The sequence below is a fragment of the Ptiloglossa arizonensis genome, chromosome 5 (assembly GCF_051014685.1).
Source record: "Ptiloglossa arizonensis isolate GNS036 chromosome 5, iyPtiAriz1_principal, whole genome shotgun sequence".
NCBI classification, from domain to species: domain Eukaryota; kingdom Metazoa; phylum Arthropoda; class Insecta; order Hymenoptera; family Colletidae; genus Ptiloglossa; species Ptiloglossa arizonensis.
In genome coordinates, this window is record NC_135052.1 from 16,016,975 (window position 1) to 17,170,407 (window position 1,153,433).

The 1,153,433-nt window shown below is 39.5% G+C and overlaps 32 protein-coding genes and 4 long non-coding RNA genes across 100 annotated transcripts; 20 read left to right on the forward strand and 16 right to left on the reverse strand.

The window, feature by feature from the left end:
• Window positions 1-59,266: 59,266 nt before the first annotated feature.
• On the forward strand, window positions 59,267-222,145 carry Zfh2 (Zn finger homeodomain 2). 3 transcript variants are annotated; one of them, XM_076312450.1, is made up of 6 exons: window positions 59,267-62,593; window positions 65,920-68,771; window positions 69,253-70,215; window positions 70,354-71,970; window positions 72,111-72,576; window positions 221,351-222,145. In XM_076312450.1, exons 1-6 carry the CDS (start codon window positions 59,389-59,391, stop codon window positions 222,094-222,096), a joined length of 9,849 nt encoding a protein of 3,282 aa, XP_076168565.1. In that variant the 5' UTR covers window positions 59,267-59,388; the 3' UTR covers window positions 222,097-222,145. The 3 variants fall into 3 exon arrangements, with proteins under 3 accessions (XP_076168565.1, XP_076168568.1, XP_076168564.1); XM_076312453.1 differs by adding an exon at window positions 181,826-181,896 and having other exon boundaries at window positions 69,253-71,970; window positions 221,351-221,445; XM_076312449.1 differs by having other exon boundaries at window positions 69,253-71,970.
• On the reverse strand, window positions 215,619-340,095 carry LOC143147316 (uncharacterized). Of its 11 annotated transcripts, XR_012992237.1 has the most exons (11): window positions 340,057-340,087; window positions 339,671-339,982; window positions 338,960-339,202; window positions 338,455-338,839; window positions 337,978-338,365; window positions 337,779-337,901; window positions 337,435-337,567; window positions 323,956-324,026; window positions 273,004-273,037; window positions 272,558-272,886; window positions 267,546-267,683 (listed from the first exon to the last, which is right to left on the reverse strand). XR_012992237.1 is itself a non-coding variant. In XM_076312456.1 (10 exons), exons 4-10 carry the CDS (start codon window positions 339,199-339,201, stop codon window positions 215,726-215,728), a joined length of 1,416 nt encoding a protein of 471 aa, XP_076168571.1. In that variant the 5' UTR covers window position 339,202; window positions 339,457-339,590; window positions 339,671-339,982; window positions 340,057-340,095; the 3' UTR covers window positions 215,625-215,725. The 11 variants fall into 11 exon arrangements, 10 of the variants coding, with proteins under 10 accessions (XP_076168578.1, XP_076168571.1, XP_076168573.1 ...); XM_076312456.1 differs by lacking the exons at window positions 272,558-272,886; window positions 273,004-273,037; window positions 323,956-324,026 and adding exons at window positions 215,625-215,810; window positions 339,457-339,590 and having other exon boundaries at window positions 267,624-267,683; window positions 340,057-340,095; XM_076312458.1 differs by lacking the exons at window positions 272,558-272,886; window positions 273,004-273,037; window positions 323,956-324,026 and adding exons at window positions 215,625-215,810; window positions 339,457-339,590 and having other exon boundaries at window positions 267,624-267,683; window positions 338,960-339,255; window positions 340,057-340,095.
• On the forward strand, window positions 281,468-337,763 carry LOC143147318 (protein-L-histidine N-pros-methyltransferase). Of its 2 annotated transcripts, XM_076312465.1 has the most exons (6): window positions 281,468-281,806; window positions 299,170-299,381; window positions 327,901-328,113; window positions 330,635-331,022; window positions 331,092-331,199; window positions 337,495-337,763. In XM_076312465.1, the coding sequence occupies exons 1-6, from the start codon at window positions 281,564-281,566 to the stop codon at window positions 337,525-337,527; spliced, it is 1,197 nt and encodes a 398-aa protein (XP_076168580.1). In that variant the 5' UTR covers window positions 281,468-281,563; the 3' UTR covers window positions 337,528-337,763. The 2 variants fall into 2 exon arrangements, with proteins under 2 accessions (XP_076168580.1, XP_076168579.1); XM_076312464.1 differs by lacking the exon at window positions 337,495-337,763 and having other exon boundaries at window positions 331,092-331,475.
• On the forward strand, window positions 313,370-321,916 carry LOC143147321 (uncharacterized). 2 transcript variants are annotated; one of them, XR_012992239.1, is made up of 3 exons: window positions 313,370-313,595; window positions 314,023-314,127; window positions 321,356-321,916. It is a non-coding gene; the product is annotated as an uncharacterized LOC143147321 (long non-coding RNA). The 2 variants fall into 2 exon arrangements; XR_012992238.1 differs by lacking the exon at window positions 321,356-321,916 and having other exon boundaries at window positions 314,023-314,383.
• Window positions 340,096-340,281: 186 nt separating the features above from the next.
• Window positions 340,282-344,036, forward strand: LOC143147319 (Golgi to ER traffic protein 4 homolog). Of its 2 annotated transcripts, none has more exons than XM_076312468.1 (7): window positions 340,282-340,305; window positions 341,921-342,086; window positions 342,172-342,250; window positions 342,615-342,849; window positions 342,924-343,062; window positions 343,164-343,304; window positions 343,391-344,036. In XM_076312468.1, the coding sequence occupies exons 2-7, from the start codon at window positions 341,923-341,925 to the stop codon at window positions 343,638-343,640; spliced, it is 1,008 nt and encodes a 335-aa protein (XP_076168583.1). In that variant the 5' UTR covers window positions 340,282-340,305; window positions 341,921-341,922; the 3' UTR covers window positions 343,641-344,036. The 2 variants fall into 2 exon arrangements, with proteins under 2 accessions (XP_076168583.1, XP_076168582.1); XM_076312467.1 differs by lacking the exon at window positions 340,282-340,305 and adding an exon at window positions 341,315-341,381.
• A 2,613-nt stretch (window positions 344,037-346,649) lies between these two features.
• Shmt (serine hydroxymethyl transferase) lies at window positions 346,650-358,156 on the reverse strand. 7 transcript variants are annotated; one of them, XM_076311266.1, is made up of 7 exons: window positions 352,490-352,518; window positions 349,282-349,468; window positions 348,656-348,849; window positions 348,361-348,572; window positions 347,949-348,273; window positions 346,949-347,448; window positions 346,650-346,848 (listed from the first exon to the last, which is right to left on the reverse strand). In XM_076311266.1, the coding sequence occupies exons 1-7, from the start codon at window positions 352,501-352,503 to the stop codon at window positions 346,694-346,696; spliced, it is 1,587 nt and encodes a 528-aa protein (XP_076167381.1). In that variant the 5' UTR covers window positions 352,504-352,518; the 3' UTR covers window positions 346,650-346,693. The 7 variants fall into 7 exon arrangements, with proteins under 7 accessions (XP_076167381.1, XP_076167384.1, XP_076167382.1 ...); XM_076311269.1 differs by lacking the exon at window positions 352,490-352,518 and adding an exon at window positions 352,066-352,087; XM_076311267.1 differs by lacking the exon at window positions 352,490-352,518 and adding an exon at window positions 351,919-352,059.
• A 366-nt stretch (window positions 358,157-358,522) lies between these two features.
• Usp7 (Ubiquitin-specific protease 7) lies at window positions 358,523-370,024 on the reverse strand. Of its 4 annotated transcripts, none has more exons than XM_076311264.1 (18): window positions 369,148-370,024; window positions 367,795-367,893; window positions 366,798-367,073; window positions 366,513-366,631; window positions 366,102-366,236; window positions 365,588-365,782; window positions 365,343-365,514; window positions 365,050-365,242; window positions 364,798-364,951; window positions 364,430-364,624; window positions 361,676-361,897; window positions 361,099-361,393; window positions 360,633-360,852; window positions 360,392-360,559; window positions 359,139-359,643; window positions 358,976-359,047; window positions 358,815-358,908; window positions 358,523-358,664 (listed from the first exon to the last, which is right to left on the reverse strand). In XM_076311264.1, the coding sequence occupies exons 1-18, from the start codon at window positions 369,236-369,238 to the stop codon at window positions 358,561-358,563; spliced, it is 3,309 nt and encodes a 1,102-aa protein (XP_076167379.1). In that variant the 5' UTR covers window positions 369,239-370,024; the 3' UTR covers window positions 358,523-358,560. The 4 variants fall into 4 exon arrangements, with proteins under 4 accessions (XP_076167379.1, XP_076167378.1, XP_076167377.1 ...); XM_076311263.1 differs by having other exon boundaries at window positions 358,815-358,914; XM_076311262.1 differs by having other exon boundaries at window positions 358,552-358,685.
• Window positions 370,025-372,583: 2,559 nt separating this feature from the next.
• Window positions 372,584-382,038, reverse strand: Inpp5e (Inositol-3-phosphate synthase). Of its 3 annotated transcripts, none has more exons than XM_076311254.1 (6): window positions 379,965-381,094; window positions 379,053-379,365; window positions 378,420-378,979; window positions 377,884-378,352; window positions 377,695-377,811; window positions 372,584-372,829 (listed from the first exon to the last, which is right to left on the reverse strand). In XM_076311254.1, exons 1-5 carry the CDS (start codon window positions 380,878-380,880, stop codon window positions 377,697-377,699), a joined length of 2,373 nt encoding a protein of 790 aa, XP_076167369.1. In that variant the 5' UTR covers window positions 380,881-381,094; the 3' UTR covers window positions 372,584-372,829; window positions 377,695-377,696. The 3 variants fall into 3 exon arrangements, with proteins under 3 accessions (XP_076167369.1, XP_076167370.1, XP_076167372.1); XM_076311255.1 differs by lacking the exon at window positions 372,584-372,829 and adding an exon at window positions 376,144-376,630; XM_076311257.1 differs by lacking the exons at window positions 372,584-372,829; window positions 379,965-381,094 and adding an exon at window positions 381,408-382,038 and having other exon boundaries at window positions 376,856-377,811.
• Window positions 382,039-383,626: 1,588 nt separating this feature from the next.
• On the forward strand, window positions 383,627-395,376 carry LOC143146711 (uncharacterized). 7 transcript variants are annotated; one of them, XM_076311248.1, is made up of 9 exons: window positions 383,627-383,789; window positions 386,711-386,893; window positions 387,133-387,891; window positions 388,171-388,344; window positions 388,447-390,558; window positions 390,670-390,851; window positions 390,958-391,276; window positions 392,003-392,212; window positions 392,462-395,376. In XM_076311248.1, exons 1-8 carry the CDS (start codon window positions 383,726-383,728, stop codon window positions 392,203-392,205), a joined length of 3,996 nt encoding a protein of 1,331 aa, XP_076167363.1. In that variant the 5' UTR covers window positions 383,627-383,725; the 3' UTR covers window positions 392,206-392,212; window positions 392,462-395,376. The 7 variants fall into 7 exon arrangements, with proteins under 7 accessions (XP_076167363.1, XP_076167362.1, XP_076167365.1 ...); XM_076311247.1 differs by lacking the exon at window positions 383,627-383,789 and adding an exon at window positions 384,814-385,776; XM_076311250.1 differs by lacking the exon at window positions 383,627-383,789 and adding an exon at window positions 384,817-385,780.
• Window positions 395,377-396,402: 1,026 nt separating this feature from the next.
• T48 (FU domain-containing protein T48) lies at window positions 396,403-416,978 on the forward strand. The gene is made up of 5 exons (XM_076311598.1): window positions 396,403-396,605; window positions 415,065-415,389; window positions 415,477-415,629; window positions 415,703-415,847; window positions 416,116-416,978. The coding sequence occupies exons 1-5, from the start codon at window positions 396,518-396,520 to the stop codon at window positions 416,728-416,730; spliced, it is 1,326 nt and encodes a 441-aa protein (XP_076167713.1). The 5' UTR covers window positions 396,403-396,517; the 3' UTR covers window positions 416,731-416,978.
• LOC143147350 (uncharacterized) lies at window positions 401,284-404,740 on the reverse strand. Of its 2 annotated transcripts, none has more exons than XR_012992242.1 (3): window positions 404,523-404,740; window positions 402,198-402,327; window positions 401,284-401,757 (listed from the first exon to the last, which is right to left on the reverse strand). It is a non-coding gene; the product is annotated as an uncharacterized LOC143147350 (long non-coding RNA). The 2 variants fall into 2 exon arrangements; XR_012992241.1 differs by having other exon boundaries at window positions 402,198-402,337.
• Window positions 416,979-420,488: 3,510 nt separating the features above from the next.
• On the forward strand, window positions 420,489-438,125 carry LOC143147597 (uncharacterized). 6 transcript variants are annotated; one of them, XM_076312976.1, is made up of 13 exons: window positions 420,489-421,008; window positions 421,785-421,890; window positions 422,688-423,083; window positions 423,742-424,259; window positions 424,337-424,478; window positions 424,569-424,901; window positions 424,981-425,225; window positions 425,433-425,698; window positions 431,264-431,485; window positions 432,555-432,638; window positions 432,723-432,940; window positions 433,154-433,671; window positions 434,576-438,125. In XM_076312976.1, exons 2-12 carry the CDS (start codon window positions 421,840-421,842, stop codon window positions 433,625-433,627), a joined length of 2,949 nt encoding a protein of 982 aa, XP_076169091.1. In that variant the 5' UTR covers window positions 420,489-421,008; window positions 421,785-421,839; the 3' UTR covers window positions 433,628-433,671; window positions 434,576-438,125. The 6 variants fall into 6 exon arrangements, with proteins under 6 accessions (XP_076169091.1, XP_076169089.1, XP_076169090.1 ...); XM_076312975.1 differs by having other exon boundaries at window positions 420,490-421,008; window positions 422,688-422,795; window positions 422,877-423,083; window positions 432,555-432,940; XM_076312974.1 differs by having other exon boundaries at window positions 423,745-424,259; window positions 432,555-432,940.
• Window positions 438,126-440,929: 2,804 nt separating this feature from the next.
• On the reverse strand, window positions 440,930-445,304 carry LOC143147598 (chitobiosyldiphosphodolichol beta-mannosyltransferase). 3 transcript variants are annotated; one of them, XM_076312980.1, is made up of 7 exons: window positions 445,028-445,304; window positions 444,519-444,861; window positions 444,201-444,448; window positions 443,778-443,951; window positions 443,582-443,696; window positions 443,260-443,432; window positions 440,930-441,566 (listed from the first exon to the last, which is right to left on the reverse strand). In XM_076312980.1, the coding sequence occupies exons 1-7, from the start codon at window positions 445,302-445,304 to the stop codon at window positions 441,556-441,558; spliced, it is 1,341 nt and encodes a 446-aa protein (XP_076169095.1). In that variant the 3' UTR covers window positions 440,930-441,555. The 3 variants fall into 3 exon arrangements, with proteins under 3 accessions (XP_076169095.1, XP_076169096.1, XP_076169094.1); XM_076312981.1 differs by lacking the exon at window positions 440,930-441,566 and adding an exon at window positions 441,779-441,990; XM_076312979.1 differs by lacking the exon at window positions 440,930-441,566 and having other exon boundaries at window positions 443,142-443,432.
• Window positions 441,285-442,551, forward strand: Hoip (NHP2-like protein 1 hoip). The gene is made up of 2 exons (XM_076312982.1): window positions 441,285-441,442; window positions 441,645-442,551. The coding sequence occupies exons 1-2, from the start codon at window positions 441,440-441,442 to the stop codon at window positions 442,023-442,025; spliced, it is 384 nt and encodes a 127-aa protein (XP_076169097.1). The 5' UTR covers window positions 441,285-441,439; the 3' UTR covers window positions 442,026-442,551.
• A 231-nt stretch (window positions 445,305-445,535) lies between the features above and the next one.
• On the forward strand, window positions 445,536-446,328 carry LOC143147600 (uncharacterized). 2 transcript variants are annotated; one of them, XM_076312983.1, is made up of 3 exons: window positions 445,536-445,702; window positions 445,927-445,965; window positions 446,119-446,328. In XM_076312983.1, the coding sequence occupies exons 1-3, from the start codon at window positions 445,622-445,624 to the stop codon at window positions 446,326-446,328; spliced, it is 330 nt and encodes a 109-aa protein (XP_076169098.1). In that variant the 5' UTR covers window positions 445,536-445,621. The 2 variants fall into 2 exon arrangements, with proteins under 2 accessions (XP_076169098.1, XP_076169099.1); XM_076312984.1 differs by lacking the exon at window positions 445,927-445,965.
• Window positions 446,236-450,595, forward strand: Elg1 (enhanced level of genomic instability 1). The gene is made up of 5 exons (XM_076312971.1): window positions 446,236-447,229; window positions 447,316-447,632; window positions 447,852-449,034; window positions 449,125-449,542; window positions 449,711-450,595. Exons 1-5 carry the CDS (start codon window positions 446,352-446,354, stop codon window positions 450,455-450,457), a joined length of 3,543 nt encoding a protein of 1,180 aa, XP_076169086.1. The 5' UTR covers window positions 446,236-446,351; the 3' UTR covers window positions 450,458-450,595.
• A 295-nt stretch (window positions 450,596-450,890) lies between these two features.
• Window positions 450,891-452,906, reverse strand: Eif3l (eukaryotic translation initiation factor 3 subunit L). The gene is made up of 3 exons (XM_076311573.1): window positions 452,701-452,906; window positions 451,166-452,626; window positions 450,891-451,096 (listed from the first exon to the last, which is right to left on the reverse strand). Exons 1-3 carry the CDS (start codon window positions 452,719-452,721, stop codon window positions 450,962-450,964), a joined length of 1,617 nt encoding a protein of 538 aa, XP_076167688.1. The 5' UTR covers window positions 452,722-452,906; the 3' UTR covers window positions 450,891-450,961.
• Window positions 452,907-453,038: 132 nt separating this feature from the next.
• Window positions 453,039-457,656, forward strand: LOC143146866 (developmentally-regulated GTP-binding protein 2). The gene is made up of 5 exons (XM_076311574.1): window positions 453,039-453,173; window positions 453,808-454,115; window positions 454,216-454,646; window positions 454,772-454,973; window positions 457,513-457,656. Exons 1-5 carry the CDS (start codon window positions 453,110-453,112, stop codon window positions 457,597-457,599), a joined length of 1,092 nt encoding a protein of 363 aa, XP_076167689.1. The 5' UTR covers window positions 453,039-453,109; the 3' UTR covers window positions 457,600-457,656.
• A 903-nt stretch (window positions 457,657-458,559) lies between these two features.
• Rab40 (RAS oncogene family member Rab40) lies at window positions 458,560-462,759 on the forward strand. Its single transcript, XM_076312311.1, has 4 exons — window positions 458,560-459,074; window positions 459,526-459,719; window positions 461,124-461,346; window positions 461,439-462,759. The coding sequence occupies exons 1-4, from the start codon at window positions 458,915-458,917 to the stop codon at window positions 461,744-461,746; spliced, it is 885 nt and encodes a 294-aa protein (XP_076168426.1). The 5' UTR covers window positions 458,560-458,914; the 3' UTR covers window positions 461,747-462,759.
• A 2,076-nt stretch (window positions 462,760-464,835) lies between these two features.
• On the forward strand, window positions 464,836-465,927 carry LOC143147228 (uncharacterized). The gene is made up of 3 exons (XM_076312310.1): window positions 464,836-465,163; window positions 465,252-465,586; window positions 465,668-465,927. The coding sequence occupies exons 1-3, from the start codon at window positions 464,836-464,838 to the stop codon at window positions 465,839-465,841; spliced, it is 837 nt and encodes a 278-aa protein (XP_076168425.1). The 3' UTR covers window positions 465,842-465,927.
• A 996-nt stretch (window positions 465,928-466,923) lies between these two features.
• Window positions 466,924-469,898, reverse strand: LOC143147062 (glucose-induced degradation protein 4 homolog). Its single transcript, XM_076311926.1, has 4 exons — window positions 469,680-469,898; window positions 469,041-469,208; window positions 468,729-468,961; window positions 466,924-468,510 (listed from the first exon to the last, which is right to left on the reverse strand). Exons 1-4 carry the CDS (start codon window positions 469,824-469,826, stop codon window positions 468,447-468,449), a joined length of 612 nt encoding a protein of 203 aa, XP_076168041.1. The 5' UTR covers window positions 469,827-469,898; the 3' UTR covers window positions 466,924-468,446.
• Window positions 469,899-470,551: 653 nt separating this feature from the next.
• Inc (BTB/POZ domain-containing protein inc) lies at window positions 470,552-474,128 on the forward strand. Of its 3 annotated transcripts, XR_012992159.1 has the most exons (5): window positions 470,552-470,755; window positions 471,134-471,430; window positions 471,985-472,113; window positions 473,607-473,805; window positions 473,919-474,128. XR_012992159.1 is itself a non-coding variant. In XM_076311925.1 (4 exons), exons 1-4 carry the CDS (start codon window positions 470,564-470,566, stop codon window positions 473,634-473,636), a joined length of 648 nt encoding a protein of 215 aa, XP_076168040.1. In that variant the 5' UTR covers window positions 470,552-470,563; the 3' UTR covers window positions 473,637-474,128. The 3 variants fall into 3 exon arrangements, 2 of the variants coding, with proteins under 2 accessions (XP_076168040.1, XP_076168039.1); XM_076311925.1 differs by having other exon boundaries at window positions 473,607-474,128; XM_076311924.1 differs by lacking the exons at window positions 473,607-473,805; window positions 473,919-474,128 and having other exon boundaries at window positions 471,985-473,166.
• A 5,378-nt stretch (window positions 474,129-479,506) lies between these two features.
• Lamtor2 (Late endosomal/lysosomal adaptor, MAPK and MTOR activator 2) lies at window positions 479,507-480,881 on the reverse strand. Its single transcript, XM_076311553.1, has 3 exons — window positions 480,694-480,881; window positions 480,313-480,475; window positions 479,507-479,819 (listed from the first exon to the last, which is right to left on the reverse strand). The coding sequence occupies exons 1-3, from the start codon at window positions 480,759-480,761 to the stop codon at window positions 479,670-479,672; spliced, it is 381 nt and encodes a 126-aa protein (XP_076167668.1). The 5' UTR covers window positions 480,762-480,881; the 3' UTR covers window positions 479,507-479,669.
• A 1,067-nt stretch (window positions 480,882-481,948) lies between these two features.
• Window positions 481,949-483,382, forward strand: LOC143146857 (tRNA methyltransferase 10 homolog A). 3 transcript variants are annotated; one of them, XM_076311556.1, is made up of 6 exons: window positions 481,949-482,206; window positions 482,359-482,476; window positions 482,549-482,668; window positions 482,779-482,925; window positions 482,979-483,084; window positions 483,143-483,382. In XM_076311556.1, exons 1-6 carry the CDS (start codon window positions 482,016-482,018, stop codon window positions 483,379-483,381), a joined length of 921 nt encoding a protein of 306 aa, XP_076167671.1. In that variant the 5' UTR covers window positions 481,949-482,015; the 3' UTR covers window position 483,382. The 3 variants fall into 3 exon arrangements, with proteins under 3 accessions (XP_076167671.1, XP_076167670.1, XP_076167672.1); XM_076311555.1 differs by having other exon boundaries at window positions 482,359-482,668; XM_076311557.1 differs by having other exon boundaries at window positions 482,359-482,668; window positions 483,162-483,382.
• Window positions 483,383-488,223: 4,841 nt separating this feature from the next.
• LOC143147381 (uncharacterized) lies at window positions 488,224-492,679 on the reverse strand. 3 transcript variants are annotated; one of them, XM_076312591.1, is made up of 7 exons: window positions 492,534-492,663; window positions 491,826-492,141; window positions 490,657-490,782; window positions 490,488-490,584; window positions 490,183-490,333; window positions 489,937-490,065; window positions 488,224-489,786 (listed from the first exon to the last, which is right to left on the reverse strand). In XM_076312591.1, exons 2-7 carry the CDS (start codon window positions 492,062-492,064, stop codon window positions 489,530-489,532), a joined length of 999 nt encoding a protein of 332 aa, XP_076168706.1. In that variant the 5' UTR covers window positions 492,065-492,141; window positions 492,534-492,663; the 3' UTR covers window positions 488,224-489,529. The 3 variants fall into 3 exon arrangements, with proteins under 3 accessions (XP_076168706.1, XP_076168707.1, XP_076168708.1); XM_076312592.1 differs by having other exon boundaries at window positions 491,826-492,225; window positions 492,534-492,652; XM_076312593.1 differs by lacking the exon at window positions 491,826-492,141 and having other exon boundaries at window positions 492,534-492,679.
• LOC143147382 (uncharacterized) lies at window positions 492,537-513,914 on the forward strand. Of its 5 annotated transcripts, none has more exons than XR_012992253.1 (7): window positions 493,024-494,400; window positions 503,141-503,253; window positions 503,312-503,655; window positions 504,502-504,607; window positions 507,495-508,618; window positions 512,586-512,885; window positions 513,672-513,914. It is a non-coding gene; the product is annotated as an uncharacterized LOC143147382 (long non-coding RNA). The 5 variants fall into 5 exon arrangements; XR_012992254.1 differs by having other exon boundaries at window positions 503,315-503,655; XR_012992255.1 differs by lacking the exons at window positions 493,024-494,400; window positions 504,502-504,607; window positions 507,495-508,618; window positions 512,586-512,885 and adding an exon at window positions 492,537-493,003.
• Window positions 498,436-504,313, reverse strand: Mys (position-specific antigen beta subunit myospheroid). Of its 5 annotated transcripts, XM_076312584.1 has the most exons (12): window positions 504,236-504,313; window positions 503,932-504,176; window positions 503,302-503,488; window positions 502,146-502,311; window positions 501,261-501,549; window positions 500,943-501,171; window positions 500,778-500,862; window positions 500,061-500,708; window positions 499,654-499,965; window positions 499,363-499,560; window positions 498,757-499,260; window positions 498,436-498,680 (listed from the first exon to the last, which is right to left on the reverse strand). In XM_076312584.1, the coding sequence occupies exons 4-12, from the start codon at window positions 502,308-502,310 to the stop codon at window positions 498,615-498,617; spliced, it is 2,496 nt and encodes an 831-aa protein (XP_076168699.1). In that variant the 5' UTR covers window position 502,311; window positions 503,302-503,488; window positions 503,932-504,176; window positions 504,236-504,313; the 3' UTR covers window positions 498,436-498,614. The 5 variants fall into 5 exon arrangements, with proteins under 5 accessions (XP_076168699.1, XP_076168702.1, XP_076168701.1 ...); XM_076312587.1 differs by having other exon boundaries at window positions 503,302-504,107; XM_076312586.1 differs by having other exon boundaries at window positions 503,302-504,130.
• Window positions 504,948-512,754, reverse strand: LOC143147380 (juvenile hormone esterase). Its single transcript, XM_076312590.1, has 8 exons — window positions 512,574-512,754; window positions 508,326-508,614; window positions 507,968-508,153; window positions 507,562-507,764; window positions 506,962-507,118; window positions 506,313-506,630; window positions 505,808-505,952; window positions 504,948-505,328 (listed from the first exon to the last, which is right to left on the reverse strand). Exons 1-8 carry the CDS (start codon window positions 512,712-512,714, stop codon window positions 505,166-505,168), a joined length of 1,602 nt encoding a protein of 533 aa, XP_076168705.1. The 5' UTR covers window positions 512,715-512,754; the 3' UTR covers window positions 504,948-505,165.
• A 1,392-nt stretch (window positions 513,915-515,306) lies between the features above and the next one.
• On the forward strand, window positions 515,307-521,884 carry LOC143146840 (ATP-dependent RNA helicase p62). Of its 3 annotated transcripts, XM_076311528.1 has the most exons (8): window positions 515,348-515,365; window positions 515,508-515,598; window positions 516,010-516,051; window positions 516,348-517,364; window positions 517,643-517,821; window positions 517,913-517,972; window positions 520,301-520,537; window positions 520,673-521,884. In XM_076311528.1, coding segments are annotated over exons 2-8 (1,638 nt in total). In that variant the 5' UTR covers window positions 515,348-515,365; window positions 515,508-515,596; the 3' UTR covers window positions 520,774-521,884. The 3 variants fall into 3 exon arrangements, with proteins under 3 accessions (XP_076167644.1, XP_076167645.1, XP_076167643.1); XM_076311529.1 differs by lacking the exon at window positions 516,010-516,051 and having other exon boundaries at window positions 515,307-515,365; XM_076311530.1 differs by lacking the exons at window positions 520,301-520,537; window positions 520,673-521,884 and adding an exon at window positions 518,969-519,282 and having other exon boundaries at window positions 515,347-515,365.
• Window positions 521,885-521,920: 36 nt separating this feature from the next.
• LOC143146841 (testis-expressed protein 47) lies at window positions 521,921-523,260 on the forward strand. Its single transcript, XM_076311531.1, has 2 exons — window positions 521,921-522,694; window positions 522,807-523,260. The coding sequence occupies exons 1-2, from the start codon at window positions 522,215-522,217 to the stop codon at window positions 523,017-523,019; spliced, it is 693 nt and encodes a 230-aa protein (XP_076167646.1). The 5' UTR covers window positions 521,921-522,214; the 3' UTR covers window positions 523,020-523,260.
• A 58-nt stretch (window positions 523,261-523,318) lies between these two features.
• Window positions 523,319-525,826, forward strand: LOC143147125 (mitochondrial thiamine pyrophosphate carrier). The gene is made up of 5 exons (XM_076312076.1): window positions 523,319-523,418; window positions 524,410-524,564; window positions 524,636-524,788; window positions 524,964-525,166; window positions 525,231-525,826. The coding sequence occupies exons 2-5, from the start codon at window positions 524,445-524,447 to the stop codon at window positions 525,697-525,699; spliced, it is 945 nt and encodes a 314-aa protein (XP_076168191.1). The 5' UTR covers window positions 523,319-523,418; window positions 524,410-524,444; the 3' UTR covers window positions 525,700-525,826.
• On the reverse strand, window positions 525,731-528,191 carry LOC143147123 (glyoxylate reductase/hydroxypyruvate reductase-like). Of its 2 annotated transcripts, XM_076312069.1 has the most exons (5): window positions 527,599-528,191; window positions 527,200-527,284; window positions 526,606-526,926; window positions 526,069-526,526; window positions 525,731-526,002 (listed from the first exon to the last, which is right to left on the reverse strand). In XM_076312069.1, the coding sequence occupies exons 1-5, from the start codon at window positions 528,014-528,016 to the stop codon at window positions 525,875-525,877; spliced, it is 1,410 nt and encodes a 469-aa protein (XP_076168184.1). In that variant the 5' UTR covers window positions 528,017-528,191; the 3' UTR covers window positions 525,731-525,874. The 2 variants fall into 2 exon arrangements, with proteins under 2 accessions (XP_076168184.1, XP_076168185.1); XM_076312070.1 differs by lacking the exon at window positions 527,200-527,284 and having other exon boundaries at window positions 526,606-526,828; window positions 527,599-528,190.
• A 668-nt stretch (window positions 528,192-528,859) lies between these two features.
• On the reverse strand, window positions 528,860-531,690 carry LOC143147124 (bifunctional methylenetetrahydrofolate dehydrogenase/cyclohydrolase, mitochondrial-like). 5 transcript variants are annotated; one of them, XM_076312074.1, is made up of 7 exons: window positions 531,604-531,690; window positions 530,960-531,047; window positions 530,741-530,873; window positions 530,510-530,668; window positions 530,138-530,322; window positions 529,700-530,068; window positions 528,860-529,609 (listed from the first exon to the last, which is right to left on the reverse strand). In XM_076312074.1, the coding sequence occupies exons 4-7, from the start codon at window positions 530,581-530,583 to the stop codon at window positions 529,263-529,265; spliced, it is 975 nt and encodes a 324-aa protein (XP_076168189.1). In that variant the 5' UTR covers window positions 530,584-530,668; window positions 530,741-530,873; window positions 530,960-531,047; window positions 531,604-531,690; the 3' UTR covers window positions 528,860-529,262. The 5 variants fall into 5 exon arrangements, with proteins under 5 accessions (XP_076168189.1, XP_076168188.1, XP_076168187.1 ...); XM_076312073.1 differs by lacking the exon at window positions 531,604-531,690 and adding an exon at window positions 531,362-531,496; XM_076312072.1 differs by having other exon boundaries at window positions 530,741-531,047.
• Window positions 531,691-667,486: 135,796 nt separating this feature from the next.
• Window positions 667,487-1,001,811, reverse strand: Carpa (Carbonic anhydrase-related protein A). 2 transcript variants are annotated; one of them, XM_076312333.1, is made up of 10 exons: window positions 1,000,975-1,001,811; window positions 817,227-817,280; window positions 772,960-773,096; window positions 743,166-743,357; window positions 704,703-704,798; window positions 698,276-698,342; window positions 673,940-674,094; window positions 673,039-673,164; window positions 671,025-671,073; window positions 667,487-670,920 (listed from the first exon to the last, which is right to left on the reverse strand). In XM_076312333.1, the coding sequence occupies exons 1-10, from the start codon at window positions 1,001,027-1,001,029 to the stop codon at window positions 670,874-670,876; spliced, it is 978 nt and encodes a 325-aa protein (XP_076168448.1). In that variant the 5' UTR covers window positions 1,001,030-1,001,811; the 3' UTR covers window positions 667,487-670,873. The 2 variants fall into 2 exon arrangements, with proteins under 2 accessions (XP_076168448.1, XP_076168447.1); XM_076312332.1 differs by having other exon boundaries at window positions 667,487-670,938.
• A 71,967-nt stretch (window positions 1,001,812-1,073,778) lies between these two features.
• Window positions 1,073,779-1,093,329, reverse strand: LOC143147112 (uncharacterized). The gene is made up of 17 exons (XM_076312046.1): window positions 1,093,296-1,093,329; window positions 1,089,531-1,089,594; window positions 1,088,747-1,088,852; window positions 1,088,318-1,088,416; window positions 1,087,983-1,088,166; window positions 1,086,943-1,087,129; window positions 1,085,459-1,085,547; window positions 1,084,933-1,085,206; window positions 1,082,194-1,082,275; window positions 1,081,722-1,081,874; window positions 1,081,351-1,081,546; window positions 1,079,773-1,079,951; window positions 1,076,995-1,077,361; window positions 1,076,129-1,076,475; window positions 1,075,722-1,076,039; window positions 1,073,994-1,074,110; window positions 1,073,779-1,073,919 (listed from the first exon to the last, which is right to left on the reverse strand). Exons 1-17 carry the CDS (start codon window positions 1,093,327-1,093,329, stop codon window positions 1,073,779-1,073,781), a joined length of 2,937 nt encoding a protein of 978 aa, XP_076168161.1.
• Window positions 1,083,736-1,088,489, forward strand: LOC143147113 (uncharacterized). Of its 2 annotated transcripts, XR_012992169.1 has the most exons (4): window positions 1,083,736-1,083,843; window positions 1,084,666-1,084,807; window positions 1,088,029-1,088,266; window positions 1,088,359-1,088,489. It is a non-coding gene; the product is annotated as an uncharacterized LOC143147113 (long non-coding RNA). The 2 variants fall into 2 exon arrangements; XR_012992170.1 differs by lacking the exons at window positions 1,083,736-1,083,843; window positions 1,084,666-1,084,807 and adding an exon at window positions 1,085,834-1,086,060.
• Window positions 1,093,330-1,153,433: the final 60,104 nt, after the last annotated feature.

Here is a 1,153,433-nt window from a genome sequence, read left to right on the forward strand (position 1 = left end):
CATCGATTATTATTCTCTCGTAGAGACGGAACACGTCCGGAGATCATTTTAATCGTCGAGCACCCAGACAATTATCAATATTATTATCATTACGGTGTTTTACGAAAAATTTGTCTCCGTTGCTCGGTACCAAGGCTTCGTAAATTTTTCGAGCACCGATGGAGATCGATATTTTGATCTCGATCGGGTATTCCTCGCGCTGCGTTTGTGGAATTCTTTCCGTCTTTTTTGTTTTCGCGAAATACTTATTCACGGACGTCTAGCGAACGTCTGTAAAGGCCTGCTGCAAATTATAGGCGGGAATTGTGTAATTATGGAACCGAGAGGTTGAAAAAGTTACGATCGGTAAATTCGAGCCGATAATTCGTTAATTCGTGTCCTCGAGTCGTGAGTTATCGTCGCGAGTAGCTTCCCAGCGTGGGAGGTCGAGAGCGTTCGTTGAAAAAAATTCGACGAACGATGCAAATTGATCCTTGACGGGCCATTTTGACGTTACACTTGAACGAGCCGGTGTATTTGGGTTTAAACAGCGCGCAGACTGTATTAATGTGCGTTTTCGAGATGGCCGCGAGACATTCCGCTCGGAAAGTTACACCTTCCGATTGCAAACGCCAATAGAAGAACGATCGTTCGGTACGCGGTGGGTTTCTCGTGGTTTCTTTTTACATTGTGCACCGACCGTGCAAAAATCTGGATATAATTGCGCGACGGTTCACGAATTTTATCGAATATTGTCTCTGTCGATGCTTCGTTACCGCGAGGACTATGGTTCCGGGTTACGGATTGATTCTCAGGAACAAATATTTACTCGTATTTCTCGCCGATACGTACATTTTGTTTATCACAGCTTCTACTAATTTTGACCTTGAAGTTACTCCTTTTCGTAGCTTCTGGTGGAATATTCTACTCGGTAGAAAACTACCGCACGTGTCTGTAATCATTGAGGAATGATTGTAGTTCGGAAGTAGTTTAACAAATACATGGTAAACGAAGAAACTTAAGCAAAGGAGCGTCGTGACACGATTTACCAATTTGAAAATTTCAATTCATTTATTCGTACTCTTAATTTGAAAATTTAAACTGATCTAACGAGTATCTTTACACTCCCAGTTTGAAAATTTGAAGTTATCCGTAGGAATTATTCACACTCCCAATTTGAAAATTTGAACTCATCCAGCAATTATTCATACTCTCAATTTGAAAATTTGAACTCATCTGGCAAATATTTTTCCACTCCTAATTTGAAAATTTTAACTTACCTGCCAAGTACTTTTGCACTCCCAAACTCTCGTTGTTCGACATCATCGACCGTTCCAGGCTTCTCAAATTCGTCATAGCCCCCAACGAAGAGCTACGTTAATTTTTCCGTGAACTCGTATCGACAAGTGAACAATAATCTCCCCGTAATATTGAAAATTTCGACAACGTCTACCGAATATTTTCACACGTTCCCGGTTACTAGACTCGCGTAAATATTGTCAACCGTCGCAACGTTTTCAAATTCGTCGCGCTCACCGTCGAAACTCTTGGTTAATACTCTGCAAACACCTACCGAAAAATTAACCACAATTCCAGCTTGTTCGATCGTTCTCGTGATTTTGAAAATTGCGACAATATTTACCGCGTATTTTCTCACACTCTTTACTCCGAACACCGTGCAAAAACATCGTCCGTCGTCGTAGGATTCCCACATTTTTCATACCGGCGAAAGCTCGTTTAATTTCCCCGCGGACGCGTATATTAGCAAATTAACCGTAATTTCATCGCGTTTTATCACCGGCCGCGTCTTACGATCAGCGCTCGCGCGGGAAAACGCGTTTGTTTAATAAATCGCGTTGGCTTTGATTGTAAACCCGTGTAATCCGGTGCTCTTATGCTCTCCCAGTTGGAATATTTGTCCGTGCCCCGGCTAGGAATTAATTATTCGTAACAAGTCTTAACGAGCTTCCTTTATCCCTCAATATAAACTGAAAACCTCGCGAGTGGCGTTCTCCGAATGCAACGTGTGTGTATTCATTTGATTAATATAAATCAGTCGCGGAGCCGGGGCCGTTAATGGCGCGAGTCGGATGTATAAGCGCTGGAATTAAATACCGCTTAGCATTCTTCGGATCGACCGTATGAACGATTATACTCTTATCTTGCTCTCGAGCATTCATCAAGGAGCACCAGCGCCTCGGACACGCGCGACGAGAGCTCGCGGACGGGCTGCGGTTTTCGCGCGGTATCGCTAATACGCCATGATTTCGCGCGACCATTATCCAGAATTCCTATCGACGATTCGAAATCATTTCTTCCCCCTCCTTTTCGTTTTAATAGAGACGGTGTGCCTGCGTACGCGACATGTTCGCGGAAAATCGAGGATACGCTCGCACGAAACTCGTTCAACGTTCTCCGTGCCCCCTCTTCGTGGAAATTTATTTATTTATTCGAGCGTACGGGAATAACCTTCGTAGGGTTACGATAATGGAAGATAATTGAAGGTATTTAGAAAGAGCAACATGGAATTTACTTTATCTTCGCGCATCGGTAATTTACAAATTGTGTGGCGCGACACTTTGGGGGACAGGGTCTTGTGATTCGAGCGAGTCGAAAGAAAATTTCCAACGCGCGAAAATGTGGATATTCGAGATGTTGATAATTGTTGGAGTATCAATGGGAAGTTTTCGTTTTAACAGGGATTCTCCTGTTGATTGCGAACACGTTGATTGGGATGGTACGGAAGTTTAGGTTAACGCAAAGTTTTTGTAACGAACACAAGAGGGACGAGAAATAATCATAATTCGAACTTAAATAGTTTCTCGTACGGTATACTCTAATGTGATCCGTGTTGCGAATATTGGTCCTAAAACTCTTAATACTGGATTAGAAAGCCATACCAAAGAGCCTAGTACAAGCGTTAAGTTTAATTATCTCGAGGACGGACGGTTCTAGAAAAATGTGGACAACCGAAACCTAGACAATTGTAGGAGTATACTTTCTCGCAGCGTTTCAAACCTACTCCGAAGCAGAAATTTATTTTTTACGGAGCAACGTTGTAGATTATGGAGACGAAAAAAGTAGTTTCTACCATTGCATAGATTGGCCCTAGGAAAACCTAGCAGATAAGTCGTGCAAAGGGACCGAGAACAAAGTTTAATTATCTCGACAGTGGACGGTTTATTTGTCCAGCGAAGATTTTTACGAAGATAGCCTTTTTACGACCCTCCGTAGTGTTTACACATCGAATCTACTTAAAGACAAGACAACTATTCTTCGTCTTATGCGCTTACACCTAATATAATATCCACTCGCAAAAATTTCCCAATTTCCAAAACTCTACTCCTAAAAATTTCCTTATATCCAAAAATCTACTCGTAAAAATGTTCCAATATCCAAAAATCTAAAACACTACTCCAAAAAATTTCTCTATATCTAAAAATCTGCTCTCAAAAATTTATATCCAAAAATCTACTGTAGAAAACTTCCCAATATCTAAAACTCTACTCCCCAAAATTTCCCTATATCTAAAAATCTACTCTCAAAAATTTATTACCCAAAAATCTACTGTAGAAAACTTCCCAATATCTAAAATTCTACCCCCAAAATTTCCATCGCAGCTTCACCAATGAAACACTCGGTTACAAATGTTAATCTTTCAAATATAAAATCGAATCCAAGATCGCCGACTCTGGAAAACCCAGAAATCCCCCGTGAACCCACTCCACTCCCGACAAAGCGTCCCTGCAGTCCCCTTCTGGCCCTCTTACGAAAACAAATATGAAATTCGTCGATAATCTCGACCGGTCAACGTTCCGGGACGCGATTTACAAAGGAAACTTCTTTATTAGACCCATTCCGTTCCGTGTACGGGCAATTACGTTTATCGCGGCGCGAATCTCACGCAGACCGGCCGCCATTAATACGAAAACACATTGTATCGCGGGGCGACAGGCCACGGAACCCTGGAGTAGACGTTATATTCCCCAGGAATTTTTCCGATCGTGCCCGGTAGATTAGCGAAGCCCGAACGCCACGGACCGTCCACGAAACCAGAAAGAGAGACGAAGAAAAGGGGGGGACACCCCTCAGCCCCCTCCGGTTCTACCTACGAACGATTTGATTCATTGTGTGTCCCTTCCCGAAGGTGTTTATTTTATTTGATAATTACCGCGAGCGGTCGTGCGAGAACCCGCTCGAAGAGCGAACGGTGGTCATTAGTGGCTTAATTATATCTCGGCGGCGATTATTCCGGCATTTCTGCTTATACGCTCGCACACGCGCGCGAACCGTCGTTGTAACGCGAGGGCGAAGGGACAAGGGGCGCGAGAAGGGGGACCAGAGACGAATACACGAGCGTTGGTAGACTTTAAAGGCCATCCTTGGACGGACCCTCGTAAAAACGCACTTTGTTGCCTCCTTAAATCCTGATAATTCCACGCTTCGGCTCTACCCGCCGATTACGTCGTAATCGCGTTTCGGGGGGCTTCCCGCCGAGCGGCGAGAAGACCCTTTTTTTCCGTTACGAAACGACTCCGCGTCTCGTACGGATTAATTGCGACGGTTTTGTCTCGGGACGATTCCGGTCACGCGTCGAGCGCGCGCGACTACGACGATCGATAAGTATCGAATTTCTTCGGCCGAGGGAAATTCGAAAGGGTCAAAGGGAACGCGCGGAGGTGGAACAGAGACGACGTGGACGAGGACGAGGACGAGGACGTGGACGAGGACGATCGTTGTCGGGCCACGAGAGTCTTTTGAATCGTGCCCGATTTCAAGTGCGCGCGCCACTTTGCTTCCAAGGGGAGCAAACGTTTTCGAGGGAGGTACAAGGTGATTTTGTTTCTCGTTGTTGGTCCTATACGGTCCATTGTTCCGGTTCTTGTGCACGGAGAGGCGGTGGAGTAGTCGGTGTTGTTCAAACGGGACAGATCGATGGGAACTTGAGCGAGCGGTCGACGAATGAAACGAACGATGGAGATCTTAATTGTCAACGAGTTGTTCAATTTTGTATCACAACAACGAGAGTAACAGAATTAGCCGATTGTAGTTTTCATGGATGTAACCCGATTCTTGGATGCGAAGCGTTTTTTTTTTCTTGTCTCTTATCGTGTGCAATTTGTTTCTTCTCGTTGCACGAGGGACACTCAGTCGGAACATTCGTACACCGATTAGTTTAATTGTTATTTTATTTGTCAACACTGCGAGTACACCCTTGACCTTGTTACCGTTCACGATCCGTGACTGGCTCGATCTTTTATTTATTTTTGTAGAATTGTTCAACTGTACAACGAATCGATTGTTTTATAATAGTCGTACGTTATGCAGTTACGTACGAGGTATTAAAAAAATCCCGTATATCGTGAAAAAGTCTTTGATCATCACCGTATGATTATCCAAAACGTTGCTCATATTTTCGCCGAATCATCGATAGACTTTGCACAAGTTTGTATCATCGTTTGTCACGATCCGTGTATCTATATGCGATCGTTATCGTTATTATAACCATTTTATCGGGCAAATTAGAAGAAAGTGCACGCTCGGTGCCAGAATAATTGCATAATTGCGGAGGGACGTGGCGCAGCGGAATTTCTGGCCGCGAACCTAACCTTAAGGATATCGCAATTATCGTACTTTATAAAAAGTTTCGAATCCTTCTCCCCTCTATCGTTTCGGGGAACGTCGATAAAAAAAAATTTCTTCGTACTTTATTGTAAACGCGGGACTGCCCCGCGGTGATAAACAGCGCTCACCGAATACGAAACCGATTTCAGTGGCTACAATTTCCAGCGTCCCGTATAACAGAGTGCCCGTGCAAAATTACAATTCGACGATTGTTAATAACGGCTTACACCCTGCCGAACCAACAGGTAGCCCCGAGAATTCAGTTAAACGAAGAAAGAAACGAGTACCGTGATTTAATCCTCGTGGAAAGTCGTCCTCGTGCTGCGATTTGCATTTGTAAACGCGGCTTAAGTCGCGAGAGCACGTTTTCCGGGTTCAACCGGTTATGCCCGTCCCTTTTGTTGCATTATTAGCTTCCTATTGTGGGCTAATATCTGAACCGAACTCGTGCAAAAATATCGCGACAAAGAAAAAGGATTTAATAAGTTCGAATCGAATCGACGCGAAAGAAACAACGTTCGCGCTGTCGATCGAAATTGAAAAGTTTAATTTTTAACGCGCGAATCGAGTACACTTTCGATCGGAAGTGACGAAAATTTATTATATTTAATCATTACACGTTTTACTGTCTAAGCTGTAAATACGGAAGACAAAACCTGGAAAGAGAATAGAAAAAGTAGATTTACATTTACCGAAACCGACACCGGACGAATTCTTGGAAATAAACTGCTCGATTTTCGCAAAACGGTTGCGAATAAATTAATTTACCCGTAGAAAAAAGTCACAAGAAGACCACTCTGCGAACGTTTAATATTTCTCACCCATCCGCGCGTATTATTGCTCGGTAAAAATGCGCAAAGACTTACGAAATAAGCCGATGTAACGCGCACATTTATTTTCTACGATCGTTCGTTATTACATACCGAGCAAAACTTTCGCGCCAGGAAAGTTTGCAAAATTTTAATCGTTACCGCACAGTTTCCTCGTGCCTGGAGCGTATTAACAATTACGCGTTCCGTGATTCGAAGATCGCGATAAATCATTCCTTTTTTTTCTGTTTCTTTTTTCTCTCCCCCCCTTTATTTTTCGATTCGTTACGAGCGGAACGATTCGTTCCGAATAAAGCAACAGGGTAGTCCGGGGCATTTTCGGTATAAATGTGATACGCGTAATTGCAAAATAAGATTTCCCCCGGTATAGTTCCGTCATTAACGTAATTACGTTTTGCCCCTCGGAATTATAGTAATTCCGGCGGAATAGAAGCAACGAAAAAGATCCCGAGGCGGTCTCTCTCAATCATTTTAATTACATCTTTTGAATGCTCCTCTAATTTTTATGGGTCGCGTTAGCCGCGCGTATGGAAAATTAAAGGGAAGGGGGCACGGTTCGAATTTAATTGTACCGATAGCCGATCGAAGCGTAAAAGCTGACGAACGCCGTCACAATATTGCCGTCGGCTCTGTCACTGTCGGTTAACACGTTCGCTACCACAGTTCGATTGGAAAACCATCCGCCATGGACCGCACCGTGCTTCCACTCGTTTTATTTAACGCGGTGTACTATGCGCGAGTAAAATACGGTAAATAGTACCAGTGAATATTTCGAACGCGTCCAAAGCCGCTGAAGAAAAAATCATCGCTCTCGCGCGTAGGTGTGACGTTGCTTCGGGTTAGGGACGCTCGTTGATAACCATTTAGTTCGATGTAGCGTATTTTAACCGATTACGGTGACTTGAACAGAGACGGCTAAAATTGCTAGCCGAACGAAAGTTTAAAGTAACGAATGAAAGCTAAACGATCGTTTCTCCGAGAAAAATTCTCCGATCGGAAAATTGCTTTCGCTCGTTACTTTTTATTCGGATTCGATTCTACGCGTCTCTGGTATCAAACGGACTACCAGAATATATTTTGTTCGGTGTCTCGTAACGTAACACCGATCCATAGTTTGTACCGTATTTGTTCATAGGGACGTATCGATAAAAAATGATCGTCGCTCGAGCAACGTTGCCGCGTATCGGAGACGGTTGTTTATAGTCGTTCAATTCAACGTAGTGTACTTTAATGACGTACAAATAAAGAATATCGAACAGGGATGGGCAAAATTTGTATGCGGATCAAAGTTTCGACGAACGAGTAAGAAAATAAACAAGTTTATCAGCGTACTCGTTGAATACGAATTAGAATTTCAATTACGGGACGAAGCGTCGAAAACCGAACAATTCGAAAATATAATTTCGCTCGTTACCTTTTGCAAAACTTTGCTTTCTCGTAACGCGACACTGATTCCCCGCTACGTTTTTCATTTTACCGTATTTATATTAATCGTTGTCGCTCGCGCGACGTCGATTCGAATTGAAAAAAGAATTTCTTCGCTTCTTCGATCTAGAGTATTTTAACCAAGCACTTACGCATACGGTGTATCGTACAGGCCAATCGGAATATTTCGATCGCGTCGCTCGTCTACTTCGTGGAAACTTCGTTCCGTTTTCACGGACATGAAATGCAATACTCGTGTCTTCGTTTAATTCGATATCCGGTGTACTTTGAGCTACCGCGGTTCCAAGAGTAAAAAGAAAACGTACAATGGAAAATCCTCGTTCACCACTCGGTCGAACGCTCCCATTGGGTCAGGGTCGAGGGAAAAAATCGCAAGAAGATGGCCACTAACGGTTAACGTCTAACTCTCGCGAGACGTACGGCAACGGAACGCGGTGGAACTGGATTCAACGATCCGATCGAGCGATCGCGAAACAACGGGGGGGGATCCCCGCGCGACGAAAATCACCGATCGCTCGAGCATTGGCCGGGAGCGGGGCACTGAGGGGGAGAGGGGGAACGGAGCGAACGTACAAAATTCCAAATCGAACGCCGCGAACGATTTCGTGGAATTCACCTCGCGGAACGGCATCCTCGAACGTGTGACGGTTAACCGGCATAACAGATTCGCATTCCTGACACTCCGCGACACATAAACTGCAATTTGCGGAGCGGTTCAGGTGCGAGCGAACGAACGAAAGAGCGAGCCTTACCTACCACCCTGTTCTCGGTTCTTTCGTTTTTCTCTCGCCTCGCCAAAAGTTCGCGACGTGCACACGCGATAACTATAGATCATGGTGGTCACGATTTACGAACTCGCGAACGATCTCTCCTACCCCGTCACGGAGGAGTCTAGGATCTCCGCGAGGCATTCGCGCGAACCGCTCGTAAATTCGCGAAAATCTGTAAACCAAGGCAATCGGAGCTTGGGTACGATTACTCTGTATCAATCGTGAGGACCTCTTCGGGTGGTGTAATCAACAGTGGACAAGTCTCGCTGTCCTCGTGGACGATGAATTTTCTTTTCGTAGACGTTATAGAAGGTTTCTAATATTTTCAAAAACGTGTACAGTCACTTACGATGGACATGTCGAATTTTGTACGAAAATAAATAATATAATTATCAACGATATATGTACATCAGAATTAGTAGCCTTCATTTCTGATTTTTAATCGTTAACCACATATATATATATATATATATTAATTTTTTAAATATCAATTTTTGTACAGTTTCCTCCAAATATATATCATATAGTCGCTGGTAAATCTCAAGAGTCCGAATATCAGAAACTATAAAAAAATTGATATTTAAAAATTTGTTTTCAAGAAACTTTGACACCGTAAGCGCGAATGGTCTTAAATCGAGGTGGTCGTAACTCGAAAAGTTACTGTATTCGAACGTACGAACGTGTACAAGACTCGTGCACGATTCCTTGCCGCAAATCTCGATATTGTACGCCAAGGGGTTAATTCGGTGGTTTCTCGCGATCGTGTGTCGCGTACGCGACGGAAACCAAAATGGCTGCCGGTCGATCGCGCTCGAGGAGATCGAACTCGGCGAATCGATCGAGAAATTCGGTTCCTACATACGTAACACCTATTGAGGAATTACGAGTCGAGAAGTGAAAATCGAATTGGCGTGGAGCTCGTATTTTAGCAGACATTACCGAGTTTGCAATAATTTTTCCATTACCGACGTTAATAATTCCCGTGTCGTTGGAACGGCGCTCGTAAACGCTACATAAATCGAACGCGAACGAGTTACACGTGTCCTGCTTAGAGCAGACTGTGTACTCTATATACCACGCTCCAGAAACAATGCGAATTAAGATAGCAATTTTGAGCCGCGGCGCGTTCCGGCCGCGCGTATCGATCTCTCTCTGTCTCTCCGTGGTTCTAATCGATCGTAGGATCCAGCCGGGGCCCGGATAGATCGGCGCCCGGGATCGAATTTTTCACGAGGTGTCCAGTTAAAACTGTTTCGATGCCACCACCTAGAAATCTCGTGTGTCGGCGCCGCTATTAATAGACGGCCGTGTGGTTGGCGATGCGGACATTAATCGACGTGTCGTTATTCGTGCATACGCGCCGTGCCTGGCATGGAAAACAATATTTTACGCTGGCGACAATAGTTGTCGCCCGGTTGAGTCCCCATCTTACCCTCTCTCTCTCTCGCTCGAGATCTTTGGCGCGCTCTCTCTCTCTCTCGTTCTTTCTCGTACTGTCCGCTTATCTCTGTACGTCTTTCTCTCTCTTTCTCTCTCTTTGTCTCTCTCCGTTTCGCGCACCTTTCTCTCCCTCGGTCTGTCCTCGTTGGGTTCTCTCACTCTCGTTCTCGAGCGTCACGAGCCCCGGCCTCTCCTACGGATGGGCCTGAAAACTCCGCTACGGTATCTCATCGTCAGTCCCGTCATGCCAGAACAGACGGACGAAGTTACGAGCCACGTGTGCTCGTCCCGAGGCGCAGAGGCTTGTCCACGCGTGTACTCGCGCCGAGTAAATTAGAGTCGGCCGGTTCGAATGCCCGGCGAGGTTCGTCTAATAAATGTCTCGTGATCTCGGATATCCGGGAGCCGGACACGAGCAATTTAGAAGAATCGAGCGCTTCGTCGGCGTCCTTTCGGGAAACATAATTATTTAGAAACGATCACGGCCGCTCGTCGCGAACCAACGAAAGTTCCCTCGGTGGACGACCGTTTTGATACTAATTGGAACGTTTTTCGTTCGGTGTGGAGAGATTTCTTGACCGATGGGAGGATTTTCTACGGAGAATCGTGTTGGGTAATTGTAGAAAGGAGAATCGTTAGTTTGGAAAATTACGGAAAATATAGGTTATCCTATTATAGAAATACGCAACGTACGTGTAAGTTACTTTTTGAATCGGTAGGATACTTTTTCGGGGATGGTGTCAAGTGATCAATTTGGAAAATTAGAAAGACTGTACGTTATTGCGAGTGCAAGAGAATCGTAACACACTCGTGTGTTGTTTCTTCGGTAATTTTCCAAAGCAGCTGGCACCTCTTTCTTAGAACTATTTATAAGACAATAAATATTACAATATTGTGTATTAACGTTAATGCCTTTGAAACGACTCGCGCGCCAAGAAATTATTTTCAAGTTTCTCGCGCGAGTGGGTGTGCTTCGGAGTAAAGTAACAATGGACGAGCAGTGGTTCGAACGCGACGCACAGTGGGCGAGAATTCGTTCAAAGTGCGCCAAAAATAATGAACTGATTTCGGTGATAACCACACTTTAGAAAGTGTTTTACTTTTTGTCCGTGACCTTTTGCAAGTCTTCGCCCGGGCAATGAATATTTTTTCCTTTGGGTATAAATCGATGAGGAGCGACACAAAAGTTTCATTAACATTGAAATCAGGAGCTTGTTTAAAAATAGTATTTAAAATCGTACGTGTAAAAAATATAATGGCTTATGTCTATATAAAGTGTTTCTTTTTACGTTCAGGGTCGATTTACCAATCAACGATATCGATAATCAATAATCAATAACGTTTCGATTCGTTTACCTACTGTATTATAATTATCTCGTACCCATAAATATTTTTTTGATTCTTCACTTATGCATACGAAATTTTATACGCTATTTTTTTTTATACAACGACGATATATCATTATTTTCGTTTCACTTGCTCGAATTACAAAAATCGCAAATTAACAAACGCAAATACTTCGATTATAATTATTTCTTCCGCAACGCGCTTTAAATGTCCCGTTTGAACGACGAAACGATTTAAATTCGTAGTGTTTTTAATGAAGCAACGTTACACCCGATGCAACGATGGCGTCGAAGGATCGGGAAGTCGAGAAGGCGCGATGACAGTGAAAATTATGTATTACTTGTTATATCGCGCATACGTAAAGGAGCAAATTACACGCGATGTAAAATGCGATGTAAAATGTATCGTGCGATGTTCGACACCCCGTTTGAATTTGCATCGATATTTTGTCTCACGTGTAATTTAAACAGGAACGATCGGTAATAATGTATTTTGACCCGATTATCCCGTGCAATTTAACAGAGCCTTATTTTACAATTATATCCAACTTTTGTAACGGTAGATTCAAAACTCGCACAAATTGCAAAAGGTCCGTGCCTGCGATCGCGCGCTTCATAACGACGTTCAACCGCGATTAACCGAAACGCTGCGCGCCTTTTTTTTTCAAATTTTCTGCTCGTTAAAATCACTTTGCGCGACGTCGGGTATCCCGTGCCTATGAAATTTATGCCACTTACACCTATATCGAGTCGAGGACCTCGTAACGTGTTTTTCTACGCGCCGACGAGCGTTACGTTCCGTAAATATAAATACAATAATCAAAGGTACGTAACTCGTGCACTCTCGTGACAGATACACGTAACGTGTACAAACTTTTAATATTTTCTTTCGTTTTTTTTTTCTTTTCAATATTCTTAATCTCACGAGACAAATTCAATCAATTTGTACGCGCAATAAAATTCGACTCGGTCTCGTTTTTTATTTACGTCGCGTCGCTTATATATATTTTTGACACCAAAGTAACCGAACAAAGACCTTTAATCCACGAGGTTGTAAATTAAATTTGTCTCGACTCGGCTCGCATTAACTTCGCGCAGAATGCAACTTGGTTCAAACATCGGCAAACGACGCGCGCGCCGTAGCAAACCTAATCGAAGTCGATCCCATTTGTTTGTCGAAGATGGTCGGGGCTCCGGTCTTGGCTGCTTTTGTCTCCTAATCTTTAATCCGCAATCAGGGCCCATTGTGCGTGGGCATCGGGACTGCGGTACGCGCGGGCGCGCTCGCGGATATACGCTAAGAAGGATTAAAATCATCAGAGAGAAAGAAAAAGATGTATCGGGGGCGATGGACACTGGGGAAAAGAAAAGGGACGATGCACAAAGGGCCCTTGCCCACGGTTGTGCAAAAATCGCCGTTTACTTTGAGGATTTATCTTGCAACAAAATGCGCGATATTGGATTTTTATATTCGCTTCGTTCGCCGAATAAATTCAAATAACCATGAGTTATCGGAGGAACTTCGATGAAATACGTACTCGGTCGTAAACATCGGTCGATATTGCAGGAAATTGTTCATTATGTCGTACATTGTACTCAGAATTATTCTGAATGCATTTTGAGTGACTTAACGGATCGTCGAAAAGGTAAAAGTCTCGAGTAATGCCCAAAGTTCTTTTGTAACTTGTACTTTCCACTTGGAATTTTTATTTATCGGTATCTGAAGTTTTGCACACGTATTATTAAATTTCTACTCGTTATTTGTGACGTCGGTTAAAAAATGACGCTACAGTGGCTCAAATATCGATGTCGGTGTGCAATGTATGCACGATGTGACAGTTGACGTGTTAAAAGAAACCATTGATCGATACAAAATAGAGTGTAAAGAAAAGTTTACACAAATTGTTCGTGTCGTTGTTACTTCTTACAAACGGTCCTGTAACAGCCTAGAATATTATTTTATATTGACGTTTGTACATCATAGAGTTTTCCAAATTTCTACCAGTCAAAACCAACTTTCGAAAACGATCAATTTTCACGACTCACTCGCACGTAATATTTTGAAAGTAAGGGGAGGTCGAATAAAAAATAAAAATTTTGTATCGAGTACACTTGCTCGATCTATTAATTTATTGATCGGATGCAGTACAAAATTTTGACGAACGTTTAAATTACTTTCGTATTCGAATATTTTACTATATCACCGTAAACATTGTTACTCCACGAAATATTTCGACAAAGTTTCACGAATTCCTTTCAGTTACTTAAATCGTGAATCTCTCGTTTCTTTACAACTATTTTATCGCACAAAAATCTGCAGTTTCATATTGTTTCGAGTTACTCAGCCTCGTCGTGCAACGTTACAGACTTTCGCGTCTTCCGTCAGAACAAGAGATCACGGTTCTCTAATTAACATCAAACCGTCGTATTTACTTTCGAACGTTACGTTTCTGTTTCATTAGTTGGCCATACACTGGCGTTCTTTCCGCGAGAAAAGCACGTCATCTTTCCCGTCGTTACTTTCCTCCGGTAAAATCGAAAGAATTGAGATCGCTACGTCGTTCGATAACTCGAAAACTTTTGCATCATTTTTTCCGTCGATGCACTCTCTCGATGCACAAAAGAAATATAAAATTTCTTCCTTTTTCGATAACAAAATCGATGATACCCGAAGAGGTACAAATCCTTTCTTACCGACTAGTCTTCTTTTTATACTGAATCCTCGCAGTAAGAGTGCCAATAACACGACTGCCTACTTCTTTTGCCAAAGTCGAAAGAATTATAATCACGTCATCGCCCACTACACTTTCTCGTCAATTCTCGCTTCATTTTTTCCTGTTAATATTTACCAAAGGAACATAATCCCTTCGTTAGCCACCGAGAATTTCGACGGTACCCGAAAAGATAAAAATCATTTCGTACTAACTAGCCTTCTTTTCATACGAAATCTTCGCGGTAAAAACGCGACCGTGTATCTCTCGATTGCTTTCTTACGGTAAAGTCAATAGAATAATAATCACGTCGTCACCCATTAACCGGTTAACTTTCCCGTTAATTTTCCTATAATTTTTCCCCGTCGTATATTCTCGATAGACGAATGAATCATAATTCCTTCGTTAGCTACTAAAAGAGAATTTCGATGTTGCGCGAAACGTTAAAAATCCTTTCGTACTAACTAGCCTTCTTTTCATGCGAAATCTTCGCAGCAGAAACGCCGCTGTATAGCTCTCTATTACTTTCTTACGGCAAAGTCAATAGAATAATAATCACGTCGTCGCCCATTAACTCGTTAACATTCCCGTTAATTTTCGCGTCATTTTTCCCTGTCGTATCCTCTCGACGCGCGTGAGGATCATAATCCCTTCGTTAGCAGCTAACAGAGAATTTCGATGGTGCACGAAACGTTAAAAATCCTTTCGTACTAACTAGCCTCCTTTTCATACGAAATCCTCGCGGGAAGAATACCACCGTGGCCGATGCTCGGCCAGCTGTATCCTCAATTACGCGTCCGATTTTCTCGCTTCTGGTAGGTTTAAATTTAAATCGTACGAACAGGGGATACTCGAGGAGCTTCTTCGTCGTGTGGCGCGGAGAAGCAACGAGTCGACACGGTGAGACATGGTCGCACGGGGAGGTGAAGGGTACACCGGAGACGCGGGGAGAGAAAAAGGATATTCAAATAAGTTGATTCGTTAGTCCGTCGGATTAATTTGCTACGACGGTATCGGATGTGCCCTCGCATTCATTAGGCGGACTGTCGCTGCACTTCTTCGTGGTAGGAGTCGTACGTAGGGAGAGACGGCTTACGCTTCTACGGGTGTCCTGACGAGTTTTGTGGGTCTGCCATGTGGATCACGATGACCGAGCAGCGGACGACCCTATCGATTCGCTCGGCTTGCACCGAGATATAATTACAAGCGTCGCGTTCTCATCCGCGCGGAGGAAGCGATGGAAAAAAAAAGAAAAGAAAATTAAACAAGCGAACAACGGCGCGTATCGAAACCGACAAATTGTGACAAACTCGGGGACGGTTTTTACGGAACTCGGCTCTAGGCGATCGTTGGGAAAATGTGAGCGAAATTGTGTAAAAAAAATTTTTTTTTTTCATTCTCCTTTGCGAAGAAGGAAGGAATTTTTTTTCTTACGGAACTCGTGGCTGCGGTTTGTATTTTGCTCGGTAGGAGAATTGCGCAAGTGCTTTTGCATTGAAAAACGAGACTAGTACGGTAGTTGTTCAGTGGGAGAATATGTTAAAATTGTGGTCTCTTGTGGTAAATTCTGCGTTAACATTTCTTTGTGAAATTTGTTAGAAAGAAATTTTCTAAAATTTTGGATTCTTCTTTGCGAACGCTCCACTAATATTTTTTATGGAACTCATTGCTACGGTTCGTATTTCGGGGACTAAGACCCGAATTTATGTGAGTGTGTTTATATAAAAAATGACAATGATGTATACAGATCGTGCACGAGACAATATTATAAAATAATTTCGCCCCCGTGTTTCTCCCAGCAGTCTTTGCCTCGAGATATTCTCCTTTGGATTTGTTTACCGCTCGAACGATTCTAGACATCCTTTGAATTCATTTTTCGATCGTATCTCGAGCAGTGTTCCTCCAACGTTCGTTTAGCAATTTCCACGAGTGTTCTTTCAACGTTGGTATTTCCCAATCGTCGAATATACGCTTTGGAAGGATTAACTGTTTACGCCTGACATTTATAAACAAAACAAAGTGAGCACGGACAGGGAATGGTAACAAGATAAAACAACAGAACTTCTAGAGCCACCTTTCGATAATTGTGCTATAAAATCTAACGATCGCAACCTTTTGTTCGACGGTATACAAGATGAAAAAATGGTACGATTGAAAAAGTTCCGCTGGAAAAGAGAAGAGACGAAAAAAAAATTTGTTATACAAATTTTCAAGCCTTCGCGGTGTACATTTGGTTTATAATTTTTCACAGTGTACAGATTTCTCTATCGAAGTCCTTCCTCACACTTTTCTTAAATTAAATATATTGTCGTTTGTACTGGGATCTCTGTACAATTTACGATCGTCTATGGACGAATAAATATTATTAAAAATATCGACACGAAACGTCCCAAAGAAATAGCTCCATTTCAAACCAAAAGCATCGCTACTATTCCAAATCCTCTTCTGGGCGTCTGTGACACTCGAGCACCCGTCTCGATAAAAAAAAAAAGAACCACCCCAGAACTCGCCACTCGAGAATTAAAATCGATCACCACACTTGTCACTGGAAACGTAAAACAGCAATTTCACCGAAATCCTCGAGACCAGTGCTCCGGTGATCACGTTTCCTCGTCGAAATAAAAATACTTCTCGCGCGCTCGCGGGCGACCTACCCAGGAAACAAGCCCGAAAGAGGATCACCTCGCTGCCCACGAATTCGCTTTCGTTTCGAGAGCTCGCTGCCTTTTCCCGTTACACGGAGAAAAAAAAAGAAAAGAAAAAAAAAAAGTCCGAATGTCCAAACGCAGCTTCGCCTCTCCTTTATCTGTATCTATAACATTTACGGCTTTGTTATTGGCGCGGGGATAAAAATGCTCGAAACGAACATCGCGGGTCGTGGCCCCGGCGTGTTGGTTCGTAACAGGGTGAGAGATCAGATCGCGGATAAGATGTGTCCGGGCAGCAGATAGCCATTGGGGCCCCTTCCATGTCACAACTGGTCTGGCACGTTTTGCATTGCGCTCGTTCTGCCAACCCCCTCCACCATCCCCCTCGCCGTACCCCCGTGGCGATCGAAGCCCCGTGATTTTTCCGTCTTGCCACGGGATTCATCGCTGCCAACGTAATCGCACCACCGCGTAACAGTTCGGCCTTTTAACGCGGCGTCGATCGATCGACGAATTTCTTTAACGAAGCTACGCACACCTACCTGTACCCACACCCTCGTGATCCACTCCGGCCGCGAATTATTTTCGACAGCGCGTCGTAATCGAGGCTTTTAAAACGCCTGGCCGCGTTCTTTGCCGCCCGAAAAGCAAACCACCGAGTCGTGAACAGTTTTCGGCCCGCCCTGATAAATTGTCGGCTTAACGCGAGCCGCGTTCACGTGTCCACCGGCCGGGGACAGTACAGATCCGCGATTAACCTTCGATTCGAGGAAACTGTAACCAAGTGCGCGTCTTTATTTCACGAGTCGATTCGACGAGCGGGATTTCATTTGGAGCATCTTTGCTCCTATCTCGGAAGAAATCGAAGGTTTGCTCTTCTTTGTATCACGTGTTTTGTATATGGAAGATTTGTTTTGCTTTGTTGGAATCGATCGGACGAGGAAGGTGCGAATCTTCTGTCTGTCCGGAGTAAAGATTGCGCGAGTGTATATGTAAATATATATTTTCCAATCTTGGAAGATTTTACTATGAATTAGAGATCATAATATTAGATCGGAGGAGAAAGTATTTCGAAAGAGTATTTTGGAGAATTGTAATTTCGTTTCTCGCGAATGTTTACAACTATAAACTTCCAAGCATGGAATGGTCCAACCGTAAATGGAAATTTTTCGCGAGAAAGGACGATTTTTTTTTTTTTCAAACGGTGTACGTTAAAAATTTCCAACCCTTATTGTACATCCCAACAAAGATACAAAGCGAATCACCGTAGCATTTACATTATAAAAACGCACGAAAGTTAACGTATACGCTCGTTTGTAAAGATCTGTATGAAAAAATTATACGGGAAAGGAAAGCAAACATTCTCTGACCACTGTCGTTTCGACTCGCCCAAAATACAACGATTTTCGAATAAATTCGTAACAAAAAGAAAAAAAAAAAAGAATGAATAATTGGAAATAAAATGATCTCCGGATGGAAACGAGTCTCGTTCGGTGTTCGCGCTCGTTTGTTCGCAAAGTTTGACATTGTCGAAACGCGGGCTCGTCGCGTCCCGCGTTTTTGAGAGGATTACGCGCGTCGTTGCTTTTTATTTATAACATCGGGCCGGCGGGGATTGTGGCGTCCGAATTTTTTGTGACAACCTTGTCCGAAGACAGCGACCTCCGTTCCTGTGACTTAATGATGTAGCGTCAATTCGGTGTGGGCGCCGCTTGTTCTCTCTCTCTCTCTCTCTCTCTCTCTCTCTCTCTCTCTCTCTCTCTCTCTCTTTCTCCCATCTTTCTCGCTATCCCGCTACACCTCGCATATTTGGCGCGTGATGTCGCGACCAGATTGGTTCGACATGCTGTACGAATGTAAAGGTCGAAGCCGTGAACGAACTGCTCGGGAAGACGTCGAGCGGATTCTTGAACCGACCACGACGAGAAGCCACGAGTCGGAGCGGACGCGCGATGCCACTTCCTCCGTTTAACGCCAGAGGAGAAGAAATGGTAATTAGAGACAATGAAGATCCAGTTTCGTAATGGTATTACCGCGTCGCTGTATTTTTCGCGCGTACGAGCCGACCGAATCGAGCAACATTTTGCGCGAAACCGCGACGATCGCGAAACCCTGAAAAAGGTTCTCCTTCGTTTGCAATTTTACCACGTAACTGTCCATTCTGCGCTCGCAATTTTGCACCGTAATTGCCCTCTCTTCGTTTTCAATTTTACCGGGTTACCGTTTCGTTCTTTCTTTTCAGTTTTAAGCTGCGACGATCGCAATGGCCCGATCGTAAACTCGGAATACATTTGGAAAAATTTCTTCACGATGGAGAGCGATTATTTTCCACGAACGTCAAATTCGATCGTTTACCTTCCGATCGAATTTTTCAACACCCGAGCGCACTCGTAAACGGAAATAATTACCTTTCCGCGAATTCTGAATTCAATCTTACACTATTTGCTATTTACAAACGAAACTAACTACCTTTCCCATAATTCTAAATTCAACCTTTTACTCTCTGTCGTTTATGAAGGAAACTGATTACCTTTCCGCGAATGTCACATTCAATCTTTCACCTTTCCTCGGTGCGTTGGAAACTTGACGAATAAAAGAAAGTATATCGAACGTTAAAAAAGAGCGTACCTTCCCCCGTTTAGACTCCTCTTGAAACCGAGCGGTAACGCTTGCTTCGTAGTCCGTGCGAGAAATTGATAATAACAACATAAAATAAAATAAATCTCGCGAGCACGATAAAAATGAATACTCGTGTTCGCTGGCTGATACTTCATTGGTTCTCCTACGCCGCGTTAAATGTCACGAACGAAAGAAACGTGTATTTTTACATCGCGGGCGAATTAATGCGCGATTCGTGGAGCGTATTTGGGCGCTTCGTAGCCAATTATTTCGAGCGGCCGTAAATATATTACGCTCGCGCGGACCAGAGTTATCGCGGAGCGCTCGTCTAATATTAGAATCGCGAATATTAAATATAACCGTGGTTCACGGCGCGGTTAATAAACGATCCCGCGTTTCGTTAAACGCGTCACCGTGCTCGTCGCGAGTCCCATCGATTATCGTTCGGCTCGATACCAAAGGAAAATGGCTTTTCGTTGCGACTCGAACGACGTTCGAGCACCGCTCGCGATTATCCTCCCGAGCGGTGTCGCGCGAGTTCGTTATTGGCTGCTCGGATGCTTAGCGCGCGACGTTGGATCAACAACGTCGCGGTTTAATTGGTTTATTACGTAAGAACGGTAATATCGGACAATTACCAATCGTTGAACGGGCACACGGAAGCTTTTTTCTTTTTTTTCTATCGATCGAAACAAATCGACCGGGCTTCGTATCATTAATTATTTCGCTTTATCGACGAAGCCTTTGGCGGGACTGTCACGCGGACAAATCCAGCGACATACCTCGGCGTCGAGTCGATACTTGGATGTGAACTTTCATTTAAATTTCTCTGTAAACTCGTTTCAACGTCGCGTCGCGTTGGTTTGACGTTTCCGCCGATGTCGCGTGTCGGTTACAATCGGAGCACGACGATTCCTTTTCGTACGGTTCAACTACTCGTGGTGCAGTTCTCAAACGCGTGAAACGATACGAGACCACTGAAACTGAAATACTAGATTAATTGGATGTGTAATCGCGAGGTGGAATATTAAGAGTTATTTTAATTTTTCAACGTGGATTGGGAAATATACCATGCGTATCAGGGTATTAGAAAGGTGGGACATTTCTTGACACACTGTGTCTCGAAGAGTTAAATAAACGTAGAAGTCGATCGGTAAATATAATAATTTGTAATAATTTGTTACTTTGAAACGTTTAGGATCGAGAGGCCTTTGTTGGGTGTTTTTGAGTACTGGAGATTTTTTGATCATTCTTCTCGCTGATGTATTTTATTAATACGGTAATTGAAACGAAGCTTTTTACGTGTTACGTGTTTAGTTGAAAATTTGTACACCTTTGTATCGAAGACATAGTTCAGGTGTAAGATAAAAATACAAAAACTTGATAGATCAATTCAGACGGATCAATTATCTGGTTGGCTTTACTTCGATACTGTTTTGTAGACAAGCGATAACGGTTTTTATCGTTAATCACTTCTTTCGAGAACTTTACGGAGAGATTGTTGAAAAGTTGCAGCGATAAAGTGCATCGATCAAAATGCAATTATAATTTTCGTCTTAAATTGTACGTAAATAATGCACGGTCAATATTCAAAGTTTTTTATGGTAAAATTTTTGTATATTTACACCAAAGAGTCGATTCGTAATATCGATAGTTATTTCGAACCTTTTGGAAAGTTAATAATTAAAATTCAATTTCATTATTCGATTATTCGAGTTCTTTTTCCTTCGTTTGCAAGTTCTTTTTACAAATATCTAGAACTCACGTCGAATGCCAACAATATACCCCAAAATACCTCACAGAAAAATACATCCGTATCGAAGAAACACACAACGAAATTTCGCGAAAAAATATAAAAATTCTCAACCGTATTTAAAACCCAAGAAAAACCCGTTAAAAATACTCGTACGAGTTGCCAACGAATTGATATGCTCGAGAAAGAAGAAAAGAGAAGTACAATATCGAGAAAGTACAATTAAATTTCGCAGAGATGTAAAAATCCTCCATTGTACGTAAAACCGTTACGAACGTTCGTTTGTCACCAACGACCTCGATACACGACCCTAAACGTCGTTAAGAAAAAAGAAAAAGAATTATTCCGACGCGAGAGACGTAAACGAGAATGAAAAACTCGCTACAAGGGACATCCTTCGATTAATCTCGGATCGCGCGTAGGTTCGTGTCGTCGCTCTATGGAAAAACGCGTCGGTATTAGGAAACGTCGAACAACGCTCGCGAGTATTAATAATCGTCGACGATTCGCGTCCGACGAGATTCGATGGAACTCGTTCCTTAAGATTGCTAGCATCGGCAATAAGATTCCCATCGACGATCGATCGAAAACGAACGGTTCTCGGGGACGAGGAGCCGAAGCGGCGAGTCTCTCCCCGGCCTCTTCTTGGCTTCTTTTACTCGTTCGATGAATCCAATGGAAGTGACGCCCAGCGGGTTCGATCGACAGCCTTGAGGTGTCCGTCGGTGATTTAAAACACTAGGAGCTTGCAGCGTGTCGCCCGATCGTTCGTACCTGTACACGGTTACACGGAGTCGCGTCGCGCGTGTACGCCGAGAGGAGACTCTTCGAAAACCTGCCAATCGTGGCTCTGGAGATCGGCTGAAGCGATGGTGGAGAACGATTCGAGCTTAGGCTCGGACATACGTGACTGCAACGATGTTTCGTCGAATCGTTCGGTCGATTCTCATCGACGCATCGTGCTCCAATATTGCGCGGCGAATTCGAAATCGACGAAAGCAACTCTAAAAATTTCGAATAGAATATCGATACGAAGGTCAATGTAAATAACAATGGTTCGATGCGAAGTTACTTGTAAGTCTTGAGAAATCTCTCAAGAGAATAAGTATGGTTCTAAGTATTGTTCGTAATTATCAGTACTCGGTAGATACGTTTCTCACTATAATAAATTATCTTCTAATACGACCAGCTCTCCAAAGATACTTTCTTCTATTCTTTTTGCACTACGTACATCGAAAGAAGCTTAATTTTGTTTTCCAGAAACGACGTTCCAAGGTTAATTACTACTCAATTCCAGGAGTATCCGGTTTTGTGTTTGTTTCAATTTGTAGTTTATCCTCTTCTTTGAGATACAACTTCTGAATGTGAGTTTTCACGGGTTTGCAAAAATATTTACGTCCTTCTGATACGAATCGGTATCGTTCGATATTTTCAAAGTTTGGCACGATAACATTTCGTAAGAAGATAAACGCACTGTTCGCGTACCTGTGAAAAGTTGGACAACAGTGCGACTATCACCGACGATGATCGATTTACCGTACAAATCTCGCGCGCCAAGTTTTGTAAAAAGGTTCTCGTGGAATGGTGACACAGCGATCGGTCCTATCGAAACTTTTTCAAGAAGGGAGGAAATCGTTTGAACTCCTAAAACGACGTTCCGAACCACTGTACATCGTCGTCGTCGTCGTCGTCGTCGGTTACCAGCCTTTATTGGATCGAGGTCGTCGCTCGACGAGCGCGGATTATTTATCGGAAAAGCAAACTCTCTTGCTCGTGGAAAAACCGGTTGACCGATTGTTTAATTAAGCAGTCCGCGAGCCGACTCATCAGCGGAGACGTCGTCGCCGATGTTGCCCATTGTCGCCGGGTTTACGATGCGCGTTTTTCCTTTTTTTCTGGTGCGCTCGACCGACGAATACGTCAGCGTGACATTTATCGACGAACCGTTTTCCGTAACGGTACGAAGTTGTTCTCTTTTCTCGGAACGTTGTATCTCCGTTAGAAGTTCCGCGTGTAATCGAGAACGTGGTTAATTTACGTGTTCGCCGACCACCGTGAATTATACTCCGTTTTTATTTTTCTCTTCTTTCATTTTTCATCCGCGGTATTTTTTTCTCGCACGCGCACCGCTCGCGAGGCCGTACGCGATTTCATGCGTAACAGTCGATCGCTGATACAGACTAGTCGCCGCTGCCAAGATCGCGCTAAAATATTACCGCTAATTGTATTCGCGAAGGAGGGTGTAATGCCGCGCTATTGTTCCCGGCTGAGAATATTTCGCTAGGAAATTGTTGCACCGATTGCTCGGAAGAACGTGGAATAAAAAGGAATGCGACACCGGTGGTTGTGTTGGAATTGTATTCGGTAATTCTTGCAGTGCTTTCGGAGTGATTGTCACGATCGTTATCACGTTGGTGAACGAGATCTTAATTTTCGTGAGAAACTCTCTAATTTTTGGTGAACTGCAATAGACAATTTAGCACGAAACTTACTATTCAGGAGGAAATAAATAGAATTCAGAGGCTAGCTTGAATTTCAAGGAGAGAAAATTGGTCGAATAATATTGTTCGCGAAAGATACAATAAAAAAAGTACAATAATATTTTCCATTCGCTGAAAGTGTTAAACCATCGTCGCTAATACCCACTTCTGTGCGATCGATGCGACGCTAAAGATTTACTGAAAAAAAGATGCCTACGAGCAGCAATCGTAACCGAAAGTGGAAAGTTTCTTCTCGTCGTTAACATAATTTACGACTGTAATTTTTCACTACGATATATTCTGTCGAGTAACGTTTATTAGCGAGGACATTTTCTTCGAAGCGTATAAAAAAAAAAAGAAACAACCGAGAGTTAAAAATATTGCCACTCCGGGGCGTGTGATCTTATTCGTAAAATTTTCCACATTTATATCGCAGTTGTCGCGAGTTTGTAATAACGGTGAGACGATTTTCGATTTCTGCATTTAAAATTTTTAAAGTTGCGCGATTGAGACCATTTCTCGTCCGATCAACGACTTCTGTATCACTGTTGCTGCAATATTATTGTTGCACACCTGTTGTCGTCGCGAATTCTCTCTTTCTCTCGTATTATACCCTCCACGTGGTATTATTTCTCTCTCTCTTCGTCAATCAACCTATCGGTCGCTTAAAATTTCCTGACGTCATACAACCACTCGCTGATTCGTCCAGAATACTCTCTCTCTCGTTCTTTCTCTCGCTTTCACTCTCTTTTCGTACACACAGATACTCAGGACCGACGCTAGAGTTATCAACGCCCTGGTGCAGCTTCAAATTTAGGCGTCCTTCTTCTAACTCGCTTTAGAAATTAAAATTAATCGAAAGTTGAGTTCTTAGATTCAAAGACATGGTGTACTAAAAGAATTCTATTACAGAAGAATATACGATATAAATTATTCATAAATTTAGACACAGTTTTCTTTTAAATTTTCTTTCCTTGCCCATAAACTAGAAAATTCGTTAATAATCTTATCAGTCAAAGCTACACGTAGATATAGTAATCGTGTTTTCTTAATTAATTTTAAAAAATTTTCTTCTCTTTCTTATCGAAGGGTCCCGACTCGATGTACTGCGATTAAATGTTATTTTCAACAACAGTTTACATTGAAACGAGTTCGACCCGTAACGCTTACTTGTGTCCAAATATAAGAGCAACGAGTCTGACTCGTGACATTATGCGACGGAATGGTCTGTTGCTAAAAATATTTCTGTTTGAATATTAATAGTTACTCGAAGCTATAATTAGCTCGTGACATTTATATATCGCTGAAAATATTTGTATACTTACTTTGCATTTAATTAGATCGATAATAGTGCTGTCCCTCGATCATTTGTTAACTGGCGCAATATGCGAAACGTAGTCGCCATTCAAACGTTCCAGGTCCCTTTCGAAAGTACCAACTATTCGAGAATCGTAAAAGGACAATTTTGGAAGAATTTCGAACCGAAAATAATAATTCTAAATTACCTTTTCGATATGCAAATTTTGCAAAATTTAGAAATACGAGAAAATCAAAAATAACGGCCGTGGAAAAGACTCTGTCGCGTATAAAATAATAGTGGTGGGGATAATTCCATTTCTTTTAAGCTGACTTTTAAGCAGGAATTATTGCATCGTAAAGTATTCCGTCACGCCTTTACGAAACAATAATAGTCGATGGATTTTGTTTCTTTTAAGGGAGAGTTTCACGAATCCAAAGAGGGTTACCACACGTTTACAAAACAATGATAACGATACAATTGCTCCTACATAGAGATTCTCGAAACTAAACGACAGTTGTGTCGCCTGTACAGAATAATAAAAAATAAAACAACAATAACAATTTGGTGACTGTTCAGCAGGTGACAAACACGAGTCACGTGTCTTCGAAGCACCCAGAAATTTATATCCACCTTTTATTAATTATTGTCGCGAACGAGAAAAGTGAACACCGTCCTCTCGACTACGGGAACACGAATAAGATCTCGTAGAGTCAATATCGTTTACAACGCCACTTATTCCCGACGTTACAATTGTCGTATCCGTGCAACGAAAAATAGTTCACGCTCCGATCGCGGTTGTTGCTCGGTCGTTGAAAAGAGGAAGAGATCGTGTTTGACTGATTCAAGGAATAAGCAGCCTAGCACGGAACTCGAACGAGGCGTACACACTCGCAGTGCACGCTGAAAACACGGAACCAGTTCTCAGCTACCTTATGCATGAAATCGATCAATCGTTGCGGCGGAACGAGATCGGCCTTTTAGTTCGTTCTACCGTTCGGGGCTTATATGAATCATTAGCCGACTTTTGTCGTGCTCGGTGTCAGGTTCTAATATACAGCCCTTTCGTATTTAATCGTCGGAGGAATTTTCACGGAATTTTTGCTTCCAGTAATTACGCTAGTTTCGTCGTTTGCGCTTTCCTTGCCTCGTTCATCGTACTCCGTTCTCTTTGCCTCGCGTAGCCCCACATTGACGTACACCGAACGAATTAATTCGGTTAGTCGAGAGAGTTTTGCAGTCCATCTGTGCATTTTTATCGTTCACTCGTCCCTGAAGTTTTTCTCGCGAACAATTGTCTTTGTTTTCTGTGAAGAAGAAAATTATGATCGAAAATGTTTCTCTCTTTGAAACGAAAAGAAATTTCAATGGAATTTCGTACACGCGTATTATACCGATCCTGTTCAATTTACGAGGAACATTTACCAAATTGATCACACTCGATGTCAGTGTTACCGATGAAACGACGCGATTATTTATTCGTACACGGAAAAAATCTGAAAACAACTCGAACGATGGAAATCGTTCGGAATATCTTATCCTCGGATAATTAAATTACCTTGCAGAACCCGTTGATGCAAAAGATACTTGCGTTCGAGTCTTTGTATATTTAATATTCACCGTTAACTCGATCGAGAAATTAACATAACATTGTTCAAAAAATATACGTAGATGCGTGTAACGGGGTAATAACGGAACAATTTGGTCGGTAAAAATTGCGAAGTGAATTTTATCTCGAGTAATAACTAATCCTATGTTCGCTGGATCGAATTATCGAACGTACATGTTTCGTGCAAGTCGTAGCGCGTTGTTTTAACACCAGAACCAATGATAGATTCCGGTATGTTACCATCGAGGAAAAAAGAGAAAATTGATTATACGTGTGGTGTGGAAAGAGTCGTCTTTCGAAAATACGCTACGGAATTTATAGTAAATTTCTTTGTAAAAGCAGTGGAAACTAGTCGTTTCGACTGGTCGGTGAATCTAGTATTAATATATTCGAACGTTTACGGCGCGTCGTAAACTCGTATCGAATAGTTCTTTATCGTTATTTCTACGAAAGCGAAGGGGAAAGTAAAGTTCACTCGTGGTATTAATTGTTTCGATATTGTAAAGTAACTTGCACAGCGATGCGTATTACACGTCGAACTTGGACTGGAAACTTCACCACCCCTGTTCCATTCGAGAACAGTTCTATACCTGTTCGGGGATCGTTAGGGGCCGGGGCAATTGAAAAGGCAAAAGTACGCGTACCTGTTAATTATCAGTCAGGTTGAAATTAATTAGTCTTTACGGCCCGACAACAGTGTCAACCGTTCCGACCATAACACGAATAAAGCGTAAGAACAAAGGAATTTTTCAGGTTTTCTTTCGCGGGTGAAATAAATACCGCTTTCGGAATTTTTCATGGAAATTTCTATTTTACTTACACGAGCGAGCGAACAACGAAGAAATATTCGTATTGCTCGGTCAACTTTCCTTTTGCATACACCGGGAAAGCGAGACGTTTGCGGTGTCGCGTATTTGACAGTTGCAATAGAATCGAGACGTTACATCGAACGAGTCGATTGTAAAACGTTTACGAGTCGATCGTTTTCACGATCATCGGTGGACGGTAGTATACTTGCGCGAGAGTTTGAAATTATTATACGCGAAACGGAATTAAGAAGAGTACGAGTTGGAATAATCATTCTAATCGTCCAATTGGTAATTATTTTATTTCCAGTTGAACAGGAGCGGACAGTATAATATTCTCAAATAAATAAACTTCTTAATTTTTCTTCCCCTAGTCTCGCTCTTCCCCAAACTTTAGTAAATACGTAAAATAAGTGGAGTAGACAATACAAATACGTAATCGTAAAATTTGCGCGAAATATGTAAATCGTCGCCCCATCGAGGTTCGAATTAATATCTACAACTGGTAATTTCCATTGGCGTGTCGCGCGTGAATCGTCACGGATCGGTCGCGTCCCCCCGCGCGAGATTCGAATCGTTCGGTTTCGCGCCAGAACGAACGAGAAACGTTTACGCGCGAGAGCCTCGAGGAGAGGATTACCTAAAATAGAGAACGTCGATTCGATCGTCCGAACTCGTTTACCGAATAACGAGGGGCCCCCCATCGGGGCCCCGCGCGCTCGTCGTCGTCGTCGTCGGGGTCACGGTGGTCTCCCGATCGCGCTAAAAATCGTCGAAAGGAAACCACGAAATTGACCGACTGTTCCCATTTCCCGTTCCCCAAGTTCACCGTTTGATTTATTAGCGAATAATTCGCAATCTCGCGTACGCGGTCGCGCGGCGTCTATCGTTCCATCATCGTGGACTTTCCGCGGTGCTCCTCGCCCATAGAACGATTCCCGTAACGAGTCCGTTAAGCATCGAAGTCGTAAATAAATGCGAGGGCACGGCTGAAATCGTCGGAAGTCAGTGAATCAAGCGCGCCGCGGACGAATCCTTTCAGAGAGTAGTGGACGCGGCGCGGGGCACCCGAGAATTCCATCGAGCAGAACGCTCCGCTCCGCGCCGCGCCGCGACGACCTTCCTTTCACAAAGTGCGCACAAATCAGCGTAGACACGCCACCGTCTTACGCACAGAAGTTGTACCCGGTTATTACACCGCTCCGCGGGGACCCCCGCTTTTTTCCACTTTTCGAAAGACGTCCGTCAACCTGGCCGAACCGAGTCCACCGCCGCCGCCGCGAATAAAGTGTTACGAGCTGATGCTTCGCCGCCCATCACGAGCGACCGCGAACCCTCGACGTATCGGCGCATTATCATTTATCGAGCGAACCAAACAAGAGACATTCCGATGAAATTGATGCGGAGTTCGTGGATCCTACCCGATGGAGGAGAATTAACAACCGGAGGGTGGTATCTGTGGTAATAAACGCGCGAGACACCGAGAGGAGGGGCAGGAGTGATCCGGAGGAGTTGAATATCGTACCGAATGGTTGAATTATTTATCGTCGTCTCGGTGATTGTTGAATGTATGCACGGTGTCGAGGTTGAGATTCTTTGCGGCTTTTCTCAATTTTTCTTCATCGTGGAAAGAAGACGGTGATCTCGCGACGGTTAGCAGAGTTGAGGATATTATTGCTGGGACGTGGTAGAATTTAGAAATGCGATTAAATATTGAGTTTGCCTGGTACGGAGGTAAGAGAAATCGATTCTATTTTTTTTTTTCAAGTTTCTTAATACTTCTTAAGACTCTTCAGAGTCTTGTAATGGTGAAGTTGCGAAAATTTCTTTAGTTTTCAAGTTGCACAGGATGTACCATTGTCGAGACTTGGTAGAATTTAAAAATCGTGCGCGTTAGATGGGTAAATTATTTTCTTTAGCGAGATTCGAGATATTGGGAATGTAATTGGAGTATTTTGTTACGATGCTGTAGTAAATATGTAAAGTTACATCGAATGAAAGTTTTCGAAATGATCGAAGCAATGTCTCGGGAAATGGAACGCAAGTGTCGATACTTTGTCGGAAAAAGTTTCTTTTTTTTTTTATTAGGATCACGAAAATATATTTCGATCGTTGAACACACACAATGTATTCGCTTTTCGTACGCCTAACGGTTATTTCACGATACTGTGACCTCAAGAACGTATCTGCGAGAATAAACTAGAAAGTTCAAAGAAGGGTTAATGAGCGCGCGTAATTGCCGGGGTTGATAAGAATCGGTGCGTGCTACTGGATGTTTTATTAACGCTACCCAACCCTTCGCAATTCGGCGACTTTACGAGTCGATACCTCAGCTCGATACACGTTTTCAGCGTGTTAGTCGCGACACCGTTGAGAAATTCGTTTTATTTAACGAGACCTTGGAAAGAATTGATTATTTTTCAAGAACAGAAAACCACAAGAAAGAAAGAAGGGAGAAATGTATACGTACATACATAGAGAATAATAATACGACAGATTTTCTCTGACCTAAAATTCATAAAACTTCCTTCAGGCAAGAACAAAGCCTAACGATAAAAGAACAAAATTTCTACAATTTCTAATATACTTGTTCTTTCGATTTTCTAGCAAAAGTTAGATTAAATTTTCAAATTTTGAGAATCGATAGTTTCCAAATTAATCTCCCGTTAATCGTTTACAAAATATTCAACGCGATACCGTACAATTAACACGGGACGAGAGTATCGTTATAAAAGACGCGTTGTTTATCGTGCAACGTTTAGTATAAATTAATACAGCGATTAATCATTACCGCGAGCGGTAAATTGACATCGAGCGTCACTTCGATACGCTTGGAACGAACGCGTTATCTCGCGCAACATTTAAACAAAACATTTCCAAAATGGCGGGTCAACGGGGACGTCTATTTATAAATGTCACTCCGCGTGTTTTGTTCAAGATCCGACGACAGTGTCTGAATTCTACGCATAACCGTCGAAAGAAACACAGCGTTCTTTGTTACGCGACACAACCTGCGCAGGTGTGTCTCAGCTTTACCTGCACAGACAAGAGGAAAATCACAAAGATCGCTCCGAGCTTACGATTTCTCTCCACAATGGATTCCCCGCTTCTCGTGGATCCTTCTCGTTGGATTTGGCCACCGGTTGCTTCGACGTCGAAGATCGTCTAGGAAAAGTTTGCATTCCGTTACCACGGATCCCCTGGGGATCGATTCGCAACGATCGAATCGAAGATCGTTAGCGCGGAGACCAGAATTGTTCCAAGCGCGGTTAAGTAAGTTGAACGATGGGGGTCTGTATAGAAATACTAGCGAAGAATAAAATACAAATAGTATCGAAACGTAAAATAGAAAATTAAATACAAACGAGGCGATAAAAAACAAAGAATCGAAGGAAAGAAGCTCGTACTAAAATCATTCTAACCGCGACAATTTTCAAAATTCGAACGACCCACTCTGCCTGCATTTAAAGTAAAATAATTGTCTTCGTCTTGCAACCATTTTTTCGAATCGTTCGTACAGCGCCACACTCTCCTATTAAACACCCACAATTTTAGAAATCTTACCAACCGACGAATCGAGCCTTTTCTATTCAAATTTTCAAACCGATCCTCGCAAATTACCGAAAAACCATCGACTAAAACGCGAACAATTTCCCTCCGATTTCGAGTCTCTCCTCGAGGCCCGTGGAATCGAATTACCACGTAGGCGACGCCGAGTGAAGGAAATCGTGGAAAGACGAGGATAAGGGACAACGAGGGGTGGCACGGTTGAAAGAAACGCGCATAAAAACATAACACAGTTGCCGTGGAATATCCACACGGAAATTATAGAAAAATCTCGGCAGCCCCCTCGAGCGTTCGGTTGAGTCGCGGACAATGGTCTCGGCATGGGACAATTCCCGATCCGATCCCAGAATCCACCCGTGGTTCCGAATAATGAGGAAAAATCGGCCCGATCGATGGCTTCCAGGAACCGAGAGCCAGGATTCATCTTTCGCTATTGACCGAGTAGCCGCGTCGTGTTCGTGTTCGCGTCTCCGCTCCGCTCCGGCGGCCAACAATGGACGAGGCCGCTCGTAAGCCGCCGAAGACGAAAAGCACGGACGGTACTTTTCGGGTGCTTAGCGGACGGGGCAACAATAACAGCGACCAGTCGGACCCCGCGGGCTCTTTACGAGCGATCGACAGCACCTGGCAGAACAGAGTGACCTGCGCCTTCTTCAGGGACGCCGCGATTTTACTATCGAAAAGCCTGTCCGAGGGCCGGGAACACCTGCGCTCCCGGGAAAACGCTCCGAAACGAGGGACGTCGAGCCCATTCAGGGGAACGTTCCGAGAGAAGAACCAGAGAAGGAGAAAAAGAGAAACGAAGAAAGAATAAAGAGGGGAAAGGTAAAGGCCGAAGGTGGCCTTGGTCTCGGACGCTCGAATCCGGGAAAGGAAACGCTTCGGGGGATTTTTGCCCGGAGACTCTGTCTCTCGTTGGACGATTATGAATTCCGGTTCACGGGGGAGGGGGTGGCAGTGGGTACTTGTGCGTACCCACATCGCGGGACACTTGTGCGCGAATTCGATCCGAAAGTCACGAATTATCGCGAGGTGGCCAACGAAGTGCTTCGGGACCGAGGATCGAGGATTCTTCGCGACTTTGTTCTTTCGTCGAGAAATTGAATCGAAACGATGGTCGATAGGGAGATTTTCGAAATTGTTTTTTTTTTTCGAGCGAACGCGAGAATAGAATCGTATGATTTTAGGTAAATTATACGAAGATTAATCCGGTTAAGTGAATTACCACGAAGTTGGAATTTACAAAATTATAAAAATGTCAGTTTTAGCTTTTTATTTTTTCTCGAGTCTATCTGTGAGAAGAGTTGGTAATTTTTTTATCGAAAAGCTAAAAACTTTTATTCATTCGTTCCAGTAATGCGAATAACTTTTATCGTCGATGATTAACAATTGTCGATCTCTTGCACAGAAGATAAAGAAAAAGTCATAAGATGCAATTTGCTTTGTCAGATACGAGATGTTAGAATCTACCTGGTTTGAAATTAACCTATCGATAGATTTCGAGGAAAAGTATATTTCGTTTCCTTTAAAATTTAAGTTCGAATATGAATTTAGGTTCCTATAGAATTAATTTAAGTTTCAATAGGTTGCGATTTCGTTTCGAAGAATGCTACAAATATTCCAATACGAAGCGTGAAAGATGTACTTTGGAGAGGCTTCCGACCAAACACTCGAGTCACGATTGTACGGTTTCGAGGGAGCAGGAAAATGCAACACTCCGATTCATTATCCGAAACCTACATTTCCACGCGGATCGAAAGCAGCGAATTATCGAGCGTTACCTCGGTTAATGCAATTTTATGGAATTGTGCGACACTCGCGCTCAAAGGCGGAATGGGTGTGTACATCGAGCGCGATAATTAACGATGCAACTTCGGTAAACGGTAATAGAACGATACATATAATGCGATAGAAACTAGATTCGAGCGTTAGTTAACCAGGTTCGCTAGAAAATATCGATTTTCTTTCATTGTTCACTCTCACGAAAGAAAATTGACCTTGGTATTTCGTCGATTCGTGTTCACAATATTATCTTCGTTCTGTACAATCTTCGACCATTGGAAAACTTTCTCACTATAGTGTACACATCGTAGAATTTTTGATAAATTTCCGAGAGATCTCAAACCGTGCCGGTAATACGATAAAATATTTCGTTCGTCGTGTATTACACTTTACCATGAAAAATAAAAACCTCCCGAAAATTTACCATAGACGTCGCGTCACTGTGAAAAGTAATCTTACAAAATGGAAAATAAAAGCAAAAAATACTATCCAATTATTAGTTCGACTTTCTAAAAAATTACGTTCTCACCAACGAAGAGCAACGCGAAGTGGGTAGACGGTGGTGCGAAAAATTCTCCTTTCGTCGAAAAACCAAAAAAAAAGAAAGAAGTGGAGTCTATCGAGAGCGGTCCGCGCTCGGGTTACCGGTACAGCGCGCAATCAGGGTCCAACAGTGACGATCGTTGAGCGGTTCAAGGGGCTTAATTCGCCATCTCGATCAACGTTCGAAAAGCAGCGCAATTCGTTGATTCTCAGCGGTCCCCCGCGGCGTAAGAAGGCCAAAGTCCGCCACCTACGCGGCCACGGTGGCGCACCTTGGAGATATGAATTTGCAAGTTGGCGTGGGTGGTTGCAGGGCGCTCTCCGTATCGCCTTTGGTCTCTCGGCGTCGTGCTCCGGATGACCGTGTCTCCTCTGGAAGACGTCCACGGGGGACGAACCACCCACGCGACCTTCGAGCTCCTCTTTTTCTCTTCTTTCCTCTCGCTCTCGATGTCTGCATAATGCACGGTGAGACGCCCGAAGATCCCGGCGAAGATAGAGCTCGGGCAATTAATCGTACGAATTAATTAATCGGATCACGGTCGATACCTATCTTCGCGACCGAACGAGGAAGTTTCCTCGTCGGGCGTAGGCGACCCTAACCGCGCGATCCCACGTATCGATAAGGGCGCGCGTTCTCTCTCTACGTGTGTCTCTTGCTCTCTTTCTTTCTATCTCTATCTCTCTCTCTCTTTCTTTCTTTCTTTCGCTTTCTACGACTACGGGAACGCAACCCCACGGAACACAGGAAACCAGAACATTCCTCACGTCCCACCTTCGAAATAGGATTATCTTCGTTCATTCATCCCTTCCAGCGGGTGATTTTGGAATGCGCCGCGTGGGCGGCGTGTACACCGCCCGAGGATTTTCACGCTCGTTGGAATCCCGTGTCTCGGGATCTTCGACGTCCGTTACGTTTCACGAATTTTCTCTTCCGGTGGAATTTTTAACGAGTCACCACTGCGCGCTCTCGCGAGACGTTTTTCGAGAAATTAGCGCCAAGAACGAAGTTGAGATTGATTTACGAAAATTCGAAACCTAGGAAGATCGTACTAATTTCTTTAGCCGAGTTCGACTCGGGAGTATTTATTTCAGATTTTTATTCGTTGTGCGATGTTCGAACTCTGTTGGGTTTTTTCCATGTTTAACGTTGGAATGTTTGGGAATATTTCTATCGTCGATACTGCATCCGAAAAAGGCGATGATAATTTTGATTATCTTCGATTTGCTCGAAATCGTCGAAGGAAATTTATTTTTAAGTAATTTTTCACGTTTCTGTTCGTAACAGTTATTACTTTCTTACGAATCGATCGTACGTAAAAATCTTTCTTTGAAAATGCAGCGAACTTGATCAATTAACTACACTTTGAAATTGTTTAAACATTCTGACTCGAGGAATTCGGAATAGGATAGAATATTGCGTAAAAAAAAAAAAAAAACATTTAGACGCGATTGAAATATTTCCAATGAGACGTATTTTTGCACAAGAGTACATACTTCGACTTGCATTTTGCATCTCGTGTATTTATTCGACTATTCGCAGAGCGTAACCTTAAACCGACTCCGAGGCGCAAAATTTAAAATCAAACATCCAACTTGCCATCCAGTCGGTGTGTTTCAGCGATGACAGCCGATGATTTGTAACTGTACACAATCGTGTTTGTCAACATACCACGCATGTGTCCGAGGCCTGCTTGCCATCAGATTGCTAGAGTAATCTATCGGTGCATCGATAAATATTTCACGATGCATTACTCGCAGCTAGACAGAAATCTAAAAGAAAATGTGTACCATCGAGGACTTGCCATTCTGGAAGACTCGTCGGACAGAATAATTAGAGCTTGTGCCGCTCTTATCGTCTGACATAATTGAAAAAGCATAACTATGTATTTGTCCATCGTCTTCGAGGATACATCGTCTCGGTGGTATAACATTTAGAACGATTAAATTTACCGTGAGCAGAGATTAATAGCAAGTTCATTTATCAACGGTGTCGTTTTAAAGTCACTGCAGGCATCTTAGAAAATTCTTCAAAAGTAATTACGAAAGGAAAATATTCCTATCGACCAAAAATAACGGAGATATTATTATTGCAACCTATATGAAACAAATACACTTAATGTCTACTCTACGCGCGTTCATTTAAATATATCGTAACAGTTCAAATAATTAAAGTGAATACAAGTTCGCTGATAGAATCGATGAATCTTTAAAAAGAGAAATAGATATTTTAACGATAGAGTGCGTAATAAGAAAATTATATCCTCGACGTTGTATATTCTTCCAAACGCATAATTCCTAGACTGGAATCGTTCAAAGGGTCCACGAACAAAGATCCGTGTGACTCGTGGGTCGGTCAATAATCAATCATTTAACGCGTGACTCATTGCACACATCGATTGTCGATACCGAGGAGCGTGTTATCGATAGGCGTTATCGGTAGCTGCTTCTTCCCTTCCTTCACCCTTTCCACCCTCCCTTGGAAGTTCTTAATAATGACACAACGGTCCGAAGGAAAATTACAGCCGTCCTTACGAAACCAGCTGGCCAGGGTGAATCCCTACGTAGCTGATACACCCGGTACATGCGCACCAGCTAATGGTATATGAATAATTGAATATCCCCCCTATCCAACACGTATCTATGAGCGGCGGGAACATCGTTCCACTGCGGCCTCTGTAACGGGTGTCCAATTGCGATTCGGTTACGCTTTCGATCATTTTTTCTCGATTATTTATTGTTACTCGTGCAAACGAGATCGATGCGTCGAATCGACGCGTAAAAAATGGAGAATGTTTCGGAATAATTGCAACACGAACGAAGATCTTTCGTACAGCTTATTAGACTATAAAGAACGGAAACGTGGTATTTGTGTATAACGATGTCTTCCAAAATGGAAGCACCTTTTTTAAAGTTTAGGGGGAAGTGTTATTCGGAAAATGGTAAAATAAAATTTTTAACGTAGAAAAATACACGTAACTTTCCATTACCACATCTAAGATTTTAAATCTATCGTTTAGGGGGTTCGAAATTTTTTTTTTTCATCTTCAGGGGGGCCTTTTTCCAAAAGATTCGAAACCACTGGTACAGAGTATTTTTCCAAATATATATTTTATTTTCAAACGCGTTCGAATCGAGATGCACTATCCAAACGAAGAAACAACAGGAGGAGGGGCGGAGGGCAACGAAACTTAATATTCTGTGTCATCGTCTTGTTCCCTCCGCTCGATGCCAATTTTATTTTCCAAACAAGGAGTAGCTGTGAAATTCGTCGAATCGTCGTGGAAATATTCGTACGAACGTTGTACATAGAATCCCTTGTCCGTGTCCAGAATTCTTCGCGTAGCCCGTTCTCGTAGAAACGCACGGTGGTTTCTTCGAGGTAGAATTTGTTCGTCGCTCAAACACATGCCGATTGTTGTGACACGCTCGTGGAAGCGGTTGCAATTTACCGTCGATATACAAGCGGCCGGTTCGCCCGACATTTCCACATATTCCGAAGTTGTCCGGTGGTTGCATGTCGGGGGATAATCCTCGTGGGGAACGCTTCCCTAATTTAGTCCCCAACGACGTAACTGTTTAGATGCGGAAGGCGTAACAATTGCAGGATATCGTCGCAGGGACATTTCCAGTCCGTGACATCCTACAATATGATACGTACCATTGTCTTCTCTCGCGGTACAGATATATACAAATCATTGCAACATGGTGGACGGAGGGGTACGCGTCGATGATTGGTGGGAAACCGGGGGAGTCGAACGACGTCCACTCGACGGCGTAAATAAACACTCGAGCACGGCAAAGTTATTTATTACTTTCGAAATACGACGAAACGTTTCATGAATTCAACGTGTCGATGGTAAGTCGCCAGTTCGAAGATCCGATACAGGTGAGAAATCGGTCGGTTGTTGAACCGTGTGTTCTAATCGTGATACTTGGAAATCGGTTTCCACGTTTTAAGTGTCTTAGGATATTCACGAGTAACAGTTTACAACTAGTTCGTTGCAAATCGGTTTAGTTTCTTCTCGAGTATTTATTTTTGATATTTTTTTTTTCAATTTTTGACGATAATGGTAAGTCATTCGTTGGAAGTTCCGATACAGGTGAGAAATTAATCAGGTATTGAACAGGTGGTTCTTGGGAATCGGTTTACGCGTTATAAAATATTTTTTCCACACGTTCAAGACGAATCGTTTCAATTTTTTCTCGCGTATTTATTCTTTGTATTTTTTTAGTTTTCAATCTTTCGTTTCTTCGGTTTTTTGCTTGTACGTTATTGCACTTAGGTCTTTGCCATATATAGTTATTACAGATACAGGATACACACGTTTAAAATGAACAGAATGTTTGTTACATTTTTTTGAGTCAAGTCTTCGAAAGAAATTGCAAAAAAAAAAGAAACGAATGCTCGTTTTATACGTACTATTTAGACGCGACTGAGGTTTCACGGTTATGATTTGAATCGTGCGCGTGGCAATCGTTCGAAGGTCATTCGATAATTAGTTATAACTCCGATACGCAATGTGCCCGCATTTGCAGATGAGGGGAATGTGAGAGAGACGCAACGCGCCGCCCGAGAGTTCCCCCTTGCGTTTGGTTTATTTATTTTCCGACACCGTGTTCGTTATATAAAGTACGACATTCTACGAGTTTTTACAACATTGATAAATCGACGATATCATTTTTTTACAACGCACTATCAATTTATTTCAATACTTTCCCTATCTTAAATTAACAAAACCATAGTTTTATCTCTCCTTTACATTTTCCAGTCGATGAAAATTTATTTGCAAGTTTATTTCCAATATTCTCTTAAATATCTACGCTCGAAATATGTCACAATCCAGCCGAGATTTTTCAACAATATCGCTGCAAAAATTCCAATACGTTAACGATACAATACTGCTTCAAAGTAGAAATACACTTTGTTGTATTTATTTTTTTATCCTTCTATATTTATTTTTTTTTTTCTAGAGATTCACGGTTTTCTATCAACTATTCCGAAAAATCTTGCTCCAAAACGAAAAGGAAACGTTTTCTCCGTTGATCGATGCAATTGACACTTTCCCGGTCTCGAACCGTCGCGACGCTTCATTAGCGACGATTTCTGCCATCTCCTGCCTTCATCGAGCTGTTTCTTTCTTTGTTTTTCTTCGTCCACTTCTCAGGACCTGTCACAGAATTTTTCACGCTGATCTCGCTGCAATAATGAACGCGTTTCTACCTATGCATCCCTTCGGTACGAACGAAGCGTCTCCGCACGTACGGAGTTCTTGTTCTTCTAGCAGAATCCTGCTCTAACGATCTCGTTCTGGTTCTGGAATTTGATGATGGTTCTGTCGGTTCCATAGACGAACGTTAGTTTCTTCATCGACTGCTTTATTATTTACTTCTCCGCGTTTGAAACATTTTCCGTGCTGGTCGGGGCCGCATTTGACATTCATCGAGAACGTATTCGATCGTAATGCAACGAGGGATATTATCGTTTCCAAAGTGTTGTAACGAGCAATTACTCACCGGATGCGTCGATTATATTGCGCCTTGAAACTTTCGTGCGATCGGTTCGTCGTGGATAGAAAAGATCGAGCCAATGGGAGCGTCTTTCGAGACTATGTAAACGTTGTGTTTGCAACGGAGTGCAATCTTCGAAGTGAGCAGTTCATCCAATTTCAAAATTCAACATAATCTCAACTTTTGTTGCGATTTGAATATTAAAGATGTGGAAGGAAACTGTCTTGAAGAGTCTCCGCAACTTTGACTGTAAAATACTCTATACGTACTGACAATTTTCAATTTGAAAACATTAGTGTCTGTCGTAATTGTATTATATTTACACAGATGTAAAAATTAATTTCTAAAGCATTTAATTTTTAAAAAATACAAATATGTATATATATTGTTTCTAATCATTGCACACTACATTTTACAATACTTTCGATAGTTTAAATATTCGCGTAGTTTTCTATCTCGCTCCAAATCTGCATTGAACGCGACCAAGCGATCATTGTCGCTTATAATTAATACCCCGGTCGTACCGCAGTATTTCATTGTGAACTTTTACGTTGAACGATCGGCGAAGTCTATAAACAATGTTTTCTTCGATTAAAATACCGACAACGATTACCCTCGCGTATCGTTATCTAAAAAATTGATTCTCTGTTTCTGACTCAGTCCGTACCATGTCCTGTTCCACTTAACCTCGATTCACTTTGCTTTTTCCAAGAAACAAGAATCTTACGCGCAGAGTTAAATGCAAATATTTAAACCAACCGCAATTTCAACGCACAAGGATCCGCTTATAATTTTTATTCGACATAATTTTACAATTTGCTCCGAATTTCTCAATTTCGTCTCGCACGCGCACCGTATCTTTCTAATTTATGTACACATTGTCCACATTTTACGCATTTTATTTACACTCGTATTCGTCATATCGTATACCCCGAAGTAATATCGCTGGATATTATTTCCGATCCGAAATCGTTTCCACAAAACTGCTTCCACGTACGAGAAATTTACCATTTCTTCTACGTTTTAATACACTCGTGTTGACGGTACACCGAAAGAAACTCAAGGATCCGAATATTTTCCATAAAAATGCCTCTACGCTCGAGAAATTCCCCCGCTCGTTACATATTTTACCTACACTTCGCGATACGTTACAAACTCAACGATCCACCCATTCCTCCGCGCTATTATTACCGATTCGTTGCTCAAAGAAACTCGATGGTCGAAATTTTTTCCACGAAACGTTCCTCTACACGGAGCAACGATTCACCCGTTTGTAACACATTTTACCTGCCCTTCTATTCGCGGTACCCCGAAGAAACTCGGTACTACTATTTCCGATCGGAATCGTGTTTAGAGAAAACTGGCTCCAGGTTCGAGGAATTGTTTCGTATCGACGTACACCGAGAGCCATTACTCATCGTCAAAGGTTGACTCGCGATTAGCCACCATCGCGAGTTTCCTCCCTCCTGTTTCCTCGAACGAATTTTCTCTCTTTCAAGCAACGCCGATTCGCGGCTCCGCCTTTTTCTCATTCGCCCGTAAAGGATGCTCGCCGCTGGGGGGGCACCTGTAAAACAATCGCGGAGGCATGCGCGTTACCGCCTGGACGCGTGCTTTCGCCGTAAAGGGTTACCAGCGGGGTTGAGATACGCATCGCGGGGCTGGAAAACGGCAATGGGGGTGGGTGAGAAGGGAGGCATTGTAAGTTCACCGATGCGGCCTGCTAATGAGGCCGCCGCGGCAAACACGCCTCGATACAGAACAGCCCTATTCCGGAAGCGCGTAAGCGTTCTTGCGACGCTGCCTGCTAACAGGTTTTGCACGCCGGTCTGGCTTAGGCTTATCGCAGACCACGGGGAATACGCTCGGGCGAAAAGAAATAGCCAGCGTCGGGATATTTTTCATCTTGCTGAATTCATTTCTCGCGTCGTTCCCGCGCGGAAATTTCGTTGGCCGAGAAAATTGGCCGGGTATGACACCCGATGAGAAAAGACGGAGAGGGGAAGGTCAGGTGGAAAATTTGGAGAATAAAAATATTTCTAAAATATTCTACGCCGCTTGAGTTTTAATATCGATCTTCGGGGAATGATAGGGAGAAAGTGATTCGTGTAATTGTATCTGTGCGTTGGTAAATATCGTTGTTGTAAATTGGCTGGGTAGAGATCCGGATGAGAAGATGGAGAGGGGAAGGTCAGGTGGAAAATTTGGAGAACAAAAATATTTCTGAAATATTCTATGCCGTTGCTTGAGTTTTAATATCGATCTTCGGGGAATGATAGAGAGAAGAGGTGATTCGTGTAATTGTATCTGTGCGTTGGTAAATATCGTTGTTGTAAATTGGCTGGGTAGAGATCCGGATGAGATGGAGAGGGGAAGGTCAGGTGGAAAATTTGAAGAATAAAAATATTTCTGAAATATTCTATGCCGCCGCTTGAGTTTAAATTCATGAAAAATTTTAATTTCATAAAAATGTTTCTGAAATATCGTACAGCGTCGCTTGGGGTTTCAAAATTGATGTTTACGGATTTTAATAGGGAATAATAATGGAAAAAGGTGTAGAAAGGAGGGATCTTTTTACAAGAGTACTAGAAATATTCAATAGAAAAAGTAGAATATAACTACACGTTCTAAATAAGAAAAAACAAGTATGATAGAACGCTCGAATAATACAGTAGAGCGATAAATATCATTTAACGGAATATGTTCCGTATAATTTGCGACTTACTCGCGAAGTAAACTTTCCCGAAAAAATGTATACCTTCTTTTTGATCGATATTATTGCTTCCGTGGCGCTAGCTCCGAGGCTACCATTACTCGTAGAATACTCGTATTTAAAAGTCGTCGCCCAAAGGTAATTATGGATAACGCGAGCTTCTGGAGCAGCTGTCCCCCACCCCTTGGTCTTCGAAGTTACGCCTCGTGACTCGATGTTTCTAGGGTTAATACGGGCGTGCTCTTCAGTCCGAAGCTCCGAGGCTTTTGGATTTGCTCGTGCAATCTACCGCTCGGTAGCTTGTAATTTAGCTTTTGGTAATTTAATACTCTCGCGCGTCGCTTGTCATACGCGACGATTATCAGATCGTAATGGTAGGGGTATTATTTATCCCGTGTTGATTTTTTTCGTTTCTTTCCCTCGAGGAACGAGTGTTCTTCGATCGCGATTCATATTTTACGTCGCGTAACGCGCTAAGCAAGTTTCACGGTGAACGAGAAAAATTAGTTTCGTACGTCCTTTGATTAATGCTATCTAAGTTATTTCGTCGTTAAACGATTCGATGTACTAGATTACGTGCACTACATGTCCGGACCATAATGCGAGACTGATGATCGGAGGAAGGTGTACAGTGAGGCGCAAAAATGAGTGAACGGAAACGTGGACCGTCCAACTCCTACTGTCTACGAAATAATGTTACCCGATCGAGCGTACCACGATACGATCGAGTATCGAGAATCTTCGAACAGAAGCTTCGGTATTCTTACGCGAACGTATATTAAAACACGCGAATATTTCAAACCTTTCGACACTGATTCGGATTCCAAAACAAAAATATTAGAGAACAAAATATTCTAACAGATAGATAAAAAGGAATACACTTTTCGTACAGAGAAGCTTAACGAGGAGTACACAAATCGTACATTAAATATTCAGTTAATGATAAGAAATTGAAGAACTAAACTACATTTTAAAAAAGGAAAAAAGCTCTTTTTTTTTCGTAAATAATTACTTAGTAATAAATACAACTCGGTAGTTTACCATTAGAATTTAAAGAAATTGAACATTGCATCAATGTTTCTTACCATTCGCCAAAATTCGGTATACTGAAAGTAACAGTAGCATAAAAATACATCGAGCGTTTCAAACTTCTCCAAACGTCTAAAAATAATAATCAAAGGTAACAATCTCGTACTCGGTAATTTTTGGATAAATATTTCCACTATTTCCCATCAAAGTATCGCAATTAGCAAACGTCACAAGGTCTAAAGCTTCAAAAAAAAAAAGAAGGAAACACGCGTATTCGAACCCGTGCAAACCCGCGTCGTTCCTCGATTCGCTATCGGACGCACTCGAGGCGTTCGCGAGGTAATCGCGGTTTTTATCCAGCGAGGAATAAAATATCTTAGGCGAGGAGATTGGAGGAAAGTTACGTAAACAACCTTTCACTCGCTCCGGCTCGTAAAGATCGGCCCGGGGTCCGAAAATTGGCGCGCGAACCGGAAAGCGGATCGAAATCGACCAGAGGAGGAAGAAGAAGAGGCTGCTGGTACACGTCGAGTTTTGCTCGCCGCTGTAGCGACCGGTTCGATATTATTTGCCGCGAGAATTATTTTTGCAACGACCGCGGTACACGGTGCTCGCGTTACCACACCGGCGTTGATGGATCTGCCGTTGACTCGCGAAGCGATCCCACGGGTTCAGACAGATATGGGCGTGGAGCATTTAAATCAATTTACGGACACGCATGAGTGGCCACGACGAGCGTTTCCAGCGTTCTATAAAGGCGCTTCCTACGGTCGATTTCAGCCGAGTCCTTGGAATTTTCGGACTGGATCGACGTTTACAAACGTCCACGAGTGAAACGACGACCAATTTTCAACCGTGAACGTTGAACGAACCGAGAGAAAGAGATCGCAGTACGCTCCAAACGGAGATCGAGATTTTCACATCGTGTAACTGAGTACGTTGTTACAACGTGGTTTAACCGAGAGGAAAGAACGAGAAGTTCAGAAACATTAAGGGCCGAAGAATCGATGTTTTCGAGATTTTCCAATAGGAGATCGATCGGGATTTGATTTCTTCTAACGATACAGTCACGATAAACCGTTAACATTCCGAACAAGTGTCTTTCACAGTGGATATCGTTCTCTGAAACGAGAAAGGATCCTCTTTTTTTTATTAAAATTCTATTAAGTTTGAATTATGGAAATAAAGTTTCCTTCTATGCGTAAACGTCTTGAAAAGGTTCAGAAATTCATTGTAAAGAGGAATATTAAATTTTGGATCACAAGGGGAATTTCCAAAGTTTCTTGATCAAATACAGAAACTTTTTACTGCGATTCGATTGTTTTCGATACTATTTCAATCTTCCTAAATTCCTGTTACGTCGGGTTGACGATTCTGTCGTATATTAAAGAAAAGTCAACAGGTAACCGTAGAGTATCGAAAGTAGTCCTTTTGTATCGTTAAAATGATAAGTCCTCGTTTTACCTGTTTGTTTTCAACCGAGCGTTAAAATTACCTGTGCGGTGTATTGAAACACGACGAAACTTTTCCGCCGTGTAATAGAGGACTCGATACATTCTTAACGCGTTAAATCGTTCTCGTTCGCGAGCACGAATTTAAATCGTCGTTAAGTTTAATAAGATCCACGGAGGTAGCGAGGTGGGGACGAGACTATTAGACCATCGTTCGAGCTTATAGCCTGTCCTCGTGGCATCCGATACCGTTTCGAACGAGATCATGGAAGGACGTCGATCCAACTTCTGTGACATTGATCAATCAACGATATCATTTTCCAAGAACGTACAGTTGATTTATTTTAGCACGTTTCCTATCACGAATTAACGACAGTACTTTTCTTTATCCCCCATTATAATCTTTCCAATCGATTAAAATTTGTTTCGAAAATTTCCACCAAAAGAACATCCACTCGAGAAGAATACTTTGTTAAATATCTTCTCTGGGAACATTTTAAAATTTGGGTGACACTATGCAACGATACATAAATCTAAAAATTCGAATAATTTCTTACCGTTAATGCTTCCACAAAGTAGAGACACTCCTTACGTTACATCTTTCGATATTTATTTTTTTCCAAGAAGCTCGTGGTTTTCTATGGTCGGGGACGAGACTATTGGACGGTCGTTAGAGCCTATAGCGCTTGTTTCCTCTTTTTTCCTCAACAATATGTAAATCTAAAACTCCCGATACGTTTCGGGTTGCCGATACAATGCTGCTTCGTAGCAGAGATACGCCTTCTTGAGTTTATATTTTTTTATCCGTCGATATATATATATATTTTTTTCCAAGAGTCTCGCGATTTTCGATGGGTGGGGACGTGACTATTGGACCGTCGTTCGAGCCTATAGCGTGTCTCTTTTCCTCTTTTTTTCTCAACAATATGTAAATCTAAATACGTTTCGCGTTGTCGATACAATGCTGCATCGAAGTGGAGATACGCCTCCTCGCGTTTATTTTTTTATCCCCGGATATTGATTTTTTCGTTTCGTTCGAAGAGTCTCGCGGTTTTCGATGGGTGGGGACGAGACTGTTGGACCATCGTTCGAGTCTATAGCCTGTGCGCGTGGCATCCGATACCGTTTCGAACGAGACCATGGAAAAACGAGGAGGACCGTCGTCGAACCGGAGTTCAGGGATCTTATTTAATTTGTCGGGCTATACACGGCTACCCGAGCGATTCGTGTCCGTGGCTCGCTCGGGTTCTTTCCTCTTCTTTCCGTTTTACTTACACGTAACGTTGACCGGACCTGCTAGGTATATAGCCACTCATCAATGTTTTCCGACCTTACGTGTGCGTCACCGGAGTAACCCTTTGTTCGAAGGTATAATTAGCTCTACATACACCGCGCCAGAGCTTGTACATAAAGCGCCTTCTACCTACGGATTCGCTTGAAATCGAAGCGAGCGATGCCATCGACGGTGTGTCGCGACTTGCACACCGCGAACGGAGGAAAAACCAACGCGTGCTCGAGCGGAAGAGTATTTATCGCGACGGTTAAGACGAGTCGATGTTCCACGATTCATCGACCGGCGCGATGCCTTACAATTCGAATTTCACGAGCTACGATTGAACGAGTCTCCGGACAATTTTACGTTTCGTGAGGAGAATTGTTTTTGAACAATCGTTCTCCGTGTCGATTGGTGTGACGCGCGATCTTATTTGCGATTCAATAACGAGAGTGTAATTTATTAGCCGAGATCGGGTATCGAAGTCGTTGCGCACAGTAGCGAAACTCGTTTCGAAAAATTTGTAACGCACACCCTTCTTCTAGACACCCGTTCAATTGGGTTGGGTCGCGTCGAATTAATCTCGCGAGACTGGTTCGTCGTACGAAACGAACGACGACAGGTTTATCAACGAAGGAACACAAGACGGGGTGTACCGAAAACTTTATACCGCGATCGAGCGCCGTTTCGTTACGACGGAAACGTATTTAAATAAATATGAAAATAATCGCCGCGTCGGAAAATGATATTTTTAGCCCCGTTCGAGAACAGCGATCGCCTCGATCGACGAAACGTGTGATTATACAGCTTTCTCGATATTGTTTAGCGTTACGAATACGCGTATTTTAATACCAAGTGTCAACACCTCGGGTACACGATGAACGATAATAGATGATAATTGTTACTTGTTGAGCCCGTGCTGCTGAAAATAATTAGGAAACCACGTACTCGGAGAAAGAAACAAATAGAAATTTCAAGATGGAGTTTCGATAGAGGATCGAGCTGCCTCTTTCGCGCCAAATTGCCGAAGGTCGTTAACCCCTCCCCTCTTCAACGATCGCGGCCGATCGGAGCTTCGAACGAAACGCGAGGCAGTTATTACTCGCCCCCTTTACGACAATGCATGTACCACGAATTTTATCTTTTGGCTTGTGAGTATAATTGCAACTGATCTTTCACGCGCGGTATTTCGAGTACGTTTTATCACTGGAAATCGAAACATTATACGCGACGAAGAATCGAACGTATCAAGAATACGTTGGAAAAATTTGGTACACGTAAAATATTCTCCATTTTTCGTATATTTTGAAACGTTTACAAAGAAATTTCATTCTGCGACTTCAGAAGCGGAAAAATATTCTTTCTTGTTATCGTTAAGAGCAATCTTCACCGTCGTAAAATTAAATATAAAATTAAGAGATTATAATAAATACACTATTAGGTTTCACAATGCGATAACTTTAAAGTTAATTTAATAGAAAATTTAATATCGAAGAGAATCGCGAGAATCGTTCTTGATACCGATACACTATAGACATTATTTCTTCTCGAATCCCATACGTTCGATTTAGCCTAGTTTCATGGACTGTTCAGTTCGCACGGGGTAAGTAACTTTGAAACTATTGGTTACATCGTTACGGTAAACGATTTACCTTAATTATTCTAACCACCGCGTACCGTTCGTATCTTCTCGCGTTATTTTCTCCGCGCTTGAACCCCGATTCTGAAAAAATCTCTCGCGTCTTGGACAATTTAAATTCTACGGCAACGAGTACGGTGAATGGATCGATAAGTCGGAGAACAAGTACAAGTCCAAAATTAGCCGCCTTCAAATAATCTCGAAACTATAATACCCTATATGCTCGTGTAAAGTGTATAGAACTGTACACCGGGATCGAGAACAGTGCAAAAGAAGAATTCTATATCCGTGTTTCAGGTAGCCTCTCGGGTTTAACGAGCGTAAAAAGCTGTTTTTTCGAATCCCTCGAAATGTACTTGGTTCTCGGGCTCGTACAGTTTCTCGATCGGTCGATTCGAATATATTCGGGACACCCGTAGACATACCGAGTACGCGGTGAGGACCCCCCTGTACCTTATTACCGATTCGCCGAAATCCGCGTCGATCATAAATCAAAGTGCACACGCTGCTGCTCCTCGCGAGGCGTCCGCTAACAGAGATCATTAGCGCGCCGCGTCGAACCGGCTGCGAACCCAATCAGGATCATCCGCTCGTGCCGGTCGGCGATGGAACGACACGCGGCCGAGTCGATAAAAAATTCACCGCGGTGAATCGAATCAACGCCCTTCTGTTTCCGAAAATTTTCAACCCAGGGGGGCACCGAACCAAACAACACGCGGGTCTCCAGAATGGAAAATTCTATGTCTTTCTGTCTCTCTCTCTCTCTTTCTCTCTCACTGATTCACACATTCACTCGCTCATTCTCTCGTTCATTTATCAACTCATTCACCTGGTCACTCATTGTCAGTCACTCACTCGTTCGCTCATTCCCTTATTCCATCACCCATTTACTCGCTCACTCGCTCATTCCCTTATTACATCTTTCATTTATTCACTCAATCGCTCACTCACTCATTCCTTTATTCCATCATTCATTTACTCTCTCATTCAATTGGTCACTCACTCACTCGGTTACTCAGTTACTCAGTTACTCAGTTACTCAGTTACTCAGTTACTCAGTTACTCAGTTACTCAGTTACTCGGATACTCATTCGCTAATTCACCCATCCACTCACTCACTCACTCACTCACTCACTTACTCACTTACTCACTACTCACTCACTCGGTTATTCAGTTACTCGAATACTCTTTCACTGATTCACCCATCCACTCGCCCACTCGCCCACTCATTCCCTTGTTCATTTATTCGCTCGCTCAATTAGTTACTCGGTAACCAACTCACTCGCTGACTCGGTTACTCAGTTACTCATTTCTTAATTCACTCATTCACTCGTTCATTCGCTCGCTCGCTCGCTGACTCTCGCTCTCTTCTTTCGCGAAGCAGCCGTTAAAGTCCCGGAGGGTCGAGGCCGAGCAACCGACAACAAAGCCGCGCCGATCACATTAAGGAATGTTTTTGCGATAATTCCCATGGCGGTGGTGGCGGCGGGGCAGCTCACAGATACGTCCACGTAAACGCGCCGGGGGTACGCGACGGATAACGTACACGTAGACAGAGAGGCTCGGTAGCTCGGCTGGCTAGCTACCTAGCTAGCTAGCTAGGTAGCCGCCATGTCTAATTATGTCGCATTGATTTTGTCATTAGCCACCCCTGCGGCCGTTGTTGCCGGTGCAGGGTCGACGTCAGAGCAAAAACACTTCCTACCAACGATTGACGACGAAGCCCGACCGCGTGTTCCGTGTTCGTCACCCCCACCTGTCCCCTACCCCGCCACCGAGATTTGAAATCGACACTGGCGACCGTCGGGTAATCCCGAAGAGTTCGAAGGTTGGATGTACGGCTAGTTTTCTCGCGTGGACGGGTTTTCGCCTCTGCGTCGCGGACAGAAGCGAGCCACGAGTTCCTTGATCAAGTTGGAACACGAGGGTTTGGGTATATCGCGGGTGGTTTTACGTTGAATTTGAATTCGTACGGAGTTTCGAGGAAGATGGACGCGAAACGAGCTTTTAAAAGCTTTGGGAAGAGGGAGTAACAGCGTAGGACGAAGTTTGGGGAGGTTTGCAAAGTATCAGGATGCTTAGGACGCAGATGACGCGGAATCTGGGGAGTACGATATCGCAATTCGGTTTTGAAGACTTTGGGTCGAGGAGTGATGACGTAGGATAAAGTTTGAGGAGGTTTGTAGAGTAAATGTTAGAGCAAGGGCGACGTAGAATCTGGATGGTAGAGTACAGACGAGGAATTAGTCGTTGATCGGGGTGAGTTACGTTTGTTTTAAAGCGAGTCTTGAGAATCGACGTTAAAACAGTGGAAAGGAATTGTTAGTGTTAAGATTAGGATGCTTACGGTGAAATAGCGGCGGATTAAAATTGCAGAGTGTGTACAATGTATTATGTTCATTCTAAAGCGTTACGAAATAGCTGATATTCGAAATATTTGGAAGTAGATGGAAAACGTTGGATAAAATAATTTCTAACGCACAGAGCTGGACGAATCCCCACATTTTACGTTCTCCTATGAAAGTATTTATCGTTACAACGGAAACTGTTTTTAAAAATAACGAGAACTTTCCAAAGCGTCGAAAAATTGTTACGAACCCCTTAGATAGAATTGAAGGGAGCCCCTTCCGCCCTTTTTCCATTATAGCAGTGTCGCATGAGTCACGCGAAAGGTCCCTCTGCGTTCTAATGTCGTATAAAAAAATCCCCAGGAATCCCAAAACGTACCAAAAAAACTGACGCAACGCTTAGAGTATACGCTGTATATATCGGTCCTTTGTGTCCTAACGATGCGAAAAAATTCCTCAAATATCGCGAAACAATCGAAATGCAAATAACAGAACGCTTCGTAGATGCCTTATATATTGATCCATCTGCATCGTAATATCGCCAAAAAAGTCCCCAAAAATCCGAAAAATCTTCCAAAAAAAAAAATACTCTCTCAATGCTTCTCAAAGACATTACGTATCCTCGACAAAGTCCCTCTGCATTCCAACATCCCAACAAAATTCCGAAAATCATCCAAAAAGAAAAGTACTCTCTCAATGCTTCTCAAAGACGCTACGTATCCTCGACAAGTGCCCTCTGCGTCCCAATATCGCTAAAAAGGCCCCTGAAAGTCCCGAAACCTTCCAAAGGATACACTCCCGCGAAATCGCGCAGACACCTTGTACATCCTCGACAAGGTGATCTCGAGATCCGGGGTGTCGCGATTTGTCCCCCTCCGAGTCTCCCTTTCGGTCTACGACCCGTGGATATCTCAAAGTCGGGTAAAGAAAGTACTTATTCGCGTTCTCGCGCTCGCGTATTCCGCAGACGGTGCACAGGGATGGTATTCGGTTCTCTCACGGATCGGAGAGTTAATTGCAGGGCCGGGACGTTAACGGGGTTAATTGGCGGATTCGCGTCCGGATGGGATGCGGCCGTGGGCCCGTGGGCCCGTGGGCTCGTAGACCGCCGCCGCCACGTGAGCCGAACGACGAAAATTCGATGAAATCTAATAATCGGTGACTGGCTCGGCGTGGCGCGGCGCGGCGTGCCGATACACGCCCGTAGAACGCTTCGTACGTGCGTTCGCGCGTGCGTGTTACGGGCGAGTTTCTCACGGTGCACTCGAAGAAAATTATAAGGGATGAGGTTAAACTCCGGGTTACCCCGCGGGGGTAAGAGAGCAGCGAACGAGAGAGGAGCGGGAACGAGACGCGAGGGGGGATGGGGACGTGGAAGTTGGAGGAGGTGGAGGAGGTGGAGGAGGTGAAGGAAGGGAAAAGAGAAGGCGAAGCGCGCACCCACCGCTCGGAGGGGGCAAATCATACTTAATTGATATCACAAAGAGGCTCTCTGGTTGCGCCTCGCCACCTAACCCAACCTAACTTCATAATCGCCAGCTCGGCCGCCGGATTAAACGCCGCCCGGATCCATGTTGCACGTAAATTACGCGCGCCTCCTTCGTGCGCTCTGCCCTTCGCATATTACCGTTGTCTTCGACCCCGAGTCTTCTTCTTTCGGTTCTCCCATCGGTTTCTCCTCTCTTCGCTCCCCACCGTGGTGCTTCGTCGTGAATTCCCCACTTGTATCTCAACGCGAGCCGCGTGTCTGGTTTTCTCTCTCTTTCGCGTGGTTCGTTACCGCGCGCTCGCGACCCTGCTCTCGTTCGAACGGCCATTGCGAACCGAGCAGACGGGACGGTTTCGCCTCCTCGCGCAATTGAAAAATCATCGATTAATTCGACGGTCACGAGCCTCTGCTACCATGCGGCTAACGACATCGACGACCGTCGACAAACGTCGACGTTGTCCCCCGTAGAGTAGGGGGATCGTTGGTCGATCTTCGCGTCGGTAACGAAAGAGGGTTGGAAAATCTCCGAGGATCGAAGGACTGTGATTCGTTCGGTGGATTCGTCCTCTGGATTCGTTCCACGGATTCATCGACCGAGTCGATAACTCCCCGGTTGGGCTCGTTTTATTAATTGACAGCGATCGGTGGACTCGGTTTCCGCGGGGAGGTTTTATCGCGGCGCGGCGATCGTTTCCACGTCGACGCGTTTCGAGTTCGTGCAACGCGTGGGTCTCTCTCTCGTGTCGCGTTTCTGGCTGCGTGTGCCTCGAGAGTGTGCCCCGTTGTTCGGCCATTCGATAGTTCTTATCAGGCCTGCCTCGTACGCGCGTATTAAGTAGAAAGCTGCCGGGTATAATGATAATAATGAAAGGAGCACGGCGCGAGATTAATCGCGGCACCGCGGACCCGCGAAGTGTTACGTTTAACGATCGATATCGTTAAACGGATACCGAACCGCAACTTCGACGGGCTTTTCACCGACAGTGGTGCTTCAATTAGCATAAATAATAACGAGCATTTTATTGAAATCGACGCGTGTTATTAAGGGCTCGTATCCGCGTTACGGGAGTACGAGCGAACCGGGGAAAGAACGGATATTTCGTCGCGCCCGCCAGGTGAATCCAAAGCGGGCATTTTGCAACGGCAAAGGGGAGGTAACGAACATTTAACCAAATCGAGGGAATTTTCTAAAAGCCGATTATTCGTTTCGAAGCGGCCGATGGTATTGTTCTTGGATCGATTGTCGTTTTCGAAGAGAGTTTTGGTCATCTTTCGAGCGTAAAATACTTGCTCGGATGCGATTAGAAACGAGGTACGAAACTTTGAGAAAGTGTCCCTCTAACGTTTACAAATTTTAAAAAACGTCTGTGATATTTTTGTTCGAGATCAATTATTTTTGGAGCGAACTGTGGTCACCTTTCAAGCGTAAAATACTTGCCCGGATGTGGTAAAGAACGAGGCACGAAACTTGAAGCGTCCTTCTAACGTTTACAAATTTTAAAAAAGAAAAAAAAACATAGGTTCGTAACGTCAATCTTCTCGAGTTTTTATTTCGCGTAGTTGATCAGCTTAGCTACCGAATGGTGAAAATAATTCTTTTTTATATTCCGACAGCTCCAATACGGTACCTAAATAAGACATTTTATCGCTCTTAAGTTATTTCCGTTAAAAATTATTTTCCTAATAAAATCCTCCGTGTCTCAATACTTTGACGGCCGGTGTCGGGCATATATAGTATATATATACGTGATTTCAATCTCACGGCGAGCCACGGCCCTCTCGAGTTATCTCCCGTTTATTTAAATTTAGATCTTGTATCGCGTATTAAACGTATCTGCGTTTATATTTCCATACGATAACATTCTCGGCACCTTCCTGAAACTAACTTCGGTCGACAAAATTCAATCGCTCCGGAAAGACGTCTCGAGTCATCAGTTTCGAAGAAATTCGCACGATTTTCAAATATTTTCGAACGAAAGTGGCCGCCGATAACGAGGAGGTGCTCGTACGTCGATTCTTCGTTCGACGTTTACAGCGACACGGAGCCATTAACACTTTGACGTCCGCTGTCTCGTAATACGCGATTTTACTCTTCCAGCTGGTACATCGTCGTCCACTCGCCTCGCGTTACGTTCATTTAAATTTACGTCTCGAGTCGTATATTCTTTGAAGTATCTTTACACGTTCTTGTACGCAATAATTCCTAACATCCTCGCGCGTACTTATCGTTACCTACCGAAGTCAGAAATAGTTTTTACTAGGTTCGTAACAATTCGCGCAGGATCGATACAATTTTTAACTCCCTGGAACTGCTGTTCGAAAATATCCGAACGTTTTTGATGATAAAAAGAAATCACACCTATACAAAGGTGAATTAAAAAATTTTTGATCGAAAGACAGTTTGAGAACGTTTGTTGCGTTACACGTAACGTACAGCTAACGAAGTGTCAAAGCAGAGAAGGGGGACAATAATATTATAGTAAAATAAATAGAAATAAAATTATATTACCATCGACGTATATAGATATGTACTTAAATTTTCTTTACATATATCATTACATTCAGACCTAATATTTTGATCTCCGGAAAAATTAAATTCTCCAGTGCGAAAGATTAATAACGCCACAAATATGTTTATTCACACGTTACGAACGCAGGATATTTTCTACGTAGTATATCGCATCATCCTTCGCGAAACAAAATAAAATCAAAGTTTCAAGGTACCCCAAGAAAGGGCGAGCTGCAACATCGGTAGCTGAAAGGTACACGCGAATAAAATGACAAGAGATCCGATCGGTGCCCGGAAGGGTTAAAATCGAAAATTCGCAATTATTCAGTATCGAGGAATCACACGGTTCCGTCTGCGGTGGCACCTTCCGCGTTAACGTCGCACGGCGATTATTTTCCCCCGGTCCGCGGAAACACGGAAAGAGCCACCACCGTTTCTTCTTCTTCGTCTTCGTCTTGTTCCTCTTGTTCTTCTTGTTCTCCTTCTGGGTCCTTCGTCTTCGTCCACGGCACGCAAGCTCGCCTGAGGAACCGAACCGGGCACGATATTCAATAAATAACGAGACGCGTACGAGATAATTGGAGAAGGGCCATAATTGCGCGCATCTTGCGTATTTCGTGCGCCTGGGCCGAGACGCGCGACCGATCGTCATGTGGGCCCCGGAGGGCATCCTTCGATTCTTTCCTACCCGACAACAGGGCACAAAAGGGACTTTCGCGTGAGAAGAGGCGCACATCGGTTCGGTTTCCGGTGAAACGGCGCGACAAACAAAAGCCCGATGCGTCGACTTCGCGGTCGTTCGCCGAATGTTTAACTCCCATCATCGGCGGGGCCCCCGCCACCGTCCCCGACCGCCACGACTGGCCCCTCGAATCGTCCGCTCACGGGTGATCGTCTCTGTTCCGCGCGCGTGTCCCCGCGTTCGTGTTTCTCTTCCCCTTCCGTCATTGAGCGCGAACTCATCAACCACCTGTGTTCATCCTCGAGTTTCTTCGGTGTGTGTTCCACCGAGCCGACGATTATATTCCGCGTCTCGTGTTAGCCGCTCGTTTCAGTTTTTCGCCGTACAGCCCCCATTGTCTTTCTGCGCGCCGAGGTGCCGGGAACACGTAATCGGCCTTCGATGGAGTACACCGCGGCTCTTTGCGCCCGTGGAGGAGACGAGACTAGCGATGGGATCGATCGAGTCGAACTCGAGTTCGATTCGAGGATTCGTAGATTCGGTTCGTCGATCGAAACGCGACTAGGAGCAACGTTCGGTTGTGTTAGCGAGCAACGAGTTCGTTGAAGTCGATCTCGAACCCCAGGATGAACGCAGGATTCGAAAATGTGCTTAGAGGCACGGATTACCGCGACCCCGATCGTTGCACCGGTACCTCGCACGCGGACAAGTGGAAGGGATGGTCGCTTAGCGAGTGGTCGACTTCATGGAGGGGGAAGTAATCGGTAGCGGCGGTGGGGAGATGTTCTAACAGCGAGTTTTACCCTAAGTATAGAATACTTAGGTTTATAACGATAAGTATCTTTGCCGATATCGTACAATTATTAATTTTCAGATTATAAATTGACTGTACATCGATGTCGTTGTACCGAGTTCTTCTGATATTTAATTTTCATGTTGGCGAGAAGGGGGTAACCGGTAATGATCATTGATCGTTAATTTTGAAAAGGGGGCAAGTAACTAGTAATGATCGCTGATAATTAATTTTTAAATTGAAAGGGGGAAGTAACTATTGGCGAACACTAACGATGAGTTTTTAAATTGGAGGCAGGAAGTAACTGGTAGTGACCGTAGATAGTAGAATAGATTTTTTTCTCGTTGAAGAGCACTCGAAATAAAAGTGATAAAAATTGTAGAATCGGAATGGATGAGAATAAAAATTATTCGGATAATTAAAATTAATAATTTTCGGGATAAGCGACTCGTACGACATTACAATCGTAATCTTTGAACCATCGCGCGGGCACCTTATCGCCACGGATGCGGAGAAACAAACATCTGGCCCTAAAGCTGTTTACTCTGTGGAGATAAGGCGCCCTTCGCTATACTTCAAAAGCCAAAATAATAAAATCGTAATTTTTCCCTAAAAAAGGTACCGGCGATAAGCAGACACGGAACTTCCTCGTTGAGTTGTGCGAATTTCGATTAATCTACAAAAGCCTCGAAAAATGTACAAAAGTCAGAAAAATTGGCCCAAGACACCCTCGTGTAAAATATAAATTTAAAATCTCTTCAAAAAATTCAAAGTCGAGACTATCTCTCGACGTAGAAAAATCTACTGAACAAAATTTGTGTCTGTACACTGATAAAACAATTAAACGTACAATTCTTTCCTAAACCAAACCTACTGTTTAAAACAGTCCACCTTTCGATCGAGTAAACGTTTCTCGTGTCAAATTTCGGGGGGTTAAAAAACAGAGAAGCTAGTTGCAAACTAAGTTTCTCGAGAAGGATAAAAAAATTGAAAGTCAAACCAAGACAAACCCTTACGAATCCACGCGGATCGCCCATTCCCGTGGACGCAGCGCGTACACGTTGTTGATCAAAAAATTACCCCGAATGACGTCAACCTCGAGCAACATTCGAGGCTGGCCGATGGGAACACGGTAATCAAATTCATCGATCGCATTAACGGCAACAATGTTTCGCGGAAGAACGAGCCTCCTATGTCGTCGGAGAAAAGGTGGAGGGAATACTCCCGTAATCGATATATCGGCTTCGTTTAATGAATCCTTCTAGAAATACGTAGTCATCCACCGGTTCGTCACGCCATCAGACCCGTTGAGCGCGTTTCCCCTATTTCAGTGGTTTTCAAACGTTTATCGTTCACCGGAGATATCGTCGATTCTCGATTCTTTCCACCCAGTGTGTCCCTGCGTCGTAGAACGCGCAATTTTCGCGACGTGCGAATTGTATCCCTCGAAACATCGTCTCCGTCCGGGGCATTGTACTCGAAAGCGACACGACTGGAAGAATCGCGCCGTTTGAAGACCACTGTTCCCCGTTTTCGAGCATCGGAGTTACCTCATCGAAGTTACCGAACTCGATGCGTTTCCAAGTTTCCGCTCGGTAAAAATTCCTCGCCGAGCGAAACGGACAATTAGCTCGGGCGATGTATCCACCGTGGCTGGTCGTATCGTCGTAGCGCGAAACGCTGGCACATCGAGGATTTATCGACGTTGAATCGGTGGAGCAACCGCACGCGCGCGTACGCTCGTGAATTCGCATGGCGTAGGAGCAGTTAAGATGTTATCGTTTAATGAGAGACTCAGGACCGAAGAAAGTAGAGGTTTCTATTGAGATCTAGCCCGATCCGGTCGGGTGGCTCGCTCGGACGGCCGTCCTTCGATTCCTAGCGTCGTCCGAACGGGTGATAAATTAGCTAGAAATAGGTAAGTCTCCTCCGGAGCAGGTGATGTCAGATTGGCAGATGTTTTTTGGTTACACAACAGCCCGGCCCTAATCTACGCGGCATCGGCGTTACCATTTCTTTTTTTTTTCTCTCTCTCTCTCTCTCGTTTTTGCTCGATAGTCGTCTACGCGCTTACGTACCAATCGTATTGCGCTAACGGTCGCGGAGACCATCTTGTCGTTTCGTGTACTTCGATGTTAGGGCTATCGAGACGTTTCGTCGGAGAGTCCTCGCGCCAAATTCGAAAAGCAAACGCACTTACGGAGCGACCCGTCGTGCGAACGAACTTTCGACCAGGTTGCAACACCGATTAAGAATTCACACGATCGGAGAAAAGGTGTTGACTCGCGACACTCGATACACTGGGCGAGTAGCGGACCACTGTACGCGTTACACCTAGCTCGAACACGGTATAAGGTAATACGCGATCATGGTAATCGCGCAAGGATCGGGATATTTGCTTCAACCGCGTGTGAAACCAAGCTGTCCTACCTCGCCACGGGAATAAAAATCTCTACCTTGTCTCCGCTCGGTTAACACGCGGTCTATCCTCGACCGTGCAGTCAACGCGTTGACTGCCGCGCCATTTTTCCATATTTTTCAGGACGTTCTCGAGATTCGTTCGAACTTGGAGTAGAAATGTTCGATTGTTCGTCGGTGTAATTTTTAGTTAGCGATACCGGTAACCTCGTTAGCGATGGTAATGTTTGTCTCAAAATTTACAATTAGGATTCCTTGTAAACGTTTCACAGAAAATATCAGCAACTTTGTCTCAAAATTTACAATTAGGATTCCTTGTAAACGTTTCACAGAAAATATCAGCAACTTTGTCTCAAAGTTTACATTAGGATTCCTTGTAAACATTTGAAAGAAAATATCAGCAACGTTGTCTCAAAGTTTGGATTAGGATTACTTGTAAACGTTTCGAAGAAAATACCAGCAAGGTTGTCTCAAAGTTCGGAATTAGGATCAATTCCCCGTAAACGTTCCAGCAGTCACCACCGTGGCGTTCCGTCGCGTTAATGTTTCCTCCCGCGTGAAACCGAATCGATCGCGAAACGCGTACACGATCGATCTCGAAGGAAATCTCGAAACGTCGTCGTCTGTCGCGTGATTGATCCGGGTTTGGGTTAGGTTCGATCGATGGACGATAATCCGAGGAAAACGATCGGCTCGCGCATTATAAAAGTGGGCATCGTTCGAGATGGCAGGGATACGGTGACTGGATTATGGAGTTTGCACCGCGGAATTATAACTGTGCCCCGATAGCGAGTGGAAAGGCAGAGGAGCAACAGACGACCGGAGAGAGACAGAGATAGAGAGAGACCGCATAATACCGCCGCGCGTATGTATCATGATGTCCGGCGGTGCACTTGCAGCCCAACCGAGAAAGGAAACCGTGGGCCACTAGATGGAAGAAGTAGGGGCAAGAATCCCGAGGTAGCATCCACGGGACGAGAGATCCTCGGGCTCCGTCACGCTGCGCTACACCCCCGTATATATACGTACATACACACGCGTGAGCACTTGCACGAGTCCAGGTGCGTTTACGAGTGTGTCGGTACACCCACTCCTCTAGATCCGTTAGATTCCGCGAATATGCTCGCGGCTCTCGTTCGAACCGCGATAATCCACGTAATTGGGACCGGATTATTAGACTCGCGTGGTCGCCGCCAACAGGTAGACGACGCGAGTAGCGTCGATGGAATCGACGGAGGTATCTCACGGTGATCGAGAAGGGGATACGCAAAATTGTGCAACGTTCGTTCTCTGTTTGCGCAAACGCGGACAATTTGTCGTTTCATTGCTTGGGAGGAAAAAAAAAGAAAAGAAAAATGAAGGGAGATTCCAGAGCGAGGATGGTAGGTTAGGGGCAGGGGAGAAAGGCGCGCTTATAATCCGAGTATGCACAAGAGTGACATTCATGGTCCCTAGCTCGAACGTTCGACCTTTTTCCGTTACGGTTTTCTTCTTCGCTGTTGGTACACGGGCCGAAAGGAGACGTCAATATCCAATCGATAGATAAGTTTGGTCGACGGGTCGCAAACACAGCTGGGTCCACCGAGGGCTCAGGTAATCCGAACACAGGACGCCTTGTGTCGCCGTGCCGAGTCTCCTCGGTTTTTGTGTACCCACCCGCCGCCATCGTCGTCCCCGGATCCTCTGTACACGCAGCTTGCCGCGTTTTCTACGTATTTCGCTATCTTTCGCCCGTCCTCGTAGCCCCCGGCACTGTTTGTCCGGATTAACCGACTAGACCATCTCGTAATACTCCTGGCGAAATCATTCCTTCACGGGCGGACGGACTAGATTCCCGTCCGTCCCGTGAATACATATTCGGTCGTCGAGATAACGTCGTACCGCGAACCGGGTACATTCGCGGAAGCGACCTAGAACCGTGTAATCTTCCCTGGCGAGCGTACGTGCTCGGAAAAGTATCGTTTCGGGCGCGAATCGCTTCGAAACCGGTCGACGATTCAGCAAAGTACGTTCCGCGCGTATCGATACACCACGCGGGCAAGATTTTTCTAAGACGAGATTCCGTTTCGTGTTACAGGTACGACCTGGGGTTGCGTCGGGGTAGCTAGCAAAGCGTCTGTCGGTGGCGAAGAAGAGATTACGATTACTGATAGACAACGATTGAAGAGGGCGGGGTGCGCAACGTGCGGTAGAAGAAGAAGAAGAAGAAGAGCAAGTCGAGAGAGTGTAGGCGCAGGCGCCGTAGGTGATGTGAGGCTGGCGCCCGCCTCACGTTTGGGGTGATGCCCTCCAGTGAGCCTCATCCCCCCCAGTACCACCTTCAGCACCACAACATTCCTCCCTCGCATCTTCAACAGCACACGTCGACCGCGATCGGGCAGCATCAGCTCTATCAGCAGCTGGTGGCGGCCCATCATCAGCAACAGCAACAGCAACAGCAGCAGCAGCAGCAGCAGCAGCAGCAGCAGCAGCAGCAACAACAGCATCAACAGCAACAGCGACAGCAGCAACACGGCGGGCCCTTTCAAAATTCCACGTACGCGCAGCAAAAGCAGGAGATGAGCCCGGAGGAGGAGGGGGGTCGAGGGGGCGGGTCCCCCCCGGCGGCAGGGGCTGCGCTGCACCAGCCCCATCACCCCCGCACGGCCAGTCCACCCTCGGGCACGGAACCCTGCACCCGCGATGCCATACCAACGCCTACACCTATCGCGGACACGACCACGACCACCACGACTACCATGACGATGCAATCGCAGGGCCAACAGCAGGAGAAACAGGGTCCCAGCCCCAGTCCGAGTCCAACGGGCGGCGACGTCGAGAAATTCGACGGTAAGATCGTCTACAATCCCGATGGCTCGGCGTACATCATCGAGGGGGAGAGCGAGCTCAGCGAGGACGACTCGTTGCCGGACGGTTGCATCGTGGACGGTCGCGGTGTCTCGGTACCCCATTCGTTGGTGTTCCCGCAGATCGCGAACGCGTACTACGTGTCGCGGCTCTACGCCCATCAGGCCTACCAGCAGCAACAGCAACAGCAACAGCAACGCTCCGCGGTGCAACAGCACAATCCCGATCTTCCCGTGATGCACAGCTATCGGGTGATCAGCTATAGAAGCGCGGAGGGTAGTAAACAACCGCCACCACCACCGGCGGCACCGCCACCCCCGGCCGCATCCGTACCGGTGAAACCGATCCTGATGTGCTTCATATGCAAGCTCAGCTTCGGTTACGCAAAGAGTTTCGTCGCTCACGCACAGGGCGAACACCAACTGACCCTGATGGAGGACGAGAGGCAAGTGCTCTCGCATTCGACCGCCTCGGCCATCATACAGGCGGTCGGCAGGGGCAAACAGCCGCTGGTCAGTTTCCTCGAACCGGTGACCAACTCCACTTGCTCGCAACCCTCGCCCGCGCAGATCCAGAGCCAACAGCAACAGCAACGCGTCGAGACCAACGATCACGAGATCCCGACAACGACCAGCACCCCGGCCAGCACACCCGGTGTTCCGAGCAGTCCCCAGCAGCAGCAACAACAACAACAGCAACAACAGAGGCCGTCGCCGAGCACCCCCACGACACCCACCTCGCACTCGAATCATCCACTCGCGTACAATCATCAGCAATCGCAGCAACATCAATGGGCGGGAGCGCAGGTGAGCGCCGCTTCCTGGGCGAAGGCGCCCGACGCCGCCGGCGGTATGCACTACACCTCCCCGCCGCCGCCCACCTCCTCCACGAAGGGTTCGCCGTCCTCGTACGCGGCGTTGACCCAACAACCGCCGAATTTCCTCACGGGCACGACCATCGGTGTCTGTCCCGAGCACATGCAGGGTAGACCGAGCGGCGTCGAGTGCCCCAAGTGCGAGCTGATACTCGCCAGTAGCCGATTGGCCGGTCCCGGTGGACCGTTGGCCGGCATACACAGCCGTAACTCCTGCAAGACCCTCAAGTGCCCCAAATGCAACTGGCACTACAAGTACCAGGAGACACTGGAGATACACATGAAGGAGAAACATCCCGAGAGCGAGACCTCCTGCATATACTGCATCGCCGGTCAACCGCATCCGAGGTTAGCCCGCGGCGAGACCTACACCTGCGGCTACAAACCGTACAGATGCGAGGTGTGCAACTACTCGACCACCACCAAGGGGAATCTCAGCATTCACATGCAGAGCGACAAGCACCTGAACAACATGCAGGAGCTACAGCAGGGCGGTGGCGGTGGCTCCGGCGCCAACAATCCGTCCTCGTCCCAGGACGCGCCGATGCCCACGAGGAGTCCCCACCATCAACAGAACCACAGCCCCCACATCGCTGGCCAAGCGGGTAACCAAAGTAAACCGAAGCCCACGTTTCGATGCGACGTCTGCAACTACGAGACGAACGTCGCGCGCAACCTGAGGATACACATGACCAGCGAGAAGCACACGCACAACATGCTGGTGCTGCAACAGAGCGTCAAACAGATGCAAACGTTGTCGGTGTTCCAGTCCCATCAGCAGGCCCAGCACCATCACCAGCAGGCGCAGCAGCAGCATCAGCAACAGATCGAGCAGTTGTTGCATCTGGGTGGTCTGGACAAGCCGCAGCACGCCGAGGCCGCGTTGGCGGACATGGCGTACAATCAGGCGTTGTTGATACAGATGATGACCGGCGGTCAGCTACCGCCCCAATTGCCTCCGGAGCTTATGGGCGGGATGGCGAGTATGGGCGCGATGGGGAATCTAGCCGGGGACGTTGGTCTGTCGCCGGACAGCATGGATCCACCGCCGGAACCGGCGGACCCGGATCCCTCTCATCTGTATCAGTGCTGCGTGTGCAACAATTTCGGTACCGATTCCTTGGAAGCCCTCGGCCATCATTTGGCCATAGACAGAACGCGAACGCGCGAGGGGGAGATCCTAGCACTGGTCGCCGGTCACTTCGTCTGCAAACTTTGTTCCTATAAAACCAACCTGAAGGCGAACTTCCAGCTACACTGCAAAACCGACAAGCATCTTCAGCGTCTGCAGCACGTGAACCACGTGAAGGAGGGCGGTCCCCGTAACGAGTGGAAGCTCAAGTACCTGGCGTCGCCCACCAGCCCGGCGCAGCTACGTTGCCACGCGTGCGATTATTACACGAACAGCGCTCACAAGTTGGCGTTGCACGCCGCGTCCCCCAGACACGAGGCTGCCGCGCTTCTTCTACGTCACCTGCTCGAGGCCAGCGCCAACGTATCCTCGCAAGGGAAATTGTATCACTGCGCTCTATGCGGGTTCAGCGCGCGACACCGGTTACCGTTGCTACAGCACGTGCGCTCCTTGAGACACCTACAGATGGAGCAATTGCATCAGCTACATCGACGGAGCGGTATACAAGGGAACGAGACACCCCACACCGACATCGGTGACGTTTTCCAAGTCGTCAGCGATCCCGACGCGCCACCCGCCCAACAATCCAGTCCAAACACACCGACCACGCCAAACGCGACCAGCGCCAACAGTGGTGAGTAGGAGACACAATTCTATCACCGTTTCACCCTCACCCTCGCGATGTCCGATGGTTTTTCGGTGACCATCGGAGAGATCGTAACGGATACTCGATCTTTCTCGAGCAAATACTTTCGATGGAGGTTCGGTTCTTTAGTACTTGCTTGCGCAATGATTCTGTTACTTTGTAGCACTTGCGAAAACACCTTACTTTATAGTACTTGTACACAAATTTTAATATTTTATCGCACTCGCGGATAGATTCTATTATTTTAACTTATACTCGCTCGTATAAAGATTCTATTTTGATGTACTTTATGGAACAAAGAATCCGGCACTTTGTAGTACTTGCTGACGCGAAGATTCTGTTACTTTGTAGTACTTGCTGTCGTGAAGATTCTGTTACTTTGTAGTACTTGCTGACGCAAAGATTCTGTTACTTTATGGTACTTGTTAACGCGAAGATTCTGTTACTTTGTAGTACTTGCACAAAGTTTTATCGTACTTGCCTCGCAAAGATTCTATCGTTTTATCGTATTTTCATTTCCCGTCATCATAACCCATAGTTACAAATGCGATTCGTATCGCAAACGAAGCAGTACTTCACTTTTTGTCGTCATCCATTTTATGCGAAACGATCAAAAATGTCCAAGTTGACCGGTAAAGCAAAAACTACGGTTCCTTTATAAGCGAAAGAGAAAACGAGGCAATAAAAAAGAAGCTGTGATTAAAATATTCTAGTTTCTAAATTATTAAAATTTAATTCTTTCGATAATCTAGACATCGTAGAGACTACTACCGATCGTAAATCAACGATCGATCGAGCTAGTTTTTTTCAATGTTTTAAACGCTAGCGATGGGTAATGGTAACAGTTCCTTAAACACTTTCGGTTGAATTAGCGAATGTATAAATAATAAGAGAAGTTTTGAAAGTAACGCAAATTTTTTCTTCGAGCGAATATATCGAATAACTATGAATAACGAGAAAAACGTGTGCTTTTGGTCGATAAGTAAAAAAGCTGTGCAATAATCTTAGAGTCGATTCTTAAAGTGCCCTACCAACGGTACAATCGAACGATGTAAAAGTCTCTCTGGGTCCCAAAAGGCCCATGATACCGCGAGGGTTAACGATTCTTCTTTTCCGTTTGCCGTCCGTATTTTATCATTTTAAAACGGTCGAAACGTTGGACAGATTCGTTGGTATTTAAATCGAAAACAAAGACACAGAGGTATCGAACGTAACGACGCGTTCCTTGATTTTTCATCGAAAGAATGCTTAAAAAGATCGAGCTTCGAATAAGAAGCTTTCGAATTAGAAAAATGAAAAATTGAGTACAACCGGGGAAAAATTCTCGTTTCTTTTCTATCTCCTAAGTAAAAAATTGGTATCAAGTAAAAAAAAAAAATATCATTTTGTACAATACAATAATACCACAACAATACTCGAGGTACATTCGGTAAAGTCCTCGCGGCAATGTCCGAACGTTTTCCTTCAAAATTTCGCAAATTTCACCGGATAAGGATCGGACGCGCGTTAAAAATCGTTTTTCGAAAAACATCGAATCCGAGGAAAGAAATGTTGTTCGCCGCTCGGGTAGAAAGCCATTCGCCACACTCTTAATGAATTCAGTATTTTCATCGATTATCGCGTAATTAACAGGCAACGACGGCAATTTCGCGTGGCATATGGCCGTGGCGTGTATCGCGCCACGCACAATGCTGAGCGTTATTATATCGGCGGCCTGTACTTACATAAATATACGAGGAGAGTACGGTATACGAAGAGAAACCAGCAGCACGCGTTGCTTCGTCGCGTTGTGTTCTCGCAACTGACGCTGTTCGATGTAAATGCGGTTTCGGACAATACCAGACCACGCGAATAGGCGGTCTTCCTTTATTTCACGTCTTGCTTTCTCCGCCAGCCGGGCTTCTTTCTCTCTACCCACCTCCCCCTCTTTCCCTGTCGATAATTTTGTATTGCCAATCTGTAATTTCAAGTGGTATTGTTACACCGGACAAGGAAGCATCTGCGATATCTGCACACCGCAACGAGCCACCCTCCCCTGTACTCTTCATAGTTACCGAAACCTTTTCTAATATATCGTAATATCGGTCGTTCTTGTCCCGCGAACGGGATCGTTAGGCTGAGTCACGAGCGGTTGCGCACCGATCCGCGTTCAGGGCTTTTCGGAGATCGTTTTCTTCAACGAGAGGCGGCGAAAAGCACATTACCGCCGTTACATCGATCGATAATGTCCGATCCAGCGGATTGTTAAATTTAATAGGTTATTTGGTTAAAAATTGCATCATCGACGAGACAGACACCACGATCGGTTGTCTCCGTTCTTTTTTTTTCTTTTTTTGTACGTAAGTTAGATCTACGGACAGAGATACCTTGTTCGTCTTGTGGGAAACACGGAACGATATTTTGCAACCGATAGTTGGGTAAATTTTTTACGTGTCTTTTGTGTCGATCGTAAAACGAAACTGAAGGTTCCGTTCAACGAATGAAAATTGCACGCTCGCGCGAAGAAACAAATAAGAGAGTTACAAACGAGAAATAAATCGCAGGTGCAAAGATTTCGATTAAAAATCGTACACAACGTAGTACCGAATGAAAACTCCGCGTCGTCGTATAAAACACTTTCGCTGCCTGTTGTATGTACATAATTTACTTTCTCCCGCAACATTATCGGCTTATATACCTCTGTTCACGTGCAGCTGCGAGATTAATGTTTGGTTTTTTTTTCCCTATTATGATTTTTAACGTCGATCGACGATTTATCGGTGCCTTAATAGAAAGGGGAATTACACGTTGGTGTTATCGGAAGATAGTAATTGGTTTATTAAGGTGTAAGAATTTATGGGACTACGGCCAAAAGTGTTTAGCATTGTTCGAACCTCGCGCGGCGTTCAACGCGATTTCTCGATTTCGCTGCTCGCGTTTCGAGTATTCGTAGTTTTACCGACGAATTATATTTAACGTACTTTATAAATTAATTTGCAACCATTCGCGTCTTTCGAAATTTCATTGAGCGGAAGCACTAGAAGTGTCGACATTTGGGCATTTTTTCCGACGACACGGTACGCGTGATACAAATATTTCGTACGAGTGTTAAAAGTACGTACTTTGAACGATATTTGTACCAATTTTCGTGGAACAAAGATCGGTTAAGAAAATGAGAAAAAGATTTCTCGAAATCGGGAGTACGGTATTCCCTCCGAAAGTGGTCGACGAAGTTCGAGGGCAGTTCGACGCTCGGAAGTATTCGGTCGCAAACTCGTCTCCGACGATACAATTCGTTGCCATAAGCGAAACCGTTTTACCGTTTTTTTTTTCAGAACGACGGGAGGAAGGTAGCGACTGCGGTAACGAGGTGAAGCAAGAGCCGGATAACGATCAAGAAGCGGAGCAAGAGCCGGAGAACGAACACGAGGATGTCACCTGCCCGTATTGCACTTATCAGCCAACGTCGCGCGAAGAATTAAGGCAGCATTTACAAGTGGCCCACGTGCAGGATTCCGAGGAGAAACCGGAGACGGTGAAGGAGGAGCCGCCGCCCGAACTGTTGTGCCCGTTGTGCCAAGATGGCTTCAGAGAACGCGCCGCGTTGGAGAAGCACGTGATGCAGATCCACTCGGTGAACTCGGACGGTCTGCAACGGTTGTTGCTGCTGGTGGATCAGAGCCACTGGCTGAACAACAATCCGAGAAACACTTCGACACCGGCCGTGACCACTCCAACGTCACCGACCACCACCACCAAACCGCCCCAGGAGGAGGACATGAGCGAACGCGGCGCGAACGACGAGATCGAGGAGCTGACGAGATGCACCGTTTGCGGGCGCATTTGTCGTTCCTTGGAGGAGCTCCAGCAACACCACAGGGAGACGCATCCGGCCACCACGCCCACGCTGGCGGTCAGCGAGAAACACGTTTACAAGTATCGGTGCGGGCAGTGCAGCCTGGCGTTCAAGACCCTCGAGAAACTGCAACAGCACTCGCAGTATCACGCGATCAGGGACGCGACCAAGTGCGCGTTGTGCGGACGATCGTTTCGCTCGGTCCAGGCGCTCCAGAGACACCTGGAGTCTACCCACGCGGACCTCCACGAGGAGGAGCTCGCACAGTACAAGCAGAGCCTGATCCACGCTCACCCGCTGCTCCAGGCGCTCACCGAGGAGAGTTTTCGAAGACAGGGCGCCCTGGGTAGCGAGCAGAACACGGAGGACGACACCAGCAAGGCCGAGGAGGAGGAGAGCGACGCGAGCGACTCGTCGCCCCTGCACAAGGAGCAACGTCTCCTCGAGGACTATCTGAACAGTCAACCGGTAGCCGAGGACTCCTACCACGATCCGGGTAGAAAGTTCAAGTGTCATCGCTGCAAACTCGCGTTCACGCGGCAGAGCTACCTGACCGGGCACAACAAGACGCTGCTGCACCGCAAGGGCGAGAAGATGTCCTATCCCATGGAGAAGTACTTGGACCCGAACAGACCGTACAAGTGCGACGTGTGCAAGGAGAGCTTCACGCAGAAGAACATACTCTTGGTTCACTACAACAGCGTGAGCCATCTGCACAAACTGAAGAGGGCCATGCAGGAACAGGGTAACAACAACACCCTGATCTCGGTGGTGCCGCCGGCCAGCCCGACGGAATCGCCCGATTCCCAACAGGACCAAGACAAGAAACCCTACAAGTGCAACATATGCAAGGTGGCGTATTCCCAGGGCAGCACCCTGGACATTCACATGAGGAGTGTGCTGCACCAGACCAGAGCCAGTAAACTGCCAGACCTAGCCGCCAGCGGACAGCTGGATCTCGCTCGTCCGTTGATCGAACAACCGCCAACGAGTCCGAACAGTCCACCCATGAACACGAACACCAGCAACACCGGGACGATGCTCTCGTGTCCACGTTGCAGCGCTCTCTTCGTCAACCAGGAGCAACTCGCCACGCATCAACAACTCTACTGCATCTTCAGCAATCCCCTGGCGCTGTTTCAACAATTGGCCGCCTCCCAGCAACTCGTACCGTCTACACCGGCGAAAACACCACCGCCCACGTCCACCACACCCGGGCCCCAACAACACATGCAACAGAGCGTCCAACACGTCGCCCAGGCAACGCAGGACATCCTGTCGCAGCCGCGGCACAAGACATCGCAAATGTACAAGCATCTGTTGGAGAGTTTCGGTTTCGATCTGGTGATGCAGTTCAACGAGAACCATCAACGACGTCAACGGAAGGAGGAGGAAGCCGCCGCCGCGCTCCAAGCTCAGCAGGAACAACAGAAACAACAGGAGCAACAGAAACAGGCGCTCGCGGCTCTGGCGGCACGGGAACGAGAGGAGGAAGCCGAGCAGACCGACGACGACGTTATACCGGAGCTGACGAAGAGCACCTGTCAGCACTGCAACAAGGAGTTCAGCAGCGTTTGGGTACTGAAGGCGCACTGCGAGGAGGTGCACCGCGACTTGGTGCCGCGCGAATTCCTCGAGAAGTACGCGCAGCAGTTCAAGTGCGAGTACGAGAAGAAGAGCGTCGTCGTGACAGTGGCCACCTCATCGTCCACGTCCTCCGCACCGAGAAGTTCAACGCCAGCCTCCGCTCAACCGCAAGATCTTACCTCCGACAAGGAACATCGCGAGAGAGAGAAAGAGGAGTGCACAGAGATCAAGGAACGCATCAGCAAGACTCCCGAGGCTACCTCGACCACTCCGGCCACGACCCCGGCGTTGAGCAACACCCCGGTATCGAGCACCGACTCCACCACACCGATCGTCTTGACCACCAATTCGACCCATCACATACAACAACAGCAGCAGCAGCAACAGCAACAACAACAACAGCAACAGCAACAGCAGCAGCAACAACAGCAGCAACAGCAGCACGCTCAACTGACGTTGGCTCAGCAAATGTCCGAGATGCAGGCTGCGTTGAACGCCATGGCCGCCTCGCAGCTGCAACAACAGCTACAGCAATATCCGGGACTGATGATGGGGATGATGGGTCTACCGTTGGGATTGAACGTTCCCGCTCTGGCAGCCATGAATCTTCAACCACCGTTGGTGCCGATGATGCTACCGCCGCCTCCGTACGACGGTGCCGCCACCGCGTATCCGCCCATCAACGCTCAAGCCGATCTTCTCGCGAAACAACATCTCGCTCTGCAACAGCAACAAGCAGCAGCCGTAAGTAATTTTTCAATCGTTCGCCGTGTTCTACGTTACGTTTCGCTCGGTTAGCCTTTTCACCGTCCGGACGGAGCTAAGTACTCCGGTCTTCTTCGTTCGTCCACCTTTGCATACGTTTTGCATAATTTTCAACCGGTCGTTTATTTAAATAACCGAGTCGTTACTCATCTCCGAACGAGCCTTATCCGTTTAATCGTCGCTGCGTTATGTAAATCGCGAACGGTAAAAACGGTATCTCCCTCTTTTCTAACGCCGAAAGTTGCACAATGGGATAACTGCACAACGGATAACAACGCGAGTATATAAATTCGACGAGTAGGAAACCTTGCGATACGAGACACGCACGGGTGGTAGAAGGATTGTAGGGTAATTCGTCGGTCGCGTTCGAGATTTTTTAATAACGAAAGGCAGTTTCGACTCACCGGCGACGAATTCGACAAAACGGGGGAAAGCATAGGTGAATTTTGTCGTTTTCCAGGCAAATGTAGCTGCCTCGCAGAAACGAGCACGCACTCGTATAACGGACGAACAGCTCAAGATACTACGAGCGCACTTCGATATTAACAATTCACCGGGCGAGGAACAGATATTGGACATGGCGGCGCAGAGCGGTTTGCCACCGAAAGTGATAAAACACTGGTTCCGTAACACGTTGTTCAAAGAACGTCAACGCAACAAAGACAGCCCGTACAATTTCAACAATCCGCCGAGCACCACTCTGAACCTCGAGGAATACGAGAAAACCGGGGAGGCGAAGGTGACACCGTTGAACTCGAGCGTGTCGGGGAGCAGCTCGTCGGACGACAAGAGTCCGAACAAACAGGCCTCGCCGCCACCGTCGACGACGAACATGAACCCGTCCCAGCCGACCGAGATCAAGCAGGAGGTTCAAGAGCAACCCCAGTGCCACGTGCAACAACAGCACGCCCAACATCAAGAAGAGCAACAACATCATTCGCCCGGTAGCTCGGGCGGTCAACAATCGCAACCGCATTCCCCGGCGCTTAGCATCAGCTCCGTATTTCCTAGCATCCATCACGACGTGACGTCTCACGCACCGACGACGACCAACGCCCCGAGCACCCCGATGCTACCACCGAAACTCGGACCCCAGAGTTTCGCCAGTCCGAATCCCGGACCGGGCGGGGTGGTGCCAGCCTCGATGGCCGCGATTGCTCTGACCCCCCAAAGATCGTTGAGCCCGGGTCGCGGACCGACCGATTACTCGTTCGGTGGTAACGGGAACGGGAGCAACTCCTCCGGCGGTAGTTCCGGTAAACGAGCGAATCGAACGCGGTTCACCGATTATCAGATCAAAGTGCTGCAAGAGTTCTTCGAAAATAACGCCTACCCGAAAGATGACGATCTGGAATATCTGAGCAAGCTTCTCGGACTGAGCCCGCGCGTAATCGTGGTTTGGTTCCAAAACGCTCGACAGAAGGCACGTAAAGTTTATGAGAATCAACCGGCCGCCGAGCCCGTGACACCTGGCACCCGCGAAAGCGACGACGGTTCAGGCCGCTTTCAAAGAACTCCGGGCTTGAATTACCAATGTAAAAAGTGCTTACTGGTGTTTCAGAGATACTACGAACTCATTCGGCATCAGAAGACGCACTGCTTCAAAGAGGAGGATGCAAAGAGAAGCGCGCAAGCGCAGGCCGCCGCGGCTCAAGTCGCCGCCGTTTTGAGTTCCGAAGATAGCAACAGCAGCTCAACGACAACCACGGCAAACGCTGTGTCGGCAAACACGACGAACGCGCCCGCGCTCGCTGAACAGCTACAGCAACCGTTGAACGCTACCGCGTCCCCTCATCATCAACAACAGACGATGACGCAATCGCATCAACAGCCACAGCAGCAGTTGCAACAACAGCAACAGTCGCAGTCGCAGACCGAGTCGAAGGAGGGTAGCTTCCAATGCGACAAATGCAACCTGATGTTCGGTAGATTCGAGCTGTGGCGCGAGCATCAGCTGGTACATATCATGAATCCATCCCTGTTCCCACCGGCGTATCCACCGGACTCGCCGTTCGGGATCCTCCAGCAACAGGCGTTGAACGCCACGTCCGGTGTGACCGCGGACACCTCTCATCCGCTGATCGCGATGATGCAGGACAGAAAACGAAAGTACGAGGACTTCGAGGAGGGTACCGGTAGCGAGACGCGCTCCAATTCCGAGCACAGCGAGCAACCCAAGGACAAACGTCTACGAACGACGATACTGCCGGAGCAACTGGATTACCTCTATCAAAAGTATCAGGTCGAATCGAATCCGTCGCGCAAGATGCTGGAGACGATCGCGCGGGAAGTGGGCCTTAAGAAACGCGTGGTACAGGTGTGGTTCCAGAATACTCGTGCACGGGAACGGAAGGGACAGTTCCGTGCCCACAGCCAGGTGATAAACAAACGTTGCCCGTTCTGTCCGGCGTTGTTCAAAGTGAAATCCGCTCTCGAGTCGCATCTCAGCAGCAAACACGCCGATCAGGTCGCACGCGGCGAGGTGAACATAGACAACATACCCGACGAGGAGCTCTCGATGGAGTCCGCGCCCTCGAATCCCAGCACACCGAACATGATGCCACCGTTGTTCCCGCCGTTCAACACCGACATGGAGGCCTCCCTGAAGAAGTACTACGAGGAGTCGATGAAACGATACATCAGCGAGCTTCAGGCGCACGCGAGCAACGGTAAACAGGAAGCGGCGAACCATCAGAGCGGGAACAACAGCGGCGAGTCCCCCTTGGATCTCAGCAAACCGGTCGATCTCAGCCGTCCGATGAAACTGAGTCTCGGCGGGTTGAGCAACCTCCTCGAGGAGCAACACGGGGTACATTTTCGCGGCGGTAGCGACTGCGGCCCGCTCACCGATCTCTCCGAGCGCAGTATCTGCGACGACGACAGCATGAGCGAGACCACCGAGTTCCTCGACGACGAGAGCGGACCGGCCAGCCCCGCTTCGAGTACCCAGAGCTCGCGACAGGGGCCCGCCAGCGCGGGACAAGGTAGCACACCCCTCGCACCGGTAACCGGCGCCGGGAGCGGGACCAGCCAATCCAGCGGCAAGAGGTATCGCACGCAGATGTCGGCGACCCAGGTGAAGGTGATGAAGTCGCTCTTCTCGGACTACAAGACACCGACCATGGCCGAATGCGAGATGCTCGGCCGGGAGATCGGGCTACCGAAACGCGTGGTTCAGGTAAGCCTACGTAGAGCTTAGCTTACCTGCTACCGAACGGTTCACGGATGTACAACGTAACTAGCGTTGCGCGCGCACGATTAGCGTACAGTTCCGTCCCATCGTCGACGAGCTTGCGGTCTAATCGAAACGAGTTGCAGGTCTGGTTTCAGAACGCCCGCGCGAAGGAGAAGAAGGCGAGGTTGGCGGCGGGTTTGCCCGCCGAGGGCTCGGCGGTCCAACCGCATCGCGGGCCCACCGGGCCCGACGAGTGCAGACTCTGCTCGGTCCGTTACTCGGCCAAGTCGCCGCTACAGGAGCACGTGTTCTCGCGACGGCACATCGAGTCGGTGCGCGTCGCCGTCGAGGAGGGGAGCCTGGTACCACCGACGCCCGGCGCCCCGATCCTCCCCGGTGGCAACAACGCCGCCGCGGCCCTCGCCGCCGGCAACAACGCATCGGTGGTCGGTACCGCCAATCAGCAACAAACCGGCCAACAACAGCAGCAGCAAACCGACGAAAACATGATGTACGGATCCTTGTTCCTCCACCCCACGGCGATGTTCCAGCCGCAGCAGCAGCAGCACCCGGGCGCCGCGACGGCTAGCACGGCTACCACCACGGCCGGTGAGTGTCTGGCTGACCTCTTAGACTCGTAAGCGACCGTACGGCCCGCGTTTCGTTCGAAATTCTCATCAATTTTACTCCGCGTTTCAACCCCGACCACCCGGAGACGGGTATCTCGCGAGACGCGTTCGGTTTCTTTACCCCGGGGATCGTTCTTCGTCCCCGGGAGGGTGGATTCGACGAGAACGTGTTTATTCGTAACATGTGTTTTTTTTTTTTTTTTTTTTATATCTCGTGTTTACTCTTCGCTTCGTTTCTCGTTCGACCACCTCGTCGACAAAACGCGAGTCGTTCGGAGCGTAATTTTCAATTTTTTTTTTTTTTTTTTTCTACTCGAATCCGCGACGAATGATGAATTTCGAACTCGCGCGAAGCTGCGTCGTTGTATGTTGTGCACGTGTTCTTTGTTTTACCGCGTGTGGACATACACATGTACAATTTTGGCCCGTGTGATACTCTAGGGGGCCCGTCAACTATGGAATTTATACGAAAGAATTTCGAGAAACCTTTTACATGTATAGTTGCGAATATAATATATCCAGAGCTAGGCAATACTGAAAGTTCCTATCAGATGACTATTCTAGCGTAAAAGAGAATGCAAGAGGGCGAATAAGAGAGAGAGAGAGAAAGAGAGGGAGAGATTGAGCGATCGAAAGAGAGCGAGAGAAAGAGGGATGAGCGAGAAAGTGAACGAATGAGAGGGAGAGAGAGAGAGAGAGAGAGAAAAAAGATACGAGCGCAAGGGAGACGAGAGAGTGTGCGTGCGTGTAAGAGTGAGCGCGTCGAGCATTAACTTTTAAATGAAAAGAAAAAAAAAAGAACGATCATCGCAAAATCGGAGAGATACAAATCTATTACGAACTTTATTATTATATTTTATAATGGATTCTTAGTACTATCCATTTCGATTATTACTCGAAGCGTTTGATGCATTATAGTATAGTCAGAAAGAACGGAGAATTACATTGCCTTTAATTCCTACGTAGCGTAGCGAAGTATCATCACTCCCGCTCCTCGCTCCTCCCCTTCTCCCCCACCCGCGCCGACCCCCACCCCAGCCCACTACCTTTGTTTTTCCCCTGTTTTCGATTCTACGTTATTATTATCATCGTGGTCATCGTCGTCGTCATTTATTCGCGAAGCCCCGTTCCATGGACCGTGTCATCTTTTTACCACGTTCGAAAAACCTCCCGTCTCTTGTATTCGCGGCCCGAAGCGATTTCCATCGTTGTAAATACTCGGCGAGAGCCCATCGCTGTTATCCGAGGCCCGGATGGGGGCCCCTGTTATCTCGTACGGTCCCGATTCTGGCCTCCCGTGGGGGCACACGCGATCGCCAGAGGACGCGCGCGACCATCCTGTGAAACAATGGCGGGCGCGCAACGATACGCGTTATAGAATATACATATTTAAACGAACGAGAGAAAAGAAAAAAAGGAAATGAAAGAAAGAAAGAAATGAAAGAAAGAAAGAAAGAAAGAAAACCACCCACTTTAAGTTGTATCCCGCGTTCACCTTCCCCCACGCGCGTCGCGCACGCGTAGACGCGAGCGAAAGAGAATCCTATTTGCCATTACGACGACATCGATCTTAATCAGGGCTAGTACTAATTATTATTATTATTATTATTATTATTATTATTATTATTATTATTATTATTATTATTATTTTACGCGTTAGTTATTTATGAGTTCCCCCAATTATTTTGTGATAGTCACACTCTCGCCTGCCCGTGCGACCTCGTCTCGACCTTGAACAAGCCCGACGTTTCCTTTTCGCGTTGTATCGTATTATTTTTTTTTTTTTGCACTTTTTTTTCGTCTACTTTCAACTTATATCATTTTGCGCGCGCGCGTGCACGAAGAGAAGAGAGCTCATATTCGCAGCCGACGAGGGTGTGGCTCCCGCTTCTCGCTTTTTTTTCTTCACCGACACGAGGCGCACATACGTACACCCAAACACACATACATATATATATACATATATACATATATATATATGTACACACGCAAAGCAACCACGCGCGTTCGCAAGCGGACAACGCGCGCGAATACACGAAACCACGAAACCACGAACAGATACACGGTACAATGCTACAATGTTATGTATGTCGGTCCCTACTATTCTTGTGTATATAGTTTATTATTATTATTATTATTATTATTATTAATTATTATTATTATTATTATTATTATTATTATTATTATTTTATATTATTAATATTATATTATTTTTCCGTTCTAGTCTAAAATAAAGCTATACTATCGTAAGATTAATCTTTGGTTTTCTTCTTATTTGAAGTTTTACGTCCGTTTCCTGCACCAATCCCGTGTTCCCGCAATCATCATCACCACCACCACCATCACCCCCGCACACTCGGTCGGTTCAACCCCCGCGTCCTTCTTGTTTTGTTTTCGGGTGAGTCGTTGCGTCGCGAAGCCCCGCGCGGACGATATCTAAATCACCATCGGACCGCGTCGTTTACCTGTCCCCGTGGCAGTCTTCCTGTGAACGGCCGCGATGGCGGACGTTTATCGAGGAGCGACCGCGTGGGGCCCCGTGCGTGCGTGCGTGCGTGCATGCGTGCATGCGTGCATGCATGCGTGCATGCGTGCGCGCGCACGCCAGTTTGAAACGCCCGCGTAGGCAGCGCGCGTTCAACGATCGTACCGCGATACACCACGCGGAAGAGACCCACGAGGCCCGGTTCGCGTTTACGTCGATCGATCGCGCGCGAGTTTCGCGCAAACACGGTGGCCATTCCAACGAAATTACGACACCGGTTCGCGTACGTTCCCGGCGCGTAGCTAATTAAACCCGGTTAAACCGCCATCGAGGACGATTTAAACGACGACTCCGCGCGTACGTCGACGTGGATTCCGGCCTACCGAGAATCCACGCTCGTTGAAAACTGTGGCGCGGTTTATCGCGCCCATCGGGCCGTGGAGGGACTGTGTTGCATTCGGAGCAACAAATTGAAAGTGAGTTGTCTCCGAGAAACGGTCGAAGTTTGTAAAATTACGTTTCGTATTATCGAGGGTTGATCGAGATGGAGTTTGTTTCTTTTTTTTTTACGATGGAATTACTTTGAAATAGGTTTTCGACGATTCTGGTATTTAGATGGTAAATATTGTATCCCGTAGGCAGTGGTGTGTCTACTTTTGCGTTAGGCAGCGCAATTTTGTGAATATTGACTACGGATTGCGTAATATTTCGAATGGATGGATAATATTGTTTATTGGCACAGTATGTGTATTACGTTATCGTAAAAGACACTTATGCCGGGGTGACTAAATTATATGTGGATACGGGTATTGTAAAGATGGAGATACACGTTAGTAAGAAAATGGTGGAAATCGAGAAAGCGATAGAAACGTATCGCGAGTCGGATAAAAATGCAAACCGACATCGATGCGCGACACTTGTCGAGATCGCGACGATGTTCTCGTAGTTACGGAGAAATTTAATCGCGCGTTTGCCATCGCGGTGGTTTTCATCGCGTTCGAAACGATCCGAACGCTCAACGTACGCGTACACAATATTAATATTAATTTCCGTACAAATGTGACATCCCAATCGAACGAATCCCCAATAATTCGTTCCTACTTCTCTTCATCGCCAGGTCGCGTGGCGTCCCAAGAAGCTTAACCTCAACCATAGGTCCGCCATGAACCGTGATACATAAACGACCCAGTAACAACGCGCCAATTTCCTCGCAAAAGTTACCCAGACCCATTGAATAATTAACAATCCAAAAGAAGCTACGGAAAATTCGTCATCCGAATCGTTCGAATTCGTATCACGAACGAGTTACCCAATTGCCTGGAACCTCTCGAGGATTTCAATTACGTCGAAGAGAAAGAGAGAGACAGAGAAAAAAAAATTGATCCATCGACGCGATGACTTCGTAATTGTTACGTGACTTACCACTCGACTTTCCAAGGTTTCGTCGATCAAACCCGGACGGTAATTAGTCGCGGTGCTTTTTCGAGGCGTCCCCGACGCAACAATAGAGGCGATCTATAAGCGACGGTTGCGTGGGGAGGTGGATGATTACGAGAACCATTGTACACACGGTCATGGTCGGCGTTGACGGGGCCGGTTCATTGCCACCGAACGAACACCACCTTCACGAAATTCCCTAAACGACGCGCGCGATCGACGCACAGAATCGAGCGAGACGCGTCCTGAAGGAAAACGAGAACAAAGGGTACGCGGGATATTCCCTCGGAAAATTGATTCCTCGACGACCGAGCCGGCGTCGGCCCGTTTCAACTCCCGCCTAGGCGTTTTCGCGCCCTTTTGTACGGGACTCGCGACAAAAGGCGCTCGGATATTCCCTGTAAAAAATCTAATGGTTTTGTTTGGGATCCGTGCGGAGACTTTCCGGGCTCGATCGACGAACGAACCGTGCAACCGGGTAAAATGATCGCGTCGGTTGTCGGTGTCTCGATGGGTCTTCGAAGGGAGTGAAATTTTCTTAATTTTATTTGCGAGTAGTACAGTTTTTGGAGATATTAAGATGATTTTGTTAAAATATAGGGACTAGTGTATTTACTGGGATGAATTTAGGCTGTGGGTACATTTGAATTTTCGTTTATTTGTGAATAGTATATTTTTTTGGAGATATTAAGATGATTTTGTTAAAATATAGAGTAGTGTAGCTGCTAGGATGAATTTAAGTTGGAGGTAAATTGGAAAGGATGGAAGAACATTGAGAGTGGGTTGAAAACCTTTTTTAGTTTCTTTTGAGATAGAAATATTATTAGTAATTCTTAAATTGGAATACACCTCTTGCAATTTAACCTTTGCTAATAGTCGTTATTGAATTTCGCTGAATTTTAAATTTGTACCTTTGATTCGTGAATTTTGATGTAACTGGTCAATAAATTAGGAGAATGTCGTTACACGACAAATAAAAAAATGTTGGTACGAATTTAGCTTGGAAAATTATAACCTTCGTAAAAGTCACGAAAAGGAGGTCCGTAGAAAATTACCAAGACGCGTATTTATTCAAACTCGATGAAAATAATAATGCAGGTGCAGTGCCAGAGAGAAGCGGGTGTTGGAAAAATTATAATATCTGAAAAATCTGTAAATATGCAAAGATTTCTAATATAAACACCTCGGTTTTACGTAGAGTAATTTATAATGAAAATTTATAAGAATTGTCGATCGGGGGAACCAGTCGGTAGTCTTCGCTCGGAGATTACACGAGGCAGATTACAAAGAAAAGAAATTCTACGATAACAAGTGCCAATTTATGTGCCAGTTAAATGCCAATGCAGGGATTTAAAGACTGCCACGAACGTAAACGAAAGGTCATCTATAAGTATACACCGTGAAATAAACATATCAATGTACGAAGACGCGAAAAGGGATAGTCGGTCTTCGACGTACTCGAGACGTCCAAACAGTTCTCCTGTAAATCGATTTTTACGTAATCCGAGAATCGTTAACAAAATGTTTCTGTTACATCTTTGTTACATCTTAATGTTACAAAAGTCGCGTAGTATCGTTAGAAAGAAGAAGAGAAACAGTTACGTATTGTAAAGAAATTAAAAGTTCCATCTGGATGTAGTGCTCGAACAGCCAGAGAACACGTAAATAAAAAGAAGAAATATACGTATTGGAAAAACTGGAAAAATTGATTTCGTAGAAGAATCAAATACTATTTGCTCCAGTTCGCTAATTGCCACAGTATCTACGATACAAACTCGCGTTACGCGTTTCTTCCCTCGACTCTGCTCTAAAAAATTATACACCTTCGTTTCGATAAAATCCACGTATGTAAATCGTGGACCACGTGTCCATTGAACCTCCAAAGAGAAACGCGTGATTTTCGATCGTTTCGCATTTATCTTTCGTAGGTAAATAAAAAATCGAATTCTATTTGCTCCACTTCGCTAATTACCACAGTATCTACGATAGAAACTCGCGCTACGTATTTCTTGCCTCTAAAAAATTATACACCTTCCTTCCGACGAAATCCACGTATGTAAATCTTGGACCACGCGTCCATTGAACCACCGACACCTGGAACGGCGGATCATCTCCATCCGAAAAGGCTCTCCGGAAGAAAGAGGAACGCGTCGGTCCCCGACTCGCGTGTCTTTGAAAGAATTCTCGTCTTTCGCGCGTATCTTTCGGTTCGGTTCGCCGAGGGGGTTGGAACCGGGAATAGTGGCGCCGAAAATTTCGAGAGACCCGTAGAAATTCATGACGCGAACCCTTTCACGGTAGGTAGCTTCCTTCCGGCTCGTGTCGGGGCACGCGTCGCTTTCCACAACGGGGCACGTTGCCCCCGCGCGAATCAAGGCGCGCGTTATTTTGAAAACCTTATGCAAATGGAAGGAGGCGGGCCCCCGGGGTCGCGAGCGGCCGCGACACGAAATGTCGGCGCGTTTTGTACCGGCGGGGAACGATTATGTGTACGGTTCGTGAAATTATGCAAAACACACGGCGTGCCGCGCAGAGCACGTCGCGTTTGACTCGCGTGCGCGGAGGGTGTGTAAACGACTCGCACGGTAGGCACGTGGCATCCTCGACGAGGGAATGCAAATGATAACCGCTCTCGAGGGTTGGACGTCTCTTTGTCCAGAGGACATCGGCTCGCACGAAAATTGCAAAGAGAGAGAGAGAGAGAAAGAGATAGGGGGGCACGTATCGAAGATCGCGGGGCAATAGGAACCCATCGGTGCCCGTTTACGTTCCAATTAACTTCCCGACGGACGCTTCGAGGGCGCTGCTTTCGACCCGAGAAATGCGAGGATGGGCCCGAATTCGACGAGTTGCTCGAGTATTTTCACTAATCGAGGGACGAACTGTCGATAGAAATTTCCAAACGCGTTGTAATACAGAAAGGAGATTTTTGGTGCGCGTAAAATATTTACGATTGCGATTCTTGTCTCTCTTGTTACAAGTACGGTGATCCAGGTACACGGAGTTAACGGAGTATTTTGAGTAATCGGAGGACAAATATCGTCGATAGAAATTTCGAAGCGCGTTGCGATGCAGGAACAAGGTTTTCGGTACAACTGTATCTTGAGTCCGAGTTCATAGTTTGGTTCCAGGTTTGTGTCAGGTACGAAACATTCCTGGAAAGTGTGCAAGAAAATCACCGATCGATGAACAGGGTCAAGATCGATACAGCAATCGATAGGAAAATCACAATTGGTTCAACCTTCTTTCGCAATATCTGAAACGAACAAAAATAAGCAAGAGTTATTTCTCTGTCATGGTTCGGACCCTAATCATTTGCTTCCAGGTTCTGGTACGTTCACTCGTGGTATATTTAGTCCGACGAATACATTTAGAAACGAATTAGATTTCTTTGTCGGGTCTCGAGCCTCCTTTCGACCGATTAGATTCACTCCCTAGGACTCGACCAGGACGCTATAGCCACGGAACTTGGTTTCGTCACCGAAGAAATATCTTTGCAAGATTTATTACTTTTACTAGCAACACCAAACGGTCGATCCGATTTACCGAAAAGAAAAAAGTAAAACGAGTCGTTCGCGTTCGTAAGAAAATTACGCTCTCTTGGAATAATGGAGACCGCTCTTAAAGGACATCGGAGATGAAATTGCACGGGATACGTTCCAAACACCGTCGAAGGTACTTAAGTGGACTCTCGAGTCTAATATTGTACGTTCACTTTATGTGCAATGCGGTCGTCGAAGCTGAAGCTGCCAAATTTTTTCGCGTCGTGTTCTAGAAATCTTTTTCTCGACCTTTGAAACGGTTGGTGATAATTTCCAGTCGTTCGCTCGACAATAATTTCAGGCATCGTTAAGGGGACATTCAGCGGAACCACCGAGTCTTTGAAACCTAGTAAGTTTATTATTTTAAGAAACACGGTTATGCCCCTCGGATTGTCACCGTTACCCTCACCATTGTTAACTGTCGCAGGTCGATCCCAACCAGCCCGAGAAGCTACAATGCAACGCGTTCGCGTGTCCTTGGTCGTCACCTTCGACGCTTTCTTTCTTTTCACAAGTTCAACGAAACAAATACGTTTTTTTGCTACACCTCTATATAAAAATCAAACCTCGAGCAATACCTCGAACATAAAAATCCATCTACAAAGCTCTCACCCTTGCTCAAATCCAGCGAAAGAAGTTTATTTTTCTTCGTCTCGCTCTGACAATACTTTGATCGCAAAAATCCACCTTTAACACTCTTTTCCTTCCTCAAGTACAACAAAATCAGTTCACAACAACACCTCGAACATGAAAATTCCTCTTCAAAGTTCTCCTTCTTACTCAAGTGGAGTAAAATAAATTCATTCCCCATCAATTCGCTCTAACGATCTCTCGAGTATAAGAATCCCTCTAACTCTAACAGAACATCCGAAGTAATTACTGACAATTTCGACCATTCCTTCGTACAATCGTCCATTCTCAACCGCTCAAATTTTCATCTACCTTCTGGATGAAAATACGCGACGTACAGCCAAGAAACGATTCGTTGAAAGATCATCCGCGTCGCCGAAAACTCGTCGATCGCAAGGATCCACGGATGCCCCCGGGGTCGTCTTACAGTCGCGGTCGAGAGGCCTCCTCGGTCTATTCCGTATCGCGAACAGCTTGTTTACATTGAAACGTCCCACGCGATCTAAAATCACGGTAACGTCCCGGAGCGGTCGTAGAATCACAGCCAAACGAGTTCAAACTCGGGTTGGTTCCCGATGGAAGGGCCTTGGGGACGCCACCAGGTAGGAATTAGCATGCCGCGAGGCACTCGGCGGTTTGTTTTTTTTTTCTATTTTCTTTTTACCTTCCCTCTCGCTCTCTCTCACTCTCTCTCTTTAACCGGCGCGTCGGGTAACCTCGCGGTCTTCGTTTATTCGCCTTTAATCCCTTTGGATCCAACGCTAGGACCGCATGGTCAACTCCTAAGGTGGCGGCAGCGGAGGAGTACCACGGAATCGGTTCGTCTTCTCCCACTTTTCGCGTCCTTTCCTCTCCTCCGGTCCCCGTCTCCCCCCACCCCAACCCCCGTTCGAGCAACCCGCCTCTCTACCCCTGTTGCCCGTCCGCGTTCCATGTCCTTCTCCTTTCTTCTGCCGTGTCCCAAGCCATATGTTACCCGATCCACGCCGGAGCTATTAATTATATCGATCTATATAGGCAGCGTAGTTAGCCGTAGCAGCGAAAAGCAGTACCAGGCCCCGCAACGCTTTATGGTTCTTCTCTTCTCTCCCCCCCTTTTCTCTCTCTCTCTATCTCTCTATCTATATATCTGTCTGTCTCTTGCTCTCTCTTTTCTCGATCGTTTCTCTTCCCCTGCCGGTCGTCTCCATCCCTTCCTCCCGTTTTCCCCACCTCTTCGTCAAGCGCTCCGACAACGGGGTGAGAACCTAAAAAAATGGTGAAGCCTCACGCGCGCTTGCGATCGCTCGCTAGCTAGCTCGCTCGCTCGCTCGTTCGCGCATTGCACAGAAATACATAAAACCCGGACCAGAGGCATAAATCATCGGGGCTCTGGCGTGGAGGAACTATTATGTGACTCACGGCCGGGTACAAAGATGAGAGCCAGATCCGAGGAATAGAGGGAGCCGAAAAAAATCCTGTTACCGGGGGGTGAGAGTGGTGCACCCCAATGGGCCGCTCGGTGATCATCGCCGATACCTTTTTTTAACCTTTTTTTTTTTAGTTCGAATCGGAGAATCTTTCTCGCCCGTTGGTTAGGTTTGTTTGTTAATTGGACCGGTGGGATTATCGACAGTTGCTCAGTCTTCCGTTGCGACGAGAAGCAGTGGGTTCGGGGTGGGGGTGAAATTTAGGCGAACGTCCAGGTGGATGTCACGATTGTCAGTATATTTTTTCGCGATCGTCAATTTGCGAGGTAGAAGATTTTTGGTATTATTGTTTGGCTACTCTGGTCTAAGGAGATAGGTTCTTTGAGATAATAATTGTTCATTTTGTATTTAGGTTTTTAATACCCATCATTGCGACGGTGTTCAGTATTATTCGTCGATGGGATTTCGTGGACGATGTTTAGATAGATTCTCGAGTATTTTTCCGGTAGAACGTTTCCTTCGTTTCTTTTTAACACTTTCACACGCCTTCGGATGCAAATTCCAAGCTACGAAATTCTTCTCCTTTCTCGCGAACTTCGCCAACTTCTCTCAAATTGTTTCGTCCTTGGCGCGTTCCTCTACACACCCGTTGTGTTATTATTTCCGAATTTCTCGAAGGTAGATTATACACAGAACGCGATAAACGCCCCTTTTTCTCAACATTGTACGAATCAAGATTGTAACGACCATACTATCCAATGATCGATCATCGGGTTGGAGCAGAGTTACGTTTCGTTCTGGTTCTTCCCACACCTCGCTTCCAAATAATCGAATGCGCTACTCTGAACCGAAACTGAACAATTTTTAATAAATATTGAAAAGTGTATCGACATTCTGGACGTACCGAACAATTTTCAAAAAATATTCAAAAGAATGTATCGACTGTCTAACTAAATTTCCCGGACAATTTTTCAAAAAATATTCAAAAGTGTACCGACGATCAAACTAAATGTACCATTTCGAAAGAATCGTGAACAAATTTTACGCGTATCGACATTCTACGTAAAAATGAATACTCTTCTACGAACCCTTCCAAAAAGATTAAAGTTCTCCCCGACATCGATTTTCTAAAACCATACTGTACACAAAGAATACACAAATGGGTTAAAAACCCCTGCGCCGGTGTTCCCTCGGTAAGTGTCTCCGACATGAAATTCCCGCGTTTCTACGAATCCCCCACTCTCGTGTTGCCATTCACCGAAAACATAATAGACCGGGCGAATCACCCGGAACGGTTCGTTTGTAAATGTCGAGAAACGGGGGAAGAGAAACTGGTTTGTCCCGGTCGAAACGCGAGACGCTACTCCTACGTTCTTGCTAAATAATTACATCGACGAAGGAAACGCGAGATAAAGCGTAATCGCTAGGAGGAAATTACCAGGATTTTGCCCGTCAGGCGGACGACTCTACCGCCGAAAGCAATTTTTCTAACGAGTTTCACCGTCGGAGCAATCTCGGATCGCGCTACTTGGACAACTCGGCCGACCAGTCCCGGAATCGTTTTCACAAGGCGCCGAGGTCACCGAAAGCGGCGCGCGTACGAGGAAGCGACGCGACTTCGTCGTCGTCGTCGTCGTCGTCGTCGTCGAAAGTCGTCAGCGGCGTCGTGGCGTTGAAAATAGCGCGGCGCGTTATAGGCGAGCATTAGAGTGACCGGTAGCCGACCGACGAGTTTTTTTGCCGGATTCCGGTAGCACGAACGAAAAACGACTCGGGGGCCCGAGCAGAGGAGTCCCTGGCCTCTATAGTTCGCTACTTTTACTAGGTTATTCACGAACACGGTCCCCGTGACTCGTTTCGCGCCCGGCTCTCCTCTCGGCACCTCGTCCGACGCAAAGTCTGCCGGAGCCAACAGGCCCGAAAGAAAGAAGTCCTCCCAGGAATTTCACGTCGCGACGCTCGCGCGCTGCGCCGCGCCGCGCCGCGCCGCACCGCGTCGGCGAAAGTGAACGCCCCGTGATTTGCCTCGACCGCTCCGCGCAGCATTGGAGATCGACTGAAATTATATTTATGTGGACGAAAGTTTCGGAGAAATTATTTTTCGGACGATTACTCGCGATGGAGAATTTCAGATTTTGGTCATTGGAAGGGGGTCACTTTGGTGTAGGGGAGATGGAGCAAAATTATTTGGCTGGATGAAAGTTTGAGATAAATAAGTTTTTGTTCAGATACTTGTGTCAGTAGAATTAGAATTTTGGTTATGGAGAGAGGACTTTGGTGTAGGAGAAATGGAGCAAAATTATCTGGCTGGAGGAAAGTTTGTGATAAATAAGTTTTTTTTCAGATACTTGTGTCAGTAAAATTAGAACTTTGGTTATGGGAGAGGGAACTTTGGTGTAGGAGAGATGGAGCAAAATTATCTGGCTGAATGAAAGTTTGAGATAAATAAGTTTTTGTTCAGTTACTAGTGTCAGTAAAATTAGAATTTTGGTTATGGAGAGAGGACTTTGGTGTAGGAGAAATGGAGCAAAATTATCTGGCTGAAGGAAAGTTTGAAATAAATAAGTTTTTGTGTCAGATACTTGTGTCAGTAAAATTAAAATTTTGGTTATGGGAGAGGGAACTTTGGTGTAGGAGAGATGGAGCAAAATTATCTAGCTGGATGAAAGTTTGAGATTAATTTTCTGTCCAGTCACTTGTGTTAGTAAAATTAGAATTTTGATTATGGGAGAGGGGACTTTGGTGAAAGTTAAATGGAGTAAAATTATCTATTTGAATGAAAGTTTGAGATAAATAACTTTTTGTCCAGTTACTTGTGTTAAGAAAATTAGAATTTTGGTAAGGAAAAAAATTTTCTCTGTGGATGAAAGTTTGAGATAAATAAATTCTTTGTCCATTGTTCATTATGGAAAAATAAGAATTTAGATTGTGATGGGAAGTCTCCTCATTGTGATAGACTGGAGGCAATATTATTTATTTGGCTGAACGTTCAAGATAAATAATTCTTTGTCCTAGAAAAATTTGAGTACAAGTTTTGTAGTTATTTCGTAAAATTACCTTGAATGTTAATTCCTTTGTACACAGATTCTGAACCGTAGTGCACAAAGTTACAAGCAAACAAGATTGTCTTCGTTTATCCGATCGATTCTGTCGGATTATTAAGAAAGGTAGTAGTTTTATCGACAAGTTCGAATTTATTTTCAGCAACTGGAACCGTTAATCAAGCACGGTTTCGAGCACCGGCTAAAGGAACATTTCCAAGAACCCGAATACGCGAACGCATAATTGAAGTTTTAGTTACTTTATAAATATGTTTCCAATCTCGACTTGTAAATATTCAAGAGCTATTAAAGAGGAAGAATAATTACCGACACCTCGATCGGAACGTGACTGAAAACCGAAGTGGAAAGAAAGACCCGCGTATAATACGTATTTCCATAAATATAATGCATAAACCTTTCTACATTTTTCAATAATTACTCCGCTCTGAAGACAAGTTCCCGATACTTTCGAAAATGTCTACAAAACGTTCTTCGATCCAATAACAAAATTAAGGTAATATGTACAATAACTTATTGGACAAATGTGTAGACAATGATCGCAGTTTTGTTCGAAAAAACAGATTTATTTATTATTTTACCGATCTTGGCTGTATTTTACTCCAGCTTCGTGAAATTAAAAAAAAACGAAGAACCTTTCTAATCCCACGACTAACGTTATCACGCGCGATACTCAATATTGTATACGCGATAACGTAAAATTTCTTCTCCCGAGTATGCTCCGTCCGAATACACGGTTCCACTGTTTCAAAATTTCGCACGCGCTCGCAAAATCGACGAAAACGAAATAAAATTCTACGTTAAATCCGTAAAAAGCCATCTGGCGTGTGTACCGAAGAAAAGGGCAGCAATTTATGCGTGTCTCGGCCAAAGGTATTAAATGGTACATAAATTATGGTATATCGGGTCCGGATTACCGCGACCATCCTTGTCATTAACAGCTTCATATTTTATTGTATAACACGATTCCGCGAGCAACCTGTTCCGACGATTCTTTTCGTTATCGGTAACGTTAATATATGTTCTACTTTCAACGCCGTGAATCCCGTGAAAGGATACCAGGACGGGCTACGCCAATGCCGTGCAATCACCTTTCCGCGAAATTAATAAAAATCGCAACGATAATTCATCACCGCTCCAACGCGACCGACCGTCCGGTAAAAATTTCGCCGCAATTGTGCGTGGATGATGCCAAGGCGACCGAATTGTTACGGGCGGAGAACGATGGTACCATAAACTCCGCGAAGGCAACACGGCGAGACGAGTTATGGCAATGATGCCGGGAGTTCCACGCATGACTCGGCACGACGCAAGTACCGATGGACCTTGAGGCGATCAAAAAAAGAGTAAAGTCGCTCGGTACCTTGACGCGGCCCGTGCAGTCCACGATACAAAAGAATCGAACGCTAATTATTAACAATTTTTATCGCTGGTACGCGTGTTCGGAAACCAGCCCGTTGATTTTACGAAAAAAAAGAGAAAAAATAGTCCAATGTGCCACCGAACCCGTGGTGCTCCGAAACTTCGCGAAACACCAAAATGGTGAAACTCGGTTACGAATTGAAATTGTGATATTTTTTTAGCTATTTTGCTCTACTATTATCACGGATTGGTTTCTTCACTTTAGTTGTTAAGTAAGTACTCTACTTTACTTCGTTTATTTATCGTTTTGAATATAATTTATAAATCGATGAAACGAAGGAGAAGGAGAATTTATCTAAGAAAGACTTTTCGTTCAAATTGCGTTTCACTCGCGGAGTTGTTTATACAAGAGACTCGTTTTAGATTTTTATCGTTTATGGGAAGTATAGTAAGGAAATTTGTAAAGTTCCGGGATCAATCGCGATCTCTTTTGAGCGTTCTTGGAAGTTTTCACATTTTCGAAGTCGAGGGTTTTATTTTTGAAGGAATCGAGACGGAACTCTCGCGGTGGATCATCGCTGACGGTCGTTCTCTTCTACTCGTTGAAAAATGAGAATCATTTTTCGTTGCGTCGTTTCTTAAGCGCAATTTAAATACGCATCGATCCAACGTAAATTGTCGCGGCACGCATCGATTAACAGCTCGAAAAGATTTTCACCGTTATCGGCCCGGAAATATTCCAAAGTAACGCCTGCGAAGCGATTTATTATTCAATAAAACGCATAATTTCAATTACGCGAAATTTATCGCCGATTCTTTTCCCTCGTCGACGTTCCAGACAATAGTGCCATAAAGTCTAGCGTAACGCGATAGTAATCTATCATTATTTCCTATTATTCGGAATATTTACAGATTCGAGCGTACTAAAACGTTGCATTAGGTCGTATCGAATAATAGAAAAGTGGTACGAGTACCGCGCGTGTACAAAGGTATCCGCATTGAAATCTACCTGTCAGTGCAATCAAAGATCGCTTGTGCCGAACTCTGTCATTTGTATACAAGACGCGACATCGACCGCGCGTGGCATAAATCGCCCTTCGAAGTGGTATTTAATAGAAGTTCAGGATACGTATCTAAATCATGCGATTCACGGCTCGGAGAGGCATCTCGGGGTGTTTGCGTTTGAAAATTCGCGATAACAGTGTGTCTCGTAAATGGACGACAATTGAAACGTCCGAGTGCTTCGGAAACGTTCAGGCGAAATATTCGATTGAAACATACGCGATCTTGAAAATTGAATTTTTCCTCGAAAGTAGTCGACGCGTTGAGAGAGAGGAGAGAAAAATCTAGTCGAATATCGTTCTTATTAATGTTTCCATTTAATGGAGATTGTCGAATCGCGGCGAGAAAAGAAGAGGTTTTCCATTGCAACTGTTGCAAAATTTTGTGCTTTCATGTGGTACATTTGATGGTCGTTTTAATGGAGTTTGTCGAGACGTAACGAGCAAAGAGAAAGTTTTCCATTGTAACTATCGTAACATTTTTAGTTTTCTTACTGCAATTTCTAGTACCATTCCTTCCAAATTATTTTGCATTTCTTTCGTAACGTTTCTTGCAAAATTGTGTAGTATTTGAGACTTATTTTTCGGTACTATTAGTTACAGTTTTCTCGTCTTTGCAACCCTTAATACATTGGGCAATTTCTTTCGAAATTCTGTGATTTTTTTTATCACACTTTTCAAGAAGTTGTAAGTATTTAGAACAGAAGTGATCTATAAAGGTTAAAAAACTTCTTCAAATTGGCAATATTGTGCAGAGTAAATAAAAGGGTATAAATAGATTCGACGCAATAAATACTTGTTAACTGTAATGATGTTGAAAATTCAAGTGCATTCGAAAACGCAGGTAAAAATTGAAACTCGCGTTAAAAAAACATTTCGCGTTTTTTCGTATGCGTTCGGGTGTTTCAAACGCCATTGGATATTTATCATTGCAACCGCGATCGTATAATATTGAGAAAATTGAGCAAAGGGAACAACACACGGGAAACGATAATGCTACGCGAAGTTTAACCACATTTGTAAAACAATGAACCGTCGTGGAACATTATAGCTATTTTGCGTGCATTTTTAATATTTCTTCGAAGCAACGTCTGAAACGCGTACAAACTACACCGAAACTGTATATACAATGTAGTCGCTGCACCTGTTTCCAATGTTGCGTGATGCGTTCATTTTTCAACGAATTTCTACCCTGTTCGAACCCTCAGCGAAGAAGTATCATTAGAAATATGCGCAAAACAACCACGATGATTACGACGATTGATTTATTTACAAAGGTGGTCAAACTCAACGTAGGTTTACTTTTCCCCGCGCGTTGTCTCTCTTACCCCTTTCCTTAACATTACACGATTCGAGATTGTAGCAGCTATACTTTTCAATAATCGTGATACAAGGTTGCAGCGAAACACGATACTCAAACCGTTCCGAGCAATTGCATCGAGTTTGGTACCTGCTCAATTACGTTCGCAACGGAAATAAAAGGAGCGGCAACGACGAAGTTCGACGATCCACGCGACTTTTCCATAGTCGATCTCTTTCGAATCTTTCAACTTTATGGAAAAGAAGCGAATAGATTATTCGACCTCGGTGTCCAAGAGTAATTAAAAAAAAAAACACAAACTCGTGTTTGAACGATGGTATTGTAATGATAGTATTTATAGCATTAAAGTGATAGTATTTATAGCATTTATTTAAATTATACAATGTCTTCGGTCCCTCGCGTGGATCCTCTACCATCGAAAGACACGTTTAAAAAAATATTTTACAGTTTAACCATGAATCCTCTAGCACTCCTATAGCGATTTACTTGCAGGGTAACATTTTACTTCTCAATATTAGCTCTGTAATTCAAATTTCAAATTCGGTTTGACTTTTATTCGTTCATCTCACTCTGCAATTCAAATTTCAATTTTTATTCCACTTTTATCTATCCATCTCATTCTTTAATTCAAATTCTAATTTTATCCAACTTTTGTCCATCCACCTTTACAATTCAAATTCCAATTTTATCCAATTTTTGTCCATCCACCTCTACAATTAAAATTCCAATTTTACCCAACTTGTATCCATCCACCTTTTTATAATTCAAATTCCAATTTTATCCAACTTTTATCCACTCACCTCTACAATTCAAATTCCAATTTTACCCAACTTTTATCTATCCAGCTCTTTATAATTCAAATTCCAATTTTTATCCATCTTTCGTCCATCCACCTCTACAACTCAAATCCCAATTTTACCCAACCGTTATCCATCCACGATAATTCAAAATCCAATTTTTGTTCAACGTTCGTTCGTCCATCTCCATAATTCGTATTGCAACTTTTGCCGAAGCACCGTTTGCCCATCTCGACGGGGAAGAAAATCCACTTTCCAAATACCATAGGAACCCAATCACTATACCTCCGCAGCCAGTTAGAACGCGCGTAGGCCAGGTAGAAGATGAAATCCCCCGGCGTCGCGACGACGCGCCGCGCCGGTTTCGATTTTTTCGAAAGATCCCGGGGCAAAGCGCTCCAGAGGACGAAGTATAACCCCGGTGATGGGTCCGTAAAGAGGTACACGTAGCCTGGTCGCGCGGGATGGACGGCGGGGTTCGGTGTGTTCGGGAGCAGGGTGCTGATGCTGTTGCTGGTTCTGAGCTGGTGCTGGTGTTGGTGCTGGTGGTGCTGTTGCTTATGGTGCCGCCGCGGCGACCGCAGATCGCAAGCATCCGAAGATGCCGGGCTCTGGACGGTGGTTGATGTTGTTGCCTGAATTATACTCTGATTATACTGCGAGCGCGCGGCGAGCTATGATTAAACATTAAACAACGCCATTACGGCGAGTAAGACGGAAACGGAGAAACCAGGGGTGGGAGCCACGATGAGGAGCGAAACAGGGGGAGGGGGAGGAGGACTCACGAGAGGAAGAACGAGAGAAACGAACTCGAAACGACGATGAGGAGGAGGATGCCCCTGGCAGGGTATCCTCCTCGTCGTTCGTCGCGGTGACCGCGGCCGCTCGTGTCCTCCTACGAGTTCAGGATTAGCTTGTAATTCCTTGGGCTAACTGGCCGTGGGCTCTCCTTGCCTCCTCCTACCCCCCTCTCTCTCTCTCTTTCTCTCTTTCTCTCTCTCTCTCTGCTCGACTGTTGCTGACTGGGCCGCCTAACCAGAAACAGGAATGCCAAGAAGCGTAATTAGCTATTCGCCCCGCGAGAGGAGCCTATTTGCTTTACTGCATTCCGCGCCACCACTTCGCGGATGAAGCGGACCCGACAAGAGAAACGAGGGTGTGGAGGGGAGTTGGGGGACCGAGGATGAAAGGAGCGAGGGCACCGAGGGTACGCCGGGTCCTACGGATCGAGAAGGCCCGATCCTAACGAGCCCGAAACAACGACAGCCACCGACAATCGTGAGATTAACTTTCCATTCGAGACGGATCGATCGATCGGTGCAACACTCGCGCGGGGTACGAAGTGACTCTCACCGATTTTAATTAAATTTGGCAGGCTCGTGGCTCTATACGTTGCAAGAATCGTGACCGGAATTGTAACCGTAGATGGTCAGTCGGTTTGCGAAAAAAAAAATAAATTTTAAGTTTGGAATAATCGCTCGAGTATGTTCGCTTGGCGATCAATGTAGAAAGTGGTTGTATTTTGTTTTAATTTAAATCCGTGATCTTTTCTGAACCGGAGAACAAAATATCACGGTTATCGTTGATAGGGATGCTCTGCTACTCGAGTATACCCGAGTAGAGGATTTTTCCAAAATTTACATTTATTTTTCTCATAACTGGTCGTTCATCTACGGCTACGATTCCGGTTACGATCGTTACGTATGTAAACTTACGAGAATATTAAATTTCATTGAAATCGGTGAATGTCACTTCTGATACTTCCCTTGTCAGAACCGATTCAAATTCTCCTTATTCCTGGAGAAGGGTGACAACGTGAATCGCGCGGTATACATGGCTGACACATTGGAATCATCGATCCATGATGTATTTCTTGGCTATAGATTTTCATATGTTTCGATCGACACGAGTACACTGTTGGTCTAACTTCCAGGATAGTTTACTCTTCGCTGTCAATGTCAGTCATGTTGTGTCAGTCAGCAATGATATAGCAAATTTGATACCGTCGAGTGTAAATGCTACTTTCTTCCACAACGATGATAAATCGATCTTCGTGAAATACTGACAATTTGAACAAATTCAGTCGACCCCTACGAGATAAAAACGTTACACCTCTACACTCTGTAACCGAAACTCGAATTTCCCTGTCATTTCATAGAGAACAGTTCACCTCAGTGTCTCGGGACCTTTTCGATCCCATTGTCCTCGTACATTATTATCCTATAATCAAAGTTGTTACGATAGATGTGACCTTTAGTCTCATCCTGTTACAAACTTAAAAACTCAAATTCCATACATTCGATTTGCCTCAGAGATCGTTCATAAGTTGACCCATTACTTTCGAAATTTTTCTGCTACAAGAAACTAACGCCTCGACGAAATTCTGTAAATCGTACAGAAAAATGTAATTTTAAATAATTGTAAATTCTGTAATCTATTGTAGAACACGACATTTTTATTTCAATGTTTCACGTGCACAATCCCATGCCACGTTCCCGAATTGGAAAAAAAGGATACCAAGTTGGCGACTAAGAGTCTCTTCTCGAAACGGTTGATAAAAAATAAATAATTCTCACGGTAAAAGTAACGCGGAATAACCACTGCTCGGTTCTGGTTTCGATTTGTCCGGCCGCGAACAATGGCTATAAAACGCGGGGTATCGTTTCGAAGTAGCAATCTCCGTTGCTTCCCACGTTACGACCACGAGGCTCGAATCCGAACTCGGTTAACCGTTCCTAATACGAGCATCGGCCCGAAGCGCGAACTTCTCGTGTACTGTCCGTCCGCGGGAAGAACGCTGATTGTTTACATCTTCGCTCCACAGTTTCCTACCACGCCTACCATTGTCGTTGTCGATATTCGTCGTTGGCCAATAGCGACGATGCATTCGATAGTGGGAGAAGTGGTAGACCGTAGAGTGGGGGTAGAAACATTCAGCTTTCTTCTCGTGAATCGACAGTACTTTAATTGTAAATAGTGGACGAATCTTCGTCGTCATCCTCGTCCAATAGCGATACTCCGTTTGATAGTGGGAGAACTGGTAAACTGTAGAGTGGGGGGTAGAAACATTGAGATTTCTTTTCGTGAATCGATAGTACTTTAATTGTAAATAGTGGACGAATCTTCGTCATCATCCTAGGCCAATAGCGATACTCCGTTCGATAGTGGGAGAACTGGTAGATTGTAGAGTGGGGGTAGAAACATTCAGCTTTCTTCTCGTGAACCGATAGTATAATACCATAACCGCAAACAGTGGACGAATCTTTGTCATCATCCTTGGCCAATAGCGATACTGCGTTTGATAGTGGGAGAATTGGAAGACCATAGATTGGGGGTAGAAACATTGAGATTTCTTCTCATGAATCGACAGTACTTTAATTGTAAATAGTGGACGAATCTTCGTCATCATCCTCGGCCAATAGCGATACACTATTGTGCGTTTGATAGTGGGAGAACTGGTAGAGCGTAGAATGGGGATGGAAACATTCAGCCTTCTTCTCGCGAGCCGACAGTACCATAACCACAAACAGTGGACGAATCTTCGTCATCATCCTTAGCCAATAACGATACTGCGTTTGATAGTGGGAAAATTGGAAGACCATAGAGTGGGGAGATTTCTTCTCATGAATCGACAGTACTTTAATTTCAAACAGTTTGACAACTAGTTTGACAATGGGAGAACTGAAAGACGATAGAGTGGGGATGGAAACATTCAGCCTTCTTCTCGCGAACCGACAGTACCATAACCGCAAACAGTGGACGTATCGCGATCTTTTTATCGTTTCGAAAGCGTCCGGAAAGGGATTCCACCGGTTTAAATAATTTTCCTAGGATCGTGTCGCGATTGTTCGGGGAGCCCGGTACGTGACCACGGTCGAACCGTTCATCACAGAACCGCGTCCGAGTTCGTTCGAGGGCAGCGGCGTAATCCACTTTAATGCGCTCCTTACCCTGATCTTCCTATCCACCGTGGGCCGGACGAGCGTCGTAGAAATACGATTTCCGAGTTACGATGGGGAAGAGGGAACACTGGCAACCCGCGGTACCGCGCGGTACGTGACGTTGGCACATAGTTGTTCGTCGTTGCCCGTGGCTGTATACGCCGCAAAATACGGTTAGTTACAGGCGCGGGCCCCGTATCGCGTGACCGAGCGACGAAAATTATAAAACAGCCTCGAGGAGCAGCGTTCGTTCAACGAGTCGAGAACCAACCGAACGGGAACGGTCCGGGATACGCGCGACGCGATATGGTCCTGCGTCGGGATGCGCGATAACGGGTCTCCGACGCGGTGTTAGCGTTCGCGAGGAGGACAAGGAGGGTTCCAGCAAACTTTATGAACCGAGAAACGATGGCAAAGGATGCTCTGGGAAAGAAAGATTTTCACTTAACGCGTTCGCGTAGGTGTATCTTAGTTTTCGTAAGGATTGAATTCTGTCGTGAAAGTTCATTTTATAAAACGAGGGACGATGGTAAAAATGGTAACTTTTTGGTACTAGTTTGAGAGAGAAGGATTTTCACGTTTGCGTAGATGTATCTTAGTTTTCGTAACGTTTGACTTCTGTCGTGGAAGTTCATTTTATAAAGGGAGGAACGATGGTAAAAATGGTAACTTTTTGGTACTAGTTTGGGAGATACGTATTTTCACGTAACACGTTCGCGTAGGTGTATTCTATTCTTTTTTGTTTATAAAGTAAGGAAAAATTTGTACGTAATATGTGTGCTTAGGTATTTTTCATTTTTTAGAAAGGTCTATCGAGGACATCGACGAGAAATAACATTTTCGGTACTGATACATCTATACATTGTATAATTTGAGAGTATTTAAGAAACGATAATCTCAAACATCGATTCTAAGTCCTCCCGTGTGGAGAAAAATGTATTCGCTCAACACGCATTGGCGAAACAATTTCCTCGGCGCGATGGAGCATAACGAAGAAGGTCAAATTCCGCCGGTCGTTCGAAAAGAAAAATTGCTTACACGCGCCGGTACGTTCCGAGAAATCGTAAACACCATTCACGACGACCGGTGGCATTTCCTTTTCGCTCGTTCCCCGTGGGCGCGATTCCTTTTTCCTTTTTTTTTTTTCTTTCCACCAATTTCGAGTAGGTTTTCCTTGTCGTCGTTTCCCTTTTCTCGGCACAGCGGGGAGCTTAACGACCCGCCGCGCTGTTGTCCTAACTCGCTTATAATAACTCTACCGGCCGGGTAATGACGATCCGGTCTCGGCGTTATTGTTGCCGCGGCAGATTGCTCGGCCTCTCTTCTATCCACAATTATTTGGATAATTCGCCGTCGCGCCGCCGTTGTGCCAGCGCCGGTGTGACAAAAGTCCGGTATCGTCGAGCTGCACCCTTGAATTTAAAAGTGAAATCGTACCGCGGAGTGTCATTTGTCTCCATTGAACGCCCGAGCGTGGAACACCGTGGATCGTTCCGATCAAATCGTTTCTACGATCGTTGAAGTTGCGAAACCTTTTCCTATTTTGCCAATCGTTCGGCTAACGGAGCGATTTTTAAGCGACACGCGCGGGAAAACGCGGAGCTACTCGGAAGTACATTATTTGAAAGTCGATGGATGCTTATGGAAATTGTACGGTAAAATTTGTATGGTAAAAATTGTTTTTTTTTTCTTTTTAAATAGAATTAAAAATTGCCTTTTTACCATTCCTACCAACGGAGCTGTACAAAAATAAACTATTTGGAAATGGTAACGAAAACTAGAGTATATTACGTAAACGTATTGTGTAAAAATATTTTTTTTTCCAAACTGGTGTTAAAAGTTGACATTATTTATCGTTGTCTTTTACATTGTGAAATCGTCCAGTCGAATTGAGAGAGAACAGGTCAAGAATATATTTGTTCTTTAAGTGATAAAATAGTTCATCGATTTATATCGGTAGTATAGAATTAAGAGAAAAGAATTCCGGTGGTTGAAAGGTTTTTTCAAATTATGTTTCTCGAAACTTCTGGTGTCCGAGTTCGTTGCGTGCTCGCGCTGTTCTAAATTTCGTGCAATACCTTTGAACATTGAATTCGTTTCCCCACGAGTTTGTGGTTTATCGGTAAAACCGCATTTTTATTAAACGGTTCGAAGCTATAACCGCAGAGCATCTAATAGCACTTTCAAGTCCGTCGCTCGATTGCATGGAAATCGAGTTAACTCGCGACCCTTGAACTTTCTACCGCAAAGAATGTGGTCAATGTTTTAATCGCGATAAACTTAATGACGCGGACAGCAGGAACAATGCACGTCGGAAAGAAATGTAAGCGAATAACAAATTCTTCGATAAACGTGCACGTGTTGTAACAGGAAGGAGATCGACGCTCGTGCAAGATCACTCTTTCACCATGAAAATTAAACGAAAAGTTAAAATTTTAAAAGCTTCATATTTCCAATTGTAAAGTAACAAAATAACTAATTAATTCTTTCCTTGATTCTCCCACCGTTGCTTCTCAATTTTAATTCACACAAAAATATACTTTACACGTTTCGATTATTCTTTAAAATTAAAAATAGTGTATCACAAATTATAGATCTTCTTTCGAAACGATACACAAGGTGATCCAGTAACTAAGAGCCCTTCGATCCATTCTAATAAATTTAACCGCTCCATAGAAAGTCAAAAACGCACTCTTAAAGAATCCTAAAAAATTGAATGCAACACATGTACAATGTTACATGTATATTCGTGTAGACCACCGTATCCTTGCAAATCGTACTCATCTGTAATTTCAAAGCCTCGAAGTAAGTTAGTTGCTCCCAAAATTAAAGCGATTAAAAGTATATTTTAAATAAACATCGCAGAATGAAGAAAGGATGCTGTCATTCGGTGATAACGTACTCTTGGCGCCTCTGTTAGGGGTTCATCTCGATTTTGCCAAACAGATTGGTATATTTTCTCCTTTGTAGCTCGATAGCAGCTTCCGAGACGAGTCCAACGACCTACGGATATCGTGCGTGGCGGAGAAAAAAAAAAAAAAGGAAAAAAGATAAGAAATACACGCTTCGACTCGATGGACGAAACTCACTCTCGCGGAAGAGGTGTTCGCGGCGATGACTATGATTATCGATACAATGCTGCAATCTTCCAACTACCGATTCGGTGGCACTTCTCGCGACGTCTGAAAGCTACCACGTGTATTTACCAATACCGTAGCTCGGTAAACCACAAACACCGCTCGAAGGATATCTTAGCAACTTTAGACGATAAGATAAACACGTTAAGATTAGAATCGGTAGATCGATCGATCGATCGTGCACGATTCGTTTCAAGAACAAATTGATATGATTCCTATTATGCACAGGACACTGGGCGCTTGTCATAGGAAACGAGTCGCGTAACAACGTACGCGTCGAACGCGGGATACCTACCTGTTCGTCGATGTTCGATTCTTTCTTACGGAGAATTTCGTAAGATATTTTCTTGAATGAACAGCGCCAACCGCGATGGAAAATGTGTGACAGGGTATTACCACGGTATGCGATTCAATAAGTCGCGCTGTTATGAGAAATTCCAATCAATCGATAGGTAGAAGATTACGGTATTGCATCGATAATGATTCTCGTCGCTTCGAACACCTTCTGTAAGCGTAAATTTTACGCGTTAATGGTTTTTCTGATAGCAGAAGGTATTTTTTTTAATATTTTTCCGCGCGAACGACCTTATTTCGCAGATCCTTGCACTCGATGAAGTAATTTATATTTGTAAAAAGTTTCAACGAATTTTCCAAGCTGTTCGACCGACGAAAAATATTCTACGCGATAATGGTCGTGCATATTTTGTATAGTGTAAATTTTATTTGGAAAGTGTTTGACGAAATTTCAAACACATCGACACGTTCAGAATATTTGTAACGTGGAAAATTTTATCGATTTTCACAGTAACGGGTACGATAATCTCCTTTGTAAGAATCGAGTCGAGTGCATTTCTATGGCCCAATTAAATCTCCGTGTTAATTGTATTCTGAATTGCACATATTTGTATCCGAGAATATCTGTCCTTCGAATATGATCGATCTGGCTCCTCGAGAAAAATTAGTACCATATACGAATCACACGATAATCGATAAATTAACACGTAGACGCGTTACAAAGTGTAGCAATTTACTTTCAACAAGAGCGATCGATCGCACAAACATGGCGATTCGTTACTATATAACACAGTAAACTATCGCTTCTCAAGAACGATGCAAAAGTAATCAAAAAACAATAATAACATCGATGTCAATGGACTCATTCTACCTAGTGCACATTTATATTATTCTTTTCCATTTCGTTCACCGCACCAAGAAAAAAGAATAATAAAATCAGACTACAAGAACCTTGCATTCCGTAGAAGCAAAGTGAAAAAGTGAGACAATACATTATCGTTTCTCAAGAACAATGCAAAAGTAATTAAGAAACAATAATAACATCGATGTCACTGGATTCATTCAACTTAGTGCACATTTATATTATTCTTTTTCACTTCGTTCACCGCACCCAAAAAAAAAAAAAGAAACAAGGTGAAAGGGCGAGGAAATACACTATCGTTTCTCAAGAACAATGCAAAAGTAATTAAGAAACAATAATATCGATGTCAATGGACTCATTCAACTTAATGTACATTTATATTATTTTTTTCCATTTCGTTCACCGCACCAAAAAAAAAAAGAAACAAAGTGAAAGGGTAAGGAAGTACACTATCGTTTCTCAAGAACAATGCAAAAGTAATTAAGAAACAATAATAACATCGATGTCAATAGACTAATTCTACTTAGTGTACATTTATATTATTTTTTCCACTTCGTTCATCGAATCAAAAAAAAAGAATAATAAAATCAGATTACAAGTACAAGAACCTCGTATTTCGTAAAAGCAAAGTGAGAAAGTGAGACAATACATTATTGTTTCTCAAAAACAATGCAAAAGTAATTAAGAAACAATAATATCGATGTCAATGGGCTCATTCTACTTAGTTCACATTTATATTATTTTTTCCACTTCGTTCACCGAACAAAAAAAAGAATAATAAAATCAGATTACAAGTACAAGAACCTTGTATTCCGTATAAGCAAGGTGAAAGGGCGAGGTTTCGTCGAATACGGTTGTTCCCCAACCTCAAACCGAAATATCTCGGCTCCGTGCAATTTCAAAACTGGCAAGTTATTCGTCACGCTTAAGTCGCGGAAAACTCGAGCGAATGGGGTTACAAATAGAATTTACGCGAAGCTTTCACATGGAGAAGTTACGATACGAGAACCACCCCGGACGCGAATCGTTGGGAGACCCCGAAAGAAAGGAATTAAAGATGGCTGTGATTGCCATTGGATCGCCGCCAGAAACGTCGAACGTAACAAAGTTTTTCGAGCTTGTCGGCGTCGATAAGAGATCCAACCGGGGGCGTGGGTGGGGTAGAGGGGGGGCCGCGTATTAGGAATTCATATCTTGACCGGGGGTGGGAGGCTTCTCAAGTGTGATCAATACGGAGTTATTCTTATGAACAGCGATACTCAATCCACGCTTGGAAAGAAATTCTTGCACAAGGCGTTGGTTCGCGCATGCCAGTGTCGCGATGCGATATCCATCGTCGCGAACCTCTGGAAATGATTAATTACACGCATAAAGTCCCATTAACGTTAACAATGAGAAGTAAATAGTTCACCTACCACCGTTAACGACACTCGGAAATTTACGAGTGGTCACAAAGTAAACTGGATCTAATTTTTGGGTAATAAATCCGATCAGACGTTGAGAATATTCTCGAAGTGCAATCTCTGAAAATTCACTGTACCGTATAATTCAATAATAGTACTATATAATAATAAGTAGACTATTCAAGTGGTTAATAATTCTAATTCGTGAGTAATTTGAATAATTGTTAACGTACTTAATGCACTTCGTTCGAAACTCGATCGATACGTTGAAATATCGAAAATATAGATATCGATTATTGTTTATCGTATTCATTTACATATTTTGTTCTTGTAATTGTTCGATACCATCGCCATGGACGAACATACTAAACGCGTCGGGAAATAAATATTATTTTCCACTCGGTGGACCGTGGAGTAAAAAGTTGTTTACCTTTTGTTCGTTGCTCGAGATTTTGCTGGTGTGCGTTGGAAAGGTAACGGTGAGAACCATCGAGATGTTTTTTTCGCGCAAGTTCGGATTTTCTTGGCATTCCGTTCGTTCCACGGCTTCAAAGTCAGCTCGGAAATGATAGTCGGGGGTTGAAAGCAGGGGTTGCAGACATACATTAATAACCAGAAGATACGTATCTCCGGTATCCCTCCCTCGGAATAAGAAGATACATCCCTTATATAAATGTGTGACTAACGGGTGGAAGCTTGTGCGGAGCTTGTTAGGCAGAAACGAGGAAACTCTCCCAGCAATCCTTTCTAGTTATTTCCGAAGTATCTTTCGAGACTGCCGTCTCCCCCTTTTTATGCTGAGTTATTCCTTTTCCAACGCGAGGTATCTTTCGATCAAGCTCCTACGAAGGTATCCGCTGGAACAATTTGGCTTCCATCGCGAGCTTTCTACGAACGTGGATTTCCATCAGAATTTTCCGCTCTTTCCAATCGCTCGGATTTTCTGCCCGCAAGATGGCGCATTCCTTTATAATTGGAATCGTTAATTGGAAATTTTCACTTCGGGTACGGAGGTTTTATTTATATTATTTATACTGCCTTATCGGAACCTTTATAGTCTTAGGCGACATCGACAAATTTTTCTATTATTATTATTCTCTACACGATAATAAATGTTACAAAAAGAAGATGAGAAATAATATTCAATATTTGAATTTAATAGAAATATTCTTTTTCTTTCACTATTTCGTTCTTTTGGAGTTGAACGATACTAGTTTTAGAATTTAATTGTAATTGTCCATTGTGAATGTCTATTTATTGGACATTGGAGTAGATTTATATTTTATCGAAATAAACAAAAATATTCAATACTCTAATTTAACATTGACCATAGAAGTAAAAGTAATTCAAGGAGGAATTTCTCCGATACGTAAACAGTAAAGAGAATATTCAAAAAAGTGTTCCGGATATAGTTTTCGATATATCGCTTAATGAAACTTTCGCTTGCAAAGATCGCGTTCTTTCGATTCTTTCACTTTCCGACTGTCGTGTTTCACCCCGAAGCGACACGAAACCCTTTAGGAGGGCCCCGAAAACCGAAGCCATTTTTCTGTTTCTTCTTCTTCGCACTGTTAGCGTCACGCGGTTTGGCGCGGTCAATACAAGAGAAGAGCGTATTAAATTATTTCCATTAGAAACGCAATTAGGATTCGCAAAGGATACACTTTCGTGGTTTCCAGAGTTCCTCGTGGCTGCCTCTAAAGGCGTGGAGCGTATAACTGGAGCATTCAAAGAGCAATTTGCAGAAACGTCGAGCGGCCTCCAATTCCCCACGCCCAACGGATCTCCGGATCCGCAATCACCGTGGCCACAAAGTCTCGCGATCAAAATAATTACCTCACATACATTACACCAATCAAAATCCACCAAACATGGGTAACCGAGTTTTGCAGCGATCGCTCTCTGATTGTAGATCTTAAACCCATAGACGAGTTCCCACAGCTGGAAGCGCTTTAGAAGTCTTCCGACAGCTCGTTCATTAATTCGGCTTCAGTCGTTAGATTTTAGAGAATGGCGGAATTAACGAGTCGACGTGCGCCGTGGAGGGGTATTAAACATTTTATAATAAAATGGAACTGGTGAGCGAAACCCGAGGGAAAATTGCCAATTGCCATTTTCTTATATTTCAGAGTAGTATAGGGTTTGTACAATTTGTTAAATATGGAATTGGAAGTGCGATAATTCTTGGTTTAATTTATATTTAATCGACTGAAATTCCCACGAAGTCTAATACCGGATCTGGAACAGGGGTGTAACAAAACGAACACCTCAAAAAATTCGTAGGAAATTTTTCTTTCGTTTCGCAAAGAATTTCAGAATTTAATTCGCTCCGTTTCGGTGCTCAACGTGTAGCTTTTAGTAGGTTAGAAACATGTTTAATTTAGGCCATTGGTCGAAAAGCGATTAAGCGACAGATGCTTTGCCATTAGCTCGAGCAAAGATCAAAGTCGATGGTCCCTCGTTCACTCGCGAGCTGTCATTCGTCATCTCTTTAGCTGAACTGCAGTCTCTTTATGTTGGCCACGCCTCGTATTATAGAATAACCGATCGTCTCTCGCGGATTTGAACCCTTTACGATTCAAATGTGCGTGCACTCGAATTCGGATACTCAACTTTCAACGTTACTTTTCCGAAAAACGAAACAAAAATTATTTCATCGTCTCGATTTGTTTCGAACCATTGACACTCTTCTCGATCGTGTCACAACCATAGACGCCCAGTTCGCATAATTTATACATTTGTTGCCAATGTTCCTACTTGGCAAAGGAGTACTACTGTCCACTGTCTGTCTATTGTTTGTCTTCTGCATGTTTACTGTTGGTCTGCTGTCTATCTGCTGTCTGTCTACTGTCTATCTACTGTCTGTCTACTGTCTGTCTACTGGCCATCTACTGTTTATGTACTATTTACAATTTTCCGTCTTTCATCTTTTATCTTTTGTCTACCGTCTACAGTCTACCACCTACTACCTACTACCTCCTGTCTACTGCTTACTGCCTACTACCTACTATCTACTCTTTACTATTTACTATTTACTATCTACTATTTACTATCTACTGTCTACTCTTTACTATTTACTATCTACTACGTTCTACGTACTACGTACTATCTACTATTTACTATTCACTATCTACTATCTATTACTTACTATCTACTACTTACTACCTACTATCTACTATCTGCTATCTACTATTTACTATCTACTATCTACTGTCTACATGTCTACTGTCTACTGTCTACTGTCTACTGTCTACTGTCTACTGTCTACTGTCAACTATGAACTGTCTACTGTTTACTGTCTACTATCTACTGTCTACTGTCTACTGTCAACTATGAACTGTCTACTGTCTACTGTCTACTGTCTACTATCTACTGTCTACTGTCTACTGTCAACTATGAACTGTCTACTGTCTACTATCTACTGTCTACTGTCTACTACTTTCTACCTACTACCCACAATCTACTCCCTGCTATTTACCGTTTATCCTCCACCGTCTATCGTCAACCACCAACCATCTACCGTCTATGATCTACCGTTTACCATCTACCGCCTACCGCCTACCGTCTACTCCTCAATCACTGTCCCCACCATTCGAACGGTTCCCTTGTTAAGCAATAATAAACCGTAAACTGATCAACCCAACCGAGTTGGCACGCGGAGAACTCGAAAATACTCAAAAGCAGCGGCTAGTTGGCACTCGAAGCGCAAAGGGCTAACGGTAGCCTCGGAGCGAAGGATGCGAGAAGGTCTCCCGTGTTTTCGGGCTGCTTAGCGACTTAAAGGGCCGTCTCATCAACTACGCGGATAAGGGACGGAGGCAAGAAGGGGTTATTACATGCTCGTTTCTTGGCTCTTTTCGCCAGGACCCCGTGTTTGCTCCTTTCTTTCATCCATTGCTCCCTGACAGAGGCCTAGCGCGCGCCTGTAATCTCGGTAATGCCTACCGTAAGGGACACGGTAACTCGCGGGATCCGCGGCCACCGTGTTTCCATGCTTTACGGGCTCCTATGCATCGGATCCTGGGCAGTTAAGGTATTCGTGGCCTGAATAGCCAATAAGATTCCGCGGGGCACGCGAGAATCGCGAGAGCCACCGTGTGAATTCGCAAAATGGAACGCGACCGGACAACCATTCTCGAACGTTGCCTAGAAAATTGGCAGTGAATGTCGCTTACTCGGTTGGTATTCGTTTCTGTTACGAATGACTTGAATTTTCTCGCGGTTCGAAGATCAATCTAAATTGAACAATAAGAAAGAGAGAACGTACATGGATACAATAACCAAAAAGTTCTTCCATGGTAAAATGTTAACCCTGAAGCAGTACTCTAGGATTCGAGTCATCCCAGGTCTTCTAGTGTTTGTATCTTAGGATAAATAACAAGCGTGCTCCTTTACTTTTTAATTATCGCAATGAATGAAACCAAACAACAGGAAACAATGCCCAGAAGTTAATTCTTCCATGATAGAATTTTAATTCGGAAACAACATTGGTACCCCCCGATCTTCTCGTATCTTTGACAGAGCTTTGACATTGATCGTCGCTCGAACGAAAGGTACAACATTGGACTAAAGTTTCCGTACACGATCGTTCTGCCCCGCTCGATTACAAAGAAAGAAAATGGCGACTATGAAGAGAAGAGAAGAAGCCGCGATACCCCGAGGTTAAAATTGAACGACGACTACCGGCCATCGATGAGACAACCGCACGCGTTCGATACCTAAGAAAACGCCCGGATCGGTGAAAAAAATGGTGGCGGTAATCGCGCGCCGTTATTTAAAACGACGTTATTTACACGCCCTCGTGGCCGGAGCATCGTACGGCCGAAAGGGTACCGATTTCTTCGATTTCCATACGCTCGAAAGAGAGGTGCCACTTTTCGCGAAACGAAACACACCTCCTCCGTAACGCCTCTATGTGTTACCGCGGCCGGTATCGAGTACGGTGAACAATGGCACCCGCGCGGTACCCGCGGCGCAATTATTCCGCGGCTACGTGGAATACCGCGGGAATGATCCGTAATTATGCGTTTTCGGTACGGCTACCCGGCGTCGAATGATAAACGGCGAACGAACAGGAAGAGACGATTCCGTTCCATGTAACGCTCATTTGTACAAGCTGTATGTAAATCCTCCGGTATCAAGATCACCGCGAGAGATATTTAAAGACGACTGGTGCCGCGAACCACCAGAACCACGAGAGCAGGCCCGCCACGAAGGCCGCCCGGATACCTCGCGATACGAAATTTTAAAACGAGAACACGCCGTGTTTCCAGGTCCCGTGGACGATAATGCGTCCAGCTGCATATCATTAAAACGTTCGTCATCGTCTGGTAGCGCGAATCGTGGGGGTTAGCCAACGGAATGCCGACCAGAAGAAATAAATTCGTTCCCTCCTCCTGAACCTCTCTCCACCTTACCTCTGGCTCTCCACCACGCCACCACGCCACCACGCCACCTCCCTCCGGACACACGGAGGGCCTCCAAGTACTCGTTCAAACCCCGGCTTGGCCCCTAACAAGGGAAAAAGGGTTCGAAGGATTTCGAGCAAGCAACGTCTATCGTGCGCATTATACGCGCGGCCACGAAAAAAACCACCCGCCGCGTCCACGCCGGTGGATGGCTAGAAGGGGGGTTTCTCATCCTTCCAGCAAGGATCAAAAAGAGAACGCGATCGCTAATAATATCGGTGGAAGCCCAAGAATCCGCAAAGAGACGCTCGTCTGCGTGGCGAGCCGCCCGTAAATCTGCCCGCGTCAGCGACAGAATACTCGGGGGCTCAGCTACAGCTTTGTCCATCCGTCTATCTGCTTCTTCGTTCGTTGGGACTCCCCCCGCACCGCACACACGCACATACACCCACCCCAAACCCCCCTCCGACCACACTCCCACCACCTGGACGATGCATCCGCGACGTTTCGTAGTGTTTCGAGCGACAGTTATTCAAACGCCCGTGAATTTCGTGAGCCGATCGGGAGCCTCGTTTCTCCTCGACGGAATGTACAATGTGTCTTGGCCGGGAACTAGGAAAAGTTCGCGATACCTACCACTGAAGGGGGGATGGAGAACCTGGGCTGGGGGGTTCTCGAAAAAGGAATTTTTATGCGCTCGAAATCGTGCAATATTCGTTTCTTTCGGTCGATCTTTCAACGGGTGAAGTATTTTCTTTTATAAAAAATCGAAAATTGTTTGAGTTGATATTTTTGTAAATTGTACTGGTGTGTTATCGTTGGAAGTATACTTTGTGTGTGTTATATTTGATTCTTAGTTCGATTCTCGAGCAATCGAGTGAAATATTTCTTTTGTACGCATCCGAGGGTATTTTGAGTTGATAGTTTCTTCAATCGGGTCAGTGAGTTACTATCGAAAGAGAAATAGTACGTTTACTTCGTAAAGAGATCGTTTTTATTTTTTTTGTAATGTAAGGTTTCTTTTGGGAGTAGTAAATTAAGAATCTTCGAAGCATTCCCAATGCTCCATTTTACGTGTCCTCGTAAATGTAGTTTGTAACGGTGTGGTCCACGATCTAACAATAACGTAAAATGGATACATTGATTTTGTTTATATTTGAAGAAATATAATTTAAAGCATCGGTAATTAGACAATTTTTGGGCGAAGAAAATCGTCTATCCTACACAGAGGTTGTCGTATCAATAATCTGTAATACCTAACCTATCCCAGACTCGAAATTTAATCCAGACTCAGACCTCATCTCGGGTCTCTAGTGACCCATAGTTTCCCGTCCAAAACTAAACCCATCGATTCGCGATAAACATACAAGATTGTCTCTCTTGAACCCAAGTTCGGGTCTCCATTGACCCAAGATTTCTCGTCCAAAGGTAAACCTATTAATCCCCGGTAAATATTCAAAGCGGTTCCATTCACCTGTTCGAATAGTCTCGGATGTTTTCTCATAACGCGTCGCGGTTGTCGAATATATTGCACCGATTGTATCGCGCGAGAGAAAGTCGGATAAAGTTGTCAAGATTCGTTCATCGTTCATTTCGTTCCTTATGTAAATTTCGAGGTCTCTTTCGCGAATCGTGTTGCCGCCCGAAGCGACGGTATCTCAAAAACGTACGGTTTTAGACTCCACGTTCGTTACACACATTTTTCGTAGTTTCGAGCGGTAAAATACTCGCGCAAGTTTCGCGACAGGAGTTTCGACTCTGCGCGCGTGCAAACCGAGAGAGTCACGAATTATGCCACATTATGGTTTCCATTGCTCGGAATCGACTCGGTCGATTCACGAAAGTTCGTAGATTTTCTTGGATCGCTATTTTATTTTTCGAGCCCTCTCTCGATTCCGTGTTACGTGGCATTGTTGCCATTGTTTGAGAGACACTTCGGTTTCGGACGAATGGCGTTGCATTGGTAATAGCGAAGTTAACCGTGGCTTAATAGGATAAAAGTCGATTGATTTAAACACTCGAAACTCTGTAGGTACGAACGTTATTTATCCTAGCCAACGATTGTTTATACGGGAGTAGAGTTAATGGTAGTTTTACATTGTAGCAACAACGTCGCGTACACGGGGATCGCGTGGGCTGTCAAATTATAGAGAGCGGTAACACATTCTCTGTGAACTTTATCACGATACTTCGTAGTATCTCATCGGCTACCGACTTATGCCAATTCTAAATCTAGATACCGATACTTGGTACCTAAACGTATCGTATCGTCGAAACGTACGTTACCAAGAAGACTTACGGAGTCCCGATCGACGCCGTGTATTTATAAACAATTTGTATTTCACCTTCTTCGATCGTTAACTTTCGCTCCGTTTAATCGTAATGTTAAAAATTAGGTAATAAGATATCTAAATATCGTAACGCATCATTGTTGAATAGATGTTATCTCAAAATTGATATCGATGTTTTTCACACTACCACTTTCTTTTATATCGGAACCAAGAACGTACATTTTACAAATACTATTATTTCCACCCACGAATTCGTCCAATTCGATCCTTCGACGATGCAAAAACTCCAAAGTCTAAATAAAATACTCAAACTCAGCCCCGTCGAAGAACAATCGCAACCGAATCCCTACACGCTTCCATTCCTCGTTACCTATCCAAATAAAAAGTTTCTAGACAAAACTTTCCAACAGCGAACAAAATACAACAACCATCGCACCTGAATCTCCACTTGCCTCTACCGCTCGACCACGAGCCGAATAAAAATTCAACTTATTGTATTCCCATCTCGACTTAACAAATTACAACACCGTTCCAATCCATCTCTCTCCCCAAACGCGTTCCCTGCGTTCCCCCCAACGTGATTCGTCACCGTTTAAAATTTCGTCCGTCTCCGTGCAGGAGTCGGTTCACCCGGGTCCCCGAAACGTCGCCAACAGGTCGAAACAGCGATCCGCGTATAGCTTGGATAATCGGGAAACATCCCCTGACGGTTGAAGCTAACCCAGACCTATATCCGGCGAACCGGAACTCGTGGAGCGCGAGATGATCGATCTCTCCCTACCCCGTACCGAAATCTGTTCTCGAATCGGACATCGTCGTCGTCGTCGTTGTCGTCGTCGTCGTCGTCGTCGGTGGGGCAAGTTGAACGAACCCCGTATCGCGTTTACCGACGAGCGGGGCACACCGTATCTCCTTTCGATCCCCGGATGAAGTGCGTCGGTCCGTTGATGCTCGAGGCGGAATTTGGAGCGCGCGAAAAATCCTCTCTCTCTCGGCGGGGACAGGGGCGTAAGGGGAGGTTGGGTGGAGGGAGCCATAGGGGGTGGGGGGATCGCGACGGCTACGCCCCTGGAAAGAGGTGGTCGCCATCCACGGTAGGAAGGAAGCGCAAATACTGGGATTGGTTCTCTCGCGTACGCGAGACAGAGCTTCGAGACTCTCGGTACGCAGAGAGTGCCCGGCCGCGATGCGACTACCTTCTCCTTCTCCACCTCCGTTCCTCCACCTCCTACCTCCGATCGCCGTCCTCCGCAGGCTCGTTTCTTGTCCTCCTTCCGTTCACGCACACCCACCCCCTCTCTCTCTGCCCTGGTGGGGACACAGAGATTCCCTCTTGACGCGCCGCGAGCGCGCAACGCGTTGGCGCTACGCGGGTACGCGACCACGACGACAATGACGATCGCGACGACGATCGCGACGTTGCGAGTTCAAGGACTCCGGTTTGCAACCAAACGGGGAATCCCCCGTCGAGAGGGACGCGTTTACCCCGTGAAGAAACACCACCGGAGCGGAGAACGCAACCCCCTTGCAAGGGTTAGCCGAGAACTGAAGACGTTGGTTTTGTTTGGTAACCGAGCGGATCGTTCGGGAGGTTCTTAGGAAAGTAGGAGAGAAATGGTGGTTATAGAACGGGGAATAATGGGTGAATATGTTCTTTTTTCGGTGATGTAATTATTGCATTGAACATAGGTCATCTACGGGATGAATTTATGTTTTTTTTTTTGGAGTGTTTTGGAGGATCAATAATAGAGTAAATTTCGAAGGAAATCGGTGTTTAGGGAACCTCTGGCTGGATACACGATTGTTCGGTTGATCCAAGTATACGAACGATTGTATAGAGTGTAGCGTTTTGAAAATAAGTACTAGAGATAAAGTAATAAAAATAAAAGCCGATAATGAGAAAGTAATTTATTGCAAACGCAAAATTGGGTAACGTACGCCCTTCTTCTAGACGAACATTCAATTATTGATATCGCGGTGACAGCAAGACCACCGTACAAGCCGATCGCTATCGTTGCGGTGAACATTGCTACCGTAGAAACAATTGGCTCGGTACGATTGTTACCACGGATCGATTGTGGCTAACGAGACGTTGATGTTTGCTGTTATGGCGACGGTTCACGAACGATGACGTACGATCGGGACATCGATTCTCTTCTCTTTAATCCCGAGAAAAATAATTCGAGGCATTGGTCATTGTTAGGCGACCTCAAAGAAGATTGCACGTTCGTGGATGTAGACGTTACAGTGATTATTCTCAACAGTAACGTACGATTCGAACGTTCTCTTCTTTTACATTTCGAAGAAAATAATTCGAAACATCGATAGTACTTGGATGACCTCTAGACATTAGAGATAACTTCGTTTTTGCTTTTAAATTTTGAGAAAAACAATTCGGAGTGTTGGTTCTAATCGAGCAATTTTGGAACAAACAAGATTGCGTGCCAGACGTAAACGTCGCAACGTGACATGGAAAATGTCGATTGTTTTTTTTTTTTTGAATTTTGAGAAAAATAATTCGGTACACGGATCGTAGTCGGGCGATCTTTGGGCGAAGAAAATCGTACAGCCGTAGATGCAGGCTGTTATGGTGATGGTCTGTGATACGAGACTGACGGTACACGAACCAATCCTAAATCATTTCTTCCGCCGAGGATTAATGGGCTTTCGCCGTTCTTTACGGTCCCCTGCTGATGGTCGTCGCTCCACGGGAAGATTACGATGACGTTTGCTTTAACGTTTTCTTGCGCCCGATGTTACCATTCTGGTACCTTTGTTCTGGTCGCGGAGGATTCTTGCCTTTTACGAGACATTCTGGAAATAGGTGGATGCAGGTGAATCGTCGGGAATTTCTGGTTCGTTTGGCTGGGGTTTAATCGAAATCTCGGGACCAACGTTCACTCGAACGTTTGCGACAAAGCGGATGTAAATATTTCTGGAAACTCTTGTAAAGTAGCAAAATCGATACAGACATTCTCTCGAAGAAACGAAACTTCTACTTTGATTCCTTGGGGTAAATAGACCAAAGGATGTTGGAAAAATAAACTCGTTGCTAAAGAAATTTTCATCTCTCTGAAAAAGATTCCCAAAGACTAGTTTTTAGTATCTCAAGATCTTCTAATCTCTTCAATCTCGGTGAAATTATCTTCTTCTGTCCGTATCACTGTACATGGATCGTCCATCTACAAAAATGACGAAACCTTCCCTGATCACTGAACAACCGTCGAAATTTCAAGCACGACTCGGTACCATCGTCGAAACGAATTCTCAAGGATTATTTTTCAATAGTACCAAGATCCCGTGATCTCGATGATCACGTTGTGGTACCAGTCGCGGTAAAACTATACTTCACGGGCCATGTGTACCGCTACGCATCGGCCGTCTAGCCACAAAAACGATAAAACCTTGTTACTCGATCGACGAAACCACCTTCACGATCTTAAACCGGTGCTTCGAGCCGTACACTCACCGAAAGGAACACCCGAGGATGACTCATCCTTCGAAGTACCCCTTAATCACGATGTACGAAACGCTATTGACGAAAAGTCGACGCGTGACCGGACAACTGGGACGAGCGTCTCGGTTCCCGGAAACGTTTGCAATAATAAACAGGTGTCCGCCGAAAGCAAGCGTGCCGGACGGACGTAAAACGCGAGAAACGAGTGTCTTCGACCGAGAGACACCCCGGTTCCTTTTCTCTTCTTTTTTTGCCCCTCTTCGAGTACCGAACGCGTCGGGCGCCAATGGTGGATGAAAACGATCGCGAGGAACACGAGGCAGAAACGCGATCTCGAGTCATCGACACCGAGAGGAAATCGATTAGTCCGCGGAGTATTCGCCGACAACCGGCGGCCGATGCATTATCGATGCAATGCGGGCCCTCATACACATACATGAAGAGAGAAAATGGCGGCTTCGGGAGAACCGCGAAGGTGTCGATAGGATCTCCCATTCCATCTATCTCTCTCTCTCTCTCTTCTTTCCTGTCTCTCTCTCGTTCTCTCTTCGTGGCTCAAGCATCGGCTCTCGATGGTCCGGCATTGCTGACGTCTCTAAGCGCGCAACGAGGATCCGTGGTAATATATTGATAGGACGCCGACGATATTGCTTTCGCATATTTATGCTGGCGCTCGTGGGAATCGTTCTCGCGAGATAAGGGGGGAAGGGGTAGGGGGACGTTATCGGCTCAACGGAATCACGGGCCCGTTCAATAACGTTCACCTTGTATATCGGTTATTATCTCATCGGCGACCCGGAGATCGTAATCTTTTAAATATTTACCGGAGTCGCGCCTTTTCGACCGAGCGATCTTTACCGTGTCTCTTTAGTCGTTCGAAAACCTCCTTCGCCCCCTCCCTCTTGGTTTCTCGATCATCGAGTTTCCGTTTTACGGATCGAGCCAGTGGGATAGAATTTATTCTAGAAGTTATTTACTCGGTGCACGACGTCGACCTTTGTTTCTCGTTTTCGTGGACCGTTGTTCTTCGATACTCGTCCAGGAACTCCGGTCATCCTCTTTCCAAGTGAATCTTGGAATTCGATGAATACGTTCGGTGAACTCGGTGTTAGCGATTCATAATTTGGTTCTTAATTCGATTATCTCGCGAGTTTAGACACTGTTGCGATTGCTATTGTTTGGTACGGTTACTCGTCGTGAAAATTGACGTCGATTCGGAGAAATGTTGGAAAATAATTTTTCACCGGTGGAAAATCGCTTGGAGACTTTTGTTTCGTCAAAAGTACTCGATCGAAAAGTTCAAACGGTAAAGTAACGATTTCTATCACTGATACGTATCGAAGCACTAAGTGGTGATGTCTATGTGTCGATAACATTGATCAGAAAAACATTAAAAATCATTTCTTAGAAAAAAAAAATCTCCCAGAATTATCATTTTATTAAAAATCTCATCGATCCGAGCATAAATTCAAAAAAGACAATTCAAACAGTAAACCAATACTCCCTTCGTATCAGATCACTCTTAATTTCTTCGTCGCAATAATATTGATCAGAAAAATATTGCGTAAAAAATAATTTCTTAGAAAAAATAAAATCTCCCAGACTTTTATTAAAAGTCTCATCGATCCGAGTATAAACTCAAACAAAACAAAAATTCAAATAGTATACCAATACTTCCTGTCACCGATTCGTACCAGATCACTCTTAGTTTCTTCGTCGCAATAATATTAATCAAGAAATATAGCGTAAAAAATAATTTCTTAGAAAGAAAAAAATCTCCCAGGACCCTGATTTTATTAAAAGTCACGTAGATCAGACCGTAAACTCGTTCGACGTAGAAACGTACCTGTGTTCTTCGCAGTTGGACGTATTTTCCCTCGTAAAGCAACGGATTCGTAGCTCGTGTCTCGCCGCGGCCGAATCATCGATACACTCTCTCGGATGTTGGTTCGCGCTGCTCGGTAAAATACGTTGCACCGTTTCGTGAACGGCGGGGACGCTATTGAGAACGCAGAGGACGAACGACAACTATTGTTAGACGGGATTCTAAGGAACCGAGCGTTTTCTGGATGCTGTTACGACTCGGGGATCCTACGAGGCACACCTGGCTGGGTGGCATTGCTTTTTCGTGGCTCGTTCGCTCGCTCGCTCGCTCGCTCGCTCGTGCAGACGGAATGAACATAATGTACCGAGGCTCTGGGCTTTCGAGAGGGCTCGTCGCACACCCCCGACGGCGGAAGCGCGGATGACAAAGCGTTTTCTCACCCGGGAAGGATAAAGAGTCCCCGATGCTCGAGATTACCTGGCTCCCGGAGAAGGGATACAAAATGAGACACGATAGCGACGTCGACGGCCATTTGAAAATCTTTCTCTCTCTCTCTGTCTCTCTCTTTCTATCTCGTTCGAGCGGGATCTTTCTCGCAAAGAGGGCCCGGTTATCGAATTCTCGTTCAACCGTCGAGGGAAATTGCGCGCCCGTCGAAAAGAATGATTCGTTACGAGAATCGGTCGAGCGAACTATTTTTACACGTGGTCCTGAAAAATATTCCACGAAAATTCTATTACTTCTCGATAATATTGGGACGAACGAGTCACGGCTAGCGATGGGATCGAGCGCCTCGCGAGCGAGTTCCAATCTTTCGAGAGTAGGGTGAATTCGAATCCTTCGTGAGTAGCCACGGAACGTGCATTACTATTGAAATTAATACGCTTGTATCGATAGCTATGTTAATCATTTCCACTCGGGAGGCGATCCTCGATCGTCGCTCAATTCGGTGTACTTTCTCCAATTCGGAAAACCATCGTGGTTTGGAATTGAAATTGAAATTCAATCACTCCTTTCTTGTAAGATGTAAACATATGTATACGAAACGTTGAAACGAAAACCCTCCGTTTTAAATTAATTAATTAATAATTCCTTCAAAAGTCGCGAGAACGTATCCGAAACGTTGCACCCTTACGAACCCCGCGAATCACGTGGCGCTCATGGGGGTTGAAAAACCTCGATTTTCCAACTTCATCGAGCGCCAGAATCCTCCGAGTCCGCGCAATCGCGAGAACAATTCGAACCGAACGAGATCCCCCGTAGCCTCGGAGGGCAAATTCCCGGTACAAACGCGTTATAACCTAACCGAGTCCATTCACTGGCCGAACTTACGACTCGACTATCGTCGGAGATAAGGGCCGCGGCGACGCCGGGCCCGAGTGGGTCCCAGCGTCCGATTACAAAAAGCCAGCGTACCGGTGGTCCACTTTCGATCCACGATTCTACTCCCGACGCCGATCGGGGGAACGTCCCGCGACATCGAGCGACCAGGGAGGAAATTATAATTGAGTCCAAGATTAAAGGTTTGTCCTTATTATGCTCGGGGCAGGGTGGAGGCTCGAAAAGACCGAGCCGAGTGGCGAGAGGGATCCAGTTTTTACTGCCTCGCCATCCTCCCGTCCCCAAAACCCCCCTCCCCTCCCCCCTCGCCAGTCGCGTACGGAGTCAACCGTCAGCCCAATCTTGATATATCTCCTACCCGAGGTTGCCCGTTGGCTTTTCATTGGGCCGGTCCTGCCTCCATTTATATCGCATTACGAGAGACCAGCTCCTTAGAATCCACCGAGGAAGACCCAGACCCACTGGTCCCCTTGTATCCTGGACACTGCACTCGTTCGCCGAGTTCGGGATGGTCCAGGTCAGGAGTAAGGTCACCCAGGCCGCAGAAGGCCGTTTCACTTTTTGATAGGTCAAAGATCTTTCCGTGTTCCATCCGTAACGAAATATACGCGAGCCTCGATTCTGGGACAGCTCTCCTCCCTCTATCGGGGCGGTGGACCTCGACCGTGTAAATATTGTTTTAATTTATACCAGACAACGGATTCAAGTTTATCGTGTACCGTGGGGTTCGAATTACGGAACTCGAGAACTCGAAATACGTTAGATAGATTTTCAATCCCTATTACGGACGACTTCGACGCGGAACGTACGCCCTGTGCGGAAGATCTTCTCGTTCGTTGCTTACACACGCGTTCTGAACGCCCATAGGCGTTTAACGCGCGCGATGTATCTATTGAGCCCTTATAGACGCCGATCGTTGTCAAAGGATCGAGACTCGGGTCTGTTACGAATAGAGTAGAAAATTCTAGGCTCGATTATGGGCCAGAAGCATCTCGAGGACCTGTATCGCGAATGTCCTTCGAAAACTGGAACGGAAGCCCGATCGATGCTCGAGCGTGCAAGGAGAAATGCTATCGAAAAGGAAAGCAGACCGTGTTGCTTTCTGGAAACGAACGACGTTCTCCCCCTGAACCTGGTCCCTGTCGGGAAATCGGAACGAAAACAAAAAACGAATCAATTTTATCGTTACGTAACGAGGTAGTTCCGAGAGAAAGTATCGGTATTTTCGGGGGTCGAGTAAGTCGATACTGGTCGCGATCGGGGAAGAATTAATGATGGTACGGATTGTCTCCGAAGGGCGGAAAGCGACGGAAGGTCGCGACGAGGGTAGGGGGTGGGGTGGTAGTGGGGGGGTTTGGGGACCAATTTTAGCGAGATGACAAATGACTTACGGATCTTCGACCATGTTTAATAGGGTGCCATCTGTGTGTCGGGCTGGCGCAGAAAGCGAAAAGTAGCTCGTCGACCGGCTCGAGGAGAGCCAGAAGAGGGAGAAAAGGAATAGAAGATGATGCGAACGAAATTGATAATACCGGCGGATGTAAACGATTACGAAGCGGTCTTTCTTCTCTCTGTCGTACTTCTTGAATTTTGACGAAGCCTCGGGCCCCAAGGGGACGCGAAATCGATTCAGGACTTAATACTTTGTTAAAGTGCGACCGCAAAAATCATCGCTCGCGTCGTTCGCGGAACCGGTTTCGCAAAACGATGACATAATGCGATGCTCGACCGACGAGGGTGAATTTAATGTTTTACAAATTTCGGTGTCTCTCGCCGTTACACGCGGGAGACACTTAACGCCCGTAATTATCGTCATCCGGGGCGAGGGACCGAGGAAATTAGAGGGGGGAGGAGGATTAGAGTAATGGAAATACGTCCACCTTGTAATTCGTTGCGATTATCGTTTATTTAATTTTTGCGCGTTTGAAAATCGTAGCTTGTTCGTCGCAAAAAAAGTAAAATTAAATCGTCCCATTACCTTAGAAACGTTGCGTTTAATATATTTGTTTACGGTCGTTTTTTGGAGCACGATGTACATTTTCAATCGCGGATGAGTAATTAAATATTTTTTAGGGGAATGGTTAATCAAATGGAAATTTAATCGGTTATGTGAATTGATTTTTTGAAGAATATTGCCCAATATTGAGAAATATTACCAATTGGAACCGAGTAGTCGGTTCGATTAACGTAACTGGTTTCTTATATGGAACCAGTGGTATCCCAGCTTGGAACGTTAAACCTGTTACTTAAAATTTAGTTACAATTAGGGAAGAAAGTGAAATTTCAGTTACTTGACATTCCTGAAGAATTTCTTTCCATTTTGATTTATATTCGCGACAGAGTGCTGTCTAAACTTAACAACTTATCGAATAAAAGAAAACACGTGCTCCAATCCTTGGTTCTAAGTTACAATATTAAAACGACAGAATTTCGGAACCGATGTAACGATTTATCACTGATAGAATCTATCGATTCTTCGTCAACGAACACCGTGACTTTCTCCGATCCAACGAGACAAATTTATCCCTAAATCTCTAGTTACGACACCGGCCGATCGTAGACTATCGACCTTCTCTCCCCCAGATATCGCAATACGTCGAACCGTTAGTTCGCAAATAAATTCGTAATTGTACTTGACGGGATGTTGGATTTATCGCGCGCTCGAAATTCGAGTGCACGGTGTAATTCGATGCACGACGATCGAAAGATGATTCGAAACGCGAAGGAACCCGCGCCGATTCTTCTCGTCCGGAGGAGGAACTTCCTGGATTGTAAGAAGAGTAGCTCGGGCGAGATCACTCGGTGAGAAATCGTTCCATCAAACCGAAGCCCGAGTTAATCACGTTGATTTACGCGGTGTTTATACTTATTTATATTTGAAGCGTTTAGCGCATACCAGGATGATCTATGAGTTGCATTAACCGAGTCTTGTTAAACGGGGCCCGAGGGGCCAACGAAGGTTCGACGGTTCCATGGTCCTGTGCACCGATACCCTCTCTCCCCCGGAACTCTCCTCTCCAGGGTTCCCTCTACCTTCCTCTTTCTCTTTCCATTTCTCTTTCTCCCTCGCCTCTTTTCACCTTACGTTCGCTCTCTTTCGCCCTTTCTTTCCTTCCTCGCAGCGCTGACCGCGCTCCATGACCTGACCCTTCATAAACTAGGGCCCAACTGTGCTATATTTTAAATGCATATAGACGTAGGCGTGCATGCGGTTAAAATAAATACAAGTGCCGAGGGGGCTCCGTGTGTATCGGTTCGGGGTATAAACGCTGGTCCTCCGACACCTCGTTCGGCCCTCTTGGAGAAGGAAAAAAGAAGGATGAAGAAAAAGAAGGTACAGAGTACGAGAGAGACAGAGAGAGAAAAGAAAAAAAATCGAACAGCTCGCGAAAGAAGAAGAAGAAGGAGAAGAAGAAGGAGAAGAAGAAGTAGAAGAAGAAGAAGAAGAAGAAACGCCGCACAACCCATGAGTCGTGAGCGTCTCGCGGCATCATACTCGTGGCCTGGTCGTGCACTGTGTTTCCGACACATCCTAGGTTGCACTTCGAGGCGGTTAAATCCCGAGCCGCTGCTCCCTTTTTCCCCCGTCCGTTCGTAGCCTGCAGCTGCATTGTCGCCGTGACATCGCGACCGTGTACCCGGCCGGAGCACGTGCACCTTGATTAGGGGATTTAGTAATCCGATAGCTTTCTCCGAGCTGTCTGAAGTTACGAGCATTCCGGTTTGTCATTTTAGCCGTTTTGAGAGCGTGGCAAGAGGTGTGACGGAGGGTGATGGTCGATGACCGCTCGCCACGCCGGCGGGGACGACTCGGGTTCGACGCGCCGTGGATTTCGAACAAATATTACGATTTTATCGAGCTGGATTCATTTTCGCACGATTTCAACGAGACTTTCGTGCTCCTTGACGGTCCCCAAGATTGTTGTGCACAAGAGAGTGTATTGTTCGGTGACGATTCGAAACGGTACGACTCTTCTAGCAAGTACTTTTATCGAGGTGGAATAATTTTTATAAGGTTTGACCGAGATTTCTCTATTCCTTAACAACCTCCAGGATTCGTGTACAACAGTGTGCATTATTCGGTGATTATTTGGATCCGTGTGGCTACTCTGGAACATCTTATCTCAAAAGCGAGTAAATTGATTTTTATAAATCCCAAAATTCCAAGTTCTTATTAAAGTAAAATAAACATCGGTATTTTTCTACTCCAAATTCTGCTAATAGGTATCTTTCTATCCCCTGGACCGAAGCTACGGGTGCAATGTGCACTCGACTATGAGTCAATTATTTTTCAAACAAGAATGTCGCTACATGGCGAATGGCTCGTCTACTGTTAGAAAATCAACACCAGCGATGATCGTTACGCGAAGCATCGGTAGAAAATATCTTCCAGCGGGACGAAGTCCGCATTCTTGAAAGCGATCGTTCCGGTCGTAGAAACGGTGTGTCGGGAATGACTCCCGATCGCGAATCCGAGCGAGATATTTGATCAATAACCGAGACGCTACCGTGTACACCTTCGCGTTGAAATCTCCCCGTCCATCGCTGCTCTCTCGTAATAGGAATTTTCGTTCAGAGTCGGATTATCGGTAGTCGAAAGAAGTCGGAGCCGAGTTTGCAGCCAGCATACCGCTAGACTCCAAGCTGTCTGGGATCCTTGGCGAATCCTTGGATCGCCTATCTCCTCTCGGTTTATTGCCGTTTGATTCTTTTTTTCTCGAGTCCGCTCCTCGGCAGCGCTCGTACTTCAAGCTGGTCGTCAGATTCTCGCCACTCAGCGGCATCGGCGCGGACTCCACGGAGAGGAGAAGATCGAGAGAAAGGAGGAAGGACGGAAACTAGCCGCGCAAAAACTTTCGACTACCTAGTTCTCGCCAGGCTGCTGGCGTTCGATCTAGTTAAACCCATCGGACGGGACTGGCACCGCTCGGCCGACTTGACCGGTCTTTTCTTCGCCGAGCCGCGTATCGCGACACCGTCGCGATTACAATTTACGGCGCTTGCGTATTTGCCGTTTGCCGATGCTCGTATCGATCGAGGCAAACATCGTGATACTTTTTACCAAGCTCTCGATACACGAGGCTACCGAGGGTAAAATTATAAAACGATAACGAGAGTAAAGTCGATAACGAAATTCTTCATGGGAAGGTACGGGACTGCATCGAACTATCGCGGTTACCACGACAATGGTACCTTTCTTAGGTTTTTGCCGGTTCTTTCAAAAGTTTTAACGTTCGATACTTTTTCGGTAAAGTTGTCAAATTGTTGGAAGTTCTAACGAGACTCTTGACGAGTATGTCACGTCGAATTGTCTACGCGAGAGTAGTTCTTAAACGATCCCTGGAACTTTGGTGACTTTTCCAAAAGTTTCAACATTCGATTTTCTTGAAGGTAAAATTGTAAAATTATGGCTTCTGGAAATTGATAACGAGATTCTTCGTCGATATGGGATTATATAGAGCCATGTCTAATGCACGAAAGTAGTCTTTAACCTTCGAATCTTTGGTAACTTTTCCGAAGGTTTCGACACTCAAGGCTGCTGAAGGTAAAATTCTAAAATTATCGTTTCCAAAGGTTGGTAACAAGATTCTCGATCGGTATGGGATTACATTGAACTAGCTCTAACACGCCAGAGTAGTTCTTAACTCTGATACCTTCCCCGAATCTTTTTCTATTCATCGCTTTCTCGTGATATATTATTTTTTTATAATTACAGTTATTGTAATAGATGCAGTTAAATGTTTCTGTATTACCTTGGATCTCTTATTGTATTGTAAAGTTGAAAAACAAAGACCTTGAGAGTACGATCGAACGGGAAAATGCTTTAAGGTTAACAGTATATTTATTCGAAAGCGATTTGTATTCCAAAGGTGTCGTGCTGTTTTAAGTCAATTGCTATACGTACGAAATTTCTTGCGCGGTGCTCGAGATAAGTCTACTTTCGCACGTGTTGAAATATCACTGTATAGTATCTGTTACTTGTTTCGGAAAAAATAATTTATAACTTTTATAGGGAAATAAAGGAAAATAATAAAGGTGTTTGTTCGGTAACGAACCACCAATACTGATCAAATTCCTACATTACTCCCCAAATGGTAAAAATTAAATGCACTCAGGAAATTCGTAAACCTACAAAAATGCAAAATAATATATAATAACAATTCGTACATCTCCTTCAAGTACAATCGTTCCACGATGCAAAATAATATATAACAACAATTCGTACACCTTCTTCAAGTGCAATCGTTCCACGATACGAAATAACATATAACAACAATTCGTACATCTTCTTCCACTGGAATCGTTCCACGATATAAAATAATATATAATAACAATTCGTACTCCAACTTCTTCCACTGGAATCGTTCCACGCTGAACCTCGGTATTTCAGTTCGATCGCACCGGAAACTCCTTAAAACGCGCCGATTCGGGGATTCCGATCTCGGAAGTGTCCCGATCGCGTTCACCAGCCACCGTCGCGAACGCCCCCTGTAAATGCGCGCGCGCGCGGACTCGCGCGCACGCGTGCGCACTCACGTTATCCACGGCCCGTACGGGGCTCCCCGAGGATTTATCGCATGACGTACGAGCGTGTTACCAAATCTTCGCTGGGACATTGTCGCAGGGTGAGGGGGAGGGGAGGATACAACACGATCAGTCGTCGCGTCGTTTTATCGCGAGCACGGTGCTCGGGTGGTGGGTGGGGTGGGGTCTGGTGGGGTGGGTAGTGGGGGGAGAGGAGTACGGGCGTAACGTCCGAATCGGGAGTGCATCCGATCATAAGCCCGCGACTCCTCCGCGCAAAAGGTAACTCGATTAAAGCGAGAGGAAGAGGACGGAGGGAGGTTGGTGGGGAGGCTACGGCGAGAGGAAGTGACAGAGGTGGACCAAGGGGAAACCTCCTCGCGGGCAATGGAAGTGGTGGCAAACACGGTGGTGCGCGACTTCCTCGAAGGAAGGAGAGGGCGCGGTTCTACCGCGCGGAGGAATCCTGCGGTAACACATGGAAGGATAGAGTTATTTATTGTTATGGCCGGCTGCTCGGGCGTCGTTGTGTGTGGGTGTCGGGAGGGTTCGGGGGCCTCTACTACGGCTGGATTCTCTCTTTCTCTCTTTCTCTCGCTCATTCACTCGCTTCTCTCTCTCTCTCTCTCTCTCTCTCTCTCTCTTTCTCTCGCTCATTCACTCGCTTTCTCTCTCTTTCTCTCGTTCTTTCTCTCTCTTCACCATTCTTTCGTCTCTCTGACTCGCGCTCACCGTTGGACTTCGGTATCTACAAATACAGATACCAGACTCTCGGTGCTATAACACAGCCACTCTCGTTCTCTTTCCCTCTTTCTTTTCTCTCTATATAGGTAGACATCTCGTTCGCTCTCTCGGCCCGGATCTCCGTTCTCTCTCGTTCCCTTTCCTTCGACTCTGGGGCCGTTCGGTCTTCTTTTCTGTCGCGCTGTGTCAGGGTCCTTCTGCAACGTGTGCAACGGGCCGCCCACTCCCGGTACACCCCGCTGGGTGTCCAACACCTACCTACATGGCCGCGGCACAACTGTATCCGTCCCTAGCTCTGCTGACCCGGTCCACACACCGCGCGATTGCCGCTAGCACCACCACCACCACCATCACCACCGCCGTCACTAGCACCACCGCCGTCACCATCACCACCACCATCCGCCGCCACGGGGACCGCACTAAATTTATCCTCCCGAACGACTTTATTACATTACCTCGAACGTTTAATTCGAAATTATTACTTAGACCGGACACCGACTACCCGAACGCGAGGAACGGAGACGGAGGAAACTCTGCGGAGGCGGCCGGGAGGATGGTAGCTTTGATTTACACGTCGGTAAAAACTGCCTATCCGTGAGTCCGAGGATCCCTCCGCGATGTTCCACGTCGCTCTTCTCGGTTCTCCTTCCCCACCCACGCTCCGCGAGCCGGTACGCAAATTAAACGGTCAACGCGGTAATTACGCGCCATCTTTCGTCCTTCCCCCTCTGGTCGGCCAGCGACTCGAGTGATACCGATCAGAGGGGGATGGATGGCTGGGACGCGCGTGGCTACCAAACAGGGTTGGTATATATCACGGTCAGGAAGTCCACCTATGCGAGACGAGGTCGATAATGGTCGAAAAGTCTCTCGCGGTCACGGTTCCGTGGGGAGTCGTGACTTGCACTCTCGGGTGTCGGCCACGAACGAGAGAGAGATATTTTTACGAGTCTGGCTGAGGTTAGTTTCAGGGTTCGACTCCTCGCGGTGGAATTATAATTTACAACCCTTTACCTCGGCCGTCTCCGTCTCGTTCTTTCGTTCGTTCGTTCGTTGGTTGTTTCGCTCCGGTTCCCCGCCCTTTCCTCTCTTTTCACACGTACTCTCGAGGAAGATTGTTCCGGCGCGCTCGCTCAGAGCTAGCGCTAACCCGGCACCACGGGCTTAATAGTGTCTGTGCGTCTGTCCGTCCGTCCGTCCGTCTGCCCGATTCCCCCCCACCCAGGCTCTGCCCGCGCTGAAGAGTACGTGTGGGTTGTTAGTTGGGCAGTTTATGCTCGGCTTGCCCGCATGCCCTTCCTACCGCGTTTGCGTCTCTCGGTTTGCGAACTCTTCCCCCCTCCCCCTAACCCTACCCCCCTGGCTGCGTCTGTCCCCGCGGTTGGCTCACTCGCGGGAACGCGAAAACAGGACGACGGGACTCCCACTGAGACGGTTCGTTTTAAATTGACCTTGACTCTATCAACGTCGATTCCTCATCGCTCCAAAACCGATGGATCGACACGATCGCGGAATTTTCATTGTTCTTGTACCCTCGGAGGCTTTCCACGTTACCGTTTTTGAAATATGGAAGCAATTTGAGGTTAGAACGTACTGTATGCTCGTGAAGTAGATCGAATTAACCCTTTCCACTCGAGAGGCGATCCTCGATCGTCACTCAATTAGGTGTACTTTCTCCGATTCGGAAACCATCGTGGTTTGGAATTGATATTAAAATTCAATTACTACTTTTTTGTAAGATGTAAACATATGTATATGAAACGTTGAAATGAAAATGTTCTATTTTAAATTAATCACACGATTCGAAGGATTTCACTGCTAGTTTCCGGTAGCAGAAAAGCTTCTAGTGCAAAGCGTTAAGGGACAGAAGATCGAAGTCGGCCAGACTGAATTGCTCAAACCTAACCTAGTTAGACGTTAACGTTTCTAGACCTAACTCGATCAGGAGTAACCTTTCCAGACCTAACCCAGTCAGAACTAACATTTCCAGGCACGACGTAATCAGAATCAACCGTTGCGGACCTAACCCAATCGGAACTAACTTTTCCAGACTGGACGCAGTTAAAATTAACCATTCCAGACCTAACTTGGTCACGATTGACCTTTCCAGACCTAACCAGACCTAACCAACTTTTTTTATCTTAACCTTTCAAGCTTAAAATAGTATTTTTAGTCAACCGTGACTAGTGACGGAAGTAAAATTATTAAACTTTGATCTTTCTTCGAGTAAATCACAAACATGAATTTTACTCTATCCGTCCGATTGAAATCGTAGCAGCGACACAGTCGATGTGTTTCTCTAGCCGACAAGAAGCGAAGGAATAATTTTACAACGATACCGTGTAATGGCGTCTCGATAGGCGGAAACGTATTAGCCCGTGTCTTCCGTTCGCTGAAACAAAAGAAAGAGTCAAAAGGCCAACGAGTCCCGCACAAATGCATATACATATCCTCCGTCGAGTCGAGTTTAACATTTAAAGTGGATTGTGGTCGCCCGGTGAAAATAAAGAGTCAATTATGATAATACCAATAAATATGACGAACGACATAATGGCGCGGTGCACCGACAGATTTTGCGCAACGGTTACGCGAACGACACACGCTCGTCGTCAATTACGTTCTAAACGGCTACGCTGCAAAACGTTTCTCGTTCTACGATTCCTCCGATTTGTATCCCTGAAATAACTTCCGTTTTAAATAGTAAATAACTCGAATCTCGTCTCGATCGTATTTAGATAATAACGTCCCGTCGCTATTTCCTAAGCTCTCGGTCGTTCGTTAATATTAGGAGAGCCTCGAAACGATCGATCGTTATGAAAATAAAGCATCGAAAGATAGACTCATAGACGATAAGTAATATTGTAAAAAAAATATCCTTCTGTTTACTTATGACAAACAAAAATAATCGGCCATTGTATTCACCTTTACCTAATGGAAAGCTTTCAAGAAGACGTGCCAGAAATGAAAAAATCGATTAAAAATTTATTCGTACCCACAACATTTTAGAGTAATATTCAATGCAATAGACGATTATCGTAATATTTACAATCTGTCCAATATTTAACACTGAGTAACAATTTACCGGTGGAATGTTTATCGTTGAAACGAACAAGAGTGAATATTTGAAATAAAATAGACTATAAATGATGAATAATTCGGGGGGGTCCGTCGAGACCCGAGAAGTCGTTCCAGAGTCGAGCACGTTGCGAGACGCACCTTTACTCCCACATTATCTTCGTTATGCTAAACCAGCCGTGTCCATGAATAGTATATGATACACTAAGATGGATCCGATAGCAAAGCGAGACGCGCGACCACGTGCCGTCGGAGTTTTCAGATAGCCGCAGATCCCCCGGTTGGGGGATAAGAAACACGATAGACCCACTGCATCGGAATGGCAAGGGGAACTACGTCCCGGACGAGCTGGATCGTTGATCCACAGTCAACCACCTGCCGTTTCGTTCCGACGTTGTCTCTGCACTGGCTACTTTTCCAAAAAGGAACAAACGATAAAGAAATTTCACCCGGAAACAAAATAATCGAACAGTGAGAAAATACGTTCAATCTCCCCAAGACTGGTAATTAGCTAGGAGACGAAACAACACAGTGTCTTTGAAAATGATGAAATTGAAAACGATAAAGTGTATAATATTGTCGAGAAAAAGATCATAGAAAATCGACGAGTAACGAAATATACGTTTTTCGAAGATTTTAAATTAGCAATTGTAGGAAACGAGCAAGATTGTTTTGGACGACGAGAAAATTGAAAACGATGAAGTAATTGTGAATCGACGAGTAACGAAATGTATTTTATCCTTCCGAGACTCAAAATTAGTGACCTTAGGAGACCGAGCGAGACAGACACACTGTCCTCGACAATGGTAAAATTAGAATCGTAAACGCGATAAAAGATAAGTCAAATTACTAGCCATAAAGCATAAAATGTGTTTGCAGTTTAAATTACCACGAGTATAATAAGAATGGCAAACCTTCTCGCGTATGAGCAAAACTCGTACCGATCGAATCGTGCAGAACTCGGTATCGAAAGTCGCGAGAAACTGTACAACTTCGCGAAACACAGCGATTATTGTAAAAGTACACTGAAATAGGTAGGTCAGACTGAAAACGTTGCATTTTCGAAAAATTAAGTTTTATTCGATCGAAATGTACGTCGTTGGCAGGTCTGGATTAGGTGGTCTTGTCCCAAAGGAATATTAAACAACATATTCCTTCGTAAAGTTTGTATTCGTATAAATTGTTCAAATCCAATATTGCTTCTCAATCTAAGAAAATTTTATTCTCTGTAGAGTGTTTTAAATGACGATAAAATTATGTTGCAACAAGATACTCCAAGTATGTCCCAAAATTTCATAGCTTAATACAGTTAACTTTCAATCGATCTTGGATGCGTAACTTCGATTAGTCGACGATACGTTGTTATTAACCGAAGTTTAGAAAGGAGTAACGAATCGTATCTTTCACAGACCACGTTCGATAGAACCTTTATCGATCGACGTTCATACGAGAGCTTCACCAACGTCCAATCATTGTCCAGATCACTTTCGATTATCGTTCGGTAAGGAATCATTCTTACGGGTCACGACCCTCTCCAAAATGTCTCTGCTGTTTCGACTCGTAAACGACGAGCTCCGAACCTCTCGATCGTCCATCGACCCATGCGGTACCCTATTATCAAATTTCTTCACCTTTCGACCAAATGCCAAGAAACGATCGCACGATGGTAATTTCCGAGTCCCTGGGAGGCCACGGGTTGTCGTTCGTGGATTAACTCCTCCAACGTGGCTCTTAATTGATCCTCTAAAACGAATTTGGGCCTTACTCGAGGCTCGTTTCTCGGATTCAAATTTCTCGAACCAAGAGAGGTCGGATTAACGTTTCTACCTGCCACCGGTGCACCACGGTATATCCTAATTTAAATTCGTGTAAAAGATTCGCGATTCTTTCACGGACAATCGTGTAAAAGAACGATGAAAACAATTCGTTCGTCTATTAAAAATTGAACATTGTCGATCTAAACTCTAAACGTCACCATGGAAATTCACTTCATCGATAGAGGTCGATCTTTGATACAGCTAGAACGTATTCAAACGAGACAAGACAATCATCTCCTTCTCTGCAAAAACAATAGAAACAACTCGTTACCGAAATAAACGCTAAACGACACTAAAGATAATCTTTCTCGATCGAGATCGCCGTATCGTCTCCATCTTCATAAAAATCTAAAACAAAGAAGATCAAATCAAACATTACCTTACTACCGATATAAACGTTAATCAACACCGCCGTACTTGGTCGATAGTGGTCGATCTTCGATCCCGCTCGAACGTCTTCAAACTTCGCGCGTCAACCTTCCGAAGTTTCCTTCTCGACGAGACTTCGCTTCCGTGTCCCCCCCTAGGTGGCCTCCGCGCTTCGAAAGCAAACAAAATTCCCCTCCCCCTAAAATTTCGCGCAGGAACACCGTACCTCGGTCTGCGCACACCCATACAAACACGAACACACCTACAGAAACACTCCTCCTCCCGAATTTCTTCCTCGACGATACTCCGCTTCCGTGTCCCCCCTCCGTAGCCCCCGCGCTTCGACAAACAAAGCTTACCCCCCTAAAATCTCGCGCAAGAACTCTGTACCCGGTACACACACCCATACAAACACGAACACACCTACACGAACACTCCTCCCGAATTTCTTCCTCGACGATACTCCGCTTCCGTGTCCGTGCCCTCTCCGCATCCTGCTCGCTTCCACGAGCAAACAAAATTTCGTTACCCCCGAAAATCGCGCGCAAGAACTCGCGTACCCCCGCACGCGCGCACACACACGCACACACGCGGCTACAAACGCAAACACACGCCAAGAATGAGCGATGAAGATGACCAATGATCCGTTACTAGCGGACCCGGCACATTGTTATACCTGGACGGTGTATAGTGTTACCGGGATACACAACCAGGGCGGGGGTAGGGGGAGGGGGAGGGGAACGGACGCGTTGCCCCGCGGATCGAGGTGTTGTTACGTAGGTGTACAAGGAGCGTGCTCGCGCGCGCGCGCGCGTCCGAACGGAAAGCGGGAAAGAGAGGGAACGAGAAAGATCGAGCGAAAGAGGACTCTGGAGCGGGGAGAGGTGGGGTGGTTGGACAGGTAAAGCGGGCTGGTGGGGAGGGAGGGAGTGAAAAGAGCGGAGACTCCGTGGTAGCGTCGGTAACTCTGCCAGGCGACGCGTCGTAAACTTTCGCCTCCATCGGCGAGCGCCTTCGCGCCTTCCTTGGTCCACCTTCCTCTTTCTTCCGAGGCAGCGTCCCCCTTTTTCTTCTTCTTGTTCCGCTTCTTCCTCCGCTTCTTCGCTTTGGCTCTTCTCCAGGCCGTCCGAGGGGGCCGACCGGGAACATTCCCCCACGCACAAACACCTCTGCCGGGGCTGCCTGCCCGGCTGCCTGCCTGCTTGCCTGCCTGCCTGCCTGCCTGCTTGCCTGCCTGCCTGCCTGCCTGCCTTCCTATTCTTCTCGCGCGTATGATTCAGCCTCGCTTCGGTTAAACGCTTATGCAGATTGCCGATAGTAAACGACCGGGGCTCGACAGAAATAGAGGGCAGGGAGCTGCCGAGGACCGCGAGAAGAACGGGGAGGGGGACCACAGGGCGGACGACACCACCACCGGACACACACGGGACACGGGAAACTGACCGACCGGCCGGCCGGGTCCACCGACTTTTGTCGCCGCGGTCTTTTAGCGTGTCTGACGGAAACGCGGCGGACTTTGATCGCTTCGCGCTGGGATTCAGATTGATTACGGCGGAACGCGTTCCAGCGGCGGCGGTGGTGGTGGTGGCGGCGGCGGTGGCGGACCCCGCATTTCGTTTGCCTCGTTCGGGGAGATTTCCAGAGAATCCTCGATGGGTTTTTACTACGGCCGAGCGCTGATGGACGCGAGAAGTTTTGACGAAGAGACACGGGGAATAGAGTTCCATCCTCGGGGCTTATGATGTTCGAGCAAGTCCCCTGGATCGGTCTCGAACCAAGTGGAACCGAACTTGCCGGGTTTCTTCGCGTTTTTGAACATTGGAAATAGTTTGATTCTTCGGGGAAGAGTCTTTTTCGATTTGGTGCAGAGCGACACCGTGTAAGGGAAACGAAAGTTAAGTCGCAGCACGTCGATGGTGGGCTGTAGAGCGCTCGCGTCACAACGTGACATCCTGTTTGTTACCTGGATGTCGAATTTTTGGAATATCAGCTGTTTCGGGCGATGTGGCACAGTTCGAAAGGACAGTATTTAGGAAGTTGGGAAACGGAGCTGGAATTTAGCTACTGTTGGGGAAATGGGAGAAAATGATAAAGGAGTTTATAATTTATTCATATTTAAATGAATATTTTCGAGTAAAATGTCCAGCAGGACTATTTTATCGATATACAGATTCGTTGTGTTTCGTCATTTGTATTGCAATATGATTGTCTTTGAAATTAAATTTTATTTTAAATCGATGCACGCTTATTTCACGAGTGAATTATTTTAAATTCTATTTGAACGCTAACAATAGATATTTATCTTTTATATTTATACTTCGTTATTTATTTCCGAGGAGCATACAGTAAGAAAAGAAATCGATGGCGTTGGAATATCGAATTGGCTCGTTAAAGACTGTAAAAATATCAAGCACGAAATATCGTTATTATTTGTATTACAAATTTACGGTATTTAATACCGTAGCTTCTGATAGGTCTGAATATACAGTTTACCTTCGAGGAAAAAAATATATGAAATTTCACACGCGACGACTACGATAAAATTGATCGATCGATGCATCGACTGTTCATTCCAGCCGTGTAAATTTTTTCGAAGCATTGTGGATCGCCGGGAGCAAACGGCTCGCCGATGGTACGCGCGTAAACGTTTCTTCAAAATGTCAAGAACCTCCAAGTATAGTCTTCTGAGTAATCCTCGAACAACTTCCAAGGGATTCCACCGTCGAAATTTGTTAAAAATCCGATCACGATCATTTGCTTCCTAAAAAAGACTTAATTATCTCACGTTCATCGTAAGATCATCACGCTCGCAAATAAGGATTTTAACCCAGGCATCATTCGAATCACGTACGCGGTGTACCCTATACTTAAGCATAACCTTGAATACGTATCGTGAAACCGATTCTTCTACTCGCGGGGAAACGTATGTACATGTTCACGACGTTTGAAAATAGTAACGTTTCTGCTTCTTTCTGTGGTATTCGCGCAGAAAGGTCGACAGTTACGGTTAATTGTCGTTGCTAAGAGGCGTCCCACGGAATACGAACGCATAAAATTTGTGTTGTTTTAGGAATCGGAAACCCGTCGCCGCTGGCATACAAATGAGAGAATTCGGAATGAACGTACGAAGACCTCGTCTCGCGTATTCCGAGAGCAAGATACAAAGTAAATCCGTAAATTAGATTTTCGAGCCAAATCGGTAACAACGTGTTTTACGAGATTATTCGAAAACATCGCCGTCTGTAATAAGTCGACAACGTACGCGAGGATCTCGTCCACGCCCGTTCCAAGAACAAGGCACAAAGTAAATTCGTAAAATAGATTTTCGAGCTGAAACGATAACAACTACGAGAATAACTTCGATCGCTATTTTATGCTCGCTTTAAAACCTCACCGACTCGAACAAGTCAACACGTACGAAGACCTCGAGTATTCCGAGAACACGGTGTATAGTAAATCTGTAAATTAAATTTTCAAATTAAATAGCCAACAACACCGAGAATAACTAACAGCTATTTTATACTCGTTCTAAGGCTCGACTATTTCGAACAAGTCGAACGCGCGAAGACTTCGTTTCATACGTTCCAAGAAAAAGCTACATAGTAAATCTGTAAATTAAATGTTCAAGCTAAGTAGTTAACTTCGAGAATAACTTCAACCGCTACTTTATGCACGCTCTGATATACGTATCACCGTCTTCGAAATAGGTCGGTCGCATACATCGGTATACGTACGCCAAATCCAACCCAAACGTTCCAAATCCGAATCGTGAGTCACAATGTTACACGCTCGTGACAATTAATGCTTTCGATACCCTCTTTGGTTCTTCGTTAAAACCCAGCAAACGTTCTTCGATACTTTCAATCCTTTCTTCGATTTCTTCGATTCTTCCCATTTTCTCGAATCCCAAGAAACTCTCTCTACTCTCTCTACTCTCTCTCGTTTTAATTACTTCTCGATCCTCTTCGCTTCTCATTCTCTCAAACCCCACCAAACATTCAACGGTCGACACTTTCAATCCTTCTCAATTCTCTCGAAACTCAGAAAACCTTTCAGACTCTACACTCTCGTTTTAATTTCTTTTCGATCCCTTCTTCTAACACTCTTTCAAACCACGCCAAACATTCAACCCACAACACTTTGAACCCTTCCCAATTCTCCCGATTATCTCAAAACCCAAAACCCTTCCACGCTCTCTATTCTCTGATTTTAATTTCTCTTCAATCCCTTCTTCTAATTCCCCACTCTCTCAAACCACACCAAACATTCAACGCTCGACACTTTCAATCCCTTCCCAATTCTCCCGATTTCCTCGAAACTCAAAACCCTTCGACCCTCTCCACTCTCTCTACTCTCTCGTTTTAATTTCTCCTCGATCCCCCCTTCGATTCTCCCCGTTCCCTGAAAATCCACGAAACATTGAACGCTGGACGTTCCCCATCCCCTTCCCCGATTTCCTCGAGAGCCGAAGAAACGTTTCGCGCTAACTCGATTAGAGCTCGCGCGGAGCCGGTCATTCATTCGAAATTCGAGGAGCGGGACTAACGCCTCGTCGTGGCGACCGGGGGCCCCGAACGCGCGGGCGCTCGCAAATTCATTAGAACGCTAAGCTTAATGGGCAGTACACGCACGCGCGGATTTCTGCGCACGTGTGCCCGATGAATATTTATCCAGGCGTTTAGGCGGGCGAGAATTACGGGACACTCGACGACGACAGACCTCTGGCGTCCTCTCCGCCGTAACACGGGACACCCAGGCCGGAGTAATTTGTCGCCGGGTTTTTTGTCGGGTAGCGCGAACAGTAATTAATAAAGCACAGCCCATCGGTCGTTGGGAATTACCGAGACGCGTGAAACGCCACGGCAAACACTTTAACCCTCGTTCTCGCGGCTCGTACTAATTGAGACGCTCCCTTGAAAGACAGTCGTTGCGAGCTCGCTAACACCCGGTGTCAACAATCGGCGGAGCTTAATTATGCACGCCTCTAATTACCACGGTCAGGCGTTAGCCAGAGGACGGAAGATGGAAGTGTACGAGGGGGTGCGGGACGGTGAGAAGGGGGCGAGAAGGGGGCGAGAAGGGGTCAAGCAGAATCGAAACGACGCGGTTGTTGGCGGTGGCTGTTTTCGAACACGGTCTGGTTCCCACTTAACGTTCCTTGCGTCACCACGGGCCCCGGCTTAATTTGTTTAACTAATCAGGACAGTGCGTTAATTGTTTAATTACACATAGGTGGCGACCGGAGGTCACACAGCGGGCTAATCACGTACGTCCGTACGTATGTACGTACCGAACGACCGGCCGAACGCTTCGTGACCGGATCGTGCTAATTGTCACGACGCAACCGGCTGATCCTAATTGACCGCGAAAGAGGAAAAGAGGAAGGCAGACAGAGATAAACGGCTAAAGACGTCCGGTTCTTCTTTTCATTCTTTTTCTTTCTTTCTCTCTCTCTCTCTCTCTCTCTCTCTCCTCTTCTTCTTTTTTCGTTTTTTTATTCCTTCTTCTTCACTCCCGACCAGGGACGTAGCTTCGATTAAGGCGCCCACCTACAAACTGGTTGTATTATATTCTGATTAACGTCTCGGGCGCGCGAGGTGGTCCGCTTCGACGCGCACTCCCCGCGTCTTTTCCTTCCTTTTATTTTTTATTTTTTTTTTTTTTGCTTTCTCTCTTGCCTTTTTTTTCCTTTTTTTTTACTTTTCTCTTCCGAGAACGCGCGCCCGCGCGTTTCGTTCGGTTATGATTATATTCGACGGAACGGTACGCGATGATCTCAGGAACGAGGGGGGTAGAGGGGGCGTTTATCGCGGGGATCGGTGCCCTTGGAGATAAGAGAACGAGTAATTGCAGCCTGCTCGGCGAAAAATGATGCCGCGCGTGTTAACAAGATTCCGTGGGGTGTAGGGTTTCGGATTTAAATAACGAACCGCGCGGGGGGATTATCGGGCCCGAGTTTATTCGCAAATTGGTGGGGAAATTAAATTATTTTGTCGCGAATGGAACGAACGTTCCACGTGGATGAGGGATTTATTCACGGCGGGGATTACCGGGCACGGTCGTTAAAGTTTTAAATACGCTCGGATACGTGGACGCTGGTCCTCGCGAGACGAGGAAGTTCTATTAATCCGGTGATCCCGCGCTTGTTTCGAGTGGAATGCCACCAGTACGGAGATACGGTCTTTTGGGAACTTCGTGGAAGGTCTCGTCCACGATATCGATAGAGATACCGGGATCGTTTAGCATTGTTTGTCAAGTATCGAAAGGTGATGTTTCAGCTGCGTAAATTGATTACGTTTAATACCGTTCGAGAAACATCCAGAGGCGGCGTTCTGGCAAATTGATCGCGTTCAATATTATTCGTCAAATATCGACGAGCGAAACGGTACTTTCATCGAGACGCACAATATTGAAATAAGTTCAACGAAAGTTGATTTTCTATCGATTACGTGAAAAAGAGTTTGCGCTAAAATTTCTCCTTAAACCCCCCAGGTGGATTTTTCGGGTCCTCTTTGATACCTCCTCGCAATATACTTTTTTTGTATAATTAAAACTTTTGTAATAAATATGAATAGTATCGTAAAATTAAGAACACGGATTTCGTACATATTGGTTCTCTTTTTATCCAGAGAACTTAATTGTACAGTCGATAGAAAACACGGTTTCAAGTAAAAAAACGATATTTCGGTGATCGGAATTCTTTGCCTCGTTCCTCTCGTTCGAAAAGTTCCCCGAAATTGTTAGCAACAAACCGAGACACGAAAGAAACACCGAGTGCCTTCGTGTCTAGAACCATTTGCATTCCTAATTCCGTTCTCAGGTCTGTCCACGTGACATCGAACCGTTTTATCAGTTATTCCGCGCTATTCCCAGCTGTGCGATTCGGCGCATATATAAAGAAGCCTCGCGACTACGTGATATTTCGTGAATTTTTTTCCGAGGGTATTCGCCACTCCGAGAAAGAGAATGAAATAATAAAAGGTACGAGCGGAGCGGTGTTATTTTCTAATTCGAACGTTACGGTGTTTCGCGTTAACGTCGGTAAAATTATTCGTGCAATATCTTCCGAACCTATCTATTTCCAAACATTCGTACAAAGATAGATAATTGTTTAATTACACGATTCGAGTAAAATTCACTGTTCACGAATTTCCTATATATTTTTTAAAAATGCAATCCGCGCGCAGTTCGAAGCTGCGCTCCTGTCGTAAACTATGAAAATTATTTTCACTCGTTTATTGCAATCAGTTACTCGTAGATTCTGACTTTTATTTATTTCTTTAAATTTATAGAATTTACCGATACGTAATTCATCGATAAAAACCGTTTTCAGCGAGCATACTCGAGTAGCGTTGTAAGGTACATGTCTCGATAATTTTTTACACTTCTTAATTCTACACTTAATTTTTTACACTTAACACTTAACGACCTGATCATTTGAGTATAGAAAACGCAACTGACGTAAGTAGAAACTACGAAAATTTTAATACGACAAAGTCGATAATTTTACCATTTTACATTTCTTACACCATCTGCATTGCCAATGTATAAGAAGAGCGACAATAGCAGGGCCTTCGTTATAAATTTTCGACCGATCGTTAATCGATCCGTCGTGTTCAACGTCTAGAAAAATTTTCACGAATAAAAATACTTCACGCCCTGATCTATGACAATTTCCAGTAATTTCCAAAATAATTAAACGAAGTCACGTATCGCTCAACTTAAATGAACTATAATTGATACACGTAAGTTTTAATATTTTAAAACAAATCTATCCGTTATCGCGGTTTCCTCTAACAATTTTCAGTAACTTCCAAAATAATTAAACGAAGTTACGTATCGATGAGTTTAAATGGGTTGTAATTAGGACGTGTAAGCTAATATTTTAAAAACTTATCACGGTTTCCTCTAACTTCTAAAATAATTAAACAAAGTTACCTATCGATGAGCTCTAATAAACGGTAATTGGCACACGTAAGCCAATATTTTAAAACAAACCTCTCCGTTATCACGATTTCCTCTAAGAATTTTCCATAACTTCCAAAATAATTAAACGAAGTTACCTATCGATGAGCTGAAATAAACGGTAATTGACACACGTAAGCCAATATTTTAAAACAAACCTCTCCGTTATCACGATTTCCTCTAAGAATTTTCCATAACTTCCAAAATAATTAAACGAAGTTACCTATCGATGAGCTGAAATAAACGGTAATTGACACACGTAAGCCAATATTTTAAAACAAACCTCCGTTATCACAGTTTCCTCTAAGAATTTTCAATAACTTCCAAAACAATTAAACGAAGTTACCTATCGATGAGCTCAAATAAACGGTAATTGACACACAATATTTTAAAACAAACCTCTCCGTTATCACGATTTCCTCCAACAATTTTCAATAACTTCCAAAATAATTAAACAAAGTTACCTATCGATGAGCTCCAATAAATCATAATTGTCACACGTAAGCCAATATTTTAAAACAAACCTCTCCGTTATCACGGTCCCCTCTAACACGCGCTCGCGCGCGCGCAAGTTTCATATAGGGGCGCGACGCGTCGCGCTCTCTCGGATAATGAAATTCGCTAAACTACAATATGAGCCTGGACAAAGGATTTAGGTAATCCATCCACGATAAGTTGTAACCCGCGCGAGCACACGGCGGTTAGACGCTCGAGCTGTGTGTACACGTATTCCGAGTAAGAGCCGCCTCGTCGTTCTCGAGAACGTACCGTAGCTACGTACCGGGTCACGTACGATATCGGGTACAAAAGGAGGCAAGAAAGTTAGATTAAAGCTAAGGGACCTCCGCTGCTTCGTTTCTGACGAGACAATCAAGTAATGCCTGCTCGGTATGCCCGCCGTCGGACAAGCCGCGCCTCTGGGGTGCCGTAAGCCACAGGACCGAAAGGAAAAACCGCGTACCACAGCATCGTCGCGGCCCCGCGAGCTTCTGAATTCTTCATGGGGACCCAGGACTTTTTTAACAGGTTCGCGCTGGCCTTAGTTTAAATGGACAATCCGGTACGGGGTGGAACGCGCGCGGGGATGTTGGACAACGGGGCACCGCCACTCGCGCAGATGCCGATTTGTCTTTTCCACGGTCCGCTGGGATCGCGATCGATAGCACCGTGCCCGGTTACTTTCGCAAATACGACGAGGATTCGGTCATTCGACGTTCCCTTGTACGTTTTCGGGGATTTCGATCGTAATTTTCCGACGAGTTCCCTTTTCGCCAGGGAATAAGATCTTGGTATCTTTTTTCGGTGATTTTAGCAATTATTAGCTTTTTGTTATTTTTGAATCCGTTGTCAAGAGGAAAATTGCACAGCGAGGATCAAGATTCGATCATCGAAATATCGATCGGAAGGTTTTTCAATATTTTTATGTATTTTTTATAGTTCCGAACGAGCTTAGCTTGTTCGGAGAGTCGTTTCGTTTTCCAAAATTGAGAATGTGTAATTTAATTAAATGTTTGTGCGCTCTAAAAAAATCGTGTTTCATTTTCACCGAAGAAAACAAAACGACTTTCCGAACAAGCTAATACTTTTGTCGGTATTCGAATCGATTCGGACGCGTTGTGACTTGAGAGGTGAATTAAATTTAATTGAATTTGAGTAAAGGTGTCTTTAGTGGTTTCGGAGATATTGGAAATATTGGAAAGAAATGAGAAAGAAATTTGATAATTTTTGTATCTCTGGTGGTTTTGGAAATATGGAAATATTCGAAAGATGTTTGGAGATAATTCGATGATTGGTTGTCGTTTCTAGTTTTCGGAAATTTGAATCGTAAATTGTAAAGCGAAGAGAGTTTTTTTTTGGTTCGATTCCATTAGGATATTAAATATTACGTTTAATAAGATATTTTAAATATCGAAGATACTAAATTTTATCAAGACGTTAAATCTAAAGTAGATTGCGCGCATTGACTTCGTAAAGAATATACGGAGTAAGACAAATAATTGTTAAGGTATTGAAATAACGGAAAGAAGTTCGAGGAAATCGATACGATAATATAGGGAAAATTTGTATCGAGGTTATATATTTCGAGGTTTGAGAGTCGTTGGACATTTTTCAAATTGTATACTTTTTTTCGTACACATTTTTCTTGCGTAAAGAATTGAATTTCTATAACAATACGAGATTGTATCGTCGAACACAGAAACGAGCTAAAAACTAGGTCTTCGTTATTAGAACAAACTTGAGCCGTTCTTAGAACAACTTTCTACAATGCCAGAAGAGGTCAATATGATTTTAATTTATGGGACCGTGGTATGACCAGCTCGTAGACTGGACTCCATTAGACCTGTTCCTGTAGTGGAAGTTGGTGTTCGCTAGGAGAGACCTAGAACATTAGAAAACACGAAACAACATAATATTTACTGTTCGTGCTTCGATTGTGCCGCGTTCATCGCGAAACTTGCGAGCATCGTTGATTTCGAAACGTAAATATCGTTCGAATCTCGCATAGAGCGAAACTATAAAAAATACTTAAAAATATTGAAAAACATTCCAATCGATATTTCGATGATCGGATCTCGACCCTCGCTGTATAATTTTCCTCTTGACAACGGATTCAAAAACAATAAAAAAATTAAATTATAATCTTTTAAATGCTACTAATATAGTACAAAGTAAACGTTCGCTGTATTACTACTGCCGCGTGTAACAATTTTTCCGGTCAAGATAAATAACACCGCGGCTAGAGTTCATCTCAAGCATAAATATCGACACATATCCAGTACATTGTACGCGATTCGTTAACAACGCGTCGATTACGTTTCCTAAGAGCGGCAATTACCTCCGCCGATCGCGTACGCGGGAATTCCTCGGAAGTGTCAATTAGCTCGCACCTCCGCGGGATCTTCGTTCGCTATCGCGGTATCCGATTGATTTACGGGACGGTCGGTAAAAAAGTCGCGGCGTGGCGTGGTATAGCGTGGCGTGGTATAGCGTGGCGTGGTATAGCGTGGCGTGGTGCGCCTGCGCGCGGTGTTTCCGTTCGTAAATTCTGCGCCGCGTCGTCGGCGCGAACGATCCCGATATCATCGGACGCAATTAGAAACGTAATTATGTTTTTGTCGCGGGTAAGACGCGCGCGCCGCCACTGTCGAGCACCACGAGAACGACGCGGACGACCGGGCATTGTGTTCGGGCTGGGTTGCCGCGGCGCAGGCGTGGAAAATCGTCGCGCAAAAAGCCAATGAGCCGGGGCAGCCCGAGTCCGCGCATTAAACGACAAGTAAATGGCTGAATTATGAAGGGTGATATAAAAATCCTCCCTCCGCTCTTGAGGCGGTAAACGCCTGCTAATGCGTTTACCAGGAATGCCTAACCGCGGTACGCCTGGAAATCCATTGCGCGTTATTTTCTCCCGCGATGATATTACCGAGAAAATGAGACGAGAAAGTTAAGGTCCGGCGGTGATTCGCGAAAGCGCGATGCTAATTACTTCCTGTTCGCGCGTTCGCGCCGCGTTCGCTTATCACGATTATTTATACTTCTTTGGAAACATGAAAAGCATTAACTCGGCTGCCGCGATTTAAGTACGCTCAAACGAGGAATTAAAAGGACACGCCGGTGAATTGAGACGAGCCGGTACGGTATACGTCGGCCCGCTGATGACGCTGCGTCGTCCCTTTAAAACGAAACGGGGGGCGGGGTGGGGTGGGGGGGTGGGGGGGCCCTCGACGTTGCACCAAAGGGGGGAAACCGTGGATTCGAAACGCGGAGAAACTGATTTATTGGATTTTTAGTTGGGAGAATTACTGCCGCGTGAAATAGGAAATAGCGCGGAGCTGCTTCGGTGGGAAGAAAACCGTGATTGATAAATAAACGGGTTTTTTCCATACGCGTCGGAGCCACGTTTTTGAAAATGTTACTCGATTGAAATTGTTGAACGATTCTTCGCCCTGGAAGAATAATAATAATAGTGGTAACGTTGTTAAATCGATTCTTCGCGTTAGAATAGTAATAATGGTGGTAAAATTGTTAAACGTTTCGTCGCAGCTACATGGAAGGTATTCTCGAAGTATTTTTTAAGGGACAGTTTATATTATATTTTAATATTTATAGAAGTATTTATGGAGGATATCGTTGTACAGGGTGGCTTAGAATTTTTTAGGATGGTTTACGAGTGTCAAGAGTTGCAATAATATAAAATACAAAGGAAACGTTGGACTGCCTTATTTTTGGTACGGTAAAAAGTAAGAAAGAATCGACGATAATATTCTAAGCTATACTAGTGGAAAGAATTATCATAACCGAAACCTAGATTCCTCTTAAGTATTTAAAAATACATGTAATGCAACTCCGCTAAATTATTCGGTAATTTCGTCATTGTGATCGTTGGAATTTACGAATGGACATGATTTATAGTTCGATGATCAAGAGTTACGATTCTCTCGGTGCACGAGTAACTCCGAGCCCAACTCGCTACTCTCGAACAGTAGTTGAATTTTTACTAAAAAAAAATCTAACCCAGAGCAGCTTCGTTATCCCTCGTATTTCGTATTTTCTCCAAACCGTTCAATACCCTCAACGTGTACCTATATTTGCATATAAAACGTCTAAATTTATCTCTCGAATCGCAAAAATTGCACGATCTTCGCCCGACGAATATTACAATAATGCATAAATTGCCCAGCGAGATCTTTTCTCGCGATTTCAAAGGGACGAGATCTTTCGCAAGTTCCACCGAATTATTTCCTAATTCGAAAAAAAGCTTAACGATCGGCGCACAGTCCGCTCGATACGTAGGCAAAACTTGGCTCGACGCGGTTCTCTTGAGAATCGTTTTATCAATTACGATTCCGGATCCAGTTCGTCCAAGAAACCCTGTAAATCAACGTTGAAAGCCCTCGTCGCGCCAAGGTTGCTCTCGTCGAACACCGCGATATTAATTTTCCATTTATCGAGCAAACGAATTGTCGCCCGTAAAAGTACCAGCAGACGTAGCGCTACGTAGGCCACGTTTACTCCGATTGTTAATGCGCACGGTCGCCGGGGCCACGAGTTAAACCCGCCACTCTATCTCGTCGGTGTCAATAAATTATGATAAATGGCATCGGAGTTTCCCCGACGAAACGAAGAATGCAAAGGAGAGGAGCCGGTTGTATACGGAATACGAAACCGGCGAGTTAATGTTCCGCGTTGCCTGATGAAGGGTGACTATCGAACGGCCCGATGACTCAGAGCTTTTTTTTAGTATCGCCGATGATAATTCACGTCAGGGGTGCGCGACACGATCGGCAATCAATACTCGGAGCGATACACCCTCCCCCTCCTCCTCCACCACCTCCTCCACCACCGCCATCACCACCACCATCACCTCCCCGTGGCACTTTCGGCGACGATAATGATTCCACGTGCTAACCGTTGTCCACGCGTTGTACCAACGACAGAAACGATCGGACAGTTCTCTCTACGCGTGATTTCAAATTCGATGTACCGTTCCACGGAAATTAATGGAAGCCATGAAACGTGGAATTTCGTTGTCGCGCGGGAAATCTGGCATCGGAGGCTTCGATCTTAATGATCTTTTTATAGGTGCTCGAACGATCGTCGAATGTTTGTCACGGTAACGGGGATTGATATTTCTGTCGCGAATAATAATCGTGTGGAAAATTTGAAGAAACAACGAGAAGGAGGGGATTTAAGTGTTTGGTTTTTCAGATTGGGAATTTTGTTGTCGCGTGGGAAATTTGGGATCGAAGGCTTCGGTTTTAATGATCTTTTTATAGGTGCTTGAATAATAATCATGTGGAAAATTTGAAGAAACAACGGGAAGGAGGGAATTTAAGTGTTTAGTTTTTCAGATTAGGAATTTTGTTGTCGCGTGGGAAATCTGGAATCGAAGGCTTCGGTTTTAATGATCTTTTTATAGGTGCTGGAAAATCGTGTTTAACATGGTAACGGGGATTGATATTTGTGATGCGAATAACAGTCGTGTGGAAAATTTGAAGAAACAACGAGAAGCAGGGAATTTAAGTGTTTAGTTTTTCAGATTAGGAATTTTGTTGTTGCGTGGGAAATCTGGGATCGAAGGCTTGGATTTTAATGATCTTTTTATAGGTGCTTGAAAATCGTGTTTGACATGGTAACGGGAATTGGTATTTCTGTCGCGAATAATAATCGTGTGGAAAATTTGAAGAAACAACGAGAAGAAGGGAATTTAAGTGTTCAATTTTTCAGATTAGGAACGATTGTTGAATATTGTTTCGTATTCTCTGCTATTAACTATCAAAGTTACCTTTCGAGAATTTATATTTCTCCAAGTTGCTAATAACTAATTGCAGTTGTTGAATTATACTAGACTAGATGCAGTACCGAGTTTCCTCTTATAACGTTTCGAGATCGTTAAAAATTTCTAGGCTCGAAACGCGTGTTCTGAAAAACAACAATATTGAAAACAAAAGTGCGTAACATTTGAAGAAATTACAACGAGAATTGAAATATCCAATCTTTTGCATCGTTTTCTCCCAAAATGAAATCAAAAGGAACGGTGAAAGATTGCTTTACCCTCTCTGCTATTAAATATCACACAGCATTAGAATTTTAATATCACCGAGATTTTCGCCCACTATCGTCATTTCTCGAGTAATAATTAACTCGAGTAAAAAGTATCAAATTGCAACGATTAAATTGCGGAACTTTCGTTTTAAATATTTAAAACGGCCGAAATTATCCTCGGTTCGATAGCAACAAATCGATTCCGTCGGATAGACGGATATAAAACATTTCAGGCTTTAGATGGGGCAGGGTTGATACAGTTCTGCCGTGAATTTGCTGAAAGAAATTCGAATTCGATCCGGAGCTCGGTCCTCGACTGTGGCGACCGGGCTCGTAAGAGTGGAAGCCCTAATGACATTCTCCCGATCAAAGGAGCCCACCCTCGAAATAGTCGAGGAAATTTAAAATGTTCCCTTTTTTAGCCAAAGAGGAACGAAGAGTGACGAGGGTCAATGCTGATCACGTAAACGTGTACGTGAACCCCTTTCCCTTCTACCCCCCTCGTGTCTCTTGGAAGCAACATCCATCCCTCGTCATTTTTCCCACTGGCCAGCACTCCACGCCATCGATCAATCAAGAGCTTTTGAGGAATCGAGGAAACGAGGGGACTATATTGAATCAAAAATCGCGATTAACTACGCGAGTTCCATTCAATCTGTGGGACACCTTTTGTTTATTAAATGTGCAGCTTTCTTCGTGTCTTCTTTCTAATTGTACCGTTAACGAAAGAAAAGTACGAAAATTTTTAACTTCGCCGAATTGAATTCATCAATTTTCGAATTTGATACGGTCAAAAGCGGTTAATTGTATTTTTCGAAACAAGTTTAATTACATTCTTTGTAAGGATAATGTAGATACTCGTGATTAGGAAAGGTTTCTATTGGAATGTTGTATATCATCGCGAAGAGTGTAAGAACGAAAATCTTAAGTTCAATATTTGCAACCTGGATGTAGCTTAAAATTTCAAAAGTACAAACGATGTAAAATTTTAAAAAGAAAATTAAATTAAGTAACTCGTTTCTTAAAACAAGTATATACGAACTACTTCGATACGTAAGAGAATTAACTTTCTCGTCCTGTGTTTAGGTGAATGTTATAGTATTCTCCGGATAACTGTGATTTAAATCCGTTTTTAATCGTTTCTTTCGCTGTTATCGCAAAGCACGTTGAACTTCCCCCAGAATAAGAGCACCAAATGTTCGAAGAAGACGGAGCCAACTAAGTAGGAAATAGAAGGAAATTTAATACATACATAGATCACTGACATCACTTTACGCGGTCAAGTACAAAGCTGGAATACCAAAAAGAAGAGTAGGATCCTTCTTACTGATCACGTACAACGATCAGCTTGATCGAACGTACCGCGGCCAGATCGTACAGCAACCAACGGATAATCATAATGGGAAGAAATTCACGGGTAATGCGCGTGCATACGGGATGCACTAGGAATCAGTATGCACAGCATAGACGGAGAGTTAAATTTTGTCATCACCCTGTGTAGAATACGTATTACTCTTCTTCCTACTGCCGTCGGTGTTTGCATTAATTATTATGGTTACTCGGCGTGTAGCAACAGTTTTCCTAATTGAAAGTACACCGTACGAAATAGAATTTTACTCGTCGCTCTCTCTACGAAATTAAATATCTAAACGGTAATAAGGAATAATTAACGAATTCGAAAATAACGCACTTTTCAAATACCCAATGTTTCTTTTTCGAAAAACCGATATTCTAAATATCGTCGACATCGTTGTTCGGTGTAAGATAAAAATCACGAGAAGTTAATTTTTTATTTACGATACATAAAATATAACGGAAAAACCCCTCTTGGACAACGTGGAATCTAAAGCAATTTTTTACAATGTTGATTCCAAGTACGTATAAGGTATCAAACGCGATAAAGCCTTTTTCCCCGTTGTATTTTAGAATAACAACTTTCTTGCCGAAGGCCCACAACCTAACAGCGCGCCACGTTCATGAATAAAAAATGAACCGCGTACTTGAACACCGTCTAGTGACTTTTGATACTCCAAATATTTCCAGACGATTCCCAGGTAGGTGCACTACACCCCCAAGTAACGCAACTTCGTGGACGAGCACGGGTATTGACACTTGCTGTGCCACGACTGGGTCTTTTTGGACCCAGGGAGACTCTTCATCCTTCAATTATGCCTTTAGTTCGACTCTCCTTGAAAACTAAGAAAAATACGATAAAATAATCTTTGCTTGAAATATTTGTGCAAGGTCAAGTTACGGGTCTATTCGGACCCAGGGTGTGGTTATCCATGATCGTGCAAGATCTCGGTGTTACTAGGGTTAAACAAATCACAGCAGTCTCGTGTAACCGAAAACACTTGCTATCTTTGAAAATATACCATCTTCGAAAATATACTGTGTTCAAAAATATCGTGGAACGACAACGAGAAACGGAGCGTTTGCAACGCGTTTAGCGAAATTCCACGCGGATAAAAATGTTTAAGTCTGTTGGCAATCGGGCTCGGTAACGCTGTAGTATTCCATCGAGCATAAAGGAAATAAGAGTATCGAAAGGAAGAGAGGTACTCCCTTACCGATCACGTACAAAGCTGAGCTCAATCGAACGTGCCACGAACATCTGGATCGTAGAGTAACATAATCATAATGGGAAACGCTTTGCGGATAATTCGTGCGCGTAAGTACAGAGGATGTATCGATCCAGGTATACACACCGACACGCGTGCACCGAATAGTTGGAAGGTATACCCATGAAACGCGCGAGATCACCATACACTCGAACACCGCACAGAGCACACACACACATATACACACAGGTGGCCGTAGAGGTCTGGAATGATCGTCATTCTCCGTTCCTCCTTCTTTTATTCTTTTTCGTTGCTCATTTTATTAATCATCTCGATTGAAGATGGAGTCGGGGATATAGACAAATAAGTTAGCAAAAAGTGTTAAATGATACATTGGAACGGAACGGTTGATAAGACGCGCAATGGCGTAGCCTGGAATTCAACACCGAAAGCAGCACCGCGACGCGTTACCCACCGAATTGAAATTTATTTCACCGGAACGCAGGTGTTGTTGCGTTACTTTATTACTGTATTTCATCGGGGGGAGTGGCATAACGCGTGGCTCGTTTAAACCGATTACCGCGATAAGAATCAATTTACAACTTCTTTGTCGCTGCTCTCCCCACGGTGGTGCCCTCGCGCGCGTAAACAAAATTACGAATTCCTGCGGAGCTTTCTCATCGTTCGCGCTCCAAGAATATTTTAATTGTCCCGGGCGAAATTTTTCCGAGCGGTTTGCACATCGAATGTTACCGAAGAATCTATTACCGATAATCGATTTTCCATTCAGCTCGTTAATAGATTTCTCCGATACGCGAACAAAGTGAAAAATCTCTGGGGAACTTTCTCATCGTTTACGCTTAAATAGAATGTGAATCTTCGAACGAACATTTTTGCAAATGGGAATTGATTCTGTTCAAACGATTAGGATCGTCTCGCTCGAAGGTTCTTTCACCGATAATTAATTTTCCATCCAGCTTGCTGGATAAATTCCTACGATCGTGAACCAAATTACGAATCTCTGGAGAACTTTCTCGTCGTTTACACCGAAGTAGTATGCGAATCGTGCTGCTGGAAATTTTTCGAATTGTTTTGTACTTTCGTATTACGAATCTTAATACTTGGACAAAGGTAAATTAATTCTGAGAATAATCCAACGATTAATTTTCAATTATCGGGTACCTCTGATACCGAACTAAAATGAAAAATCCTCACGAAACAGTTTCGTCGCTTTCGCAAAATTAAAAAAATTATCCAATACGAGATTCCTCGAATTACAATTTCCACGTCAGAAATCTCTCCAAAGAATCGTCTCGTTCCAGCAAAGTTAAATCGGCCGGAGAATCGGTCCAACGATCGACACCGGACCGAAGCGTCGTCTATCGTCGTCGATTAATTTTCGAATCGGCAACGCGCGACGATCGGTTCCAAAAATAACCCCCTCACCGGATCCAGCGACAACGTCGCAGGGAGTCGCGGGAGCCTTTAATTCCCCCGAGCCCCGGCTTAGATCCCTCAGCGACGATTTACTGCGCCGTATTTTACATCGGGTCGCGAGACGAGAAATGAAATAAAAAAAAAAAAAGGAAGAAGAAGCAGAAGAAAAAAAAACACCGAAGGAAAAAGAAACAAAGGGGAAAAAACCATCGGGGGTTAAACAAACGAAAAGCTACGAGCTTATAAATATTGACCGACGGCGCCTTCGGCCGCGTACGATTCCGCGCGCGTATACACGTGCACACGCGGAAAACTACGCGCGGAGCTGTTCTCGCGCACACTTAGCGGGCCCCGACCCCCTCTCCGTGAGTCCCCTCGGCCCTCCCAAGCTCCCTCCCTCCCACCCTCACGGCCCTCTCTATCTTTCTCTGGACGCGATGTGCACGTACATTCCGCAGATGCATTGCCGTGCACCGGTGCACATATAAATAATTTGATATACGATTATGCATGTACGCCACGCGCAATGCCCTACACGCACACAACCGGCGCGGGGTCCGCCCGACTAATGGAATATTCGCGGCCGGGTGGAACGGAGACGGAGAGTAAAAGAGAGGCGCGCGTCTTTACATTTCAAATAAGTCGACGCTCGTACTCTCTCTCGGGGGCTTCCCTCTCCCTCTCCCCCACCTCGCCCCGCCGTCCGCCCCTTGGGTCTAGAGGGAATCGACGGGGGGAGGGTGGGTGGGTGGGGGGTTCCGTCCTCTCTTCCTTATACGTATTCATTATTGGTACGCGCCTGGTTATACCGCTCGAAACGTGCGTAGCCAGCCCGAATTCTCTTATTTGTCATAAATCAACGCCGGATCACGCAACAGTCCGAGAATTCGTGATTTCGGTCCGCCGCTGACGTGGGACGGATTTGCGATGCGAATTCTTACCGACCAGGTATTCGATTGTTCTTTTTTCCCCCACCCTCTCTTCGCCCTCCCCCCACCACCACCCCAACTCTCGCTCCCCCGCGTCCCCTCCACCCACCGTTGCTCTTTTTCATTTTGATCGCACAGGAATTCGCGCGGTGCCTCTCCTCTCTCCTCTCTCTCTCTCTTCTCTCCTCTCTCCTCTCCACGCCATTTTTTTTTCCTCTCTCTTTGCCCCGCCGTTGCACGAGACGAGCCATCGAAGTGACGGAATGTCGAATTGATTCGGTCGTAAGAGAGTTCGTTGATTCGTTAGGTTAACAACGATCGGGTGTATCGAGAGTTCGCACGGTGTGGGAATTGTGCAATTTCGTACGAGAGAGTTGGTTCAAGATTAGGATTCGCGTGGGAGGGGTATATGTTTCACGTGGATTCACCACCGGACGATTTATTCGGTATTTTTTTATTGTCACGAATCTCGTAAGATTCGATTGGGCACAATGTACGTATGCACGTAATTTTTCGAGAGGATCTCCATCGGTCTCGGGAAGAATTTTAGGTTAGGTTTTCGCGATAACGATCCGCTGCAACTCGTATGCGCTTTTTTCTCCACCATAGCTTACGTATATGTTTCCGTTGTGTATTATTACAATTACGTGCCACGCAGACGTGGAATAAAAAATGCAGGAATCTTTATGGGTGTATTTGTCGAGGAATACCAATGCGGCGCTTCGTATCTAAGCGCAATCTTTGGTTCGAGACATTTAAACCGTGGAACGTTGCTTTCCAGACTTTTCGGACAGCGCCCCCTCTGAGGGAAAGAGAGAATTTCTCCGTTCGAGATTTGCGGGTAAACAATTTTCACCTTCATCTCGTGATTTCTCACGTTTATTTCGATTAATTCGAAATTAAATTCGCTTCGTCGCACTCTTTCTGTTCGTCGAACATAAAAGATCGTTCGAAGAATTCCTCTGGTCGAATTAAATACTCGAAAGACTCGCATCGATTAATAGACCATAGATACCGCAAATTAGAAAAAATGTGATACGAAATAAAAATTGATGTTTAATAAACACTCTCTCGAACTTTAAATTTTAACTTCAGGATTATTCAAACGAGACGACTGATATATTTATCCTCTTTAAGAAATTAACCATCAAAGTTGTGAATATATAGTCGTAATTAAATTTCTCAATATTTCAACGTTGTCTGGAGATTGATAGTCGTGGATGAATATCGGTCAGACTTTCTAACATAAATTCATCGTTATTGGCATTGTTCCCCCCAAAAAATGTCGACAACCGCTGCTTTAAACCCTCGTTATAAAACACTCGCGCAGTCAATATTTTCCAACGCGTAAATATGACAAAATAATATTACTTTCTGACCGAACCCATGGCAACTCGATGATTCTTCAACGACGAGGAACTTGTCGCTCGATGAAATTTCTTAAAATAAAAATTACTCTAAAAATATTTCTCCCCTCGATATTTCGTACATTTTCCTAGGTACAATATACCAATACTTGCAATTTTTCACGACGCAATGTGACGCGAATTACTATTGCTAAATTTACAACTACTGAGAGCCACCTCTCGAGTGCAGAAGATTAATATCTGAATACAAAATTTTATGAAAAATACAAGTAAAAAACGCTGTACCTTTCTCGACGAGTATTTCGACAGTTTTGAAAACATCGCTCGAAAAATTCGAGGCTGGTTCGATTTCGAGTCGAATTTCCGTCAGCGTTTCTTCCCTGGCGGTTGTTCGAATAAAATTGAAGAACTCGTGAGAGGGACTCGGTCTAACGAAGCCCAACCCAACTACCGTCGCCAAGGGTTGTCTCTTTATCTTTTACAGATAGCAAGCCCACCTCCGTACCCTCTCAACCTCGTTCGCTTTCCACGTGGAAGAGTCAGCTCCATAATCACGGGAATCCTTATTTATTGGGAATCGATCGTATTCAAATCCCCCTCCTGGGTTTCTACTCGGACAAGAAGTGACGGGAACTTCTTCCTCCGGCCGGTTAAGGATCGTAGACCGGAAAAGAGATTTATCTTGTACCATAGCGACCATTCTGGCTTTTCCCAAGAAAAGTCCGAAGAAAAAAGTCTAAATCCACGTTGTAATAGAGTCGATCCCGGAAAGAGATCAGATTTTCTCGGTGCTTCGTCGTACGTCGGGCAAACGACTGAAAACCGTCGAACGGTTTCGATTTAACGCGACCGAAATAATGCTCGCGAGAATCGAACAACGTAATTCTTTCAACGAGACTCGTTCCAACAGTACTTTTATACTTTATTCGATCCTGGAGACTCTTCTTGAGCATGGAATTAACATCGAGCTAATTCCAACACGCGAGAGTGGTTCTTAACAGTGTCTTCTTGAAGTCTGATAACTTTCCGAAAATTTTGAACAGTCGAGGTTGTTGGAGATTCAAATTATAAAATTATTCTTGGAGGATGGTAACGAGATTCTCGACGAGTATAGGATTATCTACGTCGAACTATTTCCAATACACGTAATGATTAAACGATTCTTGGTACCTTTCTAGAGTCTTTGGTAATTTTTACAAAATTGTAAAATTATTTCTAAAGGTCGATAACGAGATTCTTGACGAGCGTGAGATTGCATCGAGTTATCTTTAATACGTAAGAGTGGTCCTTAACACTGGTGCCTTTCTAGGGTCTTTGACAACGTTTTTCAAGAGTTCCAGCATTCAATATTGTTGCAAGTTAACGTTATAAAATTATTCTCGAAGATTCCGCAAAAGAGGCACAGTCCTGTTTCCAATCTACCCTTCTCTGTCTCTTGGAATGTATATTTTAATAGTTTAAACGCTCGGGTAAATTTCAATAGCGTACAATTTTCCACGAGATCCACTAGGTGTAATTCCCTAGATCGATACCGACGAAAAGAAAAATTGAAATCGTTTCTAGCGACGAAAAACACCAAAGTTGTTCGTATTCGAACAATCTCGAAATTCGTTTCGAATCGTTCTCTTTATACTTTGATACAACGTAGGCTGTCCGAAAGCCATCGGTGGTTTCTCCGCCACCTGATAAAATCCCTGAATTACACGAATCGTAAAAAATTTCCTGTTTCGCGCGAATTATTCGATTTACCCCCTTGGACGGACCTTGGAACCTCGATGCGACAAGGTACGCGGCCGTGTCGTGGAAAAGAGCCGTAAAATCATGCCGACCGAGACCGTGGAAATGTAAAACATAACGTGTTCGAGCCTAAAACAGAAGAACCAAGGCGGACGGCCGTAAAACGTGATAAAGAATCCAATGTTATCTCACGGATTGTCGGTGTTCGGTCTTTTTACAGACTGGTAACGCCGAGGAGGCGTCTTTAAACGCAAATCTTACGCTTGAGCGACCGGACGACTGACCAGAAATAAAAGAAACTAAAAACAAAAGGGGAAAGAAGAGCGCGAAACTCGGAACATAATACGTCTATAATTGCGGTTTCGGTCCAAGGGTGGGGTGACGCTCCGAAGAGGGGAGAGGAAAAAAAAAATATTTTCACCGTCGCTCGGGGAACCCCCGTAAAATTTCGTAACTTGCTTTTGTCGCGCACGATTACCTCGTAAATGTCACCGCGCTCTAGCGGAATACGTCGGTACTTGTTAGGTGTCGCTTTTACGAGCTTCTCTAGAACGCTTTTTTGAAAACCGGATCGCCCCGCTTGATAATGCTCGACGCAAGCAAATGCTCGTGAAAGGAATTTTGATCGTACCACAGGGATCGAAGGGATTGCTGGTGAATTGTAACTAGTATTATCGTCTTATTTGCCGGTGGGGATCGAAATTCAACGATCGAGACGGCGCAATAAACGTGCTTGTGTCGACTTTCGTTTACGAATTGTTCTTTAGTGTACCGAATGCATCGGTGTTATTATTCTTGTTCTCGATTCGTACAAAATTCGAAAAGGTAACGTTAAGAAGGAAGAATAATTCTGAAAGAAAGTATCTCGGTTGTAATTTTTATCAAATTAAAACGTTTCCTGGCTAATTTGTTCATTTACATTTATCATGTTCTCTAGAGTTCGTTTAATCGAGTGCTACATAATGATTGGAAAATATCCTCGGATCAACTTTGAACTTTAAAATAGACATACACAGGCGTGCGTAGCGATTGTCGATGTAATTAATAATTTCATTTGATTATATACTCTTATATCGAACATCGAACGATAGAGATGAAAAACTCTCGCCAGATTTCTACAAAACAGATGTAATTATTCGTGATTTTGCATTATACAAGCTTCCACGGTGAAAGTAACATTAAATTTACAAATCACCTTTTCCGCCTTGAAAACGAACAAGAAGTTGAATTTGTAAATAACGTTTAAGGGCAATCAAGCTATTAGAGTCTCATCAGTTGGATTAAAATTAATGACGTTGCAACAACATCTCGATAACGAGATTCATTACAGCAAACGTTAACATTTCCGCACTTTCCACGATTTAATATCATATTCTGAACTACATGAGACGAAGCAAGAACGTCTTCATTACGAACGAAACTATTATTAACTTTCGTTTGGAACAACTTGGCTGCTCGTAGTCGTCGAATTAATTAAAAATATTACCAATGTGTTATGAAGTATCTACGTACGAAAGTAATGCCAATTATTATTATTTTTAATTTACATTATACGAGTTATATACTGTACATAATTTCCATGTACAGATTGTCAGTGAATGTATACGTATTGATATTATTTTCGTCCTTGTCGTGTATAAAATTAGATGTTTACGGAGGAACAGATACAAGGTGAATTTTCTTAATCGTTTCAAGAACTTTGAGGGCACAAAAATAAAAAAAAAAATTCTTGAAACAATTAAAACGATACATAACTAATTTTCCTCTTTATCGACCCCCCTTTTGGCTTACTATCTTTTTCTTAACTATCTCCTCTCTCTGTCACAATTCTACCTTACGAGTAACAATTAAAACATATTATTCAAAAATTTTAGAAACACGAGATTGAAGTCTCAGTTAAAATTCGTAAGAAATTAAATCAGTGCTAACTTTCATTTATCGCAATGTCTCCTTAATCGACCCTCCTTTTGGCTCACAATTTTCTTCTCAACTATCTCCTCTCTCTGTCACAATTCTACCTTACGACTAACATCTAAAATATATTATTCAAAAATTTTAGAAACACAAGATTGAAGTCTCAGTTAAAATTCGTCGGAAATTAAACATTTATCGCAATGTTCCCTTGATCGACCCCCCTTCTGGCTCACAATTTTCTTCTCTCAACTATCTCCTCTCTCTGTCACAACTTTACCTCACGACTAACATTGAAAATATAATATTATCGCCGAAAGGACATTAATATCGCATTTTCGACTTCTTCAATCGCGATGGTGGGGTCCGAGCGGGGAACCATTACTCGGCGCAACGTCATTCGCGAAACCCCTCGCCGCACGTGGAAATATTATAAAATGGGGAAGCCGCGGTGGGGGTGAGAGGGTCGCGAAAAGAAAATTGACTGAAGAAAAGCCGCGCTTGCGAGGCAGTCAGCCTCGGGACTCGTGCGTAAACTTTTCTGAATTTCTTCGGGCAAATATTGGCTCGGAGCGCGTACATGGGCGTAAAAGGCGCGGGCGGTTCTTAGGGGAGCCTTTAGGGCGAGGAAAATGAGATTTTTCTCCAAGAGTGAGAGAAAGAGAGAAAGATAGATAAAGAGAAGCAGAGCTTCGTCGCGCGACTTCGTTGGAAAGAGCGAATTTGAAATTAACTCGCATCGTCCTCCGACGAACCGCATTATTCACGAGGTACGCGAGATCGGTTGGTTTCCCACCGGGGTTTGCGGAGGAGAGGGTGTTTCGTTTATCCTGGCCAACCGTAATATCTCCGTGGCATTTAAGAACGCGAAAAATACACGAGAAAGAAGTTGTTCGAAAAAGGATATTAACGACGATTTTCCAGATCGCTTTATACACGATTTCAAAGTCGTAAACATTTTCTTAGTCGCGACGATCTGCTTTTAACGACGTAACGGTGGCAGGGACGAGCGATACTTCGTTCCAACGATTTATTCGCGACTGTATTTGTTCGTTCATCGGAGTTTCTTAATCTATAATACGAATTTGAATTTTTATTCGAGAAAAAAAAATGATAAAAAGAATCGCGTTTTTAATACTTGTTCGTTCATCGGAGTTTCTAAATGTATAATACGAATTTGAATTTTTATTCGAGAAAAAAGAAATGATAAAAAGAATCTTTACTATTTGTTCGTTCATCGGAGTTTCTTAATCTATAATACGAATTTGAATTTTTATTCGAGAAAAAAGAAATGATAAAAAGAATCTTTACTATTTGTTCGTTCATCGGAGTTTCTTAATCTATAATACGAATTTGAATTTTTATTCGAGAAAAAAAAATAAAAATAAAAAGAATCGCTTCTTTTACTTTGAAATTTGTAGATTCTCCGCGACATCGCGATTCGTTCGTTCGATATTAGCCCGGTATTCGATCGATCCTCGAGATATTCTACGTTTATTCAGATTCGGTTCTGCAACGTTCTCCGAAGGTATTCTTTCATTATCGAAGGTCAACATAGCGTAGATACTTGGACAATAACCCGTAGGCGAATTTCAACGTACTCGGAGGGGGAGAAGGGCCTAAATGACAGACAGGGAATAGCGTAGCAGGCTGTGGTAGCTCCCGTGGGTAAGGGTTGTCGGTGGCTCCCCGTCAGGGTGGAGGGAAGGACAATCATCCCTACTTGATGAGTTTTTCTTATTTTCCCGGCGGAGTTTTAAAAATGGCCGTTTGGCATGCAAGCCCGAGCTCTCACCCTGGCCTCCTGGATTTATTTCGATTACTTTTTTCTAACCCCTGTCGCTTCTCCCTCGAAGTCTACTGTCCGATCGGTTGTCGTAGATCTACGTGTTCCCTTGCACTTCGGTTTCCCGGTGCGCGTGTTTAAATAATTTCACATCGTGTTCATTTACCTTCTGCGAAACATTTTTACCCTATTACACATTTTTTTACTTAAAAATTTTTAACCAAGATCATCGATAACGACGTTTACCTTTCATTTAGAGCCTCGTGACGGGAAACATACACTTACTTACATTTGATCGAATGTGTCGCGACGGTAGAAATATCTATTTGATCGTTGAAACGTAGATTGCACAGATTATTACTTTTTTTTTAAAGTAAGTTACAAATAACTCGAACAGTGTTGAATAAAGTATGTTGAATTAAAATCAGAGACAAACGTTGAAGCTATTCTAGTATTTGGATTGTGACTCGATGAAATTAATCGACGATTGAATCGTGACAAAGAATTAAAGAATTTCTTGTAACGTTCCGATGATTTAACCGGAATTTCTAAATTTACAGAGAACGATATCAAGTTGTATATTGATATTTACGAAACGTCTTGACACGCAAAATTCAATCGAACCGTACACACCATGGAAAGGGTTAATAAGTGTTTCCGCAGTGGCCCGTGCAAACATAAAAAAAGGAGTTTTTCGATCTCACATCCGCATCGAAGTGCAGGGCCCACGGCAGTGGCCTGTCTGGCAATCATCGAGCATTGAACGAAAAATTACATTAGTAATAAGGCATTGATATTTCATAGGGTTGGATCCTGTAACGTGGCCCACATGTACGTACCACCGGCTCACCGAACCTGCTCCCAAGAGATCTCAATCAAGGCGAAAAATAATTTTTATCCCAACCCACGTGAGGCAGCCTAATAATCTTCAGTGGGTCTGATCGAATTTCGTTGCGCGTTCAATGAAGCTTTACCGCCTGTTCGGGGAGGATATTTTATTCCCTTTTTTTTTTTTTTTTTTTCTCGCTCGAAGATGCCTTATTTACAGCATCGAACCTCTCGCGTGCACGATATCCACGGTGTTTAGGTACGTCTCACTCCGAGGGAGATATTGAACGGACGAGAAGAATGCAAAACTTGGAAATTTCAGCGTGTTTCGGAATTTGAATAATTCTGGGTCCAAGTGTTCCCGATAATTGCAAGAAGGTGATATTGAATGGATAAAAAGAACACAAAATGTGGAGATTCGAGGGTATTTTAGAATTTAAACGATTCTAATCATTCTAAGCGTTCGTAAGAATGTACAATTTTTGTGATTATTTGGGAATTGAATTTTTCGACGATCTTTAATTGAAAAACTTTTCAATTTTTACCGGGCGGTTCCACGCTACCCAAAATGAAGACTTGACTGTTGGACGTTGTCGCGCAGAAGTAAACTTTTTATTCGTGTATATTGCACGTTCGTATTTACATATTGAACGACTTATCGTTACCGAGAAATATTTCGTGTATCTATCGAAGTGGAATAAAATAAAAGAAACCTTCAATTCTGTATTTCTTCTCTCGTTTTCGGTGGATGTTCCAGTTCAAAGTTATCCCAAGGTCACGATACGATTTAAAAATCTTTGAAAAACATTCTTCGTGCACCGTGTTACCCCCTGAAACAGCGTACTACATTATTCATGGTAGAAATTCGTAGCACCCTGAAATCTAAGAAAATTATTTAATAATTTCTTACTTACCGTACCATCCCGAATAACCCTACACAATGATACTCGTATTCGAATTATTAAAATACGAAAGTAACGCGCAGAAGTGAAAAGTACACCGTCGACATCAACCGACCCCTTTGTTCGTGAACACGAATTAACACACGCGACAAGTGTAAAAAAATTCCTCGAAAACGAGCGTAGCGCCATTTTCGCGAAAATGAAACCTCCGATCCAGCTGACCTCGATCTCGGTTGGTTCGCGTTCTATCCGAGCGAGAAACGTCGCGAAACAACGAAATTGGATGCAAGAAAAAGCGAGACGCAGAACGAAACCGTGAAAGAGAGAGAGAGAGAGAGAGAGAGAGAGAGAGAGAGACGGATAGACGCATAGAAAACGAAAAATCGGTCGCGAGGTGAAAAAGAACGAATTTTTGAAGGAGCATTCTGCGTTGGTCGGAAAAAGCAGGAGACGCCAGAAGAAGGCGGACTGTTCCTACGGGGTTCTTCCTCTGTTCCCTCTTCAGGCTTTCGTCACACCTCCACACCTCCTTTGTTTTAGCCGCTTCGCTTCGGTTTCGGCGTGGTTTTTCATCCGGCTTTTTGTCCGCGCGTTTCGCCACTTAACTCCGGTAGTGTCACGTCATCGCCGTGGCTGTCCAACAGCTACTAAGGACTCTGTGTGGAGATATTAAAGGTATGCGGACAGCGGCTGCTCCATCTCCTCCTCGAATTCATCCTGTCTTCCCTTCTTCATCTTCTTTCTCGGTTCCCTGCTCACCTGCCCCCTCCTCAGCTCGCCCCCTCCGACCGAGCCACTCGAACGATCCTAATTCCACAAAACAATGCCGATCCTCGGGCTCGTTCCTGCCGATTAAACGCGATCGGGAGAGTCTTCCTTTCCGCTCCTTGGATTAAACGCATTCATCGAACAGTTGGGAGATGCTTTAATTTGACTATGAAATGATGGGCGTAGCTTCCAAGGAATTTTTTGCCCGCTCGGCCCGTTTTCTCATACGTCGGTGGTGTTGTTCAGGGTCGATACTTTTCTTCACAATGTGAAACGGTAGGAATTCTTTGGGATATATTGTAGAATTAGTAAAGAGTATTGGTATTAGTTCGCGATGTGAAACGGTAGAAATTCTTTAGGATATTTTATAAAATTAATAATAAATATTGACTTTTATCGTATACATGACTGAGCAAACCTTATCTAACGTAATGTTACCTAACGCAAGAAGAATATAAGAAATAGTATTAATAAAATTTCATTGTAAGAAAAGAAAGCGGTTTAATATAATTATTTAACTATTCTCACGGTGAAGGTAACGTCCTGAATAGTAATTTGATACTTTTCCTATTAAATTAATTTATATTTAGCATTTTTATAAACTCGTAGATAATAAAGAATAAATCTATTCGGATAGTTCTTTCATCGACTTCGTTTCTGAACTTAAACGCTTCGGTATTATTTCCTTGAAGAAAATATACATCCAACGCTTTGAAAATGTATTAAAATCCTTTCAATTAACGACACAATACATACGAACGTGCACGTGCTCTATTTTTGACGTTTGAATAGCCCGCGCCGAAATTCCACCCTTGAAACTCTAATTACTTGTATCTCGAAAACGAAACCTCGAATTGTAAAACGGTAAAGTTCTTTTCAATTTTATTTCGCACAAAGATTTTACACAATTCGATTTCTGACACGATTTTTAGGTAACCTGTACTCGATCGATGTAATCGAATTAAAAATAAATAGAGACATTAATGAAAGAAAAGGAATACACATATATATACGTTCTCTGTTTAAAAAAGAGCGAGTCGTGGACTACACACCGAAAGTCCGGGACGTTTAACTTAAGAACTATTGGCCTGATTGAGAAAAGGTTCGTTCGGGCGTCCGTCTGTCTGTTTGTGGGCATGCCTGACAACGTTGAGCATGGCCGTTTGAATGGGCCCTGGAATGTGGCACCCACATCACCGATGTATTCCCTTTATACGCAAACACGTATTCCTGGCCGCTCACCCACAGCACCTATATGTTCCCCATCAGCGATCAAGACAAACAAAAATCCTACCCGTGTGTTTCTTCGAAGCAAAATTCACACTTTTTCGATAGAAAATCCGTCCACTGTGTCGATACGTACGATTTAATTAATCAGTCTATTAAAATACTTCGAAGACTGCACCGAGTTTTGTCTCGGTAATATTACATTTTTAGAAACGAAAAGATTGTACATCGGTATTGGAATACATCGAGGAGGATTGTTAACTTTTTCATACTTTTAAAAACGAAAAAATTGAAATATTCACATTGAAATATATCGAGGAGCAATCGATCGATCGACTACGACACGGAGAAATAGAATTTCGAAGACACCTAATCCTTAATAATTTTAACAACTAAACTTAACTTGGACAGGGTGAAATTATCCCCATCGGGGTGTGGTCGATGTCGCTGTTCAACGATATTTGTTACCATCTCGTTTCAAAGTATTCCATCGTTTCGCTTTTAATCGCAGGAAAATTAAGTCATTAAATCCCGTAATTTGATAATTGAATAATTAAAGTGCATACACATACGCCCGGCTTTCTAACTGCGTAATGATTTTCAGTGGAAATACCGGGCGTTGGATTGCGGCATAACAACCAAAGGATTAATGTGCAGCTCCATCCAACTTGAAAGTTTAAACGCAGCAATTGGGCTGAACAGTTTAACTTGTCAAATAGAAAGATAATTGTCCTTCATCAAAATGATAGGCCGTCGCACGTAGCGATAAGTGTTCGAAAACAGCTACACGGATAGAACTGGACCATTCTTGGCTGTATAATTCTTTAACCGGTGAAAGAAAGGCGCAAGAAATTGTAAAAGCGTGGAATTCTTCGTTTCAAAATCAGAAGAGCATTGCAACCGAACTTTCAGTTGCATTTCTTGCATCACTTCGTAAAGTTTTACAATCTCCTCGAACTAAGAAACAATTCCAACTGTTTCTTAACTACACTTGCAATATATATATCCTATACCAAACACAACGAAATCGAAACAATCCAATTGGACCGTATTAAACTCTACTCAACATTTCTTACAAACTATTTCTACTTCTACTGATCTATATTTATTAACTCACCTCGAACTTACCACCCTGGAAAATCCAACAGCACACTTCTGATCCATGTTGATCGCTAAAAATACGAAAATGATAAAATATGAAATATTTCACGGTGAACGAATAATACAACCGTTCGATGTAACAAATCGTTACACTCGTATTCGAATAAAATAGTTCCCCTCTTCGGTTCGGTACGACGCACGAGTAAAGAGATTCCAGCTCCCTACCTCGAGGGAGATCGAATATCAAAATCCGAAACCGTGCAAGCCCAAAGCCGGCTAAAACAAAACCGATTAGTATTTTCGAGCGTGTAAATCGCAAGGTAGCCGCGTTTGATACCGTGAGCTACCTCTGGTTCACTCTGGGCAACGGTGCACCCCGCTGTTGGCAATTTTCACGACGCGTGTATACACTGAGAGAAGGAGGAAACTGTGCATCGTGGCAGACCAATTTTAGCAATGATCCTCGGACTCACGGGGAACGGTTTCGCATTCATCGACGAAGATCGGCCGTCCTCGTAAACCCGGGAACCACGGAATGCCGGCAGTCCTTTATAATAGCCTCTGGTGGCGCCCTGCGTGCCCAGCAGTCTAGTCCTCGTTGCGCGTTACCTTCGGGGTCCGGTAGGAAGCCACACGGCCCAACTCGTAACGCTGTGCAGGGTTATGGTAGCCCGAGCACTCTCGTTTTATCGTTTTTTGCTCGCACGGGGCTCGAGTAGGAAATTGTTGTAGAATTTCTTCCCGATCGAAATGGGTTTGCTACGAGCACGATGGAACACAGTGAGAGGAGACCAAGCGGGAGAGAAACAGAGCTTCGGAGAGAATTTCGTGAGTTCGAAGAGAAAGAACGCGAAACCTCGTTTGTACGTTCCCCGCTTAGAAGTAACGGAGTATTCTGTTACTGTCGGTTTCACAATTGATAGTTTGTTCGAATATTTTGTAACGTTTTCGAATCGATTTTTCGTATCGAGGATCTTTACTCATATTTTGCAGTATGGACGAGTTTGTTACAAATCTTTTTAAATTTGCTATATTTGTGAGTACGTATCGTTGGGAATGTTACCAACGAATTGGCGAGATTTCTCCGATTAAAATGACTCCGAACACGACCTCGTTTGGACTGTTTTTAATTGTACGTTATTTCGAGTTACCTTTTTCAAAATTTTGAGTTACGGTATAATCAAAAGTGGACGGAGTAAGGTCGTGTTTGGGCTCATTTTCATCGGGAGAATCTCGTCGATTCAACGATAATAGTTTCACGAGGATATGTTTAAATATTTATAAATTTGAATGTTCGTTAACAGATTATTCTGTTTCTCTGTCCTAGATGCTCCTTCGCGCGTATTTTATTGCTATTGACTCCACTTGATGTTGGTCTATCTCGTTTTCAATCGTTCTTATTTATTTGTCTCGAGGTAACAAGGACCGATGATTATAAAAATATTTTTTTCAAATGTATGTAAACGAACAGATCCTCTCGGCGACGAACAAGCGTGTATGACTGTGAATAGAAGACGTGTTTGCCTTACGACGAATAATGGTACAACAAAAATAAACTTTCGTTAACAGTGAGTAAATTTTGACGAAAAAATTCCAACCACGCGCGATGCCCCGAAGATAAAAACAGAATTACGTAAAAGGAAAAAATGCACAAAAGTACTTTCTTTCATTGGCATCGATACAATGGGATTTCATTTAATGTTTAAATTAGATCTCATCGCTTGGCAAACTGTTTACCCAACATAGATCCTAAATATTTAACGAAAGAAAGCACTTGTCTTTCACTTGAAAAGTTCAGCCTATTAACCTAACCTGTTCTCTTTCGGGTAACATTGTACTTTCACTTATCCTTCAAATAGTTTTAATCGTCTACTTAAGATTTTGGAAGAAATTTAGTATAAATCTTTCATTTTCAATTGTTCTTATTTATTCGTTCTTTATAATCAGTAAAATAGTTCTCTTCGCATCTTCTATTCTTTAAATTTTCCTCCTACTTTCGAAAGATATTTGTCACTCGAATACCGATTATTCTCGTGGTAATAAAAAAAGGTGATCGTTGTTTCGAAGGTTACAAATCTTCCATTCGTTCTTTATAATCACTAAAACATTCCTCTACGCATATTTCATTCTTTAAATTTTCCCTTTACTTTCGAAAGGTTTTTGTTGCTCGAATACCGATTATTCTCGCGATAATAAAAAAAAGAAAGGTGATCGTTGTTTCGAAGGTTACAAATCTTCCATTCGTTCTTTGTAATCACAAAAACATTCCTCTACACGTCCTCTATTCTTTAAATTTTCCCTTTTCTTTCGAAAGATTTTTGTTGCTCGAATACCGATTATTCTCGCGATAATAAAAAAAAGAAAGGTGATCGTTGTTTCGAAGGTTACAAAGATTGCGCCGAATTCTGTAGAAAATCAGCGTTACAGGATTACGCATTCTTGGTTCCAGAACGTCTGGTCTCTTCCAATTATCCCGAAACTTTTGTCCTTCCGCTTCGGAGAGCCCTTGGTCTCGGTCAATACCTTTCCCTGCTCGGTTCCCCGCGAAAGGAGCACAAAGGAGCGGGTTCGTTCACGGTGGACCTACGATGCACTGATTAAAAATTATCACCCAACGGCTACAAAAGGGGCACTTGCCTGCTTTACGCTTGCTCTCTTTCTTGCTCGTCCACTTGTTCGTTGTCCCTCTCGCGCCTCTTACCTCCTCCTCAGCCACCTCCTCCGCCTCCTTCGCGCTCCTTCTCTTTTTCTCACCGTGACTTCTCCTTATTTATCTCCACCGGAGTCCCCCGAAAGCTAAACACGCTGTAGTCGAGTTAGCCGTCGGAGAAACTTACCGAACGAAGTAAAAGTTACCGCGGTGGACGAGACTTTTCGAGGAGGGCTGAAAACCCGCGGAGGGGGGAATCGAAGCGGTGGATAAATTAATGGGTTTGCCTATCGATGAATCGCATCGTGCAAATAATCGGTCGTCGAGGGCGGTGTTTACACCGAGGAAATATTAATTAAAGATCGTCGAGTCGAGAAACCGCAAAATTGAAAGTAGACACCGTAAAGTATTATAAACGTTTGTTTTCCAACCGATAGCGAAACGATATCTCCCGTTTCGAAGTAACAGCGAAACTTAACAAACGCGTGTAAATTTCTTAAATCGATTCGTCGTTAATTTTGGTATCAACTGTACGCCGAACGAACGTCTCGACAATTAATAAGAAAATACGACGATCGTTACGTTCACTTTCATTCGTCTCTAATAACTCACTGTCCGCGAAATAAATATTCCCCCCCACCCGTGTCGGGAATTAATCTCGCGTTTCTACGGATCAATTAAATTCGAAGTAACGGCGATAGCGTTCGGTTCGAGACGGCGGCATTCAAATTACTCGGAGAAATTACGTCGGCCTTTTCCTAACACGGTGTTACGTGAACAATTGACCACTCGAATCGCGAACACACGACTACCTTCTGCCGCGACGTGATTCGAAATTTCAAAGTCCGCTCGAACGGCTGACTTTTACGCTCACCGAGATGATTACAATGTTACGGTCCCGCCTTCGGCAATCCCTGTTACCGTCTGCTTAAACCACTCGCGCACGAACTTGCGCGACGTTGCATTCAAAGAGGGGCCCGTAAAAGTTCTGAATCACGTTACACTTTCCCGTCCCATCGTCGGACTCGGAGCTTACCGTTGTCCTTCAATTGCCTCGGACGCGATTGAAAGGGGCGTGAACGATACGTGAATAATAAAACCGAGTCTCGTTATTTCACGATAATAACGTTTTCGTTGGGAATCCTTCAACGACTCCCGTTTTCGCGTTTCCGCTGTTACGTTAACCACGGTACGTTACCATCGACATTTCTCGAACCGAAACTCGTTCAAACCGAGAGAATATTTATTCGTTTTTAAATGTTTTATAGTTTCGTCGCGCGAGAAACGGGTACAGATGTACAAACAAATGAAAGTTAGACTTTGGTAAGTTTGTAAGTAAAGCAGCTAAAGTAAGGTTAGGGAAACTTAACCTCAAACTGAAACTCGATCCAAGTCAAATCTTAACCTTGATGTCCAACATTGTCTAGAATTTACTTTCAACCATTTCATATTTGCATTGCCCAAGAAAGAGTACAGATACGTGACATGCAAACGAACAAGGCAATAAGTGCGTAAGAAATCACGCGTAGCTGAACTATGGTTAGGGAAACTTAACCTCGAACCGAAACCTAACCCAAGTTAAACACTAACCTTAGATATCCAACATTGTCTAGAACTGTTCTCATTGTTTCTCACTCTCGTCTACCGTGCACACGCTTGGGACACCTCGAGAGGCGAATTTGTGTTGCATTCAAATCTCCGTAATTCGCAAAGTCGTGCAATTTTAAACGAGCCGGATCCCGAGTGCTTTTATCGAAATTATAACCTATCGAATCGTGAACGTATCTTGAGAAATATGAATAAATATTGCCACAGAAACGTGGAAAAGTCAATATTTCCTCAAAAACTAATATATCGATTTAACTAAAAAATGACAATTTGTACGATTACTAGATAGAAAGTATCTTTATGGAGATCCTGAATCTCACTAACACTGGATTTACCAACCAGTCAAAATGACTGGTATCGACTGCTTTTACGAAGAAATTTATTTAAAATTTCGTAGTATATTTTCAAAAGACGTTAACATAATATACGTAAATATACCTAATTCTATCGTTAGTTCTAGCGTTAATATCCACCTGGTGGTGAAAATGGGAACTGTTGAAATTGAATCGAAACCAGTGAACTATTACTATTACTGTTACTCTTACTATTATATTTTCATATATTTTCCGATAAAAATTTATTTAGAAGTAAACCAATTTCTAAAGGACTATAGTCCAAAGTGTTGTTTAAATAAAATTTCACTGGCGAAATAAAAACTAAAATTTCCAATTGGAGAAAATCGGAAAATACGGTTCTCTGTCTAGAGTTATTCACCGGTTCGTTAATATCGAATATTTTTCTACGGGCCACCAAAGGAAGGCGACTATTAATCCCGCTAGAAATTCCCCGATGGACGCGTTCCTTCCATCGGATCCACACGCGAGCAATCGTTGAACCGTATCTCGTGTCACTCGTCGCGTTCGGTAAGAGTGCGTGCACTCGTCGATGGCTTCACTTCGAACGTATCCCTCGTTGGCGTCGCGAACCCTCGGTTAGCTGCACTCGCGCGATGAAATTTTCCTAGACGATCGTCGCCCCGTTTCGCTGAATCCTGGGATCGATGGTCGAAACGAAAACAACCGTAACAGTCTGTTAATCAATAAGAGAGGGAACCTCGCTACCACTGCCTCCGTACGGACACATCGTCGTTCGATCTTTTCAAGATCGATTCTTCCTTTCGGACGTATACACGAATACGCCCATCGGCATTCACGAGCACCGGTCACGAAAGGGGCCGTGACTCGCGACGTGATTCGCACGTATCGTTGCCCTCACGATAATCCCAATGCCAGTGAACTTTCAATCCCGAAGAAGCTTCGGGCTAATCTACGCTGAATTCTCGCGTCTCGGCCGATAGGTTCCTCCGTATGCTTCCTAAGTGGTATGATCCTCACGGTCGTTCGGATAGGCACGATTGAATCGCGAGGATTATTCAAAGTGACCGTCCGCTTTGATTCCGCCGAGCAATTTTAAATTTTCTTCCCGGTTATTCTTTTTTTTTTTCCGTGAGAACGACACGGTGTTCGACTCGTCTCCGAGAGCAACGTCGTTTCGTTAGTTCGTCAATCGTGCCGTTTCGCGGAATGTTCGCTTACGTTCGAGGCCGTACATTTTCGTGATTTTTCCAAACTCGAACGAACGAACGATCGAGGGTATATTTACGTCGTGTTCGCGAAATCGCGAAACTTCTCCGGTCGATTTTCAACAACGAGGTACTTTCTAACAATTCCCGCATCTTTGTATCATCGATGGTTGTTACGGTACGAAAGCTGTGTAACGTGAACGGTCGCGCGATACAGCTGCCCGTAATAAATTACAGTCTTCGGTTTTGTAATGACTTTGCGTACTTCGTTAAATTTCCTTTCCGATCGAAGTATACCGTATTGCTCGAATATTCCCGGTTCGATTGAATTTAACGTCGTAGAATTATCTCGTTCTCGTTAACTTTCTCGCCGAGTCCTTGGGAGTGTAATTAGTGTTTGAAAGTTTTCCCGTTTCGTTGACAAAGGAGAATTGTAAAATTGCTACGCTCCGGGGTATTTCGTGTCAAATATTAACGTACTCGTGCGGGAGTATACCTCGGTTATCGAAACGTCTTTGTTTCGGACACCGAAGCATCCTGTAGCTTCCACTTACTCGATTGTTCTTCGAATTCCCTCGATTACTGTTCAACGTAACATTTACCGAATGGCTCTTTGTCCATCGCGAAATTGGCGAACGAAGAAAATCTTTTAATTATTCAAATATCTACTCGCCCATCGAAAACCATCAAATTACTCGATCGTTCTTCAATTTTCTGCTTCCCAAATTCCCTCGATTAGAGTCAAAACTAACACTTATCAAATATTCATTCGCCCGACTCGAAAAACTGACGAACGAAGTATCTAAAAGAAACCCCAAACTCGACTTCATTCGTTCTCTCGTTTTTCAAATTCCCTCGATAAAAGTCAAAACTAACATTTATCAAATATTCTCTCGTCTGACTCGCAAAACTAACGAACGAAGTATCAAAAAAAAACCCCAAACTCGACTTCATTCGTTCTCTCGTTTTCCAAATTCCCTCGATAAAAGTCAAAACTAACACTTATCAAATATTCACTCGCCCGACTAAAAAAAACTAACGAACAAAGTAGCAAGAAACCCCAAACTCGACTCTTCTTCGTTCCTTCGGTTTCCAAATTCCCTCGATTAAAGTCAAAAGCAATATTCACCAGCTGTCCACTCGCTCGTCGAGAAACTGGTGAACGAAGAAAGCGAAAAACATCTCCCCCCCCCCTTGGATTTAAACAAAACTGCGTCTTCCCCCTCCTTTGTGCCCCGAACTTTATCCAGCTCAAGGTTTCCGAGGCGGACGTTATTCATTTCGTCGAATAAGTTTCGGGAAGTTGGCAGCAGCCGGGAGATTTATTTTAAGAATCTCTGCCCGGTGACGTGGAAGGACTCACTGACCGTCGGAATGTCTTCGGCGTAGAATTATCCTCCCGGATTGAAATGAGTTCTGGGAATCGGGGTACGAGAGCTGGCTGGCTCCGGTACCGTTGTAGAGTCTAGAAAATTGATGGCTTCTCTAGTACTCCGGCTCTATTGTTCAACCTGCTAATTTTAGACGAACGATTTGCTGGGAGCATTTTTTCTCCTCTATCTCTCTCTCTCTTTCTCTCTAATCCTCTCGATAGTCTTCTGCCCGCGGGCCAAAGGGGTTCCACGGGACACCGATTTTTGAACGCGAAACCGCGCAAAAATCCGATTCCACCGGTGTCCACTCGACTCGGTGGATAGAGATCGAGGAACCGAGAAACGCGAAATGCAAAATCTCCCGAGGTGGAGAACCTTAACGCGATTTGGCAATGCGCGAGTCCACCGCCACCTGGTCGCACTATAAAAATCTTATCGGCGATCTTCGTGCGGCTCGGGTGGGGACGTTTAATATTAATGTCTCCTCTCGCGCGGTGGTATCCTCGCATCCTTGCACAACGGGTGTCCGGAAAATGCGAAACGCCTTGGAAATCTTCGGTCGAGAATTTTTTAAACGATCACCCAGGGAGTTAATATACTCGCGGTTGGAAATACGGTAGAGATCGATCGTTGGGAATTTTTTAGGCAATTTTCAATCGCTTGGAATCTGGAATTTTTTTTCGGGTAGTCGAGAAAATTTCATTTTACCGGTAGTAGAATTTTCTACGTTTCCTTCAGATTTTATCGACACTTTTAAAGAACTAGGTATCCACAATGTTTCGTAACATATTTCTCCGATCGCCAATAAGAGCGTCACGAGGAAGAAGATAATTAAGACACAATATATGTACACACTTGAATAATAAATTATTAAATACACTCGTGGATGGAAATATAGTAGAAAGTGATTTGTAGAAAATTTATACTATTTTCACTCGCTTGAAATTGAATGGAATGTTTGGTGTAATTAAATATCGGTCGCAAGAATTGAACTTTGTCCATTTTCTTAAGATTTTATCGAAATTCTCGAATCGAAGAATTAGTCGTTGAGTATTTCCATTTCTTAATGAACATTTGCACCAATCGCCAACGATAAACGCCGTAAATAAGAAGACAATTGTAACATAATACACATGTTTATATTTTTCGATTTACCACTTCCAAAAAAAAAAAAGAAAATTAAAATAGAATACCATTTTCCATCGTACCTGACAAGCACATAAATTACGCAAACTTTTACATCGATCGTGGAACGAAACAAGTTTCCGTAACATCCTAAAAACCTCGCGTATCTTGGTACTCGATCGTTTCACCGAACGCTTCGCTTCGAGCTCGGTCGTTCGGTTAATTTAATCGCGTAACATACGCACCTACGATCCTCTATGATTGTTCATCGCCTCGCGAATGCTAACGATGTAGGAAACAGACCGAAATCATTATCGATCCCCCGTAGCTTCGCTCCTCGAGCTCGGCCCGTTTTGTCCGCGTGACTTTTACCTATAATTGCGAGTCATCTCGCCCAGGGAGTTTTCACAAGAGGGATCGTTGCACGCAAAGGTCGCTGTGTAATTTGCGAAGGAGCAAACATTCCATCCAGCCGCGATAATGAACTGGAAGCGACGCACGAGACGCGTATCGAGACCGCGAAGAGTATCGCGAAGGACTGCCCGTGATGAATTAGGGGGGATGTTCCAGTCTGGACGATGGAGAATCGGAGCACATTTGGAATTTCGTAACGTCGAAACTGTTCAAAATTTCGCTTCGAAACTTGGACGTTTTGTCTTATCGATATTACCGAATCTTTCCTATTCGAATTCAAGATAGAGGCTATAAATGTAGAACTTATTTATCGTTGTAACGCGATCTTGACTAAATAGTTTTCGACTAGATTCTGAATATTGAATCTGAATGAAATATTAGAGGCAAAGGAGGAGAAATGTATACGTATAAAAGAGTGAACTTGATAAAGTTTCGTTGGAACGAAACGTGAAATATTTTTGGATCGGTGCAAGTGTCTAAATATCCGAGGAGACTATAAAATACAATAATTATGCATTTATGAAAACTGTACAAGTGGTGTATTATAGAAGTTTGGAAAAATTGTACGTATCGGTGTGTGATTTCTTTCGTGTATGTATTCATTGTCCTCAGATTCTTCGTTTGATTATTCGTAGAACAGGACCGACAAAATTGAGAAAGTTTCGAACGAGCTTGTTCGAACTACGACAGGCAATTATAATTTTTCTAGTACGAAAATACGTACCAGTTTCAAAGTACCGAATAATAAATTTCGAGCAACGAAATGTAATCACCTTTCGATGAAACGAAAGGAAGCTCTATCAATATCGAAGTAATCGAAGTTTATCCGAATAATATCGAGCAATAATTCTAAATTGATCAAAACGGAGCGTTCTTAAGAATAAGAATTTTTACGTGTCGTGTATTATTCGATTATAATTTCTCCCGTCTCGGTTTCACGGTTAACACCATCGAACGATCTCGGCTCCGCGCGGATCTGAGGCAGCGCGTTCGGCACACCCGTTAGAGAATGTTAAAGACGAGCATGTAGGAGAACCGTGCACCAGGTACCAACGTCCCATATCCTCCGGTATAAAGTATGAACACCACGGACTCGAGGTGGTATAGGAGTTTAATTGGTGGTAATATGAATCCGCGTAATATAAACCGCCATCAGTCTCTCGCCGGGAGAGTAAGCGAGCGAGAAACCCCGGCGGAGGCGAAAAGAAATGACGGAGATGAGAAACGACGGGGATCGAGGACGGAAACGATGTCTCCACCTTCGTAATACCGACGACTCTTTTTGTCACTGTCGCGAAACACGGTGCCCTTTGAGAGGCCCGAGCCAGGAGGACCGCTTCGGAAAGCGAAAGTAAACGGGGGCAATTTAGATCGAACCGATCGCTTTGTCGAGTCGAGAATTAGGTGTTCTTGTAGAAACGGGACGGGACGGGACACCGGCTAGGAGAGGAGCTAACAAGGTTTTTAAATGATTGCAAATCGATTCGCAATAGGAATCGTCGAGATTTATTCGACGGCGGCGGCGTAACTCGAGCTACTCGAGTGTCTCCGAAACCAACCGATCGAATTCTTTCCTCGACGAATCGCGCGGGATTCGCGCGATGGGAGATTATATTTTAATTCCACACGGTGCTGAACTTTACTTCGATTGTATCTGGTGAGGAGAGATTGACTACAGTCGGGAACGGTTCGATAAGTTCGCCGATGTTCGGCAAAGTGGGACTCGGGGGACGCTGACGCGTATATGTGTGCTTGGGTTTCGAGTTGTCTTAGATGTTATGAAATTTTAAATAAATATATAGAATTTAATTTTTCGGTGGTCTTGGACCGATGACGGTTTGAATTTTTAGTTCTTAGTGGAATTGGTTGGATATTGTCCTTTCCAAACGAAATCGAAATCGAGGGAAACGTATACTATACTAGATACTTTTACTAGGATTGATTCTTTAAATACTCTAAATAAAAATAAAAACATTATATTGCAACTATCGATTTTCTTTCTCAGTCTATGATTAGTTACATCACTTGAGCTCGCGCACACCCTCATATACACAATCGATATCACCTGAAACTCAATCAAACATTCACAAACACACAATCGGCATCGCTCGAGCTCGCATACACATTTACAAACACGCAATCGTTATCATTTGAGCTCGTGCAACTCGCAAACACACAATCGGCATCGCTCGAGCTCATCCACACATTTACAAACACGCCATCATTATCATTTGAGCTCACCCAGCTCGCAAACACACGATCGGGATCGTTTAAGCTCACTCACCCTCGTGTACACGATCGATATCGCTCGTATCTCGCGCACACGTTCGCAAACTCTCGATAGCTCGAGCTCGCGCGCACTCTCGCATACGCAATCGGTGTCAGCCGAAGCTCACCCACACTCCCGTCCACACTCTCCGCATTCTGAAACGGAAAACGAACGTCGCGGATGGCCCTGTTACCGCGTGCTCGTGCGAGGGACACCGAGTCCTAGTTCGTTGACTTCTCGGCAGTCGTAGCTTCCGCGATCGTAAGATAAATACTCGGAGCGGAAAAAGAATCCAAAAGCGCTTTTCCTTAGGGGTGGTGAGGGGAGGTAGAGTACCGATCCCTGCCCCATCTCTCAGAGTCCATCTTTCCGCCCTCTTACTTCCACCGGGGGCCACCCCAGCGCATTTTCTCTAATGTATTCACAAATCTTCGTTCCAGCGCGACGTTATCAGTCTCCGGGCAGCCCCGGGCGTCGTTTCTTGAACCGAGAGGGATGTGTCGGTGCATGCATACATACGTACACGCGCGCGATAGAACGAGGCGCGAGTGTGCGCCGTGTGGCGCGGTGCGGAGGGTGGGTGCTCCTTTCTCCTCCCTTCGGTGGAAGGGTGGAATTCATTTCGCGGCCCAACGCCCTCGTCGCCCGGCTAGCAGCGTCGTTCGATTGCTTCGATTATCCTTACCTTATTCCTCGAAGCTCACGGCCCCTGGTACCCGACCCACCCCCCACCCCACCCATCACCGTCCACCCTACTCCGTCCCTCAGCCATCCACCTAACTGCCATCAACCACCTTGACCCGACAATCCTCCTTTTTCTTCCTCGATCCTCGATTCTCCATTCTCGTTTTCGGAAACGTCGACGGGACCGACTCTATCGGTCGCGCGACATCAACCCTCTCACCACCCCGTGGAAATCTATTCTTCGGGGGTGCAGGTGCCCCGAAATCCCGGTTGGCTGTCACCTACGTCGAAGGGCTGATTTTCAGCCGTGAAAGGCGCCGTTCGTGCGACGCGGACGCCCGAGATCCGGAATAGGGTTGAAATAGAAATCGAGAACCGAGCTTCGTAGGGGGAGCCGCGAAAATTAGGGTGATCTCGTCTCGCGTAAAATTCACGGATATAGTTAGTCGGAGACACTTATAGGGACGATGCAGACGCGCGAGTCTTCGTCGTACGATCGTTTGTTTCTTTCGTTGTTCTTTCGATCGGAAACAACGAAGACAGAGTCTCGACGAAGGAGATCGCGCGTGTTTGGTCCTAAAGGCTGATTTTTCACCGTAGGATTTTTCCCGCGCGCGTGTCTTCTTTTTCTTCCAATTGGAAACTATTGAAAACAATAAAGACGGATATGTAATCGCAGCGGGTAAAATGGCGCGTTTGCGTTGGTCCTTAGGTTGCAAGATAAAAAAGAAACAGGGCGTAATCTATAGGAGTGTCCAAATTGAACGAAATTAGACATCTTTTTTTAATTATATTTTTTTTTGAGTTTTAGCTAAAAAAATAATCTACTGTTATTAAAATGAGAAAATTTAACATCTTTCTTTTATCCGTTGTTTCAAACTTTTAGGTTAAGTCCTAAGTGAACGTTGTACAGCGAGAAATCCGACGAAATGAAACAAAAGATAAAAGAAGATGTCGATTGAACAAAATTCGATATATTTCTTTAGTCTTTGTTTCTCTCGATCAATTGGTTAAATTTGTCTCTGTGCAGTTAGATTTCAGCGTTGGTCGATTGAATCAAGGAACGATTTTATCGCTGAACGACACTAGCGAGAACCCAACTTTACAGATGTTCCATAACCGGTGAAATACTTGCAGTGGATGTTTATCAGCCATTGGCAGATGAAAAGATACTTTTAAACGCATCAGGGACGTTCCAAGTCGATGATAATTTCGTTCGAATTTTAGCCGTTTCGCGTTTAAGTTTGGAATGCTTGGCACCGTACCCACAGCCATTGTCCGTGACAAATATGGCGGCGGAGTATCGTCGCGCGAAAGGAAGTTTCTTTCGGACGCGGCGTTCGTCCCGCCGATTGTTCGAACTCGTAGAAAAACAGCGATTTGCTCGTAATTTTCTTTTCACGCTGTAATGACTACGTCTCGGTATATCGGAAACGAGCAAAGAAACGCATACTTGGCATATTTTTAAGATGAAATACCGATTCGCTTCCTGCGAGATCCACCGAACCCGACAATTTGGTACTCGTTTACCGTGAATTGTTCGCGTCGAGTGTCTCGGCGGACAAGTTTTTCAAAATTACCGATTCCATTCAGCGTTCACAATTCACGGTCAATGTTCGAGACAAAATTCGGAAAATCGAGCCATACTTGAAACAACTTACCACCGTTTTGCGTAGGTGTTTCAAAATTTATCGAGAAGATTCTTCTCGCAAGCTTACACTTCTAAGTACAAAAAGGGGGAAACCAAAGCAAAGAAGTCACAAAATGACAAGTGTATTTATAAATTCCAATCTTTGAACTTCACAGTACGAGTGAACGAACGAAAAATGCCCGCTACGATGAAAAATATATATTCCAATAACCTGGAATATTCCGCAAACTCGACGATCGGAATAAAGCGTTTCTACGAAGCGTTAGAGAAGAAGAAAGCTTTACGTCTTCAAATTTCGACGCGCGGGTACGTCACCGGAGGATCGAAATTTATTCATAATCAACCCGCGTACATCGCCAGGATCTCGAACATTTCGATGTTGGAAAGAATATCCCTCGTGGCGAGGGGTGGAAGTCGCCTCGTCATTCCAGAATATGAGATTTTCAGGTTTCCAGATGCGGGGCGAGGGTGGCGGTAGGTAAGGGCTCGAGAGGTGGAGGAGATCCTAGCGAGAATTCGCGAACGTGTGTCTGGACGAGGAGTTCGGGGTGAAACGAAGAGGGGGTTGGCTCTTCTGTTCGTAGGGGGGTGTAGGACGCATAAGCGGACGAATCTGGCGGCTCGCGGAGGAGAAAAAGCGCGCGTACTCGTACGAAGAAAGCCGCTCGGGCGACATTATTGGATTCTGAGCATTCCCCGAGTTATTAAAATTCGAAGCGTACCGCGAGCAAAGGACAGGGATACGCGGCCAGAACGAAAAATCCCAGGTCGAGAAGAGGGCTGAGGCGTCTGTCGAAGAATATTAAAGTCTCGATACCACCCTACTCGCCGTCCAGGAAAAGACGATGGTTTTCCTGCAAACCTTAGCCAGCCCGCTTTTCTTGCGCGGTTTGTTAACCACGAGGAGGGAAGCACGAAGAGATTTTTCTGCTTCGGGAATTTCCGATCGAGAGGACCGAAGGGACACTCTATTTACGAACTGGCGAACAAGTGCTCGATACGAAATATCCGGAAGAATTAAGATTAATTCAGGTGAACTCGAAGAAATATTTCCATCGTTCCTCGAGATCGGCTTAGATCGTCTGTACGAGATTGTAGAGAGGACAGTGTGCGGAACAATGCGGGGAGGAAAGTGTAAATTGAATATTTTAATGCGAGCGAAGAAGACCAGAGGAAAGATAAGAGAGGTACTCGCAGGGTGTTTAGTAGTACCGCAACGACGAAAGAAGCTTGAGTTACGAACTAAAAATAAGTAAAGGGTACGATACTGTGTACAGTGTCAATGGTGGGGTGATTTGTTAAATTATTCGAACCGCTTCTCGTAAAAGTAAGAATAGAAAACGTATCGATCTGTGTCGCACTGTGTGAAATTTACAATTTTGTAGAATTGATCGACCCGACTCGAATTTAGTAATTTACTTCAATTTCGTTTCCATACTTCCTCAAAATACTTTCCTTTTTCAACGATCTACCTTAATCTAGGATCCGACGAGATTTTGGAAATTAATTTTTCCAATGTTTCAATTTCTTAAAAAATCGCTTTTATATTAAATTTATCTATCCAACTCGATCGAGTATTTTTTACTCTCTGAGTCGAGGACTTTTTCTTCCAACATCCTGTTTATCGAGAACAAATCCGTAGAAACGTTCCCCGTGCTAATTTCTCGAAGAGCACACGTAATATCGCAATCTCTTTATCGGCCGTCTCCGCCTACCCTTTGTCGATAGTATCGGGCGCTATTATCGAATCAAAATGATCAATCATCAGGGTCAATAACAAATACACGGGCAAAAGTGGCTTTTTCGCCGATGTGGCAAACACAAAAGCCGGCAGCCAGTTTTCAAGAGGGTCCGGTGAAAGGCGGTAGAAGTCACCGAGGGCGGATTTAGAGAGGGAAAGGTGGTGGCTTGTTCTCAAGCTCGAGCTCAGGGGTGTCCGTCGTACGTGTGCAAATACAGGGATCGTCGACGTAATCGGTATAATCGTGCGGCGGCCATCGATCACACTTCAACAATAAACTTAATATGATTTTGCGTCAAACTGTCCGGAATGTTGAACGCGCCGTACGGAGATCGGTCGGGGCGATCTCTTGTTACGCGCGCGGCTTATACGACAAAAGAACGAGCAATTTAATTATCATTTCTTTTTCACAAGGGAAAATGAACAGGATCGATTCTCCCTCGATCTTCGTCGCGCACCTTCGATATCGAAACGTCGCTGACGTTGCATTACCGAGATTAAAGTTAACTAGAAAATAGATTTATTCAAGTTGACGACCAAATTACTATACTAGGTTGCTCGATACGTTTTGTCGTTTTTTTTTCCATTGTAAAAAAATACGACACTCCAAGTTTGAACAATTGTAAATATAGGTACGAGTCGACAGATCTGAATGAAAATTTACACACGTTCGTCGAACAGTAGTATCATCTTTAGAAAAATGAAATGATAAATCTAATAGCTCCATTTATCGAATCACAAAATTTAACGAGCAACCTATTGTACGTAGATTTGTAATTATTATCAATATTATCATTTATTACACGCCTATTTGAAACATAACCGATTGCAAACGAAAGACGATTATAATTTCGAAAAGGACACTGCAACCAAAATAAAAAAATATATACAATTCTCTATCAATATTGAATAACATTCTTTATATTTAATATTATACAATATTCTCTTCAATGTTAGATTCCGTGTTAATCGAAACAATCTCGAAAATATCTAACTGGAAGAATAAAAGCAACTTGAATTTTCTCATCGAATCGGAATTCACCGCGCTCGGTGGTACCCCGATCGGGAAAAATTCCCCGTGGACAACCGAATTACAAAGAATCTCACGATTACGTAAAAGTTGTAAAAATGATCGCGCACGGGTCACGGTTCTACATTTACGGCGTCCGAAGCGTAACTTTCGAATCGCAACAAAAGGTCGACGCTGGCCGACCCGCGTCCCGTCTCCTCCCTACCGAAATAAAATAAGAGCGCGCGGGCGCCAGAAATCAAACAGCCGGTTTCGCGCGCTAACGAACAAATAAAAATCTCTCTCTTCCGCGTGTTACGTTTTCCGGCGCGTTAGTCGCGCACAATGCTTCCGGGAAAGGTAGCGCGCTAATGGTACGCGGCGTAACGAGACCCCGAGAAAAAAAGGCAAACAATTTTCCCGCGCCGCGCCACACCGCGGACCGGGAATATAAATAAATTAAACGAGAGCCCGCCATTCGCGTGCAAACACGGGCCGAGCTTGCGCGCAAATAAAACGCGAGGATTAAAGACGGGTGGGGGAGGTAGCGAGGAGGAGAAGGGGTGTTCGGTGCCCTCGGAAACAAGGAACAGAGAGAACGAGGGGGCGTAGTCGGAGGAAGGCAAAAAGAAGGGGGAAGGGGGAGGGGAGGCGGCGAAAAAAAAGAGAAAAAAAAAATGAGCAGCTCTCCGATTCCGTTTGATTTTTGAGTTCGCATTGCTGCTCGTCGGCCCGGAAGAAAAGCCTTTAGAGAGTTTTTCCAGCCGGGAAAGCTGGTCGAATATTCCGCGTCCTCGAGCCACCGTGGTGGTGGGGGAGGGACGTCTCTATTCAATCCGCTCTTTCATTTCCGTGATTGCTGTTTTAAATAATTGCATCTCTGTACCACCTGCGCGCACACCACCGGCCACCCCTTCTCCTCCTCCTCTTCCTCCTCCTCCTCCTCCGTCGAACGTAGCCCGCGTCACCGCGCCACGTTCCCTCGACTCGTTTGTGCGAAATATTCGAAATCAGCCACGCCCACTCCGCTCCCCCTCCACCGGTCCGTCCTATGCGGAGTCTCCCGTGTTTTTCATCGAACCGCGCGAACGGACTTCGAACGGACTCGCGATTTTTAATTAAACGCTAGCCCGGTTACCGTTCGGTATCGATAGAAAAAGAAAATGTTTTGGCATCGGGTCCGTGTCCGCGACACGTTGCCAAACGTGGCAGGGGGTCGTGGTAGCGGAGTGGGGCGTATCGGGTGGGCGCGGGCGGGAGATTCATAAAATTGGCTATCGGTTTCCGGGGCTGGTGCCCCCTTCGTGCACGCGGACAGGGAAAAAGTCATTCGCGGGATTGAAATAGAAATTCGATCGGTGTTCCCGGTGTTTCTCCCGTGGGAATTTCATTCGGTCGGTGTTTCCAACGTGCACGGGGACAACGGGACTCGACGATGGTTAGCCAGATTTTTACGCGAATTATTACCCGATACGAACCACTGGAACGGAGACACGGCAACCCTGGGAAGTTAGACGCTTCCCGGAGACCTTTCGATTTTGAGAGGGCGTCCAGCCCTCGTCATTGGATATTTTTTAACAAGCTAGCGGGGGAAAAATATCATATTTCTGTAAAGGCTCCCCTCCTTCGTTAATTCCCCTTGAATTTCAGTCACCATCTCGAGGCGGTAAACGATCGATCGGCTTGGTACCGTCTCCCTTCCATTGTCTTCGCCACCCCGGGGTTAAAGAGAGGAAAACTCGTTGGAAAAAAAGAATTCTTTTCGTTGTCCACGGGCCGCGTGGTTTCCCTTGCGGTTTTCGCAAGAATCGTGTATTTCTTTTCTTCCTTTTTTTTTCTTTTCTTTTTTTTTCTTTTATTAATTCACCAAGTTTCCGCGACGTACCGTATTCGGAATAAAAGTGGAACGCGACGAGTATATTTATCGATTGAAGTAAAAATAAAAGCACGTTATCTAATCAGATTACGGGCGGTAAGAATCGTTGTGACGTATTTTACCTTTAGCGATACAATTAGTTATCGCCGTACGCGCGTATTATTGTTAACGAGTCGCACGGTTGTTGTCCAATGGGAGTTTCAGTTCCTCGGGGTTGCGAGTTACGCGAACGGCTTTTTGCTTTTTTCTATCCGACAAACGAAAGAAAAATTCCATTCTTAACCGATAAATTATTCGAAGAATCAATCGAGATTCTACGGGGAATTTTTTTTATCGGTTAAAAATTATTCGAAGTAATACGTAGGCGACGCAGAAATAATTTCGGTGAAATTTTGTTTAAATTGTTCGCGTAACCGGTTTAAAATAAATTTCAACGGATAGAAGCTGGTATCGAGTTCCCAACTAGAGCGAACGTGAAATCTACGGAGTAACATCGATTACCTATACTCGACTAGTAATCGATAATACAGAGACTCTTATCGGTCATCGTAATAGAACGCGAAGCAGCAATTTCGAATGCAATATTTTTCGAACAAAAATTCAATATATTCCTCTGAAAATAAACGACCGAAACAAATTGTACGAGAACCTAGGCTACGAAAAGTTTCGGTCGTGAAATGAAAAAGGAAACGTTTCCATCCCTTGTTAAATTCGCGATACAACGACAATGTTCCGTTACAATATCCAAAAGTATAAAAGAAGGCTTGCAAGCAAACAAAGTCACCTAAATACAATAACCAAGATACTCACAATATACTATACATCGTTCTTCCTTTTCATTCTTCTGGAGTTCGTTCTTAGGTTGCTAATTTATTTACATACTTTTCTTTCGCTCTCAAAAAATTTCTAAATCTCGTTCCCGGTATATTTATTTATTTATGTTCCAGTAGTGACTCAAAACTCGTATTCCCGTACGAAAAAAAAAAAAGAAATTTTGTATCCAAACGCGCTCGAAAGGTACACGCTCGCGCGGACTCGAGCACGGAGGTTCTTCCGTCAGTCTCTGAAGTATATATCCAGACGCGCGTCCCGTATCCGTTTTCCGCGTTAACGCGCGCCACTCGCGCATAAAATCCCGCGCTCTAGTTTCGATAGACTCGTGTCCCCGCGGCCGTGGTGTTACAACCGTTGAATAACAGCCAGGGCCCACGGTATCCCGGATTCCGAAATAACAGTCCGCGATGCAAATCCGCTTCGTAGGCGTCGTTCTTTACCAAATCGCGCGCCGGCAACCGTGTCTCCGTGTTACAGTAGAGATTACGACCGGTCACAGCGTTACGAACGATAAGGGAGAAGCACAGCGGCGCCGTGCCAACGGAGGACAAGGCATGTTCGATCTTCCGTTAAAATCGCCCAGGCCACTCCTGGAGGCGTCTCTCTCTCTCTCTTTCTCTCTTTCTCTCTCTCTCTCTTTCTCTCTGTGTCTCGATCTCTCAGAAAGAAAAATGTAGAAACGAAAAAATAAGATAAAAGTAAATGGAAAAAAAATAAAAATAAAAGAAAAACCCTCTCTCCTCCCTTTGGAGGAGTGCAAGGAAAGCGCGCGATCGACGGCGACAAAAATGAAACCTTCCGCGAAACTGGGTCCCCCGATCGAGACAAGAGACGAATGGAGCGTGTGTACGTGTACGTGTGGGTGGGGGAGGGAGTTTGAGCGTCGAAAAGCTCGCAAAAATGCGATACCACCGGGAAGAACGGAGAAGGGGTGAGTAGCGGTGGTAGCGGTCTACGTAAGAGACGGGAAGGGGAGCAGAGCTCGTCACGTATCACGCAGTGGCGGCTGTCGTGTTTCGTGCGAACCGGCCCTTATGATTCGAAATCGTTTGGTGGAAGCGACGACGAGAGACAACGACCACGCGAAAAGAAGAAAAGGAGAAAGAGAGATAGGGTGAGAGAGGGAGGGGGAGAGAGAAACTGGGAGATGAAGGAGAAAAGCGAGAAAGGAGGGTGGACGGGGAGAGGGCAAAGGAAAGAGAAGCGAACGAGGAGGGGGTGGGTGGGGAGGACACACAGAAAGAGAGAGAAAGGAAAAGAAGCCTGGAGTGCTAAGCCCGATGCGAGAGTGGCCAGACTAAGCCCAAGGCAGAAAGAAAGGTTTTATCTGCTCGCAGTTATTTATCGCTTTCCGTTGTAGCGCTGTCGTCGGGGCACGACCAATCAGAAGTCAGTATCCCCGGGTACCAGTCCGCGCCATCCGCATACATTATCGTGCGGAGCCTCGGCCATTGTCTTTCCACCGTTGTAAATCACATTTTATTCCCTCGCTTACGGTTTCGTTTTATTTATTTGTCGGAGAAACGTATCGCTACCGTACTCGTGGCCGAGGGGCGCTCGTTCGCTCGCTCGCTCGCTCGCTCGTTCGCTCGCGTTCGCTGTTGCGCGCGCGCGCACGCCTCGGCTGCCTGCCTGCCCGCCCGCCTGCCTGCCTGCCCGGCTGCCTGGCTGCTCGCTTCGCCAGCTCTGTTCGCTCGGCTTTGCTCGCTCGCTCGCTCGCTCGCTCGCTCGCGTTCTCCGCTGTAAACGCTTGCGAACCCACACACGGCCAACGGGGACCACGGGGAGGAACACACACGTTCGCGCGGGGACCACCACACGCTCCCGTACGGTGAAATCCGTGCAAGAGGGAACACAGACGCAGAAGACCGAGGGTACTGTCGTGGGGCTCTTTGGTTCGCCTCCTCTCGGCCACAGAACGTGTGAGAGGGGTTGGGGGCAGCAACGAACGACTTCGATTTTTATTAAGCACCCGGACCGACCGACCGACGTCCTCGTCCTCGTCGTCGTCCCCGACGACGACGACTGTTTAACTAAATTCCATCGCTGGATCACCCTGCTGCTTCGTGATCTCCTCTAGACCCCTTACTTTTTTCGTTTCCCCCCTCCCCTCTGTTTCTCTCTCTCTCTCTCTCTCTCTCTCTTACTCTCTCTCTCTCTGTTTCTCTGTCTCTTTTGCTCTACCTTTCTTTCGAGACTTTTTTTTTTCTCCACGCTTCGGGGAATAAAAGTGAAAGGGATGCCTCGCTCGCATGATTTACGGAAACGACGCTGATGAAACTGCTTTTAGATTCGTTCTGCGGATCGCGGGGACCGCGCGGGCCTTGGATCGAACGCGATCGCTGCTCGACGATCCTCGCGGCGAATTCTCGTTGCGAGAGGTGTCGGGATTCTATCCTCGCGTTCCGTACATTTGGAGAATCGAGTCGCTGGTTTTTAGGGGGTCTCTGTTACGTTGGAACACCGTGTGGAAAGTAACTGAAAGCGACCTAGAAAATATTGCACATTTCGGGCAACTTGCTTCCTATTATTTTTAAAGGAGTAAGTGTGCGCGATGATGCACTGGTAACTATACGTCTTCGTCTTCTCGTTTATTTTTAGTAGAATACTGTTCAAAATATTGTAAACTTTGGTCAACTTGCTTCCTATTATTTTTAAAACGTCCACTGGGGTAAAGTGTGCGCGTCGATGCACTGTTAACTATACGTCTTCGTCTTCTCGTTTATTTTTAGTAGAATACTGTTCAAAATATTGTAAACTTTGGTCAACTTGCTTCCTATTATTTTTAAAACGTCCACTGGGGTAAAGTGTGCGCGTCGATGCACTGTTAACTATACGTCTTCGTCTTCTCGTTTATTTTTAGTAGAATACTGTTCAAAATATTGTAAACTTTGGTCGACTTGCTTTTTATTTTTTTTTTTTTTTATTTCTATCGAAATAAAGTCTGGATGTTGTTGCACCGTTACCCTTTTTTTTTACATCGATTACTCTTCGGTGTTCGTTTCGTTCATCTGTAGAACGAATCGCACGAAGCAAACTTTGCCATTATTGAATCTTTGGAAACGGAATTGTAATTGTACAATTAAAAGCACAATTGGTCGAGACTTTCCTTCGTTCGACCACCGTCTTTCTCGAGTAACAGCGCACTTTCGGAGCGGGAGATGATTCAACAACGATGACGACGCAAACGTGCGCTGTTTTTTGCATTCAAAGTACCAGCAGGGTATTGCAGAAGAATTGCTTTCGAAACGATGGCAGGAAACCGTGGATCGCGATGGTTGAAATTATTTTTCGTAAGAGTTACAATTTCATCAATTTTTGAAACGCGCGATATTTTCTGGGACACCCAAATAGTACAGTATTAAATATTACTACCTTCTATTAGCGGCTACAGTTCGATCCTAGAGCGAAGATAAACTCGTGACACGAAAATAATAAAAAATGCAGAAAAGATTTTTCTTATCGGATGTTCGTTTTTGAGAAAATCAATTTTCTCAATTGGCTAATGCGTCTGTTTCTTAACGATTGTTTCTACTTGCATCGATGGTTGTAAACGTTGATAATGGAAAGGTGTTATCTATTTTTCGTCGATATTAGTATCTTCTAAGTTAGGACAAGTTATAGCAGACGATATCCTATCACGGTTAATGTTTACAAACATCGAGACAAGTAGAACCAACGAGTGACGAACGAACATTAGCCGAGTCAAGATTTTAATTCTCTCGACAACGAAATCTTTTATTAGAAAATATTATTCTACATTCTCGAATCAATTTTATACAAGAAATTATCCTATATCTACCGTGAATTTGTCCTCACCGTGTACATTATAAATATTCACGCGAGATTGCCTCGTTAGACACTCGAATTTGTGTAATAAATACCAGGAAAATTACTTGCATTACGATCGCAGGTGCAATTTTCCAACAGAAGTATGGATGATCGACCAATTTTCAATCTACCATGAATAACATTACCGAGAAAATAGCACCGAATATCGATCCGGAATAAATTGGTAGCAAGTAATCTTTAGCTACGATCATTTTACGGAAAGAATATTTAACGCGTTGATTTAATCTTTATTAATTGAAACATTTTTTAATACAAAATTTTCCACTTTTTCGTTACCTTGAAAAATCGTATCATTTTTTGGTTTGTTCTCACTTTCGTTGGACACTGACCATTTTCAACTTGTACTTACGAAACTTCTTTTTCAATAACGGAAACATTGACAGGATTGCATGATTCCCCCGAGTAGCTGAAAGACGAAACCCCATTGAATGTTCAGATTTTGCTCGAAACGATACAAGCGTAGAACACTACGCTTAACATCCTTTATCGACCAGCGATTTCATATGCGCACTTTGCGTTGCATGTTAATTACGGGTTACGTTACCTTACGCCGATACTTAAGTACAGTGTTGCCATTCAAGCAAGGTGAAGCACTTTGCTCATAGAGAGACCAAGTTTCGCGATAGTTGCAACAAGAAAAGTAACGCCTTCGTGGGATCGTTGCTTTCGCGAAGGAGGTGAATCGAATCGATACGCGAATCGAAATTCAAATTGAACGTCCGAATTTCTCTTTCGGAAATCTTTCAACACTATTTGTTCGAACAAGTGCGTAAGAATATAAATTTACAGTAACTGATAACACTTGCGTTGAATAATACAGAATTGTGTTATTTGACAGTATTGTGCCAACGTGTACGTTTCGAAATCGCAAAAATTCAAATTTGCCGCCATTAGTATATTACGAAAAATATTACCTCGAAAAAATGATGCACGTGGTTATTCGAACAAGTGTACTTTTTGAAATGGTAAAAATTCAAATTTGTTGCAATTAATACTTGAAGAAAAATATCAGCTCGAAAGAACAATGAACGTCGTTGTTCGAACAAGTGCGTGGACTTTTTATTAAATTCTATACACCTCGTCCTTGAAAAATTTACCATTCTTCGTTAAAAGTCGAGGATGATTCTTGTATCGTTCCCTTTCAGTAAACGGCTGTCAAAATTTTCACACAGACTGTCGAAACGAGCATTTTATAACAACGACACGTCGCGTTACCGAAACACACACGCCAGTATCGACACACAAAACAATCGAGTCCCGAACCACGGCATAAATTTCACCAGAATTGCTAAATGTTTAACAAACTACACCTACGTGGCGCTATCGACGCGTTTATTACGTACTCTCTTACCCACCGAGATACATATAAATCACGTAACACGAAAGTCCCCGCGATCGTAATAAACTGTACCCTGCGTGCCAAGAATGAAACAACAATCGACCATAATATGAAAACCACGAGTAGAATTATTGATCTGTACTACTTGAACGATCAGCGTTCAATGTTTATTGTCGGAAGGAACGTCGAGTGTGCGCCGAAAGTGCGACCTTAAGTTTCGTGTCGAGCGGAATGAAACGGCTGTAAAAGAATTCTACACGTTGACGACGGAGGCGTCGAATTCGAGGCAAGAGAGAGTCTGGCCTGCTCTGTAGTTTCTCCAAATCGGTTCGAAGATTACAAATATATCGCGACCCGTTCCGTGCGCAATTTCGAGAAAGACTAATTTTTTGTTTCTTTCCTTCTTTCTTTCTTTTTTTTTTTTTTGTCTCGAGTCGATAGTCCCTTTGACGAATTACGAGCACTCGCGAAACGATCGACCCTCGCTGCCACCCCCCGTTTTCTTTTCGCTGAGAATTGCTTCGTGTGTGAAAAAAAAGAAAATTTAAAGAAAGAAAAGAAAGAAAAAAAAAAAAAAATAAGAAACTCCATCACGACCGAATAAAACACCAAATGCTTGTGATAGTTTCAGCGGTGCAAGTAGACCATGCAGGCCAGGTTCTCTCCCAGCCTCAGTCGCGTCCTGGCCATCAACAGGTCAGTAACAATGATAAATATTATATTAAAAATTTCTACGTGGTGTACGATAGAGCTGCGCTCGGATGTATAATATTTAATTCGCTTGCATTTTGATCGTCGTGCTTCTATTCGCTGTGCTTTTATCGCATTATGGATAAACTAATTGAAACCCGGTGATAATGAGACCGGTGCACGGATTACACGTCACGGGTCCACGTGCGTGTTATGTTCGTACATTGTCGTTACTCGACGGTGGTATCGATATCGAGGTTTGCGTTCGACTCGAATCACTTTTCACGACGTACCGAAATAACGAGATAAATACCATTTTTTTTTTTCGAAGTGAAAGAGATTGGAAAATTGTACTTGTACCGAATTGTTCCTTGTATATTTCGTTCGCGCACGGAGAACTTTGTCAACGTAGGAGAGCATTGCGCAACAACGATACGACAACTTTGAGCAATATTTTAAAATTGATCGCGAAACTTGACATTTACATCGTGCGATAATCTCTTATTATACGCGAGGAGACCGTTTAACGAGGTAATTTTATTCGATCGACTTTAACGTATTATCGAGTTTAACAACGATTTATACATCGATCCGTAGCAATGAACGCATTGCAAATCGTAATCGATCGTACCATCGGTGCTCGCGATCGTTCCCGATGCGATATTATTTTCAATAATTTTCGAACGTTCGCGAGAGTTACGATCGTACTCGACTTCGAAAACTCGTGGACCGTTCGTAACGCGCGAAGTTTCAAAGGCTGCGTAGGACTGAACGCTCCATATATATTTCGCAAGATGGAAAATCGCGACGAGCAATTACAGAGCGTGAGCGCAATTGTTTATTTAATCGGCGCCGGTAAAAGAGAAAGTTGGAGAACGCGTTCGTGCCAGTTCTGATACGTTACGTGTCGTAGCTTTATCGGATATCCTTCTGTAAAGCGGTCTTTCGCTGTTTAGTTGCTTTAACTTTGTTCGTTGGAATGTCGTGCGTTTCACGCGGAAACGTGTGCCCGGCGAAGAACTCGAAAACAAACGAGAACGTTCGGTTGGTGAACGATGGAGGAAAGTTGGAAAAATTCCCCTCGACTTTGCAACTGTCAATTTATCATCCAATGTGCGTTGTCGAGTAACGGTGTATTCGAATACACCGAAAAGTTTGCGTATTTTCCCGCCAAACGGGAGCTTCGAGAAAAAGAAGAGAGCCAGAATGTAGGGGGGTGTTGGAAAATATTAGGTTGTTCGGAAAGTGATTTCGTTTTCCAAAAATGGAGAATATATAATTTAAAATAATGTTTATACACTGTAAAAAAAATTGTGTTTCATTTTCACAAAAGAAAAAAAAGAGGAACGACTTTCCGAACAACCCAATAAATGAAACTTTAATTCGAGTAAAGAAACGAACAGTTCGAGGAAACAGCAACTCGATCCACAATTTGCATCATTCTCGGTGGTAGAATGTTGAACCTTGACCCAGGTAACCGAAAGAATATAAAATCAAGAATAGGTGAATAATACAGAAGAAGAACCAACGCGTTTATTAATATTTAACGAAGAAAAGAAAGAGAAAGAAAGAATAAGAGAAGAATTCATATATCTTAAACACGTACCGTCGTATTTATAAAACAACCTTTCGTATTACATTTTTATTCTTGCATTACGATTTAACAAAGAGATTAATTCTAACTATAATAATGTATACTTCTTGTATACATTTCACATCTTCGTCAATTTGTACATAATTCCCTTTACTTAGTTTAACGTACAATCACCGAAGAATATTTTGTTCACTATTCTCGGAAGAAGCAAACTTTATTACCGATATTAAACAACCATCGTTCGTTGCAATTCGTTTCGAGGAACGTCCACGGGAGCTCTATATGCAGAAACATCCGATACAATTACTTCTTCGAGCCCCCACGCGCCACGTCCGCGTTCTTTTTTTTTTTCTCCTTTTGTTTTTTTTTTTTTTTACTCCACGAGCTCGCTGCAGTCGCCCCGACCGAGTTTTTTTTATTGCGTGCAAAATTAGTCTAACCTCAAATTAGTTCCCCGCCTACCCTCGAGTTCTCCCTTGCGTTTCTCTCATGTTTTTTTTCTCTTCTTTTTTTTGCTCCTCCACCGAAACTCGAAACCCGCACGATAAGTTTGTTTTGAATTACGTCGCGCGACCAGAAGTTTTTTTCCCTTCCCTTCCCCTACCGTTTCAGCGGCACTCGAGCGTGCCCCATCCTCCATGCAAATGAGCGTATCGCGGATCTTCCGCGCCCCGTGCCAAGGGCGTGCTCGTACACGAGGCTCGTTTGGAAAGGAAATACTCACGGCGAACAGAAGGAACGTCTCTCTTTGTGGGTTTGTTAATGTCGTCATTTAGCCGGGGCTGGACTGATTAACCTGTCGCGCGTGACTAATGCAAACCATAATCGGGCCTCGTACGAACGACAAATAGAACGAATCGCGGAAGCGAATGCAATTTCGCGTTACGTTTCTTTTTAGATACTCGGTGAAAAATTACACGAAAACGTGAAACACATTTACTGTGGATGTCACTGACATTTATTTCAAGATTAAAGTTTATAATATTGACTGATGCAAGCGTAATCATTTCGCGTTACATTTTTTTTTTTAGATACTCGATGAAACATACGGAAACATAAAACACATTTACTGTGGATGTCAGTGACATTTATTTAAAGATTAAAGTTTATAATATTAACTAATGCAAACGTAATCATTTCGCGTTATACTTTTTTTAAGTACTCGATGAAACATTATACGAAAACATAAAACATATTTGCTGGATGTCAGTGACATTTATTTAAAGATTAAAATTTATAATATTAACTAATGCAAAGCGTAATAATTTCGCGTTACGGTTTATTAGGTACTCGATGAGACATTATACGAAAACATAAAACACATTTACTGAATGTCAATGACATTTATCCAAAGTTTAAAATTCATGATATTAACTAATGCAAACCGTAATCGAGCCTCGAACGACAGATAAAAATAGAACAAATTCGCGTTACGTTTTTCTAAGATGACAAACGCTACTGAAAAATTAAAATACATTTATTTAAAGTCAATGGAATCTTCAATTTCAAAATTCACCTTATTTGCTTCGATAAAGGGAACACTTTGTCAGACATGTATATATTATACAATAGGAAACAAAAGTAGATTACTTTATTCTTTGAAAATTACCAAAATGATTTACGTTTGTTTCGTTGATAAAGCTCGACTAATTCACGAGTGAAAGAAAAGTTAAATTATCGCGAAAGTATCGACAGAAATTAGATATCGATTGTTGAGGATATTACTAATATAGAAACGAACAATACTTTCGCTCTAATTCGTCTTCTTTATCCAAAGCTGTGGTGTTGGTAGAAAGAAAGAAAGGATTAAGCGCATTAGAATAAATGCGATGCGAGGTCCGGGTTAGGTTCACAACTTCGCTCACATAAAAATCGTCCGAGTCGTCACCTCGACCCTTAACACGACCCAAAAACCGTCAAGTCTGCCCGTTGTCATGTAAATTCGTAATCTTCCGCATTGTACCAAACAATGGAGGTATTGAACCCCAAGAATAGTGTGAATGCTTATTAAAGTCATGCCGGTATTCACCGCGTTTAGCATTCTCCGAAACCTTTGCTCGCGATCGACAAAAAATTGTCTAATATAAAGAATACGTTAACAAAGACAGTTGAATTGTCCACGGTATTATCGTTAATAAAATAATTGATCGTTTCGCGTGCCAAACGATTGCATAATTTCACCGGATCCCTTTCATCGAATTATTCATTTTTTCGATAATCGTGGAATATTTTGGAAAACAAAAAGTTTGGAAAACACCTTCTCTGTTATTAATTTTTCCCCGAAAAATAGTTTTCAAACGTGACTACGCGTTTGTGAAGCACAGGTACGCGTAAAAAACATCCCCGAAAATATAAACCCGTGTATAATCTGCATACAACAATTGCAGTAACTTTTCGAGGGAATGTTTTCGTATTGGTCTGAATACGGTCGGAGCAAGCAAATGATATGTACGATTATTTTACTGCTCGGAGAAGATAAACTATCTGATCGATATCTATAACCCCTCAGTATGTATGCAGCAACAATGCTGCACTGCTCGACTACTCAATGATTTATAACCCCACTTATGAACCAAATCGATTTCCCTCGAAGACACTATATAGTCTGATGCCTGCACGCTCTTCCGATGCGTATAAATTCAAATATACCGATTTTTTCCTTATTTTTGTCTCACTCGAGCTGGAAAATATTCCGAGAATTGACAGGTACGAAGAAAAAGCATTTTCCTTCTTTGTCGAATTAAAACATTCACTCTGAAACTTCTAATAGCGTACGTAAAATCTATATCGATGCAAGAAAATATCAAATTGTTCACTTTTACAAACACACGAGACGCTTCGTCAAAGAATATGGTATACTTTATTTCTAATTCGACTTTAAAACGACTTATACTATACATGACGATAAAATTACACGATTTCACTTCCGTACAAATTTACCATTAACAACTTTCGACCTACTAACGCACAATTTATTGGAGAGAGGACTCAAATTGCACAATTTCACTTATATACAAATCTCGTATCGACCTTCCACACGGAACAAGTCACTACAGTACCCCCAAAACCACCAACAAAAATACATCAAGAATTAGAATTCTTATTAGAATTAGAATCGATCTAGTGTACGTATCGTAATTATTATTCTTCGAAGCCAAATTCCCGCGAAAAAGTATCGTTAAATAATTAACACGAGAATCGAATCGAATGCGTCACCATCGATTTGCGCGTCCACGAACGCGAGGACATGGAAAGCTTGGTTCCTGGATCGCGAGGGTATCTGGTAACGAGTCCCTTAATAAACCTTTCGCGAAAGGATTTTCAAATTGGAAGGGTATCCAATCGTGTCGCCTAGTCACGATATTCGATCGAGCTGGAATTGCACAAATAAATTCCTCCGAGGCGGTGGTGGGGGTTCGATGCAGGAGGACGTCGTCCTGGGAGGGGGGACAGGGTAAAGGGGGACAGTGGTGTCAAGAAAGCGGAAAGTCCAATAATAAGACGTCCCTCGCTTTGAAGCTCGTGGACGACGATTGTTGCTGTCGACGTTCGATCGGTGAGAAACGAGGCGCGCCCGATGAAGAACGAGAATAAAAAGAATGGCTCGAAAGTGGCGTAGGGTGGAAATAGAGGCTGTTAAGGCGTTGAGAATTATTCTTTCTGGAAAATCACGTGCAGCGAGCGTGGCCCTCTTTGGTACACGGAGGGCGATCCTGGTGACGTATCGACTAAACAGCGTATCGCGTCCGAGAAGAAACGGCACGCCGAGCGTGAAAACGACTTTCCGATCGAAACACTTCCATCTTCCACCCTACCGCTGCTCTCTTTCGCAATCACGTTCCATGGGGTTATATCTCGTGACTGCTACGAGGAAACCGTGTCTAGGTGGGCCCGATCCCGACGCGTATCAAAATGTCACGACAAGACAACGGCCCGCGGGGTCGTCGTCCGAATTAAAACGTCTTCAACGGATACGATGGTAATTGCTCGAAAATAACCCTCTGGTTCGATTTCTTTTTTTCTTTTTCTTTTTTCTTTTTTTTTTTTTGTCTTGCGGAACGATACGTCATTGCCGATGAAACGAACACGCCTGTGTACAATACGCGAAATATCACGCGAATCGGAACATTCTTATCGGACGATATTATTATTATTTTTTATGGAGATTGTATAAAATGTGTTATTAGTTTCGAAGGGGTTTTCCATTTGGCTGTGTGCTCGAGCTCGTTGGGTGAAATGTGTATCGAGTGTGTGTAGTGGGTTTTTTCAAGTTTGGGATGCAATAAAAGGAAGTAGAGGTGTGTTCGGTTTAATTTATTGCGATGGTTTTAATTGTAGAGGGGTAGTAGGTTACGGGGATGCGATGGGTCGAAAAAGACCCGAGAAAGATACTAAGGTTGTACGAAATGACTGTGATTCAATTCCATTCGACGTTGAAAGTATGGTTATTTAAATGGTCGGTTTGATGCCAATTTAGATTGATTGAAATCAAAAAATGAGGTTTCATTCCTTGCATTTTTTTGTAGTAAAGAATAGGGCGATTTTAGGAAGAATAATCGATAGAAATTTATTTATGAAAGTCTACTATATTTTGACCGTCTTTAAGTCATCTTAGGAAACAGAGATTTCCATTTTTTTTTTTTTTTATGAAGATAAGTTAAATCTACAAAAATATTTTCCATTATATCTGACAAGCATATAAATTTTCCTGTAGAATAAAGTGGAAGAAATTCTTGACGCGCCATAATAATATTTAGTAGTACTAGATATACTTGGTTATTATATTGAAATCTTTAATTGTGACACACAGATAACAGTAAAAATTCATTTAAAAATTACCCCGTTTTCTATCAGCAGTCCCTCGCGGTAATATTTGCCTACAATTAAAAAATAGCGAAACTAGCTCATTTTTATTTATTGAACGATTTTAGTCACCGTATTAAACGAAGCTAACGGAACGTATATACGAGAAACCTTTCGAGCTGTGGAAGCAAGTTGGGAAACCTGAGCCAACATGATCGAATTCAAAATTTGAAACAAAATTCACCCCATAAAACGTTCATATCAACTCCGTGGAAGAATACATATACCCAACCACACCCCTAAAAATTGATAACACCTAAATTGACGAACGCGTTCGGTGTTCTAAAATCGTAAATAAAGTACTATGTCATCGATCGGTTTGCGCGCGCCATTGAACGTTGGTGAGCGCAATATCCAACTAAACGTTCGATGATCTCTCTGGATGAATCATAAAAGTTTGCTGACGTCGAACTGGAACGGCAAGAATACGTGCATGATTATTTTATCTGGTAATGGCCGGCACCTGCAGGATGCACGATTGTCAGGACGTACGACCGTCTCTACGCCTTTCCCAAGGTCGTTCCTGACCCTGCCACGTGTAGCGGCAGGGCCCCTTTGGAAAAAAAGAAGAGAAAAAAGTTTCTAATGATCGTTCGTGACAAGAAGCTATTTTTTTTTTCGACGCCTCCCACCCGTAAGAAACTGCTGCAATCGTGGCCCGCGACGCAGGGAAATACAAAGGAGGCATATAATCGGAATACATTTGTAAGAATCACTGGGGTGAGTACGCATTCCCCCACGTTATACTTCCGATAATAAAGGGTATCCACACGGAGGAAGCGTACGAGTAATTTACCTCTCCTACGAATGGGTAACCAGTTGGAACGAAGGATTAATAAAAATCGTTCATCTTTCACGAGACACGAGGAATTCTTTATTGCACGCGTACCTTGTTATTCTCGTATCCGCGAGACTGTCGTTGCACGAACGAAGAGAACCTGTAGTATTTTAACAAACGATAACCGAGCAACATTTTCGAACGTTCTTGTTTCGTACACAGGTACGAAAATTGCGTACGCGAATTTACTCGACGATGTCGTTGAATTGACCAGTGAATCAACCAGATTGGAAAAAGAGATCAATGTATGAGAGAAAGAGGGTGGACGTATGGAATTAATTCTTAAATAATTGCTTTACTTTCAAAGGTGGAAGAAACATTGGAAATTTTACCGAATATATCGTATATATAAATTTTATTTACCGGTTCAAGTAAATATTTATTCAGTATTCGTTATTTAACGATGAAAGCTCGTTAACGATATTTGTATAGTTTACCGATATTTGTATGTTGTAATTCGTATAATTTGGAATGTTTCGTAAATAGTGTTGTTAATTTTTGCACGCGACGGAACGACGATTATAATAGGAAGTTTCGACGAGTGCAGCACCGTGTACGTAGAAACACTGCGAATAACGATTGTACCATGCGTAGGAATGAATAATTGAAGACGAAGCGCGACACAATCATTTTGAAAAATAGAATATTGTCTACTTGCAAAAGAAAGTGGTATAGAACTTTTTCCACCATTATTCTAAACCCCTTTCTTAGGGGTACGCGACCTATCATTGACCTACCCTTGCCAGTACGGTAGCAACCCCTAGCTGTACCTCGTCATTACACCTAACAGGCTTAAGTTTATTCGTGCATGACATTGAATAAGAGGAAACATTTCGTTTCTTTGAAGATAGTTCCTCCGGGCGAATTGGTACCCTTTGTACAATCGCGTATATCAAGTTGGCGCGCGTAAAATACAGTTCTATTTGTTTCGATCAACATTCGAACAAACTTTTTCCTTTTACAACCGTGCATTTAGAAAATAAGCTGGAAATACAATTACATAATACAAACGTGTAAATTTTTAGAATCTTTCACATTTGACGATCTGTATAATCTCCGACACAAGTCGTTGCAACGAGGACTAAGTTGCACAACCGTCTCGAGTAACTTCTACATCGTGCATTCTACGATAAGAACATTTGCACGATTACACAAAAAGAAGAATCGTATCGCTATGATAATGTCTTCCAACCAACGACGAAACAAATCGGTTCACGTGTACGAAAAACGTAAAAACCCGTTTCGACGATTCGCTCTCTCGTGTACCTCGATCGTCGTCGTCGTCGAGGGTACGTAACAAAGTTGGTTCGCAAATGCAACCACACGGAAAATAATCCAATGGCGTCAAGTCTGGTGAACGCAATGGCCACAGAAATACTCCGCGGCGATCAATCCGCCGGTTATAGAACTGTCTCCGTAGACAGTTGTTACTCTTGACTGTCGTGCATAATGTGCAGCGCAACGGTCGTGTTGGTACCACATCACTACACGGTTATTTACAATAGCGGCACGGTTCCCCGTGTAAAACTGGCAATGTCTGCATCGAGAAAATTGAGTACTTTCAGCCTGTCAAATGCCCATAAATAAAACGCGCTTCAATTATTTGATTACCGAGTGTACCCCGCCATATGTAAACACTCTGTTGCTCGTTGACGTACAATTTCTCGAATCGAACGCGGGCCTCGGTGGTGCCCCGGCGACGCGTGCTTCTTCGAATTAACTCGAAACGCGGTTAATAAATCGCTAGTACAAATAAATCATTCCGTAAAAGCGAAATAACCGTCCGATTTAGAAAATCTTTGGTAAATTGATGCGAGCCCGTCGTTTCGAAGCGCCGGTCGCGACGATGAAACGACAGAACGCTCGGGGTTGAAATTTATTTCCACGAGGAATTCGAGCAGCATTCGCTCGACTAATAACGGAATTCCGTGCAGTTCGCAGTCCAATGTTGTTTAGTTATACGCTTAGACTTTGTACCACCGCTGTTAAAACCGACAGCCGTGTTATTTTCATTCACGACACGTTTGGAGCGTTCCCGTAACGTTAAAGGTATCACTTTCGTGAAGAATTTCAGTCGTTGCATTCTCATCGCACGCCCCCATAAATAAGAAGCATGCACTCGTTTTAGGTTTGTTCGTTTTTCTGGTTGGATAATTACTCGTAACGAAACTATTGAAATACTCGAACGTGGAAATAATTGGGTACTTTATTTTTGGTAGGGGAGTAATACGAAAATAATTTTCGCTATATTTTTATAGAATTGATACGGATATGGTTTGAGCAGAGAATTATCAATCATTTTCGAAAATTTTAATCTAGTCGTAGAGGAATTTTACCGAACAAATTTTTATCGTTAAAATTAAACGATAGGATCAATTAAACATTCTACTAATAGTTGTACCAGTTCTAACTACTAACGTTTGTCTTAAGTCGAACACCGGTGTTGGTTATTCTTTACCAATTCTAATTTCTATTCGCTTAAACTTTTGAACGTCTTTCAACTCACGCGGAACCGACTTATCCATCTCTTTTTCTTTTCCAATGTTTTGCCAAGCGACGAACGATCGTAGAATGACTAACATTCATTTATAAGACGTATCCATTTGCACAGTTTTACATGGATTTATTTCAACGATCTCTTTTCCAATTTCACAATTTACAATTTCGTCGTATTTTCTCCTCGATTTAATTTTGAACGACGCTGTATTTTAAACACCAGAATCAATTTTTCATCGTTTTCGCGACAGTGCTGATCAATTTGAAATCCATAAGCAAAGAACACGTTTCGAAGAAACCTTCTTGAAACCTTTTCGAAATGCAATATATTATTCGATCATAATAAAAGAAATTCATACATTCGTAATTATATCGTGTGTAATAATTGTTCAAAATTAAACAATAAATAATTTTTAAACTCGTAATCGTCCTTTTACGCGTTCATTTATTTCTCGTCTTTTCTCGATGATTACACAAGAAAATAATGTCGTCCAAATTTTCAGCTCCCATTAATTAACGAAATCGAGCCGAAATTTAAGCAAAAACGATACAAGCGCAAAATACGTTATGTAAGAGGCATAGCAGATTCTAAAAAAATATTACCACCCTCTGCTGTGTCTAGCCAACCCCTCAAAATAAGTTTTTTTTTACCCCACAAAATATCCTCACCCACCCCATAATTCGACTCTTCTCGCTCTGCATGACTATCGCGTATGGTTACTACCAAAAAAAAAGGGGGGTGCAGGCATTAGTGCCACCCTCTCTCCCCTTCGCGACGCCATAAATATAAAAATATCCCTTACCCCTGGGATAACTTCCTATCATCCGTGAGGGAAAATGTGGCGCGTGGAAAATACGATTCGATACCTACATATGGAACTTTGTTTGCTCATTACCGCTGACGAACGTTGCTTTAGCATACGTACAAAAATATTTCCTTCAAAATTAAAGTAACATTTAACGAAATTCGTACGCAGAAAATTTATTATCTCTTTCCACAGTTAGTTATGATAAGAACAAACTTTATTTTTTAAATTAACCCACCAAGGGAGTCTTCGTGTCGAATAACTGTTACCAAGTGTGTAAAATAAATGTTTAAATCACTCAATTGATTCTATTTAACTGATTAAGAGATAGGTGAAGTGTACCTTGCATATATAATGCAATACCTTCAAAATTGAATGCAAGTACGAATTAAACAAAATATTGACGTAATATTGTTTTAAGATTCATCTTTACGAAATTAAAAATTTTTAATTACACCGCGAACACAAAATTTCAATTTTGTTTACACTACTTTAGAAATGCAAATTTCACGTTACTCCCAATACTTGACGTAACCGTACTTGTGAAGCTTAAATATTACAAAGCTTTTTTGTTATTTTATTAAATAACGCGATAACTTTGAAGTCCCGTGAAAATATGTTCAAAAGCCTTGAGATAGGCGATATCTGAGTGGCCTTTTTGTGTCCTGAAATAGGGTGTACCGAAGGGCGAGGAAATCACCCTTTCCACGTGCTTCTATGTGTTGCCAGAGGCGATAGTAAAAAATAACCAAGATATACCGCATAGCCAGCAGTGCCTCCGGGAGTATAACTCCGCTAATGTATCCCACCGAAACTTATTGTATGCCCACACTCTTTCCCTTGCGTCTCGCTCTTCCCCCTTTTTTTTTCGACCCTCCGCAACCCCTGAACCACCTCACGGTTAACACAACAGAGAACAGCCCCCTGTATTACGATCCACATTCATTAAGATACAAAGTCTGCAAATTTCCTGACTCGCGATTCCACGTGTCTCGAAACGTTTTCGCGCCGAACGTAAAATAATTGTTGACAATTTTTGTTTCAATTCCTACTGGATACATCTTGAAAAAAATGTTAGATTTTTTTACATTTTTACGTATTGAAGATATCGTTTGGACAATCTTGACATGATTCTTATTAACGTACATTCTTTCGAAATCTGTATCTAATCAAACCCCCGAGAAACAGAAAATTAATTAATATTGAAAGTGTCATATATCCATTGGTATCTTTTGTCAATTATAGGAATATTCTAATTAAAGGATAATTTTATCAAAAAAATTTCAGTGATCTTGAAACTTTGAGAAAAGAATTAACGAGAGTACATTAACGACCTTGGAAAAGAATTAACCGAGAGTACAAGATCTTATTTGTCGTTCCATTTAAAAATCGTAGGATTGGCAATCATTGAAAATAAATCGATCAAATGCAAATTGTAACGAACAATTTCCTAAGATGTCATTTTTCTCGATATAGTGTCTTTGACAAATACTCCTATGCGTTGTAAGAAAAGCACCCAAGGAACAGATGATACAGAATCTCATTCGTCGTTCCATATAAAAATCGTAAGACTATCAACCCTTTAAAAGGGGTCGGTGAAATACAGATGGCAACGCGTTACACGAGCCGACCGAACTTCTCAAGGGAGTATCAAGATATCGTGTGTTCGTTGGCACGAACAAACAATAACGTTCCTCCGCGTTATAAGAATCGTACACATCGTAAAACCGAGAGACTCGCCGGGCTTATCGTACCGATTCGCGAATTAGTCACCGCGTAATCACACGGGACATCAAATATGAAAGGTCGGATATTGTCGCGAATACCGCAGACGTTCCCCGGCGAATGTTTCCCCAGCGATTTGAGCATTAATTGCCGCGGTGTAACGGGTGTGCGAAAAGAAAAAGGGGGCGACCGTCTGACAAAGGCTGCGGGAAGAAGCGGCCGCTATGGAGTCATAAACGTGAGTTATGTTAGCCGTTAGATAGTTGAATCTCAGTATTCCGTGGCACGCTTTCGGTCCGTTAATATCTTCATTACTAAATCATCCCCGCCTTCGGCAGCGTTCACGGTTTCCTCGTACAGAAGCCGAGATAGACAATCACGTGGATGGGAATTTCTGGATTCTAACCCCCCAAGTACGGCCATTTCCATCCACGGCACATCTCCCGCTTATACGAGCAGCCGTATCCGATGGCGGAAACCCGTGCTCCGCTACTACCGAAATTTCTCGAGAACCAGGGAAGAACGAGAACCCACCGGCGCGGAACATTAACACCAACGATTTCAGGAGGGAGCTCGAACTTTCCGTGGGAAAATTTCAACGAACCGATCTTTCATGCAACGAACTTTCGTTACGCGACGCCCATTTTCGCACGGTTAAGATTCTAATTCTCACATCTCGTCGAGATTCACGGAATTTTACACGTAATTTTTCCGACGAAAGTATCGGGAAGAATGAAAATTAAAATTGTTACGCTCGTATTTGAGATAATTCGATATCTTCCTATTAGAAGGTGTTTTTGTATTACACGATCCTCTTTAGGGGAACCTTTGGTGGTTACAACGTAAATGGAAAGGTTAAGTCGAACTGAATCAAATGTCTCGTTTCGTTTAAGATCAGTGTCGAACCGAATTTATCATCAACTTTTGCAAATTTTTATACTAAAAATTTTGTATTTTATCCCGTGGTGAATATTTACATCTTGAGCGTATTTTTCTAATTCTTGAAATTTCGTGTTTCTTTCTACAGTCTAGTAGAACTCGGTCCAGTCTAACACTCGGTAAAAATATTTACACGTTACGCACACAGTGTTTATCTAATTTCTCGATAAGTATATTTCTATGTAATAATTTTTCTTTGGCGTTCGGTGCATTTTTCCAAACTCCCCTGAGAATCTTGACTCGTCCCGAGCGGGTACATCAGCGCGTACCCCGCGCATGAATTTGAAAACGATAAATTTCTTCGTCGACGACTCACGGTGCAACGAGATTCATGGATCTCGTCTAAGGAAAAGTTTCCTTGGCATCGGCCCGGAACAGTTAAAGAAAACCGTCACGAGTCCGTCCCGATCTGTCGCCCAGTTGTCGACACATCATAAGAAATGGCAGAAATCTGTTTACACATTCCTCTCGTCGCGGGGGTATTACTACACGGTAAAATTGAGCCGCGCGTGCGCGAATTTGCCCCAGGGAAACACGCGGAAAAGGAGTCCCGGAGCTGTTTTTACTGTCGACGTTAAACAAAGGCTGGTTTTAAAGTGGTCTCGATCGGGCAGTATACTGAAAAATCGCACGAAAAGTACGTGTCCAGCCGACGAACGAGTCGAAAGTAACGGAGCACACCAGTCCAGAAAAGCATTCTTTCCATTTTCCCCGTCCCCTTGCCTCTCAGCTGACTCCTGCGTGCGCGCTTTCTACCAGGAATGAAACTGGCGACCTTAAATTAAACCGTTCATACGAACTGTACGTAAAGCCTGGGACACTCGCGATAATTCACGTCGACCCGCGTTGACAGCGTCACCGTGTCGCATACAAATGGCGAAAATTCGTATAGTCGTGACCTCCGCGTAAAATGGGGGAAAAAAAGGAAAAAAAAAGAAAGAAGAAGAAGAAGAAGAAGAAGGAGAAGGAGAAGAAGAAAAAAAAAACGTCACCGTCCGAGTCGAAGAACCAGAGAGGGAAGGAGAGGAAGAAGGGAGAGACGAGACGAAAAACGTTTCCCATTCACGATGGACGACACGACTCTTCGCAATGGAAGCGGAATGAACGAGCGAATGACGAATAACTGAAACGTCCGTTATTGTCGCGAGTTTCTCGATTCTTCGATTAATCGTTCTGGCCACGACTTGCTCGAGAAGCGATGGCGCCTAACGGTTGCAAAACACGAGAATTTGTAGGAAATTCCAATCTCCTAATTGGTCCGAGTTCTACAACGATGAGAATCTACTAGTCATCGACGAGTCCTCGATGAGAATCGAGGAATATTGGGTTCGATAGTTTATATTATCGGGGATAGAAGAGTTTTGAATTTTATAGTAGATATTGTTAGCACTTGTTATCGTAAAGATTTTTCGTCGTATCGATTACGACGAGAATTTGTCAATGTACACGATTGAATTTATAAATCCGTTAAAAATTTCACACGTTGCACGTGCATCTGACAGATCAGACTGCAATCACGAGAAATGAATAACTGATCTTCACAATTTTGTTCAACTCGTCTATTTTACTAAAAAAATTTAAGGTAAATTTGGCGGATAATTTATCAAGAAAAATGCAAAACTAATCTCCACAATTTTGGCCCGAGACATCCACGTCGATCGTTCAAAAAACGATGCACTTTTATTGCATCTATTGTTCGACTCGTCTACATCTCGTTAGAAACGTTCAAGGTAAATTCGACAGATGGAATTACTCCCCGTGGTAGCCGTCTTCGTGGAAATCTCAGCTCGGTTATACGGAGCACGTGACAGCGGAGCGGGGAAGAAACAAACGGGCGGATTCCAGGGAGAGTTTGAAGCTCATTAAAAAAAACCGGAGTACTTTCTCGGGCGGATAAAAGGGCAGAAAAGATCGCGTTAACGACGTGCTCGACAATTAACCACGACGGAAGGGAAAAGAGGTCTTCCTGTCGGGTCGACGACGCGGCCCGGGACAATTAATTAACGCCCAGTTTGGGGCGCAAAACGAGTTGAATCCTGGCTTACCGAGAGAGAACAGCCTGTACAAACGTCTCCTGTTGCAACCTGTTGCTAGGGAACAGGAGAGGTGGTAGAAGACGAGTAAAAGGACGGGGTAGGTTGATGACCGTGGTGGCTGATAGGGTGGCAGTGATGCTGCGAGCTGGCAATTAAGCCATCAACCCTTAATGAATGAACTCCGTTCACAGACACCGACCCCCGGCAACCCCATTAGCTAACTAACCCCGAGTTATTTGCATATCTGTCGGCGAGGGTGAGTCGCTCAGATTCACCGAGACAATTACCAGTGACTTTATGGTCAGGTGCTTAAAGGCTTAAAGCCGAGGGACCCTTAAAGGAACCATTGATATTCCCGGCAAAAATACCGTGAATCGTCGAGATAACGAACCGAGGCTCTGACGGGATGCTCTCGATTCCCGATTAATTCGCTGCTGTTGCTCTTCGAGTGCGTGGATATTTCTAACGAACGATTCCTTTCGTTTGTGCGCAAATTGTGCACTCGGTCCGTTGCGAGGTACGCAATTAAGGCACTGGGAAAGTAACATTTTCGAGGTTTGAAATTGCAATAATCGTTTAATTTATAATCGAACGATTTTTTATTTTAAAATATATTTACACGTGTATATATGTATGTATGGTAAAAGATAGTTTGGAAGTATTTGGAAGAAACTTGGAAATGCGTTCAATGTTTAAAGTTAATTTCTTGAATGATTCAATTATTGAATATTTCTAACAAGTGTAAATATGTTGATTACGGAGCTTTTTTACGTATAGAAAATAATAGAAAAAAAGTATACCAGGAATTTCATAATTTGATTCGTAAGAGTTTGATGTATTCGAAAGGTACGAAAGACAGAAGGCTTAAGTACAAACCGGACTTTCGATATGCGTGCGCAGCAACCCGTATTAACGCATGGGTGGCAAAAGTGATGAACTATGTACTTCCGGTCGGAGTTAAGGAGCAGTTAATTGGTACAAGTTAACACGGTTGTCTATCGTCCTACTCAATTTCACACGCGAACGTACCCCTCACGGGCACGAAATGAAAGATTCTGTCTCGGGGCGTGAAAAACACGATGAGATAGTTCAGCTCTCTTACCACGTGGGTCAGTTTATCTTCGAAGAAGATCTGAGGACACAGTTCGAGCAAATTCTTTTCACGAGGGTTCCCTCGCGAGGGCAAAAAATTCTCTTCACGTGTGTACACTTCTGCATCGTTGGCTTTTACTTCCACTTGGTTTCTTTTTTTTTCTCTTCTTCGCGAAATTAAATATTCATCGATCACTCCATAAAGTAATTACGGTAATCGCGTTTCGTTATCTCTCGTTCGTAATCTGTTGTACCATTGTGCGGCAAATTTAAATACTTCTCGCGTATGTTTCACTCGATATTCAAGTAGAAATTATATCGATATTAAAATTACACCGAAAAAATATTAACCGGAAAATTTTCGAAAAATAACTTTCCGAAATATTTGGAGGAAGTATTTCGTCAAGAAAAATTTCGTCGCTTCCTTCGCGCTACGTTAATTCAAATAAAATAATCGCTCTTCGAAATTTAAAAAATTTTCCATAGCTACTCAAAATTTATCCAACTCGAACTTGAAAAGAATTTCAATTCGAGAAACGAACATCTCGAACGATCTCAAAAATCGAACTCGATCATCCCCCGTGTTGTATCCGGTCTCAAATTTACATTTCCGAAATTAAACCCTCCGTACCGTTTTGCTCGGAATTCGAAATCTTCGCTTCGTACGATTTTCGCGAAGTACAAAAAAAAAACCGAAAAAAAAAAGTAGAAAGTAAGCGACGGTGTCGGATTGATCGAGAGGGGGATCTCCGATGGATGAGTGTGCATCGTATCTGCATCATTCCGGGGCATCGCGTGTCGAGACGCACTTTGTCCCGCTAACTCCCTATACCTTATCCAGTCCTTAGCGCGGGAACGCTAATTCGTTGATTATCCTAATGACTGTCAGGGAACCAGCAGGAAAGAGGAAAACCACGTACCGTGACCCCTTTCTCTAATTTATTCCGAGTAGCCCCTTTGAACTCACCGACAACGTTTGCATATTCTATGGATTTCGAGCCCCACTTCGTATCTCTCCCCACCTTCGTCTGCCCCGCGTCTACGAACGTTTCACCGATATGATTACGTTCGTGCCCGGTATTGTAATTCTCGATTAATTAACCATGGAATCGATACCGTGGAATCAATCCGACCGTTGCGACTCACACCGCGCTCCAACCTGGAAATCTTCATTTCTTATTACGGCATCGGGGCGCATCTAATAGTTACATGCACGAGTCTTGATCACGATAGGGCTTCTTAATCTTTCCAGACAAATCTGACGTCCCAGTTTCTTACTTCCTGTCGTCTGCGTTTTATTACGTTGCGCGTCAAACTCGAGAAACTACGAGGAGTAAATTATCGTCGTCGCTCATTTTTCTTCCGTGGAATCGAACCGACGGTTAAACGTTCGGCGGTTGGGGAGAAACTTACCCCTATTTTATTATTCTTTCGTGTAGGGGGTGCTCGAAACGGTGCTCGAATTACTCGTGTACTTTCGACGATAGACGAAAACGATGAGGATAAGTTTTGTTTGATTTTGAGGGGACTTCAGTTTTTTTTTTTTTTTTGTTAGTGGAGGGATAAAGGAGATACTTTGGGTTTTTTTTACGTTAAACGATATATTTTATTTACTTTCTAACGGAGCGGTTTAAGATAAGTATCACGATCTACGATTGAAGAGAATTCAAGGTCGTTGAAGGTTAGTTACAAATGGGAATATTTCTCTGGTTATTTTTTCAGTGGTTACAGGATGTAAATAAACATTCGATCGCGTTGTACGTTTCACACTTATCCGATTATTCGTCCGGGGAACACTATAGCGACCGAAGTGAGGCTTCGTAAATTTGTACAAAATTGATTGCAAAAGAACAACAAGAGCAATTGTATAGGAAGTGTTACGTTTGATTTAAAAGATTCCGTTTCGATGAAAAGAAACTTGTTTCGAGAACAAAGGGTTGAAACCCTTGCAAACAAATTAAAAGTACCGTTACACTGATAGTACAACGGTAACACGGTTATTAACGCGCGTGGGAATATTATTACGATTTTGAAAGAAAGTCACGCGATAATTCGGATCGTACAAAAGCACGTAATTTCAACCAATCGTATTATCGATGCAACTGTCGTTCTAAGAGGTCGATTGCGCGAGAACGAAATGTTAAACGACTCGAAGAGATCGAGGAACTCGTGTATAATTCTGTGGGAGATGCACGTGTGCCAACGGGAATGAAAATATGTAAAAGTTTTTCAAGAACCCTTCATTCAACCGTTGCGAGAGCACGGTGTATAAATGCGAATTTAAATTATACGGGTACCGCTCGCCATCTCGATAGGGTTTCTTAATCCCCTCTGGAAAACACTAACGCCCTATTTTTACACACTCTCTATCCAGCCCCGATTTAATTACTTTAATTCGCGTGCCGGTGCCACGGGAAACGACCAATCGGTGGACAGATTTAATGCCCGGTTGTAGCAGAATTTCTTAAAGCGTAGTCGAAAGAAGAAGACCCTGATATGCGCGAAGCGAACTCCGTTTCTCGTGCAAGTACCGTCGTTCATCCAATTAACGCCTCGAAGCACTTTGATTACAGGGCGTAACTGCCGTTTTATTTCTTAATTTCAGTACAGCTGGCGGTGATTGTTACGCCTCGACGGAAACTCCACTTTTTCAGCGTTACGTGTTAACGCGATCGTAGACAAACTTCTCATTAGGGTACGAATTTTTTAATCGCGATCAAAATTACGATAAACGACTACAGGTTGGTTTCACGCGTCGCCTACCGTTTCAAAGAAAATTTACACGTCTCTCACCAAAGCTATATCACTTTTGAGGAATTAAAAACTTAAATTCGACTCGAATAAAAATTTCAAATTTTACCAAATAGGTAATATAAATTTAATTACGATAAACGACTACAGGTTGTTTTCACGCGTCACTTATCGTTCCGAAGAAAATTTACACGTCTCTCGCCGAAGCTACATCACTTTTGAGGAATTAAAAGATTAAATTCGACTCGAATAAAAATTGCAAATTTTACCAAATAAATACTACAAATTCAATTATGATAAATCTATATAATTTGATTTCACGCGTCATTTTACGGTCCGTTTCTCGTAGAAGTTATGTCACTTTTGTAGCATTAAAAAATGAAAAGTAGACTCGGATAAAACATTCTATAGAAAAAATAAATACAAATTCAATCGTAAATGGTTGTACGTCAATGTAACGTTTCGAAGAAAATTTTCCAATCTCTCCGAGCAGCCCTGTCCCCGTCAGTGGATTAAAAATTCAAACCAGACTCGTAGTTTCCCACCTATCTCGCCGTTTCTTCGAAACTCGTACATTTACCCACAACCGTGGGAATGAATGATGGCGACCCCACCCTTTTTATTCCACTATTCGACGTCTTCATTACGCGAGTACAAGGGTGACGACACACGAATGCAAAACGAACGAAACAACAAGTACACGTGTAAACGCAACTAAAAGCGCTCCGTTATTGATACCTAACCGCGTTCAGCCTCGGTTACAAATACGCGAAAACAAGTTTTCATCGATCGAATGCGTTACGCGCCCGTTTTAAAGTAAATCATCGAATGCTAATTTCGCGCGCATTCTGTGACAAGCGGCTCTCACCGCGCGGCCCGACCATACGCCTGTTTATACGTAGTCCTTTTTACACGGAAAATGTATCTATTTATAACCGGGATTCCGAAAGCAAATAATAAGCGACTAATTGCGACTCGAGTTTCCAACGCACGGGCGCGTTTAGTCGTTGAAAATCGCGTTCGTCCTGTTTTATTGCACCCGGTCCGGTAATTAAACCTCGTGTATCGATTACCCGGCTCAACAAGTTCCTCGAGACTTCCTTATTGGCGCATAATTTAGAGTTCGTTACACGGCGGAGGGAAACCGGTGGAACTTAACGAATAATCGTTAATTGCGGGATTGTTTTCCTCGTCCGAGGGCTAACCGTGAATCACGAGATCGAAATTTTTCTCGTTGCCCTCTGTTGTTTTCCTTTGCGACGATAATGAGGGGGTGATAATACTCTCTCTCTCTTTTCTTCTTTCTCTTTTCTTTCTCTATTTATTTTTCTCTCTCTCTCTCGCTCTCTCCTCCAGTGGAACCGTTGGATATTAAAATCTTTCTCCACGGGGAGAAGGTCTTCGAGTGTCTTCCAAAGACGAGGAAGCGGCGGTGCTTCTATCATTGTTTGCGGGGGCCGACTGAATCCTCCTAATTAGAAAATTCTCGTAGCGAGACCCCGTCTTCGCGTGCGTCTTCTTCCTTCCGCGAACCTTTTTATTATACGAGGGCGCAACAAGGGCCGAGGGGTGCCTCGGTAATTATTATTCAAATATTTTTCTTTGCCCTGAGCCCGCCGCATTAATATTTACAATGCTACCCCCGGCAGTCCATCCCCCTTGTCGCGAGGGGTTCACGCAACCGAGCAACCCGTCCGCGAAGACGACCGCGTGTTTTCTACTTTTCTTTTTTTTTTCTACTTTTCTTCTCTTTTTTTTTCGTTAATAGTTTCCTCGAGTGCGTGCAATTCCTATATGCGTTCCATTCTCAAAGATTTGAACTTTGTATAAGTTTTCGTTTACACAGAGACGTTCGAAACGAAGCACATGGAAGAATTGAAATCCTTTGGAAATTTATTTCTCTGCGTTAAAATCTTAAAAATCGTGTACAGAAGAATCGGAATCCTTTTGCGTTTAATTCTTTCTATCCGATCGGTCGAGAGCGACGGTCTACGCTAATACGTTAAAAATCGCGCACGAAAGAATTGGAAGCCTTTTGCGTTTAATTCTTTCTATCCGATCGGTCGAGAGCGACGGTCTCCGTTGATATCGATCTTATCGGGCAATGAATCATAGGATGGATACAATTTTTCCTTACATTTTTCCTTTCAAGTTTCATTTCTTGCCGGCGATTTCCAGAAAGCGAAATTAAACATTCGTAGAATCTTTAATCGTTGACAAAGATCTCCCAACGAATACATTAAAACTGCAAACGATTGATTGAATTCGGAATTCTTTCAAAGAAAATTCAACCGTACCACTTAAACGCGTAAAAAAATATACCAATTTATTTCCAATAAAAGCGATCGAGTCACTTCGTAAGGGCAATTTCCAGAAGGCGAAATTAAACATTCGTAGAATCTTTAATCGTTGACAAAGATCTCCCAACGAATACATTAAAACTGCAAACGATTGATTGAATTCAGAATTCTTTCAATTAAAATTCAACTGTACTACCTAAACGCGTAAAAAAATATACTATTGGGTTGTTCTGAAAGTCATTTCGGTTTTTTTTTTCTGGTGAAAACGAAACACGATTCTTTTAAACCGTATAAACACTTTATTAAATTATATATTCTCCATTTTGGAAAACAAAATTACTTTCCATTCAAGTCAATAATTTACTTCGCAACGAAAGCAATCGAGAAACTCGAATAATGGAAAAATCGAATGAAAAACCGATACCGGAGCACTCTTACCGCGAATCCGGTCGTTTCGCGCGATCTTTCGTTAATCTAATTACAAAACGATCGAAAAAAACGCATAAACCCGCGAGGTCGTTTGACTACCTTGGTATTAAAGGGTTACGTCACCGTCGGTGCTCTTATAAGGTTTAGTCTAGGTTGGATGTGTACTACCACGCGGACGTGAATACAAACAACCAAGCGGCGGCTGCGGCGGTGGCGGTGGCGGTGGAGGCGGTGGCGGCGGCGGCGGCGGCGGCGCGTTCCATCGCTAAAAATTCAATTCCAAGCGCGTCCGATCTGCGTAACAAGCGATGCATGCCCGTTAGTTGAACCGTGCCTCGAGAATCCACCTTCCCAATGCCTTCACCCTCTCGACCGAAGGAAAAAGAAAAAGAAAAAACAAGGAGAGGAAAGGAGAAGAAAAAAGAAAAAGGAAAAAAAGCTCCTCCGCGCGCTCGCGCACCCCCTTTCGGGCTCTCCCTAACGATGTGCTAACAAAATACGGGAGCGTGGATAAAGAGCCTCGCTCGAGGAGGAACGTAAGCAGATTGACGAGACGGAGACCGTTTGTGCGCGAAGATTGAATAAAAAAAAAGAAAGAAAACGAAGAAGAAGAAGAAGGGAGGACGAAGACAAATACAAGAGGTTCGGAGAGTTAGGTCTAAGAAGCGGACCGTGGAAATCGTTCTCCGGGGGGGAAAAGAAAGTATATTCCCTCCAAAGGGAGGAACAGGGTGGAGGGGGGAACGGTGAGACCCACCCCTTAATTATCCGACTGACAATTATTTTTAACGACTCCGCGATATCCTAACGAGACCTAATCCGCCGACGTGGCGTCTGTTAAAGAAACGAACCATCACCCCCGCTACCTGGTACGGTTAAACGGAGGGATGTCGCGAAAGGGTGTCCCTTCTTATCGCTTCGTTTTAATCCGACGACGAAAATCTGCCCGTTATATCCGCGTCGCGAGCGTTCTCCCGCCCTTCCGAGACGATAACCTCGCTTAACCCCACCGCGTGGACTTTTCTTACTCTCGGCGAGGTGTGCACTCGGTTTCGTCGAGTTCGCAGTGTCGTGTTTCTATTAAACCTGGATAGCAATCATCGGTAATAATAGTCGAGCGACGTTCATGACCGTCTACTTGTTGCTAAATGAATTGCTGAACACTGTAATTACCTCGGTACCTCGACGACTCGGAAAGATATCTTTAGAGTCAATGTATTTTCCAATGAGAGATAAACGAAGAGAAAAGAAGAAAGAAAGAAAAAAGAAAAGGGAAAGAAGAAAAGAAGAGAAACGATTCGACGGATATATCTACCGGTGACCACGCTCCGAGACGCGAGACGCTAAGGAAAATTGGTTCCCTTCTGTTCCCACGTTGCTCGGAGAGCGGCTCCGTCAGCCATTGCTGCGATTTCGTAAAACGATCTCGTTGTCGCGTACTCGAACGCAAAGTGGCGAAGCGGTCAACAAGCCCCGCCGATCACATGGCCGTAGTCCACCACTCCTGTTCTCGATCCCTATTACAACACGATAATTACCGCACGATAGACGACTTCCCACGTCCGGCACGCCTCGCTCATTAAATCGTCGCTTAATAATAGTCACAATCGTTCTACACCCGTTATGGTCAACGGTGACGTACACGGTCATAACAGTCACGATACATTAGTTAATCTTATTTCATTAATTATCGGCCGGGACAGGCAACATTTATCGTTCGAATCCGGGCAATGTCACACTGTCGTACGATATCCGAGGCGAGTTTCTCGTGTAACGCGTTACTCACGGGAACGACCGCGTAATAATAATTATCAAGAGGTTTGAGAAAAGTTCGCAAATCTCCTACGTAACTTTCTTTCGCAACGCGTACGCCGACCCCGAGGTCTCGATTTTTCTTAGCGCGGACACCTTAACCCGTGATCGATTCGTTCGATCGCGTTCAATTTTTTATTCGTTTCGTACCCTTCGGTATAATTTACAGGTACGATTAGTGCTTTTTTCTGAAAAATTCACTTTTTCTTTCTCGTACGTACTCCGTGTAATGATTTACTCTCGCAATAACCGAGGTTCGAGGGAGTACGGGAATGTTCTTGCCTGGGTCCAAACGGACCCCTACTTTCACTCCTGCAAACATTTCGAATAAAAATTCTAGGATTTCATCGTACCTTTCTTAATTTCTAAACAAAGCTACCGGTGTAATTGAGCGATGCAAAAGTCTATATGGGTCTAAAAAGACCCAGAAGCGACACAGCGAGAGTTAAGGCAACAAACTTCGAATTTCTATAGCGAAAAATGTACGGTATCGACATATTACCGAGTCAATTTTATAAAAAAAGGTCACCCAGCATAGGTAGAATTTTGTTTAAACCATATACGACGTATGAAAAACTTTTATTCAAATTGTTCGAACTTTTATTCGTGTTAGATTACAAAAGAGTGAACCTCCCATCTGTGAGTGCTTCGAAATTACACGAGACAAATAATTAAGAAACGTTTATTCTCTTGCGATCGGTTCGCTATTACATTAACATTATCGACACTTACAAGAGCCTCGAATTTACACCTGACGAATAGCTAAGAAATATTTATTCCCTCGCAATCGGTTTACGATTACGGTAATAATATTTTCGCGTTCCAACTTATCCGGCATTTTCCGCGACGCTGTTAATCGTTCGATACGTCGAAACTAATTACCCGCTAATTGGTTCCATCGTATCGGGACGGCACTTTCGGAGACAAATATTGGTTTATTGTTAGAGACACCGCTCGTCCGAAGCCACTCGCGTTCATCGGAATTGTTCGCATTCCTTGGGGACCACCTTTGCAAACAAGGGGCGAAACGAGCGATCGTGATTTCCCAAATTGTGTCCACGTTAATCGAGTTTCGACGAAACGTACATTTTTTCGCGTCGTGCCAAGATATCGCCTGGCACGGGACAATCGGTGAATTAGTCTACAACCCGAATCATTCGTAACCTATTAACCCATTTGAATCAAGAAGCGCAACGCGCCGAGTTGCCCGTATCAACTAACGCGGAATAATCCGCAAATGGTGGTCCCTTTTAAACCTCGTTTGCATCAATAATCTAAATACGCCGCGAGTTGTCCGGCGAGATCGACACTCGGTTAACAATTGGCCCGTATCGTCAACAAACACACTCTTTCCGTGTTCAATGTTCGAGGTAACCCTCGATCTTTCTTGGCAAAGGTTTTCCAACTTTTGGAAAGCATTCCCCCGCGAATAAAAAAATTGTTGCTGTCAGCGAGACACGCGTTACGTTTAAAAGTGTGGAAGAAAAATATTCTACAGGTTCTCGACTGTCAACGGTACCCATAAAACGAGTCTAATTCGAGCAACTTTGTCGAATCATCGAGAATCAAATTCTTCGTGGTCCATGAACGCTCGAAACTTGTCTCGATTCTCTACGGGAAAATTATAGTTGTTAACTACGATAATTATCGACCCGTTGGTGCGCAAAGTGGTTCTTGCCTCGCGAATGCTCCGAACTTGTCTCGATTCTGTACGAGAAAACTATAATTGTTAACTTTAGTATCAATCCATCGATGCGTAAAATTTGTACGTGTCGTTCTTCTCGATTTTTTAAACGGGAATATTACACTTGCGCCAAGTATTTATTTCTCGAGATTAATCGTCGGAGTTGGAAAGCAGTTGATTAAAAAAATTACACTTTTCTAAGTATCGTCCAGTATCTTAGCACTACGGTAGTACCGATAAATTAAAATCAAAGTTATCCCTGAAAAATTTGAAAATTCTCAATGCACCGATAGGTCGATAGAAAGAATTATTTAAAATATCCACGGTTCTCTGCGTTCGAAATTTTCTTTTCCTCCTTCCTCTTACAGTGAGCTGATCCCCCTTAAAATTTTTGCTTCCCAGTTAACACTAAAACTACCAATAGATTTCGGTATATTAAAGTGTTCCCCGTACGTGTTTCAGAAAAATCGATAATTGAAAATAAAGAGAAACTTATGAAATTGATCGTATATATAAAATAGAAAAGGTGATCGCGTCTTTTGAATAAATATATCGCTCAAAATACACTATGGAATTTACAGTAAATTTCTTTGTAAAAGCACTTGAAACCAGTCATTTCGACTGGTTGGTAAATCAAGTGTTAAAAAAACACAATTTCGCTAATTCCACCGTTTCAATAGTTCCACCATTTCGCGCTAATGGATCGAAAAAGAAGAACCGACATCTATCGTCATCGTATCGGAAGAACCGTAAAAATCAAGACTCGATAATTACACATTCGTACGAGCGAACGGTAAACCGATTGGCAAAAATGTAAACTCCGAAAATGGTCGAATTGGTTCGAGTTGGTTCGAGATGATATCGAAGGTGGAACAACGAGGTGAAATCTACGCGGACGAGGTCCGCCCCTGACTTTGGAGGCTCCGTGTTGCTCTGCATTTAAATAATTAAAGATCCGACGGGACGGATGGACGCACGGACCCGTCGTATTAATGGGATAATCGAGCGTTCAACGTCGAGCGAGAAGCGACGATGGCGAAGAGGAGGGGGGGAAGGTTGGTGGTTGGTGACGGTGGTGGTGGACGGGTGATAATGATTTTATAGTCAGCTGAACTGCCCGGGGGAGGAGGGTGAGAGACAATTGACTCGATAATACGGGTCTTCCTGCCTGGCACCCGTTGATACCGACGGCGAATCAAGTGCGAACACCCGACCAAGAGAAAGAGAAGAAGCGACACAGAGGGACAAGGATAAATGTTCCGTTCGCTAATGACCCTGGTGCCTCTTTAGGGACTGCTTCTCGACTTAGGCTACCGGTCGAAGACCTCTCTACCTCTTCGTTACGGGCCGTGGAATCGGGTACCTGACAGCAAACTCCACCTTCTGGCTTCTGCGGCACCCTCGCGTTATGCGGACTTAATACGGATCCAGATTTCGGTGGATCACGCTCGACGATCGTTCACATCGTGATGGATCCAGGATCCCCGTGTGCGCGTGTCTTCGACCGATCGAAGGTTACTCGACGACGAACGTCGTCCGAGAGAGCTTCGCGACCGGCCCGATCAAGAGGATACAAACGACGACGTCGCGACCAATCCGACGAGGAACCAACCAGGGAAGCGCGACGTGTCTTCGGATTTTAACCTACTTTCGCCCGACGAGAGATCACGGCTCCCCGGTTGGTACGCGTGAAACATTAACCGCGACGATTCGAGGGATACGGGCGAACCCGAGTCGCTCGGTTCGAATACACGAATACCGATTTTTGTCATCTGAAGCGACGCGGACAAACCGGAACTTCGCGTTCCTTAGGATTCTTGCTTCCAATTTCGCGAAACTTGAAAAATCTTTTCTCTATTGTGAGAAAAGATTTCACGACGTTTGACGAGGTTTGAGGATGTTTGACAAGGTTTGGTGTAGTTTGGCGATCACTCGGTAAATTTATCAGTGCACGAATCGATGACCAAGTTGGATAAATTGCGGAAAGATACTTGAGAATGATTTTTCAAAATGGGATTACAGTTTACACAGAGGGTTTTCGTCGAATTTAAAATTCGTGGACCTACCAAACCAACTCGACACTTTACTTTAACGTTTTCCGAGTGCACGCCACTCTGTCAACCACGCGGCGCGTACTTTTGCGAGCAGATCGAAAAATTATACAGCCAGCTCTCAAAATCGTTACGACCTTCCCTGCAACCGGTCGAGATCTCGCAAGTAGATCCATTTGCACTCGATCACACGCTCCGATACATAGTCAGCTGCGAGCGCCCGATGGTACGACCGTGAAATACGCTCGGCGTGCTGCAAAATTAATTTCGTCCTCGGTGGTACTTTGTACACTCGATACGTCGCCCTCCTGGAAGAAATGAAAAGTGAAAAAGTGCGACGCGGCGAACAAATTTTTATTACGCGTTCCCGGGCTCGAGTGTTTTTATGTTCCCGATGTGTGTACGATGACCATCATCCGGTACAGGGAAACGATGAATCAGACCAATTAGGGAAAAAACAGGTTGAGCGCTTTCCTCGTAAATCTCGTTAGAGTGTCTGTCTAGTTCGAAGTCCCAAAAAGTGGTCGTTCTTGTTTTTTTTTTCTTTCGAAAACTATCGAACGTATCGATTTTAAACTTTGAAAGCATATTTACTAATGCTTTAACAGGCTTCAGAAATTTTTTCAAGCACGAACGATCAATTTTCTCGAAGCAATAAATAATTGGACGAGACGTCTACAAGAGGACCAATGTCCACATTTGCCACGATAAGTTTTCTTCCGAGCATTCCAACAGATCGAAAGGATTCTTATTCTGCACGAGATTAAAAAGAAATAAACGAAACTCCAGAATGGAATAAATAACAGAATATTACAGAAAAAAGTTCAATTCCCTGGGAAAATTCAACTACCTCTTCGAGTGTTAAAGAAAAATAAACTTACACGGATATCGACTTTATTCTATCCACGAAAAATTGACACTTCCCAGGGATATTCCATCGAAGAATATTAGTACAAAAATAATAAAGTTCAAAGCTCGTGAAAAGTCCAAAACTTATCCTTCCTAATTTCTGAAATACCATGATAATTCTCCGCAATATATTTCTAAAAAATAAAAAACTCTAAAAAGAGAAATATCTCTGTTTCGAAATGAAATCAACGAGCCAGATTTTTGATTCTTCGAACAAGAGAACCTCCCCACCCCCGTCTGGAAAATATTTTCTTCTCGAGTATCCAATCAGTGTTTATCGTTTTCGTTGGCGTCTCTCGTTCGATGCAAGCCCGTTTCTACAATAACCTTTGCCACGGTTATTCCCGCGGCCCTAAATCACTCGGCCATCGTCCGTTCGTAGATATCAATCAGCAGTTAAGCCGAGGCACGGTTAATGAGTGACACGAGTGTACAGGTGGTGCGGTGTGTTCTTAAATTTCACGATGTCGTGGTCTACCAGCATCGAATGGGATTCGTGGGCCGTCTATGCGACGCAATTCGACGATAAGGTGTCCAGGCTTCGTTGATACGCGCATTAATATCGCGACGCGTAAAACGTTGAACGAACGAGGGGCAGGGGACCGAGAACTCGCGTTCTCCTTCGTCGCTCGTAAAAAATGTTCCATCGTGGCCCTCCCGTCCCGCTCGACGACATCGGCGCTCACACAGATGCCGAGAGACGGACAACACCTGCCTGGAAATCGCTCGCGAGCCGCGAGCCGTGAATTTGCATACAACAATAACCGAGATTCGATTTCGTTCGTGGAGCGAGACGACGAACCGAACGTGTCGTTGCTTTCCATTATCCGTGTCCTCGGGATCGCCGCGATACTCGTTAAGGCGAAGACAAACTTTCACGCCGGCGATTACGTCTAATGAATGGGGGGCCGTGTTTGCGTCCCCGAAATCCGTGAAAGCAAGCGTGCCACCAACGAGAGAGGAAAAAAGAAATTTATGAAAAGAACCGTGAGCCCGCGTCCGAGTAGAATTCGAACGATAAATTATCGAACGGGACGAATTAATGCTTCGAAACGTGGTGAAAAGAAGAAGAAGAAAACAGAAAAGAAGAAAGAGAAAGAAAAGGAAGAAAGGAAAAAGGGAAAGAAAATAAATAGATAAAACGATTAACGCATCGAATAATTTTCAAACCGCCCACTACGGGGACGCGGACACGATTTAGTCCCGAATGGGAATTAAATAAAAGAGAGATAGGAAGAAAAGGACCCGTCCACCTTCGCCCGTTGCGCCGGACGCGAAAATAGCCCCGGGACACGTCAATAATTAATTAACGGAATTTATCGATACGCCGCCGTCGTTATCTTGTCCGATACGCGTACGAAACGATTTTGTAGCCGTGCAGGGAGATAAGCCCGTCGTCAATTCATTCGGCTGCCTCGTTCTCGTAGAAATTACGACTTCCTCGTGATCCCCGACATTCAACATATCCTGAGGGATGCACGGTGTCCCCTTACATCGAACGTCGCTCACGGTATCGACGTCAAATTGCTGACCAGGTGAAACGGAACGTTCTAACCCAAATTTCTCGATACTCCCTCGCCCATCGCCTAATACCGATATCGTACATTTGCTCGCGTAAATAATTATTTCGAAACGGGTGCGTAAACTCGCTGAGCACGTGTCCCTTTGCTCCAACGAAACAGTACTTTTAGGTCGTTTGGGTCTGTTCGTCGAGTGTCTGTATTTTTATCTTCTTTTGTTTTTTAATTTCTTTCTTTTTTTTTGGACATTGGTCAACGAAAGTTCAGTTTATTGGTTTGAAAGAAAAGTTGTTACTCTCGAGAGCGAACCGAGTTGATGAAACTACGTGAGAAGAACGTTTTGGCCACGATAGTCGAATCGATAGTTCTTTAACTATGTATTTCTGTATTATTTTTTATTTCAATTTAGGTCAAGAAACAAACTTACTTATTAGTGATAGGTGACGACAGCTACGACGACTTGTCTCGTACATTTGTCACAAGAAATGGGCTAAAATGTCGCAGACTAGAAAACGTTTGTTCGTTAAGAGGGTTATAGAAGAACGACAATTGTATAATATCTAAAAATACAGAAAACTTAATATAATATTTAACGATTACCGTGCAACTGTAACAGCCAGATATTTCATATTCTCATATTCGACTAAAAAAAAATTTCTTTGCGTCTAAAACAATAAAACACCGTGCATAAATCAATACGAGACTCCTCGTAACAAATTACCCGCATCGATATTTTTGCACCCACCGATTAATAATTTCCAAACTTCGAATTTGTTTTTCTCGAACAAACAAATAACAAAATGCCTATATTGCACAATATTCTTCTTGAATCGATACGTACACGACATTATCGACAACATTTCGAACGAGATCCAACTAATCCACTAAATCGAAATAATGACACTAAACAAAAAATATATCACAAATATGAATATTTCCTTTCGTGAATAATCACCGTTGATCCTCCATCCGTGAAACATTAATCCCCGTTTCTCCACGACTAAAAAAATTCCACCGTTCGACACGACGTATCCTTAATTAACAATATCCTCCACGGTGAAACAAAGTTTTCTCGCGTTCCACCGCGAGGAACTCCGGCACCGAGGTGTCCCGTGTCAAGTCGCGCAAACACCGTAATTAATTTCCTTATAAGCGACAAGTGCAACGAAATTCGAATCGTCTCGATTGTTCACCACCGATGTTCCACCGCCGGTCGTGGAAGGTCGAACGAAAGGGAAAGTGCGCGTACAGGTAGACAATTGCAGCCCGGAGAGGATGATTCTCCTTTTTTCTTTTTTTTCTATATACACACATGCATACGTATATGTACATTTATATATACATATACATATATATGTATATGTATATATATATATATACATATATATAAGACACCATTCCACGGGCCCATCTACTGCCATCTCAATCAGAACCGGACCGTTTCTAACGAAGTACCATTCGCTGATCCGGAGATACGTACAGCGAAAGAAGAGGACCGTGGATGAAAAGAGACGATCGAGCCGTGGAACGAGCAAAGAGCCATTGATCCTGGCGTTGGGACACGGCTGAAACCGTGTCCGGGCAGCAGTTCGAAGACTTGGACATCGGTCCCTTGACGTCTCAAGCGGGAGGGTCTCGCGTCGGGCGAGATAACGAAATTAGCCCGGTCGCTAATTTATTTCCTAATTCTCGCGGGAGCGGAGGTGTGAAACAGCCGTTCTGGACCGTGGTATCCACGATAACGGGCCAGGATGTGGAATAAAAAGGAGGTGGGAAGGGTTCCGGCTCGTAGGAAGGCGATCGACGCGAGCGAGAGGGAACGAGACGAGGACCGGGGCAACAGGGGCCCCGTGCACCGAACGGGGACAGAAAATGAAAGAGAGTGAAGAGGAGATAATGCGAAGCCAGGAATGCACGCCCACGTTCACACCGTGTTTTCCTACGTCGGTGTGGTGGTGGTCACCACGTGAGAACACGCCGGGGCGAGCATATGTGGAATGCACAGTTGTTGCATACTTCGCGTACCATAGTTATGGATGCGCGAATGCATCGATCCCGACCGTGGCATTGACTTCTCTCCGCCACCGCCGCCGCCACCGCCTCCGCCTCCGCCTCCACCTCCTCTACCTCCTCCACCTCCTCCACCTCCTCCTCCTTCGCCACCGCCGCTCTTGGCCGATCACCCATCTTGCTCGATTCCACGTTCGATTCGAAGATCGCGCGAAAATGAATACCCCCGTCGTCCCGAGTGTGTTGCGGTCCGTAGAATCGGTACGATCTTCGGGTTCGAGAAGCTGCGAAGATCACCTGCTCTCGAGATCCGTGCTCCGACTACTCGCGTGTAAGGAAAAATACACCGCGACCGACCAAGTGGGGGAGAAAGTGCGCGTTACGAAACCAGACGAGTCCCGGTGAATTAAAAGGGGGGTAAAATCATTTTTTACAAGCAGTGAGTCAGCCGACGGTGAACATCTTGGTTGCTTTTGATCGCGCGAGGCTGTGTCTCCGGTCAAAGATGCTCGATTCGAGGTGGTAATACGACGGAGAATATTTTTTTCTTTCTTTTTTTTTTTCTTTTCGTTTCTTCTTGCTCGATCTCAATTTCGCGCGGGGTGTTCGATTATAGGGAACGGGGTATTTTTTTGTTACATAGAGATCGAAGGTGTGTATTATTTAAGTGGTGTTTCGATTGTTAACCGAAATGGGCGTGGATAGAATTTTTTAAGATATTTTATCTTTGTTGAAGGAATTTTGGAATTGTAGTAATCGCCGATGAGATAACGATGGAAATGTGGAAATTCTCGAGCGTTGTTTTAAATATAGAACAACCATCGAAATAAATGGTTATCGGTATTGGTAACGTGTATGTACTCGCGGACGAGTTCCTTTCAGTATCGATGCAATTGCAAACATCAAGCATCGTTGAGTCCTCGACAAGATTCCGATCGAGTAATAAAGTTGTGGATTATTCGAATTTATTCTTTATTCGTTTATCAACGGAATCTATTTAGTGCTTTCACGAGAATAAAACTATTTTTTTTGCGGTTTGGAGAATTATCGATCCCGGTTATAGGGAAGGTGTAACGTCGTCGGATCGATATTTAATAAAATTTGCAAACACAAAAGATATATCTCAAAATATAGTTTTCGGTATACTTAACAACTACCTTCGTTCAAATGTTCCAAAACACTACAAACTTTTGCAGCATTTTAAAATAACTTTGCAAAGTTAGAACGAAAAGAAAATATTATTAAACAACGCGCTATAAATAATGAACAAATCTTAACATTGGGTCCATCCTTCATCGTGGCCTCTCTACTCCTCTGGAACAACCACTTATTTTTTGCACAATATAAATATATATTTATCTTTTGTAACAACACAACACTACTACTTTACTACTTTTTAATATTATTACTACTATTATTATTATTATATATTACGATGTTTACTGCATACGGGTTTAGATTTGCATTTGTAAGATAATATATTTTAATAGAAATAAAGCTATTCAAAGATTAACAAAATGAGCCTTATTGATTTTCTCTGCGTTTCCTCTCTTCCCTTACACCTTTCAAAATGTCGAGGACTATCAAAATTGTGATTTCGTTTCCAAAAATGTTCGCGAATTATTAAACTTCAAAAATTTTCAAAATTATCAAACTCGACGAAAAAAATTCGTCAGATCTCTGACCAAAGATGTTAGACTACGTATCGTCAAAAGTTTAATTTTGGTCGATGGACAGAAAATAATGGAATTGATTAAAAAACACTCGAAATACTCTCATTGTTTTCTCATTTTGCGCCCGTAAATAACAAACAACTTGTACAAATATTTGTGCAATAAGTGTATACGTACGTATGTTTGCGTGAAAGCATTTTGAAGATGTTTCGAAGGCAGGTAGTCCGACGCCATTTCGCTTTCCGAAGGTTTATGGCTGGGTCTAAGGGCTGAATAGGTTCTTGACATATGGTATAGGCATGCATCCTTATGGACGAACGCTGAACGATGATTGGCGCCTTGCAATCGCGCAGTTATTGGGTGTCGCGTGAAGCTGTTTAGGATCGAGCTGTCTATGAATAAAATTGAATAAATTTATAAATATACCTTTACGAAACTTTTAATTTCAGTCGATATATTTAAGAGGTTTGGAAAGAAACGAACGAAACCTTTGTCAGTCCCTCGTAAACTTTTGGGATCGTAACAAGCCACGAGGATCGAAAACCTTTAAAAATAATCGATACGCACAATCGTCGAATGGAATATTTCTAATTATTCCTAATTTTTGTAAATCCAGCCCCCTAATTTTCCACGAATCCGTATCAGTGGTAATTAATTTTCAATGAACCCGTACGATTATTATTTTTCTCCTACAATTACCGTTACCGTCGCTGGTAAATATTTACAACTATGGAAATAAAACGTACCAAGTAATTGAGTTTAACGTTCGAAGCGACTATCGAGCGTTCCGAACGCTTCTGTAATTTCGAGACGAGTTGCGAACGCAATCAAACAAGCATCGAATTCGATATAATTAACACGTATCGTTACGATAGACGATAAATCTCGAATCGTTCGAAGACACTCCGCGGAATGGTTCCGTACGAAAGTACCAATTTCGTACGTAAATGTATCGATACTATCGAAACACGTCCCGGTCGTTAATGTTGGGTGACTCTCTCTCTCTCTCTACGTGTTACAACAACCACGAAAAAATACAACGCGTTGAAAGAGCTACACTTATAATTAGTATCGATCCATTAGGTACAAAATTATTTCACCTTCGATATTCATCGACCACGCGAACCGCGCGACATCTCGATAAACGCGTGTAATAAATATTTCTCCAAATGTCCTATAAATAAATACGCTAATGGATTGAAACACATCGAAACGAAACATCGAAACGAACGACGGTAATCCCTACTAGTCGCGGTTTTCGAGATTAAAGATCGTTCGTGTCTAGTCCCTTTTCGCATAAAAGTTCGAGTATTTAACGCAAGTGTATAAAGAATTACAACGTGCCCCGTTCCAATCGAAATAAATATTACGCGAATCGTTCGCGATTCAAAGACGCAAATCTTCCACGAAATTCTCGCACGGGATTCGACGCGTGCGTAAAAAAAAATAAAACAAAAAAAAACCCCAAAAAATTCTACATAAACGTTCTCGAACGTCCAAGATGGTTAACATTTGGTTCGCGCGGTAGCGATTAAAATTCCATCTAAAATCGAAATTAATCGGTACCCTCTTCGATACGATTCGACGATGCTCGGGCTGCCATGGCAGATCAGATTCAATTTGACAAAACTCCGGCTGGTCGTTACGCTCCTCCAGGACATCCATTAAAATTCCTGAAGGCGCTAACGACATTCCCGATTATTTTGTTCGACGCCCTTCGAATCCGAGTTTATAGCTGTCAGTATATACAGACATATACCTACTTACCAGCGGAGCCCACGGTATTGCGTCTGACACGGAAACTCGCTCGTAAATTCCCGCCGAACAAATTTCCAGCATGTGTCGCGGCTATCTTAGGCTCAGTGCTCCTCAACCCGTGATACCTAACGATTTGTTTAGAGACGCGTTTGAAAAACTACACGCTTCGCGCTTATCGAAACCTGCTCACCAATCGACAATTCCTCTCCTTTTACGTCTCTGGAGAAACCTAATCCGAATTCTCCCCTGGAAGAAACTCAAAAAAAAATTCTACCTTTGGAAATTTCGCGACGAGATAAACGATCGAATGTACAGTCCCCGAGGTCTCGTCTGTGGGAGATGTTTCTCGAATCGAGCGAAGAAACGTGTTCCGATGACGCGTCGCGTCTTCGATCTCGCGTTCGCGTTTGAGAACCGCTGGAAGTTGGGAGCGGCCGGCAATCAGAATCTCGTACGTAGTCACACATTTAAACAAAAACACACATCGAGGTGGTACCGAAGCACTACTATCTCAATCCGTACGCAAATGAGCTCCTCTGCCCTCTAAGAAGACGAGGCAAGAGCGATGCGCGTGTAAAAGTGCCCATCCCTTTCGTTGTGCGAGTGCGTGCCGGAACGTGTGTTTTACGCGCATAAATTGAACACACGCGTGTGAACGGCCCACCACCGACACGTTCCTACACGAATACGAACAACGACCAACGACGACGACGACGACGACAACGGTGTTGCGCGTGGACGCGCGCACGCGTTACAGAGGCGTGGAAGCGCGCGGTAGAAAGAGATTGGGCCGAAGGGAGGGACAAATCAAAGCCACTCAAAGAAATAACCAGTGCTCATTAAGAGTAATAACCCTCTCCTCGCTCGGACCGATTGTTTCAAGGGTGTCACACGGATCGGGACCAGCTGCGATACCGGCGCGGTTACTTAACGGTCTTCCTTATTATATTATTTAATTCGGGTGGGGGGGTTGGTGGTACTACGGTGTCCCTGGTGTAGCGTTTGCGGCCTTGGTGCCAACGGAAGAAGACAACCTCGACGAGACGATCTTACGGAACGATTCTCGTTCGCGCTCGTTCACCGAACCTTGGCCTCGTGGATCGTTTCTTCGAACGAAATCGTTTCGCGGGTTAAACCACCCCGAGTTAAAAGTTGCTCGGGCGCGAGAGTGGAGCGAAACTGCTTACGCGAAACTGTCCGCTGGAGAAAAACTCCTGGTAACGAGGAGGAGTGTCGATCGTATCGAGAATCGTATCCTCGCAGCGTCGATATTGGCATATCGCGCGAGACTCGCGGTAAGGAAACCGAATCGAACCTAAGAAATGGACGAGTCCTCGTTCGTACGTTCGAATACAGTTTTCCAAGATATTACACGGAAATACTTGCGCTACGTTTACGAAAAGATACTTGAACGTTCACAGCGAGAGATACTCGATTCGTAGAGCAAAGGATCCACCAATCGAACGGCTCCTCCGATAGAATTTCTATTTCTCGACGATAATCCTCCGTGTCTGGAATCGCGACTCGCGGATTGGGAATGAATTACGGGGAAACGAGAATAGCTGGGATAATTTCACGGACAAATTAGTTCGCGAATAATCCCTCCGTCCGATTCCGCGAGATGTAAACTGGGCTGGCGAGGATAGGAAGAGTCTAACGTCGTTTCGCTAATCCCGACCATTTATCCGTAACACTTTTCACCGTTCTTTACTGCATAGCCTCACCTTCGCGCGTGAAAGTGAAAAAAAAAGAAGGAAGAGAGAAAAAAAAAGGAAAATAAAAGAAAGGAGAGACGGTCCCTTCGATGCCCGGGACATAAAAACGCGGATTATTTGCTCTTACGAGCGTAGCGGACCATAATCCCAGGCGGCCCCGAGGTACCCAGAAAGAAGTGTTAGTCAAACAGAGCATCCAGTGCGTGGCATCCAGTGGTTCTCATTAGAATACACCGCGGTGTTAGGTGCGAGGTTGGTATCGTAGGAAGGTTCCATGGTCGTACACGCTCCATTGTTGACGCCGAACGGACACACTTGCGGGACCGAGGGAGAACGACGCGGATAATTTCCTGGCTGGTTTTCTGCTCGCGTCCGAGCTGCTCCGCGACCCACCGAGCTCGATAATTACAGGCGAGCGGCCCAACGAATGAGCAGGGGTATCATTAACACTTCCTGCCTCGTAACGACTCCTCGTCTGATACACGATACGCGATATACCCATGCGCGTCACTGCGTAAACCTGTCAACCCGCCTAATCGACGCCGAACACAACGCGTCCACTCCTCTCTTTCTCGCGCCCGCGCGCCCGCGCGACCGAACGACCCGTGCGAAAGCAACCCGCTCCTCGCTCGTACGGGGCCCCGAACGAGGGGCCCCCATTCCGTGAAAATGTTTACTACCCTCGCGCGATCGCCTACCTAAACGACGCGCCATTTCCTTCGCCCGATCCGGACCGATCGAAACACCACGCCGACAATAATCGACCACGCGATCCCGATCCGCCGACTTTCCGAATGGCTCTTCGAGTCACTTTTATCTCGCGGTGGTCGTCGCCATTATCGCCAACCAATGGAACTCGTTCCCTTTTCTTTTCTTTTCTTTTCTTTTCCGTTGGACATTTTTCAACGATCGCGAGCACGGTTCGCACGGTAGATCGAGCTTTCGAGGTTGAGGAAATTATTAGGCGTCTTTAAATTTTAACGATCGAATGGAAACGATTTTTAACGATACGGATTTTATTGCGAAAGAGAGGAGACCTCGTTTGGAAACTTTGATCGAGTTTTCATCGACGAAAGAGTCGTCGTTGAGAATTTTTTTCATTTTTTTTTTTTTGCAAGTGGAATCGGGCCATTATTGTAAATGAAAGAGATTCTTTCGTTTCGACTACGATTTCAACGGTTTTGGTTATTTTTGGTAATTTTACGTCCAACGTTGCAAAAATTCTTTTAGCGGTTGGTAACTATTTCCAGCGAGTAATCGATACGTGTCGTTTTATCTGCGTAACCTTGGCTTCTGCTCCGATATTAACAACGAACTTATTAAATTTGAGTCGCGCGTTTCGTTTTATCTCTATCGTTCTCTAGTGATTATTCCATGCGTAAAGTCGATAGTACATGTATCATTTCCAGCGCGTTTAACGACTTTGACGAACGCTCCAACATTTCTTAAAAAAAATTAACACACTTAGTAGTAAGTACTTTGATGCACGCGTAAAGATTTATGAAATAAAGACGACAAAAATACAGAATTAAGAACTTTTGTTTCTCGATGAATACCATTTTCAAACACATAAAAATGTTTATAGTTTAATATTTAAGTTCGATGTTTAATGTTTAATTTACAAATGTTTAAGTTTCTTGGTGAATTTAACAAGAATTTATTTCGTCGAATTATTTATGCGTCACACTATGCAATAGAGAGTTAAAATGTACTAGAGTCTTATTCATCAAAAATAATCACAGTTAACCTATCCTTTTAAACTCAATTTCTATTTAACTAAATTCATAGGCCACGCAATAAAAACTATTCATAATCTGCCAAATCCCCATAAACACTGTCCCCTAGCAGCATCGATCCATTGTTTGGTTTTACACTGCGCAAAAGAAACGAATCTACCTAAAATGATCTTAGTCTACCCTTTATATCCCATACCGTGTATTACACGAATTAATTGATCAAAAACCTCCTAGCAACTACTAACAAACGAACAAATCCTCCGTAAAACAGTATATTCCAACATCGATCCGTCGATTTGGTTTTACAGTGTAAAAGACACTTACACTTTCCAATACAAACTTAAGATGTACCTAAGACGATTTTTACCTAATTACCATCTCCACCTACGTATCTCTTTACCATTTCTCTTGCGAATCGATTGATCGAAAACTCGTTAAAAAATCTATCAGTAAAGAAACAAATCCCCCGTAAAACAGTGTATTCCAACATCGATCTCTCGATTTGGTTTTACATTGTAAAAGACACACACTTTCCAATAGAGACTTGAGATGTACCTAAGACGATACCTCATTGCCAATGAGATAACCTCACCTATATATTTCATTACCATTTGTCTTGCGAATCGATTGATCGAAAACTCGTTAAAAGATCTATAAATAATGAAAGAAATCCCCCCATGAAACAGCATGTCCTAACAGGATCGATCCGTCGTTTGGTTTCAGTAGCGGCTCCAGGTTTAAGCGGCATGCACGGTTCGGGTCTGATGTCCCTGCACGTGGAAGGCGGTACGCAGGTCCAGGTGCCGCGCTCACTGATGCAGGCCTTCCTGCAACAGGACCCCAATCATCCTGGCTTGGAGACGGTCCGATTGCCGACGCCCCCGTGGGGCCCCGATGAGAACGGGCCCCCGCAGCACTGTCGCGAGGTGGAGTCCGAGCTGTGCCTGGTGTGTCGCCGATGCGGACGCGCCTACCCCCAGGAGTCCACCTTGCTCGCCCATCAACGCTCCTGTTATCTGGGCAATCAGCAGCGCCGCGGCGCTCTGCGTCTCGTGCAGTCCCGTTACGGTTGCACCCTGTGCGACGGGACAACACCCGCACGTGTCTACGCCACCCTGAACGAGTGGCGGCGTCACGCGGACACGTTGCAGCATCGTACTCGCCTCGAGGCAAGCCAGGAACGTCAACAACAACAACAACAACAACAACAGCAACACCACCACCAACAGCAACAACAATACGGCGGAGACACCGGGGCGCAGTGCGGCGAGGAGGTGCATCCCCTCACCGACGAAATGGAGGACGTCGTCAATCAGATCACCTTACTGGCTGCTCGTGCCGCCGCCGAGAGCACGACCGGCCAATCCCAGGGTAATAACGAGAGGGTGAACCCGGACAACAACAACGCACCGGACGTGAAGAGGCAGAAGCTGGTCCAGGAAGTGGCCGCACTCACCGGAGCGCGTTAAAACGTCGCGACGACGTTCGCGCTTCGGGGAACCGAACGCACTGGCGACCGAGGATGCAGGTTTTGGAGGGGGAGGGGGTGGGTGGTGCGGGTGCCCCGCGGGAAGTGCGTAGCACAGATTTCGCGGAGGAACGGTGGAGATCGGTGGTACGCGTCCGAGATTGGAAATTGCGAGTCGAGGGTACAAGTGAACCCACGGTCACCGTCCCGATGCGATTTCTTCCCGCGCGCGCGCTTCTCGGGGCGAAGAACACGAGGAAGAGGAAACGGAAGAACGAAGAGGACGAACGAAGAAGGGGGGGGGGGAGAGAGAGAGTACACCGAGCGAATCGACGAGTGTTCGACGGTTCACTCCTCGAGAATGGTTACTCGATAACGAAACTAACGTTCCTAACCGGCTAAGATGAACCCGGGCACGGGGAGGACGGTTCCCTGGACGCGGGAACACCTCCGCGGAGTGATCGGGGGGAAGGGGGAATTGGTGTTCGGGGGACGATGACGATGAAACGTTTCCCTCCGCCTCCAGGAATTCCCGGGATTCCCCGGCTCCAAGGTACCCGCGCGTGGACGGTGGACCAATCGCGACGAGAGCGCGTGCGAAACCTCTCTCTTGTTTCAATTTTTTTAGTTCCGTTGCGCACTGCCACTGTCGCGCACCTAATACCAGTTCAACTATTATTTTTAATCGCGGCAAAGTTCCTTCGATTGAAAGAATGATGATGATGATGTTGATTACGATGATGATGATAACGATGGTGATGAAAATGATTACGATGATGATGATAATGATGATGACGATGATGGTGGTTATGATAAAGATGAAGATGAAAATGATAACAATGATGATAATGATGACGACGACGATTATGACGATGATGATGATGGTTGTCATGATGATGATGATTATGATAACGATGACGATGATACGCTGATGATGTTGTACGACAACTACGATGATGATAACGATGATGATGATGATTCGAGCGAAGAAGGAAACAAGAGAACGAAAGACACGTTTGCAACGGATCGGGAGAGCTTTCTTTGGCGGATCGCCGATACGAACCCGATACGATATACCCCCGCAAGTATCTATCGTCCGTGAAAGTAACGAGCAAATGGGAAAGAATATGGTTAATTCGCTTCGTAGTGGGGGTGCAAAGCAAAAGAGAACAAACAGAAGATAGACTCGTATATAATTAGCGAGCGCGAAAACGGACAGGGAGTTATAAACGGGGATTGGCGGTGGGTGGTGGTTTTTTGGGGGTGGGGTTCTGGGGGTTGGGGTTTTTTGGGGGAAGAGAAACTTATCCCTTGACGACGCTGGATGACGCGTCGAGGTGGGCTGATTTAAACGTTCCTATGTAAAGTAATAATAAAAATTTAATGAAAAAAAGAGTTACTAAGAGAAAAAAAACGAGCAGACGTTAAGGCGCGCGCGCGCGCGCGCGTGGTCGACGTAGGGTAGAAATGGCGCGGCGTTCGCGCGAACTAATCGCGCCGCGATCATTACGATTAATACACGTGCGTACATAATTCATCCGAATCTTCACTCTCTGTCTCTCTCTATCTCTCTCTTTCTTTTTTTACGGTACGCGCGTACGGGATGGGGGAGGACGGTTGGCCGGGTGGGTGGTGGGAGGAGTTGTCGAGAGGAGAAATCGTTGGTCGACGGAGGACGATCGAGGTGAGACGCGTCGTTTGCGACCAATTGAACCACGATTATTCGAAAACACGCCTTTGCTGGATAAGCGCGCACGGTTTTCGAGAAGCGACGTCACCCGCGTTCGTTTCCGCGCGACGATGACGATTCACGTAGGGGTTGGTCGTTGGAGCACGATTAGCCGCGAGACACGCGTATTAGAACGACACAGTGGCCCGGGGTTCGAACACCGAGACAACAAAAAAAAATAAATATTCGTCGGCCAGGTGGCGGGGAGGGGGAAATAGACTCTCCGAACCGAGGAGACGAGCCCGCGCGTATGCGCGCTAGCTCGACGTGTACACACGTGGATACACGCGTTCTGCTAAGTACGGTATATTGTACACGCGTTACGTGTATGTACACACACATACACGCGCGCACACACATGCGTACACGCAGACAGACACACATAGACACGTTTTCAAAAATACACACAGAGGGCACGGTTAACCCCCGTAGCTGGGTGGGAGGGGGGTTCGGGTACGATATTTTTTCGCTACCGAAGATGTGTGCGTGTTTAAAAAAAAAAAAACGTAGTCTCCTCCTACCTTTCGTTCATTTTTTTTCTTTCTTTCTTTTTTTTCAATTCCTTCTCCTTCGTTTCTTTTCTCTCTCCGTTTTTCCGTTTTCTGGGCGAGAACGACGCGACCACGCTCGAAACGACGTTTAATGAAGAGTGACGAAAGAAAACGAAACGAGGAAACATTTTCGACGAGAAGTATAAAGAATACACCGAAACCAATCCCGGTGCGGGGGACAATTATTAAACGCGCGAGCGGGCACACGAAACGGTCTTTTCTATTTTTTTTTCTTTCATTTGCCCCCGATGCCCGACCCGCGTGGCACGGTTCGCGGTTCTACGAACAAGCAAGACCCAGCAACATGGTTCCTATATTTAATAAATTATATTTAATAACGCTAAAAAAACAAAAAACGATTAATAATAACATTAACGATAATAATAAACATAGTAATAAAGGATAACGATAGTAATAAAGTAATAGTTATAGCTGTCGATAGCTGTAATAATCATCGCTAGTTGATCGATCGACGAACGATCGAACCGTGACGGTGAGAGAAGCGTGCGATCGCAACGCGATCGAGATCGGTGCTGGATCGTCGTCGATAGGGGTGGGGGGAGGGTGGAACTTTCGCGCGTCACTCCGTCTTTCCTTTTCCTGCCAAAAGCGGCATATTCGCGCGAATCGAGTAAGGACCAACAACAACGGGGGGCACTTGTATTAAAGACGAAAAAAAAAAAGAAACGCGAAAACGGGGAAAGACGACGCGACATAGGGGGCGGGGGCGGGGGAAACGCGCTCGATTTCGCGAATCGACGTCAAGAGAGGGGGGGAGGAGGTGGTTGTTCGCGGAACGAGTGAACGAACAGCACTGAATCAGAAGAGGGTGGGGGGTGGGGTTTGGAGAGCGTCGCCTCTCGTTCGACGGATAAAGGGTTTTGTAAAGGTCTGTTTCGGGAATGACGAAGAATTCACTATTAGCTCGTAAGTTTACGGTTAATTAACAGCTAAAACTGTAGAGTTTTAAGGGCGGAACGGGAGGACGATGTATCGGTAGACGACACACGGACACACACACACATGCATAAGCATATATATATATGTATATGTGAAAAAATATATATATACATATATATTTATATAAATAAATGAATAAAAATGAATGAATAAAAAAATATATATATATATTTAAGTAGATAAATATATATGTGTGTGATATATATATATATATATATTGTGTATATATATATAGTATATATGTATATATATATTGTATGTATGTATATATATATATGTATATGTATATATATATCGTATATATGTATGTGTATATATATATATATATCATATGTATATGATGTTGTAACGTACTAGAATCCTCGCGGGTACTGCCCGGAACGATAACGTGTATACACGCGTACGTACGTCGTGTTTCCATGAAAGTGTGAAGTCGTGAAACGAAGAATTGAGCGATACGAGGGTACGGAGGGGGTTAGGAAAAATTGTTCTCCCGCCTATCGGAGCCGGAAGTGCCACGCGCGTATCGCGCGGAAAACGTCGAGGGTCACGGTCCGCGTAGCGTTTCGCGAAATCAGCTCGGTGAAAAACGATGCTCGTTCGTCCGTATTGGTGTGTCGTGTGACGTAACAGCGTAGCAAAGGCGTAAGAAACGAGAACGGTTGCAACAAACGGTCCAACGTGGACGAATCGATCATCCGATCCGGTAAAGTAAATTAGGAAGAGAGATGGTATGGGGTTTTGGGGGGTGGGAGGTTGACGAAGGGTGAAAAGCAGGTGCAAAACGTAGTGGTCGTCGATTCGAACGAAACACGATGTAATAACTATTTCTTAAGGTACTAAGCAACTCGAGGTTCCTGTCTGCAAAAGATGCTTTTTCTAATGTAACGTTGATAACGGCAATTATTAATATTATATTTGAATTATTATTATTATTATTATTATAGATTACGACATTATATTTACATATATGTGGTCATGTATTTATTATTATCTATGTAAAACGTTACAGCGTTGAACTAAACTAAAGAGAATACACACCACCGCGTACATACATACTAACGTACATATATACATACATATATATATATGTACATATATATGTGTATATATATATGTACATACACATATGTACACGGATACACGTACACGTACACTCGAATACACGCAAACATACATACACACGTACGGACATACGTATTGATACATTCGTAAAACACGTAACAGTAACAAGAACAACAACAACAACAACAAGAACGGTCGATGCAAATTGAATTTTCCCAATTTATCGCGATCCGGCTCCGCGGCGATCCGTTTTTTGATCGCGTACAGAGCATCGAATCGAACATACCTTTGTAACCGATACCTCGCAAAATATGGACAATTGTTACTATCCGGTGATCAACGGGCTAATTAAACTCCGTAGGACTAATCGAAATTTAGATCGTAGCGGCCCTCCCCCGAAGAAGCCTGTAGGTGTCACTGTCTCGTCGATCTTTGAAGGCCTCTCATTGCTGCGTCGAGGACGTAAACCGATATCACTAATGTTATTAATTAGCACGAGGCGCGACTTTCGTAGGACGATGCGTTCTTTCTAACGTACATTCTAAGAAAAGGTATGCACTTTGGCGCACAAAGTATCATTATCGTGTTCCTTTTAATTGTACACGTACACGACGACACAATACACACACACACACATACACACGCGTATACACGAACAAACTGACACACACGCGCGAACACATGTATATGTAATACAAATACCACCGACAAACACGATGAAATTTTTGTAATCGACTAGCGTCGTGCGATCGCGCGAGGATCTACGGAGAAATCGACGCGTACATCTGTCGTATACACCGTACACTTTACCGCAAACAAACACGACACGTACAAACACAAACACACATATACAAACACAGATAAACACACACTACATTGAACTTCGAGAACCATCTCGAAACGATATATCGCATAACGCGCGTGAATTCTCAAAACGCGGCAACGTACGTGCGCGTGTACGCAAAACTGGGTCGGTTTTGGCGTTTTGAGTTTCGAGTACGGGAGATTGCGTGATAGAGTAACCGAACCTCGCTACTAGCTGTTCCTAAAATCAACAATGAATGAGTGATAAGTGTGTGCGGATAATTTAAGGAGCGACTAAGAGACAGATGCAATGAAAATGCGAAAAACTATTAATTACGTTTGCGAGAAACTCGCCGCGTGCTGTTTCGCTCGTCGATCGAGGACGAATCGTCTCGTTCTCTGCGCCCCGAATGATGGAAGAAAATAGAAAGAGAAAGAAAAAAATGAAAACGAAACAACACGTCCGAGTACGCACCGTTTCGTTGCCACCCGAGATCGCGCCACCATCGTTCCATCGTTCGATCGTCGTGAAAACGATACTTCGCTCGTTCGAAACATTGAATCAAACAAAAACGGAGACGATCGGGAGAATCGTTCTTACAGGGTCCTGGGCAGGCGGTACACGAGATAAAATATAAACGCATAGGGAAACGCGAAAAAAAAAAAAAGAAACAAATTCGGCGCTCGAGTTCCCGGGTGGCAACGAATCGCGTTAATACGAAGGGGAACGCGATTCTTCCTCCATCCTAACGACGAGAGAAAAGACCGGCGAAAACGGCGAGGAAGTTTTTCAGTTTTCTAATCTCGTTGAGTTTCTACGAAATGTGTTAAACGCGCGTATTTATTATTGACCCGATTGATTGGTTACTTCTGTTACTATTACAATAGATCAACTATTACGATCGATCATTATTATTATTATTATTATTATTATTATTATTATTGCGATAAATGACGGGCGTTTATTATTATTATTATTATTATTATTATTATTATTACATTATGAATATTATTATTATTATTATTATTATTATAATTATTAATATTATCATCATTATTATTGCGGTTCGCATTATTGCCGATTGAATTGTAAATTTGTTCGAGCGACTTTTCATTGACTATTAATTAATAACAGATACTAATTGATAACGATAGCGACTAATTCTTGTGAGAGATTGCCATGTGTATATCTTATATGTACTCACTATGGGACCCCGTGATCCATCGGGGCGGAGAATTGAACACCGACCGGGGACGCTGGGTACCCAAAACGCCGGCTCAAGTACCCCGACGATGTTGGCGCCGTGCGTTCACCCGCATGCGCGAGAGCGAATCTTTTTCCGAACGACCGTCGTGTACGCGTGCGCACTCGATACGACCGCGTTCCCTCCCCGCGCCTCGCGCCTGGCCCTTTTTTTGTAAAACGCGGAGGCGCGGGGAGATCCTCGACCGAGTTGAACGAATACGACGATACCGACGGCTCCGAGAAAAAAAAAACAAAAAAAATAATATGAAAGAAAAAGAAAGAAAACAAACAAACAAAATTGGAGGAGAGTAAACCGAGTCAAAGGAGGGAAGATTGCGAGAAAAATGGAAAAAGAAAAAAAAGTCGATACGTGAGAAACTCGAAGAGATAATTGAGAGTAAAAAGGGCGCGCGAGAGAGCACACTCGCGCCGAAAGCGCGCGTGATTTTCGTATAATATATATATATATATATGTGTGTATACATACATATATATGTGTATATATATATATTACACTCGAGAGATGCGTAAGAAAGACGTGCCCGCGAAATTACAAATTTCCTTTACGATCGAATACACGTATTTCTTCGTCGATCCGTTCACGGGGTCTCGAGCCCTGTCGCGGTGTTTTCGTCCCACCGACCCGTCCCCCTCAGTTCCTTTATAATAATTATATCCTCGGATTGATTTTTACGTTTCGCTTCGACGATGATTAAACACGCGAGTACCGATTAACGTATTGTTTCCACGCGCACGGCGATCCAAGATCTTTCCGCCCTCCCCTCTTCCTCACTCCTTCTTCTACGACTCCATCTGATTTTCGAAGGATGTACAAACCGCGAAACCGGGCAAACGAGAAAAAAGAAAATAAACGAAACTAACAGCCGACAAAGAGAAACACCGACGCAAAAAAAAAAAAAATAAATAATGTGTGTGTACCGGATGGCAAAAAAAGAAAAAAAAGAAAATCGAACTTCGCACGAGAGAGATAGAGACATCCTACGTTCTTTCTTGATCATCTCGTCCACCTATACGCTCGCCCTTTGTGTACAAATATATATTTATGGTGCCATATGTGTTATGCGCGCGTGAACAGGATTTCCCGTGTTCCCGGGCGCATCTAGATTTTATAATAGAGAGAGAGACGTAAAAAAATCGACGGTAAAAGAAAAAGAAAAAAAAAGAAAAAAGAAAAACTACGACGAGAAACGATAACGAAAGCGGCGGATGAGTAAACGAGAGAGATTAAAATTGCAAGCGCGAGAGAAACGTATCGAGACACACAATACACCTACACACACACGCGCGCACACGAACGTATACATACACGCGCAAACGTACACGCGATAGACACACAGGTACACACGCGCGCAGACGCGTAACACGAACACGTACGTACGTACACATACGGACACATATATACACGTGCCATGCGAAATGGCTGTACCTGTATACGTATATAAATATACGCGAGCATACAGTGATGCACATATTTACGTGCGCTATTCCTATAAAGAGTAGTGAAAAAGAGAAAAAAATAGGAATTTAAGAGTGGCGAGGGAGCTGCGACCGGGCACCAACATCGTACGGCAAATGGGTGCGGTGCAATCATGTTCCTATTAGGTTTCATATCTAAGCGAGTAATTATACCACTAAATATAAATGATGAAGAAGGATATAATGATATTATATATATATTATTGGATATATATATTTATATATATACATACACGCATGCATATATATATACATATATATATACATACGATACGATTATATAGATCTAGTCTATGAAACTAAAAAAAAAAAAATGAAATTCCCCTTTCCCCGTGTTCCTTCCTTAAAGAGATAAAAGTGCAACATATTTTCCCATATACATAAATCCCCCATTTTCCCTTTCGTGTAAACACAATTCTAACGATGCGTGCACGCGCGCACGCAAACGAAATTCGCGCGTGAATTTCCTCCGGCGTTGCTCTTGCGGGCTGGATACACTGGACTGTTTTGTACCAGCCCGCACGAGTACCAAGACTCCTCTTTGCCTAGAAAATAAGCAGGGCATCCGAGTTTTTTCACTAGCCGCGTGTTTAACGACGAAGAAGAAGAAGAAGGAGAAAAAAAAATGAGAAAAAAAAAAGAGAAACACACAAGAAAGCGTTAGACAAAAAAGGGTCTCTTAGTCTCCGGCGTTCACAGCCGGGAGTGTTTTGTCGATGTTGTGTAAAGCGGCCGTCCGCCGAAGCGAGCGTTAATCTCACGTTGTGCCAGGAAATCGTTAAGATTGGGGAAAGCAAAAGTTAAGTGGGACGACGTGACAAGGCGAGAGAAGAGGGGAGAAGAAGAGAAGAATGCGAGGAAAATAAGAAACGAACAAACGTACGAACGAACGAACGAACGAACGATTGAACGAACGAATCTACGAATGAACATACGAACTGACGAATGTGTGCACGAACGACGTACGAACATACAAACACACAAATATATGAACATACAAACATACGAACTTACCACATACGAGCATACGAATATACGAACATATGAACACTTGAACACATAAAAACGTGAGCATGTGAACATACGAATGAACGAATGCACGAATAAACGAACGAATAAACGAATGCACGAATAAACGAACGAATAAATGAACGAATAAACGAATGGACATACGAAAGAACGAATAAATGAATGGATATACGAACGAACGAATAATTGAACGAATAAACGAATGGACATACGAACGAACGAATAAATGAACGAATAAACGAATGGACATACGAACGAACGAACGTACGAACGAAGAAATAAAGATGAAAAAACAAAACATTTGGTTCCTAACGCGTCGTCCAAGGACAATGCCTCCTAGGATAACAACGCCGTGTTCACGTTACTCTAGAAGGCTTTGCCAAAAGAAAACTAGAAGAAGAAAAAAAAGAAAAATCGAAAAACAAAGAATATCTTTCTCTGAAAACATTCGAGTACCTCGTTTTCATCCCGCTCCCTCCGAACCCCCCACCCCTACCTTCTTTTATAATCTCATCCAATGGTTTCGATAATCTCCACATGGACTGCTCCACGGTACCATTATCCTCCGATCGGTGAAACGCGCTTCTCGTAACGCCCAAACGAACCCAACCACGAGCCTAAATATTTCTTTTCTTTTTTTCTCACGTCGATGGAAACTATTCGTCCACGGGACCGTTTTCCTTCGCGTTCGATTCCCTTCCACCCGATTCAAGGCCAACAGAGACTTCGACGAGGAATCTTTACCAAACGCGTGCCCGCGCGATGGAAAATGTTCCCCGCGAGGAGACGCGAGAAAAAACAAACGCAAACGTTTCCCTACGGTGGTGAAACACAGATGACATATCACGTGTTCCTCGAAGCAATTCGTTCGCATCGACCACTCTTACTCGACTTGTCGCCGACACGCTTTTCTTTACTCGTGGTGGACGATATTACCTCTTTCCTTTCTTTCTTTCATTCTTTCGTATCGATGAAACGACTCCGTGAGTGAAGCTAGTCCAAAACGATCAACCGTGTTTCGCTACGAGGGAGACTGTGCTCTGAAGATACAGATCGCTCTACGAATAGAGAATCGGTCGTTGATCGTGTGGAGGTGAGCGACGCGATCGCAAGAGAAAAAATATATAAATATATACATACATACATACATACATACATGAAAAGAGAAGAAAAGAACGCGAGATCTCGCGAAAAATAATTTCGAAAATTCCATGATCGGTAACACGGTGACGGGTTCGGTTTTGGTGTACGACGAGCGCGTTTGTTATCGCGGGTGAAACGAGTCGTCGAGCGCGGATATCTCGTTCCATTACGGGCCGAGGATTTCATTTTATTTCCGGTCCGCGCGGCGTTCCATTTCCGAGTTCCAATATTAGCTCACCTGCCAATTTGCATAGAGACGCGAAACACGAGCGCTTAGGCGACCGATGTCGCGTTATCACGCGATCACGGGTAACGCCCGGTACCACGATGACCCGCGGTGCAATTTTTCAATGACGCCGTCGCGAAATTTCCATTCCGACGTATCGAGTAATCGCCCGTGACAGTCACCGATCGAACCGATCGATCCCGTAACCATCGTCGCAACGACGCGAACGCGTCCCGTTCGCATCGCGAACATTCTTCTCGGCCCTCGAACGATCCCTCGCCTCCAACAGGATTTGTTACGAAAAAAAAAACAAAAGAGAAAAAGAAAAAAGAAAAAGTGTTCCTGGATACGATTTTTTCACCGTTCCCGCCCCTCCTCCGCACCTCACCGCTCCCACGCTCCTCTACCATTCGTCCCTGCGTCCCCCCGAAATTGTTGATGCTCGTTTTGGTTTTCTCAGTCTCGACAACAACAACAGCAACAACAACAACAACAAAAAGAAAAAGAAAAAAAAAAAGAACTAAAGTGTACTAAACTTCGACGTATTCTATTAAACGCTAGTTTATCAGAAAAATCGATACCTCTTGTGTCCCTTCATTTGATTTCCTTGGAAAAAAAAAAGAAACCGTCACCGCTCATTTCGATGATGACACGTCGGTGATCGTCGCTTGCGTCGTCGAGATCTCTCCGGGAGGAGCAACCGTTACGCGAACAGGATCACCGTAAGTATGAATTTTGCAATATTCGATCGCCATCGTTGAAAAAACCCCGCGAGACCGCTTCGAACTCCTTGCATCGCCGAAGGTGGACACTTCGCGGTGACCGTGTTCATTTTGAGTATTTATATTCCACCGATCGTTCGATATTTCGTCGAGAAAAATTCTGACATTAATTTCTATTTCTTTCTTCGAATACAATTGTTTCTCTTTATTTCACAAACCCCAAATATCTCTGCTTGATAATTCATACCGCGCGAAACACCTTGGTGGTTCTTTATTTCGTAAAGAGAACTTCAAACATTAATTTCTATTTCCTTCGTCGAATAATTGTTTCTCTAATTCTACAAACACCAAATATCTTATTTGGTAATTCATACCGCGCGGAACACCTTGGCGATGCGAGGATCATTTTACAAAACACAATTTGCAAAGTTTAAAAAAGAAGAGTCACATAAACATAAGCCGATACCAGCTAAAAATTAAATGGTAACCGAATGTGGTACATTATCGCGAAAATTAAGCGAGACTTCTCCGATCCGTGTTCTCCAACGTCATCGCGGTACTGTCGAATTTATTTTCATTAAAAATGTAGAAAGACCGATCGGACGGTCGATAAATCCGGTATCTATCCAACGGTCTGGCTCTTGTACACGAATAAAATATTCTCGAAGCGAGGGTCTCGCGAGGATAAGCGACGAGATTGCCTCGAGGAAAGATTTCGTGCGTGTAAAAGTAAATCACTGGACGAATAAACAAGGTGGATCGCGACGTATTCGCGATGGATCGACAGGAATTCGCTAAAATGGAATAGCTCGCGCGTCAGGGGCGAGGTAGGGGGTTGCGGGAGGACGGGGAGGGGAGGATCGTCGTCCTACACGAAGAGAGCTCGAGATGAGACGCAACTTAGGTTTAGAGGGGAATCGAATCCCCGTCGTATCGAAATAAAGGCGGCACGTAAAATATACGCGAGCCACCCTCGTCGTTCGTAACCTTTCGGGAGGATGACAGGGATGGCGGGCGTGCTTCACCTCCTTCGTCTCTATCTACATCTACGCGATCTCGATCAGCCAGTCGAAGGAACACCCGAAAGCGTCTTTACGACAACGTCTCGTCTCGAATGCTAACTTCGAACCGTTGCCGGCCCTCCGCGAGATTGCTCCTCCCTACCCTCTACCCTGAAGGCGATCGTCCCGCGAATCTAAATACGGTGACTTCGTTTTACGAGCAACGACACATTTCGACCAATAAATGCAAAGTGGACGGCTAAATGTACCGGAGATTGCAACGGTTTCGTCGCTAGGTTTCTTCGCGTAAGATTCAATTACGCCGCGCAGTAAAATCGTCGAATTATTCCTTTTATTTCCGACCGTGCGTCATCTCGCTCGTTATTGCACCGTACGCGTACGATGGAAGTTTTCGTACAAGGAGAGTGTCGGTTAAGGGACAAGCGTACGTATTTTTTTTTTCTTTTTTTTTGGGGGGGAGCGTTTAAGTGATCGTTTATGAATTTTGAACGGTTTATTCCATCTGGCGTGTTTCTTGCGAATTTCTGACGAGTTTGTACAGTGAACACACACTGTATGTGTATATTGATGCGACGATTGAAACTACTCGAAGGGAAATTTAACTGCTTTTGAAAAGAGAGGAGCATGTAACGATATAACGCGAAGTGACTAGGTAAGGTTTGTTACATGAAGAATGTAGAGACCGTAATTGATCATTTTTTATGGTTTTATTCTTTATTCTAAATTGATAAATTCGTGACTCGGTCTCTGAACTCTTCTTAATCGAACGAATAGGAATTATAAATCAACATTAGATTATTGCTTCACTTTTTCGTTTACTCTATAATTAGAAATTTAATTAAATCGTTGGTAAATATAAATGCACTCGTGTGTTTGTCTTTGGTAAGTCTTACTCTAAGCAACGCAAAATGTATTATTTAAAAAATATTTGTTCGATTATTTACATTTATCTCATTTGATTTACCTAACTTTCATTTTATATTGAGTAATTTTTATTCGACATATTTTCACGATAGTCGAAAAATACCCAATTTTCATGTCCCAAACAGAATACACTATCAAAGTTGATCCAGTTTAATAGTGATCGTTTTATAGAAAAATGAAAATTGACATAAAAAAATTATTGTACTTATAATTTCAGCGAGTATGTACATTAAAAAAAAAAAATAGTGGTACGTAAGTAAAAACTTCTAAGATACTCGGGTAAAGACAGTGGTCAATCGATAATCGTGTAACTCTACGTACAAGCATTCTTAGAACCTCATACGTATAATGTTTAAAGTTTCAAGTAGTTAAAATGCATTCTCGTCGAAACACAACCCTTTAATTACGAATAACATATTCTCTTAGCTCTTCTGTCTTCGCGTTTCCTTCTCCTCTTCGCTCTATAGTAAAACAATTGATAATTAATTGCGTTTAGTTGCTCGATGTGCATACCACGTCTGAAACTCCAAAGTGATATATACATAATATTTACAATTATCAATTCGTAAAATGAATAGTCATTAGACGATTTCTTAGAAAATTATCAAAATAAATTCAACGAAAAATATTAATAACAGTGCTTTCGTTGCTATATTCGTACACTCTTTGTTTCCTTATTTGTTATATTATTTATCCGTCCCCTTGCATTGCACACAATAACAGCGTTGAATAAACTTCGTACAAAGAAATGTACAAATACACGAGTGAAAAATAAATTTCATAAATAAGCTTAAGAATATATATATATTTTTTTTCCCCTATAAAAAACAATCGTTCGATTATTCACAGTATCATAATTTCAGCCCGTGAGTAACCGACATCTTGCATTAATTTCGCGATTATACTCACAAATATCAGTTTCACGAATAATGTTATGTACATTACATGCAATTAGAGCTCCAGCTTATTACTGTTCCGCATTGCGTTGCGGTTGTAAAATGCATATTACGAATCCATTTAAAATGCATTCGTCGCGAGGTTGCAAGTGGGCACGGTTAGAAACAGCCCGCGGAACTGAAGAAAATGGTGGGAAGCTTTACCGAAGATACCTTTGGACAGAAAGGAGGCAGGAACGCATCCACCTACACAGTTTTCCTCTTATCCTTTCCATTTCCACTCAATCGCATCGAGTACTTCTTTACCATTACGTACCTCGGCATCTAGTTACCGGAACAGCGGACTCTACGTTTGAGACAATCTCCGCCAAAACGTATACTCGCATCTTTTCTTTTCATTTTACATTCAAATATTGATATCGAAATTAGACTGGAAATTTGTTTAAACGGTGCATTGCGGAGAATGAAAATATTAAATAGTTGGCAAAATGTACAATAATAGAGAGTAAATAATAAGAGTTAATATATATACTTAAATTGTTGTATTTAATTGATCAGAAATACAAAAGAAAACACGTATTACTTGTATTATGAGTTCATAATTCAATCCTTACCCAAGCCTAGATATTTCAACAAAAATTAAATAATACTACACTACGCTCCAGAAATGCTGAAAAAAGTACACAAATATATTTACTTGAAGAATCTCCCCAATTCGTTGTACCTGGCCAAGTTGACTATTAAATTCTTTATCGAAAAAAAAAGAAAACTTTCATCATCGTTTCGACCGAAGAATCGTACCTTCCCTCCCCCCCGTTGCGCCACAATTTTCAATCCAGTCTCTATAAGTTATAAACCACAATACCACCGGCGAGGCGTAATTCACGCTATTCGGTTCATATTTTCATTTAAATTCTAACGAGTAAAAAGTACCTTCGTGGCTCCACCTTGAACGTGGTTAATTGATTTATAAAAGAAAGACACGAAATGAGGCGAAGTGGCGAACGAGTTTCGCATTCTCTTAAATAACGGAGAGGACCGTCATTTGCGGGAGAAAAAAGAAAAGAAGAAAAAAAAAAGAAGAAAGGTAACGGTGGATCGCGGCTGATTCCCTCGCTTTAGCAACATTCCCGCAACGAGCACCCAGTATATATAAGAAACGTACGTCTTCAGGTGTTGTGGCATATAAGACTGTTATACCTATACATATATACGTTTACCACAGCAGGTCGTATCTTCTCGTTAGCCGCGCGATGAAGCTACCCGCGCGGTAGAGTCACGTTTTTAATTTCTACCGGGCTGGCCTTAGTTCATTTTCACACCCCCTCAGTGGGCGCCGCGTTCGCCAGGCGTCTAATAAGTAAATAATAACTCGTTCCGCCACATAACTCCTATCGCTGGCCTCCCATTCGGAGGCCAGCCACACCGCACACGCTCCCCGCGCAATTAATACAAATTCCATGGTGACACGTCGCGAAAAAACGATGTTTATTTGCGATCGCCCCGTGGGCCTCGCAACTCGAAAAGCTCGCAAATCGGCGACCAACGCTTCGAACAAGCGTAATAATTCCAAGACGCGTAACAAAGTGTTCGAACGCTCCTCGAACAACGTTCCAAAACGACATTTCGTTTCACGATTTTCCCCATTTTCGAAATACAATTTTCTTATTCGGTAATTTCACGATTCTCCACGTTTTTGATATACGATTTTGTTATTCGGTAATTTTGAAAACTGTACACGTGTGTTGGAGACGATACAAATGTACGAGTACTTTACGATTTTATTATTCGAAACGATATTTTATTTCACGATTCTCCCCTTTTTTTAAATACAATTTTGTTATTCGATAATTTTGAAAACTGTACACGTGCTTTTCTGATGACGAAATGAGAGAATATCTCATTGGAGAAAATTAAGAATATTTCTGTGTTATTAAAATAAATGACTCGGGGAACAGAATTGGCGTAATGAGAATACTTTATCGATGCTCTGGGCATATATATTTATGATTTCTTAAGTGCAGTATACGTATTACTCGAAGTACAAAATTGGATGACGATTTGTGTAAATCGTAAATTTACAGGGTGTTCAACAGGTGTCTAAACTTTGCTAGTACATTGTATGATCAAAGTCAAGGGAAAAAGGTTACGTTGTTCGTTAAAAAGTTATAGTTCTTTTACTTTTTCCTTTTGTACGATGAACAGTATTTTCGACTGTGAAATTGTTAGTCTGAAAATTCCTTTGACACTTGCAATACTAAATCCAACATTTAAATATATAACCATCAGCATGAAATTAAATCAATAGATAAGAATAAAGTTTTTCATCCATAAGAAATGTGTAACGTGGTTTCTTAAAGTGGTCTACCTTTTAAATCAGAAGTCTAACAAACAATCTTGCCAGCAGTTTTGAAATATTCTTTCGACAAGTTTTTAATGGATTGAAAATAAGATAAACATAATACTCGCTTCACCAAGACACAGAAATTTGCATTTTGTTTTATGAAAAGTGTTCATCTTGATAAATTATATAAAAATAGCAGTCGTTAATTGCTCTCAATAATTCGTACCCCCAGCGACAAGCTCGAGAGGTTGTAACAGATATAACGAGACTCTAGAGTTGAAAATGTAATCATGTTTTTTGCAAACACCTTCGTAAATTAATGCAAATCGTTTGCCTTCAGCGTGTTATATTTAATGACAGTGTTACTAGTTCCAAAGGTATCTTTGCGCGTCATCCTGCAACGTAATCAGAACAGAGATAAAAAACTCCCCGCAATTATTATACCGAAAAGCAATTAAAGTAAAATTAGTTTTAGCAGAGATATAACGAAGCCTATAGAGAGAAAGAAAATTAATTCTGCGAATCGCGATAATTTATCCTCGTATCGCTGAAATACCAGTGGTTCGTGTAAATTACAGTAATCTTTGGATAAGTGGCCCAAATAGGCACCTAGTTACAAACGAGAATTATTAATTGCCAAATAATTGCAACGCGAACTTGCAAACACTATTTCTTAGTCCGTATTGTACACGCTATCCCGCAAATTGTAGCACCAGCGATCAGGGGATCGTTCTTTGTGAACAAGTAAATGAAAACTGTGAAATAAAATATTTTTCTGCAAAATTTCATTTTCCAGATAATCGATTTTAAAAATTTTCGTTCGAACGAAGTATGGCTAATACGTTTGTTCGGTACTTGTTGTTTCTACTTGCGTTGGTATTTGTAAACATAGACAATGTTACGCTATTATTTCTTTCGATCGATTGTAATTAATTAAGAGGTCGAAGAATCGATAATAAATGTAACAGCACGAAGACAACGATAAGTAGAAGTAATGAGTAATGGGCAGACGCGTTATCGTGTCCGAAGAATTTTCAAAATCGATTTTCTCGAAACCGAAGCCTCGTACGAGAAAATTTTATTACACATTTTTTATTTACCTTTACACGTGAAATCATCCCCTGCTCGTTTCATAGCTTGTCACGAACGTCTATTCTGTAATTTTAATTGGTTAATTCGACTACAATTCGACAGGTGCTGATTGACCCACATTGAACGATACCTAGCACATAACTTTCCATCTCATAATTGTGTCAATAATTACGAAAATGACACGATCAAAAATTCAGCGAAAATGTGGAACAATTAAATTTACACTCCCTTCGTAAGAAAACCTGTATATAATTTGATCAGTTATCTATCTTCATCGTTTATACATTCTCGAATCGCAAGTATAACAGTTTGGTTAATTAAAATTTGAAAAACTCTCGTACCACTTTCCTCCATCAACGTGTAACAAATACATAAAAAAAAAAAAAAAAATTCAAATTTAACATCCTCTAGAAAGAAAAAAAACCTAACCTGGAGAACCGTCCTCTCGTTTATAAATGCCCTAAAAAGACATTAATCTTTGGCGGCGCTAAATTAAAGATGTTTGAGAGAGGGAAAACGGAAATATAAGGAAGTGGGGATAAGCGTTTCATCCCGGGCCTGCTAGTGGACTCGTCAGTAAGGCATCCTAGCAGGCCCTGCCTTATACGCCGGGACATTGGAAGATCGGTAAGAGGTCGTATATATAGCGATCGGAGCAGGTACGGGAACTTGCGGGAAACGGTTGGTGGTGAGTTTCCCTCTGGTGGCAAGCGTGGGTAGTGCCGCCACATAACCCCCTTGCCAGTGGTAAACGATACTTTGAAGTTCCGTCCTGATGTCCCAGTGGCGTAGGTATTTGTTCCGTAGTTCGGTTTGTCACAACAGGCACAGGAGGAGGTTGTCCAGAGCGGTGGAAGAGAAGAATGCTTCTTTTTCGTAGTAAGGCCCAGCTGCTGTCGATTGCGGAATACGCGTGGCGAGCATCGTTTGCTCAAGCCGCGTTTTCGCTTGTTGTCCGACGTTGATGCGTGCGCGTACCAGTATTTATGAAACGCATCGGTGTGGTCGGTGAATAATGTCGACAAGCTGCCTGCTGTCCTCCTGGGGTTGATCCTGATGGTTAGCCGGGAGTATAGCGTTCGTGTCGTCGCTGGCAGGTCGAGGAGTCAACCCTCGGAGAGGGGGATTTACGAAAAATCGGCCTTTACGTTGCGTTCCTTCCATCGTCTTGTGCTGCACCTGTACTGCTGCTGTGCTGCTGTCCAGAAGGTTGCGTTGGTTCTTAGACGGGGTCACCACTTTGGCGGCGCTAAATTAAAGTATGTTAGAAAGGAGTGAACGGATATAGGAAAAGGAGTGGGGATAAGCGTTTCATCCCGGGCCTGCTAGTGGACTCGTCAGTAAGGCATCCTAGCAGGCCCTGCCTTATACGCCGGGACATTGGAAGATCGGTAAGAGGTCGTATATATAGCGATCGGAGCAGGTACGGGAACTTGCGGGAAACGGTTGGTGGTGAGTTTCCCTCTGGTGGCAAGCGTGGGTAGTGCCGCCACAAATCCATATTTAAACGGGTATCCCCCTAATTTTCGTAAAATTTACACCGCGCTTAGCGTAGGCGAGCTTTCAATGCCGAAAGCTTCGCCCTCCGACGTATCTACGTTATAATAATACCCAGAAGAGAAGAAAGAAAGAAAAAAAAAAGAAAAAAAAAATCGACTTAGGCCACTTTCGTAATCACCGACGCAATTACGATACACCGACGTGTACACACACCCCCTCCCCCATCCCCCAAGTGTCGACCTAATTTCTATCGATCGGTAAAACGACGTAAAAGTTGACCAAGGAACGAACAACGTTACCAATTTACCCCTGCTAAGTATCCGTGATGGCGGTCGTAATTACAATCGCGCGGTGTAAAAATAATGGGAAACGATATTGAAATTCAGTGGCCTCTCGAGAACAATTCTCCATCATCGAGCGAGTCGACTCGCGCGCGCGCGCGCGTATATATGTATGTGTATTGAAGCACGAGCACGCTCGGTCGGTCGCGCGTGTGTGTAAGAAAGCGCGACAGGACGGGGATTGGCAAAAGTACCTCCTGGCTCGTATGAAAACGTAGATGTATGTCGCAGGGACGAAAAAACGAAGGAAAGAGAAGCAGGGAGATGCTGGAGGGTGGAGAGGAGTAGCCCAACCTCCTTAGAATGCATGTGTTTGCCTTTAATACATTTTTCGACGATGTTGACCGAAGCGTATCTTCAACCTGTGTACGTGTGCACGCATATATATGCGGAAACCAACAACGTACAGGGTGCCGCTAAAATATTCACCTTGTCAGAGCCGGGCCCGCAAAATGTAGACGGCAATTTCCGCGGTACCGAATTCAAAGGGGCGGACGCGGAGACTAAGAAAGAAAAACGAGTCTCGTAGAAAAATGTGCTTTATCTGATTCCGCGGAAAGGAGACGGCGGAGCGGGTGGGTGGAATGGGATTCAGGTGGGGGTGGGGGGGTTGAGAGCAGCCACCCCTTCGACTCGGCTCCGAAGCGATAATTGCATTCTTACGAAGAAGAGTGGTTAAAGAATTTACCTGAATCGAGTTCCGATGAATTTTCGCGAGTGGATCGACGCGGGGCGAGTCTCGCGCGTTACTCGCGCGTGTCGTCGCGCGGTGTATTTAACGGGGAGGAAAGCCTACTCATCGGTTTCGTAATCTATTATGAATTATTTTCCCCGAGACGCGTGTATCTTGACACGATCGATAGCACATCGATCATCGTTATCAATACGCCCAATGACCGGGCCCGGTGTATACAGAAATAACACGTTATTATCGAAACACATGCGCGCGCGCGCGCGCCCTCGCGCAATGTAAACGCTTTTTATCGAATCGTTAAGACAAACTGCATTAACATAATCATTGTATGCATACACACAGATAGCAATTTCAGGAACAACCTAACCCGTAAGTGTTTGGGATCTGGACAAACGCCAACACGGCCTCAAAGCGATTTCACGTGAAATTGCTCCAGGCTCGTGCCCCTCCGTTACCGATTTTATCGCGTTTTCCGTTATTAATGGTACACAGGCTGTTCTACCGTGACACGGACCGCCTAATTATCTCCTTTATTTCCAACGACGCGGATCAAATATTTCGAATATAATTCGAACACGGTCGAAGGGAAATATTTGTCCCTGGATTGTTCCTTTTTTACGCGAAAGCGCGAGCTCTCGATCGCGAACCAGCACGTTCGATCGGAGTTACTTGAAGCGAATATTCACGTGTAAATTATTGTTCGACAATGTGTATTCGATTGTTCAATTTTGCAATAGAAAGTAACGAATTTCTATATTTCGGAATTGTAATTTTCTTCATTGTGAGAAAAAGAATTGTAATTGATTAAAATTTCAATACTGCAATTCTGTTAGGATTCGTGTACTTTCAGACACATTTTCAGTTTACAACCAGATTGGAAATTAACTACATTCGTTAACGTATAATTCAATCGCATTCGTCACGAACGTTCGGAGGAAAATCAAAATTTTTGATCGTAGATACGAATTGAAAATACACCCTTGTTTCATGCTTTCGTTAAAAGGTATCGATTATTCCATCGTCGCGAGTAATTGTCAAGCACCTTTCGTCCGAGCGAAAACGCTCACCGATCCCTGAACGGAGATCGTACGAGCTGAAAAAAAAAACGCAAAGAAAAGAAGAAATTTGCAATCATCGTAAATTGACGACCGTTTCAGCCGAGGGCGTTTAAAATTCCGTTGCCCCTCGGACGAAAGCAATTCGGAAAATAGCGTTTTCCAATGTCCGCGAGGAGCCCGGTTGGCCTATCTTTGAAACGATTTCACGTGGTGTTGCCTTCGTGGCCGTGGTTTCGTCACCGACCGGAGATCCAAAGGAGGTTCAAAGACCCTTCGGGCGCTATTTCCCGCTAAAATCATTCGCGACGGATCTCCTCGTCTCGCTATGCAAAAGAAAGGAAAAGAGGAGAGAGAAATTGACAATTCCTCCTCCGGGCTCGGTCTCTCCGCGAGGATCCCGGTCCCTGTTCCATACTCGGCGCTTCCTCCTCCGCGTAGTGACTTTCGTGAAAGGTCGGCGACGAAACGAAAGGAAAGGGACGAAGATAGCACGCGACAAATCTTTTCTCCCCGCTTGGAGAACCGGGGAACGATAGATGGTAGGGGGCCACGAGAGCGAGAGGGAACCAACGGCCGGGGGCCGGAGGCCGGGTGGCGGAGGACACGGAGAGGAAGAAGCAGGGGAACGGTACTCGCGAAAGCTATGTCAAGGAAAGGAGAGACCGAACGTCAGACGCGCGGATAAGCTAAGAAACGAAGAGAGAAAAGAAACGCAACCCGCGCAGTGTTTGTCCAGAAGGATCCGAACGAGTGTAGCCGAGTGTGTGTTCGTGGAGGCCGGCAGAGGGTGAAAGGGTGGTCACCCCTCCTGACGGCTACCCACATAGGTGGTGGCTGTTGCAGGAGAGGTTCGGGTGGGGTGAGACGGGGGAGTGCTGGAGGTGGAGGTGGTTCCGAGGCAGTCCTCTCTTAGAGCATTTCAATATATGGCAAGGGCCTTTGAGGTTGCGGGGGTTGGGTGCTCGAGGGCAAGAGGAGGCACCCACCTTCGGTGGAAGCGAGGGGGGCACAACGATGGTGTGGGGTGAGAGGCGCTATTGATTCTTCTTTTAATCTCGTCGCGACCCATCCCTCGAGTCGACCCGAGGTTGGGGGAGAAAACGGGGGTGTGGGTGGCGATGGTGGTGCAGGAGGACGGGGGGAACCGACGGAAGGCGGGGGGCGGGCGAAGAAAACGAAAGAAGAAGGACCTTACGGCCGAGGGGTGGCAACGCAAGGTCTCCGGGGTTGGGTGACACGGGGAACGGGTGGCGGACGGGGGGAAGCCGGGGGACCGGGGGGCGGTGAAGGTGGGAGGGCAGGGGGCGGGGGGCGCTCGAGGGGCGAAAGGATGGTCTTACTTATTTGAATGTGTCGCCGCGCGAGACAAAAACGACGCCGGTGAATCCATGGAATCGATGTGCCGTGGCATCGCCACCGCCACCGCCACCGCCACCGCCACCGCCACTGCCGCCTCGAAACCTCCGCCCCCTACGCCGTCGTCACTTAACGGAATCGTGGAAAGTTCGACGGCGAACGCGGTCACGCACACGCGTGTCTGGTCCACGCATCGAGGGATGGTGCCGGTGGGGTAGGGAACATCCCGCTCCCGAGATGATATTTATGTACCTATTGATTGACTACCACCGTCCTCGACGTCGTGCTTGCCGCCGCCACTGCCTCCACCGCCTCCTCCGCCTCCACCGCCGCCGCCGGGGGCTACTCTAGGCAATTTCGTTTCATGTGAAATCGACCTTGGCGAAAGGTCTGTTTTCTGTGTTACGTTACTCGGTCGACCGTGTTTTCGAATCGGTACGCGCAAACCTACGACACGAATGATAAAATACGATCCGGGGAGGCGATCCTCGAGGAGCCGACCGTTTCTTTCGATTCGAACAATCGGCCCGAACCGTTTCCCAAACCCCCGCGATGGTCAGCGAGCAACTTCGCGGGAGTAATATCGGGTTCGCGAAAACAAAGATTTTCCCGAATAATTTCTTTCTTTGGAATGTAATTTTCGATGGAAAGGTTTCGTAGTAAAGGAACGGAGTAATTTAGGATTGGGTTCAAGTTAGATTTGGGGAATAATTTTTGTTCGGAATGTACTTTTCGGTGGAACGATTTCGTAGTAAAGGAACAGGGTATTTAGGATTGGGTTTGGGTTAGGTCTGGGTTGGGTTTGCGGAATAATTTCTGTTTGGAACGTACTTTTCGATGGAAACGTTTCGTAGTAAAGGAACAGAGTAATTTAGGATTGGGTTTAGGCGAAACTGAAAGTTGCAATTCTTTGGAATATATGTTTCAATTTAAGACGATGAGACGAAGGACGCAACTAGGTGTTCGATTTGTCTCGATGGATCGGAAATAGGGAAAAAAGTACTTAACGATGTAAATGGTAATTTAGCTATGTAGTTATTTCTATCCTGGTTACGGGAAGTTTTCAATAAAAACGGATGGTTCTCGGTGAAAAAGATGTTTCGTTGTAGGTTACCGATGGACTCGCAAGTAAGACTGACCCAGCAACCTAATGTCTCGGGTGCAATTCTTGCGCGATTGAAAATGACTTTCACGAGGAAATCGACCGCTTCGAACTCGTGGAAATTAGTTTCGAACGAGTATCTAATAATGTTACCTAGCGTCACAAGTTTAACCGTCTATCTAACAATAAATATTACCAGTTTCCAATAATCTAGAAAGAAACGCAAATTGAATTCTTCTCAAAAGAAGCAACGGACCTAAAATTGCATTCTTCAATTATTTGCTTATATTATCATCAAATTTACCAATCAATCAAAACGACCGGTTCCAACTCTTATTATAAACAACTTTCTTTTAAATCCCATAGCATGTTTTCTAAAGACCCTACAACTTTTTCTACAATAATTTACACATACGATTTTCCTGAGATGTACATCAATATACCAAAATCTATCAGCAGTATTAACATCAATTAATTGCAGTAATTAAATCGCAATATTCGAATTTCACCTTGCGTTTATCTAAAAGGACTTCTGTTTTTGATAGATTTTTTTAATAGCAATACCAATAACGTTACACTCTCGGGGGTACGTATTCCTCCGTGCAGGACAAGGTTTAACGCGGCGCTCCCGTAGCGTATCCCGTCGATAAATTTTTGACGATAATTTAACGACAACCGGCACGGAAAATCGCGTACGTATTGCGCGCACCGATCCGAGCGTCGCGTTACCCTTTAAAACTACTTCCGCATCTTTATTCGTAATAGATACCGAAGTTGCGAGCGCGTGGCACGTGCCAGCCGGGTATTAAAAGTCCATAAGTATGGGCCGCATGCGGCGTATAAAAATTCAGGAAACGCAATAAGCGCAACGAAATAAAGTCGTGCAGTTTCTTCCGTTATCCGCTATACCGTCGTCCTCCTTACACCACTTCCGAACTCCACGTCTGCGTACACTCGGTGCCTCCTGTCTCGACGTCTCTCTTCCACCCTGTTCCAACTCTCGTCTCTCGTCTTCCTCGTACAGATAGAATTGCACCCCGAAGAGAAACAAAGAGAAACGGAAAGAGAAACAAAGAGAGAGCGAGAGAGAGCGAGTGAAAAAGATAGAGATCCAATGGTAAGGGCAAAAAAAAAAAAATCTGCTCCGTGGCCGAAACAACCAGGGAGCAACGACTGAAAGACGCAGGGATGGATTGTGGGATGAGAATCGGTAGTGGAAATGACGAGAAGACGGGGGAGTCACCCTATTTTTTATGCCCTCGCCCGGGCTAGGGTAAGATATTGATTTTTTTTATTTTATAATTAGGGGCTCGCACCCCTTGGCTGCCAGAAAAACATGTCACCCTGCGAGAGCGCCCGTCGTGCCTCCAGCCCCAGAAACCTGGTATCATCGAGGACGCGTTGCGTTTGACGATCGAAATCGCGCGCAATTATTCCACCGACCCTCGTTCTGACACGTCTGGGTCAACTCGGACCCAGAGGAACACTCGTTCAATTATACCGTGATCGCGACCTCCCTTGGTAATCGACGAGGCGTCACTCGCATTGTAAACAGTACCTTCGATACGCGGATTCGATACAGTCGCGTAAAATCATTATAAGACATTAACAATTGTAACAACGTTACATCCGAAACAACTTAAAAAATCTGGCAATTATTCACATCGGTGAAAATTCCACTTAAACAATTTTTAAATTTGATAGAACTCCTTTTCAGTTTCCAATCTTAGGCAAGAACGAGTCATCCGCAAAGTACGGTAACTTTTAACAATATTCGAGGGAGGTGAAATTATGGGTCCGTTTAGACCCAAGCGAGTCGAGCACAACTTTCCCTGGTAATCGAGAAAAATTCGATGAAATAACGAAAGGTTCCAAGTGTTTGTGGGGGGTCAAGTTCTGGGTCGGTTTCGACCCAGGCGTGGTCCCCCGTCCCCCGCGTTGATTCGAACCACCGGTATCGCCACGGTCAACCGCGACTGCATCGGGGTCGGTGGTGGGGTCGATAGGCGCTGTTTCGAAACACACGTAGACGCTCGATCGCGAGCCATAAGGGGGGACGGGCATCGATCCCGCGAGGAACGCGGAGTAACACCCCCGGTGCGCGGTCCTTTAAATTGAAATCATGTCCGCGAACGTCGCGTTCGAAAAGCCGCGCTACGTCCCGGCTACGTCCCCCACGTAACCGTCGCTTCCGATTCCTTTCGAAAAATCAAAGCCACCCCCGGGGAATCTCGCCGCGGTTCTCGGGGCAGGAAGGAGGACCGGTAAAAATCACAGCGCGTCGGGTTTCTGTCGCTCTCGTTTCTCCATATAAGATACCAAGATTCGTAGAATTTCCAGCTTTAGGGGGAGGGTGTGGGGGAGTTGTAGGGTGGGCAGAGTGGGTGGTGGAAGATTCTCCGGCACGGGTAGGGGTGAGTTCACTCGCGAGGTAGAGGCTCTGCCGTGGGGTATGGGAGATTGCAGCAACCCTGCAAAGTACAAAGAACCGGCATAGCCGCGCACCCCCTCCCCGCGTCACGTTTCTTCTCTTCTTCTCTCGTTCTCTCTATCTATCCATCTATCTCGTTATCTCTCTCTCTCTCTCTCACTCCCTCTCGACGTTTCTCGCCCGCCTTGTACTCTCTCCTAGCCTCTTCCACTTCCTACCCTCCCCCCCAGTCCTCGACGGAGGTGACAATTCCTCATCTGCCTCTGCTCACACCTCCGCCCGATTCCTTTGCAGCCCCTCCACGATCGCAGACGAACTAACGTACACACGCACGTACACGTACACGCGTACGTATGTATGTATACACAGGCGCACGCGCGCGGGCGCGCACATACACGTGTACGCGAACAAACACACATACACGTACAAACACGTGGCTTCCCGTTCGGTTAAACGCACCAACGCGGACGTACACGCACGCACTTACCGACACGGGAGTCGGTACACCTCCACACCTACACGGGCATACATAACGAGTCGGCTTGTCACACACAGAGTATAATATGCAAAGACCCGCCCCCGGGTTGCCATGGTAACTCAGGAGCTAGCGTGAGAGGTGCCCGGTGCAGGGTGGAGGTCGGTTGGAGGGCCAAGGAAAAGGAGGTTCGACGGAACGAGGGAAACGAAGAGAGGAGACAGGCACCCTTGGAAATTTGTATAACTACCCCCAGGAGCGACGAGAGCGGTAGGAGAAAGAGGAGACCGGGTGACTCTCCGTGGAAGGCGGGGGCACACACATCGATCCGGGGAACCACCCCGCGCCCAAGGCTCCTTCGTCATCTCTCGGAGCTACTGCCATCCATCCACCCCATCCCTCTCGTCCGACTCCTCCTCGTCCCGCTACACCCGCGCGGAGAACTGCTGCATGCCTGCAATGCTCGCTAGTCGAATGTTTGCGCCTGCATTAAAACCGCTCTTTCTTCTTCGAGCTTCCGATACCACCCACACCGAGCAAACGTTATCCATGCGTCGGACCTATCGTGAATCGCGTTTAAAAGAGAGCTTTCCACCCCTGCTCATCTGTGTTGGGAGTAGGCGAATCTAGAGAATTACGAGGAGAGGACACTTTCTTCCCGAATGAATAAATCGATGTAGAACCGACGAGTAGATATTTGGACCTCGAGACATAGTGTTTCGTGTTTCCTGTAGATCGAATTGGAGAAACTTCTTGCTAAATGAACATTGAGTACTTTAGGGCCGATGGTTAATACGTGCGTGATGCCTTTAAAAGAGAGCTTTCCACCCCTGCTCAACTGTGTTGGGAATAGGTGAGTGTAGAGAATTACGAGGAGAGGACACTTTGTTCCTGAATGAATAAATCGATGCAGAACCGACGAGTAGATATTTGGACCTCGAGACATAGTGTTCTGTGTTTTCTGTAGATAAAATCGAAGAGACTTCTTGGTAAATGAACATTGAGTATTTTAAGGCCGATGGTTAATAATTGGTAAGAATGATTGTGAAACAGGGAGAGTGTTTATCATTTTTGAAACGACAGAAAAGATTGCCCACGTGCTAGCTGCTGAGAACGAGGAACGTCCACGTGAGCTTTGGGTATGGTAGAATTGGACAAGGTTGCCTCTAGAGGCGCACGAAGGAGTACCTTCGTAGCATTGAATTGTATTCGGTGTAATTTCGGTAATGAGGACCGTTGGATTTATTTTTGGTTCGTTTAATTCCCTCGAGCACCGATCCTCTTGTACCTTCGACCTTCGATGCTCGGTTTACCGGGAATAAGTATTTCTAGACCCCTGCCTTCTCACGATAGGGACGTTTGACTTGTTCCGTTAATAATCGAAGCACCTGATATAGCACAGTGTAGTGTATAATATAAAATTTTGATTATTAACTACTCGTTTTATTCGGTGTTATTAAGAAGATCCAGGAACAGGTTGAACTCTCGAGTGGTATCTTTGTGTCATCGTGAAACAACTTAATCGACCTCTACTAGTACTGTGAGGCGTTAAACTTAATTTTCCACTTTAGCAAAAGACGCGCATAACGTACAAATAATCCCCCATAAGATAACATAACAATCTCTTTTTAAAGAACAATTTATCCGTGTTCACTGACCGGGGAAACGATTGCACAAAGAAATGTAAATGAGAATCGAATAAAAATCGTTTGCAGAACGTAAAGGTAACGGTAGAGAAAAATACTCACGATGAGAGCAGAAATCGCGATAACGGTAATGTACGTTACGGTACGGAAACATCGAACTCGTTATTAATCTCTTAAAATCGTATCTCGAACGGTAACACCGATTCCCACCCACCCGTTGAGCCCTTTGGCCCTAAACGTACGCGCGCAGGAAACCGCGGGCTGGCGGCGGAAAGAAAAAAAAAAAAAAGGAACGCGGGAATCGAAGAAAGCCATCGGCATCGGAAAGTCCGATAAAACGAATCACGACCCCGTGGAAGGAGATTAGTCGAACGGGGCTCGCTCATAATCCGAACGTAAAACAGATCCGTGATGGAGAGTCGCTCACGGCGAATCCTGACCACGGATATATACACCACGAGGGCGATTCTAATCGAATTAACTGAACTTTCACCCGGCGCCTTAGTCACCTAACGATCAGCTCCGCGGCAATTACCCGGTAACATCGAGGGAAGATGTTTCCGATCTACGTTACTTTTCTATCGCCGGTGAGGCTTTCTTTTCGCGGTTCGCGCACGTTCCACGGTCCCCGTGTGTCAAACTTTTCCCCGCGTATCTCGCCGGATACTGTACGCGCGAAGTCAACGTCTCGGCTTTCTCTCGCTCTCGTTCGCGGTGGCTCGCTCACGCATCGCGTAGATACGGTCTCATCCTATGTTAACGCCGGCAACGAGTTCCTGGACAAGTTGAAGCGGGTTGCTACTTGGGGGCCCGAGCGGTAATAAGTTTTCGTTTGCGTTGAGAGAAACCAAGAGAGAGAGAGAGAGAGGGAGGGAAGGAATGAGCGCATAATGTGAGTGATTAAGTGAGTGAGTGAGTGAATAAGTGAATGAGTGAATGAATGAGTGAATAAGTGAATAAGGAATAAGTGACTGAGCGAGTAAGTGAGTGAGTGAGTAAGTAAGTGACTGAGGGAATGAGTAAGTGAGTGAATAAGTGAGTAAGGGAATGAGTAACTGAGTAAATAAGTGTGTAAGGGAATGAATAAATTAGTGAATAAGTGAGTAAGGGAATTAGTAAGTGAGTGAATAAGTGAGTGAAGGAATGAGTAACTGAGTAAATAAGTGAGTGAGGGAATGAATGAATTAGTGTATAAGTGAGTAAGAGAATGAGTAAGTGAGTAAATAAGTGAGTGAGGCAATGAGTAAATGAGTGAATGAGTAAGTAAATGAAGAAACGAGTAAGTAAGTTGATAAGTGAGTGAGGGAATGAGTAAGTGAATGAATGTGAGTGAGTGAGTGAGTGAGCGAGAGAAAGGAAAAGAGAGAGAGAGAGAGAGAGAGAGATATTCCCCATGTAGTCGGAAACGCGTTGCCACGCGGCGATATGCCAGCGGATTCCGTTGGCTCGGAGCAAGCGCAGTCATAATCATCATAACGATAATTATGTAGGTAAATGCAGGTACGACAGGAAGAGAGAGCGAGAGAGAGCGCGAGACAAGGATGGGTCCCGATTCCTCCGCTGGCCAGCTGCCTCATTCGATCCTTCGCTAATTATCCTCGTAAGCATCGAGTTAATTGCTACACTCGCTGGCTCTCGGACCGATCGGGGTCCGGCTTTTTCATCCCCCTTCCCAGCCGCGGTTTCTTCCTCCCGGCTCGGTTTCCCCCGACGCGTACATACGCCTATCTTTGTTTTATTCGACTCTTCGCGAGTCGCTCGCCAAGTAGGAAGTAGCAAAACCGTAACGTGGGACTCGGCTGTCTTTGGCCATTCGAACGTGGATCGCTCCGAGACAGGGATACTTTCTTCTCGCGCGCGAATCTGAACCGTTGCTTCTCTCGAAGATTCGTCGCTGTTTGACATTCGTTTCGTTCGAAATTTTCGATATTTTCCAGTAACGTAAATCGAAAACGTTACTGTTTAGAATCGTTTATTTATATCCAGTGTTGCACCGTTGAAAACTCCTCCGTCAATAAAAAGATTCGTATGACGAGAATCTAATACGTGTCGAGGAAATAGGAATCAAAGTGATCTGAATACGATACGAATTACTATAGATTCGATTGAAATTACTTTTAGGTAATTCTAGTTATTATATTTTATCGTTGCGCGACGATAAACGAACACCTTCTGTAACAAATGAATAGACAGAAAATGCAACTCGATTACGTTTAAACGCGATTTTCTTATTTACATCACGATTCTTAAAATTCTGTACACACGTCAATTCGAATCGAACTTAATTTTCAAACGGGTTCACTTAGCAAGCTCCCGCGCAACGTTTCGCGTGCTCTGTACACGAACAAATTCTATAAAACTCCGAATCAATAAAAGATACTCACGGTGATTAAATGTCCACGTATATTTCGGACAGTCATTAATGTATTAACCTCACTAGTTATTTTCAATGCGTCACCAGCAGTAACAAGACAAGCATTCATTCAAGAATTCGAACCCGACAAGGATGATTCGGCGGATTCACGATCAAGATCGCTGAGATGCGACTTCGAGTGCGTTAAAAAGATTGGTTCCGATATGTTACGCAACGTGTAGTAGAAAATCGAAAATAGATTCGTAATTAATAGACAATTATCGTGCTCAAGATCCACCAGTACCGCGAACTGATAAATATTCTAGTTTGTAACTTTACGTCTAATAGCTGGACTTGGAAATGTTTAAAATATAACGACGGATAAATTTGTTCGATTTCTATGCACATTTAAATTTTAATCCGACTATAGAAGTATTTATATGCTACTAAGGTACACGTGTATGGTAGAAGTACGAAGAATAGAAAAAAAAAAATATATACAAAATTCCTTAGCACAGTATTGAGTGATTCACGGCACTTTATTTAGCTGAAATGTAAAAATTTTAGCAGAAGCTACCATTTATTACTCACTTGCATTATTTCTTAATAAACTTATCGATACAAATTCTCTCAAACCTATGCAAATTATTGCAAGAGCGGAACGGCTGATTATTTAGAAGTTTTCTGTCCTCATCGATAACAGAGTAATAATTTGAATTCTAATTCTAAGATATTTGCAAAGAGTTATCTAAAAAGAAGTCGTTCAGAATATCGATCTTGACAACGTATCTCAAAATCATGAGAATCGATAAAGACAGGAAACTCCTAAATAACAAAAAAGAAAAAAAGAAATTAGAAAAGAAGATTCGTTGTCGAAAACAACAAATTCCACCCTGCGGAATAAAATTCATTCAATCGATATATTCAAGTATTTAACGTTACAACTATTAACAAATTGCTCGATAAACTTAGTCGTTCGATAAAAAATGAAGCTATCAGATTCGTCGTTTTATTTTTCAAAAAATATTACAACCGTTTGACGAACACGTGTGAAGTTTCGTGCAAATCTGTCGACTCGTTCCTACATTTGTTCAAAGTCGAAGTGTCGCAGTATTTCTTTAAAATTAAAAAAAAAGTCAAAAAAACTTATCGAACAACCTATCCCAAATCTGTTCCCCGATTTTTACAAAAGTCCACTGGTAACTGTCCCAGCAGTGTCGCAGTTGCTATCGGTGCACAACGTATTTCCCCGTCTCGTTCAAAATCGAAGTCGAGTCGAAAGACCTGGACTGACCGCGAACGAGCCACGGATCTCGCAGTCCTAGATAGCCTGAACCACGAAGAAATGATGCGGCACCTTCGTGATCCCTAATACTAGTTCGCAGGGGCGCGAATTCAAATGAGCCGAAACGACCACGGCACGGTTACAGCGCAAAAATGCACGGTACGTGGATGATTACAATGTTACCGCACGGTAGAACGTAGAATTGCAGAATCGAAGGACGGAAAAGGAGGGACAGCGGCCGAAGGAACCGAGGCTTGCCGGGCAAGAGTGGAAACGAGACACGTGGATCGGCCCGGTACACGCCGGACAAGGACGAACAACCTAGATGCGGTGTGCGGTGTGTGCGTGGCGTGGGTGGAGACTGCCCCACGAAGCCCTACGGGCAGAATTATCATACCCACACACCGACACGGGGCCTGATCTAATCACACTCCCATATACATAAAATAACCGCTCTACGGGGCCCTATGGGGCACACCGTGTACGATCCGGGGAGAAAGATCGAGAAAGATCGAGCGGTACCCGCGTCCGTGGACCGAGAGAGAGCGAGATAGGTGGATTGTTTTCAGCTGGGACTCAAGTATAAATTGGCCAATTATTCGGAAATAAGGTAATTATATAAGAAGGGAGTGATCTCCGATCGCGCGGACTCGAGTAGAAGGAAATGAAGGGCGAGGTACGGGCGGCGTGGGGGTGGGGAACCGAGAGAGTAGAGGAGCTGGAGGTGGTGGTGGTGGTGGTGGTGGTGGTGATGGAGGGGGTGGGTGGTGGGGGCAGGGAGGGTAGCAGGAATCGAAGAGAGAAATCAAAGGCGATTATCTGCCTATGAGGTAGGAATCGTCGGCTGGCGTCGGATCGTTCTCTCTAAGAATTATTCGCCGTGGGCCCCGTGCGTCGTTGCTCGCGGTGCAAAAGCCCCTTGTTCCAAAGCGGCAGATGTTTTCTCTAAATGGAGACGAATTAGTCGATAAATAACGAATCGATCGCGCTCGAGACCACGACGACCAACACGTAGACCCTGGCTACCATCGTCCTCGCCCTCGCCGCGACTCGACGAAAGAGAAAATACTGGAGAACGGGGGGCGGAGGGATGGAACGCCTCGGTCAAGGTTCATCCCCGAAATTGTGGTCAACCAGGAAGAAATTGTGGTCGAGCAACTCTCGGACAAGTGCACGGATCGAAAGAAGGATTCTACGACGCTCTCTCGTCTTTTATGGCACGCGTACGGGGTGGGTAGTAAAACAGGGGTGGGGGTGTGTACTCCTTGGGTAAGAATAGGTCGAAAAGGTGAGGAGAAATTTTCCCGCGCGCACAGTTTTCGGGAATCTTGAATTTTGTTTAGTTTTATCTTCGATCGTTCCTACGGTCTCTGATTCGATGAGATGTAATTTTTATACGACAATTTTAATTTATGATTTAGTAAATTATGATTTAATAGCTGAATAAGAGTAACGTTACGTAGAAGTACAATGTGTGTAAATTGTAATTAAATTTGCTACGATTCGAGGGAAATTGTACGAAATTGACCGATTTGACTTCTCGAAGTCCCTGATTCGAAACCATAAAAATTGAGGGAGGTTTGACATTTTTTTGGAACACTATCGAACGTAGTGATTTTCAACTTTGTCGTATTCGTTCGTGACTTGCCAAGGTGTAGAAATTTTTTCAAGTACGATCATTTTGCAAACAGTGTGCGCAAAAAAAACACCTACGTTTACCTGTCGCTTCGGTGATCCTGAATAAAAAGCTCGCAAAATTTTGTCGCTTCTTCGAGCGACGGAAAAGAAACTTTTACCAGTATCGTGTTTATTGCCATTCGTACGATGGGGGAGCATTTACTTTATGTGCGCAATTTATAGTCAATCGGTCTATTGATCTCCGAGGTACCAATCGGCTTAAAAATGTCAATTCGAGAAGAACTTTAAACTTTCACGCGCAACGTGTACACGGAGCTCGGTTCAAAATCCACATTGCACGTGAATTATACCCAAAGTTCGTAAATCTAAACGTATACCTTTCAACGAAATATTTTCAAAACTCTTCCAAGAAAATTCATCTCTGAAATTTAAAACTTAAAACAATTCTCTAAAAATGAAACAAACCCCTCGAACCCAGTGGTAACGAAACGCACGCATATTCTACGAATAGTCGATATCGATGTTCCCCGTGATTTCGTGCTGAAAAATTGTTTAGCACGTTTCCGTTTTATTCTTACCGAAGAAATCATCCCCTATCCGTCCCGCCGGTTTCAGCTCGCGTGCAGGGTAAATTTTCGAAAGAATACTGGGAATCGTAGGAACGATTTCTAAAACTCTCGAAGCTCGTAATCGGTCGTGGCATGCAGATTCACTCGCGTTTAAGGTATACAAAGTAACGGCGTCTGATAAACTTCTTTCAAAATCGAAGAACGCGGCGCAATCACGGTGTACGTGGCATGAGCCGCGTATACCCCCGAAGGTAATCGAAGACGGCCACTTAAACTCCCTCACTTAAATACGATAAAAAGTCCCGAATACCTGGAAAATAAGTAATAGGAGAGTCAACGCATTATCCCAATTACACGTACGAGCGCTAATCGTCGACATGAGTTCGTAGGGGCGCCTCTACCAGGACATTAACATTCCGAAAAACCGGTGATTCTCGCCGACGGTACCATCGACTCCGAGACCTCTATAACTACGAGATACTCTTCGTCCCTGTCTGTATATACGAGCGCTAGTTGCCGGCATAAGAGCTGCTCAGCTGGCTATTAAGGGCTGCGTGGTGGCCCGAGGCCGGAATTAGCATACCCTCGAACCGAACTCCACCTCCGCACCGATATCTCGGCTGCACGAGGAGGAATATAACTTAAGTTCAAGCGGATATTATGCCACCATTCTTCCCTCCGCCCGTGATCCGCCCTCCCCTGGCCTTCCCTTAACCATATAGGTGGGTGCATCGACTGGACCGTAAGAGGCGATAGAAAGGGAGGATGCGCGGGGCTAAGAACGAAGGTGGACGGAGGTCCTCTCTTCCTTATCGACGCCGATCTCTTTTAATTGTAATTATATGCGGCGTCGTAGCAGATAAGAATCGAACGAAAGGAGTCGGGCTCGATAAGTCCTGGGTCCCAGTCCCACCCAAGCGCGTGCCGTTAACGCCCAAGTATCGGTGAGGGTTAGACCCCTAAGCTCGTACCGTGTACGAAGTTACTTTCGTCCGTCGTCCCGATTCGACACGCCGGACAATTCCACGGTTGTGTCTATCTTTGAATTGTACACTTAAAAGGTAGATTTATACCCAGATCCGACGATAGTCAACAGCGCGTGGAACATGGAGTGAACGCCGGGCTCTAATAGAGCCTACTCTGTGTTACGGTACGCTTTCCGCGCGTATACGCTCCGCGCTAAAATTCGAACGGAACGTGCACCGGCTACGTGGACAATTTGTTCGTCTTTAAATTGTACGCTTAAAAGAGAGATTTATTACAGCCAATGGCATATGGAATATGGAGCGAACGCGCAGAGTCTAATAGAGTCGACTCCGCGTCGATTGGTTTGCTTTATAAGTCTACGCAGAATTTATAAGTCTTGCTGGAATTTTGACGAAAATTTATACCGTACGAACAATTTGTTTGTCTTTGAGATACATATCCGGAAGGAAGATTTATGCACCGATCCGATTGTAGGCAATGGTGTATGAAACATGGAGCAATGTTTAGAGTCTAATAGAGTCGACTCTATATTATGCTTTGCTATGTACGCGCATATAGTCGCGCTAAAATTAAAACGGAATGTGTATTTTATAAACTATTCCTTTATCTTTAATATATATACCGGAAAAAAAATTTACAACTCCTTTTCGATGATAAACAACCGTATGTATGAACACGAAGCAATGTCTAGAGTCTAATAGAGTCGACTCTATCGTATATTTTGCTCTCCAAGCGTACATAGTTTTTAAATTGTCTCGTCTTTAAAAGCGAAATTTTCGCTCGAATCCGACAACAGACATCGCGTGTAACGTAGAACGAATCTGAGATCCAATAGAGTCGACTCTATCCTTCGGTGTGTTTCGCGCGTATATAGTTGCGCTAAAATTCCCACAAAACGTCCACACCGTGAACAATTTGTTCATCTCTAAGATATACACCAAAATGGAAGATTCATGGCCCGATCAGACGATAGACAACGGTACGTACGTTTACCGTGGAGCGATCCCGAGATCTAATAGAATCGATTCTATCGTTCGTTACGTTCCTCCGTCGCTCATTTCCAGCCGCTTTCTGCCCGAGTCTACGGTTTTGCTAGAATCCGAGCGTAAACGTATACCCCGTGAACAATATGTTCCGGCGCTGGTTTCTAGCGTAGAAAAATTCCAGGAACGTACAATCAAATTGAACGTCGCCCGGGGCGACGAATTCTCGTAGCGCGCTCGGGATTCGGGAATATTAAATCATAGCCGTTTAAAGAGGTATCGTATCGTTCTCCCCCTTTATTTAATTCTCGTAACAACGATTTCGCCACGCCGTTCGAGAACGCTGCGTTCCCGTTGCAATCTTCTCGCTAAAAGGACTATCATTACGAGCTACGATTCGCCGAGCAGAACGAAACACTCGAATTCGCATCGAGTCGGGGTATTTAAAAAACGTTCCTCCTTCCCGCTTCTCCTCGGATAGAGAAGCTGTGGAAAAGAAACCATCCGGGGGACAAAAAAAAAACCACAACGTAAACTCATAGTTCCAACGTCGAACCTAGGATACGTTTTGTTACACCATCGGAGTGTTTTTCTCTTTTTTTTTGTTTCCTTTTTTCATTCTTCTTCTCCTTCTTCTTCTTCTTCTCCTTCTTCTTCGTTTTCTACCAGCGCAAAATTCTTTCGCGGAGCTTTTTCCGTTAGATAGAAAACCGGATACGATTAATCCAAGCCCAGCGGGCTTCGATGATATTATGGCTGATAATTGGTCGTTCAGGTATCTCGAACATACAAGAGGAAGAAAGAGGAAGAAAGATGGCCACGGTGGGGAGGTAACCAGCGAGATAACACGGCGCAACTCGCCTCGGCCAACCCATAACTAAGGTGCGCCTTATTTAAGGCATTATAAGGGCCCTAATTAATACAATGTGGGGGTAGGCGAGATTTTTTTACGAGGCCGCAAGGTTTTATCGCCAATTAAGTGGTGCGCTACGGAGCAGGGCCGAGCAGAGGCGCGCGAGGAGAATAAGAGAGATCGGCGGAATAAGAATGAGGTGGAACAGAAATTAAGAAGGATAAGCGAGGACGGAAGATCGCGCTACCTTGGAACCTCTGGCTCTCGACACCTCGAAACGTTTCAAAGGCTTTCCAATATAACCGACACCTCGACCGTAATACAGACTTATTCTCCTTCGAGCCCGTTGATATCTTCGTCCTCGTTACGCGCCTCCACTTTTTTCTTCCTTTCCATCGTGGTGGCCATACGTCGAGTAATTGCAAGGGCAACCAGGGAAATGGTACCGCCGTTACTATGGTTCTATGGTTCGTCTCTCGCGGAGATAAAAGGAAAAAATAATACGACGCACGGTGAATTGTTTCATTTCTTTTTTTTTTCAAACAGGAAAGAAATCATTGGCGACGAGCGCTTAGCGCGAGTTGGATCGCGCGATCGAACGATGGATCTCTCCTTTCGTTGAAAACAGAGCAGAACGACGAACGAAAAGTTCGAACGGTGCAACAGACTGTCGTTCTGTGGTCTGGTGTTCTCGGTGGTCGTACCTGGAAAATGCAATTGCACTTTTTATCGAAATCGGAATCGTGTATTCTTTTTTCGGTACACCGTACCTTCTCCAAGTGATATCTTACGTTCGAATTACTTCGTTTCTTAAAGTGCACGTTTTACGTTTCTTAGGAAGATGGTTCGTTAAATAAGATACGTGTTCGAGTTGATGCAACTTTGTAAATATTTCTTCTCGTTGATCCTTCGGATTAGTCCGTTGATACCTTTATCGAATCGATCTACCGAGAACTTAAATACGAACTCGATGAAAATAAAACTGCAACTGCATTTCGCGGGTGCATCGCTGCAATTGTGCGAAAAGCGAGATCGTAAGAAGATAGACCATGTTGTATCATTCTCGTAGCAACTTCTCCAACATTTTCTTCGATCAAGGAGCACGGCGTACCTTGACGCACCCGGTCGAACTTTCAAAACTTTCGAAACTTTCGAAATCTCCGAACCGAGAAATAAAATTTCCGCGGTCCCGTTCGTTTTTCGTCGTGGTTCCCGAAATTGCACGATAATTCGACACGGCGGCGACAATTTCATTTGGAAAGACGCCCGGTCGTCGCGTGTAAACGAAACAAAAACGAATATAGAAAAAGGAAACATTGAAATAGTATAAAATAGAGTGAAAATAAAATTCCAAGCGTCACCCTTCGTCCATCGTCGGAATTCCCTAAATTGCAGGAAATTCGACACAGCGGCAACAATTTCATCCGAAAGGAGACCAAGTCGTATACGTAATACAGAAAAAGGGAACATTTGTTAAAATAAAATAAAAATAGAATTTCGAGGTTCCCCCTACGTCGGAATTCCACAAATTGCGGGATAATTCGACACAGTGGCAACAATTTCATCTGGGAGGTGATCGCGTCGTACACGTAACGCAGAAAAAGGGGAGCGTACGTTAAAAAAGAATAGAATAAAATAAAATAAGAATAGAACTCCCCCCTCGGGTCCTTCGTCATAGTTCCCCAAATTGCACGATAATTCGACACAGTGGTAACAGCCTCGTTTGGAACGAGACCACGTCGAACGAGTAATAAAAGAAAAAGGGTAACATCCGCTAGAATTGAATCCACTTCCCGTTGCATTTCCCGTTTCTGCTTCGGTTCTAATCGAAGCCTCGCCGATCCCATCGTGGAATTGATTTCCGTCTCATCTGAATATAATTTTCTTTGGACGATCACGGCCGCCGCAGATATTATGACGGAGTTATGCCGTAACACCTCCGAGGCATCTTTGTATACACGTGCAACGTGCATGCATTGTATTGCACCGAGAATATTCAGGCACAGTGTAAATCCAAGGCGAGGAGCGCACGGTATCTCGCCGTGTGCTCGCGAGTCTTCGTACACAAGCGTTCCGAAACAATAAATTGACTATCGTGCTTGACCGACCAGCTCGGCCAGAACTCAAAAATTGATGGACACGACTGCAACGAATCGTAAAACGTGAGGATTTCAAATTGAAATGGATACACCGTAAACCTTGTGTAATAGTAACGTGGAACGTTGCATGTCGCCAGGAGTAATTGAAACGGTTTCTTTTTTTTAATATTTTTCTCCGCTGTGCGTTTAATGGTCGTGCAAGCGTAATTGACACGTTAACTATTCGTATTTTCTGACACCAGTCCAATCTTCATCGTGTTTGCTGAAAGTTCGTAACGAAATCCGTGTAACAGTGAATCGCGTACCTCTTTCAGCATTCTGACGCGAGTAAATATCTTACTCGAAGACCGACTCGAGTTTGTAGAATTTCAGAACGATGTTAGTATCATTTAGGTGTATATGTAGTATCTTATGGCGCGTTTTTCAGTTTGAAATATTTGCGATCGTTGTAATAATCCATTTGAAGACGGTAAAAAATTGGTACAAAATTTATTGTAGAAATTAGTGAGTCGATCTTACGATTTCGATAAATTCTAGTCTGCGAGTTCGCGGAAAAATGTACGATAAAATATTAAACTAAATATAAAAAAAATATTAAACTAAATATAAGCCAAATTAAAGTATTAACTCCTTAACGCTCGCGCCCGTCTCTGACATGGACATGCCTGACTTGCAGATTTTCGCTTTGCTGATTCTGACACGGGCTGCTCTCCGTACAGGCTATGGCGTTTGTCGTCACTGGTTCGTTTGCTGTAGCCGTCGAAGTCGACGATTTATTTAATGGTACCCTACAGTAAGTACACGGTGTCCCGTATTTATCGATCCGCGCGAATATCGTTTTAAATAGAAAACGATTCTCTCCCTCGTAAAAATTCTTCGAATCGATGCAAATTTCTTACTACTTTTTCTACTTAATACTACGGATTAATTCGTAAGAGATTATTCTTATTATCTAAACACAGATCGTTTGTTTTCGTCCGGAATTAACCAGCGAATCCTTTGGTAAAGTTTGTCCAGCAGATTCTTCCATAGATGAGATAAAATTCTTTGGACAGTCTCTCTTTCGTGAAAAATTTAACGACGAGAAAAAGATCTCAATAAGAACCTAGTGAAAAACACTTTAAAGAAAAAGAGGAATTTTACCATCAGATCTTCGTTCCTCTAACCGATAGTACAATAATAGTACCAATGTCTATTTGGAACTACTGAAATCTCTAGTATACACAAATTTTACAATCAACAAATTGTGCTTGTTTACCTTAATAGTAACGATACGATTCACAGATTCGAGAGGCACGAGATCTGTTCCTCTACCAAAAGAAAAATTATTCAACATAAGTTTGCGTTCCAACCAAACACCCTCGTGATAAAAATAACAAAGCTCTCAAAAATTCCTCGTTCCCCGAACCAATCGCGTCATCTCAAACCACTCGAGTCTCTAAACACCTTCGAATCGTCGCTACTCTTCGATTCGTCCACTCACGATCATCGATCTACGTCCCCCTGTGTCTAGGGGGGAGGTTACAGAGGCACGATCTCTCGATGTACCGCCAATCGTTCGGTGAAGAAATTTTTTTCTTACACAACAAACTGTTCTTCCGAGATTTACTACACCCTAAAGTATATTTCATTACGGCTGACCCTCATTGTCCGAGCGTGCGACATATTCCCAACAACGACAACGACGACGACGACGACAACAACGACGACGATGGTTGTAAACAGCCGCCACGACCGCACAATTCGTTCAGAGCTCGTAACTATTTAATTTTCTGAACGTCCGGTGCCAAGACCGAAGTGCATAAATAACCGGGCAATCGTGGGTGACGAGTTTTCGCGTCGCGTACGACGACCTTAAATCTCTTCGGGGTCCGAAGTGACGCCTGGTAATGCGGGGTTGTGCCCGCGTGTGCCCGGGGTACGGGGCAACGGGGCACCGTTGGAATACGGCGCGCATCGACGTTACGGTCCCGCATTGGCAGGCGTTTGAAATACACTCGGCTGAATTATGAACCGTAAAAACACGAAGTATAGCGGCCAGGACGAAACTCGTGGGGCTTTAACCCGACGGTAACCGTATTCACCCTCGGCGGAGGGTTATTACCGTGCGTGACTCGGTGTGGTCTGCGGTCCAAACACCTCGCCCGGGATGCCCGGCGCGAACGACGAACCAGACGGAAGGTGGAATAAGATACAAGAGGGGAGGTGAGGGGACCGTTGCTGGGGGGGAACCGAGGGATCGTAGGCGAACGAAGAAACGAACCGGAGGGCGGAATCTACCGCGGATGGGAATTCGAGTGGCGACCGTGCCTCGTTAACGGCTCGTCTTGTTTCGAATACGAATCGGGGCTCCGCAGGTTCGCGAAATTACGAACTTTGACCGCTGGTCTCGACGGTCTTTCCCGTTTGAGGAGAGCGTGGTCGATGGAGACTGTTCCGTGGCAGAGTTTTACAAACTCTGTGCGCGCAGAATAGTATTTTTTTGAGGTCTAAAGTGACATCTTCTGTTCCTTTTCTCGGTTCGGTTTGTAGTTCGCCGAGTTGCGAAATTGAGAATTTTAGGAGTTGTATTCAAAGGTACTTTTAAAGGTTTCTTCAGGTTGAGCAGATCGAGAGTACTCTGTGGGAGAGTTCTCCAAACTCTGTGCGCGCAGAATAGTATTTTTTTTGAGGTCTGAAGTGACACCTTCTTTGTTGTTTCTCGGTTCGGTTTGTAGTTCGCCGAGTTGCGAAATTAAGAATTTTAGGAGTCGTTTTCAAAGGTATTTTTAAAGGGTTCTTCAGGTTGAGCAGATCGAGAGTACTCTGTGGGAGAGTTTTCCAAACTCTGTGCGCGCAGAATAGTATTTTTTTTGAGGTCTGAAGTGACACCTTCTTTGTTGTTTCTCGGTTCGGTTTGTAGTTCGCCGAGTTGCGAAATTAAGAATTTTAGGAGTCGTTTTCAAAGGTATTTTTAAAGGTTTCTTCAGGTTGAGCAGAAGATCGAGAGTACTCTCAGGGAGAGTTTTCCAAACTCTGTGCGTGCAGAATAGTATTTTTTTTGAGGTCTGAAGTGACACCTTCTTTGTTGTTTTTCTCGGTTAGGTTTGTAGTTCGCCGAGTTGCGAAATAGCGAACTCTACCAGTCTGTGGTTCGAGCACTTTGAAAGTTTTTCCATATTGCACTCTAAGTTGCAGAAGTATAGAATTATGGAAGTGTTAATTATAATTACTAAAAGTACTTAATATATTTCGCAATAACCTCGAGATGTAGGAACTATTTTCAACCGACTAAAGAATTTTTAACGCAATTGTCAATATAATGAGAAAGTAAGTTTGTAGTACGGAGTGCGGAAATTCTAGATGAAAAATTTCAATTCGAGTACTGTATCGTAATAAAGTTATTTTCTCGTCAATTCTCGTTTATTGAATCAATTTAACGCCGAAAACAACTTTTAATTTCCACCATACACTTTCACCGCGAATGTGAAACTATGTGTGAAACATGTACTTGCTTATTATTCATAGGATCTACGAACGAAACTTCAATCGATGATACGAAACGCGTTACTATTCGTTTAAAGGAACCTTTTACACCGTAAACAATTCGATAAATGTTACTACAATTACCGAAACTCTCGTACACATCGCTATTACTTAATTCCATCGAGGAACGCTTTCCTTCGCGATCGAAGAAAAAGCATTCGAGGGATCGAGGAGACCGAAGCTCTGCGGCTTCCTCCTCACGGAGGATCACCTGTGCGGAAACAGGAAAGGACACCTGCCGATTCTCGGTCAACCCCCGTGAACACATCCGCTACCGTGAATACGAATGTTCCTCGTCGCGTACCTCGTCCGAAAGTCGATATACAAGCCGAAAGGGTGCGGAGGCATACGAAACGTGCTCCGCGAATCGTGTTTCCGTTTTCCGCGATTTCTGTAACAACGAACGCGCAATTATTTTTTTTACACCCGAGTCTCGTCGAGTCGAGGCCCGGGGCAACACCGTCGGCACCGAAAATACCTTCGCGAGGCTCACTTCTCCCTTCTCCTCCACTTCCACCACCGCCGCCGCCACCACCTCCTCCTCCTCCTCCTCCCCGCTCCAGCTCCGCGACTCGAAGATAGCGGACTCGTTAAAAATCTCGCGATGCGTGGTGGTTCGAAGTGGCTCAGAATGGAACACAATGGAAACAGGAATGACCAGCTGGTAACGAGAAAAAAATAAAGAGACCCGAAGGTTAAGTACCAATCAGAATGGCCTTACACGTCGTTCGAGGAAGGTCTGGGGACCCCGGCAAGGGCATCGACTGTTCAAGGATCGAAACACACAAACTGTGTCAAGTATCCTTCGACGAAAAGTGTGGCAAAAGCGCGACGAGCAGAAGAAACGAAAAGGGGTATCGGGGTGCCGAAGACGAACGAGAGGAAAAGAAGATGGACATTAACGTAATGACGTCCAAAGTGAGGTGTAATGACACCAGGGTCATCGGGCGATACTGCAGCGGATCATACGCCGAGGTCGTGATGGCGAGGTCGTTCCCTCCATCCGAACCACCTCCAACGCCACCATCGCCACCTCTCTCTCTCTTTCTCTCTTTCTTTCTCTCTATCTCTCTCTCTTTCTCTCTCTCTCTCTCCCCTCCCCCCGACATCATCCTCCTTCTCCTCCGGTTCCTCCACCTCCGCCTACTTCTACCTGACTCCTACAGCTCCTCTTTTCCTCCTTGTATTCGCAAATGCGCCCGCAGAATGAGCCAACTCGGACTGACTTGCCCGCCAATAATAACTCTTACCAGATTCAATTTGAATAATGCCGCGTGCGGTTTCCATCGGCATGCCCGAGCACGCCTTATTATCTCACGTACCAACTCGCCTACTCGATATCCATCGATGATATATCCCCCACCACCTCGACCACCATTATATTTTTTTCCCCTCCACCGTACACCCAGATACCGCGAGGATCTCCCTCGGTGTCGGTGTCTCCGTTCGTCCTCCTACCGCTCGAGCGCGTTTCTTTTCACTCGCGGTGATCTCTAGTCGCTCGTACGCGGTTCGCGAGGTCGAACCGTACCGTCGAATTCTAGGATCCATCTGTACCGGTTTCGCGGTACGCCTCGATTAACGTCGTTCTCTTTCTTACGGTCGGTCCCTCCCCCCCTAACGTCCAACGATTCGAGCGCGCCAAGTTCAAACCGTGCGCGGAAAAATCATCGAACGTGTACGGAAGCTCGTAACCGTGGACACTGTTCCCTCGGTTGCTCCGGAATCCCTTTTTCGCGGCGAGGAATCGATTTCCATACGAGTCTCGGGGCTTGACCCTACGCCCAGGATCAATATTTATGCACGGGGTGAATTAACGCGTTATTACGCGGAACCCGACGCCGGGGTTTCGTCATGTGAAATTACAGCTTTAGAGAGCGTCTTCCTCCCCTTCTAGAAATTAACCCGCACTTTGCCATTAAGTTTTTTCTTCGTTTCTGCTACTGCCCGTTCTCCCTCGTTTTATCAAAATTACTCACTCATCACTCGCGCCTCTTCAAACCTCAGAAAGCTCCGCCCTGCTCTCTCTCTCTCCCTCTCTCGTTCTTTATTCGCTCTTTTCTTTCTCTCTTTTACATCTCCTTCCTCTTCGGTTCACCCTCCTTTCGGCCCGCCACTTTCTTCCGTATCCATCTTCTTCTCCTCGCTACTTTATTCTCCTACGAGAGAGTTAGCGGGCCTTGGCCGTCATTATTCCACGGCAATAGTTTGCTACGAAAATTCTCAGGGGCACTGCTCGTCGTCCCTTCCACGTATGCGGTATACCGTGGATGGTATGCGCGTCGTCATGGTCCGATCGGAGGGGTCTTTTTCCTTCCTTTTCGGACGCTTCTTCCACCGCGTTAAGAAAACGATGTACCCACCAGCTGACGACAGATCTACTCGACGCGGAGCCACGACCCCCGGACGTTTCGATTGACGCGTTCAAAAGGAGGCGCGCGGGCATACCGGGGAGGACGCAGATTGTCGTGCGTCGTCTTCTTGCCCGGCTTTACGTCACGTATGATCTTCCGAGACTTCGTTTTACGCGAGGCGAATACGTATCGCCTGTTTACCGGGAGCCGAGCGCGATCAAATTTCCACCACGAAATCTGCTTAAATATATCGTGGAATTGTATACGTAACAACGGAATCGTCCACTCCGCGTTTACGGTTGCTCGGTAGCGTGTCGCGGATAACCGGATGCGAGACTCGAGGACTCGCACCGGTGGTCTTAGCAGACACTACGGTGATACTGTTGTGGATTCGTTTTCGAATCGATACGGAAGATTCCTCAATAGAGACAAACGAGTGTCCGATTAACTAATGCGGGTTGTACGCGACGAATGTAATATTCTTATGGGAAAGTAGTATTGATTATTCTTGAATCTCTAACGTTTCTGGAATGAAACCTAACGAGGGTAAGGTAATGCGGGTTTTCTAATGTTTCTGGAATAACAAAAATAAAGTAATACGGGTTATGCCCGACAAATATAATATTCTAATGGAAAAGTAATATTAATTATTCTTGAATCTCTAACGTTTCTGGAACGAAACGTAACGAGGGTAAGGTAATGCGGGTTTATGTGAGACAAATATAATATTCTAATGGAAAAGTAATATTAATTATTCTTGAATTTCTAACGTTTCTGGAACGAAACGTAACGAGGGTAAGATAATGCGGGTTTATGTACGACAAATATAATATTCTAATGGAAAAATAATATTGATTATTTTTAAGTTTCTAAAACGTGTGTAATTACCTTCCTGGTTTGTTTTGAACCATTTGGCCATCACCTTTTCTCACCAATCGAGGTACAGTGGATGCAATTGACACGAATTAAAATTTTTTAATCGGATTGTTACTCAATGTATGTATTTCGAGAAAAATTTGATAAAATTACCTGCACAATCGTCTTGGAAAATTGTTTTCGATCCACCTTGTTTTCCAGCTCATTCTGGCACTGAAAATGAATAGAATTTTATTAGAATAAAATCAATTTATAATTTTCTAAAATTATCTACACGACTATCTTAATAAATTTTTTATCTTAACACAATTTTATCAGGACAAAATCGATCTTTAATTTGAATCGATCGATAAGGGAAAAAAATTCTCTTCTTTAAATCGTAGATATTTTCGTTTTCATTTAAGCGCGATTCCCAAGAAATTTTCTCAAAGTTCCTTTTACCCGTTTATCGTTTTACGTTGAGTACGCTGTTTTACGTTCGTGGAGGTAAAGACCAACGACGTAATATTTTTGGCACCGTAGTTAGTTTCGCACTACCAACTTTGTAGACCTTCGTCCCTTTCCTCGCTCGTCGACATAATGTCCTTTGAACCCCCTTTTAAAACCCCTAAGCAGTAATAGTTACAGCGTGATAGGGAGCTCTCTAGCCCCGTCGAGTTCGACATTTCAGTCCGAGAAAGAACTCTACGTGACTGCCATTAGGAAAGAGCCATCTTCATCAAAGCGACTTAAATTTGTTTTAAAAGCCGTCGTTTCAAAGCAAAGGTTTTAACATTACGTTTCCACGTTAGATTTTTACAACAAATCACTTAACTATCGCTGCTGAAACAAGGTCGTAAGAAATTTTATAAACCGAAAATTATCCATACAACGCCAGAAGAGTGAAGACTTTTGCAAAATACATAAAACATTGTACCAATTTCCTGATCTTTTTTTATAATCGAAAGAAAGGTCTCTTAGCTTTCTTTCAACGTATCTTAAAATTTCACTCAAAAAGAAACAGAATTTTTCGAGACGAAAATAATAATATTCTCGGTGCTTGTGAAATATAAAATAAACACGAAGTTAATTTCTTGTTACTAAAATGTTTAAATTAAAATAGAACGATAACTAAGAAGAAGCAACACGTGTCTTAAAATGTCCTTTTCGAAGTTATTTGAATTTAGAGTAAAAGCGTTCTTTTCTCGTTTTATGAAATACATATATTTGTTAATTTCAATAAACAAAAGGATTCTAGTTTTTATGCAAATATCGTTAGCTGCAACGATAGGTGTTAATAAACCGTATTCGCTGTTAAACGAGATTGTGTACCGAGCCGATTCGATGCGCGCCAATCGTACAGTTATCGATTACCTGTCGCTGGAATCAAATAGGAGATTGAACGGACTTGTGGTTTGAAAGAAAAACCACTGTAGCATATGTGTCCCGCAGGGGTTCTTTTTATCGGAACCATTATAAAGGTTTTCGGAAAGTTTTCGGTGGTCTAACCCCGGCAACATCCACTGCTCTGGGAAACACACGAAACGTAGGGCTGTTACGTCGAGACCATTTCGATTAAATCCGCGAATAAAAATATTTTTCAGTCCGGTTTTACAGGCGATGAAATTCAAACGATTCTAATAAAAATATTGTTCGAAGCACACTTTCGAAATTGGGCGTAATAACGCTTTGTTTTTCAAATTTCGAGTAATCCTTACGAAAAACATTCGCGACAAACCACGGTTACTTTCTTCGACGTATTGCGTGTACGCGTTATCTACTTCGCTTTATTTATAATAAAAAAAAAATTAAATTACGACCATCCGCAGGCATCGATCATTTTTAAACTTTCGACGAGCGTTTGAGACACATTGTACGATATCTGCGCGAAATAGGTAATATGTCATACCTCGCTTCGCTTTAAATAAATCAACTCGAAGAACGGAAGGATCCAAAAAACCAAATTTTCAGACATTCGTAAAAAAACAATTTTTCCACTCGTCTGACCAACTTAAACGAATAATATCTTATTCTAACTCAGTCGAATAATATCGATCAACGCTCGCGGAATATTTTACATCTAGCTCCAAATAAATCGAGAATCCCAACGAACGGTACAAATCCAAAGACCACGATTTTAAATATTCGAGAAACAGTTTTCTAATTTAATTCGAGCGACTTGAACACAGATACGAGATACTCCTACAATAAATCTCTACTTGTAGAAATTTCTTGCGCACTCTAGCGATGGATAAAAAATAAGCAAACTGAAATCGTCGATTCGCCCGATCTACGAATGCTCCCCGTAATACAGTCATCGCGTTATCCGTTATAGCGAGAATAAGTTTCCACCGTCGGATAAAATTAAAACCAGTCGGTAATCAGTGTACGCAAGTGGCTTTGTCTGGTTTGGCGGTATGAAAAACCCAATCTCGGCGTAGCTTTATCGCGGGGCCGTCGTCTTCTTTCGGCCGGGTGTTCGCGATTCAATACGAGGGAAACAACCGAGCGGGGAAGTCGTCCGCGAGAAAAAGACGAGACGAGCGGAGCCGAGCCGAGACGAGCCGACATTGCCCCGCAGGAGGATCACCGCGAGGTAAATCGAGAAGCCGCGGCAGTGGAAGTCAGCCAGCCGGCCGGGTGCGGACGACCAAGAGGACTCATGATTCAGTTAAGAGTTTGAGGTTTGAGGTCTGGTCGTCATTATGTCGCCTGCCGCCGTAGCTGGCGGCCTGTCTGACGAAGAACGACGAGGTGGCGGCGAAGGAGGACGGGGCGAACGGAGGTGGGGAAGATGGTGGTGGCGGATCAAGAAGGTGAAGAACGAAGGACGAGGAGGCACAGCCGGGGAGGGAGGAGGACAAAAACGAGGCATTAGCGCTGCCCATGCTACCGTGTGTTCCATGGTCTGGCTGACCGCCCGCTGATGCCCATTTCTACTTACCAAATTAGCATTATTACCCGGTACGGACGTAAAAATGCAATCAATGTGTATATCCGTCGGTACGTATGTAGAATCGAAAAAAGAAAGTGCCGACCCCCGTCGGACGTCGATGTACCCGCCGCGAACCAGTGTTAACGACCCTGATCTCTCTCCGTCCCCGAAGACGAACGAGTACCTACGTCTGGCATCGGTTAGCGCCTCCGATGCTTTATACACGCCACGATTCCCAAAACTTTTTCTTACGTGCGCTCCTCGCTGCGCCACTTCCCAGAAAAACCTCATTATTTTCGAGCAACGTAATTGCCGAATACTTTCGCGCGTCCCGCATCGCGACGCCAGCCTAGAAACATTATTTTTACGCGCGACGAACGTTCAACCGCTTCCCAACCGTGGATACTCCAGACCTACGGATTCGCACCGGGTTACGATTCGTTCGTACGTTCATTCGGATCTTTCGAAATTTTACGTGGCGCGTTTTTAAGGTCGGTGGGTGAATTTAGTATTTTTTCTTTTTTTTTTTTTGTTGTAAAAGAATCGAGTGCGTTGACGAATGGAAAATTATAGAGAGTTAGAAGAGCGATGAGTATTCTATCTTTGCGTTAGAAGGGTAAGGTTATTCTAGTGTGTTTTGAAATTTTTTCCAGTTTACTTGTACGTGTTTTGTGATACTTCATGAACGTGTTAAGGTGCTTACTAACAAGGGAGGGACAATGTCAAGTGTTTTTTTCACGGATACAAGGTGGAACACACGGGTGAGAATTTAATACATACGAATAATGAAAAGAATTCGTGTAAAGGTTTGACCTTATTTCCAAATTACGCACATTTGAATAATTCCATACAAACCGACCCGATACGGTCCTCGTAGAACCATTTCGGAAAAGTAGCGTTTCAAGTAGTCTTTTGGGCTTCGTTACGAGCCTCTACGCGTATTCTCGTCAATCTTCCAATGTGTTCGAAAATTCTACTCGTTTTAGTATTTGTGCATTCTTCGAATTTGAAATTATCCCAAAACTAGATTCAAAACTTTGGACACTCTTATCGAGTAAAATGGACGGAAATATTGTGAAAGTGTTGCACAAGCGATCGATAGTGTTGCACACGGGTTGTAAAGATAACTTTGCGACCAGAATTAAACGGAACAGACGTTTATAGATATTTCCTTCGCGATTATCGCATACCGAGTTCACCATTACAATCATGCCGAAAGTGTTCCGCTACATTTTGCAACATTCAATGCGAGTGATAAAATTTAATGAATAGTCGATCGAACAAAAATTAAACGGCACAGACGAACGATATTATTCGAAGCGTAATTCGCTTTTACCGAAAAATGATCAAGTGCAGGATGACTTACGGCCAATACTGCACCCAGAAATGAAATGCTAATCGTCGCCATAAACGATTAACCGTGACTCGTAACGATTGCTAATTCCCAACAATGTTTTAAACATCTCTTTCATGGACGAGAAATTATACAACACCATTTTAGCGAAAACAGCATACATCGACTATGGGATCAACTTTTCAAGCTACCTGGCCGCTCGTTAGTATGCACACTTGAATTTTATGCATATCAGCGTTTTATGAAAGCGATTTTGGACGCGCCGCGATGCGACGTAATTAACATGCGATCTCGAAGGTGGGCAGGTAACGCGAGAATGTAGCAATTAGGCGAAAGACACTTCGTTGCAAAGGACGTATACAACAAGCCTAGGGTGTGCTTGCCATAGACACGATTTAATCTTCTTGTTGTGCACACGGACATAAAATTTAACGAAGCTTCTCTTGTTCAAACGGACGTCGCTGTAACGTATACAAAATATACACAGCTCGGAGAGTACAAATTTAAATAAACAAATTTTAATGGTCGAGGTCTATTTAAAGTGAACTTCGCTCTTGCTCTTCTAATTGTACGAATAAAGAACCGTTGCTGAATTAAAGTCTAGAGAAAATTAATGGAAATAATTTCCATCTTTTCACCATTCTTCGATTTTTACTCGAATTACACGCTATTGGAAAAGAAAACTTCTCGATTCGGTTACCGAACTCTCACACGTCGATAGAACGGAGTAAACTACACCGTTGAATTCCAATTTCAATATAATTAAAATTAAAATACGTAATGTAAAAGATTCTCCTGTGCCTTAAATATATTACTCACCGTGGAGATTCAAATTGCATTCCAGGTTCGTGATTGCGCCCTCGTTGGCATTTTACGATGCTTCGAAAGTTTATCGCGTTATTTCTTAACCCTGGTGCGTTCCTCGGGTCTTCCTCGACCCATTATCGTAACATATCTTTTACATATAATCAAAGCTTCCTTCGTCCTCTCGTACTCGAAAGTTAACAACACGAGTCGCGTATATTCGAGACATTTTTCAATTAAAAACTTTCAACGTATACATCTTTGTGCACCGTTTCCCCTGACTTTCTCATTCTGGAGATTACTTTTCTTTACAATTTCTCCATTAATACCGTTCCATTGATTCGCTAGAATATTCCACAACTCTCGTTGTAATTTTGGATATTCTTTCTCAGCAATTCGAATACCTTTTACAGTATTTCAAACATTCGAAAATATTATATATATATATATATTAACGATACCTGGTTCAAAATTTGTCAAAGTGTTCTGCGACTTCTGAAACAGACGAAGTGAAGAACACCAAGATTAGTAGTAAATCTAACATCAAAAATACTTTCAACAATTCCCATCACTCGATCAAAATTTGTTAAAACGAACAAGTATCCTACGACTTTCGTCAGTCGACGAGAACTCTACGATTAATATATACGATGCATACTACGATTAATATATAAAATAACAAACGTCTAGCATTTAATTTCCCGAACAACCGCGTCCCAAAAACACATGTTGGCGCGTTAAGTAATCGCTTCGATTTCCGACCAATAAGACAGAAGTAACGGTACTTCGTCGTTTTTCCTGGTGTTTCCTCGAGTAAACGACGAGCATTCCGTCGTTTTCGCGCCGAATAATTCAATCGGCAGATGTAGACACGCACACGCGCGCTCGTGCGTTCGCGTGCACACGTAGACGCGCACGCATACACGTTTGCGCGGGCGTCGTCCAGCCACGTGGATGCATGTATGACAGGAGCCAGCGAGGGCTCGACTTTGGATGCCTCGGGGTACGTAAGACGTATATAGGCTCCCTGTCTTACGCATCCTGCCGCACACGGGGCATACATCACTCCACGTGTGAACCCTCACCACCACCAGCGACCTCACCTTTTAGATACCTCGTTCCCGTCCTCGTTCCTCGTCCGCGCGCCACGAATGTGTTGGTAATTATTGTTACGAGGGATAAGAAGAACGAGCCGGAAGAGAGAAACAGCAGGGATCGGTGCGTGGATCTTCTTTCAGCGTTCCCCTGTAATCAGACAGCCGGACCTCGCTGCCAGGTGGGAGGGGCAGAGCGAAACAGAGAGAAAGAGAAACTGAGAGGCGTATTAGTGTCGTTTCTGATTTAAGGCGGTGCATAGATGAGTTTAATCGTTTCTAATAGATCCTTCAACCCAAGGGGTTGCTTTCGGCTCGTTGCAGCCGAGAACGAAGCCCGGTGGCGACGACCACGACCAACAACGAAAAATTGACCGGTACCAGGGTCAATTTTACTCGAAATCGAAACTCGTTACTTGCTTACTTTTTCATCCAATATTCACTAATATGTACTCAGGGTTGTTTCGTAAGAGATATCTAGTTTTTTTTAACTGATACTTCTCAAGTCGATTGGTGTTTGATAACTTTCGAAATTTTGGTGTTTGATAACTTTCGAAATTTTGGTGTTTGATAACCTTTTGACAAAGTATTCCGTTTACATCAAATTTATTAACTTTTATCGATACTTTTCCGAGAACGTACCAAGGAAAATATGTATCTAGAGTTGTTTCGTACGTGATATTCTTGCTACTATAGTTCGAGTTAATTTGACACTAAGATTTCACTCTTTTCTTCAAAGAATGGACATTTATGAACATTTACATATTTGCACGTGTAGATTTTATATTTTAATTCGCGGAGTATTAGGTTCGGTAAAAATGACGCTTCTTTTTTTATATTTCTGAACTAGTTTCGTTTCGAAAGTTTTTACAAACTACGTATCTACGTTTCGAGAAGTGACGACGTTAAGTAGTCGTTGGAGAGAGAAAATATATCCGCGGGTATTTCAGTAACGTATAATGCACACGTACTGTATATTTCTCAGTTTTTGCACACACGTTACGAATACCTCGGGAACATACTTCGCATTTTGTGCTACATTAGGAATACATTTGCGACATCTCGAACGTTATCGTAATTGTATATCGTATTTCCGTCCTTGGATTCTATTACATTCGCAACATGTTCAGCAAACATCAATCTTCGATTTTGAAACGTTCAACCTCTCCGCTAGAAAATCGTGTAAAATCAAACTCGTGTAAACTGCCGAGAGAATCTATTCGTTCGAAAAAATGAGTACCGTGGCTCCAACTGCATCGATACAAACATGGCCGACACTGAGATAAAACAATCTCAAGGAAAACTGATCGCAAATGATTCGAAACCCTTCTCAACCGTTCGTATTAAATACCATAACGCAAAACTATTGGGTCGTTCGAAAAGTCATTTCGTTTTTTTTAGTGAAAATGAAACACGAGTTTTTTAGATACAAACATGGCTGGACTCTGAGATAAAATAATCCCAAGAAAAACTGATCGCAAATGATTCGACATCCTTCTCAACCGTTCGTATTAAATACCATAACGCAAAACTATTCAATTGTTCCGAAAATAATTCCTTTCTTTTTACTGCAAATGAAACACGATTTTTTCAGAGTGTACGAACATTTTAATGAAACTATACATTCTCCATTTTGTAAAACGAAATGACGTTTCGAACGACCCAATACTTACCGAATCTCGCTACTCGTCGATCGGATATCGATCGATACCAATTTTTGGTTCGCTTCACCGTGCGAGGTTAACTCCGCGCGTGCGCGTTACGCGTCTACCGATCGATCGTTCGTTCGAATCGTCGGTAGAAAGTTTTTCGATTTCGCGAATTAGCCAGCGACGCGCACAGTTGTAACTTCCAACCGACGATTTCCAACGATCCGCGTCGGTTCCTTCGTTCCCGTGTTAATTGAAACTCGGCAACACCGTGAACAACTTTTCCGCGCGAAATAAGAAAGTAACGTTCCACCGCGCCGGGGGTTAACGTCGAATTATCGTTCCGGCAATTATCGTTAACCGGGTGTAATTAAATTATTTCTCCGAGTCCGCGGGGAATTCAACCCGTTTTACCGCTTTTAGAATTTCGCTCGATAGCGCACGAATTGTACACGCACGCACACGCGCGCGAACACGCACGCACACGCACACGCGCACACACACACGAGCCACGGGTTTCAGCTACGTAATTACGGGCGCGATAATTCATCGTGTTGCGCGCGTGTGCGTGAGTTTGCGGGTGCGTGCACCGACGTACGAGTTTCGTTAATAACGGTTTGCACCTCTACCGGGGCTAATTAATGTTTCCCACTACGGGGCCGCTAATTACCGTGCAGTTTTCAAAAAAATTGTCCTCATTATTTTAAACACCGGGTTTCGGTAAAATCTGGATTTGTCGATCGCCGCGCGAGAAACTCGAAAACGATCGACGCTCGCTCGCTCGCTCGCTCGTTACGTTGTTCCTGTTCGTCCTCCTGTACGCCAGGGAGGGAACGATAAATTTTCAACGCAGAACGAGAACTTCGGATGGCTGAGGGGCACGTTTTGCGCTGCTTTGTCCTTTCGACTCCTCTCAGCCTCCCTCAACCACTTTCCTTTCTACTTCTCTCCTCTCCGTCCAGCGCGGTGCACTCTTTCGTCCCTCGTCGTCCCGCGTCGGTCTTCGTTGCTCCTCCTCTACAAATTTACAATGCCCTCGCTTGTAATAAGCGGTTGCGCGCTTTGTTCACGATTATGAGCTCACTTCAGGTACCGAGGGGACTTATCGAGTTAAGGCTCCTACGGTGCGCGGAACACCGAAATGTCTTCTCTTTGAAACGATACTTCTTCCCGCGAAAACGAAAAGAAAAGAGAAAAAAAAAAAAAAGAATAGAAAAAACAGATTTTTGTTCGCTTCTCGCACGGTTCACGATTCGCGGGTCCGTGTGATTTCCAATTGGGTGCGCACCGTGCCCGAGATCTAGGAGATTTTTGAAAAAAAAAAAGAACGACCAGGAGTATCGACGATTTTCGATGAAAGAATCGCGCCAAGTCCTTTAACGGTCATTTTAATTGCGCTATTGCAACTTTTCATTAATCGATGCACTCTGTTCGTAATACGGAAGCTCTGGATAAAAAGATAGCGTGGCATTGCAACGATTTACGGAAGAGAAAAATTACACGAGTCCTTAAACAAGTATGAATAATGCATCGCACGAACGCGATCGCAACTTTGAAAAACGAAACGCAATGCTTGCTTGCAATCTGGGGGGAGGAAGGGGGGGTCTGTGAAGAAAAAAGAAGAAATGGAATTGCGACAATTTACGAGGAAAAATCCTATCAAGTTCTTAAACAACTATGTATAATACATTGCACAATTACGATTGCAACGTGGAAAATTTAAGCACTCGTGTCCACAGTCTGGGGGATCTGTCAAAGGAATGCTGATGAGTTTCGTCGATTTAAAACGAAAGAATCGTATAAAGTCCTTGAACGGCTGTTTACTTACACAATTATTATGTATGTATCTACGAAACGATCTCGGAAGAGGAATTCAATTAGAAATGTGATTCTTATTCGAGTAGCGTTCGAAAATATGTATATACCTTGGGAAAACGTTAATTACACATCGAGTGCGATCGATAACGGTCGAGTATATCGATTTCTTTCGATAAAGAAATACACAAGATGATATCGTACCGACGCTCGACTCCTTCATTATCTGGTAGAAAGGAAACTGAACAAACAAATTGCGATAACAGACTTTTATCGAGTGAAAATCGTTCGATGGAACGCGGTTTCTCTCTGACGTAACGACACTTCCGAAATAAGATCTCAACGTTTCCAATAATTTACAACGAAGCGTAAACAATAATGTTCCAGCCTCGAGAAACAAAGTGCGCGGATCGTTCTATTTATTTCCCGTGTCGAAGTTAAATTTAACTCGATCAAGTAACAAACACGGTAGAATCGAAACAAATTACAAAAATACATAGAAATCGTTCGATATAAAAGTTTCCGAGTACTATTTAAAAAACACTGCTTGAAATTACCTTTGAAAAAATCATATCCTTTTTCAATTACCAAAGCAACAATTGCGACAACTTCTGGACTGTATCAATTTGAAAATAAACGCACAATTTATACAGTCGAGTGTTTGGAACATTTGCGATAAATTGTACGCAACGAACACAATTTGCAAAGAATCCCTCGTGAGCAGAGTTGTGTGCCCTACGTCTAAATAGAAACTTCTCCTCTGCTGAAAAACGAAGAACATTTACCGCGGGAGTATACTCCTTCTTTCCCTAAATTCACAATATTTCGCGATCTGTGATTCACGTTCAGATAGCACTGTGTCTACAAAAACTGAAGTACTTTAATTATAGTAGAGCGCAACGAGCACAATCTACTACACGATCGCTATCAAGTACCTCCACTTCTTCCGATAAAAAGTACAATTTGATTTCATCGCGCTAATGTCCAGCTTCTTAAGTGCTTCGCGTATGCGAAGCTTCTGAATACCCCGAGGAAAGATTAGGGATTCGAATCGGTGGAATGTACCACGGGGCAGTGGCACGCCATGCTTTGTAAGGGGGACACGTGCACCACATGTTTAAGCTTTAAGTGACAGCCAGAGTCCAAACATGTCGTGGACAAGTTAGAACTCACACAACTCACCACGGTCACATTCTTCTTCCACCTTTCAGGATTCAAAATACTCTACTCGTTTCGCGGTTAAGATCCCCGATTAATTAAAACCGAGGGCAGCCGCCATTGTGAGCTATTGTCAATTTTGGACCACCCTTCAGTCGACTAAACGCAAATTGTTTCGTGAAAATTCGATATTCGAAGCGTAAAATTTCTTACAGGAGTGGACAATTTTATTTTGCATTGAAATATGAAAACATTGCTTTGTTATTTGTGCAAATGTAGCGGTTAAGGTCCTGGATTAATTGAAACTGAGAGTAGACGCCATTTTGAGCTATTATAAATTTCAAACCACCCTTTAGTCGACTAAACACATATTATTTCGTGAAAATTCGATAATTAAAGCGTAAAATTTCTTACAGGAGTGGACAACTCTATTTTTCATCGAAAAACGAAAACTTTGCTATTTATGCAAATATAGCGTGTCGTGTTCCTAAGACCGTTGATATTTTAATTATTCTCTTAAATGTATTGCTTTTGCACATTTTTCTTTCTAAAATTTTAAACCTCCCCTTCGTTCAATGGACGTGCATCTATTCTTGTTCTCTTCACTTTTGAAACGTTATTCTAAATAGTAATTATATTTATTCGTTGCATTTCAAAGAGTTTGATCTCAAGCTTAGGGTAAAATATATTGTAATATACATTTGACAGAATAAAATATTTGTAGAAATTGATTAGAAGTAGTTCGATACGAAATTGCGAAAAAGGAAGTTTAATTCGTTGAATTGAATAAGAAAATTCTATGTTTCTATTAACTATACTCAACATCTTAATGCAATGAAAATGTATGTATACATTTTATTCGCGAACAGATTCACATATATAGAACTAATAATTGAATTAAAGAAATTAAATATTTCTAAATATTTCTTCAGTATAGATTACCGTTCAAATTGTACATATGTTACCCTAGTATATTCAACGTTAAATATTGTATCGCGCGAAATGAACCAATACACAAAAATAAACGTAATAGATCGTAATGTCAGTCATCGTGTTTCAGAATTACAAAGATACCGAACAAGAACGTTAGAACGTTGAGTCGTCATGGTATTTGAATAATTCTAAAAAAAAAAAAAAACAAAAAAAAACAGAAAAAAGTTTCCGTATCTCGCGTTACAGAAAATACATTTTTCTACGCGGCGCAGTTGCGAAGTGAACAGAAAGGCATACGAATGGCCGAGGAGGGGGTGTCACAGTGTCAGCGGCGGTGAAAAATTTGCCAATTAAAAAAAATCTCATTTCTCCCGGTAACGAGGGGCGGCGTGCAATTAACGTCAGAGGCGAAAATGATTTATGGGGTGAGGAGAAGAGGGTGTGGGTCGTAGGCGAGAGGCTAGCTTATCATAAATTAATGAATTATCAGTCCTCACTGGGTGGGAAGGGGGAGCATAAGGGAGAAAGTAGCGTGCTGCATCAATATATTTAAAATATTCATCGGTACGCTCCGGTGCACCAGAAATTCTTCTCAAAGTCGTATTTATCTCACGGAACACTTTTATCCGCCTTTCTAACTCCATTTAGGTGGAAACCGTGACAAAAACCCAAAGTGCACGAATAGATTTACTCTCGTTGAAGACAACAGATCACAGTTGATGGTAAATTGGATGAAAACTTTAATCGGAAGCAAAAACGAACAGGATCGTTAAACGAGAGACGAACAACTTTTTTTATTCGTTATTCGTCGAATGAAAATTTAAATTTGATCTATAGAACGAAATATTTCGCAACGAACGAGTAAAGGTGTAGTCGATCGAACGAACCTCGTGAACAAACTGTTATAAATGTTGGTTTTATTTCTCGTCTTTTATTCCAATAAAATTTTGCCAATTTTTTAATCAGAAGTGTAAAAAATATAGAACTCCTCGACTTTGCAGGAACTCGGTAAAAATGTTAGGTTAGGTAGAACCCAATGTTAGAATTGTGGGTAAAAATGATCACGATTTGTAACGTATAAGAGCTGGAATGTTTGTGTCTACTGTCAAGAATTACGTCGATATTCCGCGATTCGCTTCGTCGCGTTCTTTAACCTCAACCTATCGTTCCGTCTTTCTTATTAACGAATGAGAACGCTTCTCTGTCTCTTTTTTTCCGCGCTAGCATTCTCCCTCTCGATCTATCGCTCGATCTATCCGCTCTCTCTTCCTTCTTCTCAATGTCTCTTGCAAACTCCTCCGAGATGAGACGCAAATCAAGGTCACGTGCAAATTAAACCGCGCGACCTGAAAAAGTGGAATATGATAGCAAAAACGCGCATGATCGAACGCAATCGTACATTGACTCATGAACGTTCCCATCGGTTGATGCTTTGTCGAGTTGCTTTATCATTATTGTTAAACACCGTAAGAAATCGATAAGTAGCGTCCTCGACGCGTATCATAAATTGTCTTTTGTTATTAAAAATCTACGCAAGAAACCTTATTGTTTCCAATTCTAAGACCGATATTACTTATTGCAGATAATTTCGTCGTAGAGATGAAAATCTTAATTGTTTCCCAACTTATCGACGTCTCGGATAACAATAAAAGAAAGAATTATCCAGTGTACGCTGTAACGACATTGTGCGCACAAGGTTTCGAATCGTAACTTCGCGAAAAGACAGGTGATCGGGAAATCGAATAATAATAATAAACATCTTCTTTATTTAGTACGAGGTAACTTTCGTAATTATGTTTCACACGTATCTAATTACGATTCCATATAGACTTAAACCGATTAGAGTGTGCGAAAATCAACCGACAAACACGGTGGATGTAACGGATGAAGTAATTCGCATTGAAACGGTACGAAAATAACGAGCTTTCGATAAATCCTTGAGCTTCGATTGCAACGAAACTTTGTTCGAAGCATTTATATCGTTCGTACCATCGATTATCCTTCGTTAAATTTCTATCTTCGTAACAAAATAACGGTGCAACGTATTTGTAACAAAATACACGTTTATCGAGAAAATGTATCTAATTCGCGAGATAGCTTTGCAAAATCGTTAAAATAATACCAAATTCGAACATATGCGAGACTCGATTGTCAATGTTCTTTCGAAAAATTCTGAAAACTTTACAGGATGTTCCTGCAGCGTCGACCGTGGCTACTTACGCGAAACATACTTCGGCAATCAAGCAGCAGACGTCGCCACTGTTGCCAACATGGCCACGTGCTAAACGTGTTTACGCGAACTGCGTCATCTTTCGTATTTTTCTTACTCGTATTCCAAAGTGTTAGGCCGCGAGATTACGGTGCCGAGTTTCATGAGATGCTTGTGCGGTGGACTGAGCCTCGTTAGCGTGCTCCTCTTGGGCATGGCGGGTCCGGATGCGCCTATACCAAGGTGCACCTGCGACGTCAGGAATGTGGTTACCTGTTCCGCTGTCAATCAGGATGCACCCACGAGTAGAGGCGTAAGAAGTTACCGACCCCATGGAAGCCTCGCCAGAGTACTGTACGACAAGCAAAAGGCGGACGAACAGCTCGAGGCGTACGACAAAACTCAGGTGAGTATAATGTAACTAGGTTACGTTTCTCATCCAATCCTGCATCTCTGCACCTAAACCGCGCGTATCCGTTCTCCGTGTCGCCGCCTGAGGTCACGTCAGTGGTCTCAGGACCGTAGATACAGTAGGTATACTTCGTTGAATTAAATATTCTTTCTTTTTTTTTCCAATCGCGAAATATCGTAACAACAAGCGACCAAAAACGAAACTTCAGCCGTAAAACAGTTTTCAATGAATCGATTTCTCTTCCAGCGAGTACAGAGAAATCGATACTTATTGTCTCGCAGGATGAACACGGACTTTCGTGTTGGCTACGCGTTTGAAAGTGTTACATCGAAAATGTGTATTATTTTACGCGTCGGTTGAAGTAATCTAATTTTAAATAACGCAATTCGTACGTTATTTTCGTGTTTCGTTACACACTTGTTCGGTGTCAACTTTAATCGTATTTAATTATAATACTTGGTAAAAATTTCTTTCCGAGAATTAAGTCTTTGAAATCTGGTCTCCACAAACTCCAAGTGCCGCACGGGCCAGCAGGGTAATTGGGTTGCTCGGGGAGGAAGCGGTCACAGGGGGGAAGGGGCAGTAATAATTAGTACAATTACCGCACAAGGCCAACCACTGACTAAAACCTCTTTCCTCGAACGATGCTACTCAAGAGTCAAGACCGTGCTCAGTAATTACGGGACAATTACGTCCTCGATATTCCTGAAACATCTTCGAAGCCGCTTCGAGTACTGTCCGCGGCTTAGTCCTATACGTAAACCGCAAGTTCACCCTATTTATAATTACATTCCACGGTTGCTTTTAATTTGACTTTTACAAGTCACGATCGATCTTGAGACGGCCGCGATCGTGTACAGAGAGTACTTAGGAGAAAAGATCTACAAAATTACACGTAGAGCTCATTTCACAACTTTATACAACCGTACACCAAATACGTGTGTGATTTTTATTACCAATAAGACCACCTTTCTATTCTTTTCTTTTCTTTTCAGAAAAATATTTTTTAATTGTATCAAATTGATCCAGACTTTGAAGAATTATATTAGCATAACGAGCGAAACAATTTTGAATACAAAATGAAACGTAGGTATGTGTATTGAATTATACAGGATGTTCCAAAGTTAAATCGTCAAACTTTGCCAGTATATTCTATAAATGAAAATAAGACAAATTTTTTATTAAAACACGGGTCTGAAAACGCTTTAATATCGTGTTATATTTTTAAAAAAATACATTTATTTAATTTTCAATTTAAAAATGTTATCCCTCGATTCCGATCCAAGCTTAATATCGTCGAAGTATTGAATTTATTTCTACGAATCTTGTCACGACTCGATCGTTTCGTGGTACACTACAATTCTCCACGGATAAAGTTCTAGCACTGACTAGGTGTGGTGATCTGAAGGGTCGAATCACCTTCGATGATTTCAAATAGTAAACATAGCCAAAGCACATAGATTAGATAAACACTGTTCAATCAAGTCTTACGTCGTAATGTATCGACAGCGAACCCCTACCGTCTTGTCGTTTAATATTTTTGTTATAACTCTGTAACGTTGCATTTTCAGTAGTAACTGTGCTCATATAATATTTTTGTCTTATTCCTATTTATAGAATATACGGACAAAATTCGATTGACTTTGGAACGAGTCGTCGAGAAGTGGTGAGAGTCGACCTACGGTTCCAAACACGAAATGTCGATTCCTGGAACACAAACGGTGCTAGACCTTGAAACATGCTCGTCGTTGACCCACGCCGCGAACACCTTTCAAGGCACCTCTCTATTTAAACTCTACAACACCGATACAACCGATCTATTCAACGTTTACTCGTCACGAACAATGAAACAGTTTCGCTAGGTTCTTTCCACGCGTAATTTCACGAACTCGAATTATTCATTAACATCACGAGTGGAAACGACTCTCGAGTCAAACTAAATTTCATCGTCGTTCAACCTGTACAATTTCCATCCCTTTCTTTTCTATTTGTTTACATCGTTACATCGCTAGAGACCTACCGTACGAAGAACAAAATAATTTTCTTATTTCCGTGAATAGATTTAATACTCTTTGCGATAATTGCGCGCACAGACTCGCGATGAAATTAAACAGTCCGAGGAGACGCGTTTCGAATAAATCGTAAGGCAAGGGCTGGGGGAGGGGGATTAATATCGCGTTGCGCACGACGCGGGGCCTTACGCTAATGCAATATGGCGCGTAAACGGGCTGAGAGTGGGGGAACCGCATCGGGCGCGGACGAGGCCGACTAGGCGGAAGAAAGAAGCTTTTATCGTGTGTTTGCAAAAACATTTCGCCACGACAGAGAGCAAATCGATTCGGAAGGATGGCTGAGCCGCGTGCTCGAGCAGGTGCCCGCAGGAAAAGAGAGGAATCCCATTCGGTCGCGTGAAACGAGAAATTTGAAATTCGTGAGGAGGGACGCCCCCGCGAGATTTCCCCCAACCCCCCTGCGACCGAAATCGACGCTAGACGTCACTCCTTTGCCCGCCCTACCCTCTCACCCTCCGGTCCCCTTCTCTCGCCTCCTGTTCCTTTGCACGTCGATGGCGCGCTATGTTTCTGGGGCTGCCGACGTCTAATATCCCTGAGCAGTCTGAAAACTTTACTCTCAGACAGAGTGGCGTGGATGCGTCGACCCGGTGGTGTTTCAAGGTTTTTAAAAGACTGGTGTACCGTCAATACTTGTAGGCCGAGAGAGAGAGAGAGAGAAAGAAAGAAAGAAAGAAAGAAAGAGAGAGAGCGCGCTAGAGAGAGAGGCGAAGGGCGCTGCTTTAAAATATTAAGTGACTGATGGATGAGGCTCCTGAGGGGAAGAGAGAGACGGGTGTTGCGCGACGAAGATATTCACCCGCCGAGACGTTTGCATCTTTTTCTTACGGTTCCCCCCACCGTACCCCCCGCGCCCTTCAGCTTTTACGCCACCGCGTGTCCCGTTTCTCGGGAATTTTAACTCGCCGCCGCTGTACAGTCGTCGGCGTTGTCGTCGGATCCTCTCGCGTCCAGAGCCCGTGCAACGAGTCGACCGTAAGCGCGCGCTCACGGAGCTTGCGAAATGCGTCCAACGACGCGTATCTCGCGCAGGCTCGTAATAATAATAGCAATACTCGCGATAGTAATGTTTATTACCTTGACGGCGAGGGGCCGGGGAGGGGGATTATAGGGAACGACATCCTGATTGCGGTTGACTTCAACGATTAATGATGATTTGCTTTCGCTATATCAAATAGAATTTTTCCTTTTCGTTAACGAACGCAACAAAGCCATTAAAAAACCGATCGCGATTTTTACGTAAGAACGAACGCCACTCGTGACACCGCCGCGGACGCTCGTTCGAATTGCCTCGGATCTCGACGTGCGCGGTCGAATATCGCGCGATCGGAACGTTACGTAACACGAGGCGTTCGAGATTTTTTTTTTTATTCCTCGTACTTTCGTCAATTTCGAGATCGTACCCGGATGTCTCTCTCCTCTCGTGAACGTTGAATTTGTGTTTTCGCAACGATCGTCGACGATGGAAAAACACAATCGCGTTAGATAATTCTTCGACGACCTTTGTCAATTCCTTGAATAGTACGTTGTTTTCGTTGTATTGTGTGCGTTTCAATAATTCATTTGGTTAATTTTTGTACAAGCGAACGATAAGATTCGCGGTTATCGCGGGTATATTTCTTTTGAAGATCTAACCTCGATATGTTTTTTTTTTTTTTTAACTTTTTTTTTCAATTTCAAACTCTGCCCGGTACACGTGCATTTAATATTGCGCGGGAAATAGCAAAAGGTTCGATAGTTATAAATCATGTTTCTTTAAGCAACTTCATTAAACGTCTTCGTATTCTTTCTTGCGGAGTCGTTTAAAAATTATACTTCATTAAAGTGTCTAATTTAGCGATTTAGACGGTCCAGTCATTAGGGAACAGATCAATCTTGCCGTGGCTGGTTTAATACTCAAAGACCCATTTACCACGGTTGAATTTGTTTCGATATTATCCGCAACGTTACTTTCCCCGTCGTAACGCGCGATACTCGTCCAAATTGTCGAAACGCGCGCCGTTCGTTAATCGTAAAAATATTTTTCCACGGAAACACGGGTTCCTAAGGTCGTCCAGATTCGGGAGGAGCACTCGAAGCGTCGGGAGATACAAATCGGGACGCGGTGATCGCGAAATCGGGGGAACCCCGGACAAGTCGCGAAAACGCGAAACGATCCGTTATATACGATAACAAACAGTGAGAGAGAGAGAGAGAAAGCGAACGAGTAAAAGTATCGTCGGTTCGCGATTTATAGACTTTGAAACCTGCTTCGAGATAAATCTCGCGCACGATAAATATACACGCCGAGTATGTACCCAGTGGCGAGCTGCAGCACGTGACACGCATGGTTGAGACTAAATGACAATGTAAATAATATCGAGCCACGATATCCCATTATGCCGCGGAGCGAATATGTTTGTGAAACAAAAAATCAAAAAGAGAGAAATAAAAAAAGACGGAAAAACGAAAGACCGTTATCGTTCGCGCGAGCGAGCGAGCGAGTCAGCGACGAACGCGCGGAATTGTTTGAGGAAAGAAGAGAGGCGGATGAATACGGCTCTCTCGCGTTTATGGCCCGGGAACGAAATCTAGAATCTTTCACGGCACTTCCCCCGGTCGGAATCGCGGAGGAAGATCTTGTCGGATCCACGATAAATCCGGATGGCCGGCGGATCTCGGTTTATCAATTCATATAATCGCGCGTGGCGTATGCGCGCGTACACATGCGCGGGAACGGGGACCGGTCGGTCGCGTACGAAAAACTGATTTCTGGACTTCTCTCTGCATCCGCGCTCGATCCCCGAACAGTCGTATTTATGTCTTTATTCGTGCCGCAGAATACCGGTTCCCGAGGAGAAGAAACACGGATTCTTCTCCGCGCACACGATACGCTTTGTCGCCCGAAGTTCCTCGCGTATGCGACGCGAGCGTCGACGCGGACCGGCGACGGCGACGGCGGGTTCCCCCCGCCCCCTTTGGATTTGAAACTCGCGGGGTAGAAAAAAAAAAAGAAAAAGCATCGAAGACGAAGTCGGTGAAACGAAACGTTTCGTTACGTCCCCCGTGTCCTTGGTATTTCGTATTTTTGCCAATTAACGCGCTTCTCGCACCGACGAATCCGTCGGGTTAGGTCTACGCGGAACGGAGTCCCCCCTCCTCTTGATTTAAAACTCGCGTGACAAAAAAAAAAAGTTTGAAGATCGGTTGGTAAAATGAAACGCCCTTGGTGTCCTCGGTGTTTCGTATTTTTGCCAATTAACGCGATTCTAGTCTCGATCGTTTAAGTTGGATGTAGGTTAGGTCTACGCGGGCCCCCCTCGATTTGAAACTCGCGCGAGAAAGAAAAGTTTCGAAGATTAGTCGGTAAAATTAAACATTACGCTCCTGGTGTCCTTGGTATTTTGTATTTTTACCAATAAACGCTATTCTAGTCTCGATCGTTCGAGTTAGGTGTAGGTTAGGTCTACGCGAAGCGGACCCCCTCGATTTAAAACGGAGCAAAGAAGGCTTCGCGACACACCTTGTGTACTTAATATTTCTTATTTTTACCGATTAATGCAAATCTCGTCTCGAATATTCATCCAGTTAGATCAGGGGTTAGGTCTACGCGGGGCCCCCTCGTTTTGAAACTTCGCGCGAGAAAGAAAAGGTTCGATGATCGGTCGGTAAAATGAAACATTACGCCCCTGGTGTCCTTGGTACGTCCCATTTTTGTCAATCAACGCGCTTCTTGCCTGACTAATCGTCGAGTTAGGTCTGGATTAGATCTATGAGGAGGTAGCCCCCCTCGATTCGAAACTCGCGGGGCAAAAAAACTTCCATTACGCTCCTGGTGTCCTTGGTACTTCTCATTTTTGTCAATTAACGCGCTTCTTGCCCTACTGTACGAGTCGAGTCGGGTCTATCGAAGGGGGCCCCCCACGATTTCAAACTCGCGGGGCAAAAAAAACTTTCACGGGAGTACCCTTCTAGCGTCCTTGGTATTTCTCATTTCTACCAATCGACGTGCTTCTCACCCGATTATTCATTGGATTGGGCCTGCACCGAGGGGGCCCCCTCGATTTGAAACTTCGAAAACCGATCGGTAAAACGAAAAATTTCCATTGCAACCCTAGTGTTCTTCGTATTTCTCTTTTTTGCCAATCAATGCACATCTCCACATAACGTACCTACACACACACGCACCAGGATACTCCCATCTTCACCTCATGGAATTTTTTTGTAAATATTATCTTAATTTATACAAGGCACCGACTTCAACTTTGTCGTGTTCGAATTGTGAACCTTAAGAACTCGAAATCCCTTAAGTAGATTTTTAATCCCAACTACGAACTACTTCAACGCGCAACGTACTCCGTGTGCGGAAGATCTTCTCGTCCAATACTTACACACGCGTGCTGAACGCCCATAGGCGTTCAACGCGCCCGATCCACCGAGCCCTTACATACATCTATCGTAGTCGAATAATCGAGACTCGATTCTCTTACAAATAGAGTAGAAACTTCTAGTCTCGATTTCAAAAACAAAATTTCACCGATACTCTCGAAATCGATCGGATAAGATCCCTCGAAGATCTCGTGCAACACCTCGTATTCGAATTCGCGTAACCGGCCGCTATGGTCGCTGAACAAACGCACGTACGTAAAAACAAGAGAAATAATTCCCCGAATGACAGAAGAAAATAATTCGCGGGACGAGATCGTCCCGCGCGAAAGGTGTTATCCTTCGACGTCTATAAATAAATTAATAAGGGTTGCGAACGTACATCGAAGCTCTCCCCGGCCTGCAGTTATCGTCACCGGAACAAAGCATCGCGATACCAGCGTCGACCGCGACCCGTTTCGAAAAGTATTAACGACTCGCGGGGATCCGACACCGTGGTGCAGGCTACGAGAGAGAGAGAGAGAGAGAGAGAGAGAAGAAGAAGAAGAAAGAAAAAAATATTTTATCGCGTCGTACGAGGAGACGATAGTCCTCCCCGTACACGACCGATCGATGAGGGGCAGCGGAAGGCAGTCTGTCATAAGACCGTGGAAAACGCTGGAAATCCCGTCGAAAAAAGGCCGTATAGGGGGAGAGATGGGACGGTCGAGCCGCACACATCGTAATTTGCAAGTTATTTTGCGCGGCTATACGGATCGGATAACGAAACCGCGGGACGGACACAGATCGTTATCGGCTCGTTCTCGAAACATTCCTCAGGCGCACGACGTAAATCCAGGGACGTACGTAACAAGAGAGTGCTCTTCCAGCCGTTTCACGCATGATCGATCGTACCCGTACATCAGGGAAAAGGGAGTCGAAAAGATTATATCGGTTTTGCGTAGGTACACGTTGCTATCCACGTGTGCACGGTTCGGGTAACAATCCGATTCATTTCGAATACGCTGATTCTCGCACGGGGGGTCAAATGACTTCGAATCGATACGTTCGACCTCTTCTCCCTGCCGAGGTATCGACGATGGGACTACGGTGTTGAATTAATTTCAGAATTTATTCAACGATTACGATACTCGTAAATACGTGATTAGAGGCGAGAGGCTGAACACAATTGATCGGGAAAATTGAAAATCGATGTATTTGGATTTTTTCTCTTTCTTTCGAGTTTAGAAACGATACTCTTAACCGTGTGTACGATCGAGTGTACATGGGTTAAGATATTGGGTTGTTCGGAAAGTCATTTTGTTTTCCAAAATCGAGAATATATAATTTCATAAGATGTTTATACGCTCTAAAAAATTTGCGTTTCATTTTTACCAAATAAAAAACGAAATTACTTTCGGAACAACCCGATAGAATTGTAGAAAACGAAATAACGTTGGGAGTGAAATTGGACGAGGAATGGTTGATTTTGCAGGGAATCGTCGATCGAATTTCTTTTAAGGGAAACGAAACACCTTGTATATTTGACTCCCGAGGAGGTAGTAAAACGTTAGCACTTGTTTTCGATGTCAGTGGTTAATAGAGATTTGGAACGTTGCGAGTCGATGACTATTCACACGTGTAATGCGTAAACTCTCATCCATCAATGTCCAGACACCTACATAGCGGGTTTAAAATAAACGTGAATTAATACCGCGTGGTTATGCGTATTGCGAATCGAATTTAATGTTTGTCGTGTCCATCCATTATAAGGAAATTGACACTCGTGTTACGCGTCGAACGTTTTATCGAAAAATTTATTAAAGAATTAAATTCTCCTATCGTTGAAAAATATCCTGCTCCCTTGGAAACGATACTCGAAACGTTGTTCGCGGTGGTGTTTCACGAGAGTTTCTGTTGCTTCTTTTTTTTTATATTTCGTCCGATGTCTATGTATCGGGTGTACTTCGAATTAGCGACAATATTTTACATCGTGTATTCATCGATATACGTATAGAAATGATCAAAATTATTCGTTTATCGATACTTCCAACATCTTAAAAGTTCAAGACACAATTTCTCGTTTAATACACAATTTCTATTCGCTCGCGAAATACGTTTACAAAGAAACTATATCGGTCGATAAAATTGATAAAATCCATGTAAATAAACATAAGTGTTTACTGTAAATATACCACAACCATAACATCGGTGAAGGTCGTTTTACGAAAGAAAGTGGTTGTAAACATTGTCGTTGAAATATTCGTCGCTAGCTTCGAGCACAGCAAGTATCCGTAAATGTAAAAATACCGAAGGACGATCTTTGCGCAAAATTGATTTACACGCTGCCTCGGATGGATAGGTTTTCAATTTGGCGAAGACTCTCTTAAAACGTGTACACCGCGTCGCTCACACGGATCGTGGCCACCTCCGAGCCAGAGAATTTACGAAAGTCGGAAACGTCTCTCTTTTTCGCGCAAACGAACTGATATTCTAGGCGCGGCCAGCTTCGTTAGCCGATCGTCGATCCCGATGAAAACTCCTCACGGTTAGTTACACCGCTGCTTTCCCAATCAAGAGTTCCCGCCCGAACTGTTCACAGTGTAATCCTTCTAAAAAGGAGTACACGTCTACCCTTATCTACACTTATACCCACTTTTTACTCTTTGCCGTTATGCCAAGTATTTTTCAGGTCTTCTTACTAATGAGATCTTTCGTCCCAATTTTCAGAGAGGAGGTGAATGATTAGATGCTGTAAAAAAAAAAAAACACTGTGTAAAATAAAGTACACCGAGGAGAGAAATTGGAGTTAACTTTCTAGGCAACGTCGAAAAGGCTTCGACACCGTTCCAGACGATATTCGATGGAACTGTTTCTTTTTTTTTTTTTTTTTTGTCTTTTATTTATTTAAAGAGGATGCTCTCGTGCCAATTTTCAAAGGAAAGACGAACGATTACGCGTTGCTGAAAGCTCTGCGAAATACAAAATACCGAAGAAAGAAATTGGAGCAACTCGCGGACAACGTCATAAAGACCCCGATACCGTCCAAGGTGATATTCGATGGAACCGTTTCTTTCTAGGAAGAGGATAAATCCTTTCAAGTGCGCGGAGAATGTCGAAAATATCGAACGATTATTACCTACGAACGCGTGACAAAGTGACGATAGTTTGGAAACTGAAACGTGACGGTGCATTTTTTAACAGCAACTGTATTGTGGCAGAGAAATGTTAGAGGGCTTTAACCTAGGTACATCCACGCGTTGTTTGTTCAAACGAAGCTTCTCATAGGGAGAATTGAACGACTCCGTGAAATAAAAAAGGAGAGAAAGTTAATATCGACGGAATTATTTTCTAAAATTTCACCAAAATTGAAGAATTTACAAAAAGTGGAGTGACTCGATTTGGCCTCGGAGACACTTGACTCGTTCGTATCTTCAACGAATACACTATCGATAAATCGCATTCGACGAAAGAAACAACGCGTACTTAAAAACACACTCTCCCTACCAATAAAAAAATTTTCCAATCAGAATTTCGTATAAATTGGTCCGCAATTTTGGTCGTTGCGAAACGTTACGTCAACCTTCTTTGCACCAACGTGAAATTAATCCCGTTTATTGAACAATCGTCGTACAAAATCACAACTTAAAACCAAACTCTCCCTACCAAAAAAAAAAATATTCCAATCAGAATTTCGTGAAGATTGGTCCGCAATTTTGGTCGTCGCGAAACGTTACGTTAACCTTCTTTGCATCGACGTGAAATTAATCCCAGCCGTTTGTTGCACGGTCGTTAAGCGAGATCACACGGTAAGTTCAGAAACGTGGAAAGATGGCGTCGATTCTCTCCCACGGCGCCAATATAACGCCCGTTGGCTCGCGCCCGCCACCGCCGCCGCCACCGCCGCCACCGCCGCCGCCGCCGCCTGCAGCAATAACATAATGGCACAGGAAGAGAATGCGTTTGACTCGCGATCCAACACGCCCGTGGAATCCGAAGAGCTCCGCGTACGAGCGGCCAAACATCCCTAGTATTCCTCGCTGAAAGCATAAACTGCTCGACGGCGTTGTTTATTGTTCACAGTTTACGCCAGGTTTACGCGTGCTACGGGGCCCCCTCTCTCCCGATCCGTGAATACGAGAGATTTCCAGAAAAAGGAACCCGACAAGGGTGAAAGAAATGAACCGCCGCCGCCGCCACCGCCGCCGCCTAGAGGAGAAATCCGAGATCCCCGCGATTCGATCTACGCTTGGCAGAACTCCATTTTATTCTGCGAATTCTGGATATCGAAAAGGAGGGGGGAACAATCCTCCGGTGTGATGTAATTGCTGCTCGGGACGGGGCAATACGTATCGGTCTCGTTAATGGCTATCGATGTGTGTATATATATATGTGTTTATATATATATATAGGTGCTGTATATGCAACGAGAACGCGTTCTTTCTTTTATTTTCGGTGACTGCAACGCGTGGACCACGGTTGTTCAGCGACGGTTGGTGCACCGTGGTTTGGGAAAAGTTTGAAACGAGATCGCGTGAAACATAATACAGTACGAAACGATCGTGCACGATCGACGTACAATGTACAAGATTTACACCGAAGTACGAGTACGCGGAATAAAATTTAACAATCGAATCGATGTCGTAACGCGTCTTAATCGCTCGAGACTCCGGTAAATGGAAAATTATGCGCGAAACAGAAAACGATATTTCGATAGATAAGACGAATTGTTACCGAGAATCACCTGAAACGAACAATCCCCGCGAAGCCGTGATTCTTGGTTTTATCGTTGGTGCTGATTATTCGGTTGTCACCGATAAGAACAATTTATCACGCCGCGTGCGATTTACAAAATTTATGCTCGATTTCGTTTACCGAATTTTACCAGCTTTCGAATTATAACGTCGATTAACGTTTACGTACATTTGGTAATAAAATACCGGCTCGAGATTGTATTTACTTAAATTTAAATAAACTGTTAACGCAGTTTATTATTAAAATACCGTCGAGTAATTCGAATGGTCATTTTCCGTTGCCTATTTCGAATACTTATTTTTCTTACCACGATAAACGCGTTAACCACTTTAACGTTGAAACGTGTACAGTCGGTCGCAAAAGTATCGACTGTGTACACCGTGTTGGATTATCGTTAAATTAATTGCTAATGAAAATTACAAATATTGCCGAACAAGGTAACAATAGGTATTCGAAGCGTTCAACGGAAAATATCGCGTTGCATTAATATTTTAGCGTGATTCTCGTTCCGTATCGGATCGGTGTGCACAGATTTATGCGATTGACTGTACGTACACACAACGATCTATTTTTAGCAGTACAGAATTCTTTTAAAATAATCATTTCGATACACTATAAACGATATTCGTTAATCCTATAAGATTCTTTTCGTTAAATTTGAAATTTAAATCGCGCGCGAACTTTCTATCGAAAGTACTGCTTCAAATTCGTTTTAACGAAGCACGAAGAGTTACATCGTACCACTGAACGTTTAGCCAAAAAATCAATTCGTTGAAAAATATTTCTTAAGAATTCTTTGCAAGTAGATTCGAACGATTCTCGTATCGAAACTGTTCGGTAACACCGTGTCCAAAACACGCGAGTCTTCGATGATCGAATCATTTAAATACCAGCAATTTTCACAAATATCGAAACTTTTTCAACTCGTGACGTTTCGAGAAGAAGCTGTAAAATTTCTCGAACACCGTTGTAACATCTAAACGGACGATCCTCGATAACAAAGACAATCTAAAATATCGTAGCCTTGAAATGCACCTATTGACGATACTCTACGGTTATACGACTGTGTTTACGTTTCGCAAGTTTCCCTGTGCACTGTAGTCTACCGCTTTAAGAGGGCGCATAACCATTTCGGTCGAATTGTGCTCAACGCGAGTCTCGCGCAATGATCAAGGAACCTCCACGAGCCGGAATTACAACGTCGAACTACTACTTTTTCAACGCAAACAACAGATTATTACACGCGTTTATCGAGCCTCTTAACCATTTTCATTTTTTGTCCCCGACACGTTATACCTCGTTGCAAAACGTTCGTAGCGTTTCGTAATAATGTTCTCGTCCGTATCGTCGTACGTGTTATTGATTTATTATGTTCTATCAATGTTCCACCGAGTGCGTCAATAAACGGAGACGAGCAGCTATTGTTGACAAAACAATCTTATTGTTCTCGAGATTTCAAGGTGATTCGATGTTTTATTTCTTGTTCTCTAGTTTACATCCGAGCATGGATGAACTAATATTAATTATTAATGTTATTAATATCAGTATTGTTAATATTAATATTGTAATTAAGTATTTATAATATAACTAATATATAATTTGTCTAATATTATAGTAGAATGAAGATTTAAACTTGAAATTTCGAAACACAAGTAGTTGGAAATTCGTCGATTCCATCGTATAAATGTCTCGAAAAAAGAATTCGAAACTTACAGAGTGGTACTCGGTAACCATAGTAAGAAATACTTTGTTATCGAATATCGTTTTCCATTTCGTCAATGAAAACTTGAATCGTCTTCTTTCGTTCGTCTCGTGCGAATTACACGCGAACTGTTCTTCGATGTTTAAAAAAAATTATTCAAAAAGTGTCCACCGATTTGCATCCACGTTGGGTGTATTTGTATCGGACAAAGGACAAGTTACTACGAGTAACTTCAAAGAAACGTGTATTTAACACACGTATCTACCTACGCGTCGTTAAATTCTGTTTCGAAGATTCTCTCTGATGTACCAAAAACACTCAACGACTTCTCGGCTAAAACCCAAGCGAATCGCGTTAAAGGTTCGCGTTACTCTTTCTGGTAATTTGTGTTTTATCCGGTCGAATAAAAAGATCTATAATGTGTCGAGAGTATTTGACTTTTGCTAGCGACAATGAAGGGAGGATGTGAAAAAAGAACGAGGGGAGACTCCATTTGTAGAAAGATCGAGTCTTTCTGTTGTTTGTCGGTGCGTTGCGAGACGTTGATTTAGATGACTGTGATTTCCGAGTTGGCTACTTGTTATCCGAGTCAGAAGGCGATTGGTGCGTGCTGTGGACTACACGGAAGGTGTGCGAATCTGATTCTCTTCCCTTCTCCTTTACCCGATTCATTCCGTCTCCCTCTGGCGCTGCACAGCGCCACAGAAAGTCGCCACTAATGACGCAAAGAGGAATGCTGTCCGGCAGCGCACGACCACGTCGGTAGCCATTTGTAATTCGCTAAGAAAAAGTTGAGAAAAAGTCGAATCAAAGTGTGATGACGGAGGGGGGAAGCCCGGCTACCTGCAATTAGTGATGCATGCTGGCAGCCATAATTAAAATTGTACGGTGGTTCCCCTTCTCTTTCTTTCTCTCTTTCTCGTTCTCGTTCTCGTTCTCTTCTCACCTACCGACGTGCTGATTTTCATATCCCTTCAGTCCCCTCTTCTTCTTTGTCACTGTTCCAATTCAGTTGCCCGCGAAAGGTCGTCGAGAGTTCGTTGGAATAATAATCGAGCCTCGTGATTCGTTGCGTCGCCAGATGCGGCTAGAATTCGTTTCGCGCGTCTTTGTACTTTTCGAGAATCGAAAATGGCGCGCGCACGCACGCAACAACGTCCTTAATCCGACGATTCTTCGAGTACTTGCAAACGACCATTCCGACCATTGGTCCCGTAATGGGAGTAATCGGGTGCGACACCGTCGCTAGAAACTTGATTTCGAGGTTAGGTTTCAGGGGCAGACTTCGACCGTGACTCGTCTAAGCGCGATTATTATCTCACGAGGTGTACACTTTTTCCAATTTGCGTAATAAAGATGTTCAAACAGTGGCAAATGTTTCTTTATTTTTCCCCGAATGTTTTTCACGAAAGATCGAAATTGACGCGATGGAGAATTGTCTTAAGTTTTCGATACATTCTGTCACCTTGAAACGACCTTAAAAATCAAAGCAACACACCTTGTATACGTTCCTTTTTTGTTACTTACGTACCCGTGTTTTCTATACATATATTTATTTCTCTAGTTACTATTTTATTTCCTTATAACGATACACGGTTGGCATCGGCAGTTCTCTTCAATACGCAGCTCCGAAAACTTGCAATTTTTTATTAAAAAAGAAAATGAAGAATTTCTAAAGTATCTGTAACCCTGAAAAATTCCAATGTCCCTTTACGTTTCGTCGAACCTTTCAATTCCAATATTAACACTCTCGTGCAATACAATTCGCGCGTACGCTTCGCGTATCGATAACTGTGCTATACTCTTCGATACGCGGTTGCACCCTACGTTCGCAATTTCTTTCGAACCGTTCCGTGTGAAAAATGAAAGAAAAAAAAGAGAACAAAAAACAAAAGTAACAATCGTCGATTAGCGAAACCCCAGCGAAACCCGCGTCTAAATTCCTTCGCCCCCCGAGAGAGGGTTAACACAATACGCAATCCCGGTTAAAGTTAATGAAGTACGAGAACAAAGAAACACCTTCGGTAATTACGTTTTTATTGCGGTCGGTTCGCGAGCATCGTTCCTCGCGGTACATTGTATCGGTTCCGCAGCGATTTAAAAAATCGCGCGGCGGTCGGGAGGGAGGGAGTGGGGGATGGGGGGCGCCCATCCGACGATGACAGAGTCGACAGAATATTACAGAGGTTCGCCGGAGTTAATTCCCCGGGACCCGAGGAGGGACTGTTTTAATTAGAGAATCTAATTGATGGCCGCGTATGGTGTGGCTGCCGAGCAATCCATAAACGACTTCTTAGGGCCGCGCACCTGGGCAACACGGCGTTAATTACTCACCTTCTGTGGCCGGGTCCTTCCATCTCCCGACTTTCCCCCCCACCTGGACCCCACTATGCCTTCCCCTGGTTCCTCCGTCGTTCTCGTTTTTTTTCCATTTTTTGCATTTTTTCTCCCCAAGAACTCTCTCTCTCTCTCTCTCTCTCTTTCTCATTTACTCACTTGCATACACACACACTCTCTCTCTCTCTCTCACTTACTCACTTGCATACACACACACACTCTCTCTCTCTCTCTCTCTCTCTCTCTCTCTCTCTCTCTCATTTACTCACTTGCATACAAACACACACTCTCTCTCTCACACACTTACTCACTTACATACACACTCTGTCTCTCTCTCACTAGACTCGAAAGAGACGCGGGGTGGAGAATAAAGGGGCTGCGCGCCAAGGGGGGGAAAAAAGAGAGGAAAACGGTAGGGATCGGCTCTACCGACGAGGGAAAAAGGAAGGGGAGCGTTGTGCTCCACGCGGGGTAACATAGGGAGGAATAAGGTGGGAGTAGCGGACGGGGGGTTGGGTGGGGTGGGGGGGAGTGAGAGCAACAAGTGTCTCCCGTCGCGAGGCGCAAAAGCATTCCTAATTACGCCCCTGCCCTTGGAGCGAAACGAGACAAAAAGCGCGTTGATTACATTTTCGTATAATTTCATCGGTCGGCTCTCTCGCCATTAAGAGCCACCACCACCGCGCGCAAATTAGATCGATTCTTTAATGCCCCGGGCCGCGTAATTGGTTCTCATTCTCGGAAGCTGACGATGAAATCGGATATCTGTCGTGTACATGGGGGTTTTAGGGTGGGATGGAGTGGGGAGGAGGGGAGGGGGTGACGGGGGAGGGAACCAAGCGGTTGCGGACCGGTCAACGTAATTGCTTCTCCGACTGTTTTGCGGTTCCGCGCCGAAACCGTCTCCCTCTTCCTCCTCCTCCTCCTCCTCCTTCGCCTCCCCCTCGCGCCGAAGGAATATCGTTAATGTCGCGATACGCGCCTTCGATAATGAAGCGAGAAACACTTTTTGCCCGGGACACCTTGCGGGATGTTAATGAATCGTAACGCCGCGGCTGTTATTTTAACGCATTAACCCGTCGCGAAATTTACAGGCAGCAACGCGTTGCGTTGCGTTACGCTGCCGCGCCGCATCGCGGTTCTCGCGGTTCTCGCGGTCGTTACGCATGTCGTGATTGCCTGCGAAATTGAAAATATTCGCGCGGACGAGTCAACGTCCGGCTCGACGCGACTCGTTCCGTTCACGTTTATTCCGCGCCGCGATCGCGCGACTCGCTGACGAATCGTCCACTGTAAGAGCGTAAGAGATTCGTGAAATCGAGGTGTCCCCGTAGGATTGGGGCGAGTTCGAACACCGAGAGTGTACACAAGCGAGTTAAACGGGTAAAAAAGAGTAGTCGATGATAATGTTTGTAACACGATACGTTGTCGAAGGGTAATTGTACGATGTCTGGTACGAAAGTTGGAAGTGTACCAATCCGCAACGAGAAAGAATGTTTAACCATGGATTTCGTGGTTCGGTTAATAAGGACTAGTAATTCGTCAGTGTCCTACGTTAATACGATTTACTCGTACCTAAAGGTAAGGGACAGTATAAAAAAATGTTTGAAGGTGGAGGAAAAATCAAATAATCGAATCGTAGTCTGTTTCGATTTTTTCCCGCCCATTCTGTCCCGAAGCATGAGAACACTACTATACACTTGGAACAATACTGTAAGATCTTTGCACAAATGTTTCCTCGAATGAATGTTTTCGAATGTTCGTTTGTTTCATGTGCCCTCGTTCAACTCCCGAATCGTAATCTTGAACTCAAAGAGCCCTGTGCGATAGAATCGATATGTATAAATTAATACTCTTGCGTTAAACCGAAAGAATCAATCCCTTAAAGCGACGAAAGATCGTCGAGAAAGTGTTCCCTCCCTTGTGCTCGATATCGGTAATAATTGTTGCAAAGAATCTTTCACGAGCGTTTTTTTGTTATTCGCTACCTTGCGTTTAATAAGTGGTTCTTCCCTGGTATAAAAAGCAGCGATGCATCCCCGTGAGAGTCTCCCAGACGTATTGAATTGTTAAAGAGTTAAAAACGTCGCAATGGTATTCGTGGTACCGTGCAGAAATTGTTAATACGGTCCTGCTTCTTATTACAGTGGTACAGAGTAAACAGTACCAAAATCCGCGAGGATTTGGTCCGTTTGTGGATTCCCCTCGGAGCAGGTGCTCAGCGTGATCAACCTGACAAAACTGCCGAAATCTTCCTAATGAAATCCGCCGAGAGATCGGACTCCATACCGTTGCAAGCGTGGCATTCGTTGGCAAGATCAGCTTTGTCTTGGTTCATCAGCCGCACGTCCATAAATGGGTGAGTACCGAACAGTCGAAGATCCTCAAAATCGCAGAATTCATTCGTTATTAATTCCCCCATTCTTTTTCCCCTTTCGTTCATTCACGTATCATCTCTTCTGTTCGGTTCGATATTAATTCAGTTTCGTATAGGCACGTATGCAGGTCACAAACGATACGTGCTCACGAAAAGCGTTATTGTACGGTTGGTCGAATCGATTCGTTGCGATGAACAAACTACGACTGCGTCTTTACGAACAAAGCGAACTTTAATTACGGTACTCCGTAAAAAATGACGCAAGGATTCGTATCGATGGGTTAATTTATCATAATTGTCACTCGGTCGCTGTACGATTGTACCTGGAATCTGATAATCGAGCACGGTACAAAGTATCGAAGAGTCGTTGCGAGTTTGTACTTTGTAATTTATCACAACGCGTGTGTTCATTTTGTTTTTTTTCTCGAGAGCGAACGATGGAATCGAATCGAGCCTAAGATATTTTAACCACGAAGACGATTTATTCGCGACGTGTACCAACGTCCACGAACCAGCGGACTGTATACAAGTTCCATTTAAATCACTCGCATGATCTTCGAAAGTCCATCTGTCGATTTTTCTTGGCGCGATCTAAGCTTCGTCAATACTCGAATGATCTCCAGGAATTTATCTATTCATATTTCTTACAACTAGTGAAATCTTAACTCCTTCCTTAACACCCACTTATGTATATTCTCTTCGATGCAACGTTACCTTCAACACGAATACATTTCCATGTTCAAAATATCTCCACGTGTACAATTTAAAAAAATCTAAATTCCATCTAGAATACCCAAACGAATTCATCAAGAATTCCCCTATCGACTTTTCTTACCACCATCTTAACTCCTTCGACACCGTGTATTCTCTTCGATGCTACCTCGAACACAAATACATTTCCACGTTCAAAATGTCTCCACGTGTACAATTTAAAAAAATCTAAATTCCATCTAGAATCCTCAAATGAGTTCTTCGAGAGTCCATCTATCGACTTCTCCCACCGCGATCTCAACTCCCTCGATACTCGTATCTGTCTAGACACTAATGTCGACCACCGCCGCGACAAATACATCCAAACGGTAAAACACGTCTCCGCGTAAGAAACCATTGGAAACACGGTACCGGATGCGGTGTACCGAAAAAGCAATCGTCGAATGGAGCTCGCGCGACTGTCGAGTCCTCCTAATCGTTCTCGAAGTGGAATCGAACGCGAACCTTTCGCAGGGGAACCGGTCGACGAGGTGCTTCGCCGAGAATTTGGGAAACTTTTCAGCGACGATTCTCGCGAGTTCCGTCTCTACTCGCTAGGGCAAGACCGAGGCCATCCACGGCGGATCGTTCGCGAGGTGATGAAAGGAGGCTTTCCCTTCTCGCCGGTTAATTAATAACCACGCAGATACGATCTCCGCCTATCTCGCTGTCCGATGAAGCTCGACAAGCTGGTGGCAAAGGCCCTGGCATGGCCGTAGAGCGTTGCCGGGTCGGGTCCGTGAGGTGGGCCCCTTCGGGACAGAGTAGGGGAGACAGCGCGATACGAGAGAGAGGGAGAGAGGAATGGTTATTGATGACCAGCTTTGTTTGCCCCCCGAACCGTTTATTAAAATCCAACGCGGGTGATTAACCTCTCCCCGACTGCGTCGTCCTGACAGCTACCAGGCGAAACACCTCCGCAGACCTCGGGTGTGTATATAGGATTGACCGGAGAACCGTTTATTAAAATCCAGCACGGCTATCCGTGGCTACTAGGCGGAACAGCTCCGCGGCCGCTTCATGAATTAGAATGATGTAGAAGTTTTTTCGTTGCTTCTCGTCAGGAGCCCCCGAGGATTGAGCAATTAACGCATTACGAACCGGTGGACGGGGGACGCGTCTCGGATACGGCCGGCGCGCCCCGAACAAGGATAAATTCCTGGTAAAATATGGATTTTCGCGAAACCGTTTTATCGATCGTAAACGGGCCGAATGAAACGTATCGGTGCGCCGTAACCTCCGTAAAAGTCAATCCGTCGAGACAGTTAATACTGTTCGCGATGCCGTAAATATAAGTAAAATACGCGTAAGCGCGCGGCGAGATTGGCGTGAAAAGTAGTTAGAGAGTCGCGCGCGACTATAGTTAAACTTGAAATTAATGTATCGGTCGGTGAAACGGGTATGGAAACCATCCTGGAACCCCGATGCTTTTAATTTCGCGCGTAATGAGCCTTACGTGGCCGGGGACTCGGATAAGACAAGGGGAGGTGATACGCTCTCTTCGACGGGGACGCGTTGTTCTTATTATTATAAACATAAATTTACAAAAAAATTTCACCTGAATCGAACGTACACCTTAAGCGCCGATACGCCGCTACGTGAGAAGGAGTTCGTTATTCAATTGTAAATTCTTACCGAATTTTTCAACGTAGCGGTATATATTTGTCGAATACGGTTTAGTAGAGTTTTTCATTTCAAATATTAAATATCGATACGTGTGCTTCGTTATGGACCGTATATTTCTTATTGGATCTACATCAGGGGAATATTAAAATTTCTAATTTTAAATATTAAATATCGAAACGCGTGCTTCGTTACGGACTGTACGTTTTCCATTGGATCCACGCGAGGAGAATATTAGAGTTTTTAATTTTAAATATTAAATATACTATACTCTCAAATTTTAGAGAATTTCAACCAACGCGTACTCGAGAAGATTGTACATATTTATATCGTAACAGTTTCTTCTTCGTTAATTATAAACTTTCGACGATATTAACGACACTCTCGCGCGGGATAGACTGCACGATTGAATTTATTTAGTCGAAAAGGAAGAGAACATTTTCATTTGCTCGAGAACATTTTCATTTACTCGTCGAGCAACGGTTGTTTTGGGAAATTGATTGCACCTTTTTTGCACTATTTTATCGTCGGCTTTGGTTGCAGCGAGAAGAAATATAACAGTGCGCGAGAGTGATTGGTGGGTTGCACAATGGAAGAGGATCGTGCTTCTTCCCGTCAAGCGTCAGATTAATATTTTGCCGGGATAAAATTAATAGAATAAACACCTGCAAGATCGATGGGGGTAACGGTGATCTAGCCACGCGCGAGGTGTTGAAACTTCGGCTCGGATCTCGAGATCGGCTGTCTTCTCGCCGATTTCAACGCAACGGTGATTGTGTCAGTTCGATGCAATTATATTTATTGACAATTCGATCGTAATTGGCTTTCAGTTTGTTAGGTAAACGTCCCAATCAACGACACATTTTACGCCGATCGAGTCCCTTGTCTAAGATTACAAAATAACTCTTACACGTTTCATCGAGTCGACTCGTTTAAATATATTACAACGAGGTTTCTGCTGCAACCAGATCGCGCGGATACTGAGATGAATCGAGTCAAACCTTTTAAAAACGAAAAAAAAAAGGAAGAAAACGTTCAACATCTTAAACTGATCGATAAATGTCCCAATACCCGACACTGGATACAGATATCGATATATCCGTATACCCGTGTTTAACGTTTGATATATAGAGCGAGTAGAACTCGTTCCAGTGGATCTAACTCCGGTAGATCTTAAGAATCGCGAAATTGGAACGTGCGAATCGATTAATTGATTTCGAATGGAAAACGATCGCTGCGTACGATTCGTTCGGGACACGTGATCGGTTCGATTAAAGTAACCACCCACGATGAGTACCAACGGTTACAACCGTGGCTCTACTATACAACTATAGCTCAACGGGTACAACCGTAGCTCCATCGCGAGGCAACAATGCTCGTACGTTCCTTGCGACGAGGTGTACGCTCGAACGTGGGTACGCGAAAACTCTATCATCGTTTCACGGAGCGATTTCTGAAAAATCGCCAAGGACAAGCTAGCAATAAGATCGCTAAGTGAAAAAGACCGTCAATGTCACGACTCTGATGGAAAGTTCAGTAACGAGCGAAATGGTGAGAACTGTGCACTGACAATCTTTATCACTCAGCAACCTTCTTGCTACCTTTCCTTTTGGTTTCTTCGAGGAATTGCTGCTTCCGTTAGTTGGTCAACTTTTTGCCTCTTCAATTGATTCTGCTGATGCGAGTTCTCTTACTGGCTCTTCTTGCCTATGCTGTTAGTTGGCCGATGTACTGCCGGACAGAGAGAGAGAGATTTTCCTCAAAGTGATCCGCGGTGTCTGAACAGGAGAACGAGAAACGCTAACTTTGACGGATTCTCTCGAAGCATAGGTGGCTAGGTGGATAGATAGCTAGACTCGTGATGAGGTTTGGTGATCTTCACCGGTTGGTGGACATTCTCTTAACGATTCCATTGAAAGAATTCGCGTTACACCGTAATCGAAAACGGAAACACGAGATACGCTCGTGTATCCGCGAGAACGTCGGTGACCCTGCATCTAACCAAAGAAGTCGTTCTTTTTTTTTTTCAGAGAGGGCGATCGCTCACAGAGTTCCCTGTGGCTAGAGTAACGGCAAACTTGCGAACGATTAGCCATGGTTACTGAAAAGGCCTGGCTGATGGTTTCATTGATTCGAATGGTGCCACAAGCGTGTGCAAATACATACCAAAGGAAAGTAATTAACCCCGCTTAGGAGCAAGTAAAAGATTCTTAGCTCAAATGTAAGCTCGACAAGTAGGATTTACTTACGTTGCTTTTCACAAACGCGACATATTCTATTCGTGTAAATACGTGTATATGTTTAACAAACCGTTAAATATCCAATGTCGTTCGCAGAATAATCGTTCGACTTGGAATCTTTTTTAAGAATATTACCGGTGTAGATTTCGGTGTTGAATTATTTTTCGATCGAACCACGTATTTTTGTAGTTATAGTCGAATCGATGGAAGTATTTAAAATAAAATGTTCCGATTAAAACGACGCAGGTTAGTTTCGTATCGTAACAAGAATAATGCTCGGTAACGAGATTCGGAACGAGATTCGTAATTTCGACTGAAATCCAAGGCAGAAATGATTCGCAATGCACAGCGAGAGAGTAACCGAGGGTATATAATATTCTGGGTTCCAAATTGCACCGTCTTATCGGTTGGCCGTGTGCCGTGAAATATTTAGATAATCTTCGTTTATGCATCCGAATAGTAATTCGACGATGCGAGATACCTTCGTTCGTGCTGAAACTTACAACTTTTATAGTTTAAGCCTGTAAGCATTTAAGCCTGTTATTTTAAACTAGAGCGTGACGCATTGCCACCATCTCGAATCTCGAATTATTATGCCGGTAAAGCGTTATTTTACGACAACTTCCACGAACAAGAAGCCCGTATCGTTCGCGCAATGACATTAAAATAATTTATCGACACTTTAGATTTCTCTCGAACATTTAGATTCTATGTAAAACTACAACTCCGTGTTTTACGAATACTTTATCTTTTTAATTTTATCGTCCCTCGTACGGTGATGTTCCGGTCAAGTTGTAAACGTACCGTTCCGTGGCCGTTCTCGCAAGGATTCCGATACATTTCGATAACTAGACGAGATTTTATTTTCCTAATTCGTAACCATTACCTGTCCAACGTAATTAATAGCGAAGAAACGCGTTCTTATTAACATTACGTCAACCGTAATCGTACGAAACCCGCGCAACGGTGGATCTATACCAATATTAACGGTAGATATAAATAGAATTTAGACGATTACCGACCATCTCCTATTTATCTTCGTCATCGGGTCTTTAAGACACGCGTGATTAAACCACTCCTCTGTTCAGTGATAAACTGTTTCCTGTATCGAAAGATATCGGAACGATCGGTGTTACGTTCTGTAATATACGGTAGCCTAATTCGATAACATCGGATGTGCGTGTGTTTTGACACGATCGATCATCGGTAACCTGTATCTTTGTTGTATCTCGCGGTGAAAAACGTCTACATTATGCATATGGTAAATTTGTCGAAAATCCGGACCCCGATGTCGGATTAATTTTATTCCGTTTCCGAAGAAATGGCACACGTCGCGCGTAACGACAAAATTGATCGTAACCTAAATCTCCTACGCGTCTTAAATAATACACGCGTACCGTAAATTTGTCAATACTTCGTGCTTCAATCTCGAACAAACGCAATATCTAATTAGAGAATTGACTGAACGTCAATTTCTCGAAATTCCAAAGTGCAAGTGTGAATTGCTCGCAATTCCACATCTTGGCAACGAACAACAATTGCAAGCAGAACTGTAATTCTGTGAAAATTCCAGGTTTCAATTCCGAACGAACGTAAATCGTAAATAGAAAAATTTCGCGTAACGACGACTCGTCGCTAGTGTCGTTCTTGGTTGTATCGTCGAAGTAAAAAAATTCGTCGTACCTCGATTCCAAATAATCGCGAAATCCAATTAGAGAATCCGGCTAGAAGCGAGGATGACTCGCCACGAGTTAAAGTGCAATCAACAGCCGCCATCTGCTTCGTTATGCGCATTCGCGGCGAATTTCAACGTGGCAAGGAACGGTCTAAAACTAGGATGAAAAGAACAACGAACAAGTCACCTGGATGACGTTCACGTGACGTTACGACACACTCCCGCTGAGAATATTCATTACATTCCCTTATGGCCGATCCCCTACGTCTTGGTAGCTCCTGGCTTCGAGGGCCGTTCGCTCATCTCACAAATTAATCATAATTAGCGGCGAGATGTCCTCCGTCGGTCCACCGCGTGTGCGCGCGCAAGTCAGATAGAGAGAGAGAGAGAGAGAGAGAGAGAATGTGATAAAAAACGGAGGAAAGAAAGGAGACGAAGAAAGGAGAGACGAAAGAAAATCAGCCGCTCGAAGCGTGCATCCGCTCTCGAGTTCTCGACAAGGGTCTCGACGTGGCCTTTTCGAATCTCCACGCCATCCTGATTTTATTTTCGGGGCAAATTGCGCGCAATTTTCGACAAATGGGCAGGTGTCCGCGTACGAATCCTTTCGCAGCTCCTGACGTCAATTAACAATGATTGGTCGCCGTCGAATGGTTATTACTTCTAATTGTCGGCCGGAAATGTTCTCCTTTAACCACAAGTTTCTGTTATTTCCACGGTTCTTCGATTGTATCTCGATGCAAATTCGGTTGTTAGAGCCTGTTTGCTTCGCGGAACACGGAATAATTATAGCCCGGCTGTCACTGGCTCTACTCTAATCCTATTATTCACGTGGAAACATTTAGACACACGGCTGCGTTCCGTGTCCATTCCGCCACTTTTGATTCCACCTCGAGGAACGAAACAAAGGTGATAATTCAGGCAACGAGCGGCAACCCAGGCGTGAGGTGTGATTCGATGTTTCGCGATGTTTCACGCGCCTCCTGCAATTAGTTTACGACCTCGTCCTTTTCGTTCGCGGTACCCTCGTAGGATCGATGTAAATAGAACGATCGTGGTAGATAAATTGCCACTCGACGGTATCGCGATTAAACGTTACGAGCACGGAAAGAAAACTTACGAACGATTTCAAAACGAACAACAGGGGAGACACAACCATCGAGATACAATTATTTGCACGCGTGTTATCGTTCGATGAAAAATCAACCATTATTTCATCGATACGTGCTCAACGCACGAGTAAGGTTCCAACGATATTCGTCGACGAAAAATTCATCCTTCGAGTTCAAATTCTTTTCTCGAACTGCGTAGGGTTTAATTTTTTCGTCGAAACGACAAGGTCTCGAAAGAGATTCAATCTCTGATTAAACGCGACTAATTCCTCGCTCGTAATCCTAGAAACTATTTCTCGAGCGTATCTTTGTAATTTTTGTAACAAGAAGTACATTATCTTCTTTTTAAATTGTAACTGAAATCGCATCGAATGAAAATCAAATGTCTTGAAACATTTCCGCACGTATAATACTCGATAAATTACTGCACAGTCTTCGTCTTCGAGTTTTTGAACACACAACGCTACAAAATCGTTACATCGTCTGGAGCGTAAAATGAGAAGAATTTTTCAGAAAAAGGAAAAATATATGCAGTTTTTCATTAAGCCTCTTTACTGGATTCCGTCATCTCTAACAGGAGCACCGTATTGCTTAGTGAACAGATTCTTTAGACATTCAGGTTCGTTCGGAGAGAGTGTAAATTAATACATAGTTAATAATAGTTGAACAAAGTGTAAGATTAATATGGTTCCTTGCTGAGAGGGGACATACGACCGTAAATGTTTAAACGATGTAAAAATTGATCGCTAGAGTGAAAATTTTCGCGTGGTGGATAACAAAGTCGGACACGAGCAAGAAGATGGAGATCTGGCTCCAAAGTTAGACGGAACACGGTAGCCAGTTTTTACGCCGATCTCTGCCATGTACGGGAACTTTAAAACAACCGTGAGTACCTGCTAGAGGAAGACGATCGGGTAGAGGGGGGAGATGGGAGATGAGGGGGGGCTGTTTAGTTCCGTGTGCCACCTGTTATCTTCTTGTATCCTCCTCGAGGTCCCCTCCGCTCCGCGTAAACCTTACTCCCGAAGGGTGACCAAATACCCAACTTTGTTTCTCGTACGGTGTCCAGCTCGACGATGGTTTTTAGATCCGGTCGGTACGTAAGCGAATTCGCCGCTCAAAGAAACTCGACGATGGAAAATAATTATTAGACACCGGTAAGACGAGATGCACGGATTGTAAATCACGGATCGTAAAATACGTACGTACGTACGTATACATAAGCAACGTTCGCTCGGGCAGCAATCGAGGATAGATTCCACGAGTTCTTTATTCGCATAGCGTTCGTTTCTCTCTACTTGACCGTTGACGCTAGCCGAGTCATGTGTTGCAAGGTAAATACGATTTTAATGAGTGAACACGAGTAGACCATGTGGATCGGTAATGCGCGGGAACCAGGCCAAGCATTTTCCTAATTACCGCCGACCGAATGGATAATTTTCCGGGAACGTTCGGGTAACATATGTTACCGTGAAGGAATTATGCGTTCGCGTTGCCAATCACCTGAAAACACATCGTCGTTGCGCACCACCTTGTTTTCACGGCGACCAAAGACCGATCGTTCCGTAATTGCTCGTCGGGACGGTTCACGGGCCGAAATTGAGCACAGGGGGATGGGGAGGGACGATAGTTGTTAACAAGACGATAACGTCGCGCGATTATAACGTTGTTTAAATGTTATTTCCCGAGAGGTTGTGTTTCGCCAATTATTTAAAAATTACAGATCTGGAAATCTCTTCATGAATTTTCTCCGCGAGATTTGCACGTCGCTGTTGTATAAAACGGTAATGTTTTTACTTTTGTTATCTACAATATTGAACTTACGACGAACGTAGATAGTAATAGGATCTTTCCACGCCAATTGAATACGCGTCTGAATTTTTGTCTCCGAAGCTATCGATCGCGTCGACTTCATTTTTTTTTCATTTTCATCGAGAAGGATCGCCCTTTCGAAATAAATTTTCCTTTAGACCGACCGGTCCTTTTCGCCGCGTGAAAAATATAAACAAATTCTTCGTTCGGAGAAATCTCGAAACGAATATCCAACGATTCCTCGAAGCGTTCCCCGCGAGATATATTTTGTCTCGATGAGCGATTAAAAGTCTTTCCAATATTCCACGTTTTCGAAATACTCGTTAAAACACGAGTTTCCTCGTCACCGTTCGATTAAAGTTATCAACCCCGTTGTTGCTTCGTCGATATCTTTCGCGGTACTCGAAGTACGTACTTCGTACACCTGCTAAACTTCATTCCGTCATACTACAAACGTGATCCACTTTTTCGATCATTTCTCAGATCTTCGAGTTTTACACGTTAATAGAGGCTCTCTTACGGATAACAATAACGCATTCTCGGTACTCGCTACCTCTACTCGATCGATCGACATCGAATCGCTTTCCGTTGAGCCATCGTTAATATTCTCCATATTTTTCTTCCATATTTTTCACGCAACAACCGTGATTTGATCGTTTCCAACGACACTCCACAGTAGCTTTTTTACACCGTGAGCGTAAAGGATGCACTTGTTATTCACCACGTTGGAAAATACACACGCGGATTTACAGGAAACGAACACTCATCGAACGAAAGTTTCTCGGTAACTGAAGGACTTTCAAACGAGGTACCTGCAGGTATAGAAGACTCTGCAAGGGTATTTCCATTTTGGGTAAATATTTTGGTTCGTTAATCGCGAAACGTAGATTTTAGGTGAATAGAGGACGGACGAAACGGATTGTGATCGAGTTACAACGTTCTCGTATACGTTGCTTAAATTAATAGCGGCTACGAGACCCACGGATTTCTATTGTGAACCTCGTTGAAGATATATAACGTGCGAACGGTACGGTCGACCGAGCGTAGCAATCGAGTTCGTGGGTCCGTTACCCGAAACGAAACGTGCTCCGTGACTTTTAACAGCTCATTGGAAGATTAATTACGAAACGCCCGCTCCAGAAATTACTTGTCCCGCGAAATAAACTTCGGGGGAAGCGATGAAATTTTTCGAGATTTTTAACCGATCCGCTTCGACTCGAAACCTGCGAACGAAGAATTCGTTTGCAATTTTTTACACGACAGAAACGACTGCACGACTCGAAGGGAAATTTATCCGGCAGGTCGAGTATAGACAACGAGTACCGAGAACCCATTACCCCGTTGTCCATAGGAGAGTAACGCGTAAAACTTGAAGATCTGAGAAACGAACGATCGAAGAAGTAGATCGCGTCTGTAATTTACTCGGAAGAGGTTCACTAGGTGTACAAAATACTTCGAACGATACCACGAAACGATATCGACGAACCGACGACGCGATTAAAAGATAAACTTCGCGTCGAATCGTACGGTATCGAGAAAGTTAGTACTTTTAATAGTTTAATTAACCGCTCTGGAAACTATTTTTCTCGCGAAGAAAGCTTCGAAGAATCGATGCAAATATTTTTCGAGATTTTTAACTGGCACACTTCGAGAAACAAGAATCGAGAAATGGAATTTGAATGATAAGGATTTGTTTGTAATTTTCAGTAAACCGTGAAAGAGTTTTCTAATCTGCTTACCGAAGTAAATGGTAGGGATAACTCCACGCCAATTAAGCGTGCAAAAAAGTGCATCGATTAAACGTGCAACCGATTATACACTGTCACTGGCTAAATTAACGCCTGCACTTTACTCGCAACTCTATACAGTGACCAATTATAACACGCAAAGGTCAATCCATTTACACGTCATTCAAGTATCGCGTATCGATCGTATATGCAATCGTCGACGATATTTCGCCGTATGGGTGCAGTATTTAAAAAGTAAAAAATTAACACGCCCATTTTACTTTCGATCGCGTACAACGACTAATTATAACGCATAAAGGTCAACCCAATTACACGCCATTCAAGTATCGCGTATCGATTGTATTGTATATGCAATTGTCGACGATATTTCGTAGTAAGGTTAGATTATTTAAAAAGTAACAAATTAACACGCGCGTTTTACACTCGATCACGTATAACGACTGATTGTAACGTATAAAGGTCAATCCGATTACACGCGATTCGATTAAGGGAAAGGTTTGTATCGTGAGTGGATCTTAAGCTGTAAAGAAATAAAACATTGCACTTAAAAAATATTTGACTCGGAGAGAAACACACGATTCTCCATAAAAATATAGAAATTTTGATTAAGTGTACGAAAAACACATCTGTATCGAATAATTACGTAAGACACTTCGTTCTTCCCTATTTACTTAGACGTATCGTCTCAACCCGAGCTAAAGTGTTCCGTGTTACCCCGAACGAGATAATTTGGTAAACGTTTAATTATTACACTTCAATGGGAGACAGAAAATTGAATCGAACGATAAAATTCGCGTGTAAGAACTATGGAATTAAATTCTCTACCAGACATTACGAATCGTTCGAAACGAAGATTGAAAAAGTGGCGCTAAAGTTAACGCAAAATCGCAACTCGGTAAGCGGACATTTTTCCAACGTTCTCGCTAGTCCGATAACACCAGCTCAGCTCTATAATCGATCGCGAAACGACGCGAGGTATTGCTTGGAACCACACGGTAAGATTTCAACTTACCCGCAGCTCTTGCCCAAGAGAGACATTAGTATTCCGTTTTACTCGACTTTCCCCTATTGCGTATGCAATTATCGACGATACTCCGGCCCAAGGGTAGACCATTTGAAAAATCAACACGCCCATTTTACTTTCAAACGCGTACAACGATTAATTACAACGCACAAAAGGTCGATTCAATTATACACGGGATACTCGAGTCGCGTATCGATTGCACAATTATCGAGGATATTGCGCCCGGTGAGGGTGTGCGTTATTTAAAATGTAAAAAAAAGAAAAAGGTAAACTGAATGCGCGGAGAACCGAGTTTCCCGAGTCGGCGCCCGGCCCGAAGGGAAAGGGTGAACGAGCAATTAACACGGCGCAAACTCGGAAGAGGGTGGTTTCGCCAAGGGTGGGTGGTGTGCGTTAAACCCTCGGGCACCGCCCCTCGGTTATAATTAGTGGTCATAGCTCGAGTACAGAGAGAAAGCCAGAAATCGTTTTCAAGGGGTCGACGAGGCGGCGCCCACACGCTTTTCCATTAGACGCGAGAATTCGCGCCTGCGCCCCTCGATTAATTACAGAGAGGGTTGCCAATCGGAAAGAAAGCCGGAGTGCGCGGTACGGACGCGCAAACGCGCTAATGATAATTATTGACCAATCGCAGGATGCTGCGGAGAGAGAAACGAAAACGACGGACCACCGAGAGAGAGGAAAAAGTTAAGGGTGGCTTGGGAGTTGGTCGTGGAAGAGAACGTCGTATCTTGCGGTGAAAAGTTCACGGGAGGATTTTGAAACGCTGTCTACGGTGTGAATTAAGAAACATTTCCCATTTCACGAAACACTTATGTCACTTGTGCTTCGTTCTCGGGAGGAATAGAAGGAAAGCATTTCGATCGATAAATTATGGATGGCTAATCGTTTCAGACGGAACATTTCTTTTTTGGAAGAAAATTTACCGCCGAGTCGGTGGTGAAATTTCGAGCGGTATATAGGTGTACGGTTTCGGAGCGTTTAAAGTAGTAGTTGAATATTTTCTATCGTGTTCGAAAGTGTGAATAATTGAAATTCGAAAGAGGTTTCTTTTAAGAGACTTTCTTAGGGTTTCAAGTGGAAAAGGTGCAAAGATCAGTCTAGGATGTTCGATATCGTTTGTACAACGAAATAGTAATTTTTGACTGTCTAGATTGTCAAAATTGTGTTTATTGTATAGAAGTACTCTTTAAATACGGCGAAATAGTTTATGAAAATTACTCGGAACAATTGCTTGAAAATACTTCAAGAAGCATTGTACTTCGTTGATTAATTTATAAGCCAACTTTTACTTCGCATTTATTAATATTAGTAATCGTGTGTAATCGTGTGGAAGAACAATTTAAATAAACTCTGTCTTGGTAATCCAATTTCAAACCATGTATTACCAATTGAAAACAATTCTACTCCTTAAAAAATCTAAGGGTAGAAATATTCAATAATTACCGACCGAAGAATCGAAAGAAAGGAAATAATCAAATGCGTTATTTAACAGATATTTCGATACTGTTACCATGTAACGATTACTGTACTGGTAACAGTATTCGAGAACATTAGAATATATCATAATAAATTTGTTTATCGCGCGAGTTTATCTCGTGCAAGTTTATCTCGTTTATCTCGTAAAGTCGTCGAAATAATCCGAAAAATTCATAAGAAATTCGAGAACGATATTGCGTAAATAAATTTACGAATATAAGAATCAAGAATCATCACGACAATCACATTTTAACGTTGCAAATGTTAATAGCAATCGGATCGAACGAACTAACGATCGAACTAACGCTAATTTTTATCGTTACCTGTACCTTGATTATTTTCATAAAGGATGAATAATGTTTGTCCGTAGGGAGATGTGCCAGCGTAATTACAAATATGGGCGTTTCCGGAGATCGAAGCAACCCCCGATTGGTACAGCCGCGCGTTTGCGCTGTGCTAATTACTCATTAATCCTTTCGCAAGAAGCGCATGCCCGATGAGGGAAACTGAAACGTCCCCGAAAAGACCAGAGGGGTGTATCCTATTCGGGATACAGCTTCCGAGGGGCTGTTTTCGTCCTTTAAATTCGAGATTGGTCACAAATCCCACGACACCCGTCTCTTAGACGGGTTATTTAACTTATTTAACGCTCGACCAAATAGGTAGTATGTACATCCCGGGGAAAACAAAAATCGACACCGGACACCTCGATGACCACCGTCCCCCTGTAGGTGTAAGTGACACGTAACTGAACACGTTGAGTGCCGCGCGGATGTTCCGTATCTAAGAAAATCTTACCTTTGTGTTCGCATTGTAGCTTGAATAGTAGAAATATTCGTTTGTCGCTATTGCGGAGCATTGCCAATCACAGTAACGTTGTTTAAACGTTTACAAGTATCAAGATTCCTTGTTCCTTGTAAACGCTTTAAGAACAAGTTTCAAATTCGTGATCATCGCGACGTTCAACGTGTTGATATCGAAAGGGCTGAAGTTTGATTGCATAATAGAAAGAATGTTGAGATTGTGTTCCTTTTTCACCAGTTTGTTCTTTGTACACTCACAAGTGTAACAAGTGTTCTGTGTGATTTTCGTGTGACTTTTTAACGCGGTGTACTCGCGGTTCTCTCGCGATCGCTTCGATTTCTTTTCTCTTTAACCAGGAGGTCGACTGGTTTTGGCGCGCAAACCGTCCAAGTCCCCCATCGATCGAAGTGTTTTGGCAAAGAACCTGCGAGAGACCACGATATTCAACCGATTACGAAGTGGTATGTTTAGTATACTCTAGATACACTACCTCCTACACCACCACCCACCTGCAACTCTGGTTTGGGTAACAAGACTGAGCGTTATTAACCGAACGATTTGCGATAAAATTAACAACACAAGGGTTAAATAATCCAGCAGAACCTACAGTGTCACGCCTACCCTTAATCGATTTTATTAAATCTTCCATTGTGCAGATAATTAACAACTATAATATATTATTATATATTAATAATGATAATAATAATAATAATTCGATAGAACCATAATAATAATGATAATAATAATATTAACAACAATAATAATTCAATAGAACAATAATAATTATTATTATTTAGTCACCCCGTATAAATAAAAATCCAATCGCGTTATTACAATAATAATAACAATAATTCAAAGGCAGTGCAATAATCCCATCATCGCGGTGTCAATTTTCAGAGCAATAAATTTCTCGCAGCGTACACTCAGAACCGAAGAATTTCTATCCTTTCGATCCCCCCTCTCGAAACGAGCGTCCCATACTTTCATGGTAACTCTGCTCCAATTTCCCTATCGTTGGACAACAGTCCGCCGGTACGCGATCGCGGTTAGATCTTAATTTTAGCTGGCGGCGATCAATCTTTCGGGCGATGCGTCTCGTGAGTAACACGCGAGCGATCGACGCGTTGAAAACAACGTTAGCGTGCGAACGAAATCGTCGATACCTCACTCGGTTGTAGCGCGCAAACGAAATCATTGATACTTTTCTCGGTTACAACGTGCAAACGAAATCGTCGATAGCTTCCTTGATTACAGCGCGCCAAGAAAATCGATACCTCCCTCGGTTAGAGCGCGCCAAGAAAATCCATACCTCCGTCGAGGTTCTAATTTTTTATTCGTTTCGTAGACCTTTTTTGCAACTTTACATTATTTTTCTCGACCAAAAGCAACGTAATTGTTTCACTGGTCTTAACTATGACTTCGAGCAACAAAGATATAAATTTCGCTTTGTTTTTCCAATTTTATTGATATTCAGAGATTTCTCCACCTGTCCATACCAAAGTTGAACTAACTGTGAAGTTTACACTATCAAGTTTTAACCAGGAACGTAATTTTAATTTCCAGCACGATCGAAATAAATATTGGCTTGTTCGGCAAGTCGTTTCGTTTTCCAAAATGGAGAATATACAATTCGATAAAATGTTTGTACACTCTAAAAAAAATCGTGTTTCATTTTCACCAAAAAAAAAAAAAAAAAACGAAACGACTTACCGAACAACCCGACAGTATCGCTATAAAATTTGCCCCACTTCCCCCTACCCGTTTGAAACGCAACGCATCGACGAACCAACCACCCGATACGAAAATAAACAATGTGCGAGATAAAGGGTGAAGCGAAAACGTCCTGGTCGCGATACCGTGTGTCGCCTATCGGTCGTGCAGCGTGACGAACGCATCTTCTTGGTATGTATCAGTACATAAACCGGTATTTCCACGGGGGATCACAACAACGCCCGTGCCCGCACGGGGGCTCCCCCCGGCTACGTAAGAATGGCCGCGTCGCGTCCCCGTCCTCGTCTTCGTCTCCGTCGGTCCGGTGTGCTGCAACCCTGCGCGAATTACGTATGCACGTTGGGTGTCTACCCGATCGTTCGTTGAGTCGCGGTGTCTCGCGTCGCATAAATCGAACGATATGAGCCTGGTCACCAATTAGGAGCGGCCTTTAGCCCCGGAATAAAAAGCCGAGCAACGGGGGGGTTGGCGCGATCTCCGCCACGCCACCGTGCCGATTCGCCTAACTAACGCGCGGGTCCACCGCTCGATTCCACGTATCCTCGATACCAACGAGTTACATGGAAGAAGCGCACACCTCGGACGAGAGGGACCCTCTGTCTCTCGGCTCTATACACTCGCTTACGTGCGCATAATGCATACCGCGGTGCATCCGTGCAGGCAGCGCCACCGACACCTCCGCCTATCGCGTCCGATCGAGAGATTCGCGAGCTCGAGAAAGGTTGCGGCGCACGCGCACGCGCTTATTACCGAGCCACGTACTTCGTCTGCGCGATGCACGAATTTTACGTTACCGTGACCGCGGGCGAGACGTCGACTCGATTCTTAACCCTTTCGCTACGGCCCGGTCTCCTCGGCTAGAACACCTCCGCTGAACGAGACGCGTCGAAAGTGGTTACAATCCTCCGTTCGAGAACTTGCTCTCGCTGATCATTTTAAAGGGGAATTTTCTCTTTGGAGCGGAACGTTTGTTATTTCTCGATAATCTTGCTTCGAGGAAACATTGAAACATTGTACGTTCGGAATTAATGTACGAAAGGGCCTGTGGAGGGAGGGTATAGTCGTTCGTTGGATGTAAGTAACGTCACCTGGAGAACGACTATGGTCGATCGTTGTATGTGAATAGTAGGTCCCACCGTTCCTTCGTTTCTCTCGTTATTTTTCATAAAAATAGGTAAAACAATGTCATTGTAATTTTTCATCCTGCGTTACTTTTACCTGCGTCTAACCAGGTAATTGTTGTACACCTAGTTTTAATACGTGACTCGATTTAAACTAATCTAACTCGACGAACTAATAAAATTCAGATCTGGTAGGAATGAACTCGGTTCGAGGGTTAATTGTTATACGCCGTAACAAAAAGGGAGCCGTTAAATATACGTCTACACGCTGTTAGGTATCGATAATGACCAATGACATTCCAAACACGGGTTCATATTCGAGGAAAGTTACGCTGCGATTAGAAGGGTATTCTTTATCGCGAACTTTTGCCAATCGAACCATCGATTCGGAGAAACGTTCCTCGTTGGACCAACTACGGATGCCAAGACGAGAAACACGACCAGAATTACTCGATGGAAAAGAAATCAATGCGACGCAACACGTATCTTTAACTCCGCGGAGGTCGCGGTCGTAAAAATTGCTTAAAGGTTGTTCGCGTTGTATCTCGGGGCAACAATAATTCAGAATCGGTGTTGCAGCGCTACTGTTTGCGGAACAACTATCCACGAATAGACGAAAAATGTTTGCCGTCGTAAATACAATTTATAATCGTCGCCCTTAATTTACAAGTATCGTTCGGAATACCGCAACAGTGTTCTATTTGATACAAGCAGTGCTTCGTCTCTCGTACAATTCAAATTTCATTCGACCAATGAAATTTTGTATCTAAATAGCACGAATGGTAATAATAATAACGGCAGATAGATGTAACGATTAATTGTATTTAAGTAATAATAATTCATACGATTCGTGTCTCGCAACTATCGTACGGCCCGAAGCTTGTTTACATTTTCGAAAATTTTCCATCGAACGAAATTTGAACAGTGTCGTTCAACCGTTAAAAATTACTCGTGTTCCGCCAAAGGTAATATTTCACGCGATATTTTATCTTTAGATTAACGACTCCGTGCTCCCCGTGCATAATGCATTCAGTTGCATTCGCGTTGCAACGCCACCGATATCTACGTATCGCATTCGATCGCGAGAGTTATATCAAGGAAAGGTGTGTTACGTTCATTGTATATATTGAACACGTTCGGGAAGAAGTTGCATTTGGGAAAGGATGTGTAACTTATTATATACGTTACAGTCGATAAAATGAAAGGTTCCGGTGGGGGAAGATACATTGACCTTATACGCGGCGATCGAAGAAAACCCAGTCCGAAGAAAAGGTATCTTCGAACGTTAATTCGCGACGTTCGATATTTAAAACAATTGTTCGTCATTTCCCGGGAACAGTGAAAAAGTCTTCTCTCTTTTAACGATGCGAAATCAAATTTTCGAAAAGGTTCGGCGTTTGAACCGATTAAAAAATTCTAATAAATGGTAACACGCTTGCTTCTCGTGTCCAGGATCTTATACAAATTCATTGTGCGATCATTTTGACAAATTTTAACCGAACGAGATAACGTTTTTGTTGATCGTGCACGGATTTACATCGATTTCGAATTAAATATGTTTGCAGATCTTTTCGTAAGAATATCGACTGGTCTCAAATATAAATTGTTTACGATAAAAACAGTTCGCGTTACGCATCGGTTTTCAATGGAAAGTAGTTGAAACTTAACTTCTTTCGAAAATCGTGCAAGTTAACGTATTTCGATGTAGAAAAAATAATCAATTAATTTTACGATCAACTCCTATACGTTCTTCCTTTAAAAGAAGAACACATTATCTTGACAATTGGATATTTCGTTGAATCCAGATTACTACTGTCTTCCTATTGTTTCACGGTAAAACGCCATATTTAATGCGTTTAAAATTCAGGAACGTCTCGAAGGAAAGGAGGGATTTATCATAGGCGGTGTCGGGGAGAAAGGAGTTTCAAAAGTGTGCATTTCCCTCGCGAATAGTCCACTTTGTGCTTTCATACACTCCCGTAAACTCCCGTGACAATCTCGTTGAATATCGGACGAAGTTCCCAAAGTTCTGCTAAAATTAGAGAATATCTTACATCGCGGTTACATATGGCGAAACTTTGATCGCTGAAAAAAGGTAGCGACCCCACTGTGTGTACAACGAATTCGAAAATCGTAATTCTTTCCGCCGAGAGCGAAAACAAAGACGAAAAACTATCTCGACGAAATAACCAAACGCGTTTAAAACAATATTTTAACGCTTTCGAACCAAGAGACCCACCCAAGGATCGCGTGTTTTGTTTCCGTAGATGACCCGTTCTCTGCTCGAGAACGTTCAAACATCGTTTAGAACCTGTTTTGTTATTTTGCCGAGTGAATGGATCCTCGAAGGTATACACATCCTAATTGAAAAGTTCTCTCGAGCGCGCCATTTACCAGCTAATCCATAATTTCTGTTGGTCGTTGTCAATTATCGGTGTCGTCCTTCGTCGGTTATTTCCGACAAACAAATTCACGGTTCCCCTTGTCGCTGGAAAATTGTGTATTGTATATCGAACCCTTCAAAAATTGACACGAGGAAACAAAAGAAACGATGTCGAGAGCGTCGCGATTCCTTCCTCGGTCTCACCCTTCGAAAACCCGCGGTACTCGGGGGAGAGGGGGGTTGGTGGCGGTGGAGGTTTGAATTGGTTTGGAACGGATACGCGAGGCGTGATCCACGCCGCTCCGGAACACGCTCGCGCGCAACACACGCGACACTCGTCGAGTCGTGACGTATGTACTGCACACTAACGCGACCAGGGAGAGACGGAGAGAGGAGAGTGCTCGCGCGCGCTCGCGAGAGAGAGAGAGAGAGAGAGAAAGTGAAAGAGCGAGAGGGGACGCACTTCCGGGGGTGAAGCGGGGCTTTTGAGTCCGATAAAGGGTGGGGGATGAAAGGAGACGAAATGGGTGGAGAACAAGGAAATTGAAGGGGATGAGAGAGAGAGAGAGAAATGGAGAGAGAACCAGGAGAAGGAAAAGAGAGTATGCGAAAGACTCGCATAACGATCCCGTTTAAGAATCCCTCCCCATCCCTCCCGCGACGAACCTTTACCCAGCTTAACTCCTAGCAAAGCCGGGCGAAATAACAGGCACTCGTGCTGCTCGCCACCCACCCCCCACCCACCTCACCCCATCCCTTTCTCCCCGGTTCCCCTCACTCCCCTCCGCGCGCGCTCGGAGGACAGCATTTGCAAAACTCCGACGTGTATAATAATAATTACTGGCCGCGGATACTCCTATCCACCCTTTCTCCCCGTCGTTCCTCCGCCACCACCACCGCCACCGCCGCCTGGACAGATGGCGTGGCCTCCCCTCCAGGAATCGTGGACAGGGTGGTCCGTGGTCCACGCCTACCCAGCATCCCCAGCTCGGAGCTACGTCTGCCTTCCCCTCTTCCACCTTCGTTTTCTCTTCCTTCTCGCATCCCCTCGGAACTTCTCCAATCTCTCACACTCGCGCTCTCGATACAACCAGAGCCGAGGGAACGCTCGGAGGAGAGAAAAGCCAGCTAACGAGAAGCCGTCGCACCGGCAGGGGGAATGCTAAATAGACGTTATGCTCCTCTCTGTCTCCTCCATTTTCGCTCCCCTCGTTTTCCTTCCTCGCGAGACACCGTCGTTCCTTCTTTACCTGCCTCCTTGTCGTTCTCTCGTTCTCCGGCTCTTTCTCTCCACTGCCCGGCGCGGCGGCGGAGGGGAGGGGGGTGTTCTCCCACCGTCACCGCGCATCCCCACTCCCCGGCGACTTCTCGTGAAATAAGCTCGCGCCCCCCACCGCGCGGTATAAACACACGACCGTCCACGGAAACGACCGAGCGAATCCGAGAATTCTTTACATTGTCGCTACGGACGCACACTATAGATGCGCGCACGCTGCGTCGAACGTGTCGTTCCCTTCTACGTTTGTGTACGTGTTTCTTTCTCTTCCTCGTGCTCCTCATACGTAGACCTAAAGCGTCGATTGTATAATCGCGGCAGAGGAAAGAAAAGGAAAGGGAACCCGCGAGTCGGAGAACGAGGAGCGATGATATCGAAACGAAAGACCTCCTCCGCTTCCTCGACCGCTTTCTTTCACATAGTCTTGAGACTTTTTAGACCACTATTCTTTTTCGTGCTCCCTGATGACGATGGGGTCGGCTGAACCGAGCGTGGCTTTACGCGCGGTACTTACATATAGCGTATTAAGCTCCGAAAGATGGAAACTCGTCGAGTGAAAATCATCCGCGATAGTTTCGATCGTGTTTCGACGAAACGCGTAATGGGAACGATGGAAACTTCAATTTCGAGACGCGATATCTTTTTTTTTTCATTGCTGTATCCGATTGAACGACGAGAGAGGGAAATTCAATTTGGCAATGAGAGCGAATTGGAAATGAATTTTATATTCGGTGTAACATTTCGATCGGAGTCGTTGACCTCCTTTAGAAACAATTAACCCTTTGTGGCGGTCGTTTTGGAGTACCAGCGTTCGACAGGACGGAACGTGGATATCACTTTATCCTATCTATAGACTTTCTTTTAGTTCCATAAATTATTATATCCGTATCGGGGAAATCAATTTTTGTTGGCTCGTGGCGACGAGTTTTTACAAAGTTTCCCAAAGTATGTTGTCGGGAACTAAAATTTGCAATAAAAATAGGATTCGAATTAAAATATCGTTAATTTTTACAACGAGCGTTCGACATTGCGTGAAACTCGATAATTAAAAGATAATCGATTAGAATTTGCAAACGTACGAGGATAGCTCCTCCAAGAAAGTTCGCGGTATGATCCGCAAAATTTTTCAACCTTTCGCGATCCCCTTGCTTCTTACCAATTCAAAATACATTTTTCAGGTTGGCAGACATTGATTGAGTGCAGACGAGGAAAGTAATATCTCTAGAATTGACCGAATCGAATTTGAAAGTTTTAAACGTAACTTTGATTGTCTTCGTGATTAGACAATAAGAAATAATCGAAGTACATTTCGTGAGTATGTTGAAGAGAAATAGTTTATCGTAACTGTAGTAAACAGTTTGTAGCACACATGTAGTAGGAAAATGCTAAAAAAAAAAAAAATACAAAGTAATCCGCTCTCGTTACAGAGTAGCGAAATGATTATCCACATTTTCATGTATCTCGCTTTATGTAACGCACACTGCTATTTAGTTGCCCCGTAAATAATACGCTTTTTTCTCGAATCCTGTGCAACGAAACGATAAAACTCGACACTTATCCGTTTGTTATAAATATCTGTGTAAATAGAGACATCCTTTAAAATTGTAGTGGCCCGACAATTGAAGGTCGAAGATTACGTTTGTTTCAAGAATTTAGGATAGAAGTGACACGGTACCTATACGGTATGAGTTCCAAAATGTAAATAATACTACTGTAGTGACAAAATAAAGAACATGTCAGGTGTACGAAGAGAATAATTGTAAAAATTGGTATCAACCGTGATCCTAAACATTTCTGCAAAAATATTGCAAATACGAAGATGAATCTCGGATGCGCAGAGACCTATGGAGCTGAAGGAAAACATTTTACAAATCGTTAAATAATTGCCCCGAGAACTGAACTCGACTCATTCTGCTATTCACCGCCGTTTGAAAAATGTTGAAAAGACTTGCAAATAGAAACTAACCCTCAACGAAAGATTAATTCTTCTTTCTAATGGAAAAATAAACCGTCTCTTAACCGAATCGATACGAAGGATGAAAAGTGAATAGTATAAGCACAAGATAAAATAGAATTTTGATACATCTGACCAAATTTTAGAAGCTAATTGTTGTACTCGTCGCAAGAACGCAAAATAATCGTAAAAATAAGCGGAAACGCTTTCTTTCCGAATTATTCGATTTTTTGACAATTATTAGACACTTGGACAATCGGTTTCGTCGAAGAATGAAACGCACACAACTTACCAAGAGAAACCTTGGTAATTTTCAAAATACTTTATACGTAAATTCATTCGATAAGTAATCGATGATTACTAATCACGCTATCGCGTATTAAACAAGGTATTAAGACCATCGTACACTATTTATAAATACTGAAAGCTCGGAGACAATCGTAGCTAATGTCCAACATTCGAGGAATCTCGTTTCAACGATACAACGTGCAGTTTGTGATTCACAATTTCTCCATGCGTCTCAATAACTATGTACGAAGCGCAAATTGATATCCCGTAATTAATTGACGACGCTTTGCGCGCTTGTTCGAAAATGGAGGAGTGGACCGAACAATGAGGGATGATTTTTTTAACGAGTTCGAAAAACGATCTCGGACGATCGAAGATTTCGAACGTTTCCCGAGAAGAGAAAAGAAAGATGACGTAGGGGAAAAGGAAGAAAAAGGTCAAGATACCACGTTGCTCGTTCAGAACGGCAAACGAAGGTAAAGATGACTGGATAGATTCCTTAAGCGTTGCTCCAATCAGATCCCATGTCACTCGGTTCATTAATCCATTCAGGGTGTACTCTGAAAAGTCCTACGTTGTATTACAGAGTTACACTCGTCCGAATGTAACGACGTGAATATGTAATGGCATTCAGAACGCGAAGAATCTCGAGCGTGACGAGATTCAATCAAATTATAATTGTACCGCGTCGATGTACCTTTTAAAGCGGTTTATGCTGAATCAAAGTTTGCATCTATAAATACACGCTTGTTACTTTCTCGACGTAACTGTATTAACACATCGAGAACCGGATACATAGCTCGCATCGCGCGTAGAGTGACTCACAGATTTGTCCACATGCTTCTAAACGTTGACTTAGAATTTAACAGCATCGGTTTCATCCTCGACGGTTTCGAGAAATATCAATTTATTCCACCCGCGTGGAAATTCGTTCGTAACCTGCGCAACGATCGTGCCCCGACGACGGAAAATATTATTTTAAATAATTATTTATTCATTGGGAAACTTTCGACGAGTTTTTCCCGTTTAGAGAGGCTACGAAAATGTTTCTATTTTAGCCACGTTTGAAACTAAAATAGAGCAACGATTGAATGCATAAAGTATAAAATATTGACAAAGACAACCTTCGATTTCCATGTTTACACGAAAAATTTCTACCTTTCTATTTTCATCAGTTTTCTCGCTAGATCGAAACAGATTCGAACAGACAATATTTTAATTAAAAGAAGACAATTCTCGTAATCTCATCCGCTTCGAACTTTCATCAATATCGGTTTAGGATCGCATAATTTTAAGCCATTAAATTCCTCGTGAAGATTACCAAAAGATTACCAATACAGACAGACGATTCCGTACAACCAATGTGAAGATTGTTAAATTTATCTTAAAATACCGACACGTAAAAAATAATTCATTTTATAATCAAGATCGTCAATATTTTTCAAACGATACGTACACATCGGCATATTGAATCAGTCGTATCGCAACATTTGATCTGTGAAATCACTCACCATTATCTTGAGAATAAATTCGTACCTCTAGCGGCAAAATAGACGATCGGATGTCCTGGTTCTCGTCCACGGCGCACGATCCGTCGAATGCTTTTTCTATTTTGAATTACAGAAAAAAATAATTATTCAAATGCGAATATCAGAAATCGACCTAGAAAACAAGGATGTAGCCAGACGCGTTTCGTGTCGATGTCATTAGGTGTGTTTTTGTAATGCCAGCGTAGCTTCGATTATTTGCGCGACCGCTATCGAAAGAAAGAGAAGGACAAATCAAAGGAAGAATGGGAAAGAGAAAAAGAGAGAAATAGGTGTATCGAGAGCTCCGCGGTAATCCAGCAGAGAGCAGCACGGTTGAAACGGGGATTTGCAAACAATAGGCCCGAAGCGGAGTGGATTCTTTAGATGGCGGCTCGATACGCATCGCATTTACATATTATTGCTATTATTAGGTAAACGGTCCTTCGAGCGCCTCTTTAACACTACGCGCTCGCCCTTCGGGGTATTTTACGAGCGACCGCGAGAGGCCCCCACCGATAAAAGCTGAGACCGTAGCCAACTGAACCAGCGCCGCCTGTCGGTAGACAAAAATTGAAGCACCACCCGAACCGAGTGGGTGGGTGGCTGGAATTGTAAATAATCGTCCGAATCGCTGGAAAAGAGATACTTCTCTGGCTTATACTCGGTACTGTTTTATCCGCATCGACTGCCAGCGCTCGAGACACCTTGCAGTCACTTACGATGTCAAACGCTAAGAATACGTTTCCCTTCGATTCGGTTGTTCGATAGCATTAACTTTATCCAATGTCATTGCGAGTTTACAATCGGTTTATCTTACCAAAAACATTTCGTTTATCAGAGATCTTGAACTATAAATATTACATCCAGAGTTTGCGTCACTGGAAACATTTAGTATACATTCGGGCTGCAAAAATGAATTCTTTCTATCGAACTCGTGTTCCAAAGCAACGTTCTTACACGCACGTTCGAAAGACGCCACCTACGAATATTTTTCTAACCTATTTATAGAATGTAACGTTCGTTCCAAGTATAAAAAAAAGTATAGTAACGCGTTTTGAATACGCTTTTTTACGATACAAAGGACCGAGATTGCGTTTTTATTCTTGTAGAAAAGTTCACTGTTACCTGTATCGCAAAGTAGCCGAGCATTATTAATAATAAACAGCCGCGTAGGTGAAACGAGCATCGGCTCGATTCAAAGTGTACGTAACGACTAACCAAGATCGCGTAAGATCGACTTTTTAAAGCTGGCAACGCTGGAGCTGCGCGCATCGGAGTTCTCTCTAGACCGCGTGACGCCGGGGTCGAAATTAAAGACGCGGCTTTAGAAGGTACGGGGCCCCCGACGAAGTCGAGGAAGGCAAAAAGAAGGAAGGCGAAGAGGGATCGGAATCGCTCGATAAAACAGGGCGACGTTGGAAGCACCGATGGGCCCGGAACGATTCGAAGGGGAGAAACATTGGGCCGATGGTAGGGGGAGGAACGAGTACGTACACACAATGGGGTCCAAGAAGAGAAGCCGAGAGCAAAAGCGGTGAATTAATTGTCGCTCGCGCCGCCGACGAAGCCGCTACGATCCGCAAGCCTGATTTGTGAGCCGCACGCGTGTATATCGTATGTGTATCTCTCCCCGTTCAACTCCTCCCTTTCTCCCCCCTCTCCTTTCATTTTCTCCTTCGCTCTCCTTCCCCTTTCCATTTCTTTCATTCTTCCCCTCTCGCTCGTCTCCACCGGCAAACAAGAAGACCCCGCGTAGAGGCTGCGACGATGGTGATGGAGACTGACAATGGAAACAAGCTCAAAGAACGACAGAGTAAACAAACCGGAGAAAGAGAGATACGAGCCAGCGATGAGGCGGGCGGGGAGAGAGGGGAAACAGGAAACAAAAGCGGGACGGCGAGCAGAAAAAGGCGAAGGAGAAGGAAAGTCGAGAAAGAGAAAAGGTCGTCAGGAACCATCGAACGGAGAAAGAACAAAGTACAGAAACTGAAAGATGCTACGAAAAATGCGGTCCCCGCGATCCCTACCCATCTTCCCTTCCTTCATCCATCCCACCCACCCCTCCACCTCCCTTTCTCTCCGCATCGGTCCTCCTCTGCTTCTTTGCTTCACTCTCTGTCCCTTAGTATCTTCTTATTCGTTTTCTTCGTCTCCTCCGTCTCTCTTTCTTTTTTCTTTTTCTCTTTTCTTTCTTTTTTTTTTTTTTTTGATTTTTATTTATTATTCAATGGAGGCCAGGAGGTGCTCGTTAATTGATGGCACCGGCTATGGTCGAACGCGGGTACCGGGCGGAGGGGAGAAAATTCGAGGTGGGTCCCCGAAGAAGGGGACCACGAGAGACCACCATCGCCTTATTTATAACGCCGGGGGTAACCGAATTCACGATCAAAATGCCGCGTTCCGCGGCATTGATGGATCGCCGCGGCCATGCACCGCGTCGCGGTGGCACTGATATTTTCAAATGAACCCGCCCTTTTTCCTCGTCAGCCCGCCATCGGCCAGGAAGATTCCCTCCGAGCGGCATCATCGAATTCTGTTAGCCAAACTGCGCCCCCAGACCCCGCCAGACGTACCGATGTCTATGCATGCACAGGCTGGCTGCCTTTCGTTGGTCATGAATGTTTCGACTCGCACAATGAGACGTTGAAACGTGCGTTACCGGTACAATTGATTTATATTCGCTTCAGCGCCTTTGTATTCGTCGACCTTGCGTTCGAACGATTCAACGAGTCAACCGAACGAGTACTTAAATTTGATATAAGATAGCTACATAAATCGATTGTCCGGAGCTCATATTTTTGTTTTCTACGACCTACGCTTTGAAAAATGATATACATCGAAAATTTCACTTTAAGAATAAGTGCCACTTTCTGTTCCTCGTCCAATTACAACACGAGTAGAAAATAAACGGAACGTATAAAAAAAATCACTTGGGACGAACGAAAGTTGTAAATGTATTTAAATCGAATACGTCGATCGGTGAGAACGCGAATATGTCTGTTTAAACAAATTTAAATTCTCTCGAATGTTCTCGGTTGAAACGAAGCTTGTATGTTATATACACTACTCGGTAAAAGTTTCCAGACACCATATGCTATTAATCTTTAAACTACTGTAACTTCGTGAAAAATAGTCGTACAATAATGTTCGTACGATCGTTTTAAAGTTCGAGCCCTCCGTTTTCTTGTTCCTAAGTTGAATTCCCCTGAAAATCCTCTTACACCAGGAAACGATCAAAAAATTCGCAAAATTTTAAACCGCTACCAATTGTTTCAAAAATTAGTTACACGTCTAAGAATACCACGAGTTTAAAGATCGAAGCCTCTCCTTTATAACGACTCCTTAAAAATTTGTATACGATTTTGTTTTCGTCGTGTTATAGTACTTTGAATAGAAAACATCCCGTCGGAATTAGAATACACTTTGATGTTGATAGGCTAACTATCTGGGCACTTGTGAAATGTATAACAGCACAAAGTTAATCAAACCTCTAAAATAGTAATTGAAATCAATCTTTATAACTTTCTTACGATTTAAGTGGTATTAATTACTATTTTGGGTGTTTTTCAATTTTTACCATTTTTATTGAAAACACTATCTTCACTTGTTCATTCACTTCCTGGTGTAAGAGGATTCTCAAGAAAATAGAAGGTTTGATCTTTAGAATGACCCCGTGAAAATTATTGCGCAACTATTCTTCACGAAGTTACAACAGTTCGAAGATCGATAGCGTTTCCGGTCAAGTGTCCTGTAACTTTTTAGCGGTAATGTATGCAAATTTCGCATTACCAATATGTTCTTAACGGTGTTACGATGCCTTCGAGTACGATTGCAGCTTAAAAGTCTGGATTAATCATTTTTTTTTGTCCTTTTAATTAACATTCCTGCACGAGGTTAAAATGTAACCGTAAGTGATCGTGATTCGTGAAACGTAACAAAACAATTCTTGCAGGCTGCTGGGTCGCGGTTCCATGCACGTGTTTTCTTGTGAACAGTTCCAAAAGTTGATGGACGCGAGTGGCTTTTCAGGACCATGGCATTCCTTGGTGGACTTAGGAGCAGGCGACGGTGCCACCACCGCTCACGTTGCCCACCTGTTTGAAAAAGTTTACGCTACAGACATATCAGCGCCGATGAGATGGGCCCTGACCAAAAGAAAATTTACGTAAGTTTCCTTCCGTCTTTGGTTCACCTTGTACCTTTTGAAGTGCAACTAAAGAATCGAAGAAACAAAGAACTCCTATTTGGATCCACTTAATAAAAGAATCAATAACTTTAACCATAATTAACATTACGTAATAGGTTGCTGAATAAGTTTTCTCGTTCGAGAAGAAATGGCACTATCAGGTTCGTCGTTTTATTTTTCGAAAGATAGTACCGCTGTTTGATGAACGTGGGTGAAGTTTTACGTAAATCTGTCGACTCGTTCGTATATTTACGGTTGTTCAAAGTTCAAGTGTCGTAGTATTTTTTTTACAATGGAAAGAACGACAAAACTTATTGAACAATCTAGTATATACGCGTCTCAAAACGTAAGAAATCGTTCGAACGTGTTTGTTCTTCAGATAATTTAAAGAACTGCGAATCAACGACTCCGTACATTTTGGAAACATACGATCTCCCAAAAATTGAATTTCATCTTAGATTACTGATAGCCGAAACACTGTGAGAATTACAAATGGTAGACCAGAAACCTTTATATAGGAATACTGACAAAACTTAATGATGTCCAAAGTAATGATGGCTGGATAAACCTTATTAACGAGTCCATCGACAACCCGAGACATAACACTATTTTTGCAAAACCGTATGTTTCCATCACTTATAAAATTTCATATTCTGTAACTTTATAGACGGCTCACAGCAAAGATCGTAAATTCATTTAAATCACCACTTAAAGGAATTATGCTTTTTCATTAAATTGAGTGTCAATTTTTATCCCGCGTAAATATCAGTTTTTTTTCTTTTTTTTTTTTAAGGGAAAAAGACGTACCTTGAAATTTATCATAATCGCTTAATTCAACACCATCCGGAAATTGGGTTATGTGTAACGAGGCGGTTGTTGATGATGGTATGCCGGTACGTAATGCCCCGTCGTGCACTAGTGAACAAGTTTATTGCACCGAATTGATTGGAGTAGAAGTTTACGGTGGTTTTACACCCTAGCTGTCTCCCATCGATACAGGGCGTCGGTTGCTTTGCTCGAATTGCTCGAATTTTAAATAAGTCTCCGCGGAGTACGATGTGGTCGTAACACGTTTTATAGAAATCCGTTTGGTCTTTTTCAAACGAGTCTGAAACTTCCGCTCCGAAAAATCCTGGCGCGACTAACTTAATCGCAAATGATAATCGTGTATAAATATAACGTTAAGAAAATCTACATCGAGCCACCGCAAGAGAAATTAGACCCATCGAACACCGTGCAATCTCTACAGAGTAACACACTTCCGTGTATGTAATTTATTTTAAAAAATTGTAACAACGTTAAAATTTTATTTCATCGCAAACACTTTCCTCCGGTTTAAAGTCGGATAAAAATACGCTAAAGAGTTTAGCGATTTCTGTGTACACGTACAAAAAAAATGAAAGTATTATCAATTGAAGAAATTTTGTACTTTTGTATGAATAAAAATGAAACACAAATCTTTGCATATTTTTTTTTATAGATAAATTCCTATTTTGTTGCATTGTATCGTGCGTATTATTTTTCTACCTCGTTCGTTCTCTTCTTTGGAAAACGTAGGTTTCGTAGATGACTTACTTAACCGTTCCCCTTGGTAGCATTCAAAAACTAAGTTAAACTTCTCTGACAACCAATCGGTACAAATTCTCGATGATATCTGTTACACTCGTCAAAGTACAAGACCTCGTGTAGTGTTTACTTTCTACAACCCAGATAGACAAAAGTGAATATAATAACAATTAAATTCTAATGAAGACTTGCTATCCTTGAGTTCGTACATTCTCCCTTTGTAAATAAGAATTTAAAACGCCACGGTTTCAAACGATTAAGTAAAAAAAAAAAAAAGAAAAACTCGGAACACGCTCTTCGCTTTACGCAAAGGCTGGAATAATTCCACGTTCAATGAAATTATGAAAATTAAAACTACGTTTCTGTCCTTCTTTAAATCTGTTTTTCTCCAATTCGTCACCAAAATGGCGCTGGTTCCTGTCGTAGACTGCCCTCGTAAGCTCAAGTCCCTTACAGATCCCCCGACAGTTTATATTTTTGTTAGAATTTTTCAACGAAGCACTTATCGATCTACTCGTGCACCATTTTTTTCGTTACTTCTAGAACACTATTACTTATAGAACATACTGTTGAACGCTAAAGAAAATGGTCCTGGTAGATACGTGGATCCTATAGTTTAGAATCTTAGATCCTTTAAAGAGTGTCGATTATCGATGACTATTTGATAAGTATAAATATAACCATTGGTGGTCCAGCCGCTATTTAAGCTCAGTTGCATCGCCATGGTTCGTTTATCTCGGAGAACCGTTATTGCGAACCGTCAAAGATACTGGTACAGTTTGACCAAAAAAAATGGTCAGACATGAAGAATCGTCGTATACGTAAACTCTACCAACACACTGCTGTTGTAATTGCCATGTGTCGAACAACAGGCAGTCCTATTCCCATTATCATTATCATGATAAAAAGTATACACGTTTGCGTTATTTTTTAGGGTGCTCGATGTGGAAAAGTGGTACGAAAGCGGGCCTTTTAACGTCATTCTCTGTCTAAATTTGTTGGACCGATGCGAACGACCCAACACACTGCTCAGACGTCTGAAAACATCCCTAGCTCCTGGTGGACGTCTCGTCGTGGCGCTGGTCCTTCCCTTTAGTCCTTACGTCGAATCCGGCGAAAGGAGCGACCACAAACCGTCGGAATACCTGCCAGTGAAAGGGAACGGTTTGGAAGGTCAGATCGCCAGCCTCGTCGACAGAGTTTTCGCGCCATTGGGTTTAAGGTGTCTCGTCTGGAGCAAGCTACCTTACCTTTGCGAGGGCGACCTCGGCCAGGCGTATTACTTTCTCGACGACGTGGTTTTCGTTTTAGAGGCACAGCCCGTTAGTACACAATCCTGTGAATTTTCACCGGGAAATGTTTCGAAAATCTCATACGCCAGAAGCTTTTAGGACACCGACCAGTACTCCGGCTCCGACTGGACGGATACCACCGAACCGTGGAACGGACAACACGTCATACGCACGAACAAACTAGAGACGATCGAAAATGTAACGCAGGCAAGTCACACTTGTAAAAACGTTTTAATGATTGCTGTCATGAATCAGAATTATGCGAGAATACAGAAGAGCAATACTGGCAAGCGACAACGAGCTTAATGTGCAGATACAGCGGTAGCATTGGTGTGTATCATATCATTAATTGTTCATTCGTAACAACGAATGAACAACGACGGTGCGCATTTTACAACGATCTTACTGTCAAAGTCAGTGCAGAAACTTGTACACGGTCTATGGTATAAATATGGCGCGAGAGCAATAAAACTCGGAAACATATTCTGAACAGTTCACGTGCGATCTTACCTCACATATTCATTATTTAATTTCCCCAAATATCTTTTTTTTTCTTTCTTTTTCCTTTTTTTTTTCTTTTTTCGTTTGCGTGTTCTTTTGTACCTTTATCAGACTTAGTTTCCGCGCTCCCTTATCTTTGTTTGACATGTGTAGAGTATTTCATCTAACTCGATCGCGTAAAATATCTTCGTTGCATTTAATGGCGCGAAAAAGCGTCTAAAAAAAAATGTACCGAATTTATTTCGAAGTGAACACGATACTCCCGAGATTATTCTTCTTGAATATTTCAACGTTGCGAACAATTTTTTCAACGAATCGTTAAATTTTCATTATCATCATTCAGTCCAAATGATGAATGTTTTCTTTTTTTTTTTTTTTCAAGTTTGGATGATATGCAAAACGATTTTCGAATGACATTAAAATATCGAAAAATATTACCTTAACGGCCAAATTTTAATTATTATAGCACTTGCTTCTTCGAAACAAACAGTATCTTTCTAGACTTTTCTTTATACCACCAAGAGCAACAAAAATAGTTTAAATGATCAGATTGCACAAAACACCCTGTATGTTACGATTTAATCATGGATATGCTTAACTGTGTCGATACATCGACAGCAAGACAAACGGCGATACGTTTGCATTAGTTTTACATAGGTACTAGAAGAAATAAGTCCATTTAGTTGTTGTAAATACACTTTGGTGTGTAACAGGTAATTGTCGAATTACTTAGATGATATTGCAGCAGCCTTATATTAAGATATATTAAATAACAAAAACATGGGGTACACAGGACTCAAATTTCCATCATTTTCAAATCCAGGTATGCACTTTATAAAATTCCGAATACCAAATTTGGATCATTTAACAGGCAAAATATGTGTGCCTATTTTAATCGTTAAAATCCAGAATAATTCAGTGCGCAAATAAAGAACCAATTTATTTATTTTTTTATCATTTCAATGAGCATCACATTTTTAAATTTGGTTCAAATACAAATTCTATTACACCTTATGGTACATTTTATTAACTTGTATTAATACTGTAATTTGTTTTTAATATCTCAGTCATAGAACTAATTAGTACTTAACTAAACACATTTTATTTAAAAATTTTAATATAAGTAGTCTCGAAATTTTGACATCATCTCCTTCCAATATGCATATTCCATGTATACCTACCATTTTTCAAATATACATTTTCTAAAATACATACACTTTTACATTTAAATAAAACACCTCATATTAATAAAGATGTAAGTATACATACTTACACACAATGTATTTGAACAAGAAACAAAAGTAAAGCAAAATATTTTTCATTTGGCAATGATGCATACATAGACATTAATTAAATCATAGAAATTTGAGTCCTGTTAACAATCGATCGACACATTTGCTGCAGACATTGTAAATAAATATACATGCGTTTATAACAGACACGTCTATACAGTGAATTAAAAAGAAGGTATTCAGGACTTAGAAGGCATATAATACTTCCTACACTGACTAAAACATGTTTAGTTGATGTAAGTTGAGAAATAATCGTGTCAGAGTTAGAATAAATTTTCAGTTTTGGTAATGAAAATGACTCCCTTTTTCATTGCATACAATGTGTAAACATATGATTATCTTAACATATTTTTATTTTAATGTTTATAAAAGATTTTTTTCATAAATTAACACGTTTTTGAATACAATAATATATAATTTAAATACAATGAATTTATAATACATAGTATTGATCATAATGTTAACTAAATTTATTTATTCTATAGTAGAATATTATTCTTAGTGCTGAAGAAGCAAACAAGTCATTATTATTATCAAAACTGGAATTACTCGCTGTGCGTGGTTAATTTTTCAACCTATATTGACTAAGCAATTCTTACTCAGACAGTACTACGTATTCTTTAAGTCCTCAATATTTCTTTCATAACACCCTGTAGAAAGATATTTAGACACAATCGTACATACACATTCGCACATGTCCATATAAAATTTTGCTATTTCATAGCCGAAACTTTATATTCGATGAACTCGCGTACATACAAAAGATTCATAAGTTCATCTGTTTTCACACACTCGATACATAAATTTATTGTTTATATTCAGAAATGTATAGTCCATAATTTGATATTATCGAGCAAGAAGGAAACATTTCACCATCGCAGATATGCATATAACAATCGAGTTTAAAACGACTTTACTTCTACAAACAAAATAAAATGCATTTCATCGAAGGATATCGATTGAGATGACACGTAATATTTTGTATCGCGCATTACGCGGTTTGCAGAGGTAATCTCGCTTTTAAGTAATATTAGTGCACAGAGAGAAAATTTTGAGCATCAGTGCAAATCACGTTTTAAAACTTCTCTAATAATATAACTTGTTCTTGAAAAATATCTATGAATTGACCAATTATTTTTTTACGTGCACACCGCAAATCACTGCCCATGGAGCTTATAAATTATTGCAAATTCTAACACTTTTTACTCTTGTTAGCAAATAATTCTAGACATAACAACAATATATGCTTGACTTATTCTTGTAAATAAACAATAATTCGTTTAATGTAATTTTTAAAAAACTATATATATATATATATATATATATATATATATATATATATATATATATAAATAAACATACAAATTGAATATTTACTGTAACTAGACAACTTTGCCATAACTTCAGTCATTTAAATTAAAACAATATTTCATAATTGTGTAATAAACATTAGAAGAATATTCAAAAATTAAATAACGTGATGTCAAATGATAACAATTATGATTTCTTACGTATACTTTCAAATTTAAAGTATCCATGATAATATTTCATTACCAAACATTTAAAACTTATATATAAGACTAATTTAGCCTTTATACTTCATTCAAACTTTCAGCACATACATTAAATTTACCTACATAACTCATAAAGAATCTTTATAATACATTATTAATCAGGTAATCATTGGAACACAAATGGTGAGTTATTAAATCAATATATAATAATAAAATATAAATGCTGTTTTATAATACGTATATAGTAAAAGTTTGATAACTGCCCGAAACAATCTACGGCGCAAGTGCCTGGTAGTCATTCTCACCAATGGGGAACCCCCTTGTACGTCACACTTTCGATGGCTGGGCGGGCTGAGAAATGTACTAATCTACTAATACTAATGCAATGATAACATTTTTTTAATTTTTTTATTTCTTATTGATGAAACTTTCACCGTTGTATTTTTAAACTAATGCATTATGTGCGTTACATATTTGCATATGTAATTACTATTGTTTTATGGCTCCGCTGTTGCGTCGAGCTTTACAGTAAAATTAGGCTCTATGTAGACAGGCGGCGTGATGACATTACGATTTTCTATTGTTAACGCGGAACAGTTCAACCAAGCTTACATATAATTTTATGTAATGCAATTATAATAAAATAATGCACATGAACGTGTAAAATCGCAATTGTTCAATGCATACATGTTCGATATATGCGGGTATATTTGTTATATGTGTACGTTTCTTCACATATATGTAATCACAAATCTATTGAGCTGCGTGTGTTATTGATAGAAAATCGCAATGACTTTAGCATTTCTTCTACTCCTCCCGCTTGTTTGTTCTTCAAAGGATAAACCAGTTTTGATTCTTAGAATCGTGTTAATTCAAGACCTACATTCTGTCATATTATAATTTGCTTTCAATTCGCATTGTTTTGTTTTGTAGCTTTTTTAATTTTTGTTGTATATTTTTAATTAAATTCAGTTTAGTATACTAGTGTATTAGTTTGTTTAATTTATTAGTGTATTAGTTTAAAGTAATATGGTGAATATAAAAAAAAAAACACATTATCTGTGGACCAATAACTCAGTTTTAGAAGATTTGAAAATATTATGTTCAACTATTGCTGCCAAATGCAATGTAGATGAAACAACGATTTACAGAATAAAAAGAAACGCTCCTAAAATAATGTAATTTATAAATAAAAATAAGGCACAGAAAAAACAGATGAGAATAAGAAGACCTATATTGAGGATTTAAAACAATGTTTACTGATATGGTATATAGAAAGAAGAACCCTTGGGAATTTCATATCAGATGCTGTGTTTTTTTAGAGAAAGTTGTATTAGAAAACACCATAAAGTCTTGTTGAAGTTTTAAAGTGAGGTTTGGTTGACAAGGAATTAAAAAGTGCAATAACAAGTATTTGATACGAGTTTATGAAGAAAGTGTAAATAATAATGAAGAGGGAGCAAACAAATTTATTGATAATTTTAAAACACTAATGGTCATATAAGATATTTTAGAGGAAAATGTTTACAATATGAACGATTGGTCTTTTTTGAAGAACACTCGAAGACATTAGCAGAAAGTGAAAAAAAGTCCATTAGAGATATAAAAATCATAAGAAATGCATTAGGATTGCTTTATGTGCAAATGCATCTGGTACACATAAGTTGACACCTTTAGTCATCAATGAATCCTCTAAAGCAATGCAAATGTAAACTGCTTGTTATTTTTGAAGCACAATGCAATACCTGGATGACACAATAGTTATTTATTGATTGATACGAGAATTAAATTTTAGGCCTAGTGTACGGACACATTAAAGAAAAAATAGAACAATTGGTATGGTAATTTTATTACTGGACAATTGTAGCAGACATAAAGTACCAACAAAAACACTAGAATTAATATATTTAAAAATTATATATCTGCCACAGAATATGACGACCTCTATTATATAGCTGATAAACTAGAGCATAGTAAGGAAGATAAAGGTGAAGAGGGGGGCTATAAAATGAGAAATGAAGAAAATATAAAAGAAGAGCAGCAGGATGTCAAGGAAGAAAAAGAACTTGAAAGAGAATGAAGTGAAAATAGAAGAGCTGAGCTACAATATTTATTTCAACGTTTAGACGAATATGTATCAAAAGGAATACTTTTATATAACGTTTCAAGTTTTCAAAAATCATTTTTTAGGAAATTGTAATAGTAATAATCATAATTATGATTATAATTTTATAAAAAATTATAAACATAATTTTCATTTTCATAAATGTAGCACAATTCATTTTTTGTGCAACTTATGGTATTTAATTAATATCAGTGAGTACATATGCCTAAGATTATATAGTATTTGGTCTCATTTTAATCAGAATACCCTCACAAATACAATGGTAAAAGTTTGATTTAAAAAAAAAAACAAAAATAAAAATGTTTCATCATTGCATTAGTTGTCTCACCAATATGTTTTTTTTTGTTCGTCTCGACACTCAGACCTCCTCTTTCATTCGCTGTCCTTTTCTACGTTCGACAGCTCGACTCGAACTATTTCTATAATTAGAAACGATACCTCTATTCCAAAAATGTCCGACTTGCGGTCCCGATATTCGGGCATTTATCCAAAATTTACTGTAGTAAGCAAATTATTTGTTACACAGCCGGTAATTCAAAATTATCTGACCGCTATTACTAAGTAAGCCCCATAGGCAGATTGTAAAGATTCGAGAAAAATCATAGTAAAAAATAAAGCTGTTTCAAATCTGAAATAACGGTGTGAGTTTCGATTGACTATATATAAATTTTTTCACTACCCACGTTTATCACAGTCCACGCATGACTCATTTTGTCTCTTAGTATTCTGAGGTCCTAAACGCCAACAACATTTGAGCAATCCTTCGGGTTGTTTAAATACAAAACACCCATCTAACCCATAAACACCACATGACTAGAACATCATAGAGCGCAAAGACAAAACCTGGTCTAACACTTAAAAAGCGAAGACATTGTTTAGTCTAGCTTGCGTTGTTCGCACAACTCTTCTAAACCTCCAGTCTTTCTGCATAAAAATTATAACTCTTTATTTGATATCTCTAGTCATGTAACGAGGGTATACTTACAATATAAATCATAAGAAATACTTACAATGATGGGAGATAAGGAGTACCCGTATGATCTAATCGATGCTTATCTTCATTTTTCCAGCTTGACACAGGAATATGTGGAGGTGGCAGGTAACTTCTTAATGACTGCACAAGCTGTATGGTATCAACTAGTGCTGTAACAAAATGAATATGCATTTCAGTGATTTCACTAATGAAAAAAGATAAGATTATTAAATAATTGTAAAAATAGTAGTTAATACCTAACATCACATATCAATATAATATTGTGTAAAATGTAATTAATTTATAAAAAGAATTTACTTGTATACATGATGTGAACATAATATTAAAACATAGACTATAATAAATTATGTATTTTATTACTTTTCTGTAAAGCTTCTGATTGCTTTCCATATGGTTTGCACATTGCAGGACGTACACAAGCCTTCATTCTTGCCATATTCTTCATAACCTCTGCAAAAGCCCTTACTATTTTCTCTTGTCCACCTACAAAATAGTAAGATTCGATTATTATGTATGAATTTAATTTTTTAATCTAAAGATTATATGATTTATCAACCACCTTCTGAATTTGAAGATGAACGAGATCCTTTTTCATTTTCCAATGGCCAAGCTCCATTATGTAATGCTAACAGATCCTTATTTGCATTTCCTATTCCTTGTAAGTTCCCTAAACCAAGTCCACCAAGATTGTCCAAATTATCCAAATTTGTTCTTAAAAAATCTGTTAATTTATGATCAGACATTGAAATAGTAGGTACTAAAGATTCGTAATGCTGCTTCCCAGTGGTTACTTTTTTTTCTTGAGATACAGGCCGATGTGGAATATTTAACGATGGACGGCTTGGAGGACGTTGAAGATTCATTTGGTTTCCAGCACCTCTAATTTCTGACAAATCTGCTGTAGATCCTCCTCCCATATGAGTATTTGGATTAGCACCACTTAAACTCTATAATGCAAATAAAAAATAGAATTAACTTCCATAAACAGAAAGAACAAAAAATATACATAAATTAATATTAATACACTTATGCTTACTGCTTGAAAATCTGTATTATGAGGAAAACTACTACGTAAAAGAGAAGCTGTTGTTTCATTATCTTGAATATAAGTTGGAGCCATGTGTCCCATTTTTTGAGTTAATTCCAATTGATTTTTGTAATAACGACAAGCAGGGTTTGGACAGTTTTGTACCACCTCAATTATGAATTCTTTTTCCATACCAAAACATTCTCGTCCAATAGTATATGATTCCATAACAGCTCTAACTGTGCCTTCTAAGCCTAAATGTAGACCATGTGGACCATTCATGTGCTTTAACATCACAGCATTTGCAAAATGTTCATATGGCAATATTATTTTTCCATTTTCTCTAAGGACTAGCCTTCCCTGAGAGTCCAAAGCTATTCTTGATGCCATCATCCTATTTATATATTACAATGTATATAGTAAAAACATTAGAGAATTTCATATGCAAAAATATACTTCATGACAAAGTAAAAAATTCTTTTTTATACATAAATTTAAAACTGTGCATTCTTACTGCAAATAAGCAGCACTTGGTATCATAGATGCATCCTTGAATTCGGAAAAACATTGCAGGAGTTCTATGCTGGGATTCCAACCTTTATTTTGAAGATAGGCTTGCAATAACATATACATCTTCTCGGTAACATAACCAGCGCTACTTGGTGTACCAGGATAACCAGAACCTCCACCTGGGGGTCCCATTTCGGTTTGCATACCTTTGGCAACAATGTTTTTCATAGTTTCTGCCAAGTCCATTCTGTACAAACGGAATCATCTACTTTAAAACTTTCTACGTAAAAAATCTGTAATCTTTAAAATTAAGAAAATTAAAAAGTACGTCATCAACAGAAAAGATTAAAATTAATAAATGGTTAGGTATAATGTCATCATATGAATATATAGAAAACTGATATAATTTTATGGCGATCGAAATTTCAAAACTTTACAATTTGAGTAATTAACTCACACAAAAACAATTTTAAAAAAAATTAAGATGCACAGTAGCCGTACCGATGCTAATTGACACATGTAATAAGAAAGGGTCAGGAAAATGCATGTAGGTTGCCAGGGTAGCAAGCTTGGCATTTTAAAAATCCATGCATATTCGAATCCTCCGGCCATTGTTATTTTCGGGATGAAGACGTCTAAAGAAACGATAAAAAACACTGATGCGAGCCACCGCCCCCCTTTAAAAGCGGGGGGAATGAACGTTTTGGACACTCACCCCGTACCGAGCACAATTTTCACTCACTCGAAGTGTAACCGGGAACGCTACAGGGCCCGTTTATCACCCTAATCGCCGCTACTTGGCATACCCTCATTAATGATTCTCCTCACATTTGCAAATAACATAAATCGCGATAATTATTTCCACAAGGATTGTTTGCGTCGCTGACCGCCAGGGGCGCATTGCCTTCACAATTTTTAGCGTATCCGCTCCACCGCGTATGTATACATCTACGACCTACGGCACTTGGACGCTTATGCGACGCCACTTTGCGCATTTATCAATATTGCTTTTGACAATTGGTATCGCCTTAAAGTTTCCATTAGTTTCACATTGAATCGAGTAAAAATCAGATATAATAATTAAGATTTAATGAAATTTACCTTAATTTAAATAAATTTTAATGATATTTCAATAATAACCAAATTTATAAAATTTGTTTATAGTATATTCAGTCACACAAATTTGTGCCACGTGAGGGAAAAGTTACCAAGTCACACTTTCCTTTCTTTTTCAGGTTTCGATGATGTTTAGTTGTCGCGTACCTAGTGCGCTAGATGGTGCTATTTAAACTTTACAATAGATTACAATTTAATAAACAAATTATTGTAACATTGCATCTTAATGCATTTGTGTATATGCCATTTAAATATGCAAAATATTCATTACACATATCAAAATTAATTCTTGAAATGTTATGACATATAATTTTTTATAAATTTGTTTATTGAATTGATAATCCATTATAAAGTTAAATTATCATGGAGCTGCAGTCAATTCTCATTTCATATTCATTATTTCATATCAGATTTCATTCTCAAAACGTAGTGTTATGTATGTACATATTTAATAAATAGAAGTTTAATCTTTTGATTAATAACCTATTTTATATTTTAAATATTCAGAAGCAATGTCAGAATATTGTCATTTCATGATGATCAGGCAACTTGTTGTATGTATAGGTTAGACATGTTGAAAATTCTTGATTTAACTTACGAGTAGTTTGATCCGTTCACCGCTAGATGGTTATGCCATTTCACAATACATTTTTTTTGTAAATTGATTATAAATAAAAGCTTGAAACTATTGTTTATTAATTATATACGATTACATTTTGAAAATAAATTTCATTATAGGTAAAACACGAGTATCTATAAAATAAAAATAATATTCCATCAACAATTCTGCGATATTTTGTTCATTACTTTAAGAATTAAACTATTATTTATTATATGTGTATCATTTTAATATAAGAATAAATTTCGATCGCATAACCTATACATATAACGAGGCGCATGAACTGCGGTAAAATGACAATACTCTGACAATTTCTTTATAATATTTAAAATACATTAACAATTGAAGAATTAAACTACTATTTATTAAATATGTATGTACATACATACGTACCATTGCATTTTAAGATTATAATTCAGTAGATGTATTGAATTGATTCTGATACACATAGTCAATATTTTATATTGAATATATTAAAATGAAATAGTACATATTTAACCAATAATAATCTATTTATTGGATTGATAACCTATTATAAAGTTTAAATAATACAACAGTATTTCATTCGCGCGACAACTAAATAACAAAGTATCATACCATGAAGTAGAAAAGGAAATTAGACTCGGTGACTTTTACTTTATGCGATACGAATCCGCGTCACTGGGTGACATATTCGTATTCCATTATAAAAGTACAATTTTATTCGCTTAATTAAGCAAAGAAGATACATTTCCGACTCACAGTATTCAAATGCTTATTTATACAACTATTATAAAAAGATAGTGGCTCATAAAATAAATTTTAATATTTATTTTTTGATATACGTAACTTAAGATATATGTAATAACTATATATGTATATCTAGAAATACATTTGACATTTTTGATTGCTAGTTTATTATTAGAACTACATATATATGTATATTCTTTAATTTTATATAATTTAATTGTTTATTATATAATTTTATTACGTAATATATATTTTTAATATATATATATAATAATTAATAATTAATTAATAATGAAATATAAATAATTAATTTAACTTCATTATTATTAAACTGTTGAGTATTTACAAATATTACAAATAATTTATTAGTCTGGATTTATGATTCATAAGCCACTAATACATTTTTTATGATGTATGCTAATATGTTATGTATTTTCTTTTACATATATGCGTATTAAATTTCATCTTCTAAGAAGATTCAAATTTAAATTGCTTATACAGCAATGATGCCAATTACAAAAGTAGAAAAAAGAAATATTCCAAAGAGCGTAAACATGGCCTCGCGGAACAGTCAAGGTGTTCGGCGACTTTTAGCAAAATTAGAAGCATCCATAAATTCGAAAAATTATTATGAGGCTCATCAATTGTATAGAAGTTTGTATTTTAGGTGAGCGTAGCATCTAATTAATCAACATCGTCAAAGAATTATTTTAGTGCAATTGTCGATATTATTGCTTAACCTCTTCTTCCAGATATCTTAGACAAAAAAGGTATAAGGAACTTTTGCAATTACTGGATAGTGGTTCTACCCTTTTATTACAAAATGGACAAGTATGTAACATATTTTAGTATCTTTAGTTTCATAAATTTTTATGTATATATTACTAAAGGAGGTACTTTTAAATTGACATCATATTAATCAGTTTTAAATATTATTTAGAAATTTTCTTTTAGAACAGAACTGTATTTAAAATTTAATATTAATTATTGTTAGTGCTTTGCATTTATTTTCATTACAATGATTTTAAAATGTATCAAATTGTTTTTTCTAATAAGTTAAAATGTTTCAAAAATTACTAAATCATACCATGTGTTTTATCTTAATTGCTAATAATACATATTAATTTATTATATGGTAATTTATAATCACATTTATACATATAATAGCCATATCATTTAATACATTACATTACAGTATGCTAGCGGAGCTGACCTAGGGATTTTATTTATAAATGTCTCAATACTTGCAAATATAATATGTTCCAAACTCTGGCTTGATAGAATTACAAGATTATTTAGTTTAATGAGTCCTTCAATGCCTGAAAGAGATGTATTTTTGCGAACTGCCCTCTTGTGGAGTAAAAAAGATTCACAATATAAGACAGGACATCCTGATTTACATCAGAAGATAGCGCAAGTATATTGGAGAGGTAATTAATGAAAGAGAAACAAAATTTCAATCATTTAGTTATTATTGAAGATATATTGTGAATGTTTTCCTTAGAAAAAAACTATATAATGGCAAGACGACATTTCATATATAGTAAAGATGGTTCTGGATATGCTGCAATGCTTATTGAACTTCATGAACAACGTGGTTACACAAATGAAATAGATCTTTTTATAGCCCAGGCAGTTTTTCAGTAAGCATAACATTATTATTTTAATTATTCAAGTAAAATTGATAAATGTATAAAACATGTACAAAATGTGCAATTTGTATAATGCTATACAATTTTTTTAGGTATCTCTGTTTAAAAAATATAGCAACTGCACAGGAAGTTTTCAATTCTTATACTTCACATCATCCAAAAATAAATAATGGCCCACCATATACTTTTCCTTTGTTGAACTTTTTATTTTTTTTATTAAATACACTTTCTGGGTAAGTTTAAATTATTTTTGTACATAATAAATAGAAATTGTGGATTTATAAAAATTCTAGGTATTATACAAATTTATATTTTCCAGTGGTAAACCTGGTACATTCATAATACTTTGTGAAGAGTATGAATTATGTTTAAATAGAGATCCTTGTTATCGACTGTACTTAAATAAAATAGGACAAATGTTTTTCAATATTCCATCCCCGTACCCTGACAACCAACAATGGTTTGGTTCTCTTTTTCAATCTTGTTTTAAGGATCTTGAAGATGAAGACTCAGATGATGAACAAAGAAATACAGCTTCAACCTCATATACAGCACAAGAACTTGACTAATTAAAGGTTACACATCACTGTGCAAAGCGATGAAAGTAAATAATGAACTTTATATATGCGTGTGGTGCGTGCGCGCGCGCGCGCGCGTGTAATATATATATATATATATAATATGTGTATATTATATTATAGTACTATATTATGGTATAATATAATATACATGTGCATATAATATATGTTATAATGGATTGTGTGCGTATACGTGTGCGAGTGTGCAAGTGTGCACGTGTGTGCATGTATGTGCGTACATCACATAATATCAGTGTCTCACATATTTTCAAAAAACACATTATACTATTCTTTCAAATTTTCAAAAGAATAGTGCATTGAAATTAACTCTTTTAAATAACTTGTATAGATAAAATTATTTAAAATAAAAATGTGTGAGATACATTACTCGAGGAATTTTTCAAAGTTGTAAGTTATTAATTCCAAACAATTCCTGAAACTCACTTTTCAAAGTCCTATACAAAGAAAAAAATATTTGAAAAAAGTAACAATTTTACTGTGTCTTTTCCTTTCCATCACCATATTTTTAAAAAATTATTTAACATTGTTATACTAAAACTCGCTCATTTTGTTTGAATCATGCAAACAGAATACTTGAACTTAAACTTTGAACAAAATCCTTGCATTAGTTACAATCCGTATATCATACATTTATTTAAAAACAAGTGTATTTGAGTGTAATTGCTGAAATGAAAATTTATTTTATATATAAATTTAAGGGAGGAAACTACTGTGACGTCTGAAAATAAAGGCCATTTTCAAGGTTTTTTGAGGGACAGATTAAATTTTTCTGAAATATTCATTAATGGTTTTAGAAAATCCATTTCTTGAACTACTTTCTCCTAAAATTTCATACAAAAATATTAATTTTTGCAGTCATGATATTAACTAGACTAAGAGACTCCTACAAATTTATAGAAAACATGCGGACGTAATTTTTTTATGCAGTATCTAAAATGGAAAATTATACTATTTTCTTAAATTATGAAACAAAAGCTTCAGTTACACGTACGAATTAAAATAAAATAATAATTTGTGACAAAATGGCAAACCTTCAAAGAAAAAATTTCAAAAATCGTTGAAAAAATCAACATTTTTTTTAATATGGTAGGGTGAAATTTCGAGTAAATGATGTTTAGATACATTTGGTTAGTAGCTTTATCTTACTCAAATCTTCATAAATGGGTATGATAGCCATGATGACTTATGGGCATTCTTATGAGCACAAACCTTGCACTCATTCATTACTGTACGTGATTTATGCATTTCATCTTTTGTACATTTTAGTTGCATGATTTAATTATTCTTTTATGTTTTGCTATTTCCACTCTTATTTTGGTAAGAGGACTATGAGGAATAGCACAGACTTATCCAAAAACTTTAGAGTCAATACAAGTCAAAACAATAGAGTATCTTATTGTTAGAGTAACTCAATGACTGAGCCATATAGTATAATACCTGATATTTGATCTAAACACTTTTCATTCACATTTCTTATCATTTTAAACTAAACTCTTGACTTGTATAGTTATTATTTTTACCCAAACATTTGTTATTCGTATATAAAAAATTCTATGACAAAATACTTTTGTGAATTTTATATCAATATTTTAAGGGCATCTCTTGGAAATCTCACGTACTAAGAAAAGATAACAACAAATTTATCCATTTTCCCAAATTGTCACTGTGGTTTCCTGTCTTAATCATGTAACAAATAAACCTAACATATATACTTATAGTTTCAGAAAAAGAGTGCTTAATAATATTACTTGTTGCTAAATTATTAAATGAGGTAAAGTCAATAAAAAATACAAATGTTACAGCAACAAGTAAAATATTTATTTATTAAACTCTATATTAATATAAACAAAATTATTTACAATTTCAGTAGGAAAGTAGATTACATATTTAGTTTAAAAAATTAAATGGCCATGATTCTGTAACAAAGCACTTTTCAGTACTAATAAGAATAATATACTACTGCTGTGTATTGAATAAAAGAAATACGGAATAAATATGATTATAAATATAGACTTATTATACATATGTAGACATATTCGATATATTTATATATATGTATTCTTATAAAAGTACATATGTGTATACAAAATATTCTTTCATTATGGGTATGGAAACTTATTTTTCATAATTTATAGATACAGTAAACATTGTACAATATGCAATGTTCAAAATGTTATAAAAGTTTGTACGATTCAACTATGTTACAAACAATTTTCCTTCAAAGGGAAATAATTGTATTTATAAAATTCAGGCTTTTCATACAATATATTGACAAGAATAATATAAAATTATTTAATTTTTCATATATTATTTGAAAAAGAAAAGACATTGAAGAGCAGTAGAAGAATTGATTTATTGAAATTATATTGTACTTATACTAGTATGTGTGATCACATTATTGCTCTAAAAGCTTTTTACAATGAGGCAATGAGGAAATCCAAATGTAAAGTATTTGGATATTTAGTATATAAATATTATATACAGTCTAATAGTCAAAGAAAAATCATGTACAAATAAAAAGATCATATTATCTATAATTATTTAACAATTTTTATTTCAAATTTATTTTAAGAAGACAATTATACTACATTAGTGAGTATATTATTCACCCCTGTTTAAGATCTTATTAAGACGGTTAAATTAAACAAATGATATTTTTAATTAAAACCTATCTTTATCACTTGTCAAAATGAACGACATCACTGTTTACAAATTAATTATAAACTTAGTGTATTGCTAAATCTGTACTATTATTGGTATTAATGAATTACTATAGACACTAATTTATATAATAATTTTAGTGACATATTAATTACCAGTATGCTAATGATTTTTAATTACAAAACAAAAACGTACACTTTTACAAAAAAAAGATGAAAATAAAATACACTATAATATATAATTCACTAATAAAACAATTTGATTTAATGTTTTATTTAGGAATGGTAAGCAATGAATAAATGCAAAGCAAGATACATATAAATGATAAACTTGCATATATAGTATTACATTATTCATATACATCAACCAGGCATGATAAATTGTTTAGAAAAAGTTTCAACTTCTTCTTTTAAAGCTGCAATATTTTCTTTAATACGAGTATCGGTACTCAATACTCTCTTAAAATCAACGAATTTTGGACCAGAAATATTAGTTATTTCCTTAGCAAGTAGTAAACCTAAAACATGTTTAAAATGTTCATCATAAACGTGTAATATTACTAAACCTAAATATTATTCTTACTCATACCATAATCTATAATCTTAATACTAATTTACCTTCATCTATAAATTTAACAACTTTATCAATATCTTCTTCAACAAAACCACGAGTAGTTAATGCTGGTGTACCGAATCTAATACCACTAGGATTCAGTGCACTTTTATCACCAGGTACTGTATTTTTATTGCAAGCAATAGAAATACTTTCCAAAATCTTTTCTGCTTTAGCTCCTGTAATTCCTGTAGATTGTAAATCTACTAATAACAGATGAATATCAGTACCATCTGTACTAATCTTATAGCCACATTTTTGAAGACCTGAACATAGTCTCTTTGCATTAACCACTACTTGTTTTTGATACTCCAGAAATTCTGGTGATTTAGTTTGTTTCATTGCTGTAGCAATCCCTGCAATTGCATGATTGTGTGGTCCACCCTGTAATCCTGGAAAGACTGCCTGGTTGATTTTATTTTCTATATCATACATCACTTTTTCTCCAGTCTTTTTAATACTTCTAACTCCTTTACGGAAGAAGATAACGCCAGCTCGAGGTCCCCTGATAATTAAGAAACAAAATAATATTTACATATCCTATGAAAATTAATAAATACAATTAACCTATATGATCCTGAACCTGGACCAAATCTCATAACTGAAAACTATTGAATGAGATACAGTATTGTTTATAGCTGGCAACTGATACCGATAAGGCATGCATGCATACAGCATAAATCATTCAGTAAAGAAAATTAAATTTCTGTTCATTTTATTACACTTTTAAAAACATAATCAATGGATTAACAAGATTTTTTAGTTGAAGATAGATCCAAATAGATCCTACTTGAACTACTTTTAATTATATGTAATTCAAAGTATTTCAGAAGAGATCTAAAATAATTGAAATTATGTATAATTAAATATAATCAAAATGAGATTGTATTGAAATTAATTATTATAGGCAAAACTTTGCCTATCTATGGGTAATATTGTCATAGTCCAGTATTGTCCAGTATGAAAAGTGATCAGTTATTTAGAAAATACTGTACCTAATGTTACCTTAAAGTTTTGTGAGTTGTAGTTGATACAACATCACTGTATTCAAATGGACTGGGAATTAATCCTGCAGCTACCAATCCTGATATATGAGCCATATCACTAAATAAGTAAGCATTATTTTCATCTGCTATTTCTTTAAATCGCTTATAATCTAAGCATCTACTGTAGCAGGATATACCTGCTATTATTATTTTAGGTTTGAATAATTTTGCTGTGTAAGCTAAGTCATCATAATCAATTAGACCAGTTTTAATATCAACTTTATAAGGCATTGATTCAAAAAATATTGATGTTGCAGAAATTTTTTTAGTTGCAGTAAAGAAGCCTGCAAAATATACATAAAGCAGCTCAAAAAATGCTAACATAACAATTCATAATATTTTAGTATATTTATATAAAATATGTATATTACCATGAGTAAGATGTCCTCCATCTGGGAGATCAAGTCCCATTAAACGTCCATTAGGCTCAATTAAACCTGTATATACCGCAAAATTAGCTGGACTACCTGAGTATGGTTGTACATTACAACCCCATTCCTCTGGATTTAAATTAAATGCTTCTAAAGAACGCTTTTGTGCCAATAATTCGATTTCATCTATGTATTCATTTCCTCCATAATACCTAAATACAAAAGGACATATATTATTTTAAGAACTGTATTAATTATTTAGAAAGTACTAAATAATGAACTACAAAAAGTATACCTTTGACCAGGAAGGCCTTCACTATATTTATTATGAAGACAAGAACTCAAACATTGAAGCACACTAAGGGATGTGAAATTTTCACTAGCTATCATCTCAAGACTACATATTTGCCTCTTCTTCTCTTTTTCAATCAACTCAAAAAGTTCTGCATCAGTTTCCCAAAGATTTTTTTGAATTAAGCTTTGCATATTCTGTATAAAAGATAATACTTGTTAAACTTATGTAAAACATTTACTTTATTAAATAATAATAAATACATTTATTTACACAATAAATATTTTACTATTTAAATGATATGTTACTCTGATAAGGATATTTTAGAGAGACTTATACTTATTATTTCCACAGAGTTCAAAGTGTTATGACTGATAACTCCATGCAGAATGTAACAATATATGTAGAGATTGTTTATCAAGAAACAGATTTATATATGTTATAAGTCAAATATAATCTCATGAATGGTATTTATGTCTACTAATTAATTATACGAATATAATATAATACATCATTGAGTTCATTCATTGTATGAAAAATTATAATCGGAAAATATTTTTGTACAAATTATAATTTATACAAACATAATTAACTAATTAAAATTTTACTTAAGTTATATATTCACTCACAAGTTTTGGTGTGCAGCACGTGGTCATAAAGCGTACTTCACGATTTGAAAGTCGAAAGACTTCTGGCAAGTTTCTTTGAATAACATAATCTTTCAAGTATCGCATTTGCATCATCAACAGGTTTTTAACCAATTGAAAATCGCGCTGATTTAAATTCGACCAATTCCGAATCATAGCTAAACGTTTTCTAAATAATATATATGCAAACACTTATTAAATGTGTAGTGTGATATTACATACCTCTGTAAATTCAGTGCGATCTTACATACAGTGGCTCGTAAGTCTTCGTACGCAAAAGCAAAATTCTTTCAATCTAATTTTGTTGGTATTTTAATAGTACCAATTTCTTTGGTACCAACATCTTTTTAAATGTCATTATACATAATTACAGCAGAATAGTTCTCATTTTTCAAAATAGGACAAGTACGAAACGAATTAAATCATTTTTCTTTATATAAATGAAGAATATTTATTGCATGATGAAAACATTGTTTCATAAAAGTCTTCATACGGTTGTAGAATATTACACGTAGTTGCTCAAATATTTAAAACAAATGACGAACGGGGATATTTTGATGTTGAACTTTCTCAAGTTTCATTTTGAGAAAAGATATTTACGGTTGAAAGCAAAAATAATGTTTTTGAATTCGATGAAAAGAAGAAAATTTACAACCTAGCATCAAGAATGGTGACAGTTCCATGATGAGGCTATGTGAGTGCTGAAGGAACAAGCAACTTAATGCAATTAATAACAATATTAATGGAGTTATGAATAAGTTTGTTTATTGAAACATCTTAAAAAATCATTTAAAAGATAGTGCTGAAAAGTTTGGGATTTTGAAGGATCCACATTTTTATCAAGATAACCCAAAACACAAATCCTACTTAGTTCAGCAATGGCTCATTATTAATATTCTTCACATAATATCCACACTTCTCAAATCTTCAGATCTCAATTTAATTGAGCATGTGTGGGCAGAATTAGATACAAAACTCACAAAAGGATCAATTTCAAAGTGTGAGGTGTTAAAACAAATGTTATAGTCTGAATGGAGCAATATTAATAATGAAATTACTTCCAACTTGTTTAAATCCATGCTTAGGTGATTGTAAGTTGTAATCCCATTAAAAGGTTACCCTATTAAATATTAGAAAACTTTAATTGTAGTATTAATAAATCGTATTATTAACTTTACGAAGACTTTTGTGGGCCACTGTATGTATATACAAGGAAAGTTATTGAGAACTGTTACCCGAAATAAACATTATCAAATATTTATTTCGTACAAAGTATATTGTAATCAAAAGAACCCATTGAATGAATATTTTCTAATTTTTTGCCTTATAGTTTCAGAATTTTTTAAAAAACCCTAGAGCACCCTAATATCTTTGAAAATATAAAACTTACAAAAATTAAAAAGTATTCACTCAATGGAGCCCCTTGAATACAATGTATTTCAAATAAAACGTTTTTTGATCAGATTAATAGATAAAGGAATATTTCATCTAAAATAACTATTTAGTAGTTCTCATTAACTCACTCTGTATATCAGCAATATATTTCATCATATTGTCTAACCCAGAGGTATCACTTTTTTTGTTACCACGTATCAAAAAATAATAAAATTAAAATCAACCATGTACTGCATACTATATGAAGATTTATTAAAAATATTGAATATTTCATTTGTGGTGTTTAAATTATTATTGCGTCATATTTTACTGAACATTTAATTCTACAAGGACTACAAAAAATATCGTACTAATTTTACATGTGAAATATTTGATACTAGAAAATGGTTCCATATTTTTTTTAATGTTGTGAATATTACATTACACCTTTTTTCAATTTTCCAAGAAAGGAAACAATAGATATCTCATTTTCATCAAATTCTCTCAATTTCATTTGATACTACTGAAATATAGTATGAAACTAATTGTATAAAGCAAAAAGTTGATTAGTGACATGTAGTTTTTACAGTTTACTACACTATGGCTCACTATTTTAGCATATGTGCATTTTAGCACCTACTTGTCTAAACACATCATTTTCTTAAGCAAACCTATGCATTTATTATAATATATTTTTAATGAATATTTATTTTCAAAAATTGTTATATTATTTCAATTTATACATAAAATGAATTTTATTGCATATTCGAACGCGTGCCATCAAATCATCTGGCGTGTTATAGATTTACCGACCCTGGTTTAACGTAAATATTTTTGAAAAAAATATTTTTTAATCAACGGCCTTACAAAACACGATAATTTATTTTCTTATTACAATATTTAAACAACTTATAACATTTAAAAACATTTAATAAGTACGTAAATAAAAATTGTTGCTTAATCAGACAATGTGTTGCAAAACACTAGATATAAAGGTCAATAATAAATATGATTGCATTTGTTGTTTGTTTTAAACGAACACACTATTATCAATGTATGAATAAACCATTAAATTTTATATAACATTATTTGATCAAATAGTAAATTTAAAGTAAATCAATTTCTTATCACTTTCATTTTTAATGGTAATTTTTAATAAAAAAGCTACTTCAGTTATATATTAATATAACTTTTACAATAAAAAAACAAGATTTATTACAAACAGCTGTTATTAATAATTCTTACTACAATATTTTCTTAAGAGGAAATACTAATTCGTTCACTTCGTACTACAATCGTTTATCGATTTATTTAATATATTTTTATGTTCTTATCGCACTTTATGGTGAACTATTTTGATACCATATAACAAACGACAGTAACAAATTTTACGTTTTGACTGTAACAACACTGGTTTGAAAGTAGTTCACAATCTATAACTTTCTTTCATTACGAATCTGTTTATATATATATATGAATGTATTCATATCGTATTTCAGATCGTCCAATCTAATTGATAGTTTTATCAAGACCTTTTGAACGGTTTTCTTCATCATATACAAAATTTCAAATAGTTCAGAAACTTTGAAAGTTTCTCCTTCATTGTCCCTCATATTTATTATAAAATATAGTATTGAATAATGGATATCAAAACAACTATTTAAACAAATTTTAAAACTAAGTACGTACATTTGTGTTAAAATATTAAAGATTTTTTGTCAAATAAAGAAATAAATGTTTGAATATTTTTGGCAAATATAATTAAGGGAACGATATTTTACTTATTCTTTAATAAGTTTTCATATCTTATACTTACATAACCTTTCTCATTTCTGTAGTAAAAAATCATCAGAAGTCTTGAATTCATATGAACCGCTTTCGTACACTTTTTAACTATTTAAATTTTTGACTGTACTTCCAAAAAATACCAGTGACCAATTGATGTCAAATTTTGGAAAGAAAGAGGATAGGAGAAGTAGGTCCTAAATATAACATTTTAGCTATTTCATAAAAAAAAAAAACTTTCTGCATAATACATTGACTTTTGTCTGTTCGGACATTATTAATGTGATCACCTCCGTCTAGAAATGTCATCGATCGAGTATTGAATAGTCGATAACGCGAACGACATTGAACTTTATTTTTTGTAGGGTATTCTATTTAAATCTACCATTACATCATTATAATTTTCGGTCACCGAAACATTTTATAACTAGTATCGGTTTTTATGAAATCTGTTATAGTTGGATTAGATTTTTTTTCGTCAGCTTGGTTAACATATGAAAAAAATTACATAAACACCATATAAATTCGGAGCCTACATCATTGCTGTGCAGTCGACCGTCCAACAGTAATGACAATACTAATCAGAGAATGACAGTTGATTAATGAAACCTGTGTAACATACGTACAGGCAGAATACAATGTATTGTACGGAATTTTGTTATTAATATTTCGAAAATTATTAAATACCTTTAGTTAAAATTTAATGTTTAGGATTTAGACACCCCCCCCCCCATCCACCCCCAAATTTGGTGCCGATTGGCCATTAGAGCTTTTTGGAAAAACATTCAAATTTTTGTTTATTTGCACTTACGAGTTTCAATGATATAGTTTCACATTGTACTTTTTGGTATACAATGGAAATATATAATATTATTCTATAACTTAATACGTACTACTATTTAATTCTCATTTCATAAAAAGAATACTTTTCTTTAAGTTTGTAGGGAACGGAGCAAAAGAAAGTGCTGCCCAACGAAAATTTAAATAAATTAATAACTTTTAAATGGTTCTATTATAATTAGACGTTGACTAAAAATAGTAAAGAATTACTGCTTTTAGATTATATAATGTTTTTAGCGATTATCTTTATTTTATTCAAGCTGTGTATATCCATTTCTTTGATTTGGCCAGAAAAAATGCATATTAATCGTTATAATGTAGCAAACTATGTACTTTCCAAATTTTAATAAAAAAACTATCTCAATTATGCGTTGTTTAATGTTCTTCTACTTGACAAATCGGATCGCAGAGAAATATTTGGGTTATGAGTTCTAATATTTAACTCTCTAACTTTAATAATGAAATTAACATGAATATATGCCGTGAAATAGAAATAATGTTACAATTGATCTTAAGAAATTAAAAATAAAGTTTAGAATTATTCATAAAGGAATTACAACATCGACTTTAATATTGATAGTAAGCCGATCTAATGTTCATATTAATGAATCTTGTAGAATGATAAAGGCGAGGTATGTCACAAAGGGGTATAACATCGAAAAATAGGTGTAGCTTAATTTTCATAATTAAATTTTTACTGAGTTTGTAAGAATTTGTCTCTTTACTTACTAAATAACACTCGAATTTTATATTTTAAAATTCGAAAAGAGTAAAATCGTATTTCTTACAAACCTATATTAATGCTTTATTTGTTACATGAAACATATTTTTTAATTGTCTGTATTGCTTTACACGGTAATCAAGTTTTGTTTATATGGTTTTCAATATGATTGCGATGTTTACTAATACACAGTAAAAGATAACAGCCGGAAGTTGAGTCAAAACAAAAGAAACAATTTCGTAAATATATGTATATCTTTTACTTGGCAATAACTTCTTAAAAGTAATTGGCATTACTGTACTTTATTTATTATTATTCTCTTAATAATATATTAAATTAGAATTTTTTATTTTAACAATCAAGATATTGAAGAAATTGTAAAATTATAGTTAAGTATTTTTAATTTTAATCATCATATAAATTAACTAAACACAGTACAAGCAGATAATTAATTTTATATACATACATATGTTGCAATTTCAAATTGTTTACATTTGTTTTTCACAGAAATTTATTAATATTTGGACAGCATTTTTATAAAATAATTAAAATTTTAAATGTTTAAATATCATTTTTGTTCTTAGTACAAGTTTTATATTTTTTAAATCAATATTATTTTGCCCTTTATTAAGTCACTGTTTAATAAATAGTTAATCTAGAAGCAACTACAAGACTACATTAAAGTAAAGTATCAATTTGTGTAGAGCAAGAAAAGGAAAACAAATAGAAACAGAAACACAGACAAGGTATTCAAAGTTCTTTGATTAAAGTGGCAAAGAATTTCCAATGAATTTATTTAAAAAATTACATGACAGCATAGCAAGAAGTTTTGCAGTCATCACAACTACAAATGGTAAATCCTACAAAATATTACCATTTCTTCGAATGTTTGTCAAAAGAAGTTACCACAGATATTGCTTAAATGCAATAATGTAGTAGTTGATGTTTGTAGATTATATGTAAGATAATATAGTTCCATTCTATTGTAGGTGGTCTAAAACTTTCAGAGTATCTACATCACATAATAAATGATGTTTAATAAACTGTTATATAATTAAATATTATAAATTATTGGTATTCATTTTTTTAATTAGACCCTATTATGATTGAACTTGTAGAAAGTATCAACAAGTTAAAAGTACACATTTTAAAATTATTACCATTTCCATATTTCATTATATTTATTTAATGTTTCATGAATATCAATGTATTGATAACTTATTAAACATTGCACATAAAAGAAAGTTTATGGCAATCAGAATAAAAACAAATTTCTTAGTAACAACGAATTTGAACAAAATAAATAACAAATAAATTCGACAATCACTTTATAAGAAAATATTAAATGTTATGCTATCAACATATTTACAATTTCAATATTATTTAAGCAGGAAACCGATTTAATTACGTGTAATATTTATATACAAAACTTTTACCTAAGAATAAGGTTTTGCATCAGATAGAGTTCTTTTTAATTGTTGCAATTATAAAATATTAAGTTTTTATAATATTTTAATATAATTATTTAATGAATTTTATAAAATGTCACTGCCATAACTTGATACCTTCGTATTTTTCTTCAAATAATTTATTCTACTAGTTACTTTAGTATCTAATACTGTTTAAATTCTTTACGAACGTAATATTAAAATATACATACTAATGAAAATTCAAATATATAAAATAAAACTACTCGCGTCAAGCGAAACATCGGTCAAAATCATAAATATCATTTTTTTTTTTATTACCAATTATTTCTTTTATGCATACCTGCATTGCAGTTTGCTTTTATTTACTTAGAAAAAAAACTATTGGAAACTTATAGTTCAAATTTACAATCGCAATTGAGCAGCTGCTACAAACTTTGTAGTACAAAGTTAGCTGTACAAAAACACAGAAACGCGCTACAACTAATCACAAGCATTATGTATCAGAAGAACGTCCTTTTGCGGATTATTTATTACATATGCGTCTGATACTTTCATTTTTTAGTACAGTACAATAACTTAAACAACTCTTTCAATAAACTTTTTATGATTTCGTGCAAAAAATACACAGTTACTATTAATATCATCATAAGTATTCAACTTCACGTCATTATTGGTATTCGTCAAGGAACATAGTAATGAAATGTATGTATACAATTTATATATATATGTATATATAAACAACAAAATGTAATCCATATTTTCAGAGTTCCCAAGTTAACATGTACAATAGTTTAATTTCTTTCGATTAAAGGCTGCAATTATCATATGTGGATTAATGAAAACATTCTGTCTATTGTGGTTTTTGTCCCTACACCTTTAATAAAAATGCAGTCAGGAACATCCACATACTTCAATATTGTTAAAAAATTGTAATTTCCAGTATTTAAAAAATACTCCAATACTTTGAGTGTCTTAAAACCTGTAAATTTCAATTACTTCTATGTTTTACATAAATATCTTCACAAAAAAATATTATCCACGATACTGCAATATATATTAAAATTAATTTTGAAAACCGAAATAACAAATGATAAGTTTGGTGAACAATGACATAATGTTTAAAACACGGACATTGTTTAAATCGTTATTATAAGTAGTCAAACTACCTGTGCAATCACGATTAAATTTTTACAAAGTATAGTAACACATCTTCACTAGTACATTGCATAGGTTTTTTGTGGATTGCTCATTTATAATATTTGCCAATTTTTGAATGCGCTCAAGAAATGTAATATCGTGAATCACGATAATTTTTCCTCACCATGAGAACTATATTTGACAAGCTTCTTTAAATTATATATTTAATATTGATATAAGTTATCATTTCAATTGAGTTGCAGCAATTTATTATCCTAACAGACTAATAGCTAATTCGACTGAAGTAAATTTGTTAACTTGACATACTTTGAGTTTTGTTTTAAACTTTAAAACCTTAATTCCTTTTAATAATTGTAACAAACTAGTCTCTCAGAAAAAAAAAACAAACTTTATTTATTAAAAAATTTAATAAATTGCTCCATCTTCTTCAAATATTTAATAACACTCTTAGGTATTTCGGAGCTACGAAGTTTCAACGCGTCTTGAAGAAAGACTTTAATCACAGTTAAGGCAGGAGAAACAGTGAATAAAGTAAAATTCATAAATAAGAGATCTTGTATAATATCGTGGCAAGTTTTCATGCAAAAAGTAATCGGAAGTAGATTCAAAATATGTAGTGAATTAAAAATTAAAAAGAAACTGTAGAATATTAATTAATAAAAAAGTTTAGAATAACGATAAACATGAAATCGTGAAATGATTTTCTTTTTAAATAATAGTTTAGCTCTCCATATTTTTAATATAATTACTTACATTCAATGCGCGTTAAGTTGAACATTTACTATGCTCGACGCGTTTTTTTCTTTTTAAATTAAAACTCTGCCTCATTAATATGTTAGTCTACTGTTATATATTTGCAAAATTTTTATAGAGTCTCAATAAAATATATAGGAATAGGCGTATAAAACACACACAGAAAAGAATATATTCAAACGCAAAAGTTCCAGGGTGTTTGGAAGGCAACTTAAAAATTTTACTGATAAATCACCTAAAAGGTGTTTTATAGTAAATTTTGATATCACAGTGGCCAACAATTCTTTGCTTACATTTCTTTTAAATTAAGGATCGGTAACGATACTTTAATGTTCAAACAAAAATGCATGTATAAGAAATGATATTACGAACAAAATGTTAACATTTATTTTTTCATAAAAAATACCTCAGTGTTCAGCATGTAAAATTACATAATATCTGTAAGTCTGCGTTTCAAACATCCTGAATATAATATAAAACAGGAATATGTAGACAATTCTTCTCTGATAGTGAGCGTTAAGTATTACATCATGTAGAACAGTATATAGCCTCTCTTTGGGTCTCGTTAAATCAACACAAAGATTTTACGTGGCAGGATCAAATAACCAAAATTTCACAAAAAATGAGGCTTTCTATAAAAGTAATATTATGCTACATTTATAAATACCTCTTTATTTCCTCACTTGAGCTTTCTTCATTCTGCAGTTGTAATCCATAATTACTTTCGTAATGTAATATGTATTTAAACAAATTCTTGCTCTTGTTTGAATTGAATGCATTGAAAACACTGTCTTCGAAAATATTTTTAAACGACTGCCATCAAGTGGCAAAATATTTATAAATACAAAAATTGATTTCATAGATAGAACCGTCTAATCCATTGTTGATGCACAGTGAAATCAACGTAGTACCATCGATCCAGCCACTACGTAAAATCCCTGTCGATTCGAAAGGGAGAAGTTCCATGATGCACAAAGTATCTCATTGCATGTTCATTACACTCTCTTAATCCATCGTATACAAAGCATAGATTTACCTTTCATTAACATGATCATAATATTAAAACCGCGCACAATCTGGCCGAAGAACCGAAAACATAAACGCATTTCCATTTTGTGTCAGATGTCGCTTTCTTACTATAAAGTCGTATAAATTATATGAGTGGCTGCCTAATTTTATTCCTCTTCGTATGATGAAAATTTAATTGTAAATTTTAATGGCCTTTTCGAGGTAGTTGATACGAGAACGCTTTGGCGCTTTGTTGACGTGTTCCAAACCAAGCCAAGGCTTGTGTGGCGATGTGCCTGCGTTTAAAAGTGGATAAACTACAAAATTTATTCTTTATCAGCGACAATTTAAAATTTATACTACAAGATTATGTACTGTTCTACTTATTTCTATTTATTCTATTATCTTTTATAATAAATATTTATTTTCTTTCGTAATACACTTACTCTGGCTTGTATGAGTACGAAAATCTGCAAGATCCACAATGTATCCTGGCGAATCCATAATAAAGTGTGGTTTACCCATTGTCACCACCGCGAACTTAAACTTCAAAGTTTTTTTATGAATTCTCATAAAATACCAAATAAAATTAGATTAAGATGCCTACCTTTTCAAACTCTTTTTCTTGTACGCCTAATTTCTTCAATAATCTTTCCTTCATTTTTGGGAAAGGTTCACCCTATAAACATGTAATTAACAAAAATATTTATAACTTCGCAACTAAAGTATTCTTTGTTTTTAAACTTCATCATTTGTTCAAATGTGCTTACATGTTTAATTTTAAAGAAAAAGGGAATACCAAATGTTGAGAAAACATCTTTATGAAAGTGTGCAACAGGAATCAACATTTCATCTTCTGCTAAATTTAACTCATCATTTGGAATTTCTTCTATCCTGTATAATTTGGTGCCAGATGTATTTAAGTTATCTAGGGGTACATCTTCTTTTGGACCAGGTGAAAGTTTACTACAATTTATTTCTAGTATCCTCAACTTTCCAGATCCATTTTCAGATAATTCCACTTGTTTTTTAGCTTCTTCGAGCAAAGTCGCCACAGTTCCATTTTTATTAGGATAAAGAATGATTTCCTTCTCTTCTTTAAGAGATGGACCAACCCATATACATTTAAATTGCTTTTTGTTTTCAAGCTCATTTACTCTAATACTAAGTTGTTGATAATACAATTTCTTTGTTTTTGCTTTACAAAAAGAAACCAAATCTTTAAGCGAACCTTCAAATGTACATTTTAATGGATGTCCAGGTGAATCTTTGTAACTACAAATAAAATAAACATATATATAATATCCCGTTATGTATACATGTTAAATGTTGATATGAATACATTAAGATGACCCTTAGCTATAGACGATACAAATTTTTGTACCGCGATATTTGGAAAAACTCCACAGAATTGTTTCTCTTGATTGTATAATGAAAAAACATGACTTATAGCCTTTATAATTTTATATGTAAAATTATATGTGCGTGGCTCCACTGTTCCTCCAAGATCTATACAAAAATTGTCCATATACCCGGATATTTTATTGTTTCTCGTACCTACTAATATGTAGTGGATCTTTTATGACTGTTTGTTGTAGAAGTTGCTTTAGACTCTCTTTTTTGAGAAGTTTAATTTAGATTACTAATTTTTTACTACAGACCCATCAATCTGATTAAATAGCCTTGAATAAAACCAAGTTGTAACAATTATTGGAAATGAATGCACCCTACATCCAAAAGGAGATCAAACAATTGTTGCATATCAGTAGATGCAAACAAAACATTAATATTAAATAGGTAGACAAATTTCGTACATCATTTGAAACAGCTGTGAACCTGTGGTTATGTTTTACATATTAAATTTCAAGACCTATGTAACATATTTTTTCGTTATTTCAACGAGGTGATAATTTATTTATTGGATTTTATTTGGGGGGGATCCTCCAAAAATTCTGAGGTCAAAGAATGTGTAAATTTTATATAAATAAAATATTATTATAGTATTAAAATTCCATTTTCTTACTTTTGACATTTAAAGAACTGCAGAAGATACGGATCTGTGCCAACTCTTTGTGCCACAGCTCTTGCCATTTGATCATATGTCATTCTCAAAGAAAGCTCCATTGTAAAACCTGGATCATTAGGAATTGTTTTATCACAAAATGTTACTTCTACTCTGTGGAATAGGTCCCTGAAATACAATTAAAATTTTCATATAATTCTTTATAATAAAATCAATTTGTGTATATACTTCTATAACTTACTTAAAATATTCTTTGCAGGTCGGAAGTTCATACACTTGATTCTCTCCTTCTTTTTGAAAAACAATGATATCTCCATCCATTAATTCTTCAAGAACTTTTTCTAATGGTTCTGCTAAGTTATCTATTTTTTCCACCAAGTTTGGTTTTATTTCTTCATAAAGTGCTAATTCTGTATCCGGTGGAAATCCAGCTCTTTCGTTTAAAATTGGTACAAGTTCCTCTGCACAAAATTGTCATAATAATTATTTTTCACTGTTGTAAAAATAAAAAGTTTATATTAACAATTAAAGTCACGTTCTATACCAAGAAATACTTCCAGAGGATCTATAAGTAGTATTACAGAGAACATCAGTTATAAAATATGTAAAAGTTTTAATAACATTTAAAATATTTTTAATAACAATCAAATTAGAGAAATGTTAATCTAATTTCTTTTATCTTTCAAGATACTTAAAATGGAACTTACGGACTTTAGCTGTGACAGGCATGTAATGATGACCACAATAATGAATTTTCTTGTTATTAGGATCATACAGTTTAAAAAATAATAAAACATCAGTGTCCCTATCAAAAGGTGGTAGTGCCCTTAAATCTGAATCTGGAGGAACAAGTTCAACAAACACATTCCAAACATTTGGATTATCTGAGCATTGATAAATGGATCTCTGTACACCAACTTCTCCATCAAGTGGCATTGGTCTACAGGTCTGGTTCGAACGTAGATTCAGTGGCCATAAACGAATTTGCTCTATTGGATATTTCTGTAGAAAAAATTCCACTACATTAGATGTTCAAGTTAAGCAGTACCATTAATTGAAATTGAAGACTTGATTCATTCATAAATATTGTGTTTTCAATCACCTACCGTGCTTGTAGATGATCACAATATAGTATATAACCAAACTAGTAGCACATATTATAAAGCCACACCAATATTTCAACATTAAATAATTTGAAATATATGGATGTATCGGTATTAACATAAAATTTCAATTTAATATCATGGGTAATAGCATGAAAAATTTGTCAACAATTACACTTACCAAGCTATCACTCAGCAATTCCATAAACTCTTGCAAGGTACACTGCTTACGTATGCGAAATACACGATACACAGCATGCTCTGGATCATACAAGTCATTTCCTTGGTGACCGTCAAAGTTATCCTCAAGAAGGACATTGATGGTTATATACAAGTATGCTTCTGTTCTTTCCTTTCTTCTTATTTGTTCCAGCCTCTTCTCCTCTTGCAGCCTCTCCACCAGCTAGACCAACAAAATTAAAATTATCCATATGTATACTAAATTCATCTCATTCGTAATTTTTTCTTCATCTGTCTTCTAAAATTTATACTTTTAGAAAAGCAGTGTGCTGGTATCATGCTTTTGAGATTCGAGAACAGGTAGTGTTCGAAATATCAAAAGAATGACATTTATTTCTCATTTACGTAATTTTAATTTTGTTCATCTGCCGCAATACAGACTACTAAGTCAAACAATTACACAATGAAAATTATTCAGCTATGAATGATGATTTCATGTACCGTACTGTAAACTTATTATAGATAAATTTAGTGAAATTTATATAATTCATAATTAAAAAAAGTTATTAAATTATTTTATACAGGGTGTGATATTTTGATTTGTTTAAAACATTTCAATTTATATCATATATTAATTCCAAGTTTTAATTAAAATGTATCATATAGTTTTCTTATTGTACATTATTTAAGAAATAATTATACAGTTCTAGTAATCAGTATTATTTGCAAATTCAAAATTATCATACCTGTATGTACCAAGTACTTTTTTAAGTACATAACCATCATTTATGCTAAATAATCATAAAAATGTAATGTATAACCATAGTAGTGTGGAGATGCTTTACACTTTGAACTGTTGTTATACAGATATGTTTTAAACAAAAATACAGCTGCAAATGTTCAATAAATAAAAATTAAAAGTGGTTACGAATTAACTAATATAAATTCTATTCTTTGGAATTTTCTAGTACTCAACAGTTTATTCCATACTTTTTCATTTCTTTTATGTCTAAAATATTAGTATAGTATTTATAGATACTTTATAGCTATTATGAAGTATTCACTCTGTCGATGATGCGTTGAGTTTTTTTCTATTTATTAATATGTAACAACAAATAAATAGGCAGCATCTGTTGATGGTCATACTGACTATTAACATTGACAAAATTGAATGAATTAACGACTCGATTGATTGATTCAGACCTTATTATAAGGTTCAATATCCTAACTTTGTCATCCACGTTGAGTCAAAGTATTGATTCACGAAAATCACGGATTTGATATTATAAATCACATTTCACCTCACTTACTGAACGATCTTCATTAAATAACAAACACACTGTAGAAGACGTATTAAGGAAGAAGCCGACATTATTAATAATCCTACTTATTGTTCATTTTTTTTCTTTTTTCCTTCAACGTTATTTGTTTCATGAGTTAAAACTCATTGTTTCAAATCAAATTTTCAATAATTATCTCACTATATTAACTAATAAGTCTTTCCTGCCCTTATTCTTCATATAGTTATTCACACATTTCCAACCTATTTGCGATATGTCTGTGCATTCTTCACCCAAAGCTTTAAAATACTACAATACAATTATTCATTTTAGATATAATATTGTACAATATTTATTACAATAAACATTTCAAAACGATTCTAAGGCTCATTATGATAGTAGCCTAATAATCAGATCCTATATCAACCCGATTGTAGTTCTTTTGTAGTACCTGAAGTGCAACGCGTACATTAGTTATAGCTGTATAACCTTCAGTCAATTAATATGTATGAGTATAAAATTTATAAGCAACGAAAAAATAAGTTAAAAAATCAACAAAAATTTCATTTTTATATGACTCAATCGTCCGTACAAAAAATCCTCTGTTAAAGAATCAAAAATATTTTCACTGAAATAAACAAATCTCTATATAACACGGATTATTAAAAATCTACTAATAACATACATTTTAGATAACGGTGATGCAGAATTTTACATTAAATGTTTTAAATTAGAATAAAACATTTTTTTTATTTGGATTATTAATTCAATTGATTCAAAATGATATAAACAATACATCTTTTGTTGCGTATATTAAATTTCAGCAAAGTAATGCGCGCATAACACTTTAAAAATTATCAAATGTGAAATATTACATACAACATGTCGTACCTGAAAATGGACATAATGTATTTAGTATCAACATTTGGTGATATAACAGCCCATAGCTGATAACACTATAAATTTCTGTTCATAAAAAATATTAAGAGAAATTTTATAACAAATATTTGGAAATATATGTGTATGTATATATAGATGCTAAAAAAAATATTAATTTATTAAATTTAATTTGTAGATCTTATTTTCTGATTAATTCACATGTCCAAAATATTGAATCTATTCAAATACGTTCCTACTCTGTTAAACTCATTTCATCCTTGGATTTAACTTGATATAATGTGTTATGAATTTGATGACCTCATATGCTATGAGCTAATTAGCTTAAAACATATTTGAGAAATGGGAAGAGTTTCGTCGAAAAACAATGCAAACGAGTTACAACTCTTTCCAGCTCTTTGCATGATAGTTGTTACTTAAAAATCATGAATATAGAGATTTGGATTTCGAGAATTTTGCGTGCACGGACGAAGAGTCGTAGTCTCTGTGTGTGAGTCTTTAATAGAGTCAGTCGTGTCTTTGTCACGTTCAAGGTCGCTCAACTCCTGGGAAAGTTCTCTTTGAAGGACGTTTCTGACCTCTTGAGGTATATCCTCTTCCTTGACTTCTTGCAAGACGTTTTCCAACTCAGAATTCCTTATGTACACCAACATATAGGCGTTCGTACAGTGTTTCACAGCTATAGATATGTCATCATCATGACCACCATAATTATGCTCAATGGCTTCCTGTTTTGTACACCTCGAGACAACATCATCGTCGAATTTACACCACTGTTTTGAAATAAAGTGTATGATCAATAATATATGGATGCTTTTCTCATTTACTTAAAAATATATAATTCTTATGGATAATACTGCACCAAGGCTTTAAATGTATAAATAATTCCAAGAACGATATCTATATAAATACAAATAGAAAATGTTAACGTAAAAGTTGTACATACTTTTCCATCACCGGCTGGATTAATAAATACAACGTAATGTCCACCATGATTATCTCCACTGTGAACTAAGACTGCATGCAATGTATAATCTGCACTCGTCGCTTCTTTATTTTGTAAATATTTGCCAAGACTTATTTTGTCATAGAATTCAAACCTTTATTAAATATAAAAGTTATACTTTTTAAAAATAAAGGCATAAATAAATAAATTCATTGCAATGATTTTATATCACTTTGATGTAAGATTGCTTACCTGTCATTAAATTTGACAGAACAATCTGTAATTGGATCATATTGAAATCGCATTAAATGCAAATGTAAAACTGGTGGAAACGATGAAAAGATAACACCTTTCTCGGCTTCCTGTAATCCATGCTCTCCTGCATCATACTTATTATCACCGTCCAAGCTTTCAGTGCTTACATAGTCATTAAAAGACTCATAAACTAAAAAAACGATAAATTTTTATGTGATAGTGTTATATGTATAAAATTATAAACATAAAATTTTGATTTTAATAACAAAAGTATTTCTACAAATACTTACTATTTGTCTTTCCCTTTATATTTAACTGTATATCATAGAAAGTTTCAGCTCTAGTTGATTTGTAATCAATATTTTTACATTTAATAAATGACACCATTTTTCCTTCAAATAATTTTGGTACTGTACCCTCTACACATGTTCCTTTCATTTTACTTTCCAACTTATCTAAAAGCTGAAGCAGTTATTAGTAAAAGATATAAATTTAATCAAATTATTATTAACGATATACTATATTATTTCCGTACCACTCGTAAAAATTCTTGTACATCATGCTGCATGAAAGAATCCAATGTTTCCCAACCAAAACTTTTGGTTAGTTTTTTTGTACCTACTGGTTTATCAGAAAATTGTAATTCATGGAAAACCCTCTGTAAAGCCAAAGCAACGCTCTTGCTAGAATCATCACTTTCTGTTGGCATTTTGTAGACTGCTTTACGTAACTGAAAACAAAGATATGAGTATTTAAATAATTGTATTATAATTATAGACAGAGAATCCAGATGCCATATAGTGTAATTTCATCATTAATTTTGGGATGTTGAACATTTTATAATCTATATAACTTCTATATCAAGTTAGTACTCTTATCATATACATACAAACATCACACACGTGCACACACAACTACATAAAATTATTAATTAGCATATTGTATTTGCTTGCACAAATAGTCTGAACTTTTTTAAGTGAATCAACCGCAACATCTGTAATTTTCTCAGTGGACATTTAATTTCTAAATTCCTTAAATATTTTACTTACCTGATTGGTAAAATATAAAGTCTGAAGCAAAGAATTCATGTAACATGTAGCACCTTGATTTTTTAAACCTACAAATCCTGTATGTTTTTTACTATCCCAACTGACCCCATGTGGAGCATCAGCTATCACATGAACCTATTTTGAAAAAGCAAATAATTTTTAAAAACATAAGTATATAAATATTTGTTAAAAATATTCATAATAAATGAAAGATAAATTAATGTTTTAATTTTATAAAATGAATTTAAAAAAGTAAATGATCAAAAAAGTAAAAAATTTTAATAAATCACGTTCAAAGTGTAAATGAACAATTAATATAGAATTTCTAAGTCTTTATGTAAAATGAAACAAAAATCTGTTTCTTAATAATACTTTATTACAAAATATTATAAGATCTTGAATTATACTAACCTCAAGTGTAATAGAATCATCTTTAATAAAACCTTTATCAGGATCCAGAACATCCTGCAATGTCATAAAATGACTAAATCCCCAATCATTTTCTTTACTATAGAATAGGTGTTGAATCTCTAAAATAAGAATGTATATCTTTAAATACATATAAAAATACATAATTATAATATCAAAATATTATAATGTATAAAATGCAAGAAATTAAATTAAAGTTTAAACAAAAAAAAACCAATCAAAGTAATTTAGTTGAAATAAAATATTAATTTATTAAAATATACTAACTTCTACTGAACGGTTCCTGTCCTTCCTTACAAGAAAGTAACCGTAAATCTGCAACTGCATAACAACTCCATGATGCTGATTCACTTTCTCCATTACATTGAAGAAAAAAACCAAGTGATCTTTGAGGTGGTCTTTCTTGTGTTTGACTTGACCTTGGCATTATCATTATTTTCCATGGCAAATTACGAACGTAACATGGAGGTGACAGGTGAGTATCCTTCATTTTAGAAACATTTTCTACTGTGTAGCGAAATGTTGCTTCCGATCTTGCTTCATCTATTTAAGAATGAAAGTAGCATTAACATATAATAGGACGATATATCTTTAAATGTATATGAACATTTATTTGTCACAACTAATATTTTCAAATTTCATGGATTAATAATGAAACATCTTAAAAAATGATTGAACAACATTGCTAATTTGATTCAAATTTTGCATATAATTAGTCCACACTATGTGTAATAATATATAAAACACAGAATGCATTACACAATATTTTATAAAAAAGTTATTACAAAATATGCTTTAAATTTTATATTTTTGATATATTAGATATGTGTCTACACATAACATTGAAATTACATATAAAGAATGACATAGTGAGAACACACAGTTCTGAATGTCCCCAAATTAAATCTCAATATACTAATCATGCATTCAAATGCTTCTGGTATTCAGTTCTATTGAATTAACTTATACTTATAATTTCTATAATTATTATAATTCTTGAGATTCATACAATTTTCAATTCCATTTAGTTCTTAACTTTTAATGTAGAATTTAAGCAATCAATATATAACATTATGGATGACAGTTTTAAAATAATTAATTATCAAGTGAAAAATATACAGTAATTGTTAAGAATTATTAAAATTTTTATAAATAGTTCAAATAATAAATTTGTTCTTTATTTGTAAATAATGTTTACACTAATAAAATAAATCTTATAGTATTGTAATTTCAATAAAATAAAACAATGTTATTTTTCTCTTACCTTCTTCCATTTCTTGATCTTGAATTATACAAGCTAATTCCGATTCTCCATTCATAGGACTAGTATCATTGCCATCTCCTCCACCATCATTTGGTGTTTCTATGAAATCAAAATATTTGTTAATATATCTTGCTTTCTAATTATATATGTAAATGAAACAAATTATTCATTAAAACATAAAACCATCTAAATTTTGTAAATGTATTGAACAAATAAAATAATATGAATTATGTATTGTTTTACAGTGAATAAGTGATACATAAAATATTAACATAAGTATACTATGTATTTGTTATATTTTAAGTAGTCATATTACCAAAGAAATGTTCTGCCGTTATATTAAGGATTAATTACAATATATACACGTGTGTATATGTATATGTATATATATATATATATATATATATATATATATATATATATATATATATATACACATATACATATATCAGGATATATATATATATATATATATATATATATATATATATATATATATATATATATATATATATAGAGAGAGAGAGAGAGAGAGAGAGAGAGAGAGAGAGAGAGAGAGAGAGAAAGAATTATACAATTTACTTAAAATTTTATAATAATCTTGAAAAAATATAATTTATAAAAATATCCATATAGTAATTTATATAAATTTTTGACACCAAATGCTGTGTCAAATTCCAATCATTGTGACATGATTAAAAGACAAATGAATGTTTTAATCAAATGAAGTACTACACTTAATCGTATGTATATAGATTGTTATCAATTTTAAAAAATTTCAGACAAAACAATTTTAATAAAAACTTAGGAATCAGTGAAATTTAATATTTTTATTTTTAAATTTGTCAAATATTACATACCGTTATTATCTAGAATATAAATATAATTCAAAACATAGTTAAATATTAATTTATTTAAAAATTATTTTTTCTTAATCATATCAATCTAACATGTCACTTTTTACTTTATCTATATACATTTATATGATATGAAACCCATACACATGATATTATACACAATTTATTACAATAAAGCATGCAATATACATTATTGCATATAACATTCTTTTTATACAGGAAATTATACAATAAAATTAAGTAAAAAATATAATACAATATGACATATGTAGATTATGGATATTCAATTACATGTACTTAAACTTCAAATACACAATAAACTTCAATCTTAAAAAGATTACAATTATGTGCAAACAAAAATTTTATTCAAAACATCTGTATTGTCACAAAGATAGGAACAATTTCTATAACCTTCAAAACAAAAATAAAAACATATGAAACTAACATAAATATAAAAAAAAATTAAATGAAATCAAACAGTGAAGGTGAAGCGTACCTTCTTGAGTATCCATTTCTTCGACTTCATTAACCTGAACTGGTGCCAGGTTGAGCTGTTTAAGGTTTTCTTGATCGTTAACGTGGTTCATCGCAATGCCGATATTGATGGTCGTCTTGAATGCGCCGGGTACCTCGGAGGCGGCTTCCGCCGTCGAGGTTACTTCCGAAGGTAGTGTAACTGATATATCCACAAATGAATTTTGAGCACAAATGGGTTGTTGTTGTTGTTTGATGTACTGATTATTTTCGCCAAGGACGGAAGACTTTTGCTCAAGCAAATTCTGCCGCGGCTGCTCGATTTTAATCGTAACCAGGCTCGCGTCACTACCACCACGACTCGACAGTGACGTTGTTTTACTACACGACGCCCAATTTCAGCAACTATCAAGTGCCTCCGCTTTTTCTGAGGACGCCCACAGCATATATTCCACCCTTGTGCGATATTTTTGTAATTCTTTCGTTGTTCCTTCTCTTGTCGCTACGGTTGTATCTTTTCTTACTCTCGTGGCAACTGTCTTGGTTCCACTTCCAGTTTGTACTCTCTCACTCCTTCTCGCCCGATCCGAGAAACGGATTCCGCACCGCGGGACCGGCGCGCTACTAATCGGGAGACCTACGTACTTCTTGCGAACCTCGACTCCGTTACGTCTTAATCTTAATATTTGTTCCAACCTCTGCCAACAGGCCCCCGTGCAAGCGAGTTTTTCTGCCAGTTCTTCCAGGTTTCTAACGTGGTCACAGATGCACTTAGCTGACGTTTTCGCAGACGAAGACTGAACGATCTGCTTGGATGATCGTCTCTCAGATCTCTTTTACGCGAAAATAAACAAAATGGCGACAAACCGCACTGCTCTGCTGCCTGCCTAACTGTCCTGCATACAATTCTTATGAAGCACGAAATTTTTATATCTCTCCAGATGGCATAGTCAGTGGAGTATTTTGATGCATAGACGCGGGAAATACAAAAAATTATATATGAAATGTATAAAAGGTAAAGTATGGAATATTCGATAAATGCGTGTATACTTATAATTACATATATAATTAATTATAAATCCATACATACAATCAGCTTAAAAAATCTTATTTATTCTACATAGATGTAACGAAAGGAGTTAAGTATATTCCGATTTCCAATTGGTGGAAATGTATCCCTAATTTATTCTACCAATCAGAAATATAAACACGTCTAGTGCGTTTCATTGTTCTGTAATAATATAGAAAAATATTTGCGCCAGTTTATAAACAACAGATTACACGAATTCTACCATTTGCAAGAAATATGACACGCTTGAATTTCACCATACTAGTGTTGGAAAACAATCGAGTCATTGCCATCGATAATTTCCGATAGTTTATCGATAGTGCTTTATTTAAATTTGTAAAAATCTAGAAGAATCGATAACTTCAAGTATGATTCATTTTCAAATAGCCACTTATTTTTATTCGTGAATATAAGAATATCTATATTTTCTTCCTTAGAATTGGCCTATCTTCAATATTAAATTATAAAATAAAAATATTGGTTATGATAACAAAAATAGATGAGTATTGAGGCTACTTATGAGTAAAGTTATACTATTTTAATAAAAAGTTCTCTATTTTACTTTAAAGAGTAGTAAAATGTATTGACATAAAAAAGCACAGAACACAGATGGTATAAAAACCGAAAAATAAGGAAGAATAATATAAATTTTCTATCATTCAAAGTCGTTCAATAGTTGGAAACTATCGATAGTCTTCAACAACTAACCTTTGCTTCTTAAACAAACTTATATGTGTTGATATTCAGCTGAAACATCAGATGACAATACTGTATGAACTTGATATTAAGAATTTATAATAAATTATTCAATGTACGAATTATTATTTATTAAATATGTATTATTGCATTTTAAGTATAAATTCCAATACATATAATTTTTACGTAACATATCGTAAGAGTCATGAATTAAGAATAATGCTTTATTAATATCACCATTTTAAACTTAATGTTACAAAAAAGTTATCTATATAAAGATATTATTACTTTTTTCTTAAAGTATTTTATACATTGAATACGTAAATTAAAAAAAAACGCAGATAAAATATAATGACAATTAGAAAAAGATAACTAATTTAATCGTACTCTGCTATTTTTGTTTTATGGTGTAAATAGTTCATATACACAAGCATGATCGAACTTTAAAATTGTATATCTTAACATATTTTTTTTTAGTTACAGAACATATTTTTTCATAAAATTTTTCTTTTAATTATGTAAAAAAATAAGTAATTAATTTAATAACTCTAATAATTTGAACAAAATTCATACATTTTTTGTGGTCTATATTATATACATACATACATATGCATGTACACAACATCTATTTACGTTTTCTTATTTAATTATGTATATAACTTTATACCACAAAAAAATTGTCATATATTGTATACTGTAATGTATAATTGGTAATAACATGTAACAATAGATTTGTAAACATTTATATTCTTGTATCCATTTCATATTACCAATTTTGTATACAAATACTGTTATAATTTCTTTATTATTAGATTAAGTTGCAATGTTATAACTTTATAGCAGCAATGAAGAAGAAATGAAAGAGGAAATTGTATATAATATTATCCCTAATGCAATACTAAATTAAGCCTTATAGGTTATAATTAAATCTCAAGCTTTCTTCGTTTCTAACATGGCCTGCCATTCCAATTGGAAAAGCGCTACACATTTTAATGAAATATTTTTATATAATACTGCTTATATATGCAATTACTGTATAACATTATATAGTAATGGACAAATTTCATTTGTTTTCCAATTTAATATTTAAAAAAACTTTATAGTTTGTATTTCTTTTTGCATATACATATAAAGCAAAATGATTATATGTACTTAAACATACATATGTCGGATAATAATATTTTAGATTAAATATTGTTTCTTACATTTATGATAGGAATATTCTTCAAGTATATAATCATATTTTCAATACTACATTGTATTATTTAAATACCTATAAAAACCGATAAATACCTATATTATATACGTACATACATATATATATATTACATAAGTCTTATTTACCTATTTTTTAAGTTAAATTTCATACAACTTTCACTAATCTTTATTTAATATCTTCAATGATAAATACCAGAAAAATTCTCGTTTTGTCAAAATATTCTTACATTATACAAATGCGAAATTTTATCATACTAATAAATATACACTTAAAGACTAAACTAGAAAAATTGTAAAAAGTCGCATGAATATTTTAAAAAGATTAATTAACTAAAAGGTATTAAGTTATACAAGAAATTAAACAGTAATATTAAAAATCGATTAATATATAACAGTTTTGTTATAATTTCACTGTAATAAATAAATAAAAACTAAACATAACCTATATGTAAAAAGCAAGGAGAATTGGTTATGATACCAATTAAGTCTTTTTATTTTTATATATAGCACATAATTTCCATTTGTTTTAAAGTCTATTAATAATTTCCAGTACTAATGTTATCACACTTGATCCTACTTAGGCCCAGTGCATAGAAACGGTATCCATCGTTTCGCAACTGTGTCAAAATGACACGTGTTTGGCAATATATAAATTTATTATACGTAAAACAAGTTCCCACTTGGCGCAATTTCTGGCGGCATCTTGACGTTTTGTTTGTACCTGAAAAAATGACGCGGATGTGACGCTATTTTTTTAGCGGTAAAGCAGTACACATGAAACTCGCATCATTTTGACGCCGAAAAAAATAGTGTTCTGCCATTTTCATAAATTTCAACAATTAATTTATCAAAAATTTTTATATTCGTACAAAAATAATTAAAAACCTTGTCTCATCCTTCCTTAAATCAACAAATATAGAAATTTTTGAAGAGTTTTACATACTTGAAAAAATGTATCTTATCCCCAATAGATCTATATGCGATAAGATAACCAATTTAGTAATCAGTAACAAATAACTATTTTTTACAAGTTCTTATGTTTCAATATCTCCATGGTTACTAAACAAGTATTAAAGTAAACGTTTGCTGCTCAAGAGTTGTGTACCTATTAGTACAAAAAGAATTAGACTTGCAGGATCCGGCTGTAAAGTGACGTATACGTATGCGTAGTTCATGTCTTAAATACAAATTAAAGTCGAGAATAAATGTATTTTACAAGTATTTCTTATTTATGAATGCATGATCATCATGAGGTGAAATTCTTAGACTAAATTTATAATAACTTCTTTTGAAAACGTAGATTTTCAAAGAAGGAAAAGGTGAACAAAAGTACACAGAAAAGAATTAAGTAAACAATACAAACATAATAAATAAGATAAGAAGTTATTATTACATCAGACTACTAATATTTATGGTATAAGATATACCATAACTATTGATTTCATTTTATACTCAAGTTTAAGAATATTAAAAAAGGATTGTTTCTTAAAAATCTTTTTTACTAACATAAATAAAAATATTATCACTAATTTTAAGTAGATATATATAGTTTTTGGTACAAAACAATCATGTTGTAATATAAATAGATTTATATGATTAATTATTTGATTATTAAATAACTTTTAGTACTTATTATTCATTAAAATAGAGAAATATGTATATTTCTATTTTATAATAATAAAATTACTGTTCAATATGTCTAGGAAAGAGCAGATAAAGTCATACTAATAAATCCAATTAACAGATCCAGGACAAAATGAAAAAGATTTTGAAATATATTTGTTTTTAAAAATTGCAAAAAGGTTTTGAAAGTATGTTCCTGGTTCCAATAATTGCTCCTTAAGTCCATAATTTGTTTTTGTTCATTATTTCTTTGGAGCAATGGGTTTCTTGATTTCTCCTTTAACCTAGTAATTCTTGAATTTTGCAAAGCAAATTAATGATATAAATATGTATCATTCATTTATAATTAAGATTGTAATATTAGGGGGACCGGAAAGTAATGTCGTTTCCTTACATTAAATTCAAACACATAAATTTTTAACGAGTTTTTATTTTTAATCAATGATATAATCACCCTCATTATCAACAACCTTTTGCCATCTAGTGTGCAAATTTTCAATGCCGGATCGATAAAAATCAATTGGTTTTTAAGCAAAATATACAGAGATGGCATTTTGAATATCATCCAAATTTGCAAATCTTTTGCCACTTAGAAAGTGTTGAAGCGATCGGAATAAATGGAAATCCGATGGTGCAACATCGGGCGAGTATGGTGGGTGAGGCAGTACCTCCCACCCCAATTCATTAATTTTTGCCAAGGTTCGTCTTGCGCAGTGCGGTCTTGCATTATCGTGTTGCAGAATAACGCCTTTTCTGTTGACAATCGCTGGCCACTTTTTAATTAAAGATTTATTTACACGATCTAATTGTTCACAGTAAAGGTCTGCATTCACAGTCTGTCCAGGTTTCAGCACTTCAAAATGAACAACGCCGCGAATACTCCACCAAACACACAAAAGGGCCTTTTTGGGGTGTAAACCTGGCTTAGCCTGCCTTTTGCGTTTTGGATTATCATAAAGAACCCACTTTTCATCTCCGGTGATCAAGCGATCAAAAAACGCTTCTGTATTGTGCCGTTGAAGCAATAAGTTGCATGTGGTGGATCGGTTAGCCTTGTTCTCTTCGGACAGATTATGCGGGACCCAAACACCTGCTCTGCTTACTTTCCCAATCTGCTGCAAATGTTCTTGGATGGTCGACCAAGGTTGGTTAAGACTGACAATTCCTCCATTGTCTGACACAGATTTGCTTCCACTTCCGCACTTAACACGTCATTGTCTAACGTTGTTGGTCTTCCTGATCGATACGAGTCGGAAAGATCAAAATTACCGGATTTGAACTTGGAAAACCACCTTCGGCATTTACGAACGTCTAATGCATTTGGATAAACATCGCAAATGTTTTTGGTAGCAACTATTGCGTTACTACCCTTGCGAAACTCAAAAAGCATGCACTGCCGGATATGTACCTCTTCTGGTATTTGGCTGGCCATTTCACCCAAAATTGTAAAGAAAAATTTTAAATTTAATTATTTACAACTAAACAAGTCACTATAACCTCAGAATGTCTTTGCTACGACTTTAATGTACACAATGAGCTGACAAATGACAATCAAATAGTGACATGCGCAGAAACGACATTACTTTCCGGTCCACCTAATATATAAATGATTCTTTTAGTATTTAGTAGTTTTAGATAAATGTTTTATGACTGGCTTAAATTTAAATGTATTGAATATTGTTCCAATAATAAAATATTATTTAATGATGCTTTATTTTGTTAATACATATTAATACTTAATGTTTTCATAAGTGCCTATATATTGCTTTATACTTAAAACTTATTTCCTATTTAATATCAAATTATTATGAATATACATTAAGTTAACTTTAAGTATTGTACATTGTGACATTTTTGCACAATAGACTATGCTATATTGTTATGTGTTATTGGGTTAGAGATCTAAAGTTTAAATAGATATGCATATATATCTATCAATAGTATACACGTAAAAAAAACACTATCACATTTATGATAGAATTGTTAAATTTGTAAACAAAATAATGCATATACATCAGAGAATAATGTTGTTACACTATGCATAGCTTATAAGAAGTAGTGACAATCTTTTAAGCACCAACATCTTGGAGTTTTCTTCATTATAACATTAACTCATTTATTATAGATTTTTAAATTTATATTCAGAACTATAATATTCTTACAACTGTATATGGTGAGGCAAATAATAAGTCGACTTCAATTTGTTAGACTATATTAGATTTTTATAAAAATTTAACATTTTAATATGTACGTATAATAATTACAAAGAAAAGTTTTAAATTTTGATAAAAATATTTTACCTTTAATCTGTAATTATTCACAAATTAAAATGTTTGAATGTATTTAATTGTTCCTAAGCTGTGAAATAGAATAAGGTATTATGGTGCAACAAAATTTCATACAATAAGAAAATTAAAAAAAATTGCAATTTAATTTGTTTCATACAAAAATAATTAAATGGCTTAGAATACAATTGTTTTTCATGTTCTTTAATATGTATGTATATAAATGCAAATAATGCCATTAATTATAGTTATTAGTATTTGTATATAATTTTTGTATAGGTATTCAGTCCATATCAATATATGGAATTCAACATGCTCACAGTCTGCTAACCTATATGTGGATCAGGATGACATTGACTCAGATGTCCAATAATCCATATATGGGTCAGGATAGTTTTGATTCTTAAGTCCGCAAATCATACATGATTCAAGACAACAAATATCACCTGTATCATTTACCTGAAAGTTGATCTACACTTACAGGCCAGTACAGTGAACATGTTAAGATTCATTGAACTACTTATCTAAATAATTCATAAGATACTACTTTAATATTATACTAAATAGTAATATTGTATTTTTATGTGGTACTTATTATCAATTTCTTGAAGTACCTACAAGAAAATTATATGTATTTATGCAATTTTAGTAATATGAAAAATAACATTTTTTCTGCTTAAAGTTGATAATAAAATTTATTTAAGTAAATATATTTTTTAAATAATAATAAATTTTTCTCTGACTTAATACAGTGGGTGGTCCCAATAAATAAAGTTATAAAATAAACTAAACAACTTCTAAATTGTAAAATCATAGTTAAAACCTAACCTGTAAGTTATAAAATTGTAGACAGATTTTATCTTAAAATCAATATTACATTTGCAGAATGTAAATTTACACGTTTTTTTTTACATAAATTATTTATTTACGAACAAAATAAATGTATTTAAAGGTGTTTAAAAGTATTAATAAAATTTCAATATAAATTAATTTATCACTATTATATGAAGTATGATGGATTGAATCATCAAATGTATTTAATCAATTGTACCATTGTGCTTATAATACATTTGAACATACATTATTTAAATAAATATAATTAATGTGATGCTCATGTCTTTTAAAGTTTTTAACATTCTTCTGAGTTATGATTTATGTATACATGAAACGTATAAAGCATAGCTATGAAATAGCAGTACAATCTAAACTTTTGTATATGTTTTAAATGTCAAAAGAACAGAGCAGAGTTCCTTTTTCCGCACTCGTATCAGTGGCACGTATAACTTTATATTCTAGTATTGTAGTTGCTAATTACATGACTGGACAGTTTATATATATTTTTATCTTGACTAGATATTACAAAGTGCACATTATACAATAATATGCTATATAAACTGCACTAGAAAAACGGTATTTGTTATTCATGTAAAAAAGTTATGAACAGTTATAAACTTTTTATGTATATGTGATGCATATGTGTTTGTGTGCGCGCGCGCGTGTATGTGTATATATATGTGTATAATGAGTATACAAAAAAGAAGTGATATTGATTGTGGGAATTTCAATAGCTAAATTCTCACATTTAGGCGTTAAAAAATTAGAATGAATAAATATATAATACTTGTGTTATACAAACTTGACAATGTAAAATTTTTTCATCAATGAAATTTATACCTACATTTATTGAATTGAACATACTTTTGATGTTCCATGTGATTCATCCATAGCAGCTGCTCGTCTTTTTATACCTTCTAAATATATTTCTCGATTAAATAAACCACCACCAAGAGGAATTCTATAATAAATATTAATTAAAAAATATATATTTTAATAATATATTTAAATTACAGAAGTACTAAATACTTACGTATCAATACCAGGCCTTATGATTGTTTTGAAAACACCCCATACAGGTTTGTGATCTGAAGTACAAATGCTTGGAACGGAGTCATATACCAGACATTCTATAACTCCATCTTTATGTGAATTAGTACTTTCATGACTAACTCTTCGAATGTATCCTCTTGAATGCCCTTTTCCCTTAAAGAGAATTCTGTCAGTATATGCAGGTGTGCGTTGCTTACTACTTGAATCAAAATTTTGGGTTCCTGGGTCATATTTATAAGTAGGTGGAAACATAATTGGTGCCTCTTCAAACCCACGTAAAACAGCTCCTTCATTAAGAATTGTTCGTAATTGATCTTTGTGCAAATTTATTGGTGACTGTTGAGGAAAATATGTATCTGTAACCCATTGGATAACTTCTTCTCTTGGTTGAGCTAGACGAAAATTTAAATCACCACACCAGAACACACAATCAAAATTTTGAGTTACATCTGAAAATATATTCATTAGATATTTTTGTAATCATAGTAGTGATGATAATAAAACTTATATTTATACCTTTGCTTTTATGTCTTGTGGGTAAATCTTTAGGAAGATCCAAATTTCTGACTATCCTTTTAATGTCATTTACTCTTTCTTTAACTTTATCTTGATGAGCAGTTAAATGTGCAGTTACAAAAAGAAAGCTGGTGCCAAATAACATTAAAGCTATGGCTACTGCTCCCTTTGTTCTAAACGCAGTCCCTGTTCTAGTTGAAAAACTAGCATCCTCAGCAATAGAACAGAACCAAATTAAATCTCTTCTTAAAAAGAGAGCAAGATGTAATGTTCCTAAACCAGTACTAAACAGTAGTACATGAGAAGGACCAAGAGTTTCTTGTAAAGCTGCTTCCCATTCACTTCGTTCAGAACATGATTCTTGTGTTCCAATTGCTAATAAATCTGGAACAGTTTCTATATCTGAAGGTAACATAAAATCATTTAATTCTTTTGGTGGACTTTGCCCATTCATGTTCCATGTTCCAACAAAAATTTTCAGTTCACGATTTGGTAATACTTTCTCAAGTTCTACTGGTCCAAGCAATGAATTTGCAGCAATTCTTCCATGAAGAAAATTTCTATAAGAAAATAAAAAACATAACGTTCTTTTATATGTAACACTAATTTTCTTAGGAAATTATAATTTTATACCTTTCTCGTGCTTTTTGTGTAGGAATTAAATTAAGAACTTGAGCAGCTAGTAATGCTTGCTTTGCTAAACTATCCATAGAGGTTCCAGTTGTTTGAGATCGATGACGTTCTTTCTTTTTAGACAAAGCATCATGAGATGTAGAACGTGGTTTGAGTTGAACAGGAGCACTTTTTATAGACTCCGGACTTGAATGTCGCATAGAATTTGTTGGTGAATTTGCTACTAAATTATCCACAGACCGTCTGTGAATTAGTCTTTGCCTTAAATACGCAGGAACACTTGGTGAAGTAGATCCAGAGGATGAATTTTCACCTAAAACACCAAAGTATTATGCAATTATATAAAAAGATATAAAATTTGTTGACATCAATACAAAACTTAAATAATAAATATATCCTTCACCATAATATCTTGAAATAAATTTAACATTATAAATTATAGAACATTAAATAACAGTACAATAATTATCTGTAATGAAACCAAATTGGTTCAATTGCTTCCTATTGTGTTCTAGATTCTGACACAATTATTCAGAAAATAGTAGGAATTGCTTCATCAATAAACATCTGGAGTTACTTCATCAATAAATATAGTCATGTATACTAATATTATTTTAAAATGCTTTTGAGAAAATAGCATTCGTTAATTCATACAAAATATTTGTATTTATATATAAAGTTTACTTAATACATATAAATTTATAATACTTATTGTATGAATCATTTGTAACAGAGTAAATGATATCCAGTGTTTTTAACATTTATACAATGATTTTACATCATAAGTATCAATACTATACAAGTGGCAAAATAGAAGAAATAATGTAACATTTACACAATAATAAAATGAAAAGTATTTGAAGAAGCAGAAGAATGAAATTTGAAGCAGCAGATATACTTTATTTATTATACCTTCTTTTCCTGGCTTTTCAGTATTGTAAGGTTCATGGTACTGAACCATACTATAAACTTCATGAGGATTGTAGAACTGTCGTTCCATTTCCAAGAAGAAATAAGTGATATATTTTCCTTTTGTAAAATATTCATCCTTGATATTCTTTTCATTTTTTTCGTAATCAATCAAAAGTTCATTTTCATCTTCTGATGATTCTTCAAATAAATTTTCTGTTAAGTCTGCAGAAAAATCACTATCTTCACTACTCTCTTGAGATATTACTTTTATTTGTTTTAACAAAAATTGATGTGTTTTATGTGAACAACTTGTGGTATCAGAATATGGTACGAAATTTGGCACATTCAAGAAAGAACCTAAATATTTTGTAGAATTTTTTTCATAAGCCTGATGTACATTTTTTGTGTTACAATCCTGTGTCAAGAATGCAATTTTTATACCTAGATTCCTATCTGAACCACAAATAAACTTTTCTTTTTCCTTATTCACGTTAATATTTGCTACACTTCTTGCTTTATTATCTTTCTCAAAACTTGAGATATTTGTTTGTATATTATCAGCATATCTACTACTTTCTTGTTCTGAACTTTGGATTATATTGGATAAAATCTTATTATTTTCATATTTTTTATCATATGAGTTTTTAGTCATAGTAATTTTGTCATTATTGTTTCTAATACTATAAAAATTTACTTCATTATTAATATCCTCCTGTGATTGGAATACATTTGTTATGTTGTGACTATCACTGTGAATTTTAGTATTAATATTTTCAATACATTCTTCTGAAGCTTCTCCAAACTTTAGATTTTGTATTGTTTCCTCCTTTAATTTGCCACTCTTACTTTTTTTGAATACTTGTAGTAATTTATTGTGGAAAAAATTTTTCTTTGTTTTATTATTAGAATTAGGCATTTTTTTCAAAATGTTATTTAAAGCAGTACTTGAAACATGTTCATACGTCAAAAATTAAATTTTAACTGACTCTCAGTAAAACCTACATCTCCTTGCATAAACACAATGAAAGCAATTCTTTTCCTACATTAATGTCAAATGAGACATGGTGGGGATATGCAAGGTCACTACCTCATTCAATCAAATTACATAATTGACAGAAAAAAAACATTGTAAGAAATATAATATAGAAAGTTATATCTTTTGTATAGAATTTCAAATATTATGTATTCATTTGAAATTTCATACTATTTTCATGAATAAGAAAAGTCTTTTAAAATAAAAATTGAAGAAAATTATTTATCAAATATATTAAAATTCATATTTAAATTGACCAAAGTAATGTTTAATTTAAGAAAAGAATTAATAATTTACCATGATTTACATTATGTTATATATTAATTTAATTTTAAAAATGGAGTTTCTAATTAACACAGATAAATAATTAAATACGTTGAATTTTTAAATAAATATGCAATAGTTCTTACCTTCAACAAAAGTACTTTGTTGTTGTTCTTTCTCTAAAAAAATATTCTTTTCCACATTTTCTTGAATGTTATGTGTACCACTTGATGTATAGATTTCTTCCTTTTCCACTAATACATCTGTTTGACAATTCCCATTAACAGAAGCTACTTCAGATTTGACGGATGTACGACTTAATGTAGTTGGGGACAATCTACTGACGGTCAAACTTTGTGGAGGTGTTCTGCTGCGTTCAGTCATTGCACAGCACAATGAAAGTTTTGTACTAGTATGAGATCCATGTTGTGAATTTTCCATTTTAGAATTTTTATTTGAATTACCATCTTTATAAGATGTTTCCAAGCATCCAACCTTGGTTTTTTTATTCATAAGCATGCGGCAAAGAGATTTTTTCTTTTGTTTTGTCTTAGGAGAAATGTCTGTTTTAACAACATTTGTCGTATTAGACACATCATTCTCTTCGTATTGATCCATAGCAATATTTTAATTTTTTACTTTGAACACAGTATAAGTAATTCAGTATTAATTAATAAATTACTTCACTATTAATTGTGAGAAGTATACCACTTAGAAAACTTTAATAATGTAGGTCTATTTTATATATATTACTACAAAATAAACCAAGATTTAGGTATTTACAAAGTGATTTTCAAGATGTTTTACAATTATAATCACTTTTTTCAATATAATGTATAATATAATTAATGATCATTTTAATGTTTATGATCATTAATAGCACAATTGTACAATGTAGACTAGAATTGTAAAACAAGATATTTTATCTTGTCAACATAAATAATATTTTATCTTGTTAATAGTTTATTATCAGCATATTTCTTGTGTTTAAATAAATACATTTAGTATTATATTAATAAGTAATTGCACTTCAAATATTAATAAATTTAACACTTTCATATAGAATAATTTATATGGAATAATTAGACTAAAAGTAAATAATACATATTTGTAAATGTACTATTTAGAATGATAATTCAATTTTCAATTCTCCTTGATTTATTTGCTTAGGCACAATATTCATCTTCCTTACATGTACACATTTATACTTAATTATGTCCAGGAACTACTGTCGTAAATTTTTTTATAATATTGTGCTGTAAATTAAATTCAATAAAACAAGCATTGTGCCAGTTGAATATAAAAAGTGAATTTGGTTTAAGTTGCGTACACTTTTCTTATATTGTTACGAAATTCACTTTGACTTTGAGTCTCACATTGGCAATGCATTGACACGTCATTCACGTCAAAATCCATAACAAACTGCATTGCGATTGAAAATACTTGACAAACGATTATTAACTCTAACTTCCGCTTCCATTTTTAAATGAATAGTAAAACAAACGACATAATACGTATATTATGTTCTTTAAAAATTAACAACGGTCCTCATTATAATTAGTATTTTCGCAACAATTGCTCTTATTACGCATCAACTGTCACGCGTCCGAATACTGTATCATTCACCACTTTGGGGCTGATTTCTGAACTTGCGCAGCTATCAGTCAAGCAGACGACAACGTTATCACATTATAATACACCTTTAGAATTTGATATTCTCTTAGTTAACATGCAATAAAATTAATACAATGAAAAATAAAATTATGGAATTAGCAAAATTTCTTTACCAGTATTTAAGAAAAGATTATTTTTCATTTTTAAGTTGAAAACATATCTGTCAAAATGAGCAGACGGCATTTATGAGCGCCATATTGTTGGCAGGAGCCACTGTGACGCAATATACTTCGATGCCACTGTACGCACATGAGTAAGTTACAGGTAAATATACCTCGTTGGCCAGCCGTTTGGCGGGTTGCGTCACTATAATGTTTGTTTACGTTGCGATAAGTGTACATACGTCTGAAGAAATGCGAATATACAATTGAATTATGATATAAAATATACAAATGTTAATCTTAAATAATTTCTGTATTATAGGTAAACAAACATATTTTAATTTCATACCGCTTACCAATCATAGACGTCAATTATACCAATTTAATATGAAATTAAATTTAAATAAATATCATACGTGTTTAACGCGTAGTGCCGTTTAATCTGTAATTAAACTTCGATAATGATGTTTATTATAAAAGTACTTAACTATACAAACTTTATCTCTTTATCGAAGATTCGAGAATGTCGCAGAAGCCCAGTATGCAGATATAGGAAATAAAAGTGTGTGTATACATATGGTTGCCGCGGTTTTCTAAATATTCGTTTAAAGTACCTATAGACAAAAATGATGCAATTCAGACTTTATAATTCTTAAGGTTTGATTATAGAGAATATACAATAGTACTAGATGGAAATCGATAGATCATCTCGACACAAATTGTATACAGTGATAAAAAAAATGCCGCAACATGGTAAGTAATATTAATAAAGAACTTAATAGTAAGTACATCTAATCAAATCATTTTTAGAAACTTACGTCTACGATCTACTAAATAGCCATAAGTTTCGTTCTAAATTATAAATAATATACTATTTAAATGAACATAAAATTCGATATACATATTTAAATACTGAAAAAAGTGTATTAAATTTATTTTAAAAAAAAACTGAATAATTAAGATAAATTTTAATAAAAAGTAAAAAATATTTATCAAAACAGTTTAAAATTTTGCAAATTTTTGAAATTATTGAATGCACTTTATGTATAAAAAGATCAAGTACATAACCATCTATCTTATGTCCTTAATAATTTCGATTTTTGTATAATAACTTCAGAATATATTATCCTTTTTTTTTAAGCAATTTAACAAAAAGTTAAGTTTCTTGAATAATTGCTCCGATTATATAAGCAGAATTTTAATGAAAGAAAATTCTGTAAATATAAATCGCAAATATGGACGGTGTTAGGCGTCACCAAAAATTGAATTAGTTTTTACGATGTTAATAGTACGATAATTAATACGTATTAAATTGTAATTCAAATACACACACGGTGTTGTATTTATATTAGAAATAAAGTTTTACAGGTAATCGTGAATAATCAGTACATTTTGAATCTTATAATTGTAATATTTTTGATTACATTAATTTTACAATGAGTGAAATAGTATATGAAATAAAATAACGTTTTCTAAAATTCATGATTTAACAAATGCATTCAAAATATGTACATATGTAAACGTGTACGTATGTAACCCTTATGTAAATGTACGGTCCAATTTATGTGCATGATCTGTAATGTATGAGTATAAAGGTTTTTATAAATATAATAGTAACTTCATATATTAAAATTGTATAGTTAAAAATTCAAATTACTATAAGAAGAAATATGAAGTAGTGGTTTGTTGATCAAGAAAGATCATAGATGTATGACGAGGGAGAATGTACGGATGCAAACGGATGAGTGAGAAAGACTAATATCAAAGGGAGCAAGATAGAAACGTAATTCGCGCCGCCACCGCGAGGTGTCAGCATTGCATGCGGCTCGCTCGCTAGCGGCCACCATTGTTGAAATTCTGCTTTGGTTGATGCCCTGACGATTTTTTGGTCAAAAATCGTAAATTCGCCAGCCCCTGGCAAGGGCTTTGTGCGGAAGGTGCGTATCCCGTGATAAGCCCGTGACTATGTCTAAACTATAGCGGCCGTCAGTGGCATGTTTCGTGATTAAGGGCCCACCGGGAAAACCCAGTGAAATCGAGTGTGCCCATCGATTTACGTGAAAGAAAGAGGCACCCATGTCCGTGTCGTGTGTCTTGTCGGGGTGTTGGTGTTGTGTGCGGTGCCTGAATTGTGCATGGTACATACGTGCGTGCATGCGTGCCGGTACAATGCAACGCGTTTACCTCGCGCAACATACAATCTGTCGATCCTAGATCCTGTTGCTCAGAGTGAAAACTTAAATTATCTGAGTGTGTCGAGAGTGAGATACTTAGGCGTCAGATAGAGATCGCGCAAGTACTTGCAATTTTTGAATAGGTGCACGTTGTTCCGCGTGTCGGCACACGCGGTTCGCGCGTTGTGGATGATACTGTCCAGGTGCGGGAACTACATCCCTGCTTCACTGTTTCGTTTGTGTGTGTGTGCAGTTTCACAGGGTTAGATGTCTTCTTCTTTCCACGCTTTGCACGTTGAGCGTGCATAGGCGTGTGCACGCGCGAACGCACGTCATTGATGTATGTATGCATACGCGCGCCCGTGTGTATTTTCTACGGGTGTACATGCGCGGGTTGGTTAACGTGTCTCTCTTCGTATATATGCGTGCTCTCGTGCAGTACGTGTACGCACACTGCATGCCATCGGAATTTACGAAAAAGCACGCGAACTCTGTTCTGCTACGACGCTGTTGGATGAGGAAATCGAGCCACACAGTATTACACTCGCATGCTCATCGCTCCCCTCGTGGGTAACATCGACTATGAAACACCTACAGTGTTATTTCTTACATAGTGCTTCTGTGGAAACCGTTAGAATTTTTTCTCGCTGCTATTCTGACAGATCCTTTAAGAGTTGACGCTTTAAATCTATGATGAAAAATTTTCAAAATAAACGGAATCTAGTGCTGTAAGCACGTCAACAATTGCTAAACGTATCAACGTTGACACCCTGGCAAAAACTGTGAATTTTGTTTGTTATATTTGTATTTTTTAACAAATCCTGAATGTTTCGTATTTTAGGTGTTTTACATACCTTGTTGTACTTTAATCAATGTGAAAGGGTACTTTCAAGTATGTGCTAATATTATATTGCTGTAGAAAAGTAATAACATTTTTCCTTTTACAAATAGTTTTTGTAAACTTTTGAAGTTGGTATTATACTATAATATCAATGGTGTATTAAATATGAGTACTTTAAAATCGATGACACTGTAACATTCATTTTTATAATACTTTGCAATAATGAAAGTCTAAAACAATCACCATTTAAAAATGTAAACACTGTAAATTACAAATCTTAATTAAGAAGGATTTGCGCTTTGTAAAACATACAAATTTAAAATAGACATTTTAATGTAAAAAAAATAAGGTTCAATTTTTGTCAGTTTAGAATCAAGTAATTTAGTATTAAAGTCAGTGTCTTATTTTCTATGAAAATGATTTTATGTATTCATATTAGTACTTGTAAAGTATAATAGCTTTATAAGTTACAATATTTATCATTGATAATAATAATAATTGCGTGTTTATGTTTGTTTACTAGTAACATTAATTAATCGTTTCTATATTCTACTTTGCTTTTATATTAATTATTAAATTAATTAAGTATAAATAATCAACTGTGTTAATTCAAAGGAATTTACAAATTTTTTACACATTATTTTTTACAATCATTTCAGGAACTGGAAACACTCATTTTAGTATACTTCAAGGAAGAAAAATTAAAATTCCAGACATACATAATTTATCAAATAATCATCAATTTTATCAGAATACTCAGAGTATTAGTGAACAAAGCGTAAATATTCCAGATTTGCATTATGGTGTGACTTGTAAAAACACATGGGCTATTCCCAGCAATGGTAAACATCATCTTTGACATCTTTTTCACTTAGGAATTATAAAAAAGAAAATTAAATAAATGTTTATTTGTTTTCTTAATGATATAAATTAAAATTTTGTTAGTCATTTGATTTATTAAATTAAAAACTTATTTAAACAAATGGTATTGGATGTGTGATACGATACTTAAAATTTTTAATTATAAAATAAAGTAGTTATAATTATAATTATAGTTTCCAATTACAATTTTCACTTGCAGGGTCATTCATACTTGGAGTTGCGCCAAAATGGGCGCTATCAAATAATTTCATGCAGTGGGATTATATACAAGAGTTGGTAGCACATGGTGGTATGCCAAATATACATGGTTTATGTCAGAAGGAGGAAAATATTATTATAGGTGTGTCAGACATAAACTCAACATATGTTAATCAATTCATAAACTTCTTACAACCAACAAACAACAAAAACATAGTAAATTCTGATATACAGAAGGGAACGCTTGATAAATGCTTATCAGAATTTTCAGAACACAAGTTTAAGAATCACAAGGAAAGTTATAGTACCTGTCAGAGTGGCAATAGTGAAATAAAAACAGTTAATTTACTGAATACTAAGAAAGCAACAGTTTCCTATCAGCTTTGCAACGACAAAAGTGAAAAGTTATCTAAGACAAAAACAGAAATTTATCATCATAATAAAAGTCTTTATTATTTGTCGGAACATCTAAACACTACACAGAATATTGCACAGTACAAAGCTTTATCAGACATTTTGGGACAGTGTAAAAATACTTATAACCTTCTTTGTGCTTCTGAAGAAGATGAACCACTTAATTTAATAAAAAACTTAGAAAACGGTAAAGACTGTTATAACACACAAAGTGAAGATAAGAAAAAACTGTGCAATTTCTCAGACACAAAAGCATCTTTAAAGGACTGTGCCATTTTAAATCAAACAAATAATTTCTATAACACAGAAACCTGTTATTCTACAAAGTACAAGGAAATAGATTACGGTATATTAAAATTTTCAGATTTAGAAAATTTATCTCATAATTTGGAAATTGAGAATACGTTGCTTAAAACTTCAAAACATAAATTATGTACAAATTGTGAGGTAAACTCAAGCAGTGAATCAGATAGATACTTGAAGGGAGAAAGTTCTTTTGCTCTTAATAAATATTTAAATTATAAAATTTCATTGCTTTTATGTGAGAAAAAAAATACAGATTTTTCTTTTACACATTTATCATTGAATATTAAAGACACTAATTTTAAAAGTGAATCTTCTACAGAGGAATATACAAATAAGACAAAGAACATCTATTTTGCAACTGATTGCAAACCAATATTAAGTAATTGGGAGGATTTCGAAATGTCAGGGCAGTATCCAGGTCATAGCCGACCTCCGGTTGGCACACCTCCACCACAGACAGTCTGGAATCATCTTACAATGACACAAGGTCAAGGTAATATCATTTTTAATTTTCATATATATGTATATAAAGTTTGTTATATAATAGGCATCATATATTTTCATATTTTAGAAATACTAATTTTTATTCTAATAGTTTCAGGCTTGAATATTCATCCAACAGCACTGTCAGGTGCTGCCCTAAGTCCAGCTGGATTTTATACACATCCATCTATGGCAAGGGCATCTCATATAACATCACAGCTTACGCCCCAACTTGCGCATACTCAAGCACCTCCAACGTGGCATACACCAACTGTCCCATCAAAATCTGTTACTCCAGCCAATACACCAGGAAATCCTTTGTTTAGTTTACAAATGCTGGTAGATAATAGACAAAATCAAAGTCAGTATAGAAACTCACCAGGTTCACAAAGTACATTAGATTTATCTTCTACGTCTGAAATTATCCCTGAAAATTACTCTCGAATACCTCAAGATATTCCAATAAGTTTGACTGCAAGAAATGTAGATAAGAGTAGTAGAAATGGAAATATAATTTCTCCCCCAATACCTTTGAATGGAGAAACTTCATCAGATAGTGGAATTAGTTCATCAGTTCCAACGCCTAATTCTGTCAGTGAACCAGTTTCTCTCTCAACAAAAGAAGTTACAACACCTAAAATAACAGTAAAAAACTTTGAAAGCAATTTAAAAGGTGTGGCAAATCTTCATGATAAGATTAAGGAAATCAATGTAGATAATTTTACGCAAAAGGTTATAAATTTACCACCTAGCGTAACAATTGAAAGGGTAGTTCCAGATAAAAAAGAACCTGAGGTTACAAAAAATAAAGATACATTAAGTGTTATTGCGCAAATGCCAAGAAATGTTCTACCTGTTATTGTAAATCTTACCTCTAAAGTGGAAAAAGATGTGACAGATAGTCCAAGAAGAGAATCATCTTCGGAACGAGATCGAAAAGTTGAAGAGACAAATGTAAGATCACCTAAAAATTTACCAAAAAGAGGTAAAAAGGGTGTTGACTCTCTTTTAGAGAAATTAGAAGGTGGAAATAAAAAACTTGGAAGTGCTGAAAATATTGGATCTGTTATTGTGATGCCGGTAGAAGAAAAGGATACATCCAGTGTTAAAAGTATGTCCCCAGATAGACAAAAATCGAAATCCCCGAATAGAGAAGATGAGGTAGTATCTCCAGCATTTAGTAATGACGATTCTAATGATAACACTAAACAACGCAGGAAAAGAAAATTAGAAAAACCTGTACGACTTAGTAAAGATTCCAAAACGGAAGTAGAAGATATGGAATTAGAGCCTACAGAACCAACAGAACCTAGAACAAGTGAACCAATACCAGAGGAAGCAACAAGTGCAACTTCAGTTGTAAAATTAGAAGACAATAGTGAGACTGTGGCACAGAGAATACCTGGAAAAGTAGAAGAGAGCATAGAAGAAAGAAGTGAAGAGAATCAACCAATTAGAAGGCGGAGAAGTAGTGAAAGTACACCTCCTAGTTCAACTCCTTCAAATCAGAGGGTCCGAAGAAAATCCAGTGATGATGCCACAGAATTTTCAAAAGTAACAAGTCCAAAAGGTGTAAATAATACAAATCCATTTAATGAAGTTGAATCAGAACTTGAAAAGATGTTTGCTGGTATTGTTGAGACAGAGACAGATGTCAAAAAGGAAGAATCAAAAACAGAACTTACAGAACCTGAGCTTCAAGCTGGCAGCACAACAAAAGCTGAAAATTTAGGGAATAGTATTCTGCATACAAAAGTATCACAAAATATAAATCCTACCGACGTTTCATCTACAGTAGATACAAAATTATCTGGGAAAAAAGGAAAGAAAACCAAAGTTCAAGGAGGTAAACGAAAAATATCTAGATCTTCCGAAAATATTTTCGGAACTATAGGTAATGACATACCTCAAAAGGAAATCAAAAAAAGGAGAATGTCTAAAAGTTCAAAAAAACAAAACGTTTCGAAAAAAACAAAGAAAAATACGAAAATAGATGGATTAAGAGAAATGGCATATGATTCTGGATCAAATGCAAGTTCTATTAGATCTCGTGGACCAGTAGTTCATGTTGAAGGTCCAAGGGACAGTCCACTAAGCATTCAGGTAGTTAATGCACCAAGAGAAGAGGAAGAAGAAAAAAGTAAAGAAAAACGGAAAAATGTTGGAAATGGTAGTGCAGGGAGAAGCAAGAGACTCAGTCATCAAAACGATTTAGATTATAGGGGTATGTGTTCTTAATTTTCAAATATTTGTATATTTTCAAATATGTAAATAGAAAATAATATTTTTTAAGTTGTTTAGTAATCTATTTATTTTAATTATTTATTCTATGCAGGTAAAGTCAGTAGAGCGGGTCTCTTTAGTTCAACGTTATCGTCGCGTTATGATGCACATACAACAGATTCCACATGGGTTTGCGTATTTTGTAAACAAGGTCCTCATTCTATTATACCTGGGGATCCTTCTCGACCACATCCTAATTTGGCTGGACCTCATATAGCACCTGGAACTTACACTGTATGTTATAATCTGGTTTCATCATCTGTATGATATATTTAAAAAATTTAATTATTAGTCTTAATTATGAATAACATTAATAGTAGCATTTTTCTTTAAATTACAGGTTCCAGCAGGTGTATTAAGTGATTTATTTGGACCATATTTAATTGGTAAAGAACGTTTAGAAGATGGAATTCTTTCAGCTGATGAACAAGAGATTACTATAGAACAAAAAAAAGGTGGTAAAAATAAAAGAAGTTTGCGGTATGCTGGACTAGCTGATCAGTTTACTGCAAAAATGGGTAAAAAGAAACGAAATTCTGTTGAAAGTAATAGTAACGCTATTTTTACGGGAATGACTGTACTCCCAGGAGAGGAACAACGTTGGGAAGTTTGGCTTCATGAACAGTGCGCTGTTTGGGCAGCTGGAGTGTACATGGCAGGTATAATAAACGATAATATTTTTTACATTGATAACTGTTGTAAACACATTTTGTTAAGGTTAACCTCTTGAAGATGGCGTGTTTAAATTTCAAGTATGGTGTCGACAAGAATATGATTTAATTATTATACAGCAGTATTCAAGATATTTTATGTCTCTCTATAATATATTTTTAAAGCTCGGTGATCTGTTACGTGACAGTGTAAAAAATATTTCTTTTTAATTCTATTGAATGTGTATATTCGTCCCTTCGAAATCTTAGTCGAAATCATTATTTTGAAGCTTAATGTTACTATTATTAATATCAATTACGGCAACGACAATTGTAAAATCATTTTTACAATTTTTGTAATCTTTTACTATCACTAACATTTTTGAAATCAGAAGTCCTGAAACTTCTTTTATAACTTACATCTTTATTTTTGGAAACTATACTTAATATTAATAAAAAAATTGATTGGAAAAGGTTTTATTGTGTAGCTCTGTTATTGTAAACAGAATAAAAATGCCATTGTGTAAACTGTAGATAGACATATTCTTAAGTTAATAAAATACACAATCAATCTATTGTACATAGTTGTGTGGACACAGAGACAGTATTAACGATCAGTTGCATAGGTTCGTATTTTCTAATAACACCAACGACACGTAAAAAATACAGAGCCCGACGTCAAGAGGTTAAAATGTATAACATTACAAGATTCTAAAAAAATTATTTCCATTATAGGTGGCAGAGTAACAGGTTTACAAGAAGCAGTATGGGATGCAGCGAAGTCGATATGTGACTCTTGTGGTTTAACAGGAGCAAATATTGGCTGTGTTAAACGAGGTTGTAAAGCCGTTACACATTATCCTTGTGCATTAACAAAAGGTTGGCACTTGGATACTAATCAGTATATACCGAAATGCAACCTTCATCGAGTTACGTGAAACTTCGGTGAGCTATATGTATAATATAGAATAAATTTACTATTTCATAAAATATGGCTTTATTTTAAAATATTGAGTGACGAATATTATTTGCAAAAGATGACACTTAAATTTATTTATAAATGAATTTAATTGAACAAGTATGCTTATATTGACAAATCATAAAATTAGTCATTATTACGTATCATAAATATTTTTGTTAATGAAAATCCAAAACCTAATTAAGTTTAATTGATAATTGATTTATATTTTTCAGCATTTAACAGTTTTGAGACGTTTTGAAATTACGCTTTGCATCATTTGATGCATAAGTGTGTTTGAAGTGTGAAAGTATAAACGTCAGGACAGATATATGGTAATTTGCGTACACAAAATATCAATATGCTCGACACAAATACCTTCCAATGTACAAGATGTTCAAACGAGAATGCTGTTGTCTTTAAGAATTACAAACAAAAACGGAAATTAACGTAAATGAAGAAATGGAAGTTCTTCTCGTTAATTAAATTTAATTAATTTTTTTGGCCTGTGGCCTTGAACAGTGGCCTTTTCGACCTAATATAAAAGCAAGATTTTTTAATTTAAAATCTGTAGTATAGACGAATCGTTGCTGAGGAACAATGTTAATCAAAAAAGTATTTGCTTTTTTACTCATATTTAAGAAACTTTGAAACGTTACAAATTTTTCCCTAAAACATCATGTACGCAGGAATAAAATATAGGGCATATTGTACTAAAATTTCAAGAAAAAATCAGAATTCGGCAGAAGTATGAGAAGGATAGAGTTCCCGCTAAGAATCATATGTGTGTATATAAAATGGGATAGATTATTAATCAATTAAATTGCTGGAATTTGAACACTATTGACACTTTTCCTAAGAAGTGTGAATAAAAAATATATAGACAAGTGTTCTCCTGTGAATGTAAGAAATCACCTGTAAATAACAAAGTTCTTATGTGAGAAAATGACTATTATATTATTATACAATTCCAATGATACTACAAGACATTCTTCCGGTTTTAAAAATCATGCTATTTTAGTAAGCATGTGTAGTTATGTTCTTTATTGCGCGAAAATACATTTAGTGTAATAATACTTATTTCTATTATAATTTTTTGAAGATTATTTGTGACATATAAATCTGATATAGTGTAAATAAATAGATTTTCGCTCATATAATATTTTTGTTTATTTCTTGACCTCGTCTTTTATAATTACGTGTTGAAATCATTTCCATGCCTACAGAGAACGGGCTCACATGTTTACTTAAAGAGGACACTTGTAACACTTGTAATTATTGTTATTAATATAAACTCCAAGGAGAGAACATACATTTGTTCCATACATATTAGCTTCTGCTTTTCTGGCGTGTGACGACTATAACTTCATTGTCTACTATAATTTATGAGTGTGAAACCAGTGATTAAGATTTAATAGTACATATACGATTTAGTGATTAAATTAATCGCTACTTATTATAAAATTTATGATAATTACTACTGATTTATATAATTTTTTCATATTAATATTATTGTAGTCATCTGCGCCATCATTACTGTCACTATCATTTTCATCACATTTTGTAAAAACGTAAAAGAGACAAGATTTTGTAATAATAAATGTAAGAACAATGATAATATTGATTCTCTTGATGTATCAGGGAGAAATAGTAAATATCAGGAAAATTGTATAAAAATATATAGAATAAAATGTACATAACACTAATTCGAGTAGACAAAAAAGAAATATACATAATACACATCAATAAATATGCTAAAAATAGTTATCACTTCTCCTAGAACACAGAGTACAGGAAATTAAGAATAATCATTTTTAAATATTAATTATATAGATACAAAAGTTAAATTGTCGAAGAGAAAATAATTCTTTGTACATATATAGTAACAAATGTCTTGTAAAAAAAATTTGAAGAACATAAAGAAGCATTTTATTTAGAGAAGTATAGTATGTCTGTTTTAATGTATGATGACAAATAGTTTACTTGAAAGTAAGTGTATTTGGATTTTCCTTAAATTCCTTGAGACTTGGCCCACTGGTCTTATGTGAAGTACAGTCTTTGTAAAAACAAGTAACAAGTACAGTAAAAAATACTGCTTAGATGTAATAAGGAAAATTAAATTGTAAACAAAACGCTTATAATATACAATTATGTATGAAAGGGAAACAAAATTCTATCTTAGATGAATAATTGTAATATTAATATTTGTGATACAAAAAATTTCTGGACAGAATAGTGTGATGAATAATTCCAATATATTCTTATGTTATATTCTAACTTTGCGTACATAGAGCACTTCTTACATCCCCATGTATAGTTTAATTTTATATTAAGCCATTTTAGTACTGTATACATACTTAGTCCATTTGTGGAGAAATTAAATCAAGATATATACAAAAATTTTAAAGATTTCAGAATTCTCTTTGTACGCATAGTTTACTAATATTTAACAAATTTTGAAAGTGACGTAGGAAAACGTTTCACGATCTGTCTTGTATAAATGCGGAAAGCATTTGGCTTGTAAATTGCGGAAAAGATAATTTAAAGCACCGAAATAATTAAGCGCAAAGGAATATCACAATGCCTAAGTAATTTGTATAAAATATAGATCTGTAAAATAAAATTGTCGCATCGTGATATGTGGTGAGAGAGGTACGGTAGTAATGATCGCGAATTAAAATCATCAAAAACAGTGTATCTTCCTGTCCTTTTTCTGTTGAATATTCTATTTTCTTCTTATTTCCGCATTCCTTCTTAAAGTCGATTATAAATGTATGTACGCAATTTTTGTGACCTGGTTTGGTGTCAATAAGTAGTAGGAAAAATATTGGTTTTACTCTACTTAATAGTATGAAATGATAAAAAAATTCGCAGAATGTATTTAAAATCGATACAATAATACAGCTACATATACATCTTTGTGTAATATAAATATAATGAATAATAAAACATGATGTCACAAGTCGGAATAACAGACACTTTCGAAATAGCCCTTCAAATATTACGTAAATGTACAAAATTAAAAAAAACAGAATTATTGCAGTACTCCTACCCCAATTTAGATACGCAAATTTTGATTGCGTGACAAACATTTTTATATACACTAATAGAAGTATAGCATTGTTTCAATCCATGTTTAATTTCTTTTGTTATACAGCGTAATAAAAAAAATCTTTGTAAATATATTTAAATACAGTAAATCGATAACCAAACTAAATTAACGTACTTTTATATTACATGGGTACCAATTGATTAACTTTTTATTTATGTATATCACCAATACGTAATGTCAGGTATAGTATTTTCTAAAATAATGATACAATTATTTTTTTTTATATTTGGTACAGAGATAGTTGTTTTACTTCATACTCAAATGTACCGTATTATTGACTATAATTGTCAATTATTTTCTATTCAAATTATACTAGGTAAGATTAATTAATTACATTTGAGAAGAATAGGGCACGCTATATGTACTCCCTTTTCTTCTCAGCAAGCTTCCGGTTGCTTTCAGCGGTGTGCGGCTATATAAAACGCTATACATTGCATTTAATTTAAAGGACTACAGTAAACAAAACCACGTGACTGCGAGAATTTGATTGGAGTGTATCTTTGACTAAACCAAGAGTGTATCGTGTAGATTCGACACAGTGAGAAAACCGGTGACAGAACTTCCATTATAACATTGTTGTAAATATTAAAGTTTTCTGAATGAAGTTTACTATTATATATAAATAGTAATTTACATAAGTTTGATTGAAGTATAGATATAATTTTGTCGAAATGAAAGATACTGACGATGTTAATGTTTACAAGAATTACTTGTTTTGGTTATAAATGGTTTTAGTCCAGATAATGATTTGTTTTTATACGAAGCATAAATAAAAAGGACTATTACCATAATCATATGGTTGCGAAATAATTAGAAAAAATAAATGTATATTTGTTTTGTATCTTCAAATTAAAGTTTGTGAAACTAAATTTGTTTTATTTATAATAAAGTAAAATTTGAATGTAAGAATGAAATCGTACATCGCGCTCAATGCGCCATCTTGAAATTTAAAATAAGGTATGCAACGTTGTGAGTCTTATCTCTAATATATCAATGGTTTTAATCTTCACATTACTGGTTAGGGAATAAAAAGTCTTCCCACTTTCTAGTAGAATCTGCATCTTCAGTATGCTACCGACTGCCGTGAGAGATGGATGTGATATCGAGTGACTGAATGATTGTTAAGTTTTCATGAAGTTTTGTGACTTTTGTGGCGACATAGGAATTATGTCGACTCAAAATGGGTAATTTATCAACTGTAGTGAAGTTTAGTGCAGCACTCTTCTCCTGTCTTGTGGATTATGCGTGGGCCGAAAACGAATTACGAGGTAATAAAAATGAACTATATTGTGTTATGGTACTCTGTACGTTAGATACACGTGGTTAGTTTGATTTATCAAATCTTTTTATTATTTCCTGTCATTTGTTATTTCTGGTGTTATTATGCGCTAACTCTTATATGTTTATGGTTCTGTTTCTTTCATAATATGCAGGTCAATAAGTTTTAACAACACGAACATGTTTTGTTAACAGTAGGCATACACGTTTATAATTAATTTTTACTATATAACTTTTTAACTGCATAATTTTCATTAGTACTTATCAATTATAGTTGTTGACATATGCTTCCCTTGTCTTCCAAATATTAATAATAATTCAATTTCTAATAATACATTACACATTTAAATTAATTGTGACTACATTATATACTTATAATTCTATAAATGTGTGAATCGAGAAATAGAAATAATAACGTACATTGTAATTCGAATATATTGGAAATGCTTTTTAAATTTAAATTTTTAGTGTCACAACAGAATATTATTCCAACATATGATGTAATTTAAATCTTCGATATTAAGTAAAAAAATTTACATAATTTTTCATTGTAGACCTAATGTTTCTATTCAATTTTAATTATCAGACGAGAATCGTATGTCACCCAAGTTTGATGTATGACAATAAAACACATACGGCCGTTAAAGTGTTACACAAAATTTAAAACCTCGCATTATATTGTATAATTTGCAATTAAGCGCCTTGAATTTACAAGATACTCTATGTGATAAATCGCAAGATGTTACTAGTCGTAAAAAGAGTATGTTTCCTCGAAGTATATTTCGTCACTGTATGAAACGCATCATTGTGACTGACATGACAGCAAGATCATCTTAAAGCTAATTGGTCTTCAATGCTTACGAGTTCGTATGTGCATGATACTAGAAATCCTCTTTTGGTATCAGTTGTGTTCCCGTCGTGAGTTTTGTATTAAATGATTTTTGTAACAGTTGTCGAGGAATAATATCAAAGTAACAATTTCAGTACAGTTTACTTTCGATGTATTAAAATTTAAAAAAAATTTAGATTATACAACTTTTTGATAAAGTTTATGCAATTTATACATTATTATATAACATATAATATTATATATATATTATAAATTATAATTACAGTGTATGAAAGAGACAGTATTCTATATTTAATTGACTATTTTATGAAATATTTGTGTAAATATTTATGAATTTCAAAACTCTTATATACTAAATATATCTTATATGCTGTAAAAAATAAATTGATATAAAGTAGCGTTATTTAATAAAATATAACAATTAGAAAAAAAAGCTTTCAAACTTTATTTTTATTAATTTCTTTAAAAAAGCGAAAATTTTTTTTGTATTTATTGATTTGCCTCAAGTTTTAATGTTTATTTTACTTGTCAACCATTATAGTAGCGATTAAGTTATTTTAATCAAAAATATTTTCAAATTAAATATTTTACATCTTGTTACGTAGATTGACAAATCAAAATTGAGTATATATTTATGGAAATCAAAACGAATTATTACATAGATGAATAAATAGATTTTGGGAATTCATTTAGTGGAGGGCAAAAATAAAATTTTAGACAATAGAATAATGTCGTAAATAAAACTACATACAATTATACATTATTTAAGGATTCATGCGAAAATTATTTTGTCAAGTCGGGGAGATGTTAATAAAATTTTATACAATGGAGTTATGCGACCAATCATGATGAATGAAATGAAGTAGATGTTTGTGACTTGTTTGTGCAAGTGAAAGGAGACAAGAATCGTTTTTGCGTTGTTAGTGCGCGATTGTGTGCGAGCTACTCTAGGTTAGAGAACGCTACCAGCCCTGACTAGGACAGACTACCACTGGACAGAACCGTAGTTGCAAGGGAAAGGTATACTTCTAGGATGGAAATGTCTCTATAAAATCTTCTAGAAGATAATCGTGGCACTTAGAGTTATAGCATATTGTATGATAAATGTCATACATTCTAGGCATTTTTTCGCGTGAAAAGAAACATCTTAGTGATTATTGTTCATTTCGTTCGTATGTACGTACAACGAGGGTAAAAAGTATTTTTGCACCTATTTATTGTCGCTATAAACAGATCCCAGCATATAGATTTGATCGTTTAAACACTAATCTTATGCATAGTATAAAAAGATTGGAATAAATTGATGAAACTTGTTAAACGACATTTAAAAAAATAGAGGTCTAGTGAAAGGCACACGAAAAGTATTTTATACGTGTCGTCGATATAAGCGATATGGTCAATTCCTAGAAACGTACTCCTGTGACACGAAATTTGAAACCCTTGTTTTGGCTACTGAACACAGTAATTGATACGAGATAATGTAAAAAAAAGGAGAAAAGATTTGATTGATAGTTTTTCTTTTGTTTGCTGCATAGTTACATCTACATTTCTTCACGTTTTACTCAATGTACTATTTTATTATATCTCTCATATGAGTTACATGCTAGCTAAGTGAAGGTGTTGGTTATTGACATCATGTAACTATTTCAATATATACAGGTATAGTTCTAGAAACTGGGATTGATGTAGTTATTTTTTGAATGAAGCCACATTTCTGTTTTGGGTCCCGATCAAACGGGGCTCCCAAAAACCAATATTGCAAAAACGCGTCAATGTTATTTGTATATTATATGTGTCGAAGAAGATTTTTCTTGGACAAAAAAACAAAATTATAATGAACTGATACATAATTTCTCAATTCAAAACTACGTAATAAGCATTTAAAGTAGTAAAAATACTTATTAAATCAGCTGCAGGTATGCGTATAATTTTTAAATTATTGTTCATTTTGTTATCTTAGCAAAATGAATTTGAATTTAAAAATGTTCTTTGTTCACAATTCTTTTTGCAATTTGTGCTCTTGTATTTCCGTTACATAAAAGTATCACTCCACATAAAAATATAAAATTAAAATAATTGTCTGATTTTTTTCTTAGGTATTAATCAATTATATATTTATATAGGTAAAAACTTTTTTGCTAATCAGAGTAAGTATATTTTATATTTACATGATCATATACGGCATTATACATCATATTTGTGGAAACTAATAAAAGATTATACGCGCATTTTTAAATATAGAAAAATATGCTAAGGTATAAATGGTTCGAGTAAATTACAGCCAATGTTGTATTATTTGGACGATAGAAGAAATTTAAAAGTTAGCGTAAATAAACAGCGATGAAAAATCTTTAAATGTATTTCCATTAGAAACAAGTAATTACTCCAATACTTTCTTTGCAAGAAGGCTGTGATTTCATGAATTTATCAGTTTTTATCCATCTTTTTTCCTAAGATTGCAGTGGCTATTAATAATTATGTTGAAAGCGAAACTCATGTATGAATACTTAGAACGTCTTTTTATATCGTGTTACAAGTAGAAAGTAGGTACTTAGTATTTATGCCAGTAAGATTACTGGCAATTTCTATCCCAACACTTTTATAGTGCTGAACTGCTCTATACATATATACGTATAACAAATATGTATTTTATTCCATTTTGTGTAATATTGTATATTATTATTTTATATTTTATAAAATAAAAGTTTTAGTATAGTCACAACGCTGGGCGTACGTGTTTACACATTCTTGACCCTTGAAGAAATTTATATTTAATTAACATTGTTTCTTTAAATGTTGTTTATACTTAATTACATTGATACTTCTTCGGGAAACTCAGAAATTTATTTCTAGACATGCCACAATTCTTTATCCATGCAATGCATTCGGGGACATTTTCACGTATATTACGTTCATTCTTCCGTTGCAAAATTGTGTTCTCTATAATTCGCCAACCATGTCCGGGGTTAGCACTATACACTTAGTCTTTTATCGTATGCACGTGTTACGAGCGCATCACTAGATAGTTCGATAAGCGGTAGCATCCTGTGAGCAACTTGCTCAATGTAGTACCATAGCTATCATTTAGATGAAAAGATTACCCAGGGCTTTTTTAATTAGTAGAATTGTACCGTCACCGTCTCATAGTTAATGTTTTGCATGTGCGCTATTCAGAATAGTTAATAATGTTTTAGCGTTGAAAAGTGATGACTTCTCCTTTACACTCACGGTAAATTAACAAAAATTTTATCTGTATTACTCCAGATTGTAATCACGTCTTTTATTTGATTAGAAAGTAATAATCGTTTATTCCTACCTACATTGTTTCATTAAATGTTCTTTCTCATATTTTTAAACAAATATTGATATTGAAGGTGTACTTGGTTTCAAAATATTGATTTTTCATTAAATTTTTTTTGCACCGATGTGGATATTCTAATTAATTCAATTACTGCGAATTGATTTACTTACGGGTACTGTCAAAGTTTTGAACTGATTTGTATTAATATATAATTTACAAGTCAAACTAGATACGTACGTAAAATTGTAATTCTTAATCAATTTTAAAATTCATTTTGTACCTTGATAATGACTATAAAGAATAATTTGATTTATTTACAAACCAAATCTGAAAATTGCTGCAATTTCCATAAGGAAAACAATTTAAGGTTAAAGTTTGTAAAAACTATTTTCCTCGATAACTTTGTAACAACTTTAAAGTAACAATTTTAATTCAAATGAATTTTTGTTTATGTTTTCATTGCACCCCTTATCTTATTTTACTTTTCAATTAACGGAGAGAAGTACCAATACTTGTCAACATTTTTTAATCTTTTATTCAAAAATTCAAGTAATTAATATTTAGGAAGGAAACGATAAAGTTTCCAGTTGTTTGCGGGGAAGAAAGATTATGGAAAAAATTTCACTCTACATTTACACTAGAAACGAGTCAATTCTAACAGGAGTTGTAACAGGTTCGTTAAGTTCAAGCGGTGGAAGGTTGCTTATCTAAAACCATACTCGATCTCGAAGGCACCGTAGGTAAGCGGAATCTAGACTTTTTCGAGTAGCGTACGACGTAGAGAGCTGGTAGTAGAAAGGGAAGTGGGAACGGTAGTATCCACGCCGAACTCCCATTTGATTTTCCAAGGTACCGTTTTCTTCTACGAATCTAGCCCGATCCATGTGTCCAGTGCAGGGCAAACTAACTTGTACCGAACAAGACCCGCATTTTCCACGTATCGACAACTTGGCCTCGCGCTTGGATTTTTTTCCTTCTCACCTACACACAACTGCTTCTAATTGTAAGTTGACCGAATGAACAATACGCACGTTTCAATGTTTATCGGGTTTGCATAAATATAGCAAGTATGTTCAATCACAGTGAATATCGAATGTGTCTTATCGAATATACGATAAACTTGTGTCACAATTTTATATTTCTTGCATACATAATATATCTCTCGTATTATTATTTTCATTTTTTTTTTTTTTTTTTTATACAAAGAGAATGAGAAACTGAGAAATAAAATCAACTACAAAATTAAAATGACAATTACAATATTACGCGTATCTTTCTATTAATTGAGTGAATTGTAAATTTATTGTTAATGTATGTTCCAATTGTTAAAGTATTCAGTAGGAAATCATGTAGCTTGATACATATTTTAAAGAGTACCAGGAACTTATATTGTCCAAAATTAAGTTTTTATAAAGCACATAGCGATCTTACTATCGGCATCCGGTCTGACAACTTCCGCCTTGGCTCTGGTAACTCATCGTCAGCGAAACATCTGCATCCTTCTTCTGTCCCCTCCTTCATCATTTTCTGTTTCTCTTATCCTCGGCTATCTCGTTACCTCCTGTAAAGGACTTTAATTCGATGAGAACAGTTTCGAAATACAATACTCGTGCGATAAAATAAAATATTAGCCTCGAATTTCCGCAAGAACAATCTAACCCTCTACGTGTTCTCTAATCAATCGAATTTCACGAAAATAATTTTTGAATATTACAAATCAATGAAAAAGTTCTTATAAGGTGATAGGGTCACATAAAAGTTAATCAATTGCAAATATTTAATATTTAATTTCTTTATTTAATATAATTCATATTTTATTATAATTAAACCATTGCAATGGACGAAAATAAGTTAATTATAATATTCTAGAATGATGTTCTGTATATATAAAACTTATTATTGGTATTTATCACATTTATAATATATTATAATAAATTTATGAAAATGCAATCAAATATGTAGCAGTTTTCGTTTAATATTATATGTTATCCTTATGGTTTTATTTAATATTGAACATGCTTGAATTTTGGGGCAATCATTCTACTAGATTAATTAATTAATTTTTTAATATTATAATGTCTTTTATAAGGTTTAATTATAATAATAATAAAAAATATTATTAATCTATTATTGAATACTTTTAATAATTTGATAAAATATTATGTCATACTTCAAAAGTAGGGCTCCAATGAAGCTCTATTTTAGATAATATTGGATTTCCGTTAATATTACAGCTTTTTTTAATACTACTTAATTCTTTTAAATGCAATAGATGGTCTTCATCGGCAGAATTTTTGCTTCATACCAATTGTCATTCATTTGGATGAGCATAAAATTTGAATTTACTAACAAATTAAAAATTGTATTTAGAAAAGTAATCACAAATATGAAATTGTATAATGTTTTTCATTAGTGAAAATGATTTCTTTTTTCACTCGTTATTCGTAGAAGTAACAGATACATTTACGTTTCGGTGAAAAACTATTTTTGAATATGTTCTCAATTACAAATAGAAAATATGTATATCTGTAACATTCAAATGCATGCGATTCATACGATTCATGCCTCAAGAAAACTAACCTTGAGATTTACACACTGTTAACGGTTTTCAATGCGTATATGTAGTGGTTCCATGACCGCATAGTTTTCCCACCACGTCGGTAGTAATCTTTTTCTAGTTTACTCAATTTTACAGTTCTTTTTATCGTTTGATTACATTTATTGTAGACTCGAAATCAAATAGAATCGATAATCCGATAAACAACTTCTGGGCTCAATTTTTTTACAAATTTCTTTATTACAGAGTCTGACGAACTCACGTACAACTTTTACTAAGATGATTCCTACAAATGTTTATAAGTATCTAACGCGCAACATACGATCAATATCAGCGGCTTTACCGCCGAAAGAGTTAATATACCCTGTTTGAAAGGCACCTAGTGGGAAGTCCTTGAATTCATTTTCACATCAATCAAATTATAAATGGAAAAGATCGTAAAAGACACTTGATTTCAGTCGTTTCTGTTTATTCTAAGTGAAAATCTAAAGTACATTTTACGGTCACTAATTTCTTTTTTTTAATGGAATAACATAGTTTCTTTTATTTTCTAACAGTGCCTGTTAAAATGAGACACAGTGACCTGTGAGTTCGTCAAGATATTCAAATGGCATAGAAGATCAGTTATAGAGGAAAATATTATATTTCAATAAATAGAAGGAACATTTCGGTAATTTGTCGATTCAGATAGACCCTGGTGATGCATAAGTGTTTAAAATAGTGACCTTCGGTAATGATAATAATAATCGCGCCTGAATTTCCATTAAAAACGTGCCTTATTTTATATTTAATATTTCATTAGTACAACAGTTTGGTCATTGATTTTACCGACACAGTAATAATGCAAATGATAAACATTAACTCGTAGATGGTTGAAGTGAAGCACTAACTTGTAGTGAAACACTGATCTATGTAAATTGTGGAATATTCAAATATACACGTAAAAAGTTTTTTTTTTTTTTTTATTAATGTCATATAAATAGGACACCAGTATGTAATGGGTTAATACCATGTACCTACATTTTGATGTACCAATGTGAACGTTCGAAAACATGAATTCAAATTCGTAAAGTGAAATGTGATTTCATTGTTATGCGGACAACGTTGCTAGGTCACCGGTGCATTTCACGCGACAGTGCACGTCCCTCCTTCGAAACACGTAACGTTCGACGTCTCACATTCTTAGTCAGTTTACTTACATTTCACGGGATCCATGAGTTATAACTGTATATTTCTGGAGGCAGGATAGGTCTTGGCATTAACAAAGTTACGTAATGACTGGTTTTCTCAAGGAACGAATTCTCGGTGTACAGGTCTCTCTGTTCTTCTTATGTACCGACCGTTCGCTCACTCGCTTCGGGATCACGAGTAAATTGCGAAGTACAGTTACTTATTTGTACAAACACGAGAAACTCGAGCGACGATACTGGCCAACTGATACACCACTCGTATCGAACAGTTAACACGTACTAGTAAAAAATTAAGTAACTCGCAGGCGAACGTTCGTATGTTTCCCGATAGCTGTGAAAATAGTGAAAATGCTAACACTATCGATATGGAACAATAATTAGCCAATTTACAATCGATGTAGCGAAATTCTTTTAAAATTATATCGCGGAAAGTCATGTTTTTATAGTACTTTTCTTTAAAACGAACTTCTATTATACGCGCAGTTTTAAACAAAACGTTACTAAATAAAGAAAGTAAACATTACATTTCAAGATGATTTGTCAGCAAAGGCTGTTTTCTAGATCACAAACTTACTTTCTTCGGAGTAATATAATTGAAACAAGAAAGTCGTTAAAAATTGTTTATTTTATGAAATCCAAATTGAAAATAATAGGCGAGAAATGAAAGATGTTTTATAAGTTAAAACATTAGGCATTTAAAAATTATTTTTATAGTATGGAAATCGAACTTTTTAAGGTTTATCAAACTAATCTACAGTATTAACAATTAGAAAAATTTGCTAACATTTTTTCTTCGGAACATTGAGGCTGCAATAGTGTAATATAGTCTATGCAGTCATGCGCATAACATTCAATCGAGAATCGAGGCTGCTTTACTACCATGACGCGATTAGGATTCCAACAGAATTTGGTCACTTCCTGGTACTACCACAATTTCGACAGTGCGGTGACAGAGATTTCTTACAGAAAGTTTCGAAGCATTGTTCAACATAATGCTTCTTTAGATTCATGGAAAAGAAACCGGGAAAGTTCGTTTACTTATTTTCCTTTAATATTTTAAAGCTTTCCATACTTTCAAAAATTTCTTCTTTAATTTGAAAAAATTTTATTTTTAACTTTCATTTTGTCAATTTAATTAATGTATATTGGCAACAATTCGGAGGTTATATGAAATTGAATTAACATATTCTACGTAAAACTATTTTATCTTATATATAATCAACTATATAGCGAGCTAGCAAATTTTGAGACAAAAGAGAAAGAATGTTCTACTATTGCATCTTTAATAAATTTTTTCTATTTTTATAAATAGAATATGAAGGTTTTATACATTTTCAAATGTAGTATTTTACTTTTATATCTGTAAATTAAATTTAAAAAAAATTAATCATGGTTTGTGGTATTAAAATATTTATGATAGAGATAAATGTATAACCTAGGTATAAAAATTAAAAATACTTATTGGGGACGCTTATTCAGTGACCTAATTAAATTATATTCGTGTGAGAAACTAAATGCGTATCAATCCGTTTCTGATGATAATGATCGGATTACTGCGCCCGGATATACCCGTTCTCATGATAATGATCGGTGAAGTGAACTGATTTATCCATTTCTGATGCAAATGCGTTAAGGAACACGATAGATTAAATTATTTTTCGAAATTTTCAATACATTTTAAATTACAAGTGACTACAATTTTTTTATATTATACGCAAGTAGTTGTCGAGATGGATTCAATGGTATACAACACAATAAGTTCAAGGTTACAGGAAACCAGATATGAAAGACAATAACAGGTACAGGATCTTGATACACATTGAAAGCGGTGTTTAATCCTGTAGGTCATTGCTTAATTCTGTTTTTAGTTATGTATCAGGTACTCATTACGTGTTTCATTTATTGCATACAATTTGTCGTTCGAGTTAATTTTCTAAATTTGCCGTCTTTGTAACACATATTAACTAGTTAATTCCTCCATCCGTCTCAATTTATATTCTATTTATCTGTCTACTAGATAACATATAGAGCCTTATTATGTCAATTATTTTCTCATAGAATTACAAACCTATTGTATTCGACACTTTTGTCAAACATATATGAAGCAATTACTGTGTCTTATTTAAAGTCATACTGGTGGCGTTATTAAATTTCTCCCACTTTAGATTTCTATTGTCACACGGTGACTGACGAACTTCCACTTTGCGAAATGGGAACGGATTCCGCAATAAGGAAACGTTTAGGAGAGAACTCGGTTCCTACTTTGTCACTGATGCAGATTGTCGTTCTACATAGCTAAATTGACCGTGGGTATGTGGAAAGCTCTCATACGTGTTTAAATGGCAATTTCTCTTTTATCGATTAACTAAGAAAGGCTTCGGTGTATCACGTATAATCAAAATTAGGTTGTCTGGTAATATTTAAAGTGAATGGTATTTTTAACAGTTCTTTTATTTTTCATAAATGTTGACATTATAAGTGGTAAATGTACCGGGTATGTTTATATGCAGTAAATCAAGCCGGATCTTATATATTTGAGGTACAAAATATAATGTTTCGGAATAATCCACTGTATCATTGTTCTTATGTATCATATTTGCAACACAAACTATACGTATTAAATTTAATTGAAATCAACTATATCTTCCCAAGCATAAGGTTTCGTTTTTGTAAGTCATTTATTACACAGTTCCTGGCGCTGGTCTGTGATTACATCCAAATTACGCAACCACTTGAATTTCTTGCTAGGAATGATAATCGCTTAAAATATAAAGATACGGATCATTCTGCAAGTAGGAAATCTGTAAAATGTAGTTCTATGAACTCGTAGCCTGAAATGTAAAAGGTGACCAGGACTTTCTCCCAATGTTTTACCAGTCGTTACTGCGAATGCACACGGAATACTGGAAAGCGAGTTTCGCGCTATCTATACACATATACATACATCGCGTCATTGGCTAACAACACGAACTGAATCTTTAATTACGAATATTGCTATAAAATATCCCAAAAATCTATGAAATTACAAAGTTTGATTGAAAATACCATTGAAATATTACGATCGATAAGATTTATGAGATTTCGGTTATACTTTTTAATGAACTCTAAACAATTTTAACTGCACTCTTAATTATTTTATTTGTTGTAAGTAGTATTCGTATAAAACGACCGTCATATACATTTTACAAGCGCGTGATTCTTTAAAAATTGCCTCCTCTCTATTCATGAATATTTTCTACGCAAGAATCTTCGTGATTATATTATGTAATAAAAATGAACAATCTAGTTAATTGAGGAATGAATATTTAATTACCGGTAATTTTATTGTACGGACGCGAATGTATAAGCCTCAACTTTCTTTCTCTTTATATTGACCGAGCCCAGTGATTGTTATGTGGCAATATAGTACGTAAACTTATGGGCTTGATGTCAGCGGAACGTAATCGTGGTTCCACATTTAGCAATATGGATTTCCTAACGTGGATCTCAAAGCTGTATTCTTGTGTATGCGTACATACAATGCGCGAGTCGTTAAACATACTTGAAGCATTTAAAGAAGGTCTCTAAAGGCACTGCGCATCGAAAACGCGTTATAATTGCGTTCAACATCGCGCATGTAGAAACGTGACTTAAGATATTGTAGGGTGATGATACTATAAAGCAAAAAATCGATTAAAGTAAATAAATGGGATCTTAATCCTTTAAATGCGAATGTCTATACATACAATATAAAAAAAGTTGCCTCTCTTAGCTAACGCCATATATATATACAATGTTGTGCACGCGCACGCACGCGTGTAGCGGTAGTAGCATCGAATGTTGACTATCGTTTGCGAAAGCTGTTTATGCACAGTCATGACCGAGGTAAGAATTTATCGAAACAGTCAATGTTGAGTAACAATCGACAATTTTACCCATGATTTCACTTTTCATTGGCACTTCTTATCGCAACGACTGAGCGTTCAGCTGAATTATCCCTACAGCTAAAGGGTTAATGTTTATATCTGAGACTACGCTTATTACAATAACAAACTCAAGTTACACTAGACTTCACTCTTTACTCGTTGACTCTCTGACTCTGACTGAACTCTTTGATCACTCCTAGAACATTCATACCCTCGCTCATACGTATACATGTACACTCATCATCTAAAATCACTCGTGAGTTCATTAACCTTCGTTCTCTTTAAATTAATACATGGACGCCCTTGCAAACGTTTGTAATTTTTATCTACATACAGCACGTGACAAAATGATCGCATACATTATATCTTTTCGTTATGCGTAAAATTAGTAGGAATACATATGTGTATAGTACACATCTTCTACATATTGTATTTTGTTATAAAATATAAATATAAAAGAAAATATAAATAGCAGTTGAATAAGAAGAAACTACATAAATCGTTACTTAAATGTTTCATTACCGTTCTTCGTCACGAAGGACTTTAAATTTTAATAAGGTTTTTTTTATTGAAATTATATAATTAATTGATACTTTTTTAACAGTGTATTATCTTTTTTCCTAATCACTTTTTGTTTGGTATTTTATAATGTCACTGCTTCATTTGACAAAATCTATGAACTCGTTATCATTAATATCGTTTAAATAAATAAATATTTTAGGTATCATTTTATCCGTTACTGTAGTTACCTGTTCTACAATGTACGCACGATGAAAGAAGTATATTGAAATTACAGAAACTGTATCCTTGAGTATGGGGTATCAACAATTCAGTGACAAACTTGGAGGGATAGCCGATAATTAATTTTCATATTTAATACTTCATTTCAGCGTACAAAAAACACACTACAAGTGTACGTGAAACATTGCGTATTTCAATTTATTTTAGTGCTAATAATAACAATTTTGTGATAATCACTGTTGAATTATTATGATGAATTCGCTGAATTGTTATTGTAGTTTATTTTACAGTATGTATTTATAGAAAAACTGTTAGCGTGAAACTGCTAGTTTTACGTGTAACGTTGGATGTATTACACTTATCGTATAAATGCGCATGCGCGTCCACTAGTCACGAGCATCTGCTACCCATCCGGCTCTACTTACCAATTGTGCTCGTTAATTTCACGACACTCTGTTCCTTCGTGCTAATTGAGAGTTTTAATAGATTTCATGCGAACCAAAATATCCGAAAAAGAAATATTGTCACGGGCTTGAACAGAAGAAGAATAATTAGTTCTTGACATAACAAAAATATGTCTTCGACATTGTAAAATAATTTAAAGGAAAAGTAAATACTCGTATTAATTCATTCCACGGATAGGTACATAGTTGAAAACAGTAAGTTTCTAAGTGAAAAAGAAAATACCTAATAAGATTTTAATCTAAAATATTTAACAACATGTAAACATTAAACGTCTATTTGTATAAGTAATACAATATTAATTTTTCAATGCGGAATATTCATAATATTTTGTAATCGTACGGTAATAAACGTAAAACAATTAAATCTGTGTCAGATTTTAATTTTACTGTGAGTATACAAAAAATGCCAAGATGTATCATAATAAAACTTTTCTAGTGAAACCGCTGTTCGCAATACTCCTTGACCTGTTTACTCGGCACACCGAATAAAAAATGAAAAATTCGATCTAATTAGTATCGTAAAGAAATTTATTTCATATTTACCACTGCAAGTAATTCAACATTCACATTTACCGATTTCATCTTATATTTCGCATAAGTTTTGCTTTCACAACAGAGTCGTTGCCTTTGCGACATATCGACTTTTCAACGACCTTACAGTGATTCTCAAAAGTATATTGTAATTCAAACATTTATTAATTTAAACAATATTAATATTATAGACACTTCAATGGAAAAATTGAATAACATATCACATGTTACAATATCAATATACAACAGTTTAAAGTTGTAACAACTATGAAGCAAACTACAATATGAACAGAAATAACATTTTAGTTATATAATAATTACACGATATAATACATACAGGTTTTCATTCTATTGAAGTTACGCTTGTCTACACATTCGTAACACTTCTAGATCCACGTTTCAAAATATTAGTATTAAGCTCCACAGTCCAAAAAATGTTTATGAAAGTTTGCGGTGCAGAGTATTTTTGAGTTAAGAATGTTATCGTTCTGGAAAACATTTGCTAAGGATCTACAGACAAAAAATTTGAATCGCCAATCAGTATGAGTATGAAAAATAAGAAGGAACCTTATTTAACCGATTCGTAGATTTATAAAAAAAATGTCCTTAACCATTTCAAAATATTCGAGACTTTCAATCTCAACAGTCTGTGCAAAATGTATTTGAGATTTCTCGAGCTTCGCTCCTTGATTCAAGACGATTTAAGATGATTTCAAATCCTTCGCTACCCGTGCGTTACTTCTCTAAAATATAGTGTAGACTCTAGAGCAAACCTGCACAAGCTAAGCTCTGGAGCTAGAGAGCTTCTCCCACTAGGATTTTACTTACCATATATCTTTTTATTTTTATTAGCAATGGCCGCAGTAGTTGAAACACAAGTGTCTTAAACTAGAATAAAAAATAACATTTACATGATTATTAGCAGCAATTTATTTGTTGTTAAAATAAATTTTCATTTATTTTTTCAATATTTAGATATATCTGTTTTGAAGTGTGTTATCATTTATTATCCGAAGAATAAGTAACTAATTGTTTTAATATTTATTTACTGTTTGTAATCCTGTTTTTAATTTACTGGGTAGCGTAAAATCGTTCTTGTGAAAGTAGAAAACACTTGAAAAGTACAACTGTGTTGAAAGTGGTATGCAAAAATGCTTGTTACCATTTTACGATGAAATCTTTAAGACCACAAAATTACTAGTACAAAAAACTTAGAAAGCGATTTAATTGCAAAACTCAATATTACATTTACACTTGATTATCATCGAATATTCCTTACTGACGAAAGTATACTAATGTTTGCAAGCAAATACATATGTAAAGTATATGTGGTAACTAAACAAAAAGTTTATTTTCCGAACTAAATATTTTCGAAAATTATCGAAATTACATAAACCAATTTCTTGCACTTAATTAAGATGTAATTAAATTGCATTTATTGGATAAAATTTTACTATAAATACTTATAAATAAATTAAAAGCTTTGGAAAGTTTCGTTTCGAAATGAAACGATTGTATTGCTTTAAAGAATTAAATTAAATTGGACTTTATGCGAAAGTCGCCGCCGGCGAGAGCGATCCTTAACGCACGCAGGATCGATTTTCATCCATTAATGAAAATTAAAATTGTTCTGTTTATCATTATATCTTTATAAGAATATTATTAATAGATTGCTGATGTTCTCTCGATGAAAATCGATTCAAATACGACCTCATTTGAACTATGTTTAATTATATAAATGGAATGTGCTGTACGTTGTATCGAATAACGATGAGAATGATAGTACAAGTTCTCACCTACAATTAGTGTCTCAATACTTAATATTTTTTTATTCAAAGAATTTGCATTTTCAAACACTCTTTCATAGGCAATTTTAAATAAGAGTACGCTATATTGAAATCAAATTCAACTGACTACTCAAAACCATTGAGAAATCAATCTTATAATACTCGTTTAATTATTTGGTTGTTCTATCTGTTATTTATCTGCGCAAACCTGCAAACACATGTTGTGACTTTCTCAAACATGCAGACATGTAGCAATATTAGAAGAGAAGAGATAGTTGTATACGTACAATGCTAAAGTTTAGCCAAATATGTTAAAAGCAACCTATATAATATGGCATCAGTATATAACAGTAAACATTATTTTATAGTAATATAAATACAGTAATTTCTTGCTTAAAGATCAATTAACGATAATTAGTGCCGCCAGTTATCTTTACTGAAATAGACCGTTCGATTGGCAAATTTTGTCTGATGAAAATGAGTCTAAACAGAATCTCGGATTATTTTTAATTATAAATTATTCGAATAATTTCTGTTAAACTATTAATTATATATAATTAAATATAATCCGAACAAGATTGTGTTTTATCAACCCATTGATAATGCTCTCGTGTAGAAAGAGACGGTACCATTTTGAAATTTTACCAGTCACTTCTTAAATTCACAGCTGCCGGCTGCTTGAATTAAAGAAACAAAAACATTGATGGAAATGATTCCTTATTGTAAATTTCTAATAGAAATTCTATCTTTAAGCGAGAAATCACTGTATGTCTACAATTTCATATTTAAATAATATGTCATTTTTGAGGATTGGTTCGACGTGTGACGAAGTATATAAAGTATAAAAAGTCTGCTTGTGTACTATTATAAGGGAGACAAACTGGGGGAAGTCGCTTTACTCCCAGGAACTACTTTGGACAGGACTGATGTATACTTTGAGACGGTGCTATCGCAGTTTTGCTGACCTGGAAACATATCTCTTTTAGGGAGAAGCGTCAGGCGTTCCACTTAACCTCGGTAATTAATAAAAAAGAAGAGATAATAAAAAGCATACGTGTTTAAATGAAACTCTTTCGAAAATGTATATTACCCTATGTTGAATAAATTTTGCATATAATAAGTGAATTTCTTTTAAACGAAATTAAGATAAAATACATACATCATTAAACTTTCGCGTTTATTTCTAATAGGAAAGTCTTAATGTAATAAATTTAAACAAATAATATTATTTAATAAAAATACATAAGAGGTATTAATAATTGTATACCTATGCTTCAATTGTTACTAAATGATAATTCTTATGCGTATAGCAACCTTGTATGCTTAAAATGTTCACAAAAATGTATCCAATGAACCTATAATTTTTACTGTATATTATAGTATATTGAATAAATACAGTTTGTAATCAAAATATCTTTCAAAACTTGGCATTACATATTTATGAGAGATATGTTAATGTAACTAACATAATAAGTTAGTTTTTCATAAGCTAGCAGCATTTTTCAGATTACAAATATACATCTATATCTTTATGCTTCCAGATAGAGATAAACACCTATATTTTGAGAATTACAAAAAATGTTGATTTTTATTCATTGAAATAATTTTTAAGACAATGACAATTTATTAAACATGATAAATATTTGCATAAAGCTAAAGTTTCCTGTGCTATAATTTCAATTTTGATTTTAATTTTTTACAGTTTCTTCAGTATTAGTATTCAAAATATTCAAAATTAAATACTTAAACTTATGTATTTCATAAATAAGATTTATAACTGCTATTACATTTTGTAATAAAGCTTTTTAAATTTATAAATTATGCAATCAAATTAAAACCAGTTACACAATTTAATTAAATAACTAATTTATGGAAATAAAATTAACTCATCTCTTAGAAAGCATATAGTAATAATTAAGATTAACGAAAAACTATTTTAAAAGAAGTTTAATAAATAAAATGCAATTTTCTATAGGTGTATGACAATATCATTGTATCAAGAAAGCTTGTTATGCTCAGTATTAACAACATAATCCAAACATTCCTTTTTACATAAAATTGTATGTTTTAATTATGTATTTTTAGAATAGTTTCTTATATATTATGATAAATAATATATTATGGACAAACTTAAGAAGAAAACAATTCATTGGAAGAAATACAATGAATTATAGAAGGGTACATACTGTAACTACTTAGTTAGGCAAAAGAATCATTTATTTCATTAAAAATTTTTCATTCAAACTTTATATCTTCAAATTTGAATAATTGATCATTGAATAAATCCTAATTTGAATAATTGAATTCAACACACAATAGAAAACAAACTAGCATGTTTCTTATGTATATAGTAATAGGCATCTGCAACCTCATATTACCTAATAATTATTGCTCATCTTTTTCAGTATACATATGTATTCAATGAATTATAAGAATTATCATAATTTTTTAATAGAACAACTATATAAAGCATATATAAAGAAAAAATAAAAGGTAAATTGGGAGCACGTAATGTACAGGAAAGAATAGAATACTTAAATAGAAATAGATACATTCAGAAAGGTATAAAGCAATTGCAAAATGAAAACAGAGATGTTTGCAGGTTATTAATACTTAATGATAAGAAGATACAAACATAAGTGTAATATAATAAGATAGAAAGGGCAAAATATAATAATGGTTTAATACAAGGATAATTTTAAGAAACAAGTGAAGAATAATAGTCCAAAATTAATAGTCAGGAGTAAGTGCGGAAATATGAAAATAAGGAATAGGTACTTGATTGAAGAGGACAGAAGAAGACAAATATTATATAACACCAGAACATTAAGTAGAGGACTATGATGAAATAGAAAGAGTAGACTATAGTATAGAAAATTTTTGTTGGAAGTAATTCCAATAGGATGGTCAACTGGTTAGGAGACATAAGTACAGACAGAAAAGCAAAAAAGAAGGTAAATGTATAATTGGTGTGATATTTACAAATCTATTAAGGGCTCTGCCAACATGGTTAAGATATGTATACATGAAGAGTGTTAAATTAGCTTACCGTTACACATGTAATTATTTATTAAAATTTTTAAGCATTTATTGTAAGCAAAGTAAAACATACATTTTTTATAGTTGCAGGATGTATTGAAGGACAAGGAGGATGCAAGAGGTGCAGAGATGACACATGTGCTAGATGTGCGGTACTTTTACATCAGGGAACTTGTGTGGATACATGTCCACCAGGTCATATTGCGGATTGGTCGACTAGAGATGAATACATGGGTAGAATTTGTAAAGAAACTGGGTATATGTTTGGATTCACTGGTAGTCAGGTAGCCATCTTAGTAGGAGTTGTTTCTGGAGCAACTATATGTATCCTTATTATATTATGTGGAGCTATAATTGTGCACAGAAGAAAAAAAAAAACTACTAAGTTTATCCAGCAATTCGAAGACAGGTATATTTCTAATATATAATGCAATTATAATTTATGAAAGAAATAATATTATTTATAAAGAAAAGTGTGTTTTCACTTGTGTTTTAGTGCAGAGAGAAGAGAATTTTTAAAATACCTTGCAACACTTAGAGGAGAAGGCAATACATTTCTTTCTATGCTCAATGATACTAGAAGACAAGTTCGAGAATTATATTATTCAGGAAATAATGGGGATGGTGCTGTTGGAATACAAGCTTATAGGTACAATAATTTGTATATTTAATATAATACTTTAATTTATAAATTCTTTAAATACAGTATATTTAATTTACAGACCAGTTCTACGTGATTTAGCAAGGATACTAGTTCTTATTAATAGAAGAGATGATGAAATACCAGTTCCTCCAGATGATTGGCAGAGACTTTTTTCATGGGCAGAGAGACTCTTGAGACGTTACAAAAGGCACAGTTCTCCTGAAGTAAGTTAAATAATTGATTAAATGTTGATTTTAAAGGAATTCATTTGAAACAGCTTGTTATTTTAAATTTTACTTCTTTTTCACGCAAGTCTTTAAAACATTTTGGTGAGTGATATATTTTGAAAGCATAACTAATGTAGTTACTTTTTTATATGCATAAAAAAGAGTCTGTTAGTTAAAATATTTCATATATCAATAAAAAGTCATTCATTTCATATGAACCTTATAAAATAAGTTATTACACTGAATATATATTTTATACTTTAAGGTGGCTCAACTTGTGACGTTCTTGCAACAATCAACAGTATCTGTTCAAATGAATTCACCGCAGCAAGTAACAATCACACAATCACCTCAGCCATATGAACTGAGAAGCACTCCAACTAATCTGACTACATTCCAAGCAAATGTACCACTTACAACATTTCAAGCAAGTGATAAATCAAGTATAAGTCCTGCAAGTTCCAGTCTTGGATATGTAAAAGACAGTCCTGTAAGTTCCAGTCTTGGCCAAAACAGTTCTGGAGCTTACAATGAAAAACTTAGTCCAAATGGATCTAGTATAGGACAAACAACTCCATTAGTATATGACAACCAAAAACAACTAAAACCTTCAAGTACACATTTTCAAGAACTTGCCATTTCAACTTTTAATCATACTTATAATACTGGTGCAACTTTAACAGAACCAACATGTGCAATAGATGAGTGTGAAGCAAATGGACTTGATCATGAATTAAACCCACAATGGGAATTTCAAAGTACTACAGAGGCTGCTAACTATACTATTCTATCTGATTGGTCACCTGCTCGAGAATACCTCATTGATGACTTCACAATTCTTGGTTTTCGACCACAAGATGAAATTACTACAGAATTGTAAATAACATGTTATAACATGTATAACATGAATATTTCTTTATAGTATTTACTTGTAAAAATAATTTTTTTATTTTACAATATGTATATATCTAATTCGTTGTTAATTTTCCCATAGATTCTAAAGCCCACATGCAAAAGAACCTCCATTATTTGATTTATCTATATAATAGGATAACATGACGATTCGAAAAATAAAATGTTCACTTTTCTTACACATATTATTATATTTTTTGAGAGCAATAGCATGAATACAAATAATAAATGAAGAAAATAATACATATAAATATATACATTTATAAGAATCTATGGGCTTCATATCTTTTTGGTTGCTACATTACGTAAATATTTTTACAGTCTTTGTATTTCAAAATGTACAGTGCAAGTTTTATATTGAATTGTTATGATCAAAATTAATTTTAATCAATATAAAAGAATGTTTTTAGAAAAATAAAAAAATAAAAAACTACAAGAGAACATCTTCACATAATAAAATGTGCAAAGAAGATTAAAATAATGGAGATTCTACTGTATTATAAATTAGTACCTATAAATTCAATGCACCCTCATATCACTAAAGTAACTTATTTGTGTTTAATATATTTTTATAAAATCGCATTTCAGTCATTTTCATAAAATCAAAATTTTAAAATATGTATAATTTTTATATATATGTATAGAAGGTGAAATACCTAAGACTGGAATTTAAAATATCTTCATTGTTTTTGATAATACGGATAAATTATGAAGTATAAAATATTTGATTCAAAAAAGCACATAATATGATAAAAATCACATTTTACGAAGATTACAGTTTTTGAGATATCAAGATCATTTAAGTTCTTTTTTAATGCAACCTGTATTCCCTTAACGCAAATACAGTATAATGACACAATTTTAACGATATCATACATTGTATAATTTTACTACGCAGTAAAAATGGAATGCACAAATCTGCTTTCTTTCTTAAGCAGAAGCATATGCTAGCAAGCATTGCAACATAAAACAGTGATCATCTATGAATCATATTATGTTTTGCAAGATTTAGGAGATATAGATAGAATCCATTAAAAAAAGAGCTTAAGTTTCTTGTGTATATTTATACAGAGAGTTCAAAAAATGTGGGCCTAAATATATAAATTGTGTTAACAAAGTTAAGAAAGTGAAGAAAGTTTATATGAACCCATATTCACAATGTTTTATAAATAAGTTATAAGATATTAAAAGTTTAATATATAAATCGTTCACATTATTTGTAACAAATGTTTAGAAACTTTTTTGTAAGAACTGAAGTTTCCATTCGTGATAACTATCAAATGTTTTTAAGCATTTCTAGTATACAAAAAATATTGTAATTGAATTTTAAATATGTTCTTAGAATTCGTCTGCAATTTTTACCACATTGTTATTAGTCAAATTTTTGTACAGTTACATGGCAAAAACTGAAATCAAGTGACACTAAATTCAATGTGTGTAAAACAACATAAAAAAATTATTGGATTAAAAACTTTTGAATATTTTTTCTAGAATAGCATATAATTTTGTATGTATCACATTCAATGACTCATTTGTTATATGACATGTTCCATCAAATTGGAAAGATTGTTTTGGTGATCTTATCTCAACACATTTGCGTTGGAGTAACTCTAGAACTGATTCAGTCGTAAAGTGGAAAGGTCGAATACAGAACGACGCGTATTTACGTGTTTCGTTTTTGCAAGAAGTTTTCGTAATAACGCGTATTTACGTTTCTCGAACCTAATGTGTTATAAAAATTCATTCATTTTTAAACAAAACATCCTATTAGGTATTATTCATTAGTCATCAATGATACTTGTTCTTGGATTTATGGAAATGTGACGCACCAAACGTTTCCATTCCTTCACTATTATGAAAATTGAATATTCTATTTTATGTAAATAAAGAATAATCGGTAAATAGTATCATTAAAAGGAATGTAGATTCTCTGTTCATTGTTAACTTGATTTATGATATGGCTGCAGTTACTGAATTTTTAAATTTGAATGAATATAACGTTCTTCTTATATATATATTGCCAAATATTAATTTACAATGATAAACATAGTACTTATTCATTGAACATTGATAATTGAGTTTACTTGTACAATCTGTGAAATTTTTTCTTTATATGTTTAATTTAACATTTCCAACTTAAAGTATATCTTCAATTTGAAACTTTTTTGTGCATATTGCTGTTACAAGTCTATTACATCGCATTTTAATAAATTGATAGTTACTTTTGTCTGAGTTAATATCTCATCTAAGGAATTATCAAAGTGATAAGAATAGTTTTGCTAATGGATCATGAATCTCTAATAAAACAGCTAATAAAACATTTCTAAGCTTGGGTTTATATAAACTCTTTTAACTTACTTGACCGATATACTGCATAAATTTGGTCATATATTTTTGGACACCCTATATATATATATATATATATATACATGTATATACATATTTACATATTTACATATATACATATATATATACTCTATAATGTATTTATAATGATACCAAATAATTATAAATGTTTTATGTTGATATTTTTTTATTTAATTTCGATATTGTGACGATTAATAATTATTATTGTATAATTTATTATACTAGTCAATATTTTCTATTATCTAAGAATATGATTAACAAAATCATATCCTCATATCACGAATATTTGAAACAAGTTCATAAATATAATTTTAAACATTTACTGAAAGTACTTTTCATTGGTGCACCAACATATCACTACCAAAACAAAATACTTTTTGTGTAATACGTGTGTATTTAAATATTTGTACATGTTATTATACAAGATAATTTTTACAAATTGATCAATGGGATTGTCTTCAAAGTTTGAGGACATATGGAAAATATATTTAAGTTTGAAGTTCTGTAAGCTTGTACATCGTTTTTTAAACGGAATAGTGAACATGTCATATTTTAAAAATTTTCCAATAAAATTATAAATCATTTATGTGCATTCAAAAATAATATACATTCCATTTAAAATAACTTAATTTTCAAGTTATAAACTAGTTTTTAGCTAAATGATATGCATTTACAAACTGAATATTTTTTATATAGATAGTTTGTTTTAATAGATATGTTCTTGAATTTGAAAGATATTCGCATAAATCATTTTATAAAATTTATCCTATGTATAAAGACCGAAATGGTCAATTGTATGTACAAATTGATGTAAATATTGACATTTTATTAATAAATGTAAGAAAATGTTAAATATAATATATATCTATCTAAAATAATTAAAAATTAATTTTTTTCTTGTAACCTTTTTCCTTGAATATGAAACTGTAATAGAGAATATTTTGCCACTTCCAATGAATATGGTGTAATAATATCATAAAAAATTATACAATTGTTTTACAAGTTAACATATTTTTTTTTACTATGCAAAAGTTAACTTATCAAATTCTATGAAAATTATGATATTGATGAAATAAAATAAAAAACAATGATATAAAAATGTATCTTTTTATTTTGAAAAAATGTACATGATTGTAAGAATTATGGAAAATAATAAAACAATTTTTAATCTATAAATATTGATCGTAACTTTTAAAACCCTCGACATGTGTAAATCAATTATAAACGAATAGAGAATTATTATATTACAAGCACGTGAATATATTTTTAAATTGGCGGGATTTGACACAGGAAGTGACCAAATGGCGCGCGCACCCGGATGTTGCGCGCGCAGACTGAATGAAGTAACAAAGAGCACTTGACATATTTCATTTTATCGTATTATAAACTAGATAGTTTATTTCCTTAAAATTTCGCCAGGAATTCATTTTTCATTGTGGCAAAGCTTATTTATTAAGTGATTTCTACATAGAAGCTGATCAGAAGGTGGTCGACTAAATGATACTGCTAGCGCGTAAGTTCCTGCGGGGTGGGCGAGGGACGCCATGACAGTCGTCGTATTTTCTGTTAACCGCGAGCACGTAGGCTCTTGCCAGCGTTTTCGTGAAAATCTTGCGCCATTTAGCATCTATCTGAGTAAAAATTGGCAATCCCGTTTCCTAAGCTTTGCGGACTTTGCTTCAAATATATTGTGGAGGTGGAGGGCGAGGGCGCGTGGCCATTATCAGGGATTTGCTTGTGGGTACCCGTGGCGAGGTGAGACGTCGAGAGGCGGCGAAAGGCGTCCCCCCCTGCATCGGGACGCGTGTCTCCCTGTGTACAAGACGGCCTAGGGCCGACGAAGCGAGATGCCAGAACCGCCGATGGCACCGTACACCACGTGAGTCCACCCTCCGAGCTCTCTCGATTATCGCTTCGGCCCTCTCGTACGGTTTCTATAAATCCCCTTGCCCCGAATCCCGAGGAACCTCCATTTTGTGACCTCTTGTCCTCGTTCTACGAGTCACGATAATTGACGCGTCATATGCCTAAGACACCAGAAGATGGTGCCCGTGAATCCTCTCGTAAGTGCGGGGGGATCTGCGGCAAGTCCTGGCAAATATGGGAACACAGCTGTGTACTTGTACAAACCACTGGTACGCTAACATTTTAGTGTTTCTCTATTTGTCTTTATCGCCTTCAAACGATTGTATCGGATGACTCACCTTTTCCCGCTCACTCGACAAAAAACTCTTAAATATTTGCGAGGTTAAAATAACTACTTTCTTATTTTTACAACATGTCGTTTATTCTTTTTGTGATATTAATCTGCCGTATCAATATTATATAATAATAAGTTTATGCCTAATGAATTCTTTCAAATTCGTTATATTGGGAGTACTGTTCCTTCTATTGATGTTAAATTAATTAATTTCGAGGTTAAATTGGAAAATTTATTTTGCTAATCAGTTCTAACGGTGTAAATGGTAATCTAGTTATTCTATCAATTGTATATAATTTTGTTTTTCTTTGAAACATCATACTATTTTTAATAATTATTAGTATTTTATAAGCAATACAAGAAAATTACCTCTATAATGAGATGGAAGATAATGGTATTTCGTATAACAGAAGAAACTATTAATTTGTTATAGTTAAATTAATTTTGTTTTGCAGGATGAGAAATGAAGTATATCAGGAACACTTAGTTAGTATTCTTCAGTGAACAAAGATGAATAGTGAGCAGCATGCATTGCCAGCGACTACGCAGGCACAACAAGAGGTAAGAATATTTTCAATTGAAACAGGCTATTTACCAAACCACAAATGCGCAATTGATGTATTATATTAAAACTACAGTTCAAAAATATTGTGGGACATGTTCAAAAAATCATTACTGATTGAAATATGTTTATCATTAATTATGTAATTCGTGACATTTTGATTTTTAATTGATATTTATATCTAAAAGTATTAATTTCATTTATGTTAATTTGTATCAATTATATTTTTAAAGTTATATTGGATCATTTGTGCTTATTTTTCATACATTATTATAGTATATTACTTATTCACATTTAGTGGTATTTAACAAAATTGTGTGTAGATAATAAAGACATATGCTTAAGTTATGGTATTTTTTAAGTAAATTTAATTGCTTGTAGCACTTTTAAATGAAGTAGTTTATGCTTGATTATTTTATTTATTAGCTTGCACTTTTCATAATATGAAATATTTATAGAAGCACATACTTTTGTATATTAAGAATAGATCCCAAAAGTAGAATGATGTATTTATAACATTCAAATACACTATAATAGTTAGTATAAACAATATAATCTTTAAGCATTAAAATATGTTTTAAATAGTTTTGCAAATGGGGTCAGAAGCTTATCTTTGTTATTTACTTTCACTGACATGCAATTCTTGTATATAATAATGAATACCAATATTGGTACTGGTTACTAAACATTTAATGGGAGATTGGAAAGTAGCGCATTTGTCGATTGGGAATGAGCCTGATGCATGCCACTGCATGCCCTATCAATGTTGTACAAATGTTTGAATGTATATCGGTAGGATGTAAACGCGGGTCAAAGTGGTCGTCCTTCATACCCAGGTGGTTTGGCTACTACAACTAGTCTTGGCAATGTAGGGAGTACCCCACATTCATCCGCGGACCTGCGTGTAGGTACAGCCGTAGCGTTAGCCTCCTCGGTAGCTAAATATTGGGTCCTGACCAATCTGTTTCCTGGACCGCTACCTCAGGTCTCAGTCTATCACCATTCCCACCACAACTCCTCACATAGGAGTAGTGGAGGTGGAGAGGCATCTTCCAAAGAGCCAGCCTCTTCATTGAACCAAGAAATGGCGTTGACTTCCAGTTCGCACCATCAGTCAACACCTACACATCATCATCATCAACCGTCAGTTAGCAGTAGCAGTCATCATAGTTCTTTACAACCAAATCCACAGGTTTGTTTACTTAGAGGTATGCAATGTCTAGTTATTGAGTATAGCTTATAGAGAATCCAGACTAGAATCTTCTTTTCAGGAATTGTGGTAACATACTGTGTTGTATGTAACTTAATATAAGTGTGAGTAGGTAGCAAAGTTATGTATTGTACTAAATATATATGAAGTACTTGCAATTTCACATTTATAATTTGAAATATGGCTTCTTATTAAAGTTTGTTCATTGTTTTAACTTCTTTTTTCATTGCATATTATTGTATGTTAGTTGCTATAATTTAAATATATAATGAACGTTCGATTAAAAAAATCTGGCCGTGTTACTACAAACGCATGGACGCCGATAATGGAGAAGGGGTTCCTTCCTAAGCGTACGTGATGCGCGAGGAGAGGTGCGCATAATGTCGGCGATCGTGCATCTGTAGTAGTACAGTCAGGTTTGTTTTTTACCAAATGTACATGGTATGACTAGCACTATATTATTATTATTATTGTTATGTTTGTAATCCAATTTACAGTATGTCAGCTAGTAAAAAATATATAATGCAAAATGTGTATCATTAAAATTCTTAACATTTTTCATTATTTAATTTTTGGAATTACAATTTATCTTTTTTGAGGAGAAGGATTTAGTAATATTGTTTTTTTATATTTTATTTAGCAGATTCCAGTTTCTCTACCAGGCCTTAATTTAGATGGACCACATATACCTGCCAGCGTCAGTCATTTACAGGCAGCACATGCACAAATGCAACAACAAATGCAGGCACAACAGCAGCAGCTGCACCAGCAGCAACAACAGCCACAACAGCAGCAGCAACCCCAACAACAACCACAGCAACAATCTCACCATCAAATGCAAAATCATCAAAATGCTCAGAACAATGGACCAACTGCACATAATCAAAACGCACAGAGAGATGATAACAAAGTAAAAGATGAAGGTGGTAGTTGCACAACTGAACGTTGTAGTGACAATCAAGTTCACTGTCAAGTGCAATGTGATCTCCAGTTACAAACATCTCAAGATCTGCAACAAAGTCTCATGCAACAACAACAGCAACAGCAACAGCAAATTGGTGTGAATATAAGTGGAAATTCTTCAACTGAAGGTGGAAGTCAAAGTAATTCAGAAAAACCAGAAAAAGAAAAGGAGCTCCGTCAACTAAATATGACACAGTATGTTTACACAGTTTATTTCTATATTAAGTTTAATAATTTTTTATAATATAACAAACATTACAATTTCTGTGTAGATTTCAAGTGCCAGATTTAAAACCAGGGGGTCATATGATGGATGTAAGAACAGCTGATGGTTCAGTTGTGAAAATCAGTGCTGGAAATGAACAAGATTTAGCAAAAACTCTTGGTGTTGAGATGGTGCAAAATATGTATAAGGTAAAAAAAAAACATTATAATGTGTTATACAACATCTTATATAATGTAATGTACAATGTTTAATTGTAAAATTTATATTATATTCTTCAGGTGAATGTTGAAGATATTAATCAGCTTTTAGCATATCACGAAGTATTTGGAAAGTTACAAAGTGAAATAGCAGCTGGTACAACCTTAGTTGGAAGTACTGTTCCTACACAAACAGTTACCACTATACAAAATGGAACACCAATTGTACAACAAGTACAATTAAATAAGTTCGATATTAAATCGAGTGATGGTGAAGCTACTCCAGGACCGAGCGCGTCACCAGTGTCAGTTGGAAGTCATGCTTGTGAAATATGTGGAAAAATTTTTCAATTTCGCTACCAACTTATTGTACATCGTCGATATCATACAGAAAGAAAGCCTTTTACTTGTCAGGTACATAACAAATCATAGTTTCTTATGATTTTCCTTTTTATTTAACTTTTGTTTCCTATATTTAAAATTTATTATGCAGGTGTGTGGCAAAGCATTTTTAAACGCAAACGATTTAACACGTCATGGTAAATGTCATTTGGGAGGATCCATGTTTACATGTACAGTATGTTTTCATGTGTTTGCAAATGCGCCTTCATTAGAGCGTCATATGAAGCGACATGCTACTGATAAACCATACAATTGTACAGTATGTGGAAAAAGCTTTGCTAGGAAGGAACATTTGGATAATCATACTCGTTGTCATACGGGAGAAACACCTTACAGGTAAATGCATTCATTTTTTCACTTACTGCAGTTAGAGTAATAAAATGCAGTCTTCAGTTAAGTAAATTCGTAAGAATTAACTTTTAATAATAGTGATACAAATATTTATTTCATTAAACTTAAATAACAATTATAAGATTTGTAATTTTTTTCTTCTTTAAAGAAAATCCAAGTTGAAAATAACTATTCCCTTATTTTGTATCTCAGGTGCCAATACTGTTCAAAGACATTTACTAGAAAAGAACACATGGTAAATCATGTTCGCAAACACACGGGTGAAACACCGCATCGATGTGATATTTGCAAAAAGAGCTTTACTCGCAAAGAACACTTTATGAACCATGTTATGTGGCACACAGGAGAGACTCCGCATCATTGTCAAGCTTGCGGGAAGAAGTACACACGCAAAGAACATCTTGCAAATCATATGCGTTCACATACCAATGATACACCATTTCGTTGTGAAATATGCGGTAAGTAATTCATTTTTTCATTTTCTCATTAGCGTGAAGTATTATGTTTATGTGTGATATGTTGTTTTACATATATGCATAATATATCACATAATATGCTTAATAAATGTATTTTCTCATAAAACTATTAAAATAATATCTGCAATATATAATATTACATACTTTGTTTTTTGAAAAAAATTTGTATTATTTTAGTTTTGATTACACAGTATATCTGATTTACATATGCACACTTAGTTACTTTTTCGGACATTTAAAGTATAAGGCAAAATTTGGTTTGGTTTAATTTTTATTAGATGGTATATTTGGTTTAAATGTGCATATTCAGTTATTTCCAATTTATACAAAAATTATATTTTAATTTATATTTTAGAATTCTTACTGAACGTTATACTGTTTGGAAAGTGAAACATGTTAGAGGAATTGAATTACTTTTATAAAATGTTGTCATGCATTAATTCTTGCTTTCAGTGTAGGTCAGTGACTTTCAAACATTGTTCTATAGTATACCAGCTCTGTATTGATGGAGAATAAAATTATTTTACATAGAAAGCGTATCTAAATGTATTATGTAAAGGATTAATGAGAAACACGTATTATTTATTTTGTTAAATTATATTCAAATCACATTATAAAATTCTTGTAGGGAAAGTATGCAATTGTATTTTAAAGCATCTGATGTTAAAATCTTTGTAAATAATTCAGGAAATATTTAATCCCTTTATTACATTTTCTCTTATAAATTTTTAATTTCTTATATTTTTACAAGAGCAAAAGAAATAATCGAGGATTTATATTTAAACAAGTCATACTATGTAAACTTGTTATAATTTGTACTTATATGGAACACGCACAATGTTTGAATCACTGATTTAGCTCAAATTTGCATATATAGTATTTAAATAGTGCACACTATGTATAATAATATATTAAACGCTTAAGATGCAGTATTTCAAATTTCGAGAAAAACTAATGTTTAAAATCCTATTTTTAAACTTTTATTTGGTATTCAATATGTATCTATTTATAGTAATCTCAAAACCAAAAGTATCACATATAAATAAAAAAGTATATATTGTGGTGCATTTGAATTTACGACATTCTGACAGTAGTCAGATGCACTTCCACATACAGAGTATGTGGTTAATACAAAACTTTAAACATAATTTTTTAGCCAAATTTTTTATAAATGTATTGTATGCATTCAGTACATTGTACATATTTTTATAATAGACTTTCATTTTTATATTGCTATTATTTGTGCATAATGTTAACAAAATAGGCATAAAAATTAATAAATAATTATAGAATGTAATCAAAATAATACTTTCTATTTTATATCTAAAATATAAAGTATAATTATACAATTTGTTTCATAAATCCATGGACCTTATGTGTTCATTAATCATCTACAGATTACATTTAAACGTTAAAATATATTTTAAAGAAATATGTAACAATTCATTTATTTAAAAAGAAAAAGTTTTATTTTAAATTGAAATTTTCACGAATCAAAAATTTAAATACGCATGTTGTATAACTGAATTTACGACTTAGCTTGTCATACTACTTCAAAGAAGTATAAAGAATAAAAATATTTAGGTGTTTGTTATATTTTTACATCAAAGCCTATCTTAAGTGAAACATATTAAAATCTGATAATAATGATTAAAAAATCATTAGTAAAGTAATTTTGTTAAAGTATTTATCTAACTGTATAATTGTTGTAGAAATAGATTCTGTAATTTGACAACACAACAAATGAAAGCAAAATGTGCTGTTTGGTTTGATCTAATCTGAGATCACAAAAAATTAACAGCAATTTATGTATGTAGAAAGATTATAACAAATGACTATTTAATATTTTCTGACACGTACCATATCTAAGATATATAACAATTTGAACACATTAAATAATGGGACGATTCCAGAATATCATAGAATCAATATACTGCTTACAGAAAATTAAAGATTGAAATTAAAATTTGTGTTCATTATTAACTATAATTTACTCTTAATTTCGTGAGTAGAAGAAATTAATTTTTTTCCATTCTAGATGATATTTTACATCTACTACTACAGTAACATCTATTGATACAAACTATTTATCACAAAGAAATCCTTGTAATATTATTCGAAATTTTAAATGACATGGATTAGAAGTTTTTAATATATGTTGTAAGCAAATTTTAAAATATAGTTTAATATTAAATTTTATCAGGACTTGAATATAAATATAACAATTGTACAAAATTTGTTTTTCTATTCCTAAAAAGAGTATGCTGATTTTTATATTTTAAACTTCTAAATAAGTAAAAATTAATATAAAATTCTGTGAAGTAGTATCTATTATGAAATTTGCCATAAAGAAATTACAAGAATCAAAGGTTGTTGCAAAATATTTTAATATTTATGAACATTAGTATTAGTTTTATTTGAAATTTGTATGTAACTGGTCTTCCTTTTATTGATCGCCTTTAAACTGAACTTAATTATTTGCAGTAGTATTATACTATTACTATATTATAATATTTAATTATCTATTTTCCTTATGTATATATACACGTATAATGATTTTTATAAAGAATGCACATACAAATTAGATATTTATAAATTTGATAGTCGTGTATTAAACTATCTTTCATTATAATTTCTTTTTAATAATGATTCAAGAAATTTACTCATATAAATGCATTTATGCAGATATGTACAATTTGAAAAATGTGCAGTTAAATGATTTGTAATGAAATTATAATAGTTATTTAGCAAAATACTATTCAATATTTTTTTCAATGTAATCATTTTATTTGCTTATTTTACTTTGTGGGATGGGTTTCTTTTCATTAAATTCGATTTGGAACGTGAATGTTTAAAAGGAACGAAAATCGATAAAATTAAATTTTAATTCAGAATTTGGGAATCAATTGTAGTAAAATTTAAATAAATTGATTCCGATAATATTTGAACTATATTATTCCAATTCGGAAATGCTCAAATTTAATTTAAAGGATTTTACTAAATTTGAAATCTCGAAGACTCAAAAGCAAAAAATTTAACATAAAATTCGGAGTAACAAACAAAAAAAATAGAGATTGTTATAAGTTGTTTAATACATTTTGCATCGCGAAATTATAGCAAACGTACTTTAAGTACGCCGGCTTGTAGGTTCATGGAAGTGAAATAAAATTCGCGAGAATTGATCGCGCATCGTGACTAGCAACCCCCTGTCGCAGGTCGCGCGCATTCCTTTACAAAAGCGCCTCTCTAACCTTAGAATTGCCAGTGTCTTCGCCCGGCGTATATTATTCCTTTCTTAGTTACTATTGTGACGGGACGTTTGCCACCGTTTTATACACCCTCGGGATACTACATCTGCTCTTCGCTACAAACTTTGATGGCATGACTTACTATTTCGTAAATATAAGCGGTTGGTACATATTGCTATACGTCTTATTTCCATGTAAACATGATATGGTTTCACTTTCTAAATTTACACAAAAAATTACTCTTATTTTGATCGTAATTTCGTCTATTATCATGGTAATTTTAACAGCAAATATTATATTATAGCTATCGTTATATTTTTTCTCAAATGCAAAATACACGATTTGTAATAAGACAGGGTGTACGTGCAGGTTGAGTAGAAATATTTAATCATTGTTTTAAAAAACTCTATGTTATTTAGCTTTTTCGTTAATATTAACATATTATTTTGAAATCATGGTTTTTTTTGCTTTTAATGATTTATATTCAATTAAAAGTTGTTTAGTGAATACAATGTATTGCATATATGTTCTCTTATTATAAATATATTATACAATAATAATTTCATTCCGAAAAACTATTTATATTAAAACTAGGTATTAAAGGATCACTTAAACAAAGCACTAGATACAGTGAAATTAATTTCGTTGTATTACTCTTAATAACGGTGTCAAAAACGTTTTATCAATAATATACAATGTTATAATCGTGAATTATTATTTTTATGATTAAAAATTCGTCACGTAAAGTTGAAATATACTATTATAAATACATATAAAATATATATAGAAACTCGCTAAGTAAAATACGTACAATACAATTTTTAACGATAATCTATGAAATACAAAGTAAAATATAGTTAAGAATAATTATTAAAATTAATTATTCTTAGAAAATATTAACAATGTTTATACTAAGCTTTATAGGAAACAGATCGAAAATTGAAATCAATACATTCGTATATGGAATTTATTTCCTTGAGTATATAACAGGATTCAATGACTAACTTATACAACAATAACATTGTGATCTCATAAACTTATCAATAATCTTTATAATGACCTTTCTTAAATTTCCTGTTAAACTTTCAATTTGTTTACCATACGTATAATCACAAAGCTATATACTGTTTTAAAAAATCGACTCTCGATTTATAACATCATTATAAACCTTCACGGAATGGTTTATTATCGCATTTTTAAAGTATCAACCACTATACATCTCTTATTCTCTGTAATTCTTCGAAGGTGAAGTAGTAATGAATCGGAAAATTAATTTCCATATCCGAGCAATACCAATTGTGGAAGATTTTTCTCACATCCGATTTTTTTCCTGCTATAAAGTCACGGCGTATCCTCTATCAAATTTTTGGGGAAAAAGTACCTTTTGTCTTTTGAAACATGTAAAGAAGTTGAACTGCTTGAAATTATTTTTTCTATAACAAATCGAACAATTAGCAATTGTGCTATCTAATAGTTCCAAAATTGTCAACTGAAATCTCATTACGTAAATAATTTGAGCTGCTAATTACGCAAGATTAAGTTAATACGTGACGTGTAGATTATTGCAACCCACAATAAATATTATACCTCGTTTATCATGTTTCACATAAACACTTTGTTCCCTTGGATTTACGTTTTCAGATTCACTTTTCCAAAACCAATTCAGATCACACATGAAGTTATATTTTATATGTTAACAAAATCGTTAAAAACGAACAAAGTGATTCTATTATAAGATAAATATCAAGAAGAAGACTTCATCCGTAGATATACGTAAGCAGAATTTTCATATGGTTAACTGTAGAAAGGTTTACACAAAATAAAGGAATAATTGTTAATTCCGTGTTTTATACAGTCACCATCGATATGTAAAAAGAAAAGCTCAGGGTTCGCGGGACTTGCGCAAATCGATTAAAGAATGCATTTTCTTAATTTCATATCGCAGTTATTGTATACTGCAATTGATGAATTATTATATTCAGTAAACATATTGGTAATTTAAAAAGTTGTTTAAACCGGTACCCGTATAGTGCAATGTCCTAGCGTGCATTCCAAAGTGTTCACATATGTTTGTATGGTGCACTAGGCTACCTAAAAGGAGAGGGTGAAAGAAAGCAACATGATTTCACCTGAGGTCAATTTACTAGGGAAAAATTATTTTTATAAAGATCTCTATTGGTAATTAATCATCTTGGAATCGTCCCATACGTGTACTCGATGACAGTTTTTTATTTTTCATTCGTATTACAGTATAATCAAGTATTCGTGTTTTTGGTTCTGTTTATCGCTGCAAATACAGGTAAGTCGTTTACGAGAAAGGAGCACTTCACGAACCACATAATGTGGCACACGGGTGAGACGCCGCACCGCTGTGATTTCTGCTCGAAGACATTCACGCGAAAGGAGCATCTTTTGAACCACGTTCGCCAGCACACGGGTGAGTCTCCACACCGATGCGGCTTCTGCTCCAAATCGTTCACCAGAAAGGAACACCTTGTTAACCACATCCGCCAACACACAGGTGAGAGCGGTTGGCAGATGTCCACTTCACGGACAACCGATTGTAATATTTGTCTCTAAGAGTAGTTATACATGGCTAGAAAATTATTTAGTTAAGAAACACGTTAGGGAGCTGAGTCACCTTTCATAATGTCATGTAACACACACCAAATCGTTCGTGTTCGTCTAAAAATCGATCACTTTCATGACAAATGTGTCACAATAATCGTTAATGAGTGTTTCGCTTCCGGGCCGCAATCTCGACTTCGCTTGTAACGGATGTTTAGCTCTGAGTTGCATACTTGCATGCGAAACATATACATGTATATATGTATATATGTGAGGAAGTTCATTTACAGTGATATCGGGAATAATCCGTTTATTGTTCGTGTATAACAATTTACATTGTGTCTAACTAGCAATTAGTTATCTGATCACTATTATCCCATTTCATTGAATCCCTAGAGACATTTACTGTTCTGCCTCATACACCGCTCTCATACATGCTTTTTATCAACTGTTTCAGAGTCCTTTCGCTAAAAACGTTCATACTACATTTGCATTCTAAAGACGTTTAGTGAGCTTCTTATCATTTTAAAGACTTGTATATAGTTCCATTTTCATTCTCATTTCATTTTGTAGGTGGCATATCATTATACTATTTAGTTCGACGTAAGGAAGTTTATAATATACTTTCTGTTTAAAATCATAATATTACAAAATTAAAAATTGCATTTTGAATATTAAACATCGGAATTATCTTCAGTAAATATTTACTGTTGCACAAACCAATTTTCCTTCTATGTAATGTACGGAAACGGCAATATCGAATGAACTCCTTATACTCCGCTTTGTATTTCATAAAACAAAAATTGCCAAAATCTGTGTTCAAATTTTCTTTTCAAAACTATCGTTTAAAGAAACAACGCGAAACAACTAAATATGCCACAGACGTTAAATAAAATTTAATTAAAATCCATAGTTCGATACATGCCTTATTTAAGCATTGCATTAGACAAAACTCAACTTGTGCAGCATAACTCGTTATCTGAATGACCAGTAAAAATCGCAATTCGTTATAAACTGTATAGGGGAGACGCCCTTCCGCTGTCAGTACTGTCCAAAAGCATTTACGCGGAAGGATCACCTGGTGAACCACGTCAGGCAGCACACGGGTGAGTCACCGCACAAGTGCCAGTATTGCACCAAATCCTTCACGAGGAAGGAACATTTGACAAATCACGTGCGTCAACATACAGGCGAATCGCCACATCGATGCCACTTCTGCTCCAAGTCATTTACTCGTAAGGAGCATTTGACGAATCATGTCCGAATCCACACCGGCGAATCACCGCACAGGTGTGAATTCTGTCAGAGGACGTTCACTAGGAAAGAACACCTTAATAATCATCTCCGTCAACATACCGGAGATTCTTCGCACTGTTGTAACGTGTGTTCAAAACCATTTACAAGAAAGGTACATTGATTTTAAACATTTGCTTTATATTACTACAAGTTTAAAATTATTTCAACAACTTTTAATTGCAACGATAAAAACATTGAAATTATAACTGGTTTGTCCTTTGGTAGAAAATTATTCATAATCATTGAATTAGTTAAATTTAAATTTAAAGTAAAAACAACATTGATAGTATGAGATGATTTTAAATAATTATATTTTTTATTACAGGAACATCTTGTAAATCATATGCGATGTCATACCGGTGAACGTCCATTTGTGTGCACAGAATGTGGCAAAAGCTTCCCATTAAAGGGTAATCTACTTTTCCACATGCGATCGCATAATAAAGGAAGCAATGCTGAGAGGCCATTCCGTTGCGACCTTTGTCCGAAAGACTTCATGTGTAAAGGACACTTAGTATCCCACAGACGATCGCATTCAGATGAGCGACCACACACCTGTCCAGATTGTGGAAAAACATTTGTTGAAAAAGGCAATATGTTGAGACATTTAAGAAAACATGCAGCAGAAGGACCACCGACACAAGTCAACACACCATCAGCCATTCCTCAATCTGGTGTACTGCCGATCCCGACAGCGGCAGTTTTGGTCGGGCATCCATTGGCACCACCAGCACCACCAGTAGTGCCGCAACACACTGTTGTTGTACCTACTCCACCTGGTGTATTGGCCTCCTACTAAACCAAATCAAGAAAAAGGATGTGAAAGCATTTGATGAAAGAAAAGTGAGTGTATACATGATGAACGTTTGTATTGTTGATCATAAAAGTGCGTCATTGAGTTTTGAAAGACTTCTTATGGTTTTATGGCCATGAAAGTTGATAAAAGTGTTGTTATGCATCGCAGTAGTATCATTGTGAATGTTATAACTACAGACATTGTCTTCGTTTCAAACATTTGCCGCAATATTCGCCTGTAGCTATGTGCAAAGAAGTTTATATGAACTTATATTGAACAATAACCGCTGCTATGATGGCAGTGTATTATCCAAAGTTTGAATTTCTTTGTTTCTTTTTATATAATACCATAGTAGATCGTTTATGAAAGGAAGCATATTCAACGTTTTCACGTTCCACTTACTATGCAAACTCAGGACTATGCGATTCAGTGATGGGCACACGTAAATTTCGCTGTTAATTAAATTACAATTAGGCATTAATTGTGGTACTAATATGTCACTATATTACTTTTATACAATAATTTCATAACAAAAATTAATGTATCTGCCAATGAAAAAAGCAGAATTTGGTGTAATATAATATACGATATGCTCCGGATGGTATAATCGTAATTTGAGGGATTTATCAACATGTTTACTTGGAGTACAAAATGTATTTTTAACTCAAATTATATCATGAACGCATCAATTTTTAACGTACGTTTTTCTCTATACTTTGTTTAATTGAGTACTCCAAATTTTATGAAATTACTCCTTTCAAATCAGTTACTATAAAATAAACTGGTTCAAAGTGATTATAAAAGGGCAGAAATAATTATTTGCAACCGTCATTGTTCAGCGGCTAATTTTTGTATTAAAATACATTTTGTGCTATCACTTTCATAACATTTAGGCGATCTCATTAGATTCGGAGTGGTATTTCTAATTTTATAATCGGAATATGTTGATAGGCGTCACGTTTACTAAACGTGTCTAGTTGATGTATTCCGAGATATCTTTTTAAAAGATATTGTATATCTGGGATCGGGACCCCCAGTCCAAGAAAAGGAGAGCCCGGAAGACCAGAATATCGGAAAGTCGACGGTGGTGCAGAGGCAAAGCGGCCAGCCAGCAATTACAACTTTTGAAGAGATCTTGAGTTCAAATCCCATCGTGCGTGCCACCTCTTTTTCTTAAGCTCCTAAATATGAGTTCGCTTTTTCTATATACTGATTTTAGAAGTACATTGCACCCTGCTTGTATGCAACCTAATCAATTCCATTCGTTTCCACATATTAGGGGAAGCTACTAATTTTTTTAAGGATATCGATTTGTTTCCATCTTGGCCTGAGACCTAAGTTCTCATGAGTGAGTGACATAGAGCAACTTGAGCGCGTCTCAAATTACTTGCTATCATGGGCTGACAATTCAGAACAATAAGATCCTGTATGATAGATAAATTGTTTGGGGCTAAACAAAATTTTTTTTTTTTTTTATTGTTATATCTTTATGAGAATATTACGCATGTGATGTAATTTGTTTAAATTGCACAATACAGTGTCGAATGCTTTACACAAAATTAATGTCAAATAATTGTTTTGTTGGAGGAATTAAATTGAATTGGAAGATAGAGTTTATAAGTTGCAAATAGATAAAATTTATTACGAAAAAACTGTATGCATCGATTAAAATCTCGAATATGATTAAATTATTTTTTGGTTTGAAATAAGTAACAGCCGTTCGATGAGAATTCGGCAAAGAAGTGTCATTTCTAATATTACTTAGCTGTCTTTGAAATTTAGAATTGCATGGCTTTCTGACTTGACATCATTCAATTTAGTTATTTATGAGTATATAAATATTCGAAAAGTGATTTCGGTAATATTTCTTGTGACAGATGTGTTTCTTGTTATACATTAATATCTATTGTATTGTATTACCATTGATTATATGACATAAAAATTCTTAAATGAATTCAAATCTCATCAACAAAATGAAATTTGTGTTGACTTAATTATACGTATAATTAAAAGCAATTTGAATAAAGTCGTGTTTGGACTTATTTTCATATATTCTCATGAAGATATAATATCACATTCACCTGTGACTGTTGCACAGTAGCCAATTTTAACAATTTGGGGGCACAAAATTGTAAAGGGGATTTCAATTCATGGATTTGTTGATATTGTTTTATTGATTTTTAAGTTTATGTTCGCTTTAGTAAGTAATAAATACAAATGCAAGGAATAACATAATGAAGTTTGTGTTAGATTGTAATAGATTAATTTAAAATTATTACACAAGTATATGCGTACATTACTTAATTGTTACCATAAGTACTACTTTCAAATTATTAAAGAATAATTGCAAGCTAAAGCAAAACTTAAATTATACACTTGAACTAATGGAATATTCATCTGAGCTTTGAAATATAATAGAACTAGTTTACTTTATTAATTAATGCTCAATAATTAACTACTGAAAAAATATTTTATTGTCTCCTTTTATACCAAGTTCATGCCAAATTTCGAGACTGCTTATGCTTGGTCACTATATATAATGTTACTAAAGATATCTCATAATGTCTGTTCTAAGAATTAAATAGATTTAGAGAACTAAATTTTCAAAAAATGTAGTCATTTTGTTTAGGAAAATCAATAAAATTGCCTATTGTGTGACATGTCGCTGGAATGGATGAATTGTTCGTCCAGAATAAATAAAAAAACAACGGCAGAGATGAATGATTCTGTTACTCTTAAGTAAAAGAATATTGGTTGCATAAAAGCGAGGAACACTGCAAATAAAATTTTTTATTTGTCAGTACATATGAATCTGAAACTATAAAAATAAAAATATTTTATTATTTACGTAAAAAAATCTATATAAATGTGACTGAGAAAGATACTATATATTTAATAACACATAATTTTCAGATTACTTAGATATTTACCTTTATTGTTTTATCTAATTGGCGTGCAGCTTAGTTTAATTTGAAAATTATGTTTAAAAAGAACTTTAAAAAGATTTATGTTTTATACGTATGCCAATTGAAGTTCCGCGTCAGTTGCCCGTTTTAGCTATAGTCATTGTTTTTCGTTTAATCGTAATTATTATACTCGAGTGCAATATAACTATGCCGATTTCGCTAAAGAGACATTTACAACAAATACCACTGTGACGCCGAATCTTAAATATAAAATATCGACAAACGATAGCAGTTCAGAAAATTTTTGGTTTTTAAAGTTAATTTTAAATAATTAACAATACTTGTCTATTGTCTACTTCAAAAGAAAAATATTATGACTCTAGCGATCTTATAAGGCCATGTATTTCGTATTTACGTTTAAGGTAAAATAAAATCGTAAGCTTGGTTTTGCGACGTCGTTGTCGTGCTAAGTTACCTAAATATACTACGTATTTAAAAGAGCACTTGACACCAAAACGTACGTTCAATTTCTCCAAAAAATTTGCAACTGCATCTATGCAGTTTGCCGCATTACCAAGCTTATGTTAATTATGTATGATATTAATAACAACTATTGAATAGACATAAAAAAGATGATGAGAAACTTATTAACGCGTGTGCATGCGTCAGATGGACTTTTCGTGTACGATAATGTTCGTCACTCCGTAGGAGTCTAGATTAATATATTACGAAAAATATTACTAAGTATATTCAAACAATTAGATATCATGTACTATTTAAAATAATGAGGGAAAAACTAATTATACTGCAGGGTCACTGTATGAGTGACAAATGTATGTCACATACGGAACGTAAAATTTTCACTATATTCGTAAGAAAAAAACACGTGAAGTTTGTGCAAAGATACATCTATAAAGGAGAAAATATATATGTATAATATATATATTGCTCACGTTTATATACATTATGTATATATACTGAACACGATTTGAAGAGAAAAAAAAATGTGATGCCGTACTGGACATACTTGGAGCAAATAATATTTCCAATGATACGTGTAAAGAATTCCTTTGCAATTTAATTGTGGCATCGCTCCTTGCAATTTGCTAAAAAATCTAACAAGGAATAAATAGAAATAATGTTTATATGAATTATTATTATTATTAATAATATACGTTACAAAAATAAAATTAAGAGTTGGTTCATGCTTTTAAGAGATTTAGTTTTGTGCTTGTTTTAAAAAACAGCAAGCAAATATCAGATCCAGCTATTCTCTTTGAATCGAAACGATTAATTGCAGTATATTACATACATAAGCGAGTGGGATGATTGATACTGTTTACTTTTACGTTAACATTCGTACCCCTTGGTTTATGCCATTTTTCTACACCTTATGTCAGAATTGCATGTTTCTGGTGTTAATATCTTCTCGGAAACGCTTCGATTCAAAGCGAAATATGATGGTGAAGGAAAGCATTCAAAATATAATTTACTTTAGATAGAACAAAATATGTATAGAATTTTATTATGCACCATTGTAATATTATGTATCCCAGTTGTGACACAATATACACTGGTGTTATGTTAAATGTGAACACTATGTGTCCTGTCTTATATGTAATAATTTCCCATGGTTTAGTTCTATTATGAATAAAAATCTCTTTTTAGTATAAATAATGATTTCATGAAAATGTGTGTCCGCGAATCAATTAATATCAATTCGAGGGATTTCAAACCCTATTTTCTTTGAATATAATATCACAAACAAAACTAAATTGTTTAAATATTAATAACTAGTTTTTTTCTATTATTTTTTACAAAAAATGCGGAAATTCGTAGCATGTACGCTGTGTGACATGTATCGCCATAAATATTTTGCTTAATACTCCCGAAATCGTTTTACCTTTTTAAAACAATTATTTTATAAAGCGAAGTTCAAAGAATCAACTAATGTTTTTCAGAATCAATCCGAGGATAGAAACAAAGTAAAATCAAAAATTTAATTTAAAATATTATTTATATTAACAATAATTAATATTTTATACATACTTCCAATAAACATTTTCTCGATTTAAAATTACTCTATATAAGGACAAGAGATTACCCTGAAGTACAGTGTAAATATTTTTCGATTGTCTGATACTGTAGTGTAATATATTAAAAGACGTTCCTGTTAGAATGTTAAAATTTAATAGGAATTATCTTCTCGAAATTATCAATAAAAAGTATGAGTTTCAAAATAATCCATGAGTATATGGTATCAAATCTTATTTGATTTGGTATGGAATAGCTCGTAAAAACTTCTTCTGTGAATAGTATCGTAGAGAGCTGGTAAATTAGCGAGTCTAAAAAATACAGGCCTGATTGACTACAGTCAAACAATCCCATTTTCGATATTGGCCAACTTTGTCATCACTACAAACGAAATTAAGTAATGTAGAAAGGGCCATCGGCGTAACGAGATCAAGTGAGATAGAACGAAACAAACGGTGCGGCGAATTTTATTGACTTATCTACAGTATATATCTAGTAATATGATATCATAATTTTACTTTTCGGAAAATATTCAAGAAAACATTACTATCAATTTAATAAAATCCTGATAAAAATAAATTCAAACATAATTTCACATTTCATTGTTTTTAATTAACATTTTGAATTTTTAAATATTAAAAATGATTTAATTAAAGTTACATTCAATTTATTTTTATCACGATAAACTCCACATAATTACAATGATTAAAAACTATAATTTGTATGTTTTCTTGCACTACTTTGATACTGTGTGTATGTGCTTTCATTCGAAATTATATTCCTAAAGCTATCGCTATATTTAATATTAAAGCTTAATTGTAGCTTGCAATACTAAAATAAGAATAAATATTAAGGCAATGAAAAACAAAATAAACAAAATAATTAAAAATTCTTCGGATAAGATCGCTCAAGATACAATGGTTCACTGCTCAAGACAGACCGATATTCTAGACATGATAACAACATTAAAGAACTTATTTATTTTTCCTGCTCTATCGCGGAGCATGTGTTTTCTTAAAGATTTTTCTGTCTTCAAGAATTTAGAAGTGCTATTTGTAACCGTAAACCATCTCGAATTTCCAAATAATCATTCCAACATTCAGCAAGGATATGAACCCGAGTCACTCGTCGTTCAATACTCGGATTAAATAGGGATAGGGAATAATAAATTGAATCCGAAGAAGCTTGTAACAAGAACAATAAAATCTATGTAATAAATATGCTTCCCATAGATATGAGAATCCTACTATTATGTCAACACGTGCCCCCAGAAATCTACAAGTAGAGCTAACGAGTTTTAAGCTCCTCATAGATTTCAAGTTGACGGCTCTAGGAGCAGAGCTACATCCACTTGACGGAGCGTCTGTCAAAGTGGGCCCCAGGTGCTTTGGCCAGCCAGGCTCAGCGATGCCGATATCTACATCTCGTTAAGGAAAGCGTCACGTGTTATGTTGATGACACATTAGTGCTGACCGTTAGGGACAACTGGAAGAAGGTCATCTGGCGGACCAAAAATGGTGCTCGGCGTGTCATCAAACAAATCAGGGGGATCGGTGTCGAGGTGACGCTCCATAAAAACCAAAGTGCTGGTCACATATTCACCTCAGCGGGAATTATCAACCCCCGTGATCCGGGTAGATGACTCCAGGTCAAGGTGAAATCCCAGATGAAATATCTAGGACTGATTCTCAATAGCCACTGGCGTTTTAAGGGACTTTTCGACTGCTTGGCCCCGCGATTGGAGAAGATACTTGATGCTCTTTTTATTATTTAAACATAAAATATCTACCACATATATCAATACTCAACTGATCATAATATTTCCTCTACATTACTACATTTATAACTTAATAATTACAATATTTAGCTTGTTAAAAAATATTATAAATTAATATTTATAATATTACTACTTGCCACTATTCTTTTAATAACGTTTATATTTTATTAATAATATCACAAAGTAACTAATCAATGGAACTAATATATAATTGCATTCATTTTCTAATCACAAAAACTTAGTTGTAATTAATTATACTGTGTAATAATTATGTATAAACAGAACTAGGGTACGTAACTGTAAAAAATCTCATTAATCCACTACAACTCTGTTGAGAAATGTATTATACATTTAATGCACAGTAGATCGAAACATGAAGAAATTCAACAAAGTTTAAAACAGAAATGGGCAAAATTTTATTTGAATAAATGTAACGAATGAAATTGACGTTTATTTGATTTCACGATAAAATTTGTATCTGTTCCTTGTAAAATATTTGACTCTATAATTCTAATTCTAATTTTTATTCAACGAATAACGAATAAAAAAAATTGTTTAATTTTTATACGTTTAAAATTTTCATCTAGATAGTTCATCTTTCCTCAAAAATCAATAGCAAACTATAATTATATATGCTTTTATAACTATATAATTCTAACTTTGCCGTTTCGACCCTATTGTAGTTTTGTGGTTTTGTTTATATGTAGTCTTTTTTAATCGAACACAATATAATTACTTTCACCGAACTTAGTCATTTGTGCTTAATTATTTTATTTATTTAACTTCTGTGAGGTAAGCTGTTTCATCAGTTTCTTCGATTATGTGCAAAAATTGTTTTAAAACAGTTTAATAAAAAATATAGAATTCATGTTTACATACTTACGCGCCACCAGTTAAAAATTTAATGGGGGATTGTCCGGGAGTATAAGCATTCATCGCGGCGGTTGCCTGTATCAATATTCCGTGAATTGAATACGCTCTCGTGTTTGGCTCCTCCGTGAAGCGATTTTTAAGAATAATCGCGGAGAGGTTGCTCATTCTCGCCGAATAGTAATATTTTTCACAGAAAAGTGTCAAGAATAACTTATTTTGTACAAAATGGTGAGTATTTTATTATTACGTATTTTGTTATGTCCACGTATTCTACTGTAGGTTATGTTTCGCACGTGGAATATTATTTAAATAAACTCTGTTACATTAATGTCATTACTATCCTAAATAAAATCTGTAATTGATTATATTTTATAAAATATTTTTAAATTTAAATAAAAATGTTCTAAATATTAATATTTCTTTTATATAGGGTGATGAAGTTAATCCAAAAGCATATCCTTTAGCTGATGCTACTTTAACTGCAAAAATTCTAAATTTAGTTCAGCAAGCAATGAATTATAAACAATTAAGAAAAGGTGCTAATGAAGCAACAAAGACATTGAACCGTGGTCTATCAGAATTTATTGTAATGGCTGCAGATGCAGAACCATTAGAAATTTTATTACACTTGCCGTTACTATGTGAAGATAAAAATGTTCCATATGTATTTGTTAGGAGTAAACAAGCATTAGGTCGTGCTTGTGGAGTATCCAGACCTGTTGTTGCTTGTTCGGTGACAGTTAATGAAGGCTCACAGTTAAAACCACAAATTCAAGCTATACAGCAAGAAATTGAACGTCTTTTAGTTTAAGTAATTTGTACCTGATTTGAAATTTGTTCTTTAAATTTATAATCTATATTTCCATATATATTTTTTAACATAAACTTTTAAATACTTTACAAAGATCAAAGTACATATGATTCATACAGTATGATATGTCAGTTGCACTAATAAAAATTTAAACAAATATTGTTCTTTTGTTTCTTAAAGATTTACAAGAAATATTTTATTTCTTGTATCTATTTCATACTTTTTGATTTAATACTGATATGTTGTAAAACAGGTGACTGATGCAAAATCTAAAGTCATTAGATCATTGTTAGATAAATTACTAACTTTGGTGAAAATGTTAAACAAAATAGTTAAAAGTATGATTATCACTGGATTGGCTGATATAACAAATTCAATTGAAAAAGATATAATTGAATTTATTATACTGGCCGTAATTAAAAAACATTCCTTTTGTATATATTCCTAAGAAACCAGACTTATGTCAAACATGTTACATTATTTCTTAATTAAACATAATTTCTCTGAAAAAACTACATCCTGTTCTTTTGAAAAAATAAACAAAATAATTGCATTTTAGAAATTTCAATATAATTTTTATTTGATTTTTCATATATTTCAGATGATTTTTTATATAAAACCGGTTCGTACTTTGAATAAATATTTTTTAATAAATGTAAAACTAATGTTAAAAATTTAAATAAAGAAGATTTAAAATTGCAAACTGACATTGATCTTCTATTTTTTAATGAATTAAAATTCTTTGTTATTTTTAACTGCTTAGTAAAATTAAATTTTACAAATGTGCAGCAAACTGTAATTTAAGAAGTTATGCATATATCAGACATGCTCTATCTCATACTTTTAATAGCAGAGCAACAGATTCCCACTGTTTAAAAATATTTTTTTATCTAACGTCTGTAGGCCAAAAACATCTTCATCTTTTGTTAGAAAAAAATATGTTAATATAACAAAAAATACATACAGCCAAACATTCATAACAATACTACTCTAATTTTAAACTTACATTTGCCTTTTAATAGTCAATTATTTTATATTATTGTTTTTGAAAAAAATAAAAACTGTATTAGTAATATAAAAATATCATAATCACAAGTAAAAATGTTAAAACTAATGTAAATAAGGAAAAAGGTTTTTAATGTAAGTTAAAAAATAGAAAAATGTACACAAGTGCAAAATAAATATGTTACAAATTATTCATTGAAATGAGACAACGCAACAGAAGTCCAATTACCGTGCCACCGATTTTCTTGAAAATTACGAAGTTTTCCTCGGAATTTTTCATTTAATGTGCGTTGTAAACCATTATTGGGAAAATCTTCAAACCATAATTTTAAGTGAGCTGCTAATTCTTTATCATTTGAAAAAATCATTCCATTTTCGTTATGTTTAACAAGTTCTGATAAACTGGAAAATAGAAACTTAAATAAAAACATTCATTCGTTAAAAAAATGATTATAATAAATAAGGTGTTACATAAAAATTTTACAATTTTTCAAAAATGATAAAAGTAACAAGTAAGATATTAGAAAAAGTAAAATTGTTATTCTACTTACCATTTAAAATTATATGCATAAACTGGAAGTCCACATCCAAACATATCAACAACTTTCATCGGTAAATCCAAACCACTAGATGATGTGTGGAGACAAATACCTAAATCTGCACAGGCTTTATATAAAAATTACATTTTTTAATAATAGGAATATATAAAAATCAGTACAGAATATATTTTGTGTTACACTTGAATACCTAGTATTTTAGGATAATCTTCACTTTCGAGCCATGGTGTTATAATTGTAATGTGCTTCCATTTTTTTAAGTTTATAATAGACATATAAAATTCTTTCAAAGGACCTTTACCAGTTATTACACAGATTAAATCAGGTAGGTGGCAAATATCTTGAACAATTGCATTTTCATATTCTGGAAAAATATATACACGTATTTTAATTATAAATAATAATGTTCTATAGAAGATAAAATATTTCAAGATCTTCACATTTCATTACTGAATTAATCAATGAAGAAATGTCTTTGTAATAAATAATAAACTACTTCAAAATTGTGTCACAAACCAAAAATTCCTCATATTAAAATAAATTGTAGTGTCTTATACCATTTTTATAATGTGAGGCTTTGTTTTTGAAATATATTAGAAAAAATTATAAATACCTTGCAATGCATTTAATAACATTGAAAAATCTTCATCTTCAGTCCAACTTGTACTGGATATAATAAATCCAGGTCTGTCAGAAGCCAAGTGTACATCATTTAATATATATTCTGTAAATATGGTTGAGTTTTCTTTTGAACCTTTAAATATATTATATTTTTTACTTAATTTTAATAAAAACATATGTTTTTCTAATAATGATATAGAATGAAATTCATTTGCTGGGCGATCATATAATACTTCAGCTCTAAACAAAAATAAATTATTAAGAAATTATTAATTACTATAAAGTTAAATATATATTTAGAAATACTAACTTGATTTGCCATTTCACTTCTAAATCTTCCTTGAATGCTCTAGAAACACAAAAATTACTTTGTGCTTTAGAACCAAAATATATTTCAATTACTTTTGCAAGTTTTACTAATAAGTGGTCATTTTTTAAACTAAGTGCCATAAGAGTATGAGCATAATTATGCCAATCAATAACAAATTGTGAATTCATTACAATACAATAGAACCAACAAATTGGGAATGTTGGTATTGCAGGTGGGTTCTGTAGTAAAATATGAGTTGATATAGGTTTCCGAAGCAATACCCATGAGAGAGTTATGGTTTGCCATAATGTTTTTATTACATAGTGTAGAAAAAAAGATAACTCTGAAATATACAAAAATGTTTTAAATTTCAAACATATTTTTAAATCATTAATGTTATTACAATCTGCGGTTTGTAGACTTTCAATGAAACATATGTTACAAAACAATTTGCTTTAACTGTAACTAGCCAAGCATATTATAAATGCATAACAAAATTGTTAACATACTATTGTCTAATTCTGGTGGAGGCGGAAGGTAATAAATACGTATGCAAGGATTTTCTCTTATTTCTTTCAATGGCAATGAGCCCGGATAACCTATAAAATCTACCTTAAACCCTTCTTTTGCAAATGATATTACATGATATTGCATTCTAGGACTTCTACCCAAATCTCCAAAAACAAGAACAGAGACGTGTTTATGTTCTTTATATAGCTTTAAATATAATTTTCTAATTGGAAAAAAAACTAAAGCAAGTAAACATAATAAACAAATCACCCACATTTTCAATCAAAATCGGAGTCAAAAAGAAACATGGCTCCCTAATAAAAATTTAAAACATTGAGTTTCCGTGGCTTACCATAAATGGCGCTGACTTCTTTTCAACAGTTATGGCATAAAACTTATCAGAACTAGACAATATGTCACAGAGGTACAAAGGCTTCCGATTGATAGAATAACATTAGTAACTTACATTTTACCAATCGAAACTTTGTAGTAACGTATTTAGTTTTAACGAGTTTTGTGCCGATCAGTTGATAGTATTATGTACAATTCGTAACTTAATTGCATTTGATTGTTTAACAACTGATTTAACAAGAATGTCTACAAATTCAATACATTTTTTGAATCAGAAAGAAAAAATTGTAGTTTATAACAGATTTTGTGCCGAAAATGTAAAAGTACGTTTTCCATTGAGCACTGTAGATTGTCCTTCAACTACCGGACACATAAAATATGTTATTCGCCTGCACTTTATCAGTAATCGCTTGTAATGCTGAACTCTTATATTCTTTCATTAAATTGTAAAATATATATTAATTAGCTTTACTAATCAAATCACATATATGTATTAATTAGCTTCGCAATTTGTTTGTTTTACTAGTAATGTTTTTTTATCATTCAGTTTGGAAACCTGCTTGTTGAGAACTATGCTTTATTTATAGTAAGTTTATTTAATGCAGCACGTTTTTACTATGTATGAATGTGCAAACTAAATTAGTAAATATTCTATACAATGTGACATCAGTCTATAAATTATATTTTATTTGTTTATTCCAACATTCAAAAATTTTTATTTTTGAAACAAACTTTATAGGTGTTGAAGCTGGTGATTTTCCTTTTAAGCGGGAACGAATATTCCAGTATATGTATTGCCAACAAAAATCCGTGCAAATGGCGGCAATATTGCAATCAAATCAGTTTAGTAGCAACATATAGTGTCATGGCGCCAAAATCTTACACTACCTTTGTAAGAAGAATAAACGTTAAGTTACTTACTTTTATAATCCTTCTTGTATTTTTGTAATTATTTTTGCGTTGTGATGAAGAATGAAAAATATTACACAATATTTTGTGGATACAGTAAAATCTAGTGAAAGTACGGTATGTTCTAATGGTAACACGATAGAAGAAACGAAATCTAAAAAAGGTTCGAAAGAAAAGTCTAATCGTGTTAAAAGCAAAATAACGCGAATAAATACAAGAAAAAGAATATGTGATATTATAGAAAGTAATGATGATATAATTGATAAAACACCTGATTTATTTACCAAGGTAAAAGACAAAGATAAAAATTCACATGAAATACCTAAAAGTTCTTCTTCATCAAAATTATCATCACAGAAATTACAAAATCAAGACGTAGATTATTTATCATTAGAAATAAAAGATGCCTTTAAGAATAAACTCACAAATCGAAATAAAAAACAAAATTTTCAAAATTCCTTAAGCAATATTGAAAACTATAAGGCAGAATTGAGAAATGAAAAAGATATGGACAATGATATAAGCTTAAATAGTGTATTTAAAAATAATAATGATATTGACATTATAGACTTACAAAATACTGACTCTAGTGACACAAATGAATACTATCATGAGGAATCAAATGCTTTTCAAATTATTATGAGTCGTAATAAACCAATGCAATCACCAACAAAATTTCTTTCTCAAACTGAGGAAACAAATACTACAAATTCTGAAGAATATAGAGAAAAATTAAAACGTTCTAAAGAAAGACTAATAGCTTTAGCAGATAAAAAAGGATATTCTAAAAGGAAATTGTTACAGATAGAGGAAGGTGAAAAAATGGAACGAATTATCCAAAATCGTATAAAAACTTTTAAAAGAGAAGAAAAAAAAGATAATGTAGGCACATCTGTTTTAAATCAAAAACAACCACATGGCAATTTATTGGATTACTTTAGGTAACATTAGTATTTTTTTTTTAATAAAATAAAAAAATAAAAAACTAATAATATCTTTGTATTCTGTTTTATTTTATTTGTGATAGCAAAACACCTGTAGATTTAGTACAGACAAGTATATCAAATATGTCCACTATCGTAGTCAAGGCTGATGTACATATGGCAGAAAATTCTATTAAACATTGTGTGTACAGTTCAAATTCGGACAATAAAATAAGACTAAATAAAAAAAATATATCAGATTTGAATTTGTCTCAAATAGATAATATTAATATCATAGGATCGGAAAATATTAGTACATTATATAAAAAGAGAAACCATAATCAACAACAGCACAGCAATGAACGCAGATGGTCCTTACGTGTTAAACTTCAAAGTTATGAGGATGAAAATTCTTCCTCAGGTAATTTATAATTTAATAATTATAGTAAAATAATGAGTACAGTACATAGTGTGGCAAATTTATTACATATGAAGAAACAAAAGAAAGAAGTCTCCCGAATTATATTTTGGTTGTAGGCAATGATTTTGTACACTTTGATCGCTGATTCTTTAATTTTTATTCATTATTATTTCTACGTATATTATTCAATTATTTAAATACTTTTTATTCAAAAAACAGGTGCTAGTGGCAGTGAAGAAATATTCTTGCCAAAGAATAAAGTTAAAATAAATATGAAAAATTCTAAGAAATCTGAAAAAATTAAAAGTATGGGTTCAGAAGATTTATCCTTAAAAAATAAAAGCAAGAATAATGTGTCAAAGCAGCTAAATGAGCATGTAAAACCAAAATTAAAAGAATTTGAACAATCAGAATGTGCTGTAGATGGTATTGTAATGCATAATAACAAACATTTAAAGACTAAATTTGAAAATAAACCTAAAATAATATCTCGTAAACACAAATCCACTTTGACTCAAAATAAAAATTTGATCAACTGTATTGGTACTAATTTAGAAAATGTTAATGAAGTTAAATGGAATAAAAAAAACTGCACAATTATTGATAGTAATTCGAAAAGAAAGACAACTGATAAATTGGCTCCCTTATTTACAAAACGACAAAAACCAGATCCGGAAATTATAGCAGCTCGACAGTTGTTTTTACAGTCAGATATAACAGACAAAAATAAAAGTATAGACCGAAAAGTAAATGGTTATAATGTATTACCATTTCCGAGTGTTAGTCACATTACACAATTAAGTAATTTATGTTGTGATGAAATGAATAATTTTAATATTCCAGAAAAGATTTTTAATCAATATGTTCCAAGTTTAAATCTAAGCAACTATAAGTGTATAATAGATTTTTCTGAAATAAAGTTAAAACCATCAAAACATATTAAGAAACCAAAAGTTCAAGAAGTATTAACAGAAATGGAAAAAAACTGCCCAGATGTAAGACAAATATGGGATACTATTTTATTCATTATTAATGAACATTCTAATAAAACAATGTCTCAAAAGGTAAAAACTAAAAAAAATAAACAATTAGAAAAAAAAGAAATAGTTAAATCTGAAAAGGAAACAAATCAAATTGAAAGTTGTACTTGGACTTACAAATATAGACCAAAAAATATTAAAGAAGTAGTTGGAAATGAAGAAGCTGCTGCGAAGTTAAGAGAATGGTTAATTGGATGGAAAGGAACATCTACAAATGAGAATAGTAGTGGAGATGAATTTTATTCATCAGATAGTAGCTGTTCAAGAATTAATAAAAATAATCAAGTTGCTGTATTACTAGGACCACACGGAAGTGGAAAAACAGCTACTGTATATGCAGTCGCAGAAGAATTTGGTTATACGTTAGTATGCAACATTAATATTTAAATAATCTATAATTTAAATATTTTGAATTATACGTAGTAATACAAAAGGAATCTTGTTTTGTTTAGTGTATTAGAAGTAAATGCTTCATCTAGAAGGACTGGAAAAAAACTCTTAAAAGAAATGGAAGAAGCAACTAAATCACACCGGATTAAAGATGAGAAGAACACATCTGCTTTTTTTAATTCAATTTCCGATGTAATTGTATCAAAGAAGATATCACAAAATTCTCTTATTCTTATAGAAGACATTGATCTTGTGTTTGAAGAAGATGAAGGTTTCACTTCTGCTACATATCAATTAGCATCAAATACAAAACGTCCAATTGTCATGACATGTAGAGATGTTTGTCCACATTTGAATAAAATAGCACCTGAACAAAATAGAATTTATTTTCAAAGTGCTGTTGGTAATAGAATGTTTGCTTTATTAGAATTGATTTCATTAGCAGAAACTGGTTACAAACTTCCATATAATTACATAACAGTAAGTATTATTGGCACATATTTTAATAAAAAAAAACTTTTTTTAATTCTTTGGTACTATCGCATTTATATATAGTACTTTTACATTTTTCATAATGTACTAAGCTTTAAATAAATAATAAAAAAATAGTAGAATGTAGTAGTTCATCAAAGAATTTTTTTCCCATAGGAACTGATGCAAACTGGTGATATACGCAAAGCTATACTGCAATTACAATATTTATTACTATCTAGTCCAACACCAATATCAGAACAATCTATAACTTTTACAAACTCATTTTGGCAAAATATGCGTCATTACTTGTATAAACCAGCAATTAAAGTAAGTAAAAGAAAAAGAATAAAAAATATAGCAGACAGAAAAGTAATGAGCTATAAGAAGGATGTATTAAACGATGTAGCAAGTAAATTGGATAACATAGTTTTATTGTCATCTTTAATTGATGTAGAAGATACTGCATTAAATTTGTGGCAAATAAAAACGCAACCCAGTGTATCTTTAACCGAGAACACTGCTTCATATTCAGTTTCAAATAATATATGTTTAAACATAGCTGAATGGCTAAGTAAAAAAGTTACATATAAAGATCAGTTAAATGAATATGATGGAATTCAGTATCAAAATAATATCACACTAAAAAAAAAGCTAAATACAGGAATAAATTTAGCATTATCACACACCACGCCTTTATTGCTCGATCGTCGAATTGTATCTACAGATTATCTTCCATCTGTAAGAACAATATGTAGAGCAGAAGAGTGCAGAGCTAACATGAATGGTAAAAGAGGAAACCGGTTCTTTCATTATCTTCATAGCTTAAAAGTACCATCTACATTATTTCAGCCTAACATTTTATCAGCAGCATGCAGAGTAATGTACGATAAAGTAGATAAAAATAGTACCAATATGATTTAACAATCAATTTTTTATTACATAATTTGTAAAAATAGAAATATATATTTGCAAATATTACTTTTAAATATAATATTTTTAAAAACATGCAAAGTATATTTAATGATGAAAGTTCTTTGACAATAAAACTATTAATATTAAAAAGATGCAAATATTTTATTTGTTTGATATTTCTTTTAATTAAAGCAAGTCATAAGTTGTCAGTCATGGTTATTCTCAGAATATCAAAAATTAAATTTGTATATTTTATAAATCGATAATAAAATAGAATAAGTTGATCTTATCTTAATGGTAGGGAATATCATATTCTATATTTCTTCCTAAAACAAAATGTTTGTACAAAATTATTGTATTGTAGTGCCTTTAAAGTGCCTGTTAAAATGACTGATTATAATGTTGTCAAACTTATAATTACACACAGTAAAGTATTTTAATAAAAATAATAAAAACATTTATTATTAATCAATATTTTATTTTTCTTCAGTAAATATGGTTTTAATATTACAGTTAAATCTTTATGTGATGTAACTTTCGATTTAACTCTTCAAATTTAAGAATTTTTCGAATAAAAAAGTCACCGTAACGGTGTGCCACCTTTGTATCTGCTATATGAATCATATCATGATCGATATAAAAGTCCAACTGTAATAATATGCATTATAAAATTATTATACTTTATTTATAGTTAATTATATTAATAAAAAAAATTACCTCTGAGCCAGATTGAAACTTTCCATCTAATCCTGATGCACCTTTTGTCCAAACAATATTTTTCATTTTATGTTTAAAGCACAATAAATGAATAGTTAGTGTATTAACTTCCTTTTCCAAATCCCAACTTTCTTCGGATCTGTTATTACTACACATAAACGTGGCTAGTTTACTTAATGGTAAAGTAGTGTACAATTTTAAATATGAACGGATTGTTGGTAACATTTTCTGTTGAACTACTTCATCCATGAAGACTTGAGTTTGATGCTTGATTGCTTCTCGAACATAGTCTTCACTTGGATTGTCAGGGTTTGGTGGTGTGAGGGACAAGAATTTTGGGCAAGCGTATAGAAAGCATGATTCAAATTCTACTAGATCTCCATATTGCATTTTGTACATTTTTTCATGATAATTTTTATCACGTAGTGCCTGCTGTAATCCTTCATCTATACATTGGGGATGAAGAACAAGACAAATAGCTAATAAATGATACATCTGATCTGTTTGCTTATTAATTTGATCATTCTGATAATTTCTTGTTGCAAATAATTGCTTTGTTCTCTGAATGTATAATAAAATACCAGAAAATGTTCTGATTGCATCTGCGTATCTACGCATCATCATGTATGCAAAACCAACATAATATGCTGTTGATATCTGACAACCAGGTACATGAGAGTATGCACTCTTTTTATATAGTTCCACATTTTCTAACACTTTGATAGCTTGATAATAATCTCCCAAAAGAGAATGTAAGCGTAACAAACCTACAAGAGAAAAATATCCAAGCATTTTATATAAAGAATGTTTTCCAAATACGCCAGCAACTGAATCTGGATCTCCACCACTTGCATATACTTCTAATTGACTTTTGATTTTTGACTTGTCAATCAAATAATGTAAAACATTTAAAACACAAAGTACATCCCATATTTTGTTATGAGCATTCAAATTATCAATCTCTTCCTGTGTTTTATTGGATATATTAGCACGATATTGTGTAAAAGATTGAAATTGGTAAATAAATTCATCAATAAGTTCCCATAACCATTGATCAGGTAACTCCAATTGAACTGGTATATTTGGATTTAATATGTAATTAAAAAGTTCACAATAATTATAAAAGGAACCAAGACGTTGTTCTAATGTTGGTCCTTGCATTCTAGCATAAATATGACGATAATACAGTTCTTTGTAAAGAGTAAGGAATACGGGATCATTGTCAACTATATGTGCAATTGCTTGAGCGTCTGGCCAAGAAGATTTATCAAACAATTGTTCTGAAATTTTCGGATATGATGTTTCATAAAGACTTTGTATTTCAAAAATCATTCCTTCATTTATGCAATTTCGTAAGAATACAAGAAAACTTCGTACAACTTCTGGTACTTGACGGTATATTAATCTGTCATACTGTTCATTATGAACGTCTGTTTGTTCAAATTCATCGTATGCTTCGTACTGAAAATTGTGTAAATATTAACTTCATTACCGTAATAATAATTTTACCTCATTATTTTCTAACTAATATTTACCTCATTATAATCGTCGTACATGATGACTAAATATATATGACTTTATAGAAACAAACTTAGTTAATCAATGTGTTAAGGAAGGTACAAAACTTAACCAAGAAGAGTCACGAAAAGTCCACAAGCCACCAAGTAGAATAGTCATAAACCATTGTAAATTAAGGTTCACTTTTACAGATCATACTTGAGATAGATGATATTGTTAAACGCTGTTAACCCGCTAGATGGTGTTATCAGAAATCTGTAGTGCGAATACCTTCAACTTATTTTATTGTTTATGGTAAGTATCGCTAAATATATATAGATTATCATGCATACATAACATACAGATTGCTATACATTGTACGTACACCGCGCGTAACGGTGTGTACTTTTTTGTAAATGTAAATTTGTTTAGCTTTTTAAATACAGAATGGGCATATTAGAAAAAATATCTGAAATTGAAAAAGAAATTGCTCGAACACAAAAGAATAAAGGTTTGTACATTTTTCAATTATAACTTCTTTTCTAACTATATTTTGAAATACTCTTATATTCGTCAATTTTATGACATATGTAAAGAATAATAGAATATTAGTAAATTTAATTAAATTCTCTTACTGAATATTTTTAAACAAAATTTTGTAGAATTTTAAATATTTTGTATAGTATGCCAAGTTTTTAATAAAATTGATTTAAAAAACATATTTGCATATTCTTTGTTACAGTCGTCTATGGTTTATTATATTCTACTGAAAAAATGTGTACATAATATAGCAATAATGAAATGTTACTATAATAATTATTAATAAATAAAGATATCTATCTAAGAATATTATTCTTTGTGAAGGTTATAAGTATGATGATAATCTGAAGAAAAATATTTGTTTCGGACATTAGACGTGTGTATAATATAATGATTAGAATAAATTTTTTATTATCAATAATATAGAATTATTTATTTAAAACTTTGATTTTTTTTTTATAAATAAAATTAAACTTTATAGTAATAATTTCAAAGTACAATTGTATATAAAGTACAAAATTTTAATATGTATCAATATATTAACATGATTCCACTACTATTTAATATTTAAAGCTTTTAATTTGGTATATGCATTTCATTTTCAGCAACTGAATATCATCTAGGATTATTAAAAGCAAAACTTGCAAAATATAGATCACAACTTTTAGAACCTGGAAAAAAATCTGAAAAAGGGGAGGGTTTTGATGTATTAAAATCAGGAGATGCCAGAGTAGCTTTAATAGGTTTTCCTTCTGTAGGAAAATCTACTTTGTTAAATACATTAACACATACAGAATCTGAAGCAGCATCTTATGAATTTACTACTTTAACTTGTATCCCTGGCGTTATTGAATATAAAGGAGCTAATATTCAACTTCTAGACCTTCCTGGAATAATTGAGGGTGCAGCACAGGTAATTACAATGTTAGATTTTGATTAACACACTGTAATATTCTATTATAACTAAAATAGTAAGTTTAGTTAATTTTTATGCATGTGAATAAATATTTCAGGGTAAAGGAAGAGGCAGACAGGTGATTGCTGTTGCCAGAACAGCAGATTTAGTTCTTATGATGTTAGATGCTACTAAACAAGATGTACAAAGACAACTTTTAGAAAAAGAATTGGAATCAGTTGGAATACGGCTTAATAAGAAAAAGCCAAACATATATTTTAAAATAAAGAAAGGAGGTGGATTGGCTTTTAATTCGACATGTCCATTGACAAAAGTAGATGAGAAATTAGTTCAAATGATCCTTCATGAATATAAGATTTTTAATGCAGAAGTTTTATTTCGTGAAGATTGTAGTGCTGATGAATTGATTGATGTGATTAATGCCAACAGAGTATATTTGCCATGCCTCTATGTACATAATAAAATAGATCAAATATCAATAGAAGAAGTGGACAGAATTGCTAGGCAACCTAATAGTGTAGTAGTTAGGTAAGGTTCTTGAATATATTATATTTTCCATATAAAAATTATTTTTATAACAAGTTTCTATATCCTTTAATTAAAAATTAAAATAATTATTATAAATTAAATGTTTTATATAATTTTTGTTGTAGTTGTAATATGAAGTTGAATTTAGACTTCTTGCTTGAAACATTGTGGGAATACCTGTCTTTAATAAGAGTATATACAAAGAAACCTGGACAACCACCTGATTTTGATGATGGTTTGATATTGAGAAAAGGCGTTACTGTGGAACATGTGTGCCATGCCATTCATCGTACACTTGCTCAGCAATTTAAATATGCTCTTGTTTGGGTAAGAATCATATTTCTTATATCTTAAAAAATATTAACATAAAATCTTCAGCGACACTTATATATTAGATAGTATTTGATTATTATTAACATATAGGTATAAAGTGTTTTTGAAATAAATGGTCAACCTTCGGGAACACATTCAATTCATTGTAAGGATAAAAATATATTATGTAAACATGGTCCTGAAAATGCTTCCTTTTCAAGTTATAATCATTTTTTGTGTATAAAAAAGTTTGGCAAGAATTTGTGTCAAGTTTAAAATTATAAGTATCATTATCATTTTCTTTTTGTTAAAAGTAAACAATAATAGAACTTGTGATTGGATAAATCAGCTTGATAACAGAATCTATGTACATTGTGTGTTCTATTGGAAATATACAATCATATATGGTTTGTGCATGATGAAGTTTAAATACATTTTAGTAGCACTGCTGGGCAATTTCTTAATAATAATTATATAAATTGGTGGATTAATAGAAAAGAATCTCTAGATTTATAAGGACATCTAGGAACTTTCATTTATGATACTTTTGTTACTATTATGAAAATACTTCAATATTGTATTGTGTTAACAGCTTGATAGTTCATGATATATCAACGCGAGGTATGTATTACTACAGAAAAAATCATTTTCAGCAATTTCTTTAACGAATTGTCACAAAACTCTGTTGTAAAGAAAAAAAGATTACAATTCGAAAAAGGAAACATATTTGGGTCCATATTCTTATAACTTTTTTTTATCCTTATGGTAAGTAAAATATTCTATTTCTGAAATATCCTGTATAAAGTAGACAATATAACAGTTCATGTCCTATATGATTCTTAATACTATGTGGTCTTAGCATCTTTATGTAGTGTTTTAAAAATAGCACTAAATAGTATATTGTTATGTATCCTAGCTGATGACATTAAATCATCATGCTGTTTTTATATAATGGGTTGTTTATGACAACTAATCATCAAGATTTTATTTAACACTTGTCTTTAATTAAAGTGCTAAATTGGTAGGGAAAAAACTTAAGTAAACATTAAATTGGATTTAGATTGAAAATGTCAAATAAATTTGAAAGACCTATAATGATATTATAAACTCAAATTTACCATTGTTGCTTGAGATAAATGCCCCTGTAGCACTATCTTCTCAAAGAAAAAAACATCTTGATTTGTATTAAAACTGCTAAAACTGCTAAAACTGCTAAAACTTTCTTCTCACATGGAAGGATTTAATAGACTTTGGTAGTGATACAGACCCATTTATCTCAGCGACCAATGATACCTTGAATAGGTAATAATTTATAAAAATAAAAGTTTTGAAAATCACTTTTATCATTAAAACATTAAAATATTAGAAAGTTTCTTAAATTAAATAACATGATCTTTTTTTTGTAGTATTATATTGAGTATGAACAAAATTCATTGACTATAAAATAACATACTTCTTTTAATATTAAAGTAGCATATTTTTTTATAAGTCTTATCCATAAACTATTTGCAAATTCACTGGTTTGCAAAATAAGATTGCGAATAAAAGCATAAATAGAGTTCAATTATTTTCATGTTATGCATCAGGCAAATAACTTATTAAAAGAACATATTATCTTTTATGTTAGCTGGAATATTGTTTGTCAATTGTTATTTTGTTTCTTTTTATAAAATATGGTTTAACTCAGTTATATTCCATTAAATGATGATGTAATATGTTCTGATAGACATTAATGTTCATTAAAAGGACAAAGACAGTATAAAAAGATATAATAAGAAATTGTGATATAAAAGTAAAATATAATAATCAATTCAAATTTAAAAATTACATTTACAATTCCAATATATATTTTTTTGAGATAAAAGATTATAAATCTTATTTTAATTAAAAATATCAATTTTTATATATCTTGATGTGTTCATTACTGCAACATTATTTTACTCAGAACATTGACTTCATAGACAAAAATGTATATAATAGACAATATAAATATTTTTTGGAGAATTTAGTGTTACTATGATTTTTATGTTAAATATGAATAAAAGTTAAATTTATCTTAATCATCTTTTAACATTAAAGCAAAGAACTCATTGTTTCAATTAATAAACTCCAAAATAGTTCAATCATTTAGTGAAAAACAAAGTTTACAAATTGTTTATTATAATATGGTATTAGGAGTTTGACTAGTTCTTTTGACAGCACTTAACCGATAAACAAAAAATTGTAATTTTAAAATGTAATTGATATTTTTGTCACCTTGTCTCAAAATTATGCTTCTTAATATACATGCATATGCGTGTGTACATACATACACACACACATTAGAACCTTTTATTTTTCATAACCACATTGTTTGCTAAAACTAAAATTGAAACATATTTTTACATATCTGAAAACAGATAAACAAATGTATGTTTTTATGAATTGTAATTTAGCTTTTTGATACACTTTCTTAAAAAGAGATTTATTCATATTACACCTTATAAGGAAATAGGTGAAATTTTGTAATAAAATATTGAGAATATGTTAAAAAATATTGATGTACTTTTTTCAGGGTACAAGTACGAAGTATTCACCACAAAGAGTAGGATTGCAGCATGTTATGCACGATGAAGATGTTATTCAAATAGTTAAAAAATAAAACTCACAAAATTGCATAAATTATCAATGAAAGTCTAAATGGCAAAGTACAGCTTTATATAGTTTTTTTTAGATTTTATACACATTTAAAACTTACTCCAATCCTGAATTAATTTCTTTAATATGAATATAAAGCATTTCAATTGTACATTTTTAAACAGTATAAAATTTAGAATTGTTTAAATAAAACTTTTAACAATAAATATTATTCATATAAAATTAATCAGGAAAACTAATTTTTTATAACAGAAACGGTTTTTATATTTTTTTTAGATGCATTAAGAAACAACATGAAATTATTTTACATTGCAATATAAAATATAAAAATTATTTAAATATATATATATATATATATATATATTTATCGCTACTTTTTCGGTATTATTTAATATTTTAATAAAATACAGCAATCAGAACACTTTATTTAGAATTAAACGTTATAAACTAGTTCTTTTGTAACCAACTTTGGTTACTTACAGAATTTAAATCCTAATCGATTTCATTAGATCGATAAGCCCAGTCAATGAAGGACCATCGTTTTTTACTTGATCAGGCAGAAAGTAAGCATTGAAATTGTAAATAGGGTACTCAACAATATTATATAAATTTTGTTTCAGCTTTAATTAAATAATTTTTTTGATAGGGAATTACGATTTTGCCGTGTATAGTGAATAAATAAAATACTTTAAATAACTATTCAAATATTTATTACTTATTTAAATTTTTAATTTACGCGTAATAAATCTTATTTGATTGTAAATTGAACGTAGTTTTCATTTTACAATCAAACTTAATGATAGTAATTATCAAAAGTATGAATACTTTAAGAATTAAAATTTAATTGTTACTATAAAAACTTTTGAATGCTGCAAATGTGATTAATATTAATAATTAAGTAACATAGAAACTGGACTGTTGTGGTCAATTTTTGTTAAAGCAGTTGTCGTCCATTACATAACCGCCTTATTAGTTTGTGGTTATTCGTCGAACGTACTTGACCTTCGAAAATTCATGACAGCGGCACTCAGCAAAGTAATTAAACGTAGGAGAATAATACAGTGGAAAATAGACACCATCCTTGTTTTGTTATGATTTTGCATAAAAGTAGAACAGCCGTTGATAAAAAACAACAAGAAAAAGCATTGTCGACACGCTAAAGGAACTTAATGTTTAGTGCGGTATGGTTTGATCGGCGAGAAAGATTCATTAGAAAAGTACATCCGTTTACGGATCCTACACACGGAAAACATTAAAGGGGAGATCAGTGCTTATAGGGTTGCCTGCAGTATGCTCAGGGTTTGCAATACAGGAATATTATGGCTGCAGGTGAGGCCAGAACAACAAAGCCTCGACAAGAAAAACAATACGATTACCTCCTCAAATTTCTGCTGGTGGGTGACAGTGATGTCGGAAAGCAAGAGATCTTGAGTGGACTCGAAGATGGTGCTGCCGAATCTCCGTTTTGCAGCGGCAGCGGTATCTTTTCTTTTCAAATTTATCTTTCATATCTCTACTTAATTTTGGTATTTTTTTTATCTATTTTTTCTCCATCTTCAAACAGTTTATTTACATTGTATTCAAATTCATTTAACCTTTTTTCTAGCATACCACATAGCAAACACTACAAAATATTTTGTTTTCAATTTACATCATTTTATACTAAAATGTGTTAATTATATTCTAAAAATTCTATTGTTATATTTTGGTTTATCTTTCCATTACTATTAAAACATCAGTTATTATTAATAAATTTGTTTACATTATTACAACAAGAGTGTGATCTTTGACAATATCTTTTTTTTATATAGTTATACATATATTGAAAGTAAAATTTCTGAGTAACTTTTTCATTGGGTATAACTATTAATACACTATGTAAATTATGTGTACATGTATATAATAAATAAGGAAATATGTATTTTTCTAGCGTATAAGACTACTACTATCCTGCTGGATGGGAAAAGAGTAAAATTACAACTTTGGGATACATCGGGTCAAGGTAGATTTTGTACAATAATCAGGTCTTATTCTCGTGGCGCACAAGGTATACTTTTAGTCTATGACATTACCAATAAATGGTCTTTCGATGGCATTGACAGATGGTTGAAGGAAGTTGAAGAGGTACATGAAAATTAAACGTTTTTAATTGTAATTTTATAATATATTATGTGTTTTATATTATTTTAATTGCATATTATTTGTATATCAAATTTGTTGTGTTGTTCTATTTGATTCAGTTTTATTATACAGCGTGTTCCACCAGAAATAGGTCACTTAATTATTTTTTTTAATTGTGACGTTTCAAAAAGAAACTGTGATACAAGGAAAATTCTACTTTGAAATTAAGTTTTTTCAGACTTTTTGAAAATGTCAATATTTTTTTATCATAAAAATACTTACTTTTCTTCTTGCATGTTATAACTAACATTAATATGCATTTATCTGTATATAATAATATAATCTTAAAATCTTGAACTCTCAAATTTAAAATCAAACATAAAACTTCTCATTGATTCTCCAGGTTTTAATGGTACTGAAAGATAATTCTTGAATATAAATAAATATGTTTATTATTGTACTACAGATAATAGGGTGTTCAATATGTTTTGTTATTCAATAAGAAATGGAACTATTAGGTTCGTTGTTTTATTTTTCTAAAGATGGTACTACTATTCGATGAACATGTGTGAAGTTTCATGTAGATTTGTCAACTCATTCATATATTTACAGTTGTTCAAAGTTGAAGTGTCATAATAATTTTTTACAATGGAAAAAATAACAAAACTTATTGAATAACTCAGTATTTAAAAGCTCTATTTACTATCAGTTTTCCAGAGTAATCTATCACTGTATTGATGAATGTTCCACAATGTATTCAAAGAAAGAAAAAAATAATATGGTTTTCCTTTATAGTAAAAGTTATTGGTGCTTAAAAGAATCAATATGATTATACAGAGAAAGATTTTCTGATCATAGCTGTCCGTCATATTTTGTGTATGCAAATTTAATTAAAAACTTTAGTGAAAATACAATACTGATAGTGTAGAGTACTCAATAATGATGTTTTATGTAATGTTTAACCTTTACAAGTTTTTTTTATTGAGAAACATTATTCTAAATATTTATTATAATCAATAAAATAACTTAACATTGTAATATTTTTTATTTGATTTTAAATATTTGAGTTTAAGACTAATTTAAAACTATATTATTATACACAGATGAATGCATATTAATATTAGCGACATAAAAAAGAAAAAATTTTATTTTTATTTAATAAAAAAACACAACCATTAGTGACCTTGAATATTTTGAAAAAAAAAAAATGTCCTTGGAAGGATAATTTTTTCCGCAATATATTTACTTTCCAAAATCATACACATGTATAACATGTTTCTTCATAGTATTATAAATATTGATGAATAAGTATCCCATTCTTGGTAGGATACCCTGTATATACAAAAATAATAAACTTAAATTATTAAGCAATAACACGAAACAAATTTTTTTCTCTAAATATTATAGCATGCTCCAGGAGTACCAAAAGTACTTGTTGGCAATCGCCTTCATTTAGCTTTTAAAAGGCAAGTAGGAGAACGTGATGCAGAAGCATATGCAGCTAAAAATCGTATGGCATTTTTTGAAGTGTCGCCTCTTTGTGATTTTAACATTCGTGAAAGTTTCTCTGAACTTTCTCGTATGGCTTTACATCGTAATGGTATGGAAAGATTATGGCGATCTAATAAAGGTAATGTGTTTATATATATATATACATATATATACATATATATATGTATATTACTTTCTAAAAGAATTCCATATAAATATCTTGCTTTTTAGTACTCAGTCTCCAAGAACTTGCATGTCGTGCAATAGTAGCAAGAACAACAGTTTATAGTATTGATCAACTTCCATTGCCTACATCTATTAAATCCCACCTAAAATCTTATGCAATGACGACTACGTCCCAATTACGTTATAATGGAAATAGGTCATTGAGCTCTAGTAAAAGCCTAGGTTCTCATCACCGAAAATTACGTTTCGTTGGAGTAGGTCATAACGGACTATCGACTCCAGGTAGTTCACCTGGTAGCATAACAGATTCTCGTACTAGTTGCGTTGGTCGTAATTCTTGCACAATATCTTGAGAGTAATTTTAGAGTTGCAGTTAACTTATGAACATGCAACATAATGTCAACGTTCTTCCTTCCTGTTTTGATGTATAGTGTTTTGATAAAGTATGTGCCATTGGAAGTGGTAAAGAATTTGTAATATTTCTTCTTAAATAATAATTATAATGTGAATTGTCAACAATGTAACAAAGGAAAATGTGATTTACTTACAATCAAGAAATTGAAATAACCGTAATACTTTTACACATGATGTAACAGTCATTATATGTTAAATTACTTGTTATGTTGTATTTTTCAGAATTTTCAAGGTATAAGATATATGATAATAATAATAATGAGCTTAAGCTGAATTAATTTCATATGGATCACTATAAACGTGCTATTTGTTAACATTATACAAAGTACTATCTGACTTTTGGCATAAGCAATTAATTGCTTAGTAATATTTTAAATGTCAGTTTATGTAATATCTTTAATAAAGTTCTTAAAGACTTATAAATATTTAAAGTCTAAAAGAATACGAAGTTTACTAACAAATAGCAATACATTATAGTCACACAATAATTAATTTAAAATGTATCCATATTTTACTGAATCTTCATAAGCTGCAGATGTTTTTGACTATTAATTGAAACCCATTAATACGTTTTACGTATTTTAGTACACAATGTTTTTTAAAATGAAGTAAGCAGGAAATGTTGAAGTGGAAAGTACAAGTTCTTTAAGTCTACAGCGGTTGTGGTGTAGACTAGGAATAATGTAAATTGAATAGTTTAGAGCAGCTAATTGAATATTAGCATATAAGAACAAAGTTCCCTCCCAACAGTTACTAACTTTTTGAAAAATTCATTGATTTTTATACACTAATTTTCAATAGTAGTATAATAAGTGAAACAAGTTATTTTATTGTATCACATAAAAATCTGTCCAAGTAAATGCAAAATTTATATTAAATATTTAATTTTCTATTTCATTATTGATATAAAGACTTATTATTACTGTGCAAAATTGAACCAAATTTTCTATAATAATAAAAGTAGTATATGTTAATCATAATATTTAATTTTAATTTTATTTTATTTAAATAATTTAATATCATTATGTATTGTTTTATTTGTACAGTGTAGTTTTACAGAAGATATGTTGTGTATTATGTAAATATAAAAGAACATATTCATAATATATTTCGACAAATTTCATTGCAAAAGATTGCTATGGTCTCTTAACATCAGTTATTATTACTCACTTAGTTAAATTATAACTTTTTAAATGTTACTCAATATTTATTCTTTTATTAAAAATACTAGTTGTTAACATCAAATCATGGAAATCTGTTGTATGAAATATATCGAAATATAATAACAATTTATATAATAATTCTTTTTTAACGATTACAATATCAAGAAATCCCGTAAGATGTATTTGTACTGTGTAAGATTCAAATTAAATTATATGTATATACAAAAGCGGCTACTATTAATTAATATTGTTTTATATAATTATAATACAGACGTGCTTACTTGTGTATCAAATTTACAGTAGAACCTCGATACTTGCATGTGAGCTTCGTTCGTCACATTGCGTTAATAAGCGTCAAAAATAATCATTGAGTAACAAGTACTGTGTCTTCTATCTGAAAGAAAAGTAAATTTTCGTAAAAGACCGATGATTGTAGAGAGATCAAATATACGCCATAAATAGTAGGGATAAATTGTATATTAGAGCTCTTTATTGAATTGATTATCTCGATATTTGCAGGAATTTTTAGCCCTGTTTTCCTGCAACTATTAAGGTTCTACTGTATTACTAAATTTACAATAGACATTATATAATATTTGCAGAAATAATGTTAATACTGTCTTGAACTGAATTTATAATGATAGCATTAAATTGTTCTTAATTACCGATTAATAGATTTTAGTAATGGAAACTTATGATACAATGCAATTGAATTAAAGGAACGTTGGTCTCATTGTCACTGTATATATTTGACTGTAAAATAGTAAAGTATTCGCAAATATTAAGAATATAGTGAAAGGGGCCATCTGAGTAATTGAAAGGGAAAGTATGGAAAGACAATTTTTGTTTATTAATTATCACCAACAAAAACTTATTTATGTTTATATTCAATAAATACTTATTTTACAAATATAATACTGTAAATAAGAAAAATAATACTACTGAACAAATTACATCAAACAAATCAAGCAATTTGTAATTGTATTTCTTATATGAAATTCAATTTTTCTGACATTGTAATCTGCATTGTATATGCAATTAAACAAATCTCTTTTCTAACAATATTGCAATGTAATTTAATATTCAACTGTATAAATATACATTTCAAAATTGCATATACTAATAAATATTATCTTTAATAACAAAAAATTTTTTTATTATAACATTAAATACTATTACATAACTATTAAAAATTTTAATTTCATACATTTTAGAATTACATAACATTGTATTTCACTACATCTATTTTTACCATGTTTTTATAATAATATGATGCAGTTGTAAAAATAATTTATTATATAAGGTTTAAATATTTAGAATTAAAATTTAATAGATGATACTTTTGAAACCTGTAAATATAAGATTCTAACGATACACTAAATAATACTCTAATTTGAATTTTATATATAATTATAAAACATGTGTTTCAATGTAAAGTTCATACACATACAACTTAAATAAAATTTATAAAGTTACACCATATTCAAAATGGAATAAGTCAAAAGTCTTACAATATATAACACCTTGTTACTTATAGACATTTTCTTATTACATATTGTAAAATTGAATTATTAATGCATGAGTGTCAACCTTTTTTAATAAATATGTTAAATATATAATATTTTGGTACAGTAAAATTGCAAAATTAAATAAAATTATTTTATTGTTATACATTTAATTTTTTTTCACAGAGTATGCTATTCAAATATATTCAATTGTTTAATAAAAGACTAATGTAGATCAAATTTAGTTTAAATGTACACTTTCACATATATTTTCTGGGTTTTCTTATGTATGACTTGCAAACAGATTCAATTAATGATCGTTCATAAAATATATTTGTGTAATTAGAAGTATATTTAAAAATGACAACAATTGACGAAGCACCAATACTTCAAAGAAATATTTGCATTCCTTTCAGTAAAGGAAATGTCTATGTTCCACATCAGTTAATAGAAGCAAATGAATTATTAAACTCCGTCAATAGAAGATTAGAAGATTGTGCTTTAGAATGGCAAGCAGAAATTTCTCGTAAACAATGGAAAATTTTTAATTCTAATACAATTGGAGAAAACCTACCTGAAAAATCTTTATTATCAAGAACATATTTCAGTGAAAAAAACCTTGACGAAACTTTTCAACATTTACTTTCTTCTAATAAAGTTTTTTCGGAATATTTAAAAAACTTCATTGGCAAGTAAACTAATATGAAAATGTGTCATAATAATAATCAAAGTTCTTAAAAACTAAACTATCATCAAAATTTATTAATATTTTATAGCTCTTTTACAAGGTAAAAAACCTGTTATAAACGTTAAAGAAACATGTGATGCACAAAACCAGTGTTCTAACATATCAGAAAATGGAAATGTGATAAATAATTTCATTACTGAACCAATGCATTTTTCTTCAGTGAAAAATCAACATTTAAATGAAACAAGCAAAACTCAAAACCTTGTTGATAATATATTAATGGCTCAAAATTTATTTGCTGATGTAATTAAAGCTAAAGTTAATTTTGATACAAAATTTTTGGGATTTGAAGCTGTATTGCATAAAACTACATCCATACCAACTAATACAGCTTGCCTCTGTCAATATTGTTCTAAAATTATGGTAAATAAATTTCATGTTATATTAGATTTTATTAATATTGTAGAAATTTGAATGGATAATATAATTAATCATATATCTTAGACAACTACAGATGGTGGGCATAAAAAATTGCGAAATATAACTGTGAATCAGAAAAATCGAACAGTTACAAAAGCAAAACGTTTAACTAGATCTATGAGATCATTGCCTAAGAAAAATGAAATGGAAGAAGCATCTTTACCAATTGGTGACAATAGTGATCAACCTTTGCTCTAAACAAATACAAGTTTTTGTTGAATAGGTTTTTTGTGCACTACATTTATTTTTACTTAATTATTAAATTTTGATTACCATTTAAACACTGAGAAATTAAACTAAATTCTCATTGTAATATATACATACATATGAAGAAACAATTTGCAGAATTTGACAATGGAGTTTTTCTTGTTATATCTTATATTATTAGTACATTTCACTCTAACGATAACATATTACAGAATGAAGTAATCTATTGTTATTTTTCTTTAGCACAGTTTTATTAAATTTTAACTAAAATGTTATAATTTATACATAGATTCACAACAACTTTATACATTTTGTAATTTTTTAGTTTTACTTTTATACTATATTGAAAATAAGTATTTTATTGGTCATATAATTGTTTTTACAAGTATATTATATTTAATAAGCAATTAATAACACAACGGGTGTCTACATAATTTTTATACACTTATTTTTATTCTATAGTTATTAAATGAAGTTTTATCATTTGTTTTAATGTTAAAACAATTACAATTATACACACATGCCACATAAATGTAAAATGAATTCTAAATTTTATTCACTGCAACAAATGCAACTAATATGAAAATATTATTTTATTAATCATTTACATAAATTTTAAAAATTTTGCTTTTCACATATCTATCGTAATACATCAATAAGTTTAATATCGTTTTATCCCCTTTATGTAAATAATATAGAAGAAAATATACGAAAAAATTAATTATCTGCTCCAAAATATTTGTTATACATGAAAATCTTACAAAAAGTGGTCAAATTATATGAGTTACAATATATTACATTTTTTCAGATATCATACTTATTTTTCAACAAATATTTCTTTAAAATTAGTATCTTATAAATAAACATTAATAAAACACTTACAGAAAACATTAATGATTTCTATAAACTACAGTCTAACACATTATATAATATCAAAAACCTCTATTTAACGCAAAATTAGAATTATTGTTTTCTAATTGTTTGTTGCATGAAATAAAAAACAGCAGAAGATATTAATTACTACAATTAAGAGATGCAAATATAAAAATATTTTAATATAGATCACACCCAATGCATAAATATTATATTTTGAAGTAAATATATTTTTTTGTTCTACACTTGTAGAGAGAGTAATAGATAAAACTAAACCCTAAATAGTGAATGAGTTTCACTATTTTGGTAACATCAAATATTTTGTAATAGTTTGCCATTTTGAAATAATAAATTTTATAATCTTTTAATAAGAGATTCAAAATTAATATTTAATCTTTTATATAAGATAAAAATATCATTCATATTATATTTATATATCAACTATATTGAAACTTACTAAATGAATATATCAGTTTAAGTTAGCCTCATTATTAGAATGAGTCTTTATAACGCTTTACTACAATAACAGATTCCATATTTCATTAACGTTATTACATTAGGACTTTTATAAACAGCCAACTTGTGTCAAATTTTTGTATGTTGTTTATGTTATGGAATAGTCGTGAAATGTTTTTCTGTTCATTTGGCTCATTAAAATTGTGTAATTTAAGGGGAATATCACGAAAGAGCTTACAGTACTTTGCAAATTCCTGTGATCAAGAAAATGGTTGGATTAGAAATACAGTGCAAAATTATGAAGTAAATTAATTAAAAAGTAAGTAGAATGAAAAAAGTGTTCTGCATAACATTCTGCTTAGACAGAATAATTCATCTCCATTTATAGTTTATTTGATTTTTATACTGACATCAAAGAGAAATATCAGCTTGAACTTTTGACATCATAAAATAATAATATTAAAATTACTTTCATGTTTCAGTTTGATTTCTTCTCTTACTACATTCACACCAATTCATTCATCACCCTTCTATTATTTTGAGGCAGACAGATCTCATAAATATGTAAATGTAATATATAGTAAATGAATTTTCATTTGTTTGAAGTCGTGTAGTCATTAAAAAGAAAAATATAAACAATAAATCATGACTTTTTAAAATTTGTAATTTTTGATTCTCATGCTTATTCAAATTTTAATAAGCTGACATTTTTTCAATAATTTTGTATTATTTTATCAATTTAAACATAAAAAGAACTATGTTACTTAAACTAGTGGGTAAATTTTAATTATATGTAATACTACAAACGATATTACAACTTTACAGTATATAAGATTATCAAATAATTAACAACATTAATTTTAATTGACAAAAAGCATCAATTAATTTATTTCGATAAAACATCTTACAATGAATATTAATAATAACTAATTTATGATCAAGCGTATCTCAATGAGGCACTGCAATCCTCGCCATCCTTTCAATTATGATTTTTTTGTTTAAGACGTGTCTAATATTTATAGGAAAAACAACATACAGTATACACCATACATTGTGTACTAGCATTTAAAAAAAAGAAAACTATGAAATACTTTGTTAAAGTAAATCCTTCTCTCATCAAGTACCCCACTTTTAAAGTAAATAATTTAAAAAGACATTTATTTGAATTGAGTAAAACTAATTCAGAAATTATGATTTTTATGAGATCTGTATGCTAGGAGAGGTAAAATATGAATTTGGAAAGATAACTGTGTGAAAACTATTGATTTCACCTGAATTCATATATCTGTATACTATGTTCTGGAACATGTTTCAAATTCAGAGATTGATACCTGAAATAATAAAAACTTGTTCAAAATTTGCACAAAGTTCTATTAAATTTATATTATATACAAATAATGTGTAGGCATATAGAGAATATAATGTAAATGTATGATATTTAAACAACAAATTATCTACATATTTTTAGGGTTATTAATTTAGTCCACTATAGATAACAACATAATTTATGTATGTTTTCTATTTGTTTAATTGCATAAAATAATGTTACCATTCAGAACTGCGATGATAATAAAAACCTTCAATTGTGGCAGCAGATTTTTGGAAGCAAATGTAGTAAAATCCTGCAAATGAGGCACCATTGATATCTTTAATGGTATGATCAGGAACTAGAAAATGTTCCTTCCACCTCATAAAAACAAAATCAGTTCCTTTCAGAGCTTCATAATCAAATGTGTCTGAATTGAAACTTTTGGCATATTGACAAAACGATTCAAATTTGCTCTGTAATTATAAATAAAAGAATAACATGTGGCAATAGATGTTAATAGAAAAAAGAAATTAAATATAATAAATTACAAACCCAATGTTTTTTATCAACGTCTTCATCTGCATCCCATTTACGAGTTAAAAAGGGATACTTTTTTGATATAATTTCACCATCGAAGAATGTAGTTAAAGTAGGGAATTCCTCTGTTAAGCCTTTAATTTTAAGATAGCCACATAAGTAACTATTTTCTTCGTCTACGTGCTGCAATAAAAAAATGTTCAATACTATACCTATATAAAAATATACACATATAAATAATTTATAATAATTTTTTAAATATATAACCTTTATATGTATGCAAATTAAATCAGTAGTTTATCAATTTTTGTATGTACAGTTTATAATCTTAAATAACTTATTTTTCTTTTTTTATAAAATTGTTGTAATAAAATGATATTTTACATGAATTAGTATGCTAAACTATAAATAACATTTACAAATAAATTTAAATATGTAAAGAAATATTTGGAAAATTGTTTTCATAGGTTATTTTAAATCTTCAATCGTTTAAATGTGTAAACAATGTAATTAATCGAATTTAATGTAACGAATTGTAAAATATTTTAAGAAAAAAAGGTACACGATCAATCGTTGCGCAGTAGACAGATGTCAAAGGTAGAATAGAAATTTGGGATATTTGTGGCGCAATTTCTACAAAGGCGAAGAACTAACCTGCAAAACTACTTCTACGTCGTAACTATTGCCTTTGGACTTTTGAGAACCTTGAAATCGTGAACCGTTGTATAATAAAGATTTTGTGACACCCGGCTGCTTTGAGTTTGCGGGCGGTGGTGGTACTACGTCAACTTTCACCGGCATTCTCGGCTCAAGTGAACGTTCTTAAACTTTGCCCTCGTTGGGCGACAAACTCCTCATCACAAGACTCTCGCAATGACTGCCGGTAATTTTCAGAATATAGATGTATTTATATGAAGCCTCGAACCCAGACACACTCGGGATCGTAATTTTTACGTAAAGAATAAATTCGACATACCCTGAAAAATTTATTTTCTTAATGTATATGAGCGATTTAAATTGTTTCGTTAAAAAACGGAAGGCAACTTTTCGTTATTGAAACGAAAAGCAATACATTCACTTGTTTTATTCACTTCTACGTACGATGTCATATACGGACTTTAGTTGTATTTCGCCGGATGTTCAGATCCATATTACCAATAATTTAAATATTAACTGTCTTCAATTTTTTTGTATCTTATACTTACATTATTAATTGCTTTTATTTTGTTTTATTGCCATCTAATATCACGTATAAATTTGAATTTTTTTTAATGAAAAAATAGAAAGAATCATTCAAATGTATTATTTTGGAGTTGATAGTTTTAATTTACTTTCCCGCCTTAAAATATTTCAATTTTAGTAGTTATACTGCCTTTTTGAATGAAAAGAAAATGTATCAATGATTAGATTATATTATTCAAATTTAGTTTAGAAAAACATTATGAATTGATCTTTACATTTATAAATACAATATTAAGATATGAATTTGACTTGTCACAAACCTACATACTGAAAACATAGTCGGTTTCAAAGCAAGCATGGCGGATTTCAGTGACACGAATTCGCACGAAATGACAGAAAATCATGTTCAAAAACGGTGTAATAACCAGTGGGTTCGATTGAATGTTGGTGGAACATATTTTTTGACAGCAAAAACTACACTAGCCAGAGACCCTAATTCGTTTCTCTATAGATTGTGTCAAGAAGATTCTGACCTTATATCAGATAGGGTTAGTTTGATGTTTTAAGATAACCGCGAATTTTGAAACTATCTAAACATTCCTGTGCCTTTATTTTAGATATGATCATATTTGCATGTCTTTCGTAACTAAATGTGCAATATTTATAAAGATGTATGTAATTTTATATTGTGTTAAATCTGAATTTTATAATATGATAAACCTTACATTAATATGTTACAAATTTATTAAATATTAGTGTGATATATCACATATGTTATTATATTCGAATAATTGAAAATTAGTTACATGTAGTATAATAAAACAAATATTATTATGAAGTACTTTATAAAGTTTTATATAAATGCATGTATTGTCTTTTTAAACATTTTTTAAGTAAATAAATTTTTTAAATGTTTTATTCTATAGGACGAAACTGGAGCGTATTTAATAGACAGAGATCCAACATACTTTAGCCCTGTTTTAAATTACTTACGTCATGGAAAGTTAGTGATTAATAAAGATTTAACAGAAGAGGGTGTGTTAGAAGAAGCAGAATTTTATAACATTACAGAGTTAATTCGGCTAGTCAAAGAAAGAATTATACTAAGGGATACTAGACCATTACGTGAAGCAAAAAAACATGTTTATAGAGTTATTCAATGTCATGAAGATGAATTAACTCAAATGGTATCTACAATGTCTGATGGATGGAAGTTTGAGCAGGTATGCTTTGCTTTTTAATGTCTTGTGTTGAAAGGATTTACTATGCATAGTATAGCTTATTCATACTACAGTTAAAAACATTCAGTCATATACCTTATGAGACTTTTTATCAATTCACTAGAAAGCTGTACACATATTGCAATAATGTCATGTCATTTTTATTAGCACATTTTTATGTAATTACTAATTATATATGCATGAATGTATACGTATGTTACATGCAGTACTATGTACTTTATATACTCATTTGTATCAAATTTTAACACAAATACTTTCAAGCATTGTAGCCATTATGAAACTCTGTACAATTTTATAACATGTGTCCATTCATAGATTATTTGTGCAAGTGATTGACATATTAAAATATTTACATTCAACATTGATATTTTATCATTACTAATAAAAATATTAATGTTTCATTAAATTAAAATTTCATTATCTTTTTAAGGCATTGTGTTTTATAAACAATTTTTAAAATATTACAAAATTTGAATACAATTCAATTACTAATATCCTTCTAAGGAATTTAAACAAGTTATCTTTATATGTTTTAGTTAATCAACATAGGATCTCAATATAATTATGGAAATTATGATCATGCTGAATTTCTGTGTGTGGTCAGTCGTGAATATGGGGCCAGTCAACAAAGTAGCAAGGAACAAGAATCAACGGATCGTGTTAAGGTATCATTATCGCATTCAAGTCTTTCACATCATTATCTCAATCAAAATAATCACATATAAGTTTTTTATGGTTTCACTAAATAATTATATAGTATTGATTTTACCACTTTTTTTATTATACTGTACTTTTTAGTATAAAATCACATCACTAATGTTAATAATTAAGTTTATAATTTTTCCTATATCAGAGGTTCTAATTATTAGATCTAAGAAAACAAATAGATTATAATGTTTATTTATTGAGAGAAGTTTAAGAACCTCTGGTGTGTATCAGTATTATCTTATTTCATCATTACGTTTATTTTAATAAATGTCATTAACCCATTTGTAACAAGAAGTGCAATGATCTGTGGGCAAGGTTTAAAAAACATATAACATGATATCAATATATTGCACAATACTGGTTTTCTGGAATCACTGTTTTTATTTAAGTTTAACCCTTAACCTCTCTTATTAGAAATGGGTTGAATGAAATAAGACATTAGAATAAATTGAGTAACAAATTGTTACCATTTTATCATTAGTACTTCAATAAATTAACACTGAGAAACCAAAGATTATTTTAGAAACATGTAAATTTTAAAATAGTGATAGACATCTTCTATAAGTCACACTTCTTTAATCTATCCATTTTATTTGTTTAATTAATACACATAATATGTATTACTTTATTTTGTAATACAAAACAATATAAAAGAGTGCCTTATAGTAGATACAAAGTGCACACATCCAAATTTGATTAGACAAATTATTTTATAATGGTTTATCTAAAACTTATAAGTACTTTCGTTTTTATTTTTTTTTTTATCATTTTTGTAATCTGAATTAAAGTATATCTTTAATGATCAGTAATTAATCCTATTTTAAGTATCGAAGCTCTTTATACCAGTTTGTTCCAATTCAGGGGCCAATTCGCATGAGCATGTTCCGCCTCTGATATTTGCTATATGTATCATACTGTTATTGTTGTATCGCATGCTATTCATCAAATAAAGAATTTTTTCTTTTATTGGTTTGGTTACTTTCTACCCTGTATCCTGCATGACTCATTATTGCATGATTGATTTATTTCACATATATTATATTTTTTACTCAGAAGAAGTTACTGTTTCATTTACAGTCAAATTTATTATTTAATGAAAGCTTTTATAAAAAGCTAAATTTTTAGAATATTAGTTAAAATGAAATAATGTATAATATAATGGTGTTACAGTGTCCAAATTATTTCCATTTAAGTTGTTTAAAAATTACCTTTGTATTAAAATATATTTATAAATACTGTAAAGATATTTTAACACAATGTGTAATAAAGTTAAATTTATATAACAAAATGCAGAGGCTGAACAATGCTAAAATTATTAACCTTTACAAAAAACCTTATACAATGAATTAAATACATTTATTTTTTAGCTTCATAGAACTTAGAGGTATAGTTTTTAACATAAAGTTTTTACTATATTATTCTAAGTTTCAATCATTAAATTGTATTTTAGGTTCTGCAGCAGAAGGGTTCTCGCATGTAATCTATAAATCCGTCCTTTTCTTTCTTTACTTCGTTTAATTAAATCAACTGTGCAGCGACAAGATGAAGACTGCTTTTGTTTCTACATTTACAAGTTTAAGTTCATGCAAATTTTCATTACTCCATTTTTTCTGTATGGTGATAATACAAACATAAAATAATGTGCAAAGGTACAATACTTTCTGTAGATATGTAGTTATAATGTAACAACACAAGATGAAGCTTTAAGAACCGAAAGTATCACACACTAATAAATGGATTTTCTTTGATTAATATTTGACAGGAATAGATATGAATTACAATGACAGGGATAGCCTTTAGTAATTTAATATGGGATCATACATTTTATAATAATGGAGAAAATTTAATACTGAAGTAAAATTTTCTATCCCATTAATAAATTGTAACCACCTCCTTTTAAAAAGGAATGTACTAAAACAAAAATGTTAATACATGCAATTACCAACATTAATACGTTATTAAAAAAATTGTTACTTAGCTATTGTAGAAATTATGTTGTTCTTTCATTAAGTAGTTGGAGAGACAATAGCATTCATAAAGGCAATCTTTTTCATACAAATTTCTACAATGAATATAGATACTATCTTTAGTAGCAAACAGTTTATCTTTTTGTACTGAATTGTACAAAAATAATTTTTATCTTAATTGTGTCTTATTATAACATTATATAAATTACTTACCTTCACATTGCCACTAGAAAACATAAAATAATATTTATATATCTTGCATAATAATTTTAATTATCTGAGACAAAGTTATAATACAAAGGAATATTATTTTCAATAAAAGCAATTTATTATATCATTTAATAATATATGACGGTATATAAAATGAAAACATTTGGATATAATATTTCTAATTCCATATGATATTATGAAACAAATGAAGAATAAAAGAGAATATTCTAAATCATTTAATAATTATCTTTTAAATGCACACAATTTTTTATGTGCAACAGTTTATTATAAACAACGCAATTAAAGTAATAGATTGTAGAATTATGTTAAAAGATATATTACTTTTCATACCTTTCTCTCTTTTTTTTCTTTTGCCTATGATGCACGCACTTCAAATAAGTTTTCATTTCCTAGATGTTAAAATTTTCAATACATGATTTTTGCAGTTATAAAAGTAAAAACACTTTGCAACAGATGTTAATATAGGTTGTCAATTGTTGAAGGCCTATTAAGAAAGTGTTGTAGACAATATATTCATATTTAAAAGAATTATTCATGAGGAAAAAATTATATGTAGCATTAAATTGTCATAAGTACTGTTAGAATTATGTAATATATAACATGGTTTGGTATATGTATATATTAAACACGCGCGCGCGCGCACGCACGCACACACGCGCACACACACACACACACACACACACACACACACACACACACACACACACACACACACACACACACACACACACACACACACACAAATATAATTATAATAGTTTCACAAGAAAAAGTTTTTTTTCTAGGTATTATTGTGAAACAGTTCAGTGATACTATTAACTAATTACATTGACACAATATAAGTAAACACTATTAAAAAGTTTATTACATTTCACAGCGAGAAACTTTGTAATATAATGGTAAGAACAAATTATAAAAATTTATTGATTGGCTGATAATCACTACTTTTCATACTGAAAAATATCAGGAAAATTAGGACCAATATTGATAATTCCCTGCAATGTACAGTGTTATTAATATCAAAGTATGATATTGTTTTGCATCCCAAATTCATGTCATCAATTTAATTCATATTAGTGTTCATTATTGTCACATTAAGCATATGGATATAACTCTCTGTATGCGACAGAGTTTGTACTTTCATAGATATATTTCTAAATCCATTAATTGTTTAGTGTTTATTGTTAGAGGAGACAGTAGTATTTATATATACATATATTTAAAAATAAATTTTAATACTGATAACTATCTTAAATTAGATACAAGAGTGATTGTAGGAGAATGTGTATAAATATAAATGACATAAATGGGAGTTTACCACATAATTATCATAGTGGTGAAAGAAAATAATTCCACTTATGAAGAGTATACTCATTGTGTAATATTTAATTTTATATAAGAATTCCTTCAAGACTGTATTTCATAATATATAACCAATTTTAATAATTTTAAACCTAAATCGTACATATTTAATAATGACAAATAGAAAAGTGAATGAATAATTTCAAATTCTGTAATTTATGTTTTTTACCATAATAGAAACTCTTAAAGAAACAATTATGAAGTTTCAAACAGTTGTATATAACATTCCTTGGTGAAACAGTTACGAAGAATCATCATTCGATATAACTCTTATAAATATTAATTCTATACTAATTCTATATTAATTCCTGTAACTGTTATTTTTCAGTTTTGACATCAGTTCCTCAGATTGAAACTGATAAAATGTGTCGTATGTACATTATTGTACATACTAGCATGGTGTTTACTCATTAAATTTGTTATGAATTTATAAATTTTGTATACAACAAAAATGTTTATAAACAAATAAATTTAATATAATTAGTTTAAAATAATGTAAATTTGTTGCGAATTAAAAATCTTCGTATAAAATTGATATAAACATTAAAGATTTGTTACAAGTTCATCAACTTTACAAGTTCTTCATAAATTTCTTACACACTTATCAAATTTTTATAAAGTAAAACTGTTTATAACTTTTTTTTAAATTTACAAATTGTATATAAAATTTATAAAGTTTTTATATATTCACAAATTCTTAAAAAATTTACAAATTTCTTATAAATTTACAAATTATATATAAATTTTGGATTAACTTACAAATTGTTTATAAATATACAAATGTTTTATAAATTTACAAATTCTTCATAAATTTAGAAATTGTTTTTACACTTACAAATGTTGTATAAATTTATATATACTTAGTAAACTTATTATAAACTTATAAATATTTGATAACTTTTGTATTAACTTACAAATTTTATACAAATTTACAAGTTTAATCATTTATTTATTTATTTAAAAGAAAAGGAATCATGACTAATGAAAAACTGTGTACCATTATAAATTTATTTATTCATGTTTGACAAAATATAAAATTAATGAATAAAAATTGATTTACATTTCTGATATTTATCATTATAATTTATAATATTTTTAAACTGTATTAACATGTAATTTACACAAAGTTTATAATGTTTATAAACTAATATAGAAATTGTATTTGATCAATTTCGTAATGATTGTGAAATTCATCAGTTTAAAACAAATTTATAATAAATATAGTAAATTAAAAGAATTTAAAAATTTATGACTAATTTATAAATAACAATTTATAACTAATTTATAAATTTATAAACAAGTTGTAAGTTAATACAAACTTGTATAAAATTTTGTAAATTTAAAAACAATTTATAAGTTTATAATAATTTTATAAAGAATTTACAAAGTTATAAATTTATAATATTAAATGAAATTGATTTATTTGTTTATAAAAAGTTTATACATTTATAACGATGTAATAAACAAAAACCACATAAGAAACATATGTACTTGAAAATTTAATAGTTTCATTCTTTGAGAAATCGATGCTAGTACTGTTATAGGGCTCATATTGAAGCAATGTAAGAAGCAAAAAATAAGAGTTGTAGAAGTGATATATAATCATTAAAGAATTGTTAAATAATTAATAGTATTTCTATGACTACATGTAAGGTATTCAGTTTTTTTGTTTCTCTATAACAGTTAATATGAATAACTGTTTTTCATAACTGTTTCAAGAATTGGAGTTGATATAACTGTTTCCAACCCCAGGTTTTTTGCACACTTTATTATATTTTTTATGTTTAATAGAAATTTAGAACAAACAAATAATATAATTTGTTTTTTCTTTATTCCTATAAATAAACAAAGTAAATTATTTCTAAATCATTACATTTATGAGACATGATTCAAATTCATACGAAACATGACTTTCACTTGCAATACTACATAAATAATTATTACTATCATAGTATAGTAATGTATTACTTTAATTATTACATGAAATTTTATTAATAGTATCAATTTGATAAGAATAAATATATATATCACAGTAAATATTTTAATGGTATAAATAAGTTTTTCCTATATAAAACTTACACTTTGATAAAAGAGTCATTTTAGTTCCTTTTGTAATAATAAAGTATGTAAAAGAAATATTAATTGAATTATTAAAACTAAGAATAGTGTGTAAGACTAAATAATACACAGTTGAAAGGTGATATGAATTCCTGAGTCATTTTATATAAATGCACTATAATGAGATTATCACAAAATATGAATTATTTATTGAGTTACGTTTTACTTTAAAACAGATTTTAATTGTATTGTATGAAATATAAAATAAATTGCTATGCAATAAGTTTTGTAGTGTAATTTACTGTAAGTTATTATTAATAAAATATTAATATTTCGCTATGTACAATTCTTTTTCAAAAGAATAAAGTTTAATTTTTGTAATAATGTAATCAAAGGAATGGGAAGTTTCCTATGTTGGAAATGTAAATTTAAATATTGCACACATTAAAAAAACTGTTCTTCTACGTAAGTCATTTTAAATATATATTTGTTTATAGTGTATTAAACGTATTATTCTTTGAGAATATATCAAAAGTAATTGTTTGTATTAATTGTAATTCATTTTAAATAAACAAATAATTATGGAATTACATACTGTTTAATGAATAACACATACTAATTAGCAGTGTTTTCGAAATAAATGGCTAGACTGGCAAAAGAAAATTTGTCATGTAGAAAAACATGAAAAATTTAAATATCTCATTGTATTAATACATTAATCAGCAGAGGTTAACTATTATAAAAGTATATTTCTGTAAATCATCTTATATATACCACTTATCATGGGTGTAAGTGTCTCCCTTTTTAGCTCTAAGCTTCATAAATTCCTTACATAAAACACTTATTCCTTTCATGAAACAAAGAAATAAATTCAGTACAGTAAAATAGTAAAATCGTTGGCGTAAACATTAACTGAATTTAATTTTGTTTTTAAATTGATGAAATCATTGTAATATTGTATTTGTTTACTAATATTTACAAAATTTTGACTTTTACCTACCATTTTTAATAAAAGAACAGATTCAAATAATTTATTATAAAAGTATTTGAAAATAGTAAGAAGGCTAACAGTATATTAAACATTAGTTGCAAATATTTGTAGAAAAAAAAAAGTACAGTCATTCAAAAGCAAAGTCAAAATAGAACAAATTTTTATATAAACTTATTTAAGTAACCTTCACATTTTATAATACACCTTGTATAAATAATTAGTTTTAAGCATTGAAAAAACAATATTTTAATGTTTTCAAGACAAATTTTATTTAGATTTATAAATATTAAATAAGTATAGAAAATCGTAAATTAAATTAAAGTAACAAAAAAAAAAACAAAAGTAAAACAAAAGGATTCTTTTTCATATAATGATATGAAAAATTACAAAAATAAAAAGTTATTGTAAAAAAAATTATTTGATCTTGCACAAATAAAAAATGTTTACTATATTGAAAAATAACTAGTTCTAGATAAAGTTAGTGTGGTTATGTTGATTATTAGTTGTGTGGACAATTTTTAAATAATGTAGATATAAAATTATGTCTTGATTATTTTTTTTAGAATTTCTTTGAAAAGACAACTACTCAAAATATTCAAAAACCATTTAAAAGAGTAACACAAAGCTTACCAAACTTATTGTATTGCATGTATATTTCGTATGAAAAAGTAAACATTAATAATAATAATAAAGACTTATAATTATTTTAGGGATTATTATGTATACTATCAAGAATTTTTAAACTAACAAACTTTTGATTTATTAAAAATATATTATTTACAAGGTAGTGCAAACCATAAATTCTTACAAAAAATTACAAGTATTAAGAGTATGGGATTTCAGCACAGTATTATACACAATATTATAGCTCAGATAATGAAAAGTATCAGTAAATATACGATGTTCAAGGCATATTGGCTATTGTTTTTAGTGGTTGATCAAGATATCTTGCTAGAGCTTGTGCTTTTTCTCTTAATAAACCAAATCCTACATTTTCTTTTGCATATAAACAAAGTAGCAAATTTGCTACTTCAGTGATTACAACTTTGCCCTCCTACAAAATATTATTGAACAACTAAAAAATATATCTCATAATTGTAATTGTTAGAAACACAATTAGAAAAACACAAATTATTATTTTAACAATACTTATATTGTAAAATTTGACTTTATTCTAAATACTTATTTTTTATTTTTAACAAGTATAATTACATTAAAATTATCAACTACTAATTGTAAAAATGATTTCTGACTTATTTATTTTGAATCAATTATTTCAAAAAATGCTAATGCCTGTATACTAAATTCAAACTTTTCCAATTCAGCAATATCAAATCAGTATTTCCTTCATATTCTTTTTGTAGTATTTAATAAAATTTCATTAATGTAGAAATTTTGAATTCTTAAATAGCAAAATGAAGTCCTTTGTCGTTAAAGTGTGATTAATACTTTATAAATGTATCAAATTATATTAAAGGAAATTAATAGAAAGATACATCAATTACATAAAATTATATATACTTTGTGGAAAATAAAGTATTAATTACCACACAATCCATTAATACAAATTGTAATTCATCCTCTTTAAATGCATTTCGTCCATTTTTTTCATAAGCTGACCAGATATTGCTTGTAATTGCAGCAGTTACTCTTGCATCTTTATCGCCATAACCACTATAGGCTAATAAACCACCATCTCTATTCAATAACCTACAACATGTGATTAATTATGATATTTAATAAGTAAACTAATATTTATAAGTAAAAATATAATGGTAAGAAGAACATTCAATTGGAGTTTTATAATCTTGGTTATATTGGTTACACATATATATGTAACGTATTCAATTATATAAAAATAAATACATAATTTTGATATTTATAATTCTTTAAGGAATAATGTTTCTAATGTACCATGCCTTACTCACAAAGTATTTTCAACTCCGCCCGTATTGGCTTGACTTAATACTTGTGTAAGAGCTTTAGGTTTCAACATAGTCTCACAAATGATAAATACAAGTCTTTCAGTATTATAAATATTTTATAAATTATTTTTAATCGATATCACTATTATTTTAATATCAAACAGTAACAAAGTGGGAGCATCACTTTTTGACAGTTGTATTCCCTAAAACACAATACAAGCAATGTCCCTAGAATAAAGAAATAATTGCAATACAAAAATTTAAAGTACCTATTTTTTACTAGCGAATGTTAAGTTTCTAGTTACAAAATATTTATATATGGAACTATATATTTAAAGCATTCTCTTCGTGTAATGTACACTCAAATAAAGTGATGAAAACTTAAGTATAGCATTCTAAAACAATACTTTGTTTTTCATTTACTGAGAAATTAAATATGATACAGATATTGGTCTAACAATTCTAACTTAGAAGGAACACCGTAAACAAATTTACGTGCTTCCAAAGAACTTCATTGGTTCATTATGTATAGTGAATTAAGTTTGAAAAGATTTATCAAATGCTTAGAAAAATTTATGGAAGAGCTTTCATTAAAAAATAATTAATAAATAGTAATGAAGTAATTAAAAAATGCCCAAGTAGTAAATGATCCGTGTAGTGAAATCCGACATCAGAGCAATTTGTTTCCGTTTCAAAGGAAAATCACTAGTATCGTTTTTCTCAAACAGTATGCATCTTCTCCACACGCACTAAACGCTTACGTTATTTGACTGTATTAAAATAAACATGTACTTATATTTAATAAATTGTTTGAGTTTCTACCACTGGATACGAGGAATAATACAAAATGGTATAAAGGTTGGTCAATGGATGGACGGCGAATGAACCTTCTTTTCAATGCTTTCAGCCGTCTTATATGAATCTACCAGTAACGTTGTCTAGTAATACATCATGGATCGATACCATAGTGGCCAAATGGTGCACTATTGCTACGAAAAAATGATAATGAAAAAAAATATCAATAAATTTTCCATTCATTTTTGCAGATGAAATTTTCAGAAAAAACATTTTAGTAACATTTCGTCATTTCGAGATCTGTCTCGAGTAAGATACTATATTATACATCAAAATTAATTTTGCCTGCCTATATAATAGTGACAAAAGTTTGGTGTGCGAGAAAGTAAATGCTTTGAAGTAGAAGGGGAAACGACGCTAGTGACTTTCTCTTATACCGAGAATGAATTCAATTGGCCCGAGATATTGTAGTATCTTCCCTTAAATATAAGAACGAGTTTCTTATTTATCTCCAAATTTTTTGTAAGAACATGGAGGATGAAAAGGATACAAATAATATTGAGATACCAGAAAATGGTACACGACATACAAATATTTGTGATCAGGAAATTTGTCACAATACCAATAAAAACTTATCGGTATTAATTCCAAATATGAGTAAACGTCAACTGAAAAAAGTAAGAAGAAGAGAAAAATGGTTGGAACGAAAGGATATGAAAAGGTTTTTACTTCTTAATTCTTTAATTCCTTAATAAATATTAAGAAATCTATTAGACTTTACTAGATAATTACAACTTTATATAAATTTAACAGTGACTGCTAATTGTATTTAATAATGATACTTAATGAAAATGTTTTAATTTGATTTTTTAGATTAAAGGAACGAGAAAAGGCAAGGCAAAAGCGAGCATTTGCTCGTGCAAACAATATAGACCTTGGACCATCTAGAAAAGCTTTAAAAAAAAGTACAATGGCAGATAGTAGCTGCAAGGTTAGAGTGACTATTGATATGTCTTTTGATGATTTAATGATCGATAAAGATATTGCAAAATTAACTAAACAGATATTAAGATGTTACACTTTGAATAGAAGAGCTATTGCACCAATGCAGTTTTCCCTTACTAGCTTTAATGGAAAATCAAGAACTCATATGCAAAAGCATAATGGATATGAACATTGGGATGTATGTAATTACTTTTAATGTACCCTTTAAGTTTATCAAAAGAAGTTCAAAATGTTTTCAAGATATAACTATTATAGTCTATATTTAACAGTTTAAGAAATATTTTATAGGTAAAATTTCACACAGAATCATATTTGAATATTTATCCAAAAGATAAAATAATATATCTTACTAGTGAATCGGAAGATATCATTGATCATCTGGAACATGATTGTGTGTATGTTATAGGTGGTCTTGTTGATCATAATAGTCATAAGGTAAGCTAATTCTTTCAATTAGTATAAATTTTATATAATACTTACATTTTTAGGGTCTTTGTCATAAGATAGCTTTACAGGCTGGAGTAAAGCATGGTCAATTACCTCTAGATAAATTTTTACAAATGAAGGCTAGGAAGGTTTTAACTGTTGATCATGGTACGTTTAATTTAAACATAAATTTAATAATCAAATGTAATGCACAACAATTTTTCAGTGTTCGAAATTTTGCTTAGAGTTAGCGAAGGAAGAACATGGCAGGAAGCATTTTTACAGGTACTACCAGAAAGAAAAAATGCTCAACCCATTGGGTTATTAGAAAGAAATGAAGACACTGCAAATACTTGTACTAAAGAAGAAACTTTTTTTCATATGAATAATATGGTAGAAATTAATGAAAGTGAAAATATGGGTAATATATGTATATATAATAAAATTGTTATAGATAAAAAGTAAATATTGTATATAGTTATAACTTATGTTACAAATTAAACTCAACTTCCTCGGTATTGTATTGTACATAATTTTGTAATAGAAAATTCTTACATATTTGTTATTTTTCTGTTAATATTATTATCACATTTATATTTATTAATGTAGTATATTTTTCGAAAAAATTATAGAATTACATTGATTTATTTATACATATGTATATTACTATGAATAAATAATATATAAATGCAAAGAATGTTAATAAGTACAATTTTTTACTTTTAAATAAATCATGTATTAAGCATACATACATAAAAGGGATTCTGAATGTAGTAATTAGTATGAATCAATCATTCGTGCAATAAATAAGTTAAAGATGTTCGTTTTATTCAAAATAATTATGATTTTAGACTGATATCTCTTCTACAAAATACAGATAAAAAGGTAAAATGTCATTTTTAATTGCATTTTTCAAAAAATATTAAATAATTTTTCTTAAATTTTGTAAAGAAATTAAAAAAATATATTTATATTTATGTTCTATTTATTAGGTATACAACTTTCCTTTTGACGTTTTCCGATAGATGGCTTTAGTGGTAAGTGGTGATCGAAATAAAGATCATAGACGTCATACAATAAACTTGAGCATTTGTCAACATAATCCCATAGAAACATTAATCGATTTGTATCTGTATCATAAAGCTATTCTCGATTGAAAATGTCAGTTTACGAGTCAAATTCTAGTCATTTGCAAAGATTTCAATTTTCTGCTTCCATATGAAGAAATTTGTGATTGAGGCTTATCGAGTGGTTTCAACGCTTCAAGAACGGTGATTTTGACATTGAGGACCGGCATAGCGGTGGAAGAGAGGTTTTCGAAGATGCAGAATTGGAGACATTACTTGAGATCAAGACTCGTGTTGAACTCAAGAAAAATGAGCATGATAATTGGGAGTGACTCAATAAGCCATTTCAAAACGCTTTAAAGTCATGGGGATGATGGGAACGGTCGCGATACAACGAAAGACACGATAAAGTGATTTTGCAAGATATTCTTCAGACGTTACTCCCTCTATCACTTGTTTCGATCAATGACAAACGGTCTGGCTGACCAGCACTTCCAGTCTTGGATCGCCTCAAAAGATGACCAGTTTTTTCGATGCGAAATTCGTACGCTTCCCGAAAGGTGGGAGAAAATAATGGCCAGCGAAATGAATCATAAATGTATAACTAGTTTTATACATAATAAAGCCTCGAATTTCGAGAAAAAAATGGCCCAAATAAAGTTGTACACCAACTTCATTTACATTGATAATTTTACACTAAAGTAGAGAAATAATATAATACATCATTATGTAAAATGAAATAGTATTATATTCAATATTATATAATAGTATATATAATGCGATTATTTTGATAAGAAAATTATTATTCCAATTAAACTAAAGATCTCATTTGTTTCTTAAAACATATATTTTCAATAAATATTTAATTTTGCACTTAACTGTTAATTTTCATTATGAGTACCTATTAAATCCAGTTTTTGCACTTTGTACTAAAATGAAGTATTACATATTAAGTGAAGTTATCTAATTTTTGCAAAATTTGAGTAAAACTAATAAAATAGTTCTTTTTAATTTATTCAAAAATAGTGTTTTTTAATAAAAAACAATAAAAAAAATATTGTACTTATGTACTATTGGTCAAATTATATTTAGATAAGTGGTAACATTTTTTAAATAATTTTATAGCGAACAGTTTTTAATTAATTTGAAGTTAATATTACTTCTTGATCAGTATTTTTGCTTATTAATAATCATTTTGAAGTTTAAGTATCGTTTGCTGATGAAATTCACGTAATTTATTAAACAAAAACGTATGTGCAAAATGAAACAAAAAAGTAACTACTCTACAATTCAAAAGATGTTTTCAGTATTGTCGCCGAAAACGGAAGGTACATACGATTAATCTAGCGCAAGAAACTGAATATTCTCAACACTCCTTTTTAATCAGACCCATCTCTTTTACGTAGAATAGAAAGTTCGTTATATAAGAATTTATTTATGTATATCTAATTTCGAACATCCATATGTACCTAATTTCGAACATCGCCGCAACTGTTTTTTATCGAAGTGGTACTGCACATCAATGTTTATTCTTCAGCGGTGCGCATCGTTACCAGTCAGCTTGATTGCGCTTTGACTATCACGGAAGATATTCGTAGGCAATACTTTCTCGTGTAGGCACAACTTTCCTCAACTACTTTAATTACATGCTCCTTTGCATCGTGATGTGAGGTGTCATGTATTCTGCTTCGATGGTCAACAGGGCGATTGACTGTTGGTTTTGACAGTACTATGACATTGTACTTCTTTGAAACTGTCACATTACAATTAGTATCAGCACTCGGTAGTTAATTATTGTAAATGATATGTGGGAGCATAGGACGATTCCTCCACTAAGGCCCAGTTACCCATACGAGTCTCACATTTTAGCAGTGTTTCCACCATGGATTAGGTGTTACCCACGAAAGCATACCTCCTTATTTTTCAAACTTGGTAAGCTTTTTCAGCTTACAAGCCCCAAATACCATCAATTTTCCCCAAAGCTGTACCATGCTACTCAATGTGTATCAATGTGGGAAGAATAACTATGACCAGTAAGGTTCTAGCAATCTCAAAGATTACCTTTCTGCACCAGTGATCTTTATCAGTCATTGACGATCTCAGATATAATCCCCTGTTTCATAAGTTTGATTAGCCCCCACTCCTTTCCATTCTACTGGTCCAGTAAGTAAGAGATACTCTCTTCCTGTTATTAATTCGAGAGATAAATAAACACTTACATCTATGTGTTGCAACGTGCTGGAAATTAGTGAGTTTTCAGGCCTCTGGGTGAAGCCCGACAAGCATCCTGCCTTATCAAGGGAACGTAGTCTTCACCGCAGCTCGGAATGCGATGCATGCAGGTGAGATGTATCCTTGGTAATTATGTTTCTGTTATCAATACTTAAATTTGTGGAGCCTGTAAGCACCTAAAGAGTTTAATCAGGGTTGGTTTTTTATTCTTTATTTAAGTCCTGCCAAAAAAGGGAGGACCTTCTTTCTCCCTACAGGCAGGGATCGACATTACTTTTGTTTCAGGGTAGAAGCTAGCTTCATTCCCATTAGCATCTATGTTGAAATGGCTCTTTTCCTTATTCAGTGCCTCATCCTTGTGTGCAGAAACCGTCCTTTAGGATGGATATAAGTGCTTCTTTTGCTGGTTGAAAGGATGGGTATTGATGATAGTCTTTTTGTTGCTTTGATTATTTAATTTTTGTTTCCCAATTTGGTTAAACAATGACTACACTAGCCATGTCATAAGGAAATACACACGATTAAGGGGAACATTGACTCAGTATTAAACCACTCTCTATGCAAAAAGGTTTTTTATTGCAGAACAATGTTCTGAGACAACTCCATAGAAATAGCCTCAGGAATTAACATTCTTCGAGAACTAAACTGGCATATTGAAAAGGGCTTCTTCCAATTATACATATCGACCAATAGCAGTAAGAAGGAACAGTGTATTGCCCATGTCAGCACCTTGCCCCAATAATTAGAGATGGTGGAATTACCGTATTCCCCATTTGGGGAGGAAACTTGTGAGGTATGATGAGTGTAATGAGGTAACTGATGCTCTTGTACTGGAAAAAATTTAGGCACTGAGTTTAGGCTCTCAGAAATATGCATGGACACCATAATTCACAATGGCATAGTCCTACCAGGAAAAACTTTGAAAAATTAGTCTTCAAATCTGAATATTCAAGACAAAGAGCAATGATTTTACATAATAGAAAGTTAATCAACTTCAATTGGATGAATTGAAGTGTGTACATACCTGTAGCAGTTATAATGAAGGGATGTTTGTGGAAATTTTTATTTCAGATAACATCTATTTTCTTCAAATTGTCTTGAATCTTGTGTTATCCACATGTTAAAATAACTGTTGTCCACAAGAAGATGAATAATATATATGTATTGATGATTTATTATATTCTATTATTATTTCAGACTTTGTAAAAAATGTAAGGTGGATAGTTGTTAGTTGTTAGTTATCAACAAGACAATGGTTCATTTAGAGTTGTTCTTGATATTTTAAAGAAATACGATATTGTATTCCTTGTCCATTAATTTATATATCTAATAATATCACATTGTTGCCAAAGTAACGCATGGCATGTAGTCACAATATGTCAGTAATATAAAACCTTTGAACTTGTTCAAATGGTCAATCTGCATTACACTAGCCATTAAAATCTCCTGTGTTGCGTTCTTAAAGATCAATTTGTTTTATATCATTCCTTTCAGAAAACACATTATTTTATTCAAATCTAACTAATTTTGGACTTTAGGTTTGCTATTATACAAATTCAAAGCATTAAATTTATGTAGCTTATGTTCAACTTTGTACCCTAAGCTAGATATAAAAACCACCTCACTGCTCTCTGTTATCAATATTCCTTAATATTTGTCCTTGTTCCCTTAAGGTTAGCTTGATATGTTTGTTGCATAGTGTGTTTTCCTTTTTATACTCATTCATTCTAAATGTCTTCAAAACTTGCTGTATACATATATAGACTTTATTCAAGTTGAACTATACCCTTTATTCTGTATTCTTTCTTTTTATCAATTCTAAACTACATGTTTCTTTTTGTTTATCAGTGCTTCTTTTTTGTCTGGCTTGATGTCTGGTTCTATATCTCTTATAGTTCTTTGAGTTCTAGGTACCATTTCGTTGCAAATTTCTAGATTAAAAAATTCTTCCTCCCAATTAACTTGTCCACGATGATCAAATTATTGCGTGCTACAATAAACAACTATCTGTAGCTTAAACAATTTAATCGCAATGTTTCAAGAAATCACCGGTTACACGTGTACGTAGTTATTTAAGTTAAGATTCCTAAGACAAGTTTTTTTTTAAAACCTTGCATAATTATCACTGTATCATAAGAGTTACAGCTCTGAGCTTATAACCTAATGAAATTCGCGTGATTTATTAAACAAAAAGGGATACAAAATGAAACAAAAGTAATCACTTTACAATTCAGACTCTTCTTATTGCTACCGAAAACGAAAAATGCGTGTGAACTGACTCGCTGCAATTTTCGTGACGCATACAATACCTCACAATGTGCAAATGATATTGAATCTAACGCGGGAAATTTTGAGTACTCTTACATTTGCAATCATCATAATTAATTTCTTCTAGTTTAAATTTCAGTAATAATTGATTTATGAGATATTTTTAATTAATAAAGTATGTTATTTATACTTTGTTTTGTATACAAACTAAATGGGAAAAATTAGACCATGTATTACTTAATTGGAACATAAAATAACAATTGAATATTTATAAAATATTAAACTCTTTTCTGGATCAACTTTTCTTTTCATATGTAACTTTTGTAATATCAAAAACAGAGCTGATATTTACTATGACAATTTTTATCTGTTTTCTACCTGCCGCACAATCGGTTTTGTAATTTCTAACTTTTCAATTAAAATTCACAGGTAAATATTTTTTTTCGTGGGACACGCACACATACACCCAAATCATTTCCGTCCATGAAGGTCAAAGCGATATTTAAATTGACAAAAGTTACTTATTTAATCAATCTCTTTTTTAAAATTTCTTTATGATAATCGAATTTTTATATACACCAAACATTTCGTACACGTACTACAGATATACTTAATTCGTTTGTATATCATCAAAAATAAAAATTAGGGTGGTAGATTTCCATTTCCGCGTATAATATGTACAACTTCGTAAGTATACTTTAATGTAAGTATACACCAAGATAAGTAACTACTGAGAAGCTATCATTCGCATACAATCAAAAATCTCTAGTTCTATCATACAAATTTTTAAAGCAGTTAAGGATCTAATAAAATAATTGACATCATTTAAATAGAAAGAAATATTTTTCTTCAACGATATTAATTAGAATTTTAATGTACAACTTTGCACAAATATTTATAGAGTAAATTGAAGCAGGTAGTTAAAATTTATGCAAAATAATTATTTTACATAGATCATTATTCAATTAAAGTGTATTTAAAATTATCAGTTGCTTTTAATTCTATTCTGCATAATAATAACTTCACAGTTCACATGTTTGCAACTCTCATGCAATGTCTAAATCATCAACTTCCTGACCATAAATTATTTCAAATTCACTACCACTTTCATCACTATGACTAATTAATTCTGCTTCTTCTTCAGAAGATGATCCTTTCTCAAAATGACCACGTTGAAATTTAATACCATCCACATCAGTTTCTTCAGCACTAAGTTCTAATTCGGAAACCTCCACACCATCAGTGCTTCCATCCTCATGTGATGGCATTTTTAGACCTATAAGGTCTTCATCGTTAAAGAATTCTGCAGTTAAAAAATTCATTTATTTGTTTAGAAAGATTAATAATAATTATAAAAAAATAATCAACATTTTCGAAAACATTTTAAATAAGTTTTCAAATGAATGGATAATTAAAAATACCAATATTGTTAATACTCAATAACAGATCATACCATTTTGAGCATCAGATAACACACTTGTTGGTGTTGGAGACTGATCTCCTGATTCTCCTGCTCTTGTAAGAACTTGAAGATTGTCCTCGGTTACAGCTGGTAAAAATTCTTCAATTTCACTATCCCATTCTGTACAAAATATATTTTTAGATTATTATATTCATTACATTATATCTTAATATTAATATGATTATTATGTAGTTAACAAGCATGCGATCTTTTGATACTTAATGAGATATAAATCACCTTTATATGATATCATCTTATTTGGTAGCTTTAATAACAGTGCAGGACCAAGTAGAATGCTCATGCATATCGTATATGCAAGAAGTACACCATTTATGGCGCGACCAATAATCCATAGACCCAAAGAGAGAGAACATACAGCAGTAAAAAACTAAAACCATTTTTGACATTCAGAGTAAGTCGACCTTTTCAAATACGAAACAAAACATATGCATTGTATTCAAAGTGTCTGAACAATACTTTATATTCACAATGTAATCACAAATAGATATTAACAATATTTAAATTGATGAATGAAACTTTACCACTCCTGGTTGATCTTTCCTCAACTGCTTTAAACTATGAATTGCTAATTTCACTCTTTTTCCTATTTTTTCAATTTGTTCTGTTTTTGCATAGGACCTGTAGACATATTCATGTTAGTCAGACTGATTTCAGTATATGAGCATAATTATTTAGAATTATGACACTTACGTAGTTGTGTCAGATGCTTTGTTCTCTTTTTGGATTTGGGCTTCTAATGTACTATAACAGAGGACTACGACCAGCGCAGCACTGCTGGCTGCAGCAAAGCCACGGACCTCAAGTACAATAATTCCCCTAAGAAATACATGTAAAAATTAATACCAAATTATAATAATTTATATATTTTAATGTTGAATTTCTTTCAACTCACATTAAAAATCGTTGAATAATAAAATAAAATTTTTTTTAGCTAAATTATTATAATTAATAATGTGATTTAAATAATTCCACTTTTTCTTATAAGATTATTATTAAACGAAGTATATGTATATCAAAGAGTTTTGCAATATACATTTTTTATTATATTTATTAACGTATAAATTTCTTCAGTAAAAAAAATTTACGTGTTAACAGGAATAAGATAATCTTCAGTCGCGCGATTATACTTTTTAATTATCAACATGCACTGCCATCTAGAATAGCACTATGGATCTGGTGGGAAAATATGCAGGGAAGATGCAATTCATTCGACAAAGCAAACACGAATATCATGAATAAATGTAATTGCGGGGAAAGGGACGACTTCAAAGTGTATTGCTTGCACCAGTGGAAACCCATCAATGACCCCTTCTATCGACTTATGCCTACAGAATGCGTAAATAACGTCATATGATTGACGTTCTCCATTCACTTATCGCAAAGAAACACGTACAGGGAAATGTAAAGGATTGTAGTTCTAGAGTATTGATAGTGTTATTTACAATCGACATCAAATGCCGAAACACACACGCTTCAACAAACCTTGACCCAGAAGGCGGATTACTTGCAAAGCATTAGAAGACAGCTGTTTCTAGTATCGCGCAACACTTTCTTCGATGCACGAAATTCTTACTCAAGTATCACTACTGTTATAACTGCCTTTATGAAATGAAAACACTGGGAAATCCTGAACGTTCAATTATACAATACAAAAGAAGTATATATTAATCATTGTTTAGCGATTGTCTTACATGTTGTGATTTTCATTTCGTCCAGGTTAAGTAAAGTTATGTTGCAACGGATATCTTCCATTGCATGGTAGAAAAACAGTAATCACAAAATACGATCGAATTTCGTGGATAACTTGCGACGTTATAACCGAGATATGACGCACAGTGTCCCACAGTAGTTGAACTCACCAAAACAGTATGTTGAATACGATGACGACGGAGATACTATTCACAGAGTTCTCCCAAAGAAGGACACTCTCCAGAATGCTACAGAGTCGCCTCGAGGCTTCGAAATTGCATCCAACATTCCGATATTGTTCAACCTCGATAGGTTTGCCCTCGTCCTCTACGGCCACCTCGTTTGTATCACGAGGTGACGCGTTTCTCATCCATTGAAAATAACATGCCACTCTCGAAAGCCGTTCCATGACAGTTCCAGGTCGATGTTGACTGCTTTTGTCGTCCTAATTCTCGTTCTCCTTTAGCATGGTACACCCTCGGAAGACTGTGCGGGAGTATTTTTAGCGCGTGACAACGAGTAAGACTTTTGAGAACGAACGAGCAACCGCGGGGGTTTCTTCTGCTTTGCCTCGAAGAACAGAGTGAGAAGGGGATAAAAAGAGGGAGATAGATAGACTGGTAGAAGAGAGAAGAATGAACAGAAAGTGAGAGGGTCAGAAACGAATATAAACGAAAGGATAGAGACTAAAGACTGTGACGAAGACTGACAAAGAACGAGCGATTAGAACGCTAAGAAACGGAGAGGGAACGAATCACGGAGAAAGAGACACCCGATGAGAGAGAGGGAGAGAATAACAAAGTCACCAGAGAAAAGATAGAGATAGATTGTACACCCTCGTGCTATTTCACGTTCGCCCTTGTTGATTTCGTGGATACCTTTTTCCGAGTCGCAGGTTTCTTTTGTCTTTCCTTCTCTTTTTTTTCGGTAACACCAGTCGGTATCCAGTTAACGTTGTGTCTCTCACCGTGTTACTGACGTATGTAGGCGCTCGAGCGCTATTCCACATACCCTACCTTTGCCTGCTGACACACGTGACAACCACGACACGAGACACCGTTGAACAGCGCATAACGTATAATGGAACTGCGTAAATCCTCAAATTTTAGTCGTGTTAACAATGTCTGACATGATACGTGCAGCCATTGTATTTTATACACATATTTTAAACAATTTAATTTTTAATGTACAGATAGGTAGTTTAAAAATTATACGTACAAATAGGTAGTTATAACGCAACTTTGAAAAATCTGGAATAGTATACTTTCATATTAAATTCAGTTCTTAATATCCTAAAGCCTAGTTCTTTTCAATCCTAAATCTTAATTCGTCGTTTTCCACTCATAGCGTAAGTAACCTGATTCTCATTTCAATTTTATTTTTTAACATAATGATTTGTTTATTTTAGGAAAGGTGTTAGTAACTTATTTTTTAATTGTTCTTGTATTAATTGAGGAATGATACAGTGTTACATGTACTTTATATAAAGTATTACGTGTACTTTACATCCAATAGTTTGCGAATTGTCTTTTTAAAAATAATTTTGGGTAGGGAAAAAATTCTTTTTGTTTCAAACCGTTCGAAGTTCTTTAGTACTTCTAAAGGCTATTGAGCTTAGAGAGTGGGGAGGATGTTTGACTTTATTTAAAAACATATAACCCTTATATTAAATATTCAATAGTTAAGATAACAGCATAATGGTTTAGATTAAATAGAAAGTTAATATAATAAAACTTCGATATATATGGTTTTTCGATTAATGACATTGTAATTTTATATACCATAATAACTTTTTGTATAATTTGGATCGTTATTCTGTTTTCTCAACTACTATTCCTTGCCGCTAACTCGAAATCTCGCAGGACGGTACAGGGGCAAAGAGAGATCAGACCGCCCATCCCCACACGAGCCGCTCATTCTGAGCTTTAGCCACGGTCTCTGTCATAGTAGTAGGAATAGATTTTAATTTCGTTCGTATTTCAATATGTAAAAAGGACTCATAAGAGTCCTTATTTAATATAAAAAAAAATATGTAATATTAACAGTTTTTCTATAGGTGGAGTAATGAAGATGTTTTTAAAATATAATTAATTTTCTTTAATGGACATACAAGAAATGCAGAGCGAACAGAATAATAAAAATCAGAAAATTAAGACTTTTATTAAAGAAAAGCATACATCTTTTTAAAAAAGCAATGGAAAGCTACTATAATATTTACCAAGAAAAATTTTTTTATATATACATTTGTAGTTGACCAGAAAATGATTAACTTTTGTCTGAAACATTTTTTCATCAGACTATTGGAAGTGCCTGAAAAATCGTGACGACAATTACGTGTCACACACTGTATATAACTTCCTTTGAAATGAACAAAAATTCATTTTCATTTATTTCTAAATTAAATTTTTATTAAATTATTTTTGTTCCTGAAAAGAATTTTATTTACTTCTATTAGTAATTATATAACCAATGCTTTCCTAGCATATTGTAAAAAACTAGCAAAAATTGTTGTCCTGTATTAGGCACCACTAATGTATAGTAGTAATATGTTAAAACTACGCTAATGGGGCTCTGCCTGCGCGTGTTTCTCATTATTTCTCTCTATCTCGCTACCTTCTTCGTCACTTAGTGTACAAGTGTCTGTAACTGCCGCGACGAATAGCGGACTAGAATTGAATGGCGTGTGAGGATAGGTATACCTCTTCCACTTTTCTCACATTCCTGCCACGGGACTTCAAGTCAGCGGTAAGGAATACAATATAATGACTTGAGATAATCACAGATTCATGTTTCTATCGAATAATAATTAAAAATTTATTTTATATCTTATTATTATTTTCCTAAAAAAGACCAAATGTAATAGCTGACGAAATAAATAAAAATATTATAAGTGATAAATATAAACTCTACGGATTAGAAAGATACTAAAATAATAAGAGCAGGAAACAAAATTTTTTCTGTATTTAATTTATTTTAAATATTATTTATATTTTACACAGTTAAAAAGGTATGAAAAAAATTAAAAAAAATTTTAAAGACAACTCATTCTGTTTATGCATTAGCAATTAACTGATTTTAATTCGTTTAAATCTGTCTGAAGGTACTTTTGTGAAGAATATTTTTCGTTAAAGTTTCTTCATTAACATACTATTCCGTTAAAGAAATGAAGGGAATGTCTTCCCCGTCCATTTCGATAATAGTATCACGAGTATTATAAAAGTTCAAGTAAACATTAAAACTTAAAAAAGAAATTTGATCGATACCTGATAACAATTCAGGAAAACACATTATAATACTTGAGAAGACATCCTCTATATTTTACTTCTGTATTCACACTTAGCTTACCAAAAATACATTATCTATGTTTCATAAAATTAAACGAAGTTATAAAGGAACGTTGTGTAGTATTTTAGATGGTTAACAATTTAAACTTTCCCGCTTTGATTATGCGTCAGTATTTTTTACACTTGACAAATTTATAGTATCGTAAAACATTAACATTTAAATATAGCGTATGTGCATTTTATTTTAAGGAAGCACGATTTTAATTCTTCTTATAAAATTAAATATAGAATTATACTTATAAATAGGAAAATATTCAAACTAAATAAAGATCAGTGACGCAAACTTATTTTATTTTATGGTGCCTTTCCAACGGTGTTACACTATTATCGTAATGATGCAGTTAAATTCTGGTCGGATAATAACCTCTCCGTTTCACTGTCGTTCTTCGATCATTTCATTCAACTTCAAATTGTGCGAGGTCGTGCTGTTTCAGGTTTTCACTTTTACCATAGCAGTATCGTTATAAATAATCAAGTGCCCTGTTCTTAAAGATTTTACAAGTTTGATGAGTCATGTAAATTTATGTAGAATCTTATTGTTTGCCTATAATTAAAGTCACATTACCATCCCAAATCCTGTTTTTATTTATTCTTTAATCATTATATAATTTTAAAAATAGACGTTTAAGTTTACAATTTACTTATGACATAAAAAATGACAAATTTGTTTCAATACTTCATTTGCAAACAATTCTTTACAAAGAATTTTAAAGGACTTTCAACAGAATATTCAGTTATTGTAATTAAATGTATTAAAAATTCTGACGTTAAAAGGTTAAGAATATTCTACGAGTGACTCTTCTTTTCTTCAATTTACCGAATTTATTGGATTATATGAATGCAAAAAGTCATTACTTTCTCATTTAAAAAATCGGTCAGTGTTAATATTAAATCTGCGTAGAAAATCTGTTTAGTTTGTTTTCATATATACATACATACATACATAGTATGCTGTTACATGAAATTAATACAAAATAATTAATAATTTATTCCTTACTTTGCAGGACAAATTATGTAACATTTTTTATTATGGGGAAATATACAATCACTTTTAATAATAAAAAGAATTAATTTTGACAAAATGTTATTAAATTCTTTCATGTTTATATATGTATGTACATATATAGTTTATTTCAGCTACAATATTGAATTTTCGTTTAAACCAATACAATTCAGTAGTAATAACATTTCTTCCAATATAAACTGTATTTAGCAATTATAAAATTGATATAGAATATTTTTATTGGAAAGTAGTTAATTAAAAGCAGTCTATATACATAATTAGAGACAAATTTTAAGGCAATTTTATTTCTGTTGTGATCTTTATTAAAATATATAATTTGTAACAATATCATTTCTCTGTAATCGTCTTTGTATCATTTTCTTTAATCATAAAAAAACTACAACTATCGCATTATACACTTTATATACCGTGATTTTTCACTAAGCAAGCTTGAATCGGATGCTGCCTATGTATAAATTTTACTTGTGCAAAATCACGTTGTTTATCGGGAAAGTGCTGCTGCAACACGTCATATACTACGTTCTAATCGTGCGACCAATTTTATGCGCAAATTGTCTCTATACCGACTGCATCTATAAACATGTTTGTAGGAAAATGTAATAATACATGAGAGTCAAATTAAAAATTTAATTTTATATTAATTTTTAATGATCAAACAAAATAGGAAAAGTAGAAATAGGTTTTTATATTATAATACTTAATATAAAGGGAAAATTAGATTAAAATATTTTTATAAATAAAAACGTGTATAATATTTAATCTATTATTATTGTACATTATTTTGTTATTGATCTGCATAAAATCAGTGAAATCGGTTTAGTTTATAAAATACACTCGTATAGAAGTAGTTTATTTGTGAGAACAAGGCTACAAAAGTCAATATATAAATGCGCGCACAAAAATATATTGTCAACACATGATGATATAATGTTGTATTTACTTTATCTTACACTGATATCATAAGATAAGCTAACATTTTTTTATCATTATCAATGTTAAAATATAAACAATGTTTGTATATGTTATCCAGTAGATAATTTCACACACGTACAATAATTGTTTATATCTGAGATTCCTTATTTGAAAATTTATTTTCTAGCTTAATATATTTGATTTTTTTATTTGAAGAGTTTGTTTTTAAATATTTAAATAAGAATAAAATGTTGTAAAAGTTATGAATCACATGTTATTAGTATAATTAAAACTGATTAATACAATACATTACAAAGTATTGTGTTACTTTTTTAATATATTCTGAATGTTAATTTAGGTTGCTTTAAAGAGCTGCGTTAAGTTTTTACTAATTGTATGCCTATTATGTATAAAATAGGGAATAGGCAACAAAATTTTGTGGCCTTTCACCTACATAATATTTTATATAACTAAAAAAAGGCGTATTATCTATATTTTTTAACAATTGCAAAATGATTTATACTTATTACTATGCGTTTTGTTATTTTATACATTTATACAATTTCCTACATACATTTTCAAACCATCCATTATGAAATGTAAAACCTGTGAGAATAAGGAAGACGTAGGATGAAAACAATTGATCATCATTTCTTAAAGTACAACTGTAAATAACGTTTTAGATAATGCAATATCACATATTTAATGTGCCTTATTTGTATTTCTTATTTGAAACATATTAATGTATGAAAAATCTTAATAAATATGTTATTTAAAAGAAAAAATTATCATACTCTGGGTATCAGTTTAAAGAGAATGTGAATAAAGCTCTTTGAAAGATTAATATTCCTTTTAAATTTCTGACTAAAAAAGATAATTAAAAAATTATAAATATATTTGTTGTGAGAAAAAGGCACTTGTATATAAAATGCATGGTAAAATAAATTGTAAATTTTAAAATCTATACGATATCATACTACCGTACAGATATTCATTCTTAGATTGCAATTTTTCATTGTATAGAAATTATTATCCTTTGTATATAAATTACATCTACGCTATCATGCACACACTCTCATACATAGCAGTCTAAGTTATATGGCAGTATTATAATATCATACTTAATGAATAGGTTGATAAAATTTCACACTACATTAATTTCCATTAAATACTTATGCATTACAATGTTAAAAACTATCTTATCTATTCCTAAAGCTTCTTTTGATGCGCGATAAAGTTTATTGTTTATCATTTAAATATTAACCAGTTTAAAATTTATATAAAAAACACAATTTACTGCAATGTAATAGTTTTGCTTTCTCTGTTACAGTGTTTCCCAATCTTTTTGGATTAATAACACATATTAAATTTAATAAAATTTTTGTGACACACAATCATTTTTAAAATAAAAATGTTTAAAACTGCCATAATCATAATACACTTTCATATAATTTTTGTTTATAAAAAAAAAATAAGTGTATCAAATATAATTGATCCAAATATAGTTTAAAAAAAGTTATTTATTTATTTATTTAACGAAAATTTACCAAAAATATAATAAATTTCCAAAGATATATATTTCCGCGACATACCTGAGGCACTCTCGCTACACGTAGGTGTGTCGCGGCATATGAATTAGGAAACACTGTTTTATTAGATAGAGATCATCCTTACAGTTCTCATTTTCCAGCATACGTTGGATTTTTAAACGTCGATGTGGCTTGTTTATAAATTGGATTCTCTCCCTATTCAAAAAAATGTACAATAAAGGACTTTGAAATATAAATATATCTGATTGAAAAGAGTATTTAAAATGCTTACCGTATCCCACTTAGCCATCATTCTCTCTTTTTCAAACTTTGCAAATTCTCTTCTATCATGTATAGTTGTTAATAACTTCCACAAAAGTAATAATGCAAGGCCGATTAAAACAATTGCTGCTATTACACCTAATACTATACCCAGCATATAGACTTGTGGTGGGCATTCCCTTTCTTTTTGGGCTCGTACTTTCAGACAATTTGTTTCATTATAATAATAAACAAAATTATATTTACAGTCATCCTCATCTATACCAGAACATGGTTCTTCGTCCTTATCAACATCTGGTATAACTGTCTCAACTGGTTCAGGAACAAATTCTTTACAATTTTTTGCACATTCTTCTTTGTCGCTAAAATTTCCAGTACCATACATTTGGCACAATACACAGTTTTTTAACTCTTCACAGCGACTTGGACACGTTGGACATTTATTACAATGTTTGCCCGAGTATCGCATGTTTCCTTCTTCATGACAGATACATTCACCACAAACACAATCTCCCTAAATAAGAAATATAATAAAAGTGGAATTTGTACGGTACATACAAAAATAAGATAATAAGATATAATAAAACTTTTATGCATTGTAATATTAAACTCTTACATGTCCTGAGCATAATATTCCATTAGTTCCTGGTGCAATACAAGTTTCATTAGAAGATCTACAATTACAAGATGGTCCAGTCCATCCAGCATTGCAGACACATTGTCCACATTCACAAGTTCCATGATTAGAACATAAATAACCTTGATCTCGGTCACACGAAAAATTATCACACTCACAAAAGTGACCTGATATCACCTGTAACAAATAAAAATAATAAAATGATATTAAAAATTTTAAATCAAGAACTAAAAAGTTAAATTTGTATATTAAGAATATGTATATATTTACTTCGTCCGGGTTTTCTCTTTCTTCGCACTCGCATTGGCCACATGCACAGGTTCCTCTCCCTGAACAATCCACGAGAGAAGTATTATCAGGCCTACAAGACTGAAAATGTTTATCGAATCCTGTCATTTCATGATGAGGACTGCATTCACAGCGTTTTCCAAAGAATCCATCATAACATTCACAAACGCCACATTTTAAAGTTCCTACACCATTACATTCTGGTGATTTTGGTTCATACATAAGACCTTCACGTTCACACTCACAGTCACATAACATTTCCAGATTTACAGTAAGAGTTTCATTAATACCAACCTAAAAAATATTAATACATTTAAATATTATTTTGTTTCCTGTTTTTAAACACATGTGAAACGTAAATATACAAATGTGAATATTTCTATCCTTACTGGATAAATGTCAAATTTTTGTTTCCATTCTGATCTATTTTCCGGGCAACTCGTGACTTCAATTTCTGCAATAAATTCGACCCTTGTTCCAACTTTTAATCCATCACATTTTGAAGTCTCAATGAGTGGTCCAGTACTCAAGCACTTCGAAAAATATTTTACTTTTACAGCACTACTAGCTGTATCTTTCATTTCAACTGAACTTGAAATTGCATCGTATTGTTCTCGAATTAATTCTACAACATTACTCGAATCATCTGACAGTTTGCCAGCAAAAGATCCTTCTACGTGTTTAGTCAGTCTTTTGTATACATCTATTTGTTCTTCAGTGACAGCCCATATAATATTAATAGCATTCTGTTTAACTTTTAAATTAATTTGAGAAATACTTGGATAGTCTTGCAAAGATGAATGTGTATAAAGTCCAGTGATATCTAAATGACATTCGCCATCATTTGGTTTTACAATTCCACCTAGTTTACCATCACCTGCATAGTGAAAACTAGCATCTGTAGAAAATACCAACAATCTACGTGCTTTTTCGCGCCAACCAATTTGTCCTCTACAAACTATAGCTTGCATTATTGCATCAAATCCTCCTTCTGGCGCATCCAAGTTTCCAGACACTGAAGCATTACGCACTAAACTCTACATGAAACAATTAAATAACACTTTTTATGAAGAGGATATTAAAATATAGAATTATTGATTACTTACTGCAAAATGACTAGTGTCTTGAGATAATGTCATAATGTTTTTGTATCCATATGGTGCTGCACATCTATCACATGGTTCTATTAACCTGAAATATAAAAGTGACTATAAATTTAATATTATTTATTACGTATATATAGAAATAAAAATTTATCATAGGAAACTTACGACTTTGGCATTGTATTAACATAAGGCATTACAACTTTGTCAACAAAACTGCCAAAGCCTAATCGGAAGTTACTTGTAATTTTACTCATACTTTCTACTAAAAGTTGTCCTAAATCTGACAATTTCTTTTTATCATCTTCCATTGATTTACTCAAATCCATAAGATAATACAGATCAACAGGATAATCTTCAGCTTGTGAATAAGCAAAGGTCATTCTATGTGCTTCGCCTGAAAATATTGATATCATTTCATATTGTAGACATATATTGTTTTTTATTAAAATTTTTCAAAATCACATAAAAACGGTGATAACTTACTTATTCTTAGTTTTAAATTAACTTCTTGTGGCCAAATTTGTATAGCTTCTTGCCTTCTACTATTGCTACTACTTTCTCTGTTAGATTGTGAACTAGAGCTAAATGAGCTAGAATTCATATATGAATACTCATAACTACTGGTACCAGCACTGGTATAGCCACCTTTTGTTAAATTGTGATGCGTTATCATACTGAAAACATTGTCCGGGTTCCATGTATATTCTGTCGGACATGTTGCAAATATTTTGGTATTAATATTTGGTAGAAAGCACCGCTTTTCAGAAAATTTCTATAAAAAAAAGAAGTATGTTTATTAGATGACATATTATTTTAATACACAAAGTATATTATATATAATAATAAATAATCACAGTAATTTATTTTGAGAATTAAAACAGGCTCTTTCATAAGTGAAGATATAAAAAAATTGATAAATACAAAATAGTATAATTTAATAAAATCTGTTTTCTTCTGACCATATATTTTCGTCTATAAGGATGTACCTACAAAGCACAATTACAATATCTTTTAAATAAAACAATAATTCATACTTTTAAGCCAGAAAGTTATTTTACTCTAATGAGCATTTAAAAAGTTATATAGTTCAGTTAAAATTACATCTATAAAAAAATATGATCAAAAGAAAATAGATTTTATCATACATTTTTCTAGTATAATTTTTTTTCTATCTTTGCTGAGATTACTCGCTGTATCTTATTCCATAATATATTTAAGAGTTGTTTATTAATATCATCTAACGTACAATATAAATAATTGAATTATTATTTGTTTAATATAAAAAATATGATATGTAACTGTAGCAAACAAAATTAATGAATGAATATATAATGTAATTTATAGTATACCTATAAAAATAGAACTTACCGGTGCAGCACACCATGCACAATGTGGTGTTTGTATACATTCATGACATGTTTGCTTGCTAATGCAAGGATTCATTCCTGTCAGTCTCTCTGGAGGCGGATAATTGGCCTTTGCTAACGATATAACAATCGCTATTGATATAATCCATCCTAAGCTGCCAAACATTCTACACACATAAATATAAAAATAAGGGTTAGAAGTGTTGCTTTAAAAATGTTAAAAAACAAGTTTATTTTAAATTAACATAATTTTATAGATTATAAGAGTATAAAATATACTTTCATGACTAAAATAATGAAAATATATGAAGAAAATTTATATTATTAAGTACTAATTGAATTATAATAACTTTATAGAAATATTTTTAGAAAATAAGGAAACAGGTGTGAGGTCATGTTCCTGTAATTGTTGACTCATCGAATTCTTAAATTATATATACTCAGTACCTATTTTAATTTTCTGAGAAAAAGAAATGTAAAGTATTAATTTTCAATGTTTTTGTTGTAGATAAAAACAATTTAATAAATGTAATACTTAAAATTAGGACAAACTAGTAGCTTTATTTATAAATACAGTACAAACTTTGCAAGAGTGACTATTCTTAAATGATTATGTCAACCTGTCACCTTATTTTAATACTTTAAATACAATTGAACATCAAATTATGATCAAAATAATTAATTAATTTTTTCAATAAAAATAAAAGAAACAAGATTTTCATTCAAAATTGTAATTCGTCTATTTAGATAGTGAACTGATTTTCATGTTAAGCACAATAGTTATATATAGAAAAAAGAAACGATTTAGGAAAAAAAAAGAAGGTATTAAAATAAAATTATAATTAATTGTTTTCCAACTGAAGGAATAAAAGGCAATCGAGGTGCGGTTATTCGAGATCTCCCACGCTTTAATTTCCAACTTGAGAAACATTTCTTATATCAGTGAAACAAATTTTAATTTATTAAGTTTCAGTAAATTTTTTTCATATATTTCAGGTGTACCCGATACCTGTAAAATGTTATCCACAGCATAAGACAGGTCGCTTATTCATTCACAAGATGCCGTCATCTTTATATTTACAAAGTGCTATCTCTTTGTAAATGAGGAGGTGAATGTTAAAACGATGAAGACTAAACAAAAAACATGAAAGTCTTACGTTTTTTCAGAAGGTCCCCTTTCGATCTGCTATTAGAACATTACAAGTTTGACCAATGTTTTCTTGTTACTCGAATCACCATAAAAGGTAACCCATCAAACGCATGCACTCCACAACAACTGCGTCTACAAGATCACGATGAACTCAGATGGACTTGCACGAACCAGGGGGTCCAAGCGTAGATGTACTGTGTTAAAACCACGTTTAGTTAGCGTAAAACGGGCAGATGGCGCTAGTAGACATAACCACTCATCTTGTTCATATCGATGACGTGTCATTGAGCACCACGCATAAAGTGTAAAGGGGTGGTTTATGTTAGGAAAAAAATTCTCAAAAAATGAAGTTGTCAGTAAAGTAAGTAGTGTAATCAAACGTTGTTAATTATTATAAATGTATAATTAGGCGAAGTTTAGAAACTTCAATAAATTGATAAAGAAGATATACAATTTTCATACAAAGTAAATTATTTTTATAGCGGTATTATTTAATTCTGAAAGTTGTAGTCAGAACTACATTTGTTTTATTTACGCTTTTAGACAGAACCATAGTAATAAAAAAATAAAATATTAGAATTGTTAATACCGTATAGGAAAAAATCGATGTATAATAAAAAAAATAAATAATTATTACAATCGATGAAATTTCAAGCGTTCCATTTTGTTTGGCGCTTCTAGGCAATGCCTAGGTTTACCCATGTGTAGAAATGGCAAGTGTCATTGACAATTTTCAGTTTTTCAATTTGGGTAGCGGTTTACTTTGTCTAGTCCCTCCATCCACTTAGATTATCTGCCTCGATATGTCGGTGACTACGCACAGAGTCCATCTGTCACTTATGCGTGAGAATGTGAAAATCTTTAGATCAACCAGTAAATCGTCTAAAGATTTTCTTAAGTCAAAATGTTGCATTTTAATGACGTATTTCAAAAAGACTTACCAAACTGGTCCTTATCATCTAGGCTAGGCTTCCATAGATTTGGCAATGATATTTTAAGAAAGGTAATACGATCTATAACATAGATTTTAAAAATTAGAAATACTCTTCATTTAAAAACGATGTTTTATGAATTATATTCCATTGAATTACCGAAGTTGGTAAAGATAGTAAATGTAGACGAACTATTTCTGTTTATCATTTACGGTTTTATCAAACTTATTATTTGCAGAAAATATTGTAACAAAAAGTTCTATTCATTTTCACAGATAAAATTTAAAGCATTTTAACAAGATAAAACTTATCTTTCGTTAAAGAATAAAAACGTTGAGTAGTTGCGAAAACCACTCGATCAAGATCATGTACCATTTGTCGGTAAGTCTAATTTTAGATATTTTAAGGGAGAAAGAGAGAGAGACTTGTTTCTTTTTCGACTCCCTAAAGTTTTTTGAAGTATAGAATTGTAAGTAACGAAGAGAACTTGCAGAATTGCAAGTAGAAAAAGTAGTAGATATCATAAAATTTACAGAAAAAATCAATTATAAAATAAAAAATAAAAATGCAAACAAAATAATTTTAACTTTGACCATTCTGATGAGGATATATTAATTCATGTAAAAAGGAAATTGAATTTTATTGATAATAGTTTCAAAAACTAAAAATATATTTGATATCAGGTAACATTCTGAATTAAATGATTCTAATAGCTAAAACGTTGCTAATAAACAAAATTTTAATAATGAAAAATCTGGCGAAACATTGAATATTACAGTTATCACATTATGCAAAGAAATTACATCAATTATATTAATTTTTATTTTTGATTTATTTATCTAAAATTTTACGAAATTATGCAATCATTTAGAATCGATCATTAATTTTCAAGAAAACGTACGTACAAATAATAAGTAGAATATATAAAATTAATTGACATCATAATTTGTTCTTCATTCTTTTCCAGTCAGAGGTGTGTTCCTCCTGTTTCCCAATTTTCATGCAAAGTGTGTCACTGATTTCCATATAATTATAAACGTCGCTCTTTCCCAGCGGTTTCCAAATCATTGGGATTAGCTTTGTGGTCACTGGAGTTGGATTCCTTAAATAAGAAACAAATATATATAAAATTATTGAATTATGTAAAAAGACGCAAATACGATCAGATTGTCAGAATAATTTGTATTGAGTTCTACAAATAAGTAAACAAACGGAATTGAATTCCATAAATAAGGAAACAAACGGAAAAAGACACGATTAAAATAAGTTAAGTGTAGTGATACACTTATAAAATATAAAAAACGAATAAATTATTATGAAATTGCGATTATCATTGTGAATTTCTTCAAATAAAAACAAAAAATTTGAAAGCTAAGATATTTTGGCACAATTGTAACTAGTTCTGTCTAGTTCATATATATATATATAATTCATTTATTATGTTTCAAATAAATTGAATTGCAAATTTAGACAAATTGATCATTAAAGTTTTTATATATGTATAAAAAAAGAAATAGAGTATAGTGAATAAAATTATTCTATGCAAATTCATAGAATTAAATAAAATTTTGTATAGCATACCCAGTTTTTGCAAAGTCAGTCCACATTTGAGTGAAATACTCCACGACTTTATGTTTCTCGCTTCCCGGTTCTGGGGGATTTAAGTTTAATTCCTTTAACATGTGAGGGTAGAAGAGAAAAGATAGATCTTCTGCATGCGTTGTTCCTATAAACGGTATAAACATCAACGTGTTAAATTAAACATTGAAAGAGTCAACAATACTTAAGTACATTATCAAAGATAAATCTTCTTCAAAACTTTAACGTTAAATATTTGTTAAATTGTTAATCGTCTGCGTCTAAAACCACATATCATTAGTTTGAATACTTCAAGCATTATCGCGATGCAAAAAGTTGTTAAAAAAATAAGAGTTACATATCAGGACAGTTGTCATTACATCAAATATGAGAATAAAAAACAATGACAGCGAGTAATATACAGTTAAAATGGTGGTGATAAGTACCCAACAATTATAGAGGCAGAAACTATGACAGTAAGAAGCTATTGTATATTATTTATTTATACCTGGTAAAGTAATATTCAATGTTTGTTTCAACAGCGAGTCGCCAGTGTCGTAGGTGAATTTATACAAATACGTAATCTGAGCGTCTTTCTCGCGTAAAACTTTAAGTACATCGTGAATACCCTGAAGAAACATCATATCGCTTAGGAAATCTGCATAGTTTTGCATCGTGTTTTCGCTAAGTAGTTGATCGCCAAAGTAGATACGTTTCACATCCGTGACAGAAATTCCATCTTTTTTCAGCGACTTCAGTATCTCTGGATGTACGGCTACTTCGAAATCGGTGTTTACTTTTTCGAGAATTTCTCCGTTTTGTATTACTAAAAACATAGAAATCAACAATTAAGAAACATGCTAACGACAAGTAATTTAAGATCAAACAAGGACTTCATAATTTTAGGGTCAAAATAAATCGTAACACTTTCCCACGAGTCGCATATCTGAAACGATAATATTATTTCCTTTTCAGAGTTCATAATGAATCTGGAAACATATTTAGAAACATGAACAAAATTGAAGGATTGCATGTTCAGAAAGTTCTTATTTGAGAAATTACACGTAGATATACAAATTGTTAATTTAATAAAATTAATTATTCGTGTAATTCATTATGCAAGTATCTTTTTAAGAAAAAAAGCAAAATGAACTTACAGTTAACCAATATGCTTCCTTCGTTGCTGTTATAACCGATCAAGTAGGGCACTTTTGGTGAGGCTTTCATAAGAATCGATGGATGTTGTGGCAGAAATGGATTTAGAGATTTATTGTCAATGCAAGGGCCAAATACTCCAAATATGACCAACATATCCTATAAATTTCAAAATTCAAGAATCATTCAAAATTTTATTTTAATATTAAAGGAAGACTAAATACCAAATAAATGTTTTTTAAATATGAAAAGAAAATATTTTTGTTACATTGATATTCTATAAGGGATGAAAAATTGCTGACATAATGCTTTATTTTAGGAATAATTTCATTGGACACATAGCACCTAATTACAGACAAATTCCATATATTTAACTTTTTTTTAACCTTTTTGGTACTTCCACTCTACAATTGTAGAAAAATCTTAAACGATTAATAATGTTATACGAATTGTTATGCTAAACTTGTTAATATTCATTTTTCAAACAGGTACTCTGTGAATTTTTTTCATATTTATTTATACGTTTTTAATAAAGGAAGAATTGGCTACGTCAAAACTGATTTGATAAATAAAACGCTTCCCCGCATCTTGATAAACTTTACCACTGGTGTAAGAAGTTTTCTCCCGGCGGTCACGAGCTGTTGTGCGTCTATTGTCTTCAGGAACTCCACCGCCGTTTCAGGATCGGTTGTCTCTTTGCCGAGTTGGGCAGCCAGTCGGAACGCGTACTGCTTCGGTTCTCCATAGATCAGGGCGAAAGGATTCATCGCTACTCCGCTTTGCGATATTGCTTTGTGGAACAATCCTGTAAGAAAGGCAGTAACTCGTCAATAAATTTTTCAATTGTTCGTACGTCAAACCAAGTCGAAAAGAAAGCACGACAACATGATAAAAAAATGTAAAAGAAAAGAGTTTTGACTCTAACTCTATGGAGTAGAAATAGTAAAAGAATATTGTCAATGAAAAATAAATTTTCAGATGTTATTGAAATTTTATAGTTAATTGTACCTCGAGCTAATGGTGATATAGTAAGAAAATGTACAGAAGCTCCACCAGCACTTTCTCCAAATATGGTGACGTTGTCAGGATCTCCACCAAAATTCGAGATGTTTTCTTGAACCCATTTCAGAGCCATCACTTGGTCCTTCAATCCTTGGTTACCAGGTGCCAGTTCATTCTCCAAACTGAGGAAGCCTGGAATGATTCATTGGCGATCAAACAATTTTCATTCCTTAACAACTGAAACTGTTTTGAATGAAACATTTCATGTAACATTGTTACGATTGATATGAAAAAATTGCAATACTAAATAACTGTGTATGCTAATATTATCAGTTTATCACTGTTACAAAAAATGGTAACCTACCCAAGACACCAAGTCTGTAATTAATCGTAACCAGGACAATGTCCTTCCGGATGAGATAATCAGGTCCATAAATTCTGCTGTCACCAGACCCATGAACAAAGGCACCACCGTGTATCCATACCATTACCGAACGCTTCAAGGATGCCTCATTTAATGGTGTATAGACATTCAGATACAAGCAATCGTCGCCTCCAAATAATTTATGCGTGAAAATGTCAAACTGAGCACAATTGCCGCCGTACTCCAAGGCATCTCTGATTCCTGTCCATGGTTCAGGAGGTACTGCATCCTAGGTAAAAAAAACAATTATCCTTTATTATTAAATATACCAAAACGGTTAGGGCCAAACTTATATCACGTATTATTGAAGCTGAATAGATAAAAAAAAATGTACATATATGTACAACGAAAAGTTCAAATCTAATTCGAACCTCAGAAAGTCTTGAAAGTCTGAACTCGCTCAGAAGTCTTAAAACTCTTGATTCGCTTTGAAGTCGTGTAATTTTTTATTCATTTCGAAGTTTTGATCAGTCATGTCACATTACGGGTTATCGTGCGTGCGAACGGAACAACTATATTCAGGACATACGAAAAATATAATAATTTTCGACACTTTTATTAATATAGTTGTATTTTAACTTCTACGTTACAAAATATCTCTTTTATTATTGATAATATTTCCCATCTTTGAAAAAAAAGAGTTTTGCAAAGCAATTTTTCGAGAATGGGATATATAGATATAGAATTCTCTGATATTTACTCGAGAAGACCTATCTTTTTCTTTATTTAACTGTCGCTGATACGTGCCGTCTATTCGGGATTCCAGTTCCATTTACACGAATCAAGATTCGAAGTTTCTTAGTTTTGAAAAAATTCGAAACGCTTCGAAAGTTAGATTTGAATTTCTATCACTACAGCTAACGCAAAATCACTATAGATGAAATTTGGTAATGCAATACCTTATATTCTTGTTAAGAACACCAATAGAATTAAACGTACGTGATGAAGCAATTTGTATTAATATTGCGAGATCAAGGTGAACCGGTACGAATCAATATCTAAAGTATTTTTGAAACTAAGATTAAGAGAGGAGACAATACAACTTCTGAAATATGTATACTTTTTTTCTCAATATAATACTATATTTTTACATTCATCTTCCAATAAGAGTTATTGTGATTTATAACTAAGAGTGTGTAAATACCCGAATTGTCGATTCGAACAGGAAAAATTCGGGCAATATTGAATAAATACATTTAAGACATCTAAGATATCTGAACTTTCGGATAGCTCGATCGTTTCAAGTAGATCGATACGTTTAGGTTGATTCGAAAGAGGAAAAAAGCGTTTAGCGGTAGGAAAGAATCGGAATTCTTACATTATGTTACGATTTCAATGAAATTATTTCGTAGCTATTTAATTACTTATGGTTAGGTATTTATATAATTAACAGTTATATAAAGTCCAATTTAGGATATAAACATTTAGTAATATAATATAAGTACGAATTAAAGTGATAATATTTCAAATTGTTTGCCATCGTTTATCTCTTGATTTACATTTTTAAAAACAATCGGTATCACCCCACTTAGAGCTTTAATAGCTCTGACGACATCGAGAGTATTTAACCTTGTATAAATATCTTTTCTGTTGGTAAAAACGATGAAATATTTAATCTTATAAACATTTTTACGATGAAGTTATTCGAGAAACCAATAATTCTTAATCATTAATCAGTCATTTCAATTTTCTTTCAAAATGTATCAATGTTAACATGTTACTTCAATCCGAACCAAATTACTGCCACAAAAATATCTGTATTTTTCTCTCTTTGTGTTTAAAAAGTATATATTATTAAATTTATATCTTGATTTGGACTCTGTGTAACCGTTAATTATATAAATACCTAACTGTGACTTATTAAAATAGTTATGAAACAATTTGATTAAAATCGTAAGTTAATGTAAGAATTTCGATTCTACTATATCGTCGATTTCTTCTTCTGCCTTTTCCGAATTGACTTACCCGAAACGATCGCGCTACCCGAGAGTTCAGATGTCTCAAGTATCTACTTATTGTTACGTTCTCGTTTGAGCTCGCCAAAGTATTCTTAAGCTCACCTAAACACCTAATATCTGGTACCTGTACACTCTTATCTATAACAGAAGGTCATATTATACTTATCTCGTCATATAAACCTACTAAAATGTCTTAAACAGTTTGTAAAAGACCTATGATATTTATCATATCATATCACACCTTATCATATTTATCTTGTTATGTGATCTTACTAAAGTGTTAAGAATCACAGTATCCGTATGTAAAGTACAATAATAAATATTAACGTCTTTCGAATGTCCCGTGTTATATAATGCAAACTATGTTCAATAAATTTTTCTCTTGCTCCCAATTTCTAAAATATTAAAGATGTTAATTGTTATTGGTTTACCATGTATAATCATGCTACTTACTGAACAAGTTAAAAACTTGTAAAATCGGAACAAAGTGAAATTTATGCATTAGTTGCACATGTTTACTCATGAATAACTAAACCCACTATCAATATAATTTATACAACATGTTTCGAGTGAATAATTTTACATTTTAGATTTTCAATTTTTAAAAAGTTACTATTTTTACCGTCATATTACCAAGGAGACTGGAGTTGAAAAAAGAGATTAGAGTGCAAAGAGTTAATAAACTGTTCACATGCTTTATTCTAACATGTACTTGGTACCCAAAATGTTAAAATTTTTGAAAAAAATTGGAAGTAGATTTCCATTAAGTATAATTTAAACAGATGTATTAGAATATCAGGAATAAAAAAAATAATTACACTTTATTGCGCGATATATTGTTCAACGGTACGAGTAATAATGATTCGGTAATACATCGAGTGAACGTGAACATAGTACAAGAATAGTTTTCAAGATGTTGGGCACCTCACAGCACAATCAATTTATTTAAATTATTTAAATGGCCCTAGAGATTTTCTAATTAGTTTCAAGAGACAGTTCCAAATGCAATAACAAACGGAGGTTCTCAGTTACGTACGTAACATACGGGAGATATGCGTCGGTTCAGTTGTTTTCAGAAACAATTGATTAAATTTTTTTTTACTCGTGAATGATGTGTCTTTACATTTTGTACATTTCCTATAACATGAAATATATTATCCAAATTCTGCAGGGGTCTATTGTATGCAAATACAGATTATTTGCGTAGGACAGCCTTTATATGTCAAAGTTGGTGATATGTCACATCATATTTTAAACACTAAATTTGTCAAACCTACCGGTGATTTACCTCATTTATCGCAAGCAAGACTTCCATTGAATGAATAAACACATTCCGCGGATATCGAAGTAAATCGGAAGAAAAACAAGATATGGCTATAGATAAATTCAACACAATTGTCATTCTATGGCTGAATGCTAACTTAATCACCAGTTAAAGAAAGGGTTGATTATACGTAATGGAAGTTATATATAAATTATAATTAAAAATAGTCTGAATAAGATAGTCAATCGATTAATATTACTTTCATAAAGATATAAACAAAAATATAAAGAATATTAATTTGTATTGGTTTGACACACCGATACGCGTTCGGTACCGTTTTGAAGATTTGAACGCGTGGGATCAAATTTTTCATCTACCAATACATAATTGTCAACAAATACCTGGCAGCACTACAGATGAACGGCAACCACTAGTAGAAAAGCGTACTCTTTCCAACTCTGTAAAGAGAGAGAAGTACTTATCCATAATGTGTGGCAGCCATGCATATGTGGAGTGTACACAGTTTTTATTGACCATGTATACATGTCAGGCTCGCTCGCGTGCTACATCTCATTGCATTCACTGTCCTCTTTGAGCGGTCCATTTGAATTTGACCAGTTCTGAGAATAAATTCTCAATCGATTCTATCAGGATAATTGACGGTCCCGAATTTTTATCACGAAGATAGACAATATTACATGTGACTCACATGTATGTTTACATTTTCGGTTTTTAAAGAAATTGTTTTCCCGAGAATAATCGAAACGTTGAGATCAATCAATTTAATCTCATAGAATTGTTTTACTCTTCACAAACAAACAAGATACGCCCTTTATATTAATATTTCAAGTTAAATTCACCATACAGACAACGATCAACGTCGGTAGTACCTGTTGTACCTTTAATTATAGAATTCGGCAGTTGCACGATTAATGCTATTAACAATTAGTTATATTAACAATTCACCTTGAATCTTAGCGCACCAATGGGCGGCTTCGCATATGGAATCCCACGGAACGCAAGAAATTGGCCACCATAGACATTTTCTTCGATAACACCACGCAGCTGGCCCTGTTTCACGGTCACTACCGGACTTTTGTACGCCATATGTTAAATGAACGCAAACTTGTCAGAGCAACAATGAGAATCAAGGTCCCAATCTCACATATTATAAGTTGAAGCCAAGTTAGCAGCGCCAACTACCCGTTTTGGGCTAATTAAAATGTGTACATGTGCGAATGAGCGCATGATAAGTATAATGCACTTACTTCTTTGAAGGTAATCCAAGAAAATTGTGTCCGCATTTTACTTGGTTGATTATCAGCAAAATATAATTTATATAAAAATAAAAATAAAAATATAATTAGGAATAAAAACATAGAGTATATTGAAACTATATGATATGTTTTTTACTACTTTTTAATTATTCTAGATTTGTAATAATAATATACTAAGTTGTTCAATAAGTTTTGTCGTTCGATAAAATTTATTGAAAAGTATAGTACTAGGTTGTTCAATAAGTTTTATCGAACGACAAAATTTATTGAACAACCTATTACATATATAAATATATTTCATATTACTTCCACAGTGTCTGTTACTTGAATTGCCTGCTACTCTAAGCTATTGGTAAAATGGAATCTGTAAAATATTTAAATTATTTATAATAAAATAGCATGTATAAGTATGGTAGTAATAGAATTTATTATAAGCTCGTTTATTAATATATTTTTACCTGATAAATGGAAAGTAATGCTGCCAATTTGTTCAAATGATAATCATATCAGAAAAATTAAGTAACACTGCACTATAGTACAACTTTCAAAATGTGATAAAAATTATTAAACATTATTACAAAAATTACCTTGCACGAAAATTGTCTGTCTCTATTCACGGGAATTTATAAATTTTATCAAATTATCCACTTATAATAATTAACAGTACATGTTCTTATTATTTATTTCACTAAAATGTTAATTTTCCTACATGTTCGTACTGATATAATTCATCACCTATACTATATGAAAATAATAGTGATTTTAATGTAGCGATCATTTATTCTAGGTATGACATGATGTTTACAAGGGAGACCTGCTTATTTTGCATTAACTAAATGTGGTTTTAATTCAGTATACGCATATTTACTTATGTATTGTACATTGTATATTATTTATATTTTAAAATACTTTAATGTATGGAATATAATCTTTATATTTTAGAATATTGTAACATATACTTTGTATACTGCACATGTTAATGTGTAAAAATGATTTTTACACATTATATGCTACATAGTCTAATGTATGTTCGGCATTCTCATGATTATATGTGTGTGCACTTTATATATATGATATTGTACATGCAAAATATTTATATCTATTGAAATTGATTTTCAAAATACAAAGAAATCTACTTAATAAATAAGTTTATTCGTTCAATCCTTACATATTATGAGCTGTTGACAAAGCATTACCATTTCATAATAAATCATATAATTTGTTACGTCTCAGTTTGTGTTTCGTAAAATTTAACTTGTCCGCCACATTTACTGTACACAAGTTCATACCACGTTGTGCACTTGGTACACGAGTTGGATGCGTGCTATGAAAAAAAAATAACCGAAGATAATGATTTTTCTCTTAAACGACAAGAATTAATGCTTTTCAGTATATACCGGGGAATACTGATTCACATCATGAGAGAAGTTAGTCACAAATCTCTGCACCATGAAGGTTCATTCTTCTTCTCGGTAACTGTCTTGATTTGTGCAGACGCTGGTGACTTTCCTTTCTCACGACACGAATCATTATGACAAGAAATAGACAAGCAACTCTTGTAGATAAAACGAAATAAAATAAAATAAAATTTTTGTTAGTATTACGTGTACCTGAAATAAAAACTATTTTTCAAGATGTTGAAATGGTAGAAAATTTTAAACTTTAATTAAATTATTATAAGATTACTATTTGTTGACTCTTAATACTATTAATATTTAGCACTATATATTAAATTCAAATTTAAAAATAATGTAACTGAAATTGAATAAATTAAATTTTCAAAAAGAATTAACGATTTAAATAAATGCATAAAATGTGTTATATCTTCTATTGAATTAAATAAAAAAAACACGATTGCTATTTTCATGTAAATAATGTTTCATATACCACAAACAATTAAAAAGAGTATTAATAAATACTAAATATGAAAAATGAAAAAAGGATACTAAAAATTTGCAGTATATATTAATAAATAGAATAGACGAAAGTATCAATTACAGAAATTATTATATATAATAAATTGTTAGTTTAAAAATATATTAGTACTACTTGTTGATAATATTTAAGCATTTTAAAATTAAATAGTTTTGAGAGCGAATAGCATTATTAAACATTATTAAGAGTTTATAGAACAGGATCATTTCCAATGAACTACAACTAAGTAATTGATATTATGAAACCGGAAGTGAAATTCTCGGTATTAAAAATATTTAAAATAATAAATACGCAAAATGTGCCAAAAAATATGTGCAATTAGATAGAGTCAACGAGTAATGAAAATAAAATAAACAATATACATGGTTTTGTATAACGTCGTTTGTACCTATGTTTAATCAAAATCAATACCTGCAAAATCTGCGTAGAAAACAGAAACGACAGTATAGAGCGCTTCTGCGCATCCCCACTATTGAGTATGACTGATGTGTGTCTCATATCCGGCTTCGTGGTGAATCGTTCTTTCTGTCCCTGGAAGCGGCGCAGGTAAGACGTTTGTTCGTTATTCATTTTACCTTTTTTTGTAAGTAATTGAATATAAATATATGTTGTATCACAGTTAATTATTAATTTCTCTTTCTTTTTTCTCTTTGTCAAGTGTATTAAATGATTGCGAATTTAATTTTAGAGATCTTTGCCGCTTGTCGAGTCAATCAAATACAACAAATCACGTTGAACATTTAATCAGGGACTGAAAGATCATCGTTAGCATCAAACATGTAAGTAAAATTAATATTTAAAGATATAACGGAAAATAAAAATATCGATTAAAATGTTCAGCATTTATCAATGCGTTATGGTAGTTCTAACGTTTTTTTTACAACCACTCGTGGTCGGCCATTACGCAAATATCTGCAATGCGTCGTTACTACTAAATTTCTTCTATCATGTCCTTGTAAGAACGTATAAATGTAGTATTATGCAATATTTCTGATTATATTGTAGTGTTGCCTTTGAAAATTGTTTTTATAAAAATTTACGTAGATATGCATTAATTTATATGATGCTGAATACATTTAAAAGACATGTACCGTATAAGGCTATATTAAAAAATTTTAATTTAAAAATTGCGAATGTAAAGTGAATAGGTGAATGTTATAAATCATGGATTCAAATCTTGTAAATTGAAGGTTGCGACAAGTACTTGGTGTTTTTGGAACTCTTAGACTTAGGTTTGTATACTCAATATTGTTTTGTATAATCTAATATAAAAGCTTATTGAAGGTTTATACCATTCCCAATAAACACATCCAAATTGTTCCTCTCATTTTGGCATGCCTTCACTTTATACATGAGTGGAGCATGAATGCTTGTGGGAGGTAAAGTAAAATGTAAATATGCCTTCGGAATCCACACGTTTCTGTCTGGAACCGGTTCTCTATATGTACTACATTTATATATAATTATTAATGTGTTCTATACACTGTAAAAGTTTTTAGTACTTAAAGTATTTTTTTCAATATTATAGGACATATGGAGCTATGTCTAACGGTTATCACAATGGTGGAAGTTACAGAGGTGGTAAAGGACAGGCAAGAAGCAGGTATACAAGTACTAATACACCTAATGGGCGCTTTGGAAATCGTAATAATAAAAATTCTACAAGCAGTGCTGGTACTAACCTTAGAAAACCAAACTGGAGCTTTGAAAGTTTGAAGCCCTTCAAAAAAGACTTTTATATACCTCATCCTAATGTTCAAGGACGTCATCCACGAGATGTGGATATATTTAGACAAGAAAACCAAATTACTTTAAAAGGAGACAAAATTCCTAATCCTATTCAACATTTCGAAGAAGGAAATTTTCCTGATTATGTAATGCAGGGTATTAGGAAGCAAGGATTCAATGAACCAACTGCTATTCAAGCTCAAGGGTGGCCAATTGCAATGTCTGGTCAAAATATGGTTGGAATTGCACAAACTGGATCTGGAAAAACTTTGGGATATATTTTGCCTGCAATAGTACATATTAATAGCCAACAACCATTAAATCGTGGTGATGGACCAATTGCTCTCATTCTTGCACCTACTAGAGAACTGGCACAACAGATCCAGACTGTTGTTAATGATTTTGGTTCCTTATCTTATGTAAGAAACACTTGTATTTTTGGTGGTGCACCAAAGGGAAGTCAAGCTCGCGATTTAGAACGAGGTGTTGAAATCTGTATTGCTACACCAGGACGATTAATTGATTTCTTGGAGCGTGGTACAACCAATTTACGTAGATGCACTTATTTAGTATTGGATGAAGCTGATAGGATGTTGGACATGGGTTTTGAACCACAGATTCGAAAAATTATTGAACAAATCAGACCAGACAGACAAGTTCTTATGTGGTCGGCAACATGGCCAAAAGAAGTTCGAAATCTTGCAGAGGAATATCTTACAACTTATACTCAATTGAACATTGGATCGTTAACGCTATCTGCAAATCACAATATTCTTCAAATTGTTGATGTTTGTCAAGAACATGAAAAAGAAACAAAGTATGTATTATATTTTTAATATATGTTTTATATTTTAAACATTTAAGTTTATTAATGTCTAAAATTGTATAAAGATTTTCGAAATTCTGTTGCATTCTATATTGTATTAAAACAAAAATTTTGTTTTCATTTTTCTTTTTATGATGACAATAGTATATGAAATGATTTGATTACACAAAAAATTTTTCCTCTAAGAAGAACTGATTTGTGTTTAATTAACAAGTATTTCGATTGTTTTTAATTCGGTTAAGTTACAATTCATTTTATGTCAATTTTAGGTTGGGTACTCTTCTTCAAGAAATTGGTAATGTTAATGAAGATGGTGGGAAGACTATAATTTTTGTAGAGACCAAAAAGAAAGTGGAGAATATCACGAGAAATATTCGTCGCTATGGATGGCCTGCAGTATGCATGCATGGTGACAAATCTCAACAAGAAAGAGACCACGTTCTTAGAGGTACGTTTTTCTTATAACTTTTTGGTGCAAGTATTAGCATACTGTTATGTTTTTCATATCTTAATCTGTAAAATGTACAATTAAATTTCAGAATTTAGGAACAACAGAGGTTCGATTCTTGTAGCAACGGACGTTGCTGCTCGTGGATTGGGTATGTAACACAAGTTTTCGTTTTTTTTTTCTTGTTTTTTTTTTTTAAGATGTTAGACTTTCAAGAATGCATTGACCCTTAGATAGATAAACTGCATTTGCGAAAATCTATACTTGTTTAGAAAGGGTTAGGGTAAAGTGGCGATGTAGCACAGACTGGTTATATGAAGGTGATGCCTCACAATTTTTAGCAATAAATATAATTGATATTGTTAAGTAACTTACCTACCTAATTAAGAATCAGTTCGAAAAATGTAATAGAAAACGAAATATCATTATAATTTTTTGACAGAGTGTTAAAGTACTCTGTAGAATTTGATCATGAATAATTAGGATACATGTATGAAGTGATACAAAAACATTAACATTGAATAAAAATGTATCTAATACACATTCTCAAACTTTACATAAGCTTAGAGCTCTAAATAGACGGCATTAGTTAGCTGGTATATTTATATTTTTTTATTTATTTGTATCACTTATGCTCGAAATATATTGGTCTTATAATCGTTACAGTTTTATGGTACAAAATATTTAATAGCATATTTAGTTCTTATAGTACATAGGTGTTCTTCTAAATATTCGTTTATAATCGTAGCGCTTTATAATAGGGAGGTAAACAGGTTTCGTATAGAGTACAAATTGTGTATAATAGGCTTAATATTTTATTTACTTTATTCTTTGAGAAAGCATTGAGTTTCGGTATCTCAAATTGTTCATACAATTATTGAGTTTATTAATATAATGTCTAATGTTAGGTATATTAAGTACCTGTAGGAAGTATGTACAGTTTTTTATTAGTTTCGAACTGTTTTACCAGCATTAATAAATATTCACTAATGCAATCTATTTTAATTAAGAAAAACAAAAAGATGTTTTAGATTATGCGCTTGTGTTAAAGAATTGAGATCAAATATTGGAATACAGGAAGTGCGTTAGCAATACGTGTGGGCATCTTATAATTTATGTTAATCAGTCTGGTTGTCCTTTGTTTCAGAGGCACATGGTGCACAAATTGTGTTGAGTGTGCGATGAAAAACGATCGTTCGATAAAGAAAACATGGCTCACTCACTGTACATGCGCAATTCTGTTTTGCACATAATATTGTACTTAATGTGCCTCTGTGTTCAGCCTGTGTACCACGCAAGTAGTAGAGTGGTGCGCGGGTGGTGCCGTTATCGCGCTGGTTGGGTGTGAGATAAGACCGTGGTTTGCATTTTGGTACAACCGTCACACTTCATAGCCAATGCTCAGCCGGTGTCAGAGACAACAATCTATTGATTTTGCTACTATCGCTACTCGCTGGTGATGCTTAGGACACAACATTGCGATGTGAACTTGCATTCAAGAATAGCACACCCCCTGGGGCGCTCTGTATGCAGTCACATGGAATGCAATGTTCAGCGGTTACAGGGTTTGTATTTATTATTATGCAGCTAACTTACATTCATATGCATTTAACTTAATCTTAAAGTTGATGCAACTTTTTAAAACATTTTTCGTATGTTTCTAACATTTAGTAATGAAAGTGAGGACAATATAGAACTTGCAATAGTTTTAATGGACATAGTTAACCTTTATCATATAAATATTAAATACTTTGAAACATAATTCTCTAGTAAAATATTTAATACATTTTTTGATTAATCAAATTAAAACAAAAAAGAATAAAGTGGTCTGTCATTAATACATAATACTAACAAATTCATATGTTAAAGGTTAACATAAACTTATATTGTAATAGTTCCTTATTTTCAATTTACCTACTGATACATTTAATATATTCAATACTTTATAATATATTGACAATAATCTGCTAGATATTTTTATAGAGGAAGCCTATTTTATTAGAAGTCGTTTTTAATAGTATGAAATAAAAATATTGAAATAAAGATTTTCCATGTCGCTACTTATTACTTTAAAAAATTTATTAATTATCTGTTATTATAGAATTTTACATCTGACATTCAAGTATTTCCTTTTAACATGTTATTATGGGTTAGTGTATGATTATAGGCTTAGCTGCATATATATTTCAGACTAAAGAACCAAACATGAGAATAAAATTAATTTTTTCTATTTGAAATATACTTTTTTTTTAACAAAGCTAGAATAAAGATTAAGTTTAATTAGAGAAATGTATGTGATTTTAATTAAAAAAATTACATAGTAACCAGAAATAGTTCATTTGGCACAATATATACATAGTACCAACAAATTAGCAGATTTGTTATGGGTAACAAACATGCATAAACTATATTTAGGTTTTAAAAAATCTAGTTTTGTATAATAGATAGTATCCGTTTTAAAATATAATCATTTCTTTAGATGTCGATGATGTAAAGTACGTGATCAACTTCGATTATCCGTCGTCATCTGAAGACTACATCCACAGAATAGGCAGAACTGGCCGTTCAAATAGTACAGGGACAAGTTACGCGTTCTTTACTCCACAAAACAGTCGACAGGCTAAAGATTTAATTAACGTACTTAAAGAAGCCAATCAAGTTGTCAATCCAAAACTTTCAGAGCTCGCAGATAGAAGCGGGAATTATGGTGGCCGAAGTAAGTGCTCAATACACACGATAAAATTAAAATAAGTGTAACATACTGTAACAGTATATCGTTTTCAAAGTATTTATTATTAAACAGTATGTTTGTTAAAGTCGATTAAATATCATTCTATTCATATATTTTCAGATCGTTGGGGATACGGTGGTAATCGTGGAAGAGAAAATATGTTCTCTGGAACACATAAACGATTTGATACTGGAAGGAACTCTAGCTATAATTCTAGTTGATCTGTTTCGACTTCCGACCACATTTCTAAACAAGTAAATCTCTTGGAGACCTAAAACTTATTTACAATTCTTTTTATCTGTGATTAGGGAAAGTTCTCCATGCAGGTTATACTGCTACATTTTAGTTATGTGCTCGGCTAACTTTTATGTTATTTTTATTTATGATCGTATTGTTTTTGTTAGTACTAGTACAAAATTCAAGAAACGCAGGAAACATCTTGACAAATTTAAGTTATCAATAATATTATATTTCTATTTTTTTCACTCATCGAGACGCGCATAAAGTGATGAATAAATATGCGGTAGTTAATTGCCGTTTAAAAGTATTAAGTACAAAAATCTTTAATACGAGACAATTCATGACAATCTTCTAAAGTTGAATTTAAATTTCAAACCTTTTTTATAAACTTATTTTACTAAAAATTTATTGCAATGATCAATTTTAATTATACCTTTTTCAAGTATGAAAAACCGTTATAAAATCTTTAGTTCCTTGCGCGTCTCTAAAGTAGTAGCTCAGTAAGTTGTGAAGTAATAGTAACTATCAGTATTCATTCCAGTTCTTTTAATACGACCAATATTAGTTATTGGTCATACAATGAAGTTGTTTTGTTTGTCTATCTATGTCTGTAAAGTGAAATGAGAGAACGCACTGAATATTATGACTGTGAAGCTACACTTTTCTTACATGTATGTCTTACTAATAGTTCTATGTATATCGATAAATGAAATAGTCCTAATCTATCAGAAGAAACAGTTCTGGAAAAATCGATCTCTTCTAGTAAGGTTACTCATGTATAAAAATGTAGTTTGACTTAAATTTTCCATCGACGTGTCGGATTATTCGAAATCGCCATGACACTTAAATCAGCGTTCTATTTAATGAATGTTTTCATTAATTCTGTACCTTTTAAACGTTTAAAGCACCTAAGAAACTGTTGCACGTCAATGTATCACATTTTCAGTTCTCCGTAATAAACTCCAAAACAAAATTAAAAGACAAAAAAACATTCCTAATGTTATTCATGGTTTAAATATAATATCCTGTCCAACAAATGCAAATAGTTCTGTATGTCAAATTTAGTCTTTAAAAATAAACATTAAAATTGTACTACCTTATTTTTTTTAATTTTTCCAACATTAAACTACATTGTTTCAAATAGATTTGAATTCATGATATAAGAATTGTGTACTATATATAATTAATAGAAGATATAGCATAATTAATAGGTAAAACGTATTTTCATAAATGCAATCCAACATCAAGGAACGTACATGAAAAACATTTAATTGCGGTTACATTTCGTTTGTACGGTTAAATTTTTATTTAAATAATAAACTGATAATGAATTTAATGTAGACAGCAAATGTTTGCAACGACAGAAGGAAAGTTAGTTTTATTCAAAATTGTATGTGTATCGATCAAACGAATATTTAGAAGATGGAAGAACCGGTAAGGAAAAGTGCACTCGATCATATTCGAGAAATCAAAAGGTTCAATCTATGTAGACTTATATTTTGTGCAAAAGTTAAGAATGGTGAAGATATTATACAATTGTTTGATGTCATAATTAAAGAGAAATTTTCGCAACGTATTACGGGATTATTTCTCATTTATTCTGATTTTGTAATTCATTTAATCGAAGCTGCAGAAGACGATGTGTTTCGGTTGTGTAATGAAGTATTTAATAATGTTTCGAAAATTATGACAAACATTAAATGTTTATACATACAAAATGATGCAAAACGATTTTTTAAAAAATGGCACTTTAAAATAATGAAAGATTGCACTTTGAAGGACGAGAAATTAGAGACAATCGAAGACAGTTTCGAAAACGTTTCCACTATTCATAAAAACATAATTTTAAATTTGCATAAATTATATAACCAATTGTGGAACATTTGTCGACTAAAAAATTACGTAAGTATAAATTAAATTGCATTAATGTGTAGCATATAAATAGTTACAAATAGTAGTAAAATTATTGTAACTTTGAATCAATTTATAAATATAATTATAAATTTTTACACAGACAAGTTTTATTGAACAATTGGATTTAATATCTAGAAAAGGACATTTGAATATTCCATCTAAGTCAAATATAGAAGTTGTTCTTAAAAGTCGTTGGGGATACAATTTGGTGGCATTGGCGAAGGATTATTGTGATTTAAAGTATCCGTATAATTTCGACGATTATTCTTCAGTTTCCGAAATTGTACACTATATTAATTACAGTATTAAATAAGTTTATTAATCAATATTAGCGAAAATAACGTATTTAATAATAATTATATAGAGTAATTAAAATATAATGTTGTGTTTAACTGAATAAAGACAAAGTTAATTGCTTCGAAATATAATACGAATTAAATATTTATACAGTAAGTTATATAGTTATTTCTAGAAAAACTATTATAACGATGTAAGTGTGGATCTTGTATTTGTCATTGAAAGAAATAAAGGTTATGTATAATTCGCTGTTTAGATATCTGTAATTGTTTATTTAAATTCTTTATTAATGTGCGCATTCTATTCAGTAACAAATTGAAAGCCAAGCAGAATTTAGAAATCTTACTGTCTTTGCCTAGACTGAATTTCAGCTTTTATATAACAAATAACTTACGTTATTCAAAATTAATGTAATGTATGAATTCAATTCATTTATTTTAACAGTTTTTTCGTAGATAATAATGTTCATTATTCTGCTACGTAGCAGATAGAGTAAAAGTGGTACATGTGTCGAACGGACACTCATTTTTTTTTAATAAAAATATACGTTTAAATAATTTAGACAGATATTATGTGTTATTGTTTAATCATAAATTATAATGCAAAAATACTGAGTTCACAGTAATTTATTTTAATCCTTCACAGATGTAATTTGCCTCTTTACCTAGGCATTGAGTCTTTTATAATCAACTTATTTTTTAAGTTGATCTAGTGCTCCAAAGAATGTATTGAATTTTGTATAAGTTCTTCTAAATTTTATGAACCCAACTTTATCTATAATGAAGCTTTGATTTTGAGTTTTTGAAGTTCTGAATCCTTAAAGTGCCCAGAAAATTCATAATAAATAGTTAACTGTTCTTAAGAAAAAAGATATTCCATTGTATCTGTGAAGAATTAATAATCTAATAAATTTAATTCTTTTTAAATCGGAGTTCTTATTTTAATTTAAAATTGATCAAATTTTATATTTGTATTACAATTATTATTTTGTAATTCATACATTGTTGTTGCAAATAAAAATAAATCATTTACATTTGGAAGTCCTTACTATTCTTTTAATATATAAGAACATTTTAATTTATTGCTCACAGATTTCTAAATTACAAATATTTGTCATTAGTATCATTATCATGGACTGCGGAGAAAGTATAATATCAAACACTGGTGTCTATCAGGATCAGATCAGGATACATAATCTGTCAACCTAAATTTCTACAATTGTTTAATAATTGCATCACCCCCTATATTATATTACTTATTTATGTTTACCAATATAATTCAAGTTATACTTTAGTATTACCATTTGAAAAATAAATACATTCATATGATTTAAAGTATTGTAATTGTGTTGTCTATATTATTTCTTATAATCAATAAAAATTATTACTAATTTTTTGTTCATATAGTATACCAAATATAAGATTGATAAAATAAGAAAACAATGAATACTGCATTGAAAGTAGATGAACATAATTCAGATCACATTATAGCTGGGGCTATTAGTGGCTTTGTAACAAGATTTACTTGTCAACCCTTAGATGTTATAAAAATTAGATTTCAGGTAAAAAATATATATAATATTTCCAATATTGTGTGTGTACATTACTTTTTAAAAGTTCTTTATTATTGTAGTTGCAAATTGAACCTATCACTAATCATCATTGTAGTAAATATCGTTCTGTGACACAAGCATTTTTCTTGATACTTAAGGAAGAAGGAATTTTTGCCCTTTGGAAAGGACATGTTCCTGCTCAAATGCTTTCAATTGTATATGGAATGGGCCAGGTAACTGATTAATTATTCAAAAGAAACTGTTGTGAAATCTTCATGAAATCTTTATCCTAAAAAACAATTCTTTTCATCTATACTGATGATAGTATCTATTTGCTTATATTTCTCATTAAATTATAAAAATACTTTAAAACACACATAAAAATATGTAATTATTAACATTTTACAGTTTTATTCGTATCATATGTTTATAAAAGCATTTGATAATTTTTTACTACTAAATGAATGGAAATATTCAACAAAATTTATAGCAGGGTCAGGAGCTGGTATTGTAGCTACAATCGTGTCATTTCCTTTTGACACTATGAGAACTAGATTAGTGGCACAATCAAGTAATTATCAAGTGTATAAGGGAATCTTTCATTTTTGCAGGCAAGTTTCAAGAAGATAAGACACTATTTTAGATATTGTACTATTTTACAAAATATCTTTTCAGTTCTATTCTTCGTCATGAATCACCAAAAATTCTTTTTAATGGTTTATTACCAACTTTATTACAAATTATACCACATAGTGGTTTTCAATTTGCATTTTATGGACTTTTTAATGATATATATAAAAGATATTGCAATGAAACAGATACAAGTATTACTAACTCTATGGTATCTGGTAGTGCAGCTGGTTTATTAGCTAAAACTATAGTATATCCATTTGATCTTAGTAGAAAAAGATTACAAATACAAGGATTTGAGAATGGTAGAAAAGGTTTTGGTGCTTTTTTTCATTGTACAGGATTTGTAGATTGCTTAAAAACGACATTCAAAAGAGAAGGCGGAAAAGGGTTATTTAAAGGTTTAATACCAAGTCAGTTAAAAGCTGCAGCAACAACAGCATTGCATTTTACTGTTTATGAGCAAAGTTTAGTATTGATGAAAACAATAAGATTGCATATTTCAGAAAAATAAAATAATTAGAGTATTACTTAATAGTAGAAGAGTCAAGTTTCATCAGTAATCATTAATTAATATATATTATATTATATTATTTGATTATGTATATATACATGTATAGAGTTTAATAAACGATTTTTGTTTATAAATTATATTTGTAACTAATTCTGATATTTTATGTAATTTGTATTTATAATTGGAATGGAGCAGGCATTTGAGCTGGTGTTCCTTTCAAAACCGCTAAAATATTTTCAGCAGTAATTCTTGACATTTCCTCGCGGGTCTCTGTAGCTGCGCTACCAATATGAGGTAGTACCACTAGAAAAAGAAGCAAAGTGTACATAGTTTATCATGAATTTATAAATGTGTTACCATTATACTTACCACAATTGTCCAATTTTAATAATTCACTATCCAATGGAATAGGTTCCGGAGTCATGACATCTAATCCAGCTGCTCTAATTGTTCCTTTTTTCAGAGCTTCTATCAAAGCAGACTGATCAACAACTTCTCCTCTGCTAACATTCACAAATATAGCAGTCTTTTTCATTTTTTCAAATGTACTTTTACTAAACATTTGTTTTGTTTCGGGTGTTAAAGCTGTTGTAACAATTACAAAATCACTCTTTCTAAGTAATTCATCAAGTACTGTGTTTTCACCTCCAAATTCATATGCTTCTTGTTTGACACTTCTACTTGTATATAATATTTTAGCAACATTAAAGCTTTTGAGGTTTCTAGCCACTTGAATTCCAATACGACCTAATCCTACTATTCCAACTGTGGATCCAAATAATCCAGGACCACACATCCAAGTTGGTGCCCATGCTTTCCATTCTCCTCTATGATCAGATAAGTTTTAAAATAAAATATGCATTCAAGTAACACGATACATATTAAATATATACTGTGTTTTCATACTTATAAATAGCTCTGTTTGCTTCTACTAATCGTCTAGATGTGGCTAATAATAATGCTACAGTTAATTCAGCTGTTGCATTTGTTAAAATACCAGGGGTATAACCAACACTGATATTTCTGCTTTTTAAAGCTTTTAAATCCAAGTGATCAACACCAACTGACATAGTACTAACAACTTTTAATTGTGGTCCTGCAGCGTTCAAGATTTCATCATCTATTTTGTCTGTTAGTAGACAATAAACCCCATTAACATTTTGTATTTTTGATAATAATACAGATCTTGGAATTGGTTCTGGTTTTTCCCAGAGAATAATGTCACAACTAAAGTAAACCATAGAGAAAAGAAATATTTATAAAATAAATATATTTTATTTTTCATGACATTCTGTAAATTCAATATACATCTATAGTCAAAAATTGTTAACCCAAAGTATTTAAAAATTACGCAAATTCGCAACTAATATATGTATATGTTTTAATATACTAAATATACTGTGAAATAAGACATACAAGACTAGGTTTTATTTGGGGTGATAAAAAGAACTGGAAACTGTTATAAGCATCTTTTAAGACACATTTTATAAGAAAACTCACTGTTCTTGCAGTAAATTTAATCCTGTGTTCGGAATGTCCGAACGAGTGATTAAAACCTTCGGTCGAGTCATGTTTGTTGAATTAACTGTAAAATTTTGCAAGTTGTCATGTATTGACGGTTTCCGAATATACCGAGCAAGGTTAGATAAAAGCATGTTGAGAGATATAACCACATTGAAAATATAACCTTACTTATCATTTTACATATGCATATACATCAATGGACTCATAAACATGATTAATTATAAATTATACATTTTTTATTAATAAAGAACGTTTTGAAAAAAATTTATATTATAAAAATTTAAATAAGGACATTTCTAATGTAAAATTGTTATACTTTATTTGAAGTATTTAATTTTATAGGAAAAGAAAAGTAATATTAAAAAATATTATTACATTTATATGTATATTCTATTGCGAAATCTAGTCTCTTTCTTCTATTCTTCTCGTTTATAAGAGGCTTATTCCGAGCTGTACGACCGTGAAAATTATGTTTTCTGAGTATTCTTCTTATTGTTTCTGGATTTACATTTTTCCCTAAATATGTTTCTACTTCATTAGTAAGTTTAGGTGCACTGATCTTCGGATTCTCTTTAATTTTTCGTACTACCCATCTTTCGTCGTACGCGTTGAACTTTTTGTTTGGAGCTTTTCTTGACGCATTACTTATTCTATTTTCGTTTTGGTATCGTTTTACAATATACTGAACAGTACTGGCATTTCTACCAATAATCTTCGCAATTTCACGATAGCTTTTTCCACTTTGAAAATTTCTTATAACTATTTGTCGCTCTTCTATCGTTGTCTGCTTCATTATTACTATCTTTCTTTTTTTTTTCAACTACGAACCTTACGACGCTAAACGACAACTGCGAATACGCCAAACAATGTAATCTTTCATTTGTTCCATAATTTTCATTTGTTTTCAGGGATTCCCCTTGGGGAATATTACAAAATATATATACTGTACGATTTTAGCTGTGAGACGTTTTCCAGACTAAATTATAGTAACTTTGTGTTTTTTTTATATTTAGACAACTTTGTTCCTTTTGATACTACTACATAATAAATGTAGATACATTTACAATATAGATTCATGATATTTTTTCTCCCATATCTTTCCTGAACTTTTTCACGAGATGAAACGTATTAGTATATGTGATGTACGATTTTGGCTGTGACTCACTGTACATAGAATAATTTCACTTACTTGATATTATTTGTAAAGTTTACAGTAGTAACCATGTACAGTATTAACCGTGATAGTTTATAGATAAATTAAATAAAGTCATAAAATATTGATTGTACACTCAATATTTGTAAACGTTCTCACAAGTTCAAAATTTCCTTCTTGGTCAATTCAAAGTGATATCCAAAGAATTATTATGGTATTTATAAATATTCACGAATTTTAATTAAATACTTTATTTTATGTTTCACCTTAAAAATTAATTTTTTATAGTTGAAAAGCAACTACAAGTAACATAGCATTTAATAATACAAACATACTTGTGTTAATTTTATTTTTGTTTCATATGTTTATCACTGTAAGCTTATGGTCAGATTAAAAAATTTATAAAATTAACATTCATTAATATATACAGCAAACGTATATATTTTTGTCTAATAAATTTTGCTCTATACATTACATTTTCTATTTAACTAAATTGATATTATATTGGACATATTTTATATTTGGCTGGTCTTAATGATTGTCATACAAATATTGCATTCCGCAATGCCAATTATTTTTTATTAGAGTGTGCATGAGTTAAAAGATTAAATAATATTATTTCATTCACAATTTGCAATACAATTATTTAATATACACTCTGTTTGTGCCTATAGACATGGATTTTGATTTTTAAATACTATATTTAAACATTATTTGGAAGAACTTTTAAATCAATAAGGGCAATATTTGTTCCATATCCTTCAACCTTTTTAGTTAAAACCATCCTAAACCATACATGAGTCAAGAGACTGTGAATATGTCAATATTGTACCATAAGTTATCATACTGTTAATAAATAGATGTATCAAATTTATTAAGATCAGACTTATTTATACTTATCATTTTTCATTGCTACTGAAATTGTATTTTTCATTAACATTGTTACAGTCATAGGGCCTACACCTCCTGGTACTGGAGTTATATATCCAGCAACTTTTTTCACATTTTCAAAATCCACATCTCCTACCAATTTGTACTTATCTCCTACTTTTACTTTTGTTATTCCAACGTCAATAATGCAAGCTCCTGGTTTTATCATTTCTTTAGTAATTAGATTGGGTACACCAGCTGACACTATGACTAAATCAGCCATTTTTGTATATTTCTCTAGTTCAGTATGGGGAGTATAACGATGACATATAGTTGTAGTCATATCTAAGCCACCTGTTTTACCTATGAGGTAATGTACTATTGAAACTTCAAATTTACAAACTTTATATTTATTAAACTTGTATAATTATATTATTAAAAAAAACTATGTACCTGTACTATTAGCATGTAAGAGTAATGCAATTGGTAAGCCAACATGTTTTGATCTTCCTACAATTACAACATTTTTTCCAAAAGTTTCTATGTTGCTCCTAATTATTAATTCTCTTACACCTAAAGCAGTTGCAGGAACGATACCATTGCTATGTACCATTAAACTACCCATATTTTCTAAGTGAAAACCATCAACGTCTTTATTTGGTACAATACTTTGGCACACTTCATGTTCATTCATATGATTTGCTATTGGCAATTGCACAAGAATTCCATCCACAGTTTTGTCCACATTTAAATGATTAATTTCTTTAATAAGATCCTCTTGCGTTATACTTTCATTTAATCTAATGGTATAACTTTCAATTCCTGAAACATCAAGAGAGTGGATATATTATCTATAATTATTTTGATTAAATATTATATAATAATACTTACCAATAGCAGTTGCAACTTCCATTTTTCTTTGAACATAAACTTTACTAGCTGGATGATTGCCAACTAATATAGCAACTAGTTTTGGCCTTTTTTTACCATCTATCATCCACGCATCAACAGCTAATTTTAATTCATTTTGAATCTCATTAGCTATTTGTTTTCCATTTATTATTATAGCTTCTTGGCTGGAAAAAATGTAAATTTTGTTGTAAGAAATAAAGTAACTCTTAAAATAATTATCTGTTATGTTGATTCACTTGCAAAATTAATTTGTATTAATTATAAAGACAATATTAATATTATTGTCACATGTTTCTTTGATTTTGGTAAATACTCTATAAATATTTCAAATAATAAATATAAATTACTTACAGAATTTCTGAAGTATGTAAATGTTTTACAGACCATTGGAAAGCAGCTGTTAAGACTCTTTTCCATGGGAACATTGTACATAAAATGTAAAATTATTTATTAGTTTGTTCTAAACGTATCACGGTTACTCAGGAAACAAGAAATGTCATATAAGTTTTTCTAAATAAATATAATATTTTATATTATTATTTTCGTTTTTTTAATATAACTATTAGTAATGTGAAAGCGTACCTGTTGCTTGATAGTAATTACTGTTTGAATATTTGTACCATGTTCTAGTGAAAGGTAGTATCGTTCTTTTTTTTCAAACAAGTTTCGCAGGTTCTTTCTTATTTTTGCAGACTTTACATAACAATACTCACTCCTGTACATAGTATTGCTTTCATTATAGATAAATTATAGGATAGATAGGACATTCGATGGGAGTTTGTGTTTTACGAACTGACGTACCGACTTCGTGAAAATCAATGGTTTTGTCACAAACAAGATATAGAAAAATATTTCATCCTATGGGAGTGCTATCACACGACCTGAAATACTGAATAATGATTCTGTATTTAACTAAATTAAAGTCAATAAAGGTTGCAAACGTAAAAGATTCGTTCCCGATGTTATATTATAACGAGGAATAATCAAATAATACTTCAAACTTTCATATTATTTTATAATTTAGGATCACACGAGAGGAATGGAAGTAAAAAAGGAGAAGAAAGAAAGTTACTTCTTTGCTCGAAATCAATTTGTCGAATTGTATCAGAGTATGTATATATTTTTACGTTTCATTAAAATATTAAAAATTTTATTCATGCTCATGCGTTACAAAAGTTTTCTATGTTACAATATTGTATTTACTTTTATGCCTTAAGCAATCCTTTATTACGAATAATACCGATTGCCAGGTCTTACCACCGAGACCCGAAGGGAGAAAAAGAGAATCAAAGTCTATCGATATACTTTTACACGCATTAGAATCGAAATTATTAAACCGAGGAGGTATAAAAAATCACAGACCGTGTCACACGAAAAAGTATTGCTGTAACATCTATTTTATACGTATATTTGTGCCCAAGTTTTTCCCCTCCATTAATTATTACCTTATAACGATAACATAAACGACGATCTACTACTATTATAGTTTTTTCATCTACCAATTTTACAAATTGAATTAAAATTAATAAAATTTAATTTAACTGCAGTCGAACTTTTATGTAAAATTACAATATTCAAAATATAAAGTAGTCGAATGGTAAAGTAGCGAATAAATATTTGTAAGTACTTTTGAATATTCGTCGACAGAGGTCACCACATGATCGATTTAGAACGGCTGATATTTATTTGTACTTCCACGAATTAAACAAAGATGTAGTTCTTAGTAAAGAATATAGTTAAGACGAGAAATCGTTGAACCTTTTTTATAAATACTTTCGAAAGACGTAAAAATTTGAATTGAAAAGCTTTAATACGTAAACAATACTAAGAGTGACTCGTACGTGGCTGTATTTCTTATGAACTGATTTAAAACATAAAGAAATTAGTTATTCACTGTTTTCAATATTCTACGTAAAGTATTGCATATAAATCCAGTAAATATTTCTCTTATTTTTTTGTGCTAATTATTCGATAAATTTTTACGAGTTACGGCTGATCAAAATTAACCGAAACTGGCTCGAGATCACTTGGAGCTCATCTCTATCGTACCGTTTGGTTATCTCGTCGCTCTATCGTCTCTTCGAAGAAACACATAGACACATACTCGAAGAGTTAGAATTCTAACTCTAAAAGTAAGAATTCTATCTGTCACGATTCACAGTGGGGGAAGATGGCCTTGAGCGGCCAATTAAATTAGCGCCTACCGTAGCGTCTAAATCCACGCAAATTCGGTACGATTAACCTCTGTTTCTCCAATTTCTATTTCTATAAACTTTTCATTCATTTCCTCCAAACGTGAACAAATTCCCGACTTTCCCTTTCCTTTTTTTTTTTTTCTTTTTCGTCGTTCGTTGATTTCTACCCTTTAGCTTCTACGTCGCGATTCTACGAATCAATGTTATTTTTTTTCCAACGTAATTTCTCGTATCCCCTCGTTGATTCGCTCCAATGACGTAGCTGTCGTCGTTTCTATCGATGCACTTCGGTTCTCGCGTTCATTCTTCTCTTTTTTCTTCTTCTCCTTCTCTTTCGTCTCCTTCTCCTCCTCCTCCTCCTCCTCCTTCTTCTTCTTCTTCTTCTTCTTCTTCGTCTTCTTTACCGGCGGAGCATCACGTCGATAGAGGGGCTTTGACGAGCTGGAATGGGGTTGACACTGGAAGACACCGACGGAAGAAGAGGGATTCGATGGCTTAGGAGAAATCGCCGTTAATGGCTCGGTCGAAGGATTTCCTGACGTTCTGCGAGCTTTTTTACGGGTTTTCCGGGCGCGCCGATCTAAAGCGCTCACTCAAATCAAGATTCTCACCTTTTCAGCGGCAGATGAGGCGGATGGCCGACCGTCTTCGTTTCCGCGCCGTTTTTTCTTCATCCATCTTTCGTCGCTTCACCTTCTTCGTCCCCGATCCGCTCTTTCTTTGCTTTTTCGAGAGTTGAGCCCTTTCAGGACCTCGGTTTTTTCGGCCGAGCTAAATGGCTAGTTTTTTCGGCACGCTCCGCGCGCCGGACCATCTTGTTCTCGGAGGACGAAAGACCTTTCTTCCCTGTAATCTGAAATTGACGTAATGATGATAGATACCCGGCCGTTGAAATTAACGGCTCTTGTTCTGGTAGGCCTCGTCCCAACGAATGGGAGAAATTTGAAAATCAACCACCGAATATAGATATACAGGCTGTTCCAGGATTTAACGGTTGACCGGTGTCGGTGTGTCCTACGAGTAGAAATGAGAAAAATGTCCTGTAAACGTGATCCAATGATCGTTTGGTTGAAAAGTTGAAACAAAAGTATGAGATTTCGACGTACTTCCTCGTGGCACGTTATAGTAGGGTATAAGTCGATGATGTTTGTGTAACCAGTTTACGATATTTGAAATCGCTGACGACGAACCGTGTCGCTTCTATCGGTACAGCTGACTAACGGTTAGTTGTACGATCGACCTCCATTTTTCAACGATGTCACTCTCGTATCGACAAATACGACCACCACTTTCAAGTGGACTAATAGCGTAAAGAGATTGATAAAAGTTACGTCTATCGTAGCGCATAAATGGATCGTGGAAATTGTGGTCATCGACATATTCCTACTTTGTAATCTACTGAGAGGAAGTTCAGTATGATTTCGACTATGTTTGTAGTTGGTTGAGAATCGTTTATCGCATCCAGACATTCTTATCGTGCACACCATTCATTTCGTATGTTTAAAGCTGCGATATGCTTTAGCGAAAATAACAATCCTAAGAAAAAGATCGCCTTTCAATTACATCGAAATAATTTTTTTGTATAACAAACGATGTTTTCGAATTCGACTTGTCGTTTGAAAAGTATATGTCTTTGTTACGTATATATTTGTTTGTTTTTCGCACAGGAGCTACGGTAAAATTAAATTTACGGGCAAATTTTCTCCAAAATAAATAGTAAGGCAAAGAGTTAATTATTTCATAGTGAACAATGAAACATATTACAGGAGAGCGGGTTTATTACTATTATTATCATTGCGATGACCAATGATTCTTCGTATTCCCGAACAATCGGAGCCGTTGGAAACGGACGAATGTAAACGTAAAAGCATTGGAAACTAACCTTATTAATTAACAACTAATTAATCGGTTTACCAACAACTACCAACCGAGATAAATGTATTTCAACCGCAGGGACACGCAATGCTATTATTCGAGATTATCGAAGAATTGGTTATAATTGGGGGACGTGTAAGATTCGAATTTGAAGAGCAGTTTATTTCTAAAACAGCTCGAATCGAAGAAACTCGTAAATCTTTAGACAATTATTAACTGTTAACAATTGGTTGCTACGGTGACAATAAATTGGCAAGCGAGAAGTTATCCGAGTAAGAAAAGTTTCAGTGCTCTAGTTTCCTATGAAAGCACAGACACGGTATCGGAATAGTTGAAGAGAACGTAAAAAATTATTATTTCCAAAAGTTGTGATTATCTGTTCATTATGTTCTATAATTTTCATCCACGTTCATGTCGTTAACATTTCTCGAAACGTGTGTACAATTGTATTTCTACTTCAGGGATGGTACAACTGTTTTTAAATCACGGTGTAGGCAGGTCTACGAATTAACCGCGGTCGGGCGATTATCTGGATAACACGGTCCTCGGTAAGACGTTTAGATCGAATAAAGAAAATACCGCATTTGAGTACGGTAGCAGCTCACAGACGACGCTTATGCTCTGCTCGCACGCAATATTAATTCCGGAGGAGCAACGTTTAAACCGTTCTATCCTATTGTTTTATACACGAAGTGGAATTACGCTTTCATATCCGTTTTAGCTTCCAATGCTTTTGAGTTCAATCTCACTTTATCTACCATTCTATCTATATTCTATTTCGGTATTAAATTCTCGGAACACGAATTAACGCGTACGATTTGAGAAAAAAAGTTAATTTTGGGACGATTTCGTCGCGAAGAATAAAATAAAGAAACAAAGAAATATACATACAATATAATAAAGGACAGAAGGAGGGATACCAATAAGAAACCGTGCCACGAAACAATAACGAGGGAGATAGGGAGAAAATAACGGGGAACGCGTTAATCGAAAGTTCGAATCGCGCTCTCTTTTCGATATGAAATTCTCGGGACACGAATTAACGCGTACGATTCGAGGAAAAGTTAATTTATAATTTACAAAATAAGTAAAAACAATATACATACAATGTAATATACGATAGAAGGAGGAACTAATAAGAAACCGTGTCACGAAACAATAACGAGGAAGATGGGGAGAAAATACCGGTGAACGCGTTAATCGAAAGTTCGAATCACGCTCTCGACGTGCGCACCGGACGTGCTCGCGTGTCAATATCTAAGTGAAATTCAATAATGCTCGAACAATTAAGGGTGGTGGCTGGAGTGTGCATCTAGCGTTGCAAGAACACCACCGACCGGGCGGACGTCGAGAGTCAAGAGGATAAAGGCGATACAGCGTACTCGTGGGGGTGGTGTTGGGTTTTAAAGGGTGGGAAGGATACAATATTTCAGAGTGGCGACAAGGAGCAAGCCTGCTTGCCACTGGCAAATTAATTAAATTCCTACAGGCTCTGGCTGGAAAGGCTAAGGGATGGTCGGCGAACCGGGCAAGAGTTCTGTGTTCAGCCCGTGGGAATATTGTAATTAAGATATGCACTTCTACCCTCCATTTTCCTCGTACAGTTCCCCCGGCCTGCCGCGGCATGATTTACGCTTCGAAGGACGCGGTATTGTCTGTTTCGACTGTTTCTAAATTGCATCCTATTACGGTCAGGTCGAGGTTGACGCGCCGTGCGATGCTTCTTCCGGCCTGTTGGCCGAACCACCACGGTAACCATGGTCGATTTATCGTCGAGAGTATTCTTAAATCCGCTGCCTTGCACACTGGTGGCCGAACGGGGAACTATACTAGGTTCAACGAGACGTGTCGGTATAGAAAAACAAAGGTTTGCCTGGAGTTGATACGATAGAAGAAGACAGACGACGAGCTTGATCTTGTTCGCCCGTGTGTTGATCGCGTGCAGATTGTTTGCAACAGTTGTTGTAGTATGTAATTGCGAATCGTGCGCAATCGGTTGAGTATTCTCCGAAGTGTCTTTACTTTAATTCGATTAATTGACTGTAACGAGGATTCAGTGCGCGATCTGACCTTATAACCTTGTTGTTCGTTATATTAAAGACAGTTTCTTCTGTACAAATATTTTATTATAGTCTCATTTGTTGAAACACCGATACGAATTATAGCGTAGATAGAAAAATATTGAATTCCATGTATCTGAAGTGGAAGAAGGCAGTATGGGCGGAGTGGGAGAAGTAACGGGTGTTTCTGTTGTATTGCAGTTAGGTATACCGCTATACATTGTATCTGATATTCTAATACATTGCGTACACCCGTTACTTCTTCCACTTCGTCTATACTATTTTTCTTCACTTATCATAGGAATCGGCTTATTTTTCTGGCTACGTTGGTCGCGACATCTCTGACTCTCTTCAATAACTATTTGCGTCTGAGTATAGCCGTGTGCGCGTGCGTGTTTGCTTCCTCGCGAATGTTCTCGCTAGTCCTCGTGGGTACCGTTAAACTGTAAACATGTATTTATTAAATCTAAATGCACAGTCGTACACAAGAACAAATGTAAAATATAGAATTTAACAACTTCCATACGAACTATAATTATACCTTTAATATATTACTTGCGTTACATTTGTATTTGTTTCGCGATGCATATACATACATAAGTGGACGTTGCGTAGCAAATGCAGACACGATCGGAGAAATCTGTACATCGGGATAATTTGTGATATTTCGTAGAACACGACGCACGAGTTCTCGGCGTAGATCCTGCCACCCGCAGGATACTCAAAATACCAGGTGCGTTCAATTTTTAGAATGTCTCAATTCCATGTTTTGATAATCGACCTTTTATTCCTCAACGACTTTTCCTTATTTCGTACACGAGCTCAAAAAGTTAGTTGTTTTCGAACGGATATAATCATCCTTTCGATTCAGAAATACATGTTCATATTTCGGGGGGTGAATCGCACATTAAGGTGAGTAAAAAATATACTAAAATTACTCGGTGCTGTTCACGGGGGTTATTTTAAAAATCTCGTTTCAAAAAATTGATCTTTTTCGGACACTGGACGTTTTCTTTGATCATCCTTTGATCATTACCCTGTATATTAGAACGAATATTCAAAACGCAACGATATCAGACGTGCTAGACATCGACAGCCGAGAGATGGCGTTAGTTTTAAGTTTTGTTACAGTTTAGTATAAAAATATCGCTGTGTGTCGCCGTGTGGACGAAGGTTTGCTTATTTCGTTCGAGTTCAGTTCGAAACCTAGAGCCGTAAAGATCGTATCGCATTGTCGTGTTTCTTGCTTCCTATCTTTTTTATACATTTCACCGAATCACCGAATACGCGTAATATCCGTGTGACGATAAACGTTTACCTTTTTGTAATAAACTTATATTATAAACTAAATTTACTAAGAATAACAAATATTGCTTTTTGATACGATGCTTACGATCGTTTGTCATTTTAGAGGTTAAGATTGCGGGTCGAGTAGAGGTTATCCAAACGTTACGTACTTATTACGAATGGATTTTGATCGAAGAGAGAATAAATATTTCAAAGAATCTATAACAGTCGAAACTATGCGTCACAAGAGAATCGTATACAGGTTATCCCATTGTTACACACGTATTACGTCGCGTACGAACGTTACGTAGGAGAACGCGACGAAATACTATTTCCAAGATCTCACGATCGAGGTAATGCGAAACAGAGTGAATAATGTTTGGAGTTCTTCGAAAAAAGAAACGAAGAAATTAGCGAAGAGAAAGTTTAACGACGCGGACACGATTTGAACGCGGTGTTTCGGCGAGTATTTACTGATATTCACAAACTACGAGCATGTAATCCCTCACTCGGTGGATTTCGGGCAAAGAGAGAATAAACGTTTCGGCATGGACACAGTTTGGATCTCTGTGCGACCAGCCCGCCGGGCAAACACTCGAACGACATTGGAAAATTGGCACTACATTTCCGTCCTTGCGAATTATATTCAGCAGAGCGTGCATCCTTTGCGTCGAGTCGGCAACATTCACTCGTATCGTCAACGTAGCACACATCAAACGCGAAATTTAATTAATTAGGCGGACAAGTATTTTCATCTAATCCGCGCGGCAAATATTAATATCGCGCGTTAACGATCCCGAACAAGGGTCGATAAAGGGGGACGAATTTATATCAAACTGTGCTCGTTTCTATTCTTCTTTTTTTTTTCTTTTTTTTTTTCGACGCGCGAACAAAAATCGAACACCACTTTACACCATTTTTAAACGTTCCGCGGGACTATTAACGTCGAACGTTTCACTTTTGAACGAACCGTGAGAGAGAAAGACGAAAAGATTGAAAAAGCTTCGAATTTTTTTTCTAAAGAGCCCGTCTCGATTGTGAACATTTGCCAAAAATTCCGAATTACGGAAGAGGCTTTAATTTCAATCGCTGGTTGAAAAGCTCTTCGGGTCTACTTTGATCGCGTGGGTAGCAGTTGTCGAATCTCCGATCAACGATAAAAAAATCGTCTCGCGTTCGTGCGAAGGAGACCGTGGTAAATCGTTTAAAAAATTCTAGAAATTTTTTAACGATCGTTGACCTTGTTACGACGTCGAGTAGAGACGATCGATTAAATATTCGTTAAAAATGTAGAATTCCGAGCTTCGTAGTTACGGTAGAGGGTCTCTAGATGTTTACGCCTTAAAATAGTTGAAAAATAATCGGGTATCGTTGTTTCGGTGGACTGTTTACCGAAATTATCGATTGAAAATTAAGCAAAGCAACGCTCTAAATACGGCACGGTTCAGTCGTCTCTATGTACAAATTGGAAATTAACCGAAGTTAGCTATCATAACCACCTCTCAAGTTTAGTTTACAGACACCCGATACAAAGCGTAATAAATACCCTTTGCTACGGTGAGGAAGTTAAATATTAATTAACGCAGCCCGCTAATGGACCTTTTGAATACAAACTAACCGGAACCCTAAGAGGCCAGAATCTGGTATCGTCACGTTACGTTGCGTCTCATTTTCACGACGTCAATTGCACGCAAAAAATTTACTCACCTCGATGGTGAGAGTCGAAGTCGCGCTCTTTCGGAAGATCGAAAGATCGAAAACGCGCACATTTTAGGCTCGATACTTGGACCAGTGGAGGAGCACTTCTTTTGAGCAGTATCGATGTGTAAAGTTCAAATTTATATTAATTTTCTTGCAACATCCACGAAGTGTCTCTTATCATTTATGACACAAAGTTATATTCGATGGAACACAATTAACGTTAACCCCGAGTTTGACGGTAAAATGGTACAAATTTTTCGTTAATATTTACCAAACGCAAAGAAAAATTTTAAGGAATGTTTACAACTCGTTAATTTTCGTCCGATGCAAAAAAGAAAAAGAAAAATGAGGGGATCGAGGAAATACAGAATTATTCGTTCGCATCTGTTAAAATAACTTTGACCGTAGGCAAAGAATGTATCGCAGGGATGGGTCTAAAGAGACCCAAGGAATGGGCACGAGTCAATTCTCATCCAATGGAAAAAGAATGATGGAACCGAGGAAATTATAAAGGGTTTTAATTTGCATCCGTCGTGATAACTTTGACCGTAAACGAACAATATGTTGCACGCACGGGTCGAAAAGTACCCGAGGAACGCACCGAGATTCATTTTCGTTCACAGAAAAGAGAAAAGAACCGTACGATAATTGAACGAAACGGCAGCCGTAAAAGCGTGCCTCGCGAACGAGAAACGCGGCGGTTTTTCCTTTCTAAATGATCGCGATAGGCTTTCCTCGTTGAAAGAAACACGCGCGCGGCGCGAGTTGAAAAAAACGAGCGTGGCCGGGAGGGTGCGAAAAGCTGGTCCGAAGTAAAGCGACGGGAGAAGAAAAAGTTCGGGTGTACGCCTTTCTCCGTGGGCTAACTTCATTTAAAAACACAAAGAATTTCCTCCGCTTGGGAAATAGACGAAGACGTGTTTTTCCCTGAGAAAACTCTCGCCCGGCTCCATCAGTGGTGGCTACCTTTCTCTCGGTTTCCTTTTTCTCTTTATTCGACTCCCAGCCAGCTTCTCGATACTTTGAGTACGCGCTCTGCGACCACCTTCTCGGCTTTCCCACCACTCGGCCATTCTCTCCCCCCACCACGTGGCATACCAGGCTTTGCAGGGGACCAATTGCGTCCATCGACCGTCGTTTAAAGCGCGTAATATTCCAGTGGAACACACGTATCGTTAGATATTGTTTCTTTCAACTTGATTCGCTCTTCCGTTCGACTGTTTGGAAGCGAATCTTTGGGAACGAACAACGTTCCGAGTGTACGGAACTCTTTGATTTTGTAAAGGGAATCGAGAGATATAGGGACTGTCGGGTTACATATATCGTGATAGCTTTAATTGTAGAAAAATTACGTGTGACGAGAAGGCGTGGGTCGAAAATGACCCGACGAAGGCAACAGTTTCGAATATATGGAACTCGTGTTTTTGACTCTGTGATCCAACGAGAGAGATCGAGAAATAGCATCGAGTTGTATTTATTACGGTAGCTTTATTTTATATTGCGTCTTTCTCAGCCCATCGCATCCTCTTTCTATAATAAAAGTTGTTATAATAAATCGGACCGGTTGTTAACCTAGGGTAAAAAGGTACTAAGGTTGAAGATTTCCGTTTTGCTAGCACATAGGGAGACAAACTTCACGGTTACGGATTTTGGATGCGGCCAATTAGTATAGGCGCGCGAGAATCCGAAAATATCGGAAACTCGATAGTCGAGACGTGTCGGGAAGAGGTCCAGTCGGGTCGGATCGGGTTCCCGAAAATTTCGAGATTCTCGAAGGAATCGGGTTTCCCAAAAAGGTCGAGATTCCCGAAAATTTCGAGAACAAGGCTATCGTTTCTCGAACTACTCTGCAGTGCTGTATAACAGCCTACGAAATATGTAAATAAACAGTCACACGTTTCTTTATACGACACTCTTGAAAGGAATTCGCGGTAGACAACATTCTTTCAATTTCTTCTGTCAGTTTTTATGAAGTTATTGGAAACACTTGTAACTTGTGGACCCGATGTAAACAAACGAGTGACTGCATGCTTAGAACTTGAACATTGTGTTCCTATTGAGCAGTATTGTTGAGAAATCAGGATTTTTTCGAGAATCTCGGTTCTTTCGAGAATCTCGGTTCTTTCGGGTACCCAACCTGATTAGGAAAAAATTTCCTATTCCCGAGTCGACTCGATATTTCAAATTCTTCACTAATTAGGAACCACGAGCACGATACATCGAATCGCTATATATCCATACTGGTACGGGCGCGAAGCCTTTCCAAATCTCTACCGCTGATACAGAACGGCGCGAGAGTTGATTAACCGCAACTCGTATGACAAGTCGAAACTCTACACCGCGATACGAAGCCACCAACTGCCATACCACGATGGTTCCAACCTTATCGGGCGACTAGGTGGCTGGGGATTATGCAACCTGTCAACCTTGGTGTTTAGGAGAGACCAGGGAATTGTCAACTCTGTCAACCTTTTTAGATGGCGATCGTGGTACCATTCGCGCAGTATCGTCCCGTGGTACCATCGGCTACCATTTCCGTTCAAGTTATCTCGCAATTGTTGGCACGGATAAATGAAAGAAACGGAAAGATTTAAGTCAGTCTTCGTAGAGTGTTCGATCGAAGAAAAATTACCGAACACTTTTCACATTCCTCTTAGAAGGGAATACCACTTTTTTGATTTTAAGAAATTGAAATACGCGAAACGATAAAGATCTTTGTTTACTTTGTATAAATTCCAATTCGACGAGACCATTGGGAACAGAGAAATCCATTTCACTTTACGATTAGGAAATTCGGGTAGTGTGACAGGAGGTCGCGTATACTTTTTACATTAATATTCTTTTATAACAATTTACCCCAAAGTATGTTCTCAATAATGTCAGCTTCTTTTCGGTTCCGGAAAATAGTATTATCCCTTAACCTTGAACTTGGCATACTTTGTCCCTATATACTGTATGCAAGGGTGCAGAGATACCTAGAGACGCTATTTTCCAATAGTACCCAGTTTCCAAAGAGATCGTCGAGATTACATATGCATGCACAGGATGTTGAAAAAATGGGTTCAGGATATTGCGGCAGCGCAACCGCGGTTGATATTTGCGATGATCGCTCTCGCGAGATGTCGCCACTTTCGCGATAAATTGATACCGCAGAGGGAGAGACGGTGAAATTTTTTCCGTCGAAAGTGGAAAACAAATAATTCGCGCGGAAGGGAAAGCAAAAAAGTATAAAAAAACGGGTGACTGGTTTTGTGCAATATGCGAAGCAAATATAGAAGAAGGAACGATTGGATGTATTTCTTCTAGGTTATGGACTTGGGATAAATGTGCCGATGTAATCGACTGGAAACCCGGAAATTAATAAATATATACGTATATTCAAGTACAATACTCGATAAATAAATACATACGTACGCTAATTTAAAAACGATGCGCAATGGGACTAACAATAAATAATTCGCTAACTCGACGAAAGTGTTTAAAGCGCTATTACTGTCGCTCGTAAAGTCCGTTGAATTACGGATCGGTAATAATTCCTACGTTGTTTGTATCATTTAAAGAATTACATTTCATTACGTTAATAAATTAAATATTGTAATTACAACTATTTCTTTCTTATCTTGGCTTTTCTTTCTCTAAAGAAAGTTTCTCTAAGTTTCTATAAGGAAATCGTAGTTTTCGTTCTTCTAGTCAACAGTACATTTTTTCAAATAATTTTACACAAAATTAACGACAACGGATATTAAGTGTCACCGTTTTCATCGTATCGTCGCTTTTGTAATCGTGCGTTAGTTTTCTTTCGGTCGGTATTTGCTATGTGATATATAGTGCGTGCGAAGCGTCAGATGGCACTGGAGTACACAATCAACGAGGTTAAGATAGAAAGCAAGCCAGCAAGACCGTAAAGTTAAAGCGTTTCTCTCTCACTAAGGAAAACTAGAACATTGTTTGTATTTTACGTTCCTTGCAAATACATACAACGCGTGTGTCTTCCATCCGTTAAATTCTACAACAATCGTACGAATAATACTCAAAACCTCGATGTGGCGAATATTTTGCGACCATTTTGCTTATTTTAACCCTTTGGACTCGAGAGGAGATCCTCGGTCGCCACCTAATTCAGTGTACCATTTTCGATCCGGGAAAACTTCGTGGTTTGGAATTCAAATTGGAATTTAAATATTACGTTCTCGTGGAGTGTAAACGCACGTGTGCGAGGTATATAAAAATGTTCCATTCCGGATTAATTTTACGACTTGAAGGATTTTCTCGAGGCGTCGGTTTTTGGTAGCGAAGAAACCTCGAGTGCAATGGGTTCAGTGAGACAGTGGTTGACGGTAGATGGCGGTAAATGCGTTCTTTATTGTATCCATTCTCGTGTTCCTTGTAACACGTGGAGGGGGATAGATTTTGGGGGAAGGATCGTTGCGCGGAACTCCTTGCATACTTCGCGATCGCGAACGACGTCGTGACCGCGGCTGTAACGAGATTAATGGAAACTTTCGGTTCAGAGAGCCATTATCCGGACACCGCAAATGTACAAAACGTGCCACGACCTGGTAAAGTGGCATTCATCTGGCGCGCTGCCGGCGCTATGACTAGACATCGCGCCAATGGTCGATTCAATGTCTGGCACGGAATCGATTCGTTTCCCTCGAGCTACTCACGTACCGAGTATACTTAGGCAATAAAGTCAATCGATAAGATAACAACCGGGCGAGAACTTGCGCGAAGAGATTGAAGGTCCGCTGGAGTAAAGAAGTTCTACGTGTTTACCGATCCTGATTCCATTTCTGCCGGAGAGGGGGGAGGGAGGGGTGTGGAGGTGGAGACAGGAGGGACCTTTGTTCTTTCTCTCTTTTTCTCCCTCGTAAACCGTGGATATCTGCATTTCTTTTCTTTTTTTTTTTTTAAGTAGAAAGTAGAACTCGATTTCCGGTACTTGCGCCTCCGGAACTGGAGGATTAATTTCTGGATTCTCTTCTTCGGGAATCGCGTCGACGGAGGGATATCGAGTTCCCGGGACTCGATTCCATCGGTCGATGCGTTTACACAGCAGCTTGAAATTTCAGTTGAATTTCCAGTCTTTCGGGTAGAACGGCCAGTGCTGTCTACGGAGATTGCGGGGCCCGGTGTAATCAGAGATACGCGGGACTTGTTACTACTGTTTTAGTACGATTAGTAAGGTTTGGGTATTGGTCGTTACAGAGTACGATGTACTTCGAACGCCTATGTTCTTTTTAAGAAATTACATTTTACGGAACGTTCCGATTTCGGTCATGTAGTTTCTAATTTCAATTTACTAGAAGAATAACATAGTTGCGAAAGGACGTCGAACGAAATTGGGTGTCTTGGCTGGTGAAATCGCGTGCGTTTATTTTTTGTGAAATGTGACGCGAATATGGGTCTAAAAAGACCCGAGGAGTACACTCGCGTTAATTTTTGTCGAATGAAAAAAAAATGGTGGGACCGAGGAAATACAGGAGTATTCGTTTGCATCCGTCGCGATAACTTTGACCATGGACGAACAATGTACGGCGAAGATGGGTCCAAAAAGACCCGAGGAGTACTCTCGGGTTAATTTTCGGCCAACGAAAAGAAAACTCGTACGGTAACGGAACGAAACCGTAGCCGTAAATGATCGCGGTTGCCTTCGAAATCGTCGATGAATGGAAGCTTAACGTTTGGCCCCTCTCTGCGTGGAAATGGAAAAAGAACAAGAGGAATGGAATCCTCCAACGGTGTCGACCCTGGGTACCGAAGAATTTATTCGCCTTCGAGGATTCAATTCGTGTACCAAATCCGCTCGGAGCCAGAGACGATGCGGAATTTCTAGGAAACGGAACAACGACGCCAAGACCGGTAATAATAACGGGGGTTCGCGATCCACGAATAGTATATGCCGATGTGCCAATTTCGTTCTGTCCCCGCTCAAACGTCGTTCACTGTACTCGTCAGCCAGAAAGCTTGGTACGAGATAAAATACCGAGGAATTCCGTTCGTAACGAACCGTTAAACTGCTTCCTTCGGTCGATAAGTGACTTTTCTGATCGACTCTCTTCCGTCTCATCGCTGCCATTATCTTCGATCTCGTACGGAATTCGGCCATCCCTCTGCTCCCCCTACCATCGCCCAGAACCGGCGTCTTTCGCGTTTCGGTTATCAAAGTAGTCGAGAGACGAATATTCCCTCCCTTTGGAGCATATTTAACGAAACCATTAACACGCCTCACGTCAGCTTTTTCGTATACACTCGACATTTTTTCATTCAAAGTGTAGGACGAAAAGTAGAAATTTATATTCGTGTTAATTAATAATGCGAAAGTGTTATTATTTGAATGTTTACAAGTATTGGTGTTCGTTTTACGAAGCTAGAATGAGTCTAAGCATATTTTTATATATATATATATGGAAAGAGACTTGTTACATGTTCAACTTGCAACATCGATGTATTTTCACTATCGAACGTTTTACTTTCTAACGTTGTTCGAACGTGTTACTTGGCAATATGTTCTCTAATTTAAAAGCGACATTGAACTTTCGACCGACTAAAGTTTGTAATCTGTTTGGTTGTTAAGCACTTTCGATGCACCACTTAACCGGCGGTGGAAACCTAACTCATCGACGCACGAATTTCTATAGATTCTTGGATCGTATCGCGTGATCCGGTATCATTTGGCCAGGTCTGGCGCCCAAAATGCGGAGAACTTTGCGAATTTCGTGTAAGATCGAAGATAATGGCAGCGATGAGACGGAAGAAGGTCTGGAACAAAGTAATCGTTTAACTTACGATTCGCGAGGATGCACATAGCAGCGATAAGATCCCATTGGATTAACGATATCGGGCTTTTATAATTTACTCGGTGTCCAGTTTCGTATAATTGTGCGCGGAAATTTTCTAGTTACGTTCCTTAATCCATTTTCAATCATTGGCGTACGTATTCGTTTAATTCTCCCGATTTTCTTTAATCGTGTTCAACGATAAAAGTACGATCCGAGAATATTTGAATATTTATCCTACAAAGCCTCGATGCTAACGGTGGATTGTAAATTGCATTAGAATGGTCAAAGCCACGTAACACAATGGACAGTGCGCGAGTCAAGTGTCTTTACATTATTGCAGCTGTCTTCGTTGAGATTTCTTTTTGATAAATATCGTTGACGAAAATTAACCCCGTATACTTTTATTAACCTTTTCCTCTCGAGAGGCGATCCTCTCTTGGAAATGTTTTGTTTTTAAATTAATTGCACGATTTGAAGAATTTCATCGAGGTGCTAGTCTTTGGTAGCAGAAAAGCTTCGAGTTCGTTGGTGATGTCTCGTCACCTTGTTGTCGCTGATACGTTTCGCTGTAGCTTCTCGATCCTCGACTCGAAAGAATATAAATAAGGAGACTCGAGAGTTTCTGTTTTCAAATTTGTCAACGTTGAAGATCTCCCTGTCAAATTGCGCTAAATTTTCCAGCAACGGTACCGTCCGGAATTACGCAAGTTCGCAGCGGCGATAAGGTCGTACACACGGGACACCATGCCGTTAATGCACGAACATCAACTCCCTAGATCACCGAGCGCATTAAATCATACTGTCAATAAGGACTCAACTGCTGCTAACACGGTGAAATCAGACGACGACTTAACACGGTGCAGTATTAACGCGCGAAATATCGCCCTCTGGATTATTAACCGCATCAATTTGAAGTGTCGAGGAGGGTTACGAAGTTTGGGCGGATGTAATCAATTACGCGACGACGTACCTACCGACGACCTACGAAAGCCAGATTCCCGGTTCGTTCGAAAAATTAATTTCATTATTCTTGGGATCTCCATCGAGCTACGATTATTATTCAGATTTATCGCTGGCCGGAGGAGTCGTCGATCCGGACAAATAATCTTGGGCAAATTGTTACCGAACGCTGTTTATTATGAAATTCTCTACCTTTGGATTCTTTCCACTCTTTCGGTTTTCCTCGAAGGAGAGACGATCCTAGCCTCGAGTATTCGTTGTCGCGAATGAATAGAATTCGATGCAGAGGTAGCAATAGTATTTTGCAAATATCTTGGAGAGTGGTATGAGTCGACAATTTGGGAAAATACGAGAAAGGAAAATATTATCAAAAATATCGTCCTTTCTAACGTATTTCAAAATCATCGAGGACCACAGCTTTCCAACGAGTTAACTCGAGTTCAAGTGGGATAAAAGATGCTGCACAATATACCAAAGGAATAGTTGAAATTGAATCGCAATTGAATTCAGAAGGTTACCTTCGAAGTTGTACGTAATTTCTGTTCGATGAAATATCATCGAGCGAATGGTTCTTCGTTGCAGTGAAACTTCGCGCGCGAAGGGTTACATAAGAAGTCAAAGGGTTGCCACGGTTGTTTCGTAAGAATTCGTTTCTTCGCTATGGCGGCTGTTTGCGGAACACGTGGTGATCGAGAGCGGCAAGATGTTCGTCAGAGTTGTCTCTCCCGTGGCACAAAGTGTCCGCCGCGGAGAGGTGGCACGAGCATAGAAAGCACCGATTGAAACGAAGCGGGATAGAATCGAATAGAACGGAGCTGTCTCGTTCAAGGTACGCCATTGTCTGGACGGTTGACAGAGTTCTTTGCCGCTCCGCTTCCCTCCGCCCGAGTGGGCGATTCTCGGAGCTTTTAACACTAGATTTACCAACCAGTCAAAATGACTGGTTCCAACCGCTTTCGTAACGAAATGTGCTTTAAATTCCACAGCATGTTTCCGGAAGACGTTATTAATTGTATCTGTTCTTCACACGTGATCAATTTTATAAATTTCTCTTCTTCCTCATCGTTTCTTTTCTTTGAGATACATATGAAGCATACCTTTGTTCCGTCCTCAACGTAATATGCAAGTGGGTCTTGGAGAACGACCAGATGGGTGTCAAGTTGCGCCTTGTAAGTAGGTTTTGAGCGCAGGTTAAAGACAACGATAAATAGACGCCGAGATCTGGACCGTAGCTTAATTTACGAGTCCCTAAATCGTCGTCGAACACCCACAGTGTTGACTTTTCTCGGACTATCGAATTCACTTGATCTTTTCTCGGTGACGAAAGGTCTTTGGGAACGGACTTGAAGTCGAGACCAATGAAAGCTCAATTTGTTGAAAAGAAACCATGACTCCAACCTTAGCCAGTCTTCATCATGGTGTATCCAAGATTGGAGCTTAATGTAACCTCGTAATCACACAAGAGAGCCTAATGTAACTTTATAACGTCACGATCGCATAAGAAATAGCAGAAGAAAGTTTAACGTAACTTTGTAATATCAAGATCGCGCAAGAGAATTTAATGTAATTTTGTAACGTCACGATCGCGCAAGAGATCCGACAAGAGAGCTTAATGTGACTTTGTGACATCAAGCTCGCACAAGAGATCGCACAAGAGAGTCTATTACAACTTTGTACTATCAGGATTGCGCAAGAGATTCTACGACAATTTGGTACCGAACAATCCACGACAATAAGATCTCGAACAATCCACGAAATACAATCAAAAGTTATATTTTAGTCTGGTTCGCATTAACCACTCATTACTTCCAAACCTCTCGCCATTAATTTATCGTTGAAGGCGTAGTATTTTGGTGCCTATAAGAGTATTAGCTACGCTCACACGGTGCAATTTTTATTCGAATCCGTGCGAACGCAATCTGACCTTAACATTCCGGAATCTGTCGGTAGTTCTGGTGTTAAACGCGTCGAGAACCAACACGCAACGGAGCTGCACACGAATTTCCTAGAAGACTCTGTCTTGGCTCGATTCTCGTTGCCTCGAGTCGGTCAACGAATCACGGGACGTAAATCTCCCGAGACGGACGAGAGGGAAAGATTAAAAGGACATCGACGGAAGCCGCCGAACAAGACGAGGAAGAGACACCAAGTGAGACGAACAGTTCTGGACATTGTTAGGGACCGGTTGTCGCGGCCGAAGAAAAATTTAGATTTGCTTGGACAGTACCGCCGGTGCTGCCACCTTCAATTTACGAGGAACGTTGAACTGAAAATTCTGTAAAATTCCGTAGAAGTGGATCTTGAGAAATCTTTCCAAAATTGAAATTTACTAATTTGTATAATTCCACAGGCACGACAATTACGAATAATAATTTTCAACCTCGCAAATTACACACAGGAAAAACAATCCGCAGATATACGTAGATTTAACGGGAAAGTAGTTCTTAACCTCACAATGTACACGATCAGTGTACACTTTATTTTTATATAAATCTCCGAATATTTTTTTTTATCGAAGATCTTCCCGATTGTAACTTCGTGCCTTTTACAACCTGGAGGCAAAAGAAGGCAAAGGCTTGGCAAAATCGAGACTCGAAGACACTAAACACGATATTCCCTGCCTCGCTAACCGATCGAAATTTTCCCTCGATAAATGTTCGCTCGTGATCGGTTTACGAATACCGTGGGTAATTGAAAAGCGGGTGCGAGCATGAAACGTTCGCCACGAATCGTCGCGTCTTAAATAAAGGAAGTTACCCGTTCAGGGTTGGCACACTTGCCGGTACGCTCAGAAACACACGCTCTCCTGCTATTTATACCCCGCAAAACACAGCGCGGTAGGTTGAAACCACTCCGGGCGTATTTATAGCGGACAGTGTGTGTGTGCTCAAGGAGTCCCGCTCGATATCACCGGATGATCGAGGATCAGACTCTTCAATTAAACGCGGGCTCGCGGATCGTTCCTAGCGGCGTACAGGTCGGTTTAAAGGAGGTCGCTCGAAGGAGGGGACTCGTTTCGCGGCTACAACTTTATGGAGATCGATGCTTCGGAAATAAAAGCTCCGCTATAACCGAGGTCTTCGAGTGCCTCGCAGACGCCCAGTCCGGTCGCGATCAAGTGCCACGAAGATTTGCCTATTCCATTACGCCAGCCCCGTTTCACACTCCCAACCCCTGCCCTTTCGATTCGATATCTTCTCGGGCTTTGGCATCATCGCTCCCGCGGCGCACAATCAAACTTGCCGATGAATATAAATGCCAAGGGCAAAGCGGTCGACTTAATGCCACTTCTCGACGGTTCTGGTCAACTTTCAGGGCACCATCAATCTCACTTCTTGCTGTTTGGCTCCACGGCTCGTATCCGGCGGATCGTTGCGCGCCAACGTGTAAAACCATTTTCCATTGGATCGTTGCTGTGACACGCTTTTTCACCGCGGTGGTCGGATCGTTCTTATTAAAATCGAATAATCGCGACGCAAGAAACAAATTTTGTTTCGTACGATTGTGTTTGAAACTCGTACAAATCTGTTCGAATTTTCTTTCAAACCGAATGTTTCGCGATTGGATCCGATTCGATTCGATCGAATGTAATTCTTGTTTAATTTAATAATTGACACGAAGGTAGACGATTGTCGGGTAAGTCTTCTAGATCTGAAGGTCTAGAGTTGCGAAGCTTTGGGAAGGTCAGGTGATTGTTAAAGAATTGTTTAGGAACATCTCTTAAGGTTATCTCGTAGATTTTTTATTTTCGCGCATGAGCTAAGTTATTGTAGCTTCTGATTGGTGGAGGAGTTAATAAGAAGAAAATTGGGAGTGGTGCAGGGTTAGATGTTTAGGGAAGTACAGAGACGTGAAAAGAATCTAAGGAAGAGAATAGAACATTATTAAAAGAAAACAGACAAGGTTTCAATGTGGTCTTCTATTATTATTATCAGTATTATTACCATTATTATTACCATTATTATTACCGTTATTAAGATTGGGTATCTTTCTTACAAATTCTTCCGTAAGGCTCGGAAAATATAATCACCAAGAATCTAACTCGGTTCTTGATTTGTCCCAGCATAAGGGTGAAAAAAAAGGGTAAAATGGTCGTTGCAACTGTATTAAAGTACAATCTGTCGAAATTCGGTGGTTTTAAGTAACGAAGATCGCGTGAAAAGGAAAATGACACACGGTGTTCCACGCGTTACTGTCCGATTATCGCGATTCCATTTTCCGGCGATCGAATGTCTCAAATTTTCCCGCAGACATTGTTGGAGAGCGTGAAAGCGCGCGTAAAGGACGACGACGCTGACGACGCCGACGAATCCGAGAACTTTGCTCCATGGCAAATCGACTTGTCACGAAATCCTATTGCCGTCTCTTGCATGTTTCCAACGTGCTGCTCGTTTTTCCTCAGAAACCCGATAAAACCTCGTTCGACGCCGTGCTCAAATTTTCGAGATGCTTAGCCCCGCGATGCTCACACGAATCGGATTTCCAACAATGAATGCTCCTATTTGTGCGCAATCATTCCTCGGCCTGGCAGCGAGAAACATCAAATACATCGGTCATTGAACACGTTTCATCCGTAATCGTTAGAAGTTGAACATTCGCGAGAACATTTGCAGCTGTTTTGAAGTTGAAAAGCAACGATACCGACCAATCTGTGCAGTAATAAAATATCATATGTTTCTTCGCTTTGGAAAAATACACAAAGTGTATTTTTTTAGGTAGAGTAGACATTTTTAGTCGAATAAAATAGAAATTCTCTCCTGAATAGAAAAATAAATCTCGTGGAGTAAAAGGATACGTAAGTACGACTCGTGTACAGTGGGTCGGTATGTTAGTTGATCGTACGGTGTAAAAAATTTGTAGATTACAATTTATCTAAAATGTACGTGTAGATGTAACTTTTTCGGAAAACTAAGACGAATATTCAGTGAGGATAAGTAGAATCTCTGGTAGATAGATTTCCACGAAGTGTCTCGTTTACACACCCCGGACGTATTTCATTTATTTTCGTATTTTTACGTTTAAAGATCGTCCACGATTTCTTTTAACGCGTCTGTATATTTTTACAACCTGCCTATACGGTCGACGAAGCGACCTTGAATAGTCGACACTTTAAATTTAACATCGATATCACATTTTTATCGCGACGGTTACCCGTTTCGTTCGAAAGCGAGAAAGCTGTGTTACCTCTCTCCGAACGTTACCGCGAGATCAATGTCGGTCGCGTAGAATGACGCACGACAGTGTAGACTTCTGGATTTGGTGTTTCATTGATATACAATGTTCGAAATGAGATGCGATTCGGTAAAAAGACCGTATACATCGTGCACGGTGCCGAATGGATTTTCATGAAATTTCGCGATGAAAATTCATAGGAGGTTGAATCTGTGTTACGTGTCTCAGACGTGGGATATTACGGCACGGCATACGCTGTTCGTATGACGCGCGGAACGACGTCGCGAGCAAAAAAGATTAAAGAAGAAACGTGACTTTTTTCCTTTGGTACACGGCGCGAATCGCGCAAGAATGCGCTTTAAAATTCAAATTCCCGTGAAGCTGTCGCGGCCCGCGCGAGAACTCGGACGCGGTATAAGGGAAGGAAATATATCGTGCAACAATTGCGGATGACGCAACCGGAAGTGACGAATACAGTTCCCTGGAATTTCTCGTCGATTGGTCCAAGACGCGACCCTAAGGGCCAGAAATCGTACGAGATACCGGAGAAAAGGTTCGATGGAAACATTATTGTTGTTTGATGTTCCACGGTGGTTGCATTTTCGAAAAATATTTTTCGTAAGATTATGCCATCGAATACCATAAATCTTTGTATTAAACTTTTTTTCCTTATCTTTTATAGTTTCGAAAATACTTACGATTATATGTAATCTTATATTTTCTTTACCAAAATAAAGAATGGATCCATTATCAGGGTCACTTGAATTAGATTTGTGAAAAGTTTCGAATTTTTTTGAATTCTCCAGTTGTCGATTATTTCTCGTCGGGTAAATTTAAGTTGATTTGTTAATCCGTTAACAGTGGAATGTAAAATTTGTTCGACCGTGTAGAAAATTACGCGTGAACGAGTTTCCGTGGAAGATGAACGAGAATAAATTTTCCACGAAGTGTCGGTCGAAAGCGAACCACGAGAAAAGAAATTAGTTCGCATCGCTAGACGAGAGAGATTTCGATCAACGTTCTATAGTTCCGTTCCGATTTGTTTGCAAGTATTTATTAAATTTTTAGCCGAAAGCAAACATTTGGGACTTCCATGCGACGGATGTGACTTAACGGATGCAAAGTGTATACAGTCGACTTCATTTTTGCGTATGAATTATTCACGACGTTGCTTATCGATATTCATGGAACGACTCTCACTAATAAATTATTTATAAATTTATCTGCTCCTCCTTAATGGTGAAATTAAAAATGTTTACATTCGTTTGCGATTCACTCCACGAATACTATCTCCTCCACGAGCTTGTATTGTCGTAAACAAAGGTTGCGCGTTCTTTTTATTCTTTTAATAATGTTTCATTCCTTTTCAATTCGAAGGTGCAAACTACTGTAAAAATTAGAACGATCATTGACGATCGCAATTGGAGGTACAATAATCGACGACTTGACTCTTTATTCTTCTATTGTATCTTTTAATGTAGGTATTAATTTTACCTTTTAATACCTACTTAGACTTTTATATAGGTAAAGAATGTATTCGTGCGATCTTCAATTTAATTTTTACTTAAGAATTAATCGCGTCGATGATAAAAGTTGCGAGAAACCAAATAACCAAATTTTTAAAATATAACGCAATTAATAAGTAGACACAGTTATACTTCAGATTAATGAGAAATCCGCGGTTAAGGAAGTTCCTCGATCGAGGAGAACGAACATCGAACTGTAATTAACGATACAGAAGAAATGAGTTTCTTGGAGAGCCAGTAATGAATGTTAGCTTTAATTGAATCCTTTCCAGGAAGTTCATAAAGGGCGTTAAACAAACTATCGCCATGCTGGCCACGTGGGAGGGCACTCGTTGGTAGATCCCTATAAATCCTTTTCTCTCCTCGCACAGTCCGCCTTCCATCTTCACCGCTCTCCTCGAGCGAGTTTTTTTCACTGCAGCCGTTCAACCCGCGGCTGCCAGGTTCCGGTCTGGAATTTCCGGCTTAGCTTAAGAGCTAATAGCACAGCTAGGAGAGCTACACTTTTCCCCGCTGCTGTACAACTGATCTATCTTGGCCCTTTCCCTTCGATTCCTTGACAGACAATCGTTCTCCCGACGCGATTATTTCCCATCTTCGATCGGTAGGTCTTCACAGCGAAACGATACGAAGGTAGACTTCGAATCGTCAAGAGTACGGGAGTCGTAGTGTACCAGTGATCGTTTCTGAGATTGCATTTCGTCGAAAAATTATTAACGATCGTACGGTTTCGCAAATAGATCTAAGGAGAATATTTCGCGGATGAATTCCTCTTGTGAAAATAAATCGAAAACACCGAACAGAGTACCTCTAGGGACGATTCGTTTTTTCAGAGTCGAACAACGCGGAATACAGATGTCCGACGATGAATCGTAGATTACGTAACCTCCTCGGTTTCTTGAAAAGATCATAATCATTGACGTTGACAAATAAACGATATCTTCGAGATACATCTTCGTTCAATTTACACGGATGAAATAATAACATACAAAAGAATAAAGGACAAAGAAGCAAAACGAAGGTTTTTCTTGGATCTCGGGAACTTCACTTATAGCGATTAATGGATAAGACAGGTCTGCGTTCAACCGAGAACTTCTATTCTACAGTTTCCACTTATTTCTCCCTCGAGATTGATCACCTTCTTTCCGGTTACGTCGTGTATTTTGGAACACCCTGTACATCTCACCTCGGTACACAATTCCTTCGCGCTGTTGACTGTCTGTCTTCTGTTTCTACATTACCAAAAGCCATTGTTATTGGGAAAACGGAGGCAATCGTATCCGAAGACGAGGGATAAGGGAAAGGCAGCTCGAAGGTGGATGGAGGCCAAGGTTCGGCCGAATATTCCAATACAACGGACGATCAATAAATAGACACAATTCCTAGGAAGCTATCCTGTGGGACCTCCCTTCTATCCAACCTGTCCTATCCATTACCAGCAGCTCCTATTCGAAATGTCGTCGACGTACCTCTCCCCATCGACGAACCGAATGTACGCATGCTGGCTCTGTTCTGTCATTAGTGAATACTAATGTCATTGTGACGTCTAGTGTCGATGACGTCAAATCGACGCCAAGAGCCAATCGTGTCTTGGTAGCGTTGAGACAATACCGCGATCGATATCGGTTAATTTAGTTATCGATGAGATCGGAATATTGTAAATAAGATTTACGCAGCGACCAAATTTGCCCGATTATACGAAAAATGATCGTTACGAAAATTTGGGGAAAAAAAATTCACGAGATTAATCGTGGAGAAATTTGTATCGGTTTAAAGTACGTTACCGAATATATTAAAAATGATCTTGATCCGTAAGGGTGCTATTAATAGGGTTACTATTTAACGAGGTCCTGACGTATAATAAATTAAACCATGTTACCACGATGCTTGACGAAAATTCGAGATATTTCAACTCGTTGTACGCAGTTTAGAATTTTTAAAAAAGATTATTAAGACAATATATAATCAACCCGCGCGAATTATTCATAGAATCGAATCAAAACCGGCGCGTTAATAATGAAACGACGATAAACGAGCAAAATATTTTAGAATTAATGCGGTAATTCCCTTTGAACAATTGTGACAGTGTTTGGGATAATGTTATAGCGTGTAATTACTATTATTCCGTATCGGATCATTAAATATTTTCAAAGTCTCGGTTGCAGGCTGACAGAATTTACGTAGAACGTAAACTAAAGCGCGTGAAGTGTACGTAGAATTTCTACGAAGTGACAAATTAGTACTTTATTGTGACTGTCAGTGTGTTTTAGAGGAGGAAGGAGTACGTTCTCTGTACAAATGTTTATTCCGAGTGGAACGAGAATAACAAATGCCGAATAAAATTCTGAAAGTTTCTTTCAACGGAAACTTAAAACGGACAAAAATGACGATTTTCAAGTGAGCAATCGTTAAACGGTGGATCGCGATATTTTCCAACGTTTTCGAGACATTCATCGAGTACGTGTCACTTGACAAAAGAATCATTCGATAGTACGTTTTGTGGCACGACCATGAAAATATATTTTCCATTTACTCGTTTCGTTGAACCCTTTTTTTTCCGCAAACTCCACTCGTCATACTTATGCAACATATTACACGGGTTACATTAATATCACCAACAAACATTTCACCGACACTAACAGGATTAAATTTAGCTAATGCATATATCTCTTCTAATGCTGTTTCACACTGCAGTTAACACGCTACAGTTGTTACAGAAAATATGGAGCAAAATGTTTTCATACGAGGCTCGATTTTCGAGAGGACCGAGTCTAAAACTGTTTGGGTCTCTCGTGCCTTTTATTGAAATTTTTCTATAAAAATCTATGACACGAGTGCACAATGTATACATGCGATGATTTTTAAATAAAAAAAAAAAAAAATCCATTTTCTGCGTATTTTCAAAACCGATTATTTTGAAAACGAAGTCTCGTACGAAAAATTTCATTCCATTTTTTCGATGTATTTTTGATTTTAGAATTATCAGTTTTTCAATCGTACCAGTCGCTTCCGGACATATTGTATGAACAACATAAGTGAATAATACAAGTAAATTAAGAGTGCATCCTGTTACACGGATCTTAACGTTTACAATGGAAGACTAACAAACTAATAACACTTATCTCAACTATTTGCACGCGTAATTTAAAATCATTTTACGCGACTTTCAATACGGTTATTCGTGCGAAATATTCCCAAGCTTGACGAATAATTTAACACTTACCAAATTATTGAAACTTCCGATTGTTCTACAATAATGCAGATTTTTAGACTGCGATAGATCTTTGCACCTTACCTCACAGTCTACATACTGTAGGGAGCTGAAAAGATGTCATTCGGATTAAGGAGAATATAGTACCATCTGTAAGAAAAATATGGTCAGCATCGAGAAATCTTTGCTCATCTTTCTAGTCTTTGAAGATAAGACTAAAATATCTGATCTAGTACGATTCGCAATTGTTACCAAGTGACATCTTTCCATTTCCTCGTAGTACACGAGAAAGTGTCGACGAGAAACATTGTCGGTGATTTCAACGCAACCTAAATCCCCAAAAAATGAATACCAAGTTTCTCCGAGTCGGGAGGAAGTTTTCGTAATTTTTCCACGAACGATATCCTCTTTAAACGTCCCGTCGTCTTTTGACCAATCTATTCCCGGTCCATCGAATCTACATTTTACGTTTCAAAGAGGCCGAGTTCTCCAGCAATGGAACGTTTCTTCTCAGTCGAAAATCGTTTGCCTCGTAAACACGCCGAGGCGCTGACAAATTGCATTCGCAAGGTGTTTCGATCTTTCTCGAAGATCTCCGACTGATCCCGGCATTCTTTTCCCGGTCGGTGATTAGGTCTCTGATAGGATTCGCGCACCAAGCCTCATTGTAGGTCGACGTCCGTTGATCCTCGTCCATTCGCGGGTACAGCGTTTCGGTGAATCTCTCCTCGGTCAAGGGTTTGTCGAGTTGCCTTGTCACAAAGTGATCCAACGGATTAAGATACTCAATTTCCAGTTTCCTCGATACCTGAGAACCGTTCAGCGCCGAGTCGCTCTCTTTGACGAAGTCAAAGAGACCTACCGCGCATGGATCGACGTTCGTGTCCGAGTCCAACAGATGCAGCTGCATGGAGTTCAAGACCACCTCTCCAGGCGGATACCTGACGCCGTAGTGATTCCGGAGGCACGACTCGAACGCTTTGTACCTGTACGAGCTGTAGGTCCACGTTATATCCACCACTGGCAGTACCTCGTCGGTTTTAACGAAGGTGGACGAGTGTTTCGCCTCTGGTAGCGACGCTCCGATCGGGCTACCATCAGGTTTGGAGATCGAGAGCACAAGCGGTACGGCCGGAGACGATGAGATAGTCCTCAAGCCGGATAACTCCATGTTGGAGTTCGATCTGTCTTCGATCGTCGGTGACGTTATCGGGTAGTGTTGCAGCAGCTTCGGTACAGAGTCGGTGTTGTTGGTAGCGTAGTAATGGAAAATGGTGAGAAACTTCTTTGGATTTGCCTGCGGAGCAAAAATTTCGGATTAACGGGTTTCGCGTTGATAAACGTAATATTTGTTAGGACTTTCGCATGGAAATTCAATTCGAGCGAACAAAGGTTTTTGTTTTTCTTTTATTTCTGTGTATTCTACTCGTCAAGAGGGTAAAATATTCATAAGGAACTATGTCTCGCGGATGAACCGTTTCCTCGCAAAAGTGTGTCAAAGTTTCGACCAATCAGATTGCGCGGAGACGCTCCCACCAGCACAGCGCGTCCCCCACTCTTGTCTCGCATCGGTATGTACCCTAGAAGTGTGAATGGGTGGGGTCCTTCGCGGGTTCGGAGCGCGCATGCGTGACCCTGCATTAACATGTACGATGTGAGTACAAAGTGTGACTCAACGAATGTTGTTGTAAAATACTTTTGATTCTTTTTACATTGTTGTCGCTATATAATAGATTAGAGACGTAACTAAGAGTTTAGTAATTCGAAGCCGACGATTCAATTAATAATTCAAATATTACATCAGAGAGGATTCGAATTCTGAAAGAAAATATTATTCTTAATGAAAAGGTTTTTGGTAAATATACATTTGGAAATGCTTCTCTAGAAAGTTCTTTACCAGAGACACTTTGCGTGTTACTCTTTTTATCTAGGTCGAGGAAATTGTAATAAGCGAAACTCCCGGATATCCTTTGCTTACAACAGTAATGATTCATTATAAATCTCTTTCAGCGGTTCCTCCACGCGATTGCGTGCTTCCATTACCCACATAGTCAATTCTCATCTCGTGCCAACTGACGTTGAATAAACTTCATCTTTTAATTTTTCCTAACCAAAAAACTCGAAAGCTGTAGAAGAAATTGTATTTCGAGACTCAACGAGTAACATAATTATATTTTCTATGGGATTTAGTATCTTTTCGTTCGGGAACACTTTCGCGAATTAACGGTAGATAAAGTGAGAAGAGTTCGTGCCTCCAGAAGGCACAACTGTACGGAATCTAATTCATCACAATTGTAACAATCTTTTCGCGAGAACACGATGCATCTGCATCCTCTGGTCGAGTATAGTACGTTGAAGTAAAAAGAAATTTGATCGAGGAGACAAGGCTTGAAATTCAAGAAATTTGTCTACCATGTGACACCGTACGAGTGACGATGATTACGCGAAGAAGTAAATGGTAAAACGAGAGCGTGCTTCGAGAATGATTTTTCTGTTTCGTTTATTAAAATATTTTACGAACCTGGAAGGCGTCAATTCTCAAACGGTTCGTGTACAACTAAATATACGAACGTGTCATCGCATAACCTCTTAGCTATCTCGATCACCGAACTCGAAGCTACACGAGACACCCAGGAAAAATAAACACAAATATTCGAATTACGTACAATAAGCATCTGTAACTGGAGGATGAAAGGAAGCATCAGGATTATGGTGAATATTATGGCGAAGATGTTCTCCATGATGAGCATAAGAAATTTTTCGGCTCCTTATGAAAAGGTTGAAATTTTCCAGCGCTTCTCGGGCCGGGATGTCTTCATCGTTTTGTCGTTTTCAACGCCGATGGAATACATTGTAAGCTTTTATTTAAAAACCCGCCAAATGTCGGGTGCCATCGGACACCACGGGGTGTAATCGATTTTTATGACATCGACGACACGAGATATAAAAATCTGCTGTCATTTGTTTATGGACATTTCGGGGATGCCAATAACGAAATGTTTTTTTTCTTTTTTTTTTTTTTTTTTTTCCTTTCAAATCTTTCGACGATATTGCTGAACGGTGTTCGTGAATTTAATATCTCGGTGTGTACGGCTTTATTGCGGGGGAATACACAGCAATGGAAAAACCGTGATTCGTACAAGCTGCGGTTCACGGAAAAATGCGATGGGTTTGTAACAAAGAAGAGGAGCGTTCTTCTTAAAATTTACGCGAAAGGTCAAAATGAATAGTGGCAAAGTTCTCGCGATATTACATACTACGTACGAAATTGCCGCGCGTTTCAGGGCGTGCGTGCAAAATGAAAATTTCATTGCCGTATCTGCGCGCAAAAGAGAAACGAGGAGTACTTTTTACCGTATTTTAATATCGCTCTGTGAAATTAAAAGCGTCGGTGAACAAAAATCGTTTCGATTACGCGATTTCGTTCGTTAAGAAAGTAGTCGTTTGCGTTATGAAACAGAGTTTTGTGAAATTTTTCGATCGAATATTTATTTGGTGTTCAATTCTCAATGTATAATTGACACGATACGATCGAAGTGTAATTTACGTTTCGAACGATCTTGTTAGTTTTTCATTCTCAATGTACAATTGATCACTAAATGGAAAAAGAATACGACTGGAGTATTTAAACGGTACGAAGTATCGTGTTACAAAGTGTAACTTAGGTTTCTGCAAGAATATCCATATCTTACTACTTAAAAGAAAAAAGAAAGGATTAACGAAGTATGCACGCGTAAAATGCCCTCGGAGTATCCACTTAAGTGCTCGACTCCCAAGCACAGAACTATCAAGAAACTCACCAAGGAATCGCTAGGGGGTTGTCTTTCATTGGCGCCTTCGAAGCGAGCATAATCTTGCTTCATTTCGTGTCAATATAAGGAGAAACTTCGATGGACCGTCCTCCCGGATAGACTATACAAGGTGTTTATAAATTACAGGGTGGAAAGTTTCCAGACCGATCAAACTCATCGATAGAAAAGTTTTAACAATATTGTCGGTCGTTCGGTTAGATCTTTGGCATAGATATTTGGTTCAAATTTAACACTTTTGTGGAACGTGTATAAAAACAATAATGGTCTAGAACGTAGTTCAGTCGATTGAATTTTAATGTCAAAAAATGAGACGTTTGTAAAAGAATTTTCTCTTATAATCTCCATTTGCTTTTCGATGTGGATTCTCCCCGTTTTTAAGATACTACGTTCAAGCATTTTTCTTCAATTTGAGGAAAATGCTCAATTTTGGTAAAATTGATAGATTAAAATACAATAAGAGAAGTGTGCAAAGTTAAAAAGTACAATTATATAGTTCTACTATACATTATTAAAACATACCAGCAGGATCAACGCACGGCAGCCTGTAGTAGTCGCTTAGAAGTCTCGATCGAAATAAAGCGCTTCATGGTACAAATAATCACTTTTCCACATTAGTCGCTGTTAATGATTACAACATAGTTTATCACACAACGATAGGTCCTTTTTAACAATATTCTCCATCTGGTCGTGTAAACGAATGGAACGCGATTCCGTCGATTTCCTTCACTCTAAAACACCAAAGCACCTATTATCGATACTTACCGTTCCCGTAGGAAACGTTCCTCGCGTCCGAGTGGTTCGCCAAGTTCGATCCATAAAGCGTTAATGATTTTGCAAATTATCCCGCGCGGGCCTCTTCCATCCCCGTAATCGGCGAGGTCCTCTGAAAGAAGACACCGCGACCGTCGTCGCGCGATAAAATCCCGCGTCCAGAAGGAGCCGAGTTCCTCCACCGTTCATCCCGGTTCCTCTCTGTGAACAATTTTTTCCCTCCGCGGGAATTTAAAGAAGGATTCTCTGGGTCCAGCAGCATCTCATCAGTTCCTCTGTCCCTTTCATCGCGTCATCGACATCCGATCCATGGGGAAGTGGGCGTCCTTTGAGCGGTTGGAAAAAGTTGCGAAAAGTTGAAAAGCCCCTCTACCTCTAGCTCCGGTCCCCCCTCTCTTTTTCCCTGTCACCGTTCCGCGGGTCTTGGATTGCTCTGCACACGCCGTTCGCGTCGAGCCACGTCGCGAAATCGTTTGGATCGGTTTTATATAAGTTCGTCCGGGAGCCGCGTGTAAATCAAAGGATGCAATTAATCGGACCCTGATTGCAATACTTCGCGGACTTTCAATATCCAATTTCTGCCAGAGGAGATCGGGGTAGGGGGTAGGGGGTTGGTTGGTCGGGGATGAAAGTGAGGGGGCTCGCTGGCCCGTGTCGGTGTCCCCCTCGTCGTCGTCGGTCTGCGAATTTCACCTCTTTCAAGTTCCAGACCCATGGGCTCGCGTTATCACCCAGCTGGACACAGTCGAGCCGGCTCCTTTGTGCGTCCCGGGCCGTGTCTCTCGTGAAGTTTTCGCCGGGTTTCAATTTCCGGAAGTCGAATTGAAAAATTGCTTTCGTTTTGGGGGACGATCGGCGTAAAGAACGGCGATCCGCCCCCTTTTTTTTTTCGAGGATCCGTGTAATGCGTCAATTCGATGACGACGTTCAGAAGTCGGTGGCGGTTCCACGGATCGATGAGATTTTTGAGAAACGCGTTCTCCCTCGACGCGTTGTCGAGCGATCGATCGATCGATTCGATGGGCGCTTATTACGTTTGCAGTAAGCCGAGACTGAAAATAATATCGAGCATTGAACGAGACTGGATTTTAGGAGGGTATATGGAGAAATGTTCTCCAATGGCTGCCAGAGATCGTGATATGGAACTTTTAAAAATGTGATTTGTAGCATAAATGGTACTCGATGAAAGGAGGAATATTTGTTTTTGGAAATTCGGTAACAAGGATTAAGAATGCGCAAGATATGGAAATGTAATTTGAAGGAGGAGGAAAAGTTCAGTGCCTCCGGCACTGATTAGTTATTTGGTTGGTAGATTTTTAGGCATTCGGAGGTTAATGATGCTAGGAAATGTTAGTAAAGGACATTTACGTTGATTTCAAACAGAATAGTGTTTAAAATTTATTTTCACGAACGTCGCGAATAAAATAATTAATATTTTCCTGGTCTGTGCATTACCAGTGTATAGTCTGCACATTGGAATGTGTGGCGGCACTACCCACGCTTGCCACCAGAGGGAAACTCACCATCAACCGTTTCCCGCAAGTTCCCGTACCTGCTCCGATCGCTATATATACGACCTCTTACCGATCTTCCAATGTCCCGGCGTATAAGGCAGGGCCTGCTAGGATGCCTTACTGACGAGTCCACTAGCAGGCCCGGGATGAAACGCTTATCCCCACTTCCTTATATTTCCGTTTTCCCTCTCTCAAACATACTTTAATTTAGCGCCGCCAAAGTGGTGACCCCGTCTAGCAACACGCAACCTTCTGGACAACAGCACAGCAGCAGTACAGGTGCAGCACAAGACGATGGAAGGAACGCAACGTAAAGGCCGATTTTTCGTAAATCCCCCTCTCCGAGGGTTGACTCCTCGACCTGCCAGCGACGACACGAACGCTATACTCCCGGCTAACCATCAGGATCAACCCCAGGAGGACAGCAGGCAGCTTGTCGACATTATTCACCGACCACACCGATGCGTTTCATAAATACTGGTACGCGCACGCATCAACGTCGGACAACAAGCGAAAACGCGGCTTGAGCAAACGATGCTCGCCACGCGTATTCCGCAATCGACAGCAGCTGGGCCTTACTACGAAAAAGAAGCATTCTTCTCTTCCACTACTCTAGACAACCTCCTCCTGTGCCTTGTTGTGCCACCGAACAACGGAACAAATACCTACGCCACTGGGACATCAGGACGGAACTTCAAAGTATCGTTTACCACTGGCAAGGGGGTTATGTGGCGGCACTACCCACGCTTGCCACCAGAGGGAAACTCACCATCAACCGTTTCCCGCAAGTTCCCGTACCTGCTCCGATCGCTATATATACGACCTCTTACCGATCTTCCAATGTCCCGGCGTATAAGGCAGGGCCTGCTAGGATGCCTTACTGACGAGTCCACTAGCAGGCCCGGGATGAAACGCCCTATCCCCACTTCCTTATATATTCCGTTCTCTCCTATCTCAAACATTCTTTAATTTAGCGCCGCCAAAAATGTAACAGTTCGTTCAACATTTAAGGAATTTAGCGTTATGCAACAGTTTTGGAAGAAGGTGGTGACAACAATAACGATAGCGATATAATTTACGATAAACTTGGTCGATGATTCTGGAGAGACAAGATGAGTTTCAATTTCGAATTTCGTGTTGGAAGCCCTCCCATTATAGGAGTTATGGAAGTTGAAGCACGTTATTGGGCGCGGTGCTCGGCTTCTAAAGTCGTAGTCAAGTAGACTGTCCGGTCAAGGAGTTTGAGGGGTAAATCTTCTCTGCCTCGGCCGTATCCCCTCCATCTCTTTTTTTGCGCGGGGGAAATCTTCTAAAGACTGCCCTGACCTTTTGGGAGATGTTGGCAGTCATGTGGTGTTCCCGCACTCCAAACATACCGGGTGCGGAGTTTACCCAGTAAAACACTCACAGTGATCCACCTTCTGGAGGAGTATCGGGAACTGCCAGTGGCATAACAGTGCCCTCCCGCATCCGTGACTGTGTAAACGCGGTAGGACGGTATTAACGATTCTGTTGCGTAAAACGGTACGTTAAAACAATTTGTAACATTTCGTCGAGCACGAGAATCTTGGCCCAAGCCGTATTGCAAACAATCACCCGAGGAACACTCGAAACGCCAGATGCGTCATTTTCTGTGATTTCTCAGTTCTGGACAAGGTCGCAATGGTGTAATTAGACTTTTCAAAAACATCGAACTGTTTGTAGGTAAACAATCCAGAGGAAGGATACAAGCCTTCTTTCCACTTCGACTATATCTAACAAGACCTCGTGGACCAACATTCTTCACGTGACAATCGCAAAAATAAGTCTCTAGAGTTAATCGCGACGCAACCAACGAAATTTTGTTTCTCGAAACGAAGAGAATACAATTTACAGCGATGTACACAGCTATCGACCCTTCGAATATCGTGCAACGAAGAACGCAGCTAAGAATGCCATTCTGTAACTCGATAACGAATCTTTAAAAAATCGCACCGAGGATTGTTCGAAGAATATCAATCTTCGTTACGAAAGCCCGTTGTCTCTCGAAAGGTGTTGCTTCGTAAACACGTGGAAAATTAAATCCCACGTCTTCTTCGTGTTTGCAAATCACGCGCGAAATGTCGACGCCAGTCGGTCGAATGTAAAGATTGTGTGTGATTTGATCCAGCTCGGTGGAATTTCATTCGGTTGGCGATTTATGTATACATACATACATACATACATGCATAAATACATATGTACACATATACATATCTATACATCTATTTTTTTTTTTTCTCATTTTCGTTCCGTCTTGTTGCCTGGCGTCTTTCTCCCCTTTCGCTTCTGCCTCTGATAATTTTCTTTATCCGACGACATACGTCCGCTGATGGGATTCCGGTAGACACCCGATGCAACGTAGAAATACGTTCGTTCTGCTTGTAATGCGACACGACGTCGTGAATGATAATGTTCGCGCACGATGGTTTCGCGACGACGGAAAACGGGGTGAATAGGAGGCTGGGTAGGTGCGAGTTGGCCGAGATCGCACGTAACAGAAGATCGCTGCTTCCGCTCGCCGGAAACCTCAGAAACGTTCCGCAATCGCAATTCCGGACAGTGGTTGAACTTGTCGCTGCTCGATTTAATTAGTTTTCGACAGACCTTGAGTCCCAGCGCGGACTAATTAATGTTGAAATCGGAACAAGAGGAGCCATAGTCCGAGTTACATCGTTACGATACAATACGTTACGAACGATTGCGATTTTTCATGGAAAATTTTCCAACGGAATTGCAAAACGCGACACGGTTCAATTCTACGATCGTTCGACCGACCGGTGTCGCACCAAGGGTCTTTTCGGACCCATAGAGATCGTTGCACAGTTAAGTTGTACCGTCGGTGCAACTTTGCTTGGAATATAAGAAAATTGTTGTTCGATGTATTTGCGTAAGCAAGGTAGCTTATAATTGGATACGGAGGGGTCAAAGGTAATTTTTATAGACACACGCGATGCACGTTCTTGTTTCGGTATGTTGGAATTTTCTGATCACCGTGTAGGTCACGCGGATATGTTACAAACGAGGAGAATATATAGGAGAATATTTGTATTTAATAGTCCTTTTCGACCTCGTTCTACGACGGAATGCGGTATTTGTTTATTGATATTGCGTGTGTGCATATTTGTCCGAATTACCGATACTTTGTCTTTCGAACAAATTGTTTACTTCGATGGAAAATAAGGTGGTGTGCATACACACCGATAAAAAAAAAAAAAAAAGATAAATTAACGAACGAAAAAAGTCAATCACTGTCGAGCACGCCGGTCGATCTTGTTACCCCGAATTTATTTTAATTGTTACGATAAAATAGACCGTGTCTCGTGCAGATATTTAAAATAACGAAACGAGGACGGCCGTTTGCGAGCGCTTTTAAACGAGCAAGAAGTTTACTCGCCGCGTAACGAGCATCTCGTGGACCCCGCGACTCTTAAATTTTTCGATTCATTACGTTTGAAGCGAAGGTTAACGGGGAATGAATTTTTACAGCCTTCGTTTGTAATACTCTTTAATGGTGGGGCGATTATGGGAGTGTACGGTGCACGGTTTGAGAGATTCTGCCATTGAATGTTGTAACGTAACCAACTTAACGCGGATAATTAATATCGTCGCCGATATCGATTTTTGATTTACTTCTTCTTCTTCTTCTTCTTTTATTTCGCGTCTTTATCGCGCGAGTGTAACGAGAAGCATTTACAAACACGCGCGAGAGACGAAGTGCAGTTAAATTGCTGTTATTAAAATCTAACGTCAAATATTCATTTACTTTGGGAGATATTTTTCACTTCTTAATAAGGCGCGTGCTAGACTCGAAGAAACATTCGAACGGTTCACCATCGCGTAACGAACATTTTCTGTACCATTTCTTTACCATGTTACAGCATTTTATAAACTATTTCTTTACCATGTTACAGCGCTTTCTAAATCATTTCTTCTCCGTATCACGAAATATCATCCAGAGTATTCGTTTCTCGAACACATTCTCTCGATACATTTGTACACAGAATAACGAAAAGAATCGATCTGAAAGAAAACACATTCGTTGCTGCATTTACAAAAAGAGCGCAATCGCATCGTGCAGATGCATCGTTGCACTTGTCGTAAATGAGGTTACACGAAGACAGACCTTGCACCGTTCGTCTTCTTTAACGAAATGGTACAACGGTGGTCGTAGAAATTGCACCATCTTGAAACTATCAATATTTTTGGTTCATTATTTGCACAAGTGGTAATCGTCCACGTTATTGGCCACCAACGGTTTGTTTCACCTTAAACGGATGATAATTTATTTCAACGAAACGATTTAACGTACTACATTTACAATGTATCCACATGCTCGAGAAACTATCTTTTTAAGCAGCAAAGTAATTTCTATGGTTACTATTCGCTGTATTAAACTCAAGTAAAACTTTCTTAACCGTACGAAAAACTTATCGTTAAAGTTCTTCATTATTTTCCATTTGTCGCTGTATTTGAACATGTGCGCTGCTCCTGTTTGTTTTGCAACGACGTAACCCCCGCCACTTTGAAACTTTCTCTCGCGTCTTGGCCGAGCAACCCTTTGAGACGATCTTCGAAGGCGGTTCACCGTGAATTCCATCATCGAACGCGACCTAATTGCTCCGAACTATACCCAGCTTTCGCGCAATCGAGTTTCCGAAAATTCTGCCGGCCACGGATCGATTCTCTGTCGGTTAGCCCGATTAATTTTGCACGAGTGGGGATTCACTCGCGGTATGATAATTAAAATTTTCTTACCGAATCGCAACAGAGAGCATTCCGATCTTGCGAAACGGGAACAAGCTCCGGGGATTTTGAACACGCCATTTTGGAGAAGGACGGTGGATACGGTCCGAGTAAACGGCGGAATAAGGACGGACACATCGGAGTGAACGCGAGAGAAAACTTTAGGAAGCGTAGAAAGGGGATGGCGATGGAACGAACAGGATTAAATGGAAGGAAAAAAGAGGAAATAAAATGTAGAGGGAGCCGGTGTACACGCGTGACAATTTATATTTTGGATCGTCGTTCCGTTCAAACAGAAGTTACTCGAGTCCTGTACCCACGACACCGTATTAGGGGGCAGAAGTATTGGCACCATCAAGGCCAACCGGTTTACCTCGCTATAGCGACTCTGACTACCTCGAAGTTAGTTTCTCGATTTCAATGTATCCCTTCTGATTAATCTCTTTTACGACTACGATACATCCATATCCCAGTGTGTTAAAAATAATGATACCACGTTCTCTGTAATTGGATGTTACATTTAATATTTCTTCCACCTTGTAAAATACGGAATGTTAACGAAAATATGGAATTACTCTTTTTACGAGGTAAGTGTCTTAGGCTACGCGAAAGCGAAAAGACTTCCTCGCTTTGCAATCGAAATGTTCGTTATTCGGATGCACAGTTCAAATTTTACCGACACGACTCGTGGTAAGTGCTATTTGCAATAGATAACAAAGTCTTGGATTGCAAAATGGAAAAGAAACTTTTGCATTTCATTGGCACGGAGAACCGTTTCGAAAGAAACAAAATTCTTAACGTCCTGTACATAGGAGAACGTGTTATTATTCTTGGTTCGTTATTACACATTTATTATTATTTGCAAATGTTCACTTGGACGAGCAGACGTTTCGGGGACCGATCTCTTTTACAGACGTTCACTAGTCCATACCGTGTCATGGGACGTATTGATACAAGATATTATATTTTGTATAATATAATTTAGTAATAAATGTTACAGAGACTTTTAGAGGATTAGAACAAATATTACGCTAATAAACTATACTCTGCGATCTCTCGAGACATTAATCCATACTGCACACTCTACTTTTAGAATGTATAAACATTTTATTAAATTATACATTCTCCATTTTGGAAAACGAAACGACTTTCCGAACAACCCAATACATTAACAAGATATTATATTTCGTTCCTTATTAGATATTGTCTATCGTTCCTAAACGCTCACTCTCGCGAATAGAAATTTGGGGACCGATTTTCCTCGCAGACGTTTCAGATAAATATTCCACGGAGTTTCAACGGTTTAGAGTAAATATTACGCTAATAAACAGCGCTCGGTGTTCTCCCGAGGCTCTAATTCGAGGGTCGTTCTTGTTATTTTTTCGTTCGACGAGAACAAAAGGAGAGAACCGTGCGGGGAAAATTTGGGAAAAACAGAAGGGCTAGGCGGCGGCTGGAAGAGTTGTTAGCGAGAGGCGATGCGGGAACACGGAAACAGGGAGGTGGTGCTCGGTGGTTGGATGGTGAAACGAGGGGTAAGCGTAGGCGAACGGCAATTCCGTTTCGTTAAGCAATTCCGACGCGTTTCGTCCGATAACGTCTGACGGCGGGGTCCTCTCATAACAAATGAATTTATTCGTGCGCGGGTTTACGCGGTCGGCGGTCACGCGGAAAATTTACACGGAAACGGCGCAGGGGGCACGCGTAGATACCGGAATACGCTGACTCCGCGGAATTTCCGGTCCTTTTTACCCGACGCGGCTTTGTTTGGCCGTTTTAAAGGTACTACGAAGTCGGGGGCGATTTTTCACTCTTAATCTCGCTCACCGTGTGTGCGTGTGTTTGTTTGCGCTACAATGGCGGTGCTGGTAGGGAGGACTGTCCCGTCCTTGACGAAATTTTTGCAAATGTCCGTAACAAAGGTCCGTTTCAACGGTCTATCGGGAGATTGTCCGGTAAACCCGAATTTATTCGTTCACGGTGAATCTCTATTAACGGGACTAATGGAGCGATCGTATTATCGTCAGTGTTAACGACGGAAACGGCGCCGAACACTTTTAACAATCTCGTACGGGGTTGATATCGCTTCGAGTAATGAAACTCGAAAGTCGGAATTCCATATATTACCGGATGGGTTTGTAATAACGTCACGTGGATAAATATTGTTTATTAATATCGTAATTGCTTTAATTAAGTTCCCGTCGTTTGCAACGACAATGGGAAAATGAACGTCGGTCTTCTTTACAATTTCATTAAACCGGACGATTAATATTTGAAGTGGATATTGAAATTAATGACGTCGATTAATAATTTCGATGTAGCCAGCAAATATATCGAATTTGTTCATTTTCGGGGAAATTTCATCGTTGTTTTTACTGGTACGGTTTCAAACTGGTTGTTAAGGTTTTAATGGTTGCTCGATAAGTTTCATCGTTCGATAAGAAGCGGGGCCGTTAGGTTCGTCGTTTTATTTTTCCAAAGTTCCAAATGGATACATTAAGAACAATTCTATCGACTTCCTTTTTAAGGCAATGATACATTTCTTCATCTATCTTTTAACAGAGTTCTTTTGGACCTTTCGGACAGTTGGAAATATTTAAAAAAAATTCTAGTCTACGATCGTCGGAAATTGACGCGCGATGGTGCATCTTGATTCACCCCTAACTTGTACGGTTTGTAGTAACAAATGGAAATATCGTTTTCGGGAGTTCGGTGTTCGACCGTGTTGCTGGGTATTTTGAGTTAACTCGTGAAAGTCTCCCAGGAAAGTCTGTCCCTGTCGTCTCTCGATATTCCGCGCGCGTTTCTCGCAAACGAGATTCCGACCAGAGACGGGAGCGGGAAAAATTTTCAGCTAGGTCGTGAAACGTCGTAAAGACGGACGTTACACGTACTGCAAACTATCTTAGGACATTTCGAACGAACGTGTCGGTAGTTGCCGGTCCGATTTGCATCGTTATCGGTCGTCCCTTAAACGAGTCACAAACTCACTCGATGCTCCGAGTCGACGTAAACAACGGAGAAACTGCTTAACTCTTCTGGATACAGTGAGTTGAGAAATGTCCCGTTTGATACCCGACACGGTCGGATATTTCTCAAGCGTGAAAAATTAAAATAACTCCATAAAAGTTGCACATGAGACTGTCAATGTTCCATCTCGTATTTAAATATCTAATTAATCTAACGTTTTTAATTTTACTTCGTATCGTTTCACACGTTTAGCGACTGCGAAGTCAAAGAGTCGAACGATATTCGAAGCAAGATATTCGATATTCGTCACCCGTGTGTTCCGATCCCACGATGTGATATTTTAATTCGACGAAATCTTGCAAGAATAATTCCTATTCCCAGAGCCATCGATAATAAATAAAAATACCACTTCGTCGCTCTCGTTTCGTTCGATTACATTTTCAAAGCGGATAATCTACGATACGATCTCTCGTACCGAGCAACAATCCTCTCAAGGTTTTATTAACGAACCTAAGGTATCGGTAATTCTTGTACAAACAAAGTGGTTGATCCCGGGCAAACTCCGAGCCCGCAATTAACAGCTTGGAAACCGAGGAAGAAATTAAAACCGGTTAAAATATTCCCCGACGATGTTGCAATATTCATAGATGGTTCTCCTCGCACGTGTAAAGACCGAGATTTCGTAGAGGAGAATGAAAAGAAAGAAGAAAAAAAAAAAAAAAAAGAAACGAGAAAAATGGACGTTCGAGCTCGCTTTGACGGGCACGTAACAAAAGCAGCCGGTCGGTTCGCGTACGGAATAACCAATCGGAGCGCGCAATTAGAAACTCTTCGGGCCGATAGCGAAAAGTGGAAGAAATTTCCGACTCGCGGAGGGGAGTGTCGAGCAAGGAGCGAAGGAAGGAAAAGGGGTTGCGCGCGAGCTCCGCTCGCGGCTCGTTATCGCCACCCTTTCTCTTTTTCGTTCCTGATCGGGCCAACTGGATTTCCAATGCAAATAACCGACGATAGCGCCTCGACGACCGACGAGAACGAAGAATAATCAAAGAGAGTAACCGTGGGAAGAAAAACTGCGCCTCGATGCGCGAAGACCGCCAAAGTTGGGGGAACGAAGGGGGTTGGGGGTTGGTTGGATCGAGGAGGAGAATCGACGCATGGGCCGCGAAGAAACTTTAATGACATTTCTTATTTCCAGTCGTTTCTCGGAATCTCGTCGACACCTCGTCTTGTACGATTCGATCCTTCTACTCCATCCCCGTCATCTCCCCCGCCCCACCCTCGTCGTTTCAACTCTTCTCCTCTCATCTTCATCATCATCGCGGAAGTAATTTTCCACACCGGGACGTCTCGGTTACTTTATTTGCTTTCGAACTTTATACACTCTCCTCTGATTAACGACGTTTCCGGTTCCAGAGGAACGGAGACAAATCCCGCGACTCGCGTCTCGGACGTCATATTAGCGGGAGGTTTGAATTAGTTATCGGGACGTCCCCGGTTTTAAACTGACCCCGCGCGTCTCCGTGGTTCCTTTTCGGTCGGGGCACACCGCGGCGCTTTTCTTGTCGCTTGAAAACCCGGCTGCATTATTCAACGTTTTGTATTTCGGGACTCGCCGTGGTGTCTTGGGAAACGTCGATACTTCGTTCACCGGTAGACAACAACTTGGACGTTTAGATGTTCGTTGTTATCGGAATTGCCGGGATTGAATCGATCGTGGATATCCACTCGAGGGGTGGGAATGGACTCGTCGAAGTTAACATCGGGGAAGTGGGGGGTGGGGGGTGGGATGAATTCACGGTAAAAGAATGGGGAATTTGCCCAGGGATAAAATAAATTTCGCTTCGAGGAATCTTTTCAAGAATCTTCTCGAAGGATCTTTCGTCTCGAGTGGGCACGGTTTGATATTTATACGACTGTTTGTTTAATTTGAAACGCTGCTACGCGATACCGGTGATGTAATTCGTTCGATTTTTTTGCAAGTTTTACGAAACTGACCGTGGAGAATTAAATTGTTCGAACGTGGCGTTCGAATCGACGAATGTTTGCGCGGAATGTTTAAAAATTGTGGAGAAATTTTCTCTCGCGATGCGATCGTGAATTTAACGATCGAGTCGGTGCCGAATGTTTAAAAATTAAGGGAAATTAAATTCTTCTGGATGAGGTTGTGGATTTAAAATTGTTCATCTTTCGATCGACGAGAATTCGATTCGAGAGATTGTTGTTAATTGCGGGAAGACTGTTCGGAGAGATTGGCCATTTTATTCCTTTCGTACGTTACTTCTACTCTTTTTATTCTACGACACTGATTCTACCATTCGATAAAAGTGCCACTTCGTCTATTCGATAACCGTTTCCACTCTTTTTTATACAGTATGAAGAAAACTTCGATAAAAATACAGATCCTTTACCCGGTGTTTGTCGAGTCCACGAAGTTCTCTCTGGCCACGAGTACTGACCGATCAAGATTTCACCGTTTATTTCAACAGTGTTTCACTCAAATGTATTTACTTCTCTCAGTTCTCTTCACGTTCACAGAGGCGGAACAGGAGAGGCGGAGGGTAGACGATGATCCTTGAGCTACTTCCAAGCAGTCGTGCATCGACGCTTGAAACAAATTGCGTCTGTAATTATAGCGCCCTACTTCACCTGATTACGAAACTACAGAGCAACGGTGTATTACGGGCCGGATTTCAAAAAGGACGTCGATGAATTTAAGGAAAGTCGTATCTCGTTTATTGCTCTTCTACGAGTACGCGAAACGATCGATCAATTATACTCATTTTTTTTATTTATCAATGACCACGCGTAACCGTATCGAAATGATTGGTACTCGAGCCCTAAAAAGGGAAAAGCTCTCGAACGAGAAAATGGAGAGCGGTGATCGATCGGTTAAATAAATATTCGTATTCAAGGTCGTCGATAATTTAAAACAAATATACATTAAATCTACAGCCTTTACATATTAGCTTTAACATATCTATTATCGATATGTTTTATTATCTATAGCTTTTATTATCGACATGTTTTATTATCTATAGCTTTTATTTGTTAATCGTCGATAATTTTAACGACGATTGATGAAAAAAAAAAAAAAAAAAAATACGTTAAACCCACAGTTTCAATTACCAACGTAATTCGTATAGATTCGGTAATCGTTGAACTTTGAAATTAATAATCGAGTAACGAACGTCACGCGCGCGATATTTTTCCACCAGAGATTGCGAGGTTATTCGAAAAATAAAGCGTCGCGGAGGAGCTCCGGGGCACATTCAATTACTTTGGAATTACTGTGTTTCGCAGAGAGCGTTGTTACCTACCTGGGAAAAATATCGCCAACAGGAATGAAAATGCGGATCCGTGAGAGGCGGAGTAAAACTATTCAAACGATTCACGGGGAGAGGTGGCGTCGACGGATGTTTTAATTAATTTATTCGCGAAGAAACGCTTCGATCCTTTGCTCTATCTCCGGTGTATCGTGCTCGGCTGTCCTCTCTCGCTGTAAAAGACGAGACAATCCCAATCGTTCGCACTTTCTCAAAACGTCTTTACTCGGAGCCGGGGACTGAAAGTGTCCCGCAGGAGAACGAAGGATCGTTTCCCCCGGGAGAGAAAAGGGTAAATGAATAGCGACAAGTCGTACCGAGGTTCCCGGCGAGAATAAAGATGGAAGAAGCGTCGTGGGAGCGAAACGAAAGAATGCTAAGAGCCGATACAGAATTTCGATGCTCTCGCCATTCGGTGGACAAATGCGATCGTTCTCCGAGTATTTCGGACACGCCTGGAAACAGTCCTCTTGGACGAATGAAATTTTTCGTATAAAATATATATATATATATATATATATATATATATATATATATATATATATATATGTATATATGTATATATACATACACGAGAAATAACAGAAACGACGAACTCTGTACGCAGAATTTAGACGGAAACAAGTAAAAAGTAACGAGTCGGCCCCGATTGGAATTTATTTTTTCTCAATTGTACTGTCGCTACGACTTTCCTTAGAAGTTACGAAAAATAGAATAAAATAATGAAATTTTTAATCGAAATGTTTGTGCGAGCGAGGTCAAATTTTGGCTCGTAATCTAATGGATCTTTTCAAACTCAGAGAGACTTTATATTGTTCCATTATACCGCTTTTCCTTAGAAACTAAGAAAAATAGGAGAAAATAATAGAATTTTTAAAAGGAGTATTTGTACGAGCAAAATTAAATTATGGGTGGGTTTGGATACAGACGATTTGTCGAATATTCCTCGTAAATTGTATAATTTACAAGCGTTGCATTTGCGTAAGTTGTGCAAGCAAGGACTGACCAGATTTGCGCGAATTGTTGTCGTAATTATAATAGTTTTCAATAACGTGTCTTAATCGTGGAACCTTGCGTATTTTGTAACAATTCGACTCCTTCTTTTTCAAACGTTCTTGGACCGAACAAATTTTCTTTCGAAAGTTAATCACTGGATAAATTATATATTTTATGAAGCTCGTGTGTTTCGTAGCCTTTGTGCGTTCGCACAAGACGTTCGAACGGCAACGGTGACGCAATGTTTAAACGTTTAACCTAAGAATAGGGTTCGATTGAATGACGAAATATTCGGACGAGTGAGAACGTCTTGGATAGAGGTATAAATAAATACGAAACTGAAATGCTCCGCGATGCGAACGAAAAAGGAAGAGATTTCGAAACGATGGAGGCGAAAAGAAATCGTGGAAGTGGATAGGAGTGGATTCAGATTAAGGGCCTCGTGGATGACCTTTATATAAGAGGAATCGAGATTAAAACGAAAAGCGGAACTTGATGAGACCGGATCATTAAGCAACTGGCTCCGAGACTCGGTTTTATGCAAACAATCCCTCCAAAGGGACAAGAGTTTGTTCTATCATGAATAACAAGAGCGTATAAACCACAAAAAGCCCGGAAGGAGTACGTCGACGAAATCGAGCAGAAAAAGTGAAAAAGTGTATGTGAACCATTCGGTAAGAGTCATCTGAAATGTAACTCGTTCGCGCAGAACGTGTTCCGACTGTGCAACAATTTTATATCATTGTTTTCGAGGGGAAGCTTTTGGAATTTAAAATCACTCTGAACAAAGATTCATTTTTCAATCGTTTTCAACGATAGATTTAATTACTTACCACTACTTCGAAAATTGGATCGTTGTATCGGGTCGTTCGGAAAGTCATGTCGTTTTCCAAAATGGTGAATATATAATTTAATAAAATGTTTGTATACACTCTAAAAAATCGTGTTTCATTTTCACCAAAAAAAAAAAAAAAAAAAACGAAATGACTTTCCGAACGACCTAATAGAATTTCTTGTCGCGAAAGTATCTTCGCGATATATCTTCGGTAATGAAGGCTTTTATTGGAAGAAATGTATCAATTATCGCGAAGGAAGGTTCGACGAGCGAGCGAAGGAAAAGAGTGGATTTAACGGAGCCGAAAAGTAGTCAGCTGCGTGCGTTCGCGAAGCCAACGCTATGGAGGCGACGTCGATTTTAACAAAAGCACTGCCAACTGTGAAAACAGGCCGAAGTCGTCTTTCAGGTGGCACTCCAGGTATAGTTTGCGGAGATTTCTGAACAACTACCGCGGAAAGGTCAATATTTTCCTTCAGAGTTGCGCCTACCTCGAGCCACCGTGTGGTTGGAATCGTGTTTTATCTCGTCCTTCCCTGAACCGGTTTGCATGGCGCGAAAGAGATAATGAAAAGAGAAAAATCGCGTGTATCGTGTACGTATAGAGAGAGAGAGTGGAATGCGGAAAAAATAACGGGGAAAGGTTCGACGATCAATAACGGAACGCAAAATCGAACACCGTCGACGTTGCAAAATAAAAACCGCGCTATCGTAAAGTCTCTGGGAAAGTCTGCTTTCGAATCGATATTGCAACGAATCGGTTTAATTTGAATTTCGGGATCGAGTAACGTAATTAGTACAAGTGCTTCTTTATCGTAATTGGCACACAGATCTCTGTTACGTAGAATTATATCAAAGTGATTTATAAGTAGATTAATACAACATAAGTAGGTTGCGTTTGTTTTGTATATTATCATTCAAGCGGGGAGAGTCCGTTGACAACCTCGATAGTTCTGTTGTTTGGAGCAACCTTTGATACAATCCATTGTTCCTCTTTGATAAAATTCCATTGTTTCTCCGGAGAACAATCATTCTTAATTTGTCTATAGTTTGTCAGTGGTTATTCTTCGCGAAAATAGAAAACCTTTAGATAGAAATCCTTTCTTTAGCTTTCGAGTAATCTCGCAGACGATCTTTGTTCCGATAGGTTATTATTCAAATTGGTTCTTCTTGCGCGATTGATATACGATTGTTAATTATTTTAGTGACCTGCTTTACGAATAGGCTATTAAATGTCAAGGAAGACGGAGAACGCTGTTCTGTCCGTGACGAAGAAAAGGGCAAAGTGCTGAATAGTGATCCAACCATCGTCACTCGACCATATTCCCCTTACACATGGTACTACATTCCCCTTAATCTAGATGACATTTTTCCAGCTCCTCACAGTATATATATACACGTTTACGAAATATGTATAAGAACACACTTTGTCCTTCTAATAGGGGCATAGAACTGCGTAGATATCTACGAAGATTTACCATATTTACGTACCATATTTACCAAAAGAACGTTCTTAGACTAAAAGAATTTTCTTTCGAAAGTTAAGCATTATAAAACATTATAAAACACTCGTGTGTTTGGTAAAGCTTGCGTAAAGCTTCTAAAAAAGTCAAGTCGCATAACCTGTTTCACGAATCGATTAATTACATACCAAGAAAGACGTAGAACCCTGTCTCGGGTTCTCTGTCCGTGACGAGCGAAAGGACGAAGTGCCGAACAGTGATCAAACGCTTCAGCGAAAGTGATAACCACGGAATTCCGGGAAATCCTTTCGGTGGGATCGATGGAGCGACCTTGAACTCCTCCGTAATCCCGGCCTGGGTATAATAAGAGAGTTTCCTCGAAAGCCTCTCCCGGCCAAGAAACCACGGGATTATTTTCCGATGGTATCGTCCGGTTGGATAACTCGGTGGAGGGGATCAAGCGCGGAAGGACTCTATCGACGCCAAAGTGGTCTTGAGTCGATCGACTCGAGATTTGAATCTCAGCGGAACGACCGGGAAAAGAAAGGGCATCAGACAGAAACTGGATTCTCCGAGGAATCGAATTCACTTCCATCCTTCGGGGGATCCGGCGAAAACGTTCTCGAGAACTCGAAGGGATCCTCGACTAACCGGCCATTAGACTCGCGGGCCAAGAGGAGAAATACGGCCGCCAGCGATCTGATACGAAGCACGAATCTATTAAACGCGAGCGCGGATCGGGGCTAAAAATTGATCGGTCGCCAATTGTATTTTCAAAGTGTCGGGATTACGTCGTTTAACGAACAGAACCCGATCACGAGGATGCCGCGATCATAATTATTCGTCATTGTTCCGCCCTTGACCTCGAAAGGTCGCGCGATCAATCGATGGAAAGAAACGCGCCGATTTCGTTTAGTGGACAGAAACACGAGTTTTATAAAAAGGTCGATTTTTATAAAAAGGATCTGTTTAGTTTACAGTGAGTTGCGTAAAAATACACATTTACGATACGACGAGATTAAACTATTCTATCTTTAGTTGTATACTAAAGGATTTGTTTCCTGTGAATTGATAAATAATAGTATTGATAAGAATGATAAATATGTGAAAAGTAATACTGTTGAAAATAGCAAGTCAGGTAAGTCCTATAATAGTGAAGGACAGGCATTTTTATGATTTGAAAAAAATGCCCGTTAGTTGAAGGACTGACGAAAGTGTAAAAAAGCGAATAATAATAATAAATCTATTATCGTGAGAAATGTTTTTTTATATTTTTTGGAACAATTGGAGCAGTGTTATTACGTTTATCGGTTCAAGCTTTCGATTGTGTGGTTTTAGTCCGCTTCGGGAATACAATTCTCCTCGAATATAAACACAGAATACCTAATAATACGATGAGCATAAACAATATTCGTTTACACAATATTCTTACCGTAAATAATACGACATTTTGTACTTCATATTGTAAAACCTAATGAAACTTTTTATACTTTTATTTTAAACATTAGTTTCGATCCATGAAATTTGTTCTTTCTTCGTTAATATTTTTCATATTATCAGACGCACAAATTTTTCTGCGTTTTCCGTTTGCAAATACTATTTATGAAAGATAATTGACTTTTCGACTTTTACTAATATTAAGATACATTTATCATTCATATATTCGGACGAATAAATTTCTTAATATGTCACCAAAAGATTTAAAGCAGGATATTTCTAATTTCTTTCATTACTTCTTACATTATTGATTTCCGTTAAATACACGATAGACACTAACGACTTTGAAATAAAAATGTCGAAAGACCAAGGACACTTTGCACATTTTCTTCGATTATTCATAACTCAAAGACTAAGGTACATATACACATTCACAATACATTTTTTACTTATCTTAGTACATTCACCTCTTGAATCGTAACCATTCTTTCTCAATCCTCTCTACGAGCAGACAGTTCTCTCAGTACATTCATCTCTTCGAGCATAGATATTCCTCAATCCTCTCTATAAGTAGGGTCTCGCGAAGAACCATTGTGATCACCCTTAATAACGAAAGGTTTAAAATTGCACAAAATTTCGAACCCGTGAACGGTTTCGAAAGCGGAGTCTTTCAATTTTCCAGCGTGTAACGCGAGACACGAGTTACACAGCGATTCGGTGGAAGTCCAAATCGTGGATTACTCGCGACTCGAACCAACGTCTCGCTTTCGCTGGCCAAATCCTCGGACTCTTGGATAGGATCCGAAGTGATGGCAAACAGGGTCAGCAGCGATCGTTCTTGGAAGGATCGTGGGAACGTTGATTCGTCCGGTGAGACTTGACCGATGCAACTGATAACCCATTCTCGTTTCTCGTGGCCGAAGTTCGCCGGATGGCACCGAGTGGCCAAACTTCCTTTTCCGCGGAGAAAGTTCGAGGATCTCGTTGAGCCGGTCGTCCGATGACAATGAGCCTAAGGTATCCAGGAGGGTCGCTGTTGCTGCTATGCAGTAGTTGGATGACGCCTGACCTCGGTTTCCGTGACTCACAGACCCAAGAATCCACCTTTGAAGGGGAGTTCCCAGTCCGACTGCATAATGAGTCTTTCTACTTACACGGCATTCACATCCTTTCAGCGTAACTCTCGCAAGACTTCGTGCTCCATTGCGTCGCTTCACGACTCGATGGATTCATTACGAAACGACGAAAACGTCGCGAGAAAATGGGCCAACCCTTGCCACGTTCCTATTAATTGGAAAATCGTAAATTTTCGGTTAGTCTCTGATTTTCAGAAATCCATATTTCTTCGTCGATCGAAGAATATACTTTGAATCAGGGAAAATTCTTACTCGAGTCGCTAGTTTAGATATACAGTCGCAACTATTCGCAATTTTTGCCTCTCTAAAATTGAATCTCCAAGAAGAGAAGTTACGTTTACGTTATTCTTGATTATTTTTCTGTTCTTGTTTATTTTTGAACGAAGACACTTCTACGTGTAAGGAGAAAGCGGATACGCGATCTGTTAATCCTTTCTACTCGAGAGGAGATCCTTAATTCAGTGTACATTTTCCAATTTGGAAAACCATCGTGGTTTGGAATTGAAATTCAAATTTAATTACTCTTTTCTTGTAAGATGTAAACATATGTATACGAAATGTTGAAAATGTTACGTTTTAAATTAATTAAACGATTTGAAGGATTTCATCGAGGCGCTAGTTTCTTTTTGTTCTGTATGAGGCTCGATGGGGTACGTTTGTAACTTTAGGCGAATTTTAAGCATCGTGCACGGTAGTCGCGTGGATGTATGCAATCCTGCGTGGTTCGATTTTGGGTATCGATTGGTAGACGATGTAAACTCGTTTGCGTAACGCTGACGACAAAATTGATGAATGTGAACCAATAATGTGCGACGCGAAAATTTGAAACGTTGATTTTTTTATTAAACGTTATCTGAAACACTCGAGTCTCAATTTTCCACGAGAAAGAGCTCTAAAAGTGTACCCCTCTCTGTGAAAAATATACTTCACTCGTTTTTGGTGGAATTAATTAAACGAAGTTAAACAAAGTCGTCCAACGACTCGTCTTCTCCGTTTTCGTATTTTTTCCCCAAAAATGTTATTTCGTTACGTTTCAACGTTCAACCATCGAAGACTGTAGTATTTCAACTGCTGTAATCTGAGTATTCCAACCTCTGTATCTCGGTAACATTTTCATCGCACGATACAGTTGTTACGGGAAATATTTAAAAAATTGAAAACACTTGGGAAGAAAAAAAATTTTTGCCCAGTGGTCAGATCCGGTTGTTTTTGAAACAGTATCTCGAGTATCGGTTCGTTTCGTTTCACGGTTGCCTCGTTTCTCGAATACGATTGCGTTATTTTATTTTGAAGATCAATTTCGAAAATGATAAGGGCGCATTCGAGACAACGATATAATGCGATCTTCTTAGAAATGCTTGACGTGTTTTGAGAGTACGAATTTGAAATATTAAAATCGTAACCGTTATGTTTCCGTTATTGTTTGAAACGAACGACACGTTCTTTGAAATTCTAAATAACATAATAATATTAATAAAAATAACATCTTTCGTACACTGCATAAAAAGAAAAACCAAACATTTCAACAACAGTCAAAATTCAAATTTCAAATAACATCGGTGAGAATAATGCACCGAAATGTTATTACAAATCTTTCATTTTCATCCGAGTAAAATTCACCCAATTTCGATCAGCGAACATTTTTGATAATCTCTCCATACTTCGTAAATACTTTCGATTACAAAAAATTCCCCAAAATGCATAATTTCGTCACGGAAGTTCGATTCCTACGAAATTATTCCAATTTTACAACAACGCTAAGCTCTCGCACGCAGAGAGGCCATTTCTTGCGACAAAAGTCACGACGTAGCGACAAGTACTCGGCTCGCGGAGGTTAACGCTTTCGGCCGGCTGTTACAGGTGTTCTCCGAAACTTCGTCACGTGACGCAACTGGTGTGTTCTTATCAATACCGTTTCATACGCTCCACGGGAAAGAGGCGCACGGTTCCCGTTGAATTTTCAAACCGTTGGTTTCGAGACTCGACACACCGCGGTCTCTCTACCCTTCCCGTTGAAACTCGAGGTTTAATAGCCTTCCGTGATTACCGCTCTCCCGTTCGCCGGTTTTGATAGACCGCCATTAAAAAGCTCGCGAGGAATATTCCCGCCGATAAGACCGATTAGACAGCTCGTTCGATAGAAACGTTGTTCCGTTGAATGGCATGCGAACATAGCGCCAGAGAAAGACACCACGAAGGAGCGACAGTGGGGAGGGTATCGAGGATAGAACGAAGGTAGAGGGTGTTGGAAAGGGACGAGAAACGGAAAAGACCGGTAGAGGAAGGGGGTTTGGCGGGAGACGAAAGGGGAGGGGTGAAAGAGCGAACGTGGCCGAGCACACCGTGAGATTCTCGGATAAAATATCCAATTTAAAGTTTCATCGTAATTTTACGATTCTTGGAAGTAAATTAATAGTATTATCTGCCGGTACCTCCGACTGTCCCCTCCACCGTTACTAGCCAGCCTCCCATCCCCCTCCATCGTCATCTTCCGTTCCGAGCGACCCCCCACCACCTCGTCCGCCCCGCCCCGCCTAGGCGAGCCCGAACTCCGCGAAAGGAACTTCGAAAATAAGCAGCCTATTACTCATTATCCGGCCACGCTTATCGGGGGTCTCGGGGGACGGGTTTCTGGCACGATTTCCCCGCCGGCCATGAAGCTCGAGTTCGACGTATAGGCATGTCCATGGCCGAAAAGGTCCTCGCGAGACATTTAAGGCGGTACCGGGCGCCGAGCGGTTTCTTACGAGCGTGAAAGTCGAGATTCCGGCCCACCGTGGACGATATACATACACCGTTGTGCGGAGAGTGATTTATGTATTTGTTGTTGGCAAATTGAAAGGAGCCCGCGCGACCCCTATCCTGTTCCCTCGAATGGAGTGCGTGTGGGCGGGGCCCGAGGGTTTTCTGATTTATCGTCGCGTAATTGGAGTTCACACAGCGCTCGAAAAACAGTGCGCGCGTAAGTTTTTCTCTCTCTCTCTATCCGATACAGGGAATTCCACGGTGGAGGTTGTTTTGCGCGATGTTGAAATAATTGATCGTTTTGTATGGCGTATGGAGGAACAAGGGATAAATCTGTAAAGCAGAATTTAAGATACGAATCGAACTTACGAGTTTTAGGTCAGTGTGAAACGCTTTATGCGAGCGAAGGGGTGTGAAGGCTATTCAAAAGTGGATAGGGAAAATATGAAAGTAGGAAGAACAAGAACCGAGGGAGTGTTAATAAATCATGGAGTGGGGAAAAGAACAAAATGCAGTCGGTTATCATTGAAATTTAATTCATACGGATTAATGGTTACAAGTTTTGTATATATACAGGGTGGTAAAAAGAAAGGGTCCAAGGAAAAAGCTTACAATATTCTTCGAGAGGAACAAAAAGTGTCCCACGAACGACCCTTCTGGCGTAAAATTAACTTTTCTCGAGAGTTCGTAAATAACAAAAGTTTATTTTACATCGAAAGGATCGATCGTAGAGTTCGTGTCGATTAGACACTTTTTGTTCCTCTCTATTATTAACCCTCGAAGTCTTGCACCCTTTTTTCACCATCCTGTATATATATATATAGTTGGAAAGGTCGAGAAGGCGAGAAGGTTAAAGTAAAAATTAACATTTCGACAAGCATCGCTCGTGAAAAATGGTCGAAGAATTTTTCTTGTATTTCGCGTCCCGTGGAAGTAATCGTGGTACTCGAATCAAGTTCTCCAATATTGAAATACCACCTCCGCGTCTCCCCTCCTGTGAGCTGTTTAACTACCGAGATTTCGCGTTATAGAAATTAACCGTTAATGCGTTACAAAATAATTCGCTCGAATTAATAATCCCCGCGTATAATTATTCCGAAAACCGTCCCGCGTTACACCGATTCTGGTTATTTTCTACATAAATAATCGTCAAAATGGAGTCTCGTGCAGTCTGCGTACAACTCTCGGAGGCTTTCTTCAAATATTTGAAGTCTTAAACACACTTGCGCTTTAAAACGCTTCGTTTGATGCAGAATCCCCTCGATTTTCATGGGAGCGGGTCTCGATCTCGTGCGCGCGCAGCACACGTATACACAAACGCGCACGTACGCAAACCCACTCAGGAATTTCGCGATTTCTCGCTCGGACGATGCACCCTGTTCAAAATTCAATATCGTAGAAACACGCCGCCGATATTATGATATTTCTAAACTCATAATACCCGGCGGATAACATCGCGTGGCATGACGTGAAGACGCCGTGGGAAAGGGGTCGATGTTGGTCGGCATGGAAAGCTGAGGGGGGAGGGATGAACGAGTCGGGGGTTGAGGATCAGAAGTCGAGGATGGTCCCATATTGGAAGACCTCTAATACAAAGTCACTGCACCTAGACTCACCCCATAGCCGACGAAAACATTCTGAATACGTTTAATATCCGCATAGCTGTTATCATAACGGGTGGCTCGATCGAAACCGATTCGATTTGTTGCCCGCCTGGCCCGTTCTTTACCGAATACTCGTCGACGAACACCGCGAGCCTCCATTTTTACGAACGTTCACGGATCTTGCAATTTTGTCTCGTTGATCGCTTCGAAGTTACGAATGAGAATTTTTGATAATAAATTTTTATCTCTGGGATTTAATATTCCTGTGCATTCGTTACGGAAACAACTTTAGTTCGCGGTAGGGGCAGGCAGAAAAATTCGAAATTTTTAATTAAATTTTCAATTTAATTCGAATTGTGAATTAAAAACAATTCAAATTTAAATGTGGAAAAATTTAAAATTTTGAATCGTAAAGTGTTCGAGCAATCTTTGTTTGCACTTTTAACGCTGTTATAAAATGTCTAATAATTCCTTGGGTATTTATGTTTAATTTTGAAACGTTCCTTTTTTCGACTGTACACCTCGAAATCTCTGACTAGAAAATATCCCGAATGTACGAAACTCGGGTTTTTAATTTTAGAACACGGAACTGAGAAAATACAGGGTTGCGTCTGTTATAATAGCTTCGAATAATAAACAATATATATTACGAGTACAGGTCGAAAAAGAACCGAGGAACGTACCAGTGTTGGGATGTCTATAGGAAAGTTTTGCTCCGCGTCAGATAGATTTTAATCTGAGCAGCCCCGACGAGTAAAAGCCTTTCGCGCCTTCTCATAGGAAGATATTACAGCGTGTAGAGAGGGCGATGGGGTGAATGTGGGATCATCCCATCCATACCGTCGCCATGATATATCATAAGTTCCATTATCAAAGCCGTGTTACATTATCGTGGCACGTTTCGGCTTAAAGTCATCCCTCAGGTGAAATAGCCGGTGCATTTCTTGCGTTCTTCTTCTGCGTACGGCACTGTGTAAATTGAATTTAACTGCTCGAAGGAAAGGGAAACGTGTCCCGACTCTTTAACCGTTTCTCCCTCTTCGTTTCTCTTTTGTCACGGAGACTTAACAGGGTAATTATGCGATGTCTATTCGAGCCGCTAATGCGATCGTGATACTACTCCACTCAAATTTTATTTCGAATTTCCCGCGGAGAAATTTTAAAGTTGCATCGACGATTTATACAGGGTGGGCTGTTGTTCGGGGTGCGATTGGAGTGAGAACGAATTTGTGAGAATTTGAAAATGGAGATTAGAATACTTTTCGTGAGAGAATCTTTGAGATTCGTTTTCTTTAATTGTTACGCAAAAATTTGAGGTTACCTTGCACTTTATTTTATAGCGAATTCCTTAGCTCTTAAAGCAAGATATTCGCAACTCTTTCATCGGGGACGATTTATAGCCTAATTGTGGGATATGCGGTATTACCCGGATAACTGAACGATTCTTTACCCTCGATAAAGGAACAGAAACTCTCGGTGCATTCTGGAACAAAATAGTTACTTTCTTCTGAATAATTAAACAAATGTGGATTAGATTCGGGTTCAGTTATCCGGGTGACACTGTAATTCGCGCAAATTTACAAGTGAATAAATTTTCTTCTCACGAGCCATTTGTATTTCTTCGTTCGATAGCCGGTTACATTTGTCTGTACAAGTTCCTTAACCTCACATTCCTGAATATTAGAACAATTTCGATATTCCATTTTCATAAGTGCAGCAATATATACATATATATTTCATAAACGTCGCTTTGTAAATTGTTCATATAATTTACAAGTCGACGAAACGAATCGATGAAACGCGATCGCTATCGAGCAAAAACTATAATAAATGTCCCGTTCGATCGAACGTTCGTTCTCGAGATTTTAATTTCTAATCTTTACGATGATTAATACACCTTGTATCATAAAGTCAACGGGTGTTTTTTATATCCATAATTCATCCGTTGAATTGAACGGGGATCAAACTCGCTGGCGTTCGCGAAAGAAGGGAGGAACAACGGGTGGGTCCAGGGTCGTGGCCGATTATCAGTGAATTAACTATTCAAATCGACGGTAACGAACACGCGTACGAATCGCACGGCCGCAGAGTTAAGCTCCATTCATCCGTCGCTGAACGTTGGCGCTCCGCGTCCTCCTCTTCCGTGGCTACGTGAGATCCGGCGTCACCGCAGGGCTTAAACGGCTTTAAGGATTTCTCTGAAGGCGCGAAACGTGCCCCTTGCCCCGCCGGCGATTCTCTCTTTTTATATACAATGTAAATTCCGTTCCCGTACCGTATCCGTTTACCGGCGAGTAATAATAAAATTTGTCGGAAAGGATAAGTAGATTACCGCGGAACCGTAGCACGACTTGTAGCGGCCATTAATTTTGTCAACTAGCGGAAAAATAATAATAACCGATTTTCCTGTTCCCGTCTCCCGTGGGACGAATTGTTTCCTTCAAAATGGATCAAAATTTCAAACGACGTTCGCCAATAATCTCGCGTCAAAGAGAACATCCGGTATATCAATCTTTCAACTTCACTGGTTGAAGTTTTCTTGTCTTTTCGTTCGATGTTCGCGAACATTTGTAAGATAGAAGTTATAAAAAATAGTTCGACACTGTGCGGAACACTAGTAAAGGGACCTCGCGTGGGTCCAAACTGACCCATAATTCGATCTCGCACAAACATTTCCAATAAAAGTTCCTTTATTTAGTCCTATTACAAATTCCAAGGAGAATCGTAGAAACGATGTAAACGAGGAATTCGGAAGGATCCGTCTGGGTCCCGAGAGACCCAAGCAAAGGTTAAAAGATCAGGGGTATTTTACTATGTTCGTCAAATACTCGATAAAATCGAGTTCGATCGATTTAATAACCATCCGTTCCACAGTCGACGGTTCTTTTCCCGTGTTTCGGATTCACGGTAACGAAAGTTCGCGAGTTCGAAGCCAAACGGGCGAATCTCCGAGTCGAGCGCGGAAGTCGCAAGAGTGTCGCGAAACTTGATACGCGGTAAACTCATAATGCCGTTCAACCCCCCGTTCCCCTGCACCCCGTGGAAACCATCGCGCGACCAACGCGTTTCTGTCTTCCGTCGTTTCAACGAGCCCATTGTCGGCACCGCGTCCGCGCTGTACAACGCTCGAATCAGACGCGAGGTGTAACAAACCGTGATGCGACCAGCGCGACGAGATCTCTCGGTCGCGGTCCTCGAGATTTCCGCGTTAGTCGAACACCTCATCGCCCGTTCCCCCACCCCCACCGAAATGAACCGCAGACAAGCGGAGGTAGCGCTTTCAGGCCCTCGCCTTCTCGCGGCGCATTAACCTTAACGACCTTTTAGCGAGTTCCTTTTTTTGAAACGCCGCCGGTCGGATTTTTTCCCGCCGGTTCCTGAGATTGCCGTGTCGCCAGCTCAGCGCCTCTTAATGTTGGCTTTTTCCTGTCTTCCTCCTCCTGTCCATCCATCCGTTCCCCCGTGCCCCCTCCTCGACTCAGCCCCGTTCATTTTTCCACCGCTGTACCCGCGACTCGAGTTTTGATATACTATTAGCTCTTTTTGCCCGCCACCTTCCGCCGTCTAACGTATTACTCGACGATATTACCGGGAGTCTCGTTCTTTTATAGCGGGACGGGTGCACGGACCGGGGGCTCGGGAATTGCAACGCGTTCGTCGTTCGAACGTGTTTTTTGCCCGCGTGGAAGCTCCTCGAGAACCGGACGCGAGCCCCGGTTTCGTGAGAATCGTCCTTGTTGCGCGGATCGCGACCGCGATACGACTACGGTTTGGATTATCCGTTTCTGGAGCATCATATTCCAGATTTTGAGATAAAAGGGAATTGAAAATGTGGGATATATATTTTCTTTTTATATCAAAGCTTCGTTTTTGAGAAAATTAACGTCGAAGACGTGCGTTTCGGTTCGTAAAGAATCGTTCTCGTTACGCGGATACGGCTACAATTGTCTAGATTATCTATTTGTAGGGTACAATATCTTAGATTTCGAGATAGGAATGAATTGATAATACAAAATAAATTTTTCCAACACCGAGTATCTTTTTTGAGAAAATTGACATCCAAACCGCTTGAATAATAGATAAGTTTCAACTTTGCTGTTCTCTCCGCATTTGTACTTATAGCATACGGTTAATTACAGTGAAATTATGTAAATTATTACCAGGAAAATTACGTATAAGTGGAAACAGTAACGGATAGACTGGTTAACCTCTTCAAAAATATTGGCATGTACGCGTAGATTTCCAAGTTATTTTAAATAATGTAACAGGAAGATGATCGCGACGACTGTAACGAAATTTCCAATAATGTAACGTGGCGAATCGATACCGAGGATTATTCAATTCCGAAATAGATATTTACGTTGTTCGTATTTTTTCCGTGTAAAAATTTTCTTTCGCTCCAGTTAGAGATCTCGACCCACTATTTTGGAAAATAATATTCCACGCTCTCTTCTGAGTTTCCTAAAGTTTAAAAATTACAAATATCGTTCGGATCAGAATTTTAACAGTTCGTTAGCTTCCCCTCGTAAAGATATTTCTCGTCGAAATGAAGCAACGTTAACCGTTCATAAATTTACATACAACGTGCCCCATCGGACTTTGGGGTAAGTGCGTGACGGACGGACCGATTATGAGATAGAGAAGGGTTGGAGTAGAGGGGGGCGAGGGGGTCGAGAACAAAAATTCGTCGAAAAACACCGGGACCGTTATGCAAAAGATAATTCCTTCCCGCTGATCGTAGGAAGGATACCATGGAGTATCCGCGCTTCCGGGATCCGGGACAAAAAAGCGGGGGATTTCCAGGCAGCGAGCGTGCCCAAGGAACCGAGCCTAATGGGAAGTGGAGGCTTAATTACAGGTTGCGGCGGATATTAAGGGTATGCACGGCAGCTCAGTATAAACGTTGCAGCTGTCGTGTGTGTCTATCGGTCGAAATTGACTGCGATACGAGCTGACAGAGACAGGGGAGGGGGTACGGGGACGACGTAGGAAAGGGTAGACGAGAAGTCTGCTCAGAACGAGAGGAAGAACAACGTGGATGGATGAACGGATAAGTAACGGAGAAAAAAGCTAGTTGGCAAACGATGGGGTTACAGGACCGAGTGGAGGGGGAAGGAAGAGAGTGGGGAGAGTAGGAGTGAGTGGAGAGGATGGAAGAGAGTGGAGAGAATAGATGAGAGTGGGGAGAGCTGGAGTGAGTGGAGAGAATAGAAGATAGTGGGGAGAGTAGGAGTGAGTGGAGAGAATAGAAGAGAGTGGGGAGAGTAGGAGTGAGTGGAGAGAATAGAAGAGAGTGGGGAGAGTAAGAGTGAGTGGAGAGAATAGAAGATAGTGGGGAGAGTAGGAGTGAGTGGAGAGAATAGAAGAGAGTGGGGAGAGTAGGAATGAATGAAAAGACTAGAATAGAGTGGAGAGAATAGAAGAGAGTGGGGAGAGTAGGAGTGAGTGGAGAGAATAGAAGAGAGTGGGGAGAGTAGGAGTGAATGAAAAGAATAGAATAGAGTGGAGAGAATAGAAAAGAGTGGGGAGAGTTTGACAAAGAAGGGAGATTAAGAGAAAGTGGGGAGAGTAGGAGAGAGTGTAGAGAGTAGGGGTGGATGTATTTCTCCCCGAATGATGGTCACCGGTGTGTTGCAGCGGCATTAAATGGCCATAATTCAAATTCCCTGGCAGCTCTAAAATAAACCAATTAGGGAGCCGCGCGAGCGGATATTAAGATCCAGTGTGGAGATACGCGACTCCGATATTATCGCCTTTTGCCACGGTTGCGCGCGGTGCACATCGATGGGTCCACGGTGTGGTTTTACACACGTGCTACGTCACGTGCTGCGGAACATACAAACAAACGTGGCAAACATTATTGCGATATTGGACACATAGTTGCACGGGTGGTCGCCGTTGGTAAACCTCTTTAGCACAAAGCAAATGGGAACACTGATTCAACGGAACGAATTGTAGGATGAAGGGTTGCCGGGATTCCGCGCGATACACAGCCCTACCAAATTTAGAGTTACTCGGTTTAGATTACGCTGTAACTCGTCTCTGTGCGGATTGTTCGTGGGTTATGGTTTTTTCTTCCACGTGACGATACTTTCGTCGATGAAACGGCAGTATTGCGGCAGTAATGTAAGTAGAGATTTATTTGTTCGTGTCCTCGTTTAGGGTAAAGACTTCGGTAGATGGGAATGGTACATTCTCGAGTGCTTGGGGTATCTTTTTCAATCGGTACGAAGTAAAAATACTCAATATTCTTGCGACGACCACTATTCGTGGAATGTCATGGAGACAGTGTCATTGTGGGACTTGATATCGTCGATCAAGACCTAACCTAGAACTATTCAGGTTGGTAAGTTTTTTGTTTCACTCTTGATTCGTACGAGACCAACCTCCAAGTTAACCAGGGCAGTAAGCTAGTATCTTGAAAGTCGGTAGTCACAATTTCTAAATCAACCTTGCCTCGTAGTTATGTATTACCGTCACTGTATTGTGCAATTTGAAGTTTGCATGGATTGGCCGAGCGAACGGCTGGCATATGAATACCGCCGATAAATCGGAACCAAGATCGTCCAGGTCACGCGAAAAGCTCTTCTCCATTAGGCTAACGCGTGTCCGAATTAGGTACCACAGCATGGTATCCGTTTTATTGTAGATGCAAGAAGATGGAAGCATAATTGTCCGTCATGCGATGACGCTTTCTTCCCTTCCAAGTTCGTTTGAAATTCCATGCATTCAGAAAGTGGGATGAATATTCAGTCGAGTCTCAAGATGACGCGAGGCACACGAGTTGTCCGCTTGCAAAATTATTAATTAGCGCTGGTAAATGTCTGGGTGGTAATTTGATATTCCGTCAAAAGAGATTTTTATGCATACAACAGAGGTCCGTTCGAAGGAATTATTTCGAGATTTGTCGAATGTATAATACAGTGTTTTGTGTATCAACAAACCGTAGAACCATTAAAAGTCCGGAAAATTGTGACCAAATATTTCAATATTGTTACTCGCACGAAATAAAGAAAATATTCTCTTTTAAGTACGAGACTGTGAGTATCTTAACGAACTCATATATGGCATTTAATGGCACTCAAGTATTGCTACATTATATTTTGCGAGGCACCTTAACCGCGTTTTTAATAAACTTTGATTGTAAAAACGTAATACGATCGTCACACAGTATTGCCTATAGCTTTTCACATTACATTAGATAATTCTGCTATTCTATTAACGTTGATTTAGATGCCTTTTATTATCCCTTATCAGGACCTCATTTCACTTGTCGTAAATAATGAATCTATCCGGAAGATAGGGTGCTGTAACGTCGTCGAAGAAATTGTATATGAAACAGTGATGTCGTTATAAAAGTTTTATTGGATAATATTATTTAGTGTCTGGTACAGATTCTTATCCGAAGCCTTGAGACGCAGCATCGGCCATGTTTGCCTTATAATATTCTTAGATTAATGATAAAGTAACCATACATCCACCAATTACAGCATTTTCACAAACTGTTTAAATGGAATTTATAACATTAATTCAATAGCTTGAAATATAACGTATTAATGGACATCAGTGTTCACTACATTCGTTAATTTTATCCTCTATTTTCACGAGAATTTAACCACGTTTACGATTATCATCAATTCAATAGTTATTAATTGAATCCTTGTAAAAACGTTACTATTCGATTATACAATAGTTATCATCAATTTCGTAGCTATTGATTAAATCCTTGCAAAATCAATACTATTTTAAACTTATCATGAAAATGTTAAATATTTAATGGTAAACAAGAACAAAAAGAGTTTGACAAGAATACAATCTTCCTCCTACTACAAACGTAGTTATTTTCACCAGTGCCTGGATTGTATCTTATTCCTATCTGGTACGCAATTGTAACATTCAAATCCAAAAAGTCGTAAAACTCGCTTTACATCGGAATCGTAGGCAACCAGGAATCTGACTTACAATAAGTTTTATTACCACCACTATTAAATCTGTCTCGAGAGATTATATAGCAGAGTCGCAAAAGACGACCAAGAAAATGGATAGTAGAAGTGTTGGAGGCTAAGAATGCGGACACGGATAAAAATTACAGATCCGAGCCATATATTTCTCGTGAAGATGGTCTGCCACTGACTTTTCCTGCTAAGCTTGCCAACGCCTTTCATATATAATAGCCGTATAAGTCTGCTGGGTCAACATGCAACGAATTGTCTGTGTATATGTGTTGAAATGTGGTACGTGACTCTAGAAAGGTCGATTGTCTTACTGCCACGCACAGATAGCGTTTGCCATGTAGCACTATCGCTCGAGTGCAGCCAATCGTGGCGATTTAACGTATAATTGCATCGGAAAAATCTTCGCTCGATCGTTTCTTTCGTTCGCGTACAATGATTCCTTTTTTTCTGGGTCAATTATCATTGTGAAAAATGGATTAATTCGCCCGTGAGAAAAGTGAATGCAAAAAAAGGGTTCGATGGTAGCATTAGGTATAGATTCACGATAATTGCACGCGATGGTCTGCTAATCGTGTCTTCTGAGAAAATTATACTATTATATATTATTTTTCTGTTACTTTTCTTACGATTTTAAACATTAAACGATGGATGTCAGAAAAGTAATTATTCTCCAAAAAATTTCTCAACAGATCATTAAGACCCCACCATATACAAGAAGATGGCCACTCTGGGAACGATTGCTTAATATTTTTCGCCCAAGTGTACTGTCCGTCTGCAACAAGAAGGCAAACGAGTGTTTCCATCCCCACTTTACGATTTACCACTTCCCCTACCATCGTACGCATTGTCCGTATTGGCCGAGGAACGTGAGAAAGATCCACAGTAGTGACAAAACGTGTAATGGTAGGGGAACTAGTAAACTGTAAGGAAGATGTAAACACTCGTCTGCCTTCTTCTCACAGATGCACAGTACATTCGGTCGAGTACAGTCAAATTTGACGCAAAACATTTACAATTTGACGATTAAATCTCGTCAATACTTTCGAGTAAAATTTCTCGACGAATACCAAATTTTTTAACTCTCCCAATATCAGCAGTTTAGGCGACTTACCTTGAAATTCCCAAGCAAAGTCGTGTTAACGCTACGATCGACCGATGTGAAAGTCTCTCTGGGTCCGAAAAGACCCATGCGTGGTCAATCATCGAAACCCCCCGTCGTTACTAGTCACAGTCGATTTTCGTCACGATCCTCGTCCAATGGCGACACTTCCTCGCGATTGGTACGCCGATCGACAAACCGCGAAGCAAAACAAAGGTACAAACGCTCGTCGGCCTTTTTCTCGCTCACGGACAGTAGATACTCCTCGAATGCGATTTATTCGCTCGAGGAACAGTCGAGGGGTCACGAAGCGAGGTACACTTTACATGTTGGTAAGTGGAAGCCCCCCTCCTCGAAGATTAGAGTGGAGGTCGGCACGGGATCAGACGGGGACGACCCTCCTCAACGTGGAGGCGTCCGTGGTGGGTGTTCGTCGGTGCGCGGGAAAGAAAGTTATCAAAGCGTCAGGACAGACGAATTTTCCAGCGGTAAACTCTGTCTGGCGGGCGGAGGAGTTCGAAAACGGGCCGGCCAATAAATCCCGACCCCAGTGTCAACTCTAACAACGATCCATCCTGACCGCGGCAGGACTCGGTCGAGTGGGGACAGGACTCAATGGGGAGGAAAAGAAACGACGCTGGATAAAGAGAAGGGGTAGCAATAGCATCGGCAAAGCTGCGGTTTCCAATTTAGTAGCGCCACTTTATATACAGTTCGAAAAGGCTCAAAGGGGGATGGAAGAAGACGCGGGTAAAGATGGGGAGGTCGGAGCGAGTTGTCCGACGCGAATACCGGGACGAGACGGAAGGAACAGCGCGGAAAGAAGAAGCGGAAAGGGCGACAGACAGCGGAAAGACGCGAGAGGGAGAGGAAGAGGAAGAGGGCGAGGAGGGCGGTGGTTAGAGGGGGAGGGGGGGGGGGGGGAGAAAAGTGGAGGAACTTGTAAGGCGACGATGAAAGCCCGCAACTTGAATGGTTCCCCGTGCTAGCCGCCTGATTGCCGTACGAATGTCTCATCGCTTTCCACGGGTCATTGCTGTTTCCGTTGCTGCGCTTCACAATGACGCGCACCCTTTGTTGATCATTTCCCCCCGAATACCCCTAACGGTCGTTTAAAAGGTGCTGTGGTTTTTTTTTATTTTTTTTTTGACAGAGAGAGAGAGAGAGATCTTGGCTCGAACACGCTCGATGGACCCACTTTCTCAAGTATGCGCGTTGCGTCCTCGAAGAAGGGATGTTCACCGATACCCTCCCCGGCGCCAACGATGACGCAACTATGCCATCTGCATTATAAATTTAATCCTACGATAGGTCCCGAACCATCCACACCGAGCACTCCCGTGAATCCACGAGAACCTTCCGAGATCGTCCGAAGGAAATCCGACGAACGAATAAAAATTGTTCCAGCGTGTATCGTGCTAGGATTCGCGGAATCAGCGAAGGTTAACGATTGAAACTGACCCAGTTTACGGGCCGCGGTAATAATCGTTAATCTTCGCCGGTTGGTTTCGAGAATCTTAAGACGATATACGATGGAAGAATTTTTATTTGTTTGCACGGATCGACCTTACGTTTGAATTTTTTTTCTCACCGCGGAGCGACTGTGCAAAGGTATAATTCGTTCTATTATTTCTTTACGATTTGTATTTCGTTCCGTGCAGCGAGTTTCAGGTTAAATTTAAAAGTAGCTTCCGGTCGTTGATAGTTTGTTGTACAATTTTGAAATCATTCTCGATAATGAGGTGCATTATCATTTATGTGATATTGGGTTGTTCGGAAAGTTATTTTGTTTTTTTCTTTTGGTGAAAACGTTTTATTAAATTATATATGCTCCGTTTTTGGAAAACGAAATCACTTTCCGAACAACCCAGTAATTATGTTGCGATAATTACAGTGATAATAGTAATAGTAATCATTTTGTCCGAAGATCGTGTTGACGATTTATTATAGATGTATTTATCGTTCGAGAACGAATCAATTTTTTAAACAGGACAACGCGTTTTCACGATCACGGTGGTGTCGAATTTATTTCGTCGCTTTTGATCCCATTTTGTGCAATTTATTTATAAATTCGAGAATATACGGTACTCGGACGAACTTTTGAGAACGTAGTAATAAAACTTCGGAACTGCGTTCTCCATAAATTTTCGTACCCGCGAGTAAATGAAAATAATTACACGTCAAATAGAGCCGAGCAGAACGGTTGGATTAAGAAGAAAGGAACTCTTTTGTAAAAAATGGTTAAACCTTTTGAATCGTAAGCGATGCTTTTTCATCGCGCAACCGCGGTGTGGTTCAGCAGACTAATATCATTAATTCGCCACAATGCGGGGCAGCTTTATCAGGAGCTAGACGTATAATTAATTACACGGAGTGTGGAATATTCATTGGTAACGTCATCAACAATGATAACTCGAATTAATTAACGGAGGTCCATCCAAATGATTAAACAATCGCTACTTAATTTACCCTTCGTTTGAATATTTAAATTATTATTAAAAGTACAGTAATATACACCGTAAAATATTACAAAATATTTATATCCGCATTCGTTTTGCATTTATCGTTGCCAATATGTAAAATACGTCTCTCTATAAAATATTACCTCTTACAGGTGACAGTCCTATCAATTTCACTTGCAAATTGGCGCACAGTGGGACAGATTTTTCTTCATTTTGTATCGAATTAAAGAGAACAAGAAATTATTTTGGAAAAATAATTCCTTCTATTTCCTAATTATTCTTTCAATGATTAGATTTGTAGAAAATTTCTAAACCTTGGTTTAGAGAAAAAAATGATAAAGGATCACCAATTTTCGGGATCAGACTATCTACCTCCCCTTTAAATCGAATCTTCGTGTTCGGATCATTTTCGAATCCCAGCAAGAAACGACCGAGTAAATCTCGCGATAGTTCACGGAGACTGGTAAGGTAATTTCTTATCGGACATGCCTAAACGATGGCAATCGACGTTTGCGGAACAGTCTTAATTAATTCCGGGTGAATCGGCCCCCCACATATATTAAATCCGCTGGTCTGATATCCATCTATACTCGTTCGTGGTAGGAATCGACGTTCCGGTTATACGGGGTTTGCTCGATCTCGCCTGTTCTCCGGCAGTCCAGAGTTTCACGATCGGATCAAGAGTTTGCTAAATCCTGCGCTCAACGTTTCGTGAAAATTGTTGTTAGACTTCGACTAACAGACTGCTAAGCCGTAACAACTTTCTATGTTCAGGTTCGGTTCTTATGGAGTGATCGATGAGATTATGGGATGCAAAGTCGGACGACACGTGCAAAGATTTATTCATAATCGTAAACATTTTTCCCAGGTAACTCTTAACGAACTGGAAAATATTGTTACACGTATTTAGGGTGTTTGTGATCGTTTCGAACGATCTTGAAGGACAGTCGAGGTAGTTTTGTTACAAGGGACAAGTTTTATTCGTCACTCGGTGTATAGTCCGAGAGCTAGACCATAATCTAGGACAACGATGGCGTGTGTTCTAAATAACAGCAAGTTTGGTAAGGTATTTGGGGCATTCGCAAACCAGTTTGACATAGTTTATACCATATGAGGATTCTGGGTATTAACAATGTGCTTCTGGAACTGTCTGACCCGACGTTTCACCACTGTAGCTAACTCCAGAAGGTGACTGAATTAGGTCTGGCTGGATCTGTTCAGATCGAACGGATTCGATACATCGATTCTGGTACGAGGCTTGTTTTGAAGTATTTACGTTATCAGGCTAGCGATTATTGGTGTATCAGAGAAGGACTGGTCACTAATCACAGATTCGTAATCGATCTATTGATCAGTTGATTTCAGACATAAGCACGAATACTTTGGATAAACGATATGCACAAGATAAATATCGGTACGAATCTCTGATGTTGGTTAGAATATTACCCAAACGTCAATAATAGCTTATCGATATACACCAGTTTGCTAGAAGTATTTGGACACTCGAATGTTTGCAATTGTTGCGATGTTTTTCTCGATACCATCTCTGGTCCCATTCCATGCGACATTTAGTGCAGAGGGTTATTGTAGAATGTCGAACGATCCGGTTTGTTCAACGCTGGGGCAACAGTTTCGGGGAGAACTCTTTCTTTATCAGAACAATAATATTTTACTACACAAGGTTAGGTCTGCACAGGTATAACTTGATAAGATACCGATACGAAAACCTCCATTGAAGGTTCACCGAAGCTTTTACAGAGAAACGATGATCAATTGCTGAAACTACGTATCAGAATTTGGTAATCTTTACACACTGTTTACAAAATAAGTATCTTCCACTAAAAATGGAAGATGAGACATCAGCAAAAGGTAGAACAACATACCGAAAATTGAATTACCGATCGATATTCGTGTACAGGGTGTTCAGATGCTTTTGCCAAGACATTTTTCCAATAATTTTGGAATAACGCTCGCAAACGATCTCCTTGCTTCGAGACGTGACTTCTCTGTCGAAATCGTTCCACGAGAGAACAGTCGAGAAGTCGGTCGAGATTGTAATCACTAAATCCAGTTTCCATTATCCTCGTTTCTGTCGCGTTAAGTGATTTCAGCTAAGTTTAGCCGCATCTGTCTAGACACTGTTACGAAACAAGTATCTCGAATCGTACGCGATACGTGTAACGTGTACAAAAAGTTAGGTGATCTCAGATTTACGAGCGTTGGTATATTTTCCCTCGGTTTCGTCTACGGACATTATAACTCTTAGAAACCAACGCGTTCCCGAGAACCTCGAAGAATAGTGGTATCGACGTCTTCGGATTAAAGTTAATCCGGTCGAATCGGCATTCTCGTGGAAACCACCGGCACGGTGCACTTTAGCTGATTGCTTGATTTAACGTAAACGGAGGGGGTATGGGGTAGGGGAGGGAAGGTAGTCCTGCGTCGCAGAACGAGTAGAAAATGCGCTGGCCTTTTTTCCTTGCCACGATATCGTCGTAGACTCTGATTTTAGTCTCCGTTTTCACCCTTTGCTACTGTCTTTGGGGACAGAGATCGCGTCGCAACGAGAACGAGGTGATTTCTCGCGCGAGGATGTTTTCGAGGCTTCGTTTTCTCGAAAAAAGATTCTGGAATCCCTTGTTTCGTGGGCGTGAACCCCGTAGATAAAACGGACATTCAATTCGAAGAAGTTTTCGCTACTCGGGGAATCTCGAGTTCTCTTTGAAGGATCACACTTGTAAACCATCGATCGTTTTCGAGACTCGAGATTACAATTTTCGAAGTACACAAAGTGTACAGTCCTCCGTTATTTCGAGGTTAATCGTATACAGTACGATCGAAACGAACAATTCGAAGCCATTCTCGTAATTGCGTGTCAAGTCGGACTCTTGTTCCAATTCTAGGTTATGTTTGTTCTCCGTTTAAGAGACAGAGGGCGCGCGACTCCAGTTTCCCGCAAATAGACGCGAGATGGAGCTGCTAGGTAACCAAACGCACTAGTGGGGATAATTTCATACGGCCTTGAGCGACCAGTCGGTTTTGATCCGGCAAGAGCTCGTACAATATTAATTCGGAGCAACGCGGCCCCTACTCTTGAATTAAACAGTTTCTTTCGAGGCATACGTTCCGCGAACATTCTCCCCGGCAAATACAGGGCAATTGTCAACGCGACCCTTTGTTTCGCCAGCTTTTATCATTCGAGCCTCTTAAATTCGAATCCTCGCCGAAACACGATCCTCCTAACCTTGTACCAGCGCGTCGTTCTCGCCCGTTCCGAGAATTCTGTATACTTTACACTCGCGTCCAACCTTCCTTACGTTTCTTTATACGGTGTCCTTTCCCGCGCTCTCTTTACGACGCTTTCATCCTCTTCTTTTCTTTACTCTGTAACTTGTCGCGTGTTTACACCCAGCTGAATGTAATCGCTAGCTCGAGTTTACACCGGACATCGCGGCAACCGCTGTGAAAAATCCCTCGAAAACCTGAACAAATTTCGCGAACGTTCAATTCCCAGTCGGTGCACTCGCGAATCTCCGTATCCGCCATTTTTCCGAACCGTGAACAAAACACGTACATCACGTACAGCTATCCAATGGCGTAAAATTTTTACGAGAATCTTCGGGGGAACTGTACGAGTCAGTCGCGCGAACGAGTCGATTTTCGTTACGTTCGCAAAATCCAACTCTTCGTAGCGTTCGCGAAACAAGCTGCGATTATCGATCATCGATTAATTAACATTAATATCCCCGCGGAGATACTGACCGAGGCCTTCGGTGGTTTCGTGCTTCCTCGTAGTTTCGTTTGATTTCTAAAGTAATTAAAGAGCCTCGGGTGGGTTTATTTGTTCGCTCGTTGTTAAAATGTAACTGAACCGGAGTTAATTTCATTTATGACGGGAGCTACATACTTAATCGAGTAATCCTCGATTATACGATCCTGGCGGTAAACATCACGCACATTCGTAATTAACGTTAATTATTCGTTCGGTTATTTCTCGGGCCTTTGTGCGGGGGGGTTAATAATATTTCGAATACGCGAATTTAATTACACTTTATGTGTATAATTAAATGAAAAACATCGAAGAGCGAGGACCGAACGCAAACCGGACGGCTAGCAATTATTTTATAATCGATAGCACGTAATTTGAGTGAATGCTCGGTTCCCGTCGGTGCAATAAAGCAAAACGGGGTATAAGTGTTTCCGTATTCACGACAGCCTCCGGGAGTGAAAGGTATCTGGGAAATGGATAGAATTTATTCTGGTGAATCTTCGGAGGAAGCTACGGTGCTGTTTCGCTGGAAAAATTTCACCTCGATGGGTTCCGTTTCGTTCGTACAATAGTTGAAAACGGTTACTTTCTTTGTAACAAAAGGAGATACAATCAAGAGTTTTCGTTTGCTTTCCATCTGGCTGGGGAACAGGGCGTTGAAGTTTTCGAATTCCCGGCCGATATAATTTCGTACAGTCGCACCTAAACGACACGAAGAACCAGTGAATTTAACGCGCACGAAGCGAATCGAAATCGTTGCGGTAATTGAATAGAAATTTTTGAACGCTTTGGATCAGTTTGTTTTATCCAGCGGTACATTCAATCGTTCGTACAATTACTTTTAATCTTCTATCGATTTACCGAGGATAACAACTTTCGACAGTAACATTTTTCAGTATTCTTCGAAATAACGAAGACAATCGAGCGGACAGAGTACACGGAATACACTTAACGAAACATTCGTATTCGATATTCCGTATCGTAAAATAAGAAAGCCTCTCAAATATTTTTTCCCCGCTAGGAAAAGTGACGTTCCCCTTAAAGTCAAATTTCTGACCGTACAACCGCGTTTCAACTTGTCTGACCATACACACGCATGCCTACTTGTCTGACCATGCATTCATAATTGTGTGACTGTACACTCGTATTTTCATTTGTCTAACCATCGACGGATGTAATACCACTTATCGGGCGATATACGGGGGTCCTACTATTTGTCCGACCATACAGTCATTTGCCTTTTAAACAAGCGCAAGAGCAATAAAGTGAGATGAATTTTAACGCAGTTATAACTATTTAACGAGGCCCTTGCTTTTTCAGTCCTCGCCTCTTCTTCGTTACTCGAGGTCAAGTAGAATTGCCCCGTCTATGGCCAGACAAGCAGTATAACCCCGCCATGGGCAGACAAGTAGAATGACAAATAGAATGACCACCACGATCAGACAAGTAGTATTACCTCGTCCATGGCCAGACAAGCAGGAGTACCTCTTCCATGGCCAGACAAGTAGTATCACCTCGTCCATGATCAGACAAGTAGCATAATTGTCTATGCCCAGACAAGCATTTCCCCCGCCCACGGTCAGACAAGTAGTATTGCCCCCGTCCATGGTCAGACAAGTAGTATTACCCAGTCGATGGCCAGGCAAGTAGTATTATCTCGTCCATGGCCGGGCAAGTAGTATTATCTCATCCATGGTCAGACAAGTAACATTACCGTTTATTGTCAGACAGGTAGTACTTCCCGTCTATGGTCAGACAAGTAGTATAACCTACGTACATGGTCAGACGAGTAGTCTGCGTTACTGTAATGGCTACAAAATCGTTAAAAATCATCGCATTTTAATACTCTCGCGCTCGTTTCGAAGGTAAACAACTGCGCTATCCGCTTACGTTGTTCATAATTCTTCGACAGTGTTTTTTCAATAAACTGAAACCGTCAAGTATCGTTTATTTGTCCTATACTCGGCGACTCGAAGGTGGAACGATTTCGTTCGATCAATTCCGCGTCACCGTGGAGCTCCTCGTTCTCGCGTTCGAAGAAACTCTTCAACCACGAGACGATTGCTTCTCGCGGGAACAGAACCGAAAGTGTTTCCGTATTCATCGGGGTTCGCGGACATTAGCGACAGTTCACTCCTGGCGAGGACAGGGGTGGGTTCGGGGGTTTCGATTTCGTTCACGCCACTCCGAAAAGTCTTTCCCGGTCTTCCCCTGCGTACAAAGTGCGACTTGCCCGGGAAAATTGAGGAGACGGTGTCGGATCGCTACCAGGCATATTGGAATTCCAGAATCCGACCACCTTTCTCCTCCTACCCCCCTTCTCCTCCCGTTTGGATTTTGCCTGTCGCGTAACGTCTTCCATCGGTGTTACGAATGACGAAAACCATCGTCGCCCAGCCGCCGCCTGTTTCGGAACTGGGGCAGCGGCGAAGATGTCGTCGTACGTGATTGAATATCGATTATGTGTCGGGGCCTCTTCTGCTTGGTAGCGTGGTTAGCCGAGGACACACCACCGGGCACGAGCACCCGGAAGATCGACGAAGGAGACGGATTCCAGGACGAACGATCCGTGAACACCCTCTTTCTCGCGCCAATTGCGAGCTTGTTGATTCACGGTTCGCGCTTCACGGGGATCGTAATCAATTCTCGCGTTATACAGGGTGCGTGTGAAAGGTCTCGTTCGATTTTCGGAGAACACTGTTCGCATCGTAGGCCTCGGATACAGTTGGATGAAAACGACACGTCCGAATATTTCGTGACGTTTCGTCCATCCCGATGAAATATCTCGGCCGCGGGACGTGTCGCGAAACGACACTCGCGGGACACTCGAAACATCCGGTGCGTTCGGTTTCTCGAATTTTTACAATTCTGTGCCACGACAATCGATCGAACCACTTTTAGCGATTTCTTAATTTCGTTTTCTCTTAGTGCCACGACAATTAAAAAGTTACACTTTAGCTTTAAGGTCGGTACAATCGTTCCTCGGATACGTTCGAACTAGATGACTGTAGATGTTAGAGTTCTTGTTCGTTGAACTCTTCTAATAAACAATAGGACCACGGTATCGAGTGTTGTTAGGGGACATCGATCTCAAAGTGGCTATATTAAGTTAATTTGTAGCAGAGATAGTCTATGAAAAAAAATCAGCTTAGAGGCTAGCTGACCTTAGGATTGAAACCACTATTCTTCAGATAGGTTTGAACAAACTTATTATAGATGTCATCAAATTTTTGTTGGCTATGGTCTTTCGATAAATCGTAGTACTGCAATATCAAGTAATAGGTTGTTCAATAAGTTTTGTCGTTCGATAAAACTTCCATCTCAATGTGGTTCTATTAGGTTAATTTCTAACAGAGCTAGCGTCATCGATTTCTAACGATATCTGCGTCATCGTACAATGCACACAGAAATGGCGCTCAACGTACACAATTTTCGAATTCCCTTCAGATTTGATTTCCGGAATCAGTTTTCTCAGCTGAACGCATCTCCAAGAATGTATAAAGCGCGAAAGATCTATTCGTAAAGTACATTTCACGGCTGCGGAAAAAGTGCAACGAGCGTGCATCAATCTCGAGGTGGCTCTATCACGTTCGTTTATAACGGAGATAGTGTACACGGTAATTTCTGTTTTTAACGCAGATGCGACACGCAATCCTTGAGTCGTTAACAAGGTGTTGCCGCGTCCTCGTGCGCCTAATTAAATTTGCGCGAGCGAAGAGCGAAAGAACTGGTACGTGCTTGCACCGAAACTGTATCTACAACGAAGACGTGTCCAACGCGAGAAATTCGAGGGTATATTGAATTTTATCGGTTCGGTGGGAGTTATTTAAAAACATTGCCTTTTATCAATTTTTAATCGGTGGATTGAGGAATACGAGGAGGTTAGTTGGCTAAGGAAAGAGAAAGGGAAGATTCTTAACCTTCTCTGAGTATTCATGACATCTCTGAAGACTAGATACTTGTTTCTTTGGACTTACATTCGATCTTACTAAACGTACGAGTTAAATATATCAAAGAGTCGATATGATTATAGCTACAATGAGAATAAATTGATTTCCGAAGTCACCGGTTCTTTCTGATTATCTTGCACCTCGATAAACGTTTCACCGCACGAGAGTTTGAGCAGGTTTAACGAGGTCTTTCGTGCTACAGAATCGAAAAGCGAAGAAACCAGATTTATTCGTGTTTACGAGTGTAGAAGACACTTGTGTCCGTTCAGGATGCATTTTTGGAATTTTCCAAAGGCATCGTCACGGATAATTATATTACACACACTTAAGAATCAGTTTAATCTGTTTATCGCGAACGACTCGATCTCTTTGTGTTCTCGAAGTGAACTCCAGCTCCGTGGTTTGATACATTGAGCACATCCCCAGCTGTCCGTAAGTGACTGGCGAAAGTTTCCTTAGAGCTTTATGGTTCCAGCACTTTTTCACCAGGAAGTTCGCGTTTCCTTAACCTCTACTTTCCAGAGTTTTTACTCGCTTCACCGAATCCTCTACAACGCTCTGCACGACTCCCGGTATAACTCTCGGGTATAACCACGGTCAGTCTTTACGATCAAGCTCCACTTAAATAATAATCAAACGCTGGAAGCTCTTCCACGAAGAGAAATTGTTATCCATCGTACGATGTCTGTCTCCTTCGTCTACTGTTCTTTGCTAAATTTTCTCGTAGTTTCAGCTTCGGAAGCAATCGAAACGCTAACAAGTACCGAAGTACTCTGTAAATGCAGAGTTACAGAAGTAAGTAGAGGGTGTTTCAGAAACGTTTCTGTTTTAGAGATAAGTCTACGCACTAAGGTAAGTGAAAATTTACGAGCGGGAAAATATATTAGGTGGACCGGAATGTAATGTCGTTTCTGCGCATGTCACTATTTGATTGTCATTTGTCAGCTCATTGTGTACATTAAAGCCGTAGCAAAGACATTCTGAGGTTATAGTGACTTGTTTAGTTGTAAATAATTAAATTTAAAATTTATGTATTTGAATTTAATGTCGGGAAACGACATTACTTTGCGGTCCCCCTAATATAATATTATATTAGGTGGATCGGAAAGTAATGTCGTTTCTGCGCATGTCACTATTTGATTGTCATTTGTCAGCTCATTGTGTACATTAAAGCCGTAGCAAAGACATTCTGAGGTTATAGTGACTTGTTTAGTTGTAAATAATTAAATTTAAAATTTATGTATTTGAATTTAATGTCGGGAAACGACATTACTTTCCGGTCCCCCTAATATGTATGTTCTGTGTAATAGGTTGCTCGATAAGTTTCGTCGTTCGATAAGAAATGGGGCTTCGTTGTTTTATTTTTCTAAAGATGGTACTACTGTTTGATGAACATTTTTCTAAAGATGGTACTAGTGTTTGATGAACATTTTTCTAAAGATGGTACCAGTGTTTGATGAACATTTTTCTAAAGATGGTACTACTGTTCGATGAACATTTTTCTAAAGATGGTACTACTGTTCGATGAACATTTTTCTAAAGATGGTACTACTGTTTGATGAACATTTTTCTAAAGATGGTACCTACTGTTTGATGAACATTTTTCTAAAGATGGTACTACTGTTTGACGAACACTTTTCTAAAAATGGTACTACTGTTTGATGAACATGTACAAAGTTTCGTGTAGATCTCTCGATTCGTTCGTATATTTACAGTTGCTCAAAGTCGAAGTGTCGTAACACTTCCATTTTTTCAATGGAAAGAATTGAATATCGAGCAGTGAGAAAATTTTTATTTTAGGAAGGTTTCTTAGCGCCAAAATAAATTCACGATTGTTAATCAGTAACGTGAAAACGTTTAAGAGTTCGCGTTAAAATTTATTTACCCTTTCGCGTAAAATTCCCCCAACACCAGATTTTCTAATTCACGAAGAAAGACACTACCCCATTTTGGGTACCCCGTTCCCCGATAAAGGCAACGGGGGGTCCGAACGACTTGACAAGGAATTATTTCGCGAGTAGTTCGACGACTCTCGTGCAGAGATCGACGATTTTCGTTTCTCTCGCGACCAACGTGGCGTTAATTTCGAAATCCAATCCCACCGGATTACAATTTGTATCTTCCTCGGGGATCTTCGCGCGCTCTGAAACGTTCGCGCGTTGTCGAGCGTTCTCATCCAAGGGGAAGGGTGGGAGGGGGGTTAGTTCGTATTTCTCTCGCCAAGTTTTTTCCCCCTATTTTCCCCCCTTTTCCCCCTTTTTCCCGCTCGTTCCTTCGTTGGCTGCTAGTCGGATGATGGGAAAGAAGAACGAAGGACAGAGGAGAGGAAAAAATCGGATTGTCCAGTTTGTTGGACCGGCAACGCTGACTCCGCAGGCTCAGCCAGTAATACATCAGGAGCTTACCGACCCCTCAAACGTAAAATACCCATCTAACCCGGCCCCCGTACTCTTCCGCCTCCTGGTTCTCCTTTTTCCGAGCGTGTCGCGGCCCCTGAATTTCTTCGTGTATTTTGTACACAACCGCGCGCGCTCAACCTCGCCCGGAACTCGCCGAGCGGGCGGCTGGATACGCGTGGATCCTCCGCGCTGGAAAACTTGTGCACGTTGCAAATGCACCACCGTGAACGCTACCTTGGACCGCTCTATTCGCGACCGTGGTGTTTCACGGATGAGAAGAGTCCGTTTCAGATTTTTATCTCGTAACGTAAGAGCGGGGAGGACAAAGAGGGCGGTGGTTCGCGACGGAGAACTTCTTAACGCTTCGATGTCGGGCGTCGTTTGATCGAACCGTGGAAAACGCGAGGTTGACTCGATAATTGTCTCGTAGAACGATCCACAAGTCGTCACAAGTCCATTTGTCATTTTTAATCTCTTTCTTTCAACGGTTCAAATAACAAACGTCGTTCAAATAACAAATCAACGTTGTTTGAAACATCTAAATACTTTTCTTTCGCGTTTAGCTAATATCGATCGTAAATACACGCAAGAGTAGAGTAGTAATTTCAATAATTTACGTTACGCGATAAAAATTGTTTGATACGCGTAAGTGTCTTGTGACGTATTTATCTATCGGTGAGTTTACACAATACTTGCGTTTCACGACCAGTACCTCGCTCTTGGTTGCATTGATATCGTTGATCTTATTTTCTACTTCATTTGTTTCGTTTGTTCTATCAGGTCGCAATAGGGTTCGACAATGCGAATAGGATTGCCCGGTTCAAGTACAACAGACCGTGCGCGCAGCTTGGGATTTAACACGGCCATAATCGTAGATTTTACGCAAAGACCATTGTCTGTACGAGCGCGGCGCGCGGTATCCCCCTATCTTTAATGGACGAAAACAATATTTATCAGACGAGAGTACCTCGTACATTATTATTATCGCTGTACGCTCAGAACGCGATGCTTCCACGGCACGCCTAATCAGCTTACGCAACGCTTACGGAAGCTCTTTATCGGCTTAAAGCGAAAAATAAACTACATTACCGGCCGGAACACGCGACATACCATCTCGGTGCTTAATTCGTTTACCAAATTACTTTGCATTAAACACGAGATCCATTCGCGCGCGATAGATAGGCGCGCGTCGTTCAAATTTTCCCGCGGTTTCCACCGTCGCCGGAAACCACCGCCGCAGACTTCCGCGCGCTCGAACCACCGGATACGGAACTCCCCTACCCCGCGACCGTTCCAGTTTTCAATCCGCGCGGCGTCTCGATACCGCCGTCTCGATCAACGATAATACCTCCTTGAGACCGATACGGGAGCATCGACTGCTCCCGTATCGATGAGATCCGTCTAATTATCGTCATTAAGTAGGATTATTCGTCGTTAAAACCGAGTAGGCCGGGCGAGTAGCGGCGTATCCGCGAATCCGGCTGCGTTTACTCGATGCCACGCTACCGAGTCCGATCGCGGTTTACTTATTTCGCAAATTGACGTATACACTGAAACGCACGCGGATACCGCTTGTTCCAGGGGTTCTCCACGAGACCGCGAGACCGTGTCTCCCGCATCGAGGCTGCGTGTACGTTGAAATCTTGCGGGAACGAGGATTGGTGGACGCGTACCCCCTTTACGGGGACTTGGGAAAGTCTTTAGGAAATTGTTTAGGAAATTGTTCGTGGAAAAGATTTCGTTCAGGTGACACAATGTTCGTTTGCTCGTTTATCGGATTATTTCTAGAAAACGTGTCTTTTAACGAGGCGCGAGAAGTGTACCGTGTGTAAGATACAATTGTGTGGGAAATTGAAAGTGGAAAAGATTTTGTTCAGGTGACACGATGTTCGTTTGCTCGTTTATTGGATTATTTCTACAAAATGTGTCTTTTAACGAGGCGCGAGAAGTATACCGTGTGTAAGATACCATTTTTGGGAAAAGATTTTGTTCAAGTGATACGATGTTCGTTTGCTCGTTTATTGAATAATTTTTACAAAACGTGTCTTTCAACGACTTTAAACGAGGCACGAGAAGTATACTTTGTGTAAGATACAATTGTTTGGGAAATTGAAAGTGGAAAGGATTTTGTTCAGAAACGCGAGGTAAAAAAAATACGTTGTATATTTTTAAGTTTAACTACGGATGGATTTTTATTTTATTACACTAAGTACCCGGTGTATTTAGTATATTCGATATATGCGATATTTTCTACTTGAAATATTCAATATATGCAATATATTCGAATATATTCAACCGTGTCCAATATATTTAAAGCATATTCGACGTGTCTCACCGTGTTCAATGTATTTAAGTGTATTCAAGATATCCCACCGCGTACGATCTATCCAAGTGTATTCAAGATATCCCACCGCGTACGATCTATCCAAGTGTATTCAAGATATCCCACCATGTACGATCTATCCAAGTGTATTCAAGATATCCCACCGCGTTCGATCTATCCAAGTATATTTAACGCACACGGTGCGCGATTCGGTATACATTCGACGCGAGGTAAGATTCTAATACACACAAGTTTCGTCTGTTCGATCCACGAGTGCGTCGCGTGAAAAAATTTGGGAACCCCTGTTCCATTCGTTTCCCTCGTTTCTTCCCCATCTTGTTATCTTTAAGCTTCTCGCGGTCCCTGCCCGCCGCTTTCTCGTATTGTGCTTTCTTTCATTTCATTGCTGACTGATAAATTCCGTCTTTCTCCCACGGCAACGCGTACACCCTTATTCCCGCTTCCCAGTTTCTATTCAAGTTTTTGTTTCCTTATTTCGTGGTCCGTTCTCCACCGAGGTTACCTCCTTTTCCAGCGTTCTCTGTTTCCTTTTCGTTTAACCAGACGCAAAGATGCGCGTAAACGTTGCGGCTGCGGTTGTCCCCCGGATCTCCAACCGTTTCGTTCGCTTCCTTTCACCTACACGCGTTTCTGCGTTGTGTTTCTTTGCCTCCATTATTCTTAAAAAATGACGGGGACGTTTCTTTCGCGTTGAAATCCTGCCCACGTGCCATTTTCCCTCCCTACCCCGGCTTCGTTGTTAACCCTGTAATCTTTTATTCATTTCTCCGCCCTCTTGATTTCCCTCCACTCGTTTATTCCACCGTGTCACGATGGACGTTGTCTATTCGTTACCTTTCTCGTCCGACGTGCGACTTTCTCACGTTCTCGCGCGCGTTTTTAACGCCCCTCTTCGGTCCTCGAATCTCTTCGATTCCTCGCTCGATTCGCTCTCGGTCGCACTTTTCAATTTTCGCTCGTTGTATCGTTTCCGTTGTACGGATTTTACCCCTACCCCCTCCGTCCCCTCCTCGAGACCTCGCGAGTTTCTTTCAGTCATATCTCGTTATTCTTCTGGACGCTTCTTTTCTGTATTATTTTCTTCCAACTCCGCGCCCTGGAGTTTTTCTCAAATCTTCTTATACCGCCACTTGTTACGTTCTCTTTTCACCGCCGCGAGCTTTTTGCCAAGGTACACTCCCGGAACGTTCCCATCCCTTTATGCATATGCATTATTCGTAATATTCCCGATACGTTTCGCTCTTATCTTTGTATCGCATTCAATTAGAGCCGTGTTTGTGCTAGTCCAGTCGAGGAATTTCATTTGCAACTTAACATCGTTGACTGTCAACTTCAGGTGCTCTTCGCAGTAGAGTATAATCGATCCTTGAACCGAATAAACATAAAATTGTACTAGGAGTGTACAGTTGGGAACTGGAAAGATTACTTCTGGATTAAAGGAGATCTGGTATCGTGTGCAAGGAGAATGTGGACAGGGTGGAACACACTTTTCGTAGACTCATCAAGGCAGACTAAAGCGTCTGATCTGATACGATTCACAATTCCTTCCAGAGGTCAACTTCTCAGCTGCGAACAGTATTTGTACGTATAAAAATCAATCGTTACAATTCCTCTTCGATCCTAAATTCTCTTCTTCTCTCTTCCTTCTCAAATTTTTATCCAGCCAAATATTTCTTCTCTCCTAAGAACCTTGACAAAAAAAAAAAATGTAAAAATCCATCTGAAGGTCCTCATTTATACACTCCTTTTCTCTCGATAATTCTTTCTTCTCAAATGTTCATTCAACCAATGTTCCCTCCACACCCACATTCCAAACTCCATTTTTTTCCACGTTGAACTAAACTGGTTCACCATCGTTAGAATCGTGACGCAAGAAAAAAGTAAAAAACTGAAAAAAATCCCCCCGAAACACCTTCTCCTTCGTGTTCACTTTCCTCCATTCATTCTTTTGATAACACAACTTAATGGACACCTCTTCCTTCCCAAATGTTCATCCAACCAATGTTCCCTCCACACCCACATCCCAAACTCTATTCTTTCCCACGTTGAACTAAACTGGTTCGCCATCGTTAGAATCGTGACGCAAGAAAAAAGTAAAAAACTGAAAAAAATCCCCCCGAATCACCTTCTCCTTCGTGTTCACTTTCCTCCAGTGATTCCTTTCTCCTTTCTTCGATACTCCCTCTCTCCCCACTCTCCCTTAGCCATCTCTGGTCGTCGCTCTTCTTCGGTCACGCTCGTTCCGCGTTTTCGCGGAGGCATAGAAACCCGCCCGAGGAAGTCGTGGGTCGGTGAAGGAGGAGCAGGGTGGTTGCGGGGTGTGGGGTTGGGGGGTTGGAGGAAAGAATATTAAAGGAAACGTCAGGATACGCGCTTTCATATTTCGACGGCGTCTCGCACGCGACAGCCACCGGCGCATGTATGCACGCTGGATGGCGGTAAGAACCGAGAAGGGGGAGGGGCGCTGGCGGAGGGGTTTCGTTTCTGAAAGGGAATGTCGCGAATTCGTATCAGAGGATACGCGGGAGCGGCTGTGCGCGCAGAATGAGTTCAAAGACCCCCCCGGTGCCGGGCATCTTCTTTCGCCGACCGTACTCCTCTTCGCTCGAACTGAAATCGAAACGTACGACGATCCCGCACGGGCGTCGGAATTTTCTCCAACGAACACCCCGTCGTTGCGTTTTGCATCATCGACGACGAGTGCGTGGTTCGTTTCATTTTTTACCCCGATCGACTACTCGGGAGCTTGTCGCGAAATCTCAATTAACGTCGGAACTACCAAAGGGATGAATTTCGAATGGAAATTTCGTTTCGAAAGAATGAATTTCGTTTCGAAAGGATGAGCATAATATTGTTGAGCAAAGTTTCAGGGAGAACACTTTTCGAACAAATTTACTTATTTTCAAAAGAGACTCGAGATACTTAGAATTTGAGAAATGTTAATATTATCGAGCAAAGTTGCAGGGAGTACACTTTTCGAACAAATTTACTTATTTTTGGAGGCGTTAAGGAGATTCGAATCGCGTGGTTTTCGATATGCACAACCGTGACTCGCATTCGGACGAATTCAGTGACCATAGTTAACGAAGATCACGCGATGCTACGATAGGCAACGTCTTAGATGAATTACCGCGTAATCACTCCGTCCGTGTTCGGTGTATGTTATCGCGATGGAGTTTTGCTCGATTAAGTCAAATAAATCTTCCGTTTGCAGAGGTCCACGGATAGTTTTTCGTGCAAAGGTCGCGGCGGTTCGAGATAAGAAGTTCAAAGATCAATTTTAAGGGACGGAGTCACTTCCGGGAGGACGCTAATCGGATTAAAAGTTTCATCGAATCGTTGATCATCGGCTAGAAATGAATCAAAAACGGTAGTAATGTGAAATTGGAGCGTAGCTTCCTAGGAAATTGAGAATACCATTTAAAGGCTACGGTTCTTTCGACAGAAAAGTGGTATCGTAGATTAGAAAAAGAATAAATAACCATTTAATGTATGTTAGATTAAATATTATTAATTATTTTAAACGATTTTTTCGATACTATGGAAATGTATGGACAAATTTTCATTAATTCTTCACGGTTCTTTCAAACATGCGAGAATATTATTCGGTTAAATTAAATACGTACTACACAATTCTCTATAAGTATAATACATAGAAACATCTCCATTAATCTCACCATTGATTCTAATTCCATTAGCGGGTAAAAATCCATCGAAAATCTTCGCTTCGTGAGATCAAATCTTATTACAAAGCGTTCGGGAAATAATAACTTCCAAAATATAATTTTTTCCACCGAGTAATTTTAATTACAATTACCGGAAGATTCGTTACAATTGATACATCGAAGTTGTCGACAATATCGGCTCCGCGTCGAGAAACTATTAAAATCGACACGAGCGTACGCGACTCATCCATCCAAAACCGTTCTCGAAATACTCTTTGTATCGGATGTCCGGTAAATTCTAATTATCGTACACGAGATCGAACACGGGATAACGATATTATGTTTCTCGTCGCGGTGGCCGTACACCGGTAAAAAATCGCCACGTCTCGAATATCGACGAGATTCTCCCTCATCTAGCCGGCGCGGAGCTATTTGCAAAGACACCGGATATAAATTCATTCACCTTCTCGGGATGCCGCGTCTCGTCGCATCTGCATCCACCGCGCTTCATCTCGCGTCGGTGTTTCAGCCTCTCGTGCCTTTTTGTTTGCCCTTTATTTGACAGTTGACACGCGACGTGCGTAATGGAATAACGGGCCCGCCGAGACGGAAGTGGCGTGACGATCTTGATTCCCTGACGGAAGACAAACTTCAATCAATGCCGCCGAAGACGAACGGCCCCCGTTGATTTTCCCGTTAGCCGGCTACCGAGACCGAGTGAATCCTTCGAGGAGATCCCGCGACGAGGAGAACCAACCCCGTCAGCCAATCGCCGTCCTTCCGATTTTTCGAATGTCCGTTTCCGGGACTCGGTGTGTTCTCTCGACGTTAGAACGTTCTCCCAGTTCCGTGGAAAGTCTCGCTGGATAAATGACCCGATCTTCACGATACGAGCCTCGCGAAGCTCGATAAGGTAAATAAAGTTCAACGGACCTTCACGATTTTAAGATATTGAAATTTAAGGGACGAGTTTTTCTTGATAATTTTCGGCTACAATAAAAAAATCTAGGGATAGATTTTAAGGGACAAGATCGTAGGTTTGATAACGTTCGAAGAGTCTGAGAAGGTAAATGAAATTCGAAGGAGGGTAAATAAATATAATTGTTTACTGAGAAGGTGAGTAAAGTTCAGGGAGCCTGAGAACGCAAGAAAGTTCGAGGCACAATTTTGAAGTATTGGAATTAAAGAACGGAGTATGATTTTTCTTTAAGTTTAATATTGATCTTTATTCATTTATCTTTTCGTATTTTTGGCCCTGGAGGGGCCTCTGTGCAATAATTCGTTGCGGGTAAGGCGAAGAAAATTTCCGTCGAAAGAGAAGTGGGACGAAGTATAATATTTTCGGAGTAGAAAGACCAAGAGTAAAATAAAGAAGATAACTTGCGAAAATATATTAGATTGCGTCTTTGAAACGGTTGGAAGGGAAAGTCACGAGGCAAAATTAAATGGTATCGGGTGCTGCATATTCCTTTATCTCACTCGTCTGCATTTATGTATATACGTGCGTAAGTGCACTCGGAAAGTGCAATTGCACATATTCTCAAAGTGGTTGAACCGTATAGTTTTTTACGGTGGTCGATCCTCCTTGTCATTCGGAGTATAAAAGTACAAGGGACGATGTTCGAAGGATGAATACTTGGCGAGATATTTTAAATTTCTTTACAAACCGTGTACCGTATTCAATGGAAATGTTCAGGCGTTAGGAGATCGCGTAACCGGCATTTTCTGAACCGCTTCTTTGTCCTTTAGATATCTCGCGAAGTATTCGTTTTTCGAAGACGTTCTCTTGGCACTTTTGCGCGCGGACGAGAAGTATTCGTTCATTCGAAGATACGATTTACATTACTTTTAATAAGAAAGACCTAAAAGTACCAGGAACAAAATAATAAAGTGTAGTTCCTCGAGAAATGAATTAATCATTCCAGGTTAAAGTGAATACATAATTTATGTATTCTCAAGATACATAATAGCACTATGTACTATTCAAGATAGCTCATAGATAGATTCTATTCTATCACGCAAGTAACGTATATTGTAGACGTTACAATATAGACGTCGGATGGCGCCTCAAGATTGTTCGAATCTTATGTAAATATAGCACATAATGTGCACGATTGCGGGACAAAAATTGAAGGTGACCTTAAAATCTTGCAAAAAGAAAATTCATAAAGAAATCTAATGTCACCACCTTGAACTACATTCTGAACCATGTCGTGCACAGACAAAATTTCAAAATTTCAAAATTTCATAATTCACCCTGTGTACAAACTGCAAAGATAAGCTTGAACAAACAATGGTTAATATTTCACTGGTCCTCCCAATGATTAAAAAATGATTTCAGAAAAGATCCAACTGGACGTTCAAACAAATTGAATATTCTCCCCATAAAAAAAAAACGCATATTTGATTCCGTTTGATCCAGTTTGAGAGAAATTATTTCATTTATCCGGGTACCGGTGTACACACGGTGTATCGATCGCTGCGGTATTTTATCAGCGAGGGAACGTGCTGTTCTCCGAGGGTAAATTCGTGGTACGTCTCTGCAGAGAACGGAACGAAACGGAAGGCACGAGCTCGTCGCGGTGGTCGCGAAAATCTCGCGGCACGTGCCGATTTTCATGGAGGTGTCAGCCGGCGTGACGCGTGATTCCTCGTCTTCCAGCCGATCGAGCTTGGAAAACGCCCCGCGTTTAACCCCCGAAAGATATTTCCTCCGACCTGCCTTCCTACGTGGATGTCTTCCCAAGAAGACTAGACACTAGCGACGCAACGCCGTCAGAGAGAAATCGGCTTCCCTGGAAGCCGATTCGGGCCAATCGTTTTCGATACCTGTTTTTCCCCGTGGCCTTCTTCCTCGTTGGAAATTAAAATTCAGTTTCTCCCTCGAAGGTGTCGCGCACGAAATCGAAGCACGAATCGATTTCACGCTGTCGACTACCCTGTCGAGGACTTGAAATTAAAAAGAAACGTTTCCAATTTTCGAAGAATATTTTTTCGCAATTTTTGAAAAATATTCGGAGACTACCGTGGTGAAACATTGGGTCAAAGTTTGAAATATTACCGAAGAGAAATTATCCAATTGTGTATTCTTGTAACGTATACTTGTAGTAAGATTTTTTATAGTTGCAACTATAGAATGTTTGTTTTCTTTCTTTAATAGTTTTCGAGAGAAATTATAGTATTAATGTTTCTTTATGTTTCTTTCTTGAAAGACTTGTTGTTTTTCAACGAGTCAATATTTTTGAAAATTCTTACGTGTAACAATAGTTCGTTTAGTAAAGAGCGGAGAAATTCAATCCGCCATACGAGTGGAAATTCGGATAGCATGGTACGTAGGCGCTTATATTTTCTGTGTACAATAACATTTTTTTGTGAAAATTGGCAGAAGTATTGTGTATTATTTGTACGAGATATTCCGTATTAATATCGTTTCTTTTTGCGCAAAATGCAATTTTTTCTCAACGAAATAACAAGGACCTGTTAAATTATGGTTTAGAAGATTTTAGGCGATTGTTGGCACGAATTGTAAATTAACGATCTATGTACACTTCCGTGCTATTCTGTTTGACAAACTAATACTCCGAATAGGGAGTAGTCTTTCTGAATAAAAAATCAACTTTCGGAGAGTAAAAATATTTTCCTACACTAGAAATAATGTATATTCATGTTCTACGAGCACAAACTTTTCGAACGTGTAGTTTCGTTGCAATTAATTTTTAAAGAACCATGAATACTTTACGTACCTAACCTGGTAGATAACCTCTTAAGATTCATCGCGCGGCGTCCTATCTTTTCGCGTTTCCTTTCGAAGCTCTAGAATTTCTCTTTCAGTTCTCTCTAGACTTACCTGGCTGTACAGAAATGTTTTAAACGTTCGAAAACTTTTTCACGGTCGATGCAAGTATAAGAGAAGTTTTTCTTTTTTTTTTCTGCTTGGCTCTAAGTGCAAACCGAAAAGTTTGCACAATACGTTACTTGCGTATCTTCCTACATCAATTTGTGGAAATTAGAGCGAAAGAACTAATCTAATTAAGCGTGTATTTTAACCATTTCGTGGTGTTCCTTGTTTCTGGCGCGGTTGAAGTTCGTGGTACACTTTACGATTGCAATGATTAGAAGTTTGGATAGCTGCACGTGTACCCTGACTCGGTCTCCTCTTCAAACTATTTTCGACCACTGTTCCCGTTCTTAGTTCGGTTAACCCTTCACGATCAAAAGTATTTTTAACCTTTGACAAAGATTACACAGTACGACGGTAAAATAATAACCTGAACCGAGTAAATAGAACAAAATGCGTCAATAAGATTATTTTAGAAAATAAATTAAAGATTCGTATTTAATAATACGAATTAAAAAATTTAATTCTTTCTCACTACCGAGTAGAAAATATTTTGGACATAAATGAAATGATGTTTTGATGTTCCCAAGTTGACAAACAAGCGTTCCGGATAATCGATGTACTGTTGGGAGTTGGAAAGATGACTTCTGGATTTAGGAGAACGTAATACTGTCTCTAAGGGAAATGTGGACAGCATCCAGAAATATTTACTCATCGTCAATCTTGGGTCTTTGAAGCATTAAATCGTCTGGCCCAACACGATCCGCACAATTCTTTCCGTAGGTCAATTTCTCAACTTTGCACAGTACATCCAATGCTCGAACGCGTTCCTGAAATCGCACAATGGAAACAAATACCTCCAGTTTCGTTAATTCAACTCAGTGAAATTGTAGAGGGTTTGTATCGTTTGTTTTATGGGGTATCCGTGTGATTTTTTTTTTTGGGTCTGTCAGAGAGACTAGAATGGCTACAAAATGGACACTTCGATTCGATTCAAGTTAATTGCCACATACAAATCGATTCGTGTCAACTTATTTGGCATATACGATTCACAATTGTAGGTACATTAGATTCGATTCAAGTACCAAGATCGATTCGTCCAAATCGTTCAGATGCATCTAACTGGACAACCGTGGACTTACTTTTCGAAGCATTTTCGGGCTATGAAGATTTCTTATTGTCGAAATATATTAGATTGTTCGGAAAGTGATTTCGATTTTCAAAATGGAGAATATATCATTCAATAGAATGTTTATACGCTCTGAAAAAATTGTATTCCATTTCCACAAAAAAAAAAAAAAAAAGGAAAAAACGAAATGACTTTCCGAACGACCCAATAGTTTGCGTTACATCGTCTAAATCAATTACTTCCTTCCACTGATAAAATGATTCATCGAACGTTAAAATTCTTATCCAGCTCGCGTGAACGCATTCGTAAGCTCGATCGTCCCGTTCGATCGTACGGATCCTCGCACGTTCCGTCCTCGTTTGGTAATATTTTCCGAAACATTTATTCGATAAAACAGCCGTATGTTTCGCCTTACCGGTGCACGAGTTTCGACACATACCGGGCTCGCGTCACGTAAAAACGCGATCGCGAGGCGCGCGCTTCGACGCGAGTTAAAATCAAATCGGGTCGGGCACCAGCCCCCGGCCCCCGGCCCCGTTCGAACGGGGGTTTGCGTTGGCTCGGGCCGGGCAGAATGCATCGCGCTAAAAGGCTTTTTAAATAAACCGATTACCATTCGCAGCGTCCTAATTACAAACGAAGTTCCGGGGTCCCGGGCGCGGGGCGTAATCGCGGAAAACGCACATCGTTCCGTACGTCGCATACGATGCGACAGTCGTTCGCAGAGCCGAGCTACGTGCACGCCGGGATGCACCATCCACTGGCCATTAAATCAGAAGCCATTAAAGTGAACAACGCCGCGGCGACCGCGCGACGGTGTTGCTTCGACGCGAACATCGCTCGCGTTCCGTATTCTTTCTTCCTTCTTCTCCTTTTTTTTCTCCTCTTTTTCAAAATTTTCTTCCCTCTCTTTGCTTTCCTTCCGAATCTTTCGAATTTCACGGAAGATGAATTTCAATGCGAAAGATCGAGGATCTCTCGCCGCGCGAGTCGCTCGAGAAAATGAAAAGTAACGTTTCGACAAGGGACCGGGGACACGACGAAAGGGATTTAAATCGTGAACGTTGCGGAACACGCGGAAGATATCGCGGTGGTTACGGGGAACCGTGGTGGTAAAACGGACCGTTATTTACTTCGAAAGAGATTGTAGGTTTTAAATCCGTGGAATTATAAGAGATTTGCCACGCACGGCGCTGCGTCGCCTAAATGCATCGACGTCGGGGCTTTGGTTTCGGTGCGCGAGAAACAGCGAATAAACGATGCCTGGGAAATTCGAAAGTTTTCAGCTTTTGCGAAAAATCTCGCCCGAAACCCTCCGGGTGTATCGCGAAATGAAATTTTAAATTCTTTGGTACCTTTTTCTGTTATATACTCGCGCGTGGCTGTATCCACCGGTGATATTTGCTTTTGCAATCTTTTTCCAACGGAATTGCAGACGAGTCGCGTTTTTACGTAGTTTCCCCTCCGTGGAGCTTGCACACCGGAAACTGTTAATTATTGTTTCGATCGTTCGCACGGCGTCGCGAAAATCGAAAGATGTACGAAGCTCGAATCTTCGTCGATACTTCGTAACGTTCCACACATACACACATATACGTGCCCGTCGGTGAAAATCAAGTAAAAAAAAAAGGAATACAATTGAACGCGCAATAAGAACGTCCCCCAGAACCCGAGCGATAAGAAACAGCCCGGCGGGCATAGCCTGCAAAAATAATAATGGTCTTGAAAATCGTATTACCCGAGCGTTGTCATTCTTCTCCGCCACCGACTTTCGTACCTATAAGAAAAGATCCAGATGGGGTGGGGTTCCACATCCCCTCCCCTCGCGGCGAAGGAAGACGGAGAACAGACCCGATCGAACAGAGACAAACAGGTAGAAAAACGTTTCGAACGATGGGAACGGAGAGAGCAAGAGGGAGAGAGAGAGAAGAAAGAAGACAGACAGAGGAGTGAGAGAGCGAAAGAGAACGAGAGAGCGAAAGAAGTCGGACAGAGGGGTAAGAGAGCGAAAGAGAACGAGAGAGTTAAAGAAGATAGACGGACGAGTGAGAGAGCGACAGAGAACGAGAGAGCGAAAGAGAGAAGAAACGAAGACGGTCCGTGGAGTGAAAGAGAGAAAGGAACTGAAGAAAGAGAGAAAGAAACTGAAGAAAGAGAGAAAGAAACTGAAGAAAGAGAGAGAGAGAGAGAGGGACGATCCAAGGGACAGAGAAAGTATCGGTATATAAGAGGGCACAAAGGTCTCTAAGGGGGTCGTATCCACCTTTCGAGCTATCGGACGAAGGTATTCGCCGTGGGGTACACCGGAATCATTAGAATCTACCCCCGGGTACCCTCGCGGCTCTTTGTATCTCGCCAAACCACCAGCCCCCTTCTACGGAGCAGATCGCCTTTCCACTTTACTCTCCCTCTCCCCCCCTCTCCTTCTCGCTCGTCCTCGTCCTCAGCCTCGACTCGCAAGGGGTGAATGGCGTCTTCTTTATCAATGCTTTGAAATCTCGATGCGGCAATGGATAAGACCATGGCGGGACGGGTACGGGCGGATAGCGGGGTGGGGGGAGGATGGAGAGAGGGGGAGGGGAGGGAACGATGTCGAGCAGTCTCTCTAAGTGCGGCAACTGGGTTGCCCCCGAAGCGGGAAGAGGACGCCGAGCGGGTGAGCGGCGAAAGTGTGGCAAGAGGAGGGACGCGGCGTGTACGGGGACGGGGACCGCGGGGAAGCGGGGGCGAGGGTTGGGGTACGGAGGGCTGGCTGGCGCGTCTCGAGAAACGGAATTAGATTTGTTAAGGCCCCCAGACGCCGGGCGTGCCACGGGGAATTCACCGTAGACGCTGAAAGACGCGGGCGAGGGTGGCGCGCACCTGCATCCACCCCCGCGAATAATAATGTCGCTGCCGTCCACTCGGGCTCGCGATTTGGTTAATTTATTCGTAACGAGTCGTCCGCCCCGCGATCAACGCGTAGCTATGTGTATATATATATATATATATATATATATATATTTATCTATCTATATCTATATATGTATATATGTATATATATATATGTATCTATATATGTATATGTATATATGTATCTATGTATATATATCTATATGTATACGTGAGCGTATATATACGTCTCCTTTGTGTACATCCTTTTGTGAGCAGAGGCCAGGCGATTGTTATGCGACTGGGGCTATCGCGGCGATAATTATCGATCGATAGACCGGCGCGAGGGGCGATCGTTGAAATGGAAATCGAGATTTCTTTCTCGCGGAATCGGATGAGTTGGAGGAGTTCCTGGTACCTCGTTCCGGAGGCAGGGGAAAGTCCCTGGAAAGTTCGTGTCTGCGTTTTAATTGAGCGCCGGTGTCTTGACCGGACGGGGGTGCGAAAGACGGTTCGTTCCTAGGGTAGAGTTATCAATTCTTTCTTTCGTTGCGATTACGATGCGCCGGAATCCTCTCGATAGCATTTAACGCCGCACGACCGTAACGTTAGGGTTTGTTTCTACGAGAATTATCGTAGATCACTTGTTACAAGTTGTTACATTGAGAAAGGAAACATAGTTTGGGGTGTACAATTTTTTCCATCGGAATCTTTCCAATCATAATTAAATTAGATTTAGATTATAATTTGCCGGGTTTCTTGATTCAGATTAAGTTTTTAAATCTTCGGTTTCTTCCTTACGTGTTTTTTTTTTATAATTGAAACTTTCCGCGATAGTTTTCCTGTAATAGATCCCCGGGTATCGATTTGTAACGAAGTAAGACTCACCCAAATGTCACTCGGTAATTTTTTACTACCATTTTGCAGAGAATGATAAATGAACATCGGGATAATTTCGTTAGTTTCTATTCCTGCGTCCAATACGGCGGTCAATCGATACTTTTACTCATCGCGCGATCGAACACGATCAGGAATTTATTCGAAAAATAAATATCGAATTACCCCCCTGTAACTATTACACGTTGCAAGATTCGTTGCCATCGAACGGTTATTATCGATGTATAGTTCGTTCTGGATGAAAATTTCGCCGGTTTCCGTGCATCTCGATAACTCAACGGGATTAAATATCGCGCGGCGGTATTCGTTATCTTCCCGCGGATAACGAGCGATAATATCGCGGGGCGGCGATGTTTCGCGCGAGGAAGCGCTTTTTTTTCGAATCGCGGCTCCTTTTCGACGCGAGTTTCCCACCGCGTGCACGAAGGGCGGTTATTTCGTTCCAGCGTCGCACAAACTAAATTATTCGTGAGATATAACGAGTGCATACATTTTCCAAGACAACGCTTTCCGTTTCCACAAAGTGCTAATTAAAGGCGCAGTGGCTCTGCGGTGCGCGAAGAAGGACGCTGGTACCCGGTTTTTACATCTTTATTTCACCGTGAATTCACTTTGGAACGTCGCTCCTTTTTCACTCTTTTTCGACCCTTTCCCTCGTACACGCCCCTCTAAAAGCGCTAATAACTTTATGCGGCTACAGCGCCCATTCATTTGTGCCGCAATTAAGAAAATAAATTGACAAACTGTTTGTAATTCTGAATTTTCCCGCTGGATGAACTCCACTACCTCTCGCGCGTTATTCGACGACTGTTAACATCTGTTCCTTGTTAATTGTACGGAAACGTTGTTCCCGTCTGTGGAACCCGCGCGAAGATTCTAAAATTAGGACGCGCCCGTTACGTCTTTGACTTCCGCCAGCTTCGAGAACTTGTAGCGCGCGATTACGGAGATTCGGTTACGATACGAGATTCGTAATTTTCGTTTCGTTTGATCCGAGGGAACGGCACGTGGCGCCGGGAAAAGTGTTTTTAATTTACGCCTCGAATCGCGTTAAAATACACGCGGTGTTAACAACGGACGGTGTTAAAAAATTTGCAACTAAAACGCGTACCGATCGTCGAAAGATTACGCTAAAGTAGGTAACCGGTTCATTATTTTAATTGTCTCTCGTAAGAGGTGTTTCGCGTGACGTTCTTTCGCGCGGTTCAATATTTTTCACGCAATGTTTCGCGTGCATATAAAAGGCCAATGAAGCTTCATGCAATAAGTAAACTGTTTCGAGACGAGTGTCGATCCAAAAGATACTCGAACTATCGATTTTACATCGGGATACTACATCGGTAAATTTTCTTTTTAACGTAAAATTTCTTGGAAGATTGTTCCGGATAAGCTTATCTCTTTTTAATCACGCGTTGTTGCTTCGTGGATACTGATTAGGTGAATTCGAAGAGTAATCTTGAGATCGGTATGATTTGTAAAAGTAAATTCTATGCTATTCACTTCTTTGGAAGAAATATTCCATACCGTATACAATCTTGTACTTCTCGAAGATGTTACTCGTTAACGCACCGCGTGCAATTTGCCATTTTTCGACTCACAAAGTTTGAGAGAAAGAAACAAAGCATCGGAAGAAATTTGTCCCGAAACGATCTCCCGGGAAATAAAGTAAAAATACCATCTTAATTCAACCGGGACTTATCTCGAGATATTCAGCGTAAAAATACTTAAATTATCGATAAGAAAAAATATTCGTATCGCGCAAAAAGCAACCAAGATCCCGTGTGCATCCATCGTTTCTCGTATCGAGAATGGAGCGGTCCGGAGAAGGACGAGAGAAAATGGGTGACGCGTCTAGCGTAATTAGTCGAAGCTGCGGCGGAGAATCCATCATTTTTTATCTGACAAGTGACGAAGTCTGGAGGCAGGGACTAGCGTGCGCGCACAACGTGAATTAATGGCGCGCGCAGGGGTTGCAGACGTCTGTTCGTTCCACGACAAACATGACAGTGACCAAAATCAAACAATGTTCGATCGTCGTATTCGATCAGCTGTCGACGTCGCTCTCGACGAGGTTCGAGAAACGACAAAACACAGAAAGCTCTATTACGGTATACGCGACTTTGAATATCTGTTCACGCGGCTCGAGGAGACGTTTTACGAGGTGTCGCGCGATCGACGCGTTCAATCGAGAAGAAAAAGATTCCGCGCGAAAACGCGAGCCGAAGACACGGAATAATATTTTTTCCTATCGGTCCTCGTTTTCCGGCAAATCAAATATTTGTCACGCGTACGTGTTGTTAACTGCGAGACGGTTCGAAGGAACGTGAACAATTCGACGAACCAAACGAGATACAAAGGAAAACGTTTCTGAACGGAGAAGTGGAAGCGTCTACAATTTTTCTCGCATCTCGCGCGAGCTTTTGAATCTTTCAGCGTATTCGACGCCAAATTTGAAAGACACTCCGTTGAAAAATGGAGGGAAGAATCGTAACCCTCTGCTCTCTGCCTCTTAGGCTAGAGGTTTCTGTACTGTATATCGCACAAAAGAGCGACCATGGACCCCCAAGAAACTAAAAAAATGTTGTCCTTACCGCTCAATGGTTCTCGAGAAAACAGATAGTAACAATTGACGGGATTCGCATCGTGCAATAATCGAGAACGAATCGAACTTATTGTCGTCTACTCGAATTTGCGATTCGACTTACCTTCTCTCCCTCGTTATCGGTTCTGGTTAGAAATCAGTCGAAGAGATCGACGTCCGTAGAATCGAGCCCAGTTTTCCCGGTTTCACGTAACTCGATGACACCGTAAGCCACGTAGAGTGGACCGAACGGTCGAAAAGAGTCAGTCACGTGGCTGTACGTGCACAAGACCAGACGGAGGCCCTTTGCTTACCGGCTGCAGCAGCCCGAACTGGAGGGCAAGTATTCCAGCGTGTTTAGTATTCCGGCGCCATTTGATTCCTCGGCTTCGGTACGTGGGCCGCATTGTTTTCGAGTCTGACATCTCACTAAGGCGAATAAGGGAGGCTGAGTTTCGTGGGAATTCGTCCGTGGAATATTATCGTAGACCGGCTTCGCTTTCACCTCGCTCTAACCCCTTCCGGTTTCTTTATTCCGTGCGGTTGCTAACGAAACGCATTCACAGTAATTCTTCGAGACCCGAGAGCGTTTATTACGTCGAAACGTTGGAAACCAGCGATCGTTCTTGCGTCTCGAACTTCATTCTTCAACGATAGATATCTAGATTAACCGGAATTCGATTCCGCGGTTTCTCGAATACACCGTTCGACACGATTTTTGCGTTTCAATGACCAGAGTGTGATCATTATAGAGTCACACTACACGAATAAGAATCCGGAAACCGAATTGCTGTATCGCTACCAGTCTTCGAGAAATACGAGTTTTTGTAACAACGAAGGTGAATTATTACGTGCAAAGTAAAAACGTTAGAAAGTTCTAATTGGTTCTTTTTAAAAATAGAGGAGAATTTTCCGAATATAGCGATGTATAATTTATTAATCGTTTTTAGTCCTAAATCGTTATAAATTAACGTAAGATTTTACAAGCACCGATGGAGGGGTTCAACGGGGCATTCACTTTGTGTAAATGTTTGACTTTTTCTTTAATACTTTACAATTGCTACCTTTTTTCTCATATATTTCTATTAATACCAATCATCAAACTATGATAACTTCTTAATCAATTTCAATTAACAGAAATTTCATTAACGCAATATTCCAAATTCACAGCCAATTAGCTCGGTACTACCCACGACGAAGAATTGTTGTTCGTCGAGGAGAGTACCGATTACCAGGTCTCACCACGTGGAGGTTACTGCGAGCGGAGACCCAGAGGGAGATAGATGGAATCAAAGTTCCATCGATCTCCCTCGATGCGCAATACAAACGAAACTACCAAACCAGCAAGATGGAAGGAATCAAAGTTCCTTCGATCTCCTAGTTTAGTTCTACCGAGCGATTACATTGTGGAAAAAATGAGGCAAAATTGGGAAAGACGCGACGCGAACCGTGGAGTTTGTCCTACTAGATCTATAATATCTCGTTTCTTCTCAGTGGGTCCGATTCCAGAGAAAACGAGCGACGCCATCCACTCCTCCTCAGAGGATACTGCGAAATCTGCAAAGGCGAACGGTTTCGGTGAATGTTTGTTCATTTCCGCGATTGTTAATAACATTTATGCATGTTCTTAATATTAATCGAACAATGTGCATTTTATTTATGCATTAAAAATGATTATGTAACTTATAGAAATTGATTTTGATCGAGATTCGAAGTAATCCTTACAATTTAGACAGTACTGTATAAATTTTTCATGTTTATTTGTCATAATTATTAACAACCGTCGTAGAATCATGGTATAAACAATTGTTAACAATGCCCTAGTATAAATAATGACTTGAAATATCATTTCGTTGAAGTATTCTTTGTTCACGATGGAATTTTTCATTGAGGTCCAACCGATATTTTCAAGGCTATACATATCGATTATCGATTCACAAGTATTCGTCACGATGATTTTTCTATTTAGAAAAGCGATTAATTGAATTTCAGCGCTTTTATCAATATCGATACAATGAATTTTGTAGATATCTGCAAATTATAAATTAATTTCGGCAACACGTATGATTTTATACTTTTTTTTTCTCTAAATTGGATGAATTCGGCCGATTCAAATTTCATTTTTCGTTTGTATCGCAAAAATTCTAGGTGCATGTTTCTACGAAACGGAAGAAAAAGTATTGGGTTGAAATATAGGTGAACTTCGGGAATTATGTTCTTCTTTGGATTTATTCTTACGGGCTAAATGTGTTTTCGTGTTATAAGAAAATTCACGGAGACTGCTCTTTCGGTAAAAGATGTAAGAAGTTCGTATCCTGAATTTATTTGTGACACTACTTAGCGGGGGACAGATTTTATGTAATCCTGAGGTAAGAGTAGTCGGTGTCCCACATTACCACGCATCTAGTATAGCATTAAAGAAGAATTAGGATTTAGCATTTGGAACATGCTGCATGGAATATCAAACTCTCTTGAAAAATTCGAATCACTATTATCCCGACGTAATTGAAAAAGAAAGAAATTTCAAATCGAAATTGGGAAACGATCTTTTTAATGTGTCAGAAGTAAAAATAAGAACAATACATGCTGTTATATCTGGAAATTTTATTATAATTTTTGGACGTAAAAACAGCGTTTCGAGAACGACACGATTCCTTATTTTAAATAATATTTTGAAGACTATAATTTCATCTTATTGACGGAAAATATAGATTTCGATGGCAAGTATACTTCCAGCATTCCCACTCTGTAAAATAAAAATATAATACTTAAAAGACTGAGGTTCGATCAATAAAGAGATCATTCTCGTGCAATTTACCCATTCGGCAAAATATTTTATCTTAGATTACGTTTCCCATGTACCGTTAGAGTTTACCAACAGTTGAAAAACTCATTTTTTCTCGAAACAGTACATTCACAACTTTGAACTTGGAATGAAGCTCAACAAACTTGTCTTAAAAAAAAATCAAAATAAACCTGAAAAAATCGATACAAAATATTCCTAAAAAATACCACACTACAATTTTTCCCGCTCGAACCCCCCAGAGGGGTTCCTCTGTTAGTTCCCCCGACGTACAAACGCGAAAACGTTGGCTTCGCGAAGATGGCGTCTCCGTTTCCTCGAAATTGAAAACGAGCCAAAGATTGTCGAGAAACGTTCGAAATGTTCGAGCGCGCGAAGTTCCCCCCTGTTGGTGGATTGTTGTGGCACCTCTCCCGTCGGTTTCTTATTTACCATTTCCTCGCGTAAACCGTGGTTGGGGTGCATTATACTAATTCCAGGGTCATGTAGCTTCAACTTCCCAAGACATTAGTATAAACCAGCCACGGTCGCCGCGAATACTAAATCTCGCCACATACGTACGCGCGCGCGTCTCCCCACCTTGTCGCCTTTCCCCCTCCCCCACTCCCCGGTCCTCCCCTCCACGACGGTGTCGGGGACCGCAATCCCTGCATTGTAACGACGCGGCACGTACACGCGCTCAAGCTCACACACATTGACGCGTATTCGCAGCCAGGGTTACGGTGGAGGGGGTGGGGCGCGAGTTGGGTGAAAACGCGTATGTTCTCGCCGCGACTGGTTTTGCCACCGAAACTTGTCGCGGCAACCACCACGGCGGAGCACCACCCTCTCGCGACCTTCCCGCTCGCCTCGTTGGCTCTGTTCGCCGATTAAACGCGAGATTAACCTTGCGGCACGGCCACGCAATCCCGCGTTCCTTGATACTTTAATCTTCGACGCGCGGCGCCTTCACTTTTCCCGCAATCGGGTAACAGGATACGGTCTCTACGTGTCCACGGGGGCAGGGGGTGGGGGTGGCCCGAGGGGCGAGATCGATCAACGATGGATGCAGAGAATCCACCACCGGAGGTTAACCGAAACTATCGTCTCGTCCCGTGGGTAATATAGTATCCTTTCCAGTCTTGCGCGAAAACGGAGACGTCTTGCTCGCGCGCCGAGTTTCACGGGTAATTGATTAGTCCGCGATTACAGAAATAATCGATTTGGGGGTGTTTCGTTTTAAACGGGTAGGTGGTGAGAATGGAAAAACCGGGGGAAAGATTGTTTCGGAGAAGGTGGATTAGAAATTTTAACGATGCGTAGCTTGAAAAGGTTTTAGTTTTCGGGGTAGTTTGAACAGGAGAGTAGTCGAGGATCGAGAGAGTGGGGGAAAATTATTTTGGCAGAGGTTGGTTTGAAATTGTAACGATGTATAGTTTGAGGAGGTTTGGTTTAAGAGGATAGTAGTCGAGAATCGAGAGAGAGGGGGAAAATTGTTTTGAGAAAGGTGGACTAGAATTTGTAACGATACATAGTTGGCGAAGTTTTAATTTAGGTGGATAGAGATCAAAAATCGAAGGAGTGGGGGAAAATTGTTTTGAAATTGTAACGATGTATAGTTTGAGGAGGTTTACTTTAAGAGGATAGTAGTCGAGAGTCGAGAGAGTGGGGGAAAATTGTTTTGGAAGGGGTTAGAGCGTAACGATGTATAGTTGGAGAAATGAGAAAAAACCTAGCGGTGGGAGAACTGTGGAACCGCCCCTTCTTTTATCCGAAATTTTTGTCAACTCAATTTCTATTTTTGATAAATTGATCGTACCTGCTGACGATATTAACCAACGAAACGTTGCAAAATATCAGCCTCCTAGTTTAAACAATCACATTAAACGATAAATTTAATATTTGAGGATAAATATTAAACGATAGTCCCTATTTAATTAATACAACGACGGTTTACGTTATATTCGGTCGACGATAGTTATGCGTCTCTGCGTCTCGTTGGCCGGTTTCGTACTCATCGTCAAATTTGGACCCAATCGTGATAATCAGAAACGTTTAATCGTCTCTGGGATTACTCGATAATCACGAACTATATTTACAGCCTACGATAATAAATCGGTAACGCGCAATCGGTCACGATGAAAGATCATTTCAGCTTTTATCGTTCTTGTTTCAGCTATTTTATTATTACCTTGCTGATTTAATCGCAATCAAAAGTGTAATCACCTCGTGATTAATGATTAATGAGTTATTCATACCCGGTGATTACATTCGCTTTGATTGCATGTGTTATTCATTGATCACGATTACTTCAGACGTTATTGTATCGTAACTTCTGTTCGTAATTGTTTCAACTCGCTCGAACTATAATCGTCGCGTTTCATTCGAACAAGCGTTAAGGGTAGTTTTTACTATTTCGAAGAGCTGCCAGATTTCGCGTGGATAAAATTGCAAATTGCAAACTATTATCGTATTGTTATCCGTGTCGCGAGGAAGATACAGAAAATATTCGATGAAAATAAGCGCGACTCGAGGCGCACGAATGCACGGTGATGATCACGCTCGAAGACGCTCGAGGATTGTCGGGGAAGATTGCGAGCGCGCAACCGCACTTATTTTCTCATCAGTGTCATCGAAAAGAAAAAACCCGTTTCATGCAGATGTCTGTTTTTCCAGAAGAAAGATGTTTTCGTCCGTAACACGTGGAATTCCCCGCCGCGATATCCCGGTAAACATGTTTTTCATCCTGTTGGTGAATCACGATCTGAGAAGTAATATTTTTCATCAAACTCACGGCCCTAATTAACGAACACGGACAAGCAACTTTTCAAGTGGCGCGGGACCGTGGGTAATAAACATTACTCGCGATTTACAAGAAATGGAAAATTCTTCATGAGATGAAGCGACGCGGGTGTAATTACACCTCAGTTTCGAAGTATAAACTAATTTCATATTAAATTTCTTTCGTAATTGTAATTAAAGCGTGAAACGTATTTATATAAACTTGGACGGTGAAATATCTCGGGAATGCCTTTTCGCGGGAATTTTCGTTTTTATAAATTACATCAAATGTCGAAGCAATTATTCGGTGATACTCGCCTACCAGTTCGACAGTCCTCTGTTGCAATTTATTTCGAGATTCTTCGCCGTGGTGTAAAATTATATAAGAAACGCGAGATATATATTTTTTTTGCATAAACAACGTACATTGAAATTTATTCACGAGTCAATTCTTCCAGACAAATGCGAGCGTCTACTGCGAGTAGTAGGTATCGATTATCGTGCCTTTTAAATTATTCTATTTACGTTCGGAACTCGGTCGTTGAGATGAGTCGGTCTGTTCTGTCGCTATGAGCGAATTTAAATGAACGAGCGAAGAAAATTAAAGCAAGCTGGGGCAGAAATTTTAAGGATTTTTTGTGCACGGGAAAAGAACAAGAGAGAAGGTCTGCAGATTAGAGAGACCGAAGAGCAGAAAGAAACAATGTCGCGAACCACCCATGCATATAGTATATGCGTGTCAAAACGAATTGGATGACCAATTATTGCCCCAAGTGCTAAAATTTTCCACTTGTCCTGGTCAACGGTATGACAATTCTTTTCGTCGTCCACTTCTTCCAAATTTCAACTACTCTACTTAACGATCGGTAGGGTGTTTGAGCTATTACACTTGCACGTTTACCGAATTGGACACTAGGAACCTTTTGGATGTTTTCGCGAGCTACGAGCTAAGGTGTTCAGCATCAAGGCGTGTCGTAAACACGCGTCGAAAGTGTACAACACCGAATAGGTCAAAGTCTGATTTTCGATGATTGTTCGTCTAACGTAAATAATCGAACATCGTGAGGCTCAACGCGAGATTATTCTCCCAACTGATGTCGAACTCTCGACGATCGGTTCGGTCGGTCATCGTTGGGGTCTATCGACGCCCCGTGAGTCATCGAGTCACGAGGGGTCCGAGAAAGAAGAGCGAGGGTGGTTGGAGTTCGTGCGCGGCGTCCCGTTCCAAATATCATTTTCCAGAAAGCTTCGGGATTCATCATTCCCGATAGGAAGAAACTTGGCATCGGAAACTGCCAGCCAAGAGAAAGAGCGGTCAGGGAGGGGGAGGTAGGTCGCATCCACTCGGTGAAAAAGAACCACGGAGGCCCCCGAGTGTGTCGGTACGGGGGACAAGGGGGCAGGAGGAGGGTAGCGGGGGGAGGGACCGTATTGGTAGAAGGGGGATGGACCACAGCACGACGACCCGGACGCTCTCACGTACACGGAATATTTCCTTCTCCTCGACGCGCGAAATTCGGGTAAACAGATTCTCCGTGCGGAATTCGCTCGATCAATAGACGACGCGCCCCTTTTCCTTGCCACCAACCAGTCGAACACCGAAGGGAGACGAGCCAGCCTTGTTGTGATAAGGACGGGGGATGGAGAAAGAGCTATCAGCGCGGGGAGGAAGGGATGAAAGGAGCGAAGGCAACAACGAGACTCTGGCCGAAAGAGCACTGGAAGAACCGGAGAAAGAGGAGGCGGGCCGGTGACGCAGGGGGCGAAAGAGACGCCACACGGTCGCGCCTTCGGATCATAGTTTCGAGTTCGAGATTTTGTTTCCGTGGAAATAGCTGCTCGCCCGGCTGGCCTGGATGTGTTTGGATAGCCGAACGCAACGTAGTTGGACGAGCACCGTTCAGGCTGGGTGAAAACACCCTGGACGAACAAGGAGAGGAGAGAGCTACCGGCCCGAACCGGAGAGGGACACCGATGGTGGAAGGAGGATCCAAACGTTCCTCCAGCTCCGGCTAGAAATCCCAAGGGGGATGGGTGTGAGCCCCCCGACCCATGGGGAGCCAGGTTGGCGCCAGTTACAGCGAGACGCAGACGGAAAGGCGCCGTGCGCCGTTACTCTGGCGCCAGATACTCCATACCTCTTCGGATCTTCTCCCACTTTGCGGATCCGGTTGGTTCAGTCTTCGTCGATCTTCTCGGTGTTTTGTCCTGCGGGGTTTGCTGGCTCCTGTACAGTCGATCGCAGAACTCCACAGTTGCGACGTGTTTCGTGTCGGTTACGAACGAGGTAGAGGGTCGTTCGTGAAGGATATACGCCAACCGGTGTATTCGTTGAATCGAAGCGGGTTCGTGATAACATCGACATTATTTTTCGGGAATACAGATGCGGGATTGGTTCGTCGCTTGGAAGGTGATCGAGGCTCGTTCGGGATTTCAGGGGTTTGGGCGGTTCATCGGGGACCGACGCTTTCTTGAGACACAGTCTTAACGATAGCGGTACAACTGCTGATGTTATTTTCCGAGTTACATGGAGTTGAAAGCAATGTTGCGGAATGCTCGTGGATCGAGTACATTTTTCTTTAATTCTTCGTAATTTGATACACGAGGCTTGAAATTTCTGCGTTGTTACAACAATTTTAACAACTTTATATTATTGTTTCTGTTTCCTCTTACTTGTGCAGTTTCGTCGAGTTCAGTATTATCGATCCGTAACGAAGAATATTTCACGAATTGAAAATTTTGTGAAATACAGAAAATTGAATTGTCGATGCGCGGTTAACGCTGACCACCCTATACATTTTTCGTATAATATTAATTATTGTCTTACTTAACGTCTTTATTGCACATATAGAATAAGCGGATAGAACATGCCGACGGTTGCACACAAGTGGCGAGGTACAGCTAAGATGCCGTTATCCAATCCCAATGAAGAAATGGCAACGAAAATGATTTTCTTATTTCGGGTCGAGGTCAGTTTTATACGAACGTCGAACGGTTACTGGATAAAAATCATTCCTACACGCTTGATGAAAATTCGTACAAAAACGACGCCCGAATAATATTTAAAGATTTCCTTGGATAATGAGAGTGTCGTTTAAATGTCCCCAGAAATCATGGAAGTGAAACAAATAAGCGTCTTGGTGCCACGAAGTATTGTCTCGTAATTTTTCAGTATTTCTGCAACAACCGTTGTCTCTTGTAATTAAAGCGAGCACGGCAAGTAGGGTATGAACCGTTGTTCTATATATACTTTCTCCTTCCAAGGCAAATGCTTCCGCGATAGAAACGCGGAGTCATTTAATGGAAACGTTTGCGCGTTTTAAATAATACATTTCTTGCCATCCGAAAGGTTCCATTTTGCTGATGGGAATTGTACCATTCGATACATTTATCGCAATTGAAAACAAAATGTCTCTGCGAGTCGTTTTTAATAAAAACACCACCTACGGGTCCGAAACAAATGCCAGGTTCGTAATATTTTATGTATTTACCGGATTTCAAATTGAAAACGTAAAATGTGATATTTTTTAGAGTTGACATGGCTACGGCGGGACCCTGAAAACCTCGAATACGTTGTAATACGTATTCCCAACTTTTTGCAAATTTTCCTTTTTTAAAATTCCTCCGATAGCGATTCACTGGAAATTAAATATTTTTCTCTTTTACACGTTACTCCGTATGTTACTCGTCAAAGACTCGCGCGCGATCAAATTTTATTCCGCATTCTTTTTATTCAGTTTCGCACAAAGAATTGCGTCAATTTTTCCCGCACCATGAATTCCGCCGTTCCTTTACACGCGAAAGATCAAATTTTCACAAACGACCAATTTGGCAGAACGACCTGATTTTTGATTCTGCGCTCTGTGTCAGCTATTTACAAACACTTGACGCGTACAATGCAGAGCAGATGCGTTTGTATCGTCGTACAACAATTTTGACAATGTAAATACACGCCGAGTATACAAATATCAATAACATTCGGTTTACCGGGACAATCCAGTTTCCGATACTCTTGTACCGAGCCGGTTAGTCGCGAACACATTAGGTCCCACATTTGTGTGCATAATTCAGAGCAGCTGCATTCATATACCATCGAACGATAGATTTCGTAATCTCTACCTAGTCTGGATTAAGCGACCGGTCTGTCAATTTGAACCGAATGGCGGACCAGTAGATTGACGTTAAAACCTATTCAACGAGAAACGTCTATTTTCTATTTTTACTATTATTGTGCAAAGCACAAAATGATTAGAAAATATTTTGAAAATTTGTATTTCAAACCGTTGCTATTCACAACAAAATAGAAACTTATACAAAAGTTGATTCAAATGCCTATATTGTTACTTAAAATACATTATTCTATTTTTTGGAAATATTCAGTGGACAAATATGCGTTAATGTTCGGTTCGTTGGAGCAATCTAGTTTCCAATACTGGACTCTGTATCTCCTACCTATGAACACTTTATGCACCCGGACCTTTGGGATACAGGGCAGATGCATTTGAATCGGCAAAGGACAAATTTAACAATATAATATCATATATATATATATATTTTTTTATTTATTTATACATTTATATATGCACGTGCAAGGTACGAATAGCAAGCAATATTCACTTTCTTGGAATAACCTGGGTTTCGATTTCGAACTGTGGGTGTATCGGTCGTTTCAAAGAACTCGGGGTACGGATTTAATAAAGAGCCACAAGGCGGGGCACGGGGCAGAGCGCGGGCGCCCTCCGCGTTGAGGGCATTCGGAAAAGATCGAGTGGAAAAGAAGGAAGCGCGTCGTAAACATGGCGCCATGATACTTTATATCCAGCTCTTTATATTCTCTTTATATCCGTTGTAGGGGCAAGTGGGGTGCAACGCGAAAATTTTCCCTCGGCGCGGAGAAACGCGGTATAATTTCGTTCGGTTCGATTCGTTCTCGCGATCGAACGATCATCGTTACGACCGTTTAATTTTATGCGATGTTTTACAGTGACTCGGATAACGCGGACGGGTCGAGCTCGTTTCGGCATAATTAAAAAGGAAACGCGAACCAGCCTCTGAATGGCAATCACGTTGCTCGACTTGTAATTGCGATCATTACTGCTGGTAACAGCGGCCACGAACCCCATTGGACTGCATTCTTCCGCGAGGAGCTCGACGATGTAAATTTTTCCTTGATGTAACGCGAACGGGGGAACGTAACGATAACTGGCGCTCGAAGATTGGAGCGTTACCTAACCTAATAGGTACCAGCAATGCCGGGGAGTTCTGAGAGCTGAAATTATGGCGATGCGAAGTTAATTCCTCCCACTTAATTTCGCGTAACATTGGAAAACGATGAAGCCGTGTTTTCAATTTTTTGATCCAATTTCACCGAGATCCAGCGTTGGATAAGCTCCTCGAGAATTGTTGTACTGGAATTGTGGTAATACGAAGTTAATTGTTTTCTTTCCTTTTGTACAATATCGAAGAAAGATTAAGCCGTGTTTTCAATGTTTGCTTAATGTAACAGTGACCTAGCGCAGAGTAGCAATTTTCAAGCCTGTGTATTGTAATTACGACGATACAAAGTTAACTTCAAATCTCGTAGAGTGTTAAAGGAAGAGTAAATTGAGCAGAATTTTGGTAAAAAATATTTCTGGTACGATCAAGGAACTCCCTGTACAAAAAGTAATCAGAGATTAATCGATATTTTCTTTTCAAGGAATAAATATTCAGTTCTCTGATACACACTGATCTTAATTCTCACGAGAAAGTATACGGTACTTTGTATACGAGTACCCTAAATCTCGATGAAATGAAGTACCAGAATAGAGGGGTTTGAAAGTGATTCGGCACGGAGTACGCGAGGTAATGGCGGGAAAATTTGAACGACCGACCAGTAAAGACACAAATTCCAAGTTTGATCGATTTTCTATTCCCACTTTCGGAAATTAATATTCGGATCTCGTGTGTTGCTGACTGCGACGGACACTCGAAATAATATTAAATTCTAAAGAGCAACACGAACGAAGGAATCAAAAGAGGAATATTAATTCGGTTCGCGAGGCGCGTGTTGCCAGGCGGAAAGTTCGCCTCGGTTGCCGCGAGTCGTCGCTGCGAGTCGACTTCGAAAATTCGTTCCATCCGATAACTTGCACGCAAAGAAGCCTTGCTCTACGCATTAAATAAATTAACCGACACTCTCGCCGGCTTTCAGCCGGTGTCTGGTCCCTGTGCTCCCTTTCTTTGCCCACTGACATTCCCCGACTCTTCGCGACGGTTCCTTTGAAAGATGCACGAATTTCCGTCGGTCTTAAGCTCTCTCGGCCCAAGCCCGCTTCCTCGGACGGATATTTCTGAATTATGAACGAGCCGGCGTCGAATCGTGTAACGTTGTGTACGGGCTTGCAGGACAGCCGTCCTAATGCGTGGACGATTGTTCTCCGCGAAATACAGCGCGAACGTGTTCCCGCGGGTACCGTGTACCGGCAATTTACGATGGGACGAACTTTAATACTCGTCGGACATCGATCGAACACCTGAGTGTCAATTCGTCAGGATCGAATATCTCGAGAAACGAACGTTCCGTTTATTTGCTTTGCAACGATCCGAATTCTTCAATTCTTCGATTCTAGATTACTTCGACCCCTTTCGGAAATATTTGCATATTTAACATATATATATTTCGTTGTACGATTTTCCAACGTTCCCTTTCAGAAATATTTGTATTTTTAACATATTTCTCCGTACGATTATCTAACTTCAGAAATATTTTGTATTATATTTATATATATTTCTTCGTACGATTTTTTAACTTCTCCTTTCCGAAATATTTGTATTTTCAACATACTTCGTATTATTTTCTAATTTCCTCTTTCAGAAATATTTGTATTTTGAATCTTGGCGTTGATCGATTAAAAATAGCTTCCTCTGTGTACCAATGGTGTACCACAGTTCCTCTATCCTCGTTGGCTCCGAAACGGAGATAAAACGTAATCTGTTATCAGATAACGGGGTATCAGCTATTGGAATCACTGGCCGAGTGTGTAACGATTGCGGGCAAAATAATCCGTCTACTTCGTTTCCCCCCGAAGTTCACCCTTGTCTACCCCGAATAATAAAACCAGCGACAGGAAGATACAGATTAATGATAACGGGACGAAATTAACCGAGCACGGTCAACCTCAGAGCCCGTCCCATCCTCCTTAATCCTGACGTTAATCTCGTAAAACCTAATAGAAGGATCGATCCTCACCCCCCACCGACGTTCAAGGCGTCGCTAATAACAGCCCCGGCGGAGTGAAAATTTTCGAGTGGCGTCATAATTATTTCCAACGAAACTCGCTGCACAATTAAGCGTGCGGTAATAAGCGCCGCTTCGTTATCTGTCTAGAAACGTGACTTTTTGGATTTTCGAAACTGCACCCACTAACTCGGCCGCGTGTTCGCGAGAAAGCGAGAAAGGAGAACGAAGCTGGTTGGTTGCGGAGAGGGTAATAGGGGTACGCGGAAGGGAGAGGGACAGAGAGAGAGAGAGAGAGTGAAAGAGGGAGGTAGAAAGGGTAACGAGGGTTAAAGCGCGAACACTCGTCAATTATGAAACGCTTCTCTCCATCGAGGGAAATTGCGGCCCATTAAGGGAAGTACTACGTGTCCGAACGAAATTTTCAACCAGCCGTCGTAAAACACAAAAACAACGCGGCGGTACCGTCGCGTCGGTTGTTGGATTCGAAATTTCTGAAACTCCCGGTACCTCCCGGACTCGTGGTTCCTGGTCAAATTTCCCTCGGCCTCTCGCGCGATTTTTGCGCGTCCGTGAATTTTTCCAAATTTTTATCCCCAGTGTTCGAACGATCGTAGAACAGACGAGGTACATACTTCACACGTGGATAATCGAATTTGTCGCTTCGGAGGGGTTGCAATCATCTTTCAAATTGGTAGATAACTTTTGCAGAGGTTTTAGTTTATAGTTTTTAGTTAGAAGTAAGTAAATTAAAGTAAAGGTACGATAAGATACTTTTTTCTTCGGAGGGTATCTTTGTTCGTTTTAGTTTTTACGGATAGAAATGTTTTCGTTTGGATTGACTATGAATCACTGGTGCTATCAAATATTGTTCGTTTATTTTATTTACCTACGTAACTAATCCAGACCTAACCTAAACCTTTCATTTTATTTACGTATATTACTCGGACCTAACCTTTAATTTCATTTACGTATCTTACTCGGACCTAACCTAAACCTTTAATTTCATTTATGTATCTTACTCGGACCTAACCTAAACCTTTAATTTCATTTACGTATCTTACTCGGACCTAACCTAAACCTTTAATTTTATTTACATATCTTACTCAGACCTAACCTTTAATTTCATTTATGTATCTTACTCAGACCTAACCTAAACCTTTAATTTCATTTACGTATCTTACTCGGACATAACCTTTAATTTCATTTATGTATCTTACTCAGACCTAACCTAAACCTTTAATTTCATTTACGTATCTTACTCGGACCTAACCTAAACCTTTAATTTTATTTACATATCTTACTCAGACCTAACCTTTAATTTCATTTATGTATCTTACTCAGACCTAACCTAAACCTTTAATTTCATTTACGTATCTTAGTCGGACCTAACCTAGACTCTTGATCGATTTCACTTATCCACGTCCAAAGTGTGAAGAAACTATAAAAACGAACTTTAAGGATCTTGTCGAGAAAAATGGAAAGATTTCAACGATATACGTAACTCGACTCTGATACAATTATAGCAGAGTTGAGATTATTCGTTTCACAACGTAAACGATACTTCTCCGAATAGACTTAAGGTGGCGTCGATAATTTATTAATCAAGCTTTTCGAGAGGTATTTAAAATTTCATCGATCACTTTTTAACCTTTATTAAGAATACTTTCATAAATCAAAGGGGGATTCCATCTGTCCTTCGCGTTTCTTCCCCACGAGAGTTTCGTAACATATTTATTACGAGGAAACGTTATAAAATCGACCGGACACGTTTTTATCAATTATATCGTTACGTTGTTTTCGCGGCGAGCGACAACGAATTAATGGTCGCCATTATTTCTACGGGGGCTGAGTGTAGCAAAAACGATTCACAGGTCCAGCTGAACAAGCAAACTTTTTGTCAAACGATTGCCGATTTCTCCGGACTGTCGGGACAATGGCGGTTGCAATCGAGCTACAGGAATTCGAAGCGCACTGCGCTTCGTTGTTTCGAGCTTTGTTCAGGTTGTTTTCGTTGCTCGCTGCATGCGCGTACATCGAAATGCAGCTGCAAATCGAAGTAATTGTAATCGAGTTTATGAAAGGTCGCAGCTGTGCACGGATGTTCAGTTCGTTTGCAACAAAAATTAGCCAGCCTCTGTAGACAAGATATAACAAACTTAGCCGAAGTACAATACGTAGAGTATCGACGAATTATTTTCTATATATATGTGCGAAAAGTTTGAAATTTATTTCATCGTTCTAAAATTGAATATTTCTATCCCAATTAAAATCATCGAATCTGCACAAAATAATTAGAGCACGATACATTCGAATAGATCGTGTTTTATTATCGAGTACAATATTCAATAGTCAAAAGTCTGTAATTATTTACCGTACGTTTAATATTTCGTAAAATAAGCGTTAAATTATTATACTATTCGCTACGTTGTTACATTATTGCTTCACCGTTGAGACGACAAAAGATTACTCGAGAAAATTCTAATTTTCTTTAATTGTAGTTCAACGAAACCGTTAATGCGACTTTCACGGAAACGTATTTAATGAGTATATTTTCTTAATTCAACGACGATTTTCCTTTTTCGGTCACTGGTAAACTAATTTCATCTAATCGAGAAACGTTTTCGTTGGAAAGGTTCGATTCGAGTTGATCTCCTCTCAAAGAAATTATCACGTTCTTCTTTTCATCGGTGTAAACGTGTAACGTTTTTCCTTCACTTTTCCCTTTTATTCCCCGGACTATCGAACGCGGTGAAATATTCTCAGACGACATTTAGTCTTGTAGTCTCGTTCGACGATTCGTGCCGCAGGATGTTTCGAAGATCTCGGATGCCTGGATCGCGCGATGCTGAATGGAATCGAGAGATCGCTGACATAGCGTGGATGTCGATGCCGAGCAGAGCATCGAATACTCCGAACGATCTGAATGCTTGTAGTCAGATAGCTTTGCGCAAATAGAAACGGATCACAAGGGATAGGAAACTGTGTCATCTTTGTCGATCTGAAATTTTTTCTCATCGTCTAGACGCAAAACGTTTCTCCAACAGTTTACAGAACATGCGGGACTTTGTCACGAGAAAATTGAATTATCGACCATGTGCAGTTATCGAGGTTCCACTGTACTAATAAGATTATAATTAATAAAATTGTAAATGTTGATCAAATTGCATCGATATTTAGTAACACTACACATACGTAAATGGCCATTTTCTTATATAATTGTTTCAAATTACTGAATTAATTTGGTAATATTTTAACAAGTATTACCAATATTATACCTTACATAATAGGAATTTATTCGTGTTCTTTTTTGTGTAAATTATCTTGCTCGATCAGATTTGGACGAGTACGAGCGATTTACAAGGATAAGTCAATATTCCATAAGTACAATTTGTAGGACTACGTTTGTGCAATCTGATAATTTCATCTCTGATATTTTGATCATTTTTATTTAAATATTTTTGATAAAGTTGCATCATTATTATTACTGTCTGTAGTTTCACTTATCGGCTTGTGTCTCGAATGGAAGACACAACGGTGGTTGCTAGGTGACCATCCCCTCTACCGATCACGCGCGCATGTATCGAGGTTCCACCGTATTCTACAATTTCTATTCACTCTACGCACGAGGAATCGTTCTATCGACATTGTTCTTGTCGCGAGAGTTTCCATAAGAAGCGTGAAAAAAATATTGGAGAAGTTCCTGGAAAATATTTACAAGTCCGTATTATTTCATTCACCCTCGTGCCTCATACCACTCGCGTTATTTCTTATTTTCCAACTACACCTCCCTCAGCGTTTCCAGAAGGGAATCAATTTTTCACAATTCACTCGAGCGGAGAGGAATCTGCTTCCGACATAATTTAACACTCATCAGCCTAGACGTGCACCGTGCTCATGCTTCAAATAGGAAACATGTCAGGCGTCAGTGAGACGGCGAGCTTACCTTTTTTTCCATCAAAGTTAAACGATAGAAAATAATTTGGAAAAAACGGCCCGTAGTATCGACGTTTTAAGAATTTTTTTTTTTTTTTCTTGCTCCGTTCGGAAGGATAGATGGATAGATAGTGGGGGTAGGGGACAGAGAGAGAGAGAGAGGGGGGGAGAGCAAGCTCCAACCAGCCCGTAAAATGGCCGAGCACTTACCAATGAAACAATTCGTCCCTCTGGTGCAAGCAGCGAAGTGTGATAACACCATGAAACTTTTACGGGTAAATAAAGACCGCTGCACGAAATAACGTGGCCGTCGTAAAATTTTTACAGCCTCGAAAGGAGCCCTTTTTTCTTTATAAACTCTCCTGCCGGAGAAGTATCTGACAGTTCTGATGTTTCGGCCGGCCGATCGTCTTCTGATAATAAACTTTTCTTGTTTCTGATTCCGTCGTCCCCTTCGTAGGAGGCGAAAATGAGGTTTTATAAATTGTTAACGTTCGCGATATAATTTTCTGCTCGGTCTTCCCGCAGGATCGCCGGTAATATGGTTCTACGAGTTTTCGAAAACTTCGAGTTTTTGCAACTAGTTTCCTAACGAAGAAAATGTTTGCTGGTAAACAGGAAGTTTCGTTTTATCATTTTTCGTCGGAGGGAAACTCTAACGCTACTGTTAGTATTATTGCCAGTACTGTCAGTGGTGGTATTGTTGCTCGAATTGCTGCTATTACTGACGCTACCACCAATGATAATGCTATTGTTGCTAATAGTATCTCTGGTGCTAATATCACGGTTTGTATCGTTGCTGCTACTACGGTTGCTACTGCTGTATTTATTGTTGCTGTTACTGTTGCTACTACTGTTCCCAGGAACAGTGAAATTATTATTACTTCTATTTAATATTAGTAAAACTATTGCTTATTCCAATGAACGTGTTTGTCTCTCTTGTGCTCAAATACTGTTTGCGAGATAACGTTTCTTATTGGAAATTTATATTTAATATTTTATACTTCGAATGAAACGAAGTCAGTATTATTTACCTTCTCTGCATTTCTCCCTCCCTTTACCTTTTTAAAATTTCGCCGATTCCTGAAATGTAATGTCATTTGCTAGAATTTCCACAAACTAAAACTTTCGAATGTTAGTTTCACATCGACTCGCTCTCAACGAATCATCTATTCTAAAGAAATAATTCGTAGAAAAGAAAAAGAGGGAATTAAAATATTACTTGAAACGTAAATATATATTTCACACGAGTTCGCGACAATTATCTCGCATAAATAACTGTACAATAATAATTAGATACATTCTGATGATATTTTTCAGGTAGATACTACTTCGACGCTAATTTTACTTTTGAAAAGTTTATCGTTGGGTCAAGAGTTGAATGGATTCTCGACACGAATGTTTCGTCATAATTGAATATTGTACAATTTCAGGTGCATCGTATTGTATTTCGATTAAATCAATTGTAAGCGTATATTATATTCGCGTAATTCGTACCGTACATTTTTCACGCGGCCGATTAAGGATTGTGCCAAATTGTGCGTTAATTGGGCAGTTGGTAATTTAACGCTAACGTTATTTCGGCCGAGTTTTTAGCGGTGTTTCGGTTTCGGCGTTGTTTTTGGGCGATCGCGGGCAACCGTTGTTGCTCCGCGTGAAAGCTACGACGTCTGTTGGTTTACTAAAATGCAGACAAAAATACATTACCGGCGCCGCTACACTGCAGTTCACTTCGATTGAAATGTAAAATTCACGCACCCGCCGCGGCAGGAATATTGCTCGCGCACTCGGTTCAAAGTTCAAATCCTTCGTGAGTTAGATTGCAATATTCAATTATGGGTGTGCAACAGTTGCGTGAAATTTTTCATAGCGCCATCTTTTCCCCCTTCGTCATCGAGCCGAAGAAAATTGTCACAGTGCGACGCCACTGCGCGAAACTAACCTCGATTTTCAGTATAGTTTCGCACGCGTGTATCATTTTACCAAGTGCGTGTCTGTTACTAAAATCGACGATACTTTGAACTAAGAATCTTTTCAATTTTGTCTAATAATTTCAAGTCACGATAAACAAGACAAAAGAAAGATAAAAATATCAAACGAACAAATAAGGAAGTTTTACAATTCGAATAAGTCGGTCGTTGGTTGAAGAACGATATAAATTTTCATTTTGCAGAACACGATCGTATCCTCGTCGCGAAAGTTACAATTGTACAAGAAAAAGGAAAAAGGAAAAAGAAAAAAAAAAAAATTCCCCGTCTAAATTATAGACAAATGTTACCGCGTCGGCGACGCGTTAATACATTCTCGCGGGCGAGAGCAACTAGGAACGAATGCGTGGCGGGGGATGGAGAGGGGTGTAGGGTAGGTGGTAAAGAAACGGCCAACGCCGTGGGAATTATTCCGCCTTCGACTATTATCGAGTTTCGATCATTTCCCGAGCGACGCGACTGAAAGGGAGCTCTAAACTGAATGAGAAGAAGAGGAACGAGGGGGACGAGCGGTGGGGGCTGAGCGGGATGCGGGGTGGGGGCAAGTTTTCGCGAAGGTCCGCGACGCCCCGACACACAATAAAACTCCATCGATTTTCACTTAGAGAAAAGTCAGCCGTTCCCCTTTACATTTATTCGAGTTATCTTCGTTTGTCGTTCGCCTCGGTCTCCCCCTCCGCCGCCTACCGCCCCTCACCGTTCGTGTACGTAGCGGAAAAAGCCGCCCCCGTCGATGGACGAGCTTCGAAAAGCCTCTATCGGGAGCTCGCCGTTTCTGTCCCTTCATCCCTTTAACCTGCGGGCGGCCGAACGAGAAACGGGCGGGGGCCTGGTTCGACTCATTGGCGCCCTTATCGGGCCGCCTTATCTTCGGGGTTATTTATTATTACCGCGGGGAGCGTGCATTAAATTTCCATTACCCGCCTTAAACACCGCGCGAATCAAGGACCGTCGTGCGTAATTTATACCCCGCGCTGATTCGAGAGCTTCGTCGATGTTAGCTCCTCCGAACCCACCCTTGGTCTCCCCCCACCTGCCCCCTTCCTCCCGCACCCCGGACCAGACCATCCTCCGTGCGAAATATCTCCAACGTTTCCCGCGGAGCCTTATTAAGGTTTTTTCTTCTCCTCTCTTCGCGAAGATAAACCGCGCGCGAAATTCGAGACGGTGGTTTCGCGTCGTGTTTCCCCCCTACTCCACCCCGTCTCTTGTTGGAATTCGATTCGTGAAAAGTGTTCCTAGTACCGAATATCGAGATACTCGAGGGAGACTCGGAAATGTACGCCGGAACGGAGAACATTCGAGCGACTACCGTGGGCTTCGATTACGAATATTAACAAAAGAAAAAAAATGAGCTTCTCGATCGATGGATACGGTGTACAGGGTGACTCGGGTGTTTCCAAACGGGAATTCGAAAGTTACGGAAGAGTTTATCGGAGGATATTGGGGTATGCTGCGTTCAGGGTGTTTTAGAAATTTTTACACTTCGGGGGGTGAATTTAGACACCGGGGTGAGTAAAAAATGTCCCGCGAAGGTGTGTTTTGTATACTTTGGTTTTAGAGTCAAGTATCGAATTCGTGTATTGAGTACTGCTAAACCGAATAGTTCCAAATCCATTTTGTATTTTTCCTTAGATTGTGTACAGTTGGAAGCTGGAAAGATGGCTTCTGGATTAAGGGAAATACACGTGGGCTCCACTGTGCCGTTATAGGGGTATATAAACAGCGTGAAGCAATTTTTGTTTAGTCGTAAACCTTCGAAAGTCGATAGATTCTCAATTTCTTTCAAAAGTCAACTTCTCAACTTTGCACAGTACATTGTCGGCGTATACGAATTCAAAATGTCGAAACACGAGGAAGACGCTTTGAACATTTTCTTTTTTCCTCGTTGTACCTAGCGTGGGTCTTTTCTGACCCATAGGGACCATTTGGACAAGTTTCCTTGGAAATGAAGAATTTGCGCAAGCGAAATCAAGTTCCGGGTCCGTTTAGACCCAGGGCATATTTTTCATCCATGGTCGTCTATATCCGTGATTTGAAAACTAAGGTACACGAGACATACGTATGCACGACATTTCGTACCGATTTTAATGCGTAGATTTATCCCCCGAAGTACGGATATATATTTCTGAAACACCCTGTGCTTATACGACGCGTAAGAACGTATACGTAGTTGTCGACGAGATTGTATTTTTCGATCGCGAATTGAAATTTCCAGTCGTCCCGTTCTGCATCGCGGAGAAACTTCTTCCAACGGCGTCGCTGCTTATTAATTCACCACTTATTACTTCGTAACGAAGAGTAAATGGAGTTCGTTCTCCCAGGGGTCGAGGGAAGAAAGCTACAACACCGAATTCAACGGAGGGTAAACAGAGCAATGGTGAAACGCTTGGAGGTGGAGTGTGGAGGGGAGGGGGGAGGTAGGATGGGGGTACGTTTTCTTGCTGTATTTTTCTTTCCCTTGAACTTCGAATATCGAGACGATGGAACTCGACCTTGGGAATAAACCGAACGCCGACCGAATATTTTCTAGAATATTTGGACGAGGTTTTCGAACGCCTCCGGGAACCTGCGCGTTATTTTCCTCGAAGACGTTGGCAGTGATGAGACCAAGTTCAACGTGTATTCGCGAACATCGATCAACTCGATGCGGTTAAACTTCCCAGGAGAGGAATTATTTCGCAGAAACTCTTGTACGTGAATTAAAAAAAATAATAAAGGGAATTGTAATCGTAAACAAGCGTGTTTCATCGCGTTTGACCCGCAGACACTTTTTTTTCTACGAATGAAAAGAACAACGAAGACAATTGTAATCCGAAACAAACGTATTTACCGTGTCTCGTTACAGGTAGCTGTCAGTATTCCCGATGAGTTGTGTTTTTTAAAACTGTCAGAGAATTTTCAACGGAAATTCCAGGTACAATTTCACCAAACCTACCAGCTTCGAACGAATTGTTTTCAATAATATTCTTCCTTATTTCTGTAGTAATATTGACACGGACTTTTTCGTCGATAAATATACGTACCTCATTCTCGCGTATTTTCTGCACAAAATGTACAAATTTCACGAGTATTTCATTACCTGTAAGTACCACTTAAACGTCGTGGAATAGTTTGTTAAATTTCGACCGCAAAGTTTCGAATTTTTTACAATTAATATTATGCGGAAAAAATAAATTGAGTGTACGGTTACCTGGAATTCAAAATGTAACGTTATTTGGCACGCTGTTGTTTTTAATTAGTTTCCTCCTGGAGCAGGAGCCTCCGTGTAGACCCGTGCATCGAAAAGGTGCAATATACTCTGGCTTGGAAGGGTTTGGTAACATTTGGGAATGATTTCTCGTTCAAAATTAACGAGTCAAAAATGTAAAATAAATTCCCTCGTGGAGAGTATCGTTTTATAGAAATTTAATTCGGAACATTCGTCGAACGTTTTCCATTATCCTATTATTACCTTTCAAAAATTGAATGCTGCATAATTAAACATTTTTTGAATAATTATGAGCAGTTGAGATTTCTTAATAATTGAAATATCTGGTAAAAGTATCGTCAACGCTCTTTGTGGTGTATTATCGATAACATTCGGTTAAATTCAAGTTCCAAAACGTAGGTGTGCAAAAAAATATTTAGATCATATTTTGGTTTTATTTTTGCGCCGAAAATTAACCTTCTTGTCACCTCTTGTTGCTTCATCGGTCGTAAAGGTCGAGAAAATAACTCGCACGATACACGTTGCTTGCGATACGTTTTTTCCCATCACTAGTTCGCGTTAACACGGTTGTAGAAATTACAACGACAGAGGAAAATGTTGGGAAACTTCCTCGCGGAGCAGAAGTTCGTGTTTTGTCAAACTTCTCTATTCTTCCTCGCCGTGAAAACAGGAAGTCGGTGTATTCTTAATGAACAGTTACCGCGTTCGAGCAAATACCGACGCAGGAGAATTGTAACTTGCTGGCATATAACCCGGCAGATGGATTTTTCCATTGAATTACGCGAACCGGGAACGAAGTGAGATGTTCCATGTTGTTCTTCGAACCCTTCCCCCGTTCTGGCATCGAGGCTCGTTGTTCATCGTTGCTCGAATACACCTAATTTAAATCGCAATACGTGCTCGTACGAGTGATAAACAGCAGAGTAAGGATAACGAGCAAAATTACAACGTAACGTTTACAATTCCATTTTCGAGACGTCGTTGAAAAATTAATTTCATCGTATGCACGAATTAATGTAACCAATACAATATCCTAACATACGCAACAATTAAAATTTACAACACTTGAGTTCTTAGTTACATTTAATACACGATATCTCTCGCATTTTGCTGCTAGATAAATGAAAAATATACCAAGAGAGAAAAGAGTGTCTTCGTCGCCTCTCTTTTGTTACTTTAACTTATCGATGATCAGTATACTAAATGTTGCTCAATTTTCTCGAATCTTGTCAACGGATATCCGTAGATCTCGATCACGATGATACATAAACCTCGATGTTCTCCGAACCGAGAAACTCGTTCAAAGAACGCGCATCACTGTATTACGTTCGATGATCGCGAATAAAGTGAGAGATGACTCTAAATGAAAAAAAAAAAGAAATATACAGCCACACAGGTCTATCCCACACCCCCTGATCACCCACCGTGAAAGCGTTATTGATCTCGCGACCAATTGTACAGAAAATTCGACGCTTTCGCAGTCGAAAAGAGTTTAAATCGGCATCACGTTGTCGCGTATGTAAAATATTCGCGATCGGTTGGCACAAAGAATTCCAATCACTTTTCCGACTACCCTTTCTATTTTTTTTTCTTCTTCTTTTTTTTCTTTTTTTTTCATTCACCGTCTCCCTCCTCCGCCGCCGTACAGAATGAATTCCACGGGCGGGAGGAATTCCGTCGAGTCAAATATTTTGCATCCGTAAACGGCCGAACGATTTCAACGTTCAGCGAATTAATTATTGGAAGTGCAACGCGCGTGTACAGCGAGCTGTCAGTCGTTACAAATTCACCGCGATTTGTTGGCTAAAAGCACTCGAGACGTCTGTATGAAAATTCACGTCAACATTCATTTGTACACGCTAACGATCTGTAAATTCCGCGGAAATTAGTTTCCCCGTTGTCGAATCCGTGAAATTGTTGACCGACGACTCGTTAAGGTATGCGACCAGCCCCCCCCCCCCTCCCTACACACCCCTTTTCGCTCCTCTTGCCGCCCCCTTCGCCTCTCTGTCGGACGTTCGAATATTCTGTAATGTTATTTCGTGCGTTCCTCTTCGAACTGCATAAAATCGAACGACTACATTTGATCGTTCGTTCGGTGAATTTTAATCGCGGAGGTTCTCAATGACAACGCTGTCGATTTGTAACGAGGAAATTAAAATACTAACGATCGTGGTGGTAGAGGGGTGGAGTGGTGGTGGTGGTGGTGGTGGTTGTGGTGGTGGTGGGTTGAGAGAAATACCAAAGGGTATTCGAACAATGTTTTTCGTTGTCCCTCGGTGTTGCAACGAGGATCGAGAAATCGTTACGATTTGTCAATTTGCCGCTAGTTTGGCGAATTAACGAGTTTGTGGATCGATGAAAACGATCGTTCAATTTTTGGCGCGAATCACAACCGGAAATATTGACTCGATAAGCGGAAGATGTATTTGCAAAACTGGTTAGTTCGAGCTGTTATTGAGGCTTTAAACGACTTTTAGTGAATTTAATTGGTCGTTCAAGGTCGAGAAACTATACTATCGGTTTGATTGGTCGTTCGAAGTCGAGAAATTCTATTGTAAATTGAATTGGTCGTTCAAGGTTGAGAGAGTCTACTATAAATTGAATTGGTCGTTCAAGGTTGAGAGAGTTTACTATAAATTGAATTGGTCGTTCAAGGTTGAGAAAGTCTACTATAAATTGAACTGGTTTGTTCGAGAGATTGTATTATCAATTTTAATTGATCAGTTTACTTTTCCGTTTGAGAGACAGAGTAGGTGAGGTTGGGAGTCAAAGACAACTATCTTGGAAGGAATGCGAATCCTATTGGTTAGATTTTTGAGTACAGTGTGTGAGAGGTACAAAGAGTGTCGTTTATCGATCGGTGTTGATCTTAAATTTCTAAAAGTGTAACTACCGTCTCAGACAACAGAAAACACGGTCTACTGGTGAAGTCGAGGAATATTTCTCTTACTTCGTGGCATCTCTTGGGACCATTTTCTTCGAATGGTATTTTATCCCGGAACTCGTTGAAATTTTTATGGTGAAATGAACAACGATGAGTGGGAAGTGTTGTCTCGTACACGTGAGATTGGTAATAAACCGAATGTATTTTAAACAGTATTCGTTTTACCTCGTGGCTTCTCTCGGGACCATTTTCAGCATTGAGCTCTCTGTTACATCTTAAAGTCTATTACTTTGGATGCGATGAGACGAACAAGGATGAGTGTTGCCCTGTACACGTGAAATTGGTAATATTAGGTTGTTCGGAAAGTCGGTTTGTTTTTTTTTTTGGTGAAAATGAAACACGATTTTTTTAGAGTGTATAAACATTTTATTAAATTATATATTTTCCATTTTGGAAAACGAAATCACTTTCCGAACAACCCAATAAATTAAATGTATTTTAAAAAGTATTCATTTTGCCCAATGGCACCTCTTGGAACCATTATCTTCAGCTTCGAATTGTTTATTGTTCTAGATGCGATAAAACGAAGTAAATTCGTAGTAAACGATGACGAGTAGAATGTGTTGTCGTGTACACGCGAAATTCGTAATAAATTAACTGTATTATAAACAATATACTCTTTGGCCCGTGACACCTCTTGAGACTATTCGCTCCCAATTGTATCTCGGAGCTTGTTAAATTAGGTGTGCTACAATGAACAATGACGAGTAGCAAGAGTTGTCGTTGCACTCGAGAGATTGGTAATAAACTGACCGTGTTGTAAACAACAATATTCCTCTTACCTCTTGGGACTATTTTCTTCGGCTGTATCTTGGAGCTTGTTGAATTAGGTGCGGTGGAATGAGTTATGACAAATAGGAAACGACGTCCCTCTCCGTATACGTGAAATAATAAACTGACTGTATTTTAAACAACAATACGACCGGTGCTTCATATGTGTCTTCGCTAATGCCTGTGTTTGAGCGATCAACTAGGTCAAATTTATCTCCGTAGAGTATCATTTTCAATTACTCGAACAATTTTAAACTTTTCCCATTTGTTTAACCCTTCACTGTTGAATCAACCCAGTGGTGGAAGAAGTCGTAGAAAAAGTTACTTCGTATTTTACGTTTCAAGAAAGTAAGTTTGTTTTTACAAAGAAGTAAGAAATCTTACAGAAGTGTTAACAAAAGTAAAAAAAATATATTTACTGTATATTTTCTTCGCTTTGAACGTCTATTGTAGAATCGTTACCCAAGATTCGAACGTAGCACTTAAAAGGTTAACTCGTTTTCATTTCTTGACGAAACTTCAAATTTACCTCTAGTCGTTCGAAAGTACCGGTAGAATTAAATTTCTTCGCGAATTACGGAAGAAAAGTGAAAAATTCCACTCCCTGTTTTCATCGAGTCGAGTCATCGTCTGTCGTTTCCCTTTTCGGTCTTTGTCTAGCAATGGAAAATGTTATCGCCAAATCCACGATGTAAAAATGTTCGTGCACGGTTATCGTTCTAAATATGAATCCAGGACACAACGAATTGGACGAACTGGGGGTTCTGATCGAACTGCATGCGGTTTCCTCTCTAAATATTTGAGCGCGCTAATGTACATGTCCCACGAGCGTCAGCGTGGCGCGATCGTCACTTGAGTGACGCGTTCCTTGAGAGCTAATGGGAACCAACCTTTACTGTGTTCACTCGTTAACATTTAGATTTTCCGATCGGTGGCTGTTACGCGGCGGCGGTAAACGTACCGGTACGAGATTGGCACGTTAATTCCATAGGTGTAACAAGAATAAGTGGTACGTGTTAGAGTTCCACTTCTATCCTAACAATTGGCACATGTTCGTTCGGAAGTTCCTAGACATTCGTTACCTCTTTCGTTCGACGACTTTGTTCTTTGTATCGTAATTAATATCGTAATTAACGAACCAAAATTTTCGATAAAATCCTTCGTGACGAACTTCACGATTCACTGATCAACGCGTGGGTCAGGAAACGTTTCAGTTTCAAATCTCAGCGCTTCTCCCGCGTCGCGGTCCGATTACCCCCTCTACGTCGCGGACCCAGTACCCCCTCCACGCGTAACTAGGTGGGCGGAGTTTAACGTCTCGACTCTGGGGTCCGAGTCTCAGCGTCCCTTCGCGTCACGGTCCGGTTATCCCCTCCACGCCACGGACCTATTACCCCCTCCACGCGCGACTAGATGGACGAGAGTTGACATTTCGGAGAAACTGCTCCGCGAGGAAGAATCTATCACCATCGATCGTATCTCTGTCAATCGTATCACCATCCATCTATGACAATTTATACACGAGCACATCTAGGCACACGTAGCGGAGAATACCAGAATCAGTCAAAATTTCAGAGAACTCTCAAACTTTGCAACACACGGATACATTTGAAACGCGTAACAATTTCGCGCAATATGGACTTCAATCAGCCAGGACAATTTACTCGTTACTTGTACGCGATTGCGACAACCATTGCAACCGTTCATCGGTCGTTCTTTAACAAATATTGCCCGTTTGCGAACTGAATTTATTCTCTATTCGCAAAGCGAACAGCTTCGCGAATTTCGCGATAGTCGAGACAAGACCAGCGAGTCAGAGACACGGAATTGAAAATGTTACGAGCACGACACGTGTCCGTAGTAATCGTTGCACCGCGGCAAATATTCAAGCAGCTACGAGCTGCCCGGAAACACGACGGATTCGAAAGTTTCGGCGATAGGAGGGAAGGGGGAGTGGGTGGTGGTCCCGGAAAGGGGACACTCTTTGTCGATCGCAAGTGGCGAAGTGAATTGAAAACTTTCCTCCTAAGCTTCTTCATCTTCTTCTTCTTCTTCTTCTTGGTCCAGGTTTTTTCTCTGTTTTCCACGTCTCCTACGCGGAAGTTCCGCTTTTGCGGGAGTTTCGAGTATTTTCGGCGGATGCACCACGACCGTGTTCTCGCGAGGACATCTTGATGCTGTTTAATCCCACTCCGCTGTTATTCTGTTCCTCCATTCCTTTTCTCTTCGTTGTACAGCTTTCTTTATTTACGAAAGCGAGAAACGAATTCCCGAAGAAACTTTACGAACGAGCCGAAAACTAAATTGCGAATTCTCGGATGCTATTTGCGAATATTTGTGAAATATTTTGGATCGTTCGTATCGATAATATCATATCGGGTAAACTGCCAATAAACAATATTTCAAACCACTTAGTTTTTCTTGGTAATTTTTAATTTTAAAAAATTCAATACTTTTGTACGTACACACTGTATATTTTCAAGATAGCAATCAGGTATCGATATTTATTATTTACAACTATTACACGATATCCAAATAAACTTTAACACGCGTAAATTATTTTCCTTCGAATGTCCTGCAAATAGAACACTATAAATAAAAGATACGTAACCGAATAGATACTTATTTACAACGCCGATGACGGTGTTAAAGAGTAAGTATTCGTCAATATTCCAGAGTTATGTAAATGCTTATTATAATTTACAAAATTGATAATCGTGTACAAGTTCGTTCGTCATTATCTTTTTTTCGCTCGAAAACGCAAAAATTAATCCATATAAATTAAATAGCATTTATTCAATGCGTTCACCGACGATAATCGTCAAATCGAAGGTTTCGTATTACATGGGGTATAAAACAATTGATTGAAACGGCAATTTTACATACTTTTCATTCGATATGGGGAACTGGGAAAGGGATGGACGAGAAAACGGTTAATACTTAATTTTCTCCAGTCTGCTCGTCGCGTGTAACGAGCTCGAAAAGTACGCGTAATGTTAATTTAGAAATCACACCGGTCAATAAAAGATTACCCAATTTTCCGAAATAAAAGAGGTGCCTAGGTCAGAAGGACCGTGCGCAATCTCTGAAACTTTTATTCCGATGGTCGATCCCTTTCGCGTAAACGCCCCCAATCGGCTGTTCTATTTTCAACGATGGAATATTTTAAACAACAAAGTGAGTTAGATTCACCGTACCTTGAATCGTCGTTATGAAACGCGACCGATGGAGGGGGTTGTCCAGAGGATGGATTCGATGTTTCAATGAACAACAAAAAATTCGATTACCCATTCCGTAAAAATAACACGAGCGATACGATTGATTTTTTCATTTTCTCTTAAAGTGCGTCGAATTGTTTGTTGTCATTGTTTATTATATTTTTCGTGTGGTTCGTTACGAATTTTCACGTGTATTTCCATTTCGTGGTATTTTATTGGTTCCCTTCGTGTTCCTAAGGCACTCCCGGTAAAAAAAAAAAAAAAGAAAAATCTAAAAACTGTCGTCAATTATTTATCGAAACGTAGCTTTCAAAGTTTTATACCCGGGGATTGTTTTTATAAAAATGTTCGGTTTCGGTTGTTACTCGACGGGTATATTTTATTCACCGAACAAAGAACGTATTTATTCTTATAGTATCGAAATAAGTAGTACAGCGAGAGTTGTTAATTTTAAATTTAATCGAATTTAATCGACGAGTGTAATTATTTATTTTTTCAACAAGAATTTAGTTACGTTGCTACTTAGGTATCGCTGATAACGCGTTCGAAATATAATCTGTATTGGATGAGAGGTCTTTTATTTAAAACGGGAACAATACTTTTTACATTTTATATACAAGCGTCATAGATTTTAATGTTTATTATTACGGACTCTCTTCAGGAAACAAGATAAATTTATATTGTAATTATTTATTCCTACCATTAGAAATGTAAATTCCCTAAATAAAATTGATTCTAAACAACTTTTGACGTTGTCAGGAAATAAAATATAATAATGATTATGTATTTAGTACGTCGTAAAAAAAAAAAAAATAAAGAATACACGTATAGTGCGAGGGAAAAGGCAAAGTTCAGCTTCGTTGTTATTAAGTCTAACCCATAAATAACTTCCCCCGTAAAATTGCTTTTTTAACTTTCACAGAGTTAGTTGTTCATTTACCCTTGGTTAAAAATTTCTTAGTCATTATAATAATCTTTTTTTAAATATTCCCTATAATTTACATCAATTCCAGAGAAACCGTAGTTCTCCGTACTAATAATTAAACGTGACAACGATCGAGTTTTAAATTTATTCTTATCGTCGCTAATGATAGTTGTTTCTCTAACCTCTTTCCACCGCTCAAGTCGTTTAAATTGATGGCATCAATTCATTTATTTCTTTACTTTTATTTTTCTACAATTTTTCTTCACTTTTTATCTTTTTATTTAATACCTTCATTACACAAATATACACGCAAAAGTTATTCATGTAAGACAAACAAGTAAAATATACCAATAATTCTACAAAAGTGGCGAGGTATAATACTGTTATCAACCTAACCTCAATGTTTAGCGACCAGAGTACCGAAACCCTTCTTTAAGATATTCTTCAAGCTATCCTGTATAATTAATTTAACGAACGCAGAAAAATATTTGCATCGTGTTAATTCCAGGTATAATACTGTTCATCAACCTAACCTCAATGTTTAGCGACCAGAGTACCGGAACCCTTCTTTAAGATATTCTTCAAGATATCCTGTATAATTAATATAACGAACTCGATAAAATAATTGCATCGTGTTAATTCCAGAGGGAAAAAAGTCAACGCGACGACGATCGAAAGCGGGCTTTGAAGTCGCGCAATTAATATCGACAGCACTATAGCTAGTTTCCTTAACCTCTTTTCGGAACGTGAATCGTTAAAATTGACAGATCGAACAAAAAACCGCGTGGAAGCATTTCGCCACTGACGCGAGTGCGTGTCTCGCCAATAAAACGACGTCGCCTACGCATTATTGATCGAGCACCATTTTTCGTTCCCCGTCCACTCTAATTTTTTGATCTATTTCGTCGCGCTCGCAATACCACTTTCTCGATCATTCCCGGTCGCGTTGATCGTATTATTCGAAACTGGCACGCGGCGTTTTTCCATCTCGTTACGGTGTCCCGTGCAATTTATTTAATTGCCTCGACGGCCATCGAAAATGGAGACAGATGGGTTAATTGATGTATAAACGAAAATGGATTAAAGATACATCGATAGGACACCGTTAACGGTAATCGCTTAAATAATTGGTCCGTTCCAAATAGCGGTTGCAATCGTCATTTCGATCGTCGACCATCAGAGGGAATATTTTTTTTCATAACGTTCGTATTGCAATTCTACTCGCGATCGCGTCACCGGGATTCATCGACGATCGCGATCGAGTCGCCGTGTTTTTAGATCGCAGCGCGGTGCATTTTATTTAGAAGAAGGTTTTCATTCGATTAAAAGTTGTCAACCGAGTTCGGTGCTTTGAAAATTCGACGAGAAATTGCATTAAGGAACAAGAGACACCGTGCCGACGAGTTTCTCGAAATGGAATCGACTTAACCGGTTTCAGTTGGGTAAAAACTTAGCTCGGTTGAAATTGTGCTCTTGACGCGCGCAATTTGCCGTTAACGTTTCTATTAATAAATAATACCATTAAGAAAACTCGTTTTGTTTCTAATTTGCAACCGTAACGTTTTACCGTGGTAACGATTTTCATTTCTTTTCGTAAGGAGCATTGTCTTTCGTTCGTAGACACTTATATTTAGGTTACGTGTAATGGAATTCTCTAAACGCAATTGTGCAGGTTCGATGCGTAATAATTTATCGATCGAATGGATAGTTCTTTATTTAATCTAAGCATCGCGAAGTTGGTGACGACCTATTATGTTTCATTTGCGAGTAGATTGTATCGGAATTCGTTCTCGAGACGCAATGATGTACACTTTATCGTTGTATATCTTATTTTAATTTTCAAGTGTCCCATTATCGGTGCATTTTTACTTTACAACGATTTATGCAACTCGTACGTAAGTTAGTCGCGTCCAAGAAGTTAGACGTTTTGAATATGTAAGTTAGTTTTGCAAGTTCGAGCAGCTGGTGCTTCTGCGCATCTATGTCGCGTCGCTGCACTAGAGCCATCTAGCGTTGCAGCTATGCAACCACTAAGAACTTGCCTTGAACGAAAAGTGGATGCTTTTGACACGCTGTACTCTCCCGTTTTCCTCTCAAATGGAAAAAACATTTCTAGCTCTCCATACACATATAATAAAATCAATATGAGACTATGCTTTTTTAAATAATTTCGAACCATCATCGACTGGTGAAACATAGAATAATAATAATAATTTAGCAAGTAAGTACAGTTTCGTAAATGAGAAGCAAAGAACGAACAATCTCCGATTTATAATCGGATTTACCGAGAATTTCGAATTTGGAAAATTTGCCAACGTTGATGGATCCACTCGTTATGAACGCGCACGCGTTATTTATTCAATCAGCAATTTTAATCGAGCGAAAGATCACGACTCTCCGATCCGTGACTATTGAAAAAGCGATAAGGGAAGTAACGAGACAACGGAGGAAAATTCGCGGTCCAACGTTAATGCACTCGAAACGACGGAAGCCGTAGTTTCATGAAAGTTAATAGAAGTTTAACGCGAAACTATCGGCGCTTTCGGCTCGCGACGAACAGTTGTTTTCGTAATAAAAGTGTCGTAAACACGCGGCAGCGTAGTGCTTTTTCATAAAGCGTAATAAAGTGGCAAGACCGCTGTAACACAGCAGAAACTTTACAATGCTTTCCCGTGGTGACGCATCTCCGGCTTGCTTTCTTCCGACAGGAAATATTGACTCCTCGGTGACACTGTCTTCGAGCTTTCGATCGAAAGCTCGGAATTTCAAAATTGTTCCACTGAATTCTCTATATTGTATTTTCTTCTGCTCGAGATTTTACAATTACATTTATCATAAAAGAACGGAGAAAAAGGAACGTGAATAGTAAGAGAGAATGAAAAAATTCTTTGGTGACCTTATCTATATTGTATTTCCTTTCGATCGAAATTTTACAATTACATTTATCATAAAAGAAAGGAGAAAAAGGAACGTGAATAGTAAGAGAATGAAAAAATTCTTTGGTGACCTTATCTATATTGTATTTCCTTTCGATCGAAATTTTACAATTACATTTATCATAAAAGAAAGGAGAAAAAGGAATGTGAATAATAAGGGAGAACGAAAACATTTGTTTGGTAACCTTTTCTATATTGTACACTAGGTTTCAATTGCTTATAAACGCTTATTTTCTATTTTTATTTCTTTTCTTTTTATTCATCTCATTCTACATTGTTTTATTGAATTCTTATTGTATTGTTTTCGAGGTTGGATTAAAATCAGCGCATATCGTAGTCATTGATTTCTTACACAGTATTATTTGTACATGTTTATAACTTAAGAAAGTTGATACAGTAACCAAAACATAGCAAATATATATATGACAATAATATATTTATATATGATAATATATAAACGACATAGCGGTCAATGTGGCGAAACAAAAATAAATAAAACATACAGATTCGTACAAACATCTGTACATTCTTACAAGTTTCCAACGTCACCGATCGCTCCACCGTGATACTAATCTCCCAACAACAATGACGCTTCTGAAGACACCTTCTCGAGGAACCACGGATCGCGCGACCCTCTCGCAATCGCACGACAGTGTTACGCGAGCTACCAGCCGTTCGCTCTTCTCGCTCCTCCCCCACGAGTCAATAATCGATTAACGAGAAGAATCTAATCCAGTATGATCAACGAGGTCCGCGGTTAATCGGGCCGGTTTTTACCGGGGCAACGAGAGGAATTGGATTTTTGTCCGGTGACCCCCTCCCCCTCTCCCTCCCCGTGTCCCCCTTCTGCCGACTCCTACGTTTCTCCTTAACGCGAGGAGGAAGCGAACGGGGCGGCCATCCGATACGATCTACTCCGGCACAATTTGTGTCCGAGCGGGTCCGTGTGCGGCACCGTACGTGTGAAATGAGGTAATAAAAATATTACGAGGACCTCTAATCTTTCCCGTATAATGGTATCCATAATTCCTCGCCGCGTTGTGGAGTCATGATCGGCCGTCCCCCTCCATTCAACCAACGGCGATGCTCTCTGATCCTCCTTCGTCCTCGCCCCGCGGACCAGAACCAGCCCATCTATCGGGTGTAAAGGACGACCACCGCGATAAGTTTTACCGTTTGCCCGTACAGCCGAGGGGATATCCCTCTTCTCGTGGCTATATTCGTCGTCTTTATTTTTCGCCCGATTTTCGAGGGAAATTAAAGCCTCGTCTTTATTGAACGTCGATCGAACCGCCGTCTCGTCAAGATTTTGACTGTTCACGGGTTCGTTCGGTGTTTCGTGTTGTTTCGTAACGAGAACGGGACAACGAGGTATTGAAATTGTGATTTTAGGAACGCTTGAGGAAAGAAGGAAGAAAGTAATGGTTCGTAAAATATGTATTTGTGTTTTCTATCGACTTAAAGTCCGCGACGATGGGGTAAAAATAATGCTCAAAGTTGAACGTGGAGAATATATTTAGGAAAAGACACGTAGAACATTACATTTTTACCCAATTGATATAATCGATGAATTTTATAGGCATTGACTAAGGTTTTCAACATTTCAGTTATTGTCAAAATACTGTACGTATCGAGGATCACAGGGAGATGTTTGTTGACATTATTTATGAGCTGTATTAGACCGTACTCGATAAGAATAATAAAATTGTAATTTTGTAATCGTTTATAGTCGTATGACACTTGTATTTATTCGTGCATCGATTTTCCGATTATGTATTTCTTATGTTGTGTTACCAAAGGATCTTGACCAGTACAGTAATAATTGTCGAGCATCGTTTCGAGTACAGGTTCGCAAAGCAGCTCGACACTCTATAGTGTACAATGTGATAACGCGAATACACTATCTCTATTGTAAATTAACGTAATAGAGTCACATTGAGATCGAGGTACGTTGGCAAGGAATACTCGATACGGTGGTAGCATAGGTTATTGGAAGAGTATACCAGTGGTACTGTTCGCGCCAGTAGATAAGAAATGATCGTGTGGTGGGGGTAGTCGATCGGTGACCTTGAGCGTCCAATCGATATGGCTGCTATAATTAAATATATCTAAACCTGCGAGGCAACGATAATAATGGAAATAATTCCAAAAAATGGTAACAACCCACTATTTATTCGTAACATTTTGGGTAGTCGGTGGCCTTGAGCGTCCAATCGATGTGGTTCCTATAATTAAATATATCTAAATTTGCGAGGCAATAATAATAATAGAAATAATTCCAAACAATGATAACAATACACTATTTATTCGTAACATTTTCGATAGTCCATCCGCAACTTCGAGCGTCCAATTTGTCCGATGGCTGTAACTAGATAACTAAATTTAAATTTACCACGCAACGGTAATAAAAATGATTTCTTGAAATAATAATGATAGACGGTTCATTCGCGATACTAGTCCCTCTCCTGTCTCGTTCTTCCTCTCCTCGCGCGAACGGACGAGAAACGAAGACGCGGTGGGGGTAGTAGATCGGTGACCTTGAACGTCCAATATATACGGTTCGAACCGTTCCTGTATTAATTCACCGCGTGAATAGCGACACGGCGTACCTGTCGTGAGTGTGGGTCGCGGTAACTTGTTCCATCGACGTTCCGCGTAGAAAAGGGAAGCATCGGTACACAAGTTTGCCCTCAAAGAACGAAACCGAACAAAGACGTTGCATTCTCTTCCACTTTTCGATACCGCGGCATAATACAGGAACGTGATTTAGATCCTCGGGATCCGCGCGAGGCTGCAATGCCCCGGTGTGTACATCGGGATACCAAATCGTTTCTATTCGACGACGAGGAATCGGCTTACTTGCCACAATGGCTGCCTGGAAAACGATTTCCCAGCAGCCCTGAAAGGACCGTACCTCCATAACAGACTTACCACGTACGAACAATTCGACTCCGAGTTTGAAAAGCTTTGTTCCCCTTTCACGAGCGGCGTTCATTTGATAGCTGTGTCATCGTGAGGACTTCCGTTTGTTCAAAGAACTCCCAACCGACGAGAATTAATTAGTAAATTGCGTCAATTATATCTCTCGCCGGTAAATCGCATTATCCAGCAACGCGAATTATTTTTGGTTTCGATGGAGAAACGGTTGAACAATGAATCGAGGATTTTCCAGTTTTCTCGTTCGAAATTCGTGATTATTGTGGAAAAGTATTTTTCATTTGGAAGAAAAACGAAAAAAAATGAAAATTTCGATTTTGCAAACGGGAGCTTCAAGGTGGGTGAATTTTTGTTCTCTGTGAAATTTTACTTTAGATCTTGGAACAGGAGGTAAGGTTCACCGTATATTGTACAGATATTCGTTTTGAATAGTTATTAAGGAGAGACTGGCTTTGTTAAAATTATATCAACCTTTTGTTACGCGGACGTTATTCAATTTGTTGTCACCGCGAGACTGTCGTACTTATCGATGGAGAATTTATTTTCCGTTCAACGGTGAAATTAATACAATTTGACCTCTGTATTCTAACTGTGTACGATAAATTTATTCGATAAAATTCTATCGTTTCATTAAATTAACGATACCTCGAACGCCATCGAATTCGTTTCCACCCTCAGAATTGTTTTTCTATCGGTAATAGGAAATTAATTAAATCTCCATTCCGCGCGAAGGGACGGTAAAATATTTAAAATAACCGAGAGAACATTCTACGATTTGTTTTCGCAAACAGGATTGTTTCTTTTGGAAAATTAATTATAATACATCCTCCTAACATTGATTAATATTCGAGTGAAATTTAAAAATTATGTCAAACGTGGTATCATTTTTTAAGGCGTCTATTAAAAATAGAATACGTGCAAAGTACTTCTCAATACATATGTTTTAAAGGTAACAATACAAAGATTTATTACCTACTTGCAAAATTTAAATTCAACCTTTGGAGTAGAAAATTTCGAAACGAGGAGTCAAAAATTCTTCAAACGAATATTTCGAGGACTAAACTTTAACTTTTCCATTGGTCGAATAAAATTCTGCAACGATGTAACGTTTAACCAAAACGTGGAGTGCATCGTTACGACAGCTTAACCGCGATGCTCGAACAATATCTAACATCAGTGGGTTTGTTTTATAATCGGTAATGCGCGGGCAACTCCTCCGTATCCGGTTTGCAAATTAAGCGTTATCAAACACTTGCCGCGGCCTTTTTCTACCGTTATCGCTAGAGAGCACGGTGAAATTTAGTGGTCGGTCCAAGAATAGATCGCAAACACGCCACTGCGTGGCCGTGATATTTTAGCGGGACCGTATCCTTGGCGGTATTTTCCGCACAGCAATGAACAAAGGAGCAAAAGTATGGATTGTAAACAAGAAAATGAGCTTAAACAAATTTCAACTATCGAGAAAGAATTGAAAATTAGCTTAGAAAAATTTTAACCTGGAGAAAGGATCTAAAGTGAGGTTAGTAAATTTAAATCGTCGAAGAAAGAATGTAAAGTGAGGTTAGACACATTTAAATCGCCGAGAAAAGTATCCGAAGTGAGGTTAGACAAATTTAAATCGTCGAAAAAGAATCTGAAGTGAGGTTAGACAAATTGAAACTGGCGTAAAAAGGATCTAAAGTAAAATTAGATAAATTTACCTACCATCGTAAAAAGAATTTTCTAACGAAGAATTTCCATCGTTGAAAAAAGAATTGCACCTTCTGTCCGAAGAAGCAAAAAAAGAAAACGAGAAAGAGACAAAATCATTTAATAAACAGACACGGAGTTTCACTTGGACAAAAATAATTAGTATGGTTTCGGGGCAGATCGTTTTACGACGAGCAGGGGGTGGTGATGGTGGTTGCAACGCACGTGTTTCCGTTCTGATTTATGACCGCCAAATTGGCGAACTCTGCTGGAAACGAGCATTACGCGAGGAAAATGTAAATACTTCGATAAGAGATTCTGGAATTTTAACCCCTCGAGTTCGACGCCCATGCAGTTCGACCGAGCTACGAAGCTGCCCCGACGGTTGAAGTTTTGCAGTATATTTTCGCGTTTATGAATCCGACCGGCCAGCTTCTAAAGGCGTTATAACAGGTGTCATATGTAACCTAGATCTTTCAATTTTCCTTCGACGTAACCGGTATCAAAAATTATAACAATAGAACAATAATCATGGCTTATTTAGCATTGTAGAGAGTGGCGACTGGGAAGTAAACGTTGGATAAAGAATAGATCGTGTAAAGAGTAAGACGTAGATAAAAAGTAAATACAGAGCAGGTAGAGAGTAGATCAAAATTAGACAGATGATAGAAGCTGGAGAGTAGAGAGTAGACAGAGAATAGACCCAGAGTAGACACAAAGTAGAGTAACAAGTGAAGAATGTATTAGAAAATATATGTAGTGGAACCTGAAGAATGCAGAGTAGAGAATAGTTGGAGTAAGGTAATGGAAAGTAGAAAATACTAGACAGTAGATGGAAAGTAGAAAATAGTAGATAGTAGGAGTAGATGGAGAATAGAGAATAGTAGAAAGTAGACGGACAATAAAGAACAGTGCAGATACAGTGTAAAGAATATATTAAACGGACAGTGTACACAGCGTTGACAACTCGTATTTCTATTTTTGCGCTTTCGCTTAATTCTGATCGATCTTCTATTTCCAATTGAAGTTATGCACACTCCTTTAGCATACACATTTCCGTCTCGAGCAGTCGTCGATAACGGACGGGTTTAAGTTTTGTGACAAAATCACGGACACCAGCCACCGAGGTATCTCTCAGAATTCAGCCGCGCGTAAAACTTCCATCGCGTTGAAAATCCATCGGCGGAGGACGGAAATCAATTTACAATTTCCCAGATCGACGCGGCGACAAGTTCGAGAGGAGAGTGCTTTATAAAAAATGGCCAACCGCAGAGTCACGAAGAGGCCTCAAAGGGACGGTCGAATGGAAGAGTGCTCGTAGAGGAACGAAACGGATGAAACTTGTTCCCCGGGGAACCAAAATCACATCCTTAATTTCCATAAAGGAGTGCGAAGGGCCTCTTTCCTCTCTCTCTCTCTCTCTCTCTCTCTCTCTCTCTCTCTCTCTCTCTCTCTCTCTCTCTCTCTCTCTCTCTTCAATCGAGTGCACGGCGCTCTTGTTTCCTCTCCTTCTTCATTCTGCGTTCCACTCTCGTCCGCTTCACCCTTAGGTGAGACAGTTTTCTCTCTGTCTTACAGAAGACTTTAAGCTTCGTAAGCATATCTCGTTCATCCTCTTACCTTCTGCGCAACTTCGCCACTCAGCACATCCTCGACCTTCCTCTCTCCGCCACGAAACTCTTTTCCTTCGCTAGACGAGGTCAACGTAATTACTGACGCGAATAGGATCCAGCTTCCCGTTACTTTGAACGTCACGAGCGATACTTGCGCGGTCGACGTATCGATGCACTCTTTCACGGCGTTTGTTGGCCATTTCTTCCAGAGTCGTTTAATGTATCCAAAAAATATGTAAGTAGACAGAAAGTGGATAGAGAATGGATGGTGGAGAATGGATAGAAAGTAGATGACAGAGAATTGATAGAATGTAGACAGTAGAGAATGGATAGAGTAAGGAATCTACTATATAGAGTAGATAGTAGAGGACTGATAGAAAGTAGACAGTAGAGAATGGATAGAGTAGGGAATCTACTATCTAGAGTAGATAGTAGAGGATCGATAGAAAGTAGACAGTAGAGAATGGATAGAGTAGGGAATCTACTATCTAGAGTAGATAGTAGAGGATTGATAGAAAGTAGACAGTAGAGAATGGATATAGTTGGGAATCTATTATCTAGAGTAGATGGTAGAGGATTGATAGAAAGTAGACAGTAGAGAATGGATATAGTTGGGAATCTACTATCTAGAGTAGATAGTAAAGGATTGATAGAAAATAGACAGTAGAGAATGGATAATCTACTATCTAGAGTAGATAGTAGAGGATTGATAGAAAGTATACAGTAGAGTAGGGAAATAGTAGAGAGTAAGGAGTAGATAGAGAGTAGGGAGTAGGGAATAGATTGAAAGTAGAGAGTAGGTAGAGTAGAAAATAAAGAGCAGGGAGTAGATACAGAGTAGGTAGAAAATAGAGAGTAAAGAGTAGGTAGGAAGTAGAGAGTAGAGAGTAGATAGAGAGTAGAAATCACATGCTGATTTTAAGAGCAAATAGCAAAAAACGTAGCTTCAGTTTACTCGCAATAGTCTACCGAGTACACTGCTAGATACGTTAGAATGCAAATTCGATGGTTATCGATAAGATTCAGATTGATATCGTCTGAATAGAAGTCTGTTAATAGAATAATCGAATTCGTCTTCTACGTAGCCGCAGTTCGGACGCGTAGCTAAAATCGAAGTTAACGCGTGCAGCTGGCGAAACATGGCCACGGAGTTGGTTGATGAGGGTTTTTGTCGCGAATGGAGAACTTTGCCCTGGTTAAGAACTCCAGTAGCTGCCCGCTAATAATTTCATTGTAATAAAATAATTACGAGCTACGAAGTTCGAGACGCGCGCTAACATCCCGGTATTATTTGTACCGAGAGAGTGTTATTTGTACCAATACTTCTGATCTTTAACATTTATCGCAGTTCGTAAAATTTTGTGAGTCACGTGGCCTTAAATTATTTTATCCCGTTCAAAATATCAACGTTTCGATCGTATTTAAATTTTGATTGGAATAAAATATTCCCTCGACGTAATGTTTCCGATCGATACGTTGTTCGATGAAAATTTAGATGCTATTTTAGATTCTACTATCGAATCTTTAAAACGTTACACGTTTCTGTTTCTCTGGAAAACGAGTTGGTCGTTTACATTCGAAACAATTCGATCACCGATCTCGTACTGTCACGTTACATGGAACGAGCTGTATATTTTTGGATTAGGAAGTAAAAGGAATGTTTGCGTATGAAAATTTTTGATGATTTTCAAGCATCCTGGTGAAGATTGCTTCGTCAATCTTCGACGGTGTCAGCAAGTTTTTTGAATCTCTTCAATCTCCTAATGTTCTCGTTAGAGATAATTGCTGATAGCATGGAAAACGGAATTGGAGCTTCGACCTAAGGATAGGGAGTTACCGACGTGCTTTTTAAGAATTTTTCCGCCGTGATAGTCACACAATTTGTAGAGACAATTTCTTGCGTCATTTCCATCGGAAGTATTACATTATTTTCTTATTAATAAGAGCGTTGAGACTACTCGAATTTTTCTGTACGTTAAAAACCAGCGGATTAAATTTTTTTTACTCCGAATGCTATGATTTTGAAGTACATTCAAGATCTATTGGAATCAAAATGATTCCAAAGTACCATTTGGTCTTTTGTACATCTTTCTCTATAAACTTTCAAGATCATCTTCAACTTTTTAACGCAAAACTCTACAATTTTGTTTACCTATCGGAGATTAAGATCCAAGAAATTAAAATTGGTCTTGAAAATTTATATAAAAAAAAGATACAGAAAAACTTAAAGTTCATCGCTTCGAAATTGCATCGTCCCTGTCAACAAAAATTTTGGATTCAGTTTAAGTTACTAAAAAAAGTTTCTCGAGTCAAATGATCCACCCTGTATATTACTGCTGTATCCTTCAAGGTTCAGCTCCTTCAAGCGTGTCGAAAAAATGTTTCGTCAGTCCAAGTTACGAGAAACAAGTTGATCGAGTCAAACGGTCCACCTTTCGTATCACCCTTGAAGAAAGCCCCTACCCCCTTGGGATAAACATTTCTGTTCACGAAACAGCCTGTTACATAGCCCGAATCGTCGATGAGTTCGTTCAGCCCCGAAAACTCGAGCAGTTTCAAAATTCGCGTCACTCATAACCCAGACCCGATATAACGGTGAACTGTCGTCCTTAGCGAAACAGGAAGTCAATCGACATTAAAGCGGCCGTATAAACGTCCCTGTCGCGATAAATGGTCCTGGAAGCGGCATGGAACGACGACATCGCTCGTTGCGTCAACGTCTACGCCGTACGGCGGTGTTTACTCGACAGCCGTGACAAACGAAACAGCCAAATATTCAATTTCCGTGGCTGCTCGGGGACGAATCCGTGGAGAACAGCGAAACGTCAGACAAACTCGACGGACTTATCGGTACGCGGGCCACCGTTGTCTGACGCGGTGTATTAAACCGTGTGCTCGAAACCGTAGCGGCTTCGATCGCTCGAAGCCGATTCAATCGCGACGTTTTATCTTGCCTGTCAATTAGCCGTTCCCGGTTCCCGGCTAATTGTTCCGTCCAGAAACGCATCGACTGTTCCTCCAATCCCCCCCGAACTATGCGAGAGAATTTGCTTTCTCGCGTTTCCAGCCGGCGCGATAAGCTCGTGTTTGTTTCGGGTCTCGATTGCTCGAGGCTCGTTGACGCTCGTTGCGCAAACTTGGCGTAGATGGGACGCTTTGTCGAGACACGGGAGCACGTTGGACTTTATTTTTAACAGGGATTCGGTGTTTGCTGTAACGTCGTAACGGGTTTGGAATTATGGGAAATATTTTTAAGATTCTTTTCAATTTCGACCGTATACGGTGGTTATACTACGTGTCCGGTCATAGACGGGTCGTACTAGTCGAGCACTGTAGAATTCAGACAGCTACCACTTTGTTAATACTGAACCCAGACTATTGTTACAATAATCAAATTAAAGTTCAATCCTTCCACTTTTTTTCCATTATGGTCTATTGGGTTGTGGTCGATACATAAGTAAGGAAATCGCCACTTGAAGAGGGGGTTGTCAAATTCTAACAGTTGTTTGCTTTCGAGGTAGCGTTTGGACTATAAAAAATTCGATACATCGAAATCGCGGTGGTATGATTAGACAATTGGACATAAAGAAGAGATTTGGTCAATTATTGGTCGGATTGTCGCATAGCGCAGTCATTTGCCTTTCGAGTAAGCGCAAGAGCGATAAAGTGAGGCGAGTTTTAACGCAGTTATAACCATTCAACGAGGCCTTTGCTTTTTCAATCCTCGTCTTTCCTTCGTTACTTGAGGTCGAGTAGAATTGCCTCGTCTATGGTCAGATAAGTAATATAACTCCGCCAATGGTCAGACAAGTAGAATGACCGTCACGGCTAGACAAGTAATATAACTCCGCCAGTGGTCAGACAAGTAGAATGATCGTCATGGCCAGACAAGTAGAATGCCTCCAATGGCCAGACAAGTAGAATGACCGCAATGGTCAGACAAGTAGTATAATCCACCTATTGTCAGACAAGTAGCATTATCCCGCATATGGTTAGACAAGTAGCATTATCCCGTCTATGGCCAGACAAGTAGTATTACTGTCCATGATCAGACAAGAAATACTACTGTCCATGGCCAGACAAGTAGTGTTATCCCGTCTGTGGTCAGACACGTAGTATTACCTTGTTAATTGTCAGACAAGTAGTATCATCCCGTCTACAGTCAGACGAGTAGCTTGCGCTACTACAATGGTTATAACATCGTTAAAAATCATCGCATTTTAATGCTCCCGCGCTCGTTTCAAAGGCAAATGGCTGCGCTAACCGAAAATCTAACCAATAATTTACCAACTGTTTCTTTAATTATTACAGCGCCGATAGGCGCGAAATGTTCGGATTAGATATTGGGAAAATGAAATTCACTTACCTTGATCCCGGCGGGAGCGTCATCGAAAGTTGCCGCGACGAGGGGGATAATTAATGAAGGATGAGACGGACGCGGTCTCAGGACGAAGCTCGAACTTTGGTCGTCGTTCGACCCAATTTCGTCCGGACAATTTGTCAATGTACTCGGATTTTTCGATCACGGTTGGCCGATCGCTCGTCCCGCGGGCTTCGTCCTCGATAAAGGAGCTCCTGGGGTCGTCTGTTTCTTCGAATAATTATTTAAACGTCGCCCGGGCCGATCGAGCTCATAAATATCGCGACATCGCGCGTCCATTCTCCAAAATTGCGTCTCCAGAGCGTCACGATCCTTAATATCGAATACAGACAACAAAATAAATTGAAAGTTGCGAAAGCAACCGTCGAAAAAAAAAAAATTGAAAATTCAATAAACAGCTCTTTTTAACCGTTTGAAATAACATTTACAAAATGAATTTACCGTTGGTTCTATCGCGTGTTATATTATATCAATATTTCGATGATAGATTCGTTTCACTTCGTCTTTCGTTTCGTTAATCGCAGAATTCGATACGGCGACGATTGCGGATAAAATTCTTAAAATAGCTTTCGAGATATTCACCCGGTGAAAAAATTAAATTTTTTCCTCCGAAGATTATACATTTTTTGCAAGAGCGCGATTGTTGAAAGAGCACTGAAAATTCCATTTAAAATCTCACGAATTGAAAACGATCGTGTAATAGAATAAATCGTTGCGGTTGTTTTTTTTAACTCGGATTCGATTCTCCGATTCTTCTGTCCGAATGAATAATAGTAACGATGGAAGGTTAGCAGTGTCGAACGATTATTCGAAGAAACGTCACCGTCGGAACATCGGTACAAGAATGAACAAACACGTAAACACGATTGTTGTACAATATAACGTTGCGTTTATTATTATCGTTACTCATTAACCACAATTGTTAAACGTTCACTTTCGTATAATACAACGTTAGTCTCTATACACACTCTGCTCTTTTCTCCCTAAATGTCCTCTTAAATCTGCTTAAAGTCTAGTCGGTAGTAGTTCCGTACGGTTTGTTTAGTGTCTGTGTTTATATACAAAAGCGCTGGATTATTCGTCCATCGGCTAAGCTACGAACAACCCAATATTTTCGCGATCGGTTGGTCTAGCACACGATTTTATTCTATTCTTTCGCCTCGACGACCTCCTCCCCACCATTATCTCGGGCATTCCCTAAACATCGAGCTATTTCTCATCAAATCGCTCGTTCCGCCTAGGGAATTGTTCGTGGAATTCGACTGTCTTTCTCTAACCTCTACTTCACCGTTCTTTTTATTATTATTTTTTTCTTTTTACCTCTGCACGTTTCTTTCCATTTTTTTTAGCGCCTCGTTTACGTATATTGGCTACAAAATAATTGACAAAAATCTGTCAAGTAATTCGACAATTTACCCCCTCGTTTCTGACGCCCGTGTCCTTTCGAGGTACACGCAAGGGTTGCGTTACAATTTTTCGTGGAAGCGGAACGAGCGTGATTTCGTCGCTACTGGCGACAGGCACACGAGTTCTTTTTTTTCCTTCTTCTTTCGGCTACCCGAGTGGAACGAACGATTGCAATTATTAAAAATCAAATGGTTTCTCGGTGAATTCGTTCGCGAATGCGATCTTCGTGCACGTGGCGCGATAGATACTGACTTATTTGGAGCGCCGCGACAATGGGGGTCGTAATATGTGGAACGATTTCAGCGAAGCCGATTCTTCGCGAGAAAGCGAACAGAATGTACGGAATGCAAATTTTTCGAACGAGGTCTCGTTTTCGAGAGAGACGACTTTGAACTTAATTGGTGCGCGCTCTGGATTTCATCTTTGCCCGGGACGTAAAGTACAATTTGGATGGATTTTTTTCCTATTATGTCGATTCTCCAATCGTCGAATGTACAGTCGAATTGTGAACAAATGTTAACGTAATTTATGTTTTAGATTTTAATTACGAAACGATAGTTGATGTTCTTTCTGGAAAAGTAATGTTTTTGGATACAAATTGCCAGTGATGTGTAAATTCTGAGAATCGAGAATATTCTCAAGGATGATAATTTGTACAAAAATATTTGCAATGAAAAATAGATCAACGTCTCGTGAAATCGAGATTTCTTCGGTTAGATAAATTATCGTTATTCAAAATCAATTCGTTCGAGCCACTTGCACAGTGTATACGTAAAACAACGAATTCACCGATAGCTGTGGTGTTTGTGTATTATTTAACGCGTTAACAGCAAATGGAAATTATTGTGAACTACTTTACAACATTGTGGTTTGTAACTTCGAAGTTAAAAATTCGGTTTCTTACAATTGTTTGCTGTAATGGAATTTCATTTTTGATACTTTTCATTTTCTTTGAAAGAATTAATTTTTGTATTTACCCATGCGTCGATAAAATCCAATGATAGGTTTTGTAATTCGTACCAATTTACAAGAGACATATTTAACCCTTTGCGTGTTTATCGATTTTTTCAAGTATCTTCTATGGGTCGATTAAACACAAATTTTCAAACGTTTAAAAAATGAAAGACTAAAATCTAAAATTGCTCTACTTATCGACTAAAGAAGGTACTAATAAATGTTGTTGGTATTTCAGACGATTAGATCACAAAAACATTTTGACTCTAATTTTGCCAAGATCGTGACAATTAAACAGACGGTCATGTGTTTCCGCCTTCCCGAGAAAAACATAAAGATTACGTACCAATTTCAAATCCCAGGTGGGAAATGAGAAACCATTTATTATCACGGCAGTTGCGAAAGAAAAGCACGCTTCCATTGAGGTAATTGTTTAAAAAGGAAAAAAGAACACGCCCATTTTTAGCCTGTTTATCGGGCGAGACGTCTATTAACGCTTTTTCGCTTCTTAATTTATTCGTCCAAAGATGTCTATCATCCTGTCGTTATATTCTTATTGGTATACATTATGTTTTATTGGTTTTATTATACACTAAATTTCCCGTTGCACGGGACACAATAATTTCTCCTTATTCGTCCTTAGAACGTCAACAGGCCAAAATGCGCAAAAAAGCAAATTTTACCTGTAAAAAAATATATTCAAACATACATTTGAACGCTTACCCGAAGGACATGTTTCTTTCAAATTTTTTAATCGAGGGATTTTTATCGTAAATATTTTTAATAAAATTTCTCTGCTCTCGAACCTCTCGATAATTAAATATTTCTTACGGAGCGAATTCATTGGTAACTTTCCCTTCAATTTTTCAAAAACGTAACTCGGTCGATACAATTACACAATTACTACACAACTTACTCATGTTTCTTCTTACCAAGATACATTTATCCACCGTATTAATTCTTAGACGCACATACGGTATTATTCGAAAAATGTCAACGAGCCAAAATGCGTAAAAAATCAAATTTTACTCGTAATAAAGAAGCTGTAAATATTTTAATCCAAATTCCTCTGTTTTCGAAGCTCCCAATAACGAAACAAGTCTTTTCAAGGGTAATTTTCTCTTGGAACATTTCTTCTGAAAATGTGACTCGATTCAACGCGCACGGTGACAATTCGAAGCAAAGGGTTAAATATATAATGACACGTGTCGTGGACGTCTACGAAGGTTCAATCGGGGCTGTTTCGTTTCCCCGGCAGAAACGACGGGAACGATTTTCGAAATGGTGCGGGAAATACAAATTCCCTGGGAATACACTTATCATCGGCGTAACAGTCGTCGGCTGGTCGGCGATGGTCGAGGGGAAACGACGTGAGGACCCGTGGCTGTGCCAGCTCGTGAATCTTCATCGCCTCGCGACGAGACGAAACGCAAATCGGTATCTTATCGATACGCGGAAAAAGCTCTGTCGATTAATCTCTGTGATAATTAACGCGTGTCTGTGTTATCTCTGTCGCGAGACTGGCTCGTTTCGTTTCGACTACGAGCTACCGAATCTTTTCATATTGTGTATTTATGTGTGTGTACGCGTGTATGAGTGTACGTGTGTTTGTGTGTGTTATTTTTTTAAATATTTCTTTCTCTGTTTATCAAACGTCGAGCAAGGGCATCAAAAATTATTTCGAAGCGATCTCGAGCCATTGCTCAATTTCTCTCTCTCTCTCTCTCTCTCTCTCTCTGTTATTCTCATTTTCACTCTCACTCCATCTAAAGTGTCTGCCATTGGACGAATCGAGTTCCCTGAACCGTGACCCTTCTCGTTATAAGCCTATTTTGACCTCGTGTTCGTTTGTCCCTTAGGAGATGATCGGCACCGTTCGTTTAGAAAAGAAACGTCTGCTCTCGTGGCCGAGCGACGACGATTCAGACGATGTTGTGCGATAGGGAGCCATCGTCCTGCCACTTGTTGGCTGGAAAGAAAAAGTCATCTTTTCAAATTCTCATCGAGACGATCCCTTCGCGAAGTGGTAAGAAGTTTAGGGGATCCCGGAGCCTGGATAATGGCCTGGGTTACCTCTATAGTGCTTGTCCTGCGCCATCGATGGACACTTCGCATCCGGCCGCTGTTTAGAGAAACATAAAAGGTAGTTCTGATTAATCGTACGTGTGGGAGAAGTCACTCGATGGTCGATTAACCCTCTACAAGTGGAATCGCTCGAATTGGCACGGAAAATATTGTCTATAATTTATGGAGTCGTAATAGCGAGTAAAAATAATTTTAAAAGCGATGGGTCTACAATAGTTCGTTCTGAAACGATTGCTCTTCTGCAGTATCATGATGGTTACGTTTGGATTAGGTAGAAAATATTGTCTATAATTTATGGAGTCGAAATAGCGAGTAAAAATAATTTTAAAAGCGAGTGGTCTACATTTGAATTAGGTAGAAAATATTATCTGTAATTTATCGAGTCGTAATAGTGAGTAAAAATAATTTTAGTACCGATAGATCTACGATTATCTGTTCAAAAAGCGACTGTTATTCTCCAACACCATGGTGGTTAGATTTGGGTCTGGATTAGATCCATCGTTTATGGGTCACAGCGAACAATTTATGATTACGAAGGTGTGTTAAAACGAGAATCGATCTATACTTCAATAAGTATTAAGACATCCTGTATTTTTCGTACAAAAGGAATGAAAATTATTTCGAGATAAGTTTCAATTGTATACAAAGAAGTTTGAGAGCAAAGTATGAAACGAAATGAACAATATGTTAATCTGAAGAATTTCCAAGCACAAAATATTAAGAAACATACGAAAAGATTAAATTAGAAAATCTCTTGCGAGATTTCTCCTTCAAATAAATTGTTTATCTCGTCACGTTCGCATGAATTTTCCTTCTGTCTCTATTCTACGCATCTGTGATCGTGGAACCCTCGTGAGAGAGTCTCGAAAATTTTCTCCAGACATTAGGTTTCTTAATATTTTCGTCAAGTTCGTCGCATAGCTTAATAGGTAACTGCAGTTTATTGCAGCCGGTTTCTTTGTATATATGTATCTTAATGCACGCTTTTCGTTCATGGTTCTCTAGAAAAAAAAAAAAAAAGAAAAACACTCCGCATACCGTCCATGCACAAGGCGAGTCACGCAACTGGAACGAATCCTATTTAGTTGAAGGCGTCGGGAAAAAGTTGGTTCGGTGCAACAAAGTCTATCTTCCAGCGATCTCGCTTCTTTTTTCGTAAATGCAACGATGCGCGTGCAAAGTGCAGCTGCACTTTTGTTCGAAGGGAACTACGTAAATTGTTTTTCAAGAACACAGAGTCTTCTGAACATTCTATACCGTGAAGACGTTTTTGTGCAGCCGTGTCTACCGGCTGTGGGCAAAAAGATTGTAAGAAAAGTGTAATTGCACTTTGCCAAGCGAAAATGTTGCACTTACGAATCAAGCGCTGAATCTCCTCGGAACGTTTTACACATCTTCCTGCTACTTTTTCATCATCCGAGTAAACAAGAAATGATTCACCCTGTGCATTAAAAAAAAAAAAGAAAACGAAGTAGAACCATTTCAATTCGAACACTACTAACGGAATATGACGAAGTTTTTAAATTTGATTCAACAAGAATTTAACACGGTTAAAAAATGTATCATCTAGTGACTTTCGTGCAAAAATATGCAAATTCATTTATAAAAGAAAAGTCTTTACTCATCTTCGTAATGTCAAAAACATTTCTATTTCTGTAATCATTTTGCAAATCCCTTGTACGTAATTTTAGTTCTATATTGTAAAATATTACTGGTAAAATTTACCTCTACGACAATAAATTTCCAGCAGGTAATAATTAAATTCAAACGGTCGAAAATCTGTGAAAAGACAACGAACGTCTTGCAGAGGGTTAATCTCGAGTGAATTTTGCGCAAATTCATTAAACGTGAAATTAATTTTTCATTCGAACAGTAACGTTCACAGAAATACACTTAAACGGGCGCGTGTCGCGCTAAGGTAAGAATTCACGCTGCTAATCGCATTAGTTGAGGAAAAATTAGTGTGCCCAGAAACGTAGGAGGGAACAGAGGGGCAATTCACCTTGTGAAAATCGATGTTTGTCCGTATAGTCCTGTAATGAAGATCCTGCAGCGGCCTCGAATTGTTTCCCAAGGGTGCCTTCGGAGTGCTTGCCGGACCTTGCATTAGTTTCCTTAGTGCGTAAAGCTGGAAATGGGATTAGGATTACATTGTAACGATGCCGTTCCCTCGTTCAATATTTAACCATAAAGTAGACCTTGTTAAGTAATGGCGCGGAGGCAAATACAAGAATAGCTTGGCAGGTAACCGAATTTCCAAATAATATACTTAATGTATCAATGCACTTTAGAAGTTTCGTAGAAACCGACGGCGTAAATTCGTTATCATCTTGGAGTCGACTTCGCGACGTTAACAATTTATTTGCCAAACTTGTGCGCAAGTCGGAACATTATTTATATCGTTACATCGAACTCCCGATCGAAGATTTCAAATTTCGATCAATCGTGTTCAATTACTCCTTTTGTTCTCCAATATTAAATAATTCAAAATTTCTATTCACCGAGTAATTGAAATACCGTATTGTTCAGTTAGTCGACAAGAACGATTAGGAATATTTATTTTACTCGACATTAACTTTCGGATTAAGTCAGACACTATTGTCACGAATAGATGGTGAAGAGGATAATTTTTATCATTTTTTATATCGATTCTAAATACTTTCACGAGCGATCGTATAAATTTTGTTAGATTTTTGGTAGGGTTCTAGATCCGTTTGGTGTTTCGGAGCGTTCCCAACGCATCGTTCTACGCGCGTTACGTGCAGACTATAGAAGCTTGTATCGTATGGATGGGGAAGCGAGAGGATCGACAAATTGACCGGGACAGGGTGACGCGAAAAAGGTAATAAAAGCCCGAGGGGTCTGAATAATAAATTGACGAGCTGGAAGGAGTTAGCACTTACTTCTCGCGCGGTAACGTAGATGGGTTTGTTGAGGATCAACCATACTGCCGTTTCCCAACAACCGGGGTGAGTCGTGCTACCCTCGTAAGTCATGTAACCGGTCGTGTCTGGAAGGAGACTCTTCAGCGATAAATGATTGACGGCTACTGCATCACCTGCACCGAAAGAAACAATTTCTTTTTATTCGAACGACACGTTTACAACGCAATACAATTAATAGCCAAAGAAAAATAAAGAAAAATACATTAAACTTTTTTTCAGTTTTTTTTTATTACAAGAATTTCGTTTGCAATTTCTTTTTACAAATTAACCAGTAAATACGACAAATGTATAATAAATTGAATTTAAAGAAGACGACACCTTCTGCTATCCCTCCTCATAGAATATTGACATTTCGATATCGCATACTCGGATCCAGAGATGGATAAAATTTCATTCGAATAAATTCAACGTACAGCGATTCATCCGTGCTCTTTTTTCTTCCTTAATTCCTAACACACTTCGTTTTATAATTCAAAGTCGAATTCTTATTCAACGAGTAACTTAGAAACGATGCATCCGTCATTCGTTACGCGAAATGTTCATCCGGATACGTATCGAGTTAAATATATTTACAAAATATTAATTTTACATACTCACAAATATGAGTGTATATTGATAAAAATATACAAGCGTACGTACAATAAAATTGTACCGATGATTAAAATTTCAGGTTTGAAGATTCAATACCGAGTAGACTTCTCCGCGAACCAACCAAGACGTTTTTGTTTCTCTCGAAGATCCATTGCACCGGTTTTAAATAAACAACACTCGAGCACCGCTTCGATTGAAATTCGCGAGAATATATTTAACTCGATCCCACTCGCTGTTCGTTGCGCTCCATAACCGGAGCGCATTGAAAAAAAAAAGAAAAAAAAATAGAGAGGGCGAGAGAGACGGATCCTTTAGATTCGAAGTTATTTGCATGTTAAACGATCAAAATCCGGCGCGTCCCCTTATTCCAGCAGTGGAACGTTGCGTTGCATATTCAGGGACGTTATTTCGAACGCGACAAAATTACTCGATATTCGTCCGGGATACTCTTTGAACTTCGAGTCGCGAAACAGGCAGCCTGGAAAAACGAGGATGAGCCGGGGACCTCGGGTGTGATTGGGGGAGTGTAGAAAGGAAGTCAGGGTTGCAAAAGGTGGTGACGCGCAATCATTGGAGCTGTACAAATATACGTAACACGCAGCCTTGGAAAGTTTTCTCGTTGCTCTGCGTTGTATCGGCTCGGTTCGAAATTTGATCATCGTTGCGTTACACGACGCGTTGTAACGCTCGTGATCTTCGCGCGACTGTTTCACGCGCGTGCAATTATCGCGAGTATCGATTGGAACGAAAATTTTGACACTTCACGGGTGGTTTCAGGACCAAAAAATATCATGTTTCTACGAAAGTGAAGAGTATTGGACCGAAGGTTGAAAAATGAGAACTTCTTATTTTGAGTTTCAAATTGCCTTTGTTTCTTCGAAAATAATTTTCCTAAATTTTTATGCATTTTATTGACCGGGGATCTTCCAGTGGTTTTATACTGTTTTAGTTTTATACTTGGAAATCTGTTTTTTTTTCGAAGGTTTTGAAAATATTTTTCGTCGTTCGACGAAAACGGTCGATTTGAGAAAGGAAGTCAATTAAAAGTATTTCTTTAGCATTGCAAACATTGAAAGAGTAATTTTTTCAGCGGATAAAATTGAGTTTGATTTTTTTGGTGGTGGAAAATTAGAATATTTTCATTACTTTGACCGTTGTTTCGACTCTGGAGTGTAATATAGAGTAAAAAGTTTAGCTCGGTGTTTAGTCTCTTTAAAGAAGAAATTTAATTACGGTATAATATTTAACGTTATCTATTTTGCAACAGGGAGCGAGAAAGCTTTCTTTCAATTAATTTTTTCGACAAACTACACGGTAGATTAATGTCGAACTTAAAAGTTAGATAAAAAAAGATGGAATTTCAAGATATATAAATAAAATTTAAATACCATCACCATCTGTGGGGGAGTCTGCGAGTTTTTCAAACGACCTTAGCACAATGCAGAGACTAACCCACCTATTTGAAATATCTACACAGCGATTAATCAAAATTATTTCTTACTCGTGAGCTTTCGTTCCAACTGTGGTCATATGGCTACCTATTTAGAATTACGAAATAAAATATCACCGCCATTTGTATCTCCGTATCTGCGAATCTACATTAGTTTCTTTCAGTTTCGTACAAATGGTGGTAGCATATACATTGATATATATTTAGAAACTTCTCGGTAAAATAGAATATACCGGCCATCGGTCATTTGGACATAGTTTGTTGTTGCGACAAATGCGACGAAAGATTGCAAAACGATAACATCCTCGAAATATTTCAGATAAATTTACCATACTGTGACAAGGAACACAATTTACCGTGCAATAACAAATCTGAATGCCTGTCATTCCATAATCACGTAAACGCAAACACTATTCACACTTTTCAAACGATTCAGTAACGAAAAAATTGAAAAAACTTCAGAAAAATTCTCCAAAAAAATCTGTACGCCATTCTGCAAAATTAATATTCTCTATTCGTTACATAAACCACGCAAGAACTTTTTCGACAACCTTTTCCAAATATTCGATCACAAATAATTTAAATCTAACAAACTTAAATGTAAAAAATAGTTCCAGCCATGAAATATCCTCTATTTTTTACCAGAACGTCTAAATACATCCACTATAAAAACCGAACAACCATATATTTATAAACTCCGTTGAAGAAACACTTTTGGATGTTAACCGCAATTTGTTAAACTCAACTCGTGTAAATTTCTGCTCGATCCGCGTTAAACGATCAACAGTCGCGTCTCGAATGGGGCTCGAAAACACACTTTTTCTCGTTTCGCACTTCACGTGGGTAAATTACGGGTCGCGGAATGTTGGAAATCATAAGCTGGCTGGAATATTGTGGCGGAGCACTCTTTTCAAGTGCTCTTGGGTACGCGTTCGAATACACAGCCCCCCCGATGTTACGTCGTTCATAACTGCCACACATCTATGGATGATTTGTGTCTTTCGCGCGGCAACGCGCATGGAAGGAAACGGCGCATATAAGGCCATAATTCCACGGGGTTACGTGGAATATAAATTTCAGTCGGGCGTGTCATACGAACCAATAACAAATTGATGCCGCTTGTCGGCCGGCTGTAAACAGAAACTGTAGTTACGCTGTCGACTTAACGGTTCGACGTGGGACAATAACTCGCCGAACAGCTTCTAGGTGTGTATTATTGTTCCGATCGGGCGAATAATCGATACAGGGTGGGCTCGAACCTCGTCCAAGGAATTGAATACCATCGACCAAATAAGGCGACCTCGATTTTTCACCCCGGTGACCTTCGTATCCCTCCTAATCCTAATTTTTCGACCCCTCTTTGTTACTCTCGGAACAGGTTATCGATTCTACAGGACGTTTCACGAAGTGCGAGCACCGCTATGGGGAGACCCGGTGGCTAAGAGAGAGAGGGAGAAAAAAAGGTTACGGATATTAAATCAACAATATATTACCTCGTACAACCGCGAACGCGTATGAATATTTCATAAGTGAAATGAAAAATGTAAAAAAATTTCTACCGATACGAATAGCATTTCGATTGTCAGCTTGAATACACTTATACGTATAAATTTCGGCAACTATAGGGTGTTTTATGACGACCGTGCAGTGGCTGACCGTGCGTGTAGAAATAAATAACAAAATTTGGAGGATTATTCTTCCGTACGAGGTTTCGGGTTCGGAGAAACTGAGTTTGGAAATTTATCGGTACGCGTTCGATTCGATGTATCTTGATCCTCGTTGTGCCACGCGTGGGTCTTCTCTGACCCGGAGAGACCTTTGGTACCGTTGGTACAAATTTTCTTAGAAACGAAGAAAAGTACGATAAAGTAACAGAATGTTTGTTCGAGATATTTATTCGAGCGAGGTCGAATTACGGGTCCGTTTTGACCCGTACGTGGTCTCTCCCTTTATCGCCCAAACCGTTGGTACTGCGAGGATTAAATCAACACATGAATATTTCATAAGAAACGAACTGTGTAAAAATCTACCGATATGAATAGCATTCCGATTGTAAAATTGAATAAAAAAATAAATCGAAAATATGGAGTATTATTCTTTTCCTTTTTGAAATTCAACACGACTTTACATCTGTTCGTAATTATTCAACGAAGTGGAATCGAGTACAGGGTGAACCTGCACCGAATCTTACCACAAAAATGAATAAAAACGGTAGAATATAATAATTTCGTTAGGAGACTCCCCGTTGAAAATTACCGCGCGGCGCGCGCACGACTCGTTTAATTGGTCCGACCGGTAGAGTTCTGAAACTCGATTTCCTGAAAAACGAGACCGTGTATGGAGAAAATGTTTACAACTTCGATGTGTCTCCGTCCATAGAATCCCCCGTCCAATTATACCTCTCGTTACGAAGCGTCCCGTACACATGTACAGAAATAAGTACGAAATAAGTCGGTTGGTTGGCGTCGAGTCTCGACTCGCTCGACGTTTCTTCGCTCAAAGTGATAAAAAAAAAGAAGCTGGCAAAGGTATCGTGAGCGCGTTCACCATTCACGGAACACTATTCGTCGGGACGGTTACCGTTAGAAAGTGCTCGGTGCTCGCCACTTTTAAATAAAATTCGCGGGAAACTATTTCCAAAGAGCACCGCCGCCGACGAAAGTCGGTGAGTGTTTTTTTTTTTTTCCCCCCACGCGTCGAGTTTCTTTTATTCCGAATGGTTCCTCTTCTTCGGTCTCAATGGTTTGATCCACCGCGGATGATTAATCGCGGGGTCGTGGACCTCTCGGTGTAAAGAGAGACTCGAACTCGCCAACGGCGTCATTAATCGGAGAGCTTAATAAAAATCATCCGACGGGTCGCGCGGTAGTCGGGACTCGCGGCGCCGCTGAAAAGCTTCTTTTCGCTGGTAAGAGGGTGTGTATACGTCGCGACGTCGGTACGACGGCTGGTCGGCTATTTCTCGTATCGAGTCCGTGACATTAAGGAGGAGCGAGCGTGCCAGCAAATGGTGGCCTGACACAAGGGATAAATGTGCTGGCCCCTCACCCTTCCGGCTTGTTCTCGTCTTCCGTCGCGAGGGGAACATTTTTAGGACAGCATTCAGGCCGCTTAGAGGGCAAAATGTAGGAGAGCTGTCAACCTTTTATCCCGCGAGTTCTCGTTCCCCCGTTGCAAGCCCCCTTTTTCTCAGACGTTCCTTTTCATCCCACTCCTCGTCGCAGACCGCGGCGAGTTTGCACGCGTCCCTCTCGACGCGTGTTACGTCGCTTTATTTTTATTTATCGCGCTTTTTTCATCTCTCGCGGGTCCCTGACGTTGGAACGAAGACTGAAGGAGAGAGCGCGGATGGGGGACGATGATAAATAATAAACAGCGAGTCCGAGGGAAAAATATCAACCGTTCGCGAATCAAAGGAACCGGAAACCGGGAGTCTTGTGATTAATGAGACGAAACGGACGGACGGGGGAGGGGAGGATCGTGCTCAGGGGAATCTAAGGGGCTCTTCTCCTGCGCAAACGCGATTTTAATGGATTAATGAATCAACAGGCAACGATTTCGCGCACGATTTAGCGGTAAAATTGTCCTTCACCGGACAACACGTATCCGAATATGGAACGCGTCGAATGGGTTTCGTTTCGCTTCGATATTCGTAAAGTTACGAGTTCTTTTGACGCATTGGTGGATTTATCTTTGAATATTTTTTCTAATGCCCTCTAAGTATTACACGTACAGATTTTATTACGTGTACGAAGTTGTAGAACGTAGATGAGTAAAGTGAGCTGAAGGGAGAGAGAAAAAGAGGATTGGTTATGTTGTGTATATGGAAAATGTGATCAAGTGATTTATACCTAAAGCTTTTTTCGAATGTAGAATAAGTTAGGACGAAAATATTAATAAATGTTTATAGTATAGTGTTAATTATACTTTATTCATTTATCGGTCCTCATCTGATCTCATCTGATCTCATCTGATCTCATCCGATCTAATTTGATCTCATCTGATCTTATTTGATCTCATCTGATCTTATTTGATCTCATCTGATCTCACCTGATCTCATCTGATCTCATCTGATCTCATCTGATCTCATCTGATCTCACCTGATCTCACCTGATCTCATCTGATCTCACCGGATCTCATCTGATCTCATCTGATTTCATCTGATCTCAGGTGAGATCTGATCTCACGTGATTTACATATAAAGCTCTTTTCGAATGTAAAATAAATTGGAATAAAAATATTAATAAATAATTATAAAATAGTGTTAATTGTCTATTCATTTATCGACCCACAGTGGAAAGTTACAGAGTACGCGGATAAAACCTGATTAACGTGTCTGACCGTTCCTCTCTTATTCTACTTGTGTTGGCGTTTGTAAATATCGATCGTGGTACTGTATTGTTCGTTTCATCCGATTTCAACTAATTGGCATATAGTCAAATCGTTAAAAAGCAGATACTATCGTACTACGATCAACGTTTACAAACACCGCTGCGGATAAAAATATCGAGTTATGGACAGAAGCGTTAGCCAAAGTCGTATTCAGTCGCACGTGTAACTGACAAATTTTCAAAATCGATTCCCTCGAAAACAAAGCTTCGTATGAAAACATTTTATTTTATATCCTCGATACGTATCCTCGTGTAGAATCGCCACCATTTTTCGTTTGTGCCATCAATTATACGACACCCTGTATATCTCGTAGCTGTTTGGTGCCGATGATTAATTGAAATAGATTAAAACGTGTTGCGTGGAATATAATAATAGAATGTCCCAGAAAATATTGCGTAATTTTAATCACTGCGATTTCCATTATTCTTTATTGTCGCATAACGTATTAATAATAGTTGAAGAGCTCTTTCTGCGCCGATTGTGAAAATATATTCCACTTTTGTTTGTCTAGACAACGATAGTAGTACATTTCAGGGGAGTACAATTGCTTTTAGAAGTATGACAAAAAAAAACCTGAATCGTCGTGCTCGAAATTATTTTTTATCGTATTTGCGACTAAATAAACGAAAGCTGTTATTAAACCTTCAACTCCAGATAGATTTAACTTTCTCGTGCGTTTGTGTCAGTGTCGGTGCAAATTAACAATTAATTTAACGGATTAGAATGTACGTACATACAGTGCAGAATATCATGTGCAGAATGGAACATTCGTTGAATATTTCTAGCGCATTCCAGAAACTGTTGCGTATTCGTGCGATTTGTTTCAACGTAAACTGACTAATATATTTAATGGATTGGTACACGGAATATACAGACGTTATAAAATTTCTCGATATAGAAAAAAACACGAATTTATTAAAACTGTTCAAAATATGTATTCAACGTAATTGTTGAATATTTATTGTACTTCAAATGCGTCGAAAATTTGTGCACGCGTATTCTAGGATATAGTCCCACAATTACTCGATATAAATACATCAGAATAATTCAGACGTCTCTATTTATTTACTATTCACTTCACTCGCTGTTATTACACACTTCTGGTTCTAGTAACCGTTTTCGCTAGACTTGAATATTTAATCCCATTTTCTCGACCTGTATCGTTAATACTTTTTTCCAATCGAGTAAAAACCATTCCCCACCCATACGATTCGAACTCCGACGGTTGAACAACCGAAACAGCAGTTTTCATCCCGACACTTATTTCATCTCCAACGTCTTATCTCGATCCTCTAATTCAACCATTCCTCTTCTCCCCAACAGGCCTTCCTCGATCATTCTTTTCAACCCCGGTGTCTCCCAAGGTACAAACACGGAAGCTTCGCTCGCGAACGTGCCATCATATTTTATTCGTATCGAAAGCATCGGAGTTTTCCTTCGGGTGAGACGAACGGGAAGAAAGGACATTGTATAGACGGCGAGGGAAGAAAAAATGAAAAGAAAAGAAAAGAAAAGAAAAAGAAAAAAAGAAAAGAAAAGGAACAAAACCGAGGAGGCGACAAATAATAATAAAGAGGCGTCCAGGATGGAAAAGTATCATCGTTGGAAGGTAAAGTGGACCGGAATCGAGAGGGAAAGAAGGGTCCTCTTGTGATTAATGAAATGCATTAACTCCTGCACGGATGAAAGCTCGAGGCTGGGAAAAAAGCGAGCCGAGATTGAGAAACGTGTCACGCTCCGCTCCGTTTCGTTTCGTTGGGCCGAGGTACTCGATTTTTTCGGAGCGCAACCGGCAATGAATTTTCGAATTTCTGCTACGCGGCACAGAAATGCGAACAAAATTTTCCTCCTTTTTTTTCGAATCGGTTCTTCACTGGGAAATTTACCCGTAACCGGGCCACCGTACTTTGCGAGCGAGCCGGTTGAAATGTATCCTGTCGCGTTTCGAAAATATTTTTTTTTCGCAAAAGAACGCACCGGGTACTTCTGCATCGTGCTGCGCGATAAACACGAGACGTCGAGACGATTGTCACGGGATGCGAAACATAAATATTGTAGTCATAAAGTCGTTTCACTCGTGCATCGTAACTCACGATTCGCGAACGTAAATATTAAGATAATAGTAATTTGATTTGTTTTCTACTCTGTAGAAATAGGAGATAATCGTTAAAAGTTACTATTTAGCAGCTCTGTAAAGGGTTAGGGGTACCGTTTTAACGAAAGTCTCCGTAGAGAGTTACCGTTTACCGAATATCTCCGTAGAGAATGTACTAGCGTAATTACAGACAAGAGTACGCTACGGGTGACGAACAACGATTTAGATTCAAGTAAGCTGGCACAATAAATGAATCTTTATTCGGCGGACGGTGGCTTACATACATGGTTTTTGATTATCGATGATCCTGGTGTTTTTGTGTTATGTATCAATCTTATCGGAGTGCTTGGTGGTCCTTACACGATCGTGACGAATTCTCGGAGAAAGAGAGAGACAGAAAGATAAATAAATAGATAGATAAGAAAAGAGAGGAAAAGGTGAGAGGGATAAATATAGATATATTTTTTGTTCATTCTTAGAGAATGTCTCGTTAATCGTAGAACGTGACTTACGCGAAAAAAAAATTTGTTTCGGTAGAATGATTTTTTTGCAGTACACCTAGGTGGCGATTCGCGCGTCGAAGAACGTTTAATATTCGCAACGGAGAAATATTTCATCGACTTCCGGACGCACCTAGTTCGAAACGGACATTTTTGGAATTTCAGACTGTCCGTTTTCGCGCGCGGCTCGAGAGCTTCTGGAATTTTTATCGCGGCGATAAATTCTTGATAAGTTCCGGGTGGGTGGGTGGACGCTAGGGGACACGCGACGTTAAATAATATTGCAAATGGAAATGAGCATGGTTGAAAATTGCGAGGGAAAGGTCACTAGCTTCGACTGTGAGGAAGCGGGAGAATGCGTGTTCTAAATTAGCGCGAAGGAACACGATGAAACGGATTTATAACTATGTAACGTAGGGGTCGGGAGGGGGGAGGGGACCTGGAGAGGAGGGGGATGGGGTGAGGGTGGAAGCGACATGCTGAATACTAATATTGTAGAACGAGCTTTGAAGATAAAGCCAACATCGTTTGAAATAATGGTCGAGCATAATTCTTTCGGCGCGAGAGATTTATTATAATGTTATTTAATCCGTGATTATATCGGGCAGCTTGCCACGGAAATTCGAAATCGACGTTTACTTTAAATACGAGCCGAGACGAGGAGAATTCGTTAATAATTGTTGATAATTTCGATTTCGGAACTACGTAACCTATTACGTTGACGATACTGTAATTTAGCAAAAATTGTTCTTCGTGTTGCATTTGAATCTATCTTGTTAATAATCTTGCGCATTTATTCGTGGTAACCTGATTGTTAGGAAACATAATTAGGAAAATTCAATGAAATTGTAAAATTTGGAGGCAACGCGGTAATAAAATTTGTAATAGATTTTCAGTGAAAAATTGAAGTAATATTGAAATAGGATGTTGTAAGACTCGGTTAACATTTTTGGGTATAATTATAGTGTACGCTAAAGGGTTATCTTGTCGTGTTAATGATATAAATAAATATTTAATTAACGATAATGTACACCTTCTTGCATTAACAAGCGGCTTGTTATGGTTGGCTAATTAAAACGATGTAAAATAGATAATAATTACGAGGCTATTATCTAATTTTGAAATTGTAGGTGCGCGTTTGGTCTCATTATACCTACAGACGGTATATATTACGAAACAAGATACCGAAAGCAAAAATTAAAATACACGTTTATCTTCCTTTAATTTCGAAGCATTACGATCCGTTCCGTGCTCCTTCAATTATGTCTTAATTTTATTTTTCGGTGTTTCACCCACTACTGAATCATCTTTGTATTCACACTGTGATTACGGTAAAAAAAATTTCAAAAATTCCTTCTGTAATCGCAACCATTCTCATTTTCTTCCTCTCTCGTCTCTCTCATGGATTAGATTTAATAGCAAAATTGATCTCTACAGTTCAAACCTCTCAACAAATATTTTCTTCTTGTACAATAAAATAGAAGTGTTATCCCTCTTCTTCATTTTATTATTATTACCACTAATACTATATTTATTATCATTCCCCACTGAGTACAAATCTCTCCAACTTTCACCGCCATGAAAAGTTTCTAAACCAGAAACCTACGTATTTACCATCCCTATCGTTGATTTCCTTCGTGTTTTAGCTCTGAGGACATTAATCTCGGGAACAATTATTCGATATAAAAAATGCACCGAAGCGTGTAATACTCCAAACGATAGTAAACTATTTCAATAACGATGAAAATATAACGTTCAAGTAGACAATAAATACTTTCGCCGTATTAAAGTGACGATTCGTTCTATCATTCGGTGGAACACGGAGTGGAACAATATCGAAACCAAATATATCTCGTAGATCACCGATTCGTATCGAACGTTAATCCCGTGAGACATACACCGAAACAGATATGGTTGTTCCCTTATCTATTATCAGATTGACTCGTGACCATCATCGATATTTCCGTTGTGTTGAGGGTTCTTTGCCGGGGACACACGCGCGGCTGTTTGTGTGGAAGTTGAGCGCCATCCGGAACAACGCGAAGGGCTCTTAGGAAAATTGACCGACCCTAATGGCCCGGGCACACACCTAGGATAATGATGATGACAGCGGCGATAATCGCAATATATGAACGTCACAGGCGTAACCCAGCGCTGTAGATTCTCCTGTGTATCGAACTGAACTTCCTACGGATGGTTTTACAGAGCCATTGTACAAGGTCTCGGTAAAAGAAAAAGGGAAGACAATTTTGCGAAGTAACCTTCCACACGGTTATATATCGTTTGAAGTTAACTGTTTTGACTTCGATACGCGCCGCGTGTACTTAGAGGGAATTACGAAGAGGGTTTGTTCAGTTAAATGAATCGAAATTGAAAATAAAAGAAAATTTTGAAGAGGAAAGACGAGGATTGAAAATATCGTTAATTTGTGAATTTTACTTCTATTTTATTCCGTTTAACCTTTGTTTATTTCAAATTTATTATTTTTGTAAGCATTATATATGTGTAGGTGTTAGAAGTACGTAACGAGAGGGTTGGTGAAGTAAATTTGGAAGATTGAAAGTTTAAGAGACATGTAGAATATCCATGCGCAATAATAATTATTGTACAACGTCGTTGAGGTTGGTAAAAATTTTTGTTGTAAGTAAAAAGTGTATAGATTTTTAGTAATGGATTGTCCACGTAGCCACGTGTACGTAACACGAAAGCTTAAGTGGAAGAAATGTTCATTAACGTCACTTGGCTCGCGTCACGCAAAATTATATGACACGTTTTAGACGCGAAGTTTACTGCAATATCTTAATAAACAGCTTCGGGGGAGTTCATAATGTGTGGTAACGCGCAACAGGTATTCCAATATTGTATTAAGCGTTTCTCGAAAAATACGAAATCTCTTCCGGAAATGGAAACGTTCGATAGCACGCTCCGACGTGTAACTATAATTGTGTAGGAATTGAATTCACTTTCGGTAATTTTACACTTAACGTCACTTTATTCAAGATTTGGTCGTTTGCTTTTCACTTTTTCCTCTGGCACTTCTCCTTTCTCCTTCAGAAAGAGCTTAAAACTTTTCAACAAACAGATTTGGCCCACGGGCCTGACGAGTAAGTTTTTCGAGTGAAAGTTTCGACAGAACGAGCTTTACTCAAGGAAAACACGTTGACGGACGACTGTTCCATTAGAGTTGGAACTTCATTCGAAAGAGTCGATTCATCGATCGGATTATTTATCGTTACCGGAATTATCTACAAGCGTTCGTATCGAAACCAAAGAGTTCGAACTATTTGGAAATATTTGTGACGAAAATTCGATAACTCGAACAAATGTAAATTTAATTAAACGATCCGATCCTATTGGGTACTCCAAAGTTTAGATATTAAATTCTAGAGAATTTTAATTCGCAATATTAGTAAATATCTAAAATGAAATCGAGTATTATGAGACAAGTGATGAGCATTTCAGAGAATATTTTTGTACTTTCAACGTGCTACAATAAAGTTTCGTTTTATCCAGCGCGTACTTCATTACCGGGCTAACATTAAGCTTCTATTTAATTTACATGAGTGCGATGCATGCCAATCGATATTCGTTTATACGCTCATTAAATGTATCGAATTTTCCAAATTAAATTTAGTACCCGTGCTTGAATATAATTACGTCGAATTCGTTTCGAATACTTTTCACGAAGCTCGATTATCAAATCAAAACAATAGTGTTTCGTACAATGTATACACTTGGGTCAGGTTCGAACAATTACCATAGCTTACGTCACACGAATATTTATCCATTTCTATATACAAGTTTTGTTCTACATATATCTTTTAATCATCTCCTTCGTTTCGAAGTTATTACGAAAAGCTTCCCTGAAAACTTTTATTTTCGGCTCAAAATATACATGCAATCCAATCCATTGACTTCATCTTCGTCAAAAAAAAAAAAAAAAAAAAAAAGAAAAGGAGAACCGCTTAATAAGTAATTTCATTCTAGATGAAAGAGAAGAAACCACCGAAGGTTCGATGATTTAACTCCGTGCCTGTTAATTAAACTTTCTCCACAGTGTTATTTTACTTTCCGGCTTCGAACCGCTTGGTCACAAAGAAAACGAAAGCACCGCGTCTCCTCGATGGGAAAAAAGAGGGCTTTGTCGTGGGCGTGCGTCAAAGTGGAAAACCAAATGAGAAAAGTTAAGTGAAAGATTATGAAACCAGGGGAACGTTCAACTACCGGCTGTCCTTTAAAACATGCACGGCTTCTCAAGGGTTACCAGCACGTGACCCGCGGTGCTCTATAGTCCGCTTCCACGGCACCGACGAACAGGCCGCGTATTCTTACGCGTTGAGCTCGCCGAGTAAATCTGCAGAACGGCGAGTTCGTGCCGCCATTTCGTTCTCGCGCGAGCGATACCAATAATTCATGAAACATTTTTCGCGTTCATTACTCGAGACCGTCCGCGCGCGAGAATCATCCTCCCTTGGGATATCCCGATGCGCGAAACCCGTACGCGCGTTTCCGTATTCAAAATCGTTTTAAGCATTTAAGTTTCCAATCTCGCGGCGTTTCTGCTTTCTATCCCACGCGCGAGGAACTGAAACTCGTCCGATCTTTACCCGCGTGTAAGTGACGCGGAGTTTTCGTCCATCGAGGTAAAGAAATTAATTTTCCAAGTAAAATCGATTTCGACGACCACGAAGAAACAAGTCGAGGAGAAACTCAGGTTGGCCAGCGGTTTTCGAATATTCGAAAATGAAATTTCGAAACCGTAACTTTGCGCATATTGACACCCAACGTGATGAGGTGTACCGTGTAATTGATTCTTAAGGTGAGATTAATTTTGACAAGGTCGGAGAAATAAGTTTAGAATCTTGGGTCAGCTGGTTTTCAAATATTCGAAAATGAAATTTTGAGATTGTAACTTTGCGTATATTGACACTCGATATGGTATGGTATACCGAGTAATTGATTCTTAAGGTGAGATTAATTTTGACAAAATCGGAGAAATAAGTTTAGAATCTTGGATTAGGTAGTTACGACTTTTGGCCTCGTAGCTTCGCGTACATTGATATTCAACGTGTTAACTATGATCGGATGATACCTCCACTGAGTTATGTCTTCGTCAAGAGGACAAAAGTTCGTAGATACAGCGATTGAAAGGGTTACGCTCAGCATTGTGCTTAACTGTCATTGAAAGACACCTCGGTTGCCTCTCCATCGAGGAAACAAAAATTCATAGACACCCGGAATACAGAGAGCTACGTTTAGCAATATAGCTGCGAGCACGGAAGAAATATAACGATGGTGCAAAAACAGTACGGAGCGACAACAATAGTACCCTCGAGTGCAAAACGTCGATACTATAGAACAGACCCGAAGTGATCCTTTACGCTTGCCAGAACTTTCACGGTTTCACCTGAAACCAAAGTCCAATTTCTCGGTCCTGCATCGCTCCCAAATCGTATATTCCAATTACAAACGTAAATTTCACCTATTTCGGATCTTTTAAAGCCCCCTTGTAAGTAGAGAAAACGTCGTGCGAATTTTCTCGAAAATTAAGCGAGATCGGCTCACCAGTCGCGTCGGTCCGCCGCGATGAGTGCACCAAGAAATCCACATGGTCGCACTTTGGATACGGCTGGTTTAACAAGTCACTCGAGTGTGCTCCGAGCAGCTCGCTAGATTCGTTCCATTCCCTACACACGGGTCTCAACGTTTGTTAGCGAGGGACAGAGAGTCATAGACGCGGCCTACACCGACGCCGGTGTGTAACAGTTGTCCGTGGATAGCTATAAAATACAATTTCGGGGGAGGGGCTGTTTGGTTTAATACCGCGCATACCTGGCGAAATATTTCATCCATTATCTGCATTTCGTAGGTATGCAGTCGCTTGGCGTTGCACGACGCGTGCACCCGGGGCCGGAGGTAAGGGGACGAGGTGCACCAAGAGCAAATGGTTGACGTATACCGGCGGTCCGTTGAATGGCAGCGTTTCTCAAAGCATCGAGCGGTCATTGTTGGTGGTCTTGACAACGAAGGGGGCGCGGTTGCGCCGTTTCGAGGGCTTTGTTCTCACGTGGAGAGCTCGCGTTCAAGAAATAAGCCCCGTTGACGCGCGCGGAGCCACCAGCCGGGGGGTTAACACGGTTGTAACCAGCGATGGGATCGAGCGTAGCGCAAGTCGTGTTACGGAGATTGGACATTTATAAAATTTAACCCGTAACCGGTAATGTCGGTTCAGACAAACACCGACGAATTTTTTTTATTGAAAAAAATTCAATTCGTTCCGTTTCGTGAACCTTTGAGGGTTGTTGGTGCATGCACCAGAGGAAGCGGTGTGGACAATGGATCGGGAAATAACTTGCTCGCGTTATTTAATTTCCATACGAGAAAAATATTCTTCTTGTATTATTATTTCATTCCAAGTAGAAGAATTACGACGATAACTTAGACACGTATGTGTATTCGATCGACGGAGTTCATTCTAGCAAAAAATATTTCCTTCTGTGTAATCGTAACTGTTGAATTTTTTTTTTTAACGAATACATATATTTGAACAATTATACGGGGTTCTACATACTTCGCTATACTGTATACGTAACAATATAACCACTGGTTACTTTACCCTTAACCGGTTAAGGGTTAAATCGTCGATCGAAGTGTCCGTAACGGGACAAAGTTGCAACGCGTGTTTTTCGACGAAGATCGAAACACGAAAGTGTTTGGTAGCTTCGCTCGCATCGAGACGTGGTTATTTCAGGGAAAAATCGTGACTTTCGATTCATCGTGCGCGGTGGTTGGGCGTCTGAAAGGATGCACACAAGAGAGCAAGGTTGAGACAAAAGCTCGCCATTAGTTAAGGGAGACAAACGGAAACACACGCTGTATACGCGCTATAAGTGGCGTCTCTGGACTCGCGTTGGGAGATATTAGGCCACGGTCTTTTTAAACGCAAAGTGGCTTGAAAAGACGGGCGGATTTTTCTCGTGCAGATGTGTCTTCTTGACCCAAATACCGCGCGGTTTGCCATGCAATCGTGGGACGTGATTTTGCAATGTTCTAGCAGCTTGTTGCGAGCTAGTTTTCACGTTCGTCATTGTGGTTACGCGATGAAGGAATGCCGGTGTCGAATTGAGAATTTTTAAAGGATCGACACATATAATAAACAGGTGTTACAGAGTTTTAGGACGAATATAGATATTGAGAAAGTACAGTGAAAGTACGCCTTCGTCTCAGGTGAGTGTTTTCAGATGATAATATCAATACAGGTGTTAAGAAAGAATCTCAAAATTTTGAATACGCAGATAAATGTCAAATAACAATTTTAAGATTAAGATTCGGGCAGGTGTTCGACAAGAGTTCTAAGACGATTTTGATCAAGGTGTGTGCTAAATAAGGATTTGAAAAAATTGGCAGATTCGGAGTTGAAAATTTTAATAGAATTCGGATTTCAACGTCGAATCGTATTTGTACCATTATTTATAAATTTTACAACGAAATTTTATCGGTGCACGATTTTTAACGTTCTTATTTATTCCGTGTTTCGCGAGATGAAAGTTAATATAAATGCTTACATTACACCGGACCAGAATCGCGTTGCATACGAATGAAGTAAGAAGCTATAAAGAATTTTATATTTGCTCTCAGCGACGACAAGTAATGCGTCGCATTTTTCATTTCACTTTGGAAAATGCGAGCATAGACACGCGCTGTATTCATATTCAGGCTCGCTGGCCCGCCTTATTTCGTCTCTCTGTACTTTATTGTTCCTATATATTACCAGGGCGTTTACGACGAAAGATACACAGAATTGCGACCATCCTTTTCGCGAACGTATGGTGGAAAGAATCGTGAAACACGCACGTAAGATTTCTTACTCGCCATCGACTGCTTTGTATCATCGCAACGATCCTCTCAAATGAATACAGCGGATACTTTAGCTCCGTTTTATTTGTTTTCGAAGAATACGATGGTACGTTTTGTTATCTCGATACTTTTCCATCTTACTTATTCGCGCCATTCGATCGAACATGGATAATATTACACGGCGATGGTTCGTACGAAATGTTAAATTTGTTGCCTATAACACGATTGAAAACGTTCACGCCGAAGGTAAAGTGTACCTTTATAAAACTTGATGTTAATCGAACGGTAGGGTCATTTTTGCGGACTTAAATTTCTTTACAGAGATACTTAATTATAAAACGTAATTGATCGTTCAAGACCATTATTGGTCTAGCGTCGAGTTAAGCCTATGGTGGGAGGAGTTACTCGGTGACCTTGAGCGGTCACTTTAATTTGCTTTCACCTCGATAGACCAAGACGCGCAATGTTTGGCAAAAGAACGCGAACGAATTATTTTTTAATTCGGTTCAAATTCTTAATTGTTGTCTCACTGAACAATTTAACCGTTCGTACGTTAATATACGTAAAAATATTTATTTTGAATTATTATATTATATTTGAGAAGAAAAATTTTGTACCTCTAAAATTAAGCGATGTATACATACGGTGTGGCTCGAAGTCAAACATTAGTTTCAATCGCGTCGTTTTCGTTAAGTATTCCGCGCGATTATTGAAAAGACTCATTGCGAATAAAGGTTAACGATTGTTTTAACGGACCGATAGAAGTAAAATGCAGTGAAAAGCGTGTATTTCGCGCGCACGAATCAACGAGTTTATTGCATGTACGCGTGTTACGAGTCGGCTGCAACGTTTGAATTAAACTGATTCATAAATATTAACACTCGGTGTTTACACTGTGGCGTACGATACCCACGGGACGTTTGTATTTGATCCGGAATGCGTGCGTATCGTGTGCACACGACATAATATCTCGACAATGATGCAAAATGTACACGCGCGTTAACTTACACGCGATAAAATATTTTTTTACCCGACCGAGTGGCTAATTACACGATTCTCGCTGTTTGAAAAATTTAAATAATCCCCTCCAGTTGTTGCCTCGCCTTCCAACTAAGACCCCCTACCTTATTTCCCATTAAAAACATTCAAATGCTTCTATCGATCGCAACGGGAAAATAAACATGGTAAATCTCTACGGGTCTATGCATATTCAAAACAATCGCAGCTGGCTTGGGAACAATAGCATTTAATTCTGTTTTCGTTTAATCTCAATGTGTTAATTAAATTCCGTTTTGGCGATTTCATCTGTAAATACGATAGAGAGGCAATTGTTAAAAATTCAAGAATTTATTCTCCGCCACAGGATGATCAACGAACCGTCTTAGGTAAATAATTGGCGAACCATCGATCGAAAAGTTGCCAACAGTACGATGGAATATTGTATCAAAAAAGTACTTTCTCCACAAGTACAAAAGAAGTGCATATTTTATATATTTAACAATTGTCAAATTAAATAACGCAACAATACGAGCAACAATAAAATAGAAAATGAATCTTCCTAACAAAATAAATAAAAAATGTGGAATACAATTTTTCTCCACGATTCTTCGTTCTCGAGATAGACGGTTCCAAAGATTGTGTTCGACACCGGTTTTGCAGCGGTGCGCCAACAAATTTCAACGTTAATTTTCTCAAGAAGGAATTCCCGTACGAAAAAAAGCGTACTCCACAGTTTCTACTTATTTTTATCCAAAGAATCTTATTCCCTTTGATTTTAAAAATTCTACGAATTTTTGTTACTTGTACTTGGTTAGAGTGCCTGATTTTCGGCAGTTTCTGGTGGTGCATCTTGCGGGATCACGATCGAAACTCGGTTATCCGTTTCCAAGCGGTTTAGATCGCGATACTGTCTCGGGGCTGGCGAAATTTCGCAATAAATACCTGGAAACTTTTCGAGGAGCCAGTAGCCCCATTGTAATCGTCGAGTCTGCGCATATACACATCGGCACCTCGGTACGTACACGACAATGGAATACTTAGATCCCCCTGCCGGTCCATCCCCCGCGCCGTTCTCCATTGTCTCATGATTTATGTGCCGTGGTCGCGGTGTCAACAGGGTATTGATTAAAATACACACGCGGACCAACACAGAGCGGGCCGGTGTACGCGCGCGGATTTATGCACACGAACCGGACCGGCTATGTGACATCGTTGTCCCTTGTAAATCGAGCCCCTGGTGTGTTGATCGTGTTGTGCGGGATAAAAAGCTGCACAGCCACGCTTCCAGGGCGAATCGTTTAACAGGAGACACCGAGCACTTTCACGGGAGACCCTTTGGGAGTATCGACACATCTCGTTCCACCTCTCCCTTGAATTCCTTCCGCGCGTTTAGCGACCCTCCCTCTTTCTCTGTTTTCCCTGGGAATTCTTCGGACGTGTTTATGGCTCGCCAAACACTCCCGTGTTATGATTTTTCTCCGTTTTTCTTCCCTGCTGGAATCTCGATACAGATTGACATTCATTTTCTTTTTTTTTTTGCCGAAGACGATACGAAAGCTCTCCGACTGTACGGAAACCGGTTCGAAGCTGTTGGTCAACGTTTTATTTTCAAACAGACCAGCGAGTGAATATTGTTGAAGTGAAGATACATAGACCGAGTTATATTGACATTGTTCGAGGAATCTTCTGGTTAGGTTTATCAGAGCGTTTAGGCATTGGAAATACGGTGTAAGTGTTGAGGCGGTCCGCGCATGCGTGCACGAGGGGAAGCCGTGCGCGTAGACCCCGATTTTGGGCCGAGTTTAGTTGTCGTTTGTGTATTAATTATGACGAAGAATTGTATGTGTTATAGAGTATTGCGTATGTTTAGATTATTGTTGGTCAACGTTTTATTATTTTCAAACGGACCAACAAGTGAATATTGTTGAAGTGAAGACGCATGGACCGAGTTATGATGTAATTGTTCGAGGAATCTTCTGGTTAGGTTTATCAGAGCGTTTAGGCATTGGAAATACGGTGTAAGTGTTGAGGCGGTCCGCGCATGCGCGCACGAGGGGAAGCCGTGCGCGTAGACCCCGATTTTGGGCCGAGTTCAGTTGTTGTCATTTGTGTATTAATTACGACGAAGAATTGTAAGTGTTATAGATTATTTCATACGATATTCTACTGTTATGATCTTGTCAAAGATTTGAAGGACTTATAATACTCATCGAGAGGAACAGAAAATGTCTAGTCAAGTAAATACTTCTTATTCCTCTCGATGTGTATCGTAAAGTCTCGAAGTTCTTCTTTATCACACTGTATATTTTGTCGTAGTTTTTTTATCGTTTCCAAAATTTTCCTCGCGTTATTGCAATATTTCGTATTCACCGTGACACGTGAATCATTCACGCCGCGTGTGGGTCCAAGAGCTGGTCTTCCGCGTTACAATCCTACTGCGAAACGAGATTTCGGTTTCGATTGATTTCATTTCCGTTACAATGGACCATTGGAGCAATTAAAAGACCGTGATTACCGATCGAATAATCTTGCAACGGTGTAATTGAATTTACTGCGAAACGAGAATATTTCACGTGTACAAGTGAATCACGTGCTTTCGAGGGGTGATCGGTAAGCGCCGAAGGTTTCATATCTCGCGTATTTCATATTCTGAATATTGTTGCCACAATATTGCTGTCCAAGGACGGAAATTACAGGACCGAACAGTCCTGGCCGACGAGATATGATTTATTTTTCCAAGGTATAAACGTATAATTCCGAGGACTAGGTATTCCGCTGGACAAATAGCGCATAAATATAGAAAATATCTGTCTCTCGCAGTGAATAATAACAGCCACGGGGGACAATGCATATGTATTAAAAAGATTACTCGATCGACTTCAGGTATTTGCAGATTACGATTTAACGTCGAACACGATTCATTTATAACCCATTGAAATTTATTATTTAAATATTACACGTTTCGAGAGTATCGAAACACCACGCGCGGCTCCTTCGCTATTTTGCGATAAATCGTCGTTCAATATTGGCCCTCCGGAAGAGGTTAAAAATACATACAAATTGTAAATAAATTTCCGCTCACTGTTTCCAAGAATCTTTTTTAATTACCAAACTGCATCGAGTATTTGCAAATGTCGATGTAACATCGACTCTCCGAAGTGCGATAAAAATACTGTTCTCCCGAAACGTCGTTCTCGTTTCTAACGAATAAAAAAATTTCCAATCGCCTATTCTCCGGAAAAACCTTATTCTTTCCATTACCGTCGCCCGAAGCGAAGAGAATTTTCCAAGAGAATTCATCACCGCGCGCACCAAGGGGACGCGATTCGTTCCGAAACCATCGGGACACCGTGTGCATTAGAAACTTAATCGCAGCGTCCCGGTTCTTTTCGCTCGGTCCCCTCTCTCGTCCCAGCTCGTCGTCTTCGCCGCGAAATACCCGACAATATCGAGTCCCGTGACGAGATAAACTCGCCCTTTCGAGAAACCTGGCACGGATATTCGCCGCGGCGAAGTGACTCGTTACCTTAAGAGAGTCATCCCCCCTCCCCCGGTGCCCCCCTACTCCTTACCTCCTCTTTTCGCGTCTTTTTTTCTCCCTCGACTTTTCACCCTCTTGAGTCAGCGGGACTCGCGTGCACCGTCCTTCTCCTACTCTCTCTCTTTTTTTCTCTCTCTCTCTCTCTCTCTATCGCTCCCCCCACCGGGAGCGTCGGCACACTCTCCCCCTTCCTGGCACCATTTTATTTATTATCCGGGGTTATCCCAGCGACAGACTGCGGGCAACTTTCCACCGCGGCTCGCTGAAGCGGCCCGCACGGTATTTGGTGCGTGAACCACCGCGTATTCATCGCGACGCGCGCGCCGACTCCCCCCACCCCGGCTCCCTTTCAACCTCTCCCCACCAATCGGTGCTCGTCGTTCGTCGTTCGTCGCTCGTCGCTCGTCTTCCACTGTTCCACGCGGCGGCTCGGCTTTTTCCGCCCCCCTAACTCTTCCGCGTAGTTCCGCGAGGCCTTTTGATGGTCCACTAATTGCGGTCGCGTCTTTCAACCGCGGACACGCGACGTTGAATCGTTCTCTGTCCCCGCACACACACACATCCCCCACTCCACGTCACCGACCTTCGCGGGATTTTTAGTTTCGACGAATTACCAGAGAATTAGTGTCGTTCCTCTCCCTATTCGTATTTAGGCCAACCGGTGGTTTCGCGGCACCGTGAATGGGACGCGCGGCTCTTTCTCCGAGTAAACGATCAACTTCCGTTGCCGGAGGAACACGTATACGGGTATACGCAGCGGTGAATAGCTTTCTCGTCGAATTCCTCGCGAAAGTTCGCGCCGAATGTTCTCTTTGACGTTTCGGCGGAACGGCTTCTCAACAGCGGACCAAGATCGTTCTCTTCGAACCTGTGCGAAACGTTCTTCGACAGATTCTGGTCGATATTTCTGGGAGTCTCTGGTTTCGGTTCTCCGCGATTAATACTTCGATTTAGGAACGATCGACGCTCCACGGGATGCTGAATCTTACGAAAGTTACGGATGTTTATACGAGAGTCTCGTGCAGCCAACCACCGAGATCAATCACCCACGGGGTCTTCGTATCGATCGGTCGACATTTGAGATTTTATTTGCAACGATTATTTATTTCAATTCGAGATGGTTCTCCGAGAGAAAAATAATGGTAAATTATTTAGCAGATTTGCGTGTACCGTGTATAGAAAATATGGATAGTTCGGAGATTCAGATTAAGAATATCAGCGAGCGGTCGAAAGAAAATTGAAACTCTGCTTTGATACGATTCTATTTTATTGTTATATAAATTGAGTTACGAAATATTTTTCCGGTACTTTGAAAGATTAATTTTTTTCTTTATATAATAATACAACACTAAATTAGAAAATTTATATATTTTGTATTACCATGATCATTCTACTGTTTATATAAAGAGCAACAAAAGTGAAACAGAGATTTGTTACTACAATATATAGCCACGGAATTGGATTTGATTCAATAATTCGACGTAATTGGCGAGCAACTTCTAAGAGTAACAATTTCTAAACTATCTCCGAAGGATCATTTAATACAGAAACTCGTCGACTCGGTATAAATTGTTTACTTCGCGGAACAATGACGTTGAGATTACATCGTATCATGGTCTATACTTTTTGTTTTCGTTGCAGTCCCAGTTCAGCGAGGGGTGTAAAACTTGGCTGCAATTTGTTTCGCGTTAGCTCGGATCGAAGTTCTTAATCGTGCTGGAATTTCTCCTGGAAACTTTGCGAACACGCTAGACGCAGTGACACAGAATCTCTAATAGGGCGGCGAAGTAACAGAGGATAAATCGTAATCATTACAGAGAGCGGCACCAACGAAACTATTAATACCCCATCGCGAGAGTAGACGTTAACGGAGTTCGGTATCGAGTTGAAAGCCTATAACACACGGGGTATTTTGAACCACGGCTAATGCGTAAATGCGTATTGGTAGTTCACCGCGGAGGAAGAGTGGAAAGATATTTGCATTAAACGCGAAATCACGATAGAATCATCAACGTCGAACCGCGCGAATTTTCATTCGTTCGCGTATTTGCTACAAACATATCAATATTTACAAAGCGTCCGTCTACAAAACTGCGTTCGCGTAATTCTTTTTTTATCACCGCTTCCGAAACGATGAAACGTGCTTTTTTCATACGATCGGCAATACCCATTAGATATAGCTTCCATTGAATTGCAATTTTTTCTACCAGTGGGATTATTATGCGTTTTGTTTCTTCTTTTTTTTTTTTTAATACGCAATAAAATGTCCGTCGAGAGTAAGCGAAATATCGAAACGAAAAGTAGAACGGTAACTCTTTGAACCTAAAATTTTTAGTGGAAGATTTACACTTTGTAAGTTCGGCGGTGGTAAATTTTACAAAGGCAGTATTTTCGTTAAAAAATTGAGTTCTACGAAAATTTTAAGTTCGCATAAAAATTTACATCGATCTTCGATTTATGTACATTGAAGATAAATGAATATATGAGGGTCGCAGGAGGTTTAATAAATCAGAGAAGAGTAAAGTATAGTACTGTTCGATAAGTTTTGTCGAACGATAACGTCATCTGCTATTTTTAACGAAACTCTAGTATTTGGAATGGATTAGAAATGTATCTAGTGAAAGGGAAAGCGAAGGGTCATGATAAAGTCGTGTCTTCTCGAAATTTTTAAGGTTATCTAACGACAAAAACAATAAGTCAGTACTAACGAGACATTTGCCTTCAAGTATTACAATAAGAACCGGACAACAATTTTATTCAACCAGCAAACAAATCAAAACAAAAAAAACAAAAAAATAGAACTTTAGTTTCTCGTAAAAATTGGTTAAAGTCTCCATACCAACATGGTAGAACTCGTATCTGTACTCACCGCGATGAATAACTTTGCTGAACACGCTGGTTATGATCTGCAACTCTGGGTGCAGCGTCTCCCCGATCTGAAACAGACGGCAGATTTCTTTAAGCTCAAATTTCTGACCATAAAACCGCATTTCAACTTGTCTGATCATACACACGCATGCCTACTTGTCTGACCGTACATCCATAATTGTCCGACCATACACTCGCATTTCCACTTGTCTGATCATAGACGGATCTGATACCATTTGTCGGGTCATATACAGGGGTTCTACTACTCGAGCGCAATAGTAACGTAGAATTCAGACAACAACCACTTTGTAGAATATATATGCATTTAAAACCATGCGGATGATTATAAAATAAACGAAGCGCTATCGCGCCGCTTGGGATTTATCGACGCAAAATAAAAGAAGCGTTATCGCGCTGCTTGGGTTTTCTTGTACTCATTTTGAGGAAGCGCGATTGCGCTGTTCGGGATTCTTCGACAGTGTTTTTTCAATACCCCCTGGGACTCAAACGGTTAAGCATTGGAACGCGGTATCGGTTTGCGTGGACACTCCCCCCACCCTAACCGCTCTAGGGCATCCGCCTTCGGTTCATTCTATGCCCTAATACGTTTTCCATCGATTTCCCATGAAAAGGGGTTGTTCGGCGTTGCTAAGTGCACCGCATAAAGAGGTGAAGGCGAAGAGTCGTTTCGAAACTTCCACACTGGGCGCCATTAAAGGTAACCGTAAAAGCCACCTAAACCGACCGGCAACTCTAAAGTAACGATAAATAATAAAAGCTCATTTGGCCGTCGCGGTGGATCAAGAGTTTCACCGTTTCTTGATGGAACGGACCCGTAACTGATCACACGCACTTTTCGTAACGACTCTTTCTAATTCTCTGTCCCCCTGCCATTTTGTGCCTCTACCACTCTGTCTCCCTACCATTCCGTACTCCTACCATTTTATCCCTCTACTTCTCTCTGGCCATCTACCATTACGTCCCCCTACTTCTCTGTTTCTCTACCACTTTGTCCCTCTATTACTCTGTTCCTCTACCACTTTGTCCCCCTACCACTCTATACTTCTACTACCTTGTTCCCCTACTACTCTATCCCACTTCTTTGACCATCTACCATTCTGTCCCCCTATTTCTATGGCCATCTACCAGTATGTCCCCCTACTTCTTTGTTTCTCTACCACTTTGTCCCTCTATTATTCTGTTCCTCTACCATTTTGTCCCCCTACCACTTTGTACTCCTACTACTCTATCCCTTTACTTCTTTGACCATCTACCATTCTGTCCCCTTACTTCTATGGTCATCTACCACTATGTCCCCCTAATTTTCTGTTTCTTTACCACTTTGTCCCTCTATTACTCTGTTCCTCTACCACTTTGTCCCCCTACCACTCTGTACTTCTACTACCTTGTTCCCCTACTACTCTATCCCTTCACTTCTTTGACCATCTACCATTCTGGCCCCCTACTTTTATGGTCATCTACCAGTATGTCCCCCTACTTCTTTGTTTCTCTACCACCTTGTTCCTCTATTACTTTGTCCCCCTACCATTTTGTCTCCCTAATACTCTGTACTCCTACTACCTTGTCGCCCTACTACTTTGTCCCTCTACCTTTGTTCATCTACCACCCCATCTCCCTATCTCACTGTCACTGATAAAAGAATACTTTTATCTCATATTTGTTCACTACTTTGCAACAAAGAGTTTATCCCGTTAATAACAATAAACAATTATAATTATTAAAATTCTTCTTCGCCGCACGAAGAAGAAGGAAAGTTTCTTCGAAAGCAAGAGTATTATCCTAAAATATAATTACGTTAACTGACACACTTTCGAATACATTTCCGCAAAGTAGCCGCCCGTTGGAAGAATTCGACTCAAAGAATTTTCACGAAAGAGGGACCGGAAGATTAGTAGACGAACGGGAGTACCGTTACGGGCAAATGAGGGAAAATGTATAGTAAATAAATTGTTCCACTTCGGTCTCCTCGGTGAGAGAAAAATAGCCGGGTTACACACGGTGGGATAAGTTGATACATCCATCGTGATTCAAACGAGACTCAGCATCAAGAAACACCGTACAAAGTGCGGAAATCTACCCAACAGGGGCCACAAAAACGACCATTACGTGTGCCGCGAAGGTACTTGCCGCAGGAGCGACGAGTGAAAATAACCAGGAAGCTCATTTAGGTGGTAGATTGTTCAGGCGCTGACAACCAGCGTTGCCACCGACTCATTTGGATCTCATCCCTCAGACACCCCCCGGAGTATAATCCGTTTGAATTACAGAGGTCAACACACGGCCTCAGCGACGACACAGTTTTACGATCTGGCCTTCGTCGAGAGATCGAGCACCTGTTAAAGCCTCGTGCGTTAGCGGTCGCTTTGGGATCTCGGGGAAAATTCTTCGTTCGCGCTTTTCCACGGTGCCTGTTCGCATTCGTTAATTTATCGCAACGCTCTGGCCCCATTGGCCCGATAATACACCGCGGTCGGGCAACTTCGTTTGTTAATTTATTCCGGCCACGGAGTTCCCGTTAATTAATTCGTTCGTCGCCGGCAGGAGCGTCTGTTGTTTCGTGGACTCGTTCCGACGGATCACGGTTCGGAGGATTAATGAAATTCCACCACGAGGGACCAGATTATCGCGCCGAAGACGTTTTTCTTCGGGACGATGGTTCACCGATGTCGTCTATGTTCCTTTCCAGATTACCGGAGATTAATTGTTCCTTTCTCGATTATATCGTTTCTCGATCGAAACGAACGTACGTGCCTGCGCTGAGCGAAAATTTTATTACAACGAGCGGTCTTCTTGGAATATTTTCGAAACTCAATTTTTAATCGACGATTGATAGCGTACATCGTAGGAAAGTTGAACGCAGAACTAAGTTTATCGATATTGAGATAGAAGGAAGTTTGATTTATAAAAAGACATCGTACGTTCAATTTTGTTCTCAATAATGATAAATAAGTTTAAGAATCAAGATTAGCGAACATTAAGAGTACTTTCCGTTTGTATGTAAATTTGACTACAATTTTTCTTTTCTTCTCCTCTGACTCTGATCTATTATTGCCTCTGTTTAAAAATTGTATTCATTTATTTGACAAATATTCTTCCACAATTATTCCATTCCGATGATAGATCTATTAACGGAAATAAATATTTACCAAGTTATCCACACTTCATGTTTCTTACTTTGCAAGGAAATCTCTACTACCGGTATATTTTGAGCAATACGAAAGTTTCTCTGGGTCTGAAAAGACCCACGCCTAGCACAGCGAGTGTTAAAATCGTCCTCTGAACTTTGCCCTAAAACCGCGCAAATATTTCGAGCGAAGATTTTCTTACTTCATCATACTTTTCATAATGTCTAAGGAAAGCTGTATTATAATCGAACAATGTACAAGTCTTCCTGGGTCAGAGAAGACCCAGACGTCGAACGTCAAACACCAACCCTCGAATTTCATCTCGAAGCACAAGGACTATATTACTTTATCTCAATTCTTAATTTTCGAGGAAAGTTATATCGACGATACGATTGAATCGCGCGAAAGTTTCTCTGGGTCGGAAAAGACCCACACTTGGCGCAACGAGCTTCAAAGAGTCATTGTATCGGTTCGAGCGCCAATTTTCACCAATTTTTCCAAGGCGTGCGGGCAAAGTGTGTACATCGAGGTTCACGAGACGAGTGGTTCTCATCCGGGAATCCGCGTCGTCCTTAATGCGTTCGCTGCTCTTTTTCCTTTCTTTGGCTACTTTTTCCGCGCGACTTTTCTTTCACGGTCGCACGTTTCGGTGGTTCGCTCGCTAAAGACCGCGGCAAGGAGAAAAGCGGGAGACGCCAGACGGACGGTGCCTTCGGAACTTTGAAATTTATTCCGAAAGTAAACACCGTGCACCGTCGCAAAACCTACTGCATGTTTTATGAGAGCGAAATCCCTGTCGCGTGACGAGGACGCTTTTTCCGCGATACCCCGCGCGGGTTTCTTCCTCGCACCCTTGAGAACCCTTCCCCGTACCGGTTCGTTTGTCTCGCGTCGTTAATTTCACGGCTCGTGACGTGTGATTCTGGTTAATGACACGGAAACGACCGTTACCATCTCGAAAGTAAAATGTTCGATGTCGATTTCACATTTTTCAGAGAAATTTCATTTTTCCGTTATTAGCGTTTCGAAAAAAAAAAAAAAAAATCAACCAAGAGGGAACACAGTGGGGTAATCGATGCGAAAATACTTATGCTTTTCGATTGCCAACGGTCGAATTAATTTCTGACCGTTTGCTCGATGAACATACGAAACTTTCAACTCGTACGTTGACTTTCTTCTAGTGGTAACTGTAAGCGCACGAAGTACGAGAATTGTTTTGTTTGTCAGAATCGAATCTAAAGCCGAATTGCGCGCGAATAAGTTTGATCCAATATTGGTATTTGAATTGCGTTCATTTAGAGAGGGGAATATTAAAAATTGGTTCATTTATTTTCTTCTTTGTACTTACTGTCTTGTATTTACCGATTAATTCAATCGCGGTATTTCTGGTATCGAATCTGGAAGTAGATTGATTTAAAATCGTTCTCAAAAATTCTCCGAGATCGTTTATTCCAGTCGCGTTATTTCTGGAATTGAATCGAACGGAGTGCACAGGAAGAGTAATTCGATCAATTGACACTTTTATCGCGATGTAAGTTCGAACGGTTTCTAAGCGCAACCGATCAATCCAAATATTGAAGTGCAACTATTAATACACCTGAGGTATTGGAGATTGAGCTCGAGGTTGTCGGAGAACGACGCGAATAGATTAATTCTTAAAGTTCGGAAATATCGCCGCGTTTAATGCGAAATGAGAGAAGGTGGATAATTTCATACGCGACGTTCTTATTGGCGAACGATTATTTTTCGTCGGGCTCTGGTAGACAAATCCACGGTAAGTTCTTCGCGGATGTGCGGCGCTTACTCCAAGAACAAATTCCAAAGTTTCGAAAGGAAACATCCTGCTCTCGCCTGCTCGTTCCACTTTGCTCGTGTACACTCACATTTTCTCTTCTCCCGACGATCGCGTTCTACCCTGAATCGTCGTACCGGTATAAGAAACGTGGAAACCTGGAACGACGAAGCAACAAACGTGGAAAACAGGCGTTCGTGCTTCTGATTTCGGGAAAACCGGTTCAAGAGAATCAACATCGACGGCTTGATTTAGACGTTGATTTAAAAGCATCGTGGCTGGCTCGAGCTTCGTTTCCCTTGTTCTTCCATAATGCACTAAATGGCGTACCGAAGTTCTGTTTAAGAATTCTTGGGATTTTCTAGAGTGTGTAACGGATTTCTGTTATTAATAAATCCAGTGGCGTACTTTGTCGTTGTAAATTTGGCGAAAATTTTGTGCATGTACTTTGAAAAATTATTCGTTAAAAGTTACATCGAAAGTATGTACAGTAATGGTATATTAATTTAGCTTGTAACGAAAAGAAATAGGTTGTTCTTTATTATTTATATAGTATCATATATCTAACTCGGGTTAAGTTAATTATATTTTCTACTAGGATCATAATGTTGATCTAGATACATAGGTTAATCGTAATCCTGATAAGAAGGTTAACGAGTTAAATAGTTGTACATTACCTTTCTTCTGTAACTGTATATTTATTCCTACTTTTACGTATAATATTTCAATTCAATCTTCAAATTATATTACATGCAACTCTGACGCAAGATAAACCTACTATCGTTATTTCCCATGGAAAGATAAAATAATGAAATAATCTTCGATACATTTTCAAACGATCCCAATCACGTTCCAACACGAATCTATATACTCTCCACTGTTACATCCACGAAGTAATAACAATTTATAAGAGTTCCAAACGATACAAAATTCTACACAAAATGTATTACAACGATCAAGATTATTATAAACCATAAAAAATTCTACATAAAATGTATTACAACGAACCAAGATTATTACGATCAACCTTGTAGTCACCAGTCAACTAACGATAAAAAATGTACAATTGTAACGATATCGTTCAAACGACAACGACCAATATCGCGCACATGGTGTATGAAACTAATTCCTAAACAATATACCAATCTTGCTATTAACATCGTTACAATATTCCTTCTCATCGAAAGTCCTGACCATCGCGCCGAAAAGATCATTCTTCGATCGTTCTCAAGATATAGTACTCCGACGTTTGAACTTCGCAAGATGGTTTCGACCCTTGATCTTCGTACTGCCCACGAAACAGTACATACACACCCAGTCTGGTATTTTCGAGCGTTCTCCCGCTCGTAAAGTTTCACCGAAATCGACGTTGCGCGTTTTACGAACGGGTTTCACTCGGTCGGGTTGCCCGCGTGCAATTATAACGACTCAAAGGGTCGAAAGTGGCCGAAAATTCGCTCGTAGCGTGGAAAGCAATTTTGTCGGCTTACCTGGACCATTAACGAGATCGCGACCAGTCCCTGACTCTTGTGCTGCGCCTCGCTCATGTTGTGATACAGCTCCGCGTTGAAGCCGTACACTTGTATCTGGAACAGAACATCGGTAGCGGGGAATTATTTCTACGTGTAATCTCGTCGCGTTCATCTGTGTACAGCGCCGCGTAATTACGTCGAGATATTTCGTCTTCGCACGAACAAATTCCGCCCATCGTCCAGGGCCCTACCGCGCTTTGTACCTCGACAATATATAATACCCTTTGCAGCGGTATCGTCTTCCCGAAATTGTGTTACCCCGGGGTAGCTCGTTTCGTGCGTGTTGCAGCTTTCGAATGAATTAATCGTCGACAGATTTCAAAAGAGCTCCCCGTACACCCGCTCGCTCTGCAACGGTCCCTCTGATACCGTAGATCACGAGAATTAATTCTTCGCACCTCGAATATCGTGCACGTGCATACCTGCGCGCATCCTCGTCGTAATCTCCGTGTCGCACCGGAGGGGGTGCAGGTGAATTACGCACACCGAGTGGATAATTCGTGGCGGGAACGAGCACCAGTTGATACTACGCGTAAAAATGCATCGAAAATACCGAGCGATCGTTTCTCGTTCGAGGCCTCGTTTTCGAGAAAAATCACCGAGAAACCTTGTGTTCGGGGCGCGTGTTTAAGCAACCGAGAATTCTTTGCACGAGAGCGCGTATCGTTCGTTCGCGAATGGGAATAATGTATTTTTTATTTCTATTTCTCGATACAGATAATTTGATAACTTTTTGTAGAAATTAATTTTAATTCACCAACGAGCTCGTATTTATTAGAAATTATGAACGTTGAACGGTCGAAATAATTGACCGCGTTTGCGCACAGTTTAGGAGACCGAGGTAATTATCGCGGACGAAAGAAATGCACTTTATACGGTACTATTTTCGTCGAATGTTTTTATACCGTATACTGGAACTTTTTATGCGCTGGGTGTGTTGGTAAACAATAGAGTCGGTCGAGTAGATAACCCGACAAATTATTTCGAGCAGCGTAAATTCTTCCTTTTGTATCGTTTCATTTGTCGAAACAATTAAGTGCGTTTTCGAGCGCCGCGGGACTGGATACCTCGCTGCTCGATGAAACAATCAAATTCGTAGAATCGAACTTAAAAAGAGATTCTATTTTCAAAAGAATTTTTACGATACTAGCTGTTCGTCGAGTACGTTCGAACGAAAATTATTGGCACGTCATAGTGCGTTAAATGACCGATAAACGCGAAGTGGAATACACATTGTACTGGCGGGTTGTTATTAAAATATTTACATCGAGTGTGGACACAATTAACGAGTTTCAAAGTCAAATTTCTCGACAAGAAAGCCTCGTACGAAAACGATGTGTTCCATAATTTGGATTTATTTTTGGACGAAGAATCGACTCGTTTCAAATGTTGCACAACATTAACGAATAATTGTACAGTCTTGGAATTCTCGTCCCTATTGGTATAAAGCTATCAATATTAGGTTCACCGAAATTGTTTGCCTTCGCTTATGCTACCAAGATATCCAACGAGGGAACAATGCGAGGAATGTCAGGGAGACCAAGCTGATAGTCACTTGATCGGTGAGGTTGCTTCAACTATTTGACAACCGTCACGGCTATTTACGTTTCATTAAGCTCAATGGTATCTAAGTAATAACGGTGTTCACGGTGAGATTCAATTTGTACCTGAATGATTCTCGCGCAAAATTTGCATAGACGAAGTTTCGATGCATCGAATATTTTTTATTAGACATTGTTTCAAATAATGAACCGACCGTATCAAATATTTCATAAACCGCGTGAATATTTTACATTACGATTGAGGACGGTTTCGTGTATCGTAATTTTATTTCGTTAATAACGAAAATTCCGGAAGACGCTCCTCCATCCACCGATTCTTTTTTCACGACATACCACGATCCTTTATTAAGAACTTTATTTCGATAAGACAGAGACGTTCTCTTCTTTTTTTCTTCTTTTTTTATGTTTGTCCTATAAATACCGGATCAATAGGGATTTTTCTATGCATTCCTGATGCCGTGGCTTTTCCTCGTAAAATGAAGAACCTATCGTTCGTTGTACTTTTTGTTCGATAAACTCGCGCAAACAAGATTAAGAAATCTCTGGCTAACAGTGTAAAGGGAAATATAAGCTGTGCTTGTACACTGTTGTATAACAATTTTTCGAGGAAAGAAGAAGACTGTAAACATAATCGTACGCAATGGAACGACCGATAAATTACTCGAGAACGAAGTTAAGAATTTAAGCGTCGGGAAATATTCGTTCCCTTGATGAACGATCGAAACAATTACGTTGAACGTTCGATGAATTCGATCGTATTTATCACGATCGATCACTTCAAATCTTATTTAAATTACCAAACGAAAGAAAATTGAACGATCGAACACGTTTGAATGACAACTCAGAGGAACAATGATAATATTGCAATCTTATCGCAAGTATCGTAGGAATTCTGCAATCGGGAGAATTTTCATTAAAAATTTATCGAGGAAAAAAATTGCCTCTCGAAGAGAGATCAAACGAGACATTCGAAGAAACTTTATCGGAGAAAAATATCAGTGCCTTTGCTTTCCATCTCGATTCTCATCTTCGTTAAAGCTCGACTCAAACGCGTTCTCAAGAGTCATTACGCAGTCTTACGAACATAGCGATAAACTAAATTAGGGGTAGCGATGGAACAGTCGTAAATTGAACGAAACAACCGACTGCTCGTCATCCTTGCGATCCTTCAAATCCCTCGTCGTTATTTCCTCCTGTTCCCCTCAAAATCATCTACTCGCGTTGGTCGTTAGAAATTCCAACCAGCCTCTCTATACACCGGCATCTTCAAAGCGAAGCGTTACGTCTGTGACTCTCGTTCCGTGAACGTGGCTCGATAACGCAAACACTCGGTTAGAAGTTGTTAAATAAGCCGCGAAGTTAACGAACAAGCAAAACGGATGCGAGAAAAAGCAAACGAGAAAAATCAAATAGATGTTTGCAACAGCGATTCGTAGCAGATGACGAGTACACGCGATTCACTCTTATCGAGTCTCGTTTACTTTGCCGCGAGCTGGACACTTTGAGAAAATTTATCCACCGTCTTATTTATAAAAGTGGGGATCTCGTGACCTGGTTAATTCTATTCTTTTCCCTGTCAATAGTTGGGCAAATAATTTCTTCGTTGGCTCTGTGCAATCTTTCGAGAGTACCTTGAGCAAGATTGTATCGTAGGTAGGGTTTTGGTGTAAATTATTTCGAAAATATTATATATCGTATCGATTCGGTGAGAATATTTGTAAAATTAGAAAAATAAAGGGAAGAACCTGTTTGTGCAAATATTGGGAGTCGAAGATGGCTTTTGTCGATATTTCACAATTTGGAATGTAAAAGACAAATCTATGCAAAATTAATTCTTTTACGATTTTAAGTGCTTCGTAAAGGAAATTAATTAAAAAAATTGCTACGTTTTTTTCCCAAACACACGAAACTAACATTATTAACAAGACACTTGCTTTTAAAGATTGTTTTCCAATGGCAATTGAAATTATTCTCTCCTCTATTTCTTTCCTTTCATTAGTCTTTAACGCGATGGTCCGTGACCCAGTTTCTCTACAGTCCAGATTACTCGATTACGTACATAATTTCACATATATTCTCCTTGCCAAGAAAATTCATAAACATTCGTTTTCAAGTCGCCTATTCTTAACCACCCTCATAATTCCAGTCTAATTTAACTTCCAAACGTCAAGATCGCTCGATTACACATCATACATACTTCGACACGTACTTCTTTCGTGAAGAAAATATTTTACGCGTCGTTCTATAAATTACGTACATTCGTCTTCGTTAATAATCGAAATAGTTCTAAACATCTCCCAACGGAATTTCCAGCTCGTTTGGCCTCGACCACCCTCATAATTCCAACCCTTGAATTTCCAGGAACGCTCGAACCTCCCGCTCCGGAGCAATTATTTCGATCTCATGTTCCACGCGATCGAACCGGAGTAATTTACAACGGTGGAAAAATCAAAGACCAACTTCTCGCCACTGTTCGCCTCCTTTGGTTCGGCGCGCGTCCCTTTCCACCAGTAATGGCATCGCCGCGGCACTTCCGGTAGCGCTTCGGGCTCGTTGAAATGCCTACGACGCGACGAGTCGTGCTTCAAAGACGTCGCGCGGGCGTCCCTGCGACACGGACGAGAGATAGAGAGAGACAGAGGGAGAGAAAGATAGAGAGAGCTAGAACGAGCTAGAGAGAGAGAGAGAGAAAGCTAGAGAGAGCTAGAAGGAGCTAGAGAGAGAGAGAAAGCTAGAGAGAGCTAGAAGGAGCTAGAGAGAGAGAGAGAAAGAGAGAGAAAGCTAGAAGGAGCTAGAGAGAGAGAGAGAAAGAGAGAGAAAGCTAGAGAGAGCTAGAGAGAGCTAGAAGGAGCTAGAGAGAGCTAGAAGGAGTTAGAGAGAGAGAGAGAGAGACAAAGCTAGAGAGAGAGAGCTGGGGGAAGACAGAGAAAGCTATAGAAAGAGGGAGAGAAACCTAAAGAGAGCTAGAGAGAGTTAGAGAGAGGTAAAGAGAGCTAAAGAAAGCTAAAGAGAGCTAGATATAGAGAGAGAGTGAGCTAGATAGAGCTAAAGAGAGCTAGAGAAGACTAGAGAGAGCTAGAGAGAGCTACAGAGAGCTAGAAAGAAAAAGAGAGAGCTACAGAGAGCTAGAAAGAAAAAGAGAGAGCTACAGAGAGCTAGAAAGGGAAAGAGAGAGTTAGAAAGGGAAAGAGAGAGAGAGAAATGGTTAGGAGGGGGGGTAGACGGCAGATTGCCGAGGATGAGCGTAAATCCACTGCGCCTGATCAAAGTACGACCAGCACTACTTGGAAGATTCTCCGCATCCTACACGGATTCCCACTCCCCTCCCCATGCCGGTTCTTTGCCCCCCACCCTGTCTCTTGGCGCGTTCGCGTTGCCTCCATTCCCCGTGGAATTATCCTTCCGTTTTTCCGGGCGCCGTTCGCGCGGAACGCGAGAAGGAAATGCAGAGTTTTCTGGGCGCCAACCGATCCTACGACTCGTCGTGACGGGATGGATGGAGAATTAACGCTCTCGCTACCGCCGTTCGGTCGGAAAACCGTCCGCCACAGACCGTGCCGCGTTTGTAGTAATTTTATTTAATGCGGCGCACACGCTTTTAACCGTATACGAAATAAAACGCGTTAAGCGAGAAGTACCGCCCGTTGACCGCGTACCCGGACGTTTGCAGAAAAAGAAGATGGAGACGAGACCTCCGGTGCTTGGTTAAAGACCTCCGGTCCGTAAAAGGAACATCGAGAGAAACAATTACGATCAAGCTCGTAATTGTTTCGAAGAATTTGGAAGTGATTGAACGAAGGAACTTTGATGATTAGAAAAGATTGCACGATCGTTTTCTTTGAATTTATTTTGGCGGTGTGTGGAATATTTGATGAGAACACGTGTTCGATGTTCGTTAAAGGCACATCGAGAAATATAATTACGATATAGTTTGTAATTTTTGTTTGAGAATTCAAGGTCGATGTGTGTTTGGAGATGGAAGTCGATAATTTATTGAATATTATTTTAGCAATATCTAGAACATTTGAGGAGTCTTTGGTATTTGAGAGATTTTTGTATCATAAACATCTCTCTTTTTACGTTACTCGTGTAGCCTTAGAGACACGTACAAGTGAAACAGGGTACAAAATAGTGGTAATAATAATAAATTGTAACGAGTAACGCGTACGAAATAAGTATCGAAATGAAATGTTGGGAATTGAGAATACGAAGTAAAGATACTAGAAATAATGGTGAAGGATCGGGCAAGATGTTTGAGTTAGGGAGTTTCGAATATCAGAAAGAACAGAATTGCAATAGCGCGCAGGTGTACAGACGACGTTCGGTATTGAACGTATCGAAAGTGGTATCACGTTTCACGCGACCAAAAAATCGAGCTTTTGTGGCATAATCTCATCGTTCTGTAATCTCAAGAATTCCTTAGTGAAATTGTAAAGAAAAATTCGAAAAATTGACAAAGTTAAGGGAGCTCAAAGACGGTGGCGTTTTGCGGTAGAAAGTCGCGATTGAACGATGCGTCGCTCGTTACTGAAACTTTAAAGCTGTTTTTCTTGAAACTACATTTTTCAAGCTTACGGAAGTGACCTCTCCGAAACTAATAAAGCTTTCGACTTGAAATTTTAATAGCTCGTGAAAAACGCGATCATCGAACTGCGAAACTAGAATCGCAACGATATTCGATATTTTCATATTGGAATAAGCATAACATTTGAAAATTGAAGTCCAGTAGAAATATAATAATTCTCCGAAATTATACAACGTTCTTACAGAGTAGAGCGGCCTCGATTACTAAACAATTCTCGTATGACAATTAATTACGATTACTCGATATAATATCGACGAATTTGTAACTAAATACAATGTAAACAATATATATATAAAACGCGTGGGAAACGGATCGTCGAAGGCAATATACTACCATCGGTTGCAAATTAAATTTGATAATTTTCGATCATCGTTGAATGGCACCGAAAAGTACAGCGCGGGAAGGTTGTCTCGATTTAATTAAATTTTAGGTAGCCGTGTAATCGAATCCTAGTACAACTGCGATTACGAAAGTCGTTCTATGTTTAATGCCCTGCAGGGAAATAGTAAATGCAATTTAGAACGTCCTGCGGCGCGGCTAATTTATTGATATCGAGCACCGCGTAATTTTGCACCGGTGCTAATAATGTACAATAAAATTTTAACGAAGCTGCACACGGCCCGCGAGTGAATCGCGGCGGTGGAACAAAAAAAAAAAAAAAAAAAAACAGAAAAAAAAGAAAAAAATGTTCACGTTACACCGACAAAAGGAAAAATGTTTATCGGTTGAATCGAGAGTAATTATTCCCCGAAATCCAGAGGATTCAATTATCCGGTCGCTCGTTGCGAGCGAATGAAAAATGATTCGATGTTTAATGCAAAATTCAACGAGAATCCGAGGGAAGGAGGGGAGGAATATTTATTCGATTTCTTTTATAAATATTTTATTACTGCGTACGTACATGGTCATTTTAGCGATGTGAAAATTTTGTCATACGAAAATACAGGAATTGTCGATATTTAATCCAAAGTTTTTTTATTAAAACGCAGTCAAATTGTTGTTGTTTTTTTTCGAATAAATCGCTACCAAATGACAAGTCTGTAAATACACGAAAATATTAGCTTTCAGGTTTAGATACAATCGAAATGTTTCGACGATTGGTAAATGTTGGAAAATATAGAATGGTTATTATATCGTTCCGATGCAAGAAGTTCCAAAGTAGTTTGCACAAAATAGTTGCGCTCGAGGTTTGAGATAAGCGATGTGTTACAATCTAATAAGGTTAGTTACCCAAAAACCGTTTCATCGTACATATTTCACTTCCAACAAGTTTCTTAAATACTCTTACCATGGTGAAGGCGGTTCCCTTGCCTCTATCTCGCATAGCTCTCGAGGGATTACAGAATTTTCCGAAGCACCGAATTTCACGTTAAAATTATTCAGAACTCACGACGAACCCAAAGTAGATCCATATTCGAATTCGTGTAATTGTCATCGACTACATATCGTTATCTCCGATGCACACGTTAAAGTGGCTCCAAAAATATTGCACGATTTTAATCACTTTGCTTTCCATTATTTTTAAAATCTCTATCGAAACAAAGTATCAATATTTTAAATCTTCTTCGCGCTTACTACGAAAATATATTCTCTATTTATTTCCTTTAGAAAAATACAATTTTATTATCAAGATAATTTACTATCTCTTTAAAAAACCAACACCCCAGATGAATGCAATAACTTTTTCTAAACGATGGTAAATACTGTATATCATCGTGTTTGTAATTATTTTGTGTCGTAGTTACGATGTAATAAAATATTTTCTGGGGGAGTATCTTCTTAAATTTGAAACTACGTAACAATAGGAATATTTTTAACAGAATGCTCGGACGAAACAAGAAGAAATTTCAATCTTAAATAAATTTGTTAAAGAATTTTCCAACGACGATAAAAAAAAAATGTGGTTGCATACTTTTATGTCTGAAACGGTTTTAAAGAACGTCTGAACCGACTTAATGCATTCCACGTGGTACGCGGCTGCGCTTGCGGATTTTCAACAGCGTTCCACGATGGTGATTACGCTCCAGTGACGGTGGAGCACTAACTGAAGCAGAAGGGGATGACTTTGGAATATTCGCAAGTGAGAATGAAAAGCAGTTTCGATAACGAAGAAGAATTACGAGCTACATTACCATTATTCCATAATAGTCTTCGAGTATTATTAACAAGACTCTCTCAACAAACAGGAGAAGTTTGTCGTAAATTTCTCGTATAATTTCACGAGCCAATTGCTGTCACCAGATTCACTGGTCACCGTTTACCAGTGTCTCGAAACTGGTACTCGGAATATAAATCGAAAGAAACTTTTCAAGTATTTCTATATGATACAATTAACTGAGAATCGTAATCAATCGCCAAGTATGTATTCTATCGTTCCAAAAAGTTAGATCGTTTATTAAATATAAAAAGAAATAAAGAAAAATCGTCGACTATCTTCTCTCATTAATTTACTAGCTTTCAGAAATAGTACAATTCTCATTCCAAAACTTTTTTCACAGGAATTAATGTAAAATGATTGGTTCTAACATAAGGGGTGGTTTATTCGTTCAGATTCTTTCAAAGTAGCAGCAATGAAATACGTCATAGTTTTTAGATCGAAGCAACGAACATTTGTGGCAAAGTTTCATCAGAATCGACGTTTGATAATTGGAAGTCTTCCCTCTATAGTAATATTTAACGATTATACTCGAACGTGGAAAGTGTTCAAGGTCTAACTAGGGATCTAAACCGGTCGATTTCGTTCTCGAAGTGTATTCGTTTCTCGAGCAAGTTGTTCCATCTATTCGAATTGATTCTGTCTTCCATCGAAGTTTGGATTCTCCTTCGAAGATTCTCTATAAAATCTAGCTCCATAGACGGGGGATTGAAATTCACCAATCACGAAGTTTAGGGCATTCTACTAATTTTCGCAACGTCTACGAGCTCCATGCGTTCGTTCTGTGGGTTGGCCTCTCTTAGTTTCTTAGTTTCGAAGAAACTGCTGCGTGAATTAATGCTTCTTTGGTGGTAAAATGTGTGTTAACCATGCGTTGAACGACACTGAGAAATTAATCTTGCAAATACAGCGTTACCCAGAAAATACTCCCCGAAGAAAGTCAATTAATGTTTTTCAGAAATACTTCTTAAAAACGATCGAAAAAATGACACGATCCCTGTTGAATGTACTCTAGACCCAGCGACGTCTAGGTGATCTTCAACACGTCGTACTTGTCGAGCAATATCGCTACAATGTCTCCGCGAGTGAGATCTCAATCTCCCCTAAACGCCACGCGAACTTGAACATTGCTGAAACAGGCGTTTCTAAAATAATTGAATCTTTCATCGACACGAGTACTCAACTCTTTAAGAAACATAATAACCCAAGAACGAGCTAATGACGATCTCAAAAATACTACGATACCTCTCGAACGTACACTACACCCGCGTCTAGATGATCTTTAACACGTTGCACCTAGCAAGCAATATCGTCACGATGTCTTCGCGAATGAGATCCCAATCTACCCTAAATACCTTGCGAACTTGAACATTCTTTCCTTCTAAGCAGACTGCAAAATTGCTGAAGCTGACATTTAGAAAAGTACGCAGATCTTCAATCCATATCTGTATTTTACTAATATCACCAAGTTCTTGGAAAATGTAACCAAAAATCAGCCAAGGACAATTTCAAAAATAACACGATCCCTCTAGAATATACTTTCCTCTGAAACACTGGACGACGACACATAAAATTTTCCAAGTCGAGTCTTTTCGTAAATTTTCCTTCTCGATTGTTAAATTGCTGAATCAAGCGTTCCCAAAATATGGGTATCTTCGATCCACGCGAATATTTTGCTAACAAACGTAACTAGAAATCAGTTAATAACGATCTCGAAAACAACACGATCCCTCTGGAACACACTCTACACTCAGCAACGTCTGGACGATCTTCGATCTCCTCTAAAACAGTGGACGACGACACAAAATTTTCCAAGTCGAGTCTCTTCGTCAATTTTCCTTCTCGATTCTCGTACATTAATTTTTTCATCAACTTGGAGTACCACTCGCGAACCTGAACATTCTCACACCCGTTTCATCGCGGATTGCAAAATTGCCGAAGCTGACGTTCCCAAAACATGCGTGTCTTCGATCCACGCGAGTTCTCGGTCGCGTAGCTAGCGCATGCACGGAAGTATATACATCGTCGCGGATTTTTCGCTCGGGAACGATCGCGAGAGAAGTGTTTAAAGCGGTCTCTAATACGTTCGACGGTGCACGGTGGCTGCGGCTGCGGATTTCCAGCGGTGTTTCAACCCGGTGATTATGCTCTAGTGGCGGCAAAGTAGCGGGTAAAGCACAAGGGGTCTGTCGTGGAATAGGCCGTGGGTAAGAGGCGGAATGCGGATGGCGCGAGAAGATCGGATGGTTCACCGAGCGAAGATACTCGGAAGAGCAGGGGACCGAGTCTGCACTTCACGTACCCGGGCTGAATCCTGAATTTCCGGGACGTGGCGAATTTCAGGCAGCCCCCGACCTCTCCCCCGGCCCCTCAGCTAACCCGCTATGGCCTGGCGAAATCTTGTTCCGAGACGATAACGAATCTCTCGATGTCAGCCGGCGAGCGGACCGTGGTAAATTCGATCGATCTAACGGAAGCTGCACGCCGGAAAAACAGACAACTTGCACCCAGTTTCGGGTTAGAGCTTCTTCGATCGATCTTTCGAAACCCGTGGGGATCGTTCCCGGGACCGCGAATCGTTGGACGCGTTTATGACTCTCGATAGGTGGAGATGTGCGTGGATTTTCTTACGTTCGCGGGGGAAGATTTAGTGGATCTGGGTAGGAAGATTCGACGGTAAGGGGTGTAGTTATCGGTGCTAGGAATGAGTAACGATCATGTGGAAATTGATGATTGGTAGATTCGAGGAATGTAAATATTTTTAATGTTGACGATCTGTGTGTTTCACGTCCTTGGAACGATTGTGATTAAATAGTGGGGTCTTTCAACTAGTGAGTACATTTCTTATCGGACATGGATGCAAAGATTTGACGATAAAGGGTGTAGTTATCGGTGTTAGGAATGAGTAACGATTATGTGGAAATTGATGATTGGTAGATTCGAGGAATGTAAATATTTTTAATGTTGACGATCTGTGCGTTTCACGTCCTTGGAATGATTATGATTCTGGGGTTTTTCAACCAGTGGTGAGTGCATTTCTTATCGGACATAGATGCGAAGATTCGACGATAAGGGTTGTAGTTATCGGTGTTAGGAATGAGTAACGATTATGTGGAAATTGATGATTGGTAGATTCGAGGAATGTAAATATTTTTAATGTTGACGATCTGTGCGTTTCACGTCCTTGGAACGATTGTGATTAAATAGTGGGGTCTTTCAACTAGTGAGTACATTTCTTATCGGACATGGATGCAAAGATTTGACGATAAAGGGTGTAGTTATCGGTGTTAGGAATGAGTAACAATCATGTGGAAATTGATGATTGGTAGATTTGAGGAATGTAAATATTTTTAATGTTGACGATCTGTGCGTTTCACGTCCTTGGAATGATTATGATTCTGGGGTCTTTCAACCAGTGGTGAGTGCATTTCTTATCGGACATAGATGCGAAGATTCGACGATAAGGGTTGTAGTTATCGGGGCTAGGAATGAGTAACGATTATGTGGAAATTGATGATTGGTAGATTCGAGGAATGTAAATATTTTTAGCGTTGACGATCTGTGCGTTTCACGTCCTTGAAATGATTGTGATTAAATAGTGGGGTCTTTGAATTAGTGAGTGCATTTCTTATCGGACATGGATGCGAAGATTCGACGATAAGGGGTGTAGCTATCGATGTTAGAAATAAGTGACGATTAATTATTAATTATTAATTATCTAGTTTAAGAAAGATATTTTTAGCGTTAATGATCCATGTGTATCGAGTCTTTGGAATAAATGTGATCGTAAAATTCAGGGTTTTTCAACCAATGATTCATAGAATTATAAAAAATAAAAAGAAACAAATTCCTATATGGTGCATAAAGAAAATTTATCATCATATGTTGTGGATTTATGAAATTTAAAAAGAAAAGAAGAAATAGATTCTCGTATCCAAAGGTAAATTGTTACATAGTTTTCCCAGTGTCTCGACAGACTTACTGTGCCCGACTAAAGAACACACGAATTTTTCCAGGCTGTATTCAAAAATCAAACAGAGAACGACTCTGGGGTCCAATTTACGCTTGGAATTACACGTAACGTAGAACCAGATACTAAGAAACTAGTATCAAATAGAACATACTCAATAAGATACATAGTAGGATACTCAAAAACAGCGTTCAAGTAGGACGAGTTCGAGTTCGACTTTAAATCTGGAGCAAGGTCATCCAACGCAGCACACATTTCTCAAATCTTTCGCAATCTTAACTCAAAAGTTTCATATTACAGTTCAAAAATTTTCCAGAAACTTGCAAGCTCGCAAAAAAATAAAAATTCTAATCAGTCCCAACGATGGCACCCAAATGTTCACATCTCGTTCGAAAAATCGTTTCACGGCGGGAAAATGAAAAACAGGATCCATTAATTCGTTACAAAATTGTCCGTCTCATCTCGTCTCCCTCCGTGTTGGAAAATGCATCGTCTTCGGTTGTAAATTCGCGAGTTGCGCGCCCTCGAAGGATAATTCGCGCGTTAGAGTAGGGAGTCTCGCAGCGATCCTTGCGGCCTATGGGCATGCCATCAGGATTTCTGGCACAATGCTGTATTCCAGCGTGATAGATGTACAGCCGTAATCCCGCGCACCCTCTCCGGCCACCAGCTATATTAACGCGCGAGTGCTGCGTGCACCGAGGCACTCGTGTACCTATGCATCTACCGGGGACGCGACAATGCGCGTCGGTCTTGAGGGTGCGCGTACATTAATATGTAGATGCGCGTGTACGCGCACCCGTTGGGATTTCGACATTCATATGTAGATGCACCGTGGCAGCCGCTCGTCTTTCAGAAAAAGTAACGACTCTATTAACGTGGCAAGGTCACGCCGCTTTGTCCGAGCCGAAGATCCTGTTGGAGAGATCTTTGACCGGTTCAAAGCCAACAGTCTCTTGTACGATTCTCGAACCGGACGAGATATTGAAACACAATTCGTGTCGAAACAATTGGGAAAATAATGTTATACAGTGTATTGTAATTTGTGTTCGTTGAATAGATTTCTTAATTTCTAAAATTCCTCCAAAAAAAAATTTATTGGACTTTTTCGGTAGATGTTTTTGGGTACACTGGGTAAATTTTCTATTTTGAAATTGTAAGAGAAGATTCAAACGGTATTGTTGGAAATTTTGACCGAGTTTATAGCTGAAGGAAGTGTAACATTGTGAATAAAAAGTAATGCTAAAATTATCTTCTCTTATGCACGACTTGTATTTAATTAAACAGTAGATAAATATGTAGATATAATGCAATGAATATAAATACATTAAGTATAATAATAAAAATATTATACAATACAGTGATTAATACCTTGTGTTTCGAATTGATAGGATTATATTCGTGTAGGCTCCATTGAGTCGAAAGTTTGAATAAATGTATATGCGCAGATTTTTAAAGTGACCTTAAAAGAAAGGTCAAAGTGTGAAATAAATTTCATAAATTTTAAAGGCAAATGGATCGGATGGTTCCTACGTATAATCACGTATAGTCGTAATTTTTTGGAACGTGGAAGATACTCTTTCGATCGATTACTCGGTATGCAATACTACGTTCAAAGGGGTCTATTACGAATAACTACTGGAAGTAAGAAGTGCAACTACTGCTGAGAACGAACGAGCTCTATTGGGCCCTGGTGTCCTGCTTTTGCACGACAGCACGGTCTACGAGTTGCTTGTTACCCTAAGTGGGGTGCGAGTGAATACCGATTCTTGCAAAATTCGTATGAATTTAGATATCTCGACCATCTTCTGTAAATTCCAGATTTGGCCTCTGGAAATTATTACCGTTTCTAAATAGAAATTCTAACTGTTCGTAAATACAAAGAAGTTATTACTGTTTTAAAAATTGTTACTCTTCATGAATATAAAAAAAATCGTTCGTAGAAGAATGATTTCCTCCTTGAACGAAACAGATTTATTTGTTTTAACCTTAGAGACGATTCTTTAACGGAATTGTTGGTTTCAAAAATCGTCACGAAGAGATCGTACAGAAAAAGAAAATTTTAATTTTTTCCCGGCAACTTGTCTCTCTCTGTTATGAAAACTTTCAGATTTCTCTATGTAAGTGGTTAAATGTGTCGTTCCATAAAGGCCAGTTTGGACTGTTTGTTTAGACACGGTGTGGTACCGGGTTACGTTCAGACAAAAGCACTGTTGACGCGCGACACGAGACGGGGTTTGTAGGCTCTGGAAGACAATTGCGAGGCGTTGGGTATTCCAGAAGCTCTGACCCTCGAAACGGCCACCTAGGAAATTCTAAACACTAGATCCACTCCAAGTAAGTTGCAAACACTCTGCGGACACTTTCGAAACTTGAATTTTCCACCACCTTCGTTATTTCCACAGGATACACAAAAACTCGACCGAAAATAAATATTTCGCGAGAGTCCTTATTCGCTTAAAATTCCAACCGTAAAGTCATCGGTGAAGTTTCGCTGGAACAAATTAATTCTCGAACCCTGAATTAATTTAATCGCAGTACTTACTCGAACAAGACTTTCTTCTCGTCGCGTTAAGATATTAACGTACAGATATTAATATACATGTAAGTATTCTCGTCGCGTTAAGATATTAATATACAAGTAAGATTAAAATAATAAATATTCTTAATTTAAAAATTCATTTTATTCACCAGATCTGGTTTACGATTTGTTTCGATCGTTTCAACGATTTCGTTGACTCGAAATCGCCATATTTTTTCTAAGAGAAGATTCACCAGCTATTTGAGAAATGGTTGACGCAGAAATAAATTGACGAAAATATTTTGAAGATCGAAGTGTCGTTGAATGATTCATAGGTAAGCGTTAAATTTATTTGAAAGAGAAAAACCGAGAATCAATTTCTATAACTGATACGCAGCATGTACAAGTTAAATTTTCCGAACAACCGTGAAATGAAACAAGATCGGTGTAAGCGTCGCGCGCAACCATAGAAATTAAGCGGAATAAAATTAACGAAAACGCTCTCCCCTCGAAACACGGGCGAATGAAAAAAAAAAAAAAAAGAAAAGTTCGCCGGATCCTCATAACGCAACGAACTCTTCGGAGAATGTTTTCCGCTTAACTCCACCGACGAACGCGAACTCGTTGAACAACATTTCATCCAGAAAGCACGGAGACCATCGATTCGCCATTGCTCCTTCCGCTTCTCGAAAGCGAAGGAAAAAATTCCAAGGACTTTTCGAAAGGCCATAAGGCGGTTCAAAGTAAATACTCCTGGCTCCGTTTGTCCAGGCTGTTAAGGGGAGAAAAAAAAAAAAAAATCGAGGCGTCCTCGAGATGATAGCCTTTTAACACTGGCCGGAAGTAAGAGTGGCACTCCTGACAACAGACAATTGCAACGCGACGAGAGTCGTTCAACTATAAACGACCACTACAATTAGGGAAACGCGCGGCAACCGCGCTCTCCCGACTGGTTAACGCTCCGCGTGGAATAATTAAGCAAATTTGCGCCACCATTTCTGATTTAACTTCTTCCACCCTCTGGGCGCGGGAAATTCGCTGGGGCTCTCTCTCTCTCTCTCTCTCTCTATTTATCTATCTATCTATCTATCTATCTATTTATCTATCTATCTATCTATCTATCTATCTATCTATCTATCTATTTATCTATTTATCTATCTACCTCCTCCCCCCTCTCTCTATCTATTTATCTATTTATCTATCTACCTCCTCCCCCCTCTCTCTATCTATTTATCTATCTATCTATCTACCTATCTATCTATCTATCTATCTATCTATCTATCTACCTATCTATCTATCTATCTATCTATCTATCTATCTATCTATCTATCTATCTATCTATCTACCTATCTATCTATCTATCTATCTATCTATCTATCTATCTATCTATCTATCTATCTATCTATCTATCTATCTATCTATCTATCTATCTATCTATCTATTTATCTCTCTATTTATCTATCTATCTATCTATCTATCTATTTATCTATCTATTTATATATCTATCTATGTATGTATCTATCTATCTATCTATCTATCTATCTATCTATTTATCTATCTATCTATCTATCTATCTATCTATCTATCTATCTATCTACCTATGTATCTCTCCCCTCTCTCTCTCACGCGCGTTTTCGACAAGAATTACGAAAGCGGGCCGAAACGTTGTTTGCGAGAGCATCAATGTCGGATTAACGACGCTCGGCTCGTGATCGAACGGAAGACCTCTGTGTATCCTGTCTTCCCAGGATTGAGCTGTTTTTGTAACAGATTTTTTTGCACGCTCTCGCGACGAGATTGATCGAAAGGCGTTGTTTGCACCCTTGCAAAAATACGCGAGCTTTTAGGTTGAACGAAGACCCAAATGTGTCGATGGAAGATCGTTGGATTCGCGAAGAGTGGAGCCAGATCGGTTAAATACCCTGTGACAATTTTAATAAATCGATACATTTTTTCGGACCGGTCTTACCGACCAATGCATTAACTTGGATGGAACATTTTTAAGTAGTTTTCATTATCGTAACTCCGAATTCGTGTTCGCAACTTTTGAATAAGGTATATACGTTCGTGTAACATTATTTTCTAATTTAAATTTCCGAGACGTCGAATTTGAAAAATGTTCAATTACGAAAACGGGCCAGAACGTTAATTTTCTCTCGACGTGTTCATTTTTTACACGAACGAAAGATTGCTTAACGGGGATCGTACCGTTTGGGCAAACACGATGAACGACGATCGTACGTCGTGTTACAATAAATTCCGGGCAAAAGATCGAACGAAATTTGAACCAGTGAACGTTCAGACTTGAAATCAGCCACGCACTATCTAGCATTCTGCATAAATTATGCGCAATACTTCCCAATCTACTCGCGAGTAATGAGCAGCGCGACCATGATGCCTGCACCGAATGGTTTGTCGAGTAATCAACGGTTTGTAGAAAGGTACTCGGTATGTATAGATAAAGGTATGGGTGCAATTTATCATCGCAATGTGCGTTATCGCACGCGAACGTGTTATCGAGACTATCCCGATTTCAATGCTCTCTCCCTCTGTGTAATTTAACTTCGCAGTTTAATCTTTCCGATGCAAATCCAGCTAATAATGTAAGAGCAGTTGTCCGTTTCCGTTGTAATAAAAATAGTGCACGGATACCGAGAAACGTCGAGAGACAAGACCATTGAATTATCTTCAATTGTCGCGTAATGATTACCGAGAAATCAAGTTTCAAAATTCTAGAGCAATACTAGGAAAGTTTCGTTCAAGAAACTTCCATCGAACGAAGATCTTGCAAATAGATAAATATGTAACTGTAGTATAACTATTAATTAATATTTTTATCCTAACTAATTCCACGTTCAGAAAGACCTTTAAATATAAATCCCTTGACCGTGTGTTTCCATGTAAACTCCCATACCGGTCACACTTCTTCCATCTCGTCCTCTCAGCTCATCGCCCTCTATTGTTTACTCAACCTTTTATGATTTCATTCGCGGAACGTTAAATAGAGTGTTTCTTTTTCCAATATAGTGCAACAACGCGAGGAATCATTGATTCGTGAAGCGACTCGTGACTAACCACGATGCAATGTCAATTCGTGGCAAAACGACAGACGAAATCTAGGAAGCAACGTTTACGTTGATCACGCGCCGAAATCCCTGGGCTAGAATACGCTCGGCCTATATTTTAATGGTTTCCAAGCGATCGGTCGTGGCTTCGACTAACTTCACGGAGAAATTAAACCAATTATACCTGTCAATTTGTGTCCTCCTCGGTGCCATAATAACAGCACTCGAATCCCCGTCGGTCGCTGTTTGACCATTAGGGGGCATACCGGCTGCCGTGCTTCTCGCAAATACCTGCGCCCATCAAAAGGGTCCTCGGGATCTCGCAGCACCGATTTCCATAGCCATTGATCTATTTTGACTGGTGCTAGAATTAACCGATCGATTGGGTACCCTAGATTTTGGCCCGGTGCTCGCGACCGCCTCTGGAACGCGACTAAATTACTCTTGGGTTTCGTGCTAACCTCCTTTGTCGTTCGTTACAATTCAATTCGTCGTTGATCAGTTACAGCCATACATCTCGACGATTCGACGAATTTTCTAACCAGAAATCGACCGCCATCGTCAGTAACAGCCCGCATCGACGTTCTTACCATTGAGTGGGAAGAGACACGGTACTTCCTCGTTAAATGATCGCGAATCGGGCCCGTTAGGGTACTATTATCGAGGAAGGTAGCAATTTTCTTCCAGGAGTACTTAAATGCACTTATGAACAGAGATTTAAATTTTATTTTCGAAGAAACTTTTCGTAGAGCGACAGTACTATGAAAATATGGAAGATCGTGATATATATAGGGTGTGTAGTAATACGTGGGATTTATTAAAGTGTTTAAAGTTTTTATTTAACAGTTTTTCGTTAATGTGTATTATTTGCGACGTCAATTGTAATATAGTGCTTAGGAACTCGTCGTGTAATTGAGCAGCGATCCGTGCGAAAATGAAGAATTCATTATTAATTAGACGAAGTAGATTGTATTACTTGTCTGTGTCAATTTTTGGACAGTATCGAGCGAAAGAGTCAAGACAGGTACTTTTTGATACTCTTTCACAGTAGCAGCAATGACATATAGTAATGAAAGGATTGAAGAAAAATGATATTCATTGGGTGTGTGTCAGTCGGGATATGATGGACGTTGTAATAGACGACAAGTCTATTATTTTACAGGTAACACTGCACGGGTAGAACTGTGTGGAAATTTTTTTAAAGTTTTAAATCAATGCTTACTACAATTACTTACTTCATTGCGTTCTATTAATATAAATGTTTTGAATGAACTTTAATAATACCGATAATATATAATACATAATTCATCGAATTATTTTATGCGCGAACACTACGATTCGATAATAGTAGTTATACTTTCTTATAAGAAATAAGAAATAAAAATAATTAAAAAAATTTAGAAGAATCGTAGAATATTCTTTTACTTAGATAATTACACTCAGACTTCTTTTCCATGACTGTTACATATTCAATTTCTATTTATAGATACAATGTCGCGTCAAATCAACGACTCGAGAACTACCGTATTTAATATTTTTTTCGCGTATCGGATTTATTCTTCCACGGCGGTAGGGCCCGGTCTCGATTCACGGCGCGAAATTTTAGTCGATTCCGCGAAATGAATTCAATAAACATCGCACGCGGTATCGGATCCTTTAATTCGAAGCCAGTGTTGAAGAAGGACGATACATCGGGACGGAAAGCTTCAAAGGGGTAGAATTCAACGACGAGAGTCGAGTTTCTCGAGGCATCCTGAGCCGTGGATTTCGTCTGTCTGATGGAATTTCCTCGAGAATGGCCGTGGAAGCTTTTCATTCGCGCCCGCCCATACACAGTCGGCGCGGCTCAAGTTCTTTGACCTACTTGCCTGCCCGAAAGAACCGACTTTCGGATTCGACCGACACGTCTTGCCTTTCGTCGACGGCACACCCGTTACATGCATCCCTCTGCACCGCGAAAATCCGAACGGGGACCTATTTTCGAACGAAAAACGTCCTCACCGAGCAAGAAACTTTCCTTTCTTGTTACACGCAGCGTCGCGAATGTTTTCACAGAGCTCTTGGAAAAATATGGACGCCGTCTTACTACGAATGCAACAGTTTCCGTCACTATTTTCTCGTTTACGATCGTAACTTCTCGAACGGATTACAATGTCCGACACGATTTTTGCCTTTCAATAACCAGTGGGCGATCCTTGCGGAATTACACTTCCGAACAAGGATCCGGAAGCTGAATTATTCTATCACCTTCAGTTCTCGAAGAACAAGAGTTTTCTTAAACATCCAGGATTTTCGATAAAAATTAGATTTTACGTGCAAAGTAAAAACGTATGAACCAGCAACCTCCACGTGGTGAGACCTGGTACCGAGATAATTGACTGCGAATTTGGAATATTGAGTTAATAAAATTTCTGTTAATTGAAATTGATTAAGAAGTCATCATAGTTCGATGAATGGTACTTACATAAATATATGAGAAAAAAGAAACGAATCTTGAAGTATTGAAAGAAAAGTACGAAAATAGTACGGAAAATTATATAATTAGAAACCTCAGTGTAGAACTAAAATGATAGGATACACATGAATTAAAATGACGTTAAAAATTAATTAAGAAGATTAAAAATATGATATTATTCCTATCGTATTTCTATCTATATTCTTCGTTTGCAGCACTTTTCTATCCAAGTGCTCATTTATTTATCGCGAGTCCTCAAATCCAACTACGTAACGAAATTAATCTTGTCCCAAGTAATTACCAAGGAGTCTTATTTAAACGAAGTGTGTAGAAAAAAACGGTCGTTTCAAGTATATATATATTTTCAATTTAATTTAACGCGAATGTAAAAAAAAACGAACCAATTAAATATAGAAGGAGTAAGCAGAGTAATTAACACAGTATTTTTTGTCGTAGCTCCTTAACCTTGTATTTCAATATTTTCTTTAATTTTAAATATTTGATTCACATCGGTATCTAAGCAATTTTATATTTGCGTGTACAACGATAAAAAAATCTTTGTTAATTATTATTTAGCTTACGCCACCTCTGCTAAATTTTTTTTCTTTTTTTTAATTCTCGTCGATTAACACGGTTTTCAACAAGCTTGACTGTTTTAAAATATAGGTTTCGAGCGACTGTGTTCTGTAGACTTCGTGATATAAATACTCCCAAAATTCGGGTCAAACACTTGAAAAAATTGATCGTAAAGTGTCGCCGAACTTAAACCCGATTAACATGAAACATCCGTGAACAGAGGTGACGAGTAGAAATTCCGTCAAGCCATAAAGTAATGAAAAGCTTCAAGTACGTCCGGCAATTATAGTGGCGCATTCTCGATGAGCAGCATCGGAGCTTTCAATGCGCCATGAATCAACGCCAGTCACCAGCATTTACCACCTACCAAATGCCTCTGCGTTAAACATGTTCACCCTCCATCTACCTATTTCCCTTTGTCATTATTTATGCGTTCTCTGTTGCTGTTTTCGGTCATATTGCTGCGATTTGTTGATCCCTCGTTCAACATTTTCAATAAACAACAATCAACATTTTACTTAAACAATAGCGATGAAACTATGCAAGTAAATTAATTCCAATATAAATGAGCCTCTTCGAAACATTACAAGCGTTCTATTTGCTTATTAAAATTCAAACTCGAATCGACATCCTAAAATGATATTACACTCTGTGTTTGCTATTTATTAAAAAATATTCACGTTTCTTTTAAGTGTGAAAATAAATCGTACAGTTTGTGGTTCGATATCAAGTGTTACACGTAGGTTGTTATAAATGAACGAAACACTTTGTTTGTGTATAATAAATATACGGAAACTGAAGTATCTTTTTGTCATTGTAAGCTGATAAAGAGAACAATTAAGCATATTGTGGATACCATTTATACGAGCGTCTTATCTATTCTCTCCTTTATTTGGAAGAATTTGTATTACATTTATGAGGTTTTTAACGAACAATTTAAAAAAAAATAATTAGAGAACTTGAAAATTCACTAACACAAAATCATTTCCCTCTGGTGCTATAACACGGTTTGGAGAGGTGAACTCGCCTTTTATAAAAAACACAGATTTTTTTTTTCACAGTGCAGCTGCAGAATCTCGAGAACCTCAGAAGCTCCAATTTGTGAAAGGTCGGAAGGCAACCGTTTAATGGATGCAATTTTCCATATCTAATTAGAAAGAAAGTATTGGAACCGATAAATCATTTCCCAATCACTGTTTGCTTTTCTATTTATTGCTGTAAAATTTACAAACAAAAAGAATAAAAAAAAAAATAAAAAAAAACTACTTCCACCGTTGAAATTTTCCTAATCGCAATTCGCGTTTCCGTATAATTTTCCAAAATTCACCGAAATCGAAAAGCGACCTTCGTTGGCCCGTTCCGTGTTTCATTGTCGCGGTGAAAAAAAATTTTTCAAAATTTACGCGACCGGGTGATATCGCGCGAGCAACACCGATGCCATTTTGTTTTTATTTTATTTAACGGGGGTAAATATTGATCGTATAATTCCGAGAATCGGTTGGACGCGTTTCGTAAACACGGAGAAACGAGCCCGATGTTTGTTTCCGAGACGACGAGACTCGCCGTTTCGTTCGCATATTTTGATAATTGGATCACGTTGACGTCGGGCGCGATCGTTCTGGCTCGTAATCGCGGTTCATCGATCGGGAGACGGTTCAGTTTTACGGCGGACCGAATGAAATTAATTCCGCGCGATATTAGATGCACGACGGAACACGGACGTTGGGCTTGAAACTGAAATTCGTTCGCGTAATACCACCGTCTAATTTAACGATCGTATTCTTTTACGAGCGTGCTCTAGTGGTTCGTATAACTCGCGGTATGTAAATAACGTTTATGGGGGAGACGGCGGCCCACACGTTCTGGGAACATCGCGCTACACGCGAGAGACAAAAACCAATTGCAGTGCAACGTGACCACGGTTTGACGACCGAAGATGATACTTAAGTAACCGAGGGTTCCTCGAACGTATCGCGGAAATACGAATAAGTCGCGACCGCAGTGAGAAAATTGTACGAAAATCGCGCGGGAAATAATGATGGAATTGTGTCGCGTTCAATGTATCCCACGTGTACTGTTCATTCGAATCTCGTATCATCGTTACTAAAAAATACGTAAAAATGTTAGTTGCAGAAATTGTAGATTTCAGGGGAGAACGTAATATGGTATGAATAATGGTTTTTTTTAAATAAGTGGAAGCGTAGAGTAGACGTAGAAGAATAAAATTTAATTTTTTTTTTAAACGGAACGTTCAATTTTTTTTATACACGATTTCGATAGAAATATACGTATTTTGAGTATGAAAGTATATTAATATTTTTCTATTCTCTCTCTCTGTGTATCAAGATTTATCGGAATAGAGGAAGAATCGATGTTTCTTGTTAGATGAACACGACCTTTCGAAAAGTGTATGTAAAAACTTACGAAACAGGCTTTGATATTCTAAATGTTCGAAACACTGAAATCGGAACAATCTGAGGACCGAGTCCCCTGCAGATGACCAGAGCCAAAAACCATAATCCGAACTGTGAAAGATTATCTAAATCTAAAAATACCGTTCACAGAATGGTGGATTTCGCGCAGTAATAAACAGACGATAACAGTGATCCCGCGCGTATCTTTTAATTCCGCTCGGCGAGCTTTTGATCCGACCATTCGCGATTTAAAGCAAACAGAGTTGATAATCGACGTAACCGATAAACAGGACATACGTCTGTATGCACATTGACCGCAGGTACGGCCAATTCGTACGAGACTGTAAACAAGAACAGCACAAAGCAAATTCTAGATTCTGGACACTGAATGTATTTCGAAACGATACCGATAATATTGTACTCAATGGGACGAACAATACGATCGTATCGCGGACGTTGATGCCGATACAATTATATACGTATAATTTTTTAGAATTTAATAATACACGTACAATTTTGCTTATTTTTACGAAGGCGAATAATCGCGATAAAAGTACGACTCTTTCGGTGAATAAAAATATATTTTTCCTCTACCGGACACACGATCAAATTTTTTTTTTAAGGTACGTATAAATTTCATGTTTCTCTCGTAGGCACTGCAACGTGGCATTCCACCACCGACATTGCGTTCTACATTTTATGCAAGTTAACATTCTCTGTTAACAAGTTTGTAACTATTTCTATGAAAATTAATTAAACCCTGGCACGCATAGTTGAAATCCGATCGTCGAAATATCATCGTCATTACTTTCTACCTTCATCCGCCGATCGAGTAACTTTCGAATTCCCACGAGAATAATCGGTGCATTTTTGGAGGATACGAAATTATCGACGTACTTTCATATACCTTCGATATTAGAGAAGTATTATACATATGCATCGAACAACGCGCGATGTACGTGATGTATAAAATGTACAGTAGTAAAATTGCACCGCTCTTTAAAAATACAGTTTGTCACGTAGATCCGTTTCAAATGTTGCAGCTTACGTTAAATCGTTTCGTTGCAATAAATTATGTTTCCTCGAATGTAAATTAAATTTTTCATGCCCAACAACGTACACTCGTTCGTGCGAGGAATAAATGAAAAGCATTGACAGTTTTAAGGCGTTGAAATTTCTACGATCATTTTTGAATTATAATCAATTATGTTTTTTTTTTCGACGTAAATCGAACCTTTAATTCTCGATAACACGGACGATTACTCGTGAGAGAGTTATTCTAAAAAAAAAATGGTTAATATTAAGCTGGTGCAATTTCTACGGCCACTGCTGTATTATAATAAATTATATATACTTTTCAATACAAATTAAACCTTTAATGCTCGATAACACGGACGATTACTCGTGAGAGAGTTATTCTAAAAAAAAAAAAAAAATGGTTAATATTAAGCTGGTGCAATTTCTACGGCCACTGCTGTATTATAATAAATTATATATACTTTTCAATACAAATTAAACCTTCAATGCTGAATAACACAGTCAATTACTCGCTCGAGTGTTATTCTAGAAAAGTATTAATTTTAGGGTGACACCGCTGTACTTGAATAAATAAAACTCGAAGGGAATCAAACGAGAGGAGCGAGTCGGATACAAGAGAACATCGTGACCGTATCTAATACAAAAGTGTTACTGTTACCGTGTCTCCCGTTGGTACAGCAGTTGTCATGAAGCTAAATGACTGGCCTACATTCATTGCCACGAAACGGTCTTTTTTCGAGGATGGCTTCGTTTAAGCGGTTTAATTGCTCGCGATAGCGATCAGCATTGCCTGTTTGTCCAGGAGCCAGGAGTTCATAATACTCTAAGCCCATCGTATCCCAGTGAATGGGAAGCATTACCTTTTCACCGTGAGTATTATACATTGTGATCGGAATCGATGATTGAACGGTATTTAATCATTGTATTTACTTATCTATTGTACTTAGAGACTGCTCGTAACACAGAAGAATGATTTTAATCTACCTCGTCGAGCAGAAATTGGCCAACGACCGAAATGGAAGAACAGATCGCAACGAATACAGACACAAGGGCCAGAGGACAAATTAAATGCAGCAGAACGCCTTAATCAGGTTCATCGAGACCCTATAGGAACGAAGAACAGGAAAACCAGGTTGGAGTCAAAGTTATATTTTTTATTTCGTTCCAAGTTCGATCGACTCAAGTGTACGAACCACACATCTTTATCTTTTACGTATCATTTACCTCCATATTAGTTTCTGTTTGATCAATGTGGAATATTTACCTTTCTTTTACCACCGAATGCGAATTTAAGCGACCGAAGGAGACGAGATCAAGCAAGACGTAAACACACTATACGTGTGAACGCGGATTGGAGCATCGAGAAGGATGCTCGATGTAGAAGCTCCTTTCAAGGTTTCCAAGAATTGGTAAGGATAGTAACAAACGAAACACCAAGAGATACCGGATCGACTCCTAAACGATGTCGAGCGGCCAAAATATTTGGCGCTCACCGATCAGCCTCTCCAGTGACCGAGTCTCCTCGAACTTAAACATAGTCCGAACCGTGAACGATACGCCGACTATACTCGGGCACGGTGTCCAAGCAACGATAGCTCCCTAGAACCTGGAACTGTTGACTTCGCGCTAGTTCGAACAGTTCTAGGAAAATAGGATTCGTGGACGAAGCCCCGGCTCGAGAGCGGAGAACATCATCGCCGAGACATCGGCCAACCAGCACGGTATGATCAATAATTAATGGGCAATAATGCGAGGTGCGAGGCGAGCCCAATTTAGCCGTGCGGCCCATAAATTTGTGAACTACTCCGACAGGCCTGTGTGGACATCCGGTTCAGGTGCCGGGACAAGGATGGGCCATTCGAGGAGCACTCGAGCCACTCCATCAGCTCCTTCTCGAGTAGGCTTTCGGCATCAAAGCGGCTCGTCGCTCAAACATGCCGGTAATGGTTCAGACTCGCTCGAGTGCCGTGGCTCTGGGAATCCCCTTGTCCTCCGCGTAGGGCTTTCAAACGGACCCTTCGTCTCTCCGTGACCTGGCCCCCCTCCTCTTTCATCGCCTTTCCTTTTCCATCCGTCTCTTGGCTTCCCGTGGAGAGGTTTGGCTAAGGATACCGCATGGATTTGCTTTGCCTGTTTTCGAGCAGAGTTTCTCTTTCATCCGCGCGAATGGATTAATTGTAGTTATTGATTTTGGTCAGAGGCGTACAGGTAAGTATTCCGTCAACTTTGATCCGAGCGAAGTTACCTAGGCGTTTGTCGAGGCGTTGCTCGGGGTAAGGGGTTGCAAAGCCCTCAGACGTTCCTGCATCGCGTCGTGGAGCGAAAACGGTAGCGTGGAATAATTTATTCATTGGAAATAATTAATACTTGGACAATAGCTGGATAACGGTACATAATGTGACATCGTGCAAATTTGTACAACGCACTCTCGGTTCAGCACTTCTCGGCTGAATGTTTCTCCATTCAATATTCCTCGGTTCGTGATCTTATATGATCAACACTTCTCGGTTTAATATTTCTCGGGTCATGATATTATCAGATCAAAACTCCTCGATCAGAAGTTCAACACTTCTGAAAAATGGAAAGCCCCTTTCCCTCAGTCCCATATATATTTCATCTCGCGAACGATTCAAAATTTCGCAAACACCACTGTTCGATCCCAATCGTTGCAAAATCTGTTATCAGCCCGTCAAATTTCGGTATTTCGGGTAAAACGGTTGCTCTCTGTCGAGATTGAACGCAAATGCGATGATCGTTCCGACGATACAATTGAACGCCTCTTTTCTCGTACTTTCCGTAGCAACGATCGAAACGAGCTCACGAGAAGTGAACCGCCGAATCATTTTCGTCCACCGAAATATAAAATCCAAGTCCCCCGGAACGTCGAACGAAATTAAACAAACGACGATTAAACTCGATCGCGTGTAAATTCATTTTAATTCTAATTCGTTTTTTTTTTTAATTTTCCTCGGCTCTCGGCAACTTCCATTTTATATTTCCATTACATCCACGGCCGAGGGAAAACGTCGAGCCGTAACTTTTATTCGCTTTTTTCTCGAATTTGAACGGCGTTCGATTTGCGAGCAGATATGCATGTCCGGCCAGGTCGAATAAAAATGGAAATTACAGAACAGTTTACGCCGGGAATCAACGCAATCCTTTCCCAGGATGAAAATTTTATTTGCAATTAAACGTCGACGAAGCTTCCGTGTTTATCATCGGTGATTCACTTCACCGTGAAAAGAGCCATCGCGTTTCAACAATTTAATCGAGTGAAACGTAAAAAGGATTTTTTCGTAACGTTTGTCGAGAAGCTCGTAACTGTATCGATCGTCCCGAGGATACAATTGCCCAGTTATTTTAATTACCCGAGCGCGTGTAACTAAATAAATAATTCGAAATTAGGGAATCGGTCCGAAACCCGGCTTTGTCCATTTGATGAACGAACGTACTTAAATTTTCTTACGCTCACGCACATAGAACCATCGGGGAAAATCATTTTACGGGGACTGTTGAAATATTAAGCCATGTGGCCTTTCATCGTAACTGTTGTCCACGTCACAGTCCCTCGTTATTAATTTTAATTGTACCCCCGGGGCGAATTAATTTCCGAAAATTAATATTCCTAGCTTTTCGTATTTCGTTTCATTAACGATATTTACTTGCTGGGCTCTCCCGCGAGATTCATCGATTCCGTTGCAAGAAGCTACTCGGGATATTCACTGTATTAAACGACGCTTCTTATCGGACGGGAAAAGGAAACTCTGTATTCCTATTAATTGGGCGAGTGGTGGTAGTCCTTGAAAACTTTTAATGGAATTACTAAAAACTTTGCACCTCGTGAAGTGTTCTTTCCGATCTAGTATGGACAGATTCTTCGTACTACGAAGCTTAGCGAAAGAAGGAAAAAAAAAAAAAAAGAAAATTATGTCGACTTTAGTGGACCGAAGAAGTTTCCATAATCGAACGCAATAAAGTTTCATTGTCGAAGCATGGAAACATTTTTCCATTCGAAAGTACAAGTACGCGTCTGTGATTGTTCTTAAACTAACTTTAAACGATGGTTAATTCTTTAGTTAGTTTTTTCGAAAATTAATCGAAATCGTTGCAAAAAATAAACGATAAAAATCGTGTTATTAGCAAAATTTCGCGCAAGTTTTCCCGTACGTAGCAGTTTATGGATAATTTGAATCAATTTCATGCATAAAATTGGGTGGATGATATATTGCACGTAAAAGAAACGAACGAAGGAAAAAGAGAACACAGTGAAAATGATTATACATAGTAACCTCGAGACGATTATGCTGTGCCACGCTTCTGTGATACTTGCTGTGTGTATTCCCATTAATGGTTAGCCATTCGGGATTGGCTCGCGTTATTGGAATCGTTAATGATTCAATATTTATTGACTTGTACTATTGGGGGACATTAACACTGCTGTATACTGATATGTACCGTTGACAAATTAATCACGTAATATTTATTCATATCAACAGAAACTCACCAGTCGCTCATGGCTGATTTACGCTATTGAAATTGTTATTGACTCGTACTACTGAAAACTAGTAACGTTCATTCGAATTAATGCGAACGTTCGTTCCTGGATGTGCGTTCTAATTAATTGAAGTTAAAAGATTATTATTTCTCAAGTATAATGTTCAAGTGTTAAAATAGCGTATCTTTTTTTTTGATACACGAACGACACATAGACCAAAAAAAAATAGATTCAAAAATATCTTGTTTATAGATCCCAGAAAGATATTAATTTATATTTTCGGTAAAAAAACAAAAACGGTGGAGACATATTCGATTAAAGTACCGCTACTGAATTATCTATATGTGCGACAGTTTTAAATATTCTTTCATGAAAAAAATAGCGTATACTCCTTAAATATATGCCAAAACCGTGCTACAAATCCCAACGCAATAACGTCTTTATAGTTCTTAAAAAAAAAAAAAAAATCCCAGATGACACCTAAAAAATTGACTTCAGGACTGGAATACCATCTCGAAGTCTCTCTGCATCGTTAAGCTACGTGTCCACTTGAGAGTAAAACCGTCGCGAGTTGCTCTCGAGACCAACTCGTGACAGTTTTACTCTCGAATGGACGATGATTCCAGAATTTCAAGTGGTTCAGCCAAAATCGACCTAGAAAGTCTCTAGAATCGTGGTCCAGAGTTATATCTCACCATGGCCTTCTCTTTATTTAAAAGATACCAGGATTTAAAATAGACCAGAGAGAATCGATCGACAAAGTCTGTAGATTCCCGATCCAGAGATTTGTTTCACGATGGTCTTCTCTTTATTTAAAAAATACCAGAATTCAAAATAGTCCAGAGAGAATCGATCGACAAAGTCTCTAGACTCACGATCCAGAAATCTTCAAAGAGAAGATTTCTCCAGCGAGAATCGGTCGACAAAGTCTCTAGACTCACGTTCCAGAAATATTCAAAGAGAAGATTTCTCCAGTGAGAATCGGTCAACAAAGTTTCTAGACTGGGGACTCAGAGATCTGTCTCACGATGGTCTTCTCCTTGTCCTAAAGATACCAGAATTCGAAATAGTCCAGCGAGAATCGATCGACAAAGTCTGTAGATTTGTGCTCCAGAAATCTTCAAAGAGAAGATTTCTCCAGCGAGAATCGGTCGACAAAGTCTCTAGACTCACGATCCAGAAATCTTCAAAGAGAAGATTTCTCCAGCGAGAATCGGTCAACAAAGTTTCTAGACTGGGGACCCAGAGATCTGTCTCACGATAGTCTCCTCTTTGTCCTAAAGATACCAGAATTCGAAATAGTCCAGTGAGAATCGACCCACGAAGTCCCTAGATTCACTATCCAGAGATCTTCGAAACACTCCAACGAGAATCGACCCACAAAGTCCCTAAATTGGCTATCCAGAGATCTTCGAAACACTCCAACGAGAATCGACCCACAAACTCCCTAAATTGGCTATCCAGAGATCTTCGAAACACTCCAACGAGAATCGACCCACAAACTCCCTAAATTCGCGATCCAGAGATCTTCGAAACACTCCATCGAGAATCGACCCACAAAGTCCTTAAATTCGCGATCCAGAGATCATCGAAACACTCCAACGAGAATCGACCCACAAAGTCCCTAAATTCGCGATCCAGAGATCTTCGAAACACTCCAACGAGAATCGACCCACAAAGTCTCTAGATTCACTATCCAGAGATCTTCGAAACACTCCAACGAGAATCGACCCACAAACTCCCTAAATTCGCGATCCAGAGATCTTCGAAACACTCCAACGAGAATCGACCCACAAAGTTCCTAAATTCGCGATCCAGAGATCTTCGAAACGGTCCATCGAGAAGTCCGGTCGACGAAGTCTCCAGACTCGCGATCCACGTTGCAGGAAAGGTGCGCGCGCGCGCGCATGCACGTGATATACAGGCTTCCAACGGCGTGGACAACGAGCATTCAGAATTTATCATTCGGGTGGGCAGCTAGGTTCGCGAGTTCATTCGTCAGCGGGTGAGTTGCACCTAGGGCGGGTGGTGGCTGATACACCGAAAAACGGGCGGTAGACGAGGGTGGGTCGGTGGGCGCACGGGTGGGCCGGGTGATGCCGCGCGAAAGAAGAACACGGAGGGAAAATTGATGCGGCCGCGGGGCCGCAAGCACGGCCACTGATTGCGGTACGTCGCGCTCGCACCTGCTCGCGTGCGGCTGCGGATTTCGGCCGCGCGAACACGTACGTACGGCCGCGCGTCGCGGCTGAATTATGTGCTCGATTAACCTCGAATCGATTTCAGCCGCGTCGATGCAACGAGGCGACGGCCAAAAATAACGATTCCCGCTCAGAAACCGCCCACACGTCTGTCCGCGCGTTCTTTCCGCGCTGTGGACTCGTTAGTCGCTTTCGCAGATACACGAGGATACTCCGGACGAATACATCGATCGAGGAAACCATCGAGAAAGGGTGAACCATTCGAGAAGAATTTGACGATTCAAGTTCGCGCGACGATATAACCCTCGGTTATCGATACCATTCGTTCGGATACGAGACCAGGAGGCAGATTCCTCGTTTAAGTTTCTTCGAAACGATCCTTGTTCTTGAGAATGTGTCGCGCGAGACTGAGTTGGATCGTACCTTCGAGAGTCAATGTTTAACGTAGGACAGACGTAGGAGAGATCGCGATCATTTAAATATGTACATTTTCTCGAGTACGTGTTTCTCGAGATTCTCTCGAATTCGTGTCACCGAAGGGATAAGTTAGCGCGACGATGCCTCGGTTATTGATACAATTCGAATTCGAGATCCGAAGGGAGATTCATCGTTTAAGTTTCTTTAAACCGATCGTTGTTCTCGAGAATACGTACGCGTTTTATCTTCGAGAGTCGATACGAGGTGTGATTAAACATTTCGGGGACTTTTGAGCAAAAATTGTTCATTCGAAGGCGTAACCAAATTTATTTTCCTTCGAAAGAAACTCCTTCTAGAAGTACACTCCTTATGAAAATGTATTTCTTTTCCAACTTTTTTTTCATACTAATCGGACATCGAATTTAAAATAGTGTACTCGGTATTCGACGATACATCGAAAATTACAGGAGTGTCTAATATCGAATACCGAGTACGTACAAGTGACTCGATATTCGATCGTTGCAAAATACAACGCGTAATTTTGTTTCTCGATTGTTCTGAGCAACGAATATGTAAACTCGGTACGTTGTACTTCGATCGAAAAATGTGTCCATCTCTGATTACCGTAACCGGCTATACATCCGAGGGATTACATTCTTCGTTGTGAACTCGGAGGCAGCGAACGAAGCAAAATAGTTTCCAATTTTCGGTTTCGAAAGAGTTCATTAACCAGCGGCTCGACCTGAATGCGCATCGGGGAATTTTGACCGGATCATTCTGTCGCGCGATACCACCTATATTTTCTGCCAGTATTCATCGCGGAATCCGATATTAATTTCATCGAAACGGAGCGAACGCTGCGGCTCTTTTTTCGCGCGTCGAGAAAGGATTCACCCGACGATCAAGCTGAATCTAGTGACGTAATTTTCTCGTGCATAATTTCGCCACTATAAAAATACCGAGGAACGGTCCCTTTCAAATTTCACATTTTCGTGTATTCCTTCGATGAAGAAAAAATCTCGACGAACCCTCCGATGTAAAATTCAATTGCTATTTTTAATCTTATCAATCTTCTTACTCTTCCTCTTTATCACGTTGCAATTGCTGTTTCTCTTTAAATATAATTTGTGTATTCTGAAGGGAAGCACGAACTATTCCTGCGAATAAATTATTGTTTTCTTAAAGTTTTTAACAATACAGATGGAATTGAAACATCTTTATAAATTTTGGCAACAATATCACGTTTGTTTTGGCATTGGTTATCTAAATATTTTTGTTTTAATCTAAAAATGTGATTCAGTATAATCGATTTATTATAATCGACCGATCGACTGGTTGAGAATAAGAGCAGAAATTGTTTACGAACATCTTTGACCCGTGAGATTAAAATAAATAATTGTAACATTGTAAATTTGTTTCCCTTTTCTGTTTTAGATAAAAGTTTCTTTATATTTCTGGAAAATACATTCTCAGTTGTTCCTATGTTTTCAAGTGAAGCCTTATCGTTAACATATTCAAACTAAACTGCATAATTAACAGGCGTGCAAGCCTCAACTGATAACATGTTTCAATTTATGTGCCAGATATCTTTCCGCAAGGTTTAAGCGATTCACGCAAGTACGTAGATATTCCGTTAAGGCACTTTACGTTAAGTAATTTTCGAAACAACGTTTAGTACTCGCGTACACGGGGTACGTAAAATACATTAAAAAAAGATATACGTAAATATATTCCGTACTTAACCAGTGAAAAATTTAATTTCTAACATTTAAAATTCATTCTACACGGATCTATCGTGTTTGCTCTATAAATGTTTTTCGTTTTCGAAGCAATGTTTGAAAAAGTTGTTCAACTCGTTTAATTTTATCCAATGAAAAAATAACTGGTTTTATAAAAATTGGATCGCACTCGATGAAACAATTTTCGAGCCACAATGTGTATTAAATGCGATTAAGGATTTTAAAAGTAAACGTTTGTATTTTAGCATGCATTTGTATATTGTCACTGTTGTGCGATTTAAACGACAAAGGAACAATAAAGCCGAAACGTAATCGTACTTTCGCGTAATCTCGTATTTTCTTTTCTTGCTACGTTTCTTCCACAGAAGGATTAAAAATGAATTGCGAATCGAATTCTGTAATTTATCGAATCAGTACGCTCCCCATCGATATGCAAAATACCTTCGCCGACTGGTTAAACGTAGTCCAAAGAGAATCGTCCGCTTAAAGACATTTACACACCATTTTTCATTCATACCGTCGATTCTATCGCCTACGTATGCACTAGGTTTCCACATTATCGAGAATCAATAATTACCGTCGCTTGTGAGGTTCATTAATTATATATTTTTATTTCTTGGACACGGGGATACGAATTATTGCACGGTATTACGAGCGCATGGAAAAATATAGAAATAAATGCTGACGTAGAAACAAGAGAACTAAGCTCGGAAACGTTGTAAAAAAAAATGTGGCAATAAAATAATATAGAATAAGGAAAATAGCAAAGAAAATGAAAGAAAAGTCGAGAATAAGAATACAACTGGATCGTTCAAATTATTTTCGATACTAGCGAATAGAAAATTACTTTAAGTAATTTTTATGTCGATATTGTTCACAAAGTACCAACTGATTATAATATACTTTTTATGAATCAATTTTCGTTCAAAATTTCCAAGCTTAATATCGTCTTTTTTTAAAATGATACGTTTAGATTTTTTTTCTACTAAGCATAATTTAATAATATAACAAACTCCTAGTACTGAAGTACAGTATTAACAGTGAAAAAAGCACAAAAATGTACCTATTCTAAATTAATATCTCTTCAGATACTCAGCAACTAAAATACTAGAATTCAGTCTTCATTGACCTTAAATAAAATTGATTTCAAGTGACCTTGAATTATAGGTGAAGATACACAACATCTGCAGCAACATCAGAACACAGTACACTATTTTTTAACATTCGAGACGAATCTCAGAAACGATTAATTTTACAATATATTCCCCCGTGGAAGACTTCCAAAAAATACAATCGAATCGTAGACGTTTCTGTGTTCTTCATGTGGATCAAATAACACAAATTTATACATACATAATAATAGAAGAAAATGTAAAATGCGAATTTCGGGATATTTTGTCCCGTTGATAAGAGAAGCAAAATATCGTCGTTAGATTGTTACCGAGAGACGCCTAATAGCCGAGGAATTTTCGAGCGCAACGACCTTGGTGCTCTTGACTCTAATTAAAATCGAAATCGTTGACGATAACTGAAGCTGCGCCACATTCTTTCGCGGTCCGTCGACGTCCACGAGAATTGGGTCGTATGTAAAGAGGGTTTGCTCGTCGGCAGGATAAGCGGGCCGCGGTTAATTGGGTCATCGTCGCGTCGCGTTTAACGAATGTTTAATTTGTCTCGTTACGAAGCCGGCTCGTGATTAATTTCGATTAACTGCATCGACGAACTGGCCGCCACTCGCGCCTTGTTACGCTTCTAATCTTCCTTATCGTTCGTTCACAGAAATTATTTTACCGCTTTCCTGTCGGGAAGAAGGATGTTCGAAAATGATCGATTTCGGTATCGTCTCGAAACGAAAAATTCACCCAAGAAACTACGAAAGAACGAAATCTTCCATCGAAGAAAAAATGTATAATATTTTCCCGAGAAACGATGGGAACGATAATAACAATTATTAGGTAAGGTCATTTTACTAAGAATGGAGAAACACGATTCACGGTGTTTGTATTTTGCGTATGTTAACATAAATATTTTGCATCGATTGACCAAAGTATTTATATTTCTTTATTAATTTTGAACAATTTTCCTATTATTTTTCGAGGAAGCATTTTTTCTTCTTTGGGAGACACTCTGAACGATCTTGAATGAATTTTTAATTTCCAGGCGATGACAGAAATAGGTATTTTTTAATATTCTGCTTTTAACCGTTTCATCCGTATAATGTAATTTCATTTCGACGTTTTTTAAGCTCCCAAAGTGTTCTTCGAAATATTGACAGTGAGAGCTATCGAAACGAGAAGCGGACGATCGAATAATTAATATTCGCATTTTTAAACATACAAGAATATAGTATTTTAATCGTCGATATTCGTTACGAATAAATAATAAACGGCTCGTTAAAAGCGGTGAATCGTTTCTCAAGCAGATTTATAAAATGTTCTTTAACGGAAGGGAGTGGTTTCCTGAAATCTGCGTTTCGTTCTAAGTTGCTAGACAAGTCTCGGCGAAGAGGTCACGAGCAGTCAAGGACGAGACATACTTTTTCAGAAACCACTTCCCTCCATTAAGGAACGTCTTTCGAATTTTCTTAGATGATGACGCACCGCTCCTAATGCGTTACTTATTACTTAATACATAGTTTAGTAAACGGAATACGTTCTCCTTCTGATTGAATATTCTCTATCTAATGGTTATAAGCAGTGGAAAATTATATATAATTAAAATGTCACTCAACAATGCCCAGAAACAAAGTTGTTGTTCAATGCATTTTAAAATATAGAAAATATATAACACGTGAATTATATCAAGAAATTATATAAAATGTGTGAAAAGCAAGAGATGTCTGTTTACGTAACAGAATTAATTATGAATTACATCGTAAACAACACGTTCAAATACCGAGCTATAATATTCATTCCCGTTCTTGTGCATAATAGGAACAAGCACTTTAGCTGCAGTTATGACAGCAAGCACTCTTGGGACTTTTCCCGTGTTCCAAATTGACATCCCCTACCTGTCATGTCATTCCGCGTTTCCTTGGCCTACTACAATCTCTGACAAAAAATAGTCGATCGAACGAGTCGACGCCTCGATCGTACGAAATTTAGTAAACGTAGAAAAATTATTTGAAATTATAAAACGAAACTAACGTTTATTAATTCTTTACGTTACGAAAGAATTTGTAAATGATACTATACGTTAAGAATCGAATTAAAGAAATTAACCTAAAAGTTAGAGAACAACTTGAATTTACTTCGTGTGAAAAATAAACCTCTCGACGACCTTAGGAGTAAATTAAACAAACGAAATTAATCGAAATAAAAATGACAATAGAAACTTCCTTCCTTCTTTCTCCTCGATTGCACCACTCGTTACGAGACACCCTGTGCAACATTAATATAATACACCACATCTGACGAGAAAAGTTTCGCTTTTGCTCTTATTCACGAAGTAATTTCTTTCGACAACTTTGATTATCGAAGTTACTTCGATCCTCGTGCAAACGCAACGCGCGTCAAATAAGACGAATTGGAAAAATATGGCGAAACCACGGAAGTAAAAACGCAGGAAATAGTAGCGATACTTTTTAGCGAACAAAAACTCCAGAGGCGACTGTTCGCGTCGAAAAATCGAAGAAAAAGTAGATTAAATTTACTTTTCGGGAGAAAATGTATCTAATACGGGCGACAAGGCACGTGACCTACTTTTCTTTTTTTCTTTTTTTTTTTTGTTTTTCTTTTCCCCACGGAGCGGTAGAAAACGATCGCCCGAAATGGGAGTTCGTGTTAATTTATAATTAAAGACCCGAATCATCGGTGGGAATTTTCAACGCGAACCGTCAATATTAGCTTCGTGAAAGATTCAATGATTCGGGCAATACACTTCTAAACTATTCCGAAAGCTGAATCACTAATTCTCTTTATTTCCTCGACTCTTTTTCAACTTTCTGTTCTGGTTTCGTTGCGGCCACAAAATGGAAAAATTTCCGAGCGCAGCGGAAAGAAATTTATTTCATTCTCTAAGTGATATGAAATCAGTCGTTTTTTTACCGGTTTCCTGAGTGAATCGTATCAGGTTTTGCCAGACCGTGGATTGGCGATATTAAATTCTGCTGCAGCTGAGTATAAATTTCCAGAAATTTTGGCTAGACCTCCGCGTAATATGCGCAGCATTATTTTTTGGGCCACTGTTTCGCGTAACGTTTATAAAAAGTAAAAGTAAATTGTGATTTTACGAAGGAGAAATTATATTACCTTTCGCGCGTATTTCGTGTTATCGCAGTTTGCGTTAATAAGATGGAGAAATTTTTCGCTCTTCTGCACGGCTTATCGTTTCGGTGAATACCGATCGGAGGTATGGAATATTTCCTGTGCAATCGTATAAATGTATTATTGTCCAACAAATCTGGTTTGACAGTGAACAATTGAGTATTCGAGTATCCGTATCTAAATATAATTATATAAAAAAAAAAAATGAATTTAAAGAACTTGATCCATAGCTATAGTGAGAACTTGATTCATAGTTATAGCAAGAACTTGGTTCATAGTTATAGTAAGAACTTGATTCATGGTTATAGCAAGAACTTGATCCATAGCTATAGTAAGAACTTGATTCATGGTTATAGTAAGAACTTGATTCATGGCTATAGTAAGAATTTGATTCATAGTTATAGCAAGAACTTGATTCATAGTTATAGCAAGAACTTGATTTATAGTTATAGTAGGAGCTTGATCCATAGCTATAGTGAGAACTTGATTCATAGTTATAGTAAGAACTTGATTCATAGTTATAGTAAGAACTGGGTTCATAGTTATAGCAAGAACTTGATCCATAGCTATAGTAAGAACTTGATTTATAGTTATAGTAAGAACTTGATCCATAGTTACAGTAAGAACTTGATCATAGTTATAGTAAGAACTCGATTTATACTTACAATTAGAACTTGATTCACAGTTATAGTGAGAACTTGATTTATAGTTACAATTAGAACTTGATTCACAGTTATAGTGAGAACTTGATTCATAGTTATAGTAAGAATTTGATTTATCATATATCCAATATGCAAGTTTCTTCGATTGTTTATACCTTTTAAAACGTACTCTACTATACCAATTAATCTTCCGTTTCATAGGTTTAGGTTTTCATTCGTACGCGAACGGCATCGAATTTAGTTTTCAAAGAAGTATCTCAGATCGAAGTTAAAATGTTGAATACTATGGTAAATCACTCACCTCGGCAGGGAAAGCGTAGTTGTCGATACGATGCTCCGAGCCGTGATCGTTCTCCATTCCATAGTGAATATAGATCTCTTCGAATTGGTAGTGATAGGCCAACGGGCCACCCGTTATATTGACTCGCACCTTTGCCTCCCGATCAGCTCTGAATACCAGGAACTGACCGGTGTTGTGTAAATGTCCGGAAACCTGGAAACGAAATTGATCGAAGCTTTTACCACGTGTGCGACGGTTATGAAAATATATTTAAAATAGTCGAACGTGCCACCGAATTTGGTCACACGTACACACAGGGTGTCTTGGAAATAACTGGCCAAACGACGAGAGTTTGATTCATCAGCCTTGTCAATGAGGATTACATTCACTATTTAGATCAGATTGATCGTATTTTTGGGTCGAGTTATACTTGTAACGCAAGGTTAGGTCAATCGTATTCCAAACGAGGATTATATTCGTAGTATACGTAGGTTAATTACACTTGCAACTAGGTACACGTTTCTAATCTAGGTTAGGTTAATTATATTCCTAAATAGAACCACATTCATATCCTAGCTTCGGATTAAACGCATTCTTAAATATTCCCAATCGTATTCATAGTCAGAACGATATTTCTAAACTAGGTGAGGTTTACTTCTGTTAATAACAATACACTTGATATCTACGTCTATCGTATATTCATTCGATTTATATTCTACGTAACTCTAGTGCAATAAAAACGTATCAAATTTCGATCGAAATAGCAAACTTTTAATTTAGACTGTTTCAAAATTGAATCTTTTTCATCTTTCGAAGCATATTTCGTGAAACTACACCGCACAGAAAGAATATTTACAATCTAAGAAACGTATTCTCAATTACATTATCGTACAATAATTGTTCACTCGTACGATGAATAAACGAGCACTGATACTTCGAGCGGTTATTTCTAGGAAACCCTGTACATCTATCCGCTCGTGTAGCCATATATCTTACATACAAAATTGAACATGTTTTTGGTTAATGAAACCCGTTTTGCAGTATCGACAGCGCGTCGTGACATTTCCTTTACGGAAATTGGAATGCACGTTAATTGCGCGAAATCGCGAGGAGAAATATACTCGGAAATTCCGCGTATATCGATTTCTGGTTTTATCACCGGCAACGATATCGGGAACAATGATTTTCGATGTTCGAAGTAGCGATTCGATTATTCTATCGTTCACTCTGAATTTCCTAATGGAAACGAGAAGAAAAATTGCAGATTGCTCGTGAAACAGAGTATCGATAAACGAACCAGGGTGTACATTACCGGATTATTACGCAAAACTGTTCTCTTTGTTATTCGTTCAACTTAAAAGGAGAGTCGGTGTCGGTGATAAATAAAGAAATAATCGATACAAAGCACCACCGACGCTTTACGCTCGCGAATAACGCGAGGAATTATGTTTTCTTTCGTTTCACAGTTATCGTAATTACGATTCCCGTTTGTATTTGCTATCTCGCTTGGCTCGCGAGAGGCGCGAAAATAAAATCACGTCGAAGATGCGCCGAGTACCGACGAACGATACGCAGAAAAGGAAAACACGATGCGCCGGGATACAATTAAAATAGCGTAACTCTATCAAGTCCCGCACGAAACGCAATTATCCGGTATTACGCATTCCGGACAAATCATTTTCGTTTAAATCACCGTTATTTCCGTAAAATTTCAATCCACAACCGTTCATTAAATTACAATCCCTCGCGTAAAATTTCACCGGGTCGTAGCCGCATATTCCGTGAAAAATGAACCGGTGATTAAACTATCTTCGACGAACTTCGCCCGATTAGAACACGTATCGTTTCATATTTTTGGTAATTGCTAGTTTTAATATTGTTTCGAAACCCGATTATCGCAGAGTATATCGTTGACGTTGTTAAAACGTTCTTTGTTAATTTGCACGAGATCGATCATAGTCGATTAAATTCCATTCGACGAAATCTGCGCGATATCTGAAATTTGAAATTTCGTCCCGATCGACTCGAATTACCATACATCGTTATAAATCGAATTTTCTTTCGTGTTAGATCGATCGCGTTTCGTATTTATTTGTGTACCCCGGGACGAAATTGGTTTTCGCATTTATCGAAATTAACATTCAGAATTTTATTTACGGAGATTGTTAAAACAAGTGTATAATGGTCACTAGAGATTAAACGAAAGATCGTTTTGCGATAGATCCGAATCGCATAAAATTTGCGATATTTCCGTACAAGTATCTTCTTTTGTGATTAACTATCAACGAATATTTTTCAGCCATGGATCACTATACGCATGAAAACTTCTACTTGGAAAATAAACGAAAAAATATAATTTTATTAAGAAAGTCGAAATTAATCTTTATATCTTCTGAACGTTTTAATGAATAAAAAATGACCAACATCGAATTATATCACCTTTCGAAACCAAGCAAGATTTAAATAACATTGAAGAAAATTTTGGTTTGGTTTGACTGTTTTGTATAATAACGTTTCGACTGAAATTATAGATTTATTTCTGTTGCATATTTTATCTCACTACTACTCAACTATAAACGCAAATGTAAACACATTGATCGTGAAAAGAAAATCTACATACTTTTAAAACAAGAAGACAAAGTATAGAATGAATAAAAAAATTAAATGATTTATCTGAATTTACATAGACAAATTTAGTAGATATAGAGTAAAAATTACCTTAGTTATTTATGCGATTATATTGTACCCTATCATTTGATCACAGAAAAAATACAAACAGGAAGTGTACGATTTCGACTAGAAACGTTTGGCACTTAATGTTATTCTGATTTGAGTCTCGAACATAAATTTTCCAAATACGGTAGCATGTTCACGACTCTAAAATTCGGACTTTTATCGCAACGATAACTTAGAATCGAACCGTAAACCCTGAATTAGTATTAGTCGTTTTCCCGGAGAAACGTACGGTCCTAAAGAGAAACAAGCCTGACTTTTGTTGTGATTTCTGTGCTCGTTACCGAACGAGCAGCATGAAAATTTCAAGAAAACGTGCTACGAATCCAAAGGATGGCCACCATAATGGAATCCAGCCGGTGGAGAACGAAAGGCAACCATCGAAACGGAATGCGTGAATATGAAAATGGGACGCCGGGTTAAGTGAGATAAATCGATGTAAGTGAGACAGGATTTTTACTATATGTACCGTTTTACTCATCGATGATCGTCGAGAAATATTTGCCTACGAATGAAAACGTCACTTACGACGCGATCGAATGTTCTTCGTAATTTTGTTTGCATTATGAATATTCAATTACCAACGAGCTTGATAATAGCTGTCAATATTTGTATTTAGCGATGATTAACAACCTGGTTTCGAGCCTTCGAATATTTCGAATCGGTGTATTATTAACCAGATAGAATTTAGATCGATTCGAATCGTTTTCGAAGAGGTGTGTATAATACACTGAAGAGATTCGCGAGAAGTTTGGAAAGTAAAAAAGAAATAAGATGTTTCCTTGTAAAGAAAAAAATTTAACAGTACGTATCAATTTTAAAAAATAGTTTACACTTTTTGGTACCAACGAGGAAATATGACGAGAATATTCTCGATATAAATGTTAACAGTTTCATTGAGACGTTTGGACAAGATCGATCATAGAAGAGAACTTTTAATTCGGTCGAAGATATTTTGTAAAGATTCATTTTTTCATACGAGTGTAATTTAAATATTCGACTCTTCTTACGGTTTCGATGTTTCTCGTCGTTTCTTTTCCCTGCGAGATTTTGTTCTTTTAAGTCGCTCAGCGAATTATCGTTTAAATAATCTGTGTGTTCAACGCCTCTGATTAGTCACCCAAGGGATGGAGAAAGAGAGACAGCGATGAAAAAACTTGTCTTGCCAACAAGACAAACTTTAACACTTCCAGAGCAGTTACGTACACGAATACAGATTAAGGACCCTTATCAATTCTAGTTCAAACGTTTAAGGCGCAAGTTTCACAAGGTGGTAAGATAAGCTCCGTTGTCAGAAAAACACGATTACTGTTCAAATGTTTGGATTGTTCTGGTCCAGGGACGGGTGAAATAATATTCGGATAAAAGACGATGAATAAAATGAACTTGCAACGATTTATTCGCGACGCTTATTCGATTGGACAAATTTTTATTCGTACAATGCGAATTTATTCTTTATATAATTCAAATTTTAATCTTTGTTCAACCTTGAATCTAATCTTACGTTCTAGATAACGATCCTGTGAAGTATGAAATCATAAAATATAAATGGTTGTCGTTTTAGTAATTTCCAAGAACGACACAAGATAAAATATATATATTTGTCAGAGCTTCGATTTGCAAAAAATTAAATTAACCAATGTTAAATGCAACTACGTGCTCGATCTCTACTGCAGGTTACGATCGGTTCGACGATCAAGATCGGACATATTTAAACGAACATTTGGCAAGTTGCAAATTCACGAGACACGCGACTCTAAAAATTAAAATAAAATCAAAATTCGAACGTCCAATACGGAAACGGCTGCATTTGTTGGCTTTATGAATTTACTGTTGCACCGCAACACGTACATCGTAAACGTCAACAACCTCTTGCTGGGATCATATCCTAGGATTAAGCGAACCTCGGTTTAAGCAGGATTAAAGGGTCGTTCCACTTTGGAAGTTCAGAAAAAGGAGATATCTTCGAGTATTTACGGGGATAAAACTGTTGCATCGATTGTGTAAACATTGATCACAAACGTGCCCCGATTATCGTAGAACATCTCCAAATATTTTTGCTACAACGTAACCAATATTTCTTTAGAAAGCAACCGAAAAGAATTCTACAATTAAATACGTGAAATCGTACAAATGATACCAAAACGACGTAGTTTCTCAAAAATAATTAACCTCTTGGATAATTCACGCGAGAAAATTAAATAAACTATCCACCCTAATAAACAAAAACTCAAACGAAGTCCCCACTTCAACCATATCCACTTTTAATTACACCCTATTTTTAAACATTCTCGAAATAAACACCGAACGTGGAAAAAATACATGGAGCACAGGACCCCTGTGCTCGTGAATGTTTAAATTTTCATTCCTAAATTCTAGACACGATTCTCCACATTTGGTTCGTAAACAACACCGATTGGACGCGTTCTTTCCAAATAAAAAAAAAAAAACAAAAAAACTCACCGTCTCTGGAATTGTCCCCTTTAAAAAAAAAAAAAAAAATATCACCAAATTCTCCACAATTCCCCCGAAACGTGATCCAACCGTTTCGTATATCCCGTGCAGGACGCGTCACCGATAAAATATCGTTCCCAAGACGATTCTCTCGATATCGCGCTAATTCGTTCCGCGTGGCTCGAGCGAACAAGCCGAACGTGTTTCGGGAGCCACGAGCAAGAAAGGGCGTGAACTCGTCCCCGGTGGATAATTGATTAGGCATTTAATTGGACGGAATAGCAAGGCCAGACACCGTGCGCCGTGTCGGTCGCGCTGGCGGCCTGGCGAACCCTGCAAGACGAGGCCGGGAAGTCCATTTTCTTGTACGTCGCGGGGTAGCTGAATTATGGCGTCATCAGTTAGAAATAATGAGGTAACCTCGGGGGGAGAGAAACCAGCCGCGGACGACGCGTCGGCAAAAGTCACCGGGTAGGAGATAACTTATTATTTTGCAATAGATTTCCGTCCCCGCGAGCCACGCTTACGCCGCCCTGTCTTTATCCGCCTTACGAGCTCCCGGGCTCTCCCATTAACCCCGCTCGCGCCGTTTCCATTTCGTCGCGCTTGTTTCGCCACCGACCCCGTATAACCCGAGTCTGTCCCGTTCTCGCCCGCGTCTTTCCAACCGGTCTACCCCACGTAACAGTTTTCCATTCGCGACGTTTTCCCGCTTGTAAATTTTCGAACCAGCTCCGATGCAACGCCGTGCCGCTTGAATTATTGGCTCCGATGTGCGCAAAAATTCGCGCAGCATTTTCCTGACAAACGGCCACGCGTATTTTTCACCTCCTCGTTCCCGCCGGCGTCGAATTCCACTCTATGAGAGGAGCTCGAGATTATTTCTGTTTCTCGCGCGACTTCGTCGCTCGTATCCCTGTTCTCGGTCGAGTTCTTTTCGAAGAAGATTTTCCAGGGGGAAGTGCGAGTATACGGGGATGTACGGAGTGGATTACGCGAGATCGTTGATCGAAGGAATTTTTTGTTTTGAATTTACGACGCTTCGTTTCGTTTTAATAACGTTGACCGTAATAATTCGATCGAGTAATGATGAAAATAGTAATAATAATAAAGAATGATTTAATAGAATAATAACGGTAATAATAATTCGATAGAACCGTAATAATAATGGTAATAATAATAGTAACAACAAGAATAATTGAATGGAATAATAATTTTCTCGATTATATAAAGAAGAGGATAATTGTTTTTGTGGACGAATTAATCTTTACGAGAGATATCTTCGTTTCTTGTTCGGGGGTTTTTTTTTTTGAAGAGGAAGAGTTTGAACGGAAGTACTTGAGGATTACAAAGTAGATTATGCGAGTTGACTGAGCGACGGTGCTGAGGCAATTCGTATTCTTGTATTTGTGACGCTTTGTTTTATGGAACAGCGAATATAAAGGTAGACGTCAAAAGCGATCAAAGTGGCTATTTCGAGATGTGTTTAATATCGAAACATTAATTGAATATCAAGAATATTCAAAATATTAAGAATGTTAAAAATATTAGGAATATTAAAAATATTAGGAATATTAAAAATTATTTTGAAATCTGTAATCGATATAAATCCCGTGACATTCATATTTGCAGGAAATTGTGTTTTTTCCTTTTTACTTTTATATGTAAAATATCATGGAAGTGCTGAATGTTCCTGCACTTCGTCAGAACTTTTATTTAAATAAACAAAATTCTACCAAAAGTTTACAAAACCACGCACTGTGTGATTAGTATATTTATAATAATTAATAGTTTTCATCGATAACTATCGCTATATTCGCTTGAGAACAATATAATCTTCAACGTTCGACTTGAATCGTACTCATCCGTAGATCTATATCTTTCGCGAAAGAAGAAAGTTTCGTACGACTATCGATTTCGGTAAATGTTACCCACTTTGATCCCGACGAAGGTAGTTTCTTTGGGAAATAACACTCGTGGACCACGGTTAATCTTAATTACCAGAGTCGACGAGTGTCGTTTCACGTTGGGCCTACCATTGTTAAATTTAATTGCAAAACGATTCGTTGGGTAACAACGCTATCCGAACGTTTCGAGATTAAATCTAAAGGTATTAAATCTCGGTGCTCAAACGTTTCGCGAATGTTGAAATATTTTAACGCTTTTGACAAATGAATTACGGCACATGAAATTGGTCTGTGTAAATTCAGACGAATGTACACTATAACAGGATTGTATGTTGTCAGACATCAAGCGAAAACGTCGGACTCGTGTGTTTTCGCGCGACGAGAAGAATTGAATCGTGCTCGGCCAGACAGTTAGCAAAGTATTATAGAATAGAACCGTGTGTAGGCATACCCGAGTAAAAATAGACCTAGACCCTGGCCGTCAATTAATTTGTAAATAACGACTCTCATCCTGTTCCAGAATACATTTTACGATAAGTTGTATCGGTGAATGTATTTTTTGGAACAAAGAACGTAGTTTACTGTAAATAATTTTATTCTTTGTTCCGTGGCACAATAGTGCGCTATTACCAGGGAGAAAAAACACTCGTTTCGAAAATACAGTAAAACCATCGCATAATTGTTTTCATTTTCAATGCTTCGAGTCACCGGTAAGAGTAATTTTATATATTCCTTTCGTCGTATATAATTTAATATGTATCGCAAAATATGTAAATTAGTCTAGAAGTGAATTTTAATTGTTACGTCGAGGTATTGTCTCGACAAATATTTTCAAATAGAATTTTTATAAGGCCATCGCTTAGTGTTCTTAATGTTTAATATTTACTACGTTATATAATAGTATATAATATGAATATTTCGTACCATTTGCTATAACATTCAAGAATGGTTGAATATCATAGTATAATAAAAGAATGCGAGTGTTCGATCTGATTTGTCGTCTCCCATATTTCGATTAGATTGTCATTCCGTAACAACTCAGCACGAGAATACAAACAACATAACGTACACTACTAACGCCACAAGCGAGAAGAAGTTCGCGCGCAGAAGAACGAGGTAAATATCCTCGAAGATCGCGTCACCCCTTCGCGACGTCATTTTACGGGGAGGGGTTAAGAATAGGTACGCGCGGAGGCGTGGTTAATCCACGACGACCGAATCGCGTAACCGCGTTCCGTCCGCTTGTCGTCTTACCAGCGGTGCACAGTACCTTCGTTCGACAATGTTCCTTCGTGGACGTAAACTCTTTCCGGAACAAGATTAACGGAATCCTAAATGAATTCCAAGCATTCGGGCACCCTCGACGAGCGACGAAAGGGGTCCGTAGACGCAAAGAACCGATGGTACATAACTCATTACTTCGCGATGGGTCTCCACCCTCTCGATCTCCACCCTTTCTCGACAATTCTCCTCCCTTCCACGGTCTCGATCTCTCCCTCCTTGGAAGAGCGGATCCTGTCGTTTTTTTTTCACCACGGAGGAGCATTCTCGCCGACTCCGAACTCGGATCAATGAGGCCGCCGGAAGACTCGCAGGGATGTTCCGCGAGGTAGAATCCTCTGCACAAAGGGTGGCGTTCTTTCGACGGGGCTCAAAGTTCAGTCGAGGGGAGGGGATGGTGGATCATCCCTTCTTTTCACTTCTCCCTCTTCGTTCCAAGAAGTCGTCCACGACGAACAATCGTCATCGCGATTTCTGGCGGCTGTTAGCCTCCTATCCTCCCTCTCCTTCTATCCGCGCGAAAATTCACGAGGGTCCTGCGCAAGGAGCGCAAGCGCTGCGCGGTAACCAGCGAGCCGGGGAGCTTTCCTCGCGAAGTTCATCGGCGCGTCGGTGATTAATGCGACTGGTAAGTTTCTTTTCGGGGTCTGCCGGCAGGGGTACGGAAAGTTCCGAGCGATCAAAGGAAAGTTTCGCGCGATCGACGGGGAGAAGCTTCCTGCACCGGTGGAAGCTACGCTTTGGTAGTTCGGGAATTGGCCTCGCCCGCGGAAACGGAATCGGATGTGACGTTGCTCTTGTTTGTCTCGGTGGTTCTTTCGTGGAACAACGCGAGTGAGATCGGGACATCGCGAATAAAAGAGACACGAGACGAGAGATCGAGGGAGATCGCGCGATCTTCTTTTCTATTTCGCGCGGTTAGATGTCAATACTTGGGAATTTTGAAAAAATTTTTTTTTTTTTTGGAAAAAACACAGGGGAGAAAACGTAAAACTTTGGTGGGATATTTGTACGGGGTGATTTTAATGGGAGTGATTTATGCGAGAGGGATTGGAACAGAGACGAGAGATCGAGGAATGTTTAAGATCGTTTGGATGCTAATACTTGGGAAATTTTGGTACAATTTTTTTTTTTGGAAAAACAACGAGCGAGGAAGATGTAAAACTTCGGTGAGATGTTTATACAGGGTGCCTTTGAAAATTGTGGTGTTATTAAGAGGGGTGAGTTATGCGAGAGGGATTGGAACTTGAGGATTTTTAAGAATTGAAAATTCAAAATTAAGAATTTTTCGTAGAATTGTTTTTTTTCGTCGGGATACGAGCGAAGAAAGTGTAAAATTTTTGTGGGATATTTTATACAAGGTACACCTGAACAAAATGGTTTCCATAGGTGGGTGATTTATGCGAACGATAGTGAACCGCGGCGAGAAAGATCGCGTGTAGCGATCGATTCGTTTCTTTCTCTAGAAATTGAAGGGTTTACGAACGTTAAATTATGGAATTTATTAGAATTTTCATTGAATTTTTTTCGTAAGGAAATGAGTGCAGGAAATGTAAAACTTTGCCGGGATACTTATACAAGGTACACCTGAAAAAGATGGTTTCCTTAAGGGGGTGATTTATGCGAACGATAGTGAACCTCGCCGAGAAAGATCGCGTGTAACGATCGATTCGTTTCTTTTTCTACACATCGAAGGATTTATGAACGTTAAATTATGAAATTTACCATTCTTTTTCATAGAATATGTTTTACAAAAAATGATCGAAGGAAATGTAAAATTTTGCTTGGATATTTATATAAGTTACCTCCGAAAAAAATGGCCTCCTCAAGGATAATTTACTTAAGTGAAGTAAAAAAGAAAAAAATTTCTCCTCTCACTCGTTTAGGAATACTAAAACTTAGAGAATTTTGATACAATTAAAAAAAAAAAGAATAAAGATATACAATTTTGTTGGAATATTTACTAATATAGGTTGTTCTTGAAAAAGATAGTCTCTTTAAGGGAGATGATGATTCAGGCAACGAATTGGAGCGGAAAAAGTCCTATAAATACTGTTGTACAATTAACGAGATAAATGCTGTCAAAGATAGTGCAGAAGATAGCTAACAATATCAACACGAGTATACTTTCGAAGGAGTTGGAGATCGGTAAGGAATAAATCATTGGAACGAGATGGTAGCAAAGCGGGGAAATGGGAAACCTCTATTAGCGGATTAATTTTGTTCAGCGGTGGACGAGCGACTATTGTACTTGGTGTTAGCAAGTTCGTTACTCGTTACGTTTACGCAGCTCGAATTCCCATTTAAAATCAATCGATGTTTTAGCGTTGTTTCCTTCCAGCTTCGGAGAATTTCAATAGATATTTTTAGCGATACTGTTCGCATAACTGGAGAAGTTTGAAAAGAAATTTGCGTCTTCGCGGTCTCAGGTTTCCAATCAATTCCCTGTCAGATCCTCGACTATGGTACTTTACACCCTATTCTATTTCGCATCCCACAGTATCGTGTACCCTTAGCAATTGATCGCATCGCGCGATGACGTGAAAAAATTAATACAAAGTAACATTACGCTTTTTGCAACAAATTTTATACGAATTGTAAACGAATACTTCCAAACAAAAGTGTTTTCTTAGAGTTTATTCCGATTGTCACAGTTTTATTAACGTTTCAGAAAAACAAGAAAAGTTGTCGAGGTAATGAAACTTCAGACCCTGATGAATCTAGATCCATCGCTATTTAAGAGCAACGTTTCGCGATCCAAATGGTGTATATAAAAAAATTTATTGCGCATTAAATTGTCAATAATTTAAACAACCATTCCCAACAAATACCCCGCACCTTGAAATACAAGTAAAAAGAAGAAAACCATACAAATATCCAACTCGAACGTTTTACTTATTTCCTTCTTTTCCATCTCGTTATTTTCTACTCCACTCTAGCAATTATTTACCCACTACTGCAAGAGTTTCGCGTTCAGTTTGACTCTTTCGATAATTTTCTATTCTCAACCAGTAAGAATCGCTGGGAATAATTTCAACCGAAACAAGTACAACAAAAACACTTTGTTCGTAAATAGAGATCGAAGTTCTTTCTTTCTTTAGACCTCCAAATGTATCATTCACTGGGTCAGATGGTCAGCGAAGATCGAACGCGGCAAATAGGGGACGGAACGTTCGAAACTTCTCGTAGAACGACGAGAAACGCAACGTTGTTTGTTAATTAATATTTTATTCAACGACCTCGACACCGAGTCGAGAGACCCCTCCGTGTCTTCGTTCACCCCCCGATTCGAACGCGTTTCGTTCTCCGCGAAACCCTTCTCGGGCCGAGTCGAATTAACTAACAACCGTTTCTGTTTATACGGCGGTTACGACGATTTATACGCAACGGTTTCTCGAGTCTCGGGGTTTATCGAAACGCACGGCTTCAATTACCTCGATGGATAAAGAATGCCCCGCGGAATTTCATTGGCCCGCGAGCTTTGGCCGTTGCGCGCTTATTGTGGTTCCTATTATGGCAAACATTGAAGCGAATTTATAGGGAGCTTACCCCGGTATACTTATGGTGTAATTGGCTTGGATTTCCAACGGAATTGTAAGAGATACGGATGATTTCGAGGGAAATGGGAGATGCGGAAAGAAGATTGCGGAACCAGCCTGACCGACGCCCGTACTTCGCTTCCGCGAACTTCGCGGTTTATTCGCGTACGATGACCGCGTTCAACGAAAGAATATCCCCGACTGTAACCGAGGGAGGAAACTACAACGCGGTAAAGGTTACGAGATCGCGGATAACTCGATAACTGGACTTCTTAAGGGAAATGGATCTTTGGGAACTTCCCGAAACGGCATTACCGGGGAAGTTTCTTTTTAATAATTAGGATGAGGAAGTAAACATCGGTCGAGATTGCTTTTTGGTTCATGTCGGGGAGAATTGTCTCGTTGGCATGGAATTTTAGTAGATAAATAATATTTGGTAATGGTTTACTGCTTTCAAAAATATTAGAAATATAAATTTTGTACGTGTGTATGTATTTATGTATGTGTAGAACGTGGGGAAGGTTTCGAGATCGTGGATAACTCGATAATTGTGTTTAAGGGAAATGGATCTTTGGAAACTTCTCGAAAGGGCATTACCGGGGAAGTTTCTTTTTAATAATTTGGATGAGGAAGTAAACATCGGTTAAGGTTGTTTTTTCGTTCGTGTTGAGGAAAGATTGTCTCTTTGATATGGAATTTTAATAGATAAATAATATTTGGTAATAGTTTACTGCTTTCAAAAATATTAGAAATATAAATTTTGTGAGTGTGTATGTATGTATGTATGTGTAGAACGTGGGGAAGATTTCGAGATCGTGGATAACTCGATAATTGTGTTTAAGGGAAATGGATCTTTGGAAACTTCTCGAAAGGGCATTACCGGGGAAGTTTCTTTTTAATAATTAGGATGAGGAAGTAAACATCGGTCAAGGTTGCTTTTTGGTTCATGTCGGGAAAGATTGTTTCGTTGGAATAGAATTTTATTTTAAAAAATTTCATAAAGATAAATTTGGTCTGCGTGAATGTATATACGAGTAAATATTACAAGATTGCAAAATGAATGTTTGGAAACTTCTCGAAAGGGCATTACCATTCGCAGCAACAATTATTAAAATCGATTTGTGTGGAGAATTAATCCGAAAATAAAGAATGATGATTATTATTACTATACAATACCGATAAAAATAAATTTACCTAAAAGAAATCCACTAGCATCGTTTCACGAAAGAAACAAGAAACCGTACTAAAAAAATCCCTCGATTACAAAATTCAACTACTCCCTCTCCATCGACGAGAAATTCATTTTCCAAAAAATCACCCCCCACGCCATCGACGATCACCCTCGGAGCAACGAATTCTCCATCCGGCGTCGATTCAGCGAATCTCGTCGCGGTTTTAATTTTTCTTCGAAAATCGGTCGAGGAATCGCCGGAGCGGATAACGGCGGGAAAAGTCAATAAATCGGGTACGTGGGTCCGCAGATATTTCAAAACGGTCCGGTGTTCCGCTGACACACATACGGAACGAACCGCGGCCGGAAGTCGAGACAGATCGCGCCGCCTGTCGGAGAATTAGGATTCCCTTCAAACGCGAGTCTCGATTGCGAAATTACGCCCCCGTCCGACAATGTTAGACCGTAGACGTTCCCGGTGAATCGGGACGAATCAAGGTTGGTCGGGAGCGTCGAAACGCGGTGGTGGGGGGTAGAGGGGAGGGGACTGGTCGAGTCGGCGAATGGGAAAGAGAACAGAGGAAGCTCCGTTCGGCCGAAGACGTACGTTCGACTCCGGGAGTTGGTGGCGCGGTTCGTTCTATTGTTTAATTTAAGTGCCAAAGTTTAAACCGGGTTAAACGCCGTATAAATTCACGAGCCACCCCGTACCCACGGTTTTGCGGATAGAAAGGTGGGGGGAGAGAGGGAGGGTCGAGGACGGGGCGAAGGGGTGTGGGTACCGAGCTGCTACGAAACGGACCTAGGGGGCTGTGTTTAAGTAGCGCGGGACCAGATGTGACGTCACTGCGGTTTCCGGCCACCGGTTAAGGCTGACGACGTTTCCGGCAGCTTTTTCTGCACCGCGATCTTGTCGCGAATACTTCTGCCGACTACGGTATATCCGAACCGGTCGTCCAATAGAAGAATTGGACGCGTTTCAATTTTTTTTTTCGCGTAGTTTTAGAAACCACCGGGACGAAGCTTTCGCGTTCATTTTACGGTATATTTGTCCGAAATAATTTGTAGCGAACCGCGTCGTCGCTGTTACTATGATTTGTAAGTAATTTTCATATTGAAGATTTTCAATATTTTCTAATTAATAGTTACTTTCACTTCGCAATTGAGATCAAAATATTTCATTTGTTTTCAATCGCCATGCGTATACAGGATGTTTGTGATATATTCGAAATAATCACTTTTGAAAAGAATATTAAAATTATACGCCGTTTATTGAACTAACGAAGATCCGATACGTAAGTAGGAATTATTTTTACACCCTCGACGATTACTAGTACGGCAGTATTAGTTTACGACGAGGAAAAAATTCTCCCTCCGCTTTCACTTTCGTTTCTCAATTTGCATTTACGCGAACCGTGGTAGTATTTGTCACCACCGGTGTGGAGAATGTTAAAAATGACTTACGGTAAATTTATCGACAGTGGGTACAATTGTACGCGATTTCTCAGATAGGGATCCAGTGGAACGGGGCAACGATGACCAGACGCGCGACAAACCGAATAAATTATCCTTCGATACTTTCTCGTGTGTCACCGTGAAACGAAAACTCTGCAATCTTTCACCGGTCACGGGACTCGGTATAACGAAACTGTCAGCGTTATCACTGCAAAGCAAGGACCGAGACGCAAACGCGGATACGAACCAGGACAAAATACGAGGAGACAAGTTAGAGGTATCAAGGTTTTGTCCTTTGTCTCGCGGTCCTCGTAACATGCACGCTTATACCGTGAAGATTAATAGTTACATTACCGGGATGCGTCAGACTAGATCCATTTGGGCTCGCATCGTGATACCTTCCTTAGAAATTAATATTCGAAACAGCGCATTAATTACGCGGACACGCGAGACTTGCCGCATTAATAATCCGCGGATAATTTGCCACCCCGTATAAACACAATGGCACGTACCAAAGAATCGTTGGAGAGAATTCGAGGGCAGTTGTACCGAACATTCCGATCGATTAACCCGCGGAAATATTGATCGACGGTACAGGGGTGCACCGAAATACGCGATGGAATTTCGAAACTAATTTCTCGCGAATAAACAATCGCGAAAAATCTAATCTCGAAATATCGTACGCGGGAGAAATTTCGTACGATCGAGAATGAAATTATTCCCGCGTTTTCGGGATATTAAAGTACAATATCGTACTGGAATATAATATTTACGTAGAGAGTGTCACGTGTACGTTCCGTCCACTTGAATCGTTTTTATTACTTTAAACAGCACACGAGAAATTTACCGATAAAAATTGTAAGCTTCAAGGTGTTTTATGGTAACAATGTCTTTTTTTTATAGGTGGCGGCGTTGGAGAGATATAGAGGTCAATTTGGTTTTTTTAAACGGACTGTTCAATTTTTTACGCCCGATTTATTGCCCGATCGCAAACAATTTTTGTCGAATACTTCATCCGGTCTTTGACAATTTTAAATATTTTTTCATGAAAAAAGTAACGTACACTCTTTGCATATAGATCAAAATCACACCGTAAATCCCGACGCAATAAGATCTTTATGATTCTTAAAGAAAAAAAGAAAAAGAAAATACCAAATGGTACCTACAAAATTGATCTCTGGACTGGAATACCCTTTTAACCCTTTGAGTACCGAATACTCCCGGCCGAAGAAATCGTCCAGCGTTTGCGATTACTGCAGATGGAATATTTTTATGTTGAAGTGAACTCTGTCGATTGAACGTACAATATGCAATAAAGTTATCATTGTAATTATTTTACGCCGAATTGAACAATACATGAAAGTTATTTTCGAACATACACGTGTCTATAGTCCACACCGATAGTTTTTTCTCGACGCATATAAACGTCCATGGTACGTACTAATAGTTTTGTCTAGTCGTATATATACGTCCATGGTCAACACCGATAGCTGTCTCTGGACGCATATACACGTTCGTAGTTCACCACACAATAGCTGTCTCTGTTGGAATATATACGTCGATATTTCGCACCGATAACTTTCTCTAGTCGCATATATGCGTCCACATTTCACAGCGATAACTTGCTCTAGTCGCATATATGCGTCCACATTTCACAGCGATAACTTTCTCTAGTCGTATGTATACGCTCACAGTATATCACACAATAGGTGTGTCTGTTCGTATATACACGTTCATATTTCGCTCCGATAACTTTCTCTAGACGTATATATACGTCCATATGTCACACCGATAACTTCCTCTAGTCGCATATATACGTTCACAGTCTATCACACAATAGCTGTTGCTCTTCGTATATATACGCCCATATTTCACACCGCTAACTTTTCCTAGTCGCATATACACGTCCACAGTCCATACCCATAACGTTCTCCGAACGCATATACGCGTCCTAAACACTCAAACAGGCAAATACAAAGTGTAATTTCCTAAAAAGTACGAATCGAAGAGGAAAAATTCTCCGCGGTAGAATTTCACCGTTTCTTTCGTCCTTTAAATGTATAATTTCGAGCCCGTGGTCGTCGTCGTCCTCATTCTCGTCGCGTCCTTGGAAATGTAACCGCGCGGCGGAAGCTTTGGCCGCGAAGTATAGCGATCCAGGGGGCGCGTCGATCTGACGTAATAACGGCGCTACGGTGCGCCTTTTTGGCGAACTGGCGATTGTCTGGCTCAAACAACGCGTGCGACGGTGGCTAACCGGAGCGAGCCGGGGACGAAGAACACTCGAGGGTGCTCCCTTTAGCGCTTTTGTGCCCGGCAGGGTAGCTCCGGAGGGGGACAGGGGAGGGGATGGCCGGTACAATGAAGAGTCCCCGGTCCGTGGCCCGTTTCAAAGCGACAGAATGCATCCGATGAGCTCGCCTCGTGAGAACGCGGCTACTTGCGCCCGGAAAGATTGACTCCGCGCCGTGGGAGCAGCGCGGCGCACCAGCAGCGTGGCGAGTTGGGCGAGAGAGAGAGAGAGAGTGTGAGTAGAGAGGGGGAATGGAGGGCTGGTGCCACGGTGAAGAAGAGGAGAACAGAGGAAGAGCAAACGATCCCCCGGGTGCGCGTTTAAACCTTTTCACGGGCATTTCCGCGGAAGGCACTTTGTGTCCTGCCCCGACGAATTCGAACTATGCGCGTTTCTTTTCGCCGCGGCCCGGTCTCGCGACACTTTTCCACAAAGATGAAACGGTTCCCAACGAGAGAGAGAGAGAGAGAGCTACATCGCGAAAGAATTTCGTGTCGCGTACCCCCGACCGCTTGGAAAACCGAAATTTGACCGATCGCGAGAGAGTTACCCGAACGTTCCTTTTCTCTTGGAATTTTAGTTATTTTTCTATTTATTTATGGGTTAAATTCTTTTGTACGTACAAGTACAGAAAATACAGTAGGAGATTAATATTGTTTCTGAAAGTAACGGGAGAAGCAAAAAGTGTAGCAAATTTCTTGATATTAATAAATATGGTATTAAGACTATTAAATTTTATAGAAACTGTTGTATGGATTTCTGGTCGCACGAGATGTATTTAAAATGGATTCGATTTCCAAGGCGTTTCGAAATAGTGTTCGCGAAAATTTATAACGCGAAACGAGGGATTTTTTCTTTTTTTATTTGGATGTGTTCTTGCTTGTTTATTTTTTTCAGGGAGAGGTAAATTAAGGAAACACTTTTTATCTTTGGAGAATAAAGGGGACGTTAATTTCGGTCGGGGGATCTGTACGAAACTGAGTTTACGCGAGGAAATAATACGTGTGCATGGAAAATAAAATTTCACAGAGAGAGAGAGAGAGAGAGAAAGAAAAAATATTCTTATTCGATGTTTACTTTTTTTACCAGAGAATATTCGTAAATTGTTCCACTCTTCTGGATTTGATGAAACTCCGAAGGTTTGCGGAGCACGTAAAAGTGAGCGATGCGTATTTTTTTAGCGCCGGTAACCCGAACTTAAACGATCGAATTACACCTCTAAACTTGCACTCCATCCAATGCTGTGTCGAAAACTACCGGCAATATAAATTCTTTGAATGAATTTTTCTTGCTTCGCCGTGGAGAGTAACGCGAGTAAAAAGGATTAGTAAAAAAATTTCAGAATCATTTTCATCGTACCATCTACACTCTCGAAACTTTATCGAAAAACGATGCAGTGAATTATTTCATTCAATTATCAATACTGTGTACAAATTGATGATTTATCAAAAACGTAAAACGAGTATCATTGTAGAAACATTCTTTGGTATACACGGTAGTGTTTGATACAAAACACGAACAATGGTATTTGCAAGTGATATTTTAATTTTTCTATTAATTTTCTTTACCACCATGCACTTCGTGTTAATTTTTCTCAAGATTCGAAAACAATTCAATCGTTACAACTTTCAAAGATGATTGAAGACTTAAATAAAAATATCTCGCTCGAGACCGATAATTATTTATTTGTCACATCGACGCTAATACCATTACCAAATAATTCAATTGTTTCGACTTTGAAAGACGATTAAAAGAATAAATAAAAGTATCTGACTCGAGAGCGATACACGTCGTTTGTTTATCAAATCGAGCGTATTACTATTATCGAACGATCGAATTGTTAGAACTCGGTTCACCGTACCGTAGACGTTCGAAACAACAATTGCCATCGAACATGAAGAAGCGAGACAGTGCCGTGCATACGGTCCACGGAAGCCCTCGGAGATGCAAAAGTTCCGTGCCAATAAATCAAGCTCTAGGACCCTGACACCTCGTTTAGCTACAAATCTTCTTAAACTTTCTCTCCCAGATGCCGGCGTAAAAGCAGCGGTGTTCCAAGCGGCGCCCGTATCGTAAACCCGGTCTTCGAGAAGTCCTAACAAGTAGTTTTATTGCAACAGACTCGCGATGGCAATGAGAAGAAACAAAAGTCTTGGCCCGAATGCATCGTGGCTCCGAGCCGGAGAATTCTTAACCGCGAATGATGGAGTGGTAGGCAGAAACGAAAGAGTCGAGCGGAGGGGGAGCAAAGAAAAGGGAAGGGAATGTAAACGACCCTCGCGGCCGGGGCTCGAAACGAGTGTTTGCACGAAAGCTACTTCGCGAAGTGGTGTTATTTGATAAACTCGAAAAACTTGTGCTTCGTTTCGAGCAGCCTCGATTCGCGTGCAATCGAGAAACCGTAACAATAAAATCTCTCGCGAGAGTGGGAGCGGGAGTCAATGAAACTGTTTAATCGTTGAGGAACAGTGTAACGCCCCGCGGAGGGAAAGAGAAACAGAGCCAACGAAATTGTTTAATCATTGAAGTATACGAAGCACTCCGGGCATTGTTTCGTACGGTTAAGAAACTTCTCGCTTTTCGAACCTAACTTTAAATTCTCTTGAAGCTGGTTTCTCATCTTGGTCGCGGGGTGTATCGTTCTTTTCCTTTTGTGTGTTGTTTCATTGTATAATATTTGCAAACGATCGCTTGGGTTGTTTAGAAAACGGAACGTATCGGTCGTGGGAGAAGGTACTGCCATTAAACGGTCTTTAGAATTATTTTATAGGTGTAAATTGTCAGTCGGTGTGAAGTTTGTAATAACGGGATTTGAAAAGTTCCCGATGTACAGAAGTTTCGATTATTATAGGGTTTGGTTCCTTTTGAACTTCCAAGGCTTCTTGAGTCTGCGATTAGGGTTTTCGCTGGTACGTTTCGAAGCTTATTTCTATGCTGTGTTTTCTTTAGAATTTGCTAGACCCGTTTCTCGCGTTCAATTGTTGCGTTTCAATTGGTTTTTGAATTGACGAATTGAAACAATTGCGGGAGGAAAGTTTTCTTGATAATTTAAATCGAAAATTAAGGAAAATTTATTTTCCGTGTTTAAGAAAACAGTTAGCAAATTGTTGATCAGATTGTCGGATAGCGCAGTTGTTTGCCTTTCAAACGAGCACGAGAGCATTAAAACGCGATGATTTTTAACAATGTTATAACTATTATAGTAGCGCAGACTACTCGTCCGACCATAGACGAGGTAATACTACTTGTCTCACCACAAACGGGGACATACTACTTGTTTGACCACAGACGGGGTTATGCTACTTGTCTGACTATAGACGGGGCTATGCTACTTGTCTGGCCATAGATGGGGTTGTACTACTTGGCTGGTCATAGACGGGGTAATACTACTTGGCTGACCATATACGGGGTCATACTGCTTGTCTGACCATATACGGGGTTATACTGCTTGTCTGACCATAGACGGGGTATTATTAATTGTCTGACCATAGACGGGGTAGTATTACTGTTCTGACCATAGACAGAGTAATACTACTTGTCTGACTGTAGGCGGGGACAATTCTACTTAAACCTCGAGTAACGAAGAAGGGACGAAAACTAAAAAAGCAAGGGCCTCGTTAAATGGTTATAACTGCGTTAAAACTCACCTCACTTTATTGCTCTTGCGTTTGTTTAAAAGGCAAATAACTCTATGGTCGGACAAGTAGTAGAACCCCCGTATATGCCCCGACAAGCGGTATTACATCCGTCTATGGTCAGACAAGTGGAAATGCGAGTGTATAGTCTGGCAATTATGGATGTATGGTCAGACAAGTTGAAATGCGTTTGTATGGTGAGAAATTTGACCTTAAAAAGGAGTAAATTATATCGTCTCTGTAACGAGTAATACTATAATACGTATTTGTAGAACCTTTGCTCTAAATCGGTCAAATAATTTACCGTTTCGAATACACATATTGATATTTTTTTTTTTTTTTTTAATTTATAACACGCGTTCTTAAAACGTGCACAAATAATACGTGTGTTTCGTTCTTTCGTGATCGCGTTTTGAGAAAACAACGCAACGTTAACACGCAAACGTCTGTCCAGTGTATTGTCCCTTACAATGCACAGGGGTTAGCGGTCGCGTGTTCGAAAAATATCGAATTTCCTGTTTAGTACGGGCGCAAAGCGAGCGAGCTAGCGAACGAACCAACGAACGAACGAAGTTGCGAAGTGAATTAATCCAAAATTCGCTTCCAGGCGGGAATTAACGAAACTGAATCGCCGCCTAGCGAAAGATGAGATTAAAACCGGCCGCAACTTTGGCACAGTATAAATTAAACGAATCAAAGTAAAATTTATCCCTGACAGCTCTGTTCTGCAATTTTCGACACGAACGCGCGAGCAACCGTCGCAAATAACGAGGTTTTCCGTAAATAACCGTGTGCCTCAACGAGAACGACTTCCACGAGCGATTCGTTCGTTTTTCGTTAATCGATCTGTACAGAAAGAATTCGTAATAACAGGATTTGAAAACTTCCCGATATCCAGAAGTTTTTATTATTATCGAACTTCGATAACGGAGACGGTTAATAAGGTGAACAAGTACGAAGTCGCGAGAAAATAATTTTGATTAACTACACAAAGTTTCATCGAAAGAGAGTCGACGATCTGTGTACGTTCACCCGATGTTTCGTTATTTTATCACAATTTTTAAATCACGAATTCAATGTTTCCTTTGAAAAAATAAAAACGACAAGAATTATAATTGATAAAAAATACGAACATACAACACTTGCACGATAATTTTTGTACAAGTAGAATATATCCACTGCAAGGATTTTACTTATCGTAGATCTTTCACAAATTTTCAAGACATTTATTCCATAAATGTGCGATCGCTGTATGTTTCAAGTCGAAAGAATTCTTTAAAAAATTCTCCATCCATTTTTCTTCCTCCTCGCGTTTCGAATCGTTCGAATCCTTTCGTTACACAATTATCTTAGATACAAGAGAATTGAAACCCTACGAAAAATTCTACAATATTTACATTCTACAAACAGAGTGACGGTTCGTCGAGATTAATTTATATCGTAGAAAGAGAAATAAAATGTTTCGTTTATTATTTCGGGAGCGTCCCGGAGGACTTACCGTCGCACGAATTCTGTGCATTGCGAAACAACAATTTCGCTCTCTATTTTCCAAGCTTGTTCGCGCTTTTTTCAACACGCGGAGCATTGAAAAGAAAGTTTCCCCGTGTCGTCGGCAAACGGAAGCGTTTCGTCGCGGAAAGCGCGCGGACAAGGCCGACACGGGCCTTTTGAGAAACACCGTCCGTCGTCGGGCACGTGCGCTTTGTACGATTTTTGTAAAAGACGCGCGAAGCACAGCTTCAAAGGCGAAACGTTTTGTTTGTTACGTGCGACGCGCTAACTCGAATCGCGTCCCAGCCGATTGAAGCGAATCACGTGGCCGTCTCAGCTGACTCCCTGATTGCCGGCACGTGAGCAGAACTTTCGATCGACCGTGGCTTACCATCAATTCTCGATATTTCGACGAGACATAACCATCGACTTTCGGTGACGTGATTTTTCCAACGTGGAAAAACAACCGATCGTACGAATCAATCGGCACGTTTCATAGGTATTGAAATTGATTCTAGATCTCCTTTGCTAAGTAATACCGATTTTTATGGAAGTTTTGAGACAACAAGATTCTGTAATACACCGATAATCGAGATAAATGAATTTGGAAAATATTTAACGTGGAGATGTCAAACGGTGGTCGAACGAAGTGATAACTTCGATCGGTGTGTTTTATTGGACCCGAATGAATTTCGAAACTACGTAATGTGGGAATTTCAAATGAAAGTCAAACGGAATGATAATTTCAACTAGATTAATTTCAAATGGACTGATCCGTTGTATAATTTTGTGGATAAATTAATATTATTTAGTAACACCGTTTTAAAAGCGTATCGCATATATCAAAGAGACGTTTATGAAAATGGAGTATGTTTTTTCTTCGAAGTTAGGACAGTGAGACAGTTGAATACGGAGACTGAATTGTACAGGAAGATTTATTGTACGAACGCTTGAAAGTTGGGCACGAAAGGCGTCTGACTATAGACGATCTGCAACCACTTGCATTTAATTACTTCGGAACCCGATTATCCGGACAGAGAGCCAATTGAAGAATTAATCGGTTCTGCGATCCAAAAAGCATAGCTAAGTAGTTAAATTAAAGAAGTAGTATCACGAACGAATCGCTGGGTCTTTTTAGACCCATGCCTTGTCTGTCACAATATTTATGTATTTAAACTTCCAACGTGAAATAATACTCAACCGTTTCACTAACTTGTTGGAACACACAACGACTCCAATTCGATCTCAAAAATCGTTTAGTTTTATTAAAAAACTTCACTGTAAATTAATCGTACATGGAATACTCGAAGTCACAGAATTACGAATCTCAACGATTATCAGAACTCTTTCAAACTAAAATAGACACACGTATCGCGATCATTTGAGAATAAATATTTCAAGGAACTCTTCAAAATTAACGTACCGTGCCCACGATTGAATTTCGAAACGTTCGCAATTAATAAAAATAAAAAAGAAGAAAACCGAACCACGTGCGCGGGAGGAACGCCTTCTTTCGAACATTCGACCCGATCGAAAGTTATTTATAACCCCTCCGAGGTTATTGAGATTCACCGATGGTGAAATATTAATCCTGTGATCGTATCAATATTATAATTAAAAGCAAGTGCGCCGCGAAATATTCCGAATTCGCGAGTCGCGGGATGTTTTATTATCACGGCGTTGAACGGTATCCGGTTTCCAATTTACCTGGGGTTCACGAGGGAAAGTTTCGATAAATTTCAACGTTACGTCGCCCCCTGCCACCGTCGCGCTTTGTAAATCGTAATTATGCAGCGCGGAGTTATTTATCGTTGACGAAAAACACGGTACGTTCGCGTAAACCGTAAATATGAGGGTAACGCGGCGTGTACCGGTCGATCGAACCTAATCTACCGCGTTCGGACGATACTCGGTCAGGTTGATCTTATATCTCGGTTGTCCGTGACTGTTTCCAGGCCCGTTTGTCGAAGTGTATCGACGTACGTTTCGTCCAACACCGACGCCGCCACCGTCGCGGCGCGATTTACATAAAACAATTTCCGCAGCTGCACTTTCGCGTCCACGGGAAGTTGGAACAGACGTAAAATTCTCGTGTCGCGTTATGTCACGCGAATACGCGATAAAAGCACGCGTGTAAGATCCCCGATAGAACCGCACCGAATAATGTTGTTCAACGGAACAGAAACGTAATCGATCGGAGATCTCGTACGAGATCGTTCGGCGAAGCGACGAGGAAAAATATTTCGAACGTTGCTCGCATCGCGCAATCAAGAAGCTTTCGTTCCGCAATCACCGTTCTCGTATTTCCCCCCGTACTTGCCCTCGATTAGGTTACGCGTGTACATAAATACCAATTCCAAGAATATTTTATTCCCTTTCGATTCTTTTGAGAAAAGTAACCATTTCCAACGAGTCGGAGGGTTTTTCATCGTGTGACATTCTTCAGAATATTTTATATATTTTATATATTTTATATATTTTGTAACTGGATTAGGTTACGTGTGTACGTAAATCCGAAGAATGTTTACTTCAGATTTTTTTGAAAAAAGCAACAATTTCCAATGAATCGGAAGACTTTTTTCATCCTATAACGTGCCTCGGAATATTTTACAACCCGATTAAGTTATGTGTGTACGTAAATCCGAAGAATGTTTACTTCGGATTTTTTTGAAAAAAAGTAACAATTTCCAATGAGTCGGAAGACTTTTTTTTCACCCTATGACGTGCCTCGGAATATTTTATAACCGTATACAGAGTGATTTGGAAATACACGTTAACAATTCAGGGGACGAGTTTACAGATTGATAAAGGGAGAATACGAATCGTTCGATTGCGATTTTAATGCGTTTTTGCGGAACGATGATCCTTTTTCATTCACGTGAAACGTTGGGTAGCAAATGTTTGAGAGTATATCAGGGCGAGGCATTTTTATTTCTTATTTTTCTTTTTTATTTAACGAGCTCCATTTACCGCGACGAGGGTGAAAAAAAATAGAAATTCACGTACACAAGCTGTAAGGGTAAACAAGGTGAAAGGGCGAGGTTCAGGAAATTGCTGTTATGCAATCTAAATTTAGACTTGAATTTAACTTAAAAATACGAGAAAAAAAAATACCGCTGCTTGGTACAAGAAGGAGAGCGAAATTAAGCGTTAGAGGAAATGCGAGAGGTTAGAACAACGAGCTGCGTATTTAAACAAAGTGTCGGGTTTCGAGATAGAATTGAAGTATTATAGTAGGAAGATATAGCGCCCAATTACGTAAAATGTACAATATCTCGCTCGCAGTTGCATTTACAGCGAAGGTACGTATAATAAAAATGGTCGAAAATTAAATTTGAAAACTTTTACGTTTCGTAGATATTTTCGATAAAATTGATCCCTACCGAACTATTCGATCCGAATATTTCCCACCGTGGATAATATAGGACAATTTAGTTAGTCAGTAATTATGCATCGTGCTTGCGAATTATAATCAGTTCAAAATTGGAATTTGCCAATAAGTGTTTGCTAATAAATAAATAGAGACACATACATAAAATCGATTCAAACGCGTATTATTCTTTACTTTTCAAAAATACAATGGCTTTGGATCTACAATTAATAACATTATAATTAATCGGAATACGGTAACGATATGATATTACTCCTACGATACTGTCTAAATATTTCCTGAAATTTTACATTACCTACATTACGAGAAACGAGTACCATTTAAAGGAAAAAAATATCAACGTTGCATCTCACTGTTTGTTAAATACAACTAACAGAAAAACACACACAAATTACCTGAGAAATAAGTATTTCCTTCAACACAAACCTTATTCTCTAATTTTTGCATTTAACCTGCACTATTAAGAAGAAGTACCATTTAAAATTTTCCAAATACCGTCGTTGCACCTTACTATTTATTAAATACAAATCGATCCAGTTCTCGCTTTAAAAAAAACACTCACAAATTACCTGAGAAATAAGTATTTCCTTCAACACAAACCTTATTCTCTAATTTTTACATTTAACCTGCACTATTAAGAAGAAGTACCATTTAAAATTTTCCAAATACCGTCGTTGCACCTTACTATTTATTAAATACAAATCGATCCAGTTCTCGCTTTAAAAAAAACACTCACAAATTACCTGAGAAATAAGTATTTCCTTCAACACAAACCTTATTCTCTAATTTTTGCATTTAACCTGCACTATTAAGAAGAAGTACCATTTAAAATTTTCCAAATACCGTCGTTGCACCTTACTATTTATTAAATACAAATCGATCCAGTTCTCGCTTTAAAAAAAACACTCACAAATTACCTGAGAAATAAGTATTTCCTTCAACACAAACCTTATTCTCTTATTTTTGCATTTAACCTGCACTATCAAGAAGAAGTACCATTTAAAATTTTCCAAATACCGTCGTTGCACCTTACTATTTATTAAATACAAATCGATCCAGTTCTCGCTTACAAAAAAAAAAAAAAAACACACATTCCCCAAATAAATAAATATTTCATCGACCGAGCGTACTAAGCTTCCCTAACAGCCAGGGTCGAGAATCATCATCTCGGTCCCGATTGAAGCGTTCGTTGAACCGTTAAACAAATTGCCCGAGTGTCCGAAGGAAGACGAGATGGAACCGAACCTTTCCAAGGATTCCCGCAAATACACGGCCGCCCCTTCCTGTGTGCCTGAAAAGTGGAACTTCGATCTTCTTCGATGAATATTCAAGAGGAACGCGGAGGCTCGTCCCTCGCACACAAATGTAAGTCAACAATATTAAAATTCCGAATAAAATCGCGGGATGTTTCGGTGCCGGTGCGGCCATTAATTACCCAACGGCGATTAATCAAGGCGGCGACGCATTGCTGTTTGCAAGTCGCATCGACAAGATTTACAATATTTACATGGCTCGTCGTGGCGCGTCGACGCGCATCAATTTCCCGTCGGAAAATGGCCGCGCGTAAATCGGCTGTCGCGTTAATTTCCACGCAACGCGGCTCGATAAAACGTGGAACGAAAACGGAAGGGGGAACGAATGGACAGTGAAACCGATCCCAGGATGAACCGGTCGTTTGCGTCGATATCGCGAAATCAATGATCTCCCCCTTTTTCGTTCCCTTCTACATCTATGCACGTCCTACGGTGACAAAGTTACCGTACACGTTCGTTCAATGGATCGGGATTAATCTTCCCGGTGGTTCGGGCGACTACGGGAGAGACGCGCGTGGGTCCAAACTGACCCGTAATTTCGTCCTCGCTGGTGCGAATATTTCGAATAAGAATTCTATTGCTTTGTCGTAACTTTCGTAATTTGTAAGGAAAGTTGTGCTGATTGTACAAATGAGTGACGTAAGTGCCCGGATAAGTGCCTCTGGGTCTGAAAAGACCCATTAAATTGCGACCTGTAATATTATCCTGCTTGAGTAAATATTTCGAATAAGAATTCTGTTGCTTTATCGTATCTTTCGTAATTTGTAAAGAAAGTTGTGCTAATGATACAAATGAGCGATGTAAGTGCCTCTGGGTCCGAAAAGACCCATACAATTAATACCCGTAATTTTACCCTGCTTGAGCAAGTATTTTGAATAAAAATTTCTGTTACTTTATCGTACCTTTCGCAATTTCTAAGGAAAGTTGTGCTAATAGTACAAATGAGTGACATAAGTGCCTCTGGGTCTGAAAAGACCCATAAAATTATTACCCGTAATTTTCCCCTGCTTGAGCAAGTATTTCGAATAAAAATTCTGTTACTTTATCGTACCTTCCGCAATATCTAAGCAAAGCTGTATTAACGATATATATAATATAAGTAATATAAAAGTCTCTCTGGATCAGAGAAGACCCAGACGCGATAAGGACTAAGAGCGAAGCCTTGAAATCTTTATAATAGACTTTTTTTTCAACTTTCATTTCTTAGGAAAGTAATAACTGTCATCGTTTGAAATTGATGCAGGTTATTGTTATTGGACGAAGGTTTCATCAAAGTTTCATACCGTCTATGTCGAAAAATCTCGAGACGCTGCATATTCAAAAACACGATGCATCGCAGCACGTAATTCCAATATTCGTAAATACGAATTTAAAACCGTTTATTGTTCAATCATAAGTGTCACCAATTTTCACAAACATAGATTTCAGACGATTCGGAAATATACCATTCAATTAAAACCGGTTCAAATTTTCATAAACATAGATTTCAGACAATTCGGAAATATACCATTCAATTAAAACCGGTTCAAATTTTCATAAACATAGATTTCAGACAATTCGGAAATATACCATTCAATTAAAACCGGTTCAAATTTTCATAAATATAAATTCGAAACAATTCAGAAACGTACTGTTCGATAATAAACGCTCGAAATTCTCGTAAATATGGATTCGAGACAGCAAAAATAAACCGTTCAATTGTAAACGCTCCAGACAGTACTGCATTGTTTAAAAAGCTCCTCAAGATTGTTGCGTTCCGTGACTGATGTCGTAGTTGCGGTCATCGCCAAGATCGATCGCGATTCCCTGGCTAGACTTCGAATCGCCGAGTTTTCGTCGCGGAGGAAGGTTAGCGAAGGGGGTGTAGAAGGGGATGAATAAATGTTTACTTAATGGAAGATTAGTGTTTCTGCAGCCTTAAGGTTATTACCGGGCGGACGGAGGGGCCGGGACGAACGTTAAATAGGCAGGCCGGTAATTAATGGATTTATTATCGAATTAACGAACTCGACCGGTGAAAAATGGACAGAGAGAAAGTGGAGCGGTCCATGGTGAATTCGAAATCCATTACTAGACGGCGACAGCTCTGGGAATACCCTCGGCGGAGCTACTCGTGCCGAGTTGAATGCGCTTTTCCCGATAGAAGTCTCCGACGAAATAAATCATCCGAAAAATGTTAATTTTCACTTTAACGTCCCATTCCCGCAACGTCGAAAGTGACGATGCTTTCGTTGCCTATCTTCTTTCTCTCTCCGTTTTCTCTCTCTCTCTCTCTCTCTCTCTGTGTGTTTCTCTTACTCTCTTTTTCTCTTGATTCGTGGAGCTGAATTGTCGAACGACTCATTTACACACGCCTTTCCCGCACCTTCGTGCATCGTGCAATAAAATCCCCATTATTCGTGCTCGTCGAATAAAATTCTCTCGATTATCCGCACTCTCGTGAAATTAACAAATCACTGTACCTCGATCGACCATGTCGAGACACCGTTCATTCGATACTCGATTTTTTTCAAATAATATATTTCCAAGCTTAAATACCAGGGAAGTGAAACCTTGTAGCTAAAGAAGAGTACACTCGAGCACGAGTAACGGTATTACTTCAGGTACTACAGTTAGGGAAAATAGTACGAGTAGAAACTTTTTTTAACTCTCGTGGACACTTCTATAAAATTGTTTTTCTCGTTTATTTAATTTCTATATATACTTACTGATATGAAAAATAAATTGTGAAATTAACTCCACAATGAGGATTTTTCTATTGCGATTGATTCATCGGTGAGAAGATTAAGAGTTAATTAGTTAAAATAAATTTAGAGACGACTACAGATGAATATAATTTTCGTTTTTATATTTCTTTCCCTTCGAGTAGAACAATACTTTGTTCACAGTTTGAATTTCGAATAGAAATTTTCCATTGGTTCAAAGACCTCTCCAACGTATAGAACAATTACGTTTCCCTTACGTTTTATTTAAAGTTACACGCAACCGACGTTTTTGTTCTATCTTCGTCCAAGTTCGTGAGAATCGGTACTTTCGATTTTCCTGTTTACTTTAATCCCGATATTCAATCCCACTTTGCCGCGGTTGTAAAGGGATACTCCGAGGCTAAAGTACGGCAGCCGAGAATAAAAAAGAAACACTCGATAAATTACCTTGTGTTTGTCGACCAACACCGGTCTCAAGTGGCGGTCGAAGAGAAGCTTGTCAGGCTCGATGTTGATAGGGCTCTGTCTCCTTCCCTTGGTGCACAGAGGCCACACAGGATTTATCAGACCCCAGAATGAAGGACCTGGAAGTGTAATGAAAACAAATGAATTAACCCCGCAATTATTTCCCCGTATCGTTTCAAAAATCATTTTCGAACATTTATCTTAGAATACATTAATCGTTACGAATCGATCGATTGTTAAAATTAACTTCAGGAATTTACTGGTATGGATTTGCACAACTTGTACTTCATAGTACAACGTTCATTGAAATTAAACAAAATACCGATAGAAAATATCTTCTATGATTCTATATTGTAGTCAATTGTAAAAATAGGAACTTTTACGATATATTGTAGTAAATGAAAACAGAAGAAATTTTTATTATTCTATATCGTAGATGTGAAGTAGAATCGAGTAAAATTTGTATCTGGATCAAAATTTCGAACGACGAATAAAAAAGTAAATAGCTGGTTATTCGATACTCGTTGGACGAACAAATATAATTGTTCGATCGAGCACAGGTCGCAAATAAATCGCTAAATACTGGTTATTTTTGTGGTACGTTGATCGAATAAAATTTGGTCCGTTTTTAATTAAAAAAACGATCGTAAAACACCTATAAATAGATTCGATGGAAAACGTTTATTCATGGAATCCAGAAATTCGCAACGCTCGCAGTTCACCGTCGATTAGTGGACTTGTCATTAAGCGTTGGTAAAGTTACGGCAAAGGGCAGGTGACACGGAGGGGGAGGATGCGGAGGAGTGGGTCAATAACCTAAATAAGGAAAATGGGACAGAGGAGTTAAATAGAAGAAAGAGGGAAACAATTCGAGCCAATGGCTGGACGGAATAGCAGTTAGGAGGTGAGAAAGGTGAAAGACCTCGATTGACAGAAATGGGCGGGAAGAAGGGGGCGGGAGAGCATAAACAACAGCGAGTGACAACACTCGGATGATTGGAAATCAACCGACGAGTTAAGATTGACAGACGTAGAAAAACGATCGAAACGAGAGAGTACGATGGACACGAAACGGACACTTTTCAATTTGCAATCTCCGGGAACATTTCCAATTGAATAATTAATCCACAATTTGTGTTTCCTTCCAATTCTTCGAATATTCGTGCCACGTTGTCGTTTTCTAAATTCGAGGCTACCATCGAAAGAAAAAGATATTCTCTTCTCTCCATACGTAACCTTCGAAACTTTCGCTCACGAAGAGACTTGTCATTCCGATAACAAACGTACACAACTGTACCCAAAATTTTGCCCCGACTCGTGTGACCGTAATCGCGTCGAAAGGTACCATTTCGCCATAGAATATTCGAGTATTTTTTCGATTACAATACTCCGCTCGAGATAGGAAATCGACGAAAAAAAAACAAGAAAGCACGCGCTCCGAATTCGTTCGGCGACGAAAACGGTGGAAAATATCGCCGAACCGAACGACGAAGCGTCGAGCAGAGATTATCGGGACGCGACCGCAGTGCCGAAAGTCGTCGCGTTTCGTGGGTGTCGGTGGTGGCGTCCAATGGGGGAAAAAAAAAAACAATTTTCCCGGCCCATCGGCATACTGTTTCCAATTTTCCCAGCGGCAAGTTCGCGAAGTTCTCGCGCGAGACCGCGAACCGAGAAACGTTCCCCCAAGCGGCTCGATGGCTCCTTTTCCCGGTGAGTACGTCTTGTCGTCTGTCAGCCGTTTGGAAATTTGAAATTTCTATAATTTCAACTTTTCCGGGTGGCCGGCGCCGGGCTCAGAGCCCAACCTTGGTTCGTGTCAACTTTTATTCGGTAAAAGGGGTTTCCGAACTCGTTTCACGGTAACACCGCCGCCGATGGGGACCAACGGGGAGCCTTCCACCCCCACTCCGTCCACCTCGGTCCCTCCCTCCGTCTCCGTCCGACTCGTTCCGCCTCGCGTTCCACGGCGTCCCTCTGAGAAATTTAACTTTCTTCGCGTCGACCGCGGGAATCGATACGAAGAACGCCGCGGCTAACGAGTCCTTCTTCCGTGAATTTATATCGGGGACGGTACACCCTCCTTGTTTAACGTTTCTCTATCGGGACGATGTTTTCCATTCGGAACTACGGAGAAACCGATCGCTGGAAATTATTCACCATTTTACGAATCGTAACGTGGAACAATTTAGTAAGAATTTGTGTACCGATCGACCATGTTGCATTGTTCATTTGACGATCGATTTTTTTTCGGATAATACATTTTAAAGATGAAATATCACGATTTGGGAATCATTCACGATTATACGAATCGTGACGTGGAAGAATTTAGCGACAATTTGTGTACCGATCGACCATGTTGCATTGTTCACCAATTCTTGATACTATTGTATTATTGTCACGCATTTTTCTGACAAACTATAATCATTTGACGCTCAACTTTTTTCAAATACTACATTTCGAAGCTTAAACACCGATGGAAGTCATTCACGATTTCAAAAATCGTGACGTGGTAGAATTTGTCAATTTAAATAATTAACGCACGTAAACCACAGGTTGAATTTTTCAACGTACAAAAATTATAATTTGTAATTAAAACGATGTCCTCGTCTATCGAGAGACCTTATTACCTTTGTCGGAACGACGAAAAATATTAAACGCGATGAAAAAGTTTCTGTTAACAATTCATTAAAATGATTAAAATACTTTCCGATGCGCTTGAAGCGTCGCGCGATCCTTGGCTTAAACGCGATACAATTCCGTCGCATTCTCCATCTTCCCCTTCTGACGTCTATGATATTAACGATCCCCTGCGTCCTAGGGGTAAGTAATAAATTATTGCTCGTATAAACAACTCGTATAACCGACGCGCCAGGCACGTCAGCAAGGAAATTTGCCACCGTGACGGCACGCGACGTTGTACACAAAGGAACTCTTGTAGAGCGATCCATACACGCTGTGGTTTTCTACCAAAGTATTTCGTAATGCATCTTCATTTGCCGCGGAACAATCCTAATTATTCCAGACGCCGCGAAACAATCTTTGATATCGTCTTTCACTTTTTTACTCAACGACGGAACAAAGAATACGAGATTACAATTTCACCGTGCCGTAGAAATTTTACTTGCAAACGAAATCAATCAAATTTCAATTCAAACTCGGCAAGAAAGTCTTATTAATCCGTTTCGTCGTTAGATTTTCCAAAGCAGTTTTTCATCGGACAAAAATATCTTACGCACTCTGCGTTTCGTCTCACACTTTTACTCTCCATCAAGAATATATCGTTATAAAGTATCACCACGTGTATAAGAATAAAATCGTTTAGAAGTGTTTGTCACTTATTTAAAATTTCCAACGTACTTTTCTCTGAAAAAGAGTAATTTTTCCATTTCGATCACGTGTTCCCTTGACCAATTTTCAACGACCGAAATACTTTGGAAAATCCAACGAACGTGTTCTCACAATCATGATTGGTAAATACGAATCAAAAAAAAAAAAGCACAAAATAAATAAAAGTTTCCACCACTTATTTTCACCGTTTCTGTTTCCCGTGTATCGATCGCTTTTAACATTCCCGATTCCCTTATTAACCGTTTCCACGAGTACTCCGAATAAACTCTCGACGATCCACTTAACACAGTTCAACATTCGCCGCGTCAAAGGAATATTGTTTCCCGGTGATATCTGCCGGTGAACAACGCCCGGACAACCACCGCGGGCGATTCTTTCACGTGTCAACAAGAACAGGTAGATGGTGTCGAGGGTCTAGGCGCAACGATACCACGTCACGCGAGTGTAATTAAAAATTACACCCCGATAACCGTGCGTACGGGGTCAATGCCGGCGCGCAGCGGTTGCATTCTTGCTTGGTGCACGTACCACACCGCACCGGGAGCCTTTATTGTCGCGATATCGGTGCAATTAACCTCATTCGTCCCGCGAGTCTCACCCTCGAGCCTCGACACCCCTCGGTTACATCCAGCCCCTTTGTGATCGGTCCTCTCGATTCCCCTCGTTTCGCTCGCGAGCGGAAAAACAGCCTCGTTGTTCCCGTCGTAACGACAACCGTTGGAAATATTTTCGGAGGAACGCGAACCCGTCTTGCGGCCTCGTAAATTTTCATGAAGATAACGAACGATCCGCCGCGCGCGTTGTATATTACAGAGCCAGCCAGCCAGCCAGTGCAGCCAGCCAGTGCAGCCAGTGCAGCCAGCCAGCCAGCCAGTGCAGCGTCCGTAAGCGCGGGAAAAAGCGAAATTAATGATTCCCCGGTTCGAATCGTTATTAACGCGTCGGATCGATTCAAAGTTTCGCGCGAGAATGAAAGTGTCCACTGTTGGAAATATTATAGTTCCTCGAAGAGATGTAACAAACAAGAGATGTAAATATCGAATCGATGCGAGCTGTTATTTTTGTTATCGGTGTATTCGTTTCGATAACGCGTTTTGCGACAACTTCTGATACGTGTGAATTTAGGTAACGTACGAACGAACGAATGATTAAAATTATAAAAATATTGGACACGGAGATACGATGAGGAAATATGGTGTAACGAGGAAAAAGTATGGTAGAACAATGGGGAACGTATGGATTCTACGAATTGGAAAATATTGTACGAAGTGGTTATTTTTGCATTGTTAATTAGTGGATGTAAGAGAGAGGGAACGGGGAGAAGAGAGTGGAATTAAATGTACGGACGAGAGGTAATGGGTTCTTTTTTTCGTATAATGGTTCTATCGATCCGGAGGAAGCAAATAATTAAACGATTGTTTATCGTGTCTCTAGTAAGAATCTTTAACCGTAGGTGTTTTTTTCGTTTGAACGGTAAGCAACGGAAATATTCCCGCTATTAACGTTAGACGACGCGACCTGTGTATAAAAAATTTCATTCCAGCTCGGGGGGATGGAAAATTTTACAATGCTGGGAACATATTTTACACAAATTTTTCGCCAGTCCGAAAAACTTATGCATTAACCCAATTCAACGCAAGCATCAACATTTTTGTGCATTTTCTCCCTCTCTATTTAAATACTTTGCTTGCATTATAAATACAGAGTGGACCGTTTAAATGGGAATTTTTAAACATCTCCGTTGCTCATGGATGTACGAAAATACTGTCCGGGAGAAAATTAAACCGTTCGAGGGAACAAATACAGTGATGGGGGACAAAGTTTTTTCCCTCGGGGTTGTTTCTATGAGATTTCAAAGTCATCCATTTTTTTTTCCCCATAAACGAAATATCTTTTATTTCTTAATGAAATAGACTTCTTTCGTTACTCTCCATTGTAAAAAAATATAAGAATACAAATACTTCGTGAAATATTTCAACGCATAAAAATGGCTTAGAAAATACGTGTTATACAATAACAACTCTACCTTAAACGTTCCATTCGATAGGTGAAATTTTCGAACCATCGAGAACGTAACGCACGTTTCGCTAAGAGATTTCAAGTATCTCGTGAATTATGCATTTTTCAATCACCTGTCCCGAATGTATTTATACGCGAAGAAAGTCATCTTACTTCTTTCGTATCGTCGTATTTTCCATTTGCAACATTTTCCCGTACCGTTTCTTCGAGTGTCCGTACGAAACGGAGATATTTAGACGATCCCATTTGTACGGTACACCGTGTATAATTACAGAACATTAGTTCTTTCTTCGTTCAACGGCTTTAAACACGGCGTCGTTAAAGTGCAAAATTATTACGAGCTAGGGGATGAAGTACTATACCATACTTGTAACGTTCACGATTTCTGCAATGTACATATTCATACGTAAGTAAATAGCTATACAAAATGAAATACACGCCGCCATGGAGTAGCGGAGTAATTTGCAATAGTGATGTTGACTCTACTTTACAGGCTACCTCGAAATCCCTGTATTTCGAAGTATTTCGTAGTATTTTGCAATTTACTTCGTTTGCGTAAATTGACACTCTGTCCTCGAAATTTTATCAAGTCGTGTAACAAAGTACAAGGAACGAATGTACAACATTCGTGTGTTTTTTCTACGATTCGAATATTATTACGTTTGGCTGCGACACAAAATGTTACGTTATAGAAAAATCATCGAACGAAGCATCGAAAATGTATGAATTTTGGTAACGCTTCCGGTACGGTCTAATGAAAAACCCTGGAACCGTATTATGTATTTTGTAACCTCGCGATTCAACGATTTAAACGAATTTTATTTTTCGGGACGCGTGTTTACACATTCGACTTTCGTGCACGTTTAATGATATTTGATATTGGAATGCTTTATTTTAATTCAGTATTTTCCATACGCCTGTTTCGGTGCATATTCATCCGTTGCTTTTAAAATTTACATTTAAATGTCTGATTTTCCATCATTGACGATAATACTCGTTCCCCTTAATATTTTTAAATTCAATTTACGTTGGAGAAGGATCGTAATTAAAATATCGAATTTTTAATTTCGAGAAATTACCATTGCACGTGGTCACCGTATGCGTTGAAAAATTTCACGTATTGTCATTTTTTCCGGTGTACTCTTCCGACGTTGTAACTAAAAGCAAACAATGCAACAATGTTTGCGGCATATTATATGTAACGCGATACGTATAAAAGCCGCGACCGTCTTATTTACCTAACTGTGAAATTATATCGAACCAATATTACCTTTTGGTATCGAATAAATAAAGAATGCTGGACGTTTAGCACTCGGTACGATTTATAGAAAGTAAACAAATTTTTTACGTTCGAACAAACGAAATGGTTAAAAAGTTTCTGCCGGTAAACGCTACTGATAAATCCGCATTATTTACTCGTCGCGTACGATTTGTGGAACACGCTAGGTATCCTTTCTTTCGAATTAACAAACCACGTCGTCCTGGATTTTACACATGGCTGCTGTTTCCTCTCTCGGCCGCAATTGCGCAAAAAATGGATCGATCGTATTAACCACAGCATCCGGCAAGATCGGGGAACGCTATAACCCAAGAGTAATCGAACACCGCGTTCCCGGTTGTTGTCAAACAACCCCCATAAACTTCGCCAGGTTCTCCGCTTCTTCGCGGACTAAAACAAGCCCCGGTGGTCGAGTTCTCCGATAACTCTAACAATTTCTACGGAATATTTCCAAACCTTGGGGCGTCCAGGAAGCTTTCGAAACGCGGAGTCTTCGATCCTCATCCCCGTTCCGGATGCCGAGTAAAACCCCCGCCGTATTTTTCAAACGGTCCATCCGCCGATTAATTGTTTTTATCGAGAAAAATCCCGACAGGGCTGATCCACTCCCGATTAATCCTATCCTCGTCTTAAGCGTTCTCCTTATCGAGAGGAATCTGACGTAGCCGTTCGAGCGAGCGGTTCCCTGGTCTGCGAGGGTGAGAAAGAAGCCACGAGACTAGGGCGAGGGGCGAAGAGGGGGTGGACGGACGGTTGGGGGACGAAGCCAGACCACTCGCCCGGAGGGGAAGAAAAAAAATCCCCGACAATTATTCCTGGCGCGAGGTAACCTGTAATTACGTCGGTTAACGAGGGTGAACGACGGTGGTGTGGGACGGGGAGGGTGTGTATCCACTTTCCCTTTATCCCCACGGCTGTCCGCTCATTACGAATTATTAGACACCCCTTGGACGCGGAGTCCCGCGAGGAGGACAGGTGGATAATTAAAACAGGTGTCGCTGAAGCGGACCGCGCCAGGGAAACTATCGGACGGGAGGAGGGTGGAAAGCGACCCCCGCAATGGGGGATCAACAACGACTACGGTGCAGATACGAGCTCGCAACATGGGAGGTGGATCGCGAAACGGGGGACGGACTGTGAATAAGGAAGACGAAGAGGGAGAGAGGGAGAGAGAGAGGAGAGCTCTCGGTGGGTGGTCGAGAAACTCGGAGGTGAGAAACAGAGAAGAAGCTAGAGATGTAGAGCGAGAAATGGAGAAAAGGTTAGAGAGAAATAGAGCGAGAAATAGAGAAAAAGTTACAGAGAAATAGAGCTGGAAGTAGAGAGAAAGTCGAAGAGAAATAGAGTGGGAAATAGAGCGAGAAATAGAGCGAGAAATAGAGCGGGAAATAGAGCGAGAAATAGAGAAAAAGTTACAGAGAAATAGAGTTAGAAATAGAGAGAAAGTCAAAGAAAAATAGAGCGAGAAATAGAGCGGGAAATATAGCGAGAAATAGAGACAAAGTAAAAGAGAAATACAGGGGGAAATAAGGAAAAAGTAAGAGAGAAATAGAGCGAGCAATAGAGCGAGAAATAGAGCGAGAAATAGAGCTAGAATTAGAGCGTGATATAGAGCGAGAAATAGAGACAAAGTAAAACAGAAATAGAGCGAGAAATGGAAACACAGTAACAGAGAAATAGAGTGAGAAGTAGAGCGAGAAATAGAGAGACAAAAAGTAAGAGAGAAATAGAGAGAGTAGAGCTCTCACTGGGTGGATAAGAGACGGTGGGTTAGAGAGAGCAAGAGAGAGAGAGAGAGAGGGACAGAGAGAGAGAGAGGTCGTGTTAGCTTCTACACTTAATCACTTTTGCTAATTGCAGAATGATTGCTCCGCGCTTGAAGTTTCAATAATGGGGTTGTTACACCCCTCCGAGCGGCTTCGTAACTGGTTATACACCGAGTAAGGCTCTCCAGTTATCACCCTTTCTCCTGTTATCTACCGCCTTTCATCCTCTTACTTCGAACCGCCGCCGCGGCCAGTGCGGCCGGTGCGGCGCCTCTATCTCTCTCGTTCTCTCACTCTCTCACTCACTTATTCACTCACTCTCTCTCTCTCTCCGCCGTCTCTCTTTTCGCCCCCGACTTCCTCAGGTAGCGGCTGATGAATGCCATAATAGTCTACCTGCCTTCGGGTGATAAGAAAGTAATCATTCCATCTGGCCACCGTTATTCCATTACCCCGGGACTCGTCTCGCTCCGCGCGGCCACCGACCGCCCACTTACGCGCAGGCTCCGAACCACCCCCACCCTCGTTCACCTTCTAACCTCTGGAGAACGCTCGACGGACGGACCGACGGACCGACGGACGGACGGTCGGTGCTAATTATGCAATTATAGCGAGGGGGTTAAGAGGCGGACGGGCACACCGGGTGCTGCCGGTTCGAAAATGAAATTCCCTTCCGTCGTGGAACCGGCAACGTTATAAATATCGAGTTAATGTTGCGTCGCTTGATGAATGGCGACCGCCTGAACACGATACGCTCGCGCGTTACTATAAATCGTCCGGCGTGTTGACCCCGTCGCGTTCGGGCGCGAAAGTATGCGCGAAACGCGCCACCCGCGGAAAGTACGCGACGTTCTCAAACGGGATGACGCTCGCGAACACGCGAGGCGGATATACTCGCGCGTCTTCAGACCTGCAGAGTTCGAGCACCGATACGCGTCGATTCACGGTTCTCGCGACCAGTGTTCGACTAACAACATGGCGACCGAGCGCGTTGTACCTAGATTCGACCGTGAGCAGATCCACTATCCAAACGATACATTTTTTTAACAATCTTCTTATGTATAATTGTTTCTCGCTTTCCTCGAAAGTTCTTCGAGAAGTTATTATTTGGCGTCTAAACGTGCAAATTTCTTACTGTGTACGAAAAAAGCTACTCGAACGCCAACAATTATAATCGACGCATCGCGGAGTAGAAATTTTTCAGAAAAAAAGAAATATCGACGAGCCACAACACGCTCTTAATTACGGGCTACTCACAACTTCAAAGTTACTTCGCATCGTGAAAATTTCTTAGAAAAACAAACGGATCTTGACCGATATAAATACCCATCAAAATAAGAATTCTTTTCATAAAAAAATGGCGTCCGAATAGTCACTACTCTTGATTACAAACTCTCGCGACTGATACTTCCCATCGAGCCCACTTTTTAGAAACCAGAAAAAAGTAGTTTAACGAATCACCGCGCGTTCTCGATCGCGAAGACCCACCATCGATACACGTCGACGAAATAAAAATTCTTTTTCTAAAAAAAAAAAAAGAAGAAAAGAGTGTTCGACTAGTCGCTCGCTCCTAACAAGATCCCTCCCCACCGTTCGAGTTCCCCGACGCTCGATATTACGGTGGAAACGTCTCGAGTCGTTCTGGTTATCGAGGAATCTCGATTCCGCGGGGGTGCCAGAATCGTCGAAGACGGCCGTCGACGCCGGAGGGTGAAAGACAGGGGTCCATTGGCACCGCGACAGCACGCCGGGTCCAATTAAGATGTTTTTCAACGGGCGGGCTTTACCGTGCCACGGACATCGACGTATCCAGGCGTCGCGACGCCTCGGCCTACCGAGGACTGAATTCATATGCATACATGAATACATTTCGCCGCGCACCCCAATCAACTATCCTCCCGAGCCGAGGATCTTTTGTCCGTGGACAGACGGGGGGGTAGTTTTTAGAACGTGGAAAATCTACACGCTAATGAAGGTCTACTCCCCCCACCTCCACCCCGCCCCCCCCCCACCCTCTCCACCTCCTTCCATGCCCTTTAATCCACCGGCCTGTAATTAGGCTTTTTCTCGGTGGGATTTCGCTGTTTTTTCGTGGAAACTCGTGAAAACGTCGCGACTCATCGCGCTCGGACGAAAAAGGGTAGGGGGTTGACGAGCGACACGGTTGATGGATGGGGATATTTATACGCTGATGCCACCGTTGGCGGTCGTAATTGGTCGTTTGAAAAGTGACACGATGGATGTGGGGGTGAATAATATGTGACCCCCTCTCCCCCCACTCGTGACGTTTTTGAGATTTTTCGAGCACACCGAAAATACTCGTTCATTCGAAATGATTGTAGCGCGCGATCTTTGGGCGATCGTTTTGTTCGCGAAGAAATATAGTTGCTTTCGAAAGAGATGGTATTGAAATGTTGATCGAAAACGTTCTCATTTATTTACATATTTTTCTATTTATTTACAAGTTCGCTGCGGTCACTACACATGAAGATGAAGATGACGGGATGTTAGCTTCATTAATTGTGTAGATACGGGGTGTCTGAAATAGTTGGGGTGAATTTATGATACGTATTACCGAAGTCAAGTAGGTGACAAAAGTGGAATTTTTAGGCAGTTCGTCGAGTGTTTTCAATATAGATATAAACAACAGTATCTTTATATCAGTTTTAACGAAGGTTTCAAAGTTTTGTATGCTGTACTGGGGTAACTGGTTTTTCTTTTCTGTTCGTAAATAGTTAAAAGATACGTTATTTTACACAAAAGTGAAACACTGATTAGTAAAATATCAGTGTGAGTTGGAAATGATTTAAGCAGGGAACTCTCGAGGAGTTAATGGAGTTGGAATAAAAACGTACCGTTTAAAAACTACAAAATACCCTTGAAGAATCTAGGAACGAATTTCTTCTTTTGTACTATTATATTTTATACGAACAAACAATAGAGAAAATATTTTTACATTTCTCTCGTATCTCTTACCCTTTAGTAATTATCTCAACGAACAAAGTGCAGATATAATTTTTTGAACCGTAACAAGGCTCGTAGTTGAATAATAACAGGAATACACATATAAAAAATGTATTTCTTAGTATCTGGTAACCTTTAGTAATTAATTAAAAGAACATAGGGTAGATAAAATTTTTAATAATAGTTACTTTTAAAGCATTTCGAATACACACGAATAAAAAAAATATATTAAGCGAGCGAAATGCAAACATTTTTTATATATCTCTTCTTTCCGTGTTAAACAACACTGCTCGGATAATCGAACGTTCCGTCAATCGATGTACGGATAATCGAGGTTCTGGCATAACTGGTACGAAATTCGAGACAGTTTCGTGAAAGTAATGCCGGGCTTCGGGATGATGTCGAGTTATGGTAATTGCACGGTTTAAAAGTTTCTTTTTCAACTGTTATTAGTTTTTCTCGGAATAGTTCGGTCCTTCGTACTTGTTGGCATGCCCTTGTTCCCGTTGCTTCGTTTGATAGCTGATTGCTTCGATAATTATCCTCAATTCGCTGGTAATTTTCAGAATGGACTACACGAAAGCGAAGAGGTTTAAATTACAGTTACCGGCTACTACATTTCACGATTTATCGTTCCCTTGGCGGGGATTAAAATCGTTCCGCAGCGGAATTAATTTAATTAAAATAAAATTATGTGCAGTTGGTAAATCATAAAGTACGCTCTGCTTAATACAGCAAATATTGTGATTATCCGATTATCAGGATAATTTTCAAACGGTGCCTTTATATATTTATTTGACTGGGAGCCCTCTTCCTAGTATTTATCAACGTTTCGTGAAATTATGAATTCGCAATTAATGCCAAATGTAAAATCATCGATCGAAGGTCTCTTTTCACCGATAGACGAAAAATTGCCGAAGAAAACGACGTAGTTGTTGACCTTTGTTTTCAAGTGGGTGCTCGTCCGTGTGAATGTATCACGATGATGTTACAATGAGTCGAATCTTTCTATTTGCTTTTAAAATCGAACTTAAACGATAACCAAACAGCGGACAATATTCCAATGGATGAGATCCCAGTGAATATTTCGGGAGGGAAAATACTTTTGTTAAAGCAGATAAAATCATCGGTGCCCTTTTTTCGATATCGATACCGGGCAAATTCGTGCGCTCTGTCCATTGAAACAACAAATACAAAAATTGCTCCAGGAGAAGCCCAATAATAATACAATAACGTATAGGTAACGGATAGGCGAGGACGGTCGATGCAATCGGGGGGTTGTAGGGGGATTCCTTGTGCAAAAATAAAGAACAAACGTGAAATAAAACTTTTTCATACGAGGTTTCGTTTTCGGGAAAATTGGTTTTGAAAATTCATCGGGGACAGCCGTGCAACGGTTCGCAAATTACTACGATTGCGTCTGACTATTATTCATTATTTTTACTTGCGTCGGTGTTTGTAAACATCGACGATTCGTTCGTTTCCCGAGGATCTTGCAATTTTTCAGTAACAAGCTTTTTCGAATCAATTAAATCGGATAATGTCATCGTCGATGTTCACAAGTACGAACAGAAGTAAAAATAACGAGCGATGTTTCCCCGCGTTTTTTATTTATTTTTTCACCGAGCTCTCTTCTCGATTGTGTTCAGTATTCTGTCGTATTTTATACGGAACAGGGATCAAATTTATTGTGATAAATTTTACGATTGTTGATCAATTAGTAGACGAATAGATTCCATCGAATACTAAGTACTTTCAATCGTAAAAACAGATGTAAAAGATCCCCCAAAAATCGCAAAGAATATTTGCCATTTTATTCCACTACTTGAAATAACAATCTACGTAAAAAATTCTCATCCCTATTCTGTACACATTTCCCCGTATAAGCGTCAAAATTCTTTTTAAAACGTCCCGTGCATTATTTTTCACATCCAGAGGAGTCTCAACCCCCTATAATTAATATTAGAATAATTATCACAACGGAACGCGTTCGCGTTGCAAAGTGTGCCCTCGTATTTGTCCTTTAACCGTAATTTTCACACATTTCCCCGTATAAGCGTCAAAATTTTTTTTAAAACGTCCCGTGCATTATTTTTCACATCCAGAGGAGCCTCAACCCCCTATAATTAATATTAGAATAATTATCACAACGGAACGCGTTCGCGTTGCAAAGTGTGCCCCCGTATTTGTCCTTTAACCGTAATTTTCATTTTTACGTTCTGAGATCGAGTCTTATCGGTCGTCCTCGAGAGGAAGCGTCGAGAAGGAAAAAACGTCGGAAATGCACCGCTGCATTCCGGAAACGCACTCGGAATGTATGCAAATACGACGGCGGAAGGATTACTTACGTTAAAGCATGGAAAGCCGCGGGAGACCTATTTCCATAAAATTCTCGATCCCTTCCGGATCAATCTCGATATGCATGAAATATTCAAAAACAAAATGATTACACCTTAAAAGCGGCGATGCAAGTATTGGAGCGGACGCGGAACAAAAATAACGAGGGGCGCTACGGCGCCGGAAGTAGACGCAAAACAAAAGCATGAATATAAGATGGTTAAAAGCACCGCGGGGAGGAAAATATTTTCTCGGATAACATTTTACGAGGAGGTCGACGCGCGATGATGATGTAGACTTTACGCATCTATTAAGCGAAATTTGCGACGGTAGTTAATAAATATAATTCAGGTGTTCACCGGAAGGGTGAAATACGAGGGCTGTCGAAAAACTGGCGGCTGGATAAGAGATACTGGATAAGAGATAATTCGGAACAAAAGTTTCGATCGACGTATCGCACAATTTGCTAACTCGGAATTGTTTAAACGAGACCACCGTGTCGATTAATACTAATTATTGTACGTATGAAAATCGAGGAAGATTAATTACCGATATTGTAAACACACCTACGAGGGATTTTTGTTGAAATTCGATTTGTGGAGTTCCAAGGCGAATTAAGTTTCGAATTTAAGTTACGGGTTGAACGGGGGGAGAAATTAAACAAAATCGCGCAAAAGTGTAAGAACGTAGACGTGTATAGCACGTAATGATGCTCCATCACTGTCGCGAACATAATCTTTTCGCGCAGACGGAAATACGAAGAACTTATAAACATTCATCACTCTTTCACATTTTATGCATTTACAGGATTCTGTTAGAGAAATATTTCCTGACTCTTCGGTATTCCTTTCGAAGCTTGTACAAGTTTAATTGTTAATAATGATGTTAAAATCGAAAGAAGCATTCGAGGATAATTGCAAGAATTGTTCGCACAAATGTATCGGTTACATTTGTCACATTTTTTTTCGATTAAAAACGAGTAGTGCGACAATTAAATAAGGTCGAAGAAAAATTAACCGAGCCGGATCACATCAGAATCAATTGGCCGTTCAAGGTCACTGAGCGCATACCCCCACTACTTACCATTCCCCTCTTCATCGCCTATTCCCCCACTCTTGCATCCACACTCTCTCTATCCCCAAAATATACCAAAAAACTGCGACGAGGTAAAAATAGAAGACCCAAAAACGACAAAGCGCAACATCGAACGTTCCACCTACTCATAGATAACAATTTTAAACGAAAAAAATCTACCACACCGATTATCATCCCGATCCACGTTGAATCTCGGAAAATTGTAAAAGGAAATTCTCTGAAATACAGATCAGGTATCGAACCAATTTAATTATCGCGATCAAAATATTAATAATTCCTCAAAGAGAAGTTCTCGGCAGCCGTGAAATTAATTAAAGTATATCCCGGGCAGTCTCGTTTGCATAACACAAAGCACGAAACTGTAAATAACACGGCGACGGTCAATATAATTCTCTATTTCCCCCACCCCCCGTTCCCGTATACTTCGTTACGGAATTTTAAGAAAGGATCTCCCTTTCCTTTAATAATCCCCGTGATTGTTTTAATAATAAATAAACGGCCGCCGGTAGGATCGAATCTTACGCGACCGGTAGCCGGCGTTAATTAAATCATCCCAGGTGCTAATAAATTGCACGGTTCAGGGTCCTCGGGCTTCTTTCTTTCTTCATTAATATCTCCGATTAATTTGTTTTGACAGCCAGTCCCGGGCCCGTGATGCAAACAGCAATCTGACGGTAACCCGGTCTTGATTAAGAGACACAACCGCCCTCCTACGATCGATGAGTCCCACGGTTCAGAAAAGTCTGTCGACCCTTCGCAACCCTCGTGTCCAACCCTCTCCGCGGAGCCTCTCATCCGGAACCAGAAGCTCGTTGATCGGCTGCGACACTTTCCGTGTTCTCACGGAGCCGATAAATCTCTTTCTCTCGTCCCGTGAAAACGAGAGTTTCCCGTGGAATCGAGGACCGAACGACGGAGGCCTCGATCTACGTTTCGTGTCTTGGAAGAGAAATTTTTCTTTTTTTTTTTTTTTTCCAACCCTCTTCTCGTTCTCGGTTACACCGCGAGAACGATCCACGGTTCGATTCGTCGATACCGATCTCGTTGGATCGGCAACGACTTCGGGAACTCGGTCGTTTTGTATCGGGATGAAATGGAACTCTCGCGAGTTCGTGGACTCTGATAAAGGATTAAAGTATAAGAGAGTATATGTAAATAATAAAGTATTTATAAGTAATCTTTGTGGTCGTTTAGAGAGACGAGAGAAACTGACGTCGCGGAGTGTCGTGGAGTGGGACGAACGATTTAAACGCGATGTTGAGAATCGTTGAGAATATAGTAATTTGTGGTAAGACTGCTCGACCATTGGAACGATTGAAACGCGATGTGGAGAATTGTTAAGAATAATTTGTGCAATTGTACGACAGTTTCTCGTAAGCGTGTAGTGTCTCTGTGGATAATCTTCTGAAGTTTGGTGAAGATGAAAAGAAAGATAACAATGTGTAAAGTGTTAGAGAAAGACACGTGAATAATGAAATTAGAAGTTGTTCAAAGTAATTTACAACGTGGGGAATTATCAAAGATTGGACTAAATATTTTTGGTAGAGACAAATTTTGAGTATCAGTATTTTGAAAATAAATTTATTATTTATTTTCAGGTGCAGAACTTTTAGTTTTTTTTTTTTAGAATATTTTTTTAAATATTTGGAAACTTATACTTTAAGATTACCCTACTGTGTTTCAAGATAATTGTATTCAAGATTGTCCCAAGTGTCTGTTTTTCGATGAGTGTTTTCGTTAGAAACAATTTGTCGAGTTTGAAACGATTCTCAATTTCTGTTCACGAATCGAAAGAATCGCGAATGTTTTATTCTTGTTATTGTATCAACGCCGACAGGTGTCAAGAAGCAAGCGTCTTTCGTTCGTTTCCTCGGTTTCGAAGACGCGGGAAAGTTATAAGATCATCTGGATTTGCGAAATTTTTGAGGCTGTCGAGCCACGAAGTTTGCTAACACATTCAAAGCTTTCAAGATTTGCAGTGCTCCAGAGACTTTCGAGCTTCCCAGCCCATCACGGTACGGATAACATTCGAAATAATTTTAAACTTCACGCTGTTCTGATTTGGACGAAACTTTCAGCGAAACTTGTTGAGGACCTCTTAGAGAACGTGTCCGCGGAACAAAACTCCATTTCCAGGGGAAAATATTTCGCGAGAAAACTCTCTTGTACGGTCTATTAATATTGGAATATATCCGCACGTATCGTTTATAAATTCCTATTAACTTCTATCGCGACGAATCGAGAAATTATTTTAGAAATTCTGACTAAACCAGATACGAAATAAAATTTCAAATAATGAATTACTTCTCTCTGCGAACGATTAGGAGAACGTACCTAAAATAAGAGACAACATCGACGCGAGAAGGTAATAAAAGAGTCGCGAAAGTGGTGCAATAATAAAGTAAATAAACGGTAGAAAAATCTGTAGAGTAACGTTCGAAACACAGAGGTCTCGATTTTTCGTACAGGAGCACAGTTAGAATTATTTTTAGATCCGTTGTTGGTTCGCATTCGTGAAAATAGAATTCTTCTGTTTTTCTTTACGATTTTCATCGATTTTCCAAACCCGCGGACGTGTTTGCTACGCGCTCTCGGTACTCGATAACAGTTCACGAGCGAGAGGAGTGCAATTATCCGCGATAAGAAACGGAAACTATTTTCGAAAGCAGGGGGAAAAATTAGAATCGTCCCTGGATGGAAAGACCGGGAGAATTCCAGAGCACCTAATAAAAGTTTCACGACTGCTCAAACTCGGAAGAGAGTGCGGGTCTTATCTCTCGATGGTTAAATTCGAGATTATGAACGACAGATAACGGCGTGAAATGAAATACTTGGGAAGCCCGGGAGCTCGAACAACGTCCGTGGATTACGTCTCAAGTCTTCGCACCGTTTAGGTTGTCGAGTTTCAAATTAATTACTGCGGTCTAATTAATCAACGTCGTTTCATCGCGTACACTCGAACCCGGGCGAGCTCCTAAATGACAATATCATTGAACGGCTGATTTTCCACGCTGTGTACGAGCGACCAGATATGCGAGTGCTTGCATAAATTATTCGCTTTAATTGCTAATTCGTTAGGTTGATATAATCCGGTCGGTATGCGGGCTAATGAACATGTTCTCATTAGACGTTACAAGTATCTTTATTCAACGTTCTTTCGAAAAAATTTCGATCCATTTACTTTGTTCATTTACCGTCTTTGAACAATTTGTCTTCTTTAACAGTGAGTAAATTTCCAAGAGGAATATCGATGGAATGTTGTGCAACAATTTAAGGTAATTCTTTCGTCGTATCGATTCTCCGCTTCATATTATAGAACAATTTACGGTAATATCATTTTGTTTCATAACTTTCGTACGTAATTTAAATTTTACGACTATAGGTTAAACGCACTCATGGCGCATAATATTATACTATTTCTATAGTTGGAAAATTTATTTTTAAATTATTCCGATGCAAAGAACGGGAAAATAAAAATACGCGTATATTATTTTATAAAACTATTTTTATCGACATTGTTGGTATCTCATCGATTAGATTCTATCCGGAGTATTTTTTACGTATTGTATTTTTTTTTTTTTTACTTAGGTTTCACATCGTATCGATTTTGATCACGAAGACTCGAAAGGGTCGAAAATTTTGATTACAAATTTTGAAAAGAACCACCGAAATTATATTCGTTTTAAATGCAAATACGCGGTGCGCGATTTCGTTTTTGTCGAAACGTTATTTTCGAAGCGGCACATTTAGCGAAGAGTCTGTTATGGATGTCAAAGATAAAGTGTTGGACGGACATGTGTGCACGAACTAAACGAAATCTAAATTCGAAGCGAACTGAACAGAGCTGAATCACGAATGAAAAGAACGCTGAATCGCAGACGGATTTGAACTAAATCGCGAATGGAATACAAATGGAGCGCTTGTTGATCCTTGACAATCCTTTTGTACTCTGTTGGTGATCTTGCTTTGATCGAGTGTGACTGAGCGACGCGACACGTTTTATTTTGAAAAAGAAACAAACACTTTTCGTGCATTGTGATTCTTGGCGAACTATTGTGCATCGATAAGACTTTTATTGGTCGAAATTAATGCTTCGTTGGAACCATGGTTAATCATAGGGCCGTATTTTGGAAGCGAGAGACAATGGTTTTAAAATTGCATCTGCGTAAATAAAGTACGTGAAACGAAAAAAAGATATAAATTTTTGAAAAATGAACGTATTTCGTTTTAAATTTACAAAGATAACATCGTTTCAATATTAAATAGACAACAACGGATATTTCACGAATGACAGTTTTTGCAATCTTTTTTACAGAAATTGCAGTTTCCACGATACAAAGGTGAAATGTGCATTCGATACCTTGGAACAAAAGGAATCACTCTAAAGTGAAATCACGTAAATAATAGAAGGAAAAAATTGAAAATATTGTAGAATCTTTTTTGAAGAAAATATTTACTCGGCTATGAATTTTTGGAGATTGAAATTGAATCTAGAAAATATTCTAGACTTGCGTCACGTCTCACTCTCGAAGAAAAAAATTGTTCTAAAGTTATATACATACAGTATATGTGCCTGTGGAGAAAAAATCGAAAATATTTCGATAACACTTCGTTAGAATTAATTTGAATTTAAGGCAATCGATCGAGACGAACTAGGAAAGTGAAATTATTAACTCTATTTTATTAGTAGATTATTGACCGTTTTAATCGCGTCGATATCAACAGAATTTTAATAACAGCGTCCGCAAAACCGAATCGTATTTGTATGTGTACATTCGTGTTGATTAAAATTGAAATTTTTGTAAAATTCAAAACCTGTGGTTATATTTCTATCCGAAAGATCAATGGTATTTATTAATTGAATACGAAAGTGATTCGAACTCTGTATTTGTCTCGCTAAATGTGTCGAAATGGAAAATTATACAATTTAAGAATGTGTTTATAGAGACGTGAATAAACGTTCGTAAAAATACAAAGCCACCGTTTGAACAATGAAAAAATATCGCTTAAAAATTACACGTGTCTATAAAACAAGATTCAATGACTCCAAAAAAATATCTTTCATTCACTTGGTACTATTCTCTGTTAACTGTTTCTAATATAATGCATTCTCATGAAAACTGCAGTCACTGCACCTTGGAGAGATACGAATCACTCGATATCCACGAACGAAAATATCGTCCCCGAATTAGTGGATATAAGCGCGTCGGAAAAAACAAAAAAAAAAAAAAACAAAAAAACGCGGTGAAAAAATATAAAAATGCGCGTGGAAAGGCAATTAATAGTAACAGCTGGAATTACGAGCAATTCGAAAAGCTGTATACAAACAACGCGAACGAGCTTCCGAAGCTTACACGTCCCGCGCGATAACGATATCGGCCGATTCGCGCTCGCGAACTTGCTACGTAGAACACGCCGATTTACACACCGTTGCTGTCGCAGTTGTAAATTCGTTAATTAACTAAGGTAATTGCTTCTGTAGCCCAGTAATGCATTCAGTCCCGAATAGGCAGTAACACGCATCATACGGACGCGGGAACAGCGGCGCGAACGAGTTCCAATTTGAACGTAAGCAGCTACAACGCCGGCGTAACGAGATCCTGAAAATTTGGTAAAATTTCATCACTGGAGAATCGCGGACGTTGAAAACGCGCCAATGGTTGAAATACTCGCGCGAAACGCTGTCGTTACGCGACAGACAGAAGTGTATCTTCGTGTTACGTGCGATCGAGAACAATTTTTCGAGCGTGAACGAATAAAGAATAATTGATTTTTGAATGCCGTGTTACAGAGAAATGTGGGCTTTGAATATTTAAAGTATATACGATATACCTTTATAGAAGATTTTTTTACTTTTAATGTGGATCCGCTCCCTGAAGCATGGACACGAATTTCTGGATCACCCTGTATCGATACGTCATCGTCAACTTCAGTTCAATCTCTCCAAATGTTATATATTTTCTAGGAAAAGAGTATACATCATAATATAATGAAGATTGAACAGTTACTCACGAACGTGTAAATCTTAATCGATACACTTTCGTCGAGGATGCATTCGATTAAAAAATTGTACATAGTTAATCGTAAAAAGTAACTACTTTTGGTAAGACCGAGGTCAGAGTTTATTTTCTGCAAACCTGTACCGAGTGTTACTTTATTATCATACAATCATTACAAATTTAAATTTGATACGAAGGTACATCTTGGATTTGGACTTGTAAATTTTCATGTATGTAAATCGACCTGAATATATTCTAATCTTTAAATTGATACAACCTCGTGCATAGAACAATCCAAAATAATGTAAATAATACGTTCGAGTGGACTCGTTCCATAATCGTCCAAGTTTCAAGCTGTTCTCTTCGAAGCGTCATCCTGAATCTCTTAATTATTAGTCAAATTATTCCCCGCGAAAAGTTTACGGAAAAATAACTGGAAGATTCCCAATCGTTCGATCTCGGCTCCGCGAAACGTTAGTCGAACCGTTGAAAATTCAACCCATCCACCCTCTTCGTGCCCGCCGTGCGAATTAACAAAGCCGACGTTGCATCCGGAGGATTAAATTAACCGAGTTCGAGGAATTTCTCGCGACTACTTTGTGTCCAATTAATTACGAAAACTTTCGAAGGAAGATGGACGTCTCGCTCTAACCGGATTGTACTTTTTTTCCCCACCCTCGATCGGGGGTGGAAACTTGCATGACGCTCTCCGTTTTCTTCGTTTCGCCCTCTTCCCTCGCTCTGTGACGATCGAGAGAAGCACAGCCGCGGGGATGCGCTCGCAGCGTGAAAATTTAGAAGCTACGAAAGAAAATTTACAGGCCCGCGTCAGAAGTTTCGTTGGAAAATATTGATCGAACGAGGGACGTGCAGGGGGTTGGGCGGAGGGTACGGTGGATGGGTGGGTGGAGCCAAAATGGACCGTGAATTATTAATTAATAGAGCGATGCTAAGAAACGCTCCAAGTTCGCGGGAAGAAAGGGAAATACAAGCCGAACCGAGAGGATGGTGGAGGTGGAGCTCAGTTCCTCGAAGTTTCGATGAAAAATAGACTCCCCGGCCGGCTAATCCCCCGACTGATAGCGCGAACTCGCGGCCGCGTTCGTCTCGATATTGAATTCTTTACCCTCGAATTTCCCGCTTAACTTTTATCAACTTCCAAATGACGCTGGATCGCGAATAAAACGGAAATTGAGGAACCCTGGACACCGGGAGTCGGAACTTTCCACGAGCATTGCGGATTTGCATCGCTCGGGAAAGTCGTTAGCACTTGGGGATGATTTAACCCTTCCGTAGTCGGGCCTCGAGTCACGAGACGTGTGTCTCGGCTCGTTGTGAACGAAAATTATGGAATTCTTCGCCCGTGGATCACTATGAGGGACTTTGTTGTTTGTTGAAATTTAAATTTCGGACGATACTCTCTTTCGATCTGCAAGATTGTATACTTTTATCTCGAATTGGACGAAAGTAAATGATTTAGATCTAGGAGTCGGTTAAGGTATGTGTGTATCGAGTTGTAAACGAAAATGGTGGAATTCTTCACCCGTGGATCACTATGGGGGACTTTGTTGTTTGTTGAAATTTAAATTTCGGACGATACTCTCTTTCGATCTGCAAGATTGTATACTTTTATCTCGAATTGGACGAAAGTAAATAATTTAGATCTAGGAGTCGGTTAAGATGAATTATAGTATACGAGTATCAGATCGTTAGGTCTGAATTAGATCTGGGTTAAGTCTGAGTGGAATTCTCGACTTGTGGACGATCGTGGGTGGCCTTGTTTCGTTGATTATTTATCGTGTAAATGAAATTAATAATCGATATTTTAGACGTTACTTTCTTTCGATTTTTTAATTTATTAAAACGGAGAGAATTCAAAGCTCGTAAGTCGTTCGTCTCAAACGAGTGCTGGTGATTCCTGAGAATCAACGACAAAACTTTCGTCGACGACCATGGGGTGTAAATCGAGATAACTCGGTTCGCCGAGTCTGTTGCAAGTATCTTTTCGGAGCAAAGGTAAAGACCGAGAGTTTGCCTCCAAGTGTCAAGCTAGAAAATTGAGATCCTTCGGGTCGATTAGAAATGTGTTCAGGAGATTCTTGCAAACGAAGTTGCAACTACGACGTCCCTGCTCGAAGAGTCCCAATTTTCCAGGATCGTTTCCAAAACGAATGGAGATCTTCGTCGATTTTCGAATTTTGGAAAATTCTTCGAGGTCTTCTATTCGTACGAAACATTTAGTAGCGAGTTTCGATATGCAGCTACACTTTTATAAAGACTAACCGTGTAATTACCCTCGACCGATTGTAAATATAACTTTCGTGACTTATTTTCCAGATACCATCTTCCAGCTCAATGACAGTACACGAAGCGCGCATCGGTTATTTCTCGAGTAAAAAACTTACACGCGATGTTTAAACGTTACTCGTAAATAATCGAATAGAATTAGCATTCTCTGGAAGTATACAATTTATAAAACTTGCCAAGGATTGCTTCGAGGACACGTGAAATTTACATTACGAAGAGGATAATGCTGTTCTTAAATCATCGTTAACATTGTTTTGTATAGGTTTCTCAAGGACTGGAGAACGCCTCGAAGGTATTAGCCAACTTCCTGTGAGAAGAGATAGAACTGAGACACGATTTGATTACTATCGGTTAGTTTACGTTTGAAATTAAGATTCTTGCATGAAACTATTCCAAGGAATTTCTGCCAATTACATCGAGTTTAATACCGGTTTAATTACGTTCACGACTCGTCAAAAATAAAGGGAACTATGGCAACGCTCGAGAACTAGTGAAATATAATCGATAGCATTTGAAAATTAATATCTCCCGAATTTTCCTCAGTAGATGCTGAGGAAAATACTTTTAATTCGACGGAAAAAAAACCGATTCACGAGCAAGAGTAATTGACTACTTTTAAAATTAAATACAGTAGTGCACGGTGTTACAAGACAGCAATTCGTCGAATCTTGTTCTTTCACCTTGCTTCCTGTACTGTATCCCTTCGCTTGCTCGAACTTGCATTTAATTTCATCACAGCGAATAAAGTAGCAAAATAAAAATATAAACATCGAAATTTAATTAAAACCCGGTCAAGAGAAGCAACTTTGCGACGGAACTGCCTCTCTCGAAACTGAATTTCTTAAATTCTAAGAAAAGCTGTACCAACTGTATATATTGAACAGTTTGAAAGTTTCTCTGGGTCCAAAAAGACCCACGCGTGGTACGCCAAGAGTTATCGTCCTTTGAACTTTATCCTGAGACACAAACATTTTCAACAAAGATTCTATCATCTTATCGTATATTTTTTAATTTCCAAGGAAAGCTGTACTAACAGCACACTCGATACAAGAATCTACGATTTTCGATTCCACTATATTATCACACGTTTCTCAATTTCCAATAAAAGCTACACCAACAGTACACAATCGAACGATACACAAGATTCCTCGATCGTCAATTCTATTGATCTCATTACATCGTGCTTTTTTCAATTCCCAATAAAAGCCGTACTAACGGTATATTCCACGTAGAAGTTTCTCTGGGTCCGGGAAGACCCAAACTCGGCACACCGAGAATGAAACACCGTCCCTCGGACCGCGTCCCGAAGATGTTTATACCCAATCCCATATCCCCGAACCATCCATCCGGGGGTAGCTCGCGAGTATCGCGTTACACCGTGTACAAACAGAATCCTCTAACGAATTTCTCTAACAAGTCTCGCGAGTGTTCCGGTTACGTCGCAACAGAAATTTTCCACCCCCGACCGTTGAAAGGCGGCGGTGGCGGAGGTGCGCGGAAGAAAAGGAGAACAGAATGAAACGTCTCCCCAGTTACCGGCTCCCTCGCCGATCCTCCAGTTTACCCTATTAAACCGCATATCAAGCTTCCCTCGCGTTTTTTTCCTCTCGACGGGGAGAGCCAGCTCGTCCAACCACCCCTACGCAACCCCTCTCCACCTTTACGTCCCGAGCGTTTACCCGGGGGCCACTCGAGGCTCGACGAAGACGGGAGAAAAGCAAAACGGGGCGTGTGGTGCGCACGCGCAACCGGGGTACCGGTTGGCGGCGGAACGCTGGGAGAGAGAGAGAGAGAGAGAGAGAGAGGGGAGGGGGGGACGAAATTAGAAAAGTCCTCGGGAGCTTGTTCGAAATCCGTGCGCGGCGTATTTGCCCTCTCTAGCACGTCCCTGGTTAATGTATGCACGCAATCCTGCCCGGCCGCTGGATGAACCGGTACCGGGAGAGTTGGTTTTCCGGAAACATATTCTATGCATACATGCATGTTCAACACCTGCGAAGCACCGACCATCGGTCTCGGCCGCTACCGCACGGGATGTGAAATTACGGCATTTAAATAATTTCATTTAATCTTTGCGCGCGCTACCCCTCCCCCTCGTTCCTCCTTTCTCTCTAACGGTTCTCCAACCAGCGGTCCCGTGGCTCCTTCTTCCAACGGACGAGAGATTCTCGCGGATTCGACGTGGCCGAAATATTTTCCACGTGTAATTTCGCGGTCGGCCGAAATAACAATGAAAACTGCGAATCCAGGCTGCGAGAAACAACGTCCCGCGTTCGTTACGCGGCTCGTTTCACGGAGATTAGCCGAGCGGCGCCGAAGGGAGCCGAACGCGACCGATCGGGAGAACGGACGTTCCTCGTAGTCGGGAGACGCGACACGTGGCTTCGTGACGAGACGTTTCGCGAGCTTCGTGGGCTCGTGTCGTGGGAACGCGTTTGCCCACCATCGAGGGACAAATTGGAGGAACGGAAGAACGGGAGAACGAGAAAATTGTCAATATTTTTACGTACACGCGCGGACCTATCGCCGGGTCCGGGAGAACATCGGGGTTGACAGAAGATTAGGCTGGATACAATTCTTTCTTTCATCTATCAGAGATGTCAGGGTGTTGTCTTTCACCGGGTGATACTTTGTCGATATTTAGAATCGTGGCCGAGGGAGGGTATAAGTTCACTTCCTCGGGGAAGGAATTATTTTGTTGGAAGCGAAAGAACGACTAAGATCGACACCGTGACGATCTATCGAGCCTGTGTCGCATAATTTTGGAATTCAATTACTACTGTTCACGGTTCTGATGCACGAGGTACTATATAGGTTTTCTACAAGAACGTGACCGGCTTGTAGCGTTATTCAATTACTCCGAATTAAAGAAGAAAATTTTTTTTTGAACACACCCCCTCAATGTAAGAATATTTCTTCGCACAGAATATTTCAGAAACCCTTCCTGATCGTACTCATAATATTGGAACACCTTGTATATTCGAAAAAGAGTACCCCATTCGAAGTCGATTGTTTCGAAAACAAAGCCTTGAACAAAGAAATTCAATTCCACATTTTCGACTTGCTTCTTCGCGTAGACCCCCTCGAGAACCATTCTCGAATCGTACCATCGACACCGGAACACCCTGTGCATTCGAAAGAGCGGTTACTCTCAGCCAAGAACAGTTTGATCCAGGCGGCGTGAAGTCCGCGGAATGCATTTATCTCGAGCGGCCAGTCAGAAACATCTCCCTCTCCTCGGTGGCATCGAGAAAATTCAAATGACCGAATTATCCAATAAACGTGCCACGGAACCCGACGGTACTCCGAATTCCATCTTCCGCTTATGCCGTCCCAAATAGCTGATCTTTGAATAATGCAACCTTAATTCGTTGAAAATAGCATTTCCCGCGTCGTTATCTCGAGCGTTACGAAATCCTTCGGGACACCCGTGAACGGTGGCGCCATGTTTAAAAATCCCTGATCATCCGCCTACGCTTTCCCCACCCCCGTACCCCGCCCCCGTCCCGGAAGCGGCCTTACTTCTCGGAAACTGTGCCGCGCGTCTTAAGTCAGCACACTTGCATTCAGCGCCAAGTGATAAAGATGGAAAGTGGCCGCCATTTGCATGTTTATTCCGCTTCTTTAATTCCGGGGCCGGCCTCTCCGCGCCGTTCCCATCTGGAAAATATATACGAAAGAGAAACCCGCTCGTTTCACGTTCCGGGCTGCTCTGCTCGCCGGTTGCCGCCTGTTGTTACCACCCGTTCAAATATTGGTCACCGTCTGTTTTACTTCCTGCACTTCTGACGCGAGATTCGGTATATTGCAACGTTTTCTTGCGCGCGAAAATTAGCAAGCAACAGTTCGGGGGTAGGGCGAAATGGAAGAAGGAAACGACGTTGAGAACCTCGAGAACGGTGATAACTGTTGAACGTTCCTGCGACGACGATGATCGCATCGAGAACGAGGATTTTAATAGTCGCAAAATGCTACCACGAGCACGATGAACGTCGATGTTTTTAATTGTCGTTGGTCAGAGGAGAACACCAATTTTGCGTCGAGAAGCTACTGTTCGAAGTCAACGATAATGCACTTGAAAAGAACGTGGATCTCGTTGGTTTAGAATGTTTAGTCACGACGCGCGCGATTAAGGGTGACTTTTGACTTTGGGAATGGAAAAAAGTCGAAATATCGATTTTTTCTGCTTTTGTGCGAAATTGAAATTTTTTACTTTGAAGTGTTCACTTTTTTCAATTTGAAGATTCTTTTATCTTTTTTAATTTCGATCGTAACTGTGTCTTTACTAAACAGAACGCTTTTTAATTTGTCTGTTTTAGATTATTTCTTTTAAACACTTTACTGATTTAATCGCGCTATTAAAAAGTACTACGCTTTCTTCGGAAAAAATGATTAAAAATCTGGTCTCTTTTTATTTCTAACCTCTTTCTCGAAACAAACGGATGAAAAATTGAAACGTTCACTGTACTCGAAAAACAGAATCGATAGAAGAGAAAAATGATAAATTAACCACTACGTGAACTATATCAAATATTATTGACCGAAATATTTCGCGTTCAAACGATGTAATTACATTTTCCGATAAAGCCTTTCTTGCGCGAAGAAGTTTACATAAATCAATGATTCCAAATAAAATTCTTTCGATTTTTACCTTCGTAACAATCCCTGTTGGATAATCCTATTTGTAATCGTAACTGTAAATATCCTTTCAGTTGTTCGTCGATTTCATTTCGTGCGAAACGGGCTTAAGGTGGCTGTTGCGGCACGCAAAAATCGGCGCAGTCCGTCGAGCCCTACGTTTTATGGCGGGATTAGTACGGGTGCCGAGCATGTCATCAGCGCACGTACTTCCCCCCGTCAACTAACTACCCTGCCTGGGTTCTTGGAGGGCTGCTAAGCAGCTGCAAGTAATTAAGGCGACTTTCGCCGTTTTATGATTTTTAGTAACTTTGACTTCCAAGAACCCACGTTTTAAACTAACATTCCCACTCCTGGGATCCCTTTCCTGCACCACCGCTGTCCACCTCCAAATTTCCTCGACCAATCAGATCCTGAGCCTAGTGTATATAGCGGAGGGTAGAGACGCGAAAAATGTCATTAAACACTGGTCTTTAGATCACGTCATTACACTACGTCACTACACGTCACACTGTTACAAGTGACAAGACTCCTACAAGTTTGCCACGAGTCACCACCACTTGCAAGACTTACAAGTTTGCCACAAGTCTATCACTTACAAATTACACACGGAGTCACTGACTTACATAGTTGCCAGAAGTCACACTTGAAACATTCTTACACTTCGCCTACACAAGTCGAAACTTGAAATACAACTGTGCCAGCAAGTTCGAACAACAATCTTCACCATCATTGTACAAAATATATTATTGTTGAACCACATCGACAATAGTGCATTTTTAATCACCAACCATCTCGAGACCTCTAACGAGCTGTCGAGAAGCGCGGACGACGAGAACCTACATTCATCGACAACTCACGTCGTCCAAGGCGCAACATTTTGGTCCTTCGAGCCGGATCCAGCGTTGGAAAACATTCCATCCTGAATCCAAACTACAACACGGACATTTTGGTCCTACCACGGATACAGCGTTGGAAAACATTCCATCCTGAATCCAAACTACAACACGGACATTTTGGTCCTACCACGGATCCAGCGCTGGAAAAACATTTCCATCCTGAATCCAACCTACACCACGGAACAACGGACGAGAGTCATCATTCCTGCCACTCGACGTCGTCACACCGACAGCCATCGAGTCCAGTAACTTCGAAACCAAGGAGCTGAGCTGAAGGAGCTGAGCTGCGACAACAGGATACCAAGGAGCTGAACGGACGCAACAGCAGCCGCACAGCGGTACCAAGCAGCCCACTGGATAAGCAACGACCCAGAGGTTGCAGAAGTCCAGAGGCCAACATCGAAGACGGCGGAACGGTAACGTACACTCAGGCACTTCGATCAAGTTCCATTCCGTCCTCCCCCGTTTTCCTCTTTTTCGACGTAAATACGTTATTATGGCTCCGTCCGTAGAATCGCGTCTTCGTGTCTTAAACTCACAACGCGCTGCCTTCAAAGATGAGGTAGCCGCCTTTAGCCAATTTCTTGACGGCTGCGACCCCACCGTCCAAGAAGACGAAATTGAAATGCGCGTGGCCGATTTGACAAACGAATTCGCGTCATTCGGGAAGTCCCAAACCGATCTCGACTCAACAGACGAAACGGGAGACTCACGTAGGGAGCGAATCCACATTAAAAATTCGTATTTCTCGTGCCTCGCCGTCGCGCGCAGACTACTAAAATCCGTGCAAACCGTTATCGCGCAACAACCGCAACGCGAACGCTTCGCGAATACGACACCCACCAGCGCAGAGGTCCTTGAAGGCGATATAAATCTGCCTAAACTCAACCTGCCGCAATTCAGCGGACGGTACGAGGAATGGCCAGGTTTCGCCGACCAATTCAGGTCCGCGGTTCACGACAGCGTGCGTTTGAGCGATTGCCGCAAGCTGATGTATCTGCGATCGTGTTTGCGCGGTGAAGCGTCCAGTTTGATCGAATCGTTGGAGATTTCGGCCGCGAATTACATTACGGCGTGGAATCTCGTAGAAGAACATTACAATAGGCCTGCGGTAATCGTGAACAACCACGTGCGCGCCCTGTTCGAGCTGCCAAGTATGGCCAAGGTTACGCACAGCAACCTGCGACCGTTTTTGACGACGCTAGAATCCCATTATCGCGCCTTGAAAACAATTCAACAGCCATCAGCTGATACGCTTCTGATCTTTTTATGCCTGTCGCGACTCGACCAGGAGACAAACTTAAAGTGGCGGGAGCACACTCGCGAAAACACGTTCCCGAGCTTGGACGAATTGTGCAAATTTCTTCGCGATCGCTGTCACGATTTGGAGCCGTCGAACACCGCATCCGCCGCGCACCGCGCAGATGTTCACAACCGCGCTCCGCATATTCTTCCCACGCCGCGACCTGCGCGACCCATGCAACTCAGGGCTCATGAGACGCGAGTCCATACAACGGTACAGATTTCCTGCCCCATGTGCCGGGCACCCCATTCCATTTACGCGTGCGACGAATTTAAGAAAGCTACCGTAGCTCAACGCGCGAAGGTGGTAGCGGAGGCGCGGCTGTGCCTGAACTGCTTAAAGCAAGGACACGTTGCAACCGCGTGCACTGTGCGCAATTGCCAGGTGTGCAACGAAAAGCATCACACGTTGTTGCACACGGACGCGCCGGAGGACTTACGCCCCTCAGGCAGTCGCGTGCACGTTACTTGCTTGAGCAGCAACACGGACAGCCGAGCCATACTGTCCACCGCGATCATCAATGTCGTTAATAAGAATGGGGAATCGCGACCGTGCCGAATAATGGTGGACTCGTGCGCTCAATCACACTTTCTCACCCATCGGTTCGCGAAACGTTTGAATTTACAACTCAACGAAACGCAAATTCCGGTAACCGGAATGAACCGGATGAAATCAGAGATTACGCATTACGCAAAGGCTCGCATACAGTCGCGCGTCACCAGCTTCGCCAGCGAGGTGACGTTTCTAATAGCCGAGGAAATCGCCGCGCCTCTTCCAGACGTCCAAATTGATCGCGACAAGTTGCAGCTGCCTAACAATATACCGTTGGCCGACCCGGAGTTCCACAAGCCGTCGGAAATCGACGGTTTATTAGGGGCGCAACTTTTCTGGAACCTTTTGAGCGTAGGGCAAATTAGGCTAGCTGAGCCCACCGTCATGCTCAGGAAAACCTTGTTAGGGTGGCTCGTGGTCGGCGAAAACGCTAGTCAAAACAGAACCGTGCGCGGCAGTTCTGCTAATCAAACCCTTCAACGCCAAAATAAAGTCAATCGAATCGCCGCCGGCGCGAAAGATATTCGGAAACGACGCAATGATCGTCCTACCATGGATGAGGACTCCGCCGCACGCGTTGAAGGCTTTCGTCGCGAACCAGGTAAGCGACGTAAGGTCAGTGCACGAAGCACAATGACGCCACGTGCCAACCCTAAACAACCCAGCCGACTGCCTATCACGGGGGGTAGAACCTCGCAAGTTCAACCCCGTTAACTCATATTCGCGGTCCTCAATGGCTGCGATACGCTGAAGACATCAGTCTGTCTTCCAAGCGCGCAGCTAACTTCGGGGGATTACGGGGGGCGGTCGTCACGGCGTTAACACGAAATTTAATTCGCGCTTACGGCAGGACGTTATTAACAAGTTGCAGCCATGATAACGTATCTTGCCGAAGTCGAAGCCATTTTAAACTCCCGTCCACTCGCTCCCTTGTCCCCCGACCCTAACCACCTCACGGCCCTTGCACGTGGCCATCTCGGATCGGACTTGATCACAAGTGTCCATGAGTCTAGCGGAGCCGAAGTTCCAGCCAACAGGTTGACGACGGCACAAGGACTGCATGCACGAACTGACAGTTCGTAGAACGCGGCACACCCAAGTACCACAGGAAGTCCAGGAGGGCACGCTGATCATCGACCAACGGAGACAACGTCCCCCCGCTTCACTGGGCCCTGGGCAGGATCGTCGCTCTTCATCCAGGGGATGATAGCGTTACACGCGTTATCACCGCAAATACTCTCAACGAATACAAACGCAGCGTCCAGAGACTTCTCCGTTGCCCTTAGATTAAGGTTATATGTACATATGTATCATTATGTATTATGTAAGCTCCGCGCCCGGTAGTCTAAGAAATGTATACAGTCATAGGACAAAGAAATCAAACCTCTACACCTGTAAACCTCCGGATCTGTTGACCGTAACCGCTCAAGGGGGGCGGTATGTTGCGGCACGCAAAAATCGGCGCAGTCCGTCGAGCCCTACGTTTTATGGCGGGATTAGTACGGGTGCCGAGCATGTCATCAGCGCACGTACTTCCCCCCGTCAACTAACTACCCTGCCTGGGTTCTTGGAGGGCTGCTAAGCAGCTGCAAGTAATTAAGGCGACTTTCGCCGTTTTATGATTTTTAGTAACTTTGACTTCCAAGAACCCACGTTTTAAACTAACATTCCCACTCCTGGGATCCCTTTCCTGCACCACCGCTGTCCACCTCCAAATTTCCTCGACCAATCAGATCCTGAGCCTAGTGTATATAGCGGAGGGTAGAGACGCGAAAAATGTCATTAAACACTGGTCTTTAGATCACGTCATTACACTACGTCACTACACGTCACACTGTTACAAGTGACAAGACTCCTACAAGTTTGCCACGAGTCACCACCACTTGCAAGACTTACAAGTTTGCCACAAGTCTATCACTTACAAATTACACACGGAGTCACTGACTTACATAGTTGCCAGAAGTCACACTTGAAACATTCTTACACTTCGCCTACACAAGTCGAAACTTGAAATACAACTGTGCCAGCAAGTTCGAACAACAATCTTCACCATCATTGTACAAAATATATTATTGTTGAACCACATCGACAATAGTGCATTTTTAATCACCAACCATCTCGAGACCTCTAACGAGCTGTCGAGAAGCGCGGACGACGAGAACCTACATTCATCGACAACTCACGTCGTCCAAGGCGCAACAGTGGCTACATTCAACGCGCTTGTCGTAATACCATCTCCGATAGGTCCAGAGCGTTTCTCGTTGCGAACAAATTGATACTTTCGGTCTGGTGGCTATGAATGCTCATAAATATCGAGGAAGATGGAATCCGTGGACCTAATTTGCATAGTTCAGGAGACAAACTGTAACAAAATGCGTACGAATCCCTGGTTTTCCCGGGGAACGAGTTTCCGTTCGTAATTCGTTTGTATGAATTTTTACGATTCTTGTAAAAGGAATGCAATTCTTTTTGTTTTTTTTTTTCTTTCTTCTTTTTCTTCTTTCCGCAAAAAGCACGTACGACGAACCACCGAAACGTCGCTGTTCCGTGGAAAATTCTCGTCGAACGGAACGGTAGCGTCGCATCGAATTAGATATGGCGCTCCGTTCAGATTCTCGAGATCATTCGAAAGCATTCACCTTATTTCATGCATCCCGACTACGAATATTCCCTGCTACTCGAATATTCATTTGCTTCTATTATTCATGGGTTCGTCCTACTTTCCCACTTTTCGAAACTGTTGTTGCATTTCGCTTCGGGAAAATACTGCCAGGTCTACCTCGTACAGAACTGGATCGTATGCATTTCCAAACGTTAATCGTAATATTTGTATTTCCGTTCGAACATCGAACTCTTGGTTATTGTTCTATATTATTCTACGTTCGTTCTACGACTACGTATTAATCGAAGAAACGTATTGACGTTGTATTCAATTAATCGGAATTCTAATAAATTATTGATGAATTCGATCGCGCTTGTAACGAATTTTAACACTTCGGCCGAACTATTTGAAATATTCATCGCACCGAAATATATTATCGATTTCTAATTCTCTGGTGTACATCTCTGACACGATTTGAGTATAAATTTTACATTAGAAGGAATTTTATGCAATTTGATTACCGTGTCGATTACAAGACTACGTGATTGAATATTCGTGCGATATATTTTTGAATATTACGGCTCCGATGTGGATTTTATTGTCTTTTAATAAACGCTGATCAGAGACTCAATTTTCGTATGCATTTGTCACATTTTAAAGAGATTAACGCGATGCTTCGTAGACACAATTGCGTACGCAAGGAAATTTCTTCTTTTATTAATTTCTTATTTAAAAAACTCTCCTTCTCCCCGAAGCTAGAAATTAATTAGTTAATTTGTGGAAGATCGGTACACCAAGTTGTCACAGCAAAGAGAAACGCGTTTGGAAACGGTGCAACGAGTCACATAGAAAAAAAATGTACACAAAAGAACAGAAATTCTGAAAAATACCCCGACATCGCGCATAAGAAGCTATCGCAGTAATGGAATCGTTTTAACTACAAAAGTGTGCCACAGAAGAAAGAATATTTTTATTTTCGAAAAGGAAACTTTTTTCGACGAAATAAATATTTACTAATTTCCTTTCACGTTACATCAACCGCGAGACAAAATGCAAGAATTTACGACAGCCTTTGATAATTTCCGTACAGAATCTTAATAATCCTCCTTCTAACGATTTATAACTTCAAATGTGTATAATAATCGACAGTTCCAAAGCTTCATATTTCATATATTTTCTTTTACACAATTTATATTGTATATACAGTCCCAACACACTTCCCATATGATAATTATCCTCCTAATAATTCATACTTACGAGCACACTTCGCTGTAATTTTTCCTCGAATAATTTACAAGTCAACTTCGTAATAATTCATACTTTCCAGCACACGGCGTTGCAGTTTTTCATCCGGTAATTAATAGGTACAAGTACTCTCTACGATAATTATTCTAGAAACGATTCATCGATCGATGCACACTCCGCGCCGATTTCCCATCGGATGATTCGCCGGTAGGCGGCCGGTTAATTTATCATAACCGTGAACTGGGTTTAAGATGTAGCGGTAAATTCAATTATTTATCAGCGGAGCATTGGCGGAGGCAGGCATGTGGTCAGGTCTCACTCCGTTTGGCAAATTAGTGACATTCTCGAAATTCTGGGCCGAAACGGCGTTTAGGTGCGCATAGCCAGCATAACCATGCGAATTTCGTCATGGTGGCCGGCGCTCGGGGTGTTTCGGGCCTGGTTCGCGTAAAGGGGATCCGTTTTCAGACATAATGACACACGATCACGATTCGATGTTGATCATTTCGAATTCCAGATAAACCGGTGAATTGATAGCCACGGAGTTTTGGAGTTAAGTAGATCGTGGACCGGTGTACACCGAATAATTATTTCCTTCGAGCGCGTTCGATGAATCTAATTTAGGGGAACGATCGACCGGTGATTATTGTTACGGAGAAATTGAACACCGTGTCTGAAAAATTGTTTCGAGGATCACTTGGACGTCAAAGAATAATATTGCACGGATGAAACTAATTTTTTTGAATTGAATCGAAAGAATATATTCGATAAGTTGAAATTACGAATGTAGTACATATTTTATTTTAAGATATTTAGACACTTGTCGATAGGTCGATAGTGTGTTTCGTACTTTACCAAGTGGAAATTGGAAACTTTATTATTTTTTTATATTTTAAGATCTGATTTTGTAGTTCTTGTATCCCAGTAGCTAATTTCTGCAAATATTTTTCCGTAGATTTTCTAGATAATTCTCCGTCTAATTATTCATACTTTCAGGCACACTTCGGTGTAACTTTTCTATGAATAATTACAAGTGGAAGTACACTTCATAGCGATTTATATTTCCAAGAACAAGACACAGATGGGACGAGGACACTTTCATAGCGAACGAAAACTTGTAAAACATCGAATGAATTAAGTCACTGCGAATGAAATTCGAATTCAAACGTCGAACGAAAATAGTGCGATCGATCGATAGGAGCAAAATTAATCATCGAAACGCGGAAACAACGAAGCGGAAATACTATAATCGTATCTGACATTCTTGCTTCCTTCCCTAAGAACACTGTTCCGTATCTTTTCAAACGAAAGGTCTGATGTCACCATAGTAATGTATGTATACCATCAAACATTCATAACGGACCAGAATAAGAGCTTCCGCAATTGATGTCAAATGTCACCGAAATGTTAACGTCGATGGAAAATTCCTGCTCGTTTCACTCGATGAAACAAAGATCTTGCGTCTGGCTAGAATACGGCCGAGAACCATTTAACGTCGACACGAGTTCTAAAGAAAAGATTAAAGGTGCTTGTAAACGTTTCATTGAAATAGTTTATGCCAGCTCGACGACCATCGAAAGACAAAAGTATCTATAATTTATTGCAACCGACTATCTTGAATTTATTCTCGAAATAGGACTCGATTATTAATATCTAAATCGGAAGATTCGCGACGATAAAATATTGGAATCGCAACGTACACGCGCAAGCTAGATAATTAATTTCTAATAAAATATTTTTCTTTCACTTCGTTTTCACATGACGTCAATTATCATTAATTCTTCGTACACTGGGAATATTTTTTTCGAATATCGTAGTTTACGAATTTCGTAAATTTCTCTTCGAAAATTTGAAAAATGGAAATGGTAAAATACGAACAAAACACGACCACTCGAGAAGTTAACCATCCGAACGATAATATTATTGCCTCGAGTTCAACTTAATGCTAAGGGAACACCACAGTTGGGCCTCACTGCTACAACCCACTTGGGTAAAAATAATTTTTCTCACCTTGACCCAGGTGTACCAGTTACGAGTTAATTGAGAATGCAACGAGTCCTTGACTAACGCGCTCAGTTCGCTCTAAATCTTTCTGCGCGAGTCGAGTCGTAAAATTGCAATGTAGCTTAGGGAGAAAGAAAGATCGCTCCCGGGTGAAGAAAAATGTGGTACCACGAGTAATGAAAATTTGAACAACTTCGATCGATGTTTACAGAGTTACAGTACTTACAATGGTCAACCAAAACGTTTGACTCCAATTTTTTCGCGAATTTTTTTCGAATCTTCGGTTCCCTCGTCAAAGATTGAATCTTCGTTCTTCTTGATCTAGTCCCGATACAAGTGATTTCTATAAAATAATCAAAACCTCTTATTCGTGGAATAAAAAATTGAACGAAAACTTCACCGAATATCCAAATATATACACATATACGAAACATGTGTAAATACATTTAGTTCACGAGAATATAATATATATGCACAAGTGCATAAGAACACAATTGTACGTGTAATATAAAACTCGAGGGCAGACTGTGTTAATTAAATAACCAAACAAGTACCTCTTCGTTAAGTAAATAATTGAAGGGACGACAATTTTACCGAATATCCAAATATTACAAATATACAAACCATCTACAAAAACAATCGTGCGTATAATCCACGATTCGAAGATTTCTACGGAACTATCGAATCCTTACGTATAATCATCGTTATCGAATTCTAAAATCTCCATTTTTTCAGATTCTAATCCACCTTTCGACCCAGTCGACGATGACACGTCGTCAAGGGTAACAACCAGTCCCGATACGATCTCGTTATACGCAGCAACGATGCTCGGCCGCTCTGGTGAAATAAATAAACAAGAGGCGATTCTTCAAACAGAATAGAATTTCTTCCGTATAATAGAATTGTTTCGTTCGTGTCACTACCCTCATTCGCACCGAAACCCCCGGTGAAATTGAATTTTTCAGATATTCCAAAGCGCCGAACCGCGAATATCTAGGTTCCGAAACGGCTCTTTGGAACTTATTAACCGCGTTCTTTATGAAACGGGCTTCGTTACCGTGAAAGCTGTTTCGCCCCGCGATGAAAACGGAACCCGGGAGTTTATTCTATAAATTTGAATGAAAAGCAACAATCGCGGCTCTGTTAGCCGGCGGAACAAATAAATGCGCGTTGGCCTGGTTTCTGAAAAACAGACAAGATTGGCGAGCTCCGCTTGATAATGCTTTCAAGCTGTCTTTCCGTGATTCGTGGATTAAGAGCTCGCTACGTTCATTGTATCAACTTTTGGTCGTGTAACAATGGTCCGCGGAAGACAGCAGATCACGTTGAATTAATACAAATGTATACCGTACAAACGAATCGAATCGTTCCGTACACCGTACGAATGGGAATCGATAAAGGAACAATAAACGTCGAAAGCAATAAAACGGATAAGAGCGGTTGAAATTCATTCGCGAATGGTTCATTGGTCTTCGTACGAGCGTAAAGTTAATTTGCAAAGTTTCGTTCGCGCGTTTGCCCGCGTAAACAAACCTCGATTTATAAGAGCAACATACCAAATGATTCTCGAACTCCACGAGCGGGTTCGCGTTCTGTTTTAAACTTTCGTTGTAAATTTTTGTGCAATCGTATGCACAGGGTGGTCCGGTAGGATACGTCGGTTAAATTACTCGAATGACTGTTCGTTGCGTAGAACAATATTTCGAACAAAAATTACGGGGGACGAAGGTGGGATATACACTGTTACGATTAGTTTTTTCTTCTCACTTTTTTTTCTGTAGAGATACGAAGGAGAGTTTGAAGTTTTCAATTGTAATGTGTAAAATTTAACTGTGTTAGAGATACGATTACAAATCGAGTGCAAAATTATTAAGGTATGTATAGATTTGGGAAGTGACACTTACCGAGATATCGTGCTGAAAAGTATACTTCTGCAAAGTGATTATTATTTAATCACTTTCTTTAAACTCACTTTTAACCTTCTTATTCTCATTCACTTAAATCCAGCTCATCGGTCGTTTATCACAATTATTCAAATTTCTATTAATTTTGAATCAATCGTGTCTTCCGTTTCAGGGGGGAGAATAAATTTCAACTCACCAGAAATTATTTAATTGTCTACAGCGACGCCACTGAGAATTCAACGAAATGTTCATTCAATCATTGCAATTGCTCCAAACCGAACATTTCCGTTTCCATCTGTATCGTTTTTCGAAACGTATTTCAATTTTTTATGAAACGGCCATTCCGTTCACAATTTTCGTGGTAGTTTTCGCCCCACTAAATACAAAAATCTGTCTCTACGGGGGAAAAAATGTGCTTGTCCAATATTTTTCATCGCCACGGTTGCGTGTACAGTTTCGTAAAAAAATCGGAGATCGTCGATCGCGCGATTCCCTCGATAAACGTTACGCCACTATCGCGGTTAATCGCGATCGATGCTAACGCAACAACGATAAAAATCGTCCAAGAGGATACAAGCGTGCGTTGCATCGCTAGAACATCGAAACACACGAGAATTACTCGAACCGATGTTATTTACGTGCAATTATTTATGACCACTTTCGCGTGGTTCTTTTATTTCTTCTTCCCTGTTCTCGATCGAGACGTTGATCTTCGATTTCGATATTAACGTCGAACGAAGCGGTGATTTTATTAGGACTCCTCCGGCGTTCGTTTTGCGTTGGGATTATGCAAATACTCGTTGAGAACATCGTCGATGAACGTTTTTCGCTGTCTTTCACGGTCGATATTTCCCATGTAACGCGATTGTAGCGGCCCGATGCTAACGAATTCGCGCAAGCCGAGCGTGTCTTTCAGAAATATCGGATGGCGGACATTTTCCAGCCGCGGGGAAACTCGCATCCCCTGGAATTCTTATATTTCGTCACGTTTCGCGCGGAGAACGAAACTGTCGTTCGTATCGATTTCGAGCTTTACGGTCTCTTCCTTATCGAGAGTTGTTTCTTTTTTGTAAATTCGATAACTATTGCGCAAAACATTCGTGTTCCTCCTTCTTGTTAATTTTGAAGTTTATTTCCGATCTTCGCTGCTCGTCAAAATTAAAAGCATTTGTTTCCCTCGTCTCTGTTAATTTCGAATTTCCCGGATCGTTACTGTGGATAAAATTAAGAGAAACTTATCGCGAAACGCGACTTTCGCGCGAAATTAACTTTTAATAGTTTAAATTAACATTTGAAACTGCACTTTAGCTGCACCTCGCTCTCGTTGCACTTTCGTCCCTTTAGTTTACTATTCGTTTAATTTCGTTCCCATTCCTTTTCATCTTAGTACACTTTTGCGCGATAATGACGCAACGCGAACAAATAAATAAATATCGAATAAAGCGAAGAAACAAGATTCGAGTCTGCTTGTGCAATAATTTTACATACACGTACCTATTGTATAAGAGTCAAATAACAATGGAAAATCGTCCCGCGCAATTCGTAAACAATTCGAATTAGTTGTTCACCGGTGAGAATCGACTAACCGTCTAATAATATTTTGCGTTAATCGTAATGACCCAGTACCTCGAGCTTTGCGCGCTTAAAGCCGTCAACGCCTTTTGAATGGAATATTTTTAATTAACTCTCTTATTTACGAGCCGAGTACGGTCCCGACTTTTCGCAGCCGCGTCTCTGGCGCATTTAACAAGTGTATCATTAAGTCCCGTTGGATATGTCAGAGGGGAAAGAGTGCCCTCTTCTCACGGCAGAAATTTCATTTTCACTTCGGAATAGTACTTCCACGGGCCGGAAAAGTGCTCTTGAAGCGCGGGAGCAGGCCTGGCAATGCTACCAGTTGCGTACCAAGGCGAAAGACGAGAAGCTCCCGGAGACTGAGTTAATCCAGCTCGTAGAAAAGTTCCGTGGTATTGAAGCTTTTTTCGTTCCCGCGTATTCTCACTTCCTCGAATATTCCCATCGACTACGTCCCCCAATTTCCATCTCGTCTTTCCCCTTCAACGTCAACCCCGACAATTTTCTTTTCGCCTTCTCGACGTCTGGTGGCATATTGCGAACCGACTTGCACACTTATCGTTATTTAACGCGTTGGAGAACGCACGAGTCAACGATACTGTGGAATCTCGATAGTGCAGGAATTTATCCACTGTTTATGAAACAAAGGTGAACAAAGGACAAGTTTACAGCCATTTCTACTCGATGTCTTCAAAGTCAACCCTGACAATTTTGTTGTTGTTGTATTCTCTACGTCTGGTGGTATATTGCGAACCGACTTGCACACTTATCGTTATTTAACGCGTTAGAGAACGCAAGAGTCATCGACACTGTGGAATCTCGATAGTGTAGGAATTTATCCACTCTTTATAAAATAAAGGTCAACAAAATACAAGTTTACAGTCATTTTTTCACCTACTCGATGTCACGAACACACAGTATAATTTTGGTCACTACCTGTTAGGCTACTCCGTTTACACTCAATTATTTACACACCACGTGTAAACCAACAACTTGACCTTTCTATCCCGATCAATTACCCCGATCGATCGTCCCGCGATACGAATCGATAATTTACAAACGCGTACAATTAATCGGAACAATTTTACGTATCCCTTACGACGAACTTTAAACAAAGACGACAACGCATTAATTTTCGTTGCATTACAACCGAAACATTAATTTCACTCCCAATCCTCTAGCAACATCAGTCACGTTCGTCTCGTCTGCATCAACATCCATTCTTCCCTCGTCTTATTTACTCCCGACAATATTGACTCGGCAACAAATTATATTCCTGCGTCGAATACCGTGGCTCCGCTTCATATCTTCCCTCCGTGTTCGCGTTTATACATTGTATCGTGTATATAAGAACGGCGGCGAACTCTAAAGCGATATTTTTCTCGTGGCAGCCTCGAGCTGAAATCAAGGATATGCAGTATAGCTACGGATAGACGCGATGGAAGATGTTACAGATATATATCCACGCGAAGGGAGTCAGTTATTGGTTGTAAAACGGCCGGGCCATCTGTCCTTGATATGAGACTTCGGTGCCCCCTAAAAATCCACTTCTGGACCCCCCTACCCTACATCGATGTGTGTTATAAGTCACGAGGGCGCGGAGCTTGTAACTGCGAACCGGGTGACACGGGAATTTCACCGAGGGATTTATGATGATCCTTGTTACAATACGAGAACACGATCGGACGAACGATCCTCGAGTTGTGTTCTTACGGCAAACTAACGTCGCAGGGAGTTTAGGTCGATCGAACTTCGTTGGCCACTCAAGGTCGCTTTCTCTCGCTCTCGATCGCAATACGACTCCTATTTCTGTACCGAGTAAACTTCTGCGTTTCAGACGACGTGTTTGTGCACGTGATTCGTGTAAATAGGGGAGAAATTCATTTCGTTGATTTTTTGTTCAAAATATTATAATTAGAGATCGAGGTAAATTAAGTGAACGAATATGTTTAGTGGTAGTAAGTATGGAATCTAACCAAACTATGTGACGAGTGATCGCGAACGGAGAGTGGAAGTGGAATGTGACGCGACGATCAGACAAATGTGTTGGAAATATAAGTTTTGGGAAACGGTTGTGTATTTACACAATTAGGGATTGTAAGTATATTATTGTGTTTTATTTATCCGGTTGTCACAGATATCGTTCTTACAACTTGTTTCTTCGAATCATCGTTCTTATAACATGTTTCTTCTACTATGCATCGTGTTTTCGTGTACACGAACTTACGGTTAATAAAATCGTGAAATAAACATGAAAAACTGTAAAAATCAATCGTTCAGAAATCTTTCGATTCAAGAAAAAAGAAATTGAAATTTCCCGGTCAATTCTCAAAGATTCTACGTTTCCAATACAACGAGATAGATACAGGTAAGTTACGCGAACTTACGGTTAATAAAATCGTGAAATAAAAATGAAAAACTATAAAAATCAGCCATTGAAGAATCTTTCGTTCAAAAAAAAAGGAAAAAGAAAAAAAATTGAAATTCTCCGTCCAATTCTCAAAGACCCTAAATTTTTCATCGCGATCGCTTGACACGACACGGGCAAATTTCGCGCGATAAAAAGAAATTCGAACGTGAAAATTTCGTGGGCTTTATACGAACGCTCCTTAACCGAGTATACGGCACTGTTTCTCTTGTGGCAGCTGGCTCACATGGCGGAACAACACTAAACTCGAGACTCTCGAGCCTTGCACGACCCTATCGGCGCCCGCCTTATTTTTAATAAAAACTGCGACCCGCCGCTCCGCGAGGGCGGCGAGATTAAAAAATTCGTGCCGGCGCCACGAGCCACTCGATGGCCTCGTAACTTAAAATTAAGAAAATTAGGAGGCTCCGCGCCGCCACGCCGCGCCATCATGGAAACTGATCAACGCTTCTGTCCCTTGCGATTTATATCTCGACGTTCCACCCGGTATGATGAACGAAACGATTCAACGCTGCCGGGGAATTACGTAAAACAATTCCGCGGCATTAATTTCTGGTGGAACATTTACGTACTGTATCGACGACTCGGACTTTATATCTCAACATAGGTACATCGCGATCGAATCGATAACGGTATTGGAGAATCGTAAAATATCCGCTTGGCTCGTTTAACGCGTTGACAAGTATAAATTTCACGCTGTGTACAGTTCGAGCCAATAGATTCCACGCACCCTTATACTGCACCGAATGGGAGACTGTTTCGAGAGACAAAAGTGATAGTACACATTTTAACAAAATGTGTAACAATATGTTTCGTTACATAAAAATTTGATCATTATTTTTAAGAAGTTAATGGCACGTGTAATTTTACTCTACTCCAAAAAACAAGTATTGATCACAAAAATATATGTACCTTTACTCTACAGCAAAAAACAAGTATTAAAAATATATATCGATTCAAAGATACTAATTTTTTCACGTATAAAGTAATATTTCTTGTAGGATTAAATATTAGTATTGTACGTAAATATTAAACGACAATCTTGAAACTGATTACAGTTGTACGATACTCTCGATTATTCGGTTTCGCATTTAACCGATCTCTGTTTCGACCAGATTTTTTCTACACGAAAATCAATGGAAAAATGATCGATTCTATGATTCTCGAACAAATATATCGGTATCGGTGAAACGTGGATTAAACGCGAAATAATTCGAAAAAGGGTTACGCGATTCGAATCGAAGAAAGTGTACACTTTCTTGAAGAGAGACCGGTGCGCAATACCCACGGGGGAAATACACCGTTTGGATAATGGAGGCGTGTTCTGCGTTAACCGGAAAATTATCTCGTTAATTTGCGCGGGGTTATCAAATCTTAGCATTACAGAACTTGTACGACCACCGTTCCCGTAACGCAGCCTGTAGAAATAATAACACTTGCGTCGTTCTCCGTGAAAGTCGGCTAAAAAGAGAAGAAGGAAGAAGTTAAAAGTTTCCGACCGAGAATCACCAGCCCCGTTGCGTTTCCTTATTTTGCGATGCAACTTCCTCGCGGATAAACGCGTCTCTGACCCATCGGCGAGGTGTAACGTATTTTTGTAATCATCCCGGAATAGCGAGCAACCCCCGTGGTAAAACTTTTCCAATATTAACCCGCGGCGCGGACAACGCGAGAAAGAGTTACACTTCCGACGGAATCTTTCCGATATCTCATTATTCCTGCGAGCACTCCGCCCGCAAAGACACGGGCCGGGCCGAGCTCCGCGATGAACTTAACGCGATCGATCCGCGAAATCCTCGAATATTAATGGAAATTAACTCTTCCCGATCGGTTTCTCTTTCTGGAGTGCTTCGTGTCGGTATCGATTACACGAGCGATTACCTCGTCCGTTAACTCGGAAAACTGACGGAAACTCCTTCAACGGTGAAACTTTTCGAAATCGTGCGAACGAACAATCTGGGAATACGGATCAACGAAACACTTACCGGATATTCCGTCGTAGGTCCACCATTGGTCCCAACTGTTATTGGCCACGGATTCTGTAAAACATGGAAACAGATTAGTCGAATGTTTGTTATCCCGCGACGCGGTATTAGCGGGGAATCACCGAGTGGAATGTGATCGAGTTCGTTGTTTCTTCCATTTTATTTTGAAAAAGTTTACGATAAAATAAATAGATTTTTTTTTTTATTGAATTGTTCGAGGTTGCTTCAACCTTGATAGGTCATTGACAATCATACTTACTATTTATATTTATGTGAATTACAAAATTATTATTTCTTTTCTTTATTGAATTATTCGAGGTTACTTCAACCTTGAAAGGTCATTGACAATCAATACTTACTATTTATATTTATGTAAATTACAAAATTATTAAACACAATTAAGTAGGTAAGTAAGAGACCAAAGATTTGTTCACAGTTCCTCATTGTTATTAAGTTCTTGTGTACATTTTATATTTCTATTCATAATAAATCTACCATACCGAGTTAGAAGTATCGTGTAATAAACACCCATAAAAGTACCATTGAAGTAACTATACCACTATATAAATCCGACTACAGGTATCGTATTGTCGCGAAAAAGAAAATCTTCGATTAAGACTCGAACTACTAAAGGGTTTAATTTGTCCTGTTTCGAGCTTCTTTTTCAAATTATTTAATTATCATCCTTGTCTACAATATTCATGTACAATAATCAAAATGGACAACCAATAGTACTCGTAAATTAATTTGCCCTTTCCCCGTCCAATTTCTAAAATATTATACATATGTGATCTGAGAAGAAAAGTAATACGTGTTTCACGCGTAAGTAGAATATGGACAACCTTTGGGCCCCAAGGTATTTCTCTCCCCGAAATACATTAAACGAGCCCGATAAATCTGAACCTAACGTCGACGAAACCACGTTCCTCCACTAGAATATCCAACACCTAATATCAACCGCGAGTACCCAAAGAAAGTTTCGAATCGTTTCGGTGACATGATTTTTTTTCACCGTTCTCGGCCTCACGAATTTCCATAAATTTTCCATTCGTTCGTTCGCAGTGCGAACAGTGAAGCCATGAAATCTAATTAGAACTTGAGAAAGGCCACGAATTTCTTCCTCCACGGTTTCCCAATAACGTTTGACGAATCCCCGCTGGTTCAAGATTTCGCAAACTTTGGTGTATATGGGTTAGACGTCTTAAGACGTTCCGCTTACTCTGAGCCGTTAAGACGTTCTGGTTACCATACCTTGCGGAGACACGTTCCGATTTCAGACTCTGTTTCGAACTTTAAAGCGAAACCAACCTTACCAGCCCTTCCCAACCGCTACGATTCTCGACGAACCGAGATCGTAAAAATAAGACGATCACTCACGATGTTCATATCTCGAACCTGGCCAGGCTCTACCGTAAAAAGAAATGGCCGACTGATAGTGCAATCAGTCGCGTGCACTGTTTCGATACGCTGCTTTCGAGTTTTAATTAAGATCGCTACTTAGCAGGAAGAAGCCGAAGTTCAGATAATCGTGATTAATGTTTGGACTTGTGGCGTACAGTAGAGATCAAATCTGCGGTTTCGGGAACATTATCGTCTTATTCATCTTGCTACCCCATTTGTTAGCATTCAATGTTCCCGATAAAGGCCTTGGAAGTGCTGATAGATCAGATTGTTCAATATTCAATAGTCGATAGATCCGTTAGCTCGTTCGATATTCATAGTTTCGTAATAAATTTCTCGACAAAGTCTCCTCTGGTTTAGTTTTTTATTTATTTTACCGCCAAATTTCCACCATACATAACCTCCGATAGTGTCTCGCAGAGAATACTTTGATTCGTTTAATATCGTTTTCGACAAACCGTGCAAATGGATAAAATCGTTGTTAATTTATTCTTTTATTTATCTTATCGTCAAATTTCCACTTTCTCGAGAAACTAAACCGATTCGCGCTCATTATTTCCGATCGAACATCTATATAGCTACACATAACCTCTGATAGTGTCTCGCAGAGACTTTGACTCTTCGTTTAATATCGCTTTCGACAAACCGTGCAAATGAACAAAATCGTCCCTCAATTGCCTCCTTCTCTTACCTTATCGTAAAATTTCCACTTTCTCGAACCGATTCGCGCTCAAAATCTCCGTGCATCCACGCGTTAAACTACAAAAGTGTTAAAAAATCGACGAGAGAGATCGTTCGGAAATTTTCCATCGCATATAAAAATCAAGCAACATGGATTGCCCCCTCGTCCCGGTTTCACTGGACCGAAGTACACGCGGATTATTTTTACAACGAAACAGCCCGGAACGATTGTCTTAATTAAACGTGTAAGGTGGGCACAAGTTGAAGCTTCAGCGGACAGAATGTGCCCCTCGTTAAAGTAAATGGACCGGTTGCTCGACGGTGACCGATAAATAAGCGGGAGGCGTTCCGACGGATCGTAGAAATCGTAATAACGGTTTACGGCCGCGAATAAAATACGAAACCCCATAATCGCTAGCCGGCACAATATCTGAAAAATTCGCGAAACCTGTCGCGGAGCACCGATCTCGTTAAAACGGGACGCCGAAGCGAAACGCGACGCCCCTCGCGAATAATATTCGAAGCGAGTCGCGAGACGACGAAACGATTTCTGGCTTTTATGCGCGACGAGGGACGATTGCCACGGTATTTTCTGTTGCCCGAGCGCAACGGAAACATTTTTCTCGGTAAACTCGTGCACGTTATATTAGCAATTTGCCAGTTCCTTGGCCCGCATATCTCCCGGAAACTTGCCGGTGAAACTTTAAAGCTCCATCACGGTGCACAGGGCGGTGAACATCGATCAGTCCAACTTCCCGGTAACGGGTGATCGATCAATCGATTCCCGAGAAGTGATTCGTGCACGGAATTTTCCGCGAAGGTGCGTTCAACGGGACCACCGTGTCCGGGGACTCATCGCTCGGCCGACGTCACCTCTCGATACCTTGACCCGTTTCTTATTAAAGACTGCGTTTTCGAATAAATCGGTGATCCTTCTCGGAGAGTGTATCGGTGCTTTCGTAAGCAGGGGGAGGATTTCAATCCGCGAGGGACGCGAGAGTTTTTCGCGGGGATAATTAACCATTCGCGATCCTTGAGCTCGGAGTCACGTTTATATCGCACAGTAATGGGAACTTGTCTGGGTTATATCAGTGACAGACAAGGTGTTAATATAAAAATAATGTTTTTACGAATGGAAGTGTCCTAAGTGAAAGTGTGATGTGAGAGAGTAAATTTTTAAGTAGGAAGATTGTATCTCTTTGTGTTGAGCACACCGTACGAGAGTTAAGAGGGATTGATGCCTTGCAATATTTTTTAGTGCAGAGATTTAGAGAAGAGAACAAGTGTACGTAATTGTTTCATTGAAAATTTATTTCTCTTTAGATTTGTCTAGGATATTATTTTCTTTAACATTTTGATCAGTAACGATTAGGTATCGAAGAAGTCGAAGCAAAAGGTAACATCCATAAATAGATCTTGCTAAGTAGATCCGATCAGATCTCGAAAGAAGAGTACGAAACTTAAACATAAAGTTTCATTCGATCGTTATTTGTCCATTTTTCCAAATTTCTTAATACGATCGTAATTTAAAATCCGTGACGATTATCTCTACCGTCGAAGACGCAAGAGTTGCGATCGAAAGCCAGCAAAAAAAACTTTCTCAAACTTTATCATTATCCGATACAGTTGAAACACCACAGGACGCAATCGTGGAACAATTTCATTCGAATCCGGCTGGAAAAACGAATATTTTTTTTTATCATCGAACATCTACCGTGTCGTGGAGCGATTGAAATTTCACAGGAAACAATTTCTCGCGCATTTCCGTAACCGAAACAACTATTCCGCGGGACGAAGTTGGGAAACATAACCGTGGAGAGAAATTTCGCTCGCCGAAGTTTCCCCGAAAGTCCGCCGAAAAAGATGTTCGAACGACAAGAAAAAAAAAAAAGAAAACAATCCGATTCCGAACCGCTTAAAACTCATCGAACGGAGAGCAGCCGTGTTACGAAACGTTCGTTCGACGCTCTAAAAATTGAATTCTCATTTCAACGGACACTTTATCTTCCGCATTACCACTTCTGCTTCAATATTCATTACTTTTTCTATCTCGTAGCGGTCGATCGGGGCACCGGGTATCGAGTCCCCGTTGCTCGTTTTTCTATATGCAAATTTTCCCACGGCCGCGTTCCATCGCAGAAACGTTTTAATGCTCTAAGCGTATCGAATAGTTGGAGATCCCCTCCCTGAACAATTATTGCTTCCAGCCGGTTTCTAGTTGACCCTCGTCCCGCGCGTTCACGTCAAACTCCCTCTTCCCACGGTCGTTCGACTCTCGGTCTGACCAAAGCGCGACCCATTCCACTTCGGACGGTGACCCATATTCGATTATCTGGATGCATGCCATCCAGTCCCGTACGGCAAACTAATTGCCTCAAATTGGAAAACTTTCGCAGCCTATACCGGTCTCGCTCTCTCCACTCCGTTGTCAATCTCCTACGCTTCTCCGACCGTGTACTATCTTGCTGTTCTCCGACGATCGTTTCATGCCTCGTACCACGGCGCGCCCTTCCACGGATGCCTTTTGGGAATGATTTTCGTTTCTCACGGGGGAATTCTTTCCCTTGCCTTTCACGTGGACCAGAGAATCGGTACGAGTGATTTCAGATGAAAGTATGTATTGCGTTTGTCGAATTGAGATGTTTCTTCGCGAACCGGAGAATCGATACGAGTGATTTGAGATAAAATTTATTTTTCTTTGTCGAATTGAGCGTTTTCTTCATAGGGATGGAAATTTAAATTTGAGGAACATCGAGGTTGAGGTTAGCTTCTATTAGATGTTAGAACTTGCAGACGATACTAATATTTCCACGAAGGGAGTGGGTTAAGCGTATTTACGGTCACGAGAACATTACAATATGTGTATATTTCGGCCAATCGAAAAACCGATATCCGATAAAGAATACAAATTTCTTTCGAACGTTGCAATACTGTTTATGAAAAAAGTGTACTGTAAATGTACAATTAATACTTCGTTCAATTCTCTCTTTATCGAAGAAAGAATCTCTCTTTCATTCAAACTATTTTCTTTCTTTCTTCATTTACAAATCACGAACGTGTAGAAAAAAAAAATAACCAAAAGACGAGAATATAAATCTTAAAAGTAAATAAAAATTCAATATTTACATACGCACGTGTGTATAAATCTCTATTTTCAATAATCGAAACACGATCGGGTCGTTTGAAAAACAAAGCGCGATGAAACTTTTCATCGATCGCGATACTTTCGGTTCGCGTGGATCGAGAAAGGTAGAAACGAGACACGATACTTCGGAACGAAACGCGAATCGTTTGAATCGCAATCCTATCGAGGGTTAATTTACGCGAATTTCGAGCAATCGAAGCGTCAGAATTCGAGACGCGCAGTTCGTACTGACACAAGCGACTGCCAAGTGGCAGCGCCGTTTACATACCGTTACAACGAGTGCTGTTAAAACACATCGAACGAGAAATCAAGCGGCGTGTTTGGCGAGGAAACGGGACAAAGGAATTGCGCGTCGATAAACGCGAACGTTCCTATCGAGTGCACGGCTGGGTGACACGTGCTCCAGCGTGTGAAGGAGAGAGAGAGAGAGAGAGAGAGAGAGAGAGAGAGAGAGAGAGAGAGAAATCGCCAGACACAACGGAATGCAGATAACTTCTTTTCGTTTCCTCGCAATAATTTCACTCCAGTTACGCTTTTCAAATCAACGCGATGGAAACGATTTACCTTCTCGCGGTAGCTCGGTAATATTTTGCGCCACTTTTCAAAACAACGCGTTTGCTTCTCATTGGCGAATCGATCTCGAAACGATTAACGAGGGACCAGTCACTTAACAATTACGCTCTTCGAATGATCACGAGCCAAGAGTCTCGCGAGATTTCGAAACGAAGCGGTAAAATCTTCTCGACGAGCACTCAATCTTTTTCGGAGAAATTTTCTTTTTCTTATTAGTGCTCAAGTTGTACTATTTTTCACGTGGGAATTTAATACGTATCTTGTGTTAGATTTGGAAATAGAAATTTGTTTCCGTCTGGGTTAGTTAGATTATTGTGATTTAAGGATTCGTGAGGACGAAATTTGGTGAATTTTTTCGAGTCTTTGATAATCAAAGATCGTTTAATTTTATCAACGAGTTTCAAGGACTTTTTCACGACTCTTGCGTATAGATGTACACTTTGTAAACGTGTCGTTGCATTCGCGAAAAACAATCAAGTCACAGAAGTGCCTTGTTATATCAATTTTTTCCTCTGTAATTTCTTTTGACTTTTCGCTACACGACCCGTTCCAATTGTGCAAGTAACGTTCCAATTTGGTGCATGTTATACAATTTTTACCGTATTGTATTCTACGGTAAAAAATGTAACTGTTTAATTAGCGTATATGCAGAGAGGTTCTAAAATTAATGGCCAAACTTTGGGAATTCGATACTCGTTGCGACGATACAAATATATTACACAAACGTGTATAAAAATTATGTAACACCTTAAAACTATTTCACATGTTTTACAATAACGAAGAACAAAAAAACCATTTCTTGACCAAACTTCAAATAAGTAAATTATTCGATTTATTCTATCTGTTCTGTGTTTATTTAAATTGTATGTGTTACACGTTAAATTATAATTGTTCTACTCTAAATTGGACACTAAAACAATAACTCGAAGTATGTAAGTGTAACAAGACAGATAACAAGATTACTCAGAAAATTGTATTTACAGCATAATTTGCGTTTTCCTTGCTTAAATTTTACCCAATTTTTGTAATAATTTTCATAGCCACAAAATTCTACATTCTCGTCTAGATTAAAATCACAACATTTTACACAGAAAATTTTCGATCTACTCTCGTGTACAATAGTTCTACGTTAAAATCACAACATTCTACACAGAACATCTTCGATCTACTCTCGTGTACAATCGTTCTACGTTAAAATCACAACTTTTTTCAAAGAAAATATTCGTTCTACTCTCGTATACAATCGTTCTATGTAAAAATCACAACGTCCTACAAAGAAAATTTTCCATCTACTCTCCAGTACAATCGTTCTAGATTAAAATCAGAACCTTCCACGTAGAAAATTCTCGATCTACTCCCATGTACCATTGTTCTACGTTAAACTCACAACTTTCTACGTAGAGAATTCTCGATCTACTCCCGTGCACCATCGTTCCAGTTTAAGCTCACAACTTTCTACGTGGAAAATTCTCGATCTACTTTCGTGTACGATCGTTCGAGGTTAAAATTACAACCTTCGCGGTCCGAAGCATTTTCTTCCGGTATCCGGGGAAAATGTCCATCGAGGGATAGCGAATCGCCTCGAGAAACACCACGGTAACAACTATGCTTCGTCGGTCTAAATCTCGGCCAGGGAAATAAACGTCTGGTAATAGAGAGATCGGGGTCGGGAATTAATAATTTCGCGCGGAGGATCGTCACCGGGGCGCAGCGGTATAATTATGGTTAACCGAAATTTCTATATTCAACGACAGCCCTGAAGTAACTGCCGAGAACCCCAGAGACGTTGTTAACTTTAATAGCAAAATTATGATCGGATTAAACGCAACCTTTAGCGCAGGTTCGCTCGACCTGCTGACAGACCACTGTTGAGCCATATTCGAAGCTTTAGGGTAAAATGAAAAAATTGTTTATTAAAACATACTCTTTCCCTCGAGTATTATAAATACAAATTCCTGCGAGTTTTTTGTATATTCGAAATACAGTATTTCCTTACTGTATTACTAAATACGATAAGTGACGTATCGATCAGTGTGTGAAATAATAGAACACAATATTTACAATTAAAGACCTTGAAATTCTCGATACAATAATTAAAGGTAACACTTCTAAATTGAATTCTCCTAAAAATCTATCTTTGCGTGTTCTGAATTAACAACTTTGTAACAAATCAATAATAAAATCTTTCCCGCGTAAATTCCACGAAAAAGAAACTGATTGAAAATTAATTCAACTCCAATCAATCGAAACGATCAAAATTTATCTCCTACAAACCGTTGATTCGATACTTGAATTCTCCGATCCGTCTTCAACAGTATTTTCTCCAAGACTTTTTTCTTGCAAAAAAAAAAGAAATTTCTCAAATCGATATTTTTCAGTTCGAAGTGAACGCACTGCACCTTTAAACGCAACTCCTGGCGCCAGTTCGTTCGTTCGTTCGTTCGTTCGGCCGCAGTTACGTTTCGCACCTTCTCCGCGGCGGCGCGATACTTTTTATTAAAACGGCAATTCCGGGCCCGCGGCGGAATAAAGTGGACCGCTTCCTTCGTAACACAGTAAAGAGGTTTATTAGCCCCGTAACTCCTTCAAACTTCCGTCGGCCGGGCCGTACTCGGCGCTGGTATCCGCGAGGGTACGCGATACAATTTTCCGCGCGGCGTTTCACGCGCCACGGGTGTCCCTTCCGTCCCGTTCCGCATCGTAATTCGAGTATTATTCGTTTAACAGCGATAAGCCGGTAATTGCGAAATTGCCGCACCTGTTGTCGCCCACCGTCGCCGTTTCCTCGCGTGTAACACTCGCGTCGCGTTCGAGACGCGTTCGACCAACGCGCGGAACACTCTTGCTGACCCAATTCTCCTTTCTGTACAAGCGTCGAAGCAGAACCTCTCGAGAGAGAGCTCCTTCGTATACGCGCAATGTTTCCAGGTAACGCGATAATCAGTTTCCTTTTGGAGAATCGATCATTGGAATTACCGCGTTCGTGGTAGTTGTTCGTTTCGCACGCGGCGCGGTAATCGTTTTTAAACACAGGGGGAACGAGAAAAGTCACACGAGAAAAGCTATCATTGAACGTGGATCGTTTCGCACGATCTGGAATGAAAAGAAAAAAATATGACAATTGTTCGGAAGAATGGCCACCGCGTCGATTCGAACGATTTTTGGATATGTTGTCAAGGACCTCGTTTCGAACAACTTTTTCCTCTGGGATGCAGTGTCGCGAGGGCTTCGTTTCCGAGATAAACGTGAAATAGTTTTGGTTGCGTATACGTTGTATTTCTGAACCCCGAGACACGTGTGAATTGTGTTTGTCGAGTGAATTGAAACTTATACTGGTGTAATGAACTTTTATTTGTATTTAATTTATTGTAGATGTATTAGACAGTTAGAATGTGAAAGTAATCGAATAATTATAATAAAAAAATATATATATATATATAATTTAGCTTCTATTTTAACTGTTCCAACTCTTTTGTAAATTACTGGAAACATGTTTAGTATAAATGGGGAATTTTACAAAGTCCATTGATTGTAAGTGACACTTATATTTAAATGTCCTCTCTTTCTGTTTCCAGGGGTGAGTGCTTTGAAATATAATGATCCAAAGTGTCTATCATGATTAAAAAACGTACGCGAACACCTGGTTATAAAAATCGCTCGAATTCGGACCAGCGAATCCGATACTATCGCAAACCAATCTTGACAGTCGTTCGAATTAACTTGCAAGTCGAATTTTAGTTACTATTAACCGTAACGAATGTCTGTTTAACATGTTGCAAATTAAGCTCCGCGAACGAACGCTATCCAATGTATGTCATACGAGTTACGTTATTCACGGCTGCGACATACATATAGAAATCCATTTCCTATTCAACCTAACATGTCCCGACATTAATTTGACGCCGCGAATGTAACAAGTATGCACGAGAGTATGAATTACGTATATTATGTCTACGAATTTAGCATTCTGCATCCAAATATTACTATTTAGGTCGCGTCGTGTTTTCCGATATTTTATAAAACACGATCCACTCACGGATTGGTTTGGAATTTAATTTCTTCGAAACCGTGGGAGTCGTGGAATAAAAGGAATACGCTTCTATTTTAACTTGTATTTAACAAAAATCGAATAATACCGAAGCGATCGTCGTACATTAACGATGATCACTTTTCAAGTGTAAAAAGTTTCGAATAATAATTCCTTTTATCGTATCGGGAACATATTATTGAACCTTCTTCTATATTTTCAATCAACTTCTCATCGTTCCATCGTAGACACTCCGTACGATGTAAATCTTTACAGAAATTCCAATTTAGTGTGTTTGGAGTTGGAATTTATTTAATATTTAATCAAAAATTTAACGAACATCTTCGATATTTTACTATTAGAACGGTAAAATCGACTAGTATAGATTACTCTGTAAAACCAATGGAAAGAATTGTTTACATCCGATAGTAGGTAATATCGTGAGTTCGTTCGGTATCTAATTGATTCGAAGTCGGAGTACTTTAATCGAATCGAAGCTTCGGAATCGAACCGTAACTTTGCAAAACGAGTGCACGCAACCGCATAAATTAACCAACGAACGCGTCGAACCTGTTAACTACCGATTCGATTCAACTCGATTCGCTGTTCGTACGTTCGCATCGCGTGACTTTTCCACGTTTTAAACTGCACCGCACGGAATCACCGAGGTAGCTGTTTCCAACGGTTTCGTCAATAATAGGAACGATGATAGCGTATCGGTCAGAAATAATTACGAACGAATGGAAGACTACGTCGATGTTCGAACTTTGAAAACTCTTCGTCGACGTCCCTCCGATAACACCGTACACGAACTCGTTTTTTCGCGAGGGAAAGTCCATTGTCTCGTAGCTGTAAAATACAAATTTCTACCACGTTCGTAAATCGCGAAACAAATTTCACGCATACCTCAACATTATTTGACAGCAATTTTTACTCGTTTCGTATTTAAAAATAAACGAGTGACCCAAGAGATTCTCCCAAAATACCTCACCCTGTATATTATAACTAACGATACAAATTTCGTACCACTGGTAGTGATACATTTACAACTGAAATGAAGGTATGGATAGTTACGGATTAACTACAAATTTTCACGGAGAATAATTATTCTCGATCGATACGATGTAATTGTAACTAGTGAAGAAATTTTGTATCAATAATTTTAAGACACGTTTGCAACGGTAAACAATACGTGAAGAATCTTTGTGTACGTATTGGATAAAGATTGTTCGTTTAATGTTTTAAAGACATATTAGACAAAGATTGTTCGTTTAATATTTTAAAGACGTATTAGATAAAGATTGTTCGTTTATGTTTTAAAGACGTATTAGACAAAGATTGTTCCTTTAATATTTTCGCTCATAGAGAGATTACGTGCGCATTGTCGTGTACCGGGTGTGTATTTTCGAAAAACAAAGAGAAAACGTTTCAAACGCATAAATTGATGACGTTCTAGTCAATATCCGGGGCGAGCGCGTCGTACCGTCTGCCCGTTTCAAGGGTTAAAGTCGAAAGGACCCTTGAGAATCGAGTTCTCTCGAAAAGGCCACCCAAACGCCCCCTAAACAGGGAAAGACTGCCACAACCTAGAAAGTATCGCCTGCATAATTTATACCCTCGACTACTAAACGCCGACTAAACGCTACGGGACAAAATGTACCGGGTTCCCCCGTAGTCGGTTTAATCCTCTTTCGGCTCACGGGACACAGGTCAACGGAAGCAAAAATAAAGAAAAAAAAAAAAACAAAAGAGACGACACCCACCGTGTACGGTTTAATTCTCAGTCGCGATGCAGGTAAGATAAACTCCAGATTAAGAAAACCCTCCGGATATTGCGACGGGAATATACGATGGAATTATTTCCATTTCTTCGTAGCCGCAGCTGCCTGTTCCCGTGCCCACCTTTTGGTTATCGTTGATCCTTCGGGAGGACAGATTTCCCGAAACGTGGTGAAAATTCAACGAATTTATCGGTATTCCCAACACGAACGTAATTAATTGCCGAGGTGAGTGTCGCGTAAAGGAATGCAAAAGTCTCGATACTCGAAGAATCTTCTAGTTTTTATTTTTCTTTCGAATTTTTTATTTCGAAAGATTAAATGTATATGTAGCGCCGGAATGGTTGCTCTGGGAATGATTTTTGAGAAAGAGGAACTTTCCTTCGGAGCAAGACGTTTATGGTTTCTTAATAAATTTTCTAAAAAGGAAAGTCTACCACGAGTGGGCAATTTTTAAATAATTGAATCTACAGTCTCGGAAGAGAAACTTCTCAATGTTATCTTATGGTAAACCGAGAAATATCAAGTATATTTGTAATAAAGGGGTTGAAAATAATTATCCAAAATTGAAGCCCATGTTTCACAAATATTACCTGGTGACAATCGACTAGTCATTCATTATAGGGAAAAATGACAGAAAAAATTCTCAAAAATAAAAATCCATCGTCCACGAGCAACATCTCGCGACAATCGACTACCCATAGCGAAAGATTAGAAAAAAAATCTCAAAAATAAAAATCCATCGTCCACAAGCAACGTCTCGCGACAATCGGCTACCCATAATAACGAAAGATTGAAAACATAATTCATAAAAAATAAAAACACATTGTCCACGAGCAACGTCTCGCGACAATCGATAGATGGTTCGTCCAAACAAAAATATCTAAACCGAAATCGTTCGAAATTAAATCGTAGCAACGAATCCATCTAACTCTGGCCCGTTAACTGCGCCAATTTCGGCCACGTTTCGGTTATTCCATCAGCAATGGCTCCGTGGCTGTCCCGAAAATGTCTACGATCCAAAGAGACGCGCGCGGTAGAAGTAGCGGGCACGCTTTTTCTTGATTACGTTTTCACGGTGCCGCTAAAAAGGCAACCGGCGCGTTAAGTGGCTCACCGTGAAGAGAAGGGGGAGCAGGCCACGGTATTCAGAGGTATTCGTTTAAGTGAACCGTGAAAAATGCGCGCGCGGAAAGGAAAATCATATTACGCCGCGGCTGAAAAGCCTGGAACGCCAGAGAGAGAAAGAGAAAAAGAGAGAAAGAGAAAAAGGGAGAAATAAAAGGAGAGAAAGAGAGAGAGAGGGAGGTGGTTGTACATCGCAACTCGTTTCTTTTCTCGGCCGGTTGATTTTCGTTCCACGGGCCCTCTCTTTCAAGCTGGGATCCGACTTCTGAGAAATTGCGGTTACACCAGGGGTGGCTGGTATTATAATTAAACAACCGACAGTCTAACTAACCCACCGGGGAAATGAATGGGTTGCGTCGGCATAGAGGAGACACAAAGGAACGCCGGCAAATATTTAAATGTGCCGACGAGCGGTAACTCGATGTGTATTAGCAGTGGTCGACAAACTTCAAGGGTATATATAGCAACCGCCATGCAAATCTCATCGTTTTCGGCGAGCTACTTGCTCCGAAATTTTACGAAAGCAGATATTTTTTTTTTACTCAAAGGAGAAAAGTACACTGCCGGTGACTTTAAGGTAAATGTGACCGGTCTTGGAGAGAAATTTATTATTTCGACGATAAATTGTTTCTTTGTTGCAGCATTCTATCGGTCGTTCGTAGGTGTCTTCCATTGTGAAAGTATTCGGTGTACTTGTTCGTCGTTTGCGAGTCAAATGGTACAATTTGGTTCGTATTTGTTCGAGAAACGATCGTAAAGATAATTTCACGACCGTGTACGCTCGTTTTATATTTTAGAATAATGATAAGCACGTGGAAAAAATATTAGCGACAACGGTAGGGGAACTGGTCGATTGTTAAGTGGAAATGTAAACACTCGTTTGCATTCTTGTCGCGGAGGGACAGTAGGTGGACACATTTTTGCATCGAATGCACTTTTCGAGCAGAAGGTGGTTCATTGACGAGAACGTCGTACGTGGATGTGAGGGGAAATTTTTGCATCGATGAAATCGGCATCGTGTTGCAGAGGAATGCAATTTCTTTCGAAACGACGACAGAGGACGATGGATCGTCGTGTTTGAAATTATTTTCTAGACGATATACGCGAAGATAAGTAACAATGGGAAACACGAATGAGAAATATTACTCGATTCGTCGTACGGTGGATTTGGAAGGTGGATTTAGTGCTTTTCCTCAAATGTACGGTCTCTTACTTTTTCGTCGGATTAAACGAACAGCTTAACGTAACCTTGCATGTAAGACTGCGGTTATCCAAGTGTTGGTGTAAAAATGCTTTAAAATAAACAAAGCAAGACGCAACGAACACTGGAAAAAGTAAATGAGCAAGTTCGTAATACTGCGGCACGTATAATTCGCGTTTGGAGAACAATTCTTCTGCGTTTTAATTTTTCGTAGAAATTTTTATACGCGTAACGGTAAATTTTAGCAAGGTACAACCACAATTAGCGCACTGTGCTATACCGGATAACGGTGAATGTAGTAACAAATGTGTACACGCGTGTTAATTGCGGTAGTAACAGTTTACGCGTATAAAATTAACGGTACTTTTACCGATAAATGTATAAATTTACTATTTGTACGTGGTGAAAGTACATACGTTCGATTCTAAAGACGTTCAGAAATACTTCTCTGAAATAATTAACGACAAATGAAACCAACAGTGACTCAATGGCAAACACACCAATCTTTGTGAAATAAAAAAAAAAAAGAAAACACCTTCCCTGAAAACCCAGCTCTTTCGTTGTCTACGGAAAATCGAATCCTACTAACTGGATCAAGAATCGATCACACAAAATGTACACATAACCATTCAATGTAAAAAAAAAAACAGATACTGTGCAACAGTTGAAAGAATACATTACCTCTAGCACAAGAAAGCTGAGAGAAACATTAGAACTGCCTTTGGATATTAAAAATACTATCAAAAATACCAAAGATTTAATTTCTCGTAAAGTATAATTCATCTGTTCGTAAAGACGAAGTATCTACTAAACTGCAACGATAGTAAAAAATATAAAAACGTGTACGACACACAAATGCATAACAACACGTAATATTAACTGCTTCCGTGATTTGATGCGTGTTCAACTAAATCGAAATAACAGAAAAAAGCAACAAACAACAAACACACGAAAGATAACTTGCGTTATCCTCGGAAGGACAACAAAACCTTAAAAAACTCTCGTCCTCGAGTCTTACCCGCGACCCGAATACGCGTAACAAAGGGCCCCGCACGTAGCAACAATTACATTTCCACGAATGGTTCGCTAACGCGAAATCGCCTCGATCTGGCTACTCGAAGCGAAAGCGTCGATGTCGTAATGGCTGACGCTCGTTCACGGACATCGTCGATGAAATCGTAGCGAAGCGTAAACACGATTCACGGTGCGAGAGGTAAGTGTCGAACGAGAAATCGAAAGTGCGCGCGGGCTACGAGTGCACTTATGCAATCACCGCGACTGCACCTTTCCGTTGGGCAAATTGTTAGCCTTGTTACGGTACGAATCGATGGAAACGGCCATTTCGTCTCCGGCGCCCATTATCCCGCCTGCTCGAACACGTTCCCCAGAGGGAGAAGCCCTTTTGTGTTCCCGCGTATTTTTTTTTCGCTCGCCCTCTTCCACGCGCTCACGCACCGCGGCCGGTGTACCGGGTCCAAGGTAGACCGGTATAATTTTCCACGGAGTTTTCAATAATTCATGGGAACGCGCCGAGTCACGAGGTGTCGGTTCAACGTCTCTGGAACTCTCGTGGCAGCGAGGAACGAACCGCCGGTTGGTACGTCGTTTAATAATTTGCTACGTAACAAGTCGAGCCGGAGGGAAACGAAGGGTAGGCCGGAAGAGTAACGACCCAAAGAGAAAGAATTAAGGGTGGTTCGTTCGGTGATTATATTTTCCTCCCGGCTGAATCAGCAGAGTACCCCGCGAGAAACTCATAGAATAGTACCGGGAAAATTTCTAAAAGGAACAGGAATCGAATCGAAACGATCGGTGGTAACCGGCGCGATTATCGAGGGAGAGAATCGTCGGGGTTGCAAAATTTTAATGGACGATGACAACGATCCCCGGAGGATGCGCGTGGAAGAGCGCGAGGTGTTTTTCGTCCACGAGGGGAAGGTGATCGATCGATCGCGGGACGAGTTCGATCGTCTTGGAAATTATTTGCGCGTCCTCGAAGTAAGAAAATTGGGAAAAGTTTCACCATAGACGAATAGGTGGCAATTTTGATCTCGAATGGAGGCCAATAAGGATACAGAACGGGGCTTGATATCGAGGGAGCCTACGTACGAGTGGATGGAGATGAGAAATGTATCGGTGGAGAGGGAAGAGATCGGGCGATATTCCGGTTTGCTTAATTCGATAAAAAGGTGAGCGGGAATTTTAGAAAAGGGCGAAGGTGGAAATCTATTAGTGACCGTGAACGGTGTTGGTTACGCCGGAATGAGAAACCGGGATTCGATCCGTTAAATAACGGAGAAATAATAATGAAAAGCTAGAGGTACTTGGCTTGGTTGAATTGCTTTAATAATTGGCTCCGTGCTTCGATTTTATCGGAGAATTAAATACGAAAGAAATACAGAAGTCTACGCGCGCGTGCCTTTCAGTGCGCGCTAATTGCGCAACGTGTCTGACTATTATTCGTTATTTCTACTTGCGTCGATACGATCGGGTATTATCTGTTTCGATCGGGTCTAATTGGAAGATACCGAGGACAATGGATAACAGATAATACCGTGCGATCGTCAATGTTTACGAATACCGATGCAAGTGGATGTAGAGAGTAGTGATCAGACACGATAGCAAAGTTGGCATTTTATAATACTTCGCGAAGTTTCAAAATCGATTTTCTCGGGGACAGAGCCCCGTGAAAAAATTCTATTCCACGTTCTCGATTCGTTTTCGTGCGAAGAATTCTAACCTAATCTCAATTATACCCCCAATTTTGGCCCACTTTGCGTACAAGTGAAATTAGATACTATCGCAGCCTGAGATTGTGTTATTACAAAGAAAAATTGTACCAGTTAACGTGTTACGAAATAATAGAAATTTTCTTATCGAATCGTATTACAAAATTACACAAACTTTATTACGCAATGTGCTTTAAAGTAATACAACGAATTTGACACGTATTAATTTCTTTTACGACAAATGTGATGAGATTGCAATATAGAAGATAAAACAAAAAGAATGTTCTAACAATTGCATCGTTGCATCGAAGAAAAGATAAAGGTACGCCAATCTTACAGAAAAATCCATAGAAAAGATACTCAACGTGTACGAATATAAATTTACGAATAAACGTAACTTCTTCCCGGCTCTGACTACCAAAATTGATAATTTTCGTATGAAAAACAAATCACTTATTCGTACCGCTCTCGAGAACCATACAAACGGTTGTTACACCCGTACGTTTTCCCGTATCCGGAAAATAAACGAACAAAGTAACACGTACGTACGAATCGGAGTATAAACTGTTCGAGACCGATGTGTACCGAGAGCGAAACGAGCACGAGGTGTTCGAAACGACGTTAACGAAAGAAATACCATCGAAATTGGTAGCGAGGTAATTCGAAGCGGTTGAGGGGAACTTAACGGTCTCTCGCGGAAGGAGCACGGGACCAAATCAGACGTTCCACAATCTCGAGAATTAATTTAACAAAAGGGAAAGTGAACGCGCGGCGGTACGAAGGAAAATTGAATCACGTATCGAAAGTCTGGCGGCGTGGCCACGGGGCGGGCATGCCACGCGAATTAAAGTAACTCGGCCGATAATTTAAGTAAATATCTCGTGATACAAATGAAAGGCACGTGAGCCTGATACTGATTAAACACAATATCGATCGACCATACATACGAAATTACAGTCCGCGTTCCGTCGGTTCTCTGTTTCACCAGATAAGACCGGGCAAATAACGGTGTAGATACTATCGGTTCTGCCTTTCTTTTATCAACGAGCATATCAAATCGGTCTATAACTAACCCGTGCACCCCACGCGGGAAATGCCCCTCTCCGCGGCAGGACTTACGGGCGCACGAAACATTTTCGTGATATCAATTGCCGCCTGATCTATACCGACGATTTCGGCTAGAAATTACGAACGCGTTCCCGGTATTTCGATAACGCGAACGATCGTTCGCGCGGATCCCGTTGCTTCGTGGAAACGATCCTTTAAGCGTTCGTTGAAATCGACCATCTTCGTTGCAAACGTCACCTATCGGTTACGCGAAACGAGATTCCACGAAGTTGCAGGTTTTATTAGGGTCAGAGGAAAAGGGAACAGGTCCCGAAATTCATTTAGAGGATTTTTGTGCTAAGTTCTCGCGTTTTTCTTGCGTATTATTTACGACGTTGTTGAACGAAGTAAGAGTAAGAAGACTTTCGTTTCTGGTGGATAGGTAGAGAAGGTATCGCGAAGAAGTGAAATTTTGAATATTGTTATTTTATCGAAATTCATATCTTTGGAGCAGGTGTAGGTCTGAGTTATAGAATCTTTTTTGGACATTTTTTTTAGAAATTATTTTTGATAAAGTAATAGAAGCAGTGTGATGTAAATACAATAACTCTAACATTGTAGAGTAATGTAAGGACGATAACAATTTTTAAAGGCTATAATTATTTTTGACACTTAAGACATTTTTTTGAAAAAAATTATCTCACGTCTTTTGGTTTCTTTGAGAGAGGTTTGTAAAATTTTAAAAGACACTCCAAGTATAGTTTAAAGGGAATTGAATTTCGTACAACAAATTATGATTGAAATTTCCGAAGCTCATCGGCTACAATTCTGACGGTTAATCAACGGAACGAGTTTCTATTTATCCTTGAAGTAAATTGTACGTTCGACACGATCTATTTGCGAATTTTGTGTTAAGATCGACAACTGTCACTGTCCCGCAACAAATAATATTGAAGAAATCGACATCGTAACCGACACCTTCCGCAAATAAAAATTGAATCCTCGATTCCACTTTGGTCTTATTCCACGAGACTTCAATCTTTCCTAATTGCTCGACGTTAGGTTAATAGGCAAGACGCAGAATGACGGGTTGTTCGAGATTGTACTAATTACATATCGAAGAGAAGATTACTAGTAGCTTTTAGTACATGATAATTTAGGTCGCGAAAATTGACAAATATATTACGTATCGTGTATATCGTAAAGAGATATTTGGATAAAAAATAGCAAAAAAAACTTTCTCTAAAAATGACGGCTGGAATCATTAAACTAGAGCCCCAGTTACAAAAGATAAAACTTTCTACACTGTTAAACTGCAACAACAAAAATGACTCAAAAATGTACATCCTTGTATCTTTCATATCCATCCTTGATGATTCAATAATAATTTGAAGACTAGTTATTCTAACCCAAACCCTCTAGTAATAATAAATATTGGAATAAAATTCTACAAAAAGAAATCAAAAACATCACACGGTTCTATAAAATACACATCAATATTAAATACACCAGAACTCGAGTTTTCTGCAAATAAACAAGCAACGAATTGCAAGAGGCACGTTTGCGAACCTCAGATCCTTCGCTGACCCCCAGGAAGATAAAAAATGAACAAACGCCCAAAATTCTACAAAACCAAGAAAAGCAACAAAAACTCGAAAGTATCTCGTCCTGTAAAACACACACACACCACTATTGAAAATACACAACTCGAGTTTACTGCCAGGGACAGTGATGGTCAATCGCAAAGGCATGTTCGCGAAGCTCAGGAACCTTCAGTGACCCGTGCACTATTGAAGACCGTGCAGGTTTAAATTCTCGCTCTCGAACCTTCAAAGAAATACGAATCTCCTTCCGAAGACAATTTCCATTTCTTTTTATCCCGAATCCGGACCTACTCTTGACATTTCTCCTCCAGTTCCACGAATCCTTCGTCTTCCGTGGCAACGATTCGACTTTCGCGGGTCCCGATACCGAAACTCTTGTATTTCTCGATACATCGCGGTGTTCGCGATCAGAAACAATCCTCGAGGATGGAGCGTACACCAGACCGTGAAGATCCACGAAAAGGTGGTGGTAAACGAATTCCCTCGTTGGTTCTGGAACGAAAGAACCCGCTCGCGGGGAGAAGGATCGAGCCGAGGTAGGGACAGAGGAACGGTGAGAGAGATAGGGAAATAAGAGGGTATCCAAACGAGTGGTCAAATGTAATTTAAAGAAGGAAGCCTTCCCGAAGCCCTTCGACCCCACTTCACCCCTACCCTCGGGCAACGACCAGAAAAGAAGGCGGAAAGTTCAGCCTGGTTTACAATTCAGTCCGCATAGGGCAACTCTTCTGCACCCTCTACGACTAACCCTCTATCACCTTCTCACCCAGCCCACCCTTTTTCTTCAATGCTCGGCAACCCCTCCTGTTTGACTTCGCGAACTTAGGCACGGTACGCGCGTTCCTGCATTCACCCGAGCCCCCCCTTTCGTCTTCGCTCTGGCGAGCGCACGCACGACCCCCCGAGCACGCTTTACAACCCTCGCAACGAGCCATCGATCTACGAATATTACACCTATGTTCCCTCTTTTTTTTCTTTTCTCTTTTTTTTTTCTCTCTCGAAGGAGCACGGAAAGATTTCCTTCGTCGGTACGATCGATCATCGACGAATCGGTGACACTTGGGTCTTTTGATTCGGGAATCTTCTCGCGGGCTTTTCGACGATGCTCGAATTAATTCTGCAACCCTTTGACGACCAGTCGATCTTCACGCGGTTACTTTTACAACTGTAGAAATTCACTACGCGTCGAAGAGATTCCGATCAGCGAGAGGAATCCTTTTTTCGGTGACCAGATGGTGTAGCTTTGGTCGTTTCAATGTCCATTTGTGGTTACGAATTGTAGGTTACAAGACACGGGTGTTTCTCAAAGTGGGATGTTTTGTAATCCATGGGAACGCGAAGGAAATTTCTGCGCGTGGAAAGAAGAGGACAATTTGCATATTTATTTGTAGGAATAGATTGATAATCAGTGTTTGACAATTGTTTCTTGGGGAATTTTAACCTCAACGTGGAACAGAGTAGAATTCTAACGAGTACATCAACTGTAGGATAACATTGCTGTTATATCTTTGGAAGATTTAATTGTGTACAGTTATTGACAATTGTGACGTTTGACGATTAACAATTGTAAATATATCTTTGAAGAGAATCCTAAATTTTGGTTTCGAAATATTATGTTCTCTGTTTCGCATCGAGTTTTATTAAATAATCGTTCGTGTTTTACGCGATAAAAGTGCAAGTATTAAAGATCAATAAAAACAGATTAATTTCGAATTAATGGAAATAAATGTGAAAACAATTTATGGAAATTTCGAGCGTACAAACGCTCCCAATTTTTAGCGAACCACCTTTGAAAAAGTTTGGAAATCACTGCTGTAGATCGTTGGAATTAAAATCAGTAATTACGGAGTTTTCAATGGAAAAATATCCACAATAAACATAAAATACGACTATCGTACGTTCGAAGCCCAATACCGTAAAAATAAATTCGCGTTTCGAAACTGATGTACTCCGATATTTTAACGAGCCATTAAAATACCGAAACTAAATATACGGCTAATTTTAAATTTAAAATTGTCGATTTCGCGTTAATCGGCAAAACGAGAAACCTTGTTCTTTTCGAAACTCTAAAATATTCGTACGAGTCGAAATTTTAGAGTCGTGAATAATTTTTACGGTGCTCGAAAAAACTTAATTGAAGTAAGCACTCTTTAAAAATGCAGTGAAGTTGTCTGAAGCATCTTTTTGCATCTTCGAAACCAACGAGAGAGTGTATATTAAACAAGTGTTCTGCTTTTAACGAACCACGTTGTACATACGAGCACCTCATTTATCCCAAGGACCTTAAACATTTCTACTATTATTCACTATACGGAAAAGTGACTACGAGAAGGTTACACACTTCGAATGTAATGACAGCAAAAGAAATGAGCAACTTCAAGGTCATTTTCAAGGTTACTAAGTTCTTTTCAACACACTACCATATATTTTCAATTCCTTGACATTGTGGCCAGTAGGAAAAATAAATTTACTAATCTCTGATAACCTTGAAAATAACCTACCCAGTTTTCCTCCCATTATTATGTTCTTCACGGTACAACTTCTTCCTAAAATTTATTTTTTCGAATCTTCGATCACCTCTCAACCATCAACAAAATACACGAGATATCGATATCCACTTGCCACTTATTGTCCCTTGTACTCGATTCGTGTCACGGTATTAAAATACAAAAATGTACAGTTTCTCGGCCGTGATAATTGAAAAATATCTTCTCGATGAGAATGCATCACGTTGGAAGCTTCCCGCGCGGAATTTTCTTATCCAAACATCAGAAGGGAAAAGCTGCCTTAACTAGCATTTACCAAAGAACTAGGCCACAGTTGGCTACGCCTCGTACGTAATGTAATCGCACGGGCGCATTACATCTTGCCGCAGAATACAATTTCCTCCAGCTCAGCCCATGCACCGCGCGTACGCCATGAATTAAACGATATTCATTACGCGAATAATCGTACCAGCCAACTATTCCGACCAAGTCCCGCAGTTCCGACGCTAAAAGTTAGCCGAATTGCTTCCGGCACCGCGTTACTTCCCCACCAACGCACTGTACCCCATCACGAAACCACCCCCTCGCCCACCCCTTGTCTCACGAGTACCCAGATCAAAGTACCATTCGAGACACTTCGAAGACATCAGCCTTCGCTACTGGTTATGCGATACGGGGACCAACAGAGACAGAACAACCACATGGAAGCCACGAAGATTACACGTTAAAGAAAATCAGACAGTAGCGAATGTTTACGTTCATAGTGAATGTTTACGTTCATTGTCAGCATGGTACACAAGGTGGTTTGTAAATATATATCCACACTTTAAGGATTGGGCGAATTTATGCGCTAAAATGAGCGAAAGACGTTTTGTGAACGTATGTCCTGTAACAGTGAAACAGAACAACTACATGGAAGGCACAAAGACTACACGTTAAAGAAACTTAGACAGTAGTCAACGTTTACGTTCATTGTCAACATAGTATACAAAGTGGTTCGTAAATATATGTCCACATTTCAGGGGTAGGATGAATCTACGTGCTAAAATGAATGAAAGACGTTTTATGAATTGTATATCCTCTGACAAACAGAGAGACAGAACAACTATGTGGAAGGCACAAAGACTACACGTTAAAGAAAATCAGACAGTAGTCAATGTTTACGTTCAATGTCAGCGTGGTACACAAGGTGGTTCGTCAGTATATGTGAAAGACGCTTTATGCATCTATGTACTATTTAGGGGCACGATAATCGGATAACCGATAGTCAAAGGATGAAAACGAAAGTGATTATAATCTCTGAAGTTGGTTTAACTCGACCGTGTAATTCCAAGAGATTTCGCGTGTTCGAGGGACTGCGATTATCGGTAAATTGAAAATCACGGCCTGGGGATAGAAAACGTGAGATAGAAAATTTTTGATTCCAGAGATTGTATTTGTTCTTGTGTATAACTATACAGAGTGATTTGTAAATGTACGTTCGTTATACTTTGAACGTACTTTTACCTGTTTTGGTACGTGGATTGAACCTCTGAAATATGAGCAAGCATTTGCGAATCATCCTGTAATATCCAGATATCCATCAATCTGTAACGGCCTTGATGTATCTACGGACGAGATTGCTGTCTAAATTCTAAAACAGTTCCAATTTCAAAGTATTGGAATGCCAAGTAGTATTGTTCCGTGCACGATCGGACAAGTAGTATAACCCAAGTGTGGTTAAAAAAGTAGTATGGCCCCGTCCATGACCAGACAAACAGTATTGTCCTGTATATGGTCAGACAAGTAGTATATCCTCGTATATGGTTTAGGCAAGTAATATAACCCTATATATGCTCAGACAAGTAGTATGGTCCTAGTGCATGGTCGGACAAGTAGTATTACCCCGTGTCTATGGTCAGACAAGTGGAAGTGCGAGTGTATAGTCAGCAAATTATGGATGCATGGTCAGACAAGTAGGCATGCGGGTGCATAGTCAGACAAGTTTAAATGCGGTTCTATGGTAAAAAACTTTGACCTTAACCGTTCGAGTTCCAAGCGGTATCGAAGAAACATTGTCGAAGAATCCCGAATCCCCGCAGCGCCAAAAATGCAAGAAAAAGATCACGTTCAATTTGTGTTAATCGCGAGCGAAACATCCGCGCGATTCTCGGTCGTCCGCTGCACGGCAATAATTCTCATCCACTCGGAGAAACGTCGCCCGAAAGCAACGAAACAACCCATCGTGGAGGTCGTCTCGTAAACCGAGTTCGATTCGATGTGCCCGACAAGGGTGATTCCCTTAATCTCTGTCGAGTCTCCGCCCCGGCTCATCGTCGCGGGCGCTCGTTCGAGAACGTGGAACCGGCGCGGCGTCTCGTTTCAGAATCCTCATCTTCAACGGCGCTGGAATAAACGTTTCGAACGGAACCGCCGCCGGTGAGCCGTGGAAAGTAAGTGGAGAAAGGTTCGCGGATGGAATGAGAACGGGGAGGGGGAACCGCGGCGACCGGTTCTGCCCGTTGGAGTGGGGGTGAATGTACAGAGAGGGGAGGAGCGAGGACGGTGGATGGGTGGGGGGGATAAAAGGTCTGAGCCCAGTTTACTCCACGTCATCAGCGTAATTGTATGCGAGGGAATAAACAAAACTATAAAGCTCGCGGTTCGGATTACTTTTCCGCAAGTTTCCAGCCTCCCGTTCCCCGATCCTCGTAGCCCCTCCCCGCCATCACCGTCGTCACTGTATTCAACCCCCCCTCCCTCGACGCTATCTCCACCGTTTCTCTGTACTCGGTTTCTAAAGCTCGGGCTCTTCTTCCTTTCTTAGCCGCTTCTTAGCCCCTTCTTACCTCTTGTTCTTTCTCCTCGCGAGAAAGGACGCGGTGGGGGGTACAGCGGCGGCGGTGGCAGCAGCGACGGAAGTTTATGTCCGCGCCGGTGTGTGGCGCGAGTCGTACACTCTCGTTGGTTTGCTTTTCTTAATGCACGAAGACTCGCGCGCCCGCTCGCCCGCCCGCCCGCCCGCCAGCGCGCGCGTGCACGCTTCGAATCTCAACCTCCGCTCGACGGTTGCTTTTTATTTACTCCATTTCCCCCTTTCTTTACTCTCGCCGAGGGCTCTCTCTTCCCCGCGCCGATCCAACGTATAACTCCCCCTCCCTTTCCCGCTCAACGGTTCCCTCTTTCAGCGTTTTCTTCCGTTCTCCGAGATCGTGGTTTCGAGGGGATAGGTACCAGGACCGAATCAAACGATCTCGACACCCCAAGTCTCCCCGGTGGTCCGGTCAATAGGATCGGAGAACGATCGAGAACACCGGGCAAAGATTCCGTCGCTTCGAGCGTGCCACGAGCAAGATCCCGACGATAAGCAGCCATCCTGGAGGCTGGTTCTTCTTCCTTTGAAGGGAGACTTGGCTATCTTGAACGAATCTGAACACGTGGCGGGAGTTTGTCCTCTCTAATAACTTCGTCGGTTCTTTGGTGTCGGATTGGATAATTGATGGAGGAGGATTCCGGGCCGCGATTAACCGTCAAATTTTGCTGAACCGAATAAGTCCTGTCTTGCATTCTAGACGTGAAGTTTAGGGATCGTTTTAACGCTACAACTACCGACGGTGAACGTATTACTCTTTGGATCGGACCATATGGGTATCTGGGAAGTTAAATGGGAAAAGGGGAAATTATTGGGTCGTACGGAAAGTAATTTCGTTCTCCAAAATGGAAAGTATACAATTTAATAAAATGTTTGTACGCTCTAAAACAAAACGTGTTTCGTTTTAATTTACGGTCACTTGCCGAAATAGTATACTGGAATGTTCATCAGGACGATTACACTCGCGTTGATCTATGTACGAAAATAATTGATCAAAAATAATGGTATGCTCGAGATTAATGTTTACGTCTAATACCACAAATACATCCAATAGTGCTAATAGTAATATTAATATTTCTATCAAATAAAATCGCCAAAGTCTCGTGCCTAACAATGTTTAATAAAAGATACAATGATAAGTTCGATCTCCGGTTTCTTTGGATATCGATCATGTTTCGTCTCGAATACATAAAAAGTTCAAGATACTTAATCGAGTTTTTTCAAACTATGTCACACTTTGAGTAGAGCTTCCTATTTATCGTACGAAAGAAAAATGAATCCAATGTTCAATTTAACATAGCTTTAAAATCATTGCTGACTCGAACCGAGGAAACAATACTCTCAAACGTTGCTTAAAATCCATTGTCGTAATATTCAATTTTAGTATAGTTTCTTTAACATTTCTGACTCGAACCGAGAAAAAAGTATTCTTAGACACTGTTCAAAAATGTATCGTCACGGTATACAATTTTAGCCTAGCTTCGAAATGATTTCTGACTCGAACCGAGGGAACAATGTTCTTAAACGTTGTTTAAAATCCATCGTCGCGGGAAGCTAGATAAACACTGGCGCGTTAGTTAGGGAAAACATTGTGGATGTTTCGATGATCACCGGTAATCGTCGTCAAATAGTACTCTACGTGGTAAACTACTTCTGGCATAGTTTGGCGACTATCTCGCTCGTCCAGCGGCTACGCTATTACTAGAGAATCAGATCTGTTGTTTATTACGCTCTGGTTCCGTTCATGTTAGGTATCATGCCTGATAGTTGAAACCACGGCTCAATTCGACCTCCGGATCACAATGTGCAAAGTTTGAGAGGTCAAACCGCAGTCACAAGTGGCATCGTCCCAACCCTGGCTACGATGTACAGTTGGCATCGTGTTCACGCGAGATATTTACGGCGCTGTTTACTATGTGCAAGGAAAAACCGGTGGTATATAACCGTTGCACAGGGTGCTGCGTGAATTATACCCGTTGAAATATTCCACGATTATTTTTATAGAAACTTCGTTAGGAAGAAATGACCAACATTGAGAAAAGGGATTGAGTCGACTCTATTTCATTTTTGTCTATTAGAATTGAGACTTCTTCGAGGAGAGACGTTGAGTTTTAAGTATTGTTTATTTTCTTCTGTTTTTGTAGTGTAAGGAGACAGTGGATATTGTAACTATTAAAAAGAAGGACATAATAATATTCTCTTTGGCTCTATTTGAAGCTTGCCAGAGAAACAGATTTTCCTGTCATGTATTTCCAAGTTTGGCAAATTCTAAGAATCGATAACCTCGTAGCACCAGGATGAAGGAGAGTTGATTGTAGTATAAGTGTTAATTCATTCTTTGTGAGTAATGTTACAAGAACGTTAACACGTTTTTTCACGAATGACCATTTCGATGACCGTGAATCGAAAAAAATCACGATGGATACCGAAATACTCTGTACCTCTGAGTCTATAAATTAGAATTCTGATTTGTATTATCGGTGGTAAATTGTTACGCATTAATAGAGAATTAATGAAATTGTCGAGAGTTGACGAAGAACCTGTACAGATTTTTAAAGAAGAATTTGTAACACAGATTGAGTACAAGGTAGAATAAATGTCAGAATATTGAAAAGAAAATTAACAATAACTGTAGCATAGAGAACACGAACATTGTAATGTCCCTAAGACGGGATACAATTATAAAATTCAGTGATCAGGAGAAATTAATAAATTATTATCGAATGAAAAGTTCGAATTTCTTTTAACGCGGTATATCGCTGACTTTCGTTCGACGATAAATAATTATTCGTGGGTAGCTATTGAAACAATGAAAAAGTTTCCCGGTTCGGAAACTTCAAAAACGTGATCACAAGAGATTTCCGTAGTTAGACGACTTACTCGAGGCAGTAAACTTAGATGATTCATTTGCATGAAGTAGCGGATCTACATTTATGACTGAACGTAACTTTCTCGGCTTGAGCAACGAAACGCATACACGAAAATTTCTGAATTGTACGGAACTCGAATAAACTTTGGAAACGTCGAACAGATGTAAACCGTGCGATGTTCAACGGAGAAATGGTCGAAGAGTGAACGTGAAAATTTGACCGATTATTTCGAATCTTTACAATCTCCCGGATTACAGATGTTCAAGCGTAAAATACACACGGTATATTTTATAGACCGTTGAACGTGCTCCAACGTTTCGTTATTTATTTATACCATTGCAATAATGAGAAACGTCGTATCGCCTTATCCGAAACTGCGACGAAACTTGCAATAAAATTTGCATCGACGTCGGTGTTTGTCGATACCAACTTCCACGTGAAAAGCGAACTTTTCCACGTTCGGAGAGGCGATCATGAAATTTTAATCGTGTCGCGCTTTCTTCGTCGTGGAAGCAATCACGTGGAGAATATCGGAAGCCATTGTAAAATGCTTTTCACCAATAAACTCGGGTGCTGCGATAACAGTCGCGTCAAATACCTCGATATAGCGAACCTTGTACATAAATCGCCCATCATTTCAAACACAAATCAATATTTATGCACGTTTAATTTTACCAACGTCTGCTCGAGGTGTAACATTTTTCTAAAAATCGTGTTATATTATATTTTCTAATGTTTGGTAGAGACTCGAACTGTCCCAAATTGTAACAGAATCGTAACGTTAATAAATTTTTCTAGCGTTATTATTACATCGGTTAATTTGATTTACTATTGTCACTGAGTTTCAATTTGTTCTTTCGAAAAGGGCATGCGACAAGATTTGAGAGTTTTAAAGAAAAATAAGTGACCGTTTAATTTAATATCTTAATTTAATTAATATCCGATCGAGTATTTGGTTTATATACTTTTAAGCCTCGGTTTGTGTTTCATTAAAAGTTGCGCTAGCACTTCTACATAGTTTGTTACATAGAAAAAGGAATGCTTAATTTTTCCTAAAGTTTGTGTATGCTTTACATATTAATCGTGAAAATTTTGCGAAATGACGCGGGCTATATTTATAATATTAAGGGTGGCAATGAAGTACGTACCAGAAAACTTCTAAATTAAAAAAATTCGTTACAAGAAAAGTTTCGAATGGAACTTTTTTTAATATTATCTGGCAAAGGAAGTTACTACATGACTAATCTTTCAATTTTCAGTATTCTTGACTTTGTTCGGAGGACATTTATCCGAAGCAAATCTTCGTTATATTATTACTTAAATATAATTTTTAGAAGAGTGAAACGAAAGAAGATTTAATTTTAAACCGCGCAGCATGAAAGTCGAGGTCGATCCAATTTCTCACCTATTTTTCACTATTTTCGTTTAATTTATAAATTGAGACAGTTTTCGCGATTAAAGTACTCGAGATTGGAGTCGTGTACTATGGTATTATTTTCTGGATAATTTTGCTGACTTACGAGCGTGACGTCTCGCGCATAAAAATATTCATATATGTTTGTGTCCACTCTGAGTACGAATTTAAGAGAAACGAGACATCGGCGTAGCTAGCACTCGATGAAATACAGAAATTACGCTCATTTCTCCTGGATTGTTTACTCTTCGCTTAAGAGAAAAATAATTTCTCAAAATAAGTAAAACTTAAACTCTATACTTACATTGATACAATTCCCTATATTAAAAGATGCTTCGTAACTTTGTTGCTACTGTAGCAAAAGTTCTCCTATTCAAAATAAATAATAATATTCGAATATCGACTATGCGAATAATATTCGAATAATATTCAAATAATCGAATATTCGAATAGTAAACAAATATTCAAATATAATAATATACGAATAATTAAATATTCAAATTATACACGAATCATTACGTATTCGAATAGTATTCGAATTATATACGAATCTTTAAGTATTCGACTAATATTCGAACAGTATTCGAATTAAATAGGAATCGTTAAGTATTCGACTAATATTCGAACAGTATTCGAGTTAAATACGAACAGTATTCGAATTAAATACAAATCGTTAAGTATTCGATTAGTATTCGAATTATACACGAATAATTAAATACTCGAATAGTATTCAAATTATATTCGTCGCACATTTGGAATCCCGAAGTGCTGGAACAATCGAATAGAAAAAAACTTTGCCAAGTAGTAGCAACTCCAGTTTAAATCGATTCGAACGATCAAGTCGTTCCACACACTTCACTTGTCCCTCTGAACTTCATTCCGTTCGTCGAAATCGGATCGTTTTCGGGCGCTGTCGTTTCTACGCCACTGAGTTAGGTTTGCACTGGGAGAAAACGAGGATCAGGCAGAGTGGTATGTAGTGTACACCCGTAAATATAGCCTCGTAAACACGTGCTGGTGCGGTGACATTAGGACACGAAAATGAACTAATATCGCGTCCCGTCGTCTCACCCTCTCGGGCGACAAGTGCTTTCTGGGCGTCGTCCTAATTACAGCTGTATAATGAACTCGTGGCCCACGAGCTAACACACGATAATTTTATTTCGACGTACAGAAGAGGATTCGGCGTGTCCACGACGCAAACCCAGTGTCAAGTTTCTGACATCGACAAGCGAGAGAAATACAACCAGAGTGAAACTCACCGATGAAACTTGAATATATTTTTACAGTTTCGAAACGAGATTTCGAATGAAGTATTATTTAAAACGAACACGTTCCATAAATACACCAGTAACCGTTATCGATGAATGTTTTGACATTATCTTTTGACCCAAACCGGTTGGATCGAATTACTCGACGTAACATTAATTTGACGATACCGATAACGACGAAAGAAAATATTGAAATAAAAATAATTTCCCTTGTTCAAAATTGCAATATTCCCACGAAAAAGAGCGAAATATAGTATACTACCGACCTGTTAATCTCCGTTTTCGAGTGTATAAATACGAACGTATGAAAAATCTCGAACTCGGTATCGAAATAATGGAACGTTTCTAAAAATAAACGAAGCCTCGAAGTTAATATTAAAGTAATCTGTTTCCTGTCGGTAACTTTTTCAATTATTAAATTCGTTTATTAATCCACTCGGAGATCGACCGAGCCGTTCGATCGTTAAATCGTGGTTTCTTTTCACTCGGTAACGTTCGTTCCTTTGTAGTAAATTTCACGTTTTGAAATCACATCGGACCGACAGGATTGCAAATTGAAACGTTACGATCCGCCACACCGTGGACATTAAAATCCAATTTTGTCGTTGGCTATCTGATTACCGTTTCCTTCTATAAATATCGCTGAAAGCGACAAGACCGCATCCAACACTCGTCACCGGTTATGCCCGATGCAATTCAAGCCGGACAGCTTTTTATACGGATTCGCCGCGATGATCTACGAGGGACATTTGTCTCGCGAGTGGGCGACATATTTTCCCGTCGGGAAATTAGAGCGATTTAGAGGCAGAAAAGGCAAGTGATAATATTCGCACCCGCGATACGCGTCAACAGCCCGCCGACCTTGCTGACATTAACGTTGCTACATATGTCAAAGAGCTTGACGTCGCGATAAACTAACCGGGTAACGCTTTTTGATCCGGGAACGTTAAAATAAACTGCACAATCCGGTCAATTTTCGACAAAACTCAACGGTACACCGTTGCCGGATTTCGGTTCTATTGCTGCATTTTCGTTCATTTCGCTCCTCGAAAAGGATTTGAATTTTGAATTCTTCGAAACCGGACTCGGTACTGGCCGACTAATTCGATCAATTTCTAAAATCCAATTTCCTTCTACAATATTTTCCCTACGTTTTCTCCGATCGAAAATATCTATTTTGAAACTGTAACGTAACGAGTGTAAACAAAAAACACTTAGAGTCGAACGATAAAGAATTAATAACGTATCTTGAATCGAAATTAAGTTTAAAAAAGAACGACGACTTGAGATGTACTTTGAAAACTTGATTCAGTGTACTCGTGGTATTTAAATACTATAAATATCTAAATACTTGATCTGTGTATAGAATATTTGAATTGCGCGAAGACAAATTTGTAAACATTCAGGAAGAGTTCAGCTGTGTTTTGAATTTCTTGGATAAGTTTCTTCGCCACGCTGAAACTTTTACGCTATTTTACTCGGATCTAAAACAATATGTTGTAACGTATCGTGGTGCACCCAGATCGATCTTTCATAGTTCTGTTCGTCGAGTAAGTTTTGGAAAAGTGTTTCCATTAAACTGATCGTTAAATTCAGTTTTCCAAAGTTGGGGATTCCTATCCAGAAGTGGTGCTCACGATTCCCAAACAGAAGTGCCATTTGTATTGATCTACGTTCCCAGATATTCGTATAAAATTGGCAAAGAGTATAATACCGAATGAAGTTTCGAGAGATAGCAGGTGGTGACGATAGTTCACGGTGTAACCGAGACTTAATCAAAGACGGTTTTCCTTTGCATTAAGAACCGAGTCTTAGACAAAGGAAATCACTCGCTGATTCCCTTCGTTACGTTCCACTCAAAGTTTCTGTAACAAGTACAGACACAATGAAAGCTTCACGCCGTAGAGACAAACTAAAGTAACCGAAAACTAATATCGAGAGAAACTCTATAGACAAACTTGGATAATATTTATCTCTGAACGTGTGAAACAATACCAGGAGTAAATCGCTGTAAATACGTATCGAAATTAACGAAACTGTATCACCTTCTTAAAGACACGAAACGATATCTACGAAATGGTAAGCGGGATAACATTTATCGAATCGTTCTACGTATGTACCAGACCGTGAAAAAATACGTGATTTTACTTAAAATAGTAAAGGAAGTAAAGTTTAAAAAACAAATTTAATTTACTGTTCGAATAGAACACTGTACTATTCGAATACTACGAATATTCAAATCATCGACAAAATATTCGAATACTCAAACGTGCTCGAATATTACTCGAATGAAATTCGTCAAATAATATTTATTATTCTGTTCAATTATTATTATTACTACTATCTTTATTATCGTGTTAAATTATTATTATTATGTATTGTGGTGCAATTGAAGATATACCTAATAAATAGTTCTAGCCCTGTTTGAAAGTTCGAACGATCGGATTTTTTCATAGAATCGAACGTTTATCTAACGAATAATTCAATACATCGTGCAAGTTGATATCATTTTATCGATTATCATCTCCTAACGAGTTTAAACGATATGTCCGTCCAATAAGAGGTACACAGAGGTCGATTCCAACGAAGAGCATCGGTTCGTATCTAAGATATTTTATCTTTCACGGGTTCAAACCCGCTCGGAACGTCCTTCAAGTTGTTAAACGACCGACGAAGTAATCTGTTTGCAGACTATGTCATACCAAAACCGAAACCTTCAACTGACAAGCGCCAACACTTGAAAACTTCGAGCCGACATGACAGCGAACTCCACGGTAACTAAAGTTGAAGGCAATTGCGTGTAATCGACGATGTTTCCATATGTCGCGTCATAGGCGTAGACTTTAATATCGTTGTCTCGAGCGAGGAAACTATGATGCTACTCGAGCAGTTTTAATTGGCACAAATTCGTGTCCCGAGTTCTAGGAACTTTCAACCAGTGTCAATTGATAACACGAGTCCGTGATACGTTCCAGTAGCATACTTGGGCGAGATAGATGCATCTCGAGATGTGCAACTTGCGTAACAACGAAATAGCGGAGAACATCGAACGTGGAAATATTAAAATATCCCGCGTACGTGCGTTTACGGTGGATTAATTGGTGAACAATATCGTAGATCTCTTTTACAAAAATACCGAGTACCATTTCGTGATAAACGGCGTTACCTCTGCCTGTGCAGCCATCGAAAAGCTATCGTCTCCGTAACCGTGAATTTAATTTAACATCGAGCCGCGCGAAAGAGCTAATTTAGAAAAATGTGCATTCAGAAATATTATACATTGAAAAATAAACGAGTTCTTTTCGTTGTAAAATATATACAGGTGGAAGAAAGAAAGACGAGGGCCTGACCTAGACCTAACTCGATCCTTGTAATTGTTATTCGTCGAGCAGAATCGAGCAAGATTATACATTTTTCAAGTAGTTGTATTTTAAAGAAATGTAAACGTGAACAGTGAATCACGATTGCAAAAATATTCTCAGATTCAGTGAGACCTGTTATTTGATCTTGATCGCACAAATACGTTGGTAGATTTCTTTGTTTAATCGTACCTTTTTTAATTCCCAAGAAAAGCTGTTTATATTTATATACAGCAGTTATGAAAACAATATAATATTTCACTTCGTGTACGATTAATCCTGGTAAGAAAATAATCGTGGAAAAAGTCATCGTAGCCTTCAGAAATTTTTACTTAATGTTAACTAACATTACTCTGCACAGATTAATTTCTAAGAAACTTTCCAAAAAAGATTCCATCGTATTATCCTACCTTTTTTAATTCCCAAAGAAAATCGTGTGAACGGTATAATCGTGCAGTAAAAGGCTCTCGTTGGGTCTGAAAGGACCCAGCGTGTCGCGACGAGGGGTTAATTACAGCGTCGAGCGCAGAGAGAGTGGAAAAATAACAAAGTGTAGGTACAATTGCAGCAACTGCAATCGCATTATCACGAGCCGGGGAACCGAAACGTAGCAATGGACTCGGTACCGCGCAACCCTGTGACTAAGCTGCTTAGAATTTACGAGTTACGTTGCGAGTAGCGCATCACTTCCGTTTCCCGCTCGTTCAATGCCGACGAGTGAACTTTACTTCGCGACTACGGGCCCACGTCTCATGAATTTCCATCCCGTTAAGAATCACGCGCCGGATTATCATTTGAATTGTAATCGAAGAAAGGCGGCACGGTGAATCTTAAGAGCAAAAAGTTTCACGGCTGAGTTTCGTCGGGAATGTTTTCGGCACGGTGACACGCGACGTTGTGGGGGTGGGGAAGGGAGTGGGGGGAGGGAGGCAGGGGACGCAAAGTGGCCATCAAATTTCCTCTCATTACTAATTATACTATCATAAACGGGATGAGACTTCCTAAGTGCCGTCTTAAATAGTTCCAGCCATACAGAGCTTACGACAATGCCCCTCCCCCTCCCCGTTTCTTTTTTTGGCAATTTCCCTCGACTTTCCGCGTAATCTTGGAAAAACACTCGTTGCACGAATTCCTACGAAAGTATGTGAAGGACGATTATTTTGCATCCGGGACGCAACGCCGGAAACGTACAACGTATTAGCGTCGTGCACGAAACGTGTAATTATTTTAAATTAGTCTCGGGTTTCCTTTCGAGGACGAAATCGATTTTTTTTTCAAGATGGATTTACTTTGTTATTTCTCTCGGTGAATATCGTTCGTTTCGCGGAAATTCTTCCCGGTGAATATCACAACGCAATCTAGGAATCGGTTAATTATTAACCTTGGGTAAAATTCATTCTGCAATTTTGAGGTTCTTTGTTTTCTTCTTTATGGTTAAGTAAAATTTGTCCGATACGTAAAGTTCTATCCTTGATAAGACAAGATGTGTATAATCGTACGATCTGGTATCAATGTTGTGAAACTTGTATAAAAATACACAGGAAGAATTATTTTTCGTACAATAATTGCACCTCGAACCATTAAACTTACGGTTCGGTATTTCCTGTCTAAATAATTACCTTACCAAAAATGTATTAGTAATTAGTTAATGGACCGCTATGTGCATTTATATTCATCGTTCGTTGTATCGATCACCGATGGTTTCCCGGTAATCAACGAGTAGAGTGATTACCAATCCCTGATTAGCTCGGTTTTGGATTTTCATTTCCCAACATTTGTCCATAATTCTACGGTTCTCGAATCGGGCTTGTAAAATACAATGCAGTGATCGAGTGCAGTGATTGACGGTGGATGAAGAGGATAACGTCGTTCGCGTTACCTACGGTTCGATTTATCTGTAAGACCAACGATAAGGGTATTCGATACGAACCGTGACATCAATGCGCAGTTCACTACCGTACAGAGTATCCGTTACATACGATTCGACCTGTATCGATTTCGGTCAGGTTCTAACGTTTAAATTCAACTTTGAATGCACACTTTACCGATAATTCAATACTACATTGTGGTTTTATTCGTGGAGTTAACGCGATAGATTTATTATGAAATTTTTACTAACTATTCCACTACCTTCGATTTTATCTACAGCATCTTGGCTAGAGGTACTTTTTATATTTTATTGTTTCCACAAAAATTATTTCTTCCAATGTGTAGTGTTCGTATTTGCGTATTGAAAATGCTGTAAAAGTTAATACTATCATGGTAATAGAAATTTTGAACTATACGCGATGTAAAATAAACCAGCCGAAATACGTAGAGTTGTAAAAATTTATTAAGTATGAATTTTGGAGAATTACGGTAACTGAAATTATACCGAAAGAAGTAACAAAATTACTCGTGTAGAATATAGATGAAATAGAATAGACAAGCCGGACTACCCAGGGTAAAGAAAATTTGTTGTATTTGAATTTTTGGAAATCGAAGTAACAGAAATTACTCGTGTAAACGAAATAAAATAAACCAGCTGTAACACCTCGAGTCGTGACGATCAATTGCGTACGAATTTTTAGAAATTACGGTAATAGAAATTATTTTGAAAAACGTAGAAAGTGTACGCGAAACAAGATCCAATAGTTCGAAAAACCAGAATATACCTGGTAGAAAGTTTTGAAAATTGTAAAGCCTTCGAACCGTTCGGTAACAACTTCGTCGAGAGAAGGAAGTCAAAATTTACAGAAATCGTTCTGATTTCTGTGGCCGTGGAACGAATTGTTTAAGACAAGGGCTTTTCGCGCTGATCCAGCGTTATAAATGAAAATCCTCGCAGGTGGTTCTTTCAAGCCTACAGCGAGAAGGGAGACCGGCTAAAATGGATTACATATTGCTGTCCCAGCTTGCAACGGACAGCACACTTGACCCTGCTGGCCATCCGGGTAAATCGAATAACCCCTAACCCAAACGGAATTATACTCTCCAGCCCAGCGATCTTCGAAAATTAAAGAAGACTTTATCCATGGAGGATGCCCTTCTACTTCACGAAAATTTCATTCCTTTCATCCGCGACGAAAAAGGAGAATTCTTTGAACGAAAGTTTGAGGGAAATTGCTGTTCGTACGAAATTGCAAGCTTTTCATATTTTTCTAAGGGACGCATTATACTAATCATTCCCTTTTCTTACCGGTACTTTCCCGTCATTTCGAACCGTTCAAAGGTATTTTTTACAAAATTGTCCTTCACGTTTCATTCTTTCGTTAAATTCATTTCTTTGTCCACCTCTCTCGATTATTAGCGACCGTGTACAGCTTACATAGTTACGGTTAGATCAAAATAAATTATATTAACCTTACTTTGGAATTTCACAAAGGGTTTGACCATTTCTTTTTCATCGAATGCTTTCCTGAAGTCGTTAGGAATTTTTTTTTGTCTTCTTTCATTTAGATATTTCGGACGGTTCATTTTTATTTCGGAATTTTTTCTCGCTTAATATGTTTGTAGAATGGAGAAAAATAACCAATGTATTTAAAACAAAAAAATATATATATAAATGGTTCGATTAAAAAAATATGAATGATCTTGTAATCTTAGAGAATACAATCTTGGTGAATATCTTTCCTCGTTACCATATTTACCTTATTAAGAAATCATTCTCCAAATTTTCCAGTATACGATGCAACGATTAAACGTTTACCAAATTGCGTACGCATTCGAAATTGACCAAGATCGTTGTAGTTACTTTCCAGGAAATATCGCATTACGTTAACTCGGTTGGTTTTTACATTTTTGCCGGTTGTTTTCCTCCCGCGTGTTTCCATCGTGAAAAAAAGCGCGCACACTACGTGCATCCGAAAATGGCTAATGCAAGAAGGCAATGAAAATTTCAATCACGTGCTGGTCTTATGCGTTCCTAGAAGTACGTAGCCGTACCTGCAACTGTGGCAATACCAATTGCCCGTAATGCCAGCGTCTAAAATCCACACTGCGCTGAGATTCAAACTAAACGCGACCTGTAAGCGCTTTAGTGCGCAAAGGGTTACTAACAGCAAACAGAAACGTTGCAAAATTTTTAATACAATCTTTGCTGGCCGCCCAATTGGATCTCTTAACGATGCTCTATTAACTTTCCAACATACCGTTCGTATTCTCGGCGTTGCTGGATTAAATTTTTTTCCAAATGTCTACGATCGCACTGGCAACGAAGAAAACCAGGAATGGAGAGGGATTTTCTTTTTTTTTTTCTAAACGAGTAGCAGTACAAATTGTAGATTTCGACGAATTGTTCAAGGAATAGTCTTTTTAACCTCTCTTTCCCGAGAGGTTAAACCTAAACTGGGTTAGGTTCGATCAATTGAGAACAGCCAAGAGACTGTTTCAGAAACGAAGCTCGATAGTCTTCTTGCCTTTTCGTTTCGAGGAATCGCTCGAAATCACTCACCTCGTTTAAACGGAATCTCTTTCCGAATTATGTTTCGAACGAACGAAACTAGTAAGAAAAATTACTTCGGAAAAATAATATATATCTCGTTACGTTACGTTAGATAATTACATCTACTAATTATCATTCTTGTTCGATTATTCTTTCGCAAAAAAAAATATATCAAAATTAGTACCTGCCCCCTTTAAATAAATAAATTTATCTACTTGGTACACTTCTGAATCCAGAAGAAAATTACGTTCAAACTTTCGTAATGCACTCGACACGCACAAATTATGACAATTCTCCAGTCTATTCATTTCCGTTCTCGTCCAATTGTTCCATCATACAAAGCAAAAATACAAAACTCTTCATTTTTCCCCTGAAACTATCAACTGTCCCCTTAAGTGATTCAAATTTACCTACTCGGTACACTTCTGAATCCAGAAGAAGATTCCATTCAAATTTCCAAGTGCATACGAGCGTCGTGCAAGCGTTCCGCGCAATCGTTTCTTCAATTTTGCGATAAAATTCACGGGTTACATCGACGAGATCTAACGCCTTGAGAAAATAGGAAAAACAGCCGATCGTTCGGTACGAAATCACCACAGACTGCTCCCTTAAACCGCGTCGGGTCAAGTGAGGAGCCCAGAGGGCGGGAAAAGTGGTGACCACACGGTCCTCGCGGAGAGGGAGTGAAGGAGGGCGATGTAGCAACACACAACGTAGGGTAGGGCGAGACAGCGCGGCCGGTTAAAGTGGATTACATATTGCTGTCCCGGCTTGCAACGTGTTGTACACTTGGCCATGGCCGGCCTTCGAGGTAAATCGAATCACCGCCAACCGAACGAAGTTAGCCACGTCCTCCTCTCCGACGTGAATCTCTGCCCGTGAGCGTGAACGCGTTCGCGAGCCTTAAGAAACCAGCTCGAACTACGCGCGAGTTTTAACGTGGACACGCGCGTCCAACGTTGCGTGGACACGAAGATTCGTTTCCGCGAATCCATATCTCGGCTGTTAACCTTCCGCGGGCTGGGTTAGGTCTCCGCGAAACGACACACTTTCTTCCGGGTAAGTTTCAATTTTATAGCTAGAGTACGGAGTACGCAACGTCCCGTCGAAAGCACCGGTTCCCACGACCCGTTGAATCGCTGCGTACGTCGTTACGTGAATCGTGGAATACGCGCGACGAAGAAACGACGTCGTCGAACGAATACGCAAAGAACAACTCGCGTTTCGCGAACAAATACCCGTGGAAGAAATCGTGTTCGGGGAAATAGAAACGTGATACGGTAAGTTTGGGGAATTAGGGAGGGGAGAGAACGTGGTGTTGGAACGGAGAAGGGTGAAGAAGAGATGGTGTTGGGGAATGAATATGGAAGAAATGGTGTTTGGGGATATAGGAACGTGATATGGTAAGTTTGGGGATTTAGAGAGGGGAGAGAATGTGGTGTTGGGGAAGGAAATGAAGAAGTTGTTTTTGGGGAGAGATTTTGTGAAGAAGAAATGGTGTTGGGGAACAAGTACTCGTGGAAGAAATGGTATTTGGGGAAGTAGAAACGTGATACGGTAGGTTTGGGGAATTAGGGAGGGGAGAGAACGTGGTGTTGAAACGGGGAAGGGTGAAGAAGAGATGGTGTTGGGGAATGAATATGGAAGAAATGGTGTTTGGGGATATAGGAACGTGATATGGTAAGTTTGGGGATTTAGAGAGGGGAGAGAATGTGGTGTTGGGGAAGGAAATGAAGAAGTTGTTTTTGGGGAAGAGATTTTGTGAAGAAGAAATGGTGTTGGGGAACAAGTACTCGTGGAAGAAATGGTATTTGGGGAAGTAGAAACGTGATACGGTAGGTTTGGGGAATTAGGGAGGGGAGAGAACGTGGTGTTGGAACGGAGAAGGGTGAAGAAGAGATGGTGTTGGGGAATGAATATGGAAGAAATGGTGTTTGGGGATATAGAGACGTGATATGGTAAGTTTGGGGATTTAGAGAGGGGAGAGAATGTGGTGTTGGAGAAGGAAATGAAGAAGTTGTTTTTGGGGAAGAGATTTTGTGAAGAATGAATGGTGTTTGGGGAAATAGAAACGTGAAGTGGTAAGTTTGGGGAATTAGAGAGGGGAGAGAAAGTGGTGTTGGAATGGAGAAGGGTGAAGAAGAGATGGTGTTGGGGAACGAGTATATATGGAAGAAATGGTGTTTGGGGAAATAGAAACGTGATACGGTAAGTTTGGGGAATTAGGGAGGGGAGAGAACGTGGTGTTGGAACGGAGAAGGGTGAAGAAGAGATGGTGTTGGGGAATGAATATGGAAGAAATGGTGTTTGGGGATATAGAGACGTGATATGGTAAGTTTGGGGATTTAGAGAGGGGAGAGAATGTGGTGTTGGGGAAGGAAATGAAGAAGTTGTTTTTTGGGGAAGAGATTTGGTGAAGAAGAAATGGTGTTTGGAGATTTAGAGAGGGGAGAGAAAGTGGTGTTGGGGAAGGAAATGAAGAAGTTGTTTTTGGGGAAGAGATTTGGCGAAGAAGAAATGGTGTTGGGGAACAAATACTCGTGGAAGAAATGGTGTTTGGAGAATTAGAGAGGAGAGAAAAAGTGGTGTTGGGGAAGAAACTGAAAAAATGATTGTTAGGAAGTAGAAGGTAAAGAAGAAATGATGTTTGGAGAACAAAATAGCAAAGAAGCACCGTTGTGGAATAAAAATACTAAGAAATGTTAGTGAACAGAAAAACAAAAAAGAAGTGTCATTGAAAAAAAATTAAAGAAGGAAGAAGTGTCAGAGAGCAAAAAGGAAAATGATTTTAATCGTTTCGTCCAGCTATTCTCGCAAAGACCTCTAGTATAGTCTAGAACTTTGAAAAAATCGATTTTTCTGTCGTTGTTGCGTTTTCTTGAAGTTTTGTGCGCAACGAATATGTATTGACAAACGAATTGTCAAAATTTGAAAAATTGGCGAAGTTCTAAAAGTTTGAACAGAGCACCTTATATCCCTTTAAACTGCATGTCAAACTTTAAAGCCCTTTTTCTTGAAACAACATTATTCAACTTGGTGGGCACGATATCTCGAGATGTAGTTAACCGATTGGCTTAAAACTTTATACGCGTATAAAGTAGAATGCTCCTGTATCGAGTGAATTGCGTTTATTTTTACAAAATTGGAACGACCATCATTCCGGAGCTTTTTCTTTGAAATTTTATTCTTTAAAAATTCTTGTTCACACAATCGTTCAGGACAAGAATCTATTCCCATTATTTTTTTTGTCTTTCGGTACAGTAGTGCGCAATTCAAAAATGAACGATGGTTACTGTTTGAAAAAATTTACACAACCACTCAAAAAAGGTAATAAATACCCAAAGAAAGCCTACATATACGTTCTTTAAACCGGATCAAAAGAATTTAATACCGTCTTCATATTCCTATGTTTAATCCTTACACTTCTATATTAATACCATAAATGTATTATTTAATATAAGAGGATCGAAATCCCGATTGGAAACATAATTTGATGATTTTTCCACGAATTTAAAATTTCTAGAAACTGCGAGAAAGAATCGTGGACAAAGTTATGGTAGTAAAAGAGCGTAGGAAGGGAAATAAAGTGAAGAAGAATCGCGAGAAAGAAACGAAGAAGCACTTCGGAGAAAAACAGGAAAATGTTTCCCGGTGGTCGCTAATTTATGATCGGTGTGGTCTTGACTGTCGAACTTGTGCCTGGAATGTATCTGTGTGTAGCGCGTAGCTGACATTAGCCGCTTCGAGAATATTTGTCTCAAGTGGAAATAAATGAGTTCTCACCCGGTTCAAGGATTGCGACACAACAAGAGATGACGGGGGTAATCTTCGTTGCCGAGTAGCTCCTTCGAGTTACCGTTCCGAGTTGTTATTGCAACAACTGCGACGACGGAGATGAATTTCATATTGTACAGACTTTCGTATTTTTATTTTTTCCTCCGACTACCTTGGCAATTATTGACTGCACGGAATAATTTTCCAGACGAAATTACAGTCATAAGAAAAAGGAAGTACGGTTGTCAACAGTGTCCGAAATATCGGATTTTCATTGTCATTATTTTAAAAAATATTTAAATATTCTCTATCCAACTTCTTGCACTTTGTGTAGATTCAAACACAGTCGTGAAAAATGATACGATATGTAAATAATATTATTATTCTATTCAATTATTATTATTGTTACTATCGTTATTATCGTGCTATTAAATTATTATTATTATGGTTCTATTGAATTATTATTATTGTTATTATTCTACTGAATTATTGTTCTTATTATTATTATTATTCGATTGAATTGTTATGGTTAATGTTATTAAATATTATATAGGAGAAGTATCTTGCGATAGAGCTCGGAGGATAATATTCTTTATACGCTATCGGTCAATATTCGTAGGAATTGACCGAATATAACTGCTTTTACGGTATAACGATATTAAATGCAACGACGACAAAGGAGAAAAGGAACTATTTCCAACACAGTGGTTGGTAATGAAGACAATTGTCGAACAAAATTAAAGAACATTTATCCTTTTTCTTGCACTGCTTCGAAAGTTTCTCGTAGCGCGACAAAGGAACAGGTTTGCCAATTCTTCCCTTCAAACCTTTGTAAACCAGTCTCCAAGCAACGTAAATTTCTTCCACCGGTCGTAATGAATTTAAAGGTTCCACCAATACTCCGCATTGCTTCGTTCGAAACGATTGGCTAATTTCGTAGAAAGCTCGGAACATCTTCGAAATTGTCCCGACACCGATGCGTACAACGTAACGCTGGTAAATCACGATTACAATGCATCCGATAATGCAATCTTCTTCAAAGGTTACCGCCTTGGAGAAGCCTGTTTCGAGACGCGTTTGTAATTTTAACGTTAGAATGCTTTAAAACGTTTCAACTTTCTTAAATTTCGAAAGTTCGTACTATTCCTAAACTTTAAAAATATGTATTGTAAAATCGAAAAATAAAATCGGATAGGCGGTGTTCTTCGAGAAAATTTCAAACGAGGAATGAATTTCTTTTAGTAAAAATTATCAGATTACATTCTTGAAGTGATATTCTACGTCGACCGTGCGAGAAAAAAAATTCAATTAGGTGGTATCCATGGAGAAAATGCAAAAGAAATTAATTTTTCTCCGTAAAATTTCCAGACCTCGAAATGATACTTTGAATAATAAAAAATAATACAAGAAAAAGAAAATCGAATCAGTGGTATTCTTCTACGAATCCGAGAAAATTCAAAAGGAATTAATTCTCCTCCGCAAAATTTCCACACCTCGAAATGACACTCGATAAAAAAAAAATACAAAAAAAAGAAAATCGCATACATGGTATGCTTCGAGAAAATGCAAAAGAAATGACTTCTTTTTCCTTAAAAATCACCAGATCGCATCCTCGGAATGGTACTTCGGCTCGTGTAAGTATCTCGTGAGATGACTATGGACGAGAGGGTTGACGATCTCCGGTGTCGTGGCCCTAACAACCTCCGTCGTTGGTTAATTAACATTCGCGACGCATCGATCCCCGTTTTCTCGCGGTGCTGATTAACGCGCGAACACGGGGATGCGTCGCACGTGTCGCGGGCACAGAAAAACGAACGCAATGTTTGTCGATGCGCCGTGGTAATCGAGGGTTGGCTAATCCCTAAATACAAGGCTCGACGTGGGCCGTACCGACCAGCCGATTTTCGCGAAACCAGAAGGCGTTAATTGGGCGGTCACCGCGCGCGACGATCGGTGGTTTCGATGCACAAGCACGAACCACCCTCGCGCCCACCCCATCCATACGACAGTCAAGTGTAATATCCAAGGGAAACAACCCCTACTCGTCGAGGACTTTCAGCGTCAACGGCGACACTTCCGCCGTGCATTAATAACGACTTGCTATTGTTGACCGAATTACCGCAACGAGCTCCGTTGTTCAATTGCGTCAATTATTGCCGCGCCCGATACAATCGTTCGACACCTTTCTTCTTCTTCTTTTTTTTAATTAACACTGTAACGCGCTTCTTGTCAACGTTGTGCGTAATGTTTAATTGGAGCAGTTTATGCAATTGCGTCTCTTAATTTGCGCGAGAAACGAAACACGCGCCAACGCCTCGAAGTACTCGATCGTTCGTTGCATCGACGGTTCGTGAAGGAACAAGTTCGGTTATTATTTTTAAGGAATTAACGAGATGTTTGTATCGGTTTTATAGGGGGGAATTGAAATGTAAATTGAATTGCAATCAAGTATTGAAGTAACGACGAGATTGTATTCTTTTGGCGAATAAATATGGTTTTCTTTGTAGCACGGTAATCGAATACCTTTGAGCGATGGTGGATAGAGCGACGAGAGTTAACAATGTTCAATTATTGGATTGGGTAGATATTGCGCGGAAAAGGGGGTAGTTTATCGGCGGGAAGTGTTGTTCAAGTATTGTTCACTGTGTGAAAAATATTTCGGAGCACGGATTGTTTCTTCGTTTTTTCAACAGACACGATTTGTAATTTAGATAAACGTCACGATCGATCGTGTAGGAAGAAACGATCTTGATAAATGCGTGTTGAAATATGCACCGTTTTTCCGCCTTTAAACTGGATTTGCGGAAATTGTAGTGCTCGAGCTACACGGGTGCGTGTCAAATACCATTGACCTGTACCGCTGAGAATGTGCAGTGTAAAATTTTGATGTTTCTCCCCGACAAATGTTAAAATATTCAATTAAGTGGCAGCACGTAGAAAGGTTTAAAAGGGTATCGCTGTTCGAATGATAAAATAATGTAGAGAACGGTGTTATCGTTCTCTTCTGTAAGAAATATTTGATACCGGTGTAAATTATTCGATTCTTTCGACAAACGAGTAAACATTGAACGTATATTCAGACGCGTTCGATTTCCCTTTGCACGATTTCAAAATTCTGAAACAGCGACGAGATGCTAAAAGTATACAAATATTAACGTACGAATTGACAAAAATAATTTCATATCAACTAATTATTCCGTTGTATAGATTTATTCGTTTTTCATTATTTATTATACGTACAGCGACTCTAGCGAATATTCCCCGACGATGAATATTCGACGTCGAATATTTTGCCACGTGAACCTTAAACGTAGTTATTTTCGAGTTATCATAGTATTAGATTTATCCTGACATCCAGGTCGCGTGACTATTTGCGGATGACAAACCCCTTTCCAACGAGAAGCGTTAATGTTTGTCGTCTACATGATCGGTTACTCGAGTGCATTAAATCCAATAATCCCGACGGGAACAGCGATGATTCTCCTGCCGACGTATACCTTAACACAATCATGTCTCCGTCCTGCGTATGCTACAGGATATAACTGGAGAACGCTCTACTATACGAGACGTAGAAAGTGACGCAGTGAAACCAGCCAGTCTGTAATCAGACCACCCGTGGAGTACAGACGCGTTTTAAACGGTAAATAATCACCGACACGGAAACATTGATCGCTCAAAAATCTTGTTACAAAATCGAACCGTGCTGTAATAAATTCTTACACAACGATAAAAAAGAAAAAATAATAAAATAGAGAAAAAGAATTATTTCTCGATATTTTCCACTTCCTTAAAAGTCTCCCTTCGTGAATTTCCAATAATTTGAATTTCTTTCTCACGGAATCGTGACGATAAAATATTTAATAAGAAAGTATCGGGTGTATTCGTTCTGTATTGGAAACTCTCCTCTGGAATATTCACATTTTTGCGAATCCCTCGTTCGATTTCATCGATTTTAAATGTTATCCGTCGGTCGCGCGTCATTTGCATTCCATTGTAAGCAATACCGGCGCAACGCCGCGATCGATAACATAATTTCATGATGCGAAGTCACTAACAATCAGGATCCCACAATTATTTGCGGATAATAATCGACACCGAGCGATTCACACCTACTCGATCGGTTACGTGTATTTAATCCAATAATGTTTCACAGGGCCGCCATTACGCGTGCGTCGAATCTACAGCCGAGCGCGTACAAAGCGCTCAGTTGCAGCTCGGTTGTAAATTCGTCGCGTGTGCTCGTTCTAACGCTGGACGTTGTTCAAAATTTCGACCGAACTGCATCGCACTTCTAATTACACGAAAACAAATTCACTGACCACAAAAGGCCTTTGTACGGTATCCACCGTCCTCCGTATTAAATATAATTTACAACCCGAACCGCGCGACCTGACGAGAAACAACGCAATTACGTTGTGTTTTTGTTTCTCTACGTTCGTCGCGACGCGCGGATGTTCGAACATTGCGATCGAGTTGATTTCAGCGAATTACTCGGTACGCGAGTGCTCCTCGTTCCAGCGGCATTATCGCGTTCCGATTTTCCAACACGGTCCCATTCCACTTGTGGCTCCGCAACTTTACAAAAATCGGAAACGCGAATATTCTTGGTACGTACTCGGCCATCGAGTAGCTCGTGCGAGAATTCGTTGATACGACAAGTGTTTCTAACCATCGAGCGTTTAGCATTCTTCGTAACGTATTCGTTTCGGTTGCGAGTAACGTGCACACATTTTTTTTAATAAATGAAAATTCAACGATACAACGCGTTTCTTTTATATTTACATTTTTACATTCTTATCCCGAGGAACTTACTGGAGAAAATATTTTTCTAAAATATACAGTAATATACAAGCCGTAAGAGTGCTCTCAAAATAAAATATATATATATGAATTCGTCGACACAAGTATAGAAAATATTCTTACTCGACCATTTACATACAATTTCATATATTCTATTTCCTTTCTACTCCTCTCATCTCTTCGTTACTCGATTTTCCTGTTTAAATATTTTCCTTACCAATGCACAAAACAACAAATTATAAATTTATAAATATCGTCGATTCCCCCTACGTATGATACTTCCTCGCGCGCGTTGTAACTCACGACCGTTTATAAATTCGTACACCCTTTTAATTTCCATACCAAAGGTGACGTAAACTCACCGTTGGAAACGTTATCGCGAAACTCGTTAAGACCATGCAACCAACAAGTTGTTTTATCTCCACCGGTGACTTCGCGAGTTGGTTTGTTAAAAGAAAATGGTAAAGGAAACGGTATACCGAAACGAAATCTTATCAACACGTTCTAATTCATAAACATCGAATCGTAATTAGACCTGTGGCGGCACTACCCACGCTTGCCACCAGAGGGAAACTCACCACCAACCGTTTCCCGCAAGTTCCCGTACCTGCTCCGATCGCTATATATACGACCTCTTACCGATCTTCCAATGTCCCGGCGTATAAGGCAGGGCCTGCTAGGATGCCTTACTGACGAGTCCACTAGCAGGCCCGGGATGAAACGCTTATCCCCACTTCCTTATATTTCCGTTCTTTCCTTCCTCACATACTTAATTTAGCGCCGCCAAAGTGGTGACCCCGTCTAAGAACCAACGCAACCTTCTGGACAGCAGCACAGCAGCAGTACAGGTGCAGCACAAGACGATGGAAGGAACGCAACGTAAAGGCCGATTTTTCGTAAATCCCCCTCTCCGAGGGTTGACTCCTCGACCTGCCAGCGACGACACGAACGCTATACTCCCGGCTAACCATCAGGATCAACCCCAGGAGGACAGCAGGCAGCTTGTCGACATTATTCACCGACCACACCGATGCGTTTCATAAATACTGGTACGCGCACGCATCAACGTCGGACAACAAGCGAAAACGCGGCTTGAGCAAACGATGCTCGCCACGCGTATTCCGCAATCGACAGCAGCTGGGCCTTACTACGAAAAAGAAGCATTCTTCCCTTCCACCGCTCTGGACAACCTCCTCCTGTGCCTGTTGTGCCAAACCGAACTACGGAACAAATACCTACGCCACTGGGACATCAGGACGGAACTTCAAAGTATCGTTTACCACTGGCAAGGGGGTTATGTGGCGGCACTACCCACGCTTGCCACCAGAGGGAAACTCACCACCAACCGTTTCCCGCAAGTTCCCGTACCTGCTCCGATCGCTATATATACGACCTCTTACCGATCTTCCAATGTCCCGGCGTATAAGGCAGGGCCTGCTAGGATGCCTTACTGACGAGTCCACTAGCAGGCCCGGGATGAAACGCTTATCCCCACTTCCTTATATTTCCGTTCTTTCCTTCTACTCACATACTTTAATTTAGCGCCGCCAAAGACCCTGCGACCAACAAGTTGTTTTATTTCCACCGGTGATTTCGCGAGTTCGTTTGTCAAAAGAAAATGGTAAAGGAAAACGGTATACCGAAACGAAATCTTATCAACATCACGAACACGTTCTAATTCGTAAACATCGAATCGTAATTAGACCCTGCGACCAACAAGTTGTTTTATCTCCACCGGTGATTTCGCGAGTTCGTTTGTCAAAAGAAAATGGTAAAGGAAACGGTATACCGAAACGAAATCTTATCGACATCACGAACACGTTCTAATTCGTAAATATCGAATCGAAATTAGACCGCGGCGTTACTAACGTCCCGGTGCACGCGAGTGCATCGCTTAAAGGAGTCGTTCCGTCCACGAAACGCTCGTAATTCAATCCACGGCTAAGTCTATCGCGTAAAACAAACCCCCCGGAGCAACTATCCCTGTCTCCGCGCTGTCCGCGATTCCGTACATCGAAACACCGGTGGCACAAAGTGAATACGTTACAGGGCAAAGTAGCGGTAATAACAAAGACGCGTGACTGGCCGCGTAACGAATACGATTTCGAGCGGATGCTCGTCCGCTGATGGCTTATTCGAGTGTACAGAACCCAATAACACTAACGGGGACCAACGGTACCAACAATTCCCTCGTCGACGACGCGTACGTGCACGTACGAACGTGCACCGTCCACCGTCGTTTCGATACCAATCGCGTTCAACCGGCGCTTAACAGTGCTCTCACGAACCGTGACTATTCATACGATGCGTTATGTTTTTCTATATACTCTCGCGAGCCCGGTCCCAGTTACGAAACTGGTCAAAAATTTTCTATCGTGCCGCGTGGTTCTCGCGCAGCTGCGAGATACCCGAACCGGCTCGTACACCGACGAGGAAAAAATACAAACAGCGGAGATACGCTCCGAATAACAATTTTCCAAGCGAAATTCTCCGTCACGGTATCTGTTCTGGATCATCGGGTGCTTAACCGTATATCGAAAAGTGCTTCTCGTTCGTCTACGCGCGAGGAAATGATACAACCTACGGGATTGTCGATGATCGAATTTTACGAATACTTCGAGAGGTATTTATCGTAGAATCGCTGGTGAGTGGCTCTTGAGCTGCGATGAACGACCAGCGCGTTCGATTACGCTCTTAATCGTTCAACGAATCGCTTTGTTGTGCGAGAATTATTCAATGAAACGTTTTATGAACGAACTCGGTATAATTTTTCTGTGAATTATTGAAATTTACAGAAACTTTACGGATATTCTGTGTTGATTCGATCCGGGTGAACGAATTGTTTTTATTCTGGATTGAAAGTTGCAAAAATTTGAACGAGGAATCTACAAAAATTAATGTACCGAGGAAAGTGTACAGTGTACACGTTGTTCAAATTTTTTTGACGAATTTTGAAATATTTATATGTGTTATAGTATAATATAGAAGGATAATAGATTGCAAAGTTCTACATTTTAGTAGAAAATATTCTGTATATACTTTTCTCTCTGTATACATGTATGTATATAATTAATATAGAATCACACATATGTAAAATTATATATATAAAATTCATATAGTATATAAATATGTAATTAATGATATACACACATCTACATCCATCTGTATATACCTCTCTCTTTACGTATTTCTCTTGATATATCTCTCTAAATTTATTTTTCCAATATTTCGATAAAAAAATGTTTCTCCGCTACAGTTACGTGTGAACGCGGAACGAAAATCCTCAGACATTGTGCCGACTGAAAACACGAAGAACACATTCAGGTTGTAACGGTAATTTCCGCTCGAACGGCGGCGAAGACTCGCGAGAGAGAAAAAGGGAAAGTTCTTGGTATCGGCGCCAATGCGTTCGTTGGTATCGATCGAGGATCGCGTGACCACCGACAACAATCGAAGTTCTATTTAGACGTCCGTCCGCATTAGGGAGTGCATTTAATCCAATAATGCCGACTGGACCAATGGCGATTCACTCGTTCGCACGCATATGCATCCATTTCCGTTCGTAGCGAGCTCGACGCCAGCACGCTTGAGACACGCGCAGCTGTTTGGGATGAGTTTACGTATTCAACGCGTGTTTATGTACACGCGCATCCTGCTGGTCCTGCGCGTGCATGTATATTTGCAGATCGACGACCGTGCACCCGTAAGGCTTGGTTCACAGTATGCCGGCAGAAAACGAGCAAAACGCGACCTAAACCCTTAAGACCTTCTATTTATCTGCTCTCCGCCGGATCGTCGAAAGTTTGAATTACGAACGTCTGGCGAAAACCAACATTTTTCTATTCGAATTGCAACCGATGAAATAGTCAGGTCTGAAATCAGTGATGACCAGCAGAGGTGCACGCAGTGAATATGGTTCGTACATATTTTTTAAATGCACAAATATAACGAAGTCGCGAGAAAGAAAAATTCAGATCGATTTCAAGACTGTTATTTAAAAAATATTATATAAAAAGAGACACACCCATAGTACTATGCGTAGCATTATTTTAGCATTAATCTGTGTTTCTCTGTTCGAACCTGAATCTTAATAATTACTTGGATATGTACGTCACGTTAGTCAACCTTCGCGAAATATTATCTCTTCGCTTCGTTCAAGTTGATAATAATTAATTAGTCGATTGCCACAATTGCGAAAAGTTTTCAATTATATACGAATTAAAAGTTTAAGCGAGTTTCAGTTTTGTTCCTCTGTCGTTGCAGTTTATAAGATCGATGAGTAATTTTTTTTTAAATATAATATACATCGTGGGTGAAGCTTCATTTGTACACTAAACGGAGTAGCTATTAACTGTTCCGTGGATATAAGGAAAAATGAAAATTAGAATTAGGACACCGTTGCATTAATAATGCTAAACAGGAGCAGTATGCGTCAACGGAGAAGTTGTTACCAGTTGTTGGCTAGACGTAATGTGTGAATCAAGCTTAACCCGGTAGTCAGTACGTCTGGCTTATGCGACCACATACTACTTAATCGCCAATGTACGTTCTACGGCCACCAACACTGAAAGTCACGTGCGTGTACGTCAAGTGAATAGTTGATGATTAACTTACAACTTTACCACGCTCGAAGCTTTCGTGTATTATGCGTGTATTTGTGTATCAAGGATTTAATAACAGACACAATCGTACGTCTCGCCTTTTAATATAAAAGTAATCTCGGATTTTCTCAATCCATTTCACTGCGCTGCGTGACGCGAATTACAGATTAAGACGATACAGAATATCGAAACATTATATAAGATCGGGAAGAAAATTCTTATGGAAGCTCGTTCGCTTTATTTCACGTAATTTCTTACGTAATATTTTTCCATATTCACGGAAAATATTCATTAACGAGAAAAATTCCTCTAACAAAACGATCGCTGCATTCTCGATTAATATTTAAATAAATACTATTCACAGTCGAATAATTTTAATTTTAATTACCGTGAAAATCTTACGTTTCAATCTTATATGTGTAGCATAAAATAATATTATTGGACACTTCTGTGTCAAAATTTATTTACGTTATATCTGCACAGGTTAATCGAACGAAGGAAATGAAGTACTGTGCGTACATGAACGAAAAATTTTAGCCTCGTTTAAAGAATCGATTATCGCGTAAATGTCTGACCCAAGTTGGTGAAACTTTACCATTTCGACCATGACATTCCAAAAGCAGAGCCTGTAGCAGACAAGAATACACACGTGCTTAAACTCGCGAGTTTTCTTTGAAAAATTATCCAAGTACGTGAACTGATATTTAACTAATCTTCGTTGTATCGGATAATGTCTGACAAATGGCTCGTCTAAACTACTTAAAAATTAGTAAAGAATGCAAGAAAATATATTTCCTGTAACAAAAACTAAATCTTTACAGACCATATTCTACTTAATAATAATACCATTAATAACCCAATAATAATACAAATGGCTCGTCTAAATTACTTAAAAATTAGTAAAGAAGACAAGAAAATATCTTTCCTACAACAAAAATAAAATCTTTACAGACCATATTCTACTTAATAATAATACCATTAATAATCCAATAATAATACAAATGGCTCGTCTAAACTACTTAAAAATTAGTAAAGAAGACAAGAAAATATCTGTCCTATAACAAAAACTAAATCTTTACAGACCATATTCTACTTAATAATAATACCACATTCTCTTCGATCTAAAACTGATTTCTCTTAAAGCAACAGAACCTGGTTGGAGTCACCTTTCGGTAATTATACCGCAAAATATCATGCAATCGAATAAGACGATCCCAAATGTTCAACTTATCTATGCTACCATTACATTAAATTGAATTAATCTCCCACCTGGTACCCCGAAAGACACAATTTTCTCGCTAGCTCGCAACAGCGACTGAATTACGATCGTACAAACGAACCAAAAATCATTATAGCCGATCGAGCCAATTACGAATGACAGGCGCGGTTTCGTTGTGGTTGGTCGTTTGTCTCGGGCATTTGGAAACTCGAGTGTATTTAATCCAATAATGCCAACGAGACCGACGACAATACCCTCGTTGACGGCGTACGTTTGCATATGCCTCTATTTCCGTTTCCCCTACGCTCGTGTACGCTTACGAGTGCGTACGAGTGGTTCCGTCTGCCGAGTTTGCGCGCTCGGCCCTTCTACATGTGTACCCTCTCGCGATCCTCTGTACAGGGTGTTCGAGTTTCAATAGCCCGGGCATTACACGTATTCTCGTTAACACCGACATAAACATAAAATAAGCGAACGGGGAAAAAATCACGTGCAAAACGCTGAACCAAAGTAAAAGGAGACAAAAATATATGGGGCTTGGTGTACGTAATTCGTGCGAGCGGAAAAATGACGATTCTGCGCGAAAACCTAGAGTAAAGTTTCACCGCAGGAGTGTTTTAAATTTTTTAATTCGCCCATGTCGTTCAAAAGTTGCACGAAAGCAATTGCACAAAATTTGGTCGGATGAGTTTCATTAGGTAGCTTTGAATTTCGTTGTTGCTTTGTCACCTTTTCCAAGAAGAGCGTATGGAGATAAAGAGAAAAGAAGATCGAATATACAAGGTAATGTGTACGTAATTGATACAAATGGAGAAACGATGATACGTGAAAAAATCATTCGAGAATATAGAAGAAAGTTTTACCATAAGAGTCTTCAAATGTTTAAATTCGTCTTCGTTGTTCGAAAATTGCGTGAAAAAAAAACTTGGTCGGAGAAGTTTTACGCGGTAGCTTTGAAGTTCGTTGTCACTTTGTCACCCTCTCCGAGAAGAGTGTATAAGAAACGCTGCCTTGGACGTTTCTTTAGAATTCTCGAGCCAAAATTTCGGCAGCGTGCTAAAGATCTTATCAACGGGCCATCCGATGGCAAATATACGAAGCGGACAAATTTTTGCCCGACTCTCGCACCGTCGGGATTAAACATCGGATATATAGCTCGCTGCTGAAGTTTCTACTTAAGTAGTCGAAATCCAGAGTCGGTCAGAATGTAGGTGCATCTAAGGCAAGATTTGCTGGCTCAGTCTTACCGACGAATGCTGGACGAAACGCCATTTTTTATCTTCGTAACCGTTTTACTCTGAATTCTAAACCCCTGAGCCAATCATCGTGGGATACAGGTATCGCGAACATAATTAACCCTTGCAATACCAGCAGTATAGACGACCACGCCTGGGTCCAAATGGACCCATAGTTTCACCTTGCTCGCACAAATACTTCGAATGAAAATTGTACTAATAGTATAATCGAACGATACAAGAGTCTTCGACTTTCAATTCTACCGTTTTATCGTATTTTTCTTTATTTTTAAAGAAACTTATATTAAAGGTATAATTTAATGGTACCAAAATTCCTCTGAAAGACTCAGTTATCGCAATTATCAAAGCCATTATATACGTTCGTCGTTTGTTAACGTTAGAACTACCAACGATGGATTTATTTCTATTTACACCGGATCACGTGTGTAACTTTGGAATCGAAAGGGGATAAGGGCAAATTAATTTACAAACGCAATTACTTCTTTATGGAAGAGTATCGTTAATAATCGAATGATTTTAAGAAGGTGTTCGAAACGCGATACCCAACTATTAAATCACGTGTACACAGTCGTTATTGAAGATAGTCCAGACGCTCGGCTGTTTTTTGTGATCGCTGCGCGACCCACGAACGTGCCAGATGTATAATCTAGGCACGCGGACTGTAGCTCCCGCTTTATTGTATACACAGCTGTGCTTGTCGTTTTGTCGATGGATCCTCGATAATATCCCTGGAACATTTAATTCTCGAAATACCTCCAAAATCGTGTTCTTCGATATTTTTGACAGTAAATCGCGTTTTTTTTTTTAGCGTGTTAGAAAAAATAGAGAAATACATCAAATGTCGAAACCGGTAGTTCGTGGAATAAAGAGACATCCGTTGAAAATTCTTTCCAAATTTGAAGCGAATCGATCGACTGGAACTCGAGATATACTGTCAGCCAATCTAAAAATTGCATATTCGAGAGAAACGTGTTTAAAGTCTTTCTTACGCAATGCACCGAGCCGTACTCTGCTCCCTCTAAAAACACATATAACTTCGTTAATGTTACGAACTCGAGAAAATCCTTTTACGCAGATATTTTCAAAGCCGTATACTTTGATAAAATATAAGACAAAGAAAAAACGAATTTTCGAACCCGCATTATCAGAAGATCCCCTTAACTACGCGCGTGCCCGGCACACATTCAAAACCAATTTTCTCGAGAACACCTCGCAGGATAAAAAATAATCGCTCTGTGATAAAAAATCGAACAAAATTTTCTTCTAAACCACGCATCGTGATTACGTAAATTCTACTTAAGATTTTTAATCAACAACAATACACAACTGTCTCTAAAAAGTTCTACATTATAAAAAAAGAATGACTAAAAACCATTATTTTAACGTTATCGTTCGAGTCTCCCCCATTATATGAAACCGTATCGGTGTTTCAACGCATATTCCATCCTTGTGAAGCTTTTCGCAAATAAACTTATATTTACAAAGGCATCGCCGACACGTTACACGTGACATTCGCACGTATATGAAAAATCACCTTTATTTTATCGTTTCACTCGCCAAAAATCATTTTTACTTTATCGTTCCACTCGTCGAGGAAGAAAAAAAAAACCTTTATTTCAACGTTTCGTTCGAGTCTCCCCCATTATACAAGAGCGTATCGGTGTTTCGACGCATATTCCATCCGTGCGAAGCTTTTCGCAAATAAATTTATATTTACAAAGGTATCGTCGACACGTTCTTGTGGGACGGGCTGTATCCCCGGTTACACGTGAGATTCGCGGGTGTGCGTGCAGGTGGGGGGATTGGTGTGTCGGTGTCTCCCCCGCGAGTATTGCTCAGCCCCAGCTCGCGGGTACGTTCCGATCTCCCCTCCCCGAAAGCGCGCGCGCGTGCGCGCAGACGCTCACACGCTCGCGTTTCGATTCTATTTCCCGCGTGTACGTGTCACGATTCGTCCCCGAGACGCGGTCGCGGGCTCGCGATGCTCGTGTGCGCGTCGATGTTGTGTATCCATAACCCCGTCGCAGGATGTTTCAGGTTGGGATTTCTCCGGAATGTAACCGCGCTCGGTGGTGGGGAAACGACCGAGAGTGTGCGTGGGGGAGTGGGGGGAGGACGCGCTGCTAATCCGCTCGGGAATGGAGGGGCTTGAATTTGGGTCGCGCGATAAGGGTAATCCAAGGGTTTCGAAATGCCGGATAATTTCTACCAGGACCTTGTCCCCGCCTTGCGTACAAACGGTATTCCGCCGCGGCGATCGCGGCCAGCAATGCAGGCAATTTCGTATCGCGCGCAGTTTCGAACGGATGAAACTGTTCGGCCGGCTACATTTTCGAGCTATGCGCCGGATAATTATTATCGCGCCAATGAAACGCAAGGGTGTAGCGCGCCGCGGAGGATTACGGCGATCTCCGTGGTGCTACTCCCCGCCGCCACGAGTAAACCGAGAATTTACGGGCTGCCGATCGAATCCCTGTCCCCGTCGACTCCTTTTCAGGGGGAAGACGCGACCTCGAGACGCGCGTGGATTTCTGCCTGGAATCGTATCTGCGTTCGCGTGTTGTCGGTGGTCGTATACACGTAGCTTCGAATATCAAATTAAAAATATATAATTAAGGGAAGAAGTGTGATTTATGAATTTAATATTGAATTTAGTCTGTGGTATTTGGTACAGGATTTATCAGGTTTTATATGGTTTTCTACGAGTGATCGTCTTCAAAGATTGGAAAGAGTATACAGAGACCTCAAGGTGGGTTTGATGCAAGAGTCTAGCGAGATCGGTATTCATTTTTCTCGATGATTTGTATCGACACTAGCGAATTTTGATTTTTTAAGCAAGGAAGACTTCTATAGAGTCTAATCTCACGATTTCTATGGAGTTAATGTTATTTAAGAGATCAGTTTTCTTGTTGCGTAAATTTTTCGGGAAGAGATACTTAAAATTTTTGAAAGTGAGTGTAGACGCGTGTAAATTTTTTTCAATTATTGCTCGAATAGACACGCGAGTATGCCCTGTCTGAATTATACATCAGTATCGTGATTCACTTTGCATAGTTATTGCGAAAGTACATGGACAACGTCAGACTCGCAGAATGCAGAATTCGAACGTACGAGACAAAGCCTATAGTTCAATATTGTGCATCGTACGTGCACGTGAATCGGCTGGTAAAATAAATATAACGGGAAATTTATTTGTATGACGATAGAACCGACGCAGTAGAACGCGAAATAAAAACAAAATATGACTTCGGGCAGGCACATGTAAGCAAGATATATCGTACGTACATGGCACAACAGTTCCGAAAGAATTTAGGAACTTGTGTAGTTCGATCTGGTTTTTCATTCACAATTTAATTCGAAATTGAATGAAAGAAAAAAAAATACGCGTGCAAAGAACCTAAAGATGCCTTTGTACCGTTTCCATTCCTCGAACTGAAAAAAATGGAGGTGCCTCTATAAATTTGTACATTCAACCGTCACAGTGATAATATTTCGTCATTCGGACACCGTCTTTTCTAAAAATTTAAAATTCTAGCCGTTGTTCCTATTTCATCCTAATTTACATTGCAACATTTTATAATAGAAATGTCACTGTTCGCAAGAAGGGTTTGGAGTAGTCCGGACAGTGCACGCGGACAATCTGACAGGTTCTCGAAAATATTCTATCGTTGATGTTTCAAATTTTGAAGTCGACCTCTTCGCAAATCTAACTAGAAACGAACTTTCGTTTTACTTCGGTACCTACTCTAATAATCCCCGTGTTATTAGAAATTAATCATCTCAAAACCGTAAAAACAGAAACTTTCAATTCTTTAATCCAGTACACACTCTACACATCCCCCCAATTATTTTGTCACATCTCGAAGTTCATTTACTCAAGAGTGTCAAAAAACGAAACATTCAATTCTGTTATCCACTATACACTCTACTCCCCGTTTATCTTTTCGTACCTCGAAGTTAAATTTCCCAAGAATGTAAAAAAGACTTTCAATATTCTTATCCGCTACGTATCCTTCATATCCCCCCGTTACTTGTCGTATCTCTAAATTAATCTTCCCGAGAGCGTGAAAAAAGAAAAAAAAAAAAAAAACAGAAACCGCAAACTTTCAATTTTGTTATCCAGTACACGCTCTGCTTAACCCCCTGCCCGCATACGTTTCTCGTATCTCGAAGTCAAACATCTCGAAAGTGCGGAGAGAGAGAAAAAAAAAAGAAACTTTCGATTTTTTCGAGGCAGCACGATGGGTTATCCACGTTGAATAATAATTTCTCTTGGAACGGGAGACCCCGTAGACGGCGTACGGTGACCGTTCGGCGTACGTGGAACGCAATTTCTTTCCCCCCACCCCCGCGTCGCCCCGGCGCAGCTTCGTTTCCCCTACAGAAATACCTGCGAGCCATGCAAATACCTCCTCGAAATAAGGTCGCGTACCGTTATTTCGTCCTTCCTTTTTCTCGCCAGCTCCCGGCCCCGTTTCCCGTTCGGTATTCCCGGCCCGATAAATTCTTCGTGGATTCCCGAGAATCCAAGAGGAGGGTTTCAACGACGGGGGCTGCTTAGTAAGGATAATAACGATAATAATGACGATAATGGTTGCGCCATCCCCGTTCGAAACGGGCCACCCCCTAACCACCCCCTCGGGCGGATCTCCCTTCGCGCGACACCCTACCCTCCGATCCAGCTTTCGTCGCGAGGATGGCTACGCGAATGGAATCGAAGGCTCGCCCTCGGACCCGTGGGAAGGGTGGAAAACTTGAAACTCGGTTATTCCCCGCCGAATTCTTCGTCCGTCGGGACGAGGTTGGAAATATTATTTCGCCTTCGTCGCGCGCCGGCTCTCGACGATACCCCTCTCCCGGGGGAAAGACGGCGAGGATGGAGGGTGGAGGGTGGTGGCGGTGGGTGGCTGACACCGCTTCTTTCTCTTTTCTCCCGCCACTTCGTCCCGTACACCCGACCACCCCCTTCAACCAACCCTTCGTCACTCGTTAATCGAGACTTCGAACTTTAGATTACACTCGCCTTCTGCGCGCCGCGACCGGTGAGAATTCAAAGGGCATTGTGTCGAAACTTGGAAACGAGAGCCGGTCGACAGCAGCTCGACTGTTGGAACAGGGGTAGAACGAAGAAGAGAGAGAGAGAGGGAGAGAGAAAAAGAAGAAAAAAATAAAGGAAAACCGGTCGAGTTATTCCTATCGGTCGGTGGAGAAAGAGAGAGGGAGAGAACGGTTACAGCTTTCCGAGAGAACTTTGCGCGTCTTCGTTCTTTTGAAAAATGGATCCCGTCCGGGGAATCCGTGCTCCGTTGGTCGAGATGGTCGCGAAGCCTCGAGACGCTCCGCGAAGACGACACACGACTGCGAGCCACGAGTTCTCACCGCCTATACCTGCCAGGGAAACGTGTCGGAGCATTTGACTTGGAAATGGAAGTCCACGGCGACGCGCCAAGCGATTTCCGACGAACGATGAAACATGTGAAACTTTCGTCACGGTTGCCCTGGAACCGGATGTACCCCGCGTTACGGTGTGTGTTCGGGGCTTTATTAACCTTAACGCGTCCTCTCGCTCGACTCTCCGCTCGAGGGAAAAGTGATAAAAGTTTAACAGACGCGCGAAACAATTTTTTTTCGACATTGTGGTACCGTTAGAGCACCACGTTGCGTCACAATAGTGTACAAAGTTGGGTAGCATCGTAAGAGAAATTGAATCGTGAGAAATGTGGAATTTTCGTCTCGGTTGCTAGGATACTTTATTAACCTTAACGCGTTCTCTCGCTCGACTGTGCGCTCGGGGACTGTCGGTAATGAAAGTTTAACAAATGTGCGAAACACTTTTTTTGCAACATTGTGGTACCGTTAGAGGACTACATTGCATCACAATAGTGTACAAAGTTGGGTAGCATTGTAAGAGAAATTGAGTCGTGAGAAATGTGGAATTTTCGTCTCGGTTGCTAGGAAACTTTATTAACCTTAACGCGTTCTCTCGCTCGACTGTGCGCTCGAATAAAAAGTGATAAAAGTTTACCAGACCCGCGAAACACTTTTTTTTTAACATTGTGATACCATAAGAAGACTGTTGTAATAAAAATGGAAGCTGAAAAATTGAAAAGAGAAAAAAGGTAGCAAACGTATGGAACTTGTGTTTTGAACATTGTGACGCAATGAGTGGATTATTGTAATAGAAAGGAAAGCCTAAAACAAATTGTAGCAACGTGTGGAACTTTTCTGTTTAACTCCTGTTAACTCTCTGTTTAATTGTGATGCAATGTAAGGATTGTCGCAATAGAAATGGAAGTTTAAAAGTTGATAAAAGAACGCAGCATGCTCGTGGAACTCGTGTTTTGAACTTTGCAATGCAGCGAGAGAACTATCGAGATTGCTTCGATCGTAGAATAAATATATCGTGAGAACGCGGTGTTTCGTGAAAGAAGGTACGCACTTGAGTTAACAAGGACACACGTGGCGAGACAAGGTTGTTTCTGTGACAGTCGTTCGCGTTTACGTTGTTCGTATATATTACTTAAAGACTCGGGGGACAGCCGAGAAACGTCAACCTCCTTTCCCTGGAGAACGGTCCAGTTGTACCTCTTTCAACGACAATTGACGCACCGTAAACCTTCGCTGCAAGGAGGGACTCGTGCTCCGGCACGAGTTCTTTGTGCAAGGAACTCTTTATGCATCGTCCTGCAGAGGGCAAGTTAAAAGACTCCCCTGTAGAACATGATTGATTTCTCTGTCCGTCTTCTGTCTTTGCGGTCGGCTCCCCAAGAGTACTTGGAAAAAGAATTATCCAACCATGGACAATTGAACTTTGGTTTGAAAAATCAGAATCGTTTCAATCTCGAAACGGTGGAATTGTCAGAATCTTGGAATTTGATACATTGCATTACTCTTTGTGGACAGTTTTCTTTCGATGGAACGTATATTGGATATAATCGTCCCGAGCAATATATATACGAGTATAGTCTAACGTTTCTTTCGTAAGGAGAAAAATTAGAGTTAACTTGGAAAGAAAAATAGTAGATGCAACATAAAAAGAAGACAGTAAAAATAATGATACAATAATTCGAGTATTTTTACTCTGTATTTTTCATACTGCAACTACTATTTTTCTTTCTAAATTAATTATAATTTCTTACTATAATTTCTATATTCTGAAAAGGATCCATACGAAAAAATCGAAATGTTAGAATACATATGCATCCAATGTGCTCTGTACCGACACAAGAACTATTCAAGTTACTCGACGCATTTATATTGTTCTTAACGTTGAATATTTTTACATTAAACGGACTCTTCGATTTGGAAAGAATACAGTTCGTTGAACCAGCGTTAGAATTCCGTCTAGAAACGCTCAAACATTGATCCAGCTCAAAGTATCAAAACCCGCGATCGGGACGACAACGTATGTAAGTACGTACAGCTCGTAGGAAACGCGAAGAGAGAATAAAGCATGGCTGAACGACACCGTAAATACGACTGGAGGCTTCTGGTTTTCACGATGCACGCAAATTTCCTGGAGATCTCGTTCTCGTAATTCACTCTCAATTGACCCTTGCTCCGAATGCGTTGTCGTCCATTCCGTTTGAATGGACGATAGCTCTTGATGCGTTTGGATCTGGGTCCGCTCGGGTAAGATTGTGTTACGTTCGCGAGTGGACTTCGATGTATCGATACGGAAGTGTGTGTAACCTAACCACTGCTACGCGTATCCCTCGATTATGGTCCTGAATCTTTCTTTCCATTCTGACGAAACGCGTTGAAATTTTAAAGAATTGTAACGCACGCTACCGACCAAAAATTGAGACTTCGTAACTTATCGCTCGTATTTAGAACAAAAAGGAACAAAAAGTGAAGCAGAGTGGTAAGCATAATTCCTCGGTGACCTGGAGTGTTGATCGAGTTACGTCACTACGAGAATAAGCTTTCTCGACGAGTTGAAAAATAAATTTAAAACCGAACGGATTCCAAATTTATACAAAATTTACCAAAATCGAACTCTACTTAGATGTGTAACATAGCTTAAATTATTCGGAAACTGGATTCGATCCGAAAATGGAAGTATCTTCGAACAGGTCACGGATCTTTTTTAAAAATCTAGAGGTGTAAATATTTGATTCTTCGAATAGATTTAATAATAGAGTCCACTGTGAGATATATCGGTATCTGTAATTTAAGCACCACGGGAGAGCAATGGTCGAACTAATTAACGAGTTCGTAGTTTAAATATCACGTAAGCTGCAGACAACCGGACTCGGAAAAGTCTTTTAAGTTTATAAAGATTTTTTCCTCGTCCGAATCGGTGCAGCGATCCTGAACTTGTCGCGTCTAATTAAACTTACAAAACCTAATTTCGGTGCAAAGGAGCGATACGTTTTGCTCCGTTTGAAGAAAAAGATTGCAAATGCTAAGTTCCACGGATAGAGTTTTCCACTTTGAATATTTTCCGATAACGTGAAACCACACACTCGTAAACTCCATTTAGTCAAATATTATTTCACACTTTCGAATAAACTCGTGACTTCTTCCCGAAAATACAAACATTTTATCCGTTTATTAACGGAACATTTGTAACGGTAATAAAAATACAATGTCGCGTAAAAAGTGTCGTAAAAGATTAATACAAACGGTCATGACTACTTCGAATTACAATTGCGCAATTTTAGTGGCAATTTTTCAAATAGATCCACTTGTTCTTCTATTCGAAAATGAGTATTCCTCGCTGTTTCGTTCGATGAATAAAATTAAAACCTCGTAACGCGCGAAACTAGCGAAATTCTTAATTAACGGATTAAACGGATTGCGTTAATTCGCGTCAAAGAATCGAAAAACTCAATTTTGGAACAAACAGTCGCGATGGAATCCCGCGCGCGATCAAAGCGGCGTTAACAGAGAAATTACCAGCAATTAATGAGAATTCCAGCGTTAATGAAAACAACGACACGTACGGTGAGTAACCGCGCAATTAACAGAACCACACGAATTTCTTAGCGACAGCTGGTTTTAGCGTTAGTCGCACTCGGGAAATTTGAATTCGTTTTACACGGATGCGCGAACACAGCCCGAACGAATTATAAATCGATCAATTTACCATAGGTTGTTTCGATCCCATAACCAATTGGCTTCAATTATGCAACCGCTTAAACCGTGGCTAACTGACTCGTCAACTTGGTTTACGCGTTATGCGCTTGGATCGATCCTATCGTGTAATCGATGAAGCTGATTACCTCGACAGTTAATAGTTAGCCGAACAAATCGATCGAGTCGTACTATCGGCAGAGTGATTTGCCCTTATAATATCTGTTCCCTGGCCCTGTAATTAGTTGATCGCGTTAGCAAGATCAATTGACGAATTGATCGCTCCGTTTAACCGGTTAATCATCCACCGATATTATTTTAATTGGCTGTTATCGCTCGACGACCGATGTTAGGTCGTTCGTTAAATTGACACGATTGTATTTTTATTCCGATAAAAGTGGTCCACGATGGTCCGAAGATAGCGTTTTAGCGATAACGGTGTTCGAATAATCAGATTTCTGTCCTCGAATCGTGCTCAATTTTCACCGGAGTTTCGTATATGTACAATTACAGTTTTCTTTGTTATATTTGAATGAGAAAATTTAATCAATTGCACAAATTTCTAATGTGTCCGCATGAAAAATATTTCTACGCTTCGACGTCGATAAATGTGAATTTCGAAGGTAGAAATTTGAAAATTCTTGATAATCGATTTCTATCAACGAAATTACCGACAATCGATTTGGCGAATTTATCGAATTTCTGGTAATCAATTTCTCGAATATTACAATTCCCTGATACCCGCTTACCGAACTCCGAACGATCGATTTCTCAAATCCGTTCCGCGATAAAACTACCGACAATCGATTTTGCAAATTTATCGAATTCCTGGCAGTCGATTCCTCGAGCATTCCAATTTCTCGATAGTCGATGATCGATTATCGTACCCTCGACGATCAATTTCGACGTACGAGAAATCGTTCTCGCACCGCGAGAGTTCTTCGAAATCTCGAAGTGCTCAGCGCTCGTTGCGCAACGCGATGGAAAATTGCGCAACAACGATTCTCGTAAACCGGTGCAACGATAATCGCCCACGTAACCCGCGACTCTGAGTTTCTCGAGTGTATCACGACGACCGAATCCACAATTTCAACAAAACGGGCGAAAGCTCTCCTTCTAGCAGCGTACGCGAGAGTCGCTCCCCGAAAAATTCGCGAAAGTTTACGAGAGCCTCCATAAATCAACTTCTACAGAGAAACCGTACACCGGTAAGTTTTGGCGCACCGGGGTTAGGGCCCGGTAGCACCGGTAGCTTGAATTTCATTCGACGTCCAAACGCATAATTTCCGCGAGTCCATTTTTCGGCGTCATTAAACCCCGCTGGTCGCACGAGACCGGCCACGTTTTTCCTCTATTTTTCCACTCGAGAAAGAAAAAGCCGCGAAGCGGAGAAGCACGCAATGCAGCACCGCCGTTTCCGCGTCGGTTTAGCGGTAGCACGTACAAGCCCATTCTCGTGCAACGCCGTAAAATACTGAGGAAAATTGTTGGTGAAACTATTCGCGAGCGTTTTCGCCAACTATGTCGCATCAACGTGTCTGAACTGGCGCTCGGGAACGGTGGAACTGATGCCATATCGGGTTATTCCGACGATGACGCTACGTTTCGCCGGTCCTTATGCCATCTTGACTCGTCTAGGTGTGCGTGAGAGTATAGCTCGTTGCACCTTTCCAGCAACCTGCCACACGATCCGCGACAAAAAGGATTATGTCGCCCGGCACCGGGGACCGTGCGGAGGGACCAAGGAGTGTATTCTCTCACGTGGTGAATTTCGCATGGTGTTCAAACCCGTTTCGTTGGTAATTGAATTCCCTTGCGAGTAATTCGCAAATTGCGACATTCGGTTACGTTACTGATCGACATTTTTTACGGAACATCGTCACGTGGACGAAGTACGCGCGACGTTTTAAGGATTTCTTAATTTTGGTGCTGGAAACGAAAGAAGGAATTCTAAGGATGATAATTCTTCTGCTATGAATTGTTTCATAGACGATAGTATTTATACCGTTTTGGGTAATTGTATGATTATACAATTTTGTAAATTATTACCCTTATTCGTTACATCGGTATTCTTAATTTTGGAGCGAGAAGGGAACGAAAGAAGGAATTCTAAGGATGATAATTCTTCTGCTATGAATTGTTTTATAGACGATAGTATCGTTATACCATTTTGGGTAATTGTATGATTATATAATTTTGTAAATTTTTATCCTCATCTGTTACATCGGTATTCTTAATTTTGGAGCGAGAAGGGAACGAAAGAAGAAATTCTAAAGATTACAATTTGTCTGCTACGAATTGTTTTATAGACGATAGTATTGTTACACCGTTTTGGGTAATTAGAAATTCTCTTATCGAAGATTACTAAAATCTGAAACCGATTCGACAACGTTTCGACGAATCGTACGCAGCTTACGATGATTATATAATTTTGTAAATTATTATCCTCGTCCGTTACACATTATTCTTAATTTTGGAGCGAGAAGGGAACGAAAGAAGTAATCCTAAAGATACATTTACACCTTACGAGAACGTAACACTTGAATTCCAATTTGAATTCCAAGTCGCAAAGTTTTCCCAGATTGGAAAAAGTACAGCGAATCGACCGATGATCCAGAATCTCCTCTCGACTCCAAAGGGTTAATACACGTCACTTTACGTAACAATTCTCCGACTTCCCAAAAATTAGCGAGCCGTTCGCAAAATACCCACTAATCCGTCGTAAATACGATCCAATAACCGTGTCGCTGCACATATTACCGCGAATATCGATTAGAATCGAATGGAACCACACGGTGTATCGGGCCCAGAACTCTCCGAGCTCGATAATCGATTCACCGATCCATCGGAACCAGTCGTCCTGGTAACTTCTCACCGTGTCCAGGGTCTAGGAAAACTTTCCGGGTTGTCTCGGAAAATGTCCGACAGGGAAGAGTGTCGTCGCGAACGAAGAATCCGTACCGGCCGAAAAACGTGTTCCCTGGAACCGTGGAACAGTTTCGGACAGTTCCGTGGAACAGTCGGAACGAGGATCGCGAACGGAGACAGAACGAGAAAGAAGGGTGAAACAGCGGGGCGAGAGAAGGTTCAGCCCCCGAGCTATCGACTGATGGTATGTAGTAGGATAGGATTAGTCGACCGCAGACTAAATTGGGTTTCTGTACAGTCGCCTGCAAATACTTCCTCGACGAGCTCACCAAACGGTCCGCATGGAACGGGGAGCAAAGGAGTCTGGAGCGTCGGGTCTCCGGGCAACCGAAAAGAGAAATTATCCTTCGGCCCTTTTTTTCCAATTAAACCGGTATCCTTCGCGTACGGCCAGCGGGCTGCTTCCTAGCTCATTGAACAAGAACGTTTAGCTTCCTCGAAACTTCGAACGGAAAGGTAGCGCTCTTTACGGTGTTAACTATCCGAGTACCAATTGTGTCCAGTCCCATCCCCACCCCGTCTAACCGGTAACTGGATTTAATTTTCTCCACGGTCTCGAACGGAGTATTTTGATCAGCTCTTTCGGAGAACAGAGAACAAGACGTCCGGACACCCGCCGGAGATCTTTCGTCTTGCGTGCAAATTCCGAGAAACTTGGACCTCGAACGTATATACACGTGTATACACGTTGCACGAGGAGACCAAGATTGGATCGCGGACACCGGATCGCGCGCTACGGTCGCCCGTTCTGGAATTCTGATATGCGGGAAATTTTCAACGCGACTCGAGAATACGGGGTCGCTTCGAGTGACTTCGGGATCGAAAATCAAGTCTCGGAGGATCTCTCGATTATTCGAGACCGTCTCGAAAACGTTTAAAGTTTCGATAACCTTGACCGTGCTCGCTGCCAATCGTTATTATACCGAAGGAGTTGGGTCCGTTTATCTTGTACAACCGTGTTTACGATGGTAACTGCGAGCGACTTCGAACATATAGGACTTTCCAAGTATTCCTAGCCCATTTCTCCTATTTACGAGCAAACTAATTTCGAAAGAGAAATTTACTTTGTTTACACTTCGCGCTTCACCGTTACGTCGAACACGATCGATCGAAGCTCGCTCATCGAACCAATTAGAATGCGTTCTTTTCGTAGAATTTAACGAATCGAGTAGCTCTAGATACGAACAATTACACTTTTGGATTACCGAGGCTGACTCGAATTAGAAGTACAAATTTTATTCGAAACGAACTGTACTTGATCGAACTTCAATTTGTTGAAATATCCATTTTGAACGTGACGAGTAATAAATGTATACAATTTTATCAAAATAGTATTTGTTACAACTTGTGTACAAAATATTCACTTCTTGTCTGCTGTTAATACCATTCAACGATATAAATTCTTGTCGGTGAATGCAGACAAAAGAAGACATACTAAAAGATCATTTAGTCTATAAAATCTTACATTTAAATTCTTTGTATACCCCTTGTGCGTGCATTAGACAACCTTCATATCAAGATTCTTAACAATCTTAAAACTCCAAAGTAGAATCAAGATTGTCGAGACTCTCGTTACCCTCGAGAATTTAGAAAATTCAGAAAATTCAGAAAATTCTCGAAACCTAAATAACAAAGCTATTTACCACCATACAGACATATTAACGAAGCACGCGTTAATTTCCGCGTTAACTTTCAAAAATTCGCTACCTCGGAATGTGGTCGAAACCGAAAATCTCGTCGGTCCTAAAAATGTAAATTCGAACGTTGGAATCGTATTTAATTAACGAATGCGGGGACTTAACCCATCGGAGAAACAGAATCTCGGGGAATTGGGTTAATTGAGAATATAAAATTGGCGGAACGATTTAAATTTCAAGTGAATCGCGTATGGTTCCGTAACCGTGCGAAGAAATTACCAAAATGAACCGATTTTATCCGACGTATCGATCTCTCGGCTTTGTTTTCGTACAGGCGCTTTCGGAATCCCTCTTGTGCAAACGTACGATCAAATATTTGACGACGGTTCAGTCGGCGGGCACGGGGTTGTTGCTTATCAATCAATACCGCGCGCCCGAGCCACGATTTGAAGGTCAATTTCGAAAATAGGTATTTCGGGCAGCTGTAAATTCTCCTACAATACAAACTAAATCACTGCCGGCAGACGCCGAACTGCAATTCTATACGAGCATAAATCCTCCGCGCGTGTCTGATATAGTTGGCTTTATACACGCTGCGGATATCGTTCCCTCCTTCGCAATTGCCAATCCGCTGCGAGCTTCTCGTCCCGTCAAAATTCGAATCGCAGCCGAGGCTGATTGCTTCGAAACTGCTCGTTAGTTTCAGATTGAAAAATCCGGTTCGACATTGTTACTACGAGCACTGTTCGTTCGCTGCCGATAAAATATGATCCGTGAGTTAAATCTTCGGGAATCGATACCCGAGGCGATTTAATTGCGAGACTAGAGGCGTTTACGCGTTATCCGGGGTTTTCCGTATTATTCAAACACGAACCGGTGTGTAACTTTTCTCAAGGTTACATTTTTCCTCGGATTTCAAGGTCATCTATGGCTTCGTTAAACATTTTTACTATTCTTTTTTTTGGTAGTCGATCTAGGTAATTTATTTCTCGATCTGTCATTTTTTGTGAAGGTTGTGTGTTTTAAAATTGTAAGCCAGTCGACGTTTCCCTTTTAAAATGAATTATTACTTTATTGGCAAAATATTCTATCCAGTATCGAGAAAAGTAAAATATAATATGCCTTTCGGACGATGTTCGACATAAAACGGTATAAAAGTTAAATGTTTCTTCAATTTTGTATCAATATCTGCACATACTTCTCTTTATATAGAAATTTTAATACGTTTTACTATTAAATAAACGAACTTCATCGACGCTTGATCGTCGTCTGATAACGTTACCTATTCAATGCTTTTCTTAAAGAAGTAGCAATTCCTCAAATAGCAGTACAAGCGAGTGTTAATAATTTTAAATGTAAAACGTTAGATCTTTGAAACGGATGTGTCGCGTTCCTGAAACGGATCAGGTCAACACGATCGGTCTGATTCGAGTGTCTTGATACAACGAAGAGAAATATTTTCCAGCAACGGTATCATTTTCATGAAACGGCTGTAAGGTCGATTATATGCCACTTCGCTTCACTATGCAAACGGTCTCCGCGAAATATCCTAAAATAAAACGAGTAATTATCCTTCCACCAGACAATGTTTGACAACGAAATGAAAGTCCGATTCTCCGCGGTTCAGAGAGAAACTCCACCGAAATAAGTGTTAAGGAGAAATTACTCCGCCACTAATTATGCTAATGACGTGCCAAACTGTGCGGCGCCGAGATTAGCTCGAACGTTAAAGAACAGAGGGTGAAACGACCAGACGAGAGAGAAATTACGCCTTGCACACCGACCGAATTTAATGTTACTCCCACTTCGAAAAAGAGTGGTTCTCCAACGAAAAAAGAAAAAAACAATATTATACATTTATTTCGTATTTCGGAATGGTACAAAAATCTCGCGAAATCTAACGAGAAAAAAAAACAATCGAAGAAACCGTAATATTAAAAATGATATCGAAAGGACATACCTACTATAAAATCGAAGGAACAATTCGACTTACGAAATCAAGCTACAGCGATCGTGTAACTCGTTTCTAACGAATGAACAATTTTCCGTTGTGTTTAACGACTAAATCTCGTCAATCGGTGATCGTTCCATAAATTGTTCGCGGTATAATTTCACGACTTGAAAAATAATTCACAATTTTATCGATTTCCTCGGTTACAAAAGAAACATCGAAGCTTATTTATTTACTCGCAATGCTGGACGGTTGATCCAATTTTTTGCGCCAAATTCGCGTTTCATTGTTCTCCGCGCCTCTGTGTACGATCGACGCGCGAATGTAATTACAAATACGCTTTATAAATCTATTTTTTCGACGCTACGATAAGCGTGGCTTCGTTTGTTCGTCCAAAAATAAATTCCATTTTAATTTACGAAGCGTGCGATACTCTGATCAGTGCAAGAGAAGAAAATACGAAATAGCTGAAATTTTTGAGAAAAGAAGCAACGGGTGTATCTATTACAGTAGTGTATCAAGTATAAGATACAAAAGTATATCCAACCATTGGTATACCAAGTACAAAGTATAAGAGTATATTTAACTATTGGTATACGGTATAAGAAATAACAGTATACCTAATTAAAATACAATAGAAACATCCATTAGTTTCCCCACTACCACGGTGCTCCCCCACTCCTTACGCACAGAATTTAATTTATTCTTCTGACCAACAACGATAAAGACATCGTTACATTTATCTCGAAATCTTCGAACCCGAGCAACTTTCGTATTTCCTCGAGATTAATTTCAACGTACTCCCCGTTTCGTATCTGCGAAAAGACTATCACCCCGGACAGATACGATAAAAGCTCGCGAGGAACGGTAGATTGTCGAAGTCGGAGGCAGAGCCGAGCGTGCACATGTTTCACCTACTTTCGAAGCCCATTTTCTCGAAAACAGAGTCTCATAGGCAAAGATTTATCGTATCGTTTCGATTTACTTTTTCGCGAGGAATCACCACCCCCGACTCGGTCTTACCAGCTATCCCGGGACATTCATTGGATCGTTCTCCGCGAACACGAACGTTCGCTCGCGATCGTTGTAAATCATCGGAAACATATTGCGGAATACCGTACCCTCTTTAGAAACAACATTTCACGGGAACGCTGTCGTTAATTTCCGCGAACTATCATCGCGTCAGCAAGTGAACGGAACAAAATAGATACACGTGGGTGAAACAAAACTTGGCACGCGATTCACCAGCATCCGTGGACTCGTTGGAACCGTACACGGCCGGCCAACGCCTTTACTTCGTTAACGCGTCGCTGGACGAATCACAATACGAATCGAATCAGTCGAGAGACACGGTGATGGTATCCATTGCGACGCGTGGTTCGTCGTCCCGGAGGAAACATCCCGAGGAAAACAACTTAGTAACTACTTTCCAAGGGTCAGCTTTCGCTGATTCGCCAAAGGGCGCAAGGTACCCTCGAGCACTCGCGAGTATTCAGTTTCGAGCTTTCCTCGTGTAACTGTCGTTGCATCGCATCGTAAAGTGGCTATTAACCTGATTACGAGTGACGTTCCACCGGAAGGATTTAAAAGTATACGTATACTTTCAATGAAGTGAAATATTGAGAGTTGACTTGGTCGAGTTTGACTCTGAAGGACTAGGACTCGGTATCGCTTTGAATGAAATTTTTCCCAGTAAGTACTGTACATCGTGCGCAACTTATGTATTGCTTCGATAAAATCGATCGTTTTTGTGAAAATTCTTACAGCGTGGCAAAATATAAATTTTGAGATAGTCTTCCAAAAAAGAATCTCGAATGTCACTCTGTGTTTTGGGCTCAGTTGCTTCGACATAGTCCATTATTTATATCTCAAAACCTGGCAAAATGTAAATAAATGTATATAAAAAGTTTGAAATTGATGTGGCCAAAAGTTTTCTAGAAAAAAAATTTGAAATATCACCGTTTGGGACTCGAGTACATCAACATAATCAATTATTCATACCTGAAAAACTATAGAGTGGGAAAGTGTAAATAATTGGGTGCAGAAAGTTTGAAATTGATATGTCCAATAATTTTTCAGAAAAGAAATAAATTTAAAATGTCATTCTGTGTTTGGGTCTCCAGTACATCAACATAATCAATTATTTATACGTGCAAAACTATAGAGTGGGAAAATGTAAATAATTATGTGCAGAAATTGATACGTAAAATAATATTCCAGAAAAAAAAAATTAGAAATGTCATCCTGTGTTTGGGACTCCAGTACATGAACATAATCAATTCTTTATACGTGAAAAACTATAGAGTGGGAAAATGTAAATAATTATGTGCAGAAATTGATACGTCCAATAATTTTGCAGAAAAAAAAAATGAAATGTCACCTTGCGATCAGGTCTCTACATTGGACAGAGCCTTCAGCAAATTGGGAAAGTGTGTATCGAACGGCGTTCGATAAATAGCTTCGATTGCAGTAGAACTCACCGGAGTGGATCAGACCGTCCCATGGCGGACACGGGGCCCGAAGCCCTCGGTGGCCCGAGCCGGCGTGAACGCGTTTAAAATCAAAAATAAATTACACGGCGGACGAACGGTACGACGCCAGACCCCGCAAGTGTTTTCGTTCGCTCGCGTTGGATTTAAACAGAACGCTTTAAGCCGCGCCGAGACCCCTTTAAGCCCGTCCACCGAGCAAACAAAAGCACGAGAAAAAGATAAAACAGTGGAAAAGGGACTCGATCGATTCTGCTGCCGTGCACGCGGAAGCCCCAACGAAACGGTGAATTAGAAAAAAAAAAGGAAGTAAACGTATAGGGGTGGGGGACCGAGCGAAACGCGAAAACAGAGAAACGTCGAGTTCCGGATAAAAGCGTTCCTCGCATGATCGTGAATTTTTGCCGGGAACGCGTACGGAAAGTAGGCCAGAATTCGTTCCTAGAATAACAAAAATAATTGACCGGTTTCAGCGGTTCACCGAGTTCGTTTATACAAAGATATTTAACAAGCGGTAATTTCATTAACATTTCTATCGTTGCGTAATTATTTTCTTCTTTCAATTAAACCGTCACGGTTGTAACAATCATAAATACTTCGGTTATGGTTATTGTTTTATTTTATTTTATTTTATTTTGTACAGATCTCCTCGTATCTAGAACACGAATTGTTCGTATCTGTTCCTAATTTGGAATGTAACGTTTTGTAATGTATGTGTAAAATTTTAAGAGTGCAAATCGATACAGTTTCTTTTAAATATAGATCGCTTTGTTTATGAAAAGATAAGTTTCGATTGTAATTGTAGTATAAATTTCTGAAAAATTATAAAGATAATTTCTATAATTTTGTACCCCGTGAAGTTAGTGGTATTGTACTCGAAACTAATGGATCTGAAGTTATTTATAATCTTTGCAAATGATCATTTATCACTGTGACAGTTTAAGCCAGTGTTTTCCAAAGTGTTGGACGTGATTTCCTCTTACCTGGAGGGGGTCATCAATCTATCGTGCTAGTTATTTTCATACTCTAAAGTAACTTAAAAATTAAATATACCCGTATTTGCCAATGTTCTTAAAACAATTATATAAATCCCTCAATTGTCCTATTTATTGCCAGCGTGCTCAAGTTTTCATCCAATAAAATTGTAAAAATACTTGGATATTTCCGATTCTTTATTTTCGAAATGATAAAACGTAATTTTAAATCGATTAAATTAACCGTACTGAAGATTTATAAATTTCAAGGACAGAAATTCCTCTTTTAAAAGAAGTTTTCTTCCAAATAATTTGAAATTCACCGATGCAAGTACAAAGTACTTCATGTGGCAATATTAAAGAAATTATTTATAGAATATTTTACTAATTCTCGCTCTTCGTTTGATTATACTTTCCTCTCGCTACGAATGAATTCCGATACTGCACCGAGTTCGAAAGAAATTTTCTTCCAAATAATTTGAAATTCAAAGAAATTTTCTTCCAAATAATTCGAAATTCACCGATGCAAGTACAAAGTACGCTGTAGCAATATTAAAGAAATTATCTATAGAATATTTTGCTAATTCTCGCTCTTCTCTTGCTTACTTTCCTCTCGCTACGAATGAATTCTGATACTGCACCGAGTTCGAAACAAATTTTCTTCCAAATAATTTGAAATTCAAAGAAATTTTCTTCCAAATAATTTGAAATTCGAAGAAATTTTCTTCCAAATAATTTGAAATTCAAAGAAATTTTCTTCCAAATAATTTGAAATTCGAAGAAATTTTCTTCCAAATAATTTGAAATTCAAAGAAATTTTCTTCCAAATAATTTGAAATTCGAAGAAATTTTCTTCCAAATAATTTGAAATTCAAAGAAATTTTCTTCCAAATAATTCAAAATTCACCGATGCAAGTACAAAGTACAATGTGACAATATTAAAGAAATTATCTATAGAATATTTCGCTAATTCTCGCTCTTCTCTTGCTTACTTTCCTCTCGTTACGAATGAATTCTGATACCGCACCGATTCCGAGCGTCCCGGTTCGTAACGATTTCTCCCTTCGATTCTGCGACTCGTTCTCCGTGCTCGCGATCTGCCAGAGGAGTTGTCAACCGGTCCGAAATGCGCGCCAATTGTAAATTGTGATCCTTTGGCCGGAAAAGCCGGTTGAATGCGACCTGCGGAGAATACGGACAGAGCGGTCCCGTCGAGGAACGATCATGCGATTATTCCCTTTACTCGGGCGCGCGTATCGATTGCCACCGATTGCCGTTCGTATCCGGTCGAGTGTCGTGGGCGTCGATAAATCAAACGAATTGTCGTCCCCGAGCGAAGAAACGCTCGATCGGATGCTTTCGAGCAACGCGACTCTCGAGACTCGGGGGAAACGCTTAGCGGTATCTTGAATCCTTAGGAACGCGACTTTCGACTACCTTCAACGAGGTTTCGAGAACTATATTCGAATCGGTGAATCGTGTCGATAGAGTGCTATTGTATCGTAATAGTTAGAGAATACGTTGAGCGAACTTTCAGTTTCGAAAACAGTGAAAAGATTCTAAATATTTTTACTCTTTTCTTATTTTCAAGTTTAGTGAAATAAATAACGAGCTTTGAAAGAATACTTCCGTAAAATCGACAGATGTGTAAATATTTTTACACAGGGAAACGCTTCGGGGAATTCGTATTATAAAATTCAATATTTCGTATGGAACGATCTAATAATATCGCGTATATGTGACAGAATTATTTATTATATGCATAACGAGTGAAATGTGGTTCTCGAACGATAACGTATAATCGATGCGTTTTATTTCCGAAATGAAAATTTCAATCGTGAGAACTTCCAACAGAATCGGAATTTGAAAACCCGAGACCCGCCGCGCGATATTTCTTTTTCGTAGACTGCGCGTAGAGTAATTTTAATCGAGTGACTTTCAACGATTTTGACGGAGATAAATTTTCGAAAGCAAATTTCGACCAAGTAATTAAAATTGTATTTTAACCGAACCCGTTGCGTCGTATTTTAATTAAGTTTTAACAATTTCTCCGTGGATCGCCGCGATTCCCCATTTTCCCAGCGATTATTACTCTTCGCGCAGATATCGAGATTCAAACAGGAAGCTCCGAGCGGTAGCTATTCCACGGATAGCGATCGGTTCCCCACGAGCAATTATCGATATTCCTTGCCGTATGCGGTGCATTTTTCCGCGGCTGGTATCTTGCCCTATCGATATATCGCTGGGAAATTTCACGTGCGTGGCGATCCCTGACCCGTGAAATTGAACCGTGTGATTTCGTTCCGAGCGATGGACAGCTACGGTTATGCGAAAGCGCACTGCACCGGAAGCCGGCATCTTACGTATGAGAGATAGCGGTTTTACCTTCGTTTGTCACGAACCGTCCACGCAGTACGTGATCCCGAATCGAAAAAGCAACCAAACGAAATCGGACCTTTACTCGTTGGGCGAAATACTTGTTGCGTGAAACGTACAATTGTTTTCGGTTAAAAAGACACGGTACACGCTTCGTACAATGAAACGCGTACGAAAAGTATCGAGTGCAGAAAAAGTTTCACGAAATTAACCTCTTTAAACGTGTAATTATACTTCTACAAAACGGGAATCGGTTTGCGAAGTAATAGCAACTAATTATTACGCTTTTCGTAGATCTACCTTTATACTTGATTATCGTGTCAATTTGTATTGTTACGATAAGTATATCGAATATCGCAAATATTGCGTACAATTTGATCGACGTAGTACCATCAAATTTCAATACGCACTCTTAACGTTTCGAATCTTGTCCTGTTTACCGATTTTACTAACCTTTTTCGGAAGAAGTACGCCTATTAAATACGCACATAACCAAACTTTCGCGCGTGAAACGCGCGCCAATGTAACCGAAATAATTTCACAATTGTCTTACCTTTCGCAGCAATGTCGAGCACGTGGTAATATTGAGAAGTCTCGGATATTATTTACCAGCTTCCAATGACGACGCACGAACGTAGTACCAATCTCGTGCGTTATCAATTGTTCACTCGTGAAACACAAAACACGTATTCACAGCGGCCCGAACGACTACGTAAATAAAATGCAACCTCACTACATTGAACGAATAATTCATGATAACTTCGTAAACGAACGGCACTTGAACGTTACGAACAACGTCACTGAAAATCGACGCTCAGAATCTGTAAATACGAGTATCGCGCGAAATGCGACACGAGCGACGTTATTAGCGCAACGTTCAAAGGACGACTAACTCACGTACCATAACAACGTGAATCAAGACGCCGTGTTTTTGTACTGCCGAGGTCAACTTACGAACGCACAAAGGAAACTACCAGCATTTTCTTCTATTCAGTAACGCGACGAAATATTCTCTTCGTCTATTCAAATATTTTCAATCTTTATCGAATTGTTTTTATACAAATTGGATCTCTATATGTATATATACAATCTCAATTTAATAATCTTCCTGCTTCTCTTTTGCCCTTATTATGATATCAAACCGGAAGTGTTTTGTCCCAGATTGTATCTAAGCGTTTAAATTTTATAATGAAAATATTAAATGTAATTTTAAATATTTAATTCACAAGGATAATTATACTTTCTGCAATACTATATGAATAATATATAAAATAATAAATTACTTGCGATAATTAATTGGCATATATTTGAAACGAGTAATATAATATGAAATAAAATGTATAAAATACATCAAATAAAATGTAAAATTAGTTTGCTTTCTTTGATTTTATCGTTAATTGGAATCTTTGATTGAAAAAATCGAGTTATATGTACAGTACAATAAAATCGTGTTACGTGTACTTTGGAGTAAAAATTTTCAAGCTGTAAACAAGGAACTACATTATCGGAAACTTGAATTAAAACTTACATATTTATAGTTGGCATATTACGTTCACAGACTCTATTCAACAACGCTATTTTCTATTTCAAATACGAAAGTCAAAATGGAAAGAGATTTCATAGACTCTGAATGTATTTATCGACTTGTGAGTTACCTTTGACGCCTTTGTACACGTAAATGATTCCGCACTTCTAAAGAGCTGCATTAAATCGATCGGAATTGCATTCAAGCTAATTTACTGATCTACTATAAACGAGTATATTGAACTATTACTAGGAGAGCAGATTCAACCCATGGAAATTGTGTAGAAAGCAATATTCAATGTATTGCTTTATAATTAATAAAAAAAAGGAATCGTGGCACTTGCTTTTAAGAAATTCAGTTCTAAAATTTTGAATGGATTGATGGTTATGATATTTTTTTGAATGGTTCTCATCCACAAAGCGATTAAATTTTTATTTAACCAAAGAAGTATTAGAAATAAATGTACTTGAAACTATCACAGAGTGTACTATATATTTTTAAATATTTAAATTAACTCTGTACAGCTATATGGTAAATATACACGAGATAAGATACGATAATTTGACTTCTGAAAATATCAAAAATAAATTTTCTTTTTTTTTCATAAATGAAGGATTAATCAAATGCAGACGGCTTGAAGTTATTTTCTAAAAAAATTTATAACGGTGAGGAAGAGGCTGTTTAGCGCTCCAATAAATCGATACCAGACTACCGTATTTATATAAAATATAACTCACAGTGGAATACTATTTTCCTAAATTTATATTCAGTCATAATTTTATACTTCACACATTGTAAATGATTTTTTATCGTTTCGTTCGAAACAATAATAGCTTTAATGCCGAACAATTTTAGCATTTCACTGCATAATTTCTAATAATGAAAAATGTTGCAACTGAACATCAGAGAACGTTAAATAATTCTTCTTGCAATAAATTTTTCTTATAAACTTTGACATTACTCACGATCCTTTATCTTTGTCGGCCGATACATTGACAAAACTGATTCTTTGTTTAAAGTAAAATAATTCTTTATTTATTATTGTGCAAGTTTTAATTGCTTCGACAACGAATGGAATATTTGTCAGACCGACTGCTAAGTCGTTGAGAAATTTTTCGATTTGCGAACATTTGTAAAGAAACATAGATTTTGCAGAAATGACAGATATTTTTGCTGATGCGAAAGCTACAGACAGTTTATGCATCGAAAACATGAAACGTTGTCGGTAAATATCGAAGCTCCCTTTAGAAGTGTGTAAACAACTCTAAGCTAAAGGGAATAAATGATAAAAAATCACGATTGACGCAGTTAATCATGCTGCTATCGATCATTTTTTTTATATTAAAAGTAAATATAATTATCTCCTGGTAGAACAGTTTATAATCGGCTGAAACTTTGAGGATTTTACAGTATTCGTCTATTTATATATTTTCAACACTTACCAAGATATTATATTTATTCGAATAGGATTCTGTGCGGTAATAGTCCTACTCCTTTCTAATATCGTTAATATTTTAATGTTTATATAAATATACTAATATTTCAATACAATTTCCATACAAATTCTAATGTAAAAATTTCAATGCATTACGTGCATCGAGGAGAAAGTCATTTTCTGAAACAGATTACTAATTGAAATATTCTTCTGGCAATTTATTACGGAACGAAGGATTATTTATTCCCGTATCTAAAAAATAGAGTTACCAATATACACACTCTTGAGTCGAAGAACAGTAAAAGAACGTCCACAATTTATTCGACTCGAAACGATTAGTTGATATTCAAGAAAAGTAAACGAGAGTAATTCAGCTCCACGTGACATTTTTCATCGCGAAATTCAATTTATGAATAGCCACGGTCTGAAATCAGTTTGGGTAAAGTCTCTGCGATTAAAACCGAAAATTAGAGCCGAAGCTTAATCTACCATTAAAGATTCGTACTTCAGAACGTCTCCGACAGCGACAGCGAACTCCTTTCCAATCGAGAGACCCAATAATCGCGTCCCCGGCAAAAATAAAGCGCGCGAAGAGACGTTTCACGGGTTCTATCGAATTTATTTGGCCGAGCAACCGTACCTCACCGTTCCCAAATGACTCGACGGAAATGCATTCATGCAGATTTTCCTATTTGCACCGAGCCAATCCCCCCGGTGTCGGCCGTGGATGCCTGGCGTTGCTTTCTTTGCGAAGGACTATAAAGCCATTGGGGTTTATCGTCTTACACGGTTTAGAATCGTGAATTACAGCGTGCCTGATCGCATCTCGAAACCTCTTAGGCCAGCCTTGAGAGAACGTCGAGTTCGTTAGCCAGAGAATTTATATTCAAATTCGCGTGGGAGAGAACGTTCGCGTGCGCGCGCATGTCTAGACGCGGATAAATCCTCGTTATATAATTCATGTAGCAAATAAATAATGTATCAGACCACTGACACTTTTCATCCAAGTCGAGACTCTACCGGTTGTCCGACGAGTGTTTCGACCCACCGAGCGGGATGTCGAGGTTCATTCAAGGACACTTTGGTGAGTTCAAGGTCGACGAGGGGCAATGCCAGATCCGATGCAATTATTCGTGTCTTAATTTAAACACTTCGTATCGACGAAAATGCAAAATGTTCGAGATCGATTCTTCGTACCAATACGAATCGAAAATTCCTTTTCCATTTCGCAATCCGAGGCTCCCTTAGCGAGATACGAGCGGTTAAACATTTTACGCGCGAACGCGGGGCGCGTGATCTTGCGCGCGCGAGTCCGCGCACCCCGGAAATCTTCAATCGTTTGTATCTCGGTAACGAAGCTTCGGATTGCAAAGTGATGAAAGACTTTTCGATTCCGATTTTCATTCCCAATCGCCTCCCATCGAAAGTCCTGACGCAACTTTTCGATACACGTCAAATGACCTACCACTTTCTCATACGAAACAATTGTGATCCCCTGACGCATACCATCGTGCAGTGTCTCTTCAACCAGGTATCTTTGTCCTCTGTATACTCCCAAAAGACATCAATTTTACGAGCTTCTAAAAAATACTTTCTCAGCGTTTTAAAAAATACACGATCGTCGCCAAGCACCGAAATTCAAGCAAACCTTTCACCAGGGAATAGAATCGTACCGCGGTTGATCCGCGACTAATATCCAGCACGTGGTCCTCGCGAGCGTGCAATCTACATTTCGCGACTACCAAACAGCCAATCGTCTCGTCGCGGGTTAAAGCAGGCACCCCCGCGCGTCTAGACCGGCAGAAACGCTGGAAACAAAGGGTAACAGGATTTCGTTCTCGCGGAACGAGACTCCATCGGCTGGAACCGAATACCCAAAGCAACGAAACAGGTCCTCGAGGACCCGAGCTCGTCACCGGTGGATCCCCATCTTGGTCGATGGTTTTCACGTCGTGATAGGTACAACCTTGAAATTGCTTGGTTAGCATCGTAGGCGCAAAAGCTGCTGAAAACGAGACGGGCCCTTTTTCCTGGAGTGTTTGAACGAGCTAACGGGAGGATGAAAGGGTGCACGGGGTTGGACGGTATAATGGCATCGTCGAATGTTCTTTGTGCTGCACGCGAAAGAGACGCGGGCACGGTCTGGTAAAGGGCCAGCAAAAGGCTCTCGGCCCTTTCTGGCGTGCAGCCAGTCCGCGTATTCGAATGCAAATTCAATCGGGTGCATTTTGCAACGTGATCTCTCGGGTACAGGGGACGCGACCGTACTACGGGTGCGTCGTTAATTCGCGCGAGATTCGCACGGCCAAGTTGGCGCGGAATCTTGAAAGAAAAATTAATCTACGACGCGACGGTGCGGAATCCGCGTAGCGGGGACCGTCACGGCGGCGCCGGTCGAACAGGAGGCGACAAAAGCGTCGCGGAACACGATCACGGGATTACGAAAGCGCTCGATTGAAGTGTATCGGAATTCGATGTCGGATACTTATCGTATCGGTACTCGTGGAACTCCTGGGCCCGATTGTTCACCGAATGAAACGTTATTTGCAACGCTTGGACGTGGAATTAATCTTACGTGTTATTATCAACGAACGAGGGACCAAAGAAACTTGTAAATTTGTGAACGATTCGCGCGATATTGAGAATCGAATTTCACCGTACACACTTTTCGCTCGTTTCGCGACTCGAAAACCGAGCTACGTAGGACTTTTTTTTCCCAGGACATTTTTTACGTAACTGGAAAACTAAGGTATACAGGATATACGTTCAAAGGACGTTTTTTACTCGTTCGTAACTCGAAAAGTAAGGTACATAGGATACACGTTCACAGGACGTTTTTTACTCGTTCGTAACTCGACAAGTATGATATATAGGATATACGTTCACAGGAGGTTTTTTACTCATCTTGGCGTATCTACACCTACCCTGGATATCTATCTCGGTCCACGTTGCGTCAATAATTTCTGAGGCACAAAATTTGCCACTTTCTCTCGCGCGTTCTCATTTCATCACAATCCTCCTTCGAAATTCGTCGATCCATTCGTCGTTCGAACACACCACCTTTATCGCGCGACTAGTGTCTCAACGTTATCGCCGTGTCGTCGTCCAAGTTCGATCAAATTTATGAGAATCGATCAAGCTAGCAACTGACACGTTTTAATAAACGATTGCGTAATTGACGCAGACAATTGTTCGCGGATACATATGTAAAGCAGATCCCCCTACTCCCCCCGAAATGCCCGTAGAATAACAATTTCGACAATTTGTGCGCGTATAATGATGTTCCACGAAGCCCGTGTAACACAATATTTCTCTTGCATAACCGAGAAGTACCCGGCTCGTTTACTCCTCGGATTATTATGCAGCGAAAATATTGCAAATTGAACGGCAACCTAATAGCGACTCGCTTCAATTTAACGGTTGCTGGGTTGCGTCGACATGCCCGTAAATCGTCCAAGAACATTTTGATATTACGAACTGTAATCGACACTTCGCCTCGGTTATTTAACACCGGGACACGTTATCGTTGTCGTTCTCGTTAAACGGTGCGCGTTTTATTAAGGAAATTTTCGACGATAGGACGCTGAACAACGCGACGAAGGCACCGAAGAATTTTAAGAAACGCACGAGTACGAGACAAGCTTTGGTTTACCTAAAGGGTTACGTACACTTAGATGAGTAAATATATTAATTTTTGAAAAATATACTCATTCGATCGTATGATATTTGAACTGTTAAGTGGTTTATACGTTAAGTGGCTCTGACACGAGGAACTTTTTCGTATTAAGAATTGTAAGAAACTCACGAGTACGAGACAAGCTTTGGTTTACCTAAAGGGCTACGTACACTTAGATGGGTAAAAATATTAATTTTTGAAAAATGTGCTCATTCGATCGTATGATATTTGAACTGTTAAGTAGTTTACACATTAAGTGGCTCTGACACGAGGAGCTTTTTCGTATTCTTGCCGAGGTCGATGATAGTCTTTTGTTTAGATTTTAAACCGAAGTGCATTTTATGCACTTCAGTCCTACTCGAAAGTGCATCGAGAGAACACGCGTTACGTTTTACATTCAATTTTTGTGTTACTTTTTACGATTTTTACGTATCTATGTGATCATTGTGCCTTTTCTCTTTTAGTAATTATTTTAACCTTAATCGATGCATACGTAGATGTTAATTTAAATTACAAGTGTCCAAATTTTCTCTTTTGAATCCCGACTCTCGCGACATCCACTCATCCATGCCTGACATCTCACAGAATATACAGGTTATCCGGAATAAAACCGGAAAGAAGTTCTCTCCAAAGTGCTCGAGAAAAAAAACTCTCGTGAAAGTTTTACTTAAATGCGTTTTTCGCATTCTCCACCATGTGTTTCGCCATTCTTCTCGATACCTGAGTTTCAACCGGCAGATCTTAAATTTTTAAGCGAGTCCATTTTCTCCGAGGGTTACCCGGGATACGTATTATAAGTGTCTTACTATTTCAGTCGCGATGTTAGTTCGAAGGATACCGATCTCAATTGCGACGAACGTTTATTATTAAATGTCTTCATTATCCGTGTAATAAATAAAGTGTACCTATATTACAATACAGAGACTTATAATAACTCGTTCGATCGTCATTGAACCACCGTTGGAAAATAAGAACGATTTAACAGCGGTTATTTAAAATTGTTCAAAAAGATATTTTTGAGAAGTCCACCGGAATATTGATAAGGACGTTACACCGATATCAAAGCTCTATACGAAGCTCGAATGAATATTTCCAAGAGGAATGCGCGGTATTCTGTAGAAAATGTTGACTATGCGGGAATTTTGTCTCTTTCACCGCATTGATCCAAAATGTAATTGAATTTTATTCGGTGTTGACACTTCACGTAAAAGTATTCCAATTAAGGTAAGTGTCGAAGTATTCTCCTATTTATAATAATTCGTACGAACGAATACCACCGGAATGATCACCGCGAAGAAAGTACGGTTTAAAATCGTTATTCGAATGCATCGGTCGCGATTAAATCGCGAATCGCGCGTACATGGATACGTGTATCGTTTCGAACGAGATATCGGGAGCGCTCTCGTTCGAAAGTAATTGTTCAGACCATCGATTAAAAGTTGAACATAGAAGTCGCTCGATTTTCAAGTTTCTCGCCGTTACTCCGAACGAAACACTCGTTGGAACGTTTCACAAGGAAATAAGCCAGCCTTAGCCGTTCGTTTCAGAAAATGAAATTGCATCATCGGTTGCATTATTCGCGGCCCATTACGCGACGGTGGAAAAGTTTGGTTGGGAAAAAGTTTCGTTTGGCGTTCGCAGTTAATTAATTAAGGACACCGGCCAGAATTTCGCGAGTTCGTAATAAACGGTGACAAATGAAAATCGATGCGGTTCTCCGAAATACTTCGCGCCGATCGATAATCGGCGAAGGGGGGATGGGAACGAACGGTAGGGGGGGAATAAAATTCGAAAATATCCCGTGAAACTCACGATGAACTCCGTTCGAATCCCGAAATCCCCAGTCCGGAAGTTCGAAACACGTATCTCGTCGATCATGCTCGCGCCAATCACTTTCGCGTATCGCGATCGATCAATATTTGCTCCTGCAAATAACGCCCGCCCGCTCGTGTTTACAATATAAAGCGATCCGCGTGGACGCTCAGCTATAAGCTCGCAAAGTGCGGCTTCGCTTATTGTTTACGCCTCTTAATCGTTCGAGTCTCCCGTTCGAGCAATGTCCACAACGCATTTAGAAAAATCGAGAGGCAAGATTGAAATTTCTAACGCCAACGGACGAAATATTGCTTCCGTCTCTCGCGTTCGAGAATTTCCAACAATCGCTACCTGTACTATTTTATCGTTGGAATAAATCTCATCGGTTGGGAATAAATTATTCCGAGGTACACTCGTTCTGAGCATTTGCAATCATTTACTTTACCTTGGCCCTCCTTACTTTTATCTAAATATTCTTTCTAAAAGATAAAATTCAATTATTATAATAACCAAATACGAATAATGATGGCGTGACAAATTGGTACATTAAAAAGTGAAGAATACTTGGTAGATACTTCGCAAACAAGTTAATACACTGACTTGTATTTGATAATTCTGTAACTTATTTAAATGAAAATCGTAACCGTGGTCGCTAATATACTTTCAAGATCGAAACAACCTTGGAAAAAATTCCGTAAAAATTTTCTAACGAAGTAAGAACGATTATTAGCTATCTTCGAGTTGAAAATAAAACCCCGATAGTTCTTTAATTATTCAAAATGGCAGCTAGAGAACTGGTATTTCAGTCGCAACCCGTGCAACGCGACGCGGAAAAAATCCAGTTTCAAATGCCGCAGAAGATATTCGCGAAGCAACAGAAGGGAACCGGAAATGAGAAACGTCCAGCCGGGACTGTAACGCGTTGTTCATTTCGAGAACGCGCGGGCTCGCGCGGATAATAATCCGGTAAACGCGACGCCGAGCCAACAATTCGAATTTATCCGTAAATTCGCGGCGACGCAATAAGCTTCGGAGGTTTTTTTGTTTTTTTCTTTTTTTTTTTTTCGCGGGGCGCGCGACATCGCGTAATGAAAATTGGCGGCCCGGGCCCCCGAGTCGAAGGGCATTAATTAATGCGAACGGACGAAATCCGCGAAAATTATGAAAGCGACCGCTGCTGGTTTGTATTTCAATCGAAACGCGGCCGTGCTTGAGAGGGAGCGCAAATAATCAATCTACCGCGGCCGATCGAATTCCCTCTGTAATTAACCGACCGAGCGAAAAGAAAAGAAACTCGACGAGAAGCAAATGAAAAGAGAATAATTTTCGACCCCCCTCCTCCATCCTGTCTCGAGTCCAATGTTGCCTCGAATTTATGAAAATCCGTAACGTCGAATTCAATTTCCTAGACCTCTCTGGAAAAATTCATCAATCTATCAGAAAATATGTAACTCACAATTGAAGAAATTATTATTTATATTGAATTAATAATATATAGATAAATTGTATACTTGTTGCACTGAGTGTGTCACAAATTCTCTATTATAGAATTCTAAAATAAAGTTAGTAATCATTTGTGAATGGTAACTTCCTTGTAAATTATACTTGGAAGAAAAAAATCGTAGATTTACACGAATCTACGTAGATTTAGTGTAAATTGTGGTTTTGCAAACACTGGTCTGGACAAATGAAACGAGAGACGGAAATAATTTTTATTCGAATCAACGCCGGAAACTTTTACATCGACAAATAAGGGATTAAATTTTGACGTCTCGTTTCCAGAAGCACGATTATTTGTGCCAATTATAGTCTCGATATTAAGTTGGAAATTCATATCGGGTACTATTTGTCGTTTTGAACCGATTCTCAGCGTTTTTCTCCACGAAGAGACGAACTTCGATAATTTGCTCGGTATTAACCCGGAACGTTTGTTCGCCCTGGTTTGTTCGAAGGAAAAATTCAATGTTGTTATACACGATTATGCGCTGTCTTGTTTCGCTGATAATAAGCTTATGGTGCTTGTCTAAGGGTTGACTAAGTATCATAAACACAAACATCACGAGTTAGCGATCGGAAGTTTCCCGGTATAGCTAGGTGTTTGCTCTGAGAACGCATCGTCGAAATAAATAATTTTGTTCCGTGTACGTATGTATGTGTATGTACATCGAACGGTGCAGTTCGTTACGAGCAATAAGCGCGCATTGTAAATAAGGAGAACCTTTAATTATGAACCTTCGTTCCACTCCTCGCATAGAAAGTGTACACTTATTCCATGAGAATGGAATACAAATTTTCCGCGCTTCGTTTCTTCTTCAAATTGAAATTGAACTTCGGGGCTATTATTGGCTATGAGAATGTACCCGGCCGACCGCTTTTAATGAATTTTATTATAGGAAAAGAATTCTGCTCCAACTTTCCCACTGTACCGCGTTTAATCGATAATTTCTGTGAACTTTGATTATTCGAAGGTCGATGTATCTTATTGAATTTTTCTTCCACTTTCCGCTAGCCCGATTAAAAAAATTATAATGTTTCGCAAAAAAAAATGAAACGAAACTCGAGGAATGTTAAAATGACCAAAATCACTAATCGTGTGGAGCAATTCGGAAAATATGGTGGACCATTACTCTCTGTATATATCTAATTCTCTTCGTAAAAAACAATCGTGGCCTTCTCTTCCTCTCTCTACTCTCTCCCTCTCTTCATTCTCTACTCTTTATTTCTACTCTCTTCCTCTCTCTACTCTCTCCCTTTCTTTATTCTCTACTCTCTACTTTCTACTCTCTACTCTCTACTCTCTAATCTCTCCCTCTCTTTATTCTCTACTCTTTACTCTCTACTCTCTACTCTCTACTCTCTACTCTCTACTCTCTACTCTCTACTCTCTACTCTCTCCCTCTCTTTATTCTTTACTCTTTACTCTTTACACTTTACTCTCTACTCTCTACTTTCTACTCTCTACTCTCTACTCTCTACTCTCTACTCTTTACTCTCTACTCTCCACTCTCCACTCGCCACTCTCCACTCTCTCCACTCTCTCCGCTCAATCTATTTCTCTCAACGGTGACACAAGTTTCAAAACTTCCGACGATTTAACATATCACGGCAAAAAGTACGAAAGCCGCGAGCCACGGATGAAAAAGGGGCACGGAGGGGCAGAGGGGTTGGTCGGTGTCTACGGAGAAGTGGGGGGGGGCCATCGAGAAATTTCGCAGTAGCGTTCGTACGTGCTCGGCCGGCTTTTATTTCGCGCGGAAACACCGCGGCCCGACCTTAGCCCGCTCTCAAAAACATTTTACACTTTCGGGACCCGCGGGGAATGGATGCTACGCGAACTTCGCGTCCCGCGGGAACATCCGTGTGAAAAGCTCGAAAACCCCCACCATCCCGCGACCCCCCTCTGCGGCCGACGAGACGCTCGGCGTTTCGTATTCCGTTCTCATTCCGTGCCGCGCGGAAAGCGACACGCGTCAGTCGCCACGATGACGTTCTCGATCGGGGCGAAACTCTCGCAGGCTTTGCGGGTCGCGTCCCTTCCAATCGGTTCAGCAGACGAGGAGAAATTATTTTTCCTCCCTCGAGTTGGAATTTCAACGTCGCCTGTCTGCATCGAAATTAACGGAATATATAACAACCGGGGAAAGGTAGCCGTTCTTCTCTTATCGATCTTACCGAGAAATGGCAGATTCGAGGAACGCGCGAGTTTCATCGACCAATGTCTGTGGTTCACGAATTGTTGCTGCAATTACGAAATGCAGCGCAACCGAGTGTCCTCGGATTGGAAATGCGTCTCCTGTTGCCTAACTTGCGTCTCGTGGTGGTCCAAGTATGTTTGGTAAGAATTATTCATTTATTTCCAAATGTGGTTTCCTGTTTCACTTGAAAAATGTCTCCTGTTGTCTAATTTGCGTCTCGTGGTTGTCGAAGTAGTTTTGGTAAGAATTATTCATTTATTTCCGAATGTGATTTCCTGTTTCACTTGAAAAATGTCTCTCGTTGTCTAATTTGCGTCTCGTGGTTGTCGAAGTATTTTTGGTAATTTTCTCTTTCACTCGAGGTATCGAAGTACTTGTAAGTATTGTACAGGGAGCTTCAGAAATGCGTGTCCATACTTTAGGAGATCTTGGTATTCGAATTATTATATATAAATATTAGACGTGTTCCAATTCATTTTCACCTTCCTCAAGTAAAATTATTCTATATAAATCAATATCGCGTACACTTGAATTCATGTTTACCTTCTTTGTATGTCTTTACCAGAGTTTCAAACATCGAGAAAGATACGGTTATGTCGAGTGTATCGTTTACGTCGGTTGCTAAGGAGTATCCACCATCTGGAAACCCGAGCTAACTCGAAGTAACCCGAACGCTGGTAACGAGACGATCTACCGGGCAGTATCCCAACACCGTATATAACTGACTGACTGAGAATGGTACAGTGATAGGGGAAGGGACAGCGTGTGCCTCCCTTCGAGTTATCCAGACCTGTTATAAAGGAATGTGGACGGTATCGAGGAATTTTTATTTATTGTTAGTTGCAGTTCTTCAGAGTCTGATCAAAACATACTCGACACGATTCTTCTAGATTTTTTCACAAGTCAACTTCTCAGCTTCGCACAATACGTTGTTGAGTTCCGTTGAATAAACGATGGATTTTTAACGACCTCAAAATAAAAATGTCGAAAGAGACACTTTGAACATTTTCTTCCATCGTCCATAACTTGAAAACTAAAGTAAGTAAGAAGTAAATTAGAGAACGTTTTTCACGTATTTTGTTACGTAGAAGTACGATTGTGTATTTCTGTACAAAGACCAATGATTCTTGATGTTACGAAACGTCTTACGGAAATTTCTCGATAGACTATTCTCTTCGTCGTTTAAATATTGGCCATAGACGCGACGAGTTAAGTTGAACCGTATCTAAGATTAATTTCTGGTATCGAAGATTGCTCTGTAGATTAGTTTCTTTGACACTTGAATGTTGACTGTTGCTGCGAGATGTTGTTTCGTAGAGGACTCTTTTTAGGCGAAAGATGAAGCGGCTTTGTGTCGACGATTCGAGGATTTTTCAAGGGACGAAGGAACGAAGACGCGGCATTGTTGTCAGGGAAGACTTCGCGAAGTATTCGAGGGAACAGGCTTTCCTTGCTTTAATTTGCAAATGCATCGAATTTTTGTTTGCACGTGCGACGAGTTTGATAAAGGAGTAGGATACGGTGAATTCTTTGGATCGACGATATCTATAATCTACTTCGAGGAAGAGCACGGTACACTTTCCTCGTTTCTGCGATGCTCCTTCTGACTAAATATCGTTACCGTCGAGAGATTTTTTTCCAGCTGAACACGAAGGGCATAATAAATATCTTCCAAGTACACGTGATAAATATCTTCCAAGTATTGCAACGACAGGTTTATCGAAATATCGTTGAGTTAACATCGAATATTTATACTTAAAATTCCAGAATAAGACTTTCAAATCGTTATCGTAACTCTACGCTTCGCTCAAATGATTTTCGAATGTCTTCTTCTCGAAAATGATCAAATTTTGTACCATAAATTTCAAGACACTTTGTACACAGTACACATACAACAGAAAACAAAATTTTTCTTTCCGTATTGTTAAAATAACCATCGAATATCTATATTTGAAATTGTAGGATAAAGCTTTCGAATCGCTACCTTAACCCTCACCTTTTCGCTCAACTCGTATTAATTATTCTTTCGTCGGTAGGAAGAATTCCAATAAAGTTCGAACTCGAACGCTTCCCTTCATTTTCGTTCTGCCTTAAGGACGCTGTTCTTGGGATAACTAAACTAATTCCCTGCAACTTCTAATCCGTGATCACGCGTCTTTAAATGGGAACGAAGCAGCTCCAAGGGAGACGGACAATGAAACCTCGAGTTTCCGGACCGGTGGATCTCCATTCGTAGGAACAAAGTATCGATTCGTTCTGCAGCCCAAGACATCTCTTCCCCGGTGTAACGCAATTAATCAGAACCGGTTAACGATCAAAGGAATTTAAATTGGGGCCTAGTATTATTAACGTCGGCCGGAGAGGAGCATTGCGGCAAGTGCGGCGTGTATCTGTGCAGCTACTACTCGAGGTGCAAATTGCATCTTCAGAAGGATCTCGACGATGCGAATTCCTTGAATTTTGGGGCCAACTTGGAGACAAGGCCTGGTTATCGCTTTCAGAGAACGCTACGGAAACAAGCGTCTTATTAGCTCTGTGCTGTAATTGGTCGCTGCCTGGACAATGGACGAGAGGATGGACTGCAAAGAACAACTGACAATTGGTAATTTGACTTCGAACGATTATCGTACTTTCACGCGCTATCGGAATATTCAAATACAAGACGTTTCATTTCTCTGTATTTCTTTACCAGAAAACGAACGATAAACTCTCGTCTATGGTACAACGAATGATAAACTCTCGTCTATGATACAACGAATGATGAACTCTCGAGAAAATATATGAAAGAGCTTTCGTCTACGATCGAAACGAATGATAAACTCTCATCCACGACAAAGCCAACGATAAACTCTCGTACGTTATCGTTCTGAGATCGATTCGTCGTCAATTTCTCGTGACGTAAAACTAAAACAACCGTGAGTTTCAATGCTACGTCTTTTCCTCGACCACTGTGGATAGCAGCCATTTTAAATATGCATTGAGCTTACGGGGAAGGAATTCATCGACTGCCTGAATGGCTCCAAGTGCAATCGTCCGGGAAACGAAAGATTTGGGTTTGAAACTCGATTCAACAATCTGATTAATTATTCTTTCTCGGTCTGCGAGAGAAAGTGCAACGTTCTGAACCATTTTTTATGAAAATCGTCGGCCGATTATCCGATTCTGGCCAATTTTGGCTCGGTTATATTTATTAATCTTAAAAAATTACTCGTTTTGATTTGGAATTCTTTTTCGTTGGAATATACAGTGCTGTTATTCTTTTCTCATCGATTGGAATATCGAAAGTGACCTATTTTATTTGTTTATAGATACATTCTAAAGGGTGAATTGAACAAGTTTGAAAATAATGTTTCAACATTGTAGATCGCAAAAATTTTGCACGAAAAATCGACAATCGAAAGCGTTAAGGATATTTCAAGGTCACTTAAATTTTCCATTTCAACGAATCCTAGATTTTTTTCCAAAGAGACAGGGCATAACGAAACGTGTCTCGTTGTACCTCAGGTTGCGTGAATTTTTTACAAGTCGCGAAATAAAATATGTTTAAAATCGAGGAGAGTTTTCGCGATACGCAACTACTTGATATCTCTCGGTGAAAATTTAATAACTCGCTTTCAAACTTTTTCAACTATCGCGCGTTCAATTCCCCGAGTTCAATACACCCCGAAATAAATCCATTAATGTTCTAAAATAGGTCGTTCTCTGTGTAGTTTTCCCCAGTTTTATACTGGTACGATTCATTTATTTTCACATTCGTAACTTCTACTCGTACAAACAGCTACGACGTGTGTAAACTTCGAACATAGAAAATTCATATTCTCTGTAGACACAGACGATGCTGTAACAGAGTATGTTACTCCCGAAGAGAAATCAATTTACACAGACCCGTTTCATTTATGCAAAACGTTCACATTTCTGAACCATCGACTCACCTATTACCCGTGAATTGCAATGTTTGTCGACCGGGACAATTTTAAACTTGAACTCTTCTCTTACGACACAATGCGAAACAATTAACGGTAACGAAAAGAAAACGTGATTTTTTATTCTTCGTCGGAGAGGACCCATGTTAAAAGGAATGTTAAGTGTCCAATTATTTACGTTCACAAAGGTAAACTTTACAATTTTAGTCGGACTTTACAAAGGCTGATCGGAATATCCAAACCCAACACGAGTACCGAAACTACATTAAAAGGAATAGAAAGTGTCTAATCATTTTTTGCTCAATCATAGACTTTATGAAGACTGATCAGAATCTCTAGATCCAACTCGTCGATTACCAAAGCTATACTAACAGCATATTTTGAGCGCTGCAAAAGTTTCTCTGGGTCCGAAAAGCCCCAAACATAGTACGACGAGAGTTACTCACAAACTTTACGAAGACCTCTACATCCAATATCTTGATTACTAAAACTATATTAATTTATAGTTCGAGCTATACAATAGTCTCTTTAGGTCTAAAGAGATCCAGAAATGTAACAAAGAGGGTCGATCACAGCTTTCACGAAGGTCGATCGAAACTTCTAGACCCAATACATTGATTGCTAAAATTGTACTAATTTATAGTTCGAGGTATGCAATAGTCCCTCCTGGGTCTGAAGAGACCCAGAAATGTAACAAAGAGGGTCGATCACAGCTTTCACGATGGTCGATCGAAACTTCTAGACCCAATACATTGATTGCTAAAATTGTACTAATTTATAGTTCGAGCTATGCAATAGTCCCTCCTGGGTCTGAAGAGAAATGTAACAAAGAGGATCGATCACAGCTTTCAAGATGGTCGATCGAAACCTCTAAACACGTGGATTCTTCCCAGAAGATCTTTCTCTCTGCCATCCTAACAAGACGCAACCGTGAGACACTTTCAAACGCGAATTACCTTCTCGTAGCCAGCCCTCTGTCTCGATGGCTGGCTTTGATTATCAGTTAAGGGGAAGATTATGGACGCGAACATCGTTCGGGGTCGTTAGGCTTAGCCCCTAATTAGCCAGCAAACCCGTCGGATATTAGGTCGGTACGTCATCACGGTCTGGCGAGAAGCTACGAGCCCGAAGAGGAAAGAGAGAAACCGAACGAAGCCGAGAGACTGTAATTCGCACGCGCCAAACCTGCAACTGTGAACGTTCCAATTGTTTTCCGATACAGGGTTATCCGGTCGTACCCTCGCGTTTGGTCCGTCGCCATCTCTCTCCGTTCTCCATCCCGTGGATCTAACACGCTCTTCTCGTCGATCCCTGTCTTCGTGTTTACACACACTGTTCGCTCCTCCGAGTTCCGTTTCCTTATCTCGTCCGCTCTGTTCGCTCCTTGTACACGCTTCCCCATTTTCCTCGCGATTTTTCAACCTTCCTTACGCGACATCCCGATAATCTTCTTACATTTTGATTTTGTTTCACCTACCACCCGGTCTTTGTTTTCGTTAACGTTCCTCTCGGTACGTGGAAACCCAAACATCCCTCCCTTTCTCACTTTCTTTATCTTGGATTTTTCCTGTCGAAGTTTCCCGTTTCTTCGGACTCTGTGTGTTTTTAAGTTCGCTTCGCCTTTCACGTTGTTTCACGCTTTCTTTCTTTCTTTTTTTTTTTCTTCTTTGCGCGAGCGCGCCTAGTATTTGTTGTATTTCGCGCCTCGTAATTTTTCGTCCCGGCTACTCTTTTCCTTTGGATTCGTTTTTAAGGTACAATTGTATTATACGCTCGATGTGTAGCATTGTAGCGTAGAGCAGCACCGTTTTCCAACAAACGTGCTGGAAATATTTTATGTAATACTTGGAATTTCGTCTACGTTTTTTCGTCACTTTCGTTAAATAAATTTTTCCACTCGGCTCCGTTATACTCGACGCAATTATTTCTTTCGCGATGCACGGATACGTGTGCAAAAGTGTTCCACGACCGTGGAACAATTCTAAACATTTCTATTGAAAAGATTATCGCGCGTTGCAGGAATCGTGTTCAATTCGAAGTGCGTCGTTCGTGCAACGTCGTTGAGAAACACTGATACGCAGAGTGTATGTAATACAATGTATGTAAATGGATCTTCGATAACTCGATATGTAATAATATTAACGAAAAATAATACACAAAGTCCAAAAGATCCCAATTTTTTCTCATCGTCATTTATTTCCTTAAATTCCAAGATCACCTTCCATCATTTAAATAGAAGCCTTTCGAGTAACGGTATTTTGTCATAAAAAGCTTAATACTTTTTCAAAAGTAACGACAAACCGTGTCGATCAACGTATTCGAGAATTCTATTAAAAGAAACCTCGACCTTCGTATGCCCTTTACGCGTCCACAGACGAAAAAACTAATAACATCGAATTATACCCCTCGAAACCCTTAGAGCATTCATCGGAATCAATTTTCGCTAAAGTTATCGTACACGGGAGTTATCGATGTAGTTTCAATTATCCGTCTCAACCTGGTATCGTTACCAAGGATGAATAAAATATAAAATGAAATACTCGGTAGCAAAAAAAAAAAAAAAATAAAGAGCTACCTGCAAAATAAAATCAGTGGACATTTATCGCTCAAAGACCCGGATACAGCGCTGTGTTATTAACCGAAACCTCGAACAGCAAATCCGTAGTGTAAAATTGGAAACGAGATACACCGAATATGCGTAGTATATATCGCGAATGATTTGAATTTAATCGATGGGACGCGGTTGCAAACATTTTCCTCGGTGGATCGAAACCGGTGCTACGAAACTTCCCCAAGTGTTTATTAAATTTCGAAATAAATGTTTATTTCCAGCCGGCGCGAATTTATATCGAATTGAACGCGAGGATACGCAACGAGAGGCGAAACGAATACAATCCCAATGGTACGAAGCTTCAAAAATTGCTCGAAGGGGGTAGGAGATTCGATCGTCGTTCGGTTTTCAAGGAAAATTCACGATACGTGGGGTTCCCGAAACGTCTGCTAATCCGATTAAATCGTTTCGCTGCATGTGCCTAGAATTCTCTTTTATTTCCACCCCACCCCCCCTCCCCCTCCCGTCGCCCCGTTTCCTTTCCACGCATCCTCCGTTTCTGTTTCCACATTTCCGTTTTCTTCCGCGCCGGATAGCTTTGCCATACACTTCTCGTTAAGCTCCTCGTCCCCCATTTATTGCGCCGCTGTCTATTTTCTGTATTTCCTCCGCGTTTCCTCGTCTCCTTTTTGCGATCTAATTTTTCTTCCTGTCCACCATTATCCACCGTTTCTTATTTCCTTTTCTTCGTTTCCGCTCCGTCTGTTACCAAGTTCGTCGTTTCGGAGCATTCTCGAGGCTGGATTTACGATACGATCTCCCGGTACGTGTTATTCCTAAGAAACATCCGCTGAAAATATTCGTGCGTTCGTTAACTGACTCACGGACCGATTATTGTTCACTTTCTCGCGTTCGTGACTTTATAAATGTCTCCGCGATGTTTCACGTCCCGAGTTGCTTTCTCGCTATAAATTCACTAAGATTACCTTTAGTTCGAGGAAGTATCCAGCAGAACGGTACGTTTATAAATTGTTGCGTTGCAAGTTTAAGTGTACACTTCGTAGCAACGTTACAGGATCGTTAATTTTCGACTGAAAAATTTCGATCGAGATTCTTAGTGAAAATTTTGTGCTTTTAGATAAGCTAATTCTTGCAAGTATACTAACGAAGCTATTTACTTTATGAATATTTTCGTTAGAAGCTATCAAAAGAAACATTTGGGCACTATCGTTTATAAAATAGATATCAATTTTCGTTCAAATTTCTTAATACACAATAGCTACGATACAAATATTCTATCGTTCACAATATTCCTTTATAAGAAATTAATGTAGAATAATAAGTAACTATCTCAACCGATAAGAAAATCCCGAACAAGTTAATACAGATTCTTAAATTCGTGAGTATAATTAATATTCCATTTCGTCGCTATCGACAAAAATTTATAGTAGCTACGATACAAATATTCTATCGTTTACAATATACCTTCGTAAGAAATTAATGTGGAATAATAATAACTATCTCAGCCGGTAAGGGAATCCCGAACAGGTTAACGTAGACTTTTACGTTCACGATTAATATTCCACTTGGTAGGTATCGACAGGGGCGTTCGTTGCGTTCGCAAATAAGATTGTATCGTATAAACGATCGGTTCCGTGAACACTGCAGGGCCAACAATCCGTTTCTTTCGATCGGTTCGTATAGACTCCCTCGTTCGAAGCAAGCCCACCCACCGGCTCGATACGCCCCTACAAATAATTGTCAGTGAGGTGAGACTCCGGGGTTTAGCATCCAAACGGCAGCAATTTGCAGCAGGTGATAAAGGCGATAAAGGTGACACAGTGGTTGCGAGGCTGCTACCAGCCGCCTAACGCCGCCAGCTACACAACCACCCCCCACCCCGAGCGTTCGCTGAGGTGCTAAGCTCCTAAATAGCTACCCCTTCGTCGAGGTTCGGTTGAGCGAGAGAGAAAACGATGAGCTATAGCGAGAACTGCGATGGTAGGTCACAGTCACGGGACGCGATCAACTAATTTTCTCGAAGACAGTGTTGATTTACACAGGGTGGGGTCGTAATCGAGCAGCGATCGAAGTGGTAACGAATCATACGGGGTCGATGCAAATCGAACGAGTGGGTTAAATGTTTCGTCGGTGTGACCTCCATCTTGTAAAGGATTAAATGTGTGTAAAGAGAAATAAATGTTGAGTAGATGGTTCGTCGGTGTGACGTCCATTTTGTAAGGAATGTAGAATGTTCTGGAGAGGAGAAATAAATGTGGAGTAAATGTTTCGTCAGTGTGACGTCCATTTTGTAAAGAATTAAATGTATGTAAGGAGAAATAAATGTGGAGTAAATGGTTCGTCAGTGTGACGTCCATTTTGTAAAGAATTAAATGTATCTGAAGAGAAATAAATGTGGAGTAAATGGTTCGTCAGTGTGACGTCCATTTTGTAAAGAATTAAATGTATCTGAAGAGAAATAAATGTGGAGTAAATGGTTCGTCAGTGTGACGTCCATTTTGTAAAGAATTAAATGTATGTAAGGAGAAATAAATGTGGAGTAAATGGTTCGTCAGTGTGACGTCCATTTTGTAAAGAATTAAATGTATCTGGGGAGAAATAAATGTGGAGTAAATGGTTCGTCAGTGTGACGTCCATTTTGTAAGGAATGTAGAATGTTCTGGAGAGGAGGAATAAATATGGAGTAAATGTTTCGTCAATGTGGGGTTCATTTTACAAAGAATTAAATATACATGGGATAGTACAAGTAAATATAGAGTAAATGGTCCGTCGGTGTATCGTCCATTTTGTAAAGAATTAAATGTATAATGGTGAGGAGAAATAGATATGGAGTAAATGTTTCGTCAATGGTGGGTCCATTTTGTAAAGAATTAAAGGTATACAGGAGAGCACAAATAAATATAGAGTAAATAGTTCGTCAACGTGACGTCCATTTTGCAAATAATGAAACGTGAGAATCGTACGAAGAAGCAACAACGAATGGACCAAAATATGTAGGTTAAATGTAAAATAACTACTCGCTTCCATACTCTGGAATAAATCTAAGAAGAATGACAATTTTTGCGGAGCCTTTATGAAAAGTAGATATCATTGCATAATATACGTATAGACTTCAGAAGCATATGTCTCCAAACTCTTACGTCGTCTTTTCCCGGATCTGTTGCACTCATCTGTAAGGCTTTCGTCTAACAGTGGATACCGAATAAATGTTTCCCTTACGAGACTCGGTCGTCGAGGAAATCGACTTTGAAAATCAAAAATTCCAAATTCGTTATCCAATGAATAACCCTCTCTCTTGCTCTCGCGATATCGATCGACCTCAAAAACAACGATAAGTGTGTTTAAACTCGTCGAAATTAAAAATCGTACTCCGAGTGGACAAAATTGATCCCTATACGTTAAAAAAAAATCTACTCGACTCACCGTGCGCAAAATACAATATTTCTCTCGAAACGTTCCATCTCCGAGATCGAAAATGATAAACATGCCCAAGGTGTTTATAAATATCTCGCTCGGTGTGCACGATCTCGCGGCACCAGAATTGTCGTTCCATTCTGTGTAAAAATCCACGGGAAACCTCCCTTAGAAGCTGTTCCCAGCCAGGAATGGAAAAATCGGTAACGTTCGAGGACGTTTCCTCGATTCTGGCGCGGCACACGTGACCGCGAGAGATCAAGAACACGGAAGGTTGGCTCGCATCCTGCGTTTCTCTAAATTTTTCTCCCGACGCGGTTCTCGCATATATATAGTACACGGTGGAGTTTCTCTGGCTTCCCCGAAGGTGGCCGGTTATATAATGTGCTTTGAATATCTCCTCTGCTTTTATAGCGTCCACGGTTCTCGTCCGTTGCTTCTATACATTCTGATTTTTCAGCCACTGTATCTCCGCGAATTCTCCTTTCTCCGGTAATGACTCTCTCGCCCCTTTCACGCTGACAGATTGTTAAGAATACCGCGAGAATAATGCGATACCCCCGTTCCCCCCTACTTTCCTCGTCGACGCGAAATAAATGTACTCGTAGCCGGTGGAGTTTTATCAAGCTTGAACCGTGACAACCAGCGCGATGGAATCGCGATTGTTCGAACAGCCAATGGCGTCAGAAGTTGAAGCGTTTGTTGCACGGATAGAATAAATTTCGAAACATCCGCATGGAAACTTCATCTCATGGACCGAAGGATGTTCTCTCTTACCGATGACAATTCGTACCATGGAACATTTGCCAGTGCAGGGTCGTGAACACACGATGTTACGTATGGAGATGCACAGGAATTGCAACAACAGCTGATCTCTGGTATTGTTCAAACATTCGAAGCTTTCGAGACTCGAAGAACTTTCGAAACATTCGACACTTTCGAAAAACGTTCGAGACTTTCAGGTGTGTTGCAGTACCAGCTGTTACTCGTTATTTTTTACCAAAATTGAGTACACGTTAGAGACATTGTAGATTGGAACATCAAGTGACTGGTCGTGTAAACTGTTAAAAGTCGAAACATTTTCGTGACCTTGGAGACTCTTAAAAATTTCGAAACGTTTAAAACTTTCAAAGGTTTCGAGAACTTCGATATCTCCAAGGATTACAGAATTTTCAGGTACCACGAACACCTTTCAGGATTACAGAATTTTCAAGAACCTCGAGAGCTCCCAAGATTAGAAAATTTTCAAGAATTTCAATACCTTCGAGGATTTTTGAACGTTCTTCAGAGGGCTTCGAGAACTTGGATAACTTCGAGGATTTCGAAACATTCGAGATTTTCCAGGGTTCCAAGAACTTACGATATACCTTCGAGGATTTTGAAACGTTCGGGGGTTTCGAGAACTTCGATACCTCGAAGGATTGGAAAATTTTCAAGAAGTTTGAAATTCTCAAGGATTTCGAAACATTCGAGACCTTCAGAGGTATTGTAATACCACCTCGTCTTCGATCCTGACACTCTTCATCGAAATTAAGCTGATACGTGTTATATACATGCAGACACTTTATCGAAACAATTTGCGTGCAAACACCAAGTAACGATCGTTTAATTCACTCGATCGAAACGTTAAGATAAAATAAATTCTGTAGAGAAAATTATGACGTGAATCTATATGGTCGTGGACTGTTTGAGATTTTTACAATTTGCTTCGTTTTAGTGTTCCAGGCAATTAGTTTCCGGATCCCTGGCCCCCTGTACACGCTCACTAACTTTGGAATTACGTTCAGGGTAAGTTTGGAAAACCTACGAGCCATAAAGTTTGGACAAATCCTCTCAAATTGCCGAACGCTACTTTCGAGTTAAAAATATATGGTAATACGGTATCGTTGTTAGAACGTTCACCGACGTGCACCGATCGTGCGTTTACTCCTCTTCGTAAAAATTTAGACCATCAACGTTCATTCTGAACCCTTTGATGTTTGATTTTATAACGAGAGAACTTCTATAGGAAGTAAATGGGCAGCAGTATATTTATATAACTTTACTTTCACGTGAACCAAAATAGGTAGGAAATTCAACTCGCAGAAATGAACGTCGTCATTCTTCGAAAAACGGTGTGTTGCGCCTTGGACGACGTGAGTTGTCGTTGGTTGTAGGTTCTCGTCGTCCGCGCTTCTCGACAGCTCGTTAGAGGTCTCGAGATGGTTGGTGATTAAAAATGCACTATTGTCGATGTGTTTCAACAATAATATATTTTGTACAATGATGGTAAAGATTGTTGTTCGAACTTGCTGGCACAGTTGTATTTCAAGATTCGACTTGTGTAAGCGAAGTGTAAGAATGTTTCAAGTGTGACTTCTGGCAAATATGTAAGTCTTGCAAGTGATGGTGACTCGTGGCAAACTTGTAGGAGTCTTGTCACTTGTAGCAGTGTGACGTGTAGTGACGTAGTGTAATGACGTGATCTAAAGACTGATCTAAAGGACTGGTGTAAAAGACCGATCTAAAGACCAGTGTAAAGGCGATCTAAAGACATTTTTCGCGTCTCTACCCTTCGCTATATACACTCGGCTCAGGATCTGATTGGTCGAGGAAATTTGGAGGTGGGCAGCGGAGTTGCAGGAGAGGGATCCCAGGAGTGGGAATGTTAGTTTAAAACGTGGGTTCTTGGAAGTCAAAGTTACTAAAAATCATAAAACGGCGAAAGTCGCCTTAATTACTTGCAGCTGCTTAGCAGCCTTCCAAGAATCCATGGCAGGGTAGTTAGTTCACGGGGGGTAGCACGTGTGCCGATGACCTGCTCGGCGCTCGTACTAATCCCGCCATAAAACGTAGGGCTCGACGGACTGCGCCGATTTTTGCGTGCCGCAACACGGTGTATTATTTTTTACAGTAGCATTTTGCCAAACGTCCTAAAAAGCTCGCGATTTAAGTTCCACGTAAATTTCGATTCGCTGCCAATTATTTACCACGATACTTTTGCATACGCAGGATACGATCGAATATTCAATTGTTCGAAAACAACCGAGTTCGAATATCGTTCCGTGTTCGCGTAATTTTTAATGAACCCTCCGTTGCAAAAAAAAAAAAAAAAAATTATACCAGGATATATTAAATTACTCAAGCATAAAAGTTTTACGAAATTTAGAGCGACAAAACGCGAATAAAAATTTGATATTACGAATGAAACCGAATCCAGTAACCAAAAACTCCGGATGAACGCGAAAATTGAAAATTGTTGTCCACTAGTTACCTGCTTTGAACGTAATCGTATATTATCCGTTAAATTAATTATAAAACAAGATTATACGCTAATGTTTAATTACATTCGCGAAACGAATGCAATAATACTGATTAACAAATGGTAATTACAAAAGTAATTAATTTTATCACCGTTATACATAGTAATCGTACATTTCGCATTACTCGTTTCAATACGTATGATTAACTGAAATTATTTAGAAAAACGGAACCCGTGAATGCGTTTCTGAAAACCGAGTTTATACACTTGACTCGTGGCTTGTGCGCAAATAGAATTTCTGGTAAATATTTACTTTGGGGCAAGCAGCCCTGATGACCTTGACCTTGACACACATGCATTGTTCAGGACACCCTCCAGAGTAACCTGCAATAGGTTTTAACCTTCCCTCGTTATTGTTTAAAGAATTATTACTTGAAGCTGGAATGTAAAGGAAGCTCCGTTTTGCAATAAAATTACTAGACGTAATTTTGCTTGGTTATTATTTAATGAATAATTTGTTTGAAATATCTACGTTTGAAGTAACAAGGACATTGGATGAGAAGTATAGCGTCTATAAGTTTTCGAAGTTACTTAGTAGAGTGTTTTTGATATTAATATTGAGAAGTAAATATTTACCGAATTTCTCAATTAATTATATTCGCATAAATTTACGTAGAAATTCTCCTTAAAGTACAAAACTAATGGAAGAACCGTTCAAACTAATTATCCACTAACAAACTATCGAATAGTTGGAGATTGTTCGACGAACGATTAATAGCTTTACGTCTAAGGCGGGATCTGCTAATTAACCAGTACTAACGAAGCCAACTATCAGACGAAGAACGCAATACGGTAATACTGATCTTTGTACCAATAATATTTCTCATTATACGAAAAAGAGTTCTTTTTTAATACACTTGGGGACTTTTAAAAAACACGTGACATCGATAAAAGTATAAACGACTCGATCGAATCGAAGAAATATAGAAAACAGAGATTCTCGAACCTGACCCAAGCATAAATTAACTATTTAATGATCTTGAAAAGCCATAAGAACACTAAACTGTTAAACAGACTCTAACGAAACTAACACAATAATTACTCTTATATTAGAAACATAAAAAACACTATTTAATCACCCAGAAAAAACACCACGAAAGTCGTTGAATTTTTCAAGAATACAGAATTATTAAATAAACTCTAACGAAACTAAAACATTGATAACCATTAGTTTACGTCGCTGTTTGCGTTAGATGCACAAACGAACGATTTAATTTGAATTTTTCAAGAATACCGTCTCGTTGAACAAATTTCAAGTAACTCTGAGTTCGGTGGATGAAAAGAAAATTCATTATCATCGTCTCTGTCTCAGTTTCGTTTAATCCCGGCGTCATCTACGAACAAAAAAAAAAAAAGAAAAAAAAGAAAAAGAAAAAGAAAAGGAAAAAGAAAGTCGCTCGAGCCGTGAATGGAAATACCTTCGAAGATTTCGGCGACATCGCCAGTTCCTGCTAAACCGGATAATCCGGAAAGTGCAAAAAGTAAGAGGCGTCGAAGGACTGGACAGGATCAGAAGCCTGAGAAAAAGTCGGAACAAACGAAATAAAAATAGAGATCCGTGAACGGTGCGAGGAATCCGATGAAACGAGCGTTCTACTTTAATCCAACGCGCGCGGACCAAGTTGCGTTTTCAAATACGCGTCGGCCACGGCTTTCGGCGAAATTGACCGTAATTAATGTTCCATGTAATCATTCACGGCCAACGTGGAAAAAGAAGAAGACGTCGACGACGTCGACGACGACGACGACGACAGACGAGAAACCCTGGCTCGAGACTTGAAAGCTACCGAAGACTTTTCGAGGCTCCTCTCTCTCTCTAAAGCGGATAAGGAGCAGGAATGCAAAGGACCACGCTGCTAAGGATATCGCAAAGCGAAGAAGAGGGAGCAAAGAGAGATTATATATTCGGTTGCTAGACAGGATAAGTGGATCTCTTCAGCGACGGTGAATTAAGTTTTCACCGGAAGCTAATGTACTGCTTAAACCGACCTCTGACCAATTTATTCTTAGAAATACAGGGAAGCGAACCCATTCGGATCTGTATTTCTTCAGCCACGAATTAACCAGTTTCGTCGGAAATTGTATACCAAAAATTGATCGCGACGGAGGTACAAGATGGTTCGACGGAACCTGAGAAATCGAACCTATCGATAGTTCTCTTCGCGATTCCACGGTTCTTCGAGGTCGAGAGTGGTATCGATGCCAACGGGTCAAACGATTTAACGAGATGTACGTTAAGCGTAACTGATATTTTCTTAACCTTTCTCTTTGGGGGAAATTTAAATTTAAATTTTAATTGAAATTTGTAGTATTATATTGTACAAATATAAATATATCTGTAGGTACATTTATAAAATAGGAATTTTCAAAATTATTGTATAATATTATATAGTGTAATAATGTATGTACTAACATTTTTTTTTTCATAAATATGGAACTATGTATTAATTCTGTTTCTCAGTGTCTGCTGAAGACACACTGAGCTTAAACTTTATTGTATAAATATATGTGTATGTAGGTACATTTTTTTTTAAATTATCGATCCCTGTCGAAGAGACATTGATCTGTAAAATCATTTCTCTATCGTAGCAAACGAAACGTCACGCGCGAAAAATTTATCGCATAATTACGACTTACATCGAGGTGCAGAATTATCTTCTTTTCAGTTGAACCACGTTTCTCGATCTAGCCTGTATTCCCGTCCGCCAAGTATACAACTGAAACGCGTGGTAACGCGAACGATAAGTGTTTCACGGGTGCTTCGGGTATGAATGATGAGTGGTTGGAATAGAGATCGAGCGATGTTTGGGGTGCACTTGCAGTATTGCGAAAATGCGTAGAACGAGGGTGTAATGTGGATGTCATGCGGTTTAACCATATAGTGCGAGTATAGTTCGGACTTGGTCGATGTTTAGTCGTTAAAAATCAACAATGAGTCGTTCCGAGTTCCCGATTGGAAATAGTTTGTCCAGAGTGGCAAAACACGACCATAGTTATTCAAACTTTGTGTTATAAAACTCGAATACTATCGAATGTATCCTGTATCTTGTCAAGGACTCTTATTTGCGTTACGGAGCAACTTTTGTAATTAATATCGCCAAAATTCGAACGAAATTCTACGTTCGTTCTCAATCGACACCATTGCGTGTTACAAAATGGTTTACACGAGCTAAAAGTGCATACATAAGTTCAAGAAAAATTGTATATCCTATATTTTACTCCAAACTCTTATTTGCATTACAACTGCCATAATTAATGTCGTGAAAATTCGAACGAATTCTATATTCGTTGAAACGATGCGATGAATTGGAAAATGTTCGTACTCGTTTCACTGGTGTTTACTTGAAAGCGAGGTATTTCCGTTTTTTGTATCCGGGGTATGGTATCGATTCAGCTGTGCAGTGGCAACAGCATTATCGTGTAATGCAATGCGATATTAAATCGCATCGTGCGTCACAATGCGAAAACGACGCTCGGTGAAGTTGCAAGAGTTAATGACATTAGCTGGGACGCGTGGGTGCTGACGGTAATCAAAATCAGCTTTACGCGTTTGTGTATTGATAACGGAAACCCAAAACGAAGAAACAATATCAACTGGAACGGCAGTATCTCGTGAAAAATGATCGCGCCATGGCAACGAGATTTCCAACCGATATACCGCTCATCCTAAATACAAATCTGTGGCTTCTGTCGAAAGCAATATTAAGATAGCTTCGCTATCTTTATTAAACATTTTCGATCACTTGGTTTCGATCGTCCGCGATAATCTATAAAATATTTCGTAATATATAGGATTATAGATTAAAAAATTGTAATCTGACAATTGACAAGGAAATATACTTATACTTGTACGAAAAATTACGTCACGATGTATATTGAGAATAAAATTTGTATAATAATGTATTGAAAAGAATAAGTAAAAGAAAGTAATGCGAAGAAGGAAATTATTAACCTGTTACAAACTTCGAATATACATAATGGATTTTTTTAATAGGAAAATGAGAAGGAAAGAAAGTATATAAATAATACTGTACATTATATATGTATATGTATAAAAAATTCGAGCAAACTTTAGAAGACAAGAAATATAACAAATGTATTTACATAATGCTAGATCAGGGAATATAAGAAAGAAGAAAAATACAAAAGAGTAATAAAAAGGTAGCGCATCGCGCTAGATCGAAAATCAAAATGGATAATCGTGGCGAAGATTGAAATTGTATGCGATTAAAAAATAAAATTCCACGTTCCCAGTATTGTATTGAAACGTATCCAGCCTGGTTTCGAGTTCCCTGAATTGTTACCGAGTTGCTCGGAGTGAAATCTGAACGGTCCGAGAGAGAAGTGTATTCGCAACGAAAAATGTTTGTACACCGAAGAAACGAATCCAGCGTTTCGAAATTGACGCACCGCGAGAGGAAGAAAATTAGTTACGTCTGGTAGAGGAGTCCAAGAATTCGTGGAACGACGAGAAAGAAAAAGTCGTGATTAATTTCGCGTAATCTGATCAAACTCTCTCCTTGACTTATCAGACGGTAGACCGGAAGCTCTCATGCGAAAACGTACTACGCCGCCGAGATTTCCTCGGGCACTGGAAAGCATCTGGAAAATATTGTACGAGGGAAAAGAATCTTGCGCTTCTTTGCGGTAACGAAGTTAGAGAAATACGAGTAGCGAACCGTAGGAAGCTACGCGCACAAAGACGCGAGACTTACACCCCCATATACTCGCACGATTCCTATAAAACATAATACCGGTATTAAGCACGTTACTCGCGAAAATGCGAATTTCGATAGCGTTCCCCGACGGCCTGTAATGCTCCCTACTCTCGAATCGCTTTTATGGGATTGAGACCAGAAAATCTTAGTTTCCTTTACGATTCGACATTTTTCAAATACCCGGCTGTAACGTCCGATTGGTAAATTTAAACATTTTACGAGAAACTGGTTAATATTCTGACATTTTCTCTGAAATACCCCGCTCATTCGAAATTTGTATTTTCTAAGGACAATTACGATTTACTATTTTTCTTTTTACAATAATCTGACAGGGTACTGTGCACTTTGTACATTTGCATTCTCACCTCTGGAAGTGCACTTTAATATCGGTGAAACTTTTTTTTATTCCGATGTGTACTTTGAGAAAAGATCGAGCGAGTTATTTCGTAAAAATAAATGTAATCTCGAATGTTCAATCGCGATACTCTTTGTTTCAAATTATATTAAATTATTTCCATCCGTTTTTAGCCCCTTTCATAGAAGAGTACAAAGAGTTCGACTAAGAAAGAAATATCGACTTTCTTAATTACCGTGTACTCGTATATAAATAATTGACTTTCGTAAACAATTATTTTAGCTCCCGATCTATCCGTGACAACCGCTCGATCCTTGGACCGCCTCGTAACTTAAACTGCAATTCGCTGGAGTATTAATTACATTCGCCAAAGTGGTTCCTTCGCGTTCCGTACACGGCCTTCACAAATACACCGGGCCGCGCCAGCCACAGAATTTCCCGAACACTCTTCTACCCACATTTACCTTCGCCACTCCTTTCTCCCTAATTTTACTGCCAAGGATCAACAAGCCGAGCACCTCTCGGTTCTCTCGGAAACTGTTTCCCCCGTCGACAAATCAGCCCCGTATCTCGAACGCCCGCGCCACCTAAAGAACACCCACCTCCGCCCTCTAAATCTGTTCACGACACGAGCGTAACAATGACAGTGGCACGCGGAACGATGCCGTAATGCGGAGAAAGAGAGAGAAAGAGAACCAGCCGGATAGATAGAGAGAGAGAAAGGGAGACAGAAAAAAGAGTCGCAAAGAGAAAGAGGGAAAAAGAGTGACGAAGAGTGATCAAGAGAGAAAAAGAGTGATCAAAGGAGAGCAAGAAAGACCAAGAAGGAGCAAGAGTGCCCAAGAGAGGGTAAAAGTGACAAGAAGAGAGCAAGAGTGACGAAGAATGAGCAAGAGTGACAAAGAGAGGAAGAGTAACAGGAAGAGAGTAAAAGTGAGAATTAGAGAGCAATAGTGGTGAAGACAGAGCAAGAGTAACAAAGAGATCTAACCCAGGCCTAACCTAGACCTAGCTCAGACTAAAAGAAACTGCAAGAGTGACAAAGAGAGAGAGCAAAAGCGACAAAGAGACCAAAAGGAAGAGCAAGAGTGACAAAGAGATTAAAGAAAAGGGGACGAGTGACAAAGACACCGAAAGAAAGAGAAAGAGTGACCAAGGGAGGAAAAGAGTAATCAAGAGAGAGCAAGAAAGTCCAAGAAGGAGCAAGAGAGGCCAAGAGAGAGCAACAGTGTCCAAAAGAGAGATAAAATGACAAGGAAAGGACGAAAGTGACAAAGAGGGAGCAAAATTGTCAAAGAAAGCGGAAAAGTGCCAAAGAATGAGGCAAAGAGAATTTCAGCGAAAGAGAGAGAAAGAGCGGGAAGAAGTCAGAGTCGGAAGAGTAGAGAAAGAGAGGGCACACTCCGAAGTAAGAAAATATTAACTCCTGGCCTCCTTCAACCCGCGGCGGTTCAGTTTCTTGCAGGCGCGAGCGCGAGAAAAATAGCGTTTTCCTTTCGTCGAGGAGGCAGGCAACGTTGGGGAGTGGGGGTTCGGGAGCTGGTCGGGTGTATTTTACAAAGGGAGGTTCCAGAGCCTCTGGAGGGTCTTTTACCTCGCGCCAGACCGGATAAAGCGGAAAAACTCTCTCCGTCGGAGCGGGGAACGAGCGTAGCGAGGACCGCGGGGGTAGGTACGAGCAGAACCGCGCTCGGAGGGTGGCTCGTCGACAAGGAGGACGGGTGGGCCACTTCCTATGACGATAAGTTAGGAAGGCGCCACGCGGATGTTCGCGCCATTTGCGCGAGCGCTGCCCGAGATAATACCGGGGCCGATAGACGATACCGGCTCGCGATACCGCTTGCCGGTTCGCTGCCGCTGATGGACGTACACCGTCGTCGTTTTATCTCATCGCGCGATACGCTGACGTTTTCGAACAACCAACCAACCACCCTCCCGCCCTCTCTCCTTACCCAGCTGCCCCCTCGCGCGCGATCAAACACTCCTTCGACGTTACACCCACTCTCCGCCGCGGACTCTACACCGTTCAACGTCTCCACGACGCTCTTCGGGGACGAAGCTGAAAGAGGCTCCCAGCTGGTTGGGTTTACGACACAATCCGGGGGTTATTTAACGATCTTCTGGCCCGTGGATCGACCATGTGTCGAGAGAACCTCGCGACTACAGGGGTTTGAGCAGATTGCAAATCACTCGACCCTGCGTCAGTTTCGAGGACAAGCGGGAGGAGAGAGAAGATATTGAAGTGACGACGAGAAGACGATATTAGCCAGGTTCGAATAACAGAAATAGAGCTGCATGGACTTGAGGATTCTTTGTCAGTGTTGTATTCTAAGAGCGAAGAGGTAGTGGAAGATGTTCAATGTTGGTTGGGTTTATGATACAATCCTGATCCATTTGCTGATCTTTTAATTTGGCGGTGCAAAGGTGTAAAGTATATTGAGTTTGAAAATAAGAATACATTTGATTGGTTTAACGACACGCTGGTCAACTTTGAATGTTAAAGATAGAGTTGGATGGACTTGCGACACGGTTGAGGATTCTTTGCTACTGTTGTCTTCTAGGAACGAAAAGATGGTAGAAGAAACTTGCAGTGGTTGGGTTTGTGACACTGAGCCTAATCTATTTGCCGATCTTGTAACCCGATGAAGAGGTGTAAAACAGAAGCTTGCTGGGTGTAAACTTACGGCTTGCTGGGTCTACGAAGATTGCGAATTATGCGTCATTCCTGAGGTTTGAAGACCAGAGAAAGTTAGAGAATGATAAAACCGATTGGGTTTACGATTGGATAGCTGGTTTCGAATTACAGAGATGAACGTGTGTTGGAAGAAGTTTACCCTTAGGTAGACTTATGACACTTATTGCCAATTGGTTGCTAGTGTTATTTGCTTGAATGGAAAGAACGTTGGGGATGGTTCACAGCTGGTTAGGTTTACGACACTATCTCGAACTATTTATCTTATGACTTAAGGGTTGAGTACGTGTTAAAAGAGATTTACACTTGGTTGGGTTTATGACCTTTGTCTTCCAAAACCGAAGAAACATTGCAAGAAACTTGTCACAGATTGTTTGTACACGCTCGTGATTCATTAGCTATTTTTGAAGAAGGTTTGTCACTTTCTACGATATACGTCTAATAAAAAGAGAGAAGACCTTGACGAATGAAACCCACTTAATCCGATCTCGTTAATCCAATTCGAGATACGGTTAATCTAGCTCTGGTCCAGTTTCGTTAACTCTCGATAAGGTTCTCTCTTGATGTGAAACTCGATTCAACGAAACTATGCAGATTAAAGTGCTTTTACGGACCTTGCAACGGTGCGGTAGTAATACAAAGTATCACGATGCACATTCTGGTACACATCGCGCATACTGTCCCTGTTCCAAATTAATATACCGAAACCTCGAACCGGTTAGCTTCGATAACGGTGAAAAGTCTGAACATCTAGCGTATTAACGTTATTAAACCGTCTATTGAACTAAACGAAATCAGTTAGCGGTGAAAGTCGGTACGAAACAACTTTGACAAAGACCGAAAGCCAACTGTTGCTGGCAAATATGAAACTAACTTCAAGTTCGGTGCGTTTGAAACTCAAATTATCCGATACTTCTTTCCCAGGTATATTGGCTAGTTATTGGTCGGGGCAATGTTTGTTCCTCCTTCGCTTTGTTCAATACGAACATTTCCCGTTTAGAATACCGAGCAATATATCCCAGGACTTTTGCATATTAAATTCCAGGAATCGAGCGCGAACGTTATCAACGTAGTTTACAAGGGTACCGGCTTATAAATGTGCCTGTCAAAGTCCGGGACACAATGGATTACGGTTCCACCGCCATGTTGAATAATTATGTAGGTGTCGCTGCTGCAGATCTACCTTGACTCGCGAAGCAACAGATGTCTTCTATCAAAGTACAAGTTACACATAACCTGCAATATTGTTATAGCAACGGAAAACGCCTACACTTCGGATTCAGACACTAATCTTCATCTTTGAAATTAATTGCGTGTCGTAAAACCGGGGTGACTTTACCCGTTCAATGGCTTCTCGTAAGAAAACCTTCAGAACCTTAATGGTGAACCTTCAACCTTTCATTCTATTTACTAGCTACCAAACTGAAAAGCTAGAAACGTCTAATCTTCACCTTCAAAATTAATTACGTACCACAAAACGGGGTGACTTTACCCATTCAATGGCTTCTCGTAAGGAAACCTTCAGAACCTTAATAGTGAACTTTCAACCTTTCACCCTATTTACCAGCTACCAAACTGAAAAGCTAGAAACGTCTAATCTTCACCTTCAAAATTAATTACGTACCACAAAACGGGGTGACTTTACCCCTTTGATGGTTTCTCATAAGAAAACCTTCAGAACCTTAATGGTGAACCTTCAACCTTTCATTGTATTTACTAGCTACCAAACTGAAAAGCTAGAAACGTCTAATCTTCACCTTCAAAATTAATTACGTACCACAAAACGTTGTGACTTTGTCCATCGACCGATCTCTCCTCGGAAAACCTTCAGAAATTCACTAGTAAACTATCGAATGTAATTCAACTCGGCCCTTCGTTCTATTTATTAACAACCACATAGAAAATCTAGAAATACACATGATCGAAATTTCGAGGCAAGAGAGCAATTTTTGGGACCACCTCGTGACAATTGAACGAATTCAAGGTCGCTAATTATAACGCGTGTACTTAAAAAACGACGAGTATCCGTAACGATACGTATATAAATTCGAAGTTCGAACGATCCGAAGGAAGATAGAGACGCGGGTTCGTGAATTGGACAAGACCGGTTCCACGGTAGAAGGAACGTGAGAAACGGACACTGGAAGATACCCCGGTTAAGATTCTCTCGAATCGCTATTCGAGCTTCTCCATTCGATTTGTTTCGGTCGAATTAATACGTTCGACGAGAGGTTTCGGGCGCGCCGCCAGACACGCCGGCACGGTTTCAATTTGCCAGTCGACTCAAACAGGTTCCCCGAGGCGCAAGCACGATGCGTGCGCATACCGATGAACCTCTCTGCACACCTGGAAACATCCGGCGCACCGTACGTTCGCCCGTGTCACGAAACGGGCTTGTTTCATTATTCCCTGATTTCCTCGTAGGGCTTTATTTCCAGCGCGGGCCGCGTTCCGGACTTCCTTTGGCGGGAAAAAGGGGAGCTGCAATTTTTAACTGCCCGACCGGGGAATGTTTTAAAAGGCATCGATCGGTTGCCTCAGTTTCAATTTCCGTGGTTTTTCCTTTCCACAGACGGTGTTTGTTGCCGCTCGTGAATCAGAATTTGCATTCGTACCGCGGATTAAATTCCCTCCGGCCCTTCGTGATTTTTATAAATTTTCTCGTATCGATGGAACAAATATCCCTTTCAGTTTACCTTTCACGATTCGTAAAATACCGAAAAGGTTCCCATCGGTTCACTTTAAAATTATTTGTACACTTTGTTCAATTTATCACGGTACAATCGAACAGCACCAAGGAATAAATACTTTATTCAAGTATTTATTGTAGGAGGAAAGTGTCTGTTCATTTAAATATTTATACCCGTCGAGGAATATTTGTTCAAAGATTTATTCTCGTCCGAGAATATTTATTTAAATATTCATTCTCGTCAAAGAGTATTTATTTAAATATTCATTCCCGTCGAAGGATATTTTATTTACATATTCATCCTGGCCAAAGAATATTTATTTGAATATTTATTCCGCGAGACGAATTTAACGTGCGATTATTTTATTTGGCAATGTATTACGTTATAGCTCTTCCGTCTACAAATTTTAGATTGCGGTGTAATATTTAATCGCGTTATGTGGAGACGTTATGTAACCAATTAATGTTTCACAAACGGAAACGAAGTGTATACGCTACCGTTCGAATATATTTAATTACGTGTACGCGATAAAAGAATAAAAGTTTGATTATTATTTCGTAAGAGTCAATAATATACGTTTAATGTAATTCTTGTCGTTCTCGCGAAAATCATTTTTGCAATTTCAATGTATCCGAGTACAGAAAACGTGTTTGTACACTTTAAGCGAATACAAATAAATATTTGCCGTATTGAATGCACAATCGAACACTCTCGAACGGTACTGTAGACTGTATAATGGATTGAAGCTGTAAATATCTGCAAAGCAATGTTCCATGAATGCAACGCAATGCTTTAAATTCAGTTTGAAAGTCGAATACCTTCAATATGGGCTCAAAAACCAGTATGTTGCAGCTCTGCAACCGTATGCATTAATCGAGTTAAATTCCATCGATATAGAATAATCCGTACAAAGTGTTGTCAAAGGAAACAATATTTTTCTACAGTTTAAATCTATGTCATTAACGTAACGAGCATAGTAACTCTACACGATCTGCACAGAATCGTTCGCGTAAAGTAGTCGACTAAATTGTTAATTTTCAAAATTGAAATGGATGCAAAGGAAGTTTCTAAAATAACGTTAATTGCTCAATGATTATCACTGGATACTATTTCTTGTTTCGTTGTGTTACTTATTCTCTCTAATCGGGCAGTACAATCCCCGAATATTCTTTTCGAACGATTTAAGAAAGTATCCAACTAATGTTTAATACGATTCCAAGAGGAAATATTATTTCCAAATATCCAATTACAATCTTGCATTTACCCCGTTGAACAATGTTCCACTATCGATCTAATACTCGAAACTTTTATTTCTCTTGCAACAGTACACTGTAACCTCTTTCTCGTAAAATTGAAAAATTTTATTTCCAACTGATTTTTTAGATAGATTCGCTTCGTGTACAGGCAGAAACGTTCTCCATCCCTCGCGTATTTGTTTTTCTCTACCCGCCTATCCGCCGACGCCATTTCTTGTCCAATCGTAGTATCACCCGTTCATTCGCTCGTTTATTTAAATTTTTGTATTTCCATCTATCCCGCAAGCTTTAATAGTTGATCCTGGTTTCCAGGTTTTTTTTCCTCTGTCGAGAGGATCGTTGCTTGTTAGCGGAGATACGTTCCACGAAAACTCTTGTTTTTTCGGTGAAACCAATTTCTCTCGAACGTCCACCGCCGATTCACTTCCGTGTATCCGGATGCATCGTCGACTTTTTAACCATTCGATAAGTAACCAATTACTCGACTGTGGATACTCCGCTTTTGACAATAAAACGATCCGGTTGCAGCTTGCTTGAAAACACTCAAGACCGTGGTCTAATATACACATGTATATTTAAATAACCTTTTTTTATTTCTCTTCAAATTCTTTCAAAAATTCAATCCACGGAAAATAACATTTTGGCCCGCTCGAAGCAAATACGTTCACCGTGAATTATTAATCTCTTCCATTTCTCTTCTTGTTTGAATCTATCGCTTAAGTGGATAATTAAAATTATTCGAACAAATCGACCGATTAATAGACGTTCCGTTTTTAGTTAAAATATTCCAAATACATCGATTCATCGAATTATTATTATTAATCGTACAACGAATTGCGCTTACTTTCGTTCACACTTACGTGGACGCTCCTTAGCGGTGGTAATTATGAAAATGTTTTTTAATAAATTAAAATCGTGACAGATCGTTAAATGAAACAACATATTGCGTATCACGATGCAGTGAAACCCTTATACAACTCGTACGACTACTAACGAAGACTTAGAGACGAGCTCGTATCCAAAGGGAGTTCGTAGAGGTAAAAAGAGTCGAGTAACCGAGAAACCTTGGGAACGACGAAAGCCAAAAGTCGAGAATTAATTAAGCAGACAGGTTTGACACATGCGCGGACTTACGGACCAGCTGAAAGCAACGAAACCGCTCGGGACGCGTGAATTAATTTCAAACGAAATCACATTAATTTTTTCATCAATTTTCGTATTAAAGACGCCAACGGAGTCGAACACGACTAAAGAATAATTAATGCGAGCCGATAATTGAAAATTTATGGATTCGATCGTTTTTCAGAATTCATTCGTGATAGTCGCTCGCGGTGAGTCACCACCGAATCGATTAAAAATTTTGTTCGAAACGCGGACAGAATTGATCGTTCAAGGTCACCGAGGATTTCTCCCCACCACGTCCTTTGGTCACACCTCTCCCCCACCACGTCCTTTGGCCACACCTCTTCCCCACCACCTTATCTCTGTGTTCAATGTCGCTACGTTTCAAAGAGTTAAATCTTAAAACTACATCTGTCGCGTGATAAATTATTTGTCAATGGTTTCTCATAGATTCCATATTAAATTTGTAAATAGAAATCGATATTTTTATTTATCGTTCGGTAACACCCTGCGTACGAAATCGATTAAAATCGGTCTGATTTGTGTCGCGTTTGGACTCATATTAATCGGAGGAATACGAAAAGGGCCATGGTATTATTTTCAATAAATTAACGCGAAATTTTGGGGAAGCAACTAGAAACTATTTTAACAAATGTGTACCGTTTGAAGGTACGTTTCAATTTGTGGAGATCCGAAGGTAGGTCGTCGGATACTACAATTAACGCGAGCAAGAAATTAACAATTAATGGACCGACGCCCGGTGCGTTTGTATTTGCAATTAAAGAAGAGACTGTTTCACACTGCGCCCTAACGCAATCGACGCTCGAATTACACATTTCTCGGGAAATAATTCTCCGACAAATCTCTATCCCCTCAGTGCTATTGCTCGGCGCAATCCTCGCTTCTCTCCCGTGAAATTATTCAAACAACCCCTCCCCTCTACCGACTCCAAATGACCCACCGAACGCGCTGAAATTTCTCGCATCGCGGGACACCCTGTATTCCCGATGCGAAACCGCGCAAGAATATACGATCGGGACGAAAAAAAAGCAGAGAGACGGAGAAACGAAAAATAAAGAGAAAAATGGAGAGAAATAGAGTGGAAGAGTGAGAGAGAGAGAGAGAGAGGGGTGAATTATTGCCTTCGCGGTTTATCTAAAAACGCGCGTCGCGGCCGCGTACACGCACAGAACTCTACGTTCCGCGTGGCTGCTGATTCACGAAAAACCGACCGATAAACGTCATTCTGGAGCTTATCAGTCAGAGTTCATTAGCCCGGTGAACAGCGTCCTCGCAGACAACGTTGCAAGAGGGTGTACCGGTAGGGGAATCAGGACCACCGGAAGAAAAACCGCCCCTGCGCGAGGCGAAAAAAAACACGGGGTACATAATGGCAGCGGGAGGTGGGCGCAAAACAAACGAGAAAAAACACGCTAACGGGACGTCGACCGAGGGGCGTGGTGGGGGGAGAAGGGGTGGTTCAGTGGCGTCGGCGGGTCGAGGAACCGACTGGAAGGGGTTGCCGGAGCGTATCGCTGCTAATGCATGTACAACGTGCCAGGAGGAAGAATTGGTAACGTCGGCATCGGTGGATACCGGAAAAGTAATTTAAAATCTTCTCTTTTTTTTTTTTTTTTTGTTTTTATTGCGAGGATCGCGTTCAGCGAAGTGTGTGGAAATATTAACTCCGATGTCGCGCAAGTGATCACGGTGCCGAGAGTGTATTTATTGTACAAAATAGTTATTAAGTAAATTAGTTATCGACGAACTAGTTGTTCAATTTGTTATTAACAAACTAGTTATTGAAACAATTATTAACTAAAATAATTATCAAGAAACTAGCTTGGTAACTAGTTACTAATTATAAAATAGTTAAGAGTATATTTAATGTGCAAAATAAAAATAACAAGAGTATATTTAAAGTACAACATAGTTCTTCCTCGCTTCTCGTCTAAAGACATACTCTCTGTTCGGAGATACATGGCGAACTCAATTCCTATACGCTACTCTCTAGTCAGAGACAAACGTGCCCTTGTTCAGAGTGACACTACGACAATAATCGTTCGTTCGCGTCGATGACCTTTCTTATAGTCTAGCTTTTAGACCCACGTGACCTAAGTCACGAGGTCAGGGTCGTCGTGGGCCATGCGAGAACCGTAGGCCGGAATTATTCTCTCAGGTGATCGCTAAGATAATAACCAGACGATGGATTTGCGTTATGTCACCGTCGCCAGAAAATTCCATAGTTCCGTCAATTAGTCTACTTATATTAACCGGGTTGAGGGTTTTTACATTTTTCGTATCACGTGTTTGCTGTTTTTCATTTTATTGACGGTTGTTTATTATTGTGAGACCGTTCCTCGTTTTACATATCTTACACCAGTGTTCAAGTGACAAGTAGTATGACCCTCGTTTATGGTCAGAATAGTAGTATGGCCTCATATTTGGCCCGACAAGTGGTATTACATCCGTCTATGGTCAGACTATCAGTATTACCCCGTATATGGCCAGACAAGTAGTATACCCCCGTCTATGATCAGGCAAGTCGTACACCTCGTCTATGGTCAGACAAGTGGCTTTACCCCGCCTATGATCAGACAAGTAGTATTACCCCCGTATATGGCCAGACAAGTAGTATCGCCCCGTGCATGGTTAGACAAATAGTATAATCCCATCTGTGGTCAGGCAAGTAGTACTCTCCTATGGTACTCCTATAGTACCAAGTAGTATTGCCCTGTGTGTGATCAGACAAGTGCTATAACATATCCATGATCGGCCAAGTAGTATGACCCCGTCAGGCAATAGTATGGCCCCGTATCTAATCAGACAAGTAGTATTGTCCTGTACGTGGCCAGACGAGTAGTATGTACCCGTCTATGGTCAGACAAGTAGTATTGTCCTGTACGTGGCCAGACGAGTAGTATGTACCCGTCTATGGTCAGACGAGTAGTCCGCGCGACTATAGTGACTACAACATGGTTGAAACACAATCGTACACAGAGTGGCTCGAAACAACGTTAACATTTATACGAAGAATTTGTACATGTACGGGGGGGGGGGCGAGCAACTTTACTATTATACTTTAACCCATTAGCGCCCAGCGTCCGATTAATCCGGACGCTGGGGAGATTTTAAACCTTTCCCGGGGATAATTTTTGCTGTTCGATGTGTCGGTGGCGCGGCCTTGAGAGAATGTGTAGGAAAGCGTAATATTTTATGGTTAACTCGGCCACTTCGAGGGAAATAGTTCGTTCTTTCCCGAGTTTCGTTTCTTGATTTTTAGGCGAGTGGAGGTTCTTGTTGTGCCTCTTGTGCTCTAAATTCACACGCCAATGGATTAGATAATAATTGTGTGAATTGTTGCATACAGAGTGTTCTCGTAGAAAAATTGCATCGTATTGAGAACAGAGAATTGGGATCATTTGTCACCTTGGTTTTTACAGAAATAAAATGATATTTACCCCAATGAATGACATCCCAATGATTTTATCCCAAAATAATGTAGCCTATAGCTGATGCTTACTAAGATACCAATACTGATAAAACATGCAATCCGTCAGAATTCTAAATATATTTTTTCCAATAGAATAGGCGAATCAATCAAGGAGAATGCGACATATTTTCGTCGATTAACGATCCCGAAAAAAAGTTTCGATAAGATAATCTCCGATAACGTCACTTTTTCTACCTATATTTAGACAAAGAGTCAAGTCTCTCCTACACGTACCATCTCCTACATTTCACCCTGTATAAAATTTCTGGTTCTCGGGGAACATGATAGAAAACTCAGTCGATTACCTCGAGGGACACCCTGTATCTTTTCCCTTCGCTCGATCGAGACGCGATATCGTTGTCGAATACATCCCGGTAGATTTAATGCCCGACGAGTTCGGGAAGGGGACTTTTTCTTCTTCTCGTCGAAAATTTTCGCGATGTTGGACTTATCGTGTTCGTTAGTCTCGACTGTGTGCACGCGTGCGTGTATATAGCGTGTACATATACGTTATTGATGCTTTTTTTTCTTCACCGGAGGAAAATCGAAAATTTATGGGCGCAGAGGGTTTACAAAAACGAGAAACGTCCAGTTAACAGAGGTCCGCAAATCAAGCTCAGCAGAGGGTTTTCTGTTTCGATCATTTGGATGATTTACTCGCGCGCGTTGGATGCAAGAGTACGTAAAAATCGGATTTGAAATAGGTCTCGTTGTGTTTATCATCGTCAATTTTGATTTGCCGATGTGCATCACCCGGCTATTCTTCATCAGTTGTTTTTTTTTGCAAAAGTCGCGCATTTCACAAATTTTCACGGTCGATTTGCTCGAAAACGTGCGCAAAATTTTCATCAGTTTCGAACTTCATTTTTTGGCAAAACATCACATTCTTCTTATTGTTTATGTTATTCAATGTTCTCGATTATCCAACATTACGAACCACGTTGCTTTATTGTATCCAAGACGATCGTTAAAACGAGATCAAAATGTTGAACAACGAATTCTTATCATTGTTGAACAAATTGTGAACAAATTCTTTCGGGTTGTATCATTGATTCCTCTACCTACATATTGTTAAACGTACATTGTAATATTATTGTTCGAAAGTTAAATCTTCCAAGACTCTTACGGACTTACGTACTTTAATTGTATTTTATCTCGATATACGCACGTACAATGATAATGTTAATCAACGTGTTTAAACGTTTCTCGATATTTCGCTCCGCCCTTTGTGTCTTTCGTATTCTACGCGTTACTTTCGACATCGTTGAATAAGAACTTCGTCAAGCTTGCTTCGCTTTATTTCTAAAAGGCAAGCTCACCAAAGCCTGGAGTGAACTTCGCGCGAAACGTACCACTTCCTCGTATTACTTTCATCGTCGTTTTCGACGACAAAGATTTCAGCACCGCGGAATAAAAAAGAAAATACGAGGCGTTTCGTTTCACAAAGATACGACTGCACGCCCAGCACTTCAAACCAGACGCTAACAATGCACCGGTAAACTTCCAGATTAGCATCGCATTAAAACAAACAATACTCCTCGGTGTTATCCAGCGACTCCTCCATTGTAATAAAAACTTGTCTACTGTCCCGTAAAATATTTGACGGGCTTATTTCGCGAAGAAATTTCACTTGTGCGTCGACTGCTCGGGAATTGCCTCGCATCGAAGGTGCGGTGTATCGAATCTATCGAGAAATTCTCTACTAACAATATTTGGATATGTTTCGAGGAATATACAGTTCGCACTTTGTCTATAAATCCGTGAGTGTCTATAAACGTTCGAGTTTTATTCACGGTACAAGCATCGAAAACGTTTGAACAACTTTGTTTCAAGCTTTGAGCACGGAAACACCAAAACTGGTTAATAAAATTATTGTAGAGTGGAAATACGAAGGTGGCTAAGTGGTAGAATTAAGTAGACTAGGGTTACTTTTTAATTGGTTGTGAAAGGACGGTAAACTATTTTCTTTTTATAGTTATAGGGAATTATTATTCAGCATTTACGTTTCTGGTACTTATACTTTGTAATTGTGGAAAGTTCTCAATGGAAATAAACACGATGTCAATTGTGAGACTCGACGTGCACTTGTACATTTTCGATGATTCTACACTTATTGAATTGTTCGGTAAATTTAAAAGTATTCTGACAAAATATTTATCGAATTATCACAGGTATACGAAAGTTTTCCAAAATTATTATTACACAAATATTCCACTCGTTCTTCGTTCCAAAAATAAACAATTCTTCAACAGCGTACATTCTCGATTTAATTATGTATACCTGTGACCGATTATACATTTACAATGAGAAGATTCATCCTTGATTGTTCAGAAAACAAAACTACGACAAAAGAGGTTTAAATCGTAAAAACCTTTCAGTACGTTCAATATTCTTTCATAAATTCGTTACTTTTCGTTCGAATAGGAAGACGACTTCGCTGCTGGTTAAAATCGGTTATTAATTACCCAGGACTCGACCATTCGATTCATACGTGCAATGAATTTCACGTTTTTTCCCGCATGCCGTCCCACGTTCAATTATCGTTCAACGCCCGAATCATTGAGTCTCGTCGGTTCTTTCATTCTAGGACAACGGTCCTTTATTCGATTTCTTCGCTGGTTCCCGCAACATCCTATACCCCTTTACCACCATCTTTCAGTTGTTCAATTGACCGTTTCGTTTTTTAGGTGGAAAATCTGTTTGATCTTTCCGCACAGTGTTTGTTTCATTACCTCGTCCTTTATTTCTTTTTCGAATCGAGCATGTTACGCAAACAACGAGACAGAATTGTGAAAATAAATCAATTGTAAAATATTTCTGTTATTCTTGTTGATGAAATTGACAGACGCAACGGACGTTTTTAACGTTAATTGTTGCAGTGATACAATACCCTTTTATCGTTCGAAATAAAGGGTAATGTGAAAAATATTGGTCTTGAACATTTTTTTTTTATTACAGTTCATACGTTACGATATTAAGCCGCGCAATTGATATGGAATTGTTACAGTGAGCTCAGTTTCGTATTTAATATCGGTTATAACCGTTGGTATTAATTTGTTTCCATTTATTTGGACATTCTACCGACACGGCTGACAACACGTAGCCTCGTACCACTGCAGCTACTCAACGCGATGCCGAGAATGCGGTGTCTGATCACGGACGTTCCTACACTACTTCATCGGCGTTATTACTACTTGAAGGCATTTCTCTGTTACGTAAACAAAGGAACAGAACTGTGGAAGGAAAGCAAATCGATTCTATTTTCGTGATTTTGATGTATAAAATTGCCGATTATACTTTACACAGCAATTCCTTAATTTGACATTAATTATCAGTTGAACCAAGGTATGGTAACAGCTCAACTAGCGGTGACTGTAATTAATACAAGACAGCTTGTTAAACTCACCGGCTGCAAAACTGTCACTTTCATAAATTTACTTTTTATAAATTTGTAACATTTAATGCAAACAATAGATTGTCTTTCAAAGATTCTTTTCAATTACATTTAATAATTACTATATAATATGGCATCACGTAATACGTTCTTTTTCATTCGAAGTTTCAAGTTTTCGGTAGAATCTTAAAAAACAATTAAAAAGTCAGATAGCAATATTAAACTTCTGGAAAGTAGCAGTTCTGTTAAATTCTTCATACTTTCATCTTACTTTTCCCTTCCTTTACTTCGACCCAGAGCGAAATAGTATATTCGTGCAACGAATAAAATCTTTGTTTCGTATAAATGGTGCCGCACCATACATAATTCTTCTTTAACAATAATTTATTCTTTTATTTAATATTGCGCAAATATTAAATTGGTCTATTTCTACTTGAAGATATTATACTCTAAGAGTGTAGATTGTGAAAAATTCAAATTTCCATGGAAAATTTTATAATCTCGACCCGGCAATCGCGGTGATAGTTCCTCTCAAAGCGATGCAAATTTCTTTGACAGTACTTTATTCTTTTATTTAATATAGCGCAAATATTAAATTGACCCATTTCTACCGGGGATATTATACCATTAGATACTACACTCTAAGAGTGTAAATTGTGAGATATTCAAATTTCCAAGGGAAATTTTATGAAATCGACTCGGAAGTTGATGTTAATTCCCCTCAAAGCCGTACAAATTTCTGTAACCATGCTCCTTTCTGTTATTTAAATACCGCAAATATTAAAGTGACCTGTTTCGACCGGTCTCGGTATACGTTACAAATTGTGAGAAATTCTCCGAAGAGAATTTTCTGAAATTTGCTCAAAAGACGCAATGTTAACGTGTCTTCTTGTGTACGTAAACACACGAATCCCGGTCGAAGGAACGCATCTTCGGTGATACTTTTTTTAACGAAAATTCAAATCTCCTTTTGACAAGGGAGGAAAGAAAGCATTTCAATGTTGCGAATTGTGAGAAATTCTCCGAAGAGAATTTTCTGAAATTTGCTCAAAAGACGCAAAGTTAACGTGTCTTCTTGTGTACGTAAACACACGAATCCCGGTCGAAGGAACGCATCTTCGGTGATACTTTTTTTAACGAAAATTCAAATCTCCTTTTGACAAGGGAGGAAAGAAAGCATTTCAATGTTGCGAATTGTGAGAAATTCTCCGAAGAGAATTTTCTGAAATTTGCTCAAAAGACGCAAAGTTAACGTGTCTTCTTGTGTACGTAAGCACACGAATCCCGGTCGAAGGAACGCATCTTCGTTGCCACTTTTTTTAACGAAAATTCAAATCTCCTTTTGACAAGGGAGGAAAGAAAGCATTTGAAAAGCGAGGCGTCTTGAACTCGGGTGATCATTCGCACCCGTTCCACGCCTCAGCGGATCGATTAAAGCGCAGGAGAGCCGATCAAAGAAATCTTGGCGCAGCACGGACTATCGGGCCGTTCAATCCTCTTGTTTGGCAAGCCCCCGGCACACTGTCGTGAAAGGGAACGTACGATTCCATCTCGTCTCGTTGGACTCTCATAAAAGCGGACGAATGCGGACCTTTTAACGGACCAAGTGTAAACCTACACCCCGGCGCCGTCACCCGGCCATTTCCCCACACCCTCGACACGGCATTCTTGTCCTTTCGCAAGCGCCTCCTTACTTTCTGTCGTGCGTGTCCCGGTGAACGATGTCCGTAGTTTGCCCCCACTATGAAACTTGTCTCTGGATTCCCGTCATTTCTTCTCTTGGCGCCACCCCAAACCTCTTCTATGGAATCTTACTCGTCCGTGTACGTTATTCGTCAAGCGAGACGAGAGGTAGGGGAAAATGCCGTGGAAGATTTTAAGGAACGAATCTATCGCCTTGTCTTCTCGCTGGGCTTCTCCGTTTAGCTAAATTGTATCTTTTAACGCGCGATGTGAACGCTTTAGAACGGTATTGAACGCACAGTAGGTGGAGGTTTATGAGTTCTCAGTCGGTGAACAGTTTCGAGTTCTCAGTCGGTGAACGTTTACGAGTCCTCGATTTGTGAACGCTTTTGAACTCTCAGTCGGTGAACGATTTTGTATTTTTAATCGATGAACTCTTTCAAGTTCGATCGGTGAAGGTTTGTGAGCTCCCAGTCGGCGAACGCTTTTGAACTTTTAATCGATGAACTCTTTTAAGTTCGATCGGTGAAGGTTTGTGAGCTCTCAGTTAGTCAACGCTTTTGAACTTTTAATCGATGAACTCTTTTGACCTTAATCAATGAAGGGTCGTGAGCTCTCAGTCAGTCAACGCTTTTGAACTTTTAGTCATTGAACTCTTTTAAGTTCGATCGGTGAAGGTTTGCGAGCTCTCAGTCAGTAAACGCTTTTGAACTTTTAATCGGTGAACTCTTTCAAGCTGAGTCAGGGAAAGATTATGAGCTCTCAGTGGGGAAATGCTTTTAAACTCTCAATCGATGAATGCTTTTAAAATCTCAGTCGGTGAACGCTTTTGATCTCTCAGGTGGTGAACATTTATATGCTCTCAGTCGGTGACAACTTTCGAACTTTCAGTCTGTCAAAACTTTGGAGCTCTCAGTCAGTGAAAACTATCGAACTTTCAGTCAGTCAAAACTTTGGAGCTCTCAGTCGGTGAACATTTATGAGCTCTCAGTCAGTGAAAACTTTTGAACTCTCAGTCGGTGAACGCTCTTGAACTCTCAGTCAGTGAAAACTTTTGAACTCAGTTGTTGAACACTTTCGAACTCTCAGTGAATGAAAGCATACGATCTCGTAGTCGGTGAACTCAGTCTTGAATCCTCAGTCGGTGAACGCTTTCAAAGGTTCAATTGGTGAATATCTATGAAAGTTCAGGGCGTGTATTTAAATACGAATCTCCCCGCACGACCCGTGCTGAATACACAAATTCTAATACAATTTCTAAATTAATTGAATTTAGAGAAGACTTGATTTTATGCACAGACACGTGTGGTAGTTCCATCATCCAATTGAATCTGGGAAAAAGCTTGATTTTATGGATAGACACACACGATAGTTTTATCATCTAGAGCTAACAACAACCACAAACCCAATACTGGCCAGCCCCTAGAAAGCAACCGCAATACAATTCCTGTAGAATTTGTTGAGAGATGAAATTGAAAAAATAATTTAACTCGCTCTAAAAATGATTCACAGACTCGTAATATTATTGGATAACGGAAGCCGTGATCGAGTAATAAGTTCGTTTTTTACGATTGTTCGATAAAAGCAATTGCAAAATTTTTAAACAAACAACGCACCACTAATTTTACGAGTCGCGTTTACTCGAAGATAGTTTCGCAAGATTGCGATAGTGGATTCGAACAGTTACTTTCTTTTTTTTAATACTTTCCAACATTAGCACACGAATTGACGTCTTCGTCGATGAATCTTTAAATACCAAAACGATTTACATTGTACCGTGATTCCGGCAATAAAGATCCCTCGATGGCATATATTTAGTGCTGGAACGTCCATACGTGATATCGGTGAAACAAACCCCGAAATAACTGCCCGCAGGCAAACAGAAATAAAAGTGATCGGACAGCGCGTGTCCGATAGTTTACCGACCACCTGGCATTAAATTTCAAATGTTTCTGGCAATTTTCATTCGTGAAAGTGCAAGCTACACTCGCTGTATTCCATTCTTTTAATTCAACGTTCAGTGTCAATTGCACAGCACGTCGATGGATTATTGAAAATTAAACCGTTTGAAGAATTATAAGAATAGAATTTCATTTTCGAATATCCTGGCCAAGTTAAGCGATTAGCTGTACACTCTTAATTATAATATGTAACAGTTATTGCTATTAATGAATCTAATTCAGGAAATTTATATTTGTTATCGGTTGTTACCGGTTATTTTGCTCGACGAAACATCGATCGATTCGATTAATCGATACGTAGGAAGAAAATTGTTGTTCTTTCGTTTCGTTTGTCTCTGTTCCAGCGTGTCTGACCACACGTGCTGCCATACTACTATTATTATCGTATATTCGTATGTAATGCAACGGCTGGTCATGAATATTCTTGCACTACTTTTCCATCTTTAGCAGCACTTGAAAGTCCGAGCATGAACATAGCTGGAATACGATTAAATTAAAAATACTAATTTTCCCATTCGTATAATTGGTCACGGTACTGGCGTGTCTGATTGCGTACGTACGTATACCACTGCCACCGAGCCAAACCCAATTTACACTATTACGTCTGACCGTATATTTTTTTTTACTACCATTTCCAGTGCTGTCGATACTTGGAGGGCCGAGTACGAGGAAAGATATAAAATAAATAGGATGTAAAATAACAATTCAACGAATAATGTACTGTACAAAAAAAGAAAAGAAATGCCCGAATAATATTGTACTGTTTGTGGTGAAAAACTTGAAAACGTTTCTTTCATCGTTGGGTTACAATATCGCAATAAAAATCCATCAGTGTTCCGATAATGGTCGATAGAAATGTAATCAAACATCGAAACCCAACGTCGACGAATACAACGAACAATGAACACTCCTTTGCATTAACAGCGAACGTGATAGTGCTTCTCTCGAATAAACGTTATAAATCTTCCTTATCGAAACTCAAATAAACGTTATAAATCTTCCTTATCGAAACTCGGCGATAAAGAGGTCAGATTTCGAGGCATCGTTCTCCCAACTTGCGTAACAAATATATTGAACTAATAATAGTAACGATAAACTAACAAAATTTAAGATCGACGAGCTTCATTGAATCTTTCGAAACTACTCGCAGTCTCCTGTAGAAAAAGTTACTTTGGTATTATTATTATCGATAGAATAACCCTTACAGCCACACAAATTTAACAATTCCTTCACCTTTATCTTTAACTCTATCTCCAGCAAAAGAAACCGAATATACAATCGACTCTAATAATATTCATATCGCGACATTGTCACAATTTATCCTGCTCCAATTTCTCGAAACACGATCGTTAATATTAATATCCATAAATTCGTCGCAGGTGAAATTTTCCAAAGTAGTTAAAAACGTTAATTAAGCCTATCGACGCTATTGGATTCGATTTCGATAGTGATCGAGAATTGTCTTCGATTCGAAGGATCCGGGTAAATGGGACACCGGTACCCCGGGCAGCAAACTTTTTCCGGGCTAATGAATTTCACGCCGCGACGTGCACATTATTTTGCTTCGGTGGTGTAGTCGTTAATCGCCCGATATCTCACGGATCTTTATGTAAATATTCCCCCTTGCGTTAGCAGTGAATTACACGCGAATAATGAATCCCCCTTAGCCGCCATTAGCGGGCGATTATCGAAGTAATTGCGGCTAAGCAATCGCTAAAAAGTTAAACGACGGCCAGCTCGCTCGCCTACGGTGTATTGTATCGATTTACTCTCGTTATTTTAACTCCTCTCCGCGCGAGTCGGTATTAACGAATGGAAAGTCTCGTTTCCTCTTTCGAACCCCACCACGTCGTTTCCACGGCCTTCGTAATTATATCTCCCGCTTCTCGCGTAGCGCAACCGAGACTTCGTCTACGATCCGTAAATTTCCGACGAGAATTCGTGGCACGCCGCGCCACCGAATTCCACAAATTTTCTTGCCAAAAATATTTCGGAAATGCCTCCTACTCCCTCTCGCGACACCCATCCCCCCCTACTTTTCTTCAATTCTGTTCGTTCTCTTTTTCTAATTCATCTCTCCGTTCTCACTTTCGATCTTTCTTTCGAACCGCTGAAAGCGTACGAGACCAATGCGCGCGCAGTTGGCGCGAAAAATTCAAAGTAGACGCGAAACGAAGAATCTCGCGACACTTTCGCGGTACGCGTTTAATAATACAGAAGTGCGTGCGTATTGCGTACATTGACGATATTTTCATTCCACCACCGTGGAATGTTGTCTTCTTCGATGGAAAAACTTCTAGGTTCGATGTTAATTCAATTTGAAATTGCCGCCAGTATGTAAGCTATTTAATTTCGTCGATATTAAAACGCAATTCTGCGGAGCCGCGTGGCTATGATTATGCAAAGTGTGCTTCGTGTTGGCGCGTACTTTTGCGTGTTTTGTATTGAGTAACACGGCGTTGAATTCGTTCCGTTCTTATCGAACGTGATGTTGCGAAAGAAATAGTGTATTATGCTTTCGAATGAAAATCGAGCAAATTTCGAAGTAATTGTCGGAAAGTTAGCGTACGAGTATCGTAAAAAAAATGAGCGTATTCGTTGGAAAAGTCAAAAGTTCTTTAAAAGTAATATATTTTAAAGAAATTGATTTCAAAGATATTTGAAGAATATTTAGTTGGAATGAATTTCATTTTAAATGAATTTTATACTTCCAATAAGGAAACTTATTTTTTAATTAAAGGAGCTACACTCGCACCGTAACTTTCTACATATTTTCCATTATTTTCTCACATTTAAATCCCCCCTTAGTAACTTGACTGTTTCTACTCTCTTCTGTATTCCTACACTCGCTGTCCAATCTTAAACAAGCTTCGTTGAACTTCGCGTAACATTTCCATTACCCGCGCAAACACGGTGATCGATCAAAAGTAAACGTTCATTAAAAAAATTCAAAAAAAATACCATTACCAACGAATAATAATTCCTACCCCGTGAAATATCGAAGCGACGCGTTGACAAGTGTTTCGTTTCCCGTAGAAATTCGTACCCGTAACTTCTGAATTATTTTACGAGGAAATTGGGATCAATTTTCCAGATCGCGGAGCCACCGTTATTGCGTACACACATCGACCGGGTAAAGTGTAACGAGTCGTTGGAAGGAATATCGGGAATCGCGATCAACGTCCCGTGGTGCCCTTCGCGAACCACAATTGAAAGCGAGCCGCTAATGATGAATTATTCCGACAATCGATTAGCACACGTGCCACCGTTGTTTCCGACCCGTTTCGTTTTTCATCGTTTCGTTCGTCGTTTCGGTCCCGGAAACGGCGAGTACGTAAACGGGGGGATGGAACGAACGAAAAAAAGAAGAAAAAAAAAAACATCCATTCCTCCCCAGAGCCGTGCGATTCGGATGCGCGCGCGATCGTCGTCGGAGATATTATTTCCGCAATTTCCGCGGTAACCGGACAGATTGAAGCGCGCTAATTAAAAGCTCCGCGGCCGGCCGCTATCGACGCGTCCTCCCTAATTAAAAATGCATCGTCCCGCGCGTGAATCGCATCCGCGGCACCGCGTAGAAACGCGCCGCCTCCTTATGATTTACGCTCACGGGAAATTAGATTCCATTATCGGAACGCGTTCAACTTTCCCTCGAATTTCCCGTCGAAATCGGCCGAGCGCGTCCGGATTATTTATATCGAACACAGCGCCACGCGCGGAATTAACGGTAAATTCGATTTTAATTCGCGGGAACGCATAACTCGTTGACGCGGGATTCAATTAATGAATATTTTTAATTAACGTTTTCCAACGGCGGAGGGTAGGGGACCGTTGAAACCGCTTTTCAATGATTAGCGAATTATCGCGGCCGTTCGAAATAGAATTCCCATCGATTCGTTTATAACAATTCGCAGAGCGGCCGGTCTGCAAATCTTTTACGGTTCGTTTGCGCGACTCTGCACGGATACGTTCAATTGATCTCAATCGGAGGACCGTTTCCGTTTTGTTTTTAATTAAACGAAAACGATCGACGATTGTCGCTTAGATACCGGAGGTTAGGAATAATTTACCGATGGCCGGTTTTCATCGTTGGTTTTCGATCACGTTTCGTGTACGGGATAACGAGACCGAGTTTCGAACGGAATTTACGTAACGCGTTCAACGGAATATGGAAGAGTGTTTATAACGAAAAATACGCACGGTGTGAAATGTAAAATGATGCTAATTGTGAATGGAAACGATGGAGTTGGAAGGACGAAGGATACAGAATTGGATCATTGTGTAACCAAAAGTACTTACGATGTGGAATGTAAAATGTTACTAAACGTAACTAGAAACAATAGAGTTAGACAAATAAAATTTAAAGAAATATATCGGTCTATGAAGAAAAAGATGTACGATGTAAAATGTGAAATATTACTAACCGCAACTAGAAACAATAGAGTTAGAAAAATAAAATTTTGAGAATTATATCGTTGTGCATAAAATATTTGTGGAAGATCGATAAACTATGTGAGCGTGTTAAGGTCAAATTTCTGACCATACAACCACATTTCAACTTGTCTGACTATATACGGGAGTCGTACTACTTGTCTGGCCATAGACGGGGTAATACTACTTGTCTGACCATGGACATGGCAATGCTACTTGTCTGGCCATAGACGAGAGTAATACTACTTGTCTGACCGTAGACTGGGCAATACAACTTGTCTGCCCATAGACGGGTAATGCTACTTGTCTGGCCATAGACGGAGGCCATACTGCTTGTCTGACCATAGACGAGTATTGCCCCTGCCTATGGTCAGACTAGCAATATTACCCCGTCCATGGTCAGACAAGTATCATAACCCCTGTCTTTGGTCAGACAAGTAGTATTACCTCGTCTATGGCCAGAGAAGTAGTATGGCCCCGTCTATGGTCAGGCGAGTAGTCTGTGCTACTATAATGGCTACAACATCGTTAAAAATGATCGCATTGTAATGCTCTCGCGCTCGTTTCAAAGGCAAACGACCGCGTTGTTCGACAATCTGACCAATAATTTACTAACTCAATCTTTAAACTATTCTACACAATAGGGAATCGAATGTGGAGCGAATTGTTTCGAATTCTATAGAAGGGACTAAGAGCGTGTTTATTTCTAAGGAGTGCGTGTGACCCATTTCGAAACACGACAACAGTGTGTGCACCTATGTACGTGAAGGGATTTAGGACAAATGCAACGAGCGAAGAGGCAGTCGAATCGCGTCGGAATACTCGTTGTTAATACTTGTTGTTGTATCTGCTTCGAATATATTATCAACCGTACGTTCCGACCTCACGATATCTATCTCTAAATATTTAAATAATAGACAAATTATATTTTTGAAATACTCGAATCAGAAAAGCATTCGAATATTCGAATAGAGAAATATTCAACGAAGAGACTGAGGACACGTTGAGAATGAGTATAATAAAGTGGTGGGGGCAACTCGAGTACAGTTATCGAGGGAAAATTTTGATCAATTAACGAGGTAACGGTATTTAATCCTCCGTACTTGCAAACTAAAACACAGACATGTTGTAAAACACTTTTAATTACAGTGTATGCTCCATTCAACGAAAAGAGTAGGCATACGTCGCAATGACCGCGGTGGGGGCGACTCGAGTACACTTATCGAGGGAAAATTTTGATCACTCAACGAGGTAACGGTATTTAATCTTCCGTACTTGTAAACTAAAACACAGACACGTTGTAAAACACTTTTAATTACAGTGTATGCTCCATTCAACGAAAAGAGTAGGTATACGTCGCGATAACCGCGGTGGGGGAGCGCTCGAGTACAGTTATCGAGGGAAAATTTTGATCACTCAACGAAGTAACGGCATTTAATCTTCCGTACTTGTAAAATGAAACACAGTCGCGTTGGGAAATATTTTTAACGAGGTACCGCGCGATAGTGATTAACCCAGCAGTGCGCTACTCGTGAATGGTTGCTTCCAGGTTTCTACGTACGTGACGTTTCACGGCAAAGTAAAGCAGTCTGTGTTTGTTACGTTAAACAGATATTGGGGAAACCCATATACAGACAAATGCATTGTACTCTCGTGACGAGATGAACATCGAGCGACAGATATTCAGAGCGTTGGCGAGGTTGTTCCGCCGGATGAAGCTGCTCAGAGATTACGACAAACGTAACGATTCAAGAACATTAAAGGCGGTCCTCGTGGTAAACCAAGAGTCGTATTTTAAATTGTAACGCGCGCGATGATAGATATTTCGAGGTCGCGAAACGCAAGAACGACGATACGTTTAAAATAAACGAAACAAAAGGAATCAATAACGATTATTTTAACTGTATTCGCTGCACTTTGCGTCGCGCTGTTCCACGCTTGCTTTTCAACCGACTCTTCGCTCGCTGCATTTGTCCTAAATCCTCCGAACACACGCATACACACATACACATTTTCATTATACTTTGGAAAGGGCTACATGCACTCAAACACGCGCTCGATGTCTTCTACACAGTTTCAAAACACTTCGTTCCCCGTTCAATTCTCTATCGTTCGGAATAGTTTAAACACGCACGCATAATTTGTTAATCATCCCGCAATAGTTATCCGTCACGAAACAACCATAATTGTTCACTCCAAGACTTCACTTAAAGTCCCGTATCGTTCTCTACGATCATTTTTTTTATCACGACTATGGGCCAGTCCTGGATGTAATATAATTGTTGATCGCGTAGTTTGTTTATTCTCCTAAAGGAATATATTTATAATAAAATTGTACGTCCTTCTCACATTTTCTCGCTTTAGATATCTTCAAAAAAATTGTCTACGTTCAAGAATATTTCGCGCGAAAAAAGAAACAGTTCGTTTCAATATCGAACCTTCTGTCGATTAAAATTTCCGGAAAAAAATTATATTTATCGATATCGCTAAAATTCCGTCCGCGTACCAGCGGAAAAGCTCATTTGTTATAATACGAAGAAAAAAGTGATTCGTTTCGTCTCTTTTTGTTTACAGAGCGGTCTGTTTATAACCGATTTTTAAAAAAAACGAAGGGCGGTTTACCGATGGAAACATTTTGAAATTCAATACCGCGTACCGAATCGTATAAATGGCGGAACATAGTCGAGCAGGACGCGATGCGATTTATCACAATAATATCCCGCATTTCGACTGATCGCGGTAAACGTTCGATTGTTCGCTGTCACGTTGTATAGCGTTGTACTTTTTCAAACCGTGACCAAAAATTTCGAATCGCCATACGAATTAGGAAAAATAGTATAGTTTGAAAGAAAAACACCTTCGAAGTGACTGAAATAGTAATATATTTTACATTTTACACTAGTTTTATTTTGAAAGAATTTCTTCGTCATTTTAAAATATCGCGAATGAAAATGTACGACCAATTCTCGATTTATATATTTGTTCAGTCCCGATAAATATCGATCAGGATCTATTATCGTAGCACTGGACGTTTATTGGCTAAATAAAAATTTTATAGATATAAACAAACGCTAAAATACCTAAAAAATATAATTGTCCTTGTTAACAGGTTATATGTAAACAATGGATTAGTGCAAAATTTATGAGAACATACGATTTTGGTAAGAATCAAGCAATTTTAAACTTTTGAACCGTAGATCGTTCGGTTGAACATTTTGACGAAAATTATATATCGTTGTTAGGTTTTCGTGTAAGACCGATTCTACGTAGATATTTACATTTACACGAAGAATGTTAAAATCGATTAGAAACTTCTCGTTATTGGAATAAAATGATTAACTCGAAACTGTGATGTTCGTATCACTGGAAGGAACTGACTAGGGGATGCAACGTGGAAACTAGCGAATCTGGATAAAGGAAGGCTTATGTCCAGGAAGTGCTTGCAGTGTGATTAGGTCTGACTTTGGAGTGGACCTATTGTTTTCAGTCTTCGTGGGTATCCGTTCCGACGATTAGGCGTCTAGGTAGGTAGACCCAGTTACCTTGGATAAGATTAGTTTCTTGATTTCCTCGTTAACTGCTCCGAACTCCAACGGATACCTTCTCGTGCTTACATTTTCTCCAAACAGTGACGTTTGGGTTTCTACCATCCTATGATATTCTTCGTATTATTCATTATTCTTCGTACAAAATTAGATTTTATTAAATTATACATATTTTATACATATACTAGGTTGTTTATCGTTTGATCAAACTTATTGAACGGTATAGTACTAGATTGCTCAATAAGTTTCGTCGTTCGATAAAATATATTGAACAACCTATTACACGTACATGTATATTCATCTATACACTTCCACACGTGCGTAAGAAAATCCTTTAAGAACGATAACACATCCTTGCGCCAAGATATTACACAAAACTACAAACTATCCATTAAAGAAAACAGCGGAGGAAGAAATATAAACGCACGAGATAAAAGTAACTATTCGTTGCGGTAGATACACTCGTAGACACTAAAAAAAAAAGAAGAAGTAACGAAGAAGGTACGCACATATAGAATAATAATTGCGTTAACAAGAAGAAAAATCTCTCTCTCTCTCTCTCCCCGGTGAGAAAATACGTACCTAAAAGCGCGATGGTTGAAATAAATTCACGGCGAGCAACGTGGCAACAATTTCGGTCCGGTTGTTCGTCGCGCGGATAAAAACTGCGCGTGGAAAACAAAAGGAAAGAATCGCACCGGTTAAGGAAAAAGCGGAATCGCTAATGCCGGACAGGATGGAAATCCCGCGTAGAATTGGTCGTTCGCCGCGGTCAATGCGCGCTCGGTATAAAAAATGATAATTCGCGGAGAAAGAGACGCGCTATCGTGACGAATTGCAGGTGTGGCAACGCCACGTACGAACTGTTCGCGTTCAGACGGTTTGTCGTAAATCCGCGTTCATGCTGATCGATTGTGTTTTCATGCAAATTCCATCGGCTGTGATTCTTGTCGCTGGCGCGCTCCTCGTTTCAATGGACTCGCTCGCCCCCGCGTTTTTCACAGAGGCGTTGCATTTTTCTTACGGTGTCGGACGATTGCCTTTAAATAACGCGACAGGGTTTAACGAGGAGTTTCGATCGACGAGAACTCCAACGCGAATAAAATTGAAGCAAATGTCGGGGACGATCGACGTCTTCCCAACGAATAAAATAGATACTTGAATTATTCTTTTTTTTTAGTCACTCGACCGATGGTACGTACGTTGGTTAATAGAAATGGGACTTAAAATTACGGAAACGTTAAATTAATCGATTGTGTCGTGTTTCGTTGATCGTTGTAGCGATACTGGGGGAAAAATGTTTCGTGATATCGAACGCGAATATAATTGAAGCAAGTCTTGGGGACGATCGACGTCTTCCCAACGAATAAAATAGATACTTGAATTATTCTTTTTTTTTAGTCACTCGATCGATCGTACGTACGTTGGTTAATAGAAATGGGACTTAAAATTACGGAAACGTTAAATTAATCGATTGTGTCGTGTTTCGTTGATCGTTGTAGCGATACTGGGGGAAAAATGTTTCGTGATATCGAACGCGAATAAAATTGAAACAAGTGTCGGGGACGATCGACGTCTTCCCAACGAATAAAATAGATACTTGAATTATTCTTTTTTTTTAGTCACTCGACCGATGGTACGTACGTTGGTTAATAGAAATGGGACTTAATATTACGGAAACATTAAATTAATCGATTGTGTCGTGTTTCGTTGATCGTTGTAGCGATACTGGGGGAAAAATGTTTCGTGATATCGAACGCGAATATAATTGAAGCAAGTCTTGGGAACGATCGACGTCTTCCCAACGAATAAAATAGATACTTGAATTATTCTTTTTTTTTAGTCACTCGACCGATGGTACGTACGTTGGTTACTAGAAATGGGACTTAATATTACGGAAACGTTAAATTAATCGATTGTCGTGTTTCGTTGATCGTTGTAGCGATACTGGGGGAAAAATGTTTCGTGATATCGAACGCGAATAAAATTGAAGCAAGTGTTGGGGACGATCGACGTCTTCCCAACGAATAAAATAGACACTTGAATTATTCTTTTTTTCAGTCACTCGATCGATCGTACGTACGTTGGTTAATAGAAATGGGACTTAAAATTACGGAAACGTTAAATTAATCGATTGTGTCGTGTTTCGTTGATCGTTGTAGCGATACTGGGGGAAAAATGTTTCGTGATATCGACTCGAGCTGCTTTTCTAATCATCGTGCACGAATCTGAATTTTAAATTTAGTTGGTTTAAATGTTGAGATATAAAGTTTGGAATATCGTTCCATGGGCTTCGTAAGGTGGATTGTGAAAGAGAAGGTAGGGAAATCTGAGATTTGTTTATGGTTTTAGAGATTACGATACGTGTCGGAGTAAGGTTAAAATTGACAATTCTTCCCGCGGGGAACGCGAACAATGTGAATCGAAACGTTAACAATTTACACGGCCGAATGATATTGAATGTTCGATGTTATTTTTGTCCTGGGGAAAACCGATAAATATTTCTACTTTGTATACGGTGTCAATGATACTCGAGCGGGCAACCAAAACTCTATAGGGAAACCTTTTCCAAAATTACTGTTATCGTGATCAATTATCTTTATTACGCGAATAAATATCGCGTACCTTTGATACCGAATAATATTGCTTAACCAGGTGATGGAGTGCTGGGAAAATTAAACGTGGAAGGTGTAGTTGAGTGTCACGTATCCTCCAACCAATTTCTTTAAATTTTACGTTATATATGTACTGTATGAAAAAGTTCCTAATTCGAATCATATTTTTGTTAATGTCAACATTTTTGAAATACCTTTGAAATATTTCTGAAATAATTTAAAATTATCTTTAAAATATTTTCAAAATATTTTATAAATACTTTAGAGATATATTACTTTAGAAATACTTTAGATATAGCTTTAAAATACTTTTAAAATACTTTAGAAATAGTTTAGAAATATTTTTCAAATAGTTTAGAAATACTTCAGTAATAGTTTAGAAATATTTGTCGAGTACTTTAAAAATACTTTAGAAATACTTTAGAAATAGTTTAGAAATATTTGTCAAATACTTTAGAAGTAGTTTACAAATACTTGTCAAATACTTTAGAAATACTTTAGAAATATTTGTCAAATACTCTACAAATACTTTAAAACTACTTTAGAGATACTTTAGAGATACTTTAGAAATATTTTTCAAATACCATTAAAATACTTTTAAAATTAGTGGAGTATGCCCTAGAAGGATTTCTTTCGAATGAGGAATAAATCGAATTCCGTCGATTTGTTGGAGAATTTATGAAAACGGAGCTTCGAATCCCCATCGTTAACCGTGCCTCCACACGGAAAACGTACAACCGGCTTTTAATTACGGGAGAAATTTCACAGGTCGTGAAATCGGAAATCTTCATATCACGGCGCCGTAGCGAACGCGTGGAAGCGTCTCACCCCCCTCGGCTGTCGTCGCGCGCACGAACCGCAAGATGCATGCGTTCATTACGTCACAAAGACAGATTAGGAAACACGTGTGCCGCGTGTCATTCACGCGAGAGACAAATGACAGCTGGCAGATATTCGAAGAGGCGGACGAGCTAAAAGGGAGGACTGTAGACAGAGCTAGAGCCGCAGGGGTTGGCGGGAAGGGATTTCATTTCGACTCTGATGAGAACCTTTTTTTCGCGGAACGCAGAATTTCCACCAACCCGATTCGCGACAGCTTCGAACTCGTTGAAAGAACCGCCGCTAACGTTCGTTAATTTTATTAAAAATCGTCCGTTCCTCTTTCGAGACGCGGAACAGAATAAATTGCAAATAAACTTCACTCCCGTTTACACGTTCTATTATACTTGAAATTTTCATCGCAATCTATGTTTTCGTTCCTCGATTGCGTTTCGAATATAGTAAATTGATTGCATCCGTGCCGCCGAACAATTGTCTAGAACGGTCAATAAATATTCCTTGGACGATCCTTCCAATTTCTCCACCGGTATTATCGTTTCGGATGAGACATTTTTTCGCTACAAAGTAAGATCTCAATGGTGAAAATCGCGCAATATCTCGATCGTAAAAAACAAGGACAAAAATTCTCTCAACTTAGTTAATTATCTATTATTTAACACCACGCGGAAGATTTCCCGATAACCTGTCGCATCGAAGAAACGAAACTTTCTGTCCAAGCTCGGCTGTGACAATTTGCCAGACACGTATGCGAAATCCAATAATCGATGTTTCTCTCCGTCGAGACCGAGCGAGAAACATCGATAACGAGATAAAATGAATCGCGAGAACTCGACCGAGTGTATTAATTTTTGGTCGATCGTCGAGGGAAATATTTCGACCGATTCATCGTTGAATTCACCGTGTTGCGGATTGTGCGATGGTCGACGAATTTACTCGGTGGACGTCAGAAATTGTGATTCGCAAAGAGCTCGTCGGATAATGACGTCGGCGGGGCCTCTCCGTTGGCACGTTTCAGCTCACGGTGCCAGCGAGGGGAAAGAACGAACGAAAAGCATCCCGGCGAGCAGATAACGCGAGTGAAATGTGCACGAGCATTATTTTTCCGGGTAAATGTCGCGTAATAGAAAAAGAGACGAGGACCGGTGAACGTGCCGCTCGCCCCGGCTTAACCGAGGTCGGTTCGTTTTTCGGCGAGGAAACGAAGAAAAGGAGGAGAGGAGAACGAAGACACCCACGCACCCTAGAGAAATCGGATGCACGTCGACTTAAAGATTAGAAATCGTTTGTCAACGATTCCTGATCTCCTCGTGGACACCTCGAAACCGTGAAATATATTTCGCCACCGGTACTACCGGGATGCACCGCTACGTGCGAATGAAAAAAGGACAAATCATCTGGCGTTATAAATTTAACGCATTGAATTTCGTGCGTTTTTCAACGCAAAATGGAATTGAACAAACATCGACCTCCATTTTGTGAACGAATCTCAATCGAGCTGTATTTTACGCGTGTAATTTACTTTTCTCGAAGTAGAAAGAATTGAAAACTGATAATGTTAATATTTGTATCGTAAATAATTTGTATCTCATTTTCGTCATCGCTGATCTACGAAATTGTAATTCTATTATCTAATCGGTTTACTTATCTAGCGTTATCTCAATTGTACATTTCGCATAATTTTTAAACTATCGTCCCGTTCCTCTTGTTTCTTTTCTTTTTATCATTATTCTAGATATATTTGCAACGAAAAGAGTTTAATCCGTGACCAAATCCGTTGTACGTGAAGCTTGTTCTCGGAGTAGGAACACTACGAGTTTTATTATTTTTAAACGAGCTCTGATTCCAACTACGATGTTGAATATTACTTTTTCAAGTCCCGTACGAATCGAGGATTTCGTACAAAATGGAGTTCCGGAGGGACAGTTGCTGGGAACTGTTCCCGATCGTAGCGAGGTTCGTCGAAAAATTTCTATCTCGGAAGTTCAAAAATTTCACGACAGCGTAACGGATTAGGACCACGTCGATTCGCATTAGCTCTGTATCATTGCGTAAGCCGGTAATTCCAAGTTTTGCGAAGTCGTAACGCTGAAACGTCGGAACGGAAGTTACTCCAAAACGGTCGTTGGTATCGGCGTTGCTGGAATCAATGCGTGGCTTTGTGAGAGGGCGTTTAGCGGCGAAACGCAGGCCGGTCACGTATATACCGGGTGGCCCGATAACTGTTTCCGCATTAATAGCCCGGTACTCGAGGAATTCGGAAGAGAGTTCGTCGAAAGAAAATTGCAACTTACCGAAGGAACCATTCCACCGTTACAATTATTTATTTGGCGCTTTCGAAGTTGCAGCGGGTTTGTATCGCGATTCTTTACTCTTGTATCGCACGGGAGATAAATCCAGCGTACAATTGCCGAGAGAACCGTGAAACGATTCCCGGCTCTATATTTACGAACAATAATGGTCGCGTTGATATCGCGAAACAAATACTTTTCTCTATACCCGTTCGTTGTTAAGTTTCTTTAAATATTTCACGTGGACCAAAGGTGCGAGACAAATTCCCACGGAAAACATCGTTCTCGAAACAATTGACAACATTGAACATTTTCCTCTTCGTGCATCTACTTTGGGTACCTTTTTCTTCGAGAACAATTCTCTACGTTGAATAAAATTCTTCAAAAGAAAAGAACGTTCGTTATATGTTACACTCGTCCACTTGCAATAAAAACTTACCGTCAGACTTAATTTTTACTGCGAATATTTCACTTAAATTAATGTTCAACACGATACTGACAAAGAGATGCAAAGAATTCTCGTGTATCAATAATTACCATACATTGGAAGGTTGCAATGGGGAACGGGTTAAGGTTAAGTACGATTTAGACGATTGAAAGACTGTCACGGTCGAACAAAGTACATAGCGAGTATTTCTCCGGAAACAATTGTTAAACGATTAAAATTCAAGGCGCGAGGGGTTCAACCGTCACCGTGGGAAGGATTCCACGTACGGCTCGTAAAGAATGCAAACGACAAGTCTCGTAGTTTCGATCGGTGGTGTAACCGGATTTGAAAAAGCGAAGGTGACTATCGGAACAGGGAAATTGCTATCGCTGTAAGATGATTGCTTCTGTGTCGCGCAACTTTTGTTGGACAGTTCCCGTTCAAAGTCCAAAGTTTCGCAGATATTTCGCGGTGACGGTTACCGAACCACCCTATATTCGGTGGAACTTGTATCGAAGGCAAACGATCTCTCGAGTGGGCGAGCTCGAGTTTCGCAAAGCGGCGCTCTTTGGAGATCACTGATATCGGTTGACCGAGTCGAGGCAGACCGATTGACCGACTCTGGCACGGCTGGTTAGCCAAAGTGGCGGAAAATGAAGAAAACGCGCAATCCGGCGATCGGTCGAGGGATTTCGAAAGTCTCGGACTACGGTTAATTTATCTCGGTATTGCGAGAAAGTACTTCTCTTTGTACGAGTAAACACTAGCCCGTGATCTCGACGAGCAAATAACGTTACATATTTCTCCCGAGTTCGTTGGAACATTTTGAATCGATCGAGGGACTCGAACGGTCTCTCACCGCGATTTATTTTATTTTTATTCGTTCGTTTATTCCTTCAGTTTATTCACGGATTAATAATGTGCGAAGAATGTTTCAAATACGGCGTACAAATTCGATATACGTAAACAGAGTGCAGATGCACAAAGATGCGAGAAAAGAAAAAGGAAAAACGAGGATGTGTAAATATAGAATGATTCGTCATTGATAGAAGAAAGAAGATTTAAGAAAGTACTTTTCTTTGTACGAATAAACAGTACACGTGATCTCGAGGAGCGAATAACGTTACATATTTTTACGAGTTTGTTATAAAATTTAGCATCGGTCGAAAAAATTCCTCTCCTCTTATAGCTGCTTTCTTGTATTGGTTTTTTATTGAATTTGAATTCAATCTAAATATTCTACAGGAGACTTACAATATCGAGTGTGTAATTTTAAGTGCATCAGAGTTCTTTTCAAGCAACACAAATATTACGTGTGTAAATTTACAATATGGTCATATTTGACCAACCACTTCCCTCGAATGGAATTAATTAATTCTAATCGTATATAACAACTGTTACACCACCGATGCAAATCCTTTTATTTCGCAAATGTACCCGACTGTAGAATTTTTCCAAATTTTTATGCGTACTTTTGAAAAATTAGCCGATCATCTACGACTTCTAAAACCCTTCTTTTCAAAATCCTTAGAGCCTTCATCGTATCGAAATTTTTACACGGTACGGACTTTTCTCCGTTATCATCGAATATAGTCATTGAACGAACTTTTCTACCCGGAACAAATATACGGAGTATTTGTTTGTAAACCAGGGTCCAATTTTTTTACAAACGCGGTACACGTAACACGATTGACAATACACAATTTCACGATACAACCCAGCGCACACTTTTTGACGGCGTGAATAACAAACCGTAACCGTGCCACACTTTTCGAAAAGGCTTCGGTCGCTACTAATTAAAATTGAATGGGCGTCGCAATGTATAGAATCACGGATAAAAAAAAAAGAAAGGGCTGGTTACGCATAAAAATGCAAAATCAGTAGCCGAATGCGATCGAATCGAAAAATTGAATTCGAATCGATTCGAGCTAACGCAACGAACAATAACGAAACTTTAACACGTCGACCACCGTGTGTGTCCAATTGAACATGTATGCGGGTACAGTCCAACGCGTGTATCTATTTGTGTACACAGACATTTCCCACTTCCTACCATGTGTGCACGAAACGAGAACACTACACTGATTTTATACGGTACATTGTGGGCTGTGATTTTGTCAAGTTGCTCGAAAAATTGTAACGAACGTATTTTCTCAAAAAATGTATTTTGAAACAACATTTAAAATCACTTTACACGGAAACATTTTACGATTTATCGTGGAGTAATAATATAAGTATAATTTTAAATTATACTTCATTATGCAGAAATAATAAGAAACGTTCCACAACGGTCGAACATGAGTTATATTCAACCGTAAGCAAATAATATTCCAAATCACATTTTCAAAGTTATAAGTACATATATGTACATTCTCCTACACAAATATTAGAACAACCGGTATTTTTCTTAAAAACGGGATGAGAACCTCGAGAAAAATATGGTTCTTTTCATAGACACCATACCGTGGTCCAACACGCTGTAACTTTTTTTATATTATTTTTCAGAATTCAAACTGTTTTCAATTTTTCCCCATTGTAAAGGTGACTCTATCTTAGACAATCGAAAATATCGTACATTCCATCTTTAAACAATTCTAACTTTATCTCCGATGAGAATTCTAATATTCCCGAACGATGGTGTTACCCGAGAGATTATTCCAGAACGGATGGTACGGTCGAGAAACCATACGCGGAATATTTCGCGTCTCGATGCAAACCAGTTAAATCGATCGATCCATTCGGAACTCGAAACGTCGCGATCGCGATTACGTTGTCCGGAATATTTTCCACGCAAAGTTCCCGCGTACCGACTCGAACGATTCTTCGTCGAACGTACGGACACTTTGATCGAAATAGAGGTAAATAACCGAACGATTCTCGGTCGATCGACGACAGAATGCGATTTAATAAGTACGATCCAATCAGCTCCGTGATTGAACGGGCCACGAATATCAAATGCTTCCGAATTCGCGAGAGTTGCCGATTCGACGCATCGGTTCGTTTCCGTCGGGTATCCCCTATCGTTTTATCTGTTCTGTGGGGATGGACGCCGGAGCGGAGAAGGGGGTAGGGGGATGATATTTTGTCCCATTAAACTCCATATCCGAACGAACCACTGCTGATGTCATCAGGTTGCATCGAGTTGCCAATTTTGCAGTTTTCTCGTGCCCGATAGCGACATTAGTATTATTAACCCGTGACCGGAAGACGCACGTGCACCGCAACGGAATCCACGGTACACGCGATACACCACGATTTCGTTATGTGGTTGATTGTTCAACGTTGTCTCGAAAAGAACCCGCGCGACGATTCGCGCACTCATCGATTTTTCTCACCGCGGACTCGGGACCGACGAAACGCGATTAACCCTTAACCCTTTTATCGCACCTAGCTGTGGGACCTCTCGGAGATCTCGATATATGTTTCTTCGACGACATTCTACGATTGTTGGAAATATGTAATTTGTCGTTTTTCAATTACATTGATCTTTGCAGTAACATTAGAATCCTGCTAATTGCAACAAGGTAGGTCCCTCAGGGATGTATGTTTGTATGTTTTTCGATGACAGTTTATAATTGTTGGAAATATGTTATTTGTAATTTTTCTACTAGATCGATCTTTGCAGTAACGTTAGAAACTTACTAATCTCACTAAGGTGGCTCCTCGAAGACCCCAATATATATTTTTCTATAATTATTGAAAATACGTAGGATTACAGTCTCTGTATACACGTAAAGAGAGTGTAATAGTACTACTCGATACTTGGAAAATGTCTATCAAAATGATTCAAACACGGTCCAATATTTTAATATTAATGTAAAGAGAGATTTGTGTTCGTTCGATTGAACTCAGGTTGCAGACGTAATTGCTAATATTTCAACGAGTTCGAACGATTTGAGAAAGTCGAGCGAAATGTTTCGAAAACAGTCGTAAAAGGAGCGGTGGCTCCGTTTTAGAGAAATGCAACTTTTTCTACAATTTTCGTAACTGGAACTTCGCAAGGCTCTCCGCGTATTAATAAAAAGAAAAGGACCCGGTGAATGTGTTTGTGCTCGCCATAACTGGTGACGAACGACTCGTAAATTTTGCGACTCGATAAGAAGGGAATTTATCGAGTTTGCGAATTCCAATACCCGAGATCATATTGGCTTTATCAACAGACTTCGAGTGTTTGCGAAGTTCAAGTTTCTTCGGCGGTCAGCATCGTAAACTAGTCGCGAGCAAATAATGCAGTTTCTATATTAGTTCAATAATCCAACGCAAATATTAAACAATCTTATCGGATCAGTCGTTGAAATTTACTCAAAGTGAAATACAGGTTTTCAGAGCCGAATATTGCGATATCGAAAAGTCTCCGGGTTATCGTTATACATACTCGTACGGTAAATCGAATCGAGTTAACAACAGCGTGTACCTTTAATTCGTACCGCGTACAGCTCGATATTATTATCATTACGAACGATTGACCGTTATCATTAACGAGAATTTCAAAATGATACAATCGAATTACCCAAATCGAATCGTAGCATGCAGCAATATCGTTTAAACACGTCCATCTTTCCCCCTTCTCGAACCCCGAGTAATTGAACTTGTTGGAAACAATATGGAATTGAATCCGCAATTGTCCATTTGTACGAACCTTTGCACTTTTGTGTTTTACAAGGATCGAGCAAGACCGTGGAACGTGTACATCTCGCGGTAATTATCGAACTAAGAGGTTCCAAATGACTATCACCGAGGCTAACAAAAGCATCGTTGAACCGAATCGACGCAATTCAGTCGGTCTAGAGCGTTTCTTCCAAGGAAAATAATTTTACAGACAGACGGATACAAAGGAGCGTTTCTTTATGGGACAAAAATGAATTCGTTCGATCCGTAGCCGGAACATTGGCATCATTCGCGAAGTAACGCACAGCTGTGCAATCGGGCGTGGAAAAATAATTGGAAAATAATTCTGTCGATCGGAAACCTATCCTCGACTGTGCATCGAACAATACTCTACCCCGAATCGATGCTTTCTTGGTTCTTCTTTTCGTGGAAAACACCGTACACTCGACGAAACTTACCCGTGTCTCTTCGCGATATACGTGGATTGCAAATATCAAAGGCATTGGCGCCGATAAAACGTAATGTAACATTCCACGGCGTAAAACATTTATGCATCTCGTGAAACTCGCGATTACCTGTGCACTACGACTATCAAATCGAACGGAGAGAATTCATTTTTCCATCGACGGTGAAACATCGAAACGATCGAGAAGAGACGAACGAGAAACGAATTCGTCCATCGGACGTTGCAACTGACGACCTCGGTGAACGTCTGTGGATGGTCAGTGGTATTAGATCTTGATTTCAGTCTCGTTAACCTATCGAGTTTGGATCAGATCCGATTTGAGATTGAATTAAGTTAAGATGTTGTGTTAATGTTGCGTCTTGTTCGATCTTTGTCGAATCGAATCTATTTTTCGACTCGAGTCAAAATCAAGTTGTAACTCGGTTCGAGTAAATTTGTAGATTCGACTGGTTCTAGGTTGCGTTTGGATTAAACTTGAGATTCGCGAGTTAAAGAAACAAATTTCGAAGAATCGTCGTAGTTTCTCGGAAAGATGACAAGTCACGCGAAGGAATTGGATAAATCATTGCAAGATTGCATCCTAATCCGGGCAATGTCTTGGACTCCAATATACTCGGGCAAATTTATCCAAGGAGAATCAAGAATTCTCTTGTTCAAGGTAGGTACTCTGTCTCTTGGACTGCGCTCGGTGGTCCACACAATGAAACAATAAAATGTTTCGCAGTGGTTCTCGAGAATTGAAATTTTACTTGTTCCATTTGAACGTTAAGCATTCCGCGGAAGTTGGGAATCACTAGCCCTGCGATGACTTAAGAAATTAACTCGATAACTGCACCGTGCTCTTTTATTTCGCGACAGTAAAACGATTCTTAACCACTGTGCCGTAAAGTCGGTTATATTTCATTCCTCCCTATTACAAATTATAATACCGCTACCGTTATTATCTACAATTAAAACCCGTGTCAGATTTTCTTTTCAGAACTGTGAAGTTGTTCATATTTCCCCAACCCAAGATTCTTCGACCCTTAATTTTTCCACACTGTAGATTCTCCAACCCTTAACTTTTCCACACTGCAGATTCTCCAATGCTTGATATTTTTACACTGTAAATTCTCCAACTCTTAATTTTTCTACCCCTGTAGATTCTTCAATCCTTAATGTTTCTACACTGTAGATTCTCCAACCCTTAATGTTTCCACACAGTAAATTCTCCAACCCTTAATTTTTCTACACAATAGATTCTTCAACCTATAATTATCCCACCCTACAGATTCTTCAACCCTCAACATTTCTACACAGTAGACTCTTCGACCCCTAATTTCCCTACACCCTAAATTCTTCAACCCTTAATTTTTCTCCACCGTTCTCATTTCGTCTTATGATCGCACATTAACGCATTTCCAAATCCGATAGCTTTCCCGAGCTTGAACGCGCGATACTAATATCTCGATTTCGATTTCGAACGGACCACGATCGTCTTTCCACCGTACCCTTCGTACGTTACGAGATAAGATCCGACCATCGTATTATACACGGAATCGGTACCGACAATTTCCATCCGATAAATTGCTGGAGAAAGACTCGAGGGTCCATCGGGAACGTAATTACGTTCGTATTGAATTCTCGACGTAGCACAGCTAAGACCGCCTATGTCCGTCATAATGTTCGAACCGGAAGAGCGTGTTGAAAGGGGCGCGCAGCGAACGGCCGCGCAAATTGAAACAAATGCAAACTCGTATGCATCGTCGCGCGTACCAGCCTCTTTGCCATCGGCTCGTTTCATTTCCGGCTGTCGGCAGTACGGTTTTATTGGTGTTACGGCGTTATGGTTCTCCAGCGTTATTGTCACTCGTTCTCTTAGCCCCCTCGTTCCAACAGTGACGGAAGAACGAGACGTCGGGAACTGTCCAACCCCCTCCTTTCCACCATTTGCTTTTTCGCCCGCGTAGTCTTTCCCGTAGTCCCTTCAAATTAAACCGAACTCCTCTCAGACCCCCGATGAGCTTTTTTACGCGCTGAAAGTTACAATTCGCGCGTACTCCGCGTTATCTCGGACATTTCAAACGCTCGGCTTCATCCGCCTCTCTTTGCGGCCGGGCCGAGAGTAATCGAGGAATTTTATTCTTAGGGGAGTCGTATCCTTTTGTTTTCATTTTCGCGCGGCGAGATAGAGGCAAATCTACCAGCAACGCTATTGCCGCTTTCACTCGTCGATTTAACAAATTTTTCCCGCCGATTATTACGAAGAGGTAATAATTCGATCGGGAATGGAAAGCTTCGCTCGGTGATTCGCGAACTTGACGCGAGCGTATCGCGTTTTAAGAGGAATTGCTTGCAATTCGGAGCGACGTTGTTTAGTCTCTGTGGATAAATGAAGAAACAATTTGTTTCTTTGGTGGATCGAATTTAATACAATTTGTGGCTGGGATGTAACTGGAATTTACCGAAGTATGGTAACGATAAAATTACTTGTGTTTGTACGACTCGTAATTATACTATAATAATGCAAAATGAAGGTAGGAATGTGTACGGTATCGTAACCAAGCTCTTAAGGTACGAAGTGGATAAAAGAATTAAAAAATTGAATCCACGGTTCGAGGAACACTCGTATATTAATCGAGAAATTGTACTAATCGTCTCGTTAATTTTTCGATTCGAGTATAATGAATTAAATAAAGGGCAATGCTTTTGTATCGAGAGTTTTGTAGAATTTCAAATTTTTGACGTAAAATTTGGGGAATGTATTATTTCAAAGACGAGCTGAGAAAAAAAATTTTTAAAAATAGTATTGTCAACGTTCCAAATGTTTACGAAAAGTACTGAAACCTACTTGTATGCGAAGACATTATACTACAGACATTCTACGCGATGAATCAGCGTTTGTCGATACACGTGTGACTTGAACTGCTTTCTGCATTTTATATCGTAAAAGTGATTTTATTTTTAACAATACGATAAACCGTTTCCTCCGTACATTTGCCCCGATATATCTTGACAATGGTACGCGGTCGGTACAAAAGTATTTAGATTTCGATTTTCATTTTACAATATCCAGAATCGAAGATTCCTGTAGCGGAGGTTGCAGACATTTTAAAGAGACGTGCCCGAAAGTGTCGTTTAAATTTAACTAGCAATATCCGAAGGTATATTGGTGTCGTACGGCCCGTATCAAATATACGATAAATTTTTAGTACCCGATTATTCCAGGGTCGATTTGAACGCCGCTGTCCAATAAGTTTGCATTATTTATTTATTACCCAGGACCGTGAAAAGGGATTTGTCGAGTAGCTTGCAAAAGTGGTTCACTAAAAAGACCAGGTTTCGAGTAACTGTATCGACATTGTTACGAAGCAATTTTATTCAGTATCTTGAAAAGATCGTTTACGAAAGGAACGATATTTCGACTAACTGTATCCATCGGAAAATAACACTTAAAATTGTACAATTGATTTACCATTGTTACCAATAGTAACCTAAATCTACTGACACTCTAAAACGTGAAAAATAAAAATGAAAAAGAAATTTGATTTTAATTTTAGAAATTGATAAACTTCGACAAATTTAAAACGATCGTTTCTATGAGAAAATATGCTTGTACAACTTTTAATATATTAAAAATTCAACTTTTATCAATTTCAGACACTTCTCGATTTTCCGGATCACCCTCTCCAGGAATTTCGTCCGAAACGTCAATTTTTTAGAATAAATATCTTCGGAATTCGATAAAATGAAATTCTTAACTCGATCGATGATGTTATAATTGAAGTTAATATACGAGAAAATGTTGCGGTAGAGGGCGAATGTTTTCCAACCCATTGATTAAAATTATTTTCGAAATAATCGTTTTAGATTATTATTTCCCAAGTATTCGATACCAAATCTCGTCAACTATATTAAATCTTGATTAAAGTTCGCCGTAATAGATTTCGGTTGAAATTCGTTGAAAGTGCACGACGAACGCTCGCGTAAATTACCAAAAGCAATTGGAACGATGAAACTGTTCGATCTTCGTCCCATTTTCTTTCCACCTTTCAGCACTAGGCGGACTCTCGCGTGTGTGAACAAGCCATAACTCAGGAATTCTATTGCCGAACTTGGGTTATAACCGCAAACTTCGTTTTAAAGGTCCATCGATTCTAAAAGTTCTTTGGTTAATTCCACCTTCGTTTTCCGGATCCCATTAACGGCGCCACTGGCAATCACGGACTGACACACTGTCGGTCGTAAACTTCCTTTAATTATTTCTTACAGCTAGTGGCGCAGAGACGAGCAACAACCTTTAATCCTATCCACCAAAGGTGTTTCGGTACTTACTACGAACGAGACGCGATATTTGATTTTTCGGTGTCATTCGAACCACAAGTTTATCGAAATCAGCAACTAATTTCTCGAAAACTATTGTGCAATAAATATAACACCAAATCGACAACTTCTGTAACACGTATCGGTATCGTTAAATTTATAAAATACAAAATCAATATCCATGTCTTATTTTTACTACGTTGGTAAAAGGAAGTACAATTCTCGTTTATTTTAAATTTCTTAAAAGATATTTTAGATATTTAAGAAAACATAATTTCTCAAAAAGTATACTCTCGAAACGCGACGGTCAATTTTGAAAAATATTCAAAGACGATTGCGTGGAAGTGAAAAATTAATTTCTTGTAAATTAGAAAAGATGAATCGAAACAAAAGTAGCGGTCAGAGTATATATTCGTGTCTTTGTTAAATTTATAAAAGAACGAGAGTGAATAAATGTTCGTTTATTTTATATACACTCTATCTATCTACAAGTCTTCTATCCATGTTTAATAGGTTACCTCGATACTTTCCAAAACAACGCTCAAAAATATCCTCCATCTCGATCCTCACCGAGCCACGAACATTCTCAGATGCAGTACACCGAATATATTATCGTTACAGAGACACGAAACGAGTAACGGGGAATCCCACAAAGCAGTTGTTTCGTACTTGTTTTTCAATCCACTACATATAAATCAAAGGAACTTCATAATGCAGATCGTGCTATCGCCACATTATGAGGATAAAACGCATAACCCCTCCCGCCATTATTTCGTCCGAATGGGCTATTAATATTTCAGAAAATATAATTTTTTGCGACACATTGTACCTAACCTGCTCTATTTGTACAAAGGACATCGGTGATATTAAATTTTCGTAAAATTAACTTCACCGGGTAAGTTCGAAATAAACGACACTATCACAGTTACGTACTTTGAATGTATTATTTATCAAGAAAGTTATTACTTTCGATAAAGGACTATTTGTACAATTATCGATATACCGGAGCAAAGGATCCGTAAATACACGGTATTTATTCGTTCCAGGGTTCCCGGAACATCCGTATAACGGGTTATCGCGATTTCCGCGAGTAGATTTTTGTAAAAATCATTACAACCGAACGGAATAAATACACGATGTTCCGAATCTCGAAAATGATACACCGGATATTTGTGGAACCCTTCCACCGACGTGTCAATAATTTACTCGCTTCGAAAACATTTGTCCCGTTGATCTCACGGCGGCGAATAAAAATAAATTTTTCGATACATTTTTCGTTACGTTGATCATAGTTTCCTCCCGTTACTCCCGAAATTTATCGAACGAACGAAATTACGTTGATTTTCTCGTCGCTGACAAGTTTTCCAGCGTGTCTGTCAAACGGTCGATTAAAGCTTCAGAATTATTCCGGCGGGACAGTGAGATGCTTTGCAGCCGAGTCAGCAGAATCTTGCTGTGAAACTTTATTCGTCTACTTCCTGTGATGGAACATCCGGCCATGAATGTTCGCGAAACTGTAGCTTTTCCTGTTTCCTGCTGAATAGGGAGAAATGGAATTTGGGGATAAGTCGTAAGTCGACTAACGGAGTATGAGGAAACGAACGGGGTGGTAATAACGACCCGCGGGTGAAGTTGCAACAAAAGACCGGAATGGAGAAATTATAGACTCGCAGCTCGTAAGCTTTATCCTAATCGCGATAACAACCAATTGGAAAGACGCTCCGCGCGCGTAAATTGAAACCATTCGGTTCGTCATATCTCGTCGAATAGATACCAAAACGTGGGATTTCTTTTAACGTTAACAAAGTCTCTTATTTCGTGTACACGAAGCTACGCGAGATGGATTATTTCAATAGGAACATCTACTTGTGGTTTTCGTCGTGATTGTTTTTTCCAAAATTTGAAATTTAAGTGTACTTTCAAATCACGACGTAGACTTTTCTAACAGATGGATTTTCGATTCGAAAAATGCAAGATATTTTGAATTTTCTAACAACGCGAACAGATATTCCGCATAACGAACGTTTTCTAAAGCGTTTATTTATGCGCATCGTTTTGAATATTTAGGGAAAATTATTTTTCTAGCAATGTGTGTGCCCTTCGAACCGTTTGATTTTGATCCGAATATTTTTTTTTGCAATCTATTCAGTATGCTACCACTTTACAAGAAGAATACATTTTAATAAGACAATTTTTCCCGAACGATCGATCGTATCGAAACGTGTCACTTCTATCGCAGACCAAGAGATCGTCGATTCTTCTCCGACAAATTTAACGCACCTCTGAGAAATACTGTCCAATTTTTTTAAAGGTCACGAACGCATACAAATGCCTCGATTGTGGCTTTCAAGATTTATATCTCGAACTCCGCCCATGTGTAAAATTTTCCGATGTATCTTGAGTCTCACATTCCGGGAACAAAGGCATTTTTCTGCTTTCTTATAAAACAGAATCGAGAAGTAGAATGTATATCAAAAGCGCGTCGACCTTAAGAGAAATATACGAGCGAGAACGAAAGTAGAACAATGTTGTACCTGTAATCTTCCAGGTCAGTGACTTAATACCTACCGATCTCTCGGATAATATTATCGAATTTCATTTTTCTAGACTCGAGGAAGAATGGAAACAGCGCAGACGAAGCGCGAGATACATCGTGAATAACGTTTCAACAATTCGAATCCAATTGCATTTTATAATCGAGGCATCGGAATGCTTTAAAAAGTGAACGAAGTGTACGATCATTTTTGGGCCACTTACAGAACTAAAAGACAATATACGAGATTTATATACAAGATTGCCAAACCGAAAAGTTGTTTAAGAAGTTTTATCGAACGACAAATCCTTTTGAACAACCTAGTATGTAGAGTGATTTAAAAGTGATCTATCAAGGGGTGAACGTATATTCTATAGCTTAGAATTTGGAAAAATATTCTAGCAAAGGTTGAGGATCGTTTTAGCAACGATGTTAAAAAGTCGTTCAAGTCTCTATAGTGTACATATATACACTAGTACACGATACTCGATGTCGTGGTACTGTAGTGTACTGGAACAGTAAAGCGAACAAAAATTTGGTGATGTAAGTAACTTGTTAGTTTCGTGTACCGAATAAACTAATGTCCTTTCGGCGAGGAATCGTTGAAAGTGGGAAATTACGTATCACGATGTGGAATTGGAAAATTTTAGAAACTGAACGCATCTGGCGTGTTTCTAACTATAAATAAACTTGCTCCAGTGGTTCCATGGTGAACCACGACAGTGGTTCTTGAAATAGGCAAAATACCGAAAGAGTCACGTATGCGCGACTGCGGCCGACAACTTCTGGTCGACGAAGTAATACATAACATAAAAACAACCACGTGGATCACTTTCTCTTCTCTGAAGAAATAAAATTAATATTTATTTTTAGAAAAGAAAATTAACGTGTACTTTTACGAAAAAGAATTGATATTGATTTCCAAGAAATAAAATTAATATGTACTTTTAAAAAGAAAAAGAAAAATTTCCTTCCAGAAAAGGAAATATTCCCTTCTCTCACCGACCGAGAGAACAACGTGCAAATGTAACAACCCAAATCGCATTTGATGCTAAATAAAAAAGAAATCCAATCACTTACATTAACGTCGATCGTTCGCGACCATAATCGTCGTTCCCGCGACAGAAAATTGATATTAATTTCCAAGAAATAAAATTAATACTTACTTCAAAGAAGAAAAATAAAAATTTCCTTCCAAAAAAGAAAATATTCCCTTCTCTCACCGACCGAGAGAACAACGTGCGAACGTAACAACGCAAATCGCATTTGATGCCAAAAGAAAAATAAAAAAAAAAAGAAATCCAATCACTCGCATTAACGTCGATCGTTCGCGACCATAATCGTCGTTCCCGCGACAGTAACGAGGCTTTGATCACCGTTTCGCGAATTCCTCGCCAACAGCGAAACGATTCTCCGTAAAACTCCCCCTCGATGGATAGGAATTCCGTGCGCGGCGATACTCTCCCGATCCGCGTAGTGCACCGGAAACGAAGAATCGGATCCACGGTGGGCGATACGCGACTCGTGGAATCGTCCACGTCCCCGACGATAGGTATGACGATAATTCTCTCAAGCCGAGCGTTAAAAGCCGCCTCGTGGGAACGCGGCGACCCGAATACCAAGGGAAATGTATGTAACTTTTAAAAAGCGTTGTCGTTGCCGTGCTATATCGACGGAGCGTGTAGGGGGTTATAGAGGGGAGAGGAGAGAGGAGAGAGAGGAGTCGTCGGGTAACTTTTCCCGCCGAAAAGTTCCGCGAAACAATGAAGGAACTGGCGCGCCTTCTGTCAGCCTCGTACCGCTTCCAACTACCTTCTCGCACCCCTCTTCTTCGACGAAGAAGTACACCCGTCGTCTGAAGCTGGCTGGCTGGCTGGCTGGCTGGCTGGCTGGCTGTCTGCCGCCGATAGCAAGTTTACATCCTCGCGATAGTTCGAGTACGCTCCTCTCTATCCCGTTACTTTTATTCGTCCCTACTTTCTTTCCCCGGCTCGTCCTATTCCGTCGTAACTCTTCTAACCTTTCCGCGTTTTGTCTGTCGACTTACGACTTACTCGGGAGCCACCCCCTCTCCCTCCCTCTTCGAAATCCGGTTTCAGCCTCTCGAGGAGGACACCGGAGTATCCAGCCCTCCGGGACGCCGATATCAATTCGACCGGTCGGATATAAGGAAAGTTGCTAAACACGATACGATCGATGGACGTCCAAGCGCGAAATTATTCCCGGACGTCTTCGGGGAGAGATTTTCGGGGATCTTCGAAGAGAACCAGAGGGGTTTCGTCGGGGTTTGGGCTTTCTGGCGCGTGTACCGTGCCGAACCCCGATTATCCGAGATAATTGGCGACGCTGAATTGCGGAGAAAGTGGCATTCCCTCGGTTCGGTGAACACGAACCGGCTCGATTCTCGAACGGGTGTACGAATTGTACAGGGTGTTTCGGTGTCGATGGTACGACTCGAAGGGTCGATATTAGATGCGAGAGGAAATAAAAGTGGAGGTGATTCGATTCGGGAAGAAATGTTCGAGAAGGTGGTGATTCTACTTGGATGAAAATTATCACCGAGGTGGGGGTAATTCTAGATTTTACGAAATGTAGAAAGGAGCGATTCTACGTGAGAAAAGTAAGTAATCGCTAAGGAGGTGATCTTTGGTATTGCGAGAAACTTCGAGAACCAGGTGAGTCTACGTGGAAAAGAATGATCATCAAGTAGGGGGTAATTTTAGACTTAAAAAAATCACCCAGCAGGAGGTGATTCTAGCTGAAAAAAAATAATCACCAAGAAGGGGTGATTCTGAATAAAAAAATTAATAATCGCCAAAAAGGGGTTGATTTAACTCGGAAAAGTAAGTCGAGAATATGGAACAAAATTTGTTTTGGAGAAAATCGAGTTTGAATATTCCCTGAGTACGCGTGCGCTTAATTACGTTGTGGCCGAACGGATCTCGATACAAACAGTTTACAAATAGCGTTAATATCGTACGTAATATTGATTCCTCGTCAATATTGTGTTCCGTTATCTATCTCCGTTCGCTTGAAGAGGGTTTATTAACAAATAGAACGTGCGATTTGCAAGATTTACTTTATCGGTGCAAAAACCGTTAAAAATGCTCTCCATCGCGTTCCAGGCACAATTCAACCCTTCGAGTTGAACGTAAAGACAAAAATTTTTTATCAAAATTTAATAATCTTGATATCTCTCGTTAAGAGAAGAACAAAAAGAATTATTCCTGCGAAATTAACGGTATAAATATTACTACCTGGGTAAAAATTGTAAGTCGTAATTTTTCTTTTTCCGTTAAAAAATGAAACACAGATTTCGTCACCGGTTGAAAAAGAGCTTCCCAGTAACGTTTCGGTGCAGATTGTCTACTCAGCGAGAAGAAAAGTGACTAAAATATAGAGCAATATTTCCCGTGACGCCCTAATGCACAACTGACGCGCACGAGCCATCCTAACACAGTCAGCAGCTACTCGAACAAATCCCCATAGTACCGCGCACATTTCGTATTTCTTTCGACGACTCGACTCAACCACGTCCCGGAGCTCAAAGTCGGGCTGAGAGCATCACGATGGAAGGGCGCACTCCCGTAACGACCAAGATTAATACCGTTTTTGACGACACAAAGCGCGTCGTTGATTTCCAACGAAGCTCGATGCATCAGGAAAGAGAACAACGTAGCGAAGGACGCACGGGAGCACGTATTGCCGGCGGAGTTTGTCAAAGTAATTCGAGCTTTCTTCGATGGCTACAATTCCCGTCACGTACGTCCAAGTTCTCGTCTTTACCTCCTCGGATCCTTATTATCCTATATCCGTGACCATAATCCCCGTGCTTGCCAAATGACCTCGACCGAGCCGTGAAATCGTCGTAATAACGCCTCGACGTTTTCATCGTGTTTGATAGCAGAACGCGCGACGATCGTGTCGTATTCCTGTATACAGGAGAATTAATTATTCCCGACGAGCCGAAGCACGTGTAATTGGGTGGTCCTCGGTCACGAGATGCTCGAAATTTTCTCGATAAATTCCTTTTTCTCTCGACCCACGGAATCGACTCGATGAAGAGAAAAAAATAATTGCCGTATAATACGAGCTCGATAACGAGGAAACGTGACTTCGAACTCTACAGGGTGTGTCCATCGAGTTCGACCACGAACTGTTTCTCCGAAATTTCCGTTAACCTACCTAAGAAACTTTTTCAACGAAAGTTAGCTAGCTTTTAATCGGCCACGTACTCGGAACTCGAATATTGAACATTTCCAAATGATATTTCTTTCCTTTAATAAAAACTCGAGGTAATCGGAACTTTTCGAGACGATAGAATGAATTTTTCATTCTACAAAGTTGTAACTGACGTTCGGACGAATTCAACGATCTACTATACCATAACCTTGAGAAGACCTTGAAATATATACTCGATCCTTTCTAACCTTGACTTTCTAACGGAAGAAAAACATTTCTGAGAATTATCAACATTCATGTATCTAAATTCAATCCTCTCTGATCTTCACTTTTTATCTGTGTCTTTACACACTTTTTTTTTACAAAAAAAGACACTTTCTGGAAATGTTCGATATTCAAATATTACATATATCCGATCCAAAAGCTGCTAAACTTTCGTTCAAAACGTCTCTTCGATAAATTAGGGCAAGTACCTAAAAAATGGCGATCGAGCTCAAAGAAAACACCCTGTGTACCAAACTTCTCTCTCCACCTGTCCATTACTCGACCCAAGGAAAGACACTTTCTGAAAACGTTCGATATTCAAGTATAACATGTATCCGAGCCAAGCTGGCCAACTTTCGTTGAAAACGTTTCTTCGGTAAATTAGGGCAAATAGCTGAAAAATGGTGATCGAGCTGAAACGAAACACCCTGTGTACCAAACTTCTCTCTCCAGCTATTCATACGTTGTACGAGCCGAGCGATGTTAAGTACCTCGTCCTATATAGTTTTACAGGTGAAATATGTAAACCTCGAGGTCCGCGAGACACGGTTCACCCTCGTCGTATCGGGATCACGTTTTACCGGAATTATTTTTTTACGTATCGCGGGAACTATCCCCGGGGAGGTTAGACGAACAAATTTTCAGGATAATAAAATAAAGACCGACCCGGTGTGTAAACTTTGCCGGTAGACACGGAACGGGTACGCGTAGCTTTGGAATTCGTCGGACGTTGAAAAAAAGAAGGATCGCCGATTACGTGCGCGGCGATTCAAAGGAATTCGGTTAATCGTTTCGAGCCCGTGGAATCTCGGTAGAAACGATATGTACTCATAGGTGGAGGCGAGAACCGGGGATACGATATAGAAAATCTGCGATAGTCAGCGGGTTTCCTTTCTCTCGCGGTGGATTCGTGTAATTTAATGAATTTCACGGGAAGCCTCGGGACTTAGACAACTTCCCGGCCCGGAATTTAGATTGAAAGATTTTTATGGACCGCCGGAAGTCGTGCTTTCTGCTGAAGATTTCGACCCCCCCTCCTCTCGAGTTCTGGAAGAAACTCGGGGGCCGCGTGCAAGATCGCGCGCTCAAACATTTTGGTCAGCTCCGAGGAAACGGAATCCGAGCGGAAAGAGTTTCGAGGGAAATCCGATGACGTATTCCGGTGGTTTGCCAACTTTTTTAAAGGAGCATTTTTAAAGAGAGACAATATTCTCCTGCTGGAGATTTGTAGGGAATTAATTTTTGCCCGGTTTACCTTCAATTGAAAATTGTCGTTCTTGAATGGATAAAATTATTTAAGGAAAATTCCCCCTCTTCTTCTACACTCGAAAATTAAGTGCCTGCAAAAGTTCGTAATGATATAAATTTTAATTGTGTTTACCACACTGTAATGTAACACGAAAGGATGGATTTGTGTTATTTTTTCGGACTAAATTTAGAATAGTGGAGGAGGGTTGTTAAATGAGATGAATGGTATATTTAAAATAAACGATCCATATTTTTTACGTTGAAAATTTCCATTCGCTTCCCTCTATTTTTGGGAAACGATGATTTGTACGAAAAATGTGGAAAATTTTGATTCGGTCGTCACAAGTTTTGAAATATTTAAAAATTGACGTCAAGGGTACAACAATATCGATATCGTTGTTAGAATTTCTGCGAATAAATAAGTCTGCGTGTACAGGGTGTTTCACGAATTTCGAAAATAAATTCAGCGTACGCAAATAGTAAGGTAGAGTAAATTTAAATCGAATTGAAAATACCATTGGTACCAAAATCGACAAAGAGCGATTATTACAGGGGCTGTATTAACAAGAGGCACGTAAAAACGATCCGCAGATAATCTACTCCTTGTGACAATGATTGATTGACGGAGACATTTGTGTCTCCAGAAATCGAAGTAGGTCGTACCGTCGCCCGTATTTCTAAAAATTTTTCTGGGTTACTGCAGGTAGTAAAATTTGAAGTAGCATTCTTCCCTCGCAGTACCTTGCTACTTGAAGATTCAACTTCAAACCTTTCTGTTTCTGGAACGGATAAAATTATTCACGCGGAACAAAAAGTATGGTAAACTTTCAAATGGAATTTATTAACGAGTACGTAGATTCGAAGATGTATCCTCGAGAACCTAAATGTTTCGTTTGAATAAAATAAGAAACGATAAGGAGGACAATAACGAAAATGTAGAAACACGTGTGAACCGTACGATTGAAAAAATTCTACAATTCGTTGAAACGTTGAACTTGCATAGAAATTTTTCTAAAACCACTCATGGAACATTCAGGATCGCGTGTTCAGAGACGCTGAAATGTTTTATACTTGATTCGTGTCCACTTATAATCGACAATACGATCTGCATTGTAAATTAGAGGAACTTACGCTCGTATTTCCTATTGTTTATACGAAACGACAGCTTTTGAACAGTTTGCGGTCGAGCCATGCCCGTCGCTATTATTAACAACACGCAAAACGCGAAACCGAGCAACGACGATAGCAAAACGAAGATGAACACCGAGGCTGCGTGCGAATTTTACCCACAAATTGCGACCATAATAGTGGTCGTTATAGTCTGACAGGAAATTAATGTTATAGCGGATACAGTGACACTTGCTTTATAATTTACAATAACATATTTTTCCCATTTTACGCGCAGTTGCACAGGGTGCTCCATTAGAAATAAACCACCTTGGTAATTGTAAACGACGGGACATTCCAAATATGAATTAACAACTGAATGATTTCGACGAACACGATCCAACGAATAGTTTTGTTTAGAATTTTTCGAAAAGATTTGTATATTACAGCTGTTCGAATATCGACGATTTTTTTTTCACTCGAAATTAGCGATCCTTCCATTTTACTGCGGAGCGTAAAAAGTCGATCAATCGTCGATTCATTTGAATCTAAACTCGAATCAAATTTACCAAATGTACAGATTTTTTACAATAGCGAAAGAACGTTTATGTTAATACCACGATCGTGAAACGGAGATTGAAAGACAATAAGATTTTCCGATGGAGTACTTCGCTAAAATTGCTACTGTCAAGAGGATACATAAAAAAAAAAAAAATGAATGACCAAGGGTTCCGGATAATATTGATCGTGCGATACGTAGAGACGCGAATGAATTCTCTCTGTTCGATCGTCACTTTCTGTTTCGAAATTCCAACGCGTTTCGGCACCTTGCGTGGGTTACTTGGCATTTTAAATGCACCACGAATGATTAAATAATACGAAGGAGGGCTGGGTTAGGTACTGGGTTAACTACAAGCATGATACACAGTTTCACCCGTTAAGTGACACTTAACCTCCTACGTACACCGCTTAACATGCTAGATCCACCGAATATCTCTTGTTTATTTTAATCCGAGTTCATTGCACTGTTCCTCTAGCAAGCTCGCAGTCGCCTTCCTATCCATTTTATCCAAATATCGATTTAAGCCACTTGCACACCGTCCTCTGACACTTTAAAATTTTAACAAAACACAGATCCGATAATTGAAAAGAAGTAACGCGAAATCGAAGTCATAGACAGCCTTCTGATACACGTGACAATTAACCTTCTTTGTTCACTTCGTAATCTTCTTTTAACTTGTGTATTTTCGTACACTTGATATGATTTATCAGGAATTATATTTATCGAGACACACGTTTATCCACGGTGAAAGTGAGAATTACGATACTCGATCAGCTTTGTGTGAAAGGTAGTGAAAGGAGTGAAAAATAAAAAATCGTGTATCATCGTTAAAATAAGCCACTTGCTACTTCTCTCCGATGATCTGTAATTAGCGACGATTGAGATCAAAGATGTTATTTGGTATAGGAATAATAGTGTTTCGTGTATACTTTTTAAACGTGTATTAATATTTCTTTTCTTATAGATGGAAAAATATCGTAATAGAGCAAAGTATGAGAAATTAGATTTCAAGTATCGCAAAGAGAGAAGAGAAACAGTCTCTGGAAGTGTGGTAAGTAGAATGTGCCTTATTTAAGGCTGACCATAACGGCTAACCATAACGTCTGACCCAATACGACGCTCGCAAGGCCTTTACTTCTCCGCAGTATATATAGATACGCAGGAGTGTACCTTTTAACACGATTGCATCCAAACGGCTGAATAATTCCAAGGAAAGCTACATTTAAATTTCAAATTCTCCCTTCAAAATCCAACGAAATTTTATACAAAACCGGTCTACGGACAATGATGAACTCTTGTAGTTCCTTAATACACATATTTATCATTCAAAAAAAAAACAAGAAAAATTATCCGAATAAATCTCAGACAGAATGAAATTTCGCGCGAAAGGTTTAAATAAATTTTTCCTCTGCAAACAAGACATTAACGATGATCTCTCGCAGTCTCTCAATTCTTCCAACGTACATTCCTTATTCTCAAAACGTAAAAAGAAACATTTTAGACGAACCTAGGACAGGATTCAATTTTGCACAAGAGACTCGAATAAACTTTTTCTCTACCAGCACAATGACCCTTGCAATTTTCTAATTTCCTCGAATATACGTACACATTCCTTACCCCCAAAAATTTAAAAGACCGTTCTAAATAACTCTGAACCGCAATGAAATTTCACCGAAACGAGAACCTCGAGCGAACTATCCCTCTATCTTCCACAATGTAAAAAAAAAAAGTAAAAAGAAGAAAAAGGAAGAAAGACTAAACGAAACCGTATCGATCGCGCACTTAAATCGCACGTTTTTTCCCGCCGTTAATTATATCCGTGCGAAGTACCGTAGACCGTTTCATTCAATTAGCAAGGCGTGGAACGATGACCGGCGAGACTCGCGAGTTATTAACTCTCGCGGTTCCCCGTATCCGAAAAACAACTCGTCCGATTACGCACAGGTCTATCCGTGTACGTTTGTATCTCCGAGCTCGAAATTCCCGGTAGGTACACCAACGGTCGAGATCGCGAAAAAGCGGGCGCGCAACGGTGCCCTGGGAAAAAAAAAAGGCGAAATTATCGCGACAGAGTCTGTCGAGCGCCACCGTGTCAAAACGGTTCCCCCGTGGGTCCCCGTGGGACCGGGAGGGAATTTTTTCGGGGCTACGCCGCGACAAGATACGCCGCGATAACGAACGAAACCCACCGAGCGACGCTTTTTTTTTCCTTTTTTTTTTGTTTCCCGCGTATCGCGTTATTTAGAGAGGCAGCCGACCGAGCGGGCATATTAGGAAGCGAAACGAGCAGAACCGTTCGAACGCGATCCGATACACGCGGAGCTTGTCCCCTTTTTTCCTCGTTAACGTGCGAACACGCACGAGAATGAAAGGGATTTCGCGAAAGGGTAAAAAGCACCGGCGCTAAGCCGCGGTCGCCAGGAGTGGGGGACACCGGGCCAAGGAGAGGGGGGTAAGTGGTGGGGGAAAATTGAAAAATACGAGATAACGCGAGCGCGGATTTTTCGAGAGGGTTGCCCGCGGTCTGTTAGCGACCCGCGTAATCGAACGCTACCTTCGTTTATTCGAGACAGGAATACGACGTTCTATCGCGATGCACGGTGCCCGGGTATACCTAAGTGCGGTGTGTCGATTATTTTCGGTACCGGTGTTTCGAGCAGAAAGATGAAGTAGAAGAGCAGAGGGATCGACAACGAAAGGGAGTTATTCTTCGCGTACCAAGGTGGTCGACTTTCTTTATCAAGAGGGGTCTTTGAAAGATCTTATTTTCAATATTGTATTATTTATTTGTATTTTTGTTTCGATATCGATATTATAAATCGTTAGTGAACCAAAAGTGAGATGTTCGACTTTCTTTACCAAGAGAGTCCTTGCAAAAGCTCTCACTTTGAATATTATATTACTTATTATTATAATATTTTTGTTTGGAAATTGATTCTACAAACCCTTAGCATACCAAGCTGGAATGATTCAGATTCTTTGCCAAAAGAGTCCTTGCAAGCCCTCACTTTGAATATTATATTGGTTATTATTATAATATTTTTGTTTGGAAATTGATTCTACAAACCCTTACCATACCAACCTGGAATGATTCAGATTCTTTACCAAGAGAGTCCTTGCAAACCCTCACTTTGAATATTATATTGGTTATTATTATAATATTTTTGTTTGGAAATTGATTCTATAAACACTTACCATACCAAGCTGGAATGATTCAGATTCTTTACCAAAGGAGTCCTTGCAAACCCTCACTTTGAAGGTTACATTAGTTAATATTACATTACTTTTGTTTTGACATCGATTCTATAAACCCTTAGCAAACCAAGGAGAAATGGTCGATGTTCTTTACCAAAGGGAGCTCTTGAGAAACCTCGTAGCTCAAGTCTCGATGCCTGCGTGTGACTTTCGCGTGTTTTTTCTCACTCTTTCGATCGAAACCAACGAAGATCGCAACAAAAAGAAATCGCACGTCCGTATCGGCCCTGAATAGATCCTACTTAGATATTTCTTCCCAAATGGAGGAAAAGTTACACGTTTCTCCGAAATTCTAACCAGTTGCCGTTTTCCAAGTCGGTCGGGTTATAAATTCGAATAACGCAACGAGTCGTAAAACTCGTAAACAATGTATCACGAAAAGCAAGAGTTTACTGGTTCGCGCAACGAGGAAATTCCTTTTTCGCGTTTTAATTCGCGTGGCGAACGCCCAAAGAAGCACTTAATTTTCGGCTCGATTCTCTCACGCGTCGTTTGAATTGTCGCAAACACCGTGTATCGCGTTTCCAGCGCGGAAAAATTCGTCGGGACGCGGTCCCCGTTCGCGTACGCGTTCGTATTTATGCGTTCTGTGTGTTGTTTTACGGTACGTTTCTTGCCAATATTCGTGTGACGTCCCTGAATGCGCCGTGGCTCGCCATGCGGGAGAAGAGCCCGCGTTACCATAAAATTCGAACAAAGAATACTCTCGTAATATTGAAATGGAAAGTGCACCTAACCGCGCGCCGAAATTGCCCGGTTCTTCCCTTTCCTTCTCCCTGTCTCTCTGTCTCTCGTTCGTCCGGATCTCGTACGGTCTTATCATCGTCTCGCGTCTCGGTGGACAAACGCGGAGAACCATTCGGTGGAAAATTTGGAAATTTTAATACGTTGCTCCGACGATTTAAAACTACGGAAATTTGGAAGTTCGAGGAACGCTGTTCGATTCGTAAACTCTAAATAATTACGATTTTTGAAGCTTGGAGAGTCCAAGGTACGCTGTTCGATTCGTAAACTTCGAATAATTACGATTTTTGATAACTGTAATTTTTACATTTTCTTACGCTACAAGAGCAGAAAACGTAACGGTGATTTTGCTATGCGATAATTTGATTATCCACTGTAGATAATAGAAATATTCCGTTATTCCCAGAGTCGCCTCGTCGTATTACAAAGTTAGAAATCTAAGTTCCACGCATTCGGGACTATTTCATCTCAGACACTTTGCAGGTATAATTAAATGGAAGAACTTGGAAACTTAATAAAACGAGTTATACCCAAGATGTTAACTATTCTCCGTAAATAATAAGAATCGATATCGATCGAACCACCGACACGAAATGCCGCGTGGAAACGAAGAGGAAATTATCGCAACCGTTTCGATAGAGAATTAATACAATTTGTCTGGATAACCGACGTTAACACGGTACGCGAAACAAATTTCCGTGGAATATTTTCGCGTTCAAGGCGCGTCGATGATTTTTCGTTATTTCGACGTCACTTCACCGTACATTCTCGCCTTTGAATCCGCCATTTCGAATCCGCGCTGCGTTAAATTACGAATGCGGGAGGCCTTCGCGTCTATTCGGTTACCAACGTCGTATATTGCGCACTGCATATTACATGCTACCGCGTTACAGAGAAGGTATCACGCCGTTGTAAAGAATTCGTTCTGATCCCGTTGCTTATGAAACCCTCCAACGCGAGATTTCTCTCATTTCCGTTCCTTTTGCTTCGTAATTCAGTGTGGAATTAAAGTTGCCGCGCGAACCACTCCAGACTCTTGTTTTGTACGCGTTACCGGTGAACGGTTCCGCGCGAAGCGATGCCCATCTCGTATTCCGTGTGATGCGCAATTCCATCAGAACGATTTTTGAGTTTGTCGGTGTTTTGGGAACGCTCGCCCGATGGGCTTCGTCCGGACACGAGTGTCTATTGTACACGGTGTTTGTCTTTGCGCGATAAAGACGTTCAACGGTGACGATAGTGTACAGGTAATTGATTACGAACGTACGAAACGTGTAGAGATCGGTATACACTGGTTCGCGAATTGATCATTTTGTAGATATTGGAATTCTTAGTGCTTGTCGTATTTTCAAGCCCTGGAGTGCTGGAATGCTGCAATGTAAAGTGTAGAATATGAAATGTAGAATATGGAATATATAAAATATGGAATATTTAAAATATGGATTATATAGAATATGAAATATAGAATATGGAATATATAAAGTATAGAATATGGAATATATAGAATACGGAATATATAAAATATAGAATATGGAATATATAGAATATGGAATATATAGAATATGGAATATATAGAATATGGAATATATAGAATATGAAATATAGAATATGGAATATATAGAATATAAAATATAGAATGTGGAATATAGAATATGGAATATATAGAATATGAAATACAAAATATGAAATATATAGAATACAAAATATAAAATATGGAATATATAGAATATGAAATATAGAATATAGAATGTATAGAATATGAAATACAAAATATGAAATATATAGAATACAAAATATAAAATATGGAATATATAGAATATGAAATATAGAATATAGAATGTATAGAATATGAAATACAAAATATGAAATATATAGAATATGGAATACAGAATTTACAATATGAAACATGGAGTATAGAATACGGAATACGGAATACGGAATGTAGAATACGGAATAGGGTGTACGGGATCTAGAATACGAAACGAGAAGTGCGAAACATAAAACGTTCTCTATGGCGATTACAAATTCTAAAAAGCATAATGTTCGCGAATTACGCCGTAAATTCCCGGTACATCTAGAAACGGGTAACGAATTTGATAATTCTGTTTCCCGTCCCGCCTAACGACCATGAAAAAGAACTTCAATCGCGTCTTTAGAGTCCATGCGGGCGTATACGGCGGTCTACTTCGTCCGTGGCTCGACTCTTTTTATTAATGCACTCTCGAGTACTTTAAAGATCTACTCCCGAGAATTCGTACGTTTCAATTTTTTGTTTTTCCGTTTTATTTATTCAACGTCTTTATCGCGCGGAGTTTCATGCGCGAAAGATAAACATTGGTCCACCAACGGGAAATAAAATCCACGGAGATAAAGTATTCAAAGAATCGCCATTTCCTAACATAACCTCAAATCTCGACCGATCGTGTTCACAGTACTGCGATCCAGTATGTACCGCACTGTACCCCCGTGCAAATAAAAAAAAAATGTAACAATAAAAACAATAACCCTTATAAAATACCCAGTAATACAATTGTCTATGATTTGCCTAACCTTCGAACGAATAATCGGCATTAAGACTCACAGCTCCCGGCGCATACATTGTACTAGGTTACTCGATAAGAAACGGAGCTATTAGGTTCGTCGTTTTATTTCTCTAAAGCTGAGAAATAACCACTGTTATTAATACAAACTGTTTTAAATAATACTGTTATAAATAACTACTGTTTGATAAACACGTGGAAAGTTTCATACAGAACCATCGACTCCTTCGTATATATACAATTGTTCAAAGTTGAATTGTCACGGTATATTTTTACAATAGAAAAAACGACAAAGCTTGCAGAACAACCAGGTAGTTGGACCACAGTGCACGGTATCGTTTAAAAATCAAATTTCCTCCTACATCGGCTGTCGGCTGGTCTCCACGGGGAAGAAATCGTCAAACGGGGGACAGTAGATAATATATCGAGCCAACTAATCACGGAACGGACTCGACAACCTGTCATGGAAACGTCTGCAACTCGATGCGACGTTACGACGGAGACGTCTTTCCGCCCGGTGGACTATAAGCGCGTCCATCCGCGCGGAAACGTACGCTTCCACGGGAGACATTCGCGGGAATCATACGAGCGTTGCTATGAGTATTGCATACGAGCGTGCCGAGAAACGCGGAGGAGAAGGACGACGACGACGACGACGACGACGACGACGACGACGACGTCAACGGAGAGCAGATGCAGCTCAATATTTACGCGGAGCTGACTTTCTTTGCTTCCGTGCCGAACGAAAAGGTTTGGAACTTCGCTATCTTTGTTCGTCGGTCTTTCACCTGACTTTCCTCCGCGCAAAGAACCATGTAAACACAATTAACGCTATTAATTCTCAACTCCTCCGTTTTCCAACGCGTACATTGCGGAATACAATGGACACTATCTGGAAAGTATTTGTGTCTTTTTGTCAAGTTTTTTAACGTGTACAGTCTATCGTTGTTTGAAAATTATTATAGACAGAATAGAAAGTGTCTGTTTGTGTTGTTACGAGGTAAAGTTTTGCCGAAGGTTCTCTTTCGGGTTCATTTCTTTCAATTTTATTTCAAATATCGAAGAAAATACTTGGCAAAACTATTATTTTTGTAGAAACTTTTTATGTGTAATTCAAATCTTTATTTGATTACGTGTCGAAGTATGTTTTTGTTAATCTTTGGTGTAACAGATAAGTGACTCGTGAAGGAGTTGAACGAAGATAATTATCGTTAAAGTATTTTATTTATATAAGCCTAGATTATTATCACCTGTATGAAAGGTATACACACAGAGACATTTCCTTTTGGAATAATAAAATATTAGACCCGGTTACTTCGTCCTTCAAATATGGTTCATGCGTTAAAATACTTTATCACCTGGATTTATGGGTTCGGTTTCGTAACGGTCACCAACTCCAAAATAGGTGAACCAAAGAGTCACGCTATTTTATGAATTTCTTTGTACACGGGTTTGTATATTTTACGAATTGCCATAAATACTTGTATTTTATTCGTATCAAAATTAGTTTCAACTTAGTTGTTCATACGTTTAGAATTTTTGATTATTTGAAATAGTTTCTTAAATATTTTAGAAAGAGAAAGAAAGTGCATCACCCTGATGTCTAACAATAATCTCTTTATATTATCGATTAACCTAAAATTAGCTGTAAAAAAGACTTCTCGTGTTTTCCCTCGTATCTAACAAGTACGTAACATCTTGTTTAATAAATAAAATACTTCCAAAATGTTGCAGAGGAAAAGTCTCTTCGCGATTCGAAGTAAACAATTCTTACAAAAGTCTATCGCACGATCGATTCACATCTCTGAGAATTAGACGCGAAAAATTCGTCTCGAGAAAACAATTAATTTTTACGAGACAGTTCCCGTTCGTCTTATTTAAGGTTCTGACTTTTATAAAAGTGTCGCTACCCGTACTTATTATTATGTAAGATCAGAATTCAAGAATAGTGGTCTAAAGTTGGTTCCTGACATTGCCTCGTGTCTCAAGACGACTAAAATGGAACGTTGATCAAGTGACAGAAATAACCGATTTGCATGTAAAATCGTACGAACACGTTCGAATGATAACTGATAAAAACACTCGTTCGTTTATTACATTAGTGAACGATTACATTTATTAATGCAGAGTGTGTAATAAATATGTGAGAAAACAAACGTCTGAAATTAATAAATTATTCACAATCCTTCGTTTCTTTGACTATGTTGAAAAGTATCGTAAATACTATAACCAATTGTCATCACGTGTAATTATAATTTTATATCTGTGAAACTGGATTACGTAATTACTCGACGTACATGAAAAATGTCCTATATATATGTCCTAATATCGGAAAAACTCGTAAGAGAAACAATAAATTTTCTCGAAGAAAGAAGCATGTATTTAAAAATATAAAATATCGATTAAAGTACCACGTAAAGTACGAACTTGTCGCTAATGACCACGATGTTGATGCAACATAAAACAGACTGGAAAAAAATATCCAGCATTAAATGATACACGTTAGAAATATCGTAGATAATCTCATGTGCAAATATAATGTAGGATTTCGTTTTCGAGTAATCTAATTTGCGTGTGTTGGTAATAATCACAACAATTTATACCATCTGAATTGTCACCGCTGTAATAATTGACAACCTTTCATTAACGAACAAACCTTAAATCAACAAGCACCTATAAATGAAATCAACCGAGTCGAAATCAAAGAAATCAACTATTCGAATAATTTCTGCAAATAATAACCAATCGTAAACTCGTAACCCTAACAAACAACTCGTAATCGAACTACAAAGAAACCATAAGCTGGTAAAATAATAACGAAATAATTACCGTCGAGTTAGTCTGCGCAACTCGGTTGCAAATTCTTCAAATCGACCTTATCCGGGCCATAAAAGACTTCACTTTTCCTATCTACATCCTCGCTTTGACTTCATCGTGTTCTACATACAACTTTCATGTCTATCTCAAGAATCTCCCATTAACCGTGACTTCGCCGTGTTATCGGCGTAATCAGCGATCCCAGCCAGAAATCCACGCCAATTTCTGCACATCGCAGAGGCCTGAGAATGGCAACGCGATGCCTCGAGTGGGGCTCGAGTGTGCTCGCGAGGGCTTCAAAGAGGGAGAAGAACGCTGATGCAACCGCTATTTATCTCGAGCCACCCTCCAGCATTATCATTTCAAATCGGTGAGCCGTTCAGGCCTGCGTGAGGCAGTTTCGAGTTGGTTAGAAACCGCGAAGAAGCCTCGAGAAAATAATCCCTGTATCCTTTCTGCGGCGGTGACAGACTTGTCGTCGTAAAACCGAACTTGTCACCTTGTATTATCGTCGAATGCTCGAAATGCTTTTAATCGTCAGTTACAGGTCGCGTGCGACGAACCGAGTGCGATTGTTTACGGTAAATGGTTTCGTTGCGTCGATACTTGCGCGAAATGAATGCTTTTACTTTCTGATTTATAAGAGTGGAAAGTATCGCGATCGAGGACAAATTTTGAACACATTTTTTTTCTACGAGGGAAGAAAGTATTGCAATCGAGAACAAATTTTGGAAATATTTTTTTCTACGAGGAAAGAAAATATTGAAAGCGAGAACAAATTTTGGAAACATTTTTTTCTACGAGGAAAGAAAATATTTCAATCGAGAGAAAATGTTTAATATTCGTTTACGAGAAAGGAAAGTATTGTAATCGAGGCAAATTTTGTAAATATTTTTTTACAAGGAAGGAAAGTATCGTCGTTGAGATAATTTGTTAATATTTGTTTCACGAGGACAGGAAGTACTCGAGAAAAAGTTTGAAAATATTTTTTTACAGAAAAATACGCGTTAAGATCCCTTGATTCCGTTTCACTAGAAAAATTAATTTTGAACCAACTATGCGTGTATGTATGTACGATAAGGAATTATTAATTCGATGCATCGGTCGTGTTTCCGCTTTTAAACGAAAATTTGTCCGAAAAACTTCCTAGTGTCTCCAACAGTTTTCACGGTAGCGTCGGAGAGATAAAACTTTGCAGAGTAATTTCATCCCCTGAATTCTCTCTTGTTTCTGGATTTTCAACAAATCTGCGAAATTACATAAAAATCTGAAGAGGACCGAGTGCACGCAAATAGAAAAATTTACGTTCGTATTTCGATCCAGCGTTATCGATCGCTATCGATCGCTATCTTGGATAAATGTAATCGATCCTCGGTATCATAATTTTCTTGTTCAAGAACATAAGAAGCTTAAGACTCTGGGGATTATCCACGAGGACCGTCTATAACCGAGGTAGCGAAACTTCTTGCGACCACGCGCCAAAAGGTAATGAAAAAAAATAATCATCGGTGTTCCACGCGTCGTATAAAAAATTCACCAAAAATATTGAGTAATATTTAATTCGCTAGTATTGAAATCACTATCGCGGCGCGTTCTACAATTCCCCGAGGACAAAGACAAATATCTTAATCTTGACACAAAGAATTGAAACCGAAAATAAAGTTTCACTCGAAATCTATCACTTATCCAAAAATATTTCGTTTACATTTACCTAGAAAATAAATATTTTCCAAACACTTACAAAAACAGTCAATCTTTTCAAATTATCACGGTAAAGTTTCATTCGAAATCTATCACTTATCCAAAAATATCTCGTTTACATTTACCTAGAAAATAAATATTTTCCAAACACTTACAAAAACAGTCAATCTTATCGAATTATCACCGTAAAGTTTCACTCGAAATACAATCACGTGCCGAGTAAATTGTCCCGCGTGTCACCTGGAGCAGGTGTGCCTTATTTTCGTCATCGGTGGCTCTTAGGGGATTCTCCGTTGGATCGCAGCAATTCGAAATATGTGGCGCAACATCTGTACTCGTGTGATGCGAGCTGTTACAGCCGACAATTCGTACGCGCGAGCTCGAAAACAGCAACGCCGAGAGGATCGTTAGCGGGCGAAAGAGGATGAGAGCCGGGGGGAAGTGTTTGTCCCGATTCATTATCAGGCATCCCCGACGAGTACGGTTGTCAGTCATTTCGAGTAAATTGTTATTCGTCGGTAGCTCGAACCGTCAATCAACATGATTGACGGCGCGTCGCCAAAGGCGAACTGCAGGCCACTTGCGCGCTATCCTGCCCTTTTCTGAACATTTCCCCGCACCCTTTATGAATTATTCAGGCGGCAAGTGTCGGACGACGGGCGCAAAACAAATATATATATACACACACATACACGTATATACATACACGTATATATCGTCGACTACGTGAACTGCTTGGCCAATGTCAATTGTTCCACGGAGGATGGCTGGAAAATTCTTTGATCAAAGTTTGGTCAAGCATGCTTCGCGAACAGAGAGTAGAGGGAAGCTTTATACAGGCAGTTCCGTTATTAGCGAGCATTTCTAAGAGCGAATTCAACGCATAAAAATAATAGAAAGAGTTCGTATACGCGTGGATTTAATTTCACGGTAAATCCATGCTCGCAAAGCTATTGTATTTATTCATTGATCGTATTTGATGGTAAATAGACAACGTGGTCGTACACGAGGTGTATATATTTCTAATTGGAAGATGTAATTAAAAAAACAAGAAAGGTTTTACCGTGAAAGAAGTGAGGGAAGCCTACACGCTCTAAAACGTAAATATGACTTTTAGTTGGGAGAGACGATATAGAAAATTTTTGAATTTTGGAATCATGGTTATTGCTCTCGAATAAATCAATTAAGAAAATGAATTTTCTACTGCGGACGAATTGGTACTTTCTATGTTTAAAAGAGACGTGTAAGCAGAACAGTGAAAGTAGAAAAACGATTTTACGTTTACAGAAATAGTTGAAGCACATTTTTAATGAATTTATTTTGAAAAATTGTGAAGAATACTTTCCTCGTTGGACGATTGATTTATTTGAATAAAATATTTTAATTGTGTATATATTTATTCTCATACATCCCTCAAATAGCTTCGAGGCTGTAGGTTGTATTTGTATATTTTTGTCCGAAATTTTCGGATCGGTAAAATAATCGCTAATAAATAATTCTTCTCTCGTTGAAAATATAATCATCGATTATCCGAAAAGATTCATATTCGAGCATCGTGTGCTCCGATTATTAGAGAGAAAACAATCTTAATTGTAGTTCTGTTTCCGATAAAACTTCTATTCCTTCGCAACTCTTTCTAAAAGTAAACGCAACGAATAACGAAACAAACGAATGCATTTTCATCGTTGGTGCAATAAGAGCTTTTCAGCGAGGCAAACTGAATAGAATCGCGCAATATTTTCCAGAACGCGCTAATATTTTGGATAATCGAGCTTTCACGGTACTTCAAGTACTATTTCTCCTACCATAATGCAAACGACACTTAAAAGCGATCTCGATTAATTATAGTTCTGTTCCCGATGAAACTTCGATTCCTTCGCAACTCTCTCTAAAAGTAAACGCGACGAATAATGAAACAAACGAATGCATTTTCATCGTCGGTGCAATAAGAGCTTTTCAGCGAGGCAAACTGAACAGAATCGCGCAATATTTTCCAGAACGCGCTAATATTTTGGATAATCGAGGTTCCACGGTACTTCAAGTGCTATTTTTTCTACCGTAATACAAACGATACGTAAAATTGGAGCCGCGACAGTAAGCAAGCAGCTTTCGAGCGTAGACGCGACTGAATCTCGTAATTTTCCATCTGGTCCCCGACACCTCTGGGACACCAGCGCTTCAGCTTGCATCTAATCGCCCGCATTATCGCGTAAGCGTGCTCCCTCGATCGAACCTCGTCGACTGTTATCGTCGTTATTGACGGGAACCACGTTGTAATTACGTGAGAACGTCGATAAAACGACCCCCACTACCCCTCGGCCCCGGTGCGAAGTGCCTCGTCTAAATATTTCGAGTACACGCGCGGTACAAGGATTATTACTTTCGCCATTGCAATTCCGAGTCTTTCCAGCGTTAAGTGCACGGGACCGGCGTGAAATTGTACGCAAACTAATATTCCGATCGAGATGCATCCACGGTAATCTGACCTCCAGTTCGGAGAATATACGGTGACAAATTGCACGAGTTGATAGAACTGATCGAACGGAGGATATAAATCCTCGTAATCGTACAATATGACGGATCTAACTAGTCGTCCAATTGTTTCACGAAACGATCTAATGTAAGAATGTTTTTCTAACGGTAGATCGACGAAAAAAAGGTACGGATAAATATTGTGATTTCTTCAAAGTGTGTTCAGTAAATACTGAACTTTCTTTCGAAATATTTCTAATAAATAGCTAATAAATTTTCTTCGAAATATATTTAATTAGTATTATATTTTCTTCAAAATGAATCTAACAGATGGTGCCTCTTCGAAATGTATCTCGTAAATATTTCCCTTGTTCAAAATCAATTTAACAAACATTACACATTCTTTGAAATATATTTAATAAATATTATCCTTTCTACAAAACATATCTAAACGCAATATGGAGATTCTCGTATTCTCCAAACTATACCTCAAATATTCAACAGTACAATACAACCGAATTCAAAGAAAATCCGTTCGAAATACTTCAGAACGCACATTTCTGTCCTTAAAACGCATCGCGTAATCTTTCGATACGTAAAATTGAATATTTCGATGACAAAATCGACAGAAAATAATTTAAGCGAACCACCTCGTAATTATTTCTAGAATCGTGTTTACGTTCCCTCCCGATCGCGAGACAATTATTTCTATTTCTCGTATCTACAGAATCGTTATTCAATGGCAGTGAAAGACCTCGCGCCAAGAAACCCACCTCACGAATTTATTAAACGGTTGAATTACACGCATTTCTCGGCACCGTGGATACTCAGACGCGGACGTATCCTTGGATGTTCTCTTTATTCGTGCAGATTGCGCCGGCAAAGTCGCGAGACAAAGCTATTCCGTGTTACGGAAGACTGCCTAGCATTCAGTTGTTTGTTTGATTGCGTTCCAATGTATAAAGCTGACGCGCGTTTCCTTTCACTGGAAAAGCGTCTTGCACCCATAGTTCGGTTCTAAGTTTTAAGTAGCCCGAAGCACGCGTACAACCCCTCTTCCTTGCCCTCGGACCAACTCCCCTCCAGCCCTTTCACCGTCCCTTGCCCGATCCGTTTCACTGCAAGTTAAACGCGAACGTTAACAACAGCCCCGGATCTCTTTTCTCGGTTGTAACTTTTATTCCATTTTCGCTCCACTCTCTCTCGCTTCAACTTTCTTCCACGCTTACCGAGCACAATCCACTGTTTCGTTTCCGAAGAAAATTAGCAGCTTGAACTTATTAAAGCAGAAAATGTTTCGGTAGGAATTTTTAATTATACGGTACGCTCGACGATAGAGTTCACGAGTTCGGACGCGTACAATAGTGGAGTGGTCGCGAAGAAATGAAAAAAAAAAATTCAAAATTTCAACAGACTCCGGTGTAACGTCATCGGTGGACGAATTGTTGCGATTACGGTGAACGAAAATTTACAAAAGTAAACACTCGAATATTCATCCGTTTGCTATGATTTCATCGCATTACGAGAAATGCAATTGCGAATATTTGTCGTAACTTTTACGGTACGGGATCGAAGATAATATTAAAAGATTAAACGGTAATTTATTTTATAGAAGAGAATAGAGAAACGTGTGTACAAAGTCTAAAAAAATACGATTTGGAGGAATATTTTGTCGATCGATGTGAAAAAAACTATTCGTTTACTCTTGATCAAAATTGAGACAAAAGTGTTCCGAATTCCCCTGAAGCTTTACGATAAAACTTTGTTAGCACATTTTGTCGGATGATCTTTATGAAGAAAAAGTCTCGTACGAACGTAGTTTTCTATTCACGTTATAGTCTGTTAAAATTGCATTTTGGAGGGAGGTTAACGCGCTGCTACGCTACGATACGGATGGTTCACTGTGTGTGAACCAATTCTGTCACTCTTATCGTTATTCGGTATCTAACTCTGATAGTTTACATTGTTGCAATCCGTGAAGAGGAGTATAGACCGAGTTTCACTATGACAATATAATATACAGGGTGAGCCGTGAACCCTATCCACTTGAAATATCGTCGCCATTTTTTGATACATGGTAAAATATCGAACACAGAGTTTGTACGGTATCTATTCTGCGTGAATGAAAGCACAGAGGGGGATTTTAAGGTCGACTTAATTCTTTTCCGTGAAAATAACATAAAAGTGTTGAATAATTTTCGAGTTTCAGCTTTCAAAGAAGCGATAAAATACTATTTATCGTTCGTTTGCATCCGAAACGAGAAATGTACACATAGTGTGTTCCTAAACTCTGTAGTCAAACTTGACAAATATATTCTACTCGTTATAACAATAAACAAATGTAGGAATGTTTCTTTTCCAAGTTACAGACTTTGGAGGTTATGTTTTGTTTCAACATTCGAACGAACTGTTGAGCTGGTAAACGTTATTTGATATCGTTCGGATAAAACAGTGGAATGTTTCATAGTCATCGTTAGGCACCGAATAATGTTAAGGCTGATAGTATCGATTAAGTAATCTTCTCCTTGCTCAAGGAGTCCGCTACAAGCAAATTCTTCGAACGAGCAACTTTAGAGGGATACAACTCGGAAATAAAATATTTCTCGATATACGTTTGCACGACAATGTTCTCATTGTTAGAACTTATATAATATAATGTATCTGTAGATTTTCAAACTATTGATTAATACACAATCCATGACATCGTTACTATCGAAATTTATCGTTCCCTCGACTTCTATCGTGAAAATGTAAATATTTTATATTAAAAAAAAAATGCAGTCGACTTTCAAATGTTTTTGGAATCTTCACCTACAACTTGTAACGTCTTTACTGTAAAAATTGATCATTCTCTCGACTTCTGTAGAAAAAATTGAAACATTTTGTATTAAAAAAAAGAAAAATTGACGATGATTTCGAAATGTTTACGATGCCTCCAGCAACAAACTAATCGTGTCCACTGTAAGTTGTCTCCCTTCGAATAGAACGCATCAAGTTTCGGAAATAACTCAATCGGTCAAATGGTATGAATCACCATGTATATATGGGGATCAGGATCCCCAGGCCAGGAAACGCAGTTCGGGAGACCGGAATAGTGAGGGTCGAGATCCTACATACATGTAGATTACAATGTTTATTGGGGGGTTAGATGACCGTATCCCTTGGTGTTAGTGGATGAGTAAGCTTGGGTTTTAGCAAATATAATCTTTGAAAAAAGTCATACCGATGGTGAATAATACGTTTGGAAAACAACTGGTAACGTTAGATTATCAGTTGGACTATTTACTAACTTATTACCAGAAATATATATTTGAAAATTTAGAAAAAAATATACGAATTTAATTTAAAAATAACCGTCGAAGCTAAGTTATCAATTGGACTCTTTATTATAGTTTAAGAATGGAAAAAGAATATATGATGTTAACTTGAAAAATACGCGATAACTTCAGTTTTTTTTTTTTTTTAGAGGTACTTTCAAATGTTGCTTTTACACTGATAAATTCTTCACTCGGTATCCAGGATCGACTCAAACATCCCGACAATGCACAACTATCCTTTTGTTACAATTCTGGTGCAATTCTGTGTATAAAGATGAATCGGAGAACACGTGCGTAAATTACTATTAAATATGTTATTACGGAGCTTAATCCTCGGGATATTGATATATCGATTACGATCACAAACTTGCGAATGTAAATGAACCCTGTGTGGGCAATTTTTGACCACTTTGCATTAAGGGAGAGTAACTTAACAGTCCAGTGAACACGGATCGATGCAAAGCACGATTTTCCACCGAAACTGTGTTTATTTTGCAACGACTCCAGTTCGCGGAGCGCATTGTTTGCGTCAGACCATCAAGGACTGTTGGCATTCAGGCATATATTTTGAATTGTCTTCGCCACCAGCGAGTGATGAAATCTGTTTGCTATAGGGCTTTTACGGTACTCCATCGGAGCGACGGAGAATCGATTCACTCGGTCGAGATTCGACCGAAATTTTCGCTACAAGCATCCCCCGAGAAATACGTTTGAACTTTTTTCCTTGATAAATTTATTCCGCGAACGTAAATTCAAACGTTCGAAAAACAAACTCCTAAAGACGGAAAATTGGTCGAATTTTTTTTTTAAACGATCCTTCTCCGAGCATTCAAAAAACGAATAAAAATATTACTTTCGATTTAAATCGAAAAAGTAAACATTTTATCGTTAAAAACACGTTTATCGACTAAACGACGAATAAATACACGAATAGCCAAGACCAAACCCTATTTTTAAATTTCGCTCAATTATACGAATTGACTCGTAAAAATTGCAACGATTCTGTACCGAACATAATTCAACGAGATATCGTAAGAACAATTATCGTAAATCTAACGTTAGTGTTGCAGCGTGCTATTATTTCGTTCTCCTTCTGATCTCGCTACATCAAACTCTGAAAAAGTAGTCGAGTAATTGTTTGCATCAAGATCGTTCACAGTTGATCTCGGCAATAATAAATCCTGATTTCGCGTAATTCGTTAACGGGACAAGTATGAATGAGTACGATACAAGACCGCAATCGCATTAGCGAGCAAGTTAGCGGTGGTTTATGTTGCATGAAAAGTGGTAAGAGATTACAGATAATGCTCCTTAAAGTACCTACTTCGTGTAGAACGCTCGTGAACTGTAGCTACTTTTTTAAACGCAAATATTACGTCCTAAATATTAATGTACTTAGCGCGATGCTTTCTGCGTGAAGATGCATTTGTCACGGAGAGTTGCAAGTATTTTAGCTCGAGGCCTTTTTCAAATTACTACAGTCTTTTCGGAAGTATTATACGCGCACACTTGATGCAAAATGTTTAATAACTCTTTCGATGATACCGTAATAGAATATCGAATCGATCGATACATCGCGTGCGTTGAACGCCTATAGGCGTTCGTCGACCACGAATAATAAATGTAATTTTGGGATTTCCGCACACGATATGAACGTACGAATCTCAGCGCTGATTTGGATTTGGAAAAATTATTATATGTACACTCGTATTATAATCAAAATTAAAACTATTCTAAATATTACTCTCCAGTTTTTCCTACGGGTAATAATCATGAAAAAAAATACATTTTTACCGTATCGAATTATCAGCTCAAAATTAGTCATAATTCTGGTGCAACAATAAAATATTGATAATTATACAAAGTGTTCTAGATTTATAGGTACAAACTTAACTAATAATATCCATTACATAAACACGTTAAACGAGTTTTATTGCCGATAAAAATATGTTTAAAAGAATTTAAAATTTTTTAATCTATAAATTTAGATGATCGTATAAATGGTATCCCGCAAATAGTGGCGCGAGTGAAAGGCAATTCTATGTATAAAAATAAATAAAACACGCGGAACGAAATTTTTGCGTACCGTGCTTCGTTCCCGAGAAAATCGATTTTGAAAATGCAAAAGTAAAACATGCGTGTAACCGAAGCAATTTCAAATCAAATTTTCTCGAAAACGAAGCTACGCGCAGAAAAGTTTTTTTCTTTCCTAAATATTGAATTGTATATCGATACACCGTGTATCTTACAGTAGCTAATAAGATCGAAATTCGATGCACCAACAATACAAATACCTAACACAAACACCAGTCACAGTATTAAATACATTTTTGCGATAATTTGGTACGTAGGTGAAAAATTCCAGTTAAAGTATCGAGTATTTTTTTACGACAATTTTACCACAGAAACGATACCCAAATGGAAAATTTCAATGGAACATTTTTTTACGAAAATTTCATCACGAAAACGATACTTAAACGAACGATTCCATTTATAGTATTAAACATTTCTTTATGAAAGTTGGCAACGAAAACGGCACCGTCTCGAGAAGCCTGACAAATCGTAAAGCTGCGTTAAAACTTTGAAGAAACACAAGCGAGGAACGCGAACGAGGCCCGAGATGGCAGAAAATATAGAAAAATTTATCTCCTCATTTCAAGCGAGTACGGGATACAGTTTTAGAACCTCTATAAATATTTGCGCGCTACGAAATATTCGAAAACGCCGTAACGATCGCAATATTTCGGTAAATTTCACTGGGAAGTATTCGCGGTTCGCTTGGCAACTAGGTCGATCACCTAGGATTAATAAAAATAAATCTGAGATTACTGCGGCAGCATCTCGCTCTATCTAGATTGATTTCCGTCGCAGTTATCTGTTCGCTATTTCGCGTTTTTGCAGCCAATAACGGACAATTTTTTCTCTCCGACAACGAATGGACTGACGGCTTTAGCCACTGCTGATGCTCGTTTTGCCCCGTGGACAATATTTCAAAGAAAAAACGAGCGAATTAATAACGTTCGATAAGAAATAAATTATCGCCCCCCGATACCCTTTGACGAATACACCGCATCCCGGAAAATATACGTCCGAACGCGAACGAAATCACTTGTACGTTTGTTTACGATAATATTGAAATTATACATCGTTGAACGGGTTCGTGAAAGAGGAAATTTTCTCTACGAATTAATACTTTCGTTCGTTCATCGTATTGGATTCGTTTTTGTAATCAATGCTCCTCTTTGTCGTAATTGTTTCGAAAGTTTATTTCGTTGCGCGCGATTTCGTTAATCGTTAATTTTAAATGTAAGAAAATGGAGGTATAAATTTTTGTGATTATCATTCTTTCGCGAGAAATATTTTTACGTGCGAAGATTTAAATTCGAAGACGAAGAGTATTTTTAATTTCCTTTACGCGGGATTCATTTTGATTTTTCCCGGCACTTGTTGACATTTCGTTTGACTAGAAAGAATTTCAAACGGCGAGAATATATCAGATGTGTTTTCTCTGTTATTCTTTACGATGATTTATGGACAGGAGTGTACTTCTAGAATACGCCAGAGAAGCAAAGGGCGCAAGGAGAAGCGGTCTGTTTATGGTCGGACACGCATTGCGACCAATACGCTCGTAACTGCATCCGGCTGTAACTTTTCACGCGTATATTATTCTAAACCCTGAGTCGTATAAAAACTATTCCGGTTGGTACAAATTTTAGAACCGCGTACGAACTGAACGACAATTTAAGATTGTTCTTTTTATATAATGTCACCGATCGTGAATCGTACAAGTTTACGAAGGAAATTTTATAAGAGGGCTATGTTTTCTAACAAGAATATTTACTAGCCTCGAAGATCCAGCCATTTATTTTTCATCGCGAGTATTGGTAAATTCGCAGACGCATAAATGAAAAAAGAAATTATAATTTTACAATTTTTGAAAACTGAAATAAATTCACCCGGTTAAAATAGACGTCTAATGATTCGTTTAGAAAATTTTAAAGCCTTTTTCCATCGACTAATATCGATAACTACCCTTACATATTTATCGTCGATCATCTCGCAAAAAAGAAAAAAACGAAGACAGAAAAGTATGTTGAATATGAAAAAAGTTTTAAACGAGTAATCCATAAGATGATTAAAAAAATAATGTTCCAGTAAAAAATTTCAGCAGATCGTAGAATTTTAAGTTTAGATTCGTGTATATTTTTTTCCCTCGTCTACCTTTTATATATTTTCTACCATTGGCGAAAGGTTTATCAAATTTTTGTACCCGCCGGTATATCGGTGTAAGTTTTACCAGCTCGTGTAGAGAAGCTATAATTGGGAAATGTCGACAGTGCAATAACAAACGATCGTTATTTTCGAAACCGAAATCCCAATTGAAACAAGCCGTTACCATTACTCAACGTGACTTTCGGTGCCTTTGAGATACTTCTTCGACCATCCACAAATCGGGTCACGTTCTTTTCGAGCAAAAAATTTCCTTCGTCTCTGGCAAATTAGCGATAAAATTACAATTTCCCCTTTTACAGCGTTAATTTCGGTGGCTCGGGGCTTGGACAAACGAAAATACGATTTTAACCCTTTCCCTGTAACGTGCAACTACAATCGTTTCCCACGAAACACAATTTACGTACAACCAGCGACTATAATCTCTCGCCACGGTTCTCCGTACATTTCCTACGAATTTGCAGTTTTCAAATATAATATATAATTAAAATAAGTTTATTAATAGATAACTGGTGAGAAAGGGTCTGACAGAGCCCCGATGAATTTTGTTATCGTTGAAAATTCAATTTACTCAGTTTCTCGACAAACGAATAAGAGTAATTCGCAAATAAAATTTGTTGCCTTAAAAACCCCTAGAAATATTTGAACGATTGTACGAGAATTCTACAAACCTTGCCATACCTTATATACGATCTGCAATAACTCTATTAATCGAGAGTTAAGAAATTAGAGATGTCTTGCTTCGAAGAAAAGTTCTTTTTTCCAAATAACCGTAACAGTCAAGGGTCAAGAATTTATAAATATCTTTCTTCGACGAAAAGTTCTTTTTACCAAATAACCGTAACAGTTAAGGGTTAGGAATTTATAAATATCTTGCCTCGAAGGAAAGTTCTTTTTTCCCAAGTAACCGTAACAGCTAAGGGTCAAGAGCTCGCGAATATCTCGCTGCGAATAAAAGTTCTCTTTTTCCAAAAAAAAATCATCATCGCGAGAGAAACTTTCTTGGACACGAAACCTGAACGTTGACGAGTGTCCACGCAACGTGTACACATTTGGTGTATCTCGTTCCACGGTAGAGAACCGTCGTAACGGAAAGGTTAACCATAAAAGAGAGACCTTCGTGGTCCTCTAACAATAAAATCCGCGGCCGAACCGCGATTGCTCGTTGAAATCGTGGGGTCGGGTAACACCGCGCACGCGATATTAAGCGACGAACCGCGAGTAGATATTTCATTAGACGCGTAATCTTGTTCATTGCAAGGTACACTCGTAAGTAATTGAATGTAAACATCGCAATTTTCCAACCTCGTTCGTTTGCTCGATTTTCCTAGGATTCGATCGATTCGGCGCGAACCGAAACGAATCCCTCGGAAGGAGCGGGAAAACAAAAATGGAAAGAAAGAAAGATAGAGAGAGAGAGAGAGAGAGAAAAAGAGAAAACGGCGATGCAGGAACGCGCGGAGCGGACAGTGTGGAAAAGCAGCCCGGAAAACAGACTCTTAAAAGCGGCACACGCATTTTCATTCGTTCGCCGCCAAAGCGAATCGACATCGGTGGCTCTCTCGACAAAGCGAGAGGAAAAAGGGCGGGAACGCGAAAAAAAAAAAAAAGAACTGAAAGAAAAAAAGAAAAAATGGAAAAAAGAGGCTAGGAGAAGAGAAACGACGCGTTTTGATTCACTTTCGCCGAGGCTCGCGCGCGCTCCCGTACTTTTTCACCTTGCAGATTTTTTTAGGACCGACGCGGAAAATCCACCGTCCATCCATGCATATCGTTTTTTATTTCCCCGACGAAAGCTTCGGTAATGCGCGCGTTAACACCCTACGATCCGGCGTTGCCTTTTTTTTTTTCTTCCTCTTTTTTTTTTTTTTCACAATCCCCCTTTTCTTCGCCCATTGCGAACTCAACCCCTTCTCGCTCGCACCCCGACCCTCTCTCGCTCCGTTTCTCTTCCCCGTCCCTACGGCGCGTAGATTACGAGGGTCGGCACGCCGTAAAATCTGCCGACGCGTGTAAAAACGACGCGCGTTAGCCCGCGGCTGTTCCTGTTTTATTCCCCTTGTAACTATTTGCTGTAAACCGGCACCGAAAAATCTCTCCGGGACGTGTCGCCGCGGCTGCATCAACCTACGGCCCCTCGCGGCTTCTACGCCGAGTCCTTAGCTTCGTTTAACCGATTACTGACCAAAAAGTTCGCGGTTTTCGCGATTCTTTTACCGACAAATGATACGGTTGCACACTCGGTTCGAAGTGTGAAGTGCGTTAGAAAAGAACACTTTGAATGAATTACTTTTGCAAAGTGATTGAACCGGTATCGAACATTTGATTTTTGAAGTACTCTCTTTGCAGTGGAATAGATTCTTTTTTAATAAAAATTGTACGCTTTCACTTGATTTACAATGTGAACATTGTGTGCCAGGGAAGAGATTGTTCGACACTTTGAACCAATTACTTTTGCAAGGTGATCGAACCGGTATCGAACATTTGATTTTCGGAGTACTCTCTTTGCAGTGGAGTAGATTCTTTTTTAATAAAAATTGTACGCTTTCACTTGATTTAAAATATGAACATTGTGGGCCAGAGAAGAGATTGTTCGACACTTTGAACCAATTACTTTTGCAAGGTGATTGAACCGGTATCGAACATTTGATTTTCAGAATACTCTTTTTGGAGTGGAGTAGATTCTTTTTTAATAAAAATGATACAGTTGCATACAAAATTTGCGTGTTCATTCTTCTCGATCTTTTCAAATACAAATGGTACGGTTGAACTCGATTTAAGATGCGAAGATAGTATTCGACGAAAACGATTATTAATTACTCAAGTCCTTAGATTTATTACTTAAAAGTGGTAGTGTCATTTATTTATTTTAACGGAAATAAACTTCCCCTGAAATATTAGGAAATTTTCTGCGCACTAATGGGATTAATTCCGAAGTTATCCGGAATGCTGTTTAATTAATTCTGAAATTAAAAGGTTGGAGCTCATTCTGTTCCGGATTGTCCAAAATGTCATGTCCTTTTCAATGCAAAAATATCGTTGCTGGAAATAGAACTTACGTGTCACATCTACAGGTCAAACGTTAACTTTTATAGAAGTGAATCGTCAACAATTGGATTTCGATCACTTCGTATATACCGAAAGTTCGAGGATCTAGAACAACTTTGTTGTTTAGAAATGTACCTGCTACCTGCGGACTATTAATAACGACAACCGAAAGTTCATCAGTGCCGAGATATCCACATTTCGAGGCTCGAAATTATTTCAACTTTCTGGAATTAAATCAATCGAACCCTATCTTGTCGAGTTCAATGTTGGTAAAAAATAATACTTTGCAAATTGTCTGGATCCTTTCAAATCGTCTTCGTCTTCGATTTTAAAAAATTTTTTTCAAAGTGGATTCTCCTCGAATAAAAACGGTACGTACGCGCTCGTTTTAACGCGCGAAATTCATATTTACGTTATTATTATATCAATAATATAATTTTTACTCCGAGGTGTAAAACAAAGGTCAAGTTCGTTAAACCTAAACTTCCGGTGGCAATAATTTAGAATTAGTTCGGTGCTTGGGTATCGTTATTTCAAAAATCAACGATGCTCCGTCAAAATAAATTAACCGAGGCTCCTTCCCTTGTAACTTGATTAACTACGTTAGAGCTAAGTGCAAGAAAAAGAAGTTCGTAAGAAGTTTCACTCGGAAGCTGGTTAGGACCAAACTTCCTCGACACTTTACGGTAGTCTCGAGTTCACCTTTCTTCGCGGCAACGAAAAACAAAAATTCCCTCGATTTCCCACTCGTCGAGCGAAATATTCGCGCAAAGATCAAATATACGACCCGTGTGTCGCGATTCAACGAAAAGAAACATATCGACTCTTTCGTTGGTCGTTGAACGATTAAACGTCTCTCCTGTATTCGAATATCGTCTCACTGTGCTCCTCAATTGCTAATAACGCGCTTCGTTAATTTCGAAACACATCGATTTCCAACTACACAGAAATACCGTTCGGGTATCGAAATAAGTCGATACCGATATTAATAAAATCTACCGACCAACGTTTCGTGTAATACAGTCAAATTCGAATATACAGTATTATCGACACCTCGACCAGGCAACGATTTATTTACTCCGATATCGGACTTGCGAATATTCGAACAACTTTGAACGATTATCCAAACAGAGATTCATTCGATACTCTTACTTATTCGTCGAGTGGTATATTTGTGGAAAGTTTAATTATTAAAAATCAATTTTCTAATTTCGTACGAATTGTTTGTCTCGATTGGTATCGTTCTTATTGATGAGAGCCAACGAGAGAAATTATTATGTGCACGAATAATTTCTACGTAATTAGAGACGAAATATAATGCTATTGGAAAAAGCACGACGGTAATAAACGTTTCAAAGTATCAACGACGAACGTAAATGTATCGATAATCTTCGAACACGTCTCGCGAGGAACATCCACGAAGTGTCGTCCCTTGTTTTTTATAAAACTTTGAATATTTCTAGTGACGCGAAAGATAAGGTGTACGCACTGCTTTTAGCCACGGTGACGTAAATTTGAAAAGTGAATCCTCGAAAATTTCACCCCTGAACGATACCTTCAAAATTATTAGGTACTCGAGGAAGTCTTTCAAACAAATTCTATCTCAAATGGAAAATAATACAGTGTAGCAACTTAAGAAGAAATTTAAAAAATCACTCGCAAACACTGTCAGTTATGCGACACACGTACAACAACTCTCCATCGTCTAACGAAAACTACGATCGCTCGTTTCACAATTCCAGAGATTAATATCTAAAGAATATCGATACGAAACGAACAATTTCGACAACTTCGAGCAATTTCAAATCCGTTGTAAAAATACTCCGCGTCGTTGTTTCTTCAAAAATCATTTTTCGAAAGATCTCAAATCGTTATCAAGTATCATTGCCAATTTATCCAACGTCTTATTCTCCGTGAAGAAACCGCAAAGAGTGTACATAAAAGAAAAGCAAAACGTCCATCTCCCTTAATTTTCGTAACACGAAACACAAGCTCGATACCCTCGCCGTTTAAGCTCGACTTCCCTAAACTCGTCCCTCTTTTCATCGTTCCGCGAATATTCAAAGTTTCGTAAAAATCCACGGGGATAGTTGGCATGTGTTCCTGGTCGGTTCCCCATCGCTGGCTACCCGGAATCACGAGCGAGAACGGTTGCAAAATATCAGGGGGAAAGTTTCGCGGTAAATCACGGGGCGCAAAACCAGCGCGTAAAGGTCGGGTCTACGGAAAGAGGACGACACCTCCCGATTAGGCGAAAAACCGGGTGAACGCGTTTTGCTACGATCTGAACTTCGTTCGAACGTAGCGATTCGTCGTGAAAGAAACACGGTTTGCTGGTGTGTGTCCTGGTATCGAAGCCTCTCAGCGAAGTGTAACGATGGAGGAATGGTTGAAGAAGACGTAAAAAGAACTCACCGTTCGCGACGACGATGACGCCCAGCAGGCAGAGCAGCAAACGACGCGAGCACATCTTCCCTCCGCGTATCGAGTACGAGAAAACACAGAGAAAAGGGGAAAAAATAAGGGAAAAGGGGGAACACGCGATCGGGGGGTGATCCTCACTTGCTCCTGTCGGGCATCGTTCGTTAATCTCTGCTTGGGGAACGACTCTTCTCTCTTTCTCTGTGTGTGTATCTTTATCTTTCTCTCTCTGTCTGTCTCACGTGTGCGTCTCTGACGATCAGTCGAGCAAGTACGCGAGAACGTTCATCGCGATCGCGACGTAGCTTGTCATCCTCGTCGTCGAAGAACTCGCTCAGGTTTTATCGTACGGTCCACGGAACCGTGAATCGAGACGGATGCCGAACTCCCGTGCACGGTAAAAGGGGGACAACCGTGTCCTCGATCTCCGTGAGAGAAAACGACGGATGACAGCTAATTAGAGCGACTTGGGTCGATCGGTGAGACGCGATCGTAGGGTACCGATTGAAACCCGATTCTTTTGCCCGTCGAGAGCGTTCGTCTCGTTCGTCTGGTTCCTCTTCCCCCTCACGGGTAAGTTTCTATTTTTTTTCTTTCTTTTTTTTTTCGTTGCCGAGACCACTCTTCTCCGACAGCGTCGTTGGCTCTTTGTCCCTTTCCTACGGCCCGGTTTCAGCCCCTGGGATATAATATCGCCTTTCCTGTGGATCTTCGATCTGCTTGTTTGTTCTCGATGACGTCAGCCGGCCGTCCGAGCGATCCTCCGCGAGTCTTCGCTGAACAAGAGTGGATCCCCACTCGGGATCCCCCGGGTCGCCCGGGAGCCGGGTAGATTCGACCGAAGTCCCCCCCTCCCCCCCGAGGTCCTTTTAACGTAATTACTTTCTCCTCCGTCGGGCTCGTCTCAAGTTCGGCGAATTTTAACGATCAAAGGAGCCAATGGACACACCGGGGGATCCGAGGGCAGCGGACTGGCTCCGGCTGTCTGTTCCTCGCGTTACGCATCGCCGGCCATCGGGACGCGAAACTTATCCACGGCAGGATCGTCGTCGTTTGGAAACTTTCGCGAAACTTCGTCCCTCGATCGGTCCTAGCACGGTCCCCGGTAACGTGGCGAACCTATGCCCGTTACCACCCCTCGCGGAATCCTCGGAATCGATTCCCCGAACTGCCCGCGAAACGATTCCCGTCGAGTCGGGTGAAGCCCCGGGCTGGGTAAAGAAACGTGCCGCGGCGACCGGGTGTACGGGTTGTCGTCCGCGTGATACGCGAGTGACCCGAGTACACGTCGAACGAGGGAAAAGCCACGGGACCCTTCCGGCCACGGCGAACTCGCGGCGCTTACTGAGTCTCTCGAGGCGATCCTCGAGGGTGACGAGCACGTTTCTCACCCCCACCACCGACCGGGCTGGCCGCCACACGACAGGCCGCGCGCTGATCGGCCGGACATGCGCGCCAGCTACCACCGAGTAACGCGCGTCTCCGCTCCTGGGAAGCGACGCGACGCCTTTCAAGGAACGAACTGACTGAGCAACGGTCAAGGCGGCCGGATGGTGGGGCCAAAGAGATGACTACGGAGAGAGACGGACAGAGAAAGAGAGAATTGGAGAGGAGTAGAGGGAGAAAGGGGAGAGAGAGAGAGAGAGTACGTAAAGCGCAGCCAGCAGCCACGCACACACGTCGAACTTGCGGCAAAAGTTATGACCTCAAAGGGGTCGTTAACGAGCGTCCGCCAAATTAGTATAACGGCCACTCCTCTTCCCAGATCTACCGACCTCCCACTCCGCGAGTTCTGTGTTCTTCGGTCCGGATAGTTTTACGTAGAAACGTGCTCGGACCGCCTTTCGAACGCGAGGAACACGTGAGAAATCGACGAACGGATCCATCGCGCGATTCTCAGAATCGGTGAGAGATTTTCAGCGATTCGTCGATGCGTAAATACAGTGTACTCTTCCATGGATCGCGCGCGGTCACTCGCGACCGCTGACAACGCCGTTCTCGAGATCGTCAACGGCACGTTTCTGGTTTATGTTCCTTCTGGGGGTTCCCTCGTGCCTTCGGGCCGCGAAATACAGGCCCGTCTTTCGGATTTTTTCTTTTCTTTTTTTTTTCGTTAGGGGAATAAATGACGCGTTAAATCGAAACTTCGCTCGTTACGTTCGAGACGTTCGGACAATTCTTTTACACGGATCGACAGAACTGAGTACACGTGTATCATTATTTATTTGTAATGCTGCGTATGTATAAAATGTTACGTACATACCACGTTACATACACTACGCGCGTATATAATATTACTTATTGGTATTATTACTTATGTACACGAGTTGTCGATAATGGTCCCGGTGTTCAGTCGAATCCGTGACCACGATTGTACCACGACCGGTAATTGAAAACGGGAAATTATAAACGGATTACAAATCCATACGAATGTAGCTACCGTTTCGATCGGAATAAATTGGAAAACTCCGAAACCAACAAAATGGCGCCTCTCGGAAAATATACCAGTAGTTATTTTTCAATTTTTGCACTCCGATTTCGAATGATCGAAGACAGACTTTAATGTATTTCGTTGATCCTAGTTCGGAGGAGCATTTTTTAATAGGTATTATGGTAGTCGGTTTAAAAGTAACTTTTCGAAAAAATAACATATTTTGGTACGCGTCGTTTTATTCGGGGGTCCGTAGCTTCGTCAATTTTTGGAATTTTTATCTATTACTTTAAAAGTGTACCTTTAACGCCATAATCTTCAAAGCGATGCGAACGAAAGAGAATCGATTTTTTTTTCTACTCGAGATGCAACCCCTTTAAGGAGCTGGGTAGAAAAACGTGTTTGAAATATTGAATTTTGATTCATTGCTTCAAAAGTGCACTTTCAACGTCGTAATCTCGTAATCTTTGAAACGATGCAAACGAAAAAGAATTGATTTTTTTGTTTACACGAAACGCGAAACAACCCCCTGTAAATACGATTGAAAAATATCAATTAACTTTCTCTGAGAAACAGTCCAGTGATACTACTCTCAGTTGACGCATCGTGAATCCACACATAGCGAAAAGGGTACTCTAATTTATGGGCTAGTTTCCACGAAGCCAAGGGACTCTTGTGCAACGTCCCAGTAGAATCTGCATGCAAGACGAACGCATAAGGCTCACAGGCGCTGCACAAATTAGGAAACCGGCCTAAATTTGTTATTGGACTTGTCTGTTCCCACTTAGCGACTTAGCCTGCCAATATTGTCTTGAGGGGAGAATCAGGACCTTCGTCTAATATTAAATCAGTTTACATAGACAGAACAAACTTGCCTTAGCAATAATACACCCGGGACAAAATCGATGAGCTTAGACCCGTATTTAGACATTGAGCACTTAGCGTGTTATTGGCATACCCTGGTCGAGCACGGATTAAGAAATTATTATCTCCGGGCACTTACCATGGATTACACGAATTGGATATTTTCTTTTCTTTTTTTTTTCTAAGTAGTTTAAATCCAATTTCGAAAATACAGAGTTGAAACTAGTTTCGATTGCAAACCGACGCGATCTGTTCATTTTTGAACTTCAAAATTATAAATAGAATTGTATTCAAAGTATTAAGAAATGTTTTTCATTAGAGATCTCGCAAATCGATAATTACAAAATTTACGCGTGTCCAAGATCGCAAAATCGTAAGTCTTCGCATTTATCGTGTCTGTACTTTTGAATCGATCGGTGTGCAAATAAATATCTTAAAACAAGAAAATTTGAACAACACAAGAAAACAATTTTGTGCTCGATTTTCAATCTGACGATAATATCCACGTTTCCTTGGAATTTCAACGTTTATAAAATTTCATAGTGTCAACTTTGTGTCTTCGCAACGTGTAATAAAATTCCCTCCGTCTCCGTTAATTGCAACAAAATATAATAGTTTTTCCGCATCGGTTACTCTCGTTCTGCATCACCGTGTTATATCGCAATTAACATGATTTTTGCATTAGCGGCGACGCGATTTCGCGATCGCGTTGTCGTGTCATTTTTGCTTTATTTAATTGCTAATATCGTATTAAGCATCCATAACACGGTATCGAGTGGCATCGATACGATGCATCGAGCACGATGCTACTCGATATCTGGGGTGGTTTTTGCGAAAAAGTCCACAGGCATCGATACTCATCGCGATCGTTAATTAATCTCTGTAACGCGATCGTGCATCGAGAGTGATACAAGCTACCTGTGTGCTAACGAGCTGCGCGTCACATACGATCGATCTAATTAATAATTAATTTCATCGTATCAAAGCGGTGCCGTGAACTCTGCTATCTCCACAGACGTAAATAATTATCCCATAGCCGTGACTGTGTAGCCGATAATCAACAACGCATCAAGTCATAACTCATTTGACAAAGGGACGCCTCGTTACGATTTAAGAGATTCTACCAGACTCGAGAGGAATTGACACGATTCGTTTTACATTCTACACCGACTTTTTTATACGCGAAGCGTGATCAAACACCGATCCACGAGTCGAACGACTGAAAAACATTGATCTTTCCGGACAAACTCGAAATCGTACTTTCGCACGATTCAAATATTTCAGAAGCAATGGCGCGTTTCTGAAAGGAGAATACAGTTCTGGTAGAGCACTTTTTTTCATAGAAAATTATTTACCAGTAGATATTCCTGTTATAGTGAAAAATCAACAATCGTACGATTAATCAAACGGGCGGGAAAATATTAGCATCGTAACGTTTCAACGAAATAAATTTAAACGGTGTCGATTGTGCTGCGTATATTGTTGATTTTTTTAAAAAAGATACGACTTAGTTTTTAACTTCGAAAAATTCTACTCGGTACCAGTTTCACCAAAAATAGAATCTACCTCGAGAAAAACCTACTTGTAAATGCGCGAGAAGACTTTTCAAGACTTAGAGACTGTTACTGCCTGTGATGAATTTGAAACACTTTCGAAACTTGGTAACTTTGTATGTCATGTGTCGCGTCTCGAGATAGAAAGTACTGCCCGCTCAAGGTTACCGTGCAGCTATCCCCACCATTTCAATTCCACTGTCGTTGCTCCGCCCACTGTTGCGTTTAGAAGTCAAAAGGCGCGAGTTTTCAAACACGCAGCTGCCTCTCAAACAGACAGTGATATATACCCCAAGTATTCTTCATATTAAAGTCAAAATTCAAAGTTCCTTTAACAATTTTTAAAATGGAATTTCAAAAGTGTTACAATTTAATAACATTATATTCTTTACGTATTTCTTATTATAAGTTTTTTAAAACACCGACATTTTACTTCTGACCATCTTAACCTGTCGAACTATTTCGATCGATCCGTGAATAATGAAAAAGTTAAGAGTGGATAAATTATCTAGTTCAACGTGTGTACTTTCAAGTAAGAGTACCAGTGAACAGTCACCCTCTTCCTGTAACATGTGGCCGGCAATGCGTTAAGCGGGCTATATTTTCGCATTCTGAGTATAATCTTCGAAAAATCCCTCCCAAGGGAAACGAAGAGCAGCTTGGTTACCTCGAATTATAATATTAAATACTCGACTCCAAAGCTGAGCTGTACGAATGCTGCTGAACGAGTCACATTTCTCCGATTCCCTACAAATATACTACAAAACGAGAATCGAGCTCTGTGAAACTAAGTGCAAAGCACATCTAACGGTAAAGTGAAATACGTTTAATTGAAAATGTGTTTGCGTAACTTATTTTCCGAGGATTGACGAAAGAGGGTGAAACAATCAAATGTCAAATACCTCTGATAAAGGTACTGTATACTTTAAACTTCGATCGACTCGATGTGTTTAATAAAACGAGAACCGATCTCAAGGGAGAGAGACGAAGAAACTCTATAGGGAGAAAAAAACATCGGTCACAGTTTAAGGGAAACACTATACCATGAGCAATGGGAATTGTGGTGTAGAGAATAGATACACAAAGTCCAATTTGCAGACCGATCAAAGTTTCGTTGAATTTATCCGGTACGTAAAATTTAAAAACAAGTTCAAACATTTGTATCAACCTAATTTGCTTCGATGACAGTCCTATACAAACGAGGCTGCAACATTCAAAAAATATACGAGTCTTAACTCTTATCACCATCTAAGGTCATACAAGTAGTATGATCCCCGTCTGCGGTCAGACAAGTAGTATGATCCCCGTTTGTGGACAGACAAGCAGTATGGTCCCCGTCTATGGTCAGACAAGTAGTATGATCCCCGTTTGTAGTCAGACAAGTAGTATTGCCCCGTATATGATCAGACAAGTAGTATGACCCTCGTACATGGCCAGACAAGTAGCATGACCCCCGTCCATTGTCAGACAAGTAGCATGACCCCTGTCCATTGTCAGACAAGTAGCATGACCCCCGTCCATTGTCAGACAAGTAGCATGACCCCTGTCCATTGTCAGACAAGTAGCATGACCCCCGTCCATTGTCAGACAAGCAGTATTCCCCCGTTCATGGTCAGACAAGTAGTATTACTTTACAAACGCAAATTTCTCTTTCATTATTTAAACAATCGGTGCTGGCTTCCATGCGTGACAAATGTTTTTTTGTTTTTTTTTTTTTTGCTTTTCATACTTCTTGTATACTTTAATTATCTCGTTTGCTTTGAGATTCTTTTAATTTCGGTTCCCCGGACCAAGTTTCTTTTTCCATCAAAGGGTTCGCGCCCCATATAAATAAATCGAATTAAATACACGAATGGCGAACCGTAGAATCATTATTTTTATTCATGACTGGCCGCTAGTTCTTCGACGGTTCTTTCGAGGGACGAGCTAGTTTTCTGTGCCGCGATTTAGCAAGTTCCAGCAATAACCGAGGGGAACGAGGCGGAGACGAATTTGCCGGGAAAAAAGTTTCTCGTACCTCTCAGGCCTTTGATCGGCGACCCTTCAAAGCGGTGTGGCTCCCCCCGTCTCATTTCGATTCTGTTTTACTTCGCCCGCATATCGATATTCCTCTGCTTTTTCCCCCCTCGCCTTTCTCTTTATTCGCGCCTTCCCCTTCGACCAATTTTCGACCTCGCGGAGAACGTACGCGAAGATGAAAAAAAAAAGCATGCCGCTCCTCATTAACCGCTGCTGGTACCGCCATGGAGGAAGCTACGCCTAAGCGAGTGTAAAATTTTCTACCGCAGAGAGAAGAATTTGAACGTACACGATCGCTTGCAATGTATATCTGGAATGTTGCAGACGAATGTATAAGCTGTTAGACAAAATTAGGTAAACGATGGAACATTCTAAAGTTGCGCCTAAGCGTGTGTAAAATTTTCTACCGCAAAGAGAAGAATTTGAACGTTCAAGATCGCTCGTAATGTACATCTGGAAAGTTACAACGAATGTGTAAGCTATTGGACAAAAGTAAGTAAATAATGTAACGTTCTAAAGATAATGAAATATACTGTGATGATAAAATAAAGAAAATTAATTTAAACTGTCTTTAATTCACATTGGATTTGTTTTACTGTTTTTCAATTCGTTTGTATTTTATGGAATAAGTTTGCAGAGAAATAAATGTGTTCGCGAAGAAGAACATGTGTTAACGAATATGCTATGGTCACCTATCGATTTGCCGCGAGATAATTTTAATGGCAAAAATATGCAGCCGCGGTTAAAATTCGAGACATCGATCGTGACAGACTGTGCAAGTACAGAATGTAAAAGCGATAAATACAAATTTTAAATTTACATATATTTGTGCGCGGTAAATTTATAGAAATGGAAATAAACTGAAAAAGTAATCGCTTCGATGAGTAATGTTGTTTCATGGAATAATTTATGCTATTAAGTATCGAAGAGTAGCGTGTCTGACTACGCTCGGATCGCTATCACTTACAGATCTCTATCACTTACTCGATCGCACTGCCTCACTTTCTAATCGATACTTTGGTCGTACAAATGAATATATAAATATATCAGAATTACACACTCCGATGATAGGAGTACATTATTTGTTCAAGTGTACAAACGAATAGAAATTCGAAATTTTTGTATTGATAAAAATGGTTTGAAATTTTATTTCAAAAAGGATTTAACTCGGTCGAAAACTTTAATTTTTTGCAGATTGAAGGAATGGTATATTAACTTATTTACCATTTAAATAGAAAATACACATACAGAGTGTGTGAAATTCCTGTTGTACTTCTGTAAATATAACAATAAGTACGCAATAATGCACGGAGAAAATGAGTCGTTCAATTATACTGTGACCAATGTTTGAAAAGCTAGATGAAGAACTATCGTTAAAATCGATGTTTGAGAAGCTAAATAGGGAACAATGATTGTATATAAAATCCTAACTGAAAACGCGATAAATTGTCTCGTCCAATTAAGAACAAATCACGATCTCACGAAACGAAGAATTTATATAAAAGACGACGAATCGAACGAATACATCGAACGTAAAATTATCACTCGCGAACACGTAGGTAAAATCGCGAGAAGTGTGCGGCTACGCCATCGTCGACAAATATTTGTAAAGGCTGCCAGAGGACACATTTGCACATCCGCAAGGGCCACATATTTATTACAGATTATTCATTTGCATGTATATTGACGGAATAAATTACAAAATTGCTCGATAAAACCGTCCCCGCTGTCCCCGGACAATATTTCCCGTCAATATTGAAGTACGCTGAACCAGAAAGTAAAGAGAATGATTATTGAGCAAACCGTTAGAGTAATCAGGATCCTTATTCGTCTGTTATTCAATTTTACGTTATACTTCACGGCTTGTTGACTGTCACGCAGCCCGATTACTACAAAATATGCGTACACACGCGTCTAATATAATTAATACCCGCCTAATAATAACATTTGCAAATTTCATCGCGCATGCATCTCAAATTTCCAACACGTACATTCGGCTTTGTTTATTTTGGCGAACTGTAACGATAATAGAGTCCCATAAACTTGTAATTGAAATGATTTAACGTTAATGAACGCTGACGAACAATCGGAGACACGTGCATAATATCTTTGCAAATAAACCGAAAACAATCTGTTTACGGTTCCAATAAAGAAGAAACGCACCGGTGCGGTATTGAAACGCGGCGTGGCCGCGGATTTCGTTCGACGAAGAGATTGTTCGAGAGCAGACCGTTAATAATTAACGTACACGTTAACACTGTTTCGATTCGTGAGCAAAATTAATGTTTTAACGCTGTTCGAACGCTGCTGTCCGCTAATTCGAACTACAACACGGGGAAAAAACAAATGCATTTTTCGCCGGCAAACGATACATATACATAATTGACAAATTTTTACCCGCCGGCTAACCGAATTAAATACTCATGGATACACGTATTTCCTACGTTACAGTTCTACTCGCTTACCAATTATTTCTTACGTTATCGTTCTACTTATACTCGTCGGTCACCAATTATTTCTTGCATTACCATTTTAATCATACTCGTCGGTTACCAATTATTTCTTACATTAACGTTCTACTTATACTCGTCGTTTACCAATTATTTCGGGTATTATCATTCTACTCATACTCGTCGGTCACCAATTATTTCTTACATCACTATTCTACTTATACTCGACGTTTACCAATTATTTCTTACATTACCATTCTACTTATATTCGTCGTTTACCAATTATTTCGTGTATTACCATTCTACTCATACTCGTCGGTCACCAATTATTTCTTACATCACCATTCTACTTCTACTTCTACTTATATTCATTACTCACCAATTATTTCTTGCATTACCATTCTACTCATACTCGTCGATCACCAATTATTTCTTACATCACCATTCTACTTATACTCGTCGGTTACCAATTATTTCTTACATCACCATTCAACTTCTACTTCTACTTATATTCATCACTCACCAATAATTTCTTGCATTACCATTCTACTCCTACTCGTCGATCGCCAATTATTTCTCACATCACCTTGTTCTACTTATACTTCAACTTCCACTCGTCGGTTACCAATTACTTCGTATATCACCATTCTACTTATATTCCTCGGTTAACGATCACCTACGTTAAGTTAACATCGTTCCATCGGAATTAATCCCCGTTGCGAAATTCCTGCCTCGGTCCGAATCGCTCGAATTACCAGAGACCGTCCGGATAAACTGACCACCCCGTATAACTGTCGAAGTTTATCCAGCCGCGACGTATACGTTCGCCAACGATTATTGTGACAATTTCATTTCGCATTATCCAGCCGAACGACCAATGACTCTATCGGCGAAAACTGCCTCGTTCCCCCCCTCCAGCCCCTCTTTCGTTCCCGACGACGCGGCTACTACCAGGCCTGGGCTACAGCGCTCGGTAAATTTCCCTTCGGGACATGTTTCGCGCATATCGAAATCCCATTTAATCGAAATTTCGGATGAGCCACGCTGCGCCACACCTCCGACCCCCCTCCCCCCCACCGTTCGCCCCTTTTCGTCCTCCTGGGTCGCGCACTTGCATTTACGAGGAACGAGAGAAAAAAAAAAAATAGAAAAAAGAAAGGGGAGGAAAATATATCGAACGGCGATCGGGCAGTACGTTTCGCGTGGATTTACAGTGACTCACGGATTTGTTCCAATGGAACTGGAAATAGTTCCAGTCACTTGTTCAGATTGGCGCACTGCGATCCATTTTTAGATAGCTCGGATACTAGTCGATGGATTTCGGAGAATGCGTCGAGTCGAGGAAGTTCATTTTCAAGTATTTAAAGGAAATTGAAGGTGACATTTAAATATCGATGGGCGAAGGTATCGAGGATGGTTCAAGGTCTCTCGAGTTCATCGTAACTGTAATACGTATGTTTTCTCGTAATACAGTACGCGAGAGTACGGAGAATAATTGAATTTTAAAATGTCTCGAGCTACGGTAGGTAAGGTTAACGAGTTGGAGAACAATCCGATTTTCCGAAGTATATCGTGCGATGACACGAATACGCTACTGTCTGCACATGACAAGATGGCAAACGAGTGTTTACACCCCCACTCTACTTCACAGTCTACCGGTTCCCCCACCATGGCGCGCGTTGTCGCTATTGGCCGCTGTAGACCTTCTTCATCGTTCTCGGCCAATAGTGAATTAATCCAATGGAGCCACGTGATCGAGGTACTTGCAAACAATACTCGAATACGAGTATTATGGTTTATTGGAAGAGTATTGCAAACAGGAATTTGTCGAGGACTATAGTAAGCTGGTTTGAACATATCTGTGGAAAGATTGCACTGGTTCGAAGAGTAAGTATTACAAAATATTTCGATGCAACGTTTTTTCTAACTATATTTAAATTTACAACGCAACAAAATAAAAGAATGAAACTCAACTTTGGTATCGGTATGTTGGTAGATTATTGGATACAGGCGGACGAGATAGAAAAGTAGAACGGTTGAAATATTGGAAAATAAGGTTAGGAAAAAGGGCGGGAAAAAAGTTACATGTACCGATATAAGATAATAGGGAAATATACATTACGAACAAAACGAACGAAGTAAAAATGGTGGAAGAGATAACGGAAGTGTTCGAGTTTGCAATTTTTTTATGTCTTGAATCGGTATTCTTCTTTCTTGATTATATTTTTGAATATCTTTTAACGTTCGAAAGATTCATTGGTTACGAAGAAAGGTCACGTTGCGATGTTATCGTTCACTTCAATCGTTGCGCATAATTCTCTCGTAGAAGGGTCAGTCGGAGGATCAGAATTGCAAGTTTCGCGAAACAATACGCACGACGCGAAACAAAACGTTTACGGTTAGTAATTATTTCGTTTCGAGGAATTTTATTCGAGACCGCTTATTCAATCCGCTATTTCCAACTCCAATTAGTTGTTTCAACTGCAATTTTGAAACATGACGCAGTCAGACGGGAGAACTGCCAGTTTGACCGATACCTTATTTACTCGAAATTTCGAGTAACGATACGCCAGGCTGACGTTCATTTTTAAACGTTATTGTTAATTAGAGGCAGATTTCTGAAATTTATTCACACGGCAGGCAAAATTGAAAATCTACGCCCAGAGTTCGCAGAGGGTAAATTTTAATACCCCTGTGTCAATAACTAAATAGTTCTAATCCGAATTTCGATCCGGTGAAACGATCGCGGGCACATTACTATGGTAGTTATCGAGTTCTACCATTGATTAGGCAGATTCGTGAAATTTGTTTCTGTACGAGGTGTATAATGTTTGTAGAGGGTTTTAATCCTACGAACGCAATGATAAAATCGCACACGTACCAGGATTCCCGTACACTTTAATTACGAAGGTATTTAAATGTTACGTGGTTTAGAAACCCAATGAAACAATTTAGCCTTCGATAATCAAATTGTTACTCGTTTTCCTCTACTGAATTTAAAATTTCATACACCATAAAAGACTCCTTCCATACTCCATTTATATCAAAAGGAATCGTCCAAACATTTAAATACGAGTTAGAAAAGTAAGTATTGTTAAAGGAAGATGTTAGAGAATCAAGTTTATTGAATATAATTAAATAAAAGTTATACCAAAGTCATCTTATTTCTTACAAACCCAAACTGAAACATTACCCTGTGTAACAGTTACACATTAAACTAAAGCCGTCTTACTTCTTAAAAATCCAAACTGAAATATTTACTTCTTCGTGTAAGAATCACAGAATTGCGATAAAACAATCTAAAGACAATGGTGCAATAATTTACTTCGAATTAAATCGTGATCAAGAAACACTCTTACTCGACACACTTTGGTTGCACCACGCGCAAAATAAAAACGCCCTACGTTCCCTCTCGTCGAGCAAACTACGATCTCGATTACCGCAAACAGTCGATGGATCGGATCCCAGGTAAAATCTCTTGGCGAAAATCGCACGGCTATCATCGTTCGCAAAAACACAGGATTCCTCCCGGCCGAGAAAGTTGATTGCCTATCAGCGGCCAGTGGCGATAACGAGCCGGACTGTTGTGAGAATAAATTCGAGAGCGGCGCCGAACCGTGGAGCGATTTTCCCGTGCTCGTTACGCCCGCGAAATCCGCGAAAAGCAAACGTTTCACGGGCGATCGTACACCTTGGTCGATCGATTCGCGCGATCGATTATATCCACAAAAAACCAAAAAGAAAAAAAAACGCAAACAGTTTCCCCTCCGTGCTCGTCCACCGACCGGTCTATTTTTTTCATCTTTCAGCGAAGAACTTTTCAATATTCGCCGCCACACTTCCCCGGGGACGACGTTCCGCGTATCGATATTCCATTTCGTTGGGAATCGAGCGACCGTGGCGACGCTGCACAGATCACTGGGCCACCACCGATGAACCGAGGAGCCGAGAGAGGGGCCGCAAAGGGAAAAAAGGAGACGAAACGCGGTGAAAGATGCGACAGGACCGTCGTTTACCTTTATCGTCGCCCCTTACCTTACTCGTCGTCGCCACGGTTCAACCCTTAGCGCCCGGACCCGCCGCGAGAATCTATTCGGGGCTTGCTTACGGGGTGTCGTCGATTGGAACACAGTTTCCCGTGTTCGCGTCCCGCGATAAACGACAAGAACCAATTACCGCCACGTGGGAAATATCGTACGATTAATTCTTTGGAGTAGAATTTCATTTTCGAGAGGAACTAGAGGTTATTTCGTACGCTGTGTTTACGTTTTTGTAAGCTTTCTGGTGTGAGCGTAAGTGTTTTATGTTTTAAGAGACATTTTGAATGTTTTTAAGTGAGAATCAGTATCGGTGATTTGGACGATTTTAGTTGAGAATAATCGTTACCCGCGATAAACAAGAACCAATTACCGCCACGTGGGAAATATCGTACGATTAATTCTTTCGGGTAGAATTTCATTTTCGAGAGGATCTAGACGCTGTGTTTACGTTTTTGTAAACTTCCTGGTGTGAGCGTAAGTGTTTTATGTTTTAAGAGACATTTTGAAAGTTACCAAGTGAGAATCAGTATCGGTGATTTGGACGATTTTGGTTGGGAATAATCGTTACCCACGATAAACAAGAACCAATTACCGCCACGTGGGAAATATTGTACGATTAATTCTTTGGAGTAGAATTTTATTTTCGAGAGGACCGAGAGACTATTTCGTACGCTGTGTGAAAATTTGAAATTGTCACTTGCGCGATGAAAACTCTCATTTGGTAATAGAATAGTTTTCGAGAAACTTTTTTCATTTTGATGGAAGAGAGAGATAACTACCAATTTATGGTCAACATTTAATATCGAATATTTGAATTCGTTTACGATTTACGCAACATTCGTGACATTTGCGTTTGTCAAAAATTGTGCAAGCTTGTGAAAATTTGAAATTGTCACTTGCGCAATGAAAACTTCCATTTGGTAATAGAATACTTTTTGAGAAACTTTTATCATTTTGATGGAAGAGAGAGGTAACTACCAATTTATGGTCAACATTTAATATCGAACAACGGAATATTTGAATTCGTTTACGATTTACGCAACATTCGTGATATTTGCGTTTGTGAAAAATTGTGCAAGTAGCGAGCAATTATGGATTATTCGGTTACTCGACGTTCTTCGTTTCACGAATGGTACGTTTTCTTTAATTCGTTCGAAAGGACAATTTCAATGTCGTAAAACGAGCCCAATTTTCCATTTTTAACCGTTGCAGGAGCCGAATGTTGCAGGGATACGGTTTACAGCTTCCGTTTATTGATATCGGGCGCAGAAGGGACAAAACGAATGAATAATTCGCATATTCTCCACTCGCCGAGCGATTCGTATTCAGATTTATGCGTGTCTCGATGAAATTTCGAAGGGAAAAGAATCGTCGCGATGGAAGTATATCCATCGAGCAATAAAAGAACCTCTTAAATGTGAATTTCAATAGAAGCTTAAAAAATACGTATATTCCGGAGGCTAGCGTAAAAACGTGGACTTTCCCACGTTCTCAAAATTACGACACTCGATTCGATCGCGTTCCTATCACCGACACTCTTACCACTTCGAAACGCACGAGTATCGTTCTGGGTAAAAAAAAAAATGAAAAAAAAAACACTCCAGAACGAATGGTTTTCGTACAATGATACCACCGTTCTTCTAAACAACTGTGTGTTTCGTAAGTGAACATCCGTACAAAACGCGCGTAAATATATACGTCGCGAAATTATTTAAAAGAATAATCTAAACGGATAATTCTTGCACAAAAGCGTTGACACTTTTTCAAGATAATTTTCGTACAATAGGACCAACGTTCTTTTAAACGATTCAAATATTTCACAAGTAAACCGCGCACAATCCGTAGAAACGTATACATAGCGAAATTACTCGCAAAAGCAATCCGAATGGATAATTTTCGTAGAAAAGTACCAACGTTTTCTCAAACAACCCACATGTTTCACAAGTAAACACACACAGACGTCGCGCGGTATTTACTCGTCGTTTTTTAACGCGCATAGAAAAGCGCGCACGTCGCAAAATTAATTACAAAAAAAGCCCCCGATTCGGTATTTCGTTCCGCGGTAGTGAAACATCGCCGAGCCTTTTTTCTCGCGGCGGTACGGTATCTCCATAATTTTTCTACCCCTTTCATCGAAATTCACGGGACCGTGGCCGAAAAGTCTATATCGCTATTGGACTCGTATCGCCCGGATACGAAGATCTATTTAGTATAGAGTGTAACTGACCCATCCCGTCGAACGTTAAAAGCTCCGCGAAATAGAAAAAAAAAATGAAAAAAATAAAAAAAAAGGTACCACCGCCCGCGACGACGGTGAACGCTTTAATTGACGTTTCGCGGGCTGTGTGCGCGAACGACCGAACAGAGCGAAATCAGGGCCCGTAAAATGAACCGAGACGCGAATAACGGATTCGCGGAGGAACAAGTGGCCGAACTTCCGCGAAAAGGTCTCTGGATATCCGGTAACGCGTTATCGACGCGCGGAGGGCCACGATCCCACGGGATCGTCCTCGTGCACGAATAAAAAAACCAGGGATAGGATTTCTCTTCGTGGCACGCCGAGCGTGGAAATTAGAGGACCGAAAGGGAAAAGGGAAGTTCCGCGGTGCCTTTCTGAAATTCCTTTCCGCGGTTCCCTCGCGCTCTTGAAATATGAAATTATCGCGTGGCGAACTTTCAATTCAATTAATGCCCGATAGAAGTCCGGTGACCCAGAACTTCGCCGCTACGAGTACGCGAAATTGTTGTTTTTTTTTTACTTTCTTTCCTCTTTTTTCCTTTTTTTCTTTTTCTCTTTTTTTCTTTTACCTCTGTTCGGTTTCGTACCGCGGCGGGCACTATTCATACTTTTCAGACGCGTAAATAGAAACGCGAGGAGTCGCGACGAAACCGGAGCACGACTCGCGATACCGCCGCCAAAAGGATTAATGATTTCGGACACGGGGATGAAAGGCATAATTAAAAGTATCGCGATAGAAACCGATGAATGAATTGTGAATGATCGTTTTACGTGGCAAAAAGAACGTCAAAGTGACGCATTCGCTTCTCGGTTGAATATTCATACACGAAATGGGGACGGAGGAATTTTTATTAATTTTAGAAGCGGAACTTACCGTGGATGTAAAATGCATCGTATTTGTTGGGGCATAGGTGGATGTGAAATCATTCCGTCGATACAGGAGAATTTTGCATCTCGTCGACGTGTAAATTTGTGGTAATTACACGGTGCGTTTGTGATTGTAAGTTTGGCATTTTATTGTCATTTTTGTCGCGTTTATTTCTTACGATTCGTGACACGTTTTCGAGTACGATTATTTTCTATCGATTTTCCGGAATGTATCGGCGAAGGCTTGCGAATAACAATCGAAAATAAAAGTTTCTCTCGATACTAAAAAATGTGTTACACTATAATAACGTTTAAACGTTATATGTAACGTTTCAACATCTACGAAAATTCCACACTCGGATGTAAAAGTATTTTAAACGTAAAATTGATACACGGTTGTGAAAGAAGCTTCCCAAGTTATTCCGATAATTTGTACAATAATTAACACGTCGGCGAGTATACAATATTTAACATATCCATTTTAATTAGTAATAATGAATGCGGTATTGTATACCAACTTGCGGTTTCAGTTTTCAAATGAACATTCACCGAAACTGTTATTGCATATTGTGGTTTAAATGTTTCAGTTGAAATTGACACACGATCCAGTCTCGCCGTAGGTTGCCCGAATAAATTGAAACTGAATATAAATCCTAAAAATTAAGTGCAAATCAAAAGGTTAATGAGACTCTCCGGTATGGAACGTTTCGTGTGAAATCAATTTTGTGTACCTTTGCTTACAGAGATTATGCGGGTCCCCCATAAAAACTGCTAATGACTGTTTTAATTGCGGACGAATAATCACCGCCGAACGAAACACGCGCATACTTTTCGCGATAAAAATAATCGGTAGAGACAGAAATCGAGACCGGAGGAACAATATTAAAAATTTTAATTAAAAATATTTTTCATGAATTCTCTTCGTATTTAATCGTTCGCACTTTGTATTTATGCAAAACCGTCCTTTATAATCCTTCGACATTCGTCCAAATCATTTTTTTATGCGGATAATAATTTCCATATTTTATTGAATTCGTTAAAATTAGTCAACCTGTATCATAGTGCCTTCCGATCCGTAAAAACCTTTACGAGAAAAATATTTCTTGGTTTAAAAATCTATCGATTATTTTATCGATACTTCACTCCTATCTGTATACATATATAATATGCAAAATTCTTGTCAACAGAGAAAATTGTGGGGAAAAACGACCGAACAATATCTCGCTTACCGTTGCCTTTACAGCAACAATCTCCATAACCAAAATAATTAGAAATTAAATTTAAAAATCTTTTCGTTCCGCATAAATTTTCGATAGAATCGATAGTAATCGAGATAACGATATTTTCCGCTTGGATTACCCCTGCAAGAACAACAGCAAAGGCCTCTTCGCTCTCTCTGTACGAAATCAAATAAAAAGCGTTATACAACAGGATTATTTACCCGCTAATTCGGTTAATAAAATCTTCATCGCAAAATCGACCGATCAATGACCGGGAAATATTTACACAACACTGTTCGTTCGAAAATTAGCCGCGTCGACAATACCGCTGCAAAATTTATCCGTACGGCGAACAGGTTGTCCCAATCGCGTACGAAAAGCAACGCCTCCATTTCGGAGTCGCCGTGCGAAAATCGTTCACATTTACGGTAACCGTGGGCGGTAATTATTTAAGTGACAGCGGAATCCGTGACACTTTGGGGCTCCGTTAACGGGCAATCGAGGAAATGACAAGTTTCAATATCAGTGGTCGCCCGATTGCGAAAACAGATACCGGTGGAAGCAGAAACGCGAAAGGGGGTAAAAAAAAAAAAGAAAGAAAAAAAGAAAAAAAATAGAAAAGGAAGGGCGGAGAAGAGGGGATTGCACGCCGGCTCGCGGCAGTGATTCAATTTAAAACGGACCACACGAAAGGGACGCGCATAGAGACGCGGATATCGCGCGTATACGAATTCGCGATGGCACACGCCTCGTTTCCACCGGCATTATATTATTTTCTATTGGCTCTCGTCACCCCCCGCGGACCGAAGGAGAGGGGGTATATGAAACGAAGGCGAGAAGAGAACGGCGAGAGAAAAAAACTGGCAAGCTTGCACCGCGAATCCGCGCTCATAAAAGCTCCATTTTACACGTTTCGATGACACCGGGGAATAGCTCGCGTCCGGTCCGCGATATTCCCCCATTTTTTTTTTCCCCCCCTTCTCTTTTTACGGCCCTCTTCGCGCTCACAACCACGGCCCGCGACGCGCGAAACACGAAATTAAGGGAAATTCAACGAGCGCGGTGCAAGAGGGTACGCGGTGCTCGTTGAAACCCAGAGGTACGCTCGCGCGAGTTGCAACAACCTGCCAATTTCACCTCTCGCGATTAGCCCCTGACAAAAAACACCCTAACGAGTACCCCGTGCAGTCCATTCGACACCTAATTTACGAATTTAACGCGACCGATCGAGATGTTCAGAACGGAGTGTCTCATCCAAACATTCGCCAGAGTCGTGTTACTACCGTTTAATACCTGTTCCATCGGAGAGTTCATCGATTATTGACAGTCGCCTTGCTCGATCCTCTGCACCATCTACATCCAATGTCTGGTTATTCCAGAACCAAAGCCACAACCCCTCCAGTACTCGCTGTAAGTCCCCCAAAGTTTGGGGAATAGTATAGAATCTTCGAACTCAACGAGCAACCGATGCATTTACGTTCGTGGGGTACCATGAGGTAAGGAGACCCGCTACACGGGTTGCGTCAGGGAAGTCAGGGTTAAACCGGTAGTCAAGGCTAAACCAGAAACCAGGGTTAAACCGGAGTTTGGTGCAAGTGTGTCCTTTGAAGCACCTTTGCACCAAAATTATGGGTTTACCCCCCGGATAATTGGTTTATTTTATTTTATTCGTTCTCTGATTCTAATTTATATTTGTTTTTCCATGTTTATTTTTTTGTGACTTCTTCGTTTATTTTCTTTGTTGCTGCATGACGAATGTATTTAACCATTAACCGACTTCATTTCTATTTTCTATCACGCCTTGACTTTAGGTTTCTCTTAGGTAGAAGAATCTCAGCGAATTCAGATTTTGCGGGATTTTCGAATGAGTTTCTGAAATTTTTCCTAGAATAAATGATGGCTTGAAATTTCATTTCGTTAAAGTATTCTTTGTTCGCGATGGAATTGTTGTTATCGAGATTGAACCGACATTGTCAAGGCTGGAAATGTTTATCGATTCACAAACGTTCAACGCGATGATTTTTCTATGTACAAAAGCGGTTAATTGAATTTCGGCGCTTTTAAGCAAAAAATGCAACTTCTACGCGTATTGTGTAAATTATAAGAATTAATCAAATGTCAGATTAATGTATCTAATAAACAATTGTTACTTTTCACGCTTTAAAACTTTACGAAGCACGTTTTACTTTGAATCTCGATCTAAATCAATTTCTATAAGTTACTTCATCATTTTTAATGCATAAATAAGATGCACATTGTTCGATTAATATTGCGAACATGCGTAAATGTTAGTAAGAATCGCGGAAATGAACAAACATTCACCGAAACCGTTCGCCTTTGCAGATTTCGCATATCTTGGCATTTATTTATCATAATTATTAACAACCGTCGTAGGACCGTAGATTAAACAATTATGAACAACGTCCTAGTATAAATAATAGCTTAAAATATCAATTTGTTGAAATATTCTTTGTTCGCGATGGAATTTTTCATTGAGGTCCAACCGACATTTTCAAGGCTACACGTATCGATTATCGATTCACAAGTGTTCATCTAGAAGATTTTTCGATCTAGAAAAGCGATTAATTGAATTTCGGCGCTTTTAAGTAAAAAATGCAACTTCTACGCGTATTGTGTAAATTATAAGAATTAATCAAATGTCAAATTAATGTATCTAATAAACAATCGTTACTTTTCACGCTTTAAAACTTTACGAAGCACGTTTTACTTTGAATCTCGATCTAAATCAATTTCTATAAGTTACTTCATCATTTTTAATGCATAAATAAGATCCACATTGTTCGATTAATATTGCAAACATGCGTAAATGTTAGTAACAATCGCGGAAATGAACAAACATTCACCGAAACCGTTCGCCTTTGCAGATTTCGCATATCTTGGCATTTATTTATCATAATTATTAACAACCGTCGTAGGACCGTAGATTAAACAATTATGAACAACGTCCTAGTATAAATAATAGCTTAAAATATCAATTTGTTGAAATATTCTTTGTTCGCGATGGAATTTTTCATTGAGGTCCAACCGACATTTTCAAGGCTACACGTATCGATTATCGATTCACAAGTGTTCATCTAGAAGATTTTTCGATCTAGAAAAGCGATTAATTGAATTTCGGCGCTTTTAAGTAAAAAATGCAACTTCTACGCGTATTGTGTAAATTATAAGAATTAATCAAATGTCAAATTAATGTATCTAATAAACAATCGTTACTTTTCACGCTTTAAAACTTTACGAAGCACGTTTTACTTTGAATCTCGATCTAAATCAATTTCTATAAGTTACTTCATCATTTTTAATGCATAAATAAGATACACATTGTTCGATCAATATTGGGAACATGCATAAATGTTAGTAACAATCGCGGAAATGAACAAACATTCACCGAAACCGTTCGCCTTCGAAGATTTCGCAATATCTTAATGTTTATTTATCATATTTATTAACAATCGTCGTGGGACCGTAGATTAAACAATTATGAACAACGTCCTAGTATAAATAATAGCTTAAAATATCAATTTCTTGAAATATTCTTTGTTCGCGATGGAATTTTTCATTGAGGTCCAACCGACATTTTCAAGGCTACACGTATCGATTATCGATTCACAAGTGTTCATCTAGAAGATTTTTCGATCTAGAAAAGCGATTAATTGAATTTCGGCGCTTTTAAGTAAAAAATGCAACTTCTACGCGTATTGTGTAAATTATAAGAATTAAACAAATGTCAAATTAATGTATCTAATAAACAATTGTTACTTTTCACGCTTTAAAACTTTACGAAGCACGTTTTACTTTGAATCTCGATCTAAATCAATTTCTATAAGTTACTTCATCATTTTTAATGCATAAATAAGATGCACATTGTTCGATTAATATTGCGAACATGCGTAAATGTTAGTAACAATCGCGGAAATGAACGAACATTCACCGAAACCGTTCGCCTTCGCAGATTTCGCAATATCTTGATATTTATTTATCGTAATTATTAACTGCCATCGTAGGATCGTAGTTTAAACAATTATTAACAATGTTCTAGCATAAATAATGGCTTAAAAGCCATCGATTTCTTGAAATATTCGATTATATCGAACAAAGACAATCGAAGTAACGGTAGGTCACCTTGTTGTGGGCATATAAGGAGCCGACAGTTGACGAAAATTTCATTCTCCGGGGAGCCTCCGAGGTGGACGGATCTCTTCGTTTTAGGTATCTGGAAGGAGGGGAAGCCCGCTCTTGGTAACCGATACTGACCGCTGATAGGCGGTGGTCAGTATTGGCGACCACTCTCTTAATCCTTTTTTTTTGTCATTTTTTTCCTTTGTTTAATTTATTTTATTTGTTCTCCGATTTTAATTTGTACTTGTTTTTCCATGTTTATTTTTTTGCCACTGCTTCGTTTATTTTCTTTCTTACTGCATGACTGTATTTAATCACTAACCAACTTCATTTCTTTTTTCAATTTATTTCTCTTAAGTAGGCACATCGACGAAAGAAGAAAGAAAGAAGAAGAGGACTCCTTCGTCGCATCCACCTGGGGACAGCTAATTTTAAGTTTAGAGTATGTTAGTTTTAAGGCCCCATGTACAAATATATGTGATCTACCAAGGAATTATCCAATCTTTAGCTTATTTTTGCTCGCTTCCTCGTTCCTCAGCCCGGTCACCTCTGCTTGTTGCATAAGCAAGTGACCGGCCGTGTAGCTGGTCCGAACGGTCTATCGCCGTTTCTTCTGGTGAGTCCGCTTTGAGAGAGAACATGCTGCGAACACAGGGGCAGGTATTTTTGCCGGTCCCTGCGGAAGCCCTTGTTCCATAAGACCCTCTCTTCGTCATCCTCCGTGAGTCAGGTCCACGCTCTGCGTGGCTCCTGGCTGCGGAGTTGGGAGAAACGGGGCACTCCTCTAGAGGAGTGGACGGCGTCGCGCATTTCCTCGAGAATGGGGCCCACTGAGGAGAAACGGGATAGACCTAGTAGGACCGACTCCACGGTTCGCGTCGCGTCTTTCCCAATTTTGCCTCGTTTCGCTCGACGATGTAATTCCTTGGCAGGACTTTTTTTAGACTAATTTAGTTTTAAGGCCACCATGTACATCTGTAATCTGCCGAGCAATTAACCAATCTTTAGCTTATTTTTGCTCGCTTCCTCGTGCCTCCGCCCGGTCACCACTGCTTGTTGCGTAAGCAAGTGACCGGCCGTGTAGTTGGTCCGAACGGTCGATCGCCGTCTCTTCCGGTGCGTCCGCTTCCAGAGAGGGCATGTTGCGAGCACAGGAGCAGGCATTTTTGCTGGTCCCTGTGAAAGCCTCCAAAATAAGACCCTCTCGTCGTAAAGATGGAGAAACGGGGCACTCCTCTAGGGGAGTGGATGGCGTCGTTCGTTTTCTCTGGAATCGGACCCACCGAGGGGAAACGGGATCGAGCTAGTAGGACCAACTACACGGTACGCGTCGCGTCTTTCCCAATTTTGCCTAATTTTTCCATAATGTAATTGCTCGGCAGAACTGAACGAGGAGATCGAAGGAACTTTGATTCCTTCCATCTTCTTGGTTTAGTAATTTCGTTTGTATCGCGCATCGAGGGAGATCGATGGAACTTTGATTCCATCTATCTCCCTCCGGGTCTCCGCTCGCAGCAACCTCCACGTGGTGAGACCTGGTAATCGGTATTACTCGCGACGAACAGTAATTCTTCGTCGCGGGTAATACCGAGCTAATTGGCTGCGAATTTGGAATATTACATTAACGAAATTTCTGTTAATTGAAATTGATTAGGAAGTATATCACAGTTTATCATAGCAAGTAGTGCCATAGTGAGTTAAAGAGCAAAAGTTAGGGTTCGGGTGGAGTCAGTCTCGCCTCTGGGCAGGCATATTAATTACCTTTCTAGTAACGCATAAAATACGAATTATATTTTACCTGACTACTATGTAGTTCATGAAATGAAACGGAGTGAACAGTTTGCGTCCCTTAACAGTGGATGGTGTTGGATAGGTCTCTATTCCCTGTGCTTTTGGAAAAGAAAATAGGTATGGACTTAGGTTGAGTTCGGTTCGATCGAAGCTGTCGGATCTCCAATCCCCAGTTGTCTTTGCACACAACCATTAACCGTAAATATGATCTCTGTGGATTTGTGTTTCATTGTGTCTAGTTCATCGCTAGTGATCAAGCATCAGAAACGAGTCTAAATTTAACTTCGGTTGCTAGACGACACTCTTTTCTTATATCGTTTGGACGTGTACATTGCGATGAATAAGTTGGAACTGTGACTAATGGAGCCAGCATTTCATCTCCATCAGTACATGTGTAAACGAAAGAAACATCTTGGAAGACCCCTCGATTTTCTTATCGAGGGGAATTCTTCCCTTGCTTACTTGCCGGGTCGATGACCTAAATGCTCAGACTTCGATAGTATTCGATAAAAATAGTGATGGGCTCGAACCTATCGTGTATGTTTGTAGACAATGTTTTAACGAAACGAACCTTCAGTAATGAATTCGTTGATATTCATAAGCGACAGAATATGATAATAGTCATAGTAATGGTAAATACTATTAACGAAAAATGGGATAAAATGAAAGTAGTGCTATTTAACGAACGTAAAACCGTAAAATATCTATCTACGAGAGTTCAGAACAGTATAACTATGTTAGAAAGTAGTGGTTTCTTCTCGTGGAGCTACTACTACCACTACAGTCGATTCTTTCGTTCGCTCTAGTTTATTAGCAATTACTTATTTTTCAAACTTCTATAAAAAGCCATCTACGTTGGTCGACTACAAAAATTATTTCTCTGATTGAAATATTCGCGACAGATAAATGTTCACATATTTAACGCCACGCTTAAGCTCACTGAAGGTGGATTCCTTAGAGAAGGTGTTCCAGATATTAGAAAATCATCGTCATTTTTTTACTCCTTCTTTCTTCGCGCACTCTGTTTCCTTGAACACCGTTCAATCCGTAACCCTTTTCTCGATACCCTAAACTTTACAAATTTTTCCTTCGAATCGCCGTGCGATCGATGTTATTATCGGAAAAAATCGATTAAAAAACACTTTGGAAAATATATCGAGCAAGTTCGTGAAACATACGCGGACACGGGAAGCTTTCAAGAGCTTTTTCCATATTTTCCCGCGAGGAATACAATTTCGATCGAATGAAACAAAAATCACGGGTCCACGCGTGCACGCGTGCACCTTTTTAATGGTCGTCGTGCGGCGTATTCCGCTCGTGAAAAAATGTCCCGGTTTCGAGATTTTTGCTGATCATTTTTTCGCCGCGGAACGCACATAGATTTCGCGGGCTGAGCGAATGGTATTCAATAAATTCTCGCCCCGAATGTCCCGTTACGGTCGCTAGAAACTGAACAACGCTAAACACGCCCACAGAAAAGCACGCTCCGACGTGGAACGCGACCACGATGCACTCCCGCGTTGGTGGACCCACAGATTCAATCATAGTGTCAATCGGGCTTACCTCTTTCCCGGTCTGATAAATTGGCACGCTTTAAACAGAGCGCGCCATATCGCTCATATTGTCTCGTGCTTACTTGTTTCGACAAGCGGGGACACGTTACCGAATCTACCAAAATTTCTTCCTTATCCGTGCAGTGAAACGTTTTATTTATCGTCCTTTAGGAATTAAGTATTCGAGGGTCAGGAAGACCTCGGTACGTTTATCATCCGTTCGAACGAAATTAAATATTTGAGGATCATGGAGGTACATTTATCGTCCGTTCGAACGAAATTAAATATTCGAGGCTCGAGAAGATCTTGGCACGAGACAATATTTTATAGATTCTTCAACGATCTTCCATATGCGAGAATTAACACTACCCGAAATTCGAACAAAATACTTCCTCGCGTGAAATGTTGTTGCACATCGAGATGAGTTCAACCCGGTATGAAAATTTGTATAATATTACCAGGGAGTTCGATTCTGAAGTAACACTCGAGAAACTATTAGTATCTGTGTAAAAGATTACGTCTAAGTAAAATTTCGTAATCAAGGTTACTTAAAGGTCATTTCTGACGATAAGTGTAACGTCCAACCTTTTTAACAATTAATAGGTTTCGCCCCAAATTTGTTCAATGAGCAAGGAGCAAAATATAAAATCAAAATTGATTTAATGCAATTTTAATGCTATCATTGGGTTACCTAAAAAGTCTCCTTTACCAGTACCATTTACTAAACGAAACATTCCGTTCTAACAATCCGCGTTTAAATGTAACCCAACACTTTTACCTAAACGTTTATCTTACGCAGAAACATAAACATCGGTTCGTAACATCGGTGTAAGTTTCATTCGAAGAAAGAAGAAAACATTCTTGACCGAGCCGATACTATTTAAATTATGCACGTGTCGAGTGTCGTCATTCTCGTATCCTTGGAATCCTTACGACACCCCCGTTATTTTCACCGTTGCAATCCCGATAACAGATCCACGTACACGGTACGATATTCACAAAGAAAGAAGCACCATCGTTCCCGGTTCTTTTCGTCGTCGAATCAGGAAGTCCAATGGCGGACTCTAAATAAAGCATGAACTTGGAGAGTTCGGTTCCAATTTAATGGCAAACCGCCGGACCCTCCGGTATGTGGCACCGGCCACTTGGCAATCCGCTTGAATACGCCGCATCCTCATCCAGGAGCCGATCGGCCTGCCTATCTTCTGTTCCATCTCACAATCTCGACCCTCGTTCGCTCCCCCGGTATCCTCCCACGATGCTCGTGGGAAACCACGTCCTGGCGTGACTCCAAATTGCGTGCAAAACCATCGGTGGTAAATGTGAGCGACGAATGGCCCATTCGAGTTGCCCGGGACGAGTGTACCTACCGATCGCGATCGATCGTTTCAACGACCGCGTCGAAAAGTGGCCACTCGTTAATGAATCCTTCGTCGAGACGCGTCGGGACGTTACCAGACGCCTGTGGATTATTCTCGACGTAACGTGGTCGACGCTCGTCATACCTGGCGCCGTGAAATCGACAGCTCCCGCTTTCTAGGAAGCGAAACGGACGACAGGATCGAATAAATGCTTCTCGATGACGAACATTGACATCGATCCGGTGGATCGTCTGAGAATAGACGCGTACAGGGTTTGGTACTTCGCGACGAAGAGGGAATCTCTCGCGAAGAGCGAGACGAAACTCTCGAGTCTCTCTTGACGCGTTTATAGTTTCTGCGATCCGATGCGTCGATCGTTGTTAGATCGATAAGGATGCTACCTAAATGAACGCATCGTACGGTGACAAGTCGATCGACCGATTTGAAGAAACAAAGGATAGAAGAAGATGTCGAATTTCGTCTAATCGAAGGATTCTAAACGAAGGATTGAAACAGGTGAAGAAGACTGACCGATCGAAAGAAACGGAGGATTAAAACAGGTGTAGAATTTTGTCCAATCGATATCTTCTTTTAGCTTATCTTTTGGATTTAGTATTTAGATTTTAGACGATAAAAGATGTCGAGGGTCAGTAGCAATCCTCGCTCATTTTAATGAAACTTGCCAGGGTTGTTGGTTCACGTGTACGAGAATTGTAAGCGGTATTATAGTCGTAGATGACCAGCCAGTTATGACAACAGTGAGTGCAAAGTTTGAAGAAACTGCTTAGTTGGGTATATTTGGACAGTAGTGTTTCGACCAGGATAGCCAGGCAGCGAGCAAAGCTCCAAGCTGAAAGAGGTAACGAGTACGTATTCCTATTGCCATCTGTCACATCCACGTCTGTAACTGAGAAATACAATCTAAGAAGCTAAGGATACAATTACGCAATAGACACACCCGTTACGTTCTCCCACTCCGTAGCACAGGGCGGAGCAGTGAAAGTCGACACGCCTACCTGTCTTCCCCCACTCCTTGAACTTGAAATTTAACTCATGTTCCTGGCTACTTTGGTTCCAACCACCAGAAAAATAAGCTAAATCCTATGTGCAAAGAGCGAAGCAAGACAACATGGACAAGAATTTAACAATTGAGAAAAAATTGTTCCAAATTTACCACAAGACCCGTAAATACAACATTGACACCTAGAAGGATTCAACGATAACGGAACATTTCAGAATGCAATGTGCAACAAACTATAGATACCTCTAAAAGTATTTTTCTCGCTGAAATTTGACTAAATGTTACTATTGATAATAAATTCATACGGTCGTAAATAATCTCGAACATTTCCGATTACAATATCAACAGTATTCGAATAAACACGTTAACACACCTTTGTGGTGTGTTATAAATAATCTCGAACGTTTCCGATTACAATATCAACGGTATTCGAATAAACACGTTAACATCGATATTTAATCAATCGGTAAGTAAATGATCTGAAAAATTCCAAAAAAATTCTCCACGTTCCTCGACCATTCGAATCTCTCTGCTCCGAAACGTATCCCATTCGTCCGTTCGCTTACCTCGAGAGCGAATAGTTGACGGTTTCGAAAAGAGAAAATTCTCCGACCGTTCCGGGGACAGTGATCCCATCACGGGCCACTTAATTAGAACGAAATCACCTACGAAAGAGGACCCGACTGGGTTTCCAAGTACCCGTGGACTGGGACGTCCAGTGGTTGCCTCTGCGAACGCGCGCGAAAGAAGCAAAAGTTTCGTACGAATGAAATTCGATCGATCGATCCGCGTGGAAGGTTCGTTGGAGTGTTCATCGGCGAGGTACATCCCGCGAGCAATGTACCCTGGTGGCAAGTTGGTCGCTCGAACGTAATGCCGACGTCACTCTGATTAGCCAAGTTGAGGTAGCGCTAAGTTGGCCGGAGCCAGCCAGCCAGCCAGCGGCGAGCGGTCGAAAATGGCGTTGCAACGTCGTTCCGGGACGAAATACGGCGTCTAGGTCGTCGTCGTCGTTGGCGTCGGTGAGACCAGTCGGTGGAGAGACGCCGCAGAGGTTCGCCAAATCGAACCGCTGTATTGGCCAATGGAGGCGTTAGATTGGCTGATTGGCCGTACGACGATCGGGTGGATCGAAACGTTAGACTTCTCGGGGTAGAGTCGTCAGATTGCTCGGTCCAAGGTGGCCGTAGTTCGACCGGAACATCCAAGTGTCAAGCGAACGCGCTGGTTTAACACCGTGCTTCCTCTGCGGAAGCCAACGACGACGACGATGCAATTGCCCGCGGAAAAAGGGTCGAGGAACCGTAGCTTCGAGCCCGATTTGCGCTAATCTTGAGACGCTTTCATCCTCTTACTCGCCACTCTACGGGACCTGACCACGCTCCGGGTACAATTCAACGAACGATCCATAATTTCACCGAACCTGTCCCCCGTAACCCTCTTGTATTTTCGTCGATTAGATCGCGCGAACTAACAGCTCCACTTTGGCAAGTGGGTTCTATCGGCACGTTGGGTAGGTGACGTTTGCGAGGAGAGTGGCAGAGAATGGTCAAATTCTGGTCACTTTCGACACTTGACAATTTTTTAAATCGTTCTACGGGTCCCGAGGAACAACGAGGAAAGGATTGCTTGTTAATGTTTTGGGAACTCGTCAAAATTTAGGTGGTAAATTTTTATGTCGCATCGTTTAAATTTTGTAGATAATTTTTACAAGTTATTCTCCAGTGTCTCGATATTATAAAAGAAATAGTATCTCGTTGAAATTTTAAATATCGATATTACCGGGATTTTACCATTTTCTCATACAATTTTAGGCAATTCCTACGAGTCGTTCTCCAGATCCTAAGAAATTATCCTGAATTTGATCATTCTTCACTACTCACTTTTGACAGTTCGATTTCACTTTAGTAGTCGTGTTTTTTGAGTACTTAGATCTTCTAACAATGTTTAATTCCATTCGACATTAGCATCCATTTTGAAGTCTCGCTGATACAAATTCTTGAAAATTTAACGTTACATTTTGCAACGTTTAATATTTCATTTTCCACGTGTATTATTTGTACACGTCTTCTTGATACTTTTCCTTACCATTTGTGTTTTATTCGACAAATATTAAGATTTGTTATTAATCGTCCATCAGTTAGTATTATATTCCATGTAAAATGTAAGATCCGTCTCCGCTGTCAGCCCACAGCCCGTAGCAAATAATAGCTCGGTTAAGTCGGTTCGGTGGACCTACCTGAAAGTTTATCCAAACTCTCGGTCACATCGGTCCGCAGCTCGGAATCACCACACCACGTGTACTCGCGCAGTGTGTGCGGGGAATAAGCAACAAAGCACCGACGATTAACAATATCCGCTTTCGGATCAGGATTTTGGAAACTTCGCTTCGTAGAAATTGGATGTAATGCAAGTAATACCAACGACCAGTTCCTTAACGAAATTTATAGTGGATGCGCAACTTGGCCAGTACCATGTAAAGCAATTTAAATCAATGTTTGACAATTCTTCTTTGGAACTGAACTGCTACGTAGAGTCGTATAGAACCGTAAAAGAATTTATGGAAAAAAGAGAATGGTTATTAAAATCTTCTTACGATAAAAATATGAAATAGTGATACAAAAGAAAGGTAGAAATTTATGATGAAAAATAATCGGTACAAATCCACTCCGAGCGAAATTTATACAAAGAGAAAGGTTGCTAAAATTTCTTTCGATCCAAATATAATTACATAGCGGCCCCAAGAGGAAGTTACAAACCATTGATGAAAAATAATCGTTACAAATACACTCTAAACAAACATCTACCAACCCCTAATTATCGCACGTTACATTCGTTCTTTTCCATCGACTTTCTCGTAACGAATCGAATTTTCTCGATGACACCGACGAAGAATTTCGTAGGTATCGATCAAAAATGAAAGAAAAATGAAACGGACCCGCTACAAAGGGTCCCGACAGGTGAACACCGCCGTGGTCTTTTTTTCTTAATTGTTAGTCAATGCCGATATTCCGAGGGCAATTCAATTACCATCGAAGTCGAAGGTTCTCGCACTCGATCCGGTAATTGTTGTGGTCCACGTAAAGGGCTTTAGCCGGCAATATTCGTCGGGACTCGATATATCGACACCAGATGTAATTAGATCGACGGTGCTTCTAGATTTCAATTTCGTCGGGAGCCACCCGGTGAATTACCGGTACACGGCGCTTCCTGTCGTTCCGCGGAATAACGTATCGCCGTGTTAATCGACGGATCGATCAATTAACGGAATCGTTCCATCGGTCCACGCTTCTTCGCCACCGACCCCTGGAAATTCGTCGAACACTTTGATATCTCCGCCACCACTCTTCTTATCTTGTTTCGTTCCCTCGTTTAGTATGAACGCAAATTGTTGCTCGAGAAAACGACGTCTAAAAGGAGATAACGAGAGCATGGTACAATGTTCGATGAGTAGTTCAAATAATTTTCAGTTACTTTTCAACTGAAATTATATTTGTACGAGAAAATGTTTCGTTAAGGGCACCCTTGTTTCGTTCCCTCGTTTAGTGTGACGCCTAAAAGGAGATAACGAGAGCATGGTACAATGTTCGATGAGTAGTTCAAATAATTTTCAGTTACTTTTTAATTAAAATTATATATGTACGAGAAAATGTTTCGTTGAGGACACTCTTGTTTCGTTCCCTCGTTTACTGTGAACGCAAATTATTGCTCGAGGAAACAAACTGACGTCTAAAAGGAGATAACGAAAGCATGGTACAATGTTCGATGAGTAGTTCAAATAATATTTTCAGTTACTTTTCAACTGAAATTATATTTGTACGAGAAAATGTTTCGTTAAGGACACCCTTGTTTCGTTCCCTCGTTTACTGTGAACGCAAATTATTGCTCGAGGAAACAAACTGACGTCTAAAAGGAGATAACGAAAGCATGGTACAATGTTCGATGAGTAGTTCAAATAATATTTTCAGTTACTTTTCAACTGAAATTATATCTGTACGAGAAAATATTTCGTTAAGGACACCCTTGTTTCGTTCCCTCGTTTAGTGTGAACGCAAATTGTTGCTCGAGAGAAAGCATGCTACAATGTTCAATGAGTGGTTCAAACGATCTATTTTTTGATTTCTTTTAACAAAATTCCTCTACAGTATTAAGCTTATTACGTAAACTCGTTTAATTATTGTAGAAGTTGTTCGACTTAAAAATCGTTCCGAATTGAAGTGTAACATTGTTCGACGTTTCTTTTATTTGTGAAAAATTTGTTTTCCTCTCACAGGAGAAAGAAAGAATGTCGACGATAAATATAAAGAATTCTATGTGTAAACTATCGTATAAACCCTTTGTATCGTAGATCGGTTATTTCATTTTCGATTTGTATTGTGCTAAAGTAATATTTGGAATAGCGATTAATCCGAGTTCGCACGGGTTGCTTGAAATACAACGGGAAGAATACTTTTCGGTAATTACTGGCCGTAGTTTCGAACAAGTTGCTCTCTATTTGCATTTATACTTTATTTAGGCGGCTGCTTAGAGCGAATGTTGATTTATTAGACCTGCTTTACACGTGCACGCTTTCTGCTTCGCCGTGTACGTTTCGCTTATTATTGTTGGCAAAGTAAATGTTTTAATTATGAACGCGAAGCCAAAGTAGTAACTTCGGTGCGGGAGCTTATTTGCATAATTATATACTTTCTACGTTTTGTAAGCGTCCAGTTTATTCCGCGACAACAACATCCGGTACAAAGATGGGAAGTTCCGAGTCGAACGCGTACTTATTAAAAATAAAGAAAAAAACAAAAAAAGAATAATACTAACTTACGTTAATCGCGATTCGTGGCACGAAACAAATCCCAATGCGTACTTTTTTCTATCTACGCGCGTGAACGAAATTTGGCAGCGATACGTGCAGGTGTATCGTTAACGAGAACTAAAAATCGATTATGCAGAAATGTGACGTAAAACCACCGTCACTACGATACGCAAGGTTTCCACGGGCGTTGGCACAACGGTCGGTAAATAAATTCATTAGGAGGTTTAAAAATAACAAACGTTGCCGAACACGTGCAGTCGTTTTTACCGGTACCGGGTTAAGTTTATCGTCGTTTAAATTCGTAAAGCGCCAATCGTATTAAATGGCCGCCGGTTTAATCGAAAGTTACATTTTACGAGACGACGAATGAATCAAATTTAACGACGCAGTAAAGGGATTAGTTTCCCGTGTAACAACGCTGTTCAATATTTAATCGATGTTTGATGTAACGCTTTCGACGCTACTAGTATTTAATGACGTGGCTGAAATTTCTACACGTAATTCTATATTGTTATTATCATCCAATGACGCAATTGTTATTAAATTACTGCAATTACCGGGCGTCGTTCCCTGTTACAGTTATTTCGCCAACGATTCGAGACTGACCGTAATTCTCGCGCAATTATCGCTGAAACGTTTCTCGGGAGACGAAATTCGAACCAGCGATCCGATCGCGAAAAAAATTCCCGAACTCCTTCGCTCTTCGCCTGACCGTCTCGAAACTTGGAAGATTTATGGAATTTTGTTCGTATCTACGAACCGAGATCGACCACGAGCTCACCGTCACCGGATAAACTATACCGGGTTCGTCCCGGGGCGTCATTCGCAAACTCGCGACGTTTCATTAGGAGTAATAGAGAAATCTTGCGTGAGAGGCCGCGGAAGTTCGAGCCGGCAAAAACTCGGAACCGGGGACGAGAGCGTCTCTGTAACAGCGGGGAGAGGGGCACAGTGACGACGAAAGCTCTGAGAAGCTTTTTGCTGGTCGAGCCAATTTGTCGGACCGGATTCCGACAAGTCACCGCAAGAAAACATTTGACAAACGTCTAGATATTCCTGCGAAAGGACCGCCGGGTCGGCTTGGTTTTCCGAACGGACCCTAACCCCTGCTACGGACCCCCAGAAGAGATGGATGAACCTTGGAAAAGTTTCGCGATGTCCCTGATAACCCACATTGCGTCCTACGCGATTAATAACCGTTTATAAGCGATGCGCGAAACGATCATCGTAATTTGAAATAATACCTGCCGAAAATCGACGAACGAAGGATTCGTTGAAAAGTTACCGGTGTAATTCTCATGGGGGAAAGCTTCGGTCGAGATAGACGTTAAACTTTCACGGGAATGATCGAACGACCCCGCGTACAAGGTAAAATGGTTCAAAGACACCTAACCCTTAAGTGGATGCGCGTGGATCTAGGTAGACCCTCGCTGGAATACACAATGTGCCGTTATCTGATATAGAGTGGCTATTTTTTACTACGAGACAAAGATAAGGGAATAATGGTGTTTACTCGAGATAAGAGAGTAATGGTATTTACTCGAGATAAGAAAGTAATAGTATTTATCAGAGACGATGATAAGAGAGTAATAGTATTTATCAGAGACAAAGATAAGAAAGTAATGGTATTTATTCATAATTTGAAAAAAAAAGAAAGACACACAGTGGTAAGAAAAGGTCGAAGAGTTCGGAGATGTGGTATTCGTACAGGGAAACGAAATGCGTTTGATCGATACAGATACGATCGATCCTTTCGGTGTAAAATTAACTTTGTTGGTTGCAAACATTCGGTATCGTAAGTGAGCGGCAAATTGAACGTAAACAGAGGAATTGGTTTCGAAGTATCGGTTCAAGGTTGTCCATACGGGACCACTAATATCAACAAATATTGCTTCGTAGACGCAAACATAACACAAATCGATCAAAAATATAACGTAACGCAATAATACAAGATGTGTATTCGAATTGAAGGAAGATTCATCGAACGTACGTTAAAATAAGAAAGGTTTGTATCGTCGATGAAATACGCAATCTTTGTAGATAATAGTAATCTCGCACGAACAACCTTGAAAATTGATGTACCTTTAATAACACATTTGAATGTTTGTAAATAACAAAAAAAATTAATTTTTGTATCGATTAGACACTTTTTGTTCCTTTCGATGACTACCATAAACCTTTGAAATTTTAAACCTTGCTTTTACCACCTTGTGGACAATATCCTGCAATATATGAAAAATATTCAGTACTTGAAAACAATGACGAAAGTTCACGCAAATGTACGTCCCGTCTCAACTTAAAGCTATTTTTTCATTCCTTTAATTCTTAATCGCAAACGATGCTCCTAAAAATTGATCCAACTCAAATTTCATAAACATAATTATATTCTATTTCGAGAACTTACTACAAAAATGATACACACAAACGTCAACTCGGAAACAAACTCGAACAGAACCACGGTTCGTACCAATTGTTTTCATCGTTCTCGGACACCAATCTCCGAAATACTCCCCACGGGTCACGGGACACCATGTATAATCCATTCGAGCTAAGTCTTGTGTCACGATCGCGTATAAGCGACTCGCGCGGTAATTGGTCATCGCGGACCCGCTCGTAGTAATGCGGACACGCGATCGTTAATTGGGCGGCGGAGTTACGAACTGCTCGATGAAGTCCCGTATATCAAGACCAATGTGCGATAATTTCCGGAAACCGAGAGACAACGAGTGTCCCGTGTCCACGGTGTGTCCCGTTTGCGAAAAGAAGGCACGCTTGCGTTTACATCCCCGCTCCAAACCCACTGACTCTCTTAAAATAATTCACGGCATCGGCGTAAGCTTCGAACGAAATTTCTTTACTATTCATACACTACCACCGAGTCGGTGGAAATTCTTCCAACGAATCCAATAATTCCTCCAGTATTCGTAATCCGACCTACCTCACCGAACGATTCCACAATAGTAACGAAATCATTCTATAGTGACGCTTTCGTTCGAAATGCACGCTACTGTCACGAATCGTTCCGCTTTCCTCCGTCACGAAACGACTGCCGTCGATCCTCGTCATCGTCTCCGACCAATAGCGAGCAACACCCGTGACGTTAGACGTGGCAGCGGAGTGGGGATGTAAACACAAGCGTGACCTCTTCTCGCGAACGAACGGACAGACGAACGGTCGCGCACGGAGCACGGGTCGCAGTGGCTCGCGTGCATACGTGCGTGCGTGCGTGCGCGTGCGTGCTCGTGTAGGATTAAAAAGCGGTGCGTTCTCAAAGTGCGAGCGTACCGCAAACGACGCACCGTGAAAGGGGGGCCAGTGCGCGCGCACCAATCGGAGCGCACCCGGTCAGAGATCGCGGCGCCAGTCCGTAATACGCGTCGGAGAGCGGCTGAATAGCCTGGTAATTGCGAGGAAAGGATGGCGAAAGAGAGCAGGAGAGAACGGAAGGTGGAGAACGGGGAGTGCGAGGAACAGGCGGAGAAGGGTGGAAAGGAGGCTGGCTTTGCCGGGCTGCGCGGAAAATTGAGTTTTGGATATGAAATAATTAATGCGGCTTTGCGAACGAGACGGACGTTACGCGTTACCACATTAGCTGACCCGGCCGCCACCCCATCCCTCCTCCCACCCCCGCCACTACCACCCTCCTTCGCCGAACCCCTCGGCGCGGATCTACGCGCGCGGCCAGCCGCCTTCCATTTCACCTCCGCCGCCAACCGAGCCTCCTACTGCCGCTTCCGGCCATAACTCAAAATCCCTCAGGTGTGCTAACCGCGTATGCCGGCGGTCATGTCGGAATGTTAGTCCTGCGAGCTTCCACCGTTATTAAGCCTCGTCCGCGTTTGCAAGCCCCGCACGTGCACCGCGACACACACACGATTCACCCGTCCGGCGAACCTTCTTTGGCTCGATTCGATCCACGCGATGGTATTGAAATTTTCGACGTAGATTTTACGACAACGATGACCGACGCGAACGATTGGGATCGTCTTCGCGACGACGAACGGAGAGGGGAGTGGAGGTGGCGGAGGACGATCTCGGGACAGGTCGATCGTTTAACGTTGGGTGAGTTCTGCGAGCGATGTTCGATGTTGTTTTCGTTGTATATGCTCAGACAAGTGGTATGGCCCTCGCCTATGGTCGGACAAGTGGTATGCCTCTCGCCTATGGTCATACAAATAGTATAATCCCCGTCTGTTGTCAGACAAGTAGTATAGTCCCCGTATGTGGTCAGACAAGTAGTATGACCCTCGTCTGTGATCAGAAAAGTAGTATTACCCCGTCTATGGTCAGACAAATAGTATGACCCTCGCCTATGGTCAGAGAAGTAGTATAACCCCCGTCTGTTGTCAGACAAGTAGTATAGCCACCGTCTGTTGTCAGGCAAGTAGTATAGCCCTCGCCTATGGCCAGAAAAGTAGTATTACCCCCGCCTATGGTCGGACAAGTAGTATAGTCCCCGTATGTGATCAGACAAGTAGTATGACCCTTTGCCTATGATCAGACGAGTAGTATAACCCCGTCTGCGGTCAGACAAGTCGTATGTCCCGCCAATGGCCAGAAAAGTAGTATTATCCCTGTATATGGCCAGACAAGTAGTATTACCTCGGTTATGGTGAGACGAGTAGTCTGCACTACTGTAATGGCTAAAACATCGTTAAAAATCGTCGCATTTTAATGCTCTCGAGCTCGTTTCAAAGGCAATTCGACCGATAATTTATTAACTCTTTTTTTAAAGAAAATGTTACAAGTTTAGGTATAATTAAAAGAAAAACATGGATCGAAATATTTTGACATTTCGTCGAATCTTAAATTTCTTCGCGCATTTAAAAAAAAAATGCATACCTCGATCTCAATGTGGCTCTACCACGTTAATTTGTAACAGAAATAGTGTATTTGTATGGTCACACGGTACACTGTAAAATGTCTGACTTACAACCCGTTAACCGAAACAATGCTCGACAGAGAACGAAGGAAGAGAATCTTCCTTTCAGGAAAGAGAATCTTCCTTTCAGGAGGAATTTCATTCTGGACAATTTTTGCATTATTTTTATTCTCAATTACGAAATTGTCTACTAAACGAAGAATTATGAATTTTGTATATTCAAATGGAAGGGAATCTCGTTGATTTAAAATGGCGAGATACGATTCGGATGAAATTCGTCGCGATCACGGTTACTTCCGACTCGAAAAGAGACTTATAAAGGCACACGAGTCGCGGATTAATGTCCCGGCGAGAAAATAATGGTATTCGTGTTTCTACGGCACGGTTCAAACGTAACATAAAGAAGGAAAACCGGCGTTCATAGATCTTCCGCGTAATTATTACTTTGTACCAGGCTTACCACGGCTACCCCGCAAACGGCTGGCATTTGTCGTCGATCCATAATTGCCAATAAATCAGCCTATTTGCGACGATATGGTACAGTGGAACAGTGAACTATACGACTAACAGAACGGCATAAAGTTACTACGGAAACTTACCACGATTAACCTCGTTTCGAGCGCCATTGCTCGTTGCCCTTTCACCGTTTCCGCGAAATCAGGCATGTCGGGGACATTCGGTGAGTTATCGCTGCGTTTAAATACGTTCCGCCGTTACACGTTCGCTTATATTGTTTGCAACTGTTTGGGAATTGTTCACGCACGTGGTACGTCGAACAGATCCCGAACGATTTCGCGATCGTTTCGTCCCAACGATTATTTCTTCCCCAGATTCGAAAGTTCTCGAATTTCGCTTCTCGACGTTTTCACTTCGATAGAAAATTATACAGTCAAAAATTCTCGTAACGCATCGATTTCGTTATTTTACGAGCTGAAACGTAGATCAACAATACTCTCAAAGTATCAGAGTTTTTATCACAATAACAGGTATTCAAATATTCTACAGTTACGAGGTATGGAATTTCTTGGCGCGCTGTAACCGAGGGAGGTATGGATTTCCTTGACGCGCTGAAAGCGAGTGAGATATCGATGATTTCGTTCGCACGCTAATTTGACGCGTCGAAAGCGACAAATTATTCTATTAAAATTGTTGTTGTTATTATTATTATTATTATTATTATTATACGATTGAATTATTTCAGTTAATATTATTATTTTGTGACACCCATTTTAAATCAGTCTGCACATCAATCAGTCTACAAAACACCTGTGCGAAATATTCCTCGTTATACTCTTATACATTAAAAAGATTACTATATTTTCCATAGATACAACAAATAAATCTTTGCAAAGCATCCACGAATGCTCTCGTACAAGCGACGAAACTTGAACATCGACTTAGAAGAAATTGATCTCTTCCATCGTGAATATTCGTCGGACTATATTTTTGCTCCACGGTGAAATTGACAACCGTACATTTTCCAAAATCTTTGGACGTTCGCTCGTTAATGCAAACCGGATCTTTGCATCTCCTGGGCTCCGTACAGGTATCAAATGATCGGATTCTCGATTTCCCGGAGTTGTGGGGGAGGGAAGAAATGGAATCACGACAACGATATCCCATAGAATCGCTTCAATTTACCGTGGCTGGTCCGCCACGGGATCTTGATCGACTATAGCCAACGCTAGTTCAAATTACTAGCTACAACGGGTCACAATATACCTCAGTAATGCTGTTCCGAGATCGTGACCCATCACACGCCGAGCAACTTGGCCGCTCGTGTTCCATTCTGTTTCGCGGTAACATCTCGTCCCTTCGTGCACCGCCAAGCAATGTATTAGTCGATCGATATCGTAATGTTTGCAAATATGAGTATCCAATTCGATCGAACACGTACCGTCAAAATTTCGGTTGCATCGATGCTCGATGCATAAATTTGCACTCAGCCGGGATAAAAGTTAAGGTTCAACAATTCCCGCGATGCACACGAAATGAACGCCCCGTTAGGTTCCAGAGTACGAATCAGGGATGAAAATTTCAACAACTTGAAATTTTTAACGGAAGTTTAATTTCTTAATCAAGACTGAGATTGAATTCATAGCGTAGGAATAAATATTACGAGATTGGAATTTAGGGTTGAACTTGGGATTTTTAATGGAAGTTTAACTTCCAAGTCGAGACAGAAATTGAATTCATAGTGTAAGGATAAATATTGCGAGGGAAGGAAAATTTTGTAGCAAATGTTGCCGAGTAAATAAATTTTAAATAACATTAACATTGACGGTGGTATTAATTGTTTCCAATATTGATTGCTAATAATTACTAATCGATATTTTGTCATCGAAGGCAGAATCTAATACATGTACCAATATTCCCGTATGAAAAAAATATTTATTAAAAAATTAATTTTATTTGCACGGTGTTTCGATTGACAAAGTGTTGAGACGATTTGTAGGAGTATTTCGAACTAAAAATTTTAATCGCGCAGAGTGGATTTCAGGACAACAAAGCGTGGATGAAAGTAAGACTCGCGCAAGAAAAGACAGAGAGACTGAACGCAAGGAGCGGAAGTAAACTTCGAGATTTTGAAAGTAAACATTGATCCTCCAACTCGATTTGTAGCGGCTTTAGCGAGGTATGGAATTTTATTACTTTACCGGTTGATCTATGAAAGAGTTTGCAGTGGAATAATACGTGAAAGATTATGCGAATACAGACTTTAGTTATCTCCGGTGAGAAAACATTATTTATCGCGTTCATTTTTAAGAATCTGATCCAATATTTACCTCGATGAAGTTGCAAACAATCGCCAAGATATCTCACCAGTGACATCATTTTCATTTTGCGAAATGATCGATGAAATTTCATCGTGTTCAGAATTATTCCAGGAATTCCAGAAAATGATTTGTCAGCAATTTGTGTGGCAACACTTTGTATACTTTTTTTTAAATTAATGGCAACTATGGCGCCATTGCCGCTCGAACAATGAAAATTGCAAAGTATGACGTTTGAATCGGCTATTGATTGATTGATGACCCAAATAAAGAAAGTGTGCGCACAATATATTGCATGCAATAATATTGTGTAAGGCAAGGTACTATCGAATGAGTTTTTAAACCTAATCTAAAAGGTACTGCGCGAACCGTTAAACGTGAAACGAAACAAAGAAAAGAAATAAACCCAAAAAAAAAATATCAATTGTACACCAATCCCTTAAAAATCATAAACAGTATCTCCGGCTCTATTCGTTACTCAAACTGTACATTCAGAGAATTCAACCTCGATTAATATTCATTCCAAAATATATTATTAATTCAAATTTTAGAATAAGAATATTACACGTGTACATACTCCTGTAATGTTAGTACACACTAGAAGCTGCACACTGTTGATAACCCCACAAGAGATTTCATAACGTAATAAATAAACACAAAAGAAAAACCAACGTACAGATGGAAAGTGAAAAATAAAATCATGGTTTCGCTAAATTTTCCACCGTCACCAATGCACAAAATTTTTACCAATAACGAAGTTCTACGCATGGTTGGATCTATACAAAACTTCTCAGCCGACTTTCCGTTACTTAAAATGAACGAAACAACAATCAATTTAGGCAAAAATTGAAAATTTTCTCGTCCACCGATAACTTCCTCGAGTGAAAATTAGTGCTCGGCGAGTGTCCAAGGCATTTCGACCCCTAATAGACCAGCCAAAAATTCGATCAGACTGGAATGCACGCGTCGCCTTTGTGCATCCAGAGTCTCAAAGTTCCATGTAAGATTAGGACGATCGTTTGTACCGACTTGCAAGCATCCGCGCGGTGCATCGTCAAAGACACAGTGTCTGTACACGGCGCTGTAATGATCACAGGCCTGAAACCGAAATTCCACGACAACGGGGTGAATCACTTGTGCTATGCAAAGCTGAATCAACTCCGGTGATGAGCAGCTGCCGGCGTTGTTTCGTACGAACGCGAGCGCGACACGCAAACGTTCATGTTTTCGCAGGAAATCGTAAGCCCGAGCAAACGTCGATCAATTAGACGGCGAATTTAAAGCGAAGCGTCCCGGCGCCCATGATCGTTCGAGTGCGTCTAAGCAAAATTACGAGACGCTTAATTATTAATGCTGAACACGTCTTTGCTGAGATCACTCGGTCTGAGACAATGAATAAAACAACCAGGGGAGGTGCGTTGTTTCTGGTGGGATACGAAAAAGTAGTAGCAAAAAGAGATAGTATGAAGAAAATTACGAGACGGTTAATTATTAAGGCTGAACACGTGCTGAGATCACTCGGTCTGAGACAACGAATAAAACAACCAGAGGAAGTTTGTTATTTTCGGTGGGATACGAAAAAAAATAGTAGAAGGAAATCGTACGAGGAAAATTACGAGACACTTAATTATTAATGCTGAACACGTCTTTGCTGAGATTTATCAATCTGAGACAACGAATAAAATATCTAAGGTACTCGTGTTCTTTTTGACGAGTTACGAAAAAGAGGTAAAATATCATCCAAGCAAAATTAATTATTAACGTTGAACAGTACACTATGCTCGAACGTAAAAAATTAATTATTGATACTGGAGAAAATCCCAGACGATTAATTTATTAGTGCCGAACACGTCTTTGCTCGACAACGAATAAAGTTTCTGGAATACATCTATTCTTTTCGATGGTGTATAAAAAAGAAGTAAAAGAAGAAGATCGTTCGTTTCGAAGGAGCGTATATCCTGGGGAAAATTTATTCCTCACGATCATATTTTACGTACGTTGATATTCTTTTAAACGAGACGATCGTAGAGACGTTGATGCGGTTGTATAAATAACCGTAAACAAAATTAGTAATAAGTAAGAGAAATTTTTCAAACTTACGTTATTTTCAATCGTTTTCACAATGTGAAAATGGTGTACGATAACTGTAGTACTGGGTGCACGTGTCTGGCTACAGACGGGCCGATATCACTTACGTTGGTGTTGTCACGTGTCTGTTTCCCCTTCCATCCTTTCTCTCGCGGCAACGTGTTTTCGTTGTCAGGGAAACCGCACAGAGCTGAAAAAAATGACCGTAACTGGCTAAGGATAATAATTAACAAACCCCGCGGACAACATTTTTGTTATATCATGAAACGAGTCTTTTCTTATCCTCTTCTATTTGTGTGTAAATTAGAAGTAGTAATTCAAATTTTTTTCTACAATTTGTATACTGTACCTATTCTATTGATACAGTACTCAATTGCGTTTCTGTGTTATAATAACAGCAATCGACGATGGAAATAATGTTTAATTCCCGGTAGTGAACGCTGAGATACACTTCAACTGCGAAATATTAAAAATTCATACTGGTAAAATTCGTGATTTTCCAATCGACGATTTTCGTAGGGATAAAATCGGTGATTTATAAAACAATTATCATTGAGAGAAAAAATCAGCAATTTACCAAAATGACAATTTTTCACGATGGTAGAATTCGTGGTTCGCACGGTGACGATTGTTCATTTTCCAAACGAGCTATTTTAATCCTTGAATTTGATACTCGGTCGAAATAAATAAATACAAGCCGGTAAACGTTACTATTCGATGCTCGACAATATTCGTGCAACGTTATAAATGCTTTCCCGGGTAAACGTTAATTCAACTCTCGTTATGGTAGACGGTAGACGCTTCGTTTGTAATGAAATTCTTCGGTGAATTGAGATTCATAAAATCTGAGAGAATTTTCTCGCTTTTTCCGGCAAGAAAGCAGGGGAACTGTACCCACGGTATTTATAGAGTACTAAAAAGGGAAACGCTCTTTTGATACAGCTCCGCAGACATCGTAAAGACGATGAAAGACGTAAATTGCCGACGAGTCGTGTTCGTCCGAAACTACGGACTATAATAGTGAATAAGCGCGTCAACGGTGTTTAATTCTTGTAAATCGCGATGCGAAAGGGGACGTGAAACACGGCGGGGACTGTCGTGGTCGTCTGAAACCACGATTCGCCGGTAAAGGATTGAAAAGATAGCGTTTCGTACCTTTCACGGGACCCGCGGCTTCGCTCGTAACACGAATCAATTCGAATCAGCTCACGCGGACCGTTTTCCACCCTTCCAACTGCGGAAAAGCACGAAACGCCTTGAAAACGCGCCGCTGAAACACACTTCGGTCTCTAACTGGCCGCTTTTTGTCGCGGTGGCGCGAACAACTTGCGTCCATCGCGTCCATCGCGCGTCAGTTTCGTCGCGAGGAATAAAATCGATGGTGTTGTAAAGTTCAGATTATAATATCTAGTTTGTTATAGTATGCAGCGATCTCGCGTATTTAGTAGTATAGTAATTGTATATATAAGAATACAAAGTTCGAAGAAATGCGTATACAGTGTCTTGATGTGAACGACGACAGTGTCGTGTGGTCTTTCTGACTCTGGACTTGGAACTCGACTAAAAAGAAAAATACGGAGACAGTTCTTAAAACTGACATCGACGTCTGGCACCCTTAAGATCGTTGTTGCATTCATTCCAACAGATGGAAAAGAAACAAATCGCGAGAATCGTTTGGTGGAACTGAAGCACGCGTCTTGGAACCGTGGAAAATGAAAACGAGAGCGTGGAACCTTCGATCGGTGAGTTCGATTCGAATTGGAACTTGGCGAATCGAACGAGCGACTCGAGAAACGAACGAAACGAACGCGTTCGGAAGGGGGTGATTCAAAGTCGTTCGGAATTAATTTCAAGGAGAGAAGTGGACGGGGGTGAGCCACTTCCCGTTCGAGTGCGTTAGCAACTTTTAATAACTTTATCTCGGATACAGCCCTCGGTATTAAACGCTTCTGCTACACTTTGGCAAAACGAGTGTCCGCCCGCCATTGAGAATTCATAACGCGGCGATTGATCGTGACTTTCTGTGAAAGTTTTTTCTTACGATGCGTTCGACGGAGATTAATAAGTAACGGTGATATCGCGAGTGAAATGTAGCTTCGTTTTGCGCGACAACACTTCAGAACTAATGGAACTCGGGGGGGAAACGAGTTTCTTTGATCTGAAATATGTATCGCTCGACGATTACGGCTGATCGATTTTATCCACGGTCGAACTCGGCCGCAGCGAGCACCGAAATCATTTTTTCGTAACTCGTTATAAGTATCGGTGATCAGTCGAATATCCCTCCTGTAGCTTTTAATATTAAATATACGTATCAACGTCCTTGTGTAAAGTACGATGTACTTAATATTGTAACACGACTTGTTTCTACGCAATATTAAAATCGCACAATAATACACAAGGTGTTTCGGAAATGGATATTCGTACTTCAGGGGGTGAATCCACGTACTGAGGTGAGTAAAAAATGTCTTGTATAAATGTATGTCGCGTGTACCTTGGTTTTCGAGTTGTGGACGATTGAAGAATATGTTCAATGTGTCGAGGAAAAATTGATTCTAGAATACCTCCTTAAAGAAACCGTAGTACCAGGTTGTAGAGAAATGTGGACAACTTCGAGCAATTTTTACTTATTATAGGTTTCTCAATTTCTTCCACGGGTCAACTTCTCAATTCGTCACAGTACATTGTTGGTTCCCGTTGAATACACTATAGATCATAAACAAACATTTTTTTCCCGAAATATAAATATCGAAGTGCAAAAAAGACGCTCGAACATTTTCTCGAACCATTCGTAACACAAAAACCAAGGTATAAAAAACCCTTTTTTGTACATCTTGAAGCGTAAATTCACTCCCTAAAATATATAGTAGTCCGTATTCCTAAAACACCATGTTCCATCACAGATCTCTAACTATTGCATATATCATTACCATCGGTCGATTGCACTTTAAATTCAAAACTACTACAGTCGACGAATTATAAAATGACCGACCAAGGTCACAGAGTATACACACATTACGTACAAGCAAATGCAGGAGGCTTCATTTTTAACCGAAACGCGCAGATTGTTCACCCCGAACGTCTCGAATAAGCAATTCCAGGCTCGTAAACCTCGACGTCGAAAAATCGTCCGTAGCTTCTAATACCGATTCGAAAACGAAGATCAACAATTCTCGAACGAATCTACGAGCGGCTGTATTCGTGAGCAACCGTACAGGTTTCTCGACGCGTCGAGGATTCGAGTAAATCGGCCAATGGCAACGCGAAAACGGTCGCTGCATCGATCGCGAGGAAAAAGATCACAAAGGATACGTAACAAGTAGACAATCGTCCCAAGCAGCGTGCAGCTTGACACGCCGTGGGATCCCGTAACGTGACGGTGGAAACCTCGCACCATGGATGTGCACGAAAGGGTGGTTGCAAAGGGGAGAACACCGAGGGATGGCTGATGCGAATTGAATCATGGGGGCGTTTTAGCGTCTACGTGGCCCGCATTCCAAATTTTCAAGCCCCGAACCATCCAATACTGGAGATCGCCCGGTACACTCTAAAGAAATAAGATTTGCCCCGAAAAATGCGAGGAACCTTCTAATTCGATACTGTTCCACTCAATGGCGATATTTGTTGCGCTTACTCCGCAAAACGTACAAGCTACACGGCGGTGAACAAAATAATGAGAACACCTGTGAAACGGACACCGTATTGTCTCGTCGATACGACGTTAGTCCACCGTTGTATCTTTTATTCTTCTTGGAAAAATAGATTTGTTCCAATTTTAAATAGTTCTATTTTGTGAAACGTTATTCCATTCTTTGATAGAAAGTAGTGTAATTTGTTTAAAGACATTGGAGAAGGGAACCTGAGTGTACAAAATTGTTCGATGATAATTGAAACATTCAACTGTGATGGGCAAGAATATTTTTTTTCGACACTTCTCGAACGAAGACAACATTTCTAGCTGTGTTTATGGATAAATTGTTTTATCAGTACGATGTTAGTACACTATTGCACTTTCTATTCTTCTTGGAAAAATAGATTCGTTCAAATTTTAAATAGTTCTATTTTGTGGAACGTTATTCCATTCTTTGATAGAAAGTAGTGTAATTTATTTAAAGACGTTGGAGAAGGAAACCTAAGTGTACAAAATTGCTCACAGTGACTCGATGATGTTTGAATCATTCGACTGTGATGTGCAAGAATATTTATTTCAACACTTCTCGAACCAAGACAACGTTTCCAGCTGTGTGTACGTGCGAACATACACAGGAAATCATCTCAAAAAATAACATCGTTCTTGAGAAACAATATGAAAAATTATAGTACAAACTTGATCGTTTAGAATGTCCAACCACTCGTCAATACAACCGTCAGTAATACAACCATTCGGAGTAATAACAAATAATCGTGATACCTCCGTAACCACCTTGAAACGTTATTTCTATAATATTGGTTTTTATATCATTTTTATTTGTCCTTGTATCTCTCCCAAAAAAAATATAAAACTCCACGAACGATTGCAGACCATCGAGATCTCTTTGGAGATATTTTTTAAACCACCGACACGTTAGCATAACGTTCAAAGGGCCGCGAGAAGTATCGTTACGTCGCTCGCAAGTTGCACGTCTCTGTTCGCAGTATTTGCGATAATTCAAGAGCACTTCGTATATCCTTGCACCAGGTATCCGAAATATTCCACTAAATATTTTATTAAACTCGCGCGTCCGAGACCAATCTTGCTTGCCATAACTTCGCCGAGGAAAGCAATCTTTAACTGAAACAACTTGCTCCGCAACTTTATTAACATCGACGAAATTCGCCCCGACCCCGCTATCGACAGAAGTTTAATTTGATTCCGCGTTCAAGTTGAATCAAAAGAGAAACAAGATTACGTTGATAAGAAGTATGATAATTATCAGAAAAAAATAAAACCGTGCCAGGTGTAATATCCGAAAGTTCTCGAGCAAGATAGGGAATTTTCCGAGGAAATTTACAATATTTACACGCATGGATACTTCGTTTGCGATACCGTAGAACGAAGATCTAATGTACCTTTTTGTTACTCGCAAAAACAACTAACTTTAATTTACAAAAAGACGTTCTATTCTTCTTCGTAATACTCGACTACACGAATTACACTGGTACTGAGGACAAATTTGGTATTTTTACTACGAAAGCGTAAATATACCATAAATATTTCCACCATTTTTTTTACAAGTGCACACCTAATTATGAGGTTGAGCTTTAATTGAGGTTCCTTAGTATAGTAATAGTACTTCCTTATTCTATTAGTTTTTATACAATTCTGACATCTGTTTATTTGCATTCGAGTAATAAAGACAACGAGTGAACAAATAATAGAAAAAATAGAAAAAATAATCTCCACATAGGAATTGAAGAATTTCTTACGATCTGGCAATACGTCGCTGCAAAAAATAATTATTACACGGACCTGAAGAATTTTACTTAAGACAATCGCCGGATATAATTTTCGAGTTATAGAAAATGAAAAGAAAAATAGCGAAAGACTAGCCTTGAATCCTACAACTGTGACCTCGCCTAAAGAATTCTACATCCCTCGCTAATTTCCCAAAAAGTCTCCCAATACTTATACACGATTAAATTTTATCGATTAAAAAATTATCCAAATCTTGTTCTCGATTTTATACACAAGTACATGAACAATTGTCTCGATGTAACCATCCCTTGTTGAATCGAACTCAAAAATTTTATCAATTTAAGAATTACCCAAATCTGGTTCTCGATTTCCACCATTATAAAAACGATAGAAATATTTATGGCATATTTACACTTTCGTAGTAGGAATACCCAACTTGTCCTTAGTACCAGTGCGACTCGTGTAATCGAGTATTATTACGAACAAGAATAGAATGTCTTTTTATAAATAAAATTTAGTTGTTTTTAATTGTCTCGATAAAACCTCCCCTTGTTGGATGAAACTCGCCCAGCTCTGTGCTAAACAACAGAACGAAATACAACTGGCCATCGTGCTACTTATGTGACGAGCTGTACGCATCCAGTCACCCCTGTCGTGTATGTCCTCCCTATTCAGAGGGCAAAGCGGAAGGGATGAGGCGCAGGGGGTGCGGTGAAGGTTCCTCGAGACTGCATCGATTTTTAAATTTGTTCGCTCGCGTGCAGAAAGAGGAAAGGGAGACCTCTCCTTCAGAATTTGTCCGATTGAAAATTTATCCGATGCGCGTGGTGTACCAAGCAGCCCTTGTCCCTCCGTACCGTTCCCCCCCTCCAGCGTCGTTTTCTTTTTTCCATCGTGCTCCGGCGTTATCCACCTTTTTACCACGTTTCTTTATTTTTATTTCTTCTTCGGCTTCCGCGTTTCCCCCTTTTCATATTTCTCTTATATTTTTTCCTTCTTCTCTTTTCTTTCTTTTTTTTTTCTTTTCTCGTTTTTTTTTTCTCTTCACCGACAGCTCGCGGCTCGTCAATAATTTCTCAATCGCGAGAGTCGACAGCCAGAGAGAAATATTTTATTCCCCGTGTTGTTATAACTCGCTTCGGTTCGTGAAGAATTCAGAAACTACGGCGCTCCCCTTCCGCAACTTCTGGAATTCGCGCGAGAAGTTTTCTTCCGGTGGAAGACAGGGGACGAGGGTCGCGAAGAAGAGGGCCGCTAACGACGGTAAGAAGAAAGTCGAGTGGGAATGAATTACAAATGACGCGGTTTCTTCTTTAGTTCGCGCAATCTTCGCGCGGCAGCTTGTCAATGAAACGGTTTCGAGAGCTTTTGTCACACGAGCCCGATCCCGGTATAACGAAATCCCGATTATTTCAACTGGTACGAATTCTTTCGAATAATCAAGCGATTGGATAGTAACGCGAAAACGATGGTACGTTAAATAATACTTCTTTTAGCGTACAATGTGTTACTATTTTTTATTTATTTTTATTTTATTCGATGTCTTTGGCACACAAAAAATTTCGAACAATCAAACGATTGGATACTTTTTATTTGCGAACATTCGCTTACCGCGAGAAATAGAATTTTACATGACAAAGTACGCAAAGGTGGAATCTTTAATAATTTGTGACCTTAAATAAGTTCGCATGATCGAAATTAATTTTTTGTAGGCTACTGAAAAAAATTTTAAAGGCAGTTTCCGTATTACGAATTCTTTCGGGTTCAAAATCATGATTTCGTGGATTATTGAATTTCTCTTTGAGAAGAGACACTGAAGAGAAGTAAAATGATTACGTGTTCATTGATACTTTTTCTTTGTTCCGACATGCATAATACCTCTGTTAATTTTCTCACATTTACCTCGATTCCCCCCAGGGTATGAAAGTTATATTATTTCTATACAGAGAAAATTTCATCCTAATTAATAATTCCACACCTCTGTTACTCGTTTTACCTTAAAAAATCGTTGATTACCAGATTTCGCGTACAATGGACTATCATTTTGAACTATTCCACGAATTATTATTTCTCGTTTTATTCTTATTATCGATGCATTACATTTTCGGTCCATTGTCAGATTTTTGACGTGTACAATACTACAGCCATGAATTCAAAATAAAGAACGAAGAACATGAAAGCTATGTTTTTGATTTCGATGTACGGATTATTTCATTGATTACGTTATCAGGTACAGCAAGGTAAATATACTCTTAAATTCTGAAATGGAATTACTAATAAACATGTATATACTTTCGAAGCTTTCGTTAATCTGAATGAATTTCACAATTTAAAAAAAACGATAATAATAGCAACAAATGCAAAATGTGTCTGACCATAACTGAACCAATATCACTTACATTGGCGTTATTTAGGAGCCCCTTGCGCACTTACCTCCTTTTTCAATAGCATCTTCGTCGTCAAGAAAACGCGCAACACTAACAAGGCGGCCATGACAGGTCGACAATAGTAGCTAGCTAACGTCACGTGTAATATATTTATTATACTGTGACGCTTACATTTTTCCTTCCATCTGTCAATTACTTGCAAGTTATTCCTCAGAACAGTTCAAAATCTTCATTTTACGACACGTTTCATCTTTCTGTACGAAGACCTAACTCAGACCTAACTCAGACCTAACCCAGACCAAACGTGATCTCCGGTGAGCTCAAGTGACGTCACGTGACCTACCGTGACCTCGACCTCAAGTGAACTCCGGTGACCTTGACCTCCAGTGACCTCAAGTGACCTCAAGTGACCTCAAGTGATCTCAAGTGATCTCAAGTGATCTCAAGTGATCTCAAGTGATCTCAAGTGATCTCAAGTGATCTCAAGTGATCTCAAGTGATCTCAAGTGATCTCAAGTGATCTCAAGTGATCTCAAGTGATCTCAAGTGATTTCAAGTGATCTCAAGTGATCTCAAGTGATCTCAAGTGATCTCAACTGACCTTAAGTAACCTCACGTGGCCACCGGTGACCTCAGGTGACCTCAAGTGACCTCACGTGACCTTGACCTTACGTGACCTCTTGTGACCTCACGTGACCAGACCTCACCTGACCTGACTTGAATGGTCTCGACTCGACTTGACTTATCTTGACTGTAGTTGACACGACTCGACGTATGTGAACAAGACTGATCCGTGGTTCTGATGTTGGGCCTAATTTACTTTCCACGAATCTTGCACGATATTGTACAGACCGAACTGCAAATTGCATCGAAGACAGAGTCTGTGAGGTTGTTTTTATTAAATGTATCACGAACGAGGATACGAATGTCTGTACGGAAGGATGAGTGATTACAATTCAGTATGGGATATGCATAGGTTGAGAGAGTGGTGTAACAGTGAAGTTAGGGGATCGAGAAATAGAAAGTGTGCACAAGTATGGCGAGTGTTTCGTACTTCGGTTGTTTTTCTTTACGATAATGTACCAGTAAATAGAAACGGACTGTGCTTCCATTGTGGTATTAACATAATTAAAAACTCCCGTCCAAGCTTTCGGAGCTTTTGACGCGTCGTTACATATGTGTGCGGCCTAGCGTTGTCTTCATGGAACACAACACCCTTCCTATTGGCCAATTCTGAACGCTTCTCGTCGATCGCTTGCTTCAATCTGGTCAGTTGTTGACAGTATACGTCCAAATTGAATAATTGGTCCGATGGGAGCAACTCATAGAATAGGATTCCCTTCTAATCCCACCAAACACACTGTCAAACCTTCTCGGTCGTTAATGCGTGCTTGGCGATCGTTTGGGCCGGCTCATCGCGCTTGGACCACAATCTTTTTCGCCTCTTGTTCTCGTATGTGACCCATGTTTCATCCCCAGTCACCATCCGCTTCAAAAATGGATCGATTTCGTTACGCTTCGGCAAAGAATCGCTCACTTACACCTGTGACTGAGATCACAAATCGTATTCTCATGAAAGTTTACAATACATTGTTAAGTCTACGTAGATCGAAAGTGTACTCCGATCAACGAATAATTGTCAATCCCCCGACGATGTGTACATTAACGCGCAACAATTTACACTCGCGCAGAAATTGAGATCTCTGCACGTTACATCTTTACATGTCTTTACATCTTACATGTCCCCGTAATTTTGATGTTTGACGAACGTTTAGAAAATGAACGTAACGGTGTCGAAAACTGAGCGGAATACTCGAGTAGACGTCGATTTGGCCATGGAATCGAAATCGCGGATGAGAAATTAAACGATCGGGCGACCGTTCCGCAAAGTGTCGATAAATAAACGATGGCGATGACAAAAAAAGCGTATCGAATCGAATTCAGTGACTTCGACAAATCTTTCCCTCCGGAATTCCGAAGCGAAATGCGAGCCATAACAAGATTCACCTGACCGCGTGCGCATTACGAATAACATTACCATACGCCGGCACCGCCACCGGGAGACAGAATACTGTGTGGAGGCGAGCGAAATGGAGCGGAATTTGATCAGATCCATAACTCTTTCGCTCGGCTACTCAATGCACGACCAATGAGTAATCCATCCTCTGATAGATACGATAAGCTTCGGAGCTATTTTCGTGTCGTTATACCGAACGAAATCGCTCGTACCGGCTACAGACGCGCGTCAACGCGAACAATCGCGATGCGAGGAAACTGCGCGCGGCCGTTGTTCGATTAGATCGAGTCCGAACGGACGGTGACGATACCTAGAACGAAATATCAAGTTTTATTTATACGCGACAATTGGAACGGTAGCCCGTTTAAAATTACTCTTGTCGGACTTGAATTATTTATTTACTTTTTATTATAACTCGAGCGAAATATCAAAGTTTATTTCTACGTAACGATTGATACGGTACGACTGTGGTCGTACTTGAATCGTCGAGTACAAAAGTATCCTTTATCGTTTGGAATACGTTATTTTGCAACGCATCGAATTGATAATCGAATTTCATTCCCGTGAAACGTACAATCTTCAGTTTTACAGGACTCGTAGAGTTATTGGAAAATTTACGAACGATGGTCTACGTACGTACAACATGGAGGAATATTTTCGAAACACGTTCGTTAAAATTATTTTCTACAGTTTTCGTTCAATTTCCAACGGAGAATCATTCTTTCGGTAATAATATATATTTAGTTTGCAATACCGTGTACGGTGTTCAAAATTTTTTAAACGTGGAAATTTAACGATATCTCAAACGGTAAGTATCTGTACCTCGATGAAACATCGACCAAGGGTTTTCTTTCTTGGACAGAGCGCAAGTATTCGGAACACTGCATAGCAATGATCGGTGCAAAGTTCCAACTAGTTCGAGAAGGAGGGATGTGTTGGACGGGAAGTGAACGAGACAAACAAGAACAATGGAAGTTAATGCAATGAAGGCGAAAAATCCAAGCGACGAGGAGCGAGTAACCGGGAGGAACGTGGAAAAGTTTGATACGGTTTAGAAACAAGTAACATAGCGGAGAAGTCGAGAAGTCAGCCACACTAGGGGGGAAAAATACGTCGAAATCGATGAAGACCAGAGACGAAGGTATCGACAAAGACACAATGCAACTGGTTAAAGAAGTTCAGGTTGTCAGGGATCTTCAACGGGGAGGTGCTCGCGCCATTGAAAGAGGGACGTCCAGGTCGAAGGAGAAATAACGAAGACCTGTACCACGGACAGAGAACTTATAACTACGACCAACTGATTCGGATCCTCGGGTCGAAATACCAAATCGAAGAACTCGAAACCATTAAGAACCGATGCAGCCTCGTTTCGATCTAACTTGTACCGATCCTAACTTATATTTGACGCGATATTTAGATTTCTTCGAGCTCGATATTTGGATTTATTCCAATCTAACATAATCTGGAACAAACTGAGGCTCGACTGAAACTGTAATTGTAATTACACAATTTTATAAAATTACATATTAGTTCCATGAAAGGAATTTATGAATCTACAAATGTACTTTCTAACATAATCTGGAAGAAACTGAGGCTCGATTGAAACTTCACCCGCAATTGTAATTATACAATTTTATAAAATTACACATTAATTCGATGAAAGGAATTTATAAATCTAAAAATGTACAGTGTATACCGATCCAGTTATTGGATAGCTAGGTTTGTTCGAGCTCAATTCAAAGCCAACACGATCAAGAATAATCTTCGACCCTGACTCTAACTAAGCCACAATTGTGATCTCGCGAAGTTACACGATTATCTGAAAAGAATTTTTATAGAAACAACTCGCGTGAACTACGATTCGGATCTGAACTCTAATTTAAAGCTTACCAAAGCTACAACTCGGGAACGATTACGTTGAAAAGAAACTTAAAATTTCTTCCACTCGTGATCGGTGACTCCGCAAAGTCGACCGTGGTTTTGTCAAAAAAGCTGGATTAAATACTTTCAGCGTGGCATACGTACAAACTTTATAATTAACGCTGATATCTCTGACGTGTAGCATTTAGAAGTTCCTGTTACACGAAAAAGAAAAATAGTTCGCTTAAGCTCGCCCCAGAGCCTGATGGCCGGTGTTAATATATATACTATATATCTATATATAAGTATATATACACATATATATATATATATATATATATACACGTCACGTTTAAACAAACTCTGAAAATAATTAATGGCGATAATCTGGAGGGTGCATGTAGACCGCCAGATGGTGAGTTTAATAAGTCAAATTAAATTGGATTAAGAGGGGCCGTGCTATCCGCGCGATGCCCGAGGATTTTGAATATTATATCAGGAATTTTCTGCGAGTCTGTGTCGGAACAGCTGCGAACTGGTTTCGTACACCACCGATATAAAGCCGGATGCGAAAGGAGCAGCCTCTCTTGTTCAATTGTTTCGAGACGACCCCCGATGCGTCGTTAATTAATCTCTTAACCTTTTCCACCGCGTTCTTAAACTCGAGGAAAGGGAATCGCAACCGTTGGAAATATTCCACCTTTATCGTTGTCGAACACGGACATATCTGTACGACAAATAATTTCAAGAGAGTTCTCGATTACTTTCTGCCAAGGAGTGACATTAAGGAGATTAGTATCGGAAATAAGTTCGTTTTTATGCTCGAGGACAACGAATTCGGTGTTTCGTTAACCGTACCGGTAACAAAAATTACCGGTGATTCGTTACTTCGCAAATTGAGGAAAAACCGATGAGGTTGAATAATGAATTCCACTATGGTCGAAACGAAATCGATCCAGTCCTAAACGAGCCATTTAGGCTAACCTCGTTAAGCATATATGCTCATCGTTTTACCCTTAGTGTCTTCGTGCGCACTTTGATGCATAAATAAAACGATACAAACGAACTTTCGGGATCGGTTAATATGTTCATGTGTTGGAAGATTCTTTGTACAATTTTAGTGTAGACAGTTACCTTATTAAATCTTTACGGTTTAACTATTTCTTTTTTCGTATATTTTAGAGTAATGTTTACACCGAGGAGGTCTCGAACCAAGATCAAGGCTTTTAAAAGACAAGATTTGAGCTTTTTTCGTTTAATAATAGTTTTCATCTTCGCATACTCTTTATCGAGTAGAACCAGAGTCATCGAAGCGAATTGAAAAATCGTTACGGACGAAATCGTGACGAGACGAGGAAAACCATTGTTAAGAATCTTGTCGATGAGAAATCAAAGAGAGAGTTCTTTCTACTTTCCAATTTTCTACCATTCTGTCTTACCGTTCTCGTAAAACTTCCGATCTTTAACATCCCTAACAGTGATTCGAATACTTTCGTACAATTTCGACTCGACATTTACTCCGAAGAGTGCTCGAATAAAAATCTAAACGTTCGAAAAACAAAATTTGAGCAGAAGTTCGTTTCAAATTAATTGTCCACCTCTGTCGAGTAACGCGAAAGTTATCACAGTTTGAAAACATCTGGATAAAATCGATAGGATAAAGAAAAAACCATTATTAAGAATCTCGTCAATGAAAGCTAGAATTTTCTCCACATTTTTTCATTCTCTGCTACTCTTACGTTTCTTACACTCCCCATTTACGGTATCACGACCAAGTTGAATGTGTACCACGATTCGGTACACATTTTTGTGTAATGTAATTTTTGTTCGAAGGGCTCACGATTGACCAAAACGTTTCAACCTTCGAATTCCTTCCAGAATCTTTCTTTCTCCTCGCGATACACGTCTCGTGTAATGTTTTCCAAGCTGGTTCCATACGGAGCCGATATTGCGCGTCTTTTTCAACGTCACCGGCTCTCACGGGCAATTAATAGCCACCTTTAAAGAGCCGGGCGCTTCGGGCGTCCATAATTCATCATTAGCGACCACGCAATTTTCGTCGTCCCGTGATCCACGATAAAACAGGAACGAGTCCGCGAATCGCCGATGCGACTACCGATATTGGTCATTTCGTGGGGTAATAGCCCGGCCAAGGATCTGGAATATTGGCACGGTCCATCGGGACACGATGTTATCGACCGGTTAAATTTAGAAAAGCAATATACACCGAGGATACGACCGCCCGCTATTAAGTCCTGTATCGTGCGTAGCTCGGGGAATAATTAATAGAAGACTTTGTTCATTAACTAATTGGTAATTAGACGAAGAGGCGGCGGAGAATCTCGCTTTTGATGTGTCATGCTAGATCGCCGTTAATGCACGCCCCCTGATTTCACCGACGCGATGTGAAATCGGGGAGTTACGGGCTCGAAAACGAAGGAAACGGCCGGGCTTCTTGTACTCGCGTTAATATCGGAACGTTCCGGGAAGTATCGCGGGCTTTTTTTTTTTTTTTTTTTTTCAAAATTTCGAATTCGAAGTTACGCGACGACTGCAACGACACCGAGTTTCGAACGTTACGATCTCCGCTGACCTTTCACCGTCGTACCGAATGCAACTGCATTCGTCTGCAATACTCGGGGTCGGATGTAAAAAAAGTGCATGCATCCACGTTCGAGGTCGTCGTCATTGTCGAATCACCTACTGCTCAAAAAGTACGCCATTTTTCGGGAAAGACGATCCATAGTTTGGATTGTACAACGGGTGGGTTATTGTTTCGATCGGTGAATTGTAGATTTTCTAACGATTTCTTCGGATTTTTCGTTACCGTATCGAATGCAACTGCATTCGTCTGCAATACCGGGGATTAGATGTAAAAAAAGTGCATGCATCCACGTTCGAGGTCGTCGTCATTGTCGAATCACCTACTGCTCAAAAAGTACGCCATTTTTCGGGAAAGACGATCCAAAGTTCGGATTGTACAACGGGTGGATTATTGTTTCGGTTAGTGGATTTTAGATTCTTTTTTGTACGGTAACGTAAGAGTGGTAAAATGTTAGTCGATTTGCGAGCGATTGCTGAATTTAGTATCTAGAATAACAGTATATTTATACATTTTCATTCGACAATCTTTTTCTATAGTATTCTGTCATAAAAGCTAGTTATTAAAAAACGAAATTGATTTTTTGACCCGATACAAGGCGTCTTAGGGAAGAAAATAAATGAAACAAATGGAACAAGTGGAGTACACAATTTTGGAAAATTACTCGAGCGGATTAGATCTAGGTTAGGTCTAGGTTAGGTTCTATTTACTGCGAACGATTCTCCAATCGTTTCAAAAACATCTCCAAACGAAGAACTGAATTTTGGAAATGAAGATCTGGATTGATTTAGGTCTGGGTTAGGTCTGGGTTAGGTCTGGGTTAGGTTCTATTTATCGTGAACGATTCTCCAATCGTTTCAAAAACATTCTGAAATGAAGATTTAGGTTATGTCTGGGTCGAGCCCTCCTATTTATTGCGAGCGTTTCTCTAATCGTTTCAAAATCATCTCGAAATGAAGATCTAAATTTAAAAAATGAAGATCTGGGTTGATTTAGGTCTGGGTTAGGCTCTATTTATCGCGAACGATTCTCCAATCGTTTCAAAAACACCTCAAAATGAAGATCTAGGTTATGTCTGGGTCGGGCCCTCCTATTTATTGCGAGGGTTTCTCTCATCGTTTAAAAACTTCGATCGTTTGAGAATAAACTCGAAACGAAGATCGACGATGCTGTTCTCGCAGCAGTGGTCGAGATTCTCTTTGTTAACTAGGAAGGATGCAACGCGAGAGACGGAGGAGCCACAAAACCGACGTAGCCGGAAGTCGGCGTTGCACAATCGTGCCGGACGATTAAGGCGGCAAAAAAAACGTCGGAAGAGGGTCGAAGGGGGGAGGGGGGTTGAAGTCAAGGTGTATAAAGTGCGGCGTAATCAGTATTCGGTCGGCACCGACCGGAAATTCAATTCCATCTTGGGGTTATAAATTTTTTGCACCGCTCGTAAAGGCGTGCTCCCGGCGAATCATCGTGATATATCGGGTGTTCTGCACAAAAGGAGCCACGTCGAGGAAGATCGTTGCAAGACACACGAAACTTTCGTTGCTTCGACCGGGCCCTCGTCTACGATGAAGAAAACATCGAAATATCGAACGTTCCTCTCGAATGTGTTCCAAGTGTTCCATAATTTTGTTCCAACGATGCGACAAACGTGTTAAATAAAGCGCTTGATTTACAACGACACACTGTTTGCACGATACGGTGAAGAGAGAAGCGATTATAAAAGTTTTTTAATAGGTTCCTTTCGAACGATTTAAAACGGCACGTTTTAAACAACATTAGGTCGCGAGTTACGACGAGTTCGAGTTCAAAATTCAGTTCGAATGGAATAATTTGTTTTTCTTTACGAGTAAATATAATAATTTTTCTATAATGAAAATTAAGAATAACAAGTCTTCTATAAGAAGCTTGAAAATAACGACTCTTACACGGTAAAGATAAATTATTACAACAGTCTTCCACTTTAAGCAGACTTCATGGAAATCTAATGATAATGGTCCTCTGACGATACAAATTTTAAGTAAAAGAGAAAATATATTCCGATTGAATTGATATGAAAATGTATATATTCGATACTTAAAATCGTACCTAAAAATTCTTTTTTATTTGCTTTTAATGATAAAAGAAACAAAAATTAGTCAATAAGAAGTAACCTTTTCGGTGTCCAATGTATACAATAAAATCGTGATAAATTCATTATAATCTCCAGCACGTTCGTTCGTTCGAGTCGAGTTCCTATTATTGCTTTCACTTTAAACGAAAATTATCTGACTCTCGCAGCAGGTAGATTCGACTTGCTTAACGCGACGGTGCAAGGAGGGTGAGTCAATAAAACCCTCGAATATCCGGATATTCCGCAAAATCGAGCTTGCTGTCGTCAGTATGAGCTCTCTGCGATTTCGCCGCTGCAACAAGAAATTCCAGTGGTCAGCCGAACACGGGGATCAACGAAGAAACTTCGCGCGCGGAATGGAACTTCCACCGGGTTTGAAATATGAATATTAAACGTTAAGTGAGCTGAAGAAGGTGTCGAATTTATACATCAATTGTTTCTACGTTCGAATAAATCATCGTTGCTCGCAAACGACGATCAGAAACTTTTCCAACCCTGCAACACGCACTTTAGTGAATTTTTATGAAACTTTCCAACGTGATTGTATAAATTATATTTTTTCATGTAAATTTGTAAATTTGGTAATTCTATCGATTTTAATGCACCCTAATACTCCGACGTATACACCAGGATGAATGTTTAATTAAATCTGTTAAAGGAGAATGATTTATTGTACGACGTTACGAGTACGGGAAGATATAAAATAATTTATTCTGGATACAGTTGTTCGTGGTCTTTTGTTACAATTTTGGACGAAGAAATGACAAATCATCGTTCAATTGTAATCTAGAACGTAGAATAAATCGTTAATTTGTAATTTAGAATCTCTGCACTGTAAATATATAAATCCAATATCCGTCGAAATAAATTCAATTTCGACGGGAGTAAATTGTCGAAATCAAACGTGAAAACTAGTATTGACGTAACGTAAATCAGAAAATAGAATCTCAACGGAAAAACCAACTTGATTACAGTTTCTAAAAAATATCAATTTCAAAAATGCCATTCGAAGCTGTCGGTTTTGGAGCAGACAGAATAGAAGCAGTTATCGAACCGCTGGCTACGCGCAATTTTGCGCAACCGTTGTCAATTACATTGTTTGCCTGACAACGTTTCATTTTCCCACGGAATCACTTTCCATCAATTTCGTTCCAACCTTCCAATCGATGCGACCAAGTTAATTCGCGGTTCCCTATACAAAGTAGGAAAAACACACAACGGTGGCGAACAGAGCTGAAACTATTCTAATACTTTACAGCTACTCGTTGTTTAAATATAAATTCAAAAATGTAAATTATAAACATTAATCGCGACAAATTTGTTCTAGTTTCCGAAAACTTAGTTTTTATCGCATTTCCCACTGTATTGTACGAAAACTGTATACAAGATATATAAAAAAAGAAAATAAATGTTCGAGAACTTATTAAGTCAGAAAACGTTCAAGATATTAATATTTCCGTTCGATGTATACAAAAATGCAAAGGTTCTCGTACGATAAAAATTAACACTTTTCATGCTTGAACGTCGAAGTGTTCGAATATTTGAACGAAAAAAAATTTGGCAGGCAATTGCAGCCCTGGTTACCAGCGCGCAAGTAGCGCGAGTCAACGTGTTCACCGACATACGCGAACCAGTCATTTCCTTTTCTTTCCCTTCTTTTTTTAATAAATACGAAGAGAAGAGAAACGGAAGACTGCGGCGTCCCTGTGGGAAGGTTATTTAGATTTATTCCCGAATCCTCGACCCGCCGATATTTTCTCCGAGTGCACGTGCCAATACCAATAGGCGGAGTGGTTAATACCGTCTGCCCTGGCATCCATCCTTGCTACTTGATAGTCAGCTTCCATTCGAAAGCTTCGTCTTATACCGCGGCCTATACGGTAATCCTAACTCTCATCCGCTTTTTTCTCAATCCCTCTATCACAGCTCAGCGTCGCCTGCGTTCCTGACTCGCGACCGACGCAAATGTTATTGAAATTCGAGGAATTTCAAGGAAAATTTTTTCCGACGGATGTGAAACTCCACTTCGAATTTATAATAGGAGAATTATTAATCGAATGCGAAATTTTACTAAAAGGGGAGTTATTAATTGAATCAAAAATTGTATTAAGAAGAAAATTATTAATTGAATGAAAAATTTTATTAAAGGGAGAATTATTAATTAAATCAAAATTGTATTAAAGGGAGAATTATTAATTGAATGAAAAATTGTATTAAAAGGAGAATTATTAATTGAATGAAAAATTGTATTAAAAGAAGAATTATTAATTGAATAAAATTTGTAGTAACATCTCTGGAACTGGCTAAAATCTTTCAACTTTATAGAGAACAAAGTGTTCAATGTCTATATCAATAATATACTTCCCAAGTTCGTAGAGCAATAAAAAATAACATATTTTTTCCTCAATTAATCAACTGATTAAAAATAATTGACTTTCGTTTCCTCGACAATTCTCGCAACGAAAATTATTCCATCAAATTTCTCACGCCGTTGTGACTCAATGATTAAAGTTACATAATATCGATTCACAGTATAATAATCTACTTCTAAAAATATAAATCATACCGACACCTCATAGACACGGTACCTGTGCCTGTGAAGTACAAATTTGAATAAACCTCGCGAACAAGACTCGGTGGAACTAACGCTTAGAAAATTTTTCCAATTCAATAATTTGGAAAATACAACTATGCTCGCGACCAGCAATTATTTTTAACGAAAACCGTGAAGGCGCCTCGAAGCTGTATTTATCGTCGGATTCAAATAATAGAATACTCGCGGTGAAATTTATTCACAACACTGGATCCAGTATACGCCGCAATATTTCGCCGATCGACTCGACATCCATCCTTGCTGCTTGATAGTCGACTCGCGTCCGAGGGACTTGTTTTATATTTATGTACGAACATAACGGTTAGCGGTAACCCGACTGGTTTCTGTTACTTTAACCGCGCAGCTCGTGAATCGTAAAACTAATTTGCAATTCTACGAGCGACAATATTGTCGTTCAGGGTTCTACTCATTTCTCTCGTCTGCATGCTTACGTACGAGTTGCATTTTCGCCTGCTTTCGAGACACGGTATTACACTTTACAATGGTTTCTTATTTATACCCAAGAAAGAATATTCCTTGAATTTTAACATAAATTTTATACGATTTGTATAAAAATTCACAGCCTTTGTACAATAATACCGAATAACCGAGTGCTTAAGACAGTTTCTCGAAGGTAGTATACAAACAAGTAGTATAAGTCACTCGCGCCAGACACCTCTCGCGCGTATTTGTAGCGATTAATAACTCGGACACAAAGCCTCGAACTCAATTTCATCGTTCCTGATTTTCGTCTTATTTTGCTACGTAGAATCGCCCCTTAAAGTTTCAGACACCTGTTGCCGAACACCCTCTAGAGTTCCGTTAAAAAAAGTCCGTGACCTTGAAATCTCTTTGAATCCTTCCCGTACAAAAAAAAAGAAACAAACCAAACCTAAACGTGGACCACTCGAAACGCTTCAACTTTGTCCAGTAACGTTTCTCGATATCGGCGATATTTTTGAAAATAATTATTTCAAAGTGCCTCGAGAAGTTCTGTCCCCTCGGAATATCATCGTTGTTGTTCGTTACTCGTGCGTTAGTTGCACAAATATTTCCAATGCATCCCGAGCACTGAACAGACATCCTACAACATCTTCCACGAAATCTTCTCCCCTTCGAACGACCGCTTCGCGTCCTAATGGAAACCGAAAGTAACGAGACGTCGCACGGTGCATTATAGTATACCTATAATCAGAAGGCTTACGTCGTTTTCCATCCACGAGATATTCTCCGTCGAGTGTAACTTCCACGGCGAAACGGACCCGCGGATTATCCGTGGAAGTGCCAAGAGGCTTTTAACGCGGTATAATTTATTTCAAAGCCAAGACCGGCCCCTCGAAAAAGGGAATCTCTGATGAAACAGCCTTAATTAGCGCGGAGTTTCTTACCTACAAATTCTCCCTACTTTTTCGCCAAAGGAGACCACCGTGCTCGCTAACCGTTCTTTTTTCCATACTCGATCGTTGCCAAAGCTTTCTCGGTCGATCGTTTCTCGAACGTTTCGACCGATTCGATTCTTGGCACGATATCAAACGTGGTATCGCACCTTGCGTCGATAACCAGAATGTTCACGGTTGCTCGATAATCGGGGTGTAATACTCGAGCGTCTTGTTTCGAACGAATAAAGTACAGGCGGGTCTCGATTAATGTGAGTTCGACGAGCGCGAATCATAAATCGATACCGAGGGAAAAATTCAGTTAACGCGAGATTCTACGAATTTCTTTTCTTCGGTTCGATCGTGGACTTGTTTCGAAGATATCCGATCTCTCGTTTCGTGTGTTATCTGAGTTGCTTTCGTTCGGTTGCAGAACGTATAATATACACGGTGTATGAAACCGTATTTTGTGTAGTTTCGATAGTAGTGATCTCGAGAAAAGTATTTTAACAGGAGTAAGAAACACGGGAGGGGAATTAGAATTTGAGAACTTAGAAAATTAGGTTGTCGAGGAACTTCTCGATTTGTTCGATGATGACTTTTTGCATCTTAATGAGTCATGTACGTGCGAAGATAATACAACCGAAGAACAAGAAAAGAAATTCACACTAAAAAAATTCGGAAACATATTTCAACACCTGTGGAGATCGTAGAATAGAAAATTACGAATACTGATCCGAATATGGATAAATGTGTAAATTAAATACTGTAGATTTATACGAAGATACGAGAAAGCAGAAGAAAGTACAATCTATACTGTTAAAATACTTTAAAAAGACAGTAAACGTTGTTTACGTCGTAATAATTTAATAGAATACGTACGAAAAGGTGTAGTTAAAATTTTTTAACGTTTACGTACTTCTTTCAAATTAGAAACAATTACTGCGTTTTAAGTATTCGATTAGTGTGAATTGAGATAATCCAATCAACTTCTGGGATCTATTACTCGCACTAACCAATCATTTATTGGTGATTTTATGAAAATAAATACTTGCAATTGTAATACGATCCGACTCGTTACCCTCGACTCTCGACAAAGACGTTTTTTACCGTAAAAGTGATTTAAAAAAAGCCTCGTCTTAAACGATACAATCCTGAGACTACGTACTCGTGGAAGAAAATTCGTGCCACCTTCGATGCAACAACGTTTTCCTTGGAAATTGACAATTGTTGCTGCGATAAGAAAAAAAAAAGAACAAAAAACACATTCTGAAAAAAATGGCAACATCCAAATCGCGTAAAAGCTTTTCCACGTTATTTGGCTTCCACAAAAATGTTATAGTAGATATGTCCGTATGTGCTGGAAAAGGATAAAGCTGTCGTATTGCTATCCATGATGCACATAGGTACTATTGTTTGTAGTCCAGGAGAGAAAACAGAAATTATTCAATTTTATAATGAAACTAAATTTATCGTCGACACGATCGATCGAATTTTAGAACGATAGAGTACACGTGAACGAATTAATAGATGACCGTTAACTTTTTATACGTACTCGAATTAATAATAATATATTCGATTGATAATACATTCGAATTAATAATATAACAATATACTCGATATTATTGCTCTCATTGTTCATTTGTGATTTAGTATAGGTGGATGCTATAATTTCTTTTAAGACGTGATCACATGGAACAAATTAAGACGAAAATCAAGCTTGAGATAGAGATTTCGTTTTAAACTTATAAACAATTAAAGATCCGCACACGAAGCTAAACAGGAAGAGTGCGTCCAGTATCAGTGACCAATTTGTAACTAGTATGAAAATTCATTTACAAGATGCAAGAATTAGCATTTATTGTAAGTGAACGAACAATTTTGATCAAAAACATTGTGTATAATTTTCTTGCAAAATGTTCTTATGTTTCTGTTTACAATTCATCTGACCTCAACATTCTTTACGAATGTTCACGTATTCAAACATTAATTTTTATTTTTCAAATCAACGTACAATCGTTCAAAGACCAAGAATGCAGAGCAGTTTAACCCTTAGCTGACACGAGAGAAAAATCTAAAAAGGAAAATATAAATTATAAGTAATATGAATAAAATATAAAAGTCCACGAAATATCGAAGTAAACAAGTTAACTTCAAAATCGTGTGTAATTTCCACTTTGAGAAATCTTCCTCGAGCGATTAGCTCCTCGTCGCGGAAGAGTCTTCGAGCTCAAAGGGTTGACAATATTTCAACGGGAGTGAAGATTTTTAAACAAAATACAGGAAACGGTGCCGGGAGAACCAGTTTATTGACACAGGGGTTAAAACAGTAGGAAACAGGTCAAACGTTGAATAGGGCACGCTCGATCAATTTTACTCCAAAGGGAATACGAAGTTCCTTGTTTATAAATATTGTTCGGGAATATGTTAATGACGCCTAACGAGTGACGCGACAGGGCTCTCGGAAACAAGGTCGATCGATCGACCAATGAATTTTAAATAATTGAGGGCGACTTAATGCACGTAACCCAATTAACATGACACGCGTCATAGATTCAGATCGCATGCAAATATCGTCATCGTTCGACGCGATGAATGGATACGCGGTGTTCGATCACTTTCGAGAATTATTTTCAACGTTTTCGGAACGGATCCAAACCGGATATATCGTTTACGAAATCGTCGATTAACATTGTTCTTAGACAATTAAAATCACACGTTGGTATATATATATATATTCGTGTAAGTTGGTGACGTGTTCAGACGTCGAGGAGTGGACATTTTGTAATGCCTACAAATGTTCCGCAAAGCAATTTGCATCGGAGGCAGAGTTCCGTAATTAAATTTTGGTAATCGCGTTCCCGCTGCAATTCTATTTAATTCCTGTCGGCTAAAATTCTGCATACGTGCAATATTAACGTCACAGTCACTGACAACGAAATTCAAATAGAATTCTTTGCAATGCTGCGTCAATCAATGAGGAATCGTAACGACAAAGGGAATTCATTTTTATTTTATACACGCGCGGTTGTACGTCGGGAAAAATTGGACAAAGTTTGGATACGCAACACCGTGGATGTGTCGACACTTTTGGTCGTTGAATCATTCTTTACGGTGGTTTTTTAATCGCCATGGGAAGCTTCCACATTTGTACACTTCCGTCCGATCGGATGAGGTCGGGTCAGGATGTTTGTGGAATATTGAATACTCGATCTGTAACGTGTATCGCCATAAACCTAAGTGGTCGAAAGGCTCCGCGTATGAATTATTTATTTACACAAGAACGTGTCCTGTAACACGAGGAAAAGGGAATACACTGCTCGAAACAATTAGAGGATCTTTTCACCAGCGAAGGGATTGTATATGAAATTGTAGCGAGTTCTAGTCGTTGTTCGTGAGAACGAACGAGTTTCGCGAGACAAATTAGGCGCGTTCTTTTCCACGCCTACGGTGGCCCCTGAACGAATAGGACCTGCCATAACTCCAGACGCAATCTTCTCGCGCGCCCACTATACGCGTACCACGTGAATCTTTAATGTAACCGACGCTAAAATACTAAAAACGCGAACATTCGATAAAAATATTACCGACATTAACACCAAAAACTACTCCAACCCCAATACTCGGTTTACACGTTTAAATTGTTTAGTAAGATGATTTTCAAATTGTTTCGAACGGTAGATAGTACTCGGTATCGATTATAATTAGGGGCAGCATTATTCGAGCTTCTCGGAAGCCGAGTTGATCGACTCCACGAACTATAAACTAGAAAAAATTGACGTTAAATAATATTTGAAAAAATTTCATCGATTATAAAACAAAGAAACTTAACGTTAAGTACTATTTGGAGAAGAATACTATTTTAAAAGACCATCGATTATAAAACGAAGAAAATTTACGTTGAATACTGTTTTTAAAAAAAATGCTGTTTCAAGAAACTACGTTAATTGTAAAATCAGAAGATTGACGTTAAATAGTATTCTTTTTAAATTCGAACGAAATTTAGAAATTTACAAGACACATTTCTAAGGTAATCGTCTATTTCGATTAAGATTATTGTCGCATAATTATCAGCTACCAGAGAAAACTATCTGGTACTGTAAACAGATGCACCAGAGGTGCAAACTTTCCCTGAGAATCTTTTAAAAATTACACGGTCCGAGAACGGTGAACGCATAAATTTTTGATACCTCGAACGGTTCGAAGAATCGTGATTCCATCGTATTCGGTACCATAATTCAGGTGACCCGATAAAACTTTAGCGGCTCACGAGTACACTTATTTCGAGTCGTCAGGGAGGAGCTGTGCATTATTCTCTCGGTATTCTCAACATTTTGCCAGCGTGAAAAGAGGCAAGAAGAGTCGTTACGCCTCTTGCTCGCAAACGACTGAAACCTGAACCCTTCTAGTATCACCGAAACCCTCGAGTCAATTATTTCGTTACAGACAGTGAAACGTACGGAATAAAACGTCCGCGTTTGGTAAATCTCGACACAATGAAAATATGTACTTTGCACAATGAAAATATGTACATTTTAAATATACGCTTTCCAGCCTCTAAATTGGTCGATTACCTCGTTGGAGAAAATAATATCGTATATCGTCGATTATTAAAAAAAATGAATCGCGGATTAAACGATATGATTGATTCGTAAATACCATGTGCGAAGAAAATATAAATTATTTATGTAACATTGATTATAAAATTTGCACTTTTTAAAAATACACTTTGTCGAATATGATGATACACTCCAAATGTAATAACAAAGTTAAATGGTTTTATTGTAATAAATGATATTTTCTTTAATGTAAATTAAATCTTTGGTATTTTCGAATCAATCTCGCATTTTATTCTCGACGTTAGATTCTTCAATTGAGCATTATTAAATATTTATAGCACGTGACGAAATGTATCAGAAAAATTTTTTAAAAAGTGCAATAAAAAGTCAATTAAATATTCAAAAAATAATAAGTTTTATCGAAAAACCTAGTACTATACTGTTCAATAAATTTTATCGAACGACGAAACTTATCGTACAACCTAGTACTGTTCAATCAGTTTTCTCGAACGACAAAACTCATCGAACAACCTAGTGCTGTTCAATAAATTTTATCGAACGAAAAAACTTATCGAACAACCTAGTGTATCGATTTATAGAACGGAATAGAACAAGTTGTGTATTCGAGCCAGGGCCAGCGAAGAATAGCGAAAATCGTTGCATCCATTGTACAACGTACTCTCCTCGTAAGGAAGGGCAGGGCAACTTGTCACGCGTAACGCTGTGAATTGACGTGATGCCTATTTTAGGGGAATTCACTTTGAATTTCGTCCCCTTAGAACTTTTTCCGTCCTCTGGGTTCCGCGGGACGTCAAGTCTGCGCCCCGTCCATCCCTCTCGTCACGAATTACCTCGTCAGAAATTCAACCCTCGTACACAGCCATTTCGCAAATTCGATCTCCGTCCGCGCACGCTGGATGCGAACGTCTCTGCGTACCTCGTCCAAGTATAGTAAGGCGAAACGAAGAAGTCAATGGCATTACGTCAAATCGTTGACGCAATTTTCGTGGATAAAAGTTCGTCGCGAAAGCGCCGCGAGGAGTTCCGTCGACCGTCAATTTATTAAAAACGTGCAAATCTGAGCGGGGGAATTCGTCGAACGATCGAGCTCGATTTAGAATGACGCTCGCTCTACCTTACCGAGTTCTGAATTGTACGAATGCGATAACACAGTGTACGAAAGATCGGATATTTTCGGATCTTTTCATGTAAAAAGTAACACCTACCGATGGTAGTGAAATAGTACAACGGTGTAATGATATTGTTAATTGAAGAAAGATTTTAGGGAACTATCTTCACTGATCGTCTATTTCACAGTTAATTTTAGAATGTTAAATTAATACTGTTGCTATCTATAGTAGGATGAATTTATGTATTATATATTAAATCATTTTGCAACAGATAATAACATAGTCTACTAGTATGCTAGGAATGTGAAAATATATAATATCCTAATAATGTAATTATAATATGCTAATAACGTGACTTTAGAATCGTATGCTAGAAATATTACACTATAATTATAATAGGCAAATTATATGACACTGCAATCACCTATGTGAATAATACAACCCACAATTGCACCCAAACGAAAATAACAATTCCACGATATCTCTAAACAAACATTCACAATGCACACTTCTAAAAAATACTCAAAGTCAAGAATCTCGACTACTATAATACGTTCTCTCGAATACACTCGAACAACGCTGCAACCAACAGTCACCAACGACACGTCGCTCCAAAGACGAGAAGTATGTAAAATTCTCGAGGAAGATCTACCGCGGAACACGCGTTAATTCGCCTTCTCCCGAGAAACGCGATAAACGAAACACCGAACACTGAAACATATCGCGCGACTGATCTTGTTTCTCTAATTTCATTAAGCTCGGTGCGAACACGGCCGAAATGAAATTCTGCACGCTGCGACATTATCGGGAGGGGAGCACCGGAGCGGCGAGAGCAACGATATAAAGAAGCTCGAAGCAAGGGTGGCGGAGGGTGGTTAAGGGAACGGTGGGGGGATGAGAGTAAAGGCTCTGTTCAGTCTGGTAGAAATTTTCCCGCGACGTTTCCTTTTGTCTCTCGGTTGGGCGCGAGACATGAACCTGACCTGACCCAACTTGATTCAAGTCCGTTTCGTAGAAACGTGCGAGAGAGCGAAGAAGTGGCCCGATGGTGGGCTCGGAGGGGCGGTGAAGGGGGCCACGGGCCGGAAATGAAGGTGGATGGAACGTCGCGAGGCAAACATACGCCGTTACCTTCTGTTGAGTAAATTTTATCGAATTCGGTGATCCCTCGGCTTCGGGAAACGGGGACGGAAAAACCGTAATATGTATCACACGGTGCAGTACGCACGGGAAGTGCAAAGCGACGGTGACATGTGTTATGTCGAATCAACGACCACCGACGGCTGAAAACTTTGAAGATCCCCGCGGGCTTTAAAATCCTTTCCATCGCGACGGTTTTCTACCGCGACTACGAATATGTATCTCGTTTGGTTATTCGTGTTCGATACGAGCGCCCGCGAGTATTAATTTAGCGATGGAAATTCAAAACTTTGAAGATCTCGATGGCTTCGAAACCCTTTCCATCTCGTTGCAACGAATATTTCGTTTAGTTGTTCGCGTTTAGTACGTCCGCGTAGTGCAGAGGTGCTATAGTATTGGTGTAGTAGAATAGTGTAATGCTATAGCATTAGTATAATAGAGAGATGTAGAGATGTAGTGTTAGTATAGTGTTGCTATAGTATTGGTATAGTAGAAGAGTGTAATGCTATAGCGTTGGTATAATAGAGAGATGTAGCGATGTAGTGTTAGTATAGTATTGCTATAGTATTGCTATAGTATTGGTATAGTAGAAGAGTGTAATGATATAGCGTTGATATAATAGAGAGATGTAGCGATGTAGTTTTAGTATAGTGTTGCTATAATATTGGTACAGTAGAAGAGTGTAATTCTATAGCATTGGTGTAATAGAGAGATGTATATAGTAGTAGCTACTAATATAATAGTAGCGATGTAGTGTTAGTACAGTGTTGGTAATACTATAATATTGGTATAGTAGAATAATGTAATGCTATAGCATTGGTATAATAGAGAAATGTAGCGATGTAGTGTTAGTATAGTGGAACGGTGCTATAGCACTGGTATAGTGGAGCGGTATAGCGCTGTAGTGTTACTATGGTAGAAGAGTCTAATGTTATAGCATTGATATAGTACAACGGTGTAGCGATGTAGCGTTAGTATAGAAAACAGTGTTGCGCTATTGTGTTAATATAGTAGAAGATTATATAGCCGTAGTATCGGTATAACAGTGTGTCGCTGTAATAGTACAGTAGTTGCAAACATGGTCATCTGATAGTGACTACAATTGCGATACAGATAAGTAATACAATCACCATTAACGTTATCCGATTTAATGCAGGTAAAAACTTCTGAAATTAGATAATTACGATCACGGTACATTTACGTTCGTCGAAAAGATATTTTCCATCGCGCAATGTATCGTGTTCTTTAAACGTTTGATAAATTCGCTAATCGACGACCACCCGGAGCATACTAATTAGCGTTTATAAATATTTTCCGGACCATTGAAATGCAAAACCTTTTATATCTCGAAACAAAGATAAATGGACTTACACCATTTCCATAATGAACGGCTGGAATAGCTTCTCGCTAATGTGTCAAACGTTTTAAAACACGTGGCGTAATGAAGCAAAAAATTGTATTTCCTCACCTTTGGCCGCAGTACTTCCAACCGATGTCGTTTCGCAGATTGCAGGTCCCCTCGTACACTTTGAATTATTACTCCCTCGTTCGAATAACAATGTGAGCAAACATACAACATTTTTAATTTCCACGAGAATATTTTCGTACTCGAACGTTAACGACACTAGACGCGGAAAGAATTGAAAATTGTATTACGAAATTTACGAGTCGAGTAAAAATTGCGAACGTTGCGTTCAATGGTTGTCGCATATCATAAAACGTTCGCATCGCGAACGATTACGCGATGTTGTCGATACGAAAGACGAAGTACGACCGAGGTTATAACTTTGTTTCGATTTCACGATCCAAGTCACGTCCCAGAACGACAATATTTTGATTCCGTGAAACGATCGCCACGTAACTGGCAACTTGCGAAAATCGAACCTTCCCTCTGAAACGGTACAACTGTTTAATGACATTCCTTCACGATACCATTTCTCATGGTAGCAACGATATAATATTTTCTCATACAAGAGTAATTAGGGTCTAGTTTTTTTTTTTTTTTATTAACTCGCCAACGAATCTAATCAGAAAATTCACTCGCAATTACCACAAATTAAATGTTCTGTACGAATCTTGAGATATTAAGTACACGGTACTTTCTGAATTTTAAATTTAGATTGATTTTTCAGAATCGAGTACTAAGCTCGAGAAAAGAATTCTTTCTTTGGTTTGTTACATAAATATTATATAAATTATAGTTATAAAATTATTTCTGTGTCAATGAAATGTTTGTATTAACGGTGTTTAAATGTAACGTTACAAACTGAAAAACATGGTTTTGAGAAGGCTATTCTCGTTTACATTATAAAAGACTAACAGAGCTACCGAGGCTAACAATTTAACAGGTTAAGAAAGTTATTTCCGTGAACCTATCCTTTGTATCGAAAACCACACTTCAAGGATTAATTAGTATATCGTATACAAGGAGTATAATCGTCGTAATCTCATTTTCGAGGGTTCAATTATTTTCCATTCGTTCGTTCGAAGATTAAACAAATCTTGAAATTTAACAGCACGCGTTAACCGATAGAAATAAACTGCACAAGGGATTGAATAATTTTCTGCATACAATTTATTCTCCAACCTCGAAATTCAAATATAAAATACTATTCGAATTTATACAATGTAATCGCCCATGTTAAAATAGAAACTCGGAAAATTAACAATGCATATTTGAACAGGGGACGCGTGCACGTGCGCGAGAATTGAAATTTACAAGCCATCGGCGGACGCTGCGCAAAAATACAACGTTTTCTCTACCATGAATAAAATCATTAGCATGCGCACGAATTACGAACCTCATTTGAATTCTCGATGCATGGTATAATGCACCCGTTTCTAGAGATTCCGCGATATCCGTGTCAATTTATTTATTTATTTTATCCTTTTTTTTTTTTGTTTTTTTTTTTTTTATTTTTTTACTTTTATTTCATTCGGCGAGCTTCGATGCGAGCGAACCGCGACTCTCGAACGAAACGCTACTCGATGCACGAAATTCTCCGTTCGAGTTAAAAGAAGAAAAAAGAAGAGAAACACCGTTCTTAATTGTGTCCCGTCTTTTCAATTTCTCTGGTAAAATTCCGTTCGAAAAACCGACAAAATTGCTACCCTCGCGCGGAACGTGTACGATCGGAGCGTCGTTTACGTATCGCTCGGAAATTAGCTACGATAAAACTACATCCGCGCGGCGAGAAACTCCCGCGTAAAATTTCCAACACGAGTACACACGGTAGCGACTGCTCGAGCACGCGAGAATTCTAATAAACGGTGTTCGAATCCTGATGTTGCAAAAACAAAATTCTCGAATTGCACGTGTCGCGTAGAATCGCCCGACGGGACGAGCTCGCGATGGAACCCCGAACCGAAACGCGTTGGTCCCCGTGCGAGTGATTCGCACGTCCGAAGTGTTCTAATTAAATCCTCCACGGTCAGGGGAGTGTTTCAATAGTCGTCGAACGAAGTTTCAACGTAGCAACGTTCTCTCACGGAGGAAGCAAGGCTAAAAGAGGCGGGGAGGAATCCGTATTCTTCATCAATCGAGATCGGGTAGCCCACCGGTGGAGCTGAAGCTGTCCCTCGAATCCTTTTGGGCGCGCTCGAAATGGCTGCCGGGCGATGTGTCTTTCATATGGTTATCGAAATTCAGAAAGTCCGAACCGCACGGGCTACAGGCCTGCATAGTGATTTGGAAATGATTCTCGGTTTCAACGGTCTACGAACAATCATTATTCTAGGCTGATTTATTACTTGGAGCAAGAAGCTGTCCGGTACGCCGTTTTCGGTGATCTGCCTTTCTAAGCGGGGCGATGAAATCACCGTGCCGTCGTCCGCGCTGTTGCAAAGTCCTCCCGCGCTGTCCATGATCTTCGAAAAGACGATCATTTTTTATCCCACCGAGCACAACCGTCGCAGACTTGCGGAATTTTTAACGTTAACCCGACTGATCTATAAGTAACCCTTTACGGTCGTGCGTCCGCTCTCAGCCACCACAGCAAGGAACCATACTGATCTTATACTTTGTTCAACTATGTATCGGTTACATGTATCATTTTCTCAGAACGAACTTGAATGTCTAAAGAATCTGTTCGCGAAGCGATACGATGCTCCTATCAAAGATAACGAAATCCAGTAGAGAGGAAAGGGTTAATGATTTTCTTTAATGGAAAACTGCATGTATCGCGGCACTATGAAGATGTGAAAAGTAAAGATTGTTCCGTATGTTCAGACGAAATTAATTATTTTTGCGATACGTGTAGTCGAGAAAGACATACAGGGCTGTACTTAGAGTTGGACATACAGTTGGAGAAAGATACCACACGATGGAGAACTATAAAATGTAATTTTTACGTAAAAACGTTGCATTAAGACACATTTTTCTATGAACGTATATCTAAAGTTAACAAAAGAATTAATAAATCTTGTTTATCCTTCGTAATCTTAAATGTTATGTGTCATTGCTTTTTCAAGGGAAATTAATTCCGGTTGGTACGACACCCATGTCCAAATTTAATACGACCGCAAAGGGTTAAAGACGGTAGATTTTTATTCATTTTTAAAGGCATCGTTTAAAGAGATGTCGAGACAAAGACCATTGTAAGAGATAAAGATCATTTAAAGATAAATAATCACTGGGACGATTGATTATCAAGATTCATTGTCTTCGCGCGATTGTGACTTGTGACCAGAATGACGATTGTAATATTATGATGATCCATGTCGGTTACGATGCTCGTGATAATTGTAGTGATTTATGGTGACTGTGACGATTACGATTATAGCCATTATGGGGATTACAATGATCGTATCGATGTCTGGTAGGATGATTGTAATAGTTACGATGGTCGATGAACATGATCGCGATTATAATCGGGATTGATTGTAAACAACGACGAGAACAATCTTGATAACAGTGTGATCTGGCACGATGTGTAATATTTCTCCCATGTTTCCAATATTGGTCGAATCGGCATCAGTGCATCGGTTACGTGACACGTCACTTTGTCAATTTACGTTTGGCGTACGAAGATACGCGAGCTCGCAACCGAAACGTTTCTTTTCGCGCAAACAGAAAGGATGAAGACGAGGACGAAGAAAGGAAACTTTTGAAGGAAAACTTGCTCTTTAATCAGTGACATTATGCATACGGTAAACGGGGTCGTGTCACCTCTAGTTTTCGTAGAGTTCACTGAAAACAATGAACAAAAGCAAACTGAGACCGTGATCTTCGTTAAACACCTAAAATTTCAGTTTTCGGAGTAAACCAAACTGTCTGAAACAAATTTAGCGAACACGTAGGATCAGAAATATAAAATTCGTACAGTGACTCGACAGATCTCTTTCTCGCGATAAAGAGAATCAAATTTTCCGTTTCGAATAAACGTTGAATTAAATGTTCGTCGAGGAACACAAATACCGTGCAAAACAATAATACGATTAACGAGCGATTAAATCGAAGCGAACCGTAAAGTTTCTTACCAGCTTGGTTTTCTCCTCGACAACCTCCACGACATTGCCATCCTCCGTGCTGGTAATAATCCCTGTTCCTAACTTTTTCCCCAGAATTTTTACTTCCTTCCTGCATCCACCGGAAGCGTTGACGATGTTCGTATCGCAACCATTCGTGTTCGAGGCGGTGTTCTTCAGAAACTGTTCGTACGGACTGAGTAATTTCATGTCCGAGTACTGAGGGGCCATGATCTCTTGCGTGTGGTTCTTCGGGCCCAAGATTTTCACTTCGCCCAAACCGGCGAACAATTTCGACGACGGTAGACAATTCATTTTGTTGCCGAGAACCTTCGTGAGAAATTTCAACGAACAAGTGAAACCGTTCGAAGCGTTTCTTCGATTTTCAAACCACCTCGAATGAAACTCTGAAGCGTTACCTTCGTTTTCTGATGTATCGAACCTAGAAGTTTCAAATCAGCTTGACTGATGGATATTAAACCCGGATCGGACTCGTTGTCCTCGAATACGGGTAATTTCATTTTCGATTCGTAGACCGAGTGATGGTCATCCATGGTCGAATTGCCAAGAATGTTCAGGTCCTCCGCTAAGCTCGTGTTGCTCTTCAGGTACGGAAGCGTTTCGCTCAGAATTGACAAGGACGGATGGCTTTTCAGTAACATGGAAGATATCGAAGGCTGGGACGAGTTCGAGAGAGTCGAAATGTCGCTACGATGGCTGAGAAGGCTCGTTAACTCCTGCTGGTTCGATGGTACTCCTCCCATGCCTGAAACAACACTCGATGAAACCTGTTTCGAACGATTTTTAACGTAACTCGAGGTGAACGCTTTCCATTTGCGATAGGAACACGTCACCGATTATACCTGTTCTCCTTTCCAACGAATTCGAACTACTCGTAATTACGATAACAATGCAAACTTTCACGTTGATCTAAACTCCTTTCTCGGTTCAAAGAAAGCCATTACTCGAAGCATCAATTCCCCTCGTTAAATCTCCGCGTTCCGTCAAACAGATTGAAAAAGATTCTAAAAGCTTCTTTTCCTTAAATCTATCTTTCGTCTCTCGTAAATGCGCGATACACTTTTAATAATAAAACTTTCTCGGGCGGTATAAACTGTCCCCTTAATTTAAAAATTGTTCTTCGTTTTAATAACGTCAAGCGTACCGAAATACGACGTAACTTATCGAGCGAATTTAAAAATGATACGAAACGTTAGCAAGATCGTTCGAATTCGTAACGGGTACGTAAGACAATTTTGCTCGAATTTAATCTGCAGATGTATACCTTCGTCTTCGTGTTCGTTGACAGCAACTCCGCCGTCCATGGACAAAGCTTTCGAACCCAGGATTAAATCATCGATTTTAGGTTGCGAGAGGAAACTAATACCGTCGACGAAACGATCGTCAAGACCCTTGCTGTCGAGAATTCTGATGTCCTTGTCCTCCAGAATCTCGATGCTGTCCATCGGCATGGATTTCTGCGCCGATGCCGAGTCAAGTACCATGATCTGATTATCGGAATCCCCGATGATGACGTCCCCGTTGCCGCGCATGTTCACCACATTGATTGCATCCGCTTCCTCGCCGTCTAGGATCGTCACATCGTGAGAGTTCTGCGCCATCAAGTCGCGGGCTTCGCTGTTCGTCATCACCTGTAACGAAAGGGACGATAAAAATCGAACGACTGCGAAGGAAATTTCATTTGACGCGACTCTCACGGAGTATATCGACGATATAATATACATCATGGAATACATCGGCGATATAATATACATCACGGAGTGTATCGGTGATGGAACATGTATCGCGGAGTCTGTCGGTGATGTAGTGTACATCACGGAGTACATCGATGATATGGTATATATCACGAAATACATCGGTGATGTAGTGTACGTACATCACGGAGTACATCGATGATATAGTATATATCACAAAATACATCGGTGATGTAACATGTACCACGGAGTCTATTGGTGATATAGTGTACATCACGGAGTACATCGACGATATAATATATATCGCGGAGTGTATCGGTGATGGAACATGTATCACGAAGACTATCGGTGATGTAGTGTACATCACGGAGTACATCGATGATATAGTATATATCACGAAATACATCGGTGATGTAGTGTACATCACGGAGTACATCGATGATATAGTATATATCACGAAATACATCGGTGATGTAGTGTACATCACGGAGTACATCGATGATATAGTATATATCACGAAATACATCGGTGATGTAGTGTACATCACGGAGTACATTGATGATATAGTATATATCACGAAATACATCGGTGATGTAGTGTACATCACGGAGTACATTGATGATATAGTATATATCACAAAATACATCGGTGATGTAACATGTATCGCGGAGTCTATTGGTGATATAGTGTACATCACGGAGTACGTCGGCGATATATAATATATATCACGAAGTGTATCGGTGATGTAACATGTATCACGAAGTCTATCGGTGATGTAGTGTACATCACGGAGTACATCGATGATATAGTATATATCACAAAATACATCGGTGATGTAACATGTATCACGGAGTCTATTGGTGATATAGTGTACATCACGGAGTACATCGACGATATAATATATATCGCGGAGTGTATCGGTGATGTAACATGTATCACGAAGTCTATCGGTGATGTAGTGTACATCACGGAGTACATCGATGATATAGTATATATCACGAAATACATCGGTGATGTAGTGTACATCACAGAGTACATCGATGATATAGTATATATCACGAAATACATCGGTGATGTAGTGTACATCACGGAGTACATTGATGATATAGTATATATCACAAAATACATCGGTGATGTAACATGTATCGCGGAGTCTATTGGTGATATAGTGTACATCACGGAGTACGTCGGCGATATAATATATATCACGAAGTGTATCGGTGATGTAACATGTATCACGAAGTCTATCGGTGATGTAGTGTACATCACGGAGTACATTGATGATATAGTATATATCACAAAATACATCGGTGATGTAACATATATCGCGGAGTCTATCGGTGATGTAGTGTACATCACGGAGTACATCGGTGATATAGTATATATCACGAAATACATCGGTGATGTAGTGTACATCACGGAGTACATCGATGATATAGTATATATCACAAAATACATCGGTGATGTAACATATATCGCGGAGTCTATCGGTGATATAGTATATATCACGGAGTACATCGGTGATGCAATATATATCACAGAATAGAGCGATGATGTAAACTACAAAATTAAAAGCTACTATAAAATACATTTTACAAGTTCCACGCTTTACCGCTTACGAGTACCGAGGCTTTAACGCTCATAAACCCCACTGATCCAAAGATCACGAACTAAAACAACATTTTCCCCCTAGTGTCTATCACTAAACCTCTCGTATTCGAATCATCGAAGAGAGATACGGAAAACCCAAATCTCCGATTTCCAATAATTTCAAGGATGACTTTACTCTTGAGCCGTTTTCGCTGTTAAACTTCAACTCATTCGCAAAGTATTTAAATGCCCCTGGTATCATCAGTAGTCAGATTTAAGTGTCCTGCAAGAAGTCAAAAGTGCGCGCAGACGTTTAGAATACCGTACAAAATTAAATAAAAAGTATTTTACGTTGACCACTGTAACATCGCGAGTTGTACTCGTTGTACGAGTACAGTTATATGCTCCAAATGATTCGAATGGGTTGGATCGACCCAGTGATCGATAAGACTTGTCCGCGTTATCTACCAAACGGAGGTCAAAATGTCATCGAACGATCGCGTAAAGTATCAAAGTATCGAAGACTACCTCAACACCAGGATCGAGAACAATACATTGCAATCGCGAGGTTCGTGTTATTAAGTGCTCCGCTACAAACTGCTTACTCATAGTCGTCGATCGAACGCCCATGTTTCGTCAAATTGCCTCTCGAAGAAGCGGGAGAAGAAACCAATGGGGGGTCGCGCGAAAGAAACCCTAGAAACCCGCGCTACCCGGCTGAACATAAATACGAAAATCATAATCGATCCGTTCATCACCTCGTAACGACCATCCTCGGTGGCGCGCACGAATTGTATTCCACCCTGGGCGGCCAGTTCCAGCAACTCGTTGCAATCCTCCATCGCTGAGGATACAACAGGACCATTCTGGCGATCTGGCTCGTTTCTGGGTGGCTCGCTGTACGTGAACTGAGAATCCAATGCCGTGAGCAGGCTCTCTGTCGACAATGCACCAAATAAAGACCACATTGTCGCGACAGTTCGAAAAACATCGCCGCTTTAACGAGCCAATTATTGGCGGACGACAACTCCGGCCAGTCTTGGTGCAAATGCGTCCCGACCGGAATTATCGAGCCAACATCGTATCGCAACACGATCGGATCACCGGGACCGTCGAGAACGGTTCACGACAGGGAGTACAGTGATTAAATCTTATAGGATGCTTCGCTCGCGAGAAGTGTGCAACGATTTTTACACACGCGTGGAAAGCTTCCGGGGAGGGGAAAATAATAGCACAGAACCATCACGTTTCGCTAGACAACCCCCAAGAATATCTCTAAAAATGGACTCAAAGTACGTAATTTTGATGCTCGAAAGATCCGTGGACAACCTCCGCAAGGAATACTGCGAGGTACTCGAGGCACGCTCGAGTGGAAGAACGATGGCTCTTTGAAGATACAAGGTACATCGCGTTTAAGGGAATGGTGTCCTAAAACACTTGACTGGTACTCAAGCGCGCGACGCTCCTCACAGGCCTCTTGTCCACAGGTATCGAAATCACGTGCTTCGGAGCCATTTTCAAGTGTATTTCTAGCTGGATATCGTGTTAAACCCTTCGGTGCTCCGAATGCTTGTACGCGATCGGTGGGCCTCGTGCGGCGAACGCCCATAGGCGGTCACGGGGTAGGCTCCGTGAACGCGATCATTGGATTTCCGCACACGGAAGGGTGCACACGGTACGCAAACTTTCGAACTTCGGTACCGACGTAATCGAAAGTGGTATCGTTCGATTCCTCTCTGTGCAAGCTTTCCATAGGTATGTAGAAATCACTGTACATTCTTAACCCTTTGCACTCAAAGTTTTTCTACTATCAGAAACTAGCACCTCGATCAAACATTTACATTTCAACATTTCGTATACATATGTTTACATCTTACAAGAAAGGAGTAATTGAATTTTAATTTCAATTCCAATTTGGAAAACCAAATTGGAGAAAGTACACCGAATTAAGTGGCGATCGAGGATCCCCTCTCGAGTGGAAAAGGTTAAACCCAAATTGTCCATTACAATTCTCTTTCTTTTATAACAAAAAAAACAAATTTTGAATTTTGCTTACGATTTCCTTTCTTCGACGATAAACAAAATTTGGAATCTTTTCTAAAAGCTTCTGTCTATTAAAAATTCCCTTTCTTTGAGAACAAAGAATTTTGAATTTTGTCAGTAACAAATCCCTTTCTTCGTCGACAAAAAAATTTTGAATTCTGTCAGTAACAAATCCCTTTCCTCGACGACAAAAAAATTCTAAATTTTCCCCGTAACGATTCCACTTTATTTTGTTTAACGACAAAGAAAGAATATTGTTTCGAGTCTTCTCCCGAAGATACAGAAATCCTCACCGTGTTCATTTTCGGGTCCAGGTGGTTCGACGATGAAATTTATCTTCCCGTTGGGATCCAAATTCTGTATAACGGTGGCCACGACCGGCACCTTGATCTGTACAGCCTTGATCCGGTCCATGTCGACCGCGATCGTCGGACTCAGAGTCATCTTTCCCGCCATTCGTAAATCCTCGGCCGTCGCTGGCGTGAGTATCTAAAACAACCGAAGTGATCCGTACGGAATGTTAATTTCAACGTAGGCAACGATCCGTTGCCAGTGAATAATCCCTGAAGAAGCAAATCTGTGTCAATTTGATCCGCCCGAGACGTATCTGTGGTGATTCTTAGTCCGAGTTAAGTGGCGTTCAATGAGAATTGAAAGATTTTACATTTTTGTGAGTTCCAGTTGGAGAGACTTTCACGAGGACAGGAATTCCCTTGGCAGGTTTGAAGAGGGCAAACGGTGTTTGACCCTCGAGAAGCGCCATCTCCATTGCCTTCGTGTCGATCTTGTCGATCACCACGGACTCCATGACATCCGGCTTTCAAGAAATACAGTTCAACAGGCTTTATTATCACGTTTGTTCCCGCTGCTCCTTGCACCGTAGCTCGCGAAAACGTTATCGTATCGTTACTATTAACACGTTCACCTGATCCACGATGTTTTACGAACCCAGGAGGTTCGTCGTTTCCTGGGAAACGCAAACGACGCCCAATCCTGTTCAACGGGGTGGCGAACGTGTTAACGAACGTACGGTGTACCGATTTTGAGTTCATCGTACGATCGAACGTGGCGCAGAGTTAAATTATAATTAATTGCGATTTAATTCGATAACTGATACATTAGCTGTGATTACTAACCGCGATCATTGGATCTTTGTCCCTAACTTCGATGGTCTGATTGCGATCACCGTTGGGCAATTGCACGATCCTGACATTCTTGCTGGAAGTTGATTGTTATTAAATACCGTGCAACAAATGGTTCGTGGAATGATTTGAGGACTTGTCGAACAAATGGTACGGGAAATGTTAAACTTTGGAGGCATGCGGTCCTTGTTAACTCGAACGAGACAGTCTTGGCACGGAATCATGCGTTCGTGAGTTAGGAGACGGTGGATGGTTACTCGCGGGCACAACGAAAGAGTGTAACACACGGTACAACGATTAGAAATATTGTTAAGGAACTAGGAAACTACGTTTTGGATCTTCGAATCTAACGTAAGCATCCTCGAAGGAGGCATCTGACTGAACACGTGCTAATTAAATTATCCGTATCGAACCGAATTGTAAATTTATTCGAAAAGTTACTTTCAGGGTGCACGTGAGAGTGGACAAAAATTCATTCGAGGGTGAAAAAAATTTAATCAAGAAAGCACGTGAAAAATAAAAAGTGAACGGGGTGGGGCTAGCTTTCCACACGATGGGGGTAGCCTCTCGTTGAGTTTTTCTCACAATTGTTCGGGTCGGTGTGAAAGAGATCGAGTGACCGTACAAGTTTCAGAATCAGTTTCAAAGGAAACAACCATCTGTCATATATCTACCAACCGAGTGTATTCTCGAACTACACGTGGAGTTTTCGCACCCAAGACCCGCGGTATGATTATGTGATACGAGTGAGAGTGATTCAGAGTGCACAACGATCGAAGAGCAGATTGCAATTTCTTGCAATTCGTTAGCCGTGTGAAAGTGTCGCGAGTTGAAGCCAGAGAGTCGGTGCAAAAGCTGATTAGAGAATCGATAAAAAGGTGAATAGAACAAAGAATGCAATGCGTGTTTAATTTGGCATAGTTTCGTTAGTCGAGCAATTGACTGTTCAACATTTCTAGGCATGTATTGCGGGGAGAAAGAAAAATCAGTCCTATAAAAAATTACTTATCACATCGATGATACTTCTATATTTTATATTATGTAATTGTATATAGTATAAAATATTTTTATATTATACAATTTTATATAGTACAAAATATTTTTGTATTATACAATTTTATATATTACAAAATATTTTTGTATTACATAATTTTATATAGTATAAAATATTTTTGTATTTTATAATTCTTCCTGTATCTTCGTGAGAATAAATAAAAAAAAAAAAAAGAAAACAATCGAACAAGGTCGTGTTTGGACTCCTTTTCATCGAAAAGACCATACGAATCGATTATTATTACTACTGCGAAGATATAGAGAAAAATATAAAAAATTCATGTCAGTGTTGAACGTCACACCGCCAAGTTCGATACCGCTTTGAGGCTTCGATCGTACGGGATCGAATTTCCAGATATCGATACTGCGACTGTGTCGTACTGAACTGACTCACTGGCGTTGTATCTCGTTCATTCTCGACGTTATATCCCGTTCAGTCCTCATAGAGCGGCTCGTTTGACTTCTACCTATTCCCAGAATAAATTCTGGCTCGCGTCTCGACTAACAATATTTGCCGATCCCTCTTTTTAATCTTTAAACTACGCGTTACTGTAACACAGTGTCTCCCAACCATTTTGGACCAACGATGAGGTAAGATTTACTACATCGTAGTAGACTTTCGCATACGTTTCCGTTTATCATCGAAGAAATTCTATGAAACACAATAGAGCCGAGTGTAATTTAAAAGAATGTATTTATTTGACGAAAATTATTAAAAATATGATAAATTCTAAAAATAGAAAACATTTCCACAGATACACCCGAGACACTCGCGATGCACAGTGTGTACATTGGTTGGAAAACACTGCTGTAACACATTTCAAGTATACCTTTCGTTACTACGGGTGTATATACAGAGTATTACCAAATTACCAGAGTGATACAAATCGAAAGATGGTCATTCTGCATGAAAAAATAAGTCGAAAACGTAGAGTGACTTTTTTTCGCACGGAGCTCCATTTTCGAATAAATCAACGTCAAAGATTCATCGAGCAGTGTACACTGGACTCTGTTACGTACAGTTGTTTTTTAGTTACACAAACAATACCAATGTTTAACTTGTTACCATATCCGACTCGAAAAGTAATTTTACTTCAATGTTCGTCCCCTGGTAACTAAAACAAGACCTCGAAACAACAATTCGAGTAGCACAATAATATTCTTCGAACACGAGTGATATCGTGTGCATCGTGCAAGTGCATCCGTACTCCACGTATACTAAACATCGATCTATTCCGAAACGAAGCGCTCTGTACGAAGAAATATCACTCCTCGACTTATTTTTCCACGCATCCACCTTCTCTCGACTTTTGACACCAGTTCGACGATAATTGCTGCAAAATTATTTAAAATTCCATCGTAACGAAAACGTTGATAACCGGTGAGCAATTTTTCTTTCTCCCTGGAATACAGGACCCGTATCGAATTCGCGCGCTACGATAACAGAGAGACAGAGCGCCGGGGAGAGCCTGCCTGCTTTGCTCTCAGGTACAGGTTCGAGGAGTGCCATAAAAGATCAGAGTGGATCACTTTACGGGAGAAGAATGGAAAGGAGGTGAGAAGTAACGTCAGTTTTCCCGCTGACTGAAAAATCCAACATTCCGGCCGCGTGCATTCATCGACGCAAAAAGGTCTGTCTGTCGGTGAACGAATTAAGCGTCATTCGCGACGTCTACCTACTTTCTTATGACGTTCGGATCGTTCATTCCGGGCTGCGCGGCGGTAGGATGTCGATACTTTATGCCGTGCTTGTACTCCTCGTGCGATCTCAAAGAGAATCGACGCGGAAACTCTTTGCCGCAGATTCCGCACACGTACTGCATTTTCTCCGCGTGTGCGTGCGCTTTGACCTTGTGGCAGACCAAATTCGACATTTGATTGAAGCCTTTGCCGCAAAGCTCGCATTTGTACGGCCTCTCGTTCGTATGAGTAAACACGTGGTTCCTCAAATTGCCTGACAACGAAACGGGTATTTAGCCATTAGTGCTTGTTATCGTTTTGTAGCGCATCATACAAAGCGATTCCAGATATTCGGACTGCTCGTAACCCGTGTACAATTTCAACGTCGCTACGAGGGAGAATTTAATGCAGAGAAAGAAAAAAAAATGGTGAAACGAGATTCCGGGAGAGGGGAAAGAAAAAAGAGAAAAAAAATAAGAAAAATGGTGAAAGAGACACGTGTGAAGATCGTACGGAGAATTGTTACCTTTTTGGTGGAATCCCTTCCCACAAACCTGACATTTGTGCGGCTTGTGCTCCGAGTGTGTTTTCCGGTGAGAGATCAACGTGGACACTCTGCAAAACGTATAAACGATGTTTAATGAAGAACGATGGGTTGGGATAATTCCGAGCACTTTTTAAAAATTGAAATTAAATCCTTGATTGTTAACACGTTGATCACCAGGTTGGTTTTCCATATTTTACGATGTTCTCGATGATATTTTTGTTCAGAGTGTGCGTATAAAGCAGAAAGGATCATTTTTCGATGTATTTGTTATTTTATGGCATCGAAACGGTAGTGTTGTTTAAAAATTTACGAGTATTCTATTCTTGTGAACCCTTTGAAGAAATATGAGTTTGGAGCACCGATTATCAGTTAACCATCACAGGATTCAACGTGTTAACATTGCGAACAAAAAATCCTAACGTTATAATAATTGCCACAATTGTGAATCAGACACTTGGGAACAACGTATTGAAAATACGAAACGTTAGTTTAAATTTGAAAGAAGACAAAGTGTCATTCGTAGATCAAGTTTAGAAAAGACAGAAACATTGCACGTAATTGCCTGTTAGCATTTTCAAGAGGTAAGAGACTTACTTTAAAACAATTTCAAACGTCTATTCAATAAGTTTGACTAAATGAAAATCGTGACGTACACTTAACTTCAAAAATATTTTATTCGGAGTTCTTTCTACGATCACCACCATACTGCGATTATTATGTAATTATCGAACAGTGTATTATTTAATATCGTATAAAATATCAACAATGTTTCCAAGTCGATTCGTCACCGCAGTATAGAGCGTACCGTGAGCCATCGAAATAATAAAAATAAATACAATACGATAAAACGAAACCGTGAATACCCAGTGATCGAAATTACGCTACTTTATCCCCAGATCTGAACGAAGTTTCACCGAAATTCCCCTAGAAAACACGCGCGTTAACACCGTACGATGTAAATCGCATCTAGAATAGAGAAAACGAGCGAGAATTAATTGTTCGCGTACAGAGATTCGCGAGCTTCGTAAACCGAAACGATTTCAATCAAACTCATCGCTACAACAGTTTTAAGTGCACTCGTTTAAGGGCCACGCTTTGTTAAAATTAATGTATAGAAAGACAAAAATGTCACGCTCGTTAAAAATCTCTTCGCGCGTTTCGTACAATCGTGCGTTTGCAATTTTGTGTCGCGATTCAAAACGCTAATGAGCTACGTGCTTGTACGCGAAATTATTATTATTATTTCTTTTTTTTTCTCCAGAGAGAGATACAGAAAGAGAGAAATATTCTAGTTTTAATTTCTATGCACGCGTTATTCGTTGAAAACGTCTCGAATCTTCGAATCGAGCTTACGGTGAACAGTACGGCCGCCATTGCGCGCGATCGAGAAGTTACACGAAACCGAGCACTAGTCAGAATGAAGTGTCATGAAGGAATTGCGTATCGATTCGCAACTTGCTGACCTGTTGAAAGTTTTCTTGCAAAATTCGCAGACATACGGCCTGGCGTCGCTGTGTATCGCCTTGTGCTGGCTCAGTGTCGATAACTGACGGAAAGCTTTGCCGCAAGCCTCGCATTTAAAGTTTCTCTCGTCGGTGTGAGTCGGCAAATGTCTCATCAAGGTGTACTGATGCCGGAACTCCTTCGAACCTAGTTCGAATATTAAGCTTGGACCACTTTTCTCGAGTGTTTCACTGACTGGCAGTTGTATCGGGCAGAGAATCTCTCCTTACCCTCGGTTTAAGAGAACGATACTTTATATTTAGGAAAGATAATAGTTCAGAGAGAGTAGGAATGTAACTCTTTTCACAGAAAATTTCGAAAGGTAGATTTTAGATTCTAATCCCTACGTATGGGGAATTAAATTTTGATACTCCGAAGTTGTTACGGTCGCGACGAAATGAATGAACAGCTCCAAGTCACCGATGGGTTATTTCTACTACAGTAGTACCAGGTTTATGGTCTATCTTTATTCGTGACGGTTTTAAGAAGTGTTTTTTTTTTCGCAGAGTATCACCTCGGTATTGTTTGTTTAAAATTAATAAATGTACACAAGTCAAGTATCATTGTCTCACTCAATATTTTTAGTTGTGATTGTTTACCCATCCCGAGACGAGTAAACATTTCTGGAACGTGTACCTCCAGCGATAACAGTCCAGATATAGTCCCGACCCGCGGACCGTAAACCTGACACACTGTATTTATATAATTTCACTGATCTATCGGTGTAGAAAGTTTCTTGTTTCTCAAACAGAGAATCCGACGTAACGTGTATCTAACGTAAACTGTAATGTGACCTTGAGCGGTCAATTCATTTCGTCGCGACTACAAATAGCTCGCGATTGAAGGAGAGCAGAGAAAGTTTAAGAGGGAAACTACGTATCGATAAATATTACTATTCGGGGGGATAATGTTTTTTAAATTTCTGATACGAGTGTAAGCTTTAAAGTCAACATTTTAGAAAGTGTTTCGAATCTTGGTCTTTTGTTAGAAAATTACTCACAAATTCCGCACTCCCAGATTTTCAGTGTTTTGCCGTCCCGTTTCAGATACTTCACGAAATGAAGCTTCGATCTTGGATCGTCTTTATCGATTAGACGTGTGGAGGACGAGGAGGGGCCTTCGACGACCGGATGCGAATACACCATTACATTGTCCTCGGGTGCATTGACGTTTTGGTCCAAGATCTGAAACAAGCGAGTACTGGAAAAGTTTGTGATAAAATACGAAGAGTGAAACGCAAGGATAAAATACCAACGCATTATTTTTCAAGAAGAAATTCGTAATGTATGTGTTCGCGACGATGAAAATAATATTTGTCGAAATACATATTTTTACCTTGTATTTAAAATCATCTTTTTCGAGTAATTTGGTTACAGATCCATCGATATTGATTACCTCGGAGTCTATAGCGACATCCAGATTCATGCAGTCGTTCTAAAAATATTAATTTTTTTTTTTTGGTTAGTATCTGTAAAAAATAGAATATGTACAAAAAAATATAAAGAAAATTTTACACTACAATACGATCGTACTGCATTCTATTCGAACGATTTATTAACCGAATAACTGAAAATAATACGAGATAATGATAAAAAATTTAATATTAATATTAAATGATATGTTTATCAATTATGTAAAAAAGTAGAGACCATTTCGTTTAAAAAGTCCAGTTTCAAATAAGCCTTTTTATTTATTTTACGTTTTAACCCACGATTTTGAAAATCCCCCTGAAAGAAATAAACATAGAATTATATTAATAGTTACCTGAATCAACTGATGATCATTAGTGGGTGGCAATCCCGGTACAACGGTGACATCGTTCCTTCCCTCGGAATCTCCAGTCTCTTCTTTCACGTAAACTTCATAAACACTAACAATTCAGTAACGTTAACTTAACTATATTCGTTACTCCGTTTCGTGAACGCAAAATTAAAAAATTGCGTTCTCAAGGTTAAGATAAAATACTAAAAAGAATGTTCTCTCTGATAAAAGCGTCAACTTTATATTATAGAAAAACCTTGAAATTTACACAAGCGTAAAAGATTAAACTTAATGACCATTTTAAAGAATTGGGCACGTGTTTCGAGTAACAACATTCTGAAATAATATCAGATGTATAATTATTCGCAATTGAATCTTTACAGAAAAGATCAACACTTCTTTAATTTTTTTTTTCCACCTCGATCCTATTCTTTACTCCGAAAGGATAAAAACATAAACATTAAGTCGCGAAAATAGAGTTCGTACTCTGAATTTGACAATATTTTGTGTAGCTGTGCATCGCGAGGGGTCGTTCAATTTACAAACCCTCCAGGAGGCTTACGTAGGCTTATTACCAAAAATAAAATAAAAAACTGTTCTATTGCTCCACGGAGCTCTGTTTAATTAAACGGAGTCGCCGTGTTAATTTAAAATTTCGCAAACATCTTCAGCAGAATAAAAGAGAAAGAAAATCGAGGATTAAAGCACGGACTAAATCTGGTTACGGTATAATCACTTAGGTCTAACCCAGACCTAACCCTGATGCATGTAAATGGTTTAAGCTCACCTGATGACCTCGTCTGAAATGGAACGGGAAAATTGCACCTGCGAATCGTCGTACTGGGTCTCCCCTGCAAGGTTCAACAACGTTTCATGAAAATTCTACATCTTGTTTTAGCAATAATAATTCCACCGACACGGAGAGCTTAGCCTGACAGTTCTGAAGAAGACGTTAGATTCTCGATGAAAAACGAATAAATTTATGATACGAGAAGAATCCACATTATTCAAATTTTTGTATCATAAACTACTCACAGAACAAATTTCAATGGGTAAAAGCTACTCGACACCTCAGATCGACGATTAAACGATTTGAATATGTTACAGAAAATACTATTTGCCACTACAGTGTTTATTTATATTTCGTTGAGTAACTCTCGATTCTTCTTCAAATCTATCGTGAGAAAATGGCTGCTCGCAGCTCGGCCATCTTGAAAAATGTACATAGCAGGCAATGTAGAAAAATTCAATATTTTCAACATCGTAAAAACTACATATACAATTACGTGGACGATTCAGTGTCTACAAATTGCAAGTGGAAGAAAATCGAGAGTAATACCAATTTATTGTACAATCTATCGGAAACATAATTTTTTCTAAAGCATATATACGTAGACTCTCTTCTTCCTTTTTTAATTCATAGGTAAAGATGTCGAAGTTGTGCAGGTTTATTGTAAACAGTTTTCCACAAAATGGAAACTCGTAATAGGGAACATTGTTAAACGATTGTGTACGAGATAACAGTATTTCTCCCTCGAAAGTCTTAAGTCGAAGAATAAACAGACAGCTCGCGTATATTGTTAACACAAAGCACGTCAGATTCTTTCTGAAAAGAGCGAACACATAATTCTTGTATTCTTAATGCCTCTCGTGACGAAGTAATCTCTTTCTCACTTTTTATTTATTTAATAACCCATTTCCCGGCTCCAGCTAACGTTACGTCGGCAAATTTTTTATGCTCTTTACGAAATTTGATCGTAGCCAAGTAAAAGCATCGATAATGGGATCGAATGAATAAATGGGCATTACCCATTTTATATTGATTCTAAGCCAGAACAACTCCGTGTTATCATTTTTAAGCCTCGATACGATCATTCCACTCCCATTTTTCTTATACGAAATCTGTATAAATATTAAAAACTATACGTCACTTAATGGTCGCTCGTCAAGGATAAAAAATAAATCAGGATAATCTCTTGCATTTAATAAATAACGTAAATATCGTAAAACTATTGTACAATGTACACTATTGGAAATATAATGAAAATATTAACTATTGAAAATATATTGAAAATATTAACTATTGAAAATATATTGAAAATATTAACTATTGAAAATATATTGAAAATATTAACTATTGAAAATATATTGAAAATATTAACTATTGAAAATATATTGTACAATATATACCGTTTAATAATTGCATTGTTAAAAAAAAATAGACCGTATCGATCTTACCGTACTACTTTTGCACATTGTTGAATTTATTTCATTAATAGATACATCAATTTAACGAAAATACTTGCGCTCGTATCAGCTGGGTATCAATACGGAGTTTTTGAAAAAAGAACGAAGAAATTTATAGTACGATTGTTGGTTCTACGCGATATCTTTTTTCTAGTTAAAACTTTTTAAAGAAAATTTTCTAAAACGTCGCTAAGAGACTTGAACGAAGAAACTTCAAGTAAAGGAGTATTGTTCAAAGCAAAGTGCAGCTCGAATATTGTACATATAATGCAATTTATAATAAAAGGAGTGTACGATAAAATTTGTAATTATTCAAAAAATACTTTTTCGTTTTTAGAGTTTATTACGCGATGATTTTTTGAAAGTCGACGATTGGTCGATTTATAATTCGTAAAAGAATACGAATAGTGTAGTTTTCGTCGTCGTGGAGCAAAATTGAGATTCGTCGTTAGAATCGATTATAAATGGAAGTATCGAACACGCCGCTGTTTGAGAGACACTGATTTAAATGAAACTGATAGATGCAGGTGTCTCTTGTATACAATGTAACGTCGTCGAGCGATGCTTGGTGACCCCGAGACAATGTTGCGTCCAACACAACTGATTCTCGCAGATAATTCCTTTATTGTCTTCTGATCATAAAATTCGACAAAGACGTAAAGATGACACAATTAAAAATATGATTGACGAATTACGAGACGAAATTAATTCTAAATTTGAGAAAAATGTACCGATACTCGTTTTTTCAAACATACGTAAGACTTTAAGGTTGCAATAAAAAAAACGTTCGAAGTTATACAGACATATTTACAAATGTTATAAAAATATCGTGTGAATTTTCGATAAAAAAGTTTGCAAAGACTCGTACCTAATTTTGTTCCTATTTCTCAATTCTTACGTTTCCAGATTAAAATGTAGTAATTAATACAATAATTGATAATAACTAATTTATAGATATTAATATACAGTTGCAGAAGAAGAATATTTAGTAGGAATACAAAAAATTGACTAGTAAATACACTGAACTAAAAATTACACTAAGGTCAATTCTGTTGTAAACGTTATGTATGCACATAGAAATTTTACTCCACGTTCCGAACTCGTGAAATATTGTAAACAATAAACATGAAAAAATCATTTGAAAAATTATTGTTCTATGATCATTTATGTTCAAACATTTCCTTGATTAATGTATATACGTTAACTAAAAGTTAGAAATATCTCACGAGGTGTACATACATTTTTCGAATACCTTCACCTAACACTTTTACAAGTAGAATAACGAAATGATGTATAAACAATAATAAGGTTCTATTACAAAAAAGGCAATGACTCTAATCACTCAAAAAAAAAATACTCTCAAAGAAAATTGATTTTCTATCACAAATTTGTACCTACAAACGGTCTGACTTTGTCCCGTACAATTTCTTCCTACATAAACAATAGAAATAATTAAGCGTCCCTTATCAAACAATCCATCCTGCGTATCAACGATTCGAGCAAACGCAAATCTACCAAAAAATATTTCGCTCTGCCAAACTGTACAACGAGAAACCGACTACCCGAAAATTCCAAATTTATCGTCATCCATCGTTAAACAACACCATAAAATACGATCAAAGTACGATAAAACGTCTCCGAAGATATACCTGAAGCATGATCAAAATCCAAGTTCTTGCAAACATAGAAACATCCACTGCCTCTCTAAATGATCATCGCGATTGACATCGCGAGAAAAAAAACCGTTCGTACAACTCCGAATGCACACATTGCGAAAGTCTCCGAAAAAAAGAAAAAAGGAAAAAAAAATGGATCCCGCGACTCGATCCCAAAAGCAACGACGACTCGTTGGTCCCGCAACTGGTCTCGTTATACGACACGTGGTCGTACCGATTAATCGCGCGCGATTCGCTAAAAGGAATTCCTCGCGATTCGTGCGAGAAATTAACAAACCGTTCCACGGTGGCCATTGCATCGAAACGGAGTGAAACGCGTTGAGAAAAGACTGTCAAAGTGAACGTATTTCGAGGTTCGCGTCGCGATCGGCAGAAGTCCGACAGACATCGTCGGTCCTCGCCTTTTTTCACGGGCTGCAAATAAACGAAAGCCGCCATTATCACAGCTCATTTTTCCTGGACAGAGGCGCGACAGATCGTTGCGATCGGTTGACCGGATAACGATAACTGGCGTACGCGGATTCGTTTGTACCGCGGACAGAGGAGAGAAAGAGAGAGTGAGAAAGAGTGAGTGATGAAACAGGGGAGGAAAGAAATCGGTGTTCCCGTTTTCACGGGCTGGTACTCACAGTTGTATCCTTGGAGAAGGTTATTCTGGGACATTTCTTATCGCAGAGCGTGTGTCAGCTTCGAAACCGAGCCACTTTCCACGTGGACGTCCCGCAGCCTGATTCGCATCGATCGCTAACGAGGAACCGTTTGAGACGGTCCCAAATCGGTTTGGTTTGCCCATATCGCCGCCAAACGGGCAACTTGGGAAACTCGGAGAATCAGGAGCGTGCTTCCAGCCACGGAAGCCCTTTTTCTTAACCTTTGACCTCGCCTGTTCGATTCTTACCAATCGCGATGCGGAGAGAAATTCACGGAGAGAATCATCGAGCGGATCATGGTTCGTAGCATCTAATTGTTAGTCAATTTTCGATCTTTCTCGGTGGGTTGAATTTTGGTATGTTTCGTCGATGTCGATGATTTGTTTCCGGGTTTCTGGTACAGTGATTTTTTTTTAGTAATAGAACGTTTAAAAAACAGAGACATTGACTTATCTTGATGGAAATTCCAAATTACGAATGACAGTAAATTTTAGATGATTAAATTATAATTTTTTTTTTAGTAATAGAACGTTTAAAAAGCAGAGACACGGGCTTAGCTTGGTGGAAATTCCAAGTTACGAATGAAAATTATAATTTTCATTGTGCGAACGGATTTTGAATAATCGTTTGGAACAAGTCTGGCGGATTTCAATTTTTTGAATATTTTATGAAAGATCTTTTGAGTCATTTTGTCTTGTGTTAACCACTTTTTTTTTCTAAAATTTGTCATACAAATGGACTTCAATAATTATGGCTCGAAGCAAGGTGAAAATATAAAGAAACAGAATTGCATCGGAGACTTTGCGTTCGAGGAAAATGCATTTAGAAATTAATCTACTGTGCGTGCATCTAATTGACGTTACGAATTTAACCACGGACGGTTGTTGTGATTATTTTTGCATGGAATATAACGTTAAGCACTGTTTACAATCGTTGCTTGTCTATTAATGCGTTCTTTAAGGTAAACAGAAAAAAAATAATTCAAACGTCAAAGTCGATTTTCAAATGCAATTTTCTTATTGCACATTCTCGCCTTATTTCGGGCCCTTCAAAAATTGATTTACAACACACCTCGAACGTATTCGAAACCGAGCGGTATTAAATATTTTTTCCCCGATATCTTCAAAATTGAAGTCGGTAGTTGTACGTATGTATAGGAAAAATGTATCGATTTTGACAACGTGCACGGCTAAAATATGACATTTCCATCGACGTCGTTTATTACATATGCAACATCCAAGACGTTCTTTCGTTCTACTAACTCGTTCATTTAATAAAATCCACTTTCGACCGACGACTCAAACAAGGGATCGAAAACTAAATTATAGACCACTCCCGTTCTACTTTCATTCTCAATTATACGAGCACTTGCAATTATTCAAATTTTATCCTCGCTATTTTTAAAACCAGCTTGCTGTGTTCTAGCAGTAGTAGAATTCAGGGTACCCAGAAAAGTGACCCAAATTCCATGTGTAAGGCGTCGAGGGAGTACCGTACGATGGAGTGGGAGAAGTAACGGGTGTACCTCTTCTATGGATATACCGAGTATAAAATATAACGTTTCGCCTAACTATAATACAACAAGAACACCCGTTACTTCTCCAACTCCCACTTTGCTCATACTGCCTTCCTCCATTCTGTACACACGAGACTCATCTTATTTTGAGACTACCTTGTACTGCATTTTTTACGACTAAAACTACAAAAAAGAAACAAAGCATAAGAAGACACATTTATCGAAGAAAATTCGACGTATTTTATTCTTCGTTTCTTTTCCATTACGTAGATTTGTTTTCTCCTATTTTTTTCGCTCCACAGTGTCATTTATACATACACAAAGTCACAACTTTATTAACCGAAGAAAATCGAAGAATATTCGACATACTTTATTCTTCGTTCCTATTCCATTAAATCGATCTATTTTCTCTTACATTTATCGCTCCACAGTGTCATTTATACGTACACAAAGTCACAACTTTATTAACCGAAGAAAATCGAAGAAAATCGAAGAAAACTCGCCACATTTTATCCTTCGTTCCTATTCCATTAAATCGATCTATTTTCTTTTACATTTATCGCTCCACGGTGTCATTCATACATACACAAAGTCACAAGTTTACTAACCGAAGAAAATCGACGAAAATTCCACATACTTTATCCATCGTTCCTATTCCATTAATTCGATCAATTTTCCCCTACTTTTTCCCACATTGATCGCTCCACGGTGTCACTCGTGCACACACCGAGTCACAACTATATTAACCGTACGACGGTTACGAGTTCGGACTACGTATTCCCCCGTAGAACGAATCCCAAGCGGTCCAGATCCTAGGGCTGTGTTAATATTCCAAGAAACACCGAAATTCTGTCCGATCGACGAACCGCCGGGAAACCATCTTCCATCGTCGAAGTCCTCGGAATTACCCACCCCTTTCTGTTTTCGAATTCCGGTCAGGTACATCCACATCGGTGTTCTCCAGCTCGCCGGCGCGGTCCGCGGCATACTTGCCTGACTCAATTATTACTTGCTACTTCTTGTTACCCGCTGTTTAAGTTGCCTCGACCCTTCTCTCCTCGCTATTCCAGTCAGTCGGTACCCGCGCTCGCCCTCCGTCCGCGCTAACTACGCGACGCCAATCGGGCTTCTTCGTCAGAGTCGAAAGCTATCGCTTACGGCCGTGGCTCGCGGAGAGAGGAGCCGCTCGAAACAGCGAGAAAAACAACCACGAGTTAACCGGGTGGAAAAATTCGCGACCGATCCAACGGACGAGTCGATTGTCACGGGACCGTATCGGAGCGACGAACAAAAATATAAACGCTAGAGTTTCTTTCACTCGCGCACTAAAATGCACGGAATCGCAACAGAATTACTTAAATGAAAACGGCTTAGAATAATTGAATAGATACCGAAATTCACGGCTTTAGGCGAATACCTCCGTAGAGAATATGCGACTAGCGAAAGTGACTGCTTTAACGAAATACTTCCGTAGAATGTATAACGGCGAACCGGCGTAATAATTAAAAGGTGCGTAGCGGGTGACGGACAGAGATTCACACTTGACTAAGGTGGAACAATCGATGAATTTTTATTCAGAGGGCGGCGGCTTATATACATGATTTTTGGTTATCGGTGATCCTGGTGTTTAGGCTTCGTGGCGGTCTTATCGGCGTGCCAGGTGGTCCTCACACGATCGTCGATGAATTTTCATTTGCGTTTCGCGACGAGCGAGCGTTTCGTCCCCCTCGCGAATTAGACGCTTCGAAATATTTTCTCGATACTTGAAAACAGTGGAGTGGAACATTTTGGGAATTTTATGCGAAATAATCATTTCTTAACTGGTAAATTTCGAAGAAATTATTACCGTTAGTTTGTTAGTTAGAGGAGAGTGTACTTGTACCGGAGTTAAGTTATTGGGAATTATTGTTGTTGTTATGTAACTTAGGATTGAGTTATTGAGAAATTATTATTGTTGTTATGTAACTTAGGATTGAGTTATTGAGAAATTATTATTATTATTACGTGACTTAGAGTTAAGTTATTGAGAAATTATTATTATTATTACGTGACTTAGAGTTAAGTTATTGAGAAATTATTATTATTATTACGTGACTTAGAGTTAAGTTATTGAGAAATTATTATTATTATTACGTGACTTAGAGTTAAGTTATTGAGAAATTATTATTATTATTACGTGACTTAGAGTTAAGTTATTGAGAAATTATTATTATTATTACGTGACTTAGAGTTAAGTTATTGAGAAATTATTATTATTTTGTAACTTAGAGGAAAGTGTACATGTACCAGAGTTAAGTATTATAGAAACTAAGAGACCTGTTTAAAGGATCGAAGAAACAATTTTCAACCGGTTTGAAAATTCATTCGAATTTCAATGGATTTTTAAGGGACGATGGTTAAACTCGAGTAAAGTACACTGTATTTTTTCCGTAACATTTTTTATAACACATTACGAACGAAATGTGAGATTTCCAGTCTGGAATATTTCCAGATTCCACGTATCTGATGTTATTATGATTTTCCACTGGGGAAAAAGTGTTTGGAACGTTTCACAATATTGTAACCACGAGAAAAAGTATTCCCGAGAAGATAAATTTCCTAAACTTTTTGAAATCGATATTCATTGAATGGAAGACAAATTTTTCACGATTGTTCAATGAATTTTATAATCGATGAATACGAATATGATTATCGATCTCGTACAAATATATAATTATCGTGTCAGAGATTTTTGAACTTAGGAGTCTCGGTAATCGTTCTTTTAAACAATCAAAATTTCGGATGCGAATTCAGTGTTCGAATATATGTAAGTAAACTATCGAAATATCGCTAGAATGGAAACTACCCTAAAGATGTGTAAACGTTTAAACGTAACGATGAAACTGTTACGAAAAACTGTCCCTCGTTTACTCGGAGCTTGACAAAATGTCGCGAAAGTAGAATTCGTTTCCGAAAACGTTAATTGAATTGGTCCGAATATAAAACACGACAAATTGTCATTTAATAAGCGCACAAAAGTCACGTTTCGCGCGTATTGTGACAATTGCGCTTTTACGTCACGTTTCGGGTACATTGACAATTGCGCTATTAATGACAACGAGCGTACAAAATGTAATCAATTTTCAATGCACTTACGGAGCATCGAGGAGAACCTTCGGTAAATAAATTACAATTTTAATAATTTCCCTCGATTAATTTTTAAACGTTACACAATTATACGAGAAACACGAAAATATCGAGCGTTCGGTTATTTTAAATATTTATCACACTATTTCTTCAGCTTCCTACCGTTCGATATTAAACAAAGAAAAAAAAAGAAATTGAAGGAGAAATTCAAAAATTACAAATTTGAACAATTTTCTATCAATTTTCAATTTTCAATTCATTGTATACAATATATATTCATAGTCCAATATATATGTAGGACGCTAGCGAATGGTGTGTGTCTATCTGTGTGTGTACGTGTGTGTGAGAAAGCACGAAGGCTAGCGACCCTTTGCGGAGGTTCGTAACGTCATGCGCGACAATAAGTCTAGACGATGGGTCATGCAGGTTTTCCGTAATGCTGACATAGTGCAGGAGGGCCGAGTGTGATAATGCGTGGGAACGAAAGGAAATGCATGTGGTCCGAAGAAAATGTGAAGTGTTTGGGATAGACGAGCTGGCGAAGTGTTTCCAAGTCTTGAAAGAAGAGTATTTGAACCCAATGGCGGTGTGCCTAAACTAAAGCGCGAAAGACGAGTAATTGAAATGGCGTCAAACTGAGGGACTTTGAGTGAACGTGACCAGATGCACGGAGTGAGAAAGTTTAACGATTGGAATAAAAGGGAATAAATACGTGTAAGAATATTGAGCGCGAGAGAAGAGTATTTAATATCACTTGTTACAAAAAATTAGTGTCGAGCATATAGTTTGTGCATTTTATTGTTTTCTTTCAGTATATCCTAAAACTAATATTCACCTTTATCCAATAACCAGTAATAATTCCTCCGTATGTACAATAAATATTCAAAGCCCAATATATATACATTCATACTTAACGGTACACATTTTCCATCGTGTAATTATTTCAGACGGTTTATTTCCCGAGAAGGACAACTACTAAAAATGTTTGTCAAATTCAGCACGATCGGAGGGTGAATTCAAATATTTATTCGCGAAGTGACTAACCAACGCGCGAAATGTTATTTATCGTCGCGCGCTTCTTTTTTCTCTCTCTCTCTCGACTCGGGGCATCAATGTTTCCGACGCCAATGGCGGATTATACTCCTCGAGGAATATTCGATTCGCTTGATCAACGAGTCCTTAACTTCTGCGGGGCGTTGAATGCCGAACGAGACGGTCGGACGTACGAATGGAATGTTTTCAGGAACTCCGGCGTCGGTTGAAAGGCGCGGGAATCTGCGGGTAGGGGCCACGAGGAGGCGATGGGACGACAATTTGATTTTGCAAGCTAGATAAAGAAAGCTTTCTTCCTCGTTATTGGTTACCGAGCGAGTTCGGGGGCCCTCGTTCTCCAAACCGAGAGAGGTGAATTCCGCGCGCTGAAACGAGCCGACGATGGTTCCGCCGCTCTAACCATTGTACAATGAACGCGCCTAATCGAATCCCTTGGCGGGAAAAAGCCGTCCCTTTTGCGGTGAGAATTTGCGACGTCTGAAAGGAACGGGAGGACAAAGCGTTGTCGAACGATCGAGTTCGACGCGTTCCAGTACCGGGGCTACGCGTTAAACTCGCGGCGAAAATCCTTGAATTTCTTCGTGCTCGAATTAGTGTGTCGCGTTAAAATTAAATCGCGCCACCGCGGCTGGCTCGTTACTACGCCCCGTGCTTCCCACCGAAACGAGATCCCGCGAGGTATAACGATAATTATTTTTTTTATTCGGTTGTATTCGTTCAACGCTTTCGTCACCGCGCCGCTCGTGTACCAGCGACAATGCAATTCCGTTGTGTATCGTGTTGCTTGTAGTACGAGCGATAATACACTTTCGGTGAGTATTGTGTTGCTTATAGTAGGAACGACAATACACTTTAGTTGAGTATTGGGTTGCTTGTAGTAGGAGCGACAATACACTTTAGTTGAGTATTGAGTCGCTTATAGTATGAGCAACAATACATTTAGTTGTGTATTGGGTTGCTCGTAGTACGAGCAACAATACACTTTCGTTGAGTATTGAGTCGCTTGTAGTACGAACGACAATACACTTTCGGTGAGTATTGGGTTGCTTATAGTACGAGCAATAATACACTTTCGTTGAGTATCGCGTTGCTTATAGTAGGAACGACAATACACTTTCGGTGAGTATTGGGTTGCTTATAGTACGAGCAATAATACACTTTCGTTGAGTATCGCGTTGCTTATAGTAGGAACGACAATACACTTTCGTTGAGTATTGAGTCGCTTATAGTATGAACGACAATACACTTTAGTTGAGTGTTGGGTTGCTTATAGTACGACCAACAATACACTTTCGTTGAGTATTGTGTTGCTTATAGTAGGAGCGACAATACACTTTCGTTGAGTATTGTGTTGCTTATAGTACGAGCGATAATACACTTTCGTTGAGTATTATGTTGCTTATAGTACGAGCGATAATAGACTTTCGTTGAGTATTGAGTTGCTTATAGTAGGAGCGACACTACACTTTAGTTGAGTATTGTGTTGCTTGTAGTACGAGCAACAATACACTTTCATTGAGTATTGCGTTGCTTGTAGTACGAATCGCAATACACTTTCATTGAGTATCACGTTGCTTATAGTAGAAGCGAGAATACGAGCTCAGAAAAAGTAACTGAAATAGTTCTGTTTAATAGAAAACTAATAAGTAACACTCTATTTCAATACTGAGTCAACGCATTAACAAGTAGATTTCGTGAAACTCTCCGTGATGGAGAGTCCCCGTCACTATGGTTTTTTTTTTTAAGAATCTACTCAAAGAGTATTTGCGACGAAAAATGAAGCATTTTTAAATTCAGAACCTTCAAGAATTAAAGTATACATTCGAATTTAGTTAATATCCGTCCTAAGTGTTTTATCATAGAAAGAATCTATTCTGAAAATAGATTCAGCACTAAAAAAACAACAAAAATGTTCGTTAAATAACCTAAAGTTACTTTCCAGTTGTAGCTGTTTTTGTGATCAAGTATCTTGAATCTTTTCGATAATTGTTCAGAGTACTTTCAAGGAACTTTTTGTACTTTTGAAAATTTCAAGTTTTTTTTGACTTTGTACAAAGCATTCTCGAACACGTTCTCGAAGCATTTGAACGTTACTATGGCCAGGCAAATAAAAATTTCATCGTTCTTTACCACGATAGAAATATTAACAAGATGATCGTTCACGATCCAATTAATTCGTTCAGTTTCACCGACTAAAGTGATTTATTTTATTTATTTTCAGCCGATTGATATTCCTTGCGTTGCATTTTTGTAACGATGCTTGTTTTTAACGGAGACACGAATCGTGCAGCGCTGCGGAAGTACTTTGATAGAATTGGCCATGATTCCAATCACGAACGATTCTCAGCCAATAGCTTTCACGTATAACGTTATATCGTTGCAAACCGTTCGTTCTTTTTTTCGTTCGTATCTCCTTGGGCTTGGATTTCGAAAATGGTTAAATCGAGCGATGTTCAATGGTTACCAACATCGTATTCTCCATCTCTTTCGAGAATCAAAAAACGGGATAACACCGATACATTTTTTGTCGCGAAGAAGTTCGATTCGTAATTGTGTTCTCGATTCACACAGTATGAAATCGAGTGAAACTACTTGGAACGAGACAAGGATATTTAAATATCTTTCATATACCTCGTGACACATTTTTTGATTCCTCCTCGCCTTCCTTTTTTCCGAATGTAGTATATCTTCCAAAATAAGTTCGATAAAGTGTCAAATTGCATCGTGTTATTTTATTCCCGATCTTGCTCGAAACTTGACTCGTAAAACGTGTTGTTTTATTTTATTTGGCCCACTAGCGCGAAAAGTTGCGCACCAGTGTGTTAAATGTTTCCGATAAAAAACGAGTACCATCGATTTTCGATACTGAAATTCTGATTCTTCGCTACCGAAAATACGAAGACCGTTCTGTTCGCGATACGATAGACTTATTAAAAAAAATAATAATAATTGAAATACGCAAAAGGGATGAAAAATATACTTATCGACATCGTTTCGACCGAGAGGACTCGTCCTTTTCATTCAAAGGGTTAACATTGATCCCTTATTAACATCTTCACCTATATCGTGCGAGACTGATAAGGAAATCGGATCAAACATAAGAACCACGCGAGAATCTTGTCTATATCGTACGTTCAAACATATCTAATTCAAAATATTAAAACGAAACCCTCTGTACAATATCTTCGAAAAGAAAATTTAACGTTCACGAGGACAATAAGAGTTGTAACCTTGCTGTTGATCGTAACCCGAATTATCGAAACTTAAATCGCAGAGCAAGAGATTAAGTACCGTCTAACCTTATCGATCGTCCCTCTACAACAGATCACGTACGATTGTGCATCGTTACCGAACCCTCTTCCCCGCAAAAAAATAATAAAAAAAAGAAAAACCCCCAAAAAGAAAATCTCTCCCGTGCACGACCGTACGAATGATCACCACAGCGAATAAACTTCCCGGGCGAGCTCCTTTGCCATGCAAAACCCCGGAAATCGATTTCTACTCGGACAAAGTATTATTACGAGGCCGGGTGCACACAGGCCAAAAACTTGGGCAAGCCCCGGCCGGGCCATCCAGTCCGCAAAATGTTTGGGAAATCAATTTTCCGGCGACGGTGGCGGGGACGTCGTGCTTATCGTTTGCCCCCGGAAACGACATCAAAGGGAGTCGAAGAAAGTACGGGGGGACCTCGAAGTGCCGATGGAGTCGATCGACCCAAAAACAAAGCCGTAACTCGATAGAGACGTCCGCCTGACACCGAAGGAACTAGCAGTGACGGCGCGCTTCGATTCTCCTACCCTTTCGCTCGTGGTCCCTTGGACCAGGGACGCAGAGTACACGGAGAACACGGGGGACGGGACGAGCAGGGGGTATAACGACGACGAGGACGAGGACGACGACGACGAGTCGCCTCCGCTTTTGCGGACCACGAACTGTCCAACTGTCCAACTGGCCATTTTCGTCCTGGCTGGCTCCATCTCCTATCTTGAATAATATCTCCGTCGGATACCGACGGGCACGTCTCCCGAGTCTTGACAAATACCGCCGCGCCCCCGTACCTTTCCAGTTTACCTTAGAGGAACGTGCCGCACATATTTCGATCGGAACGCGGAAGGGAATCGTTGCCTACGAGCGAATAGCCCGGCTCGCCGGCAATACATTCCCCCGCGAGGAGAGTCTTCCACGGACGAAAGAAAATTATTCGACCCCCTTAGCTGCATACCGATTTCGTTAGGCCCAACGTCCGTGAGGTGGAGGGGGAGGGGGTGGATGCTCGTTAGGATACCACGCGCCACCGTTCCTCGTCATCGTCGAGAAGATACTGGTCCGAGGAATTTTGGGGAGCAACCATGCCCAGGGACTTGGTTTCCACGGTTTTCGTTAACTGGTCACCTTTGTTCCGGAGCCATCTTGAACCGATTGGAGATACAGAGTGCGTAGTGTGACGCGAGAAACGATTTTTGTACCATTTGAGGTCATTTCATAAGAGAAAAGTTTTTTTTGTAGTGGGACTAAAACTACTTTCAGTTGGTTCTAGGTAGGGAATTTTTGGGGAGCAAACTTTCCCGGGGAATTGGTTTACAGGGCTTTTGTTAACTGGTCACCTTTGTTTCGGAGCCATTTTGAACCAATTGGAGATACAAGGTGTGTAATATAACGCAAAAGACGATTTTTTAAACATTTGGTGCCATTTGACGAGGGAAAAGTTTCTTCGTAATGAGACTGAGGTTACATTGATTAGATTTGGCTTAGGTCTAGGTAGTTTTCGTTAACTGGTCATCTTTTCTCCGGAGCCATCTTGAAAGTGGCTCCAAAAGTTTCTTTGTAATAACACTAAGGTTACTTAGATTAGGTCTGGGTTAGGTCTAGATAGTTTTCGTTAACTGGTCACCTTTGCTCCGGAGCCATCTTGAAAGTGGCTCCAAAAGTTTCTTCGTAGTAACACTAAGGTTACTTTGATTAGGTCTAGGTTAGGTCTGGGTAGGGAATTTTTGGAAGCAAACCTTCCCGAGGACTAAGTTTACAGGATTTTTGTTAACTGGTCACCTTTGCTCCGGAGTCATTTTAAAAGTGACTCCAAAAGTTTCTTCGTAGTAACACTAAGGTTATTTTGATTAGGTCTAAATAGTTTTCGTTAACTGGTCACCATTACTCCGGAACCATCTTGAAAGTGGCTCCAAAAGTTTCTTCGTAGTAACATTAAGGTTACTTTGATTAGGTCTAGGTTAGGTCTAGGTAGGGAATTTGGGGGAGCAACCCTTCCCAGGGTTGGAGATACAAAGTGTATAATGTAACACAAGAGACAATTTTTTAACCATTTGCGACCACCTGACGAGAGAAACCCACGAAAAAAATTATTCGATCCCCTTGTGTGTGAGACCATATAATATAATTAGTAGGCTCACAACATGGAAGATAATTGTAACATTTTTAGTACGTATAACATGTTTCTCTACTTTACCTGTATGCTAAATTTTACTAAAATCGAATATTGTGAATTGAGCAATATTTCTCCCTAATATTGTTTGTTTTTATACGTATTATTAGCGTCGCATAAATTGTACCTAGATGGTTTAGAAGAGGAAACGTAACAAGAATCGAACACTAGTGAGAAACCTTATATCTTTCAAAAACGATATCATCCGATCATTTTTCGGCTGTCTTCGATCGACAAAATAATAAACAGTCCGTTGAACGCAATTTTCGTTATTCCACGAAATAGCAAGATTTTTATTCCGCGACTCAATTAACCTCCATACTCGAGAATTCAAAATGAAAGGGTATGAGGGGACTATAGGTGCAAAAAGAGGGAGATATTGACTTGGAAATTTTCGGAACGAGCCAGGTAAATTCATCGAATTTTGCTTTTATTGCGAACGAGGGAGCTGCTCGTGTCTCTGTGACTAGACGCCTCTGCAGGAAGATTGTTATAAATAAAACATAGTCGTGTGTCCCACGGATGAAAGGAGGAAGCCCGATATCTCTCCACGTTCCACTCGAATCGAAAGTCCTGCAAGGGTTGGAGGAGAGAAGAAGAAAGCAATGCTGAGGGATTTGAACACGGTAGAACGATACCTCTATGATTAAATCGTCGAACGTCTTTTCTTCTCACGTCTCACGATTCTCTTAAAAACTCGACGACTTCGGTACATATTACGTACAACGATCGCTTAACGATTTCTTTTTTTATTTTCTACTCGTCTCGAGAATGATTTCTCAGCGTTCGCTTGTTATTTATTTATTTATTCATTTATTCGCGTCTCTGGTTATCAGCCTGCGTAAAATGTGAAAAATCCTCGGTAAAATCGTTTCAATTTGAAAATAATTGAAAACATATAGAAAACGTTTACTTGTCTATTGACGAAACAAAGAAATCCCTACGTCTCGCTTACTGTTACTTTCACGATAAAAATGAATGCAACGAAACTTATTCAGAATCGAATATAAACATTTTTTTGTATATAGATTTTCAATAGAATCGTTAATAATCGAGATCGTCGACCATTCTCGTCTACGATACGAGAATGACAAAGTAACGTTTACACCGAAGCAATATCTTCTCTCTTGGAGAGTATCGAGTAATCCGACCAATTACTTACATTTTCCATCGTCACTTTTCGATTGATACAGACGCAGGGAGTATCGAACGTTTTAGAAAATTTCATCGAGTAAAAAGTGCCGAGACAAAGTAACTTTCAACTTTAACGGAACATCGATAAACAACTTAATCCGTGTAACGATTATTACAGAAGACGAAGTGCCGTAACAAAGTCTCGATAATAAATTTTACGTAATTATTTCACGCGCCGGTGGTTTTTCTTTTTTTTTTTTTCTGATCGACTTCGTCGAAGCGAAGCTGCCGATATTCGATACCCGATTCGCTTACACCGATGGCTGCGAGGTAAATTCATAAAGAGGACAGCTTAGAAATTTTCCTTCGAAGTCAACGACCCGGTTTCGCGGATTATCAACTAAAACGCGATTCAATTAATAATCTAACCAATCTTCCCCTCCCCCCGTTACATTTCCGTCGTCGATCGAATCAGATAGATGTTCTCTTTACTTCTCTTCCGATCGTTTCGTTTCTAATAAACGAAAGTACTCGATCGCAATTTTCACGCTCGAAAACGCGATTCGTTTGTTATCGCCGGAGCGGCTCGATGTTGTTCAACTTATTCGTTTAAATTTCCCGGCGCGGGTGTCTCGCAGACACTCGAACGCTGAACTCCGCGTTTCAATCCACGGCGCCATTAAGAAAATGAAATTTGCAATTCAGATAGGTGAGGAAAGCTGCTACTTCTCGCTACGGGATTGACGTTTGCCACTTTTTCGATGAAGAAATCGAGATACACCGCGCGAAAGCGGAAACCTTTGTCGAAGGGACGCGAAAATTTCACTTCGCAGCTCCATCTTCCACGATTTCTCGCGGTGTCGTATTAAATTTGAAATAGAAACGTTCGAAGTACTATTTTAAAGGGTAGACGTCACATAGAACGGAAAATAAAGAAAGAACAATTGTAACGAACGTAACCGCGACAATAATTTAACTTCGATCTTAACTACTACGGTATTCACCCTCGTAGAGTACCGAAACAATTCGATAACTCGGTTACCATCGATTTTGTCGAAAATTTACAAAGAACGAAAAAGTCTCCAAATTTAATTTCCGTTCGTTTTTGTCATATACGTTTCCAGGGTAAAAGCAACGGTGAGCAATTTAACGTATATAGGTTTATAGTTGGGGCACCAACCACAAGTTACTCCTATCGAGGAGAAGTTCTCGACAATGTGTAACTTGGATTTTAAGCGAAGCTGCCCTATAGATGCATTCCAAGTTTCATCGTGGCTCTGATCATTTTCTTACGGTGCAAATAATCTGAAATAAAGGATACTCTTTAAATGTAAGGATTATCTCGGAGAACAAATAAACAGAGCTACCAATCACGCTTGTAGAATACTAGAAGGCAGAATATTATCTTAGACCAACAATAACGGAAAATTAATAACAGATTCATTTTGATCGAAAGATTAATAATAACACTCCAAAATAAGTATCCGGTATACGATAGTTGTTTCCAGGTCGAGAAAAGAATTTTTTTCCTCCAAGTATAATTTTCACTCCGAATGCCTTTATTAAATATCGATTAAATAATTACGCGCAAAGAACACGAAGTTTTTCGTCACTTCTCCACCCGGGAAAGTGAAGGAAGATTTGCACCGCGTTAATAATTCAGTTACGAAAGATAGTTACTAGGATCCCGTTCGTTCCATACTAATCGTTCGCAGAGGATTTCAGTTGATAATGGTCTTAACAAACGCAAGTACGGAGAACGACCATAGTCACGAGCACCACGTACAAAAGAGCGAGCATCCTTCGCGAGACTCATCTTCTTAATGGAGCGGCGCGTGTGATTTCATTTTCATTTATTAATTTCGTTAATGGCATAATCTCCAGTTTATATCCGATTGCTGTCGACGGGCCGTGTAGCGTCTCGAATCAATTCTCTGAAAAGGGGAATGAACATTCTCCAACCCCCCCACTCCCCAATCCCCGACCCCTCCTCCTCCCTTGCTTTTTACCAACGTTCAGGATTGCCTGTAAAAAATTAATTTTCTTAATGCAACACTATCTGGGAAATGAGGTGACTGCCGAGATTGCGAAATAATTAGTGTTTCCCGAGCTTGTCCGGGGTAGGTACGGCGCTTAAGTAGAATTTTCCACGTCTCGCGGCGTAACTTCATAAGTCTCGGACCGGCTACCTCTGAAATATTCCCTCTCGAACGTAAACGACCGTTTTCTAGCGCGCGTGAAATAAGATTCAACGTAGCACATTCAAGTTTTATGTCGTCGGGTTGTTATACTTCGCAGCCAAATTGTTTAAGAGATTCAGAAATTGTACACCGTGTGTCGGTACGCGTGCACGCGGTGACGAAACGAGAGATCTTGAACAAGAAGGTACAGCACGCGATAAATTTATTACAAGATTATTTGCTCCGTGTAAATGGAAAAAATCCAGTGTACGTGTTATCGAGGTTGGGACCGATTTTCGAATTTTCTTTCTTAGGCGTCGAATAAATTATTGTCTTACCGTGAAACGTTTATATTCTTTATTGTAATAGTCTTAGAATTTTTTATAAACTTACAGTGCTCATAGAGATCATTTAACGACGAATCTAAATTTTTGTCGAAAGTATTATTATTCCAATTTTTTATGTATAAAATATGTCATAAGTGTTCTTTTATTTTTCGGCAGAATTCATTTATCAGGTAAGTACTTGTCGCTTCTTATAATTTTACAAAGTTACGATACGAGAATAATTATTATATCAATGCATTTAGAAAAACCGTTGGCCTTAAGGATGAAATTCAAAATTTACAGGCTCGAAGAATATTTTCTATCTACCATCGAGCATCCCGGTTTAAACAAAGTTTAACAGCGTTAGTCGTGGAAAATTCTATGGCGGATCACCCTTCGATATTTTATAGATTTTTCGCGGTTTCGAAACTCCCTGCATTTTCACATTGTGTAACTTTCGGCGTAAAATACGAGTCCAATTATTACGAATTATTAGAAGTTGCTTTTCCTGTAAGTTGTTCAATGGAAATCCGAAACTCGTTATAGATATAGCTGTTACCGAACTATACTCGTTACATCGTCGTCTTCTGCAATAATATTTTACACGAAGAGGCGTGTTCCATTAAGAAACAATTTTTAATGAACGCATATTTCATCTACCTCGCCTCCGGGAAAGTAAAGTCGATTTACAAAATCGAAGTTGATCAATCTTTCATAATCGATCGTGCCGATTATTCAAATTTGTTTGGAAAATGAACTTGTCAAATATATTCTGTGCAAGGATTTGCCATACGACGAAGACAATCGATATTCGATCGTAGCAACGTAACTTTTGGCTGTCGCGACAATTGTTGTCGCGATGTTTTGTTTTACAACAGAGAAGCAATCCGTAGCAACGGTTCACAGAAACGATAGTTTGCAAAAGAAATTCGTAGCGTATACATTCTTATACGAAATACAAATAGTTTTAACTTTATTCTTAATATGTGTCGTATTGAAAATTATCGAAATATCGGTAGAAACATCTCAATCACGATTCACGTGTAAGAAAATTGAAACTCTTTTTAATCGGAGCTGTATAATTTCAATATCATACCGTATCAATTGTATACATATATCTATAAATATTATGAAAATAAAATTAGAAAGTATGATCAGAAACGAAAATAGAAAGACGAACGTTTACTCTGGTAAACGTTCGGTTGGTATTTTGAAACGCGAATATTTCGAGTTACGTGAGAGTATTGTTGGTTCGTTTGGTTAAAATTAATCCACTGTCACGACCACTTATTCAGGAGAAAGTTTTGAGGGAAAACGAGGGAAAGTTTCTTCGGGTACAGCGTTAGATAATACGGAAACGTGTTTGACTTTTAAAATTTATGAAACTCGACTGACTAGATTAGACTCTAAGCAAGTTTGCGGTTTTCATATCTAACTTTCGTTCCTGTTTACGCACAGCGACTGTTCAAACTTCGCCGTAAGTGCCCAAAGGTCTCTATTAACAAAGTTTTAATCGAATTCATCACAATGCGCCGTTTCGTTTAATGCAAATTCACCAGTCAGAAGAGCAGACTCATCCGCCTTCTAATGTCCCTAAATGAGGAATAAGGTGTTCAAATCTTTACAGAATTCGCGCGTCGATTTTCTCTACTTAACGCGGTTATTATAAAAAAGTGCCAATGTATCGTGACTGTAACGAGGTAAAATCTTGATTCAATTTCAAACATTGCTGCTAATACATGTTAATCTTCTATAAACGATCTAATATGGATGTATACGCAGCTGTGCGAATGTACATATGTACGTGTTTATTTATTAATATTTTCTCGAATTTATATACACAAAGATAAATGACCTGGTCATGAAAGACACGAATACTTTTATGAAGACATAAATATTTATCGTTATTTTTTTCTATCATAAATACGACAAATTCATCCGACTCGAACCTGACAAGATGTAAGTAGTGACCATAGTTAGTGGAGATGCAAATATAAGTGGGACTTCTCGTTGGATTAGTTATCTCGACTATTGCGCAAATCTCGATGACAGTAGAAATTTTAAACCCCCATTTTCCTACATGTAATTGATATGTCACCGTACAATGTATTCCACATGAAATAAATAACTATAAACCGACTCAAATTAAAAACGAACCCCGATTGATGCGTGTACCTCGATTATCACACGGACCCCGAACCTTGCACAAATTTTCCTCCCCATTTTCTTACGACAATCGAAACTCTGGCATACAATGTATTTCGCATGAAATAAACAATGGTGAACCGACTCAAAGTAAAAAAGGACCCCGATTGTTGTATGTACCTCGATTATCGCACGGGCCCCGAACTTCGCACGAATTCTCCTCCCCATTTTCTTACGACAATCGAAACTCTGCCGTACAATGTATTTCGCATGAAATAAACAACGGTGAGTCGACTCGAATTAAAAATGAACCCCGATTGTTGCGTGTACCTCGATTACCGTACAGACCTCGAAGTTTGCACGAATTTTAAACCCCATTTTCCTACAAGTAATTGATATACCATCGTACAATATATTCCACGAAATAAACAACGGTGAACCAACTCGTACTAAAAACGAACTCCGATTGTTGCGTGTACCTCGATTACCGCACGGACCTCAAATGTTGCACAAATTTTCCTCCCTGTTTTGTTACAACAATCGAAACTCTGGCGTACAATCTATTTCACACGAAATAAATAACTCTAAACCGACTCGAACTAAAAACGAACCCCGATTGTTGCACGTACCTCGATTACCGCACGGGCCCCGAATCTTGCACGAACATCCCTGCCCGTTTTCCTGCGGCAATCGTGGTACCACCGTACGATGTATTTCCCCGGGAATAAACGACGGTGAAGCGGTGTACAAAATGAAATTGGACATCCGGCACTTGGCGTCGCGAGGAGATTTCCGACGCTCGTCAATGGACTGCGAGAAGAAGGAAGATTACATCATTTCTCCCCGGAGCCAATAACGCGGTGCCACTGTCGGGAATCGAGGACGCCGTAGCTATAATCGGAATCAATCGTCCCGTTAACGAGGTAGTAATTCTTCCTCTCGAACGACGACGGCCGAGCAGGAAGAGGAGACCTCGGTGAAAGTGTTCGCAGTGCAATACGGCGTCGCGACGCCGGTTACGTCGCCCGGGTTCGGAATCTGAACCGACAGTGGGGGTTGGGAGGTAGGAAGGGAGGGGAGGGGTTGAAGGAAGCGCACGTAGAAAGTGGATGGCGGCCTTGTAAGAAGCAACGTAAATTGTTAAGGCCGGGCCCTGCCTAGTTGTAAATTAGAAAACAGGCAATCTCGCTCCGGTTGGCTGTTTTCCCGTTTCTTCCTCGTCTTTCCTCTCTACCTCTTTCTCCCTCGCCATCCCTCTTCCACCACCACCACCAACGTTTTTCCCCCTCCGTTCCCGCGACTCCGGTTTTCATCCACCCTCAAGGTTCCATAGCTCGCCCTTGTCCCTCGGACGTTTCGTCGTGTGCACGAGGGTTTAATACGTGCCGTAAAAAGAAGAAAAAAGGAAAAGGAGGAGCCCGAGGGTCTTAGAAATCCAACCGAAATTAAGCCGAAACTTACGGCCGTGCCCCGTTGTAAGCGACAACGGTGCTCGGGCATCTGTTCGGCTGTTCGTCGTTAATGAACTCGTTTTCGGGACCTTTACGAGCCGTTTGATCGCCGCTTTTGCGTAATAAAATTCCACCCCGGAGAGCTTGTTTCGGGCTTTTTAAGGAGAAACGAAACGGCCGGCTCTGATGTTGCCGCGCGCGAACGGTACTTTTAGGTTAGTTTCGCGTTCATCGATAATCACATCCGAATGATAAAAGATTTCGACAGTGGTCTGGGTTATCGTCAATTTAAACTCGAACCGTAAATTCGTTTTAATCATTTTGGAATCCGTTCCAGATCGATGAACAATATTGTACCATGTCTCTTGTATTTGTGACAATTTTCTTACGTACTAGGTGTGACGAATCGATTACCAACGCCATTAGAACTAAGTCCAATGTCCTTAGTACTGTCGCTCGAAAAGTTGTCATTTGAGTAGAAATGATTCTTACATATTGGGCGATTAGTTTATACAAAATACTAAAGTTTCTCTGAGTTTGAACAGATCCGTGTGTGGTACAAGGAGGGTTAGAAATGTAAGATTAGAAGATCTACCTTCAAAATCGATTTACAGACAAGTATCTTTTTCATATCTCATCAACGCCTCGATACCAAAACGATCCAAACCAAATCATATTTCAAAATTGTGTTTAAATGACCAGAAATTATACCGATCCGACTATTCCTAAACCGATCAAAACAATCGTTTAATTTTTGATTGAACATTTTTAAATAATCACAATATACGAACCACTATACAATTCTTTCCAGATGGTGAAAAATATTACAGAGGGAGTTACGTAAGTCGTTCAAAAGTATATTTCCTCGGATCAATTCAACCAAATCATATTCCAAAATATTGATTAAATAACCAAAAATGATACCGATCCGACTGTTTTTAAATCGATCAGAGCAATCGTTTAATTTTTGATCGATCGTTTTCGAATAATCACAATACACGAACCACTATACAATTTTTTCCAGATGGTAAAAAATATTACAGAAGGAGTTAAGTAAGCGATTCGAGAATGTATTTCCTTAGGTCAATCCAACCAAATAGTATTTCAAAATATTGTTCAAATAATACCGATCCGACGGTTGTTAAATCGATCAAAACAATCGTTTAATTTTTGATCGAACGTTTTCGAATAATCACAATGCGCGAACCACTCGATACGATACTTTCCGAATGGCAAAAAATATTACAGCGGGGGGTTAAGTAAGCGGCTCGAGAGTGTATTTCCTCGGGCCGTATTGAAACGAAACGAGAGAAACGAGATAGGTACCTGCTCGGCCGCGATATCGCGAGAGATCTCGCCGGGATCGTGCGATAAAAAAAGAAATCTCGAGGCACGACAAAGCTCACCGTCGGCCCTCGCTCGCTAAGAATAATTCGGTAGCGTTGGATTTCAATCTGTCGAGATGACGGATACGGCGAGCGGCGTGGCGTCGCGGCGGATCATTTCTAAAAGGATGCCCGGCACGGATGACGAGCAGGGGCGGCCCCCTTTTTAATATCTCTAATATTTCCAGCCGATATTCCCCATTTATTCGCGATCCATCACTTGTCCGATGTGTAACCGGAACCCGCCCGGTACCACCTCAGAAGTCAATCCGATGTATAGGTGGGCGTAGTTCGAATTTCCCGCTGTAAAGCGATCCGCCGTGAGTCGAGCTATCGGTGCTGTCGGCAAATGTTTTCCTTCCAGATGGAAAATAACCACCACAGGTGTATCGTGTCGGTGTGCGTCGACACGAACACCGCGACCGTTATGGAAAAATAATTCCACTTCTCGTAATTTCCGGCGGTTGCCAGTCTCCGAGTATCTCCGTTTTCCTCGGCGCTGGGGATTAAACGACATCTGCGATACATTTTTCTTTTTTATTTTCTTTTCTTTCATTTTCTTTATTTTTTTCGTCTTTTCGTTTGTAAAATCCAATGGACGATTTTTCGTAGCCGCGCAACGAATTGTGCATATTTACGATAACGGAGGTGTATCCGAACGCAGGATACCGACGTAACCGATATTTTCCGGCCACGTCTGGGAAAGTCTTAGAGAAATGGGAATACGAAAATACGGAGTACGACGTTACCGTCCGCTTATTGAAATAACAGTACCGCTACTGTACTAAAATAACCAACTACCCGGTTGCATATCGAAACACGTACAATTTGAAAGAAAAAGACAAGTCCACTACGAAGCGATTCGATTTCGTTCGCCGGTTATAAATATTTTCCTCTTGATTTTATCGTCACATCGGTTTCTTCAGACACAGACACACCGATAACATCGGTCTCGTTAATTCGTGTACAATTCTTATCTTATTGTACAACTTTCTCAAACTTGTATCCAATTCTCGCAATTCTGTACAAATAATATCGTCCGAGGATTTCGAATACAAGTAGAAATCGTAAAAACGGAGACACGGTCGTTCCCCGTTTCCATCGATCGTTCGAATCGTCCCGGTGATTAAAAGTAACGTTGATCGTCTTCGTCGGTTACCCTCCCGATGTTTTCTTTCCCCGATCACGAGTCGCTTCGTCGAATCGAACGCGATCCATTAGTTCACGAAACGACGTCGCGTCACGGGATTATAATTTCCACGGGATTCGTTTCCTCGGTGCCGCGAGTTCTCGAGAAGTTTTTTTCTTTTTTTTTTTTTCTTTACCGATGAATCGAACCGTGTCCGTGTAAGACCTCGAGAACCGAAACTCTTGTCACGACACACTCGGCAGCGCGAGGCAATAAAAAGTGGATATCGACGAACGCTGCGAATAACTGGGTTTCTCGCAGTGGTTACGCCCAGTTCTAGTCAGACTTAGCAGTGGGTTGGCCCGATTAAGGTCAACCGAGAGTAGAACCAGCCTTTGCTTGCACTGATCGCGTTCCATCCTTCGCAAAAAGACCCTTTTCCATCTGATTTCTACGAAGGACTTTAGAATCCACCATCGACATCCTCGGACCCTTTTCCAAGAAGTTTTCCAGAAAATCAACGTCGTTCCGATCTCGATTCGACGTCGTACTTTCGACCACGCCGTTCGACCATCTTTTTATCGGTATTTCGACCCGTCGTAGATGATTACTTACTTAATTTCATTTCATCCCGTGGTCCCGATGTTGACCTCTTCGCGAGCGAAGTAATTTCGCTGGAAATCGACGAAGATTCCAACGAACCGATATATATATATATATGTATATATATGTATGTATGTATGTATATATAGTATAAAATCGTGACACCGCCGATCCCCTGACACCGACACCGATCTGTTACATAATTCAGGTATTTAATTACGAATATTTGTTCAACAATTTCAGCGATTACTTCTACTTTAGAGAATATTCAAAATAGTTTAAACACTGCACGCACACGTACGCGCGAATGTTCACGAAGAGCTTAAGCCAACCGATTAATTATTAATGGCATGTATAAATAACAATACATTATTCAGTGGCCGCGGAGCATTTGACGCTACGAGAATTTACTAGAATTTCGTTAAATACTTGACGCGTGATTGAATTATTAGCGAAAAATTCGCGATATTCGACGAGTAGACGATATCTAGGAAGTTCGTTCGAATTTCGTGAAATATTACGCGCGCGATCGAATGTATCGAGTTATTAAAATCGCGAGGAATCCGTGAGGGCGGATTGAATTATTAGCGAAAAATAACGATATTCGACGAGTAGATCGTATCGAGAAAATTTGTTTGGATTTCGTTAAATGTTCCACGTGCGATCGAATACATCCAGTTGTCGAAGTTACGAGAAATCTGCGTTGGTATTAAAAATCGAGTAAGGTGTCGTTTTGATTTTCACGGTGGTGAATAATCGGTAATCGTTTCTTTTTTCACTTATAAATGTCCGACGAACCGACTGCCGCTTATTTATCAGAGATTGATGGCAAACTTGGGGCAAAAGGATATCAGAAAACAAGGCGCGGACCACTTCCTGCCATCGATAATCTACTCGAAGTGATTGGATATGGATTATAATGGGGTTTCGACTCAACGGTGAAGCACTTCAACCTCGAGCATCCGACAACTCATGCGAATGGATGGACAATAAACGAGATGAAACCGCGACGGATCAAAACACGCCCATTATTACGAATAATAAGAGACGCAATTAAATATATCGTTCAAAATTCGTGTGACTGTCCCATCGAGTTCCAACGATTTAGACTTGTTATTATCCGTTTAGAGGTGTCGTCGTAAAAGTTAGTTCGACGATGTATTTTGGAAACTAAGCACACCGTTGATAGGAAACTCGTCGTTAAAAGCAACGATGAAAATTAAGAAAGTTTTATATCGTTATAATACGATATATCATATATACGAAAGCATACTTGAATAAAATCTTGCAAAGATGCTCGTGGACTCTCAGAGACTGCTTCGTAGACTGTTAAGTAATACATTGCTAAGTCGTTCGTGACTTAAATCTAATTTCTTCGACGTAAGTATTTCACTCTCCGACGTAAATTCTAACCCCAATGCTGGTCGACTTTTTGCCTCTTCGACCCCTAAACGACGTACCAAAATTATCACACGCACATCGTACACTTGTGTCACGTGTAGCTGACGCAGTTATTCGTGTACCGTTTATTTAATTTAACGGCTCTATTACATTACGATAATAATATAAATTGATAGAAATATTGCTGTTAGTAAATATCTGTATTACGTGTGTATGAAAGTACCTAAATGAATATATTTTACAAAGATCAAATATCATAAGAGTATGTGTGAACGTAAGAGGTGAGGTACAGCTAAAAATTCTGTTACAGGACCTAACCTCAATTTCTATAGTTTACAAAATCAAAAAGTAGAATACAAATGCTACCGACGACATCACGAATGGACAAAGTTTAGAAACTTCCGTTTTAAAAGCCTTTCGAGAAATTCCATACAAATTGATACAATAGTTCTAAACAAACAAGGCGAGAAAACTCGAAAAGTAGCTTCGTTATCGTAGAATTTCGACGTTCTCGTCGAGCAGGTGCACTTCCAGGAGTCGAGTCCTTCGTCCTTGGTACAGATTGACACATCATAAACCCACCCTGGCAGATGTACAATGTGGAAGACACATATTACAGACGCGAGCTTAGAAACTCGTTGCAAACGCTCCAGACTTGCGTTAGACACTTCGTTTTAGATACACTTTAAACACGTCGCAGATTTATCGCGAACGCTCTTCGTTTGCACGCAACTTCGCAACATACATAATTCCACTTGTTACAAAATTACGGTGTAAATTTATCATCGCGTTTCGCACAACTTAATTCGAATAAATGTGTGCATCCAAGCTGCTGGTCTTCTCCCATAGCCTCATAATTTCAATTATGTTCAGTTTACATTCGACTTAGATTAGAGTTATCGTTAGCTCTTCAGAGATAGTCTCAATTATGTCCAGTTTACATTCGACCTAGATCAAAGTCATTATTAGCTCCTAAAGAGTCTCAATTATGTCCAGTTTACATTCGACCTAGATCAAAGTCATTATTAGCTCTTAAAGAGTCTCAATTATGCCCAGTTTACAATCGACCTAGATCAGAGTTATCGTTACCTTCATTACCCTATTCAGAGATAGTCTCAATTACATTCAGCTTATATCCAACCTAGATCAAAGTCATTATTAGCTCTTCAGAGATAGTCACACATGTCCAGTTTATATCCGAGCTAGATCAGAGTTAGCTCTTCTTGACACCTGTTAGGTCTTGTAATGTTCGAAGTAATCCTTCTTTAGCTAACGGTCGACTCACCGCGTGCAAACACACTGCTTCGATTGAGTTTTCGACTCAACCACGGACACTAACCGCCGCAAGTATTTCAGTTTACGGTTTCGGTCATCGATTTTCCACCGAATCGAGTATCCCATCGCTGCGCTTCAACCATTTCCAAGAAGACTTCTCCGTTGTTTCGCGCGCGATTTACCAACGCGAAGAGTCGTTCTACGTTTACGTATCGAATTCGCGGCGAGTTACAACGCGAGCAAAAGACGTTTACGTGAATAATCGCGTTGCCGTTCAACGAGTCGGACTAATTACCCGTTCCTACGGGCCAAGGAACACATAATTCTCCGCGAAACGACAGCCAGCAGATTGGGAACTCCTTGAACCCGACTGGGGAATGATTCGCGCGGTACGCGCGCTAGTTATGCGACCACCTGAAATGGATTAGTCTCGTAAATACACAAAGATCGGGGAAGTGTGTTTTGCGGCCGTTACGCCTAATTTAGCTACCGTTTCCGCGTTACGGAAGTCGATGACGCCTCGAACGAGTTGAAACGATTTTCCAAAGTCTTACGAAGTACGATACGATTGCAACCGAGTCTTCGAGTCGCGCGCAGATACGCGATCGTTTCCTCGCATACTGTCCGTTTGTAAGAAGAAGACTGACGCGTGTCTACCCCCACTCCACGCGCCAGCAGTTCCCCTTCCATCGCGCGCGTCGTCGCTAGTGGCCGAAGAAGATCGACAGCGGCCGATAGCGACAGAGCGCGTGGTGGTAGGAGGAGTTAACGGATGTCTTCGGCCACTAGCGACGACGCGTGCGATGGAAGGGGAACTGCTGGCGCGTAGAGTGGGGGTAGACGCGCGTCAGAAACTGTAAGTGGAGTGGGGATGGAAACGCTCGTTTGCCCTCTTGTCGCGGACAGCACGTATATATTTTGTACGCGCGGATTCGTTTAACTTTTTCGAGCGTGGCAAATAGACCTACTTTAAAATTTAGATTTTTCTCAAATATGGTTCACGGAGAAATTTCCTGCGCTTTATACATTTTTGAAGATCTTCGATTGAGAGAATTGACGCTATTCTAAAGAATTAAGACAACTATAATCGTTCTCGACCTGAGATAGATCCTACCTTGAATCTAACCTAAGATATAGTAAATCGAAAACGTTTATAATTTTCATTTCATCGAATAGTGAATGAAACAACGACTGCTCTATAGACTACAATCGTCTAAATTTTACCGTTCACGATTCCCTTGTCCCAGAAATCATCTTTTCAAGGTCCAGTTACGTGTACGACCGATCCAAAATCCCACCTAACAATGTGATCCACGATAATAATCTCCAAATCGCAATTACCGTACGCTGAATGTTCCCAGCGACGAACGGATCGAGAAAAACGTTCGCGATGACTACTATTTGCCGCTCGGTGCCCGTGAACACGATACTCGACGATCCAAGAAATTTTTCAGCCGTTGATAGCGACGCAGCCATTACTTGGAAACCGTTCGAGAAATCGAGCTACCTACGTGAATCGAGGGCAAAGGGGGAGGATACTTCGAAGGTCCTTGAAAGTAACAGGCGGCCTCTCTGCCTATCCCCGAAGTATCACGAATTAAATCTCAAGATAAGGCCGCTTCGGCACTAATGAATCCAAACTTTCGAACTCCAATTACACCGTCGCGCAACTATACCAAAGTTCCCGCGAGAGAATGAGGGACGAACCGCGTACACCAACGATGAATATTTCTACATAAATTCCCCGGCCGGTGTTTGCGTTGGAATTAAAATTAAGTCGACGGAATTCGCGACCCGGAGCAACGCGAATGAAAATTTCACGCGATTCCGCTCAACGTTCGCGCGTCGTTTCGGTTTTTGTTTCCAGATCCGCTGATAGGCGAAACGGAACATTTATTTTGCGCCAGCCGACAATGACCCAAGTTCGTGATTTGCTTTATCATTCGTAAGGGCGAATTGAATATACATAGCGGTCTCGTTGTTCCTTCGTATTTAAAATTACGATAACAAGACAGGTTTTCGAAGAGAGTCGCTTCGTAGGACTTGGAAAATTTACACGAACTTTTCGCGCCGAAATAAGAGATTTTTTTTTATACTGCATTCGTCGATAGTCTTCGAAGCGAATTCGAACGATTCTTTTGTGTGTTTGATTTATCGCGATCGATCGTACCGTTCGCGTATCGAGTGTAAAGAAATGTTCGAGGAAATCCTTTGGACGAATTAAACGCTCTCGAAATTCTCTCGAAACTGTTTAATCAATTGTATTTACCACGATATGTATAGTGTATATTTGATGCAAAACAGAATCGCGAAAATCTAAGCGGCGAGTTTGTATAATTTTCTTCGACCGAAGTTCAAGAATAATATATTTAAAACGATGCAAGAGAAATATTCTCCTGCATTTGTTAAACTCCAATGAGTATTCCAATATTCTTTCACTGTATCGATAAAAAGACGTGATTCGTACGTATATGTTTGCGAACGTGTACGCAGAAATTTGAAAAACCATTGTAAAAACTGTCCAGGTAATAACCGGAAAAGTAATATTTAAAAAAACAAAACAACTCGCTCGAAAGAGATCAGCAATTAAACACAATTTCGTCGCTTTTGTGAAACTACGAATGCTTCTCGAACTCATCTCTATTCGTACAAAAATCGATGAAATGAAAATTGAAGTAATATCAATTGGAAATCGCTTATCATAGAATTATAGAATATGAACAAGAATGAAGGAAAAAATCCTGGACAAAAGACAAGAAAACGTTCGTCGCGAGACAGTTGCCGCACAAATACAAAGAGTAAACAAAGATCAGACCCAAGAAACTTCTAAGAACAACATCCTTCGAATGTACAAATTTAACAGTCCCGACAGTATCCTCGTTTCTGCATCAACGTGTCCGCCATCATCGAGAAAAACACCACCGTGGATGATTAATATTCCCCGGCACGGTGTTTCACGATTTCCTCGAATAAAATCTATTCAAACGGGGAAATAAACGCAACGACCGCGGATCCGTTGAATTAAAGATTTTTCGTCGAACACTCATCGGTGGTGCTCGTCGGGCTCCTCGAGGACGTCTTCCTCGTCGATCATTTTCTACACAGATCCCTTTCGAAATGCAATTCATAAATATGCGTCGGAAAAATTGTTCCTCCCCCTTCCCCGGTTCCTCTTGCATAAACATCGCGAAAACAACGCAGAATAAAAAGGAGAGACGCAACTGCGCGCGGTCCGCATCTCGTTCGCATTGGCGTAGGAACAACCGGGCAAGTAGAATATTCCTATCGCGGAATGGTAGTCGGAGGAGGGGAGGTGAGGGAAGAGAGGGGTCGACGAAAACCTCGGAACACGTAAGAATACGTTCGACGCAGATATATCGCGATATCAAAGGAATGAACATCGTCCTTACCTTTGCGATACCGATTGTTCAGCGTCCGTGAACGAAATCTCCCGTTGTTGCAACACGGGATTCGAGTAAACAAATATTTTCGCGGCTAAGCGTGGCATTCCTCCCCTCCCACCAGTTTCACCGGTGCACCACGTTGCAACCGTCTTTCTCCGTCGTTTCGCAAACTTCGATGAAGAAGAAGAAGTACTCTTATTCCGGGAGCATCGTCTCGCGATGTGTACCCCGGCGCGATTTATCTGCTCGATTAAACATCGGTACTCTTCTCTGGGTAAGGCGTTCTGACGTCGTCATCGTCTTTGTACGATTTCCATGCCCTCTTACCGTTAAGAACGTCTCTCGACGGATCAGCCTTTGTATCGACGTTCGCCGCGCCCCGCCCCCTTTCACCCTTCCACATAAACCGACCAATATCTGTTGTTCCTGTTGCTCCTGGAACGGCAGCGAACTGTACCGCGTTTTTGTGCACGGTTTCATCGCGACATCGAGTTCGATGAGCGTTTGTATTTTCGGAGAAGTAGTCGAGGAAGAAGATCGTCCGGTTTCAGATAGTTACGGTCTTTGACGATTTAGGTTTACCGGAAGATGAAGTCTGGCGGGTTTGATTGGTAGAGTGGATGTGACACGTCTGGTTTCACGTACACTTTGGATTCTAGCGAGATGTTTGCTACGCGCGCTCACAATTTGGACCGATGAGGTGACGTTAAAGGTGAGGACTAGATGGAGCGAGGAATCTCTCCTGCCTCTGTACTTTGGAGTTCTTGCGAGAGGGGGACAGTACTTACTTGGTAGGTGAGTATACTTTAGTCGTTATAAATTTCACCTTATTATCGCGTTACTTGTTTAGAGTCTCTGGTATCCGAACTAATGAGGAGACACGTAAAGTGTTCGAGTAGCGAAACAAGCACTTTTTTGGTATTAAACTATATTTACTTGAAGGGAAACAAGGAGACTTGAAAATTTGTTTAAATATTCAGGGATCGTACGTTCTCGTAGTAGTTACGTTACATAAATAATCTTACGTTAGAGAATTCGGATATGAGGATTCTATTGTATGTACATCGGTCATCCTACGATTTAAGATCTCCATTTGGCAAGTTTTATATATGTGTCATCCTATTTTTTTGTAAGGAAAAAAGTACTGGTTTCTTATTTACAGAATTTTAACGAATTATCAATGACATTCTGGATGACAAATCTGTCTTGCTTTCATTGAGATTACTATCTTTATTGTTTCGTAACGATCAAAATTATCTCAGATAATTTATCCCATTTCTTTAGATTATACCTTTTGATAATTCATCTGCTAGAAACTGATCCGAAGACGATAAAAATTTGTAACGCGAACATTTTTACCGAGTAAAGATTCTTGAGTAAACGCTGATCCTTACAATTTACTTGTCAAAAGGATCCCTTGTCTTCCTCACACTGTGGCCAGATCCTTTAGGAACAATATTCCTGTTTCTAGAGACAACCTAATGTCGGGTTGCTTGCCATCGTATCGTATTTACTACTCCTCTAAACAATCAGTCCTCTGACACTCGATAGCCACCTGACACCAAGTCTCTGACCATCGCATAATGTCTGTACACTTCACCGATGTTCTCGATATCACGGTTCACCTTCAACCCCAAAGAAGAGTATAAATTCTACAAAAACCGAATAACCAAGGACTCGTCGACTATCTTGTCAAAAAAATATCATTCGAAAATTATATTCTTTTAATATTGTAATTCTTAAATCTTCTCAATACAATTTATTGTTTATTAATTTTTGGAATCGAAATGTTATAAGTCGTACTTGTGACAGATATAGTTAAATCATCTGCAATCCTAGAAAGTCGAATAAATAACCAAAAAATAGTTCGTTCGAGATAAATGTCCCATTGTTTCAAAAAACACTGTATATACACTATACAGAGACTAGATGTAGCTAAAGTTTCCGTGGTAAAACCGAATCTCGATAAATACAATTTACAGAATAAGAAAAATACAATGGAAATACTACTCTCGGGGAAGTTTCGGGAACCATTTTACCATTCCCTCTAAAAGTATCCAAAAAAACGTCTAACCGACGAAGGTGAAATCCGTGTGCGAACTGTTCTAGGAAATCTAATAAATAACCGAGGGAACTGACTGGTTCTGCTCTCGTTCCAAGATGAAGCTCCTGTCGTTTCAATGAACATGGTCGAAGACCGTATAGAACGTACGTAACAAAACGACCTCGACAAGGATCGGACGAACGCGATTCCGTTAATCCGGGCGAGAGGGATTGTTCGCCGGTCTTTACTCATTGCACAGGGAAAGTTAGTGCCAATTAGATGATCCCGATAGGAGCATAATCAGGAACGGTTTTTGCCCGGTTCTTCCCTTTCGTAAAACAGGCTCAATCAGAGTCAGCCATCGCGTTTCGAACCGCGGGGGGAAACCGAGCTCGTTGAAGTTGTTCCATCTACTACGATCCGATGATAACGCCCGTTTCCCGGTAATCTGACCGCTTATCTGGCGATTTTTTTTTTCTACCCCCCCTCGGCGCGGTGCTCTCAAATCGGCCGGAAGTTCCCGAGACCGGGAATTAAAAGGTACGGTTCTCGATTTCGTGGGGCCGGTAATCTCGGTGTCGCGTTGCGGGAATCCTCTAATTCTATCGTGCGTCGTTACGATAAACTCACGGCCGTTTCGACCTAAGATCGAAATAAATAGCGACGAACGGAACCTTCGATTTTCACGATACGCGAACCGTGCGAAGAAATTGATTCTCGAGGTGGTGTCGAAGAGAATAAACGCGTTGAGAAATCGTGGCGAATTTCAACGACGTTCAACGGACAAACCAACGAACGTGTACCGTGACAAATCTTTGGTAGCTTCCGAATGTTTAAGAAAATTTACCACGTGTAGAAATTCAGTACGGAGAACCACGGAGTATATTAACAAGGACAATGAACGCGTCGTCGAAGAACCGATCGAATGTTCGATATTTTTGTAGATAATTATTCAATAAGGCGATAGTTATGCAAGAAGTCTAATATTTTGTAGCGTCTGCTTGTTAGCACTATCAACGGATGCTATAAATCTAAAGAAACATATGTGTCGTGGAATTAGAGCTGAGATAGCAGAAAAATACCACCGCCGCGCAACTGAAGGGGAAAATGAGTGTTCAGGGACGTCTAAGAAGAGGCTCATTCCTCTCTCCACAGGGATGTTTTCTAAGTTGAGTTGCAACAATACGTAGATACAATTATTTGAAAATGTAATTTAAAAATTTACAGGCAATATCTCAAGATACACTGTCAAAGTATCCCGAAAAGAGTCTTACCGGTAACTAAGTACATAATTGTTACTTCTTCCTGCAATTATCGACAATATCATCCATATATTTTTTAACCTACCTATAAAATGTATAATTTGTTTCAATGAACATTTGTGACTTAATCATTTTGTTTACTCGCTACACCAATACTTTCCTAATAGAACGTATCCACTTCGGATCCATCGATATCGAATGTACATTAGAACCATTTTCCTCAGTACGCTCGATCATCGATAAACGTTCGAATATCTACCTAGAAAACATATATTCCAAAATTACAAAGACTCTCGAACCTTCCCATCCTTTCGAATATCGTTCGAAACCAGATACCCTGAAAATTCTCGAAAGAATCGTCACAGACAGGGTATCGGTTAGTCCTCGTAGCCAAATGCAACGTTTCGGTGATCTCGACGCGCTTGTTAAATTCGTTGTTCCGGTGTTACCGAAGAGTTCTCGGTTATCCGCGAAAGAAGGAGAAGTACCGAGACCGGGCCAGCGTAATAAATAAATAGAGGTCGATGGCGTTGTAAACGTCCGCCGTAAAGTGATTTAGCCACTTCATTGGCTCATAGAGAGTTAAGTGCAGACGCGGGCTACATAAACGCCGGCCAAGAGATTCACTCTTCTCTCTCCTGTTCGTTTCTTTGGCCGCGTCTCTTGCAAACCTCCCTTGTCGAACCACCTCTCCGGCATCCACGGACTTCGTCCATCCCTGACCGCGTAAATCCCGGGGTCTACACGGCTCCTGGCATCGCAGGGCTTCCGACGGTTTACTCTCCAACGAACGTAAAATGTGCCTTTATTTTTACGTCGGATTTAACCGCGGCCTGCCGCGGACTTTTCGAACGATCCCCGTTCAACCCCGCCGCACCGTACCCCTGTGTCAATAACGGAGATCTACTCGCGCGACTACCCCGCTGAATCCACTGCTTACGTTCGCCGGGTGTAACGCGACGAGATTGTTAATTCTAGCGGCCGGACCACGGGCGGACAACGTTTTTCAAGGAAAAACCACCGACGACATTTTACGGGCAACCCGTTCGCGTTTATCCATCGGTGTTTGTTGGAGGTGTGCTTTATAAGAGATTAAATAAATACATGGCGAGTATGGTCGTTGAACGTCTCTGTTTTCGGGTACTCTTCGAGAGGAAGGGAATAGTTACTTGTGTTCGATATGAATGGAAAGTACGCAGAAGGTGGTTTTGGTGACTTCGTCAAGTGTGAATTAGAATAATAAATTGGATCGTTGTAAGAGTGTTAGGATTGTTTAAATTGTTACGAGATAGGAAGTTTCGGATCTGAATGTAATAGGATGCAAGTTTTGTCGCTCGATAAGAAATGGAGGTAGTAGGTTCGCTGTTTTATTTTTCTAAGGATGGTGATACTGTTTGATAAACATGTGCGAAGTTTCGTGTAGATATGTCGACTCGTTCGTATATTTACAGTTGTTCAAAGTTGAAGTATCGTGGTATATTTTTACAATGGAAAAAATAACAAAACTTATTGAACAACCTAGTATTGTACATTCTTGAAACAGAGCATATTGTACACTCTAATAATATATTTTCTAATTGGATCGTTAGAGGAATGTTAACATTATTATTCGGGCCTGTTGGTGAATCCTGGTATCTTTCTTCATCTTTTTTCTGTCGCGAATAGTGTACCCAACAAAGATAAATTATCTCGTAGAGATTTCAGAAAAATGATTCGATTCAATCGAGTTGAGTAAAAAGTATTCGATTTCATCGAGTTGAATAAAAAGTATTCGATTCGATTCAATCGAGTTGAGTAAAAAGTATTCGATTCAATTCGATCGAGTTGAGTAAAAAGTATTCGATTCGATCGAGTTGAATAAAAAGTATTCGATTCGATTCGATTCGATCGAGTTGAATAAAAGTATTCGATTCAATTCGATCGAGTTGAATAAAAAATATTCGATTCGATCGAGTTGAATAAAAAGTACTCGATTCGATCGAGTTGAATAAAAGTATTCGATTCAATTTGATCGAGTTGAGTAAAAAGTACTCGATTCGATCGAGTTGAATAAAAGTATTCGATTCAATTCGATCAAGTTGAGTAAAAAGTATTCGATTCGATTCGATCGAGTTGAATAAAAAGTATTCCATTCGATTCGATCGAGTTGAATAAAAGGTATTCGATTCGATTCGATCGAGTTGAATAAAAAGTATTCGATTCGATCGAGTTGAATAAAAAGTATTCGATTCGATCGAGTTGAATAAAAAGTATTCGATTCGATCGAGTTGAATACAAAGTATTCGATTCGATCGAGTTGAGTAAAAAGTATTCGAACGGCGCAAGAAATTCGTAAGAAGTGTAACGTGTGTACGATGCACGGAGAAAATATTGTAAAATAATCGAACGTACGTAAAGTATGCAACGTGCTAGAAATTCCCTAGAGTCCCCCTTCTGACATCTAAATCAAACTTGCCGGTAGACTCGTTGTTCCCCGATGGTCGAAGGATCGAGCAAAGGGTGGCACCCTATTCTACCCCAATTACCTACGACCCTTCGACTTAATCTTCGTAATCGATTAAATATGAACATACAACGTTCAACGAATCCGCACTATTGAAACACTGGGAACAAAGTGGGTGCAATACGCCTCGTTAATTAAACGTACACCGTTAATCGAAACCCTCGAATTATGAAGGACGAAGTAAATAATATCCACGCCACGGTTGAAAGACAGATACTGTGCATCATCGACGTTGTAACATCTTCAACGATCGCGACGCGTTCCATTTAAATATTGACGAGACAATGTTCAACGCGGAATATACGCGACCGATGAAAACCGACGCAACGTTCCACGATTTAATAATTAATTATTCACACGTTAACCGCCAGCGAAATGTAAATTACACGATTCGAGCGAAACGCGAGACACTCTGGATTTCGACAATTTTCCAAACAACGTTTTTGCACATCGTTAAAACATCACGCGCCCTTCGTTTAGTTCGAGATTTTTATTCAAACCGATCTATTAGTTTTTATTACTCTTATTTCCGCATTTAATTCAAATTTATTCGTAAAAACTCGACCGGTTTTGATATCGGATAATGGGGCTTACGATCGAATAAATTTGTAAATTTTTCAATAAAATGGTGCCGTATATAGTAATACGTAAAATGTACGCGAATGTGTAATATTGTGTAAATTCGTACAACTTAATTTTTCATAATTGAAGCCACATTTTACGTGCAGATGAATACCAGTGACTTCTAGATACTTTTTTATTTATTCCATTATACATTTTTTATTCATACTAATTCCATTTGAAAGTGTACTGTAATCACCTTGACAGAAATGGCCTTTTATAAATATTCTGCTACATCACGTTGGTATATTCGTTTCTAATGGCTCACCCTGTATATTAATCGTCGACGAGAAATTTGTTTAAAGTCAGTAACTTAAATCGGCTAAATCTACAATTTTTATAAACACATTAACACAAAATTTTCTTGAAAGAAGAAAGAGTACAATCTCGAGACAGAAGACAATTGTTAAACAAAATTCCATCGAAGAATCCAAACCAGTGGTCTTCAAATTCTCTACCCCGAAAATAATCGTTACCTTCAACAATAGAAGAAATTCTACAATTGTTAAACTTCAACATCTATTAACAGAAACAGATTAGTCATCCGTACTTTTCTACCGTAAAAATGACCTCCAACCCTTTCCCTTTGAATCGTAAGACGTACTCTCCCTTCGTGGCTCGCTTTGAATACTTCGAACAACACCGATCTAAACAGCAAAAAAAAAAAAAAATAAAGATAAAAGAGACAATATTTACAAGTATAAAAATACAACGCAAACGTGGAAACACTTTTCCGCTCGCGATAGATTGTCCGCTGTAGCGTGAAGTCATCGCGATTCGTAATTAATTTATTCAACTCGCGGCCGCGTCACTTTGTCGCGGTTGAATATTGCATTTTTCCATTAGCGGACCGCAATTTCCCATAATCGATATTTAATAATTCACGCGGGAGCCGCGTGATACGGGGAAAACAGAAATTGAATGTTCACGCTTAAAAAGACCGCGGTTTTACAATACGCTCGATATGTATCGCAAACGGATGACGGGGATCAGCGCAAAATTCCGCAATATTCTCCGTACGCAAACACGCGAAATGCAGTTATTCGCCGGTCGCGGAATCCCTGGTAATAATAACAAGAAGGAACTGTTTGCATTGGGAATTAGTTGAGGTTTTTGCGTAGCAAAAATTATAACGCGGTTGTTGCGAAGCGAGGGAAAATTCACCGGTACCGAGGCAAATCTCCTACACCGTTGTTATTTTATTTAAGGTGCATATTTTCTACGCGAAATATGTAAAATTAAAAACGTCCCCTAGTCGGAGATACCACGCGGTAGTAGTTTAATGCAAATTTCCAATCTCCTCGAGCCCGAAATTTCCATTGTCGGTCCTGCATCGGTCCGACCTCGACAAAAATTCAAAATCGTCCGACTTTTCGGGATAATTCGCGTCGCGTTTGTTTATGCAAAGAGACGTTCGTTAGCCGACGAACGATACAATTCCTCGTTCAACGATCGCGAACTTGGAGAATAGTTTCATTCGATCGTCCATCGGAGAGTCTCTTAAGAGAGCTGCGTTCTCTTCGTTGCTTGACAGTCTTTACCTTTCGTATTGTTAAGATTTCAAGTTCAAACGGAGTTTCATAAACGAAGCGTAATTTACGTAAAGTGGAGTTTATCGATTTGTACGAGTTGGCCTTAAAGTAACCTCTGAATACCCTCGTTAAAATGTGGAAAAAAGATTCCAAGGAACGATTCGCGCGAAATTCCACCAACTTATTCAACGAACTGCATTAAAGATATTGCTTATCGATATATACCTCACCGTGAACGGATCTGGGCTATAAATGACGCACCGTTTAATTAAAAACAAACGGAGAAACGTCTCCAAATTCTTTCTTGTCGCGATAACGATGAAAAAGTTTAACAATCGTAAATAAAACATCTGTGTATACGTGACTGTGACAGCTTGAACGAAAACAAAATGAAAAGAATCAGCTATGTAGAGAAATTACTTTCCGAATGTTTAAAGACACTGTTCGCGCGTGTAACCATCGAACATTTATTTATACTCGTTTTCACGCTGGAATTGGTATCGTTGATCGGTAGAACGGGTTCAGATCGATAAACGAAACCCGATTGAACGAGCAACGGAACCGTTAAAACCGTGTTAAGAAATTCACGGAAGCGTCTTCCGAAAGTAACGTTCCCGCGCATAAATATATTTATTTCTCGACACACGGAATCTCTCATCGAAATCGGTCGATTATTTCAGCCGCGAACGAATCGTGCCCCATTGTGCGAACGTTTCTACGTAAAATACAATTTCCATCGTCGCGGCTGCACCGACAACTCACCGTGGAACCACTTCGAAACGATCCCGTCCGGGGCTTCGCGTCCCTACCGAAGATAAGGTGAACCCGATGGGTGGTGGGAAGAAAAAAGAATAAAAAAAAAAAAAAGAAAAAAACGAAAACTCGATCGTAGCTTTTCCAGAAGCATTCTGAATCTTCGTCGTCGAAATTCTCTTGAAAAGGAGCGCGGTAGAGGGGGTAGAGGTTCGGCCGCGTTCTATCCGAGCGATTCGAAGACGGCTTCATTTTCCATCGGTTTTAATCTCGAATCCCCCCGGCGGTGGCCCATTCTCGCGTGTGTTCGCCGAAAGCCGACCAATAGGACGGCCGACTCTTAACAGGAGTAGACAGATGGATTGAAGTGCGGAAGCTCTGTATTCAAGCACCATCCAAGAGTACCGCGAAGGACGACGGCGCTCGTTCCGCCGTAGAAATACGGGATCGACGGAAGGTGCCGTGGCCGTACTCAGAGTTGATGGCGTCAGCTGTTACGTACTGTTGTCGACTACCGGGTCGAGTCTCGGCCCCCCCTCCCCCCTTCGCTTCTACCGCGTGCCCCCCGACCGAACCCTTTCTCGCGGAAGAGGCTCACCGGAAGAATACAATATTCAATTTCGTCGTGTCTCTCCAGCGACGGATAATCCGTAGTTTACGTCGCAACGAAGACGAGGGGGGAGGTTACCAGAAGAAGGGGGGCAGAAAGTAACCCTCCGTCTCTCAGTCACCCGGAGATCGTCCACAGAGTGTTATCTGGCTCTCCGTTATCCCGTTCAAACCGACTCTTATCCGTCTCGGTTTGGCCGAGGTTCCCTCCACGCTCTTTTCTACCCTCTGCTCCCCCCTTTATACTTTTCTGCACCCTCTACACTCTTTTATAACCACCCCCCCGTTCTCTTCTCCGTCTCCCTTCGTCCCACTAACCGGAGACACCGTCAACCGGTCGCCCGCTCGGCTTTTCCGCCGAGCAAATTCGATTTCGCATCAGCCGGGCTCCTATTCGCTGTAACTATTCGCGACGGAGCTTCTTCCTCTCGCGGGATGCTCTTATTGTTTCCCTCGGCCGTTACTCGCAAGAGGTCCGCCTTTCCTGCGGATCGCGAATGTCTCCTTTTATTTTACGGGAACGGGAACGGGTCTCCTTTCAGGGGGTATGTCCTTTCGCTGCGAGTCGCGCGAAAAGTTTTATTTACAGCGAGTGGACTCGGGAGATCGGAGAGGGCGGTTGGTCGAGAAGGGTGCATAGAAACGCGCGATCATAACCGGATGGGAATATTCCAGCGTGGAAACATCCGTGCCGGGAGAGGTGACGTTAAAGATTATAGGGCACGGGGGGGTTTTTAACGGGTGACTCGAATTAGCCATTGCTTTTGGGAAACGAGTAGTTTTCGGGGTGATCATTTTTATGCGTTTCAGAAATGGACGAAATTTAACGGATTCAGTTTTCTTTCGAATGCTTTTCTTGAATGATTTATTGTCGTGTGGAATCATTCTTTCTTTGGGAAAGACTTGTCGTTGTATAAAATAATTTCTATTGAATAATTTTTTGGGGGGAAATCTTTCTTTGGGAAAGACTTGTCATTGTATAAAATAATTTCTATTGAATAATTTGTCTTGGTAAATCTTTCTTTGGGAAAGACTTGTCATTGTATAAAATAATTTCTATTGAATGATTTTTTTTGGTAAATTTTTCTTTGGAAAAGACTTGTCATTGTATAAAATAACTTCTGTTGAATAATTTTTTTTGATAAATCTTTCTTTGGGAAAGACTTGTCGTTGTATAAAATAATTTCTATTAAATGATTTCTTAATTTGTGAATCTATCTTTGGGAAAGACTCGTAATTATCTAAAACAGTTTGTACAAAATGATTTGTTTCTTGTAGATCTTTCTTTACGAAAAAAAGTTGGAAAATATAAAATAATTTCCGTGAAATGATATTCCATAAAAACGCCACGACTTTCTTGCAAATATTTGTCAATAGAGCTTCGTATATCCGATGCCAAGCATTTATCTCTTACTATCTAGAACTCAAAACGCGAGGAATGGGTCTTATGAATGTATGTAGGTCGCTCGGGCTTTACTTTTCAAGTTATAATATATTAAAGAAAGTTTCCTAAATGAAATTTTCATTTCTGAACGATCCCTGTCGTTTATGTATTACGAGTTGCAAAATGAAACTCGAACAACCTAAATGTTCATACGACACGTTCTTCGTATTTTGAGCTCTTCGTTATTGACGTATATTTTTAAGAATCATTCTGTATACTTGCTCCCGCAAACTTCTCCAATATTCCCTGTGGACTTTATCGGAGAGAAAAATCTACAGAAATATTTTGATTTGGACGCGAAGAATTTCACGGTAACGTCGAACATCGCTGTTAGAGGAAATAGCAATAGGAAAAATCAGAGAACCACCGTACTATGTTCAATGTATTTCGTATCGGAGCCACGGTTAAATACAAGCACCGAATTACAAATAATAATTTCAAACTCGAAAAGCAAATGCAGCTTGAACCGAAAGAGATTAAATTACAAACCGATGCAACCTCGACAACCTTCGTGGCTCCATTTTGGCCAATTTTTCGCGCGAATGATTACATTGCATTGCAATTGTATATTGCAAAAATTAAATCATACATAACGTATCTCTGTATTTCTGTAATGTATATTTTCGTTCACCTTATAATAAATAAAAGAATTGTCCGCGATCGTTGGCACGATTTCCTCTACGAAACGCTGGTATTGTTTCTCCGAGCGTCGAATTGATATTACCACCGAAATTTCGTAACAAGGCTGCAGGGATCGAGTCGCAGAGAAAATGGAAAGCTGCGACGTGTAATGCGAGTAACATAAACACGATCGACACACGTAATTATGGCGAACGCCGACAGTCAATGAAATTGTCCCCCCTCTGTCCGGGCCCAGCCCCGTAATGGAATTATCTCGTCTCTTCGATCGACCGTAACATTTTATTTCGACAGATAATGTTCACGGTTTATCCATAGACACGATATGAAATCGAACGCGTTGCAGCGATTAAAAGATTCGAGCGAGGAATGCAATGAAAATTGGACAGCAATGGAATTATTCTCTGAGAGCGTCTAAATCGAAAAAAAAAAAACAAAAAAATTGAAAAAGAACCGATTTCGTTTACCAGAGGTTCATAAATTTTCGTTATTCGTATTTCGATTCCATTTATCCATTCGTTGAGTCGTTAATTGATCCTTTATCGGAGCGTTTGCACTTTTAATTATGCATTATGAAAGCAAGCCGTGCAATTCTGCCGTAATGTTTGTCGAGTATCCGACAATTTCGATCGCTTGGGCGAGAAAAAAAAAAAAAGATTCGTGTTAATTTACCCGCGATAATTTTCGAAAGATCGCGTCGAATTTTAAATGAAAGGGGGGGTTACCATTGGGGTAACCGTTACGGAAAATTAAATGCACCGAGAGGACGAGTTCATTGTGCGAAAACGTGCGTCAAGAATTGCACGTGTGGGCCCCGTTTACGACAGGCTCCATTATGAAAATTTGACGTACTATCGCGCGACACATATATTCCAGGCTGCTTTATTAGTCACATATAAATTTGATGCTCCAACCTGTCATTCGTTGTACACAAGCGACTATTTAAACGTCACACCAGCAGACATCACCAGACACTGATTTATCGATGGTACTTAAATCTGGCAAGCAAGTGGTTGAATTGGTGTTAACGGATCGCATTAGCCGGATTTCATGCGAAATAACATCGCCTCTCGTTAAGGCGGTTAATACACGTTTCTCGCAGATCGACGCTACTACTGAACGTTGTTCCAAGTTTTAGTTGTATCGAAACGATAAATATTTCATCCGTTTGTTCTTTACAACGTTTGCAAATGTACTCTGACAGAACACGATGTTCCCATTGGTGAGAGCAATTGGTGAAAAAATCGGAAAATAATTTCTATACCCTGTCAAATATAGTACAATTACATGTTTTATTATTCTAATCGTCAGTGTGTACACAATATCAGTGGGGAATGAAAAATATTCATAGTCAATTTATAAATTCAAGAAATAATTTTTACAAACTGTCGAACGTAATGCATATGTAAAACACTATTTTATTTTTCTAATCGTCAATGTGTAGACAATATCAGTGTTGTATGAAAATATGCACAGTCAATTTATAAATTCAAGAAATAATTTCTAGGAACTGTCGAATGTAATACATAGGTAACACACAAGAATATACTTACAATTAGGTATTTTTCTAATCGTCGATGTGTACACAATATCAGTGAGGAATAAAAATACGCCCAATTTACGAACTCGACACGAATATTTAACTCGACTTCTTATCAATTAGTTTTACTCGCGTGTACAACGCGTCACATTCCGTAGATATCATCGAAGCGAAATTATAAGCGAAAATGTAAAGAAATTTGCGAAAAAATATTACATTTGTATTTAAAAGAAGAAAGAAGAAAAGAAACGTCGACTCTTTCTCGAGAATCGTTTCTCGACGATTTCGACACGAAGAAACCAAACATCCCCCAACGAAAGAAAAATCCCCAAGGAAAACGACCAATGATCCATCGGGAAGCTCGATGCGAATTCCATCTAAAAAATCCGCGCAACTTTATTAATATTTCGCAGCGAGCGGGGAATGGATATTTTTTTCCTCGCGGCGGCGTTGTCCTTCGTGAGTTCTCCTTTTTTTTTTTTTCCGTTCCCCCCGGCTCCATCGTGGCCGAAAGAATCGTGTTTCAATTCGAGTGTATGGTGTGAGTAGAAATGGGCCAGTGTATTTAAGTGGATTTCGCGCGGACACACTCGTGGGACCGGTCACCGAAAACGCTCGATCGATTTCGACAATTTCGCCTCCGACAGACCGCACCGACCGGACTGGTTACCGAAAATTAAAAAAAAAAAGAAAAAAAGAGTAAAGAGAGCACGAGAGGGTGGAAGAGAGTGAAAAAGAGTGACAGGCGGACGCCAACGAGAGAGAGAGAGAAAGAGAGTGAGAGGGGAAGGTTACATTGACGACTGACGAAAAAGGACGAGCAGCCAGCTGCGGGGCGAAAACGTTCCAGCTCGAATAAACGTCACTGATACGCTCGTGCGACGTTCAATAAATTGTTGACGGTTCATAGCGAATCGCGGGAGAAGTTGTTCGGTGTTATCGCGCAGAAATAAAACTCCGAATTCGTTTTTACGTTGCACTTTTTGCGACTTCTTTCCCCACCACCGCCCACCGCACCCCTTACCTATATACGGACGGTGTGCAACGATACAAACCCGGTATCGGGTGATCCTTTCTTTCACGCATTACTGCATTTCTTCTGTTCTCTACCGTGTACGCGCTTAATAAATTGTTGACGGTTCGCGGGAGTTTCGAGGCAGAAGTTGTTGGTAGGTAGCACGCGAAATAAACTTTTGAATCCTTTTTTACGGTCCGCTTTTTGCGACTTTATTCCACGCGGTGCAATAATGGAATACCGTCTCAGATGGTTCATTTTTTCACGCACCACTGGGTTCCCTCTGTTTTGTATTGTGTCTGCGATTAATAAATCGTTGACTGTTCGTGGGGATTCGAGAACAACGTGGTTCGGCTGCGACACGCGAAATAAACTTCTCAATTGTTTTCTTCGTTTATTTTTTTTTTTTTCTACGCTCGTTGCGATTTTATTTCCGTTAACAACGAAATCCGTTGCCGGCGAGACCGTTCTCGCGTTACCGCGTCTCTTTCGTCTCGCAGCGTGTCGTTTAACCCTTTGTCGACCGAGCGTGGGTCTTTCTTGACCCATGTTGGCCCAAAAAGAAAAAGAAAACCTCGTTGACCATTTTGAATCGAGACGAGTAACTTAAAAAGGAAATTGTTTGTTTTAGAATCGATGATTTGGCTAATGGCACGAGGAAATAGGAAAAACGGTAGCCTAGGGTCTACACTGACCCACGCTTAATTATCGACAGTTGATACGTTGCAAATAATTCTTCGAAATGTCCGTTGCGATGAGATATTGGCTAATTTTTAAAACGAGACGTGATTATGTTCCGTATTGCGTTACTCCGTTTACAGTGTAAATGCAATCATTGGTAGCACTACAGAGTTGTAAATTTTACGTTTGCAGAATCTGTGATTACTTGACGGTTTTGGGTCTCGACACGTTGCTTCGCCATGTTGATTTTAACTCACGATAGAGCAGGGTTCAGTCATTTTTGAGAATTGTAAAAAATTTCAGAACAGTTGGTCTACTTATCGCTAGAAATAAAGAAATTAGAGAAGCTGAACGGAAGAATGAAATTTCGAGTTATCGATTACCACCGAATACAACGAATCCATGGTTGGTAAGACTATGTGAGAGATAAAAGAAGGTTCCCAAAAAGGGAAACATAAGTGCCATACATACTGGCTGCTTCGGGGCCAGTGACGTCAAGGGAACCGATAACGAAACGATTATCGAGAAAATTCATGATTGATAAAAAAAAATGGCACAGAACTTGCATGCTCCTTGGGGAATCCTTCAAATATCGTACTGGAAATTACGAATGGAAACCATCGGGATCGATAATATTTCTATACCACTAGGTAACCGTTTGAACCAATCAACAATAAGACTTTTCTTTAAAATTACTAGATTTAAAATTACGGGCTTTCATTCTTTATACTTTCGAACATATATATACACTGGTTACAATTTTTTATTCGTAAACCTACTGGTAACAAAAAAACACTAATAGATAAATGACAATAGAATTGAAGTAAAACAAGAATAAAATGAAAATCGTCCCGTCCGGAAAATGATAAAATTCCCATTTCTTTTCTCTGCTTTAACGGGAAAGTTAATAAAATAAAAGTTTCCTATCCGTGAGTTTGTAAAATTTTCATTCCTTTCTCTCCTTTATTGGTAAAGTTAATAAAATGAAAATTTCCCCACCTGTGAGTTTGTAAAATTCACATTTTTTATCTCGTTTAATGATAAAGTTATTAAAATGAAAACATTCCCACCTGTAAGTTTGTAAAATTCCCGTTTTCTCCCTCCCTTGATAGTGAAGTTAATAAAATGAAAATTTTCCCGTCGAAAAGTTTGCGAAATTCCGATTTCTTTTTCTCCCTTTAACGGTGAAGTTACTTCTCGTATCGATTAACGTTCCGTGTGGATTTCGAAAAATCAATTAGGCCCTTTGTAAGTGGGCGCCCGGTCGATCGATCGAATTTGAATATATTATACGCGGGAAATCATTTATAACGCGAAAAAAAAAGGTTCGGACGCAAAAACATCGTATCGTCGACCCCAATTGAATGTGCAAATGCCCCGTGGATAATCAATTTGCATAATTACTTTCGGACATTCGGTATTAACGGCTCCGAATGCACACCGTATTCCCCGGGGGTCAATAAAGAAATAAAGGGATAAGCCCTTTTTTTTCCCGTTCTTGTTTTTCGCCCTTCGACGACCGATCGTAATGTAATATTTCCAACGGAAAATTTGACAAGGGACGTTGTCGATTCGATTCTCTATTTGCATGACGAATGTAATGGTTACATTTCGGTTTACCCAACTTGCACACCATTCTCCAGTCGTGTAACATCGATGCAACTGCACGCTCAAACGAGTGCAAGTGAATCGTGTCGCAAAAATGCAAAGAAAATACAATATATATTATATATCGTCCTAAGATTTATTTATTACAATTTTCACTACCGATTATGCTTCATAAGTAATGTACTGTTTCATAAGTTTCTTTTTATAAATGTTGTTCTCTTCGGTGTACTTTGTTCTGATTAATTACCCTCACGGATAATTACACGGATAATTAATCTCTCATTCCATAGAATTGTACAACTCTTTATTGGCGACACTCCTACTATTTTCACCTTCGAGTTTTCAATTTGTTGGTATTAAGTATCTCGAGCTTGAAACAGTAAAGTATTTTTATAAAATATTAATTTAATATTACATCAAAGTGTAACATATCACGTGACTGTTCCGAATGTTATAATTCTATCACGAATAAAAAAACAATGGTGGTCGAAGATCGTTCAAAAAACAGGACGTAATATCGCAACTGAGACGATATCGAGAAAACTCGACCACCGTGATCGCAATTGAATATTCCACGTACAAAATCTAAGGTCGCTAATCATCGTTAAAAATTAACCACTTCGAACTTTTCAGCTTTTCATGAACGATCTTCGACCAACTTTTTTATCAATATTTCTTCCACCAAAGAAGCCTTTCGAAATCCGTACGAGAAGTTTAGCAATCGGTATTCCCAACCATACACGAAGCTGTAACTTTAAATTAACGCATTGAGTACAACAGACGCAATGTACACACTCTAAGCGCTGTTTGACTAATGCGCCTGCCTCGCTCTCGCGTACGTGGACGATTTAATTAGCCCGCGTGTTCAATTAAGGTGGCCGCGTTAGCCCAAACTGAAAAGTCGGCAACAGGATGATAACTATTGTAGTAATTACGATATTAAGTGAATACGGTTCTTGACTGTGTTCGTTTATTTCGTCGTATTGTACTCATCGTCGAAGAAACGAAAGACTCATCGAGGTTTCCAAATCCTCCAACTTCGAAAAAGTTGTGTCTTCGATTTATGTTCGATCGAGCATTCGGAGTTTATTTCGCGATCGATTTAACGGATAAATTCCGAGTTCTTTGTTCCACAATGATTTAGAAATAATTTGCAACGATCGAGGATTATTTCCTTTGCTTAAAACATTTCTCCACGATCGATCCGACATTTTGAAACGATAGCGGTCCATCCGCTGCGACCGTGTACGTGTATATATTTTCCGCACGTGTTGGGCCGCTACCAGGCCGACAGATACTGCATCTATTAGTCAATACTGAATGAATATTTGATAGTGAGAGTTATGGCCTCGATCAAATTCCCGACCGTGCACCCACTACTTACATATATTTCACGTGCATGACCAACCGATGTACGGGGTGCTCCTATTATTCACGTTCGGATGCACCGATGGGGCTAAATAATAACTTTTCATGCTTGATCGCCGCCTCTATTCGTTATCGGTAATTTTATTCGAGTCTTTATTATTATATTTTACTTACCGTTTCGGGGAAGAAACGTTCGATCTACTTCTAATAGAATTTCTCGAATCGAAGAAGATCCGGGAAAGTAATCGATCGAAACATTATGGTAGTGTGTAGTATATTGTATTTGTAATAAAATTTAATAAACGCTCACAGTCATCGAAAGATCAGCTCCACTATGCTTACTTATAATTATATTCGTCGTTTGCACTGATTATCGATCGTTATAATTATTATTATATATATAAATATTTTATAATTTCGAGTCGAATGTAACTATTACTTATTAATACGATCGATGCATTTTACAATGTGTCTTGGATCGTTCGATTCCTCAGAATGATTTGGAACCATTAAAAATTAGATAATTGAAACTGAGAAAACTTGGTAAATATATTTTAGAATTTGCGAAGCAATCGCTAAAAACCCTAAATCCAATATCTCGACGATTTTCGTTCCTCACTGACTGAACATCAATGCACAATCTACACCTACCCTGTACAACTAAGAATTAATTTTCTATTCGTTCAATCAGGACCAAAACACAAAACCGTTCAAACATTTAAAAATTGATTATCTTTACCCAAAAATTCCCATATATTTCCCCAACACTACATCGAGCCCAAAACGTTGCGAAACACTGTTTTATTCCATCTTAGATACTACCTTGGTAAAAATATATTATAATTTGCAACAATCCAATATCTCGACGATTTTCGTTCCTCACTGATTAAACATCAATGCACAATCTACACCTACCCTGTACAACTAAGAATTAATTTTCTATTCGTTCAACCAGGACCAGAAAACAAAACCGTCCGAACATTTAAAAATTGATCATCTTTACCCAAAACTTGGCAAATATTTCCCCGACACTACATCGAACCGAAAACGTAAACGCATCGATCGAATCGAAACACGTTTCCCTAGCTCCCCTGGGTAAGTGCACTTCGCACTGTTCACCGAACACGGACTTAAGCGACCGATTGATTTTGATCCGAGCTAAATCGAGGGAGACACGGCGATCGGAGCTATCGATTTCAGAATCCGAGCAGCTGAACGACCACCGTGCCGGATACACGAGGGATGCGCGGAAACCTTCTTAACCCCTCGTCGAAGAGCTCTTCGACGTTTCTACGTAGCCCCGGTTGTCTCGCAACGGTAATTGAGTGCAAAACAAAGGTAGGACGAGTGAATTACCCGCCACGAAAACGCGGAGGATCGTTGATTCGCGACCACTTCTAACGCGAACGAGGGAACTCCGGTTTCTTCGCGTCGAACGATCGACGAACGAAAGGGCCGAAAGCTGTGCACCACGTCCCTTTGAATTCCAACGTCGGCCGACCATCGTCTGACTTTACTACTTAGCGATTTGCACGTGACTCGCGTCACGAACGAGCGCCGGCCAATTTTACCAGGCGAAAGGTAAGGGGAAACAGTGAATCGGGTAAGACGAGGGGGAGAAGGGTTAGAAAAAAAATCGGCGAACGAGAAAAAGGGGGCGAGAGGCGCCTGCGAACCGGTTGCAGCCGTGGCTGCGAAGTTTATCGGGCTTTCGAGTTTATGTACTTCCAGCGTGCGCGGTTCCTGCGATTTTACGCCTTTCACTCGCTCGCCTTTTCGCTACTTTTCTTTTGTGTTTTTTCCCTCCTTTGCCTTCCGTTCTTCCTGTCCCCGCCCCCTTTCTCCAGCTACCACCCCTAACCCACCTCGGCCCAACCCCTTTGAACCTACCGAAACGAACATACGACGCCGTTTCGTCGGCGAAACGCCCGACGCTGAAGAAACATATTTCGCGATAAGTTTATGACTCTTTGAGAAAGGAATTCAACACCGTGCACGCCGCACGGGGATCCCCCGTTTTCACGATCGTACAACCTTGCGAACATTTTGACCACGAAAACGAAACGCGACGATCGAGCCCTGGATCGAAAATTAGAAATAATGCACCATCGAGTTAGAACCGAGAGAACGGTCATTTAGGCGGGTGATTCAATTATTCTGGACGCTTTGAGGAGTTTGCTTGTTCGATGTTTGGTCACGAGTGGAATTGAAAATGTTCGGGAGAACGATACTTTGTTTTTTTATTTTAGAAAATGAATCGTTCGCTAAAGAAACCAAGATAAAAAAATAATATTTTTATTGTTCTATTCAATTATTATTATTATTACTATCATTATTATCGTGCGATTAAATTATTATTATGGAAAGAAAATTATCGTAGCAGGTAATAATGAAATTGTAAATTTGTAACTTTGCTCTCGTTACAAGAGATTGCAGAAAAATTAAGCAGTCTTTGAAAGCTCTGTAAAATTTCTGATTGATCATGTAGAGATCGAAAAAAAGATGTGATCGATTATTGGGAAAATCAATAGTCCGACAACAATATTGGAAATAATAAGTAAGAAACTAACTAATGTACTGCACGCTATAACTTCGCGCGCTGTAATCGAGGGAGGTGTGGAATCACGACTGAAATATATAAGAAAATTGTCGAAAAAGTATGAAAATCATGCAGAGACGTGTTTGGGCAATTATAGATTTTTATCTATATTTTGTTTTATTGGAAAAATTTTAAAATAGCTGTAGGATGTTTCTGCGAATTAAATACATTTTTAGTACCATTCTTCGTGAAACTTTGAATAAGTTTCAAGGTATTTATAATAATTTGATCCACTATAAGTGTCGAATGCAACTTTTGTGAATCGTTCGTTTCAATCACGAATATTTGTTCACGGTGAACAAACGTATTTTGAAAAGTGGAAGGTGCGTCGTTCAGTTTGTGGATAGTGTTTCATCTTCTCGTTTCTCAATAGTACTTACTCACGTGTTTCTATCGCGGAATCTTTTTCTTTCGCCAAACGATACAAATTGATCCGATAGAACGTTTTCTCGATCAAACTTATCGGGAGCATCTCGACACGAGGTTGAATCGTTAAAAATATTGGGTTGTTCGGAAAGTGATTTCGTTTTCCAAAATGGAGAATATATAAATTAGTAAAATCTTTATACACTCTTAAAAAATCGTGTTTCACTTTCACCAAAAAAAAAAAAAAAACGAAATGACTTTTCGAACAACCTAAGAATTTCCACCGGCCCCCTCTCCTCTAATTTTGGTACCAGGTTGCAGTAAACCTCCAGCGAACAATACAAGCTCCGGATTTAAAAAAAAAGCCGGTAACTCGAAAACGAGGTCATACGGAGTATATGTTTATTCCCGGATTTGGATTCTAACCTATTCCTCGCGATACAGCTCCACGTATACTGAGAAACACACGGTATATCAAATTCTACTGTCTCTACTTGTGGAGAGAACGGCGAGAATATAAAACAGGTTGTAACTCGGAAGCAAGGTTATACCGTACGTATGTTTATACGAACTTCTTTTTATCGCTTTCCGGGCGCCAAATCCATACTTACATCCCACAATTTAACGCATTTGCGGCCGGAACGAAGAAATCTCGTTCTCGTACGAACACGTGCGTTGGTGACCGAAAACCAGATTTCTCGTTTTTCGGTTATCTGTGCTTTCTATCGGGAAATTCTTTTTCTCTTTCTCGGTGTTTGTATTGTCACCACGGTAGTTGTACATCTCGTGGTCGAGTAATTACATAATTACGTAGAAGCGAGGTAGTATACGGCGGAAAGTTGCTTTTAAACCTAACCTCAATATTTTCCATGTAAGAGTTTTCTTTTTTTTTTACGACGATGCAACATTATTGCTTTTGTTGCCTGAATACACTGTTATTTGTGCTTCTGAATATTTCAATCGAATGTATCGATTGTAATGTAAATTATCGTTTTGTTCTTAGGTTATTTCAAAGTCGTACAAACATTTCGAATAAAAATTCTATTACATTGTCGTAACGTTTTCCATTTCTAAGGAGAATCGTACTAACGGTACAAGTGAGCGATGCGAAAGTGTCTCTGGGTCCGAAAGGACCCACGCGTGGTACAGCAACTGTTCCAATCACCTGTAGTTTTCACTGCTTAATAACGTTTAATATTGTGTAATAATCGTGTTAAAAATCTATCCGAATCTCTGTACTGAAGATCTTTATAATTTTACCAAACATCGTTACATTTTATCAATGTAAGTAAGACAACCGTCTATAGTATCCTGTACTTTCTACATTCCTAAATTATCCTCCAATATCTGGAAATCCTACTACTATGCAATCCGATCGCTAAGAGTCCAAAAATTGAGAAAAATGAATGAAACGAATAACCGATTCCCGTTCTTCCTCGCATCGTTTAACTTGTGGACAGTATTCTCGTCTTCTCGTTTCCGACCAGTACACGGTTAGGTAGGCGTTATCCGAGTAAAAATTAACGATGCTCGATTTCGTCGGGTCACAGTGGAAAACCACCGAGGTAAATGACAGGGGAAGAGTTGATCGTGCATCCAAGAGCGACCCAGTAACAGAGTCCTGCGCGTGACAGAGGTCACGACACGAGCATTATTTTCCACACACACACACCGCCACACCCCTCCCCCCCGGGTTCGAATTCTGGAGCGAGCCCGTGAGGGCGGAAAAACAAGAGAAACAAAGAGAAAAGGTGAATCCGGGTAAAAGGAAGCGAGTTTGTCGTAACAGCGGGTAGTGACTTTATCGGCCTTTCGAGTTTATATATTTCCCTTTTACAAGAGGTGCAACCCCCGCATTTTCACGCTCTCGAACGAAACCGCCAACCTCTCCGGCAACCCTCTTTCTTTCCCAACCCCCGCTAACCTACCCTACCCTACGTCCCTCCCCTGTCCCCCCTTCCGTTCTGACACTTCCATTCAACGACGGCCAGCTCCGCTTCCTACGTAGCACGCATTCATTTCACCCCTCTTCAGCGCACCCGCTCACCCTTTCGCGCCAGACCTCTCCCGGCCACTCTCCATCGGTTATTTATTCGCGATAGTTCCTACTTTTTACGGTTTACGACGCTATATCGACGGCTTTTGTTCGTGCCCGGTGGGTTCCCCCACTCCCCCACCCCCGTTCGCATCTGGCGATAAGAAACACGACCCCGAACCCCTCTCGTTCTCCCCGCCCTCGTCACGGTGTCGAAACAGAAATTTCTGCTCCCTCCTCGAAGTTTACCCAAAACTCGTCGCGCACCCTTATCTCGACTGCGAGCTGCGCGACGCAGCGCGACCGATTTGATAAGTAATTCCATGTGTACGGGACACCATTGGTGGTGTTGACGTGTCCATTGCAACGCTAGTTTTTCACACTTAATCCTTTGCACTAATTTTTTTTTTACCTACCGCTAACTCGATTGATTTACAAAATAGATACACAAAGGGGGTTTCGATATCGTGTATTGCAATAGGGCAGAGTGTGTAACTAATATATTTTTCGTTTGTATTAAGTAGTAAGGTATAGGTAATGTCGAGTCTAGATCGATTTTTTTTTATTTTTATTTATTTTTTTAAACTTCTTTGAGATTATTCTGTATTACGTTGCACGTGGAGACCGTATCCTCGAAACGATAATAATGCGTTGAATAGACAAGTTACAGGTTTTTAGGAACGAGTGCACAGCGTTACGGATCGCTATCGAAGTTGAGGGAAATTTTATTCGATCGATAAACGGACGGATAAAAACACCAATGTACGACTATTGAAACGATTGAGCTCCGTTGCTCGTTAGTTGCGAAATTTTTCGCTCTGTAGATCAAATTCCAATTTTTACACAACGAACGACGAATAAAAAGTTGATCTTTTATTCGTTGTTCGAAACTTTTATCCGGATGAGAATTTTACCCCTCTCTGGAGCAAAATAAACCAGATACAGAAACTCATAATGTCGTAACTCCGAGTAATCAAAGAAAGTTGCATCTGGTGATTCCACATAAAGACTCCTGTACATTTTATTACGGGGGTGGAAAAATTAACGAGTCCATCAAATATTTAAGTCGAAACTCTTCGAAATTTCAAATATAATCTTCCTCGGGATCCAAAAGTGCACGCAGCGATTAAATTCAGTTATGAAAGACCTCGTAGCTGATTCACTCGAGATACGTTTTTGAGGACTTTCTCGAAATAACGTCAGTTTAATGTTACGATACGACTCTTCGTTTCGAAACAAATCCATCCTCGCTCTGAAAGAATAGAAATTGCAACCTTTTCGCGTCCTCGATGATAGTTTTGGGTCAATTTCACAAATAATGATATACCAAGGATATCGCTAAAAAGGCAAAAAGGGCTCTAAAGCGCGGAGAATATGGAATCTTTGAAACGGCAGAGGGGGTACCGTATGGCCCTGGCACCGCTGATTAATCGTAAGTTAAAATAGTGGCCAACAATAGGTTCTTTTCTGTTTCAAAAACTTGAAAATCGTTTCGAGAGAAACGACATTTTCATTTTTTTCGTTGTACACCGTATCCCAAAAGTTACTCGATTAATCGACTCACCTAACACTCTTTCCTTTATTTTGTATTTACATTTTTTCCGTCACTTTTCTCAATAAAAATTACCGTTTCTACCATCCACCGAGTAATCCAAATTAAAATACCATCGATGCGATACAAGAAACTGGTTGCTTTCGTCAATTTGTTATTTTTTCCCAAACTTACTTGAGTATTATTTTTTGTATTTCACTTACTTTCCTCGAAGACGTACACAACGAACAATTTGAGAGTATTTCATTCTCCACGTACGATTGAAAATAAAATAACACACGGAAAAACTTCGATAACCTTGAAACAACCTTGCAAATTATAACTCTTTAATTTCTTCGTAACAACGAAGATACATCGAAGATACACTCGTGGTAAATAGCACACATTGACAATGTTTTTCTACAATAGTATACAAAAAAAATTCGATAACCTTGAAACGACCTTGCAAATTATAACTCTTCAATTTCTTCGTAACAACGAAGATACATCGAAGATACGCTCGTGGTAAATAGCACACGTTGCACACCAATGTTTAAACCATAGAAGCGACTATAGGAACCATAGAACGCTTCGTTTGTCCACTTATCTTCCATGAAATTCCTTTCGACAACGTTACACGTATCCGCGCGAGTACGAATCGCACGCGTATAAAAATCCCAAGGACAGCGTGTACAATTGGAAGCAAACTGTTCGCGATACGATCTTTCCATTTTCTTTTTTTTCTTCTTTTAATTAGGAACCTAGAACTTCGGCCAGATTCGCCACGGATCCAACAATAAAATTCACAAATTCCCTAATCGTCAACGACCGCGGTACCCTCTTCAAGCGGCTCGAGGACGGGCATAAGTCACGAAAAACGATTAGCGGCTGAACTAATTGAGAAAACCACTCCCCCGTGGAAAACAGAGGCATTCAGCACACGAATAAGAGGCGTTCGTGTGTGCGAGTGCGAGTGTTAGGCCAACAACACGCTCACGGTCGTCACAACGGGAAGATTAATCGCTTTAATTTCCGAGACATGATTAATCATAATTAACAGGCCGGGTTACTAGCCGGTGGAAAAAAGACAGAGACGGGGGGGTAGGTGAGGGAGACGAACGAAAGAGGAGAACGCTGCGTTTGTAACGCGGAATCATTTACGGGAGGGTCGAAAAAAGCACCGTGAAAAGTTCCCGTGAACCGAGGAAAATTAACAAGTTGTTACGTAAACAAAAATAAACACCCGGAAGATGAATGAGTGATAACTCGCAATTTCTGCTCGATCGTGTCCGCGTGAACTCCTATCGATATTTCCTCGGTGCCCGAACCTCTGCTGGAGGATGATGTTGCTCCCAGATTGGGTTAAACCTTAATCGACGAAAAAGAAGCTAATTTATGTTGATAAAAAAAACAAGCAGTCGGAACGTTGTAATCCTTCATTCATCCTCGCAGAGGTTTAGACGGTTCAATGTTGCTGACAACCGTCGATTAACGATTTCTAATCTTAAAATAGGTATGAGAAAGTTTTTCATTTTCCTTGAGATGAATAAGAAATTTCCGTAACTTGAGCGAGTAGATTTTATTTCGAACGAACACAGAGCGTCACGATGTGCCGGAGATACCGAGAGCGAGCGAGATGGAGCAACAGGGAGCGAGTCTCGCACTACATTGGACTAAAATTTAGAATAATGCAAAGTAATAATATCTGTACCTTTCTATCTCAATTTTGATGCATTTCGTTATATCCCTCTGAAGGTAACATCGATGAATTAGCGAGGTTCTGATAAAAACGAAACGAAACACAACCTCGTTTAAAGGCTCGCTGATTAAAATTTTGAATAATGCAAAGTAATAATATCTACACCTTTTTATCTCAATTTTGATGCATTTCGTTATATCCCTCTGAAGGTAACATCGATGAATTAGCGAGGTTCTGATAAAAACGAATCGAAACCTCGTTTAAAGGCTCATTTGTCGAATTCTTCGGAGTGTTTCCTTTCTTAAATGTTACTTGAACTCGTTTCTATTCGACCAACTTTATAAATTCATTGATAATCTTCTCGCGAAGATCTCACGAAAATTTCAATTCGAATGCCAAAATCGTCACTCGGGACTCGCTGTATCGTTGGAAAACGAAATCTCGTGTATTCTTTTTCCGACAACGCGATTTATTTAAAAAAAAGCAGGCGACTCCTTTCGCAATATCGCTTCTCTCTAAATAGAAGTCGTTACCGTACGTTGCGACAGAAGTATTTTAAAGTAACCGAGTTCACGGTTAAAGTACGTAAAATAACACGTTCACGGGTTTGTTGCGCTCAGGGCAATATACAGCGCGAAAAGGACCACGAAAAAGGGTGTCAGCGACCTTCCAGTTGAAATGAATAATATCCCAACAGGTGCAGGAACACAATCTCGCCGCCTCCTTGCCACTTAGCGCGCCTCTGAAAACGGTGTTTCACCCAGCCCCTTGAGGAAACAGTGTTTTTCGCAAATTAAGAGATTCGCAATAATGGCCTTAATGGTCCTGTAAGGGTAGAAACTGAAATTACGTTACCACTTAAACGTGGTTATTTATCGCCTACTTTATTATTACCGCTTACCAGATTTTCGTGCCCCTCGTGTTCAGAATACCGGCACGCTGTTAAACGACGTTGCACCTCGTTGCCCGTGTTTTCAATTAATTCCACCATTCTTTTTCTACCCGTTGTTCCTCGTTACCCGGCCTTTATCGTGCGCAAGACATAACGATCGGCCAGCTTTTCGGTGGTATAAACACTTTACGAGAAGTGCTGTTTATTCTATCGAAGAACGCGATTATTCTCACCCGTTATATCCGCAATTTAAACCCCCCTTCGATGTAATCCGTCTAAACAACCGCGTACTTTTACCGTTTCTACGACAATTTTCACAGGTCGTGAATTATAATCTCGCGCGGGACACGTGCCCGATTATTCGATATCGAACGAGAAGAATTATCGACGAAAACATTCACCCGAAGACCAAAGTATATTTTCATTTCCGAAAACGAACATTCGAGTAATCGAATCTTCGTTAAGAGACACGAATGCAAGGTAACTCGAGTGAATCGAAACTTTGGAGATTGAAATCGTTGCGAAAAGAAATTACCAATCGTTAACTTCTTATCCGGTATAATTGTTGACTTGTTATACGTTCACTCCGATGAAGAATATTTTCGATTATTTTTATTTTCACGATTATTTTCTTCTGAAATGAACTTTAGATACGAATTAAATTTCCTTCAATTTTTATTTCAAATCGAAGAATACGAGACTCGCGAAAATTTAAGTAGAACATTCTTCTCCGATAATTCTTTCAAAATATCAAAACTGGAAAGCCAAGGCGGACATTTAACCAACCGATCCAATGAACTACAGATTCTTTTATTCGTTGTATCCCCGCTACCTAAATCATCGACTCTGTTCGTAGTGTAGCAATACTTTCCCGCTAATTATCCATAGAAATATTTCGGTCGAAGCACGAAGGTAAATCGTTTTCGTTGAGCGGGAAATTTCGGAGCAGCCCGGTGTATTGATGCAAAAATTGAAGGGAACGGGTAAAGGTAAAGGAGAGTATCTAAGGAGAAATCATTTCTCCGGGATTAATTTCAGGTCGTCATTTTAAAGACAGCAACTCGTAATTACGAAAGTTTGCCGACTCGGGAACGAAGACGGTGGGGTAAAAATCGAGCGACCAACACGAACGAACCGACACACATATAGTTACATAATAAAAGCGTCGAAATCTCGACGCGAGTCTAAGATCTCACGGCTCAGAGGCGTTATATGAAGTCCTTTAAGCCTCGCTGCCGAGTCTTCGGGGCCGCTGCCCCGATCGGAAAGTATTTCTCATTTGGCCTTTGAGACTGCTCTCAAGATTACCCCCATCCACCAGTCCTTCCCCCTGGCCACCCTTCCGTTCATCCTCCACCACCGCCCCGGCACACATCCACCGAAGACATCAATAACGCCAACTCGAAACTTTCGCTCTGCTTCGAAGTGTTTCTCCTGCCCTAGCCCCCTTCACCCTCGGCCCCTGTCCGCTTTCTACCCTCACTTTTTTTACATTTTTTATAGCGCACCGTCCAATGGCCCGAAAAGCAATGAACTTTACCCGAGAAGTGACAAATGGCCGTCGCGAACGAAGCACGAAATATGAGGGACAACGAGAGCCGCGTCTGAAAGGGTTCGAGCTACAGAGAACGTAATGGGACACGTTCACGATTACAACGCGACGTCCAACCGGTGAATACTTCCATTTTGCTTGATCGAAGAGCACATTGGTTGCTCGGTGTCGATGCTACCGTACCAAAGTGAGACGGTGAGTTCTTTACCAAGAATAATCCATTTTTATCGTTATATTGGTGAATACTTCCGTTTTGGTTGATCGAAGAACACATTGGTTGTTCGGTGTCGATGGTACCATACCAAAGGTGAGTTCTTTACCAAGAACGATTCATTTTTATCGTTATATTAGTGAATACTTCCGTTTTGGTTGATCGAAGAACACATTGGTTGTTCGGTGTCGATGGTACCATACCAAAGGTGAATTCTTTACCAAGAACGATTCATTTTCATTATTAGTAGTATTTAATATTTAGTATTTAATATTTAGTATTAGTCGTTATAGTATTTTCATTTTTCAAATTTGGCGATTGCCTATCGTCAGATTTCTATCATACCGACACCTCCATCGACTCCTTGTAGACTCTAAGGATCTGCACGATTATTAAAATAAATGTACGCACTTGCAATGGAACTTTTTATAAATATAACATCTGCGAATAGAGGACCGATTCGTTGTAAGTCCTGCAGAGGACGACCTACAACGAGACAATACTGTACTGCTGTATGTTTTCTTATCTCGACTTTATATTCTTACACCTACAATTACTCTACTACCGTATACTCGAGATCTTCGCGTACTATAACAAACTGCCCATTATAATCCGAAGTTTAAGACACAAATCCCTCGACGAGCTCACCGAATTACGAATCTCGCGGAAACCAACGATGGAAAGTCTGTGGTGGTGCTACCCACGCTTGCCACCAGAGGGAAACTGACCACCGACCGTTTCCCGCAAGTTCCCGTACCTGCTCCGATCGGTATATATATACGGTCCCTTAAGGATCTCCCAATGTCCCGGTGTATAAGGCAGGGCCTGCTAGGAAGCCTTACTGATGAGTCCGCTAGTAGGCCCAGGATGAAAAACGCCTCTCCCTTTCCACCTTAGCCACATTTGGGACCGCCAAAAGTCGAAACCGGATACGACGAATCGTCCTGGTTAAACATATACGATAAATCGTGATCCTATTCTAATACCGTGATCCCCGAGTACCCTTGGAAAGATCACCGTGAAAGGATAACCCACCAAACTCGGTCGTCATCGAGAGGGCAGAGATTTTGAGAAATATCGTTCCACGTGTCTGTCTGAACGTCGTCTCGTAAAAACGAGAGGACGAGGAAGAAGAAGGAGGAGGGGGTGGTTGCGTAGTAGTAGCAGCAGCACAAAAGGGACACGGGATTCCAGACTGACGCTGGAGAAGTAGATGAAGAAAAGTATTCGAAGCCAGAAGCGATGAAGCGACGGTGGTTAAAAGCGGTGTGCATCAAGTAGATCAAACATTTGTGTTGGTTCCCGGCAAAGGACAAAAAAGGGGTGGCAGGGAGGGTGGTGGAAGGAAAAAAAACTCTTTTAACCAAATGATGCGAAGAAAAAAGGAAGGTGAATGGGAAGGAGTAAAGAGTGGAGGAGAGTGGAGGGGGGAAGTGGAGATACGCAATTTTAAAACCCCTCGAAGATGCAACGAAGATACCCTGGTGGAACGAACGTACGTACGGACGGATAGAGGAGGGATTCGAGCGAACGGAAAATAAAAAAAGTTGAGCAAATTTGAGTGGCGGTTTTAACGCTGGTTCTACGAACTGCCGCGGCTGACCGTCTATAAAACCGCCGCCACGGCCCCGGCGATGCCACCGAAGGCGATTCCTCCTCCTCCGCCTCGATCGATTCTAATTAAATGGAAACGCTTTTACCTCCTCCCGGTAACCTCCTTCGGTTGCTCCGGCCGCCGTCATCTTTTTATCAGGACGCTGAATAATACTTAAGTTGCACGGTGAAGATGATCGCGGAGAACGATGTCGCAACAAGGCTCGCGAAAGCGCTCGAGGAGCGTAATATTAATAAGTACTCGAGCTTAATTGACCGCTTCTCTCAAACTCGAAAGGATCGGGGAAGGATGGGTCTTTTAAACATTTCCTGGCTGAACGGCCAACCAACCGGGGAGTTCATTCCGCGAGGACTCTTGTGTGGTTTGCGCGTACGATAAATAAATACTGATGGGGAGTAACGTGTAGAGTATAATTTTGAGGTTACACGGTGTGTAAGATTTAAAAGTTACAACGTATGTAAGATTTTAAGGTTTCATCGTGTGTAAGATTTTGAAGTTACAACGTGTGGAAGATTTGAAGGTTACACGATGTGTAAGATTTGTGATGTTACACCGTGTGTAAAATTTTAAGGTTACACCGTGTGTAAGACTTTGAAGTTACACCGTGTGTAAGATTTTAAAGTTACGTGTGGAAGATTTCAAGGTTACATTGTTTATAAGATTTCAAGGTTACACGATGTGTAAGATTTGTGAAATTACACTGTGTGTAAGACTTTAAAGTTGTATCTTAGGTAAGATTTGAAAGTTACAGCGTATGTAAGACTTTAAAGTTATACCGTACGTAAGATTTCAAGGTTACATTGTGTATAAGATTTGAAGGTTACACGATGTGTAAGATTTGTAAAGTTACACCCTGGGTAAGATTTTAAGGTTATGCCGTAGGTAAAATTTGAAAGTTACAGCGTATGTAAGATTTTAAAGTTACAACATGTGGAGGATTTCAAGGTTACACGATGTGTAAGATTTGTAAAGTTACACCCTGTGTAAGATATTAAAGTTACACCGTGTGTAAAACTTTGAAGTTACACCGTGTGAGATTTTAAGGTTCCACCGGGTATAAGATTTCCAGATGTACACTTATCGAAGACATTTTGAACAGTATTCACAAACAACGAATACCCATCGAAACAACCAAAGAGGTATTCGTTCTTATTCACTGAACGATTTTGCTATAAATATAAAGTTTCATTGAAATCCATTCGACCGTTTAGACACGATCTTGTTAACAAACACACACACAAATTTGTTCTTTACCACGTTTCTTTTTCCTTTCTTTCTAACCCGCGATAATCGATTTCTACGTGAAATCAAAAATTACAATGGATTATAATGCAGAAGAAACAATAAAATGATCCGTTACGAAAAGTATAGTCGGTCACCGATGACCATTGCGCTCAACCACAATTGTTAATAATCGAAACGTGATCAGGTAGTCGTGAAAGCAATTCCTTCGAACCTCGCCACGATTGCAATATTTTCCCGCCCCGTGGTTCGTGAAGTAAAAATGCGAGAAAGAATTTTGGTAAAAAAGTTTGCTCGATATCGGCTTACGAACGCATCCTGCGAATCGAGACAGTTCTATGCGCGTTCTATAACAGATCCAATACATTATTAGAAACGTTTCGGGGCGTACGAAAAAAGAAAGTAGAAGAGAAAAAAAAAAGAGAAAGAAAAGAAAAAAAAAGGATACCTATACCGACGCGAGCCCTTTTCAGACAGCCCGAACGAGGATCCTTTTCACTTTGTATCGTTCTCCTAAGAGCATTACAACCGCTTCCAGCTCTCCGATCGGCAATGATTTCCAAATGGCATTCACGGTTCTCCGTTTGCAGTAAGCCGTAATACCGCAAATGCGGTCGACTGTAAGTGCAGATTTCCAGGAGGACCAGCCTGCCGCGAAAGCTGCACGTGAAATCGCAGGATACACACATCCCCGGGCCTCCATTAAATTAAAAGCGTGTACAGTCAACTTGTGACTCGTGAACGCACTCGATGCACGGAACGCAACTTGTTTTTCGCGAAAGGGTGTCGATGCTGGATGCACGCGCGTCGAGTGCACGCTGACGATGGCTTGGACTGACTCAAAAAATAAAAGGATTCATTGGCTGTGTTACAAGGAAATTCGCCTAACCTAAAAGTTCGATTTCAATGAAAGTTTGCGCGCGCGCGAAGCGTACTGGACCGCGTGTGACATAATTTTTTCATCGACAAAAAAAATATTCCCGATCAAGCTTAAAAAATCTCAGTGTGTGTGTGTATGTTTGCGCAAGTGGTGTCAAATACACGGTTCTTGTCTCTAGAATGCTCCACGATGTTCCACGATGCTCCACGATACTCCTCGATGCTCCACAATGCTCTATAATGCTCCACAAAGCTCCACAACGCTCCACAATGCTCTATAATGCTCCACAACGCTCCACAATAATGCTCCAC

Coding starts and splice junctions, on each gene's coding strand:
- LOC143147125 (XM_076312076.1), top strand. CDS start 524,445: ATGAATACTGCATTGAAAGTAGATGAACATAATTCAGATCACATTATA. Junction 524,565..524,635: donor TTATAAAAATTAGATTTCAG/GTAAAAAATATA, acceptor TTATTATTGTAG/TTGCAAATTGAACCTATCAC. Junction 525,167..525,230: donor GGAATCTTTCATTTTTGCAG/GCAAGTTTCAAG, acceptor ATATCTTTTCAG/TTCTATTCTTCGTCATGAAT.
- T48 (XM_076311598.1), top strand. CDS start 396,518: ATGGGTAATTTATCAACTGTAGTGAAGTTTAGTGCAGCACTCTTCTCC. Junction 396,606..415,064: donor GGCCGAAAACGAATTACGAG/GTAATAAAAATG, acceptor CATTTTTTATAG/TTGCAGGATGTATTGAAGGA. Junction 415,390..415,476: donor ATCCAGCAATTCGAAGACAG/GTATATTTCTAA, acceptor CTTGTGTTTTAG/TGCAGAGAGAAGAGAATTTT.
- LOC143147228 (XM_076312310.1), top strand. CDS start 464,836: ATGACAACAATTGACGAAGCACCAATACTTCAAAGAAATATTTGCATT. Junction 465,164..465,251: donor ATATTTAAAAAACTTCATTG/GCAAGTAAACTA, acceptor AATATTTTATAG/CTCTTTTACAAGGTAAAAAA. Junction 465,587..465,667: donor AATATTGTTCTAAAATTATG/GTAAATAAATTT, acceptor CATATATCTTAG/ACAACTACAGATGGTGGGCA.
- Rab40 (XM_076312311.1), top strand. CDS start 458,915: ATGGCTGCAGGTGAGGCCAGAACAACAAAGCCTCGACAAGAAAAACAA. Junction 459,075..459,525: donor TCCGTTTTGCAGCGGCAGCG/GTATCTTTTCTT, acceptor GTATTTTTCTAG/CGTATAAGACTACTACTATC. Junction 461,347..461,438: donor ATTATGGCGATCTAATAAAG/GTAATGTGTTTA, acceptor CTTGCTTTTTAG/TACTCAGTCTCCAAGAACTT.
- LOC143147380 (XM_076312590.1), bottom strand. CDS start 512,714: ATGGCGTACAAAAGTCCGGTAGTGACCGTGAAACAGGGCCAGCTGCGT. Junction 508,615..512,573: donor TTGGTGCGCTAAGATTCAAG/GTGAATTGTTAA, acceptor TTTTTTACCTAG/GATGCAGTACCTCCTGAACC. Junction 505,953..506,312: donor ATTGAATATTACTTTACCAG/GTATAAATAAAT, acceptor TACCGTTTATAG/GAACAACGCATGCAGAAGAT.
- Usp7 (XM_076311261.1), bottom strand. CDS start 369,238: ATGAACCACGTTAACGATCAAGAAAACCTTAAACAGCTCAACCTGGCA. Junction 365,783..366,101: donor CTTTATATTTTACCAATCAG/GTAAGTAAAATA, acceptor CTTTGTTTTCAG/TTACGTAAAGCAGTCTACAA. Junction 361,394..361,675: donor AATTGCTGAGTGATAGCTTG/GTAAGTGTAATT, acceptor TTTTTTCTACAG/AAATATCCAATAGAGCAAAT.
- LOC143147597 (XM_076312972.1), top strand. CDS start 421,840: ATGAATAGTGAGCAGCATGCATTGCCAGCGACTACGCAGGCACAACAA. Junction 425,226..425,432: donor ACGGGAGAAACACCTTACAG/GTAAATGCATTC, acceptor TTTGTATCTCAG/GTGCCAATACTGTTCAAAGA. Junction 431,486..432,554: donor CCACATCCGCCAACACACAG/GTGAGAGCGGTT, acceptor TAAACTGTATAG/GGGAGACGCCCTTCCGCTGT.
- LOC143147598 (XM_076312979.1), bottom strand. CDS start 445,304: ATGTGGGTGATTTGTTTATTATGTTTACTTGCTTTAGTTTTTTTTCCA. Junction 444,449..444,518: donor GAAGTGAAATGGCAAATCAA/GTTAGTATTTCT, acceptor ATTTTTGTTTAG/AGCTGAAGTATTATATGATC. Junction 443,952..444,200: donor GTTATTAAATGCATTGCAAG/GTATTTATAATT, acceptor ATATTTTTCCAG/AATATGAAAATGCAATTGTT.
- LOC143147600 (XM_076312983.1), top strand. CDS start 445,622: ATGTCTACAAATTCAATACATTTTTTGAATCAGAAAGAAAAAATTGTA. Junction 445,703..445,926: donor TTTGTGCCGAAAATGTAAAA/GTACGTTTTCCA, acceptor TTTATCATTCAG/TTTGGAAACCTGCTTGTTGA. Junction 445,966..446,118: donor AGAACTATGCTTTATTTATA/GTAAGTTTATTT, acceptor CAAACTTTATAG/GTGTTGAAGCTGGTGATTTT.
- LOC143146840 (XM_076311528.1), top strand. Junction 517,822..517,912: donor AAGAGACCACGTTCTTAGAG/GTACGTTTTTCT, acceptor ATTAAATTTCAG/AATTTAGGAACAACAGAGGT. Junction 517,973..520,300: donor CGTTGCTGCTCGTGGATTGG/GTATGTAACACA, acceptor TCATTTCTTTAG/ATGTCGATGATGTAAAGTAC.
- LOC143147318 (XM_076312464.1), top strand. CDS start 281,564: ATGAGATGCTTGTGCGGTGGACTGAGCCTCGTTAGCGTGCTCCTCTTG. Junction 299,382..327,900: donor AGCCGCACGTCCATAAATGG/GTGAGTACCGAA, acceptor CAATTCTTGCAG/GCTGCTGGGTCGCGGTTCCA. Junction 328,114..330,634: donor CTGACCAAAAGAAAATTTAC/GTAAGTTTCCTT, acceptor GTTATTTTTTAG/GGTGCTCGATGTGGAAAAGT.
- LOC143147123 (XM_076312069.1), bottom strand. CDS start 528,016: ATGAAGCAGACAACGATAGAAGAGCGACAAATAGTTATAAGAAATTTT. Junction 527,285..527,598: donor AATAGAATATACATATAAAT/GTAATAATATTT, acceptor AAAATTTTACAG/TTAATTCAACAAACATGACT. Junction 526,927..527,199: donor TTAAATTTACTGCAAGAACA/GTGAGTTTTCTT, acceptor GGTTTACTTTAG/TTGTGACATTATTCTCTGGG.
- Lamtor2 (XM_076311553.1), bottom strand. CDS start 480,761: ATGTTGAAACCTAAAGCTCTTACACAAGTATTAAGTCAAGCCAATACG. Junction 480,476..480,693: donor GGCGGAGTTGAAAATACTTT/GTGAGTAAGGCA, acceptor CACATGTTGTAG/GTTATTGAATAGAGATGGTG. Junction 479,820..480,312: donor TTGTATTAATGGATTGTGTG/GTAATTAATACT, acceptor AATATTTTGTAG/GAGGGCAAAGTTGTAATCAC.
- LOC143146866 (XM_076311574.1), top strand. CDS start 453,110: ATGGGCATATTAGAAAAAATATCTGAAATTGAAAAAGAAATTGCTCGA. Junction 453,174..453,807: donor TCGAACACAAAAGAATAAAG/GTTTGTACATTT, acceptor TTTCATTTTCAG/CAACTGAATATCATCTAGGA. Junction 454,647..454,771: donor CCTAATAGTGTAGTAGTTAG/GTAAGGTTCTTG, acceptor TTTTTGTTGTAG/TTGTAATATGAAGTTGAATT.
- LOC143147381 (XM_076312591.1), bottom strand. CDS start 492,064: ATGGAACGGCTTTCGAGAGTGGCATGTTATTTTCAATGGATGAGAAAC. Junction 490,783..491,825: donor GTATTCAACATACTGTTTTG/GTGAGTTCAACT, acceptor TGTATTTCTTAG/GGGAATTATTGTACTTGAGG. Junction 490,066..490,182: donor TAAGATGATATCATATAAAG/GTGATTTATATC, acceptor TATTTTGTACAG/AATGGGATAGTGAAATTGAA.
- LOC143147112 (XM_076312046.1), bottom strand. CDS start 1,093,329: ATGTCCCAGAATAACCTTCTCCAAGGATACAACT. Junction 1,089,595..1,093,295: donor CCTTCTCCAAGGATACAACT/GTGAGTACCAGC, acceptor TGAACCTTGCAG/GGGAGACCCAGTACGACGAT. Junction 1,088,853..1,089,530: donor ATTTCAGACGAGGTCATCAG/GTGAGCTTAAAC, acceptor CTGAATTGTTAG/TGTTTATGAAGTTTACGTGA.
- Zfh2 (XM_076312449.1), top strand. CDS start 59,389: ATGCCCTCCAGTGAGCCTCATCCCCCCCAGTACCACCTTCAGCACCAC. Junction 71,971..72,110: donor TACCGAAACGCGTGGTTCAG/GTAAGCCTACGT, acceptor AACGAGTTGCAG/GTCTGGTTTCAGAACGCCCG. Junction 72,577..221,350: donor CACGGCTACCACCACGGCCG/GTGAGTGTCTGG, acceptor GTTTGGTTTCAG/TAGCGGCTCCAGGTTTAAGC.
- LOC143147316 (XM_076312460.1), bottom strand. CDS start 339,201: ATGGACTTGGCAGAAACTATGAAAAACATTGTTGCCAAAGGTATGCAA. Junction 338,366..338,454: donor ATAATACAGATTTTCAAGCA/GTAAGCATAAGT, acceptor TTTGCATTATAG/AGTTTAAGTGGTGCTAATCC. Junction 215,811..267,623: donor TTTCCAAGACGATTGTGCAG/GTAATTTTATCA, acceptor TTTTATTCATAG/ACAGCTCGATCCTAAACAGC.
- LOC143146857 (XM_076311555.1), top strand. CDS start 482,016: ATGGAGGATGAAAAGGATACAAATAATATTGAGATACCAGAAAATGGT. Junction 482,669..482,778: donor ATGGATATGAACATTGGGAT/GTATGTAATTAC, acceptor AATATTTTATAG/GTAAAATTTCACACAGAATC. Junction 482,926..482,978: donor TTGATCATAATAGTCATAAG/GTAAGCTAATTC, acceptor TTACATTTTTAG/GGTCTTTGTCATAAGATAGC.
- Inpp5e (XM_076311254.1), bottom strand. CDS start 380,880: ATGCCTAATTCTAATAATAAAACAAAGAAAAATTTTTTCCACAATAAA. Junction 378,980..379,052: donor ACACAAAAAGCACGAGAAAG/GTATAAAATTAT, acceptor ATTTTCTTATAG/AAATTTTCTTCATGGAAGAA. Junction 377,812..377,883: donor ATAAGGCCTGGTATTGATAC/GTAAGTATTTAG, acceptor TATTTATTATAG/AATTCCTCTTGGTGGTGGTT.
- Shmt (XM_076311266.1), bottom strand. Junction 348,573..348,655: donor GAAGGCCTTCCTGGTCAAAG/GTATACTTTTTG, acceptor TTTTGTATTTAG/GTATTATGGAGGAAATGAAT. Junction 347,449..347,948: donor ACAACTCACAAAACTTTAAG/GTAACATTAGGT, acceptor CTTAATTATCAG/GGGACCTCGAGCTGGCGTTA.
- LOC143147124 (XM_076312074.1), bottom strand. CDS start 530,583: ATGTTCCCATGGAAAAGAGTCTTAACAGCTGCTTTCCAATGGTCTGTA. Junction 530,323..530,509: donor TTACATACTTCAGAAATTCT/GTAAGTAATTTA, acceptor CATTTTTTCCAG/CCAAGAAGCTATAATAATAA. Junction 530,069..530,137: donor GGAAGTTGCAACTGCTATTG/GTAAGTATTATT, acceptor TTGATGTTTCAG/GAATTGAAAGTTATACCATT.
- Mys (XM_076312587.1), bottom strand. CDS start 502,310: ATGTTTGGCAGCTTAGGATGGATTATATCAATAGCGATTGTTATATCG. Junction 501,550..502,145: donor GTGCATGGTGTGCTGCACCG/GTAAGTTCTATT, acceptor TTTTTTTTATAG/AAATTTTCTGAAAAGCGGTG. Junction 498,681..498,756: donor TGATGGCTAAGTGGGATACG/GTAAGCATTTTA, acceptor TTTTTTGAATAG/GGAGAGAATCCAATTTATAA.
- Elg1 (XM_076312971.1), top strand. CDS start 446,352: ATGAAAAATATTACACAATATTTTGTGGATACAGTAAAATCTAGTGAA. Junction 447,230..447,315: donor AATTTATTGGATTACTTTAG/GTAACATTAGTA, acceptor TATTTGTGATAG/CAAAACACCTGTAGATTTAG. Junction 449,035..449,124: donor GCAGAAGAATTTGGTTATAC/GTTAGTATGCAA, acceptor TGTTTTGTTTAG/TGTATTAGAAGTAAATGCTT.
- Carpa (XM_076312332.1), bottom strand. CDS start 1,001,029: ATGTGCTCGCGTCGTTTGCTGCTCTGCCTGCTGGGCGTCATCGTCGTC. Junction 698,343..704,702: donor CGATCTCGTTAATGGTCCAG/GTAAGCCGACAA, acceptor CGTCTGTTTCAG/ATCGGGGAGACGCTGCACCC. Junction 670,939..671,024: donor GCAGGACAAGCACTATAGAG/GTAACCCAGGCC, acceptor GAATTTGAAAAG/ATGACTTTTTCTTTCCAGCC.
- Inc (XM_076311924.1), top strand. CDS start 470,564: ATGGCGGATTTCAGTGACACGAATTCGCACGAAATGACAGAAAATCAT. Junction 470,756..471,133: donor CTGACCTTATATCAGATAGG/GTTAGTTTGATG, acceptor TTTATTCTATAG/GACGAAACTGGAGCGTATTT. Junction 471,431..471,984: donor ATGGATGGAAGTTTGAGCAG/GTATGCTTTGCT, acceptor TATATGTTTTAG/TTAATCAACATAGGATCTCA.
- LOC143146711 (XM_076311247.1), top strand. CDS start 385,557: ATGCATACGCGCGCCCGTGTGTATTTTCTACGGGTGTACATGCGCGGG. Junction 388,345..388,446: donor TACAATGACACAAGGTCAAG/GTAATATCATTT, acceptor TTATTCTAATAG/TTTCAGGCTTGAATATTCAT. Junction 390,852..390,957: donor TAGCACCTGGAACTTACACT/GTATGTTATAAT, acceptor TTTAAATTACAG/GTTCCAGCAGGTGTATTAAG.
- LOC143147062 (XM_076311926.1), bottom strand. CDS start 469,826: ATGCCGGTGAAAGTTGACGTAGTACCACCACCGCCCGCAAACTCAAAG. Junction 468,962..469,040: donor ACGTTGATAAAAAACATTGG/GTTTGTAATTTA, acceptor TTATAATTACAG/AGCAAATTTGAATCGTTTTG. Junction 468,511..468,728: donor TATCATCGCAGTTCTGAATG/GTAACATTATTT, acceptor TTATTATTTCAG/GTATCAATCTCTGAATTTGA.
- LOC143146841 (XM_076311531.1), top strand. CDS start 522,215: ATGGAAGAACCGGTAAGGAAAAGTGCACTCGATCATATTCGAGAAATC. Junction 522,695..522,806: donor TTTGTCGACTAAAAAATTAC/GTAAGTATAAAT, acceptor ATTTTTACACAG/ACAAGTTTTATTGAACAATT.
- LOC143147319 (XM_076312467.1), top strand. CDS start 341,330: ATGCGATACGAATCCGCGTCACTGGGTGACATATTCGTATTCCATTAT. Junction 342,087..342,171: donor TATAGAAGTTTGTATTTTAG/GTGAGCGTAGCA, acceptor CTCTTCTTCCAG/ATATCTTAGACAAAAAAGGT. Junction 342,850..342,923: donor AGCGCAAGTATATTGGAGAG/GTAATTAATGAA, acceptor TGTTTTCCTTAG/AAAAAAACTATATAATGGCA.
- Eif3l (XM_076311573.1), bottom strand. CDS start 452,721: ATGTACGACGATTATAATGAG. Junction 452,627..452,700: donor TGTACGACGATTATAATGAG/GTAAATATTAGT, acceptor CACAATTTTCAG/TACGAAGCATACGATGAATT. Junction 451,097..451,165: donor AGTTTCAATCTGGCTCAGAG/GTAATTTTTTTT, acceptor ATATTATTACAG/TTGGACTTTTATATCGATCA.